General features: G+C 36.3%; 35 protein-coding genes, 4 long non-coding RNA genes and 2 other non-coding genes across 101 annotated transcripts; 21 read left to right on the forward strand and 20 right to left on the reverse strand.

Annotated features, from left to right (window-relative positions):
- Positions 1 to 20,864: 20,864 nt before the first annotated feature.
- LOC118276813 (phospholipid transfer protein C2CD2L) lies at positions 20,865 to 95,121 on the reverse strand. Of its 21 annotated transcripts, none has more exons than XM_050699711.1 (21): positions 94,847 to 95,120; positions 70,031 to 70,825; positions 43,083 to 43,175; positions 40,968 to 41,071; positions 40,236 to 40,385; positions 39,478 to 39,607; positions 38,834 to 38,948; positions 38,013 to 38,130; positions 37,044 to 37,133; positions 36,520 to 36,643; positions 35,462 to 35,591; positions 34,776 to 34,879; positions 33,718 to 33,738; positions 32,446 to 32,646; positions 31,754 to 31,848; positions 31,017 to 31,120; positions 30,444 to 30,531; positions 28,809 to 29,021; positions 27,707 to 27,859; positions 22,792 to 22,840; positions 22,331 to 22,481 (listed from the first exon to the last, which is right to left on the reverse strand). In XM_050699711.1, the coding sequence occupies exons 2-20, from the start codon at positions 70,655 to 70,657 to the stop codon at positions 22,837 to 22,839; spliced, it is 2,664 nt and encodes an 887-aa protein (XP_050555668.1). In that variant the 5' UTR covers positions 70,658 to 70,825; positions 94,847 to 95,120; the 3' UTR covers positions 22,331 to 22,481; positions 22,792 to 22,836. The 21 variants fall into 21 exon arrangements, with proteins under 21 accessions (XP_050555665.1, XP_050555666.1, XP_050555663.1 ...); XM_050699712.1 differs by having other exon boundaries at positions 22,343 to 22,481; positions 22,788 to 22,840; XM_050699708.1 differs by lacking the exon at positions 22,792 to 22,840 and having other exon boundaries at positions 20,865 to 22,481; positions 31,754 to 31,845.
- Positions 42,319 to 42,390, forward strand: Trnac-gca (transfer RNA cysteine (anticodon GCA)). The gene has a single exon. It is a non-coding gene; the product is annotated as a tRNA-Cys (tRNA).
- A 2,893-nt stretch (positions 95,122 to 98,014) lies between the features above and the next one.
- On the forward strand, positions 98,015 to 98,532 carry LOC118276818 (DNA polymerase epsilon subunit 3). The gene has a single exon (XM_035595385.2). It carries the CDS (start codon positions 98,104 to 98,106, stop codon positions 98,461 to 98,463), a length of 360 nt encoding a protein of 119 aa, XP_035451278.1. The 5' UTR covers positions 98,015 to 98,103; the 3' UTR covers positions 98,464 to 98,532.
- A 7,485-nt stretch (positions 98,533 to 106,017) lies between these two features.
- On the reverse strand, positions 106,018 to 158,995 carry LOC118276807 (mitogen-activated protein kinase kinase kinase kinase 5). Of its 3 annotated transcripts, XM_050699684.1 has the most exons (22): positions 158,745 to 158,995; positions 129,814 to 130,017; positions 129,131 to 129,237; positions 127,552 to 127,690; positions 126,929 to 127,001; positions 126,453 to 126,643; positions 125,623 to 125,727; positions 124,826 to 125,159; positions 123,847 to 123,958; positions 123,253 to 123,303; positions 121,779 to 121,817; positions 119,326 to 120,188; positions 118,857 to 118,990; positions 116,463 to 116,544; positions 115,719 to 115,841; positions 114,880 to 115,014; positions 114,035 to 114,159; positions 113,195 to 113,327; positions 111,523 to 111,641; positions 110,697 to 110,838; positions 108,179 to 108,305; positions 106,018 to 107,765 (listed from the first exon to the last, which is right to left on the reverse strand). In XM_050699684.1, the coding sequence occupies exons 1-22, from the start codon at positions 158,853 to 158,855 to the stop codon at positions 107,666 to 107,668; spliced, it is 3,549 nt and encodes a 1,182-aa protein (XP_050555641.1). In that variant the 5' UTR covers positions 158,856 to 158,995; the 3' UTR covers positions 106,018 to 107,665. The 3 variants fall into 3 exon arrangements, with proteins under 3 accessions (XP_050555641.1, XP_050555642.1, XP_050555643.1); XM_050699685.1 differs by lacking the exon at positions 123,253 to 123,303; XM_050699686.1 differs by lacking the exons at positions 121,779 to 121,817; positions 123,253 to 123,303.
- A 1,111-nt stretch (positions 158,996 to 160,106) lies between these two features.
- Positions 160,107 to 255,607, reverse strand: LOC118276808 (ribosomal protein S6 kinase alpha-5-like). 2 transcript variants are annotated; one of them, XM_050699681.1, is made up of 17 exons: positions 254,189 to 255,607; positions 237,780 to 237,848; positions 218,918 to 219,051; positions 218,471 to 218,555; positions 205,998 to 206,113; positions 204,760 to 204,948; positions 172,952 to 173,124; positions 172,446 to 172,527; positions 171,768 to 171,930; positions 170,539 to 170,651; positions 170,109 to 170,228; positions 169,610 to 169,714; positions 168,846 to 169,013; positions 168,120 to 168,341; positions 167,626 to 167,728; positions 163,795 to 163,940; positions 160,107 to 163,520 (listed from the first exon to the last, which is right to left on the reverse strand). In XM_050699681.1, exons 1-17 carry the CDS (start codon positions 255,021 to 255,023, stop codon positions 162,525 to 162,527), a joined length of 3,819 nt encoding a protein of 1,272 aa, XP_050555638.1. In that variant the 5' UTR covers positions 255,024 to 255,607; the 3' UTR covers positions 160,107 to 162,524. The 2 variants fall into 2 exon arrangements, with proteins under 2 accessions (XP_050555638.1, XP_050555639.1); XM_050699682.1 differs by lacking the exon at positions 254,189 to 255,607 and adding an exon at positions 243,562 to 244,789.
- Positions 164,709 to 406,991, forward strand: LOC118268738 (uncharacterized). 6 transcript variants are annotated; one of them, XR_007706144.1, is made up of 4 exons: positions 164,709 to 165,108; positions 165,376 to 165,563; positions 165,819 to 166,040; positions 166,185 to 166,697. It is a non-coding gene; the product is annotated as an uncharacterized LOC118268738 (long non-coding RNA). The 6 variants fall into 6 exon arrangements; XR_007706139.1 differs by lacking the exon at positions 164,709 to 165,108 and adding an exon at positions 406,376 to 406,991 and having other exon boundaries at positions 165,115 to 165,563; positions 166,185 to 166,726; XR_007706143.1 differs by lacking the exon at positions 164,709 to 165,108 and adding an exon at positions 165,123 to 165,291.
- LOC118276809 (CCAAT/enhancer-binding protein zeta) lies at positions 256,784 to 273,524 on the reverse strand. Its single transcript, XM_035595356.2, has 20 exons — positions 273,257 to 273,524; positions 272,683 to 272,791; positions 272,056 to 272,156; positions 271,599 to 271,686; positions 270,215 to 270,388; positions 269,445 to 269,554; positions 268,702 to 268,847; positions 268,018 to 268,153; positions 267,157 to 267,362; positions 266,237 to 266,507; positions 265,518 to 265,680; positions 264,457 to 264,659; positions 261,711 to 261,846; positions 260,741 to 260,917; positions 259,838 to 259,922; positions 259,233 to 259,354; positions 258,391 to 258,561; positions 257,970 to 258,035; positions 257,432 to 257,524; positions 256,784 to 257,175 (listed from the first exon to the last, which is right to left on the reverse strand). The coding sequence occupies exons 1-20, from the start codon at positions 273,413 to 273,415 to the stop codon at positions 256,817 to 256,819; spliced, it is 3,075 nt and encodes a 1,024-aa protein (XP_035451249.2). The 5' UTR covers positions 273,416 to 273,524; the 3' UTR covers positions 256,784 to 256,816.
- LOC126911629 (uncharacterized) lies at positions 262,315 to 263,157 on the forward strand. The gene is made up of 2 exons (XR_007706147.1): positions 262,315 to 262,863; positions 262,934 to 263,157. It is a non-coding gene; the product is annotated as an uncharacterized LOC126911629 (long non-coding RNA).
- LOC118277044 (U5 spliceosomal RNA) lies at positions 270,932 to 271,050 on the forward strand. The gene has a single exon (XR_004783734.2). It is a non-coding gene; the product is annotated as a U5 spliceosomal RNA (small nuclear RNA).
- LOC118276877 (actin-related protein 2) lies at positions 274,550 to 287,124 on the forward strand. Of its 3 annotated transcripts, none has more exons than XM_035595476.2 (12): positions 274,550 to 274,718; positions 274,808 to 274,918; positions 275,543 to 275,557; positions 277,643 to 277,714; positions 278,284 to 278,427; positions 279,004 to 279,106; positions 280,073 to 280,179; positions 280,688 to 280,837; positions 281,974 to 282,099; positions 282,593 to 282,745; positions 283,915 to 284,043; positions 285,123 to 287,124. In XM_035595476.2, exons 1-12 carry the CDS (start codon positions 274,671 to 274,673, stop codon positions 285,162 to 285,164), a joined length of 1,200 nt encoding a protein of 399 aa, XP_035451369.1. In that variant the 5' UTR covers positions 274,550 to 274,670; the 3' UTR covers positions 285,165 to 287,124. The 3 variants fall into 3 exon arrangements, with proteins under 3 accessions (XP_035451369.1, XP_035451368.1, XP_035451370.1); XM_035595475.2 differs by lacking the exon at positions 275,543 to 275,557 and adding an exon at positions 276,163 to 276,192; XM_035595477.2 differs by lacking the exon at positions 275,543 to 275,557.
- Positions 296,943 to 342,159, reverse strand: LOC118276926 (tyrosine-protein kinase-like otk). Of its 2 annotated transcripts, none has more exons than XM_050699738.1 (18): positions 341,892 to 342,159; positions 335,266 to 335,292; positions 314,768 to 314,836; positions 313,537 to 313,652; positions 308,013 to 308,163; positions 307,425 to 307,568; positions 306,632 to 306,677; positions 306,122 to 306,252; positions 305,417 to 305,560; positions 304,593 to 304,721; positions 303,999 to 304,106; positions 302,913 to 303,055; positions 301,937 to 302,065; positions 301,180 to 301,376; positions 299,604 to 299,715; positions 298,802 to 298,897; positions 297,990 to 298,115; positions 296,943 to 297,275 (listed from the first exon to the last, which is right to left on the reverse strand). In XM_050699738.1, exons 1-18 carry the CDS (start codon positions 341,935 to 341,937, stop codon positions 297,144 to 297,146), a joined length of 2,046 nt encoding a protein of 681 aa, XP_050555695.1. In that variant the 5' UTR covers positions 341,938 to 342,159; the 3' UTR covers positions 296,943 to 297,143. The 2 variants fall into 2 exon arrangements, with proteins under 2 accessions (XP_050555695.1, XP_050555693.1); XM_050699736.1 differs by having other exon boundaries at positions 306,632 to 306,680; positions 341,892 to 342,157.
- Positions 342,995 to 344,260, reverse strand: LOC118276892 (probable deoxyhypusine synthase). The gene has a single exon (XM_035595497.2). It carries the CDS (start codon positions 344,114 to 344,116, stop codon positions 343,001 to 343,003), a length of 1,116 nt encoding a protein of 371 aa, XP_035451390.1. The 5' UTR covers positions 344,117 to 344,260; the 3' UTR covers positions 342,995 to 343,000.
- Positions 355,514 to 381,257, forward strand: LOC118276971 (uncharacterized). Its single transcript, XM_050699687.1, has 6 exons — positions 355,514 to 355,699; positions 365,616 to 365,675; positions 366,911 to 366,976; positions 373,946 to 374,044; positions 374,837 to 374,950; positions 377,146 to 381,257. Exons 2-6 carry the CDS (start codon positions 365,673 to 365,675, stop codon positions 380,146 to 380,148), a joined length of 3,285 nt encoding a protein of 1,094 aa, XP_050555644.1. The 5' UTR covers positions 355,514 to 355,699; positions 365,616 to 365,672; the 3' UTR covers positions 380,149 to 381,257.
- On the reverse strand, positions 386,378 to 386,938 carry LOC118276665 (uncharacterized). Its single transcript, XM_050699745.1, is given in 2 exon segments — positions 386,378 to 386,760; positions 386,763 to 386,938. Coding segments are annotated over 2 exon segments (369 nt in total). The 5' UTR covers positions 386,901 to 386,938; the 3' UTR covers positions 386,378 to 386,529.
- On the reverse strand, positions 386,982 to 590,055 carry LOC118276662 (serine/threonine-protein kinase MARK2). 18 transcript variants are annotated; one of them, XM_050699700.1, is made up of 23 exons: positions 550,981 to 551,207; positions 500,707 to 501,356; positions 423,420 to 423,519; positions 422,409 to 422,557; positions 421,592 to 421,699; positions 421,010 to 421,132; positions 417,117 to 417,252; positions 416,441 to 416,576; positions 415,831 to 416,015; positions 411,765 to 411,889; positions 410,993 to 411,092; positions 409,133 to 409,252; positions 407,303 to 407,376; positions 403,385 to 403,450; positions 402,601 to 402,746; positions 401,643 to 401,837; positions 400,385 to 400,494; positions 399,783 to 399,891; positions 390,526 to 390,597; positions 388,852 to 388,911; positions 387,674 to 387,785; positions 387,222 to 387,381; positions 386,982 to 387,133 (listed from the first exon to the last, which is right to left on the reverse strand). In XM_050699700.1, exons 2-23 carry the CDS (start codon positions 501,181 to 501,183, stop codon positions 387,075 to 387,077), a joined length of 2,922 nt encoding a protein of 973 aa, XP_050555657.1. In that variant the 5' UTR covers positions 501,184 to 501,356; positions 550,981 to 551,207; the 3' UTR covers positions 386,982 to 387,074. The 18 variants fall into 18 exon arrangements, with proteins under 18 accessions (XP_050555657.1, XP_050555656.1, XP_050555648.1 ...); XM_050699699.1 differs by having other exon boundaries at positions 550,968 to 551,207; XM_050699691.1 differs by lacking the exons at positions 500,707 to 501,356; positions 550,981 to 551,207 and adding exons at positions 459,035 to 459,964; positions 485,438 to 485,602 and having other exon boundaries at positions 403,394 to 403,450; positions 411,777 to 411,889.
- LOC118281088 (uncharacterized) lies at positions 404,112 to 406,345 on the forward strand. 2 transcript variants are annotated; one of them, XR_007706146.1, is made up of 4 exons: positions 404,112 to 404,945; positions 404,993 to 405,213; positions 405,469 to 405,691; positions 405,831 to 406,345. It is a non-coding gene; the product is annotated as an uncharacterized LOC118281088 (long non-coding RNA). The 2 variants fall into 2 exon arrangements; XR_007706145.1 differs by having other exon boundaries at positions 404,113 to 404,945; positions 405,026 to 405,213.
- Positions 590,056 to 590,358: 303 nt separating the features above from the next.
- Positions 590,359 to 606,160, forward strand: LOC118276645 (poly(A) polymerase type 3). 6 transcript variants are annotated; one of them, XM_035595038.2, is made up of 17 exons: positions 590,359 to 590,525; positions 593,805 to 594,071; positions 594,495 to 594,724; positions 594,941 to 595,048; positions 595,433 to 595,544; positions 596,964 to 597,122; positions 597,925 to 598,136; positions 598,497 to 598,617; positions 599,213 to 599,389; positions 600,521 to 600,628; positions 600,742 to 600,791; positions 601,202 to 601,363; positions 602,049 to 602,204; positions 602,650 to 603,061; positions 603,379 to 603,537; positions 603,810 to 603,840; positions 603,972 to 606,160. In XM_035595038.2, the coding sequence occupies exons 2-14, from the start codon at positions 593,936 to 593,938 to the stop codon at positions 602,830 to 602,832; spliced, it is 1,914 nt and encodes a 637-aa protein (XP_035450931.1). In that variant the 5' UTR covers positions 590,359 to 590,525; positions 593,805 to 593,935; the 3' UTR covers positions 602,833 to 603,061; positions 603,379 to 603,537; positions 603,810 to 603,840; positions 603,972 to 606,160. The 6 variants fall into 6 exon arrangements, with proteins under 6 accessions (XP_035450931.1, XP_035450933.1, XP_035450929.1 ...); XM_035595040.2 differs by having other exon boundaries at positions 604,154 to 606,160; XM_035595036.2 differs by having other exon boundaries at positions 603,810 to 606,160.
- Positions 606,161 to 610,698: 4,538 nt separating this feature from the next.
- LOC118276551 (poly(A) polymerase type 3-like) lies at positions 610,699 to 616,624 on the reverse strand. The gene is made up of 9 exons (XM_050699661.1): positions 616,612 to 616,624; positions 615,873 to 616,108; positions 615,015 to 615,128; positions 614,306 to 614,576; positions 613,455 to 613,666; positions 613,055 to 613,154; positions 612,480 to 612,656; positions 611,673 to 611,893; positions 610,699 to 611,172 (listed from the first exon to the last, which is right to left on the reverse strand). The coding sequence occupies exons 1-9, from the start codon at positions 616,622 to 616,624 to the stop codon at positions 610,921 to 610,923; spliced, it is 1,596 nt and encodes a 531-aa protein (XP_050555618.1). The 3' UTR covers positions 610,699 to 610,920.
- Positions 616,625 to 624,046: 7,422 nt separating this feature from the next.
- LOC118276789 (poly(A) polymerase gamma) lies at positions 624,047 to 626,932 on the forward strand. 2 transcript variants are annotated; one of them, XM_050699748.1, is made up of 5 exons: positions 624,047 to 624,352; positions 624,466 to 624,669; positions 625,029 to 625,270; positions 625,796 to 626,037; positions 626,661 to 626,932. In XM_050699748.1, the coding sequence occupies exons 3-5, from the start codon at positions 625,136 to 625,138 to the stop codon at positions 626,677 to 626,679; spliced, it is 396 nt and encodes a 131-aa protein (XP_050555705.1). In that variant the 5' UTR covers positions 624,047 to 624,352; positions 624,466 to 624,669; positions 625,029 to 625,135; the 3' UTR covers positions 626,680 to 626,932. The 2 variants fall into 2 exon arrangements, with proteins under 2 accessions (XP_050555705.1, XP_050555706.1); XM_050699749.1 differs by lacking the exons at positions 624,047 to 624,352; positions 624,466 to 624,669; positions 625,029 to 625,270 and adding an exon at positions 625,545 to 625,649.
- A 2,552-nt stretch (positions 626,933 to 629,484) lies between these two features.
- On the forward strand, positions 629,485 to 631,572 carry LOC126911632 (poly(A) polymerase gamma-like). Its single transcript, XM_050699747.1, has 6 exons — positions 629,485 to 629,746; positions 629,907 to 630,118; positions 630,215 to 630,332; positions 630,426 to 630,602; positions 630,726 to 630,976; positions 631,190 to 631,572. The coding sequence occupies exons 1-6, from the start codon at positions 629,524 to 629,526 to the stop codon at positions 631,421 to 631,423; spliced, it is 1,215 nt and encodes a 404-aa protein (XP_050555704.1). The 5' UTR covers positions 629,485 to 629,523; the 3' UTR covers positions 631,424 to 631,572.
- A 5,762-nt stretch (positions 631,573 to 637,334) lies between these two features.
- On the forward strand, positions 637,335 to 642,541 carry LOC118276552 (poly(A) polymerase type 3-like). The gene is made up of 11 exons (XM_050699750.1): positions 637,335 to 637,565; positions 637,843 to 637,950; positions 638,247 to 638,358; positions 638,703 to 638,861; positions 639,182 to 639,390; positions 639,659 to 639,779; positions 640,395 to 640,571; positions 640,808 to 640,915; positions 641,293 to 641,336; positions 641,673 to 641,831; positions 642,080 to 642,541. Exons 1-11 carry the CDS (start codon positions 637,347 to 637,349, stop codon positions 642,296 to 642,298), a joined length of 1,635 nt encoding a protein of 544 aa, XP_050555707.1. The 5' UTR covers positions 637,335 to 637,346; the 3' UTR covers positions 642,299 to 642,541.
- Positions 642,542 to 647,886: 5,345 nt separating this feature from the next.
- Positions 647,887 to 650,873, reverse strand: LOC118276553 (poly(A) polymerase type 3-like). The gene is made up of 10 exons (XM_050699662.1): positions 650,816 to 650,873; positions 650,364 to 650,593; positions 650,153 to 650,254; positions 649,801 to 650,071; positions 649,441 to 649,652; positions 649,218 to 649,338; positions 648,948 to 649,124; positions 648,574 to 648,824; positions 648,285 to 648,423; positions 647,887 to 648,092 (listed from the first exon to the last, which is right to left on the reverse strand). Exons 1-10 carry the CDS (start codon positions 650,871 to 650,873, stop codon positions 647,887 to 647,889), a joined length of 1,767 nt encoding a protein of 588 aa, XP_050555619.1.
- Positions 650,874 to 654,431: 3,558 nt separating this feature from the next.
- LOC118276554 (poly(A) polymerase type 3-like) lies at positions 654,432 to 658,043 on the reverse strand. Its single transcript, XM_035594889.2, has 10 exons — positions 657,923 to 658,043; positions 657,433 to 657,647; positions 657,121 to 657,228; positions 656,880 to 656,991; positions 656,360 to 656,518; positions 655,868 to 656,079; positions 655,630 to 655,750; positions 655,340 to 655,516; positions 655,002 to 655,240; positions 654,432 to 654,854 (listed from the first exon to the last, which is right to left on the reverse strand). Exons 1-10 carry the CDS (start codon positions 658,041 to 658,043, stop codon positions 654,564 to 654,566), a joined length of 1,755 nt encoding a protein of 584 aa, XP_035450782.2. The 3' UTR covers positions 654,432 to 654,563.
- A 3,814-nt stretch (positions 658,044 to 661,857) lies between these two features.
- Positions 661,858 to 676,192, reverse strand: LOC118276893 (zinc finger protein 275). The gene is made up of 9 exons (XM_050699751.1): positions 676,064 to 676,192; positions 675,775 to 675,987; positions 674,708 to 675,307; positions 672,768 to 672,926; positions 671,895 to 672,097; positions 670,633 to 670,789; positions 665,534 to 665,671; positions 663,159 to 663,311; positions 661,858 to 662,087 (listed from the first exon to the last, which is right to left on the reverse strand). The coding sequence occupies exons 2-9, from the start codon at positions 675,958 to 675,960 to the stop codon at positions 662,043 to 662,045; spliced, it is 1,641 nt and encodes a 546-aa protein (XP_050555708.1). The 5' UTR covers positions 675,961 to 675,987; positions 676,064 to 676,192; the 3' UTR covers positions 661,858 to 662,042.
- A 326-nt stretch (positions 676,193 to 676,518) lies between these two features.
- LOC118276829 (zinc finger protein 271) lies at positions 676,519 to 681,757 on the forward strand. 2 transcript variants are annotated; one of them, XM_035595400.2, is made up of 4 exons: positions 676,519 to 676,576; positions 676,799 to 676,962; positions 677,844 to 678,401; positions 679,485 to 681,757. In XM_035595400.2, the coding sequence occupies exons 3-4, from the start codon at positions 677,853 to 677,855 to the stop codon at positions 681,306 to 681,308; spliced, it is 2,373 nt and encodes a 790-aa protein (XP_035451293.2). In that variant the 5' UTR covers positions 676,519 to 676,576; positions 676,799 to 676,962; positions 677,844 to 677,852; the 3' UTR covers positions 681,309 to 681,757. The 2 variants fall into 2 exon arrangements, with proteins under 2 accessions (XP_035451293.2, XP_035451291.2); XM_035595398.2 differs by lacking the exon at positions 676,519 to 676,576 and having other exon boundaries at positions 676,583 to 676,962.
- Positions 681,758 to 685,891: 4,134 nt separating this feature from the next.
- LOC118276954 (macro domain-containing protein RSc0334) lies at positions 685,892 to 689,015 on the reverse strand. Its single transcript, XM_035595593.2, has 4 exons — positions 688,619 to 689,015; positions 688,128 to 688,220; positions 686,763 to 686,838; positions 685,892 to 686,472 (listed from the first exon to the last, which is right to left on the reverse strand). The coding sequence occupies exons 1-4, from the start codon at positions 688,982 to 688,984 to the stop codon at positions 686,144 to 686,146; spliced, it is 864 nt and encodes a 287-aa protein (XP_035451486.2). The 5' UTR covers positions 688,985 to 689,015; the 3' UTR covers positions 685,892 to 686,143.
- A 760-nt stretch (positions 689,016 to 689,775) lies between these two features.
- On the forward strand, positions 689,776 to 719,613 carry LOC118276613 (neutral alpha-glucosidase AB). Of its 4 annotated transcripts, none has more exons than XR_007706151.1 (21): positions 689,776 to 689,962; positions 690,074 to 690,308; positions 690,862 to 690,989; positions 691,588 to 691,801; positions 700,660 to 700,771; positions 701,778 to 701,922; positions 702,423 to 702,560; positions 703,189 to 703,297; positions 704,291 to 704,430; positions 705,460 to 705,647; positions 706,966 to 707,108; positions 707,633 to 707,730; positions 709,307 to 709,429; positions 709,903 to 710,068; positions 710,925 to 711,061; positions 713,228 to 713,340; positions 714,042 to 714,199; positions 714,848 to 714,961; positions 715,914 to 716,023; positions 716,692 to 717,006; positions 717,103 to 719,613. XR_007706151.1 is itself a non-coding variant. In XM_035594960.2 (20 exons), exons 2-20 carry the CDS (start codon positions 690,075 to 690,077, stop codon positions 716,903 to 716,905), a joined length of 2,784 nt encoding a protein of 927 aa, XP_035450853.2. In that variant the 5' UTR covers positions 689,776 to 689,962; position 690,074; the 3' UTR covers positions 716,906 to 717,046. The 4 variants fall into 4 exon arrangements, 2 of the variants coding, with proteins under 2 accessions (XP_035450853.2, XP_050555738.1); XR_007706152.1 differs by having other exon boundaries at positions 717,296 to 719,613; XM_035594960.2 differs by lacking the exon at positions 717,103 to 719,613 and having other exon boundaries at positions 716,692 to 717,046.
- A 479-nt stretch (positions 719,614 to 720,092) lies between these two features.
- LOC118276614 (uncharacterized) lies at positions 720,093 to 725,702 on the forward strand. Its single transcript, XM_035594963.2, has 3 exons — positions 720,093 to 720,641; positions 721,028 to 721,295; positions 721,612 to 725,702. The coding sequence occupies exons 1-3, from the start codon at positions 720,318 to 720,320 to the stop codon at positions 721,716 to 721,718; spliced, it is 699 nt and encodes a 232-aa protein (XP_035450856.1). The 5' UTR covers positions 720,093 to 720,317; the 3' UTR covers positions 721,719 to 725,702.
- LOC118277022 (valine--tRNA ligase) lies at positions 724,724 to 735,119 on the reverse strand. The gene is made up of 4 exons (XM_035595679.2): positions 734,759 to 735,119; positions 730,947 to 731,056; positions 730,271 to 730,761; positions 724,724 to 728,689 (listed from the first exon to the last, which is right to left on the reverse strand). The coding sequence occupies exons 1-4, from the start codon at positions 735,006 to 735,008 to the stop codon at positions 726,568 to 726,570; spliced, it is 2,973 nt and encodes a 990-aa protein (XP_035451572.2). The 5' UTR covers positions 735,009 to 735,119; the 3' UTR covers positions 724,724 to 726,567.
- Positions 735,120 to 735,735: 616 nt separating this feature from the next.
- LOC118277023 (seipin) lies at positions 735,736 to 746,455 on the forward strand. Its single transcript, XM_035595680.2, has 8 exons — positions 735,736 to 736,304; positions 737,827 to 737,972; positions 739,296 to 739,380; positions 739,710 to 739,827; positions 740,779 to 740,917; positions 741,409 to 741,494; positions 741,933 to 742,008; positions 743,069 to 746,455. Exons 1-8 carry the CDS (start codon positions 736,027 to 736,029, stop codon positions 743,149 to 743,151), a joined length of 1,011 nt encoding a protein of 336 aa, XP_035451573.1. The 5' UTR covers positions 735,736 to 736,026; the 3' UTR covers positions 743,152 to 746,455.
- A 673-nt stretch (positions 746,456 to 747,128) lies between these two features.
- LOC118277024 (uncharacterized) lies at positions 747,129 to 760,159 on the reverse strand. Of its 2 annotated transcripts, none has more exons than XM_050699796.1 (6): positions 759,571 to 760,159; positions 758,191 to 758,353; positions 754,531 to 754,626; positions 753,744 to 753,924; positions 753,048 to 753,163; positions 747,129 to 752,586 (listed from the first exon to the last, which is right to left on the reverse strand). In XM_050699796.1, exons 1-6 carry the CDS (start codon positions 760,059 to 760,061, stop codon positions 752,533 to 752,535), a joined length of 1,101 nt encoding a protein of 366 aa, XP_050555753.1. In that variant the 5' UTR covers positions 760,062 to 760,159; the 3' UTR covers positions 747,129 to 752,532. The 2 variants fall into 2 exon arrangements, with proteins under 2 accessions (XP_050555753.1, XP_050555752.1); XM_050699795.1 differs by having other exon boundaries at positions 747,129 to 752,604.
- A 353-nt stretch (positions 760,160 to 760,512) lies between these two features.
- On the forward strand, positions 760,513 to 770,675 carry LOC118277025 (uncharacterized). Its single transcript, XM_035595684.2, has 9 exons — positions 760,513 to 760,794; positions 765,324 to 765,587; positions 765,854 to 766,014; positions 766,318 to 766,488; positions 766,831 to 767,013; positions 767,128 to 767,538; positions 767,629 to 767,871; positions 767,946 to 768,055; positions 768,226 to 770,675. Exons 1-9 carry the CDS (start codon positions 760,722 to 760,724, stop codon positions 768,317 to 768,319), a joined length of 1,710 nt encoding a protein of 569 aa, XP_035451577.1. The 5' UTR covers positions 760,513 to 760,721; the 3' UTR covers positions 768,320 to 770,675.
- On the reverse strand, positions 760,926 to 765,004 carry LOC126911634 (uncharacterized). Its single transcript, XM_050699783.1, has one exon. It carries the CDS (start codon positions 764,385 to 764,387, stop codon positions 761,730 to 761,732), a length of 2,658 nt encoding a protein of 885 aa, XP_050555740.1. The 5' UTR covers positions 764,388 to 765,004; the 3' UTR covers positions 760,926 to 761,729.
- Positions 770,676 to 773,782: 3,107 nt separating the features above from the next.
- Positions 773,783 to 788,283, reverse strand: LOC118277041 (cofilin/actin-depolymerizing factor homolog). Its single transcript, XM_035595706.2, has 4 exons — positions 787,788 to 788,283; positions 776,768 to 776,958; positions 776,207 to 776,338; positions 773,783 to 774,565 (listed from the first exon to the last, which is right to left on the reverse strand). The coding sequence occupies exons 1-4, from the start codon at positions 787,788 to 787,790 to the stop codon at positions 774,445 to 774,447; spliced, it is 447 nt and encodes a 148-aa protein (XP_035451599.1). The 5' UTR covers positions 787,791 to 788,283; the 3' UTR covers positions 773,783 to 774,444.
- Positions 788,284 to 789,032: 749 nt separating this feature from the next.
- Positions 789,033 to 799,935, reverse strand: LOC118277042 (uncharacterized). Its single transcript, XM_035595707.2, has 11 exons — positions 799,793 to 799,935; positions 799,134 to 799,369; positions 797,341 to 798,655; positions 796,700 to 796,881; positions 796,122 to 796,337; positions 793,863 to 795,065; positions 793,140 to 793,448; positions 792,356 to 792,673; positions 791,489 to 791,673; positions 790,897 to 791,022; positions 789,033 to 789,930 (listed from the first exon to the last, which is right to left on the reverse strand). Exons 1-11 carry the CDS (start codon positions 799,812 to 799,814, stop codon positions 789,657 to 789,659), a joined length of 4,386 nt encoding a protein of 1,461 aa, XP_035451600.2. The 5' UTR covers positions 799,815 to 799,935; the 3' UTR covers positions 789,033 to 789,656.
- A 5,050-nt stretch (positions 799,936 to 804,985) lies between these two features.
- Positions 804,986 to 842,642, forward strand: LOC118277043 (uncharacterized). Its single transcript, XM_035595708.2, has 7 exons — positions 804,986 to 805,295; positions 834,942 to 835,051; positions 835,658 to 835,789; positions 837,314 to 837,430; positions 837,881 to 838,083; positions 838,384 to 838,603; positions 838,987 to 842,642. Exons 1-7 carry the CDS (start codon positions 805,214 to 805,216, stop codon positions 839,008 to 839,010), a joined length of 888 nt encoding a protein of 295 aa, XP_035451601.1. The 5' UTR covers positions 804,986 to 805,213; the 3' UTR covers positions 839,011 to 842,642.
- Positions 842,643 to 857,947: 15,305 nt separating this feature from the next.
- On the forward strand, positions 857,948 to 871,224 carry LOC118276995 (uncharacterized). The gene is made up of 6 exons (XM_035595636.2): positions 857,948 to 858,097; positions 862,611 to 863,285; positions 865,306 to 865,463; positions 866,231 to 866,360; positions 866,704 to 866,826; positions 869,361 to 871,224. Exons 2-6 carry the CDS (start codon positions 862,645 to 862,647, stop codon positions 869,482 to 869,484), a joined length of 1,176 nt encoding a protein of 391 aa, XP_035451529.1. The 5' UTR covers positions 857,948 to 858,097; positions 862,611 to 862,644; the 3' UTR covers positions 869,485 to 871,224.
- A 1,842-nt stretch (positions 871,225 to 873,066) lies between these two features.
- Positions 873,067 to 874,621, reverse strand: LOC126911639 (uncharacterized). The gene is made up of 2 exons (XR_007706158.1): positions 874,360 to 874,621; positions 873,067 to 873,558 (listed from the first exon to the last, which is right to left on the reverse strand). It is a non-coding gene; the product is annotated as an uncharacterized LOC126911639 (long non-coding RNA).
- A 434-nt stretch (positions 874,622 to 875,055) lies between these two features.
- Positions 875,056 to 876,976, forward strand: LOC118276884 (beclin-1-like protein). Its single transcript, XM_035595487.2, has one exon. The coding sequence runs from the start codon at positions 875,264 to 875,266 to the stop codon at positions 876,545 to 876,547; it is 1,284 nt and encodes a 427-aa protein (XP_035451380.1). The 5' UTR covers positions 875,056 to 875,263; the 3' UTR covers positions 876,548 to 876,976.
- Positions 876,977 to 898,832: 21,856 nt separating this feature from the next.
- On the forward strand, positions 898,833 to 916,099 carry LOC118276970 (collagen alpha-5(IV) chain-like). Its single transcript, XM_050699784.1, has 19 exons — positions 898,833 to 900,433; positions 900,932 to 900,976; positions 901,700 to 901,735; positions 903,503 to 903,520; positions 903,879 to 903,920; positions 904,512 to 904,553; positions 904,853 to 904,885; positions 905,078 to 905,116; positions 905,937 to 905,990; positions 908,961 to 909,122; positions 909,835 to 909,861; positions 910,280 to 910,306; positions 910,486 to 910,512; positions 910,807 to 910,833; positions 911,451 to 911,477; positions 911,747 to 911,773; positions 912,652 to 912,678; positions 913,523 to 913,549; positions 915,862 to 916,099. The coding sequence occupies exons 1-19, from the start codon at positions 898,934 to 898,936 to the stop codon at positions 916,036 to 916,038; spliced, it is 2,364 nt and encodes a 787-aa protein (XP_050555741.1). The 5' UTR covers positions 898,833 to 898,933; the 3' UTR covers positions 916,039 to 916,099.
- A 1,029-nt stretch (positions 916,100 to 917,128) lies between these two features.
- Positions 917,129 to 935,906, reverse strand: LOC118276981 (uncharacterized). The gene is made up of 19 exons (XM_050699785.1): positions 934,567 to 935,906; positions 934,033 to 934,086; positions 933,480 to 933,593; positions 932,765 to 932,791; positions 932,172 to 932,198; positions 931,443 to 931,469; positions 930,032 to 930,058; positions 929,625 to 929,651; positions 928,194 to 928,220; positions 927,838 to 927,864; positions 927,702 to 927,728; positions 927,378 to 927,404; positions 925,507 to 925,533; positions 923,140 to 923,166; positions 921,715 to 921,741; positions 919,148 to 919,174; positions 918,652 to 918,678; positions 918,339 to 918,365; positions 917,129 to 918,203 (listed from the first exon to the last, which is right to left on the reverse strand). The coding sequence occupies exons 1-19, from the start codon at positions 935,857 to 935,859 to the stop codon at positions 917,811 to 917,813; spliced, it is 2,259 nt and encodes a 752-aa protein (XP_050555742.1). The 5' UTR covers positions 935,860 to 935,906; the 3' UTR covers positions 917,129 to 917,810.
- Positions 935,907 to 955,462: the final 19,556 nt, after the last annotated feature.

The raw sequence follows: 955,462 nt of genomic DNA on the forward strand, positions 1-955,462 counted from the left end.
ATATACCATTATAAGTTCTAATAATAGTGTTTAAAAAAACTTTTGTTTATACATTAGTTGCCCAATTCGGGTTTAGGAAGCCGTAATTTCGGCATACTTTAAAAATACGACTCAAAAATGTAGTAATTAATATATAATATGATACATTATATGCATAATTATTGTATTAAATCAGTTCCTTGGTTATAATTCTATTGAACGATAATATAGTGCTGTCCTTTTCATTCAGTTGGAGTTAGAAAGGGATGAAAGATTGTCAAAATATTTGATGTGACATCTTGAGTTTAGAAATTTCCGATTTATGAGTAAAATTTTATCATGAAATAGCCCGGACTATGTTTATACTTATCTACAATTTTGTTGACATTTGTAGGAAAAACTACATAAAATAATGTTTAATATCTTTTGTCCCTTTCTGTCCTCTATCTAAAGAAAGAGATAGCGATATGGTCTCTGTAAAAGTTCTTCAGAATTATAACCACCGTTTTTTTTTTGTATACGGGCACATTTTTGTGCCACGAACAAGTTAATTTTCAAAATTGGCCTATCATACTATCTACTTATGTATTAGAGGCCTGATTTTGATTGCAAAGCTTTTGTATTATTGATGAATACTATAACATTATAATCACCTCATTTCATAATCGAAAATTTATGAAAAACATAAATAAAATATATGTTCATAATTGTAGGCGCGGATTTTTGTGATCAAAACGACGTATTACATAATTTAGGGACACCCCTAAGGGTCTGTGTGGTCAAACAACGATTTAAACTGGCAACACCATATTCAATGTTGCCAGCAATCGGTCTAGAAACGTCACTATTAAAAAAAAGTGATTTGATATCGATTAAAATGTTGTAAAGATAACAATCGAGTTGGTATCGATTCGTAATGAACGCACGAAAATCGAAAGCATAAAAGCAGTTGTGTTTTTTAATTTTATACTTAAATAAAATATTTATTCGAATACGTATTATGTACGTAGGAGTAAGGCATGTAATAAAGTAACCGTTTTGATTTTTACTTTTTAGCCAAAAATATATAAAAAAACAATCTAAATCTATCTGTGCAATAACAAAAAAATAATACAAAGTACATACTCACAAAAGTTTCAAAAAATAACGTCGTATTGTGAATTTAAAATTGTTCTTCTTAAAAAGTAAAAATCAAAACATGTGATTTTTAAAATAAAAGTATAAAAAAATATATAATTGTAATATCCAAGTAATTAGCGTCGAGTTATATTAGTATTATTCTATTATATTTATTATTGTCTTATATAAGCGTATGACTACGCCACGTTAGCTTAGGAGTAATATATAATATATACTACGCTATGGGTAAACTATATAATATATACATATAACTAAAACTGATCTAGGTAATGAGCAGTCAAAGGAAAATCGACTAATCGTTAAAACTATAATCGACTAATTTATTTTTATCGATACCTAAGTACATCACTAGTGTAGTGAAAAAAAAATCGTGGATTTTTTTATTTATTTTGAATATGTAGTTCATGGATTTATAAATAACTGTTGTTTAAAGGAATTTAATCTTAGTAGTTATTAACATTTGTATTGAAAACTTGAAATTCGCGGCTGTAATGAAATCCTACCAATTTTGAACATTAATAATAACTAAATAAAGTCCATAATTTATTGCAACTCGGGTTTAACAGTTTCACTATACACATCTTTTATAAATTCTACATAATAACTGTCGCAACTCTAGATAAAAACCTTGTGGCGACACATGACAAGTGACAGATGACAGAAATCGCACATAGACTATCGACTAGCAAATCAACGGATGACGTCATAACTCCTACTTGCATTAAAAGTCTTTCTCAGTACCCCCAACAACATGTAATACAAAATATCAAAAAGATTTGCTTAGCAGGTACATCATAAAGACCTAACAAACATATATTCACAATTATAAGATTATATGTATAGTGAATCTGTCTTTTAAAAATCTATATAACATTACTGTTCATTACCTAACCTCCAAAGTGATAAAACATAAAACACTAGTTAACAGGACACCCTTATAATCCCATCTTAAAGTCTTCCATACGACATAGGAAATGTTTAATCCCATTTATTAATCCTATCCATATTTTTGTAGTGACTTTTTCTATCGTTCTTAATGCTTCTCTGCTTAGGCTCTTGTTTTTAAACGGTTTGAAAACTTCATTTTAAAGTTCTGTCCTTTATGAAAGTCGATTTTTAATAATTTTTGAAAGTTTTAACAGTCTTTTGATATTTACAATTTATTCGTTGGCAATTAACTACTTAAACTGATTCGAGATTCAAGCCAAAATACCAGTGGTTTTAAAGAATTTGATAAAAAAAAAGTAAAAATAATACTTATATCATATATTACGCTCACCCCCTCTTATATGGGACTTAAAACAAGTGGTAAAAAGTGGGTGTATATTGTATAGTGGCATTACGTGCCGTAATGTGCACCTGTGTGACGTTGTGTCAATACTTAACTCGTGAATCGTATCTAAAACCTTAAGCAAAGCAACTGTGACCATACAACCAACGAGGTAAATATCAAAATGTGTTGTTAAAATTTTCCAAAGTACATTTAATCGACTTTCAAACACTATACTACTTTTCTTTTCTTTTTTTAAATCTCTTTGAAACTCTCCTACTCTTTCTCTATTTAACTTCTATTCTTGACCAACTTCTGCTAAAGACATTCCTAAACGTAATACTATCGTGATTATTTTGGACTTGATGTATTTTGGAGTTATTTTTGTGGGAAATAGAAAAAAGTAGATACTGTTTTCAGTATTCTTGAATGTTGTTTCACTTAAAACCAATACGTTTACTCCGTGATTAACTCTTTAACATCATTTGAAATCGGTATTTAAAAAGCCCAATTTAAGGAAAGTCCGATGAAATCCTTAAAAAACCATATTTTTTGCAACCAAACATGCATAAGTGTTTTATGCATGTTTGGTTGCAAAAAATATGCAACCAAACATGCATAAAACACTTGAAATAGAAGTAACTACTTTCTACATTTCCACAAAAATAAACTCCAAAATAATCTCACTATTTTGTATTATAAGATTTCGACTGAATATCTCCATTCCATTATGAAAAGACAATACCGTATGCACGCCATCTTTATTTCGAAACACTTCAAAACTATCCGCGAAGGAAATCAAATCCAGGTACACAGAGACAAAACTAAAAGTACAGGGAATTATAAATTTAGATCGAAATGAGCTGAAACGCTTAATACAACATCATCATTCATCATGATCATTTCACGTCCACTGCTGAACATAGGCCTCCTCCAATGTGAACGCCCACCCACTCGCAGGAAGCGCTTCGCTTTAAGCTTCCTGTTTAACTGTCGAAATTAATGACAGATCTAAATCGGATATCTTTGGATTCATTCTAAGTTTTTAACAAAGAGAATCACCGTCTTAATCTGGAGATTTGGCAGTAAAATCCGTCAATTTCGACTGTTAAACACTGACTGCCACATTTACAGACATTTAATGGTTACTTAAACTATTCTTTAGTAAAATTGATAAGGAGTGGGTTAAGTAACCATTAAATGACTCTGAGTATGGAGGTAAGTCTTATTCTCATGCGCTTGGGCGGCTGAACGCATCTATCTTCAAGTAGTAGTAGAATCCATGTGAAAGGATTCACCCGGGGAAGTACTACCACCATGCCCATTTCTACTGTTTTCACAGTCAGAAGGGTATGGGTGCCGGCTCAAATTACGGTCACACGGGACCTAACACCTTTTGTCTCAGGTTGGCATCGAACCCACGGCGTCGCGTTCCAAGCGACCCTCACTGCAAGGGTACTGCCAACCTCACTATTAACTCAGTCTATGTAATACTGTGATAATAGTATATTAACATCATTCTAGGTTCTACCCGCCGCCTATAGCTATAAACAGGATAATTAAATCACATCTGTATATTAAAAACATTGATTATTACCTCAAATGTAAAATATAACATCATCCATGTAAGGTATAGGTTCATAACATCTAGATTCCATCAAAACCTAGAATAGCTTAGGTCCGTGTGTAGTTCATTTAGTTCCCATAAATAATTACCCGATGCGATGAGCTTATCTGGTACTTAAATTAGGTTTAACGACTAGAGTAAAATTCCTTTCGTTACTCGCTTCTCATTGTTAAATAGGAGTAGTATTTTAAAACGTTATTTTACTTCATAAACCATCAAATGGACGACGCTTAACTTAGGAATAAGTTGTCATTTTTTATTGCTAATTTTAAAGAATAATTGTAATATAATGCTAGCGCCACACATGTGCGATGACGCACGAAATAAGATCAAATGTTCGTGCCACACTATCTGTGAAGACTAGTGCGCACATGTGTGGCGCATACACAAAATACTTTGGTCACAGTAAAGAGACCAACTATTTGTGTTTGAGCTAATTGATACAATCGACTCTAGATTACAGAAAGTCGATCTCAGATTAGCCTGCACTGTTTAATTAGGTAACAGAAGTCAATGATTTATAATAATATAACTTATGTCAATGATTTGTCATATAAAAGGCAGTTAAAACAGGAACTATTTAATGTAGACCGGTAGGTATATACAGAGTTAAATTAGACCAAAGTCGAGATAATTCATAGCTTAGACCAATAACTAGGACATAGACATTGTACAGCTACAAATATACATTATTTAGTTAATAAAATAGTTCAAATGTGTCAGTTTTAGGGTTTAAGATAAATTACAATCAATGTTTAGTTTTTGGCTAGACTATTCTAGGTTTATAAGTGAAAAATTGGCCAAAAGATCTGGTTTGTACCAAGTGCTAGTCCAAAAATAACAAATGTTGTCGCAAAGGTTGATACGATTGACTTGGATCTTTCGTCAATCTCAGACCAGCGAATGTTTGTTTATTTGAACCAGTACTTAAAGCTTGACACTAGAAATGGACATCTAAAATCTATAATTGTAACACAGCTATACCAGTGCCGTAACACCCATCAGACCAAAATGCACACTAGCGCCAACGGAATCTTCCTAAAGAATCAGGTCTTTTGTTCCCATTGCATTTTGTCTTCACTAGTTATTAAGGCTTTTGAACATGGCACTTTTTGAGATTTGCGCCCCGTTTTGCTACTCAAAATTGACTATTCCGCCTAACCCCCCCCCCCCCCCCGTCACCAGCTGTCATCAATAACCAACCCCAAATTTGGGGATGATGAATTTTGATGAATGTCTCAATTCCCGAATTATCCTGATAATCACATCCAGTTCATCATCGTTCCGTCAAAACCAATCCAGTCCAGTCCAAATTTGACGAATGCTCCGGTTGCTAGCAGGTTCCGTATAGGGCAGTTTGGACGTATGTGTGACCATAAGAATATTTTCACCCAATTGGAGCATTCGTTAGACCTGGCTGCACACACACCAAAGCTCAAAAAGGCCATGTGGGGTGACGATACGTCACCCACCCATCCGTGGGGGGACGGAATAGAATACAGTCTCCCCCCCGCCCCCGGGAAAGCGAATCGTAAGAGGCGATGAACCCGGCCGAGGTGGTAGGGGCTTACACGAGCTTCTTTACCTCCAAAGGACCGCGTGTAACCCCCGACTGGATCGGCACCACCCTCTCGCTTAAGTCTGAGGAGCTTTTCTCCCGTAAAGCGAGAGAACTGTCTGTCCTCAATACGTGTATGTCAAATGAGATCTATCTTGAAGTAAGCTGCGAAAATCAGCAGCTATTAGTAGTGCGGCATCTTACGTTTTACATACACGCATCGAGGTACGTGACAGTTGCCAGGACCTTTTTATACCGTCATCTGTATCTAGGCTAGGCTTCTTTACGTTTGGATTACTTCGCTGGTTAGCAGTTCTCTATCTCCTTCGTGAAGTCTATGCCGTTAGGGCGCGTAGTGTCATTACTTTGGCTAAAAGACTATATGATATCCGTCGTTGGTCTTTCGGCGACGTCCCGCCTAGCATCCGGCTATTATAGCCATTAACATCTTAACGTTTGTCGGGGCTTCGGTCTTTGATGAATGTTGCTGTATAAGCCAGATGCTTGCGCATTCTCCTGGGGTCCCGCCACTAGGCGGTGAGCCGACCTCACCCTCGACTCAGCACGGGCCTCACTAGATGTGGGATACTATTTACGTTTGTACACCATTAGACATAAGTCATCGCATTGTGAATACCATAGTCTCTGTGGCCGAACATCTGCCACGACTTTAAAGGTAGGTCGCAGACGTCATCTTTTAGCAACGGTTTTCTGGACTGCGAATGAAAACGTTGCTAAGTTTAGTGGATAGGGATGTATATATTCCTCTGTATATAATCTTTTAGTTATGCCGATAGCGAGGTTGTCAAGTTTCCACTTTTCTTGGCAACCTCGCCTCGACATGTAGTTGCCCCGTACGCGAGACTTGCATCTAGAGTTGTATCGTTCAAAGTGTCTAACAATTCTCCTCAGCGTTGCGTAGGGTATCGAGAAATGTAAGGCACTTTGAACCTTATCGACTCGGAAGTCTTTGCCGTGTCTCTGTGGCTCGAATCATTTCGACTGGATTTGTTTTCCTTCGCCTTCTATTTCGACTTATGCTCTTAATTACTTTCTCTTCATTCGGTTGCCTTCCACAAGTCTTCATACTGACAACATTGAACAATTTCGTTCTGTGAGCCTAGTACTATCAGTTACCACGTTCAGCCCTCTGATTGGTTGGTTCATTAGAAAAGACCAATCAGAGTACCGAACGCCATAATCGTGTCGATCACGTAAAACGTAATAAAACGTACTGAGCGCTCTGATGTTTTTAGTCTGAAGACTTGACAGATTTGTAAAGAGTTTGGCTCCGATTTCTCCACACAAACATCGGGATCAGACATTTTACATTTCAATCTATCTTTCATTACTTTATACTTCGAAACTATATATTGTTTGCGTCAGGGTGTCCTTTCCTATAATTAATTTGCCAAATTAGATTACGTGCTTTAGAGAGATTACAAAGAACTCGGCATGTTCGCAATATATTGCGAGTTCTCGGCGGTTCTGTGATTTTAATTTCCGTACGTGTTTAGTGTTGGCAACATTCTATTCGATTCTAACAACTACATATCGATTTTTATACCGATTATCGAGTAATCGATTCAACAGTGTGTCGATGATTCTTCTTGTATCTGCCCTCAGCTGTTTTCAGCTAATAAATAACATCTTTATATAGCTCTGAAGAAATTATTGGCATACCGAGTTGTTTACTCTTTATAAGTATAAAATGACTTTTATAATATTATTTGGTGATTATACTTCGCTGTAACTTAACGACAACATATAATGATAAGAACCATCAGTCGTGGATGTGATGTATTCTTACCGAGTAATCTTATAGCAAGTCTGTGTCATTTTGCGAATTTTTCTACAATTTTATACTGTACCATTTGAATGTGGCCCTTTGTCATATTCGGCCTATGATAACGTCCGTGTCAATCACACTTGGATCAATTTCCTTAGATCTATGTTTATGACAAAGCTAGATTTTATCGCGTCAAACGAATACATAACCTAAGTGGAATTATCTAAGCTAATAAAGTGGGGCATTGATTGGCAGATGCTATCATATCCTGCAGTACGACATACTAAATTAATTGAAGTATTAGTTTACTCACGTAAATTACTGAGAAAAGCACTAGGTTTAAGTAACAACGGGATTTTTTTGTATGAGCAACGTGCGCGGACGCGACTACGACGGTGACGTCACGCATACTTCTAGCTAGTGCTTGCGCGCTCATAGCGCCCTCTATCAACAGCACGCGCACTTTTCTAACTCTGGCGGCTATGGAGTAGTGGCGTTTGCAACGCGTTTACACACGATGCTCATTAAGAAAAGTCCCGTTCTAACTAGAAAATTGAAGAGCTTTTCTCAATCATTTACGAGAGTAAACCGATATTTCAACTAATGACGTAAGCTCTTCAAAATGACACCGTACGAAATTCAAAGGTTCGCAAAATGGCAAAGTGTTGCCAACATACCCCATCCTCCATATTTAAATTTCGTCCCAAATTTTTATTTCGACGTAAATTTTCCTCTTCTCCTATACATTTGTTTCGATGACTTTGTTTTGTGTGTAAAATAAATATAAAAATTTAAAATTTTTATCGTTTACCACATCACGAAGTTGGTCCAACCAAATGTATTGGGTCAGCCAAGCTGATACTGTGTTTTGGGAATTAATAAATAAAACTACATTAAGTAGAGTGCTTGCTGAGTTATATTTACTCTTTTAGCGACAACTCCCAAAAGACAGTAGCCCCATTGGCTGAATGAATTGACGTTAAAAATAGCGGGAAAATTACGCCATTTTGTTTGATATTGTCACGCACCCAAGACCGACTACAATCGGCCTATTTATGTAAACTAATCACATTAAACTACACTACATAGTATAAAATATACGGACAGACAGTTTTTGAATGTTTTACGTAGGTGTAAAATCCTCTTTTGGGATTTCTTAAGCATTAGGACAGTTCGCTTTTGCGTACGCCGCAGTCGCCTACACTGGAACCTGACATGTATAAAAACACATTTTATGTAATAAATAAACTATCCTGTTTAATACATTATGTAAAAATCATCGTCTTATGATGACAAGAACAATCTTCACTTCTCCCTTTACATTGACTTTGAGTTTTTAAACTGGTGCTCAAAATCATGTATTTATTCCATTTTTAGTTCACGACTGAGTACGCATTTACTAATAGGATGTTTTAAAAGAAATATTTTTATTTATTTACATTTTTTTTGTCGCCCAAAATATAATGATAATACCCTTAAAAACGTACATTAAAAGTTAGTAGTGATATATAATATTATTGTGTAAGTAATGATAAGTATTAAAATGTAAAGAAATAAAACTAACCAAATTTTAGTTGGGTTACTAATTTTATTGTATTATTGGTCTCAGTTATGTCAAAGATGAAAATGATTGTATGCCATGCACGGAGGGATGCTGGAGTGTGAAATAGCGCATGACTCCACTATAATCTAGTTATTGTCTAGGAGTGCCTGTGGTTATTTTGATTATTTAAATAGTTCTCTGAGAACTGCCGATGTGTTAGTCGATTTTCTGAGTCACGCACTAGTTTTGAAGTTATTTTTGACTCAGTAGAAAATAAACTAACGATAATATAATATCTAGACAATGAATGAACGAGCAAGTCCTTAATGACTTCAATAGAATAATTAAATAAATACACCCACTAGTGTTGTACACTATCTGTTAGAAAATCGACTAATTAGATTAATTATCCAGTATTTTTGTTTATGACGACTTAAATTCATATTTTTGTTAGGAATTTTTTGTGGTGCATTAATATTGTAAGACGAATAGGTGTAAGGTGTGAAAAATATATGAATCATTAGAGAATGCAACATATCAGTTATGAAATTGTAATTAGTATTGCCATATAATAAAAATAAGTCGATGAATTTACGGGTTTGACTTGTGCCCAAGATATCCTTTTCTCTTCAATGGTTTTAGTAAGAAATGAAGATTGGAAGCCAATATTTAGTCAATAATTGAAATAATAATAATCACTTGATTGACTGAATAGTAAATACTTTCTCTAATATAATGCGAAAGAGATAAAGACATGATTAGGAAGGCCTAGGCATCGTAGATTGTTAAAGAGTAAAAAAAACTAAATATTTAGGAAGGAGGAAGGGTTTGCCGCGTCTCTTGCTTTCTCTAACATGTATCTTTCACACCTGACGCTGTGTATATTGGAAAGGAGTTTTGTATAATTTATTGTGAGACAATCTCTGTATCTTGTCGTATATATTGTCTATAGGCTAGGTTACCATAACGTTGTAATGTATCTATGTGTATTATTTCAAGTCACATTGTGTAAATAGAATTTTTTTGGTAACGAATTATATTTTTTTTGTGATCGTACCCCTTCTTTTTTATTTCTTTCCTTTTTTTTTATTCTTAGTCGATTCTTTATCGAGTATATTAATCGATTTAATGTTAAATTTAAAACAGGATTATAATAGGCCTGAGGATATTTTTAAGTATTTTTTAATAGCACATGCTCATCATACGGTGCTGTGTTAAGAAAGTAGTTCTGTGTTTTAAATCTTCGGTAACTGTCTTTTTGTTCTGTCACTGCCAGAAGTCTACCAATATATTCTATGTTCTATCGAAATTTTGCATTTTATTACGAATTTTTATAAGAAATCGACTCTTTTTATACTCTGTTTTTATTTGAGCTTCGTCTTAGCCTAGTTTTGCACTTTTTGATAAAGTTTTTTTTAATACATTTATAAAACTTAGTGAATTTAATCGTAAGTAAGTACCTATATGTCGATTGTTTGTTCGTGGCATACAGAAGGTATTTAAGTGATAGTTTAAGGAACGACAGTATAGCGAGGAGGTAGCTTGTTGTAACTGTACATATACGCTGGCGTTAATAAAAGGATAAACAAATTTATTTAGCGTTTTTATTGTTTTATCTATATTTAATTTTTTTCCTTAATAAAATGGAAACTCATGGGTGTATGCATTCTGCCCGTCCTCACCTATGGCGCTCAAACTTGGTCTTTAACACAACATCAAAATTTAACACACTCATGGTCTATCAGTGAGCCATGGAGCGCAGTATCTTAGGCGGACAGAATAAGAAACTCCACATTACGCTCCAAAACTCAAATTCCTGACGTTGGTCAGAAAGCCGTAAGTATAAACTGAAACTGGGCTGGTCACGTGTGCCGCATGTCGAACGAATGGTAGGTTAAACTCTCAACTGAGTGTAGCCCATTCAACGTCAACAGACGTCGTGACTGCACGGTTGGCGTGGGGGCAGGGCAACCGGCTGCCGCGCAACGTGTAGCGGGTTCGATCTCGCATGGAGCAACTCGTTGTGTGATCCATGAATTGTTGTTTCGGCCTAGGTGTGATGTGAACTTGTATGATTGTAAACGCACCCACGACACAGAATAGAGATAACGAGAAAAACCTAGTGTGAGGCAACGTTTTTTAAAAAAGAAAAGAATAAAGAAAGAAAGAAGGAGATGGCGGGGCGAACTCGTCACCTACGATAAGGATTGGCCGCAGAAAGCTCTGTACAGAGAGGAGTGAAAGGAGGGTAGGGATGCCTTTGCCCTGCAGTGGGACGACTACGGCTAAAAATTGCGCCACCACTGGTTACTATCAACTGTTAAGTGTCATTCATACGTTCCTTCTACTTTCGTTTTTATTAGGTATAGCTACTTCCGCGCAGTTTCACCCGCTCTGCTTGGCTCCTATTGGTCATAGCGTGATGTTTTATAGCCTATAGCCTACCTCGATAAATGCACTATCCTACACAAAAATAATTTTTCAAATCGGACCAGTAGTTCCGGAGATTGGCGCGTTCAAACAAACAAACTCTTCAGCGTTATAATATTAGTATAGATCATATCCATTTTTAAAAAACTTCTTACTAAGTTATGAAGTTTATAAGTACTCCGGGCGAAATATGACGTATTTTTGTAATATTCTAAAGGTGGGTCTACGCTTGACGGACCGGCTGCGTCGTCCGCGGCGTCAAGTGTGGACGTACAACGAACCAACGCACTGCGAGCGCGAAGCAAATCCCTTTGTGTTCGTCAAAAACCGACAACAGGCGGAACGCAGCCGAGCACGAACGAAATGCTCGCAGCGCGCTCGTTCGAGGCTTGTAAGTTGGTCCACACTAGACGAATTGTGTTCGGCTCGTGCTCCGCTCGTGCTCGGCTCTCCTAGCGTAGACGCAGCTTAATATTTCTCATCATTGACTCAGACTCAGTTTACTATTACTTCAACAGCCTTTTAGTGGCCACTGCTGACCAAAGCCTCTTCTCGCATGGGAAAGGTTTTGAGGATTAATCACCACTCTTTATGATATAAGCCGGTAAACAAGCAGACGGATCACCCGATGGTAAGCAATCGCTGCCGCCCCTGGGCATCCGAAACACCAGAAGCGTTTCAAGCATTTGGCCGTTAGGAATTTAAGGATTGTTGGAGAATCGGGATTGAGAATATTGCTAATTGGGCCTCCGGCAACCTCACTCACACAACACTGAAGACAACTTACACACAAATGTCAAACACTTCTGGACATACGTATCAAATAAAAAAGACAAACCCTACATTCCAGCAAAAGTATATTACAAAGACACCAAAGCCACTGAACCTGAAGTTATCTGCGATGTCTTTTCGAATTTCTTCCACTCTGTTTACGAACCCGCGTCACCACTCTTGTCACATTGGCAACCACCCGCAGAAACTTCCTCAGCCTGCGATATAATTTCTTCCCTGCACTTTAATGAAGAAAAGATTCTAAGAGAATTAAGATCACTGGACCCTGCTAAAGACCCAGGACCGGATGGCATACCTGCATATTTTCTGCGACGCACTGCTGCTGAAATCTGTAAACCGTTAACTATAATTTATAACAAGTGCATAACAGAAGGAGTATTTCCAAAAGAATGGAAACGTGCAAATATCACACCTGTGCACAAGGGTGGCTCGAAGGGTAATGTGGAGAATTACCGTCCAATCTCACTTTTGTCCGCTTTGTCAAAGGTCTTTGAAAAACTTGTCCACAATGAATTGTATCCGGTTCTACATAATATCATTATACCACAGCAACACGGCTTCGTTAAACTGCGATCCACCACTACGAACCTTCTGTCTTTCTCTAGTTTCTTATTTGATAGCTTTGACAACGGACTGCAAGTAGACGCCGTATATACAGACTTATGCAAGGCATTTGACAAGGTGGATCATGAGTTGCTGCTTAATAAAATAGCTTACAATGGGATTCGAGGCAATTTATTACGGTGGTTTGCCTCCTATATTTTGAATCGCTGTCAAAGAGTAGTAATCAATGGATACAGTTCGAGGGTCATCGAGGTTACATCAGGCGTCCCACAAGGCTCTATCCTTGGGCCATTATTATTTAACATTTTTGTGAACTATATTGGTTATTGTTTTCATTATACACAGTTTCTAATGTACGCAGACGATCTGAAGGTCTACAAATCCATAAAAACTGTGGAAAATTCTATTTTATTCCAACAAGACCTGGACAGACTTACGGATTACTGCCATAGAAACAAACTTAAGCTTAGTTTACCCAAATGCAACTTCCTCACATTTACTAAAAATAAACACATAATTAAGTACACTTACATCCTTTATCTCAACTGAAATCAGTTCGCTACCTCGGTGTTATATTCGACACCAAACTATGCCTAGACTCAGTGGCGTAGCGTAGTGGGGGCGGCAGGGGCGGCCCGCCCCGGGCGGCACTTTTTAGGGGGCGGCAAATTTTAAACAATAAATAATAAAAATATTTTGTAAATATTTCAACCATTTTGTATTTTTTTCGCAACTAGAGATCGGAGAAAGTAGTGATAGTGGGGATGGAACCTTTAACGGGTGGTCCTGCCCTGAGAGGGGCACCTGAGGCAAGAATCCGACGATTCGTCGGAACCAGTAATTGGTAGGTTAAAAAAGGTGAAGGCGAAATCAAGTTCCCACGATGTGGGACTTGATGAAGCTCAACAAAATGGGCGTCTCTGGCGCAAGCCAAGCGGGTGGAGGCGCAAAAGGACCTGGAGGAGAAGGTCGCCGCCAAGGAGCGCGCAAACGGTGCCGCAAGGTCCAGGGCCGGCTACAGGGCTTCCAACGTCCTCTACGCAGACCACTCAGTGGCTGAGCTAGCGCAAATGGCGCTGAAGGACAAGGAGGAAATTTTGGAGGTGGCCTCCAGTCCTCCAACCTGAAGGGATCGGCTGTTGCCGACAAACGAAATAGGAGGCGGAGGAGGTCGTACGCAAGATGGTCGACAGCGCGGAGTCGTGAGACGCGGTAGTGTCCTTCTGCGAGGACGTGATATTGTCACAGAAGGAAACTGCGGAGCGGGAGAGGGAGACCTCGACTCCCTTCCCCGCCCGCAGTAGGAGCACCGGGCGCAGGAGAAGGGCGGACAACGCCCAATTCCAGCCCCCATAAATGGGTCCAGGGGCGCGGGACTTGGGGAAGTCCACGTGTGCGGGTGTCGGCCCGCGCCTCCGCGACGATGCACAGGGTAGCCCAAACTTACCTACCCCGTGCAAGAGATGAGGTCAGGACTGACCTGGCCGTGATGTGGGGCTGCGGAAGAATCTGGACTCTCGCGGCCCCCACGATCACGTGCTGAGTAGACACCGGGGGGTTTTAGCCGGTAAGAGTCCGGCATACCCCTCCGCCTTTCCCCGGCCAGAGAAAGTCCATGAGGATTTCACCCCGACAAAAAAAAAAACAAAAAGAAAAGGTTTGGGTTTAGGTTAGGTTAGGTTTGGTTTGGTTTAGGTTAGGTTTGGGTTAGGTTAGGTTTGGGTTGGGTTAGGTTAGGTTTGGGTTAGGTTTGGGTTAGGTTTGGGTTAGGTTTGGGTTAGGTTTGGGTTAGGTTTGGGTTAGGTTTGGGTTTTTTTTTTATACAGCAGGAGGGAAAATCCTCATGGAGACTCACACCTCCCCACTAGTAGAGAGGTGTGAGTACTGCCGGACTCTTACCGGCTAAAAACCCTCCTGCTGTTTCCGAAACCCCTGACATGGTCAAGGCCTGTGTTTACATAAATAACATTTTTAACATTTCTGGCTTTACAAAGTGCAGAGTAAGTAACAAAGTAGTTCTTTCTTAACAATTGATATTAAATTACTAGTGTTATTTGATTATATTATAATTATTTGTTATCACAATCAGAATAATTATGTCTTAAGTACATTTTTTGCTATGTTTTGTTTTTTGCAATTACTTGACTGATGACATGTTTACAGAAGTCAAGTACTACATTTCTCGTCTTGGCCTTCTTCATATGCTCGTGAATATCTTGTGGACTAAACTTCTCTCCTTCCAGGCGCTGTTCGACCTCATGTCTGGCACGCGCGTACACCGGACACGCGAATATCACGTGCGGGACAGTCTCCTCCACGGCGGAGTCGCAGACACACGATGGATTCCCCCGAAGCTTGAAACGATACAAGTATTCGGAGAATCCACCGTGCCCGGTGAACAGCTGGGTGGTGATGCTGCTGGTTTCAATCTTCCTTACAGTGCTATACGCCGCGGCTGCACTGGGGAAGAATATCTTGGTGATTGAGGCGGTGTCACCGGATTTATACCTCGCGTCCCACTCGCTGATCGTGTCCATACGGATTCTCCCTTTGACGAATGAGACGGGGCATCGGTCATAATCCGGCCTCCTCTTCGATCGCAGCGCTGCTTCCTTCGCCAGGTAGTCGGCCCTTTCATTTCCCTCCAAACCTGCGTGGGCTTTTATCCAGAACAAGGAGACTCTTTTATTCTGGGAGGCGCAGTGGCGGAGGGCATTTCTTGTTTCCACTGCCAGAGGATGGGGGGAGGTAGGGTTGGCGACAGTTTGCAGCGCCGCCATCGAGTCACTGAATATGCCGAACGTGGTTTTTTCGCTGTTGAGCGCCTCCCCGGCTGCTCTCTATAGTGCCAACAGTTCTGCCTGGTAGACGGTGCAGTAGGACGGCAGTACAAGTTTTTTCGACTTAATTTCGGTGGCACTATCCCACAAAGATAGCGCCGCGCCGACTTTGCCCTCGATCTTGCTGCCGTCCGTGAAGATTCTCACGTCGTAATTAAAGGCGTGGTTATTATATTGTTCCTCGTCTACCAGGCTACTGAACTCTACAGTTGTCTGTTCGGCTGGGTGGGGAAGTCCATCGCACTTGTCATTGTTTCTATGTCCCGATCCCCTAATGCTGAATGGGGCAACCCCTCTTTGCTTCGTACAGTGAAGCAGCTTCACGCACTCGAAGATCGAGGGGGAGTATCCCCGCCAGCAAGAGGGCCGAGTGCAGGGAGACCGTGCGATGGGCTCTGCAGAGCTTCTGAGCGAAGCCTCTTTGTACCACGTTCAGCTGTTTTCTTATCCCCAGTTTGTTCACGGCTGGCGCCCATACACTCGCGGCGTACAGCACTATAGGTTCGACGGCGGCGGTGTAGATCGAACGCACGACCTCTGGGTGCAGTCCCCAACTCACACGTGCAGATCTGGCAAGGTGCTTGTAAATAGCGATTGCTTTTGTACATGCGCCGGCAACGTGAGAGTTGAAGGTGAGGCCTGCGTCTATCGTCAGTCCCAGTATCTTCACTTCCTTCGACATGCCAATGTCGATCCCGCCCATTGTCAGGCGAGGAGTGTCATACTTTAGCTTGCGTGTAATGACCATGGCACTGGTTTTGTGTGGCGCAAATTTGAGCTTATTTTTGACACCCCACGCACGCACATGCTCGAGAGCGGCATTGGCCTGTTGCTCTATCTCCAAGGCTGTGCCACCGTCGAATAGCATCACCACATCGTCCGCGAAGGCTTGGCAGTAATCGCCTCTAGCCTCCAGCTGCTTCAAGAGCGGGTCTAGAAGAAGGTTCCACAGGATGGGACCACCAATTGAGCCTTGGACACACCCTTTCGAGGTTTTGCGTCTATTCTCCGCTCCCGCATACCTGACTATTACCTCCCTGTCACTCAGGTAACTATCTATTACTCGCCTCAAGTTGATCGGACACTTTTCCTCTGCCAAACGGACTTTGATCGCCGGCCACCATGCGCTGTCGAAGGCTCCCTCTATATCCAACGACACAAGAACGATAATTTTCTTACTCTGCAGCTTGGCGCGGATATTCTTCACTAAGGTGAAGAGGGAGTCCTCAGTGCTTCTTTGGGGCATGAATCCGTATTGGCGAGTACTAATCCTCGGCAATAGGTGGAATTTGAGACGAGCAACTAGCATCTTTTCAAATACTTTTCCCAAAACAGGCAGGAGCCCAATCGGCCTGTAAGACTTGGGTACGGTATATTTGTCTTTGCCTGGCTTTCTCAGCACAACCACCGTTGCCTCCTTCCAGGTTTTCGGGAAGTGGTGGTAGGCCAAGCATCGATTTATGAGTGACAAGAAGTAGCCAGGGTTGCAATTTATAGCCCGAGAGCAAATGTCTGCGGTGAAGCCCCGTGCAAGGTTTGGGTTAGGTTTGGGTTAGGTTTAGGTTAGGTTAGGTTAGGTTTGGGTTAGGTTTGGGTTAGGTTTGGGTTAGGTTTGGGTTAGGTTTGGGTTAGGTTTGGGTTAGGTTTGGGTTAGGTTTGGGTTAGGTTTGGGTTAGGTTTGGGTTAGGTTTGGGTTAGGTTTGGGTTAGGTTTGGGTTAGGTTTGGGTTAGGTTTGGGTTAGGTTTGGGTTAGGTTTGGGTTAGGTTTGGGTTAGGTTTGGGTTAGGTTTGGGTTAGGTTTGGGTTAGGTTTGGGTTAGGTTTGGGTTAGGTTTGGGTTAGGTTTGGGTTAGGTTTGGGTTAGGTTTGGGTTAGGTTTGGGTTAGGTTTGGGTTAGGTTTGGGTTAGGTTTGGGTTAGGTTTGGGTTAGGTTTGGGTTAGGTTTGGGTTAGGTTTGGGTTAGGTTTGGGTTAGGTTTGGGTTAGGTTTGGGTTAGGTTTGGGTTAGGTTTGGGTTAGGTTTGGGTTAGGTTTGGGTTAGGTTTGGGTTAGGTTTGGGTTAGGTTTGGGTTAGGTTTGGGTTAGGTTAGGTTAGGTTAGGTTAGGTTAGGTTAGGTTAGGTTAGGTTAGGTTAGGTTAGGTTTGTCGCATATTAGTGACACAGTTGGCTATAGGGTTAATGTTATGTGAAAGAGACTTCAAAAAAACTCTGTTTAATTCAGTCTCTAAAATGAGAAAATTATAGTATCCACTCGCACAGCTCGTTCCAAATTGTAGATTCCTATGGAGAAGAAATTGAAGTATAGCAGTGCAATCTACGAAAATAAACAATCATTTCTTAACGAAGATTTTATTGTTATATTGCTGCCAACACATAGCTTTACCTATGTGTTACGAAGAGGGCTCTCGCCTAATGTATCACCCACACCTTCCTCCGACATACTTATAAAAACTGAATGAAATTCGTAAACTGTTTGATTCCCTTTCTTTCTCAAGCCTACTCGTTGGTCGAGTGATCGCTAATGCGTCTGCCGGACAAGGGGTCTTGGGTTCGATTCTCGGGTCGGACAAAGTATTGCTGGGCTTTTTTCGGTTTTTCGAAAATTTCTCAGTAGTAGCACGGAGACTTATACATCAACAAAATTGTTAGCAAAGCTTTTCAACTTTTCGGATTTGTCATGCGGTCCACTGAAAAACTTCAAAAAAACCACATCGTATTTATGTTTGTACAAAGCTCTTGTTCGTTCACAACTGGAGTATGCAGTTTCGGTATGGAATCCATTCTACAAAAAATACGCTGAGATGGTAGAGAATGTCCAGTACAATTTTTTGCGTGCTATGCATTATAGATGCCATAAAGCATACCTACCGTATTACTAAGTACCGTATTTACTACCGTATTTACTAAGTAAATACAAGCTCCTTTCCCTTAGCTCCCGAAGAAAGTACCTTGAAGCGACTGTCTTGTATAATATAGTCAGAAATAGATTTAATTGTACAAACCTGACTAACATGATCTGTTACGCTGTACCTAGAACCATTCACAGGCGACAGGTACGCGCAGGCACTCTCTTTGCACTGAACACCTGTCGTACTAATTCAGGCCTGCGTTCACCTGTCCGCCGTATGGTTGACACTTATAACGTCACCTTTGTAGACATAGATATTTTTAATTGTAGCATAAATAAGTTCAAAAGTCTCCTTCACAGTTCCCTACTTAATACCCAAACCACTTTATAACAGCAATTTTAATTTTGTCATTTTGTCTTTATCTTAAACTCCTCTTTCTTTATAAATATACTAGCAAACCCGGCGAACTCCGTTTCGCCACCAATAATTTTCCCAGTGTTCCCGCTTTTCTCTTGGAATTTTTCCAGAATTTTCTTTGCTATAAACCTTACGGAGCCCGAGACCTTTCCAATGAATGCAAAACCATGGAAATCGGTTCTTGCGTTCTGGAGTTATAGCGTCAGGAAGGAAAACCCGACTTATTTTTATATAATAGATTATGTTCATAGTCATTTTTACACAACAATACTCTCATTATTTGTTACACGTACTGCTATTAATGTTCCTAGCGATTAGAATTCTTCATTTCTAAATATTTATGTTTACCTGTGGATAGCGTTGTGGGTTACATTATGACCACAACAAGTCATTGTTATATTAGTTGTAAGATTTTATAATGTAACTGTTTGCTGTTCCTTAAAATGAAAAATAAAAATAAACACAAGCGTTGTTTTTCGTGAGACCGTGGTATCATTCCGGTCGAGCCGGCCCATTCGCTGTTGCGCTTAATGAGGATTTCGAACTTATAATTTGAAACACAGGTTTCCACATGATGTTTTCCTTAACATTAAGTCAGTGGTCTAAATTATAATCTTAGAAAGTACATATAACTCGGAAAACGTCATGATGGTACTTGCAATTGGTAGATTTTGACCCCGCGGTCTCATGCATGAGGAGCGAGCGACTTAAACCTCCGGGCCACCATGGCATCTCACTACTTCATCAGTTTATTATAATGAAACCATATTACGCCACATTGGGTACCACATTGGGTTCTATATATCCTTCTAAGGATTGTATCTGAGGTAGTTAATAACGATATTTATAATGTTTAAAAGAGAGAAACTGAAACATTGGCAAACGCTGCTACCAACATTATCAATGATGCATTACCACTAGTACTTCGTCGGGATTGTCTTAACTAAAAGTTAAACTTAATTATTATATAACTAACTAAGAAATCAGTATATATTATAGTCCTCTGACTTCGGTAACGGCGACCGTACATAAGCTATTACCTTTCCTTTGCCCTTTTTTTTTTTTTTTTTTTTTTTGAGGGGGGAAAATCATCCAATGACTTTTCTCGCCTTGGGCGAGGCGAGAGGGAGTGTCAGACTCTTACTGACTAAAAACCACCCCGTTCCTTCTCCTGCTTTTCGAGCCGGAGGCCCGGTAAACCCGCTAGGTAGTCCGCAGCTCCGGATCAGGCATCAGCCCTGCTGGGCCCCATCTGTGGTGGTCTCATGGCTCTTTGAGGCGCGCGCGGAACGCGACGCGCCGCACGCACGGGTCTGGATCTGGTCGGGCGGCGAGCTACCCTTGCTCGCCGTCCGCAGACCCGCACTTACGGTGGCCGGAGATCATCCCGACGCCCGGAGGGTCTCTCGCGGCGGCTGGTGCGTGAGGAGGTTCGTTCCCTCACGCGTCCCGCCTCCTCCTTAGCTAGCATAACTATTTCGCAGAAGCAGGGGAGCCGGCATCCAAGTCCCCCTCGCTCCGCCCAATGGCCTGAACCAATGCCGGGGGCGAGAGGTCGCCGTCGCCGACCACATCCCTGAGGACTTGGCGGTGCTCTGCCCACGCAGGGCACACCGCCACCGTATGTTCTACCGTGTCCTCCGGGCGGTCCTCACAGTGATGACACCCGGGCGTTTCCTCCCGCCCAATAAGGAACAGGAACCTACCGAAACTCCCATGTCCGGTAAGCACCTGCGTCAGGCGGTAGGTAAAGACGCCGCCGTGGCGCCTCTCTAGCCACTCCTCAAAGAGGGGACTTACCGCTGCAATGACAGCGAGCCCATTTCCTTTGCCCTGATGGGACTAGCCAGAAGTAAGAAGAATAAGGAACGATAGAAGTATCTAATTATTTAACCAAATAAAGATCGCTCGAGTGAGTGCTAGCGTGGCTGACAACCGAATTTTAAGTTTGATTCCAAGTTCATACATTGTGAAGTGTTATTTATTGAATTCATAACATAATGTCATTTACAGGGTTTTGTAGTTTTGAGAAATTCTATTCAGTCAATAAAAAAATAAAACAACACATTGAAAAAAAGGCATTTTATTAAAAAAGAGGAAAATAAAATGACAGAACACATAGCGCAACATTTATAAATAATAATAATATATTATGTATATTATGGTATATTTTTATACGGATCCACATAAAACTATGTGTTAACACTTAGTATACAAGATACACTTATAGTTTGTCATGTTTAATTATTAAGAACCTTTCTTTGTAACTTAAAAAACAAATTGTGCTACAAATATTATGTACTGGACAGACAACACTATTCGACTAGGTTCAAATAAAAAACAAAATATTCGATTACAATATTAGTCGATTTCTCAAAAAATTAGGCACATCCTGGCAATATAATCGACTAAAAATCTCTAGCGATTGAGATTAACGCAGTCTGTATTTAGTACCATATTATCTAGGCCTTATGACTTAGTTTATGCCTTACACGGATAGGAGGGAAACTAAGGCACAAAATATTTGTAGCAAGAAACTTTGACAGTCAGTCACTCTAATGAACGAAAAATCAACAATACGCATACTTACATACGAGTAAAATCCTATATTACACTGAGGATTGTCTATATTGCTCAATTGGATAAAATTAAGGTGACAGTATAAAATTGCAGTACCGATTAATCGATTCTGACATTTCAGTTTAGTCGATTTTTTGACATTTTTGTCCTTTTGTTGTATAAAACGTTGGTCTTTGTTATAATTCAATCCTCAGTTACATTTTCAAAAGTCTACACAAGGTGGTCACTGTCAAGTTATGGCCAAATATTAATTTCTAAGATAGTAAGGTATAAATTTGAAAGCTCAAAGCGCGTGTACATTATTAAATATTAGACTTATTGCACATTCGACGATTACAGATCACATTTTTGTGCGAAAAAGCACATTCAAGTATTAAAACTTAAAAAATAAATATTTCGAGTACAATATACAATTTAATTTTTTTTATACAATAAAACATTTAGTGTTGTCAACAACAAAAAATAATAATAATAAAGAAATAAATGGTAACTATAAAATTGATTTAATATTGTCGTAACATTGAAGAAATGAGGTAGAAAATTTTGTGTAAAAATTCTTAAAATTTTTGGCTGACATTTTAACTTTAGTCGTTTATAAAAGTATTATGTGTTAATGAAATCTAATATTTTTCGAAATTGGCTTTGATGGTGGGCTCTAGCGATACCTAAACTAATACTAACAATTAGCGCCGAGGGAATTTGATTTAGTCAGACGGTAGCGGCGTAACAGACGAGCGTTTGTCACAGCTATCAATATATCTTATGTCGTAGCTCATACAACAGCATAATATCATCTGAATAAACTCCATCCAACAGTGACAAGCGGGTACATTTTTCAAGATTTTTAAAAAAGTCAGCGACGCTCAAAAGTCCTACTTTCCACTTAAACACTAATTTTAAACTTCATTTTTTCATATAAATATATGTAAAAAAGCCTATACCGTATATGTCAGCTGGGTATATACGTGTTGTACTTATGTTTTAATAATTTAAGTAGATTTGTTTGAAAATCGTAGCTTTGTGCACTTCGCAAGCTATGTAACTCTCATGGGAAATCACAACATCCTTATATTTTTATCTGCATACGGAGATGCGATGTAAGTCCTGTAAAAAACAGAAAAAAATATAAAAAAATTATACCTATTATTATTTTTTCTTATGAAATGTTAATTTGGCTGATGTAGTGTGCGGATTGATTTTTGTGATTTGTTTCGTTTTTTAGTATCAGTATCCTTAGTGCAAGTTTGTTATACGTTGAACGAGATCGAAACGAGAGCGCATTCGGCGCTCTGATTGGTTGGTTCATTGGAGCCGGCCAATCACAGCGCTGAACGCATATTCGTTTCGATCTCGTTAACCTAAAGCAAACTCATACTAAGTCCTCTGAATGGAATACAAAACGCATTATACCTACTGTTTTGTAAATTTTTATCCTGCGCACTTCAGCCAAAGTAACACCTCATCTGTAAACAAATGTACAGCTGTAACAACATATACATATACTACATAGACTAAATAGACATATACAGGCATGCAGACAACATCTATAAAACATGATAGGAAAATAAAGTAAAAAACTATAGTTATATAAGTATTCTTTTCAATATTTTTGAAGAAAATCCTTTCTTGAAAATGAAAAACGAACGAAAATATTTATTTTTTCTATATTTTCCCATCACATTGAACTAAAACAACATAAATAGCAGAACACATTTACGAAAAAAATATATATCTAATCGATTTTCTGACGAAATGTCCGAAAAACATTTTCCTTCAGCGAAAATTAAATAAAAAACTATCGCAGTTCGTTTATAAATAAAAAATTAAGTAATATAATTAATAAAAAAACATGCATATAAGCCGCTAACATTCTCAAAACGAAAAAAAATGCGCTTAATTTGTTTCCAAAAAGTCAAACAGGAAAAAAATCATTTAGAAAAAAACGCCATGCATAAAAAAATCACACTAAAACGCAAAATATATATTGACGACTACAAACTTTAATATTTTTAAAGAACCTGAGTGAGAATTGCTTGTAATCATTATTTTTTTTGTATTTTTTTAATATTTTTTTTCTTGCAGTCTTCTTGCTTTACTTGACTATTCACTTAACACTGGGAGCATGGATCTAGAAAAACATTATTTTTGTGTTAATACATAATTAGATAATACATACATAATAACAGTAAATAGATATTTTAATGTTTACTTTTAATCTACATTTTTTATCTTAAACATTATTCATTTCTATTTGCACAATTTTTTTTTCATTCTTAAGTCAAAACTAGTTCTGTCCCTATCGTTAATTGAGTACTCACAAGAAATAAAAATTTAAATAAGTAATAAATAAATATGTGCAATTACATTTTTTATTAAATTTAATTTTGTCCTTAAAATGTAATAATCTCTTTTTAAACTCACTTATTTAAGAGTAAGAATGAGAATTTAATTCGTGTTCAAGTACTAAAAAAGTTAATTATAATCAGTGTGTGCATTTCCTCAGGTTTTTTTTTTTTAATGAATGTAGAGAATGAATTTTAGGTCATTCTCTACTTGTTTCAGAGCAAAATGAGGCCAACTTTATTTTTTCTCATTGGTCCTAAAAAGTACTTGAAAATATACCAACATTGCGTTGATTGTACATAGAAAAAAATGTAGATTTAAAAAGTAAACAGAAAATTTTAAATACATAATATAATATTCATTCTTTTTGAATTGAAACGAGTGAATAGTTTAAAAATACTATATGGAAGATATATTATATCTATCATGATTTTCATAATTATGATAGTGAATACATACATTTTATAAGCGAAGCAGAACTATTGTGATCTCTTCATGGAAATGTATGAGATTTTGTTTAATAGTGCATTTGAATAAGTCGTTGATATAAATTTAATGTAGATTTTTCTTTAAATAACTAATTTGTTTGGAGATCTCATGATTCTTTGTGAATTGATAAATAAACGACGCGTGTTGTTGCCAGCCTCAAAATAACAAAACGTAGGTTTCGGGTTTTTGAAACATAGAATTTAAAAAGTATAAAAATATTTTTTTTTCAATTTATTCTTACGTTCTTTACATTATTTATAGAATTAAATTAACTTTTTATCTATTCACAACATAATTATATAGAGACATTTCAAAAACCCGACATCTTCATCAGCTAGTGAGGGCTATGAGATTTGAGTATATATTTAGAAAAATGATAGAAAACTAAACGAGTACCTTCCATTTCCAAAGCTATGGGAATGGGACCTGGGGCAGCGTTAAAAATAAAAATACATATAAGCAATACAGCATAGATGGTGTATGAAAGCCATACATTATGGGATTTGTATGAATTCGATATCTTATATGTAAAAGTATCATACAAAAACAAGCGCATGGCTTTCATTAGTTAAATGAACCAACCAGTATTTATTTTTACTCCGACTTGTATTAGAACTAGAATATGGAAGCCGAAAATTTAAGTTTACGGAAAAACAACTGCCTGAATTTAAAAATAAATAATTGTTGGTCAGCTTTAGAATGTAAAATATCTCTAAATAGATAATAATTGCGTGTGTATTGTTGTATTTATATTTTTACATCTATCAGACATTTAATTTTCTGATAGAGTTCTTTGATAAATGTAAAAATATACTTAAGTTACATTTGAAAAAAGTTAACATATTTTAACAACCCAATTGACAGCTATACCGAAGGTTTTATTATAACTTTCGTGAGACATACTAAATTAATTATTATGTTATCCGTTTACTCACGTAATTGTTTGACGAAAGTAGCAGCGCGACAATCGCTGCGTCATGTGAATATGAGCCTCTAGAACGGCTTGAAACTAGTCGAGTTCCTCGTCAAACAGTTACGTGAGTGAGCCGATAACATAATTATTAATTTATGCCGATGGTAAAACCATAATTGGCATAATTTAGTTTAAAAAATACACTTCTTAGGTTCAGCAAAATATAAGTATTGGGTATATCAAAATATGTTACAGAATTGCCGAAATGGAAATTTGAATGCCATTACTTTAGAAAAGGCAATAGTTATAATAGTATAAGCTTATGTTTAGAATAAAATATACCTGATAAATAATAAATATAATGTTAAAATTACATGTATCTAGTGTAACTACAGATGTCATGAGAATAGCGACCTATGTGTTATTAAAAATATTTGACAAATCCGTTATCATTAGCTTGTGATTGTGTTTACCTAAAATGAAAATTTGGTTATCAACTAGCCACATTATTTTTTAATCGGCTAAAGTGATATTGTGTTTTTATATTTCTGGTTTCTTCTTGCAAAAAGTGACTATTGTTTTCTAAAGTGTACAATGTACATTTTGTAGTAGATATCTAAAATTGTGTTCTGAATTGATTTTTAATTCAATGAAAAGTATAATGACACTTGCGCGCGTGATCCCATCCAAGCAACGTAGATACTGTATGGGGAAACCTCTTATGACTTAATTCAAACCACATATTTGTTATCATCTTGGCTGACAATATACGAAAAATAAGCGAAATAGGCCCAGTAGTTAAGCCAAAAAGTGCATTATTCTCTTTGAGCTAATTTGAACATTCTTTATAAATATGGCATTGCAACAGCCGCGCCGCATGCCCATAACATTCCTAGACAACCTACAACATTGCAGCTCTTCTGTGATCAAGAAACATGAAGCTGATCACACAGAATTTAAAACTTGATTAATTTAATTATTTATCTTGTTTAAAAACTTCCATATTTAATTTTCGTTGAAATATTTAGTTGTATTACGCTTCTGTGGACTTGAACTACTTTTAGTTTCATTTAAGTCATATGAGTGATCTCCATACTGTATAATGTTAGGTATTTTTTTCTCTAGCCAGGATGAATGCGCTGTGTATAAGTTATCAAGCGAATCGACTCGTTTACTTGTTTACACACCTTTAACCTCTACTGGTCCTCAAACAGAACAGGAGGACTATACAAAACATTAAAGTGTGTTAAAATATTTTAAATAAATAATAAATACTGAATATGAACTGACGTTTAAACGTAGGTGTTGCCAGTCTGAGAATTTTAGTAGAATTTTTGTACGATTTTTTTAAGGCTGTTTGACTACTTTTAAAAATGATACTTAATAATTATTTAGATCCTTCACTTAAGTTTCCTCAACATAAGAGACTTTACCATGATTTCGGTCTCTTTTTAGGTAACTTTTTTATTGGTTAGTTAATGTATTATAACGAAAATGAAAATAATTTATCTAACTTAAAAAGGAATTCTGTTTTCGCAAAGATTAGGTTTAACCTAATCTTCTACTCAATTTCTCAGATTAGCATAACCTACACTGTATTAGAAGTTCGATAAAAGTGTAAGTAGATATTAAAATAACTAAAATATCCTAAATATAATGTGTAAATGTTCTACCTTTAATAATATAATAATAAATAATGTAAGTATTATGTAATAAATTCTCAATTACAAGCTAAACACTTACCGTGGTAGGTACAAAAATACAAAGACAAATATCGCTTTTTTATTATTTCAATGTTGCCAACTAATGAAATTTCTTCTAAAATGGTAGTTTTTAATAATTTTTCAGAGATGAATTTTGAATTGAAATTACTGCGCCAGCTATGATATTAATTTTGTATACAGCGCGAGAGAATGTGATATGTAGTGATTTTATTTTATTTAAAGTGGGTGAGTAGTCGAGAGTTTACCTAAATGGATTGTGAAAGGTCCGTCAACGTAATATTCTAAATTGTAATATGTATTTATGAATTGTAGTTTCTTTTTGATATGGCATAACATTAACTAAAAAATCACGGTTTACTCACGTATATTAATGGAGAAAAGCTCTACTAGTTTCGAGTCACAGAGGGACTCTTCATCATGACGTCGCTTTTCTAGACTTTTTCTCCATTAATGTACGTGAGTAAACCGTGATTTATTTTTAGTTAATTTAGCGTGTCTCACGATAGTTATTATAAAAATATGACATGATATTATATCAGGCCTGAGGGGATCAGCAGTAGTGCACATTATCCAATGTGATCTGATTGCAAATTGAATGAATCTTCCATAATATCACGCCTGAGGCGAATACCAGATGTGTACATTATGCCTTCTTCCACCCACTTTTCAGTTATGTTATAGTAAGTCTCTTGCGAAAGGGGTTGGAACTTATTGTCATTTTTACTTGTAACTTTCATGAAATAAATATTGATGAACCTTTCAAAAACTGTTCATGTCAAGTTGTGATGATAAATCAATTACGCTTTTTACCCTATTTTGTGTTGCTCTTAATCATTGAATATGTGAAAATATAAACTCACAGCTCCATATTGTGCACGGTGGACCGAGGGCAGTTGGTGGCGACCTTGACGTGGCAATGTTTGTGGCACTTGAGCATACAGTCGCGGCACTCGTAGCCCTGCTTGCCGAGCCGCCGCGCTATAGTCTTCGTGCAAACCTCGCACACTGTGCCACTGGAAGCGTTGAAGGTAGATGTTACTCATGAAGTCAATAAATATCGACGGTTAAAAGGAAATAGGGTATGTGCAGGAGAGCCGTTTAAACTCGTCTGTCGTCGAAAGAATACTAGGAAAAGGTTTTTTTTTGCTAGGATATAAACGCCAAATAACCCTCCTTCTGGCGCAGTCGGGTAAAAATGTCATCGTAGAGCCATGAGAGTAAGCGCATTTGAAAGAGCGGAAAAATTTACGTAGGATAGCATAATAAACTCATTTTTGACCAAAATGTCGCTTATATCCTATTTCCTTTTAACCGTCGATATAGTTTCGATGTTGATATTAAGTAATTATACTAGTTTTATTCTTTGAAGATGTACAATAAGGTAGAGGAAGGATATAATGCAGAGGATTTTTATGTAATTGTGTTGAATTTTATTGTCCATTTATATTTTTTTTGTGGGACAAACCCGTCACAACCTTCCATATTGCTTCAACTCCTGTAAGCCAGGATCTACAGTAGATACAACCATGAAAACACCGGAACACTGAAGTCCTGGCTTGTTGTTTTACGAATTTCTAATATTTGAATCGCCAGTTACCTACTCTGGCAAACACAACCTTTAAACCATTTGCTGAACAATCACGTTTGTTAATTCAAACAAAAAGTTATGTTGTACTTTAAGTACTGTGTTGCTCATGTTATCAATATTCTGTAAGTAGATAATTAAGAACTTTTGTGGTGCCCAACGGGGCCCACTTTTGGGGCATATTACTGTATTAAAATTGTAGACCACAGAGTACAGTACATTAAAGTGATTTAATCTCAATTTGACGTTTCAAAAGTGCCTTATTTAGGATTAATTGAAATAAATGCTTTGACTTTGACATAAAACTGTAGCTATAAATGTTACAATATCTACAAAAATACCGACTTTTAGTTAAATAAACAGTATACGGAACTTACCCACTGAGATGCTTGGCAATAAAAGTATGTTCATTGTAGATGTGAAGCTTGATGCCCTTCCGCCTCCATCGGGACCTCTGGGCAATGGTCAGAGGCACCAGGTAGTGCTTCTTGATACCAGCTTCTATGGTCTCCAGGACCAGGGTCGAAGCCTCATGGATGAAGGTCCTGGCTGATGCTGTACTGAATCCGGAGACCTCACTGAGAGACGACCTTTTGGGTTTAATTCATTTTCCGAGGGAGAAGATCCATGCATGGTTACGAATGGAATTTTGTATAAAGGAAATGGTGGAATAGGATTTTGAAATGCATGCCAAAACGGGTATTTTTATATCAAAAATAAAATAAAATTCAAGTTAGATGATAAGTAAAAAAAAGTGCAAGAAGCAAGAAAAAAAATCAATATAATAAAAAATAAAACAAGCATTTCCATTCGCGCATATAAAGTCACATAATATGGAAAAATGTCATAGTTTAGTATGAAAAACCAGTGTTACCAGATTGCAGAGTGCCATTACCCCCAGCGCATGTGAGTGTTGACAGATGAAAAAAAGAGAAAAATCATTTATTAGTGTCGATGTTACCATACTCCTAATTTGGAAAAATACTGTTTTTGATGGCAAGACAGCATTATTTTAGTCAAGCGGTGAAGTTAGTAATAATTTAAAGAAAAATATATAATTTTGTGGTAAAAATAATTGTTATGAATTAGAAATAATGTAGTCTTGCCAAGCATCTACGATTTATTACGAATTAGATTAACCCAAGCGGTTTTTAATGTTTTTTCACTCGGGTTTGTGCCAATCTGTTATTTTTAAGCTAAATCTATTTAAAATCTACACACAAAAGATTTAATTTTATGACTCAGTGTCATTTTATGATATAATTCGGTGAAGGAAAATATTTATAATATAATTTTAGCTAATAAACCGACACCACCTGTCGATATAACCTTGTCAAAATGAATTATTGATGAATTATTGTAATTTTGAATGAATATTTTCGAAAGCCTTCCCCAACACCGCTATTGTTACCAATCACCGTGATGATAAAAACGATTCAAGCTATATTATATTTGTAAACTTATGATTTACTGATTTAAAAATTTTACTAATTACTATTTTACTAAAATAATTATTATGTTATCAGCTTTCTCACCACATCAGTCTAGTTTCAAGCCTCGCTAGAAATATTAGCAGCAGTGCGACAGTCGCCACGTCGTGTGTCGCGGAATGCTGCTCATGAATATGAGCCTCTAGCATGGCTTGAAACTAGTCGAGTTCCTCGTCAAACAATTACGATAACATAATAATTCAAAGATTTGATAAAGTTCAACCTCCTAACAATCATTAGTAGGTATTTTATACTTTGCATTTCTATACCTATCCTATTTTAATAATTTAATATAAAATATGACTTAAAACTCAGAACTAAGTGCATCATCAAAATGACTGAATCTACCTAATCTTTCATTGTTTAAAAATAAACAAGCTACATAAAAGTCAAAATATACTTTGTCTAACGCAATTCGACATATAGATATCAGATCTTCTATAGAAAATATCTTAAATCAATCCTAAGACTCTACACCGTGTACCTAGTTTGTGATGTGATAGAATGGTGCAATGATCATACCTCCTTGATGTCCGGGACTCATCCCCGGACTGTGCAGGCGACGCGCCCGCCGAGTACACGTTCCTATTCGGGATGGATAGCGCTTTCTCTGTGAACATTCATATTTATTAATTAAACATGACATTTAATAACATAAAGTATGTTTGTGGTTAACAATGAGATTGAAAGTAATGTGGAAAAGAAAAAGAGTATCGGTCAATATTTTGCCAGTCCTATATTTGTCACAAAGAATAGCTCTTTATATAATGATAATATAACAAAACTCCCGGCACAAATCGACGGTTGAGAGGCTAAACTGATCTAAGATTTTTTTTGCATTATTGAGTTACTTATATCAAATTCGGTGATTCCGAATATGTATATAAATTAATATCGCGAAATAATGTCGATAAGATCCATTATATTATTATTAATTAGCCTTTCACCCATCGAAAGGCACAATGTAGGTAAGTGAAACTATGTATTTTGTTGTTGGGCTAGTTTTTTTAAATATTTCATTGTGTATGCTGCGCGACATTCTCGGTGATTCTAAACTAGAACAGCTTTTAGGTTTTCAATTAAAATAGAACTCACCATGTGCATTTCTCTCTGCGCTGATGCTGCGGATGCGGCTCTGGTTCTCCACCTCGGAGTCTGTGAGATCTAGAGACGCACCGCGAGTGCGGGACCGGCCCAGTCTGGTGACAAGCAATGTGATTTATAAATATTTAGGTTCATCATCAACAGCACGGAGAAGGTTTGAGCATTAATCACCACGTTTTTCTCAATGCGGGTTGGCGATTTCAAACTTATACTGCTGCTGTTTGACGTATCGAGGCTTCAATTCCCGCACAGAAATTTTTATTTTGGGTTTGTAATTGCTAGCGATAGCCCACAAAAAAATCCCTTGATTGAATTTTTTGTGTATAAATCTGACGCATATAATATTTTTTGTGTCAATGTCAATTTTAGTCACTCCACTCACACCGTCAAACCACAGTAGCAGCGCGACAGCCACCTCGTTGCGGTGTGTCGTGGAGCATCTAACATGGCTTGAAGTTCCTCATCAAATAATAGACTGCACGGTTGGTGCGGTGGCTAGGCAACCGGGTAGCGGGTTCGATTCCCGCACGGAGCAACTATTTGTGTGATCCACAAATTGTTGTTTCGGGTCTGGGTGTCATGTATATGTGAACTTGTATGTTTGTAAACGCATCCCCGACACAGGAGAAAATCCTAGTGTGGGGCAAGGTTTTTTTAAAAAAAAAAATTACGCGAATAAGCCGAAATATATAAGAATTAGTATATAAATACGATATTAGTATGTATACCTTCTCTTAATAGTTCCGAAGAAGTCCCGCCTCCTCTTGCGAGGCGCGGGCTCCGGGGGGACGTTCTCATTCTGTTGCTGCACGTAGTCGCCCTGCTGAAAGGAACAATACATTTCATTTTGATATTTCATTGCTATTTCTACTAACTGAATTGTGTGTTAACTGAATTTGAATTGACGGTGTAACGTAATAAGTTTTAAAGTTGAATTAACCGCATCAAAGCTTACAATAAGATAACCTATAGATATAAAAAAATCTTGCGTTTTGTCAAAGATGTAAATATCATTTTAATTGTTTTTATAAATATTAAAAGATTTTTATTTATATCAATACTACATTATTATTTGTAAATATTAAAAAATAAAAATACGTCTGGTACAGTTATTGCAGAAAATTTACGTCTTTGAATATATTTATTAAAACCTAATTAATTAGTATATTTGTACTTTTAATTGTGGTTTTAATTAATATAAATCTTATAAATAAATAGATAGGTAGCCTAAACATTACAATAATTTGCAAAACTTTGCTATAGTTCGACGTAGTTGTCTATAAACAATATCTATTTACCTAAAACACACAAAAAAACACAGCAACACAACTAAAAACTGTGCTAAAAACTCAAAAAAAAGGGAAAAGTTAATATTTTAGTAAATAATTAATAAAAAGGGGGGTAACAATCATCACAATACCTCTGTATCGCCATTGGCTTTAGCACCGTTCTCCTTGATCCGTACGGTCTTCCCGGGCGACGCATTCGGACTGGCTGACACAGGTATATCTGTCTCTTTCATCTCATTCTCATCAAATTTATCATCACTCTCTGGACGTACTTCGGCATCCGTCTCCCCCCTCTCCACTTCGATGAATTTCCCCGAGTCCGTCATTTCCACCTTTTTTTGGTAGATTTTTTGCGGGGTTAGTATGGCAACACAGCACACGGTTTTTGGAAGGTATTTTGTGACACGGTAAACATATATACAATGAGCAGATAATTTATTAGTAACTTATTATATTCTTGTAATTGTCATTAGCTTTATTTGTAAGCAACTCATTTTAGTAGATTGTTCTATATAACTTGTAAAATGATACAGCGTGTTTTTTAACACTGTTAGGGACATTCAACCATTTAATTTTTTAAATAAAAAACTTTTTGCAATAAAATACTGCTTTACTGATGAAAGACGATTAAAACAAACAGTGAAAGGTTCAAAATGATTTTAATTTCGAAAGACACGCCGACTTTCAAAATAAAATTTATTTTGACCATTTTAGTGTTCGTTTTAACCGATTTTCTTCAGTAAAATCGGTTACTTTTTTGTAATATATTTGGCAAATGATAAAAAATAGACAATATATTTTGTAAATAAATTTTACACAATGCCTGGTAATTGTTTAAAACGTTGGTCACAAAATACCTTCCAAAAATGAGAAAACACATGCTTAGGATAAATCATTATATATACAACAATGCTTTAAAATGATTTTGGAAACGCTAACGTTACTCTAAGCGTTAAATTCTAACGCAGAGTTAGACATCTTAGTACAGATCTAGAAGCACTAACATTCATAACTATTTTTACAAATGAATTGTTGCAATTTCTTTAAAGAGGATAAAGAAACCAACACCTAGCTACACTGTCAGATAAACTGACGGACAATATTAACTTTGACGTTTCAAAAGTGCCTAATTAAGGATTCATTGAAATAACCGCTTTGACTTTGAATTAATTTGAAAGTTTAAATTGCTTTTTCGAAAGTTTCGTCTGTAGAAAATTTATTTTTATTTAAGTTTATTTTGATAACTACTAAGTATTTGAAAATGAAAGCTAGTTATTTAAGATTGTTTTTTTAAATGTATCTTTACCTAAAACATTCTACCTAAGATTTTGCATTTAGTAAGTTTATATTTTTATCCTAGTATTTATACTGAAATTTATGAAATAAACGTGAAAAAAACTCACCTTGATAGATTTCTTCGGCTCCTGACAATATTAACACAGCAAACGCACGCAATGTAAAGGAAAAACAACATAGTGTTAATCTCAATGTTGCCACGTGCAAAAATTTTAGACATGCACTTAGTAACATTCATTATATAGAGTCTAAAACAGTATTCAATTTGATTTTATTTTTAGAAATGTATGTCATTACAATTTCATTATTTTGGTAACATAATAAAGTTGATAATCGAATGTCACTAAGTTACTAATATTTTTGCACGTAGTTCTGTTTGTGTGTGGGTCACAGGGGCACACTATATACACAAATTATAACATTATTGATTAAGGGAACTCCATTTATAATAAAGGAAAAAATCTACCAAAATTGGTAGAAAATATTTAAAAAAAGGGCAACACTAGACCCTCATTTATTAAATGTATGAGTTCCCTAAATCAACTTCGTTTGTATATAAAAAATGGGAAATATTTCATTATTCCTTATCATCTGTTGATTATAGGAACAACTAAAAACACACAGCTGCAAATACCTTAATGAAACTATGTGTATGTAACAATGTACGGACAACTAGTGACATCTACGAAGAAAATTTGACATTACACCTTTTATTTTATTATTAACTAAAATGTTTCCAAAATATTAATGAATATTGAAAATCCTAATATTGCCTTTTTACGATCCAAGAATAATATAAGTTTTTAAATTGACATGGTCACTAACACTGGAATTAGAACTTAAAACTAAGGGATATTTACCATGTTTTTCTAGTGTTATGAGTTTCCGATATTTCGGCACTGTTGCAAGCGCCGTTTCATCCGGATCACGTTTCATCCGTGATCATGGCGCTTGCTCTTGACTCATACAACAAGAAAAACATGGTAAATATCCCGTTTTAAGACCCAATTCTAGCGCAGCCATAATGATTACAACTATTAAAATATTCAAAAGTATATTTGACACTTGTCTTAAACGATTATAGCTATCATAGATGTCGCTACTTGTCCACGTATACAACCTTCTTGCTGTTTTCACTAGAGGTGGGCAAAAGTAATAGACTCACCCTTTGCACGGAGTGTATGATGAGCGTGGACTTGTTGGCCGCGTTGGTCGGGCTCAGCTCTAGTTCGCGGAGAGCCGATTCTGTTAGTTGAGAGTTGTCGTGGCCTGAAAATTTCATATTTCGAAATGTATTTTGAAATGCTTTAAATCTTTAAAGACTCAGACGTTACAAAGCGCTTACAGAAAGGGAAATGATGGGAAACGCTCTCAAGTAGAAGAGGCTCAGTTTCCTACAATGGACTGTCACGGACTGGTGTGATGACTCTGCTCTGGGAGTTGAAACCATAACCATAACAACCATAACGGATGGCACCCAAAACAACAGAGGGGGTACAAGTGCGTTGCCAACCTTTTGAGGGTTAGGAATTTAAGGGTTATTGGGTAATCAGAGATCGGGAAGATTGGGAACCCCTTGCCAATCTTCCCGTTAATAGTAGTAATCGGGCCTCCGATCCCGCAGGCGTTGTTCCACTTCGGTGGGATCTTTCTCTTTAAAATATAATTTTGTTCCCTTTAGTAGATCTCTTCAAGTTTTTTTTTTATGGAATAGTTGGAAAACGATCGACAAAGTTACCTGATGGTAAGCGATCAGCGCCGCTGTGACTATGAGATTACACTAATGGTCATCCTGAAAGGATTTCTCCACTGCTGCGGCAAACGTGCTAATATTATGATGGTACGACTCACCATTCTGTTTGAATATGGTCTTGGTGGTGGTGGTGAGGTGTCCGTGCGGAGACAGGGTGCGGAGGCTCTCCTTGATCTTCACCGGCCGGGAGCCCAGGTCCGGGATGTCTGCGCCTTCGATGAACAGGAACTGCGGGGGGAGGGGGAAGATGTTATTACTTAAATTATTTTTACAAAACTTCGAAAGTCATAGTATTTATTGAATTAATCCATAAGGCAATTTTGAAACGTCAGTATGTCTGTCAGTGAAGCTAGGTTCTCGTTCCGTGGTCAACCGATGGTTTGATTCCCGTGTACGGGCAAAGTATTACTGGGCTTTTTCGGTTTCTCGAAAATTTCTCAATAGCGGCACGGAGTCTGGAATTGTGCCCAGTATATGGCAATAGGCTCACCTCCTATTACATGTGACTTATAACACAAATGGTGAAAAGTGGGTGTACATTGTACAGTGGCATTACGTGCCTTAATGTGCACCTCTGCCTACCCATTCGAGGATAAAAGACGTGACGTAAAGATTACATTTTCCAGAGAGCTGGGGCCTTAATCTGCTATTACAATTGTAAATTATTACAAGCAGTGCAAGAGAGACGGAGCTATGTAGGTTGTATAGCTCCATCCCTCTCGCACTGCTCAATGATCGACCATTCTGACACAATTGGGTACCATCCTCGGTAAAATAAATTATTACAACTTTTCAATACAATAAAATATTAAAAAATAATCACACTCTCATTCATAAATTTGATGAACTATTTAATTTTAGATTTTTCTAGCTAAATTTCTAGAAATAAGTCTGCTATTTGACGTCAAAAACTTATGACGTCATAATGCACTATTTCATACAAAGTTCATAGAAAATATTGTTTTTGACGTTTCGAAAAAAGTATTGAATTTGACTAGTAGGAAACTAGCCTATTGTGTCAGAATGGTCGATCATTGAGCAGTGGAAGAGGGACGGAGCTATGTAGGTTGTATAGCTCCGTCCCTCTCGCACTGCCCCTGTAACTATGTATGGTTAAGTTACTACAAGTTAAGCCCCCAATAAGTGTAGTACGTACCTCGACAGTGAGGGTGCCGCTGACGTCGTGGTCCTCCATGGGCCGCGTCTGCAGCGCGATCTGCTGGCGCTGCGACGGCGCCGCCAGCAGCTCGTCGATACCCACCAGCCCGAGACCTAGGAACCTGGAACGGAGACAGATGTTATCATTCTTAAATGGCTCAACTTTAATTCCTAAAAGGTCAACAACGCACTTGTAAATCTTCAGTACCCTTAATCTCGTTTCGATTACTTTCAACGTAAAGCAATCTCGTACTGGTCGGGTACTAGGGTTGCGGGTACAAGACACAACACAAAATAAAATGTGAGTAACCTAACCATTAAGTTAAAATAAAATATTTCAATTTAAATTAAATTTTACGGTTTACTCTCGTAATTGTTTCATGAGTTAACTTGATCAACTAGTTCAACTCCACCAGGGAGAAGCCCAGTCGCCAAGCACCATGCTAAATTCTATGAAAGTTCTAGATATGATTACAAACAACTTAATATAGAGATATGATTGTATGTATGTAGTTGTGTTACCTGTGCTGCGAGGGTCCCCCGCCGGGCGAGGGCGGGCCGGTGCGGTCGTACACCTCGAACAGGAGCTCCGCCGTCTGGGGGGACAGGTCGCTGCAGACATACATAGGGGGGGGGGTTATTGGGTGCTAGAACCAAACTAAATAATATAAGTTTTTAAACTGACTTGGCCACTAACACTTTTATTAGAATTTGGACGGGATATTTACCATATTTATAGCGGCACTGTCGCTAGCGCCATGATCACGGATGCCGAAATATCGGAAACTCATCGAAATTAATAAACATGGTAAATATCCCGTCTCAAATTCTAATAATAAACTAGATAGTATTTTGGTATGAAAGGAATAAAGTCTACTTTGATTATTCTTCTTGTCTCGTAGGCTGTGCGTTTACAAATACAAATTCCAGACTCGGAACAAAGCATGTGTTTTTACAGTACCTACAAAAAGTGAAATATCATAAATCTTGACCTCAGTAACTACATTCAGAATCACCCACTGAGTGAATACTATTACTGAGTTGAAAAAAATCTACATCCCGGCTAGTGTAGCAAATATCATTGATTGCCACCTACTCCTATTACATGGGACTTAGGGTGCTTTTTCCACCAGAGATGTGTTATGTAGCTATGCTACTAAGTGAAACTATATTAAAACGATATTAAATCTATAAGCTATGTGCGAGGAAGATGCGCTGCTCGAGTATGCGATGTGTCGATAGTAGGGAATATCACGCATCTATAGCACGCAACCATAACCCACATTCCTAGCACGCATCCTTAGCAAATGAATATGATTGGTGGAAGCCAATCGCATCCACAATGACGTAATATAGCAAATCTTTGGTAGAAAAGCAACCTTATATGTAAAATTGGCGAACCGGAAAGTACTTCTTTGGTATAGTGAACATTATGAAAACACATGACATCGCCTTACTCAGGCGGAATAAAATACATGAAATTATACTCACAACAGGAAGTGTTCCTCCCACTGGGGGTTGTTGGTGTCCTTCTTGAAGGCGGTCTGGTTCTTCTGCGGGGGCTCGTCCATCTCCACCACGCAGTATGGGGCTACGCAACCCGTTTTACCTGGAACACCAAGTTCGACATTAGGAGCTGGGATTTTTAGATAGATACAAGACAAAGCACGATTGGAGAATCATTTATTTTTCGTTTCTTTTTCTCTTTTTTAAAAAACGTTGCCCCATACTAAGATTTTCTCCTGTGTCGTGGGTGCGTTAACAAACATACAAGTTCACATACACATCACACCCAGACCCGAAACAACAATTTGTGGATCACACAAAGTGTTGCTCCGTGCGGGAATCGAACCAGCTACACTTTACGCGGCAGCTGGTTGCCCAGCCACCGTGCCAACCATTCAGTCATTGATATATGATATATGTGTGAATATATCTAATGGTCTACATAACTTAAATTAACACACACCTATATACCATATACCATATACTGCTACACAGCTACTGCTTTGAATATAATTATGAGTTTTCAGAACAATTTTTCTGGTTCGCCAAATCTATAAAATTCTGCATTGTTACTTCTTTAAATAAGCTATCTTTTCTCGAACATTTTTTAAGCGTGCTGCTCTTTTTACTGAAATTTTCTCCTGTATCGTGGATGCGTTTACAAACGTAGAAATTCGGATCCTGGACAATATCATACAAAGAGTTGTTCCATTCCGACACAACCTGCGACTTCACGTTGCACAGCCGCCAGTCACTACGCTTGTAATAAAAAAAAAAATACAGTCACACGTCACAATACTGCTTACCTCCTAAGTCCTTAGCGCAGACGAGTTTGACGAGCAGCCTCTTGTCTCCCAGCAGAGTGACGCTGCCGGCAGTGGAGTTGGGAGTCGACGTGTACATCTGGCGGTCTTGTTGGAGCTGGAAGAAGAATACCAATAATATCATTAATTTATTGAAAGGTTTGTGGAGGAAATATAGTCCTCAATGGTAGACCATTGGTTTTTTATAACATGGGGGGCTATTACTGAGAAGTAAGATCAATTATCAATGGTTATTCACTGCTGCAGATTATTTTTATGCTATAAGCCGGTAAACGAGCAAACGGGTCACCTGATGGTAAGCAATCGCCGCCGCCCATGAACACCCGAAACACTAGAGGCGTTACAAGTGCGTTGCCGGCCTTTTGGGGGTCAGAAATTTAAGGGTTGTTGGGGAATCGGGGATTGGGAAGATTGGAAAGGGGGGTAATTGGGCCTCTGGTAACCTCACTTGCCCAGGAGCCGAAACACAACGCAAGCGTTATTTCAACGCGGTTTTAATCTAAATGTAATGGGAGCATTAGCCGGCGATTATCCCTGTATGCACTATGGAAGTACACCAATTAGGACAATTCCCGGCTGATTATAATTATTATTATTGAAAAGTGAAGTAATAGCAATAAACTGACCATAGAATCATAATGTAGCGGCAGCCGGGGCCCCGGCGTCTCCACGTACCGCCGCAGCCGCGGGCACGTGGGGTAGTGCGCCAGGTTGAACTGCAGGTTCGTGCTGCGCAGCGCTGATACTACTATGTCACTGGAAGTATAGGGTAGCGCGTTAATACATTGTGGGTAGGTAAAACAGGGGTAGATAGGATATGAGGGTAGAATGTTACTATTTTTTGTTCTAGATGTCCATCTTGTAGATTATTTTAAAATATTGGATACGTATTTTTCTATCTTTCCTATCGGAAACAAATAGTTTGGAAGAGATATCAGTATTGAAATAGGTATCGTGCTCGATGTCACGTTGTAGTTACTTTAATGGGAGTACCAATGACGTATTTGCTCCCACCTCTACTTTGATATCATTTTACTATATTTTTATTTTTTTGTTGGTTCTAGGACGAGTGTGACTATTTTCATAAATGTTTTAAGATATTTGTAAGTTTTTTTTTTTCAATATCTGTGTGATTTGATTTGAAAGCCACGAAGTTACTACAAAATTACATCGAGCTTGCTATGCTGTACTTGCATTTTTACTTTTTCTATGTCTAGGATATGTTTTTAAGTATTTTTGCAAACCTTCATTCCTAAGTATATAAAAAATAGAGAAAACCAAAGACTATACATATAGTTCGTAGTTTTTTAATCTGAGTATCACTATTTTAAACGAAGTTTAATACTGAAATTCTACCGTTCAAAAATTAATTTCTAGTACCTACCTGATAGTCTGCTGTAGATCATTCTCGGTGGCATTAGGCCTGAGGGCGCCCACTGGCGCCAGTGCCACCTTCACCTCGGGCCAGCCGTCACATTTCAACTCGCCCGTCAACTTGTCCGTCACACAAACCACGTTCAAACGAGCGCGGAACCTGGAATACACGAAAAAGGAATAATCAATAGATAGATAAATATCTGTAAACAGACAAATAAATAAAAAATAAACTAACTATTCTAGTTTTTAAGTCTAAATTATCATCTTTTAGTACAAGTTTTTATTGTTTTTTTCATAATTGCCGCGGAAATCAATTTGACAATGACGCATGTATGACATCTGTCAAAATAAACAAGGAGGTTGTAGTCGGATCTTAAAAGAAGGCCGTAGTCATATCATAGTATTAAAATAATATCGTCATCCTCATTAACAGCTGAGAAGACGTCCACTGTTTTTTTTTAAGCGAGTAAACGAGCAGACGTATCACCTGATGGTAAGCAATCGCCGCCGCCCATAGAGAGATATGAGATACTTGAAACACCAAAGGCGTTACAAGTGTGCCGGCCTTTTGGGGGTTAGGAATTTAAGGGTTGTTGGGAAATCAGGGATGGGAAGATTGGGATTTGGGGGTAATTGGGCCACCGGTAACGTTATGGAAAAAGAAACGATATTATAATTCTCGAAGCTGTTCTTATTGTTTTAATATTGGTATACTGTATGGTTTATTATCAAAACTTACCGGTTAACATTAACCCTGTAATGTGACACTTCCACCTTCTCCCCTCGCTGGCTGAAGGCCTTCAGCTGGAAAGCGGGCGTGGCTTCACAGTCACATGTGATGGTCTGGAAATATAACAAATGTCTTGTTAGACACACGTATTGGCAATAAATAGGTTCTGTTAGGTTCGTAAGTTCTGTACCCTTAGTACGAGTTTGGTTTACGTTTAAAGTAATCGAAAAGAGAGCGCGTTCGGTGCTCTGATTGGCCGGCTCGAATAAACCAACCAATCAGGGCGCCGAATTGAATATACTAAAAAGTTTTTGTGGCTAATTAAGTAATTATTTGTAATCATCTGTTTAAATCCTTCACTAATTAGCAGTCACCTTATAGAATTGTATTAGTACTTTAAGTACAGCTTGGTATACAATGTGATAGGAGTGAGACTTCTAACCCGTTAAGGCTGAGTAATACGTCTAATTTTATCGACAAAAGTCGGGGGTCGAAGGGGTCGAATCCTCCCCTAAAAATTATGGCTATTTTAATATTATTTTTATTACTTTTTTGATATCAAAGGTTGTATGCGTCGTAGAAACAAAAAAACGACAAACGGTAGCTAATAACCTTGGCTAACTAATTCATTACTTTTTTCATATGTTTGATAATGTTTTGGTGAGAAAAAAAAATCATTTGTGAATTATTTTTACCGAAAAAATCACTATTTTTCAATATTTTCAATTAGGGGTTCAACCCCCATATTATTTTTTTTGTCGATAAAATTTGATGTAGTACTCAGCCTTAACGGGTTAGAAGTCCCACCCCTATCACATTGTATAATGTACTATCCTGTATCCTTAGTATGAGTTTGCTTTACTTTTAAAGTAATCAAAACGAGAGCGCATTCGGCGCTCTGATTGACCAGGTCGAATAATCAATAAGAGCACCGAACGTGCTCTCATTTTGATTTCTTTAAGCATAAAGCAAACTCGTACTAAGGGTACTGTTTGCAATAAAAATATATCGCGTTAAAACATAGATTATATCGTACGAAAAAGACAAAAAAGTCCAAAAGAAAAATCTAACAAACAAATCTTCCAAATATCTAACAAACAACAAGAAAAATAAAATCCTTATTTTTCCGTATGACAACATTATTCCTAAAGAAAACAACAAAAGTAATTTATGTCTATGACAACTCTAGATAAAGAGGTTCATTCACCCTTAGCGATATAGCACAAACATCTATTATATCATGACCTCTTGTCTAGAATATTGTGTGAAGAGTTTAGAACAAAGCGATAGGTCTAGGTATTTTGGTCTTTACTCTTCCTACGTCCCGAATATCTACCCGTATTTGGCAATCTCTGTCATCGGGGATATAGCTCAGTGGCAGAGCAATCGACTGCAGATCGATAGGTCCCCGGTTCAAATCCGGGTGTCCCCTAAGAGTTTCTTTTGTTTTTTTTCGTAAAATTACGATTAATTATAAGAATGTTTTTATTGTTTTTGTGAAATTTTTCAGTGCTACGAAGTTACTACGAAAGTGCTACGGGATTGCTACGCGGTTTGTATTTTTCCTTTTTCTATGTTTATTGTTTTCTTTTTTATTTATTTTAAATTGGTAATTAGATTTCCTTTATTTTTATATAAGTACTAAGATATCGAAGAATCTTTATGGTTTTGAAGTTGATATCGATAGAGAGAATTTATTATCAAGTTCGTTCAATGAATTACATGAGGCTCTACCCTCAAGTGGATAAGGGTGCTTTTCCACCAGAGATGTGCTATGTAGTTGTGCTAAGATGACGTAATAGGTAAGCTGTGAAACTATGTGACCGTTTCCACTGATACTAAACTATGTAGCTGTGCGAGGAAGATGCGATGTACCTATTGATAGTAGGGAAGGCATCCATAGCACATAGCATTGCATCAATAGCATGCAACTTTCGATATAAAAATATAGCTTTGCTGAGCCTATCATTTCCACCAGTGCTAAGCTATGTATACCAATGAATATGATTAGTGGAAGCCAAACGCATCATGGAAAAGCAGCCTAAGAATCTACCCTTATCCACATCTTTGACCAGCCTTAATCAATACGTATGTTTTAAGGTTTCTGTCAATAGAGGTACTTACGACGTCATCCTTGGAGTCACACTCGCAGAAGACGTTGGAGATGCTGGGCGGGTGGCTGTCCAGCGCGCGCACCAGCTCCACCCCGATACCTTGCTGGAACAAGCAGAACGAGACGTTAAAACAAGAACTATATTAATAATCTTTATCTTTCTCCTGCATTAAATTCACGAAGAGAAACGAAACTATCGCATATTTTTTCTTCTCCTCTAATAATATCTTCTGGTTTGTTTCGTTGCGGGATCCAAGTAGACAGCATTCATGTCCTTGAGACGTTGGCCTTCAATGTTCCGGTGTTTTCATGGTTGTAGCTACTGTAGATCCTGGCTTACAGAAGTTGCAGTGGTAAATAGTGGCGGGCTTGTTTAAACAAAGGCAGTATGCAAAATTTTCATTTTTATGGGACCTAAGACAACTAATCTTATAAAATTAGAATACGTAAACTGATTCATAAACATCGGGGCAATCAATGTAAAATATACCACCCGAATTAAGAACCTATACGTTTTTGGAAAGTCGGTTGGAAAAAAGAAACCTCTTTGAACCACCAATATTACTATCACTTTTTTCTCATTCACTTATAAAAATAGTGACTTATTGGATTATTGTAATCAGTTTTCCTCTCAGTCTCCTTTGATGTAAGTTTAATTTGGGCTGTAACCGCAGTATTTATTGGACAGAAGTGTAGTCTTGTGTTTTTTTTTCGCGGACCATTTTCTATCTTCTACGAACCAGTAGTGGTCCACGGACCACCGGAGCCACTACTTTAAACAATACATACCCGAATGACGATAATTTAAATTCATGCTACATATATATTGTAAAAGATACAAAAGTAAGTTTGTTTGTTTGTAACCAGTCATATTTGGGAAGAATATTAGTTAATTCACACCGACGAAGCCGGGCGTAAAAGCTAGTAGTACATAGACCACACATACCGAAACATATCAATGACAATTATACAACAACCATTACATAACCCCATAAACTAAGCACATAAAAGGTTATGTATGCCATTAAATATACCATTATGCTGAAAAAGGACAACGCTACGTGATACTATCACTTTCTCTTTCTATTTATGTATGAAGACCATGGAGTTGCTATGTACGATTTTTGCATAATATTTTAGGTATTCCAATTAAACCATATACTTAGGTACTTTTGAAACGTCAACAAATAAAGAAATAAACAATAGTCTGTCAGTCTGTCCGTCAGTGAAGCTAGGTGTTCGTTCCAAATTGTAGCTTCGAATGGAGAAGAACGAGCAAGAAACTCCATTCGTTCATCACGCTATGATTGAGGAGCCGAGCAGTGGGTGAAAAATAATGTAAATATGAAAACTCTGTCTCTTCTTTACGCCTAAACCATTGTACGTATTTGAATAATTCTTTTTGTGTTGGATAGTCCATTTATTGAGAAAGGTTATAGACTACATAACATTACGTTACGATCAATAGGAGCCGAGCAGAACGGGTAAAACCGCGTATAGGTAGCAATCTTTTTCGTAGGAGGTAAATCATCCAATGTCTTCTCTCGTTTTGGGCGAGGCGAGAGAGAGTGTCAGACTCTTACTAACTATAAACCACCCCGTTCCTACTCTTGCTTTTCGAGCCGGAGCCCCTGTAACCCCCTAAGAGCACTATTCTTGAAGGCTGTATTGGTTCGGAAACAAGCAGTCGAGTATACTTGAGCTCTTTTCTTGAAAGCTGTATCGGTTCGGAAACACTGTATGCGACAGTAAATTTATACAGTGTGGGAGAGCCATGCTTCGGCACGAATGGGACGGCTCGACTGGAGTGATACCACGGCCTCACAGAAAACCGACGTGAAACAACGCTTGCGTTGTGTTTCGTTGTGTGACCGTGCGATCGTTGGGTTAATGGCCCAATTTTTCCCTTCCCAATCCCCGATTCCCCAACAACCCCTCAATTCCTAACCCTCAAAAGGCCGGCAACGCACTTGTAACGCCTCTGGTATTTCAAGTGTCCATGCATGGGCGGCGGCGATTGCTTACCATCAGGTGATACGTCTGCTCGTTTACGGCGTGTTCCATAAAAAAAATACCCTAAATAGTTTCACATCTATAAACGTAAATATCTACAAATAACACATACGTGTCATTTCCCAGTCTGCTAATTATCTCCCTCCCACTCAGTCGGCACGCACCTTACGTAACCCACTATGACAATCGATTCCAACCCGAGGTCAAGCTCAAGGTCAGTTAAGGAGTCAAGGTCGCTTTGTATATGATGCTAAAATTGTTATTTTCATATTTCGTTTTTTTTATGGTATATTTAAGCCGGTAACCGAGCAGACGCGGTAAGAATTAAGAGCTGTCGGGGATTGGAAAGATGGGTAATTGGGCAAGTAAATACGACGCAAGCGTTGTTTCACGTCAGTTTTCTGTGAGGCCGTTGTATCACAACACAACAAAACAATGTAACCAATATTAGAACTCGAAACGGGATATTTACCATGTTTTTCTATTTCTATGAGTTTCCGATATTTCGGCATTGTTGCAAGCGCCATGATCACGGATGAACTGATACTGATACTGAGTTCATCCGTGTCAGTTTAAAAACTTATATCAATGTAACCAAGAATTGTATTGTGAACCTGATTGAAAAAGAGTAACCTATGGAGTTTCTTGCTCGTTCTTCTCCATAGGAATCTACACTTTGGAACGAGCGAATAGCTTCACTAGAGGACTGACCGACAGACAGACATTTTGTTTTTTTTAACATTGTAAGTGAAATTGCGTTGACGTTTAAAAGTGCCATTCGTACCGAAGTATCTATTTGAAATGGAATAATTTTGGCTTTGACTTTGGTGCAGACCGGCTCATTCGTGACTGTAAGTAATCGCCCACACTTAAATTGTCAGTAAAAGAACATCAAAAAGCCTTCGACATGACTAAACGGAAAGAGTCTAGAATCTACTGCATTGTTCATATTATAATGACACGTTACCAGCCTATCATCTATGCCTCGCTGCAATTTCCATAGTTTATTAAATTGTAGGTAATGGTCCTTCCTAAGTAGTTATTACTAAGTCTTCACCTTTACGCTTGTCATGATACAAAGTATCATGGAAAAATAGGTAATTTAAAAAAGCCTATTTAAGTAGCATTTCATCAACACAATAGGTTAAATGACTAATGTTTATTTTAATGTCCGTCTTGTAGATTATTTTAAAACATTAGACATGTGTATTTTTTATTTTCTTACGGAAACAAATACTTTCGAAGATATATCGATTTGAAATATCGCGTGATGTCACTTTTAGGTATGTTTTATACGTAGAAATGACGTATTTGCTCCCATTCCTAAACTTTGATTCATTTTATTTAAGTATTATGTTATTATTGTTATCTTAACAAAAAAAATACGAGTCTAATATTTTTTCATTACCTTACTGACAGACTAAATAAATTTTCATACCCCGTCATCATCCCTATTATAAAAGTTCTTAAGTAACAAATATATTTCTTGTTTATTTACAAAATATTACATCATAATATATAATCCTTAAGAGGTAAACATGTAAATTATGTATGTTATGAGTCTGACAATACACGTGTAATAATCGACCTTGTCACAAAAGTTTAAGGTTGATAATCATTGTGAAACCCATCTACATACATTTTCTGGCTCACCGGAGTGATACCACGGCCTCACAGAAAACCGACGTGAAACAACGCTTTCGTTGTGTGAGTGAGGTTACCGGAGGCCCAATTACCCTCTTTCCCAATCTTCCCAATCCCCGATGCCCCAACAACCCTTAAATTCCTAACCCCCAAAAGGCCGGCAACGCACTTGTAACGCCTCAGGTGTTTCAGGTGTCTATGGGCGGCGGCGATTGCTTATCATCAGGTGATTCGTCTGCTCGTTTACCGGCTTATAACATAAAAAAGCATCTAGAAATTATGTATGTTATGACACCCGTGTAATGATCGACCTTGTCACAAAAGTTTAAGGTTGATAATAATGTGAAAGACACAATCACAGACGTAGGCTATTCAACACAGCTATTGTATATTCAAGAAGGTTGTGGAAAAGATGTTTTAAATACATATAAGTACTAGTTGGTAGTTAGTAGTAGTAGTAGTAACTACTTTAACCATGGAATACTCTCTGTATTCCGTGACTTTGACTATCTAATAAACTCTAACGTAACTCCTAAGAGTAACACTTTTCTGAAAACGGAATCTGAAATCTGAAACGAATCAAAATCGATTCAGCCAATCGCGAGATAAACACGGTCAAACATGCGTACAGATTAAATTTTCCAATGACTTCTCCCGGCTTGGGCTAAGTATGGAGAGCGAGAGTTTTTCTGGAAGACTCTTACTGACTAAAAACTATCCCGTCTCCCATGTAGGCTGACACTATGTAACGCTATTACTACATTTTTTACATGATCGTAGGCAAACATACGTAGGTACATAGGTCAAACAGAATCCTTTTTTTCAATTGGGTAAAAATGTATTGCGATTAGGTGTAGTTTGACAAGCTACCGTACATACATAGACAAATACACAGACATAGTAAAATATATAGTAATAATTTGTCAGTCGTAACATGAACGGTTTGGCAGGTCTCGCTGTACCACTGGCGTGTTGCCAAGCTGATATTGTGCTCGCAAGTTAATTATTTTGTCCATGTCAAACTTCGGGTAAATAAAACCGCTGTTTCTATAGAGATAGCATTTATTTGGGGTTAGTCATCTTGAACTTCTTTAAAGTAAGCATCCACAGGCACGCATCGTACGCAACGCATTTTAGTTTGTCTTGTGTAGAAACTCATACAACTGCGTCCACTGATCCGCATCATACGGACCGCATCATCGGCAATGCCTACATGCGATGTGTACTGATGACGTCATACGGAATGCGTGCGATGCGTACGATGCGGGTCTGTGGACGCTTACCTTTAACTACAATCTCCAACGTGGCTGCCAAGCGAGGAGATTATGGGGAATATCTGATTGATTGATGTGAAATATCTGTTATGAAATTATGAAAAATAAGTAGTATTGTAGTGAGAGGGAGTTAGACTACTTCGTTGGTCTATTGGTTGCAAGTGCAAATGCTGTGCCGGAGTCTTGGGTTTGTTTCCTGGGTCGAGGTAAGTAAATGGTGGAGGTAAAGGGCTTTATTAATTTTTTCGAAAAATTTACAATAGAAAAATTGGGCCAGGTCTATAGCATTAGGCTCACCCTCTATTACTACTATACCTACTTACATTAGTAATACATTGAATTTAAAAATATATTTTATTAGAGGTCGTTGCACTTTTGTTTAGACTGTAGAGATCTGTAAAACTATCTAGACGCTATAGGTAGTCCAATCGTTCGTTTTTTAATTTAAGTAGTTTTAATAGAAAAAGAAGTCAAAAATAGCTGATGTTCAGACTATTCGAAACAATATATATTAATTATTATGTTATCGGCTTACTCACGTAATTGTTTGATAATAATTAGTTTAGTATGTCTCACGAAAGTTACAATAAAACAATAAATATTGCCAGTAGATGCTGTAGTAATTATACATCTGTCCAATCGATCCAAAAACTATAGGACTACTTTTATTGGCATTAATTACCGATTGACAGATTTATTAAGAGAAGCATTTTGAACAACACTCAATAACAATAAAATTCATCCAATGTCTTATTCGCCCTTAACATTTTTTTAAATGACATCATCGCACCACAGACACAAAACACAACACAATCGAGATTCTATATTTAAAATCGAGTGAAAGTAATCGAGAACGGATCATGCTGGCCGGAGATCCGTGTTCTAATTTTAAATTCTCGCGCCAATCGACCTACATTCCCTCGCGGTTTCCTGAGGGACGATAGCATAGACAATTTGACAGGTCTTTGCAATATTCAGTCTACATTTACCTCTACCATAATAAGTTTGAAGCAATACACACACACATATAACATCACTTAATGCCGCTATACAATGTATATCCACTTTTCACCATTTGTGTTTTAAGTCTGATGTAATAATATCCTGGACACAATTCCAGACTCCGTGCTACTACCGAGAAATTTTCGAAAAACCGATAATAGCCCAGCAATAACTGTGGCAATACTTCGACATGCAACTCCATTCAAATTTCGAACCGTCTTCTTGATATTGTCTATTCTATATTATTTTTAAATGTAGAACGTTTTGCGTATTGTTATAATCTGTAATGACATGTGTGGGCGTAGACTATAGATCATAACAAATAGCTTCTTTTAACGTTTTTTCGATTTCTTAACGAAAATATGTAGTTTTTTAAACAAATAAATAAAGAAAACTTGCTGTGTACTTTATTAAATGCATGTTTACTTGTATTTTGATCGATTTGAGCGGCTTGAAACAACGCTTGCGTAGTGTTTCGTTGTGCGAGAGAGGTTACCGGAGGCCCAAATATCCCCCTCCCTTCCAAATCTTGCCAATCCCGATTCCCTAACTATCCTTAAATTCCTAACCCTCAAAAAGCTAGCAATGCACTTGTAACGCCTCTGGTGTTTCGAGTATCCATGGACGGCAGTTATCGCTTACCATTAGGTGATCCGTCTGCTTGTTTACCGGTTTATACCACATAAAACTCTAACACACTTTAAGTATTGCAAATGCACATTTAATAGGTAGCCATGTCACATGTTTTTAATGTCCACAAGAAACAAGACCATCGGCTGTCAACGACTTTGTCATTACAATAATCTGAATAGAAATGACCAGTAAGTATTATAGAGGAAAACTAGCATCTGCCCGCGACTTCGTCCGGCGTAAAAAATTTAGGGCATTACCCCTAACATTTAGGGGGATGAAAAATAGATGTAGGCCGATTCTCATAGATACCGGAAACCAAAAAAAATTTGATCAAAATCGGTCAAGCCGTTTCGGAGGAGTATGGCAACGAAAACTGTGACATGAGAATTTTATATATTAGATAAATGACTCAAGGTGGCGCTACTGTTTAATAATCTTATAACGTTATTCTGCACAGTATACATATTTTTTAGGGATAAGCCGGTAAGCGAACAGACGAATCACCTGATGGTAAGCAATCGCCGCCGCCCATGGACACCCGAAACACTAGAGGCGTTACAAGTACGTTGTCGGCCTTTTGGGGGTTAGGAATTTACGGGTTGTTGGGGAATCGGGGATTGGGAAGATTGGGAAGAGGCCTCCGGTAACTTGCTTGCTATAGTTTAATAGTCACATTAGGCACACATAGTAACTAATTATACTTTTACCACCATTAACCAAACAAGACCAGTTTCAAACTATCTACAACCATTTAAGGTTAAAGAATTCTGTCATAAAACTCATTACGATAACCACAAACAACCGCTAACTCTATAATGATTGATGATACATAATAACGTCACGCTTTTTAATGCTCGAAGGGGTAGGTAGATCTGGAGCTGCGGACTACCTAGCGGGTTTACCGGGGTTCCGGTTCGAAAAGCAGTAGTAGGAACGGGGCGGTTTTTAGTCAGTATGAGTCTAATTGACACTCCCTCTCGCCAAAGGCTCAGAGAAGTCTTTGGATGATTGATTGAGGTGTATGATTTATACAGGGCACGTCCAAATGATTGAAAATATTTATAGCAACAAGAGTCAAAAGACTGGCACAGGGTGTACTTTGTCGTGGATAAAACATAAGTCACTGTAAATTAAAATCTGTAGCACTTATATTTTTTTATATTTTGTGATAACAGTTGGAACCTTACCGATCATCTGGTGCCATTTGGACGCTGTCTGGTCAGCAGTTTCCAACTGAATGGTTTTAATCCCCGACGAGGTAGGTTGTGGGTAGGTGTTGGTTTTTAGTTAGTAAGAGCACTTCCTGTCGCCTTGCCCAAAGCGGGAGAAGTAATTGGACGATTTTCCGCCCCTCAAAAAAACCCTACCAATAAAATTCATGAATGGAACCCATGACCACTTATTCAGCAGTCGCACTTACAATCACTCGACAAACGAGGCATATTGATCTATTTATCACAAGATATCGACAAGTCGTAAGATTTATCGATCGTAAGGAATGCTGCGCGTGAGTGCGTTCGTGTGAAATGTGATAGATCGTGCGTATTATGTGATTGTTCACGCAAATGCGAATAATATTAGATTCTGGGTTATGTCTTGTGTTCGAGGTTGGTACTGGTCGCGGTTTCATTTGGGATGGGTTACCGCAAATGACAGGTAATTGAGAATGGTAGTAAAGACTTGTCAAGTAGGTAAAATAGGTTTTTTGCCTGCATTCGTGCAAAGTTCGAGTTTACAGACCGACAACGTTTCAATAAATTGAACAAAAGTCTTTGAAATGTTCGTTATAAATGTGAGTACGGTAAAACGGGGTGAATAGAATTCAAAAGTGAATAGATACAGTTATGGATTGAATAGAATTCAAAGGGTGAGTAGATAATATAGTAATGGGGTGAATAGATGTTAAAACAGAAGAGACATTTTTCCAATATTTATTCACCTCTCTCCTGTATCACCCCGTTTTACCGTTATTCAAGAAAAATTTGAGGAAATCGAAGAATAATAGCACTAGGGAAAAGTCAGGCGTACGGTTTAAATAAATAACCTTTATTTTGGTACGACGTGAACAAAATCGCTTGTAAAGTCGAGTTAATAAAACTAGACAAACATAATATATGAATGCGGAACAAAAGTCCGTACATTTCTGGAGCTTCCTCATGTGTTTACTGCTTGATTTATGATAGCCAAGTAACTTCACTATGTATTGTGTAACTATGTACTATGTGTTTATTACTTGTTTACATAATGTAGGTATACTTATAGTAGCAGCTTCTGTAGTTCCAGTCTTCGTTTTAAAGGCAGAATAAATAGCATAAACGGCAAACGAATCGAGTGAAAAATGTAGGTACGCGATTGACATTAATTAATATGTGACAAATCATGTGAAAGCTAAATACATAAATTAGTTTTTTTTTCTTTAAGTTGATCAATGTTGGTATAATTATAAGTAGTACAATTAAGTAAACACTGCTAATAACAAACAAAAACGTTATGTTAACGTTTCGATTTAATAAAGTCAAACTTAGTCAAGTGTTATTTAGTTTTGCTCCCTCCACTATAATTTACACCTTGATTTTCAAAGAACAAAAAGGTATTATGTTTTATTAAATGCCATATAACACTCACATACATTCAAGAAAGTACCGAAAGAATGCAGACGGATTATCTCAGCAGATTATTTAGGAGATAACTGTGTAGGTACTAGAGGTGCAAACATGTTGCTAAGACGAGAGATTAGATAAATAAGTAGATGGTGATGCTGAGTACTGATTCTTGCAATATGGCCATGTCCTTAAAACCGAAAGCAGACAGAAATGCAATAGATGTCAAATATGATTGAGAATATTGAGGTCAGTTATTTAATATCAAGAACAAAAAGATCAAGAAAAATATTCTAGATGTATAATGGGTCCTTTTGAAACATTGATGAAACGACTGACCAATTGGAAAAATCACAAGAAAAATCAATGCATGCGGTTGACATTGGCATACGATAGCTTAAGTTACAGTTTTGCTCAAGTCTTGATGATTATTGAAATAATTATCGAATTTTAATATTTTTTCTGCTAAACCATACCATTCCGTATGTTACCTACGTCCATTCTAATTCAGTAGAATTACATCACATAAAAATTTAAGCAGTCGATGGTTCATAGACTTTTTAGTAATCTATGGCGCATAGAGTTTAAAAAAATATAACTATTGTTGTCTATGATTGGATTTTTGGCGCGAAGCAAAAAATTATTGTCCTATGTATTATAACTAGATAAAAATTTATATTCCGCCGAATTCCTGTTATTTTCACATTGTTTTACCAGAGGCGTCATACGTATTACGAAAACACACAGGTACGAGTCTTCATGTCTAGTCAAGATATAAATAAAGTCACAAATAGACAGCTAAGTGCCCACCAATATCATTGGAAGCCAACTCACTCCATTCCAATACCCTCGTATCACTCAATACATCGGCGGATTCCATTTAAATCGTGCACCAGTACTTAAATAAACAACAACGCAACTTCGCATGACGCCATTTTGCTTCGTGACGTCACCCGTGATGTCATTAGCTGTCAAAAATGTTGCACAGACTATTTAAAAATAGAAGTGATTGGTTTAAAGGAGGTTGGTTATGTATATGAGCACCTCTAGCTTCACAGGACAGACGGACAGACTGACAGACTATTATTTACTTATATCTTTGTTGGCGTTTCAAAAGTACCTAAGTATAATATTATGGTTTAATTGGAATAAATGATTTGACTTTGACTTTAACTTAACTTTGTATGAAGTTTATTATAAAAGCAAATCAACCTATACCAGTCTTTGAAATATCTTTAATGGATTTTCTACTTAATTCTTATTAGTCCTAGAGTCGAATCTCCATTGAAGAATTTAAGAAGGTGGCGTGGGTAGAATTGCTAATGATTTTTACTTTTATCCAATGATTCTGTTTTGTTTTTCTGGTCATGAGTGTAAATGCGTAAGTTCTAGGTTTTATATTCGTGTTGGGTAAAGAGTAATAAGGTTTTCACATTGTAGCGGGTTCGATTCCCGCACGGAGCAACTCTGTGTGATCCTCAAATTCTGGTCTGGATATCTATCTGTATGTAAACTTGTATGTTTGTAAACGCACCCACGACATAGGAGAAAATCATAGTGTGGAGCAATACTTTAAAAAAAAATATCAAAATTACTAATTCTTAATTTTATCCGTTACTTGTGAATGCTATAATACTGAGTGAGTGTTGTGAACGCTCTACTACAAAACGAACAAAATGGTTAACTTACAATTGGGGCAACTTAAGGGAAAAATGGGTGTGATCTTTGCTGTCTGTCAGTATGTAGATATTATAAAAGTTCCTACCTACTTATTTAAAAGTCTTTAGTTTTAAATATCCTTGCAAATCGTTAAAAAGTTCCACCACTAACAGTTTTAAAATCTAAATTAGTTTCTACGCCATTAAAACAAAAACTTTTCTTAGCAATAAAGACCATTTTCGCCCACCACCAACGACAATAACAAAATACTAAAAACTCAGCTTAAAGCCTTAAAAAACTTAGGTAATCTGAATCTAAATCTAGACCTTAACCACACCCTTTTAGCCTTTATTTTTCTATATATAAAAGCCTAAACTTTAGGTCGTTTTCCTAACTATTAGGCAATTTGGCAGTACCTTGAATCGGTCACGGCATGTAATAGACGGAGTTATGTCACAGGGCGTGCCACTATTGTCACGAGCATTGAGCTGATGTATTTCTTTGTATATTTCATCAGTTTAAATAGGCTAGGTTTGGCTTTTTAGACTAGGTTAGATAGACTTAACCATTACGAGTTTATCAGAAAGGGGACAATATAAACCGAATAATCACACAAAAGCGATTAATTAATGTATAATAATATATATTAAGGCTCTTTTATATAGAGAGAGGAAGAGATAAAAGAGTAAATATAAAAAATCAGACTGTCCGTCAGTCGTCTAGCCATTTGCTCATTCCATTATCATAAATTTCTCAATTAAATCAGTAAAAGAATTATTATTTATACTCATATTTATATTTTAAAGTTACAATTTTAAACATTAATTAACTTTCCAACATTAACCGCCGTACTCAGAGTCATTTAATGGTTACTTAACCCTTATCAATAATAGTTTTCAGAACAAAATCGCTACTAAGGAATAGTTTAAGTAATCATTAAATGTCTCTGAGTGCGGCAGTAAAAAGGAGGTCATAGCACACAATAAGGCCGTGTCGTTTGACCTGAGACATTAAGACTCGGCCAGGTAACCTAGATATATCTAGGTGGCGTGTTCCTAGAACTAATTTAGGTAATAACTTCTGAAAGCTTTTGGAAGTCGTAAATTAACCGTAGCTGTTAAGTTTTGTAGTTAGTTACTAGGAAATGCAAATATACCTGGACTGATTAAGCTTTTTAAATAAAAAACAACAATGGACTGAGTACCTACTTTTCAAGTCTGTTTAGCAAAATATTTTTTTAGTAAAAATCTTAATTTTTACAAAAGTATGTAATGTCATGAAAGAAATAGTAAATAAATCATTAGAAAAACTTAAAAAAAGGGAACCGCCTTAAATTTTCTTCAAGTCAGGTATATCCCCAAAACCTTTTCTTAAGTCTGAAAAATACAATGCTGAAAACCTCATCAAAATTGTTTTAGCCAAACGCGAGATAATCGTGCACAAACATACAGGTCAAACACAAAACCTCCTTCTTTTTGAAGTCGGTTAAAAATCTGAAAACAGCTTTCAGCGTAGTTTCATATATTACGTTGGTCAGTAGGTACTGTATTATATTTCTTATGGAACGCGGTATGCAGTCGTTTTGCAGATGTCGTTAAATTAATGTTTAAAGTACATTTGCATGTTGCGCTTACAACACCATAAGTTTTATTGTTTGCATGGCTAAACAGAAGCTAAATAGAGTAATATTTAATGTAATTATGTAATCTAATGGAGGATGATAATCAACGGTTAAAAGGCTAATTGATCTAAGCGACATATTATTCAGAAACAATAAAAAAAAATAACGACATCCATCTATACGGGCTGGTCAATTGGTCATGTCTGCCACATGTCGGATGAGCAGTGGTTAAAACTCACAACTGAGTGGAGCCCACTCAACGTCAACAGACGTCGTGGCAGGCCCAAGAGATGGCAGGACGAACTTAACATCTAAGGATTAGCAGAAAGCTCTGCACAGAGAGGAGTGGAATGAGGGTAAGGAGGCCTTTGCCGTGCAGTGGGACGATCACGACTAAAAATAACAATAATAAATAATGTCAGTCTATCCGTCAGTGAAGCTAGCTGCTCGTTCCAAAGTTTAATCATAAATCGCAAGAGCTGTTAATAGGTATATGTCTATTACAACTTTTAGACTCAATAAAATAAGTAGTAGGTACATATTTTTAAAGGGACAAGCCTGCCACAACCTCCCAAACCGCTGTAACTCCTGTAAGCCAGGATCTACAGTAGATACAACCATGAAAACACCGGAACACTGAAGTCCGGCGCGTCCTAAGACATGAATGACTGTCTTGGATTCCGCAACGAAATAAATCAGAAGATATTGGAGGAGAAGAAAAGAAAATAAATAGTACAGTTGAAGACTTTACCAAAAAATAATAACAAGTACGGAATCACAAACAAATCTGACTCATACCACATTTGTCTTTGACTTTGACTTTCAGCTTCACAAGACATATTACAACAATAGACAACACGTATAGACTATAGGCTATAAATAGCCGCGTACAACGTACGTACGGACGGACGGACAAATAATTTGAATGTTAATTACTGTGACGACCTCAGACACTGTGACGTCACAGCACAGGTATTTGACGTTATGTCAGTCAGTGCACGATAATATTGTGTGTGGAGTGTGTTTTCTTTTTAATAGAAGAAGAGTTTGTTTGGCCGCGATCTCCGGAATTACTGGTCCGAATTGAGTAAGTCTCTTATTCAATAAAATACAAGTTTTTTTAGATATATAAGTTATTAGATAATAATTAATTTTAATAGCTTCTTATTTCAAGGTTAAGTAAGTATCTGTTTTTGTTGCAATGAAAACGAAAATAAAACATTTTTTATTACTTTGTGGTACCTTAGTACCTTTTTTATATATTTTATAGTTTTGATTTTTTTTTTAGTTGGTTTTTAAGAAAATAATTCTTACAACTCTAATTAAAGTTTAGGAGTGGGAGCTAAAACGTCATTTCTACGTAAAACGTAGCTCTACGTACGTACGTCAGACGATATTTCAAATCAATATATCGTTAAAGTTTTCGTTTCCGTAAGAAAAAAAAAATACGTGTGTTTAAAATAATCTACGGACATTAAAATAAAAATTTGTCATCTACCCTATTGTGTGTTTAACACAAAATGGACATCAATAAACACATCTTTAAAAAACATAAATAAGAATCATTCCCTCAATACAGCTGAGATGGGCTCGATACAACGCAATGCTTCAATTCCGCCAGTGGTTATTTATACACACCCTGTATGTAGCATGCGACAGTCACGGCCGGTACGATGCGTGTGCGAACCGTACCACCGGTGTACATGCCAACAGATATTAAACGCTTTTAGGGCTGTTCAAAGCTGTTCTTCTTCGGAGCTACGGACAACGTAACAGGTTACCGGGGCTCCGGCTAAAAACAGGAGAAGGAACGGGGTGGTTTTTAGTCACGGATTAACTGAATTATCTATTCAAACTAACTCTATCTAATGTTAAAAATCTAATGTTAAAATTATAATCTAAAAAAAAATAAGACTGCACGGTTGGCGCGGTGGCTGGGCAACTGGCTGCCGTGCCGTTGCACGGCACGGCAGCCAGTTGCACGCTACCCGTTGGTAGCGGTTCCATTCCCGCACGGAGCAACTCTTTCTGTGGTTCACAAATTTTTGTTTCGGGTCAGGGTATCATGTACATGTAAAATTGTATGTTTGTAAACACACCCACGACACAGAAGACAATACTATTGAGGGGCGACGTTTAAAAAAATGTTGAAACGCGGGCTCAACAGCTACGCCCCCTTCAGCGATATAACCGAACTATTGAACTCAAGTATACATGACATAATAATATCATTGTTATCGTTACTTACGACTATAGTCAATCCAATAGAGAGGGGCAAAGTATCGTACTCAGGAACAATAGCCCTCTTCGCACATATACGTATAAGACCAAAAGCTACACCAGCGCTACCTAGGTAATAAGTATTAAATCGTCATATGTCATTTACGTACAAGTTCCTTTTATACCCGCAGGGGTAGAAGGAGCATCAATACGCACGAAAAGCCACTAGATACAACGTACACCTACTTTTCACTATTTGTGTTATAAGTCCCATGTAATAGAGGGTGAGTCTATTGCCATAATATACAAGGCATAATTTTAGACTCCGTGCAACTATAGAGAAATTTTCTAAAAATCGTCTAATATCATACAAGAGTGACAGCCCTACACGTCATTTAAAAAGTTACGTAAACAGCCCTAGTGCCAAGACGCATGCACTGTGTTACTAGGCCTCCTAACATAATATAGGAACATGTTTTTGTTTATCATTATTCATTAAAAGGTTAAATATATACAGACATGCAAAGTCAAAGCATTTGTTTTAATGATGGCTTTTATTTGAGGGGAGGGGCATCATTCAATGGCTTCTCTTGTCTTCGCTAAATCGAGGAGTGTCAGACTCTTACTGACTAAAAACCAACCCGTTCGTTCTCCTACCATTCGAGGCGGAGACAGGTCTTCCATGGTTCCGTTAGGTCGTCAGCCCTACTCGACCCTATCAGAGGTGGTCTGCACCCTTAGTACGAATTTGCTTTACGTTTAAAATAATCGAAACGAGAGCGCGTTCGGCGCTCTGATTGGTTGGTTTATTCGAGCCGGCCAATAAGAACCGGGTCTTCGTTGGCTTTTTGGGCTGCGCGGTGATTATTACTTAAAATCTTCTGCATGCGACACCACTAATGGCAACTGCTGGCCAAAGCCTCTTACTACTTCCTACTTAGGTAGGAAGTAATAAACTACGACTTCTAACACAATTATTGGTCACTGCGACGCAACATAACTATTGAAAAGTAAATATACATTAATTACACATCTACCTACACCTTATACACGGGTGTGTATAAGGTGCCTTACCTGGGTAGGTAAGCTAAAAAGCGCATTACCTCTTTGAGCTAATTTGAACACTCTTTACAAATACGGCATTACAACAGCCGCGTCGCATGTCCGTAACATTCCTAGACAACCTACAACATTACAGCTCTTCTGTGGTCAAGGAACATGCATGAAGCTGTTCATACAGAATTTAATACTTGATTAATTTAATTATTTATTTTGTTTGAAAATTTCAATTTTTTAATTTTCAGTTTTCGTTGAAATATTTAGTTGTATTATGCTTATATGGACTAATACTTGTAGTTTCATTTAAGTCGTATGAGTGATCTCCATACTGTATAAAAAGCGTGATGTTACACTGTCCTTGTTCCCTCACTTGTACATTCCACTCACTAGACACTCATGTAAATAGTTTTAGAGATACAAACACACAAACGTACATACATGATGCAATTATAAGCTTTAGTAAATAGTAGTGATTTGTTTACATAGTCATTATGTTTCGAAATGCATGGTTGGTGCGGTGGCTGGACAACCGGCTGCTGTGCAACGTGTAGCGGGTTCGATTCCCGCAAGGAGCAACTGTTTGTGTGATCCACTATTAGTTGTTTCGGGTCTAGATGTGATGAGTATGTGAACTGGTATGCTTGTAAACTCACCCACGACACAGAAGAAAATTGGTAATTATTCTTGGAATTATTCTACTATTCAACATAAAAAGATTTATTCAATTCGAAGTTAGTTAGTTCCAGAGATTAGCGTGTTCAAACAATCTTAAGCGTGCTTTTCCACCAGAGATGTGCTATGCTACGTTGCTGTGAATGCGTTTGACTTCCACCAATCATATTCATTGGTACACAATATAGCATAGAACTGTTGGAAACGGACTCAGCTAAGCTATGTTTTTAAATGGAAAGATGCGTGCTATGAATAGCTTCCCTACTATCGACAAATTGCATACTCGAGCGAGAATGACACCTCTGTCCCTCATCAGTACCTACTACTTACATATAATAAATCCTACATAATAACAAACCAATTAATAATAAAAATACGGACATTAATTACAAATGGCCTCGATTGTCCTACATAATTTATCTATAACTTGTTCACGCTCTGATGGGTCGTGATCTTTGACCCGGGGACTGCTAGTTGCTACTATAACTACACGTGGGTTGGGACAATGTGGCTCTTTGAAACTAATCAAATATGAGGCCCTTTTTAATGGGGGAAAATCATCCAATGTCTTCTGGCTTGGGCGAGGCGAGAGAGAGTGGCAGACTCTTATTGACTAAAAACCAGCCCGTTCCTACTCCTGCTTTTTGAGCCGGAGCCCCGGTAAACCCGTTAGGCAGTTACTAGATCTGAATTTTAGGGATAATAGGAGTGTCCCTAAAGGATCAAAGGAGATTATAGACAACCAAAGTTATCAATATATTTAACAGGAACTGTGTGGCAAAGAAGTGAAACGCTTTGCCAGAGTTTATGTTTCGTGAAGCATACGACTTGAGTGTCTTCAAATCTCGAGTGTAGGTTGCTTACGAGCAGACGTAACACCTGCTGGTAAGCAATCGCCGCCGCCTATGGACACCAGAAAGACCAGAGGCGTTGGCAGCCTTTTGGGGGTTAAAAATATAAGAGTTGTTGTGGAATCGGGGAATGGGAAGAAAGCTAATTTTCCGGTAACCTCACTCACACAACTTTTCGTGAGGCCGTTATGATTGTTGAGCGAAACGGTCCTACTTAGCAACATAGACATATTATAACATACAATAAATAGTGATATATTTAATTATATAAAACAATGAGATTATTTAAAAACCAAGGCCTTTGGGTCGTAGTTCAGTCGCCGCTGTGATAGGAGCTGAGCATGAATCATAAATTAATATAATGATGAATGAGTGATATAGTGTGAATCACTTATACTAATATACTAGTAGGTGACTAGACTGACATATTGGCAGAAAATACAAATTAATATTTGTCTAGTAATTCATATAATTACATATAAATGATAAATGATATTTATTTTGCAAATAGGTTATAAAATAACACTTTTACACGTCAATCTCTTAAATAACTAGATGAGGCCGGCATTTCCTATCCGACTTCTCTGAGAAGAAATGCCGAAACAAACTCAGAGGTCATAGTCTCTTTTAAAGTCCAGACAAAATCAATTAAAGATGTCGGATAGTCGAAGGATTGCTACTACCTTGGTCAAAGGTTAAGCATTGCCATTCAACGTGGCAATGCTGCTAGTCTTCTCGACCTCACGACTCCGATCAGGACATCTCTTCACCGCTTTAAATTATTTTTTATTTATGTTTTCTTGTTTATGGTATAAGCCGGTAAACGAGCAGACGGATCATCTGATGGTAAGTAACTGCCGCCTTCCATGGACACCCATTACAAGTGCATTGCCGGCCTTTTGGGGGCTAGGAATTTAAAGGTTATTGGGGAATCGGGGAATGGGAAGATTGGGAAGGAAGGTAACTGAGCCTCCGATAACTTCACTCACTCAATGCAAGCGTGGTGTCACGTCAGTTTTCTTTGAGGCCGTGGTATCACTCCGGTCGAGCTGAGGCCGTGGTATCACTCCGGTCGAGCCGGCCCATTCGTGCCGAAGCATGGCTCTCCCACACTTATATTGTTTGTTTGTATATACTAGATACATATCATCTCCTTCGGAATCATTGGAATGTTGAACAGTTAAGTTTTTAAATCCAAGTTAGACATTCTAAAAACTAGAACTATAAAACTACTCCTACTGAGAACTTGAAACGGGATATTTACCACATATTTTTAAGATGACGAATGTCAATCATTTGCCGCACACTTAGTAAACACAAATGTGGAAACATTGGTGGCATTGGATAAAATATGAGATAGAGATAATTCGAAAATTTTCGCCAATTCTAGCCGAATATAACAGCACATCAAGTTATCCAAAACTGTGCAATCTTTTAATAGATTTTAAACTTTATCTAAACACTTTAAGGTTTAAAATAAGAGCTTTATTTCACCTTGACACCATAGCGGTGCAACCAGTAGCGCCACCATGGTGTCCGTAAGCTAGCAAACTAGACACCATACATATACTAGTCTTCAATTTCAGCCATGATCGTCCCACTACAGGGCAAAAGCCTCCCCATATACTAGTCTTGTTAAACCGAAATATTGCGTTAATTCTACTTAAATCGGAAATTTTATCTTACATGTTTAAGGTTTTTTATGGAGATAAGCCGGTAAAACACGGACGGCAATCCACGGCGTTCATGGACACAAGTGCGTTGCCGGCCTTTTGGGGGTTAGGAATTTATTTATAGGTAAACACAAGCCTTACTTTATGGTGCTTTTCTGTAAGGCCGCGGTATCACTCCGATCATGTATGAGGCATGGCTCTCCCACACTTAAGCTTACGCTTCAGAATTCATTCCCAATTAAACATGCATCCTAACGACGACTACTCTGTTTGAAACAGGGATCGAACGAGAAACCATATGTTAATTACCAGCAGCACATTTATACACAACAAAGATTTCTTTGATACATTATATCTTTTTAAAACCTTGACCAAACAGCAATAGAAGCTGGTGAACTTAAAAATAAACGGGCACGACCTTATGGTGATAGACACAGGGTTTATTTTTGTGCTGAAGTTATTTCAGGAGCCGCAAAATGTATTATTGTCACAGGATGTGATGTCAACATTGTGAAGAGGTTGAGTCAGGGCAGGATTGGTTCTTTTTTAGATACAACTGTGAATAATATTCAATGAAATAGATTTAGTTTTTATACACACCTAAATATCATCGTCATGTCCCCGAAGGGGTAGTCAGAAGTGCACATTACGGCACATAATGCCACTATACAATGTACACTCACTTTTCACCATTTGTGTTATAAATGGAATGGAATGTAAAAGGGGGTGAGCCTACTGCCATATACTGGGCGCATTTCCTGACTCCGTGCTACCTGAGAAAATGAAAAACCGAAAAAGTCCAGTAATTCTTTGCCCGACCCGGGAATTGCATTTGCGACCAGTCAACCATGAGACAGAACATGTAAGTATTCATACACTATTACTGGAAAAACAAAAATATATTTTAAGTATTGCTCTACGTAGATAGAATATAAAGATCTATAAAATACCCACGGGCAGACCAGGGGTGGTGACAAACATTATAGTACTCTGTCCTCAACACACCTGAGTAATAAACAAAGTCTGAGTAGTGAGTAATTACAACAATAGCTCTTAAAAAAATAATATGGAGGCGTTGATAAATTATAATTAGCCATAGAACTACATAGTTCAACTTTTTTCTTGAACTCATTACCAGAAGAATGTACAAACAAATCCATTTTGTAAAGAAACAACACATTTCTTGTTTTTTTGTAGGAATTTAAATAGGCGGTCTGGATATCTAGATTATTTTAAATAGACACTAGCCTGCACAGACAAACTAAATAACAAGCTGTTTGTAATTGAAGAAATTGTAGGTTAATACCTACTATAAATTCACTTTTTGTTTTGTTTGATTAGGTAATATCGTTTTTAATACCCGAACAATACCCGAAGAGGTAAGTAACGTTAAAATCTTATCCTATCTTAAAATCTTAAGGTAAGCGTCCACAGGCCCGCATTGTACGCATCGCACGCAACGGATTTTAGTTTATTTAGTATAGAAACTCATACAACTGCGTCCACTGATCCGCATCGTACGGACCGCATTATCAGCAATGCCTACATGCGTACGTTGCGTACAATGCGTACGATTCGGGCCTGTGGTCGCATACCTTTCTATAAATCTGAATTGTTTGTTGTTTGAACGCGCTAATATCTGGAACTACTGGTCCATTTTGAATTATGTGGCTAATCAACTTATCGAGAAAATTGAAAAAATCACATCCTCATCATAGTTTACCGTCTTATAACATGAAAAAGTATCGTCAATCTCATAAATGCTAAAATTCTTATCTCGAAAATAGGTCCTGTATTAAAAACTTTAAGTAACATTGTTCATAATCTTATAATATTTGTTTTAAAACCAGCTTCTAATAGAAGCTTAATATTTGGTTAGTCAATATAAAACGTGATCTAGCACAACACATGTTTCGGCTGCGCCGGCGCACGGCCTTCAGTCAAGGTCCTAGCATACAGTTTTATTATTGTTTATATACGAACTTTTGGTAGAACATCGGGTTTTTATGTTTGAAAAACATTTATAAAGACTGTGTTTTGAACTGAAGTAGATATAAGGTAGATAAGTAAAGTTAGTAAATATATAGAAGATTTATTAAAATCCAATTCTGTTTCTTAAGTCTTTGACTGCCAATAGAAAACTGTTGAAAGCAAATCCTCCGCTAACGTCGGTCACCGGTGACCACCACGGCGTTCAATGTGTTAATTATTATTTTTATAATCCGGTAAATGAGCAGACGGACCACCGCCCATAGACACCCGAAACACCAAAGGCGTTACAAGTGCGTTGCCAGCCTTTTGGGGGTTAGGACTTTAATATAAAAATTTTCAGAAATGCCTACAAGATCGAAGAACGTATTTTACGAGGTAGAGGGCAAATGAACAGGGTCACCTGATGGTAAGCAATTAGCTCCACTCTTGAACAATTTATGAGCGAACAAAAGCCTAGATTCTGAGAATAAAATTCGTTTAAAAATACATATGTAATTTCTTAGTTATTTTCCTATACGTTTGGCAATGATGCGCTTGATTGACGGCTCAGATTGAAGACCTTCAATGTTTAATTTTGATAGATGTTGAATAATGCAGCTTGAAGTCGGGTTATTTTCTCAGAAAAGTGCATAAAGGCGTAGATAACATAAGAGTTATTCAAATCTACGTATTTATTTCATTTACAGTCTAGTTTTTACCAGTTCGTAATTTGGTGTTGGCATTTGTTTATTGGCTCGGCATTGGGTAATGCATAGATTCTACTTTTTTTTGCATTTTTATTAGTGGGCAAAAATCTAAACTTCCCAATTAGACTTCGGGACTGAACTTGAGACAGTCCACTTCATTGTCGGACTACTCATTTTACTAACACCGAAGCAATCATCTTACAACAAGATTTTGTTTAATTTTTTTTAAATTCAGACAAGATTTTTATCTGAATATGTCCCAAGACATTAATTTTGTCCTCAAAGGAATGGAAACTGGTATAGTTCCAAGTCTAACCACAGAACATTGAGAAAGTCATAAAAAACGTTCAGTAGGCAACAAATCTTTAATACCTATTATAATAATAATAATAATAGCCTTTATTTAACAATCTTTCTTACAATTGTAGTAAAAATAATCTTATTTAATTATTTGACACCGGTACATGAAGATTGTCTTGCTGTCCAGCATAGGCCTCCCCTAGAGCTCGCCATCGGATGCGATTCTGCGCTTGTCTCGTCCAAGTATGTCCCGCTATTGTTTTGAAATCGTCTTCCCATCTACGACGCTGTCTCCCTTTCCTTCGTTTGTATTGTCTCGGGCACCACTCTGTTACGTCCTTACACCATTTATCCTTATTACTCCTAATCATATGGCCTGCCCACCTCCATTTTAGTTTTTTAACACAGTAAGTAACATCCGTGATTTTAGTTTTCTTTCTTATAGTATTAAGTTTTATTTTATCTTTTAATTTAATGCTAAGCATGCTCCGTTCCATACTGTGTTGACAAGTTTCTAACTTATGTATGTTATGGTTAGTTAAGCTCCAGGTTTGGCAACCATATGTCATAACCGGCAGAATACACGTATTAAATATCTTGCTCTTTGCTTTCAGTGGCACGAGTGGGTTTTTCATGATCTCCTTGAGGGACCAGTATCTTTTCCATGCCAAAGTGATTCTGTTATTAATTTCCTTTGTTGCCAAATCTATTGGAGATATGATCTGTCCAAGGTACGTGTATTCCATCACGTATTCTATGGTTTTTCCATTGACAATTATAGGGGCGTTTTCCGAGTTTGACATTATTTTGGTTTTCGCCGTATTCATTGACAGTCCCACATTATCGCTTTCATACACCAGTTGTTCTAACATCTTTTGTAAACCTTTTGAATCTTCGGAAATTATTATAAGATCGTCTGCAAATCTAAGGTGGTTTAATCGCACTCCGTTTATAATTAATCCGTAGTTATCCCATTCGAGACGTCTAAACACGTGTTCGAGAACAGCTGAGAAAAGTTTGGGTGACAAAGGGTCACCTTGTCTTACTCCTCTTTTTATTGGAATAAAATCTCCATCTCTTTCAGTTCTTATTTTTGCTTTCATGTTCTTATAAATGTTGGTAATCAGTCGAATATACTTTTTCTCCACTCCTTGTGTTTCTAAGGCTTCCCAAATCTTTGTGTGTTTTAAAGAGTCGAACGCTTTATTATAGTCCACGAATGCCAGGTAAAAGGTAATATTGTATTCTTTACATTTCTGGATTACTTGTTTTATAGAGTGAATGTGATCAATTGTTGAGAACTCACTGCGAAAACCTGCTTGTTCTTTGGGTTGGTTTTCATCCAAAGTCTTTGTTAGACGATCTAGCAGTACTTTTGAAAATATTTTGTACACGTTGGACATCAAGCTGATGGGTCTATAGTTGGCTATATCATCTTTGTTCCCTTTTTTGTGTAGTAATATAATAGTTGATATAGTCCACTGTTGAGGTATATATTCTGTGCGCAAAATTTCATTAAATATCTCTGTGATAGTGTTTAACGTTACTTTGGATGATCCTATTAACACTTCATTAGATATGCAGTCTCCTCCAGGCGTTTTCCCTTTTTTCTGTGATTTGATAGCCTTATTGATTTCATCTCGCAGTATACAGGGGGTCTCTTCGTCGTCAGTTTTTACACAGTTTACTGGCTGGTTGGATTCCTCTATTGTTACGTCGTTGTTGTATAATTCGCGGTAGTATTCTGTTGCTACTTCTAATATTTCGATTCTATTTGTTTTACTTTTCTTGTTTCTATGATTTTTCATGCTGTCGATCCAGGTTAGATTATCTCTTAATTCGACCCATGCTTTCTTGACGCCGCCTGATTTCTCTATATGGTAATTTAGTGTTTCAGTTCTTAATTTCTCTCTGTGTTTTCTTATTTGCAGGTTTATTTCTTTGCTCAGGTTTGTTATTTCTTTTTTGTTGTTTCTCCTGTCTCTAATCAAAGTTTTTCTTTGCATGATCAATTTTCTTGCTTTTGGACCTAGTTTGTCTTTTTCCTCTCTTGTTGTTCTCATTTTACTCTCAGTTTCTTTTAATTCCTTTTCTAGAGCGTCATACTTTACTTGTACTTCTTTAAGATTCTCAATTTTTTCCAAGTTACTGTGTAAGGCTTCTAGAATATTTTCCGGGATTGGTAAAGCTACTGGTTTCGTATTGTAGATACTTTTCCTAGGTGTTTTTGGTTCCAGTGTATACAGTTGTCCTCTAAACAGTCTGTGGTCTGTGTTGTAGTTAAGTTGGTTGATAATATTTATGTTTAAAAACAATCTTGGTCTGTTTGTGGTAATATAGTCTATTTCGTTTCTTATCTTACCATTCGGTGATACCCATGTATATTTCCTATTAGGATTCCTTTTGTAGTAGCTGTTCATGATCTTTAAGTTGTTTTCAAACGCGAAGTTTATCAGTCTTTGTCCATTATCATTCCTTTTTCCTGTTGTGTGTGGTCCAAGTACTTTGTCCTCGTTGGTTCTTCTCTTTCCTATTTGGCCATTGAAATCTCCTAATACTATTATGGTTTTATACAAAGTTGGCATTATTTCGTTAAGTTTGTTGTAGAAATCGTTTTTTACTTCTTGTCTGGTAACATCAGTCGGGGCATATATTTAAACGATTGAATATGGTTGTTTATGGCCAGGTAATTTAATATTCAAAACAGCTATCCGATCCGATATGCCTCGAAATTCTATTATTTCGTTTTTAAGATATTTTTTGACCATAAATCCTACTCCATAAAGGCCAGCCACTACGTTTTTGTAGTAAAGTATATATTTATCATGTTCTTCAGTTCTCTCCTCTGCTCTCCTCACTTCGCTTAACCCTAAAATATCCCAATGTATGGTTTCTAATGCATTTTCTAATTCGAGTAGGGATTCTTGGGATTTTAACGATCTTGCGTTTAGTGTGGCTATATTAAATCTTGTTTTTTGTTTATATTTATTTTTCCCGGAGTAGTATTTGTTAAGATTCTCAGATGCATTCTCGGATGTATTTACTGTATGCTCTTGGGGGGTGCGGTCTATCTCCCCGCGGTGACCAACCGTATTGGGGATCTGTTTGTTTTTTGCTAGAATTGTATTTTTTTCATTAAGTTTCTTCATGTTTCCGGTGTCAGATAATTCCTATGCCTTATTATGAGGTTGTGTTTGTTTCTCTGACTGTGAGAAAGATCTGGCTCTCATGTATGCAAATGCATCGGTTTTGTGCATTTTAGACGGAGCAATAATATTTTTCCCTTCTGTGGAGTGAGGTTGCTTTTGTATGTTCTTGGGTGACATAGAAATTTCTCTTTTTCTCTTTTCAGCTTCTGGTTTTCCTCTTACAATAAGTTTATTGTTTTTGATGAATGCTTCGTTTCCTTTTTCTCTTTCTTCTTTTAGTTGTTGCTGTAGGTTTTTACGTAGTTCTAGCGTTTCTTTTGAGAAATCTTCAGTAAGAAAAGTCTTATGTGGCATTTTTGCTTTATTTTTCATTATTTCTGCCTTCCTTTGATATGACGTAAACGAAACGAGTGTGGGTCTGATTTTGCTTCCATCTTGTTTTCTTCCCAATCTAAAGAATTTATTTATTTCGAATTTTTCTATTTTAACATTCAAGTTTTGTAAAATATCCTTTATTATGTTGAATAACTCTGTATAATTATTCTCAGTTTTCTTGACGCCGTGTAATATTATATTGTTCTTCCTGTTCATCTCTTCCAAATGGTTTATTTTTCTATTCAATGTTTGCACTTCAGATTTTAAGTGTTTATTTTCTTCCAATAATGGTTGTATTTTATCGTCTATAGTGCGCATTAAGGTATCAGTAATGTTCTGTGTAATTGTTGTTGTTTGTTTTTCTAATTCCATTTTCATCAATTGAAATAGTTGTAGCATTTCCTCTGACATACCCTTACTATCCATAATGCAGTAACCAAACGTATCAGTCTATGTGTATCCGAACGTTAATGTTACGTCTGTGGCGTTGGTATTACTGCGATTGTTTACGTCAGTGAGATGTGTCAGGCGTCAGGTTGACAGTTGATATGTCCACAATAGAAATGTCGAAGGAATGTAATAAAGGAATTCTAACCTCCAAACTGTGGTAACTATCGATGTTGGTGATATTTTCCAATGTAATCCGATTTTAAGTGATTTGTTTTTGCCAATTCAAATTGTTTTGACTTTGGTGCAGTGATTTTTTCCCACTTTGGATAGATATTTGCTGGTTTTCACTGGTTAATAAATAAGAAACTCGGGAGCACTTATATTGCACTGCTACTCTTATGACAGCCGGAAACGAAATAATAATAATAATATATAATATAACAAGTGGAGTTGCCTTCAGCTCCACTTGGGGGAAGGACGTATCCCAGTAAGATGCTGGTAGGAGTCTTGACCGTACTTCCGGGATTGCTCTGATAGCCGTGGGATGCCCTCCCTTCCTCAAGCAGCTCAACGGATGTTGCTTCCCTTGTCGCTACATGCTAGCGGCCGTTTCAGGGGCCCACTATTGAGTTTGCGAGTCACCCCCTGCCTGTTTATCCGTATTTTTCAATATTGGTCAGGGGCAGGGGCCATAGTCCCCATAGTTAACCGGTTAACTATTCCACAGCCACCCACACCCATATCCCTATCATTTCCTTTTACCATATCTCACAATAGTCCTGCATCAACCGGGGATTGTCCTTTGGTGTACTTCCATAGTGCATACAGGGATAATCGCCGGCTGATGTCCCATTACATTTAGATTAAAATTGTTCAACGGGCCTCTGCGAGTTGGCTTCGGCCCCTCGTACGCCTTCCAAAGGTCCGGGACCCTGTGGTCCCGTGATTATGTAAGGAACAAACATAATAATCTTTATATTAATACCTATTACTAAAACCTAAATACTGTCACAACTGTGACGCATACAAACGAACAAAATAGAACTACCAGAGACACGCGACGCGACAACACAAATTGTCTATGACAAACCTATGGCACAGATAAAAAAAAATATAAGCAAATAGACAGTCGCTATACAAACTCACCTCTTCGACGGACTTCTTGGAGAACTCGTTCATGGACACAATCCATTGCTGCACCAGTTCATTCACAATAACTAGATCATTATATAACCACGTCAATAGGTCGTTCACCCATTGCACGCTCGGCGGGTCGGGGCCCGTGCACGTCGGTACTATGATGCTCTGGTGTTTCTTCAGCGTCAGCTGTTCGGGCCCGGGGGACATGCGCCCCAACCTTCTCTTGTTCGGAGGAGTGGCTGGCACGAACCCAGTGGGCTTAGCAGGTTTAAACGAAGCACTCTTAACCTTAGCACTGGTAACTAGCACACTATCAGCACTATTAATAATTTCGTTGGACGTTTTCTTCACTTCTTCGACAGTCGCTTTTTGTTTTGTATCGACCTCGGCTACTTTGTTCGCGAAGCGGGAATACGCCCATTTCGCGATGCCTAACAGGACGATGGAGAATAGGATCCATATGAAGATTAGCATGACTAGGTTGTCCATGGCAGTGTCCATATAATCGAAACTACATATGAGATCGTCAACTGCTTCGGCTAAGTCGGCCATAGTTTTCCATGGTGCTTCCCACCAGCGCGCGGCGCCCGTCCCCGCCGCTGTGTCTTCGATCACTGACTGAGATTGAGCCATTTTTTTTTCTATTTTCGAACGCACTATTTTCGGATTGAGCTCTGTCTCTTTCTCTCGCTGTGTCTCTCTCTGTTTTGAATGCGTTCAGTTACAGTTTATTAACATTTCGTTCGTTCGTGTTTTTCGTAGTTTCAGCTACCCTCGGGTTTCCTGCATTGTTTTTAGACTCTGTAACAAACAAACAAAACAATTTAGTAAGTATTTACAATTTTACTATGTTTTCATACCTTAACGTCATGACACTTATTTAAAGCTGTAAATCATTCTTTTCCGCAAAATCGAAAAATATAAATTTACCTAATTGCCAGCAAAATTAAAATAACGACCTAATTTGACTCGCATTGTAAGCAAATTCGTGTCATAAGTGCTAATCACTCAATTTGTAGCACAAAAACACCTGGACAGATTTCGATTGCATTTAATTTTGTTGAATTTTTCTCAAGACATGTAATTAACTAATAATAGGGATGATGACGGGGTATGAAAATAAAAAAAAATAATTAGTCATCTGGGTAATCATAAAATATTAGACATAACAAAATCAAAGTATATATATAGAGTAGGAACAAATACGTAATTTCTACGTATAAAATGTCTCTAAAAGTGAAGTCACGCGGGATTTCAAATTGACATATCTTCGAAAGTATTATTTTCCGTAAGAAAATAAAAAATACGTGTCTAATATTTTTTCATTTCCTAACTATATAACAGAAATAACATTAATCATCTACCCTATTACATCTATTTTCTTTAAGACACTAAAAAGAAATTCTACCATCTCAAAAATTGAGTTCACGACACACCACATAAGGTAACAATGTCATGGAAAACAATAGGCAATCGTCTATTGTCATACATAAGGCACTATATGTTTGTATGTTGTATGTTGTAGGTACCCATGATATAACGTGGCGGTCAAGCGTAACTGATGATGTAATTACTAAGTTACAGTGTACAGTAGCACATATAAATGACGATCAAACTGACGAAGGGATCGGTGGAAAAGAAAGGTGTTTTAAATGCGTGTAAGGGCTAGGAAAAGATGCCATATAATTTAGTTATATGTATACGATTTTAGCCAGCTCGACCGGAGTGATATCACGGCCTCACAGAATACCGACGTGTAAGAGGTTACCGCAGGCTCAATTACCCCGATTCCCCAACAACACTTAAATTCCTAACCCCCAAAAAATCGGCAACGCACTTGTAACGCCTCTGGTGTTTCGGGTGTCCATGGGCGGCGACGATTGCTTACGATCAGGTGATTCGTCAGTTCGTTTACCATAAAAAAACGACAAAACGAGTGCTGTATTTAAATGTGAATGGATCGGAAGAGGATGACCAAATATTTTAGAAGATTATGTGAAGAATGGTATGACGTCTCTGGTAGAGCATTATGATTATATTTGCGTCGACGACAAGTAACTTAGGATATGTAGAAAGAGCATCACATTTCCAAAAAAAAACGCAACCGCATAAAACCGAATGGATGAGAATCACCTTCTTTTTGGGAAGTCGGTTAAAAAGAGAGATTCACGAAAATACATCATCGATCGTATAGAGATAAAAAAATAAATCTAGTCTACAACCTCCAAAGCCGATAAAACAAAATTGTTGTGTCTACTGTAGATCCTGGCTTACAGGAGTTGCAACAGTATGGCAAGTTGTGGCGGGCTTGTCCCAATAAAAAAAGCCTATAAAAGCTAGTAAATCATAATAAGAGATGTCAAAACGTATAGACATCATTAATCCATTTAGGAGTTACAGGATAAGTAGTATTACAAAAATAACGTGGGTAGTGTTTATTTTATTTGTAGACAATTAGTTAATCTGAGTGTGTAACCGTCTAATCCAATTTTCATTAAACCAATTAACAGAGATATATTAACTGGACAAGGTTAAACGTGTTAGTGCTGTTTCAAGATCAAAATTATGTGGTGTTATGGGAGAAGTGAATCATCGTCGTCATTAAACGTAAGTACTTATAATTTTTCTATTAATGTGACGTGGAAGCGTTTATCATTCTCATATTATAAATTTGAAATTTTGTTTGGATGTTTGCCTCTTGTCTACGCCTTCGGGGATTAAACAAAAATCAGCGTCGAACCTCAAACCCACATTGAAATATGTACCATCTAAGGTTATTTTTCTACCAGAGATATGCTATGCTACGTTGCTGTGGATGCGTTTGGTTTCCATCATATTCATTGGTATACATAGATTAGCACTAGTGGAAACGGATTCAGCGAAGCTATGCTTTTTATATGGAAAAGTTGCATGCTATGGATGGTTTCGCTACTATTGATACATCGCATACTCGAACTGCGCATCTTCCTCACACATAGCTTATTATCAGAGGAAACGGTCACATAGTTTTGCTTAGTTATCACATCTTCTTCTACATCCGGAGCTGCGGACTACCTACCGGGACCTCGGGAGAAAAGCAGGAGTAGGAACGGGGTGGTTTTTAGTCAGTAAGTCTGACACTCCCTCTCGCCTCGCCCAAGGCGGGAGAAGACATTGTATGATTTTCCCCCCTCAAAAAAAAAAGCTTATAGTAATAGGCTCACCTCCTATTACATGGGTCTTATAACATAAATGGTGAAACGTGGGTGTACATTGTATAACAGCATAACGTCAGAAAGTTTCACAGCTTACTTAGGCTACATAGCACATCTCTGGTGAAAAAGCTACATAAGGCTGACTCAACCTGAGTCATAAGCCTAAAGTCTAGTACTCACAATCATGACAGACGGTAGACGGGATGACCTAATTCTGGCTATCGGCCGCCATACTTGATTTATGACCTCAAATACAAGTGTTAATTAGACCAATATTCCGGTGAAGTTTTTAATTTGATTAGATAATATAACATTGTTATTTATAGTGTCAATGTCAGAGGGGTCATACATACATAAATGTTGTACGTGAATTGATATGTTGGCGAATTACTCTAAAACTGCTGTATGGAGCTGGATGGAATTTGAAATTATTATCAATAGGCTGCGTAATTTCATCGCTGAACTATAGGACTTTTGTACATAAGAGGGTTTGCCATAATATCTATGCTTGGTGAGAGTAGAAATCACAGATTAAAAGGTTCACGTTTGTCAGAGAGTAAAAAAATATTGTCTCCTGATATTATCTTCTAATATACTTAAAATTTTCATGTCACAATGTTAGTTACCGTACTCCTCCGAAACGGCTTTACCGATTTTTACCAAATTTTATATGCGTATTCAGTAGGTCTGAGAATCGGCTACTATCTATTTTCCATACCCCTAAGTGATAAGGGTTGTTCACCCTTAATTTTTTTTTGACGAAATAATTTATAAGGCAAAACAACGTGAGCTGGGTCAGCTAGTAACTCAAAAAAAAAAAATCCGTTACCTATTATGTACATATCAAATGACAAGTAAAATTGCTATCAGATTCCATAAAAGATATTATTTCGCGCTCAAGTCATTCTGTCAATAAAATTAAGCATGTTTCAACGCAACCAGTGAGTCACTTCACTACTGATAACCAATCCCGCCAAACGAGTGCCTATTACGTGTAGCAGGTAAATTAATTTCAGATTCTGTGTTATGAATTATTAATAGCATAACGATATAAAGTCCTTGACAGTCAATAAATAATGATGTTAGGGGAAAATTATGGTTTTTGTAGTGAGTACTGAATAATAAATAGGTACAATGAAGAGTTCATGGTTAGGTATTTATTTATTTAAAAATAATAATATCTTTACTTTTTTGTGAGTAGGTACTTGAATTTTCTGTTCATTAATATGTATTTCAGCTATCTACCATACATCTATATTTATTTTTTTTGTATACAAAAGAATGAAAATATCTTTTTTCTTTTATACATATATCGTTGTGGTAATTTGTAATTTTTCTTCAATATTGTTATAATGGCTTTTACAAAATAATCGGTCACATTTTATATATTTTTCAGGTTTTAAAAAAGAGGCCTACGATTGAAATTCATATAAAAATTAAGACTTTAAAAATAATGATAACTATGTACTTACATGTACATAAGAACACTCACATTAATCATCAAAATAAATGTGACATTCGAGATATTCCATCAGTTAAACATATAAATTTTCATGTCACGGCCGACCTTTTCATTAAATTAAACAATGAACAATTAAACAAAGCCTTATAGAAACAAACACGATGTAATTAAACATTCAAAGCATTAACACCATATACATTATATTATATGTCTGACCTTGGCTTTTTCATTTACACATATATTTAAAAATACCTAATAAACAAAAATGGTTCACATACTCATGACACCCAGACGACAAATTGTGGATCACACAAAGCGTTGCTCCGTGCGGCAATCGAACCCGCTACACGTTGCACGGCAGCCAATTGCCCAGCCACCGTGCCAACCGTGCAGTCGACTTGATGCCTTTTGGAACGATTATCCTTTAAAGCGGAATTTCATTTGGAATGAAATGAAATTCCGCTTTAAAGTAGTTCTTTATCTAAGTCTGGGTTCGAGTACCTAGGTGTTATTTAAGACTTTGCCAACAAAAATCTGTTGAAGGCAAATCTTCCGCTAGCGCCAGTCTCTTTCCCCCATGGCATTTAAAGTGTTAATATTAAGCTAGAAATAATTTATTATTAATTAATCAAGGTGATGAGACTTGAGATGTCTAATAATAACATTTAAATTCATTAAATTTTAATTTTAGCCTTTACCTCATTGACTTGGTCGAACCAAAATCACCTCTTTAGTGCGTTGCGTGCATACGAACGTAGAAACATGTCATCTTACAAATCAAACGTTTATTTAAATGAAGATTACCAACTTACTAATATTAGGGTTCAATTCCCGAGTGGGGCAAAGTATAACTGGGATTTTTTCGGTTTTTCTAAAATTTCTCAGTGGTTGCACAGAGTCTGGAATTGTACCCAGTATATAACAATCACCCCTCTTTTACATGGGACTTAATATAACACAAGTGGTGAAAAGTGGGTGTACATTGTAAAGCGGCATTACGTGTCGTAATGTGCACCTCTGCCTACCCCTTCGGGGATAAAAGGCGTGACGTTGCGTAATTACCAACAAAATTAACAAAAATAATTCGACATTTAACCGAACGTTCTAATTAAAGTCTAATAGCAATTGCTTACGTCACCACTTGCTATGGATATAACGACACGTAATGCAACAGTATCGGCCGACCTGACCTTGAATGACATCATCGCGAGGTCATAGATTAACAGCTGAATTTTTAATCTATGTGCACTGAATTTAAATTATTATTCGTCTGTGGTATATAAAATGGCGGGCGGTTTGATGTTTTACTTTGTTTCTAGCTTTTATTTATGCAATATTAAGTTGATAAATTTCAATTTGGATTCATATCATCATTGTCATAATATTTCAACCACAAGTCGTCCACTGCTGACAATAGGGCTCAATCCTGGAGCTGCGGACTGCCTAGCGTTTTACCAGAGCTCGAAAAGCAGAAGTAGGAACGGGGTGGTTTTTAGTCAGTAAGAGTCTGACACTCCCTCTCACCTCGCCTAATGCGAAAGAAGTCATTGGATGATTTTTCCCCCTCAAAAAGGGCTCTCCCAATTGGGCCAGCGGCAAATGATTATATCGTGAATTTCTTGTGATTTTTTTAAATATAATCCTTGGCTTGACATTTTAAAGCAAAATTAATTGTTATTTATTAAATGTGTAGTTCGAATCAGGATATATACTATCAATTAACTTTAATTTATATATTGACTTTGATTAATATTTTTAATGTCAACTAAAAATAACGGTTTGCTCATGTAAATATACTGACAAAAATTATTAACTCGTTTCGAGTTACAGAGGGAGTTTTCCTCATGAGCAGCGTGCGCGGACGCAGAGACGTCGTGCAGCCTAACTTTTTAATGTTATTTTACCGGTTTTAATAATTGGCGATCTGTCACGACCCTGGATTAGGTTCTTACATTTCAAAGAGCCATCAGACCACCACAGATGTGGTCCAGTAGGGCTGATTCCTGGTCCGGAGTTGCGGACTACCTAGCGGTTTTACCGGGGCTCCGGTTCGAAGGGTATGAGTAGGAACGGAGTGGTTTTAAGTGAGTCTCTGACACTCTCTCTTACTTCGCCCAAGGCGGGAAAAGTCATATGACGATTTTCCCCCCTCAAAAAAAAGCACAGTACACGCTACATTTCCGCCATTTTGCTCAAGCTAGTACCCGCAATTAACTCGTATTAAATAATCAAATTACGTTATTTATTTTGTGGTACCTACAAAAATATTTATGACCTCATTTCATTTTGCAACCAAATTCGTAACGTAGTCTTTATTATTCATACCTAACAATGAGTCTTATTGTTGTGATGTGACTCGCGGATGATACCTAGGTACTTGGTGTTTATGTAGGTTATTAAGTTAGTATACCTATAGGTATTATGTTTTCCGCTTGTAGTTTTAAACGTATGAAGTTAGGTTCCTTTCGACCGATTTTGTATAAAGAACGTTTTTATTCAAGAGTGATTTCGGATTATATTCAGTACAATCATGTTATTGCTGAGGATTTGTAAAATGGTTGCCAGTCCACAACTATGTGCAAAACTTCCTGTCTCATCCAGCAAGCCTGTGGAGTGAATATCACCATTCAATCACGAACTTATTTAAGAAAACCTACTTATCCCTACTTGAGACGCAACGAATTGATTACATGACCGGTGTCTGATCTTTTACCAACAGGTGATCTGTTCGCTCATTTTCCGCCTATTCCATGACATAAAATAACCTAACAACAATTCAACAAACAACTTTGAGTAACGAAGAACAGAGGCAGTTTACAAATCTCAACACCATACTAAAGAATTCACAAAATAATTGACTCTAATTAGGAATTCAACTGTGTGTAAAAAACCGAAGGTTTACGCCATGTTAACTGGTATTAATTTACGGTTAAACTTAACCTTGGAAGTTATTACTCGACCATGATTAGAACCCTTATTACAGGAGTTACAATTAACCATATTAGTTGATAGAGTACGCACTTCTGGTTAATTAGCTCACCAATGATGATTTTACGGATTAGGTAGTGAGTCAATAATGATTCTTAATTGTTACTAAGGCCTAATAAACTGTATGCTCCTCATGTAACTGCTTCAAGTTTGAATTGGACTTTAGATTTAGATTTAGATTTCAGCCATAATCGTCCCACTGTAAGGCAAAGGCCTCCTTCCACTCCTCTCTGTTTAAAGCTTTTTGCGGCCAATCCTTGTCATAGCTGTTGAGTTCGTCCCGCCATCTCCTTTTCAATTGGACCTTAAAGTCATGAAAAATATGGTTCATTAAAGAATATGAAGGAATGGTAGCGAGCAGGCGATTCTGGCCTCGTCAGTTTTATGCTGATCAAAAGTATGGGCTCTTGGTGTGGTAGCGAGCAGATGATTACCTGATAGCAAGCAATCGTCGCCGGCCATAGACACCCGAAATGATAGAGGCGTTACAAGTGCGTTGCCGGCCTTTTGGGGGTTTAAGGGTTGTTGAATATCTGGGATTGGGGAGCGGGGTAATTGCGCCTCCGATAACCTCACTTACACAACGAAATACAAGGCAAGCGTTGTTTCACGCCGCTTTTCTGTAAGGCCGTGGTATCACCGGTTAAGACGACCTATTCATGTCGAAGCATGGCTCTCCAACACTTGAGAAACTAATTGAGTCTAATTGAGTAATTGATTTACTTAAAGGAATTCACTAGATGCAGGTCGCTAAGTATTTCCAATTAGCCGATCTGGAAGTCATTGGAGAGATTTATATTCAGCAGTACACCTTTTGGCTGATCCAATTATGGTTTTAAGGAGTTGCCAGGCAGAATTCTAAACAAAGTTAAATAAAAAATAGCCATACCATATTTCAATGTCACCAATGCAATCAAAATGGCATTCAATGTAAAATATAATGCTGTACCGTTCAGTAGTGATAAGAAATAATAGGGTACACTGATAACACAGCTCTATGTGATTTGTTGCTACTTATATCCTTCAGTGAAGTGGTCATGTTTTGGATGCAGTTTTAATTCCACAGTACTGAAAGAACGAACTAAAAAGAGGGTAGACCGATTTGTCTGCTCTTAAACATCCACCCGCATATACTCCAGTTCATCCGTGATCATGGCACTTGCAACAGTGCCGAAATATAGGAAACTCAGACATAAATAAACATGGTAAATATCTCGTCTTAACTTCTAATGTTGGATGCGTAGAGCTGAAGATCTAGCTCAGTGGCGTGCCATTGGAGAGGCCTATGTCCAGCAGTGGACGAGAACAGGCTGATGATGATAATGATGATGAAGTTCTAAAGTTAGACGAGAAGGCGTTACATTAATGGTAGCTGTCCAAGCCGCGTTTTTGACGAATGCATGCATCCTTCACAAACAATTGGTGGCCTGTAAATGACGAATGCTTGCTTTTTGCTTAGAAGCAATAAAAACAGTTCACGAAGCTGCAACGACAAATCTGGACTTTTGGCACGGACTATTGACGATGAAATGTCGTGGTGGTCCAGAGGTTTAAGACGCCCGCTTCTCATGCATGAGAGTGCGGGTTTGAAACCTACCAACGGCAAAGTACCAATGTGACTTTTTCCGATTTATATGTACTTTTTAAGATTATTTAGACACCACTGACTAACGGTAAAGAAAAACATCGCGAGGAAAGTCAACCCGCACTGAGCTAGGGTGGTGATAAATGCTCTAACAACTTCTCCGTGTGAGAAGAGGCTTTGGTCTGCAGCCAGTGGCGTAACTACATATACTGTTTCCGCGGCAAATTCGTTGGATGATCCTCTCTTTCCAATATAAAAAAATATAGTTCATGATGATAATTTTTCAACTTGCCGCCGGCTTGCTAACCCTATAGTTACGCCACTGTCTGCAGCTGTTGATGATGTTGATTAATGAGGATAGTTTCCTGAAGATTTAAGATTTCTAACATAATACAGAATGTATTATTACACAAACACATTACATGAGAAAAACGCAGTGTTACACCAATAACCTTTTAAAATAAATATGTATAACCTTGCTAACTTATGATTACATAACAAACAGTACATTAGTTGTACATTTATCCTTATCAATGCAATTCATTATTTACCTTTAAAAGTATATTTGTGTAGGTAGAGGTACCATATCAGTGTTGCATATCAGAACATTTTGAACATGGCCAAATACATATTATTAACTAGCTACTTCCGCGCAGTTTCACCCGCTGTGCTCGGTTCCTATTGATCGTGGCGTGATGATTTATAGCCTATAACCTTCCTCGATAAATGCGCTATCCAACACAAAAAGAATTATTCAAATCGGACCAGTAGTTCCTGAGATTAGCGCGTTCAAACAAACAAACGAACTCCTTAGCTATATTACTAGCTACTTCCGCGCGGTTTCACCCGTTCTACTTGGCTCCTACTGGTCATAGCGTGATGTTTTAGCGCGGTCAAACAAACAAACTCTTCAGCTTTATAATATTAGTATAGTATAGAAGTATAGATATGACCTAATAAATATAAATGATAAACATCTGCATGTATTTAAGTAACATGACATTTTCAGCGATTCATATTTTATCGATAGCAAGGTTAGTGCGGTGTCTGAGCAGCCGACTGCTACGCAAGGTGTTGTGAATACAATTCCCGCATTGAATAACTCTTTGTGTGATCATTCCCTACGTATACAGGGTGCCATAGTGCGGCCTCCGGAGCAGGTCTACTAAAAAGATTCGGTACCCCTTATAGGTATTGAGGGTGACCACCGAGGTGGTCTTAGTGAGGTAGAAATACCACACTCTCTTGTCTTTTATCCCCGAAAAGCTAGGCGCCTTTTGAAGGTTCCATCAAAAAAGGAAGAAAGCCATCAAAAAATTTAAACATCAAAGAGAATTGTCCGTCAGTCTGTCTGTCAGTGAAGCTATGTGCTCGTTCCAATAGCTTCGAATGGAGTAAGAAACTCTAGATACAAAATCCCATTTTTGAAAAGCTCGGTTGCGATATGACACGGTTTCCCTGTTTACAATATCTATCCACAACGACTTCGCCAAAAAACTTAAGTTCAGTAGTTTCGGAGCTTATTCGATGCACATAAACAAACAAACAATTCCTCTTTATAACGAAAGTCAAGAGTCATTCTTTTTCGAATAGACCAGAAAGGCACTATTGAACGTCCAAGTAAATATTATACTATTAAAAATGTCTGTCTGTCAGTCACTCCTCTAGTTGCTCTATTTGCTCGTTCCGAAATGTAGATTCCTATGCAGAAGAACGAGCAAGAAACTGCATAAGTTTCTCTTTTTCAATAAGATTCACAATACAATTCTTGTTTTCCGATCAAGCCAATAAACGAGCAGACGAATCACTTGATGGTAATAGTAATCGCCGCCGTCACCCGAAACACCAGAGTCGTTACAAGTGCGTTGCCGTGCTTTTGGGTTGCATTATAGATTAGCATTAGTATAGATTATTAAGAATAACTTGAAACTTTAATAATACAAAATTAAAACCTCACCTATTCACAAACACGGTCATCGACCATAATAGTTTATTATTATTTAAATAATTACGTAAATAAAGTCACTATCGCACACACAGACATGACCACTCAGGGCCAACCGCGGAGGTAAACTGACTCATTTCCAGCATCTTAATGCCTAATATGTAAGTAGGTATATGACCTAACCTTATGTTTTTAAAAATGTGTCATTCTTATAGATCACAATATGGAGCATGATTTTACTTAATTATCACAATAATTATAAAGCTGACGGATTTGTTTATTTAAACGCACACACTCACAGAAAACCGTTTCTCCAACAACCCTTTTTTAAGGAGGAAAATCATCCAATTACTTCTCTCGCCTTGGGCGAGGCGTGACAACAACAACCTTTAAATTCCTAACCCCAAAAGGCCGGCAATGTACTTGTAACGCCTCTGGTGCTTCGGGTGTCCATAGGCGGCGGCGATTGCTTACCATCAGATTACACGTCTGTTCGTTTACCGGCTTATACCATAAAATGCGTCAATCTACTGAACTACTGGTCCGAATTTGAATTCAACAGACGAGAATTATCTAAAACTGAAAGAATTCAGTAAAACTGTTCTCGACCCGATAATCAAACCCCAACTTCCTCGTCAGTTGTGTCACTTGATGACTTGATCGAAACAGTTGTAAAAATGACTAAGTATTATGAAAATAATGTATTTCTATCTCTACATACATAGTTGCATACCTGAAATATTCCCGTTAGTCGCTGAAAAAACCATTTCAGGCCATCATGTGTTCAAGAAAGCGAGGCAAGCGGTATGAGAACACGGTGTTTTATAGCTACGAGCTAAAACGAACTATAAATCTTCGAGATTAAGGTATAATATGGATTACTCTGATATTTTCGTTTTTAATTTTTTCAGCACCAGTCTTAATTTGTTTTTAATTGTAGTTTTGCTTTGTATTACAATGTAATCAGTATCAATGTAGTAACAATTTGTGGATCACACAAAGAGTTGTTCCGTGCGGTAATCGAACACGCTACACTTTGCACGGTAGCCAGTAGCACAGCCACAGTCAGAATTAGTAAATCATACTTATTAATAGTTAAAAAAGGGTTTATTAAGTCCAGCACCTACTGCCATACTCAGAGACATTTAATGATTACTTAAACTATTCCTTAGTAGTAATGTTCTATCACTTTGTTGCACCGACCACATTCTCACTGCATCACCTAAAGGTTGGCTAGCAAGGATGCCTATGGCATTAATCACCATTGTACGATAAGTTGCAAAAAGTTAAATAAATAAAATAAATAAATAAATGATTTTGTATCGAAAACAATTGCTAAGGACTGGGTTAAGTAACCATTAGATGACTCTGAGTACAGCAGTTAGCACTTATTAATTAAAACAAGCAATACTAAATGATATCATCTGTATACTTAGCGACTGGTAATGAAATCCCTACCCAACAAAAACCAACCTTAAACTTTAAGGAATAGAGTACAAATTAATTCGACCCAGACGCCTTGACCGAGTGTTTAAAAAAAATGAATTTGTAAACCAAAATTCAGTGTATGTATAGGTGTTAATTTCTTTGCCCTTGCTCTCGATAACCTGAATCTGTTACTTTTAGTTCAATTAACAAGTTATTATTGAGTTGATTCCTCTTAAAGACAAGCGTCCATAGGCCCGCATCGTACGCACCGCACGCAACGGATTTTAGTTTGCCTTGTATAGAAACTCACACAACTGCGTCCACTGATCTGCATCATACGGACCACTGATCGGCAATGCCTACATGCGATGCGTACCGATGACGTCATACGGAATGCCGATGGAAAAAATCCGAGTGAAAGTGGGATCAGTAATCCGATTGTTCCAATACTCGCTTCGGCAATCCGAAGGCTGTCGATATAGTGGACGCAGTCTGAAAAATTAATCCGTTTAATGCAATCCGTCCGATGCGTGCGATGCGTACGATGCGGTTTGTGGACGCTTACCTTTACCCATAACAGCTCACTACTGGAGTAAGGACCTTCTCTACTCTACATTAAATGGTTTGCCATAACACAAGTGTGGGAAAGCCATGCTTCGGCCTAACAGAAATCCGACGCTTGCGTTGTGTAAGTGAAGTTACCAGAGGCCCAATTATTCCCCTTCCCAATCTTCCCAAACCCTGATTCCTCAACAACCCTTAAATTCCTAACGCCTCTAGTGTTTCGGGTGTCCCTGGGCGGCAGCGATTGCTTACTGCGAGATGTTACGTCTGATCATTTGCCGATCTATGTTATAAAGAAGTAAGGCTGCTGTGAGAAACGTATTCTCGATTACCATTCAGTATTTTGACGAAGAGTCCAAGAGACCAACACCAACATTCTTACACCAGTATTCTCGGTTCAAGTTGGTCGATAACCGAGTCGCCACCATATCCTTTTCCACAAAAAGAAAAGGCAGAAAGCTCCAATTTCCAAATTATGTAGATGTTACCAATCGGATTTTAGTGTTTCTGGCTGTATGCCAACTTTTGTTTTATGCTTAAGTAAGCAATTTACTTGTGTACGCTGCTTTTGACAGTTTCCTGGCTTTTGTTAGTGAACATTTGTCGGTATTATCTATATCTACGCTAATATATAAAGCTGAAGAGTTTGTTTGTTTGTTTGAACGCGCTAATCTCTGGAACTACTGGTCCGATTTGAATAGTTCTTTTTGGGTTGGATTGTATAGACCATTTTTCGTGGAAAGTTATAAGTAATATCTTAACATCTACACTTCTACACTAATATATAAAGCTGAAGAGTTTGTTTGTTTGTTTGAACGCACTAATCTCTGGAACTACTGGTCCGATTTGAACAATTCTTTTTGTGTTGGATAGTCCATTTATCAAGGAAGATTATAGGGTATAAAACATCACGTTACGATCAATAGGAACCTAGCTGTAGCTAGTTATTAATAAAACAACTAAAAATATATTCCTTACTCCTTTGGGGAACAAAAACCTTGTTTTTTCGTAAATTTATTATACTTAATACCCAAATCCTTTTAGTACATTAAAAGCAGTGAGCTACAAAACGTGCCTCGATATAATTTATAAAATTAATTAGACTGGCTGGCTCGCCAAGGTCGGCAGGTCACCGGAGTGTCATACAGAGGCTCGGCTTCACGTGTAATACATTTATTATTCATTCATTTTTGTCTGTTATTACATATTACATAGCTGTTTACATATTACTAGTTGTTACTCGCGGTTTCGACCTAACAAAGGAAAAATGTTGGTTTTAGCGATTCTCCAGCTTCTTGACTACGTCTAGATCCTAATATCATACTTACTACTAGACTTGCGACGTGAAATATAACCAAAAAGACATTTTTATATAATATAAGCCGGTAAACGGGTCAAAGCATCGCCTGATGGTAAGCTATTGCCGCCGCCCATGGACTCCCGAAACACCAGAGGCGATACAAGTACGTTGCCCTTCTTGCCATTCTCATTCCATTGGGTTAGGAATTTAAGGAGAAATCGAGGATTGAGAAGGGGTGTAATTGAGCCTCCGGTAACCTTACTCACACAACGCAAGCGTTGTTTCACATCTGTTTTCTGTGAGGCAATGGTCACTCCGGTCGAGCCGGCCCATTCGTGCCGAAGCATGGCTCTCCCACACTTAATCTTAAAAGCTAACTGAAAGGTTAAAAAACACCAACAACATTATAAGAGCATACTAACTATAAAGCCATATCGACCAACCTATTAGGCATAATAATACTAATACCTTGAACAAAAAAAAAAAGAAAAAAGCGCGCGCAATCCAAAGGTTAGGTAAGAATGACATCATGGCGGCGATGACGTCATAAAATGGCGGGTTTTTGCCCCAAGAGATAGAAAGGCGAACTAAATTGATTTTTGTTGTCTAGAAATAAATATTTACTACCTTTCTGGTTGAGTGGTCGTGAGTACGGTTGCCGGGTAAGAAGAGCAAGATTCATGGGTCATTTATTTAATTTAGTTTTTTTTTTAATTGTGTAGACTGGAAATATAACATAACTAATATGGTAACAAATGATAATTATTATAGTAGGCAATTATGTGCTGCAATTTAATGACAATTAATTAATTGATTAAATTAATAATTATTTTCTTCATTAAATAGATAACTTCAACATTTTCCGCATTATATTTTTTAAATCTCTCTCCACGCATCCCTAAAATGAAGTCCAAAGACAAAAGATAAAAAATGGCGGACACTCCCAAGTCGAGGCTCCTTCACAACGAGGGTCTACTCTATGGGACGTCAAACAGTTTCAAGTGATCCTGAAATTCAATGGCGGGATCTTAGATGCTGTAAGGGCGTGAAGGATTTCACGAAATCTCAAAATATAGGTATTTTATGTACCTAAGTATCTATCTACTTGTATAGGGTATAAGATAGGATCGTCTCGTTGGCCGAGTGGTCACAAGTGCGACTACCAAAAAAGGGTCATCACACACAAAACGGCTGCGGCACGGCGTTATTTGCTTTAGAATTAATACGAAAATGTCGAAAGCGCGCTGTCAACGCGCGGACCGCGCGCTTACAGCCTTTTTGTATTGACGCTCTTAATCCTAACCTTCACACATTAAAAAAAATAATAATAACGTTATAAATAAAATAAAAATCGTTTATTCTCAGACAAAACAGTTCATATTAAAATGAATAAGATGTGAACAATATTAATTTTAATAATATTAGTTATAACAATGTCATTTTTTTAATCCCGAAAGGGACATAAGTACCATAGATATGAGAAAATTATCGAAAATTGATTGTGCTATTAAACCCACCTCTGCTCACCCCCACGGGAAATAACAAAAACAGCTTGAAGCATCCAAAAATCGTTTCACTTTATATTAACATAGCTACTTATTTATATAAATACATAATTTATTTAGGTATTACTTAAACTAATGACATAGTTAACTTAAGTGTTTTGTTTGTGTTTCCGTAACCAAGGGGGAGGTGTAACCAGGAGGGTTGTGGCGAAAATAACCATTCAATAACATTAAAACCTTACTTTTATAGTTAAATACATACTAACGTATTATACGGATACTGAAATGCTACTCAATTTTAAGTTGCACTTGAATATCTACTATCTCTGTCATTTACAAAGAATTTGTAGGGACAGAACTATTTTTGAGCGCCTTTCAAAATTGAATGACGTTTGAGTATTTGACCATCAGAGACATTCAATGATTACTTAAACTATTCCTTAGTAACGATTTTGTTCCTAAAACAATTGCTAAGGACTAGGTTAAGGAATGGGCCGGCTTGATTGGAGTGATACCACGGCCTCACAGAAAACCGACTTGAAACAACACTTGCCCATCAACCCTTAAATTCCTAACCCCCAAAAGGCCGGCAACGCACTTGTAACGCCTCTGGTGTTTCGGGTATCCACGGTGGCGATTGCTTACCATAAAGTGATCCGTCTGCTCGTTTACCGGCTTATACCATAAAAAAACATTATTCATTACAGTGCAACGGTTTTCGACTTACAAGTACCTAAACAGTGTGTCAAACACGACTCTGTATTAAAATATAAAGAAATAGAATACAATACCTATTCAAACACAAATATCTCGACAGAGTTTCCTTAAACACATAATCAGTATAAATAACTAAGTTATTTAACTATTTTCCTCAAACAAAGGGAAAAACAACTGTTAAAGTGTTAAAGTTAACCAAAGATTAACTTTCAAGGTTAACTGCCGTACTCAGAGACATTTAATGGTGATTTAAACTATTCCTTAGTAGCTCACTTCTGCCTCGTTGGTCGAGTAGTCGGACAAGGTGGCTCGGGTTCTATTCCCGGACAGGGCAAAGGACTACTGGGCTTTTTTTTTCGAATTTTAGAAAATTTCTTAGTAGTAGCCCCGAGTCTGGAATCGTGTCCAGTAAGTATATGGCAATAGGCTCACCCCTATTACATGGGACTTATAACACAAATAGTGAAAAGTGGTGAATATTGTATAGCAGCATTACTCTGCATTGCGTGCCGTAATGTACAACTCTGCCTAACCCTTCGGGGATAAAAGGCGTGACGTTGCATTCCTTATTAACGATTTTGTTCGGAAAACCATTGCTAAGGACTGAGTTAAGTAACTATTTAAAAATACCGTGAAGAAAAAAAGGAATAAAAACTAACTTAACTACATTCTGTATTTAAAGAAATTGCATATAAGCTATTCGACTCTACGCGTGACCAGAAGGCTGGCTATTTCTTCGGTCAGAAGATAAGCATTGCCATTCAACGTGGTAATGCGGCCAGTCTTCTGGGAACGTTCCCCAGTGACAGCGATGCGGACGAGTACTTCGACGCCTAACGAGAATTTTTATTTTATTTTTTCTTTATTTTAGTAACCATTAAATGACTAAGTACGGCAGTAACTCCTTCAAACAAAGTACATAATTATGTAATGTAACACTATGTACTTACGGTGTTTAACTATTTACATAGGGTCACGGTCATGTGTTGTGTACAAACTTCCTTATTATATAAGTTCTCTTTGATTTACAATGAACTATTCATTTCAAGTGTGGTTTCTATGCTTCGGCACGAATGGGCCGGCTCAACCGGAGTTATACCACGGCCTCACAGAAAACCGACGTGAAACAAAGCTTGGTTTGTGTTCCGTTGTGTGAAGTGAGGTTACCGGAGGCTAACTACCCACAACTCAATCCCGAATTCCTCAACAAACCTTAAGTTCTTAACCCCCATAAGGCCGGCAACACACTTGTAACGCCTCTGGTGTTTCAAGTGTCCATGGGCGGCGGCGATTGCTTACCATCAGTGATCTGTCAGAAACAAACTATTTGAGTCTCCATTCGAGCCATTTTTATGAATTAGTTACAGCCCCACGAATAATTTTCATTACATGATCGATCCCCCGATCTCAAGCTCGACTACTACCCCATACGACCAGAGAGCACCACGGCACAATAAAATCGAAACGTAAAATGGCGCGCAATGTAAAGTGACGTCACATCGTGTCCCCTTGTCCATTTGAGAAGGGTCGGCTCATTGTCACAGCGTATTATAGCCTTTATAATACCGTATTCGAAAATCTATTAAGTAGGTGAAAATGACAGAGTTTAATCGTGTGTGATTGTGACTTTTTAGGCGTTAAACTGGGAAAATACGTTTTGAATTTGTATTTTTTCTTATCAATTTAAAAAAAAACGGAGGTTTCTCTATTTGACCTGTAGGTATGTATTTGATTTTCCTCATAGTATTTTTAAGACTCAGGAGAGTATTTTAGGTAGTTATATTACTTTAAAAAAATTGAGGTGCGCGCTTTATCTTTTGAGGGCCCGGCCGTCCGGTTTATTTAGCAACAGCCCTTGTCCTTACTTATTTATTAATTTTAACTGCATAGCTACAAATCTAATCTATGTCTATAAAAAAATACTTACTTTAAAACTCAGTGACAGACAGACGGACAGAAAACGGTCAATTTACGGGTCGGGTCCCTAAAAAAAAAACTAGTATTTCTGGTTGTTTTAACCTTTCATTCTTGTGACTACAGCGACCTCTGGTTTTTGGTACAAGGACACGGAGTGACCGTTGTAATGTAGGTAACCGTTCATTTAATTTTAAATAATTATCATTTAGCATGAATTTCATGAGAGATCTTTAATTATAATATGTAAATTATTTTAATCATTCTGTTTAACGGCTTAGTTACGTGCATAACTAAATGTTAGACGAGGAACTCGACTATTTTCATCTTTTCAAGACATGCAGCCTACTCTTTCGCTGCGTCGATAAGTAGATACTCAAAATGTATTTTTTTTTATGGAATAGGAGATAATCGAGCTGACGGGTCACCGGATGACAAGCAATCAGCCCCGCCCATGGAGTATTGTATACTTAGCTACTGTTTTGGATAACAACTCGAGTAAAAATGGGTAAATATCCAGTATTTATCCATTATGAGTATATTATGAGTAGTGATTAGAGAAGTCACCTATTTCTAATCGCGTAATGTTGCTCGTGAATGTGAGACCCTAGCATAGCTTGAAACTAGTCGAGTTCCTCGTGACACAGTTATGTGATTTAGTAGGATGCCTCACGAGTGTTTATAATACAAAAATGTTAATTATTTCATTTACTGTTAGTCTGTTAGTCAAGATGTTAGCATTTAGAATATTTCGGTTTATGTTAACATTGAGAATATTTTGTTAGAAATTGATAAAAGGTAGAAAAGAATTTGGTGTGAATCACATTCTTTAATATATTTTTTTAAATCTTTATCTAGTAAGTAGAGCTTCATTCTTTCAAAAATTGTCTGTTGTATTTATCTAACTACATATCTCGTTGTTCGAGTGATTGGGAGTTCGACTGCCTAGCAAACGGCCTAGGGTTCGATTTTTGGATTAGGCTAAAGGTAGGGGAGACTGGGGACACTTGATCCCCATTTTAGTTTTTTGCTCATATCTTAGTCTGTGATAATGGTTTTCAGAAAAGTTTTGGTGACTACCTAGAATAACTATTCACCTAACTTTGTGCATTATCAGATTATGGAATTAATTAATAATTAGTATTTTTTTTTAGTTTTTCTACGACACTACAAAAGGATCAAATGTCCCCTATGCTGGGAGACTTGATCCTTGTGTAGGGTAGACTTGATTACAGTGGAACAAGTGTACCTACGTCATTATAAAATAATAATATAAATGCATTTTACAATATAAAAATTGTTTATTTAACCATATAAACATACAAAAATCAACACTTACAATGTTTGTATTATTTTAGGCCTATATTTGGTAACTTAGTGTCATCAAAGGCACATCATAAAGTTTTGCAGTTCCTTTGATAGTGTTTCCTTTCAAAATCTCTTTAACCGCTAATTCAAGTTTTGTTTTGTCTATGGGTATGCGTTTCTTAGCGCCCTCTTTAGGTTTGTACGTTCTCGGCATTTTCCTTCCATCTAAAACAAGTAAAAATACTGAGCAATCTATAACCAATAATAAAATAGGGGACACTTGATCCCGGGATCAAATCTACCCGCGCTCGCAGTGATCAAGTGTACCCGGCGCTGATGTTTTTCAAAAACCAAATTTTTGTTAAAGAAATAAAGACGTAAATAGAAGGAAAACTCATCAATACAAACTTCAACTAACAACTTTTCTAGTGTTTAGAATGTGGTTACTAATTTATAATTAATAATAACTAAAGATAATGATTTAAATACTCACAGAAAAATATTTTCACCTGGTGAAAACAAAATGGCACCACTGTTCTGAAGTTGTCGTTTGTGAACCGTCAAATTTACGTTCAGCCATACACAATGAGTGAAGGCAACAGTATTTTCAGTATTTAAAATAAAAATACCGTGTGCTTATCGATTTATTGACAAGGGATCAAGTCTCCCTGGGGATCAAGTGTCCCCAGTCTCCCTATACCTATCTGAAGAAGAATCAAAGCAGAAAATTAGCTCTATTCTTGCTCGTCCCTAAGGATAAAGACTTGAATTTGTATACTTGTGTTTAAATTGTATTAATATTATATATATTATTATTGCCAGGCTATGTAGCTATCATATTTTGACAACATTCCTTATTCGTGGCAAAGTACCAGTGCAAACATTTTTTCCTAAACCACGAATCTCTTTTTACGACTCTTACAAAAAAATGTATTAGAAGTAACTAAAGTTTTTGCGAAAATTGTGGAATGAATACGCAAAAACTTACTCGCGCGCGTCTCGGCAAACGCCATTTTATTTCCATAGATTATAGATATGAAGACAGGTTTTATATCAGACATAACGTTGACACAGGAAACCAGTTTATACAGCCTTGAAAATGTTACCAGTGCTTATTATTATTATAAATGGAATTTCTTCGTTCGATAGCACTTTTATAGCTCTATTGTCTAGTGTTGTAGTTATTGCTGAGCGGGATTAGAAATATTAAAAAGACTTAAACATTTTTTCTGCCTCATTGGTTGAGTTTTCGCAAGTGCGACTGCCGGACAAAGGGTTTTGGGTTCGATTCCCGGGTCGGGCAAAGTATTAGTGGGGTAATTTCTTAGTAGCACGGAGTTTGGAATTGTGTCCAGTGTACTAGTCTCCGTTTTTTCACAGAAAATTTCGAAAAACCGAAAAATATTCAGTAATACTTTGCCCAACCGAATCTAACCCGAGACTCCTTATCGCACTTGCAACCACATGACCAACGAAGCAGTAAAAATCGAAAATCCTACAATTCTAGATACCGTACTTACCTACCTGCTAATTGAACCCGAAATCCCTTACAAAGCATAAGCACTTATAACCACTGGACCAGCGAAACAGTTTTTGTCTCGCTCTAGTAAATAAGTAAGTAAGAATAGTAAGTAACTCCATTATGTCAATGAACCCTTCGTTTTTATGTAAGGCATTAGTGTCGGAGGCAGCCGGTTCGATTCCAGTTACATCATCGACAGCACGTTTGATAACATCATCAATCACATCATACATCTATTTATAACGAATGATTATGTCTGTCTGTCTGTCTGTTGCAGTTTATCTCTTAAAGTGATGGACTGATTGCGATGAGATAAATGGTGTAAATTAGGATTTTTGTTTAAAAAACTTCAGAGGAAAGTCTAATAATAGATACTTTTCCTTCTTTTTCCATACAATAGGGATGATGATGGGGTATGAACATTAAAAATCTGTTCAGTCTGTCAGTTAAATAGGTAATAAAAAAAATATTAGATACGTATTTTTTAATTTTGTCATATATGTTAACAACACTTAGATAAAACAAATCAAAGTTTAGGAGTGGGAGCAAAATAGCAAATACGTCATTTCTATGTATAAAGGTTTCTAGAATTGACGTCACGCGATATTTCAAATCAATATAATATCTTCGAAAGTATTTGTTTTCGAAAGAAAATATAAAATATGTGTCTATTGTTTTAAAATAATAATTAGTCTTCTACCTATTCAGCTCATTGCCATTTAACATAGGCCCAAAGTGGGCACAAAGATATAGTAAATATGTTAACTTAAAAAACTTAAAACTTTTTTCGGAACGTCAAAAAACACAAGAAAGATAGAATACAAAAGTGAGAAATGCAAAAAGGCATTAACTCTGAGACTGCGGCTAAAACCGCGTCAAATTCGTAGTGTTTCTTTTACGTTCGTGTTTTATGATTGTAGTCAAATTCCAAGCACGCGATAGTAGGTACTTTATACCTAGAAATACCAACTAACGCAAAGTAATTTTATAATAGCTTTAAATCACTACTCATTTGTAGTTCGTAGTATTTTTTGTCACTGGCAACATCAATTTACAATTCGCGGCTACGTGACCCGCCATTTTGAAGTTCTTGTCAAAAAAAACATCCGTTTAAAAAAAGAATAGTTTTTTTTTTAAGATTTGATTTGTGATTTTTATGTAACTTTTTTGTAGCATTATAAAGAAGGTATTTTTATTCAGTTTAATTTTTGTTTTCTGATAGAATTATATAGATTTTGGCTTCTCTTAAATATAGGAATATAGAAACGTTTAAAAGATATAATTATAAATTGTTAAATATCAGACCATTTTGCAACATAAAAAATACTTTTCCCATTCATACACCGAACTTGAAACCTTGTACTCGATGTCTGACATTTTGCACTATGAAAGGCCAAAAAAGATTGTACAATCTGTATTTTTTACTCTCATGGCTTTGAACATCGGCACAAGAGGCTTTTTAAGGGAAGAAAATTATCCAATGACTTCTCCCACCCTGGGTGAGGCAACAGAGACCATCAGACTGACTAAAAACTATCCCGTTTCTACTCCTTTTTTCGAGCTGGAGTCCCGATAACCTGTTGGGCAGTCCGCAGGTCCAGTCAGCACAAAAGAAGGTTGCCATAATAATCTTCACGCTTAGCAGACTGGTTGAAGATCGCAGCATAAAAGGTGTAGATTTATCAGAAAATGTTACTGTATTTTTACCTATGTGTTTAATTCAATTAGTTCTCTTGTAAATAATGCTAATTATAGTTTTTATACCGCGTTGTTAAAATCGGCCTTGGTTATAAAATGGTGGTTACGTGGTTAGCTACGTCTGGTCAAGTGGTAGCCACTTCAGAGACTGAATATCAGTAAATAAACATAGAATACTACTCTACTTACTTATCTAGAAAACTATAGATTCATATTATTATGGACATTATACATGTAATTTTTATGGAATTTTTTTCGCGACCTCCTACGTCCTAAACTTTTCGACCAAACGGGCCGTGCTCGACCACGTGATCGAGTGATACCACGGCCTCACAGAAAACCGACGTGAAACAACGCTTGCGTTGTGTTTCGTTGTGTGAGTGAGGTTTCCGGAGGCCCAATTCCACAACAACCCTTAAATTCCAAACCTCCAAAACGCCGGCAACGCACACTGTAACGCCTGATAACATGAAACTCGGGTGTCCATAGGCGGCGGTGATTGATTACCATCAGGTGATTCGTCTGCTCGTTTACCGGCATTATATCCATCCAGCTATAAAAATCTAAACTATGAAAGATGATCGTTATAACATGAAATCGAAAGATTTTAATGCGTTTCTTTGTAATGGATACGCGAAATCAATCTTCTAAGATAATAGATAGTTGCATTATCAGTCCATCCCGCTATAGAACAATAGGTTGTTAGTTTTCAAATATTAATGGCTCACGCAGACAAAAGCAAAGGAAAATCTATACTTACTTAATTAATTATCTATTATATTCCTACATAGTAATAAAAGCTGACTAATGTATGTTAGAGTAAATAATTAATTTAACTAAATCCGATTTTAGACAGATATTATATCAATAAAACTAATTTCAAAATTCGATTTCAATCCAAACATTTTGAAGTAAAAATATCAAGTAGAGAGGAACACATAAAATCTATTTAATAATCACATCCTCGAATTCCATCCATTTTCTACGAATAATTTCGAATCCTAAAAATTAATTTGCCCGACACGAGAATCTAAGTTGCGTTAATATATATCACCCTACGATGCGACGACATGACGCTTCGCGGGTAAAACCACGAGGGAGTATCAATCTATGTATATCACTTATTTAATAATAAAATATATCTATCGTATTCACAATTAAAACCTTTTATTTAATAAAACGCGTGCAAAATGTTTTTGACCCGATGTGTTTGTTTTTTGCAAAAAATCTGGCTACTGGGTCATTGGGAAATTGACAAAATGTGATATAGGTGTTCACCGAGTCGGTACTTGTATAAAAAAATATTAAAGCAAGATAAAAAATATTACTTACTTATTTTAAGACACATCTACCTAGTACTTAGTATTAAAATAAAAATGTTAATTAAACTCTTTATACTTCGTCAATAATTTAATTATCTAGGTATAGGTTACGTACTTAGGTGCTTCTATATACATAGTTTTAAAAAAAAACTAATATTTTCTACCACTACTTGAACGAAATGGAAAAACAAAATAAAAAATTCATAAATAAAAACTTCTCTCACAAATAGTGTCTACTTAAAAAAACAGAACACCAAACATTTTAGGGATGGGAACATTACCAAATGACCCATAGTTTATCGATACAAGCTAAGGAATGTCAACTATCGATTAAATTAAAGAAAAGCAATGAATAAAACATTAATCTCACCTCATTTTAATTCCAATAACAATTCCATTATCATCGCACATAACAGCAATGTTTTCAGTCAAGCACAAAATTTGAATTTACAATTTTAAAATAAAAACGAAACCACGAAAACACGTAAACTTTGAACTGTTTAGTGACGTGACATTGTATTATTTGTCACGTTTTCGGTGAAAAAACATCAAAATAACACTGTGTCATACACTTGCGAGGAAATCGATAAGAAAGCGCGCGTGAACGTCCCCATCCAAGCAATGCCGGTGCCGCACTGACAGACTCTACTAACACACAAACTTACAAAATGGCGTACTCATTCGAGTTTGCGCAATGTGTGCTTGCCTCAACTTACCTATTGCGTAGCGAAGACATCTTAATTTGATTAAAAAATCCTATAATCGTATTAAGTACAGTATTGTTAATATGTTAAATGGCTACTAAGTACCCTTTAGTCCTGTCAAATGGTTGTAGGGGTGCGTGAAAATCAATATTTACATAATTCTCGTCTTTGTTGTGTTGCGGTATTTTCGGGTCAATGACCTATTAGTGGAAAAGATTGCGGCTAATTTCTCATTCTTGTAATGGTTATCAAATGACATTAGATAATTATTGTTTCTTTAAATATTCCACAGTTAATTGAGTTGTAAATGTTGGTAGGTACCTAACTAACTATAGTTTACGTAATCGATTTAAATAATGCGGTTATTTATCTGTCGTCTCTTGTCACATTTTTTTTTTATTTGAAGCGTGATCAGTCTTAGCTTCTTGAAAAAAGCGGCATTAAAGTTACGCAAGTTAATTCACACCTGATAGTAATTATTAAATAGATATCCTTATCTATTGCAAAGATGAATAACTAATAAATTGTGCCAAAATGTAAAATTCCGTAAAGAAACTGACGATTTATGAGGCACTGGCTTCTGCCAGCGCCTTTGCCAAAGTTACCGGAATAAAAAGTAGCGCTATATTTTTTTACTTTTTTTAAACGTTGCCCCACACTAGGATTTTCTCCTGTGTCGTGTGTGCTTTTACAAACATACAATTTCACATACCTAGCCACCGCGCCAACCATTCAGTCTATCTATGTCTGTGCCAAAATAATTTGTTGAGATCCACCCAACAGTTTACGCGATACCATTAAAAACATCCTCACTCATAGGTAATTAATAAGAAAGGATAATAAACTTTATTCCAATTTAAATAGAACTTAAATCACAGCTGCATTACGTATCGCATATAATATACGGGCCCAACAGCACTGTACATAAAACTTATACCATACACCAGGGGTTTGAAACCTTTTTTGGTCAAGGACTACTTTTAAAACATTAATAAAATTAAAGGTTGGGGACCACTATCAATAAGTAATGCCCCGATGTCCCAACAACCCGCAAAAAGCTAACACCCAAAAGGCCGGCAACGTACTTGGAACGCCATCAGGTGATACATCTGCTCGTTTACCGGCTTACTCCATAAAAAAATCCAATTAAACTATAAATATACATAATAGGTACTTTTGAAATGCCAATAAATTAAGAAATAAATAAGAGTCTGTTACTCTCCAAAGTGTTCCAAAGTGTAGCTTTGAATGGAAAAGAACGTGCATTAAACTAGAGTTTTTATCTTGTTTTTTTCGGACCGGTCTGAGCGGTCCATAAATATTTCGTCTATTACAAAATTGACAAACCAAACAGGGGTCCTGGGGTTGGCAACCACTGCCATAGATACTTACGACGACAAGCTTCTTTCAGAGTGACCCCATTCAGTCATTCAGAGCTTCTTATTGCATACAACAAGAGCTTTGTAAAGCATTTCAATTCATTGCTCGCTTCTTTATTTTCGACCCTCGTGTTACATACTTCTTTTATACTTTACACTCGTGTATGATAATTTTATACTTACACAACGTCACGTCTTTTGTATCCGAAGTGGTATGCAGAGGTGTATCCATACAATAAAACACGTAATGCCACTGTATAGTACGCCTACTTTTCACCATTTGTGTTATAAGTCCCATGTAATAGGGGACGACTCTATTGCCATATACAGTAGAACTCCAATTATCCGAATTAATGGGGACTGGGACCCATTCGGATAATCAAATATTCGGATAATCGGATTTTTTAAAAAAACTTGCCATTGAAGAGAATAAAAGCTACGTTTTGATATTGCACTATTTTTTTATTGAATTAAATTGAGGGGGGAAGTCAGTGTAGGCACAACGGCAAGTTAAGACAAGTCAACTCAAGACTTGACGCGCAAACACTGGCTTCGCGGGGAGAGAATAATAGCGCACTTAGACCTTTTTTTGGACAATTTTTGTGATTCGGATAATCGGCGATTCGGATAGTCGGAGTTCGGATAATTGGAGTTCTACTGTACCAGGCATAATTCCAGACTCCGTGCTACTAATGAGAAATATTATAAAAAAACAAACCGAAAAAAGCCCAATAATACTTTTACCCGACCCCGGAATCGAACCCGAGACACAGAATAATAAGTACCCGAGACCCCTTGTCCTTGTCCACTGGACCAACGATGTTAACACCAAGCATGTGATACTTATGGTAGGTAGTAATTTTATATTTTTTGTTACATGAATGAAGGCAACATCTCCAATATTTTTTTAAACGTATTAATGGCTTCTTCTCCGTAATAAATAGGTAGTTAATTTATTCCTAAAGGGCCTTGGTTAGTATTTAGTGCCTACTTATATCATTTACATTGTAAACAAGTAAGCACCTTACCTATCCATATCTTAACTGGCTTATTTTCAACATTTCACGACACGCAAAGCCACTTTTATGCGACAAAAATCTTATTGCTTATTATCTTTAACAGTCTAGATTATTATCTAATCACTTTTCTCTTAGATTAACTTAAACTTTTCGCTAAACTGATAAGACGCAAACAAGTGAATGGCGCCTTGAAAAAACATGTAGGCAATTTTGAATTTAACAATTTGCCTCTGTTGTGATATTTAGGCACATAGGCATAGTTGAGTTGTGGTGTTTTGTATTAAATTATTAATAGATGCATGTATTATTTAAATGTAAATAAACATAAATTCGTTACAGAAATACAAAATTGTTAATTTTGACTTTTTGACGCCAATTTCTATTAATTTCTTTTATTCCTGGTAACACAGGCATTAATTGTCAATGTCATGTTAAGATCCGATAGAGTCAAATTGACATTTGCGCGTGAATTTTGGCGGTTATATTTCATGTTTCGAGCAAATAAACAAATAAAATTAAGAAATCATGGCTGAGAAACTCGAGGACTTGAATCTCCCTATGACTGTTGTGACGAGGATAGTGAAGGAGGCGCTACCAGAAGGCGTTTCAATATCAAAAGAGGCGCGAACCGGCCTCGCTAAAGCGGCATCAGTTTTCGTGCTTTACGTGACTTCTGCGGCTACAAATATAGTGAAGAATAAGAAAAGGAAGGCTCTGACTGGCCAGGATGTGTTAGACGCTATGAGGGATATAGAATTCGACAGATTTGTTGAGCCACTTGGTGAAGCTTTAGAACAATACAAACAGATGGTGTCCGCGCGGAAATCTGGTGGTGGCAAGAAAAAGGAGGAAGGAGAGGAGGTGGAAATGATAGAGGACGACTGATGTGATATTTTGACTCAATAGTGTTAAGTGTATTTAAGTATTTTGTTAATAAATCGTGTTCTAAACGAATGTTTGTTTCTGTACTTAACCTAAAAGTGTTTTGTTAGAGGTACTAGCGAGTATATTTATGCATCTTGGTGCTTCTGAACAGTGCAAGTGGAATTTTACATCTTGTTGTCCATGTAGAGTCAATAGCTTCCTCCATAGAATAACCATCTCTCAAGTAATTTTAAATAGTTTGACTTTAATTTCTAAAGCATAATGAAGTGATGAATATTATGTTAGATACGCAAGATTTACTTGTTCATTAGCCAATCAATAAACAGATTCAAAATGAATCAAGTTCCATCCCTAAAATTCAGCAAGTTGTGTAATAATTGTTGCGGGACTGAACTTAATTTTTTATCCTTGAATGCAACCGAGTTTCTAATACAATGTTGGTAACTGTACTGCCAGTGTCGAGTTGTAAGCTTAAACATTATTTTGTAACATGACTAAATGTAAAACTGTATGTTTCAAGAGCTAGAAATGGGTTGGGAGAAATAAATACAACAATGTTTGTTCATCACTTTATTCAGGAATAAAATTTGTTCAGAAACAATCTTGAAATAACATTGAACCGACATTTTATTACACCTCAGGACACTACCGCTACCTATGGCTTATATACAATCTTCTTCGCAGCCCGTCCTACCTACAATCTGTTATAACGAAAATAAATATCCATATATATCTAATTTATCATTTCGAATGCTATTATAATCTAATTTATAATTTTTATCTCTGGTTATAATTCTTTTTTTTTTAAACTTTACTTTTATTAATACTATGAATTTTATTTGGAGAAAAAATGGAAAGATCTTACATCCTAAATAAATTGTCATTAGTTTTGTACGAGCTATTATATAGATACTACAAGGAAGCAAAGCTAAATAACTAAATTATTTAATTTCGAAAATACTGCCATCTGTCAAAATGAGGTAATTTGATTTTGACAGATCAGCTTTTTTTTAAGGAATGATCCCACTGCAGGTTTTTTTAATAGTAAATTAATAAATAATTATTGCTTGGTTTTTCAATCTCTCTGCTAGAAGTTAATCATTTTAACATCCCTGCACTGAGATCAAAAGACAGAGAAAATACACAAATAAATACTAACCACGTCTAGAATTTTAGCACAAACTAATATTTGAAAATATGCAGCTCTAAATTCCATACACAGATTAAAAACGTAATATCCAAGAGCATTTAATGCTAATTTAAACGTCTACAATTTTATAATTATTGTTTTAATAGACTTTTAATGCCAGACTTTGTTTAATAATAATAATATATTTATTTTGTTAAATTCTAAAGAGCAGGTAATTATTATCATCAATATAATTAGGTTTTATTTGTTGGTTACATGCACACGACACTGAAATAAAGATTGTTGCATCTTCTATGCAGATTTAGATATTACCAAATATGTTTAAGACCTAAATGAAAACTTACGAAGGTTTATTCAACAGGCTAACGTTGAAGCTACATTTTGGTACCTGCCTAAAATCTGGTTATTTTATTTTCAATCTATTTTAGAATGTCAAGATTTTGTATCAAATGCAACCAACAAATAAAAAAGCGTATTAACTTCAGTACTGGTGTTCTAGTTTTCCTTTTAACTCTAACGTATCGAAATATACCTACAATTACGTCTAAATACTAAACGGGACTATAAAATATGATCGATACTTCAATATGCTACCATTTTTCATATTACAGCCGTTCTCAGTCCAACTGCCAAATGTTTTGGCATTCTCCGTATCATTAAACAATCATATTAATTATTTTATTATTTCATTTCGTTACCTGTTAATATGAATCCCACCCAAAACATAAATGTGAAAGGATGCCAAGTTCGATAATATTGGAATGCTTCGCCTATAAAAGAAGTGAGATCTAAATAAGTACCAAGTTCCATACACAGACCTCAGTTAAAAATGATATAACAAGTTGGCAAGTTTTCATACACTTTGTTATAAACCTACTAAATGCAATAAGTCAAGTATATAATTTTCTATTAAAACTTGCCAAGTTATATCATTTTTAACTGAGGTCTGTGTATGGAACTTGGTACTTATTTAGATCTCACTTCTTTTATAGGCGAAGCATTCCAATATTATCGAACTTGGCATCCTTTCACATTTATGTTTTGGGTGGGATTTCATTTATTTTTGTAAGGTTTATTTTCTTTTTTTCTTATTTTACTTTACTTTGACTAAATACAAACCTTCGTAACGAATTTTAGGTCGGTACGACCATTGGAAGATATAGATAATTTTTTTGTTTTAGTTCCTTAGGGGTATGAATTTACACCTTCATTATTTTTAAAACCGACTCACACTTGGCCATTTTCAGATTTTTTCCTTTACCTTGACCTAAAGACCTACCTCCATGCCAAATTTCAAGTCAATACGACTATTGGAAGTGGTTTAGGTTTTTGATGAGTGAGTGAGTCAGTGAGTGTATAGTAAAAATTAATTTTCTGACGTCAATATCTCAAGATCTACAATAGGTACATTAATGAAATTTTGTATTTTAGATAAGTAAGTAGATCTCGATAGATACTAGAAATTTCATATGCGTAGATAAAATAGATTTTGAGTTATAGGTGGGTCGAACTTGGCCCGAAATGGTTCGTGTAATATAACCCACGGCCGGTGTGTCGGTTTTTTTGCTCGAACTTGGCGGACACACTGCCGTGTGTCTAGATTAGAAAATTAATAACTAATTAATAAATAAAAAACATGATTATTACAAAATTAATAACTTTTTTATATTGAATGGCGCCAAAAACATTTTCTTTTCTTGATTCGATTTTCAAAAAGATAATGTTTACGCGCGCTTTGTTTCTTTTATTGTGCTTATAGGCTTTTTAGTCAATGTCAATGCAATTTTTAGTAATTTTTTCTCTTGAATATATTACTAAAACTGTCTTCAAAAGTAGATATTACTATAATAAACTAGTTAATATGATTGCATGAGAATAGATTGACAGGGATAGACGAAGCTAGAACTTTAATTCGTCACCGCACAATGCACATGCTTTGACTAACAAAACTAGGCATACATACATATTACGCGATCAACCAGGGAAGCTGTTAGCAATTTCTATGGGCGTAGCCAAGTTTACAATTCCATTTCATTCACAAATCTTGTGTAAATTGTGTGACAATTTCAACTTATTTGATTGAAAGAAAGAAATACTCAATGAACGAGGGCTTTTACGCCATAAAAGGCGTTACTGTGGCTTGAGGTACTAGGACTAATAGAATATTTGAGTCATTAGACTGCTTGTAACAACTTATTGTGCCTTACGCCTCACTAACGCTATTTTTAGGTGAGCGTCCACAGGCCCGCATCGTACGCATCGCACGCATTCCGTATGACGTCATCTGTACGCATCGCATCTAGGTATCGCCATATACAACAAAACACATTACACACTAAAATCCGTTGCGTACGATGCATGCGATGCGTACAATGCGGGCCTATGGACGCTTACTTGCCACTTTTTGTTTTTATTATTTTCCTTTTCTGACTACGCCCAATATCCTACAAATATAAAGTTAAAGTGGGGCATAGAAGCGTTATCTTATATGTAACCTAATTAATACATTACATCTAAAACTATTGCATCAACCCGTCAACAATTAATGCGAACAATTAGTAAATACATCAGAAACCATGATCCTCCGTAATAACTAGTATTTTAAATTCACAATTCACTGAAATTGCTAAAAACATACATTTTATATTTAAACAACAAAATTATAAAACCTGTATAATCTGTACGACTAAAGGTAAGCGTCCACGGACCCGCATCGTACGCATCGCACACATTCCGTATGACGTCATCAGTACGCATCGCATGTAGGCATTGCCGATGATGCGGTCCGTACGATGCGGATCAGTGGACGCAGTTGTATGAGTTTCTATACAAGACAAACTAAAATCCGTTGCGTACGATGCGGGTCTGTGGACGCTTAACTTTAATAACTGCAAAAAATAATTAAAGTCTGGGTTGCCAAATAAAAAAATCAGGGAAAAAATGGGGAGAAAAAAAATAAAAAGAAAGAAAATTGTACGAAATAATTTTTATTGGAAGGTATATAAATAAAAAGGATTTAAAAAAAAAGCTACACATACTGCATTTTGTTTCAACGACCGGACAGTGAGATTTTTACAAAATAAGAAAATAATCTTTGATCTATACAACTTGGGTTATTTCATAAAAATAAGCATTTTGTTACTGACATTTTTAATTTAAGCTAAATAAGGTATTTGTCATAAAATCATACAACAAAACGTAAATAAAATTGACTATATCTGGCTTTCAGTTCAGTATTTTACAAGCGTTTAATTCATAACCTCACTTTTATAATAAAAAAAAAAAAAATAGATGTGTAATTTACTGACAACGAAAAAACACTAGTCTGCCGCACTCAAAGACATTTAATGATTACTTAAACTATTTCTTAGTAACTATTTTGTATCTAGGGACTGGGTTAAGTAACCATTAAATGACTCTGAGTACGGGCAGTGTATCAAATTGCGAAAATATTGTGAATTTTTAATTAAATAAAAAGATCTTTATAATGTTTTGCTCGATTTTTGAGATCGTTCGATCGACCAATCGACCAACAAAGGCATTACAATCTTTAAAATTCGCTTGCATTTATTAAAAAAACAAAAAAAACTATTGATGTGAAGACCAATCCCTAATATATCAGTCAGAAATTATTGAAAAATGAAAAAGAAAACACAACCATTTAAAAAATCTGACTTCAAAATCAAAATAGAGACAAAATTCATTGAGATTTACAAAAAAAAAACTTGTTACTGGGCGCCAAATGTGCAAAAATTACACTAGGTATATCGCTGTCCTTTTGTAGCGTTATTTGTTAGAAAGAAATAGCTATAATACATTGGTTTAAATAAGCTCTTGTCCATTCTGTACTGTATAGAAAATTATTCACAAATCTCGAACATTTTAATTTCAATGGGAAAAATATTAATTTCAGCATATTCTACGCCATTAAAGACGTAGTTTTACATAAATGTTAAATTCTTTAACGACGTATTCAGAGTCATTTAATGGTTACTTAACCCAGTCCTTACCAATTATTTTCGGAACAAAATCGTTACTAAGGAATAGTTTAAGTAATCATTAAATGTTTCTGAGTAAGGCATTTTAATGATTCACTGGCGTCATTATTTTATCTGAAAAGATTCTTGCACAACTAGAAAGAGCGAAATACAAATTTCATAGATTTTTAACAGTTGAATAAAAATCTTTGAGGCCACTGTAAATGTGAAATAAATAAAATAAACTGAAGTTTCATGTAACCTCGCTACAACACGGCTTGATAGGTACGAGCAAAAATATATTTTATAGTACAAATGGAATAAGTTTTCAATGAATATACGTATTTGTTAAAGGGATAGGAGGCAAACGAGCATACTTTTAACCTTAGTACGAGTTTGCTTTACGTTTAAAGTAATCGAATCTGGTTGGCCGGCTCGAATAAACCAACCAATTAGAGCACTGAACGCGCTCTCGTTTCGATTACTTTAAACATAAAACAAACTCGTACTAAGGTTTCTTGAAATGTTTACGATGTAAGAATTATACTTTTTGTACTGAAAAATCTATTTTTGGTCGTATCTATTATGTCATGGTAAAATATAGCGAGATCTTTATACACAGCAAGCTAAGACGTCCGTCCTTTACCAAATACAAACCACTATTAAATAAATCCATGTAATTTCTTAGTTAACAGTGTTACCAGCGAAAAAAAAATAACTGTCAAAATTGCCATTACAAAAAAAATAATTACAATAATAATAATTATGACTAACGATATTATACAGATTCACTAAAAACTAATTGGAATAATATTATTTTTATATTTACAAAAAAAAAAAATAATGAAAAAACAAATATTACAGAAGCGTTTCCTTTCGTTCTAGAAAATTTTATTAAAATGAAAAATTGTCTTTTATAATATTTTCTTCGTAATGTTATCATATCACTCGTGTGATATCAATATTAAAATTAAAAAATATTGAATAAATAAATTTCTATTTATTTATATTTAAAATATAATGAGTAAAAGATCTGTTAATATGTATTTTCGTTATGTATACGGGAGCTAGAGATGTCCCCATCACAAGAATTTAAAGATTAACCGTAATTAGTGATGTGCTGAGTAAGATTTTGAATTATCGATATTTAATCGATTCAAAATCTTATTCAGACCATTGAATACTCACATTTTATACATGTTCGAGTTAAAATACCTAAATAATGCAATCACAGCGTTGAACTGTTAGATATTAGAGGTTATTTCGCGTATTATCCTTTATATTTTTGTTACTTGCAACACTTTATAAGTTGCCCTATTAAATATATTCTTCACACAATGCTGTGGAAGCTTTAATAATCGACATTTTTAATGATTTTAAGTGAAATATATTGCTGTCCCTTTTACACACTTCCGTTCATAGAGTATAAATCTATGGTTTATCGACATTGTAAAGAAGAGGGTATGTGGGAAAGAGATGGATAAATCACAAACATTTTCTTGGGCAAATAGAATAGAAGGTTAAAATATATTTTACTAAAGCAATTGTATATTGAACCTTATTGCTATGGCTTTTAGAATTAAAATTCATTGAATCAATTATCACCAATGTGTTCTGTGGGCTTTCATTTTTTAGTAAAGCTGAAGAGCTCAATAATACTGCTTGACACAAGAAACTCAAGACTTTGCACGTAGATCATTAAAGGTAAGCGTCTACAGGCTCGCATCGTACGCATCGCACGCATTCCGTGTGACGTCATCAGTACGCATCGCATGTAGGTATTGCTGTTGATGCGGTCAGTACGATGCGGGCTTGTAGACACTTACCTTAAACGTACACAAATCGGACCTTAAAAACATACAAATAAGGTTTAAAATACAATAACGATAGTAATTTTCCCTTTAATATTCTTAACCCAAGTTAACATTAAATTACATTTCGTTTGCTAATCAAACTAATTGCTTTTGTTTGAGGAATGATTTAATTCTAAATACTTCGTCTGTAGGTATTTGTAACTCCATTGAAATATATATTTTTTTTATGTACATTTGATGGCGGTCGACGTTTGGCCGCTATCTCGCCTGATGGTAAGTGATGATGCAGCCTAGTAGGCTGAGCCTACGATGAATCACGTCTGCCTATAAGCAACCTATTCGCGCGGGCTCTGTCTGTATACCAAATTTTATCAAAATTCGTTTAGTTTCAACGTGATTTACGGACGAACATTCAAACAAACAAACTTTCACATTTTGTCTAATATAAAAACCAATTGCTGTTCGTTAGTCTCTCTAAAAGTCGAGAACTACTGGACCGATTTGTTTTATTTTGGTCTTGAATCATTTGTGGAAGTCCAGGGAAGGTTCAAAAAGTGTGAAAATAATGTTTGAGGCGGTACGGAGTTTATCGGGTCACCTATTAGGCTAGTATATATTTTAATTTCAAAGAGTTACAGCACCTACGTAGAAGTATTAAAATGGCAGTGATGTGGGGGAATATTTATCGATAATCGAAACTATCGATAAATATAATAAATAAATAATTAAACAAACACTAACGGGAAGATGACTTGAATCCTTGTTTCTATTCGCCTGGACAGGTTAATGGAAATATTAGACACTATTAATTTTTTTCTTTATTATATCTTTGTAATAGGGACTTTTTCTATGAGTTTTGTTTCTTTACTTCTGTGAATCCCACTGATTTTTTAGTAGGTGGATTAGATTCTATGTATATAGTACAGGTTCAATTTAATCAGTACCCTTAGTACGAGTTTATTTTACGTTTAAAGTAATCGAAACTAGAATCCATTTGGCGATGTGATTGATTGGTTCATTCGAGCCCACCAATCAGAGTGCCGAACGCGCTCTCGTTAACCGTAAAACAAACTCATACTAAGGGTACCCACTGATCAATTATAATAATATTTTGATCTTGAAATCTTTGTTCCAAATCTTGATACGACATCGTTTACGATAAAACGAAAAAAATCCCAATGATAGCAAAAATATACTTCTTCTTTTTACAACAAAAATGCGCGTCTAATGTTATGTTTTCATTTTCATTATCTAACTGCCGCATTCAGAGACATTAAATTATCCTTTAAATGACTCTAAGTATGGCGGTAACAGACGAAACTAAATAGATATTCCTCTCAAATAGTCATCTTCCCATTACTACGAAAAAAATACATTAAATATGAATTTAATAAAAATCGTTGCCTATCCGAAATGTTTGAATTTAGAATGTACGCCATCTTTAAACGGCTAGTGGTGTTCTTTATTTAGTCAACTAATCGACTATAGTTTATTTAGATTATCGATATATTTTAAAACATGAATTTGAATACTAGGTATCTTAACTTATTATTTGTCGATTTTGAACTGAATTTTTTATAGTATTAGACATAATATGTTTGTTTTGATCATGAGATTAGCATATCATGGACTTATAATGATTCCGCCGTATGATTATCGAAAAGAAATATCTTAATTATCTTTTGTCCAAGCCCGGATTCAAACCCAACAACCAACAGGGTTTACTCTTTAAACTCTGCTAAACACTACAATATAATATTCTGTCTAATTCTATAATAAATAAAGTATACTTTAAATACTGTAACTAGGGATGTGCGTTACCTTCTTTTATCGATGTTTTACAAAAAGTATCGATATTTATTTTGCCGATTAATCGCCTGTTTTAGCGTTGTAAGGTAACTCACTCGTGTATAAGTAAACCTATTGCTTTAAAATGGAAGATACATACATTTGTAACTGGTTAATACTTTATTAAAATACAAAACAAACTGTTTTAATGGTTCAAAACGAAATGCTAAACACTAGGACAATAAAGCGTCCTATACAATGTCACATCACTATATCGACTATCGATATTATTCTATCGACATGTAGAGAACTTCACTAAAAACAATATTTTACAATGAAACGAAAGATTGCGTTTGACGATTGACATTTCTTGTGGGAAATTAAAACAGCCTTATTTATCGACTATGTAGTCGGCTAGTGTTGGGATAGTGGCACTGGGTAGTGCTGTACCGCGGCACTACTAGTGCTGTACCTTAGTAGGAGGCTTCGTGGCCAGCCAGTATGTAGAGATCGTTTCCATCTTCGCCGGAGAGCGTGTTGTTTTGAAGAACATGCGATTCTAGGACTACCACCCTGGAAAATGGACAATTTTATTTTACAAACATGTACTAATATCATCCGATAAAACAATTAAGTGTCATGTATAAATATTTCACTTAGAGATGAAATAATAGGACTTATTTTGTCGATTTTAAATTGGACAATTTCTATTAGGTTAGTATTATGTTTTTTAGTTTACTTAATTAATTTCTGGACGAGGAACTCTACTAGTTTCAAGCCATGCTAGACAATCATATTGATTAGCAGAATGTCAGGTATCGCTTTTGAATTTTTTTCTTAATTTTGACAATGATGTTACATATTTTATACTTAATGGGATTAAAAATCAACCATTTTATAGAGTATTAGGCCAATTAAAACGTTAATCAGCCTTTTGCTAAGTAATAGCCCAATTAAAGCCTATAATAAAGCCCAAATATACATACTTATCATGCGGCAGCAGGCGGTATGCGCGGCTGTGGTCGGTGATCTCCTGCGTGACGTCGGCGTTCCGCAGCGAGCGGCCCTGCACGCCGTGACGGTGGAACGCCAGCACCGAGTCCGCCAGGCATACTGCGGGGAAATATACGTACAAATGTTATTCAACTTGAACGATTTGGTAGTTTCCTAACTGAAAAACAAACTTACGACATTTCAATGCAATAAAATATCAAAAAATAATCGTCGTTTTCATGTATTGACCGCCCAACAAGCAAAGTAATCCTATAAGGAAATATTATAAGTCTGTCACTACTAATAACGCTCTTGTAAAGGCATTGCGGTAGACTTTTTAACTTATAATAGCATTTGCCAAGCCTTAACATACTCAAGTGCATTTGTTTTTATATCTCGGTCTTGTAGTTCGCTACAAGACTGATCTCTAAAACATTTATAGGACATTTTTACTAGTAATAGCATTTCACAAGCATACATATACTCAAGAGTAATAGCCTTTATAACTCAGTCTTTTAGTTAACTATAAGATTTTCTTTTAGGACACTTTAAGGAATAAGTCTCCTATAATTGTTTGAAGTAAGACTAAATAATCCTGAATAATATTTTGATCCTATAGTAGCATTTTGTGAGAGAAAATGATATTATAACATACTTAGCTGAAACGATTACAAGTTTGTGCCATCATAGTCTTGCTCGAGACTCTTTTAAATCTAATAGTACTTAAAAAGAGAGCTATAAGATCAAAAAGGTTTATAAGATAGTAGATCAATCACTTTACTAGTAAACAACAGGATCGGGATATAAATCAAGCGCGTCAAGTGCAAACACAGGTGAAGTAATTGAGGGTTCCGCGATCAATAATATTTTTTCACCCTTTTCCCACTACTCAGAAAGTAAAGAAGTTGAAAATTGGGAAGAAGAATACGATTTAAATAACGCAGAGACCACTGACTATAAAAAAATAACAAATGTCAAAAAAAAAATTATCCGATAAAATTATTTTAACATTAAAAAATTAAGTACTTATGGGTGTGTTTAAAAAATATGTGGATACAAAATCAGTAACAAATTGTGCATTCATCCTCGATGTAATGGTCATATATACTGTACTGGGAGCAAATCGGGAACCAAAAAAGATTTGATGCAATAAAACTATTATGTTTTCTTGACTACAAACGAAATGAGTAGGTCTATACATATTGTTTAAATAAACTGGAAATCCACACCCATTGCAGCTTTCGGATAACACAAAATGTGTATTTGTCCAAGGCCATCTTATATTTGTAAGTAAAATCAAAGAAGATTTTGTCAAAAAACAGTCGACATCAGAGATGGTCGTATCAGAAATACGACCATCTTGTTAATTAAATCCTAAAAAAAGGAAAATCGATCATTAACAGGCAGACTTCAAGGGAACTCTAATTTGTTTTAAAATGGAGGAGAGTTATCTGGACAGAAACTGTTACAAATACTAATTTACCTATAATGATTCTATAAAGTACTTAACGAAGAGCAATTTTAAAACATGGCGGATACTCATGACATTGTTGAAATAATTAATTTACAATAATATACTAAAGTGCTATTTTTCGGAGGGCATTGTGAAATTAACTAAATTTTGGTACACATTTACAGTAAATATGACTTTCCCACGGGTTCACACCCTATATTTTAAATGTATTATTAGTTATATTTTACAATAACACAAAATAATAGTTACGTTTTTATTAAAAATAAATGACTACAGAACAACCGGCACCACGACACATTACTAGTGCCATATAAACAAGATTGCTTTAGTAAGATACTTATGTCAGATACTAACAAGAGCGTTTGTACTTGTAATTGTGTAGTCTCATAACATTATAGAAGCTATTGCGCTTAGTCAAGTATATTATAGGGCTTAGTAACATTTTATAAGTTGATTATAAGATAGATATAGAAATAACTGATCTTATAACTGCGCCCAAATCCAGCTTTGTAGAATGCTACAAGTTTCTTATAAGTGAAAATAAAAGTAGTCTTGAGATCGTTTTAAGTACTGATTTTGCTAGTTGGGCGTGTAATTAATTTATGAATCATCATAATTAAAATTATATCAGCGACAAAACACTGCTGAACATAGGTCTCCCCCCATGACTTCCATATAGGCCGGTTGGTTAGTTGGTTAATTTGTGAATGCTGCTAGCTAATTTTTAAAAAATATATAAATATGCTAATTGGCGCAAACATTTAATGACGTGATTTGATGATTGTTTTATAGAAAAGTATGTTTTTTGACATTTCGATAAAAATATTATTATTGAACTTTACTCGTTATCAACTTACTTAATTCATTGTTTATGAGTCTCTGGCTAATCGTCTTTCATATATACGATAGTTGCTTCTAGAGAGAAATATTATTATATTATGCAAACGACTATAATACAATTTTCACCAGAATCATGCCTCAACTTCTTCCTGTAGGCCTATTTCTCACGCCGGGTACCACACACCCACAACACTCACATATGCTATCGATATTGAAGTCGAACTGTATCCGCGCGAGCAGTTTGTTCCTCCGCTTGTCCTCCTCGGGCCGCCAGCGGCTCTCTATGCTGGGGGGCAGCACTGGGATTATGTCCACTACGTTCTCGTGGCATACTAGTACCTGGAAATGTTATATGGAAGGTTATTTTCATGTCAAATTTCTGCAGCATCAGCAAAATATGAATACCGTAAAACGGGGTGAATAGAAACAAATCAGGGGTGAATAGGAACAACATTTTGTTGTGTTTTCACGTAATTTAGAACTGTTTACACCATTTTAATATTTTTTATTAATTCATTATTAAAACCAAAAATGCTCTATTAAAACCAAAAACATGAAAACAAACTAATAATTCTATTCACCCCATTTTACCGTAATGGGAAAGTGTGTTTGTTTGTCCTTTCTTCACGTCGCAACGGAGCGAGTTTATTACATGACTTTTGTGTGAAGTTAGTTGGGGGGCTGGAAAGTAATATAGGTTACTTTTCGTCTCTTGTTTGGTAACTTCAGACTTTCCTGAAATTAGAGGGGGAGGGGGAGGGCTGGAAGGTTGTATGGAACATTTCGCAATTTTCAACATAGAAAGCTAAAAATAAGTATATGGACTATTTGTGACTAACAAAATAATCAGGCATCATTTTTTTGTAAATCTGCCTCTATCCCCGAAGCGGTAGGCAGAAGTGCACATTATGGCACGTAATGCCGATATGTAATGTACGCACTTTTCACCATTATCTCGTTGAAAAAGCGCGTGGAAAGCTGCGGGCGTATAGCTAGTGGTTACATAGATATAGGTATACTGACGGAGTCCTTGTTGAGCTGGTGCACGGCGCGCAGCGTGTGTAGTCGCTCGGGGCGCGGGATGACCGTGTTGGAGCCCCCCACGCACGACTCCAGCTCGTCCGACTGGAACCACGTCGCGCCTGGGGGGAGGGGGGCATTATAATCTTTAACATCACTTTAATACGGTACTTGGTTTATCGAAATACGCCATTATTTTGCTAACGTTAGATTCTACAATTCTAATAAAAATCATAGATATAGGTTTAATAATATATCCACATCATCAGCATAGACCATCCAAGGTTCTGTCAGCCATCTTTCAATTCCATCATCAAACTCTTTTAATAATTACAACATAATATTGTAATGTCATCTATTCTACATATTATAATTTATAAGTTTCAGAACGACACAACAATTGGAAGTTATTCAAATTCTAATATTTTATTACTTTGTAAAACAAGGTAAATCAAATATAAACAGTTTCAGGGTCTGTTTTACAATGTCTGGATAACCGCTATTTCCCAGATAAATTTGAATTAAAAATACATTTTGTACGAACTATCTGTCACATAAGTTTATCGGGTACTTATAAATATGAAGATGGTAAAACAGGCGTTTAGACTATTTTATGAAAAAACACTTTTGTATATTTGATATCGAATAACTCAAAAATTTACTTGGCTGGTTTGATTTAGATGACAAACAGTGTTTTGATAGAACCTTTACAAAAAACATTTTAACTTAATTTAAGTATGCAAACATTTTTCGCAATACGTTAAACAAATGCAGTTTTCTTTAGTAACTAGCTACTTCCGCGCGGTTTCACCCGCTCTGCTCGGCTCCTATTGGTCATAGCGTGATGTTTTATAGCCTATAGCCTTCCTCGATAAATGCACTATCCAACACAAAAAGAATTATTCAATTTGGGCCAGTAGTTCTGGAGATTAGCGCGTTCAAACAAACAAACAAACTCTTCAGCTTTATAATCTTTATATATATGTAAATAAGCTCTCTGGTTCGTTATTTAAAATTACCGCGCTTTCTTTGAATATTGTCTGTGGTTAAAGAAAACTGAGAAGATGTCTGAACTGTAATATAAAGAGAAAAGACTATTGATTTATTTAGTGGATTTATTTAAGAAAGTGTGAATAGTTTATAAAAACTGATTGTTAGGAGCAATAGCATTTAATGTTGTTTCTCTTTTACCACAGACAATATTCAAAGCAAGCGCGGTAATTTTAAATAACGAACCAGAGAGCTTATTTACAATTACCATAATAATAATCCTTTTATAATTCTTCTGTAAGTGTGTATGTCACTGAACTTCTCTTAAACGACTGGACCGATTTTGATGATTCTTTTTGTGTGTGTTCAAGGGTATCTGAGAATGGTTTAGATTCACAATTTTGTCCGCTGAACAATGTTTTTTTAATTAATTTTTAATTTATTAGTAGTTGTTGATTTTGGAATGTTTTACATTAGATCCGACAGACGGCGCTACCATCGCAGTGTCAAATATTAATGACGTTAGATATTGTCATAACATTTCAATGATAATTTTCATGAAAATGGTTCAGAATGTTTTAGCTTATTAAAAAAGTTTAAAATTTTCAAATTAAAGACGTGTAGACAGGACAACGTCTGTCGGGTCCGCTAGTACGTTATACAAATGTATATAATTGTTAAATACCGGAGTTGATATTGATGAGGTTGAGCCGCATGGGCTTCCTGGTGGCCCCGACGCAGAGGAGCGGGTACTCCAGGTCCGGCGTGATGATCAGCTCGAACACTAGCAGCGGGGACGGCAGCACGCACTCTATGTTCTGGGGGGACAAGTACACCATGGTAACATTACTCGAATTAATTGGGTTTTATCTTCTAAAGGAACAGACAATTATGAGCTTATTAATTTATGAAAGGCTTGTATTCCATCTTCGTTAAACTGTAAGGTTTATGCTATACAAACCGCTAGAGACTACAAATTAAGTTTACATAGAAACGTTTTTCTCGAAAAAAAACTTATTCTATATACCTAATAACTGCAAAAAAATTGGTCTAAAACGGTGTGAATAGGTCCAGAGGGCTGAATCAATATCAGAAACTTGTTTTATTATCTAGTCACTGTTCGAATAAATGCAGTATGCATCCAGTTCCACCATACAAAACCAATTTTGATCCAGCCATTTTTGAAATATACTCATGTTAATTTATCTATTACTTTATTAATCGATTGCTGTTCGTTAATCTCCCTAAAACACGACAACAGCTGGACGATTTGGCAAATTTTGGTCTACAATTATTTGTGGAACTCCAGTCCGTTTCAAAGGTGAGAAAAAAAATGTTTGAGACGGTACGAAGTTTGCAGGGTCAACTAGTTAGGTATATTTTAGAATTGAAAATTAAAACGGGATATTTACCATGTTTTTCAATATTTATGAGTTTCCGATATTTATTTTCAATATTTAAGTTTCAATTCTAGTGTTAGGGACCATGGCGGGTCAGTTTAAAAACGTATATAGGTATATATTACCTTGAGCAACATGAACTTCCGCAGCGGGTCGTACCACTGCATGAGGAAGAGCCCGGCCGGCGTGGCCCCGCACAGGTACTTGTACCCGTTGTACGGGTTGCGGGCCACCGCGCAGCGCATGCAACCTGGAATTATACATATATTATATGAAATTACTAATTTATAATTTTATTGTAACTATCGTGAGACATACTAAATTAATTATTATGTTAACAGCTTACTCACGTAATTGTTTGACGAGGAACTCGACTAGTTTCAAGCCATGCTAGAGGCTCATATTCATGAGCAGCATTCCGCGACACACGACGCGTCGTGTGTCGTGAGTAAGCCAATCATATAATAATTAACTTATTTATACTTGTCATAGTGTATGTGAAGGTGAATGTGCCATCATCATGATGACTGTCGGCACAAATGGGCCGGCTCGGCCGGAGTCCTCACAGAAAACTGACGTGAAACAACGCTTGCGTTGTGTTTCGTTGTGTGAGTGAGGTTACCGGACGCCCAATTACCCCCTTTCCCAACCCCCGATTCCCCAACAACCTTTAAATTCCTAACCCCCAAAAGGCCGGCACCGTACTTGTAACGACTCTAGTGTTTTGGGTGTCCATGGGCGGCGGCGATTGCTTACCATCAGGTGATCCGTCTGCTCGTTTACCAGCTTATAACAAAAAAATTCGCAGTACTGAACAAACACGCTTGCTCAAAGTGGATTGGTGGATTACAAACTTATAATTTGACATTATGAGTTCAGATTTTGTTATCAGGTACCAACTTCCATTTATCATATTATTATTACATAAAAGATGTAGAAAGTGTAATATTAGTATAGCACGTATACGTACCCCGGGTGTCAGGTACCCTTGTGGTGAGCGCGAACCGTCGCGGCAGTAGACGCGGCGGCAGTACCCGCAGGCTGCGGCCGCGGGCTCCCGACAGCAGCGCCAGTAGCTCGTGCCGGTATAGGCATGGCGTCTTGCCTGGAAACGATGGAAACACATGTTTTTATAACATTATTCCCAATAGATAATATTTTCAACCTATGTAGAGATAGAATTAGAGACACGGCTGCTAGTAATTACTTTAATTAGTGGTGGTGTGATATTGGTGAGGATAAAAGTTCATATAATAAATATTAACCCAAAATTTAAAGCCTCTTATGAAGAAGATAATTTGACAGTTTCACGTGAACGCAAACATGCGATGAATTAGTTTTGAACAAATACCACAAAAAGGGATTTTTTTGTTACTTTTTAACATTTTAACTACTGACCTATTTTGATAGAATTCGAAGTTTCTCTTCAAGAGCATTATGATGAATTTACTATCAAAATCTATACTAAATATGCAATGCTTTTATCCCCGAAGAGGTAGGCAGAGGTGAACATCACGGCACGTAATACCACTATACAATGTACACCAACTTTTCACCAATTGTTTTAAGTGCCATATAATAGGAATTGAGTCTATTGCCATAATATAATGGGCAGAATTCCAGACCCTGTGCTATTAAAGAAATGTCCGTTGCCGAGAAGAAATTTTCGAAATACCGAAAAACGTCCAGTTATTCTTTGCGCGACCCGGGAATCGAACCCCTTGTCCGGCAGTTGCACTTGCGACCACTTGACTGACAAGCCTATACTAAAGTTGATTAACAATACATTAAAGTTGGTTCCATATTTACCTGAGAGCGACATGAGCACATCTTTGATGACGTGCATCCATATCGTCCGGCGCGGACACAGCTGGTCCATGGCGGTCTCGTGCAGCTCGTTCAGGTTCAACGTGTAGATGCCTTCTTCCGCGCCTAGACACAAACTTATGTATTAGTACATCCTTGTCATCAGGAGAAATGGACCAAACTATGGAGCCCAAACTAGATACGTTAAGTGGTTGGCAGTCCAAAGTAATCGAAACGAGAGCGCGTTCTGATTGGTAGGTTAATTCGCGGTGGCCAATCAGAGCGCCGAACGTGCTCTCGTTTCGATTACTTTAAACGTAAAACAAACTCATACTAAGAGTACAGATCAGACAAATAAATCTCCCCAACAATTTCGATCACTGTGGCCAGTCTGTCTAACTAGACTAGCCCACTACGCAGGAGATATTATAGTGCACTAGTGTGTGCGCAAACACAGGTGCACTCTCTGTTCCCTCACTCTCTGAAAGATGGGACGGCAGACCGACACTACCGGAGAAAGGTCGGAGTTCCGAGGCACGAGGGTGAAACACCACCGAACTTCCTGACTCCGGGCTAATAATGGTCATTTTACTCAGAAAATTCCAAATATCATAACAGCGTGTATCAAATATCAGATCGATCTGACGTCGGGAAGGGGGATAAATGCAAATTACTAATTTTACCCCAAAAAAACAGGTCAAGCTAAATAAAACCGCTTAGTAATGAGAAGTTCTGTAGTGTACTCACCAATAAGTATGTGTTGATCTCTCGTGTCGGGATGTATCCAGGAGGCTGTGCAGTTGATCCTCAGCGGGCATCCGTTGAACACCTGGAACGCACACATTCACAATGATATACATATATGTTTATTTATAATAAAGCACTATAGAATTATAGACCGTAACTCTAAAGACACAAGTTCTTTTATAAACTGGCATATGAATGCCTGTTCAGCAATGGAATTCTTGTACTTAATATGATATATAAATCAACTTAATGAAACGTTCCAAGGATTTTAAGTTTAGAGTTCAATATGATATACACGTGTGCTCGATAGATGGCGTTGTACAATTCTGTGTATTTTCTGAATCGCGGTGTTAAGATTTGCCGTGAAGTAATGACCCGTACTCAAACTGTTCGTATTATACGTAGTCGATTTTAAAATGTTATGATTGGTTATTATTTTGGTAGCAAAATGAAACAACATTTAATCAGCAAATTCAGTCGAAAATCTCTTTATTAATTGAAAGAAAATTTAAACGTAAGTAATAATACAAAAATCTTAATCCTAAATCAGTAATTCTTAGGCAGCAAGAGCAATGGCATAAATTACTAATAATTCCACTCAATAACTAATGGAATTATTATAGTAACTGGGGACTATTTAATCATAAAAAAATAATGAAAACTTTTAAAGAAAATTAAAAGTAAACACTAACTTAATTCAACAGCAAATAGTCACTTAATTCTAACAAATCAAATAACTGAGAGTTGCATACACAATAAAAATGAGAGCTGAAGAAAACCCTTCAAGATTAGGCGTTTTATTAAGGAACAAAAGTACGCGGACCAAAGCAAATTTTAGCTCAATCTACAACAACAACACTTTAATTCTTATAAAGCAAGATAGATGGCATTATTAATAACTAAATCACATATAGAATAATTGTAACTGAGAACAGCATCCTCATCGGAGATCAGAGTTGAAGAAAACCCTCCATGAATAGGAGTTCCTCAGGGCGCAGTTCTCGGACCAACGCAAATTTTAGTTCAGTCTTCAACAACACACTTTAATTCTTATAAAGCAAGATAGATGGCATTATTAATAACTAAATCACATTTATGAGAATATATTTTTGGAACAGCGTGCTCATCAGAGATCAGAGTTCAAGAAAACCTTCCATGAAAAGGAGTTCATCAGGGCGCGATTCTCGGACCAACGCTAATTTTCGTCTTCAATACAGTTTAATTCTTACGTAAAGCAAGCAATAGATGGATTAAAAATAACTAAATCACATATAGAATAATTCATAACTGAGAACAGCATCCAACATCGGAGATTCAAAGTTTAGAAAACTCTACATGAATAGGACTCCTTCAGGGGCAGTTTCGGACCAAAGTTAATTTTATTGCAATCTTCAATAACACACTTTAATTCTTATAAAGCAAGATAGATGGCATTATTAACAACTAAATCACATATAGAATAATTGTAACTGAGAACAGCATCCTCATCGGAGATCAGAGTTGAAGAAAACCCTCAATGAATAGGAGTTCCTCAGGGCGCAGTTCTCGGACCAATGCTATTTTTAATTCAGTCTTCAACAGCAGCAATGTTCCACATCTTCTGCCTTCGTCCGTGCTTTGGATTCATTTATGAGAGTTTTATATTTTTGGTTCACCGTGCTATAGTCTTCGAACAAGACGGCTTCTACATCAGGATCCTTAAGCTTTCGTCGACGATAGCGAGTTAGCTTGCGACGGGCCGCAATGCGGACCACGCGTAACTCTTGGATTTCATCAGTCCACCAGCAAGGGTATTCCTTTACATACTCCCTAACTCTTCGGGGTTTCGGTCTTTTGAAGGTGCATGCAGTCCCCGCCACCCAGGACTCCATAATTGCAAAGATTTGGAGGTCTTCCTCGGTGAACAGTTCGTTCTTCCACACCCAGCGTCCTTTGCCTATATTCTGGGGGCGGAGAAGTTATAAGTCAATCGAACTGGACTTACTTATAGTTCGACACTATCTCCAGAGAGCTTAATATGAGTTTTTTTCGTTAACGCGGCCGACATTTTCATGGCATTCAGTGCTCTGATTAGCTAGTTCAATATCGGTGACGTTGTGGACCCGATTCGCGAAGATGTAACCATTTATGACGTCAATAAACCCTGGTAACACTTTAATCACTGAAACATTGATTGAAATACTGACTTCACTGTGAAAATCCCGAATGTATGAAAAGAGTATCGTATCAACTATCGACCAAGGAAGACACCTAAGCATGTGAATAGTAATAATTAATTAATAAAACTAATACACTGTAACTAGGCTGATACGCTATAAAGTATTTATTAACACCTAGATAATGTACAATTTACACCTAAAAAGTAGTTATTATTAGAAGCTACAATTGACTTACCTTAGAGAAGCAAGCTCCCATATGCACTTTGGGTGTAGGCGGCAGACCGTTGGGGGCGGCGCGGGGCGGAGTATGTGTCCGTCGCGACCTCGCCCGTCGCGGGGGCACTGGGGGAGTTCCACTCTCACCTGCCACTGGGGGGGAGGATGATGATAATTTAGTAAGAATTTAATATTACTAGATAGGGAAGGTGAAGAGAGTCGTTCTAAAAAGTCAAAATAGTCATAGTCATGTTATGATAATGGATCGCAATGGTTATACAAAATGTTCCGCCCGTTTTAATAAGAAATCCACCAGTTAAGTATTTTACGTCACATATTTTACAAATTTAATGCTGAAACATCTAGCTTGTTCTTACAAATTTGACACTACGCTTCAGACACATCACGTTTGAGCATTCCTATCAACTAACGTTAACATTAGTTTGAAACTTTGAACGTTTATTATTTATAAACCATGCTAAACTCACCCTTATTATCAACCTTGGCTTTATCCCGCTGGCTGTCGGACAAACTCCTCTGTCTCTGCGTAGTCTTACTCTCTTCATCAATGGCTTCCGTTTTCACGTCCCGTCCATTTTCATCCACCATTTTGAATATCTCATCAACGGATGACGTTTTCCTTTTAACCTCTAACTCACATTGACAGAATTGATTAAGATCTATGCCAGCCGTGACAGAATCCGAATGATGTCTGTTATGCTTTTTCCTATGTTCAAATACTTTGTCCTCCATATTAAGACTCATATCGATTTTCCTACATAAATCGTCGTCCGTGGAACCATTCTGTAATTTATCATCCTCTGCTATCCTTAACCTATTCGCGATTTGTAAAGCTCTGAAGTTGGACACGGATATCTTTTGTTTTTTACAGTTTTCGCAGTATACGATGCCGGAGTCTGTGTTTTGGTTGGAGCAGTTTCTGTAGTAGCTTAGTATGTCGCCGTTGGAGTTGCACACGTCGCAGGAACATTTCGCCACGGATCTCTGAAGGTCGCTGAGAGTGTTGTTGTCCCTAGGTTCCGGTTTAGGACATAGCCCACATTCACAGTTCGCGTTCCTTTGCAAGTCCAAGTGGTCGTTCTCCTGCTGATCCACGTACATTATGTCCTCGCCTATCTTCCTGCAGAGAGGATCGTCGATCGACACCCTAGAAGCACCTATAGGAGTCTGGTAAGAAGACGTGAGATTTTGATAAATATTCGCGGTAGAATTGTTCAAAAAGTTTTGTTTTAACTGTATACATTGCGACAAGTGTTGGTCGTGCATCGATAGCGCGGTGTTGCCACCCTGCGCCATGTTCGCGGTTTCCGCTGTTAACGGTAGTGTTGCCCTGGAAATAAGATTGGGAAAATTACTATTTTGGTAGATTTTTTTTGGGAGTTTTTAGTAGCTTTTTTGGGGGATGTCGCAGTGCGGTTAGGTTTGTTTCGAAGCTATTTCGAGTGCGGTTAGACACAAATGTGGGAGGGGACTTAGTAGTGTCACGTTGATAAGCTATTTAATTTTATTTGTGTTAAAATAACAAGTGGTGCTGGTGGGATATAAACCGTACTTTTTAATTAAAAATGTTGTGAGGACCAAAAATTTGTTTATGAGGTATTTAAGTTATTGTTTTTCTGTTTTATTTCGTATTATATTTAAGCTGCAAAAGCTTTTAATTCATGGAACATGCTTCATGCTACGACTACGCTAAATGACTATGCGAGACGCTCTTTGCAATATTTATTCTTTTGGTTATTTTTTTTATTACAGACTTTTTATGTAGGTAAACTCACTTGTTTGCCTTCTTTATTCTGTGAAAGATTTTCCTTACATTTGTAACTGATGATCATATCCCATTTTTTTCTGCTTTACTTATTGATTGGTTCATATAGAGAGCAAAACACGACCAAAAGAATACAGAATTCATTATTAAAGTGGTTTGCACTGCAAGATAATATTATCCTATACCTTTAACAAACAATACGCAACGCAACGTCACGCCTTTTAATCTCGAAGGGGTAGGTAGAGGCGCACATTACGGCACGTAATGCCGCTATACAATGTACACCCACTTTTCAACATTTGTGTTATAAGTCCCATGTAATAAGGGGTGAACCTATTGCCATACTGGACTTAATTCCAGACTCTGTGCTACTACTGAGAATTCTTCGAAAAACCCAAAAAAAAGAATAAGCTTCAAATACAACCATAAAAAGTCTGTAAAACTTCTTCAATGAATTGTTCAGTATTTTTATTTAGATATTCTGTGACTAATTTACACATTGATCCAAACTAAACTATTTCTACAGGCGAGGCTGTTCGGAATGTTGTTCATAAAGTATTTATAAGATTTTTACTTTATTTACTATTTACATCATCAAATTACAAGGTATAATGTTAGATTCCCGTGTCAGGTGAAATGTTAGCACAGGGTGTTTCTCTACTAAATCCACTAGGTACTTATAATGGACTCGTGATATAACTGAATACTGGACCGGAGTGATACCACGGTCTCAAGGACAATCGACATGAAACAATGCTTGCGTTGTGTTTTGTCGTTACCGGACAATCCTTAAATTCCCAACCCTCAAAACGCCGGTAACGTTTTTGTAACTTCCTTGGTTCTTTAAGTGTCCATGGGCGGCGGCGATTGCTTAACATTAAGTTTTTCACATTGCAAACCACTATTCTGACTATTAAGTATATTTGAGGGACCAAACCCTCAAAATCTATATATCTAGTATGGTACGCTATACAATGTCAATAATAAATAAAGTAAAAATACGGACACTAATCGACAATTTAAAATACTTTTTTAAATAACTTTTCAATGAAAATTCCGAACAGCAACCAAAAGCTCTCTAACGACACAAAAACACACACATAATTACATATATCTGTATGTATTTACATGCAAACTTAAAACCTGTCCGTTTACCTTAGCATTAACTCTTCATCGATATATTGCAAGAGGCTCCTAAAACAAGAGAGACAACTTACAGATGATACTCACTTCAAAACGCGGTTTGTGACGTCATTATGAGTTATGACGTCATGAAGAGTTTTGGCATCATGACGATATAACGACAATGCTGTTACGTCTTGAATAAGGTTACCATCATTGACTAATTGTTTGGCGAGAGACTCTGTTAGAGTCTAATGTTACACCAATAAAAGTAAGAGCTTGAAAAATAATAACTGCAATAAGAAGCTATATAGGGTGACTGGTAATTAGTGAAGGATATTTAAACATGTGATTGTACTCATGATTACAAACAACTTTTCCAAAGAAACCTTTATTGTATACTCTTTAGTTTTATTTTTATCATAAAAAAAAACACAATATTTTATTAGCGTGCGCATTTAATGTTCTAAAATACCTACTAGTGTTCCGACAACACGGGCGCGGGCCTGATCATGCGAAAGGGCGCGCGTGCGAAATTTTGTTGTTTCAATCATAATACAATCATAATTAACAGGCGCCCTATATAAGTCGGTAAATTTTAAATTTAGTTCTAGCATTTAACTTGGTCGAATTTAATTAATTGTCAGTTAACCAAGATAAACTTTCGATATAAAATGGAAACCTTAATCATGACACGTACCTAAGGCCTCATTCCACGCCATCTATTGGCGTCATGGCGCATTATTCAAATATTATGTATTGTCAATAAAAGTTTGTCTCACTCTAAGAGTTATTTCTGAATGACACTTTTATTTAAATCAATTTTAATAAGAAACTTATTTTGAAATATTCATCCTGTATCCAAAATTGCGATCGTTTACTGTTGGCTGTTGTAAATAAGGACTAGTGTTTTAGTCCATAAGGTCTAAAGTTGCTAAGCAGTTCATTTATGAAATGTCCTGAATGAGAACACATTTTTTGTTGAAATCAAATTATTCTGTTCTGTTTAGCCAAATACGATGAAAATATATGCAGTTGTTTCAAATACATGAATGTCTTAAATAAGACTATTCTGCTCCATATGTATAAAAATATTAGCTTAAGCATCTTTAGACCTTAAAATAATATTTCAGAACACACTGAAGGCAACAACAGAGCTCCGAAAACAGCGAAAAATTCTTACCTCAATATATAATAGACATAGACAATAATAGCTCCCCATAGATAAAACCAAAAGCCAAACAGAAAAACCATCGCCAAATCATGCTCATAGACAAAGGTGTAACTATTCTATCGTTTTGTGCACTCACACGACACTCAAAAAAAACAATATCTTTATGAAAAAAAATAACTCAAAAATTAAAAAAAAATAAACCCTTCACCAAAAATTTCAAAAATTAATTAGCACACGGAAAACCCTAACAGTTAGGGAAGAAAGAGAAAAAAGTTTCGTCAAAAATTATTTTTTTCGATTTTTTTTTAAATTTGCCAAATCAATTGAAAGTACCTTAAACTCATTCTCATAATATCATCCCCTGTGATCGCCCGACACCACTTGCTATAAAATAATATATAAAAGTTAGTGTGCTATCGAAACTTTCGTTTTAGGCCGAAACCGGAATTGAATGTTCGGCCTTAATTTCGGCCGAGACCGAAATCTATTAAAATTAAAGTATTTTGTTACACATAAAATTAACTTCTGCAGTTAACACATTTACAAATTACTTTCGGTCAAAACCACTCTTGTTAAACAAATGATATAAATGCTAGTTTTATAGAAAAGATAATTATGTATGAGAGATTGACATAACCTTACGACGAAACGAATTCACCATAAGTTAATGTCAAACCAGTATTCTTGCTTTCATTTAGTAATGAAGCTCATAAAATACTAATTTTCTTCTATTCGCCTAGCGTTTAACACATCTATTTATCATGGCAAAGCCGAACATTCAATTTCGGTTTCGGCTAAAAATCCAAATTTCGATAGGACACTACAATACAATAAAATAAAATAAAATATATAAAAACAAAAAATATAAGCGAGGAAAGTAACCAAAAAAGGTGTGCTATGTGTAATAAAAATTGTAGTTGCACTTACTTTTCGCTAGATGGCATCGTGTCCGTGGCTAGGTCTTGTGTTAGCGGGTTGTGTTTCGGACAAGTCATCAGTGAAGCTACGCTCCAATCTTCACTAGACTGTCTGTGGTATGCTGTGAATTAAATAAGGGAAAAGAATAAGTGCCATGTATTTTAACGAAGTCAAAGCATTTATTTCAACTAGTGGTCGCCTAGTGGCCGAAATTCGACCATATATGATTTAATTTACACTTAACGTACGTTGAAGGATAATTTTTATTTAATTCAAACTCTTTTATAAAACTCTTTTCATATGAGACGTGAGAATATCATAGCAATGTCTATCGATTTTGACGTTTTGTCAAATACGATCAGATACTATGCATGTGTGTGTAATGTTTTATTTATTGATTTAATGTACTTTATAAGCATTATTTTTGAAAAATATTAGCGCTATGCACTTCTCCTACACATAAACTATAAGTATACCAAATTTTATGCTCCTACGTCCGCGCAATTTTCGTAAAATGTGGTCCAAAGTTTTTGCGTCACGTATTAATATATAGATTAATCCTAAATTAGGCACTTTTGAAACGTCAAATTGAATTGTCCGTCAGTTCGTCCGTCAGTGAAACTAGGCGCTTGTTCCAAAGTGTTGTTTCGAATGGAGATAAACGAGCAAGAAACTCCATCGTTACTCTTTTAAAAAAATAAAAAAATTTACAATATCTCTGTAACGGAGTTTTAAAATTGGAGGTGGGTCCTATTTCATAGTTACAGAATGTATAGAGTGACTGGTAATTAGTGAATGATATTTAAACATGTGATTGTACTCATGATTATAAACAACTTTCCTTAAGAAACTTTATTTGTAAACTCGTTACTTTAATTTAAAGCTTTTGTTAAAAGCTTGACGTAGAAACAAATATATTTTTTGCCCTCACATTATAAAAAGGCTATTTTGGAAACAGAAATGCCAAAAAAAGTATATATTCACTCACCATTCCTCTTAACAGTATCCCCATCACAGCTCCTATTGACTTCCGCGCTGAAGTTTATAACCTTCGGCATGGAATTGACACTCAAATCATCATCAGCATCGAGATCCACAATTGGAGAATCATCGTAGAGTCCAGATCGTCGGTGGGCGGGGTCGTGGTCGTGCAGAGAGGGGAGGTCGTGCAGGGGGGGCAGGTCGTGCAGAGGGGGGACGTCTCGTGCGTCGGTGAGCAGCGAGCGGGGCCGCGCGTGCTTGGCCGGCTCCCCGCCCAGCACGCGGCGCGCGCCGCGCCCCGTGTGGCGGGACGCGATGCGCGCCGGCATGTTGGACATCGCCTGCGGAAGAAAGTATGATTTATATTGAAAACTAGCCGATCCTGCGACCTTTGATTCGCCTTGGACGTTTTCAAGAACCTTCTCCTAACAATAAGAAACCCAACAAAAAAGGATTACAGAAATCGGTTCAGCTTTACTTGTGATTGAGATTTGCAAAACATTAAGTGATTAATTTTTATATTACAGATGGGTCGTCCTTGATGGCCACTATCTCGCCTGGTGTTAAGCGATGACGTAGCCTACAATCGAACACTTTGGCTTTTGACTTTTATTATATTGTGAATACAAAATCGATTTCTGTAGTTTGCAAAGTATTTGATATTAAATTTTTCGCTTTTAAACTTGCCACTTGACCTTTTCACCAATGTGTAAATAAAGACCATCAATTTCACTCTTTCCGAGTCACCAGACCATCGTCATTGAAGTATTGTTTTTATGAGAGAATAAATAGTGTAATACGTACAGTATCCTCGTCGGGCTCGTTGTTGCAGTGGCTGGGCGGGTTGGAGTACTTGTGCAGGAGTTCTATCGCAAGCCGCTTGCTCATGTCTTGCTGGAAGAATGCGTGCTGGAACAAAAAAATAGTTGTTAAATATATTAAATAAACTGTTGTTAAGTGTGGGAGAGCCATGCTTCGACACGAATGGGCCGACTCAATCGGAGTGATACCACGGCCTAACAGAAAACTAACGTGAAACATTGTGTTGTGTTCCGTTGTGTGAGTGAGGTTTCTGGAGGCCCAATTATCCCCTTCCCAATCTTCAATTTCTCAACGGCCTTTAAATTCCTAACCACCAAAAGGCCGGCATCGCACTTGTAACGCCTCTCATGTTTTGGGTGTCTATAGGCAGCGGCGATTGCCTACCATCAGGTGATCCGTCAGCTTGTTTACCGACTTATACCATAAAAAAGCTGATAATATATGCGATTGGCATAAATATGGGACAATTATGTGTTAAACATTTTCTTACATTTTACTTTAATTCTGCGCAGAATTTACATCACAAACTACGTTAAACGATTACAGAATCATTTAAGTTTGACGTCTGTCAAAATTGACACCTGTCATTGTGACAGATGACATTAAATACTATCTGTAATTTTTTATATATGTATGTATATTTGATGGGTCGACGTTTGGCCGCTATCTCGCCTGGTGGTAAGTAATGATGCGGTCTACGATGGAGCACGTCTGCCCATGAGCAATCTATTTACTCGGATCTTGAAGACACCCAGGTTATACCCATCAGGAAACACAGACATTATTTTGAACTAAGTTTTTTATTCAGTTACCTGTAATAATTTATCAGCCGTGGGTCGTTTCTTCGGATTCTTGGTGAGTGCTAGTTTGAGGAAGGAGTGGAAGACGGCTGACCAGCGCTCTCGCTCCTTGAGGGAGGGGGGTTTGAATCCCGACTTGGACATGAGGAAGAGCACTCGCATGGGGTGCAGCTCGAACATCGGTGGTTGAAGCTCTGCTAGCTCTGTAAGGAATTAAAGGATTTTTAATTATATGCACATAATGTACAAACACCAGTTTTTAAATTCATAGTTACATTAAACACTGTATACTAAGACATAGTGACTCATTTGCGATCATTTTGACCGTCTATTGAAAAAGATATAAAGAGTAACAGAATAAATCCAATTCGATAGTGTAGCAGTCCTACAAAATATTTTGTACTTATCACCTAGTTTAATAAATTAATGGGTACAATGTAGAAATATGCCCAATAATAATATAACTATTAATAATATCTTGAACTTACCAATAGCAGTGATACCACAAGCCCAAATATCACAGAGCTGGTTGTAACCACCCTTGCGTTCCACTGCTGCCACCTGGAAACGAAGAATAAAAATATTTTTTACAATGTATTAGCACAACTCGACTGTACGAATGTGTTGCGGGATTGATTCCCCTGGGGAACAGTGAGTTTGATCCACAAATTGTTGTCCTGTGTTATATGCATGTGAAATTGTTTTTATAAACGCAACAATACAGGAGAAAAGTCTGTGGAGGGCCACGTTAAAACATTGAGAAAAGTAAGAAAGTAAGAGAGAAATTCTTGATGTTTTTACGAAAAAGTAGGGATGATGCCGGAGTATGAAAATTAAAACACTATTTAGTCCGTCAGTTAGCTAATAAAAAATATTAGACACGTATTTTTTTAATTTGTCAAACATAAAACGAATCAACGTTTAAAAGTGGGAGCACGTCATTTTTACGTATAAAATGCACTACCTAGAAGTGACGTCAAAAATATCGCGATATTTTAAATCAATATGTCGTTGTCCAATGTTGTAAAATAATCTACCAGACGGACATTAGAATAAAGATTAGTCATCTACCCTATTGTTGATATTTGTTAGTATTATTTGACTTTTATACCTCCGGAGCCATCCAATACGGGGTGCCGATGAAGGACTTCCTCTTGTTGATGGTGGCGGTGATCTGCGCCGACACGCCGAAGTCCGCCAGCTTCACGTCCCCGCACTCCGTCAGCAGGATGTTCGCGCCTTTTATGTCGCTGGAACACAATATGGTTTAAAATAATAATAAATATTTTATACTAGCTACTTCCGCGCGGTTTCACCCGCTCTGCTCGGCTCCTATTGGTCACAGCGTGATGTTTTATAGCCTATAGCCTTCCTCGATAAATGGACTATCCAACACAAAAAGAATTATTCAAATCGGACCAGTAGTTCCGGAGATTAGCGCGTTCAAACAAACAAACAAACAAACAAACAAACAAACTCTTCAGCTTTATAATATTAGTATAGTATAGAAGTATAGATTACAGTTTATATGGGCCATTAGATGGACCGACGACATTGTCAAAGTTGCAGGGAGCCAGTGGATGCAGGTGGCGGCTTGTCGTTCCACGTGGAGGACTAAGGGGGAGGCCTTTGTTCAACAGTGGACGTCTCTCGGCTGATGATGATGATGATATTTTATATTAGACTGCCTCGTTGACCGAGTGGTCGCAAGTGCGACTGCCGGACAAGGGGTCTCGGTTTCGATTCCCGGGTCGGGCAAAGTATTACTGGGTTTTTTTCGGTTTTTCGAAAATTTCTCAGTAGTAGCACGGAGTAGAAGGATTTTGCGTAGTATATAGCAATAGGCTCATCACCTATAACATGGGACTTAAAACACTAATGATGAAAACTGGGTGTACATTGTATAGCGGCAGAAATGCACATTGCGGCACGTAATGCCGTTATACAATGTACAGAGACTTTTCCCTACTTGTGTTATAAGTCCCATGAAATAAGGGATGCTATATATTATATAAGATAATTGCAACACATACACTTTAATCTTAATAGTACTCACAACTATTGTTAATACAATAATTACACTGTAGAGTACAGTGAGTACTACGTGTTTATTACGACTGTGACTAATACTAGTACTACATACAATTACAATAGCTAATAACATCTTACATAATGATTGAAACAAACTGCTTACTATACGATTGTATTTGAATATTTTACATATGACAAACTAGTCCCGCATTACAACCCACCCTTTCAAAAAGAGTTATGGCATGAATCCCGTGAAATAGGAGGTGAGCCAATTGCCTATCACAGTAGTAGTACAACTCCAAATTGGTACTAGGTACATAAACTTTTGTAAAAGCCCAATAAAACTTCATCCGTCCCGAGTATCGAACTCAAGATCAAGACTCAGAGATCAAACAAGGTAACATCAACAATAACTTCAACTCATTTGAAATACTTGAATACACTCCTAAAGATATAGTGAACTAGCTTCTGCCAAACGACTTTGTCCGCGTTCCCGAGGGGATAAAAAGTATCCTATCACCCAAGTCAGGTTCCCTGTCTGCAAACCAATCTGACTGTAGCTGTAGCTAACTACTGTTTCAGCGTGTTTGACGGACAAACCACCCAAACATCCAAACAAACAAACTTGCTCATCTATAATATTAGTGTGATACACTCACCGATGCATTTTCCCCATGCTGTGTAGATAGGAGAGGCCGGTGAGCGTCTCCCGACACATGTAGGCGATCTGCAGCTCCGTCAGAGGACCCGTCACGTGGTATATGTCCTGGAAACGAGATATAAGCAGCTTAGGTATCTGATCGAATGTAAGACAGGTCGAGCATAGAAGAACTTCTAAATTATCAGCCAGCAACAAATTGCTAAGTGTCAGGTAGCTTATTCTATCCGTTTCGTGAATTCAAGATAGGAATTAAGTTCAAACTAGACTTATTTGACAATATCAAATTAAAACTAACACTAATATAACTGCCGTAGAATGTAGATTCCAGATTTTTTGGACGGGAAGGATCAATTTTTGATAATCATTTCTCCCGCCTTGAGTGAGGCGAGAGAGAGTGTCAGATTCTTACTGACTTAAAACCTCTACTAAACTAAAAATCCCTGAAATGACTGGTCCGATTTTGACGGACTTTTATTGACTGATATACTAAAGAGTAACACAGGCTAATTTTATTTCCGCAGCTGCGGACTATTTAGCGGGTTTACCGGGGCTCCGGGTCGAAAAGCAGGAGTAGGAACGGGGTGGTTTTTAGTCAGTAAGAGTCTGACACTCACTCTCGTCTCGCCCAAGGCGGGAGAAGTCATTGGATGATTTTTCCCTAAAAAACTTCTATCACGTTACCTGCAAACTTCCACCACCACAGTACTCCATAGAGATCCATAGCTTGTCCCTTCGGAGGTAGGAGCCGTAATACGCGACGATGTTCGGATGGCGGCAGTCCTTCATCATCAGGATCTCCTGCTGGATGATGGCGAAGTCATCGCCTGGCTCCAACTTTATCACCTTGATGGCAGCAAGCTCGGCATTGCCGTTGAGTCTTTTCGCCTGGAAAGATAAGAGTTTTGTTATTATAGGGTTGTTTAGATGTCAAAATGTCGGTATTCTAGACGTTGGCGATATTAAAATCATTTTATTTCGTATATAGAATAGAAATTCGAGCTGCGGGAGTCGCCGAGTCAGCACCTCCTGTGGTATATTGAATGTTATGCGTGTGTTTTTATGTTGCACCTCTGCTGCATGAGCATTTAATTGCGGATGGGAGGGCGCGGTGCTGCACACTGTATGTTAAAAAAATACATCTACATACAAGCGGAATTAAAAACTAAAAGCTATTGTAACTATTGTTATTTTATTTCGTATTTAAATCTCAACAAGTATCTGAATGTTATGAGTTCAGAAGTCAAGGCCAAGGTTTTAAAGTGCATAATAATATTCATTAACATAAATCGTCTTTCAGAAAATCTTATTATTACTAATTAAATTATATGAATACAATTCAATGTCTCGTAAACGAAACCCTTGATTTTGGGAAGGAGATCTTTTGTGTGCTACCACGGATTCTGGAAACTCATTCACACATATCTATTTAACTGCAAACTCCTATCTCTAGACGTAAAAATCTATAGTATTATTAAAGCTGAAGCTTTGTTTGTTTTTTTAAATGCGCTAATAACCGGAACTACTGGTCCGATTTGAATAACTATTTTTGTGTTTATTTGATAGTGCATTTATCGAGAAGGGCTATAGAACATCACGTCATGACCAATAGGAGCCGAATAGAGCGCATGAAACTGCACGAAAGTCGAAGCATAAAAACGGTTTGTAGTGATGACTTAAAACACATTTTCACACTTATAATATCAGAAGACATGAATGATACAGACAGACATTCATACCTAGCTAATTCAATAATTTTCACTTTATAGACAACCATTTCTAAAGTAATATATCCATTCTAATATGAACCATAACACGTACTACATAGAAAGTTCTCCCCTTTTCACATAATAATAAAAAGTTCAACGTTTTATTGATTTAAATGGGCAGACTGGTGAACGAGCAGGCTGGCGGAAGCGACAACTTCGCTCACTTAGGGCTGGCGAAGTTTCGCGGTGTTAGAGAATAATTTGCAGGTTTTTGTAATTGGATTTTATCTGCGTACTTTATACATGTGTCATTGAGAGTTAGGAAAATGCAAATTTAATGTTAAATGCTTGATTTGTAATCTATGTATTTCACACGCCGAAATATAATCATAATTGGTGATAAGCCTAAAGACTGTTTTCGAAGGAGTAATTAAGTGCAACACGGCTAGTTTGACCAGATGCATGAACGTCAAGAAAGCTACAGAAATATGTAACGACCATGGTAATTGATCTTCTGTGTCTATTTGCTACTATAGCAAAATATCGTGATATTTTCACACATCATATCAGTAGATACAAGCTGATGTAATGCGCACGTACATAAATGGAGAAATGCTCTATTAGTTTCGAGTCACAGAGGGACTCTTCATTATGAGCCTATGGCCGTCCATCAGTCCACTACAGTACTATATGGACTTCTAGATACAAAGGCCTGGCAGGCAGTTTAAAAGGATCAGGTTTTTTTTTGCAAATACACAGAACCGCCAAATTACTAACTGCGTACAACCCTGCCCACGAGACGGTTGACTCAAACGTCTGCTATTGTTCTCAGCAAGCTACTCGTACTAATATGTACACACAATAACATGTGTATGTCTGTCTCTCGCTAAAAAGATACTGTTTGTCAACATTAATGACAATTGACAGGGCTTTTGGATTTCCTGTTTTTGTTGCACCAGAATCGAGATACTGAATGGTGGTTGATTACAATGTGTTACTAAGCTGAAGTTGGCTGGGTGAGTATTCTTAACAGTTTTATAATTCTCCATACTTAGAAGGGCACGTAGGACTGTTGGTATTCGTTTTCGGCACAAAAACTTGAGTGTTTATGGGCCAAAATCTCAAGAGATATAACTCTTAAGGTAAGCTTCCACAGGCCCATATAGGCATTGCTGATGATGCGTACGATGCGGATCAGTGGACGCAGTCGTATGAGTTTCTATACAAGACAAACTAAAATCCGTTGTGTGCAGTGCGGGACTGTGGACGCGTACATTTAGAGGGTAAAAGAAAACAAGTACATAGTAATCAAACGAATTACACTAGAAACAAAGATAAAAATTGATTTAGAAATCAATACCCAGGTCAATATTTCGATTAGAAAAGATATCTTTGAAATCTGGCGATAGAAAAATGAGATCAATTAAAAAGTAGACTCATTAACCTTAATTGATTTCACTAATGATAACTTAGTGTATAGTGTACATGTAAACACAAGAATATTAAGTACTGCGTCTGAAGAAATTAAGGCTTCTTGGTCCATAGTATCATCAAGAGCTTGTGACAGTTCACTATTGGACATACATAAGAGAGATACGCTAAATGTTTAGTTAACTAAACATTTTTCTTTTTTTTTTAAGGGGAGAAAATCCAATCATCCCGGCCTGGCTGAGGCGAGAGGGAGAGCCAGACTCTTACTGACTAAAAACCACCCCGTTCCTACTCCTGCTTTAAGCTGGAGCCGCGATAAACCCGCTAGGTAGTCCGCAGCTCCAAAAACTTAACAGTTTACTATACAATTGAAAAGGTTCTGACAATACTTGCGGAAAGAAGGAGAAAATGCCTCATCCATCACCACAATTATGACTTAGTCAAATAATAATTTCATCTCTTGGACCATGCAAAAGTGATTGCATTGTCGTTAACTCCTGAAAGATTTATTGCGATGGTCATTCAAGAGTTTTGCCAGCCGCTGAGTCAGGCGCCTGTAAGTCTAGACGTAATCTAATGAAGAATGGTGCATGCACTTCATTTTCATGTTAGACGGCCTGAACGTATATCTTTCGATATTGCATACTTTGGCGTTTGAAGAATGAGTTGTTTAACTTAATATGGAGTTTTTCAGTCCCCGAACTTTAATACATCTGGCAATGTGTGACTCGTACCGTCATTAAAAAATATTACATTTATTTGTTGCAAAAACCTGCTTTGTAGTTCTATCAAACGAAGGCCTATGCAGGTCCCTTATAAATTCCTGATAATTTTATATGACAGACCAAACTAATTTACTTTGATTTTTATTGATTATTCCCTAGCTTCTGCCAATGACTTCGCCCGCTTCCCCGGAAATAAAAAATAATTCTATCACCCAAATTGGCTCATACTCTGTCTGTATACTAAGTTTCATCAAAATTCATTCCGTAATTTAATCGAGATCGGCGGACAAACATCCAAACAGGCTTTTACGTTAATAATATTAATGTGACGTGATATTATTTAACAACCGATAAAACTAAATTTAATCGTTAATATAACACACTAACGAAACATAAATCAATTTTACCTATAGCTCATTTTGACATAGAAGATCATCCCTAATGGGGACCAAGGGATGGGTGAATGTTCACAGTATCAGCTTCAGCTTCTCAGTACCATCAGTCCTTCGTCAAAGTAATGTAGTGAAATGAGTTTTAAGTGGAGCTTCTTGAGAAAGAGAAGTGTTTAAGAATTGACGCTCATAATTCGTATGACTTTTGGTCAAGTGTTTACTGCTAAGCAAAGGCAAAGGATGTTAAGTTCGATGCTAGAGTTAGACTTATTAGGAACTTAGGTTGAGGAACTGAGCAGTATGAAATTGATTGTTTGTGTAGAGGATTTTTTCAGGGCTGTTGTTTTTAGTTTGCATGCGATCCCAAAATGATCCAGTGTTTTTGTAACCAAACCAAATGTCTAGAAAAACCATCACAAGCTCAAAAATTAGCACCAATTCCCGACTAGAAAAAAGCATAAATCATTAAAAACTAATTAACTAGATACAAAAATTAATAAATAACTACTACTGACATGACAGCTATGAGCAAATTGATCAACTATACAAAAAAAAACATTACGGTACACTTGGCATTCTTGTCATAAGGTCAGTGACCTGGCGGCCGCAAGTTTTACTAATTAGGTACTGTGCTCGAACATCGCTGCGTTTGGGCAAGCCTAACTGTTGTTAAAGGATTTTGGATCTTATCGGAAGTGGTTGGAATACAAATTGCGAGTTTCGGAACTATAGAGTCCTGTCATGACATGATAACAGTTGGTTTAATAAGAACAAGCCCGAGAGAGCTGAATTTTGGTACCTTGAGTACACCAGTAAAAATAACCAGCCGAAACCCCCATGTGTGCTAAAAAGTTATTCAAGGTCAAAGATATAATAAGTAGTGTATGTAAAGTTACCAAGAAGAATCCTTTAGAAAGTATGAAAAAGAGGTGTTTAAAACCACAATTACTATAAATTTTATTTCAATCAAACCAACCCCCCTTTCCAATCTTCCCAATCCCCTATTCTCCAACAACCCTTAAATTCCTAATGCAGACAACGCACTTGCAAAGTCTCTGGTGTTTCGGGTGTCTATGTGTGGCGGCGATTACTTACCATCAGGTGATAAGTCTGTTCGTTTACCGTGTTCAATTAAAAAAAAGTCATTAACCACTTTTATGTCGGTATATAAGACACAATAGAAAACACATTGTGTCTCGCGTAGATCTGCGTTCCGACAGACAACGGGTTAAGAGTCTTACACTTCCTCTCGCCTCACCCAAGGCGGGAGAAGTAAGTGAACGAGAAAATCAGAGTGTGGGATTCCATGATAAAACTAATAGTAATAGTGGTCACCAACCCCTCAAGAATCCGAAGCTGCGGACTGCCTAGCGGGTTACCGCGTCATCGTATATTTATAGATATTAAGTTGTTTAATATAACATTTAGGAAATTATGTAAGCTGATATTTAAATCCGAACCTAGACCTCTAAACTTAACAAACCGGTTTAATTTGTATCGACCATAATCGCCAAAGACAAATACAGACATAGGATTGTTATTCAACCCAAATATAGGTAGTATGTACGCCTTGGTGTGTAGACCATTTCATATTAAATTAAGATGATTTCGTCAGTCAGATACACTTAGTTAATACTGCCATTTAAATGAATTGATTTGGGAAAACACAAGGAGTTTAGGAGAAATAATCATGTAAACTAACTACTAGGGTAAAGTAGGCCTGAGCGGTTACGGGTTACCGAGGCTCCGGCTCAAAACAGGAGAAGGAACGGGGTGGTTTTTAGTCAGTGACACTCCTCTTGCATCACCCAAAGCGGGAGATGGAATTGGATGATTATCCACCCTCAAAATTGGGTAAGGTATCCAAAGTGCAACATTTGACGAATCGCATCCTTCACAAACAATAGGCGACCTACAAATAACAAAATGCTTGCATTTTCATAAGAAACAATGAAAACTATCCACGAAGCGGCAATGACAATTCCGCCTTTCATTTTTGACGAATGCCTTCGTCAAATGACGCAGAGTGGACAGTAGGTCTTAAATTATTAATCAGTCGCTGGCAAAATACGACGAATCCATATTATTCTCCTTTTGGTCAGGAGGTTCTCATAGTTAATATAGTATGTAAAAAGGATAATTATAGATATCACGCTACAACACTTATAAAGAAGGGATTAAGCAGGTGGATCATGCTACCGCATATCTATTTTTGAAACGGAAACCATTTATGGCTATTTTTGGTTAGAAGGAAATAAAAATGGGTCATCATGTTAATTGGATTAATAATTTTGAATAGTTACTTTTCGATTCACATTAAATCTTTTGTATACAAGTAACACATAAAAAATACTTTTATGTTAATGTATATGGTCATCAAGATTAAGACTGTGTACCAAATATCAGATCGATCTGTCGCCAGGAAGGGTATAAAATTACAATTATTAGATTTGACCCAAACAAAGAAACGAAGCAAACTAAATAAAACCGTTTACAAATCACTTTGTCTATTCGCGAAAATCCGTTCAGACAGACAATGACTTTACTTTTAAAAACATCCAATAACAAAATTGTGTAACAAAACGATTTCTTTCAAACAGACGTCAAAATAATTGAACGTATAGATCAATTTCCAATTCTTCATACTTACATAAGTTGCATTCCTTAGAAAACGAGTGTGGTGCGCACGCGCCGCGCTATGTGCGATCTCGTAGATCATTTGCTTGAATCTAATGTTACCCATTTACATAATAAAATTCCTTGTACACGCGATTCGAAACATTGAACAGTCTCTGACGTGGAGCAAGTTTCTTTAATTAAAACACGCGCTATATTTTTAAGGTGGGAAAATAAATCATCCAATGACTTCCCCCGCCTTGGGTGAGGCGAGAGGAAATGTTGGACTCTAATTGACTAAAAACCACCCCGTTCCTTCTCCTGCTTTTCGAGCCGGTGTCCCGGTAACCTGGGTTCCGGGTTCAAACAAGCGATATAGTTAGGTGCCTAATTTATAGTGCAGGATAAGAGATGATAAAGTTACTATATTGCAGGTTAAACCGAATGAAAACTGCATTCGGCGCTCTGATTGGTTGGTTCATTGGAGCCGACCAATCAGAGCACCGACCGCGGTCTCGTTTCGATCTCGTTGAACGTAAAACAAACTCGTACTAAGCCCTCAGGTTTATGAGGCAAGTAGTAGGCTGTCAAGTCACGCGACGTCCGATAAAGTTTCAGCAGTTTCAGTGTCACAACAAGCCGTATATTATCGGCATTATCTATGCTAACTCGTACAACATAGATTGGGATCCTGATAACGCTGTGTGCAATTGATTTTTGCATTATGTTTAGCAACGAGGTGTAATACTGAAGGTAGGTCGTGTTACCTATGTTATTTGTTTTTTTACATTTGATGGGTCGACGTTTGGCCGCTATCTCGCCTGATGGTAAGTGATGATGCGGCCTACGATGGAGCACATCAGCCCAAAAGCAACCTATATATAGCTATAAAGTGTTATAGCTATTTACTTGGTTAGAAATAGTGTGCATCTAAATATATAAAACTCTAAAGGTGACTGACTGACTGGCATAGTGATCTATCACATCAAACGCACAGCCGAAACTACTGGACGCATCGGGCCGAAATTTGGCATGCAGGTAGATGTTATGACGTATCAGTGCTGAAGGTGGTCATCGGTTTTAGCGAGGTTAAAATCCTACACTCCGTAGTCTTTCTCCCCAAAAAGCTAGGCGCCTTTTGAAGTTTCCCTCGTCATCAAAGCAAAAAAAGTAGATGTTATGATGAAAAAAGGGGATTAAAGTTAGTATGAAACTTTGACAATTTTAAACCGATCAGACTGAGACTTTGCATGCATAAAGCTAAGTAGACATCTCCTGAAGATTTCAATAAATTCCATTACTAGTATTACTTCTTAACGCGAACGACGCCACGGGCAAAAGCTAGTATATTATATTTGAGCAGGTTTAAAAAGATCCAACCGAGAATAGGCAAACTCTCTTACGTAGAGGAGGCCTATAGTCGTGCAGGTCGATGATGATATTTGTTAATCAGGTTCAGAATTAGATGGATGTCCACAGTCCAACTAGGTTAACGCATGACGAAGTTTGTTTACGGATGAGTAACCCTGACCAGTCTTAACATTTTGTGACTTAAGCGTGCATAAAGAGAGAGCGTGATAATGATAAACCCAATCATGTTTTATCATCAATGTGACAGGTTTTGTTAAGAGGCCATGATATGAACGTCTAGCCTTCAAAATGTAACCCAAGAACTCGACACATCTTAAGGATCTCTTTGAGCATAAAGACAGACAACAGCACATATGTTTGCTACAATAAACATCACCCTAGTGCGAACGAAACGGTTCGAATCCATGTTCCTAATCCGTGCAGCCAGGGAATGGAACAATCTGCCGGCTTCTATTTTTCCTGAGAAATACAACCCGGGTATTTTCAAGGTCCGAGTGAATAGGTACTTTCTAAGTCTGTGTGCTCCATCTTCAGCATCTTCGCTTCGCCGTCCTGGCAGTAGGCGAGTTGGTGGCCAAACGCAGACTTATCAACATTAAAAAAAACCCTCAAAAAAATTTCCAACCACTTCTACCCACCCCATTTCAACCATAGCATCATACACAATTACAGTAACAAAGCACAAACCGTATCGTTTGAAATATGCACTGCATAACTTTCACTTATTTTGTCATACGACCTTGCCTGGGCATCGAACCGCTGCCATTGACAGTGTCACTTGACTGCGAGCTTAGGTTAAGAGTATTATGAAACGTGTATTTATTTATTTAAGATATTGCCTTGTTAGGTAAGTGAGCGCACGTGTGATTGGGAAGTATGAGGTCCGAAGTCCTATATGAAGTTGTAGGAGTTTTAAATCTATACTAATATTATAAAGCTGAAGAGTTTGTTTGTTTGTTTGTTTGAACGCGCTAATCTCAGGAACTGCAGGTCCGATTTAAATAATTATTTTTGTGTTGGATAGCGCATTTATCGAGGAAGGTTATAGGCTATAAAACATCACGCTACGATGAATAGGAACCGAGCAGAGCGGGTGAAACCGCGCGGAAGTAGGTAGTTGTGTATAGTTTTTAGCAAAGGACTTTAGTAACCTCTATTTTCAAGTCCAGTTGGAGTTTTCAAAAAGGTATGAGGATCTTTTTTTACCCGTAGAAAGGTCTCAAGATATTTCGAAATGCATAGAAGTGACGTTATGTCTTAACTTTAACATAGTATATCCTCCTTTATTTGCTTTCATTTAGTCCTATCTTGGGCTATTGGCTTCCAATTTTGTCCCGCCACCTTTTTCACATCTGTCCGTCTCATCTGCGGTCTACCAAGATGTTTATGTTTAGTCTCAGTCTCCACTTTAACAGATCATTGCACCACGAGTTGTGTTTACGGGCTATACGTCCCGCCCATTGCCGCTTCAGCTTGACTGTTCGTTTGACTATGTCTGATACTTTGCTTGGTTTTCTCAACCATTTATTGGTCTTGTGATCTATGAAAGATTCTCCTACCAGACTACGTTCCATTGCTTTTCGAGTGACAGTAGATAACATAACTATTTTAATTATTATGTTATCGGCTTACACACGTAACTGCTTGACGAGGATCTCGTCCAGTTGCAAGCTATACTAGAGGCTCATATTCAGCAGCATTCCGCGAGCCACAACGCGGCGCGACCAGTAGCGGCACGACAATCGCCGCGTTGTGTGTCGCGTAATTTAGTATCGCTCACGAAAGTTATAATAAAATTATAACATAACTGGCCAAAAATACAGATACAAACACTATACAATTACTATATCTTTATCTACAAGTATAATAAAAACGGACGTTTATAACACTGGGATTTTATCATAAAACAAAAAGATCACGGAGGGCAAGTGCTTGTAGCAGTCGCAAACAAAACCGTATAACATGTGTTGTGCACATTGTTCTCACTCGTATACCAGTATTATTGTTATTCCTACATTCGTGTAGATTGTAGTTATTTTATTCTATTTCTGTATGCGATACGAGACGTGTCTGGAACTGTGGGGTGATTTTGATAAGCGTAATGATTTTTATTAAGGTTTTTAAAGAAGAAATGTCTTAAGATGCACTTTGATTTGCACACAACGTCACGCCTTTTATTCCCGAAGGGGTAGGCAGAGGTGCACATTACGGCACGTAATGCCGCTATACAATGTATACCCACTTTTCTTTTCACTCGTAATAGGCGGTGAGCCCATTGCCATATCCTGGACACAATTCCAGACTCCGTGCTACTGCCGAGAAATTTTCTAAAATTCGAAAAAGCCCAGTAATATTTTGCCGGACCCAGGGAATCGAACTCGAGACTTTTGCAATGGGTAAATTTTTGAGTTTGATCATGTCATTTTTAATAGTGATGATTTGAGACGGTAGGGAAAAATTGTTGTCCTTTCTGAGAATATTTTTGGTCATAGCAATGACCGACACTAGTACTGAGTCTATTTAGTTAACAAAATAAATATATTAAACAAAAAATATGGGTTGCTTTCGGTCTTAGTGTGGTTTATAAATACAACACAGGTCACACTTTTTGTCAATCACTACTGAGGTATATAATTTATGGGGCAAATACAAATAAAATTAACAATTTGATGAAATTCCACCAACATAAAATCACCTATTAGAAGCCTATAGTCATAAAGTTAGCACGTTTTAGGAGATATCTACCTACAACCAACTAAACATAGACTGGTAGTCATAAATTTATAAAAAAAACAACATAACAAATCGAAATATCAATGTCTGTCTTGTTATTTATAGATTTATTTATTATTTTGATAGATTTTTGCCAACTGCGATGGGTGAGGAATGAAAAGTAACTGCAACCGTTAATTACTTTTTTTATGGAACACGAGCAGGCGTATCACCTGATGGTAAGCAATCGCCGCCGCCCATGGACACTTGAAACACCAGAAGCGTTACCAGTGCGTTGCCGGCCTTATGGGTTAGGAATTTAAGGGTTGTTGGGGAATCAGGGATTGGGAAGATTGGGAAGGGGGAATTAGGCCTCTGGTAACCTCACTCACACAACGAAACACAACGCAAGTGTTGTTTCACGTCGGTTTTCGGCGAGGCCGTGGTATTACTCCGGTCGAGCCGGCCCATTCGTGCCGAAGCATGGCTCTCCAACACTCAAAAAATACTATTTTTATATGACTCAAGAACTGATATACTTCTTGAGGGTTTACAGCTGGGTATTTAGGGGACCGATGTCCTTTTCTAGGTAATGATGGTGATCACCGACGTTCTTTTAATGAGACAAGAGTCCCACACTCCCTAGTTTCCCTGCTCAAAAAGCTAGACGCCTTGCAAAGGTTTCTCCCACCATAAAGTAAGACTTCAATCAGGCCAATGGCTAAATGGAACTAATAAAATCAAGTACGTTATCGGCTTACTCACGTATTTATTTGACGAGGAACTCGACTAGTTTCAAGCCATGCTAGAGGCATATATTCATGAGCAGCATTTCGCGATACACAACGCGGCGATTGTCGCGCTGCTCAGTAAGCCGATAACATAATAATTAATTTAGTATGTCTCACGAAAGTTACAATAAAATCAAGTACAATAATTTGAAATGTCATTATGCCATTGAAACACGGAGTAACGATACAAATAACGATTTTATAGACGGTTAACGCTATTGGAACAGCTGCGAATATAATAAATATGAAATAACAACCAGCGGGCTTGGTTTACGTGGAAACAATCGTGGTGTTTTTATTATTTAGTAAGTGCTCAATCTGTTTAATAACATCGCACACCCTATTTTTATCATTGAAATCTATGTTTATTTAGGTAGTATTGTTTACGGTGAATTATCTGTTGCCTTCCGATTGATATAGATCTGGGATCCTACATGACACGACTTTTTTACGGCATGTGGCGACAAGCGAGCTGACGGATCAGCAGTAAGTAGTGGGCACCGCCCTTGGACAGGCCAGACCTACAGCAAAAAGGATAAAGAATAGGGTGAAATGTCATTTGTCTTCAGATTGGTATAGATCTGAGATCCAACACGGCAAGGCATTTTTTATGGCATGGGTAGACAAACAAACTGACGGATCAACGGTAAGCAATAGACCCCGCCCATGGACAGGCCAGATAGACAGCAAAAAGGCTAAAGAATTAGGAATCTGCTGTAAAATGTGATACTTTTCCAAACGAATCTTGGTGTCATTAACCCTTGGTTAGCTGAAACGCTATAATCTAGAAACAGTGGTACAGAAATAGCTTACCCTGTGAAAATCCACAGTTATTAACCGATATTATCATCAAAGAATCCGTGGGTAAAACCCGGTAGACCTATCTAGACTAATATTATAAAGCTGAAGAGTTTGTTTGTTTGAACGCGCTAATCTCCGGAACTACTGGTCCGATTTGAATTATTCTTTTTGTGTTGGGTAGTGCATTTATCGAGGAAGGCTATAGGCTATAAAACATCACGCTATGACCAATAGGAGCCAAGCAGAGCGGGTGAAACCGCGCGGAAGTAGCTAGTAAAATATAAATTGAATAATATCCCAGATTAACTGGGCTGGGCGAGTAGTGGGCACGTAGTGGTCGGTGCAACATTAATCAACAACTTATTATGCAACACAATGCACAATGCAACGATGCAGATTATCCGCGTTATACCATTGAAATAGGGGCATCCATGTCACGATACGATGGAACGCGTGGAATTAAACATTGGAATAAATATTATGTCGGAATTTTATTATCGTTGACGATATGGGTGAATATGGCTTAGCTGTCTCGTTGGCTGAATGGTCCATAAATACTATTGAGTGAGGATCTTGAATTCAGAGTACTTTTTAGGTTAACATTCTATTAAGCCGCTTGGTAAAGGGTAGATACATCTAGTTTAGATTTGGAGTAATAAATAATGTTTGTTTGTAATATTGAAATAACAGCTTTTTACAACTTGCATATTATTATACATACGATACCAAAATAAAGTTTGTCTGTGTTTGTTCTGGCTAAACTCTGAAATGTGTGGACTGATATTGACAGGACTTTAATTGGCAGGTAACTGATGTACTAAGGAGTAATTTAAGCTCAAAGTTTAGTCACAAAGCCCTTAAACCACTCTTCGTGTGGGTGTCATTAGAGCCGATTTGACAGTAAACTTTTATCTGAGGTTTTAAACCTGAGCGCTGCGTCGAGATTATGACAAACCGTATTGAAGGTGCATAGTCCAGTAATGGATTATAATGGGCTGTTGATGATAAATAAATAATATCACTCGTTAGATCAGTAAAACAAGAAACAAGAGCGTTGTTTAGGTGTGGGAGAGCTATGCTTTGGCACGAAGGCGCCGACTCGGCAGGGCACGGAGTGATACCACGGCCGTAAGGCCGTGGTATCACTCCGTCGGTTATCACAGAAAACCGCCGTAAAACAACGCTTGCGTTGTGTTTCGTAGCGTTAGTGAGGTTACAGATTCCCTAACGACCCTTAAATCCCAAACCCCCAAAAGGCCAAGTGCAAGTGAAAAGTCATGCTTTGTCATGAATGTGGTAGTCAGTCTGTCTGCTCGTTTGGCACAATTCTATAGAAAATGTCATTGATACTCCGATATCCGGCTTATAAAAAAAAAAAAACAAGTTATGTACCCAACTATATGATTACGAATATCATTCAGATAATTCTATTTCTATATTTTGACAGCATAATAATGCAACGAAGCCGGATCCACGTATAATTTATTTGTTCACTCGATCATCCAAATTACTTGTTTTATAAAGAACTTTCTCTACGTTGTAAAAAATCTGTGTCGAATTGAATTGATTAGAATGAGAGTATACACGGCTACATAGCTATCAAGCTTCTTTGTATGGAACAGGAGGCAAAACGCGAGTACACGGATCACCTGATGGCATGGATCAGCACCGCCCATGGACAACCGCAACACCAGAGAAGCGGATATCCAAAGCTACACAAACCCAGTATAAACTAACAATAGGGTAGATGACTAATTTTTATTTTAACGTCCGTCTTGTAGATTATTTTAAAATATTAGACACGTATTTTTTATTTTCTTACGGAAACAAATACTTTCGATGATGTAATATTGATTTGAAATATCGCGTGACGTCACTTCTAGGTACGTTTTATACGTAGAAATGACGTACTTGCTCCCACGCCCCTAAACTGATTCGTTTTATCTAAGTATTGTTTATCTTATATGGCAAAACCAAAAAAATTGTGTCTAATATTTTTTCATTACCTAACCGACGAACTAAATAGATATTTAATTTTCATATCCCGTCATCATGGTATACCATTTTATACCATGGTATACCATTGTATACCATGGTATACCATTTTTACTACCTAAGCTATTAGACAACATAAACATAAAATTCCTAACAAAACTGACAAGGAAATAAACCATAGAAGTATCCTGTTCACGCCTGCAGTGGGCAAATAAATGACTAATACGGATTTTCTTTTACCTTATCCCAATTACAAAATTCCCAGTTACATATTAGAGGCAACAATGTGCATAACTAACGAATCATTTACCTACACAGGCTAAACATGATGCTACGCAAAACCAATCTAAACTGACCGTTTAAAGTGTGGAAAGATTACACAAAGCGAGACCATGATAAACTTTTTTTTAAACGAGCAGACGTATCACCTGATGGTAAGCAATCGCCGCCGCCCATGGACACTTGAAACACCAGAGGCGTTACAAGTGCGTTGCCGGCATTTTGGGGGTTAGGAATTTAAAGGTTATTGGTGAATCGGGGATTGGGAAGATTGGGAAGGAGGGTAATTGGGCCTCCGGTAACCTCACTCACACAACACAAGCGTTGTTTCACGTCGGTTTTCGGTGAGGCCGTGGTATCACTCCGGTCGAGCCGGCCCATTAGTACCGAAGCATGGCTCTCCCACACTTAAACAGGTTTTTGTATGCCTTGATGTGTGTAGTGTCCACTACGTATGTTGGACAAATGGAAACAAACTATTGTTTTATACAGGGTTAAAGGGTAAGTCGACCTAAATCCTTTAAAACGTGATAGTTTACATCATTCCTGACTGATTTGACCATGGGACCCCATATCCCAAACTTAACCGTTTTCAAATTATCGGCATTTTAACTTTTTTGATAAAATTTCCCATTTTTTTGGCTATTTCTCCCTTGTTTTGTCTTTGGTGGCTAAATTTTGTTTTGTTTTTGCTTTTTTGTGTAGTAGATTAGTTGCTTTATTATTTAGAAAACTGGCGCACACATAAAAATCCATAGGGGTCAGGTCTGAACTTCTAGCTGGCCACGGTACAGGTCCGCCTCTCCCGATCCACTTATTGGGATAATTAGTGTCCAGTGCGGGCCTGCGGACGGCGAGCAAGGGTAGCTCACCGCCCGAACAGAACCAGACCCGTGCCGCCGCGCGCGCCTCAAAGAGCCATCAGACCACCACAGATGGAGCCCAGTAGGGCTGATGCCTGATCCGGAGCTGCGGACTACCTAGCGGGTTTACCGGGGCTCCGGTTCGAAAAGCAGGAGAAGGAACAGGGTGGTTTTTAGTCAGTAAGAGTCTGACACTCCCTCTCGCCTCGCCCAAGGTGGGAGAAGTCATTGGATGATTTTCTCCACTCAAAAAAAAAGCCACTCCCTGACACTCCTTCTGAAGTGAAGTGAACCAGTTTGTTTTATTTTGTTATCTGACTCAAGTTAAATTTGAAGCTTAAATATCGATATTCTTATTACTACCTTGTAGTACTTCATCGATGTTTTGGCAAAGAATTCAAATTATTCCCTATCATGTTATACCTTATCAGAAAGCTGAAGAATTGTAGATATTTTAACGCACATTTGCAGAACAGTAGTCATAGACTTTTTTTTAAATATCTTACAAAGAAAAACAACTTATCACAAATTTATTTACTTTTTTTAACATTCGATCATCTGCTACGACTCAGTTGGTACAGTTATTTACAGTTTTAGTTTTCTAAATAATAAAGCAACTAATCTACTACACAAAAAAGTAAAAACAAAACAAAATTTAGCCACCAAAGACAAAACAAGGGAGAAATAGCCAAAAAAATGGGAAATTTTATCAAAAAAGTTAAAATGCCGATAATTTGAAAACGGTTAAGTTTGGGATATGGGGTCCCATGGTCAAATCAGTCAGGAATGATGTAAACTATCACGTCTTAAAGGATTTAGGTCGACTTACCCTTTAACCCTGTATAGGAAGTGGAATAATATTGTATAATACAAATGTCACAAGCATCACGTGCTTGTCGTGATCCGAGATCTGTGTTGAGCAGAGATCTTCTGAATCATGATTGTGGACATTGATGATGTAGGTACTAAGTGTTGAGGTAATTTTATAGTTAGTCAATAGCGTAACTAATGTGTAATCATTGGTGCAAAGTTTTAAGTGTGCTTTTCCACCAGAAATGTGCTATGTAGTTATGCTACGAAAATGTAATAAAGTCGACTGCACGATTGGCGCGGTGGCTGGGCAACTGGCTGCCATGCAACGTGTAGCGGGTTCGATTCCCGCACGGAGCAATTCTTTGTGTGATCCACAAATTGTTGTTTCGGGTCTGGGTGTCATGTGTATGTGAACTTGTATGTTTGTAAACGCACCCACGACACAGGAAAAAATCCTAGTGTGGGGCAACGTTTTAAAAAAAATATAAGCTAAGCTGTGAAACTATGTGACCGTTTTCATTGATACTAAGCTATGTAGCCGTGCGAGGAAGATGAGCAGGTCGAGTATGCGATGTATCGATAGTAGGGAAGCCATCCACGATAACACACATTTTTCAATATAAAAACATAGGTTTGCTGAGTCCGTTTCCACCAATGCTGAGCTATGTGTACCAATGAATATAATTGGTGAAAGCCAAACGCATCCACAGCAACGTAGCATAGCACATCTCTGGTAGAAAAGCACCATTATTCTTCTAGTCTAGTACCATCATTTACCCAATTCAAAATAGGTCTTTTCAAAAATCCGCAACACGCCTTGTTATATGGTGTAGAATTTACATAAATACAAAATGCCGCATTACCTATACATATTATATCCATTTTATGTAAGGCCTCAAACTGCTGTCTGACTACATATCGACCTATACAAAACCAGTGTGTCATGGTCTCGCTTTATATGATCTTTCCCCACATTCGACGGTCAGTTTAGGACTGGTTTAACATAACCGTGTGTTCATGTATGGTAATAAAAATGCTAAAACACCACAGTGCCGTATTATGGTGCATGTTCTACCGACATCATGCAATATTACAATGTTTCACCTAGATACGGTGAACGATCGTATGTGGTCTGCAGCACATCTCTGGTGGAAAAGCACCGGCCTCATCTAGTTATTTAAGAGATTGACATGTAAAAGAGTTACATTGTAACCTATTTGCAAAATAAATATCATTTATCCAAATTCTGTTTACGGGAACAGGCGCAATAAACTTGTAAGGATTATTGGAAGTAAATTGAGTTGTGACTTGTAAGTTCCAAAATTCCAATAAGTGATCTATTCGAGTCCTTTTGCACCATTGAAGGCAATGTTTCTGCTTCCAACTGGAGAGATTCCAAAACTCTTTCGGTTCTACTCTTCCTGTGACTTCGTTCTGATTATTTTTTGAGATACAAATCAATATATGTGTCATGTCATGTCCATGTCCTATGGGGGTAGGCACAGAACGCTATGGAACGCCAATTACTACGAGTTTTAGGGTGGATAAAAAAGTTAATCCGACTTATTACTATCGATTTTTCTAAGTAAATAGTTAGTAAATACAGTTATTTAACCATTTAAAACCATAATTACGGTAAAATTTACTACGTAAACACACGTCAAACATAAAAAGACTGTTAATAACGCAACGACCATAGCATGTTTTAAAGCCATGAAATACAAAATAATAATTTTAATAAATCTTTCAAAAGCTGCTATTATGTTATTTGAGCCATGCGAACACCTCGCTATGTTTAAAAACAAAAGAAATAGATTACTTTTGACCTTAGGTTTTGTTGAAACTATTATAGCTTACGGCGCATTCCAATAAACTACCGATCGGTAAATTTGCTTACGAGCCGTAGAATTTTGACATAAGCTCCATACAAAATGTGTCAAAATTCTACGGCTCGTAAGCAAATTTACCGATCGGTAGTTTATTGGAACGCGCCGTTAGTCAGATTTTCTAGATGTGTCTAGAAAATAGAGAAGATCGAGCTGCGGACTACCTAGTGGGTTTACTGGGGCTCCGGCTAGAAAAGCAAGAGTTGGAGAGCAATTGGCTGGCTCGAAAACCGACCAATCTACTGATTGGTGACGAGAGCCCGTTCGTTGCTGTGATTAGCAGGCTTGAATGAACTAACCAATCAGAGCGCCGAACGCACTCTCGTTTCGATCTCGTTAAACGTAAAGCAAACTCATACTAAGGGTACTGAGGCTTTTGAAAAAGAAAATCGCACTTTTCTTTAGACTAAGGGATCGAACGTGGCATCTCATCCAGTTAGAAGTATAATTCTCACGTGAAACAGTAAATAACAACCATACATCTGTGAGAATCATGTTACTAACATGTAACAAGCAGGAAAATAATTTAGGCAATCGTTACAAACTCATCATTCGTTTAATTTGTAACAAAATAAATTATAATAGTTGCATTGTTATGAAGATAACTATAGTAATTAATGTATGTAGTTATAGTATGTACTTCATTATAATTAAATGCGGTGGAGTAAGAGTTAAATTAATTGATGTACTTATCCTACATACAATTGCATCGTTGATAGTGACAAGATTGTACGGTAAAATTGCTGCAAAGGTCTCAGGTTCAATAAGGTAGATGACTAATTTTTATTTTAACGTCTGTCTTGTAGATTATTTTAAAATATTAAACAAGTATTTTTTATTTTCTTACGGAGACAAATACTTTCGAAGATATATCAATTAAAAATATCGCATGACGTTACTTCGCTAGAAATGACGTATTTGATCCCACTCTTAAACTTTGGTACGTTTTATCTATGTATTGTTACCTTATATGACGAAAAAAATAAATACGGGTCTAATATTTTTTCATTACTGACGAACTAAATTGATTTTTAATTTTATACCCCATCATCATCCCTATTGCCAATGCCAACTCGGATAAACTATCACTGATTGCTCTAAGTCCTAGATTTTTAATCCTAACTATAATAAATCCCTTCTAATATTAACAGGAGTGATGTGATTTTATTTTTAAGTACTTAATGTAAAATGCCTAGGCACCCAGACTAGACGGCTAACAAGCAAGAGGACAAGTGCAAAGGTCGTATCGGATCGATAGATCACGCATTTTTTCTAACAACGTCTGACATCACGCCCAATTTTCTGGGTTTAGAGGTAAGCAGTGGTATCTTCATGTATAGTCTGTCAAGTTATTTAGTAGTTAGTACCGTATCAAGTAAGAACATAAAGATTGATTGAGAAAATTATAATATAAAGTCGGTTTTCACATACATTCACATAGTAGGTTTGTTTCTATACAAACTTAAGACGCTACACAAATTTTGATGGAATGGACAGATACCTTAATAAAGGTTACAGAGAGCAGCTGGATGCGGATCAGTTCCAACTAACCGATCTAGATGTTATTGAGAAGACCTATGTTAAGTAGTAGGCGTCTTAATTAGGTACAATGATAAAGAGAATAAACTATAAAAGAAAAGACAAGCAAGCACCAAAAATCGAAATAATAAATGAGAAAACAATTTCACAATCGCAAGCTTTTTTTGGAGGAACGAAAATCATCCAATGTCTTCTCTCGCCTTGGGTGAGGCGAGAGGGAGTGTCAAACTCTTACTGACTAAAATCCACCCCGTTTCTACTCCTGCTTTTCGAGTCGGAACCCCGGTAACCCGCTAGGCAGTACAAAGCTCCGAGAGTCGCAAGCTACCATTGAATTTTCAAATTTTAGTATAAATTGCCAAGAGTGAGGCCATATGAAGCCAGTTCGTATATCTTTATACCTATACACCTATAGAGCTGTAAACGCGCCCGCTTTGTAACCAAATCGGGCGTAAGGTACTAAATACTCGTGCTAAGTAAACAACACAACACAGGTTAAAAATAGTCTGGCCTATCCCTAACGTATGTACTACCATGTTAATAATTCCTCGTATGAGTAAACAGTAATTGGGACAAGCCCTACTCAACCTCTGCAACACCTGTAAGCCAGGGTCTACAGTAGATGAGCACACCGATACCATGAAGTACTTTTTTTATGGAATAGGAAGCAAACGAACAAACGAGTCACCTGATGGTAAGCGATCAGCGCCACCCATGTACACAACACCACATTATTTTTGAACGTTGCCCCACATTTGGATTTTCTCCTGTGTCGTGGGTGCGTTTACAAACATACAAGTTCATACACACATGACACCTAGACGCAAAACAACAAATTGTGGATCACACAAAGAGGTGCTTAATGCGGAAATCTACCCCGCTACATGTTACTTGGCAGCCGATTGCCCAGCTTTTCTTCTCATAGTCACTTAGGAAATGCCGACCTCAACTAGATTTTTTTTATAATTTGATGAGTACAATTGCTCTTTTGTAGCCTATCTGCAAAATAATTTCATTTCGACAGAGTTCTATAAAGAGACCTATAGACTATGCTCCTACATATACGTCGGTAGCGAAATTGATAGACCCATTCAACTGTTACTTTCCATCCGATCTACATGACAGGCTGTGGATGAATCTATGTAGCTTTTTTATTTAATCACGGAAGGGGTAGGCAGAAGTGCAAATGACGGCACATAATGCAGCTATACAATATACACCCACTTTTCACCATTTGTGTTATAAGTCTCATGTAATAGAGGGTGAACTTATTGCCATATTCTAGACACAATTCCAGACTTCGACTACTACCGAGAAATTTTCGAAAATCCAAAAAAAAGCCCAGTAATACTTTGATCGACCCGGGAATCGAACCCGAGACCCCTTGTTCGACAGTCGCACTTGCGACCACACGACCAGCGAGGCAGTCTTTTTATTAATCACTACCTAATGATTGATTCGCCACTCAAATAACGACCCAAGTGCAACTGCTATCTGAGAGTATTTGGTTCGTTCCTGACACCGGCAGAGTTTATTTGAGGTAATTATTCAGAATTCTGAATAATAGGCCCGTGTTATTACTCAAAATATCGCAAATCCTAATCACTTTCGTTTTTGTTTTTAAATACAATCCTGTTAGAATCGACTTTTTGCACCTTTTTTCTCCCGCCTTGGACGAGGTGAGAGGGATTGTCAAACTCTTACTGACTAAAAACCACCCCTGCACCACTGCTTTTCGAGCCGGAGCCCCAGTAAAAGGACATTTAGCCCTAGGAAAAGAACAATGTCCCCACAAAACAATAAATTAAACAGGTAAACTTCCTTCTTTTTTTTTGTAAAACCGAAAAACTCGACGCTACTTATTTGGAAATGAATCAGAAACTAGTTACTCCTTATTAGAGCGTTTAGTGATCGGAATCAGTTCAAGGTCTTGTGATGCATGATAGTGCAAACTAATTACCAATCAGTAACGAGAGTTACATCGTGGACTTTTTGGGTGAAGTTTTTAAAGAAAACGTAACATTACAAGTAGGTATCTTTTCTTAAAGACCGACGTGAAACAACGCTTGCCTTGTGTAAGGTTACCGGAGGTCCAATTACCCTACCAATTTTCCCAATCCCTGATTCCCCAACAACCCTTAAATTACTAACCCCCAAAAGGCCGGCAACGCACTTGTAACGTTTCTAGTATTTCGGGTGTCCATGGGTGGCGGCGATTGCTTACCATCAGGTGATCCGTCTGCTCGTTTACCGGCTAATAATCATAAAAAATAACAGACTCTATTAACAGTGCTAAATCCAATATCTAATTTTGAGAAAAATATATTTTATCAGTCATTACACTGTGACTTCGTCCATTTACTACGTGGACTAATCTTCCCATTTTATCTCTTTATAACTATAACAAACATATGCAAAAGGACCTTTCCTATCAATCTTTGCATCAAATTAAAAAACAGGAATTCAGACATCAAAACACACACTACTACTACTACCTCTTTTAAAAAAACACTATAAACTTATCCGACACCAACTCAAAACAAACATCAAGCCTGACCCATTCATGGAGATAAAACTCAGGCACAATGCCGTAATAAACATGAATCATGATGTCATTCGGTCCATCACTGAATCACTTATCCATTCACACATTCATTCAACGTTAAATTCCAAGAAGACAGATTTCTACTACTTAGCGATTTTAACCGTACCACGCCGACTTTAAGTGTGGGAGAGCCATGCTTCGGCACGAATGGGCCGGTTCGACCGGAGTGATACCACGGCCTCATAGAAAACCGACGTGAAACAACGCTTGCGTTGTGTTTCGTTGTGTGAGTGAGGTTACCGGAGGCCCAATTCCCCCCTTCCCAATCTTCCCAATCCCCAATTCCGAACAGCAACCCTTAAATTCCTAACCCCCAAAAAGCCGGCAACGCACTTGTTACGCCTCTGGTGTTTCAAGTGTCAATGCTCGGCAACGATTGCTTACCATCAGGTGATACGTATGCTCGTTTACATCGGCGTGTTTCATAAAAAAAAAACTGAAGATTTTTTGGAGCTCATTTTTATAAACCACTAGCGACCCGCCCCAGCTTCGGATGGGTGATATATTATGCATGTATTATACATATAAACCTTCCTCTTGAATCACTCTATCTATTAAAAAACCAAATCAAAATCCGTTGCGTAGTTTTAAAGATTTAAGCATACAAAGGGACAGAGAAAGCGACTTTGTTTTATACTATGTAGTGATTTTTGCATGAGTCTCATACTGTGGGTGGATGAACAAGAATCTTTTCTTCTCTTAGAGACCACATCGCCTAATGTGGATAAAACTTCATCCATGATTTGTCCCTCGGTGGATAATCGCACCAGAAAATACCTGGTTAGAAAGCCCATATAGATACATATTTTACTTTTTGACGAGTAAATATATACGCTACCCAATAACGATATAATATATCTATGACATAAGCATTATAACTTGCACGTAACGGTGTACAATAAATATTTATTTACTTCATTTCAATGTATTGAAAAAGGGTGCCATAAAGTTTGAAGCGAAGTGGATTGGGCACGACCTGCGGTTCCCTTGGGGGCCTGGGGCCTGGGGGTTGGGTTATCCGGATAAGACCGGGTACATAAAGGCCTGATTCTCGAAATGAAAGGACGAATGTTTAGTCTTGATTGTGATGGAAATTGTCACGTGTGTTGGGGAACTATGATTAGGTTGGTAACTTACACTTATTGACATTTTTCGTTAAATTAATTCAAAGAGGACAGGACATGAAATATGTCATTTTTTAAAACCAACTAAGATTAGAACTGCAGCTTGTTTTAACAGCTAGACAGTCAGTCAAACATCAACGTCGCCCTTTTATCCCTGAAAGGGTAGGCAGAGGTGCACATTACGACAGAGCATAGTCAGTCAGTTAAAACTATAAGTCCGGAAGTCATCTGACGCATTTATTTAACCAAACTGCATAAAATCGATTTTAAAACTTTCACATAACATTTCTACTTCACCAAACTAGAACCACAAATAAAAATCGTTCAATACCATTAGCAAAAAAAAAAGAAACAAAACCATTTACTACAAAACAGTTAGTTACTCACAAAACAAAAAGATAAATATTGAATTTTCCTCTAAAGAATATTCATGAGCAGTTGTGTAATTTAGCTCCTTAAACGGCCACGTACAATTGGCCATAAATTGAGCTTAGGAGCGTCGGAAACTCAGATCAAATAGGTCAATTGTGGAGCTAAATGTTCTATTGCTATAAATCTGGTTTCCGTTAGTATTTAGGTAACTAGTTATGTATGATCTGCATATGATTCTGGAAATATCTAGTAATTTTTGAGTGAAGTTGTTGAGCGAAAGTATTGGGCTGGATTAGTTACTGGGTCACGCAAATTATTTATTTATTGGGATTTTTTTCGATAATTTTCAGTAATAAGGTTTGTTTGAGGAGGAATAATCGTCTTATAATCTCTCTCTTCCGCCTTGGGTGAGGCGAGAGGTTGTTTCACACTCTAGACAAAAAACTACCACGTTCCTACAGGTATATCGCAAAGTTCGGAATTGTGTCCGGTTTTTTAACCGGATTGTCCGGAATACATACATACATACATAGAGCAACACACAATATACTAACTGGTGAAAAGTTGATGTAACATTGTAAAGTGTGCACAGCTTTCAACTTCGGGGATTAAAATCATGTTTTGACTTAAAAAGTAGCTCATGTCCTCAAAAAACGGAGGAATGGTGTCAAAATGACTTCGGTCAATATTTTCTGTGCAAAATGTTAATCTACTTGCACTTTGTTATCACTATCACATGAAATAAAGGTTAATAATCTTTGCAAAGGATTTAGACGATCAGGTTAATTTAATCCCTATCGTATTTAGATCTCAAAATGGCATAAAAAGTAAGTTTTCTACTAGATATGTGCTACGCTACGTTGCTGTGGATGCGTTTGGCTCGCCGACCGCAGACAGGGCCTAGTCTAACTAACTTCAATAATTTTACTAGAAACCTAATACAAAAATGACTGTAATTTCCTGAGAATAACACGAACACTATTAGCACACATCAGCAATTGTAATACAAACAATCAAACGAATGAATTCTTTACATATTTGTAAAAAATACAAAGAGTTTCTTTGCACGGGCAAATCTCTGTAACGGCTGGCATTATTTGAATCATTCTCTTAGCATTTTACAGGCTTATTTTCGAAATAGGATAAACTAACAACTCTGTGGCCTAATAAGAAGAATATGCGGATAAAACCTTGGTAAAACAAACTTGTATTACTCATTGAATATATTAAGCATTAAAACTTTTTTTCGCGAGAGACACCTAGATTTTGAGTTGCTACTGAAAATGTTCAACAACACGGAAATTGAGACAGAATTCCCACCTTTTTTTAAGGGGGCGAAATCATCCAATGACTTGTCCCGTATCGGGTGAGGCGAGAAGCAGTGTCATACTCTTACTGACTAAAAACTGTGTCAGATAGAATCACAAAAATAATAACAAAAGAGACACGCGACATTGACCAAAAATCGACATAACGAGCACAACAATAAAATATCCGAATCATTGACAAGGACAGTGTATAGTGCGCGAGGTGCCGACAAGAGAATCGAACCGAAACACCTGTCTGACTCATTAACACTGACTCATGTGTTTTGTTGTTTCGTAATGTCGGATTCGAGTTTAGTATTATCCGAGTTTATTGTTTTATTTGCCAATACTGCGATAGTACCTTATGAGAGAATTTTATTAGTGGAGTGAATTTACATAAATAAACCTATATAACCCATCAGAATCAGTAAACTTCCCAACTGGTATATCCATATGAAAATTCAAGCGTTTGGGTGTAAAGAGATAAGATCACAATGATTTTATAAACCATGCATTGTTTTTTAATAGCAAGTAGTTTCTGCCAGTGGCGTTGCCCAACTGTGGTTAATAACTAAGACAAATGAGGAACTACTTCTAACCCTTTGCTGTGATATTATAGTATGATAGGTAAAACATTTAAACCTGACCATGATAGCAAAGCACTAAATTAGTCCAACTAGATTAGACTAATTTAGTGCTATCTTAATAAAAAATATTGGAGTGTCTATTTGTAATATTGAAATAACCGCTTTTTACTACATGCATACAATGCATAACTATATCAAAATATTTTGTATATTTTTGTGTCTATCTGTCTGTTTGTTCTAGCTACAATTTCCTGAAATGGCCAGATCAATTTTGACGAGACTTTTTTTGGCAGGTAGCTGATGCACTAAGCAGTAATTTGGGCTACTTTTATCTTAGATAAAAATAAATAATCCAAATTCTATTAGAAGTCATTATTCATTGCGGACAAAGTCGCGGGCAACAGCTAGTTAAGACATATAAAACAGTCAGTGCCAACTAAATATAATTGGCAAAAGTATTGAGTGTAGGCCTTGTGTTGTGACATGTTAGACATTTTGTTACAATATCATTAGACATACAAGCTAATAAACGCATTACTTTGGTGGATATTTCTTTAACTTGGTACAACACAGCTGTTTGTCATAGTTATCATTTTATTTTGAGAGGAAAATTATCTAGTGCCTTCTCGCGCCTTGGGCGAGGCGAGAGGGAGTGTAAGATAGTCTACAGCTCCGGGTCAAAGTTATCATAGACCAATAAGTATGTTTGTTTGACAAGATCCATTTAGGAAGAAGGTAAAAGAGGCCTATTTATTGTGCTGACCCCAAATAGTATAAAACCATAACTATTCTTCTTTTATTCATCCATAAGTGGGCGCTGAGCACAGGCCTCTTCTCGTATGGAGAAGAAATCACCATGCTTGCTCAAGACGGAGTTAGCAAAACCATATACCATATATTGGAGAAGGATGAGTAAGTACTACCTCTTACTTCTCCTTGTTTAAGACAATGTCTTCTTGTTCAAGTAGTTAACTAGACATTTACATAAAATAAAAAAATAATTATGTTTTCAAAGGAAGTTGTTACAAAACAAACTCTTTAAAAAGGAAAGCCTTGTCAAAATACTAACGCATTGTTTTAATGTGCCAGATAGAGTCACAGATAATAACATTGTTCACAACTAAATAGTTATATTTGGGTAAATATTGTTATGAGATAAAATAAAATAATGGGTGGGTCTACACTTCTCTGAATTCACACTAATTTGATGATGACTGACTGATGTTTTTCTGTGTCATATTGTGAACTTGACTGACATTTGTGTCAAGATTATTTATATAAATTTATTACGTTCCTGTTATCAAAACTTGTATTTTTATTAGTGTCTTGACTAGATTAAAGTTGTCGTGGTTTATGGAATAAGCCGGTAAACGAGCAGACGAATCACCTGATGGTAGGCAATCGTAATGGACACCCGAAACACGAGCAGTGTAACAAGTGTATTGCTGGCCTTTTGGGGTTAGGTATTTAAGGATTATTATTGGGTTAAATGGGTCTCCAGTAACCTCACTCACACAATAAAACACAATGTAAGTGTTGTTTCTTTGGTATCACTCTGGTTGAGCCGACCCATTCATGCTGAAGCATGGCTCTCCCACACTTAAGAAACTTGTAGATAGTTATGTAGAAAAATATTATAACTATCTACCTACTTATTTACAATGCATTAACTGTTGTATGCATTTACCAATGTGAATGATTGATCCATTGTACTTAGTATATCAGTGTTATTCACAGAATGTTACTTATAGTTACAAGGTATTTAGAATAATAATATCTAGGTAATAACACTTATAAAGTCTACAATGCAAATGTGACCTGATTCCCATAAATATATATCTGCTAGGTATTTATTGTAAGTTTTAAGATTGAAACATTCATAATATTAAACCAATAACGAAATATAAAGGCGTAAGTAATCCATACTAATATTATAAATGGGAATGATTTTGTTTATCCTTTCTTCACATCACATCAGAGCAAGTGTATGACATATAAGAGACAAATGCTCCTAAATATGTATCATCTTAATGTACACATGAATGCAATAAATGATTTGAGTTTGAGTTTATACATTGGAACATACCTCAATTATCAAGATAGAACGCTAAAAATTGGTATATAGATTATTAGTGACTAACTACAACATCATGTATATATTTTTTAATCTTCCCCTCAACCCCTTAAAAAAGGGCAAGCAAAGCCGCGGGTGGCAAGCTAGTCTTGTATAAATTGACTTGATATAATGAATGAAAGCACACAAGTGCTTCCTGGCCCAAAATAGATTATTATTATTACAGCTGCAACAGAATGGTAGTACAAACATTTAATGAGAAGTTATCTCACAGTCACAACAACCTATCATTAGATTTAACTAATTAATAAAGACAGAACTTTTTTTTAACACCATTTGTTTGTTATGTTTCTATAAATAAAAATCTAGAATTGTCTCTCAATGACCAGTGTAAATAATCTATCAGTAGGTTTTATTACGAGATATGGATACTAGGAAAATATTATCATTTGTTCATTATGTGTCCTAAAATTAAAGTCAAGAATTTGTCTCATTATTTAGTCCAGTGTAATTAATGCATCTAGTTATAAGTATGTTTGACTTATTATGACTGGCTATAAATAACCACTCTTTTGACCTAATTTTTCATGTAACTAATTTTAATATTTTCCTGATTGATAAGACAATTGTGTTCATTAGTTTTATAATTGGTAGTACATTTTAATAGATTTTTTTTCTTTGGTATTGGTATAGTTACATGTAGTGTGTAAGAGTAAGATAGTTACATCTAACTTTGTCTCTTTTTATTGTTATTAAAGATAGGGATATTTTGAGTTTTATCTATCATAGCTACTGTGTCATATAGATAATTATATAAACTATGTAGGTATGTAATGATAACTTTAAAAAGTTTTGAGAAATTACTCATAATTTCCAGGTATAACTTATAATGATGACACATTATTTGAGTATCTTCACAATTGCTGTTCATTTAGAATTACTAATTATAGACTCTTTAAAATTATGATGCAATTGGATTAATCAAACAATTATTTAAGAGTACTGATTAATGTACTTAATGAATTTATTTTAAATAGATGGTTTGGTAACTAAATCATATTTTATTTTTAAATTATGGTCAAATATTAAGTTTAGACTGATGTTATAAGAGTCATTGATTGGTTCAATTTATAAATAATAATAAATAATTAGTTTAGAAAATAAAATTAGCAGGAAAAAATTATGAGCACAGAATATAAATATTTAGTTTCAAGTGTATAATAACAGCAGTAGCTTATAATAACTGGCCACAATCATGATGATTATTTAAATAAAGAACAGTAGTAGAACAAAGAGATGTGATGTGTTTTGAATATCACAACACCTCTGGGTGTGTTCAACACTAATTAATAAACCAGACTCGTCCTGCACTCAAGGTCATTACTAGCACGTGTTTTTTATCGTTAACATCGACCAATAAACAATATGCAGCAATAAACCACCTTTCCAGAACCAATTTCACACGATTTCCAAAAAAAAATCGAGAAAAATATGTTCCATCACAAATGAGATTTTTATTGATATTTTTTATCAAGAAACGCCCGAGAAAGTGTCGATCTCACGTCGATATCGTCGTAAATACGCGTAAATTGGAGATTAAAGTATTTTAGAAAGGCCCCCTACCTTGTATACATCGCCGTAGGTTCCCGAACCGATTCTCTGAATGAGTTCATACTCATCTTGTGGGTTCCTCCGAGATATATCCGAACTCAAAACACCACCACTATGCGCCATAATCACTATTGAACACTAAAATAACATTTATCTACACTTTCATCTCATCATTCACATAATTATTAACACAAAACGTCGAGAAATTAATTATTTTTCTATCACTCGACATCGTCTGACGTTTGCCACAGTGCCATTCTTTGTGTTGCCAGACGAATGTTTAAATTTCTTCCATTAGGATTTGGCAAGCTACCAATTGGTAATTTTTATTTAGAAATTAATCCGTAATTGTAATGCGTATTAAAGAATTTCTTATAAGACAATCCTTAACAGATGGTTTCATTTCAATTGAAGGTTTTCAAAATGTTTGTAAATATATACACAAATGTAGGTCAATATTTTCTACCCTAGTTTATAATTATCTTCTTGGTCATACTGCCGTTTGCTGTCATTACTTGCATTGTTTGTGGTAAGCCATAGTGTTATGTTAATTTTTTAAACACATTTTGACTTTAAAATATTTTTAGACTGAACTCATTTTGATTGACTGCCTTTTTGAATTGGGGATCAGTGATCAGTCCAGTGACGAGCACGGGTTCGATTCCCAACTCGGTTAATTTTCAATCTACTGCATTACACTATAACCACGAAGGAGACTCACTTATACCCTATTATTATAGCAATAGACTTCACTTGCTCATGTAGTCAATAAATGCCCACTGGGCCCAGAAACTCATTGCTACTTGAAACACTCATCACTTGTGTGTGGTGGTGCAAACATTAGTAGCTCTCGTCTTAGCAAACTAGAGCGTGCGGGAATCCACCCCTGAGGATTCATGAGTCGTTGCTGTTCAATATTTGGACCCATCTTTGTAGACAAAAGTGAACTGATGTTCCCAGATTAGTCAAAAACTCATAACTGGTGAAAAGTGGATGTTACGTTTACAGAGTGCCCCTCTACCCACCATTGCGGATTTAAAGGCATAACGTTAGTATTATTTTTAAATGATTTTCTGTTACATCTTAACATAACAAGTCATTCAGAGGGAAACTGTTATTTATAATCATCACACACATGGGGGAATCGAACCTTCAGGGGATAGCAAGTTATGTACCACTGCACAATGTGGTTTGTACGAGTTGGTTACGACAAAGGCAATTATTTCTGTAAACCTTTTAAATTGGGATCGGACTGTGACAAGCTGTTGATGTGAATTGATGGCTGTTAGGTTTGTCGTGAGGAAATGTTATCAACCTCGCCATCAACACTATTGTGTATGTAAAGTAATATAATAAACAATAAAACAAAGCAAATAATGTTAAAATGGTATATTTCTTACAATCCATTCCTTTAGCCGGCTACCATGTAACATCTTACAAAATTTGTTTTACGCCGACATCATTTAACACCTAACACTTTATTATAAAATTATATATCTTTTGGTACATCCTTTTATATTTTTAAGTGCACTTTTCTTTTACAATCCTTACGTCGTATGTAACGTAAAGGCTACTCGAGTTAGCATTCGGGGAAATTTTTAATTTCCTAAAACAAAAGTAATCATCGCAATACGCGTCGGCACTACGGTTCTGTCTTTGTTCAAATTAACTTTTATAATGTAACGACTGCATCAAAAGAGGGTCTGTATTGTTGTGGTCCTACCTTCGCGTACTCTAATACATTGGATTGCTCACAATTGATTGTAAATAGCAACAATATATGTGTTGAGTAAAACACTTTCATGCACGTTGTACGGTACAAATAATACTAATACTAAAAGGTATTGGACTGAACATAACTTACGATGGACGTAGCAACCCATTAAACAATATTCATGTACAACTATGAAAGTCCTTTACTCACAAAAAACATTTGTATAAGCTATAAAATCTAGTTGGGTATTCGTAATATATATTTGAGCTAATATATATAACAAAATCTCCTGATATATACTACTTTAAAATATCTATTTCGTCAATTTTACATGCAAATAATTTTCAAACTTAACGGCAATTTTCGCTAGAGCTTCGGGTATCTCCGTCACAAGCGAGTTTAACCGAAGTTATTGGGTGAAAGAGAGAGCTGTGTGCTCGATCTCGTTTCGTTGGGAGTCCATAGAATTTTGACGAACAGCCGAGAACGTATTACATAAATATAACATTACATATTCATTCTACAATCAGTCAAGAAACTGAATTTGGCGCACTTAATTTTCAACAACTTTCACTAAAGTGTAACAGCATGCAACAATTCATTTACAATTTGTTTAACTAAAATTTTGAAAGTTAAAACATACAGTCAAGCTTAATGAGCTAATATTTATATTAATAAACTTCAGTGCCTTTTCGTATCACGAGACAAGAGAGTAACGTGTAAATTTGACAATGAGACTTTTCCCTTCCTTCAAATTTAATTATAAATAATTATTTTTTTAAACTCTTCCACCGAATTTGTACTAAATGCTATCGTAGTATTTACAGGGAAGGGGACAAAAACAATATACATACGTTTTTATTTGGTAAAAGCGCTTAAAACGAGAAAAGAATTACATTACGAATTGTTTACGGGTTGTTTAATTTTAGAGATGTCTTTTTGTTTAGGTAATAAATAAATACATTTGCGAGATTTAAGATTCGAGTCCCAACATTGATATAGTCAAAACCGAAACCATAAATAATTTCGTTCGAAAAAGAGTTAAAAAAAGATATAAATATCACACACTGAAGGACAAGATACAATGTTTTTTAAAGTTTTTTTATAAGTTTTTAAATTAAGTTTTTTTATAAACAACCCCTATACAATTTAGGAAGTATTAAATTGTGATTTTATAAACAATTACAAATAATTTCGAACGCGTAATATATAAGCGGAATCATCAAGCATGCTTTGGCACTTTCACCATAAATAAATATATATTCGTTTTTTTTTACATTTTTGCAAAGTGGAAGAAAGAAGTACATATTGAAATACAAACGCCTATTATATCGAAGGGAACATTTACAAATTTAACCTATTATCCTATTCAAACAAATATACACACACAAACAAAGTCATTTATATACGTTTACTGAAAGAGATCTGTGAACGATTTAGAAATGTTTATATTCAAACTTGTGGGAATTTAGTGACTCTATACGATGTGGCCACGCGAGCGACTCGCGCGTCGCCCGCCCGGACAAATCACAATAAAGAAGCAAGGTATTGTAGCACTATAAATAATAAATTATAATAACTCACAAAATAATTTTATTCAACTACAGAACAGTGCTCAAACACACCAATTTACCTATGTTTTTTTAATTAATTATTTTTTCATTATTCTAATCAAAAATACATAATAACCAACTTCAAGAATTAATTCTAATGGTAATAATAAGGGAAAAAAAGTATCTTAAAAATTAATAGTAACATTTTTAAATAAAAAGGATAATAAAAAATAAAAACAGGTCTAACATTATTATTGAAAGAACTAGTTTACAGAGGTTTTCTACATTTTTAAAGAAATATAACTTACTCTTTTCATTCTCGTCGAATAAATAATTCTTTCCTCTGTCGTCTACGTCTACGCGTGAGCAAAGCGTCCATAATTTTATTGCATCACTATTCTGTCTCATTTGGAATTTGAGGTTAGCTGACGCCGCATGGGGGGGTTTATATAACTAGGTTTAGTTGCCTCGAGGCGCAACAGTCTATGAATTGTCTATACGATATACGGGAGGGGAGGAACGGCTTCACCTGCGGCCGGGGCGGCCTCGGCCGCGCTTGGGTTTGCTGGGTTTGGGCTTAGCTTTAGCTTTGGCGGGGGGAGCGCGCTTGGCTTTGGTGTGGGACTTGGAGCTCTCCACCGACGTGACGCGCGCCGAGTCGAAGGACGCCGCCAGCGCCGGCACCTCGGACGGCGACAGCGACACCTCCAGGCGCCGCCGCCGCGACCGCGTCATGCGCGCGCCGCCCAGCTCGGGCTCCGCCGCGGGCGCCGCCTTGGCCTTCCGCGCGCGGAGCACCTTCCTGTCCTCCACGACGGGCTCGGTGCTCAGCTTGCTGGAAGCTCGCCCGTTCTGTCCCTTCTCCCTCAGCACCGGCTTGGTCAGCTCCTCGTACTTCCTCTTCCTCGTGACTCTAGTCACTACAGTTTTCTCATTCTCTATAGACTCTTTAGTGGCTCTATTTTTCTCTGTGCCGCTCTTACTCCTGAGCACACGTTTCTCTACCTCCTTGGTGGCTCGCCCCCGTGTGCCGTTCTCTACTTTGCTACGTAATTCCCTCTCGCCGTTGACTTCTTTCTTGGGTTTGGGTTCAACTTTTCTGCGTTTCCTCGGTACTGGGGATTTGGATTTCTTAACGCGACTAGTTTTGGGGAATGCGACTTCAGTGCCGTCTAGACCTTGACTGCTCTCGATGTAGATGTAGTCGTCTAGCTTGGAACGGGACTTGGAGTAGGTTTTCTCGACCGGTTTGACTGGGGGGACGTCGTCGTCGATGTCGTATGACGGTTCGGGGGACTCTGCGACGGGGGTCTCTATTGTGTTAGCTTTGATGAGCTCTACATCTTTTTCTAAGGAGTTGTGGTTCATCCTGTTTTTCAAGTTGTTGATGGTGTCAATGAGGGAGGTCTCCTTCTCCTCTGGCTCGGTAGTGTCGGACTGAGAGGTCCCGGCCTCGGAGGCGCTGGACTCCCGATGTTTGTTCTTGTACCTTCGCTTGTACAGGTCTGCTTTCGTCATGTCCTGTGGAGATGAATAAAATAATATCATTAGTATAAAATAGTATAAATTTTAATAGACTACAGATATATTTTTTTAAAGAAACTACTAACTAAACTAATTAATGATATTTAGAACACAAGTGACTCAGAACTTTTCGTAGTGTATGCCAAAAGTGCCTCTCTCAGGATATACTATAAAATAATCCTCATTCATTCAATTTTATAAAATACAAGACATGTAAAACTAGTCTATTAACTAAATAGAATATAATTAAACATATATACTAGATACTAACCGCGAGTTTGAAGCTGGTGGGCTCGGGTATGGCGACGCCGAGCGCGGCGAGTAGCTCGTCGGTGCCGAAGCGCCGCAGCGGGTCCACGGCCAGCAGACCCATCACAATGCGCTTGCTCTCCGTCGATATGCTCTCCCAGATTTGGCCTGTAACGAGTTAATTACATGATTATTTTAAGATTATGGGCTGTTGAAGCTATGAAAGACTTAAGGTGAATGTTCCGATCGCCTTTTCATACATTTTTCGTTCACGGTATACTCTCCGTACATATACACTTTTTGCACAAAACTAATCACTTTATCACATTTGTACGGTCAAGAATCTGCATATAACTTTTTGGTAAATAATTCGCATTATATATGGAGAAAAACAGTCTTGAAAACCGTGAAAAATTTGGCATTTCTTTTACTAGTGTTAGTGCAATTTGACAATCAAACATATCGGAATGTCTGGATAGGTTATAATATTAAACGCTAGATGGCGTGCACCCGATAATGTAAATTTGAAGAATCATTACTAATTTTATAACAATAGTTTTCATTAAAAAACATTACAATAATTTAAAACTAACTATCGTAAACGAAAATATAAAACATTGTGGTCGTGTGTGAAAAAAATGTTAGCGTTAGTTATTATTATTGTCACTGGCAACAATAAAAATTTTTAAATTCGTTCGTAGACAAAATACGATGTTGCCGTTCCGTCGAACATGACCTTTGACACGTTGCCAAACTTATTTAGTACCATCAGATGGTTGACTTGAAATAAAATACATTTCGAAGAGTTTGCGTAGCATTACGCTAGGCTTTACGCGCGGAATTTCTTGTATGTTTTTGATCAATGAAAATTCATTGATTCGAAGTAATATTTCTTGTATGTATTTCTTTCCAATTTAATATGATTATTGCAAAGTATTGTAGTATATGTTGTTTATAAGTAAGTAATTTTATTTCAAAATAAAAATACCTACCAACTAATAAATATTAGCAAGTCAGCCCGTGAGTTTAGCTGGCTATTACAAACTAAAATCCTCATATTAGAAATCACCGATCGATATTATATTGTTTTCTCAGATTAGTAATACAAATAACTTTGGACGGACAAACATTAGTATTATTTGTCACATTATATTGCGTCTGCTACATGAATCCCGCGCGTTCCGAAACACTCAAAATCAGTTGAACGGACGGTAAAACAAGTATCTTTAAATTTCTAATGTTATAGTAAATAGAGTATAATTATGTAATATCATTTTATGATTTTATTATGGTTGTTCTGCAGCGATTTTTCAATTGATGTTATATCATAATTTGGGTAAGTAAAATTTTATTGCTATAATTTTTCTGAATTTCGGAACGTATTTAATAAATTCTGTTTTATCTATGGTATGGATATTTACTTTGCAATAATTTTCATGACATGAGACTACATTTTGCTGCAATTACAAGCGATTTGATCTGGTTTTGTTATAATATCGTTTCAATTTTATGCGAATAGGTACTGAGTTTATAAAAGTAACATAATATTGTCTTGTACTTATATAATTAGTTTTTGTGTATTTCGGATTCCGTTTACATCTAGGTACCTACTATGTCGGGGTCCTACGAGAAAGCTGGCGTATCAACGCCACGAATATTCAGGCGCCCGTAAATCGTCAAAACGAGTGAAAAGCGCATTCAGTTGGATACATGTGGACGACAAGATAGTAAACCTGTAAATTATAACTCAAGTTGTGGCCAGCTTCATTGTAAACAAACTTTAGTTTTCAAGTACGTATAGAGTCATCAGTTGTTGAGCCATCTACATGTAAACTTAGAACTCTTTTAGTAATAAGCGTTTCATCCCTCTTCTTCACATGACCATACCAAGAAAAACGATTTCCTTTCAATTTTGCTCTATCATTGGATAATAATGTTCTAGTTATGAATAAAAAGCATGAATATTACTATCAAGTAAATTCTATTGCATGTCCACTTTATAATTTATTTTAGCATCTTCTTACTATAATATTAAATCTATTTCAGGTTCAAGGACAAATGCGTGTCAGTAACATGGATAAATGCTACTTCATATGTTTTATTTCAGTCAATGAACCTTTGACTGTTATAGAAGTTTGTCGAGATAATATAATGACTTTATCAGCAATATGATGCCAAAGTTAATACACTTTTTTAAAGAATGTATTCTGCCAGAAATAGTTTTGAGACATGTTCAAAAAATGCGAAATGTATACCTAGGTATGAAAGGTACACAATTTTTTTTTATTTTATTTTATGATTTCCATTGATTTCAATCTATATTATATTTTTTTCTTGTGGGATATTGTTTTCATCCACATCAAAAGTTAAACACAAAATTAATATACTAATTATAGTAATTTTCTTTCGCAGCAGCTGTGTAGCGGTAGTTTCCAGGCAATAATGAGGAAGGATGAGCGAAAACAACACGACAAATGTTTTTTTATTGTACTATTATAGTAGTGTGTTTAGAATCTACATTATCAATGTTTACAGTCATGTTTTTTTTGATGTCAGAAAACTGAAATGGTGTACTCGTCGTAATGAACATAATGTTCATAATGTGATATGAATACATTGACCTATTTTAAGGTTTCTGAAAAACAAAAAGGAAAGTTGTTGCTTTTTTATTTCCTTATGTAGTATAGTGATTATGGATGCTTAGATATTCTCAAACATTTTTCCGCTTTGATTGCAATCTATTATTCTGGTTGCCTTGTTTATGAATTATAGTTTTGAATTATTATTTTGAATGAGATTATTTTTTAATAATCAGTCACGTATCAAGCATTCATGTCACATAAATACTTGTAATAATTGCAGGTTAGTATATACATTCTATTAAATAATGTATAAGATAATAAAATAAAACTGTCTTACATTGCATTCTTGACATTCATTTTATTCCCAAACTAGTGACCCGCCCCGTTTTCGCACGGGTGCAAAATTATCAGTTTCCCTACTATAATATACATGTATTATACATATAAACCTTCCTCTTGAATCACTCTATCGATTAAAAGAAACAGCATCAAAATCCTTAGTGTAGAAAGCATACGTATGAATATAGGGACAGAGAAAACGACTTTGTTTTATGCTATTTAGTACCTAAATATAACACTACTTATACCTTTTATTTTTAGAACATAATAGCATCAGATGGTGTTCTTTAGTTCCTAATCCCCAAGACATAATTTCTACAGGTACCAGCCTATTAACTTTTAAATGCACGCCATCTAGTGGTTAATTTTGAAGAAAGGTTGATTTTAAAGTAGGCGCTATGTCTATGTGTGTATAAATGAGTGTAAACAGAGTTGGATATTAATATTTCGCTTTTATGGCAAATCGGATGGGTTTTGAGGCGATAATTTGACTAATTCCGATAAAGTGGGATGCCTGATTTTCGCATTATTATTTCTGTTACTTAATATTGTTCCAATGACACTCAAAACAACATAAAACTGAAAATGTTCAATTCAGCGCCATCTATCGGGAATCGAGCCATGAAGAGCTCGGAACATTCACCTTAAAGGTAATAATATGATGTGAATCTTTCCCAATTTTAAACCAATTTGAGATGTTTTAGCAGTCAGAATAGTAAAGTGTGACAAACATTTAAGATTGAACGAAATCCATTTTACTGATTGTAGGTATATACAGAATCATTTTCAGTGTTTTTTTAGTTTTTCATTACTTAGCTTCTAACATCTTTTTTTAAATATTAATCGATCAATCGCAGGTTTATAAGTTGATAAGTTGGTCTAACATCATAAGAACAGTAAATAAAGAAACACTTAAAATAAAAGATACTCACCGTCCATAGTAAAGTTGCCGGTTCGAATCCGGTCCATGAAGGCGGTGATGGGCTCCTTCTTAGAGACAGGCTGGAACGGCGCTTTACCACATAACATGTAGTACTGTAGGACAAACAATATTATTACTTAAGAATCATCAAAAAAATATGTTGAAATGTGTGGTGTGTAATGGCATTTCTTCATTTAATGGTGTATTTACTTATTAGGCTATCCAACACTTATTAACATTCATACATTTGTTATATCATTTTGAACAATACTTTCGTGAGTGTAACAACTCTTTACTGGCAAACACAGCATGGACATAAAACGGTTAGAATAATTATTATACTTAAAAGAATATTACATTTGAGAATATCAAATAAATACAAAATTAATTTCGTTTATACTCCAAAGGCAGTTGTTTATACTTGTAAAATTTGTGTATAAATGTAGTTAAGAGTGCAATGACAGTGCGTATGTAGTAATGGTAGAGTGTAGAGAATATACGTACGTAGACGACGCCGAGGCTCCAGAGGTCGCACTGCGGGCCGTATCCGGGCGCGGCCTGGGAGCGCGCGCGGGCCACGACCTCGGGCGCGGCGTACGGCAGGCTGAAGCACGGCGTCATCATGCGGGGCCGCTCCTCGGGACACTCGGGGGACCGCCGCGCGAAACCGAAGTCCACCACCTTCACACGCGCTTCTTCTAGGCATCGCGTCGATAGGAGGATGTTCTAGGGAAGACAAATATTATTAATATTAAAAAGTTATAATCAATACTGGGGAGGCATAGATTGATTGTTACGTATTTCGAAATATGTGTTTCTCGTAATTTTAAATTAAGAGATTTTACGATAAGTAGTCGAATTTGCAACCATATAAGGTTGAAAGCGCATTAAAATTATTATTAATTTAAGATGGTATCTTTTTAGTATTAGAATTTTTATCACTATTTTATTTTAATTTGTTGTGTTTTGTCCCAAGCACAAACCTACAACACACTTCTGTGCTTAAGTGTTATAGGAATCCACCCATAACGCACTTGTATCCTTGGATGTTATGGGGAGTACATGGGTGTCACTGATTGCTTACCATCAGATGATTAGTCAGCGCGTTACCCATAAAACAGTACATAAATATGATTGACTGATAGAAGATGCTATAAAACATTAAATCCGCCATTCACTATGTGAGAAGAAAAGCTAAATACAATAAAAGCTACAGTAACAGCTGCATACCTCTGGCTTAAGGTCCCTGTGCACGACCTTCCGCGCGTGCATGTGCCGCAGTGCGAGCGCGAGCTGCGCCAGCAGTCTGCGCGCCGTCCGCTCGGCCAGCGCGCCGCCCGACAGCTGCGACGCCAGCTCGCCGCCGCTAGCTAACTCCGTCACTATGTACGTAAACGCCTGAGGGGAAACACACATTGTTAGTATAAGACATAAAAACATATACAGATAGTCTTTAATCTATACTAATATTATAAAGCTGAAGAGTTTGTTTGTTTGAACGCGCTAATCTCCAGAACTACTGGTTTGATTTGAATAATTCTTTTTGTGTTGGGTAGTGCATTTATCGAGAAAGGCTATAGGCTATAAAACATCACGCTATGACCAATAGGAGCCGAGCAGAGCGGGTGAAACCGCGCGGAACTAGCTACTTCAATTATAAGGCAATTTACCATGTTATTAAGATCTAAAGAAATCAAGATTTAACGGAAGAAATGTTTAATTCTAATTAAATAACGAACATTTGTATCAGAAAACAAGTAAAACTCGATTTTTTGGAATAAAATACTTTAAAAAGCAAAGCAACGTCACGCCCTTTATCCCCGAAGGGGTAGGCAGAGGTGCTCATTACGGCACGTAATGCCTCTATACAATGTACACCCACTTTTCACCATTTGTGTTATAAGTCCCATGTAATAGGGGGTGAGCCTATACAAATACAAATAGAATAGTTTACATTAATAATTTAGTTTATTTCAATGAATAATGTTACTTACCGAGTCATGGAAGACCTCGTGCAGCGTGATGATGTAGGGACACCCTTGGCACGCCTTCAGCAGCTCGATCTCCTGTTTGATGTCTTTTTTCTGTGTCGATATAATCTGTATGGGACAAAACAAAGATATATTTAGTTTCTTATGGTATAGTATAGAAGCTCAATGAGTAAACAGATCATCTAATGGTAAGCAATCGCCTATGGACATACATAACATAAGAAGTATAACAAAAATTTATTTTAATAAACGAGTACTCTCCTTTCTTATATCGTTTAGTATTGACATTACAAATTGGACAGAAAATCCTAATATTATGACTTAGGAATCGAATACAAGTACATAGATTTGTACTATAAATAAATAGTAAATATTAATGTGATAAACGCTAAAGAATATACAAAGATCATAGATCCTCTGTCTAAGTTCCTATAATAGTGTGAATTTGTCTTTGAATGGGTTAATGGAATGTGTCTCTGAATAAATGGAATGGTAAGCTTACCTTGACAGCATATTCCTTGCCAGTCTGCCGGTGGATACACTTCCTGCAGACGGAGTATGAGCCGTCACCGAGCAGAGGAGTGCTCAGCTCCACAGAGTACTTTTGGAAAAATGGTGAGTCCTGGAATATTAAGAAAGGAAATATATTAGTCATCTTATGTCAACTGTAATATTATTTTTCGAAGAGGAATTACTGTTTTATTGTATTTTTAGTGCTTGTTCTTACGTCTAAATTGTTAAACCGATTTTGATGTAATTTGATAAAGAGAGAGAGATGAAACCCAGAACGAAATGGTAAGTCAAGTAAATAAAAGTTTTTTGGAACTGGAAACTATAATGAAAGCAGGGATACAAAAGCGTTCTTATCACATTTATAAACAGGAATATTCAAGTAATTATTATTTCTTTTAAATCATAATAAGTATATTTACCTTGGCAACCCATCCTTTGAGTTTATCGTGCTTCTGTCCGGTGGCCTGCATCCATATCTGGTCTGATATGACATTCTCCGAGAACAATATGCTAGGAGCCACGTACGAGTAGCCTGGAAACAAGAAAAAAATAGGTTAATTATGTCCTAAGCATTGTAAGGTCGCTTTTTCTAAAGTAAAAAGAAGTTTGTCCAAAGTTAAACTTATTAAATGAAAGACGAAAAGGTGATTCTTTAGCCATATTAATATCCGGCTCAACTCTAGATTGAATTACTATTAGCGATTTTCAAAAAGCCTTAAAAAACGTAGCACCTATGTTTACAGTGAGGAGGCAGATCAAGTTCTATTGAAAAATATAGTCTACAAAGATGTTGCCACTATTTCTGACATTACTGAAGTTTCAAGTTCAGTTTTTCAGCTTTACATTAATAAAGCTTGACCCGGCTTTTATTGAGGGGGAGCTAACCCCTTGCTTTACTCGTCTAGCACTAGGTTCACCCAAGTAAAGGGTGTCCCAACAACAACGCAAGATTTAAATTTTAAATAAAATGCAGATATTTTTAAAAAAATCGTGAAAGCTTTATAATATCGTAAAGTAGAGAGTATGAGGTTATCTATGGAACAATACATCGGGCAGATGGCTGCCGCTGGTTTGCTGAAACATACGCGATCTTTCAATGAAATTTTCAATGACCGTTTTGCATTAATGCTGCGGTATTTCATTAATACAGCGTCCAATTTCCTTTTAAAGGCTTGAGTCGTCGTCGGCTTATTCGCATAAACCATCGACTTTAAGAAACCCCAAAGAAAAAAGTCTAATGTTGATAAATCACATGATCTAGGCGGCCAATTCTGGTCTCCAAAACGTGAAATAACACGACCGGGACATGACTGATGCAGCAATTCAATTGTTTCTCTGGTTGTATGACATGTGGCGCCATCTTGTGGAAACCACATGCCTTCCAAATCCATTTCTTCAATTCGAGGTACGAAAAGACTGGTTATCATTTTACGATACCGAACACCATGATTGACTATTTGCGCTTGACCTGCCTCATTTTTAATCGTGTAGCGCTCCATTTTTACTAACCTCGTACCTTATACTAACAAAAAATAACACGTGTTCAAATGTCAAACAATGATACTTCGAATGCCGCCAAATTTAAATCTTGCGTTCTTATTGGGACACCCGTTATAATATAAACTGTAAAATAATAATAAAACCTTACCAAGGAACAATTTATCGTGATGTTTAGGCGCCTGGGCCGGCGAGTCGGTGGGCGGCATCCTGGTGAACTCGTCAGCGAAGTTGCAGGTGTCCGCCGCGTGTGTCAGGACCGGGACGAACGGGGCCGGGATCTCACGGCGAGCTACTGCCTCCCAGTCTAGGTTCTGGTGAGGGAAATCATATTTTCATTTATTTATTTGATGGTGAATCAAAAATCTACAAGACAACAAGTGAGTTGAGTAGTTATTTAACACGTTGAACGCCGTGGTGGTCACCGGTGACCGACGTTAGCGGAGGATTTGCCTTCAACAGTTTCCTATTGGCAGTCAAAGACTTAATGATGAATCAACAGCTACAAGATACAAGTTTAAATAGATAGTTATTGGTTGAGTGATTCTTTTGGAGAAATAAAATGTCAGCGTTAAATGGAATTACATCATTTCTTTCATGGAATTGACTGTACTTTGGTTATATCAGTAATTGGATAAATATGTCCATTCCTACTAGGAACTTTTTAATCTGAGTATGATAAAGAGAATATAAGTTAAACGTTTTTAATACAATTTGAATAACTTGAAATTTTTAATGTTTTATTCATGTATGTAAGTACCAAGACACTTAACATTGTGTCTTCACTTTATCCTACTCTGGTGTCCAAGGAATACATAGGATATCTAACCTGGAAGAAGGGATGCCTCTTCAGCTCCTCAGCGTCGTGTTCACCACCACCGAGCCTGCGTCGCGGGTCTTTCACCAACAATCTGTGGAAAATATACATTGTTTGCGTTAGAAAACTGTGTTACATTTATTACAATAATGTCTGTCTTTAATAAATAAATTGCTGCTATTCGTTAAGAAGAGAACAGTCTAAGTCTTTACATACTTCTACAACATATTAGAAGTTTCAATATTTGGAATTATCTAAAGTTTGTAATTAAATTCTGTGTATGAGTAGACTCATCTTTCGATAATTCTCAATATAATATTGTATGTATGTTTCTTTGTGATAGCAACTCAAAAACTACTAAACCGATTAAGATACAATTTTGCACACAAAAAGACCATGATTGATAAAAAATACTTCTCTCTTGGTAAAATACTTTCTTCTTCTTCTTTCTTGAAATTCTTACTAAATCTTTAGAGTAGTATAAATAAAAGTTGACATGTACGAAACAAAATACTTACTTCCTAATAAAATCCTGGACTTCGGGACTGACGTCGGGCGGGACGGGGTAACTGCACCGGACGATGCGCTTGGTGATCTCCTGTTGGGTATTCTTCTCACCTTCCACCGTGAAGGGAGACGCTCCCGTCAGGAGTTCGTAGGTCAGGACTCCCACTGACCACCAGTCTACTGCCTGTGGACAAGGGGAGATAGAGATTTAGTATACAGAAGAATACAAAAACAATTGTGTTAAGAAAAGAGAAATATGACATTATCAAGTTCACATATTTTGTCAAAGATTGTTTCCTTAGTTGAATGATAGTCACGTAGTGGTCAAAGAAGTTGACTTTTTTGGGCTTTCTAATACTTTCAATGGAGACATGGACTTTGAAATTATAACCGATTTACGGTGATAGGTTAGTCTCCTATGTTACAACTTAATATGAATATAGAAAACCAATTTGTTATATCACAATGATGGGTGAGTATAAAACCATATAATTTAACTTAGCTAGAATACAATTAAATTAAGTACCAAAGGAGTAAGTTATGAACCAATTTTCCTTTAAATAAAAGTAAACAGTAGGTTCAAGTTATTTTTAACGCGGGTCATTAGCCGTACGGATCGACGTTTGAAATATTGATGAACTTAAGGTTAGACTACAACAATACAAGTCGTTGCTCTTTCAAAAAGATAATAAGAAAACATAATTGTTTTGAAATGTTAACTTCAAATGTTATACTGGTTATTTTTGGAGGCAGCGATAAGTGATTTTTGTACATCTATTTATCTTTACCAATATTTTTAAATACAACAACCAACATCAATCAGAAATGTGGACCTAAAATCATATTATTAAATGTTAAAATCCACTGTTATCTGAGTTTTGACATCCTTTTTTTAGAGGGGAAAAACATCCAATGACTTCTCCCGCATTGGGCGAAACGAGAAGGAGCTCTCCCACACTTAAAATAACCTATTTATCTTTATCAATATTTTAAAATGTCAGACTCTTACTGACCCCATTTCTACTCCTGCTTTTCGAGCCGTAGACCCGGTTACTCGGTAGGCAGTCCGCTTTATCCGTATTCTAACATACTCCGATTATAAGACCAAAAAATAAAGATCCCATTTAAAATTTGACCATCTATAGACCAAAATAAAGACTATTACTAGACTATGTATTACTAAGATAATACTACATACAGCAACGAAGCAAATAGGTTTTTCCCTCTACAAATACATAATAATATAAGTAAATACAACATATTTTACAACGAGGAAACCCCTATATGTATGATTGTGCGTCTCGATTCCAAGAGCGTTTAGAATCGTTTTATCGATACAGATAGTGTTTCGGCCTTGGCTGAAGAACGACTACATACATTATCGGAAATGAATTAATAAGTGTACATAACATACATAGCATATACACTCATGTTGTTAATTATGTTGTTTTTTGATTTAAAAAACAAATTAAATGAAAGAGAAATGGCCTTAATGATTTTTAAGTTAGTTTCTTCATTTATTAAATAAACTTTTGGTAGGTAAACTTTAGTTTCAAAAACTCTTTTCTACATTTAAATAAAGATGAAATCGTGAATAATTTGCATGGAATTTTATTTTCCAAAGTCATATGTATTTCCTAATCAACTAATCTTCTATTTCACTGAAGACAAAAGCAGAGTGTAATATGTATAATTGTATATAGACAGACACCTCTATCTACCCCTTAAGATTACACCACGCATATAAAAACCAAATCTCCAAATCAAAACATGACTACATAACACAGATACATAAACATGTACATATTCAATGCATCGGAATTCACGTGCGATATTATACTTAAATAATCATGTACATAGATAAGTATATAAGAGACACGTGCTACATAGTATACTGAATATTTACACGTACTTTTTTATAGCGATATCAAGATGTTTGTCTTATTAGCTCGCTCTCTCTCTCACACACATTTATTTAAGAGAATAAATGAGATTGGGCAGCAAAGGTCCCTGTTCTTTTTATGTGTGATATCCAGCCTGGCTGCCTGGCTGTAGAGGTTATGGGAATCTTCTCTTTTGTGGAGGAAGGCCACAGTCCAACAGTGAACTACCACGGGCTTTTGATGGTAAGCTGAGACAGTGATAGTGCTCTCTTTTACTCATTGGAATTAAAAAAAAGTGTTTAAATCACACTTATATCATAAATGTGAAAGTTTGTTACTTTGGATGTTTGTCTTGTCCGTCAATCACGCTTGATTTTTGATGAAATTAGGTTTGAGCTGAGTTGGGCATTGGTATAATTTTTATACGGGTGAAGCCGCTGTTTTCAGGATGTTAATTGGTAAGGTAAGGAAACTAAGAAACCGATAATATGATTGTAGGTCCAAATAAAATGATGATATCAGATTGACTAACTGATACATAACCAATTATTAAGGATTTTCTCTTACAAACCGGATACCTACTTGCAATAGGATAACCTGGTTTAAAAAATGGAGGAAGATATTTTCGAAGAAGTCCAATTAAACATGACAATAAATAATTGGTGTTTTTGGAAATCCCTTTATAAATTTTGTACCAGGTAAACCGAATGCCTTTGTACTCTTTTTGTAACATGATTATAACATAACTCATAGAAAACAAAGCCATTCATGTAAACAGTAAAAAATAGTCAAATAATAATTTGTACGTAAATTATTCAACAAAAACGTGTTTTACATCTGTGTGATTATATTAATGTAAATATTGACAACATATACACTAGCAAACCACCAACCAATCATCACTATGTATTTACAAACTAAAAATAGAACATAAAAATATCATACTAAGAAAATGTTTTCCCAAGACAAAATGTCAATTTCCACGACCGACGAAGATAGCCGAACGCTTCCGAAGTTTACCGAGCACACACCGAGCGCATGAGTCGATTTCCGGAGGAACCTTGGCGACTTATATTAACACTAGACGAAGAGGTTCATGTATTGTAAACAATTACTTTTTCAAACACACAGTAAAATTACTATGACAAATTAATTCAGTGTCTAATTTTGGACATGAAAGTCAAAAATATACACAGCGTGATTGGTGTTTCGAGTAAATAGAGGGGTGTGCAAACAAGTGTTTGTTAAATTAAGAGCCTATTTCAGTAAGTTAACCCCTTATCATGGTAACGACCTCTTTTCACAATTTGTCCTTTAGATAACCGCGGCTATATATAGACGTGTGAATATATGATATATGTTTTATATTTAGATCGTTTGCTCACGGCATGGTTGTAACGTGTTGTTTGCTTTGCAATTTCTAGCCATCATCCTGTTTGTTTTCCGTAAAGATTGAAGGCTTAGATAGACGCTTTCAATAAGTGGATAGTAGATCTCAATGAGTAAATTAGTTTCATCAAAGGTTTGATAGAAGCTCCTACTACGTAATATACCTATCACGTATCCTTACCTTATTATGATAATGACATTTAAATGTGCCTTTATTGATCTAATTATTCTTGACTTTGAATATTTCTATATAGGAAAAAGATAGAGGGTGAATGCCCAAAAGCGACACTAGCGCCAAATACATTTACGAGCAAAATCAGGCATTAACAACAGTTTTAATGAAAAGCCTTTACTCTACGATTATAATTACTTTGTTTAGGAGTTTTCTAAAACAATACTTTGTAATCGATAATTAAGCAAGTTGCGAAGGATTTCGATAAGAAATCTTATTATAGAAGCACTCATTTGCCGTCGCTATGCGGTTATAAGTATTTCAATGATTTTAATTAACACCCAAATAATGTACGGTAAGTACGGTCGTCGGCAGCTCAACCTATACTTTTCTGTCAATTTTTTTATTACATTTTGAACTTTATCGTATTGTTTTGCATGAAACGTCATCAGATTTTTATATTAAATAGCAGACTTGTCACATTATATTCAAAGATTGGGATTTTATGACATTTTATTACTACGCTATTTACGTTACAATATTTTTCTTGTTTATAGCACGAGACTCGTTAGTTATTACGTTTGTTTTTCCCGGAAGATATCTCGTAAACTGCCGCCTCCATTTTAATATAATTGTAAAAGCGCTCAGTGAGTTCTTGGTACTGGAATTGATTCACAGATTGGAGTATGTACGATATTATTAGATATTGGCTATGGCATATTGTCACCACCGCTACTCTTGCAGTGGGTATCGTGGGACGTGAGAGAGATTGTGTGTGAGCAAGTGCTCTCTGTTACATTTAAATCTTTTAAAACTGATCTCTAACTAGTTTCTTCAAGTGTGGGTATGGTTAACCTTCTTATGTGTCCAGCAGTGGACTGTCACTGTTGGTGATGTTACTTCAAAGGTAGAACGCGTTGCCAACTCTCATGTCCGTAACGGAAATGTGAAAGAACAAACTAAGAACAGTTAATTTTAAAACACATTAGGAGACAAGAATCTAACGATAATACTAGATAGACATTATTATCAAATCCGAAAACAATTACAAAATAAGTTTTCTCCAACTACAAAACAAAACAAAAGAAAATTAAACTTTACCGCATAAAACTTACAGCATAAATTACATTAAATGCAACGTCTAGGAACTGAACCTTGAACGTGGAAGGAGCGAGGCCATAGCAGCAGTCTTGCGGAAGGTTACTCTACGCTAACAATCATCATTCAAAAACAAACTTTATGCAAAGCGTCATAAAGTCGACATTCACTTGGTATACGGAGAAGAAGTTTAACTCTGTATTAAAATGAGCTTTATTTAGTAAGATATAGGGTTGTAAATGGTTTGTTTAGTTTGTGTAAAATGTAGGGCGTTGAGTAGTTTTTGGCAAGTGGTCGGTTGGTAACAGAAGTAATTTTACCGTATGCACGAAGAATGTGTGTGTTTGTTGAAGATATTATTAGTGGATAGTTTCTTTTATACTTTAGTTCCTAGTTTGTATGCACTGGTGTCGCCTTGAAGGGATTATTGTGAAGATAATATATGTGTATGATAATAATAATATATGAAGCCTGTACTGCTTTCTCTTCAGGAATAGTGTACTTCCGCATTTTTTTTTTCAAATAACAATTAATTATGTTTTTAACTGCACTATACACACAGTACATTTTAATACTAAGAATTTTTAAATTTAAAACCTAATGTATTTATGCAACCTATCCCCTCGCCCTACCTTATCCCTACCCCTGTTTTAATCAAATTCCATCTCGATCCCTTCAGCTGTTATGACGTGAAAGAGAAACAAACATACAAACCTTTCACATTAATAATATTAAGTAGGATAATACAAATTTCCTGCATAAGTTACTGTTACCTAATTTAAAATTAATATAAAATTTTGTAATAACAACTGAACATCCAAATATAGGTATATAATAAACTTCCTGTATTGACAATTGGTTGCACTAAAGAGCCTCTAATACAGTTTACTATTCCAAGAATTTAATACAAAAGTATAGTATATACAAAATATAAATACATAACAATAACTCATTGAAAGTATCACCAATACATTTTATTCCAATTACCATAAAATGCAGTATAATATCCAAGTTCTCGTGAAAATTGGATACTTGACAATGCCGTGCTTGGCACTGAGTTTAGCCTACTTAAAGCTATATTAGGTATTATTATTAGGACGACCTATATACCTAAATATTTGTCTAATATAGGTGAAGGTCATACTATATACCTACATTGAAAGTTAACATTTGAAGCAATCATATTTCTTTTAAATTGATTTTGAACTTTATGGCAATAACTAGCGATCCGCGCCAACTTCTTATGGGTGTAATGGTGATATACTATGCATGTATTATACATATAAACCTTCCTATTGAATCACTATCTATAAACAAAACGAATCAAAATTATTTGCGTAGTTTTAAAGATTTAAGCATACAAAAGGACATAGGGACAGAGAGCGCGACTTTGTTTTATACTATGTAATTTTTATTAAGGTTGAAAATATTTAAAAATTACTGATAGTTTCGGGGTAGCATGAGGTGCTGAAATACTTTCAAGCTATCTTCAGTCAACTCATAACTCGGAAAAAGGAGAAGAATACAATTATCTTTTTTAAAAACTTTTATCAATAAATAATGTACTACGCCTCTGTCAACCCCTTAAAACCACGATAACAAAGTAAACACCGATACTACAAGTTTACAAGTACATACAAATAGTAAATACGGCAATTATTCACAAGAACCGGGTTAACGAACACACAAACACATACCTACCTATATACCTACTATGTACATAAATTATTATTACCTACTTAATACTCAACGGTATTAATGTTCCAATGTTTGTTTTTGACTTTTAAAATGTGTATATTATTATAAAGCAACTACGAAAGTTGTTGTAGGTATTTTATTTACTTCATTGAGAACTAGATTCTGCCAGCAGCTTCCCTCACGTTTACAAGAGGTAAAAAGTATTCTATCACCCAAGCTAGTTCATACTTTGTCTGTATACCAAATTTCATTGAAATTCGTTCAGTAGTTTCAGCGTGACTGACGATATCAGCCACAAAACTGCTATTGCTGAACATAAGCTATGACTACCAGATTAAAGTTGGAAGCATCAAGCAACCTACATCCAGTGGCAGCCTTCGACCTTTCTTGGTCATCTATCCACATTGTAGGATGAAACTTGTGGATCTGAAGAACGACTGGACAGATTTTGAAGGATCAGACTAATGTTAAATAGTATTATCAAGAAAATATGCGTTTAAGTCAAGTCAAACTTGCATTTATCCTTCACCTCCATACATAAAGTAGATTTACGATATAATAAAATAAAAAATAAAACTAGGTAACTACTCTAACTGCAATACTGTCTCGTGACTTACAATTATATATTTTTTTAAACTATTTCTATTATAACAACTGTCTATCTTTATCCTCTACAAAAGAGACGATTATATTTTGAAAATTGTCCCACCAAGAAAAAAGTTAAGGGTAATTTTTAAAGGCTGCTTTAAAGTCGAATATATACGTAATATATGTGAGAATTTTGGCAACATACTGAAGTTTCAATGCCAGGCTATATGTAATAAGAATATAATGAGAGCTTAGGGTAGGTACTTGTAAGGATTCCGACAACTGCGCCATCTATACGGCGAAGTATTGCATAACTGTCAAGATGTTCTTTGTTGAACGTATTATTAATTGATCGCATTTGTTTTATGTAAATAGTGTTGTAAGTGTTGTATATCTTTAATGTTTATGTTCAAAGGGTAATTGTATAGTAATTAATTTCAAAAATGAAGTAACAACTAGGTGCATACTTTTGTTATACTTAAAAGAACTTAATAGATTGCTTTGGGATTAAAACAAAGCTGTTGATATTAAAGTTCATTTTACTAATGAACATTGCGAAAACAGATACCCAAATAAAGACACACTTTCAAATTAAAAGACAGAACTTAAAACAACATTACATAAAGCAGTAGTCACGATCACTACACACTAGAGACACATTCAAAACACTACTTTAAATTGACACTACAATAAAACAAATAGTGACATCAACAGTAATAGCAAACGCATCTTCAATCCATGCACAGATCGAGCAAGAAGTGGGCGTGATTGCAACAATTTGCATGACATTGAGCAGGCCTTGCTTGTTTCACTAAATTATCGTCTAGCAAGGTCAGATGTAGTCAGCACGGCAAACTATACCGTTGATACGCTATCAAACGTTTGTTTTGATTGATTTTTAATAACGTAACGATGATGAATTTAAATAAGATAGCTTGGTAACTAAACCAGTATGAACTACTGTTGAATAAAAAGATTTAGGTCAAAACAACGCAACTGAAACAGTCAGAGATACTGATTTACAAATGTAAAAGGAAAAAGAATCGGCTTAAAACAACGACTCGAGCCCAATTTGCGAGGCATTAACAACAGACGAACATAAATGTCGTATAGAACGCGTTCTACAGAAGAGATTAGTTAATTAGAATAGTTAGTAGTTACACCATAGGTTACTAGTTACAGTCATGATGACAAATATAAAACATGAGTTAAAATTAACAATATCACGACCCGTGTGGTCGTGACTATCAACTGACCTACAAAGATGCTTGATAGTTGTGACCGAAATCAAGTTGACGATATTTTTGTAGTTAAATTAGCAAATAGTAAAAACTTTAATGATAACTATTGAACATGTTGCTAGAGAAGCAAATGTAATTCAATCTAAAGAGTATAGTAATGGCAAAGGAAGTGAAAATCATGATACCAAATGCTTTAGATTGAGCAGAAGCTATAAAAGATGCTAACGATAACGATAAATAAAAAGCAAGACAATTAACAGCATTAACAAATGAAGTTTGTCAAACGAACTGAATGCACTAAACGCATTGTCACAAAGCAGTTAGAATCAGGTCATATATTTGGAACAGTCACACGATCACACGTACCCACGTACGGAATTGTAATTACAATTTAATTTACACCAGATTCCAAGTAGGTCGACCAAGTACATTTGGAATTTACCAGAATTTTATACCTATTAGGACGTGGCTTGGCAATTTTTGTTTTTGTTATGAATTGATGAATAGCATCTATAGGATTGTTTACATTACATTCGCTTGCTTCATTCTCAATACTTTCCTTTTCATCGCAAAAGTAAGAAGCCTGGTAAAATACTTGAATTTGAAGGAAATTTTTCTACAGTACTTTCAACAATGAGGTTTCTACTGCACGTGCCGTTCCGAGTATAAGGACTGGAAGTAAACACTTTGTTTAATAGAAAACAAAAAACCTTTGCACGTGTAGAAAACTTGAGAGCCGTGTAAGCTAGAATTTACTTTGTTGTTGTTTGGTCATTTAATAAAGCCGAGAAATTCTCTGGAACTGAGAATTGGATTAGAAGGCAAGTCACATTCTTTGGAATTCTATTAACTGCCATACTCAGAGACATTTAATGATTACTTAAACTATTCCTTAGTAATGACTTTGTGTCGCAAACAATTGTTATAGACTCGGTTAAGTAACCATTACATTAAATGACTCTGAGTGCGAAGGGAAGTTATTTCTAAATTTAGACAAAAATTTGTATCTCAAATGGTATTAAAATCAAATGAAAATAGTTCAGGAATGAGGTCGATAGTTTTGTTAATAGTTTTATCGTATACGGAACAATTTCTATTGGGAATCGCTGTCCGATTGCGTTACAAATTGGGTTACATAGATAATTCCCAACTGAAGCGTTTGGGAGAATGTTCATTGGTTTAATTCGCGTTCATTCATTTGAACATATTATGTGTTTTCTGGAGAATTTAAAACGGTACGATAGTGTAATTTTTTTGAAGCATGTTTTTGAAACCGTTAGATATGGAAGAAACATTGATGACATCTCTAGACACATTTTAACACATCGACAATTCTCATCTCATCCATCAAACTAATTTTGTCACAAAACCTAAAGCTTTTTTAAACAAAGCAAAGATGAAACCAGGATAAACGAAGCCATTCAAATTTCAGAGAACGACCTTCGTCTGACCTAAAGTTTTAAGGAAGGTGAACAAAATTCCTAGGCTAACAAAATTCCGGTGCAATCAATGTTTACAGACAAAGTTGGTTCACGTGACACTGGCGGCGACGGGCGCCGAGCACGTGACTTAGGCACGTTGTCACGCACACACCCTTACAGCTCTGTATTTGTTTAGGAGCCTACGATTGGTCCACGGCTGGTGGAACAACGCACAAACCTGATTAACGTGATCATCAATGAACGTACATGTTTTAGATAAATGGCATTTGAATTTTAGAAGTGCAACGATAAGTATGTAAATTTACTCTCGCCTAAATAACCTCGTGTCTCGCCATCATATTTTTTGTGTGAAATAAAGAGTTGCTACTCATAATTAATGTAAACGAAATCTTATTTATATTAACCAAATGAATACAAAAACTACAAAAGTGCAAAACTCAGAATGGCAGCTACCAAGATTTAAAAACAATGACACAGCTGAAAGAACAAATTAAAATACTAAGAATATCAGGATCCAAGAAAAACAGAAGATTGCTTTTCAATGTAAACTGTAATACTGTTGAAAAATCATCATATCACAGAGTCAATTATACTTCGAAAGACAGTATTAAAGCAATCAGATTGTCTCATAAAAATACGTGATGTATAAACAATAATAAATTAGCAAATAATCACGTTCATGTCCTTGGCCAGTCTTATCTTTGGCATTAAAAATAAAAGTAAATGCTGTTTTCTTCGTTTGTGTTCGACGATTCATTTTAATATGAAGATTATGTGTGAGAGAGTAAGAATGGATGACCTTTAAAAGCCTCACGTTTTTGGTTTCGATGAAAATCACGCTTTACCATCCCAAAATAGCCAATCAATCATTGATCGAATTGGCAATATCACGAGATTCTGATTGCTTTATCTTATCTCGGTATTAATACAACAATATGAGTGCAAATTATAAATAATGATTATTGGTAAACAAAGGGACTTTCCCTGAAGTTACATTTGCATGATATTGCACGGTAGAAAATAATTCAACGTTTGCATTTTGCAATTATGATTATTAATTTCATTGATACACGTTTTGCTATTCCCATGAACCAAGTAATTTAGTTCTTGAAACGAGTCAAGCTGTATCTAGGGAACTGTTTAATATTCATTGGATCCAGAATTATTTCAAGGACAACGTCTCAAGGCCTGTCTAGCTTTTTGGTCTGTAATATTATTTCGTATATGGCCCGCGGTAACGCTCCGTCTCACTTATTTTTTCTATGTATTATTACACTGGAGACCCATTTGTATGTTTGTAATACTAACAGATTCTTTTTTTTAAATAATTTCTGTCTGTAACTAACTAATATTATCTATGACCCCATCAAAAGCACGACTTACTGCTTTTTTGAGGGAGGAAATCATCCAATCAATTCTCCCGCCTAGGGCGAGGCGAAAAGGAGTGTCAGACTTTACTGATTAAAAACCACTCTGTTCCTACTCCTGCTCTTCGAGCCGGAGACCCGGTAAACCAGCTAGGTAGTCCGCAGCTCTGGATCAGGCATCAGCCCTACTGTGGCCCATCTCTGGTGCTCTGATAACGCGACGCGCCACACCGCGACCCAGTAATGATGAGAACTAGAACCGTACGGTTCTAGTTCTCATCATTACTGGGTCTAAAGTACACTCAACGCAAAAATATCAAATCACATCCACAAAATGACAGTTCAGCGACTGTCTTTCTCATTTCAGTCACCCATAATTAAAGCTGATGATATGATCTTATCTATCTAAGGTTCAGAGGTTCAAACATGCAATACTAGTACTGCTACCAGTCCCTTGTCTTAATAAGTAGCTATTATAGTGTCTTGCATCCGATCGTGACTCGTTACTCTCAACAATAGACCAAGAAAGTGATACTAAAAGTTTTTTTATCTCCTTTGAGCACCAAACTATCGGAACTTTCGAGTATTTTCTCTATAATGTTTCTAATATTTTAATGTTAGTTTCTGTCTAGCTAGACAGATGTGATGAATATTTAATGTCGAATTATATCCATACGAGGGACTCGGCTTGCTAATTTAAATATTAATTTAATAAACCTTTATTAGATAGTTAAGTTTTAAAAATAAACACTTGATAGTTAGACGTGCTATATTTGACAGAAAGTAATCATCTAATCGTTTGTCGATTGATGTGAATGTTAGATGAAGAAAATTATTTTAGCCTCAGTTGATTATCAAAATAATTTATAAATGGATTTGTTCACTATTACCAACAGGATCTCAGAACATATAAAGAGTAGTACATACCCCCCTCTTCACACACTAAAACTCGTCCAATAATTAAAAACTTTGAGTACCCTTGTCTCGATAATCGATAGGTCACTAGTTACACCACTCGATTCCACTCGCAATCGATTCTCGGCAATGTCATGACAATAGTGAAAGTTATTAAGCATTTCGTAACACGTTTTCAAGTGCTACAAATGTTTGATGTCAGTTATTGACAGCTAAAGTAATATAAAACTAATCAGTTTATGAATAATTAATTGTTGTTTGTTACTGATAGGTAGCGTGTTGCTTGCAATTGTTTTATTGATAATGGGATGCGATTTGAAAGTTTGATTAATTGTTTTCGATTTAAAACACTTTGCCGGACAGCTGTTTGCAATATAGTATTCAGTTAACGGTATGATCAGGCTCGGTTGTCATTCAAGTAAAAAAACCGGTATAATCAGTTGCTAAGTGTTATTCAGTGTGAACGGATTTATTGAATGAATGATAAATTTTACAATATGTTTAATATATTTTTTTTAATAAATAATCTTCTATTTAATTATGAAGTACCAAGTACAGTCCACCACAAAAAAAAATAAGTGACAGAATATTTTGCAAAAAAAAAAAATTCCCTAAAAATATGACAGCGTAAAAAATAATGTCCGCTGCATTACGTCATATACATATATGACATAACATAGCAAATCCCAGACCAAGTTCAGGGCTGACCGACCGGTTGAATCCGCGAAGCGCACTTACGGATGCCCCAGTGACCCGCTTAAGCGACCTCGCGCCGGGGGGTACCAGACAAACAATTACCTACTTTATGCATTACGATTTAAAGCCGCATTTACAATGTACAAACGACGAGGATAATACGATGTTACAATTTAGTAGCGTACTTGATTTTAATCAACCTTAATGATTTATTTTCTAACAAAATTTTGTGAGTTTATCATTTTGATCATTATTAAATAAATGTGTGAAGGATAGCACAATTTATCCATTATTTAGATATTTTGTGTACATATACATAAGCAGTAATAATTACTTTATAAAATAATTATGACATTACTCATTATGCAAAGCCTGTTAAATATTCAAGGTGTTCGAAGAAGTTGTAGTTAACGGAATATTCATTAGTTATATACCATATAAAACATTGTTCACATAACAGTGAAATACCTTGGTCTGTCGTGTTACTACGATATTTTAATTTGTTTGTTAGTCAGTCACCAGACGAAAATGTGTCAGCATCTTAAATAAAAACTAACTTCATCCAAATTATATTTAACAACTTTAGCTTTAGAATATAAATAGCTCTTTGATATTGTATAGAATTTCAGACATCAAATATTAACACATTTTGTACTTCAAACTCCACAGGACGACAATCTATTGTCCTTGACTGTACCAAAAAATATTCTATAATAAATAAAAGGACCTCCAGTACCTAATAATGACACCAATAAATTAGGACACAGGGTACACCAGTACCAATTTAGGCTATTCAATATAGACCTACGTGCTAGTATCAGAAGATATGCAAACAAGACTATAGGAACAAAAGGCTATCGTCTATCCTATACTATAGACAAGTGACGTCAAACTGACGGCATTGTGCTAGGGTTGTCACAAACACGGCTATCTAAAAATATAACCGACAACGCCCACTGAAGCGGCTGAGTGAAAATTAACGTTATTTATTTTTAAACATTTCCTTTGTGAAAATATTGAGTTTCATTTCTTTATTTATAATGTTCTTTTAAGCTATTATTAAGTAGAAAATGTGTAATCTTTATTGAGACACGAATACATAATAAGTTTTCGCCGAATACCGGTAGGGTTCCCAACTATACTGTTAAAAACAGTATTATACTGTTTTTCACTAAATTATACTTTTTACTGTTGAACAATAATAAAGTATACAAAATACTGTTTTCAAAATGCTTAACACTACACAGTGTTAAAAATGATTCTAAATTGATAAGTTGTGCGAGAAGCACTAAAAAATATGTCTTTAAAACATAAATAAACAAAATACTGTTTATTTTTGTAAAATTTCTTTCCTTTTCTGACATAAATATTCTTTAATTCTTGTAAAAAGTTGGCAACCCTAAATACTGGTGATCACGTGTCGAGTATGTAAATCTCAAGGGCTGTGTAATTAACTGTAATTTAGTGATTTCGAAATGAACATTTCAAAACATCAAACACACGAACAAAATCTACTAAAAATCTGACTACGGATCTAAACAACAATGTAGCATTAATAGTATTTTTTTAAGGGGGTAAATTATCCATTGACTTCTCCTGCCTTGGCCGAAGCGAGAGTGTCAAACTCATACTGACTAAAAACCACCCTGTTCCTACTCCTGCCTAGAGGCCTGTGAAGGGTAGGTGGCATTTACTAAAATACTGGCATATAGACCATATGGTTAAAAAACTCAATACTGACTCAAACTTACGAAGAAAACATCAAGCCATTAATGTAGAAATCATCAGGGAAAACCGTATAACAAATTGAAGTGGAAATATTAAATTGACTCGCAATCTCCTCTCAACATACTCGTACATAGGAAAGTACATAAGAACCTTAACTTCCGTATAACAGACAAACATTTCCTTGAAATTATATAAACGAAACCAAGGACGAAAGGAAATGTTTGTACACCCAGCAATTAACGGGTTAATTGGAATTTTTATTTAAAGACCAATTTTACGAACAGGAGGGAAATATTCCACTTTGATGTCTGTTAAAATTAGATTATTATTTGTCATGTTTGTGTTAAAATAATAAGTATATTGTTTACTTCCAGAATCTTCCAGAAATATAACAATTAAGGTTGTCTACCGGTTACATTCCCAACACAACAGAGTACAACTTTGGAGACCGCCAAAATGTCTGTGTTAATCCAAAATTAAATTTAAAAGACCCCGTTATTAATTAATTTCCTATATCTAGAAAGCATCAGAGAACACCTGGGTGTGAGGCAGTTCCATCCAGTGTTTGTAACAATCAAGATTAAGCTAACCTACCGCTGAGGCCCCTGTCGACGAGGTTGTGGCCAACTGACCTAGATACGCATGCGTGCTTCACTGTCGCCGCGCTCTCATTCGACTTATAGATGATTCATATTGTTATATCCTTTAATTTTCATTTAAATACAAGCTGTATTAGAGAAAGGAAAAGAAAAAGGGTGAGGAAATATTATTGGGAAAGTCTGGATTCGAGTGATTTGGGGCAAAGCTCAGGAAATAAACAAAAATAAAAAAGAAAGTATTTTCCAAACTTCTAAACTTCACCAAAATTCTAAGAAACTTAAGACATTATGAGAATTCCCAAAAGTAAAATTGTTATTTTATAGAAACCAAACTCTAGTTTATATTTAAACAATCATAAGAACAACAAACTAATGCATTAAATAAAGATTATGAAAGATAAATAAAAATAGAATAGCATGAAACGCATTTGTAGGAAGAACGCTAAAACCAATCATATTGAAGAGAAAGTAAATGGTAATGAACGAGCCATAGATAAAATGAATAGACAAAGACGTAATAGATAAAAAAAATAGCGATACTAATATCTTGCAGCAAACCTCTGTTATTACAAAACATTGTGCAATTTTATACAAACAAGTATAAATAGAAGATGTTTATAAATCCTTTGTTAACGATAAAAAAAATCAAGACAATTATGGAAACAAAAAAAATAACAGCTACATTTTCTGATAACTTAATTGCCAACGCCATCATGACAGTTCGGGGGCAAAGAATCAAATGGCCAGAGGTATAAAAATAAGAACCATTGATTAGATAAAGAAAAAGGATACTGCTAGAAAAATATTACTTTACTCCTGTAAGTAAACCAAGGTTGTAAAAGAATTCCTAATAATAAAAACGTTTACATCCCACGAGGACGATAAATACTTGGAAAACGGAGAGAGTATTAAGAAAACTAGGGTAAGCTTGAATAACATTAATAGAGACTGAAGCGAAGGCAGTGATCCTTTCAGGGATAATTCAGGGAATTGATGAACGACCTAATTTGATTTAGATCGAATTTGGAATCGAGGAAAAGCAGGGCTAGTTTTTGATATGATCTTAATTGTATCGTCTCGTGTTTTAGTAACATGAAGTAGTTGTTGTGAGTCAATGTAATGGGGATGATTGGGGCTTTTGGTTTTATTCAGAAGATTAAATAATGCTCTAATCATAGGTAGTTAGATGAGTAGAGATAAATGATGTACTCCCACATAACAACTTACAATTTAGGAACCGTAACTTAATAACCAAGATATGATCAAAGAAAAATTGATGGATAAGCCAATCTGAGATGACAGACAGAATCTTAATCAGAATAACGGAGCTGATAAAGTTATTAACATTAACCAAGTATAGAAAGAAAAATGAATGACAGGTTAGAAAGAAACTCACGCAGGTACATCCGTGCTACTTGCTCAGTTCACAATCGATAGGTGAAATTAGGTTAGTAGACAACGTCGTAACTTAGCTGTAATGATGAATTTATTACTTTTTGTTACATTATTGGATTAAGTACTGGTTGAGGCAGTGAAACATGGGAATTATCTAAGAGAAGAGAGTTGTTAATGAGGTGATGTATGGTTTCAACTGGGTTACTAGGATTACTGTTTTTAACCTTCTGCGTATTCCTGACATTCTGGTCGGATATCCTGAATCAGGTGACCAAAAACGGCATAAAAGTAAGCAATACAGCGACGTTAAGGTATTTAAAAAGAACAAAACGCTAACTATAAAAGAACCTAGACCAGCTAGAGAAAAATCTGACAGTCCAAAAAAAAGTTTGGCATAAAAAGTTGAAGAATCCAACCAGCTGTAACCTCTCACATTTCCTCGATCGCGATTCTTTACGCCAATCTCGAGCAAGTTGCGCCACTCCAAACCATTCGTTTCACTTTTGCCCAAGCACTTTCACTGCTAACGGTATGAGCGTACCTCGCATGAATTACAAGCGAATTGCGACTCTACTCTAGACACCCTCGCTAACAGTATCCATTGTCAACATTTCCGCATTTAATACTTTTCGATTTATGAATATGATAGTAAAGGAAAATGTATCGTCTCAAAAATAGAATAAAGATCAAAATAATAATGTGAATAAATAGTAAGGTTCCGATGTTGGCCGAAGACGGGCCGATCGTGTACCGAGCGCTGGAGCAATGGCTTTCGTGCGCGTGAGTTTGAAAGTCGAATGCGCCCCACCGCGCGGGCTCGGGTACCGTAACCGCTTGTGTCATCCGTTACAGAGCGGTGAAACTCTTGTTACGTTGGTGGACCGCTATGTTACGCCTTCGAGCGGATGACGGACTATCCAGATCATCGTTTATCCACGTTGCTCTGAATTCTGACAACGTTGTAAATAAATCAGAAATGGGTCATCAAAACACGCGAAATGCGAATGAAAATTTAGTATAATAATTCCAAGGTATGATGAATGTTGTAATAGAAGCGTAAGCTACAGGTCAAGATTATGACGAAGAACAATAAACAAATGGAGGACGCATTGAATTCAAATCAGTCGAAGACGGAAACGATGGCAATCTGTATGACACGAATAGTTTCGACCTTACTGTTCTGCGATTGTTACCAAGCAATAACACGGATGAATAAGTATTTTAACATCAAATGAACAGAAACTGTGATGAATTCCAACTTGCGATTAGCGATTGGCCTCGTTATCGTGAAATGGTTAATTAGAGGCTGAGAATTAATTTAACCAAATAATGCTAACAAGAATCCCATGGAGGCTTAGCGAGGTGAAGATATTATGTCGAAGAAATAACTAAATAAACCAATCTCAACGTTTCTATAGTAAAGTAAATAATATTTTAATGTCAATAAAGTAAACGATAAGACGATAATTAAATAATAAATTGTAATAATCTATTGGAGGTCAACACTGCAGTGAATATTTTAGATTATGCATTAATGAAATGATCAGTGGTTAGCTGAAATCGAATTAAGTATTATGGAAAGATTAAATAGATAAGTTTTCAGATAATCCCTAAAAGTAATAAAAAAACATCAATCATATTCAACGAATTCTCTGGGCGAACGCGATCCCGTGCTACGGCAGAATTATTAAAAAAGCATCAAAATGAATTAGGAGAAAAATATAACGGTAATGGCAGGTTGGAGAACCTATTACATGTAGTAGACATGAAAATATTCGTTTATCCTATGTTCCCAGGGTCAATAACATGCGTGCAATGTCACACTAAAACATACTTGATTAAAATTCCAATAAACTCATGCTATAAACTTAAACGACACATTATCTGTTCAAAGAAAGGGCGGTATCGTAAATTGGCAATGTCAAGACGGGGTTCCATAAACACCCTTTGAACAACTATCACAAGATTCTCAACTTTAAATCCAAAGAAATTAAGATCGAGTATCATAAAGCAATCAATTCGCATGTCGCCGAAGGAAAGTGGCCTCGTGATACGGGGAAACCCGAGCCGTGGCACGCGAATCCACCGAGACAGGTTCGTTTATATTTCCGTCTCGTTCTTTGCGTTGAGATTTTTGTGGGAGTGCGAGAGGGATGGAGGTCGCACGAGTAACGGAACTTATCAGTCTCTATTTATAATTGGACCGATGCGATACCGGAGTAATAACAGGACCGCGAATGTGTCATTTGGGTTACTGCTGGTGACCAGATAAGCGGGTTCTTGTAATGTGGGAGATGCAGGACGATACTTAGAACATACATGGGGTAGAAAATTGATTAGCTATGCAAAACACATGCACATAAATGTCTTAGTTAATGCTAAGACTTCCTAAACGCATCTTAATATTTTACGAGTCATAAGCGACGGTTTGTAGACTAGTAGTTAAAGTAGAGTGTTATGCAACTTAACTCGCTGGAGATTGATACCAACAGTCCAATAATGCAGATAAGCGAAACAAGAATAAATCAAGTTTAAAAAAGAACTCGTTTAGATAGCAACGTTCGGAACAAGCAAAGTCGAAATTGAAGTCTAGCCGGAACTAGAACCGGAAGTTTTAGACCTTACTCTGAACGTTCCTAACAGCTCAGAAAAAAGCAAAAAATGGCAGTGAAAGTTCTAGGTATTAAAACCTCGTACTGACAATCAAAATTTAAAATTGGAACGCGGCGACCTCATTCCGCACGCGTCTTTGGGAGAGAGCAGTTGACCGGGTGGTAGTGCAAAAATAAATCATTATAAAATTAGCTTTATGCAATAATAATATTCATTGACTACATCTTAGAGAGGGGAGGCTGCGAGTGTCAATGAAGTACATGACGAAAAACGTTCCGGTCTGATAAGCGTATTATTTGGACGGCTTTCACTTCTCTTGGAAAGGAATTCGCGAACCGTTGAGTTGAGACCCAATAGACTTGTTTGGTAACAGTATATAAAATATACATCATCAGTACGTGCGTTGGCCAACGTTGAATACAATAATGATGCGGTAAATAATATAATCGAAGTACCGACTGACTTGTTTACGTGCGTCCATTTTATTTATATGTAATGCGACCTGGGATTGGAGAAAATTGAATTGGGACATTCTTGGTCCATGATTGGTTTCCATTGTTTGCCAAATATACGAGTGGCGAACTATAAAACATGCTGTTAAACATGCCTATTAACAGAATTGTGCTGGTGAAATGGAGTTGTGAATTTTCCTCCGCAATTTCGCATGCATGGCTTACGGAACTGAAAAAAGTGAATTGGAACTCAGTCTCGTTAATGTAATGGTATATTCCGAGAAAGTTTGTATTTACAATGGTAATTAATGTGAATAAAATATCAGCTCAAGGCTTGTTGGTGAGATAGAATGTGTGGGTAAAAGCGAAATAAACTTATTTGGACAAGATAAGGCTGGGGGTGAAACATTTGATAGGGAACTTATAGTACTCATAATATTAAATGAACGAGTCAAGTTATAAGATGAACATGAAACAGTGGAACTTAAGCAACTACTGCAAGCATGCAACTTTCCCTCTCGAATACATTGAAGCTGTTAAAATTCAAGCCAACATTAAGCTTAGACTTTATGATGATTAAATAAGTTTGCGAGACTGTTTTCAAGACACATAAAACATTCATTGATTTGGTTTATATAACGTCTTGTTTTCCTCAAACCATGTCAGATTTTGTAATTACTTCAAAGTTTCAAACCATCTTGAAACATACGATCTTTAAAATCTAATACTGATTGTGGCAATCTTCGAAGTAATGGTGGGCACAGCAAAATTTGAAGTAGCAAATCTTGCAAGTCACGCTGACTGAACGTTCAAATGGTCGAGAAGCACAGTAAAGGACTAAAGTCCATGCAATCCTGACCTTCAATGACAATGAACTTTAAAGAAACTTATTACAATATCGCATGACATGGACGTGGATTTTTGTAGCCATTAGTAGCTTCTCTGGTTTTGTCAACAAATTGAAGTTAGATTTGGTCAAGCGCTGCCAATTGATTTCATTTTAATGGATCATTACCAATTAGAAAGTTCTACAAAGGTACTTTACTACTAATACCCTTTAAGTCTTCATCACTATCATTGATTTACCGGCATATTATTGCCATAGTTTTAGTTCATAGTTTAGTGGGTAGTAAACTGTAGTATGATAGTTTCGAATATTCTTGGCACTAGTAATCTAGGCGTTAGAAGTAGATCACACCCAAAGGAACAGGTGGAACAGCTGACAGACGAAACGGATGGAAATTCGAAGTTCAAGACTAAATAATTTTGAAGGTTAGTATATTAGAGCAAATAATACCAGAACTGGAATATAATAATCCTGTTTGAGCACTAAATATGTTCATGTTTTAAGTTAAATAAGGTCGTCATTTCCTAATCTGAGAAGAAACAGAGGTCTGCGAAGAGTCATTAATTTGCTCATAGCTAGAATCTCATTTCAAATTTTATAACCTCATTCAAATTCGTCTGTCGCACCGTTTGGTCTCGACGTTTCTCCGGTTTTACAAAGTTATTGTCCTTCGGCTCATAAACAACTGTTTCTTAAAACTATTTGTCTAGATTCATGTCAAATGTTCCGTTATGTTTTTGTATATTTATAAAGTCAAGGCCGAGTTTTTATACAAGGATATGATACGACATTGAAACCATAATTACGATAAACGGTGACTGGCTAACTTGTAAAGTTTTTTTTTAACTAAACATGTCTGAGGCCTCATTTATTTGTTTGTTAATTTTAAGGAATATTCAATTCGGAAACACCGTTATTCGCGTTCAAGGGCGCGAAGATTTTCATCACAGTTAAACTAAATATCATTCAAACATAAAACACTCAACATAGAACTAAGTAAAACATTGCATAGTAAAGTCAAATTGGTTTCGGGTTTAAAAAATTCGTAAGAGCAGCCACCGAGGCACCGATTGCCGTGACCCACATACAGCGGCAGCCATTTTGAATATTGCGCTCGCGCCGGTTTTGGTGGCACATTTCACATGATACCCGGCTTATCTGCGTCATGTTTTCTTTTTCTGTTTATTTAATGAGTTTCATTATTCCTTTCGAATGTACTTTAAAACGGTGTGAGTTTTTAAGGTAATTCGCCGCAATGCCTTTTGGCACTGAAATATGATCTGATTCATACTGATCGTGATTCTGAATGCATTAAAGTAAATTAAGTCTACTTTGCGATTGTTAAATTCGGATTACTACATAATTTGGGTCGAGTAACGAATAACTGTAGATTGAATAGAGCGATAGTATGAATTATAACCATTAGTAATGTGCCATAACAAATATTATAATTTGGTATGACTAACAGCTTGCCCTGCATCAAATATTTAGGTTGCGTTCCGAAAACCAGCACGGTAAACAGTACTGATTCGATTTCATAAAAATGTGCCGTGATATATTGGCCTATATGAGAAGCTATAATTTATTTGCCCTATACTTTGATTCGGGAGATGTCACCCTTACATTATTAGAGGGCAATTTTACGTAATCAACTTCACCTACATTGAAGTCACTTTCTGGGAAATCTTGGAATATCCATCCACTTAGTTCGTTGCTTTAGGGAATGATTCCACAAAATGGTGAAGATTCACCATTTTATTACTAAACAAGATCTATCAATTCTACATCAACATATACTTCATAAACACGTACTGCATTAAAATTGTGTACTGCCATTGTCTCGTTAAGTTTACATACAAATTACGTGATGATTACGTTAATTGGAAATTGTGAATCATTTTGTGCGAAATGTTGTGCAAATGCACCACAATGTGGGCCAGACTACAGTACGGTAATAAATGGGCTGTGTATTGAAATAATTGGCGCTTTATTTTGTTAACAATACAGGCATATTAATAAAGTTAAACGAATGGGATTAAGCTAACTATTTGTTCTGTTTTGGTCCCTTTAAACGAGCCAAACTGTTGTTGGTATTGGACAAATACTTAAAGTTGTATATTGTTATGCAATATCATTGAAATTAACAAATTGTGTATCTATGAAATCTCTAGCCCTGAAGATAATATTAACTATATTCTAGAGACCATACATTTAAGCTAAGAGAAACCTCAATTGAGTATGATGATATGCGAAAAAATACTGTTACGAACAACTTGCCTATACATAAAACGAATAATGATGCTAACAAGAAGCCTTATCAATCTAGCTAAGCTTGCCATCCAGTCTTAACGGGACCAATGATTACCATGTAATCAAGGCCTTTTCAAATCGTATGGGCATAACTTAAGTGAATTTAGTCCACGCAAATAAGATGTGAGCTGTGTAAAAATAACCTTATGGACGAAACAAGGACGAATGAATATGATTGATTTATTGGGGCTCGTGAATTTTCCTTTTTTTTTATAACTTGGAATAAGATTTGAATAAGTATACAGTGGGTATGTAGGTCAGTGATAATATGAGTAGCTGGTTTAGTTGTAACAGTAGTAGTATTTTGCAAATCATCGTCATCATCTTGGATATTATCATTAATATTTTTGACTAGTTTACTTGGGAGACTATCGACTACAAGATCTTAGTTCTATTTCCACGCTTGACCAAAATATTTCAGAGTCCCAAATTCCTATATTGGAGTCACAGTAGCAATAGGCTCTTCCTCAGTAACAATTAAACTAACAACGTGGTACGAGATGAATGCTATGTTTTCGATAATATGTGTATGTATTTAACCATACCATGTTTACATTCTAAGCACTATTATTCTGCGATCATCTGCCAAACGATTTTAAAACCATAATTACCATACTTTCTCTTCAATTTTGCTACATATTTCGTGTACTTTCTGAAAGTGTATTAACCAGAGGCTAGGTAGTAAAACAATTAATTTGCTGTAAGGAAACTATTATGCTGGGTAACATTATGCAACGGTTTTGAGAAAGCCTTCGGCTAAATCCGGAATTGGCGGAGATAGCCGAACTAGTATGGCTACTTTACTTGTTTCTCTTGTAGTCAGTATTGTTGCTTTTATTTTTGATTACAGGAACTATCTATTATCTTCAACATTTATGTTTGTAGGTCAACAAACACCATATTTTTCATTGACATCATCAATTTTATGCTTCTCATGGAGCTAAAATCATGATTCTTCAATGTCTTACAAAAATACAAGAAGAAATCCAATAGAAATAGGCCATGCGTATGCGCCGACCGTAATCCAGTACATCGAGACATCAATAACAAAGATAAATAGAAAACAATCAGCTACATGCCATTCCGCCAGACACCGATAACACATACTCCTGTCTCACTCACACAGTTATGCGCTAATAATAGCGTCCCGCTCTATTTTAACGTGCGCAAGAGTCCCGAAGGTGACACATTAATAAACTTGAAAATTTACGTGGGTACAGGCGTAAGGTGTAGCGGCTGGAAGCTCATTCACTAGGGTTTTATAGTTATCTGTGTTCGTTATTATATATTTGTGCTCAATTGTGGTTTCGTGCTTATAGATTTTGTTGCTGTTGCCATGGAAATTCTCTATTGGTATATAAACCTGTTGGAATGCATCTGTATTAAGATAATATGATTCTATGCAGACCCTTGTGTTTATATTCACGTGTTATTTTGAATAGCATTTGATACCAGTAAGGTTTACTTATTTGACAATGTAAATACAATTAAACAAGATTTAATGTATTAAGTGGCCAATCCCCTACAACAAAATACTAATCCGTTGAAGTAGAAAAACAATCTGTTCAACGACATCTATTAATTTACCTTACAAAGGTAGTGGTCGATTTCCAGTTACGGATAAGCTTTCTTTTGCTTCAACCGTATAATTAGAAGTCACATTTAAAGGCGTGGCCATTGCCAAATTCCTATTGGTTTTACAGTTAGCTTGGTGTATACAACTTATAATTTAGCTCTTTTCTCTTTAACATGAGTTTTTAATGCATTGGATGGGTCTCTATAGATTTCTTTCGGTAGTATTGTAATTACAATATACATTTTTTTCTTTATCTGTCTCCTTATGTTTAAATTTAAAATAGTCGCTGTACTCGACTGTATGTCGAAAGCATTAAATTACTTGCAGAATTTGGTTCCATTAAACAACCCAATTGTTATGTTTATAAATACACTAATTTACACGAACAAAGGACTCATTAGTATCGATAATTCCATTTTTTATTAACTACCAATTAAGCTAGTGGTAAAATAAAACTTCACTTAAAACAATTAAGGTTCAATTTCATTTGTCAGTTTCATTTCGGCATTGTTACCATATATGATCGTCGGAGTTTTTAAGTGTTCCTTAATGAAAGATCGATGGATATTGAACTCTATGTGTTCGACAGTAGGTCGTGTTGTGTTTTTTCTAGTTATTTTAGCACGGATACCGTAGGATCGGTCAATGACGTTTCCTTACGGTTGAATCGCATGCCTTCTGTATTTGTCATCCATTGCCTACTTAGGAGTGTGGCAGAAAAAAATACTTCAAGTGTAATAACAAAGCATTGTGCTTGACCATTTTAGTTCATGTTTCGAGATATTGTCTACGAGATTATCTTGTACGTTTTGAAGTGAGATAGATATGAGATTGCATAGCAACGGATTGTAGTTTTGTTATCAAGCCAATGAGATTTGTCTTTATCTGGTTATCTAAATTAAACATCATTGGTGGTAGTTTGATTTGCTTGTAGTGAGAGATGATTACGTCATGAGTGATATTTTGATCACTTATCAACTTCCTATTTTCGGATCTCTGTTCATACTAATACGTGATTGGTTTTATGTAACCAAAACACTTCTAGGAACACACGTTTGTGTCCATATATGTTTATTATGATATTACTTTTAATTAAGTTGACGAGGTTAAATTAGTTTCAGTACACAGATCTAAAAATAACACCAACACGAATATGTTACCTGTTATGAATTATTTATCAAAAAGTGTCATTGTCCTGTCTGTGAATCAGGCGAGGCTACATTTTGTTGCCATAAATCTTATTTTTTTTACTTGTTGGATAACAGGGATTTAAACTAGCTAGCCTACCTTCTATCAATGGCCTGTAATTTCCACTGGTGGAATATGTGCCTCCTCCGCATAGCATTTTGCCATATTATCAGCGCTTGACAGATTGGTGATCGCGGTCCCAATAGGTTCAGTGGGCATTCAATTCCGATCGATCGACATTGATATTATAAAATGTCGTACTCTTGAGTTACAACACTAGCGCCGGTTGCATCCGTATTGCGTGGATATTGGATGAACTAAGAGTTTGGCTTTATATTCCGTACTTTGAATGCTATTTTAACAGTTATGGTTGGGTATAATTCTTGAAATTGCATTGAGATTGGTTTGAAGAGTAAGAGCCTAGATCCAACGTTGGTGCCAGGTTAAATAAGTAACCCCTTAATCAGTTCTTACGACCGACACCCACAAAAAGAATAAGGCTTTAAAGTAATATATTCTGTCCTGCCATCTTATACCTGTAGGAAAATACAGAGAAATAAACATACGTTTGAAAGAATTTTATAAAGCCTTACCGATCCCTGAAGTACTTAGAAATTCCACGAAGAGCTTCAATATTATACCTTATACGTACGTAACTCAAGAGTTATATTAAGATTGAAAATATTATATTGGAATATGTCTGAAAATAGATCTAGACTCCCTATTCTATAGAACTTACTTTTATAACTTGAATCTACTTTCTGTTTGGCTTTTAATATATGTATGTGTTTCTATTTATAAGTGAAAAGAAAGCTTTGTGTTTATTTTTAAAGACCTGCGTCTTCGTGTAGGTATACTATGTGCGTCATTTGGCGTAATAGAAAATTGGTAAAGACCGACAAAAAAGCAAGAAAATTGATTTTTCGATAATACCGACATTTCAGATATTAGTCTTAACCTTGATACCACCACCAGAAAATAAAAAATTATAATAAAATATAAACATAAATAAAACAGCAACACGTAAAGAACCCACATTGTGAACAGTGCAGTTTCCCATAGCCTGCGCGTACGCAGCCTTGGTGACTAACAATGTTATTGTGTAACGATATACTTAGAGATTGTAATTAGTTCATATATCGCTTTACGATTGAATGTTTATAGTCATTACTATGTTTCTAGGAAGTAACATAGCATCGCATGTTATATATCCCGAAACGGCATAGGCACTAGGCAGAGAGAAGCGCATTTTCATTATAAAACTGTCTTTTAACTAGTTAAGTTATGAGTCCCATTTATGTGAGACCAATTGCACAATAAACATGGCACAATATCAGACAAAAAATCCTAATAATATTTTGCTGAATCTGGGAATCAAACCCAAGACCAGTTCTACCGTCGCAGCTTGTGACCACTTAGTTCCAAGCCAGGCAGTTCAACACAGATCTAGCACAACATAACATTTAATCTCTTTTTTTTAATCGGGGTGAATGCTCCCTGGCTTATGACAAAATGTTTATTATAAAAACATTGAACATAAAAAAATTGAACATGAGCTTATCAGACGCGATAGCTAAACAGGTCGGCAACGATTACTTCGCAAATAGGTCAGTTACATCTATACTAATATTATAAAGCTAAAGAGTCTGTTTGATTGTTTGTTTGTTTGTCTGAACGCACTAACCTCCGGAACTACTAGTCCGATTTGAATAATTCTTTTTGTGTTGAATAGTGCATTTATTGAGGAAGGCTATAGGCTATAAAACATCACGCTATGATCAATAGGAACCAAGCAGAACGGGTGAAACCGCGAGGAAGTAGCTATCTTTCATACGATTTTTGTTCAACTCGTTAAGTAGTGGTTAAGATAATTTTTGATAACGGATAACGCGTGTTTAATAGGTGATAATTATGGATTACATTATAATGGTGTTTGGTTTGGATAGTCGTGTATTGGAAGGTGATGAAAGACTGGATTGATATTGTGAGTACTAAAGATAGATAATAACATTTCATCTGGGAAGGTAGAATAGAATACATTCATTTGTAATCACTTCCAATCTTTGTATGAGACTTTACATTTGATTAGTTCATAGACCAGCCGCGAAAGGACTGGGGATGTGGATAAGGTCACCTCATACCGCAACCATAACCCGGAGGAGTTAGAAGAAGTTTCAGTAAGAGTCTGACACTCAAATATCACCGGGATGAGTGAAATCATTTGATCATTTTCCAGTCTTACAAAAAACACTAAATTTATTAAAACTTTCGTGAGACATACTAAATAAATTATTATGTTATCGGCTTACACACGTAACTGTTTGACGAGGAACTCGAGGAATTTCAAGCCATGCTAGAGGCTCATATTCACACGACGCGATCACATCAATCTCCACATAAACAATACTAGTCAATACCATTATAAGCCACCCTCTATATACCTACGGTTGTATTTACTATGTACCATTAACCTAACGCCACTGGCATTGGAAGCAAGGACATGTAACCTAGGCATACTCTTCCTCATTTACAATTCATTTAGTTTTTACTACAAATTGTAATTAGTTTTCTGTTACTTTGTACCTAATTGTTCTTTCTTTTCTTTTCGTATTTAGAAATAGTTTTTTGAATACTAAATGCGGTTTTCACCGATCCCCACAACATCATTTACGTGATCTTAAATACTGATGCCTAAGAAATAAAGAAGTTACTTCTTATGGAACATTTAATCAAATCTCACACTAAAACGAAATAAAAGAACCGAAACAGCAGCCTTTCCTCTTCTTTCGAGACTACTTCCAAAAAATAACAAATATACCTCCATTTCAAAACCAGGGCATCTACCAAAATCCGGTCACATGTGTCACCAAACCACAACATGTATCCTTCAAATAGGTAGTGTATACTGTAGGAAGGAAGCCTATCATCAGCCATCAGTTGGGCACTCTTCCAAATACCAGATCTAAGCAATTTGGGATACGAATTCAATTTTACTTTTGGCTTGTGTTGAATACTTTAAGTTTAAAAGAAGTTAGTGTGTTTTAAGTAATATTTAAAGATTTGTTTCATGATTTAAAGAAACAATCAAGTAAGTTCGTGAAAAAGTAATAATTCGGTGAATATATATGTATTTTTGTATCAATTTTATTCGCAATATTATAAAATTACTACTATAATTATTTAAACACACAAAACTGCATACAAACAGAAACAGAATTTATTTAAATAAATAATTCAGTCATAGAAATTTTCGTTTGCCAAAATAATTTACTGTTGTAAACAAAATGGTTGCTTTCTAAAAATATTAAACTCGTGACTAGACCAACATAATATGTACTAGATGTATTATTAGATATTTTAAAATATATTGTAGAGTAACGAGACTGCCTGGTTGGCGTAATGATCATAAGAGCTACTGCCGAACACATCACAGAAGATTCTTAAAATAACAAACTAAGTATTAATTTGGTTATTAGATTCAAGGAATCTGGTATTTTTTAACATGTCAAAGTCAAACCATTTATTCCAATTAAACCATAAATAGGTACTTTTGAAATGTCAACAAATAATGAAAAATATAATAGTCTGTCAGTTTGTCTGTCAGTCAAGCTAGGCGCTCTTTCCAAAGATTCTAATCTCCATTCGCAGAATGAACAAGAAACTCCACTCGTTACTCTTTTAAAAAAAAAAATATGTTTACAATTTCTCTGATACATTTTTCCAATCATGGAACACAGTTAAAATTACCAGTTTCCTACACTAAGCAATTACTTTTAAGAATGAATGGCAATATATTTCAATATAATATACAACCGATGGTGACGCAAAGTCTGTCTTGTCACGGCAAACCAATACAGAGAAGCCATAACACCATAAAAAACCGAAGGTACTCAACTTAACAAAAAGACATGGAAGCATTACATTTAAAAAACAGTGAAAGTTACTCATAGAAATCTTTTGACAATAAGCTACATAGCTTTTGTGTTATTATGGTGAGAACTACCTGAATGGGTATACCGAATAACGATGGAAGTTTTGCAATAGAAAAGTTTATGGAAAGAAAATTTTGACTTAGAGTAACGAGTACTTACAAGTTAATAATATTTTTGTAAAACAAAGTACTTATATTAGTCACTTTTACTCAATACTAACTAACATAGGCTTAGTTTATATACTAAAATCAACTGTATATATTAATATTTATGCTAGTCTCTGTGGACGGCATTTGCTTGATAATAAAGGTATAAAATACATAAACAAAATAAATGAACTGTAATGTATTTAGTTTTCCTGTTAAGTCAAAGCTTTAATGACCATTTAATAGCACTTTTTAGAATTTCACAATCTTACATCTATTCCAAAATCCTTATGACATGACTCTTGAATAAATAATGTTTCTACTTTCTTAACTGCATTATTTTCCTTCTTTGATTATTTCTTATGGGATTGGGAGCCTGATTATAAGCGCAGACGCAACACCAGATCAAATGGAGTTACAAATGCGTTACCCACCTTTTTAAAAGGGAGTATGTAATGTAATGTTATATTATGTTATGTTACATTAGCACTATGTTCTTAGACACAGTACCCGAATTAGCACAACATCGCAATCACCATGTAGGTCACGGTCTTAGGAAAGAGATAGACATAGCGAATGTGTTACAATTTAGACAAAGACAGGTATATTCGTGTTTTGTTTGTAACTTTGTAGTCGTAGTTGTATTTAAATTAATTAAAATTAAAACTAATTGTTTTTAGAGATACGTCATAATTATGGAGAACCTTCCTTTTTGTGTAGACGATTTAAAATGAAAATTTAGAATGTTTAATTTGTCGGAATATTAAATTACAAATTTATTTTTTAATTTGTTTATCTCTGTTGCTAAGTGCTAGATAAAAAATTTCATTAAAATTATAAAAATATCTTGACAATACATAATATAAAACCATGTATATAACGACAAACACAGAACAACCGACCGTAAAACAAAAGTAGCATATAATTGCGAGCAATCAACCAATTCACACGTACTATCATTTGATTCAACACCACATAAGGCAAAACCATCTCTATTAACTTTGAAATAAAGTCCACAATACCATGTGCACACACACAGGTGGTATAAAGAATGCGTTGTATACTTTCTACAGAGTCTATTCGTTTTCGTTGAAGAACAGCTGACTCGAATTTATTGTTGACATCGCTTGTTACAATGCGAAAATTGTTATTTAATCATTGCTTTAAGTATTTAATTATTGTCTCTTATTTTCACTTATATTTGTTAGTACCGCTAATCTTCCTGTGGGTATGTATTATAAAAGCCAATTAAGAGACTACAGTCTACACATTTGATAAAAGACCAGGCAATACCGTGAATAAGATTATCTTAAAAGCTAAACAAAAGAGAGTACAATCTACATAAATATGTATAAGTAAGTACTACTATACTGATCCCTTAAGGGAATATCAGTCTAATCAAGCATTATAAAGCCTTAAGCAGATAAATGGATGAATCACGAATCGTATCTGCGACCGTTTGTCAATATATTGCGATATGGTTGGGTAATACTATGCCTTTATGTTGACTTAGTCTTTGTTATAGAGTTTAAAGTCAATAATAAGTTATTAAAGTGGGTTAGGTTAATGGGGATTTTGGGTTAATACGTATATAATATATAACATAATATTCGAATGGTTTATTCCTCGAAGGATTAGATTTGGAAAGAGACAAAGATAGATACGCTTATTTTTATGAATTTTATTTTTCTTTAGTAGTGTATCATGTCGCTATAACTCCATTACAATGTAACATTGGGCAAAATCCATAAAGGCTTAAAAATCAATGGTTATTCTTAATGACTGATGAAATAGTTTATTGTATGTGAATAAACACGACATAGGAGAAAATCCTAGTATGCGGCAACGATTGGTTTTAAATAAGTTATAGAAAATATAATAATAAAAATTGAAAAAAAGCTCCGTAAAATAAGGTCAACGTTTTCACATTCGTGACTGCGACAAGGTTTCCCACTCAACACCATGATATGATAGAAATCACACCATGCTTCTTTGCCGCACGCAAAACTATACAAAAACACTTATATAAAGCACTTGTTAATATTACTATGTGAAGAGAAATTATATTATTAAATGTTCATTACAAGGTGTTTATAAATCTGATTAATTACTTATTAATGAAGGAGTAATGTCTGATTGTATTGCAGACAAAACTGCTGTGAGAACGACGCACTTTACCGCAAAACATTTCGCTTTTAAAAGAGTGTATGCTATTACATATTACAACTATTTATGGTTGGGACAAGCCAGCCACAACCCATAATACCGCTGCAACTCCTGTAAGCCAGGATCTACAGTAAATACAACCATGAAAACACCGGAACATTGAAGTCCAGCGCGTCCCAGGGACATGAATAACTGTCTTGGATCCCGCAACGAAATAAATCAGAAGATATTATTAGAAGAGAAGACAAATTGTAACTGTCTTATTAAAATCTATCTGCAACAATATGCCGTATTCACTCATAATCCGAATATTTAAACTTCGACCACTAAATTCTTCAAGCAAAAACAGAGAATAGTTATAAGAAACGTGGTACTTACAATATCGTGACCCTGACTGCCGCTCCTGACCACCTCGGGCGCCATATACTCGATGGTGCCGCAGAAGGAGTACGCTCTGCTTTCACCACCACAGAACTCCTTGGACAGGCCAAAGTCCGTCAGCACTATGTGACCTTCCGCGTCCAGGAGTATGTTCTCCAACTTGATGTCGCGGTAAATAATACCGAGCTGGGAGAAAAAAAAAAAAATTTAGCATACAGTTAACAAAAGTCATAGTGAGGTATTGGTCTTTTTATTGAGGGGGGAAAGTCATCCAATGACTTCTCCCGCCTTGGGCGAGGCGAGAGGGAGTGTCAGACTCTTACTGATTAAAAACCACCCCGTTCCTTCTCCTGCTTCTGAGGTATCGGCCTTGGAAAAGAAGTATAGTACGATGGATTCCGAGTCCATAAGTAAAATAAAACCTAAGCTGATGAGCAAAATCGTATCAGAACCTGTTTAGTAGTTTAGTTTTAGCATGATCGAGTAGTAATCACCAAAACAAACATCCACACAAATAAAACTAAAGACTTGATCCCAACGACATGGAATTTCACAAAGATCTAAGCCAACATAGGCTTTTCTTTGTCACATAAAATTGTATAATCAGAAAACTAGATCTGTTATTACAACTGCATTCCAAACAGATAAACTTTTATGTAAATTATGAAGCAAGGCATTTGACCTATACAACCTGAACTGTTATGATTCAATACGATCCTTTTTAGACCTTTATCCAGGTGTTTCGAGTGCATATTTCTTTGTGAAGTCAACAAAAAGTTGCCACCAATGATTAATGTTATACGAATGTGAAGTTGCATTGATAAAAAAACGTGACGATTGTGGGAAACTGTATGGTGTGCTAATTAAGCTGCAGTTTTATACGTGATGTTAGATTTTTAGACGGTATTATCCTGTTTGTTAAAGGAAACCAGATAAATAAGCAAAAATAGAAGTCACTCATATCATCAACACAGTCCGGGAATGTCCATTAGGTATTAGCTTGTAAACCAGCTGACAGATCATCTAATCGTAAGCAATCACGGCCGCCCACAGATACCCGAAACACCAGAGCCTTTACAAGTGCGATGTCAGCCTTTTGTGGGTTAAGAATTTAAGGGTTGTTGGGGAATCGGGGATTGGGAAAATGGGGTAATTTAAGTCCAGTTGACACTATTCAAAACTTAGATTTTCAAAGATGAGAACATGGAATAAAGTAAGAAATATTAGTACTATACCTTGTGTAGCTGCTCGAGAGCCAATATAATTTCGGCTATGTATATCCGTACTTCATTTTCACTGAAGTGTTCCCTTTGATATAGATGAGTGAAGAGTTCACCTCCCGCTACATAATCTGGAAAAGAAGATAAAAATTAGTACTTGTAATCTTATTGATAGATATGGAACTTAATTATAACGCAATAAAGTTGAACATTTGAGGTAGCCCTCCAGATTCTAACATTTTTTTATCAAGGTGGGTAGACTTGAGACTTCATATTGAGCCTCATCAAGCTTAGTACTTTACTGATAGTGGGTTCACATAAAAAACTGATCATTCGACTGATTTGTCTATAGTTTAAGACCGAATTTATAGAATCAAAAACATAATAATATTAAACAAAGATTACTAGCAATCTGTTTATATTCAGATCAAGAAAACAAAGAGTTACAGATCAAAAACATCCAAAATTAATACCGACACTACAATACAAAAGTAATTGTTGATAATTTTATACAATAAACGAAAACCAAACACGTGTAATTCCCCATCTAGTAAGTATGCCAACAATATTTCTTCAGGGCGTGGGCGATATTTGCAAACGTCTACCGTCTAGTCTAAGAAGCTGAGCTTCAAAGAATTGGTAGATCATGACTAATACGAGTTAATTGGGAGACAGAAATATGTTTTTGTATTAAAATTGATAATGATAGTGGAAATTTTAATGCGAGATTATCAAGAATTTTTACTCAGTTTACTTTACAATAAGTATGAGGTCATTATATGGTCCGAAACTATATTTTATGACTGTAATGTCATCTGGTATCATACTAATTTGGTACCAAACGAAAAAGCACACGACAAAATATAAGAAACATTTCTTCATAGAAAACCTTCCGCAAAAACGATCTCTTTGGCTTCCCTTCAACAAACACACTCCAAAATTCTTCAAAGCTAGGGACATTAATTTAAAATACTGTCTAGTATTCATCTCGAGTACTCTTATTATCGTAGGCAGAAGATGTAGGTCACAGGCTTGGTATTTAGACTCAGATAAACTGGATCATGAGGCACGCCCCTTTGCGTTATTCATGGCTCAAGTTCAATATTATTTTAACTATTTATATTAGACGTTGCATTAGTATTAGTAGATAATAATAACGTAACAGTATTATACTTCTTCCATAAAAGAGACCCATTTTTCGTCACTTTTCGTAAAGTAAAGATCTAGCGGGTCTTTCAATCAACTCAATATCATGTCAAAGACAGAAACTTAGGGAAGGCTATGCTAAATACCTTGGATAAAGAACTTTCCTAAATAGACACTACTTTGAGCAAGGAAGAAACGGTGAAGAAGAAAGTAATGAATTTAAATGCGGAAAAGAAGAAGACAAGAGATGGATTGTGTGAATAGTTATTTGAAGAAGAGTGTGTAAGTGTAGTTAATTAAATGATAACCACAGTGCCAAGTAAATCTTCTACTCTATAGATCTGCATGAACATTTTCACACAGTAAAACTACTTTATCATGGAGTAATCACATTAACATACTACAAATAACTATGCTGACCACGGCCACGTGACCAACTACAGCATTTGGAGCAAATAGCTTCTATTGACCATTTACGGAACATAATTTTACTATAAGAACATTTTGTGAATGTTTTATTACGAAAAGAGAAAGTGTTGCAATGGTTGGTGAATTCAGAGTACATTTTATTGTGGAACAATTTATTTTACATTTTGTTTGCTTGATATTGCTATCAAGAGATGATTTTGAGATTTATATGAAATCACGTTTTTGAAACGTTTTTCAATTTAACTCTTAATAGCCATAAGAAATGAGCTTAATATCCAAATACTGGACATAATTTCAAACTCCGTACTACTAATATCGATACGATACGGTACGTCAATAGCAAATTATTAGCCAGACGCTTCCCAGTCCCATTTAAACTTATACATATTTATCTACGTCATCGTTCATTCAGCTGGTGTCGGGATGACGTCACGACGACTCCGTCATCAAGTGACGTCACGAGTTATCGTAAAAGCCTTGTTACGATACTTAGAAATAGCAAAAGGTCAACAAATTGATTACAACGAAATTTTCTTAAAATGCTAACGTTCATTACGAAGGTTTTTAGTAAAGTAATTAATTAGGTTAGTTTTTGGGGCATACCTTAATTGGCCTGATTGCAATAAGTATATAAAACATGTCGACTGTTAATTTACTAAAGAGATAAAAATACGTATAAGCGTATTTTCTAAAATTTTAGACTAAATATTAGTACCTCCACAAAAAAAGATAATTAGCTTATGATTAGTACCGCACTTCGTGAAGCAAAAGTAAGGAAAGAACCACGTAGACAGAGAATAGATAGAAATTAGGTAGAAAAAACCAGAACAAGCAATGAAACATCAACAATAAATGACAAAGATATCATCAAATCAGAACGAAATGAAGCTACTGATACAGAAAAATAGAAACATTATACAATAAAAAGTCCTAGTTTACTATCAAAGGTATAAATTCGTATAGACACGTACTCTAATGTATTACCTTTCATAAGGTTATTAGAGGTTAAAGTCTGTAAGCATTTGGGGCATTGGGTTAACCCAAATACGAATAATGTACTGTATCATTTTCCTCCTTTTTACACTTAGGTTTTTACGGTACTTGACAATTTTTCTAGGACAACGTCTAAAGAGACTTCAAACAAGTTATTTTGGGAACAGATCGGTTAACTTTTACAGACGTTACAGTGTTTGAATAGAAAATGAGGATAATGTAGTTGTTAAATAAAATCTAAATTAATTTAATAAAGCTGAAGTATGTTTCAGCGTAGACTTTAAGAAGTCTATTGTCGACGAATATTATCTAAAAGTTACTATGAAGAGTAAAACTGATAAGCATGAAAATATCAACACCTACAAGGCTAATTCTAAAAGACTCTAATAACCAACAATTAAAAATGAAGTTTAAAATAAAAGAAGAAAGACATAAAATCGTACAGCACACTAAGAAAGTCGATAACAACATGAGAATTGAACACAATCTTCGGAACAACCTGACCGTATCGGGTATCAAGTCCATTACGATATTGTATTATGTCAAGCGTTTCCCAATCTCTGCAGTTTGCGCATACGGTGCAAGTTATAGGAAACCACAATCAAACAGGACTAAAACCAATACAAAAAACCTGACGGTCAATCTTCAGGAATAGGTAGTACAATAAGATAAAAAGAAGACTAAAATACACCAGGTAAAGACAAAATTAAAAGTGATGAATCAGAAATGTATCGCTAAATACTAAACTCACTGAAATAATACTCAAAATTTCGAGGAAAACCACACAGGCCAAGAGTGTTAAAATTAATTGAACTTAATTTAGCTAAATTATGAGTCACTTTCACAAACAGTAACTTTGCGGAAAATGCTAGAATATATTCATTGACAACAAATATGACCTATTTGGGAATCGGCCAGGAGAAAGAGGATGAATCAATAGTGAAAACTACGGTCTCTGTACTAGAAGCAGTGCTGTATAAAGATAGAATTGAAGTCTAAAGAAAGAACTAAAGAAATGCAAGTAAATTACAAGCTAAAGAAAACTGCATTGGATGTAGTAGACTTGAGACTGGGAAGGTCAGTCTGAAGGTAATCTGTGTGAAATTGTCTTATCATTAAATAATAAACATAGTTTCAGTTATCGGGTCGAGATACCGAAGGCTAAGTCGACCTTGTGTGAAAGAAGTTCACACTTTATTACTAATAGAGATAGAAATAACGACTTTGAATACACATGTCTTTAAAAGACGAAGAATGAAGCCTATATTAAGATTGAATAAGACACTAAATCCAAGCAGAATCACTTTGCTAAACTAACAATCTCTAATCAAATGCTGACCTTTCATTCATGCAAAGAAAATTATAGAGATTAAACACGTAACAAAGATCGCTGAATTCTATACAATTATAACACCATAGAACAGTAGTTTGCACGTGCAACACTTAACAATGGATTACAAACACTTCAGTAAGGGAAAAAGCGCAAACGTCCGTCGGCGTCAGGTCAAGGCGAGAATCGCTACTTATGAAACTGTAGCCGTTTTAAAACTGCATTTACTAAACGAAGAACAATAGTCTAGTAAACTGGATTACATTAAATATTTTACCAATTATAAAAGAAAGAGTAATTATCGAAGTAAATAAGATTTCTATAAACAAGTTGGGTTGGTTAAACAAGAAGTAAGAATACCAAGTCATTAAAAACGAGAACAAAAAGACAAACCAAACATGTAATAAAGAAACACGTATTAGAGCAAAACGCATAGTTTTCCAATCAATCTAACAAAGGACGGAACAAAAGAGCTGCAAATCGTTTCTCTTCAAACACCAAGCAAACAACACGTGACGAAGAAATTACACATAATTGATCATCAATAACTGCAACCCTGAACTTTCGCACAATGACAAAATCCCATCACTGACAAACAATGCACGACACCCAATTTAAAACTTTGATCGAATCAATAAGTGTCATATTGTTGTAAATTGTAAAGAGTTAATTTATACCAAGTTTCAACTTTCGACAAAACAATTCCGTTCTGAATCAGGAAAGTTGCCAAATATCAATTAACGTTAAAGTCAACGGAGTAATTAATACAGCTGCCCTTTTTACCAATGAAAGTGATGCAGATGATAAAGAAATTAATAACAAACGTTCTATTGCGCAATTTGTAGGTAAAGGAAAGTTATTGATAAACAGAAAAGAAGCAGTGAAATGAATCGATGGAAGTGTTAAAGCTAACATTTACTATAATGGCTGCAATTATTTTAATGGATCTCGGGTCGTCTTGGCTATTCGTTATTCCCTTTAAAGATCGATAGTACTTGGACGAAGGTCTTGTATAAGAAAAGAAAAATGTATAGACATTATAGTAGCGCTTGAGAATTGGCAGACGGCAACGCGTTTCATAACATAGCAACATTATATTGACCGGTTTCTACAAGACGATTTACAACATGCACGGCTCGGTAAGCTACTATTTAATCGACAATTGAGATTAGAGTGAAAACATCAGCCGATAAAACGTGATAAAACAATGGAAGACGTTAGCCGATATGTCAAGGTGAGAAATGCAATGAATGATAAAGAACTTTTATAGTTCAAACGATTTATTAATTATTTAAGTTTGAGCGGGCGTGATGTATTAGAACTTATAGGGGCAGTGGGTCAAGGTGTTGCAAAAGTGGGTCTCCATACTATTTGGCAATCACGTTCTCAGGTAAATGCCGTACTTTTTAAACTTTGAATGTGCAGAAATATTCTCTACACGTAATTATAGCATTGTCCACGGTGATTGAGGTTTTGACACGACTCCGTAAGAACGGATTTGAATGTGTCAGTTGTTGCGTGTCGCCATTTCTATTTTGCAATCTCAACTCTGAACTTTGTAAAATATGAGCATGTATGGCATTCTCGCTTTCTATTGTGAACTGAATTGAACACAAACGATATAATAGTGATGCATACTTAAATCGAAATTCTTGAGATTAAGAAATCCAACTATCCATACTTTATTTAAAATTATCTACAAAATTATTTTTCATTTCAACTCAACGCAGAAAAGAATCTATTCTCGCTGTTCGAATAAGTGAACCGTTTTCGCTTGGAATCTATAATTTTTCACAGGATAACCTTTAAGAGGTCCGAAAATAAAAGAAGGGGACTTGAGAATTACGTCATGCGAAAACTTTTTCAGAAAGATGAAGGAAAAATAAGGTTAAACTCGTGAAAAGAATACATGGAAAACACGACAATGAAACTTATATGAATGGTAAACAGAATAAAATGGCTCGCGAGAATACATTGACTTCTACAAGTAGCGATACATATTGACGGGTAAGGTCAGACTAGGGTAGCTGTTGACATTGTATAAGTTTGAGGTCTTGTTTGAAATTGCTTTAGCCTTCTTTTCAATCAAACTGTTTTCCTGGATGATACGTTAGAAGCTTGGTAATATATGAATCTTCATTATGATGAAGATGAAGAATGATATTATGGTATAGAGTAATTTAAGGATAATCTCAATATTACTGGGTTTATTCAGACACAAATACACATTTAGTAATACAAACAAAACATAAAAATAGTCATCACACACCGCATTCATACCTAAAAAGGCCAACCACCAGGTGTCACACAATTTACCTTCTAACTTTTTCACCAAAACTTTTTACATTTGATCCTTCATTATAGGCATAAAAAAGAGAGAGTGCTTATAAATGTGCATCACCACCACTAAGCCGACTAGCAACAGTATTATAAGTATTCTTCTTTTGTTATTTTTTTATTATTTCCAGCTCTGAAATACCTAGTTGCTCTTTAACCTTGGCGATGCCACTGCGGATTTTGCAACAACATTTTCGCTTGGCAGGGTCGCAGTTAAAATATAATGTTAAATAATAGCTAACATACATTTTGCTAGAAATTTCATTTTTAAGAATTTTGCAATGTCTCTAAAATGCGTTAGTGATGAACTAATGAATATGAATATGATACAACATAAAGTACTGTTCCAATTTGGACTAGAACCAGATGTACCAGAATTGGTAAACCGGACAATGTAATTAGAAATGCAGCATCATAAACTCTTCAAAATGCCATGACATTGCAGTAAATGCCAAGGCCAAGTAATGTCGTTCCTATTACAAGAATTGAGGATAAAGTTAAGCAAATTATATATCCGTTTTTTAACTCAAATCTTGATTTTGGGTTTCAAAACGTACTGAGAGAATGATGTAATTTTGTTTAGGGGCTGTTATAATGTTGTTTTTCACTTAATTGCGTTTGATTACGCGATCAAAAGTCTCGCTAAGAATAACAAGAAGCATAGGAACTGTTTATAATTCTAGACCGGTATCGACCTCTGTGAAGTCTTATACTACAAGGGCATACTATTTGCGTGTATACTCATTCAGTTTTATTTGTTTATTTCTCTTATCTTTATCATTTTCCTTGTAGACAGTTCTAAAAATGTTTTTGAAGGTATCTTCGTTATAATTGAAGACAGTTGACCTAGTCATTGGCTTGACCGCTACGTTTTCTTTACAGGTGTGATTGCTTGAAACCATTTCTTTGAAATGAGCAGTAGTAACGTCCATTAGCATCCGGAAAATAGCAATAAGCTGTTCACAGAAGACGTGGGAGAAAATAATATCATATATAATACTATACACCCTTCTGAGAAACATGGTAGCGTTATCTACTAAAAGTTTTGTCTTCAAACAAATATTTGCGCAAGCTCGCTCACTAACTGTCCGGGTTTAAATTAGATTTTCACACGTGCCGTTTCATTCATTGACTCTGTTCGCGTAAATAATTTGCTCGGAGGTGCTGCTGTTTATTTACTAGCTTCGAAATTGTTCTTCGGTATGCCAATAGACGGTGTTGATGTAAAGTGTTGTTTAATCTTATGAATATTAAGGTGTATAATAGCAGTGATGCTTATTTATTAAGGAACGTGGAATGATATAAGACACAGGACAAGGAAAGTACTACTAGAGAAGATGCTAAAGCACCAACTACAGAGAAAGATGTTGGATAAACCTTTGGTCTGCTATATGACACACTAGAGAAAACACGTGTTTCCCGCAGATCTGCACTCCAGCATACTACGGAAAGGGCATTTGGCAACTTTTACAGATATGAATGCAAGATCTACTGATACTACCACCCATCTCCTAGGCAACATTTTACTAAAGGTCAAGTATATTCCAGCCCCCGTATCTAAGCATTACAAGAGCAGAGGAGATATGAGCGTGGGAGTCCACGTTTTGTTACTGTGAAGTTTTGCACGAGTTGGAGTATACGGACTTAATTTAACATTGTTGTTTAATGGTGTTAAGAAGACATTAATGGGGGTTGTTTCTTGGAATAAAGAGATTTTGAAAAGCGGAAAGGTCATCATGATATTCCCAGAAGGAGCCAACAGAAATACCTATAGAAGAGCTACAGGTAAAATCTCGAATAAAATAGATCAAGAATCTTGACCCGGATTAACACACATCTTTTAATCTCATCTAGACATAACAACTACATGCAATGAAACAAACTTTCTAACCGAACTACTGAATAGAATGACTATGAAATTCTTAATTGGCAAATATTTTTTTCAAACAGTCTCGTAATGATACTTTGTTATCGTATAATTGAATCTGTTCAATGTCATTAACTGACAGATTTGATGTATCATTGGTGATTGGACATTGCTGGCATTTCGTATGGGAAATTCTAGAATGATATTCCGTGGGGAAATCTTATCTCCATCGCCATAATGAGTGACCTTAATTCCATTATGTTGAACTGGGAAACTTTTTGTTGGTTGTTTATGCAGAAATGGATGTATGGCTGTGTGGATTTTGATAAAATTAGAACTGAAGTTCAAGAAAAGCAATAAACTAAAACAAACATCGTTACGTATGCTTTTCCAAAAGCCAATAACTTTCCTTTTCAAAGTCCAATCAAACATTTTAAAACAAATTGAATAATGTACACAACAAAACGTCTCAATCTTACCTAACGAAGAATTTTCATTCGATTAATAAACAAACAAATCGATACATAACCTCTCGATTTCGCGAGCCGTTTCAAATTAACGTGCAAACGATAGAAGACCCAATTCCTTTTATAACAAGGTTTAAAATAAACAAATGTAGTACGTTGCGTAAGGTACGCCGGGATCCCCTTGACACGCTTATGTCCAAGTCAGATTCGTACATAGATTCGAGTCAATTAGTCATAGTATTGATGTATGATAGTTTGGTGATAAATCTCTCATTGAGGCCGTTGGGCCTGTGGAGAAAGTTTTTATAGACAATGGCGAGAATAAAAAAAGATATACTAGTGATAATCATCACGGTTGTCTTGCAAAGCTTTGGTAATAATATTGAAAGTTTACAAATTGAAAAAAAAAATAAACCTAAGTTTGATCATAGGATCAAGCTGTGACCTTAAGCTGGACAGTCAAGCGACCTAATACTACAAATTAAACTGTGATAATCATCAGTAAAAAGGTCAACAAAAGCACTAGATATGGAAACCAGATTTAAAGCTAAAACCGATGCACAAGAAACAAGCGTTCTAACTTTAGAAGATTACCTAGACGTCCCACTAGAACAAGAACAGACAAACTTACAAACACATGCAACACAATCATACTTCAGTCGCAACTTTCGTCACAAAATATTCCATTCCGTGTTCCCAACAACGCTTCCACTATTCTAACTTAGTTTTCTGAACACTAAGTTTAATCCACATTAGATTTGTTCCTTTTAAAATGGTGTTGAGAACAATTCCGACGTTTTCTACAAGATTAGAGTTAATCTTTATTTATTCTCAGGGATTCTTGCAAGAAAGATGGATGGGATAGATGTTGTATCCTTGATGAATGCTCCAGTTAAATATCAAATAGGAGTTTGTAAGGATAATGTGACTTGGTAAAACGGGTTAACCAGTGATAATGACGATAGACGGTGAAGCGACGAACAGAAACCTAATGAAAAATAGAAAAATGAATACCCAAATCTGAGAGTAATTTACTGGCATAGCAACAGAAGAAATCAACAGACATGTCCCAGAAAACAATCTTCAAAGTACTTCAAACAGGAGTTGAACCAACAGGATTAAATCCAGAAAAAGCCAAAGAAACAGTGACTCTAGATGAAACCACTAAACCAGTTGTAGCCAGACGAATTAATCCATCTAATAGAATTTCAAATCGTCCGTGTTATTTGTAACGGCATCTGAACATCGAGTGCCATGTTAGGCTGCATTTAAAATTAAAAATACATGTATTGCATCTTACGGTTGACCATCTGTATTCAAGTGATCAATCTATTGATCATCTAGCTTTGACTTATGTAATTCATCTGGCTTCTCTATCAAAATCATTTAGAAAACAGATTTCACAAGAAGTTACCGAGTAGCTTGCTTTTTGTTAAGGGATTTTAAAACATTTTCGGAAAAATGCATGGAAAAAGTGGTAAGCCTATCGCCCCACAATAAACTATTTACAAAAGACTGTGTCAAAACTAGTTTAAATCAGTTTCTGTATAACATTTATCTTACATATCCATCTATCCATCAATAAAATGTGTACATAACTAAGTCTTCATCAACCATCTCAAGAAACATAACCCCGAGACCTTGAACTCACTCAGCCCTCACCACATACAATTAAACGTGAGACGTCTAAAAGAGAATCCGTTTCGACACACTTCACATAATCACAACACCTTCATCCCCTACCACGACACCTCACATAGCAACAACCCCCCTTATATAAAGATTCGAGTAACAATCGAGGTTGGCATGTCAACTCGGTCCGTTAACCTTACATGCGTACCAACCTTCGAGTTACACAACAGGATCAGGTTAAAGACCTGAAGGTCTATGCCTCGACTTTGCGAAAGGACTCCACGCCCCGGTCACATTGGACTATTGATTCAGACTGAAAACGGCTATATCATTTGTTCCTTTTTTTGGAGGTAGCATTTTCCTTTGGATTAAGCTGACTTACGGTTGAGTTAGATAGTAAGGGTAGACGGGCTATAAAATATAAAATTATTCTTACGAACTGATAATTTCGCCCTTGACTTTTTTATTTTTTGTAGGTGTGTTAAAAAATTGCAACATAATTAGGCATATTTCCGTATACAGACAATTGAATTTTAATAACCTCTCCAGGTAGATAAGAAATCAATCTTTATTTTAATACAATTACATATGATTAATATCTAAACAAGTCTGAACGTGTTTGCAAAACGAAAGAACCTCGAGAGTGCAACAAAGAAACTTAGCATTGATTAAAAGATAATTTCTATGAAGAAGAATATCATTTGAATATTAAAGTCTAGTATATGTATAGGTCATTAATAAATCCAGAACATATTTGGGCCCTGGTTTCAAAAACAGTTATCCTTGCTGCTTAAAACGAACAAATCTATTGAGAAATGGGTCAAACCACATTATGAACTTAATAGAATCTAACCTCCGTAGTAAATTCGAGTATACCACATAAAATAAATGAGGAAAGAATAATGATATTACTTCAAAAGGTACACAGAAGGTTTTCATAGAAGCGCTAACGTTGCGACCATTAGCCTAATTATTTTCATGTTTGCGAGTGAAAATATTAATAGAAATTAAAAGGAGACGAGTTTAAAATAATACTTTAGTATAACCTTCATTAAAATATCTGAATAACATGATATAATACTGCTATACTAAGGAGTTTAGCAGAATCGTTGCTCACGTTTTCACTAAACTACGATTTAGCAAAAGGAGTTATGAATTTGGCTCATAAATTCATAGGTTGAAATAACTTTACCTGCTTTTTTACCTAAACTATACAAGAAGAAAAAAGGGCTACCTAGATATAACTAATACAGACATTTTGATGAATGATGTCTAATCGCAGATTTATCAGTCATCAGATTTGATATAAATAAAAGCCTCTATTGATAAACTGAAATTGAATGCACTTATGTACAAATAGGACCAAGAATCATTGAAACGCCAACCAGTAATAAAACTATAGCCATTAAAGACGTTTAGTAGTTTGTTAGTATATTTGCTTACACGTGGAAGAGTTCATTTAAATAATGCATCGGCTATAATTAGTTCGTTGCCATCTGAACGTGCGATGGCTACAAAACCTTTTCCTTAGTTAATTATTATTATTATAACTGTTATTAATGGCCTTTAGGTAACAGAAATTAAAAACATGTCGGACAATTTGTCGAGTTTGTAAGCGTAACTTCTGATGTTTGGCCAATTCCAATTCGGTTCATCATCTGACCACTTTTTGATAGTGTCTCATCTCTCAAATAGGACTCCGTGATAATTATTGAACGGTTTAGACGAAACCATTAGAAGTTACCATCTTTACAACCAAATAACATGCTATTGAAGCAAGCATTTCTCCGCAATACGCCATTATAATTCAATTACTTTACTCTGTAAACGTTTCCGAGACCTCAACTGAACCGAAAGTTAGTGCCGACATTATTAAATCATACTGTCATGGAGTATATATTACAGTAATTAAGATATTCAGCGATCTACTCAAATTAATAGGTTTGTATACAAGGTTAATTAAAGAGCTTATGAAGGGCAATCGTTGAAAAAAATGTAATAACTACTCTTGTAGAATAAGTTATGAAGTCAGAATTCAGGAAGTACTAAATTGTATAGAAGTAAGCAACGTTTGTCCGTCCGTTTTGTATGAAACTAATAAAGATAATAACTACTGTTTACTAAATAAAGTATAATATACTTTAGTGCATCTACCAGCATTTATTTAGAACGTTCTAAAAATCTTAACTAATAAATTGAATTGAACAATTTGCACCGGTAACATCGTATTTGTTTTCTACATATCCTTCCTGACTGAACTTAATAAATAAAATAAAACTGTACTCACCGAGGATTAGGTGTAATTTTGCGTCCGTTTGGAAAGCGTAGTGAAGTGTCACCAGGAAAGGGCAAGCCCTCACAGCTTCTAAGACCTGTGGAATTAATTCAATTTTACTTACCGCATTCCAATTTTCAAATATAAAGGACCCAGTATAGACCCCTGGGGTAATACAGAACAAGAATATATTTTTTAAAAAGGCAACTATTTTATGTCCTAGATTTCTCAGTAACGCCACGATCAACGTTTATAAAAACGCTTCGAGCATTTAGCTTCAGGACTTATATATAATTTGCTAGAATATTACTTTAATTTACGTCGATCTCTTGCTCTGAAGCTTTACAGAAATTCCGAAATTGCTTCTTCGAAAGCTTTTTCTTTTATTATACCTTTTGTACAGTTTCCTGTCTGACTTTAGTTTTTAAATAAAAAGTGATTATGAAAATTATTATTTACCTGTCTTTCAGTCCTTGTGTGCTCAGCAGTCTTTAATTTTTGCACTATGGATGCCTTTTTTAAAACTTTCATAGCGTATAATTTTCCTTCGTCTATTCCACATCTTTTCCTAACTAGAAACACCTTCCCATATGCTGGAACAAAAGAAAAACATTCATTAGACATGTAAGAATACCAAGTATATAGAAATAAATTGACTGCTTATAATCAATGTTCAATAGGGAAATTTTCCTTGATTTTCATGTGACATTTTAAAGTGAATTACTTGATCTACATTCAAAGTATACCATGTAATTTATACATTTAATCCAGATTGAGATTAATTTCATTGGATCGTCGAGAGCCACGTGGATCCGTTCAACATAATTGAGTTACCGTCGCAGTTACAACGAGTAATTGTTAGAGATAACACAGTTAAGTTTTGAACTGAAACTAGAAATCCTTGTTTGAACAGAAAAACTCATCCAGATTTTAAATTAAACTTGTTTGAACTTTATATTGTGTAGTCTGGGAAATAATGTAATCAAAGCTTAGGGAATTGAGTCCCATGCATTTTTATATCAGTAATGATTTGTTTTTGTTATTCGTTTCTTTGTTGTTTGTGATTACGCATGGCGGATTATTTTCTTTTTTTCTTTCCTCATACTAGAGTATGCTCCTACGTTCGGTCACGTCACCAACAGAGCTCCGTTAAGTGTTACGAGAAAAGGTTATTATTATAATTGCGAACAATAGCGTTTTATAGGTCACTCTCATGTTACAAGTGGGTTTACTTATGAACATAAACGAGATTAAGATAGCCGTATTGTAGACTTTTGCAGTTAGCGTAATCTTTTATCGAAGACAGTTTGTTTTGATTAATAATAATGTGTTGTTCATGTCTTATCTGTTTATTTATTTTATGTATCGCTTGGGCAGGTAGTTTACTATACCTTTGATTATGAAATTTTATAGATACTATTCCGTGATAAACTCTAGTACTACACAAAACAAACAAAATGGACACAAAATACAGACAAAACCAGCAATAAAACTCAAGCAATAACAAAAATCCAGTACCAAGAACACAGAATAACAAGGAATTAAGAAACAACGATAACCTTGACTGAAGTAAAATCAACAGATGAGCAGACGTCTCCAATACTGAGATGTTAGCTCCTACTCGTACCGAGAACCAAACGACCATTGTTCGCAATTTTATTGGCAGAAAAAAAAAGAAATGCGTAAACACATCGAAGCTGTTTCCTTTCCGTTTTTAACAATGTTGTTATGGGAAGTGGCCACTTCGGCAGCTAAGGATAACAATGGGGGCAATGCAAAACAATGATTAGATAGAGCAGAGTCGTAAGATATAGAACGGAAGGACGATATTGCGATATCAAGGACTGTGGGAACAACTTCTGGCTACAATGACATAATTGAACATAATGTTATAGGAGACAAATGGAAAATGCCAGGTTTTTCCTGGTTATTAGAAAACAGTAACAATGGTTAGTAATAGCTAGCACGATCTGTATCTTAAAGCCTAGCCCAATGAGAACACTTACAATTTACATGAGAATTTATCTACCAAATCCCAAACTGATTTAAATTAGCTTTAGCTGTTAAAGTCAAGTGCGTCCACTACTTACAAACAATCGTCCCTTCCCTTTGTTCCCACATCATAACTACTAAACACAAAATTAGATAGTCCCCTTTTAATCTGCAAACCAATTAGAAACAAGTCCATATATACGATCGCAGTGTTAGTTACCACACATAATTACTACTTGTTAATCTAATCACAATTAAATTGTTACGTAAAGTTTAAGTTGAAATTAAAAACCGGACTGTGTGATGCAATATTGTGGTGGAACTATTAGATTAATTGTTTGATGGCAGTTGTGTGAAAGAAAATAAAGTAGTATGGAATGGTTTTGTGCATTGCAAGAACGGTTAGTATTTTGTAAAGGTTTGATAGAAGACTACTGTGAATTATATGGAGATAATCATTATTCCTAATGGGAGAAATGATTTAACATGGGATCTGAATGAAGAAAAATTGAGTTATTAAAATTACTAATGACCAGCTTGCACCAGAATCTTGTCCAACCTGTTATAATAAGCCGAACGCATACATAAAGCCAATGGCGCCAGCATAATGCATGGAACGCACTAATGTGTTAACCTGTTCTAATGGATTAATTCAAATTGCCACATTATGTCAGAAAATGAGAAAATACTGATGCTAATAAAGTAGAAATATGTCAAAGAATAAATTGATGATCTAGTAGTCGAAAGTGAGATTTCTGATAGAAAAGTTACTAAAGTAATGAATCGGGATGGACTTGACTAAAATAACAAAGTAAGTTGTACCACAAAAAATAACGTATTTATAGTCTGTTTACCAAAATTCATGTTACAGGAATTTCGATAATTCATTACAAGGAGAGATCATAACAATCCGATCAAAATAAAGGTAAATAAACATTTTCCTCGTTCATTATTTATGTAAACAATAGTCTATTTTTGTTTCTCGCGTTTTTATTTCATTTATTTCATCATAAACATTGCCATGATCTTTGAAAAGCTTATTCAGTTTGGGAATCCCGTTATCTGTTTTAAGAAATCTTCCTTACCCATCAAAAATTTTGGGAAGTATGCCAAATTCGTCCAGTCATTCTTAAAGGTTGTTATGAGCATTGGACGCTCTTGTGTCACATCTTTCTGTTTCCTCTTATCCATCATAATCATCATCATCAACTTTAGTAATGACACCATCAAAATGGTAACCAATATCAATATCAACAAACTCCTCATTACCACCAATACAGCGGAAATGTTACGGTGAGTAAATACTTGGGCCTCATATTCCCACCATCACCCTAAGCTGTATGGATCAGGTGTTTCCTATTAAACAGAACGTACTTCGGACCCTTTGTTAGACCTTAGTGGCTTGGCCACTTGTCCCACCGGACGTATTCAGTTACCGGCAGCTGGGACTTAGGTTCATGATTTTCTAATTGAAAGAGACAGTACAGCTTTTTTAAAGGTGATATAAGGTTGGACATTTTAAAATTCGTTAAGGATCTTAATATGCTGAAAATTATGTAACACATGATGATGGTACAAGTATTGATTTATTAAAGGGTTAAAATCATCACTACAAGAGAAGGCATTTTAATCTAGTCTTTAAAGATGTAAACTATCGATTTCAATAACAATTTCCTTTCACCTGCACTCAAACTAGTCTCCATTCATTTCTAAATTGCGTTTATTTTAGCATAATTTACATGAAAATGTTGTATGTACACAGCAGACTGTATGCAATTTTAGCTGCAACGCAAATAGCAATACAAGCTATAATCCTTAGACGATTACTTCGCAGCACAATTAAACGTGTTCAAACAATCCTGTTGTCATCTGCTCTCTGCTATTTTTAACCCGACGAGCTTGTCAGTCTAGTCGTCTCATTTCAAAGGTTTGTTGGTCAACCAGTCGCAGTGTCCTACTCTCGTTTCATTACTCAACTCGGGTTTAGCAATGATAGAACGATATTTGCACGCTTCAACTCTGATCGCTCGTTAATGAATGATGGGGTCCTCGTTATACACTGAGTAACTTCGTAGTAAATGCATAATGGAGAAATAGTAGGCCAGTAGCTTCAAAAGTCACCAATTGCATCCTTTTGTACAAACACACCTGTGAGACATTACCCATCTAAAAAAATATTTTAGATTACTGCAACTAAATCTACTTACATCATAAAAGCTAGCCTCTTTATTTTAGTTTAGTTTTTTCCCGATCGCTAATTTATCCCCATTACAACTGTAGTAAAAAGAAATTTTACTGTATCCAGAACAGAATGCACGGACGACCTAGGCCGGTCGATGCTCCCGTTACAAGCTCAAGTAAATAACATCGGTACTCCAAAAATACAACGCCCGTGTACACGCTTTTAGTCTTTGTTATGAGTATGAGTAATAGATATATCATAGATGGCATAACTTTAATTTTAATGGCCTTCATTAATGCTTTTGGAAGCTACTGAGCTTTGATCTCCCTCACTTCAAACCCAAAGGTCGATTCACGATTGTGTTCATTGAACTAGAATCACCTATTTTCGCATTAATCTGTGAGATGTTACACCTACGGCGTATTGTACCGAAAATAGTAACAAAACAAATGGCGACGAAGATGACCTAGTTTGGCTTAGACGTTTAGACAGTGACTTTTTCAAATTGTTAAATGAAGCGAGTAAGACATAATGGATAGTGGGTGACTACTTTTTGCGACGTACAGTAAAATAAAAAAAGAAAATCAAAAGAAGCTCCTTAAAAATAACACAATGACAAAAAGGCGTATAAAACATTAAATTCACCATTACAAAGTTAATGCACAATCTTTAAATGAGGGCACGAAATAAATAAATCCTTTGCAGGAAAATATGTTTTGTATGTCAAGGATAAAAAATCTTTAAAATATGACGCGAACACCTAACCAGAATCATCCAATACGTATAATAGTAGGTCGATACGAACTTCAGTTCCAGGAAACTTCACAAGACTTATTTTGGGAATTGGCAAAAACAATACAAATAAACGAGCCAAATATTTGACTAAAACCAATGCTACTGTGAGCAGGTTTGAAAACGTTGAGAAAATCTACACTGTACATGTAATCTTAAACGTCCTTTAGTGCATTGAACTTGTAAACTTCGAGGCGTGTCAATGTATGCGAACTTCTGATGGTATGATTTGTTTTCAAAATACATTTATTATTAGACGCTAACGCGAAATTCTCAGGTCAAGTTCATTTGTTGGCGGACAAAGACTTCATTGCGATCAACATTAAGATTGAAGAAGACCAAATTGAATACATCATCATTTTAGAGAGAGACAATAAAAACGTGGTTTGGAAAACAAACGGCATGACACAAATGGATATTTGGGTCACAATATCAATTTTCCAATTGATTTAATAGTTCCAACAATTTTATTGATATAGCAAATAAAATTGAAATTACTATTATAGAACCACAGAAGGATATAAACAATGGCCTAGATTTGATTCGTATTCGCAACGTCTATGGATCGATAGATGGTGTTGCCAAGCATTTAACACGAGGTAAAATCATGAGTTTAGAAGAAGAAAAAATCCGTTTCAGAGAAATCAGATTAACCAATACGAAGGAGTCGAACTGTCACAACATTTTAGGAAAAGCAATCACGACGCGTATTGGCTTGTAAACAAAATATTGTAACGGAACATAATGTTGTGAAAGGTTTCCAATTTAAAAGAAATACGTTTCATAGAATTTTTTGATTAATTTATTTGATCCCTTCTGCTTAGAAGTTTTCTTCTAAAGATGGAATTAGAAGGGCTCAGAGTAAGCAAATGTTAATGAAAATAAATAAAGATGCTTGAGTTGATGATAGATATAATGATAAACAAATGGAATTGATTGTCTTTAACATCTAGATACCAATATAAGTCCTCCTACGCATATATCTGTATAAATATATCATTAAATTGACTCACACGAGTTCATTGAAAGTGTCAAAACGTGGCGCAATGGACGAAAATATTTGACATTGACTACATAATGAAGCAATGTCTTTATTCTTTACTACAGAGAAAAAGAAAATATTAAATTGAAGAGAGTTTTATTGTATGAAAAATTTTGTGACGTACGAAAATGTTAAGTCTGCTGATCTGCTAAGACTTCGTCTAATACGGTTGCACAAGCACCCAACAGACTAACATTTAGATTAACACAATGATTTCCCAGCAAAAACATGCTAATTCAAAACAGCTAAAATCGGTTAAAGTTGTGTGTCGCTCGATCATAACGCTACTCGAGTTCAGAGACCCATGTCAATCGGTTAGCGAATAAAAACGGTTCATTGATTCCGTTTTACGTGCAAATAACTTTAAGCAGGCCAATATTTTTTGTTAAACTGGTCTGGGTTGTATGGATCTCGATAATTTTGTACTTTGCATTGGTCATTGTGGACTATATCCATATAGTCTACGAATTAACGAGGACTGTCTGTAATTTTGTAATTAAATTGACGTTTCTGCCAGGTCATCGCACTTATTGTGGTCTAGTCTATTATTCTATACAATTTGAGGCAGACTTTGTTTGGTAGTGAGTCAAATCTAAATTGAATAAACGTTTATTTTTGATCTCTTTTACCTTTTTACTTAATTTCTTCTATCATTCTTTCCAGAACATCGTCCAGCTGTCACATATTTATTAGTAAATATTTTGCATTACAAGACTTGTTTTAAGAATCAGCTGCTTAATCTTCAGCCTGTCTGACGAGTTCACTAACATCTTCGGAGGCTACAAAACTAGTTTCCATCTCACATCTAAATATATACTTTGAATTTATTTAATTAGGATCTAAAACTAATCAACTTGATTAGATTTTAGACAATAAACTTGCTACTTTAGACTTAACAAGACTTTAAGATTGTATTGATTCTCAGCTATGTAGAAATTGTTTTATTATTTTAGGCCTATCGTTTATTGGATTTTTCTTGTCGATGTCAACGATCCAGTGACATCTGACGTTTTGACCTTGACCTATGACATCTAGTAGGTTTTTATCTCAGAGCATTGCTGAATGACATTGAAATTAAGTAAGCCTGTCAATATCTTCCTACAACATTATTACAATGTCGAAATGTGGGTGTTTTGTACGCCTCTGCATTTTCTCTTCAAAGGACATTTTGACATAAAGAACAAATACTAGTTAAATAACCTGGCATAGGGAATAGGCTGTCTCCCTATTAAATATACCTTTAGGGGAAAAACAGGCATTATGTTACGTTATCTTAAAACAATTTGCTGAACATTTAAAAGCTTGAGTAACAATACAGTCGGGTCGTTGATAAAATGCAAATTCGGCGTGTATTAGCAAGGTTATCGACCTCTGACGTAGATAGAACAATGAAATGAAAACTGCGCTTGGTGACAAGCAACTTCAGACCATATGTCATTGATATTATGATAAACAATCGTATTATTAATCGATTTCCTTTTGATTGTTGATTTTATACTGATTATTTTCCCGGATTTTAGTGAGGCCTTTGAATCGTCGTGAAAAATTGTGTAGGTAGCGGAGGTAATGAATTACTCACGTCAAACCGAAGGGATATAGGTACAGACACATACGATAATTAATTTTCAAACTTATTATTTTAGCCATAGAACATAAAATTCATTTTGATGTTTGAGATGATTGACCTGGACGTGCTTGATGTTCGAATCTACCTACATTAAGATCAAAATACCAACTTTAGCATTTTCCTTTAAAGATAACTGTTAACAATTTAAAATTCATGGCAGTTTATTTGCATAAGATGTTTTGGTAATTTAATTATAATAATATAATAGCAAACTCCACTATACCGTTAGACTTACAGCTTTGAGTTCCTTAGAAAAACAATTCAATTTAATAATACTTCAGAATAAAGTCTTTTGTACACTCACAAGACGTCGCCAAAAGGTTCGTTGATAAAAAAATTGCAGAATCTACAGCCTCATTTGTTAACTGATATATTTAGCATGGATACAAATCACTTACCAATTCAAATCTAATAATAATAGAAACACAAGGTTCTCCAAAATATTAATGACTAGAATACTTCCGGACTATACGAATGTAAATTTACACGAATATTAATCGACATTAAAGTTATTGACGTAAACATTTTATATGCCGAAACGAATTTGATTGACTATTGAAAAATATTTAAAAATTAACCAGCCATATTTAAAAATCAAATGCTTCTATCAATAGCGAAGATGAAACTTAAAATTAAATTGGTAAAGTTGTCGAATTATAAGTCATAGACTCGTACGTAGACGAACGACCTAGGGTAGACAAAGGGCCTATGACCCTGTGCCTACAAACGCAAATATTTAATTAAAACTCCTTACGAACGATACAAGTCTATGAGCGTGAGGTAAATGGCCCCACAGAGGTGAAACATCTGCCCGTTGTAGGATAAAAAATATGGCACCTGGTTGCGGGCGGTCGACCAATGGAAACCGCTCTCATTGACGAGCCGTGCGCGATGATTTTGAGAAATTTTTACAAACACGTTTTATTTTCAAATATTAGTTTAAACTGTGGATATGATTATAAAGGTAAAGCAAATAGTATAATACTACGAAATAATGAAGTTAAAGTGTTAGATGATACATTTACTAGCAACGATGTTTTCATTTAAACCACGTGTTCGCATGGATATAATATATCAACGGTTGAGATTTCTGGTATCTGATCTGTAAATTATTGTGATCAAGGTCACCTTCAAATTGATTACTGAATTCATTAATTGGTAAAAAAACTAAAGATTTGTGAGTTTTATCAATCAAGTTGATAGAGAGACAGTCCCAATTAAAAATAAAAAAGTCGAGACATTCGTTAGGAAACTGACCAAAGAATAACAAAATTAAAAACCGAAAACCAATTTTGCACAATTTTCAAAATTATATCAAAATCTTTAAGAAAGTTTGAACATAAGTAACTTTTACAAAAAGAAGCTCTTTCCTGTGTGACAATATGGAGTACAACGGTGTGGTAGGTCAAGTTACATTGGCTGCGCCGGCGCACAGGTGGTGCCGGCGCGGCCCGTTGCGTGCATTCCCGTCAGAGACACGCAACCGAACGGATGTGTGAATATGATAGCGAATGACTGATTACCGATTTTTGCACGAACAGATGGTGGTATTATAAATTAGCCTAAAGTGACTAAGTTCCTCATCACGTTAGTCATACTAATTTAATTTTATAATGGTCAACTTTTTAAACTGTAACGGATATGTTATAATTGGCGTCGGACAGTTTATTTTGATTGTAATTATTATATAATTGACAAGTCTCAAAATGTTAACATGCAATTTAAGAATGTGGCGTGGGAGTCTCGCGAAAAAGTTTATTTAATACGTCTGCAGTACACGTGACCAATTCGCAAATCCGCCTTTCACTATACATTTGTGACAAATTCTTGAATTTATATTCTCAACAAAATGATAGGTATTTAATTTTACCATAATCCTTCGAGATATTAGTTGTTCCAATCAAAATGTTAATCAGAGTTTACAGTTTTGGAGTTTAAAACTTTCTAGAAAATCATTCAAAGTGATACATTTATACCGCCTACACATTAATCTAGATTGCACAGGAAACAACTAATCTTTCAAAACATGTCCTAGAAAATTAACGGTATATGAAACTTTAAACTCTATAGATTATACTTGATATTATTTAAACAACTTGGTTAATAAATCGCCAAAAATTCCTCAAGATTAAAGCGTACCCCAAGGCGACACATTAGGTCGTTCAAATTGGGACCCAATATCGGACCTTGCGTGTATCCTGTCATTTCAACTGCTTTAGCTTAAATAGCTCATTCAAATTCACCGGTTAGAATGACTGAGATTATTTTTAAATGTTAAATACGTTTTTGCATGGCCCATATTGAAGATCCATGAATGGATGAATAGTGGAATAAGACGTAACCAGTTCAAAGTCTACTGTATTGTTTAATTAGGTACTTTAGTATTAGACTATTGTAACTTGAAAGCCAGAAGAAAGACCATGGAAGAACCTACTTTAGTTTCAACTACGAAACCCCACGAGGTCAAAGACGTCTTTATGACTAATCTTTAGAAATACATTTTTAAACCACATGGTGCAAAAAACATCCAACTGTAAAAACCCATCATAGCTTTTACGGAGCTAATTTTAACCGCACACCTCGTTACAGATACGAAACACCATCTATATTTATGAAGCTTACAAGATAACGAATCATACAGAAGGGGGCAGAGACAAAACAAATATATTGAAAGCTTCGCTTGGGGTGAGCCTTATCTCACATGTGGGATACCGGTGTCAATGATCCGCTTCTCGACACGGATATGGTAAGAGCTGTTAAGACTTATTGATTTTCGTATTATGGAACAATATTCCTAGATCATGACAGTGATCCAGAAACATTTAACGGATTCTAGAGTGGCCTTCAATAGATTCACCTCTTATTCAAAACTGGTATATTCCCCTATGGAGAATGACCCCTATAGCAGACTATTACGTTATAATGAGTCTCAGATTGTCCCTAATATAGGGGGATCTCCAAAAAGATTCAAGATCAAGATCATCATTGTTGCGGTAGGTTCAGACCTTGAATCAGGGTGGTATTGTGGCAACATGTGCGTTTCCATTAGTTGACACATTTATGTTAACCGTGTTTTATAAAACAAGTAATGATGTCTTTATTGCATTACCAGTGAATGATGAGTAAGAATCTATTAAATGTCTTAGCGTTTTATGTACAGATAGAAGATACATTGACAGCACAGATATCCGATAACCAAATCGAATTAGTCGATACAATTTCGGGAATCAATCTTTCTTTTGGGGTCAAGTAGCGTTAACGCCCTTCTTATATGGAACACGATGTCCCAGAAAAATATTCATATTTAGCGTGGAAAACGTTGTTTCTAGACTAAATTAAAAATACAAAATGGCGGACAGATGTAAATGCAAATATATTCCGTTTTACGTAGCTGCTAGCTTCTTTATTACTTTTTGTTTTTCGTTTCCCAGAGCTTCGGTGTAGCCACGTGAAAAGAAATGCAACTGGATTTTTTTTACCTAGGTAGCCGTTTCTGACATTGTCGGTAATGAATTCTTTTATTGTACTACAACAATGGTAAGAATGCTCAATTTCCTGTATCAAAAGCTAAAACACTCAATTATTTATTTATTAACAGATTGACAGATAAGCGTAATAAGCAAGTCACTTACAATGATAGTGATGAATTGAATTACACAATGAACCGACAATATGAGTAATGAGTATATTAATTTAATGTATTCTTAAACCCCTATTAATTTTCTATGACAAATAGACTTGGCATAAAGATTACGTCACAATTGTTGATTTTTACGGTGTACTAATTTCATTTATATGATTTATAGTTTCTTCAAATAGGTTAAGGGGTTAACAACCGCCAATTCCGCCATATCAGATGTGAACAACATCAAAACTTGGCGTGAAGGTCACATGCTTATCGCACGTATGCGAGAAAAATCATGGAACATTTTAGTTTTGAATTTTTCACGAACAAGTTTATATTTATAACTTACAAAGTATATCGGAGATTAAAAATAGTAAAGAATCTGATAGAAATTGCAAAGAAACCGCGTTGGAGGTACCAGGTTAACATAAGGTCGCGGACTGTGTAAGGACGGGCGCCGGGCGGGTAACGACCGGGCACCGCTACGCGCCAGTTTCGGGGGTCGACGACCCGCCGCGACGTACGACGTCCTGGGACGGCCTTTACTTCTAACATGAGGCCTTGGTACCTAGCCGGAGAAATTTTCTTTTACTGATTGTTTTATTGATGACTAATTAGGTGTATTTAGACTATTTTGTCTGAATTGGGCCATCAGTTTGTGGAAGAGAAGTCGTCTTCACATGTTTTCAATCACAAACATTACTATTTCCAGCAATATCTCGATTTATACAAAGAAAACGCCATCAAAACTAATTCCATCCATGTCAGTATCAACCAACACAAATGAAACCGGCGATTCATAACCTTTACTGAATGAACAGACCCGACAACCCACGCCGCATTTCGAATGTAACCCCGCCCCTTTGGTACAGTTAGAAATCTTCACCCCACGATGCAACAAGACACCCTTTTCAAAGGGTAAGGTCAAAACACCGGTACCTTGGAACTAAAATAAATATGAATTTAAACTTATTTAGAAAAAGATTGACTTGAAGCAGCGTTTTGATGGATTCATTTTCGAGTGTCAATGTAAAATATTGAATCGGGATTCCCAGTTCATTTTTCAAACATTAATTACTAGAATTTCTAGATTCTAATCACTTATTAACTTAGCAAACATCTAGTAGATCTTACCTACCATTTTTCTAAATTTAAAGAGGTTTTGATTTCGATCTACCTCAATTATTTTCACGACGAGACATATTTGCAAATCGTCAATCAGCAAGGATGGTTGAAAAATGCACTGCAGTAAAGATTTTTATACAAAACACAAGAAGTACCAAATAGCTAGATTTTTTAGTATTAAAAACTTAAATAAAGACAGTAGACCATAAATCTACAAGACAGTTCAATACAGGCTAAAATGGAAGCTAGATAGAACTAGTCATAAAACGGCAAAGTCTAGACTAAGTCGCGCGCAATAAAATTATGTGCCAAAAACGCATACGAAAACTGCGCATATTTCAAGAACAAGGGGTAATTGTTTCACGAAAAATTTTAATAAGAAACACGTGTCAACAGCTTTGGTGAAAAGTTTTCATTGGTCAATAAAAACAGTGTGATTAACACCACACGTAGAGTCTGCTTTTAGACTAATTAAAGTACAGTAATTACCGCCGTACTTAAAATAACTTTTTTCGTACTGAACAAAGCTGTAAAGAGATGAAAGGGGAGAAATAATCGCGTCAGAACTCTTAATTTTGGTCATTTGTTCGAATATCCTTTAATTTTTGTAAGTAAGAAGGACAACATAACTGCAAGCGCGTCTCTTGAAGATAGGGGTAAGATAGACTTATTGAATAAAGAGATAATTTTGTCCATAACTCTATCGCAACTCTGAAATCAAGTATTGTATCCAAATTGAATGTAAACCATTAATAACAAAGTCAGAAGTCATCCACAAATATACAACTTTATATAAAACGTAACGGTAAACGGTATTGGTGTAAATCACATTACCAAATTCGAAACTACGCCGACATTATGCCGACACGAGCCGAGAGTGTCGGCGTAGGAGGTTACATCACCGACATGACTGCGACAACTAGGTGGAACACTGAAGGCATATAGGAGATAGTATCTAGGTAACTAGGAGAAATGTTAATCTTAGTTTGAACTTAGATTGCCTCGTTGATCTAGTGTTTGCAAACTGTAACTTATCGAGAGATAGAATAAACATTTTCAATCCGAAGTGCAATACAGATAAACAACTCTATTAACGTCAAAACAGAAAAAAAAAACGTCACCAATTAAAAAAAACGGCACATTAAAATTCAACTGACGTATTACGAACAGTTACCGTTAATTGTGAGGTGACAAATCGTGATAGTCACGAGAAGACTTTGAACAAAATAAGTTGTTTATCTCAACTTTACACTTTATGCAGAATATAATCGATAGCGCGGACGTCATTCGGTCATTATGAACAATAATATCGAGAGCAGAGACTATCGAGAGGCGTCATGTCGTGGCGCTAGCGTCGACAACGGCACGCGGCAAAATGCAATAACACAATAATGACGTAGATGCGCTCGCGCCTCGGTCTTTTGAACTTATTTACCACTTAAAATTGATGTGACGGTGTTAACGTCACCTGTTTAATATATTATTATGTATTACATAAACCTGCGTAGGATATTTTTTACTGTCACAGCGATGACGTAGAGAGCTTGGTTCTGTAATGAAATGACTGATTGTAGATAATAGACTTTTGTTATTACGTCTGTAGTCACCTTTTGAGATTAGGTAAGATTACGGGGATGTTTACTTTACTACTATTGGTTTAACGTTTGTTTTTACACACATGGCAATAGACATGGTATTTATCTAAAAGAACTTGTTATAGAAATGTGTATCTGGTTAGGATTGAAGAAGAAATACGTCCTGAGAGCTTCTATCTTCTATTTAGCTTCTGGAATGTGCTAAATAAATCTACATATTTCCTGTTTCTTCCACCATTTTGATAGGATAATCATCCTTAATACAAGTCAACAGAACACTCACGAGACATACGTTGAAAACCGATATCATTGCGTATCATGAACACTATGACTCATTACAAAATGATTCACGATACAATTCTGAATACACGAAGCTTACAACTAGGTATCTTGTATCTTCGGTACAAGAACTGCAAAACAAATAGAACAACAAAGATTATCAATACGAATTTGAACTTAAACTAAACGGAATAAAGTTAAAAATCTAATGAGCTTGCGTCTTTACGTGTATTCTAACATGCAAATAGGTTGTGTGTGACGTCACAGGAGTAATGACGTAGTAAGAACGTCAGTTGGGTATTCAACCTCGGTATTAACTTAGCCTGGATTATCTACACACTACACTAGACTGCAAGACCTGTTTCCATGCCAATCTTAGGAGATGAGATGGATTTTATCAATGTTTAAATCTCCATTAAGAAGATGCAAGCCACAAGACATCTAATGCTGAACGTAGACCTCTACCAGTAACTTTCAAATCGGCCATTTTAAAAAATGTTACCTAAGAACATGAAACAAGTACTAAGAGATGGCATAATGTGATTGTGCACTGTGACAAAACAAATGGGCCCTGGTCAATGTTATTATAAGTAAAAAGCTGTAGATATGTTATAAACGCTCAGACAGAAGCACATTAAAATGTGGACAATAGGCAACATGTTTGTAGTAGGAGACTGCATGTTGGAAAATAGAGAGGGCGTGGTTTGTCCTGCTCTCCCCTTTAAGTGCTACGCATTATGATAAAGGGAAATTCAGTAATGACATCTCCTCTTCATACTTGCTTCATGCTCAAAAACAACGCACGACTAGGAAAAAATGTCACAAATATTACATGTAGTATGTAGTACAGTATACATGCACATTATGCACCTACATTTGTTATGCAACTCCTTATCTACATATGAGTATAAAATTAACAATGAAAATAGCCATTATTTTTTTAAATGCCACTTGCCACTAGTACTTTTAAACGTGTAGAAAAAATGTTTCATGTTCACGTTAATAGTAAATTATAGGTTTTTTGTTAGTAAACAAATACGTAAAATAAAAACAGAGTTTGCTTACAAAGCAAACTCATTAAATTAAAAGGTCTGGGCCCTTAAATACATCTGTTAAATATTATTATAGTTACAAACACACAATATTTGTTTATAGATAAACTAATCATTGCAATAACAACTAAACATGGCGCCCGACACCATTTTGAAACTTATCGGCCACTAGGGATGTGGTTACAAGCGGTATTTTGTAAAAAAATATCGATTTAACGATACGAAACCACATAATTATCTGTGTTGACACAGCCCTAGTGCGAGCTGACATTTAAAATTCATAGAATAAGTTTGTTTTTATTGAAATATTTAATATACTTTATCTATAGGGTAAAACACGTGCTTGTTAGTTTCTGAGAATCGAAATAACAAAAAATCTCATGTTGATTGATACAGGAAAAAAGACTCTTTTTTTGGGTTGTCGTGCATTCATTATAAATTTATTTAGCCTCGAATTTAAAGCTTGCAGCCCAATTGCTACTTCATTGCCAAGTCTAGGAAGATACTATTGCAAAAATTGCTAGTCATTACAGGTACAAAAGAATACACTACGTAGAAATTGGATCAATTTCAATATCCCCTAACTCCACATACCATTCCCATAGCCATATTGAAGAATGCAATAATAAAAAATGAATCTCAAAGTGTACCCGAGTGTCCGACTTTCAATGGTGTCGAAAGAGGCACTGGAGGTATGCACGTGCACTTGAAAAACATGGCTTGGGTCACGTTGACCGCTACCATTTGTCTTGGGAAAATATAAAAGTGCATAATTTGCTAGTTTTCTCAATTAAAAGGTCATAGAGTTAATGCAAACGCAGTAATATCAATTAGAATAGGAATCTTGAAATATAATGTAAAAGACATAGTATTCGCTCTATGTAACATTCCAAACTTACTATTTGGCAAAATCCAACAAAAAAATGTAATCTAAACTATGCCAGATAAAGCCTATAAAAGCACCTTCTCTTACATACATACTTAAACCTAAACCTTAATTTAAAAATAGACCAAAAAGCACCTAACGTTACCTTCTAACTTTCAACACTCTCTCAAAATCTCTTACATACATATAAAACCTACACTGTAGCCTCAAAAACTAGACCAAAAAGGCATTATGGGTTATAATCACAGCTTATATCCAAGCCAGAACATGTCGAAAGCAGTTAAAACGGACACGTGTGTCTCTGAAACATGTTCGCAGTCACGTTTACTGGGTCCTTGTAAGCGCATTTGTGTCGGGGACATCTCCCGTCTATCGGATAAAACTAACTATACCATTTGTTAAAGAATTGTACTAAATATAACCTAAAAAAATGGGGATGTAGGTCATTTTATATGGCAAAATTGTGTTTTGAGAGTTGCTGAATGATATCTTTCCTACTTTCTGTTTTAGACCCTATAACAACGTAAGAAGGTTTTATATTACAAAACTAGATAGTTCCTACATTTATAAACTTAACACAACGCTATCTAGCAAAAACAATTTCAAGCGAATATGAACGACAATAGTTTGGCAACAAAATTCAAATTCAATTAACAGCCGTTAGAGTTCCTGGTATAATAACTTGCATTGACCGATCTCATTGTGAGGAAGAAACCAATCAGTGGTCGGAAACTCTATATAATCAGACTACTAGGAATAAATCATCGTACATACTGGAAATATACGACACGTGTAGGTTTTGAAACCTTAAAATAGAGAAGTTTCATTTTGTGAACTGAGCTAGAGACACATTTTTGTCAGGAAAATACACAAAGTTTTAAATGTAAACCAACCTAATACCGACCATCGATTACGAAATAGATCTAACTAACGTGTAATGATTAAAAAAAATATTAACCATGCTGCAATGAACAGTTACTTAAAAAACTTACAAGCGGCAGTGTAACAGGAAACGTAACACTCTAGGGTGTCCATTGCACTGTAAAACCTAATAGTAAACAACGCACAATTATACAGAATAGTGATGTTACCTAACGGTTGCATAGCGAGTGCATGGAAACGCATCGATACTTGCGGAAATCTAAGTCGTACTACTACTTCTTTTTTCGAATTTTACAACCATAGAGGCAAGTTTTTGTGCAAAAAGGTTGCATGCAGGTGTTTATCAGTTTGTATGGAGGTTAAAACAAGAAGTTTTGATGACTCATGACGTTTCGTGCGCTTATGTTCGTTCGGAATGTTTATATGTAGTTTATACCGCTCATGAATTATTATCAAGTCTCAATTGCGTATGAAACAATTGCTTTGGACCAGCAAAAAGTAAATTTTAGACCTTGAAATGACCTATGTTGGAGAGCGATTTGGTAACTCGAATCTAGGTATTGTTATCACCCACAAAATATGGTTTAACAAGGAAAAAAGGGGATAAAATGTCAGCTACTTATCAGGTAAGTCGTAAAGTGAGAAAGGGTTCATATTATCGAAATATTATGGCTATTATACGGCAGTTGGTTCGCGTAGACCCCATGTTTTACGATTACGACACAATTTACCGGGACAGAATAACCGAAGCCAGGATACGTTATTATATCGTTTTACTTCTTCTTATGTAACGAAAAACGACCTCGGAATATTGCGAATGGTATCAAATCTTACTTTGGGTTAGAATTCAAAATGAAAAAGCCTCAACATTTGAATATTTTTTCTCCAATAAATATATAATAAAAAGGGGAACCGATAACCACCTACAAAGACAAATTCAGACCTTTGGAATTGAGTATTAAATCGAAGCCCTAGATGTCTTATTCGACAAAATCTGAACCCATTTATAAAACCAGATAAGTCCTGATACCTTTTACGATAAAGACAGCCTTAGCAACAAAATGATCTTAATACAAGTCAGCCAAAAACTCCGTAAAAGGAGTTGAAAAGAGGTCGGATATTGTCATTGCAACACCGGTACCGGCAACTTTATGTAATTTATCATTGCACGAAGTCATTGCCCTTTATTTTTACTTCAAAAAAAGTGAATTGATATAAACAGGAAACGCTTTAACAACAGGTTTTAGTTCAGGAAACGCTATGAGAATTGTAAAGGACAACACTTTTTACGAGCCAAGTAGACTTTTAAAGGTTAATTTTGAGGGCGTTTTGTGTAATAGGGCATTAACATTTTGCTTTTAGAAGAAGAAAAACTGATTTTAACCGACTTCCCAAAAAAGGAGGAGGTTCTCAATTCGGCCGGTATGTTTTTTTTCTATGTATGTTAATAGCTTTTTTTTTGAAAAATACCGCGACATTGTCAAGTGCCAAAGATAATACAATAATATTCTATATCCGAGTGCCATAGAAAAAAAATGCACGTTTTATTTTTAGCACTTGAGTCCAAGATAACTTTGCACGCTGCAGCTTATAAATAAAAACTATTTTTATTACGGTCTCTGCTAAAATTCGTTCGTTTACCGCTACATCTACATTCTTGAGCTCCTGGTAACACGGCATGAGTGCACCATGCTCGGGGTGAATGACCGGCTATTCACGGGGTGATGATTGGTTAATTGTTTTAATATTGCATCTGCTATTGTGCCGTTGTAAGCTGTACATACATGCTTTACTAGGTATGCGATAATTTATTCTTACTTTATACGGGTATTTATTCTTTAATACAAAATGTATAAAGTAGTATATTTTGTTAAAATAATAATACTGGATTTAGAAATTAATCTACGCGTTAATTGGAATAACGAATGTTATCCGTTTCAAACGAATGAAATACGGATACGAGCATTACGTACTATTTACACATTGGTTGAAGCTATTGCTTCAAAGTGTGTTGAAGTAGTTAGTCCATAAGACCATAACATAAGAATTAGGATTAAACCATATTCTACTTCTAAATAAAATAATATGTTTTAACATATAACCTAAGCAGTCAATTTATCTATCACTATTGTTGATTAAACAACCAATAACACAACATTTCCACGTTAAATTACATCGTGCTGCAAGCACAAGTAATATTAACCTTTAATTAACTTAAAATAAGGAATATAACGCAACTTACCGCCAGTGCCAAGTACTTTGAGCAAATCAAAGTGAGAAATGTCCACTTTGGCAGCGCCATTGAGATTAACTGAAACAAAAATAACATTTAAATTAATATTTCATGTCTTTACACATCTTATTACGTCATAAAATCGACAGTTTATTCGGAAATGTAACGTAAAACCTTGTTAGCAATGTTCAGAGACCCAAATCTTTTGAACTGAACCACAATTATTGACCCAAAATATATGATTGAGGTAAAAGCCCATCAAATTCAATATCAAAAACTCATCACTTTCCACAACAAACAACCATCTCCAATTAACGATCATCTTTGACCATCTTTCAAAATCTTTAAAAAAAATAAACAAAATTCTCACTATAACCAGTCATAACTGTTCAGTACACGTGTTCCGTTATAAAGGTACATTAAGCGACATGCCTTCGCATCGTCACAACTTTTCACTTTTACCTCAGCAGATCTGCTTTGAATCCATCATTTTGTGGCTTACGAATCCGTTCTTACTTGTGTTGCAAGAAAATTCTCAGATGTGTGTGTTATTGTTAAGGTTTTGGAATGAGAAGTAAGTTTAATTTTCGAAATAGTTATAGCTGTCGTGTTAAAATGGACGGTAGGAAAAGCGTCGGTGGTAATTGAAATGGCGCACATCAATGAAGGTATTCAATTTATTGATGCCCTTTTTGACTTAGTCATCTAGGTCACCTAGCTTTTGTGGTGGAGGGCAGACCTGTTACCCCAAATTAATTACTGATATTCAGCCGAAACTCAGTGTTAACCTCAATTCATTTGAAAAAAGGCCTACATACAAGGAATTAACGCATTTTCTTTTCTTGTATAAACGGTAAAAAGGGCGATTAGGGGATTATGTCAAGGCTAGGCCTTCATTACTATGAGTTTTATGAGCCAGAACCGAAGTAACGATTTGGCAATGCTACTAATGGGTTTTTCTGAAGAGTATCGAGCACTTGCGTACTTTCTCGGTCGGTTGGTTAAATTCTCCATCAAGATTTTGTCTAGTATACTTAAACACTAATCCATATAAAGTTTATTGGTCAACAAAACTCCGAATGACGCAGTTAAAATAGAATTTTCCGAGTACATTTCCACCGAAAGAACGAAATTAAAACAACAGCGTTTCTTATCACTTCTGTTTGAAGTATTATGATAATGATTTACATAAGAATTGGCGATAAACAACTGTATAGACACAATGTTTTCGCTCAACAAAGTCAAAGGTTCATTGACATCCAGCTGTAATTATTTAATCTGTGACATTGGTAGTGCAAACTGCACAGTAGTAATCTATTTACAATATGGAGTATAATTTTATGCATTCTCTCTTAAACTGAGTGTAAGTATCGGAAATTATCACGTCAATCTTAACATATTTTTGGTTTTTATAAAACTACTTGTAATTGGTATAATGCAAGAAATCTGCAAGTTGTGATATTTTTGCAAAATTAACATATTTTCGTGCATAAATTGGCTTTGAAATAAGTCAAATAAAGTCAACAACCCCAAAAATCGATACGTCATCATCCGATACTTATCCAATCACTCGAGATCAAATGAATAGTCTTTACTCCGCGACGCGACGCACAAGTGGTTGCCGGCCACCTGTTTCGAGACTATAGTCCACCTATAGGTACTTGTGCAGTTACGTACGTAAACTAAACATCCTTTAGACTGCACAGAGTACGACAAAGTCAATGGTGCGTCGACCTAATATTTACTAAATTCATATTTCTCAAAGGTCGCTAGTTACCTAACCACTGACATTTCTCGTTGGCGGCTGAAGGTGATTCGTGCGCATATTAAAAAACATAATTACTCAACTTATATTTTTACAAATATGTACAGAAATATGTTGATTGAAAGTAGAACAAGTCGGTTTGTTTTAATGTGCTGTTACTACACGGCAATATGAGGCACGGGCCCAAGGTTTGTTGATAACGTGAGCCTAAATTAACATCTAGATAACCCATGAAATTGAAAACAATGGGGTTCTTAAACTGTTATAATTTCAAACTGTTTGTTCTAAAGATACCATGTTTATCTACTAAGTAACACTAATATTTAGGGAAGTACAATGTAAGAGATAAACAATTATATCGGTCACCATAATATAAAAAATATCATTACTTCCTAGAATGACAATAACAAAGAAAACATTGTATAAATTTTTAACCTGGGAAGTCCCTAACAGCATAAATAACCAGTTATAATATTGTAGTAGAAAATTACCGCATTTATGCAATAATGACACAAATTCATGGGAAAAAAATTATAGGAACCAGATGCGACTATTAACTTGTTATACCTAATAAAAATAGAGTTATAGCTGTCAAGGTCTAATATATAGGGTTATGCAATACACAGACAGTTTTTATAGTCAGTTGACCATTTAAAAATGTGCACTTCACACATGGGACTGACTGGCAGTGTGCAGACATATTTAAATTAGTAACTAGCTATTATTGTATATGAAATTAATTTTGTTTGTTTTTGCTGTTAATATTATTACAATTAGGACCGATATTTCAATGAACGAATAACATTTATTCATAGAATAAAGTTAACGTCTGAATTTTTGTATGGAAAAAATGTCAAAAATTCAAAATTATTCCACTGATAAAGTCATGTTGCATTGAAAAAATCAGCCCTTAGAGTAGTAGAAATTCTTGTTTATGCCTCAGAAAATTCAGTTTTACTACGAAACTTATAAAAATTCTTTGCAAGAACCGTGTCACATCAAAACTTATAACATATTTTAATATGAAACATTAAAAAATTCTTAAGAACACTGTCATATCTGTCACATACTGTGTCTACTGAACAGTATCATGTAATATGATGCTTCAAGATAATAAGTCCTTGAAAACATAGGAACATGCCATTTGTAATGATTAATCAAGTAATCAACCAACAAAGGACAATTTTTTTAAGAAGAAATAATAACTGTGAAGATATAATAACCATTTGCATTTAGATTTACAGTTATAGAACAATATTCACTGAAACCGGGACAGGTGAAACTAAATAAACGCTTGTAAAAAGTATTGTGACTATTTGTTTCTCCATTTGGAGAAACAACATAGAAGAAAGATAACAATAGTCAAACATTATACAAACTCCTTATTTAATTTATTTAATATAAATTAAATAAGGATTTCTATTAGATTATCATATTTCTATTAGAATGTCTAACCAAGCTAAAATTAAATGGCCGATCGGACTTGGGACACCAATTATGATAAGAAACTATTATTATTGTGGTTTGTGTCGAGCCTTGTAACAATTATAGACCTGTCAAACTATTGTCATAATCATGTAGTTTTTTTAATAAAAAACTATATTACTTATTTAATGATGTACATGGATTTTAAGAGTATCATCATCATATCAATCAGAGACATCCTTTACAGAACTTAAGCCTCCCCCAATGACTTCCATATTGGTAGATAGGAAGCGACCTTGCTAAACGCATTTTATGACAAAATTTTAAAATTTGATAAAAGATTATTTAATTATTAACTGGTTATTTCTAGATTTGATAATTCTGAAATGGATAGCGAATTTTTTTTTATCAACATATGTTTTTGATAGTCAAGTATTTCATATCATGACAACAACCTCACACAGAATAGAATATTTGTATAGTAATTATTTTTAAATTTAAAAAAAACCCAAAATAAATTTTTAAAATGTTACCAAAGAATCTCAACAAGTGAATTCATACAACTTTCACCAAGTTTAAGATACTTTCACTTTGAACTACAGATTAGAATCTAGACCAGATATTATTTTTAGATCCGTTCTATCAAAATAGAATGCTGCAAATAGATGTTTGAAATGTGGGATGGATTCTTGTTGTTAGAACAAACTAAACTTAATGCAGTTGTGTTAAGAGTGGATTAAGGTTTAGCAATGATTATTCTAGCGGATTAATATGAGATTATGAGATACGCAGATTAATAAAATTATGAAGAGATGGTAAAGAAATACTAATTTTCCTAAATATCAGGCTGATTCTTTGGTTTGTTTTGTTTAGACTGAATTGAATATTCAAAATATTAAACACAAATGTTTTGGTGAAAAATACATGAAAATAATAAACACCTTTTGAAAACTGAAAACATTAGTTCATTTTCCTTCCTTTCTGTTAACTAGTTTCATTACATAACTTGCTTATGTTTCAAGTAGGCATAGACAGAGACATAATTGTTTTTTAATTTTTTTTTTTTTGTGTAATAGGTGGCAAAGAAGCAGACGGATCACCTGATGGTAAGCAATCAAATGAATACACTCTTTTCTTGAAGGTGTGAAGGTCAGTATAATAAAATATTTAGGTAATTAAGGTATTGGGATCAAGTAATGACATTATTATGTATTAACCTACTTTTAAATGTAGATTACTTGTTGAATATCTATATTTTTAATGGGTTTTAGGTTTTTACCAATTTTATCAGTTTGAACATAGATTATTTTACTATAGAAGGGTAGATAGGAAAAATCTGTCAATATTACAATAACCTAAATGAAAATAATTGGGAGAGGCCTATTTTCAGCAGTGGAAGTCTGCTGTGGCTGATGATAATGGTGATTAGGAAACAAGCCCAAAGAAATAACATTCTCACTGCATCACCTAAAGGTTCTTTAGTAAGAAGCCTATGGCATTATTCACTAAAGTAGCAAAATGTTAAATACCTAAGTAAAAATAATAACAACATTATGAAAAAAACTTTTAATCAGTTAATGTAAAACCAGTAAGTGTTATAGCTAATGCAATATTAATAACTATGTTTTAAGAATATCTATGTGATAATTTTCATTATTACCAGCAAGAAATTAGGCTGCTTTTCTATTATTTTAATATTTTAATTTTAAAGTCATGGCTAGTTACTGATAAGTGGTAAGTGGACATATGACATTGAAATCAATTACAATACTACTACTTCAACCTTTGTAGCATGTAAAACCTTATGAATATTACATAACAGCTAATATACTGTTTCACAATTAACAGTTATGTTATATAAAGAGGAAATATTGTTTAATAGCATTTTTTATTGAAATTCTTCCTGTATATTGTTCTATATTAGATTATTTTATCATCTTCTAACACCATATTTAAAAAAAATAGGGAAAATGTATTATGAAATAAGTTTATATTATGTTTACTACCTTCCCATGTTTTAGATTTTGTAATAATGACATTTATTACATTGTTGTTATATTTGAATAATATCAACATCTAAAATAAGTTTATTTTTGTTATCAAATAGACATTTTGATAAAATTATTAAATAGATTGTGCTAAAGATGAATCATTTTGATTAAATTGTTTAAAAACATGTAGGTATCTATTTTATTGTGTTTATTGAGTATAAATATTATTTTTATTAAATTTAATTTTATTGTGATTTCCTAATGTAATGAAAATTATTGCACAGGACTTATAATGAATTATGGTGAAATATGGAATTCTAGCATACAACAACTAGATATCTTAGAAAGCACATATTTCATAACACCTAGGAATAACTTACTACTAAATGTATATTGAGATTTTTTTAGATAATTTTATTCAAGTCAGTAAACTTGATGTACCTAAGTTATTAAGTTTAAAATCAATTTTATGGAGAAAACAATTTGTAACAGTTGCTAAAAGTGGTGACAAAGAAACTGCTGCTGTCCTGGGTATGACCTAATTTCAGGTTCAGCCTATTTGGACACCCAGAGACAGTAAATACTATCCAAAATACATTGTAAGGCTTACCTTTGCATCTTTTTCTAATTTTACTAGCATCAACCAAATTCCAATCAACTGAGTCCCGAGCAGGAGCAGGCACTGTGCCTCCAATGAGCTCCACGGAGCTGCTCCTCTTGGAGCTGGGCCCGGGCACCGGCATGAGCTCCTCGGGCTTCTTATAGTCCTTCACTGACGACACACTAGTACTCGAACACTCCACTATTTCCACACTCTTGTCAATATGTCCATTGATATTTAAACTGCAGCCATTCACAGGGGGCTCGGTCCTGGCCTTCTTTGGAGGCACCTTCTTGTGCTTCTGCGCGCTGTGGCGCCGCTTCAGCTTGGTCGAGTGCGAAGAGTTCCGTGAACTGACCGGCGACGGGCACCCGCACTCCATACTGCCCTCCTGATCGCTGCCCTCGTAGTAACCCGACTCGTGCTCAGGCTTCTTGTCAGGCAAGCTCATCTCGGCGGTGGCGGTGGCCATGGCTCAGCCGTTGACCAAAACCATGTAGACTCCACCACTTCAGATCCTCATAAGTTTTTCCACGAACTAACGCGTTGAGACGCGCAAAATGATCCAGTCCCGAGGGCGCCGCCGACCGCAATCGGTTATGAAAACGATTATAAATTATATTGCAACTATTCCTTCAACTTTCAGCGAAAGTACAAACGACACGTAAAGCATTTCGCGAGTAGTTCCACCCGCGGCAACTTCACGCGGTGCTCTGTCGCAGATGGCGCTGCAATATGCTATAACCCGACCGAATCCGAAACCACCCCACAATATGCTTGCTTCGCACACCGATATGTCAACGTGATTGGTCGATATGAATTTCACTTGTGACTGATTTCACACTATTGAAACGTCAAATAATTTCGTTTTGTATATTCCCTTTTTTTCGTTAATTTTATCTCATTGTATCAAAATCACAGCCTCTTTGTCGTCCAAATTACACGGGGTTATCAATCCAAAACAATCCAGGTACTACTGTTACTCGTATAAAATTTTCACTACACTGTCAGCACAGTTCATTGCACACTACAACAGTTCGATAATTTGTTATAATTCACTAGCACTACGAAAAAACCGTCCCTTTTTACAAAATTTCTATGTACACTATATAAATAAATTATAAAATGCACGCGCGAATGAGATACGGACTCACTCAGCGCGCTAAAGTAACTGAATTCGAGAATAGAAACGCAAAATAGAAACCGTGCGACGGTGTGCGAGCGGTGCGCTCCCCCCACCATTTACGATACGAGGCCACATAGTGCATGCAAAACGTGCAGACAACTCGTATAATCGATATTTTATAATGGTCTTCCTGAGACTTTTTCAGCTATATTAGGTACTATGAAACGATTTAGCAATTTATATTTTAATTTAAAATTATTATAATCTGCAAGTAAATTACATTTCAAAAACTTAGATGATCTTTAAATCAAACATGTACTACACGAGTCGGCGTTTCATGGACGTAAACAAAGAGGGACACCGCTATTGCTGTAGAGTGAGATGACAAATGTTGGAGTAGTATAGAAGATATTCGCTTCTCTTTCTTTGGTTCGGTGCAGAGTGGCCGTGAAGTGGTTGAAAACATGGATTGAGAAATTATTTCTCTTTAACAATACATAATTTGTATAATTTATTTATTCCTGACTAAGTACCTATAATATTGAAAAGTAAATAAATATTAATTTAATAGGGTCAAATTGGTAGCGACCTTTATGTTTTTATTATTAAAAATGGCATCTTCTGCTTCTGTTTTCTTTATTTTGGTCACTACCGGCCTAATTACGATTGTATCAGTGCGCTAATTGATAAATAATTACAGTCACAAAAGAATCAGACAGTACAAATTACTTTTCACGTTTTATATTCTGTTATTGGCAATTTAAAAAAATATCAACAAGCCCTTTAAAAGAAATAGACAAAAGTTTGTTACTATTTTGCGAAATCATTAGGATTAAATGCCACACAGGTAGATCGGCGCGTGTTGTTTAAAAAAAAACACGAAATCATTTTGCGAATGAAGTTCCAAATACTCTGAAAGGTCTCCTAAACAATATAGGATTTACCTTGGTAGGTACTTGTTTAAGACAAAGGTTTAAACTGTTATTGTTATAAAGATCCCACCCAAAACATAAATGTGAAAGGATGCCAAGTTCGATAATATTGGAATGCTTCGCCTATAAAAGAAGTGAGATCTAAATAAGTACCAAGTTCCATACACAGACCTCAGTTAAAAATGATATAACAAGTTGGCAAGTTTTCACACACTTTGGTAACTACTAAACGCAATGAGTCAAGTATATAATTTTCTATTAAAACTTGCCAAGTTATATCATTTTTAACTGAGGTCTGTGTATGGAACTTGGTACTTATTTAGATCTCACTTCTTTTATAGGCGAAGCATTCCAATATTATCGAACTTGGCATCCTTTCACATTTATGTTTTGGGTGGGATTTCATTTATTTTTGTAAGGTTTATTTTTTTCTTATTTTACTTTACTTTGACTAAATACAAACCTTCGTAACGAATTTTAGGTCGAATACGACCATTGGAAGATATAGATAATTTTTTTGTTTTAGTTCCTTAGGGGTATGAATTTACACCTTCATTATTTTTAAAACCGACTCACACTTGGCCATTTTCAGATTTTTTCCTTTACCTTGACCTAAAGACCTACCTCCATGCCAAATTTCAAGTCAATACGACTATTGGAAGTGGTCTAGGTTTTTGATGAGTGAGTGAGTCAGTCAGTGAGTGTATAGTAAAAATAGCGATTTTCTGACGTCAATATCTCAAGATCTACAATAGGTACATTAATGAAATTTTGTATTTTAGATAAGTAAGTAGATCTCGATAGATACTAGAAATTTCATATGCGTAGATAAAATAGATTTTGAGTTATAGGTGGGTCAAACTTGGCCCGAAATGGTTCGTGTAATATAACCCACGGCCGGTGTGTCGGTTTTTTTGCTCGAACTTGGCGGACACACTGCCGTGTGTCTAGATTTATGTTCGATAGGCAGTTTAAGAGATAAGGTAAGTAAATATTGTTGTTACTAGGTTTGAAACTATATGCAATTAATAGATAAATAGGTAACATAGAAAAATAGATAATTTCTCCTAAACATGTATCGCCGGAGTACCGGACATAGGAAGAACTTGTTGGCATTTTTTTCCAAAGTTTTTTGACGGTGGTAAGAAAGCACACGGCCCACCTGATAAGTGGTTACCGTGGCATATGAACGCTTACAATGCATTTATTCCTTAAGTAAAAGTATTACAACACATTGTTTACACACACTGATCTTGATTTTGATTTACACAAGGCTAAAACCTTGGTATCAATTTCCAAGATTCGGTCATACAATAGGTATACATTGAATGAATCATTAAGTTTTTTGCTAAACTCAAATCTCGAAAACCGCTGAATCAATTCGGTTATTTCGTATAGCAAAATATTTGTTGAACTCCGAAGAAGATCACGGTAAATATTGGCCACCTAAGTAGTTTGAAAGGTTCAACAATTTCTATTGTATTTCAAAATTGATAAACCATTTCAAGATGTGGGTTATTGTTTTTTATTTTGGGAAAGACAAAAGGAATGTGCGATCTTCGTAAGCAATGGTAATTTAGCAACCTTTTTAAAAGTCATTATGTAGAAGGTAGGTACTTAGTATTTCTATGGAAAATGTTCAAATCAGCAATTGCACACGGGCTGACGGGTGATCTGCACTTCACACCTGGCATTTTACGGGTAACCGCATTTTTCAAAATCCTTTTTGAGCACGTGGAACAACTAGACAAAATGTCTACAAAACAAAGCACTTTTTTTAGAATTTGGGGGAATTTTGGAGTGATTGTCGATCTATAGGTAAGTATAGTTATAGTTGCAGAGTGAAAATAATACTTATTAGGATTTTCTGCAAGTCGTCCTAAATGGGCATGTCGCATGTGGGACAAGTTGATGAATTACCGTGTAAGTTTAGCACTCATACTAATTCTAAGATATTATTTTCATATGATGACGGGGACCTTCAAAAGGCGCCTAGCTTTTTGGGGAGAAAGGCTATTGAGTGTTGGATTTTTACCTCACTAAAACCACTGCGGTGGCCATCTTTAGCACAATTCTAAGGTATCTTGTTGTTGTATTCTTTCTTCAACTCGTTTTATGCAATTAACAATTGATAGAGGAACCGGTAACTTAATGACTTGTTATTGGAAATGCACATACTATCTCGTTTTATGTTCAAAACAAATTAAAATGTAATCTGCTCACCTATATACCTATAAAACTATGTTAGTTAATTCTTTACTTACACAAAAAGGAGTGGACAGATTTTTATGTCTTAGGAATTTGCTAAACTGTCGGTTAGGAGTGGTCTTCCGAACTCTTCGACTTGTCCAAAGAAGCAAGGTTGTTCTTTACTTGAGTTATAAAAAAATCTATCTGATAACCCATATTTTTTAAGTCAGGTAATATCCCTAAAACCTCCTAAGTCTGAAAAATACAATGCTGAAAACCGCATCAAAATCGGTTCAGCCAAACGCGAGATAATCGCGCACAAACATACCTACATACATACAGGTCAAACTGAGAACCTCCAATGTTTGAAGTCGATTAAAAAACTAATAAAATCAAAATAGCTAATACAAAATCAAAAGCCACAGAAGATGTGTATAATGTACCTACTCGTACATTAGACGCGGAAGCGATTCAACCTTGTTGGCAACACAACATCGGCCATATAATAAAAAGTCACGTAAATACAACATGTATCTGTGTGTTTCGTTAATGTTTACTGAGATACCGTTATCTCCGCGAAGATAATAATTATTCTGTTAATCGTACGGAACAGATCTAGGGTTCTTGACTTTGGTAGGATTTGTTGTTTTGCAATTCTGACTTTGTTTTTTTATGAAATCGAGGCCAATCAGGTAGTGACCTTAGTACGAGTTTGATTAACGTTGACTGATTGACCAGCGCGAAAGAATCAACCAATCAGATTGCCGAATGCACTCTCGTTTCGTTTTCATTGAACGCGAAGCAATCTCGTACTAAGGATACAGAAGAATCTGATGGTAACCGATTCAGTGTCGCCTATGGACATCTCTGATACGAGAAGAGTTCCAAATGACTTTCCGACAGTTCCAAATGAATTTCCTTTAACCAAGTAACAAGTGGTCGATGGATTATTTTCTGTACTTCTGTCTGTTTTGATACAGGTTAGCTGGTCTCGGCTAGTTTTTAACCGACTTCCCAAAAGGGAGGAGGTTCTCAATTCGGCCGGTAGGTATGTTTTTTTTACGTAACTTTGTCGTACAAGAAGTAGATGGTGTGACTGTTCTGTATTTCTGGGTTCGGCACCGGTTTGGTCTCTGTTAGTAAGAAGTTGGAAGCGACTTAGATCTAGGGACTCCTTGTCACATTTATCAGATCATAGTGAACTAATCACCACTAAACTAATTGACCAATTTGTAGGGAAAAGAAGTAATGATTTAAACAGGTTAACCAATTCTTAAAACTGTGCAGTTTGGGTGCAATAACTGTCTACCTGCCTACAAAACACCATGCTTCATGCTAATTGTGGACAATAGACAAAAGTTGTACCTACTCATTAAGCACATCCTGTGCGGCTCTTAAAAATTATCTCACTCACTTTACAGGATTATGTATGACTCATGTATTCTTTAAATGTTTTCTATGAATTCTGATAACAGCTAAATGGTATTTTTTGATCCGTGGAACACCATAGTTACTAGTTCACTCAGGGGTTCCAAGGTTATTTTCTGTAGTTATTTTAATCCCTGGTTCATCTAGGTCTTCTATAGTTATTTTCTGGGTACTTGTTTCAGCTAGGACACTCAAGTGTTAAGATTTATAGGTACCTATGTCAAAATAAGGTTTTCGAAATGTGGACTTTATAGCCACGGAATTTGGAATGGTGCTTAGTGTATAGTAATAAGCTTTATTACATTCTTAAAATACCACAAAGGACAATAGGCTAGTTTCCTACTAGTCAAATTCAATACTTTTTGCGAAACGTCAAAAAAGATATTTTCTATGAACTTTGTATGAAATAATGCGTTAGTTATGACGTCATAAGTTTTTGACGTCAAATAGCAGACTTATTTCTAGAAATTTAGCTAGAAAAAATCAAAAATTAAATAGTTCATCAAATTTATGAATGAGAGTGTGATTATTTTTTAATATTTTATTGTATTGAAAAGTTGTAATAATTTATTTTTGACTGAGGATACTACCCAATTCAAAATAGCCAGTTAGTCTAACACTGGTCAAATTCTTTATTATTTTTTTTTATAGCAGTAATCGTATCTAGGCTGACCGCTCAATGTGATTCTATTGTTATGTTAGAACTCCAAAGTTCGTCTTTTGTTTTGTCCCAAATCTATATTGTTGCAGCCGTTTCAACTTGAAACTATCATTTGTTAACAATGTCTATTTTGACTGCTACTTAAATGGCAAAGAAGTTAAAAATCACCACGAGTGTCTGCGGTTTGTCAATGGCGAAATTAAATTAGTCATTTTTTGTATTCAAATCCTTTGAATAGGTCCTTGTTTTCGCTTTAATTATGGTCATTTAACATTACAATTGAAATCGGTGAAGAGTTTTTTCTTGAACATGGTTTCTAGGGTTCTAGTCCATATTTTTAGGTCTTCCAGATCAATTATAGGTCTGTAGATAGTTATTAACATTACAGCTGATCCGGAGCTGCGGACTGCCTAGCGGGTAATCTTACCGGTTCGAAAAGCAGGAGCCACGGGGTGATACTCCCTCTCGCCTCGCCTAAGGCGGAAGAAGACATAGGATGATTTTCCCCAAACAAAAAAAATCTGCTGAAAAGTTTGCTTTTCTCAGTTACTTTGCTTCGAATTGAATAATATTTTTTGTGTTGTATAGTTCATTTATTACGAATTTGCGATCAATAGAAGACAAGCAAAGAGTGAAACTGCGCCGTAGTAATTATATAGTTAGTAGGAAATATAACAAACTATTTATCTTAGAACTTGAGATAGATATAAACCTGACTATGTCCATATACAGCAATTAATTGCCGTAGAGGAAGATTTACAAACAAATCAAGTAAATCAATTACTATATTGCTAAACAACACGATAAGAACGGATATCAGTATAAATAGAATATTTATATAGACTCGCTTCCTTGATCAATTTTATTATAAGTTTTATTCTTTTTTAATCATTATTTTTGCAAAATAATAAAGACTAGGTTTTATTATTTAATCATAGTTTTACACGTGTTTCCTTTTGTTTGTATAAAATAATAATAATTGATATTGTAATCGTTAATTGTCGGTCGTTATGCGCTATGCTCGAGACGGTATTAAAAGTTGATATTCTAACTAAATCATGGCTTAATTGCAAAAAAAATGTATAAAAAATATAATTCTTGAAGGTTTGTGAGTAGGTACTACTAGGTACTACCCACAAAAGGTTACATGGCAGCATTCATTACAGTTTTTTTGTAAAAGTAGCTTCAACTTGTTCGCCGGTCTCATTTATTAAACAAAATAATCGCTTAATTTTATTGTATTCAACTTTTTATTGTATGAATGTCGATAAATGCTCACACTTCACAGTCCCTTATTATTTTAATAAATAACTAATCATAGCTTCCTCTAGCAAAGGTTTGTTTACAAAAGATATCAAACACGGTCGTATTGGTAAGTACCGTACCTATTTAGTTTTTGCGATAGTCGAGCGAGGTGTCTACACAGGCGTCTAATTATTCAACACTGCTCGCTGTAAACAAGCCGGTTATCACGCCCCCATGGTGTGAGATGACAAAGGTTATGATAATAACGGTAAATGACTTACAAACGCCATGATAGTCAATTAATATGTCTATGTGTATTGGTTTTATGATGTTGTAGTCAGTGGCTTAGGTGAGTAGGTGATTTGGCAAGCAATTTTCTAAACTCTAAACGATATATCAAATTTAAACCAAGTTTGTGTCTTTGAATCTATCATATTAAATCACATCAACAGCCTATAGGTGGTCACTGCTGACCAAAGGCCTTTTCTCACATGGAAAAGGTTTGAGCATTAATCACCACGCTCAATGCGGGTTGGCGATTTCAAACTTATAAGTAATTAGATAATCAAAAAGAGATTATAAGCCCAGGTTTCCTCACGATTTTCCTTTACCGCAACCCGAAATGCTTCAATCAAAATGTAAGAGTCAAAGAACAGAAAGATAATTAATAGGCCTCTTCTCTTCATAAAAAGGTTATTGCAATACTTTTACCACTCGTGTCTGTCTGTACGTATGTCCTAAGTAGTTCAAGAATGAGATGCGCAAACTCCAATATTTGTAGCTCGAGATTTTTGTCCCACTGCGACCATCGATCCTGCGACCTGAATGTGGAAAGTGGACTTCGGAGCGCTGCGTCACTTGTCTTGTGCCGTTTTGTAAAGATTTTCATTAAGAATGCGTTTTCGTGTACGGTGAGGCTTTTGCCAAGACACTTAAGCCACGTTTTAGGGTTCTCTTTTTACTTAGGTATTACTTTAGAAATATAGGATTTAGAGTAGACAGTTTGTAGAAATTATTCATCAAAATGATGTGCTCAAAGTAGTTAAAGTAGCAAAAAAAGTTAATTTTATGAAAAAGACGGACTATTTACGTATTCTAAGTAGCTAGACTTACTTCCTTATCGTTTTTAAGTAGAACTGTACTGTATTTTTTTTAAACCGGTTTTTAGTAATTGAAAAAAGACAAACTATAAATATTTCGTTTAAGTAAAATCTTTATTGGACACAAAGAACACCACATGCCAAAGATGCCTTTTGCCGCACTTAGGTATTAGTTTACTGGGAATTGGACACTGAAATAGAGAAAAAAGAAAAATGGATTTATAGCTTAATCTAATTAAAGTATTCACTTTAATTAAACGAATATTCATAGTTATTTTAGGAATATTATACTAGCTAAATATAAAAAAAACAAGTTGTAAACATCAAGTCAACAACAATACTTTAAACCCATTCATACCAATCATCTTCTGACTCTTTTCTCCAAACTTCAACTCTTTCTCACACACTCTTTCTCTTACAAATAATTTTAAAATCTTACCTTCATCAGCCTTCTCGATCTCCATGATTGATTCAGCTAACTTTGTAATCCACTTCAGTCAATAAATAGTATTAATCGTATAAGACCAAAAATCAAAAATTGCAATTTATCACTCACGCGCCGGAGCCAATGGTTACCGGCCCAGACAACGGTCGACAAACTTATGAACAATATTTATTTACTATTCCCTAAGTTAAATTCGTTAATGACCTATCTATCAATCACTAATTATGTTAATAATCACTATTTAACTAATTGGCCCGTCAAATTATAGGTACCGGTTGATAGTTATTTGCAAATGACCCTAAATGGGTGATTCGGTAAGCACTAATTTAAAAATAACACTTTTTTTAACTTCTGGACAGTGCACAGAGCAAATTACTAGCGCGTACGATCCTTATGGAGTGTAAAAGTATACTGAGTGATAATTCCCAAAACTCCTTTTTACCTGGACGCGGAAACAATGAAACAAGGGTGGTGTTTTATGAGCGTGCGAACTCGTGCGCAAAAGAGAGTTTCTTATCTCTTTCACTTTAGCCTTGATATTTGTATCCTAATTTTGAAATAGAATTATATTTATTTATTTATAAATAAGAAAGTAACTAAGATATTATATTTAGGCTTTATAGACTCGACTGGTCTCCTTGAAATTTTGCATACATACCGGGTTGCGATTTTGGGATTAAAGAGACTATGTGGTTGGCGAATGTAACATAGGATAGATAAGCTAAAAACTAGTAAAAACTAGTAAGCTAAAAACCCTGTTTTAGAATATTTGTTTGTTTGAGCGCGCATCTATCCGAAACTACTGAATCCAATTCATAGGATTGGTTGATAACTTGTCGTACTTATGTCTGTAAATTAACGTTATCAAAGGCTTTGTTTACAATACTTAATTGCTAAATCGATAAAAGTTACATTTGTACCTTTAGAGACGGATAGTACCTAGTTAATTAAGTTCGTGAAGCGATTGAAATACCGGTCCGCTAGATGGATGTGTAGGTAACTTTTCGTTGTGTGAGTGAGGTTACCGGAGGCCCAATTCCCCCTTCCCAATCTTCCCCATCCCCATTCCCGAACAACAACCCTTAAATTCCTAACTCCCAAAAAGCCGGTAACGCACTTGTAAAGCCTCTGGTGTTTCAAGTGTCCATGGGCGGCGGCGATTGCTTACCATCAGGTAATACGTCTGCTCGATTACCGGCATGTCCCATAAAAAAAAAAAAAAAAAAAAAAAACTATTTGGGTATTGTTTCGAATGACGGAAATGTGTCATTCAATCCTCACTCTTAATTTTTAACGAAACGGTAACTAACTTAACAATAAATTAACGCGATTATTACTGAACACACTATAAATACATTCTCCATCCTTTGACTGACAATAGAAATCTCTAAAGATGGATCAATGATGACTGCGCTGTGATCTGGCTCTCGCTGCTTTACAACCTAAAGTAAACCTTGAAATAAAGAACACAACGTTTAAAAATTAATACCACGAGGCCATTGTACTTACCATAACCGATCTCATGTCGGACGGTATCCGTCTTCACGATAACCGGCGTCTCTTTAAAAGTAGTGCTGCCATCTCCCGGATCCTCAACCTCATTATCATATTTGGCCTCCACTTCCGCAAAATACTCCTCAAAGTTGTTTTTGCTAAAGAAATCAAAGTCCACGGCTGCTCGTTTCATGGTTGGAGTGGCGCTAGAGGCCTCGACTTCAAACTGCAGCATTTTCGCTGGTGACATAAGATCTATGACAGGAGACGGTTTGACGAAGATTTCGTTGTCACTTTTCTTCGTCAGTGATAGCTGCAGCAGCGTTTGTGGTCTGCGAGGTTCAGCTTTAGCGTCGCTTATTTTAGGAGTTTCTATTATAGGAGGTGACTCCTCTGGAGCCGGGCTCTCTATACCGGGTGACTCAATGCCAGGAGTATCAACGGTATCAGGTGTCGCGATGTCCGGCGTTTGGACGGCATCAGGTGACTCGATCTCGGGAGTTTGTATAATATCAGATGACTCTATGTCAGGAGTTTGTTCGACATCAGGTGACTTAGGATTTTGGACAATGTCTGGTGATGCGATGTCAGGAGTTTGCGCATCAGGGGTCTGTAGCGGAGTCGGCAGTTCCATCGTGGGTGTCTCAGCATTAGTACCCACACTGCCGTCCACCGACATCTCTCTACCTATAGTCACATTTTCTCCAATCATGGAAAAATTATCTAAACTCATACGGAATGTATCATCAGGAAGCTCCAAGTTGTCTGGGATTAATTGATTTGAACTTGAACTTACGGATCTGTTCACCGTGACCTCGACATTTTTACTATCTAACAATGGCGACTCCATATTGTTTGAAAGTCCAGCTTTCGTTATATTGATATGAAGTTAAAATAATAAATCATACATTAGTCTTCACCGGTGGCCTTGAAATAATCTTGCCAATCGATAAGCGCATACATAAGAATTTCACATCACTTACACGCACACATGCGCATTACGTTCCCTTTCAATGTGTACATTCATGAGCTGTCAAACTAGTTTCGCGGCTACGTTTTCCTCAACAGTATCGAAGATATTATGTCCAGTAAGAAATGAAACACGTACAATTAGGAAGTAAACTATTATTGGAATGTTAACATGACACTGATACACATTTGTAGCATGTAATACAGTTTTATCGCGCCATAGGTCTGTCTATAAATAGATCGCTAATCGCCACTCGCACACTGATTTCGCCCGCCTTTTTGTTTCTTTCAATCACAGCGAATGCCGTAAATAATGTTCAGGAATGTCCATTAGTCCACAATATATCGTTCACAGTTTATGTCATCTATTAGTTCAGGAAAGATTTTGTTTACTTCGCGCTATAAATGCAAGATACGGCACGATGGCGCGTTCCACAACACAACTACATGATGTAGTAATGTCAACAAACAAGAGTTCCGTGTGCGAACTCGCCTGTACATTGCGCGGACATCAATGTTTAGCATAAATTGTATGAAACTTTATCGTTTTACCTTCAATTGGTTTTTTATTTTATTTAATTGGAATAATTCTTATTATTTTTCGGTTATTCTAATAAGAAATTGAAAATTAATAGTATACCAACAGGTTTATATTATCTGTTGCATGCGCGGTGCGCATTGTAAACATTCTAGCTGTCAAACTTGGAAACAAGTGTTTTTTTGTCGAGACGAAAAAACTGTTTTGTTCTGCCTATTAGAAAATAAGTTGTAATAAAATATAAAAGAGACCTTTTTATTTGCCTTTTAATTTTTTGCGCTTTATTAAATCCCTCAGACCTTTAAACAGTAGTTTTATTGTACTATTTTGATATCTGTCAGTTGTCTGATGAGTTGACCCAGTGACCTCTATTTATGTAAATTCAAAGCACCGGCAAGCATTAGGTACCGATACATCTATTATGTATTATGAAAATGGCTTTTTTAGTTTTTGTTTTGTCTAGTTCGGAATGTTTTCCTTATTTTAAGACCTATAAGAAAAGGGGTTATTTTCAATTTATATTTTTGGAATAAATAGAAAAAATGCCACGGGAAATTTTTAAGAGCTATGAATTAATGTAAATTACTAACAATATAAAACTCAAGTATTTTTTCTTTATACACTTTTTTTGGTTTTTATAAATTATTATTAAGGATATCGATTTTTTTAAATAACCATGGTTCACATCACTAAAACAAATTATTGACTTATGTAGACACTTGCCATCATAAAAATAATTGATTAAAACTGCGTCTTTGTTTTTCTTTTTATTACTTTATTCTGTAACTATTTATTCAAAACGATTGGTTTATAGAATATTAGCTATTTTAAAATCGTTTTCTGAAATATTTCATTAATAAAAGTAATGAGTAATGACCTGATATAATGATATTTTATACCTTGATGGTAATTTTATCAAAAAGAAAGTAATTTAGAGAGACTAGGATTTGTTTGAATAGTTAATTAAGTATTATTAATGTTGTTCCTGTTACTTTGGATTATCCTTAATAAACTTTTTGGGTTCTCTCTTACTTTTACTACACTAAATAGCATAGCATTAGTGAAAAATAATAAAGAAAATACTCAAAAATAAAACAAAAAAATAGCAACAACAGTTTATTTCACAAGCAAATCAATCATTTCATTTTCTTCTTTTTACCGCCGGGACCATTGACTTTCGCGCCTTTTCGCTTCCCGCCTTTATCCGCCATTTTGTTAAAACCTTTTTTATTGGGTTTGCTCTTATTATCAGATTTATTGAAGTTACCCTTTTTATTTTTGAACTTTTTATTATTTGATTTGTTTCCTAGTATTTTTCTATTGTAGCCTTTGATCCATTGGGCTCTGTTGTCTTCCCAGGCTAATTGTTTCGTGCTTGCATTGTCTGTGTTGGCTACTGCTTGGCTTGACCCTTGCTTTTTGTTAGTCGCTGTCTCTTCTAGTAATGTTGAGAATTCTTCTGCTGAGGCGAATAGCGAGCCAAGGTCGTCGCCACCTGTTGGATTGAGTTGTTTACATTAGTATTTTTATACGTTATTGCACACATACATAAAAAAATACATTATAATAGTGATTTGAGTACAATGGGTGGTCTTTCACACATCCATTTCTTCCAGATATCCTAGTATTATAGGATTTAACTTTATATACGAGTCCGATATAAATTATCGAACGCCTTGGCGTGATTTCTGATTATAAAACATGCTTTCAAATACGATTGGCGTAAGCGTCTCGAGATAACTAATACACACCTTTTAGTTTTAATTTCCCTTTTCCTTTCTTTGATTTGGTGCCGGGAACATCTATTTTGTCGTCGTCATCATCGCTGTCTTCGAGTAACAGTTCTGTAGATAAGAAATATAATTATTGGTTTTGTGTTTCTAGTAAAGTTAGTACTTAGAATAGTAGGCACCACTTTCTGCATTAGATCTAAGTTCTGCCTTAAATCTGAACTGACGTAAACTACCATTGGGTATTAAACTTCTGTAACAGTTAAGGTCTTATTAGACACTAGGCTTATGACGGTCTCGGTGACCCTTATAGGTGCTGAGGGTGGCCACTGAGGTGGTTTTAGTGAGGTTAAAGTCCCATACTGCCTAGTCATTAACCCCAGAAGGCCAGGCGCCTTTTGAAGGTTTCCCCCCGTTATAAAAAAAGGCATGTGAATGTCAATGCTGTCAATCATAGCACCACCGCTACACTTCATCGAAATTTTCAGTACATAACATGGTTCTTATTATTGTACTACAGTTAGAGTAATGTATAGCATTCTATTGTATGTTTTCTTACCATCTTCCTCCCCAGAAAGAGCTGGTTCGTCTTCATCTCCCGAGATATTCAATTCTCCGTCGCTATCTGTAAAAATAGACAGTTGAAATTGTGAACCTCCTTTTAATAGAATACCTAACAAAAATTCTCATGTGTTATCAATTTCTGGCTATGGCCTCGGAGATAAGTGGATGTTGCAATCCCCATCCCCCTAAAGTCCAGTAATTATGTAAATTTATAACTTAACAAACTAATAACTCCTGTAGTTACGAGTATCAGTTGTAGGATCCAGGATGGTTTTACTCAGTAATTGTCTGACACTCCATCTCATAACACTATCATCTCACCCAGGGCGATAGGAGCTATTTGATGATATTTGCCCTTCGTTTCTCATTTACCCTCTCATCCTATAAAAGAGACTTGAATAATAAATTCAACATACCTCCATCCTCCTCATCATCATCACCGCCAGCAGCTCCTTCCTCACCGTCTTCATCATCATCATCGTCACTGCCGAGCTGGTGGTCTTCATCATCGTCCTGCTTCTTGTTGCCGCGCTTCTGTTTCGTGGCCGCCATGTCTGCTAGGTAATCTAGTTCGTCGTCTGATTCCGCTGGGGAATTAAGTTATTAAATTATTAACTATAAGTATTATTCATATAACAGGTAGCATAAAGTATACTTATAGTTACACTACACGTTGCGCGGTAGTTCCCTAGCCACTGCGTCAACCGCGCAGTCTATTAAATTATAGGGTCAACTTTTCCAGGTTCCAGGTTCTCTAATTCCAGATATTTTCGAAACTGAATGTTTCGACTGGTATGTTTGATTTCTGTCTAATCCAAGGGAAGCTAAAATATGTTCCCAATCCATCAGAGAAACATTATCATTAGCTGAAAGACTTCCATTGCTCGATAAAAGCATCGCCCTTATTCCTCCATGTTAAAACGTCACGAAGAAACAACATGATTTCTTTAATAATATAAAATAAGGTAGCCCACCAGTAACGGAAGAAATCCAAGCCACCGGCGGTCAGGGCTCAAGAGAGAAGAATTTCCGGACAATATGCGCCGTGTCCAGAAGTACTGCTTTCTGCATCAGGCCCTTGACCCAACCATCTAATGTTAGCTTACTCAGGTGTTGCGTATATTACTTCCACACAGGTAAGATATAAGGCTCTTATAAACTAAGCCCCACAAATCCAGTTGGCAGCCTGTTGATCGAGGCTTTTGGCTATGAGGCTATTGGCAGATGATAATGATTATTATTACAAATGAAATAGTACCTAGTGCCTTGGCCCCAGTGACGCTGTCGAGATACTGCTCGAAGTCCTCGCTGTTGACGGAGTCAGCATCGCTGTCGTCATCGTCCGAGTCTTCTGCTGCATTGCGACGCTTTTGTAGGAAACTGGAGGAATACAATCATAAATGTTACGGTTACGGTTGTTCCGGCTGTTTTATGAAATAGCTGTATTGATTTTGACAGGAAATTTTATTAGCAGATAGCAGATACTTTTATTTTGGAAAAATATTAATTTAGGAAGAAATCAAAATTCCAAATTCTGTCAAAAGTTATTATTCTACGCGGACGAAGTCGCGTCTGAATACTTTGTTTGACTTTAAAAATGAATGTGCAAGAATCAAACTCGTGCCAATTAGTAACCTATAGGTCAGTATCCTTAGTACGAGTTTGCTTTACGTTAAACGAAAACGAAACGAGAGCGCGTTCGGCGCTCTGATTGGTCAGCGCGAATGAACCAACCAATCAGAGCGCCGAACGCACTCTCGTTTCGTTTTCATTCAACGTAAAGCAAACTCGTACTAAGGGTACAGTTATGATACTACTATCCTAAGAATCCTTATCATATACTTATAAGGCGGATAAACTTACTCGTATAAGAATCTCTCATCCACAGGCACTTTGCTGGCATCCTCATTGAGATACGAAGCCGAGTTCACTGGTATACTCTTCAAACCTGAAACCAATTCACCAATTGTTTTAGAATCGCATGGCATTTTTACCCGATTGTAAAGTAAGAGTTTATTTTATGGTATAAGCCGGTAAACGAGCAGACGGATCACCTGATTGTAAGCAATCGCCGCCGTCCATGGACACCCGAAATACCAGAGGTGTTACAAGTGCGTTGCCCGCTTTTTAGGGGTTAGGAATTTAAGGGTTGTTGGGGAATCGGAGATTGGGAAGGGGGTAATTGGGCCTCCGGTAACCTCTCTGATACAACGTAAGCATTTTTTCACGTCGGTTTTCTGTGAGGCCATGGTATTACTCCGGTCGAACCTGCCCAGCAGTGCCGAAGCATGGCTCTCCCACACTTAACTTAGTGAACCATAAAATATGAAGCATATTCTTGTATACTTCTAATTTGAAACCAACTTTTGCCAAGATTTTGTTCGTCGTTTATCTCTCGGAATAAATCACCTCTCGGAATAAATCACCATGAGCGGTTACGTGGTGATATTACCTGTTTTTTTAACTCTATAATTTCTCAGTAAAATCACTAGGTCTGGAATTGTGCCCGGTGTATGGCAATAGGCTTACCGTTTATATATATATTTTTAATGGGGCAAGCCGGCGGCAAGCGATGTGGCGACATCGCTTCAACTCCGATAAGCCAGGATCTACAGTAGATACAACCATGAAAACACCGGAACATTGAAGTCCGGCGTGTCCCAGGAACATGAATAACTGTCTTGGATCCCACAACAAAATAAATCAGAAGATGTACCTTTTATATGTAAATACCAACTATAGTAAAATGTCAAGTCAAGACCTCACCTTTAGCAGTATAATTCTTCCTGATAGCGAACTTGGGGTGCGACCCCTTAACCTTCTTGACCCCATCGTCCAGTTGCGTGTCGGCTCGCTTCTTGGGGTTTTTGAACACGAAGCGGTCCAAAAACCTGATGCCGGCGAAATCCTTGAGCGGGTCGCCACTGTATTGGATTATTTGTTCTGGAAAATTAGATAGAAAATTAATACTGCTAATAATTAATAGTCGAGTTGTCGCATGTGCGATTGCATTTTTTGGTTGCATGTTTTTGGTTTTCGAAAATTTCTCAGTAGTAGCAAGGAGTCTGGAATAGTGTTCAGTATATGGCAATAGGCTCACCTCCTATTTACATGGGACTTATAACACAAATGGTGAAAACTGGGTATTACTTATTGAAGACTAAAAAAATAGGTCTCTTGTATAGTATACTAGTTACTATCGCGCGGTTTCACCCGCTCTGCTCGGTTCCTTTCGATCTTAGCGTGATAGTTTATAGCCTATAACCATGCTCGATAATTGGACTATCCAACACAAAAACAATTATTCAAATTGGACCAGTACTTCCAGAGATTAGAGTGTTCAAACAAACAAACTCTTTAGATTTATATCACTACATACATAGTATAAAACAAAGTCGCTATTTTTGTCTGTTTGCTTAAATCTTTAAAATTACGCAACTGATTTTGATGCGGTTTTTTGTATTAGATAGAGTGATTCAAGAGGAAGGTTTATATGTATAATACACGCATAATATATCACCATTGCACCCATGCGAAGCTGGAGCGGGTCGCTGGTAATAGTAAGTACCGTAAAATGGGGTGAATAGGGATTTAGAGGTAAATAGGGACAGAAGAGGGGTGAGTAGGTATAGGGGAATTCTTCATAGTACCTATTCACCCCTCTTCTGTCCCTATTCACCTCTCGATCCCTATTCACCCCGTTTTACTGTAAGTATAAAATTAGCAATTAGTTTACCTCGCAGCAGTTTCTCAGCGAACAGTTTGACAGTGGGGTGGAAGTGCCGGGCCAGAGTCACCAACTCCACGTAGGCGGAGCGGTGCGCGCCCGCGAACGATGGGTTACGGGCCAACGGGTTGTAGTCCGTTATTTCCTGGAAAAGATGATTACATATAAAATGGCGTTGCTGGTCGAGTAGCTGACAGTGCGGTTCTTATAGTCTATATAGATTTAATTCCATAGTATGACATCTAAAAAGCCCAACCCCTGCCCACAGCTGAAGCCTGACTCGGAGCTGCGAACTGCCTAACGGATTACCAGGGCTCCGGCTCGAAAACCAGGTGTAGGAACTGTGTGGTTTTTAGTCAGTAAAAGTCTGACACTCCCTCTCACTTCACCCAAGGCGTGACTTCTCCCGCCTTGGCTTCCAAGGAAGATCCCCTCCCCCACCTAATGACATTAGATCATTAGGTTTTTTTAATGGTTAGGCTAGTTATTTTAGCATAGAAAAAAATAATTGCGCGCGCATAATATCCAATATTTTTATAAAAATAACACGCCGATCTAAAAGTATTTAAATTATTATCGTTTCATTACATCAGGTTTATAATATTCACTTTAATAGGGAAGATGCAAAAATAATATTTATGAAAATTTTGTTATTAAAATGCTAAAAAAGAATAAAAGAAGGGCCATAGCAAGGTTTTCATTTTATTTAATGTTGATTTTTATCATAAATTATGAATAAAAAGTTACATGTAAAGAAACGTATTTCAAAACACCAATCAGTGTTTAGTGACGTTACTCCTGCTATGTCAACTATTGACAACTTTGAGTTGTGAACATTTTAAGCGAAAATTATTTTGCATTTATCAGCTAAAAATGGAAGCTGGGTTTATCAAAGCAGATTCTAGGAATCTACCAAAAGTTAGCGTAGACATGGTTGTAACTTTTTTATGGAAAGTGCGGAGTTTTCGAGTGTAGAAATAATATGGCGATAACCCAATCGGCTATGTTCAAATCAAAAGAGTTGGAGAATTATGTATAGTAAAAAGTCGAGTTACGCCGGAGCATGAAATACGTAAAGAAGGTTATCGTGTTACAGCCATTATAAATGAAACGCAAAGCTTGGTTCAGTCCTGCCAATGCGAAGATTGTGCGGCTTCTGAAGGTAAACATTTCAGGTTATTTTAAATAGTTAATCTGTAGCATGGATAATTTAGACTAAAATCTATTTCCAGGTGGGTGTAAGCATGCTGCTGCACTATTGCTATGGTTACACAGAAGATCTGAGGAGCCTCCGATAACGTCCATAACATGTTATTGGAAAAAGACAAAATTATCTATATGTACTTCTAGAAAATCATTTATAAAAGCGATACAATGCTTTTATAAATGAAGTTATGAATGCTGCAAAGAAATTCTGGATAGATGCTGTGTTTCCAAAATTAAAAGATATTAATTACATGTTTTTTTTTGTAACCATTTTGTAGATATATAAAACTTTGTTTTTTAAATACTTTTTTTTATTCAATTTTAATTAAAGGTGATTGCAAATTGACAAGCGCACAACAAATGATTATACTATAGTCTAAATGGGGAATTAGGAAATGATAAACACAGGAATGTGGCTTCAAAAAGCAAACTCACGCAGTCTTCTGATCACTCTTTCAATATGAATTCGCAGGCTTGCAATTTTCTTTGACCTTAGTACATCATCTCTTGAACTTTTCTTAGTGTTGCTAACACTAGGTGGTCTTATTAACTGAAATTGCTTGTGCAAATGTGCTTGAAGCCTCTGTCTGCCATGATACAAGCTCCAGGTGGTAAAATGTCTATACATTTTTAGCTTGGAACCACTTTTTTCTCAGTTTGGGATCAGAAGGCCTAGTTAAAAACAATTTATTAGGAAATTTGGTTGAAGTTGATGGACACAATGGCACGAAACATGAGTCAATACGGCTTTTTTGGTGCTGTTGTTGTAATAACCAGATGTTGATGGGATGTCCATTTTTAGTTTTATCAAAATATATCTTGAAAATAGAGGAAATTTTGAAAAAAGCCAGCGACGGTAACAAACAGTGAACAGTGACAGACATCGACAAACAGGTATGACGTCATCGGAACTATAGGTCCGTTTCCGCGCGAAAATTTAAACTGTCAGTTTCAAAACGCATTTTTTGCAATAAATTAGGGTTTTTTTAATTTTTAATATACTTGTGGTCTATTCTACATGGAATGCTTTACAATGAAAACATAAATAAAAATATTGCATCTTCCCTATTGTCCTACAAATTACAAATAAACGACCGTTTCTTTAGTTAATCGCTTTTAGTTTTGTAATGGTCGTTAGTTTCGTTTGTATGTTGCCGTACCCTAACCGGGTTTCATGTTGAGACAAATGCTCCTGATTATGTATTATCTAAATGTACACATGAATGCAATAAATAATTAGTTTCGTTTTTCGGATTCGGATGAAATTTGGAATGAGTGTAGATTAAGGTCTGGAATAAAATATAGGACACTTTTTTTCAAACGGGAAAGCTGGCGAAACCGCTTAGAAGAAGCTAGTTTTGATATAATTTGTAGTTGTTCTCACGTCGAAATTATAACCAAACGTGTCCAACATACACTTGCAACAAACATTTCAAAAGTTAATAGACTACCTAATTCGTGCAGAAATCGCTTGCATGACTACTGCGTAAGCGATCCCAGATTCGATTCCCGAATAAGACAATTTTATCAACCATATTAAAAACCTCACCTTATCCATATTAACAGTCTTCTTCAGCTGTATCTTAGCGACATCCTTCTCCAGTTCCTCATCTTTCTTCACCTCCGCGACCTCTGATTTCACCTTGGCGTGATACCAGCCGGGTATCACAGACCCGTGCTTGCGTTTCTTAGGCCTTATGTTGCCCTGGTCATCTATTTTTAGATCTACGTATGACTCTTCTTCGTCGTCGTCTGGAAGGAGATAGAAAGAATCTATATATTAATACGTGATGCAAAAACTTTGGACAGCTATTTACGAAAATTGCGCGGACGTAGGAGCATAAAATTTGGTACACTTATAGTTTATGTGTAGGAGAAGTGAAGAACGCTAATATTTTTCAAAAATAATGCTTATAAAGTACATTAAATCAATAAATAAAACATTACACACACATGCATAGTATCTGATCGTATTTGACAAAACGTCAAAATCGATAGACATTGCGATGATATTGACGTCTCATATGAATAGAGTTTTATAAAAGAGTTTTTTTGAGTTTGAGTTAAATAAAAATTATCCTTGAACGTATGTTAATTGGTATTGTAAATTAAATCGTATATGGTTGAATTTCAACCACTAGGCGACCACTAGTATTATTGAAACTGCCAAGAGTGAAATTGTAATGTTTTTTCTCCTGAGTTTTTTCTAACTCTGACCAAACAGTTGGCATAATGGCTGGGCGACTTGTTGATGTGTAATAAGTTTCAAAGGGCATAGTATAAAAATGTTTTACGCTTAACGGTCTGCTCCAATCAACCAACCAATCAGAGCACCGGTGGTAACGTACGTAAAACAATCTCGTTCTAAGCCCTTAAACTCGATTTCCGCACGGAACAACTCTTGAAGTGACCCACAAATTGTTGTTTGGTCTGGGTGTCATATTAACATGGTATATTTGTAAACGCACCCACAATACAGATGAAATTCTAGTGTGGGGTAACGTTTATAATTATAATTCAGTTAAAAGAGAGCAGAGAATTTAAATTTATTGGTATATTTGTGGGAATATATTATTTTTTAGAAAAAATAACGTTAATATAATTTCTTACCTAGCAAGTCTTTCTTGTCTCCTCTCAGCAGGTCAACTTTCTTCTGTTCCACCTTGACCTCATCATCCGCCGTGTCATTGAGCGTGGTGTTCACTTCTGTCACCGTGTCTTCCGCGCTCTCATTCAAACTGTCTTCTATTTCTGGTACTTCTTCTTTTATTTCCTGTAATCATTTTAAATAGTATATCAAAATTATTAACTACGTTTCAAAAACCAACTTAATCCATCTTTCTTCTATTTGTTGAAGTCGGTTTTTTAGGGACAAGCCCACAACAAACCTCCCAAACCGCTGTAACTCCTGTAAGCCAGGATCTACAGTAGATACAACCATGAAAACACCGGAACACTGAAGTCCAGCGCGTCCCAGGGACATGAATGACTATCTTAGATCCCGCAACGAAATAAATCAAAAGATATTATTAGAGGAGAAGAAAAAGAAAACTTTCCACTTACTTCGGTGAATTTAATGCAGGAAACAGAATGACTTTAGCTTAAAGGCATAGAAGAGACTGCACAACTGGGAGAAGCCCAGTCACCAAGCACCACGGAAATTTGATACTTGCTTCCAATAATAGATATGGCAAAACGCCTAAACGCACAGAAATTTCTTTTAGATTCCACAACGTCCATATAATAAACTACACCTGGCCAGCACCTTGCTTACCATCAGGTGATTGACTCGTTTACCATAAGAAAACAAAACAAGTACGACAACATACCTCCTTAATCTCCCTCTTAGCCCAAACAAGTTTAACAGCCTCCTTCTTCTCCCCATCCTTCAAGACTTGAGAAATGAGGAACAGCATCCCACACCCCTGCGCAGGAGTCATGTAACAACACAGCTGTAACAATCGCTTGATGAACGCCGTCACTCGAGGTATATTCTTGTCCTGCTTCAACGACTTGTATATGAGAGAGAAGAGAAGCGCCGAGTGTGTCGTGTTGAATATTTCTGCGTTTGTCAACTTGCGGTAGAGGGCGGTGTAGTAGCTGGAAGAGAGGAGAGTTTTATAGATACACGATTATTTGAAAGAAAAATATGTTTGTTTCGTTTTTTAAGAGATACAGATAGACAGCAGTTTGACTAGACCTGATTACATCAGTAGTTCAGTTTAGTTAGTTTTATATTTTCTTTCTAAGATTATTTAGATACTACTGACAAATGGTGAAGGAAAACATCGTGTGGAAACCTGTGCTTATAATTTCTAATTATAAGTTTGAAATCGCCAACCCACATTGAGCAAGTGTGGTGATTAATGCTCAAAGGCTTTCTCCGCGTGAGAAGAGGCTTGTGGTTAGTATTAGCTACTTATAGGGTGTTAATGTAATGGTGTGAAGGAAATGTAAAAATAGAAATAATTTCGAAATAACATGATCCATCTGGTCATTTGCCACCATATTTTGTAAATAAAGTCCAAATAAAATACATTTTCTTTGCAATTGTATGATTGATTATCTCTTTTTAATTAGCAATTTAAAATTAATTGTAATTGGATAACTAACAATATTACTATAGGAATAACAGAAATTATTTACCAGCCCAATTATAAACATTGAATGTACAAAACCTTCTATAATAAAAAGATATAACGCAAATACTCCCCATTTGGAGAACAAAAACATATTTTTAAACACTCACCGATCAGCAGTGCCCTGTGACGCATCAGATATATGGAAGAGCAGCGCGAGCGCATGTATAGCGACGTTGATCCCCGCGAGGTGCACCAGTCGATGTATGTGGTCGACGTGGGACGCGCTCTCCGACATGCGCTCCTTGTCCGCGAACGGATATGCGCGCTTCACGCCCGTTAGAATCGCTGACATCAGACGGGAGTCTATTTCACCCTGGAAATGAAAATAATAGTAGTATACACAAGGTAGTGTAGTGCATACAGGGTTTAAGCGCTGGCTGATGTCCCATTATATTTGGATTAAAATTGTTCAACAGGCTTCTGCGAGTTTTCGGCTCCTCGTACACCTTACATACCTTACATACTTAACTTACATACGGAAAGAACATACACAACAATATTAGTACTGACAAAGGGTCTGGGATCTTAGTAAAAGTTTGCTTTAGGTTTGACGAGAACGCGTTCGACGCTGTGATTGGTTGGTTTATTGGTAACGGCCAATTACAATGCCGAACGCACTCTCTTGTCGGTCTCGTTAACCGGAAAACAAACTCGTACTAAATCCCCTGATCAAGAATTTGGTCAATCCAGTGCCGGATAAAGCCGACGCGGGGCCCGTAGCAAATGTGAACATGGGGCCCTTATGTTACATTGCCTATTGAAATTTAGAATGTAAATCATCTAGAAAGTTAATAGCTATTTTTAGATTTTTGTTGATTTAGGCACAAGCGCGGGGCCTCTACACGGGTGGGGCCCGTAGCATTTTACATGACTAATCCGGCACTGGGTCAATCTTAAAGGATCATGGACTTGAGTACAAAACCTGTTAGTAAGACTAAAGTACACAATACACATGTATTCCAGCCTACCTTCTTAATAGAAGCCTTGAAGAAGGAGAAGTAGATCCTGATGAGGTTCTCGGCGATCTTGGAGTCGTCCTTGCCGAGGTAGAACTGGTTCAGGAAGCACACGCCGTAGTACTGCGCGCGGGGGGAGATGTTCGTCCTGGACACCAAAGTATAATCATTATTTAAGAGTTTGTGAAAGGAAGTTATTGTTTATTTGTGTAAGTGGGGTTTACTGGCTTTGTTTTGGGCCCACACGAGAGCCTCATGTAGTTATTTTTGTGTTTGACATATAAAATTGTTATCTTTTAACCGTTAACCTATTTCAAAAAAAAAATATATCATTTATCATGACTGAAGGAAATCCTTTTAGGTAAAATTTATAATTTTTAAACGAAAAGAAAAGGAAAAAAGTAGGAATGAATAAGTAACTAAGACTGCACCTTAACTCTTACCAAGACTAAAATAAATAAACGAATCATATTCAATTTTCTTTACAGCTTCCATTTTTAAGGCAGGTAACATCCCTAAAACCTTCTCTTAAGTTTCAAAAATACTGTCCTGATGACCGCGTGAAAATCGGCAGCCAAACGCGAGACAATCGCGCACAAACATACCTATATACAAGCATATATACAGGTCAAACTGAACTGAACCTCGTTTTATTGAAGTCGACTGACTTTCTATATGTATTTTCCTTGTACAAACCTGAACAACATCTTCTCAATGTCGGCCAGCACCACAGCCTTCATGTTGGGGTGGTTGAACAACAGCTGGCAGAGGTGGTAGATCACCTTGGACGCTACTGACTGGGACGGGTCTCCCAGTTTGTTGATTATGTTTGTTAACAGCATCTGGAAATTAACAAAATTAACATGAGAAGAGAGGGGGGGGATTGATACAACGACTTCTCCTGTCTTGGGCGGATTTATTTTGTAACCTTGGATGACCGCAACACCAGAGGCGTCACAAATGCTTTACCGGTGATTAAAAAGGAGTACGGTCTTTTCCTGAAATTGCACCGACAGAGAATTAACAAGCAAAGCTCTCTCCATTCTAAGTATTTCATTTCAGAAATTACAAAAGTCCAAATAATTTTTTTTAACTTTAACTTTAGGAACAGCGACTTTAGGAAAATTAACGTCGTTGTAATGGCCCCCAAACATGAGCTCACTGTTATAGCATCGGTAAATTGCCTCCTTTAAGCTTGAGAGACAGGGCGGAAAAAGTCCTTGTATGATTTTTCACACTCAAAATAAAAAGAAAACGGAGGCCCTAAACAAAATTTAAACGTTGCTTAGCTTGTCGTTCTACTTGGAGGACTAAGGGGGAGGCCTTTGTTCAGCAGTGGACGTCTCTCGGCCGATGATGATGATGAAACAAAATTTATAAGGGATCCCGCCACGGCGCGCTACGCCACTGGACAAAGCATACTGTTTATGTTGACATACCTTCTCCCTCTCGGGATGATGCATCAGCAGGTAGGACATGGCGCTGACTGCCTTCTCCTTGTTCGCCTCCACCGAGTCGTGGGCGAACTTGTTCAGGGCTTCTACATAGCCTGGAAATAATATACAATATTTATTACATAATTGGATGGACATATTACAATACACTAATTACTCGTATTACATGGAATTTTTGACATATACTGCACCCTTAGTACGTGACGTACCCTTAGACGTACGACATGTCGCCCAGTACGTTTAACTACTGTACTGGGCGGCATGTCATGGGCTTAAGTTCGATTCCCGCCCGAAATAAACAACTTTTGATGTCTTTGTAAAATTATTTGTTTTAAACGCACTCACGACACAGGAGGAAAGAAATACAATTTCAATACTAGAATTGAATTTTAAGAACTTTATATAAACAAAACCGACTGCAGCGTTGGTCGAATGGTCGCAAGTGCGACTGCCGAAAAAGGAGTCTCAGATTCGATTCCCGGGTCGGGCAAAGTATTACTGGGCTCTTTTCGGATTTTCTAAAAATTTCTCGTTGGTAGCACGGAGTCTGGAATTGAGTCCAGGATATGGCAATAGGCTCACCACCCCCTATTACACGGGACTTATAAACACAAAATGGTGAAAAGTGGATGTACATTGTATAGCGCATAGCATTACGTGCCGTAATGTGCATGTGCACCTCTCCCTCCCCCTTCGGGTATAATAGGCGTGACATTGTGTGTGTGTGTGTAAAAACAAAACAACAAATAACCCACTTCCATACAACTCCTTGAGCTGATCTTCAAAGTACCACAGCTTCAGTACATTCCGCCGCGCCTGCTTGTTGCCCGACGTCATCTCGTCGACGTGGCCCAGGGGATGCTGGTCGAAGGTACGCAGCTTCATGTCGGGGATCAGTAGCTCGGATATTAGGAGCTCTGATAGCGCATCTGGAATATGGAAGATGAGGTTATAAGTAATGGTCGGTTGAAAGTACGTATGGGTAATTCAGTACACCTTTAAATCCCTATGTAATGTTTTCCAATATTTTTTGCAACACGGATTTGCGATTGCAAACTTATAAAAAATTATAAGTTTGCAAAAAAATAAAAGTGTAAGTCCCCGATAATTAGAAATTAGAAAAACAATAAATTATTGGACGTTTTCCTTCAGCGTATGTCACATGTGCCAAAAAAAATATCGTAGAAAGTACTTATAACCCTTATTACGGCAGCTCCCTTGCCTTCTATTCCATAAAAAAAATACCGCAAAAAGTCGCATTAGTACTTGCCAGGTTTCGAACCCGCACCCTCATGCATGAGAAGCAACCATCAAGCCACCGAGTCACCCCAACCATTTGTTTATTTACATGACACTTCGGTTTAGTTCCAATCCGTACCAACAGATGTCGCTGTGCAATGACGTCATTTTCTGAATCGCGGTGTTAAGATTCTCCGTCGTTTGGTTGGGTCGGCTCGAATACACAACTTTATCAACTCTGGTTTCCCTTCAAAACGCATAAATCTTTCGCCTTTTACTAAAGATTTCCGTGGAGGGGAACACTCAAATGAGTCTATAATATTTTTTGAAAGACTTCGCTTCGGCGGAGTTTATAATCCTTAGAAAAATTAAATAATTAATTTAGAACAAGGGACAGGCGGTGGAATTACATCAATCAGATAAATAACAAACGTTGTTTGAACTATCCGTCACATAAGTTTATCGGTACTTATACTGAGATGTTAAAACAGGGTTATGAATAATATAAACTAACAAAATCTTATTGACTCGAAATTCCTACAACTAATCGATCCTACACCCTAACCCTAAAACTACTACTGATTGATGAGAATTATTTAAAATTATTATTTTAACATTACAAAAGTACTTGCATGTGATATAATTGCAATAAATGCTTTTGATTTTGTAAGAGCCAAATTCTTTCTACCTCGCCTCACCAGCCAAACTGTGGAATGAGCTGTCGTCGGCGGTATTTTGAAACCGATACGACCTTGAAGAAAAGAGCTTATTTCTTTTTAAAAGGCTGGCAACGCACCTTTGACTCCTCTGGTGTTGCGAGTGTCCATGGACGGCGCTGATCGCTTACCATGTACGCTCGTTTGTCCCCTATTACATAAAAAAAATCTACTTATGGCTTACCTATGATTATGATTCCATCCTTCTTTTTAGCTGGCTTCACATTGTTGATCATGTTCCGTAGCGCCGTCAGGTTGTAAATAGGGTTGTCCTGAAATTATTATAAAACAAATAATGTAGACTCTAAACTAATAAATAAAATTGGTGTGTCTGTTTGTAATATTGAAATAACTGCTTTTTACTACATGCACATGATTGTCTGTCTATTTGTTCTGACTAATCTCTGCAATGGTTATGCAACAATTTTGCCGGGACTTTTATTAGCATGTAGCTGATGTACTAAGGAGGAACAAGAAGTCACAATGTCCACGTAATCCACACAAGTGAAGCCACGGCCATTAGCTAGTAATATTTAACTGTATTAAGGAGTCCAATATGTGTCACACACAATGGTACATTATTTCATCTCTTCGAACCCAAAACCAGTAACCGACAATAGAAAACAAAGATGAAAGCTGACCTGTATCAATATAGTGGCCGCTGCAACTCTGTCTCCGATAGCGCCTTTGTTGAGTAGTGTTTTAGCCCACTGATGGTCTGAGGAACCACTTCTGTTTGCCTCTGCAAAGTAGAGATGTTGTTAAGGTTAAATAATTTTACATACATACATACATAACCTCACGCCTGTCCCCCCTAGGGGTAGGCAGAGATAATGAGGCGCCAATTGCTATAAATGTTACATACTTCTTTTGCTTTCATCAACAGTCATTGGTCTTTTCATGCATGCTTGTCGGTTAAAGAAAATAATTTTATAAGTTTTTTTACTATATCAACAGCACTTAAAAAGTTATTATTATTAACTAAATTCCCACACTATTTCATTAGCTACTCTGCCCTTATTGGGCCTTTGTCCAACCAAGCTGGAAATCTAACTTATTGTGTATAAGAAACTATTTTCTCATACACAATAAGTGATATTTCCAGCGAAAACAGAGTTCATAAACAACCATACAAAACTACAAACAAACTCATCAGCTTCATACAATATGTATTCAAATACAATTTGTAAACAATGTTCTGTTAAGACCAGATTTTATTTTTTAACACTATCTCGCCTGGTAGTATGAAATGATTAGTATTAACTTACTTGTCTCATAAGCCATGGTGTCTCCATGCAGGGCACTGCTCGCCTCCTTCCTCATCTCCTCAATTTGGTCCTGTGTTAATGTCTTCGATACTGGTGGCTCTTCTGGCATCTGGAAGGGTAGAAAATAAGGGTTTGAATAATCGTAAACATGGACATGTTTGTGTGAATGGATTAATCAATTATGGATAATGTAGGACTATGATGAATTCCTCATTGGTTTAGAGTCACTAGTGCAACTAGAGAAAAAGGTATCCCAGATTCAAATATGATAATGTACAAATATGCAATTATGATAAATATTTGTTATGTCTCAATTAGTATATTACAAAATAGCTTGATAATGCTAAATATATAAACAATAGTTCGCTATGTATATAAATAGTAGCAGCAAAACCACGTTTTTTATAAAATTTTAGAGGATTTCTCGCAATATTTTTGTAATATTTTATGGTTATGTGAGTAAATACAATAAAGTCTGTTGCACTTGCAAAAAATTGTGCAATACATACAAATTTCGGATACTTCACAAACTTAATAAAGTATAAGATAATTGTAAAGAAAATCATTACTTTACCTGATGGTACCACTTCTTTTTATCCTCATATTCCAGAGTTTCAGCAAAATGCTTCGCAATACCCTGTCCCTTCTTTGTATCGGCATTTTTGTCAGCGTGGCCGTAATTTGTGTAAGCTTCGTCAACTAAGATGTTCTCTTCGAACCTTTTGTGCTTCATTTTTACTTATTTATCATTAAACGTTACAATATAAATTAACAAAAACACGTGAAAGATCAACACTTCCCATGCTCCTTTGTTGACGTTAGTTTGACGTTTAGACAATCGATTTTGACAGTAGCGTAGATTAAAAAATATTATGTTCCTTTCCACACGGAATCGTTAGGTTAATTATTTGTGTTGACTCAGGAATCAAAGCCAGGACTTCTTGCTCAGCAGTCACGCTAGCGATCACTAGACCAACGAGGCAGTGTAAATATGGCGTATTAATTATTATAAATAATAAAAATATCAAGACTTACTTGATTTTTTTAATATGCTGGCTTTTTTTTTGGCCTGCTTTCGTTGACCAGACTATAGATAGGTTTTTCTTCTTTTACATTTTTTTATTACTATTCTCTCATCAAGTTATCCAGGATTCCGAGCATATTCAGTTGCAATAAACAAAACTTTTTTTCTGAAAAATAATACCATATTATTTGTTTTATCCACTAATATCAAATTAATTATGATAACTTTGGTGTCCAATCGAAGGGTCTACGAACCCAAACCCGAAAAAAGGTTATGATCAATCTTTTTCGATATGGAGGCGGGTTTTAGAGATATATATTATAAAATCAAGACAACATTATTATATGATTGAACTTATTAGAACACCATTAAGCAAAGTGATAAGCCCTTCACCCTAGTTTTAAGTCTTGCAAAAGCCTAGAAGTTTAAGTACATTGAGGATTTTTTGTTAATAATTCATTTTGGATAGTGAATTGCTTGTGAAGAAACCTCCCCGGTCTCTCCTTCTCTGGCTTGACTCGGTATGATTTATCTACAAGATGCAGACAGAGAGGACACGGACACAGGGGTCAATATGGAATAGAAATATATTTTCTCTATTCCATGAGGGTCTACATTATACAAGACGTTAGTTTGTGGATTTATCACCATCAAACAAAGTAAATGAACTTTAAAAGATTATTTTTATCTTGTATTAAATTGTAGACTTAAAAGACTAGTATTCCAATCATAAATTTTATAGGCGTGTCAAAATTACAAAATCACTTTGCTACAGCAATTTCAGCTGTATTACAATGCAGTATGATTTACATCACATTACACAAAAATCGTCGATTTGTCATTCATTAAAAAAAAAAGCTTTGATAGTTACGGGCAGTGCGGGGGGTTGTACTTCGTCTGTTATTTTCATTAAATATTTCAATATAAATAATATTTTAAGTAGAAATAATATAAACTAAGTAAAATGGATGAGAAAGGAAGAAAAGTCATTGTTTGCGACAACGGCACAGGCGTAAGTTCATATAAAATGGAGATGTAAAAATGGTGGTGATGATAAGAGCTTGAATCATCGTTTTCCTCATGTTATGATGTCGGTTTTAGTTCGTGAAGTGTGGATATGCGGGGAGCAACTTCCCAGCCTTCATTTTCCCGTCGATGGTCGGTCGGCCGATCATCAGGGCGGAGAATAAGATCGGAGACATTGACGTAAAGGTGAGTTTCGAAACTGTGCTAACTCAGGTGTGTAGCGGAATTCATCCGTATCCTGTCTATGATACTATTATCATATTGTCAAATTTATGGCATACACATTAATATATCAGAATATACTCATAAATTCCTATCATAGTTATATTCATGATGTCCAAGCTATAGTAAAACTATTGTGCCTATAGGACTTACAGACCTACCTAAAAACCAAAATAATCTTGCCCTATTTCCCTATACTTTAATAAACATCTATGATCATGATGCCTTTATTTCCTATTTGATTAGCATTTTTGTAAAATAAATCTGTGTTAAATACTGAAATTCTCATTAAAAGGCTCGATAGATAGTTATTAACCATTATGTTCGATGGAAGGAAGGAAGTTTTGTAAACACACAATAATTGGCAAAGTATTGATTCAGTTAGCCTTTAGACTAATAAAGAATGCTTTGGAAAGTCAAGAAGAAGTCTTTTAGCAACGATATTGGCACATGAATGATAAAAAAACTCAAATCTCATAAGAATCCCCATTAAAGTCTTATTTTTAAAGTGTATCATGTTTTATTTTGCTATATTTTTAGTATTTTCTTTGCTATTTACCATGATTAAGACATTTTGAAATGTTACAGGACATATGTATCGGAGTAAGTCCATATTTCAGCATGTATTCATGTTACTCGTTTTGAAAAACTATGTCCCATGTTGAAATCTAACATTGTTTTAACTAATATGTTTTAAACAAATGTGTAAAATGCATGTAGTGTGTGTGAAAATAAATTAACTTGTAAATGTTTGTGATTGTATACAAATATAATGAGATTAGGTGCCATATGATTTGAATAGTTAAAAACAAATTATAATTATATGCAATCACAATACAGATCTACATATAAAAAAAAAACATTTCTAAAATTTTTGTTTGTTAGTCTTGTTAAACTTTAAAAATAGCTGGACTGATTTGGCTAATTTTGGTCTTGAATTATGGAAGTCCAGTTTAAGGCAGTACGAAGTTTGCTGGGTCAGCTAGTATGGAATAAAAAAAATACTTACTAATTCAAAGTGCAATCAATTTAAATGTCAAAATAACAGAATTAGGTATCTGATAATATTATTATTCACAGCAAAAGTAAATACCAGTTAGGAAGAATGTTAGGATTCAGAATCAACCATATTGAAATCATAGACAAATCAATTAAAAACTATACTATTCTACTTTTTCTTATAAAATATAACATTTCATGCAATACAGGCTTTCAATCAGGAGGATGTGGAAGTTATGGTATGTCATAGGTATTCTATAACGCAGTGCTTCGCAATATAAACTGCACACAAGCTTATTGAAAGTTACAAATATTATAGATACAACACTTTCTAAGGAATGAAATGATTTTATAGTTTCTAAACTATTGCAGAATAGAACAGTACCCTTAGTACGAGTTTGTTTTACGTTTAACGAAATTGAAACGAGACTGCAATTGGCACTCTGATTGGTCGGCTCGAATAAAGCAAGAATCACAGCGCCGAACGCGTTCTCGTTTCGATCTCGTTATACGAAAAAAAACTCGTACTAAGGATACAGCTTTTGTTTTAGAATAGTCCTGGAATTATTTTACACTTCTCTTTAGTACTTTTATAAGACTTATGACAAAAATCTTACTCTATGATACCTATACAATGCTTTTTATTTTAAAATCAGGCAATTAGCTTAATTTTTTTGTTGCTTAGTAATTATAGGTTATTAAATTAGGCTTATAATATATCAATACTTATTTTGCACTAGATAATAACTTTGTTTTAGTAAATTAAAAACTTAATTGAATTTGTTTTGTGCAAGTATTTTAGCATTTATTTTTGTTTTAAAACTAATAATAGTTATAGGTAGTGTAATTATAGTCTAACTTAGTGTTTGTCCTATAATAGTGACATCTTATTTGTCTTTTAATTCAAAATAAGATTTCATTTGCATTTAAAATAATTCCTTCTCTGGATTAAAGATCATTATTTTCACTCACTCTTCACTCATAGGTAACATAAAATTAATAAAATGATACGACTTTTCAAGATCAAATGAGTTAATTAAAGACAAATAAGAAATAACTAATCATAGGTACAGAACTATTTGTAAGGTTATTTAGTGTATGTTATATTAGTTCTAATGAGATCTTTGTTAGAAGATAGTCATCGTAATGTCTGAAACACACTATTGAAACATGATTTCATAAATCTAATGCTAAGTGCACAGTGGCTGAGCAACTGTATCTTTAGTACAAGTTTACTTTACGTTTAAAGTAATCAAAACGAGAGCGCGTTCGGCGCTCTGATTGGCCGGCTCGAATAAACCAACCAATCAGAGCATCGAACGCGCTCTCGTTTCGATTATATTTATACTAGCTACTTCCGCGCGATTTCACCCGCTCTGCTTGGCTCCTATTGGTCATAGCGTGATGTTTTATAGCCTTCCTCGATAAATGCACTATCCCACACAAAAAGAATTATTCAAATCGGACCAGTAGTTCCGAAAATTTGCGCGTTCAAACAAACAAACTCTTCAGCTTTATAGATTAGTATAGATATAGATTACAATAGTGTGTTTCCGACATCAGCTGTTCTTTGTATTGTTTTTGTGCTGTTTTTCAGCCCATTGTTTCTACTAAAACTGTGTTTATATAACCACTCACTATTTTATTATTTTAGAGCAGGAATTAATGGTATGATTGCAATGATTCCAGGACTTAATGGTTGGAGATGAAGCATCCAAACTCAGGTCTATGCTGGAAGTCAGTTATCCTATGGAGAATGGAGTGAGTATAATTTATAATATGTATTATTTATTTATTTAGAGCACTATATACTATACTAAAGCATATAAAATGCTAGTATAAAGTATAAAGAGGAACTTAATGCTCTATGACATAGCTACCCTAACCGAACTCCTTAAAAGGATGACCGCTTTTCATATTTTTCGGCATAAGCCGGTAAACGAGCTGACATATAACCTGACGTTAAACAATCGACATACAACATTACAAGTGCGTTGCCGGTCTTTTTAGTGGATAGCAATTTAAGGCCTGTTGGGGAATCAGGGATTAGGCAATTAATATTATAATTGGACCTCTGGTAACCTCACTCATACAACGAAACACAGCGCAAGCTTCGTTTCTCGTCGGTTTTCTGTGAGGCCGTGGTATCACTCCGGTCAAGCCGGCCCATTTGTGCCGATGCATGGCACTGTCACACTTATTAAATTCAAATTCAAAGGTTACTTAACAAAAATATTTTACTGAATTTTATTTCATTTTTGCTATTTCATAGTATAAAATGATTTCCCCATTATATACCATCATATTTTATTAACATAATCTGTCCACAGGTGGTCCGCAACTGGGAGGACATGTGTCACGTGTGGGACTACACGTTCGGGCCCAGCAAGATGAACGTGGACCCCAAGGAGACCAAGATATTGCTCACTGAGCCACCGATGAACCCCACCAAGAATAGAGAGAAGATGATTGAGGTTAGAATTTAACTGGCATTATTTTTTCTCGATCACAATATGGAGCTCATAACAGGCGAAATACGGTAATTAGCCCCTCGTATATGTATATAAGACACAATAGAAAACACATTGTGTCTTGTGTGGATCTGCGTTCTGGCATACCAAGGGTTAAACGCTCCAATAAGAAACAGCGGGAATTTTAAACGTGTATGTTTTGGCTCACATGGTGATCCAAAACCACTTGTGGCATAGAAATGTTTTGGATCACACGCTGATCCAAAAACTCATAAAGGGTTAACAATGAATTAACTCACGGTTAGTGAGGTGGCTGGGCAACCGACGGCCGCGCAACGTGTAGTGAGTTGATTTCCGCATGGAGCAACTCTTTGTGTGATCCATAAATCGTTGTTTGTCATGTGTATGTTTGTAAACGCGCACCCATGACACAGGAGAAAATCCTAGTGTGGAGCAAAGCTTTCTAAAAGTACCCAAAAAAAGCTAGTGAAGAGTAGGTGTTACATTGTATATGTACCCTCCCCTCTCCCCTTCACAGTTTAACAAGTCATTTTGTATTAAATAATTGTTATATTCCAGGTAATGTTCGAGAAGTACGAGTTCGACAGCGCGTACATCGCCATCCAGGCGGTGCTCACGTTGTACGCGCAGGGACTCATATCCGGAGTGGTCGTCGACTCGGGTGAGTATTATACTATGTACTTAATTTTACACCTTAATGTTTAGGGTATTGAATTCATTTTCAAATAACGCACCTACATATTATTGTTCAGGCGATTTACCTGTCAGTATTTTTTTTTTTTGAGCGGAATTCATCCAGTTACTTCTCCCGCCTTGGGCGAGGAGAGAGGGAGTGTCAGACTCAACATTTACTTCGAGAGTTGTCCGCATGCTCGATAGATGGCGTTAGGATCGAGATAGATCGCGCTATCGTTTTGTTACACGCGTTTGGTTGGGTAGCGTCCGAACATTGAACAAAGTATTGCTTACCATCAGGAATCGAAGATCCTGGTGTTTCTATTTTTTGCATGATCTGAAGTACGTGAGTGCTTTTAAGATCTTATAAAAATTAAAAACTAGGAAATTGAAATATCTCATAGTCATAATCATGAATGTTAATACATTTTTTTTTATACTTAAATGGTGTTTTTTGAACTTCAGAAAAAAAAACACATTTGTATTGCTCTACTTCTTCTGCTTTTTTATTTAAATTTAAATTAAACACAAAAATAGCCTTTTTAAGGTCCACTCCCAGTATAGGAATGGATTAAACTCTCGCCATAGTATTTTTAACTAATATTCTTTGTACAGGGATGTACTCGGATTTCTTATAGTTTCTTGACTTTTTAAAAATGTTTTAATGCACGTAAAATAAGTATTAATCAGACCCAAAGATCAACATAAATGAAACAAAAATAGAGATTTTTCCATTATAATATTTATTTTAAAACTTTGATGTACAGACAACATATAAGTCAAAGTCAAATCATTTATTCCAATAAAACCATAAATAAGTACTTTTGAAACGTCAACAAATAAATAAAGAAATAAATAATAGTCTGTCAGTCTGTCCGTCAGTGAGGCTAGGTGCTCGTTCCAAAGTGTGGCTTCGAATGGAGAAGAACATTCGTTATTCTTCTTTTTTCAGGTGACGGCGTAACTCACATCTGCCCGGTGTACGAGGAGTTTGCGCTGCCACATCTGACGCGGCGGCTCGACATCGCCGGCAGGGATATCACCCGGTATCTCATCAAGGTACGTCATTTATTTATTTACATACAGTATAGAGATCACTCTCATGACTCAAATGAAACTACAATTTGTACTCGTCCACAGAAACATAAATACAACTAAATATTTCAATGAAAATTTAAAAATTGTAATTTTCAAACAAAATAAATGATTAAATTAATCAAAAATTCTGTGTGAACAGCTTCATGGTCCTCGATCACAGAAGAGCTGTAATGTTGTAGGTTGTCTAAGAATGTTACGGACATTTGGCGCGGCTGTTATAATGCTGAAGTATTTGAAGTAAATAATCACATACATATTTGATAATTTTATAACTACATACCTAACCTCACAACATGTAGCTTATTTGCATCATTTTACGAGGATCCCCGACTAGTTTCGTGTCTAACCGGAGCCCTTAAACCCTATTAATTCGAAACTAATCGAGCATCATCATCATCATCATAATTTCATCTACATCTATATACAAGAACGGTCTTTAAACCTCTTCCCTCTTCCCTCTGACCCTCAGCTGCTCCTCCTCCGAGGGTACGCGTTCAACCACTCGGCGGACTTCGAGACGGTGCGCATGATGAAGGAGAAGCTCTGCTACATCGGGTACAACATCGAGCAGGAGCAGCGACTGGCGTGGGAGACCACCGTGCTCGTGGAGCCCTATGTTGTACGTATATGTTAATTAGTTTACTCTGCTACATCGGGTACAACATCGAGCAGGAGCAGCGACTGGCGTGGGAGACCACCGTGCTCGTGGAGCCCTATGTTGTACGTATATGTTAATTAGTTTACTCTGCTACATCGGGTACAACATCGAGCAGGAGCAGCGACTGGCGTGGGAGACCACCGTGCTCGTGGAGCCCTATGTTGTACGTATATGTTAATTAGTTTACTCTGCTACATCGGGTACAACATCGAGCAGGAGCAGCGACTGGCGTGGGAGACCACCGTGCTCGTGGAGCCCTATGTTGTACGTATATGTTAATTAGTTTACTCTGCTACATCGGGTACAACATCGAGCAGGAGCAGCGACTGGCGTGGGAGACCACCGTGCTCGTGGAGCCCTATGTTGTACGTATTGTTAATTAGTTTACTCTGCTACATCGGGTACAACATCGAGCAGGAGCAGCGACTGGCGTGGGAGACCACCGTGCTCGTGGAGCCCTATGTTGTATGTATATGTTCATTAGTTTACTCTGCTACATCGGGTACAACATCGAGCAGGAGCAGCGACTGGCGTGGGAGACCACCGTGCTCGTGGAGCCCTATGTTGTACGTATTGTTTATTACTTTAACTTTTATGCTTTACTAGCTTTAGCGGCTTCGTCCACAGCCGGAGCTGCGGACAACGTAACAGGTTACCGAGGCTCCAGCTCAAAGCAGGAGAAGGAACGGATTGGTTTTTAGTCAGCCTCACCCAAGGCGGGAGAAGTTATTGTATCATACAATGACTTCCTCATTCCTCATTTTCCCTCAAAAAAATAAATAAAAATAAAAACAAAATGTTTTCGTCCACGTTCCGGTGGGATAAAAAGTGGCCTATGTGTTATTCTAGACTATGGTCTCTAGATCTACCCTTGTTCCAAATTTCATATAGATCCCCTCAACTGTTTTGACGTGATTGAGTAACAAACATGTACACAAACTTTCGTTATTAAAAGCGCCCCGCTTAACTATTCAGGCTTATTTTTCTCTCTCATTATCTGACCATTTATCACGACTTTAGAGAATTCAGAAACTTTCACAAAGAATTTTTATCTTTCATCCATAATATTTATGTACAAATATCCAATTTCTCCACAGTTACCAGACGGCCGTGTGATCAAAGTGGGAGGAGAGAGGTTCGAGGCCCCGGAGGCACTGTTCCAGCCACATCTCATCAACGTGGAGGGGCAGGGCATCGCTGAGCTCGTCTTCAATACTATACAGGTAAGGAGTGACTGGTATTTTAGGTTTTAAGAGTTTTTGTTGGTGTCATGAAAATATGTTGTAGGTAATAAATACTGCCTCGTTAGTCGAGTGATCGCAAGTGCGACTGTGCCGGACAAGGGGTCTCGGGTTCGATTATAGGGTCGGGCAGAGTATTACTGGGCTTTTGTCGGTTTTTCGCTAATTTCTAAGTAGTAGCATGGAGTTTGGAATTGTGCCTAGTATATAGCAATAGGCTCACTTCCTATTACATGGGACTTATAAAGCAAATGGTGAACAGTGGGTGTACATTGGCATTATGTGCCATATAGTGCACCTCTGCCTACCCCTTCGGGGATTAATAAAGACGTGACGTTATTTAAGCAGCTTTTTGTTACTGGTAAGAAAATACATGTTTGTATTAGTAATGAATTTCTTCCAAAAACCTAGATCAACTCGGAAATTTTGAATTTCTATGTCATAGTAATAAATATTTTACCATTTAAATCCCCAGGCGGCGGACATAGACATGCGCAACGAGTTGTACAAGCACATCGTCCTGTCGGGGGGCTCCACCATGTACCCGGGGCTGCCGTCGCGGCTCGAGCGGGAGATCAAGCAGCTCTACCTCGAGAGGGTGCTCAAGAACGACTGCGATAAGTTGGCTGTGAGTATACCAAACTCAAACTCAAAATATTTATTTGCACGTTAAGGTAGGTATTACAGGTCTTAATTTAAATGTTAAGTACATCTTAACTGCCTTTTTCAGGCGTTGCAAATTTGAGGGCTAACTTATCCTAGATTACATTTACTTAACCTAGGACTTAAATATAAACTTAAAAGTAGTGTTAATTTCTTATACAGAAAGAAATACTATACTTCTTCTTTCTTACCCCTACTAAACATCTGAGTTTGCTTCGACATTTCTTCTTAGAGTAGTCGGATTGGAAATGCCGGCCTCATCTAGCTACCTATTTGAAATATTGACGTGTAAAAGTGGTATTTTATAACCTACTTACTCTTTTGTGCCTTAAGGCTTAAGTCATTCTGTCTCCTGCATTAAATTCACCGAAAGAAGTGGAAACTATCGTTTTCTTTTTCTTCTCCTCTAATAATATGTTCTGATTTATATCGTTGCGGGATCCAAGACAGTCATTCATGTCCCTGGGACGCGCCGGACTTCAATGTTCCGGTATTTTCATGGTTGTATCTACTGTAGATCCTGGCTTACAGGAGTTACAGCGGTATGGGAGGTTGTGGCGGGCTTAATGATGTGAATTTGTGTGAGAAACTATCCGTCGTTAACGCGACAATTTTTTATGAGTCCCGGTATGCTTTGAAAGTAGTCGGTCGACCTTCTTTCGAAAACAAAAAAATCTGTGAGTATACCCCAACTAAAATGTGATTTTGTGGATGAAACTAACCGTCGTTAACGCGACAAATTTTAGTAAACGCGACAAAGTACTTAAATCTAGTTGTCTATAGTGATATATTATGTTTGTTTATTGCTGTTTATCGACCTAATGGTTTCCTACATTCTAGAACGGTTACAAACGTATCCCTTATTGGACTTGCCCGCAATATTGTTATAAATCAAATCACTTTAATAAAAAGTAGTCTGTGTAATCCAGACTGTAATCTATCTCAATGCCAGTTTCAAGTACATCTGTTCAGCAGTTATGGCATGTAAGAGTAACAAATAAACATACATCCGTACTCCATACATTATTACAAACTTTCACATTTATAATATAAGTAGGATAGAAGAATTTGCAGGATAGTAACTTATTTCCTTTTCCTAAAAGTAATCTGTACAATATGTACTGTTATTTCCAGAAATTCAAGATCCGCGTCGAAGACCCGCCGCGACGCAAGGACATGGTGTTCATAGGCGGCGCCGTGCTCGCCGAGGTCTGCAAGAACAGGGACAACTTCTGGCTCTCTAGGAACGAGTACTTAGAGCAGGTATATACCTTCTTCTTATTATAAGTTTTTAAACTGACATGGTCACTAACACTATTATTAGAACTTATAACGGCATATTTACCATGTTTATTCATTTTATCGAGTTTCCGATATTTCGGCACTGTTGCAAGCGCCATGATCACGGATTAACTGTAGTAAATGCGGGTGGGTGTTTACGAGCAGACAAATCGGTCTACCCGCTTTCTCGTTCGTTTTTTGCTGACACCGGTAATACCACTACCATTGTCACTTGTAACTAGGCTTAACTCTCGACACACAAAACTTACTGTGTCCGCTCGCGAACTTTCTTCTTTCTTGGCGGTTTTGCGGGTTTTACATAGTTGGACCACTGGATTTGTCTGCTCGTAAACATCCACCCGCATTTACCCCAGTTCATCCGTGATCATGGCGCTTGCGACAGTGTCGAAATATCGGAAACTCATAGACGTAGATAAACATGGTAAATATCCCGTCTTAAGTTCTAATATCAGGTATATACCATTGTCATAAGAATATTTAGGAAACGCTGGCCATTGATGGCCATTCAGTTTCATTCATTTATCATTCCGACAAATCTATGTGTCCCACACAATAAATCAGTGAGTGCAATTCCCAGCTACATGGTGACTAACATTAGAGAAAGGAATCGTCCACAGTTTTATTGTAAACACAATAAATGCTCTAAAGCTAACTAGTGTGGAAAGCCATGCTTCGGCACGAATAGGCCGACCCGACGGTCTCACAGAAAACCGACGTGAAATAACGCTTGTTGTATTTCGATGTGTGAGTAAGGTTACCGGAGGCCCAATTTTCCCTCTTCTCAATTTTGCCGATATCCGAACAACCCTTAAATTCGTAACCCCAAAAAGGCTGGCAATGCACTTGGGCGGCGGCGATTGCTTACCATCAGGTGATACGTCTGCTCGTTTACCGACGAGTTTCATAAAAAGAAAAAAAAAACATAGGGACAGAGAAAGCGACTTTGTTTTATACTATGTAGTGATAGGAAACCGTTATCATCCAAAATATAACTAACACATTGCATTTAACCCATCTAATTGTTTCCATGTTCTTTCCAGGGTATCTCCTGCCTAAGGAAGCTGGGTCCTCGCGCCAGTTAATGACTGAATCACATACTTAACTACTTCTTATGTATATAGGCGGCGAGACGGTACCGACATAATATATTCAATCTTATTACTATGATATAAGACTTAAAATAATTTGAAAGACACCATTTTTAAATAGAAACTAATTTAACTTTCCTCATGAATCACTCTCTAATTAACTGCTATACTCAGAGACATTTAATGATTACTTAAACTATTCCTTAGTAATGATTTTGTTTCGAAAACAATTGCTATAGACTGTTAAGTAACCATTAAATAACTCTGAGTGCGGTAGTAAGACAGTTTAGTAGCTAATTATGTTTTACAGCTTGACTCGACTAGTTTCGAGCCACACTCGGGGCTCATAGTTATGAGCAGAATAGCGCAACTCTTACTTTTTCCAGTTATCTAGTTAAAAAGTTACATGGGTAGACTGTAAAACACAATTATTGTTTTTTTTTAGTTATTCACGATCAGATATCGTTAAATTGTCGTGTATCAGCCGCCATAACGATTCAAAGTATTCCGTTATTTTATTTCGATTGTAAGTCTAGCTTGTATAGAATCAATGATTTTATTATTTCTATTATTATAAATAAATAAATAAATAATTTTTGTATATCAACTTTTAATATTAATGTCCTTTTTGTTTAAAATTTCCATTGTTTTAAAAAGTTTGGGCATAGTATGTTGGTAAATATGATAAAAAAACAATGTTTTGTAATCACGATCTCGAAAACAGCTGTAACGAATGAGATGAAACTTTGCAATATTAGGTAGATGGATGTCAAGATATGCTAAATTAAATTTATACATGTAAACAGTTTTTTCACTCACTAATTCAGTTTATTGTTTTGTACTAAACTTGAAAAATGTATCGAAAGAATTGTATCTGTACTGTGGATTTCTTTATAGGAAGGTATCGTAATATATCTGGGTTTAAAATTAGTTTTGTATTTTAATTTAGCCGAGTTGAACTTAGCAATTTAGCCCAAGTTTGTCTTATAAAGTTAAAAAAAAATGTTTCATTTTTTTAACACAAACCAATATACTATGCACAAACTTTAATTTATAATGCATTTAAATGTAACATATAACCGCCGTACTCAGAGTCATTTAATGGTTACTTAACCCAGTCCTTAGTTTCCAGTTTTCGGAACAAAATCGTTATTAAGGAACAGTTTAAGTAATCATTAAATGTATCTGAGTGCGACAGTAAGACCCTTACCAATAACTTATTAAAAATGTAATCAAGAGATTAAAAAAACTGTAGTTAGACATTGATTTCAATCTTAGATAATAGAAAATCGACAATTTGTACTCTATTTTAAGTTTTTCACCATCACTGGTGATTTCTTAGCAATAATCCCCACGCTTGGCAGTCAGATTGGGGATCACTGATCACCGAAAATTTAAAGGATGGTGCTGCCCGTACCGAAGATGTGTGACTTTTATTTATAATTAAAATGTGAGAAAATTAGGTGAAGGATTGCTGTTTTAGTGAAAATTAATAAAATTTTAATAAAATAAAAAATATACTCGGTTTTCGGTTATTGTGAGACTGCTTATAAACAAATTGCAATAAATATAATTTGATTAGAAACTCCTATATTTTGGAATCTGTTAAAAATCAATCCATAACTAACTTATATGGGTGAATTACGATCATTTTGTTAATTCAATATTTAAATAATTTTCAAATAATAGTTAAGGAAGGTAGCAACTTGACTAGTTTCAGTAGCAGCGCGTCAATCGCACAATTAAATAATACATTATTTTCAATAACTTTTTCAAAATCTTAAACTATTTCTTCCCTACTAAAGTATGATATGAAAACTTCAGTCAAAATAATGTCACAATGCTCAGGTAACTGCCAAACAGACGAATGAATAATGTAAATGTAATAATAATAATAAATGATTGTATGATTTTGTAATTACACAACGTAAAATAAAATAATTATATACCTAAATATTTTTTGTTTCATTTCTTCTGAGATTGTCCCAAAAAACAACACCCTATGGCAGTGTTTCCTAAGTTATCTGGACTACGAACTATTTAAATCAAGTTTCTTAACTCAGGATCCACTTTTGCCCTATGGTGATATTACTGCTGCTTGAAGAAAAAGTGAGGAAAACCATGGCTACATATAATTTCAAATTGAAGAAATTTGCCCACAGACAAATCTTCCTATCTCAAAACTAGCCTTAGCTAAAAAAAATAGCATTATTTTCGAATTATGTGTACACACCGCTTGTAGAGATATACTCCCTAAATGATGGACAAGGTAGACGACTGCGGCGAGGATTCCTCAGACACACTTTAAAAAATCACAAACACAACTTGACTTGAACACAATTCGTCTTGAGCTATCTAGACGAATTGTGTAAATCTTACAACAATTATATTTCCGAAACACACTACAATATTTATTATCATGTTCGAAGGTTTCATAAGCTTGCGTGAAGAGCTCACCCAAGATGAGCCGTATTATTACAAAGGTAACTAGGTATGTGTCTAGGGCGCTAGTTTACAAGCTATTCTATGGGGCGCGGCGACACCGCGAGACAGGCACGCCCGAAAAGTAAAGTTGTTTGTATTATTGTTGTACCAAAAAAAGTGAAGGGGCGGTCTATGAGGTGCTTGTGGCACTCTCTAGGTGGTATGGTAATCTTTCTTTACGTCTAAGAGGTATGGCGTTATTTTTTAGCTAAAACTTCTAGTTTTTGAGACATTAATGATTTCATTTTTGAAATCTAAAAATATTTCTCCTTGCATAGAGGTAAGCGCAAATGTATGCTCACGCTTAAAATCAATATATAAAAAATACTAAAACATCATTTATTTATCAAATTACACTAAAATAAACTTGTAATATAAAAAAAACAACTAAAATAAAAAAAAGTAAGTACTGAGTCCAGTTGTCCGCATGCTCGATAGATGGCGTTGGGATCGAGATAGATCGCGCTATGGTTTCGTTACACGTGTTTGGTTGGGTACCCTTGGCCTTCCTACATGGTGCTGATTGCTTACCATCAGGAATTGAAGATCCTGGTGTTGCTATTTTTTGAATGGTCTGAAGTACGCGAGTACTGAAGATCTAATAAAACTGTGAAATCTTATCATTACTAATCTAATGCTTGAAACGAGGTTTCTTATCGGCGATAGATAAATATGATAAGGAAAAATAATAGTTTTGACCTTGATGGCTTTGAAATTTCGTTCCTAACAAAATGAAACACTGTGTTCTATATAAAAAAATATTTTATTGAACAGTTTGTATTACAATGTTAATTATAATTATTCAGTTTTAGTTTACTAATATTATTTATTTGTATAGTTCTATACAATGTGATAGGTAGACCTAAATAAATACGAAATGTACAAATAAACAATAAAATAGTTATCCCTCGTTGGTACAGTGGATCTGAATGCTGACTACCAAGAGAAAGGCCTCGGGTTAAATTATTAATTCGTAAATTGCTCAGTTATATGGAGTCGCATGTCATGGCCGGGTATGGCAAATGTTTACCTCCTATCTAGAATATTTAGGAGTTGCGTCTACTACTATTAACCGCTTGTATATAAGACACAATAGAAAAAACATTGTGTCTCGTGTAGATCTGCATTCCATCAGACCAAGGGTTACTTTACAATACTAAGGTTTTAATATAATATTAGCTGTTCTTCTAGTATAAGACAGTTCCATTAACTTTAAAAACCTTACATAAGGTAAAACTTTGTCGAAAACGTAAGTATAGAAGAAAACAGTACAAAATAACAAATTTTATAGTTACTACAATATCTTATTGAACTTAAAATATCATAGGATTAAAAAAAAAACTTTTTAGCAAGAATAAAATATATCGAAGCCTGTTTAGTTCTTGATTTGGTTGGTAGATGGCGTCTGAAAAAATGCAATAATATAAAAATGCACATTTTTTACAACATTTGAAATCTCCAACGCACAATAATAGTACACAGAATTGTTTTGTTCGAATTCCAAGGCTATTTCTGTGTTTAACTTAAATAAAACAAAAAAAATACAGATGTAGAACATGTACGTGTTTTTTTCTCTAGTAGTATTAAAACCAGCATATAAAAAAAATATAAAACATTCTACTAATCAAATTATACTAAAATAAACCATTAATCTAAAAAAAAACACAAATATAAAATAAATAAAAAATTACAGACCCTGTTTTTCGAACTGTACAGAGTTGTCCGCATGCTCGATAGATGGCGTTGGGATCGAGATAGATCGCGCTATGGTTTCGTTACACGCGTTTGGTTGGGTCGCGTCCGAACTCTCACTTAGACATTGCTTACCATCAGGAATTGAAGATCCTGGTGTTGCTATTTTTTGATTGGTCTGAAGTACGCGAGTGCTTGAGATCTTATAATAAATTAAAATTAAAATTAAAAAATTAAAAATTTAAATCGAATAACTGTAAGTATACTGTAATATGAGAGATTTCAGATCTTGAAGCTATAGGCTTATTAAGCAATTCATTAACGCCCGAATATTGAAATGCTACTCAATTTTAACTTGTACTTAAATATCGTGCTATCTCTGTCATTTTATAAAGAATTGATAGGGACAGAACTAGTTTTGAGAGCGTCTTAAAATTGAGTAGTGTTTGAGTATTCGGACTTAAAACGGCCTTGGTAACTTCTTAGGTGTCGTAAGTCGCGAGTGTCCATTGGTGGCGCCGATTGTTTGCATCAGATGATCGGTCTATTCGTTTGCCGTCCTATGCCATAAAAATCTATAGTACAGAGCTTCACAGAAAATGCAAATACATACATGACTACAACTTCGATCAACTTTCTCAAAATAACATAAAAATAAGGCATAAGTATTAACTTTCAGCTAAACAATAGAATAAGATTTAGTACAAATTATAGATGAAAAACACATAAATTCAACAAATAAAAATTACTACAGCAATATACTAATCAATTTACACTAAAATTAATATTTACTTCGACATAAATTAACATAAAATTTCAAAGACTGTACAGAGTTGTCCGCATGCTCGATAGATGGCGTTGGGATCGAGATAGATCGCGCTATCGTTTTGTTACACGCGTTTGGTTGGGTAGCGTCCGAACACCAAGAACAAAGTATTGCTTACCATCAGGAATCGAAGATCCTGGTGTTTCTATTTTTTGCATGATCTAAAGTACGTGAGTACTAAAGATCTTATTATACTTGAAAATAATTTATAATAGTGATTATGATTATTAACTAGCAAACTAGTACTAGTAGATAGCTTCTGAAGCAAAAGAAAAATATAGTAGAATAAAACCTATTGGAAATGGAAGAGAATAAGCTATAAATGGAAGAAAACAAAAATTTCCACTCCATCCGGGCTCGGAAAGTGGGGAGGAGAAAAAATCGGTTTATCGCAATTTTCGGTGAAACAACAAGTCTTATTACCGGCGAACTCCGTTTGGCTATCAATGATAATCCGTTTTCTTGCATATACCTGAATTTTCTGTGCTAAAATCCTCACGAAGTCCGAGACCTTTCCAACGAATGCAAAACCGTGGAAATTGGGTCGGGCGTTCTGTGGAGTTATAGCGTTAGGAAGGAAAACCCGACTTATTTTTATATAATAGAATAATGATGAATATTATCCCTTTAACCGTCGAGTTAAATATCAATTTTATCAATCAATTGTTTCAAATCGAATAATTTATATCTACACTAAATAAGGAGGAGCAAACTTGTGAATAGAACGAAACAATCATGAGTGTTCTCTGTCCCCGCAATACGACATGAGCGACAGGGACACGGAAAGGTCATTAAAGGGTTAGCTCCTTAGGTGTTGCGGGTTCTTCTCACATAGTTAAAGCAATCGAAACAATGTAACCAAGAATTGTATTGTGAATCTGATTGAGAAAGAGTAACCTATGGAGTTTCTTGCTCGTTCTTCTCCATAGGAATCTAAACTTTGGAACGAGCAAATAGCTTCACTAGAGGACTGACCGACAGGCAGACGTTATTAATATTATTATATTTGCTTTGACGTTCAAAAGTGCCTTCCTGGTCTATTTGAAATAAATAATTTTGACTTTGACTTTGACCATTGGTAGCGCCACTTGTTTGTCATCAGGTGGTGATTGGTCTATTCGTATGCCGTCCTATGTCATAAAAAAGAATAGTATAGAAGTGCTATAAAATGCTAAATGGCAATATTATAGATCTACAACTTGGCGTTTTTAATATAATTATGTATTTTATTTTTGTGTTTCGAAAAATTCTTGTTATTTTACATTACAGAATTACATAGACCTTTTTGTATCCCAAATGCCGCTTTAATAGTAACATGTTTTTTTAGCTAACTGCTACTATATGTACTTTAATACTGAAAAATTCCGCAATTCCAAATTAACATTTACTTCGACATAATATAAAATAAAATATCTAAGACTGTATAGAGTTGTTTGCAAGCTCGATAGATGGCGATAGGATCGAGATAGATCGCGCTATCGTCTTGTTACATGCGTTTGGTTGGGTGCCCGTCAGACGTTTTATAAGACATCGCTTACCACCAGGTACAACCTGGTGTTGCTCTTTTTGGGTGATCTTAAGTACGTGAGTGCTGAAGATCTTAAAATCACACTAATGTTATAAATGTGAAAGTTTGTTTGGATTGAACGGATGTTGATGAAATTTGGTATACAGACTGGGTATTAGCTGATTTGGGTAATAGGATTCAGAGACTTCTTACTCTACGGGAACGCGGGTGAAACCGCTGGCAGAATTTAGAACTAAATAATAAAATAGGAGTAATCTTATATCATGGTAGTGGGTAAAGCCGATTTAGAGGTGTATAATACTTACGATACAAAAATAATACTGCCAAAAATGACCTGTAAAGTCAGCCATTCAGCTCGACTTCTCCGGGGTTCGATTGAACAAAAACAACGACAAATTATCATAATTACGTTTATTAAAAATCGCAAAATGCAAAATTTTCTTTCATTTACAAATTACATTAGACAAGAGTTTTATCGATATCGATAAATATAATCGATACAACGATCGATAATCGATATGTTTATCGATTCCACAAGACGTTTCCTTTAAATAATATCTTAGTAAAAATACACAGTAATAAAGCTAGATTTGTATAAAAAAAGAATAAAAAATGTCGACCAATATCACAAAGTACTAGAAATATTTTAACTACATGAATAATTATGACTATCGCACATCGCACACTAAATTAAGAAGATAAGAGGTAAACGCACTCATAGCCAACTAGTAACGCACTTATAACTCACGTTCCTGTGCTATAAAATGTAGCCGTCAACGTCACGCCTTTTATCCCCGAAGGGGTAGGCAGAGGTGCACATTACGGCACGTAATGCCCCTGTACAAATGTACACCCACTTTTCACCATTTGTGTTATAAGTCCCATGTAATAGGGGATGAGCCTATTGCCATATACTGGACACATTTCCAGACTCCGTGCTACTACTGAGATAGTATAAACATTTTTGTATTTGCTTTTATCCTAACCGGGAATTAAACCCAGTCTAGCTACATTTATATAAGAGAGTGCGTTTACCTCTAACCTCCATAACACTAACTAATGCTTCACATAAACTTCACTGATAACACGGTGAAAATTAAAATGTCATACAAAATGGAACTTTGATTCGTAAGAGACAAAGTTGCAAATCAGTTTTCGCACTGAAAATACGGCGTAAGAATGTTTATTACTATCGTTAGGTAAATATAAATAAAAATAGTAAAGTTTAAATTTTTTTCTCCATTTTTTTTGCTTGCATGCTTTACGTTTAAAGTAATCGAAACGAGACCGCGTTTAGCGCTCTGATTGGTCAACTCGTATCAAACAACCTCATTTCTTCTCGTTTTGATTACTTTACACACACATCCATACATATTGCTATAAAAAACATAATTTTACAACTTATCGCTTATTTTTTGTAATATTCAAAATATTGTATGCAAAATATTTTCAGAGGAAGTCCTAAGATGGAAGTATTATGTAATTTTGCTAGTACATATTTACTTTAAATATAATAAATACATTTTTGCAATACACAAATTGACGAAATACAAAACACATAGCGAATAGGCCTTTCTTATTTATACAGACATTAAATTTTGAAAAATAAATAGTACCTAATTTAAAATAGGCAAAAATTTTCTTCCGAATTTACTTTTTACAGTGTCAAATTAACAACAAGAAAGTTGATTTCGGGACAAACGTGTTAAAACTTCCTGCCGTACTCAGAAACATTTAATGATTACTTAAACTATTCCTTAGTAACGATTTTGTTCCGAAAACAATTGCTAATGACTGGGTTAAGTAACCATTACTTAAATGTTCTATAGAGATCTATTTTTTTTTACTTTTTGATGTTCTATAGAGTTTCTGTCAAAAATGAAGATCGATCCAAAGATTTTGAATTAAGATCGGTTATTGAAATTGGCAGCAAATGACTCTGAGTACGGCGGTAAGACAGTTAAATAAGTTTTCAAAAATGGGGTACAGAATAATAAAATAAGTATCACTTAAATCTAACACTAAGTTTAAAAAGAAAAATATTACATTAAAGAGATCTAAAAAAAATCGATACAGGTATAAAAATTACAATAACCTACATCTGGCACTAAGCTTACAAATTACTACAGTTTTCAACTGTTACATTAACAACTAAAGATTATATAAAAAGCTACACCGACTAAACTTATCAATTAGTTACTTTACACACGCTCCCGTCTGGGTGTCACATACCCAGCTGCAAATGTATCTTAGAACGTAACATTACGTGTGAAAGTTAACGTATATTATGATAACATACTCGTATCTTCGGGTATCTGACACCCAGCAACAAGAACGTAAGTAAAAGACCTTACTTCTAAACATAGATCAAAATGACAAAATTAGTAATTCCTACGCCTTACCTTTTAATTTGTAAGATAATATTTTTTTTTATTTTCTTACAAATTTTTACACTTGGCAATTTTTTTGAATTAATCGACAGAGACGAAATTGGCTCTAAAAATTATTTAAACACAAATTGGCAAGTAATTTATACATAAATACTAGAGAACTTTGAAATTTAAAATACTCAATAATTTCGTTATTTTACTGCACTTTTTAAACAATTTTATTTATGAACTCTGGTCTAAAATAATAATAAAAAGACGCGATAAGCATTCTCAAAAAAGTTGCCAAAAAACACAATGACTATTACTTCTTAAAAATACTTAGAAAAAAAGACTTAAAATATAAAAAGAACAGTCTTATATTGACGTATTGAAATAAAAAACATGAGATTGTTTACTTTACCTGAGATTTAACTTAACTTAAAATATAACTTAAACCTATAAATGCAATTTCTGGTCACCTTTTTTTTAGAATGTACAAATACAAGATTAATTATTATAGAGGACAAGAGAATGAGTTGTATATAAATTAAATATAGTATATATTATACATAGAAACAAATACATAGTTAAAACGTTTTTTTTTTCGAAATCCCATACAATACTTTTACAAAAATCAGTAATTATTTTTGGTTGACGCGGTGGCTGGGCAATCAATTACCTTGCAACGTGTAGGATTCGATTGCAGCACGGAGTAAATCTTTATGCAATCTACAAATTGTTGTTTCAGGTCTGGGTGTCACGTGTATGTGAATGTATATGTTTGTAAAGGCACCCACGACACAAGAGAAAATCCTAGTGTGGGGCAACGTATAAAAATAAAATAAAATAATAAACTGAAAGTATTTGCTTGTTACAAAAGTTATGCAGAGCTCGCTACACAAGAGGAATTACAAGTGCATTGAGTTTAAACTGTCAAGAAACCACAAAATTTCATAAATTACGATATTATTTCATAATAATAGTATTAAAAATGGTTTAAAATACCTTACGATCTAGAAATTTCGATTCAACCCGGACGAATTATATTAGTATAGGACGATTAGTACATAATATGCTATTTTATGAGTAAAAATATTTTAATAATATGTATGTAAGAAAAGTTGTGTATAAAATTACCACTCGTGGTGTTACTAACAAAACAAAAATAAATTAATTATTATGTTATCGGCTTAATCACGTAACTGTTTGACGAGGAACTCGACTAGTTTCAAGCCATGCTAGAGGCTCATATTCATGAGCAGCATTCCGCGACATACGATGCGGCGATTGTCGCTGCTACTGTACTACTACCAGTAGTAACCAGTCGAGTTCCTCGTCAAATAATCACGTGAGTGAGCTGAAAAACATAACAATTAATTTAGTATGTCTAACAAAAGTTATAAAATATACACACAAAAAAAATCATGCATACTTTCTTTTAGTAATCTGTCCCCAACCCATTAATACAGCGCGTACACAGGTGTTAAGATAGGTAATAATATAACTATAAGACTTTAATCTTTAGCTAACAAAATAGCACATTATATATACACAAGTTATAGATACATATTATATACTATATAATAAGACTTATATATCTAGAATGGCTACACTATCTATACATTTCAGTCTTAATTCCTACTTCTATGTACAAATGGCAGTATCGTTTAGCTTCCGTTTTTCATATAGACATACCTTATATACTATATTTTTATATATGTATAATGTGATGTTTTAGATTTTTTTTTTGCAACGACACGTCTGTTATTCCCAGAGGTGAATGCCGCTATATAATGTACACTCACTTTTCACCATTTGTGTTATAAGTCCCATGTAATAGGGAGTGAGCATATTGTCATATACTGGGCACAATTCCAGACTCCGTGCTACTACTGAGAAATTTTTGAAAAACCGAAAATAGCTTTACTTGATATTTGATCGTTTGAAAATATTTGAAGAGATACCGAGACCAGCTCGCTCTTATATTAATTTTTCAAAATGTTTTAAATACCAAAAGAAAAACAAATAGTAATATCACATTATACATATAAAAATAAAACTAAAATCTACTTAAAACCTAAAACTAAATCTAACTTAAAGGCGAAATATTAATAAATGCATCGAAATGGCTACATACTTACACTAGACAATTAAATTAATACCTTAACTTATGTGGCATAAGATTGATAATCCTATAAAACTTATTTTACACTGCTTAAGAAGAAAAGCATTCTAAAATAACCTTTATCATTATCAAAATAAGACTTATATTTAAATGTGTTTTACTTTTTTCATTGCAATGTCCCAAATATTAGACCTTATCTTTAAATAGTCGAAATTGAAGTCTATGGCATTGTTTTTAAAGTACTATTTAGTTGAAAATAAGGTATGCAAGTTAAAATGTACCTTAATACATTACAGTCTTGGTTCATTTTTCTATAACACTTAAGAAAAGCTTTGTCATGTCAAGAGATATATGTGAGAATATTTTTAAATCGTCATTGGTTTAGTTTGTGATGTCTAGTTAGTCCTGCTAACTTAATTTTCTAATTAAAATACTTAATGCTTTAACGACAATGGAAATTAAACCTTAGGATTGCAGAAAGAGGCCATCAATAAATTACATCACACGAATTTCATGCTTTTTGACCCCCTTCCCCGTCTTTGTCACAATTGGTCACATTCGTGGGACCTCCCCCTAAATGTGACGTCACATTTTATTATTTAACATCTAGTGTTTTTTTTGAGTTTTATGATAATAGTTTCAAGTTCGTGTTTTAACAGTTAGATTATAATAATTGAAATGTGACGTCACGAAATTTAAGACCCCTCCCCCCTTGTCACATAAAATCACACTTCGTCGATCACCCTTCCCCCCTTTAACGTGTGACGTAATTAATGGATGGCCCTAAATAAAGTCACAAATGGTATAAACTATTACCATTAGTCTTAAATGCTTGTATCTCCCTCTCAACTTTATTCCAAGACTTTTGTGATGTGAGCTAAAGAAAACTAAACCTTAATCACATGAAACTGTCAAAGTAAATTAAACCTTATTCAAATAGAGCTAAAGTCTATTCTTCAGCCTTGTCCTGTGACTTCTGCGATGTGTTTTCCGATGTGATGTCTTGCAGTATGGCTGTGATCTGTTCGTATATCTCTGTGAACTGCGGCCGGTCTGATGGGGATTTACTCCAACAACGTTTCTGGGGATTAAGGGAAGCAGATATTTAAGTCCCACATTAGAATTCCCTGTAGCGTCTTGGGTAAGTATACAAATATTTGGGAATCTAACCCGCAACCGGCTGCCGTCAAACGTACGGTATCCGCATAAACACATTTGGTAGTTTCCTGAGTCAAATAGTATCTATTTCGACTTTTCAATATAATAAAATATTCAAAAATAATCACATTTTCATTCATTATTTCATTTATATTAATTTTATAATCTACTTAATTTTCGCAATGGCAGCTTTTAAAAAACGTTGCCCCACACTAGGATTTTCTCCTGTGTCGTGGGTGCGTTTACAAACATACAAGTTCACATGCACATGACACCCAGACCCGAAACAACAATTTGTGGATCACACAAAGAGTTGCTCCGTGCGGGAATCGAACCCGCTACCCGTTGCGCGGCAGCCAGTTGCCCAGCCACCGCACCAACCGTGCAGTCTATTTTCTATTTTCTTTTCAAATTTTCTAGTTAAGTCTGGCATTTGACGTAAAAATCTGCATTATAACACACTATTTCATACAGAATTCATAACGTTTTAGACATTTCCAAAAAAGTATTTAGTTTGACTAGTAAGAAACTAGCCTATTCTTAAGTACTCATCGTCTGCAAGAGCCAACAAGAACATATAATAAAATACGCGTAAACTAAACATTAAAAAGTTATAAAATATTTCGACTTCACTTACAAGTAGCGCCGCCATTGGCTCGGGCATTGAGTCCGGGATCATCCAGTCGAGAGTGCCCGCCTTCACTCGCTCCAACACAGAGTTGTCGTTCAATTTCGCGAATGGCAACTCTCCTTTGGTATAGATCTGTAATAGAACATATATTATATATTATATATATAAAAATCAATTCCTGTTCGTTAGTCTCGCTAAAATTCGAGAACGGCTGGTCCGATTTAGCAAATTTTGGCCTTTAATTATTTGTGGGACACTATAGAATGTTTAAATGGTCAGAAAAAAATATTTTTAAAAGATTAATTTTCATTTTATTTAAAATTTAAAATCACGAAGTTTGCCCAATCAGCTAGCGGCACGTAAAATAGTGTGTTTAATTCTCACATATTGTAAGCAAAATATATCAAGTCCCGTGTAATAAGTGTGGAAGAGCCTATTGCTTCGGCACGACTGCGCCAACCAGAGTTATACCACGACTCTGTGCTACTATTGAGAAATTTTCGATTTTTATAAGCAATAAAAAAGCCCACGAATACTTTGTGCGACCCGGGATCGAACCTGAAACCCCTTGTCCGGCAGTCGCCCTTGTGAGTTGTGACCACTCGACCAACGAGGCAGTCAGCACTAATTAGGTACTAATTAGGTAATAATTCATTACATATTTAAGCAAAATATATATCAAGTTTCTTAATTTTAACGAAATTGCAAGAAATTGGTGTATCGGGAACACATAATGTACCCAAGAATTGTCCAATATCGAAAATCTTTATAATATTTTACTGGTACACGAAATAAACACGAGCTACGTAATTCGTTACCTCCCAGACGGTGACGGCGAACATGTAGACGTCGGACTTGGTGGAGTAGTCCCCCTCCAACACCGCCTCGGGGGGCAGCCAGCGGAGGGGGATCACCTGGAATACGGAACATTTATTATAATATTAGTAGAACTAGCCATTATCCTATTACAGTAAAGGTCTTCGTACCCTCCTTCTACTGGTCTCTTCGTAGAGCTTTCTGTGGCCAATCCTTTTCCAAGAGTGAATTTCATCCTTGAGAGGGTTGTGGTGAGAAGGTAGTAGAAGTTCGACAAAGCTTACACTGGTTAAAATTCATAGCCGACTTTAAGTGAGGAAAATGCCATTAGAAAAAAATAATTTCAATTGTAAAGCGATGAAAGTTCCCTTTAAAGGTGTTGCTACAGGAATCGAACGATCGTCGATAGATGTCATCGATCGCTGTTAGAATGGATTGGTCGACGTCGATCGATAATTTGTATTAGACCAATGCTATCGACCGGCAATCGATCGATCGGTTAGTCGACCGGTATCCGATCAATTAAAGCTGCCACAACAATAAACAAACGACAACCAATGTCGATAGATGGCATCGATCGGATACCGATCGATTGGTGTGGTAACACCCTTTTTTTGAGTGGGGGAAAATAATCCAATGACTTCTCCCGCCTTGGGCAAGGCAAGAGGGAGTGTCAGAGTCTTACTGACTAAAAACCACCCCGTTCCTTCTCCTGCTTGTCGAGCCGGAGCCCCGGTAAACCCGCTAGGTAGTCTGCAGCTCCGGATCAGACTCTTTGTTCCCTAAAATGTAACGTATAGTTACCTGTTCGTGCAGCTTGAAGTACTCGTGCGAGTCGGGGCCGCGGGTGAGCGCCGGGTACGACAGCTTCAGCTGCAGCTTCGACGTTATCACGCAGTTCCGGGCCGCTATGTCGCTGTGGAAATAAATAATAGTGATCAGTTAACTTCGAGGAGAAGTAAAAGTTTATGTTTTAAACGTACTTAAAGAAGTATGAGGATTCGAATAAATTCTTAAATAACAGGTTTTGAAATCAACAAAATCAATTTGCAAGAAATATAGCAGAATTCGGTTTCGGTTTAAAGAAATTTATTTCTCATAAGAACATACAGTCCGCTTATAATGAGATACAAAGTAACAAAACATAAATACAGTAACAATACAAATTTCCTCCAGAGTATCAGCAGTTATAATGTACTTAAATGTTTCTTTAGCCTATTTTTAAACATAATTACGTTATCACACTCTTTAATGTCGTCCGGTAATGCGTTGAACAGATAAACATTAACAGAATTAACATTAACAACTCGATAGAGATCTTTTTTTTAAAGATGCGCACTAGGATTTTCTCCTGTATCGTGGGTGCGTTTATAAACATACAAGTTCACATACACATGACATCCAAACCAGAAACTAATAATTTGTGAATCGAACCAGCTACACATTGCGCGGCAGCCGGTCACCTAGTTACCCCGCCAACCGTGCAGTCATAATGTGCAGTTTATTGCTACATTTAAATATAAAGAGGCTTTCCTACAATATTCACGATCGGCAGGTAGGTTCAAGATTGGAGTACAAAATTCGCTGTTGCTTTTCTTTGTCAAATATGTACTCCCAATTACAACTTTAACACCACTTACAACAAGACACAGGCGCGTTATTATCGGTCGATAATATCGCATGCGTTACTGCGATATCTGTTTTCAGTACATTTTGTATTAGGACGGTCATGTAGTTACACACTGCTGCGATAATAACGCCGCAAGAAGTAGGACGTTGCGGTTCTCCGTCCTGCGATATTCCGTTGAGTTTTAAAATGTTTTGTATCAGGACGCAAACGCACACACCCACGATCGCTCGTTCTCTCGCAAGAAATATCGACCAGGGGCCTTAGTCTGCTATTACAATTGGGTACTATCCCCGGTCAAAAATAAATTATTACAAGTTTTCAATACAATAAAATATTAAAAAATAATCACACTCTCATTCATAAATTTGATGAACTATTAAATTTTCGATTTTTTCTAGCTAAATTTCTAGAAATAAGTCTGCTATTTGACGTCAAAAACTTATGACGTCATAACGCACTATTTCATACAAAGTTCATAGAAAATATCGTTTTTGACGTTTCGAAAAAAGTATTGAATTTGACTAGTAGGAAACTAGCCTATTGTAATAGCAGACTAACGGCGTAAACTACGGATCGTTAAATTTGCTTACGAGCCGTAGAATTTTGACACATTTTGTATGGAGCTTATGTCAAAATTCTACGGCTCGTAAGCAAATTTAACGATCCGTAGTTTATTGAATGCGCCAAAGCCCCTGTAGTAACGCGCCTGTGTGGGGGAGCCTTGAAGGGGTGAAGGGGGTAGCTACATACCGGTGCGTGAACCTGTGCGCGGCGCACTTGGCGAGTGCGGCGGCGAGTTGTCCGGCCAGCAGCGCGCGGTGCTCGGCCCCCAGCGGGGCGCAGGCCCGGGCCGGCACCAGAGGGGCGTGCGCCGCGCCCACGCGGGACACGTACTCCGCGTTCTCCTCCGGGGAACGAGTCGCTATTAGGAACTTCTTTAGTTCTCCCTGTAAGGAAAGAAAACTTGTCATTGACAAGGAGAATAAGGAACAATAGGAGCGATTTTTTTAATAATTATAACAAAATAAAGCTTAAATTTAAAAACCTCTTTGTGAAAACTTATATCGTTGTGATTTCTGTTTTCTACACTCTAAATTCTACAGAACTCTTGAATAATTCAAACAAGATAATAATTTAAAAACATATACACGGCGGCCGCAAAAAAGGACAGTACTCAGTTAAAATGCCATAGCCGTAGCAGAATGGCTCAAGTCACGGCGATGGTTTTCAGCGCTAGCCAGTTAATCTACTATGCTATGAGTGGAAAACTAGCGTATCTAATCTATAATAGAAAAATAAGTCGGGTTTTCTTTCCTGACGCTGTAACTCCAGTACACACGAACCGATTTCCATGGTTTTGCATTCCTTGGAAAGGTCTCAGTCTGAGGTGTATAGCAAAAAAAAAAAATCAAGAGAAACGCAGGAAAACAGGGAAAATCATTAGTAGCGAAACGAGTTCGCCGGGTTAGCTAGTAATACATAAATGTTACATAGTACAAGCACTCACCCAGTCGGTATGTTCCAGTAACATGTAGTGCGGGTCGGCGTCGTTGCAGAGCCCCAGCAGCCGCACCATGTTGTCGTGCCGCACGCGGGAGAACAACTCCAACTGGCGACGGAACTCCGCCAACTGAACCTAAAGGGACAGAAGATTACAGGTTTCAGTCATGATCGTTCCACTGCAGGGCAAAGGCCTCCTTCCACTCCTCTCTGTTTAAAGCTTTTTAAAGTTAAAAGTGTTTTAAAGGGGACAGATATACAATAATTAATAATTTACATTATGGAATGCAAATGAATATATGAATATGAATAATTATTATTCTTAAATTGCAAAGATTTTTATCTTAATATATCTGTATTTTAATATTTTGATAAAACCACTTCTCGTTAAAGAAGCCATTTCGATCATCACGAGTTTCATCCATTTTTAGCGAGCTTAATTAATTCAAAAATATTAGAAGAGAAGAAAAGAAAGATAAGTTTTATCTTTCAATTGTTATTTGATCGTTACGTACGTCAAAGTAGAAGAAGTAAACTACCGTACGTAAAATTCATTAAAAAAACTAACTTCTATCTCCAATTTCGTCCACGTAACTTTACTTTTGTGGTTCTTTCCTCAAAAGACCACTACAGAATAAACTTGCACGGTTCTCCGACATCTTTAATTGATTTTGTCTGGACTTTAAAAGAGACTATGACCTCTGAGTTTGTTTCGGCATTTCTTCTCAGAGTAGTCGGATAGGAAATGCCGGCCTCATCTAGCTATTTGAAATATTGACGTGTAAAAGTGTTATTTTATAATCTATTTACAGAAATAAATATCATTTATCATTTATTTAAGTAAATTCCTTTCTTCCAATTTTCGAAAATTTAATGTGAAAATAAATGTTTATTTTCTATTCAAAATCGATGATCAGAATCGATCTATTATTTAAAATCGATGATAAAGTCCACTCCACCATTTAACTACGACCTCTGCCTACCTCGTCTTTAGCAGTGAGTGCCTTGACGAGTACAGGCCGCAGCTTGGGCTCGCCGTCCGCGTCCAGGCCCTCCTTGTTCCGCAACTTGTTCAGCTGGCACATGTCTATCTTGGCTAGCATTACCTCGCCGAACTCACCACGACCTGCAAGTTTTAATTTATTTATTGGTAGGAAACTCACCTTATTTTTCTAAGTACATAATTTAGTATAGAGTATCAGGTTCTGAAGTCAATAATAAAGTGTGGGAGAGCCATGCTTCGGCACGAACGGGCCGGCTCGACCGGAGTGATACCACGGCCTCACAGAAAACCGACGTGAAACAACGCTTGCGTTGTGTTTCGTTGTGTGAGTGAGGTTACCGGGGGCAAAATTATCCCCCTTCCCAATCCCCGATTCCCGAACAACAACCCTTAAATTCCTAACTCCCAAAAAGCCGGTAACGCACTTGTAAAGCCTCTGGTGTTTCAAGTGTCCATGGGCGGCGGCGATTGCTTACCATCAGGTAATACGTCTGCTCGATTACCGGCATGTCTCAAAAAAAAAAAGTTTCACAACATGCATTACATACAACTAGAAAGTGGCGAAAATATGTAAATATACTACAGGTAAATAAACTTTAATATTTATAAGTTATGTGCATTGGTTTAAAAACAAATCCTTGTGAATTTCTAAATATTTAAATGAATAATACGCAACGCAACGTCACGTCCTTTATTCCCAAAAGGATAGGCAGAGGTATACTTTGCACCGGTGTCGGGTTCGATTTCCGGGTCGGGTAAAGTATTACTGAGCTTTTTTCCGTTTTTCGAAAATTTCTCAGTAGTAACACGGAGTCTGGAATTGTGCTCAGTATATAGCAATAGGCTCACCCTCTATTACATGGGACTTATAACACAAATGGTGAAAAGTGGATAACAGTTTTTACCCCCTGTTACATGGGACTTATACACTATCATTAAAAGGTGAAGAGTGGGTGTACATTGTACAGTGGCATTACGTGCCGTAATGTGCATCTCCCCCTACCCCTTCGCAGATAAAAGGCGTGACGATACGAAAAATAAGTATTATATTGGTTTATAAACTTACCCAGTGTAATCTGTTCAGTGAGCAGACTCCGTGGTACAGACAGATGTTCGAACTGACCAGATTTTTTGGACGCACGGGACACACCAGACACCTCCGAGTTATCTGCACCTGAAATGTTATGTAGATAGGAGAATACATTGGATAGTAGAAGTGTTACCTCTAAACTGATACCCCTTCGGTCACTAACATTAGCGTAACGTTGAGATTTTGATAATTTACCATATCTATATGTGATCCTTACGCCTGTTTTTCATGTGGGTTAGGCAGAGACAATGGAACGCCAATTCCTTTTTTATTTTATTTTTGAGGGGGAAAGTCGTCTAATTACTTCTCCTGCCGAGACGGGAGGGAGGGTCAGACTCTTACTGACTAAAAACCACCCCGTTTCTTCTCCTGCTTTTCAAGCCCGGAAACCCATTCTCTTACACACCTCTTTCGCTTCATCAACAGTCAACAATATTTTGTAAAAAACTTAAATCGGTTTTTAATTCAAATCGTTTAAGTATTTAAGATTACCAGATAACAGATTAGAGATAAGATTAACAGATTAGTTTAAGTAAGAAACAGCTAGTTTAGAGAGAGACAGTAACATACCGCTATCCTTATCATGCGCTAACAGTCTGCCGTTCTGCAAGGCTGCTCCGTTCACCTTCTGTTTCTCTTCTTCCCCATCTTCTACCAACTTCTCCCGCCCTTCTGTCATCTCTAACTCCATTTTCTCGCCTTAAAATAGAAATATACATTGTATAATATAATATACATACGTTAACTGCCACGTAGGACACCGGTGACGTACTTTAGTGGAGGATTTGCCTTCAACAGTTTTCTGATGGCAGTTAAAGGCTTAAGTAGAGAAAAGTGAAAGAAAAAAAGAAATGTTTTTTTGAATAAAAGTAGTATTATAGAAATATAATAAACGTTGTCCCACACTAGGATTTTCTCCTGCGTCGTGGGTGCGTTTACAAACATACAAGTTCACGTACACGTCACTTCTAGACCCGAAACAACAATTCGTGGATTATACGTAGAAATGTTCTGTGCAGTAATTGAAACCGCTATCACGTTGCCTAACAGCTTCGATTGTCCAGCCACCACGCTAATTATTGTTATCTTATTATGAACATTACGTGTTAAATCCCCTGTTTATTTCTGGTTTGTAAACACACTTATCTCTGGAACTGACTGGTCCGATTAAATAGATTTTTAATTTTCATATCCTTAAAATAAAAGTAAGCTACGATAAATAAGAAAAAGTTTCTTTGGGAAAGTTGTATGTAATCATGAATACAATCACGTGTTTAAATATGCCCGACCCGTTCACTGGGTCCATCCATTTTCATACCATCTGTGTACATTATATGGAATGCAATAGAGGGTTATACTCACCAAAATACAAAGTACTATGTAGTGCCTCTCACCTCTCTGCCGCCTGCGGAGCCTCCGCCTCCTGCAGTAGACCATGAGCGCCAGTACCAGCACCATGTATGCGCCGGCCACCGAGATGGACACCACCACCGCCTTGCCTGCCACCCCACTCGACTCCTGAGGGGGGAGCTCTCCTTCTGTGGGGGGAATTCATGAGTAGTGACCATGAGTTGAAAATAATTTTCAAAATGCTACAAAAAAGAACAAAACTCCTTGCTGCACAAAAATATTTATAGACTAAATTAATTAAAAATCTAAATTAATGGAGAACAGCTCTACTAGTTTCGGGTCATAGAGGGACTCTTCAACATGAGCAGTGTGCGCAGACGCATCGATGTCGCGCAGCCTACTGCTACTACAGTAGATTGAATTTTAATTTAATCCGTTGTCTCACAATAGTTATTATAAAAAATTATAGACTAGGTACTTCGATTTCATTATAAAAGAAAATTCACGTTAAGTGAATACCTAAAAATATAAACCAAAGATATATTCAACTTAAAAGATAAATAAGATTGTAACAAACGCATGAATATACCTATATAATTTCATATAAAGATGATAATTGGAGTCAGATTTTTAAACGTAGTATTCATTATCTAGGATTATTACTACAGAAAGTCGATAAAAATATTAGCAAAAGTACATGAAGAATATTTCCATTTCTTTCACATAGTAATACTCCATAAATGTTATACCTTGATGCACAACGAGCTGCAGTTCGTTCCGCGCCAGTCCGGCGGCGCTGCCGGCCGTGCAGCCGTACCGGTCCGCGTCCGGGGCCGACACGTTGCGGATCACCAGCGAACCGTTGTTCATTAACACCAGTCTGGAAACAAACAATAAATAAATTAACTAAAAATCACGGTTTATTCACCTAAACTAATGGAGAAAAGCTCTACTAGTTTCGGGTCACAGATGGACTCTTCATCATGAGCAGCGTGCGCAGACGCGGCGACGTCGCGCAGCCTACTGATTTCTCCATTTTTAATTCCAGACTCCGTGTTACTGCTGAAAATGTTTTCGAAACTGCGAAAAAAAGGTCAGCAATACTTTGCCCGACCTAGGAATCAAGCCCGAGACCCCTTACCCATCGTAGTCCACTCGACCAACGAGACAATCCTCAAGTTCTTAAATTAAGATTAAACTTTTGTATATATATTATAAAATAAATAGTACCTATAAGAATGAATGTAAGTGTATGTTACCTTGCTATGGAAGCGTTGACTCCATCTTCTACCTCCACTCCGCCATCTTCTAGAAAATATGTTTAAGTCAATAGACCTTAAGTGTATTTCATTTCAAATAGACCGGGAAGGCACTTTTGAACGTTAAAGCAAATATTACAATATAAAGAAAACAAAATGTCTGTCGGTCAGTCCTCTAGTGAAGCAATATTTGCACGTATCCAAAGTGTAGATTCCTATGGAGAAGAACGAACAAGAAACTTCATAGGTTACTCTTTTTCAATCAGGTTTACAACTACTTGGTTAAAATGTTAGGTCCTGAGATTTCGTTTTAAAAAATGTGTTTATTATCACAATTCCATATAAATAAGTTGCCAGGGCTTCTCAGATTAATTGATTACACTTGAAATTCATAACTGGCCTGTCTATATTTTTAACCAATTCAATAAGTGATTAAAGGGAGAGAATTAGATAGTGAGTGAGTAAAAGTGAGAGGGAAAGTGAAAGCGAGTATTAATATAGTAGACGTCCTTTAATTCTTTCTTTTTTATCTACACTTATTTATAAAACTAAAGAGTTAGTATTTTTGGACGCGGTAATCTCCGAAACTACTGGTCCGATTTGAATAATATTTTTGTGTTGGATAGTGCGTTTATCAACGAAGGCTATAGACTATAAAACATCACTTTAAGGCCTATAAGGGGTGAGCAGAGCGGATGAAAAGCGCGAGGTTAGCTAAATACAATACCTAAAAATTGGAGTAGCTGGTACTATATATTATTATCTTTTCACAAGGAATCTGAATGTAACTCACGTTGTTTCCCCAATATAGCGAGGTTCCTGTCCCAGTGCGTGGTGGGGGGCGGGTCCCCGGTGGCCACGCAGTTCAGCACGGCCGTCTGCCCCACCGTCACGTGCAGCTGTTGCCCCGGGGACGGCTCCACTACTCGAGGAGTCACTGGAATTGGGAGATACATGGTATTTAGTTATTTGTTAAGTTATTTCTAGTTATTTCGGGGACGCTCGATTATTTTCGAGCCATATTGGGATCTTTAAATTGTAGTTTTAAGTCATTTTGTTGGTCTCGTTAATTGTTTTTTCCACACTTTTACTGAAAATATATAAAAACGGGAAAATCACCCCGATTACACTTTGCCCGACCCGGAAAACAAATAAAAATGTGAGAACTAAGATTATTTAGATACTACTGACAAACGGTGAAGTTGTTGAAGAAATTTTAGCTTATAATTTCTCATAGTAAGTTGTAAATCACGAACCCGCATTAAGCAAGCATGGTGATTAATGCTCAAAATCTTCTCCGTGTAAGAAGAGGCTTTTAGTCAGCAGTGGCCACTAATAAGCTGTTGATGTATGTATACTTTTAAGTAGTGTTCTCACTTACCAACAACATCAAGACTGATTTTAGCAGTAATGGATTGCTCTCCATCCACCGCCTTGCAGGTGTACTGGCCAGAGTGACGCCGCTCCGCGTCAGCTACCATCAGCGTGCCATTTGCAGAGGTCACGCCCTCTGGTAGGGGTTCCTCGTCGTTCTGGAAACAATGGAAAGAATGGAATAGAAAAATATGTAGTTAAGTAAGTTTTTAAAATAACTGTTAGACTGAATGTTTATAGCGTTTTGAGAAAGAAAACCTTATTTTGAATTGAAATTCTGAAAAATAATGTATCAGAGATATTGTAAAAAAACATTTTTTAAAAAGAGTAACGATTCTTGCTCGTTCTTCTCTATTCGAAGCAACACTTTGGAACGAGCTCCTAGCTTCACTGACAGACAGACTGACGGACAATTCAATTTGACGTTTCAAAAGTGCCTAATTTAGGATTAATTGAAATAAATGCTTTGACTTTGACTTTTGACTTTGAATGGATAAATACCTCAAATGTATGAAGAGTAAAAAGACACAATTTAATTATTATGTTATCGGCTTGAGCCGCTAGAGCATGGCTTGAAACTAGTCGAGTTCCTCGTCAAACAGTTACGTGAGTAAGCCGATAACATAATAATTAATTTAGTTTTTGTCTATTATTTTTTTGTCTATAGATACCTAGTTGGATGGGATGGGATGCTGGCATGGCCGTGGCCAGTAAAGAGTAAATGGCATTAACCATTTACTCTTTACACACCAGAGTGTGTGGTGGTAAAAACAATAAAAATGAAAATAAATACACCAGCTACATAACTTAACAAGTATTCGTCGGACGCGGACAGTGCGGACGTGTTTTTTGTTTTATTTAATTTTACCCCAAAAGTGGTAAATTAATGGACGCAATTTTGACTATGAAGTGTATTGACAATAAGTGCAACAAGTACTATAGTGGCGTGAACTAATTTAGTGATTGAAATTAGCAAGCGTAACTTCGCGCCGTTCGCATAAGCCGAGGTACCCTCCCCCTCACCTCGGGAGAAAGAGACGGGTTGCGAGAAGCGATTAACTCATCCCTGTCGCACTCCTGCGTGCGCTCTGTTCGGCGAGGTGCGAGGTAGTTCCTGGAATTTTGTTTGGTTTTCTTGGAAACAAATATTCCAATAATAATGCCAAACAATTGCGGGGCTTGCGGTGCAGCATTAACTGACACAAATAATATGGAATGTTCAAATGAAAAATGTAAAAAGAGGTATGACTTGGAGTGTTTGGAAATAAGTACAGGCACGTTTGGGTCGTATACTCAGTCTTTTAAGAAGAACTGGATCTGTCCGGAATGCGTTTGCTCAAAACCTAAAGTTGGCAATATTGAAACCCCAATCAGATTGAATACGTTGAAGCCTGACATTAATACCTACACCACACCCATGAGCTTTGTCAGTGCTCAGCGGGGAAGCAAGGCAAATTTTACACCTACAGTTTCTAATAATGATTCCGATTTGCTTAAGGAACTGAGAGAATTCAGATCTGACATGGTAGCTCGCATGGACAGTCAGGCGCAAGCGATTAATTTTCTGTTAAACCAATTTTATCAAACTAAAACAGAATTGGACAATGTAGTACAGATTATGAAGGTACTCGAAGAAAAAATTGATGCCAAGCAGACTATCGCCATATCGCATGAATTGCCTCACAACATTACTCCGTCTACTTCCACATTTGCAGAAGTCACTAATCTACCTAAAACCTCGTCTAAGAATATTCGCGTTGAAAAGGTAAACAAAGGTGGGGCCACGAAGTCGACAGTATTACGGGAAAATGCTTCGTGCATTACCAACTTAACAATGGTTGATGCACCAACTGTCATTGAGGATGGAGACAAGGAATCGGGCTGGACCACAGTACAAAATAAAAAAAAAATCTACAAGTCACCTAAAAATGTTAAAGTTGGCACAAATACAGCTTTGAAGGCAATTCAAGCTACTGAACGAAAAAAACACCTACATGTTTGGAGATTGCACCCTGACACTACCGTTGAAGCCATAACGGAACACGTAAAATCTATATGTGGCCCGGACTCCACGTTCAAAATTGATAAAATAAAACATAAAACGGAGAGAGATTACTCGTCGTTTGTTATTGGAGTATCTGAAAGTTATTTTGATATCTTAAATCAAGCGGATGTTTGGCCTAAGAATGCAGAATTTGACGAATGGATTTGGTTTCGTAAGCCAACCAAAAGAACGAATAATGAGTAGTAATAATATTAATATATTTTATCAAAACGTACGTGGTCTTCGCACAAAGTTGGACGAGTTCAGGAATAACATTGAGACGTTAAATTATGATTTATACGCAATAACGGAAACAGGCTGCAATGCCTCTATTGAAGATCACGAAATAATACCTACCGGGTACCAGATACTTCGATGTGACCGAGCGGATGGACGAAAACAGGGCGGAGCGTTTTTAGTGGCCACACACCGGTTCGAGTTGCGGCAAGTACATGTACCCGATATTATTATTGACAATTGTGTGTTCGAAATAGTTTGTGTTACCGTTTACTTAAATGGCAGATTTTTATTCTTATGCTTAGTGATATACATTCCACCTGCTAGTTCGGAAAATGACTATATGATTTTGTTTAACCTTATAGAAAAATTATGCTCTAAGTATAAGGAAGTCATTGTAATAGGCGATTTTAATTTACATTCATGTCCATTATGTATAAGTAATTACTATGAATATTTCGTGTCTTTTTGTGAATTCACTCAAAGTAATAATATACCCAATTGTTTAAATAGGCAACTGGATTTGGTATTAAGTTCAGGTTTTAGCGAGAACGTTTGTGTCGAGGAGGCGGACGCGCCGCTCGTGCCGGTAGACGCGCACCACCCGCCGCTTGCGATAAGTGTGCGGCTCGCGAGCGGGGCGCCCGCTCCGGCCCCCGCTGCCGATTTGAACGCACCCGATGTGCGGGCGAGCGATAATAGACCACAATGGAACTTTTATAAAGCGGATTATCAATTACTGTATCATAGGTTACTTTCTATTGATTGGAAAAACATGTATGAGATGAATAATCTAAATGAAATATTAGGGCTATTTTATGACAATATTAATAAAATTTTTGATGAATGTGTTCCTAGGAAAAAACTAATACCAAAGTCACGTTATAGTTATCCAGTATGGTACACGAATGATATAATTAGAGACTTAAAAACCAAATCAAGACTTCACAAAATATATAAGAGAACTAAAAGTGATAGGGATTACAAAAAATATTCTGAATATAGGTCACTTATTAAAAAATCTATTGAAACAGCTTACAAGCAGCATCAGAATAAGATTCAGTCTCAGTTTGCTAAAGATCCTAAGTCCTTCTGGCAGTACATCCGATCACAGAAAAGTTCCGCTAAAAAAGATTCTATTATATTTAATGGTAAACATTTATCAGACTATGAGTGTGTAGAACAGTTTGCGAGGTTTTTGAATCGGTGTATAGCAAGCAGCCACCACGATTAGATGCTCGCGCGGCAGCGGGAGCGGGAGCGGGAAGCGGGGCGAGAGTGCACGTTGATGTACTTAGTCGGGATGACGTCATTACGGCACTGGAACATTTAAAGCCGAAACGGTCCTCAGGACCGGACGGAATACCGGCTTTTTTGTTCAAGGATTGCGCTAGGTCCTGGCGGAACCCTTGCTTTATATTTTTAATGTTATTCTCAGCTCGGCGACGTTCCCAGCACAATGGAAAATAACACGAGTCATCCCTGTACCTAAGGGGAAGGCGGGATCAGAAATTAGTGGTTATAGACCTGTGGCAGTACTGTCGACGCCGGCCAAAGTGTTTGAATCCGCTCTTCAGCGCTGCATACAGAGGCAGGTAAGTGGGCAGCTTTCCGACGCACAGCACGGATTCCGCCCGGCGCGCAGTACGGCCACTAATCTATTAAACTTTATGGCGCGGGTGGTCCCGGCGGTAGATGCTGGTGTGCAGGTTGACGTTGCCTATTTTGATTTTAAGAAAGCTTTTGATACCGTAGACAATGACATCTTGCTGGAGAAGCTTGCAAGGGTTGGCTGCACACCACATCTATTGCAATTCTTCTCGAGCTATTTGCGAGATAGACAGCAGTACGTGGACTATAAGGGGTGTACATCCGATCCATATTACACCAGATCAGGAGTGAGTCAAGGCAGTAATTTGGGTCCCCTTGAATTTATAATAATGGTAAATGACTTGCCCGACGTCATTAGACATGGCTGCTGTTTACTGTTCGCGGATGACTTGAAGTTGCTGATGGAAGTACAAGGTAAATCCGACTGTGAGCGATTGCAGGAGGACATAGACCGAGTACTGGAATGGAGTAAGGAGAACAGGCTGTACTTCAACGTAGCAAAGTGCTCGGTAATGAGTATTACCCGTGCTCGAGTGCCCCTCATGCATGAATACGTGCTGGACGCGGTGCCTATGCAACGTGTCACGGAGGTGAGGGATTTGGGGGTTATTGTGTCTCGGGAGATGTCGTTTCGCGACCATATTACGAAGATCTGCAAAAGGGCATTTAGGAACCTAGGTTTTGTTTTGAGGCAGACGAGGAACTTCACCAACATTGCAACAGTTAGGGTCCTGTATGACGCATTAGTCAGGAGTCATCTGGAACATAGTGCTGTCATATGGGATCCGCACGAGACAAAGTACACGTTAATGTTGGAACGCGTACAGAATAAGTTCACCAGACATTTGTACTGGAAGCTGTATGGGGTATATCCGTATTACCCGCTGATGTATCCCACTTTGTTTGTGCTCGGCATGGTGGGGTACAATCAGCTCGGTGTACGGCGGAAATTTGCCTTAGTTGCCTACTTGGTGAGGTTGCTCCGAGGTCTGGAACATAACCCGGGAGTTCTGCGTCACCTGAGTCTTTCTGTACCAGACCGCTACGTGTGGAGACGGCGGCGCCCGCCAATATTGGCAGTGCCAACGGCGAGGACCAATCTTCTCGCTAAAGCACCACTGACTCGCGCAATCCGTACCATCAATAAGCTCCACAATCAGATTGACATATTTACAGCTCCTTCGAGTGAATTCACAAAAGTATTATTGTATATTTTAAGTTACGATGGTGAATAGTTCCTTATGTACTTATTTTATATTTATTTTTTGTTATTTTAGGTTAGTTGTTTTGTTACTGTTATTGTATAATTATGTTATTATGTAAGGTTATTTAGTAGTTTTGTAATACATAGGTTAGGTAAGGGTTTCTTCATTATGATTGAGTTTTGTTTCTTTTTTTTTTTTCTCCTTATTTTTTGTATAATTTATTTTAGTTTCTTAAGTTTATTATGTACACTAGGTTAAGCCTCACTATCGAATTGGGAAATCCTGTAATGAGAGTGTAGGAAGATTTTTATAATAAATAAATAAATAAATAAGTAAGTAAGTTTGTCTCACGAAAGTTAGTTAGAAAGTTTAATATATTACAATTTTAATTGAAAACAGTAAAAAATGCATAACAAATAAAATTTTAAACTTACCAAATACCATTGTACTGTTGGAGCGACACCACCAGCGACTTTACAATGTATTTTCCCAGAAGAATTCAGTTCCAGTTTCTTACTATAGGGCTCCGGTTCAAAATGCAGCTCGCCATCTGTTGGGGAGTAGACGAACTAAATTAGTTCAAATAATATAAAGAACAGCGCCACCTGTTGGTGAGAAACCTAAACCTGTTTTCTTAAGCTTGCTAATAGATGGCAGCAGTGTCTACAAAGTTATCTTTGCAGTGTTTATTTATTGTTATCATTGCAAGTATAATCTTGTAAACAGTAGAAAACAATGTTTAATACTCGCTAGTGCAGTAAATAATTCTAACACGAACATTATCTTTTGTTCTTTTACGTAATTATCCTGTTTGAAACTAGTCGGGACCTTTTTGAAGGGCATCCTTCGGCTTGAGTTAAGGTCAATATTTGCCCTTCCCCGATGTAGGCCGTCCTTGTACGACCCAACTTGTCCTTCGCTAGTAATAAATTGTAATTAACGAAGTGTTTACGTATTTATTACAGTTTTTCTAACGTCTGTAGTGTGGATAACGAAAACAAAGTTGTTTGGTTAATTCGAGCGTAAATTGAAAATAGTTTGCGCGACGGTGAGACAGAAATGTGTTTGCATTCATAATTTTAAAGGCTTTTTATTTAAATAAAACTATTACTACTAACAGGTGGTTATTTTGAAGAATGAACAAGAAGTTACATGTGCACTGTGCAGTAATATGCATAGAATAAATAAATAAAGGACTAAGGGGAGGCTGATGCATTTGTTCAGTAGTGGGCATCTCTCGGCTGATGATGATAATGAAGAAATAAATAAATAAATTAATTAATCGTGACAAACTAATGGACAATTCTATTTTGACTATTAAAAAGTGTCTTAAAGGTATATACGAGATAGCAGCCAAACGTCGACCCATGTAATATAAAAAAATATACCCAGTGATGGCGTGATGGGGCGATGGCCCAAGGCGACAAATTCTGGGGGGCGCCAAGGTCTGAAGTTGGAGTCTCTTGCCTCTCCAAGCCCTCAGAACTGTGCTCTACGCTCTGGGCATATGCATATTTTTTCAGCAAAAAACTAACACTTGATATTGCTTCCCTCAAGTGGGCGCCACAATATTTTCGGTCGGGGTATCAGTGGCCCTTACGCCGGCACTGAATATACCTAGTTTATTTTTTTACTCTTGGCTATACATTAGTAACTATTATTTACCATTCACAGCCCGGTGTCGTCTGCCAACTCTGTGGTTGCGTATTCTATGAGCGGAGTGGTGCACTACATCTGGAACAAACAAATGGACAAATATTAATTCATAATCTCTCTCTATATATGTAAGTATATAAAAATCAATTGCTGTTCATTAGTCTCGTTAAGACGAGAGCGGGTGGACCGATTTGGCAAATTTCGGTCATGAATTAATTATTTGTGTAAGTGTCCAGGGAAGGTTTAAAAGGTGAGAAAATAATATTTGAGGCGGTACGAAGTTTGCCTGGTCAGCTAGTAATGAATAATTTTACTGATGAAAAAGGTACCTATGTTAGAATCGTAATTAGTAATCGGCGTTCTGTAGTCTCTGCCTATCCCCATGGGAGACAGGCCTGAGAGTAACTGTTTGTATTTATTTATGCATGTATGTAATTTCATTGACATGATCATTGGTGACTCAGAAGTTATAGTAGCACCTTCTCAAGCGTAAAAGTCGCAGTTTAAAACCTGACAGGCTGACACGTAAAAATCTGTCTTATTTCAAGCTTATGTGAGAAGCTTTTAAGTTTATTTAGACACTGACTGAAGACAAACGAAAACATCGCAACTTTTCCCGACACAGGAACCGAATGCGAGGCCCCTTGCCCGGCAGTCGCAATTGCGACCACTCGACCAACGAGGCAGTAGTTAAATTACCGGTTGAAAATATAACAATAACATGGTTTTAACATCAAAGGCGTACGATGGCCATACTTAGAATCGGAACAAATGGTTCACGCTTTCAGTTAGTGTAAACATCGGCTCTATAGGTTATAGTTAATTTTAACTCGGCGGTTTATTACAAAGGAAGTATTTTTTATGATGTTAATTGTGTTCATTTAATATTGTTGGGATTGATAATTGTAAATAGGGTGGAAAATCATACAATGACTTCTCCCGCGTGGGCAAGGCGAGAGAGAGTGTCTGACTGTTACTGACTAAAACCACCCCGTTTTTACTCCTGCCCTTCGAGCCAGAGCCACGATAAACCCGCTAAGTATTCCGCAGCTCCGGTTCAGGCATCAAAGTTTTTCTTTTTTTTACTTATTTTTCTTCTCATCTTATAATTTCTTCTGGTTCATTTCGTTACGGGATCCAATACAGTCATTCGTGTCCCTGGGACGCGCCGGACTTTAATGTTCCGGTGATTTCATGGTTGTATCTACTGTAGATCCTGGCTTACAGGTTTTGCAGCGGGTTAGGGAGGTTGTGGCCGTCTTGTCCCATAAGCAGGTCGCCTACGGGCTACAGTGTCTTCCGATACTGGCTGCATGCAGGTTGCACCAAATGGCTACCCGCCACCGCCCCCCACAGTACATTAATACAGGGTGTCCCAACAACCATTTATTAACACCTACTAAGTATTTCTTCCGCTGGTACTAACACGGCAATTGTACAATAATGGGCAAGTGATAACTGATCGGATGAACCCGCGCCACCGGGTTCAATGCCGAGTGATGCATAGCAGTCGCTTCCACTTGTATATTTAGATTCAGTAGGTGATGTATGCGTTGGAACGTTTTGTGGATAGTCCTGTTTTGGTATGGTGTTGTGTATTAGTAGATTTGGTTTTGTCTCAGTATAAAACTACGTTGATTAGTATGTGAATAAATTGACAGAAAGTTTTGTTTACTTTATTATTATTTTTACTCGTTGCCCCACACTAGATATTTTTCTGCTGTTGTGGGTGTGTTTATAAACATACAAGTTCACATACATATGACATTCAGACCCGAAACAGCAATATTTTGAATCACACAAAGAGTTGATCCATGCGTATTACTGCACATAATTTAAGATCAGTCAGTGTACAATATAATACTGAGACGATTAAAATTAGGCAAAATTATCATTTAAATTATCTAAATCAAATGATCTATTACTCTATCCAATTAGAGTAGGTAATCAATCAAAATAATCCTAAAAATCTAAACGAAATTATTTTCAAAATTAATCTTTCTTAAAGAAAATTCCCCACTTCCTCCACAAGATGGCCGCCCTACACATGTAAATGCGTACACGCAGCCGTTTGATGTGCCGCTGCGTTTGTTTGTTTACACGGCGCGGGCGCACCAGTGTGAAGCCGTTTGTTCTAACTACGGACCACAATTCGATGCTGTCAGTTACTTCCAGCTAAAAAATAAATATATCTTTAGGAAGCTATGTTTGAATGGTCAAAATGTGTAGGTTTAAAAAAATAAAAGACTGGACGATTGGTTAAGGTTATGCTTAGATAACTAGCAGGCAATGTGTTACGGTTTAAATTTTTGCACGGAACAATTCTTTGTGTGATCAGATTAAAAGTTTGTATTTCATATTAAAGAACAAAGACAAAAAAATAAGTAAATTATTGATGTTAGTTTAGATTAGATTTTTTTTTTTTTGAGGGTGAAAATCATTCAATGACTTCTCTCGCCTAAGGCGAGGCGAGAGGGAGTGTCAGACTCTTACTGACTAAAAACCACCCCGTTCCTACTCCTGCTTTTCGAATCGGAGCCCCGGTAACCCGCTAGGTAGTCCGCAGCAGGTTAGATTAGATTCCGTTAGATATATTCTTGTTTCTTCAACCCACAGTAAAAAAACCTAATTGTAATTAAAAATAAGCTTACGAAAAATCATAAATTATACAAGGTTATCATTATTAAGTCAGTAAACTGACGAGACAGGCCTATAAAACAGTAATCATTTAGGTATTTCGCCCAATATCCGGCAGCGTGCGAATGGACTATGGACAGGTTGAAACAAGTTTAGGCTAGGCAGTGTTCAATTTGAATGTAACGTCTTACTATTGTTATTTATTCGCATAAAAACTTATTATGCCTAAGCTCTATGTAAGAAAAACGAAAGAGAAGTCGGTTAAAAACAAAAAACGTGGCCAAAAATGGACAAATGACCTGATAATGGCTTCATGGAGTTGCTAGTAATTGGTGGTTTTATTATAATAGGTGTTGTCAAAACTTTTGACCTTCCATTACGCTTCCAATCATCAAATTAGGAAACTCATACAAATATTCACCAATAAGAAAATAGGGGAGGCCTTTGTTCAGCAGTGGACGTCTCTCGGCTGATGGTGAAGAAATTAGGTATTGTATTTCTTGAATTCATGTTGAAGTAATAAAAATCTTAGCCGAAATTCTAGCCATTATACTTTCTTATTCTTACGATCACAAAATCAAACAAAAACTGTAACTAAACTTCGAACAAAAATAAAACTAGTTCTCAACAATGAATTCTCGTAAAAGTTTCGCAGAATACATTCCCGCCGAAACACCCCTTTCATGCCAGAGACTAAAAACAAATTTAGTGAAGCGCTCCACAGATACTAATAACTGAAAGACATTTAGGAAATCCAAGATGGCGGGTGGCGGCCGTTACTTTTTATTTTAGAGGTCCTACCATGGAGTATGGATGTAAGGAGTGTGTGGAAGGTGTCTGTTACACTAATGGGGGGCTACCATTCTCCTGTTCAACAGAGAGTGTGAGATCAATTATGTCCAATTTTTACCTAGCAAACAAAAATTAATCGTCCAATAACAGCACATTAGCAAATGGTTTATTGGACAAGTGACATTTCGTTCGTTTCGTTCGTCGTTTTTTGAAGAGGAAAGTCATCCAATTACTTCTCCTGCTCTCTCTACTTGGGTGAGGCAAGAGATCAGACTCTTACTGACTAAAAACCACCCCGTTCCCTCTCCTGCTTTAAGCCGAAGCCCCGGTAACCTGTTACGTTGTCTGCAGCTCCGGATCAGTTCTACTGGACTCCATTAGTGATATGAGCGATCCTGGCAGCTAACTCACTTGTGGTAACGACAAAAAATCTCGCTAAGTTGGGGTTAACAGGATTCGAAAGATACTTGATTTATTTTTATTATCTTTGAAGATGGCACTCCTTATTTCAATACTCCATGGTAGCAAACTATCGCTTGTAAGAAGAATTTAGTTTTATACAACGTGTGTGTGTGTTACTAATGGAAACGAGTTTTTATAAGTATTTCCGAGTCTGGTTGCATTGCCAAGTTTAGGCAGTAAATATATTACTTAGGAGTTCTTATTGTTAATGCAATTGCCTAAGAATGTTCCTTGGAAATTTAAGTATTTTTTTTTCTATATATACTGTTCCAAATCTCATTTTTATAACATCCCGTGACAATCTTCTGTTGTGCTATGAATTTATGAATTTCTTCTGTTTCCTTTTGTCTTTCTTAGGAAAAAAAATTCGAATAAAAAAAATTAAGATCTAGACACACGGCAGTGTGTCCGCCAAGTTCGAGCAAAAAACCGACACACCGGCCGTGGGTTATATTACACGAACCATTTCGGGCCAAGTTCGACCCACCTATAACTCAAAATCTATTTTATCTACGCATATGAAATTTCTAGTATCTGTCGAGATCTACTTACTTATCTAAAATACAAAATTTCATAAATGTGCCTATTGTAGGTCTTGAGATATCGACGTCAGAAAATCGCTATTTTTACTATACACTCACTGACTGACTCACTCACTCACTCACTCACTCACTCACTCACTCACTCACTCATCAAAAACCTAGACCACTTCCAATGGTCGTATTGACTTGAAATTTGGCATGGAGGTAGGTCTTTAGGTCAAGGTAAAGGAAAAAATCTGAAAATGGCCAAGTGTGAGTCGGTTTTAAAAATAATGAAGGTGTAAATTCATACTAAAACAAAAAAATTATCTATATCTTCCAATGGTCGTACCGACCTAAAATTCGTTACGAAGGTTTGTATTTGGTCAAAGTAAAGTAAAATAAGAAAAAAAGAAAATAAACCTTACAAAAATAAATGAAATCCCACCCAAAACATAAATGTGAAAGGCTGCCAAGTTCGATAATATTGGAATGCTTCGCCTATAAAAGAAGTGAGATCTAAATAAGTACCAAGTTCCATACACAGACTTCAGTTAAAAATGATATAACTTGGCAAGTTTTAATAGAAAATTATATACTTGACTCATTGCGTTTAGTAGGTTTATAACAAAGTGTGTGAAAACTTGCCAACTTGTTATATCATTTTTAACTGAAGTCTGTGTATGGAACTTGGTACTTATTTAGATCTCACTTCTTTTATAGGCGAAGCATTCCAATATTATCGAACTTGGCAGCCTTTCACATTTATGTTTTGGGTGGGATTAAAAAATAAATGATGATTAATTTCTTGCTATTAAGTTGAGGGATTTATTTTTTTAGTTCGTTTTTAAACTAAAAGTAAAAGTTTTGTTCTTTAAACTACGGCTCGCAACTTATTCTAAACTTTACAGATAAAATATCGATTAGATTATTACCTTTTCCTATCTTAAATACACTGTAACTGTAAGGAGGTGTTAAACTTTATCTATGGTCGCCAGTCTGTTTGTTATTCAAATTCATAGCTTCGAAATGGATAGTGTATCTGTATGTATTGATATTTCGTGTTTGATGGTGTCTAGCAACCATGTTGTTTTAGTTGAGGTAGTATCAACTTGGTCTTGTATGATAATATTATAGTATCTTAACTTGGTAAGTTACATTTTTTAATACATAATATTCAGCATGACAGAAAGTTTCCAGTGTTTTTTTGTTTTTTTTTTAATGTTTTAAGTAGTGTAGTAGTGAAATCGTAGAATAACACGAACAGTTGCATTAAAATAGACTAACTTCTTATAACTGTTGGCTTACTAATTTATTTTTACAAGACCATTAGTCATTTAGTTTATCCAAGAAAATGCTCTGTTAGACTCCAATATAAAACTCATTATCCAAGAAAAGTCCTTTCATAACAATTTAATAAAAAAATAACAAAACCGAACACCTTTTATAAAACCATTGTTAAACCCCCATTACAGATGTCTCAATTAAAAAATCCACAGATAATAATCAAACAAGAAAAAAAAACAACGAAAAATCGAACGCAGCGCCCCTCGCGGCGGGCCCGCGCAACTGCATAATGGCGGCGTTGCCATGGATACGGCTCGTAAAATTTTATTGCTCGCGCCCCCGACGCACCGCGCTTTTGAAATCGGTTACTTTGCAAAGCCATCCTAGATTAGAGATCATTTCATTTCAACGTGCTAGGCACTTACTCCCCAGTGGTTCCGTTTATCGTCTAGATTTTACGGGATTTTTCTCTGAGGGATCCCTACGCATTTGATTTTAAAGTGCTCGGAGTTTTTCTGCATTCGATTTGATGTAACGGGGTGGGAATCGAGTTCGTTTTGTTGTTGCGAGAATCGATTTGGATTTGGAATATTAATTTGTGTAGTGGTTTTTTTAATTATGAAGGTAATTATAATAGTATTTGAATTTGCAGCCGCATTTAAGAGTCATTTAATGGTTACTTATCCCAGTCCTTAGCATTTGTTTTGGAACAAAATCGTTACTAAGGAATAGTTTAAGTAATCATTAAATGTGTCTGAGTACGGCAGTTAGAGTCATAATTTCAGTATTAGAAATAATTTAGTATTTCCGTTTCGTGATATTTTTAAAATACAAATGTAATTTTTATAGTCGGAATTCGTAATAATCAAATTTTTAATTACTTTAGTCTAAGTACTTCCTGTTTTTTATTAAGAAATATTTTTTAATTCGTTCTAATGTAAGAAAATATTGCCATCATAAAAAATATCTCCCATAAACTCGGAACACGCAAGAAAAAGATTTGAACTTTTAACGACTGAGAGTTTTTATTTCTTTTATTTAACACACGAAAGATAAGTGTAATCTTTTGTACGAAATAAAAGTCAAACAAAACAAAAGCTAAGTAAATAACTCACGCAACTAAAAAGTGCACCCTATTCACTCGATACGTCAAATTTTCATCATGGCGTCGACAGTAAAAACTTCAATTACACAAAAGCACAAACTTAATTAGACAGTGGCACTTTGTTAAATAATTAAAGTCGCCCCTCCACCCCCTTTTCCCATAAACAACCCCTAGAAGTCGTAAAATAACACAAGTTTATGGATTTTGGACCCCCAGTAAGCTACATTTTACGTAGACCCCACTAGGGATGGGAAACGTGTTGTCGATAATCGCGAACCGTAAAACTATATTGATGATAATCGAATTCCAATTTCCAGTAGTCATCTCTGTTATCTTAAGATTTCATGTCGATTTTATGGAATGTTTGCGAGATAAACTTTAAAAGTTAAGTAACGGTTTATCGATACTAATCGGTTTTGCATTTAGACTTATCTAATTAAACAAACGTGTATCGATTTTAAATGTCGTATTACTAAATGAGGTAACGTACAAGCACGAATTGTGTCCAATTTGGCTTAATGTTAATTGAAACATTGTTTTTGTTTGCGATACAATGTTCATTTATATGAAAGTACTTGTAGATTTCGAAAAATGCTGAAACCTGTTCAGCTCTTTTCAAGACAAGTTAAGTATTTTCCAGAGAACAAGCCTATACCCGAAGCTGTGGACTGCCTAGCGGTTTATCGGAGCTCCGGCACGAAAAGCAGAAGTAGGAACGGGGTGATTTTTAGTCAGTAAGACCCTGACACTTCCTCTCGCTTCGCCCAAGGCAGGAGCAGTCATTGGATGATTTTCCCCACTCAAAGGAAAAAGTAAAAAGAGAACTTATGTTTCCATAGCAACCAAAACACATTTAAAAACTGAACCACAACACACAATCCATCATACATGTCCATCACACGTTAATCAAACTCCTTTTTATAAACCTCCTCATAAAAAAAAAACCGAATAATCACCGATAATTTTACCGTAAAACGTACCGCCCTACGTGCTTGCGTCACAGTCATTAATTTCAGTCGTAAAAATATACATTTAATAGCGAAAACCAAACGAAACTTCGTACCACTCACGTAAAGTAAAGCACATTTAAAAAATACCCGTTTTTTTACCACCTGGAAATAGTATTTGGTGGTAAAAAAACCTTTTAGAGTAATATATTTTTTTTTCAAAATGGTCGTCTATCGCGTAAATGTTTGCTATTCATTAATACGCGCCATTTTAATTTAATTAAAATTGGAGACATTAATTAAATCTTTCGAAATGTGCCCGGTATATGGCAATAGGCTCACCACCTATAACATGGGACTTACAACATAAATTGTGAAAAGTGGGTATACATTGTACAGTGGCATTGTGTGCCATAATGTACACCTCTGCCTACCACTTCGAGGATTAACGTGACGATATCAAAAAACATTAATCAAACTAATTATTGGTATTCCCATGTACAAATAAATAATTGTATTTTGTAATATTTGTTTTGCTCGAGCTCAACCTAATAAGTAAAGTTAGGCCCTCTGTTTAGGTCAATTAAAATATCGCTGCGTATATTCTGAAGAGGGTCCCATAGTCCCAATGGACTTTAACCCTATCTGTCACACATTGTAAAAGTTACTTAAATGTAAAACGTACCGTAAGATCAGGGTTTTTGACCCAAACTATTAGACCAATGAAAATTAATACAAGCTTTATTCTGGATTCCTATTAGTTATAGAATTTGGGTCAAAGAAACCCGATCTTACCGATACTAAATAAATCATTTTATTTGTTTATTTACAAATTCCTCATTATACCTACCATTTTTCTCGCAATTCGCAACACAATTGAAACAAACAAAAAAAAAGACATTCCACGAAATCGACGCCATTTTTCCTTATTTCCCGCCAAATTCGATTGTCTGTGGCACGTATATTTTTCTTGTAAGCGGCACGAGGCAGATGTATACAAGCATACATCCTACATTCCTTTATTCTTCGTGGAAGCATAACGAGTCGGGATGGTATTCTCGTCACGTAGATAATAACGTCTCTTCTGTCAGTCGTTGGCGCTGTCGTACTAGACCCGCTAATTAATTTTAGATACTGTAGTCGTGTTTAGTTCCCAATATTGTTGTTACTGTTTTGGTATAAATGTATTGAAATATCTTTTCTTGATTGTCGAAATTGTTTACGGTTGTGGCGTTAAGATAAAAAACTAGACGAACAACTATTACTTTCCATTGACGTCGATGCGGACAAATTTTTTTATGCTTTGTAAATACCTAGTACTTAAATAAATTTTCTTTAGTTTTTTGTTTACTAGTTTAGTTGTAAATATGATGTATAGTGTAAATATTGAATGTTCAATAAAAAAAACTTGACACACTTAGTTATGAATGAATCGAAAAATACATCCATACTACCTTATTTGTTAATTTTAATCCAAATTATGGGTAAGCAACCCATAATTTCGACCAGAAGCAATGAAGAAAACCACAAATGCATGTAAAAGTTAGGAAAATTTATTCCTATTTACGCAAAAGTACTTGAACTAAGAAGTTTCATGTTCAGTAACATTTTTATAACATTTTTTATTTATTTTTATCAAGCGAGCAAGGAAACATCTTAAAAGTTTTCAAAAGGCGTACTCGGCATAAGTTTTATGAGAACGGCACGCTATTTCGTATGGCTAATTAATTTTCATAGAAAGGAACCTGAAGTCTCTTACTTTTTTATTAAGTAATATGGCAACTTTAATTATAATTGAAAAAGTATTAAGTATAGTACTGGAAAGAAAATTTTTATTCAATATGTTGTGTGGAAAAAACTGAGTTGTATTTTTTGCTCTGAGGAAATTAGTTGTTGCAAAAGTCTATAAACACATTTTTTATGGTATAAGTCGGGAAACGAGCGTACGGATCATCTGATAGTAAGCAATGCACACCCGAAACACAAGATGCATTGCAAGTACGTTGCCGGTTAGGAATTTAAGGGTTGTTGGGGAATCGGGGATTGGGAAGATTAGGAAGGGGGGTAATTGGGCCTCCGGTAACCTCACTCACACAACGCACGCGTTGTTTCACGTCCGTTACGCGTTGTTTCACGTACGTCCGTACGTTTGAGGCCCCAATGCCTCACAGAAAACCTGAAACCTACCACTATCATTCCGGTTTTTTTATTTCTAGCTAAAAAATATCACATGACCCACAATTGGAGTATGTGTCTTCTTCTCAAGCCTACATAAAGATGGTTAAGAAGATTTGCCGTTATCTACACGTTTGGTAGGCAGATTGGTGATAAATATACCCTACTCTCCTTTCATCACATAGCTTAGAAGTTTAAGAACAACGCAAATTAGGAAATACATGTCGACTGTCCAAAGTTTCGGTGTAGGAACAAGTATTTTACATCAGCCAACTTGTCTAAGTTTTCTGTCATTGACCCCAAAAACTTTATCCACAGACAATAACAAATTGGCAGCCCGCCAAATACACACAAAGACTAAAAATGTCAACAAAATAAATTATTTACGAAAGAAAATTAAAATAAATTGCACCGACTGCAGTCAAAAGGAGTTTAAATAGTAATAAATGTTTGAGAATTCAATTAGTTGGCCGGCCGGGGTAAACACGATTCGCGGACTGGCAACACTGGCAATCATACGAATTACCGCCAATCAAAGCGCGCCATTTTACTCATTCGTCGAATTGTTTGCACCGATTTTCCATTTATGTAAATTGCGGTTGAGGTATTAATAGGTTTGACATCTGGTGGCTTTTAATGTTTGCGTGAAAATTTATTAAACGATGCGTACAAGAGCTTTTTGTTTGGAGCATGAATTTTTTTTTTGCGAACTTATGCGTCATAACCTAATAATGCATTTCGCCATTGTGCATTGTGGTATAGGACGAGAAAATTTGCAGAAACCAGGAACAGACTCCTGAATCTGTATAGATTCAATATTGTATTGAATCTTATACAGACGTATAGATCAAAAATAGGTAACCATTTTTACAATGACATTAATATTATAAATGTGAAAGTTCGTTAATTTGATGCTTATCCGTCAATCATGCTGAAACTACTGAATGGATTTTGATGAAATTTGGCTTGCAGATAGGGTATGAACTGACTTAGTTGATAGGATACTTTTTATCCTAAGGAAACCCGAGCGAAGTCGTTGGCAGAAGCTAGTGAGCTAACAAAATCTAGAAAAATAACATTAACCTAAGATTTCATTCTCAGCAGGTACTTAATTATTTTCACGTTTACTATTTTAATTAAGTCTTTAAGTTAGAGCTAGAAGAAAACATAATTGAAAAATAATGAAACTTTCCAACGCTTTCACACAAGTCACAACTAGTCACAAGACAATCTAACTTAGTCAGTAACCTTAGTACAAGTTTACTTTACGTTTAAAGTAATCGAAACGTTAGCGCATCCGGCACTCTGATTGGTCGGCTCGAAAAAATCAACCAATCAGGGGCCTTAGTTTGCTATTACAATTGTGTCAGAATGGTCGATCATTGAGCAGTGCAAGAGGGACGGAGCTATGTAGGTTGTATAGCTTCTTAAGTAAGAAGACTAAAGACTAAGGCCCCTGATTGGTTGATTTTTTCGTTGGCAGAACGCCGAACGCGCTCTCGTTTCGATTACTTTAAACGTAAAACAAACTCATATTAAGGGTACTGATTGGTCGGCGCGAATGAAGCAACCAATCAGATCACCGAACGCGCTATCGTTTCGTTTTCGTTCAACATACTAAGGGTACTGATTGGTCGGCGCGAATGAAGCAACCAATCAGATCACCGAACGCGCTATCGTTTCGTCGCTCAACGTAAAGCGAACTCATACTAAGGGTTTTCGAAGTCTTCAGAAATAAATAGGCGTGATTAGATGCGCTTACACACAGATGCATCGAATTGTGCAGTCTGTAGGTCACGAACGAGCCATGAATCACTTTATATATTCTCATCCATCGGTGTAAAATGTATAGAGAAACCGGTTTCAAATTGTGCTTGATGTCGGGAGATATATCGGCTGCATATGGGATGGATATCAGTTGAAATCTTCGGGGAATAGAGCTTTTAGGCTCTTGCCTAGTTAGTATTCACTATAATAGGTGCCTAAGCTTTATTTTAATGTCCGTCTTGTATATTATTTTACAACATATTTTTTTTAAAGAGGAAATCATCTAATGACTTCTCCCGCCTTGGGCGAGGTGATAGGGAGTGTCAGACTCTTACAAACTAAAAACCACCCCGTTCCTATTCCTAACGTTTAAGCCGGAGCCCCGGTAACCCGCTAGGCAATCCGTAGCTCCGGGTCTATACATGTCTAGTAAAATTGAATAATTGTGACTCTAGTTTTATTTCATTTAATAATATTTTCGCATCTAACAGTCTAACTTCACAACTACATAGCAAAACATAAACAGCAAACAAATACACAATAATACCAGAACCGAAACAACCAACAATACACGCGACACCATCTTCTGTAAATTCGATATTTTCTTAAGGGATGTTCATTGTATTCGCATCACGTAGCCGACCTAAATACGGGGCGCAGACGCTTTGCCACCTCGTCGTGATCATTGCGTTCAGAACAACGTCTGTTTTATATGAGAGGATCCAATTTAATTGACAGCCCATCAACGGGCTTTAAGAACCGTTTATTTCAATGTGGGTACTGCGAAAAAATTTTGGTGGATTCGGGGAAAATGTTGGACTAAGGCACTTTGCACATGGAGCAACTTAAGTTGAGGAAACTATCAACATTTTAAAAGTTTCTTGTAAAAAGTTGATAGTTGCTATAACGTTTACGTTTGCCGCAATTTTATGGCAATCTGTTAGCAATTTTCATAACCGAGTTGCTAAATCTACGCAGCGATCAGCGTTCAGTGTGACAATGGATATCGAAGAAGCAGCACTTGCTCTCATTTTATTACGTCGTCGCCGTCGACGGCGCCAACAAAGACAAATTAGGAACTATCTTAGTCATCGATTACAGCAACTGAAAACTGTTGACGATTACCGGAACTCGAAACTCGAGTTGCTATGTGTGCGCGGTTCAATTGAAATATATGTAAACAGCTAGTTGCCAGTTGCCAGTTGCTCCAATAGTTGCTCCATGTGCAAAGCGCCTAAAAGTTCTTTCGGTTTTGAACCTATTTAAATGTTTGTGGGTTATTAGTCTTGAAGGTTCCAAGGTTTTATATTCAACAATAGGGTAGATGACTAATTTTTATTTTAATGTCCGTCTTGTAGATTATTTTAAAACATTAGACACGTATTTTTTCTTTTTTTACGGGAACAACTAATTTCGAAAATATTTTGAGTTGAAATATCGCGTGACGTCACTTCTAGTTACGTTTTATACGTAGAAATGACGTATTTGCTCTCACTCCTAAACTTTGATTCGTTTTATCTAAGTATGTATGTAGTATCTTATATAACAAAACACGTGTCTAATATTTTTTCACTACCTAACTGACTAATTAGATTTTGAATTTTCGTACCCTGTCATCATCCTTATTGGCTACTCTAACAACAATGCTCTTAAAGGGATGATGACGAAATAACGTTTTGAGTTTAAAAACGGTATAAATAAACAGCATCACGCTTCGTTGGACGGAGTGGTCCCTGGTGAGAAAGCCGATGTCGGGTACAGGATTTCAGGCTCGATACACAGTAAATAACAATTTTGTAATTCGCAGCTATAGAAGTAATCTGTGATTCTTTCTACTCAGTGTTCAGCAGTAGACTGCTATTCTATTGTATCATTAGACTATTAACACATTGAACGCCGTGGTGGTTACCGGTGACCGACGTTAGCGGAGGATTTGCCTTCAACAGTTTTCTATTGGCAGTCAAAGACTTAGATAAAAAAATAAAATTTGGCGAGAATAATATGTGTACCACATAAAAATCAACTACATTTTCTCAACCTTTCCGAGATCAAACAGGAATATTCAGTCATGTATACCTTAACCCCAAAATACCTCCATACTTAATATACAAAACTCCAATCCATACGACATAACCAATAAATATTACAAATAAACCAAAAACTCCATTTCCTTTGCCATAAAACAGGGCAAAAAACGAAAAAGAAAAGCTGGACTGTCTCTACATTATATTTCTGGGCACACATTATGTAAATACCTCTTGGGAGACGCATAATAGAGTTTTGATCACCATGCCGGTGTCGCGGGTAGCAACCTAATCATACTCTGTTTGTTTCTATTAACTTTGTTATGTTGGTATTACTTGCGAAATTATGTCAATGGTAACATTGTTAGTTACGTCAAAATTGGCGCGAGGCGGCCATGTTTGTTTTTGTAACCTTAATAAATGAAATGTTAATAACAATTAATGTATTTATCTAAAATGTTGCAATGTCTGTAAAAGGCCGCTAAGTCTTTAAGCACTATAATATTTTTGTGACCGTCATATGAACATTTAATTGCAATAATCGCTTTAACTTTGACGTAGAAAATTTTTTAGTTTATAGATTAGAAAATGTCACCACGCTAGTTATTCTCCAATGTAGACAGTGATAGCTTTACAGCACGTTATCAATATAAAACTAGGTAAATAAGTTACAGAAGGATATTTTTTACTAGGAAATACCAACGCCTAGACCAAACAAAAGCCTGAATTGAATCATAAAGCAAGTACAAGCCAAAAATAACTCGGAACGCGAATAAAAGTTCCGACAAAAACTATGAAAAACGCTAGCCCGGAAAACAAATAGCCCTGCGAATTTCAAGCCGAACAATTCAGACGAGTTAGTCAAACAAAAAAAAAATCTAATCCCTAACGATTCAACATCGAAAACTAAAAAAAGATCGCATAGCGGACTTATCAATTATTCGACGCCGGGAATTTTTACGAATGGCAACACAATGGTCCATCAATCCTTTGGGACAAAAACTAGCAACACTAACATTCCGGTCGGACAAAGGGCGCGGAAAAAGCGCGCCAATACGTAAACGTTGACGAATAGGATTTTTGGCGAAAACGAAACGATTAAAAAATATTTCTAGCAAAATGGTGGACTTTGAGCCACTCAATATGGCCACGCTTTATTATTATAACCATCTATTTCAGATTGAATAATTGCTATAACTAGCAGATTTTTATTGTACTATGTCTTTTTTGAGGAGGGATAATCATTCAATGACTTCTCCTGCCTTGGGTGAGGCGAGAGGAAATGTCAGACTCTTACTGACTAAAAACCACCCCGTTCCTACTCCTGCTTTTCGAGCTGGAACCCCGGTAAACCCGCTAGGTAGTCCGCAGCTTCGGTAAAAGCATTATGTTGGATTTCAAATTTAGATGGTCATAAAGTACATTCATTCTTTCGGGAAATAAAATCTAAAATAATAAATAAAGAAGTATTGGTTATTAGTCTTATTAGGATACGCCGTATATTAAGTGGTGCTTATTGGGTACAAAACAAGAAAATAATAACAAAATACATTTTAATTTCCCAACACAAAAAGGACTAAAGCGTCCATTAATTCTAACACATTTGTATCAACGCCACGCGACGAGCTTCATGAAATATTCACTAGATGTCGTTACTATCTATGCGAAAAGTCGGTAATGGTGTAAAAAATAGCATTGCACGGGCGGGCAAAGGAAACTAGGAGTGAGGGCAAACGTAGATAATGCGTGTATGTGAAACTATGAATAAATTATGGCAGTATTTGTATGAATACAGACTGCAATACTTAGATTTAGATACACTTAAGATCCTATCAAAATATCGTTGTAGTTACAAAGAGGCGGGGGAGCAGCATCTTCTAAATAATTAATAATTAAGCGCGATCTCGATCCCCATCCCCATCCTCTTTGACAAGGGTGGTGATTATTATAAACTCCTGTCTTAATACGAAGCAGGTCTTGTTCAACATTGGACGTGTTTCTGCTGCTGATGATGATCATGATTGGAAATAGATTTAAGACTTCCAAAATCTAAGTAATAAAAACTGTCAGATACCTACTGACTGACGAAGTACATACTAATTTAGATCCATTAGTTTAATCCGGAGTATAGTCGTTATCTAAATACTGCGAATCCAGGCATTAATACTTACCACAATATTTATTCATAATGGCAACAATTTTTCTTAAGGAAATCTATGGGAGACTGTAATTCTATTAAATGTAACATTATCTATATTTACCTTAAGTATCTTATTTAATAGTTACACCAGACGCTCTGATTGGTTAGTTTATTCGAGCCGGCCAATCAGAGCGTCCAACGCGCTCTCGTTTCGATTACTTTAAACGTAAAGCATAGTTGACGAGACCGAACGAGATAAAATAACGTAACAGTTTTCTCAGGTGAGTGAAAAATCTACATTTATCTTTACCCAACCTTTCAAGAACCGTGTAAACCAGAAGCACGTCCCCACCAATCAAAACATCTCAATCATTAAGATACTAGACCATCTGCATCTATTGTGCAAACGGAGGGTAGAACTAGACACAAAAGAATGCTACGACATTCATGGGTAGGCGACGAACCGTGCACTACACTAGTCGATGACGATGACTCAGTGATGTGGGATGTATCGATGATATTTTTTATCGATACTTTTTTTTTTCAAAATCATTTTTTGTCTGTAAAAATTGAGTATTTAAAAGTAGAGAAGAAAGGTGATGTAAAAAGTACGAAATGTGCCGATTTTTTTAGCTTTGATAAGTCTGCGTTTGGCCACCAACCCGGTTTCTGCCAGAACGGCGAAATTTTCTCCACATCACTGTCAGAATAAAACGTGCCGAAGTGGTTGTCAGTGAGGGCTACGCCGTGTCAATTTAGTGCCTTTGGTAAAAAAATAGCACATTCACACGCGAAAATTCGGCTGTCTGACTTTTATTGACGAAAAGCAAAGTTGCAGGTAATCCATAAAGGATTTTTCAGTAACACGGCAAAGGATCAAAGGAAACTTGCTAGAAAGTTATTTACGTCGTCAATTATATGGTGGAAGAGAATTGTCAAATCCAGCAGTTGAAAAAATAATAACTTTAAAAAAGTAGTCAAAGCATTTATTTCAATTAATCCTTAATTAGGCATCCTTTTGACACCTCAATATTGAATTGTCCGTAAGCACCCAGTCTCATATGTCAGGCTACTGAGTATTACAAGACGTCATTCAATGCTTATTAGTCGTGTTTTGTGCATTCAGCCAACTCTACAATGAAAACAATTGGTTAACAATCTATTTGATTTACGTGTATGATGATGTTTTATAAAACTAAAAAAGTGAATCTACGAGTATTTAAGGTACGTCAATGGAGATGTTTTAATAAACTAAAAAAGTAACTAACTAAAAACGTATAAGTAACTAAGGATGGCTGATGGCTCTGGGTATGGTTTAAAATAGTTTACTACGTTGACACAAATTGCAAACTTTATTCAATTACAAGAAATTACAAAACTGACACTATTTTTCGTCAATTTTGAAACAAAACCGCCGTACTGAGAGTCCTTTAAAGGTCACTTAATCCTGTCTTCAGCCATTGTTTTTGGAACAAAATCGTTACTAAAGAACAGTTTAAGTAACCATTAAACATCTCAGAGTGTGACAGTAAGTAACCACTTCAATAATGTGGCAACTGGCATAATTTCTTTTTCGAGGAAAACTATCGATAAAGTAACTATCCCATCCCTAGTTTCGAAATAGACATGCCACTTGATGACTCCTCCACTACCCAGCATTGAAACTGGAAATACTATGGAAGCGCGATCTACATTCCACATAGAAACAGTTTCGCGTGAAAAAATATGAAAAAAGAAAACAAATGCTTGAGAAATTCCTGGAGATTTCGCGTTAATTTACCTAGCTTACTTATCTACACTTATTTATAATGCATTACATTTGCTTTGACATAGTTAAAAGGATAAGTAGAATCAGATGCTTTCATGGAAAACATAATTTGGTTTTCTCTTTTGTAACCGATTTCCCAAAAAAGGTGGTTCGGTAGGGTGATGTTTGTTTTTTTTTTCGAATGAGGTGTTTCGTTGTACAACCACAAGAATAAGTGATCATAAGGACGATTATGGCGTACGAATAATTTTCATTGCGTCATCGATTCGTCTATCACTATAAAAATTAAAAAAAAATCGTCACCTGAAAGAAGAGGTTTTGTTCTCTATTTTGCGTTAACTAGCTCGAGTGCCAATATTCAGTTTGAAGCACCTATCAATAGATTATTGGGAATAGCTATCGTAGCCATATTTAAATTAGCTATTAAGAAGTTAATTACGAGGAACTATGTATTTCTATACACTAGAATTCTAGATTATGATTTATAGTAATCTTGATTAATAAGCTACATACACAAGTAAGACAGAATATATCTGAAGCTTTACGCTGCTATACTATTTTAAAATTCTATGTTCACTTAACAGCTTCGATAATTAATGACTACTGCAGAATAATAATTATGTAGAATTATGCATCTCAATATCAATAAACCAACCAGACATAACAAAACTACTAAATCAATAAAATTAAAAAACAAAACGTCAGACCAAAAGATAGAGCTGACCATAAACATTTTAGAATATTTATAACGCGTCCCATTCATTGGCTGAATGAAAAAGGCTACAAAGGCTAGATTTCGCGGCACACGCCAAACAATGATTTCCGTTTCCGCTCACAATATGGCGAATCTTTTCACTGCGATCCGTTGTTTCCGATTGTTGAAAAGTTTTTCATTGCACCTGCAGTTTATATTAAAATGCTATAGAATGTAAAATGTTTTTTATTGTAAATCGTTCGCCGTGTAATGATAGCGCAATGAATGTATTGTTCAGTAACCGGTGTTATTTTTTTTATGTGATATACTGTTAAAGTTTAAACGAGTACACGGATCACCTGATGGCAAGTAATCGCCGCCGTCCATGGACACTTGAAACACTAGAGGCATTACAAGTGTTTTGCCGGCCTTTTGGGAGTTAGGAATTCAAGGGTTGTGTGGGGAATCGGGGATTGGGATGACTCTGGTAACCTCACTCACAGAATAGCTTAGCAGTTATTAATTTCGGTCTTACATAACTATTTAATCTTTAAGGTAAGCGTCTACAGGCCCTCATCGTACGCATCGCACGCAGCAGACTTTAGTTTTTTTTTGTATCGTCACGATTTTTATCCTCGTACAATGCACACCCACTTTTCACAATTTATGTTTTAAGTCTCATGTCATGCTATATACCGGGCACATTTCCAGACTCCGTGCTACTACAGAGAAATAAAGATTTTAGTTTGTCTTGTACAGAAACACATACAACTGCGTCCGCATCGTACGGACCGCATCATCGGCAATGCCTACATGCGATGCGTACTGATGACGTCGTACGATGCGTACGATGCGGGCCTGTGGACGCTTACCTTTAATCTAGCTTTATTAGAACTCATGTAGTACAAGGCGAAGGGCGGGCAATATTCGTAAAGGTCGCCGCCGGTCGCCTCGGTCCTGGGACGCTACGTACTTCGCTAGAGGTTACTAATCTTATGACGTCATAGGCTATGAGTATGTAATTCAACCTTTTTTGGGTTATAAAACCTTTTTGAACCTAAATTTTCACATTCATTGAAATTACATACATACAAACTGATGCCTGTATGCCGGGCAGAAAGGCAGGTTGCTACGTTCCTTACATAAAGAATGCATTTTTTTTTAAATTAATGACTAATCGAGAAAAGCTCTACTAGTTTCAGGTCAGAACGGGACTCATATTTGTCAGCAACACTATCCAAAAACATACATAACCTCACGCCTGTCTGCCATGGGGGTAGGCAGAGACAATGAAACGCTAATTGCTACGAATCTTACATACCTCTTTCGCTTGTTCAACGGTCATCAGTCTTTTCATGCATGCTCGTCGGCTAAGGGTACTTTTAATTTGATATATCGTCAATCTGATCGCTATATATGTCCTCTAAATGTCGGTTAAAAATATATCCAACCACACAAATTTTTCGTATATTATCAGCCAAGATGATAACACATACATATGTGGTTTAAATTAAATCATAATGTTTCCCCATACGGTTTATAAGTCAAAGTACCTAAAAGCATTCATATCCACAAAACCAAAACTGCAATTTTACAAATATATGGTATTTATAAAATAGCAGTTTTGGTTTAAAAGGGAAAAAGAAATAGCACAGTAAGCAAATTCGGGAGCAAAAGCAACTCAAAATATCGCCTAAGTGATATTTTATAGGCCTATTTTATATGCCCATGTAGTAAATAGCTCGTAATATACCATAAGTAGTTGCTAATGGACGTTTTACTCCCTGCTAAGATGTTTTCGAGACTAGTTATGACATGTGGTTTCACTCGTCATCGTTTCTTCCGTAAAGTGTGAATTTTGATTTTGTTTTTTTGTTTACATATTAGTTATTTTGTTGCCATGTATGCGTAGTCTATTGTTTCTCTGTTTATTTTTATGGTATTAGCCTGTAAACGACCAGATGGATCACCTGACGGTAATCAATCGCTCGCCGCTCATGGACACCCGAAACACCAGAGGCGTTACAATTGCGTTGCCGGCCTTTTAGGTGTTAGGAATTTAAGTGTTGTTGGGGAATCGGGGATTAGGAAGATTGGGAAGGGTATTTATTCGGAGATTTAAAAAAATCTCAATAGAAGTCCAAATGTTTTTGGACTACGGAACAATTGTGATGAACTTATTTCTTACCTTCGGATCCGAATGAGTGCTCGAAACCTGTAACAAAATCGAATTTCGGTTAATTTTATTTAAAACAATGGATTCAAGATTTATTTGCGCTACCACTGACTACCACGGATCACGTCTCGTTGGTCGAGTGGTTTCAAAACTGTTCAACACTTATTTTAAATATTTAAAACTCCACATATGCAATGCCTAGTCCAATAGTTTAAACTAACGAACTGTAAAGTGTAAGGGCTCAAAAAACTAGTGCTCACACATATTTTTTTTAATATTTCGACAACTGTATTTAGCATTCCGCACTACCTGGCCTCAAATAAAATTTAAAAATATTCATTTCGAACACAGAAAAAAAAAATTCAACCGCGGCGCACCATTACGCGTTTTGAAAACTTGCCGATGTATCAAGCTCTGCGTTATTCGAAATCTAACTTTAATTTATGAACTATAAGGTCGAATTCAGATCAGCACTATCGCGATTTTCCTATGGTTTTATTTGCGGTGCAAATAATAAGCGAGTGAGGTATTCGATTTTCAATTTTCTTGTGCATTTAAAATGGGACGCCATTTTTGTAATAAAAGGCGGGAATTTTATTATCATTCAAGCTCAAGACTGCACGTTCTAAGTTATTCCGATATAAATTGTCCAGGCTCATTTCATTATGAAGCTTTTCCAAGTTATTCCTCCATTGCAGAACCCAGTGCAATTGAATTATTCAAAAGCATTTTATTTTTGTTATTTAATAGGTACTTCTTTAATGTCTATTTTCGTATTTCAAAGCAGTATTTTAGAATTACAACACTAAGAACATTTGTGAAAACAGGGAGTGTTCTTAAGGCTAGATTGATTGGGTATTAGCCAAAGAAAAGGATAAGTGACACCGCAATATGATGCATTTTGGGCAGTTAGCCTAACATCCATTTCATATTTCATTTAATGTTGTTCTACATATTCTACTAATACTATTTCTTTAACTATTTCTTTTTCTTTTTTTTGTTGACTTTTACACGTTTTGTTGACTTTGGAGGCGGTCTCAGAATTCGGTGTAGATTAAAGATGATAAAATACACCTAAATCATGCATATTCAAGTTTAAATATAATTTCTATGTTAGGTTTTAACCAGATTCAACAAAAAATTTGGATTTTACAAAACTCAGCTGGTGTATAGTGCTATCTGCGTTTCTAGCTAGCGGTAGGACAGATATTCTTGTTAAAGCCTTTGGCAGACTTTCCAACTGACCACCTATAACGAGTATCATAGAAGTTTATGGGACAACTGGGACTGGCTTAAGGGTTGTCTCAGCTCTCGGGCACGGAGGAGTCTTGAGACGACAGAAATGTCCACCTATATCATAAATATAGGTGGCCAATTTAACGCTTTCTTGGATCCTGATTGTTACTAGTTAGTGGAGTACTAGAAGACGGGTAACTGCAGGTTTTAAACTTTAGATGACCTAACTGTGATATCTCGGTCTAGGGCCCCGCCAAGAGTGAATTACCTATAAAATTATGTCCTCCTTATAAAAAAAGGAAGGCATCAATTCTTTTTGATCATTAACGTTTTACTTTCTATAATTAAAACACCCAAGTAAAACCGTAAAAAAATTAATGTGCCTAAATACGAAGACTGCTCAAAGAATACCTCTATAAAACTTGCTACAGACTAAAGAGTATATATACAAAATATACCAAAGTGTATATGTACCTATATAGGGGAACAACGGACCACCATGAAAATGAAAGATAAGTTTGCTATCTTTTCAGTGCTTTTAACTTGAAGTGTCAATAAAAAACTGAAAGAGAAAATACACAAAGGAGGTTGTCAGCTGTTCTAACCAACGTAATGAGAAGAATTTTACAACTTCCCAGAAAGTGAATGGAAACAAACATGATTGTTTTGTGTTCTGTTAGAATTCTGTTTCGTTTGTGTTGACAAATCGTAAATTGTTACAAATTAGAATGCTATATAACTAGTATTTATTTGTTTATTAAAGGTTTACTAATAGCTTCTGTATAAAGAAAGTATTATAGTACTTTTGTGTTATGTTCTGGAGATCTAGAATTTGTGTAGTTAATGGAAAACTGTTGTATGATAGAACGCGTTTCTTACACATTATAAAAAATGGAAAGAATTTTTGTTGTTTTTACGGATGTTTTTTACGGAGAGTTTTATGTACTTATCATTTAGAAACACCTCTTATAAGAATTAAATAAACAACGTCAGACCCTACTACGATCCAATGTCATTTATTCTGTAGACAGAAACAGTTAAAACATTTTTAAACTGACATTCTTAAAAATAACTACTTAAAACTTACGTTAAATTAATTATTATGTTATCGGCTTACTCACGTAACTGTCACGAAAGTTATAATGCAACTTACGTTAAATATGATATTCCCGCAACCTCTTTCAACTTAAACCACACCCCAACTAGAGTGGGGGGAGACAAAACTCGTAAATATGTCGGGTTTTATAGTAGCTCGCCCCTACAGAACCCCTCAGTAGTAGGGGTGGTGGCAGCCCTGAGTTTTTACTTGTTTTCTACAATCGCTGTTTGTTAGCCACGATTTCTTGATTGCATATCCGTAATTCCGTATTAGGGATGTGAATTTGCGTGTAATCGGTTTAATTTGCCGCAGACGGAGAGATGAGCCGGTTTTTTACGATAGTGTGTGGGATGTCAGTACAATGGTTTGGGTGTACATTGTATCTACTGATGAATATCTAACTAATACGTTCGATATCCTTACTTCTTTTAAAACTATAATACACGGAGCAATATTATCTGGTAATACCAAACACAACTATCGCTATACAATATAAATGTGTGCGTAATTTCATAGTAATGTGTATTTGTATATAAAAACGTTTGTTCATTACGCACAAATTGGTATAAGTAGGTATACTATATTTTCTTGTCAGTATACGTATTTTTATAATTTAATACATTGTTTGTAAGGTTAAAATATTTACGTTCTTATTCTTTTTAAGATAGTTTAGAGATTGGAGAGTCATGTAGGTTTAATATTTTCCTCTGAAAGCTAGTAGTTATTAAGAATAAAATACAGCTTCGTAGTTATACTCATTAATGATTATCATTATCAAGTCCTATCTTCAAAGATATTAAAACCACACATACTCATTATAAACTAGTATGCTTCCAATGAGAAAAAAAAAACACAAAACAAAATTCCTAAAGATAAAAATACCAGGTGTTAAGCCTAATTGAAGCAAGAACAACGGGTTTACTTTGCTTATCCATTTAGCTGAGCGGATAAAAATGCAAGATTCCAAGTTGAAAAAACGTCTACGGCAACTATAAACTTGTAGTTAATTATTACATTACAAATTACAACTCAATTTCATTGGTATATTTGGATTTAAGGTTGAAAATTGTATGGCAATATTTAGTATAGGATTTGTAAAGTGACTAGTCTGTTTGATCGCTCGTGTAGTTGGCTCATTGAGTTGACTGCTGGCTTATGAGCCTCTTCTATATACATAAATGTTCTGATAGTAACTAGTTAGTTTAAAAGGTTCTTTTCTTATGGTATAAGCTGGTAAACGAGCATACGGATCACCTGATGGTAAGCAATCACTCTGCTGCCCATGGACACCCGTAACACTAGAGGTAATACAAGTGCGTTGACGGCATTTTGGCGGGGTTAGGAATTTCTGGGTTGTTAAGAAATCGGGGATTGAGAAGATTGGGAAGGGTTGTGAGAACACAAGCGTTGCTTCACGTGGGTTTTCTGTTACGCCGTGGTATCACACGGTCGAGCCAGCGGATTCGTGCCGAAGCATGGCTCTCCTATACTTATTTATTTCGATCTATCATAATACTTATTCCAATATTCGTAAACGAATCGGTATCTTACTAACTACCTAGAAATCCCTGCCGCCAATGCCACGAGTGAAGAGCTAGTTGTCCCATTATCTATCTTAGAATCGCTGTCATCTGGGACACCTATTTATTTGCGAGCCCACAAGGAACTTATTTAACTTAATAATATAGTACAAAGGCTGTGTGCCATAAATCATAGGCCTATAGTGATAGTTGTAATTAGTTTCGTCTCCCGTGGCGATGATTGAACCATTGGCGGCCGTGAGACAGGGAGGTCGCAGAAGGACTATTAATATGGGGGTTTATGTGATATGGAAATATTAAAGTAACTAACGTAGAACGTTTTTCATACATAAACTAAAAGTTAGTAAAAACTAAAATACATAACTTCACGCCTGTCTCCCATGGGGGTAGGCAGAGACAATGGAACGCCAATTACTACGATTTTTACACACCTCTTTCGCTTCATCGACATTCATCAGTCTTTTCACCGAAATCTTTAATTTAGTAAGACTGTGTAGTTGAAATTAAAATGTTTGGATTAGGATTATTTGGGATCTGTTTTTGACGTTAGTTATGTCAGCTTACCTAGATTCGTCCGATAGACGGCCGTCAAGTAATGAATATAATCGTGCCTAGAACTATAAAAAAAAAAAAAACAGGAAGGTAACTTGACTTAGTATGTTAGGACCACGCAATTTTAATCAGTATTGGTTTGACAATTTTTAAAGATTGGATCTTTTTCTTAGTCAGTTTCAAGAATTTCGCGCGATAAATAAACAATTCAACGTAAAAATACGAAAATGGTCGGATAGAGGAGACTGGTCGATAACTGGTGCCTTTGCGTAACTGGACCTTCTGTCTTATACCTGTTATGCGGCACAGGCGCCGTAGGCGTAACCAAGGACAGGCTACCTGACCCAATGAGGTCAAAAAACAAAAAAATATAATAATTAACAAATATTTGCTAAACGATTCTGCCATCTGACTGGATGTTTTTTTAAACATTCACCATTTTTTAATGATTCATCATAAAGGTTAAGATCCTTTGTCTTCTAATTATTAGGAAGAAAGATAAAAACTTGTTGCTTTGTTCCTCATTTAAAAAGAAATAGGAGATAGTACTAATGAGAGTTTTGTTTAAAAATGCCATCTTTTGGTGATTATCATTAACTACTTGGGATTTAGTAAAAAAAATGTAACGGACCAAATCATGAGTTGGACTTGATTTGAAAATGAGCAAAGATAGTATTACTATTATCTAATTAAAATTTTGTTAAATAACAAACTATTTTAATGTTTATCCATTACTTATCCATCATATACATGTATAAATATTATTTTTTATCTGGACATTACAACGGAAGGCATATTTTCAGAAACTAACATTAAAATAACATTGATAACAATTTTAATACTCTTTAATAGTGTATACTTACTGGGCAGTTCTTTGTGTTACTATAATAGTTAAGACCTATTGTATCACCAAAATTTTATTCACTTTGAGAAATACTTTGACTTTGATAAGTTTTCTTTTATAACTAAGTTTTCTTAAGTTTAATTTAGTTTATTCTAGCATTCTAAAGTTATCTTTTAATTTATTTTCTACAGAATAATTGTACACCAACAGAAGTTACAATGAATAACAATTAGTTATTAATTATTATGACCATAAGTAAATTAGTAAAAGTCCTACAAGATATTGTTATTTGATTCATTGAATGGATTCCATTTTATATTTCTAATTGTCCATTATAAATACACACCAGCTCATGATACTAGTTAATTGACTATTAAAAATAACAATTATTTGTCTCTGGCCTTTTATAGAACTTTTGTATTTTAACTTTTTATTTTTCCTATTTATTATCTGTATAAAATATAAATTAAGATTTCTGTTTCATTTCTGGCATTTAATGCAAGTTTTTTAGCCTGGCTCTTTAATTTTTCTATTTATTTTCTGTGTGAAATATAATATGATTTCTATTCCATTGATGTTTTTCAAGTATATGTACAAAAATACATGTTAATACCAAGTGTTATATTAACTAAGTGTTTAGCTTCTATGTAACTTTACTATCATGTATAAATTAAGCAAATGTTAACCTGTTAAGTAAGTATAGAATTTGGTATTTTTATTTTGAATGAATCTGCTTTTAATTTGATTATTGGTCCCTAAGGCTATCCAATGACCGATTATTTGTTTAACCAAAATTATACCGAAGTAGATAGCTACTTTTGTTTTTATGACTATAAAACTGCACTATCATATTTGGATAATACAATCATTGTTATCATGAATATCTAAGATGCGCAGTAAAGATTAAATACTGTGGCTACCTACATTCATTTTGATAAAATTGTTATTTTGGTTCCAATAATAATAATGCCAATCTTTCACAGATTAGTAAATTAAATGAGTTAATATGTTTATTTTTCACGTTTTTCTAATAAGAAATCGACAAAACATTGTCTTGAAATAAAGCAAAAGTTAAGTTATAACCAGAAATTAATAAAATTAAAAAACAAAGGAGGTTAAAACTAAACAATCGGCATTCTAAATTCAAAACGAACCATAAAACACGCGTCTCCGTTCATAATAACATCAAACGAACGAGGCAAAGGCATTCTCGGAACGTCCGCACACTGTCAACATCAAAGCGTGTCGGCTTCCACAGAAACGTGCAACAAATTATATATTCTAACAAATTCCCATTAATATCTGCACGGAATGACCGTAAGGACCTATAAATAGCTCACCAAAGGGCTCAAAGGATGCGACTTACCGGATAGGAAGAGCATAACCACCAAGATCGGACGCATCACGCACATTTTAACGCACTTTATCACATAAATTTGCAACACTTGCTAATAAAATTCGTTTTTTAACTTGCACACGTACATTTTTTGTTTAAATTATGTTAGGCAGGCATGTTTGGTTGTAGGAATATGGATGTAAACAATATACAGAGAGGACAACCGGCCGGGCGGCGCCGTCGAATACGATGAACAAAGTTGGGCAAACGAACTCGGCGGCCGGAGCTTCAAAGCCGCTTTCACAGACAGCACACATCATTACAATAGCGGTTCACGGACGCACACTAATGCAATTTAGGGATTCCAGACAGCGGCTAACTTCATTGCATATTTGACAGTTCATTCACACCGTCTTGATCGGAAATCTCTTTTTAATTACTTTCATTTTAAATTATTATCTTAGATTAAAATTACTTCTGTATTACATAATTTTATACGATATCTGTAAGATTTTTTAAATATTGTTAATCTAAAAGCTAATTGCAATATTTCTGAAAAACATTGTAGTAGTTTCACTATTACTCAACAGATGGTGTAAATAGTTTCAATCTAAGCTATTCGATAAGAGATGGCGATAAAAAGTGTCACATTTAGTTACTAGATGGCCTTACTAGTATTTTATTCATTTTCAAACCTAAATTATAGTTTTCTTATTTAGCAATAGTTGAGTAAGGGTTTTTAGGTTCGATTTCGTTCAGGTAAAATACTATTATTTGTGTTTAGTGCTAAATTTCATGTCTTTCTATGCATTGAATATGAAATAAATAGCGTGATGTTTTGTTACGTTTCTAATAAAAAATAACTGAAATGTTTGCGCACTAATCTCATCCATATTTAATTAGAAGAGTTTAATGTTCTCATAAACTAGTAAATGCTACATAAAATTTTATTAAACATAAATCTCATTTTAGATAGTGTTATTTTCTGTTTGATTTGAATTTGATAGATTATAGATTGAATGTTATACAAGATTATTATTTGTTACGAATACTTACTTATTTACCTAAACATAACGTCACACCTTTTTATCAGTAAAGGAATAAGCAGCCTATAGAAATAAAACCATAAAGAATAATATTTACACATTCTTTTTATTGCTAAAATGATGCTTCGCAAATGTTTGTCCGACAATCAGAGGAAACACTAAAGTAGCATCAGCATACAGCTTCACCGGAGTAGCATTCGGTCTGATCTTGCCCCAGGACACTGCTTCATCAGGTCTTGCTCCTGCATCACTCCCATCAAACTCGCTAGCAGTATTAATGTACACTGCGAAGTCCGCTCCGTTCCTCATGAGATTAGCGTTACAAATGTGGTGTTTGATCACACCACCTCCTAAAATTATCATACCCGTATTGTTGGCTTTTACAGCCATAGTATTCAGCCTCCTTAAGTCACTTAAAATATCTATGATAAGTCCTGGCCGCTTATAAGAATGGAAGTACATCATGTCACCTAAAGAACCATCTGTCAACGCAGGACTGAAAATTGGAATATTGTTTTTCCAAGCCCAGTAGCATACTGAGCTCTCGTCATTAATTTTCTCGCCTAACCTCGCTATGATTCTTGATGGTGTCCATACCGTTCCATTTTGCATCTGTTCGTCAAGCATTTCATCGAGTATTGGGGTTACCCACTCTTCAAATCGGCAATAGTTATCATTTGGGACTAATAAGTTGCCGATCCTGTTAATGCCGCGGGTCCTTAGCATTTTCCCGCTTAAATTGAAATCTCCAACGTACGTGGGAGCGAGACATTTGATGAAATCTTCTTCCACACCCCCAGCAGTTGTCACAATGCAGTCTACAAGTTTGTTTTTCACCAGAAACCGCAGTGTGTCGCGTAGTCCTGATGAAATCATGTTCGAAGTGTATCCCAGGAATATAGTGCAGTTAGTTTTCTTCTTGATAAACACGTCTTCTTCATACGGGTCGCTTGTTTCTTCAGTCAAGGCAACGGACCGACATTTTAACATTTTATTGATTTCTTGCACTGCATTGCCGAAGTTGGTGGCTTGGAACCCTGAGCGGGTGTAGCTGTCGAGTATTTTGTTGAAGTCAATGCCACTTTCCCAGTCGTAGCCAGCCACGATGGGAGTTTCAGCTGGTAGCTCTTGGCTTGGAAGTAAAACCGCGTTTACGGCGACATTGGGAGCGAGGTTGGTCGGCTTACAGGCAGCTGAAGTTATATCCATGCTTATTAATTGTATATTTTAACTAAAATGTCATAATACAGTCCCCTGATAAACAGAATGCGGATATTTTCTGCAGTGTTTTTACTTTTTACGACTAATTGGATTGTCAAATCCAATCTCGTTGTTTTCAATGTCAATGTCAGATGTTAGCGTGGTACGATGACAGCTGTCAACGGATTACGTTTTGTTTTATGCAGACTACTTTTTTCAAAGGAGTTTTCATTTAAAATTAATTCCCAAATCTTTTTATTAGAGAAATGGGATTGAACCACATAAAAACCATATAGAAAAAATAAAGCTTTTTAGATTTTACCATAAACTTGTGACAGAAAGAAGAGTGGTAGAAAAAATATACATATTTAAAAAAGCAGTAATCATTATCAGCCGCGAGATATCCACTGTTAATCAAATCTTTATCCTAATGACTTTCAGATCGCATAACTTTTTCAGTTAGTTAAGTATTTTCAATCCCTTTTCAAATTAAAATGTTATTCAGACGTTACGTTTCCTCGAACCATGATATAACTCCGACTTACGATTACAACACCAAAATCTAATAAAATTTCTGCATTATTCATCCGCCCACCTTCCTAGTCTATTTCATTGTTTTTACTAACGCCTGTCGGGTGGTGATTGATTACCTTTCGACAAGCATTATGGAGGTACCTATTAATCAATATTACGGAACACATAGGAAGACATTACGTAGAAATTAGAATCACTCGTCGATATAGGATATAAAATCTCGTAAGTACTCTTGTAACTTTAATTCAATAAATAGCTTTAAAGTGACTTCACATTTCCTCATTACTATTATGCTCATAAGCCCTGTGAACGAATCTGCTTTCTCCTGGTTTTCCTAGTTAGTTTTGGTCCTTAGTATAAAATTTATCAGATTTTACTGAATGATGAGTTTTTTTTATGGTATAAGCCGGTAAACGAGCAGACGGATCGCTTGATGGTAAGCAATCGCCGCCGCCCATAGACACCCGAAACACCAGAGGCTTTACAAATGCGTTGCCGGCCTTTTGGGGATTTTGAACTTAAGGGTTGTCTTATATATTTTATCTCCCACACTTATAAGAGTAACTGTAGTCTGTCCACTACAACCCACTAAGAGTGATGCCGCATTCTTGGTTAGACCCATTGTCAGATCTTTTAAAGCTTCTTTGTAACTAGCTCTAAAGCTGCGATAGATGTTTGCATAACAACTGAAACGATGAATCAGCATGCTTTCCGAGCTACGGCAGATTTAATAAGTGCAACGTGCAATTTCGGGTTTTGGTCTATTACCATCTACTAACAGGTAATATGTCTGATTGCTACGCAAAACCCAAAAAAAACTGAACTCAACTATCATTCATAAAAATAATAACAAACAAGATGCAAAACATAAAAACAAAACGTAACTGTCACAAAATAAAAAAAAAACTTGTGCAATCATTTATTATCTTTCACAAATACAAATTCCGTTCACGCTTCAACATACATAGACGCTACACAGGTGTAAAACAAGATAACACTTAATACTATAATAATAAATAGCCTTCTAATACAAACCCAGTCACATAACATGACATAATACTCGGAGTTAGAATAACAAAATTAACGTATAGACAGAATATGTAACAAGTCGTTTACTTGATTGTCGCCACTCAGAAATGGCAGTAGGAAATAAGTTAGGAATTTTTGTGTAAGTAAACAGTCGGTAGGAATCTTAACGACGTACGTAGAATCGACGCACGCGCACCACTTTTGTAGTTACAGGGCTGTCGCACTTGTGATATTGGTGACATTAATTTTTCAAATGTTTTATAACAGCAGTGAATTGGAATAATAGACTGCCTTGTTGGTTGAGTGGTCGCAAGTGCGACTGCCGGACAAGGGGTCTTGGGTTCGATTCCCAGGTCGGGTATCGCTGGGTTTTTTTGGCTTTTCAAAAATTTCTCGATAGTAGCACGAAGTCTGGAATTGTGCCCAGTATAAGGCAATAGGTTCACCCCCTATTACATGGGACTGAAAACATAAATGGTGAAAAGTGGGTGTACCTCGGGGATAAAAGGCGTGATATTGCGTGAATTGGTATAAGTTAAATGAGATGCAGATGCTTACAGATGATCATATCAGATGCTCAATTTCCCTATCGCAGCACTGTTTTGAAGAGTCAATGTGATCGTAAATAAATCGGATTCCGTGAAACGTCGTGCAATCAGCCACAGTCAACATCCGGCCAATAATGTCAGCTGCATCTTGTATAAAATCGTCATAAACAAAGTCTCGAATAGTAAACAACTTAGCTCGTCGATAACAACTGAAAACACTTTGTACAACAATTTGTTCGTGTGGGAGAGCCATGCTTCGGCACGAATGGGCCGGATCGACCGGAGTGATACCACGGCTTCACAGAAAACCAACGTGAAACAACGTTGTGTTTCGTTATGTGAGTGAGGTTACCGGAGGCCCAATTATCCTCTTTCCTAATCTTACCAATCCCTGATTCCCCAACAATCCTTAAATTCCTAACCCCCAAAACGACAACAAGGCACTTGTAACGCCTTTAGTGTTTCGGGTATCCATGGGTATCCATATTGCTTACCATCAGGTGATCCGTCTGCTAGTTTACTGGCTTATACCATAAAAAAACAACCCGAGAACCAAACTCTTGAGTCCTTTACACAACAGTCACATCCCAACGTACTCCTCAAACGAAACAATCACATTAAAAAACTTCAAATTAAAACTGCACTATTACATTGGCAGCCCTAAACTTACTTTCTACATGACCGGCGCGCGCGCATGACGTAACGGCTAGATAATCGCGGATCGAAGCTGCCCGCCTAATTACTGCACTACAGCTGTATGTAGGCGAGACTTCATTAGACATGGCTTCACATATTATGATGTAATTTCATCTTTAAGATCAACTGTGTTTGTGTATTTTATGTTGAAGAATTTAAAGTGTTAGGTTTAATAAAAATAAATTTAAATGTCTTTGGTTAAGAGGTTGTTAACGTGACGGATAAGCATGAGGGGTTTTGGTTTGATTCATGGTGTGTGTAAAACGTAAATTGCTTTATCGGAGCTGATTATAGAAATTCTAAGAGGCACCAAGTCTTTGGGTGAGGTGAAAGGGATTGTCAGACTTTTATTGATTAAAAACCACCCCCTACCCACTCCTGTTTTGAGCCGGAACCCCGGTAACCCGTAAGACTTCGTACCAAGCTACGGACTAATTAGTATATTGTGAGACAAGGTGGTTGAACTCTCTGTCAGATCCTCATCTGTTAAATAATATTTTTAGTTTACACTGAAAAATCTGGATGTCGAGTCATACAATCACAATACACTTCATAATCTACAGTTCATTGCCACAATAAACCATTAGAGCAAAAAAGAAACCCAACGTTTAGTTACACCATTAGCAGCAAAAAATAAAACCGCAAACGTCAAAAGAAAATAAAAAGAAACTGTCCACTCTACAACATTAAAAGCCCTGCACTTAATCGGGACATTCCGTATAATAGTTAAAGTTAACTTAAAACTAAATAGCTCCACTTACTTTCGCTCATGGCGTCACTTACGTCATACGTACAAAACTATTACCACTCGTATGAACGATTTTGTTTGTGAATGTGAGCGTTCATAACGCGGAAACTGCTGGCCGAATTTTGATGCATCTCGACAAAGTGATAGTTTAAATATCGAGGTTGAATTTTTTGATTGAATGCTTATTTCTTAATTTTTGGTTTTGGGAATGTCCAATTTTGGTGATGTTCTGTCATCTTTCGTTAGTCAATTCTAAAATTGCATGGAGCAAGCTACAATCGTTTTTTGCTTACTGGGTCATTAAATGGTCAGGGCCATGAAAAAGCAATCATACCTACATAAGAAATACTTCATACTTATGAAATCATAACATCACGCTTTTAATCAACGTAAGTTTGCACATGAAAATATAACGTAACATCCACTTTGCAACTCCGAACTCAACAAAAAAAGTTTGTCACTCAAGACCAAATTTTTTTTTAAGGGAGGAAATCTCCAATGACTTCTTCCGTCTTGGGCGAGGGGAGAAGGTATGTCTGACTCTTACTGACTAATAACCACCCCGTTCCTACTCCTGCTTTTTGAGCCGGAATCCCGGTTAATCCGCTGGGTAGGCCGCCGCTCCGGATATATTGGACAACCTAGCGAGTACCGAGGCTCGAAGCAAGAGTAGGAACAGGGTGGCTTTTAGTCATTAAGACTCCCTCTCACCTCATCCAAGGCGGTAAAATTCATTGGATGATTCTTCCCACTCACAAAAAAAGACTGTGCTATTATTTTAATTTCGAAAATTCTTTGCACTTGCAAATAAAGCAGAAATATGTCAATAAAAAACAAAGATATGTAAACAAACATTGCAAAAGCCTATCACAGCCGACTACAGTTTTTACACACAATACGATTACAAAATTGACCCATCGCATCGCATCGGCCGGCACTTTCTTGCAACGCATTGCAGAATCAGGTAATTTCATGTGACATCTTACCACAGACTGCATATTACAAATGCAGAGTTGTCATAAATTGCAATGTAAACACCTACTTTACCTAATTCATTACGGTTTCCTTACATTGCATTGCGTGTGCCTAAAATGTCAGATTGGAATCTTAGCGAAATATTTGTGATAGACATGCTAATTAATTTAGAGTTAGTATTAGACTTTTAGGCATTTTGAATAGTGAAATGTTTTAAGTTAATATGCAATGCAATATAGTTTATTAAACTTTTGATATTCAAATGCAGTTTCAGTATATCGCGTAGTACCAGTCTGGATCTAAATGTACAGGCGCAAAGTATTGTAAACGCACCTCATTCTAAGCGAAGATTGAAATTTTAATGGAAATACGCACGCGTTTTCTTCAAAATATACCTTTCTTGAATTTGTCGTTCTAATTTGTGCGTTCCACATTTTGTTGTTCAAAGTGTTGTGTGATTTATTTATTACAAAAACATGCATAATTTTACAGCCTTAGCCAATACATTATACAGTTAAAGAAAAACAAAAAAAAAAAAAAGTATAATAATTTTAATGACTTAAAACTAATTGATCAGCCATCCATCTTCTCAGAAAATCTTAAATATTCAAATAATAAAGAATAATAATAAAGAGCAACGTTTATTTTAAAGGTGCATTTACAGTTGTATAGCCTGCAGAGCTCTAGAATCTATACTCATTTTACAATGTGATAGGGGTGGGACTTCTAACCCGTTAAGGCTGAGTACTACATCTAATTTTATCGACAAAAAGAATAATATGTGGGGTTGAACCCCTAATTGAAAATATTGAAAAAATAGTGAGTTTTTCGGTAAAAATAATTCACAAATGATTTTTTTTCTCACCAAAACATTATCAAACATATGAAAAAAGTAATGAATTAGTTAGCCAAGGTTATTAGCTACCGTTTGTCGTTTTTTTTTTGTTTCTACGACGCATACAACCTTTGATATCAAAAAAAGTAAAAAAAATATTAAAATAGCCATAACTTTTAGGGGATTCGACCCCTTCGACCCCCGACTTTTATCGATAAAATTAGATGTAGTACTCAGCCTTAACGGGTTAGAAGTCTGAACCCTATCACATTGTATAATTGGTACTAATCGTTGGGTCATAAAATGAAATAATTATGTACGTTATTGTGAAAGTATATTATGTTTTTATTTACCAGAAGTCCTTTTCATTTCCCAGAGAAATAAAACTAAATTACACTTTTAAAACCTTATTACAGCGATTATACAGTGCGTGTGTAATTAAATAAATGAGTAGCTAAATAACATTTTATTATCTGTATACGAGTAAAACTTGTTAAATCATCTGCGAATAATTACAACAGCTTAACTATATCAATTCAATCCATTTCCTGACATAATATCGTATCATCGTGATACTTTCAAAATTTATTCATTCAAACTGGTTGCCATTACACTTGTTTCACTCACGAACAACTACATCGAAATGACCAAATAATCTTGAACCGCGGCAAAATAACGAACTATTTTAAACACGTACAATTTGACAGCTAAATGACGTTTCTTTAAACAACTAGCGCCATCTAGACAGGTCACGTAAAATGGCGGACGTAATTAAAAAGTTACATCATAAAATTCACACGCTTGTTTGTAAATAAATGTTTTAAACGAATATTATAGGAGTTATGTCATTATTTAATTGTTGTTTTTACGATTATAGCCGCCATGTTGATAAGATCTGCGTTTGAAAGTGTAACAATGGTGTTAGTTTGTCATTTTGGCGCGAAAATGGAAATTTCTTTTTGGTAGCACATTCTTTTTCTCACGTTGGAATATTATCTAACCTTTTCTATTAAAAAAGTTAATGTGTAGTTGTGGGATAATTGACAGAGAGAATAGAATTAATTTTGCAAATGAGTAAATAATTTTTATAAAACTGCCTCGTTGGTCGAGTGGTCGCAAGTGTGACTGCCGGACAAGGGGTTTCGGGTTCGATTCCCGGGTCAGGCAAAATCGAGTCTATTACATGGGACTTATAACACAAACTGTGAAAAGTGAGTGTTCATTGTATAGCGGCATTACGCACCGTAATGTGTACATCTGCCTACCCCTTCGGGGATAAAAGGCGTGACGTTGTAATATTATGATGTTACGTATTAAGTAAGAGGTCAAACGGCTGTACCATATATCATGGATGAGGGCACACCGCTTAGTCTGCTTGAAACAATACGACCTGGCAGGCAGACCGTAAAATTACGCTGCAATCACCAAAAGGAAGACTTGCAGACTCTTTTGTTTCAAATATTTCTACAGTGAAGAAGACTCGGACTTATATTATGTTTTTTTATGGAACAAGCCGGTAAACGAGCAGACGGATCACCTAATGGTAAGCAATCGCCACTGCCCATGGACACTTGAAACACCAGAGACGTTACAAGTGCGTTGCCGGCCTTTTGGGGTTAGGAATTTAAGGGTTGTTTTGGATTCGGGGATTGGGAAGATTGGGAAAGGGTCTCCGGTTTCTCAATCACACAACGAAACATAACACAAGCGTTGTTTCATGTCGGTTTTCTGTGAGGCCGTGGTATCATTGCGATCGAACCGACCCATTCGTGTCGTTTCTCAGTGGTAGCACAGAGTCTGGAATTGTGCCTAGTATATGGCAATAGGCTCACCCCCTATTACATAGGACTTATAACACAAATGTTGAAAAATGGGTGTACATTGTACAGTGGCATTATGTGTCGTAATGTGCACTTCTGCCTACCCTTTCGGGGATAAAAGGCGTGACGTTGCGTGTGTGTCAAATAGATTAAAGTTCTAGTTTGTGTGTGAAAGTGTGCAAGTAATGTGATCTGGTGGTTTTCCTTGTAATGGTTGTAATTTGACCGACGGCACTGCTAGCTAGGTTCTAGGGCATTTCATTAACACCATGGTGTGTTACAAGAGTGGAAGAACTCTTGATTAAATATTTGATTCAAGTATGTTACTCCACAATTGTAGACGTTTTCGCCAGACAGTATTTTTTCATACACATACTCCAGTGTGGGAGAGCTATGCTTCGGCACGAATGGGCCGGACCAACCGGACTGTGTAACTGAGGCTATCGGTGGCCGAATTATTCGCTTTCCCAATCTTTCCGATTCCCGATTCCCCCATAACCCTTAAATTCCTAACCTCCAAAAGGCCGGCAATGCACTTGTAACGTCTCTGGTGTTTCGGGTGTGTATGTACGGCGATTGCTTTTTACTTTTTAGTTTTCCTGAACTCATAATCGAGTCCGCGACCTTGTATCAGTAGGTACTCGACCAACGATTATGATGTTACCTAGATTACATGTTATTTATAAATTCGTACCAAAAGACAAGTAGACTGCATCATTATTATAAATTCTATCAAAATGTAATTTCCGCATATTTTATATGTGTAATCAAGTTACTAAACGTAGAATTAACACATTTCTTTAAATCATTACAACAGAGAATGGTTTTATTTAGCTGTTGTTATGTAGCAATTTTTTTGTGTATAATAACATATGATTTGTCAAAAATCTCCGCACTAGGCAATTGTATTGGAGATCAGACATAGGCTATCAGTCTCTGACAAATATGTAGTCCCTTAGCAGGATATTATTCTACCCGCTCGAAGAATAGGGGTGGGGAAAGATGTACATATCATACTCTCTCGTCATCGCGTGCGTTTACTTAGTGTTCAAAATCTAGGTTCCCCAACAAAAACATTATAATCTAGATTACAAATATTCCACTGTATTTGTACCGAGTTACATGTGAGAAGCGGGTCGCACTATCAAACTAGGGCTTTCCCTTTTAAAATATCACGCATGATATGTTAGCGTGAGAGTGACTGGGTAGGTCTAGTTGTTTTAATTAAACTAGTGCTCAAATTGAGGATCTAGGATTGGTTTTCGAGGTGCGAACTGCCTAGCGGGTTACCGGGGCTCCGATACAGGAGAAAATCATAGAGTGGAGCAACGTTTTTTTGAAGAAAAAAATAATAAATCGTAATTAGAGTTGCACAATAATACAATAAAACATTCCCTTTTCACCAATTATGTTATCATCTTCTATAATATAAATATAAGTCGGTATTTCCACGGTTTTGTATTCGTTGGAAAGGTCTCGGGCCCCGTGAGGTTTATAGCAAAGAAAATTTAGGAAAAATTCAAGAGAAAAGCAGGAAAACAGGGATCATATATTAGTGGCGAAACGGAGTTCGCCGGGTTTGCTAGTATTGTATAAAAGTAAAATAGTTTTCTGTACCTCTCTCTACCCCGTCCGACAACCACGACCGTAAAACATCGTCAACTAACGGACACAATGTCGCGTGTCGGAAAATGTAACAGCTAACAATATTATCGCCGGCCGCAGTATTACAGTAGTTAGTCAACTTATACGAGTCATACATAATTACTTCCTAAACGCAGTCACGGCACTCATCAAACTGTTTATTACAATATTATTTATGGCTCATTTATTGAATACTGGGTTCTACCAGCGGTTTCGCTCGCTTTTCTGTGGGATAAAAAGTATTCTATTACCGAGGTCAGCTCATACTCTGTCTGTATAACAAACATCAAAATTCGTTTAGCAGTTTCAAAGTGGTTGACGGACAAACACCCAAATAAACAAACTTACACATTTAAAATATTATAGATCCGCGACTTCGTATGCACAAATAAGTGATTCTCGTTAATCCCGTTCCCATGGGATTTTCGGGAAAATTTCTCTTACTGCTCGCCTATTCTGTTTACGGAACATACATTATAAGTTGTGGCTTCCTAGATGTGGTAGTATCGTCTTAAAACATAAATGCGATGACAATCAAAATAATTATCCATTTTGGTTCAGTAATAAGTAGTATGTCAGTACAAATCAATAATTTCTTTTTATTAACACAAATCATAAAATAAATGAAGTATAATAATGTAACAAAAATGTGCAAGTAGGTAACTAAACGCGATTTGTAAACTATGAAAGCATTATAAAATTATAAGTGCATTATTAAATGTTAGTAGTTTACTAATGATTAGATATATTCGGATATACAACAGTTTATGACTTTACAATTGACTTAACAAACATATTAACTTTAACTTGTCGGTAATGGTGATATTGCAAGTTTGATTCGTTTATCGAGTGCTTGCAAGTTCAACTGCCAATCGACCGGGTCGCGAGTACGGTCCCCAAGAGAATTCTTGACGACGAGTTTGAATTTAGAATCATGGCCAGTGTAAGGCGATAGACTCGCTTTCTATAATTACAGGATTTACAACATACTTTTTTTTTTTTTTTTTTTTTTGAGGGGGGAAAATCATCCAATGACTTCTCCCGCCTTGGGCGAGGCGAGAGGGAGTGTCAGACTCTTACTGACTAAAAACCACCCCGTTCCTTCTCCTGCTTTTCGAGCCGGAGCCCCGGTAAACCCGCTAGGTAGTCCGCAGCTCCGGATCAGGCATTTACAACATACTAGCTTCTGTGATAACTGGATGTACTATTCCAGACCATAATCTACCCCTATATCACTGTCATCCCGAGCTTTTCAGCCGTTTTCACATGATTCTACCAGCGGTTTCGCTCGCGTTTCCGTGGGGTAAAACGTATCCTAACCAAGTCAGGTAGAACCCTGTCTGTATACCAAATGTCATCAAAATGCGTTCAGTAGTTTCCGTGTGTTTCACGGACAAACATCCAAACAGACAAACTTTTACATACATACATACATAATTTCACCGTCTGTCTCCCATGGGGGTAGGTAGAGACATATAATGAACATTTATAATACTAGTGTGGTAGTGTGATTAGCAAGATTGTGCTAATATGTGCACCTCTGCTAACTCGTTCAGGATATAAAAAGGCGAGACGTAAAGCAAGTTTACTAAATAATCTGTTTGTTGACACGTAAAAAGAATCTCTCGGTTGTGTACCAAGTTTTTGTCGGTTTCCGATTGGACTATAAATATTTTGGTAATTCAGCAAGCACACAGTTGACAGAATTGTCAGTTATGTAGCCAATTTGTCTGTATGTATGTTTTGTGAAGGTATTGCTACCTAAAGAGTAAAAAGATTGAATGACTATATTTTTTAAGGCATTCCTTTATACATAGATATGTATAACATTAGTAAGAGTAAATAGTAAATATGAGTAAGAGGTTTCGGGTTAAATTTCCAGGTTCTCAATTTAATTAGGTAAGTTTTTGGATTTAGGGAATTTGAAGTATGTTAACTTAAACTCGACATCTATGACAAGGATTGGCCGCAATAAGCTTTAAACAGAGAGGATTGGGTAGGGAGGCCTTTGCCATGCAGTGAGACGATCATGGCTGAAATCTAGAAATCAAACTTGAACAGAATAAAAGCTGAATTGTTTGTATTTTTATTTTATCTATAATATAAAAATAAGTCGGGATTCCTTCCCGACGCTATAACTCCAGAACGCACGAACCGATTTTCACGGTTTTGCATTCGTTGGAAAGGTCTCGGGCTCCGTAAGGTTTATAGCTCCTGAGGCGAAACGCAGTTCGTAGGGTTTGCTAGTACTTTGCAATAATGCAGAATTCTTAATTAGATTCCTAAATAAGACACTGCAATACTATTTAGTACAAAGAAAATGAATTCAATCATATAAATAATTATAAACAATTAATACAAACAATTTCAAAAACTATCACAATCAACAACAACATATAAAATAAATCGAAACGGATGCACAAAACAACAATTTTCTCTATCAAATGTCAAATAAAATCGATACCTCGCATTTGAAATCGAGATTAGGCATTAAATTACAGCCTAGGTGTTATTTTTTATTAAAAAGTTGCCTCCACTTCGCGGGGAAGTCACCTACAAGGCGAAGGCACGCTTGCATTCAGCCAGAGTCAGCCAGTCACAATAGTGCGTGCGGGCGAACTAAACGCGCGCTGTTGGCGCGAAAACTTTGACGTTTCTGGCTGTATACGTTCGTGATCTGTGCCTCTTTTCGTATGTGACTTTTTTATTGGGTTATTTATTTTTTTAATTGTGGTGTCATAGTGTCGTTTTGGATAATATTAGGTAAGGGTTATTTCTTTATGTTAAATTATTTTAGAAATATTTATTTATTTAGGTTAATCGTTTAAGAGACAAATATTAATTAAGATATTATTAAATCTAATAATTTTATTGTAAGTTTTCTATAACATATTTTCTTAAATCAAAATTATAGTTACGCGAAATATTAACGTAATTCATAAACTACTACATGTAAATATTAATTGTTGCTAATATTTTACTAACGTTCATATTTAATTTAGAATTTCAAATTAGACAAATAAATAAAATGTTAAATTAGATATATTACGGCACTTACCCGAGTGCCAATTCGATACTCGACTCAGATAATTATTTAACACACCATCATTGGAATAAATAACACAATTAAATCGGACCTGCGACCGAGACGTGCATACTATATTATTATTCGAAATTAATATATATGGAGAGAGTAATAATTAAATAATGATAAAGATTGTCCAATTAGAGATGGTATACGCCGATAGTATAATGGTATAATTATAGGTTTGTGTTATTGTTATTGTAATTTCATTGGCTTACTGATTGAATAAGTCCAATAGTTACAAATGCAACTGCCGAGAAAGTCTCGACTTCTGTTCTAGGGTGGAGTACTATTTGGTGTGTTAATTATAATAATATTTATTAATTAATAGCAATCACTTGATATTTAAAGACATTTCAAAACATTTCATTTCTTCCTCCTTTTTTAAAAAAATACTTTGCCTCACTCTAGGATTTTTTCCTGTGTCGTGGGTGTGTTTAAAAATATACAAGTTCACATTAAAATGACATGTAGACCTGAAACAACAATTTGTGGATCACACAAAGAGTGGCTTCATACGGGAATCGAACCCGCTACCCGTTGTACGGCAGCCAGTTGCCCAGGCGCCCACTAACGGTGCAGTCAATTTGAAATTATTCTTAGACTTTTCGAAACTTTTGAAAATGTTTTGAAATCATGACTTCGACTATCATTATTTACAAAATGTTTTGGAATATTGCATTTTAGAAATATCAAAAGTAGTCGGTACACAGATACAGAACCTGCACTGTAACATCACACAACCACCTAATAATAATTAAACTAGTTAATAAGTAAACAAAACCTACATTTTAGGTAATCGTTATCGTGAAACCACGGCTAGTAGAAAAGACATCAACGCGTTTGTTTCAAAATAATTATATCATTTATTACGTTTCAATAAACTAACGCTGTATTTCTATCGAATAGATAAGAAATAGCATAGATAGACTACTACTATTTTTATGGAATAAGCCGGTAAACGTGTAAACGGATCACCTGATGGTAAGCAAACGTCGTAAACATAAAAACGAGCATGCATGAAAAGACCGATGACTGTTGATGAAGCGAAAGAGGTGCGTAAGAATCGTAGCAATTGGCGTTCCATTGTCTCTATCTACCCCCATGGGAGACAGGCGTGAGGTAATGTATGTATGTATGTATGTATGTATGTATGTACGAAAACATGGTACATTAACCACTAAGATAATCTACCGCACTTTACCTACCCTTTCTGTGCAACATAGGCATCATATATATTATATGACAAACATAACTACAGTCTACATAACACTACATAATATAAGTGCAACTACAGTACGCACTATCAACGGCTCTAACTGCGCGTGTCTAGTTATATTGTCTATCTAGGTAGAGTAGACATGGTGACGTAACATTTAGGCTATTGTGAACTGCTGAGTACTTTGTCGATTTAGTTCGTATTATGGACTCACGCTTTTGTATGTTAAATATATGTTCTTAAATATATGAGTGTCATCTACTAGTCAGTACTTACATACTACCTTAGCTTCCGTCACATTCAAATGTATCTGATCATGCAAAAACCTTTTTCGTTAGTCAAGAGCAATATGACTTTTGCTTGCTATTTGCTATTTGACTGCATGCTTGTCGCGATGGCTAGGCAACCGACTGCCGCGCAACGTGTAGCGGGTTTGATTCTCGCAATGACAACTCTTTGTGTCATCCACAAATTATTGTTTTGGGTCTGGGTGTCATATGTATGTGAAATTGTATGTTTGTAAATGCACCCACGAAACAGGAGAAAATCCTTGTTTGTTTGCTACTCTCAATCACGTCAGAATAGCTGAAGGTATGAGGATGAAATTTAGTACAGGGGTAGATTATGATCAAGAATAACACATCGGCTACTTTTTATTCATTTAGTGATGTACCCGTTCGTATCTCTGTAAATCACACACATTCTATTTTTCTGCCATACGTAAGTCATTCAAGTGGCTAGTTTCACGAAATTGTGACAAGTACGACCAATCAAATAGTTTAAACATTCAAAAATAGGGTCAAACAATTTAGTATTAATTTGCAATTGAATCCATCAACTAAAGTCATCATCGATCACAGTGATCGTCATTTTACCATAACCTCAATAACTGATTGTGATTACATTACACAGCTGTAGTACCATTACATAACAAGCTACATGTTGACCTGTCTGTCAGTCCGTTCACCTTTAGGATTACGCGTGAAGATACCTCCGTAATGGCGGCTTGAAGTATTTTATCTCACGTTGGCCATCACTTTTACTCCTCGCTGTCTTTCTCTGAATATTATCTGTCGCGAGATAATTTTAGATAATTAGGTATTATTATCACTTAGCACACGCTAAGGTTGTTGTGACATAACTTGGTATTACGCTTTCTTTTGACTGAAGGGGTAGGCAGAAGTATATATAACACCTAGTTTTCATCAGTTATGTTTTGAGTCCAATTTCTCGTGCAACAGGCATTTTTCTAAACTTGTTATTCTTGAGATTTTTCCGAGATTTACTTCAGTAAACTTACAAACTTTCGCATTTATAATATTAGGAAGATGTAAAATATAAAACAAAATGTACACCTCTGCCTACCACTTCGGGGAAGGTGACGATATAAAAAAAGAATGTGTAAAAAATTTACAGTATGTACGTATGTATAATGTTTGATACTTATTACTAATGTATTACTGAATGTCTCACTCGATTCACTCTCGATTTCATTCGAGTATGATCGAATGTCGCTGCATTAATTTTATTGCCGCATTATTAATTACCTGCCTAATGTGTGCGATGAGATCTGAATTAATAGCTTCATTTTATAGATGAATAGCTTTTGCCCAAGAGTTCTTATAATACGCTCACAAGACAATTTTCAATATTTTTTATTATTAGTAGGTAATAAGCAAAGTTCCACTCCGACTGAAATTATCTGTTTGGTATAAGAACATCATGACTAAAGAGATTCTTAGCGTAAAGTGGCGAAAACAAGTGGTGATAGGTCAATTATCCATTTTTTAAATCTTGATTTTATACGTTTTTAAGGCATTTTTCTTACAGAAAAAAACATCAGCCCCATGATAGTTAGGATACAAAATTAGTAAATGAAGTAGCTACAATGCTTTATTTATTCATTTAGGGATTAAAATGCGTATGAAGTTTCTTATCCAGGAGTGCTTTAATGCTTTTATGACTAGATCAAATATATTCAATTTTTTTGCGAATAAAAACGATCGACGTCGCAGACCAAAGCTAGTCGATCATAAACAAACTGAAATATCATACAAACGTATAACGAATGAGTGTATCGCCCATACTCGAGTATAACTGTCTTGTTCTAGTAATATTTATGTACAACTTGCACGCTACGTCCACATAAATGGGTACATAGAAAAAATATAACAGATTACAATCTCCAACATAAATTGACCTCCAATCGTAATGACTTACTTCGTAATTTGAGGTCAAGTTACACTGGATGGTAATCAAAGTTAATAATGTTTTGTTATAGCAATTTCAACCTTAATGCATCACAATAAAAAGGATTAGTATGCGTTAATGCGGAAAATTAATTTCAAGTCAGGATCCAGCATAATTTGACCTCAAAACGCGTTGATTTACTTCATAATTTGAGGTCAGCTTACACTGGCCAATTATATCGATGCTGGAAGTTTGTCATAGGAATATCAACCTTAATTGATTATAATAATAAGGTCCAGTATGTATTAATACGGAAACTTTGGATGATACTGAATATTGATAACATTGATTTATTAGTATTAATCGGCTTTCCGGTAATTAAGTCATAAATCTTCGTTAAAATTGTTCAAATTCACTTGTTCAATTGTCACGCTCGTCTACAAGTGGGGTAGGCAGAGACATTGAAAATTCTTTGACATCAACATTGTGTTTTTCGTCGCATTTTGGCTTCGATTACCGACCGAGCTATGTTATTTTACTACTCCCAGAGCATATTACCTGGTCAAGTATTTTCGTTGACTTTTAAGACAGGTAACAATTTCACTGTTATTTTATATACAGGATAATATAAAATAACTGTTGACCTCTTTAAGTGTGGGAGAGCCATGCTTCGGCATGAATGGTCCGGCTCGACCGGAGTGATACCACGGCCTCATAGAAAACCGACGTAAAACAATGCTTGCGTTGTGTGAGTGAGGTTACCGGAGGCCCAATTACCCCCTTCCCTGCCCTTCCCAATCCCCGATTCCTCAACAACCGTTAAATTCCTAACCATTAAAGACCGACAACGCACTTGTAACGCCTCTGGTCTTTCGAGTGTCCATGGGTTGCGGCAATCGCGTACAATCACGGCTGCACCAACCGTGCCGTCATTTTGACTGCACGGTTGGTGCGGTGGCTGGGCAACTGGCTGCCGCGCAACGGGTAGCGGGTTCGATTCCCGCACGGAGCAACTCTTTGTGTGATCCACAAATTGTTGTTTCGGGTCTGGGTGTCATGTGTATGTGAACTTGTATGTTTGTAAACGCACCCACGACACAGGAGAAAATCCTAGTGTGGGGCAACGTTTTTTAAAAAAAAAAGAAAGAAAGAAAGAAAAAGAAAGAATCATAGACTAAAAAAATGTGTCGGTGGCTATTAAACTTGTGAAAAGTGGCCTGTATGTATTATAACTCTGCCACCTCTCTGTCCGTGGATACAAAGCGTAATGTTATGTTACGCAGTCCCATCCCATACATAATGAATTAACTATTAAGCTATAAACAGAATATTTCCTACATCAACACTTTATTAGCCAAAGCAATTAACTTCAAGTGACTTCAGAATAATGTCGCTTAGAATAACTACAGCTTAGATTACACAGTTAACTTTAACTTTCTTAGTTATATAAGTTATATGTATTATGTTATATTGTTTTTTTATATGTATATGGAAGTGTTGGCTTTGATTTCCTGAAACGTATATTAATATTATTAATTTAATACCATTTTATTGGTAGATGTGTTTTAGTCACGTAATATAATAGGGATGATGTCGGGGTATGATAATTAAAAATCTATCTAGTTAGGTAATGAAAAAATATTAGACGCGTATTTTTTTATTTTGTCGTACATATAATATAACAATATTTGTGATCTGCGTGCTCGTTTGCCGACTTATATCATTATAAAAAAATGGTTGCAGAAGATATGTTGGCCTCATCTAGTTATTTTAAAACATTTACGTGTAAAAGCTTGTAACCTATTTGCAAAAATAAATATCGTTCAAGGCTCCTCTGGTGTTGCGGATTTCTATGTGTGGCGCTGATCGATTACCATCAGGTGACTCGGCTGCTCGTTTGCTGTCTATTCCATAAAAAAATATATCTAAACGGCTTGGTTTAAAACTATAAAATTTAGTATAATAAATAGGTATTGTCGATGTATGGTACTATGTCATTCTTTATATTTTCTTACCTGCATAGTAAATAGCTGTTTCTGTAGATTGTGAATGAAAATGTTAAAAATAAATACAATATCTACAATATCTCCAATCATAACATTTCTGTTCTCATAATTAACAGTTCATATCTAATATCTTACATTTGACACAAACCGATAACGTCGACGTTTAAGTTATTTATTTATCTTTCATTTTGATTGTGAGGAAAAGATAAAGTATTTAGGAAAGGAAATTATTGTTATCTAACTGTACTGATTATGTACTAAACAATATATAGCATTACGTCATCAGAGTACAATTTTTTTTACGTTTGATGAGTCGTCGTTTGGCCGATATCGGGAAATTATTATTGAAGTTTAGTGGCGTTGTATTCAGTATACGGCAATACGATCACCCTCTATCCTCTTTTAGATTACGGGTATACCTCAACCATTTTTTTTGTGGGATGAAAATCATCTAATGACTACTTCCGCCTTAGGTGAGGCCAGAGGAAATGTCAGACTCTTACTGACTAAATCACCCTGTTCCTTATCCTGCTTTTCGAGCCGGAGCTCGGGTAAACCCGTTAGATAGTCCGCAGCTCCGGATCAGGCATTCGCCCTACTCTGCGGTAAGCCTTATTAGTGGTGGATGTACCTCAGCTTATTTCTCCGTATATTAAAAATGCGGGACAATTTGAAAAATCACATAAGCTCCTATTAAAAATAAATAAATGGTAAAAAAAGAAAATTCATCACATCACATCACATGTACCCATCTTTCAAAGATAACAAACATTAATATTATTTATGTTCTTCTAAAAACTACATAACTCCTCGAACATTGGCCATTTCGTGTTGAACAGGCGTTAAGGCCATAATACGACCATAATAACTGTCTTGTTCACATTTCATTGAGACAATTATATCAACATTAACAACGTGTTACTATTTATTGAGCAGTTATACTGATTTCATTAAGACATTTACACTTTATTAACTAAAAAATCATGGTTTACTCGACGTAAATTAATGGAGAAAAACTCTACTAGTTTCGAGTTACAGAGGGATTCTTCTTCCTTAAGTTTTTATGGTTAACTACATTTTGCAACTAGCACCTAGCTTCACTGACAGACAGACTATTATTTGTTGACATTTCAAAAGTAGCTATTTGTGGTTCAATTGTTTTTTTTTAAACGTTTCCCCACATTAGGATTTTCTCCTGTGTCGTGGATGCGTTTACAAACATACAATTTCACATGCACATGACACCCAGACCCGAAACAACAATTTGTGGATCACACAAAGAGTTGCTCTGTGCGGGAATCGAACCCGCTACACGTTGCACAGCAGCCAGTTGCCCAGCCACCGCGCCAACCGTCAGAAATAAATGATTTAAGTTTGACTTTGACATCAAATATATTAAGTATAGCAAGAATCTAAGCTATAACCTTACCTATAGGGCCCTATAGGGCTATATGTACCGCATATATGTATAGTATGTCGGTAGTAGTGAATGTGGGCTGGCAAGTGTCGCACCTGCGCCTAGGGACTATCTAGTATCTAGTAAAAGCATGTTACTACACTACAAGTCATGAGAATATAGCGGACTAATGATATAAGTCCTATGTCATAATATCTTCTATCTAAGTGCCTGGTAAAAAGATCAGCATTAAAATGCCAGTTTGTCTATTATTTTATATTATAGAATACTAATAAAACAATAAATTTCTATTAGCGGAATGAAACCTAAAATGTATTGTTTAGTTAGTGTACCTTTTTATATCAAACTTGTTATTGCAGTGTGGTTTCACCCGCTACTCGGCTCATATTGAGGATAGCGTTCCTTGATAAATGGACTATCCAACACAAAAAAGAATTATTAAATTCGAACCAACAGTTTCGGAGATTACCACTTTAAAATCAACAAACAAATAATTACCATTTACGATATAACAATACTTACACTATCAGGGAATCAACCTCGAGATTCAATGCTCGACAGTCATATTTACCAACAAAATACTTAAAAGAAAAATTGCCACTACAAAATATTTAAAAAATCTGGGGGCACGGTAGTGCCCCCGCCAAGACGAGCCAAGCGAAGCGCAAGCGCAAGGGCACTACCTACCTTTTCTCGAAGCGCTTCGTCGTATCTTTGAACCTTCATAACTTGAGTTTGGGTTATACCAGATAAACAAAATTTTCAGGATATAATGTCAGTGGTAGACTTAATAAACCTCTAAAGTTTCAATTGCATAGCTCTTATACTTTAGATTTTATTGATATCTAAAATACCCCGATTTCGTCACTCACTCACTCACTCACTGATGATCAACAAAATTCTTAAGGTACTTCCTGAAGTCCTAGAAAACTGAAATTTGGTATGTAAGCTAGTATTAGTACCCAAACAACAAAAAAATCCTAAAACTTGAAACTTTTACCCCCAACCCCTTAAACTAGGGGGTGAAAGTTTGTTCGAGACTTCCGCAACTTTTGACGCTAGAGGTCTGAATGCGGCCGCGGAGGGGTAAAAATCTGAAATAGGGAAACTTAATTAAAACCTACAAAAAGAAATGAAATCCCACAAAAACATTTCATGTTAAATGTTGCCAAGACGAGACCATATTGCCTGCACTGTCAAAAAGTAATCAGATCTAGTGTGGAGCCAAGTTTGTAGGCGTGCAAACCTTGGACGTAACTGGCGAGTTGGCCGCACGGAAAGAGTTTAGAAGATTGAATAGATTTTTAAGCTCAAGCCCATATGACGAATAGCAAAAAGTCCGTGCGGCCGACTCGCCAGTTTAGTCCAAGGTTTGCACGCCTACAAACTTGGCTCCACACTAGATCTGATTACTTTTTGACAGTGCAGGCAATATGGTCTCGTCTTGGCAACATTTAACATGAAATGTTTTTGTGGGATAATCTTTCTTCGTACGAGTATTCTAGATACCTGTACCTCTGCTTATCCCTTAAACCATCTCTAGATTGGAAAGTAGTGAGAGCAAGGCTTTAGTAAATTGTATCACATTGTCTCTGTAGTACACAGTAGACACTGTAGCTGCGCTGTATACGTGAAATTCATGTTTACTAATTCAACTTCGCACATGTTGCTTCACACAATAGCGTGTAGCTCAGATATAATCTTTCAGTGCAGTAGTACCACATTTATGTTTTGCGAATTTTTTTATGATACACTGGACAAAATCACACTAACAATATAAATATAGACTAGTTACCTCCCCGCGGTTTCACTCGCTTTGCTCGGCTCTGATTGATCGTAGCCTGGTGTTATATAGGCTCTACACCTACTGCACCAACCGTGCAGTAAAAGATCTATAAGTAGCTCTAACGATCACTCGAATAACGAGGTCCAATTACCCTGCTTTTCAATCCCTGATTCCCCAAAAACCCTTAAATTTAAGTAAAAAAATAAAATTAAATAAACCTAACCCCCAAAAGGCCGGCAACGCACTTGTAACGCCTCTGGTGTTTCAAGTGTACATGGGCGGCGGCGATTGGTCACCATCAGGTGATCCGTCTGCTCGTTTACCGGCTTATACCATAAAATACTTCACTTAAATGTACATTTGATGGTTAAACCATAACAAATGCTTCTGATTAGCTGTGTCGCATGGTTACGGTAAATGCGATTTTACATTCTATTTCTATTTATTATGATGTAAGTGACATTTTATGACATAATAGTTGTATGTAGTACTCGTATATGTAATGATGCTGTTTTTAAATATAAATAAAGCGTAAAATAAATGGTGAAAATGATGTACATTGTATAGCGGCATTAAATGCCGTAATGTGCACGCCTTTTATCCCCGAAGTGGTAGGCAGAGGTGCACAGTCACACGGCACGTAATGCTACACCCACTTTTCACCAATTGTTTTATCCCGTGTAATAAGGGGTGATCTTATTGCCATATATTGGAATTCCTGACTCCGTGCTACTACTGAGAAATTTCTGGAAAAACCGAAAAATGCCTAGTAATAAAGTATAAATGAATGTCTATATACTTACTTACTAGCCTTTTCCCGTGGTTTCGTTCGCGTAGAATCTGACACAATACAATACAATAAATTAGTTTTTATTCCGCTTGTACTACATTGTATTGTTAGCGTAATCTGGTAAAGTTTCGATGGGATCCAATATTTTTCGGTGATATTAATGTAATATTTTTTCTATCTTTTCAGTTTCCAAGAGAGGACGAGTAGGACTCCAAATATTTGATACGGACAACATCGAGCAATATGGTAAGATATTATTGTAGTACTAATATACATACAAGGTTATTTTTGTGAAACAATTTTTGTTAAAAATCGGATGAATTTGATGTTTGTAAATACAATCCTGCAAAGTTATTATCGTTTTAATAATAGTTGACACGTGAAAGAACAAAGTTTCTCATGTAATGCTTTTTATGTGATCATAAACTTTTCAAATGGATAACTATCGTATTCAGAAATATACATATATGAGTAGAAATATACAGGGTGTCGTTTTGAAGCCGAGAAACATTCAATGAGATAACTCGGCAATCGATTCTCAGTCCAAATCAATAAAAAAATTGAGGGCATTTTTTTTTAAACTTAAAACGCGGCTTTGCACACACAAACTCAAACACGTACCTATTTGATATTATTACCAATTCCCTAAAAAATATTTTTTGACAGATTATTATGCCAAACTTAAATAATTTGTTATAGCCGTGTTTCTATCTATTGACCAGAAACCTTATTTTAAATCGAACATGTATGACTACTGTGACATGCCCGCTAGTTTTGTTGTGGTTTTAAAACTACACCCTGCATAATATATATTATGAATTCTAAGTTTTAAATAACAGGTTCGAGTCCTGACATTTTTAAAATGAGTTGACTATCTATGTTGTATCTAAGTATCTAACTTATATGAAGACAAGTGTAATGATGTCGTCTACTCAACGAGATAAGAACTACGGAAATGATACGGAAGCTGATTTCTTACTGTTGTGGTGAAGACAGACATAAGTGCGTATGTAATCATGTGTGTAGGGGAAATGGTATAAACAATAGAATAGGTTGTTTGATATGAAAAAGTCGTCAGTCTATTTAAAGTTCATATTATTCTGGTGTAGGGTTAAATGATTACATACAGGGTTAACATACATACTCTCCAGTACTAACTAAAAATCACGGTTTACTCACGTAAATTAATGGAGAAAAGCTCTATTAGTTTCGAGTCACAGAAGGACTCTTCATCATGAGTAGCGTGCTTAGAATCCTCTGCTAACGTCGGTCACCGGTGACCGCCACGACGTTCAATGTGTTAATGTACATGAGTAAACCGTGATTTATAGTTAATTTAGTGTCTTGCGATAGTAATTATAAAAACACTCGATTACTGTAAATTGAAGCCTGTAAAATTCTAATATACATAATATTAGTTAAAGAGTCAAGAGTGGTTGAGAGAAATTTCACTATAGTAATGTATTTTTATCATATTTCAGTGGGTCCGGTTGTGGTTGGCCTTCGGTATCTGTGCTGTATCAGTACGGTCACAACCCGCGAATACGGTGAGTACACTATATTTCTCCTACATTTTTTTCGGGGTAAACCCTCATGTGACCTCACTAAAGTTGAAAATAAGTTTGTGAAAGATATTATTGATATTCAATTCTCCTTACTGTGAATCCTTTGATCGATCCGGTAATCAAATACTTGAAAAGGTAGGTGACATTCGCAATTGTCAGCATTCGATCTACGAGGTAACTATTGTAAGAATTGTCTTTGTTTTTTTATACGTTGTCCCATACTAGGGGTTTCTCCTGTGTCGTAGGTGCGTTTGCAAACATACAATTTCACATACACATGACACCCAGACCCGGAACAACAATTTGTGGATCACACAAAGAGGTGCCCCTTGCGAGAATCGAACTCGCTACACGTTGGGCAGAAGCCGTTAACCCAGACTCCGCCCCAACCGTGCAGTCAATGAATAGTTTATTATAAATTAAATATAATATATGTCTTTGGAGTAGTGTCAAAACCTTTGCGAAACTAATACAGGAACATAAAATTGAAACTTAGACATCTGCCTAGCCCCTTATATAATCAATAACATTACACAATGTTCAGCAATGAAAGAATGAATGAGAACAGGTTCCATTCATTCATTCATTCATTGTATGAAAATAAACTACAGTCGCTTTCATTTATTGAGGAATGTCTGAATGTCTTCCTGGGAGAAAGTCTAGCCTAGGTCCAAACTATAGGAGTAGGAATGTAAAGTTATGTCTAGGTATTGTATTGTGATACCTAGGTTGACTCAGTGCTTCCGATTTATATATACAGGGTGTAAGCGGAACGCTCCCAAACGTCGCAAACAGGTGATGGTAAAAAACGTGTATTATTTAAAAAAAATAAAGAATTCAATGTTTATTTTAAGTAATAATAGTTGTAATCTAATGCTGAATTTTAATATAGCATGAATAATACAAACACAAAAACGATTAAAATTATAAAAACATAAACAATTTGTGGCGTTTTTCGGGAGCGTTCCGCTTACACCCTGTATAAACAAGTGTACCTCCGGGAGTTTAAAGCAAACAAGATATGTAAAATGATGTGATTATTTAGATTTGTTTTGTGTATTGAGATTTCAGAATTTATTAATAAAACAATTTATACAGCTAAAACACTAATTTTTACGAATTGGTATATTTTAAATCCTAGGTTCAAAAAAAGTATTCCGGAGTTGCGGACAACTTAAAAGGTTACCGGGGCTCCAGCTCAAAACAGGGGAAGGAACGGGGCGGTTTTTAATCAGTAAGAGTCTGACACTCCTTCTCGTCTCACCTAAGGCGGGGGAAGTCAATGAATGATTTTCCCCTCTCATAATAAAAAAAGGTACAAATAAAGTATGCCCCTAATGCAACTGCTTGACAAGGTCACTCGACTATTTTCTAGCCACGCCGGGAGCATTAGGCATGTGCAGTTATCACACATATGTACATACCACTCTTCATAATAAAATTGGCTCCCATAATTTCAAAGTGATAAACAAAAACAAATAATGTTTATTAGAAAAATGTCCACTTTAGTTTTGATCTCCCATTTTATTAAGGTCCCAACAGGAAACAGTCGATGTTGTATCGGAGCCTTTCACTGCCGGAAGTAGGTAGTTGTTTAGCTCGCCCACACGTTATGTAATATGTTACTATAGGTATATATGAATGATGAATATATATCTATATGATATTAAAGTAACAGGTTAAAATAAGTGCATTTATGTTAAAGTAGTAATGTAATAGCAATATTTACTTATCGATATTAACATTTTTATGTAATAAATTCTCTGACGCTGACTACCTTGTTGGTCGAGTGGTCGCAAGTGCATCTGCCGGACAAGAGGTCTCGGGTTCCATTCTCAGGTGGGGCAAAGTATTACTGGATTTTGTATGGCAATAGGCTCACCTTCTACTACATGGAACTTATGATAAGAATGGTAAAAAAGTGGGTATACATTATATACATTACGTGCCGTAATGTGCACCTCTGCCTACCCCATCCGGGATAAAAGGAGCGCGTGTTCGAAACATACCAATGGCAAGTACCAATGTGACAATATCCTAGTTAAACGTACTTTCCAAGATTATTTAGAACTTGGGCTTATAATTTCTAATTATAAGTTTGAAATCGCCATCCCGTATTGAGCAAGCGTGGCGATTAATGTTCAAACCTTCTCCGTGTGAGAAGAGGCCTTTGGTCAGCAGTGGCCACTTATAGGCTGTTGATATGATGATGTGATAGCTTAAAACAATATCACGCAATTTTTAGTATGTTGTTAAAAATATACATATAATACATAGTCTTTAAAAAACCTCACTACAGAAGCGGACCTGACAATAAAACCTAGGAAGCGGTAACAAGCTCAATAAATTATTGTTTGAATCAATGAGCCGATGCGCCATTGAGCCATCGTAGCGGCGTCACTTCCAGCCGTCCATCAGAATAATTTACTACTTACTTAGAGTGCGGGGAAGTCATTACTAAATGTGTGTATGTATGTTGTATAGATGCCTATGTATTGAAGTATCGACTATGTATTGCTTGATTATGTAATGATACATAGGCTATCAATCTTACCGCCCCGGAGCTGCGGTAGCGGGTTTACCGGGGCTCCGGTTCGAAAAGCAGGAGTAGGAACGGAGTGGTTTTTAGTCAGTAAGAGTCTGACACTCCCTCTCGCCTCGCTCAACGCGAGAGAAGTCATTGGATGATTTTCCGCCCAAAAAAAAATTACTCAGAGTTATTTAATGTTTACTTAACCCAGTCCTCGGCAATTGATTTCGATACAAAATCGTTAATAAGGAATAGTTTGAGTAAACATTTGATGTCTCTGAGTGCGGCCACTAGTTAGTCTGTCGCGCAACGCGTAGCTGGTTCGATTCCCGCACGGAGCATCTCTTTGTGTGATCCACAAATTGTTGTTTCGGGTCTCGGTGTGGTGTGTATGTGAACCCGTATGTTTGTAAACGTACCCACGACACAGAAGAAAATTCAAATGTGGGGCAACATTTTTTAAATAAAAAAGTTAAATATGTGAAAGACTTTACTCAAGCGTAGTTTTGCCATTTGAAAAGAAAGAAAGAAAAATAAACCTTTATTAGCCTGTAGCTATTTTATTGATCAGACTGTTGTGGTTGTGAATTTTAAGTGTAGAAGAGCCATGCTTAGGCACGAATGGGCCGGCTCGACCGGAGTGATACCACGGCCTCACAGAAAACCGTCGTGAAACAACGCTTGCGTTGTGTTTTGTTGTGTGAGTGAGGTTACTGGAGGCCCAATTAAATTCTAATCTTCCCAATCCCCGATTCCCCAACAAACCTTAAATTCCTAACCCCCAAAAGGCCGTCAACGCACTTGTAACGCCTCTGGTGTTTCGAGTGTCCATGGGCGGCGGCGATTGCTTACCATCATACGTCTGCTCGTTTACATTCTCCATAAATACCGTGTTGACATACAGTTTCGTAAAGTTTTCCCCACATTTGGTTACTGCAATAGTTTCATAGAAGCTAGCCCATCCCAGTGAGCTTTTACATAAGCGTTGGCTGCGTTGAGTAAATACTAAATTATACTTAAACTGACATTTATATAGTGGGCAAAGAGTAATTTATTGGTTGGTGCGGTGGTTGGGCTAATGGCTGTCGCGCAACGTGTAGCGGGTTCGAGCCCGCACGGAGCAACTTTTTGTGTGATCCGCAAATTGTTGTTTCGGGTCTGGGTGTCATGTGCATGTTAACTTGTATGTTTGTAAAAGCACCCACGCACGAACGCACGACACAGGAGAAAATCCTAATGTGGGGTAAAGTTAAAATAAATCATGGAACCATGTGTATGTGAAATTGTATGTTGTAAAATTAGGCTTATGAGGTTCTTGCCTAGGTCACTCTTTAGGTTTAATCCCTCTCTGCTAATTAAATCTTTTAATGTTCAAGGAAATGAATTGAAATTTCCTATATTTCCTATAGGAAATATAATATATTTTCCTACAATTAAAATACGCATAAACGCATATAAATGCCATTAAATACAACATATACATATATTGCAATTACTGTACTTATGCTAGGAATGCGTTATGCAACTTGATAGTATGAAGTACCTATTTGATATTAAACCATCAAGTATTTGATACTGTATGACCTGTTACGACAATATACATATATGTATGTATATGGTAGTTATTAATTGTTACATAATAGTTGTAAGATGAAATGCGGTCAAAGTAAGATGAGATAGTATTGCGATACTGTGATAGTAACCGCAGTCATTTGATAGGATTTCGGTTGCAATGTAGGGTAAATATTGTGATGTAATTGTTGTTGCTTGTTTTTACTTGATTGGCTAATTAGATAGCACGCAATGTTTTCCTCGTAGATTAAGCCAAACGCCGCAAAAAGGTGACGGTAAAAAAGACATTTACTTTAAAGAATATAAGGAATTTAATGTTTATATTAAGTCATAGTTTGTTGTTGGAATGTGCCAAATTTCAGTCGGAACGAATAGGATTACTTAAACATGTATGATGTAGGTAGATATTCCACCATATTCTATCTACACCTAATTCGGAGGCTGCCTCCAAAGTATTTATGTTCGCTAGGTTACGTTTTAGTTAGATTATGTATTAGTATAAGGTATGATGGGACTGGCATACACGTGCGTGTAAAAGTCCCTAAAAATAAATAAAGAGAAAATTAAATAGTAAAAAACTGCTTAAGTCTGATGTTGAATGAATAACATTAAAACTAAAACTATTAAAACTATAAAACAAAAAAGATTTAGCGTTTTTCGGGTGTGTATCGTTTACTCTCTGTACCTATAGATACGATTACAAATCCCCAATCAACTCACTGCTTCCTTCCTTATAGCGCTACCGACATACCATTCTATATGACATGAGCGCGGACCACGGAAGAGCATTCCCCAGCCATGCCCATGTGTAGCCACCTTGGGCCGGGAAAGTGGACGGACTGGAAAAAACCGCACCAAACGAAAGTGGCTTCGCCTTTAGTTTTTATTAGAAACATATCAATTCTATAAGAGTGAAGTTTTACTGGATTATGGGATCGGCGCTGTATTATTATTTTAGAGAATATATTATTTAGAGATTATGTTTTTTTAATCTGGTTCTTGTTTTATGGTATAAGCCGGAAAATGAGCTGATGGATCACCTGATTGTAAGCAATCGTCGCCGCCCATGGACACCCAAAACACCAGAGGAGTTACAAGTGCGTTGCCAGCCTTTTGAGGGTTTGGAATTTATTTGAAGCATGGCTCTGCCACACTTAAATGTTAGTGACAATAGTATGATTGAGCACGGTTTTAATTGTTTTCGATCCACTTGTGAAGTATAAGTTGATATGCTCATTATCTGCTTATTCTTTAAACCGATTACATTCCATCTAACCGTGATAATTTTATACTAGTCGAGTAAACTATAATTGAGCTTCTGAACTTGCTAAAGTTTTCAGATATTTATAATAATTACGCCCCATGAATCTATATTATGTACATATAATAAATCTGTAGAAGGGTCAATTCTGTACATTGAAAATATTAAAAAAATAAATAGCAGAGGCCCTTCGATTAAACAAAAAGCTTAATCTAATGTTATGACATGCAATAAAGGGAACGCAACGATTTAACGATAACAGCTTTTAAAACGATAACAGTTAAAAACTAGTTATAAGTTATTACACAAGATATGTACCTACATATAACTGATTTGTACTTGGTTTAAACGGTCCATTGCCCGCGGTTAACACCTAATACTAAACGGAGTTAACGATTAATTATACCTATTATAACGAACTTTCTTCCGTTATGTCAGGCTCTATTACGCAATTACGTCATATCCGGTTTCTCAGTTCACTGGTTCATATGAACGGAAGTGGATCATGTAGGTTGTTGTCTATTATTTTTTTTATTAATTGTTTTGTTCTTAAATTGTACTGTGTTGTATTGTTTGTGGTGGAATTGATTTCGTACCGTATTCAATTGTTGTACTTAGTCATTGTTTTTAAGTGTGCTATGTAAGTGTGTGTCTTATGTAAGTTTAAGTTTTTGGGAGGTCTGGATTAGATTTCTCTGATAGGTAATTAACTATCTCTACTTTTCTTAAATGTCCATTGCCCGCGGTTAACAGGTTACTAAGAGTTAACGATTAATTATACCTATTATAACGAACTTTCTTCCGGGATGTCAGGCTCTATTACGCAATAACGTCATATCCGGTTTCTCAGTTCACTGGTTCATATGAACAGAAGTTCATGTAGGTTGTTGTCTAAGATTTTTTATTAATTGTTGTTCTTAAATTGTACTGTGTTGTATTGTTTGAGGTGGATTGATTTCGTATTCAATTGTTGTAGATAGTCATTGTTTTTAAGTGTAGTCTTGTCTTATGTAAGTTTTAGTTTTTGGGAGGTCTGGATTAGATTTCTCTGATAGGTAATTAACTATCTCTACTCTTCTCGTATGTAAGTTGTAAGAGATTACCAAGGGAAGTTAAAGTCAAAGCATTTATTACAATGAATCCTAAATTAGACCTAGAATTACTTTTGAAACGTCAAATTGAATTGTCCGTCAGTCTGTCTGTTAGTGCGACTAGGTGCTAGTTCCAAAGTGTAGCTTCGAATGGAGAAGACTGAGCAAGAAACTCCATGTGATCTCCAACCCGAGCCCGTATTCCAAGCAAGGAGATTATGGCATGCAAACTTCATTTCTCGTGCTCTCAGGGGCTGTTGATGATGATGACTTCTTCTTTTTGAGGGCATAAAATATCCAATGACTTGACACCGCCTTGGGTGAGGCCAGAAGGAGTGTCAGACTCTTACTGACTAAAAACCATATCCTGCTTTTCGAGCCAGAGTTTCGGTAATCCGCTAGGTTGTCCGTAGATACGGATGTTGATTGACTACTTGCTATTGTAATTCTCAAGTTCTAGCATTTTTGTTTACTCATGTGTTGTTGTTTGTTTTCAGCAAGTGACACAAGATGGCGCCGCATTCGGCTGGGGTTGGCAGTTGTCGCCGCTGGGGCAGGCTTCCACCATTGGACATTATTACGTTAAACTACCACAGGTAAATATTTTAACGTTATAAACATTGGTCTCTGAAGAGGTGGGCAGAGGTGCACACGTGAAACCATAGCCACTATTTCCGTGGATGCAGTGCCGGCGTAAGGGCCACTGATACCCCGTGTGAAAATATTGTGGCGCCCACTTGAGGGGAGCAATATCAAGTGTTAAGTAGTTTTTAATTTTTTGGCGACCCCCAGAATTTGTCGCCTGGGCCATCGCCCCATCACGCCCCCCTAACGCCGGCACTGCGTGGATGTGTAATGGTCAACTAAGGGATTTCATACCTATGTAGGTATGTATTTAACAAAACCGGGCAGCACGACTCTTTGATAAATGAAAACATTTTAAACTGCGACTTCCAACTCACTTATATTAAAACTAACTACTTACCTAAAGACCTAAAGACAGCAACACATCACCCTACACCAAGTGTTAAATATCTGCAATCCATTTTCAACCTTACCACACAATCCTGTATCTTATGTAGAAGAGGCGTATAACCCAGCTGTGGAATGTCACAAGATTTTGATGTGATGTGATGTTAACGCCATCCTTTATTTATTGCTTGTGTACCTTATAATAAACTAATACTTACTGCCTCAGAGACATTTAATGATCCCTTAGTAACGATTTTGTTCCGACAACAATTGCTAAGGACTGGGTTAAGTAATCATATCATATAGGTACATCAAATGACTCTGAGTATGAGGGTTACTTACATAAAAATAAATCAATACCTAAGTCTAATAACAATATTTAATCCTTCTATCATGTAATATTCTTCTGTTTCCAGTCTGAGCAGCAAGTGAGGTACGGGCCCAGTGGTGGCTACCAAGCTGGACCCGCTGGGAACAATCACGCTCACTCCGCTAGTGTAGTGCAGCAAGCAGGAGATTTAAGCCAGCAGGTATATTTTGTATTTATCTTATAATTAGTTTACATCTAGATCTACTTGAAATAGTAATAGACGGATTGTAGAGTAGATTGCTTTCGTCACCACCCCTATTTTTACCGTGGGTATATTAAAGGTAGACTATGATTCTATACATTTGACATAAACCGCGTAGTAGCATTTGCCAGAAACTTGCACCTTACATATTCATAAAAAATGATCCAACAGTGCTTGATTTTAAAATTGTTCAAAAATTTTTGAAAATTCTAGTATCGTGTGTTTTTGAACATCTTTAAATGATGGTGGACGACCGGGGCTGGTGGACACGAAAAAACACTTCTCGTTTAAACTGTATCTGTTGATTATTAAACTGCCAATTCCGGGACCATTGTTTAAACGACACGAACTTAAACCTGGAATTAAGAACTCTAACCCATTTACCAATGGAGATTACGAAAAACCCTCCTTATGTAATGAATATATTTGTCTTATGTAATGTCCTGACGTTCCTAAAGTTCTCAGCACAAGTAAAATTTTTAAAAGCGGTTTAAAACTTTTATTCCTTCCTTTTACAAAAGTTAACAAAAAAATTCACACGCAACGTACTTATTACGTGACAAAGCAAAGAGCTAGATGCACTAGACAGACAGACGAACGGAACTAGCTTTCAATAGGCTGAGCTAATGTTTGTTCTGTGCAAAAAGAAACGAAAGTGCTTTAGGGAACAGAGAGTAAAGTTCCCTAAGAAAAGGAGGATCCTCCGACCAGGCGAGGTGATCATGCCTGGCGGGCGTTCTGCCCAACTGTTGTTCGTTGGGATTTTCTATCCGTGTTAATTCGCATGTAAACTTCATATGTGCGATGCAGGATATTTGTGACGTCATCCATTGATTTGCTCGTCGATAGTCTATGTGCGACTTCTGTCATCTGTCATCTGTCACTTGTCAGTGTCGCCACATCACTCCCCCCAAGGCCGGAGGTCGATCCTGTTGAGACGGCTGTCGATGCTTGAGATGAGCGGTGCCAGAGCCAGTGTAGAATGTCCCCTTAGTTCCAGTGAGTCGGAACTGTGCCGCTGAATGCCCAGTGAGTCGGGTGAGCGGTGCAGGGTGATACTCCAGTGAGTCGGAGTAGTGAAGCTCGCAGTGTCCCACGGTGAGTCGGGGAATAGCTGCTGCGAGGGTAGGTGCGTAGTGGCTGGCGTCTGCGTTGACGGGAGGAAGACGTCCTCAGACCGTGTGCAGAGTGCTGTGCCTAGACGCTGATGAGGCCGTAGGGAAGAACCAGGCTGCATATCTTCGATGTAGCGTGTGGTGGTCCCTGATGAGGCCGAGGATACTGGTTGGCTGCGACTTGATTACCGCTCAGCGGAGAAGTGATGGGTGAGGGAAATGGCGATAAGGATGACGGTGCTGATCTGCTCCGTGAAGGTTGGTTTCAATCACGTCGGGGGTCACCACTTTAGGGAACAGAGAGTAAAGTTCCCTAAGAAAAGGAGGATCCTCCGACCAGGCGAGGTGATCATGCCTGGCGGGCGTTCTGCCCAACTGTTGTTCGTTGGGATTTTCTATCCGTGTTAATTCGCATGTAAACTTCATATGTGCGATGCAGGATATTTGTGACGTCATCCATTGATTTGCTCGTCGATAGTCTATGTGCGACTTCTGTCATCTGTCATCTGTCACTTGTCAGTGTCGCCACAGTGCGATATGTAATATACACCCACACCTCTGTAACTAGTTGTCGTGGAGGTATTTTTTGCAAGTACTTTCGATTTCCTTAAGACTAGACAAACACTAGTACTTATAGATTTAACTGAGTGATTTACTTAAATTTATGTGATTTTATTATAACTTTCGTCTGAAATGTATACCAACTAAATTATTTTTTTTAAACTTTGCCTCACACTTGAATTTCTCCTGTGTCGTAGGTGCATTCACAGTCATAGAAACATAGATTTCACATGCACATGACACCTGCATCTAATTTGTGGATCACACAAAGTTCTTAGTTTTTCTCCCTAATTTATAGCATGATGTCTATGTAATCTTTATGTATCAGGTCCTATCTTTGTAATAAGCTCTGTGCTTAATGCTTAAACAATATACGATAGTTGCGATTCGACTTCATGACTATCTATTTGACAGAAAACGCTGAAAAAAATAATATTTGTCTACCATCATTTATTCACCACATACCTCTCATTACAGGCACAAAATCTCTACTTGCAAAGACCGAACGTGACCCAGGTACCAGCGCCGCCAGCATCCAACCAGCAGCCAGTGGACATCTATCTCCTGCAGCAACAGTACAACCCGGTGCTCCCCACCCCCACCTACGACCACAACCAGCTACGGTACAACGACCCCCAGAGGGACCACTCGAACCCTCTTCCGCAAGAGGACTCCAACGAGTATCACCCCCAAGTCCTACAAGTCTTCAAAAACCACAATTGTTCTAACCAAGACTCATCCGATGAATTACAAAATGATCTGGATAAATCTAAACAGTTATTCGATGAAGTCCCTTCCTATGACATTCATGATATTAATAATTTTGGAGCCACAAATGCTCCTAGTACATTTTACAGAGGTACTGTGAAGTTCAGGGTTGAAACTCCACGTGATAACGCTCGCAGTGAACGATTTTACTACACAACCGCTGAGACTCCTTCTACAGCGCCAACAGAAAACGCAACTCAAGTCGGTATTGATAAACTAGTCGCCTCTACCCAAGACCTCATTTCTAATGAAGATCTAATATTCATCAATCACGCTGCAGAAAAACATGTGAATGATCAATCGGATGAAATAATCAAACCACGCGCACGATTTTATGTGAGAAATAATGGGAATACTAATTCTAAACATATTACTATAAAAGCTAAAATCGAGAACATACTTAAAAGCGAAGTCGAACATTTAGAAGACGATCAAAAGAAAGAAAATGTCTTACGTTCCAATTCTAACAAGTATGACTTTGCAACTCCTATTGTTGTACAAGACAATTCTTATAGCAACTTCAAAGACCAGATAGTTGACAATCTCGTATCTACAATGGTTCCTTACATGGAAGATGGTTACCAAATAGTAGGAGTGAGCGATACTTCCAGGGAAGCTTACACAGATGATAGCAAAGCTGAGGACGATGCGTTAGTTACAGTTACTCCAAGACCTGTGAACCAGAACTATCTCGCACCAATCACTGTAGCACTGAGACTATTGAACGCTAACGACACGGAATCCTTTAACACCTTAGAAGACCATGAAGCATCAGACAGTGAATTAGTATCAGATACAGTACAGAGCCCACCTAAAGAAAAAACTATAGTTGAAATACAAGAATCCATTCCAGTAGAAATAACTCATATAAACGATGTAGAAGTACATGAGTATGTAGATTTCGATGAAGGCCGAAGCAATAACAAGGGATCTTATGATGTGGCGAAGAATATATATAACACGTACGTTGATGCTCTAAAATCATCTAAAAAGATTCAGGATCAGATGAGTAAGTTGCTTTATAAATATGGTGCGACGAAAGATAATAGTCAGGAGAATAATGACAAAGATGAAGGACAGAAAGAGCCGTTGGAATCGAGTGAAAATATGCAATCCCAAGTCGAAGTCAGACCTAATGATGAAAACGTTCAAAGAAGTGAACAGTATCAGTATTACGAGTATGGCAACGGCAATTCCAAGATAATCCAACCTATTATTATAGAAAAAGAGGTGCCTATAACTAAATTCGTTGATAGATTCATTGAGAAAAAGGTACCGTATCCACAGCGTGTGGAAGTCAAAGTACCAGTCGATAGGCCTGTACCTGTGGAGGTACCCGTGGAGAAAATTGTTGAAAAACCCGTCGAAGTAACTAAGTATGTTGATAAGCCCTACCCGGTTGAGGTCCCTAGACCTTATCCCGTTGAAGTTAAGGTTCCTTATCCTGTAGAACAAAAGGTGTATGTTGATCGCCCCGTACATATTCCTTACCCAGTGGAAAAGGTGGTTGAGAAGCAAATATTACACCCGGTTCCCATACCCACTCCAGTTGGCATACCCTATGAAATCCAAGTACCTGTTGAACATAAAATATTATTCCCAATCCCATTTGATAGGCCCGTACCAGTCCCGGTAGAAATCGAGAAACCGGTTGAAAGAATAGTCAATAAAGAAGTTCCTGTACCTTACACGGTTGAAAAACGTGTACCATACCCAGTTCACTATGAAACCAGAGTTCCTGTCCCATACCCGGTTGAGAAAAGAATCCCAGTGCCGGTTGAAAAGATTGTTGAAAAACCGGTTACAATAACCAAGTATGTAGACAAGCCCATTCATATCCAAGTGCCTGTACCTCAGCCGGTTCCCGTGCCAGTACATGTTCCCCAACCTTATCCGGTCGAAAGAATAGTCGAGAAAAAGGTTCCTTACCCGGTCCACGTAGACAGAATAGTGGAAAAGAAAGTACCAGTCGAAGTTCCCTACCCAGTCGAAAAAGTTGTGGAGAAAATTGTGGAAAAACCGGTTGTGGTAACCAAATATGTTGACAAACCTTACCCAGTAGAGAAGAAAGTGCCGTATCCAGTCGAAAAAATCGTCGAGAAGAAAGTTCCCTACCCGGTCCAAGTCCCGTATGAAGTTAAAGTACCTTACCCGGTTGAGAAGATCGTTGAAAAACCGGTTCACGTACCAATACCTGTATACCGTTATGGGTATAATAACCAGGGAAGTGAATCTCGGAACAACGCTCAAACCGCTCAAGCTCAAACTCAGTACAATACAAACGAAAGAAATAAGAAAGCTCCAATATTTATTACTCAGTTTTACCACCAGCTTCTAAAAGAGAAACAGAGACAGACTATTCCCTTACATTCAGTCCATTGGGGCAACCAATACGCGTCTTCCTACCAGTACATAAACAACACTTCAGGAAATAAATTGGAAGAAAAGAAACCTAACCCATTATCGAGTTACTTATCTTATTTAACAAATGGACAAAGTAAATCGAATCAGTACTATGGTCCTGTGCCAATGAAAAACCAAGATGATTGGTGGCAGAACAATAAAGATTATGTTGTTGAAGTCAAAATGAGGAGGGCGGATCGTGAACCAAGGCTTAGTAAGTTAAGGATTGAGTACGGAGGGTTCAGACCTCCCCTAATACCTAGCACTGAGGTCGACTTAGACGGTATGCCCATTCATAAGGAATCGTAAACGTGATATAGATTGTAGATTGTGAGATTGTCATGAAGAAATGTCAGGCTCAAAATGTTCCAAAAGTTGCAATCGGAAATTATTTTGCCGTGAGAGTAAAAAATAAGTTGGTTAGCCCGCCATTTTTTGTTGTGTACCATTATTTAATTATCTGTGGTCTGTGCTGTTACGAACAAAATTTTGTTTCTACTAAAATACTAAGTTCTTTATCATTAAATCGATGCATTTTGGCCAAAAGAGCGACATTTTTGCGGCATAGTATTAAACAAAGTCGATTTCTCTGTCCCTATGTCCCTTTGTATGCTTCAAGCTTTAAAACTAGACAACGGGTTTTGATGCGATAGAGTGATTCAAAAGGAAGGTTTTTATGAACAATAGGTACTTGCGTAATATATCACCATTGCACCCATGCGAAGCTGGGGCGGGTCGCTAGTAGAGTTATAAACATTATTCAATGAAGAAAAATAAGCTAATTCAAAATATGTATAGGTACAACTGTAAATCGCAAAAACCTGTTGCTGATTGCCTCTTTTGGTCGGAAAGCATCGAAATTGTAATTTATTGTTCTAAATACAGCCAAGATTGAATGATTCTGATTCAATTCCCTATTAAAAATGGTGAGTACGAAATAGAACTTGTCGAAAACACGAAATGATTGCATAATACAATGCAATGGTTAGCTTTAAGTAATTCTAGACTAGACCTAATTGAACCTTTATGTAAAAATTACTTAATTTATTTGTTAGGAATGTTTTAATTTTCAGTATTTCGTTAGTTTTTAAATGTGTGTCATAATTTTAGTACTTAACTTACTTTACTTATATTGTAAAGTTACTTATTATTTCTATGAATACATACTCAGTAATTAATTTCCTTTTTTGTATCTAATTTAAGTTGATTTAAATGCCCAATGAGATTACCTATTTGAAATGTCAACTTTACGCATTTTTTATAAGTTTTATTTTATCTTATGATAACTATAAATCGAAATAGTACCTTATCCTTTACTGAAATTATTTATTGTATTTTAGTTTGTAAGTAAGCTCAATGTAAATATTATGGATTAGGATTGTTGATTATTTGAAAAATTAAACGATAAAGTAATTGAAGTTGTATTTTCATTTTATGTCAGTGTACCTACCCACTTAGGTATACATAATGTGTTACCATGCCATAATACTGCCTCGTTGACGAGTGGTCACAAGAGCGACTGCCGGGCAAGGGCTCTCGGATTCGATTCCCAAGTATTACTAGGTATATTTAGGATTTTCGAAAAATTCTCAGTGATAGCACGGAGTCTGGAATTGTGCCCAGTATATGGCAATAGGCTCACCCCTTATTACATGGAACTTATAACACAAATGGTGAAATGTACCCACTTTTAGGTATGGCATTACATGCCGTAATATGCACCTTTGCCTTCCGCTTCAAGGATAAAAGCGATGTCATAATATTTTGCATCAAATCAATATGTACCATACTTATTTATATTTCTTACGCTAGAGAAAAAGGGACTTGAAAACAAACAAGCATTTGGAATTAAAAATAAAATTTATTTTTCATTTTGAATATCTCACAAATCCTTCGACACGTCCACCTCGCAGGCAAAATGTACTACACTAAATGATTACAAAACAAAGCTCATATATATATATATAGATATATATATAAATATATATAACTACATTTAAAATAGTATTATGTATTTCGGGACAACTGGTCGCATCGTCCTCTCATAAACACTATTGCATTATTTCGTAAAAATAAAAATATTTATGTATTTCATGATTTCTTACCCCCGATATTAATATACCGAGTTCATATTAACAATTACGTTTAAAAACATTAATTTAAAGTAACCTGCGGTTTAGTTTTGTATTTTATTTAATTCTACTGTTCACTACTACAATAAATAAAAGCGTTACATACAAAATCACTTGATTGCATTTGAAACTCTATTTGTTACATGCCTTTGTAAATAGGGCCGTATGATTTGTAATATGACCACCCTAGATAAAAGGACATAATTTGTATTTGAGCAAAATAAATTTCTACTGTATTTGAAGTAATTAATTAACAATAATGTAGCGAAGTATCATCATGGCGCCAACGTTGAACAATTTGGCTTAGACAACACGACAGTCGCCGCCGACACGTCAGAATTTGTGATTCCATGTAAAAGTTTATAACACTACACTTAATTATATATTAGAAAAGTGAGCCGCGGCCGCCCGGCGCACACAGACAGACATACCTACTTCATATAACATTATCACTAACGTATGCAGTCCACACACCGACAAATGATCAAACGAAAGCTCCACACGATTCGAAAACGAAGGTTTAGTGAATCACAATATAAAGGCTGTTACACGGAGAGACAGCGGACAGTGAGACGAGCGGGACGAGCGTCCTCACATTATTGCTACAACTACAGGTCCGTAATACTCGATCACAATACAACGTACAACGTACACGGCTAACGATTTAAGTGAACTTACTACGCGCTCCCACACTTTGACACTTTCTAATTCAGCCTTATAATTAGAAAGATAGGCCGCGGCGGCCGCGCCGTCGTGTGGCCGTCGTGCCGTCACCGCGCCGTCACCGCGGCGTCACCGCGCCGTCACCGTGCCGTCGCCGCACCGTGACCGCACCACGGCCGCACGACCCTTACAATGACATATAAACATTTTATCGCTATTCAGAGACAGCCATATTTTGTATTTATATTTTGTTATATTGGAAAATGAAAAAAAAATATAATTAACACTAAGCTAGATTGTATCTGTTGAGCTCAAACTCACTTTGTACATTATTACAACGATTAAAATACATAATGTAATAGTATATAAGCGATAGCACAATAACGCGGCCTGGCCGGGTGTGCCGCGCGCAGTATTAAATAATGTCTTTTAAAAAAACACGATTTCATAAAACAAAGTTCCAAATATAAATTAAATAAAAAGCGCACAGCACACACGGACAGGCGGCCGACTTATCTACAGAAAAAACAATCATGTAATAATAAAATTCATGACACGAGTAAAATTATTTATACAAAGATGCGCTAACTGAGAGCAGTGTATACTAAGTATGTAGATCATTCCTCGGCGACGCACTATGCTGACCACTTGGCACATATTGTCCCGCTCCGCGTCACGCCCGCCACGTCACGCCACGTCACGTCACTGTCATACTCAGACACTTCCGATATAAATCGAATAATAATACAAATTCGAGTCAGGCGGCGCCACGCGCTCGCGACACGAGCTGTATGTCCCCACGTGGGGGAATATTACGTTACTTCTGTATCTTCTCGAGAACAGTGCAGCTTCTGTTCTGCAATGTCACGGACACGCACCAGCTCAACCTCCGATGTACACAGTTACGAGTAGTGTTGGGTAAATAGCCGGCTACTTTGAGTTATTAGCGATTAAAATCCATTAATAGCCATTAATAGCCTAGCAATGGATGATAACCCTGCTATTAATGTATATGTAGAAAAATAAATGCTTTATTGTAAAATCTGTGAGTGTAAACATAAATTGGGTGCGTGTCCGCAGTGTGATTCAACATATTGTTAATGTTTTTATTTATTTTCACTATTTGTATATGAAAAAGTGTTAATAATAAAATAAATAGGTACACATTTTTCGGGAAATTCAGTTTTGTTAATTTAGAGATCCAATACTATAAAAAAGATAATTACTATTGACACATCGCTTTGTGATTTAACCATCTACCTAATTAGTTACTTGACTTAATAAAGCGAGCTAAATAGGTAGGTGTATTTTTACCTATAAAATAATTTTAACCGATACGTAAAAATGTAAGGTATATTAAGTAAGTTAGTTATTAGCTATTTTGAGTCGATAGTAGGTAACATGCATGCGCACTTCCGACGTTTGGCTCCTAAGTTGGAACGGACGGGGGCTGCACTTAAGCGGCTCCTGCCCAACCTCGGGGGGCCAAATGCCTCCTGCCGCCTTGTACGCGGGGATCATGCGGTCCATGGCCCTCTACGGCGCCCCTGTGTGGGCGCCGAACCTGATGCGGCGGCCAGCTCGGGCGCTGCTCACGTCCCAGAGGGTCATGGCCATCCGGGTGATTCGCGGATATCGCACGATCTCCGGAGAGGCGGCTAACCTCCTTGCCGGACTATTGCCGTGGGATTTGGAGGCGAAGGTGCTTGCGCGCGTTTTCTGTTTGCGCGCCGACGCGCGTCGCCGGGGCGAAACTCCGCGCCAAATTAGTGCGTGGCGGGATTAGCTCCGGCGCGATCTCATGGCGGAATGGCAGCAACGACTGTCGCAACCGAGGGCTGGGCTCGCTGTCATTGCAGCCATAAATGTCCTCTCTTTGAGGAGTAGCTTGAGAAGCCCCACGGGGTCCTCACTTACCGCCTGACGCAGGTGTTTACCGGACATGGGAGTTTCGGTAGGTTCCTGTTTCTGATTGGGCGGGAGGAAACGCCCGGGTGTCATCACTGCGAGGACCGCCCGGAGGACACGGTGGAGCATACGGTAGCGGTTTGCCCTGCGTGGGCTGAGCACCGCCGTGTCCTCAGGGATCGGTGACGGTGACCTCAAGCGTCCGGCATTGGTTCAGACCATGGTGCGGAGCGAGGGGGACTGGGATGCCGTCTCCTCCTTCGTCGGCGAGCAAGGGTAGCTCGCCGCCCGACCAGAACCAGACCCGTGCGTGCGGCGCATCGCGTTCCGCGCGCGCCTCAAAAGCCATCAGACCACCACATATGGGGCCCAGTAGGGGTGATGCCTGATCCGGAGTTGCGGACTACCTAGCGGGTTTACCGGAGCTCCGGTTCGAAATGCAGGAGTAGGAACGGGGTGGTTTTTTGTCAGTAAGAGTCTTAAACTCCCTCTCGCCTCACCTAAGGCGAGAGAAGTCATTGGATGATTTCCCCCGGCCAAGTGCGAGTCGGACTCGCCCATGAAGGGTTCCGTAGCAGCAATTAGATGACATAATATCAAAGTTATAAAATAACTTGGTTTTGCATAGTGTTTGTATGAACGACAAAGTTATATTTGCGGTTTTTGAAAATGTTTTATTTCTTAAAAACTAATAATGATATCTCGTTCAAACCAATTTTCGTTGGTAGTTTCCATTGAAATCTACAGCATATATTTTTTTAGATTCCTCACTCTCTTATTTTAAAAGTTAGAGGGGGGGGGGGGACACTCATTTTTCCACTTTGGAGGCGTCTAACTTTCAAACGATTGATTTTGACTAAAAACGGTTTTAGAAACCTTAATGTCTTTTTTAAAGCCCTATCCATAGACACCCCTCATGGATATGTTAGCTGAAAAAAAATTTTTTTAATCCATTCATGGAGTTTAATTTTTAAATTTAATAATTTTTATTCAAAATTCGAATAGCGGTTATCCAAATACATCAACCTACAAAGTTTCAACTATGTAGGCCCAACAGTTTCGGAAATAAATGGCTGTGACATACGGACGGACGGACGGACAGACGGACAGACAGACAGACAGACATGACGAATCTATAAGGGTTCCATTTTTTGCCATTTGGCTACGGAACCCTAAAAAGGAGGTAACATGCATCCCCGCACCCACGCACCGCAGGAAAAATAACGTAGGTATATATCACACAACTGGAATTTGGAAAACAGACCGTTAAGTATAGATACGGAAAGTGATTTCCACATGGATTCGGAACCTTTCTATCCAACATCAGAAATCGATGAAATATCCTATGACTGTAATGAACCTACTCCGGTTCTCGAATCCGAAGTTTCGTTTAATCTTCGGCAGTAGTTTTTATTGGTTTACTGATAGAATTACTTGAAATGACGTTTTATTTTTAATTTAATATCAAAACCTATTATTTATTTTCATTTTATTCGTTCATTTTGGTTCCCGAAGGTTAAATATAAATAGAATTGTAGGACGAAATCTGCGAAGTTGCGGACGAAACTTCGCTTTTCGTTGAATTAGAGTAGGCCTGCAATAACAGGCCTACTTTTAAATTGCACATTTATTTACTATAAAGAAATATGATTAAAATGAGGTCTAACCTGACAGTCCTAAGCCTGAAAACCATGAAGGGAAATTTTCAATCACTAAAATAACATTAATAGCAGGGTTATCAGCCAAAATTGGCTATTAATGGCTATTAACTGCTTTTAATCGATTATTAGCCAAATGATATTAACCGGATTATTATCATTGCCCATCACTAGTTACGAATGAGGATTCGACGAGGAATAACAATATAAGTAGATGATTGTCAAACGCATCATTCGTAACGTCGCGAGGGGGAGCGGCCCGCGGCTCGTGCCGCCAGCGACGGTGGCGCCAGTTAATTTTTACAAAATTCGAAGGAAAGCGAGTCGATCTAGAAGTCGAAGAGCTCCGGCGGCGGGATGGGGTCCACGGGCAGGCAGTCGCAGCTCAACTCGAAGTTGGGCGGCGAGGGCGGGGAGCGCGCGCGGCCCTGGCGGCGCAGCGTGTGCACGCTGTGCGTGTAGCCGTACCCCGCGTACCCCGCGTAGTGCGCGGGCGGCCGCAGCAGGCGCGCCGGCTCCTCGCTGGCGGCGCGCAGCGACAGCGCCGAGCGCGGGCCCCGGGCGGCGGGCGCGCGGGCGACGGCGGCGCGCGCAGGTAGTCGGAGCGCGCCAGCGCCAGCTCGGCGGGCGTGTAGGCGGCCAGGAAGTGCGCCAGCGCGCCCGACGCGGTGCGCGCGCCGCCGTTGGCCACCTGCACCATGTCCTCGGCCGACAGCCGCAGCGAGTCCGAGCGGGGCGGCGGCGGCGGCGGCGGCGGGGGCGTGTCGCGGGACGACGACGAGCGCGGGGGCGAGGCGGGCGACTGCGGGGAGGGGGGCGAGGGGGGCGTGGCGGCCCGCCGCCGCCGCCGCCGCCGGGGGGGGTGAGCGGGCAGTCACAGCTTGAGTTCGTTTGCGATCTTAGACGCAATATTCTTGAAGCCAATGCTGGTGCCTGCAATTTAAACAAACACAAAGTTATAATGAGAATACAAAAAATCTTCCATCATACAATTTCTATCCATAGGTCTCCAACTACTCACCAGATATCCGCTTGAAGCGCACTCCATTGAGCGAGAGTCGCGGCAGCTTGCAGACCTCGATCTCCCACTGCACGAGGGAGTCTGCGTTGGGGTCTCCGTGCACGCACAGGAGCAGGAACCTCTCGCGCTGCTCGTAGTCGCAGTTGTTCGCATCAAGTACCTGGTGTAAAGGGAAATTGGGAGAATAATGTGACGTTGATGTGAAAATAAACATGTCAAGGATACTGAAAGAAATAACAGTACTGGAAAGTTATATTTTATTGAAGGAACTCTTGAATTCATATTAAAACAGATGACTTTAATCGCTAGAGGCGCCATCTGGCAAATGCAAAAACTATAATTCTTATGAACATTTTTTAAGGAAACTAGTAATTGACTTCTCTAGCTTAAGATACCTCTGTATAGAGTAAAATTACCCCTATCTTTTGACATTCCATGGTTTCTATACATACCTTGCGGATCTCCGCCATGATTTCGTTGGGGTCGCGTGAGGACGTGGTCTTCATACTCCACGTGAATCGCAGTACGCGCGGTTTCACCTGCTCCTCATTACCGGTTCCTTGCCTGTGTGTAATGTAGTATATTCTCCATTAGACGTGGTCAAATTATACACAAGAGTTGGGAAGAAAAATAAAACGGATTTATTAGCTGATTTACCTCTGTATAGCCTACGTTACCATCAGGGTAAATTTACAAGATAAAAATAATCGCTTGTAAGACTAAATAATTAGTGTCAACACTTTATGTGTAAATCTTTTACTTGATAATTTTAAATTAATTGGCTTCTAGATAATTATTCTACTGTAAAGTAGTGTTAGAAGTTGATTTTTTTCCATTTCGATAGAAACCCTGTAAAATAGTAACTGTAGTACTTATTTTGTAAATGTAAAAAATTGTGAAAAAATAAATAAAATTATTCACGAGACAACATTGAAATAAAATGTATAGTAATTTTGGAATTTAAAAATATATTTAAGTAATGAAAGAAATAAAATGAAAAATTAATCGTAAAATCTAAACTACTGGATGGATCGAGTATCTCCTATTTAATTGATGTGTATCATAGAGTAGCTAAATTCTACATTTGGCCATGCCAAAGCAGGGCTTACTACGAAATAGATACAATAAAAAATATTTATATATTGCTGTTATAGTAATGTTCTTAAGTAAATTTTCAAATAAAATCCATGTATATGGTATATAACTTGTGTAGTTTTTGATAAAAATCTCGCTGAGTAACTAAGATTTGAGACAGCAACTGCTAATAATGTTAAATGTTGTAATTAAAATGAAAAATGAAGCGCTGTTAGTACGAAAGCGCGTTGATTGCTCGGTTGTTGAAATAAAAACAAGAAAAATATCACAAAAATTAACATTAAAAAATATATTCTGAATAAAATATTTTTTCATAAAGGTTTTTTCTAAAATCTTATTTAAACAACCGAGCAAACAAATCAGCAACACAACTTGTAACAATTAGAAAAAAAAAACATTCAACAAAAAATCTAAGACGACCAAAAACGTCAAAAAAATGTCTTCATACTGCATCTAAAGTTAGGAAGGCGGTACACAGAGCGCTTCAGAGCCGGACAGTCAACAAACAAAGGATAAAATGAACTAGGATAATTACCCAAGCATGGTTTGTGGACTAGCTCCTACCGCATGCTTCGGGGTCGTACCGTCCAAAGGCCTAAAAACAGAAAAACATAAAACTAATGCTAAACACTAGGGGCACAGGGTGTGGCGACGAGTACATACATACATTGCACATTTGTTATACGCTGGTAAGAATATTTTATTAAAAAACTATATTAAAAAAACTCACTTTGTTACAAACGGATCTTAAAAAAGTTAAAAATAAAATATTAGGAGAATAAATAACCAAGCAATCTTGCAAAAATCCAGACCAGAAAAATAAGCCTTTAAAAGTGGCGCTATTGTCGCTTTTGGCTCACCAAAAAATTTAAGGTTTTTTTTCTATATTTCTGGTTGGATTTCGAATACCAGTGTATTACAAATATTAACAATGTGAACAGAAGTGCATTTTGAATGAAAAGGGAATCTCAAAAACACAAGCACACTAGGCAAGCGACATTGAGCACAGATCAAGCATTCCCGCGATATTACAAAAATGATTTCCTAATTTATTTTTATACTTACCTTGATGACACTAAAAATAAATAAAAAAAAAATGGCAAAACCATGCCTTATTGTATATTTTTGAATGCAACCTAAATTTATAGATGTAATTGATAAATAATATAATTAAGATGTCATGCAATGATTGTATTATATTTTTTAAATGGTGACCTGATAAAAAATATTGTTATTTTATAGAAGAATAGAAAAATGCAGCATGATTGATTAACAGCAAAAAGATTTCGAGTCAAAACGTCAGTAGTCAAAGAAGGAAAAATCAAAAATAGTAAATTTTGTTATTCACGAAAAAAAAACTGAAAAAGTAATCCATCCAATTTAGTACTGTAGGTTTATTTTTTTAAGGATAAATACATATATAAGAATTAAAAAAAGAAAAATGAAAATTTTCGCTACCTAATGAGAGATTGGAAAAAATATGCTTATTTTTAAATCTGACATGCAGTATTGAAAGTTTTTAATAAAAAGTTGAATATTTTATGTATTTAGAGGTAAATTCATGCTTTTTGTGGTTTAAATAAAGTAAGTACAAATCGGCTGGACTACGGTATTAAAACACACACAAACTCTTTTGAAACCCTTCGCTGAGCGATGTCGAAATATTGATGTGGATACGAAATGGCAAAATGTATGTGAAAATGAATGATCATACTGTTTTTTTTTTTGGGTTTCTATGAACATTCTTTAATAATGTGATTAGAATAAATATAATTTAACACTTTGACCGCTACGTCGGTCACTGATTTGCCTTCAACAATTTTTTTCGGCAGTGAGCTTTAGTAATTTACTTACTTACATCCCATTTCTAAAAATAGATTTTTTATATGTTACTTTTTGGTATTTGTTTTTACATTCAAGCTATTTATTGAGCTCAATTACTTTCAATGTCATATGGTAAGGTAAATCAACTGAATATATTGTATATTATGAAACACCTGTAAACAAACATTACTGTCTGTTCAAGTAAAAATAATATCTTTTTACAATAAACCATTTCACAGTTCAAACCAAAATTTATTTACTCAAACAATTTCGCCATCCACATCAACATCACCGAAACATAGCTCCCGAAATCACCAAAAATTTGAGTAAAAAACAAAAAAAAACTTGTAAAAACATAAGTTTTGGTGTCTGCCTCGCGGCCTACCTCCGTTGGATGTCCAGAGAGGAAAAAATACGCGGTTTAGCGCGCCCCGTGGACTCGCCCAATACCGACAGTCTGCGATAATACTTACCGTTTATTACATGTCATTTTTATTTTTCATTTCACCATTTTACATAAAAAGAAATCCCTAATAAATCTATTAAGTCATATTAAAATAGATTTCTTTTCTATGAAAATCTTTAAATATGTCTAAAAAATTTACTATCATTTATAAATTCTACTAAATCAAATTAAAAAAATATATAATTGAGCGACAAGACGGAATGTTATACGATTACTTTTTTATAATTTCTAATACACAGGGAGTTTGAAAAAAAGTTGGAGAGGTATAAAATAAAACAAATATTTGTTATTAAAAACTTGATTATTTGGAGAAGCATAACACATCCATTTATTGCGTATTGTCAAAACAAAAAATAGGAATCCACTTCAATACATGTGTACAATTACATAGGTCAACTTAATTCACATAATAAAAGTCTTTAGCGTTTGTATAATTCAAAAACATTCGTCATTTATATAAACTTTTAACTAAATTTCTTTACTATGCTATAGTAGGAAATATTTTTGAATTTTACTAAACTCCAAATACTAAAAGATCACATTGTTTAAATGCATCTTAAATCAATGCCCATGATTTGGAACACAATGTATTACGATACCAATTAAATATAATTTTCTATTGATTTAAATGTACTGGGAAAATGCAGCGAAAACATAAAAGCATGGACGGCTGATAAAATATTAATATATATGTGTTATATACTTAAACAAACGCCCCCTATAGGGGATGAGCAAGGCTCTAAGATAAAAAATAATAGTTTATAAAGTACCTACTAGGTACAGTCATAAAAATAAATAAACTATAGTTATTTTCTAATCGTTATTTTATCATAATTTGTTATGCTTTTCCCAGTGCATTCAAACTTGAGACACTTTCGTCGTTGAAACGCAAAAATAGGATGAAAAATAGACAAAAAAAAATCTCGGCTGTAATGTATTAAAATTAAATATCTAACTACGCTTAGCGAACTAAGTTAGAATGTATTGCATTGTTCCTACATCGTGTAACAGTTACAGAATAATCATATTGCTTAAAGATAAAATAAAAAAAAAACATGTTCGCAGAAATAAAAACTGCACTATTCGTGTGCGTAAAAATTATAGATTGATATATAATGTACATATATTATTCAGATATATCCAATAATATATTTATTCATCTATATATTAAATTAAATGTCAAAATATACTCGATGTCGTACTCAAAAATATTATTTTAAGGTAAGCGTCCACAGGCCCGTATCGTACGCATCGCACGTATCGTACGCATTCCGTATGACGTCATCGGTACGCATCGCATGTAGGCATTGCCGATGATGCGGTCCGTACGATGCTGATACACGTGGTCAGTGGACGCCATGACAAACTAAAATCCGTTGCGTGCGATGCGTACGATGCGAGCCTGTGGACGCTTACCATTAAAGTGCTATAGTTTGGATTGTAATGTTATATTAAGAATATGCGTCAGAAAATATTGTGGGATAATACATTTGAGTATTACATTTCGATTGAGAACTTCGATATTCCTATTATCCTTCGTTTTATTAATAATAAAGAGTAATAAAATACAATTATCTTTTCACACGGGTTTATTTCTTACAAGAGCACCTAAGTTTTGACATAATTTGTTCAGTATTCTATCTAACGTCCAACAAATACTGGGCCGACGGGTATACCAAACTACTACAATTGTACATTTCTTCAAGTTCCTATAAGTAAGAGAATATTTAAGTTTCCTCTCAATTTAGAAAGACAGCGACACTTTTACTGTTAAAAACGTGTAGTATTATAAAATTTTATCATATAATAGAAAAGATGTAAGGGCGTCTCGGTAAATAGCCAATATTTTAATGATATTTTTGTACTAATCGGCCCTTATATGTAGATAGATATGAGAAGTATGTGTGTGTATGTTACAACGGCCAATGAAACGCCGAATAACGCTTCACAAGTATATAGAACGCTTATATACAGTGTAAAGCATCGTAATCAAGAACCCCATTTTATAATGAAAAAAATAAAATAATAGAAAAGTTAATATATAATTAGAATACGCTTACAATTACCACATATAATGGACTTCTCATGAAATATAGAAAAGTTTTATTTTTTTTTAGAAAATGCTCAAACGTCGACACTCGCACGCTTTTATGTTTATTTTATATAATATTTACAAAAATTATTTAAACACCTTACTAGTATGAACGAACTAATGAGTCAAAAGTATGGAAATATTTAATGAGAAATGTATAAAAATCCGTTTAAATTTTAGTAAAAAATATTTTAGAATTGGACATTAGGTGCAGTAAGAAAAGTAATGTCATTTTTTGTACAAGGTATAACAGTGATATTACAAGTGAAACGTTTATTCCTTAGAACTTTATATTTAGTAGTATAAATCCACATTTACTGGAATGACACACAATATAAAAAATTAAAAGAAAACTCAATGTCTACTGTGATCATCAAACATTTTAGGAACAAGAATAGAACCGTTTTATTTAAATGCAATCTTAATTTTACAACTCGTACAAAAAACAATGTTAATTTTTCAACTGAGACGGATTCCCTACTTCTAAATGAGGGGGAGTAAAGGACAGGAAAGAAAGTCCTTTACATTGCAGTTTTAAAACAAAATGTATTTTTTTTAATTAAAAAAATATAGCTGCCTAAACATGTTGTGGTAACATCTACTGAATGTTTGTACCGAAGCCTATATTCCTGTACCTTATTCGCTAAAAAATACTATTTGTATGAATTAATATATATTATACACAAAGTATTATATAATAATATATCGATCATTATCTCACTCACGCCTTAAATATAATCATAATTGCGTTGTGGACCATTTAATTTTAGTTTTGAAAATATAGTATAGGTACAGAGTATTAGGTACTTTTGTAGATTTTTGATATTTTTTTTGATATGGCAATACCGTGTACAGTGTTGCCTTTATAAAATTTTAATAATTTGTTATATTCTTTTCTAGACTCATATTTTTGCAATTGAGGAACTTTTTAAATAGTGATATTGTAGAAGGAAAGGCATGTAAGGGGTTTATTTGACCTATTTCTTTGCATGAATCAGTTAATTTACTGATACAGATGATCATTACAAATTATGTCATTTTCCCTCCACATAATTCACTCTTCCAAAAGTCCCTCTGCTTGTAAGATATATTTTCCAATAAAGGATATATTTTATGGTCCACATAGAAACCCAACAATGAGATTTTCACTACAGAAATATTTTATCTATACATTTAACATAATAATATATGAAATACAAATATACAAAAAAATATTGTATCAGTCAATGAAATATTTAACGATCTACAGAATTCAGAATTTAGAGTTTAAAAATAATAATAATAATTAAAAAAAAAGAACGAAACAAGATTTGTGCTTTTTTGTGAACTTAAATATAATACAAAAAAAGAAAGAGAAAAAAAAACGAAATATATATAATATGGAACCCTGGAATGTTGAAAATTCGCTCGAAGATAGAAATCTATAATTCTTATGAGCTAGTGATGAAATGCATACCGCGACGGGACTAGTGGTCCGCTACACATTATTTTAAGAAAATATATATTGTATCATAATATAGTATATAGACATTGGCAGTACATAATATATACAGAGTTAAAGATACGACTATACACATACCGCCGTACTCATTATCATTTAATTGCTACTTTAACCCAGTCCTTAGCAATTGTTTTCGATACAAAATCGTTACTAAGGAATAGTTTAAGTAATCATTAAATGTGTCTGAGTGCGGCAGGTAAGTGTCCTACCAATCACTCAATCTTGTTAATATTAAGTTTCGAGACAAAAACTAGGCCAACGCCTATAGGCAGAAAGGGGTGCAGAAGTCTTATTTTGTTATTTTATTGGAAAATCGCATCCCTCATGAGTTAATTGAAAGAAATAGAGATTACTTACGTAGTCGACTCTAACTATGTCTTTCTTCAACTCTATTTACATTATTAACTACCAAAATCTGATTGTTTAGCATATAATCCCCAAAAATAAAATTAAAACAGTATTTATTACCAATTTTTCTAGATATCAAAAAATCAATAGAATTTCAATAAAATAACGTGTAGACAGAAGTCGTCGCGATTATAATCGTTTCCATAATGACGAAATAATAAATGATTACAAATCTTTTAATATTTTTAATTTTATATGTAAACTATTAACTTTGAAACATCACGGTTACGCCAATTATAAAAAAAAATGATTAACACTTACAAACAACATCTTGTTTTAATTATATGTATATACAGTGTATCAATAATATTTTATATTGAGTATCTATTCAAACAGTCTTCAGTAGTTAGAATTTATTGGAAAACAAAATGGTTGAGAATATTACGGTTGGTAGATATAGTTTTCCAAATTAGTAATTTTCCAGTTTATGAAAATCAATATCTAAACTCTCTTTCACTCTTTTTTATAACAAAAATGAGAGAGGTGACCAGTAAGTACCTTTGAACGAGTTTGCTTTATGTTTTAAGTAATCGAAATGCGTTCTGATTGGTTGTTTTATTCGAGCCAGCCAATCAGAGCGTTCGCGTCAAAAGCGTTCTCGTTTCGATTACTTTAAACGTAAAGTAAACTTATACTAAGGGTACAGATATTTCTTTCTTACGTCTGGAACGACATGTAATACACGTATACAGAGAAACAGCCATTTTATCCTCCAATAATTTCAAAACAGTTTTAATAACAAGAATCTATTTCAATATGTCTGACTGAGTTGCTGTATATGTCAACTAACAACAACAACAACTAACAAAAATGTTATTCAAACATTGTGATATAGACCCTTAGATATAATGAAAATATTTTCTACAACATAGAGGAGAAAAGAAGAAAAAATCTGAGTCATATTCAATACTTAAAGTACCAAGATCAAGTATTTAAAGATACATTTTGTTAGTAAATATTATCAATACACTGAATATTTTATATAAGCTCTACGGGCCAACGACTGGCTGATAGAGCGATCGGTACTGTATACAATTCCCTATAATTTATTTATAATAATTAATTATTTTAAATCTTCCCAGCACGTCCGCTCCCTGCGACGTTTCAAGGATTCTGATTCAACCTGCGTACAACGGAACGGGTAAGCGAATCGACCAATAGCGTGTCGAATCACCCCCCTCTTCCTGATCCGGCTCACTTTTATTGGCACATTTTTTTTAACTGCCACTCTTTAGGATTGCCATGCCAGTTAAAACACTGTTGCAATGTTGACATATCAAAGATTTTTTTTTCGCAAAATGCATTTTTTTTAGTTTAGAAAATACACAATAAATGTTTTTTAAACACAAAATTAATGGCAATCCTATAAACAAATAAATTCTCGCGCCGCAACACAAGATGCACAATACTGAACGTAACTCCCTCCGTTAAAAAAAAAGATTATCAGAAAAAAAAAAAACAAAAAAAAAATCGTATAAAATTCCGTCACGTCGCAATCAAAAGGGTTGTGGAATAGACTAGAAAAGCGAAAAAACCGTAAAAACCGGTAGAGGTCGCGACCGTCGACGTTCGTTAGTAGAAGCGTACGGTTAGGTAAAAAAAAATATAAACGTCAAACGGGGGATGCACGAGAGATGTAATCTACATTATTTTTAAATCTTTTTTTTTAATATTTTTTCCGTACACCTCTCTCAATGTCGACGAGGCACAAACCGTATACTTACTTAAAATATTTTTTTTAAGTTTATCTATCGACAAAGCACTACTGACAACACTCAAAGCATGTAGGCATGTCTGTAGCCTTAGCACACACTTTTGTTTAGCAAAAAATAAAAAAAAAACTAAAGAAAACAAAAAGGGGAGTACATCATGCTTTGGTCTAAGAACTACTTGGTAAAATGGGGGAGGGGGGGACTTGAGCGCGTTGACCGGTACTGAGTGCGAATCGAGACGAACGGGAGGTAGGTAGCATCGTGCATCCCCTGCGTTGACGCGAGTATATCAAAAATAAAAAATAAAAAAGAGCTCGGAATCTTTAGAGGGAGACAATTTCATCTTAAGAAATAATAATAATAATAAAATAAAAAATGATAAATAAACACATATAATGATTCACACAGACGAGACATTACGAATGGGTTAATAGTGACAAGTTAGAGACAGTGTGCCTACGGTGTATTATAGAATTATTTACAACAACATAACTGATTAAATAATAAAAGAGAACGTAGAACGTGAACGGATACCTTGGAGCTTGTCTGATTGTGTTTCTTTTTTAATTTAATTGTTGTTAATGCAAGCGAAAGAAAATTAATATAAAGAGTACACAAGTGTTTGTAAAATATTAAGAAATAGAACAATAAAAAAACATTTAACATCATCACGAACAAATTTAAAAAGATACATAATGAAAAAATAATATGAAATCAAAATCCACAACAAACACAATCAAACGTAGCTCCAAAATCACTATTCAATAATAAATAATTCTTTGAAGAGAAAAACAATTTGTTAAACACGAGTCTTTACTCCACAACCCTTTTTATACAAAAAAATCTAAAAAACAAAATGTCCCTTGTTGGGCGCCAACATCTAAGATCACTATTTTAATATACTATACTAGTCAAAACAAAATAAGGGCCACCATGTTTTTTTAGTATTCTTATTAAGTTATTAAGTTTGGGGGTGGGAAAATTATTGAATTTAATTAATTGATTAATTTTTAATGTAATTAACTTAAAATTAATGTTTGGAATAAAAAACAAACGTCAATGTTAATTTTTTAATAAAATAATATTTTTTTCTTAAAATTATGCATGACAAAAAAGGGTTTTCTTAAAAAAGTAAGTTTATTTTTTAGTTTTTTTTTTACTTTTATCAATACCGTGTATGGCCTCCCCTCTTCTGAACACATTCTTGAAGTCTGGATGGCATACTCTCAACCAGGTGTCGCACCGTTTCTTCTGGAATTTGTTCCCAGCTGGTTTTGAGCACATTAATGAGTTGTGCTTCGTTGTGCACAGGCTGATTTGTGTTCCGAACGCTTCTTTTCAACAAGTCCCACATGTGCTCAATTGGGTTAAGGTCCGGACTGTTGGCGGGCCACGGTAACACCTGTATACCAGCTTCGTCTAGAGCTTCCCTGGTGGCTCTAGCTGTATGAGCGCGGGCATTATCGTGCATTAATTTGAATTCCGCACCAATTCTTTGTGCGAATGGCACCACATAGGGTCTTATGACCTGCTCAATGTATCGCTGAGCCGTTACTGTGCCTTCATTGAGAATTACAAGCTCTGTTCTACCAGAAAGTGAAATTCCCCCCCACACCATTACATTAGGACCCCCAAATCTGTCACTTTCATGGATGCAAGCATCTGAAAATCGCTCACCTTCTCGTCTCCAAACCCTAATACGACGATCATCACTGAAAAATTTCACTTTGGACTCGTCTGTGAATAATACCGTGCTCCAATCACTCATGTCCCATTGCTGGTACTGCCTTGCGAATGATAATCGGTTTGCACGATGCGCACTTGTCAATGGAATGCGTACTACGCGCCTCCTAGAGAATTGTTGATCTTCATGCAACCGATTTCTGATGGTTTGGTCACAAACGCGGGTACCCGTCGCCTGCCGCAAGCGGTTTTGTAAGGAGCGAGCGGTAACGAATCGCTCTCTGCGGGCAGTCAGGCGTATATAACGATCTTCCTGTGATGTGGTTGCTCGAATCCTGCCTGATCCTCGTCTCCTGGTGACACTCCCAGTCTCTTGAAATCGATTCCAAGCATTCTGGATCGCACGTCGTGAAAAACCTAGCTGCAGAGCTACAGAACGCTGAGAATGGCCCTCCTGAATCAATGTGATGGCTCTAGTTGTGGTCTGCAGGTCCATATGTCTTCGAATCCTCGGCATTGTTCTCTCAAAATGTTAATTCACGCTTAAACTTAGCAAAGTTTGTCTAATCACGAAGCAATCCAAAGTTGAACTGACTCAAAAGTTAAAAAATAAAGTCTTAAAATAGGGTAAATTCAAGTGGTTAAACAAAACTAACACATTCTACCCACTTAAAAAAAAGATGCAAGTGGTATTGTCGCATTAGTGTTTGTTAACACTTTAGTGAACACCACAAAAAAGAATTAGCCACTTAGGATCGCTTTAAAATTATAAAATTGAGTGAGACTTCAAAATAATCAAGTGGCCCTTATTTTGTTTTGACTAGTATATATGGTATAGAACTATAATTATATGAGATAATGAAATGTGGGGGGTGAATAAACAGGTGTGCGTGGAAAGCTATCGCTAACATCGATGCTTAGCGGGTGACATGAGGCAGCGAGCTTTTTAAAGATCATTTTTGTGTCATTTTTCGAAAAAAAAAAAATTATTTATTCAAATTTTCCTACTTTTAACCCCGTTAACGACCCAAATCTATGAAAAAATTCCATATGACAGTGATATATACTAAAAAAAGACCTACTTTTTTTAAAAATACCAAAAAACTCATTTCTCTTTTTCCAAAGTCGGTAAAAATGACACAAAAATGTCTTTACAAGACTCCCAAGTCTACTAGCGGGCTAGCATCAAGCTGTAGCTCATGGGGACCGCAAATATAACGAGAACGGAAAGTAATATAACATGTTACACCACCGATACAGTATGTTATGTTATGTAATGTTAGTTACAAGATGGAGTAGTGTGTGTGTGATGTGATTGGTTGTTAACATGGGCCCGTGTTTTTATATGGGTGTTGGCTATTAAGTGGCTGTTGTAACGAGGTATTGTAATTAAATTATATTCTTTTATGGCAATACAGCTATTGGTGTTTACACAAAATGTTTTTATTTTTTGTTGAAATGGCACTGCAATTTTATTTAGGTATCTAATAAATTCAACAATTAATTGTGAAAGTATATTTGTTTGTTTAACTTTTACATCATAATGGAATGTTTTTTTTTATGACTTTTCACACATTTCCATTCCCTTGTGAGTGCCACTGGATCCCTTCCTTACAATTTTTTGTAAGTACTATCTACAAATCAAAGACAAACATTATTTTTTTCTCTTTAAAAACCTACAGCAAATTTGAACCAACCGTTACAATAGCCACGTATAGCGCTCCCGTCTCCCCTGCGTGGTGTGAGAGTGAGCGTGTGAGAGTAAGAGTGTGAGACTGACCGTTTGGAGAACCGTGAGGACAGCTTGGAGAAGAAAGATGGCCGCGCCTGGTGCGGGGACCCGCCGTCGCCGTACGCGCCGCCGCTTGAACCGCGCGTGCGGTTCTGACCTGGGAATAGGAAGGAAGAAATTAGAATACAGTATTTGTATTAGAAAATTGAAAACAGTAGGTACTGTGCCTTACATACACAGGATATTTATAGTATTCTCAGTTCACTGGCAACACCAGATTTATATAAACAAAATGCATAAACTGCCATATGGCACAATATCGACTGTTTGTCATGCGTACATTGAATAAATTCACGCCTGATTCATTTACGGCGCATTCCAATAACCTACCTATCGGTAGATTTGCCTACCGGAGGTAGAATTTTGACATAAATGTCAAAATTTTGACATAAATGTCAAAATTCTGAATGCGCAAAATTCGGAATGCGCCGTTAGTTAGTAACACATTCATAAATAAGCTGTAGCTGTCCTTTTGGAGAATTTTAATTTTTAAAAGACCATTTTCTCTGTAATTAATGCATATACAATAATAGCAAAAAACAGAGACCCTAACAGTATGAACATAACAAAGAAAGTTTCCGTCAATTTACCTGAGTGGAAGGTGGACCGTGAGGGTACATTCCTGGGGAACACGAGAGGGTTGGGGAACTCCCTCCGCGCGCCCGTCGCGCCACCGCCAGTCGACACTTGCGAGTTCAGACTGAAATGGAAACACACAAACACATTACAAACAAAATCAAATAAAATATCGTTAAACTCATGGACTACCTCTACTTTTGTGTTCGAAAAAATAAAAACCACAAAAAATACAGTGCAATTTTATGTAAAAAATAGGGATATATATATAAGAAGTAATTATATTATTATAAAAAACATAATATATAATATAGGGAAATCAAAGAAAAAATATGTACATGTAAATACTTATTATAAATTATGTATTAATAATATAATCAACTACCACTACCGCTAACATAGACAACATACTACATATTAAATAAAGTAATAATCAACACAAAAATATGAATATAAAAAAGTAAACCCATATAAATATATAGAAAAAAAAAATGTTAATAGTGCATAAAAACAAAAAAAAAGGTGAACCAAAATCTTTTCAACCAGCAAAATAGCATTTAGATTAGTGCTGCGTATAAGCCGATTGAAGCAAAAAAACAAAAACGAAAAAAATGTCGAAATTAAAAAATAAAAGCGTCATGTACAACCAAAACTCTCCATTTTGTAAACTGCAAAGCGAAATCTGCTATCATGTGAAAAAACACGGATACTGCGATTTCTTCTTTCAAAGAAATAAAAAAAAAGATCTAACGAGAAAAACACCAAAATAAAAAAAGAAAATTCGTTGGAAATGTAACAAAAACTACTAGATTTACTAGCTGCAAGCCGAACCAAACAAAACCCAACTGGAGAACCGAAGCTTGATACCCGTCATGTTACTTTAGAATTGTGTGCCCGGAATTACATCATTTTAGGGAAACTAACACTGATTTTTCTTAAAGAAATTCTTAATTCAGTATCTCTAATCAAAACTACCGATTGAAGAAGATTGACATACATTCACGATCCTCAGCATTGAGGGAACGACCAGAAAGAAAAGAAGAATCAAAACTAGATGGCAACTATTTAGTGTGAGCGCAAAAAAAAAACTACTTTTCTCAATTATTGCGCTATTTTATTTTGAATCGAGACAGCAGGGCTCATCTTTGTCTAACATTCAATGTTACAAATTCTCTAGTTTTACAAAGCTGTAGATATAATTCCAGGCACACACAATGGCAACACATGACAGGGCAGTGAGCCAGCGACAAGCTATGCGGCGGCGGGCTGTACCTCGGGCGCGGCTGCGCGAGGTCCCTTGCGGACGCGTTGTGGGGCTGAGCGTCGGCCCCGAGGGGCGGAGCACCACTGGCGGACGATATCGACGCACTTTTCACATGGGTCTTCGCCCCGGCCGTAGTGCCCGTGGTAGAAGTCGCCCCGTTGGTAGCACTCCCCGTGCCGTTTTTAGTCTCGGCCGCCGGGGCACTGTTTTACGTGTCGGTTAAGCATGCTGTTAGTCCCTTCTCATGCGCATATACATATATATCGGATATATACAAGGATACATACATAATTATATATAAAATGTTACATAACATATGATTTTACTTTACTTTTGTTGCTTTAAAGGGGAAATTCACAGAAAACACAGATATAATTTTATATGAGACATGTTTTAAGACAGTTAACCACAGTAAGAGACAGGACAAACATATTGACAAGTACTTTATTATCACAATACAGAAATGAATAATTTGTTTTAATGTATAAAATGTATAAATTGGGACTGTCACACCAAGGGTTAAGGTACAAATGGTGTTACAGGAATATGGAATAATAATTCTGGAATTCGTGTGAGGAAGGGATTAATCAAGGCGGTGAAGGAGAGCTAGGAACGATAGGAAGGTGTGCAGTAACCCCTTTAAGCTCCTGACCAACGACGCAACAAGTTTTTTCTACCTAGATGTCGCCACTTTCGAATAAAGGCTCGACGAGCCTTAGGGTTTATTTAAAAGTGAAACGAGTATGTAGTCAACTATGCTTCTAAAATGTCTTTTAAACTAATTGCTTTTCAGTAACATCTTTGTGTAAAGCCCTAGGCATGTGTAATGTGTGGTTAAAAATTTGGCACACTTCAATAACCTGATGAATATCAACAGGAGTTTGAATGTATATTATCTTCCTATCACACTTAATGCCTGTTTTGTTCTGTATGGTGTAGTAAAGCAGTATACAAAATAGAATTTACCTGGGCGCGTCATGTGGCGGCGACAGTTTGGGCGGCTGTGGCGGGGGCGCGTCGTAGGCCTGCGCCCTGCGCGCTCCGCCCGTCAGTGTGCGCGACCGGGGCTCCAGCTTGGGGGCTGCGCTGCTTGGCCGCGTTGTGCTTGCCACCTGCACGAGATTATAGCGAGGTTAGTTGATGTTCCAGTTATCATTAATGTGTGTGCTATGTAGAACTTCTATTCTAATAATAATACCAAGTTTTAACATCTACGCCCGTATCTACGTATAAAAAGTAGTTACTATACTAAACGTGTATGTGTATTAAGTTAGAATTTTGGAATGTTGTAGTTAACAGACAAATATAAAAAGTTATTCAAATCGTTAGCAGAAACGTACACGTAAGCGAAATAAATATTTTATTTTATAATATTTTGTTAAGTCAATAATAATAAGTATACAGAAGGCAGTACTCCTCGAAAAGGCACGTATTGTGAGGAGGTTTCTGTCTCTGGAGCCCTAACTACCGGTAGCTTGGACCATGTTCCCGCTACTGGTCGGATTCTATTTTTATATTTTTAAATATTATTTTATTTTGTATTTTGTAAGTAGTATTAAAAATTTTATTTTAGAGGATTTTAAATAAATATAGGTACCTAACAATCTCTACAATTTATTCAGAGATAAAACGAAATTCAATCTAAAAACTAAACTACATAAGGTCGACTTTACAATACGATATAATACTTGTAGCTACACCTAATATGTACTAGGTTGTAAGGTAATATGTAGATCATGTGTTGCTATACCTTTCGTACCTGCATTTGAGCGATCCGCGCCGTGTTCTCCTTGATCGATGCAGAGTCAATTGTATTCTGAAATATTAAAATAATTCCGTTAAATATTAATTACTTAATAATTCCTTGAAAAAGTTACCAAGTTGTTGATCAAACGCATATGCGTACTAAATAAGTACTGGGCATAAGAAACAGATATAGCAATATGTACCTAATGATAATACAATCAGGTTGGATAATATTGGATATTTCAAATTATTATTATCTAAAAAAGTCTTATAATTTAATGCAATCAGATGAATAAGGCACTTGATATTAAGGTGAATGTTCCGATCGCCTTTTCATACATTTTTCGTTCGCGGTTTACTCTCCGTACGTAAACACTTTTTGCACAAAACTAATCACTTTATCACTTTTGTACGGTCAAGAATCTGCATATAACTTTTTGGTAAATAATTCGCATTATATATGGAGAAAAACAGTCTTGAAAACCGTGAAAAATTTGGCATTTCTTTTACTAGTGTTAGTGCAATTTGACAATTTGACACGCTAGATGGCGTGCACCCGATAATGTAAATTTGAAAAATCATTACTAATTTTATAACAATGGTTTTCATTAAAAAACATTACAATAATTTAAAACTAACTATCGTAAACGAATATATAAAACATTGTGGTCGTGTGTGAAAAAAATGTTAGCGTTAGTTATTATTATTGTCACTGGCAACAATAAAAATTTTTAAATTCGTTCGTAGTCAAAATACGATGTTGCCGTTCCGTCGAACATGACCTTTGACACGTTGCCAAACTTATTTAGTACCATCAGATGGTTGACTTGAAATAAAATACATTTCGAAGAGTTTGCGTAGCATTACGCTAGGCTTTACGCGCGGAATTTCTTGTATGTTTTTGATCAATGAAAATTCATTGATTCGAAGTAATATTTCTTGTATGTATTTCTTTCCAATTTAATATGATTATTGCAAAGTATTGTAGTATATGTTGTTTATAAGTAAGTAATTTTATTTCAAAATAAAAATACCTACCAACTAATAAATATTAGCAAGTTAGCCCGTGAGTTTAGCTGGCTATTACAAACTAAAATCCTCATATTAGAAATCACCGATCGATATTATATTGTTTTCTCAGATTAGTAATACAAATAACTTTGGACGGACAAACATTAGTATTATTTGTCACATTATATTGCGTCTGCTACATGAATCCCGCGCGTTCCGATACACTCAAAATCAGTTGAACGGACGGTAAAACAAGTATCTTTAAATTTCTAATGTTATAGTAAATCGAGTATAATTATGTAATATGATTTTATGATTTTATTATGGTTGTTCTGCAGCGATTTTTCAATTGATGTTATATCATAATTTGGGTAAGTAAAATTTTATTGCTATAATTTTTCTGAATTTCGGAACGTATTTAATAAATTCTGTTTTATCTATGGTATGGATATTTACTTTGCAATAATTTTCATGACATGAGACTACATTTTGCTGCAATTACAAGCGATTTGATCTGGTTTTGTTATAATTTCGTTTCAATTTTATGCGAATAGGTACTGAGTTTATAAAAGTAACACAATATTGTCTTGTATATAATTAGTTTTTGTGTATTTCGGATTCCGTTTACATCTAGGTACCTACTATGTCGGGGTCCTACGAGAAAGCTGGCGTATCAACCCCACGAATATTCAGGCGCCCGTAAATCGTCAAAACGAGTGAAAAGCGCATTCAGTTGGATACATGTGGACGACAAGATAGTAAACCTGTAAATTATAACTCAAGTTGTGGCCAACTTCATTGTAAACAAACTTTAGTTTTCAAGTACGTATAGAGTCATCAGTTGTTGAGCCATCTACATGTAAACTTAGAACTCTTTTAGTAATATGCGTTTCATCCCTCTTCTTCACATGACCATACCAAGAAAAACGATTTCCTTTCAATTTTGCTCTATCATTGGATAATAATGTTCTAGTTATGAACAAAAAGCATGAATATTACTATCAAGTAAATTCTATTGCATGTCCACTTTATAATTTATTTTAGCATCTTCTTACTATAATATTAAATCTATTTCAGGTTCAAGGACAAATGCGTGTCAGTAACATGGATAAATGCTACTTCATATGTTTTATTTCAGTCAATGAACCTTTGACTGTTATAGAAGTTTGTCGAGATAATATAATGACTTTATCAGCAATATGATGCCAAAGTTAATACACTTTTTTAAAGAATGTATTCTGCCAGAAATAGTTTTGAGACATGTTCAAAAAAATGCGAAATGTATACCTAGGTATGAAAGGTACACAATTTTTTTTATTTTATTTTATGATTTCCATTGATTTCAATCTATATTATATTTTTTTCTTGTGGGATATTGTTTTCATCCACATCAAAAGTTAAACACAAAATATACTAATTATAGTAATTTTCTTTCGCAGCAGCTGTGTAGCGGTAGTTTCCAGGCAATAATGAAGAAGGAAGAGTGAAAACAACACGACAAATGTTTTTTTTATTGTACTATTATAGTAGTGTGTTTAGAATCTACATTATCAATGTTTACAGTCATATTTTTTTTGATGTCAGAAAACTGAAATGGTGTACTCGTCGTAATGAACATAATGTTCATAATGTGATATGAATACATTGGACCTATTTTAAGGTTTCTGAAAAACAAAAAGGAAAGTTGTTGCTTTTTTATTTCCTTATGTAGTATAGTGATTATGGATGCTTAGATATTCTCAAACATTTTTCCGCTTTGATTGCAATCTATTATTCTGGTTGCCTTGTTTATGAATTATAGTTTTGAATTATTATTTTGAATGAGATTATTTTTTAATAATCAGTCACGTATCAAGCATTCATGTCACATAAATACTTGTAATAATTGCAGGTTAGTATATACATTCTATTAAATAATGTATAAGATAATAAAATAAAACTGTCTTACATTGCATTCTTGACATTCATTTTATTCCCAAACTAGTGACCCGCCCCGTTTTCGCACGGGTGCAAAATTATCAGTTTCCCTACTATAATATACACGTATTATACATATAAACCTTCCTCTTGAATCACTCTATCGATTAAAAGAAACAGCATCAAAATCCTTAGTGTAGAAAGCATACATATGGATATAGGGACAGAGAAAACGACTTTGTTTTATGCTATTTAGTACCTAAATATAACACTACTTATACCTTTTATTTTTAGAACATAATAGCATCAGATGGTGTTCTTTAGTTCCTAATCCCCAAGACATAATTTCTACAGGTACCAGCCTATTAACTTTTAAATGCACGCCATCTAGTGGATAATTTTGAAGAAAGGTTGATTTTAAAGTAGGCGCTATGTCTATGTGTGTATAAATGACTGTAAACAGAGTTGGATATTAATATTTCGCTTTTATGGCAAATCGGATGGGTTTTGAGGCGATAATTTGACTAATTCCGATATAGTGGGATGCCTGATTTTCGCATTTCTATTTCTGTTACTTAATATTGTTCCAATGACACTCAAAACAACATAAAACTGAAAATGTTCAATTCAGCGCCATCTATCGGGAAACGAGCCATGAAGAGCTCGGAACATTCACCTTAAGGCAATTATACAAAAATAGGTCTGTATTCCTTTGGTAAAACGTTTTGTAATTACATAGTGTAGATTCCTATAAAATAAGGAGCCTTAAAGTACGCGTCCACAGGCCCGCATCTTACGCATTCCACGCATTCCGTATAACGTCAACGGTAAGCATCGCATGTATTCATTGCCGACGATGCGGTCCGTACGATGTGGATCGGTGGACGCAGTTGTATGACCTTCTATACAAGACAAACTGAAATCCGTTGCGTGCGATGCGTCCGATGCGGGCCTATGGTCACTATATTACATTTTAAAAACACAAAGTTCTTACCTGTCTTTTAAAATTGGACGTTGTCGTGGTAGCCGTTGATGTGGTGTTATTCGCTGCCGTCGTCGTCGTACCCACTGGAATACAAGCGTTATAATATTTTAAACGAATACAAAACAACATTATGTAAACATAGTATGATATGATACAATGAAACCTTGTAACAACGACATCTATCGAGCGTAATGGTGAAAGTGCAATTAATTTTAATTTGTGATTTACCAATCGTGTGTTTTTGAAAATATCACCCGTTTGACATGCAATTTGAGTTCGGTTGCTTACTCTTGATATATTAAAAGGATTGAATTGGTTCATAATTTCAATAAAAATACAGTATTAAACACACTGTACGTTTTTGTTATGAAAGAGCGGAGTCTCCTAATACAGGCATATTTTGCTTAAAAGGAGGCTCCAATCGCATTTTGTTACCACCATAACTTGTTTGGCAAATAAACGATTTTTTTTTTTATTATTATTATTACTTTACTATTTAAAACAAAGATAGGTTTTATTATAACTTTCGTGAGATCTTATGAGAGATATTATGTTATCAGCTTATTCACGTAACTGTTTGACGAGGAACTCGACTGTGATGAATATGAGCCTCTAGCATGGCTTGAAACTAGTGGACTTCCTCGTCAAACAGTTACGTGAGTACGCTAATAACATAATAATTAAAGAAAGTTTTATTACGTTCTTAAAAAACAAGCATATTTTATACATTTACATATTCAATGAGACAAATATTATTCAAAATTATACCAAGAGTAAAACATAACAATTTCCATACATGACGTGTTTTATTCAAACACACATGTCTGAATTTCAACTAAACAACAAGTGGTATGTGAACCAAATCATGATTATTGTTAGCTTTTGAATTTTGAAAGCGGAATAATGTTAATTACTTAGCAATAAAAATGCCCAATCACCGATATTTATTGGCATTAAATACTATCATGAAAAACATTGCCAAGACAAAAAAAGTATCTTGAATAATTAGCAATGGCAATGATTTTCATGTATATTTTTTGTTGGTGAGTGATTAAAAAATGTGTGAAAATTAGTTACGACAATTTCACGCTAAACATAAGCGACATCGATTAAACTAGGTTTACAGTGCGTTTTCAACGTTACATTATTATTTGAAAGTCGTATAAAATCTAAGGTAGAGAAGGTACTATCGGCAAAAATGTCCTTGCCCCCTCATTGCACACTATAAAATAACATTTTTTTTTTTTAAGTTTATGTAAATAACACTTACTGTGTTATTAATAATCAGTTAAGTAGGTATTTTCGGTGATAGAATAATGTAAAACAAATAAAAATCTCGTGATAATGTCAAAGAGTATATCTTTAATTTGACAAATGTATACTATACAACACTACTTTGACATTAAGCTATCTCTTTCATATGAAACATTATACCTTGTTGCCTGAATAATATCTTTACCTACAGTAACGTTGAAAAAGCGACTGTAAAACGAAACTACTTACTGATCTTTGTAATTATTGTTTGTTTTTGTATTAGAGTAACTACTGACGACTAATGTGTGGAAAAAATGTATGCTGTCTAAATCTACACTATTGTGCTGTGCAGTAATTGTACACGTATAGTAAATACTTATGTTTGGCTGTCGCACAGTGTTTTAGAAACCCTTGGGGGAGAAAATTTTTAGCTAATAGCGTAGTTAATAGGACTAACTACATCGATATACGCTATTAGCTAAAAATGTCCTCCCCCAAGGGTTTCTAAAACACTGTGTATCGGAGAAATTGTTCAGGGACAATATCGTTGTGTAGTAGAGTGTGTGTATGTGTATGGGTATGTACCTTGCGTGCGCAGCCCCTCAGCGCCGGAGGAGGCGCGGCGCGAGGCGGCGGGGCGCGCGGACGCGGAGATGCTGCGCTGCACGCCGCGGTGGCCCGGGGAGCCGCCCGCCGCGCCCGCGCCTACACCACCCCGCCCGTTACACCACCGCGCACAGCCCGGACCGATCACAACCGAACACTCTAACCCCACTCTATCCCTATTCCTTTTTAATACTTTGACTGCCAACAAAAATCAGTTGAAGGCAAATCCTCCGCTAGCGCCGGTCACTTTTGCCCCCCATGGCGTTTAATGTGTTAAACTGACATGGTCTCTTACACTATACGATTGTAGACCTAAATAAACATGGTAAATATCCCGTCTTAAGTTTTAATGATAGTATCCCTATTCCATTTAGTCTAAATTCAACACATTGATATTGTGTCCAACTTTATACAGCCCATTTACAACAATTTTAGAATTCACAAGAACCATGTGACATTTAGTCGTTTGTCAGTTCTTTTCTCTGATCTGAAATATCAGTAAGTATCAAGCGCAGAATCTTAACCTAATTTAGCTGAATTTCAACAATAGAGTAGTCTCATCCACCCTGGAACTCAAATCGTGATACCAAAATTGTTGCTTTCTAACTATAACGACTGTTACATATGTTCATATTTATGACTAGCCAATTTAGTTTATGCCATGATATTTATGTACCCAATCGATAATTGTTCCATTGACAATGTCACTTACAAAATGGATCCCAAGTTAGATTTAATGAATAATCCCATTATGAATGATCCCTAGACATATAATAAAACCACTCGGTTGTGATCGGTTCCCAGTACGTAAAGCACACGATACACAATAATAATAAGAAGCAATAGGTATTACAGAATGACCCTAATTATTATTATAGGAGCAGATATATTAAGACACTGATCGTGGGGTGATTCTTCAAAAAACTTTAACTTTAATTTAACAAATCATTATTATCCCGCGTTATTAAGTATTGTGGTAGCTTATTATCATCCTTATTTTCATTGGATTGGTTGAGAGTAGTGTCACTTGCTCAGCGTAATTTATTGAAAGCAACATTTTGTGTTTCAATCCGCAGAATTGTTAACTTTTGGTTGAGGATAATGATGCTATTAACTATTTGTGTTTTTTTTTTTGAAGAATCACTTCATGATGAAGAAACATCTATAGTACTTTTTGCATAACTAACTGTATTGTAATAATATAATTTTCGTGTCAAAATATCTATGCTCGGACAATACAAATGATAAATAAAGACGCGCTCTATAAAACAGTAGAATGATGACAATGATATAAACCCAGTTAGAATTAAGCTAAGCTGAATCAGTATGGTGTAAGCGCTTTAAAGCGTCTTCAGCTTACTTTCCAGTCTACTGAACTAACCAGATACAGCTGAATGAAGCGCTTTATTTATACTTTGATATTAATATTTTATTTTTTTCCATGGTAGGTGATCCTTGGATTTTGTTGATAGTACTTTTTGTGTTACCATTAATAAATTAATCCCATAGTAATAAAATATTATAAATGCGTATTTTAAGAGCGCCTAATAATGTTATAGGAAAGCAAGTATTTCTTTTTTTAATGTCGCCCCATATTGCTTATGTACACAGCTTTTCCCCTTCGATTTTCAGATCGAAACTTCTTTTTTCACATTAAATTTCCTCGACAAAATCCTACATTCAGATCGGCGATTTTTAAAGTTTTAGACATACTTAAAATATTCATTGCCATTGAAAAATAGGCTTTAAAATTAAGTCACCTAGGATTCATACTAGCATAATTATACTACTATTAAAATATTATATGAGATGGTATGATAGCATATAAATATAGTATACCTGCATGTGCGGCGGAATTGTTGTTGGCCGGAGGCTGGGCTCCGGCGGCGGCAGTGCGGAGTGACAGTGATGAACCGGACCGGCTGCCGTCCGATTCAGGCTGAAGACATACATCAAAACTTTGTTACAAGACGTACTGGTAAATAAGGAGTGTGTGGACGTCACAAGTGAACACGTAAATAGACAAACAAATACATTTATTTATAAAATGTGAGGTATAGAAAATTCTAAGCATTTCATTAACGGCGTTGAAATATCAGAAATTTTTTTATCACTTAGTTAAAAAAATGATTTAGAATAGGGATGATGACTATTACTTATCGAATGCAGATTTTTCACTTTTTCTTCGACATTTGGCGCTCTGATTGGCCAACAGGAATGAATCAACAAATTAGAGCACCGAACGGGCTCTTGTTTCGTTTAACGTAAAGCAAACTCGTACTAAGAGTACTGCACACAACTACAATGTAGAGTGAAACAAGAGCTTGATATTACACTCCAGTAAAATGTCATCATCCCTACACAACCTTAAAACTCCTATACAAAAAAAAAGACAAACACAAAAACTTCAAAAAACCACAATACGGTGTTACCACACTTTACAAAAAAAGAACTCCAAGTATTGCCAACATGTACACGGTTCGATAACACGTAACACGTAAAAATAACAACACAGTGTTACCACATGAAAAAAGAAACATATTTTAAAGGGGTTGCCAACATATAGAAATGAATACACACCGTTCGATGATGTAAGAGGTACAATAATAACCTTGGTACTCACGTCCGTGCTCTTTCTGCCGAGTAGTAAATAAGTAGCGAACACATCGTCGTACTTCGCTTCGGCGAGTGAATACTCGATCTCCTGTCGGTTGTAGCCCACGCACACCAGCGCCTCTGTTCGAAGGGAACGGTACTAATTAGAATTTACACCTTTATTATACAGTCTTTACCTATAAATTACTATCTCATAGGTTAGGAATTAATATTTTAAGTTGTCATGCAGTTAGGTATTTAAAAGATTATTATTGAATTAAAATTATTCATAAATATGACATCACGCCTGTTTTCTTTTAAGTTATAGGCAGATGTGTTAAAGGTTAAACTAATGAAGTTAAGGATCAATTGACATTATCATTTTTAAAGAAATTAATAACTTTTGGAGCTAAAGAGAGAGTCTAAAAGATATAATAGTAATAAATAACCAGAAATATAAAATGTAGATAGATAAATAAGAAATGGAGAGATAAAAAAACATATAAGAATAAGAAAATACTTAGTTTTTCTTTAAATGATAGAAATAGGAATTAGTAATATAACAGGGAAGGAATAATTTGTATGTTTAACATGCGACACGTAACATTAAGAATAACTATTTCAAAATATTTTTACATAATCATCTAAAACACAAACATGCAATTTGGAAATAATCACAAAACGTGACTACACTTTACTTTTAATCCTGTAATTTTGAATTTTATTAATTTTATTAATATTTTTTTGTTATAATAATAATAATTTGTTTCTTTCTATTTGCTTTTTGGTTTAAAAGTTTTAAATACAAACTAACACAATACTAACATTTATTATTATTTAATCAATGCATCACTTGACGATATAAAGCCAAAAATAAATGTAAAAAAATTAAGACGTATCTAGCATAGACGATAATCACGAGACACATATAGCTTGCGTGCATGTACATACAAACATATAAATAATACTTTTGTCTTGTTGTACGACTTGACCACAACTTGGATTAAAACTGACGGTCACACATCAACATTATAAGATGCAGTGACAGTATATCCCTTCCCTTCTCTTCTCTTCAATCTCAAGAAAATACTGTAATCTCTATTATACAATGTGATAGGGGTGGGACTTCTAACCCGTTAAGGCTGAGTACTACATCTAATTTTATCGACAAAAAAAATAATATGGGGGTTGAACCCCTAATTGAAAATATTGAAAAATAGTGATTTTTTCGGTAAAAATAATTCACAAATGATTTTTTTTCTCACCAAAACATTATCAAACATATGAAAAAGGTAATGAATTAGTTAGCCAAGGTTATTAGCTACCGTTTGTCGTTTTTTTTTGTTTCTACGACGCATACAACCTTTGATATCAAAAAAAGTAAAAAAAATATTAAAATAGCCATAATTTTTAGAGGACTGGATTCGACCCCTTCGACCCCCGACTTTTGTCGATAAAATTAGATGTAGAACTCAGCCTTAACGGGTTAGAAGTCTCGCCCCCTATCACATTGTATAAAGATCAATTGCCGTACGACTAGACCGATTTGGCAAATGTTGGTATTAGTTAGTTGGTAAAGTTCAGGGAACGATTAAAATGTGAGAAAAATATGTTTGAGGCAGAACGAAGTTTGCTGGGTCAGCTAGTAGCCTCATAAAAAGGTCAAATATAGTTTATCTTTAGTTGTACAACAAGACAAAAATATCCAGCAGACACCGAAATACGCATAATAAGGAAAAAAATACAACATAAACATAGAACACAGAACACATTCCCGATGCATCACGTACCAATTTGCGCTGTGCCGTTAGAACGCATGGAATAATAAAACATATAATATCTCCTTTTTATTATAAATCTCGTGTGAAATATTATATTAATTATGTCTTACGATTAACTCACATAACTGTTTCAAAACTCGTCAATTGTTCATGAGACCCCAGCGTGACTTGAAACTAGTCGAGATTTCTTTTCAAGTACAGTTGAAAAAGGGTATGCAAGTACATTTAACACATACATGCATCCCTTTCCAAATTTACTAGAGCAGAAATCTTGAGTTTCGTTCTGTAGGAACTATGAGTCCTCAGTATACCTTGAAACTAGTCGAGCTACCTCGTCAAACGGTTATGTGAGTTTGTAATACATAATTAATGTAATATCTTCACATTAAGGCTTTTACACCACATCTAGATAAGTATCAGTTAGTCTTAACTGACAGATAATGTGATGAATACATATTATTTCCTGCAACTATCTGTCAGTTAAGCTAAAATAAACTTTTTAGTTAAAGTGGTGAATTAGATCTACCATTTTTTACTTATCAGAGGACGCTAAAGTATAAGATTATATTTGTAATATAGATAATTAGCTAACAATCAAATAATTGAAATTTATTTGGACGAATGGATCTGACGCTATTTTTGCGCCATCTGGTAAGCATAAAGAATGGTAGCTCTGATTAAGCCCAAATTATAGTTTAGTAAAATATTAGTAGCTCATTTTAGCTCTTGTATAGCCGACCTGTGAAAGTGCTTTAAGGTCGAGAATCGTATGAGATGTTGCTTGTAATTCAGTTCAGTAATGAAATGAATGTTTGCATTGGTTTTGATAAGCAAAAATCAGCTTTATTGTTTGATGTGTAAGCGATGTTTGCCTTTGTAAAGCAGTTTTTTGGTCGACTATACAGTGTGTGAATTAAAGAACGTCACTAATTACGAAGCATTTTGTTTTATAATGGTCTAGAATTGAAACAAAATCTAACTTTTACTATAAATGTAAAAACTACAAAAAGACTAATGGTACAAGTTACACTAAACTTTTGAATTTCACAAAGCCCAGCACTGGTGTAGCATAAGGTCTTTTACCAGTCGCCTATACAAATTTACCAAATAACTAATCAGTATAGCGCTCTGATTGGTTGGTTTATTCCAGCCGGCCAATCAGAGCGCCGAACGCACTCTCGTTTCGATTACTTTAAACGTAAAGCAAACTCGTACTAAGTGTACTGACCACATGATTACACTACAATGTCCAAAAACGCAACTGATAATAATATAATGAGAATTCAATAATTTAAAATCCGTCTATTAAACTTAAACTGTCATAATACACTACTGCTTATCATTTTAGGAAAAACAGGCGTGATTATGCATAGTTATAAGTAAATTTTAATATTAATAAAATGCTTGTAGTAAGTTTGTATCAATATTTCACACACTGTATATAATATTATGTGCTGTAGCATGCTGTGAGCTTTTTGTGTTTAGCTTACATGAAGTATAAGTCAATTTCAAGCGTTAATCTTATAATTGTTATAACACTTTTAGTATTCATTGTTAATCAAGTGTGATAGTGTTATAGTGGGCTTATTCTAGAATAACTAAGCCTTGAAAAGGATATAACACTCTTAACAAGCACAGCTCCAACCCAGCAATTAATTTGTCATTAAAAAATTGAACTTTAAATCGTAAATCATATGATATATTTCATAACGTCAATACAAAAAGGTGGTGAGCGCGCCGCCAGCACGCTTGCAGCCTTTTTGTATTGTTTCAAAACGCCGTGCCGGAGTCGAGTTGGAATCGTGCTTGTTAAGTGTGTTATGTCTTTAATATTGCAGTTTTCATGTTAAAAGATTTATTTAAACCTTTTACTCATATTAGTATCCGTAGCAACAAAGCTTACAGCCCTCCATATTAGCCACAGAATAGATCTATTTCATTTCTTTTTAATAATAATAAGAAGAAGAATCTAGACATTTAAAGGGTTGTACTAAGACCATACTACAATTTACAACTAATCAAGTAATTCATAGCATAAATCTTACTGGTCTTTCTTAAAACTATCAAAAACACTATTTAATCATAGTTTTGACTCGAATTACTTTCATTTTAGTTTCTAAACTGGTATATTTGAACAAAACAGATCACTTTATTGGATTTCCTAAAAGGATTTTAGTACTAGTAGTACTTTCTAAACTTGAACAAAACAGATAACTTTATTGGCTTTTCCTATAAGGAGTTTAGCACTAATATATTCCTATGCTTCTAAAACGTCAATAAAACATAAAAATATCTTCTCACCTATCCGATTATGATCCTTGAAGTCCTGCTGTGGCTCCACGTAGGGCCGGAGCTCGTCATCATCGTAGCCGGTGTTCATCCATTTATCCCTCATGATGCTCTCCAGTGAGGCTCGTTTGGCTGGGTTCAGGACTAAGAACTTCTTTAGAAGATTCTCGCAGTCCGTTGACATGTAGAAGGGTATTCTGTAAAGGGTTTGAAGAAGTATTAAAATATCAGTAGTAAAAATACAGCAGAATCTGTTTCGAAAGCTGACGAAAAAGATTCAGCCTGAAAACTTAAAATTTCGGTATTTCTTCTCCAAGTAGTCAAAGTAGTAATTTTCTAGTCTCCTGCATTAAATTCACCGAAGGAAGTTGGAAACAAGTTTTCCTTTTTTTCTCATCTAATAATTTCTTCTGATTTATTTCGTTGAGGAATCCAAGACAGTCATTCATGTCCTTAAAACGCGTTAGACTTCAGTGTTCAAGTGTTTTCATGATTGTATCTACTGTAGACCCTGGCTTACAGGAGTTACAGCTTTGGTTTTGGAAGGTTATGGCGGACTGGACCCATTAAAAATAGTATATTATCTAAACAAATATAATTAGCTACAAGGTGAAACATTTACCTGTACTTCCCGCGCAGCACCCGCTCCCGCAGCTCGCGCAGCGTGGACCCGTCGAAGGGCAGGCTGCCCGACACCAGCGTGTACAGGATCACGCCCAGCGACCACACGTCCACTTCTGGACCGTCGTATTTCTTGCCTGGAACACCACACCATAGTATATTACATTTGTTTTTAGCTGGATAAGATTACTTCTCCACGGAGAGACATGTGTGTTGACTAAGAATTTTATTAACCTGTTACCAAATCAAAATTGAAACTTAGAAATGGCTAATCTGACTTAAAAAAAATATGATTAGAGGATTTCGATCACTGTCCGTGTATTTTACAAATTGAAATAACTATAATGCGATTCTGCAAGGCAAATGAGTAGGGTGCTTGATGGTACATTATAAATGCCGTCCATCGAGATGCATGTCATACATAACTAGCTAACCCGGCGAACTCCATTTCGCCACCAATGATTATCCCCATTTTCTTGCTTTCCTTGCTCTTGAATTTTTCCTGATTTTTCTTTGCTATAAACCTCACGGAGCCTGAGACCTTTCCAATGAATGCAAAACCGTGGAAATCAGTTTGTGCGTTCTGGAGTTATAGCGTCAGGAAGGAAAACCCGACTTATTTTTATATTATAGATTCGGTACAACAAATACAAGACTAGTAATCAAGTGAAGGTTACCTTGGAAGAGTTCAGGCGCGGCGTACGGCGGGCTGCCGCAGAAGGTGTCGAGTTTGGCGCCCGGCGTGAACTCGTTGGAGAAACCAAAGTCCGCTATCTTTATGTTCATCTCGCCGTCCAACAGGAGATTCTCCGCCTGGAACGTTCCAAGGGACATATTGTAATATACTTACAGGATCATTTTGATTTTCGCTGGGGATCGTAGCAAGAAACCTGTGAAATAGAGTGATTATAAAATGGATACTATAATACTGGAAGATCCTGTGAGTATTTCCAGCTCAATTCATGATTAAAGACACAATCTTAATTATTCTCTAATGAAAACAATAGTTGAGACAAACATTCCTTGAATCCTGACGTCAAAAAAAACAAATAATGAAATAGGTACATGAAAACGGCACTGTTTAATCTGTATCACAGTACCAAATACAAAAGTAGTATATTTTATACCAACTTAATAGTCCAGTCAAATAAGGTTAAATTAGGTAAGAATCTCGGAATGCGAGATACCCAGCTGTAATTTTGTATATACTTGTATATTGACCCCCTAAAACTTGTCTCAAAACCTACATATGGTAGGGTGTAAGCAACCCTTAAAATTCAGGGTCAAAGGGCCCAAAAATCGTATTTTTGCGGTTTTTTCGAAATAACTCATTTCCTATGGGTTTTTGGCAATTGTATTCAATAGCAATATTGTAGCATACAAAATTCTCTACAACTTTTGTATAAACTTTTTTTTTATACGGTGAACCGTTTTCGAGATAGAGGAGGCGGAGAGCGCGCGGTCACTGCAAAAAATTTTTTTTCGTCTCACCTATCCGTGATGGTTGTCTATTGATAGGACATTAAAAAATACGTCATGGTTCCTAAAACCATTTTTCGTCAAAATCAATCGTTTGAAAGATAGACGCTTCCAAAGTGGAAAAATGAGGTCTATAGAATGTGTCCTGCCCTCTAACTTTTAAAATAAGTGAGTAAGAAAACTAAAAAAAATATATGCTGTAGATTTTAATGGAAACTTTCAATGAAAATTGGTTTGAACGAGATATCATAATTAGTTTTTAAGAATTGATTAAAAGAATTGAGAAAGTGGAAATTTAAGTGTGTTTTTATTAAAAATGTATCAATCATATCTAGTGTTGGGTAAATAGCCGGCTACTTTGAGTTATTATCGATTATAATCCATTAATAGCCATTAATAGCCTACCAATGGATGATAACCCTGCTATTAATGTATAGTTAGAAAAATAAATGCTTTTTTTGTTTTATTGTAAAATCTGTGGGTGTAAACATAAATTGTGTGCCTGTACGCAGTGTGATTCAACATATTGTTATTCTTTTTATTTATTTTCACTATTTGTATACCAAAAAGTGTTAATAATAAAATAAATAGGTACACATTTTTCACATTCACGGGAAATTCAGTTTTGTTAATTTAGAGATCCAATACTATAAAAAATATAATTACTATTGACACATCGCTTTGTGATTTAACCATATATGTACCTAATTAATTAATTTTACCTATAAAATAATTTTAACCGATACGTAAAAATGTAAGGTACATTAAGTAAGTTAGTTATTAGCTATTTTGAGTCGATAGTAGGTAACATGCATGCGCACTTCCGACGTTTGGCTCCTAAGTTGGAACGGACGGGGGCTGCACTTAAGCGGCTCCTGCCCAACCTCGGGGGGCCAAACGCCTCCTGCCCGAGGTTGTACGCGGGGATCGTGCGGTCCATGGCCCTCTACGGCGCCCCTGTGTGGGCGCCGAACCTGATGCGGCGGCCAACTCGGGCGCTGCTCACGTCCCAGAGGGTCATGGCCATCCTTGATTCGCGGATATCGCACGATCTCCGGAGAGGAGGCTAACCTCCTTGCCGGACTACTGCCGTGGGATTTGGAGGCGAAGGTGCTCGCGCGCGTGTTCAGTTTGCGCGCCGACGCGTGTCGCCGGGGCGAAACTCCACTGCCGCGCCAGATTAGTGCGTGGCGGGATGAGCTCCGGCGCGATCTCATGGCGGAATGGCAACAACGACTGTCGCAACCGAGGGCTGGGCTCGCTGTCATTGCAGCGATAAGTCCCCTCTTTGAGGAGTGGCTTGAGAGGCACCACGGCGTCCTCACCTACCGCCTGACGCAGGTGCTTACCGGACATGGGAGTTTCGGTAGGTTCCTGTTTCTGATTTGCTGTGAGGACCGCCCGGAGGACACAGTGGAGCATACGTGGCGGTTTGCCCTAGGTGGGCTGAGCACCGCCGTGTCCTCAGGGATGTGGTCGGTGAACCTCAAGCGTCCGGTGGTTCAGACCATGGTGCGGAGCGAGGGGGACTGGGATGCCGTGTCCTCCTTCGTCGGGTAGCAAGGGTAGCTCGCCGCCCGACCAGAACCAGACCCGTGCGTGCGGCGCATCACGTTCCGCGCGCGCCTCAAAGAGCCATCAGACCACCACAGATGGGGCCCAGTAGGGGTGATGCCTGATCCGGAGTTGCGGACTACCTAGCGGGTTTACCGGAGCTCCGGTTCGAAATGCAGATGTAGGAACGGGGTGGTTTTTTGTCAGTAAGAGTTTTACACTCCCTCTCGCCTCACCTAAGGCGAGAGAAGTCATTGGATGATTTCCCCTTCAAAAAAAAAGGAGGTAACATTCATCCCCGCACCCCCGCACCGCAGGAAAAATAACGTAGGTATATATCACACAACTGGAATTTGGAAAACAGACCGTCAAGTATAGATACGAAAATGATTTCCACATGGATTCGGAACCTTTCTATCCAACATCAGAAATCGATGAAATATCCTGTGACTGTAATGAACCTGGGGGCCTACTCCGGTTCTCGAATCCGAAGTTTCGTTTAATCTTCGGCCGTAGTTTTTATTGGTTTACTGATAGAATTACTTGAAATAACGTTTTATTTTTAATTTCATATCAAAACCTATTATTTATTTTCATTTCATCGTTCATTTTAGTTCCCGAAAGTTCGCAATAAATAGAATTGTAGTACGAAATCTGCGAAGTTGCGGACGAAACTTCGCTTTTCGTTGAATAAGAGTAGGCCTGCAACTGCAAGCCTACTTTTAAATTGCACATTTATTTACTATAAAGAAATATGATGAAAATGAAGTCTAATCTGACAGTCCTAAGCCTGAAAACCATGAAGGGAAATTTTCAATCACTAAAATAACATTAATAGCAGGGTTATCAGCCAAAATTGGCTATTAATGGCTATTAACTGCTTTTAATCGATTATTAGCCAAATGATATTAACCGGATTATTATCATTGCCCATCACTAATCATTCATTCGATAGACCTCATTTGTCCACTTTGGAAGCGTCTATCTTTAAAACGATTGATTTTGACGAAAAATGGTTTTAGGAACCATGACGTATTTTTTTAGTATCCATGTACGGATAGGTTAGACGAAAAAAAAATTTTGTTGAAGAATGCAGTGGCGCGCGCTCTCCGCCCTCTATCTCGAAAACGATTCATGCGTATAAAAAATCTTTATACAAAAGTTGTAGAGAATTTTGTATGCCACAATATTGCTATTGAATACAACTGCCAAAAACCCATAGGAAATGAGATATTTCGAAAAAACCGCAAAAATACGATTTTTGGGCCCTTTGATGAATAGGGTTGCTTACATACCATATGTAGGTTTTGAGACAAGTTTTAGGGGGTCAAAATACAAGTAATGCAAAATTACAGCTGGGTATCTCGAACGAGGTGAATTCCTAAATTGACATTGTATCAGCGAAATTCTTCATCTATGAATATGGAAGTATAGCATATTTTATACTAAGATATATTGTATTGGAGAGTGAAATTCTTCATCTATGTGTATGAAAGTATGGGAGTATGTATAATTGTATATATATCGAAGGTGTCACCTTGAGATCCCTGTGTATGATCCTCTTCTGATGGCAGTACTGTACGGCGGAGACGATCTGTCGGAACTTGGCGCGCGCCTCCTTCTCCTTCATGCGCCCGTGGAGCACGAGGTAGTCGAACACCTGGAACAGATCACCATAATATTATAATACATTGTTTTTTATTATAAAAAGACATATAAAGAAATAGCCGTCTAGTGACGCTAGAGTAGAATACATTTATCACCACCTCTTCCCGTGGCTGTTGTAACTACATATTTGACAGAGACCGGACTGCAGTGTCCTCTGATAAACCTGAGCCTTTTAAACTGCGATCTCCAACCCGCTAGCAATTAAATTCATCACCGGGAGAACCAATTACCCCCTCTCTAAGCTCTCTCAAATTTCTAACCACCCAAAAGGTCGGCAACACACTTGTAACACCTCTGGTGCTTCGGGCGTTCCACGTGCGGCGGCGATTGCTTACCATCAGTTGATCCGTCTGCTCGTTTACTGGCTTATCTCAAAAAATAGGCCTATAGTCCAGCAGCGGACCGTCACAGGCTGTTGATGATGATGACGATAAAATAAAGGTATACACACCTCGCCTCCTGACGCGTACTCCATGACGAGGTACAGCGTCTTCTCAGTCTCTATCACCTGGAACAGCTTCACTATGTTCGGATGGTCCAGCATCTTCATTATCCGTACCTGGAAACACAAACATTCAGTTATTTAAACATAAGGATCATTAGCACAAGTTTTTTTAAGGGGGAATATCATCCAATGACTTCTCCAGCCTTGGGCGAGGCGAGAGGGAGTTTTAAAATCTTATTCACTCTAAACCACCTGGATGTGTAGACTGCAGTATAACATGACTGATTCTCGTATAGAACTTTAACGCGTGATTTTATTGAATAAATTCTTTTCTCCGAAAATATTTTGCAGCCACAAGACGATCAACTTTTAAAAAGTATTAATTCATACTTTAGAGTCGATTAAACTCGTTTATGACTAAGTGATAATCCTTTAATAAATTAGTAGATAATTGGCCAATTTATATCACCCATTGAGGGCCAACGGTAGCTGTCAAATATTGACTGTTTGACGGCTTGATTGATGATTGACTGTTTCCTAGTATACAGCTGAACGATTCTAGGGAATTCGCTATAGAAAATACAGTACTTTAATCTACATTTTTTTTTTTGGGTTTTCACAAATTTTATTGGTAACTAGTCTGTATGTAATGGAAAGTAGCTGGCGGGACGAACTCGACATCTATGTGGCCGCAAAAAGCTTTAAACAGCGAGTAGTGGAAGGAGGGTAAGGAGGCCTTTGCCCTGCAGTGGGACGATCATGGCTGAAATAAATCTGGTCTGTAATAGTAACTTAACAATTAAAAATATATTGAAGATGGTACCTCTCTGAACAGCTTCTGCAGTGATCCAGGGTTGAGTTGTGTCTTATCAATGATCTTGATGGCGACCTCCTTGCCGGTCGGCACATGTTTCGCTAGCTTCACCTTAGCGAAGTTGCCTTTACCGATTGTCTTTAATAGCTTGTACTTTCCTGGAAACAAAGAGAATTATGTTCAAGATTTGTTACAAAATATTAGCTTTCAAACTCATACTAATCTCTCATTTTGCTGGAACTCTATAGAAACAATGCTCATATACCTAGTCATCACATGTTCTATTTAAGATTATTTTACAAATAGCGTCAAGTAACACATCTGCGTATTGATTTATCCAGTAACTTTTGTTAAAGAATTTCTTAGTTTCTTCTTTGAAATATATTGACCACCAATAAGACAACGTCAGACCAACTAACTAAACATACACCACTAGTTCAATAAATAAAAGTATAAAATTTAAACTCCATTTTGATTAAACAGCAACTTCGTAACAAGTTTAAGGCTAGCAAAAGGTCGAGGCTTATAGATATTATTTTCCTTCCAGTTTCATTAAGTAGCCTGTACTCCTGAACACTCACGACGGAAAGTTACCATTTTCCAGTAAGTTTCTAGAACTTTCTAAGTTAGCTGGTTTCATTTTCTTCTAGGTTTTATGTTTGCAAGTTGGTAAGTTTCACGAAGGCTTTAGAAGAAGCTTTTTAACTTAAAAAAGTTGTTAAACAAGTGTTGCGTTGGGACAATTTAATATGGACTTTATAAAGAAAGTAGGACGGTTAGTTTTAGATATACAGACATTTTGTATCCTTTCTTAATAATAATAAATATTTTTAAAAAGATTTTCAATCGTATAACACACTCACTCAGCTATGCGACGTTCAGCGCGGATATGAGCCCCTAGTGTGGCTTGAAACTAGTCGAGTTAACTCGTAAAGTCGTTGAACGTTAAGCTTGTGGCTTTCATTGGCTGTCGTCTAATAGTTCTAATCATGATGACTGAGTAGATTGATGGGTACTGACCAATGTGTGGTTCCTCTGAGGCCCGCGAGCGCGACGAGACCCGGGCGCTGCCGCCCGATGTGCCCCCGCCGCCCGCTCCCGCCGACGACTCCGACGCACTCTGCAAAAATAAACAATCACATATTAATATTGAGACAAAATACATGGGTGAAGCCAAGAAACTAATTGTCATAGTTATAGGGGGAAAATATGGGTGTTTTGAAATCTCCATAATCGACCTTAGCATCTAATCTCCTCAAAATATTTATGAAAGCAGCTACTAGCAACGTCTATGTCATTGAGCGTATGAGAAATGGATTTGAAATGCTGTTTGTTTATATCCACTGGTTTATTGATTAGCTTATGAACAGTTTACTTCAGATCCTAGATAAACACTCATCATATTTGTATTTTTTTTTAAATATTTAGCAACACAACCACTACTTACAAATTCATACCAGTTAACTAAGTAGTCTTCATTCTACAAATCTCTCAATTTATCAACGAACAATCTATCTGATTCCTATACCAACTATATCACCTGCGTATTCCCCTACGTTGAAAAGATAATAAGGCATCAAAGATAAAGAAATTCCCAGCTACCGTGGGTAAACTGGGTACCATGGACGGGTAGCCACGGTGCCGGTGCGAGGGGTCATCGACCGCGGCGACTAGGGCTCCCCGCGAATGACGGAGTAACGTAGGCACTGGGAAATAGGAGCCGCTCGCATTATGAGGAATGTGCAATTGTTTTCACTTCGCTTTTTTTGTGTTTGTGTTACTAGAGTCACAATGAAATAGGGTTTTGTTATTAATTTTTAGAGGTTAGATGGAGGAATTATTTTGACACTCCCGGTTTTCAACGAATTCTGTAAAATTTTTGTGATCCTTAAATTGTTATCAGAGGTCTGAGTATGATATGTGCGTATAAAATTTTAATTTCTAGCCGAAATAATTAAAACGATCCTAATAAATAATCTCTGGATTGATAAATGTTTTGACAGAAAATCATTATCTAATATATCACAAATCTCATCATTCTCGGCTCTATTGGTTAACAAACCAAAATATCAATATTTCATTCACAGACGTAACTATTATCATAACAAAATCGTAATTTCATTGGCTAAACTCACATTACACATGAATAGGCTGAAAATAAATAACCTTTATAACTAATATACTCAGCCATTACAATCCGTAATAAGGACATAACCATACGTATTGTTTTGAGCCAATTTATCTCCAATGAGTACACATAAAATGGGTTGTATTGGAAATGAAAGCAAACCCTATTGTTTAGACAATAAAGTCAATATTTAATTATGTATCAAGGTCAGTTCATTAACATAGTCGACTTGGGAACAGCATAATTATGTTTTGTTTATCTCATTCCGAAGAATTGATGTGGTCCAGTCAGTTCTGTAGATATTAGCAGGTTCAATCACTAATTTATTTATTTGAATTGCTCGAGAATCGCCACAAATCTGATTACCGACTTGGTCAAAGTGTATTTTGAGTTACTTCATTTCAATAATAAGTTACCTAGTAGCAAAATCTGAATTATGTGCCCGATGTATATTAAGAATGATAATAAGTTTGTTGCATTAGCCTTTGTTGCACCAATGACGAACAACGTCATAAACAGGCGAAAAAAGGAAGATAGAATTTATATCATTGACTTTCCTATCAGTACCTATTAATTTATCGAATTAATTTCATTCGTTAGAGTAATGGAAACGAAGATTATCTGTGGTTTTTCGAAAAGGCCAATCAAAGCGCCGAATGCGCTCTCGTTTCGAAACTTTCATTCGTAGAACCAATATCATACTAAGGGTACAGATCATATTCACATCATACCACTTACATCCGAAAAAGTATTACATAGTACTTAATAAGTAATAAGTAGTATTTAATACGTATCGCTATTAGGAATAATTTAAAGTGTAATTTCACTTCAACGACAACACTACAAAGCTTATGGTGAGTCTAATAATAACACTCTCTTTAAATTTCAAAAGTCTAATCTACTACATAATGTAAATTATAACGCTCTTTAGTACTTAGCTGTTTACTTAAAGGTAACTTTAGAAGGTAAAAGCATGTTACTCGTATCCCAAGGGAGTAACTTGTTTTAAGTTAGTCTTTATTATGTTACAAGTCTAACTTAGAATTTTTAGGTTAAGATAATAATGAATCTAGCACTAATTAATGATTACCAAGGTAGGTTAATTGTGAAATCACATCTATTCATAATAGAAAAATGTTTAAGTTCAGAAATATTATATACGAGAGCCAATGTGGTGTGAATAATTCAATATGGTTAAACATTATTAGCTAATCTTTCCTATTTGGACAAGCAAAAGGAAAGATCAATCAAAGTCAAACTTATTTATTTAATAGCCCAGAAAGGCATTTTTGAAAGCCAAAGCAAATATAATAATATCAAATATGTCTGTCTGCCGGTCAGTCCTCTACTGAAGCTATTTGCTGGTTCCAAAGTGTAGATTCCTACAGAGAAGAACTCCATAGGTAAGACTTACAGACGTTCCTTCGACAAATAAAGCAAAAAGCCATGTCTACCTTCTTTGGAATATCTATCTTCTTGAAATACCTATCACATAAGGATAATAAAACGCCAAACCACGTCAATATGACAGAATTAAATATGTATAACGCAAAACTCATTACTTAATCAATGAAGTCACTGAACCGTACATCTTATATCCTTTGACTTAAGAACTATTCCCTCTATTAAAGGTACCCTTAAATCATTTGCCCAAATACCTGCAATCAGTAACTACGATCCATTTATCATTCCCTATATTAAATTATCCGCTGCTAAAATATAGCTCTGCCCCGAATAAGGACGAACGTGAGTCGAATACCTAAAGACCTATCTTCGGAATAGTTAAATTAGATCTATTTAGGTTGTAAACGTGACCTCTTTTATAAAATACTTAATTAACAGATTTTTTTGGATGTAGACGAGTGCTTCAGTGTCCATAATTTTCAGAAGTTTGGTGCATTAAAATATTTTGGTTTATTTGCTAAAAACATTACATGTGTTATCAAAGTTTAACACACTACTTAAGGGATACGCACAGGTGTACATTTTAATTATATCACCCATTCTTCACAATTAACGACGCCTACATAAAATATACTGCTCTATGCTCGTGTCGTGGGTGCGTTTACTAACATACAATTTCACATACACGTCCAGAACAACAATTTTTGAATCACACAAAGAAATTGACCATCCATGACCCAATCGTGCAGTCATCAGTTATTAACAAAGAACTTCTTAAAAGTCAAAAACATGTCATTCAAGTTGATACTTCAATGACTGCAATTACTGATGACACAGAGAATTCAATTAGACTATATATGTACTTAACTTATCATACAGGAGGAACAGTTAAGACGAACATAACAGTTAAACTATGTCAGTTATCTACGGTAACATAACTCGGTTAACTATGTACATAAATCTCTCAAGCTAGCCGAATTTAACTTGGAAATTCGACATGGTATGATGGCAGTATAGTACAGTATTTGGGTCAGCGGTTTATAAGATTAAGCTGAACTTGGAACAAGAACGGACCGCTTTGGACTCTAGGGATGTTGTATCTTGGGGAGATAGTATTGGACGTATAGGACACGTGATAGATATATGAGTTAGATAGGAGCACTATACAGTAGATCAATATACTACGGAAGCTAACTTAGATTATGCGATGCGGTCATAACTAGGACAGATGTACACCAGATTGAAAAACAAAGGCGTTTTACTTTACCACGTCTCTCCAGTATCTGAACACCAGCAAAACCTACTCATTATTCTTTGAGGCCATTAAGATCAGCTTGATACATGCTCACTGTGAGGTGTTTTAAATACAGATGCTTGATACAACTTAGACCTATCACTGACCAAAATTCATTAAAAAAGTAACAATCTCCAAAAAGAAAATACGCAAAACCTCATACAATTTTGTAATGCAAATTAAAAATACCTTTGAAAAAGCCAGGTACACAACGTGTGCTTTGCTCAAACAGGAGGTCACGAATATGTCTTTTATTTTCTTCACGCAAGCATCACTTTGTTAGAGCCCGCTGTTTGCCCGAGGCATCTCGTTACGGGAAACTCGGCCAGGTTAAAAAATACCAAGTACTTTCAGTCTTTTGTTCCATCCACCTTCATTTGCATAGTGATTTAGAAAAGATTTTAACTGCTTTTAATATTCTGTCGAGTTTTAAATAATGAGAGGGTGAATTGGATTTAGAATGGAGAATATAAAGATGTCCTAAACTATTATAAAAATGTTCTAAGGTTTTAAATTACAAATACAACATGAAGTACCCTAAAGTATCATAGGGCTTTGCTTTTATCCCAGAATGAGTAATGTAGGATCTACAATACATGCCTAACCTCCCATTTTATCCATCAACCAGGATCATAGTCCCGGCAACTGTATCCATTACACCAACAAAGTCCTACCATAAACGATATGAAACAACGACTACTATTTTACAACGAAATAAAACTTAAGCTAAAAGAAAGGCATATTTCAAGACATACCACAGTATCGAGGTTCACAATTAGTCGTGGCGAAAGCGATGTAAATCCACTATAAACGCCTGTTACAATTACTAGTCTATCTTTTATAGCCACTTTCCAAAATGACGAACAGGTCACACTCAAATACCAATTAAAAATAAAAGCGAATATTTCTAGTTAAAGATGATGCCTAATGAAATTAGAGATTCGATCCGCTTCTTCAGTAGCTATTAGGTATTTAGACACTGTTAAGCAGTCTGGGATTTTATTTGAGTAATTGAATAGTGTCGATTATAGTAAATAGATAGATTGTTTATTGATGATAATTTGCTATTACATTAAAATAACGACCAGTTATGTTTTTGGATTTGTCAAAGGCGTTTGGATTCTTCACCAATCTTGTTAAGTTTACTAAAAGATTATGCATATTAGCTTGTACCTTGCTATAGTTCAAGAATAGTCTAATACACAGATTTTAAATCACTCTATCGGGAACAGACTTTTAAACAAAATTAATCAAATTATCTGCTTTTCAAAGACCATTAAGTAAAACTTTCTAGAACAAATCGTTAACGATAAAATTTCCAATCGGTCTTTGGACTTGAAATATCTAAATCAGGTTAGAAATTCAGATTAACTTCAAGAGAATAAAATGAGTATTGAAGTTTAGTTTTATAAACATTTAAAGATTGGTAGAAAATACTGACATTGAAATATTGTCCCTAATTTGGTAGAGATCTTTGAAGTCAAATGTCCGGTTTTAACTTCATAGTTGACTGTTAATAAAGGCTCGGCATTGTTTAAGAGAAGTAATTTGTCTTACTGAAGAATACTTTCAGTTGGATGGAGTGGGAATACTAATAAACGGGGTATAAATTGCTGTCGTTCCATCTCAGAATCCAACCCTTGTTTGGGTTGGGACTTCGTAGTGTGTCCTTATTAGGAAGTTCAGTATTAACTATGAACATGAAATATTTATTTATAGGATGCCCAAAAATTGCAATGATAATGTAACGATGGTAATTTCAAATGTTTACCCACACAAAACAATAATTTTCTATTAGCTAATGGTCGATTATGGTACGATCACGCCTTTTGCTTCCCGAGGGACTGGTGTTTTCCACTGTTTTTATTTACATTATTACTCCATTATGATAGGGACGAACCTAAACATAAACATAACCTCACATAAATCCAAACTCCAGCTTATAAACAAAAATACAGCATTCTTACTCAACAAAAAGCATTATACATCTTAAGACATAAACTGTAAGGTCCAATATAGATTACATCGGATGGGGGTTCCTCAGGGTATCATTATTTACCCCATGCAGTTTTTCGATGGCCTTGGCACGCCTCCTTCTCCTCCAAAGCTTGGATAGGAAAACTGGTGCCAATAATGGCAGTACACGGTGACGCATCGTTTGAGGATTTATTTTGACTGATTTCCTTAGCACTGGTTGGTGAAATGCGGTCTAGCTTGGCTAGACCTTAGATAAATGATTTTAAAGTCCTTTTTTGTTTAACACTGGTTTTTGTATTACACTGATAGTCTTAAACACACACGAAGAATTATTTATTTATGGAGAAAATCACCAAGGTACAAGGATTTCCGTTCTTATATCTTTAATGTGTTTAGCATACGATTTCTAATTACATCCTACAACTGTTATTAAAACAAGTCTTTTGACGGAAAGATATTCATGAGAATAAAGTAAAATAAAAATGTATTTTTCGTATACAGTAAAATGAAATGTGGATTTGAATTCTATTTGTTTCCATATTGACAAATAATACGTCGAATATCAATCAAAACAAAGATAAATTTGCATCAATATAAATGATGAATTGATGTCAAAACACCAGGCTGTTGTTCTGTAGGCGAAAATTGCGAATTCACTACATACGATAACCTCGCACTGAACTTAATGAGATTGGTGATTAATTACGCTGAACTATTAAACTTTAAGATAAGGGGGAGTCACTTCATAACATTACGTGTTACCAAACTGTTGATAAACTGAATTATTTAATCAAAATTGTTAACTTATTTATTGTTAACAAACAATCACGTTTTTTACAATGTGGTAAAGAATTGTATCAATAACAAGCGAAATTTACGCGTTTCAGACAACAATCGAACAGACAAATCTACCATAACATCATTGACGTTAACAACATCCCTATTGACGTAAATGTTATGAACAGAGGCGATAACATTACATTCCTTGACGATAAGCTAATTTTACTTAACGGAGACATCTATTTGGTTTGTTAAGTTTCTAACAAAGATACGTATAATGGAAAAAATAATTAGGGTTATGGTACAGTTGAAACAAGTATCACTTCAAATCTTAGTTATGACGATTCAAGTTCAAAAACAATTTAAAGGTGATAGTGTTCTTAATACAAACGTAGCTTTAATACAAATTGCAGACCTAAATTCTGTTTGGATAATGAAGCGTTTGGTGTAATTTGTCATTTTTGGTATGAGGGAAGACCTTTCTTATACAGTGTACGTCTTCAGAGCGATGAAGATGATGGTAATGGACTATTAGCATGACAAACAGGTGAAACTGTTACACTATCTATTAAAGATAAAATCTTAACTACCGATAAATCTACAAGCAAACCAGAATACGAATAACTTGTTCTTTCTCTACTTTCTGATCGAAATCCGTTCACAAATTCAAATGATTTACGGCCGAATTCTAATATCCTAATTGCTTCAATTTTGATTTATTGAAACGGTATAAAAAGAGTGATTTCTATTACGACTATAAATTAAAAAGTGATCGTTTATTTTTAATAGAATTGATCCTGTTAGTTTGTGAGATTATTTTCTATTGGATTGTAATTAAATTTTGTAGGTGTGGGCAGAGGTGCAAATATTAATAGCACTCATTTTTCAACAGTTATGTTAAGACTCCCATATGAATCCTTAGATGGGAGTTTATAGACACATTACGCTATATTGTAACACCAGCAGTCGCTATTGCTATTTACTGACGAACTGACTAACAGATATACTATTTTGATGTCTCATAAGTTCCTGCGTGGATTAATTTAAATAAACGCTTTAGCTTTGAATTCCGAAAACCGTTACTCAGCAACTTTACAACCAACAAGACAGTCAAACAAACGTTTGTCACAATCACTATCAATCAAGTTTCCCCCTAAAATAGTTTCCTATTTTCTCTTGAAATGACAAAATACACCCTAGTCAAGCAACAGTAACATTTTGTAGCATATCACTTCAGCGTTGAATGACGGTAGAGTCGTTGACCCGAATGAAGCACCATTGTTCCAACGTCATTGTTTCACCGCACTGCACCAGCAGACCATTCGATTCAGAGAAATGGAATCGATTATGAGAATCGATGAATTAGGTAATGGTTTTGAATGCGGTGATGGACAATGGGCACAATCGAGTGTAGACACCGAAATTAAGAAGCAATCTTAATCCGAAATCGCTGGATGGATGGTTTTTGACCTAAACACCATATCACAAAGAATATCACTCAAAAATAGATCTTAATCCAAAGATTCAGGATTGAAATCGGCTATTAATTTTGGCGGTATTTTGACTAATATTAGTGGATACGAGTACGACAAATAGTGAATTAGGTTTAACTCCCTTTCTATACAATTGAACTTGACCACGAAGGCAGTGGAGCATTTAAAGGCGATTACTACAAACTAGATTACTAGCGGCGATTATTTACAGGAATAGAAAACTATAGAAACGACAGCGATACAATGATTCAAGGGCATGGCGTGCTAGTGAAATATTTAGACGCACGCTAACGCAATCGATACACAGATATATATTAGTATTTAGTTCGAATGTACGTGCTTGTGACGTCATTAGCTGATGCAGTGGTGGTCGCGTATCGGGGGTTCGATCAGGTGTATTTACGGCTGTTATTTTTATATGGGCTACGTTGGAACATTTCCTAGTTGTACAAGGTTTTATTTTAATAACTCTACTATTGCCATACTGCCATATCGAGGCCACATTGGCGATATATTTGACAAGGGTCAAATTAAAAGACTGTTGATGAAGCGAAACAGGTACGTAAGATATTGTCAGGCCATTGTACCTATACGCTACCCTCATGGGAGACAGGCGTAAAGTTATGTATGTATTGCCATTAGGTACTGATGTTTATAAATCGTGTGTAAGAACAACCTAGTGCGGCAACAAGACTTAGATCTCTTGAGAATCAAAATTGAATACAGTAATAAAGAATGAGTCTATCCCCATTTTAAACTGGACAATTTCAGCCCCACACACAGTTTATTTAATATGTAGATTTCCAACACTTTAGGCGAGAAATCCAAACCCACCATTATTCAAAACGAAAACATTAATAAAACGGGATTTGCCTGTCTAATTCTTCTCATAGATCGTACAAGGAAACATTGATGTATAATTTCCTATTCGAGAGTTTTTCTCAATTTTCTTGTTAATCGATTAATCAGGATTAAGATCGTAATTAATGGACTAACTCGGAATATCGTAGGTATGTGTGGATCGGAATTTGTTCTGACACGATAGCTTAATGATGACAGATTGGGAACAGATCTTTTTCTTTATTAGGAACAACTTTATGGTATTGACCCGGTTTTTTCGTTGGAGATTAGTTGATTAAGAAAGCATTGTGTATCTCTAATGTTCTCTACTATATGGTCATAACGGATTGGGCATGGGCTGATTATGGGGCTCCTCTACATTAGGGGGTCTGCTATAGAGTTTATAATATCGCAGGCGGATTAGAGACCACTATTTAATAAAGTTTAGGTTTGTCAGAGAGCTTTGATGTCCAGCCTCTATCACATGTGCCACTTTTAAAGATATCCGCAAATTGAATGAATCATATGTACGAGACTTTTCTCCACCTACATTAGGTTTTCATAGTGGGTGTCTTTGGTTACAATCAGCTCTTTAAATTGAAATTTAGAGAACAGCATTCTTACTTTCCCAATTTGTGATAGGGCAAAAATATTGTACAAATTGATAAGACCATACTGTTTAGACCATTAGTAGCTATTTAGTTTTTTTGTTTTTTATAAGTTATTGTGATTTTTACGGCACCAGGCCCAAGGCGATGTTGTCGAAGAGACAAAGTCCTTGAATAAAAAAATATATTACGTCCTTTATTCCCGTATTTTCCGCTTGTTACAAAGCTCATATAATATTAACAAGGTTATGATATTAAATATCTAACATAATCAAGCCAGCCTACCTTACCTACATAGTTAACTAAAACAACTTTTTTTAAACTGATTACGCGGTCTCAGGGGTGCGGCGCGAAAGTAAATTAAATGTAAATTTCGCCAGTTATTAAAAAATAACCTCCAAGGACGCTCGTAATTTCCTAAAAACAACAGCCTGGGGTATAAATACATAGCTATATTCAACATACATTGAAACGCGTATATTTATATGTTGATACGATAAAGTGAAATTGTGCTGTCCTACTTTTAACGAATGTTCGAGAATTAGTTCGCAACACAGATGATTATTTGGATAGAAGACAGAACAATGAATTCTCTTTTAATTTTTACAGACTTTCTAGTACTTTCTTAATTGATGTCTACCTGCGATATCAAATTTTTTGCGTCTTCTTTTTAATTACGTACTCACTTAGAAAAACGTCTCCATTAATATTTAATTGATATAGCTACTTCAAACGTTTCTAGTTAATTACAATTTTCATAATATAGGTACCAAATTTTGTTAATTAAAATGTTAACACACGCAATAATTAACTTCAGATGAGAGCTACAATATTAACTTTTAAACGTTTTATGAAACAAATTGAAATATTGAAAATATTTTCTATTTAATTAAATCCACATTTAGTACGCTTCACTAGAACCGCAGACAAAATAATGGGAATAAAATTGTGTATCTGTGGTAGACATGACCAGCCACCGCACTCGTGTGTGTATCCGAATTAGTGTTTTCGCGCCAACGGTTTCGCAATATGGCGTCCGATTATCGAGTTATTCGGATTGTAATATCGATATGTATCGATGTGTTGGCTACCGACGGTGTACTGGCATGGCTGAGGGTCGACAGGGCGATGCTATTAAAAGCATGGGACTAGTGAGGCTTAAAACCTCCGTCACGATGCAGCCAGCCCGTGAAAAAAGGTCTGATGGGCGTAATAACCCAGATACCTATTATGTATTGGCGATGATATAAATATAATGCGCGTCTCTGGCTGTTTGTTTACGCGGTAACATTATTTTATGTTAAATCTTTGCCAGACTAATGGGCTCGAGTTGAGCTAAGTGATGCGTTGGAAGAATTTTAAGTAGGTTGGTGTTTGCTGTTGTTAAGTCTTATTATTTGGATACTTAAGACGATATAAATAGACGTTACTTAACAAGTGCTCTGAATAGCTATGTATCCTTATGCCAAGAAGAATATAGGAGTAAGGATCCAAACTTTGCACATCTATCCTCTCCAGAAATGTACTAAAGTCAATTGCAAGAACAAATTACTTTAACTATCTACGTTATTATACTTATCCATACTGCCAACATATTATACCAGTCACTGCGTCATTAGTTCTGATGCTTACCTGCAAATAAAGAAAAAACATTATAAGTAAAACGTATGACGTACATAGAAGTGAAGAACATCTTCATAATGAGTTTATGTATAAATACAAAACTACATAACATAACTAATTGCATTGCATTTACTTAATACATTATTTATTTACTTGTATCCAGACATGCAGGCAAAACCGCTGTTTAGAGCTAGTCTATTAATAAGCGCTCACTTTAGCCTTCATTTAAATTTGGTTAATCGATACCTACATGAGTTAATTCACCTGTTATACTAAACAAAGCCCGTGGGTTCACTTGGTTATTTTTTTGCGAAATATAATGGTAACTTTAGATAAGGGTTTGAAATGTTTAATTGAAATAGAAGACTTATAAACAACTTAAGACTATTTCTAACCACCTAAGGCCTTTTCTAAAATACTTTTTTTATATATTTCTATATACCACATTAATTACGACCGTCTCTGTTGACACAAAACTCGAATTTCAGATATTTGACGACAAATATTTAAAAAAGTGAAAACCCAACAGTCATTTACTGTTTAATGAAAACATTTAACCCTTCCAACGGGTATCCCTTTTAATTTCGTCACAAGTACACCATTTTACCCGGGTGTACGCCCGATCATAAAGGCGACATCACACTGTGACACCCGGATTTATCCCCCGGTTATCCGGCGTCACGTCCGTCGGGAAATAACCTGGGAAGTAGGACGCAATATGCGTGGTTTTTTCAACACAACTTTAACGTAAAAATATGTATATTTCCTATTCAAATCGGTAGGTTTTTGTGTAGGATTTCTATAGCCGTTTCGTTTATAAAAATCAACTTCATTTTTTAACAAAGAAAGCCATAATACTACGTTTCTAAAGCAAGAAAAAACACTGCTATGTTTAATACATACTTAGTCCTACAACTCAAGAGTAAATAGAAGAAAATTGCAGCATTATACAGAAAAATAGAGTAATAAAACACAAAACGCAATGCATTCGCAATCTTGAACGATTCCTAATTGGCCGGTTGAACGTTTTCAATACGAATAACATCATGAAGTTTGAAATCTTTTCAAGTGAGCTAAGCGCCGCTTTCACCAAAGACTAATTGCCTTCAAAGTGGATTGCTGCGAGCAATCTGCAACGGATAACGAAGCTAGGAGACTGGTGTTTGAGAAAATTATTTGTGTAAATAAATATTTTCATTTCATAATAAAGTGAGTTGTATAATAAATCTTAATAATAAATTTGACATTTGAAATATCCGGTTTAATCATTAATTGGCAATGGAATTAGTGAATCAATACCCTTCAAATCGGTATTAAGGAACTTTACATTTTATAAGGCAGATGCATAACTACTAATGCAATATTGGATGCAATATTATGATTCTGATAGAGTTAAATAAAAACATATTTAATGTAACACCTATTTTCGAATCCCACGTAATACGAATACTTATATGCCCTAGAGAATATTCAAATAATATCTACTTCACGCAACCCAGAAATCAATCCCCTACTTACAAGCACTCGATCATAATGGGAGTCTCCCAAAATCGCTTCTAAACGTAATTCTCGATTGAATTCCCATCAAATCGAAAGTGTGACGGGTGTTCGTTCTACTCGAGACAATCGATACGTGTCGATTCGATTATTCGTTTTCATTGTTCCGTTTTAATTGCGATTCGAGTCCCAGTGAAATGAGGTTCGATACAATTGTTTGTTTACTGTAACCGATTTGTGTTGTAAAATCGTTCTGATACCGATTGCATTGTAAGTTTTATCGATAGTAAAATTTTACGGTTTCGGTCGCATGAATTGAAATAAATAAAATTTTATTTTGTCTTTTATATATTAAGGATTAGTTGGATAAATGTTTTATTATAAAGTTAAACTGCATTTTCAGAATACACTCAAATTAGAAGTCCTTTTTATTCTCGTACAAATGAAATATTTTGATTAATTTCTTGAAAGCTTTTTAAACTTCATTGGATTTGATGTTTTCTTATAATTTAAACCCATTTCTCTCTTTTTTAACACGAACAAACACAGATTTTATCCCAACCTAAACCTTTTACTATCAATTGTCATCAGTCCTTTGTCACAATAGCAAAAGGAAACCGTTTAGTTCATGAGCCGAGATATCTCAATAACATGGAACGTCCATTAGTAAATTGTTAATGATTCTTCCCTGGGAATGGTTTTGGTGTGAGTCCATTGATATCTCATATAAATAGACATGTGATATAAGTGATAAATAGTAAATATTATTGTCTACAACGTCCGTGGACCATAACATAAACTTTTTTAATACGTATGTTAAAGAATTTGTAGATTTTTTTAACGAACTGTGGACAAATAACTACTGAAACTAGTAATAACTTCATTGAAACAAACCTTAGCATCCAATCGTATTTTTTGGATAAAAAGAAATTAATAAAATTGTAGGTAATCATACAAATTCCAAATAATGGACATTTTTAAAAAAAGGTCCCACATAACACCTTATTTAGGTCTCCTGAGGCTCAAAACGGGTCCTAACCTAGATTTCTATAAAAGAATCTGGGATAGGCTTTCATAGGGTAGCGGTTGAAGCCTTAGGCTCTGACCCGTTCCACTTGGAATATGGCTCAAGTGGGATGTGGCTGAGATGCATACAAATAACTTGGTTTGAGAATGAAAAAGTGTTAAAAACACTAGGATTTTGTCCTGTGTATTTATAAACAGATATCATAAATAATATTGTTTCGTACGATAAAATCGAGCTCGCGACACGTTGCGTCGTTTCTAATTACCTATCCACAAGGTAAACCGTGAAGTTCTACAAGTCCGTAATTCGAAAATTAATGAGAAAATCTCATAATTTCTTGTAATAAAACTAAATAAAAATGAACCAATTTGCGAAGATGTTTCCGATAAAGAAACAACAGATAAAAATAAATATAGCAAGAAAAGCTGATTAAAGCTACTAATACGAAATCAATACACAATTTTTATAGCAACGGAAAATAAAATAGTCTTATGGAAAATTTTGAACAAAATCGTTCAGAATGCTCAACCTTCGTATGTACTTACGTAGAGAGAAAACATCATAAACAAAGCTTTGAAAATGATAAATAGCTTTCAGAGAGTTTGGAAAGTTTACAAGATTTCCCGCTATCAAACAGCGGTAAAGTGTTGGGTTTAGGAGTCGATATAAAACAGGGCGGAGAGGGGGTCGAGATGTCGGGATTCAGGATATCGAGTTCCCCGGTGGCTGAGCTATTGCGATGAATAATGTACCTTGGAGGGTAGGCACACATTATTAGCCTCGAATGCAACATGAATTTAGATGAAAGTGTAAACAATTTAGTGAAGCGAGGGAAGTTTATTATCTACTTTTGTATTATAGGATGGGTGTTTTAAATATTGGATAGAGTTTTGTATGCTACTGCAAATATAGCTCAATAATGTAGGTGAAAAAAATAAGTACAATTACGTAAAACATCCGAAACATTCAAATGTTCGCTATTCGCGCGCACATTTAACAATAGTATTATATAAAGAACTAACATATGTAGTATTTACTTAATTAATACAACAATGCAGAATGCAGTACATCACATATGCCAACCTGCATAGAGCAAGCGTGGTGATTTGTGCTCAAACCTCCGTGCGAGAAGAGGCCTTTGGTACAGTAGTTGCCACTTATAGGCTGTTGATGTGTGATGCATGCAAACATGAATACCACATCCTTCTTAAAAAGTCTGGGTAAAAAAACTACATCATTATACGTTGTTAGAAAATCAATGTAGAGGTCTTTAGTCGTTGTAAACCCGCGGCCAGCCTCAGTTCCGGCATTCAGCCGCGCCCCTGTAAGGACATCTTACATAATCGCCGAGGTAAAGAACAGGATATTGAAGGGGATAAGTCGACGTTATTGGAAGGATTAAAAACGTTTGTTGGGTAGTAAGCAGTTATGTAGTCTAACTAATTAAAAATTGTGTTTACTACGCAGGACAGTGACGATAAATTAATTATTTTTGTCACTACTTTTTCTGCAAGTGACGTGACGTGACGTGACACTCTCTATTGATTAAGATCTGCGGTCAATCTTGTCTGCCAAGAATGTCATATGTAGAAGAAGCTCAAAGTCCAGCAATAGAATGCCACGGCTTGTTGATGTTGCCATACTAAAGTATACAATACACCAATCTTAATTTATGACAAATAACCGTTTTTAAAATGTAAAAGTCACTATATTCTCTTATCCCAAATTGTTGTTGACATATTCACAACACGGAAAATCATCGTATCCCTTAAATTACTGGGCCGTAAGACCCGACTCTCATTATCAGAGTGAACAGCCGCTACCGGGTCATTAACCTGCCCATATCTTCGGAACACGGAGTAAGGAATCACCCAATCACCTGCCTCGCTGAGAATGCCTTTGTTCCTTCCTTTTGAAGTACATTATCCTCTTATAAGGAAATATAAAGAAATTCGTTGAAGTTTTTACAAGTTTGTGTCGGCTCATTTGGTTTTTAGTTTGGGTTTTATCGCAAATATCTTTTCGGAGGATAAATGGTTAAAAAAGTTAAACGGTTTCTCTTTTTACAAACCGCTACGTTATTCATTGTTATCAATATTAGTGTACCTACAGTAATACCACCTATTCAAACGAAAGGCCAAAATACAAAGACCAAACTTTGTCAAAAAGCATAAATATGATCAAAACCAAAACATGGGAATGAATCACAACATCACAAGTGACATTCCGCTAAGCTAACAAAACAGATAAAACACAAGTACCTTGTTCAAATAGATAACCCTTTACATATACGTAAAGAGTATTGAAAAAAGGTTTACCTATATATAAAATTCCTTTCCCATCTTCCCAGGTACAGAATGTAAAAAGGAATTCCTTATAAAACTGTCGAGTTGCGGAATCTAAATTCTATGTTAAGCACATCCCTAGGTAACCCAATAGAAATTTAAGATAATGTAAACTTTAGTACATAGAACATATGGTACAAAATTGTTCATCTCTGGTGTAGGTTGTGTATTTTTAGGACAAACGTAAGGAAAATACCTAAATTGAATTAGGCCCTAATAAGAACTAGTGGTCGCTCAGTAGCCGAAATTCGACCGCAATTTATTTAATTAACTAGGCCTTTTCTGCGGTTTCTCTCGTATGCTGTATTCTTTAGTAATTTATCCAGGATAAATATCTATTGCAAGAAGTGTTCTCAAACTCGAGTGCGAATTTCTTTATAAGATGTCCTAAAAGAACCGTTTGATATTTTATCGACTAAGAAATATATTTATAATAATAATATGAACATATTTATACTCGCAACGCGCAACATATTACACCACTAATATGAATATCCAATTATAACAGAATCAATACAAACACACAAACCACTTCAAAAGTACCTACTCATTCTCTCACAACACAAGTGCACTACAGGATAAAGTGCACTAAAGTATCTGAAGAACACTACCTAGGTACTAGGTACTAGGTACATCTAGTCTAGAATCTGGAACAGACAAGTTGGAAGTAGCACCTGCAAACACTTTCCGAGACCGTCGCGTCGCCGGTAAACTAAAATGTAACATATGTTCAGATTGTACCGGCTTTCGAGTGAGGAGATTGAATGTGTGGTGCTAGTTGCAGCGGGGGCGGTAAGCTGATTTTACAGCGTTTATTATTTCATGTGTATGTGACAAATGGAAATACGAGAAAAGAGCTTTGATTTAACAGAACATCTATTGATTTTTAACAGCCAACGATAAGAACCGCGCTAAAAATAGTAACAAAACTTTAAACAGTAAAACTTTTGACTGTTGTTAACGCGAATTTAGCTTTCAAACTCAATTGCACATAATTTCGCTCCTATTGAATAACTACTACATGTAACTAAACAGCTGTTTGCAGAAGAAATACACCTTACAGGACAAAGCCCACCCACTAATTCTGCTAGTCCTTTATTTTACGTAAGATGAAATAAAAATAAACTGTGTAAAAGTTCCCCGCTGCAACTCGGACCACACTGCATTAACTCGCAAGATGTGTTGGGTCCTCTTTAATAAAGTTTGCGTCGAACACACGACCGTCTCCGGTCCGGTGGGCAAACTGTCCGGCTGCATCTATTTACACGACCGGACCGGCTCGTGTGGAATATTGAGGTTTTCATATGGGAAGTAAAATGCTTGAGGATTATTTGTGATAGTGGAATATTTTTATTGGAGTTTGTAACACCTATAGGTCCTTTATTATGTACTATATCTTACGTCATTATTAAACTCACTTACAAAAGAAACAACTGCTCATCTACGTTTAAAATCACAAATTCTACAATTAATACACAAGTAACTACAAGCTACAGCATAAAATTCACTACAAATTCTATAAACTACTGCATAATTCCAACTAGTTCACTACAACAATCAAACCAATTATAATAACCATACCTCTTCTTACTCCAAACTCTACTACACTACACTACAAACAACATTCTCATCTACTCAAACTACAAAACAAATCAAATCTACCACCACTACATAATAATACAAAGTATTCACCAGGAACTGTCTGCCTTTGACACCCATCCTCGTTAACTCTTCACGTGATTAGACACCATAAATTAAAGTCCATAGTTCCAGATTAACACTCATTATTTCACTTCATATTGTCATTTTGTTTAAACTCATTCACTACGTTGGACCAGGTGACTTAAAAAAACTAAACGTATGGTTTATAGGGTAAACAAGCAGATAGATCACCTGTACTCTTAGTACGAGTTTAGCAGCATCATCATCAGTTGAGCAGCATCAAGTAAACTCATACTAAGGGTACTGATGATAAGTGATCAGCGCCGCCCATGGACAATCGCAACACCAGAGGAGTTACAAGTGCGGTGTCAGCGATTTAAAGTTGTTTAGTGTTAAAAATAGCCTAACAATGACCCATGCTAAAGGTCAAAAGTCGCGTCTACAATTGAATGCCGTATTTTCTCTGCTGAGGTCTATTTGAACAAGTAGAGAAAACCCTTGAACTAAATTCTATTTAAGGATTAGAATTTTGTATGGTATAGAGGTAAGAATTTGTTCTATCTATGTACTTAAGTAAATAGGACTCGAAATCTTTGAATCTTGAGAGAACATAGAAAATAAAAACTTCCAAATACTTTTAACGTAAAATAAAATCACTTTTCGCTATGCCTAAACTGACATGCGTATCCATATCATCAAAATAAGCTATAGCCGAATAAATAATGTGTTTGTTTATGTTTACATTCCTAGAACAATTACTAAAACCACCCAACTAGAAGGCACTTAATTTATCAATAAATGAAGTACTTTCACATGTCTAAACTTCCATACATAAGTAAGTAAATACATATGTCGTCTTGCAGCATAATCGGAGGATTACAAAACTGCCTACCCAGTTCCCACTCATGATAAATAGGTCTTCATTCATAATTGATACGATCTCCGAGGATTACAGCACTTGTGATGGATGGGAGGCAGTATCCTATCAAGTGATATCATCAGGTTTTCTTGGTCTGTCATGTGGAAAGATGAGAAATCTTCCTTAGCAAATGAAGTGTATCTAAAGTTTTCTTTACAAAGGCTGTGACGATCAGTAGTGTAAAGAGAAATGATCATCATAAAAGAAGTGTTATTAGGTACAAAAAATAATTGATTAGTATTTATTTTTAGTCAAACCACTACTTAATACATCTAGTTCAACTTCACTAGATTTTCTAGACAGAAAGGAGCCTTGCAATGACAAATCCCAATCTTAATAGAAGTTTGATAACTTTAAAACTCTTTAATAAATAAAGATATTAGTTAGTAGCGATAACCAATTATAAAATGAACCTATTAGCTTGCGAATAACAGAAATATCAAATTCCCACGGTATATAGAATATCGTGTACATTATTCAGTTAGCGTTTAGGCAATCAACATAACTCCTAGTTTATGCAAGTTAGGCAAGTCCTGACCCGCACGATACTAGCGATTAGTGAACTATTTTGAAATATTACTTTAGTCATTTAAGCCATTAAACTATTGGGTTTGAAGAACTAGATTTATTGGTTAAAGATAAACCTATTTCAATAGATAAGTACTAATTTTATTCAGTTAATTTAAATGGTTTCATATTAACGCTTACTTTATGCAAGTAGCATTTATTTTTTTATTATGAGTGTTTAATGTCCTTGCTATATCAGGTATTTTTTGGGAATCATCCAATGACTTCTCCCGCCTAGGGCGAGGCGAGAGGGAGTGTCAGACTTGCTGACCAAAAACCACCCCGTTCCTACTCCTGCTTTTCGAGCCGGAGCCCCGGTAAACCCGCTAGGTAGTCCGCAGCTCCGGAGGTATATAAACGCCTTAGTAAACTCCAGTTAGAAAAATGTCCGCCTTGATAAATATTTTAAAGCATTAGGCACGCATTTTTATCTTCTTACGGTAGCTAACAAATACTTTTGAAGATATATCAGGTTCACAAAGTGCAATATTTTACACAAAGTTACAACACCTATTTACCCTCAAACCACGTATTTTGTTGCAGCAATACATTTTATAAAATCGTCTTCACGTTCTTTATAAATCAGTGTTAAAAACATCTAGCGTACCTAGGAAGACTGGGTACAAAGGATTTTTATTAAAATGAATTTGTTACACGCAACTATGAACACTATGTACGGTATATAAAGTCGATTATATAAGCTTCTTTTGTTGTTATTATTGTGAGCGCACTCGTGCATTCATAAGAATTGTTATTGTGATATTTTTTATACTGTTTCCGGGTTAGGACAAAAGTACTTGTAGTGTTGACTGAAATCTAGAAATTCAGAAGTCAAACAAGACCTTCTGTGTTGTTAATATAAAACATGTCATCAATAAGATACTAACCTCTAAGGAATTATTTGACCTTTTACAACTACATTGTGAAAGACAGATAAGAACTAGTCTACGAAAATTCTACCATCCAATCAAATAAGGGTTAGGTCTTTTAACTTCGAAAAAGGTAAAGAGAAACGAAACTTTAGCTAGGTACATAAAGGTAGGCTTTTTTACGATCAAACGACAAAGTTCACAATTATTTTTAGAATAGTGGACAAACGAAACCTGCAACACTAGAGGAGTAATAGATGAGTTACCAGTTTTTAGTTATTTCCACCCCAAAATCTATTTAAAAACCAACCTAAAAATACCAACTAATAATTTATTCACCCCCAAACAAAAAGTTGATTGATTCAATCAAAAACTCAACCGCGATACATTTGCTATTCAAAACAAAAGGGTATGAAATGAATGGATTGACTATTAAAAATAATTTCTCCACAATATAGACGGTATATCGTTTATTTGGCAATAACAATAAAATGCAGGAAGCTAACGATTGGAAAACACGGTACAAAGTTTATTAGGAATCCTCACGATAATATTTGAGGGTACTCTTTTTTATTTTTGCTTCGATCAATGTCGAGTTGATAAAGTAACTATGGATTCAATAATTGATATTATTATGCAAGCAAATGTTGCTTCCTCAACGTTATTTCTAACAATTTTCGTAAATCGAAAAGCTGAATAGCAATCTACCCCAGCTCAAGTTCAACAATAACACACTTCAACAGTTAAGGTCTGACGAAACAGTCGTAGCCCATAAAGTATCCGCGAAGATGAATATATAACAGGTAACATTACAACTAAGACTTGATAAGAGATATTGATTATCATCAAGGAAATATACCTTAGTTGGAAAAACTGAAAGTTGTAGAAACCCTGACTAACAAGGATGAACAAATTGAAACTGAAACGGACGAGATAAAAGCCGATAATAGGTCTGTTGAAGATAATTTGAGTGGACTTTAAAGGGGAATAGAGAAAATACTCCGGGACGGACACAAGAGGATTATGTCAACTGAATGCGGGGGAGGAGTGACGTTCGACAGAAGGGAATTAGAGGCTTTGAAAACGGCCTTGACCAGACTATTGTATTTGGTTCTATAGACGGTCTAATAAAAGTAGCTGTGGTTGTAACTAATTGCTTTTCAAGTTCCTAAAATGGGAGATTTTATGGAATCAAATAACGATTTGTTAAAAGTACAAATGGTAAAATGCCTCTCCAAGACCGCCGACCATCTCAAGATCTCGAGTTCAATTTCCGAGAAGCTAAGAATATTGGGCTTCTTCTAATGTTTGAAATTCTGAGAAACGACATAAAGTTTGAGATTATTCTCAACGCAATTCTCGATAGAATCTAACACCAGAAAAATCTTTAATTAGGTAATTCTTTTATTTCTATACCAACATCCAAATTACATCGACCTCTGTCTCCTGAACTAGGCAATGCCTGTATTTCAGTGTACCAAAGAAATAACTAATATAAAAACTAATGTTATGAAAGACAGTTCCATAACAAAGATTCCACATTAGAATACCATAATGGTAAAAACTTTTTAGATTACAAACATCTTATAACTTGATTATCATACGCATTATATTCAGGACCGCTCCAGATTTGCGTGCAAAACTTTCGGGACTTTAGTTTCTGAAGTTTGTGTTTCAATATCTATTTGTTCATACATATTAATTTGTTGAAGGACTTTAGTGTGGTTTGTAGACGATCTAATACGTTATACAGATAAAATTCTTCATTAAACGTTTTGTAATAGAGTCCAAAATGACATGACATTAATGATCCTGAAATGAAGAATATGAAGACAGATGACACTGTGTAACATTTACTTTTTAACCGACTCCCCAAAAAAGGAGTTTCTCAATTATTTGTTTTTGTTTTCACCAATAATGTTATGAGTCCCATGTAAAACGGGCTGAGCCTATTGTGACACGTCAATATATGTAATTGACAAAGAGACAAAATTCAACAAAATAAAATCCAAAAAACTATCCTTAATCACCCCAGTCACACATGTACTCGACAATGCAATTTGAACTAAAACTACAACTAAATACAGTCACTAATAGCATGTAGTATGTAGTGACGTATTAAGTTCGGCTGTAGCGGAGTCAGCTCGATCAATAGTCTGCATAAAGCGGACGTTTCCGAGCGCAAAACTCGTCGATATGTGTGTTTGTTTATATGTAGGATTTTTAGACTGTATTGCAATGGGATAAGGTTGAAAATGTATTGAGTAAATGTAATATTAACGGGTAGCTTGATTTGCTGTTTATTTTGTTATCTGTGACTTCTCCCGCCTTGGGCGAGGCGAGAGGGAGTTAATTTAGTGAAGAGATTTCTATTATCTAGACAAGCTAAAAGGACATTTAACACAATAAATTACCCCCAAAAAATATAAACACCACAATAATTCATACACATAGTTTTTAAATGCAATGTTTCGAAAAGCCTCGACCTGACCATGGATTCTGAAGGACAGGCCTCTTAATTATGCACACTAATGGTTACTCCATGGTCAAAATTCAGAATAATTTATTGTTCAACTCTTTCTATTCATTCTAAGCAAAGTAACGATTTGTATTTATTTCATTTTAAACACACGTTTTACTCAAATTCTCCGTGCATTTAAAAGTACATTTATATTTTTTATCACGAATAAAATCCACTAAAAAGATATCCCAGGCTATTATGTAACCTAAACTTGATATTTTTAGCAATCTACATAGCACATTTTTATTTTAATAACCCTAATTCACTCACATTCGCTACACACAAACCCCGGGTTTAATCCAAACCTCGCCTTATCGCGGATTACATCCACATATCGAGATTGCATATACAATTTTTCTGTATACCCGAATCCGACCAGTGGGTGTCGGAACGGAGTAATGAAAGAATGGAAAAATCATAGTAATCCCCGGCGAAGAGGATTGGAAACGATTCAAATGGAACTTTGTTCGAAATCTCGGAGAATGAAAGCTTAAATACATGTAAATAAAGGCTCGATCAGTGCAACACTTCTGGGTATTCCATTATTTACATAATCTCGGGTATAAAGATATTGTGCGTAAACGTTGTGGAATATAAATTCTACTTCCTGAAACCAACATCTTTATCGTATATCTCATTCTTCTTCACATCACAATTATTTTCGCTATAAAATATAGGTTAACTCATAGCCACATTATGAAAGCAAAATCAAAAATCTCTTGGATAAACTACACTCGTACAACTTCTAAGCAAACCAAGACGACATCTCACTCAATGTTTTTGTTTTGTCACAAGACCCCAAACAACCCAAAATGACCCCAGTACAGCATTAACAGTATAATTTATACAGCGAACGCATTTTATGTAATTGACGGCTACCAGGGGCACATAAACATAGGGGTAGTTAATGTGGACATTGGACAAATTCATTAATAGTAGTCTGTCATTCCCATGCACGTACAGTTGTATGTGTTTGTAGACTGTTTACTAAACACGCTGGGAGCTAGGGGCAATGTGAAATTAAACGAATTTGCGGTTCAATTCGATAGAATCGAATAAACTACATTATTCGGATGTGAATCAATTACCTAGTGGTTTAAATGTAAATCATATAACACCCATTTCCTTATTAGAAACCACCATCCATACATAATCTCACTTACTCTCACGTCTTTGTCCTATTGCTACAGAAACTAGAGAGAACTTTCCACATTATATTAAGTTAAAGGAAAATTTATCGTTAAAAAACATTCTTACTGAAGCAAAATTATTAAGAATGACTTTAAGATTTCGACACACGTTAGGGACCAGGGTTGTCTATTAGGGAACGGCAACTAGATCTAGATACCCTACCCAGATGCAATAGCTAGCTAGCATATTTCCATTTAAAAAACATAGCTTAACTGAGTTCGTTTTCCACCAGTGCTAAACAGTGTGTGCCAAACGCATCAGCGTATGTCCATTAGGGAACATCAATGGTGGAAAAGTACCCAAAACCTTCCATAAACTAAACAACATTCACATAACCAAGAAACTATTACTCCTGACAAGAATGCAAACACAGGTAGGTACCCTATTTTTAAAAACAACTCTAGAAACTCGATTAACATCAAACAAGAGCTATCGAGAATCGATACGGACCGGCATTGAGCAGTGGACACACCTGGAAAGGTTTGTTTATTTCACTGTCAATGTCAGACGTCTAACATTTAAGTAAACCAATGAATGACCTTGATTCTCTACCATTAAGTATTAATATTGGATGGGTAGATTAAGGACGTTTAGGGCTAAAATTGTAGTTGTTACACGAGTATTTTCTTTATTACTGAAGCAGTCAACTAACTTGATACTTTAAGTCTTAAGAGTTTAGTTTTTCGATATTTATTTCAAGTAATGGCGACAAATTCTAGTTAGTTCGCAAACGGATCGAATAGATCAGTTTAGTATAGTTTCTTGGATTTTCTGTCCGCTAAGATTAAGGGTTACCGAAGTTACACGACACAGAAGTTAGAACGGGGTGGTTTTTAGTCACTATGAGTCTGACACTCCTTTTTTGCCTCACCCAAAGCGGGAGGAGTCATGTGACGATGTTCTCCGGTCAACAAAGGTCTGAAAGGCAAATTGTTTACCCAAAAAGCCTTGTGAACATAGTGATACTATTTCTAGTAATCAAGGACGAGCACTAACATAAGTGGCTTATTCCAGGCACTCTTCACTTCTCGGTAAAATACTGACATCCAGCTGAATCTGATTAATTCCCAGAACTGACCTTAACCCCATTCGGATAAAGTCAAGGGTAAAATACATTTATACACTGCATATTGAGATCTACAAGACCAGTTTATCATGGTCTCGCCTTGTATGCTCTTTCCGCACATTCGACGGTCAGTTTATACTGGATTTGAGTAACTTGATGTGTAGTCTAGTTTATGTATTTCACATTTCAACATTTCTCTGTTCATTTCCCAGTAAAATCTTTGTTTCTGTATTCAATCGTAGTTTCACGGAATTAATTTCAATAAAATCGAATACAAAATTGTATGTGAATGTTTGCAAACAAATATTTGTGTTGTGAACACTGTAAAGGTCAGTGAAAACTGTAGCAAATGTGAAAATTGCAACCACAGGAGTTTTGGTCCAATGTTTGTTTATATTTGTAGCATGTATTGGAAAACCGTTATTTCTTTGTTTTTTTACTGAGATTTGTTACTTGAAGGGTGGTTGATTGGCCTATTGTTAACACGCAACGACTATAAAAAAGTATTACGTATAGATTTATATAAGACGTCATAGAATGAAATGTTTTTGTATAATTATTACCCGTAAAAACGAATAAGTTGTATTCAAATAAATTGAAGAAACCAGTAATTGAATTATGTGTAGAAACGTAAACGTATTTTTGTAATGAAATAATTTAAAAGACATTTTCTGTGATGCCTCGTTTACATCCATATTTAAATATCTACTAGTAATCATAAAATAACACTCAAGTTCTTAAAATATATTAAATAATAGTGTTTCACGCTCAGAATACATTATTAACAAACCTTTTCAAGTACCAGAAGAAATTTTTATTTAACACTCAATCTAAACTAAATAAATTATCAAGAAATCCGTCGTTACGTGACATGAAAACATCAATAAGGGAATCGCTTTAATCAATTGAAGAATATTTTAAAAGAATTTCTATCAATCTCTTTCGACATTTTCCCATAAAAAGGACTTCGATTCAACTTGAAATTCCACCCTAAAAATAAACTATTATTATTTAAGAAAGGGGGGACAAACAAAGACCGTTTAGCGAAGGGTAGGTTCAAGTCGAGTTACTTGAGCGAGTAGCATGCAAGTTGTAACAAAACAATCGAATTATTTTCTCACTGAATATTAAATAGGATCTTATAACGCATGATATCGTTTTATTAAAACCACGGTTAAGTATTAAAACCTTGAGAAACATATACATCTTTTGCTTAACGTATGTTGTAAATAAGCCTTTATGACGTAGATAATACGGCTTTGTTAATGTTAATGTGTTGTTTATGAGCTGTTATTTGAGTTAAAACGTTGTAGCTAATTATAATGGCGCACTTTGATGCAATATTGATAAAGCTAATGTGTTGTGGAGGGCATTAAATGAAGATTATCTTCTAATTATTACCAGTAGCATTATTGCACTAGCATATAATCCTTTGTCTTGCATAATAGAACCGAAATGCAAGGACTTAAATCAAACTCATTTTAGATAAAACGTCTCTCAAACGTAGAAACTAACTTAACAGACCGAGTAAGCAAATTAAGTTAAATCTAGAACGTTTGTAACCATTTTCAAACGAAAACTTCGAGTCCGCAGTTTACTTAGTTTGATTACGCGAAGATTTGCAACCTAATGAACCTTAGTCGTCTTGAAACTTGCTGGATTTATTGCCAAGTGCTAGGTTTCAGACTCATCATGGTTACTGATAAAGTACCTATTAAACTCCAATCTACGTGTTTATGTATAATCATATCTATAGTAGTATCTGATAAAATATTGAGCTTTTATAGTAATTCTCAGTATTTGTACGGAGTTTGGAACTGTGCCCGAATAATAGCGTACCCTTATTGCACTGAGATCAATAAGCTATTTCACGTTATCTGTGAGAATTTTGGGTCCAAATTGCAACTGTACTATGCTTACAGTTGCAAGTTAGAAAGAGACAACAATAAATTACAACTTTTTTACATTTGGATTAGTTTAATACGTTAACCGCCACGTCGGTCACTGGTATCCGACGTTTAGCGGAGGATTTGCCTTCAACAGTTTTCTTTCGGCAGTTAATACTTTAACATTATTGTACTACCCATCAAGAATAACTACAAATCATAATTCCATTCCACGACTAGAGGCAAGTAGTGTGAACAAGATGCGATCTAAACGCAGCATAAAAATAAAGTATTGTTGTATCTGCCAATCGATTCCAGAGTGTTTAACGTTTCATCCATCTCATGTAAATGGGATTTAGAACCAACGTTTACATTGCGAATCGCAAATACACGCGATGTTATTTGAATCACACAATCACATGCTGCTAAAATTGCTATGGAATGTCTTTGAATATTTCGGGTGTGTAAAATTATCACTGTTCTATACTAGGCAGCGGATATATTAATACACCAATCTCCGCAATTATAGAAGAACAACATTGAATTATAATCTAATTACAATAAAGATTATAATCACAAAGACTTGAGAGTTGTATGTAAATACGCCTTGAATTTAAAAACGAGAATAGAGACTCTGAAGAACAATTTACCACAGCGGCATTCTTACAAGTACATAGTTGACCTGACCCGAGACGATGCATACGGCTTTGTATTCAAAATTTCAATATGAATAACTTCATAAAACCACAAGAATGAAAAACGATATAAACGTTAATCCATATCACAGAGACACACATTACAAAAAGGTCGGGCTAAACGCAATGACTTAATACTGCGATTCAAAAAAAAATACGGGTCGACATTCACACGAATTTACTAGGAATTGTATTTAATATCTCTAGCGAATACTGACTAGCCCATTTTAATTATGTTATACTAAACCACTCCTTACCCGTTTCCTAGCCATATCACTATCACAGAAACTATGACAACACCATAATCCGTGACGTCACACGCGTGCGTCTACCACGGCATTCGGAACACCACTGACGGAGCGGAAGTACAGATGGGGTGGAGTACCCACCGCCCTATATTTGCTACCAAAAATTGAAACGTCTTATACAACTGTGAATGTTAGGGGAAAGTGTGCTTTATTTTTAGACATCAAAGGTTTAGGATTGTATGTGTACGTTTGATTTTTATTTGCTATGCCATTTGGTGGTAGTTATTGCATTTACCTTTGATATTACGTCACTTGGTGCTTGCGTTTGGAAATTTATTTGTTTTTTTTTTTTCTAGAAGGGGTACAGGCGAAGGTATTATTAATTTGACCGTGACAGCATCTTGATGTTCAACGCGAAATTAAATGTGGTCGGGTCTTGTTTTTCGCGTCCCAACCTCTCTCGGTAATTAAACCATTGTTTGCAATTACAAGAGATGTTTCTGAACACTTCATTTCTGTGGTCTATTCATATTTCTACAAATGCTAGAAGGTTCTAAACTATAAATGGAATTTAATTCTGCCTCCGTATTATATTTGGAAAATTCCAAAGTTTCAAAACTTGTAACTATCTAAATAGGTTGGTTCTAGTTTTGGGAGTTGGACGTTTCTTTGAAAATACATAAATTACCAGTTAGCGTTATTTAGTTAAATTTGAACCTAATTAATATGAAAATTGAGTAAACTTTCCATCAATAAATATTATCATAGTTCCGGAATTGATTAAATTGTTTGGGATTGTATATAAATCATTGATAATATTCATGATTCATGCATCTGTTATTAAGGATATTTATGCATTGATCTTTCCATGCTTACAGGTCATACATAAAATCAATTACGTGCAGGATTCTGAGTAAAATGCAATATTAATAAAAATGTGTTCAAGTGTAAAGATTTTAATATTCCGATAGCATAAATGTTGAACGTGTAAGATATTGCGTCGCGAGGTTCCCTTCATTTCTTGTAGTTATTTTAAGAACTACTTTAATGAATAGTTGGAAATATTGATCCGACTAGTTGGTATATTAGCGATGCATTAGTTAGTTTATTTTGCTGAGTCATTAGTAAAGAGGACTGCTATTTGACTACGCCTTTAGTTTGATATTGGATACGACAAATCTTTATTCAATAACCAGCCAAAATTTATAATCAATCTGAATCTAAAATCTTCATATTATGAATCATTTTAAAAGAGTTTCTGTCAAAAATGAAGATCAGTTCTCAGATTTTTTATAAAACCCAAACTTAGCAGTAGTCTTAATTAGCACATACATACTATACATAGCTGTTTTGGAAATATGACCGTCAAATATTATTAAATTACTCAAATACAAATGTTTAGTAATCCCCCATTTATGTAACAAAAACTACAATGTTAAAGACAATTTATAGATTATTTTCAACCCCAAGGTTTCTTATTCTCAGTCTTGTAGCTGTATCACACAAGAGACAGGTAAATATAATAACATCACAGTGATGCAGTGCTCGGGCTTCGGTCCCGTAGGGCTTCGCTAACGTCATGCGCTGCGATTTACATGTGTTTAGCTAGTTAGTGCAATGTTTATGTAGTTTACCTATTTTATGCTATGTTATAACATAAAGAAAGGTTTATTTACTATGTTTGGAAATGGATTGTATAGAGATGTGTCCTAAAACTCAATACTCAGTAAAGGGATTAGGTCAGTTAACTAACATGATAATATTCAATCCGATAGCTATACGAAATTTATTACGATAAATCGCCTGGAAAATATTTGCCGTGATTTTATTTGACATATCATAAGAAACTTTTAAGAGAACAATCCAACAAGATTGCAATACATTTGTCAACAGTCAGACCGTAATTAACCATTTAAAAAAGTATTTCCTACCTACTACCTCATTTTTTTTAAAAGCTATGATAATATTTCATATTAAGTTCCCTTTGTTCTCAAATGTCGTTTGGGGTCCCTTTATTTGAATAATGAGCTGTTATGTCTAATGATATTCACAAAAAATGGTATCTCTTCAACGTGACCGAAACCTAGTCACGCTGGTCAAAAATCGAACTCCCAAAAGTAAAAAACAAATAGTAGGTACTTCTATTTCTAAGTTAGTAAAGGCTGCAAATACTACTACTACAAATTGTGTAGAAAAGATCTTAAACTTTACGAGCTGGATGGCTGGAAGCCAAACGGTCTTTCGAAGCAGAATGGTAGGACACGTCCCGATTTTATAGACCACATGTAAGTCTAGCTAGGAAGATGGAAATTTAATCATCGAAGATCACCAATAGGTATATTAAACTGCATAAATATTGTCTTATTGTTTTGTAATACGCGTTAGACATGGACAGACATTGGACCCATATTTAGGTGATCTAACTATGTCCAGACTGTCTGCCAAGCTTAGGCTTTTTAGGAAACCTTTAAGTGACAGACTTTAGTTCAGAAGTGAGCTTGATCCAGCAGATAATGATTATACTCGTAAACCTAGATATACTCACGAAATTTGACAGATAAAGCCAACTTGTACCTGTCTATTGTGAGACACGGTTTCAAAGCGTTGAATTATAAACGACCCACGGATAGATAAAATCAGTTATATCTATAGAAATATCATGTCTATTTCTGATACAATTTTAATGGACTAAAATTGGCTTTAAGCTCAGGGTTATATTGAACTAATTGACGTTTAATGACTGTAATTTGTGAAAATAGGTAAGCTGTTTTGTTTGATGGTAGTAAACGGAAATATTCTGACAAAATTTAAATACTAACTACATTTATCTAGACCAGGGGTTCCCAACCTTTTCTCGGTCAAGGACCACTTTCGCATAATTTTTGTTAGGTTAGGGACTAGTATTACTTTTTTCATGTAGTCCAAAATTGCCAAGTAATGGAGTTAGTTTTCATTAAAATAGTAACTTGAAATTATAGAAATTCGCTCTCCTCCGTTGCTTCCTTTGACAATTTCATTCGAGCTTTAACCGCGGTAACTATTGGACAGAGGAGTTATCTTGTGTCATTTTGCGGACCATATTTTGACTTCTGCGGACCACCGGTTAGGAACCACTGATCTAGAGTCTAGACTAATATAGAGTACTGCATTTACTATAAAAAACTTCAACAGTTTAAATCCGGGCAACGAACCAAATACTCGAAATTTACGACTATTATAACTTGTTCCAACAACGCGACGTAATCAATGACATGTGAGGTCATAATGTAGATGTGAGGTCATAATGTAGATGTGACGTCATAATGTAACCGTGACGTAACGTTATCTCGAATGCAGTTGGAACATAATGTGGACACGCCCACGCGTGGACCGTGGGTGTGTAAGTTAGGTAAGGTAATGCAGACTCGTAAGTTACGTCACAACTTAATTAATGTAAGGATTTTATTTATTGCTTTATTATGCTAGAGAATAATAAATTAACTGTTGATAATATGGTAACGTGTATTGTGCAATTAAACTGATTAGTATGTGCAGTTGAATACGATTTAAGATTTAAAAGAAAGTACTTAGTAGTTCAGCTGCATTTGTGATTTGTTAAAAAAAATAATCTCGCAATAAAAAAGATTGTGTCCACCAAATAAACGAGTTACAAAAGATTACATTGGTCCTGAAAATTCACACAAAACAAATTGAAGATGAAGTTACTTTAGCATGTCTTATTTAGTTCATATTGGTCTTAAATTATCCAATCTTTACATTTCGACCAATTCTTTACAAGACGACCATTTAAACATTAGGAACGAATTTGAACATCATGTAACTATCACACTAAACAGGAACACTACATAGGCACTAGGCACATAACATCCTTCCCGGAGCAACCACGGCGAGGTGCAAACTATTTCCTAAGACCATTATGGGACCGTAAATAACATACTATCTTACTATCGTGAATTCTTCTCTTGGGCAAACTATTATATAAAAGGAGTTATACATACTGATTGGTCGATTAAAATTGTGAAGATAATCGATTCAAAATTGTTTAAAGTGACTTTACTTGAATTTTATTAAAATGAGATATCTTTCCTTACCTACTACTACTATACATGCTGTGTTCGTTCACATCAAGTAAGATAGAATCTTGACTATCATAATTGTCAAATAAAACCCAGATTTACGACCAAAAAAGGTATATCAAGCTCTTCCCTTTTAAAGTCAATACAAAATCCTCCCATTTATCTCTTTCAAAGTCTTAATAAATACAATCAATTGCTTTCAAAAGTTCCCCAGTCATTATCGGGTCCATAGAAAATTTATTGGTCTCCAAAAAGTTGGTATGGCTTTAAAATTCTTTCCTTTATATCCCAAATGCCCACCAAAGTTCTGTACGGAACTTTCGTTCATTGAGCGTTGAAAATTAATAAACATTTTCGTGGAAATCGAGGCGGATATTCTGGGGAAAATTCTGCTATGTTACCGCTTTTTCGTAACAAGTTTCGGTAAACATAATAAGCTATTTTATGTTTTTAGAAACATCGTGGACTTTGGGAATGTTTTCTTTCATGGCTGTGGAGAAAACTTGCTTATTGATGTTTTTCATTTACCTGGCAAGTTTTAGTTTTTACTGAGATTCAATTTGAACGTTGTAAACGTCGAAAACTTTTTGACTCTAACTGGCGTTCTATAAAGTCTGGCCTATGGGAAACCGGCGTGAGGTTATGTATGTGTCGGGATCGAGGGTAGAATTGAAACACAGGCGTCCACCCTCGGCGCTCGACGGAGTCAAGGATTCATCGGCTGAGCGGCGTGTTGATCACCTCGTGCAGCAGCCGACCAGTACGGTCGAATATTGAACCGTCGTGTGTTTCAACCTAGTCTGTAACCTGTTAGTTTGATATTGTAACAGTTAATTATCTTTCATGTACTTTGTAACCATGTTTGCACTTTGAGAGTGACTGAGACCTCTGAGTTTGTTTCGGCATTTCTTCTCAGAGTAGTCGGTAGGAAATGCCGGCCCCATCAGTAGCTTAAGTAAAGTAACAGTGCAATGTACAGAATTAAACAATAGTTCCATATCGAAGACTTTATTATTTTACTGCTACCTTCGTCATAACGCCCACAAGTATTCCTGACATGAGTAGTGAGATTCTCCTTTCACCGACATATCGAAAGTGAGAGATCTCCTATCTCCGACATATGTATATGACTGTAACTGCTCAATCGCTAACCACATTTTGGGTAGACATTCTAGCAAAGGTTCTCTCTCTATCGCTACAAGGTTCGGCGAATCACAAATCAAAGCAAAAGGCCAAAACAACTGTAGTTATAAGTAGGTACTGAAAGCAATTAGAAACAGAACCGGTATACTTAATCAATGCATACTAACTGGCAAGATGTCAAGGCTCTAGGATTGATCGGTGGTGTATCGAGCGACCTAGTTCCATGTTTTTCACTATTATCATAACGAGTACACTTTCTTTGTCTTTCTTCAGTCTTCATTAGTTTATTGAGTGCCTGCAGGTTGCTATGGCAACGGTAAATAACAATATAAAACTCTAGTTAAAAGGGTAAGGACTAAAATATTGTATAAAAACAAAGTTCCAAAACACTAGCCAAGTCTAAACACGAAAAAGATTCATAAAAAGAAAAATGTTGTGTATATGAACAGTCCTCAAAAGAATTTAGTTTGATTTGCTTTGAAGGCGAAGGCAGTGAGATAAATAATGTTAGTATATTATGCGAAACGATTTATCAAACGGAACACGCGACGGGAGCGAGCGTAATTTTTGCATGCTCCGACAAGCACCCATCCGTATAGGAAGCCAGCAGACGCTATTTCCTTACTTTGACAAAGAAGCTAAATAAAGATTTAGTAGATAAAACTCTTCGAAAGAAACCTGCACAAAGAGATGGGAAATATTTTCGAATCAATTTTCATACACGTGCATTTCACTATTTCACTTTTATTTATAAGACACGAGGGACTCAAAGCTATGGCCATTATTGAAGTTACAAACATTGAGGTTCAAATTCTTGGTTTTGAGCCCAATTGTTTCATTTTATTACATAGAACTTTGATAATTTCTGCCACAAAATAAGCAAACATGTAACATAACCACAAAAATAACATTGCCTGTTAAAATAAGAATAATTCTCAATGTAAATAACTAATATACATATACTTCCTCAAGGCAATAAAAATGATAATTACGTAAACTACACTTCGTTAATACAAGCGACGTGTCGGCTGCGCATACAGAGTAATGCCGCTTGCGTTTTGCATTCCTCACTCATCACCCAATCGCTTTGAGCTTACAAATACTTTTAACCGACCTTGGAATAGCTAAATTTCGTTTTTTTATTAGAAGTTTGGACAGATTTGTGTGTTGGCTCGTAAAACTGAATGGTTTCTCATAAAACATTATAACGTGCGATGTCCTTAAACGGGCGTCTTTGGGTTCAGAATCGATGCTGACTGAGGACGTTAAGTTTATTAGTATGATAATATTCGGTATCTAAGAGGTGTAATGTTGTTAAATATTGGAATTTTACGACTGTAAGCTGTTATCTTGTAGACTTTATTGGTTGTGTTTAGTAGTTTACATAGGAAAGATGATACAATCTGTTATGAAATTGTTTAAAATATGGAAGACACCTATTACATGACTATTCTAATAAAAGTACTATGTTTTATATTTCTATCCTAAAACATTCTGAAAACTTTTCCTTCTCCATTTTAACTCTAAATAAAATTTTCTTCATTGTAAAAAGATTTTAATTCAAGCATTCAGCGCTAATGCAGGCAATTTATCGGGAAAAACAAAGTGCATACTTTACCTGACAATGCAATTAGTTACGTACGTAGACTTGGCCATTTTACTGGAATCGTGTTTTTGTGCTTACCTGTGAAGAAAATAAAAAAGAAACAATTAGTATAAATTGTCAAAGGTTTAAATGTGTTTGAAACAAAAAATCTTATTCTAAATTGGTTTTACCAGTTGTTGAAAAATGTCTTATTTTGAACGATTGTAACAATATTTTCTTTTACAACATATTATACATACAGCTGCCAGCAGGTAAACCTACTCCAATATGACAAAATTTATCAACAGATTTTCGTCCTAATTAACAGAACAATAATGTTGAAAATCATTTACAAAGATTGGTTTAGGTTGACCAGCGTTCGTATCACACAATACGAATTAATCATATCTACCATTAAACATTTTCGTGTACATATATGGAGCTAGCAGGCGGTCGTGATATGAGTGTGACGTCATTGAGCCTGCGTCAGAGCCAAGCACCAAGTGTTACAAATTGACTTTTTCACAGCAGGTAGTAGAAATAAGGCTGTTCGTTGACTACAACGTGATCCTTACTTATTTTAGGAGAGATCTAAAAGAAATCTATCACACATGACGTAGGTATAAAGCTTTTTTTTTTACTATGTACACTTAGAATACATAAATGAAAATTCAAATAAAATAGCCATCAATAAAGATTTAACTCTTTAAAATAACACATTATGACTTGTTTATGGAAAAAAATCTTAATACAAATACAAATAGAAAATAAAGTAGGATTACTGTCTACCTCTCTTTTGTGCTCATTACGCAAGCGAGTGTGAATGAATTTAGGTAACAAGGTAAGCAAATATTACACCACACTTAATACAATTTGAGACGTCGCGTGTGGGTAGCCGAACACATTTAACGTCAAATAAAAACGCGTCAAAATCGGTGATATGAATTATGTCCGTTGTAAAATTATTATAAATGCTAAGTTACGATCAATATTTATCGGTTTTGGAGAGAAACGATGTTTTTTATTACATATTTTTATCTAGCAATTAATTGGCTAAACATGTATTGCCTACAAAATGCTACTTTTAGATACAGTGAAAATGTTCTTTTCTATTTTGCTTGGATGATAATCAACATCAATTTTACGCTTAATAGTATGGACATCCACAATATCGTAAAGAATCATCGTTACCTGTGACCTTGGAGAGATAGGGGACGTAGGTGTCCTTGGAGAAGGTGGATCCACCCTATGTTCAGCCAGAACCCTGTGCTCATGTTTCCCAGTCACAGAGTTCTTGACGCGCTCCATCCTCGCTTGTATCGCTTTTCGAGATATAACCTTGGACTTTTCATCCTTATTGCCATCAGCCAGTTTCTTCATCATCCTAGCAGTGGCTGCCACTGACTGTTGAGTGTCAGAGTTTGTTCTGGCCAGACGAGTGGCTGGTCTCGGTACTGGTGTAGCACCACCGGTACTGCTGCGAGTGCTTTCGTTTCTATTGAAAGGCACCACGTCGTGTTCTGTATCGGAATCGGCTGGAAGATAGCCTCCGCCACCGACTGAAGATACGCCAGTACGTAAGAGGTTCTCATGTTCAGCGTATCTCACTCTTTCATCGACCCCAACAGAACCATTCTGTGCCCTTTTCTCCAATCCCCTCTCCATTTCACCAATTTGCCGTTCAAGTTTTCGTAGAACATCGTCTGAAGGCGGCATTGGTGCAGTGTCGTCTGGAGGTTCGGGAGATTGGAATGACTTGAGGTGGATGGGATGAGCTCTATTGATTTCAAGTCGTTTAGGAGCTATCCCCGAGGATGTTATCTCGTACTGGGTTCGTTGTGGTGGTTGCGAGTTCCTCTCCAACATGGCTAAAGATACCGGCGATGGTGGTGGCGCTCCGTTAACAGTAGGCTCCTGGCCCTCTGGGGCGGGCGACACCTTCGGTGCTCGAAAACTTTTCCTCATGAAATCTTCACGTGTCAGTTTCCTCTCCATTTTAGTAAGAAGACATTTCACTGATATTATCACTAAGTTTTAGATTTTAGAGCATACTAATTTAAACTTCTATCACAGTTATATCACTTTAAGTACTATTTTTAATTTTGTAAGCATGTAAAATACCTGAAAAAAGAATAATAATGTGATTCACCTAAGTATAGACGCCCTTACCATATCAGATAAGATAGCGGCTATACGGAATTTAGTCATGACATCGAGACATGACATATGGATTCGGCCTAAATACCAATATCGAACGGACGATTAGAATGAAGTATGGAGACAGACAAAGGTTACGGATTAGTGGAAGACGATCAATAACCTGCTGCTGACGTCAAATCAACAATCGCATATAAAATTTACTTACTGACGCATATCAACTGACCAATTACTGTCTAGTGCGTACCCAGAAGAAGTAAAATCAATACTTAATTGGATAGGAACCGATTGAAGATATGAAATCAATCATGTGGAAAAACCGACTCCTTCTAGGACCTTTAATGATAAGATTTTTTGTTAAAAATGAACTTGTCCAATAAAACCTAGAAAGTCTACACAAAGGGCTAATCAACAAAAAACCGAATCCAAGAGAACACTTAAAGAAACAAAGAGAATTCCAAACGGAATTGTTACGTGATCGAATAATAGGATAATCAGATGAACCAAGACGAAAAGTGAAATCCCTGAACGATCGTACCGACTCGTAACTCGATAAGAATGGCTACCAAAACAAATAATAGCTGCAATTTACCAACCACATACGAATTTAGACTCTATTACTAAAAGAATAAAGAGAAGAGACATAAATTAGGCTATCAACGCCCTAATCAGTTACCTACATGCAATAAATTAATTAACTAACCGTGAAATAAAGCTAATGTTAATGGAAAATATCTGCCGAAAAACCTTGTGTGTGTTATTGGCATCTTTGATAAAGTTATCACTGATTAAAGATACATATCCTACCTACTGACACATTTAGTTGTTGATTGTGAATATTACACTTAAAAACTACAGTTAAAGCTAGTTATTACAATTTGAAGATACGTGTAAACGGAGTTAGTGACTAGTAATCGATTATCGACCAAAATAACCAATCCAAGGTCGGTCAAAGAACATTAAATATTCTAACAGCTGCTTAATTATTAAAGGAATCCAGCTACGAAAGACTTTAAACACGATACTCATACAGTACAAGTTCTATAGCTCAAAAATGATCTCTAACATAAATAACGCTACCAATCTCAATCCCATTTAAAATGTAGAAACAGTTTCCGAGAACCAAGAGGAATGCAAAACACTTCTATGCTAGAAACATTCCGTTGTACGGCAGGCTGAGCGAGACAGGAACAAAGTCCATCTGGAAAGAGAGAGATGAAACATTGTTAGTTATAGGAACACGGAGCACCGTTCACCATAACCCTGTAGCGACATAAAGCGGCAGCAGCGACATCTGTAAGAGAGAACCATCACCTGGACACTTGAATCAACATGTAACATGAAGCAAAGACGACACAATACGAATAATATCGATACCAATAAAAGGCCATTCAACCTCCACGATAAATTCTTTCGAGTTGTAATTGGATTTTGTTACGAGCGCAAGTTATGGGAGTTTCAAGTAGTGGAATAATAAAATGTTGTGGTTTTTTATAAACATATAAATAAAGTTTAAGGTTCTGAGTTATACAGTGCAAGAGTAACGTATAATATAGGTACTGAATTATTTTAGCATGTCTAAAGATGAATAATTACATATCAAATCACTAATAGAAAGTAAATTGTAGGTTTACAAGACAACGTGATATTAAGAATACAATTCAATAGAGCCGCAGCCCGAGGCCTTGGTTCGAATCACGACAATGCAACATATGGCACCCAATGGCACCCAAAGACCTATGACTCAATGTTTTCATAAAGTTAAGTAATACAGACACAGTACAAACTGTATCAAATATCGCATGTAAAGATACGAGAGACTGTGATAAAATTAACATTCCAACAGGAAAACTAAACGGTGAGAAATAAACAAGGAAAATAGATACAATGCATGATTATGATAATGATATACGATAAGTTAGTAATGTTATAATATAATGTATTCTAGTTCACGTATAGACCGGAATATTAGAATAATACTTGGTTTAAACAGTTTCTAAAAGTAAGAAATTAGGATTATTGAATGCAAGTACAAAATAGAAAATGTTTTTCTCACTTCCACGTTACAAGTGCTAATAGTCAGGAACGTAGCAGATATTGTTCTTAATCGCACTTTAATGCCGCAATTATAACGTTCTGTAATGATGATTACGAAACGCAACAAAACAACACGAGATTTCCAACGCATTGTTAACAATAAAACAGTTTGTGTTTTACGTACAAACTAGCCAAGTTTCACGTTTATGCAACAGTATAGTTTGTGAATCATATCTTTTTATACACTCCACATGCATTGCCTAGATGCGAATATAATTGTAGTGTTTATGTCTATTTTGTGAGCTTCTGACTCAGCTTACGTACTCGAATAAACAAATAAAATTATTCTAAACCATCACTATGTTATGATTGAATTACTAAATGCAATGGATGCCACGTAAATGCAGTAACCAGCTGTAAAATAGTGGTGCTAAACAGTCTGCTGTCGATTTTGAAGAAAAATGTATGAGTAACGATATTTACCGACATTCCTGAAGACGTACTAGCCGCAAATGTATATTATTCAACATCTTTTACGACATTGGTAACATTAAATCATCCATTGTTACACATTGTAATCCCCTGGGATGCCCCAAGGAAGTATATTGGGGCCACACGCACTTTGAATTAAGTTTAATAGTAATCGTGGCACAAATTCTTGATAATCATGCTGGCAAAATTATTACACAAACTATAGAAGCAACCGAAACTTGCGCAGAATTCATTGCGCTGTGTGCAAAAGTATTTGTAAAAGCAAACATTTCATTATGATGTTGTTCTATTTACAGTGGCAAACGAAAATAGTCCTAACGTTGCTAAAAATAGTTTCAATATTAATCTTAATCTATTTTAAGTTTCGTGTTGGTTTGGCCACGCAACCGCTGTATTATATGGAAGTTTTGGGGAAACCTTGAGAACTATTAACATCGTTTGTGATAATGATTAGGCTAGTGACGATATCATCAACGGTAATTTGAAGTTTACTTTTATATTTAGCGCTGCTTTAACGTGAGATTTCTAAAGTAGTATAGAATATATTTCTGTATTATTATCCTCATTACTCAGTACTATTATCATTCAAATGTTATACTCGATTCTTCACTTTAAACTTTGAAACATTAAGTTACATGAGATGTTTCAGAACGTCTTTTCAGTATTTCTCGAGGTCACAACTTTAGCTTTCTAAAGTTAATTACTTAAAGTTTCCGAGAATATGAAATAAGTTGTCTCACCTCAATTTCTTATACATATTAATAAAACTGTAGTCAATACATAGCACCTTAGTACAAGCCCGACCATCTCAGGTTCCCCAGCTTGAAATAACTGTACGTAATTTAACTCTTTGTCAGAAAATGCAAATTTATCTTTTGCTGTATGTTTAGCTTCTATTTCTTGGCTATTAAGAGCCATTTTAGTTGATGTTGCTGTGGCTTTAGATTTGTTTGCATGGACCGCAAGCTTCCGCCATTGTGCTCGTATCTGCTTGCATGGAACTATAGGATTCTATTCTTATTATGTGTAAAGTTGAACAATTGCTGCTGTTTTGATTTTCGCATCAGATCAACCAGGTGCTTTTTCTAGAGAAATTAATTCCATTATGGAAGGAGATGTAATCGGAAATACATTTCATAGAAAATAAACTTTGAATGAAATTTTAAATAGATTCATTAATTACATTCTGTGGAACCGACTCTTAAGACGAGAATCAATATTTGTTACATCCTTGAGTCAGACAAAATTTACTTTTCCACTCTGTACCGGCAAAGTAAACATTTTAAGCCTACATTTCCCACACAAATTATGATGAGTTAAAAACCTCACACCTTAAAATTTACTAGAGGTTCTAACAAGATCCTTAAGGTTCAAGGTCCTTTATAACACGGAAACCTTTGTAAGGCCTAGGGAAACTGAGGACTGGGGACTGGTCGCAAATGGCATATGCTAATGAATGCATTGTGAGGCGAGGGAAAACATCAGGACAAAGTTGTGGCAGTTGGTAGACAGTTGAGAGCCGGCAAAGTTGGTTTTTATTCTGTTTGGAGCAGGAATGAGGTTATTTTTCGCATTTTGCGCTTTTAAATGCCGCCGCTACATCTGTTTGTGAATAATTTCAGCGGGCAAATGAATATTCTGGTTGAATTTTTGAGTTCATTCAATGCTCGGCAAACTGGGTCAAAGTTTTTGTAAAATGAGCGAAACGGGATTATTTGGCCTAAAGAATCGTGTAATAAATTACATTAGGTCGTAATTCTTTAGACATAATCCAGATTAAGTAATAAGAACGGTACTAAACAGAAACCATTAGCCAACAGCACACATTAAGCGAACCAAACCAAGTTTCTAAACAGCGATTAGTGTTGTAAATCCATCCTACGTAAATAAGAAGCCCGTTAAGGGCAATGCTTTTTACATAGAAATTATAAAATAAAATCTGACGTTTAACAAGCGTTTTTGATAGTAGGAACATCTATATGAACATCCCATAGAATACAGATCTGATGCCTCATCATACACGATAAACTTATAGTAAAATATTCAGATAAACTAGAGGCAAAATGTACCTCTCACTTATTCACACGACCGATAAATTCCGAGCTACTTCCTCGAACATGTATAATTTATTACATGCAGTTTTTCCAGAGTATTTTTATTTTGTTTTCAATAATTTATAACCATTGAGTACTTGTAGTATAACTACTGAAGCCTGTAGCAATAAGACTGTATTTGTATTTGTTTTCTGAAGTAATAAAAGAAGTTGCATGACAGCCAACCCAATCAACGATGACTCATGCCAAGATTGTTTTATCAGAGCTCCCACGAACGTAATTGAACATAACGATGCAAAAAAATGTATTGCGTGTGCATGAAAACAAAGTTTACAACGATTGAATTACATTAACGATAACCATAATGATACTGTGACAAAGAAATATCGTGACGAAGTTTAAATTTAAACTTCCATTTACAATGGAAGCTGTAACAATAAACTTGATGTTCTAAACTTAGTAGATAAATAAAATTAAGGAGTTTTTGTATCTGACAAAAACAAACAAAATTATGGTCGCTGCAAAAAGTACTGCACAAGCACATGCACTTCATCCATTTGTGGAAGATAACGTTGACGGCTTAAAAGAACGATTAAATCTTGACAATATAAAACATTGTCAACAGGATCTTAATACGGTAAGTATACTGAAGAAAAAAACGATTGAAGAAAAAAAAGCCATCACGACTGTAACAAAAAACAGAGTACAAACCGGTTCGGAGCGTTTAACCCTAGATCACTAAACATTAGTCTCACAGGCGACACGACCTCTGAACATTTTCTGTTTAGATATGTTCCTGGCATTCCCCAGCCCCACCGCGCTCAGTACCCTCCTTATTCATTGTTTTAGTGACCCATGTGCATGCGTTTTGTTTGCACTTAGTTTACTTCCGGAGTTTTGACGAATTGTTAGTCTCACGGACTAATATTTAGTGATTACGCGTGAAAAGTGAGTTAAGGTAAGCTTGGAATAATTTTGTTTATTTATTGACTTTTTGTACAAATGAAGTTTTTTTTTATTTCTTAGAATTTTATTATTTATATTATATAATATAAAATAAATTTCATGTATTTTATTAGTATGAAGAGGAAAAAATATATATTTTGAACATTATATACAGCCGTTTATTCTGTTTTAGATGGATTCAATAAGGGATCAAGACAAAATTCTGCAGTTTTTGAATGAATCTGATACTGAAAATGATGACCTAGAACTCGCATGTCAACCTGGTGAACTATCAGGATCTGAAGAAGAAGAAAATAACTTAGAGGTAGAACATTGTGTAAACACCGACGCAAGTGATGAAGAAACCGAAATGCAATAAAGTGATTTTTGGTCAGCCAGACATTAACTCCAGCACGAAAAAGCCTGAAATAATACATTACTACTATTGTAGAAATGTATTATATCAGGTTTTGGTACTATTGTACCAAAGGAGTCGTTGATACTATTGACCAGATTTGTTCTGCCATTAGCTGCAACCGCACAACAAATAGGTGGCCTCAATGCATATTTTATAATATGCTGAACTTATGCATGGTCAATGCGTATGTTGTTTATGTGTCTAACATGGTGCGGCAACGACAAAAACCTTTTAAACGCAAAGCATTCGTGCAAAAATTGGCAGACACTCTCATTAAGCCATGGTGTTGCGTGAACGATACACGGCTGTAACTTTGAGGAAGAATATCAGGGCCAGTATCAAAGATATCCTGCAAATTGAAAATATTGAGGCTAGTACTAGTCATGCACAGCCAAATAAACGAAGAATTTGCGCAATTTGCCCGTACCAGAAGCATAGGATGACAAAAGTATCATGCCACTCCTGCAAGAAGGCTATTTGTGGCGAACATACGATTCCTGTCTGCTCAGACTGCCAGGATTAACATTTTTTATATGTTTGTTGAATAGTTTCTAAGAAACCTTAATAATAACTAATATTTCACCTACTTTTTTCATAAATAAATATAATTTTCAAAAAAAATTGACGATTTAATTTGTTAGTCAAAATGACTAATGTTTAGTGATTGTGTAACTCGAAAATATGTTTAGTGAGCTAGGGTTAAACTAAATAGTGGAGCGTCGGTGAGTCACCGCGTAACAAATTTGCGAGACGATCTGCCTGCGGAACACGTTTCATACATATTTGGACAGAGTTTTGAAACTAACTAAATGGACAATTTGTACGAACATGGGACTCGGTCCCATACGGATATCAATTTAATTTGTCACACATTAAAGGCTGCGTAGATTGATTTTACAATTAAATTCTTGTTCAATGTTTCTAATAGTCACAGAGCTAGTTTTTATCAGTCTCATTTACAGACAGATGTAGCAGATGTTTGAAGCAAGTTAATCCATATGTGTCTAACAGCTGTAACTAGACAAAAAAACTACGAATAAACTGTACAACAAATTCAATATAACAAGATTAATTACCAGATGTAGACTTGGCGTAAGAAGGCAATATTTTGACTGATACTGAAGTAAACTGTATACTGAAGTAAGTTCTGAGTTTGGCAAATGTTGGCGAATGAGATTCGACAGATGTTGTCCCACCTGGCGTTTGTTGGCAAAGTTGACCAATGACGATGTTGAAGGCAATACATCAAGTTGCTTGACGACCCCGTCATAAGCGGTTGATGCTTTCGTCAGCAGCGGACCAAGGTATGAGATGAGCAAAACTACATCCATACTGGGACTTCTACGTCTCATTCTAGTACGATACTTTATTCACAATTCATTTACATGTACACGTAGAAAATAATGATTCAAGTCCGTTAAAAAAAAAGTAATTGTTAATTGATTTCACAAGAAACCGGGTACTTTATCGCGGTTGTTTTGTTTCCAAGGATTGATAAAACTTTGATTAACGTATACAACGAAGATAATAATATTCAAATAGAGCGACTGGACAAGTTGTTTTGAAACAAATTGGTAGCTGCGAATTATGAAACAAGTAATGAGTACTGAGTGTTGTATGAGCTGACTAATATGCAATTTAGGCTACACAAAAAGATAAATATACAGCAATTAAAAGATATAAATGAAACCGCTAACTTCTGTGATTATAGACCACTACGACAGTATGCGCCGGAGCATGACTCATGAACGTCGAACCGAGAGTCGTGTTCCCTCTCTTTCTAAACCTGTATTTCGACATCGTCATCTCTTTCTACCGGCACAAAGGCCTCGTCAAGTAATACATGAATTTAGTCGATTAGATAAAACATGTTCACAGGTTTATCGATAGCAATTGCACCTTCTACGAATATGAAATTGAATAGGTTATAGTAATGTTGAAGGTAATTTGAAGGAAATTACAAATTTTATGGATGGAGCTAAGATTATTTAATGCAATTTCTACTAATAATAGAGGATTATGAAGGTCCAATATAATCATTATGTTTTCCAATTTGTGCGATATTCCTTACACACAACGTGTAAAAAAACATTTTTCATGTCTTTTGATTGTCACAACCTGGTTAAACATAGTCACACGAGTCATACCTAATATTCCACCTCAATTATGAGAAACACAAAGTAGAAAACTACATGAAATAATGACGGGAAATTATGTACGGCGTACATCCCCTAATTAAGAGTATTTAGCCTACATAGCTGACAATACGTTTGACCCCACACACCGGACTGTGGACTAATTGGACGGTGCCGGGGACAAAATTATTCCTAGCGAACATCAATTTTACTTTCGCACATTTCTAATTTTGGAACGAACAATTATTTCTGTAAATTATAGCGGTATGTTTGTCCACCTTTGTGTTTATGTAGCTAAGTGAAAGCTAGTTACAATAAATAATAAAGATTACAAGAACCGATGCTCACATAATACTTACGGACCAAAACAGAATGACTTGCAAACGTTTAATGTTTGTTAAAATGAAATCTCCTAAATGTTGCAAAGACGACACACATTTCCGCGTTATTTACGCAACGGAAAACGCAACTCATTCTATAAAAGAAATGTAATGGAAAGGCCCAAAAAGTACCCTTCATGGCTGTTCCGTGCAGATAGTCGTGTTATGCTGTTATGCACTCAATTTCGTGAATGACTAAGCTTTATTTCCCCTAACGCGGGTTGGGATGGTTAGATACGATTTTTGAGAATCCGCCAACAGTTTAATCGGACCTGCCACGATGCGTATTGTTGCAATGCTCACCACGTCCCGCATTGTGATTCTCTGTACAATTTAACATCATTGATCATTGATATGAACAGATGCATCAATTTTATGATGTTTGTGTTATTTTTCTCACGTAATACTTAGCGTTTCGGTGTAACATTTTGAATGTCATTTATGTATATAACGAATTTAGGATCAATGAACGTGTGACCTACAATTTGAATATGTAAAGCGAAAATGACGAATAGGTAGAGTGCATTGAAAACTTCGTACATACAAAATATCCGACAGACAGAATAAATAAAGGTGGTTCCTTATCGTAACATTAAATCATTCTAAAGGTAACATAAAACAAAACATGTGTAAATCTACTGACCTAATGTCACCTACAATCGTTACAACCAAACTAGACAAATTCTTTAGTTGTATAAAAACAAGCATTAAAAAACAACTTGTGAGGTCCCCGTGTAATATTTTATTGTGAAGTTAAAAGTACTTTATAAGAGTGTAAATGGACGTTTTGTTGGTCGTAAAAACGAGGAATAATGATTCGTGAGACCGCCTGTCTCCATGAAAGAAAGCTGACAAAACTGCGGAGAAAACGGCCGTAGGTAAGCGAAAAAAAAAGATAATTTCTGAATGGAAGTATGACGTAACTTACGTGGGACGTGCAGCGAAAGTTTAACGACATTGTTTTTTGGGTAAGCATCAAACAATTTGGACTATAAAAGGTAATTAAGAGAACGTCATAATGCGTGATATTGTCGCATCATTCTTACGTGAAACATGAGATATTTTATTGTCTCTTAATTGGCTAGTTTTGTTGAAATGAGCATAAATCATAATGTACAATTTTGTCCAACTTTTACTCTGAGTGAAACAAAGTGCAGTTGGAGTTTTGTCATTCGTTGAAAAGATTTCCTCTCATTTACTGGCTGACGTTATTACTTTAATTGGCGCGATTAAAGTGAGGTTCTTGTGAAATGTACGCAACAGCTACAGAAAATAAATCGATAGACCTTGGTGCGGTGATGTTATTAAATTGCAATGGGGAAAACTACCACTCACAAGGCTATTTTAACTAGCCAATAAATAACCGAGTACCGCTTTCTTCTTTACCTTGTGTTTGTGCAACTAAGATAATAACAGATTTTTAACTACAACCTTAACAGGAGAAATATCTGCCTATTCAATATTGTGAGGATAATGTTGGTCTGACTATGTAGCTTTATTTTCTACACCTTAAAAGTTAAAGAATTCTAATCCTGACTTACAAATTACAAAGCGCAGATCATGAAAATGATAAGCCAAGAACATAATTGGATCAACTTTTTTGCGACCTTGGAAAAAAAACTGTCAACTTTTAAAAGTACTTGAAAAACTTCAACCTATTGAAGTCTAACGAGGTATCGTAGGTGTATCCGATGTGTGGGCACAGGTAAGATATCAGAATAATGAATCTTATTCAGTAGAAAATAAGGTTGAATATAAGTTAAGGAGTTGTATCATTATATTTTTCTTCGGCATGCCTAGTGAGCATTTTTTTTCTGAGAAACAGCGCCATTGATATTTCTCTTAATGTCAACGAATGTGTATTAAGATATACGATAACCGTAGAAGGAACAAAACATTTTGTCGTGTCATTTATTTGGATGGAAACTATTGGCTGTGGGTGCGATATAGATACAGGTGTTGGATTTCCTTATGGCCGAGAAACTAACAAAATACCTCACGAAGTTAAATATTGAGGAAAGAGAGAAAATGCGTTTAATAATAATCTTTGGCAATACCAAACTTAAAGATATATTTAGAAATCGTTATCAATAACAAAATCAAAACAACTGATCAACACAAATCCGTTTACTAAGAATATGACAAATCTGATTCAAAGGAAAGCCACAATTTTACCTTGAAGTAGTGGTCCTAGTGCTTGGGTGTCAAACAGGTTTCCCAGTAAACGTAGAATACCTACATTACAACCTATATCTAAAGCTGACCGACCCGGTGAACTAGTAAAAGTCGGTCTGGCTGAGGCTAACCAGAAAACCAGAGGGAAAATAAATAGAAAAAACGAAGCCAGAGAGATCACTGATACGTTAGATTGGCTGGCCACAATGGTTGGCTTTTAGTGTTTTATTCGAAAGGATCTTTGTACGACGAAAACAGAAAATGCAGTGAAAATTGTGGTAGTATTTTTCTTGGAATACAGAATAGAGGAAGCTAAAGAAATAAAGATATGGTAGAATTGAAGCAAGTGATAATTGGGAAAGCCATATTGAAGAGCAAAATAATGAAGCTACTAGACGCAAAAAACCAAAGACGTCATAAACTAATGTTTTAGTATAGAACAAACCATTTGTTAGCCATTATGCTATATCAGTAAGACGATGATAATGATAGATATTTTCGTTGATTATCCAATACGTGAGTAATATCGTGACATTGAATAGCAATATCATACTTATAATAAGCTATTTAAAGTCGCATTTGGTGAGATTCCACCGCCAAATTTGGCTATACGAAGTCAAAAGATGTAATGAATCATTGAGCCTTACAAGGCATTGAGAATTTCATACTATAAAAAATCTTACGACTTTTATATTGTAAAGATTTTGTGTTAATTGGGGTATTAATGACGTATATGGGTATTGGTATCTGCTGTTAAATCATTACATTTAACGTTATATTGATTAAAATGAGGTAGTAGACCTTGCTATAAGTTTAGATCACTTTTACTGTTCAGTTCTGAAGAGATAAAATCATATGTGACCATCTGTTTTTACCTTAGAAAACAAATATGGCTCCTTCCACTTAATTGACTAGTTACCAGCTAACGATGTAGTAACGACTAGTAGTGAAACTTGGTTAAATGAAAGAGAAAACGATTTCGAAGTGATGAGATGCTAATTTGTCTCATATCTTCTTCATTTATAGGCTTAACAAGGTGTTCATCCCCAACTAATGAAAACTAGAAAGTAAAACTGATAGAGTATAAACCATTATAGGTTTCTGACATGTTAATTACGAGACTCATTCTTCTCCAAGGTCATTGCCAAGGTCACGTTTACCCAATCCAAAAACTTCTGGACATTTCTTAACCTTTGAGATCCCTGGAGTCTAACCACACGACCTCGAAAACAAAATGGAAACATCGAAAAACAATTACCGCAACCTTAATTGAAACACAAATACGGCACAGCATCAATGCTATGCTAGAGCACCGGATTAAAAAGCCGCTTCGATCCCAACTAGGCAATTATAAAAAGCAATTTCCTGGAAACCGAGAGGCAAATGGGATTGAACATGTCGTCGTTTAGAAAGCTAGATCTAATGCTACTCGTGTACTGGTTCTGTTTAACACAAGTTGAAGGTGATTTTAACTGTCGTTGTCATTATAGGTGTTTAGTGGCACTGGTGGTCTTTTCAATCTGGTTAGGACGTTTCGTGTTTCTGGCCATCTGTGCTCAGTGTGGCCGTAGACTGTAGACGAGTGGGCTCGTCAAATTATCACAATAATTATATTATACATAGTCAAGTAAAAAAGAGATGTATCTCTCTAGACGTTCTTTTTTGCAAAAAAGAAAGATCACTTATCACGAATGTCAATCTTATTTCTTTGACAAAATACTCGATCGATTCGACAATCTAGGGACAATTGCGATTACGAAAATCGCTAGACCGTATATGACAATGCTTGAGTGATGGACACAATACAAAATAAATCTACAAGCAGAATAAGAAATCACATTTTTCGCAAATCAGAATCGATAATCATATTCATCCTTTCATCAAAACTTTCAATTAACACCTACATTATTAAATGTAATGTCTCCATTAATCTTGGAACCCTATCCAAGCCAGACGGTTACCGAACGCACCCTCCTACTGACTTACTGGTAGGTTAAGCAACGTTCAATTCACTTGGTCAACACCTACAGTGGTGCTCATTAATGCTTTTAGATCACTTGTGGGCGAGACACAGTTACAACTCGTTTTATTAAGGTTCCTTGGTATAAATCATAAAGCTTTGATATGTTTTTGATTTATTTGTTTGATGTAAGTAATAAAGGGATTTAGAGTACTTTAATTAACCGATTTTATATGGGCAGAACACTGCCACAGCTAATTTTAAATCCTAATCAAAACCCTGTGTAGTGTGTGTGATTTTTACTTGAGAAACATTACAACAGCATTTGATTATAGTAAGCAGCAGTAACAGAAATGACTAAATGCAAAACAGACCATATCTAAGTTTAAAAACGTCTAGAATATCAAAATCATATTAACAGACCATTCAATGAAAACTTAATAGAGATCAATATTCTAATAGATCTCAATTTCCTCGTAAAATCTGAGAGGAAAGTACTTGAGAACAACTATCGAAGAGATCGACTGAGACGTTCTCGTTTAATGATTCCGTGCCACAATTAATGTCCAATTACCATCGCTCGTTAAACTTTACAACTGAATAAGTTGGCTTTGATTATTTTAGTGTTATATTACGTTAATTTAAGTAACGTTAACTATTATATTGCACACAATTTCATCTCGCAATCAAAGATGCATTCAAAGTTAGTTGAAATATTTCACAATAGATTCAAACCACAATTGTAAAGCTTAAAATCATCTTTTCCATAATTCCAAACGATTAATAAGTAATCAGTCAAAACTAAACTTAATATACAAACGATAAAGTTCACTTCTTAAAACCAGATGAATTAATCCAAGTACATTACAGCTCTGACCTATCTTAATGCACTGTTGTCAACGTATACAGTATTCTACGTAGATCCATTATGCAAGGTAATTAATATAAATTAATTGCCTTATCCATCAACAAGAGGACATGTGGCAATTATTAAGTGTCTGCCTGTCATTGCCACACGTGTTATAATATTGAAATAATCATAGATACACGACATTGGTAATGATCGTTAGTTTAGTACTACATGGATCATGTTTATTGATTCAGACCTTAAAGAAGATACAACTGATTCTTAGGCTATTACTAAAAGTGCTAAACTTTACAATAAAAATGGATGAAAATAATTTGATAGAAGTGAATCAAATCCAGTAAAAACAATTCGTATTAAAATAGGTGCACAAAGATAAACATAACATCAAAACTACAACAAAACTTCAAAATCAGTTACATCTGTGTGATAAACCTTGTGGAGTAAGAAATCCTCCATTAACCACAGAGTATTATCACACACAAATTAATACAACATCATCACAATTCAGAATCACGTGCTTCTTAATCGTGATGGATGATCATCTGGCGTCAAATGAAGTCATAGCATCGTTTGTGTTTCGGCCACAATTAATCCGGGCCTCCAGGCCGGCGGCGGCCGGAGCATACCGTTACGGTAACCGTTAACAGACGGACTGGATGCTGCGGTTGACGTGCCATCAGGGTTTAAGGTATTCAGATGGTATGAGCTTGGTATCTCCTAAATGGCAGTGTTGAGGTAAATTAAGATAATGTATGTCCGAAAAACTTTAATGGTGCCGAAAGCACGGAACATTTTGATCAAAGTTAAGATAAATTTTAAGCTCGACGAAGATGCAAATGAATTACTGTTCATAATGTTACGTTTAAGATTATTTATTGATTGAAGAATACATCTATAAATCAGCAAAAGTATGTCATATCAGTAAATCCAGTTATGTACTAGATAATCGGACACAATAAGCTACAGCAGACGCTTTCCTGTATCAAACAGCGCAACAATAGAGAAAGAGCAATATCTAGGCAGAGGCACGGACCACTTTTGTCCGTGAGTCATTGTTGCATGACACTGCTCACAGACAGTGGGTCAGTAGTAGGGTCACTCCAACTTTGATATTTACGATGAAAGTTTTGAAGAAACACGCAAAACATTAGCAACTAGGAGTTCTGGCAGTATGAAACTTATAGTAGGAAATGTAACCGTCATTTAGTAACTGTATAAAATTCAACATAGAAACACGCAATAAGAAACTCTATGAGAACCCAGCGTCAGTCTTCAATTTATCGTCAAGCTAAAAACAACTAAACAGACAAGGCAAGTTTTACCTAAACCACCAACATTATACAGTCCTTACGGTTGGTGACCTGCAAACAATGGCAACACTTTCGCATAAAGCCATATCTAAACGGAAGATCAAATAGCAACACAGAAGGACAATGGATGCTCTTTGCTCTCAGTCAAAGTCACGGCCTTATGGTGAAGAATGTACAGACAGACGAGCTTGCCAACCATCCGGGTGCTAGACGAATTGAAAATAACGATTGACATTTCGTGGGATGGGATTGGCCTTCGGTGGCTTGTAAACAATACCGAGTATAGGTGGATAAATAAAGATGAACATCACTTACGTCTAGCAGGTATAGGTAGAGATGCATAATGTGCATTGTACGTATTAGGAAAAGTTTTTGCGTCGCATTCAACTGTATACATTTCTTGGATCTGTCTAAGGCGTTCGACTGCACTAAATTAAAGAGGATGAAATAGCAAAACTGAACCCACACCCACGAATTTCTCCACATTCGTTATCAATGTAAACGTAACCACGTAACTACGTGCGTTCTATCAACATTTAACGTATGTAACTAAGATAACAGTTGCAGAATTTCCTTGTAGATAATTTGCGACACTATTTCTTATGTCAACAGCGATAGTGAAACTTGAGTCAGGCTAAACTTGGAAACGAAGGTAAGGTGTGTTCGTTCACAAACGTGTGTTTAAAATAACGATCTGTTTTCTCTGTAGCCTGTAATGGGTAAGAAGATAATGATGGTTTATGTGCTTGAAGAGATATTATAGAGCTTAAAGCAGAAATCACAACTTATTTCAAACTAGCTGTCTCGAGAAGCTTTGCTTTGCATGGTCGAAATAATTATTTTGTCACTAAGTACAAGTACATATTCCACGAAACCAAATTAAACTGGAGACTAATCCAATAAAGCGAACACATAAATAGCACCACCTACTAGTCACAACCCTTGCATACTTCTTTAGCTTCCATCATCATGTACATTTTATGTGTCAATTAAGTATAGAAGATTTAACTTACCCAAAAACAATTATGCGTGTATAATAATTATAAAGAAATCAATTACCAAGCTACGCCGCTATCGGACGACTGTTATCACGCGAGATAACGGACCAATAAGGACTGTATATTTTTATCGTAGCTATCTTATACTTATCAAGTGTTGTATTCATAGATGTATTATTACTTTGTTTCAGAAACCGTTATTATTCATTCAAAGTTAGACCTTAAATGTGAGAGTTAAGATCTATGTTTCTTTACTATTTTGCGTACTAAACCACCATTTTGGAGTAACGCAAAAGCTAGCAGAAGCTAGTTAATTACAGTTGCCAACAAATTGAATGATTTTCATCAATAACCATAACCACGTTATAATAAATTAGATCAACTCCAATTTCCTACTGACCGTGAAGGCAAATATTTTAATAACATAATTAAATTAATGCGTAGCTTTATTTGAAAATTTTTGGGGACACGCTTGTTAAATACTTATAATCAATGGGTCCCAATATGGGTTGTAAATGGTCCCCGTGGGCGAAACCTAATTAAAATGGCCCCACAATCTGTTTTATTTGACAGTTCTATAATAAATATATATAAATTTTAGTATGTACGTTAATTTATCACTTGCTATTGATTATATTACAAGTCCTAGAGACATATTAATGATGTGATCCTATTATTTAGATATTAAAACGCCTAAAACAATAAATATAAAGACAAAAATGTATTCAAATATTAAGATTACATTGTTCGACATTTGACCTTTTGATTGCATTAATCAATCATATCCTTACACAGATATACCCATTGTTTTGAGACTACAGACCATATAAGTTTAACGTTAACGAGCATATACGACAATAGGTATAACAAAAATATTAAAGGATTTATTAAATGTTTTCGAAAATTCATAGAAGCAACACCGAATATGGAACAGTAAGTTCACGTATTGTTTGGTAATATTACATGTGATGTATGATTTATAAGGAAAATGGCGAAAAGCCCAATGTCCTTTTATGCCAAACTCATCGATAAGACGAAAACATCACTCCCTTTAATCCAAAAACAGCTTTAAACAGAGAGGAGTGGAAGGAGGGTAGAGAGGCCTTTGCCCTGCAGTGGGATGATCATGGCTGAAATCTAAATCTAATCCAAAGAGGTAATAGGCAGAATACACATAACATTATAAATACTATTTTACACTATTCAAAGTGCTCAAGACAAATAGAATTTTCTTCCAATAGTAGATACTCCTATTAATTCTTACTAATCGATATGTCGAACAAACAATAAAGCATTACACTTGTATTGATACTCACCATTGTGTGGTGTACGATCAATTGCAAGTATTGTAAAGCAAATCAAGGTTACGTATATAGACCGCCTATCTGTCTGCGGAGACCTAGACCGCATGCATTGTTACATTTGATACTTGTAGTGTTTATGATATTGTATCCAGATGTAAGAAAATGTGTTATACGTTTGTAATGTAATAACATGTAGTAAATATATCTAATTTGATAAAGTGTTGTATGTTGGGAAATACATCATGTATCTAGGTCTATTTTAATATTTACGTGTGGTTTTGTAGTCTACCTATATGCAAAATGTTATACTCATAACTTTTGTAATACCATTTAAGACTATTACTGTATTAAAATTGTAGTGTACACTATGGAAGCATTAAAGTGATTTGATTTGGTTTGAACATCAACATTATCTATCTTTTCACCTATTACCTCTACGTAAACCGATCAACCACTTTTCGTACAAATATACAGTAATGTTGAGTTTAATAAACACAAATCTAGCTTTATTACGGTATAACAAACTGCCCTACAACTCATCATAGTTACGGTACATACAACAACAATACCGTTGTACACCTACATTAAGACACAGATACATTAAAATAAAAAACTTCTTCACCTAAATTCAAACATAAAACAGCGCTAATTTAGTAAGCAATTAACAAAAAATTAAAAACAAAAGAAGTGGTTTGTAAAATCAGTAAGTTTTACACAATAGTCTGTGGAGCGCCGTCACGGTACAGAAACACAGTCGCCTTGGCCGACACAACGATAGACGAAACGGCATGATTTTATGCATTACCTAAGATACGTCACAAACACCCAAATATTACAATAACATTAATATATAATAGTATCTCAATTATAAGTTGTAACATAAATATGTATTGAGCTATCTCTACCTATATTATCTGTTATTTTATGTAAACTCACCCCACTCTCAAGCCTAGTCTCCCTCGAAGAATGGACTACTTATCTTACGTAAAGATTTTTCCAATTTCGAATCAGTAGTTTCAGATATTAGCGCGTTCAAACAAACAACAATCTCATCAGCTTTATAATATTGAAATACCTCTAAGTCTGTGGAGCCAGAAATATTTTAGAGAGCATCTTAAAATTAGGTAGCAATCGAGTATTTCAACATTATTCATTTCGCAAATAAGTATTCAGTTGCACTGTCTGTTAGCAGACTTAGGTGCAAAGTAATGAGTCATATTTTTGAGGAAATAACAATGCATTAAGTGTATATTTTTCTAGCTTATTATGAATCATATTTGGTTAGTCCTTTCTATTTGAGTTCTAGCTGCTATTTTGAGTAACTATGTACATAATACATGTAAGGTAAATCTATTTAAAATATATCCTCACACCTTCATTTAGGCAGAGCCGCGTCAAGTATTTTATATGATACATTATCTTTGATTGTGTTTCTTTGAAGAATAAAATATAATCAGTAGACATGTGTGTCAGTCGTTGAAAGTAAACATAGCGTTATATGTTCCGGCATATAAATTATGGAATAATCTTAATTAACAAGGTCGTTACAGAAAACTAAACACACGAGACGTCTATAAATAAAATACTGTTATATCCTTTTAACATATAAACTTTTATCCGATAAATAAAAGTTTAAGCGAATAGATTTAAAATAAAAGCTTCAATAATAAACTAAAATAGCAACCACTTTTTCTAGATCGAAAAACTAGATCATCCATTGTCCATTTACCAATCACACTTTCTAGATTCCGTATTTTATCGGTAAAATCAATTAAAACTTTTGCTGAAAACAAAGACTTTATTTAAGACCTCCTGTAAAGCGGAATATTAGTACTCGACAGCGGAACATTAGTACTCGACAAATCAACAGAAATATCGGAAAAACGTCCATCCAATTTGTAAATGCGAAAGTTAGTATTTTTGTTTGTTTGTTACTCCTTCACGTCAAAACGGCTGCAGTTAACGGCATGAACCGCAAGCAGGTGGCAGAGGCTAATATATTAACAAACAATACAAAGGTAATAACAGATTTAAGTAGGTATGTGTACAGACAATAGACTTGTCTACACATGTTCGACAGCTAGACACATGCATTCGACTAGTTTTAAACTAGCCACTTTTGTATGTAGCAGACTAATGATTAATATAGCATATTACGTCACTAATATATGCATATCAGTGTGCGCCAAGGATACTTATTATCATACTGATAATATAAATAAAGTTTCCAATAATAATATAACTTCGTATGAACAATATTTATTGGTATCAAAACGTCTACGTAAATAATACCTAACTATGAATAATCTAAATCTTTTCCTGAAATTATTTAGCCAGTATCCTTAGTATGACGTTTAAAGTAATCGAAACGAGAGCGCGTTCGGCACTCAGATTGGTTAGTTTAGGTTAGGTTAGGTTAATTTTTAGGTTAGGTTAATTAGAGCGCCGAAAGTATTCATTACTTTAAACGTAAAACAAAAATACTAAGTATACAGAAATGTATGAATAATACATTTTTTCATTATCTTTTAACCTAAATATGACACCTAACAGTTTAACCATGAGGTTAGTTTAGGTGATATGACACGTTAAAATTAAGACATGGTCTACGGATAGTTGGTAAAAATAGCTGTAACACATTTAAAACTAGTGTTTATAATCTATTCTGAGAAAGAACTTATTGCAATACAAACAAATAGAAACCCAAAACATTCACTACTAAGTTTCAAAATCAACATACGTAATTTATTGTTTGAGCACTTCTTCATCACAACTACTGTGGTTAACATACATGATAATACAAATATTATAATACATATACATATACACGTAACACAAACTGGCACAAGAACAACCGGTATGTATGTCTCTATGTCTGTCTGTTTAATTAATATTGTACGCTATGGCATACTAATGTCGAGTTATACTGCTCAGTTTTTGCAATATTAATTAAGGAATATATATGTCGGTTTCCGCGTTTTCGGCGTTCGCAATTAATATACTGGTATTGTGTTTTGTAATGAGGTTCGTGCTATTTTTGATATGTTAATGTAATTGAGAAATGAGATGTGTTCTGTTATGCAGATTGATATGTCTGTACAAACATATTTCAATTATGAATACAAAGCTTTACGAGCTGAATTCACATGTACGATAGCGCTAGCATCAAAGCTTTGCAAAATCGTATCAGCAGACATGAGTATCACACACAAATCATAAATGTACTTAAAAAGATAAAAACACGTCATCGGTTCATCCGCTATCAGTTGTTGGGTTTTCAACTCAAAATAAACAATTATCAATATAAAACACACCTTGTACAATCATTATCCTTACTCAAGAAGTCCGTTAGCTCATCATAATCATCATTAGCCAAAAGATATCTAACACTGAACAAAGTCCTTTAGTCCTCAGCACCACATGACATCGCGCTCTTACATCCCACGGCTATCCACGAATTTTTCAGTATCATAGGTTAAGTTTCACCTAGCGGGAGGCCTGCTATCTGTCCTCACACAAACAATGACGTCACACCATCTATAGAAACAGCTGATACTCCAAATCCTCACGTTTAGACCACACACTGAGATAATTCTCTAACATTTGAACTATAACCGACACGTGTCCGATATAAAATAGGATGAAAGGTCAATCCCTAAGCATTCCCATAAGTTTAGCAGTTAAGCTTTGCCCTCAATGACACGATATAAGAGGATTTAGCTATTTTTGATGGAATTTATACTCTATTTATGGAACAGAAATGTGTTTTTGGCTTAAAAGGAGAAAATGTAGGAAACTTAAGAGTTTTAACAACGATAAAGTAAAGTTACGCCTACTACGATTACTATTGTTCCTATTGCTACTGCTGTATAAAATTGTAAAGTAATTCTAGATAACGACAAAAAGCTAAATTCTGTAAAAACTATCAAAATTCGTATCAAAAACTTAAGGAAGTGGGAACCTAATGACTAGTTTTTGCATACGAAACTGGTTAAATGAGAGTTTGATAATGCTAAGCCCGTATCATAGGCGTTTATATGTATATTAAAGTAAGACTATAAATAGCTATTGAGACCTCGGTTACCTAATTACCTTCAGTACAAAATTTCCCGTTTGGAAATTTTGTTTTTTGGGTTTTAGAGGATATGACATGATGCGGTTCAAAAAAACCTAAATAATCTGACGAATCTTCCTTAAACCTTTATTTTAAAGTTTCTGAGTCAGATTAAGTAAAAAACCCAAGTAATTATGAAGTGTAAAACAAAGATTAAAATATAAATACAAATACGAAGATATTTACTGGTCTATTGGACAAATAATATAGATATCGGTGTTAAGGTCGCTGCGACCCGGCCTAGAGGTCGCGGGGTTGTCAATACATATTCTTTTATTTATATAACAGGCCTTTTAATCTGAGAAAAGTAGACAGAGGTGCTTAGATTAAATGTCACACCTAATGTTGAGCAGTTATATGATTTGAAAGCTCTTGAAAACCTTGAAAATAAAAATCGTATTGTTTTTTATCGAGTCCAATTTTTTTGTTTCAACCATTTCAAAGATTCAGTAAGAGTTTATTTGATCCCGTAATTAAATCTATCTACACTTGCTTAATGTGACAATCCATAAAACAATCAACTTTAATTAATACATGAAGTAATAGGTACTAAGGTTAATTTATCAATATTCACGAGCATAAGCGTGATAGATGAATGAACTTACAAAGATAAGTCGCCTGTTGTTTTCAGATTTGGCGAGTTTAACGCAAATATTGCGTTATCTGGTCATACGAGTATCAATGAAAATAAAGCTAGATTAAAGAAGGTAGTTACATATGGCGGAGTTTTTAATTATTCGCGAAATAATCTTTCAATCAATGGAGACTAAGAATAAATAAATGATATCTGTCCACGAATTATGGACGTGGAAAGAGGTATAAATGATAAAGGTGTAATCAAACTTTGGTATAGTCAAATTTTTAAAGACGTATTTCTTTGAAGATTGATGAAATTGAAGCTTTAGAAATACTTTTAGGTGATGCAAAAGGAAATGTTGATTCAGATACAATTGAAAATATCAAAGGTGCAACAACTAAACATTATTGATTATAACAGATTACTGCCTGAAGGTAAAGCTGTCGTTCAATTGACGGCCATCGAGCAAAAAACTGTCAATAACACGACTGCATTGCACCATTTTAAATTACTGCTCGATCTATAAGTAGATTGGCTTATTGGTCATGCTATGGTTATAAAGGACAAAAAGAACTTTGGAGCATAAATAAAACTGAATTAGAATCCTTTTAGAATATAACACAAGATTTAGAGGCATCAATGGAAACATGTTTTAAGCATGTATCACATCAATTTTGACACAAAATCTCAGAAAAAACATAATCATGGCTGCTCATCAATGATTAAGTTAATTCTACCATTTCATCGAACACCAATCATTTTAAGCCTAGCTAACAAGCCTACAAAATAATCTGTAGAGCATAGTACATTATATTATCAATCTAATATACATACATATAGATAGTAAATAGATATGTCGACAGTCACGTTTGCACTATCTCGGAACGAAACAATGGAGGTAATCGATGCCGGTTAGATTTGTGCAGGACACGTGATAATCGATGGAGACTGGAACTCGATGATTATATGGACATACTGAATAATTTGTAACTGTATCCATTTTGAAATGGTACTCTGTGTTTGATAAACGTATTAAAGAAGACTCATCAAATAAGACTGATTTCTTTGTGAACCTAGCAGAAAACTAAGACGTTAAAGAAACTATGAATCAGATTACAGATGAACGTACAAATTATTTTAAGTTCCACATAGATATATCATCAAGAACACAAGCCATGAAAACCAAAAAGAAAGCAGCTTTAATTTCAAAGTAATTCAACATAAACACGCGATCTAAAGAACATGGAGAAACTTCCAATACAAAAATTGATCAAAGCGAAAGAATGACATCACTGGTACACATTTCCAGTCGTTATCTTAGCATATCAGCACTAATCTGATAACAAGTTCCTTAACTGTTTGATAACAGTGTTTTCACACCTAACGATGGTCGGTGCGAAATCGACTCATAAATAGACTATAAGTGAACTAAATATAGGAGATAATTTTTAAACTGAATCAAGTAAATTAGAAGGCAAAGAGGAAAAGCGGTTGCTTCGGGCAAAGAATGTGGATATCTTGTGGTTAATGCGATGACGATGATGAAGAAAATGGAGTTAGTGATGGTATATACAGGAAAATGGAAGAAGACATACCACCAATATGAAGTCACTTTGGGATAAGGGTATGAAGATAAAGATTATTCCTTAGTAACAAATATATAGTTTGAAGACTAAGAGCTTAGATACAATACTAAAATAAACCTGTTAATTGATAGCATTAATTAAAATGTAAACTAGCTGCGCCTTATTGATATGTTTATTAATAAAGTGCAAGACATAAATAAGATTACCACAAATGATTTACAACAACAAACAATATGTAAAACATTGTTAATTAACATTTACATAAAAGATATGGCACATAATATTATTATTAAAAAATGGTATTTACGTGAGAGAAATAATAAATAAGAATAGATTGTAAAGGAAAATGTAGCAAAACAAGTGAATGCTAAATTAAAAACAATGTATCCAAATAAACTTGAAATAATATAAGATGAAGACAGAGAAAATATTGTACAAAATGCTACAAGAGCTCATGATATTGAAACTAATGGATATTTAAACACAGTAAAGATATTATATCAGACAAAAAAACATACTTATGCAGAAGGAGCCTTGAAAGATACAAGCAATAAACTAATAACTTAAAGACTTTTTCATAGAAATACAAATCTTCGGAAGGAAGGAGTTAAGTAGACTTCATTGAAAATATTGAAAGCATGATTGTGTATAGTAACTTAAATATTTTGTAAACAACTGTTGAATAGCGGTCTTATACCATAGAGCCCCTTCCATTGTGGCACATAGTTGCAAACAAATCTATTCACCGAACTCCCATTTACCCCATAACTCAGCAAACCATGACGATTAGCCTTGAAAACACAAAAGCCGGACATCGAACCCAGTCATTAGAACTTCAAAAATCATTCACTTTTCGCGTCATTAGTGAGTGGTTAGCCAAAAATGTAGGTCGCTGTAATTTCACAAATGTAGCAAGCGTGACTGTTTAGTTTGTTTGAAGTCTAAGATGTTTCAAAATGCTAGATTTTGAACAAACATTGCTCTAGTTAGAATAAATCTTTCTTAGCTGGTACGTAATTAGTTTGCATGAGAACAAATTAGAATGTCACGATGGCATTTCAATTACGTATGCCTTCCTCTTGGATACAGAGTTTATGTAGACAATACTTGACAATACAATACATGCATGTCCAACAATGGTTAGCAAAATACGTCAGAGAGAAGTATTAAAACGGACTTCAATTTAAGTCCAGAATAGATTGCAACTTTCAAAATGTGTCCATGAATTAAAATTTCGATGTCACAGTAAATCTAGGTCGTCGTTAAGAAGGTTGCAATTGGTGTCCGTGTAACCAAAATGAAAGTTCGAAAGACAATGTAATTTTGAAGGTTTTATGTTTATAAGATTCATATTTGCGTTTGGTGGAAGTAATTTTGTATAAAACTACTGAGTACCCAACTTGCGCCGTACAAACCAATTGTGTTCTGTTGCAACTCCGGATATCAAGGTCCAATTGCCGCCGTTTCACTCAGTCGAAACAAAAACCAGCTCCGAACAACCGGCCGTCTATCAAGCGTGAAAATAATGAGAGAAAAAAAACCTATCGTCTTTATCACACAAATGAAAGTTTATTAATTTTATGATCCAAGTAACTGGGACAGTGTCTCACATCTTCCATCCTTTCACATCTAAAGCTTTAGTAGAAACAAAAGACGCTAATCTGTGTCAATCGTGCTCAGAGTGTATTTACAACTTAATAAATAATAGCCGTAGTATTCGAAATTCTTGTAGAACCTTACAATCACTAGTGAGTCAGTACGACAGACCAAGCCAAAACTAGTTTTAAAGATAAAAGAAAAAGGAAACATGATAAAGTAACGACCAAAAAAGAGCCTAGACAGATGACAACCTGTTTGGCAACGGAATCTGAACGAGAAAGATCAATATTAAGATTAACACGACGTCTAGACCTAGAATGTGAGAACTTTTTCAATGTCCGATCAAGGTAAGTGACCTTTTCACGGCATTAAATCTTAGCAAAGCCACTATAACACAGGCACTGTAGATCCACGAGTTATTAACCGAATCACCGAAGCGCGACGCAACGGTATCGGGTCGATCCGTGCACAGATAAAAACTCCACCTTATATCACATTAGCCAAACTGAAACTGTTATCAGTTTGAAATAATAAATCACTATCACAAACACATTCCACGTTCATATGTCACATCACTGAGATTTTTATTTTATAAAATAAAACGTGCGATACGTTCGCTCCGCGCGGGTGCCGAGGGGAGACTGAGGTGGCAGTGTGCGCAGGCGCCGCGCCGCTTGGTTATCAGCCTTCGGTGGGGCAAAGGGGGTGCAAGAAAGAAAAGTCAGCACGTGATACAAAAGATAAGACGCTTGAAATTGTGCATTCGACGAAGTTTGTTTAGTGTCAGATAGTATACCTATTCACACACTCACTTGAGTAACAAGCTGGATAACTTGAGGTGATCTTGTATTTAAAAAATGTAAAAACTGCGATAATGGTAAATTTTATTTAATACTATTTCCTTATATTTCGGTAATATGACCTTATATAGAAATCTAGAGAGGCATTCGCAAAATTCGTTGTTTCGTCTTTTAATTTTTATTGTATCGGCAGATGGCGTCTGGCCAGGCTTCGAAACCGGCTTTTTGGGAATAGTTTCCGTTGTTTTTTTAGGCTGCTTTTAAGACTTGCTTCAAGTTTTTTATTTGAGTAGGAAAAAGTAAGCGTTTTGCTGTCCTGGCCTCGTTTTTAAAGCTATAGTTTTAATAAGATTACTTTTACTGACACATTTTTTGTTTTCTTAATATAAATCAACTTATACAAACATTATAATAAAAGAGATACAAAGCACTAAGAAAGTTCAGTTTAAACACAAAACACTTGGCAAAACCAAATGATGAACAGCTCATAAACTAAGATGAAATCATTGAAGAACATACTAAACAAGAGATTGAAGTAATGAATGAATATGTATTGGAAGACACAAATCTTATAGACATCTCGCCTCGTGTCAAACGCAAACACATTTATGAGTCATTTGACATTAAAACGGCTCACGTTGCCCCGAGACGTGTGTTCCTCGCTGTTTATGTATTTACGATACTAACATATATTTCACGGGTTAGTATCGCTCGCGTTTATTAAATAACCGGTTGTGACGATGACGATCGTAAGGGAAGGTGAAATGTTACTGGTTGATGGTGTTCAAAATATTTGGACGAAATTGTTGTTGGAATAAGAATGACTTTTGTTCATTTAAAGTTCATGTTACATAGTTAAATAACTTACTAAGAGTAAAAAGTTTAATTAAAAAATCCTTTAGAGTAACTCAATTTCAGTACTGTTTGAGGAATCCCTTCAACAAACAATATAGAAAGAAACAAACGCCAAGTTTTTATCAAAAGAATTTAATTGAAGTAAAAAGGAAACGAACAACGAGCTAACAGTAGAGATTCCTTTACCAACAGATTAATTACAAAACTGCAGTTTCAACAAACGCTCATGAATAGTTTGAAACGATTTATAGTTGTTTCAACAGTTACCTGTTGAAAACTGCTTAACCTGCAGGATAAATGAAAATACTTTCTGAACTTTTAGCAATACATACATAGTTGCTGAGTAGCTTCAGCTTTAGTTTTAGTTTCAACGCTCGATCGGTGCTTGAATTTTGAATTGTACTAACATCAGAAAATTCAACTTGAACAACTTCAGTAGCAAGTGAATCATTTGTGAAATTATGCTTTCCATTTGTTTTAGCTTTGAAACTAGATTCTTTGTGAGTTATTTCTTCATTATCATCATCTTTATAACTTAATATGCTTTTGCAAAAATGGAAGGACTAAAATTAGATTAATTAAATGCTAAAATCTATATCAGGCAAATTAATTCCAAAAAACCTACCTACTTTTGAGTAAACTTAAAACTAGTTTGGGCATGAGTGCAAACGATGACTCAGCCGTTGCGCCAGGCATATGTTCAATTTGCATATAAAGCGCCACCTATACCTATAAAGTGAAACTAAAATGGTTTTAGTGCCATAATCGATTTGATTGCCTATACAAAGACTTTTAAGGAGATGGTATAAGAAACAAAATCTTAATTAGTAGACAGATGCTGTTAATTTTATAATGGGATAATAAATATAGATTTTTATTGGTGTCATAAATAGAACAAGTGTTTATCGTAAGCGACGACTTGATGAGCTATCGGTATGACAATTACATTCAAATACGGCTAGTAATTTTGGCTGATTGACAAACAAACACACACAAACAAATGATTAAATGATGAAACTAGAATTATGGTCTTTTCTGTAACTGTAACGTAACATACACAATAAAGATTAATTATTAATATCTTACTGTCATTATATCAGATTATGTTGATGAAGCGAAAGAGGTAAGATTCGTAGCAATTTGCGTTTCATTGTCTCTCCATTATGTATGTATTTTTTCTACCCATTAAAATTCCTTCTCTCACAGAAACATCAGCTAATAAAACTTCCCCATCAAACTGACTACCTACCTAGTTAAAAATATTCATAACCCCAAAGGTACGTACAAGTTAACTGTCAGTTAACAAGTTTGCAGCTACCATTGAGCTGGTCGCAATTTGTTGAGGTGGTGACTCACCTCCGTTAGAGCGTATAATTGTCGGTGGTATGCTCCAGTGGTGAAGGAGAAATCAGTAGTTACTGTGCAACTGGTCAAGACTTCCCATTGGATTGGACATGACCGCTGTGGAGGTATGGTAAATGATTAACAAGTTGTTGACTCCAATCGTTAGTGAGACTGTATGTTTAGAGTGACAAGCTAGCTTTATTTTAAAAATCCAGTTTTTATTATTGCCTGTTAGTGAGGCTTAGGGTTTAGCAGTACCAGTATAATTTGAGTCGGCTCGAATAAGCCGACCAATCAGATCGCCGAACGCGATTACTTTAAACGTGCAAACTCATACTAAGGGAACTGTTAACCGCAAAACATATGATGTATTGCATTTCAGTTTTAATACTTTTAATCATGAAAACTGCAGCACAAAGAAACAAGCTACTACTAGAATTAATCAAACTAATGGTCAAAATTGCGTTATACCATCAAACTGACCCTCATACTCCCTATTTAAAAAAACGCAGTTGTTGGACAAAACGGTAACAATAAAGTGTGGTAGCGTATGGTCAGACACAAGTACCAGTGACTCATAGCTACTAGAGCGTGCAGCCATTACCCTGCTCGGGGAACCTCGCACTCTGTCGGTATTGCGAGAAAAGATTCGGTTTTGTACACAAATTGGTAACACTGATGTATCTTTATAATAGCTATTTTGAAATGTGTTTGAGTATATGTTTTATGATAATTGAGAAATAAACATTGATAACAATCATAATGAAATAAGTGATTTACGTGAGATGAGTTTACATTAATGTAAACGTAGAATAGGCCTTTGTTCAAAAGTGGACGTTTTATGGCTGATGACGATAATTATGATGATGAAGCGTTGAATATTAGGCATAAATATTTATACACGTTTGACGAAAGAATCAACCACATTAATCAATTCTGAACCAGCGTTATATGAAAAATTCGATAATACGTAGATCATAATCAACTCAACAGACATTTTGACTCTAGGTACCTTTGGTATACTTAGTACGTAGACTTTTTTGGGATAGTGGAAGTGGTATGATCCACCCATAATATTTCAAATACTTGGTGGTTTACAATGCACACGATAAACTGTGCACAGGACACACGCAATAGAACGATGAACGTCAAAGAACGGTTAGTAAGTACTTAGTAATTGAAAACCGTCTCGTTTCCGCAACGCAACACAATCGCATGTTGTTGCATTGCATGTACTGCTACAGTTATCATTAGCTATCGTATCACGATACTAGTTTCACTTTTTACTAAAAGAAAGATGTTTGAAACTATTATAAACCTATAGATGATTTCTGATGATCTAAACAGATTTCAAAAGAAGAAATCAATGCAAAAGTGATCATATAGATTACTAGCCACCCTCCCTAGCTTCGCATGGGTGCAATGGTGATAAATTATGCATGCATTATACATATAAACGTTTCTCTTGAATCACTCTATCTATTAAAAAAACCGTATCAAAATCCGTTGCGTAGTTTTAAAGATTTAAGCATACAAAGGGACATATGGACAGAGAAAGCGACTTTGTTTTATACTATGTAGTGATTATACAAGTGCGACTGCCGCCGAGGGGTCTCGGGTTCGATTCCCGGGTCGGGCGAAGTGTTACTGGGCTTGTTTCGGCTTTTCGAAAATTTCTCAGTGATAGCACGGAGTCTGGAAATGTGCCCAGTATATGGCAATAGGCTCACCACCTATTACATGGGACTTACAACATAAATTGTGAAAAGTGGGTGTATACAGTGGCATTACGTGCCATAATGTGCACCTCTGCCTACCCCTTCGGGGATTAAAGGCGTGACGATATGTATGTATGTATGTATGATTATACTTGGGATATTTAGTCAGATTTTTAGTTTAATAAAATCTACAATAATTTAACAAACAAGATACCAATAAAAGTAAACATAATAATTTTAATCGTTGCACAGCCTTCCAGTGACCATATCGAGCCAGTTACAGTTAAGCCAGTATATTTAAATGGAACAAGAGCGAAAGGTCACAAATACCTACCTCGGCTGAACATAAAGCACTTAAAGTAAAACCTTAAAGGTCGCATACCGTTGGATTTATTCTGATTCAATAACAATAATAATGGAAACACTATAAAGGTTTAAAATCATCAAAATGAGCATTATCTTATTTACTTTCGGCGGTTAAGAGTATTCAACTAAAGCAATATTTTTTAAGAAGGGACGATTGGGAGTGTCAGACTCTTACTGACTAAAACCCACCCCGTTCCTACTCCTGCCCTTCGAGCCGGAACCACGGTAAACTCACTAGGTAGTCCGCAGCTCCGGAAGCTAGATCAGACATATATGCAGATACTTATTTTACTCAAGCAAAAATCAACTCTATCGACATAATAAAATAGCAAAATTTCCAAATTTAATCTCTACAACAATAAAGGTCAATAACCTCCAAAGTACGTGGGCTGTTCAAATAGGACCAGTACAAAAACTAGATATACCGGCTCGCCTACAAACGTACTTATTATCCATATTTGTCTAGACCAGTAATTTAGGCTACAATTACCATGGGATATCAAATTTAATTCGGAACAGGTTTAATTATACTTATTGTATCCATAATTAACATTAAATATCACCATCTGAATTCATGCCAAAAACCTAGGTACTATATGGGAACATCATCTTCAATAGCCCGTCACCAAACCACTGGTTCACTATTATGTTTCTACATTTGTTTTATGGTATAGAAGGCAAACGAGCGCTCGTATCACCTGATGGTAAGCGACCAGCGCCGCCTATGGACACCCGCAACACCAGAGGAGCCACAGTTATGTTGTCAGCCTTTAAAATAAGAGAAGTATTCCATACTCTCCACGGAAAGAAGGCTATATTGAAGAATGTCCTTAAAAAAATACGCGCTTTCGGCACAAAATAGTCCCATCACATCATCATGGACGATTAAACATCCATAAAGGACAAAATCCAGCTTGACCCAATTTAAAATTACTTCCGCCATGTCGCACAGAAAAAAAGAAAAGACAAATTTCTTAAATTAATGACCCCAAGAAATAAGAAGACAATGCAATCTCACAAAAATAAGATGGTGACCTTCCATTTATTTTTATTATTCTTTCGTAAAATGAAAACTTTACTTAAACATGGTAATTTATAAAGTTAAAATACTTTATTCATATTTGCAGAGGTGCACATTAAGGCACGTAATGCTGCAATACAATGTACACCTAATTTTCATCATTTGTGTTATACTAGTGAGTGAGTCAATATCCTGACTCCGTGCTACTACTGAGTAATTTTCGAAAATCCGCTAAAAGCCCATTAATACTTTGCCAAACCCGGGAATTGAATAAACCCCTTGTCCGGCAGTCGCACTTGCGACCACTCGAACAACGAGGAAGTCACAAAATTAAAAAAAACCTTAATCACACACGGAACTAAAGCCTAAAGGACATACCTACATTAAAAATATTGCCAGTGCAGATATTTTTACACGGTCAATGTTGCCAGTCGTCAAAAAAAAAAATGTTGACACTGACATATTTAGTTGCTGAACTTGTACTTATTGATAAGTACGAGTTTTTTTAATGAACCCGGTTGGTTGTATGTGTGGTGAGTGAGTGTACCGAGGTCGATGGCCATACGAATTTGTATTATATGGTATTACGTCATACTGTAATAATGGTGTATGTACTTATAGGCTTCGGAGAGGATATTGTGTGATCTACGGGATTAATGCTTTTGTTTTTAATTAAGGAGTTTGTTTTGAAGCAATAAAAGTTAGGATCAAATAGTTTTAAGTATACTTAGTGAGAATTGCAAGTTTTCTAGACATTATAATTACTATATCATGTCGTAAATATTAAAGAATAACTTTATGAATGTTACGTTTTATAAAGAATATAAATATAAAAGTTATGTTTTATAAAGAAGCTTTCAAGTAAAACCACGTTCATAGAAAATTTACGTCTCAATAAAAAACAATCGCGTGCTGAAATTAACATGAAATTAGGTCAACGTAAAAACTTTCAAACAAACAGACTAACTAGTAAACTATTTCACATTCACAAAACGAAACGATGTATAAAGTATAGTAATCTGACTTTAATATCTTTATTTTCTGAACTGTTGTGTTAATAACAGCTGCATTGAACGAGCGACAAGTATCTAGCTTCAACAATACAAACCACCGTGGCATTATAAATCAATAAACGCTGAGAGCAGGCGCTAGGAACGCCAGTCGAGTTAAAACGAGTTACGATACTCCCAGCGCCATCTAGCGTGCAATAGCGACAACGTAAAGCGGCACTACAAGTGAAATGTTTAAGTTGAAATAATATCTCGCACAAATAAACTTGAATGAAATAGATGTGCCAACAATATTTAATATTTTTCCAATGAACAATAAGTTTTTAACATAAAACAAAATCATATATTTTACTATAACCAGAATGTTTAGTTCCGCTACTCGCCACTAGGTGTCGTTAGCTGTTCGTTGAGAAACTCACTTTGTTTATGTCTCACTTATTGTACGATATTTCAAATAAATTTCAAGATAATTTCCCACGTGATAGAGAAACAAATAAAAAATAGCATTAAAGAATATCTTCACAGTCATTAACAGAAACCTACAAAAATCGGACGCGGTATTTTTTTCAGCGTCACAGAGTCAGAACAGATCGTTAGCCGGTCCGTCGCGTCTCTTGTACCACAAAACGTTCACTGAATGTTTTTTCGTCATCCATCACTTTCTAATCAATTGTGATCTGTGTGCAACAAGAACAAAAATTATCTGGCTATTGCGAACTAGGTGAAAATATGATCAGTCAAGCGTTTTGTGTAATTTTCGTCGTTCAGTTTGACGAAACGCCATTACTTACAGTGTCAAAGTAAGATATATAAAGCTGACGTTTGATATCCAATCATTATATTGTTATCTGGAATTGAAGATCAGACAAATTAACAAACAACGAAGCGTCTCAATTTATTTATCGATAGATTTGTCTACCGAGATAAAATGTTGATGCAATTTGGTGAACTTAAGTCAACTTATATCTCCAGTTGGCTGAATCTGCTAAAAGTTAGGTAAGCAATTACTACCAGAAGTAAATAAGTGTTATCATGTCAATAGTTTACTGTAATTACTTCGTGAGATGTTTATACGTAATGTGAATCACACTTAACTTTATTTCACGCGAGAATTGAACCGAACCCAACTGCAGTAAGCGTGCAGAAAGATGTGGTAAGTACATAATCAGGCAATAACTCAGGAGAGACTGACCCACAAATGCAGGTTATCTAACAAATCACGCTGTGGTTACACTAAAGGTAGACAGGAGTGTGAACCAGGGAAATGTATACAGCGGCCATAAATTTAGTTTAAGCCATGCACGTGCCGTTGGCTACTGTAAACCGTTTCGCATACGATGTGGTGTCGTAGTAACAATACACATCTGATGCGAATAAGCAAAGTAAATTGACACTAGCGGATGTCACAAATCCGCATTCATTATGTAATTTTTAAATACGATATTCGATTGAGAACACCAACAAATAAACTTGAAAACAACTAGGATGCAATCCTCATTACATTACAATTATTAAACCTACTGCAAGATGCTATAACCATCCTTATATCAAACCCATTAAGTCCTATATTCGCAACTCTAAAAAATTACATTACTAAAATCCACCGCAAGCTAACCCTAAACAATCCTTATACCAAAGTCATTAAGGACTATTTTCCTATGACGTGTATTTGGCCATATTCGGAACGAGTCTGGTTTGCGTGCAACGTGCAAGTTACTAAGTGGTCTGAAGCAATGACAGCCTGTCTGTCGTGTGTCAGCATTGTTGATAAAACTGTCTAGCGTGGGATGAGCTTGTGACGAACTAAAGAGGTTCTGTACTCGTCATAAGTCAGGTTTTATTGATTGGATATGGGTATTTATATATATAGATACTGTATTCTTATCAATTAATTAAACATACCATACTTGGATATTTATAATAACAGGTCTACCTTTATACAGACAAAAGTATGATAGCACTTTTATTACTGGCTCATGCTAGCAGCATTTATCGTTAAAATTAGTCAGACAGAAGCCCAAAAAATTAAACAGCGAATGTTACCAAGAATATGGCATAACCCTCAATGAGTTGTGGTAATCTTTTAATTTCACGTAACATAATATTAGCATTCAACCGAATTCGTGTTAACGTTGTTGATTTCAACCAAGCTGAGACCAAGCCATGGACTAAAGAAGACTTGCTTGAAAATGCATTTTTATGTAATTTGGAAACTTAAATCAAAATCTACATCTAATTTACAGCGGCATTACTAACACACTACACTACTGATCCAGTTCACATCGTGCTAATTCTAAACACAGGTGGGTGGAATCGCGTGCAGTACATCCATAAGTGAATAGGTCGCATGAAACTATCACTGCTCGCGAATTATCTAGGTTGGCAATTAGGTTATTAGTCAAATAGGTAGTATATTATGAAGTAGAACATCAGATTTTATATTATAAATAGGCCTTTAATATCCTGAAGAGATAGGAAAATTAAATGAAACACCGAGTTATCACCAGTTATGTTATTGGTACATTGAGTCAACCCGCCAACCCGCAATATTGAGCAAGCGTGGTGATTAATGCTTTCAAACCTTCTCCGTATTAGGCCTTTGGTCAGCAGTGTCCATTTATAAGCTGTTGATATGATGTTATTGTTATGAGTATTGATGTAAGTAATAAGGAGACGAGCTTCTTGATGGAAATTTCATTACTAACGAAACCAGTAGTACTTTGCCTAAACTGGGAATGATACTAGAAAACCATCGTTATATCTACAATACCGCTTGCAGATACCTGAACATGATTAGAGGCAGTCAAGAATTCGGTGGAAAGTTTAAATACATCGATATCCGATAGACTGACAAAACGTAACTTAGAAAATACTTTAAACACCCCTCTTTTTGCGTCGGGGGTTAAAAACAGAACTTCGTTTTATGCAAATGTGAAGTTTTGGTAAGGTAAATAAAGTAAACGATGTCTGTGCATGCAACATGCTTATGCAAAACTGTCAAGCGATGTTTCGAGTTTACATCATAAACTAACGATTTATCCTGACGACTTTTTGATATCAAATTTTACGATGTTGTTGTATGCAAAATGTACAAACTCATTTTCAAAGCGTTGTAAGTTAGAAAATACTTAGTATTTTATCTATACCAACAGCAAAAGTTTACATTAACCTATACATAAGAACGACAATTTGTAAGAAAAGAACAACACGCCATAAAAATTTGAAGACCGTAACCAACTAAAATGAGTGCCAAATTCTATGTGAGCATTAGGTACTCTAAATTTCTACATAGGCAATACAAAAATAAGTAGTTTAGTACAAGTTTGCGCATGAACATTGGATGGACTTAGGATGCAAACCTTAACAATGTATCAGAAACTCAAAGAAGAGATATAAGCAAAAAGCTAGAGAGTGGAGTATCCAGCGTGTTTGTATGACCAGGCATAAATGTGGTGGAAGCTAAGGAAGTATGTAAGGATCGAAGTAGGTGACGCTCTACCTGTTCCCATAGGCCCAAAGTCGAGAGTTTATACAGGTATGTTATGTGTACCTATTTCTATTAGGTAAAACGAACATGTGAATTAAGATAATTTATTGCTCCGACCTTTTCAAACTTTCGCCAAGTACAGAATCGAAGTTAGATTAAGATTGGGAGATTACAAAGTTACTGATACTGAGTTTTACTAATGAAGGTAAATTGTATTGGGAAGTTGGGATTTAGATGTTGCTAACGTTGAAAGATAGTTTTTACCTTAGACTTTTATAGGAAATCTCTATTAAATAAGGACATAAAATATTCCCTTTAAAATAAAAACCGATACGAAATCAGTGTTAAAATAAGAACGGGAGCCAAAGACAAAGGCTTTGGTTATAGATTTCTATTCTTTGAAATCCGACTCCTTTTGTTCCTAGCATTCTGTGGAGGTGTCGAGACGAGAATCGAGATTCGAAGTGTTTGGTCTGATCCAACACGAGAGGAAATATCGGTAGGTGTTTAAATGTATAAGATATTTATTGAAACCGAGATGTCGTTGAACTGTGTAGTGGTCACAATTGTTTAAAGTCGACAAGTTCGTTCCAAATTAATCGACTGCTTAGCAAGCACTAAGAAGCTACCGTGATTAGACTGCCTACACAAACAAAGATTTCTCAATAAAAACACAATTAATCACACGACGATTGTGATAATAACTAACCCAAATGAACGAAACGCAATAAACTTAACATAACACTAAAATAAATATAAAACAATTGATAAACCTTACATCATTTGATTGGCAATTAGAAGAAAAAAAACATCACAAAACAAAATGTCATCATCATTCATACGAATACATAGAAAAAAAATAACATCGCAAATATCAAATATCAAACATTTGGGGGTCATAAATATCATTTGTGTATCATCAGAGCGTAGACAAAAAAACGCCGATTCTGCTCCCGTCAGAGATAACGTTATCAGGGCACCTGATAAGTAAAATCGTACGTATATGTATATAGATTGCGTCTATTTTTGTATAACAAATAAGTATTTTGTATTTACTTATTTAGTTTTAGACGCTTGCGGTGTTTGTTTAACAGTTCTGTATGGAAACAAGATTCTTGTAAGAGTTACTGGTATTGTTCGGATTTTTTTTTTCAGATAGGAGGCAAACGAGCATTCATATCACCTGATGGTAAACCAGTGCATTGCAACGTAAAATTTGAGGAAGCTACAAGTACGTTGCTGGTATTTTAAAAGGAGAAGAAATGCTCAAGCCATGAATACTTGAAATCTGCATTAATTTGATTCTAATTCAACAATATTTACGCTAATTTATTACCAATAAATTGTAAGTCAAATGTTATCAAACACCAAGATATGATGACATAAATCATAACTCAATGACGTCACGTGTTTCTTAGAAGGGGCAGACAGAGGTGCACGTACACATAAAATGTTCACCAGAGTCAAAATACCAAGAAAACAATCAAATTACTAAGAATTTTCTTATGACCTTTATAAAAACCAACTTCTAAACATTAGTGACATCATCGTATTCCGCCATTTAATTTATATTTCGACGTATAATTCAACAATTAACGTTATACCGTATAATTTTAACATTGGCCGTGGGAACCAGACAACATTTGCAGTTATTAAGCATGTTTTGTTTAAGCAAACACTACTATAAGCTAAATAAGTAGTAACTTGTTGCGAAGATTGACAAAAAACTAATATTACGCTTGTTTTATGCTAAAGTATAAAGCCAAAATGGTACCTAATTCTATGATTATGTCTTAAGACTATTAATAATTACTGGGCTAGACCACAGGCTAGACTCCATTTATCCAAAAGGTATACTCAAACAAAATAGATGACTGTTGATGAAAGAGATGTGTAAGAATCGTAGCAATTGGCGTTTCATTGTCTCTCCCTACCTCATAGGACACAGGTGAGAGGTTATGTACGTAAATAATATAGGTTACCTTACGTTTTACGTTTACCTAGCATAATCATCAAAATTTTCTTTTCATTTGAAAACAAAATCAAATCTCCACGTAAATAAATCAGCTATTAAACTTCAAATCACAGTCTTTGTAGATAACTCCCACAGACAAACTAACGTTTCAAAGTTCACAAGAACACTAAGGTCGACGTAAGTAGGCCTATTCCGCAACAATTCTAGTGCCAAATTAGCAACCAAGTACCAAACTCGTTATTACTTGGTACCATTATGTCAAAAGATATCCTCTGTCAACTTGTGTTTATGAATAGCGAGTGACAATCAACAACTTCCCACAATTATTCGAGTAGTTACACAAGATGGGGAGTTACTGTGTCGACTTTGTATAAGTAGGTATTTGTTGAGTTAAGTATTATTGTGTATTTCCATTTTAATTTGTCAGTGACTATGACAACTGTCTTACTTTTGAACTCAGGCAAAACTTGGTTGGCTTTGTCAAATATGGAAGCGTAGAACTTAATCACTTATTTGGACTGAAAACAATCGTCCTGTTTTATTATTCATAACAAAAAATGAGAATACTAGGTAATTCTTTTTAAAGCAAAAGCAAAACCAGTTGTATGAATGATTTACTCTTCCCATTCACTTATTGTTTATTCACCCCAAAAAGCACTTTTCAAAAAATATAAAACAAAATCGTACAAGTCAATTCCATTATCTGACCGCCACCCTAACCTCAAATTTACCCAATTTTGATCCCCTTTTTACCCCTTGAAAGGTTATTTCCTATGCTGTGGCTTGACCCTAAAACGCTCGCATTTTAAATCAGTAGGCACTCAAAAGTCCACATATCCTGTACCCATTTACATTAACTTTTTGTTGATATAAGAAACTCTGTTTTAAGTCAATTCAAAATTAAATTTATTAAACGTACAGACTGAAAAAATAAACATTGCGGCTGGAATCGAGGATTTAAAAAAACCAGGTACTTCGAAATAGTATCTACCGATTTTGTTAAAGTCAAATCAACTTGGCTTAAAAACTGTAAAACTCTGTACCGCAAACAAGAATTAACTAACATTTATCAAATTAGGTGTGCCTGTAATGAATGATAGATGTAATAGTTTATAAAGAAATACATTATAATTTGAAGAAGACGTAAATAAGACGTTATAATAATTTTGCGGAAGTTTCAATGCTATAATAAATTAAAATAAATAAACAAAGCACACGCTATGCAACTGTCACGTTCTTTTTCGAATCATATACATAACTCGATCCATTCGTTATAAATCTGTGAATCGTCCACGCGGCTAAAAATAATGGGCAGAACACACGTGCGGGTAAATATAGCCGATAGCCGTTCGGTCGCGTTCAAGGAACCCGCAATATTTGTTTACTAACCGGCCGATTGTGTAACTGAATCATAATGGCTGATCCGATCGAGGAACTTGCAAGTTGACATAATGTATACCGTGACGGATACGTTCATAGAAATATTTATAAGATTGTCCGAAGTTCCATAATGCATACATTGAATTTCCATAAGACATTAGCATATAAAGTTACAATTGAAATTTCTACTGTATTGTGAAATTATAAGGCTGCCAATCCCTAAACCTTTCTTCTCAGAGTAGTCCGTTAGGAAATGCCGACCTCATCTAGATTATTTTTATAATTTTTGACATGTAAAAGTGCTCTTTTGTGGTCTATTTACAGAAAATAAATTCATTTCGTTTTATTAAAAGAAAGACAACCATATTTATATCCCATAAATTATCACAACAAATGAAACCGAATCTTATTTTCATAATTAGCATACCTATTAAACTATATCGGAAATCGAGCAGTCGGCATTAAAACTTAATTACTTTCGCTCATCCGTTATAAGCCGCACGAAACGAAGATCGTTAATAACCGCATATTAAACACCAACATTTGCATATGCGATTCATAAATGTAAATGACTAAATGAAGTGAATTACTCACTTTTTCTTTCACACGTTCTTAGTGGCTACGATACTAGGGTAATTGTATTAAAATCCATTCCGATATCGAACTGATTAGTCATAGACTATCACTTTTAAACGCGTTGGTTACATTTCGTAATGCATCTAGCATGCAGCCAGAATGTAGGTATGTGTGTCGAAGTAAAAACTCCCGGTCGCCATTTTAGAAGTGTGCTAACGATCGACGCACACGACTGTACTGTGGACAGTCAGACGGAAAATATTTTTGATTTTAACACTTAAATGTAGGTGTAATTCATACGTAATTCAGGCATGCGAAAGTTATGTTATATTAGTTACGATTTGCGAATACATTTAAGGATATTATGCTTTAGTTGCATTGTTCTATTTCGTGTTCCATCAAATTATTAACGATACCTATTCAAGAACTAATTGATAATAAAACATCCATATCGAATTCTAAAACGAATTCAACAGGAAAACGTATAGCACTAAAAATAAAGTCCATTTTTTGTTATAGCCAAACGATGCGTGTCTAAACGGCTATACGATAGTGTACTACTAGTCTTACAATTAGGCCACCGACATACTATACTACCGGTATAGTTTTTTAATATTCTAGACTCGAATAAAAAACTTACCATAACGTATTTGAATTGTGCCACACGTGGCTCAGTTAATCCATGTAACAATAATTATTATTACCAAGTTCATGGATAATAATATAATGCACAATGCGTAATAGCGTATAAAGTAATATTTTCCATTTTCCCTATATCAACAGGTTTATGAACATAATGTACCATAGTAAGTACATAATAATAATGTGTTTATCATCCAGCCGTTGTTCCCAGAAGTAAAATATGTCGAGTTGCAATAGACGTTTTGTTTTTCTGTAACCAGAGATCTGTTCTCTGTACTCTAAGCGTAAAGTTAATTAAGATAACGCACGCGTGACGTAAGACACACGTTGAACAAATATGCAAATGTCTTCCAGTTCAATTGTTTCATTATCTTCGCAGTTAACGCATATTTAGGCGTTTATTCAGTTATAAAATCAAAGATAAACTGTTGAAAACGCGTGCGTTTTATACGAACGGTTTTAAATATGTCACAATTTCCTGTGTTTTGCGTACACCGCGGCTTAGTTTATTGTTCAACGAACGAAACTCGAAGAAATAAACTGCATCGATGTGCGTACACGACTATCAGTATTTACTCACCTTGTGTGTATGCCGATGGTGCGGAGTCACTGGCGGTGGATGCTGAGGCGGTTGTGGTACTTGGTTCTGTCCGGTTACGACAACCGGGAGACCGTCCACTATGGTCACCATCACTCTCTTGTCTCCACTGCGCCGCCTCTCAGCTGAATTCCTCCTGCGACGCTGCTCATCGACCACAGGCCTAGCGAAAACCGTTCGGCGATCGAAATTTCGTGGATCGCTTTGGTTTTCTGCAGCCCTGGTAGCTGGCGTGTGGCTTTTGGATCGCTTCAGGAGTCTCATGACGTGGGACTTCAAAGCATCTGGCTTGCTGACAGGAGGCGGCAGCTCCTGCTTGTGTTTGTAGGACTGGGAGTGCGCGTGGTGGCGCTGCACGGACACCGTGTGCCCCATGCCTGGTGGTATCACGTTCGAGAGGCTCTTGACTGCGTAAGCAGCGTCTACTTTGTTGCCGGCGACGCACGACACCTCGTACATTCCGACACTACCGTTCCCGGCGGCTCCCCCTGACACTTCCACTTACACAACCATGTTTTTCAACTTATCCTATAACACTGCAATCCTTTTGTACTATACTCGTTTACGCTTTCCGACAAAGCATCGTATAACACGCACTTTACACAGAATTGGTTGCTTCGCACAGTTCGTTGCTTACATTTGAAAGAGTATTCGTTATGAATGTCGCACGTGATCGAAGGAAAATAACTTTAACAGGTCGGACCGGTTGTGAAGAATTTTCGCGTGGTGGACGATTGAGTCAATTTATTAATTAGGCGGAACGACGCAGATACGTCTTAACCGCGCGCGAGTCGCCGTCCAACTGAGCACGCACGGGGCGCGCGGTACTGCCGTATGATAGTGATAACGAATGATGCGTTCAGCTCGCCGAGGTCCATATAATCCGCGAAAAGGTCAATGTTTCGATGAAGTCAGCAGCAATTGGTGTAATTGGTGGATAATGTAACGTGAATTGGATAATGTGCGTGGTTGACGAAATACAACGGGCTACAACGCCCTCTTGAGTGCGAGGTGTTATTGTGTTTCGGTGCATAAATCAAAATTATTCAAGACTGTTTGCCAAACAAAGTTGAACAGCCTCTTTTGGCTGGAGAATGCTTGGGAGTATTTCTGCAATTACTTTTTACTACAGAACTAGCTAAATAAAAGTAGATAACAGTGTTATTACAAAACAAAGCGGGTGGTATTCAAAGTTGCAGCTTAATCCACTCAAATATTTAGGCCAACAAACTTGTAAAACTGCATCGGTGGCTCGCTAGTTTTATTGAATTCACAGTTTCGCTCATTCCCCCACAACTTGGACGGGGGATATCTGCAACACGTATACGAGACCGGAAACGGTGACGTGGGCGGAATTGACATTGGCTTTTGTTTGAAAATGGAACGATCGTCTCTAACTGGCATCCATGACAGTTATTTTTTTTAAATGGATCCATTTTTAAAATAGAATTTGAATTACGAACGATCAAACATACAAAGGCTTGATTACGAAACTTAAAAGAGAATTTTGATTTTCAAAACGGTAGTAAAATTCAAGACATTTTGGAGCCTCAGCGCTAAAATAGCAAACGAAATATAATGAGTAATTCAAAGAGGATTTTGGAACATCACAAACATTTTGCTAAGGGGCAATTTATAAATTTTAAACAACATAATTGGTTGTAGTAGGACAGGCGAAGGTATTGGGGTCCCTTTGCCTGTCCTTTGGCGGCTAAACGAATACCTCGTTACAGTTACTTAAGCTATGGAATTTCCTTTGTGAGATAAGACACTGGCTTAATGTATTTCTTAACTGTAGACCAGCTTTACAATTACTTTGTAGTTAGTGTATTGGAGTTTTAGTTTGACGATAGTAGATTTAATCACTCTTTAAATCCATATTGTCCCTGAAAACCTCTTACTCTAACATTTGCGAAGGTCTAGTCATACTATCCGAAACCGCTCCAAACAGACTAGACTTTTTTATAGGTCCAAAAAGAACAAAAACACCAGATGCCACTCATTTTTTAGTACCAAAAAATGTTAAATTCAGCACCAGACCAAAAGAAACCGTTCGTGGAATGGAAACAATACGATCGTTAAGGCAGTATTTCACAATTTTATGAAGTGGATATTAAAAAGTCTAGCCCTGAATCCGATCTTAGTCGATATCTTGTGAAATAAAATTCAATAGTTAAAGCTATTGAGTAATCTGAGCGACCTTAGTATTGAATTGTTATTTGTGAACTCAATACGAATGTTATTGTAAAGGTCTTGATATTGAAGTGTGGTTATGGTCCACTGGTTGCATGGACGATGGACGGATTAGGTTATTGGCATAGATAATTTCGATAGAGATATTGCAACCAAGCGATCTAAGTATACATGAAACAGACACGGTCGATACGAAGTACTAGTACGAAATGTCTTGAGATATAAACTTCACATGACCGTGATGATTATTTAAAGACCAACTGTATTAAACCGCAGCAGAAGACCAAACTTAGTTTCCAATTCAAAAAAGTTTCCAAAACGAACTAAACTGAACATCATCGCAAAATTTTCCCCACACAACACTATACAAATAAAAACATAGATATAATTAACCTATTGAATATAATAAGCTAGAAGCCGGTTCCGTGTTTATAGTCGGTAGAACGTAAAACGTAAACCATGAGTCTTAATACTCTTAAACAGGCTATGAGTCATTAAAAGTTAAACAGTGTCGATACGATATTGAGAGAGGCAGTGAAAGTCCATGACGCACCTTTGTTGATGGACTAACCCTACCCAGTACTTGAGTCTTGAACTAAGGCTAGGTTAGACTATATAAAATTCTAGACGGTTAGGAATATTTTTAGATGGAATTCTTGCAAAAGAGATGTAATGATTATGTTGGCTAAGTTTGTTTGGTTGGCTTAGTAGAAACACTTCCTACACGAAATCATTGCAAGACAAATATAAATATTGTGGAAAATTTGTAGAAACCAGATCTGAAATATTAAAATATAGCAAAAGAAAACGTAAATCACGTTAGTATACATCAAATTACTGTGGTGACTGTAAAAACAGAATATGTAAAGCTAGCCTTAATAATAACACCCAACAATCTATGACAATAAACATGATACCAGAAGTATTGAAACCAATAGGGAAATCAAAGCAACAAATCGTTATGGAACCAATAAAGAAAGTAATAAGAATACTGGAAGTGTAATATACAATACAGATCCAATCAAATACAGCACTAGTACTCATAAGACTATAGTAAAAAAACAACAATAAGAATAAAATAAACTAAACTATAATTATTAATATAGAACAGAATAAAGATGGTGATGGATCAGATTTAAACACAGCGTTTTCATAGTCAACAAACGTGACTATCGACTAAGGAAATGTTTTTTCTATGATAGGAAAAAAAAACAACTCAATTCCAAGTACATCTCACAATTCTATCACCATCATCACTCAACTCAAAGTTACAACTCAACCTTTCAAAGAAAAAGAGGCACCGAAAGATATAAACAAAAAAAAATCCCATTCACCTAATATTATATGAACCTCATTTTCCACCGCGTTTACGATTGCGTCAGCGGCTGAGTAATGTTAATGTTGTAGCCGTACTCGCAACGCACGTGGTAAGCTGTTACGATTATATTTTGTAACTACCACTAAAGGTACTTTAAGTACACGAGGGGATATGAGAAAGGTGCGTTGCTACATATCTGTTTGAAGTAAGAGGGGTCTTAGAATTGCTAAAAGTTGAGACGAGATGACTGCACGGTTAGCGCGGTGGCTGGGCTGGCTCTTATTGGTTGGTTCATTCGCGCCGGCCAATCAGAGCGCCGAACATGCTCTCGTTTCGGTTTCATTCAACATAAAGCAAACTCATACTAAGGGTACTGTTTGAAGTATGAGGGGTCTTAGAATTGCTAAACGTTGAGACGAATGCAAGAAGTTTGTATTTTAGTTGATCTATGCGGATTCTTCAAAATGGAAAAGTATTATGGTCTTGTCTCTTGGTGAAAAACAAGCGTGAACGTGTTAGTACTTAGTGTAAGAATTAGAACTAAGGCTTCAGATAAAAAGAAATGATAAATAAACAACGCTAGTGTTACTATTTACTAAAGTTTACGTCGATAAGATACATAGATAGATACCAGAACACGCCGAAAACATGTTAAAACAGTAGCAAATTTTGGAAAATTATACAAGATTGTTTTAAATCCTGGAAATAGTGAGAAATTCAATAATTTTGCTTGACAAAACCACGTTTGTTTGGACTTTCTTTAAGCAAACGTACCGGTTTTTCCGACTTAAACAATTCATCAATGCCATTTTCTACGTGCAACGATTTGTTATCATGTTTAACCAGAATCTCATTTTAATGTTAACCAGCTATACTGGTTAGATGTTAGATAATCGCTTTCTTGTAGACTTGAATAGGGAAATGGTGAAATTAACTGATAATAAAATTGAAAGGTGTGACAATACGTTGAACAACACACCTTTTTTAGCAATTATAAAATATTTGCGTTAACCTCACCATCATTTTATATTCCCTAAGAAGTAATTTATGACCAACAGAAATAATTTCGAAAATTCGAGCCACATTTTTACCATTTCATATCTTGTATCCTTTCTATCTAAACGTTTATTATTTTAACTAATGCACCGTGCTCATTAACCGATTTGATTACGGGTGCAATGTGTAAACAAACTCCAGTTTCGTTCGCCATGTTATTTCTTTCCAACCCGACGAATGTGTTTGGCCTAAAATGGTTGCGTAAACATGTTTTTTGGTTTGGACTATTTTTGTTTTCGTGTGCTTCTGTTTTCATAGTAGGATGTACTTATTCAATCGTTTTTCTAATGTAAATAAAACATTTGTAATCTTTCTCTTATGTGTAATTGCTATTACAAACATTTTTCTGTTTTGCATTATGATATTTCATCAATGAGATTTATTTCAGTTCAAATGTATAATCAACTACATGTTTTGATTCAGGGAAAATCCAATACATCTGTTAGTATCACGTTTTATCACTAACGAACATCCAATTTAGTCATCCGAATTCTCCATTACAACTCCAAAAATAGCAGCAGCCATGCTGTTTTTTGCAACGTTTCAAAAATTTAATTACAGGGCCTAACATAAAAATTCAGTACAAGCAACGGTTATTAACTTTTATTTTCATTGACCGTTATTTCAAATTGTTTTTATTAAAACCATCCGATATGAGGAAAATTCTTGGTACCGAGTAATATCAAAATATTCGTTAGAGTTAATAAAAGTGTAGCATAGTATTTTATCAGTTGGTTGTACTGATAAACAACTCATGTGTGGAGGAAATGGATTTGCCATGATCAAGGTGGCTGATAGGCAGTGGTTAATAAAGGCTTATCTATTTAGAGCTGTAATTGGATTTACATGAGACTTCATGATCAGAGAGTGGAGTGGACAGATTAGGAAAGGTGTTGATAAAAGAGTCTAGTATGATAGGAGCTGTAGAACATATACACCTTAATGATTATATACTAAAAAAAAGTAGGTGGGGATTTGTCTTAATCAGTGAATTGGTATGACCAAATTCATGGGCATAAAGGAAGCTAAAGAACTATATTAACATGGTAGGTGGTGCACTATGTACAGTTTTCTCATAGCATAAACTTTACCCAAGTTCATCATCATGGATTCACTTTCACGACAGAATTATAAGACGAACCTCTTGTCTTGTCCTTAACATCTATTACTTCACCAATCCCAAAACAAGCTACCACATATTATAATACACCTCCTCCTATTAATTTCTCGACGAGAAAATCAATGCCAATTATACTTCCCTCACGTGTCTCTCCCTTGTCAAAGCGCTGACAAAACATCGACAGGCGAAGGAGAATCCCTTTACGTGTCCCACTCGACAATGAATGGTACTTGTTTGGTATATTGATGTAGGTATATCATGCTTCTTGGTGGAGATGCTCTGTTTAGATCACTATGCTAGTGGAGAGAGAAAAAATAAAGTATAAAATAATATGTTTGCTAAAGTTTGTATTTTATTTGTTCGAAACCGTCTACGGTTTTTCTTAAAACATAAGACTTTAAACATAATTCTTATTATCCCCATTTCACTTTATCACAATAAAAACATTTTACTTCATACGCAGTGATATTTATCGGTGTTATTTCGTATAATAATTGTGTAACTAATATCCGGTAGTTATGAAAGTGTGATATAATCCGTATAATAACCCGTATAAATTGTCTACTATTAAGATGTGATCGAAGCGAACCGATTTCCTTATAACAATAAAAACATACATTTACTATTATAACTCGTTTGTTTTTAGTAGAAACACGTGTAATGTCCATAACAACCATTATTTTAATGTTGAAAATAGTCTAGCTAAGATTACGTTGTCTATAATTTCTCAAAAGTCCATCTGTTTTGAATCACTCGCCGCCAGTACTTGCACCATTAATGTAAACTTTCCCCAGGAAGCTTCGCAGCTAAAAGAGTTAGTAGGTGTAGTGTAAACATATCAAAGGATTTTACTATTTCTTCTGATGTCTGATTTCTTTATTTCAGTTAAAAGAAGACTGGGATTTTTCAAAGAAAATTAAATTAAGAAAAATCGTTTTTCCACCTAAAATTACATACAAAAGCATGAACTAAGCAATTTCCACACTGATACTAGTATCAAAAAACCTATAATCACATCGTAAATCAACGTCAACTATCAAAATTGTATCACCTACGGGTCGTAAGTTTCAACTAGACCGAAGCTACCTAAATACACAAGGCGCCTATTCAAGAGAATTTATCAAAGCAAACGAGGCACGGACGCGGCGCGGCGCGGCGTTACATTTCATTCCATTGTGCGACGCTCGACACATTCCAAGGTCCCCAAAGACAGATACAAGCGGTAAACTGATAATGTCGGACTCTGGTCTGTGATGGCACTTTCCGGACCCAAGGGGTCTCAAATGTCTTTCAAGAAAGGTGGTTGCTGAAATATGTCGCCATTGAATCGTACAAGGCTAAATTGGACACAATGGGAGATGGTATTATAATACGTGTTTAAAATTTGTCCTTCAAGCAATCCTGAGCGATGTGTAGTCAATTAGAATAACAAAAGACGAATTCTCATTGAGAACAATTTGAATCAAAAGATAAAGCATTGTATGTCTACGCCTAAAACCATTTTCGCTGAAAAAGGATGGGCATAAAATTTTAAACCGACTAATTAACAAGGCGGAGTGCTTAATGCAAACTTGGTAAAAGACCAAAGTCGTACAGAAAGACCAACTTGGCGTCTGATATACCCGTCTAATTGAGGTAGAATAGCACACTATTTAGATAACAAAACACAAACAAACGGGCAGGGAAAGTACTTCAGAAACAGCCCTTATACCCCTCCGCGAGCCCGCTGTAATTCAAAATGAATGCGAGGAGATTAAAAAAAGATATCATGGACTGGGTTCACGTGTAGATGCGACTTAAAAATAAATAGAGGGGGATTTTGTAAAGGATAATGAAAGGATGGGAAATGCTAGTTGCGGCTATGAGGTTCACAATACACGCAGACACCAGCTAGGATAATGGAAGTTTTATTTTCGTTTTTCATGAGGACAATAGTCCTGTAATTGTTGTTTACATGCCTTGGGCGTGCTCAATTCAAGAGAAAACAATCGCAAAGGAATACAAATTAGTAAAGAACAAAATAAAAGTTTGCGAGATATTGTATGAATGGTTGAATTGTTGAGCAAGAGGAAATTTGAATCTGTCCCAGTGGAAGGCTAAAAATAAGGAAGTATTAAAGGAAAAGATAAGAATAGAAAACGCTGCGAGCTATTTCACTCGAACTAACTCTTTATCTAAGACGAAACTGCAGTTTATTGAAACTTTTCTCAACAATCTTCGGGAGCAGTACATCATAAAATTTTACGAGACAAACATTAATATTCGAAGCGAAATTATTCTGATAAATCTTTGGAAAAACGATGACAGTTTAATCTGGACGTAAAAAATCACTTTTTTATCCCAAAAAGACCTAAGGCATTTATCTGAATCCTTACAAGACTATATGAAATCTCTCAAAATGTAAATTTATTATCCTTACCTAGAAAAAGTAATTAATTGCTCGGGGCTAAAAAGGCTTGTTTTACTAGATGGAAAAATTCTAAGAATTGGGTAAAGCGTAGCTACTTAATTTAACATCACGTATCATAATATCTGACTACCCACACGAAATAACGAACGAAATTATGTTGATCGCTTTAGAGTTATGAAATACTACACAGAGTACGTTTTCATCACGAACTAAACACATAATCAAAAGAAAACAAAGAACTCGTTACTATTATATTAAACAATACAACCCATATTAGACAGTACAAATAAATCATGTTTCCTTCCTGTTCTAACTTTAGTGTGTTAGAACGAGATAGATACAGCATTCGATTATAAGCTTGTCATTCACGAGGATCGCATGCGCACCTGCGATACACACGTTTAAGGTATTTGCATCTGATTACTGTTGCAAAGCATTCATTGCGTATAGGTGTATAAATGTATGGAGGCGGTTTATTAAATGTTTTACACAATTTGGAGATGATTGAAGCCAAATAGGCTAAATTCAATTGAATGGACATAGGTGTAAAAAGCTAAATAAGGCCAAATAAACCCTACACAAGTTCATTAGACACAAGAACCTTATTGTTATTCAGCTCGTAACCCCTTAGTACGAGTACAATTTAACAACAGCACAATTGTTCTACACTCACAACCGAGTTACAGAGTTTACGCCCTGTAATTTCGTTTACCACTTATTAAGGAATAATGGAGCTTTGTTGGTCAAATTGAGGGTCTGTCTGTAGTCTCTAAGTCTTGAAGTATTTAATGAAATAAACTTAGTATCCTATTGAGAGAATTGTAATCTACTTGTGGCGAATTGCTAACACCAAACCTTGTCTGAAGTTTGTGTTTAAGTTTGACTAAGATGAGTAGATGGCAGCACAATCGTTTTAAAGGTCTATTCTGTTCTGTTAGTTTTATTTAATTTTCAAACCTTTCTGGAAAATTTCAGTCTAGTTTGCTAAAATGTAAGTTTCCATATAAAATACTAGAGTCAATTGTGCATTCCGTTACCGCATCCACGTTTCCTTGGTCTTAGATTTACTGCATACACGGCAAAGTCGTCGGTAGGTGAACAAGAATCCACGACTCATTCAGTATTCACGCGCGTGTTAGAATATCTGTCGGTGACCGAGCGTCTCTTAGATATTCTAGTTTATTCATTGCTTATTTTTGAGATGAAACAACTGAATAATTTTAGAAAACACTATATAAAGTTTGTATAAGATAACTTTTGTAGGAGAACATTTTATTTTTCGGTAAGGTCAAGCACATTTGCAATCAAGTCAAGTATAGTTTCAAACTCATTGAATAAAATGTGACAGCGACAAATAGCAATCATTGTGTGATTAGTGGTGCATAATCAAAAATAATTACATAGTATTATAGAACAATTAAGGAAAATACAGTGGACACAGATAAAAACGTCAATGATTTTCTCGTCACCAAAGATCTACGGATAAGATTAGCGGAAAATGGCAGGAATCTTTTGTATTGTCATTAGCTGCAGACACCCGTGCTGCTAATACTTCAACGTCAAGTCTTAGTACGTAGGCGGCATATAATTAAGGTCATTATGAGTCTTCCTTGAGATATCCTTTAAGATAACAAAGGAATGTTAATAGTAACTTAGAATTTACACTTGAGTACTTGGGTTTTACGACTCAAGTAAAATTTTAGGTTTTAATTTTATCCTTCGAGAATGAAATTTGTTTAAATTTACCGTTCAACGTTTCGTTTGTGCGTCGATAAACAAGTTATTATTAAGACAACAATTTTCATTGAAGAGAAAATTGAGCAAACGCTTAACCAAATTCCTTTTAGCTTCGTTTGCCTTTCTGAATCAGTTCACGAATACCTTTTGAAGGAAATTTTAACAAACCAATTTTACTATCAAGTTTGGACCTGTTAGATAAATTAAACCAAAGTCTCATATACAAGAGCCCGGAGCGATGCCAAAATGGTAGTTAAGAGCGTATAAATTTCCCTCTGTTCTAGATTTTAGTTTAAAGTTCGAAATTTTTGGTGCTTCGAGATTAAAACCGACTGGAGTTATTACTTTGCTGTGTGTGATGCTAGAAAATACACAATATGAATTTACAAATGAATATACAGTAACTAGTGCGGTTTTAATTACAGAGGGACAAAAGTACAGACTAGTTTTAGACTAGTATGTCAAATTTATGCCTTAATTTGGATATTATTTAACATTTATCAACAATCTATTGCATATACTATAATCCTATACCCTTTAGCTTTTAAGGTGTAGACTTAGACGTCCATGTTAACAGTCTATTGACCTAGGTCATCTATTTACGCCTTTCAGGTTCACGAAACCGTAAAATTCAGTGCACAGCATGTTTACTATAACGTTCAGTTTTTACATGGCTGGGTGAACAGGACAAAGAGTTATTTTCTTAGTTGGGACAGGAGCCAAACAAGATATTAGGACACTTTTAAATAACCTAGAAACTTTTTGAGAGTTGCTGTGTAAAGATTATAAGTCCCTAGTGTGGCTTGAAACAAGTCCGTTACGTGTGTAAACCGTACAACGTAACTCACAAAGAATCTCATGGCATCTCTTGTTATATCATTATTCATATTCATTGGCCCATAAATTTTACTTTGAAATTTTTGTTCTTTTATCAATTAAGTGTTTTATTTAAAGAGACCTTGCAATCCTCATTGGATAGGAATCCATTCACATTTCGTCGATGCGAAACCACGTTTCTATTATCCTTGAGAACAGCAGCGATTTTCCTCGCTCCGTGAATTGTAAATACATCTAAAAGGTCTTTTTCGAAATAGGTTTTCGTGTGACCTTTGATAGTATTAGGAGAATTGTGGAATAGGACTTACTTTTGTACAATTTGACTATACATTGAATAAAGTACTATTTTTCCATAATATTTTGAAAGTCTTAGGTCCCAATATCGGATTGTCTATAAATACCTGTTTAGACTTTTCCGAATTAAGTTATTTAAGTATCACGGTGAATGCTGGGCCATATTTAGACAAAGTTTTTGTTTTAGTTGAAGGTCGGATTTTTTCCGCGACATTACTTCGTCATGGATTCGATTTAAAACAAATGTTCCGTAGCAGGATTTCCTTAATAACATCAAGTAGTTGCTAAGTGGGTAAGAATAAAAGATAATATTCTTTTGTGGAATGTTATGGTGGTTCCCGACGGTAGGGTTTAAGGTTTGCACCATGACGGCTTATTAAGGGTCTTGGTGCCACTTATAGAGACGGTGGGTAGCCACCGGGATGGGTTTAGTAAGGGTATTCCACTCTCCCTAGTCTTTTTCCTCAAAAAGCTAGGCGTTTTCCGTCATAAAAAAGTTTAAAGTTTGTCTTGGTGTATGACAATAAGCCCGATCCTATGAAATAAAGAAAAAAACTACTTAAAATTGCATTACATTATATGGAAAGCAATTCCTAACATTGTAAGCAAGAAATGACGTTATTCTAAGAATCGTCAAAAATCAAAGAATCGTCTGTTTTGGAAAATAACTTGATTCACACAGCGCTGGAATAAATAACGGATGCATCATGACTGTTTATTCTCTTTGCAGGATCTATGAATCAGTATATAATTATGTTCCTAGTACATACTCATGTGGTAACTATGACTAATTTTAACCTAGATCGGAAGAAAATTCCCTTGCATATACTTTTCATAGAGGTTCGTAGTGATGAGTAGTGGTATAGATAGATATAGTATAGGTACCTTTGTTGTCGACCAGTAACAAAGACTGAGACACCAAATAATATTGGAAATTAATCTTTAGTTGCCAACTTAACAACTTTTCACTACACTCAATAGGAAAACTCCATACAAAAGCAAAACAAAACAAATGCTTTGAACCCAATAAAACCCTATAACATACAATATAGACCGCCATTGACACACAATAATTGATTAACGACCAATTAAATTTTTCCATAAACAACAACTGGCCATATAAACAGTAACCACGTGCGTTCAAATACCAAGGCAACATAATCGTATGGAGGTTGGCATGTAGCCAGTATTGCAAACATAGTTACATTACTACTAACTGAGCCATAATATTACACACTGGCTTCCTATCACCTTGTCTTTACACTACGCTATTTTCATCCTTGACACGATGATGGTAAAGTTTATTTTGTCTTGTAGCGTTTTTAGCTTTTAAAAGAGTATAGTCATGCATGATGTTATTGAAGTGGTTAAATCGAGAGATTATTGCCGGACAATGGTCGTCGCCAATGAACTCTTGCCTTTTAGTGTTTCACGTTGTAGATACGACACGCACAATTAAATGAATTAATTACATTGAACAATAAAAATAAAGAAACTGATATCAAGTTTACAATACTAGGCAACTGAGTAAGTTGGTAGCGTTGAACGAAATGAGACTAATACATGAAATAGCTGATAACAAAATTAATCTGACCATATCTAAATACATTGATAATTTTAATACCAAACGTGGTAGGGGCAACTACCCAATTGCTAGCACTGCACCAAATTATCAGCACTCTGAATAAATCGACCAATTCTAAGGTTTTCACTTACTAATTTGGGTTTCCACACTTATAAATAAATAAATACATGTTTTTGGAATCCTGCTATTGGGAAAATCATACTATGAGACCTCAAATTGGTGGAAATTATGTAAACAAACATTTGTGTCTCGCAGTTTATTCTGTTTTTGCCTGTTTCTTGTGATCGCGCGTAAGTTCACGTGTTTACATTTTATGATATATCGTATATTTTATAAATTTAATATTGAAACTAATGATTTCTCTGACATTTGAGATAATTTTTGATGATAATCTGAAGAGTAGAATTTGAGGTTCTGGTGATTAATTGGTAAAATACGTAGTGCTGATAAATGGATCGAATATTTTGTAAATTCTAAATTATCAGCACTGGTGATGATAAATGGAAAAAAGTACATAAATACTAATTTCTTACTTTTTAATGTAAATTATGTTTATTTTATGCAAAGAATTCATTTTGTTTTGTAAAAGTAGTTTATACCATCAAAATCCAAATGTTAGCATGGTGCTGATAATTGGATCAGAAGCATGCTGATAAATTGGTTTCCCTAGAATTTCATCTTCAATTTCATCATCTCTTCTTATTTCTCTTTATTTATTTTTTCTCTTCTTATTTTTTGTTTTATTACTAGTATTATTAGTAGAAGATTTTGTAGATGGTATGCAAGCTACGACAACTACTATAACAAATAAACAATGTTATAATAATACTGGAGATTGTCTTAGTAGTGCACAATTGATATGTCTTGATAGTCAATAATATTTACTAACACAAATTACAGGACATTTTGATTACTGAAAAAACATCTGAACGAAAAGGTGTTAAAAAAAAGAGATTGACTTGGCCATCGTACGTAATCGTGCAATAGACCATCGTAATTCGTTGTCATGAAATAGACTAAACAATTTAATACGAGAAATGTCATCAAAAGTATAGGTATACTTGTGTTTTCATGCGATGCATCGCGATGGCCAAATCAATCTATTTCATTTAAAACGTAAAATTAATGTAATATTGATATGATAAAAATTAACATTATATCTTAAGACAGAAGGTCTCTTAAGTAGGGACTAAATAAAATAACCGACTTGGTATTACCCATGTAATACCTCACATTTTTTTACGGTACATACACTGATGAGGTGGGAGACTTGGAATTTTTTACAGAATGTTTTTGATGGTATCTCACTTCTTTTTGTAGATTAAATTATTCCATTAAACAATAAAATGTAACTGCATCAATAATATTGTAATCTCATACATTTATACGGGTTTACAAGTTATTGGTGTGATGAAATTGTAACTGTATCAATAACTTTGTAATCCCATACATTTAGGATTACAAAGTTATTGATGCAGTTGATGTATCTAAAAAACTGGACTTAATTTACAAAATATTAGATTTTTCCCTTAATGTAGATACTAAATACTAATTTTATGCAAAAAAATTAAGCTTCTATGTCTGTTAGAAGTGCCTTATACTTTTGATGATCTGTCAGTCAGTGACAAAATTTCGAAACTTTGATGTGTTATAATTCTTAAATTAATGTTTAAAATTTAATGAAAATTCAAATATATCATGTTTGTACAATGCCTGCTTAGTAACTAAAAATTCAAGCTTCTTGTTTTATCCACAACGAAGTTATAGGCGGTCGAAATTGGCCTGAATGGTTTCGAGAAAAGGATGGTACGGCCGTGACACATTTTTTTGCTCGACTTATACAGTTAAAAGTATTATTAGATTATAAGTAATTGTTTTGTTACCTACTTACTAACTATATAAAAAATAATTAAAAACAGATTTTATTAATGTAACTAATTTTTTTAATGCAATTCCTAACAGTGATAGTTAGGTGCTGATAATTGGGTTGCTCTATGCTAGTAATTGGTGGAGATGGTGCCAGTAAATGGTGACAGACCCATTTTTTATTCTTACTTGTCTAAATAATCTTGGATAGAGGTCAATCATGTTTTTCTTTTATTATCGTCTTCCTTATTAAATATTATAACTATAAAATTTGCCTTAACGGACAAAAGCCTTTTTTTCACAATAATACATTGGCTTAAATTAGGACTAACTCTTAAAGTGCTGATAATTGGGTACTTTACCCTATATTAGAAATAAACATTAAAAACATAAAGTCCTTGTTAGAAAGTAGTACGGCAATAAAATATAAAGTACCAGGGAAGCATAAAGCGGCAGACGTGTGCTGGCAGAACGCCAGCGGGCGCGGTACCGAAGCCGATGTACTACGTGTCTACGTCGGTGTAGTTACGAGCCGTCCATTCATTGTTATCGAATACCACGTTACGAGTAACAAACTTGAGATGAAACTTGGTACATGGTATCTATATCCGACATATTGTCATTCCAACTTTACAATGCAGATTAGGTTTGTTTTGTGTAAACATTCTCTCTTTATTGGAACATTTGTTTGCACGAAACATTTCTTTGTTTCAATACTTTTGACTTGGTTAGCTATATCAATTTGTTTATAAAGTATAAACACATTGACGGTGTAATAAACTATACTGAGCCATTTATCCACTACAATAGCGATCAGTCAGTTGCGATTTTCGACAATTTGCGAGTCTAATTGAATAATGCGCGTGGTCATGTGCCCGTAACACTTTTGACCGACAAATGTTAGCTGTAAATGGTACTTATAAAACTTGTAACTCCTTTTCTAGAAGGAGAAACAATGAAGAGATCAGAAGAAGAGGATAGCAAGTTAACTGGCTACGTATTTAATGGTAGTAATACACTAAAAACAACAGGGTCATTTACGTTTGAATTAAGCAAATAGCTGAGAATTCCTACCACGACATTAAGTGGTTGATAACTAGACACACGAGTACTTCCATGACCGAGACATTACACTTCAAGCACTTAACATTGTAATTCAGAACCTAGTATATTATACAATTTATGAAAGCAATTCGTACAACTAGAGAACCGAGTTTATCACACTATAAAAGGCTTTAGAAGTTAGAACATAAAATGACGGACAGCATGAACAAAAGCTAGTCAGAATTTAGTTTGAATTGCAAAATATCTCTCTCGAAAAACCCTTTAAACTGTATTCATGACAGTAGAACTACGTCCAAATAAAGTTATCTGGGGGCACGGTAGTGCCCCCGCCAAGACGAGCCAAGCGAAGCGCAAGGGCACTACCTACCTTTTCTCGAAGCGCTTCGTCGTATTTTTGAACCTTCATAACTTGAGTTTGGGTTATACCAGATAAACAAAATTTTCAGGATATAATGTCAGTGGTAGACTTAATAAACCTCTAAAGTTTCAATTGCATAGCTCTTATACTTTAGATTTTATTGATATCTAAAATACCCCGATTTCGTCACTCACTCACTCACTCACTCACTCACTGATGATCAACAAAATTCTTAAGGTACTTCCTGAAGTCCTAGAAAACTGAAATTTGGTATGTAAGCTAGTATTAGTACCCAAACAACAAAAAAATCCTAAAACTTGGAACTTTTACCCCCAACCCCTTAAACTAGGGGGTGAAAGTTTGTTCGAGACTTCCGCAACTTTTGACGCTAGAGGTCTGAATGCGGCCGCGGAGGGGTAAAAATCTGAAATAGGGAAACTTAATTCCCTATTTCCTGCTTGAGATCTGAAAATTATACACAAGTACATACATAGAACACAAACTTTTCATCAAATCAAAACATTATCCTACCCATAAGTACTTAGATATGAATAATATTACTACAATTTTTTATTTGTTTTGTTTATTAATCAACCTATACTTTTGAACATAAGCATCGTAAGTATAGTATGCGCCAACGCCCGCCGCCTGCCCCCTCGTCCCCGCGCAGTAGCTAAAAATAATCGGCCCGTCAGCGAGCGCGGCACCCGAACGCGGGCAGACGCGCGAGGGCAGACGTCGTGGACGGTTGTCTCGTTGAATGAAAAGTTTTCGGAATATTTCGGTGATTTAAAAGTTTGCTATCGCGGAGAAAAAAACCATTTGCCTAATATTTAATTGTTAGTAGTTTAGTAGGTAAAGGTTTAGATACTAGTGTTTTAATTTTCATTGATAAAAAGTATTAGGATTACGTTTCCAATTTTCTTATAAATTTAGTAGTTTAGTAGGTGAATTTGTCGCTCATTTTATCTTTCTATCATAAGCAACCTACAAAAAGAAATTAAATCCCACAAAAACATTTCATGTTAAATGTTGCCAAGACGAGACCATATAGCTCGCACTGTCAAAAAGTAATCAGATCCCGTGTAGAGCCAAGTTTCTAACCCTATACTTTTGAACTGGCGAGTTGGCCGCACGGAAAGAGTTTAGAAGATTGAATAGATTTTTAAGCTCAAGCCCATATGACGAATAGCAAAAAGTCCGTGCGGCCGACTCGCCAGTTCAAAAGTATAGGGTTAGAAACTTGGCTCTACACGGGATCTGATTACTTTTTGACAGTGCGACTATATGGTCTCGTCCAAATAAAGTTATTGTTAGTTCAAAAAGCATCGCTGACCATTAATTTGAATTCAACACGGCTCCCGAAATCAACGTAACAAATAAAGGTTTAAATAAATCCAATTCCATTAGTGCTCACAACACTGAATGTCACTGGCTGTCAATAAAATACACGCGATTTTGCGCAGTGGCATGTGGCATTGTATCGTTTCGAATGACTGCATTTGTACGTGGGTTACAAAGCTCGCTTGTTCATTTGAATGTAACCTTTTATTTGACGTACTAAGTAAAAAAAATATTGATATAAATACTTTCATTGATAAACTTAACAACGATAATGATGATGTTACATCTATGAACCTAGACACAAAAGTATACAGAGGTTTTCACGATTGCAGTCATACCATTTAAATATACATTAAATCTGTTTCTGAGAACAGAACCGTATCGAGCCAGAAATGGCAACAATGGCTGTCCGACGGACATGTAAGACCAGTCTCATTTGCAACACTTGATTAAGTAGCCTGATATACCCGTTTTTCTCATTACTAGGTCAGACTTCACAAAAAACCCTTGTAAAAACGAAATTCCAGTTACTGTATTAAATTATGCGGTGGCCGCAAAAAATAAGGTAATCAGAAAACCGTTTTCATCCCGGTAAAGATTTTTTAATTGAAAAAGAAGTGCGAATACTATGAAAAGCTGTCCAAATTTTAAGACAATATTTTCGTTAAGTTTCGCAGTTTCCTAATTGTTTGAGATTGGTACTTAGCGTTTACTTTATCCGAATTATCTGTTCTTTCTTTGTCATCATTCCTTTTAAAGACTATTGAAGTCAAAATAAAATTAAACGTAACAGTTGTTTTATCTTTTAAAAGCTAAAAGGATCTAATAATATCTTCACCAATCCTACTAGTAGATCAGGTATCTCTGGGAATCGTTGTTTCAATTTTGGCTTTCGTATGTAGCTTTTGAAGTTTCTTTCATACATATCGGTGAAGGAAAACACTATAATGAAACGAATACTTCTGAAAACGCCCTTAGTATAAGAAAAGAGGCCCTTGAAGAAAATATAGTTTCTATTCTACACTAACAAGTTTTCGTCTTGTTTACATCCAACATCCAATCAGCTATTTTCGAACTCAATATTCATGTATGCAGCAGCGGGTTTAACCATAAACCCTACGATCTGGATTCAAACAACGTGTAATACATAGTTTTTGCCAAACAAATGTATGGAGCAGCACTCGTATAATTCTGATATCCACGTTCGGCGCGACATGGATGCCAAACAGAGCGTTAACGGCCGCACGTCCGATCACACCGTATTGTCATCAGATACTTTTAGTACTTGCGGGTTCTGCAAGTTAACGTAACAACCAGCTCATTGCTTGTAATAATAATTCTATTCTGAAAGATCTCGTTCAAAGTCAAAGCCAAGAGAACCCAGATTGAATCAAAGAACAGATTGATCTAATGATAGCCGCCACAAACAGCGATAAGCCAATCTCAAACCAAGACCACAATCGGAAAACGCTAATTTTATTCAAGACCAAGCTTCGTATCTCAAGCACTATTAAGTCAAAAGGGAGGCACCCAATTTGAAATTCAAATCTTTGTCAGAACACGTTCTAAACAATGATAAATTAGTTCAATTTCTCTGGAAAGGAAAGCCTAGATTATTTTCGGTATGCTTTGTAAATTATTCGAAGGGTCTTACGTAATGGCAATTCTGCCAATAATTTGAAAATCTCTTATAAATTGTTTTGGACATCAAACTCTCATATTTCTTAAGTAATTCAATATTGAGACGTTTAAGACACATTTCGTACGGTTCGCCATTTCCATTTCACACTCGAAATCTCATGAAATATTTGATCGAGTGGAGGTTTTTTATAAGGAGAACCCAAAACTTAATATGAATCGAGCTGGTCCTTTTATCCGCAGATATTTTCGCATGAATAAATAGATATGAGTTTTCGAGACGAAATTACGCTATGCACATCACATGATACGAATAAACGGTTTCGTTGCTCAAATCTAGCATACAATTCAGAGAATTTTGATTATTCGTACGAGACTTCTTCACTCATGACGAAAATGGAAAAATACCTATTTTATATAATTCAACAAACAATTTTCGTGCCAGCCCTACTCTTCACTTTGTAGACGTTTTATTACGTTGAGATTATAACATATTTAGATGTTCCTGTATCAAATAGCTTTCATCAAAATGATGTTGGGAAACGTTCTTAATTTAATATGCCAACGTGAGCGTTTATATTCACCTCGTTCGGTTTAGAACCGGCAGTTCTGTACAACAAAATGGAGCAACTTTTTCACTGGCCTTTAGCACTAACAATCGTTCGTGTCTGTGTAAAAATACGAGCAAGCTGCAAAACCAATTACTCCATTCCGTGTTTTCCAAGTTTATTTGGTGCAGCGTCTGTGGTGTGGTCGCGTTCGCAGACAAACTACTGGACATTTGTTCCGCCACTAGTTCAGTCGTTATAAAACAAACAGTGGTATTTAATTGACGTTTACGTGAGAATTTTCCACTTTATCCATTATTTAAAACGGTTAGTTTGAATGTTTTAGTCTAGACACATTAAGTTAGTCAACAAACAGCAGACTCATTTAAAACATAGAGCTAGACTTTAATTCTTTAAAAACTTTCATGAATGTTTGTCGCTACTAGCAGAAACTTGATTGAACCGAGAATTAGACAAGACCTTTTGTCCCCTGAATAATTTTCTTCTAGCTTGTCCTGAACACTTCTGGAACATTCCTATCCATTAATTTGTCGAGTCATTGTGTGAAAAGATCACAAATTAAGTCTGCCTTTCGAATGTAAGACAGACGGTATCAGGACCCGAATCACTCGGCATCGACAGCTGTCCGTAACCTCATTATGTTCACTGGAGTCGACAAAATTCCTAATAATAATGTAGGTACTTATTCTTATAAATCCGGAACTATTCACTTCCTTAGTAATTATACAAATTCTCCGACTTCCTATTTTTTGTCAGATAATAACGTTCCTTGAGAGGTTGACAACAGCTACTGTAAAGATAAGATAATATGTTTGAATGATGTCAATTACGGCACAGTAGTAAAAAATGATAAAACCTCTGGTTATAAATACATTAACCTCCATACACGTTCAGACAAAAACCTGTAAGAAACTGAAAGTATACTAGCAACCCATATAAAGTGTATAGTTTGTGGTGTCATTTTTTCAGCTAGCACGCTTGACTTGCGTCCTCTGCGACGAGGCCAATCTGTGGCCATTTCCTTGATGACGTGACCGCTTGTCACGTTGCTCACTTCCTTCGAACTATTTAGGAGTGGCTTGTTGGGTCATCGAGTCGACAATGATCTATGTCAATAGAAGTTTTACTACAATCTAAGAAACTTCAATAACCTCCTTCAATAATTCTTTGTTACAAATTGTATGAGCGTCTTAGTCATAGCGGTGAACGGTCTCTATATCGCTTTGTGCCAACTCAAGCCCACCATTGCTACTACCGGTCTCAGGACATACGTTCTTAGGGCAAACTAATAAAATCTATATTTAAACCGCTCATTTATTTCTGCTGCCAGTGTGGGATTGTGGGTGTGATACGTCTATGTTTTTGCAACAGAATTATGACCAAGGTCATTGAGTAATCTCACGACAAATTCCTCTATTTTTAATTTCACGTTCGTCACCTTCAAATGTGCTATATGAGTAATATATTTGTTATGATTTGTTATACACTTTCTTACTATCTAAAATCTCTTTCAGTGCAGCTGAAAATTGAATATTTAATACCATCAGTTCACCATTATACTACTTCAATCTAAGATCTCGAAAGATTGAAAGTTTCAAACCAAATTATAAAATAAACCAAAAAGTTCAATATCTTAAAATGTTTTTAGATTGCGCTACTTAAATTTGAAAGTCCAAATAGAAAATTATATGCAAGAATACTCTCAACAGTGTCTAGTAAAGATAGAACAAACTTATTTAGAATTCAATACAAGTCTGTCAAAATCGCTCGCTAACTAAATTAGACGTCAATGTAGACGAGTTGAAGATATTGTTAGATTAACAAATTAACAATAACAGAGAGCTTGACGTTAAGTTTTGAATCAACACTGATTCCACAACGAAACGTCGAGAGCAGTACTGTTTATTGTTGCAGAACATCGTTTGATTTAGATTTCATTACACAGACAAAAATAAAGGAACATTGAGAAGAAATAAGTTCTTATGTAAAGACGAACAATTGTATTGTTGTTGTTGATAAAATAAAGGAGGATATTTGTGAAGGTAACAGATATTTCAATTACTCCACTTTTTACGATAAACCACGCAAACAGCCCGCACAAGGGCAGAGACCTCCAAACACGTTTAATACAATCCAGGAGCCATTCACAAAAGTAATAAAACAAACCCCATATGTTGGGGTAAACAATTTATATAAATGTGAGATTTTCTCTCATGTTACTTTCGTAGCTAGGGTTACCGAACTCAATGAGATATGAGATTAGAAGAGAAAAATCTCGAAACAATTTAGAAAACTAATGAATGTTCTTCAAGGGAAATATATTTCATCGGGTAATGGCGACATTACAGGAAATAGAAAACATTGAGAAAACATAGCGTCTACGTGGGTAGAAAATGTAATAGTTCACCTCAAGAGTTAATCGATCGATGGCACTGAGTGGTACACCAATGGCACTGGTAAATAAACTGAACGATATAATCATCCCAAAAGTTAGATGACAAAATCAGGTCATTATCTCAGTTTCACACTTTTTAAACAAGCAGAAATATTATGTGGCCTAAGAACCCTACTGGGAAAGAAACACTTGTGCAAGATGTGGGTGGAAAATGTCAATATTCTAAACACTTGCGCTCCAACTCCGGTCGAATTGAGCAAGTTAGCGGTTGAATTGAATAACGTTTTTGCTCACAGCTGTTAGTGCAGAAGCTGAACTAAGTGTGAGAACGTGGTTTTAAGCAATTGCAGTTTCTAATGCTAATTGAGATAAAGCTTACATTATTGACCATGTTAATTTGTTTACGTCATATATTTGAAGAAGAAGGTTAAACAATCATGCGCGTGGTAAACGATTTAGTGTTTATATTAAACTTATCTTTACATTATCAAAATTTAGAACCATATTATTGGATAAACGACTTAGACCTGAAGGTAATTAGCATAATTATTAAGTTTATAATTCAGTTTTGATAGTAAAACTGTAGGTACTAAAATACGTAATGTTATTGGTTTAATAAACACTAAGTTTATTGGTACGAATGTTTTATAAGAAGTTAATGTAGTCTTAGTGAATAGAAATAAAATTTAAGTTAAAGGAGACGAGGGAACTTAGTAATGACAGAGGTGCCTTTAGTATGCTAGACGCTAGTATCATAAAGTGAGCTGTTCAGACGGCACAGTGCATACAGGGAGCAAGTCTTTGTCTTCGAGTTTGAGTGGCATGGAAATTATTATTTTAAGAGCAAGTATTCCCCACTGTAAAGATATTTGAAACATGTTAATGATATAAAGTAGTATGGTGTACAACAAAATTAGAGCATCGAAATAAATTACATTAACATTGTTACGGACGATAACAGCAGACAAAGACAAAATTAACAACAACTAACTTTGAACTAAGATAGGCAGGACAATGGGTCAATCGAAGTTTGAAATCAACCAAAATTCAAAGGGTTCATCAGTAAAAAGACAATGAATTAGCAAGTATAGGCTTAAATGCCATAAAATACCTTATTTTTACCGCACTAGTAATATCCTCTGCCAATGTCACCTATCCTAAGGTCTTTCTGCGAGGCTGCGACATAATTATCATAAAGATCGTTAGCGAAGGCTTATGATAACAGAGTAAGGTATTCAATTACTATACCCGCTCATGCGAGGTAATTATCCCGATATTAGAGTATACCTGCTCGTGAATTTAAAACCACAGCTGTTACAGTTTTAATTAGAAACTTGATAGTGGTTTCAAATTGATGAATGTGATTCGTTCGTGATTGTGTGGCTTTTATTCTAACCGTATTTGCATGTGAGACTATTGTTTGTTCATCATTTACACGTTGATGAGCAATAAACTTAATACTATTAACAAAGATTTAGGGGTAACCAATATTGCTTCGGTTTGCATGAGAAACCCATACATTTTCCCTTAAGTGGTAAAGTACACACACATTTCCCTCAACCCTCTCGTTATTTAAGCGTCTTGCTGTAGGAAATTGCCGACGCCGGTAACTAGCAAATTTCATTGAATTAACTTGAACGAACGATCCTAAACACGATTAGGGGGGTCTCACTCACCATTCCCCGTTGGAAATTCATTTAGTCGATCAGACGTATTTACTAATTGTGTTTGTACGTGCAAATTAAATAGATACTTAAATGGCTGTTACCAATAAACGTCGTTTGAAGGTTTTCCTTATACATTTTCATATGTTCGTCAATATTATAACAGGAATCAGTAAGAATGTTCAAACACAATATTGAATTTACCGTTCATTTCATTTATAATAGAACTCGATTCGATTCCATCTTCATTCGCATTATTGCTCAATCGAATTTCGCAATCATCGAGATCTTCAATAACTTCACAAATACCTTTTAAGTGAGTTTACAATAGATTACTATCAGACAAAGTAACCATCGTGTCCAACAAGCCATTATGAACATTGTCGGTTTATCTAATATCTGTAACGTGAGCTATTGTTAGCTCCATTGCCGGCGCTGCGGTAGTACCATTGTCATGGCGTAGATATTCCGAGCAATAGAATGCATATTACGACGTCCTTGCGATATTATCGAACAGTGTTAAGCAGTCTTTTGACTTGACATGGAAGGTTGACTTTAGACGTTAATTAAGTTATTGACTAGATATAGAGAATTAAAATTCAAGAGAGAATATGAAAGCAGTGGAAGATTAGTCCCCGGTGAGTTTTAGATAATTACATAAATGCCAGTAAAACGTTAACAAAGGTGACAAATCATTTTAAGCTAGTCATAAAGTTAAGCGTATTACCGTCGAGAGAGAAACAAAAGAATTTTAATTGGACTCTCAAATTGTTCTCGCAATTTGGAAAATTACGAAATCGTGACATCGATGATTTGAACACTTATTTCTCAGAGACAGTAAAATGTGGAAGTAAATGAAGCTGAACATTGTCTGGCAATAAAGCACAAATATTTAAATGGATATAAAAAGACAAGGAAATTGAAGTGTACGGAATGAAATCTAAAAACATGGCGTAGGCGTATTTGGATCTACAAAATACGAGAGTGGGATTGGAATTTTGGATCCGAAATATTCTAATGTAAATGCAGATCACTGAGTGTACGCAAATAAAACGCCAGTTGGAGAAAATAAAAATAAAAGGGGAGGTTGCGTTAAAGAAGCCTATTGTCCTGATTTTTCTTCATCTTGAAATCCTAAATATTTAGATAAAAGAACTTGATTTCCACGAATCCAATATTTTAGTTATTTCCTAAGACGGAATGTACTAAGTGAATCCCACTCTTTATAACAATACAGCCAGTCCATATCCCTTTAATACAGGTGCATCACTTCTTTCCATTATTGAGGTCTCGTGACACCAAGACACGGTATAAAAGAACAATTTTCGGCAGTAGCATTACGCGAATTACCCCAGTGGGGGACCACAAACAGGATACGATGGTCAACTTGCTAAATTCATATTTATGCGTCCGGTCGGTACGCTTCTCATGATCGCACGTACCCGTTTCATTGTTCATTACATTTTGATTATCTATAATAGAAGCGTTTTGATGTCTTTTTGAATGGTTGATGCAGGAAACTTTTCGTGCAATTTGTTGCAATTTTTATAGCGTTATTTTGGTGAATCATCTTTGACTAGTATCAATACACGCACCTGCTATTTGGTTGCTATTACGCTTATTACCATTCCAGAACTTGATCTTAAGATAGACCAATCCCATTTTTGATATGAACAAAGTATTTCAAATTGAAACTTAACAAAGCAGTTGTTTGTAAGACACATTTCACTTGTTCTATGCCAAGTGGCTTACTTAACATACTTTATAACGTGCCAAGAACCTACCTTTTCGAGCCAAAACTTTATTCCAACATGTAAAGTCGTACTGAGAATATTCTTATAAATTACCTTTGCGTTCTGTCAAGGAGAGGACATAGTAGTTAGCTTGACGTGCGTAATTATACCTACTTCGTTAATACTTTGTTCTGCCGGCAGCCTTCTTATAAGCATGACTGTCGCACGAAAACTTTGGATTTAATCCTAGACTAGACAATTTTCCTTCAAAACTTTTAAGTGTATCGTGCCCAAATATTACATAAGGACTATTTTATAATGACTGTAGGCTTGTTACTAAGTTCTCCTAGGAAACAGAAGCGTAGTTACATTACGTATGTAATAGTAGTACTACTGCATCTGATAAACAAATCAAATGACATCACCTTCCTACGTTGGAAGTTGCGTAGTGATATGCATTAGCGATAAATATTAATGAACCAATCCGTGCTTGCATTAAAATGGATATTAGGTTCACCCACAGCCACAACGTATTGGATTTTAGTAACTTCTATATCTAAACAGAATTCTTTTTATTTATTCTACAATATTTTACTTACTAACTATCACGATAAGCACAACATCTTCAACATAAAGTTCAAAATCGTCTACCTCTTCAAAGAAATAAAGCAGTACTTTATTTTCTTCCTGTATATCCAACTATCTACAGACAAACAGACACTACTAAATGGATTAAAGTCATAGCAAGGAGTATCTTATCTAGACTGGTGTCAAGCCGCCATGTTTTTAATATAACTAAGAGACTATCTTGTCTCATTCCATTAATATTCCGAGATTGGAAACTGTTGGGAACGTAGTGTCATGAAACGGTGACGATGTCAAGTAACGGTGTATAGTTTCATCTTTTTATTGCGATTTTTAGTAGTGAATATTCGTTTTATGTGAGTAATCGTCCGTTTGTTAGATTTGCTGTTACAGAATTGTCTGCGTATTTTAGTTGTGATGGAAAAAGTGCACTATGATTGAGGTCTTTTTTCTTCTTTTTATGTGTCGTGACACAAATTTCAAATATGACACGATTTGTACTCAGATCTTAAAAGCAAATCATAATCTTCGAAGACAACGTGCTAGTAAAGTTCTTTGTCTTGAAAATTTAATATTTCCATGTTAACTTCAGAAACTGACAAAGAATAAAAAACTTGAACACAAGCAATTTTAAAAGAACAGACAATCTGAAAACTGACCAAAGTTTTAAGTAAAAATTTAATTTAAAATCTACGGTCTTTGTCAAGACATTATTCTTGTTATGGCTAACAGACACAACACTGGTAAAATGAGGGAAAATTCTAAAGATGTAGGAGACAAAGCGGTCAGATATTTTATAATGAGACTTGGAGGGGTAGAATTGTGTTTGTGTTTAAGATGGGACAACGCCATTTGTTTGGAATAAAATGTCTGAACGTAGTAAAGAAAAACACTTTTAAAGTCAACACTTCTATTTGTAAAGATGCTGTAAAAAGCTGGACTGCAATGCAATCTCTGCTAAGGACGATAATGATACCTACAATACGTTTGGTGCACGCTCTGAGCAAGCAATAAGAATTCTACAACTTATCCATGATATTCTTCTAGCAGTGACACAATAATACCAAATCTAAAACACTAAACTAATCATAATTGAAACACTAGCAACCATAAACCGACCTATTAATCCCGATTAACCGACCGAATCCAACAAATATTGGACTAAGTGAACTAATCTCTTAGTAATTGGGTTGCGTAACTCAGCTACCGATAAATCCTTTGCGTTTTCGTTTAAATTGATTCTTACATTCACTTTGAAGACTATGAATGAAGAATTGAATAGTTCGTATTGTCTACCATCATTAGTTAGGTCTACATTAGGGTTTTATAGTAAAGAAACTATGCTTAGGCACTTAGTTCTTCGACTACAAGCGTGCGTCTCTCAGATAACGTTGGATTTTCATCTGTCTCGCTCATTACAGTGGCGTTGGCAAGAGACGGCGGATGATAGACTATGCAAATAGTCTGGGTACTTGAGGCGCGCTTTAGTTTCGCTAACGATGTAGGGTGACGGTGTAAATTCGTGGGGCATGAATATACATAACTAAAGGCAAGTTTTTCAAAGGGTTGTAAAGGGTGTGAAGATTAGCATAGCGCTGTAGTAGCGTCGGGGGTGTTTTTCAAGAGCCTATCACTATCTCCTGCTTCTATATCTTACTGTCTGTATAAGGAGTCCAAATTCTCAAATTTTGTAGACTCTCTTGCAGAAAAATACGAAGGACAAAATGATTTTGAAATAGCTTATTATATGTTATAACTAGAATACAACCCTGATCCCCCCTTCTAGTTGAAACCAGTGGTCTGAAGTTCACAAATGAGTTGTCAATCGATTGGACAAGTGAAGCGTCATATTGTGTTGGCATCAGATCGTTGTAATACAGAAAGACTTTGTATAATATGCAATATTTGTATACCCCTATTTCTATAACAAGGATTTGTATCTTTAATATGACAATTTACAGTTAATTTATAGAATCATCCCTTTAATTTGATCATTCGCTTCCATCCAGCAAATCTGGAAGTCATTGGATGAAACCTACGTTCAGTAATGGACGTCTTGTGGCCGATATGATGATGTCTAATTTGATCTTAAGAGTCGATACTGCCTAAATGGCTATTTCATTACTATCATCTTTCGTTACGATATTTAATTATTTACCTGCGTACGTTTGAAGATAGATATTATAAGAAATAATAAGGGTCATGTCTATTATAACAATGTCTATTGATTTTATCTTGTAGACAACTAATCACAAACTAATGAGGTCTCTAGCCGATCTCAAAAGATGTTTGTAATAGAAAATTTTACTGAATACATTTAATTAGAGCTAGCCCGCAGGGCAGCCATTGAAAATTAAACCACATTCTCTAGATGAATAAAGTCTAGATTTGTTTTCGATGTCAATAGCATAAGTAATTCTAGACCAATTGCAATAGTAATTGGGAGCGCATGTGTGATGTTATTTGTATGATCTTTGCAGAGTAATATTAACAAAAGATTCAATAGTACCAAACTATATCTCATAAATCGAAAATAAGATCTTTTCAAAGGCATTCACTATAAAACATGTACAAAATCACAAGTTTTCACATCACAGCACATTAAGCTACCCTCCTCTGTAACATTCCTTCAATACATTTCCGACTTTATCACAAAACACTAGAGATAAAAATCCATTTACACCAACATGCACCTACAGATGCATACAAACACATACTTTACGAAACCGTCCATTCATTAAACGGTGAAGGTATTTAGGCGAGCGATGCCAGTACTCGCAGCTAGTAATTACTCTAATTGATACCCCAACGTATTACTGAGAAACATACGTTTAATATAGGTCGTCTGTTTTATAAATTATAATATAAGTACGTACGTATTTTCCTTAACTGAATGTAATATACAAAAAATATTGAAGACAGGTTTAATGTAACTGCCACTTGCATGAAATAAAAGATATTATGTTAACATAAATAACAATACGTTAATATAAGATTAAGACATGTAAAACGTACTTGTTATAATTTCTTAGCTACACGTTTTAAACATGATGTTATATTCAAGTATCTAACGGAGAACCCTGCAGCTAATTTTTAATGAAACCTGCTTTTATAGTTTCTTTTATGTTGGAGATAAAAACAATAATATCTTTTTTTAGCTATACAAGCCAATAAACGAGCAGACAAATCACTGATGGTAAGCAATCACTGCCCTTACGGACAACCGAAACACCAGAGGCGTTACAAATGCGTTGCTTTTTGGAAGTTAGGAATTTAAGAGTTGTTGGGTAATCAAGGATTGGAAAGATTAGGAAGGGGACGAAGATTATATCTTTTAAAAAGATTTAAGTCTCTAAAAATGCTAGTAATTATCATATTACCAGTGTAGACTACACCAGAACCAGACAACCCGTCACTTCAATATTTACACCAAACGTTTAAACTATCAAGTTTTACGCCGTAAACACGCTCTCCCATCGCATTAGGGTTACCCACCATGACATGGTATAACCATGTACTGTGAAACTTTTTGAATAATACAGGGTAGAGAGAGAAGGCCCTGCTAATTGCCATGATAATTACATTGCACATTAGTCCTTTTTTGTTATGTTATACGAGCCGTGTTTCGCCTGCGGTTTGTTTAGACAACGTTAGAATTTGTAATAGGATACGAGGAACTCTAGTCAGCATTTATTAACTCACGGGATTTCTGACAGCGGTTTCGTCTGCGTTCTTGATATAAAAGACTAGACTATGTGTCTTTTACTGACTATAATCTATCTAAATGTCAAATTACATACAGATCTATTCAGTAGTTTACGCTTAAAAGGGTAATGGTACGAGAGCTAGCAACGTCGAAAAAACAAGCATTTTAAGAAGGCCAGTTTTTAGATATATTATGTCTCTCAGTCTCCCAGACATCATACGGGCTATCTGGCACCTGGTAGTGGTTGCGTTCATCAGTGCGCATCGCATTTGTACAGGTAAAATTTCAATTTTTCAAACCATTTTAAGAAGTTATTTTTTATTATTATTATTTTTATTGAACTTATAGTAACATGAATCTCTTATTGCCAGGCATTTTTCATGTTGTTTAAGGTCTGCCAGGCGCCAATTTTGAATTAAAAATAAAAAATTTTTCAAATCATTTTAGTATGGCTAAAATTTTAGTATGATGTTATTTAAGTAAGAAAAGACCCAAAATTAATTTGCCAAGCAGTTATTCGGTTGTTAACCTTCAGCCAGACCGATCTAAAACTGAAAAATGATGTAGTATCATTTCGCTTGGTCTAGAAATATTTGTCGAACGAATTACAGAGAAAGGGATTAAACAACCGGCCAAGTGCGAGTCGGACTCGCCCATGAAGGGTTCCGTAGCAGCAAGTAGACGACTAAATAAAAAAGTTATAAAATAACTTGGTTTTACATAGTGTTTTTATGAACGACAAAGTTATATTTGTGGTTTTGGAAAATGTTTTATTTCTTAAAAACTAATAATGGTATCTCGTTCAAACCAATTTTAGTTGAAACATTTTATTGAAATGTATAGCATATTTTTTTTTATTTCCTTACTCTCTTATTTTAAAAGTTAGAGGGGGAGTACACTCATTTTTCCACTTTGGAAGCGTCTAACTTTCAAACGATTGATTTTGACGAAAAATGGCTTTTGGAACCTTAATGTCTTTTTTAAAGACCTATCCATAGACACCCATCACGGATATGTTAGCTGAAAAAATTTTTTTTAAAAATCAGTTCCATGTATGGAGTGGCCCCCTTAAATTTTTAAATTTATTAATTTTTATTCAAAATTCGAATAGCGGTTACCGAAACACATCAACCTACAAAGTTTCAACTTTGTAGGCCCAACAGTTTGGGAAATAAATGGCTGTGACATACGGACGGACGGACAGACAGACGGACAGACAGACAGACAGAAATGACGAATCTGTAAGGGTTCCGTTTTTTGCCATTTGGCTACGGAACCCTAAAAACTATCAAATTAATTCGACTAAAGCTTCTAGCATGGTTAGAAACTAGTCGAGTTCCTCGTTTTCATGTAACCATTCAATTTTATGTTTATTTTTATACTTAAGATATCTTAATTTTGTACAAAAATAAATCAGTATTTTGATACCGTATTAATTTACGAATTAATTTGATAGTTTTTAGGGTTCCGTAGCCAAAAACGGAACCCTTATAGATTCGTCATGTCTGTCTGTCTGTCTGTCTGTCTGTCCGTCTGACTGTCCGTCCGTCCGTATGTCACAGCCATTTATTTCCCAAACTGTTGGGCCTACAAAGTTGAAACTTTGTAGGTTGATGTGTTTCGGTAACCGCTATTCGAATTTTGAATAAAAATTAATAAATTTAAAAATTTAAGGGGGCCACTCCATACATGGAACTGATTTTAAAAAAAAAAATTTCAGCTAACATATCCGTGATGGGTGTCTATGGATAGGTCTTTAAAAAAGACATTAAGGTTTCTAAAGCCATTTTTCGTCAAAATCAATCGTTTGAAAGTTAGACGCTTCCAAAGTGGAAAAATGAGTGTAACCCCCCCCTCTAACTTTTAAAATAAGAGAGTGAGGAAATTAAAAAAAAATATGCTATACATTTCAATAAAATGTTTCAACTAAAATTGGTTTGAACGAGATACCATTATTAGTTTTTAAGAAATAAAACATTTTCCAAAACCACAAATATAACTTTGTCGTTCATAAAAACACTATGTAAAACCAAGTTATTTTATAACTTTTTTATTTAGTCGTCTACTTGCTGCTACGGAACCCTTCATGGGCGAGTCCGACTCGCACTTGGCCGGTTGTTTAATCCCTTTCTCTGTAATTCGTTCGACAAATATTTCTAGACCAAGCGAAATGATACTACATCATTTTTCAGTTTTAGATCGGTCTGGCTGAAGGTTAACAACCGAATAACTGCTTGGCAAATTAATTTTGGGTCTTTTCTTACTTAAATAACATCATACTAAAATTTCAGCCATACTAAAATGATTTGAAAAATTTTTTATTTTTAATTCAAAATTGGCGCCTGGCAGACCTTAAACAACATGAAAAATGCCTGGCAATAAGAGATTCATGTTACTATAAGTCCAATAAAAATAATAATAATAAAAAATAACTTCTTAAAATGGTTTGAAAAATTGAAATTTTACCTGTACAAATGCGATGCGCACTGGTGAACGCAACCACTACCAGGTGCCAGATAGCCCGTATGATATCTGGGAGACTGAGAGACATACTATATCTAAAAACTGGCCTTCTTGAAATGCTCTCTCAAAAACGTTGCCAGCGCTTATACTATAAGTACCAAACATACCATATATCCTCACAAACTTCTATATTTGCAATTTAATAAAATCAAACCTTAATTTCTTCAACAACATATATTATTATAGCCAATTTCTTAAACGTCGGTAAACAAATCCCTTTCATTACATTTCCTTTCCACCTGAGGCTATTAAATTCCCTCTCAAACGCATACGCAATAAGCAGTGGAGTAATAAGTTGTTGCGACCATATTATTTACGCGCACCTCACTCATATTGCCTCAACACAACATACACTTACGATGGCTTATCCAGCTAAATTATCTTCATAATGCATTCATTTCTTTAAACAACTAGTTTTAAGAACTTATGAATGGTTTTTGCAACGGTCTCGTACATTTGAAGGTTCATTATGGGAGTACCTACTTCTACTTACATCAAGGACCTAGTACGCGTGCTTTGATTGGCTGGCTAAAATAAACCAACCAATCAGAGGGCTAAACGTCTTTGATGTGTGTATTAGTAGTATCTCATCCTCTAATACACATTTAATTCATAGTTATTTAGGTTAGAACTGGACTTCGTAAACAGTATAAATCACTCGACGACAACGAAACGAATGTTAGGAGGAAAAATGTGAATGAAAAAGAAACACACAGCAAAATTAGTTGCTCGTATTTTGCTACATCACGGATATATTATGTGGTGTATTCAGCATTAATATTAGTACTTTCTTTCGTGATTTATTTCGATATGGAAACACGTAAATCCTTGACATAATATCTAGTAAGCAGTTAAAGAGTTCATCATACGTTCTCGTTTGAGTAAACTTCATCAATGAAAGCAAAAGTGAATTTATTAATCACAGTAATAACAGACTGTATACTGAATTCAAATATTTATGTATTGCTACCCCAGTTATGCCAGTAAGACTTTACCATTAACAAAATCAAGCAACAACCCGTTACATCACATCATCAATCAATCTTCGCAGATTGAACGGGAAATTAGCACAAGTGTTATAACTTATAACAGTAACAAAATAACAAGAATATCGGGGCATTATATTAACTACAACTGTTTACACAATAAAGCCAAAAATAGTGTTAAAACCGACATATATTTAACAGAACAAGGCAATAATATGGACTGAGAACAGGTTTCCACAAGGGCGGCGCACGGTCGGCCTTGCTTCCACGTGAAACAAGAGAATCGTCTGATATAACGAGTTCAAATTCATCTGAGCAACCCTAATTTATAAGGATGACAGGGTTATAAGAAATGTAGATAAAGTATGAGTAAAGACAAAGATAGGTGGACGTGTCACAGGAGTAGGGACTTTTGTAATACATGGGTCAGATGAGATTATTAAGGAGAAACGAGCAGGTGAATGAGCTGATGGACTTGAAGATACATCATCAAGAGAAGTTCAAGGTTTTAGTTCAACCGAAGTCAATGAACCGGCAGATTTGTGATAATTCCTACTACAACCAATTATCCACACGTCAATTAAGTTCAGAATGGAAATTAATAGTACTGTTGTCACTACCATTCCCCGTTTGAGCCTGTTAATTATTGCAGATTCACTGGTTCATTGTCTAAATAAGCTGTGTCACTTCCATATGAAATGATATTGGCGTTGATTTAATCATAATCCCGTACCCTCAAATATCCACCCTAAATTATACGCGACAGATGTGAAATTACTTTATCATCTGCAGTATGACGTAGAGATTCGAAAAATTCGGCGTGTACAAAAGGACTGTTACGTCCAAAACCCGAAACATCTAAAGTATTCAGTTTCGCTCTCGAGATATGACGACCTTTGTTCGTTTTAGCATCAACAGAGTCGAGCAAGCCACCAAACCGGTATTTATACTCCTGACATTTAACTGAGCTACATATGAAAATAATTTTGATTCGCAATTGTTTCAAGCGTGTTTGGAATGTTCTATTTTTAAGTTATCTTAGTTTTAGCCAGCCCAGTTTTCTATTTGGACCTTAGTTTGGACTTGATTGTTACTCTTTATACCCTTTTTAAAGTCAGCATGAAGGCTCACATTTAACATTGTGTTTCTAAAGGCTTTTATGTTATTTTAATATAACTGTCTGTCAACGTTCTTGGGTTGAAGTAACATAAATACATTTTCGCTTGGACTGAAATTAAAAGTATACAAATTGAATTTCACAAAAAATAATATTTTCATCACATCACAGCGATATTAGCATTCGTCTGCTAACTATGATTTGATTTTATCAACGAATGCGATATAAAAATATTATTGTCATCGCGTGCCGCCATGTTTCAATAAAACTGATTGCTTTTACGAATTAGATTGTGAAAATCGTTGCCATTCAGTTGTTAAGATTTATTCAAATATTTATAACAAACTTTCTACTAATAGATCTTAGTTATAGTAAATTTAGATATCGAGACACTGACAATATTTGCACAATAAATATTTTTAAACGAAATCGTATTGCATATCTCCTTTTTACAAAACTGACTATTGTAGGTAACAACTATGAAATTATTTTATACTAGGTACTCTCGCGCGGTTTCACCTACTCTGCTCGGCTCCTATTGCTCGTAGCGGGATGTGTTGTAACCTATTTCGACAAATGGAGTATCCAGAACAAAAATATTTTCTCATATCGAACCAGTAATTTCGTCGATCGTTCAACAAACTCTTCAGCTTTACCTATATACTAAAAAGTGTAGATAATGTTCCGCTCATAATGTGTAGGTAAATCAGCCTAATTAAACACGCAACTTAGGTATATCAAGTAATTATGTAACGTGTAGGTGTACATTAGCCTCAAGAGGCAACCGCGGTTAGTCCAAAAATAAATTTTAAAGGTAGGTAAGTATCTAAAATTCAAAGTAACAACCTGTCGAGAGGGGGTTGCCCGCAAAAATACCTCTTTCGAGCAACGTCAAAAGGCTTTTACAGCATCTGACAACTAAAATGTGGTGACAGATGATGGCAGAAATTTAAAACCATATTAAAAATTTGGAACTAAAGTAATAAAGTTGAAATTGGAATGAAAATTTTGGTCATTGACTGAGAATTTAAAAGGAATGATCAAAAATGCTCGAAATACACACTTTAATAGATTTTTTAACGCTTTGAAAACATTTTAGAATATAAATAGACAAGTAAATTATTTTGCGTAAATTTCAACTAAACTGTCAAAACCCGTATCAAGTTTTGACAGCAGTGAACTAAAGTCTAAGCAAAGTCTATTAAAAGCTCAAAATCTATAATGTCTAAAGCTGAAACGTTCAACACTTACACAGTACACTTTACTTCATATTAAAATTATTGAATCACAACGAATGAACGCCAATCAATGTTCAAACCGGTTACCGCGAATTATTTTCAACATAATTTTGTCAGACAGACAGAAAGACATTTAGTAATATCAAAACGGAGTCAGTGTAGCATTATGAAACATTTACGGACAAAACATTAATCACGATTTCAAGCGTTTCAGGCTTAAAGTCCTCTGAAAATTAATATCTCGCTAAAATTTCCCGGTTCAACACCAGAGGGAGTTTTGTTCGCAACTAATTTTGGAAGTTCGAAACGAATTGTTTCCCAATGTCGGTTCGTTATTGTTACGAGGCTTTTTTTTCACAAACTTGTGTAATATTGAGTACTGTCTTTGTAGTGGGAAAGTTTCAAAAAGTCCCGCAGATGGTCAATGGTCGATTAATTCTTCGTAACTTCTAAAGGTGGTCCTTAGATTCGTGAAATATCGGCGACGTTTGATAAAAAACAGACGTACTTGAACACTGGGGCTCTCCGGCAATTCTTTAGAGGATAATAACAACTCCAAATAAACGATGTATCGATCGTGTCTTGCAAAAAAATATACGAACATTAACCAAAGCTAAGATTACGAAGAAGTTGCGCCAAATGTTATGAATAAAAAATAATCTATTATTAGAAACAAAACATAAGAAATATTACACACCAGAGTTATAATCAGGTGATAAGTACGCTTCTAAAATTTCATTCACGCGTCAATCTTTGTCATAAATCTATCTCTTTCTTTGTTGTCAATTTTGAACACTAAAGCGTGGGTGGCAAGTCATGAATCACGTTAACAGCATGCGTCACTTATTAAGAGAGCTACTGTTATTACCTCATAGGAGTTTACATTGTTAAAATCTTAAAATACGAACAGTAGCCGTTCTTTCGCTAAACCCAGTGAGTTAGCTCAAAGATTAAAGGATATTTGTAGCCAAGAACAGGAGTCTAAGTCCAACGATTTATATTAATTTAAGTTTATCGCTAGAGTTTTATGAAAATGGAAATAAATGGTTTAAGGTTACCTAGTTCTTTACCGGCGTAGTTTATATGATATTTTCTCGTTCTCTGGAATTGGAACAAGAGAATAAATTCGAGTCTAGCTTAACCAAGAAGAGTTTGGTAATAACTTTATCTACAAAACTTTAGATTTTCAAATGTTTATTGAGATGTAGTAACGAAAACAGCATCTTGCAAGTCCTCTCCTTTAAAAAACACTCTTATTACTTTGTAATAAAACCGGCTTTAGTCTAAAATCTTCATATTTTTGTGGGACTAGGACAATTTCTGCCGTATTTAGTAAAAATAAGTACAACTATTCACTTTTATCATCACGCCTATCTCAAATACGGGTCAGAAACATGACCCACATTGTGCTAGAATAGTCTAGTATGCACAGAAAACTCGGTAAATGGATCAAGCGGTTACAGCTCGACACTAGCTTGGCTTTGAACGAGGCTTTTAGGATTAAAACGAAAGCTCTCAGCACTAAATATGCTGGTACCAATTAGTTCTGAACGGTGTTGGTTGAGACAGCAGCTTGCTTTTATCGTGTTGATAGTTTTTTTGTTGTTTCACGTAGCATGTAAAATAGATAGTAAATAGGTTTTAAGCGCTCAGAAAGTGGCACATGAAAATATGGACAATTAGTAAGTAGTATGGACAATAAAATTGGTAGTATGGAACCGCTACATGAAAAATAGAAAAGGGGGGTGGTTTGTATCGTCTCACGTTCCCCGTAAAGAGTCAGGCATTATGTTAAACATGGCTTATGGTTTCCACTTTGACTCCTCTTTGTATTTGCTTTATGGCACCTACTTTTATATTGGTGGAAGCCTAAGAACTTGGTTTAAGTAAACTTGTATAGGCTTCTAAAGTATCTCTTTTCAATTTCCATAATCTAAGCGATATTATTTTAAACACACGTCATAATATAGTGTTAGAGTGAGTGTAGGTGTACTACAAATATTTTACAGCCATATTTTAATAAAAATGAACCAAATAGAACTAGAACACCGCCGCATTACATTAACATTAAAACACCAACACATACATAATCATCCTTTGATCCTTAAAAACTTCAATTTCGGTCTCATAACATATTTATTAATAGAGCAAGTAAAGTAAATTCTCAATTCGCTTTAAGACGGTAACTTAATAAAGAATTCTAATTTTACGAACGCCTACTAAAAATCTAGTTATGAAGCGTTTTAGTTTTACGTCACCAAATCACGTGTGAATCCACGACAGAACAAAAAGTTGTATAAAAAGCTGTATGTTTGATTCAGACAGCTTGTTCGGGTGATGACGTCACACGATGAGAAGACAGGTTTCACGAATAGGGCTGGTGTGTCAGAAATGTTAGGAGTTCTGACATCCTATTATTGGAGATGTACCGATATAGAAATCACGTGGAGTAACTGGTGTAATGTAGGAGAAAATAGGAATGTCTGTTCTTAACAGTGATTACTTATGTATTTCAGTCCCTTCTCGTGTATTTATTATCCGATTTTGGTACTAATATCTATCTCACATTCTAACTGTTCAACTTAAAACAGTATTTATGTCTCTGGAACACACCTTAATTCGCCTAGACAATAACCATAGCGCTATTGGCCGTCAAGGCGATAGAAATATGATATGGTATGTATATCATACTAAGATCAACAAAACATTTGCCTTAGGCAACGAAACAGCTAAAAATCCGATCAATTTTGTAATAAGTATGACAGACAGGCTTTTAAAAGAGCTACTAATGGCAAAGTCAGTGTCTAACATCGTTAATCATAGTTGCTTAACACTTTCAATGCCAATAATGATTTTAAACAAGTCTAAAACGATTGCTTAGACTGTAAATACTAGTATCTAAAAGAAACTTTGATACAGTGCCTTGACTATCAAATTAGGTAATTTGAATTAATCAGAACTGTACCCTTAGCACGAGTTTGCTTTACCTTGAACGAAACGTCAGCGCGTCTGGCGCTCTGATTGGTCGGTGGGAATGTACCAAACAATCAATCAGAGCGCTTAGTACGAGTTTGTTTTACGTTTAACAAGATCGAAACGAGTGCGTGTTTGGTGCTCTGATCGTACTAAGGCCTCTTTGATAAAGACAGCAGAAAATATGTAATGAAACACAATTGTCACCAACCCTACTCTTCTCCTGGATATAAAAGGCGATTACACATTTGACAGAAATCAGGTAGCAATATTCTCTAATAAACTCGAATCTTTTGAATTGCTATTTCCAGATTCCATACAACAAATATTGCCTGCCTCACTGAATATACAAAACTCGTCTCCAAACTCACTCGTGCGCTCACTCGATCAACAAAACACCATATAAAATAAAACATAATAGGTAATAGGATAAAGACAAAATTCCCGTAACACAATAAATAAAGGCAATATACTTGGGAACACTTTAACCAATTTCAGTGTATCACGAACGTAAATTTAATTTCCAAGAATCCCGTAGCTGTTCTAAAGCATTCATTATTTTGATAAAAGAGTTTTTCATTCAATTATGTTAAGAGTTCAAAGACTGTTGATATAAGAATATGTGTTACACAGGATGGTTCAAACAAGACATTTACGTAATTATTAAATTAGATTCCTTAGTAGAAAACTGGTACAATATTTTCATTGCTGATGTAGAGTGATCAAAAGTGTAGCTACTGAACATTAAATTCTAAGTATTCATAATATAACAATCCTCTGAATCGAACTCAAGATTCTTTACATTCGCGCTTCTAATGAAAGCAGCCATGTTGTCAGCATCCGAATTGGCATATGTTATTGTTATATTAGAAATAAGTCCTTCCCAAAACCAGCCAATCGAGCTCAACAAGGGACCAATCAAACGCAGCTGTGACCAACCACGTAACAGCAATATACAAATAAATTGGAATACAGGATACACCCTTAAAATAACAATTACAACTTTTACAAAGCCATAAAGACATTAACCATGTAAATTTTCCTAAGTCCCTAGCATAAAATTATAAAAGGCACGGTGCCTTTTGACCCTCAGCTAAAGTTTTATACAATCCCATTACAAGGATTCATGAAAAGAGCGATTCTGCCTTATTTATCCTCGGGCCACGGAAACTTCTAGTAGATCCTAACTCCCGACAAAGGGAAGTTTGACGTCGCTCGTGTATAAATTATGCTTGCTATTCTTTGCGTGTCTGTGGGTAGCGCAGGGAACCTTTTTATCATAACTGTACAGGTACACGTATGATTAAGTCTTTTATCCTGGAAGCGATAAGCAGAAGAATTTTAGCACTCATTTCTGCCAAGTTGTGTTCTTGGTATCAAGTAAAATTACACCTATAAGATCATCATTTGCAACCCACACCAACCCACCTAGAAGTCAGTCATTTAGGTGAGACCTACGTTCAAGAGTGGACGCGTTATAGTTGGTTATTAAAATTCTAAAAAAGGTTGTTTCATAAAATGCAATCCATGAAAACTTATATGTATAGTGTGTAAAACGAAATACCAACCAACACTGACTTCCCTATAGATATAAAACAACGCACATTGCAAAACAGAACGTTAAGAAAATGTCGAAAAAACATCCAGTTCTCCCAAAATAGCCACCAGGCACCAGAAAAAGGGCCATAAACATATACATCTCAATGATATTCCTTCCTGCAAACCGTTTGGAGATAGATAGTGTCGGAATACGACGTGTTGTATCCGTTGATATCATACGACATACGACGTACGACACACGACACATTTGCCCGTATCGAACACCGATACGGTATAAAAACTAACTGACGTTTTCTCGGGAGAATCGCTTCCGTGAGGAAAAATAATGTAGAATTGGTGTACAGAAAATAGAACACTACGTTTTTAGAAATAAGTACGAGTTTTAATCAGCACTGTTAATTTGTAGTATACCCCTTTGGGGTTCGTATTCATTTCAGCTACGAGAAATATTTCAAGTCTTTTAAATTATAAATAAAGAACTTGACGATCTGTATACTGTGGCTAGCAGCAGCAGGTAAACCTAATCCTTTTTGTCACATTCATTAGATTTTCAACTTAATTATCTTTATATATATAATTCTTCTGTAAGTGTGTATGTCACTGAACTTCTCTTTAACGACTGGACCGATTTTGATGAAATTTTTTATGTGTGTTCAAGAGGATCTGAGAATGGTTTAGATTCACAATTTTGTCCGCCGGACAATGTTTTTTTAATTAACTTTTAATTTATTAGTAGTTGTTGATTTTGGAATGTTTTACATTGAATTCAACAGACGGCGGTACCATCCCAGTGTCAAATATTATGACGTTAGATAGTGTCATAACATTTGAATAATAATTTTCATCAAAAAGGTCCAGAATGTGAATGTAGCTTATCAAAAAAAATTTTCAAATTAAAGACGTGTAGACAGGACAACGTCTGTCGGGTCCGCTAGTTTTGAAATATAGTAAAAAATCCAATGACAAAAAATTCCGTTTGAAGTAGATTGTCCAGCTGACCGTGTAGGTACATCATTATGTTTATACATAGCACACACATACACCACATACCGACTACAAAATGGAAACTTCCCTGTAAACGTTAATGTTTACAAATAAGTACATTGAAACGTTGAACACTCGCTTAGGTACCTACAAACAAACCCGCACATAGACATACCTAATCAGAATCTATCGAACTACAAAAGATTATCAACTTTACAAGAATATAAATAAAGTTCAAATTCTTTTAAATGAATTAATGGCAAGTGGTAATAATATGCTATGTCTAAATATAATAGTATCCATCAAAGTACTACAGATAATCAACTTTATACTAATAAATATAAAGTTCAAATTCTAAACAAATTGATAGCATGTTGATGTGCTGTGTATATGTAACAAAGTATTTATTAATTGAATGGCTTCATGTCACGTGTTTCTACCACGGATTACCACAGAAGAGACACGACGATCAAATGATTAGATTGTATTATGCCTAAGGCTATTAAGAACGAATTAATAACCTAATACGCACTCTACTATTAATAGATTTAAGATGCAAAATGTATTATTAACGCGGTATATGAAGGTAAATTGATAGGAACGTTACACGTTTGGTAATTAATATTCTCAAATAATAAATGTCATTGATTACTCTATGTGATACTGAGACTTAATTACCCGACTGCGCCAGAAGGAGGGTTATTATATTCATCAAGTTCCACGACTGAATATAAGTACTTTAACACATAAAAAGCCATGGGGGACAGCATGAATAGTAGCCACGGTAGCGATGAATTTAATTTCTACTTTGTGACGGTAGTCAAAAGGCTTAAATAGTTGACTAGGTCGGTCTGAACACGATTAACTCAAAAACTACTAAACAGAATTTCATATAGTTATCTCTCAGTTCTTTGTAAAACGACAGATTTGTCCTGTGGGTATACTAGGCACATTTAGGCCTAGATACTTAAAGCACATAAAATGTCATTACTAATGTCAAAAGTCAACATTTTAACACCCTCTTAAAACGCCCGCAGGCTATTATAATCAAAATTATAAGTTGAAATGGTAGCATTAGTCAACTAAAGTCATTTAAAAACTAACTTATAGTTATGAGTTAAGAAAACGTAACCTTTTTAAACCGCTGGCATTGTTAAGATAACGCTATTAAAGATCTTAATGTGTTTACACTTTTACTCAATTGTTAGAAAAAGGTTTTGTTACTGAAGAAGATTGCGTAAGGTACCTAAATATTATTTTTTTAAGCTTAATGTGAAGCATAATGATTGATTGTGGTTACATCAACTCTATTTTTCTCGGTTGCCAAGCAAGAAGAAACGAAAAAAACAATTATTTTTTGCTAATGATCCCGTTACGTCTACATATATTTTTCTAAAGATCACGACACTCAAAACTGTCCAAAACGTTAAGTAAATGTTAAAAATCTATAAGACAATATGGCACGGTCCTAGCATAGCTTAGAAATAGCGTAGCCATTTTTTATTAATTTTTAAGGGTGGGAAATCATCCAATAACTTCTCCCGCCTTGGACGAGGCAAGCGGGAATGTGAGAGTCTTACTGACTGAGTCTAACTTTAAACCTACATTGACATTAGATTCAATATAGACCTTCAATCAAAGTACATAAAACTCGTAATCAAATACACGCTAAATCTAAAAATAAACCTTTTATAGTGAAAAGTTAGGTTTAAAACCACCGAACCAATCACCAAAGCCTTGAAACTTGAAATATACATATAAACTAAAACTGCTAATCCAAATCGCATTGGGACCTCTGAATATTCTATTTTCAATCCGACCTTTATCTGTAAAACGGAGTTAGTAAATACAACCAATTAGGTAATTGGACCCACAGAGAATAGGTACCGAACTAATCCCGGTACCAATTTAGTTATGTAGCGAGTTACGATTATATTAAACATTATACCTGGAACTATAATGTAATAGTAAATAGTTCAGCCTTCAGTTCTGAAGTAATCATTATTGTTAATTAAACATTGATTGAACATTAAACCACACAACAACACATTATACAGTCACTTCAACTAAAGTCTTTGATAAGTCATCATCAATATCAACTAAAAGACTACATAACACGCATGGTGTTTATGACTATGGGCTCCTGGTGGGCCACGAAACTTATCGAGTAAACTTTTTAAGCAGTTTCAGGAGTAAATCATACCTAATTTAACAATAAACTTACTTGCAAATAGGCAAGATGATGGCTATATAAAGATAGTAAAATTATAAAAACAACGAAGTTTATATCCCAGAATAAGATACCTATCTCGTTAGATGCTCTTCACCAAAATCTAATAAGCTGATCATAAAGATCGCAGTAACCTGTAAAACAGTCTTATAATTTATAACGTCATAAATATCAGCACTAGAGTCTTTACACACGGTTTCACCTTCGTTCTTACTAGCTTTCTATAGCTGATCATAAAATGTTTATAAAAATCGGAAAGACTTTAAAAGGTAGAATAAAATGCCTTGTAAATACCCGGGAAACGGGTTTCGGGGTCGGGTAAAGTAATACTGGGCCTTTTTCAGTTTTTCGAAAATTTCTCAGCAGTAGCACGGAATCTGGAAATGTACCCGGTATATGGCAATAAGTGTTGTAAATCCCATTTCATAAGGGGTGCCCTACACAAATGATGAAAAGTGGATATACATTGCACAGGGGCATTACGTGTCATAATGTGCATCTCAGCCTACCCACTTCGGGAATAAAAGGCGTGACGTTGACGTTGAACTAGAATAAAAATAAAGAATCTTCGGTACAAATTTAGAGCTAGAAACACAAAGGTTTCTCCCACATTTCACAGTTAAAATGGTTCCCAAATAGGATTACTTCGGACGTTGATGTATGCTCTTGGAAGTAGGACGCTGAAATGCAAAGTAGGGAAAGAAAATATCAAACGCAAGACCTCACAGGGGTTAGGAGCGTATGAATTATGAAAAAGATTTCATACTTCCGTAGTGTTATTAACATTTATAAATAAATTACTGCAAGGAAAATAGCGGAAATGTTGCTCTTGTAGCTAATATTAATAATGCAAGGAAGTAGAAAACTATTTGAGGAAAATAACTTTAGAAAACTTTACACTTCAGCTATCATCATCAAAGTTAAAGCATTTTGTTATTTATTTTGCCCTCTATAGGATTTTCTTCTGTGTCGTGGGTGCATTTACAAACATTCACGGGACACCCAGACTCGAAACAACAATTTGTGGATCACACAAAGAGTTGCTCCGTGCGGGAATCGGTTGACCAGCCACCGCGCCAACCGTGTAGTCAAATTTACTACAACTAAACCATCAACAGATGTACTTTTAAAACGTCAACAAATACAGAATAGTACGTCAGTGAAGCTAGGTACTTGTATCATAAATGACTCCTGCATTCGTGTTCCTAAATAACAACACATACCTAACATACTAAAACCAAGCTCAAATATCAGGGCATACCAAAACCAGTCGCCCATATCAAACGCTGCATACTTCTCCTATATTTGTGCAACGAACGTCACAACATTACAATCTTTAATCAGAAATCTATTACAATAATAAGGCACTCATGTGGGACGAGTGTAATAATAATTAAATAATTGATGTGATGTGATGTGATATCTTATAATACATACCTATCCAACACGTTGTCTTAATTAGTATTCATTGTTTTTGTGTTAAAACAGGTTTCATAAATGTATTGATATGTACATTTTTTATCTTAAGTGAATATAAGTTAAGATATTGTCGTTTTTGATAACAATTTCAATGTTTATATAACTTATATGCCTATATGAACTCACGACTTTGGCCCATATGGGACTCAACATTTATGACATACATAATCTTACGCCTGGCTTCCATGGGTGTAGGCAGAGACAATGGAACGCCAATTGCTACGATTCTTACATATCGTTCCATCAACAGTCATCAGTCTTTTCATGCTTGCTCATCGGTTAAAGGTACTTTTAATTTCGCCCTTCTTCAATATAACGCTAATCTGTTATGAGTCCCATATAAAAAGATATTCAAACTGTCTTTGAATGTAATATATAACAACAGTATTCCGTAATAATTTCCAAACTCCAAACAGGTACATAATTAATCCATTTTCCGATTCCATTGTGGTTGTACTGTTACGTAACTCTCCTATCGGTGACTTGCAGGAAGCCACAGCTTTTGAATTCAGCTCGACACCGGCACCGGCATACTAATCCTTGGCGACTTTTGAATCTGTCACATAAAATATACATCGAGCAGCCAGACTATGTAGGGTTTTCTCTAGTTTTCGGTACTCACAATATTATTACGCAAGATATCAACTATAATAACGTATATTTAAAGTTTATTTTAGACTAACTTCTAGTTCTATAAAACAAAATAACATCCCTCACCGGGTCTATTTGTTCGCAATAAACCTAAGAACTACTGAGCTAATATTGATACGGTTCGCATCAACAGTGAACAGCTGGCAAAACTACACACTAAAATCAATTTAACTATAACATTAATAAAGATCATTTTGCAAGATCACGATTCAATAACTCAAACATCTTAAGAAGTAGATCACATCACAGTAGAGTAGATCAATAGCCATTTATCCAGGCTCTTCTGAAACGTGATCTGACATAATTATCATGTCTTAGAGGTCCATTCAAAGGTACGTACTAATTCGGGGTCAAACCAAGCTTACTCTTACAAAGTTGAGAAACTACATATCAAGTTAAACAAATCCAGTATAAACTGACTGTGGAAAGTGTGGAAAGATCATACAAAAGCGAGACCATGATAAAATGGTTTTGTATAGCTTTATGTACACTGTACATATACTTTTAAAGTCACTGCGAGTCTTGAAAACTCATTCAGCTTAAAACTAGCGAGTATTTCGTTTGCTGTATACGAAGTTTTTACTCTTTAGAGCAGTTTTAGTCCAGAATGTGAAACTTGAGTGTATTTTGGAATCCATTTCATTATACAGTGTATAAAGTAAATCTACCTGAAAGCAGATCGTATTGGGAGATTGTATTTTAAATGGTTTTCGGTTAAATAGGAAAAGATTAGCCGTCAGCTTCAGTAGCCATATTTAAACAATTCCATTCTGCATACAATAGGGATGATTACGGGGTATAAAAATTAAAAATCTATTTAGTCCGTCAGTTAGGTAATGAAGAAATATTAGAAACGTATTTTTTCATTTTCTCATCTAAGATAACAATACTTAGATAAAACGAATCAAAGTTTTGGAAGTGGAAGCAAATACATCATTTCTACATCTAAAATGTACCTAGAAGTAACCTCACGCGATATTTCACTTATAGGCATCCTAAGAGAGCTACAGACGCCAAAAAAACTAAAGAATCATCACAAACAGGATGTAAGACCTTTTCACAAACAATTTATTGGATATCAACAATGGTATTACACACACAGCTTCACATCGACCTATACAAGACCAGTATAACATGGTCTCGCTTTATATGACCCTTCTGCAAATTCAAGGGTCAGTTTACACTGGATTGCATAGCATGATGTGTATAAAATCGAATGGAGTAACAACAAAAAGGCAATTGACGGGGTCAGTGACCTGACATGACACAATATAAGCAACAATTATAACGTTGTTTTCTTATAAAGTACTTACTTCCAACAATTATTACGTTTGTATTGAGATGATAGCAATTTGAACGAATTAAAGTTTTTAGTAATTAAAATTCTTTGTCATTATGTCATCAAAAGACTAATTGTTGGTGAAATGGTGTCAATAACATAAAAAACCATCGGTTTCACATATGGTAGTTGTAGATGTACCTAATAAATTTTGAGTACCAAGAAGTTACCTTAACAATGATAAACTATTCAAAGACCAATCTTAGCATATCATAGTTGTTTCTAAAATTGTTCTACAGCTTATTAAAGTATATTTCGCTACCCACAAGCAACTCCACTACCCAGATCACAGAGAAATAACAACAAAACTATTGGATTTTTCTAGAACCCGTATCAAAGAGTGTCAAGTGGAACTTTAACTAAGCCTACTACACTATACACGGCCGTCTGTCTGTCACGAACACAGAGGCTTGTCAAAACTCAAAGCCTACTTCTATGATATGTGGGTACAAAAGGTACAAAACTGGCTGAAAAAAACATTTGTTTCATGCCACTACTGGCAAAACGCTTAATTCTATGTTATGCCAACTCTGGAAGAATGCTATGTATTATGTTTTGACGCACTTATTTTTTTTTACTACTAAAACATTTACCGTCGCACTCATTAATTTAAAGCATTATTAACTGCCGAAAGAAAACTGTTGAAGGCAAATCCTCCGCTAAGCGTCGGACACGAAGTGGCAGTTAATGGTGTTAATGGTTACTTAATCCAGTCCTTAGTAAATGTTTTCGAAACAAAATCGTTACTAAGTAATCATTAAACGTGTCTGAGTGCGGCTGTTAAGATTAATATAAAGAATATAGCTTCAAAGCAGTCACTGGAAGAAACCTTTTAAACTAAAAGTACAAGACCTTAATATGTAACATCTTTTCACAACCTATATACCTTAGGATAAGTTATTACATACATCAAACTGTATTCCTTCTCCGAAACAAATTCTAAACTTCACCCTTAAACAAAAATCCACATCCAAACGCTAATTCACGTGAAGAAACTTGCATAAATCCTTTAGATACATATTCACAAACTTGGCTTGTATATCAAAGATCAGTACCTCACCCACCCTCATGTAAATCCAATATTTATTCAAACGACCCTTGAAACATGAAAATTCAAAAAGTTTGATGCGAACACCAATCCGCTTGGGATTAATTACAAGTTTCCTTTCGCTTATTTGCTTTACAAGAGTGTTTTTATAAAATCGTGTTTAAATCTGAAAAATTGGTGTTAATTTATTCTCTTTTATTACTGTCATCATTACCATATTTTTATTAGAATCTTTAAATACTAGAACTAATTACTATGTATTACTTTACTAAAAAATTCTAGAAACACACCATTTTTTAAATTATTTTTAAAAGGGGACAATCATCCAAAAACTACTCGCTTTAGGCGAAGCGAGAGGGAGTGTCAGACTCTTACTGACTAAACACCACCCCGTTCCTACTTCTACTTTTCGAGCTGGAGCCCTGGTAAAATCGCTTATTTACTACTATCTTAAACCCAGAATGCGAAAATTCCTTACTTATCTGCATTTAGTTAATTTTAAATAACAAAATTTATTCACACAAAAGTCGTCTCTAAGCATTGAAAACAAGCTTTAGTATAAACTACCAAATCCTACACAACAAAATATCTTGCCTGCACTAGTGTTGCATATTTAGTAACGATAATAATCACAGTTCCTACTCGCGTATAGTTTTAATCTTTCCGTCTTTCCTTTAAGCCCAACACTAACATATTCAAGAGCTACGAGTGCATGGAACTTGATATAAATTCCGACAGCGTACAGCCGACGTCGGGTGGATTCCTTGTGAGTCGGTGCCATATTGGATGCGTTAGGAAACGAATTTTAGATGTCTTAAGGTTCAGTTGTAGAGTGATTAGTGACTGTCAAAGAATTTCAAAAGTTAAGACTTCATAGCCACTTAAAGTTAAATCTAATAAAGTACATTTATCTTAAAGGTAATTTTACAATGAAACTACATTTTATAACATATGAATGCCTGATACGTTTCATTTATAAGCAACTATGCGTAAAGTGTAAACAATCCATTAAAACATTTACGCGTTCATTGATAAATTCTAAAAAAGACAACATTATAGTATGGATGAAGGTCACACAAATTCTTATACAATTCAAAATCATTTGAAATCAATGAATACGTATACTTAAACTTGTATAGAGTATAGTCTATGGCTACTTAGTCACGTCAATGTCATAGACACCATAATGGGAGGAGTATTCGGTCATCCATGCATATTTATATTCTGCGCCCGCGCAACTCAAGTTTATAATCAGTTATAGCCGTTACTGTGAACAATGGCGGTCTAAAACGCTTTGGTGTTAACTGCTAATTAAATTAGAAAGTTCTAGTTCAAGTACTCAAGTACGATTTAATATAAATTTAGGTTTGATTAAGTTAACAACTTTCTTGTCTGTCAACGATTAATGAAATGGTCTAGTTTTAATTCAATTTGGAAATTAAACTTAAAATGCACCAAAAATAAGGTTCAAAACAGAACCACCCTTAAAATGAAGATACTCTTCATAAAAACTTAGTTTACAGTCCAACCACGCATCACTTAAAACCTCTCAAACATAACCGTACGTGTGCAAATCGTCAGAAATATAAATATTACATTTTGAAAGACTATATTCGGCCTACATCTGAGGCTTTACAAGGCTTTCGTGACGTGACCGGGGTCCCGAATCCGCAACCCTTTCCTACAAGTACATGAAAATACTCATACATGTCTAGTACCACATCTGCCCTTGAGGTACAGCTTCGTACTGGATTACATTTGTTTCCAAAAAGCTAAAGAAAAAGAGTATTTCTGCCTTACAGAAAAAGGTACGTATTTAGCCTAAAGCCCATCTTAATAACACGATATAGGGGTTATTTAACAACGTTAATTATAACCAGAGGATATGTTAGACATATTGGGAAAACTCGTTATTTACTTCAAAGATATATTAGAGATAATTCTGATCATACATCATTTCGATGTCAATTCATACTTATTTTTATCTTTGATCCGATATCTTGGGTTGTAAATGTGAATAAAAATGTCAGTATACAAACGGTTTATGAACAACCTGAATCGTTGGGAAGAATACAAATATTATGTATTATGGATTGAGACTACCTACTGTACACCAGTTTGAAAAGTGGAAATGGAATGAAAAATGTTCAAGTTCTGGAACTTGTACATTGTATAGATTCGGGGCACGTTCCAACTTCGGAGCCCGGGGGTGAAATCTTGACGACTTAACTCTCCAGCGATAAATAAAATTTGTGAATTACCATTTTACAATTAGAACTTTACTTTAACTGTGTTAATTTCGCGAAACTGCCGTGAAATCGTTCCGACTACGACCTTTTGTGTAAAATAGGACTTATATTACAAATGAAATGGTTTTTGTCATTAATATTAGTGGGTATGAATGAATCATTTCCAATGATTTACGCGGCAGTCACAGAATTACTTACCTGCCTTACCAACAATCAAAACTTAATGAATATTTCATTTGCCAATGCAAATGCGAATGACACCGTTTCATTGAACCAAAACCCGAATACACGATACCTACTTAATTATAAAATGTAAATAAAAATATGTTACCGGCCGACCTTGTTGCAGACAAGACGGTAGAATACTAAAGACAAAATAATAAATAAACATACAAATAAATAGTACCGGTGATCCGTGCGACACTCAACACAAACTACCCTCAAGATCAATCTCCTTCAAAGATTGACTGAGATATTATCACTGCACACAAAAATTCACAGTACACTAAAGATGTTTTCAGTCGATTTGTCTTATTTGGCACAATAATTCACGAGCACGTGAATTTTTGAATTCGTTACGTAGGTGGTGCTAGTGACGTTCGACGCGACGGGAGACCGAACCGAGACTGGCGACGAGGCGGCCGGCTTACGGCTAATTCACGCGGTGTATCTGAAGCCACGCCCTAATGTTTTGATGCTGCATTGCCTGATATCAACGTAAAGCAGTAAAGCATTTGTAAACAAACATGTATGCAGTAAGCACGCTTGTCGCTGCCAGGAGATTTATATCACCTACACGGCGCGGAATAAATTTTATCCGCGCAAAATGGCTGATTTATTATTCTTTGCTTTAAAATATTGCACGTATGTACAAAGTAATTAATTTAAAGCGAGAAATGGATGGATAAAACATTGGCTGTATCTTCTTTTTCTTTTTAATTTATAAATAACACATCCGATACAAATATTTACATTCCCATCTGACCAGGTTTAAGTAAACATGTTATCAGATAATACGAGCAATAAGGGACAGGTTTGAGTCCTGAGATAAGGCCATAATGTAATGCAGTAAAACATATGTAAACAAGTAACTTGTGAGCTAATCATCGGCGTATCGTTCATCGACCATTATGAGGACATAGGGCTGCGCTAGGCGAAACAGAAGCCCAGTATAATTTGAACCTGCATTTCATTAGGTTATGTGCGTATAGGAAGTTCAATTGATACTGGATATGTTTGTTCAATTTGCTATAGCCAGTACTTGTAAAGTGAGCAGGTGTGATAATGACACTGAATAATGAATGGGAATTTGAATTAATGCTGTTTGCAACGGTTATTGTCGATATTGTTTAGTACGGTTGCGTGTGGGCTGACGGTATGTGCAAACAAGGAATATTTGTGGGCGACCGTAAACACATTCCATGAGCAGGATCGTGGATTTTCCGTCATATTAATAACTGCCACCTAACCATAAGCCACCAGTTTTACTACGTTATGAGTAAAATATAATAAAGCCACAATTTCACATAGAAAACACCCGCGTCACGTACAAAGCTTACTCAGTCTCGTAATCTAATGAAAACGTACCTCCGGAACACAACCAGGTAACTTAATCTCATTTTGTAAGTAACGCCTAATTATTCCGCACTTCAGACTAATGGCACACACGCCGCAATCAAAGGGAGTTCCTACACAAGAGGTTTGTTCAAAACCACTGTTATTTACCTACTTACATAATAAATCTAGAACCTTGATCAAAACCCGTCATAAATAAAGGATAGCTAGAAAGTTCTAGAAATGGAATTAAAAGGTAAACTTTGGATAAGTCTTTAAATAAAACGATAACTTTTCAAGTTAATAAAGATATTCTATTAGTTGAAAAAGCAAAAAGTGGGCGTAGTTATGATAAAATGGTACTTAAACATACCATTTCGGAGATTAACCTATATACTAAAGTTAATTATACAGATTTTCTACTACCTAATGATAAAATCGGACAATTCTATTTAACAGCACCCATAGAAAGTCGGGGCAAGAAGCTATTTATGAATATTGCTAAGAACTTAAAAATCTGTTCCACAACAGCAATGAACTAGAAACGTCAGTAGCGAATACCAACGTCCAACTTCGACTATAAGAAACAAAACAGTTGTAGCAAACTTATTGTGCTCTGACAAAAACTTCCAAACATCGTGCAAGTTTCGTTTCAGTAAATATTTTATATCCCTCGGGTATCAGGGTTCTAATAAACCCAGTGTTCCTATATGGGTAGCTTTGAGAATACATTTATGACCAATGAAATGCTGGAATTACGATACCATGAAATGAAAAGGCTTTGGATATCCCATGGGTAATACGCTTGAAGGATATAGTAGCGGTCGTTGCTCTGATGAATGGTAAGAAAATCTTGTACCACTGACAGAGATCTTAACTCGTAATCACCAGGGTGAAGAATAGATGTCATCAGACTGATAAGTCTTTTTTAGCCTTAAGTAGAACCCTACAAAATTCAAACAAACTTCCTCTCATTGATACTGAATCACCAAAAGCCAATTGACCCAAATAAGGACAAAACTCTCACAGAATTCTAACTGCAAAATACAGATACGTATTCAGAGTTTCCAAACGCAGTTGCCAGTTCACAAGCACAAACTAATGACGTTAAATGACGTCCATTTGTAACGAGACCACAGTTAAGTCCAGTGTGATGCACAGAAACCAATATACATTAGCACCTGAGCTCGCCGCGACCTAATTCCGTTGTGTGCATTGTATAATAATGTGGCATATTTAGTACGGACATGCGAAGTTCTGGTTCAAACACGTCACTTTGAACTGGTTTTCTTTGTATAAATGACTGTTTGTCTTAATATATTTGCACTGATAAATAAGTTATGCCATATGGAATTTCACTGTGACGTTCGCTGTCGAAAAAGGCCTGAGGCAAATCCGGAGCGAGCATTGCTTTTTATCAATGGATTTTATTAATATTTCGTTGAAAATACAACAGATCCTGTTAAAACAGTCTGTCACTATAGCATCAACAAAATGTTATTCATCTGCATTGCGTGGGCAGGCCATTTTTTCCACAAAAGATTACGTTCCGATAATAATCGGTCGATGGAGCACCAAAACGATACATATTAAAATATTGACTGGCTTTTTCCGCACACGAATACACAAACAACGGAAGAATTTATAGAACATTCAGGCAGACCCGAAGCGAGTCAAATCGATTCTTCGTGTATTCGTGGTACGCTTCCGAAATGTTTTTCTATCGAGTGCTAACTCGCACTAAAATTAGCACGGCAACTATATTGTGTAAGTGAGAATCAAATTGTTAATCGACATAACAGAACAGTGTTATGCCAACATTCAATAAATTCAATGTTATGATTAACTTGAATGAGGTTGAGATCAAAGGCAACACTAAATACAATAATGTACCTTAAATCTATACAACGGAAATCGATTATCGAAAAGCTATTTATGAAGAAAACTAATCGGATAAAGTTTGTAATAACGTTTTCCCGAGCACCTTTTCTTAATTGAACTACTATTTCCAGGTCCTTAATCTAACTTTCCCCACGTTTACCTTAGCAAGCAATCTTGCTGTGCCAGCTAGCGGAGATTTACGCCCCCTTTTCCCAAAGGCATTGACCAATAAAAATGGCGGGATTCAATTTGAACAGGGCATCGAACCGGCACTGGTGGCCAGGAACGAGGGTTTACTAATCGGGCACGTTTGTTCACACAGGAGGTGATTTGATTAGAAAATGTCGGTAGTGTATGTGATTTGGTTAGCAAAGTTAAAGGATATCATTACATTTGAGAAAGTAACTAAAGGATCTATAGAAACTATGTTTTGTTCTCATTTATAACAACAACAATCATTACATAAAGATAACAATAACCGATAAATCCTTTAGTAAAACGCCTACTCATTCAATTTTCGATATCGTGGAAATCCCTATTATAACTTGACCACACGGAGCGCAAACAAAAAACTGTGAGATAAAAGAAAATATGGCACAAAAAGATTTAAACGTAATACTTATGTGATCATAGTCCGCCAAGTACGCACATGTTTAAAGACTACTAGAAAGACGAGTTTCCTAATAAAACAAAGAATAATAATATAAATGCATACACAATTTTGGAGAACAAAGATATAATCTGATATTGTATAGATACAGAATCTAATCTTTATGATATTGTATCATCATCATGTAGTGAATATTCATCATTGCAAGCAGATATTTTAGTATTAACGCCAGCACGTCGAGTTAACCTAAACTGTGAATCGGTTAATAGATTTTTAATTTTAGAGCTTGAAATTAAAGTCGAAAATCAATTGACGGATTGGAGTGCATCAGTCTGTCTGTACAATGATACAAAATATACGATGAAAGTGCTGAATAAGATACTTAATACAGACTCGTTTTTGACAAACTTATCAGTTCGTGAATAACAAATATGAGATGAAATACAATATGACAATACGAACTCAACAAACAATTTACGAAAACGTGATGTTTTCAAGATACCATATTTCATTACGTTACCAAAATACCTGTATTTGGCGCTTCTCATTTGGAATTCTATTAAGGGAACTTGATATTTGTCGCTATTGAGGTTATGGTTGACGCGAAAACAATATCGTACGAATACAGCCATGTTTTTGAATTAAAACCACTAATTACTTTTGTGGCTTTATCAACAATATACGACGCTTTTAGTTTATTAGCAGAAACTAATTTGCCGGTGGCTTCAGCTGGATCACCAGGACCAATGTAGTTTTAGCAGTGATAAATTTCATTCAGATCAATTCAGTAATTCTTTGCATAAAAGAGTAACAAATATCTCAACTCATAACACCAATTCATGCTTGCTCGCAAATTTTTTAAATTTTTTGATACGTATCTGTGAGTACGTTAAGTATATTAAAAACTAGAAACATACTTAGTTCTTGTATCGCAATATCGCTTTTTTTATATCACATGGCAAACATCAAACAAAACACTAATAGCCACTCTTGATTCTCCTCTGCACTCAAGAGTAATTCTAGTATGTCCATCGAACAGATGCGTATATCCTGACCGTAGATCACGAGGCTGCCTCATGAGTCCTCTCTTCAGTGAATAATTGAGCCTGTCCGGTGCGACTGGCCTTGACAGTAGCTAGTTTAACGTCCACAATCCAAGATGGGAGACGTTGATGACGTAAGGAAAAAAATTCGCGGTCCGTGCATTATTCCAAGCGTGTATTTGGAGATGTAAGTCATGGCAAACTGCTGGTAACTTAATAAAACTTGGTATTGATTTTAAGAGGTAAAACATTTGCTTTATTTGCATTCAATAAGCATATTTAGGCAGTAAAATCCATATTAAACTTACAATATTGGGCATTCAAAGTTAAATTGCTGATCCTGAGATTGCAACGTCCAATTACAAGGTACACTTAGATTATTATCAAAATCGAGCCAATAATACTAATTTAGATTGTATCTTAACAAATTAATTTCATATATGTGTGCAGTTCGCACTTTACCTATACACGTAGGAGCTTCTATTCTTAGAACGGGACCCTCCTAACCTTGCTATGTTAGTTGAGAGTGACATTAGGGCGTTATAGATACGTAACTCGACAGGGAACATGGATCAAGTGCGCCAGAACCTTATATAACGGAGTCATACTACATACAGAACCAAGTACGAAATTGAGGCGACTTGATTTCACAAAGACAAAGGCATCTATCATCAAGCACCCTCATTTGAATTTGAAAGATGAAATCGATAGGGGTATTGAATTCGAATCGAATGCTGCCGTTACAAACCAAACAATGCAGAAAAAAAACGCCTCTAGATCAGTGATCTGTGCAAACCCTAAATTCAATTGAACATAAAAATTCTCGACTATTTCAAGCGAAGAATCAAAGGAACGTTTATTCAAAGATTTGCAGCGCGTCTGAAAGGTCTGACAGCATTTCAATAATGTAACATCTTAATTTTTTAAGCTCCGTCTGAGGAAAATTCGCTGGTAATTCCTTTTGCAAACTTTTACTGACTTGGCGTTTTCATATTCCCTTTTCACGTTACTCGTTATTTTCTTAGGAAACGTCTTTTTCTTGTGTTTCATTTTTAAAATCTAGCTCAGTGGTATCTTAACCATGTTTTACGTTCGTTGGTATGATCACTTCACGATTTCCGACGTCACCCCACGTTATCCTATCTCGGCCACTATCTGTGTCTATCTGTAGTTGACAGTCGTCGACTTATACGTTCTATATTTACAATAGATAACCGTATTTACTAATTCATTTGTATGGAAATTTCCCTGTATAAGTGGGCTTGTACTGGATCCCTGCAGGTATTTACTACAGGCATGTTTGGTTTTTCCAATTTAGAAACAAACAAATATTTGTTGAAAACATCAGCAGTTTTCGTTTTAATCGTGTTGCTGTTCAACATTGGAAAATTAACAAAACGTGGCTTACAATTACAATAGTGCTATTTTTGGTTACAAAAACCAATTAGAAAACTGAATACCTATCGGAAAAGACATAATTGTAATCGAGATCCCATTAATCATCGTTCAAGCGATTAGCTTTACAAATTCCAAACTGAAGTTTGTCGTAATCTTGAAGACCTTTTCGGGAAAACGTTCTGTAGTTACTTGTACGTCTCGCTTCACCCGTATCAGACAAACTGTCACTTAAAAAGAAATCTGTAGACTCCATTAATTCGTTTGTGATGGGGTATCAACACGACCCGTATTGGGGACGGAGTGATGAATGTATAAGTCAATTAGTCCTACATCGCTGATTCGCGAAAGGGTTCCGTTGAATTATTGTTCAAAAACCGGTTATTCATAATAATATTTTCTTTTCTAATGCTGTCTATTCTTCTACTCGTGATCACGATCATCTGTGGCCTACATTTTCATTGATACAAGCCCAAATATACGAAATAATTTTGATTGTATTCTGTCGAAGTCAATGTATATCTATCAATTATTTTGTCACAATGAATACAGCTATATACTACTCCTACGTGCTCCAAGAAAAAAACCCAAAATTTAATCTAAAACCTGTCATTTTAATACAAATTTTTAATTATAGTATTTCATTCACAACTAAATCGAGTGTTTTGTATTATAAATTACATTTTTAATATTAATATTTAAAGATGTGGTGTTTGGCATTATAATTATAACATGACTTAGGCTGGTGATGACATTAAAATACATGATATCGACTAGTTTTTTACGTAGGCTACTATAATGCTCAAAGATAGAAATAAAAAAAGCAGATGGTAGGTGTGTAGTAACAAAGCCCTCTTGTTAAACTGATTGACACAGAAACCGATTGTGTTGCAACTAATCGATACCAGAAAATGTAGTTACATGGCCGAATTAAGAGAACTGACGTTGATGGATCTAGAATAGATAGTGTTGAAGTAGAATACGATTGTCTGGTCTGATGTATGTACTTTGTAAAAAAATGACAAAGAGTTTATAGTTTTCTCTACTTAGCAGTATCTCATCAGTATTCATTATTTCCTAACTTGTATCTTTCAAATGATTTCGTCATTGCTATAGTACAAAAACTTTGGATCATAAAATTGTTCAGCATTGTCACTTGCATTGTTTTCAATCCCAACGTCTTCTATTGAACTGTACCGTTTTAGAGGGTCATAAAATATTGCAGCTGAATCGCAATATCTCTGAGTAAACAACAGTCAAATTATTGATAGATCCTATAAATTGAAACTTTATATTGGAGTGTATCTTTCATGTTTATTGTTTCCATTGCATATTCTTTATTTTATTGTTTGTTCTCTAGGTCCCTCATGCTAAAGTCAAGTTATAAAGACAACCAGGGAGGAAGGAGGCTGCTCATATAGTGATTAATCTTCTAGTTTATAGTTCCTTACGTAGATCTTCAAGAGTGACAAAAAACGATCAGAGAAAAAGAACTCAAATAACATTCGTGACGACACCACCTCCTTTACCATTCCTTAATACATCAAATGGTTCTTATAAACAATTAACGATAGAATTACAGCAATTCTTAACATCGATATCTCGTCAATAACGATCAACAAGTACAATGACGTCAATGAACACTATAGCTGATCCATCACAAACTAATCCAATAAGGAACTCGACTTTCCGATGACACAGCGTTCAATTAAATTAACCAACCGACTATAATCGGTCCGAGAATCGATGTCTGCCAGTTAAAACACGAAAATCGATAAACGAAGAACGAAACGAACATCGGAACGCATCACTCGATTTCCGCGTCCCGGATTCAACTTTTAAATTGGAAACGAGATTTTACGATATCAGTAGGGGTTGGTCTTTTGATAACGATATTTCGAGTTAGGGAAGCGAAATTGTTATTTTTTATCGCCGTGTCATCGGGGGCCTTTCATAACGTGTTTTAATTAAAAACTTCAGTTCACCTGAAGTATTAGCATACATAATTCAGTGTCAAATGAATATATTTTCCATTATTTTCATGTTATAAATAAACCCTTTGCGAAAGCAACTTTGCGTGTCGACTAATACAATTAAGTACGCTAATATTGTTTTACAACACGAAAACAAGCGAAGCGGATGATTCGACATGCTATGTTTTATTTTATTTAATGAGAATTACAAGAAGACTAATCCCATTTTATTATAATAAGTATAATAACACACAACTAACAAACATGTAAATAACTATATCATAAATGTTAATCTGTTTTTACCGTTCATATTAGTGCTGTTCATAAAACTGCACAACTGATTTCAATAACGTCATACATAATAATAGCTAATTTTAGGAGCTTGAAACCTTTGGGGTACTTGTGGATACAAACCAAGGTCCCAAAATTATCTAATTAGACAATAATAAGCCTTAAAAGGGTGTTATAAAAGCAAAATAAGCTTAAAATCGTATCAAACATTAGGACTACTTAGTTGTAAGTTTGTTTAAGCAAGAGAAATATGTATTTAGGTCCCAACACTTCGTAGGGTTTCGTATACAATTAAACATTTCAGTTTACTTTCGGTACTTACATGTAGTTTAGGAGTGGGTAAGTAATAATTGTTGTTTAATGTTTGAACTAACTTAGGGACCTACAATCAGAACCTAAATGAGTACCTACATTAGTAATAATATTCGATCATTATTTTTCTTGAACATCGCGAGTGGTACCATCAGGTACAGTCATTTATGTAAGAAATACTAGTAATTTATTTCAGTGTGAGTTAGAATCAATGTAATATTACGAGATTACAAAACATGCTATGAATCTAACAACATTGTAAGGAGACTCATTTTCACTCATTATGTATTTCAATTAGTCCTACACTACAACAGGAGAGCTGAATCTTAGACATTAAGTATGACCAGCAGTTTTATTTAAGTCTATTAGTTTTAAAAGATATACAGTATCTTCTGTATGTATCACCCGAAAAATGTAACATATTCGTAAAATATGACACAATTCGAGAAGAATTCGCAAAAACAGAGAAGTCCCATTGTAGCGTGTCTAAAATATGTTTTGTACGTGTTAAATTTTACAATTCAACAATTCTTTACACGTTTTCAGACAATGTGTTTATTATGATATAGAAACGTCTGTGTTTTCAGCATAAAGAACTATGACCAAAAGATGTAAGTAAGATATTTTGACATTGAATGACAGAAATAAGGACTTGGCTGTAAAGATTTATAGGTAGGTACATATTAAGTTATACTAATTAAAGTATAAGACACAACAATATTTGTAACAATTCGACCGAGCTGTGATTGTAAATGACCTTAATCCTTTCACCTAATCATTGGAAAACAATAGGCATATACTTATTTATCTCAAACCAATTTTAATCGGTCAATTAACAAAATTAGGGCCCAGAAAATCGTCTAAAATATTCATAAACGGCACAACAATTAGTTAATCTTAAAACCGATCAAACAAAACTAGCATAATGACGTAATTCCAATAGTTTATTACAAAACAATAAACGCCGATATTGTCACCTTGACACAACATGGCGGCAATCCCGCGCAATCATTCAATTGGCGGGAAACCGGACAAGATGGCGGCCTGAGACGTCAACCGTCAACGAGCGACGAGTGTCGTTGCGTTTTGTTAGTTAGCTGCAAGTACGATGCAAGGCTTCTGGAAGTTTTCTAAAGAGTGTCAATGATACGAGTTATTGCTATAACAACCGGTGATTTGTTTGCCAGAGGGGAAGAGCTAACAGGACCTATGCAATTGATGTTTGTTTTTTTTTTTGCGAGTGCGTTCTACATTTCAATAATGTTCAATGGTTTAATGTGAACCAATGCGAATGTCGGTTCAGCGTTTACACTTCAGATTAGCTTGTCTTCCTATCAATTAGGTAGGTGCAGTCGAATAGAAACTAACACATTCGAAGATAGTATGCATTATGCAGTTGCAAGATTAGGTGCACTAAGATGGAAGATTAGATTAGTAAGATGTCTTTAGTGAGAGCTACTTGTACCTACATTATCCTCTTTAGTTAGAAGAAAAAAATATCTATAGAAATGTATAACTATCCATTTCTTTTCACTCCAATCTACTATCTCAATTTCTTCGCAAGTAATTTAAAGGAAATCGTCCAATTTGTAGGCAACGACTCACGAAGAGTTACGCCTATTATTGTTATTGTAAGCATTATTAAGTCGTCTCACTACACTACGTAGTACGCTAAAAGATACTTTTCTTACGCCAGCCGTACTATAAAAACGATCATAACAGAAATAAAAACAAAACCTGTTACAATTCTAAATAACAAAACGAAAACACTACACAGAATATATCTGATAAGCTTAAACTTACAAGATAAAGGTTTTCAGTAAACACTAGTATCTCAAAACAATCAATATTTTATTTGAACGCGACCAGATACGGGTGAATCAATAACTAGGACCGTGCAAGCCACGAACGTGACTCCTAACGCCATCTATTATGTAGTAGCGGAACCGCGTTGCTTTAGTGTTAGCGAACGCTGCCGTCAGAGGTCGTTGTATAGCTTAGTTTAAAAAATTCAAAACTTCTCAGTGCGGTATAGTTGCATTAGTAAATTGAAACTGGTTCCATCCTACGCGAAATGAATGGGTTTATTGGCAATATTGTAGACCGGTTTAAGACCTAGGATACAGGAACGTCGCCGTGTTTAAAGTTTCAAGCGATATTAAACGTTGTGTGGCTATGTTCAGCAACTTTATTAATAAATGTTGCAAAGTGCAAAGCAAACTACTAAAACCTCTTTGCGCTTGAAGAACAGAATAAATTAAATATTTATTAGTTAGTTTACCATTTTCTGAAAGGTATTATCACTAAAACAAAACAACTTAGGTATAATAACCATAACAATTAAATTAAAACCTTTTAAAATTGACTAACAAATTAACCACACTACAAAAAACAACTCACTAAAATCTAAAAATAAAAGTTCCGCTATTACCCACTAGATGGCGTCACTGCGGTCGCTAAATAAACTATGAGACATGGCGCTCTTATCCTTCTTCAGTTGATAACAAGGAAAAGCTTTTAAACCGGCCACTTAATTATATGGTAATAGTTATTCTAGCACTATGTTAATATCAGTAAGGAATAGTGCAGGAATACCTATGAAGATTGTTAAAATTAATGTTTTTATTTCGTGTTAGAAGATAAGTGAGCGAGCCATCTTCTTTAAATGGACAAATCTGTTTTATAAGAATAGGATATTGATGAAAAGAATTCAGCCTTAAGGCCGACACAAACAAGAGATCTTTGTCCGCGAACGCAAAGGGCCAAATTCCATGAACTTTTTCAATTTCTCGTCTCGTTCGAATGCTTTACGTTTAAAGACTTTGTACAAACGTTATTCGCTGCATTTCTAAGCTGCTTTAAAGGGGAAAATACGCAAAACTATTTATCGAAACCTTTTATTTTTAAATATGGGCTTTTCCGATACGTATTTTTATACAAATAAACGATTAAAACGTATTATCCTCAATTGAGGATTAGATCCTTAGACACCTAACATTTTAACTGAGATAAAACCATTCTTACTGCTACTAATCTTGGTGTAGCAAGCAAGTTTACTTGTATGCAATTACCGTGTGTGTTACCGTACTATCTCCTGCGTGTAGCTCATGTAAGTGATACATGGTTTAGTTGCAGCTAGGTAACCGCAACACGAGTCGCCGTGGATCGCCTGCTTGCTTACATCAGCGGGTATAACATGTTGCTATAGTATTTAAGGCGCAAGAAATACATCTTACTTTTGGTTTTTAAATAGAGATAAAATATCTGATGACATTATGATACGTTATGTTCTAGTGAACAATGATCCCATAAAACTTATTTTCCACAGCTAAGATTTTCCATAACGTCACATCTACACATCATCATCACGCCACACCCTCAAGTATTGGCAGACACACCTACAAACATTCCTTACTCATTTATAATAACAAAATTAAATCATTGCCAATTGTCAAACCATCAAAATATTTGATTAAACTGTCTCAGAGCTAAACCAAAATACAGCTTATCTCAAAGAAAATAGAACACCTAATCCGAATGCTAAACTAATGACAGGCCACTCAAAACAAACCACGCAAGCGAATGGGACAAGACACAAGACGCAAGCTTAGCAATATGGCGGATCAAATTTCACGAGCGCGTGCAAAGAGTAAACTTACGTCCGCCGATCGTAAGAGTGATAAAACCTATATTGTTAATGATAGCATGCTTGTAATTCACAATGGAGTCGGTAGGATCATTCACCTATCGTTTACGCTATTGTTAGTCATAGTAGATACAACTAGTATGATACACGATGATGTGACTACTGAAGATGTTTAATAGAATATTACAGAATAAGATATTTTGTTGTTCTCTCGAATTCAATAACTTTATGTTTCTATACTTCTCTTATTATTTATTTATTTAATATTAAGAGGATGGCTTTGGGCTATCAGCTCGCTTGGTAGTAAGCGATGATGTGGCTGATGATAGAGCATGCCTACCTATGAGCAATCTGTTCCCTCGGGAATTAAAGACATTTTCATCATCAATATCTTCACAGTAAAGGAGTTCCTCAAGGCACTAATAAAAAGCAATGGTGTATTTACAAAATTTTCTTCAAAAAACAAGGTCACCCTTTTATCGATAGGTTGTTAATACATCTATCTGTAATATACCAGACCTCCCAAAGGCACTGTAGCGTTACATTTCGAAGCCATATTTAGACGAAACGAGTCTCCCTTCCTACGCTTAAAATAAACCGTATAGGTTACCTGTGCAGCTTTGTCTATTCTGTTAGAACTTTCATTTACATTCCTGTTCATTTTGAATACTAGTTTTTAGGATATTTTGGCAGTTTTTTGATTTATAAATATTACAATATCATCTGCAGTTCCTAATTTTATAATTGCATGTGCCTTAATCATGCTTATTTTCACCACGTAGTTCACAAATCTATACAATCTCATATTTCTTTTCAAACTTGTCTATTCTAACACCTTCAAAACTATAGAAACAGCATAAAACTAAACCCGTATCTATCACCATAGTCATCATTCCTTACACTAAAATCACTGCAGTGCAAAACCAACCTTAGCAGATAGAGGATAAAGACGATACTGTTATAATATTGCAATTGTGAAACTAAGCAGGAGACGATACGTGTCGTATTACACAAAGCTATAGTAAGCAGTTATTGTTACTTGAATAAACTACGAGGGTTTGAAGGGCTAATCTCATTAGTGCAGAAGGTTTTTGGCAGGCTGACATTAATAGAGGTAGCTATGGAGAATGGTAGGCTGAAGTAACTAGTAACTAGACAGGTAACAGATGTATAGGAGTACTATATCAAATTTACGAAAGGGAAAATAATATTACATATGATACGTCGAAGAATTCAGTTATGTAAATAGAGTAGATACCTATACTAATATGATGAAGATCGATGATCATAATACTGTATTGAAGGCTTGGTCGTTGAACTTGAATCCTGGAGTGTTAAAATTGACATAAGGAGTAGTTACTATTGGAACTAACACTAATTTTAATGTAAGGGAAATCAACAAGTCTTGAAATAATGACGTTACATCAGTTTCAAACAATATTACAAGTCGAACTATAAACTAAACATATTCAATTCGATCATAAAACAACGTAATTTATTTAATCAAAACAAACAAACATACCAGTTTTCTCTTATAATTGAAGATATCCGATTTAGGTACACGAGTTTGTATAAAATATGATTAAATAATAATAACTATCGGACAAGCCATTTCCGTTATAAGTAGGCAAAACAACGGTAAACTCAATCGATTTACTTCATACATTTTATTCATAGTAAAACTGTTATTAATGACAGTGAAATAATTAAAATACAAGTTGCAATATTCGCAACGGTTCGTTGGCTATTTAGAACTTTGTTTTAAATTACAATTTAAACTAATGCGTAACCTTTATGATATAGTTTTTAAATCTCGTAACAAAATCACGGTAAGGTCTTGTGGTAAGGTATTAATCAATTTCGCGTAAAAAATTTATCTTCAGATGCAAAAATAAACTATAACAGAGATAAAATAAAACATCAAAAGAAATAACATCGAATGATTGACAATAAAACACGGTTGACAGAGCATTCAAAAGATGCGCACACGACGCCGACGACGTTCCCGCTCGACAACGGTGACGTCACCGCGGAAGCTAAGGACGTGCGCGCGCAGGTGACTAACCTTACTATTGTCATGTGGGCAGGAATCGCAACACGTTTACATACGCGTTGCGGCTGCTATATTTGAACGTTTACCGGTATTGGCTATGTCATATTATTGCTAATAGACTAGAATAAAGTAGAAACATTATTTTAAAAGACAGCCCTTACAGAAAACAACAGTTTAAAGATCTTGTTAGAGTAATTATTTAGTACCGACCTCAACCTGGTTGGGAAAAGGCCAGTAAAAAGATGAATACTTACAGTAAAATAGAGTTTCATGCAAACATCTATAAATAAAGATCCGCGTAGCTAAGGTAGTGGAGATTAGTCACAAGTTCACAATGCATTGACATAATAATTACGTATCAGTTATAAATAGATAGCCAATGTCAAGCATTCCACGCGTAATGGCCATCTTACAGATAACAATGGGTTAAAGAAAGTGATCACAAGGAGGAAAAAGAGATAATCTTATCTTACAAAACAGAAATATTGTGGAAACAGGATACGCTGACATAATTAGAAGCGACTGCTTTGGTCATTAAGGCTAATAAAAGAATGGACGTAAAAAGGGACTTCCTTAAGCCACACAGTAAGTTATAGACAATAAGGTCGCTATTTGTCATACTAAATCATATATTTTTTACTACATCTTAAACGAGGAAGTTCAATAGTTCCACAAAACAATTCCAAGCAACATTTGTGTCAAACGAAGCTTGCAAACTAGCCGCGAGAACTGTTCACCAACTAGAAGAAACCACAGAAGTTCTGAACCGTGCTAAACTACTTGTAACTCGCAAAACGGAACACGGGTTTCAGTCCAACGTTAGTTTAGGACTTAATATTAAATTAAATAACATTCAATTACGCACGTGAGCTGAAGGTGGTGAAGCTATTTGAATAACAATGACGATTGTTAGAAGAATACTGCAAAATAGCATTTCATAGCAATGACCCGGGTGTCATCGAGTCTAGTGAACGTTTCAGTTGCCATGCAGAAACAGATCACTCAATAACAGTAAAAATATCAATTGAAAAAGCACTTGACAGGCAATTAAAAGGCCCAAAACCACACGGCTAGTTGGCTAACGGAGCTATAAATATGTATAATGGCCGTCAGGAATCGATCAATTCTGGCAACAGGCTTACCGTTGTCCGGAAGATCATGACATTGGCTCCGTTGGTATTCGCAAGACACCAGCAGTACCTGGCAACTTGCCACACACGCCCAGCACAATCGTAAAGAGATTTTTATCGTCTCCGCGGTGCGAATGCGACAAACTATGATTTGATATGGACGTAAATATCGTTTTCAAGTATGGACGGACTGTGTAGTGCTTTGGTTTTTACTATAAAAAGTGAATAACTATTGTTAAGGTCATTCAGATTGAAATGTGGGAAATCATTCAGTTTTATTTCTATTATTTCTGTAACAGCATTGTTACAGCAAATTACTACCATAATACATTTTCTATCACCATTCCAAACAATAACAGTAGCCAACTAGCAAAACGATTTCTCAATTGACACTCGTAAACTAAACGATATATTAATTAGCACCCAATCATTACCGGTTTCTCGAGGTTTGTGTTCAAACTGGGTACAACGAGACATGAGATTTATAAAATGACACCAACGATATGAATATTGGCACATTGCAAGTTGAAACCGGTTTAAACAAATGCTGATTATAGCGATACTAGTGATCATATCGTGTGAACTTACAACCTATATTAAAGCAATATTCACACATTATCATTAAGATAGATGCGATCGGTGAACATTGTGAATGTCTAGAGCGTCATTATCAAAGGTCATTCAATTGAGAATTGTAGAAACTGCGAATTTTGTCCGAGATGTTAATTAAATATCTCTCGGAGCAAACTATTTAGTTCCTTCCGAGTATCAAGAATAAAAGGAACGAATGAAAGGAATACTTCACATTTTTAACATTTTATTCTAATTAAATAGAGAGAACATTTGCTTTAAACATCTCGTAATCAAGAGATAAGGCGTGGGCAACTAGATTCCAGTAGATATTATTTCCACTTGAATTAACTCCATGAAATACAGGAGCTGATAACTAAAGCTTGTTAAACAAAGTTGTATTAGTTCCTGTCCCGTCTAGTTCCTAGTCATCTTGAAGTAGCAACTATGGCTATGAATCAGATGATGTCCTTTGAGAAGTTAGTCAATTATACAGACCAAGGCTGTGCTGCCTGAGTGGAACTTTCTTTCAATCGCATTTGCAAGTTAACTAGCAATAGACAGCGGTCTATGAAAGTTTTATAGCGTCATCCATTTTAGTTATAAATTACGTTTCTTTATTAACGTTTCATGATAACTGGGAAGGACATTTGAATGACATAAAAATACTTTTATTGTACCCTAGTTTTGTTGTAAAGGCCAGTCTCATCAACTTATCTAACAGAAGATTTGCTGGGGCACTTTCTTTTAAGATTGATTTTTAACACATTTATTATGGAGCTAAGATTCTTCTATAGATCATTATTCTACACATAGTTTCTTGATTGAAATGGACTATGCTAATACCATGACGTTCTGTAAAACATACAAAATTATCATATTTACACCTACTTTCAAGAAACACTACAATTTAACTTACGTACAGCACAAAGACGATCCATTGTGATAATTTAGCAGTTAGTATTTCGCCGTAATCTATATCTAACTAGTGCACGGCGGTAATTATAACAGTGTTACCATTACGAATGCGTCGCACCGCCACTGATGTTTTATGTAATGCGGCGCTGTTGCGTTTTGCGGTCATTCCGTGTGTAACATACTAATAGATTTTTGATTTTTGTTAGTTTTCCACGGGTTAGTGACCTGTTATTTGGTTATTGTTACAGTTTTGGATATAGGACTTTAATATGTAACTGTCCCACGGCTGAGAAAGGCTCTTCTCCCACGTAAAATGTGCTAAGAATAGTCTGTATTAGACCCTTTTTAGATGCGTAAGATAAGGCCTTTATTCATCGTTCTAACTGAATATCCTTATGATTGTGTGCCCTCACTTTTTTAATAAAAGAAACGTTGCCCCACACTTAGCTTTTCTCCTGTGTCGTGGATGTGTTTATAAACATAAAAGTTCACATACACATGACACCCAGACCCGAAACAACAATTTGTGGATCACAAAGGTAGAATGGTAGAGCTCCCTGTCATGCTACAAGGTAGACAAGATGCAGTTAGTTCATACTACAAGATATTCAACATTATCTCAATACATCATATTGAAATCTATTGCATAATTATCAGCTCTCCAGACAAGCAATATTTTGGCCTAATTCCAGCATTTTTTATGCCTAGTTTGTCCTTCCTGTCTTTCAATTCGACCTACATTTACTATACTTTTTCCTATACATCATAAATATCTAAGCAATGGCCTTGTCAAGATGAAACAATAACTTAGCCTATTGAATATATCTTTACATACTTATACATACGTAGGTTTAGCCTATAGGTATGTATAGTTGTATTTATATCACATTCCGTTGTTTCCTGTTAGCCTGATGTAAAGACGTGGCAATGTAAGGTTACGTGTTATTTATTATTGTAAAATAACATCACATTTTACCTTTTATGTATACTATCCATTATTTATGTTATGAAACTCATATAATAGGGGACGTATCGACGCGACGTTCAAACGCTAGACACTAGATCCTAGACAACGTGCCATAGTTAGTTATACTGAGATTTTTTGAAACAACACTCTATAATATTTCGCCTGCCCCAAGGATTGTAACCTGGCACCCCATGTATGGCAGTCGCTCTTACAGTAGACAGCAATATTAGTAATTATATTCCTTGTTTCTGCCTGTCAGTCACTTTCTAAGGGGAGAACTTGAAGAGTGTCTATCATTTTGAGTGTAGGGGACGAACCCCAATAGGTTTTCGATACGCGTGGAACGAGAAATAGCTGATGTTTTATTTCTCACGTATTTGTAAATCACTTAGCATCTTTAGTCTGTTGAACGTGTGAATGCTGAAGTAAGTGGTGTTGAGTTCGATGCGAGTAAAATTGGGCTTTTTAGATTGTCAATACTTCTCTGTGGGCTTTTAAGGAGGTCCTAGAAGAAGATAGGTTGCATAAATCGGTTTGATATCACTAATTCCTGTCTATTAATCAATGGCATTAACATTTTCTCCCCATACATAGATTTTTCTATTAATTTCGATTACACTACTATTTGAAGCCATTGATTCACATGCTGAAGTAGTATTCAAGCACCAAAAATATTCATCCTACTACCTACCTACTAAAGAATTAATAAAAATATAATTCAATTGATTATTCCCGATAAAGAAATCTAATCTTCATAGCTATTCACAAGAGACGGGCCTCAATAAGAACATCCAGAGATTAAATAACGTCCCTACATTTTCTTTTCAAAGCCATTTTCTATCAAGAACTTCGTTTCCTTGGGAGGGTTTAGGTAGATGCCTCTTCTAGAATTTATTTAGTTACGTACCTAAATAGATGCCCTAGATTTTAGTACTTGAATCATCCTTAACATTATTTTGTAGACGGTATAAGAAAACAATCTGCTGTTAAGAAAATGTCTGCCGTGGGCCGTGAACACCTTAAGAGATATTTGTCTCATAAAATACTATATTTTATCCTTAAAAGAGGTAAGCAGAGTAGAGACTGATAAAACAACTAAAATTTGATCTTAGCATGACATCACCTGGGGATCACTCGAGACTTTATGCTCAGCATGTCCCTCTTGCAATCACTTGTCCAGTAGATTTGAACACGTTGACCGGCACGTCCCTCACTGGTGAACGATAAATTTGCCTTCAACAGATTTCTTTGGGCAGTCAATGCTTTAAGATTTAATTGTATCGCTTCAGATTTCACTTAACAACATCTCAATCGAGGCAGAGAAGTTTAACAACATTAACAAAGAACCAATCTTAGACCAGAACTCATAGTCTTCCAAAACAGATACATATCTACTTGTGTCACAATCGGCTCATCGTTTAATAACTACACAACTAATAGTAATTCGTCTCTCTCTGTTGATTTTTACGAGTTCTGCAGAACAATAACATTTATGACTACCAGAAGTATGATATTCAATGGTTACTTTACGATTACGTCATATTTCTATTAGCAAATGTGTATCGGAAATCATAACACTCATCAATCAAGTTCTGTGTTTTGGTTAAAGAATTTGAAGAGATATTCAGTTTCCAATGTCCGTTGCAAACCTGAATGGATATTAAAGTTAATTAATTTCCCGAAAATTGTAGGTTATAATACCCGATACAGACTCCTAAGTATGTTTTTCATAGAACATATGGGATAACCTTAATTACTCTATTAAAAATGTATTCTATAAAATGACCTATTTAGTCCAGGGCCTCTAAGGGATGTCAAAGTAACTTTCTCCATACCAAAGTCTGGGTATCTCCTAAGAATCTAGTGCAACGCCAACGCTGACCTTTACAGATGAAAGTACCTTATAAACTCAAGAGATTTCCAATAACTTTGTAGCAGCTGAAATGCGGAAATAAATATTACCATCACATCTCGTTTCTCGAAAGATTTATGTTTTTATTTGCAGCACTCATTCACCCAAACGAGGCAATCTATAAATTAATATTAAAATATTGCAGTTGGAACAAAATATGGACACAATACCTACTCACTTTAACACGCAATACATTTTCATTAAAAATATAAAATCAGGAATAAAACACACACGGTTGAACTTTTACTCATATATTGTAAAATGTCGTCCGAAAATGTAACTTTTTTATAACTTTTAACAGGCTCGCAAAAAGGGGTGTAAAAATGTTCACATTTTTAGATAAAACTCGATATTTTCCGAGTCGGTGAAGTAGGACGCCTAACGTTAAAGGGTTGTCAATCTCAATACCTATCAACGCTTATTGATTGAACTTCAATTTATTCGCAAAAATACATAACAAAACAACTAAGCACATGCCCGATTTCTCAAAAATCGATCGTGCTTCTATGCGAAGAAAATTAAAAAAGATATCAACATCCTTCCAAGTTCATAGTTGCATAATCGACAAACATTAAAATAGCTGGTCATTGAAGCCTGGAAGACGCCCAAACAGCTCCACAATAGCTACTCCAACTCTTATGGTGTATTGATCCTCATTGCTTTGCCAAAAACTTGTCCAACTTTTGACGTATTGAATGCAAACATCGTTAATTTGTGTTCAGCTTTAAACTTTATTACATGACATTACATCGCAAATTGTTTTGGCAACATTTTTGCTTTTTATGCACAATACAGGATAGTTGGGTACACATGGCGTATTATTAAGTGCTTTCATAAATATAGGAACACCAAAATTGCTTTGCGAACACAATTAAAAGCAGCGGTAGGACCTATTCTCCAGTCAGACAGGTAATACAATTAACTAAAAGTGGGTAACGAGTCTAAAATTGCTACTGAAATTAATTGTCAAAACACGGTTCGCAGTACAAACAAGCCGTGAATGAAGCTTATTACATTACCTTTTAGCGTAATACTTTTATTTAGCGTGTAAATACTACGTCACGTTAAAAGGCCTACGCCCACGAGCAACGCATCACATCTCTGAGTCGCGAACTTGACCGTGCCGAGTGAGTCATCGGGCCTGTTTTGCTAAATCGATTCAATATTCTTAATGATACGTATACGATTTGATAGGGGGACACTCGCGTTTCCAGTCTTGGTACGTATAATATAACCACACCTATCTCAAGAATCTTAGATATTCACTCCGAAGAATTTATTGGATGGATTGAATCGATAATTTTCTGCATAGCAAAAGCTTCGCATCTACGAAGGTATTTTTAGACGATAATGAAACGAGTTCTAAGAAAACACGAGCCGTAATTTTAAATTCTTAAAATTAAACGCACCCTTTTAAATCTATTAAGAGTAAAACTCATTTTAAAATCGTTTACTACGAAGCTGTATGAAAGGCCAAGCCTCTTAGTAACTTAAAAGAGTCACTGAGAGACTGGGCTACTTAATTCTTCAAAGAATCTTGAATCACAAGTATCAAAAGGTTGGCAACGTAAAAGTATGAATGAGAGAAGCTATAAAGTGGTTATAAGGTATAAATAAAACCGTCAAGTGAAATTTGAACAAATGGACGTGATATTTTGTGGGGAGGAACCAAGGCACCCATTTGAGAAAGGTACCTTTAAAAAGTAGTGACGAAAAATGTTTCTACTTAACTATATTACTCGGTAAAAGAGGCACTTACTAAATGTCAAAACGACAACGTTGCCGTTTTGTTGCTCGCTACGATAAATGCTTGAGAGAAAATATTCAGAAATCAGAACTTTTTGCAGAAAATGGCAAAGATGACGTTCTATACTCTCAGTAGAGACAAAAACACAAATGTAAATTGCTACATAAAGTGCAGCTTTTTATAGTAACCGCCTGAAGAATATAATTGCATTAGCTCCTCCAAAACCAGGACTTATCACATGGTAAATTTTAACCTTGCCAATCTCACATCCAAATTAATAAACACCAAGTCATCCTAACGTTATGTTTTTGTAAAAATGCTACATAATATCTGAACACCACACTGTCAGCAGCCTATAGAAGGTAAAATAATGCTATTAAATCAACAACCAAATTTAATTTCACGGTCTTGTGCCTTCGTTTACCCTTAGTTTTATTAAACTTAGTACTAAAGGTATATATTTAGTAAAATATACAGTACGCAATAGCGGTTTGCGTAGGCTTACAACTTGTAAGAAGAAATCGGCTGGCTTTTCTTATTACACGGTTGAGAGAGAAATATCCCTTATATTTCATTATCTGACATAAAATATCCCATAACATATAAACAATTATATTTATGAACATTTTCAGTTTGTCTATTCGCTGAAATAAGGTCTGTTTCTTACATTAGTAAGTCTATCGTTTCCAAAATGATCCCACAATCAAAATTTGCGGCCTACTAAACAGTCAACCGCTTTAAAATACACGAATAAACAAACTAATAATGAATTTAAACTTTAAAATCCCATTACTGGTTAAAAACTAATTAATATTCAATCGAGTAAAGCAAATGATCCGACCCTCAGTCCAGAAGACCTATTCAAATGAGTCCACAGTTAATTTTAGATAATGTGATTGGGTTCTGTTATTTTGTCCATCCAGCGTTTCTATTAAAGCAAAGATCAGTATAATAAATGTACAAATGACATTTGAATTTATAATTTTTCAATAAACTTTTGTAATTATCACCCTTTCTTCCGTTTCACCTGGCACGCGAACGTAAACAGCTGTTCGTGACTGTTCCTATGTTTTTCTAATAGTCCACAGACTAGCAAGATAAATAGAACATAAATACAAATAATCTATATTTATCTTTGTCTCGTGCAAACTTTAAAACCGGGTGTTGCGCTCTAGACGCGTGCCAAGTTTTCACTACAATTGCTAGATTAATTATGTATCCACTGATTTAACGTAGCAACATTTTCTAGCTCTCATCTCTCACCATGTCTCTTTGTATTAGGACTAGTGTGTTGGAGAATAGACATGTCAAAAGCAAATTAAAGAATTGACTAATACAGTCACTAATGCAAAAGGAGACAAGACTACTATCCGGTCATAACTTATTTTCTCCTTTAGTTAATTGGCTTTGCAAACTTGCGAAGGTAATAAAGGAAAAACTGTTAATAGGTGGGATCACTTATTTTTATTTCCTCACCTCTTTTCTTTAAGTTGCAAATTCTTAGTCTGTGCGTCCACATATCATAGCACAATATAATACGAACCAACCTGTTCAACTAATTGTACCCCAACATACCTCTTTAGGCATGACAACCTTATTACGTGTGGAATTCATCCAATTGAATGGTATACCAACTAATAGAGCGGTTTCGGGAGTCGTGCCGTATCACAATGCCAATTGACCAATCGATTTATATATGCTCACAAATAGAATAGGTATAATACAATCGTCTAGAGTGTATTTGTTGTTTGTGAATACGGCGCCTATTTTTGTGTTGCTTAGTCTATAAATACGATAGCAAACAATATTATCTTCCCTGTAAGGGAATTTGAATTAAGTAAGATGCCCCATATTTTCCTGCACCATATATATTTCTGTTTAGATCCACGTGTATATTTTAACAGTAGTATGTGCGTCATTATCTAGCCCTTCGCACGCAAAAATCAACTTACACACAGAAAAGATACGGTATAAAATTGAAAATTCAACATTTAACACTAGCAATTTTCACATAGCCACGTTGTTCTATTAATTGACATATTTACAGAGGCATGTATAATTGGAGTTATTCGTACGAGCATGATTAATGAGTGACGTCATATTAGTGGATCGCGATTATTTGTGTGCGTTAGTACCTATAATGTTTGATTTCATGATTACACTGAGTTCTGAAGGTCTGTGTTAAATATGCTAATTATATTAATGTGTAATTCGTTTAAATGTCAGGAGATAGATAGATGAGTAATAGATAGAAATTAGAATTCTTATTTTATTTTAATTGAAGATTGTATGTCCGTTTGAGAAGAGGACTTTACCCAACTATGAGACATTATAGTTTATTTATTTATCACGATTTAATAAAAGGAAGACTAATAATGGGTAATCCCTTGGATATATAATAATAATAACTTATGTCTATTATCACACAGCATTTATTTCCCTTTTAGGTCCTAAGTGCGCCTATTACTATGCAAAAATATATTTTAATTTTAAGCAGTTATATCATAGCCACATGTCCTTGTATCTTTATACAAGGTACAGGATCCTTTTTTTTTCAATAAACACATTCTTACATTGATACGACAGGTCTAATTCTGGTAACAATGATTGTATGCCGGCTAATTAAAATGCTGGAAACGTATATACTACAGAGCGTAGTATATGAGCGACACTTGTATTCTTTCCTTCCTCACACAGTAAATAAAATAAATGTTTATTGTAGGTAAAATCTATTATTGTGAAGTTACGGAAGTAGGTGATGAAATGTGAAATATTTTATATTTTTATGGTTGGACTGGACTGATACTACGATCTCCAAGAAAAACTTGGTTTGCAACGTCACGCCTTTTATCCCCGAATGGGTAGGCAGATATGCATTACGGCACGTAATGCCGTTATACAATGTACACCCACTTTTCAACATTTGTGTTAAAATCCCATGTAATAGGGGTGAGTAAAAACCTGGCTTATAATGATAATACATACATACATAATTTCACGCCTGTCTCCCATGGGGATAGGCTGAGATAATGGAACGCCAATTGCTACGAATTTTATAATGATAATGTAAAAACTGAGTCAAAAACCGAATAAGAAAAAATAGGGAAGGTCGGTAACCCTACTGATCTGTATAATAGATTAATTTACAGTTAACCAGAGCTTAGTGTAGGTACACAAATTCTCCTAATCCCAGACTTAGGTAAGGGCTTACAATTGGTACTAAATCTTAGACCGTAATCAATTAATTTCAACCATTTAGTCTAAGGTTTAGGTTAGTCCAGGATATTTTAAGTCAAATGGACAACTTATCATTCCGAAAGTACCTCTATCTCCTGGGTATAACTTGGGAACTTTTTGTTATTTATTTAAAACGTCGTTAGGTATTCTTTTTGATTGTTAAGGGACCATCATCATAAAAATATCAGATCGAAAACCATTTCTTGTTTCGTAGTTAGATCAAAGTCAATTTTATGTATCTGTGAGAGTTACACTATGACTCTCGCTACATATAGGTATTTATATTAGGTGATGGATGCATCTATCACTCAACCTATCACCTAGTCCAATCCCAATCTTTATCAGTTGTAGCTCATCCCCTATTACTTACATGGGACTTATAACATAATCGATGAAAACTGGGTGTACATTGTACAGTAGCATTACGTGCCGTAACGTGCACCTCTGCCTACTCCATCGGGGATAAAAGGCGTGACGGTACGTGACGATACAAGTATGTACTACCTATCTGACCACATCTTAGGGACGCAGGTGTAATGATGACGTAAGCAACTTTAATATTCACAGCGCTCACAAGACGGCAAACTTACGGCTCAGTATGAAGCTACAGGTCGTTTAAGCACCAAGTTTTATCCCACCCAACTTTCCAAGATAGCTTTTCCACTTATAAAACTTAATATTTTTCCTGTTTTATTTAATGAATTTTCTAGACTTGAGAGAGATATAATATCTCAAGGTTTTTAATCTCTTAAGGAGTATCTAACACGTAAAAGTGATTGTGAACTTATTGCCGTATGATAAAGAGAACAGTGACTCTGTTGCTCGTGCTGCCAACTAACTTGTTACTGAGAGTTTTCGAAAATCAAAAAACCTAAGAATACTCGACATTAAGTCGAAGCCTCCCTCATTTTTTATGGAAGAGGGCGCGACGACGATTTACCTGATGGTGTTAAGCGCCGCCCATGTACACCAGAGGAGTCACAGTCATTGTTCTTGGGACTCCAGTAAATAATCAGTCTAATTTATCAAAATTATTGGTTAAGTAATTACTTAATAAAGGTTATGTTATGTCTTCGATCCTTTACGAAATATCATTTAGTATGACGCGATGACACCATGCTAGCCGCTAAAAGTTATTAACCCCGTGTAGCGAAGGCATATCAATAACTTTAATAGGTTTAACGTAAACATTTTTATTCAACGTAATAAATTAAAAGCTAAAGGAACTATTACTTTAATATTTACTGTCAACTAACACGCTAAGTACACGTCCTTTTTATTAAAGTTTTAATTTTATCGATAAAAGTTTAAAACATGCCTACTAAGGGAGCCTAGTACGAGTTTGTTATACATGTAACGTAACGTTACCACGTTCGGAGCTCTGATTGGCCTGTTCCAATGAACCAACCAATCAGAGTAATATTTCGATCTCATTAAAGGTGAAACAAATTCGTATGAGACTCGCAGGTATTTATTTAACTTTGTCATTGGAAACAGATCATAGTTCAAACTAAACCTTTGAACTAAATTTTTATTTACCCGACTTATAAAAAGCATGTAGATAGGGACTTTTATTTGTATGTACTGTCTACAAACTCTTTTTGATCAAGAGTATTATGCTCAGTTCAGTTCTATAACGAGTTAACAGCAAAGCCAATTTACGAAATATTAACGCCCAATCAATGACCTCATCATTGATTACTACTACTATGCCATAATTAACTACATATTACAGTGTCCTAAGGAATGCCGACTGTCGGTGACCGCCGTGAACAAGTTTACAAGTGTTAATTATAGCTATTGAAACAATACAATGTCCTTACAAGTTGAACAGACACCAGCAGATCAACTTACACCTTTTTTCAATATATTTCATTTGAATTTCAACTCTATAATTTTGAGATAAAGTTGAAAATCCCATGAAAAATATCACATTAAGGAGTAGCTTAGTCTCATACTGTACGTTACTATTTACTAACTGTAGTTTCGTGACGATAGTTAAGCTTAATAAGAAGTTATTAAAGGCAGTAGGGCGGACCAATTACATAGAAAAATGGGAGGAATTTGTGTTCATTAGATTTTGTATGGACTAGAATGGGACATTGGGATCGAAATACATCTGAATGTAGTAATCTATACTAATATTATAAAGCTGAAGAGTTTGTTTGTTTGTTTGAAGGCGCTAATCTCCGGAACTACTGGTCCAAATTTAATAATTCTTTTTGTGCTGGATAGTGCATTTATCGAGGAAGGCTATAGGCTATAAAACATCACGCTATGACCAATAGGAGCCGAGCAGAGCGCGTGAAACCGCGCGGAAGTAGCTAGTACAGTAATAAATCCTAAATTAATATCCATACCTAAGTAGTTCCTTATTTAACAAGCAAAGAGTATAATCTTAAACATGCACTCGCCAATATCAATGCATATCACAAGAAAACCGCGTAAAAAGACAAAATTGCTTCATTTTCCTACATCGTAACTATATACATCAGATTTGTTTTAATAAAACACCTTTAGTAAGGGCAGATGGCACAATGAAAAATAAGCCCCCGAGGGTGACACTAACAGCAGGCACAGGGCTTAATAATTTCCATATTTGCACGTTTGCAAATAAATCTTTACCTTTGGCTAAACTAGGATTAGAAGATACACCCAAATTTTCCATATACGATCGAAAAATAGGCGTTGTATTTGTGACTACTATGCTATGTTATAGACAGTTGAATCTCCTATTGATACATTTCAGTCGAGAAAATGTTAGGATATCCTATACAAATGTGTATCTCGGTCCATCTGGCAGTCTGCGGTTAGTTTAAGAGCAAACAGACCACTGCAAGAAGGAATACGAATAGCAAATGTTTAAACATCCAGTGAATTGCAAATTTGGGTCGCTTTATCGAATCAAGGTAGACTAGACTATTTGTTACTTTATACTGCTGCAGTTCAGAATTTCCTGAAGGCAAGCAAATTACAGCTAATCTCACTCTAAAATCCCGAACAGTAATCATTTATTCACTTCGTTAAACCCCAACTGTTACCATCCCTTGCTAAATCAATTAGATTACAAAATACTTAATTCATGTAAATCTAACAGAATATTTAAAACAATTATCCGAATGTCTGCGTATCCGAACGATGCCGGACTTATAAGCTGTCACCTCAGTAAACCTTTGTCAATTTGTCTTCGTAGGGTAGAATTAAAATTTGCATAATGTTATTAGGTTGGCTATAGGTAAAAGGTCTCAGTCGGTCGCAGGTGCTGGCCGATAAAGGACGTGTCAGTTTGATCTACGACACTGTAATACCGGCAATATAGATGCTGAAAATGCTTCTTTCAATTACGTTGCACAAGTCCAAATTACCATTTTTATTACTTTCTATCGACATTTAAAAATTTCTTACTATTTATTATTCTGAAACAGGCGTCGGTTCTCTAAAACACCAAATTCAATCTTAGTTCGTTGACTAAATTAGTGTTTAAAATTCATGACGTGCTTAGCCGTAAACTAGTCGCGTTTTTATCGTAACATTTTTTGCGAAAAAAAAGTTCAGTTTTAGTGTGTCAAAATTACAATATTTTCGCGATATACCGTGTGTAGTCTAGTTGCAGGTTGGTGCTATAATTTTAATGCTTTAGAAAGTTTTACGTGCGTTTTAATGTGTAAAAACTCGTAAGTTGAGTGGTGGCTAATAAGGGAGATACTTCACAACTCTCTCGGCACGCCCTTAAAAGGCGACTGTATAAGTAGTGGACACATCGCCAGTATTTTTTGCTTTGAAGTGCCACGACGGGGCATATCCCAACTAAAGAGTCACGTTTCGCTGATTCTGAACTAACATTTTATTTGGTGCTCGTCGTATATTTGTCGTATGGATGGATGGGTGGCACAGTTAGAGCTTTCAGCAACTGTTTTTGAATTTGTCTGCAAAAGGTATGAGGTAAAATTTTGCATTTGCTGCGTAAAACTCTTATCTATTTGGCATTTCAGTATTTATTTATTACAGTGACAAGTGACATGTTTTTCACATGCATAAGATATATTATTGCGATTCACTGTGCGTATTACTACTGAAAATTACTAAATCAGAAAATTCCTTTTCCCTAGTCACCATATAACAGTCGTCAATCCCATCATTCTGGCCATGTTATGTCTACGAAATATTTCCCAGCAAACCAGAGTCGACATCAAAACTTCACGCCAACGATTTTAATGGACTAAACTGGCTTATTTTCGTTAAATGAAAACAAGCTATCATCTAAGGGGACAGCCGTAAGAGGATACGCAACGGAAAACGAAAAAATAAAACGGTTGTACTAAAAATAACCGTTTCTAAATTGAGATTATTTCCGTCAGGTTGAACAGCCGAGCATGTACAAAGTTATGTCAACGGAGAATCGATAAAATTCCTTTGAAATAGATGCCCTTACTGTGAATACGGTGTTGTGTCTCATACTCTGATTACGCAGCGCTTTACGTAGTTACACCGCAAACATACTGTTTTAGGTGACCTTTCATAATTTCTGCTAACCTGGTACGAATTGGACGTCGTATTCAAATATGTTTAGGGTGAAACTACCTCGTGATACGGTAAGCTTATTTGTTCCATATATGAAAATCAATAACGCTGTGCTATATTTTATTCTTCGTATGGATAACAGATGCACAAAGCCAAGTAGTATGGCAGAAATTATAAATGATAATTTGTATTCTGACCTAACTTTTGCAAGAAACCTTCCTATTTTTATTTAAAGTGACATGAGGAAGTAACAAGATTAACTTCTACAGAAGATATCATTACAATTAACAAAGTCTCCTACAACTTTTGTATTGGATTGAATTAAAAGCGTCACATAAGGAGTTTCGATGCCGAAGCCTAAATCAAATTGTGTTGTTATAATTAATTTATTAAGGAAGTTTGTCAGGAGTCGTGAACTCGTGAGTCTGTACGTGTATAATAATATCTGAAGACAGGCGCTATTTTAGGCATCTTTAAGGAAGTGAGAGATTTGGCGATGCTAACTTTGACACGGTGAATTTTCATGAGAAATACGAATGTTTTCAGAACCTAATTTTTTTCGTACACTAGCACATCGATTTTCCAGAGCTGCGGACTACCTAGCGAGTAAACCGGGGCTGCCGCTAGAAAAGCAGGAGTAGGAACGGGGTAGTTTTTAGTCAATAAGAGTCTGACACTCCCTCTCGCCTCGCTCAAGGCGGGAGAAGTCATAGGATGATTTCGCCTCTTAAAAAACACATTGATTTTGACCCTCACAATTTCGCAAGTCAAAATTCTATTTAAAAGTTTGGTATCCTATATTCGTTATATTTTACAAAATACGGGACCTAAGAAAATAATTGCAAATAGTGCATATCGTAAAATTACAGTGTGTGTATCGTCGAGGAAGGATCTGAGGGACGGTTGCCAATATGAGCATCAACTGCCGAGTTCCTCGCGAACTCTCTGGCTACCAGCCAACTAAACGACATGATCAAGAAGAGAATTTTATGAGTAATTGCCTTATCAATTAGGTTAACTTTATTTATCTTTTATACTGTTACTAGTCAGATTATAACAATATAATTGTTACATAAAGATTATAACTATGTAAACCTGACTTTGCAAGGTCGCAGGGAGTTGCGGAATGCAGGTCACTTCCGACTGACCGATCTTGAAAGTAATTGGGGTATGCCTATGTTCAGCAGTGAACAGCTACAAGATATGATGAAACCTAGTACACTATCAACTTTAGAATTCGTTGTGAAAAGGCCAGGACAGGTTAGCTTTATCACTACATAGTATAAAACAAAGTCACTTTTTCTGTCCCTATTTCCCTTTGTATGCTTAAATCTTTAAAACTACGCAACGGATTTTGATGCGATTCAAGGGGAAGATTTATATGTATAATACATGCATAATATATCACCATTGCACCCATGCGAAGCTGGGGCGGGTCCCTAGTTTATCGATAAAAATCATATAGATAATTTAATAGAAGACCCTGTACATCCCTTCGGCTGTACGTACAAGTTATTAAAAAAGAGATTCCAATCAAAAAGGTCGACACTTCCTATGGAGATCCCGTCGAATCCGACAAACCATTTCCATTTGGTGGCTACTTGGATATGTTCGCAACATCCTCTTTTTGCGTAATGCCGTTTGTATTATTATACTTATTACGCCGGAAGAGATAGGCAGAGGTGTTCATTGCTGTGTACTCAGTAGTATCTTACTTATATTATAAATGCGAAAGTTTGTGTGTATGTATTTACTAAATCACGCCAAAACGGCTAAAGGGATCGGGATGAAATTTGGAAGAGGTGTAGATTATGGTCTGGAATAACACAGGCTACTTTTTATCCCACGGGAACGCAGGCGAAGCCGCTAGCAGAAGCTAGTGCTATAATATAAGCCGCTGACTGTCAACCATGCGTACCAAACTTCGCAGTAATTTTACTCAATGAAATTGTACTCGCAAAACGCTACCGCGTAATATATTACTCGAGCATTTTTTTAACGTAATTCGATCCTAAGACTTAGTTCCACCTTATTTAATATCAGTGTTGCGTGACCTTAGTTTTTTAATCGTGGCTAGCGCCGTGCATGGCTCGTTCGCCTTGCTGCAGTGCTCCCCTACTTACTAGGCATATTATTTATTTAGCCTTACTATATAATAGGCAATAACGCACCTCTTTAGCTGTTTACAAAGAAAATTGTTATGAGAAACATGTACGAGTACGTATGTCCTTTTCAAAGGATTATTATGTTTTGAAACGGTACTTAAGTGCCAGATGGATGGTAATATAGGAATATAGTCCAATATATTGTGCATATTTTCCCTTATACTTACTTAGAAGAAACATTTCTCGTCAATTATTAGTTACTTATTGTAAGAGAGATTTACAGGTACAAATCAGACTCCAGACAGCATTGAAATCTATCTTTTGATTCAGTTCATTTGGTGAGATCCTGAGGATCTTACCCTCCAAAGTGCTATTCACTATAAAAGCATTCAATGCTTGTTAACTTATTAATGAAGGTTTCTTAACAGATAGTATTTAAATATCCAAAAACCGAAGTCCTTGATGAAAGCCTAGAGCCAAATCAATACGCCCCACCTTCCCAAATCGCAGAATAGCATGTAAACAATCCATAACCCTTTAGTCTAGGAACAAGGAAAGTCTAGTTCTTGTTTTAGAAATGTAAAATCTATTTGGATGTCTAGACAAAGTCACGGATTGGACGGCCGAGGTAGCATGTAAATTAGACGCGTGTAAGGAATCCACAGGGCGAATTATTGTTTAGACTAATTTAAGATTTACGTGGTGTGAATTCGTCACTTTGATGGCAGAGTAGAAGCACATTTGTCACCTCCCCTACTCTTCCCGCTGTGTCATAAGGGCTGACTAAAGGACTATACATTAGACAAAGATCGGGCAGCAGCAGATAGGCGATTTCCAACCTGCCTGTGGTAAGCGTATGTTGAGAAGGCTTTGTCTATAGTCTAGCAATGGATCTGACACTGTTGATGTCGAATTAGTCTAGTTTCTGTATTGAAGCTGATCAAAAATATCGTATTCCTATTAAAAATAACGAGCACATTTCAAGTGAAACTCAATAGTATTAGAAATATATTAGTTCTAACTACTTGTAAGATATCAATAGGCAAGTTTGAGTTGAAATATCAATACAGCTTGGCTGTTTTCGCATAGATTAAAATTGAAGTATTTGTTATCTATAGAGCGTCTACTGAATGTCTTTAAAATCTGAAGTTCAAAACTAAGCAGAAGTATATTTGATTCTCAATAACCCTTAAGATTAATGAAATCGAGGGTTTTCATATACATAGGTATATCATTTCAGGATAAAAAGATTCCTATAAAAATGATTATTGTGTACTTACTAGCTTACTACAAATCCTATTTAACATTTCTATATTGATGTACTATAAATAAATCAGACATTAAACATTTTTAGAGGCAAACAGGCATTTTTACCTTACGGCACTTGTCAAATCAATCAATCAGATTCTAATTTGATTGGACGCATGGCAAAACCATTACCTATATAAAATGCGTGTTGACATACAAAAAAGCCTTAAACCACTCGGTCAATGGTATGGTAAAACCAAGGTTATCGGTTTGCGTATCCTGTTTCTTACTCCTAAACTACTTAAACGGTTTTGATGTAGTGTAATCCTAAGATTATCAATAGACGTGTTGTATAATACAGGCTTTTTTTAACGGGGGAAAAATCATCCAATATTCTCTCAACTCTGTTGAAGCGAGAGGGAATGTTAGACTCTTACTGACTAAAAGCCACCCCGTTCCTACTTTGCTAGGCAGTCCGCAGCTCCGGGATATAAAACAGGATAGTTATAGAAATCATTATATCGGTAATCAAAGTATAATTTCTAAGCAGGATGGTGTAAAGCCTACTTTACAGGTAGCCAATTACCTGTAACAGCGTAAAATAATTCTGTAATTTTATGACGCGTAAAGATTAACACGAACCTTCCTTCTCAAGGGAATCTTTGTAGATCAAACGAAACATAAACCACCTCTTTATCCTTTCATCGTTTTACAAAACATTATATTTACTCGCGAGAAAATACATGTAAAACATTTAAAATTAGCGTACCTGCTTAATTGACTAAAGCGTTTAGATAAATCACAAACAAATAGACCAGAAAATTAATATTAATTTCTATTACATTAAACCACATTTGTCACATCGTTCGCGATCGTGTCGCGACACCCGCAGCACTAGAAGAATCACAGGTTGCCGGCCTTTTATAAATATTTTCGTCCAAAACATAAGTAATTAAAAGAATTTTGACATATTTTCCACTAACTTAATCTCCTATAAGAAATGTTAAGAATAGCAGTCATCCTCATTACGAAAAAAGGCTTAAAGGATAAAGGAATAAGTCCGGAGAGTTGTTAGTGAAAAATTCAATAAGTAGTTAGAAGAAAATTCAGTCTCCATTTACAGTTTGTTAGAATGAAATTACAAAAGCAATTGTGTATAGTACTTTTCAGAAACTTTTCTCGTCGCATCCTAACTGCATTAGAGGGGGAAATTTAAGACTGCAAATGCGAACCCTGTGAAGAACTTAGATTTCCTTGCAGCATCCATTTTACTTGTATATGAGACGCAGCTGAATCTTTGTGAATATTTTTAATGAGAACCGGAATCTTATTTAGTTTTCCTGTTAGATTTTTCTTAAGAAACTTTGTGTAGCTTGACTTGAATTATCCGTTCATTTAAGGGGACGTATTATTACTGTGAATTCCAATATCGTAATGGTCCAGAGTTTACATGTTTTATTTATCGTTTTACACCTAAAAAATTGGCAAAACATAACATATATCATGACAGTGGTATGTTTAACCTTTCGTAGCTACATTGCTATGTATTTTTAATTAATCTAATATTAAAAATGAGGTCAAAACACATACAATTGCCACGCAAAATGTCTTCGATAAACGTAAATATAGACCAACAGCTGTACAAATCCCATAAGCATAAATCTCTGTCTATTTTTATCTGTACCTAGAATTACGGAAAAAGAAGTAAAACGCCGAATGATTACACAGATTATAAATATTTTCGTTGTCACTGCGCCTACGCCGACCGTCGAATATTTATATTTAGATCTTGCATCTTGTATGACATAATTTTGTAAGATTTTGGAATTGCAGAAACAAATACAATTGTAACCAAAACTGCCTTGTGAATTGCAGAGCGTTGCCCTATTCTAGCAAGATGCAACGTCAGCCATGATGCAACAAGTTACGCATTACGTTGCAACAGTGTTACATAAATTCATGAAAGGATACGAATGTTTCTTTGGTACGTCGTCTTTATATTTTTTACAAACGAGTGATTCAGAGGTGACTAACAAAATCTTGTTTTGATACTTCAGAGTTTCACATACTTAATTGTAGGTAATTATTATTATGTAGGTAGTTAATGCTTATTGCTGCTTATCTTTCATTCGACACTTAATAAAGATGAGTTGTTATATTGTAGGTTTTATTAAATACGTTAAAAAGTCAAAATGGAGTAAAATCTTGATTAACAACATTAATTAAAATTAACTACTTGTCTGCGTACGCTGCTCATGATGAAGAGTCCCTCTGTGACTCGAAACTAGTAGATCTTCTTCTCCATTAAAATACGTGAATAAACCTAGATTTTTTACTTAATTTAGTATGTCTCACGATAATTTTCATTAAAATTCATGAAACTTATGATAACTTAACAAACGAGCGTCACTTTTTTTTTAAATTGCTGCGCTCCGTAGGTAGTCCTGAATATCTTAACGTTAATCAGTGCGTGTAAGCAGCCAAAATACTCTTTTAGGTAGGTTAATCTTCTGTCTTAAACACACCCTTTGATACCAACATTATGTAGATTACCAAAATCGAATCAGACAAGAGAACAGCCGAAAATTTTATCCAAATTTCACTAACAAATTAAATCACGCACGCTTTTAAAGCTAAAATCTGCGAACGGTAAACAAACGGTTTAGTGAACTGTGAAATTATTCAATGATGCGAAATTTTACGTAGCTACATGAACATCTATGTGCTTGGTGGGTTAGGTATATAGGGTCAAAACTGGGGCAGTTGGATGGCCAACCCTACACCCTATGGCTGATGCTTTATGCATGAGACGACCGGCTGTGTCGCGTAAACAGTTTCAGCACACCCCTGCCTAATAAAAAGATGTATTGGAACTTTTTCGAGTTGACAGTATACAGACCTAAATATGAAACGTGTTGGTAAATAATTTATCAACATTCATCAAGTGGTTCTATTAAGTTTACACGTGAATCTACGTACATTACAGTTTGTGAAGTATTGTACTTTATATGCTTGCCTTAAAGTCTATATTGTAATGGTTTTTTCCGTAGAATATGAATAAATTACTGTCGTAATATCTGTCAAGCTTATGTTTACACATGTATACAATTTTAACCATCGTTTAATAGTTAAATTAAAGTTGTAACAACACAATAAATAATAATAACACGGACAGAACAAACACGTCAAAATTAAGCACCACAATGGCGGAATTATCCTGTTATGAAGTAACAGGTCGTTGATTATACGAGAGACATTTATAACTATTAAGCTTAAAAAGACATTTTTCAACAACATGGCATAACTTCACAATACAAAATCACATTGTTTGACGAAGAAAGGCTGAAAAGCGTGTACATAGAGCGTAATATATGGTTCCCCAATCATTATTAGTTTATTAACTACTGCTGTAATATAATTAGGTATTAGTATTTGGTTTCGCTTACATTATGACGTCATAAACCGTGTGGGCGTAGTGAGAATATGACTGGTATTATTTTATGTCAATATTTTGCTACACTATGTTTAAGGGCCTTAATGTAATCCTGAGGAGATTTGTTTTGTTTGTTTTCTGATTAGGTATTTTTATTGTTTACAAAGTATAACTAAGAATAAACTGTGTATGTGTGTCTGTAATCTAATTGGACTATCTTTCAACATGCTTTTGCCTTCAAACACATTCTTAATATGCAAATTGAGTCAATTTTTTAAATCATTATGAATGAAAAATTAGAATAAATAAACAATGATGCAGTGAATGCAAGGTCTATGAAAAACCATGGCTACTGCATTCTAGTGAATGCAAAATTATATCTTATTATGTAGTCATAATAAGATACATAATATGTTAACACAAAAATAAAGCAATCCTACTTTATTATTGTGAATTTAAAATCAAACAGGTGTCTTGGAACAGCTGTTATTTAATTTTGTTATTACTTATTTAATACAAAATGTCCTACTAAACTGTTTTATTTTGTTTTTACAGAACATAACATAATGTTATACTTTTATACAAAATAAATTTACTTTTCACTGTATGTAGGTAATATTGTCATTTAACATATATTTTATTCATATTTTGTTATTAGTTACTTCTCTAAACACCTAATTGTTACTTCATCCAAAATACAAATCGAGTTACCTAAGAACTGTATTTACTATTAAAATTTTTATTGTGTATACTCAAAGGAATGGCTCTTAATCATGTCTGTCCTGCTGTATCTGTAACTCTTCTCGCACAGAGAAGGTTTGAGCACTTAATACTGAACAAATATTTTTCAAGCAGTGTTAGTAGTAAATAGAGAGAATTATAAAGAGTATGTTTTAGCCGTGTATTGAAAATTAACAGCAATGTTTGCTTATTAAATATGAGTCATCGCTAACACGGCACAATGGTCTAGTTTAAATATATTTTTATTATGATGATTACGACTTTTTCCAACACTTGTGTGTGGTTTTGCAAACTTTTAACCTACCTACGAATATATTTACTATGTTATTGATGAGTTTGTGCTTTAATATCAATTTATATAAGGTTGTTTTTCAAAGCATAATCTATTGAAATCAACCAAATTATAATAGATCAACAAGATTTTAACATAAAATGTCTACCTGGCCATGCAATACCTAACTTAATCATGTTCAATAAATAATTTACAAGTGCTACAGTGACTCAATGTATTGTCTAAAGCATTTAAAATCAAACAAAAGCCCTGGTTTTTATAACATCACAATGCAGAGATAAGTTGTATGAATGAGTAATCCTTCACAATATTGTAGCTGCTTTTGAACAAGCAGTAGGCATACTTTTTTTTTCATTTAAAGGTATCAACTGGTTATTGCTGGCCAGTTTTATTATGCAAGGAGGTTTGACTGGCTGCAAATTTGTTTATGGTGTAAACCTGTGTAATTCTAGGATTGTTTCAAACCAGATATGTATTTGATTTCTAAATAACATGTGTTTGGATAGATATTATTAATATTTCCAGTTTCCTAGTAGGTTTCATAATGTATAAATAATATTGTAGGTAAATATGAAACCTGATGTTGTCATCCACTTAAATTATGCAATGGTCATAACATTCTCCTTTCTATAACAATTTATTGAAATGATAAATTAAAACTAGTCTTGTTAAATGATTTGTCAATATTTTTATGCTTACTGCACTTTGAGAAAAAGGCTAATAAGATTTTCATGTAGGTAATATTTTATAGTTATGATGCCATGCTACGCTGACCACACTTTCTAGGCTAACTAGGTAACCATTGCCAGTTTACACAATTACTAATTCATGTGTATTATACTCAAACACAATCCATAGATTACCTGTATACCAACCATAAATTAATCCAATGTTATCTCTGTTTCAAATATTGAACCTCTGATAAGAATGTTGCAATGCTTGTGTGTATAATTAAAAAAAACAAAAGGTCCAGTTATTAGTTTGCTATCCAAACAATCTGTACAAACAAGTTTTCAGTATGATAAAACTAGTTATGTAAGGCATTTGATGATTGTTATCAGATTTGTTTATCAGCAGTAGTGAAGCACAATGATTGGGGAACCAAAACATAATTGAACACTTACCTTGAACATAGGCCTGGGGTGCCTTGGCTGCGAGGGAGCAGCAGTGGTCGTGGTGGCCGCGGGGGCCGGCGCTGGCGCCGTCACGTGGTCCGCCGGCAACGACTCCGGGACAGTTTGGAGAGTAGGCCTCATAGTCGTCGACATTTTCACAATAACACTAGTTCAAACACTTAACACCTTGCTAGCCCACCCTCGCCGTTCGCATCCTCTGCGGCGGCCGCGCGCTCAGCCCGCCAGACCGGCCCAGGCCTTCACCAGGACGCCGACACAGGCCCCGACTTAGCTCCACCGATTGCCGACCAACAACGCCCATCTAACCGCATTTTCGACCAGAAAAAAACATCGCGAAGCCCTATAACGAAAACTGTGGAACGATACGCGATACCTATTTCACTTTCACGTATATGTTAACGATCGTCGAGATGGAAAACGGAAATAGACACGCAAAAAACTATTAGAAAGCTTACGGTGTCTTCTCCTGTCACATAAACACTATCAAGGAATTCGGCGTTTAAGCTTTATAACGACGCGCAAACTGTTTCCGTTAACGCCACCGGCTCGAATACAGGTTACGAAATCGCGTGGTGGACAAATATAAATCCATTTAATAATAAAATTACTAAAGAAATTCACTTAACTCCGCTAAAAGTCCTCACATTCTTGAATTCACTCTCAAGATGGCGGATTTTACCTACTCCTCGTAAATGGGCACAAGGCTGACACGAAAACATCAACCGGCTCTCTATCAATCCCTTTCTTTTGGCAGCACATGAAAAGAGATAGTGATATGTGAACGAGTTCAACGGAGTTTTGTGATACGTCACTGAAAAAACTGCCAATGGAGCATGCGCAAAAGTAGCGAGTATTTGAAACTTTGAACGCACCCATAGACGTTTTGTTAATGCGCTACATCTTATTTTTATTTACATTTTTCTAATTTCATAAATGAAAAATATGTTTAGTTTTAATATATCCACTATATTCCTCAATAGATTTTCTATAAAATCGAAAAAATTATCCTTTCTTGAAAGATTATGTAAAAAATATTTTTAGATGTGCTAACTCTGCAGGCATTTATTTTATGCTGGCAAGTAACTTTGCCGCCATGTTCATAAATATGGCTGCCTTGTTGTTGGCGACTGTTGGGTGCTTGTTTAGAAATTAATGTTTGTTTCTTTCGTTTATTATGATTTCAATTAACTGCATTTGTAAAATATTGCAGCTTAGGGCGGATAACATAATATATTGGTGAGTGTGTACCATTCAATTAATGTTGAGACCATATAAAGTGTTCGTTAACGTAATAACAATCTGCTCGGAACAACGTGAGCTTTTCTAATGCGTATTCGTTTTCTTTATGTTATTCATGATAAGTGTTGAGATAATGTATCATAACGGTTTGTTTGCGAATATGTATTATAATTCAAGGTTCGGATACAAGTGAGGGTCATATTTACATAAGTTGTGACCTTAGTACATGCAGACAACAAAAGAATACTTCCATGGATCTGTTGTCAGCAAGTAATGTTCTTGATGTTTTTTCTTATTTATTAGCGATTGTTCATCCGTTGCAAGTATAAAATGTTTTGGAGTAAGTGGTATGTTCGCTATGTCGGTAAACTGAGAAGACAATAAAAAGTAGGTGAACGAACCCCGTTTTGTATCCACAAATAGTATAGTGCTTTCTAAAAGTTCGATTTTTGCTTACGCATCATAGCGGCTTCTTCGAAACCGATTCTCAACGTCGCACACAGATTCGTAGTAAGATTTTGAGCGAAATGCGTCATTATTTATTTATTGACAAAATATTTACTTTTGCAAAGTGAATGAAACATCGGTTTTGGGAGATCAGTACTCTCTATTACTGATGTTGGTAAAATAAACGAATCCACAATATTTACAGTTAGTTTCCGATGGCGTTAGTGATAACAGTACAAATCTTGATGTTAGCAATTTGCTCTTATCAGAAGAATGTCAATAAACTTGATAAGTGTTTGCTTTCTAGTCAATTTTACAAGCAAAAACTATAATGAAGACTTAAGTCATGATTCCTTCAGTACACTGAAACAAACATGATTTTGACCTTTTATGAGCTCGGTATATTAATTTAAGATTGCTATTATACTAATCTGAAACTAATTTCCTACTGTACTATTATAAGAAGGAAAAACTTCTACCCTTTTTCCTGACAAGTATGGCTGATGCAAGAATATAAAAATATACATGTATGTCTAAGTTTATATTGACAAGGTGCAAGGAGATTAATTTAATATCTGTATTTATAGTGTATTTTATGCAAGAAAATAAGTTATTTCAATAAATAAAACATATTACACACACTGTTTTTCGCTTTTCATTCACTCACTCACACACTCATACAAATGTCAAATATCATACTATCGAAAAATGTGTATACCGACCTAATACTGACTTCATAATGAAAAATTTTACCTAGGCACCTTTTACCTAACTTGTTCTAATAATTTTGCTTAAAGTTTCCCATTTAAGTGGGTCAATATTAAGGCACATTCTTATGGCATTTTCCTATAGAAATTGGTTGAAATGGGTTTAGTAATATAAAACATACTTATAATCAAATAAATAAATCAAAGCAAGTTATTATACAAATTAGTTTTTTATTAATAAATTTATAAACTGTACTTATTCAATATTAAAATTGATTTAATTAAAATAGTTACAATTACGGAAAATATTTATAATTGTAATACAATGACCCATATCAGTACTTATATGAGATGTGCAAAACAGCTTCTTCTTGTGTTCACTGTAAGGTTGATATTCTAACTGTAATGACAGGATGCCACAGCTGAAACGCTCCTTCACTGCATGCATACCATTAAAAAAAAGGCTAGAGTGTGGTATTTTCACCTTACTAAAATCTCCTTGGTGACCACTATCTGCACCCAAAGAAGGCACCAGGTCATTCTTAGTAGGCCAACTCCACTTATTATAGTACCCCTTAATGGAGATGTGTTTTTCTAAAGCCTCTGAGCAGTGCACACCGCACATATACCTTAGATGCGGTACAACCGGTGGATGAAATTATTGTGTTTTTTATTAACTCAGTGAGACACAATGTATTTTCTTTAGTTGTCTTATATAGAGGCATACAAAAGGTTAATCCAACTTTTTGTATGTACTCTTATTTTTTCATCCACCCTCTTTTAAATTGAATACTTTACATCAGACATTTTTCCGTTTTTTGGCTCAGCCATTGTGGTTACGGTTGAGCCACCACATTTTAATTCTTTAGTTTTTTCTCCAAATAGCTTTATCAGGTCAAGAGACAACAGTGGCGTAGCGTGCCTTGGCGGGGCCCCGTATAAAAAATGTTTGGGGCCCATTTTTCTTTGGGGGGGGGGGGGCAATAATCGAATCAGCGAATCCATGTTTGGAGGCCCTTATTATTTTATAGACGTTAACTTTCCTAAAGTTGCTGCCAACTTAAGAACGCATGCTTTACGTGATATGAATGTGATATGAAATAAAAAATTGGGAAGGTTTTATTTTTTCTCACGTACTTTGGGGGCCCCCGTAACCTGGGGGCCCCGTATAATTGATACGGCAGATACGGCGCTAGCTACGCCCCTGAGAGACAAGTCAATTTATTGTGAAATAAATGGGTAAAAAATTATGAGTATGCAAAATTCAATAGTAGGATTGTTAAATATGTAGTATACATAATATACTGGACAAAGGAGCAATATTTGCCTCTTATTATCCTTTCATAGTGTGAAGGTTGGCTTTGTATAAAATTCATGAGAATTAGAACAAGGTTTGCACACAATTTTGCTGTTACGATGAAGAATTTTCAGGACAAAAAATGCTTGATATTGAGGATTGTGTAAAAATAAAAAAAAAAATTCTTTTAATGAAAACATCGTCATCATTTGACCACATCCATCTACTGCCTACTACTTCCACGACAACAATGACCAATATTATTAGTTTTCGAAGCTATATTTTTTGTGTTAACAAAATTGAGCTAGCAACTGGTATTTCGGGAAATTCTCTGTTAGTCACAGAGGCATATTCCACTAAGGACTTTAAGCCCATGTTTCCTTTTTCTTGTAATTACAAATAATTAAACAAAAACCATTTATACCTCATGCCTTATTGTGTTGTCCTTTTGTGTACATAAATGATAAATAATAATTTGATTCTGCATTTTGTAACTTGGTCAATAGTAATAACCATTCACTAAGTATTACTCGTATTAATATAGTTTTAATCAGTAAATTATCATCCTCATCACACCTAATGATTTATTTTATTAGTTACTAAACCAAGCAAATTACTAAAATAATAATATTGTTAGTAATTACATATGAAATATACTACATAACTGTGACAAATACTTGTCAGTTTTAGTAGACATTCTAGCAAGGAAAAGAGCTATTTGTTCTTTTAAGAAATTTTTAATTATTAATATGATTTGTACCAGAACAGAAAAATATTAATTTACAAATGAATACACCACCAAATATATATTTCTCTTTGTTCCAGATTTTATTTAACCGAGAGACCCACAGTTGTCAGAGAGGAGAGCTTTTTTTTTTATAAATGAGCCCCACCTAGTAATTTAAGCTTGTAGCTATCGTAAGCAGTTCTATTTGTAGAGGTAGAGTTGGATAATTATGTCCAAGATGTGGCCGGCGTCGCAGTATTCTCACAGCAACGCGCCCGCACCCAACAATTCAGGAAAACCAAATGAACACCAAAACCAACAAAATTTGAAGACCTTGGGCATGACCTCAGCCATTTCCATGGCAGGTAAGTTATCTACATTTATCCTGTTCTTAAATAAAACATGATAAAGTATATTTATAAAACTTTACCAAGGTCAGGGTCGATTTAATTTTTACTAAATACTAAATAGCTTTATCTCAATATGACCTTGTAATAAAAAAAACTGTCTGTTGTCCGATATTACATCTTAATTCTGTCTTGTTTGTTATTAGTCTAGCTTACTGTGTCAGCTAATCTCGAATGTTTTGCGTAGATTGTGAAAACCTAGATCGGTAATACTTGTAACCCTGACGTCTGTTGCAGTTAATATTTATAAACAATATCATTTCCAGTGATTAAGGAAATTTCCTCATATAAATAATTAATATTAATCATATCACGCTCAGTGCAATGTAAGATTCTGAAGTGTAACTATCATATATTTATACTGCTACATTATGACTGCAGGTCCGAAGCCCATTGACATAGAAAAAACCACAGAACTGAAAGAATCTCTGATTCCCTATGGAGTGTTTGAATCGGAGCAAGAGATGCATCATCGGATGGAAGTACTGGGTGCCCTGCATAGACTTGTAAGACAATGGATCAGAGAGGAATCTATGCGGAAGAATATGCCTCCCAGCGTTGCTGATACTGTCGGGGGAAATATTTACACATTTGGATCTTATAGGCTTGGAGTAAGTTGGTTTAAAGATTTATTCTTAAATGAATGTATGCTAATGCACTTGCAAACTCACAATATAGAATTTGTGACATTATTTTACAAGTTATTGTAGTCAGTATTAATGCCGCTACATGCCAATTAAACCTCTATGTGTATGACAAAAGTGTTTCCTTTTCAGTAACACTACTTCTTCACATTATATTAACTTGTGGATATGTTTGTTCAACAGGTGCACCATAGAGGTGCCGATATTGACGCCCTGTGCGTTGCCCCTCGCCACATAGACAGGATTGACTATTTTGCGTCGTTCTACGAGTTATTGAAGGCGCAACCTCAGGTTAGTACAGCACTACTTTCATATGAATTTTGTTTTAAAAGATTTTTATCAATTGGATAAAGTATAAAAGGGGTTCTAATATAATTTAGTTTTAGTCCCTCAACATTGTCCGCGAGGTAACACGATAACCGCCACGACGATTTGCCTTCAACAGTTATCTTTCGGCGGTTAATGCTTTAAGGCAGAATTTAAGAAAGACTTCTCTTAATGATTCCCTAAGGTGTATTTCTCTACTTATTTCTTCAAAATAAGTTTAACGGTTGCAAAGGATAGCAGGTATATCCTAAGTTCTGGGTATGTTCCAACGTGAAATGAAATGTGTTCAAAACGAGTTTGCTTATTGGGGCAGGTCTACTACAAAACTATATGCATTTTTTTGTGCAGGTAAAGGATTTGCGAGCCGTAGAGGACGCATTCGTGCCCGTTATCAAGATGAACTTCGATGGGATTGAGATTGATTTGCTTTTTGCCAGATTGGCACTCAAGGAAATACCCGGTAAGATTCCCCTTCTCAGAAGGGCCTCCTGTATGGATCATTATAAAGATTTGCAGATATATAATAAAGCTAGTTTTCAATTAATTAAGCTAGAATTTCGTCTTAAATATTTTATGAAGTTTATATTATGTTGTCTATTTCCTTTCTATTCTTACTCCAAGTTACCTATTGGCGCAATTTATTCAGTTCCACTATACCTTCAGACGTAATCTCATCATTAAATCCTATTTAATCTATATCCTTGCTCACACAATCCATTGTTCGTGTCCTGATAGGCTATTCTGTAATTGTCAATTCTCGCCCGTCATTGGTCGAGATTATTTCTCACAACCAATGACATGGCGGACTGTGATTGAGCTCACTTCGAATGTTTCGAATTATTATTGAGAATTATAGAACCTAGCTGTTTAATATTTGACTTGTTCGTCAACTGGCGAGTGTCAAACTAGTCAAATATTTTATTACTTTATCAGACTTGTTTCTTGCTTCTTTTAATGTCCAATCAGTCTTTTTCACTACTTTTTATTATGTTGTCTTTCATGATGAGTAAACATTTTCCAGAAACAAAACGCGTGATGTTTTATTATCTCTATTAATTGCACAATAATTTTCTTCTAATCGATAGAATATGCGTATATGTACAATATAAATAATGATTCACGCCTTATCTTAATGTCAATTAAAAATAAACATAGTCCAGTATAAATATAGGGGAAATCCGGATCTTAAACTTTGTACACTTCTGATACTAAATTGTTTATTTATTTGTTAAAAGGTACATGTTAAAAACTTAAAAACTAGTGTATAGTACGACTAAACTATTTATCCTATTTATACTGTTTATCCTATTGCTTAGCATAGTATTATACGTTATTATTTTAAATAATAGATTAGGCTCATAGACTTGACTCCTATGATATAATCCTACTAATATTATAAATGCGAAAGTTTGTATGTTTGTTTGTTACTCCTTCACGTCGAAACGGCTGAAGGGATTGAGATGAAATTTGGAACAGGAGTAGATTATAGTCTCACATGGCCATTTTTATCCCACGGGAACAATATAACTTGCGAAAAATGTCAACACAAGGATTTTAGTCTTACTTAACTTTACTTGGCGTTTTGATGTAGTATTTAAGAATATAAGATCGGATATTTAAAGTTAAATCAGTAATTAAATATACCGGGTAAAATGGGGTGAATAGAAACAATTTTTTTATTAGGATAATTAGTTTGTTTTCATATTTTTGGTTTTAATAATGAATTAATAAAAAATATTTGAATGGTGTAAACAGTTTTAAATTACGTGAAAACACAACAAAATGTTGGTCCTATTCTTTTCTTCTGTTCTTTAGTACCTATCTTAAGTACTTAATCTATAATCATGTTTTTATTAATTTTGGTATGCTTTTCCAACAGATTCCTTCGACCTTCGCGATGACATGCTCTTGAAGAACCTAGACCAGAAGTGTGTGCGTTCACTGAACGGATGCAGAGTGACCGATGAGATTCTCCGCCTCGTGCCTAACATAAACAACTTCCGACTCACACTGCGCGCCATCAAATTATGGGCTAAACGTACGTATCTATACTTCTATACTAATATACTAATACTAATACATATTATAAAGCTGAAGAGTTTGTTTATTTGAACGCGCTAATCTCCGGAACTACTGGTCCGAATTGAATAATTATTTTTGTGTTGGATAGTGTATTTATTGAGGAAGGCTGTAGGCTATAAAACATCACGCTATGACCAACCAGAGCGGGTGAAACCGCATGGAAGTAGCTAGTCTAAAATACAATTACAATATTACAATATTATTATTATATGTTTTACTCAAAATTAAGTAGTAAATACAACTAATGAGTATGAGATGTGATTCTGTCTTAGAGCAGAAACTAACGCAACGTCCTGTATGAGCGATCTAGACGCGAAGGCGATGCGGTGCGGCGCGCTACGGCGCGTACGCGATCAATTTGCTTGATATTTTCGCGCGAACTAGACGCGGTGCCGTCACGTGTTTGTTTCTAATGTCGCAAACAGAAACAAAACGAAACGATTCACATGCACGTAGGACATAGCCGCCGTGTCACACCGCATCGCGTTGAATTCGCGTGGCACCGCACCGCTTCACATTCGCTTTTAGATCGCTCTCGAGACTCTTACTGACTAAACTCCCCTATCCAACTTTTGCTCCATACCAAGGCATCGGTACCTAAATGGCGACCTATCTACGACTCTAGCAGATTATAACAAGACCTATAGAATTAATTATTATGTTATCGGCTTACTCACGTAAAGTTACAATAAAATCAAGACCTACAGAATAAACTTTCGTATAATAATATAATATTTTGTAATCTTATTGTTATACAGGGCACGGCATATACTCAAACACACTCGGCTACCTGGGCGGTGTGTCCTGGGCCATGTTGGTAGCGCGGACCTGCCAGCTGTACCCCAACGCGCTGCCTGCCACGTTGGTGCACAAGTTCTTCCTCGTCTTCAGCCAGTGGAAGTGGCCACAACCAGTTCTCCTGAAACAACCTGATTCTGTCAACCTTGGCTTCCCCGTTTGGGATCCTAGAGTGAGTATTCGATTTTTATTGAGGTTTAATGTGACTGTTGATGAAGCGAAAGAGGTATGTAAGAATCGTAGCAATTGGCGTTCCATCGTCTCTGCCTACCCCCAAGGGAGTCAGGCGTGAGGTTCTGTATTATCTATGTTAAATCTGTCTCATTGAACACACTGTTGACCTGTTTCTGGTACTAAAATAATGTTTCATTGTTCATAGCAAAACCAGATAACTAGCTAGGTCAAATTAATTCATTTATGGTAGAAAGTAGTGTCAGTGTGTACTTAATTACTATTTTCGCGGAAATACCTATTTAACCGTAAACTAAATAATGTTTAGCAACTGTAATTTTAACGTGTATGTATGTTCTAGGTGAACATTTCCGACCGATTCCACCTAATGCCAATCATCACGCCAGCGTACCCGCAACAGAACTCGACGTTCAATGTATGTGCTTCCACCAGAACTGTCATTATGGAGGAGTTCAGAATTGGTAAGTCTCTCTCTCAATTCAAGGATGTCGTTTCTTAGTGTTTTTAAGGCATATGGCGGCAGACTTCAGCTGCTAGATGGTAATCAATCGGCACACCGACAATATAAGAAGAGTTGGCGTTGACAATTGTGTTAGCGGCCTTTTAGGGATTTAATTATTGGGCGATTGGGCATAGAAGGAGGATGGGACCTCCGGTTACCGCACGTGTCTGCATAGTTATTTATATAATTATAACTTACTAGCTACTTCCGCGCGGTTTCACCCGCTCTGCTTAGCTCCTATTGGTCATAGCGTGATGTTTTATAGCCTATAGCCTTCCTCGATAAATGCACTATTCAACACAAAAAGAATTATTCAAATCGGACCAGTAGTTCCGGAGATTAGCGCGTTCAAACAAACAAACAAACTCTTCAGCTTTATAATATTAGTATAGATATATTTATTTATAAGTTAGTTATTTATTTATTTGCTTCAGGCATCTAAGGTTATATCACGCTGGTTTTTCCGGTTCATTCGTGGCGAAGCTTGCTTCTCTTACAAGGAACTGTCATAATGTTTCTGTATGTTTTAAATAATAATTAAATATTGTCCACAGGTTTGGCCATAACTGATGAAATAATGCTCGGCAAATGTGGATGGGAGCGCCTGTTCGAGGCCCCCAACTTTTTCTCGCGGTACAAGCATTTCATAGTACTGCTGGCGTCCTCCGCCAGTCCAGACGACCAACTCCAGTGGTGCGGGCTCATTGAAAGCAAGATCCGACATCTCATCAGTATGTATATTCATATCTTTTACATAATATTTTTTTTTATTTTAGTTTAATTTTTAAACGTTGCTCCACATTAGGATTTTCTCCTGTGTCGTGGGTGCGTTTACAAACATACAATTTCACATGCACATGACACCCAGACCCGAAACAACAATTTGTGGATCACACAAAGAGTTGTTCCGTGCGGGAATCCAACCCGCGACACGTTGCACAGCAGCCAGTTGCCCAGCCACCGCGCCAACCGTGCAGTCATATTTTTCTCTATCATCATAATTATCAGTCACACGACGCTCCCTGCTGAACATGTGTTCCTATAAACCTTTTAAAGGAATAATGTAAAATCTATTTTAATACTAGACGCGACAGTTTCCTAGCACATCATAGATTATGTATGGAAATATAGTTTTGTTTATAATAAAATTTTATACTTTACGTTACGTACAGCGTGAAATAGGTCAATGACTCGTAATTAGAATTGTGGCCCCATAGTAGTAAACTAAATTGGTCTCGTCTCGTCTCTCGTCACTTGACGCGGGTGTAGTGTAGTAACAGCGGAACAGTCGACTAAGGAACTAAATGTTTAACAAAAACCTCTTTGATAGACCTCGTCCTTTTGGAATACTATCTATAACCTGCCTGCAAACTGGAAATTATAGATAGCTCTGTTAATTATTATGTTATCGGCTTACTCACGCAACTGTTTGACGAGGAACTCGACTAGTTTCAAGCCATGCTAGAGGCTCATATTCATGAGCAGCATTCCACTAACACGACGCGGCGACTGTCGCTGCTACTGGCGACTGCAGTGTGTCGCCCACCGCACCCTATGCTTAGAATCCCGCGCACTTTACGGCGCGCGCGACGATGTTGGCACGTTAAGACTCGTTCGCCGGCTACGTAGGTGTTGGGTTCAATTCCCGGGTCGACGCAAAAACGGTGTTACATACCGCGCTCACTGTGTCACACGATTGTAGATTTGGCTTCCAGGCAGGTTGTAATGCCCCGCCACCGTCTCTCGTCTATAGCTCTTTTTTTGTAGAGGAGGCTCATAGTCTAACACTGATTTCGCATAAGCTGTCGATGATGGTAATGTATTATGCACATAAAGTTTATAATGATGTTTACTTGTTACAGCAACACTGGAGCGCAACACCCACATTACGATCGCACACGTCAACCCTGAGTGCTACAACTCAGTTCCATTAAACACTAATAACGGACAGCCTCTAGCCTTGCCACCAGGTATGTAAAGAAATTGTAAATCCCACTAGTATTATGAATACGAAATTTTGTATATTTGTTTGTTGGTTTATTACTCCTTAATATTATTTATAAATGTTATTTATCTATTTCAGGCGCACCAATGCCAGCTGATCCATCGCCAGAAGTAAAAAAGAACGAAAATGTAAGTACGTCAGAAAAATAAGCGTTGAGTTTACTTGTTTCTGAATAATAGGGCAAACAAGCAGACAGTATCCTTAGTACGAGTTTACTTTAAACTTTTAACGTTGTGATTGGCTACAATCACAACGTCGAACCGCTTTCGTTTCGATTGCCTACGTTAAACGTAAAGCAAACTCGTACTAAGGGTACTGATCATCTGGATGGTAAGCAATCTGCGCCGCCCATGGACACCCAACACCAGAGGAGACAACACACATAGATAAAAGTGTGTTACCTGTATCTTATAAAAGTAACGTCGACCCATTAAATGTAAAAAAAAATACTTATATTGAACCCCACTCTAATATTTCTGCCAAAGCAATTTCAACTTTATTGCTAAACCATTAATATTGAATTCTCTTTCCATTCCAGGGTGAAGTAATAGCGAACTACTGTTCCATGTGGTTTATAGGGCTAGTTTTTGAGAAGACCAACTTGAACGTGGACCTCACGTGTGACATACAGACATTTACTGAAGCCGTCAACTATCAGGCAGAGAACACTAACATGTTGCGAGAAGGCATGACCATCGAGGTAAGTTCATTGTCCTCTTGTGCGAAATGTCATATCTCATAGGGAGAGGGTGATTATATCCTGTACCACGCAAAAAGTTTATTGGGATATGTATATATGACTTCGTCTTTGTAACCAACTGTAGACAGTTGACATTACCAAAGAATGGCCCATCAAGAACAGTTTTGATTGCACGGTTGGCGCGGTGGTTGGGTAACCGGCTGCCGTGCAACGTGTAGCTGGTTCGATTTCCGCACGGAGCAACTCTTTGTGTGATCCACAAATTGTTGTTTCGGGTCTGGGTGTCATGTGCATGTGAACTTGTATGTTTGTAAACGCACCCACAACATAGGAGAAAATCCTAGTGTGGGGAAACGTTTTTTTAAAAAAAAAGTCTCCAGAAATGGGATAGAGTTCACCAAACATCATAACATTAACCACAAAACGATCACCTATAAGATATGCCTCCCCCAGCGAAAGATTATGAACTAGAACATACTTATGACCTAATAATTGGCATAAATTGTGTACTTTACTATTCTATGTTATTCCGAATCATAATCTACCGCTGTTCCAAATTTCATACCATTCTCTTCAACCATTATGGCGCGATTCAGTAACAAACATACACACAAACTCACGAACTATCGCATAAAAAATAAGAAAATATGAACTATTTTAAAAATTAATTGCAACGTTATTACAGGCGCGCCATGTCCGACGTAAGCAGCTGCACCAGTACCTCTCCGCGTCCCTGCTGCGTCGCGAGCGGACCTCCTCCGGTACCAAGCGCAAGATACACGACCGGCCGCCTCCACCGCCCGGCCCACAGAAGAAGACCAAACGACTCTCCGAGAGCAGTGTAACTACCTTATTATTTAATACTAGCTACTTCCGCGCGGTTTCACCCGCTCTGCTCGGCTTTCAGTGGTCATAGCGTGATGTTTTATATATAAACCTATAGCCTTCCTCGATAAATGCACTATCTAACACAAAAAGAATTATTCAATTCGGACTAATAGTTCCAAAGATTAGCGCGTTCAAACAAACAAACAAACTCTTCAGCATTCTTCTTCGTATAGATTTTAAAGCATTTGCTGCTATTTTCATCATAAACAGCAGTCTGTTGAGCTGAACTCAATATTCAGCCCTTCGTATGCAATCTCTGCCAGACACTTTGTGTCTACATTTTACTCCCTATAATTTCGAGATGATTGGCTACTCAACCCTTCCGATAAAGCGTAAAGGCAACAAGAAATCAAATACATAACCGATTTATTACTAAGCTAATCATAATTAATTCACAGACGGAGGAAGTCGGCGTATTATCGTTCAATGAGGACTCAAACTCGTCTAACGTATACGAAGTGAACTTACACAACGGGGCGGCGCAGCACGCGAGCGCGGAGGCCGAGATGGCGCGACCGAAGCCCGCCGCAGACAAGGCTGAGCATCCACCCTCCACGTCAAACTCCATCGCCTGTACGTAGCAGTACGAGGAATGGCGTACCAGGTTCATTTATGGAACCGCCAACGTCAAGCTCACCAGAAAACGAGTGTAAATGTTTGACAGTGAACTAAGTGATCAACAGACTAATGTGATTATAGTGAGTAAGAACTTGTGATAGTTAAGATTCGAACAATTATTGCAATTTTAATGGTGCAAATATGTGACGTTTTGGTGTTGCCCTGCTGATTAGTACTGACGGTTTCATAATGGTGAGTATTTGATTGATTTGTATGATCAATGATTAACTTATAGGTACATTCATAGATTACGGAGTAACTAGCAAATGGAGTGCCAATATAGATTTTGATAAACATACGATCTTTAGGGATTTTGGCTCTTTAGAATATTCCTTTTTTCTACATAGGACTAGTCAGATTTGATCAAATATTTGTAATATATTATTCGCATAAGCCCCCCAACATAGAAGCACTTCATTTGTTACTAACTCTTAACATAAATAAAAACTAAGTAGAAGAGTTGAAACAATCGGACAGAACCTAATTCGATACTTTACATATCTGTTTAGGTGTACGTCTTGGAATAACTCAACAACTGTGGGAATTTTAAGTGAAACAATTTTAGATTTAGTATAATTGATATGACATAGCCAAGTAATGGGCTCTGCACACTGATCCCAGCGGTATCCAGCCGCGATCGGTCGGGCTAGCGTGAAACTTAGTTCGACGTAAGTTTTACAGGCTTTAAACCTTTACAATTACCTATTTAATCATGTAGAGTAGACAGTTTGTTTAATCGCCTAGTTGTCGTAGTCTCATTGTGTTCTTTGAAGCATTTAGCATGCATACTTTTGCACTTTGATATTATTAGTGCTAGAGTGTGAACTCATGAGCTGTGGGTTCGATACCTACTCATGGATGTATGTTTGTAGGATATAATTGTGTCTATAAATATTTATCAAGTCTTGCTTATTCTCAAATAATTTTGTATGCTCCATAGATGTGATACGGGGACAACGCATCGTGGCTGCGTAAGTTATCAAAATATCATTAGACATTATAAAGGAAAAAGTAAAAAAAAAAAAAATGTTTTAGAGGTATAAAGTGAGATGATGAAGGTCCGTATTATTGTACGAGATATTCGGGTGTTGTTTATTTGCAGATGGCGCGAGGGCGGGACGGCGTCATGTAAGTCTGGCACTGTCACACGTAGGGCTAGGGTGTCAGGCCGTTTGCAAGGAACTACACAAACGTATTGACGTCGCGGTTGCGACAACATGACTGCCGACGCTTACCATACGGAGTAGTGACGAACGGAGTGCTGATTGGTATATTTTTTTGTAGATTCGCACTCGCGTCGTACGAAGGAGACGGCACGGATTATCGTTCGCCAGGACGGAGCGGTGATGCGTATCCATTGACGGATGGTCCACTGTAAGGCCACGTAGACCTTAGCGCTCCATTTATTTACTAATCCCTAGTGTTAAGTCTCTTATAGCATATTATTTTCATACATTATTTATGATCTAGCCCGCCAGTCATGTTGGTCGCATAACGTAAGATTTTCTGTGCCTAATATTTTTAAGAACAAATATCTGTGAGTTAGTTCTATGATAATACTAAATAGGTTTCTGGTGCAAATGCCGCCATTTTATTTGTAGGCTTTTACCGTAGTTTTATTAAGAATAGTAGATTTATGACATAGATGATTAACGATTAACACATTTTTAACTGACAGTCAAACCAGAATGAAATGCGGCGTGCATTTTGCGTTACATTTTACGGTTTTGCATGATACAACATTTTGATATTGATATAACTTTGATTTGGAAGAACTCTTTAAATATTTTGTTTTGCCAAATTATCTAAACATTTTTAAAGTAATTTGCTCACAGAAAGTATTCCATTTTGTGTATGTAATTTTAGACTTTGCGTGTTTGACAAATAATGGAATACACGGGTATTATCGTGGATTTTCGTTACAGTGAATGCGGTCACAAGCTGACTTGACTTGACTATTTTTAGTTCCTAAAAGCCCACCCTATCTAAATAACAACCACTAAAACCTAGTTTGACGAATTTTAACATATTTTGAAGGGTTTGGTGTTAGAAAAAGATTGACTTAACGTCTCTGGGTTGGCCAACGTATTGTATTACAAAGATTTATGGACAAATCGCCTCCAAATGTGAGCCTCATGCTGCCCAAAAGAGTGTAAGACCTTTGTAGGCAAGTTACTTAAAGATTTGACCTTTCAAAATATCAATTTCTTGCAAACGGTCAGTGATAGTACAAAGTGGAAGAAATGATCAGTTTTATTATTGAAGCTTTTTTTAAAAAAGAACTTTATAACTCGACAATTATGATGTGAATAACTTTAGATTGGTTTGAAACGAAAACATCTAAAAGATTGACGGATATTGCTTTGTAATTTGTAAGAAGTTACTTCAAAATAGTACCTACATAAAAGAGTCTTCTCTACTGCAATAACAGCTAATTTTATGTAACAGACAACCTATCATCACATTATGAAATGAGCTTTAAATCCATTCTTAGTAAATATTTGGTTTAAAAAAATGCTGAAACACTTTCTTCAAATTAATTGCGACATTAGTTACTGACAAAACGTTAAGTTGAAACATTAACATTAATAACTGACATAGTTTATAACATAACAAATCAGATATATAATTTTTATAATAACTATCATGAGACATACTATATTAAACTAAAAAGAAATATTTTTAATTTATTTTTTTACATTTTTATTTCAATTGTAAAATCACGGTTTACTCACGTATATTAATGGAGAAAAGCTCTACTAGTTTCAAGTTACAGAGGGACTCTTCATCATGAGCAGCGTGCGCAGACGCGGCGACGTCGCGCAACCTACTGATGCCGCCGCGTCTGTGTACGCTGCTATTAATTCAGATACATATATAATATTATTGAAATGTTAATCCAAAAGACAGACCACACTAGTATTGTCGAGTTATAAATGTTATTAAACACTTGATTAAATAATACACCATCTTACTATCAAACACTTTCTTCTACTTGACATTCAGGGTAAAATATCAATTTTGCAGTTTTAAGTTTGAATATAATTTGCCCTTTATCAGACTCGTATTGTTCGTTTTGTGTGTGAAAATTGCATTTTTCACGTTCAACTAGATATAACGAAATGATTCCACCTAGTTAATAAGACTCAATGTAGTTGTTCATAAGGACCTTCAGGTATTTAAGTTGTATATATTCTATAGACAATTGATAATTATATATGAAAGTATATATCTGGTAAACAATAACTTAAAATTGAAAAAAAAAAACAATAAATGTATATACAAAAGGGATTATTGTTGTTTTATTTTTTATCTTATTGAAATTATACCCCAATAGTTTATTCTTAAGATTAAATGAATACTCGCCTATAACACAGGGTTTTCCTAGTACAGGCATATAACTTTATAAGGTCTATATCACTTATTAACACGTTCAATGCCGCCGACACGCCAAGCGTGTTCGTGCGAATTTCTATAACTACGCCTCGAACACGCCAGGCGTGTCCACGTGGCGTAGTATTATAGTACCCCCGGCATCGCTATGAACTTCAAAAAAAAAAAATGGTGACAGTGAACGTGTTAAGAAATATTTGGTATTTGGCTCTTTTATGTCATTATGAAACAAAGATTATTTATACAAAAGCCAAAAAATGTTTGTACCTAATGTTACCAAGTAATTAGTAAGTTGGATATGCCCCAACTGTACATGATGACAGCACTGTCATTCTTGGTGTGTGTGGAGTGTGGTGGTCTCGCCATATTTGTTAAGTTTGTAAATCAGTAAAATAAATATCAGTGTCAATAATAATAATTATAAAAGTTGTTTATATAATGATAACAACATAACACATAAGTCACCGCCTTTATCCCTTGGGGTATAGAAACTACAAAACCCAGCTACAGCTAATATCTTAACGATTTTTTTAGCTTCCATTACAATCAAACTAAAGTCCCCGTCACGAGAAGCTATAAATTTTGTAAACAAGTGTTCAGGAGTTCACAACAAAATTAACAATAACAACCAGATCCGCGATATATGCAAAGCAATGAAACAAACTCGTAACTTGTGGATGAAAATGCCCCAATCGATCTCATTCATGATAACTATCAGACGAACAATTTTGTCATAGTAAATGGATCAAACGAGCAGACGAATTACCTGATGGTAAGCAGTCAGTACCCACGAATATGAAGATCCAAAAAACAAACAGGAGGAGGTACGCAGTCACAAGCAAAGAGTAGAATAAATACAGCGTTTGACGACCGAGAGCGAGAGTCGACACACTATTGACCTCAAACAATTACAGCCCATCATGTGAAATTATAAAAACTATTGGTCGCCTAGTGGTCGAAATTCGACCATATACGATTTAATTTACAATACCACTTAACATACGTTCAAGGATAATTTTTATTTAACGAATTGCTATTAGTTTTGTAAAATTCAAATTAATATATTCTGGCGCATCATGAACAGGAAAACTCTATTCATATGAGACGTAGGAATATCATCGCAATGTCTGTCGATTTTGACGATACAGCAGTACCTAATTAATAAATGTACACACCTGGCTGCAAGGCTTGTGGCTGACCGTAGTTACTGCTTAATGGCACTGAATTGTAACACACTGGGCTCAGATGTACAAACTTTCACACGTTTTTGACCCTTTTGTTTTAGAAAAGTTCCTTATCTGAATTTCTACCTTATCAGTGCAGGCGACACCCATTGTGCGATTCAGGGAAATAACAAATTCGTGTAACCACAACAAGACCATTGACCATTCTTTTGTCTTTATAATCTGTTTTGCCAACTTAAAACCTATTTAAAAAATACCAGGAATCCTGTATCGTGGGATTTTTTAATAATTGGTAAATATTACCTGTACCTTAATATTAAAAGATCGACGGCCCTATGTGTTTGAATCAGGTATCACGTTAAAATGTTTGTAGAGATTTATATGAAAAGCTTAATTATAGATTGTAGTCCACTGAAGTACCATTGTGCTACATCATAAAACATTGTGCGTAATAAATTATTTATCCACATTAACATTTCGTCTGCGGGTATACGCGACGCAATACAAAACAAATTGCGCCTCGCGCATTTCATGGTACCTACTGGTACCTATACGACAGGTTAATTTACTTAGGATAATACATGGTCTCTTCTAGTAAGAAAACCTAATATCTACCATAGTCCAGTGGTTAGTAATCTAATTCTCCAAAAAGAAACCTTGTAGCTCCTGTGGTGTGTGTCTTGGAGGAAACCGGAGATCAAGCCCTGTCGCCGCCGTCGCACCTGAAACATCGTCGTGAGTAGGTACTTGCAACAGGTCACGTAGGCCACACACGTATGATTACATGGCTCACGTAACGCTGCGCTTCAACCATACCAAGAACGCGCGTGTAGCCTCCTTGGTTGGAATTCCAACAGCTCCCATCATCACCATCAACAGCCTATAAGTGGCCACTGCCGAGCAAAGGCCTCTTCATAAAAGCAGGTTTGAGCATTATTCACCACACTAGCTCAATGCGGGTTGGCAATTTCAAACTTATAATTAGAAATTACAAGTTCAGGTTTCGTCACGATGTTTTCCTACACCATATGTCAGTGGTGTCTAAATAGTCTTAGAAAGTACCTACATATAACTTGGAAAATGCCACATTGCTACTAGCCAAGTTTCAAACAGGCATCCCTATTCATAAGAAGCAAACGAAACAGGTCCCATGTACATGTGGTATATTTATATGTCACCACAGCTGTGTCTGGGCCACTATAATCTGAACCTTTTTTTTTGCGGGAGGAAAATCATCCAATGACTTCTCCCGCCTTGGGCTAGGCGGAAGGGAGTGTCGGACTCTTATTGACTAAAAACCACCCCGTTCCTTCTTCTGCCCTTCGAACCAGATCCCCGGTAAACCCGCTAGGTAGTCCGCAGCTCCGGATCAGGTATCAGCCCTGCTGGGCCCCGTCTGTGGTGGTCTGATGGCTCTTTGGTCTGGTTCTGGTCGGGCGGCGAGCTACCCTCGCCTACCATTCGCAGGCCCGCACTTACGGTGGCCGTTATAATCTGTAGGTACATTGGCATTGGTCGGATCATGTTTTGACAACTTCTTTATCTAAAACACTTGACACTTGCTTTCAATAATAATAATTATTTGGACTATTGTAATTGTCTTAAGTATTTAAAGTTATTTGTTCATAGTAATGGTGTTTTGTTACAATAGGTGTAAGCCCAGTAGTCGGAGTCTTCAACCAATTGTTGGCGATCTGTTTACAATGCGATTAGTAAAACAATGAGCCCTGGGGGTCTACTCTAATTCAACGAAAAAAGAAGTTTCGTCCGAAACTTCGCACATTGCAAACTACAATTCCATTTATTGTTAACTTTCGCGAACAAGAATGAACAAATTAAATGAAGTTAAATAAACAGATTTTGATATGAATTAAAAAGAACACGTTATTTTAAGTAATCCTATTAGTAAATCAATAAAACCTACGGCCGAAGATTAAACGAAACTTCGCAACGTCCCTTCTATTGTAAGCTACTGGCTGGTTTCTGTCTTCTTAGTTTTTATTTAAAGTTTGTTTTGACACTCTCTTTAGTTCAGCTTCATTGAGTTTGTTTTGGCTATTATGAGATTATCTTTCTAATCTTGTAATGGCATAAAGAATTACAAATCTGCGGTATCAGTCCTCTATCTGTTGCCAGATTTTAGCTAATAAAGACAGAAGCGGTTGTTGGCTGAGTATGAAAATTTAAAATCTATGTAGTCTGACAGATAATGAAAAAATATATAGATTTATATATTTTTTTATAACTATAAGGTCACAAATATGATCACGCCTTTCATCCCCGAATGCGTAGGCAGAGATGCACATTATAGTTACAATAATTAGTTAAACCAGTATTTTAGGTTTAGGAGTGGGTGGTTGCTACGATATTTCAAATCAATATATCGTTGAAAGTATTTAATTCTGTAAGAAAAGAAAAAATACGAGTCTAATGTTTTAAATTAATCTACCAGACGGACAGTAAACAACCCCATTACGACATAAACTGTTATGCATAGCAATGGCCGCCTCGTTGGTCCTGCCCCATTGGCCCCGCCTCTGCGCACTCGGACCAATGAGGTGTCAACACAACGCAAGCCGCCATTCTCATTTCAACTTAACTCAATATTTGTTCGCGGCTACAATATGAATGCTACGATTTGTCGTAGCACCGTAGCCTCGGCGTAGCGATTGCTACGAGAATTATATTAACGTTTTATTTTCGTTTTAAGTATTAAAATCAAGTGTTCCATATTGGGAGACATTTATTTGAAACGTTTAGCAACAAATAAAATATACCACACGTTAGTGTACGAGCTGTGAACACCAATACTTGTTTCTTTTGTTTCCTTATCAGTTGGTGTCGCTGTGACCAGTGCCCCATTGTTCTATTACAGTGTTGACAAGCAGACGCATGTTATTTTTTAAATGGTCGAAACCCCTTTAATGGAATATAAATATGTCTCAAAACAATATTTTAATCGCTAAAGTTTCTAAAGGCCTTTGCCCTGCAGTGGGACGATCATGGCTGTAATTGAAAATAAAGTTTCTTGCGTTCATGTCAAGCAATAAAATACCAGTTTTACAGATTAAGTTCCGATTTATTAATTACAATTAAAGTCTGCACAACCATGTCTTATGTCTTAAAACTATATACATATATACCGAACTGAAGTACTGTGGCTTGTATAAAAGTTATATCACAGTTGTATAGTCACTTATACACTTAATATTAACATAACATAATACTTGAGAGACAGATTTATCTATAATATAAAATAAGTCGGGCGCTCCTTCCTGACGCTATAACTCAAGAACGCACGAACCGATTTCCACGGTTTTGCATTCATTGGAAAGCTGTCAGGTTCCGTGAGGTTTATAGCAAAAAATAAAAAAGTGGACTAAATCTATAGAAAAGCAAGAAAACAGGGAAAAGCATTGGTGGCGAAACGGAGTTCGCCGGGTTTGCTAGTAATAATATATAACACACAACATTTCACGACCGGTCTGTTGAAGGTAAAGGCAGTATAGAAATATTGATCTGTAATTTTATAGTAGCAGGGGCAGATGTTTTTTGTTTTTTACAAGAATTTCCATTAGTGAGACTCGTCTGTGAGCGTCGTTTGGTCCTCTTGCGGCGTTTACGTGTCGCAGGCGGGTTTGAGGAGTTATCGTTCAGCACGCTGGAGTATCGCCAGAAGTCAGTCGGCGTGTACTGGTGCAGCTCGTGGCGTTGTAGAAGCCGAACCTGTATGATTTATTGATTTATTATTTAAAGTAAAATAGTACAACATTACACTCTTTACAGCAAAGCGTTATACATTTCATATTATTATACTAAATTAAATACGAAAAAAAAGATAAAACCACAAAAGACAAATAAAACGAATACAAAAAGTACTGTAATACCATATTATGCTATAATATTGTACACTATACAGACTAAATTATAATAAAAACTATGACTAAAATATTTACAACTTTAAAGTTAAAGTTATGTATGTAATTATATTGCAGTCTATTTAGTTAGAACAAACGTAGTACAAAGTATGACTGCTGGGTAAGGGATCTCGGCTTTGATTCCCGCGCCAGGCAAAGTACATATTACAGAGGATTTGGAAGTCTGGAATTGTGTCCAGTATATGGTATACTCTGTCTCAAAGACATGATGATACTTTACTTTGTATAATAGAGAACTATTTCATTATTACAACAATTCCATGCAGATTAATATAATACGATAGTTACCTCAGTACGCATTCCTTTCTGTAACAAGTTGAGTTGAAACGCCTCATAGTTGAGGGTCGTTGAGAATCTCCTGATTTCAGGACTTAGGTTGAAGTCCGGCCTTGCCTCGTCAAACGCCAGTCCAATGAACCATGTAGCGTTGTTTGTGTTTTGGAGTACTGAGTCGTAACATGTCGGGTTCGCGTGCACAGCAGTGAGGTACGGAATGCTATCGAGAGTCTCTGTAACAAATATACACCGTATTTATAACCTTATATTTATTCAAAATTCTCTAAAATTACATTTTTAAATACTATTTATAAAAGACATATAAAAATAGGAGCCGACCAGTAGCGGGAGCATGGTCCAATCTACCACGGGTTAGGGCTCCAGAGTCCAGAGACAGAAACCTCCTCACAATACATGCCGTTTCGAGGAGTACTGCCTTCTGCATTAGGCCCTTGATCCATCCGCCCAACCCCAGCCTCCTAATACACCGCATTTATTTATTATAATCATACTGCGTAATTAAATGAACCAATCTTTCTAACTTCTTCAAAAGACGTAACTGCATACTAGTATTTTCTCCCAAGTCCTGTGTCGTGGGTGCGTTTCAAATATACCAATTCATATACACGACATCATACTCAGACGCGGAACAACTATTCTATAAATCACACATCGATGGTATTCCGTACAGGAATCGAACCCGCGACACGTTGTCCAGACACTGCGCTAAATGAATCTAATAAGAGAAATCACAGTGTACAAGGCGATACAAAAAACTCTTTAATATTAGCACTATTAGAATAGCAGATGTATACTAACCTATAAAAGACCGTATTTTGGTCTCAACAAATTCGCTGCACAGAAACTGGTCGTCGGGGCTAGCAGAGGAGACATCCACTACCACATATTGTTTGTAGCAGGAGAAGAACTTGGGAGCTTTAAACAAAGCATCCCATTCACATTTATCCTGCCAGACGTCGTTTGTTATCGCCAAACCTGTAAATAATGTACAACGTTAATTTATAACCTTATCAACTTTTATCCTATACCTTATCTTTCAAATCTATTCAGTAGAATGTTACGGAAAAACAAACATCTAGTTAGCTGTGCCTGTACCTTTCTTTCAAAAGTACTCAGTGGTATTTTTACGTGTGAAAGAACAACAAACATCTAGTCACTTACATACTCACAAACTTTTACATTTATAATATTAGTAGAATTCATGGGACAATTAATGCACCAAAGGGAGCAACTTTATTGCTAAACATTAAGCAAAATGCTCTGTTATTATACCGTTCTTGTCTAGAAGACACGGTGGCCGCCATTACACCCACAAAGACAATAATTGATATAAATGACATAATAAGTATGAAATAAATAAGTATTATGCTCACCAAGTTTTAATTCCTTCATTACAACAGCCCTCGTAGAGCCACACGTGTTGAATTCTGGGTAAACTGGCATTATGCTGGGGTCCAATTTGAAAGAGTCCGTCTAGAATAAAAAAAGTTAAGTTAAAATTATATAATTCCTCGTTTCAATACGATTATCTCATATAATACAAAGCTTGACTTTCAGTTAGAGAGATGGCAGTTTCTCTGCAGTATTATTTAATGTAAGAAGAAATATTTTATTTATTTTTAACCGCGATCGATCTACTGCAGGGATCAGGCCTCCCTACCCGCCTTCCACTCCTCTCTGTGCAGAGCTTTCTACGGCCAATCCTTATGTATAATGTAAGAATATAATCAAAATAGCATCAAAGTGACAAAAAACACATAAAAGAATACTCACTGTAGGATCTTGAATGAAGGGACTGAGTGAATCAGTTGTCGGAGGACTTATCACAACTGGCTGTGGCCACTTCCATTCGCTGAATGTGCGGAAGAATGTATGCACCAACGTGGCTGGGAGGGCGTCAGGATACTGTAGGCACGTGTACGCCACCAGCATAGCCAACGTCTCGAAGCCTATGAAACCCATCACTTTGGAGTACACTCTACGTCCTGTCGAAACAAGAAATATAATATCATTAACTAGCCACTTCCGCGCGGTTTCACCCGCTCTGCTCTGTTCCTATTGATCGTAGCGTGATGTTTTATAGCCTATAACCTTCCTCGATAAATGCGCTATCCAACACAAAAAGAATTATTCAAATCGGACCAGTAGTTCCGGAGATTAGCGCGTTCAAACAAACAAACAAACAAACAATCAAACAAACAAACTCTTCAGCTTTATAATATTAAAATATATTAGTATAGATATCTTTGTAATTATTAAAAGTCAATTTACAAGGTCGTAGCTGCAATTAAGACTATTGCTATATTAACTCATTGTTATATACAAAGTAACTATATTGTATGATCTACTGTAAGGTTTTCAAGTGTCCATGGGCGTCGGCGATTGCTTACCATCAGGTGATACGTCTGTTCGTTTACCGGCGCGTGTTGTTCCATAAAAAGGTGTACAATTTAAGTCTAATCTATGCAAATCTTAAAAGTGTACCACAATAAAACTTGGCAACAGAACGATTAAAATGGACCCAATGGCAAAGGTATAGAACTCCATTTAAAACGTACTTAAAGTACGTCAAGCGAAACTACATAAGCTGTAATAAAAAAAAGTATTTATATACGTATACGTACGCTTCGCCCATAGCTTAATGGCGCGCAGTGTCAGTCTAAAATTCCTAAAATTTGGTACAAGACGCAAGATCTCGTCCGTCACTCTGCATCCGTGTAGGGAACGCTCGCACATCGGGTCCAAATTCTTCATCGTCGCTGTATCACGGAGGTCAACCGATTCTGGTACTGCTGAGAGATCAAGCCTTGCGAACGGCAAGTTCAACCTAACTCCATCGAACTTCAACCTGATGAGTGGGACGCCGTCGTTTTCTGTAGTTCGCAAATGTGTTACCTGCGTAAAGACATATTAAGTTATTGTTAGTTAGAATTAAGAATATAATAAGAATTAATAAAAGTTAGAAACATCACCCTATTCTTTAGCGACTAAAAAAAAAGAAAGACCTGTATATGTATGTATGTCCGCGAATATCTCGCGGTTGTCTGAACCGATTTTGAGACGATTTTCAAAAATGTACTTGGTACACTTAGCAGCAGGTTAAAGAATTAAGAGAAATAGGTAATTAGGTTATTTAAGAAAGGAGTTTACACTCGGTTTTTGTTATCATACTTTAAGTCTTTGACTGCCAATAGAAAACTGTTGAAGGCAAATCCTCCGCTAACGTCGGTCACCGGTGACCACCACGGCGTTCAATGTGTTAATGACAATTATACAAATTATCTTCACTCTACTGATAAAACAGTTTAACAAGATCAAACAAGTTGTACTAACCTTCGGGTGTCCCTGCAGCATATCATAGAATGAGCCGAAGAAATCTGATCTCTCAATATGGCGTGGCGCTACACACACTGCGTCGATATCAGCATTGTGTCCGCCAAAGTGGACCTTAAACAATATACATAATTAGGTTAATATCGTGATGGAAATCCACTTCTATAATATTTAAAATCTATGTTGTAAGAACACATCCTTGTAATATCTTTGCCAGAGTCTGTTTCTTGTGAAGGATGTTTTCAAGCCTCGAGTGAAACATTTCATCGTGATTATCGGACAAACTTCCATACTTTCACATTTATAATATTAGGGACTTAGTTCCCACAGATGGCGCCCAGTAGGGCTTTTGCCTGATCCGGAGCTGCGAACTACCTAGCGGGTTACCGGCCTTCCGGATCGAAAGGCGCGTAGGAACGGGGTGGTTTTTAGTCAGTAAGAGTCTGACTGCCTCTCGCCTCGCCCAAGGCGAGGTGAAGTCATTGGATGATTTTCCCCCCTCAAAAAAAGAGGATATTTTAATATCTTTGCCAGAGCCTGTCTCTTGTGAATGACGTCTTCAAGCCTCGAGTAAAACATTTCAGCGGGGTTAACGGACAAACATCCACATTTTCAAATTTATAATATTAAGGACTGGTTTCACAATATCTGTATGCCGCTATGTATCAGATAATTTTGAATTAAAAACGTAATTTTAGTTAGATTATGTATTAATATAAGGTATGGTGGGACTGGCATACACGTCCGTGTATAAAAAGTACTTAAAAATAAATAAAGAGTTATCAGGTACTTATATACAGGTGGTGAAACAGGCACTAAGAGTGATAAATGAAATACTCCTTAAAAATTAACACTTACCCCTAATCTATAAGATCCAAAGGGAAATACATTCCCTCCGACAGATTCAGCCTCAAGGACAGACAGTCCCTTCCTCAGAGATTCCTCCCTGACCCACTGTCTCCAAACTTGATGTAGGGTACCGAGCACCATCAAGCGGCGCTCCGTGTCACGTCTCGTTTCCAAGACTCCGTAGGGAATCAGGCATTTCTCCAGACTATTGCTTTTTTTTAATTCTAGATTTTTTGCACTTGCACCTGTAATCACAATGTGAATTAATACAAAGCACTATAAGATTACACATTTTCCATTAAGCATAATATTATTAACTAGCTACTTCCGCGCGGTTTCACCCGCTCTGCTCGGTTCCCATTGGTCATAGCGTGATGTTTTATAGCCTATAGCCTTCCTCGATAAATGCGCTATCCGACACAAAAATAATTATTCAATTTGGACCAGTAGTTCCAAAGATTAACGCGTTCAAACAAACAAACTCTCTAGCTTAATAATCTATTATATAAAAATAAGTCAGGTTTTCCTTCCTGACGCTATAACTCCGTTTGAACGCACGAACCGATTTACACGGTTTTGCATTCGTTGGAAAGGTCTCGGGCTCCGTGAGGTTTATAGCAAAGAAAAATCAGGAAAAAAAATTGTGGCGAAACGGAGTTCGCCGAGTTTGCTAGTATTAGTATAGAAGTATAGATGTGAAACTGAATGTACTTACATAATATACGTGCAAGATTTTCGCTTTGCATACCTTGGTTCGACATGGCAGATAAAAACTTCTTCGACTTATAACGATAGTGATTAAAACCTAAAAGAAATAAGAACACATTAATTAATCGATTAATAATTAAACTTTATACGTGTTTGCTTGCTTTTTTATTTCATATTGTGATTACATTTTTTAATATTCTCTAAAAATTACCTGTCTGCTCTCTTTTCGGATAGAAAGCCAAATATGTATAAACTTGCCTTATAAATGTGCAATCTAACTAATTAATTAATTTAATGTAATTAGCGACTACATCATTACTTTAGTACTTAATGACATTAATGCTTCCAGTTATTATGACGATATATTAAATAATTACGATACTTGATTTACTAGTAATAAACATTTTAATCATTGCCCAAAAATATTAAGATTTAAATTACGGCTCATTACGTTTCAATTACAATAAAATTATAAAAATATATAATAAATAGGTACAGGACCTATTATGCCTCTCGCGGTCCGCCCAATACAGTTGTTGTAAATCATGAGTCGATTTTTCTTATATGCTGATGATTCAAAGGTACCAATTGATAAATGTGTTTGCACCAACCATTCACTTTTCTATAGTGTATAACTACTACTTATTGGATTATAAGTGTGAATAAAATAAGGCAAACATATACAACGTCACGCCTTTTATCCCACAAGTTGTAGGCAGAGGTGCACATAGCAATTAAATTAGGCTAACTTACATAATATATTTAATATGATATGTAATAGGATCAATCACTTACCAAGCTTATATCAGGGATTCAGTGGTGGCACGACACAGACAGCAAGCAACAAGCACTAACACCAGTTGTAGGACTTCAACCGAACAACAAATGGTTTGACTCTCAGCGAGTGGTAAATAACTCAGAGTTAAGACGTTAGTCTTCTGGTCACCAGACAATCCGTACGCTATGACGACCCGAGGTACACTGACTGACCAAGGTCCGTTCCTTACCCTTTAAATAACATTCCTTCCTTATCCTTAGCCAAAATATTAATAGTTCATATTCACAAATTTTCACACGATCCCTTTGTTTCATTGTTTTGTTGACAAAACAATAAACAGGTACCAAAGGCGGCTAGCTTTTTGAGGAAGCTAGGGTGTGTGGGATTTTTACCTCATTAAAAAGCCTCCTCGGTGGCCACCATCTGCACCTAAAGGAGGCACCGGGTCCTCTTATTAGATCAACCCCGGAGCCTCCATGGTACAACGCCTGTTGTGGAACACACAGTGCCTACAAAACGATGACTCTTTAACCATTTTGTTTTAATTTCTCTTTGATTAATGCACCCGAATCTCATTGGTTTGTGATTGTGAGCTAATTAAAAGACACTTTAGTACATCAATAGACCTTGGTTCTAATCAAAATTTAACTTAAATACTAGGTTCCTAGAATGTGGTTCACATACGACTACGGCTGTACCATTAAATGTATCTTTTTTATATATTTTGTTTCATGACGGCGGGAAACCTTCACACGTCGCCTAGCTTCTTGATGAGAAAGACTAAGGAGTGTGGGATTTTTACCTCACTAAAACCACCCCGGTGGCCACTTGCAGCACTGATAAGGGGCACCGAGTTCTCTGATTAGACTTGCTCCAGAGCCCCTCGACTATTTAGTGTATCTGGATATGTATTTTTTTTTCAGCCGTGGTCGTCCCACTGCAGGGCAAAGGCCTCCCTACCCTCCTTCCTCTCGTCTCTATACAGAGCTTTCTGTGATCAATCCTTTTCGTAGGCGTCGAGTTATCGGATCTGGATATGTATAGTTTAAAAATTACATTATTATTAGAACTTATAACGGGATATTTACCATGTTTATTCATTTTATCGAGTTTCGGATATATCGGAAACTCGATAAAAACATGGAAACTCGATAAAATGAATAAACATGGTAAATATCCCGTTATAAGTTCTAATAATAGTGTTAGTGACCATGTCAGTTTAAAAACTAAAAATTACATGTTCTTACAAAGACATATATAGATAGGCTGGTTATTGAGACTGATCATAACTTATGGTTTAATTGGAATAAATGCTTTGACTTTGACCCAAAGTGTCTTTAACTACTTTAGTTATTTATTTACTTCCAACATTGCGTTGGATCACACATGTCGATTTATTACAATTTGGGTAACCAACACCTAGCTTATATGAATATAATCAACCAATATGCTATACAAAGCCAATTACAGGCTTCCACGGTTAGCTACAGTGCACCTTTATACAGGTTTTACGATTGCAATCCATGTAAACAAACCAGGTTAAGGAAATCCATTAAAAATTATTACATATTTAGATTGCCAATACGAAACTGTTGAAGGCAAATCCTCCGCTAACGTCGGTCACCGGCGACCACCACGGCGTTCAATGTGTTAAAAAAATGTAGGGTTTAGTCGCATACGCACCATAGAGCTGCTGGTATTTAATGAGTCCTAAATTAACACAGTATATTACAATCCCTAACTCGCATGGTATAGGAGGATGTATTATGTAACCACTAGTATCAGGGCTGTTTATTTCGATCGACACAAGATTATTAATCTTTAAAGAAACCTAACAGTCGTTTAATATCAGACTTATTGGCTAGCTTATATAGTAGGCTTTATTTATTTACTTCTTATATAGGTATATAAGGTTTTAAAATCATCATTCAGGTAATCCAGGAGTTATTTATAAATAGATACATTCTTGAATTAACAAGCGATCTAATTTCACGGACAACTTAGTTGAGCACAACTAGTTTGTACTTAATAACTGGATATTGTTCTATTGTATGGGAGAGATAAGGAATGTGGTATTTTAAGGTAAATCCCATTAGTACTCGGCCGCAGTCTATCTGATTCCTGGAACTTAATGAATAGTAGCGGCACGTAGTAACGTAGTATAGCTTACAATGCAAGTGAATATGTATATGAGGGAGGGAGATAGCGCACTTTCTTATCTTATCACTTTCTTAATAATTTACAAAAGTAATGTGAGTGATGCCTTTCTAGGAATATTTATGCGGATTTCGAAGAGATATATTGGTAAATAAGGTTTGTTTATTAGAAATAATACCAATACCAATTCTGTATACTATGAGTTAATTAAATGTATTTAAGAATGTAAATATAGTTTTATACGCCCACGTATGTATATTAAATATACTTACTACTACTACGTAGTGCTACGCCACTGAACGAGTAGTGCTACGACGTGCTACACCGTAGTTCATTGCTACGCGCTGCTACAATACAATTTTTTAAGGGGGGAAAATCATCCAGTGACTCCTCTCGCCTTGGGCGAGGCGAAAGGGCGGGTCAGACTCTCACTGACTAAAACCTACCCTGTTCCTACTCCTGCTTTTTGAGCCGGAGCCTGGGTAAATCCGCTAGGTAGTTCGCAAGCTCCGCCGGTTCAGGCATCAGACCCACGGGGCCTTATGTTCCGCGCGCGCCTCAAAGAGTCGATATGCTGCCCTCAGTTGTCTAAAATAATACAACTAGGGATATTTCAAGAGTCATATTTCCTCAAGCGAGAAGCTCATAGTCATGAGCAGCATTCCGCGACACAATGCGGTTTTACACGCAGCTATTCTCGTCAAACAGTTACTAACTAACGTGAATAACCGAAAAACATAATAATTAATTAAGAGTTATAATACAAATAAAATCGTCGGCTTATTGCAAGAAGTCATTATGTGATATATCCACTATTCTAAGTTAAACTGTATTTTAGTTTATATTATGTATTGGTTGGTTGTTGATTTGCCCAAATTATCCTAAATTTATTTTTGCATTTTGTAGAATGTGTGGAAACAAGTCCACTATAGATAAAACGTATTCAATGATTTTTTGCAGTTAATGCTTTCTTGTTTCTTCTTAATAAGTCGACGAAATATTGTTTGAAATAATAGGTTGCAAGTGTATGAGGCTTGATTGAAATAATGATAGCACTCTTGATAATTACAATTACTTTATTGATTTTGTAAATGCCGGAGTTGCGGATCGCCTTACGGATTACCGAGGCTCTGGTTCAAAAGCAGGAGAAGAACAGAGTGGTTTTAAGGCGGGAGAAGTCAATGGATGATTTTGTGTGATTTGCGAAGAATACTTCCGCGGAAATGAATCTTAAATATGTATGGGTCAAGAATTCAAAGATATACCAATCTTCCCAATCTTCCAAATCCCCGATTCCCCAACAACCCTATTAACCTCCAAAAGGCCGGCAATGCACTTGTTTTGCCTCTGGTGTTTCAAGTGTCCATGGGCGGCAGCGATTGCTTACATATTACATAAAAAAAATACGTCAGAAAAAACTATCGTGTATGTCGCCTACACTGATAATAATCAAATAAGAGAAAAATCTACAAAAACCAGTTTGAACTATTCAGGTTAATCGCGTATTCTAATAGTCACCTGTGTACCTAATTGTTGTTTCTAGCCCTGCATTGCTTATGTATGCGAAAAGGAGATATTTAATTAAAATAAAAAGACTTCCATAACCTGAAAACCAAAATGAGTGTGGCACTGACTTCTAATGCACTTCGTTCCTTTTAGTTCTCCTTTTTGAAAAATCTATGTATTATTCATGCTATTTTTTTTGTGGGGGAAAATCATCCAATGACTTCTCCCACCTTGGGCGAGGCGAGAGGGAGTGTCAGACTTTTACTGACTAAAAACCACCCCGTTCCTTCTCCTGCTTTTCGAGCCGGAGCCCCGGTAAACACGCTAGGTAGTCCGCAGCTCCGGATATGTATTATTCATGCTAGTTGCGATTATCTATTAGATTTGTGTCGTTACGTGGTGTTTTAAGTGGGTGCCTTCAATATCACTTTTTCAACATCTCTTTCTATTATGCTAATATCTACCATACGAATGATGTAATAAGGTACAAATTACTTTAAAAATGATCGTCCGCGGGTTTATTTTTTTGCGCCAAGCAGCAATTTTAATAAAATCGGTTTCTATAACGTTAACTGTCGTGATGGCTCGGAAGTTTAAGACGCCTGCTTCTCATGCATGAGGGCGCGGGTTCCAAGGCCACGAATGGTAAATACCAATGTGACTTTTTCCGAGTTAAACATACATACTTTATAAAATTATTTAGGCATCCGTGACAAACGGTGAAGGAAAACAACCTGCATTGAACAAGCGTGGTGATTAATGCTCAAACCGTGGGACGCTTTCGATCTACAGTGGCTACTTATTAATAATATTACTTATTATTATATAAGCTGTTAATTATATCATTGTTAATAGGGTACATGACTAAATGTCTTATAGATTATTTTAAAATATTAGACATGTATTTTTATTTTCTTACAGAAACAAATACTTTCGAAGATATATCTTGAAATATCTCGTGACGTTACTTCTAGGTACGTTTTATACGTAGAAATGACGTATTTGCCCCCAGACCCAAACTTTAATTTTATTTATCTAAGTATTGTTACCTAATACGACTAAATATAAAAAATCGTGTTCTTAATAATGTTATAATTAATACATGGATATGTATTGTTTAACAGGTCATTGACGCTTTGTGCGTTGCGCCGCGGCATATTCGACGGAGGAGTTTCTTCGTCGAATTATGCAAACTACTGAAGTCACATCCCCTGTTGGGTAATTTTGGGCAATGAATGCGTATTCTATTACTGTGTTACATTTCATAGTACAACTAACATAATAGCTACTGTGTCTATACATGTTATATGTAATTTGTTTCAGGTAAATGTGTCGGATCGCGACCATGCGATGCCCATCATAACTCCCGTCTACCCTCAACAAAATTCCACATTCAACGTAAGCACTTCCACCAGGTCCGTGATGGTGGAGTCACATCACCTGTCACCTCCCCAGTCAATGTTCCTTAACAAGTACTTAATCTTGTTTTAGGAAGCAGAGGATCTGAGAAGGAGGATCCTCCGACCTAACAGGCGACCGTGACTGGCGGGCTACAGCCCAACAGTTGTACGTAGGAATTTTCTACCCGTGTTAATCTGCACGCAAACTTCACATGCGCGATGTAGGAATCTATGACGTCATCTGTCGATTTGTCGGTGTATCTTCAATGTGTGTAGCTATCGGCGTCACATGTATTTATTTTGCTACTAGCTTCTACCTGCGGCTTCACCCGCATTCCGGTTGGATAAATAAGTTGTAGCCTATTTGTTACAAATAACTCCATCGATCAATAATCTATTTCTGTTCCAAATTTCATTCCGATTCCTTCAAACGTTTTGACATGATCAAGTAAAGCAATATATCTACGGACAAACACAAAATCACAAACTTTTACATTTATAATTGTATTAGAAATATTAAACATTTTCTTACAATTATATTTACAAGGCCTACACTACATAACACTAAAAATTAATATATGTTTACATATCTATATTGACATAGTACTACATACTGAACTGGTCATGAATGGGAACAAACTTAGAACCTAGTGCTTAGGTATAACCTAACCTGTATAATCTATATGTACGTATTACTTGATTTCTATCGTATGAAATTAATGTTTTTCCCTACTAAATAACTTAAATTAATCTATAAAAAACACAAATTAAATATAAAAAAGAACTTCTTTCACCGAATAAATGTCATCATGCGTGATGAAATCAGGGTGTAACTAACCAGAATAAATTGACCGTTGATTGCACGGAATGAGCATACAAAGCGAGGTCATTGATAAACTGTTTTTATAAAATAAAAAATATGCCAATGTGCAGGTCTGTATAACATTGAATTGACCTTGTTCTAACACGTCGGTGTGGACGCATCCGCGCGCTCCTCACTGTTATAACATTTTATTTTATACCAGTACCGACCTATCTATAACACCGGCCGCTCGTCCGTGCTACCTAGTTACCTTGTGCAGTTACCCTCACACAAACTAATAGTTAAATAACTTCATCTAATTTTATCTTCTGCTTATAATACTCGCTTGTGCCTATATTTTAATTATTTTTAAAAGCATTCGCCTTACGCCTTCTAGATCTTATTCTTTATATTTCATGGAGACTATTACATATAGTGTTGGACAAAATATATACCGTGATATTATAGTGAACTACCTTCTATTATAATCTAGCGTAAATCTCTCAACCAACATAACTTTGTCAGGAGGTGGATCAGGGAGTAGTCTCTTAGACAGAACATGCCTGCTGCAGTAGCCAATACTTTGGGAGGTAAGTGTTGTGTTTCGGCTCGTACAGGCTGGGGGTAAGTGTGTGTAAAACTATAGATTTTCTTAATGATTTTATATTAATACATGTATATGTATTGTTTAACAGGTCCATAATAAAGGCGCCGATATTGACGCATTGTGCGTTGCGCCTCAGCACATTAAACGGAGAAGTTTCTGCGTCGAATTGTTCAAACTACTGAAGTCACATCCCCTGGTAGGTACAACTTGCCTGAGCCCGTTTTATTCGTTGGGTAATTTCGGGCAATGAATGCTTATTCTAATACTATGTTACATTTCATAGTACAACTAACATGATAGCTACTGTGTGTTTGTGCAGGTCAAAGATACGATACGAGCTATGAAAGTTAATTTCCCTCTTTTCTGTAATTGTGAATGTGTCTATACATGTTATATGTAATTTGTTTCAGGTAAATGTGTCGGATCGCGACCATGCGATGCCTATTATCACTCCTGCGTACCCGCAACAAAATTCCACATTCAACGTAAGCACTTCCACCAGGTCCGTGATGGTGGAAGAGTTTAAGATTGGTAAGTACATCATCCCTGTAACATTTGTAACTCATTACGGCACTTGTATCTCGGTTGCCTTCGCTGTGTGACTGTAGGAAAGTATTGCTAATGAATGTTGTAATTGTGCACAGGTCTGGCCGCGACTGAAGAGATAATGCAGGGCGAGTGTGGGTGGCAGCACTTGTTGGAGAAGCCTTCTTTCATAAATATAAAGACTCCCTGGTACAATGAAGGGCGAGTGTTCTTTAACAAGTACAAGTACAACTTGGCCCGGATGACCAGCTGCAGTGGAGTGATATCGTTGAGGCCAGGATACGACATCTAAGCATCAGTCGGTCAGTATCCTACTAATATTATATGAGAAAGTTTGTGTGGTTGTTTGGTACTCCTTCACGTCAAAACAGCTGAAGGGATTGGGATTAAATTTGAATCAGAGATAGATTTTATGATTTGCAATATCACATGCCTAATTTTTATCCCTCAGCTACGCGGGTGAAGCCGCTAGCTGAAGCTTATATTACAAAAGTGATTTTTTTATGTTTGTGAGTTTGTTTGTTACTCCTTAACGTCAAAACGGCTGAAGGGATCGAGATGAAATTTGGAACGCGGTAGATTGTGGTCCGGAATTACTCATAGGCAACTTTTTATCACATGGAAATGCGGGCGAAGGATAAATGGTGTATTTTTGTTACAGTATCGCTGGAGAACAATGAGTCAATAGTATTAGCTCGAGTGAACCCAGAATGCTATAAAACTGCACCAGCTAATGCTACCAGCCAGCCCCCAGCCAACTGCTGCTCGATGTGGTTCATCGGGCTGCAGTTGCAGCAGACCTCACGCAGCTTGGACCTGTCGCACGATATCCAGACGTTCACAGAGAACATCAACAACGTGGGGGGGAGGACTAACATGCTGCGGGAAGGCATGGCAATACAGGTAACTTGTTACTTCTAACCTTTTTACAAATTGGTCCCCAAATTAAGAAAGTCATTTATTATAATTACTCTTTTGTGAGTCTCCCAAATAAGTTTCTCCTGATGTAATTTTGTCAGCAGTAATTGTAACATTTGATGTTGTCTCAGGTCTATCGAAGGGAGCTGAAGGAGTACCTGCCGGACTCCTTGCTGTGCCGAGAGCACACCTCCCCCGACACCAAGCACGAGCCACACCGTAGCGCTGCGTCTGCCTCATCAGGTTGGAATTGGAGCAGACCTCACGCAGCTTGGACCTGTCGCACGATATCCAGACGTTCACAGAGAACATCAACAACGTGGGGGGGAGAACTAACATGCTGCGGGAAGGCATGGCAATACAGGTAACTTGCTACTTCTAACCTTTTTACAAATTGGTCCCCAAATTAAGAAAGTCATTTATTATAATTACTCTTTTGTGAGTCTCCCAAATAAGTTTCTCCTGATGTAAGTTTGTCAGCAGTAATTGTAACATTTGATGTTTTCTCAGGTCCGGCATGTCCATCGAAGGGAGCTGAAGGAGTACCTGCCGGACTCCTTGCTGTGCCGAGAGCACACCTCCCCCGACACCAAGCACGAGCCACACCGTAGCGCTGCGTCTGCCTCATCAGGTTGGAATTGGAGCAGACCTCACGCAGCTTGGACCTGTCGCACGATATCCAGACGTTCACAGAGAACATCAACAACGTGGGGGGGAGAACTAACATGCTCCGGGAAGGCATGGCAATACAGGTAACTTGTTACTTGTAACCTTTTTACAAATTGGTCTCCCAAACTGTTTCAGTAGAATAAGTGGTTTTAGTACTTTAACGCCTGAATTATTGCGAGGGTAACTTATGAATGCTGTTAAGTACTTATGTGTAATCTCAGTTACTTTGATTGGTTGTTTACCGTTGGAAATGTAGAATTGAAAAAATAAATAGTATTACTGGAAAATGTTTTAGTATATACGCCTTTAAGGTTCTCCCATATAAGTTTCACCTGATATTATATATGTTACTATCTGACCCGGCAAACTTCGTACCGCCTTAAACATTTTGTTCCTATCTTTTAAACCTGCCCTGGACTTCTCAACTGGACAAATAATTCAATACCAAAATTAGCCATATCGGTCTAGCTGATCTCGAGTTTTAGCGAAACTAACGTACAGCAATTGATTTTTATATATAGATTAAGAGAATATAAGTGTATATAAGTAGTAATGTATATAAGTTTGTCAGCAGTAAATAGGTACTTTCTAAGTCTCTGTGCTCCATCTTCGGCCACTTCTTCGCTTCCCTGTGCAGTAAGCGGGTTGGTGGCCAAATGCAGACTTATCAACGTTAAAAACTAGTTAAAATTAGGTATTTTGTCAGGTGGAAAGGAGCTAAATGAGTAACTGCCGGACTTTCTGCTGCATCGTGAGCATACCTCCCCCGACACCAAGGGCAAGCCCCACATCAGCTGTCCGCCCCCTACTGCGACCACCAAGCGACCAGGGGCCTTAGTCTGCTATTACAATTGTGTCAGAATGGTCGATCACTGAGCAGTGCAAGAGGGACGGAGCTATGTAGGTTGTATAACTCCATCCCTCTTGCACTGCTCAATGATCGACCATTGTGACACAATTGTAATAGCAGACTAAGGCCCCTGCCCCCCAACCGCGACCACCAAGCGACCAGCCGACCATGAGTGAGCACACCAAGAGAGGTGCTGCCAGTCAGCTCCATTGTTCATCTTCCACATCACGACTACGTACTTAAATAAATTAAGAAAGTTATAAAATAAAATTGTACATACTTGTATTTTATTTGCACTGTAAATAGTAATTTTTAAGTTTTGTTTTTCATTTATCTTTCTTTCTTTGTAATTTGTATATTTAGTTAGTCAGTTTTTATAAGTTATATACTTTTAGATGTAAATATTAATCAATAAAACAATTTTAGTAAATGATAGTTTTAATAATAAAAAATATGTGAAAGAATTGATTTTTTATTTCTTTCTACTGAATTGGTGTTAGTAGTCAAAAAGATTCCGTTGTTTTTTAAATTTATTTAATAATATTGTACATAGAGATAATATTTAGTATTTGATTTCACAATTCAGGTTAACATAATACATAGAAACAAATTTCATTCTTAAGTGGCCTGTAGCTAAAGTAACTACATTCATTTCTTGGAAATAAAAGAAACACAGACATACACAAGTTCAACACATATATAAACAAAATAAAATTGGGAACTTAATGTGTATGTGTGAGTACCGTCATCTAATGTCGGCTACTAACACAAACACAAATAAACAAGATGTGAGACATCTTACTACATACTGGAAATTAAAAAGCCATAGTCAAGACTAGCTACTTCCTCGCGGTTTCACCCGCTCTGCTCGGCTCCTATTAATTGCAGCGTGATGTTTTATAGCCTATAACCTTTCGCGATAAATGCCCTATCCAACACAAAAAGAATTATTTAAATCGGACCAGTAGTTCCTGAGATTAACGCGTTCAAACAAACAAACAAACTCTTCAGCTTTATAATATTAGTATAGATAAAACATAGAACTAAATGAGAAGTAACTTAATTTTATAGTCAACGCAGTCGAGCACAACTAACGTTCTTTGGATAACTCGTGTACACCCGAGATAACACATTCTATTGTTCTATTGTATGGGAAAGATAATATAAAGGGACATTTTCAAGTAAATTATATTACTCTAGTAATGTGATTCCCGGAATCTTTGGCCTACGTGCCTAGACTTAAGCATTCGATTGCGTTCTTCATAATACATATAACAATCTCTTTTATTATGGAATACGTGATTCCTCTTTGAACCTTCTTATCTCATTCTTGAGTAGCATAATACTTTAGAAGATTGAAGCTAATGAAAGAATATCACCTAAACTTATAGCTAACATGGGTGTGCCACAAGGATTGATACTTGGACCGTTCTTGTTTCTTATTTGTATTAATGCCCTGCCTAACTTGAAAACGTGGTATTTTCTAAGGATATTTTACTTTCATTTAAAGTCAAACTGCAGGTAAGTTAACTTAAAATTTCATAACTTACACAGTATAAGAATGGTAGATGGGCGCCTTATCGCTAAACAGGTCACACAAACCGTTGCTACCTTATCAGTTCCCTGAAACCCATTGTATTGAGTAAATAGTAACTTACAAAAGACAAAGGGGCTTTAGACAAAAGGGTCAAAAGCTGTATTGTGTGAAAATTATTAAATTGCTCTATTTAAAGGGCGAGGGAGGAGCTTTGGTCAGTCAGTATCCCTCGGGTTGACATAGCGTACGGTCGTGTGGTGCCCAGTGGTCTTAACTCTTCAGTTAACAATTTATTACTCGCTGAGAGTTCTACGAGTGGTATTGGTGCTTGTTGCTTGCTGTGTACCGTCACGTCTGTGTTCTTGGAATTATTGACAGTATAATAAAAAATAGAACATGTCTAACTTATGGAAAAAAGATGAAGTCAGGGTGACCCCTGCACTTATTCTATCAGGTCAGTTATTTACTTTTATATCTATACTTTTACTTATATTTAAATGTGTAAAGTTTGTTTGTTTATTTTGTTCCTACGCGTTAAACTCCGGTTCTGTAGGCTATACAACTTCACGCTACGATCCATTATTAATTTGTATTTATATTTCAGGTGCGACTCCTATTGCAAAAGAGAAAACTAATGAACTGAAGAAGTATCTGACCTTGAACGATGCACCGGAATCAAGAGAACAAGTAGAGCATCGGTGGACAGTGTTCAATGACCTGCAGCAGCTCGTGAGGACCTGGATCCGGGAGGAGTCGATGAACCAAGGCATGCCTGAGATAGAGGCAAACTCTGTGGGAGGCAATGTCTTCCAATTCGGAAGCTATAATTTGGGGGTAAGTGACATATTAAGATATTTTATTAGTACACATTCTATTAAGGAATCTTGTTTTCCACCGGTGGTTATACTTACATTGATATTAATACTCATCGTTTGTTCCACAGGTCAACATGGACGACATCGACGCGCTGTGCTTTGCACCGCGAAATATACAGAGAGCTGACTTCTTTACGTCATTCTACAACATTTTAAATGACCATCCTAAGGTTTGTACAAATTGTTTTGGCTTGTTTGAATATTTTTCTGATTTAATACGTTGACAAGCAATGATCTAAACTATCTTATCTTTTTACAGGTAACAGATTTGCGTGTCGATGGAAGCAGCTTCGTCACTCAGATTAAAATGAAGTTCTGCGACATTGTGATAAATATATCGTTCGCAAATCTGAAAATCGCGAAGGTCCCAGCCTGGTTAGACCTCGACGATGATATCGTAGTGAAGGACCTCGACTTGGACTGCGTGCGCTCGCTGAACATGTATCGCCTGACGGACGAGCTCCTGCAGCTCGTGCCCGACGTCAACAACTTTAGACTCACGTTACGCGTCATCATATTATGGGCAAAACGTAAGTGTGCAAACCAAATACAATGCTTCTTAAATTATAGCTTTCTTCCCTTAAACTTGCGCCTAAATATTCTTCCTTTCACTTTATATCTTAAAATACTTTGTCAGTCCTTTGAACAATCTCGCAGATATTAATGATATTGTATTTGTTGCACGGACAGGTCGCAGAATTTACTCCAAGGCGCTCGGATACTTGCACGACGTGTCGCTGGCCATTCTAGTGGCCCACACGTGCCAGCAGTATCCCAACGCGCTGCCAGCCATACTGGTTCATAAATTTTTCCTCACCTTGAACCAGTGGATGTGGCCGCTGCCAATTCAGCTAAAGAACCAGCAAACTCTCGAGTCTGATTTTTCCATTTGGTTACCTGTGGTGAGTACTGGTCTGTCATACAAATGGCATTTTATTACTAAGACTGATATATCCATTAGAATATGTCATTTTAATATTTTTATTTTTTTATTTCAGAATGCAGCTGACTTGTATCATCCCATGCCCATCATCACACCAGTATACCCGGAGGACAATGCAAACTCTAATATGTGCATGGCCAACACATCGGTCGTCATGGAGGAAATACGAATTGGTAAGTACTATACATCCATGTATAACATTTATATACATACATTGATACATAATATAACTGATATTTTAAACTAATGTTTCGTATTGTTCACAGGTCTGGCCACAACAGATGACATAATGAGCTACCAATGTGGATGGGACAAGTTATTTGAAGACACAAAATTCTTCTCTCGCTACGAGCACTATGTAGTAGTGCTGGCCTCCTCCACGACTCCCGACGACGAGCTGGAGTGGAGTGAGCTGGTGGAGTCTAAGATATCAGTCCTCGTAGGTCAGTATAATACTATATATCTGCTGAACCACTGGTACCACGACCTCCAAGGTTCATGTATTGTATACCGTATTCTAATTACTTGTGTTCAGTTATATCTAACAATGTATATTTGTCTCACAGATTCTCTGGACCGGCATCACCAGATAGTCATACCGCATCTAAACCCGGAGTGCTACAGCTCTGTCTGCTCGGTACCATTAAACAACAACGAACAGAGTCCAACGAACAAATACTCTATGTGGTTCGTTGGTCTAGTGTTTGAGAAGACAGCGCAACACGTAGATGTAAAGTATGAAACTGAGAAGTTCACGAGCGCCGTCCTCTCCCAGGCAGCGAACTCAAACATACGCGGAGAAGGAAAGACGATTGTGGTAACTATCTGTTTCTACTTCTTATTTGTAGTAATGAACATAAGTAAATATTTTGGTCACATTTATACATTTTGTATCAAAGTCCGCCTTCTTTAGCATCAAATATATTTTCTTGTGGCGTGATCTTCAATGAAATTTTTTGTAGCTCAGTCAACATAAATGTATTTCTCCAATATTGTAAGCAACAATATGTAACATATTGTGTTATTACAGGTTCGATTCACGCCCCGCGAAGAGCTGCACCACTACTTACCTGGCTCCCTGTTGCCACGCCGGCACGCCTCCTGCAAGCCGAGCGCTCGCTCCGCGGCCAGAGCGACCTTAAGGAGAGCCAAGCGACCTTCAGAGACCAGTGTCACTGCTCTGGTTCCTAGCAAAAGACAGAAATACTATACGCCATATGTATTAGAAATATCTAGAACTAAATCACACGAATTTACGTGGTAGCGGTAGTCTAAACATTTTCTCTTTTGTATTGTAACCAGTTAAAAGACCCAGTGAATGTAAGAAATGTTAATATTAAGTGTAAATATGTATATATTGTATGATTACTAAACTTGTTATGTTAAAGAGACATAATGTGACATGTAATTGAACTCCAGTTGTAAATAGTTGTAAGGCATGTTCGTGTAGACATTAAATGTACTTATTATTAATAAAAGTATGTTTCCTGAAAATATACAATTTTTATCATTCAACTGAATACCAAGTCCCACTAATTTAAGACAAAACCTTTAATGTCAGGAACTGAACATCGAGTTAAGAGGATTCCTATAAGATATTATTTATTTATTTACTTATATATCTACAGAGTAGGTACATAGAAAATTCATAAAGGTATAAATTTTGTAAACAATCAGTTTTGGGTAAAATCGAGAAGACATAGCTACGTTCTACAATTAACAAGTCGTAGTAAAAATAAATCGTATAAACATGAGAAGTAGTTAACTTAATGTTATTGTCAACTTAGTTGATCAGTTTGTACTTAATAACTGTACTGGATAACCGTGTGAACCCGAGATGTCACATTCTATTGTTCTATTGTATGGGAGAGATAAGGAATGTGGTATTTTAAGGTAAATCCCATTAGTACTCGGCCGCAGTCTATCTGATTCCTGGAACTTAATGAATGGTAGCGGCACGTAGTAAGGTGTAGTTTACAATGGGAGTGAGCGAGATGTGTGTATGAGAGAGGGAGATAACGCACTTTCTTATCAGCTACTTGATAGAGGAATTTACAAAAGATATGTTAGTGGTAGCTTTGATGTCACCCTGATACTAGAAAATCATATACAAAGTACATAGGACAGATCTAGTATCTAGAATTAGTGTTTTTTATGATATAAGCCGGTAAACAAGCAGACGGATCTCCTGATGCTAAGCAATCGCTGCTACCAATGGACACCCGATACACCCAAAACTACATAGGACTTGTTGGGGAGATATTAGTAATCTAAATTCGTATTGGTTTGTAACCTGTGGTTCTTGCCTATCCCCATGAGACAAATGCAAAATTGTATGTACATACGTATGTGTTTAAGTAAATAAATTTTATTTTATTCATAGCCCTATGAATGTGCTCACGATATAATGATATACAGTTTGTTACAAACCGTATTACTACGCTGCTACGTAATGCTACGATATGCTACGCCGTAGCACAGTGCTACGGATTAATGCCAAGCAAATGCTGTACTGCAGTGCATACGCTAATAAAGATACAATATAAAATAATATGATATAATATACCGTAATCCTAATGAATTGAATTGCATCGAATACATTGTGTTGCACTGAGTACGAACAATGTGATAAATATTGAATTAAACTTAACTTGTCTAACGTGAACAAAGAGCGACTGAGTGAATTTGGGAAAAGGATTATTTAGTTTGGGATATACTGTTTACGAGAATATACTAATCACTTGTGTATATATACCCTCAGAGAACAGTCTCACTAATGCAATCTAGCAAAAAATATCTGCTCCATGTAACTTAAATTAAGAATGGTCGAAATATTGTAGTATATTATAACTCCGTCTCTTAAGTATTATTAAGTTGATATTAAGTGTTTATATTGTATAAAACTGTGATATATAATTCTTTTACAAGATACTCTTACTTTACTCTCTTATTTTACAAGATAAACTTAAAACTCTCTATATATCTCTGGTGGTATGGTGCAGACTCTAATTGTAATTAATAAATAATACTAAATCTATAAATCTGGTATTTTTTACGCTTTCCCTAAATACAAGAAATAGCTTTAAAAATGTTGTTCTTAGACATGGCTAGTTACATTCCATTAGACTAAAGATTTCTATTAAACCCTTATCAAATTTGGTGATTTAGTGTGCAGTTGCACTCGTTCACTATTTTGAAACAAAACCGTACGCATACAGTATCACGCGTTTCTTATAAGATAGAACTATACAAACGAACATACGTACCACTTGCTGGTGAGCAATCAGCTTCCCCATGGATAAATGGTATATCTATTTGTTAGTACGGTATATGTAGATACTTAACAGTACAGCTACATATATTTTGCGGTACTGGCATTTCGATATGAAGATTTGAGGATTGGGGATGGGAGAGAGGATTAGGCCACCAGTAACCTCATACACACACACGAGGAAATATAACGAAACCATTGTTTGACTAGTTTCTAGGAGTCTGCCAGCTAGAGAGTAAGGAAATCATATTTACTTATACTTTACTTGCAATATTCGATCATTTAAAAAATAACACGCATCTATTTGTCTATACAATATAAGAATCAACAATCGTGCTATTTTCATATTGGAGGTTCTCAAAACTCTTTTAACACAAATAAGAGTCCCTTTACATTGTTATTGTGACAAGATGAATAGATAATTAACAGTAAACTGTTCGAAGAACTAGATTTAGCTTCAAGCCACAATAGAACAATGGGACACTGGTCACAGCGACACCAACTGATAAGGAAACAAAAGAAACAAGTATTGGTGTTCACAGCTCGTACACTAACGTGTGGTATATTTTATTTGTTGCTAAACATTTCAAATAAATGTCTCCCAACACGGAACACTTGATTTTAATACCGACGAAAATAAAGTATGAATATAATTTTCGTAGCAATTGCTACGCCGTGGCTACGATGCTACGACAAATCGTAGCAGTCATATTACAAATACTGAGTTGTGTTGTTACCTCACTGGCCCGCATGCGCAGAGGCGGGGCCATTGGGGCGGGGCCAACGACGCGGCCATTGTTGTGTCACAGCTTATGTTTAAATGAAACCTCATTTACTAGATTTTATTTTAATGTCCGTCTGATAAATACAAATATTTTGTTTCATTAACTTTATATTTTGCTTTAAATAATAACTAAAATGGGGCAACAGATAGAGGCTCGAGACCGCAGATTAGTAATTCTTTATTACAAGATTAGAAAGATAATCTCATAATACCCAAAACAAACTCAATGATAAAAAGGGTGTCAAAACAAACTTTAAATAAAAACTAAGAAGACAGCAACCAGCCAGTAGCTTACAATAGAAGGGACTTCACCCAGGGCTCATTGTTTTACTAATCGCATTGTAAACAGATCGCGGACAATTGGTTGAAGACACCGACTACTGGGCTTACACCTATTGTAACAAAACACCATTACTATGAACAAAGAACTTTAAATACTTAAGACAATTACAATAGTCCAAATAGTAATTATTGTTGAAAGAAAGTTAAGTGTTTTAGATAAAGAAGTTGTGAAAACATGACCATGACCAAACACAGCTGCGGGTGCCGTGTAAATATACCACGTACGTGGGAGCTGTTTCGTTCGCTTCTCACGCATGAGGATGCATGAGGATGGATCAACTGATGGTTTTTTACCAGCCTTTTGGGGGTTAGGAATTTACGGGTTTTTAGGGAATCGAGGATTGGGAAGAGAGGTATGTAGGTACTATCTAATATTATTTAGACACTATTGACAAACGTGAGGAAACCTGAACTTGTAATTTTTAATTTTAAGTTTGAAATTGCCAACCCGCATTGAGCAAGTTTGTTGATTAATGCTCAAACCTTCTCCTTGTGAGAAGAGGCCTTTGCTCAGCAGTGGCCACTTATAGGCTGTTGATAGTGATGATGGGATCTAATGAAATTCCAAACAAGGATGCTACACGCGCGTTCCTGGCAGGGTTGGCGTTACGTGAGCTACGTCATCGTATGTGTGTGGCCTACGTGACCTGTCGCAAGTACGTCCCATGAAGATGTTTCAGGTGCGACGGTGACGACAAGTCAAATTATTATACCAATGTTGTTAATTTACAAATAAATACTTGATTTCTTTCATTCTTTCATTTATAACAACTAGACTATCGAGGGTATTACATTAACATGAGCTATTAACCTGTAAAAAATCCTTGCTCATGTTTTTGCGACAGTAGTCACGTAGAGTAACCCGGAACTTTTATTTATAGCGGATTACGTAGTGGGTTGCTGGGGCTCCGGGTGGAAGATCAGGAGTAGGAACGGGGTGGTTTTTAGTCAATAAGAGTCTGACACTTAGGCGGGAGAAGACATTGGATGATTTTCCGCCATCAAAAAAAAAGAGTCACGTAGAGTTATTGAAAGAGGTAATTCTGTTCTGGTTTTAACAGAATGTAACATCTATAATATGAGCTACAAGGTTTCTTTTTGGAGAATTAGATTATTAACCACTGGAGTTTGGTAGATATTAGGTTTTCTTATTAGAAGAGACCATGGAGTATCGCTGTGAAGAATTATATGTGTGAGCAAGTAAATTAACCCGTCGTATACTGGAGTCCAGATCGAGTGTTTTCGAGACATAAGCAGACGAAAGGTTAATGCGGATCTATAAATGATAACGCTCGATGTTTTATAACGTAGCACGGTGGTAGTTTAGTCAAAGTATTTATTTCTGAAACATAGGGTACATTAGAGGTTGTAGGGTATGTTGCTATACATGAAGAGATCCTGCTATGTTTTGCTTTGGAAAGCGAACAAAATATTAGTGGACTACAATCTATGTTTAAGCTTTTCATAAATCTCTATAATAATTTTAACGTGATGCCTGATTCAAACACGTAGGTCCGCCCCTATCTTTTAATATTTACCGACAGATATTTGCAAATTGCTTAAAAAATCCCACGATACAGGATTCCTGGTATTTTTTAAATATGTGTTAAGTTGGCAAAACAGATTATAAGACAAAAGAATAATATAAAATAAGACAATAGTCTTGTTGTGGTTACACGAATTTGTAATTTCGCCGAATCGCACAATGGGTGTCGCCTGCACTGATAAGGTACAAACGTAGATAAGGAACTTCTTAGACAAAAGGGTCAAAAATGTGTGAAAGGTAGTAAATATATATTATTAAATAGCCCTATTTAAAGGGCGAGGGAGGAGCTTGGGGCATTCAGTATCCCTTGGATTGTCATAGCGTGCGGTTGTGTGCCCAGGAGACCCTGATATCTTGACGCTGAGTTATTTGTTGTTCGGTTGGAGTCCTACAAGTGGTGCTAGACCTTAGTGCTTGCTGTGTGTTGTGTCACGTTGAGTGTGTGTCGCCTGAACTGCTGAGAGAAGCTCGGTAAGTCATTGATATTTTAATATTATTATGTGTACATTTTGTTTTACTATTTTGTTTTTGCCAAAAACGTAGTGAGAGATGTACATCTAAAATCTAACACAGAGTTTTCGCCAGTTAAATATTTCATCTCTAATTTGATTTTTTAACCAGAAAGAGAACACCTAGGTAAATCTTTGAAGAACTCTGAAATTGATTGTGTTACAAAAATGTTAACAAAAAGTATAACATTTCGCATGAATGTGTATTGGTAACTAATAATATAATATAATGTATAATTAATGAATATATGTTTCTGTTTGTTTTAGGTTTAAGCTATCGAAAACAACAGTAGCATAGAAGCTACCGTAAGAAGTCGTATTAGAAGAAAGTTGAAAAAAGTTATAATCATGTCAATGTCCTGGCTCGAACAATTGGAGAGGGCGAGTCACCACCCTGAATTCATGACTGGTAAGTTATTGAGTTTTACTTACATTTTTTTTCGAGTGTTGAAAATCGTCCAATTACTTCTCGTCAGACCCTTACTGACTAAAAACCACCCCGTTCCTACTCCTGCTTTTTGAGCGAGAGAAGCATTAACAAAGAGCTAAGTGTCATTTGACATTCTGTTGTTTCTGTCTACTCCAATGAGAGACATAACTACCTTGGCATTTCTTACCCAATTCCCGTCGCTACATGTTTCGATTCGCGTTTTCCCTGATCACTATATATTTCTGTCTATCTTTCTACCATATATATTTATATTAATTTACATTGTAATTACAGGTGCTACGCTGATGTCGGAGGTGCGAACAAATGAGCTAAAGGACGCGATGTGTCCGTACGGAGCCTATGAGTCGAAGTCAGAAGCGAGACATCGGGAGGATGTGGTTGCAACGCTAAGTCTGTTGGTGCGCCAGTGGACGAGGGAGGAAACCTTGAAGAAGGGCCACCCTGCTTACGTCGCCCACTTTGTTGGGGGACACGTTTGTCCATTTGGCTCTTACATGTTGCGAGTAAGTTATATATTATTCTTATTGTTATTGTAACTTTTCAATGTTATTTTCTAATAGCCGAAATGGATAATTCTGATCTTGATTTTTTTCAAAAACTCCATACAATCAAAAGTCGATCTTGATCCAAAGAATTTTGGATTGCGATCGGTTATTATTTCAATTAAATTCTCATTTCTTTATTACAACTACTAGACAAAGTTCAAATGCACTTCAATGCAGTTTTTATACCGATTTACTTGTTTTCAAATTAACACAGATATGTTCTTTTGTCCAACAGGTCCACCATCGATTCGCAAAGATTGATGCGTTGTGCGTCGCCCCGCAATATCTCGAGAGGAAAGATTTCTTCACGTCGTTCTACGCGCTCCTGAAATCACAGAAGAAAGTAAGTACTATTTACTTGAACTTGTTTCACTGTTTTGTCAGTTATTCTACATATGTATGAAGCTGTAGAGTTTGTTTGAACGCCCTAATGTCTGGAACTACTGGTTCGATTTGAAAAAATATTTTTGTATTGGATAGTCCATTTATCGAGGAGGGCTTTAGACTATAAATCATCACGCTATGATGGATAGGAGCCGAGGAGTTTGTGATACCGCGCGGGATTAGCTAATTGAAGATAAGACTAGAGTGTCGTCACAAATATTGATCGTATAACTAACATAATGTGTGTTTCTGCAGGTGCGGGATCTAAGAGCTGCGGAGGATGCCTTCGTGCCCAGTATGAAGTTTACCTTCAAAGGAATAAGGTTCAATCTCCTGTACGCGAAACTCAATCTCCCTCGAGTGAAAGGTAAGGCGCATCTTTGATTATTTACCTCGTCCGTTAATCAATTCACTTATTTATGTACCAAAAACAATAGATTAGGTTTTCATTTTAATCTCAATACTACAATTCTTTTAATCATATAGCCTATATCCGTACAGAATTCTCTGGGGAAGGGGCAGAGAAATCTGTACGAAAAAAGAATTCTAAGTTATGTTGTATGTACTATAGGGTTACTACTAAGTTACGTTTACCATTATCCCTGAGTTTGATAGGCGAAATGTGGATTTGCTGCCTCTGTATAATATCTTTCGATCGATGATTGGCCAAAATTGGACAATGTGTAATAATAGATATGTGTTTGTCGACAGTGTCACTCAACCTGCGGGACAATGCTCTGCTCAAAGACATGGACCCCAGGTGTCTGCGCTCGCTGAGCTGCTATAGAGCCACGGAGGAGATCCTGCGCCTCGTCCCCAATCCTAACAACTTCAAGCGCACGCTGCGCGCCATCAAACTGTGGGCCAAACGTACGTATCTTTTAATATATAATGTATCTTTTAGTTTTATGTTGCTTAGATTACAGATTGCTTCTCATAAACTTCCCAAACTGTACACTTGTTCTAATTGTAGTCTTATCCAGTTAGTTTCATTTTAATCTTCTTGTCAGCAAGTCGGTCAAAACATTAATTTATTCTTTTTGATTTTGAGTTTATAAGTCAGTACTAGAGCTTGCGTTAGTAGTGAAAACTGTATTTGTTCAATATTGCTAATATTAATTAATTTATGCTAGTTAATTGGCCTTAATATTGCATTTTTCATGATATTAATGTATTTATTTTTCTGCCAGGGCGAGGCGTCTACTCCAACAGTCTTGGCTTCCTGGACGGCGTGTCCCTGGCCATGCTGGTGGCCTACACGTGCATCCTGTATCCTGAAGCCCACGCAGCCACACTGGTCCACAGATTCTTCTGTGTCGTAGCGCAATGGAAGTGGCCAGAGATTGCTCGGCAGCGGCGCATTGCACCTGATACCGAATTTCCCTTCTGGGACTCTTCTGTGAGTATATTCTTCTCTTTTCCTGAGTTTAATGCTGTTTACATTTTGCCAAGATTGCGTTCTTTAGTTGGTTAGATTCTTCTTGTTAACACATAAAATGTTAACAAGTTTTTTAACATATTTTTTAAACCAGCAACTAGAATTCTAACTAACTTACATTTTATTCATACGTATTAAGAAGACTTGTCGTTTGTTTAGTAAGAACATCTTATTAGAAAGTTAATCATTCAAAATCAATACGTTATTGTAACATGTCACTTTATTTCAGGTGAATGTACCCGAATTCTTTGGGAAGATGCGAATTGTTACGCCGATATTCCCCGAGTACGACAACTCGTTCAACATGACTGAATCTACCAGAAACATTGTCATGGAAGAAATTGCAACTGGTGAGCATAATAAGTTTTTAAACTCTCATGGTCACTAACGCTAACATTAGAACTTAAGACGGGATATTTTCAGTTCATCCGTGATCATCCGCTTGCAACAGAGCCGAAATATCGGAAAGTCATAGACATAAATAAACATGGTAAATGTCCCGTCTTGAGTTCTAATGTTAGTGGTTAGCATAACATAATACATATCTTTAGCACTTATTTGCAGCTTGTGTCTTGTTAATACAGGATAGGTCTACAAAACGTTCAATCTATATCCATGCTGATATATAAAACTGAAAAGTTTATTTGTTTGAACGCGCTAATTTCTTGAACTACAGGTTCGAATTGAATCATTGTTTTTGTGATGGATAGTCCTTTATTCGAGGAAGGCAAAACATTACGTTACGATCAATAGGAACCGAGTAGAACTGCTGAAATGTAGCTAGTAACAACGTAAAATTCAATATTGTCTTCGAAGCCTGGCAGTTATAATAAAGAATATAACTGGTCACTTCTAAGTTACATAAGATCTGTCCTTATACACATTGAAGAAGTTAAAGTATCCTAGATATAAGTACCTCTACTTTGTGTGATGTTGTATTAACTAACAATGTTTCATGTGCACAGGTCTGATGGCATCAGTGGATATTTTTTTGTACAAGAATCGATGGAGTCACCTGTTTGAGTGCAGCAACTTCTTCGACAAGTACAAGCATTATTTGGTACTGCTCGCCTTCTCCGCCACTCCGGATGATCAGCCAGCGTGGAGGGAACTGGTGGAAGCTAAAATACCTAACTTCATTCGTAAGTATACACTAAAAATCTTCAAATATCATTTATTTTATTATAACTTTCGTGAGACATACTAAATTAATTATTATGTTATCGGCTTACTCACGAAACTGTTTGACGAGGAACTCGACTAGTTTCAAGCCATGCTAGAGGCGATTGTCGAGCTACTACTGACAATTGTTGTTTTTTAAATCGTTTTTTTTTTAATAGCAGTATCTAATATTTATAATGGTGTATGTTTGTTACAGAATGTCTGGACCGCAACCACAGAATTCATTTGGCACATCTGAACCCCGTGTGCTACAACTCTGTGCCTCTAAACACTAACTACGGCCAGCCACAAGCCTTGCAGCCAGGTGTGTACATTTATAAATTACTGCTGTATATATTGTCTCATTTGGTAACTTTCCTGTCATTGCTAAACTTTGATATCCTAGAAATAATGTATTCATGTACATAAGTAAAAGTGTACCTATGTATGTACTTATAGTACATACAGTTTCTGCCATTTATGTTATTGAGCATATTGTAAGCAATAGCAGACAGTCTATTTCTTTTTTTTTATGGGATTGGTCGATCAAATAGGCAGACGCATCACGTGATGGTAAGCAATCATCGCTGCACATAGACACTCGCAACATCAGAGGAAATATAAGAAAAACATAATTCTTAACTCCAAATTATCTCGATCGACTTCGACATTATAATAATTATAAATATTTATATGTTTCAGGTACACCAATGCCGAAAAACACGGGAATACAGAGAGATGAAGACGTAAGTAATTTTATTATATTAGCTAGATACTTAACTTTCGGCTAGTTTCAATATGTTATCTATCTGTACATTTGTTTAATCAGTGCTCCATTCACCCAAAGGTTGTCTGGTAAAAGTCGCTGGTACCGATTCTTATTCTTTATGAATTGTGTAAATGTAAAACTACTAACTTAAGTACTTTTTGTACAATGAAGTAATATCTATCTTAAGTACTCGATTTTGATACATATTCTATGGAGCTAAGCAAATCTACAGATACCTAGAAAGGTTATTTAAACTTGTAGGTACGATTGCTGTTTTTAAGAAGTTTATACTAATAATATGTTTCTATTCCAGGGCGCAGTTGTGGCAAATTGCTGTTCCATGTGGTTTGTTGGGCTTACTTTCAAGAAAAATCAAGCAGTCGATCTCTCCTTTGAATCAGACAAATTCAGCAAGGTTATCGACCGCGAGGCAATAAAATCCAAATTACAGCAGGAGGGAATTTTGGTTGAGGTAATTATCTTATTTCTTCTTTCGTTTTGTTAGAAAATGTTGTTTTAATTAATAGGTAACTAGGCCACGCCTGTTGTCTTTCTTTCACTTTGATAACAGAGACAATCAACGAAATGAAAAATTATGAACATTATATTTCGATGTCAATAGTTTTACCCTACTCCCCAAATACAAAGATGCTCTCAATATGACTGATATGTTTTATTCTTAAAAAACAATGTAGTAACGAAGTGTATCTAATATTGCAGATTGACCAAGTGGAACGCGACCAGCTGTACCAGTACCTGTCAACTTCCCTGATGCTGGACGAACCAATTCCCAGCTCCGAGGGCCTTTCCGAAGACCTATTCACATCCCCGCAGACCACGAAACGGGCAGCAGAGAGCGACGATTCCCCCGCACCCAAGAGACAGAGAAACATTAGCACTTCTGATATTGAGAATGAACTAAGTAATGATGATTGCTGACGTAGATATTACCTTTATTCCCTGTAGGGTAATGTCTTTTTGTCAATTATGGGTCTTATGTTAAAGGGGATAAAGGATAAACCAGTGTATTTTTTTAGCATAAGTGTATGTATATGTATTATTGTATGTGGTGTAGTATGTATATGTATTATTTTAGTATTGTAACATAATAAGAGATAGGAATTTTAACTTTTTTTGTATAACTATATTACAAGTCTGACTATGATATTAAAAATTGTTTGCAAAGTTCCTATAATTGTAATTAGTCTTAAGTAATGATCGTGTAAACTTCAAAATGTATTATTTTTTAATAATAAATACTATGTACTTAATCTATAAATCTACTTTTTCTTCTTATCCCTGATTACATGAAGCTTTAGAGCTTAAGATTTAATTCTAAGATATCGAATATTAGATGGAAGGCTTCCCAATTTAGTTCAGCAATATAAAATCTTATTTACTATATGAAATATAGGTACATTTAAATATCTTACAATTCACTCAAATTAAATTCATACAGACCTACACAAATAAACGAAGCATTAAACTTAAACAGCGTGTAAGAATATACCGTACGGGGAAACCTCTTATGACTTAATTTAAACCACATGTTTGATTCATCATCTTGGTCGACAATATACAAGCAATAAGCGAAATAGACCCAGTAGATAAGCCAAAAAGTGCATTTTCTTTTTTTTCTTTTTCTGTTTTTGTAGAAATATTTAATTGTATTGTACTTCTGTGGACGACTACCACTTGTAGTTTCATTGAAGTCATAAGAGTGATCTCCATATTGATGACTGACAGCAGTGTAGTGTGTCGTAGCACCTCGTAGCAGCGTAGTAGCACGTAGCATAGCTTTTCGTAGCAATGGAACACGATGTAGCTAAGCATTTCGTAGCAGCGGAATACGACGAGAGAAGTCATTGGATGATTTGCCCCCTTTAAAACAGGCAAGGAAAAGGTACGGTACGTAAGAAGATTATAGACAGTTCGTATAGTAGAAAATTGAGAGATTAATTAATAATTAACCCGTGGTATGGAAACGCAGATCTACGCGAGACATATGTGATTTCTATTGTGTCTCATATACCGATATATACAGACAAGAGGTTAAAGTAAATGTGGAAAGTTACCAGCAGCTGGTGAGCTCCCTATAATTGAAGAACTTATCCACATAATCTTGTAACATATTATACACTGAATATGACTTAAAATGACTTAATAAATAAAAATGTATTTATCAACATTGTATATTTTTTTTTATTTCCCTGACGTATGATCGGTCTGGCACCAATTATGATTGCTGTGCTCAGAAAATTTTGAGCTTTAATATTTCTATAACAGTGTCTATTAAAGGCCAATAGTAAAAATATTCTATTTGAATATCATTATTTTCAATAACATATTCAAATTCTTTATTTATTGACTATGGGTGACCTAACAAGATGTTCTAAAAATAAAATTATTACCATACACAATTACCTTTAAATATCTATATCTGAAAAGCACCTGAGCAATCACACGTATACGCCGCCTGTTTTGGACATTGACCCTAAAATTCCTTTTGTTTTCTCTATCAAAAAACTGATAAGGAAGTGCGCTATCTCCCTCTCTCACATACACGTCTCGCTCACTCCCATTGTAAACTACACCTTACTACGTGCCGCTACCATTCATTAGGTTCCAGGAATCAGATAGACTGCGGCCGAGTACTAATGGGATTTACCTTAAAATACCACATTCCTTATCTCTCCCATACAATAGAACAATAGAATGTGACATCTCGGGTTCACACGGTTAACTATACAAACTAGTTATGCCCAACTTCATTGACAATAATATTAAATTAAAAAACTACTTCTTATTTTTATACGATTTATTTTTACTACCGCTTGTTTAAATGTAGAATGTAGGTAGCTAGTTTTCTCGATATAACATTGTACATACTTGTGGAAACATGGTCTGCCATGTATTGTTTTGCTTGCAGCAACATACAACAACTCGCAACAACAAAACAGTTTCTGTTTTGTGTACCTATGAAATAAATATTTCTAATACATACGGAGTGTAGTATTTGTGTCTTTTACTGCTTCCTGTTTTTTTTTAATTCTCAGTAAGTCGAGTCTTTAATGGTTTGTATCATTTAACTTGTAAAAGGTGTGATGATAATTAATATTACTATTCACTGAAGCACAGCATTTGCTTGGCGTAGCAATCCGTAGCACTGTGCTACGGCGTAGCATATCGTAGCACTACGTAGCAGCGTAGACTTTCGGTTTGTAACAAAATTATATCGTGAGCACATTCAATATGGCTATGAATAAAATAAAATATTATTTACACACACACTTACATACAATTTTACATTTTGTCTTATGGGGATAAGTAAAAACCATAGGGTACAAATAAATACGAATTTTAGATATCACTGTCTGTCCTATGTAGTTTGTATGTTTTTTTTAAGTAAAAGGGTGATATCAAAGCCACCATAACTTTCCTTTTGTTAATCCCTCTCAAAAATTAAATTATTTTCAATAACATACATAATTACCATTAAATATCTATATCTGAAAATCACCTGAGCAACCACACGTATACGCCGCCGGTTTTGGACATTGACCCTAACATTCCTTTTGTTTTCTCTATCAACAAACTGATAAGAGAGTGCGCTATCTCCCTCTCTTATGTATACACGTCTCGCTCACTCCCATTGTAAACTACACCTTACTACGTGCCGCTACCATTCATTAGGTTCCAGGAATCAGATAGACTGCGGCCGAGTACTAATGGGATTTACCTTAAAATACCACATTCCTTATCTCTCCCATACAATAGAACAATAGAATGTGACATCTCGGGTTCACACGGTTATCCAGTACAACAAGACTTCATTGACAAAAATATTAAGTGAACTACTTCCTATTTTAAACGATTTATTTTCAATACGACTTGTTAATTGTAGAATGTAGCTACATATGTCATCTTGATTTTACCAAAACTTGTTTTCAAAATTTAAACCTTTATAGATTTTAGATTCGTTCTAATTTGTTCTAATTTGAATTGTTCTAATTTAGTTCTAATTTATGTTTAAATTTATTATTTTATATTTTTATTTTTAAACTCGAATATTTTAGACACTTCAGTAGCCTAACTTTAGTTAATAAAATTACTTGTAGATAGAAACTATGGTCTGAACCAAATTTATGTATTGTTAAAATTATTAACCCATTTCACTGATCTCATTAAAGTACCTGATATAGTAATTATGCAACAGTCCAACAACATAGTGTTATGTTTAACAATTCTATCTTAGTATACGATCTTAGAATTTATCATATAAACTTTATAAGCAATGCGTTTGCGTCGATGGGTTGGCCTGGTGATCTGTAAGACAGGTTCTACCTACAACAGATACCAGTCTCTAGTCATTATATCCAAATTGTTTGTACCTGTAATATGATAATTAAATGAAATAAATGAGTGTAAATGACCTATTATGTATTTGTAAATAAATAAAGAATATCTTATAGGAAGCCTTTTACGATGACAGTTTCTGACATTTAAGTTTTATCTTAGATTATAGGGACTTAGTATTCAGTGATGATAAAAATAGATTTTAATACTTTTATAATTTAAACTTGTAAAAGGTGTGATGATAATTAATATTACTATGTACTGAAGCACAGCATTTGCTTGGCGTAGCAATCCATAGCACTGTGCTACGGCGTAGCATATCGTAGCAGAGCGACTTTCGGTTTGTAACAAAATTATATCGTGAGCACAGTCAATATGGTTATGAATTACTGCTACCTTCGTCATAAATAGTAACATGATAGTGAGATTCTCCTTTCACCGACATATCGAAAGTGAGAGATCTCCTATCTCCGACATCAGAAGTGAGATGGACGATTGAAGATGTTGAAACTCGGAGCTACGAGAACTACTTGCAGTTATGCGATGCAAGGCAATTGTCTTACACGAGCAATGACGGAGCGGACCAGGAGAAGTAGCGGACCAGGGAACCGGCTACGGCAGGACCTACGCGGCACAGCGGCAATACGAACTTTAGCGGGAGGTGACGTACTAATATGGTGAGAAGCGTATTGTCCTATGGTAGTTTCGGGAATATCATGATTCCTTTTAGTATGATTCTGATATCAAAGCTACCATTCCTTCATTCCTTTCGTAAATCTCTCAATCAGAAGTAAATTTTACTATGTCGGGTAGATAATAAAAACTCAGTCGTGATGTTTTAGATCCGAGATTATGAAAACATTAGAATGACATCTGATATGTTGTTTCGGGTTGTGTATTGTAGGATACGTGATATCTCAAAATTAAATAATCTGATTTTGTTTATGGAAAACGTGAGGAGTGATCACATGAAGGTTAGTAACAAACGCCTTAGCGTTTTGAAGAGAATTCGATATCTAACGTCCTAGAATATTCCTTTTAGTAAACTGAACAGATATTCAAGCAAAACTGATAAGAATGTAAAAGAGCCTCTCTCACCGTGAGGGTTTACACGTCTACTGCGGCACTCCCATTGAAACTACACCGTACTACGTGCCGCTGACCATTCATTAGGTTTAAGGAATCAGACATAGAAACTGCGGCCGAGTACTAATGGTCGATTTACCGCTTAAAATACCACATTGCCTTATCTCTCGATGATATTACAATGAGAACAATGGAATGTGACATCTCTGATTCACACGGTTATCTAAAGTACAACAAAGTAGTAATTGATCGTTCATTTGACAATAATATGCCTTAAGTGTGGACCGCACTTCTTATTTTAAACCGCGATTGAGGCGATTTGCACGCACTCGCACTACGAAAATTGTAGAACCCGTAGCTATGTTGGGTCTTCACTCACAAGCACATACTCACACTTACATCATGTACCACACTCACAATATGTACGTAGGTTTACAAAATTTATCAACCATTTAAGATAAAGTTTTCTAGCAGATACCTTAGACTCTGATTATTAGTAGTTATATAAGTTTAAATAAATAAGATGTTTGTTAATATCTTAGTCTAGCAGAACTCCTATTAACTCGAAAATGTTCAGTTCCTGATCATTGAAAGTTTTGTCTTAAATAAGTGGGACTTGGTCATTCAGTTTTGAATGATAAAAATTAAGTATGAGGATTTTCAAGGAAACATCAGCCTTTTATTAATAATCACTCTAGAAGTACATTTCGAATGTCTACGTACGAGTTATCCAACCCATGCATTACAACTATTTACAACTAGAGCTCAATTACATGTCACATTATGCAAACGGAATCTTTAACATAACAAGTTTAGTATGTGTTCGTTTTGTGTTACACGGGAGATCTGAGGGATCTGATTATATACAATGTATTGCTGGTTTACACTGCAATAGTTAACATTTCTTACCATTCACATGTGATGGATGTCAGGTGCTGGTTCAACTGGTTACAATCGTGGAAGTAAGACAATGTTTCAGACTACCGCTAGTACCGGGGCGCACTAGAAATTCTAGTTTGATTTAAGTTCTAAGAATGATTTCTTTTTTTAATACAGGAATGGCGTATATGTATTTCTGTCTTTTGCTAGGAACCAGAGCAGTGAAACACTGGTCTCTGAAGGTCGCTTGGCTCGATCCTTAAGGTCGCTCTGGCCGCGGAGCGAGTAACGCTCGGCTTGCAGGAGGACGTGCCGGCGTGGTAGCAGGGAGCCAGGTAAGTAGCAATGGTGCAGCTCTTCGGCCCACAAGTATTCCTGACGTAGTGAGATTCTCCTTTCACCGACATCGAATCTGATATATACATATTTACACTTAATATTAACATTTCTTACATTCACTGGGTCTTTCAACTGGTTACAATACAAAAGAGAAAATGTTTAGACTACCGCTACGATCAAAATTCGTTTGATTTAGTTCTAGATATTTCTAATACATATGGAGTATAGTATTTCTGTCTTTTGCTAGGAACCAGAGCAGTGACACTGGTCTCTGAAGGTCGCTTGGCTCTCCTTAGGGTCGCTCGGGCCGCGGAGCGAGCGCTCGGCTTGCAGGAGGCGTGCCGGCGTGGCAGCAGGGAGCCAGGTAAGTAGTGGTGCAGCTCTTCGCGGGGCGTGTGTCGAACCTGCAATAACATAATACATAATTATGTTAGATATTGTTGAAACTATAAAAGTTTGGTGCTAAAGAATGCTTTGATACAAAATGTATAAATGTGACCAAAATATTTACTAATGTTCATTACTACAAATAAGAAGTAGAAACAGATAGTTACCGCAATCGTCTTTCCTTCTCCGCGTATGTTTGAGTTCGCCGCCTGGGAGAGGACGGCGCTCGTGAACTTGTCAGTTTCATACTTTACATCTACGTGTTGCGCTGTCTTCTCAAACACTAGACCAACGAACCACATAGAGTATTTGCTCGCTGGACTCTGTTCGTTGTTGTTTAATGGTACCGAGCAGACAGAGCTGTAGCACTCCGGGTTTAGATGCGGTATGACTATCTGGTGATGCCGGTCCAGAGAATCTGTAAGACAAATATACATTGTTAGATATAACTGAACAAAAGTAATTAGAATACGGTATACAATACATGAACCTTGGAGGTCGTGGTACCAGTGGTTCAGCAGATATATAGTATTATACTGACCTACGAGGACTGATATCTTAGACTCCACCAGCTCACTCCACTCCAGCTCGTCGTCGGGAGTCGTGGAGGAGGCCAGCACTACTACATAGTGCTCGTAGCGAGAGAAGAATTTTGTGTCTTCAAATAACTTGTCCCATCCACATTGGTAGCTCATTATGTCATCTGTTGTGGCCAGACCTGTGAACAATACGAAACATTAGTTTAAAATATCAGTTATATTATGTATCAATGTATGTATATAAATGTTATACATGGATGTATAGTACTTACCAATTCTGATCTCCTCCATGACGACGGATCTGTTGGCCTCGCACATGTTGGAGTTTGCATTGTACTCCGGGTATACTGGTGTGATGATGGGCATTTGATGGAAAAGGTCCTTTATATTCGTCTGAAAGAAATAACAAAATATTTATAAAATGACATACAGATCTACACATGGATATCTCAGGTTTAGTAAAAAATGCCAGTAGTGTGACACAACAGTACTCACCGTAGGGTCCCAAACAGGAAAACCAAAGTCGAGAGATTCCTGGTCCTTTAGCAGAATTGGCTGCGGCCACTTCCACTGGTTCAAGGTGAGGAAAAATTTATGAACCAGTATGGCTGGCAGCGCGTTGGGATACTGCTGGCACGTGTGGGCCACTAGAATGGCCAGCGACACGTCGTGCAAGTATCCGAGCGCCTTGGAGTAAATTCTGCGACCTGTCCGTGCAACAAATACAATATCATTAATATCTGCGAGATTGTTCAAAGGACTGACAAAGTATTTTAAGATATAAAGCTGCTAGGCGCAAGTTTAAGGGAAGAAAGCTATAATTTAAGAAGCATTGTATTTGGTTTGCACACTTACGTTTTGCCCATAATATGATGACGCGTAACGTGAGTCTAAAGTTGTTGACATCGGGCACGAGCTGCAGGAGCTCGTCCGTCAGGCGATACATGTTCAGCGAGCGCACGCAGTCCAAGTCGAGGTCCTTCACTACCATGTCGTCGTGGAGGTCCAACCACGTTGGAACCTCCGACACTCCCAGGTTCGCGAACGGTATGTTTATGTTAATCTCGCAGAACTTCATTTTAATCTGAGGGATGAAGCTGCTTCCATCGACACGCAAATCTGTTACCTGTACAAAGATAAGTTAGTTTAGAACAATGCTTGTCAACGTTTTAAAACAGTCAAACAAGCCAAAACAATTTGTACAAACCTTAGGATGGTCATTCAAAATGTTGTAGAATGACGTAAAGAAGTCAGCTCTCTGTATATTTCGCGGTGCAAAGCACAGCGCGTCAATGTCGTCCATGTTGACCTGTGGAACAAACGATGAGTATTAATATCAATGTAAGTATAACCACCGATGGAAAACAAGTTTACTATAATGAATGTGTACTAATAAAACATCTCAATGTATCACTTACCCCCATCTTATAGCATCCGTATGGGAACACGTTGCCTCCGATAGAGTCTGCCGCTACATCGGACATGCCCTGCTTCATCGACTCCTCCCGGATCCAGGTCCTCACGAGCTGCTGCAGGTCATTGAACACTATCCACCGATGCTCTACTTGTTCTCTTGATTCGGGCGCTTTGTACGAGTTCAGATATTTCTTCAATTCATTTGTTTTTTCCTTTGCGATAGGAGTCGCACCTGAAATATAAAAAAAGAATAAAGAATTTAGTACAAAATAATCTACTATTACACTATGAGACTAATTAGCTACTCCTGCGCTGTTGGACTTCTCTTGATCGTAGCGTGAAGTTGTATAGCCTACAGAACCAGTAATTCCAGAGTTTAACGCGTAGAAACAAAACAAACAAACAAACTTTTCACATTTAAATATAAGTAAAAGTATAAAAGTGTATAACTGACCTGATAGTATAAGTGCAGGGGTCTCCGCGTCCGTATCTTCGTCCCACGTGTAATACATGATCTTCTCTTTAATTATACTCTCAGCGAAACAGAGTCCACAGACGTGACGGTACACAGCAAGCAGCAAGCACCAATACCACTCGTAGAACTCTCAGCGAGTAATAAATTGTTAACTCAAGAGTTAAGACCACTGGGCACCACACGACCGTACGCTATGTCAACCCGAGGGATACTGGCTGACCAAAGCTCCTCCCTCGCGCTTTAAATAGGCCAATATTTGATAATAATATTTACATATTTACAAACTTTCACACAATACAGCTTTTGACCCTTTTGTCTAAAGCCCCTTTGTCTTTTGTAAGTTACTGTTTACTCAATACAATGGGTTTCAGGAGAACTGATAAGGTAGCAACGGTTTGTGTGACATGTATATAACTACTGGCCATTCTTTTGTCTTATAATTTGTTTTGACATATTGAAATATATTTAAAAATACCAGGAATCCTATCAGGTATCAGGTAGATATCCTATGTCGTGTGATTCTTAAGAGACTCGTTCCTTTTAATCTGTCAATGTCTCTACCAAACTTCATCAAAATTGATTCAGTAGTTCATGTTTGATTTTAGTTAAGTATATCAGTTATAAAAGCTTTTGGTATATTTACAACTAGCTTTTGCCCGCGACTTCGTCCGCGTGTGATGGTAACTTTCGGGCAGAAACATATATGTAACACTAGCTACTTCCGCGCGGTTTCACTCGCTCTGCTTGGTTCCTAATTGTCAATAGCGTGATGTCTTATAGCCTATAGCCTTCCTTGATAAATGCACATACTCAACTCAAAAATAAATTGTTCAAATCGGACCAGTAGTTCTAAAGATTAGCGCATTCAAACTTAACAAATAAAGTCTTAGCGTATATATTAGTATATATAGAGTATAGATAACTGTGCGAGTAACTTCGTCAGCGAGTAACTCCTTGTGTGTTATTAAGTTAATATATTTTTAATATAGAAATCGATACGTTCACATCAGGCTTAAATACGTAATAACGAAAATATTTTAGCACAAAGCTTTCGCCCTTTCTATACCTCCGGAATTAAGCGCATCGACCGTTACCACAAAAATAATCACGCGTGATGGCTTATTAGCGTATTTCATTCATGTATAACTTTGGTGTTTCTTTCCGATTTATAACATTCTTCTTTTATTAAATATGTAATATTGTTAACTTTATTTAATTAGTGATGACTGTGAGAGTGTTGAAAACGTAAAAGTAGACAAGTATTTTAATTAGATAGCACCGAGCTGCTAAGCTTTTGGGAGTTACACGTGTTATTGTGAGTCAACCATAAAAAATAGATATATGCTATCATGGAACATTTTTATATAGATTTAAATAGAACATTTCTGTCATACATGATTTCTATGTAGCTTTAAGCTAGCTAGCTAGCTACTAGAGCTGCTCACGCGACGGAAGCTTAAAAAATGAAGTAACTTCTCCTGTTTTCCCAACATTTCCCTTGTGATTTCCCTTCACTGCTCTGCTCCTATTGATGGTAGCGTGATCAAAAGTATATTATAACCTGTTAGGAATATAAATAAACAATTTTACCCAGTTTCGTTAAAATCTGTCGAGCAGTTTTTCTTTCTATAAAGAATATACAGACAGACAGACAAAAATTTTACTAACTGCATTTTTGGCGTCAGCATTGTTCACTAATGACCCCCTGATGGTTTAATATATTTCATGTACCAAGTCAAAGTTAAAATTATTTATTTCAAATAGACCAAAAAGGCACTTTAAAACGTCAAAGCAAATATAATAATATTAATAACATCTGTCTGTCGAACAGAATTGACCTCTCTACCCATTTATTATAAAAAGTATATTGATGTATGCCGCTGGCATGTTTATTTATATCGCCACAGCATTGTCTGGGCCACTTTTTGCGAATTGTTTTCGTTATCTCTCTTATCTATACTTAACTCTCTTTCAACAATTACAATTGTATGGTTATTATCATTGTCTTATTTAAAGTTCTTTGTTAATAGTAATGTTTTGTGATAAGCTCCATACATACGAAGATTATTCTACCTGGCTCGATGGCCACGCCTTGCGAGGCCTGCCTTTGCGCACCCGCAAGACGATATCGGTCTCTTCCATGCTCCATCTCGGAGGCGGGCGTGGCCGCAATGTGCACCGCCTTATTACAACATGTCTGCTACGATACGGCATGGCACCGCGCGCCACTAGCCAAGCGTAACAATTTAAATTGAAAAGAGAATAGAATAGAGATCATTTATTTCCATTGAATGTATTACAAAGCTTTTTAGTTCCAAATACATTCTACCATTTGGCATGCAAAAATTGAGAATAAAAAATACAATTCATGTTTATAAGTAAAGTAAGTTGAAGGAGAAAATAGAAGTAATGGGCTACTTACTCAATACCTACTCTTAATCAGCACTCCATGTCACCCAAAGTGGTAGATATCGCTCTCAGCGATAAGGTGGTTCTTCTACCTTTGTTATAGTTTATTTAAATTACTTTATTGATGTACAATATCTATCTATCGGTAGGTGACGTTTGACTTTACATGGAAGTTAAGTATCCTTAGAAAATACCACTTTCTCAAGTTAGGCAAGACATTAATACAAATAAGAAACAAGAACGGTCCGAGTATCAATCCTTGTGGTACACCCATGTTAGCTACAGGTCTAGGTGAGAATTTTTCATTAGCTTCAATCTTCTAAAGTCTTAAACTACTCAAGAATGAGGTAAGAAGGTTCATAGAGGGATCACGTATTCCATAATAAAAGAGATTGTTATATGTATTTTGAAGAAAGCAATCGAATGCTTAAGTCTAGGCACGTAGGCCAAAGATTCCGGGAATCACATTGCTAGTGTAATGTAAGTTGTTTCAAAATGTCCCTTTATATTATCTTTCCCATACTATAGAACAATAGTATGTGTTATCTCGGGTGTACACGAGTTATCCAAAGAACGTTAGTTGTGTTCGACTGCGTTTACTATAAAATTAAGTTACTTCTCGTTTAGTTGTATTATCTTTACTATGGCTTTTTAATGTCCAGAATGTAGTAAGATGCCTTACATCTTCTTTAGTGGTGTTTGTGTGAGTAGCTGACATTAGATGTTGGTACTCACATACACGTTAAGATTTTCGATTTTATTTTGTTTATTTATGTATTGAACATGTGTACGTGTGTGTGTTTTATTTCAGAGAAATGAATGTAGGTGCTTTAGCTAAAGGCCATTTAAGGACGAAATATGTTTTCTATGTTAATCTGAATTGTGAAATCAAATACCTAATATACTTAATCTCTATGTGCAATATTATTTAGTAAATTAAAAAATACAAGGAAGTCTTTTTGATAAATCTCAAATCTCATGAGATTAAGACTACTAAGACCAATTCAGAAGAAAGAAATGAAAATATAAAATTCTTTAACATTTTTTTTATTTCAAACAAAATACAAAGTGATCAGTTTAACAATTTTCAATTCTATTTTACAATTGAAGCCGTGACGTATGTACCAAATAACAAAAGGAGCCGATCGACAATTTCATGTACAGTTGCCCCTTCATACAACCACTGGCAGCCTCCAGCCAATTGCTGCTCGATGTGGTCCATCGGGCTGGACTTGGAGAAGACCTCACGCAGCTTGGACCTGACGCACGATATCCAGACGTTCACACCACATTGTACACTCTTGTATACAAGTGTGTTTTATATTTTCCTCAATTTGTTTTGGTACATACTCGCGACGTAAAATATGAAAAATGGCGCCGACCACAGTGGTGCGTCGGTGTAGTCGCCACCCTCGGCGGGCCGCTTGGTGGCGGTGGGGGGCGCGGGCCGGGGCGCGGCCGCGGCTGGGGGGCTGGGCAGGCGCGTGGGGGCGGCTGGGGGCGCAGGGCTACGGTGTGGCTCGTGCTTGGTGTCGGGGGAGGTGTGCTCTCGGCACAGCAAGGAGTCCGGCAGGTACTCCTTCAGCTCCCTTCGATGGACATGCCGGACCTGAGAAACCATCAAATGTTACAATTACTGCTGACAAACTTACATCAGGAGAAACTTATATGGGAGACTCACAAAAGAGTAATTATAATAAATGACTTTTTTTAATTTGGGGACCAATTTGTATAAAGACTAGAAGTAAGAAATTACCTGTATTGCCATGCCTTCCCGGAGCATGTTAGTTCTCCCCCCCACACTGTTGATGTTCTCTGTGAACGTCTGGATATCGTGCGACAGGTCCAAGCTGCGTGAGGTCTCCAACTGCAGCCCGATGAACCACATCGCGCAGCAGTTGGCCGGGGGCTGGCTGGTAGCATTAGCTGGTGCAGTTTTATAGCATTCTGGGTTCACCCGAGCTAAAGCTACTGCATCATTGTTCTCCAGTGATGCTGTAACAAAAATACATCGGTATAAATATATGTCGCCGAGTGAGAGGCTGTCATCTTAGTAAGTAAAAATATATTCGTATACTAATAGTGAATACATACCGACTAGATGACGAATCCTGCTCTCGACGAGTCCGCTCCATTTCAGCTGGTCTTCCTGCGTGGCGGAGGACGCCAGCAATACCACGAAGTTCTGATATTTATTGAAGAAGACCTGCTTCTCAAATAAGCGCTGCCACCCACACTCGCCCTTCAGTATCCTTTCAGTCGCGGCCAGACCTGTGCACAATTACAACATTCATTAGCAATACTTTCCTACAGTCACACAGCGAAGGCAACCGAGATACAAGTGCCGTAATGAGTTACAAATGTTACAGGGATGATGTACTTACCAATCTTAAACTCTTCCACCATCACGGACCTGGTGGAAGCGCTCACATTGAATGTGGAATTTTGGTGAGGGTACGCAGGAGTGATAACAGGCATCGCGTGCTCGCGATCCGACACATTTACCTGAAACAAATTACATATAATATGTATAGACACATTCACAATTACAGACAAGAGGGAAAATTACTTTTTTATTTAATTACAATATAATATTAATAGGGAATAATGCCCAATACTCACTCTAGGATCCCAAACGGGGAAGCCAAGGTTGACAGAATCAGGTCGTTTCAGGAGAACTGGCTGTGGCCACTTCCACTGGCTGAAGACGAGGAAGAACTTGTGCACCAACGTGGCAGGCAGCGCGTTGGGGTACAGCTGGCAGGTCCGCGCTACCAACATGGCCCAGGACACTCCGCCCAGGTAGCCGAGAGCGTTCGAATAAATGCCACGACCTGTTGAAGATATATTTATAATTAAGTACCTCTTAGAGGAAGCTGCAATTTAAGAAGCTTTGTATTTTAATTCTCAGTAGTAGCACGGAGTCTCGGAAATGTGATCGGTATATGGTAATAGGCTTACCACCTATTACATAGGACTTATAACATTAATTATTGAAATCGGGGTGTACACAGTGGCATTACGTTCCATAACAAACACAATCAAACAAACAAACTCTTCGGGGATTAAAGGCGTAATATTATGTATTTTATTTAAATTAATTGAAGCACTTACGTTTGGCCCACAGTTTGACGGCGCGCAGTGCGAGCCTGAAGTTGTCCACATTGGGCACGAGCCGCAGGATCGCGTCCGTCACTCTGCAGCCGTTCAGCGAGCGCACGCACTTCGGGTCCATGTCTTGCAACATCACATTGCTGTCGAGATCCAACGAATCTGTGCACAAACATTATTCATTATTTATCTGAAGAGAAGAAGAAGAGATAAATGGAATTTAGCAGACTTTTCCAATATTTTTATTTATTTTAGTCATCGTTTTTTTTTATGTAGTCTATGTATTTAAGTTCATGTTATGTCTATTATAGTGTGTACATTAAGTAAATGGGTTTTTTTTTAAAAGATTTTTTTTTCTTTTCTTATTAGAATCTGTTACAAGGTTCTTTATAGATGTCATTCTATAGCAGATAACAATATAATTGTGTTTCTACAATTGTTTGTTGCTGTGTGATTTTGAACTTTAGGGAAAATACAATTAGAAATAATATTTTTATCACATTGAGAAGATTAAATAACTTACCAGGTATTTTCGCAAGCGGTAGCCTGGAGAACAGCAAATCTATCTCAATCCCATCGACATCCAGTTTGATAAGCGGCACATACGCAGCCTCTATTGCTCGTACATCTTTGACCTGCACAAACACAGAAGCTATTATGTTAGTTGTACTATGAAATGTAACATAGCATTAGAATAAGCATTCATTGCCCGAAATTACTCAACGAATAAAACAATCGAGCAAGCTCAGGCAAGTTGTACCTACCAGGGGATGTGACTCCAACAGTTTTCTTAATTCGACGAAGAAACTTCTCCGTCGAATGTGCTGCGGCGCAACGCACAACGCGTCAATATCGGCACCTTTATTATGGACCTGTTAAACAATACATTATCCATGTGTTAATATTAAATCATTAAGAAAATTTTAAGAAAAAAAAAACAAAAAATAGTACAAGTAAATACCCCCCTAAGTCTTTTATAAGTGTCTGTTTTTTTATTCTGTCTTCAATAATCGGGGTGTCGTTTTCTTTTAAGAAAAAACCCTGTAAATAAATAAAGATTAAAAAAAAACACATACCCCCAGCCTGTACGAGCCGAAACACAACACTTTGCCTCCCACAGTTTTCGCCACTGCAGGAGCCATGTTCTGTTTAAGCGACTCCTCTCTGATCCACGTCTTGACGAGCTTGTTGAGGACGCCGAGCACCGAGCGCCGGTGCTGGGTCTCCTGCTCGGTCTCAAACACCCCGAACGAGGCGAGGTATTCTTCCAGTGGCTGGTTGAGTGTTGGATCTGTAAGCACAATGTAAGTTAACACATTATACAAAATTCTTAAAGGTTCACTTGTGAATAGAACAACTGAATATATAGAATAGAATCAGGCGTTACTTTGCGGAAATCCATGCTACACTAAAAATACAGTAAGATTAACACATTGAACGCCGTGGTGGTCACCAGTGACCGACGTTAGCGGAGGATTTGCCTTCAACAGTTTTCTATTGGCAGTCAAAGACTTAAATGCTCATGCAGCAGGGGTGCAACGTAAAGAACAACTGAAGATAACTCACCATCGTATGATACAGCGGAGGTCCCAACTGTCTTCATTCTCTGCTGGTTTGTCCCTCCAAAAGGGAAGGGTTTGCGAGTATTCCTGCGCGAATACTTCGAGGTAGACCACTTCTTAGACATGTTTTTCAGATTTTCTATTACACGGAAAGCACTAGTACCACTCTCAGCGAGTAATAAATAGCTCAGCGTTAAGTCTTCAAGTCTTCTAGTCAACACAACTGTGCGCTATGAAGACCCGAGGTACACTGACTGACGGAGGCTCATCCCTCGTCCTTTAAATAACGCAATATTTAATAGTAATTACAAACTTTCACAATACAACGTTGGGCTCGTTTGTCTAGCGTCCCTTTGTCTTAATTGCTACCTGATTAGTGAAGCCTGAAGCTATTGTGTTCTATGTATCGTTAGCGTGGGACTTTTTATGTAGACAAACTAGTACATATTTATTAATTTGTTGTTTAATGAAGTCCTGTAATATGTAATATGCATTTATTTTATTTAGATTGCTTTATGTACCGTACATCTTCAACAGTATTATTTATTATTATTGGAAGCAAACACAACAACTCACAAATAGGACCCATTTACTTTTAATTCCAATTTCTGTGGTGCTTGACGACTGGACTTCTCCCAGTTGTTACAATCAGTTACAATCTGTCTTTGTGAGTTTAGACTTCAGTCATTCTGTGTTCTGCGTTAAATTTTACCGAAGGAAGTGGAAACTAAAACTAAACTCGTTTTCTTCTCATCTAATAATTTCTTCGGATTTATTTTGTTGCGGGATCCAAGACGCCTATTTAATAATTCATGTCCCTGGGACTTCAGTGTTCCGAAGTTTTCATGGTTGTATCTACTGTAGATCCTGGCTTACAGGAGTTGCAGCAGTCTGGGAGGACGTGGCTAGCTGGCCCCATTAAAAAATAAATAATAATAATAATACCGCGGTAACCTTCACAAGAAATCACTGTTTTCTAAAAAACTAATTAAAATCCTATCTACGTCAAGAATATCTATAGAATTCAAGTTATTTAGATATTTTACAAATAATAAGTCTACGAGTGTGTTTGAACCTCTAACTCACAGAATTTCACAGAATTCAAATCTAGTGATTGATAAGAAAGTGCGCTATCTCGCTCTCTCCCATTGTAAACTACACCTTACTACGTGCCGCTACCATTCATTAGGTTCCAGGAATCAGATAGACTGCGGCCGAGTACTAATGAGTTGTAAATCATATTTTGCCTTATTATTATTATTTGCACACATTTTAAAGTTATATTGTGAAAATTAAAACACCATCATATTATACCAGTATTGTAACCAAAGCAATAATTTGAATTTAATTGTAGTATGGCGTAGTCAAACGTAGCACTGTATAGCAAACTACTACGGCGTAGTATACTTAACGATCTAGTATACTCACAGTATACTACGGCGTAGCTTACCTGTAGCGGTCCGCAATTATTGTAAAGAATACGTTACAACGTAAAAGGGCAATGTATAAAGTTCTAATATTTGGATATTATGACCTGTAGGACTTATAGTCACAAGGGTCTCGTCATGGACCTCCAAGTTAACCGAAATCCTATCATCGAAATGGGTAACAAAATATTTACGTATACTTACTAAACTTGGTCACTGTAACTGTCGTCGGTAGTATTTCCGAACCGATACGACCTTCAAACCTTCAAGAAAAGAACGTATTCTTTTTTAAAAGGCCGACAACGCACCTGTGACTCCTCTGGTGTTACGGGTATCCATTGGCTGATCGCTTACCATCAGGTGACCAGTCTCCTCGTTTGCCCCCTATTTCATTAAAATAATATCGATATAAAGAAGTGCATGAGCATGAAGTCCTCTGAGCCTGGCTTCAGTGGGCCTATTATGAGTTATATTTGAGCATTTACAACGTATAACGCTATTTTGCGAGGCCCTATGGACCACGAGGCACACAACTCGAGTCCATTCCACCATCGTACCACCAAACATAAGCCCGCTTCATGATGCACCCACTTGCACAAAGCGCATCACATCAAGTTTCCTTGTGCGAACCGCTAAGGAGTGGAATTATTTACCATAGTATGTGTTTTCCGAAGAGTGTCTTTAAGGCTCAAATAAATAGGTTGCTAATAGACAGGCGTTCTCCATCGTAGGCTGCATCACTACCAGGCGAGATAGTGAGCGACCTATTTGGTAACGAAAAAAAACGTTTGTTTCGCCATTGGAGTGAGGCTATCGAAGACCCTATTCTCCACGCTCCAATCTCCCCAAATCCCCAATTCTCGAATCCCTAGCCTCCAAAAGGCCGGCAAGATACTGCTATGTGATTCTATAACACACCAGTTCGATATCCAAGGTAAGAACTACATACGAATATTTCGAAAGTATTTTGTAAACAATCAGTAAGAAGTGTCGAATTTCACTTCGCTTCGATAGTTCATAATTTTATACTAGTTATTTCTACCAACTCATATTCTCGAAAAAATTACCCCAATGGTGTTATTGATTATAATATACCTGTGTACCTTTTATCTTTATATATAAAAATCGATTGGTGTTCGTTAGTCTCGCTAGAACTCGAGAACGGCTGGTCCGCTTTGGCCTATTTTGGTCTTAAATTATTTCTAGAAGTCCAGAGAAGGTGTAAAAATTGGGAATTAAGGCAAAAAATGTTTGAGGCGGTCTTATTTTAAACGGTCAAACTTTATTGTCATAATTATATACATTTTGTATGTAAATATTCACACAATAATTCCATTAAAATAATCTACATAATTAAAAGCTCTTCAACATACATATACAGTTTAAAATCATTTATTTTTGTACATTTGTTACACAACTAATATAGATGTTAAAATCCATTGCCATTTGGGGTCTTGCATTTTGCTCTAAGCTAAACAATCTTGCAAAATTAATAGCCGATCTCAATATATCGATCTCGACACCAATACTGAGACCATCACATATAGAATGTAATAATATATCGCTCACCTAGTAATATATTGGCACATCTGCAAAAAAATGCGAAATTGACTTTATATGGTTTACGTGTTTAAAAGTGCATATTAATCTATTTATTTCCATATTCATCGAGAGAGGTCGTACGTGTCATTATACCATTATTGTAGTTTCCCCCCTCACGCACGTAAAACAACGGTTCATTGGTCAGTAAACTAAAAACTAAACAAGTCGGGTAAACTGAAAACCGTAAATGTGCCAAGATATTACTAGGTGTGCGATATTATGTAACATATGAACCACAGCATCAAGTTGTCATTGAGAAATTAATATAGTCCAAACTTTATATACAATCATGTACATTTATTTATACATATTTGGGATACTTTTCACCTACCTGAGCTTGGTATTCAGACCCTCAACACGTAGTAAAGTAGATATTAAAACAATGGTAAAAAGTAATTGATAAGAAAGTGCGCTATCTCCCTCTCTCATACACATGTCTCGCTCACTCCCATTGTAAACTACACCTTACTACGTGCCGCTACCATTCATTAAGTTCCAGGAATCAGATAGACTGCGGCCGAGTACTAATGGGATTTACCTTAAAATACCACATTCCTTATCTCTCCCATACAATAGAACAATAGAATGTGACATCTCGGGTTCACACGGTTATCTAAAGTACAAACTGTAAAACAGAAAATATTTTACTAATAAACAAACAAACTCTTCAGATTTATTATCTCTAAATAAAAATATATCGCCAAAATGAGCAGGTACGCGTATAACTTCTGAATGACTGCACCAATTTGGATGACTTTTTTAAGGAATTCTTTAAAGTCAGGAGAAGAAATGTATAAAAAAAATAGAAAGACTCAATTGCTATTGGTTTGTCTCACTAAAGCTGGACCTATAATTTGGCAGATTTTGGGCTTGAACTGTTTGTGCAGGTCCAGGAAAGGTTTAGAAAGGTGAGAAAAAATTGTTGGAGGTAGTACGAAATTTACCGGGACAGCTAAAAGTAAATAGATTTGAAGTTTATTATTAATTCCATTAAGTATCTTATTAGTTCTATTGTACATTGGTCTACATCCAAGCTTGTCGGCGTAGCTTCCTGTCGGCGGCGCGCAGTTGTTCGAACTTGTAACACCGCTTTGGTCACATACTCTCCAACTCCAGTGATTGCGAGCTATCTTCGTACGTCTGAAATAGGATACAAGTGTTAAATATTTTAATTACTATGTAGTTAGGTAGATAAACTAGGTCTTTTTTTAAAGGGGGAAAATCATCCAATGGTTTGAGAGTCTTAGGCGAGGTGAGAAGGAGTGTCAGACTCTTACTGACCAAAAACCACCCGTTCCTTCTTCTGCTTTTTGAGCAGGCGCCCTTTTTTGATGACTTTCAAAAGGCGCCTAGCTTTTTGATTGGGGATAAAAGAACCGGAGCCCTGGTAAACGCATTAGGGAGACCCCAGATCCAGATCAGACATCAGCCCTACTGGGCACCACCTGTGGTGATCTAAACTCTAAGAGTAAAAGATGGCTTAAACTCCACCCTCGAAACTAAGTTATAAGATACTAACTACATCCGCGCAGTTTCACCCGCTCTGCTCGATTCCCATTATCCTACAGTATCCTATCGTAGCGTGATGTTTTATAGCCTTTTTTTTGAGGGGGGAAAATCATCCAATGACTTCTCCCGCCTTGGACGAGGCGAGAGGGAGTGTCAGACTCTTACTGACTAAAAACCACCCCGTTCCTACTCCTGCTTTTCCTGCTCCTCCGGTATACCCGCTAGGTAGTCCGCAGCTCCGGATCAGGCATCAGCCCTACTGGGCACCATCTGTGGTAGTCTGATAGTTTTTTTTTTTCTTTTTAAAAAACGTTGCCCCACATTAGGATTTTCTCCTGTGTCGTGGGTGCGGTTACAAACATACAATTCCACATGCATATGACACCCAGACCCGAAACAACAATTTGAGGATCACACAAAGAGTTGCGCCGTGCGGGAATCGAACCCGCTACACGTTGCACGGCAGCCAGTTGCCCAGCCACCGGACCAACCGTGCAGTTAAATCCTACAGTATCCTATCGTAGCGTGATGTTTTATAGTATATAACATTCCTCGATAAATGGCCTATGCAACACAAAAAGAATTATTCAAATCGGACCAATAGTTCCGGAGATTAGCGCGTTCAAACAAACAAACAAACTCTTCAACTTTATAATATTAATAATATATAATATATGTAGTATAGATTATCCAATATCGTACCCAATCGTGCGTGTTGGCGTGCGCGGCCTGCAGTTCCAGTATGTCGTTCTGTATGTCGACGCTGAGCTCCTGTATGGGCACGGGCGCCGTCCGCCACGGCACGTTGCGGTGCTTGTTCACGCGGTTACGCCGCTTGTGCTCGCGCAGGTGTACCTGTGTTCAAAACCTATATATACAATAGAATCAGACGTTACTTTATTCATTTTTTTATTTATTACTAGCTACTTCTGCGCGGATTCACCCGCTCTGCTCGACTCCTATTGGTCATAGTGTGATGTTTTATAGCCTATAGCCTTCCTCGATAAATGCACTATTTAACACAAAAATAATTATTCAAATCGGACCAGTAGTTCCGGAGATTAGCGCGTTTAAACAAACAAACAAACTCTTCAGCTTTATAATATTAGTATTAGTATAGATGTTGTACTTTTAGTACGAGTTTGTTTTACGTTTAACAAGATCGATACAAGAAAGCGTTCGACTCTCTGAATGGTTGGTTCATTCACGCCGGCCAATCACAGCGCCGAAATGTTTTGTTTTCGTTCAACATAAAACAAATTCGTACTGTTATTGAGAGAGAGACTTCATGCTGTTTTGTAATTCTATTAACTGCAGCAGAAAGGATACACTTTTGCTTTTGAGATTTCTGGGTTCTGTCTTCTCTCACACACATCGACTCTAAAATTAGCAAATTACACAGGTAGCGTGTTTCAAAACCGAGCACGTTGTAATGTTAATATCTAAAATATGAGACTAGTGCTGCCATCTATGTAAAACGATGTGCAACTTTAATTTTGAATAAAATTGTCGTTCAACTGCCTTCGAAAGAAACGTTGTTTTATTATGGGATGGGCCTTACGCTCATAATTTCGCGTTAAAATCATAGTTTTTCAGCACTATTAATATATAAACCAATAAATATTTGATTCTTATGGAATCAGTACGAAATTATCCTCGGCCTGCGCATACGTGAGTCCAAGAGGCTTACTCTTGAATCCAATCCAATCTGTACTTTTGTCGCTTGTAGCAGTGGAATAAGGAAAATGAAGTAATATAGAGATACGTACCTTCTTGACATGCGAGTTGACCATGGACCGCAGATGGAACAGCGCGGGACAGAGCGGGCAGCGCCGCGTGGGCGCGGTGTATATATATGATATAGAGAATGCTACGTACCTTCTTGACATGCGAGTTGACCATGGACCGCAGATGGAACAGCGCGGGACAGAGCGGGCAGCGCCGCGTGGGCGCGGTGTATATATATGATATAGAGAATGCTACGTACCTTCTTGACATGCGAGTTGACCATGGACCGCAGATGGAACAGCGCGGGACAGAGCGGGCAGCGCCGCGTGGGCGCGGTGTATATATATGATATAGAGAATGCTACGTACCTTCTTGACATGCGAGTTGACCATGGACCGCAGATGGAACAGCGCGGGACAGAGCGGGCAGCGCCGCGTGGGCGCGGTGTATATATATGATATAGAGAATGCTACGTACCTTCTTGACATGCGAGTTGACCATGGACCGCAGATGGAACAGCGCGGGACAGAGCGGGCAGCGCCGCGTGGGCGCGGTGTATATATATGATATAGAGAATGCTACGTACCTTCTTGACATGCGAGTTGACCATGGACCGCAGATGGAACAGCGCGGGACAGAGCGGGCAGCGCCGCGTGGGCGCGGTGTATATATATGATATAGAGAATGCTACGTACCTTCTTGACATGCGAGTTGACCATGGACCGCAGATGGAACAGCGCGGGACAGAGCGGGCAGCGCCGCGTGGGCGCGGTGTATATATATGATATAGAGAATGCTACGTACCTTCTTGACATGCGAGTTGACCATGGACCGCAGATGGAACAGCGCGGGACAGAGCGGGCAGCGCCGCGTGGGCGCGGTGTATATATATGATATAGAGAATGCTACGTACCTTCTTGACATGCGAGTTGACCATGGACCGCAGATGGAACAGCGCGGGACAGAGCGGGCAGCGCCGCGTGGGCGCGGTGTATATATATGATATAGAGAATGCTACGTACCTTCTTGACATGCGAGTTGACCATGGACCGCAGATGGAACAGCGCGGGACAGAGCGGGCAGCGCCGCGTGGGCGCGGTGTATATATATGATATAGAGAATGCTACGTACCTTCTTGACATGCGAGTTGACCATGGACCGCAGATGGAACAGCGCGGGACAGAGCGGGCAGCGCCGCGTGGGCGCGGTGTATATATATGATATAGAGAATGCTACGTACCTTCTTGACATGCGAGTTGACCATGGACCGCAGATGGAACAGCGCGGGACAGAGCGGGCAGCGCCGCGTGGGCGCGGTGTATATATATGATATAGAGAATGCTACGTACCTTCTTGACATGCGAGTTGACCATGGACCGCAGATGGAACAGCGCGGGACAGAGCGGACAGCGCCGCGTGGGCGCGGTGTGTGCACACAGTGCGTGCTGGTTGCGACGGTTCAGGGACACGAAGCTGCGCCCGCACTCCTGGGGGTTACAGACTTATCAACTACATAATACACATACAAGAGAAATCATATTCTGCCTCATTTACCCATAATCGGAACAACTATCGGTATGTTAAGTAAGATTTAACAAATCTGGCTACACAATGCCAACCCCAACAATCTACTAAGAAAGGCTAGAAGAAATAATTATTGTTTTTAGAACATAAAACAGTTCGGCTGTGGTGTGGGAGAGCCCTGCTTCGACACGAATGGCCCGGCTCAGCCGCAGTGATACCACGGCCTCATAGAAAACCGACGTGAAACAACGCTTGCGTTGTGTTTTATTGTATAAGTGAGCTTACCGGAGGCCCCCCTTACCAGTCTCCCCAATCCCCGATTTCCTAACAACCCTCAAATTCCTAACCCTGAAAAGGCCAGCAATACTCTTGTAACGCCTATAGTATTTCATGTGTTGGTGGCGGTGATTGCTTATACGTCTGCACGTTTTCCATAAAAATAAATTTAGGAATTTTGATTCCTTATGAGTCCAGTTGGGATCAAATTAAATAAAAGTCAATAAATGAATTTCAACAGTCTAATTTCAGGGCCACAATAATTACTTATCCTTACAAGTTTATATTTATTTTACGTGCAATCTCTAGATCTTACAAAACCGGACTGGTGTTAAACTAATACAATTTTATAGGACAGGGAATCGTGAAGATGACACCTTACACTCACACAACTATGCACGTGCACTTACATAGTATGTATGTGTGTGTGTCCCTACATCATTCCCCCCTTCACAAAAATCACAAAAATACGACGTCGAACACATAGTTAAACAATTTTGAATCAAAACAATTTCTTACAACACAAACACAAATAAAATGCTATGCAGTTACGTTACAAAGACTTATCTCATTAAGGCGCTGTGCATAGTCAAAATAGGATTGATTCAACAGTATTTTTGCCCAATGTTTACATGTTAGAGCAACAAAAAAAATATATGTTAATCTTGATCATTTTTATGAATGGACCACCGTCTTCAAAACACTTTTTCTATAAATTTTCTCGATAGAAAAAAATCATAAACTAACCATTTAAATTGAAATTCTAGCAATTGTAACTATATTATTTATGAACATATCTTAATAGAATTAATAACAGTGACGTAATTTAAAATAATAAAGGGATCTGCCGCTTTTAATTATCGATTGAAATGAGATATTTGTAAGGATTGATATAATTCATGATAAATAACTCAGAACGAATCGAACAAAACGTCGTCCGATCACGACATCTATTCGTTTCTCTTTCATTCCTACGCGGACCGGCAGTGACCGCTGAGGCGCGCTGCTTGGTGGACCTATGTCAGTTTGTGTCAATCGCCGCTCAGAAAATAATCATTCACTAACATATCTTTTTGCTGTTTGTAATATTTTATTTTGTAATTAGCTTTTTCTAAGTTGGGTTGTCAGTTTTTTTTTTGTACGAAATCGATTTGAATTATAAGTTGTGTAAATAGAATAAATTTTTTCTTATAGTATTACCGCGTAGCATGGTGCAGATCACACATTCAGTAACGTTCCGTATCATTCTTGAAATTTGCTGCGATTTAAAAATTATGCCTTAGCATTTTAGTTGTACCACATTCATATTATGTTAAATCATTCGTAAATATAGTAAATTAAATTAAAACCAACCAGAATGTTCTAGTCTTCAAATAAAATCTAATGGAATAAAAAATAAAGTAAAGTGTTATGCGTATAATGAAACACCATAGACGTGTTTAGTGATGAGATGTACTGCTATGATGAATATTTTTTTTTTTATGGAATAGGAGGCAAACGAGCAAACGAGACACCTGATGGTAAGCGATCAGCGCCGCCCATGGACACCCGCAACACCAGAGGAGTAACAGGTGCGTTGCCGCCCTTTTTTTAAAAAGGAATATGCTCTTTTCTTGAAGGTTTGAAGGTCGTATCGGTTCGGAAATACCGCCGACGACAGCTCATTCCACAGTTTTGCTGTGCGAGGCAGAAAGTTGCGCGAGAAGCGCACAGTTGTGGCCTGCCAACCATCTATATGGTGGGGATGGAAATGCTGTCGTGTGGGTCGATGGCGAAAAGAAGCGGCAGGTATAAGACCAAACAATTCCTCAGAGCACTCCCCGTGGTATAAGCGATAGAAAATGCACAATGAAGCTACATCTCTACGCATTGCCAAAGTGTCAAGTCGGTTTGAAACTTCCTGACACTCAACAATCCGAACCGCACGCCGCTGAACGCGGTCCAGAGGATGAAGCTGGTACTGGGGTGCCCCCGCCCAAAGATGAGAGCAGTATCCCATATGGGGCCGAACTTGCGACTTATATAGAAGCAGGCGATGGGCTGCAGTGAAATACTACCTCGATCTGTTGAGCACACCAAGCTTTTTCGAGGATAATTTAGCCTTATCCTCCAGATGACCACGGAACTGGACGTCGCTCGAAATGTTGATGCCAAGTATTCCAATACCGGCTGAGGCAGTCAGAGGGGTACTTTGAAACTGAGGTGAGACGACCAACGGTAGTTTCTTAGCGGTAAACACGCAGACCTGTGTCTTAGTAGGGTTAACCGGGACCAGATTAAGTTCACCCCAATCTGAGATTCTCTGCAAAGAAGTCTCGATTTCTGACACAAGTCTGTTTCGGCTTTCGATGACGTTTTTCCCGAGAAATGTTAGCGCGGCCGGTATAATAGGCACCACCTGTACTGTCATCCGCATAACAATGAATGCCGCTGATTTGCAACATATCATTGATATGGATGAGGAACAGGGTAGGTGATAGCACGCAGCCTTGAAGGACACCTGCGTTTACAGACAGAGAGTCGGAGCATTCGCCGTCGACAACGTCCTTAATCGCTTCTGTCTGTAAGGAAGCAGGAGACCCATTCGCACAATTTCTCGGGAAGCCCATAGGAAGGAAGCTTCGTAAGAAGCGCTTTATGCCAAACCCGGTCGAAGGCTTTCGCCACGTCCAAGCTCACTGCCAACGCTTCCCCCTTAGACTCGATCGCCTGTGCCCAACGGTGTGTCAGGTAAATCAGAAGATCCCCAGCCGACCGACCTTTACGAAAACCGTATTGTCGGTCATTGAGTAGTTGGATAGGAAGTCGATGATTTTTTCGAATAGAAAACAAATATTGTGCGTAGTTTAATTTTTATTACGTAGTGTACTGAGCGACGTCAACGTCATACAGGCAACTGTCACTAGCGCAAAAACTATAGTAGTACCGGTAAACTATGGCAACTTTACCAGACCCTTGGCAACTTTACCAAGATTTAACGATAAGATTAAACATTATTTTGTAGCCTTTTTTTACGATTTTAAACATAAATACTTAAAATTTTAGAACTTAATTTAGTTTAAAAGGGAACAATATTTTTGTCAGATATTTATGTTTTTTTTTTACTTTAGGTTTAAAGTTTATAACTTTTTTTTATAACTTAAATGTACATGTCATAATAAAATTTCTCATTTTTTGACAACCCCGAGCGTAACAAATTATTTGTATGTAAATTACGATGAAACCCGTGGCAACTTTCCCGACTGTCTGTGTAGCCGTTATCTTTATAGATTTCCTCATATTGTTTGCATTATAATACGAAGAGGTCCTAGATGAAGCCCTCTGTACCTCAACAACTCTTTAATATGCAATACACGATGAATACGGCGCGTAGGTAAAGTTGCCAAAAATTTGGTATCTTTACCCATGTTGTTTTTTCTTTACTACGGCTAAAGTAAGCGTTTGTATATAATGACGCTTACAGTAAAGTGAGCCAGATAGACTACAATTCTAAATATATAGTTTTGGTTTCTATGCGTCTTATGGTTAAAAATATATTTCGATTTTTGTTCCAAAATATGGTAAAGTTGCCATGTTTTACGGTAGCAAGTTTGTGTAAATTATTGTTCGATTTCGGTTTTAGTCATAAAAAAAACAAAATAAAAAAATAAATAAAAATAAAATAAAAATGTATACAACATAATATTGAAAAAATAAGAAAATAAAAACTAATACGAGTAATGAGATTCGATCTTAAAGATCACGGAACGCGAATCTAGACAGCAACGCACTGGGCCAATCGTCCATGAAACTATGGAAGCGAAATTACGCTCCTAAATAAAATAAAATACGCGTATCAATGACATTTGCGCGGTGCACCCATCAGTACACGAGACCCACTTCACCTGCTTCACCCCCTCAAATACATAAAAGTCGTCTATTCACCGCGCCTTAAACATACATTTCTTTAAACCAAACAATCTATTTTTAGACATCGGTAAGTTAAGTACATTACTATAATGAATAATAACAGTCTAATTTCAGGGCCACAATATTTGTTTATCGTTACAAATTTATATTTATTTTACGTGCTATTCCTAGATCTTACAAAACCGGACTGGTGTAAAACTAATACAATTTTTATAGTACAGGGAATCGTGAAGATGACACCTTACACTCACACAACTATGCACGTGCAGACGTGCACTTACATAGTATGTATGTGTGTGTGTCCCTACAATAAATAACCCCGACAACCCTTAAATTCGTAACCTAAAAGGCCGACAACACACTTGTAACGCCTCTGATGTTTCAAGTGTCCATGGGCGGCGGCGATAGCTTACCATCAGGTGACCCATTAGCTCATTTATCTTACACTACAAATAAAAAGTCAAAAGCAATACTACGATGTACACACGAACGCACTAAACTACGCTAACTATGAGTTAGCGTAGTGGTGCACGGACTTTGACCAAAGTGATCCCCACGCACACTCCGCTAATAATAGTTGCGTAATAACCCCGACAACCCTTCAATTCTTAACCACCAGAAAGCAACGCAACTTGTAACGCCTCTAATGTTTCGAGAGTCTATGGCGGCGGCGATAGCTTACCATCAGGTGATCCGTCTGCTCGTTTACCGGCTAACATCATAAAGTCTACTATCTCACCTTACAAGGGTAGGGCCTCTCATTATTGTGCAGCCTCTGGTGCCAGAGCAGCGCCCGCTCGTCCACGAAGTGTCGCCCGCACGTCGAACACATGCAGCGGGTCTTGCCCGCCTTCTCCGCTGGGGGGACTTTGTCTTTCTTTGTCTGCGTGTGGTCCCTGTAAGAATATAAAGATGTTATTTTTGGTAAGAAGTTTCTTATGAAGATAATCATAATAACATTAGACAGTCTACTGCTGGACATAAACAAACTCCAATAGTGTACAACACTGAGATAGATCTTCAGGTCTGCGGACGACGAGCTACCCTTGCTCGCCGTCCGCAGACCTGAACCAGAGCGGTAGAACGTCTCGCGCGCTCCTCAAAAAGCCTTTAGATCACCACAGCTGGGGCCCAGTAGGGCTGATGCCCGATCCGGAGTTGCGGACAACGTAACAGGTTACGAGTTCCGGCTCAAAGTAGGAGAAAGAACACGGTGATTTTTAGTGAGTAAGAGTCTGACACTCCTTCTCGCCTCACCCAAGACGGGACAAGTCATTGGATGATTTTACCTTCGCATCAAATCATTACTATATTGCCGATAGCGAATTTTTTATCTTAAAATATTATAGGTTTCACAAAGATATTATATCCTGCGTCGTAAATAAGTCTAAAAACATATAAATTAACATACACATCATCAGACATGGAACAACAATTTGCGTTGTGAATTACAGAAGAAATTGTTTAGTGTGGGAATAGAACCCGCAACACGTCGTACAGCACACAGTCGTCCAGCCATTGCATCAGTCATGCGTTCAAAGGAAGAGAAGACCCTGCAAACACACATACATAACCTCACGCCTGTCTCCCATAGGGGTAGGCAGAGACAATGGAACGCCAATTGTCACGATTCTTACACACCTCTTTCGCTTCATCAACAGTCATCAGTCTTTTCATACATGCTCGTCGTTTAAAGGTACTTTTAATTTGGCCCTTTTAATTTAAGTGAAGAACATTACCTAAAATAGTACGGGAGAACCAGTCTAGTCTAAGTGTAAGCCATGCTGCGGCACGAATGGGCCGGCTCGACCGGAGTGATACCACGGCCTCACAGAAAACCGACGTGAAACAAAATTCCTAACCCCCAAAAAGCCGGCAACGCACTTGTAAAGCCTCTGGTGTTTCAAGTGACCATGGGCGGCGGCGATTGCTTACCATCAGGTGATACGTCTTCTCGTTTACGGCGTGTTTCATAAAAAAAATAGTGAAATAAACACAGACCTAAAACCGCCAACCTCCATATTCTGTTCATGCTTGTTGATGTGCCTGTTGAAGCTCATCTCCCCCTTGTACATGCGGCCGCAGTAGTAGCACGTGAACTTCTTGTAGTGCACGCTGTCGTAGTGCAGGCGCAGACTCTCCTCGTCGCACATGATCTTGCCACACTTCTCACATATGTGCGCGTTCTCCGTCTGCAACGCGTTCTGGAAACATTCAATTTGTATTTATATTATAAGTTACCTGAGACATACTAAATTAATTATTATGTTTTTTTATAGGAAACAAGCCCGTAATCGAGCAGACGTATTACCTGATGGTAAGCAATCGCCGCCGCCCATGGACACTTGAAACACCAGAGGCGTTACAAGTGGGTTGCCGGCTTTTTGGGAGTTAGGAATTTAAGGGTTGTTGTTCGGGAATCGGGGATGGGGAAGATTGGGTAGGGGGGAATTGGGCCTCCGGTAACCTCACTCACACAACGAAACACAACGCAAGCGTTGTTTCACGTCGGTTTTCTGTGAGGCCGTGGTATCACTCCGGTCGAGCCGGCCCATTCGTGCCGAAGCATGGCTCTCCCACACAATGTTATCGGCTTACTCTCGTAACTATTTGACGAGGAACTCGACTAGACTAGACGGTAGCAGTGCGATAATCGTCGTGTGTCGCGGATTGCTGCTCATGAATATGAGCCTCTAGCATGGCTTGAAACTAGTCGAGATCCTCGTCAAACAGTTACGTAAGTTGCTCCTTGCGGGAATCGAGCCCGCTACACGTTACGCAGCCGGTTACCCAGCGACTGCGCCAATCGTGCAGTCAATTTAGAAAAAAAATAAAAAAAATATTGTATTTCCAAACTAATTTTAATTCACTAACCTCAGTAATATTCTTCATGCGTTCATGCCACTTGAGGTGGTTGATGATAGTGGACCGCTTCTTGAACACCGTGTTGCAGACCGCACACTGGTGCACGTTGGTGTGGGTCTTCATGTGATTGTGGTACTCCTGCTCGTTCTCCGTGATCGCTTGACATACCTAGGAACATAGAGATGTTAAGTAAAAATCACGATTTACTCACATTAAATATTATGTTATCGGCTTACTCACGTAATGTTTTGACGAGGAACTCGACTAGTTTCAAGCCATGCTAGAAAGAGAAGAAGCTGCTACTGTAGCAGCGCGACAATCGCCGCGTCGTGTGTCGCGGAATGCTGTTCATGAATATGATCCTCTACCATGGCTTGAAACTAGTCGAGTTCCTCGTCAAAACAGTACGTGAGTAAGCCGATAACATAATATTTAATTTAGTATGTCTCACGAAAGTTACAATTTACTCACAGTTACTAGTACAAGTAGGCTACACGACGTCGCCGCGTCTGCGGACGCTGCTCATGATAAAGAGTCCCTTTGTAACTCGAAACTAGTCGTTTTTCTCCATTAATTTATGTGAGTAAACCATATTTTTTTAGTTAATTTAGTATGTCTCACGGTCGTTATTATAAAAATATATCAGAAGTGAGATAGTATAGTTTTTAATTAACACAAGTTAGGGCGCGTTCACATATAACGTCCGTTTTACAGGTCCGTTTAAACGTGTGTGTTATTAGCGTATGTAGTTGTATGAGCCAGTACACACATAATACAGTATTCCGTATCCAGTAAAAAATACCGATTCGACAAAATAACAGCAATCCGTTTTACGGGTCCGTTAAAACGTATGTGTTATTAGCGTATATAGTTGTATGAGCCAGTACACACATAATACAGTATTCCGTATCCAGTAAAAAATACCGATTCGACAAAATAACAGCAATCCGTTTTACGGGTCCGTTAAAACGTATGTGTTATTAGCGTATATAGTTGTATGAGCCAGTACACACATAATACAGTATAGCGGATCCAGTATACTGGTCGGTTTATCGGATCGAACTGCGCCAGGCTTGGCACGGGGTGTAATGGATCCTGTAAAAATAGACGTTCTATGTGAACTCGCCCTGAATCACCTCCAGTAGCAACGGATCCGTTAAAAAGGTAATTTAAAAACTAAAAAACCCGACTGCGTTTCTTTATAATATTAAAATGAAAAAACCCTAAAACAAGAAAGTCATCGTAAAATTTAAGCAGTCGGGACCCATTCTAGATACAATGACATTGCGAGGGCACATACGGCTGGCTTTCTAGAATGGGTCCCGACTGCTTAAATTTTACGATGACTTTCTTGTTTTAGGGTTTTTTCATTTTAATATTATAAAGAAACGCAGTCGGGTTTTTTAGTTTTTTAAATTACCTTTTTTTATTTAATTTTTTTTTTAGTTTTATTATTTTATTATTTTGATATACCCAGTGTCATTCTCACAGTAAATACGAATCTAACGACACCTCTCAAGTCAAAATCCATCAAGCCGTTTGGGCTGCAGAGCGTGCCAAACAATTATACATACATACATACATACATACATACATACATACACTCGAAAAACATAACCCTCCTTCTGGCGCAGTCGGGTAAAAAGGATCCTATAAATGCTGTGTAAATACTATCTCCAGTAGCGACGAATTCGTTAAAACGGATCCTGTTAAAACGGACGTTATATGTGAACGCGCCCTTACTGTCTGCTCTGCTTGTAACTGTTGCAAGAGCAAATTTACTATTATCAGATTTTTTTACTTCTCCACTACACCAAAGACATTATAAATGTGTCGCATTCTATGAGATAATTATGCATACTATGAAATAATAATTTAAATACACAGTTACCATTGATGAGTACAGCTCTACAACCAAAATTATGATAAACTTATAGTATGGTATTTACCTTACAAACATACAGGGTGACATTATGGTCCATGAGCATGTGCTGCTTCAGTTTAGTTATGAAACGGTACTTCACCGGGCACCGAGTACACAGCTTATAGGACATCGGACCTCTTTTCCTTCCTTTTTTTATCCGATCCTCCTTTTTATCGGCAGCTACGGAAGCATTAAACTTTTTCCTGTATTTCTCCACTTCGGAACCCTCAAGCTCTTGAAGAGTACCATCGGGCAGTGTGCGGTAAAACGCAGGTTCACCGTTATCCTGAATAATCACCACCACATCATCGTTATCATCTTTTTCAACTGTTTCTATCATTTCTTTTTTAACGATATTATTCTCCACTATTTCCATTTCCTTGCCAATCGAGTGTAGATTAAAATCGTACACCGGTGTTGCGGTCAATATCTCAGGAAGCGATATACAAAGTGTGTTGTTGACAATTTCATCCGGTAATTGAATTTGTTCTACGTTTTCAAGTAGTTCATTTGTATAGAAATGTAGTATTTCCTGGCTTCGTTTAGATAGGAGGTAGAATTTGTATGCCATGGACGCCATCATGAAGCAGTTGATGCAAATGTTGTAGGTTTCTATGTCAGACAGCTGAAAAACAATATACAGAATATACATAACGTCATGCCTATTTCCCATGGTGGTAGGCAGAGAGTATGGTACACCGATTGCTATGATTTTTACTACATTTTTCGCTTTATTAACTTGTATTTTCATGCATACTTGTTGTTAAGGGATACTATTAAATTAGCCCTTCTCTAGTTAATATTAATTTGGCCAATCTAGTCACCAATATCTATATTTTGATACAATATTTTAGTAGAGTACACTAGGAGTAGTACCATGTACAATAGGAGACTATTTGTAGTATGTGTAAAAAGGTCAATATTCATATTTTCTAATATGTATAAATTAACATTGCTATCTGAGGGGTGTAAAGATATTGTATAAAGATCATATTATTATGAAATAGGTACAACAAATTTATTTCAAAACTATTACTTATTGTTTCAGTCTACATTTTACACAGTACATAGTACACAACTAAATTGACTTACTGTAATATCGCACATAGTCTGCAGAACATCAGCAATGCAATATTCCTTGTCGAATTTACATACTTTTGTAAAAATATTCTCATATTGGTCATGAAGCGGCTTCAGACAAATAATACATAAATTCTCGCTCAGCGTTCCATTCGAGAGGTGTTTCAAGACCAATTTCAAATCCAAGGTATTTGCCATGTTTTCTTTCTACCATCACACCAAGTCCTGACAAGGAAATACGTTAAAAAACCCATTTTCTAAACAAATATCAACAAAAAGACTCAACAAATTCAGAATTTACCACCAAATGAATTATAGATGCGTTCCGTGAAAATAAACAAGAGCTGATTCAGTAAGCGGTCCGTTCAATTTTGGTTGACGTTTGACGCCATTTTTCTTGAATCCGAAATCCAGGCTAAAATTCTTTTAGTCGATTTTTGCAAATCAAACAACAAAAAATTAGAAATATTTCATGACAATTAAGTTGTTAAGTATTAACACCATTTTTTATTGATATTTAATTAACATTTTACATTAAATTATTTGATACAACTAAAAATTTAAAGAATCTTTTGTTTACTAAACCCAAACAGTAGTCAGAAAAAAGAATATGTTTATATTGGCTTACGAAGCAACAAAAGCTACAAGAATATAATAAATTATGAATGCTAAAACTTGCTCACATATAATTAGAATTAAATTACCTTCTAAAGATTCTACTAATTAGAAGTTCTTAGTCGATTATTAAAATCGCACAAAAAACTACAGATAAAAAATCGAAAACATAAATCTGTCAAAATTAAAGTGCAAAGTGGTATGTTTAGATTCATTAATAAATTGCACATAATTTAAAATTATATCTAATTATATTAATTAACAGTGTTTTGCACGATGTTAATAAAACCCAGACGTTATTATATATCTTAAAATCCATACGAGCAACTTGTGTGACCTGCGTATAAACATAATTTTCCGAATAATCTGCGGTTAATTAGTGTTTCTTATGGTATAATTTAGTTGAATAATCGGTCTTTAGATAATGGAGCAATGTTCCGGTCGTGGCTGGGGCCAAGGAAATGTTAAAAGGACGCTTTGAAAAAGATAAATATTCCAACAACACAATTTATTTGATCGAAATTACAATGGATACGAAAATCTTAAGGCAAAACTGATTGATTCGATGCTATCTAATTCTAATAGGTAAGAACGACCTTGACGGTCATATTATATGATATTATTAATAGTTCCAGTCCACTGCACATGAGTAAGAAATAACCAAGAATATGTAACTTTGAAATGCAATATGCACATGAATAGTATGACACCTTGTTTACTAAACACCATATAGATGGCTATCATTTTTAACATTCTGTTTATTCTCAGCTGTTGCATTTTTAGTAGCTTTTAGAAGTAAATAACGGAGATTTGTTGCATCAAATTACATTCTGACTCATACACCATGCAGAAATATTAATTATTGCTTAACAAGTCATTTCAAATACATTTTTTAATAACAAACTGAACATATAAATTATTATATATGATATAAATACAGACTTCTAGATGCCCCTCTATAAACTGTTTGAAAAATGCATAGGTTTCAAAAAAGGGTGAAATGAATAGAATCTCATTTCATAGTTTAATTTAATGTTAAATCCGCCCCTAAAGCTACCCACTGACCAATTAAACATCTCTAAAAGATAAAATATATAAAATGATCAACAAACAGTATTAATTCTCATATCAAGTCTGTAACAATGATTAGAATATTGTCATCAACCTTGTTTTAAGTTATGGAACAGATTTAAAATAATATTAATCTTAAACATAACATCAGCTTTCATAGTTAAATGAATCAAAATAATGTAACCAAGAAATGTATTATGAACCTGATTGAAAAAGAATACCCTATGGAGTTTTTTGCTCATTCTTCTCAATAGGAATCTACACTTTGAAACTTCACTAGAGAACTGACCGACAGACAGACATTGTTAATATTATTATATTTACTTTTACATTCAAAAGTGCCTTCCTGGTCTATTTGAAATAAATAATTTTGACTTTGACCATTTCCATTTCAGCAACCAAAAATGGAGACCACCGAATTCCAAATCACATCCGAGATGATGACAGAACTCCAAACTGACACCATAATAAAGGAAGAGGAAGATGTAGACCAAATAATACCGGATGAATTACCGATGGACATCAAATCTGAAATGCAAGTTGACGAAGACATACAAAACCAATTAGACAATCCATTTAACAATATACAGTTAGAAGTGAAACAAGAAATACCCATATCCATAGAGAAAGATGGTTCCGATGTAAACGAAGAAGAAATAATACCAACAATCAACGAATTTGACGATAAAGACCCAGAACATTACGTTACCATACCAAAAACTGAATTTTATGAAGAAAAAACGGAATTTTACGATGAAAAATCTGACTTGTATGATGATAAAACTGAAATTAAGGAAGAAAGTGTGTTGGGTGACGAGTCCATAGTTACGTATGACTATCCAAATTTTGATGATGTGACGAGTATGGATAGCAATGATGCAGCCGCTTTGAATCAGGTGGAGGCCTGTTTGGAAGACGGTATGAACATCAAGTGTGAAGAAGATGAGGATGACGTGAGTAGATTATTTATTTTAATATTTCAAATTAAACATCACCCTAGTTGTGGTCCAATGTTAATATCATCGGAAAATAACAAGACCAGTAAAGTTTAAAAAAAAAATCCCTGGTTTAGGATCTTATGGCAGCTTCTAAATTTATTTTAATTTAAGGATCTTCTTTTCATAAGCTTTGGCGATTGATTTTGTGTCAGATTTAAGTTTGTTTGCAACCGAAATCCATCCATATCTCAAAAATATGATATTCTAAGTTATTTTTGTACACAGTAAACAGGATAACATATTTTATAAGATTGAGGTAAATGAATTATTATGTTTTTCGTCTTACTCACGTAACAATTTGACGATGAACTCGACTAGACTAGACTATAATGCTGCTCATGAATGTGAGCCTCTAGCATAACTTGAAACTAGTCGGACTTCCTCGTCAAATAGTTATGTGAGTAGGCCGAAAAACATAATAATTAATTTACCTTTCTCACGAAAGTTATAATGTAATGTGATGTAAACACAAGATTGGGACACCTTATTTTTTGTTGTTTAACATACATAAACACAAGGGCGGCTTCAAATTAGCCTCAAATTGGTGTAATACAAGTCTTTCGGTGCTTCAATAACCTGTAATTATCCTGTTGTGTATGAAGCAGCTAATAATAATTTAGTCTACGTTTCTATTTGTATGTTTCCTGTCTAGTACCTGTAATTAAATTACGATATACCATTACGAATTTAATTCGTCAAGAACAGAAGTTTTAAACATGCACAATGTGTGATTATGATTATACAATCAGGGAAACAAACCTAAATAGGATCTTCTGCAGTTGTGCTTGTAACACTTATAACTTACACAACGTCACGCCTTTTTATCCCCGAAGGGGTAGGGCACAATTCCAGAGTCCGGGCTACCACTGAGAACTTTTCGAAAATCCGAAAAAACCCCAGCAATAATTTGCCCGACTCGGGAACCGAACCCGAGACCCCTTATTTAGCAGTTGCACTTGCGACCACTCGACCAACAAGGCAGTCAGACTTGTAACTTAATCTTTTAATAAACATAATACTATTTATTTAATTTTCCAGAGTCAAAAAGAAGATTACGAGAAACTAGACATTAAAGAAGAGTCAGATCTCACAGTAACGGAAACACATTTAATATCAAACAAAGTAATAAACACCACATCAACGGTCACAAATCCACACGATGGCCTCATCGAGTCCAAAACTACAAAGACTTTAGTCATGGAGATACTACCAATGTCACAAACCAGTATGCGGTTCTCCAAAATCAGCAATCCAGAAGAAATCCTCCCAACGACGTATGAACACAGTGAGAGCTACATGGACTACCAAGACTCCTTCCAACTAAACTCCATTACTGGTAACGTTCTCTCCTTAGAACAAGAAGCGTACGGACTCCTCAAAGCTAAGGGAAAGAAAGATGTCGACGATTTAGTCTACGAATGCCCAAAATGCCCTAAAACTTACCGACAGAAGAACTATTTGAAAAGACATTTAGCAGTCCACGATAGTATTGAGAAACGCGCCCAAGGACACATTAGAGCACAGGTCACGAAGAAAAATAAAAAGCTAAAAGCAGAATTTGACAGTGCCATTGTGAAAAAAGAAGAAAGAGTTAAGAAGGAAGGATATGAGTGTACTTGTGGCCAAGTGTTCCAAAGAAGGAGTCGGATGGAGACCTGTTTGAGGTCGCACAATCTCTTCGCTGATACTAACACGTATCCGTGCGTATCTTGCAACAAACAGTTCAAAGATAAAGAAGAACTGTCTCTCCACCGCAAAAGGCTGCACAGAAAGAGATTCCCCTGTAAATTCTGTCCAACAGACTACAACACGAGAAAGGAACTCTTCAAACATCTCCAAGACCACCAAAAAGTCCAGTTAATGGAGTACAAAGTCATTTCTGAAGTCGTTAAGGGAAAGCAGAAGCTCAAATGCTTCATGTGCCCAAAAAGTTACGTGGAACTGTCAGATCTGAAGTCACATGTCATGGATGATCACAAAGAACCGTACAGTTGTCCGAGATGCAAGCGGACGTTCTCGAAAATCATTGATTTCGGCAATCATACCAAAACTTTCCATCCAGAAGTAGAAGGCCAGTCCGTCTTGGATGTTCTAGAAGCCTTCTCGAAGTTAGTGAAGGCCTGGAAATGCGAGGAATGTGGCCTGCAGTTCCATGAGGCCGATAAGTTGGCTGTGCATCAAATAGAAAAGCATAGTCCGGATACGAAGGTGGAGGCTCAGTTCCAATGCGCGGATTGTCGAAGAGTGTTCGTCAGTCAGAAAGGGTTAACGTCACACAGACGGATACATCACAGTACAGAGAGTGTTGAGGAAACAGAACCAGTGGAAACAGGTGTAATGTGCTTAGAATGTCGAAAGATTTGTAAGGACATGAATGCTTTAGTCTCCCATATGCGGTTCCACTCCCCAGAAAGGAAGTATCCTTGCAAATTCTGCGATTTTCGCTTCGCTACCCCAGAAAAGCGAAAAGCGCACGCCGAAATCCATACAGGGGATATGAAATACGTCTGTTTCATTTGCGAATACCAGTGCAGTTCGGAAAATCGACTAAAACATCACAAATTATCGACTAAACATATTAACATGAAGGAGTTTTTGTTGACTGGAAAGCCGTTACCACAAGAACCGGAGTCTTCTAAACAGGAGAAGGTGAAAGAGACTTTGAGGAAGAGAGAGTGGGGGATTAAGGAGAAGAAGAAAAAAGAGAGAGTGAAAAGTGAGTCGCCGGAGAGTAGTGAAGTGGCTTGTGATATTTGTGGGGACATGTTCGCGAGTGAGAGTGTAATGTTAGAACACAAACAGACACACCCTTTCATCGAGTTCCCTAACGAAGACAAACCAAGTAGGATATTCTTTAAGTAATATAATTCTTGCCTAAATATTTCTGTTATAGTGATATTGCTATTGTCTTGTAAATATTCGTGAGAAAAAAAGTTAACTCCTCATTTTTTTAAGCTAGTTCAAAATCTTACAGTGCGGTACAAATTAGGAATATATGCTTGTTTTTGCACGTCTTCCAATGTTGGACTTTTGTTGCTTAGGTGGCGCTAGTGATGCGTTAAGTCTTTTAGGCCTATCAACTTTGCTGGACAAAGTTGACTACTTGATAGACCTTACGTCTCATTAATGCCGCCTTTAGTGACCAAAAGTCACATTAAAGAAATATTATTTATTACTTTTAAAAGCAGGATTTGTAGTAAAATTCGAGATTGAGAAAAATAAATAAGTATCTTTAGTAAAGAAACAGATATATGTACATATATTTGTCTCTTTCTTTATCGTATAAGAAGTTAATATTGCGAGAGAGACAGGTATAAAGAAAGTGCAATACACAATGTATAATAGCCACCGGCTCATCTGTCGCATTTCTTCAAACGATTTTCAACATTTTAGTTTTGTTATAAAGTCGAAAGTCTATTGAAGAAGTGAAATGTTGATGTGCTGTGTCTACCTAATCTCAGACCAAAATATTTTAGCGATATCACTATAACAAGAAAGAAATCACTGGTTTTTGAAGAGTTGATCGAGAAATGTTAGATTCTGTTTTGTTGTTTAAAATACTGGACCGACTAAAGTACCTTATTAGGGCTGCCTGCCCTGCACAATCGAAGATGTTAACTCTGACGTTTGTCAACCTATGTACCGCTACGAATGTGCTGTACACTTATTAAGTTTGATGTTCTTCAATCGATATTGTTCGGCGCACTAAATTAGTTTTGTTGACGCCAATCAGAACGCCGAACGTCGTTTCGTACTAAGGGTATTGAAATGTCAACGTAAAAAATTATAATATATCTAATTTATTACTTTGTTACTCATACACTTTCATAAAGGATATCAATTATACACATCAAATGTATCTTTATATTATAGAAATGCTTTTAAATACGTGAGTAAACCGTAAAACATTATTTATTCAACCAACCAACAGCTGTACAATTTGAATAAATAATGTGGTATAATATGACAAAAAGCCAATTATAGGTCTTCACGAATCGCAGTAGAAAATACAAATATACAATATTAAAGTTACTTATTATAACATGTAAAATACGCAGAACAATGACATGATGACATAGAGACATTCTTGATTGAATCTTTCAAAAACCAGTGAAATATTAATTAAGTGTACATTATTATTATTATTGGCTTCGATAGTAATTTTTGTTAAGCATTTACGTTGGCGGGGTATTTATACGGTGCCCGGGTCGCCCGTGTTAAAAGCTAGTCTATTTATATATATAGGGTTTTTTCTATAAATTCATGTTTTAGGACATGTTTTGAGTGAGTGGAGATAGTCGTATTAAACTAAAAATAGTGCCTAATAGGTGCTAAAATAGTGCTCACCGTTTTTTGGTTACCAGATTGTGGTATTCTTAGCAAAAGTTCTACTTTACATTTGTCCAATCACTGTAGTTGTCAAATATTGAACCTTCAATGGTGAGTCACTAGCTAGTTTCCTATTGGACGAAGAATGAGAAGTTCTTACTAGTGCCACCTGGTGGGCAATAAGTTCAGTAGTCCCCATTGATTTTGTATTTTATAGTTTGATTGGATATTCTTTGCAACTCCAGTAAGTCAACGTTACCAGAAAAGCACTACAACTATGAGGATTTTTGAGTTGACTATTGGTATGACGGTAATGTTCTATTAGTTCAATCAATTTAGCTAGAAAAATATATTAAGTCTCGTTTTCTAGAGAATATTACTAAACTGTTCAAAGTTAGAGTCAAAATTATTTATTTCAAATAGACCAGGAAGGCACTTGAACATCAAGCAAATCTTACAATTTAAAAAATGTCTGTCAGTCAGTCCTCTAGTGAAGCTATTTGCTTGTTCCAAATTGGTTACGAGCAAGAAATTTTTCTTGTTTTTAAACTCCTTAAATATATCATACTTAGGCAGATACTTATTATAACCCTAACAGCACTCAATGGAACCTAGATAAAATCCAAATTTTGCCTTTTCTTTTAATATCAGATTTGACCATCTTCACTCACTCAAAATTCATCCTTATTACAAGCGATTACGGTTGTTTTCTATTGTAGAGCAAGTTTAATTGTTGGTGATAGCTATTATTTAAATACTTTGCACTGATTATTATATTATAATGAGCATTTCTCTGCCTCACGTCTCACGGCGAAATCTATAGGTCACAACGTAACAAACAATAATGCACCTTAATACATAAAAATTAAAGTTGAAATTACGATAGCAGTGGCTTTAGACGAAATATTGTTTGTAATTGTGTAACTAATGAAAATTCGTATTTATGACTAATGGTATAAGATACATTATTGTTTGTTACTAAAACTTCTTTGTTATGCCAAGCCAGTGAAACTCATATAAATGTTAGCTAAGGCAGATTCTTATTAATAAGTTAAGCTGATTATCTTATTATTATCGAATTATTAATAGTTGTATTGTTGAGAGTAGTTACAGGATTCTTATACAATGTTACAACTTCAAATAGTTCATTTTAACTCTTTATTTTTATTTTACCGATCATTGATTTTGAAATGTTATTTTAAATGAGGATTTTTGCGATAGCTAGGTGGCGCTGTTGTAGCTTTAAGTCCTCCTAACAAATTGACACAGAAAATTGTATTTAGTTTTTTTTTACCTAATGCTATACAGACGTCCTCTAACGGCGACAAATATTAATTGATTTTGTTTGTTTGTATTTTTTGATTGGTTTTCTTTAAAAACATTATTTTCATGTGGTTATTGTACTTACTTGTTGGAAAAGAATTTTGTTCTTTCCTTTTTTTTTAATATTTCTAGTTGAACGACTTGTTTTCCTATTTGAAGTTTTTAATGAGTATTATTAAATTTGTTTGAAACCTGTACTGTCAATCGTATATAACTGATTCATGGCTATAAAGAGAATTTGGAACACTGCAGAGAAACTTAATCAGAATGATTAGAAGAAAGTAATAAGTAGTTGAAAATAATTTGTACGTTTTGTTTTTATACTTCATTTTTTATGGTATAACGAGCATACGGATCATCTGATCAATCGCCGCCACTCATGGAGACCCAAAACGCCAGAAGCGTTACAAGCTCGTTACCGGCCTTTTGGGGGTTAGTAATTTGAGGATTGTTGTGAATTCGGAAATTGGAGAGGGGGTAATTGGGCTTTGGCTTCATCATAATTGTAGAATAAAAACCCCGTTTATTTATAATATTACGAGTTACGTTACAATTTCTAAAATAGTTTTTGTATGTATAAACATACATATCTGGTGTTTCGAATATCCATAGGCGGCGGCAATTGCTTACCATCAGGTGATCCGTCTGCTCGTTTACCGGCTTATACCATAAAAAATACATGCAAATATGATTTTAACCAAGGGATTCTCATCTATGTGTAATTCGAATAAAAATAACCCCTTTAGTCAGCTGCTATTGTCTATATGTATCTGTCTACTTACTTTCTCTGTAGTGTATATAAAATTAATATAAGTTGTTATATAATTTGGTGCCTGATATTTAGTTCTCTACTTAGTGTAGTAATGATAAGAGAAAAATATATCGTTTGTTGAACAGCAGCATTTTGTCGTTTCATTATGAACCTTTAGTAGAGGTGTTACAAACTATTTTTCAATGCCATTCCATGTAATAGTGAGCAAGATATTTCGAGTCGCTTTGTAACCCAGAAAATTGTGAAATTACTTAAAAGATTCCTATCATCACACCTTTTATGCCCGAAGGGGTAGACAGAGGTGCTCATTACAGCACGTAATACCACTGTACAATGTGTACACCCACTTTTTACTATTTATGCTATAGGTCTCACGTATTAGGGGGTGAGCCTATTACCAAATCCCGGACATAATTACAGACTCTGTGCTACTACTGACAAATTTTCTAAAAACAGAAAAAGCACAGTGGCGTTACATGCCATAATGTGCACCTCTGCCTACCCCTTCGGGGATTAAAGGCGTGACGATATGTATGTATGTATGTAGAAAAAGCCCAGTGATACTTGCCGACCCGGGATTCAAACCCTAAACCCTTTGCCCGGCAGTCGCACTTACGATCAACGAGGCAGTCACATAAAAACTTTGTGTGTGTGATTTAACGTCTACAAATTTTATTCATAGCTCAAAAACCCCTTTGCTCAGTAGTCAATTTAGCTTCATAGCTGTCAGTGAAACAATTCTCAATTCCAATAAACTTTTGATTATTTTTTGAGGGGAAAATCATCCAATGATTTCTCCCGCCTAGGGTGAGGTCAAACTCTTACTGACTAAAATCTACCCCGTTCCTACTGCTTTTCGAGCCAAGTCCTACTGGGCCTCATCTATGGTGGTCTCATGGCTCCTTGACTAACCCTAGAGTTTAATAAGACACTATTTTATATCTATGGAATTCGGCAGCAAATGAGAATTGAGCACATGGATCACAAATACAACTGTTGTTAGAAAAATAAAACTGCGATATTCATAAAACACTTTTATACGAGCAAAGGAAACAAGGAAACCAAAACCATTTTTTAACAAACATCCCTCGATTAGGTATTAAATACCACTTTCATTTTACAGTCGAATTTATTGCAACATTTAGTTACTTTCATAACATGGACAGTCTTCAAAATATAATAACAATGAGCTACACATTTCATCCAACAAGAAAAAGTTACAAATCTTATTAGGTTCACCACAAAAAAGGTTTACAATACAAATATTCAAGCATTAGACTTCAGTTCTAGCATCATCAGCATAATTCCAATCATGAACAGGAAAATACATTTGCATCAAAGTTTCATATATTTCAACATCAATAGGCATGAAGGTGCAAAAAATTACGCGTTCCATTTGATCATTTTTTTCTAGAAATTCACGCGTAGTCCGGAGCGCGATGTGGGCGGCTAGACGATTGGGAAACCCATAGATACCGGTAGAAATACACGGAAAAGCGATAGTAGTAATTTTGTGTGACTTGTGGTACGCCAAGGAGTTTTCGTAACATTTCTTTAGCATCGCCGGCGATGCATCTTGCGGTCCTACCGTGTGGATTACATCTGGAAATAAAATATTTATGATTAAAAATAAAAATATTAAAGGGGTTGGGTCTACTCAACATAAGTATCAATGAATGGTCTGGTTAAACAAACTGCTTACATATCTTTACACCAAAAATGGTTCTCAATATATTTTTTTATGACATGTAGCACGCACGTCTCTTTGTAGGAAGCTTGTTTTAAGATTTCATTAATGTATTTTCAACTTTATTCTTTTGTATTTGAGTTGAAATTTGATTGATTGCCAGTAGGTCATTGTCAGTATGTAAAATAGGTAAAGTACTACTTACATTGAGCGGGTAGATTATATCCCCCTGTGATCTTAGCTTCTCCCGTTGGACAACCGCCGAGGGTGTTACATTCCTCCTAAAAAAGGAAAAACAGATAATATATGTACATAAGTATTTTAGGGTTTTAGTTATAACAAAACAGTATTTAAGGACAACTAACATGTTACATTATGGAAAAACCAGTAACCCACATGTTAAACAATTTGTTGGACACAATAACATCTCTATTTTCTAAGCAAGAAGGTTCATTTTTGTATGTCTGATATGTGGTAGATTTGTATACCTAAATAGTAAATGCTTCAGGAAAATACTGTTTTAACTGCCAATGCCGAGAAAAGGTTTAACTTAATGATATTTTAAGTTTGTTATCTGAGTTACTATCACCAAGTTTGTTTTTTATACAATTCCAAAATGAGTACAAAGTTGTTGTTGTAATAATGACTGGTTAATAAATAAGTCTTGGGTAGATTAGAGAAAAGTACCTACTGAGTTTTTTAACTCATTTAATTGTATAGTATTAATATAAAATTATTATTCTCATTAATGAAAATAAAAAGATATTGCAATATGTTTTCATTTTATTTAAATATTTAATCTGTGCTGAGGTCTGCGTTCTTACACATGAGCACATTTCAACTTTGAAGATCTTATTGACGCATCAACAGATGCCGTCGACACGCGTCAATAGCTGCAGTTACCTATGCATACCACTCATATGTAAAATCTCTAATGGAAACTAAATGGGGACTTCATATTATTACAACCCTGGCATACTGATAGCTTGCTGCCTGCTCATCCTGTCTATGAACCTGGACATGTTTGGATTCTCCGTGGTGCTACCAGCCATGGCTTGTGACATGTCCCTCGATACCTCACAACAGGGTCTAATATAGCTTTATTTAGCTTTAGGTTAGGTTAGCTTAATGTGCTGGTATCTATAATAATAATTGTTCGGAAACTTCTCCGAAACGAACATAAAAACTTCTCGAACATAAATACTATTTCTTTGCTGGCTGGCGACGGCATCAGAGTTTGAAAAAGTGACGGCATCAGAGGGAGGATCGCGACCCGCACTTTCGCCCGAGCAGCTGTAAGCATCACATGTACGCGTCGCGCGCATCAAAATTATTCTCATATTTTTTCTCATACCGTTTTGTAATCCGTTGTACATAAATAAACCAGTACCTATTATATTTTTATATTATTATACAGCCCAAGTATTCCCTAATAATAATGGTTATAGATACCAGTACATTAAGCTAACCTTATTTAAAAAACCAATGGTTTGGTAAAAGCATAATATTTTTTGTAGGCATAGACTTTCAGTCTCTCTTGTGGCCCTAGGACTGCAAAAGATAACATTACCTGTAGATGAGGACCAGCTGCTCTATGAATGGCTCCATCCACACCACCGCCAGCCTTCAGCCTGGAGTTGGCTGCATTCACTATAGCACCTACCTGGAAAAAACAATACCATTTTAAATAGTGCATTAATTTTTACCAGAGCTTTTAGTCACTGAATCTTTAAGAGGCAAATAATGACTATAAGCTACATCCCTAAATAAAAAGAAACTTAGTTTACAACTTTGTCATACAAATAATAGTTAATTTATAAACAACTAGCTTCTGCCAGAGGTTTCACCTATATTATCATGGGATAAAAAGTGACCCAAGTGTTATTCCAGACCAAAATCTACCCCAGTTCCAAACTTCATCTCGATCCCTTCAGCCGTTTTGACCTGATTGGGTAACAAACATACAAACTTTTGCAATTTATACTATATAAAAAGTACTGAAAAACAACTGTATCTTATACTACAACATTTAAGAAATAAAATAAATAAGCTTTTACATACCTCCAAACTTGTAATGTCGCCTTTATACAATGAAACCTTTTCGGCCAAACTCTTGTTCTGATGGTTATCGATTTTAAACTTATTAAACTCAGTAACATCGTCCAGGGTATGCTTCCTTTTCTCTACGTTAGTATTTCTTATCACGTAGTTGTTCCAAGGGTCAACCATATCTACAGTTATGACCGACATCTTATTGTACTTAATTTTTTTTTCTTCGGGCGATAAGTTAAGGATCTTTAGTTTCTCAACCTTCCACCTCGGCTCACTAAGTTTCACTTGCGAGCAGAAATGCGTGTTATACACTCCAGTGTTTTGACAAATGAATAGAATTTTATCAATAGCCTTTCGCAATACCGGTGCTCGCATTTTTTTGCGATCTTTCAAGTTCAACTTTGAGTTTGACATTCTGTGATCTGTCAGTGTCAAATTTCAATGTAATAATGACAATTTTAGTCGATTAGTTCTATTAATCGACTATAAAAGTATTGCCAGTAAGAAGACTTGTCAATCAAATTATTACGTCATCTTTGACTACGCAATTTGGTCCAACGATTCAAAAAGATGTCACGCTGTCACGCTCGGCTGAGCTACCAATTTGGTATTGAATGACCTAAACTTAATCAAGGGACTTAAACTCAGTTAAGAGTTTCTATCAAAACAGATTATTGCATTTTCACTGAAGGTTCCGATACCTAGATGCCGGCGTTGTGGTGTGCAGTTTTGTTCTTACAGAACACACTAAACGTAGTCTATTTTCACCACTTATGTGATTTGAGTGACTCCAATAATATATTATTTTACTGACAATTTCATTAAACCTCTCGATTTCTGCAATTAATATTTTGCGACTCATAAGCCGCAGTCTACATTGTAGTACTAATTCTATTCATCAAAGAAGTTCCCAAGTGGTTATTCAGCTAATTTCTTTTACTAATCAGACCTACTTATCATTTCAAAAATATTTGAAACTAACATGAACACTAAAACTCTATTAAGCAGATATAAAAGAATTATACAGTTTACAATTTAAGAGTCAATATTTACACAATCACAATAATATACGGAACCCCCGACCATACGTATCTTATTCGAACTTGGCTGGTATTTTTATGTTTGACTTTTCTAAGTACCCTCAAATTATGCTGGCTTGCTGGCAACACTGCGTGAATCTGTCAAAGTAAGAACGGAACAACGGGATATCTCCACGTAACGCGTGTGTGCGTTTCTACAGTTTTCTCGTTTTATTTAATTAAATAATATTATTCCGGCGGCGATGATTGCGTAGAAAAATCGCCACATAATAGGAGTATACATTTTAGGCATTAAATATAAAAAATCGGCCAGGTAAGTTATATATTATTGATGTGCAAACCGAGTTACTTTTCGTTTGCTCTGACACCGGTCTTTGTTGGTGATATCGCGTTTTTTGTATTTAAATTAGTATTTGTATTACAGTATGAAGAGTTGGGGTCTTCTTCTGGTCGCTGCTTTAGCGTTAAGTGGCAGTTATGCGGTGGATAGGAATAATTTTAAGACTTGCGACCAGTCTGGTTTCTGCAAGCGGTTGCGGGGTTTTAAGCCAGAGAAGTCGGAGTATAGTCTTAATTTAGACACTGTATTAGTACACGGAAATGTATTATCGGCTGAAGTTGACACTGTGGACACTACGGCCCAGGAAAGGAAAGTTTTGGTGAGTGATGTGAAAATAATTTCATTTTTAATGTATGATATATTTGCATTGGTAATTGGGCGGCTGCCAGGTTATTTTTGTAATAAACTGTATGTAGGAAAATGCAGTTAAGTACCTGGTAATGAATTAATTTGTTTACTAATTCTAATCTCACAGATGTAGGTACCTTCTAATTTATCTTATTAGACCTCTGTAAATAAGAACAGGTGAACAACCTTAAAGTAAACATTAATGTTCTTACCAAGTAACTGGCCTGTAAAATGCCATAAAAATAAAGCAATTAGCAACTACAGAAATAAAATAAACAAAGCATGAAAAAAACCTGTTGCAAGACCAGTTTATAGTTTGTTTTTTTTTTATTGGTAGAAACATTGTATTTTAAATTATAAAGCAGTAATTAAACAATTGTTTAAATACTGAGTACATATTAAAATGTATGGTGATAAAGTTAAAATCTTTATTTTCCTTAATAATCTATAGTGTAAATTGGCATAATAATCATGTTGCCTTTGCCTAAAAGTCTTAATTTAAAACTATAATTTGTTGTGAACAGTGGCACTATGCTATGAGATTGTCAGCCCTGGTGGATGGCACCTTCAGGGTGGAAATAGATGAGGTGGATCCTCTGTATCCGAGGTACAGGACTCAACTTGCACTCGATGGAGAACCTAAGGCTGATGGGTAAGTCTTTTAAGAGATATATTTGTCAATCATCAAACTACTTTCACAAAATCATCTATTAAAAAAAAAATAGTTTTGATGTTGTGTATTGTGTTTGGCAAAAGTGAAAAATATGATTAATAAATGGTTTCTTATAAGATAGTAAAATCCAATATGATACAATTTGTCAGTCGGATTATTGTTCAGGAAATTGAAAATTATGATAGATAGTTGATATTTGTTATATACGAGAAAAAGTATAAGGAAGGAATAAGGAACCTTATTAGCCTCACCAATCAATTTATCAAATTGGAGACTACACAAGTTCTTCTATGTTCAAATCAATACCATGTTCCTATAAGAAAAATATAGGAAGTAATCTCATGCATAATAAACATTTTTTTGAAAATAGTATTGATGAAGTTTCTTAGTCTTTCTCTATTCGAAGCTACACTTTAGATTGAGCAACTAGCACACTGACAAATTAATAGACTGACGGAGAATTCAATTAGAGAGTTCAAGGAGATGTTTTAAATGTGCCTATTTAGGAGTAATAGAAATGAATGCTTTGACTGTGATATTAGTCTATTCACACTCTTATATTAAACCTTTCTTTCAGTCTAAAACTCCTTTCAAATGAAAATGGAAAGCTGACCCTTATGAACAGCCAAGGACATAAAGTGGTGATAAGAGCAACACCACTGAAGATAGAGTTCCTGAACAAGGCCGGAGACGTGGCAGTGGTGCTGAACGACAACGCTCAGCTGGTGGTGGAGCCGCTCCGAGTTAAAAAGGAAAGGATTGATGATGAGGATGGGAACGCTGTCGAAGTTGTGAGTCTGCTTCTGTGTTTGTATTGCTTTTGTGACTGGATACTCAAATGTAGGCAAGTTTTTGTCTTTAGGTAGTCGATAGAACTAAAGATACTGAAAATAGTCACTTGAAAAGTTTACCGTCACGTTGGTCACTGGTGACCGACATTTAACAGAACATTTGCTTTCAAAAATTTTCTGTTGGAAATCTACATAGTATCTAATAAAAATGGCTGGTAATCTTATTGTTGTTGCAAATAAGAAAATTTGTTACTCTTCCATGTTACTCTGAAAATACTTACAGTCTTCAAAATCAAATTACCGCTTGGTGTTGCCCTAACTACATAGTAGGAAAAGGCCATTTGAGTATCTCGTCATTGTGATGTTATAATTATTTGGTTTAAACATATTTCCTAAACAGTAATGCTTGTATGTGTTAAATGTATAGATGATACACTCGATAAAGAGTATAATTTTTGCGCTAGCCAGATGGCGCCACTTACGATTTGGGTCTCTACAACCTTTTATCAGAATTCTCGGTATACGATAGTTTTGAGTCAATATTAGTATAGGAATTTTTCGCTATTTTATTAATCAGGTACTAAAGTTACGTAGCGGTATGTTAATGCACGAAAAAAATATTGTTTGGTGGTTAGTTTTTGTTCAATGTTGTCTTGTGTCTGCTCAGGGTTTGTAGCCACGATCAATGTTGCATTCGTCCATAAAATATTCTTATAGGTGTGTGATTACTGATCAGATATTGATTACTGTCTTAATTGAAAAAAGTTTTTAATTGTGAACGTTACAGAATCAGTGTCTTACATGTTTTCAATGATCAGTTATTTGTTTTTTTTTTTCAAGCGTTTGATAGTAACTCAAAACAAGTTTTTAGGCAAATAGAAAAGAGTAGCTTCATTGTCTAATTTCTATTGAGTAACGTAAATAATTATGACTTAATTTGTGGCCACTAGTGACCAAAGGTATCTTACCGGGCGAAGAAGTTTTGAACATTAATCACCACGCTTACTAACTCAGTGCGGATTTGCGATTTCAAACTTATATTTAGAACTAGCTTCCGCCCGCGACTCCGTCCGCGCGGATGTCAGTCTTCGCGTGGATGTTTTATTTCTCCATTTTGGGTAACTCTGACGATGACATCTTATAAATATCTATTGGACCCAAATACGGCGAGGCCCATAATAATTAAGGAGATCCCTCTATTGAGCTACTGCTGTTGAGCTCGCGTTCTGTAGAATAAAACTGAAAAATAATCATTTTTTTCTACGTATTTTTCCAGGATAAAAAGTATCCTATTTTATGCCAAAGATAATAAGGTAGGTATAATTATACCAAGTTTCATCGAAATCGAACCGTTAGTTTTCACGTGATGCCTGAACATACAGACAGACAGACAAACAAACCATTTTTTAATCACGGCGGAAGCTTAAAAATGGAGTAAGTTCTCCTGTTTTCCCAACATTTCCCTTCACTGCTCAGCTCCTATTGATCATAGCGTGATGAAAAGTATACTATAACCTGCCCAGGAGTATGAAGAACAATTGTACCAAATTTCGTTGAAATCTGTCGAGTGGTTTTTATTTCTATAAAGAACATACAGACAGACAGACAGACAGACAAAAAAATATCTGATTGCATTTTTGGCCTCAGTATCGATCACTAATCACCCGCTGATAGTTATTTTGGAAATATACTTATTTCATGTACAGAATTGACCTCTCTACAGTTTTATTATAAGTATAGATATAGATAAGCCTCGGTTTCCTCCCGATGTTTTCCTTCACCGTTTGTCAGTGGTGTCTAAATAATCTTAGAAAGTACATATAACTCGGAAATAGTCACATTGGTACTTGTCGTTGGTAGGTTTCGAACGTCCACCTCCATGCTAAGCAGCTAGCATCTTATGGTCGGTTCAACGTACCGAAGTATCATCGGTTGAGTGTGAACGGTCAATTGTTTTTCTATACATTTGTCTGTTCTGGCGTTACGCGACACATGTTCCATCAGATATAAACCGAATCTTACCTAAATCTCCGGGCCACCGGGACATTCCTTAATGTGTTATGTCATGATATAATTATGTCAGTACTGTTTTATTGTTATTGTAAATTCACTTTCTTTCATACATCGCTTGTCCTTACAATAACAATCGCGTTATCTGTTATATTATCTGATTCGGTCGAGTGGTTGCAAGTGCAAGACGTGGATTTAACCTAGAGAGCGCTCTAGGCAAGCACCTCATCCCCAGGGATGTGCCGTAAAAGGCGTTGCACCGTAGGGCTCCGGAGCAGGTCTATTTAGAGGACTCGGTGCCCCTTATAGGTGCAGAGGGTAGCCACCGGGGTGGTTTGAGGTAAAAGATCCTCATATATTGACTGCACAGTTGGCGCGGTGGCTGGGCAACTGGCTGCCGTGCAATGTGTCGCGGGTTCGATTCCCGCACGGAACAACTCTTTGTGTTATCCATAGATTGTTGTTCCGGGTCTGGGTGTGTGTGAAATTGTATGTTTGTAAACGCACCCACAACACAGGAGAAATTCCTAATGTGGGGCAAAGTTTAAAAAAAAAAATGTCTTCGAAAGTATTTGTTTCCGTAAGAAATTTAAAATACGTATCTAATGTTTTAAAATAATCTACAAGACGGACATTGAAATAAAAATTAGTCATCCCTGTCACTGACTGCCACGGTCAACTAAACAGACTAATAAAATTTATAGCAACAATTTTAAAATTATTTGAAGAAAAATAATACGTTGTTAACAATTTTCCGCCGCAAATCGTCTCGAACTTAAACATAAACACTGCGCTCGCGTTGCTTGTATCGTTAACATAATATTTACACTTTATCGCGACCTATATACGTGTAATTCGAGCCTTTATTTCTGCTCCAATAGTCTTATGTCCTGTATAATGAACAGCGTTCTTTTAAAGACGCATGACAAAGAAATAAAGAGAAATGTAAACAGATCGATGATAGCGAAAATATCTCACTACTCGTTTTTGCCAGCGGCTTTACCAGCGTTACCGTGAAATAAAAAGCATTCTATCACCTAAGTCAGCTCGTACCCTGTTTGTATAGCAAATTTCATAAAAACGGAGAAACATCTAAACAAACAAACTTTCATATTTATAATATTAGTGTGATAGTATGATACGAATGGACCGGACTGATGTCACGATCTCACATTAAACCGGCGTTAAACAACGTTTGCATTGTTAGAGTGATTTTCCACCAGAGATGTGCTATGTAGCTATACTACGATCGTCTAATTGCTAAGCTAGCTGTGAAACTATGTGACCGTTTCCACTGATACTAAGGTTTGTAGCTGTGCGAGGAAGATGCGCAGCTCGACCTGTTTCCACGAGTGCTATATGGTACCAATGAATATGATTGGTGGAACCCAAACGCATTCACAACAACGTAGCATAGCACATTTCTGGTGGAAAAGCACCCGTAGTAAGATTAACGGAGCAATATTTATATTTTCTCATTCATTTGAAATTATTTCCTGTATAATTTCTATACAATATTTCGGGTGCGACGCGAACGTGTTATTCACTGGATTTTGGAATCAATCAAAACAATGTGACACCTTTCTTTGTTACGGAAATTTCCAAATCTACGCGGTAAAGAAGTTAGAACAAAGGCACAAAAACAATGCGTACATTATTATGAATAATGAATATAGATACAGAATTGCAATATACGACAATACGTTGATTTGTTTATCAGTCACGTATTGAGATAAATATGAGATCAATGGCATTGTCAACAAACGCGTGTAGGAAGATCGCAGATAGTATGTACATACGAATCTTATATGCCGATATACTATTTATACGATTGTAGGTATTTTGCAGTTTTAAGTACCCGTGTCACTATGACACTGGTACTTACATTTCGGTACTTGAATCTGACATGTACACGTACAGTATAACGTGGCTCACTTTTGACAGATCTCACATTTATGATTCTGATTATAAGACTAAACTTACCTATACAATGTGATAGGGGTGAGACTTCTAACCCGTTAAGGCTGAGTACTACATCTAATTTTATCGACAAAAGTCGGGGGTCGAAGGGGTCGAATCCCCTCCCCCTAAAAATTATGGCAATTTTATTATTTTTTTTTACTTTTTTTGATATCAAAGGTTGTATGCGTCGTAGAAACAAAAAAAAACGACAAACGGTAGCTAATAACCTTGGCTAACTAATTAATTACTTTTTTCATATGTTTGATAATGTTTTGGTGAAAAAAAAAAAATCATTTGTGAATTATTTTTACCGAAAAAATCACTATTTTTCAATATTTTCAATTAGGGGTTCAACACGCCATATTATTTTTTTTGTCGATAAAATTAGATGTAGAACTCAGCCTTAACGGGTTACAGTATAACGCGGCTTACTTTTGATAGATCTCACATTTATGATTCTGATTATAGGACTAAACTTACCTATATATCTCTTAAGGCAAACTTAAGAGCTTACTTACACGTTTGACAGAGACCGGCCAGTAATGCTCTGCTCTGATAAACCTAAGCCCTTAAACTGAGATTTCCAACCGGTTTACCAAGTATGGCCGTTATGGCAAATCCTTTTATATGTATTAAGGCACGGGGCTTGTTTGGCCTTCGTATAAAAGGATTTGTCTGTTACGGGCTGTTAATGATAATTCGTAATAAATTGTAAACCATATAACATTGGAAATTGCATTCTCCGGCTCGACCGGATTGATACCACGGCCTCACAAAAAAACGATGTGAAACAACGCTTGCGTTGTGTGACAATTTTAACCGGAGGCCCAATTACCCGCTGTCCTGATCTTCGCAATCCCCGATTTCCCAACAACCCTTAAATTCCTAACCCATAAAAACCCCTTGTAACGCCTTTGGTGTTTCATGAGGCGAAAGGTCTCCTCGTTTACCGGCTTATACAATAAAAAAAATATTATTAACATCCTAATTTGGAGATCAAACATAAGACCTCAAAGCACTAAAGGATTTAAACATCTACAGACATATTATTTCATTTGTAACATAATTGCCTTTTTTGTCTAAATACCTTAACCCAACCTTATACTCGACTAGTTAACGAATAAGGCAATCAAATATTGATTAAGTTAATAACGTGAACTGACCGAGTTACACACACTATTTGTTTATGTGATTGATCACATTTATCAATATACGTGAGAGATATCTATACCACGTATACTGTATTATCGTTGTATGCACCTATCATCTGTATGCCATCTTCTAATACTGGATTAAGGTACAAGGCCCTTCGCACGCACCGCACGCAACGGATTTTAATTTGTCTTGTATAGAAACTCATACAACTGCGTCCACTGATCCGCATCGTACGGACCGCATCATCAGCAATGCCTACATCCGATGCGTACCGATGACGTCATACGGAATGCGTGCGGCGCATATGATGCGGCCCTGTGGACGCTTACCTTTAAGGTTTAATGTCAACATAAAAATTTAATAATATGCTCGATATAGTTAATGAGACATACACATGTAAAGGATTGCCATTTGTCCTGAGTACGATACCCTGCCATCTATTAGATGGCAATAAATGATTTGATTTTGGATTGGTTGTAGTCGTAAGTAATGATGACAATGACAAAATATCCTTGAGTCAATAGTTCGGTTAGGTCGCTGAAGGGGAGAGGCTATGCTGGCAGATACAGAAAATTGGAGGGAGGTGGCCCCCTTTTGTGAGACTGTAATGTCCCAAAAGGAGGCTGCTGAGCGGGATCGTGAGAAAGGCCGATCCTGCTCATAGAAGGCGTCGAGGTGGCAACAGCCTTGACGCCTAATCCCGCCTGCGTCAACTCAGGCGGACCTTTGGGGTCGCGGGTACCTAAAGTGGGGACTCTAGGTACCCATCAAGCGACCTCAGGGAAGACGGTGGAACAGTGGTCACGTGCTGCCGTGTAACTTGCACAGCGAGGCTAATGGGAGGTACACGTCTCCCTAGGGATGTGCCGTAACAGGCGTTGCACCTAGGGGCTCCGGAGCAGGTCTAGTTAGAGGTCTCGGTGCCCCTTATCGGTGCTGAAGGTGGCCACCGGGGTGGTTTTAGTGAGGTAAAAATCCCACACTCCTTAGTCTTTACCATCAGGCGAGATAGCGGCCAAACGTCGGGCCATTTTACAAAAAAAGGGGGCGTAGTTGAGCCCGCTGTGTTGACACGGTTGCTGAGATGATGTGACGGTCGACGGCATGAAATCGTGCATTATTCTAATTCATAATCAAAACTGAATTCTGCCCCGCAACATACAGACATATTATTATTATTAGGCTTTAGTATTTTCCTGTAGATACTAATATTATAAAGAGGAAATATTTTATTGGTTGCTTCAAAACTAATAGATCAATTAGAGAATTTATTTCACCATTCACCAACTACTACTACTACTATTACTATCAGTCTAAAATTCCTGAAAAATTTACAATCTAAAAACTTATAGGCACAACAGAAAAAAACACACGATAAAGTTAGTCATTAAAGTATATTATTATAATACCTTCCTTTATACCGACTAGACTTGTAAACATATAAAACGGATAACAAACAGGTCACTGGCTCGAAGTAAATGACAAAAGCCATTGTTAACAGCAGTCTAACGAGATATTTATGACGTAAAGAAGATATACTTTATACTAATAAAGAAATATACAAGAAAATATTATAATGTAACGTTGTTTACTTCCAGTTTTATTTATATAAACAATATATTACGAAAATGCTGTACGTAGATATGTATAAAAAATAGTATGTAGCCTATTATCACTCTTCAGTCCTCCTTGCTATTTATTTATTAAAAGTTTACCAACAGCTTCTGTATAAAGTATATTAAGTACAGTAAAATATACGTATTAGTTTTGGGCTTATACAGTCGCCAATTAGGTTAACCAACAATTTAATACTAAGTGATAGCATAACACTTAAAAATATGCATGAATTTAGAAGTAAACTACATTAAATGACAATAAAAAAAATTAAAACAGTAATTCAAAGAACGTGAAAGCAAATTGAAATATAACAAAAATGAGATCAGAGATACCTAACATTAATACTAACATAGTTTAATTTACTATAGTAAGTACCACACATAAAAATTATACCACAGACTCCCTTTCGACGCGAAAGCAAGACAAACAAACATTTTCGCATTTATAAATTTCTCAGTACCGTAAAACGGGATGAATAGAAACAAATCAGGGGTGAATAGGAACAACGGGTAGTTGGGTTCGATTCACGTAATTTAGCAACTCTTTGTGTGATCCATTTTAATATGTTGTTTCGGGTCTGGGTGTCATGTGTATGTAAAAGCTTGTATGCTTTATTAAACGCACCCAAGACACAGGAGAAACATCCTAATAATCCTAATAAAACATTTTTTTCTATTCACCCCCTGAGTTTCTATTGACCCCATTTTACCGTTAAGCAATATACGACAAAGTCATATGAAAAAACTACTTATCAATCCTTTGCCCGACCTTGGCATGTACTTTAAGATCGGTCATTCACAGGTATACTCGTATCAATTATTATTATGTAGTTCATTACCCACAAAGGTGCAATGAATTGATTGCATTAGTCATTATGAACGGGACGACTGTTGACATGACATTTGTAGATAACTATTATAATTTATTAGGCTACGTGAGGTCAGACTTCAAGCGAGAGCGATAAAGTTACGTGTAATTAGGTATTAGTGTATAAGGTCGCATATGTTTATTTTATCTGTCGTTTAAATAGCAGTATATATGTGCAAAGGTAGATTTTGTATGTACGTATATAGTTGCTATAGGTTTTGAGAGTTATTTTGTTTGTTTGTTAATCACTATTATTTGTAAAGATTACACTGCTATGATTATGTTATTATGATTTTGTTAATGGTTTTTGTTAATACTCATATTAGACGTTCACACTGCATGCTTATTTATTTTTGATTCACTCTGGTTATTGAGATAAACGGAACTAAGAAATAATTGAAAATTTCAAACATTATGGTTCATTGATTTGTTTTCACTTACGTTTGTTATCTTTTCACGGGTTTATTTGCAACAACTTAACTTTATAGCTATCAGACCCTGAAGTTATCAGTTATAAATCGGTTGTTTTGTGTTAAAGTGAATTTTTCGTTTCAAAAACATGAGTTTTCCACGTAAACCTTGTTTAAACGATTCTAACAGTTTTTGCTTTATTTGTGGCAAGTTTAGTTTACAAAAGCAAAAAAAAAAATTTATTTTTTTTTTTATTTAAAAAAAAGTTTTTCATGATCTTCATTTATTTATTCTAATTAAAGGTACCCCAAACTATTATTTTTTGTGTATTTTTGTAAAGATAAACAATGAAAATAGATTTTAAATACATCTTTTGGCCCATTTATTGAAGCATTTTATGGAAAATATTAGAACCGTTTATCACAAAAACTGGAGTCAATTTGACCATTCTAGTATTTTTCCCGTTATCAGCACACTCGTCTTATACAAAATCGACTTCAAGTATGCCTTCCGCAAAATGACTGTATAGCAGTGTTATCAATCTTCGTAATCCCCGATTTTACATCAACCCTTAAATTCCTAAGGCCCAAAAGGACGGTAACGCACTTGTTACGCCTCTGGTGATTCGGGAATCCATGAGCGGCGGCGATTGCTTACCATCAGGCGAACCGTCAGCTCGTTTACAGGCTTATAGCATAAAAAAAAAATGATGAAGAAGATAATATTCTTCACGAAATCCACGAAAAAAAATCTCTGTTCAAATCATTTTACCTTAGATTTAGTAATTTTCATATTATGTAGTATTATTAATTAGTATTTTGTATTATGTACCACAGGAGGAAGAAGGTACTTGGGGCGAGAGTTTCAAGTCCCACCACGACAGCAAGCCTCGCGGTAACGAAGCCGTGTCCCTCGACTTCAGCTTCCCAGACGCTGATAATGTTTATGGTGAGTTTTAAATATTGGCTTCTGGTTTTGATTAACACTGGCTTCCTGTTTAGATTATCTTATTCAAATGATAAAACATCTCATAAAGCGAGGATGTTTTGTAGTTTATTTTCAATGCTTTCACAGTAACTTTCTTCTTGATGTCCTTCTAATCTCTTATGATAGTCTGTATATACAACCTACATAGCTCCGTCCCTCTCGCACTGCTCAGTGATCGACCATTCTGACACAATTGTAATAGCAGACTAAGGCCCCAGGGTTCCAGCTCAAAAAGCAGGAGTAGGATCGGGGTGGTTTTTAGTCAGTAAGAGTCTGACACTCCCTCTCACCCAAAGCGGGAGAACTCTTTGAACGACTTAAGTACGTTTTAGACTTGGAGTTGCAGTGTCCATGGTCGGCACTGATTGCTTACCATCAGTACCCTTAGTACGAGTTTGCTTTCCGTTTAAAGTAATCGAAACGGGAGCGCGTTTGGCACTCTGATTGGTTTATTCGAGTCTGCAGGGTACAGGTGATCAATATGCTTGTTCGGCGCCCAATCCTATAAAATGTTCTAGGTAATCTCCACAATCCCTGCATACTCACTTATATAATGTGATAGGGGTGGGACTTCTAACCCGTTAAGGCTGAGTACTACATCTAATTTTATCGACAAAAAAATAATATGGGGTTGAAACCCCAATTGAAAATATTGAAAAATTGCATTTTTTTTTAAAATAATTCAGAAATTATTTTTTTTCGCACCGAAATATTATCAAACATATGAAAAGAGTAATGAATTAGTTAGCCAAGGTTATTAGCTACCGTTTTTTTTTTGTTTCTATATACCTTTTATATCACATAAAGTAAAAAAAATATTAAAATAGCCATAATTTTTAGGGGGAGGGGGTTCAACCCCCCATATTATTTTTTTGTCGATACAATTACATGTAGTACTCAGCCTTAACGGGTTAGAAGTCTCACCCCTATCACATTGTATACATTAAAACTTTATTTCCGTCACCAGGTATTCCGGAGCACACGGATAAGTTCGCCCTGAAGACGACCACCTCAGGCGAGCCCTACCGTCTGTTCAACCTGGACGTGTTCGAGTACGAGCTGGACAGCCGCATGGCTCTCTATGGAGCCGTCCCCGTAATGTATTCTCATGGGTACGTTGAATATTAAATATAATAAACTTTATATATACTCATTCCTCAGTAGCCTTTGCCCAACATTGAGACAGTTATAGGCTGAAAATAAATTATATTAGTTTCTGCACATAGGCTACAAAATAGCACATTTACTCACAGATAACCAACGTGAAACAACGCTTGGGTTGTGCTTCGTTGTGTGTGTGAGGTTACCGGAGTCCCCCCCCCCTCCCAATCTTCCTAATCCCCGATTCTCCAACAGCCCTTAAATTCATAAGTCCCAAAAGGCCGAGTGTCCATGGGCAGCGGCGATTGCCGCTACTACTGGTCCGATTTGAATAATTCTTTATGTGTTGGGTAGTGCATTTATCGAGGAAGGCTATAGGCTATAAAACATCACGTTATGACCAATAGGAGCCAAGCAGAGCGGGTGAAACCGCGCGGAAGCAGCTAGTTCCATATATAAAAAATATAATAAAAATATTTGCGCAACCATTAACAGTTTCTCCCCTTTCCAGGCCGAAGCACAGCGCCGGTGTGTTCTGGCACAACTCGGCCGAGACGTGGGTGGACGTGGTGAACTACGCCGACAGTACCGTGGTCTCCTCGCTCGTCAACCTGGTCACCGGGGGACAGAAGCGCCGTGTCGATGCCAGGTACGTGAAATTTGATGAACAAAAATTAAAAGAAGGAATTGCCAAACTATATATGTATTAGACTGCCTTGTTGGCCTACTGGTTGCAAGTGCGACTGCCGGGCAAGGGGTCTCGGGTTCGATTCCCGGGTCGAGCGAAGTATTACTGGGCTTTTTTCGGTTTTTAGAAAAATTTCTCAGTGGTATTTCTCACGGAGTCTGGAAATGTGCCTGGTATATGGCAATAGGCTCACCATCTATTACATAAGACTTGCAACATAAACTGTGAAATGTAGGTGTACATTGGCATTATGTGCCATAACGTGCACCTCTGCCTATCCCTTCGGGGATTAAAGGCGTGAAGTTATGTATGTATGCATATGTATTATTTTGTTTGGGGTCCTTTTACCGCGTGCAATGAAGTCATATTAACATTCTTGAAATCATCTATCATAGCATAATAGATTAATTTGTCTGTAATTGCATTATGTCTATCAAATTAATATGAAATGAAATTTATTTATTTTTATAAATAGGCGAGAAAACATTACTTTTACAAATGTATGGTTTATGGAATGCTTAAATTTTTTTTTTTTTGAATTTTTTATACTTTACCTTTTTTTTATTGAACATTAACCGTTTTGTCCCAGGTTCATAAGTGAGTCGGGCATAGTGGATGTGTTCGTGTTCCTGGGCGAGAAGCCGGCGGACGTGTTCCGTCAGTACGCCATGTTGACTGGACCTGCGCCGCTACCTCCTGTACGTATTTTTTATTATTATTTTGTTATGAATTATTGTCCCATAGAGATATTATGACTATATCTTGGAATCTTTTCGGATATGCTTTCAGTTTTTTTCAAATTTGGCCCGTTATCCCAGCGTCACCCAAGCGAACCATTGTTTGGAGATGAGCCAATACTTGTTTTATGTTTAAAAAGAACATTGCCCGACACTAGAATTTACTCCTGTGTCGTCGTGGGTTCATTTACAAATAAAAAAGTTTACATACACATAACACCCAGATGCGAAACAACTATTTGTGGATCACAGAAAAAGTTGGTCCGTGCGGGAATCGAACCTGCTACACGTTGCGCGGCAGCCGGTTGCCCAGCCGCCGCGCCAATCGGTACAACACTGTCCAACTAGTAAGGGTGATGATTTATAGTTGCGGGACAAGTGCATTGATTTACCGCAGCCCGGCTCTAGGCAGGAGAAGAAAGAGGGTGATTTTAAGTCAGTAAGATTTTGACACTCTCTATCACCTTACCTTTTTTTGAGGGGGGATACTCATCCAATTCTTCTCACAGACTCTTACTGACTAAAAACCACCCCGTTCCTACTCCTGCTTTATGAGCCGGAGCCCCCCGCTAAACACAATAGGTAGTCCACAGCTCCGGATTAACACGAATGAAAAATGCATTGCATTTATTGCAAATATGCATTTATTTATTTATTAGGACAACCATTAGTTGTTACATTAGGACTTATATCTAAACACTTACATAATAATCAATTTAAATGCACAACATTTTAAGGTGTCACAACATGCACTGTAGGACAACATAATGGTGACACTGTTCTCAGTTAATAAGAAAAAAATTAATAAAATAAAATGTGAAAATAAAAAATAAAAGATTCGGCATTAAAATAAAACATAAGGCATTCGAAGATTCCCTCTCCCCTCCCCCTAAAAAAGGGTGTGACTAATGACAAATATTATTTTATTTGTATAAACCGATTGTTTTGTTGTAGAAATTCTCGCTGGCGTACCACCAGTGCCGCTGGAACTATGTGGACGAGGCGGACGTGCGCTCCGTGGACAACGGGTTCGACGAACACGACATACCCGCCGACGTCATCTGGCTAGACATCGAGTACACTGACAGGAAGAAGTTAGTATACCTCGTTACAGTACTCTCAACGGATCTTGGCAGGTCTGAACTACGTGCAGAAGGCTGTGCAATAAGTGTAAAGGGTCAATTGTATTTAGAAATGGTCAATCTCTAGCCTAGATCGCCGCCCTCCGCACCTCGCCTCATGCCACCATTTGGTTCTAAAAAATACTTATTGCGCAGCCTTCTGCACGTAGTTCAGACCTGCCAAGATCCGTTGAGAGTACTGTACCTCGTTACCGTTAATAATATGGCAATGTTTATACACATATTTAGGTTGTCTGCACTGCAAATTTATTATGTTCTAATGTTGGTTACACTGATGTGTTCTGTTTTTAATTTATTCGTTTGTTATTTGTTTTACATCGATATGTTCTGTTCTAGAAAAATGTCAAATGTGTTCTGTGTAACTCAGATGAGAAAGATATTAATAAAGTTCCTCTAGATCTGCCTATCTTTGTCTCTAAAACAACAGTTACTATCGTTAGATTTCTTATGTAACACGTTTGACTGCCTCGTTGGCCGAGTGGTTGCAAGTGCGACTGCTGAGCAAGGGGTCTCGGGTTCGATTCCCAGGTCGGGCGAAGTATTACTGGGCTTTTTTCGGTTTTTCGAAAATTTCTCAGTAGTAGCACGGAGCCTGGAAATGTGCCCGATATATGGCAATAGGCTCACCCCCTATTACATGGGACTTATAACACAAATAATGAAAAGTGGGTGTACATTGTACAGCGGCATTACATGCCAGAATGTATACCTCTGCCTACCCCATCGGGGATAAAAGGCGTCACGTTGTGTGTGTGATGTAACACATAATTACTTTTTCTTTAATTTTTAGCATTTCATGATTTTTAGCCACTTCTCATCCCTTTTTTCACACCTTCTTAACATTTAGGTATTTAGATTGTCCCATTGGCTTTTCAGTAATTTAAATTTTATCCCTTTTCTGTCGACAGACCGATCTGATATTTAGTACACACTCTTCTTAATCTTGTCAACCATTTAACAAATACTTTATCCCGACCCCAGGTACTTCACATGGGACGCCCTTAAGTTCCCGAATCCCGCGGAGATGGTCGCCAACCTGACATCTAAAGGTCGGAAACTGGTCACTATCATAGATCCCCACGTGAAGAGAGAGGCTGGTTACTTCCTGCATGAAGACGCTACTGACTTAGGATACTATGTTAAGGACAAAGAGGGAAAAGATTATGAAGGTATGTCGCTATATAAGTATTCTTGTTTGAACGCGGTAATGTCTGGAAATACTTGTCCGAATTGAACAATTACTTTTAACCCGCTACTGGTGACGTGTATTTGTCTTACATAGTCAGTGACCCTGGTCTCCTGCACCGTGATTTTGTGGTTTATGTATTATTTTTTATTATTATTAGATTTTTTTAGATAGATATTTTGAATTAGAAACGATATAAAATAGGACATTGACATTGGAAGGACACAAAATGACATAAATATACAAATAGAAAATAAAAGAGATAAAATGGCATAGAAAGGACATAAAAATAAAACGCCCGCATTGCTGTTATGGGGTGGACTAATGGTAGAGGGCGAGTAGTAAGGCAGCTACTCGAAATCGCAACCTAATCTGATAAACAGTTTAAAAATTATTCTTAGTTTTTAAATTACCCGGTCTCATAGACAGGTCACCAATGGCGGGTTAATATAGTTTTTTATACCACGACGGTGGCAAGAAAGTACACGGCACACCTGATGGTAAGTGGTTACCGTGGCCTATGACACTTGCAACACTAGGGGCATTATATGCGCTTTGCCGACCCATAAGAAACCTATTTACGCCCTTCTTGAAGTATTCCTTATTGTAGCCTACTAGGAAAACTTCGGCAGAGAGGTCATTTCACAATCGGAGCATCCGTTGGAGGAAATGTCTTTTTGTGTTAGATAGTCCATTTACCGAGGAAGGTTATAGGCTACTAGCTACTTCCGCGCGGTTTCACCCGCTCTGCTTGGCTTCTATTGGTCATAGCGTGATGTTTTACAGCCTATAGCCTTCCTCGATAAATGCACTACCCAACACAAAAAGATTTATTCAAATCGGACCAGTAGTTCCGGAGATAAACGCGTTCAAACAAACAAACAATCAAACAAACTCTTCAGCTTTATAATATTAGTATAGATAAAACATCACGCTATGACCAATAGGAGTCGAGCAACCGGTGAAACTGAACACAGGCAATAATCGAACACACCAATTCCCCAATCACTGTAAATAAGTATTATAATTGGGTAGTTTCCTAGGTCAAAAATAAATTATTTTGATATTTCAATATAATAAAATATCCCAAAATAATCGTATTTTCGTTCATTCATTTGACGATATACTTATTTATTTAATTTTTCTTGCTATTTTTTGCGTAATAAGTATGCTATTTGACGCAAAAAAAATATGACGTCATAATTTGCAATGTCATACAAAATTCATAGAAAAATAACGTTTTTGACATTTCGATAAAAGTATTGAATTTGACTAGTAGGATAATACCCTATTGTATGCAGGTTGGTGCTGGCCGGGTTCCTCGTCGTACCTGGACTTCTTCAACCCGGTCGTAAGCAAGTACTACGCGGAGAGGTATTCCTTCGACAACTTCCCCGGAACGAGCAAGGATGTACACATTTGGAACGACATGAATGAGCCTAGTGTAAGTCACAGTTATATATTTTTTAGTCTATTATTATTAGTAGTCGGGAATCGAACTTGATAAACTCATTTTCCAGCTAGGTTCCAAAACGTGGAGTCTTCTATCTAAAAACTGACTTAGAAAATGAATGCTTCTCTCGTAACGCCTTTTATCCCCTAAGGGGTAGGCAGAAGTGCACTTAGCGGCACATAATGCCGCTATACAATGTACACACACATTTCACCATTTGTGTTATAACTCCCATATAATAGGGGGTGAGCCTATTGCCATATACTGGGCACAATTCCAGACTCCGTGCTACCACTGAGAAAATTTCGAAATACCGAAAAAAGCCCAGTAGTACTTTGCCCGACCCGGGAATCGAACCCGAGACCCCTTGTTCGGCAGTCGCACTTGCGACCACTCGACCAACGAGGCAGTCTAAAATGAATGCTTTATGTTTAATAATACAGTCTATAACCTAGTCACCATAATTTTCTACAAACGAAAAAATATTAACAAAATGTCCGTCGGAACTGGTGCAGGTATTCAACGGGCCGGAGATCACGATGCCGAAGGACTGTCGCCACTACAAGCCCCCCCAGGACGGGAACGATGGACTCGCTGCCTTCTGGGAACACAGGTAAGGCAGGACCGTTTCATTTCAATGGGGACTACCGTTTTTTAGGATTCCGTAGCCAAATGGCAAAAAACGGAACCCTTATAGATTCGTCATGTCAAAAAAATGAGTGTCCCCCCCCTCTAACTTTTAAAATAAGAGAGTGAGAAAACTGAATAAAGTGTGGGAGAGCCATGCTTCGGCACGAATGGGCCGGCTCGACCGGAGTGATACCACGGCCTCACAGAAAACCGACGTGAAACAACGCTTGCGTTGTGTTTCGTTGTGTGAGTGAGGTTACCGGAGGCCCAATTCCCCCTTCCCAATCTTCCCCATCCCCGATTCCCGAACATAAATTCCTAACTCCCAAAAAGCCGGCAACGCACTTGTAACGCCTTAGGTGTTTCAAGTGTCCATGGGCGGCGGCGATTGCTTACCATCAGGTAATACGTCTGCTCGATTGCCGGCTTGTTCCATAAAAAAAAAAAAAAAAAAAAAAAAAAAAAAAAAAAAAACGAAAATTAGTTTGAACAAGATATAATTATTCGTTTTTAAGAAATAAAACATTTTCAAAAACCGCAAATATAACTTTGTCGTTCATACAAACACTATGTAAAACCAAGTTGTTTTACAACTTTATATTATGTCATCTACTTGCTGTTACGGAACCCTTCATAGGCGAGTCCGACTCGCACTTGGCCGGTTTTTTTTTTGGTCACCAGTTGGCACAAATGTCGCGAGGGATGGCTTTTGTCCAATCACCGCGGCTGTCAAATATTTAACTTCCATTGGTGTGGCAACACATGCCTATAAAATAATAGTCGTTACTCTTGTTGCTAATATTTTGATATGTGCTTAATATAGAAAGCTGAAGAATTTATCTGTATCTTTATACGTGATAATCTCTAGAACTGCTGGTCCGATTTGAAAACATATTTTTGTGTTGGATACTCCATTTAACGAGAAAGGTTGTGGGCTATAAAATATCACGTTACGATCCTAAGGAGCCGAGCAGAGCGTGTGAAATCGCGTAGAAGTAGCGAGTATAATATACCTATGAGTCTACAAGAGATCTACCACTGTTTTTCATTGGCTGATTAGAAACTTTTGCTCCAATAAAACGTTTAGTTGGTGATACAGTAGAAACTCGATTAACCGGACTAATTATTGTCATTAGGCATTCGGATAATCGAAAATCCGGATAATCGAATTTACGAAGGAAAGCGAATTTTGTGCATACATATTATGTTGTACATACGATGTTATGTATTTATTAAAAACAACAAATACATATGAATGAAAATCAATGTTTATTAATGATTATTATGAGATACATCTTCTTAGATTACATACATATATGTACGTACATACTAAAGTACTCTTTTATTTAACTGTAATCCTTTTTCACAGAGTAGAGGACCGGATATCGGTTGCCCAGTTGATCGTTTTTGTAAAAATACTTGCATAAATTCGACTTGTCGGTAATTTTAATATAATGAGTCGGTAGTCCGGATAATGGCGAATCCGTATAACCGGGAGCCGGATAATCGAGTTCCTACTGTACCAGTATGAGTGCATACATGTCTCTCTTTGTTCCCAGACACGTCCACAACGAGTATGGCCTATGGAACATCCGCGCCACCCACGACGGTATGCTGCAACGCGCCGACAACAAGTACCGACCCTTCATACTCACGCGCTCCGCATTCGCCGGTACTCAGAGGTAATATTTTATTGTCTTCAAATGTGCTTAAATTAGTCAAAATAACCCAGCGTCGATTAAAAACATTTATGAACAGTATTTATGGAATAAAAAGTAAAGTTCAATAAGAAAAGGTAGTTCCTGCGAACAGGCGAGGTGATCATACCTGGCGGGCATTTTAGATCCATGTTTATTCGCATGTAGGTAGATTTATGAGGTCATCCGTTGATTTGTTCGTCGATCGTACATGTGTAGTCACACTGCCGCTTGTCATGTGTCGTCAAAAATATAATAGACCATAAGTAAAAGGTCGCAAATATGATACTAGTTTTGCGTAAACTATAACGGAAAGCAAGCTAGCAGCCTGCAGTATATCACAATTTTGCATAGCAGGGCGTGTGACCAACTGACTGATAATTTTTTCACTGACTCAATAACCACATTTTAAAATCAGTACACAAATTCTGATAGTGACTTATGCCCAACCCCCCTAGATACGCGGCAGTATGGACGGGCGACAACATGGCGGAGTGGGGCTTCCTGGCGGTGAGCGTGCCCATGTGCCTGTCGCTGGCCTCCGCCGGGATCAGCTTCTGCGGCTCCGACGTCGGAGGGTTCTTCAAATACCCTGAGGCAGAGCTCATGACGAGGTGGTACCAGGTAAGATTCGAATATGCTGACTGTAATCATTGTAATTAATTTGTTTGTGTGACAAGAGTATGTTTGGGGATATTATATCTTTATAATTTTATTAGGCTCACCCCCTGTTACATGGGACTTATAACACAAATGGTGAAAAGTGGGTGTACATTGTATAGCGGCATTACGTGCCGCAATGTGCATCTCTGCCTACCCCTTCGGGGATAAAAGGCGTGGAGTTGTGTGTATAATTTTATTATAACTTTCGTGAGGCATACTAAATTAATTATTATGTTATTGGTTTACTCACGTAACTGTTTGATGAGGAACTCGACTAGTTTCAAGCCATGCTAGAGGCTCATATTCATGGGCAGCATTCCGCGACATATTCGCTGCTACCGATGACTCCCCAGTGTGTCGCCCCCGCGCCCTCTGCCTGCGCATTAGGGCGCGCGCGACTATGTTGGCACGTTAGACTCGTTCGCTGACGGCTGCGTAATGGAACATTACCTTTGTTCCATCGAAGTTTTGCTACTGAAAAGTTACCTAATGGTAAGCAATCGCCGCCGCCCATGGACACTTGAAACACCACAGGCTTTACAAGTGCGTTACCGGCTTTTTGGGAGTTAGGAATTTAAGGATTGTTGTTCGGGAATGGGGATGGGGAAGGTTGGGAAGGGGGAATTGGGCCTCCGGTAACCTCACTCACACAACGAAACACAACGCAAGCGTTGTTTCACGTCGGTTTTCTGTGAGGCCGTGGTATCACTCCGGTCGAGCCGGCCCATTCGTGCCGAAGCATGGCTCTCCCACACTTTATAAATGTATGCTTTGTAATTATGTATGTAAGTAGCTCATAGAATGATATTTTCCTTAGGCGGGAGCGTTCCAACCGTTCTTCCGCGCGCACTCTCACATCGAGACGAAGCGCCGCGAGCCGTGGCTGTACGAGCCGGCTACAACAGCGCTGCTGCGAGACGCTACGCGCAGGAGATACGCGCTCATCGACTTCTGGTACGTATACACCCGTTATATTCACGTGGGGTTCCCTCTATCTGGCAGAATTTTAATGCTCCGAAATTTGTTTGGCATAACACACTTGGCAGAATCTTCTTTAAACGAATATATATATGGCATAAAAATCATTTAATATAATTATTGTTTTGTCGAATGTTTATATGTCCGAATTTTCAAAGGTATACTTGTAAGATGGTAGAATTTTATTTGGCATAATTACGTTTGGCAAAGCTTAATTTTGCATAATTTTGTTTCACATAGCGTTTATTTAGAGCTACGATTGTTTGGCATAATTTAGCTTGGCATATTAAGAAGATGGTAGAATAAAAGTTAGTGAAGTGACAGAACCGAATCGCTGCAAAACGGACTGCACGTAGTCTTGTCTGCCCTACCCCTAGAGTGCAATTTAAAATCGCGTAGGCGCGGAGGGGCGAGGCGGCCCGCGGGCTGAGGAGCAGGCGGCTATAAGCGAGCCGCCGCAGCTGAAGCTGGCGGGGAAGCCGGCTAACAAGCCGAAGTTGCGGTGGTGAGCGAAAGCCGTCTGCGACGATTAGCGCGCGTGGGGCCGCCGGAGCCCCGCAGCGCCGGAGCCGTGACAGAAACCATGCTTGCTTGCATGCTGCTTGCTAACTTGCTTGCATGCTGCTTGCTTGCTTGCTTGCATGCATGCTGCTTGCTTGCTTGTTTGCATGTTTGCTTGCATGCTGCATGCTTGCATGTTGCTTGCTTGCTTGCTAGCATGCTTGTTTGCTTGCTTGCTTGCTAGCATGCTTGCTTGTTTGCTTGCTAGCATGCTTGTTTGCTTGCTTGCATGCTGCATGCTTGCTTGCATGCTGCATGCTTGCTTGCATGCTGCATGCTTGCTTGCATGCTGCATGCTTGCGTGATAGATGAGTCTTTCAATTATTATGGATATTAAACGTATGCCAAAAGATAATTCTAACTGTGAACATTCTGAGATATGATGGTTCTACTTTTTAATTATTATGGTTATGAAATTTATGCCAAAAGACGATTCTGACAGTGAACATTCTGCAATATGATGGTTCTACCTTTCAATTATTATGCGTATCAATTTATGCCTAAAGATGATTCTGACTTACAAAATTATGCGTTTTTAATGTATTACAAATGATGGTATACCAAATGATTTTCTGCGAAATGAAGTTTCTGTCATGCGTTGTTATGCAAAATAAAATTATGACCAAAAAAATTCTACTAATAAAGGTAGACCCATTCACGTGCCATTGCTGCATCACTGCACGGTTGATGCGGTGGCTGGCCGACCATGGGCCTTAGTCTGCTATTACAATTGTGTCAGAATGGTCGATCACTGAGCAGTGCAAGAGGGACGGAGCTATGTAGGTTGTATAGCTCCATCCCTCTCGCACTGCTCAATGATCGACCATTCTTACACAATTGTAATAGCAGACTAAGGCCCCAGGTATGTTACAGGTGCACTTGTTACATATATACACATAGCTTTTCATTCAAGTCCCATTGAACCGTGTCACCGACATTATACACGCATTGTATTCACTACAGATTCACCTACATAACTTATCATAAGTTCCATACAAAATGTGTCAAAATTGTATTTCTAATAAGCAAATCTACAATTAGATAGGTTATCAGAAAACTATATGACTGCACGGTAAGCGCGGTGACTGGGCAACTAGTTACCGCGTAACGTATAGCGAGTTCGATTCCCATACGGAGGAATTGTTTGTGTTTCAACAGTAAGACAAACAAATCCTAGTGTGACGCAACGTTTTTTTAAAAAAGCTGAAGAGTTTGTTAGTTAGAAGTTTGAATGCTTCAATCTTCAGAATTACTGGTCCGATTTGAAATAAATAAGGTACGGACCCCTAATAAGGCCCACCTTATTTCAAACCCTCGTAAAATTTTGCAGATAAAAACAGTAGAGAAATAACATATTGGAAGTTATAATACATTCATTTAAAAGATGAATATCCAAAAATCCAGAAATATGACAAAACAAAAAACGTGCAGTTTTTGACATTTTAATACAAATGTAATCTTAGGAACCGGGCCATTATTGGTGACTGTACCTTATGATAAAACATCACGCTACGATGAATAGAAACGAGCGTGAAGATAATGAAAACTATATAAGTTAATACAACCGTGTAATTGGTCCAGGTACACGCTGTTCTACGAGCACTCAGTGGACGGTCTACCGGTGATGCGCGCGCTGTTCCAAGAGTATCCCAACGAGGAAGATACATACACCATCGATGATCAGTACCTGCTCGGTGAGAATACAATTTACATACACTCCAATCATTTCTTTTTTTATGAAACAAGCCGGTAATCGAGCAGACGTATTACCTGATGGTAAGCAATCGCCGCCGCCCATGGACACTTGAAACACCAAAAGCGTTACAAGTGCGTTGCCGGCTTTTTGGGAGTTGGGAATTTAAGGGTTATTTTCGGTTAGGAATTTAAGGTTCGGGAATCGGGGATGGGGAAGATTGGGAAGGGGGGAATTGGGCCTCCGGTAACCTCACTCACACAACGAAACACAACGCAAGCGTTGTTTCACGTCGGTTTTCTGTGAGGCCGTGGTATCACTCCGGTCGAGCCGGCCCATTCGTGCCGAAGCATGGCTCTCCCACACTTATGATTGTCATTTTGGCGGTAGTAGACTTTATGACCGTCGCATATCGTGTATATATAAATATTAGGTCATGGTTAAGAGCCCCGATGTAACCCGAAACCAGTCGGGCAGGCCCCAAACAGTAAACACGAATAAGCTGCAGTAGTATTATCTAAACTAGATACAATAAACAATTTGAAAAAAATTAAAATTATTATATCGGCTTACTCACGTAACTGTTTGACGAAGAACTCGACTAGTTTCAAGCCATGTTTAGAGGCTCATTTTTATGAGCGGCATTCCGCGATACACTTAAAATGTTAAGAAAAACTTACTCACAAAACTTTCTCTACCCAGGAAACAAACTCCTGGTCCGTCCAGTAGTGGAGCCGGGAGTGAGCAATGTGAAGGTGTACCTGCCCGGGGCGGCAACCCGCACCCTCTGGTACGACGTCGACACGTACCACGCGTACCCAGCCAACGGATACCTCACATTCGATGTTACGCTCTCTAAAGTAAGGCAACCTTATGCTATTGTGCTTGTGGTATTTTACGGAAGTAATATAATCATATGATTTTGACATTTTTCTCGGCTCTTTTATATATTTGCAATTTTAAGTTTAAATATAAAGTAGTCAATTAAATATTCCATGACATAGGAAGTAATTAGATCTGAATGATGCAGATATTAAAATTACACAATGTGTTCATGACAAAGATCGATGTAAACAAACTATAGCACAAAACATTTATAAAAATTAAAATGTTGCCGACCTCATTTGATGCTTTGAATTATATAATACTAGCAAACCCGGCGCACTCCGTTTCGCCACTAAAGTTTTTCCGTTTTCCTGTTTTTCTCTTGAGTTTTTCCTGAATTTTCTTTGCTATAAACCTCACGGGGCCAGAGACCTTTCCAACGAATGCAAAACCGTGGAAATCGGTTCGTGCGTTCTGGAGTTATAGCGTCAGGAAGGAAAACACGACTTATTTTTATATTATATAATAATATTATTGGGTCTTTCGATTTATCCTAAATTACAATAAAAGTAAACATAACAGTGATAATAGCTTGCTTCCTAGAAAACAATTGGATTTATTTATTCATATGGAAAATGTAAAATGTTACAAAATAAATACTTACATGATCGTGTCTCCCATAGATCCCAGTGTTCCAGCGCGGCGGCAGTATAGTACTGCGCAAGGAGCGCGTGCGGCGCTCGTCCGCGCTCATGGCCGACGACCCGTACACCATCGTCGTCGCACTCGACGCCAACGTAAGTTGCACCTTATTTTTTTTTATTTTTTTTTACATTTAATGGGTCGACGTTTGACCGCTATCTCACCTGATGGTAAGTGATGATGCGGCCTACGGTGGAGCACGTCTGCCCATAAGCAACCTATTCACTCGGGCCTTGAAGACACCCAGGTTATACCCATCAGGAAACACAGACTCCGGCAAGGAGTTCCACTCCCTAGCAGTTCGCACAAGGAAGCTTGAAGCGAAGCGCTTCGTGCGAGTTGGTGGGATATCTACCATGAAGCGGTGACGCCTCGCCGATTGTCTTGTGGTTCGATGATGAAAAGGACTAGGGGGAATCAAGTTGTGCAATTCCCCCGCACACTCTCCGAAATGTATCCGGTAAAAAACGGAAAGAAAACTGTTCTAATTAATTGTTCACTAGCTACTTCCGTGCTTAGCTCCTATTGGTCATAGCGTGATGTTTTATAGCCTATAGCCTTCCTCGATAAATGCACTATTCAACATAAAAAGAATTATTCAAATCGGACCAGTAGTTTCGGAGGTTAGCGCGTTCAAACAAACGAACAATCAAACAATCAAACTCTTCAGCTTTATAATATTAGTATAGATGTAATGTCTGGTCCGTGCAGTCTTGTCCTCATGTACATGTACTCAGTAACAGTGGCGTAGCGTGCCTTGCCGGGGTATAAAAATATTTGGGGGCCCATTTTCTTTGGGGGGGGGGGGGGAATAATCGAATCAGCGAATCCATGTTTGGAAGTCCTTATTATTTTATAGGGGTTATAAAGTTGCTGCCAACTTTTGAACGCATGCTTTACACGGACTTTTTTGATATTAAATAAAAAATTGGGAAGGTTTTATTTTTTGCAAGCACTTTGGGGGCCCCGTATAATTGATACGGCAGATACGGAACTAGCTACGCCCCTGCTCAGTAAATAATGATTAACGAATATGTTTGTATACAGGGCACATCAGAAGGCTCGCTGTACATAGACGACGGCGAGACGTACGACTACAGGAACAACAAGTACATCTACGCCAAGCTGGCGTACGAAACCGGCTCTATGACTTACTCGTGAGTATTGTGTTCGTTAACCGACTGATTCAGAGGAGGGGGTTGTGTCTTTTTACTTCTTAAGATATGGAGCGTTCATACTGTAAATTTCATCCAAATATTTACAGCCATTTTTGAGAACATGGTTTTATATTTACAATATACAAATACTGCTTCTATTATTGGATAGTTCTAATCTGTTTTGTAGAAGAATTAGCTAATAACAAATTGCGAAAAGCAGCCAGTGTAAATTTAAACTTACACGATTTATTCGAAATTTTGCTACATTATAAGATTTTCTGTAAATTAGTTTATAGTTTCAATAAAATCTTAACCACTTGTATGTCGGTATATAAGACACAATAGAAAACACATTGTGTCTCGCGTAGATCTGCGTTCCGACAGACAACGAGTTAAATGTTTTTAGGGAACAGAGAGTAAAGTTCCCTAAGAAAAGGAGGATCCTCCGACCAGACGAGGTGATCGTGTCTGGCGGGCTTTCTGCCCAACTGTTGTTCGTTGGGATTTTCTATCCATGTAAACTTCACATGTGCGATGCAGGATATTTATGACGTCATCCGTTGATTCGCTCGTCGATAGTCTATGTGCGACTTCTGTCATCTGTCACTTGTTACTTGTCAATGTGTCGCCACAAAAGTTTTTAATAAAATCTTAAATGTACCCAACAGCTTCGTGAACGAGAAAGCGAGCTACCCAACTCGGTCGTGGGTGGAGCGTATAGTCATTGCGGGCATCAAGAACCCCCCCAAGACGGCCAAGTTGGTGCAGGGGGACAAACAGACATCGTTACAGATGACGCTACACAAGGGCAACGATGTACTCGTCGTCCGCAAGCCGGCCGCCAGCATGGCCCAGCCTTGGAAAATCATCTTTAGCTATTAAGATTTTAGGTAGAAAATGAGTTGTTGCTACTAACCGGCGAGGTAAGACACTTACTTTCTAGACCGTATACGTACGTTGGAAAATCATCTTTAACTATTAAGGTTTTAGGTTGAAAATGAGTTTTTCTTTCTAACCGGCGTAGTAAGACACTTTCAAGACCGTACATGTACGTTGGAAAATCATCTTTAAGTATTAAGATTTTATGTTGAAAATGAGTTGTTGCGCTTACTTTTATTTAATGTCGAATATCTGTCGTGGTATGATGTACTAAAGTTCTAAATTCTTCCACTAAAGTAGGAGTAATCATCACAAGAGTTCTACAGATAATAAGACACGTACTTTCGAATAATACCGAACACGTACTTTGGAAAATCATCTTTAAGTATTAAGATTTTATGTTGAAAATGAGTTGTTGCGCTTACTTTTATTTAATGTCGAATATCTGTCGTGGTATGATGTACTAAAGTTTTAAATTCTTCCACTAAAGTAGGAGTAATCATCACAAGAGTTCTACAGATAAAGTTCTAGATATAGAACCTATAGGCTTGCTTACTTTGTACTACTGCCATGACTGTTTATACAAGGCTATTATCAAAATCTGATCATCCGTTTAGGAGATGAATACCACAGACAGACGTAAGTACAAAGTAATCGAAACGAGACCGCGTTCGCTCTGATTGGTTCGTTTATTGGAGTCGGCCAATCAGAGCGCCGAACGCGCTCTCGTTTCAATTACTAAACGTAAAGCAAACTCGTACTAAGGGTACTGATACCTAAGCATGTTTAAATTATAACTCTTTTTACCTTTTTAAATTTTATAAAATACTAGCGGACCCGACAGACGTTGTCCTGTCTACACGTCTTTAATTTGAAAATTTCCAAAATCAACAACTACTAATAAATTAAAAAAACATTGTCCAGCGGACAAAATTGTGAATCTAAACCATTCTCAGATCCCCTTGAACACACACAAAAAATTTCATCAAAATCGGTCCAGTCGTTTAAGAGAAGTTCAGTGACATACACACTTACAGAAGAATTATATATATAAAGATAGTCATGATAATGTCTAAACCAAAGCCGGTAAGTAGCAACTAAAATAAAAAAAAAACTCAAACAAATAGGTTTATTTATTTTTCGAGTAAATGGTTCGTTTCTGATGTACTACAACTATGCTACGTATTAGTCATACTAGTGTGTGGACTTTAAATGTCATGGAATTACCCGACTGTACCGAAAGGAGGGTTATGTGTTTCAAGTGAGATGTACGTAACGTTTACTCGTTGGTTTATTAGTAGAAATGTTCTATTTTCATTGTATTTTTAAATTTTGGATTGCTATTCTTTATGACGTAACTGTGTCAACTGATTAATATGTGCTCGTTTTCAACAATCACCCCCTAAACCATCTCTTATCTAAGAGTTACTTAGCATCTAAACTAACCCTTATTTGTACTGTTCGGTGTCACTTAAAGATTGGTGAAAACCAGTGTCGGTAAAAGTCACCTATCTTGACTTAGGGGTCTCCTTAAATTTAGGGGAGGCTGGTGGAAATGCGCATTGGAAACATGATATTATTTAAAAGCTTAACCTAATATTTTTAAATACAGTCAAAATATAATTTTAAACACATTGTTTCATTCAGACACTGTTTTAAGCAATGAAATAAACTGTGATTGTTATTTATATACTTAATATTAAAAGTATATAAAGAAAATTTGGTAAATAAATGTATAAAGGAACAGTGTCGAAGTGAATACAACTCTATATCAAGGCAGTAAGGACTAGATTTCAGTGTAGGAACTCAGTGATCAATCATTTCTAGTTACACAAACTTATACCTACTGGTATTTGTGTACTATAGAAGTTAAATTGAACTTTAACTTTTGCGAAATATGGTATAATTTCATATGTATGCATACTGTTAGGAAAACACCGTACATATTTCTTTAGAGGTTCTTCAAAAAAGTATTGCTCGTTTTGAAAGACTCTGTGAAGTCTTGTAGTGTATTAATGTGCTATAAAGAGATATACTCTTTCACCAAGTAAGACTATGAACATTGACAAAACATACATATGTTAAAATCACACTTTTATTGTATATGAGCATAGATAGCAATTACAAAGATTTTCTTACATATTTCTTGTGTTCCTTTGTTACTAATTAATAAAACTTAAAAAAAAGGGATAGCGTCCGTCAAAAGCATAAATACATTTATAGTCAAACTGAGAACCTTTTTTTGAAGTTGGTTAAAAAGTAGGTAGTATATATTATTAAGATCTTTTTTTCAATACGTACGGTGTTTTAAAGTATGCCTATGTATGTACTATCTACCTATATCATATATCTGAAGGTACGTTTGTGTAACAGAACTCCCAAATAGTTGTAATCATTAGTACATCTAGAGTATGATAATCGCTCCGTAAGATTATAAGTACCTAATACATTTTTTAAAATAAAATAATTAAAATTATACAATTGCAATTGTATTTTACTCATCCCTAAAAATACTGTAAAGTATTTCTCTCTGTATTTTATGAATTATAGTTATATAATGTGTGACCAGTATGTATTATTCCATGTTGTAGATATAAAATCGTATTGAACTATGTATTGTCCGTTGGTTAGATAAACTTCGCAATTCAGTAACGGGTAAGGTATTGAAGAATTCTATTGTATGTATGTGATAATAAAATACATTTTAATTACGTTACGTGGTTTTATTTCATTTACTTTCATTCTCGGGATTTTTGGAAGCGTATTAAGGGTCAGTCAGTGTAACTCCTGTAAGCCATGATCTACAATAGATACAACCATGAAAACACCGGAACACTGAAGTCCAGCGCGTCTCAAGGTAATGAATAAGAAATATATTATTAGATTAGCAGAAAAAGAAAACTATAGTTTCCACTTCCTTCAGTGAATTTAATGCAGGAGACAGAATGACTTAGGAATAAAGGCTCAAAAGAGACTGCACAACTGGGAGAGGCCCAGTCAATACTTATTGGTAAGTATAATTGAAATTAGGCTTAGACAAAACAGGAGGCCAGGAGGATGGTTATGGTTGTTCAATCATGAACCGCAATAAAATGATTAAAATGCAATTTTGGCGGGCAAAAATTATTCATAGACAACTATTACATAATCTGTTTCCCACTGACATAAGATAATAATGACAGAGAGACTGAGAGACAGCAAACGCCAAAAACAAACATCACAGTAGCTGTCACTTGTTCTATTCCTTGATTTGTTTTGGAAATTACGAAAATAAATAAACTGCAAACAGGAAGTCTACCAAAATACTCTAATAAAACAATTATATCTAGCCCACAAACCAAATATTAGATTCCTGTATATTATTATAGAACAAACAATGTGAAAACTTGAATGTTTTGAGAAGCAAATCGGAAAAATGTCTTCAGCTCTTGAAAATGAAGATTTGGAGAATGTGGCGCTCGTTAGGATGGAGGACGTTCAGCCTTCGAGGGATAGGATAGACAGGACAATAGAGATACACATCCCTCCTGCGTCTGAGGAGGATATTTTCGAGGTCGGTCAGGATGATATACTGGATTACAACGATTATATTGATGAAGATAGTGACTCAAATATCGGGAGTATGGTCTCCGTGCACTCTGAGGAGTTGTGTGATGAAGAGGATGAGGATGGGTGCAGTGATACCGAAGAGGTGATTGTTCCTGAACTGCTGGACCATCCAAGAATGAAGGACCCTTTGGTATGTTTATTTTGTGACCTGGCCTTGAACTAGTTTTGAGATAAATGTCGACATATTAATGTAGGTATGTAAGATTGGTATGTGCATTTCCGCGGCGCACAATGTAAGCCTTGACCAATGAAAGAGATAGTTTTTAAGATTCAAGAATTATTTTTACTGTATTTGATTGGTATTTTCTTAAATCAATCTATGACAGTTGTGATAAACTTTAAATTTTCTAATATAACAATTCACATATTCTTAATTAAATGGACCCATATTCTTTGTCTTTCCATTGTTTTTTTTTTCTTTATTATTAAAATTAGATTTTGGACTTGGCCTGTTAAAAAAAAATTAATGCTTTATATTTAACTGTATTAAACAACAATTTACTTTATAATCCACAGAGAATAAGAACACTATCCAAATCAGACCAGACAGACAGTTGGCCGACATTGGAAATATTGCCCGGAGGTGTAATAAAGAGTTCCATAGACTGCGAAGTATTTCCGACCAAAACGGAAACTAAACCGTCGAGGGAGGGCCAGGGAGAGATGATGTATGCATGTGCCAAATGCTCGCAAATGTTCAAGTACCTGTTCTGCCTTGTCAAACATGTTAAATGGCATGAAGATCAGAGCAAAGTGATGAGTACTCCGCATTTACGGAGAATAAGTGAGTATTTAACATTTATTTAGTTAGATTTTTTTTTATTTGTTTCAGTTTCGTTAAACAGGATTTTTTTATTTCTTTGAAAATGGGTTATTTTATTGTTCTTTCCTTTGGAAATAAATACGAAAGTTATTTTAGAAAATTATAAAAATCTGTTATTTTTTGTAGGTGATATCAAATCAATTGATCATTTAAAGCCTTAAACTGATCTGACTATCAATTGATAATTTTAAGCCTTACACTGATGACCTTGACTTTGAACTAGAAGGCATAAATAAAAAATATTTTGTTTTATATAAAAGTATTTCTTATTTTACAGATGGATACAAGCCCCAAGAATACATCTGCCTACACACAGGTAATAAAAAAATAATGTTACCAGACACAAATTGTAAAGGGAAATTACCAAAGAGGTTAAAATCGTAGTATTTTTTTTATTTATTAAGATAACTAGGTTTACAATTGTTTTCATGTTGTGTTTAGATTTTTATTTTTCATTTAAAAGTTTTATTAAATTGTTATTAGGCCTAGGTACTGTAAAGCAGAAAGAGAAAACTTTTGTATGATATTATTTATTATTTTTCAATTAAATGTTTGTGCAAATTTAATGGGAGGTTCTGTAAAACTGTACCCTTAGTACGAGTTCAGATTGGCCTGTGCAAATAAACCAATCAATCAGAGCGCCAAACACGCTCTCGTTTCAATTTCGTGAAACGTAAAACTAACTCGTTCTAATGGTACTGGTTCTAAGCCTATTTAAATAATCTCCCTCCTATAATTCAGAGGTGCAATAAAAAATAGGGCTTGACTCCTATTTTGTTGTGATCATAAAATTACCCATTCAATGGTTTGTTTTTTTGCTAAAACCTATCACAGACAAGTGTGCTATAAAGACCAAAAATGTTCAAGTTGCTAAAATGGTGTAACCAACAAGACATAAAATAGTGCCAATCCTTTTTCAGAGTCAAATGGGTAGCCTTTTAGGACTGGCAAAAAATTATTACTTTTTAACATTATGGACTACTTTAATTACATTTAGTTGTTATGCATGAACCCAAATAGATTACTATTAAAGGTACGCGTCCAAGGGCCCGCAACGTACGCATCGCACGCAACGCAACTTGTATAGAAACGCATACAACTGCGTCCACGGATCCGCATCGTACGGACCACATCATTGGCAATGTCTACTCGAACATGCGATGCGTACCGATGACGTTATATGGAATGCGTAAGATACGTACGATGCGGGTCTGTTGACGCTTACCACCGCTTACCTTAAAAGTCAGACTATAAACTTAGTGAGGCTAAGATGCTATTTAATCTTAATAGTCTGTCTTGTATGAAATGTTTAAAATATTAAATAAGGATAATTATTTCGTCACTATTATGTGTCGAAAAAGTAAAATATCGAATATTTTAAAAAAAGTGAGTGACTATGTATGTGTTTTATTGGATCAATAATATGTGTCAAACATTTTGTATAAACTAAGTGTATATTTTGTGTCTATGTATGTGAGTTCTCTATGTCGATATAATAGTAACGTAATATAATATTTTCATATGTCTAAGATATAAGTGTATGTTAATAAATATGGTCTAATCTTACTAACAAGTGATTAAGGCTAAGTTACATTCAATTTGTTTAAAAAACTTTAAAAAAGAAAGGGCGTGAATTTTCATTACTCCATTGTATTTAAGTCAGGTAATATCCCCAAAGCCTTTTCCTAAGTCTAAAAAATACTATGCTAAAACCACATCAAAGTCGGTTCAGCCTAAAGTGAGATAATCGCGCACAAACATTCATACATATAAGTCAAACTAAGAACCGCTTTTATTCTAAAGTGGATTAAAAATATTTTCTGTTATACTACTACGTTTAATGCAGGATTTATGTTATTTATTTGTTAAGAAAAGTGTTTTTAAAATATGATCGTTGTAATAATTAATGTAAACAAAATAGGTAATTCCTTCATTCATATCGAAACACTGAGTCTTGTTAGTAAGTTAAGTTTCAAGTCAATTTCTCAGTGAATTTTACTACCCTTAGTATCGTAAGTGACCCGGTTGTGGCCACTTTAAGAATTTTGTCGACTTTAAGGCTTTCTTAACTTAGGAGATTTTGTCATCACGAATATATTTCTTGTAAAAAGTCATTTAACATGTATTAACCTTGCCTAAGAAAACCCTTTTTTTAAAGAACGTCAAATAGAAAAATAACTGTATAAAAAAGAAAAAAAAGGGAGCTTGTGCCATTTTTGGCCAGATTCGTGCCATTTCTGGCCACGGTCGTGTGCCAGTTCTGGCCATCAAAAAATACAATAAAAGTAATCAAAAATTAATTAAATTTGATATTTTAGAAACAATGGTTTTCATTTTGTCTGGAAAATATGAAATATTATTACTTCACTTGAATTTAACTTACAAATAAAGAGATCAACATTTACACGACGTTGGTAAAAGCTGCAAAGTAAACTGACCTCCCTTTGTGTGAAGGCAATTTATTGCATCTCTGAAAATGAAAAATATGTATTTGTTGATATGTAAAGCCAAGGAAAAATAATAAATAAATTACGATAAATGACTAGAATTAGGGCGTTGATGTACAAAAGTTTTGGCCAGCCGTGTGGCCAAAGATGGAGAAATTCATAATTTTGTCTCCATTAGTGGCCACCTTCTAATAATCCCACTTCAGAAACATATGGCGACAAAATTACATTAGTTCCACTTAGACAATATATTCTTTATGTAGTATTAACATAAACATCCAAACAATAAGCAAAGATTAAAAAAATAAAAACCAAATCCTCACCCGCTCGCCTTAGCCTTTTTGTTAAGATCTTAACAATTTCACCCTCAACTAAAAAGAATGACTTGTTGCATCGAAGTGAAGTTTGACACATCAAAGCTGCCAACGGTATCAGTGTCTCCAATATTCAATATTTTAAATACTGTACATCACAGAGTAATTTATTTGTCCATGCCTTAGTTATAAATATTTGAAGGCCCAAGTGGCCACAAAGGGGTCGATGGCCACAACCGGGTCACTTGCCCTACGAGTTTGTTTTACGTTGACCGAAAACAAAACGAGAGCGTTTTGTCGCTGATTGGTGGGTTTATTTGCGCCGGCCAATCAGGTTTCGTCCTATGTATTTTCTTAAAACAACTCGGTAGTTTTAAGGAAAATCAGGAGGTGAAAACGAATTAATATATAAGAAATATGTATACTTATTGTTCTTAAAGGCATACATATCTAGGTATATGTTTAGTATAAGAAGTAGGTATTGTTTTAAATAAGGGACAATTCTTAAATCACACGAAGAGTTATTCCGTGAACCGAACTCCGACTATGAAATTAATCTTTATTCAAAATTCAATAATCATCATAAATAAATTAAATGTAATTACGCACAGTTAAGTAGCTCCTATAAAGTTATTTGCCTGTACTAGGACTTCAAAGGAGAGATGAGTTAGATGAGTTCTTAAAGCAATCATTATCTACGCGTAGTTACGTCCCTTATTTAATGTTTAAATGGTCTCGAATTGTATATAAAATAATTAACCTCTGTTTAATCACCCCCTGTCCATGTATTTCATAAGATACCATTATATCCACTTTGTTAACCAATATTATCGTTGTTGTGTAAAACGCTCAAAACAAAACTCTTGACCTCTCTGAAGTTGGCACGTATGCAGGAGTGAGCGAGATGTAATTACACATGAACGGTTGCGAAAGAAAGAGACAACGATAAGATTGTAGTTTGTAGTAAACTTCAGACAGGTCAAGTTATGTTGGTAGTTTTTTAAGTGTATTTTTAAGATGTCGTCTTTATTTTGTTTATTATAGTTTTGTTAAAAATTTAAAGTTAGCATTGACTGTAGTATACAGAGATTTATATGGTACATAGCACATATGAAGTTTGCATACAAAGAAACACGGATAGAAAATCTCAACGAATAACCGTTGGGCTGAAAGCCTGCCAAGCACAATCACTTTGCCTGGTCGGAGGATTCTCCTTTTCTTACGGCCAATTTTAATAACCTATCTATCTGTACATTTGCCTACTAGAAATCGAATTTTGAGACATTTTGTATGGAGCTTATGTTAAAATATTATCTCTAGTAGGCAAATCTTCAGATAGATAGGTTATTGAAATTGGCAGTTAGGGAACTATACTCTGTTCCCTAAACAAAATCAAATTTTAGTTTTCTGATTTTAATTATTGTATAGTCAATGCTCAATGCTAACTTTGATTTTTTTAACGTTATCGTAGTGATAAAAATGTATTATTTTGGTTCCAAGGGGCCACATATTGTTAGTCAATTAATATATTATATATCAACTGTTGTAAGTTTTTTTTAAACAAAATATTGAATTTTTTTAACAAATAAACATTTTAAACTTTAAAACTTTGTCGTTTATTTAAAAAAATGTTGACATAAATTTCATATTAATTTAATAAATATACAACAAACAAAAGCATTAAATAACATTATTTTTAATAACTTAACAATTTTACTGTTTTTTTTACTATGGAAATTATGTTGCGTACTTATTTCTAATTTAGATTTAAATATTTCATGGCATTGATGTCGTCATAAGATATTTAAAAAACAAATCCTGATTGACATAACACATGATATTTTAAATTTTGTTACTTTATAGGAAACAATTGATATAATGCATTTATGTAAATACCACATTGAAGGTAAATCATTTAAGATATTGCCTTTAGTAATAGAAGAATGTTATCATTTACCAATGGTAACAACTAATTTTATTAAACTGCAATAATCGTCCTTAATGGGAAGGTAATAGGGTAGATGACAAATTTTTATTTTAAAGTCCGTCTTGTAGACTATTTTAAAATATTAGACACGTATTTTTGTATTTTCTTATGTTAACAAATACTTTGGAAGATATCTCGATTTGAAATAATTATTGCGTGACGTCACTTCTAGATACTTTTTATACGTATAATAATGACGTATTTGCTCCTATTTCTAAACTTTCATTCATCTAAGTATTGCTATTTTATATGACAAAATAAACAAATTACGTGTCTAATATTTTTCCATTACCTAACTGACGGACTAAATAGATTTTTAATTTCCATACCCCGTTATCATCCCTAGGTGAGGTCCTAACTTAAGTAACATAGCAAAATCACTTGTTTCCAATCGAATTTCCCTCAACAAAATCTTTAAAATTATTGCACAATCCAACAGCAAGTTAAGCATCGCCTACAAACTAATTTTAGTTTTAATTTTTAATCTACATCAGTCTTTGCAATTGTTCTAATTCTTTCTTCTTCGAATGTAGTTTCTCTTTGTCTATGGCCTGCGCCCACGGCGGGGCATTCGCCAAATAATGCCCACTCGCGAACTTTGCTTCTAATCTCGATAAACTCTCATTCAACTGTTGAATTTTCTTTTCCAGTTTCGTCTTAGCCGCAAATATCGCCAACTCCACATCTTCACCCAACAATTCAACGTTCACTTCTGTATTTTTATCCAATACCGCGGTCACATAATTCTTTTCCGGATCCGATTTGAACGCCACATCACTACACCGCGATAGATTTAGAAATACCTCCTGATTACTCTGTATATCAGTTCTCAAAGTTTCGTCTAAATTGTTAATGTAAATTGAAGGTCGCATTTTATTCGAAATGTTATAAAGAGCCTTTAGCTCCCTAACCAAATATATCGTGTTCATAAATCGATCCACTTGCTTCTCGATAGCGCTGTCTTTCCACTCCATAAAGTGTTCCCTAAAAGGGAAATCATAATATTTGTTTGGTCCGTCTTTAAAGTTGAATATGATGTTATTTGAGAAGGTGGGCACTTTTGGAATTAGTTCTTCTGTCAGATACACCATGAAAGGCGCGAGGCACCTCAGTGATGTATTTAATACGGCGGATAACGTGTGAGCGTGAGCATACGCCTTTACTGGATCTTTACCGGCAAACCCTGGTTTGGTAGCCTCCAAGTAAATATCACAACACTCATTGTACATAAAAGTCCTTATTGCTTTTGTAGCTAAATGGAATTCGTAGTTATCCATAGACTTGTTGACTGTCTCTACCATATCTGACATTCTGCTTAGGATCCATTTGTCGAAATACGTAAGGTTGGCCTTAGTTATCTCTGTGCTTAAAGCGGGCAGCTTGGAGTACGAGAGCTGGGTATACCGAACGCTCTGCCAAATTTTATTGCCGAAGAGTTTGTTAGAGTGACACATCGCAATGTCAAAGTTAACAAAATGAGATTTAATATCGTGTGACAGCAAAGTGAACCTTAAAGCATCTACTCCACACTCCGGTATCCCTTTAGTTTGCATGAAGTTCGCCTGATGATACGCCAAAGCTTTGTCCATTTCAGTCAAACTCAAAATTCCATTTCTGTGCAATTCTTTCGTTTTGTCTTTAAGATTCTCCATATTAATTCCTTCTACAACGTCTATAGGGTCTATGACATTCCCTCTACTTTTGGACATCTTGGCGCCTTTACTGTCGCAAATCACGCCGTGCAGTAAAACCTTTTTGAATGGCAACTGGTCTGTTAACTCTAATCCGAGGATGACCATCCTATGGACCCAGAATCCTAAGATATCGTGTCCCGTCGCTAACAGATCTAAGGGATAGAATTTCTTAAAATCTTTCTCCTTGGCAGAATCCGGCCACCCCAGCGCTGCGAACGGATAGATCCCTGATGAGAACCAGGTATCAAGTACGTCCGGATCTCTTTCAACTTTGATCAGGTCGGGTAAGGTTCTTAAAACTTTTGAAGCCTCTACTTTAGCCGCTTCTTCGTTTTGAGCGGCGATCCAAACTACATTTCGATCGACTTTGCATTTGTAGGCTGGGATCTGGTGTCCCCACCAAAGTTGTCTGGAGATGCACCAGTCACGGTCGTTGCCGGTCCAGTTCTGCCAGTATTTGACGTACTTCGCGGGTTCAATGACCAGGTGGCCTTTGTCGACTAGTGCGGCGGCCTTCTCGTTTAGTTTACTGCAGGATAAGAACCATTGTTCTTTGGGTAGATGGTCTATGATGCCGCCGCTTCGACTGCATATTGGTAAGGTCATTGGGTGTGGTTTGGCATCCCTTAAAAGGCCTAAATTATCTAGTGTCTCTAAGATCAGCTGCCGGCATTCATATCTCTTCAATCCGTTGAATTGGTCTGAAGTAGTCATTCGTCCGTTTTCATCAATAACTTGAATTAATCGTATACTGTTGTTCTTTTTTGCTACTTCATAGTCCACTTTGCTATGCGCTGGTGTTATTTTCACCGCGCCGGTTCCAACTTTTTTGTCAACGAATTCGTCTTTTATGATTGGTAATGTTTCGTTTCTAAATGGATGCCAAACTCGCTTACCTGCCAAATGTCTGTACCTGTAAATGAGTAATTTGTATATTCGACATCAGAGTCTGTAGCAACAAAAACAACCAGGGGCCTTAGTCTGCTATTACAATTGTGCTCAGTGATCGACCATTCTGACACAATTGTAATAGAAGACTAAGGCCCCAGGGGTGGCGACTTGCAAAAGTAGCAATCGTATATTAAAACTACGTTTAAAAAACCGACTTCCAAAAAGTAAAATCCCTACGCTAAAAACCAAAAAAAATCTATGCAATGATAGTTTTTTTTTGGTTTTTGAAAAAAAGGCAGTACAATTACTGCCTTTTTTTATGGAATAGGAGGCAAACGAGCAAACGAGTCACCTGATGGTAAGCGATCAGCGCCGCCCATGGACACCCGCAACACCAGAGGAGTCACAGGTGCGTTGCCGCCCTTTTTTTAAAAAGGAATATGCTCTTTTCTTGAAGGTTTGAAGGTCGTATCGGTTCGGAAATACCGCCGACGACAGCTCATTCCACAGTTTTGCTGTGCGAGGCAGAAAGTTGCGCGAGAAGCGCACAGTTGTGGCCTGCCAACCATCTATATGGTGGGGATGGAAATGCTGTCGTGTGGGTCGATGGCGAAAAGAAGCGGCAGGTATAAGACCAAACAATTCCTCAGAGCACTCCCCGTGGTATAAGCAATAGAAGATGCACAACGAAGCTACATCTCTACGCATTGCCAAAGTGTCAAGTCGGTTTGAAACTTCCTGACACTCAACAATCCGAACCGCACGCCGCTGAACGCGGTCCAGGGGATGAAGCTGGTACTGGGGTGCCCCCGCCCAAAGATGAGAGCAGTATTCCATATGGGGCCGAACTTGCGCCTTATATAGAAGCAAGCGATGGGCTGCAGTGAAATACTGCCTCGATCTGTTGAGCACACCAAGCTTTTTCGAGGCTAATTTAGCCTTATCCTCCAGATGACCACGGAACTGGACGTCGCTCGAAATGTTGATGCCAAGTATTCCAATACCGGCTGAGGCAGTCAGAGGGGTACTTTGAAACTGAGGTGAGACGACCAACGGTAGTTTCTTAGCGGTAAACACGCAGACCTGTGTCTTAGTAGGGTTAAACTGGACCAGATTAAGTTCACCCCAATCTGAGATTCTCTGCAAAGAAGTCTCGATTTCTGACACAAGTCTGTTTCGGCTTTCGATGACGTTTTCCCGAGAAATGTTAGCGCGGCCGGTATAATAGGCATCACCTGTACTGTCATCCGCATAACAATGAATGCCGCTGATTTGCAACATATCATTGATATGGATGAGGAACAAGGTAGGTGATAGCACGCAGCCTTGAGGAACACCTGCGTTCACAGACAGAGAGTCGGAGCATTCCCCGTCGACAACGACCTTAATGCTTCTGTCTGTAAGGAAGCGCCTGTGCCTACACACTGCTAGTTTAGAAGTCGGTGCCACAAATTCAGTTGGCCGAATTGAGAACTTCCTTCTTTTTGGGAAGTCGGATAAAAACAGAATTCTATTTACCTTGATCAAGAACTTAAAATTTTTTGTTTGCAAAATCAACGTTACTCACTAAGAAAAAGAGACAAAAATTTATAATCAAAATTACCTTTTATCCTGAGGATGTACAGCAATCGCGATATCACCCAACATAGTCTCCGGCATCGTAGTAGCAACCACAATATCCTCATCCGAATCAACCAACTTATATGCAAAGTGGTATATCACACCAAACTTAATGGGTCTATCATACCCGGGTACAATCATGTCTTTTGGGCCATTTACAGGGACATTGTCTACTTCAATATCGGAGACAGTAGACTTTAAAGTACTGCACCAGTTAACTAAGGCCTTTTTGCGGTATATGAGACCTTTTTTAAATAGTTTTATGAAGGCTGTGTTTACAGCGTTTGTATGCTTTGGGTCCATGGTAAAAGTCTGTCGACCCCAGTCGAGGGAACAACCAAGTGTTTTCAATTGGTTCACTATAGTATGTCCATGTTTTTCCTTCCATTTCCAGACTTCTTGTAGGAACTTCTCCCGTCCTATGTCGTGGCGTGATACATCCTGTTTTGTTTTTAGATATTTTTCTACTACACCCTGTAAAAAAAGAACAGGTAAGGTATCAAGTTTAATTTCTTGTCTTTCGGTACATGCGACATAATAGAAAACACGTTATGTCTCGCGTAGATCGTAGATCTGCGTTCTGACATACCATGGGTTACCCGTCGTGTGCCGGAACGCAGATCTATGTAAGATGTGAAGAATATATTTAAGTGTTGTACCTGTGTAGCGATCCCAGCATGGTCTATGCCGGGCAACCAGAGCACATTGTGGCCCCTAGACCTCTTGTGTCTTACAATCACATCCTGGACTGTACATGCTAATGCATGACCTGAAATATTAATATTTTATATAAATTTTATTATAACTTTTGCGAGACATACTAAATTAATTATTATGTGATTGGTTTATTCATGTAACTGTTTGACAAGGCTACTGAGTAACATCAGCTTGAGTAGCAGCTTGTGTAGCAAAATGCTGCTCATAAATATGAGCCTCTAGCATTGCTTGAAACTAGTCAAGTTCCTCGTCAAATAGTTACATAAGTAAGCTGATATAATAATTAATTAAATAACCAATTTATATATATTATAAATTAATTAATTAATTAATTTATTTATATTTATTACTTAAAACATATTTTGAAAGTAGCGAAAACCTCTATGATACACACTCGATCCTGTACTGTGGGGCGGTAGCAGCTTGTCGAGTGGCTAACGTCAGATTCTCGAATCTTGACGCAGCAGTCCGACCAAAACCAACAGTACCAGCCTGGCAATGCAGGATTGAACGTCGTATCAGTGAGGCCAGGGTGCTTATCGGCAAACTATCCTGTTTCAGGGAGGGCAATACTCGTCCTAGAGTGATGCGCTTTGTAAGACGTGCATTTGTGGGGACTGAAACCAGTCCTCATGAATACATGTCGCGTGTTACAGAGCGCATCGACTTCCTGAAGCAGAAAGTCTACGCATGGGCAAATCGTATCAGGCGGTACAAAAAACGAGTTGAGCGATATACTCAGAATCGCATGTTCCAAAGAGATCAGAGATGGGTATATAGAAATTGGGAACGATCCAACCAAGATGTGACTGATGGGCGGCGACCGGATGATGAAGCAACTAACACATTTTGGCGCAACATCTGGTCGGTGCCTGTCAGCCACACAGAGGATGACTGGATTTGTGATGTTGAGCGAAGGTGTGAAACTGTGCCAGAGATGGAGGAGGTGATAATCACCTCCTCTGATGTGAGCAGTGCAGCCTGTTCGGTCCCAAATTGGAAATCACCGGGGCCAGACGGGCTGCACAACTTCTGGCTCAAATGGTTCACCAGTTCACACGCTCGCTTAGCATCACAGTTCCAGGCAGCTTTAGAAGCTGGATCGTTGCCACAATTTCTAACAACAGGCGTTACCCATCTGCTCCATAAATCAGGTAGTTCCACTGAACCCAAAAATTATAGACCAATTACATGTTTACCAACGGTCTATAAACTTCTTACATCTATTTTGAGAACAAAAATAACAAAACATATTGAAAAACATTCCATTATGTCTGTATCTCAAAATGGATGTAAGAAGGGGTCTCGTGGAACTAAGGAGCTACTCCTTATTGATATGGTTGTAAGCCAACAGGTTCGTCGGTCCCGAAAGAATTTGTCTACATGCTGGATAGATTATAAAAAGGCATATGACTCTGTGCCACATACATGGCTCATGAGGGTGCTGGAGTTGTATAAGATAGATGCAACTCTACGCGCCTTCTTGCAGTCATGTATGAGGCAATGGAGTACTGTGCTTTGCTATCCGGGATGTAGACAAATCCAAGGGAGTGAAGAACCTGTAAGGATAGTGCGAGGAATATTCCAGGGTGACAGTCTGAGCCCACTATGGTTCTGCTTGGCCTTGAATCCTCTCAGTACTTTATTGGAGGCTTCAGGGCTAGGCTATCCTTTGCGGAGAAGGGGTCTAGTCATATCCCACTTGCTTTACATGGATGACCTCAAGTTGTTTGCTCCAAATAACAAACAACTGATGGAACTACTGAAAATAACTGAAAAATTTAGTAGTTCCATCAGAATGGAATTTGGAGTAGATAAATGTGCTGTCATGCATGTGAAGCGAGGAGGGATTGTGGAATCTGAGGGTCTAGAACTCTCAGATTTCACAAAACTAAGAACGCTCTCCGCAAATGATACTTACAAGTACCTGGGTATGTCAGAGGGATTAGGCATTAATGGACCGGACATGAAACAATCGTTACGGGAACGCTTCTTTGGCCGCCTGAATAAAGTGCTGAAAAGTTCATTATCAGGCGGAAACAAGGTGCGAGCCTATAACGGTTGGGTCATGCCGGTCCTGATGTATTCTTTTGGTATACTCAAGTGGACTCAGACTGAACTTGACGCCCTGGATAGGCGAGTCCGAACACTACTGACTGCAAATCGTATGCATCACCCTCGTTCATCGATCATGAGGTTGTACATCCCGCGGAAGTGTGGGGGTCGAGGCTTATTAAATGCTAAGACCCTTTATAACCGTGAGGTGTGCAACCTCAGGGAATATTTCCTGAAAGTAAACGAGGGTATGCATCGAGAAGTAACAGCAATGGACAATGGATTCACTCCACTATCTTTAGCAAAAGAGAATTGGCGCAAACCTGTGGTATTAAGCGTCAATGACCGCAAGGAGGTATGGCATAGCAAGGAGCTCCACGGACGCTTCTTCCGGGCCCTTCATGGACCCAGTGTAGATTTTCTGGCGTCCGTATCTTGGCTACGATTCAGTAATCTCTTTGGTGAAACTGAAGGATTTGTCTGTGCAATTATGGACGAAGTTATCCTTACGAATAACTACCGGAAATATATTATTAAGGATGGGACCGTTGACATATGTCGGGCATGTCATAGTCCTGGTGAATCCATAAGACATATAATTTCTGGTCATTGTGGTCGTTTGGCTAATGGTGAATATTTGCATAGACATAATCAGGTGGCCAAGATTATCCACCAGCAACTTGCTTTGCACTATCAACTTGTTGAGTTTGAGGTTCCATACTACAAGTATGTGCCCGATCCAGTTCTCGAAAACGGCCATATCACGTTGTACTGGGATCGATCTATCATCACTGACAGGACTATTGTAGCCAATAAACCTGATATAGTGGTGATAGATCGGCAAGCGCGCCGCGCGATGATAGTCGATATCACCATTCCTCATGACGAGAACCTCGTGAAAGCTGAAAAAGATAAACAAATAAAATATCTTGACTTGGCTCACGAGGTTGTCGACATGTGGAGTGTGGATTCGGCTATCATTGTGCCGATAGTCGTGTCAGCCAACGGATTAATACCCAACAGCCTCGACAATCACCTTAGGAGGCTGGGGTTGGGCGGATGGATCAAGGGCCTGATGCAGAAGGCAGTACTCCTCGAAACGGCACGTATGTGAGGAGGTTTCTGTCTCTGGAGCCCTAACCACCGGTAGCTTGGACCATGTTCCCGCTACTGGTCGGCTCCTATTTATATATTTTTAAATATTATTTTATATTGTGTGTTTTAAATATTATTTAAAAATGTAAATTTAGAGAATTTTAAATAAATATAGAAGAATTAAATAAATAATATAGACGATCCCTTGAGAAGAGGGGTAGCTAACAGATTTCTTCTTTTGATTTTTATGACAATATTTGTCTAAAAAAATGTGTAGATAAACAATTTAAGATGTTAGAATAACAACAAAATGTTTAAATCAGCTTTGTTTTTCCAAGTAGTAAGAAAGATTACTTTTGATTTAATTGTGATTATCTTTTATTAGACCGTTTAAATGTCTGTAACGATTTTCAAAGCCTTTTTCCAGATTTCTATACCTAAATTTTAATTTTGTTATTATGTATTTTTAACCTGATATTTGCAATTCACTTAATTCTTCAGCACTAATGGTAAAGAGTGTTACTACTTAGATCTATAGTCTAAATAGAAGCTTTCATTTAACAAATTAGTAAATATTGTATAATATAAAGATAAAAATTCTAACCTAAATGAAGAGACCCGGTGACGTTCGGAGGAGGTAGCACCATGCTAAACTTAGGTTTTGTGCTAGTATTTTCAGCGGTGAACAGATTATACTTTTCCCAATTTTCATATTTCTTCTTTTCTACATTTCGGGGCTGATAAGCATTTGCAGAAACATTTGGTTTCAAAACTATGTTTGTTGTACTCGTTATAAGCCTCTGGTGTAGTTGTATATGCTGGTAGGTTACTTTATAATTTTGTAAACGTAACATTTTGCTCAATTATTTATAAAATATGCATTAAATCTAAGCCGCGATCAGATTTTTCCGAAAATTGTTTTGTTTTTGACAATATCAAATCTTTCGCGTTCCATATCTATTAAATTTAAAAAACTATCTCTATCTCTTTCTGATGCCAGATTTAAATATAGTTCTATTTCGTTTTCATGCTATATAATCTATTTTTTCTAATAACATATTGAACATTGAACTGAGATTGTGAGATTTAAAAATAAATTTACAAATGTCAAATTCAGACAGCAGCCCCGCTCCGTTCCTTTTAAATAGACACATTTACAAAACTAAAACATAAATAAGAAATGAATAAAAATCTGAAACCAATATTAACTCCCACTGCATATTATATGCTACGTCTACAAATATAATATGGAACAAAATTAATAATAGAAGCTTTGCCAGTGTCAACGAACAGTTCTGTCTGATGCGTGTAAAGAAACAGAGTGAAATCTGGGTTGCCCACTAGATAAGTTACCCTACAATCTTGGAATCATGAAGTGTTTTATTATATGTTTGTATGTAATTTTATTCATTCTAAATATTGTATGTGTGATATATGAACTTGTTTGATATTACTCAATATATTTTTAATTCAACAAATCTTTGGGAACACAGTTTGAGTACTTTTAAACCTCTTTATTGATGCATAACGTAGGGAATCCAGATTTTTACCTACGGTAGCCAATTGAAAGTCCCAGAAGAAAGTGTCAAAAATTCAAATAGGAAATTTTGAATCTGTCAATTGAACTCAATGTTATCTGCGCATTATCAACAATAACAAAAATAATTATCAATATTTTATAAACGGACTGACCTCCGTCGCTATCAAATTAATCTCCAAGCATCCGTGGTGCACTGCGTCATCTATCACGCTTCTATCAACGAAGCGGACTTAACCCTTGTACTAGAGATATGCATTATCATTACTACACATTTATCTACCCACGATTAAACACAGATCAGTTTCCTTGACTTAAATAAATTAAAAAAAAAAATGTTCGAAAAAAGTGTGTTGCGTTTTTTAAATCCTTTTACGGTGGCGCGGGAATATTTTCGAAAGCCCGTCGAAGCGTTTTTAGTGAACCAATATTTGGGATATAAGAAAAAGACTGATGAAAGTATAACAAGTGTTAAAGAGTTGATGTACAGGGTCGCTATAGTGACGTTATTTATAACTGTTATACTGTGGTTATCAATTTTTATGTATGTCGGCTTCTACAATATTTATATGCCCAATGTTACTCATGTGCGGCCTGTGCATTTTCAGTTCAAGTAAGTATTCTTAAAATTTCTTTGTTATGTGTGAAGGTTTTATATTACTCTAACTAACTATTATGAATAATATAATAGATGATTCATTACCATAGTAAGAATTTTTAATATCCATTGTTCAAAAAATATAAAATAGAAATTCTAATATTTATTCTTATTTACAAACAATAAGATTTGCAGTGATAATATTTATCTTAAATAACAATAACATGCAATTTGCAAAATCATTACTTTGTTATGTATTATCTTATTTTGCGCTAGCTTCTACTAGCGGTTTTGCCTGTTTCCCTGTGGGTTAAAAAGTAGCCTATCTGTTATTCCAGACCATAATCTACTCCTGTTTCAAAGTTCATTTAGATCCTTTTAGCCGTTTCGATGTGAAGGAGTAACAAATAAACAAACAAACATACAAACTTTCACATGTATAATATTAGTAGAATAATTGTTTTAGTCAATACCTACAGCTATGGTTAGAAATAACATAAGATTATATTTTTTAGGACTTGTTTTACATTGTTTAGATAGCCTCCATGTATCAGGTAACTTTGAATTCAGAACATAATTTGTATGCACCATCGGGCACTTATATAAAGGTGGTGAAATAGACGCTTAGTCTCTGAAAAGAGTTTGCTGGGAGGTAGTCCTACCTCTTAGGGAAAAAGCTGTTTAGTTATTAATTGTAACATATAACACAAACAAGTAAAAGGAAAATAGAATGTTAGAAACATGTGAGTGGAGGTTTGAACCTACCAACGGCAAATTGAAATGTGACTTCTTGATGTATTTTTCCAAGTTATATGTACTTTCTAAACTTATATAGACACCACTAACAAACAGTTAAAAAAAACATTGTTAGGAAACCTGGGCTTATAATTTCTAATTACATATATAAGTTTGAAATTGCCAACCTGCATTGAGCAAGCACTGCAAGCATGGTGATTAACACATTAAACTTTAATAGGGGTTACCGGATACCTATTTTAGGGTAGGAATAAATTGCCCTCAACAGATTTCTATTCATAGTCAAAGACTTAATGCCTCAAACCTTCTCCATGTGAGAAGAGGCCTTTGTTCAGTAGTGGCCACTTATATGCTGTTGATGTTTTGACTGCACGGTTGGCACGGTGGCTGGGCAACTGGCTGCCGTGCAACGTGTCGCGGGTTCGATTCCCGCACGGAACAACTCTTTGTGTGATCCACAGATTGTTGTTCCGGGTCTGGGCGTGATGTGTATGTGAACTTGTATGTTTGTAAACGCACCCACGACACAGGAGAAAATCCTAATGAGGGGCAATGTTTTAAAAAAAAAAAAAAAGATGTGATGTGATGCTTTTATGGTGATTAATGCTCAAACTTCCGTGTGAGAAGAGGCCTTTGGTCAGCAGTGGCCACTTATATGCTGTTGATGTGGTGTGATGCATTTATGGTGATTAATGCTCAAACCTCCATGTGAGAAGAGGCTTTTCATCAGCAGTATTCACTTATAGACTGTTGATGTGATGTGATTCTTTTTATTTTCCAGACCATGTGAAGATAAAGCGGGAATATGTTCGTATCCGTATGCCTACGTACAGCTGACGAAGGCCAGCAACATCCTGATGCAGAAGCAGCCGTACAGGATCAAACTCGTGCTAGAGATGCCAGAGTCTGAAGTCAACAAGGACTTAGGTATTAGTTTTTCTAGAACTAGGTATTTTTGAAAGGAAATCCTACATTACTGCCGCACTCAGAGACATTTAATGATTACTTAAACTATTCCTTAGTAACGACTTTGTATCGAAAACCATTTGTGAGACTGGGTTAAGTAACCATTAAATGACTCTGAGTACTGGATCTTTCTTGATTCCGGGGAGTGTTTACAAATATGTACTTACTTACATCTCATTCCTAGATGCTGAGAGCATAGTTAGTATGAGTTTCTTTTACTTCAACGAAATCGAACCGAGTGCGCGTTAAAAATTAAAGAATTCGCGTCTAATATATTTTCTATATCTATTTAGTCCGTTAGGTAATCCTAACTAAGTAAATAGATTTTTAATTTTCATACTCCATGATCATCCCTATTACTCTAGTCCATGTGCGCCGCGGGTTTACTGCTTTATCCTATAAAAAACACATTTTGTACGATGTCTTGATATTTGTGTTGTAATTATTCAGTTTAACCAACACTTAATCCAAAACAGTAAATGTGTAGAGAACATAAAAAACATTTCCGTGGAATTTTTCATTCTATTCACGCAGCTTATCTTCAAGAGAGAGTATTCAACCTATCAAAGGTCAGGGAGTCAGCAGAATTCAATCATGCATAGATAAAAGGTCCATTCTCTTATCATTCACTTACCTAATAGTTTTCTATTAGTTATGGCCAAAGGGTAGTATTAGAGACAATTTAATTATGTATTCATAGAGAGAAAGATTGGCGATATATTAAAGTAGGGCCAAATTAAAAGTACCCTTAACCGACGAGCATGCATGAAAGGACTGATGACTGTTGATTAAGCGAAAGAGGTATGTAAGATTCGTAGCAATAGGTGGTTCATTGTCTCTGCCTACTCCCATGGGAGACAGGCGTTAAGTTATGTATGTATTCATAACAGCTCACCATCTTTTTAATGAAAGTGGAAGCAGATATGACAGTCCACAGATTTTTCCACATAAGAGGTTTTCCTGTGATACCATAGTCCCATCGCTTGAAATGTATAATTTTAATAAACCGTCTTTTTGGAGTGGGGAATATCATCGAATAACTTCTCCTGTGTCGGGTCAGGCGAGAGGGAACGAGACTCTGACTGACCAACAACCACCCCTTTCCTACTCCTGCTTTTAGCCGGGGCCCCAGCAACTCCTTAGATTGTCCGCAGCTTCAGATCGGGCATTTTACTAAACCATTAGGTAGTCCGCAGCTCCGAATTGGGGATTTCACTGATCCTATAGACCGAATATGAGAATAAAAAATGGGTAATAATGAATTGTAAATATGTTTACTTCCAGGTATGTTCATGGTTTGCGTTCAAATGCGCGCCAAGGGTGGATACTTGGTCTCCTCATCATGCCGGTCAGCAATGATCAGATATAGGTATGTACCTCATTAATCCATTATCTAAGTTTTTTATGGTACCTATAAGCCGATAAACGAGCATACGTATTTACCTGACGGTAAGCAATCGCCGCCGCCCATGGACACCCAAAACACAAGAGGCGTCACAATGGCGTATAGGCCTTTTAGGCGTTATGAATTTAAGGGTTGGTGGGTAATCGGAGATCGTGAAAAGGGGTAATGGACCACCGGTAACCTCACACAACGAAATACAACGCAAGCGCCGTTTTACAGCACCAACCCACACGTAGTTGCAGCAAAAAAATTAGAACTAGGTATACTAAAAAATTTCCCCTATTGACCTCCAGATCACTCCTGCATCGCATAATGAGGACGTTTGTGTTCTCGCCGCTGTACCTCGGCGGCGTGGACGAGGAGAAACAACAGCTCAAGGTGGAACTCTTCAGCGACTTCGAAGATGATCCGGTAAGATAAAATATGTCATTTTATAGTTAACTAGCAAACCTGGCGAACTCCGTTTCGCCACTAGATGGCTTCGCTTACTTCTATAACAGAAATGGACAGCGCCATTGAAATGTGAAAAATGACTTTCCATTTTCCTGTATTTCCTCTTGAATATTTTTTTTCTGAATTTTCTTTGCTATAAACCTCACGGAGCCCGAGACCTTTCCAACGAATGCAAAACTGTGGAAATCGGTTTGTGCGTTCTGTCAGGAAGGTAAACCCGACTTATTTTTATATAATAGATTATTTTTTATGGCTTATTCGCGTTCTAACTTTTCTACTGTTCGACTAGTTAGCCCTATCCGGGGCTCATAGCCACGAGCAGCATGCGCCACGACTTACTGCATTTTATTACAAAAGCGAGGCTATTTAATAAAAATAAAACTTACCACAAGTATGTGACATTATTATTAATTATATCTTCTGATTAATTTCGTTGCGGGATCCAAGACAGTCATTGATGTCCCTGAGACGCGCCGGACTTCAGTGTTCCAGTGTTTTCATGGTTGTATCTACTGTAGATCCTGGCTTACAGGAGTTGCAGCGGTGTGGGAGGTTGTGGCGGGCTTGTCCCATAGTTAAGTATGTGATATTGTGATGAAAATATACTTAAAACAACATTTTTGCTGATTACAATTAAGTCAGTTGTAGATGGCGCTGTCATCGATTTAAGTCGACTAGGTCAAAGTCAAAGCATTTATTTCAATTAATCCTAAATAAGGCACTTTTGGAACGTCAAATTGAATTATCCGTCAGTCTGTCAGTCAGTGAAGCTAGGCGCTCATTCCAAAGTGTAGCTTCGAATGGAGAAGAATGAGCAAGAAACTCCATCGTTACTCTTTTAAAAAAAAGTTTTACAAAATATCTCTGATACATTATTAGGTGTTTAATATTACTTTGCAAACGTGACAGGAGAAGCCGGCGACGGACGCGTACGTGGAGCTGCAGTCTCGGTTCGCGCAGGTGTACTCGAGCGAGCTGCACGTGCAGGCGCACTTCACGGGCCTGCGGTACCTCATGTTCAACTGGCCCAAGATATCTGCTGTGTTCGGTCAGTGTTACTGTGTTAATACTATGTTTATACCTTAACTGGTATATTTTAACCTGGAGCTGCGGACCACCTAATGGGTTTACCGGGGCTGCGGCTTGAAAAGCAGGAGTAGGGTCGGGGTGGTTTTTAGTCAGTTAGAGCCTGACTCTCCCTCTCGCCTCGCCCAAGGAGGAAGAGGCGAAGTCGGGAAGAAGTCGTTGAAAATTGAATTTTAATATCTACTAAAATCTCAATTTTTTAAGTTATAAATATAAATCTAGAATCTGTCATCCACTCCTATTATAATAATTTTATATATAAGAACTGTTTAATTGCTTTATTAGATTTTCGACTATATTACACTTCAATAAAGTAGAATTTTGGAACTGCCATGAACTGTACCTATAGTTTGCTTTATGTTTAAAGTAATTGAAAAGAGAGTGCGTTCGGCGCTTTGATTGGTCGGTTCGACTCGGCAGACAAATAATACTAATAATATGAATTTGTTCCAGGTATCTGCACCAATCTGTTCTTCGTGTCGCTTATATTTATACTGAGCTGGTACCATCTGCAAGACGGATTGCCCGATTTTATCAAAGTAAGTGCTTTTACATCACTATATTTATTTTTACTAACAATCACTTTTTTGTCTATGTTTAATTACTATTTAGGTGTATTGTTTTTTTGTTTTTTTTGTTGTATCTTAACTTTAACTATTCTATTGGCTGTATAACGTATTGGCGTAAGCTGTAATGTTATATATGTAAATTTGTAAATAAATAAATCACAGTTTACTCTCGTACATTAATGGAGAAAAGCTATTGGCTAGCAAGCTAGTACTTGTGTAGGCTGCGCGACGTCGATGCGTCTGCGCACGCTGCTCATGTAGAAGAGTTCGAAACTACTTAGAGTTTTTCTCCATTAATGTAGGTACGTGAGTAAACCGTGATTTTTAGTTAATTTAGTATGTCACACGATATTTTAAAAAAAATCTACATTTATATAGAAAATAAAATATATATTGTACCGTTTTCAGAGTAAATTCCGTTCGGAGATAAAGACTGAGCAAGAGGACAAGGAATTATTCGGGAAAGTGAAGCTGGAGCGGGAAGGTGAGAATATGATTACATCTAATAGCAATTAAATTAAAATTAAAAATTAAAAATCCCAAATAAAGCCTTGTATTCATGGTAAACATTTTGTTTAGCAACTTGGTTGCATAAACACGTTGCGGGCAACACTTGTGTTGCGGAGTTGATCGCGCCATGCTGCAGAGTTGACACCCGGCGAACGAAAACATAGTATATTAGTTTAAACAAAGTTTCCAGCAGCATTCTCGCTATTCATCAACGACGTTGATCAACTGTTGCTAAGCAAAATGTTTACCATGAATACGAGGCTTAAATAATATATATTTAGAACTAGCGTCTGCCAGCCACTTCGGCCGCGATCCTGTGGGATAAAATGTAGCGTATGGGTAATTCTAGATCCTTTCAGCCGTTTTGATGTGAAGGAGTGACAAACTAACATACATACAAGCTTTCGGATTTATAATCAGAATATGATAGTAGGATTTTGTTTTGTTGTCAAAAACATTACGTAAATGTGGTTGAAAATAAGCAATTCTCACGTGGTCATCGGTCAAATGGGGCTATCGGATTTTTAATCCAAATAGCGCTAATGTAGCGAAAAGTCTTTGTCCAATCACTGTAGTTGTCAAATATTGAATGTCCTATGGTGTGACACTAGCTAATTCTCTAATGGACGAAAAACTAAAGGTTTACACTGACACCATCTGGTGGTATAGTTAAAAGTAGCCCCCTTGATTGTGAATAATAATATTAGAATCATTAGATCTTAAAACGGGATATTTACCATGTTTATTTATTTCTGTGAGTTTCCGATATTTCGGCACTGTTGCGAGCGCCATGATCACAGATGAACTAATCGGAAACTCACAGAAATTAATAAGAATAGTAAATATCTCGTTATACGTTCTAAAGATATTGTCGGTGACCATGTCAGTTTAAAAATAGGTTTCCTATTTATAAATTCACAGTTATAAAATGTAGTTTTGTGCATAAAAAGTCTGCAAGCTTACTATACAACCGCCTTTGCAATTAATTCCTAAATAAATTAAAGTGACATTGAAATATAACATTTGTTTTCCAGATTCATCGTCGTTATTCGACGAGGACGCACTTCTAAAGGAATTCCAACAAATAGAATCGAAGGAGGAAACCAAAAAGACTTAAATGTGATGTAATATATGTATAATGTTTGTTGTTGTTTTCATTATTATTTACTTTTTAGCTAATTATGATGTGTGTGGGATCAAAAACTGACGTCAGAATCTTGCAAATAAATGATCCTTAGGATCAGAATTGTGAAATACTAGTTTTAGACTTAGAGCGTTGTATAGTATGAGAATTGAATGGACTCATTTTTTGGAGTGCCAGCTTTTTTGGACTTAGGAATTTAAGGGTTGTTCTTCGGGAATGGGGATGGGGAAGATTGGGAAGGGGGGAATTGGGCCTCCGGTAACCTCACTCACACAACGGAACCGTTGTTTCACGTCGGTTTTCTGTGAGGCCGTGGTATCAATTCCTTAAGGCTGGTGTTCCATTGCTAACACGAAAACTAAAACAATTAAAATTATAAAAACAAAAAATAAATTGTAGCGTTTTCCGATACCGTTTCGTTTACACACTGTATATGTCTCTTAAAACGTATAAATTCTAAGAAACTATGCTTAATCAAATACTGTGATTTGAAAAGTGCCATTTTTATGTTTTTAAAAGACACAAAAATTATTTTAACATAACTACTTAAATCTATAATTTTACTTGCTTAACAATGTACAAAAGAGCATTTCTTTATATCTATAACTGTACAAAATTATTTTAAACACATTCAAGAAGTTTTGGCTGTTCACAGCTAAAAGTGCTATAAGCATTTAAGGTCGCATTTTATTTGTATTTATTTAAATATTACAAATGATAACTTAAATAAAACCAGTGAATTATCGTCAGTTTTTGATCCCATACACGTAGGTTTCAATGATTGTAGTGTTTATGTGGAACATAAAATATTTTGTCATCGAGCATTTATATAATAAAAGTAAAACGGTAACTCTAGATACATATTTTTGCTCATACATTGTGTAATGCTCAAAGGAAGATAACAACTTACAACTCTTTTTGTAAATTGAACATTTCTGTGTTGCAAATTGAAATTAATTAATTTTATCGTAAGATTGTGTTTTTTTGACCGTAAGAGGTAATTTTGACCCAAATTATACCAATAGGAATCCACAACAAAGCGTATATATTAGTTTTTCATTGGTCTAAAAGTTTGGGTCAAAGTTACCCCCTAGGGTCAGAGAAACCCATTCTTACAGTACTTATAATATGAAATTATTTACTTACGTACCTAAGTACATGATTATTTTCGTTATTTAGTGTTTATGTAAAGAATATAAATAACTAATATAATGTAAAAACTATTCTGAAATACGTTTACCAAAATAAAATAGCTATATAATCTCTATTTTTCACAAATTTTAACACTAAAAACTAAATCTATTCTAAAAACTCAAAGAAAGTAATAGCACAATGCCTGTACGTTTACCTGGTATAAAGCACGCTTATTACATTAAAATAGGATTCAATATACACACTGCAATTATTCCTCTGCCCTCCTTTTAGAAATAAAAGCGTGATGTTCTTATTACCTATGTTATATTTACCAATGTACCCCGGATAAGCCAGGTAGATATCCAGTAAAATGGCTAATGTTATTTTATGTGTTAAATAGTAATAAAACATAGTTTAAGGCTCACCTGGGGTACATTTGCACCTCCTTATAAAAAAAGCTTGATACTAAAGGACCTATTTTGCTATTATTGATTAAGTTTCAGTAAACATCAACGGCCCGTAATAGTCCACCCCCTTTTTTGATTGAGGGGATGAAATCATCCAATGGAGAGGTAAGAGGGAGTGTCAGACTAATACTGACTAAAAACCACATACATTACCGAGTTTTAGCAAAATTAACGAACAGTAGTTGTTATTTATAACATAAGTATATGTAGTCCATCAAATAATCGGGTCTTACACACCCATGGGAAGAATGGGGATGGTCACAAATCTACTTACTGGAACTTTAATCAAAAGTAGTGAAGTAGGGGCCTAAATATTTTACTATGTGACTGAAAACCTAATACTATGTATAAATTATATGTTAGTGCCTTCCACGTATCTATGTAAAAACTAAAAAGCATGACTTTTCAAGCTTTCGGTGTTAAATAAATAGTAAAATAATATATACATACTTATATAAAAAACAGAATTATATTATGTGATAGATGATGTCATCAAATGTGTAATCTACTTAATTAAAAAATATATATATATAATTCATTATATCACTTCCTATTACATAGGATTCATAACATAATTGGTGAAAAGTGGGTGTCATAAGTATACATATGTAAGCTCTGCCTATCCCTTTGTGGGTTAGGCTTTTCCACCAGAGATGTGCTATGTAACTATGCTACGAAGATGATAGCTAAGCTGTGAAAGCTATGTGACCGTTTCCATTGATACTTAGCTATGTAACTGTGTGAGGAAAATGTGCAGCTCGAGTATGCAATGTATCGATAGTAGGGAAGCCATCCATAGCATGCATCTTTCCATATAAAAAACATAACTTAGCCGAGTCTGTTTCCACCAGTGCTAAGTTATGTGTACCAATGAATATGATTGGTGGAAGCCAAACGCATCCACAGCAACGTAGCATAGCACATATCTGAAAAAGCTCCTTTTGTCTTTCGGTATATGAGACACAATAGAAAACACATTGTGTCTCGCGTAGATCTGCGTTCCACTATTATTAGAACTTATGACGGGATATTTATTATGTTTATTCACTCAGTTAATCCGTGTTCATGGCGCTTGCAACAGTGCCGAAATATCGGAAACTCACCAAAGTGAATAAACATGGTAAATATCCCGTCATAAGTTCTAATAATAGTGTTAGTGACCATGTCAGTTTAAAAACTTAGATCTGCGTTCCGGCAAAAAATTAAAGGGTTAAAAGGCCTGACGCTATTGTTATATCATTCATTCATTCACTCTTTGATGATGTAATTATCGTTCAATGAATGACTTTGCACTATATTTTGTTAATAATATTTTGCAGGAGTTGATTTGTACAACCTTCTGTCTAATACTCGCAATAGCGACTACTAGCCATGAGGTCACAGGTTCATTTCTTGGTAAAAGTAACTTTCGCATTTATATCAATCAGTTGAAATTATCATAAATGGCGAAATGTTGACACTATCATAATATAGTGTAAAGAAAAAGAATAATGCTGAGTTGTAAATATTTAAATTAGTTTTTTATATGAAAATATATGTGCGTTTATTTTGTTTCAAAATAAAATTATATCGAATGGTATTATGTATGATTATAAAATGCATGATATTTATGAAGATAATGTGATATAATATTTTTTACTTTGGAATTAGAGAAATAAATATTGATGTTGTCTATATGTATTGCAGTTTTATTTTACCTAAATTCAAACTGGTTGTTGGTCGCGCATGAGCGGTAGGCTTTCAAGCAAGGGGTCTCTGGTTCGATTTCTGGGCTATGCATATTGTTGATAAATTATAATGTAGCCTGATTTAGTAGACTAAAAGGCACTTATGCCTTATTTTACGGTATAAGTCGGTAAACGAGCAGTCGGATCACCTGATGGTAAGCAAGCGATAATCTTACAGATTGAGAAGGCAAATGTTATTATGTATAAGCCTAAGCCTAATTTACATGCTACTATTAATTTATTCTGAAAATGCAAATGCAATGCATCTAGTACCTCTTGTATCTTGTCTGCTGTGTTGCCAAATAGCTAAAACTCTTAGGGTTTTTTAAAAAAATAATTAAACATCATTATTTGATGAAAATGATAGGATTATTTTTAGTATTCGATCCTTAGTACTTATACCCTCAGTACGAGTTTGCTTTACGTTGAACGAAAACGAAACGAGAGCGCGTTCGGCACGCTAATTGGCCGGTTTAAATAAACCAACTAATTAGAGCGCCGAACGTACTCTCGTTTAGATTACTTGAAACGTAACTCATATTAAATTTGTTGATTGGCGGTTTATTCGAGTCGGATCATACTAAGGATATTAGACGAGAGATGTAAGAAATAAAACAAGATAATATTTAAAAGGTTTTTATTTACCGTATAGATGTATTACATTTGTAATAATGAGCGTATAATATGTACAACCAAGTATTTACTGTACAGAGCAGAGCTATATTATATAAGTTCCCTATCTTATAAACTAGAGGTCGTTAAAACCAAATAAATGGCCTGAAACCGAATTAAGAAAGTATTTTAAATTAGGACAGCCATAAAGCAATCAAATTAACGTTTTATTCCACCGTGTTTTAAAATGTTTTAATTTGTCCCTAAAATATTTTAAATTTATATGCAAGAATGACCTCTAGTTATAAGATGAGTAATGATACTAAATATAAAATTATATTAAAGTATAGTGTGGCTACAACATTGGCTTGTCTTTTAGAGTAGACCTACTAACAATTGAACCAGTGGCAGGCAAAATGTGTTCATGAGGCCAAATAACTATTTTATAGGAACATCAAAAATCGTAATGAAATTCTTGACTTGAATTGATTACTACCCAATTCTTTTATTAATATAAAGACCTATTTGTCTACTTTCTTACTGCTAGATCAAGGTAGTGTCCTTGTTTGCTAAGCTTGGTTCATATTGGATGATTACGGCAATGCATCGAGTTGTACAAATCTATACTTATACTAACTAATTATAAAGCTGAAGAGTTTGTTTGTTTGTTTGAATGCGCTAATCTCCGAAAACTAATAGTCCGATTTGAATCATTATTTTTGCGTTGCATAGTGCATTTATCGAGAAAGGCTGTAGGCTATAAAACATCACGCCACGATCAATAGGAACCGACCAGTGCGGGTGAAACCACGCGGAAGTAGCTAGTCCAATATATTATGGTCTCGCTTTGTCTGATTTTTCCGCATATTCGACGGTCAATTCAACTTGATGAATAATCATATTATCTATTATAGACCGAAAGTGGGCTATGGTTTGGTTTGCTTACCAACTGGCACAAATGTAGGAAGAGGCTTTTTGGTCCAATCACTGTAGCTATCAAAAATTTTATGACCAATGGTGTGACACTAACTAGTTCTCCATTGGACGAAAAGACGAGAGGTTCACGTTAGCTCCATCTGGTGAGCAAAAACGGCAGTTCCAATTAAATAATTTAGAGAGCCTAATTATTGCCCACCACTGGTCTAAATTAGGGTTTCGGTGCATATGCACATAGGTCATATAAAATTGCTATTTGCTATTCAATTTTAAAAATGCAAACGATTTTCTCCGGTTTGTTATGTTGGAAATATGTAGGTCATTGTTTTATACATATTTATTTATTATAGTGAATTTTATACATAAATAATGTTGGTAATCAAATTATGGAAACATAAATAAATGTATCTATATATATAGTTAAAATAAATTAATACATAATTTCAAAGTTCATTTCTAGAAAACTATTAACGAATGAGTTTTGATAAAGTAAATATGAAAATGGGCATAGAATGTAACCTATTTTTAATAGCTTGTGCTAAATGTAACAACCATTTAAAAAATCCTACATTTGTATCGATATTCTTGGGGGATCCTTTAAGGTAAGCGTCCACAGGCCCGCATCGTACGTATTCCGTATGACGTCATCAGCACGCATCGCATGTAAGCATTGCCGATGATGCGGTCCGTACGATGCGGATCAGTGGACGCAGTTGTATGAGTTTCTATACAAGACAAACTAAAACCCGATGCGTGCGATGCGTATGACGCGTACCTTTATAATGTCCTGATTTGATGTCATCGAGATCTCTTTACAATAAAAAATATCATTAATCATAAACATTGATAGCAAATTCGCGTAAGAAACATAATTATAAAAAATATGCTAGAAACATAGAATTGATAACCTCCTTTTTATAAGTCGATTAAAAATAATATCTTTTTAAAGGTTAATGGTAAAGAAAATAAGACAAGCTGATTTGAATTTTATCTATTTTTTAAGAAATTTTAACACAAATAGAGAAAATAAATAACATATAAGAAAAGAACTGTATTAAATGACCAATGAAGATGTAATAGAATTGACTCAGACCATATATACAAAAGTTACTCATAATATATAATACCTGTAATAATATACATATAGTAGTATATTTGAATATATAGCACCATTAGATATATGGCAGTAGGTAGGTATGATATGTACATAACTACATAGATACAGTAATTATATAAATGTTATACAATGATAAATATAAAATATTATAATTTTTAAGGCGAAATCTATTATGAGCCCTGGTATGGCTTGAAATTAATCGAGTGTCCTCGTATAGTTTACATAAATAAACTTGAATTATATGATATACTTGCTTCAAGAAATGAGTACATGTATATTGGATAGACGTTTTTTTTTAATTCAATTATGATAGATTCATTATAATCTATCTTTATAGATTTTTAGGTTCACTCAAATTATTCTTTATTTGATTATCTGGACTTTCAGAGACTATTACTTGTGAGTTTGTTTCGGCAATTTTTCTCAGAGTAGTCCGATAGGAAATGCCGGCCTCATCTAGTTATTTAAGAGATTGACGTGTAAAAGTGTTATCTTATAACCAATTTGTGAATATAAATATAATTTATAGATATGGGTTTATAAAGTGTTTTTTAAAACACAAAAATTTACATATTAAAGGACTTCTTGACAAATGATACATTTTTATGGTATTACTAGCAAAACCCGACGAACTCCGTTTCGCCACCAGACGGGCTATTTTATCGATTTTATTCAGTTTTTTTTTGCTATAAACCTCACGGCGCGCAAGACCTTTCCAACGAATGCAAAACCGTGGAAATCGGTTCGTGCGTTCTGAAGTTATAGCGTCAGGAAGGAAAACCCGACTTATTTTTATATAATAGATAATTTATTCAATTTATTTTTAATGGGTTACGTACGAATAGATGTTAAAACTAAAAATTTTGAATATAATTCTTTTATTTACACTTTTTTTTATAATTCTTATACGCCTAACATATTATTATATATAGCTTTTTATTTATTACTAACACCAAACCTTTGACACATGTAAGTAATATCATTCGATTTTTTTCTTAATTATTTTTTTTATACCTAAATATTAGGAACCAAAAAATTTCAACAAAAAATGTTTAAAAGACACCAATTTGACACATTAAGTACATATCATACATCAAATTTAACATATACTTTTTTACCTAATTCTTAATTATAACATGAATAACATATGTTTTAATAGAGATATTACCCCTTGCCTCTTATTGATTTCTTAATCCACACATTGTTTAAAAACAACATAAAAAATAGTAGAAAAACTACGTTTTTGAATGTTTATAACTATCATTTTACTTCTATAAAATTCTCCTTGAAAAAGTTAAAAATAAAATATAATTAACTTATTCGACAGCTGTTGACAGGTTCTATTTATGTTAACTAGAGTTAACATTAACTAAAAAACACGGTTTAATCACGCGGCAATCAAGTAGGCACGCTGCTCATGATAAAGAGTCCCTCTGTGACTCAAAACTAGTAGAGCTTTTCTCCATTAAATATACGTGAGTAAACCGTGATTCTTAGTTAATTTAGTATGTCTCACGATAGCAATTATAAAAATAGAGTTAACATGTTTTTTTTTATATTTTTTGGTCTTGAACTTTTGTCCCTTTCTAACTAAGTAACTATCCCGATCCAGAGAAAAAGATAGCAATAATCTAGTTGGTTTAAAAGGAGTAATTTCATGCCTTTCCCAACAAAAAGCATTATTTGAGAGCCTTAGTAATATTCCAAAAATAATAACGAAACAAAAAGGCATTTTTTTTTAATTTTTAGGCGGCTCATTTTTAATAATACTAAATCAACAAAAAATACTCATCCAATTTCAATTCCAAACATAAAACAACAATTGACCGTTTTTATCACAAAAATCTTTCTTTATAAAAGAACACATTATATGAAAAAAAAATACATAAACATTAATTATTTTTCTATTTGTGCTTCGTATTCAACTTTAGTAATTTTATTACAAACACATTAAAGCCCCAATCGCACAAGAGGTTTTTAACGCGCGTCAAAAAAAAAACGCTCAAATAGAACAAATACTAGTAATGTTCAAACATCAGCGTTTATGAAACGCGATGTTTTTATCAAGCAGTTTAGTATCATTACGCTAAGCATTGGGTTTTTAAGTCTCAGAGACAATGAATAATTACATAAACTAATCCTTAGTAACGATTTTGTATCGAAAAAAATTGCTAAGGACTAGGTTAAGTAACCATTAAATGCCTCTGAGTATGGCGGTAAACTTACATTTTGCAACGTTGCATACTTGCGAACGCTGAGTTTTAACGCGCGTTAAAAACCTCTTGGGCTCTTGAGCCCTAACTAACGGTCTGTGTTAATCGTAAAGAAAGATAGACAATATTATAAACATCGACGGTTAAGAGGCGAATTGATCTAAGTGTATTTTTTTTTCGATATTAAGTGTTACGAGGAGAAACATCTGATTTCAAGGAGAAAAATTATTATCGCAAAAAAAAAATCGCATAGATCAATTAGCCTTTCTACTATTCACATTTTCTCGACAGTTATGCCCGTTTTTACTAACATCTCCTTAAATAGCCCCCCCACATTAAACGCCATGGGGGGGCAAAGTGACCGGCGCTAGCAGAGGATTTGCCTTCAACAGATTTTTCTTGGCATTCATAGTCTTAAGCTAAGATAGGTGACTATTAACAACATTTTGGTTACTAACCTAACCTAACAGCACAAATAAGGGGCTAGTTTAGTTTTTAGGTGTATTTTAGTTAAGAGATGGTTGGTGAATACGGCCATTAATGTCGAGAGTTATGATACCTTGTAATAACAGAAATCACAAACATAATTATATTATTATACTTAGTATTCTGTTTAGCCAACATTATTAAAGAGAATATAACAAACACCTTTTTCAATCCCTTATTTATTTGTTTTATAATCGATATAAAGTTTTTTATTGCATGCTGGTGATTGGGTTGACGAAACATTTTTAACCGACTTAAAAAATGATTATTGTGTTGTAGAAAATTGTGCTTGGATTATGTCAAAATGTATATAAAAACATAGCCATAGGAAAATTATTTTCCTTTATAATGTATTTATTTAATTAAATTCTATATTGCCAATGATAGTATGCTATTTCTATAGTAAAGATTATTTAAAAAAATTGTGACCATAAAGACTTCCTGAGATTTTCTTAAAATATATTTTTCTGATTTCAAAACATGGCAGTGTCTATTTGAATTTCGAAAACATATCCTTTTTTTGTTTTTAATTTAGAAAACAATCAGCCAGTACATATTTTAAATTCAGAATGCTTATTAAAACTTACACAATATCCCCAAGATGGCGGTTTGGGCGCTATTTTGTTATTTTTTTGATATTATTCTTATTTTTCGGAAATAATTCAGCTTGCGGTTGATGCGTAGCGGGATAACTCAGGTAAGACCATGCCCACAGCCTGAAAGAATTGAGCAATCTAACATGAGCTTGTTAACAACACCGTCCGGTAGTCGGAAGCATGGAAAGGTCTGGAAAAGGATGGGTGGGCAAAGATTGATCATTGACCAAAGATCAACTCGTTGTATAAGTCTTAATTGTCTGGAATAATTAATAATGGTGGGGAATGGTATTTTATTGCAAAACACGAAGACAAATAATAGAAATAATGGTACTTGACTATAATTGAATGGTAAAAAGGATGATTTTAGTAATACATTTTTTTTATTTTAATTCATTTCTTAGGTAAACGGTAAAATTCAATTTGGATAGAAAGAAATTATCAAAAGCAAAATTAATAAAATAAATATCTTAAAAATCTAAATCTACCTACCTGTCCTGTCAGAACTTCAGAAGCAATGACAGTTGAGGTGAACTGTCAGATGTCAAAAATAAATAAAATAAAAAAAACCAATTCCATACCTCATTTTCAGCTCTTTCCTCGTCGCTCTGGTACTGGACATCCAGTTCTGAACTGTTCACGCTGTTCTCCCAATCTTCTGACGATTCTACCGATGACGCGTCCAAGTCCATTTCAGCTAAAGATAAAACATATAGCTATCAGTATCAACTCATATCTGTATAATGCTCTTTAAAATCGCTATGCGTAATAGTAACCATGTCCGTAAGGACTGGAGAAGCCACATCTGATTTTTAAAATCCTAGTTACACTTTTGGGACATTCTGTATACAATTAATAAAAAAATAATAGTCCGGCAGTGTGCGACATTAAACGTCATTGAATACATCTAGCCATAATGTAATAAAGTGGTCATCATCAGCTGCTTTGACAATTTATAGTTTTATTTTTTTGATCCTATTTATTTGTTCTATGTGATTTATTTAATTGCGGGATCCAAGACAATTATTCATGTCCCTGGGACGCACCGGACTTCACTATTCCGGTGTTTTTTTGGTTGTATCTACTATAAACCCTGGCTTACAGAAGTTGCAGCAAAAAGGGAGGTGATGGCGGGCTTGTCCCATAAAGAAGTTACAGTTTAAACTATTTAAAAAATCTTGAATTGGTGTTACATAGAATCTTTACCCCTTTGCCTACCCTTACAAGAACAACTAGACCTAAGTGTGCAAGAATAAACTATTTATAGTAAGCCTTACCAATAACCATAGGCTCAGCATGCCTATTGGGCGGTACAGCCGGCAGCCGCAGCGCGGTGGCGTTGATGGCCAGCGCCTGGGCCGCTCCGTGCCGACTGCTGCTCGAGGGTTGAGGGGACAGGTCGCCCAGTGTACCGTCCGGCGATGGTAGCTCTTCTGCGTACCTTACTAGGGGATGTTCCTGAGAATAAATATTTAGATATAAATTCGACCAGGGGCCTTAGTCTGCTATTACAAATGTGTCACAATGGTCGATCACTGATCAGTGCAAGAGAGAATAAATATTTAGATATAAATTCGACCAGGGGCCTTAGTCTGCTATTACAAATGTGTCACAATGGTCGATCACTGATCAGTGCAAGAGGGACGGAGCTATGTGGGTTGTATAGCTCCGTCCCTCTTGCACTGCTCAGTGATCGACCATTCTAACACAATTGTAATAGCAGACTAAGGCCCCAGATACATAATTGGATTTATCAAATTCCAAACCAAAATACGAATATCAGGCTTGATAATGTTATACTCCTAATTGTGCAGTCTTTTTCGTGCCTTTAGGCTTAATTTATTCTGTCTCCTGCATAAAATTCACCGAAGGAAGTGGAAACTATCGTTTTCTTTTCTTCTCTTCTAATTCATTTCATTGCGGGATCCGAGACAGTTATTCACGTCTCTGAGACGCGCTGGACTTTAATGTTCCGGTGTTTTCATAGTTGTATCTACTGTAGAGCCTGGCTTACAGGTGTTGCAGCTGTTTTGGGAGGTGGTTGTTGAAACAAATGGTACTTACGGGATGAGATAGTTCACATATCGGGTTGTGGCGAAGGTCGATCATCTCCAGAACGGAAAGGTAGCAAGTGTCGAAGTCCGCAGGGAGATAGGATATCTGCCAAATAAAAATAAACATAATGAATTATCAGTATACATAATTAACAATACTCTTCTTACAGTCGGGTAAATATTCAATTGATTTGAAGGGTTCAGATGCTTCAGTCTTGAGGGAAATAGTGACAATAGATTTTACAGATTGTCAAAGGGTTTACAATCTGAAAAGGCAAAGTGTGTGTAAGGATAAAGTGACGTTGTTCATCAGGCTTTATCCTTGCCGTAACCGTATCGGAACCAGCCGTGAATGGAGAATCCAGGAGTCGTGGTCATCTTCAGCAGCAAAATACCATACCGGGCAGGGCCAGTTTAGAGGACACTGCTGTTCGTAGTTTTAAAACATAGCAAAAGTTGTCTAGCTTTATGGAGATAAAAGCCTACGGAGTGTTAGATTTTTACCTCACTAAAACCACCCTGGTGGCCACCCTCTGCACCTGTAAGGGGTATCGAGTCTTTTAAATAGACCTGGTATTGAGCCCCATGGTGCAACGCCTGTTACGGCACATCTCTAGGGTTTAATACATAGCCTAGGACCAATTTAGGGCCTTCAAACAAAGGTTTTCGTTGCTCAACGATTTTACTGAGGAAGTCAACAAAACGAGTTGTTTGTAGTCATCAAATTAAACAGGGCGATAGCGCGCAATAATAAAAATATATCATTGTACTTCTGTATGTATTGTTTATGTATTTAACACCGATATTATGTATTACGGTCATGTTTACATAACATCAAGTAAGTATATGAAATGTGACCCACTTGTACACAAGGTATGTTATAAATCTCATTCAATATTTATTTTGTCATTCTTATAAGGTTACCGGAATTATGCTTCTTTCGCATTACGCTAGCAATTAGTCCAGTAGCGAATACATAGTAGCTCTCTCTCGCTTCTGTCCCAAAATCGAAGCGAGAGAGAGCTACTAAATATTCGGTACTCGACTAAAATGCTAGCGTAATGCGAACAAGGCATTTAGTAAAACAGAGTTAAGTTTCGGAGTGTAATATAGTACGTATATCGTGACGTCATACGATATTTGAAATCAAAATATCGTCGAAAGGTCATTTGAAAAGGATATTTGAAATCAAAATATCTAGTCTAAAAATCAGCTTCATGTTAATTAGTTAACTTTTGGAAATTGAGTCACACTTTGCCAGAGTGGTGAAACAAATTCGGAAGAGCATATTTGGCTTTTATTTCGCACCAGCCCTCTGCTGATCTGTGAGCCTCCTCGACATATGAATCTTTGCCATTTAAGTAGGTACTCTTCACGCTTAGTAGGCAAGTTAGAAGAGGCTAAAGGGTTTGTTATGTTCGGGCCACATTAATGGGAAATGCCATTAATTATCGTGATAACTAATGTGGTCCCACAGTTAGAGTGTATTGCTGTCCAGTTTTTTTTTTACATTTAATGGGTCGACGTTTGGCCGCTATCTCACCTGATGGTAAGTGATGATGCGGCCTACGATGGAGCACGTCTGCCCGTATGCAACCTATTCACTCAGGATTTAAAGACACCCAGGCATAGACGTAGGGGGGTGTTGGGGGTTTAACCCCCCCCCCCGAAAAATGCGTACCTAGACATTACAGAGCGTTATTTTTCTAGTTAGTACATCCCCTGTTTGGCAAAGGTCTCTATAACTGTTTTTTTTTTGGTCACACATTTAATGAACTTGAAACCCTCCCGATACTAAAACCTGGCTACGCCTATGCACCCAAGTCATACCCATCAGGAAACACAGACTCAGTTTCTGTCAAAAGATCACCAAGTACAAGTAATATGGTTGTAACATAGTAATGTTTACATAATATTGTTAAACGAGTGTTGTATTACGAAAAATATTGAATTCTCACCAGCGTGCCGCGCCATTGTTTTGTAATAAAGGTCATTGTTTTCAATTACAAGACATTCTTTAATAATATTGCAATTTGCAATTCTCACGACGATGATTTTCAATTTTCATTATTTTTATAAAACTTGTCATATTATAGATTTTTTATAATGGTTTTTTACGTTGCGTTATACATCTTCTACCCTACCCGAGTGAGTGTCGAAAGTGCCCTCTTAGGCACTAGATAGCGGGTTTACTCCGGCTCGAAAGGCAGGAGTAGGAACGGGGTGGTTATCAAAAAAAGGATTAGATCATATGTATAGATTTGATAGAGACTCAGGAGCAGTGTTCTCTGACAAAACGGACTGTCACGAACTATTGATTAGGTACATGGTCACACATAGGAGTCTTTACGCAACCAGCGAAAAGACCCACATTGCTACACAACTAGCCATTGCGATTGTAACAATTGAGACGGACATTAACATTAAGCTACTTATCACCCACACAAATCTATACGCGGAAGATATAAGTGCAAGCTATAAACGTATTTAAATACATAGTTAAGTAGGTAGCTAGGACAACTTATTGTGATTGTCACTTGAAGGTCACGTGAACTCTTGCAATAACTAACTAGTTATTATTATATAAAAAGATTTTCTTTAACCGACATAGATAACCCGGAGTTGCGGACTATCTAGCTACCAGAGGTTTACCGGGGCTTCGGCTCGACAGGCAGAAGAACGGGGTGGTTTTTAGTCAGTAAGAGTCTGATATTCCCTCTCACCTCGCCCTGGCGAGAGAAGTAATTGGATGATTTTCCCCCCACAAAACAAAAGATAACCGATTTAACTAAAAATCACGGTTTACTACACGTATGTTAATGGAGAAAAGCTCTATTACTTTCGAGTTACAGAGGGACTTTTAGCGCAGCCTACTTACCACTATTACAGTAGGTACAGTAGGCTGCGAGACGTCGCTGTGTCTGCTCATGATGAAGAGTCCCTCAATGACTCGAAATTAAAAAAAAAATATTATGGTATTTTTAGTTTATTTAGTATGTCTCACGATAGTTATTACAAAAATATAAATAACCGATCTTTATCCAAAATCAACCAAACTGCCTTTGCTCTACCAAAAAGGCAAGTGAATAAAATTTATTAAAAGAAATATTTCAATAGAAATCGCGCAGCCGAAACTATTCATAGAAAGCTGAAACTTGACATGTAACCTTCATTCTTTCATTTCAGCTCTATTCAGCATTCTATGACCTTGAAGGGTAGACGTGAGCACCAAGAAACCTGACATTCTTACTGACAGGGAAAAAAATTAAGAATAATATGAATTCGCAGATCGGGTGCTTTTCCAGCAGAGATGTGCTATGCTATGTTGCTGAGGATGCGTTTGGCTTCCATCAATGAATCATATTCATTGGTACACATAACTTAACACTGGTGGAAACGGACTCAACTAAGATATGTTTTTTATAAGGAAAAATGCAAGCTATATATTATCGATAAATCGAATAGTTACTCAAGCAGTGCCTCTTCTATGTTCATAGCATATTTTTCTTGCACTGCTACATAGGGGAAGCATATTAGTAGAAAAAACTCACATAGTTTCGTGGCTTAGCTAATACTTCTTAGCTAATCCTCGTAGCAGTAGCTACTGGTGGGAAAGCACCGAAGGTAGTGAAACTTACAACATTTATGGTAAATTTTAACAAATAAATACCTGATTATTATTTAGCTGCAGGAACATGAGGTCGGGACACTTGAGTATGGAGACGGGAAACTCCTTCACCTTGTTGTTCTTCAAATTGCAGTGCACTAATGACTCCATACAGTCCATTGTGTCCGGTAATGTTTCTATGAAATTGTTCTCTAGTGTTAGCCATCTGAAATAAAATTTTATATGATCTCTCACATCTTTATTTGATTTGTTTGGACTTTAAATGAGTTTGTTTCGGCATTTCTTCTCAGAGCAGTCCGATAGGAAATGCCGGCCTCATCTAGTTATTTAAGAGATTGACGTGTAAAAGAGTTACACTGTAACCTATTTGCAAAAATAAATATCATTTATAACATAATGGCTTGCGTTTTCTTTACTTAACCCACTTTATTTTTAAGTAGGTATAAATATCAGTAGGTATACTGCGGACTTCTCCATATTTTCCTTAATGCTTATCCATCCAAAGATTGTTTGTAAGAGATTACTTTTTAGTGATGAGACCGCCCATTGTACTATCAATTTCTAAATGTTTGCACTTTGTGTTTTTATGGAGTGCAATAAAGAGTTTTTTTAATCTAATCTAATCTAATCTTTATGATAAGTTCCTCCTTAAATGGTGCAACAAGGAGAGCTAAAGAGATAGGCAGTAATATCCTAACTTTTAATGGTTTAACCAAGATCCACAAGGTGCATGGGAATTATTAAATTGGAGATTAAAAGGATGGCCTTTTTCCAGCACTCCAGCAGTGGACAATTGGACATATTCTAGTTGATGTAGTTATGTGTGTGTAGTAATAAGCTTAATGCATATTAGATATTTTCATCAAAACTTCATATGAATTGTGTAATATTATGTGTATCTCTGCTTACCCCATTGGGGCAAAAGATATAATCAAATGTTAATGTTATGTATAATTGGCAAGTTTATAACCATAGCTTAGCAATAAAGAAAACACATAAAATAAAACTGTGCTCAATATTGAAGTCAAGGTTGAATCTGGATTATTTAGTCAACATACAACTTGTTTGACTTTGAGCCCAATCATTGTAAGTCAGAACAGATATTAACAAATCATAGATAAAAACTTTTAAGGCCAAATTCAAGGTTCCATCTTTTTTCTGTACCAAAACCTTGAACTAAGTATAGGCAAGGAGGTTGTTAATTATTAAATGAGACTGTATGAGGTCATTGCTTGTGCCTAAATAATAATGTGGAATTAAAAAAAAAAGATTTGTGATCTATGAATTATTACCTAGTTACTTTTTCATACTGTTTTTTTTTATGTTGATGATAAAATAATGCTGAATAATATTATATCAAGCATAATTAAAGAGAACTAAATAAAAAATAAAATGTAACATTCAACGTTACCACTTACTTACCTTAGTTTAGTTAAGTTGGTGATTTCTTCAGGAAGAGCAACCAGCTCATTTCCCCGAGCGCCGAACGTGTCTAGTTTCTCCAACTTCCCTATTTCCTTGGGTATCTCCCGCAGCTGTATTTTGTTGCACCAGAACGCCTCCAAGTTTTCAAGTTCACCAATTTCCGGGATCAAAACCTTCAGAGGATTGTAGCTAATGTTTAAATTCACCAAATTTTTTAAGTTACCAATCTCCGGCGGGAGATGCGTTATATTATTATAATCTAGCGTCAATGTTGTTAAGTTCACTAGCTGAGTTATTTCCTGCGGGACCACTGTTATTTTGTTTCTATGCAAATACAAATGTTCGACATCGGAACAGGTGTAAAGCAAATCCGGGATCTCAATGATTTCGTACGCGTTCAAACTCAGCCGGGATTTCTTTTTGACTATAGCCTGTTCGATAAGGGCCAGTATATGGTTTTCACGAATAAATTTTAATATTGCACTCATTTTTGTATCTATTTTTGGTTACATTTCTATTGCGTTTTTGAATTTGTTGTGAATGTGACAGGTGTGCCTAGGTCGCAAGTTTATGGTAAATAAACATAAAAATCTGATTGAAAAACACCAGAGCAGGAAAGGGAGATCAAGTTACTCTTGGCAAAAAGAGATAGAAATAAAACATCGTTGACAATCAGGAAAAGAGCTGGAACGCAATCTTGACATTATATAACTGTGTGTTGCAAGCTTTATAAAATTATTTGCTACCTTTTATAACTAACTAAGTGGAACCAACCTAAAATAGAAACTTGTATACGCAGTCAAGTACAAAGTTATTAAATAATATAAGGCTACTGTAAAAGGCCCATGAACAAATGCCTATTAAATATTGCAGCCAGATTATGAGAACATTTTCAACCGCCCAGATGTTCATTTTCATCCTGCAATAAAGTTTCAGTGTAAAGGATCGTTGCCACTGTATCGATTTTCCGCGGTAATTGTGAAAATGGCTGGCTTTTATCGCAGCTTAAATAATTAAACAGATACAACTTAAATATCAACATTAGAAGTGAATTAAAATATGGAAATCAATAATTTCCCTTAGTAATATCATAAAAGGTGGTTTAGATCGATAAGTTTTTCAGTGTGATCGGAAGCAAAGAGATCAACATGCAGTCATGTGTTTTTAAATTAATATTTTCTTTGATATTAAGTTTACAGTTTTACGATGCAGATGCTAATGGTAAGAAATTGTTGGAAATGTAGTTTGAAACGCATCACTAACCATATTTTCATTTGTTTATATACGTATTTCATAAATAAACATAAGGAGTAGGTATTTTAATTGACCTTGGTTTAACTCCTGTTAATCCAATAGACGTGTTGTAGTGTGCAATTAAAAAGCACTAATTGGCTTGTTAGAAAGTTATGTGATAACATTAACACAGTGTAATAAGCACTAAAGTTGGGAGCCAGTTTAAACGGCAACTTCCAGACTCAGTGGTGGTTTAAATGAAGCGGCACTTTAAAGTCAATCACTTTTATTACTGATTTATCACAATTCTTAGCATAATTCTTTAAAACACGAAACTAAAAAAACTTAACAAAGAAAACTCAAAATGGCGGATAATAGAAAGAAGTTCCAGAAATACAAGATGGCGTGATATAGAGCCGCGGAGGATTTTACAGCACGTCCGTACGCTTCGGTGGTCGGGGCGCTCTCTCTCTCACCGCTCGCAATGGCTGCGCTGGCGCGCGAGGTTGCGGCGGTCGGGAGGAGTGGTCGTTCACGCGCTCTCATTGGGCGACATCGTGACGTTGCAACCACAGAGTAGTCATACCATAGACTAGTTACGTTACTTTTTAATACCCCCGCGCTACATCCTCCCCCTCTAGCCTAACAAAGTGCCCTCACTGTTGGGCTAGTCTAGATTAATAGCGCGATCTGCCACAATCGCGTTTGTCGCGAACGGGAATCTCTACTTGGCCTGCGGAAGGCGTGAGGTGCGAAACGTGATATTGCCCTACGTTCGCCCGAGTCCGTACGCTCTCCAGACCGTGAGTTGTTGAGCTGATAACTTTACCTATCTTATCTTAACTTATATAACTAAACTTATAACTTGCCTAGTGTAATCAGAGAAGGTGTACTCGTATCAGCGGTCAGACCGTGGTCTCCCCCTAGAGGGTTCGTCGGACTCCATGTCCTCGATACTCATACGTACCTCTGGGGTCCATCGGCTGACTGCTGCGAACACTGCTGCTTCTCTCTGGCCTATCGATACTGATCATGCATAAGTCACACTCGTCCTGGTCGCCTGCACTAACGGGTCGCGAAATGGTACCTGCAACTACCTGTGAGCGACGGGGTGTGTACTCAATGCTGAGATCGAACTCTCGCAAAATCGGGGCCCATCTGGCCAGTCTACCGCTAGGTGACCTCTGACCCGTCAGCCACCCTAAGGGCTGGTAGTCAGTCCTAATAATGACCTTCGCGGTTTTCAAATACCCGCGGAACTTACCGAGTGCCCACACGACGGCAAGAGCCTCTCGCTCAGTCGTTGAGTAGTTCCTCTCGGCACTAGTGAGTAGTCGACTCGCGTACTCGATTGGCTGTTCGTCGTGGCCCTCCCCCTGCATGAGAACAGCCCCTAGACAATAGGCGCTGCTATCAGTGCAAAGGATAAACGGCTTTGACGCGTCCGCCTGGCGGGGATTAGGAGCGGAAACGAGCAGAGACTTGATGCGCTCATACGCCTCCTGTTGTTCGGTGCCCCATTGCCAGGCACTCGACTTCTTCAAGAGGTTCGTGAGGGGTCTCGCGATTCCTGCATAATTACTGATAAAGCGTCGATACTTACACGTCATGCGCAAGAAACACTCTAGTTGCTTCACGTTCTGCGGAGCAGCCAGGTTGGCGACAACTGCAGCCTTGTCTGCATCGACCTTGATCCCGCCTCTTCGACGTGAACTTACCTTATTACGACGACGCGCAGCGCCCTTCGACGCGGGTACATCGCGCGCGGCTCGCGGCGCGCGGTCTTCAATGAACGCATTGGGCGTACGCCGCCGCACGGGGGTAAACTTACCTTCACGCGGTCGCGGTGCTGGGTCATCGGCAGAAGCGGTGTGCAATAGGCCGGCGTTGACACTATTGTTCGAACCTAAGGTGTAAGTACACACTAAATTATAACGTCGTTTCGGACTGTCCGAGAACGACCATGTACGTCGGGCGACGTCTATTACCATGCCGGCCCGGGCTAAGAAATCTAAACCTAAAAGGGTCCTAGTATTCCTACCAGGCAACACTAGGAGCTGGCATCTTACTCGACGGCCTACAACTACAACATCTGTCTCGGCTGACAGCAAGTTCCTCCATCCTTGTGTGCCGTCGGCTAGGCGCACGAAACGTTTCGTTTCGGTAAAGCGAACTCCCGAGTTAACTAAGATTCGGTGTAAGAGCGGGCTCGCTATGCTATGCGTGGCGCCGGTATCTACAACGGCCACGCCCCTACGGCCCTCGACACTAATATTCACCATCGGGTGATCGTCGCGCGTACTTAAACATGCACTCGTAATGCTAACACACGACTCGGTATTAACCCTACTAGTGTAAGTACAAGAATTATTCCTAACATCGACGTTATTCCTACAAAAATCTACATCAAGTTTGTTGAAAGATATTTTGTCGTCGGACTTCGACGATGTGTTCACGCAAACATCACATTTCGACCTCACGACTCCCTGCTTGCCACATCCATAACAACGTACCTCCCTAGGTGTTGTATTACTATTTTTGCTAGCCTTCTCGCGATTACGACACTCGTCGCTAACATGCCCAAAAAGCCTACAGAAACTACAACGCGGTCTACTTCTGTTGTTGCAACGTGACGAAGTCGCGCCCGTGGTCGCGGAACTCGATTGCGTGAGAACACGGTCGGTAGTAGGTTCCACCGATGTATCGGTCGAATTATTATTATTGCTAACTTTAACAGATTTAGCCTTAGACGATTTGTAGGTATCCTCCGCGATCCTAGCCTTATGTAAAAGGTCGTCTAACCCACGAACACTATCTCGCGGCACACGTTTCACTACGCGTCTATGTAATAAGCCGTAACAAATGTCCGTTTGTAACGTCTGATCTAGAGTGTAAGGCAACCTAGCGATTAACGCGCGCACTCTACATATAAATGACTCCGCACGTTCTTCCTGTTGTTCCTTCGCGAAGATCTCGCGCAGGATGAGGTGCGCGGACTGCGCGACGCCATAGGTCGCACGGAGGCGCGCGGTCGCGTCCGCCCATGTAGTTACCGACGCTTTTACGCCGCGCCACCACACGGCGGCTTCGCCCTCAAGGAGCATGGGTAGTCCACGCAGGGCGTGTTCGTCGCTCACTGCTGCGCACTCCTTGTAGATCTCGACGGCGTCCAGGAATGCTTCCAGGACCTCAGCGTCCGGGGAGGTCCCGTCGAATCTCGCCGTGCACTTCACGAAGTTTGCCTCGCTGCACGGCGGCGCTGCGACGGCGGTACCACCGCCGGTCGCGTTGGAAAATGGAGGAGGCCCGACTGGGGTGGAAGCTCTGAAGTCGCCGCCGGATCCCATCAGCGTGTTAACGAGACTTCTGTTAGCCTCCACCTGCGCACGCGTAATCGTTTCGATCAGCGTGGATAGAAACTCTTGGGTGAAGTGGGGAGCAGGTTCTGTCGGCCTCGAGCCGGCGCTCGCGGCTACGTCCGCGTGGCCGCGCTCGGCGACGATCTCCTCTTCAGTGAGAGTGATGTTCCCTTCATCTCCCTGTTGTTGACGGAGGGTTTCCCCTCTCCTAGTTGTCGGCATCTTCACGCTTATGTAACGGTCGTAACGGTTCGGCCTACTAGTTGGGCGCCAGTGTGATAGTCACTAAGCTGGGAGCCAGTTTATAAGGCAACTTCCAAACTCAGTGGTGGTTTTATAACGAAACACTTTACAGTCAAATCACTTTTAATGTCTATTTACATAATTCTTAACATAATTTTCCGAACCTGAGACTTACAAACTTTATAAAGAAAACTTGATTCACAAAATGGCGTCGAATCGAAAGTTCTAGATTACAAGATGGCGTGATATAGAGCCGCGGAGGATTTCTCAACACGTCCGTACGCGTCGGTGGTCGGGGCGCTCTCTCTCTCACCGCTCGCAATGGCTGCGCTGGCGCGCGAGGTTGCGGCGGTCGGGAGGAGTGGTCGTTCACGCGCTCTCATTGGGCGACTTCGTGACGTCGCAACCACAGAGTAAACACACCATAGACTAGTTACGTTGTTTTTTTAATGCCCGCGCTACAACAGTTAATTAACATTATTACTTGACGTGACCTCTCTGACCCAACATGAAAATACAAAGAAAATAATAGAGCTAGAGGTTTCTATTTCTTTATTTTATGAATTAACTTTAGGTATATTTTCTGGCATGTTTTAACAGATATTATTACTAAACAATAATGCTAATAAAACTTTCTTTATAAAAATAAAACAACAACATCATACTAAACTTAATTCCGCAAAGGGGTAAACAGAGCCGTACATTAAATAAACAAGCATTTTTATAAAGTTAACTACGTACTTTCAGTTTTTGAACATACAGCGAGCTCAATATTATTACTTAATACAATCGAAACCTCTTATAATACTTTGTATTATGATATAGGAATCAAGCACGAAACACACAATAAACACAGAACCAACGAGAAAGATTACAAAGAACGTGAACGTATCTTGATGGTGAAAATATTTTCAGGTTCTCAAAACAAGAGCTCTCATCATCTCCGGAGACTGGGTGATGATGGATACTTCAAGTCGAAGCCATCATACCGATCTTTCCAACCGGTATCCATTCGGTATCACAAATCAACCTACCCGAGACCGGATGATCGATCAGACTATGATATAACTTCGTATGATACGGAGTATGGAGGAGTGGTCTCCAATTTTACGTCTTCCATTTATGATGATAATCCTCAGTTGTATCCTAATCCGGAGTTTGTGGCGCGGAGTAATCAGGGTGAGTTACTTTTATAAAGTTTAAAAGAACATAGTGTACACCGTGTTCTTATTTTATTTACCATGTTTATGTGGACAAAAAAAGAGGCTCTTCATTTGATTTAACGATAGATTGTCAGGTATAGTTTGCACAACTATGTATGTACTCTGTACTTATTCCAATTTAAACACAAACTGAGATATTTTAGCAAACTTAAACCCAGATTTCACACTCAGCAACACTCTTCAAATAAACAGACACAGCTACAATAAATGTTTTATTTTCAGTTATAAGTAAGAATTCAGACAACAAGGTAGATATTGAGCCAGATCTTCCTGACGATTCTTTAGCTGATGCAGATCTGAAAGAACATAATATTATAGATAGTGTGACGTATTTGTATGGATTCAACAACTGCCATGGAGTTAGGAACGAGTGGATGATCTTGGTGAGTTAATTTCTTCCTATCCTAGAAATATCCTTGTATTTTTTATGGAATAGGTGAGAAACGAGCAAACTAGTCACCTGCTGGAAAGCGATTAGAGCCGCCCATGGACACCCGCAACAACAGAGTTTATTATTTAGTGGTGATGGATGCTGAGAAAAAATGCAGTTACCCTTTGCATTATTAGTCTTTCTTTCTTAAAGATCGATGTTTTATCTATTTAATTTACGAAGGCACAATGAGGTAGAAGATTCTTGAGGCAGTGTAAAAAAAATCTGACGTCAATTATATCTCTTTCCATAACAGATCTTCATCACAAGTGGCATAGCTGTCGTATTACTGATCAGTGCAGTAATGTGGCTCATGTGGAGCGAGTACGCAGCCGAGTTCCGTCGCAACAGCAAGTTGTATCCCATTAACATTAACCTGTGCTGCTGTTTGGCTGCCTGTACCATTATTTACATACAGGCTGTGATGGTGAGTTGCTAAAATTATAATATTCACGTATCTAATATTACTTTTCATTGAAAGTGTAGGTCTAGACTACGACTCCATAGCCGTAGTTGACCGAAAAGAGCTGCGAACTACCTAGTGGGTTTACCGGGGCTCCTGTTCGAAGGGCAGGAGTAGGAACGTGGTGATTTTTAGTCAGTAAGAGTCTGCCACTCCGTCTCGCCTCGCCCGTGGCGGGAGAAGACATTGGATGATTTTCCCCCTTTAAAAAAAGTTGACCTCGTTTGCTTTCTCGTCTTTTCTAACTTAAATATCTAAACAATAATAACACAATTGTAAACTTATAACACTTCTATTCCTCCACAGGGTGTATCATCTCCCTCCCAATGTGAGAGGATAGCCCTCCTCCTGCATTACACGCATGTCTCTTGTGCTATGTGGATAGTAGCACTTGCGGCTGCAGTAGCAGAGTACTGTGCTTGTGACACTCTGTTGCCACTAAAGTACAATTACCTGCTGGCCTATGGAGTTCCTGCTGTGGTTGTCATGGTGAGAATAAACACATAATCTTACAAATAAATAAATAAAGTATTTACATAATTATTGCTCTTAGTTGTCTCGTTAAAGTCTTTGTCTATTATTGATGGTTCTTATCCTTTCCAGTTCAACTACGCTCTCTCAATGGAACACTATGAAATTAAGCACTACTGCTGGATGTCCATCGAAAAAGGCATGGTTATGGGATTCATGGTACCAGCTATGATTCTCATCCTAATAAACACAGCCATCATCATTTTAGGCCTACAAAGTGTTAATAAAAAGCAGGCGGAAACGTTAACTGCAAAGATACAAGAGTTAGTTGACCATCACATAGCTAATTGGCCAAAAACTGATGGCCAAATGGACGACAAAAATGGTAGTATTGACACGTTAGACAATATCTACACTCCAGGCAGCAGTAGGAAGAACACGGATAGTTCTGAAACCCTCGATAAAGATTATAATGGAAGCGAAGACGATTGCCATTACGTGAACATCGCTATACCTGGGGAAAATGGTGAAACTGGCAGTGAGGTAAGTTGTTACTACAGACAAATATAAATGTATCAATGACAGTAGTTTTTGTGCAGTGTTAAAAATACTTTCTTTCTTTTTTTACTTTAGCCAAACTTGGCTCAAGCGGCGAAGGCGATGCACGACAAGAGCCTTCTAAACATGCTATACATGGACAATATATCCTGGAAATGGACCTGGAACACGGAAGGCAATGAGTTGAAGACCTATCTGAACCTGTGCCTCGTGTTAGAACCGTTCTTCGCCATCAATTGGGTTATGGGAGTGGTAGCTATTGAGAATGCGGCGCATTGGTCGACTCCAACGATTTATTTGATACTTGTCGTCGTTATGGTAAGTGAAGAAGACTTTTTTTATCTGTGATGATTACAAAGAAAAGGTCCTGTAATTGTTTGTTTTATTTGCAGTACATATACCTAACTACGACAATATGTACGACATTGCCGATTGTGCGTCCAAAAACTACAGCCCCGTGTTGTGAGGCCGTCATCAGTGAACCAACGCTTACTAGGAACAGGTGAGATTGAAGAAATCTACTACTATTGCCTTATCAAGCTTTAGAAGAAAGAAGTTTTATAAAGAATCATATTTAATTTGCTCTTAACCGTCAATTATTTTAACTAAATTAAAACTTTTCATGAAATATTTCGAAACAGAGTAAAGAAAGAATAATAAAATCTTTCACAGGACTACTGACAGTATCCCACTACTGGACCCAACAATCCAGCAGCCAATTGTGACACCAGCGCCAGCGGACACCATAAGTACTATAAGTATTTAATCATTTACCACAAGCTGGTTGACTTAGTTCAGTCACAAAAGTGACTTTGCGCGTTAAAAATAAGGAAATACGTGCGAAATTCGATTGGCAGATCTTCTGCTTTCAAAGGTAATTTCAGCTTCACTGGTTTTCAGTGCAGAGCTTAATAACAGGAATATGACCGTCTGGACATACAGGGGCCTAAATGACACAGTAGGTACTTTTGAAAATGAGGTTCATTAAAGACAAACAAAGATTTCATTTAACGTATAATTTGCGAAAATATTGCAGTATAAAAACAGAACAAAGCCTCTGTATGTAATATGCCGTTCGTTATGCTAAGGATAGGGTTTTGGAAGACCAGGTTTTTATTATTAAGGTAGCTGTGACTTTGTGAGCGTCTTTCTTTTGATATTTATTTTTCGTGTAATATGTTAGTATGCTGTTCAAACATTCAAGAGAATGCTTTCATCGTGAATGTATCGCTGTAAGAAAACCCCTGCCTTTCGCTGTGTAACAGAATTAAATTAAGCTTGGTGTTCTAGTATAATTACTTCACAATTTATTTTAAATTTCTACCATTTAGTAGATATTAATTTGCTCTGGTATCATTCATATTAGTTGCAAAAAATGTTGCCGTGTTAGAATTTATTATTTCCGCATTTTTTTTACCAACAAGAATAAAATAATTTTATTAGGAATGATGTCTACAGTTCTTCCCATTTTTAATATTCAATGAGAGATGATTTGAGTAACGATCTTCAAAGCGATTACTCTTGTTAAAAAGTATTTACTCGTTTAATTTTATAACGAGTAACGGTTAATTTCCATTTAATTTCTTAAAAATAACTTAATTAAGAAAGTTTTAATGGAAAAGGAAAGTTCTTAGGGCCAACTGTAATGAGGAATTGTGTCTTCTTAATATTATAAATAAAAATAATTCTTATTATTCATATCTTAATAGCATAATGTGTAGATACTGTAACCCTGAATAATTCAGAACAGTATAATTATCTCCGAAGAAAATGCATTTACAATTTAATCCTTAATATAATTCAAATTAAATGTGATTCATAAAAAAAGGAATTTTTATAATATTAAGTGGTTTAGTGTTGAAATAAGAAATTAAATGTACGTTTAAAAAGTTAAATCTAATCAATTTTAAAACATTGTTAGATAAATGCCGTAGTTTTTGAAATTTCAAGCTTGTGATTTATTTTTTTGAAATTTTACGCCTGTATTTTAATGAGAAGTCAGCAAAAGCAGGGACTTATTTTATTATGCGCACAATGTCAACTGTTTGTCTTGGTTTCATAGATTAACAGAAATATCAATTATTGTCAGCCACACGAAATTTGAATAAAATATCGAATTATACCAAAAAAATTAAGCAGAAATACCTGTTATAAGTCTCTGCTTTTGTTGAACTAAAATAAAAAAATATATGTTAAGTTATTCATTCTAGATTTTTTAAATCTATCAATTAAGAACTTTTCTACCGCAAAGTTTACTTAGGTCTAAGTTATAGTTCTAGAAATTGGAATTTTATTAAACATTACATAATATTTATTATAACCATAACATTACCTACAATAAATATCTGTATAACTGGTTTTAACTCATTATAAACGTCGTCAGTGTTGACAATAACTAAATATTGTCTTAATATTTATGTTTAATGCATAAAAAGATTAAATAGAGATTTTATTATATCATATGGGGCGTAGCGAGGTTGATAACATATTTTAAATGATACAAATAAGTTTAATAAGTATAATAATTATGAAAGAGACCTACAATTGACAATAAAATGTAAAAAAACACTGCCCAAATATTACATACTATCCGAGCTACGCCCATTTTTAAATATAAAATATATGAAACTTTTATTCTTGAACGTTGTTTCTGACAGATAATGAGAGTATATTATTATGAAGTTTAAATAAGTTAAGTGTTCATTAAATAATGTGTTTGTTTAAATTCAGGGCTAAAATTCTTTGTACCTATCAAATAAATAAAAATTAAAATCGTGAAAAATCCGTAAGATATCTTGAAGTTGCCATGCTACAAAATTGAGTACCGAATTGGGGTAAAAATGTTTGCTAATTCAACATTGTAATTTGTAATTTTAATAATTACTTCATAAACTTGCTGAAATTATTTACATTTGATAATGGTTAAGTAAATGTTAATTATAAAAAATACCTCTGAAATGTTACAGCAATAAACGGATATCAAAATTTCGTGGTCAAAGTATAAAATGTTTGAAAACTTACTACTTTGATTGTAGTTAAGATTTCATTTGTGATAGAAGATAGTGTGATAGCAATATTGTTGCCACGATAAGTTTTAATAAATGTTTTAAAATATCATGGAATTACGTGTTTCATTCATTTTCCTTTTCGTCTAAGTTTAACGGTTTTTTTTTGGAAAATCGTTCGCATTTACCTACTTCTTGAATGAGGCGAGAGGGAATGTCAGACTCTTACTGACTAAAAACCACCCTTTTCCTACTCCTGCTTTTCAAGCTGGAGCCCCAGTGTATAGTCATAGGTAAGTAAAAAATAGTAGGTACCTAATAGTGAAGCTATTCTACATTTGTATCAACCGACCACCATTCTTTACTCCTTGTTCCACTACGAACATTTTCAAAGTTGACAAAGTCCACTAATACTTACTCAACCAAAGAATGTTGTCGAATGTTCGGCAGTTGCCCCTTACAATGACTCTGCTATTGATGCAGTTTGTAGGGCTTGACTGACGAACCAGGCTTGACATAAAATATTGGAAGATGCCGATTAAAGGTATAATTATTATTGTACTAGCAAACTCCGTTTCGCCGCCAATAACTCCCTGTTTTCCTGCTCTTCACTTGAATTTTTTCAACCAACAAATCAAACGTGCGTACAGGGCCTCAAGTCTGCTATTTTCATAAATTGTGTCATTCCGACACGATCCCATTGTCATTTTGCTAAAAGTTCGTAATCTGTTAATTCATAATGGTCGATCATTGATCAGTCAATGGTCTCGTAATGGAATTGTAGTAGAATGACATTGTTGTATTGCCATTATATAAAACCAGTGTGGTACAAATTATTTTCGAAAAACTACCACTATATTTGAAATTTTATTCATGCCAGATTTTACATATATTTCATTTTACATGTTATATATTAGTGTTATGAGTAATCTGAAGTAGTAAAAAGTTCGTATATACCAATATTATGTATATCAATTATATATTCCGATTTAAAATAAGTATCAACCTTTTTGGTTCGCGGGAAGAAGATCCTAGATCGCCAGCTCTAGTTGTCAATATTGTCATCATGAGCATTTCTGTCATCTCAGTATTTAGGAAAAATACTTAATTTTTTGCGATAATAATATTATCAATTGCTTTAATGTGGTGTTGAATTATCTTTCATTGGTATCGTAACAGTGTTTGTAAGAGATTTAACGTAGCTTTCAGGTGTTTGTTATTGTTGTGATTAATTGAGAATCGGACTCCTAGATTGTTGTTTACCTTTTGTTGAAATAATTTTCAGCATCATTCATTAACATGGTATCTGGTGCACACGAGCTGATTCAAGCCGTATACAACGTCCTTGTATTAACTTAAATAACCAAAGAATGGGATAATATTGCGCCCACGGAGGAAGTACGAATTGCCCCCATGTAATGACGGTGGCTTGGTATTTTAGTAAAATAAATATAATTATAATAAAATAAATTAATTTAAAACAAGATCAGTCTTTTTCTTTAATCTTAAAAATAACTAACACCTATTTAGTATTTACCTAGTCTATATAAAGAACAAGCTATGTACGGCTATTAGGTAATACACCTATTTCCCGAGCATGGTATGAAAATACTTAAGGGAGGCCTATGTTCAGCAGTGAACGTCTTATGCGGCTGATATGATTCACGATGAGTATGACGATGATGGTATGGAGCCATTTATTTATTGTGTAAAACAATCTTAGGGAAAGAGGGTCGAAGCAGTTAACTAATTGCGTGGGTAACAGAAAGTAGCTAATGAAATTAAAGAGTTCAGTATCAAGGATTGAACGATAGTAGTATCGTAAATACAAATATAACCAAAGGCGACACAACCTCAAAATACTTACTTAAAATTCAGATTTCCCGTATAACTAGGGATGCATTATAAAATGATGGTGGAATGGTGTACATTGTATAGCGGCATTAGGTGCCGTAATGTGCACCTCTGCCTACCCCTTCGGGGATAAAAGGCGTGAAGTTGTGTGTGTGTGTTATAAAATGATAATTGTATCATTATTATAATTTTTGATTTTTTTTTAGTTCTACAATGTATATAAAAGTAAAATTAAAAAGTAAAGTTAAAGTTAAACGATTTAAAGCAAAGTTTTTGATACCGAGATACCTAATTAACCAATGTCTGCACAATGGCGTTCCAATGGTAGGTCACTGATAAAAAGATCTGTCAAAATTTTAGCAGATTACCGCATAAGTCAGCCTATCATCTGTCATTGTGTACGAGATTACCATTCTGTGCCACTTCTTTCAATGGAGTGTCAGTGGTCGACCATTGGAAAGTCATAATGACGCCATTATATTAGTAGACTACCAAACTTGTCAAAATCGACAATTTTGAAACCAATGATCGATCATTCTGACACGATTGTAATAGCAGACTAAGGCCCCTGGAGTTATAGCGTCAGGAAGGAAAACCCGACTTATTTTTATACAATAGAAGATAATGTAATGATTTTCTACTAATTATTGTTGCTGAGCAAGTAAATTGTTAATTATTTCAAAATAATGGATTCTTATTTTATTTCAAAGACGAAACGCATGCATAAGATTCCTCTTGAGTTTGATTAAATGAGGTGATAATTCGATTCGATTGATTCAACAGACGATTGTAAATTGATTTAGAATATCTTTCAATTGATCTAGAATTCTGCTGTTGCCAAGGTTAATGTACGATTGAACGAACATTAGGTAAGGATAAGCCAATGTGCTTGAGTAGGAATACCTTTCCCTCAATATTAGTTTAGTCAATTTCACTCCAGCAACGTCACGCCTTTTATCCCCGAAGGAGTAGGCAAAGGTGCACATTACGTACGTTATGCCGCTATACAATGTACACCCACTTTTCACCATTTGTGTTATAAGTCCCATGTAATAGGGGGTGAGCCTATTGCCATATACTGGACACTATTCCAGGTTCCATGCTACTACTGCGAAATTTTCTAAAATCCGAAAGAACCTAGCAATGCTTTGCTCATCAATAATTTGCAAAAGACCCGGGACTCGAACCCCTTGACCGGCAGTCGCACTTGCGACCACTCGACCAACAAGGCACTCCAGCTTGAGGTAAAATATTCCTAAAATTGAAATTATGTTACAAATGATTCACATTATAATGATATACGATGCGTCACTCCACATACCGGAAACGTCGACATTGTCAAGGGTGAATAACAAATAAAACAACTAATGTTCTCTTATATCGAGTGTATTTCTGGATAAATCGGTTACAAAATACTTATCCAACGCCCGCCATGTATCGAGCCGCAGCTCAAAGCTTACATCCTTAGCAAGATGAATCTCAAACGAAACTAGGTGACCGTATAAAATCGTACATTATTTATATTAACTAAATAGTATAAAAGCCGACCGGCGTTCGCTAACCAGTTTTATTATTACATTTAAAAAAAGATCGACGCGTACGCTGTATTTAAATTTAGTTTGAGCTAACTTACTCTTTAGTTAATTATAGGAAAAAATATATATAATAATTAGTATAATTTAAATTATTACATAAAGATTCCTTAATTGCTTATAGAGGCTGTCGCGGAGTCGGCCATGGGTTACAGTTAACTGTACAGAGTTCCGACTACCCGACCGGCGAGGCCGCTCCGGAGTAGAATCGACTGCAAAAGCTTAAGGATTGAAACGATATATAAAAAAAACCCATGCGAAACTGTGGGTCGCACCGCGAGCTGTGCCTGACAATACTGACTAAGGCCACAGGTGGGGCCTCGTGCAGTGGCACACTGCGTGCACGGTGTGTTACTGCAGGAGGCTGTGCTGTGGCGGTTAAGGTTGTTTCCGTAGGAGTCGCGGTGTACCGCACGTCGGTCGTGGCGATAAATGCTGACTTATTGGCGGTCGGTGGCGCGCAGCTTCTCTTCAACAGCCTCCTGCGAGGCCTCCGAGAGGTCGGTCGCCTGGATGTACTTCTGAACGCCGACCAGCGACTTCTTCAGTGCGTCGAAAGAGCTGGGGACAAAGGAAGGAACGTATTATAGCATAACATTCAAACTCAAATGTATTCGATTGAAAATCGAAGTATTTCGTAGTTGATTTTGATTAATTTGCGCCTTTCAAACATTAAATACAATAATAAACGTTATCGATCACTTTTATCTAAAGAAGTCAAGTACAGAGAAAGGTGAAAAACAATAGAAGTAATTTCCAGTACAGCATGACATTCGTAATACGAAACTACGTCACCATTTACAAATAGCAATTCCAGATATAAGTTATCTGTCGATTAGGATATCTTGTTCGCGGTAAACGTGATGTGGTGGGATGCGTCACCCAAATATTTCAAGCGTAGGGCGCGGTCGAAAAACATTGTAATTGTAACTATGGAACATTAATTGAATTGCTAAGTAAGGAAAATTAATGAAAAATTGATAAATCTTAACAACTTTTGTTGATTATTTTAACACGCTCAACCAATCTAGTCAAACGGCATGAAGACCAGTCAAAGACGTAAGTTTAATTTTTCTCGTGTTGCCATTTTGTCGATCAGTCTTATTGGTTTCGTTTATATTTGATAGATAGTGTTAAACCTATTCTGGCCTATCAAACAAAATAACAAGACCCTTAAAAATAAGTACATCGTACGACGTATGATGTTCGTACACGCTTACATTGCAGTTTTATATCAAAAATATTTTCATCGATAGGAAAACAATGAGAATTTTATCAAAAACCAGTTTGATTGTGGATTACACTACATACATGATTTATTTAGTTTTTTAATTTGATTGAGTTACACATCATACTACTTATTATAATTTAGAATAAAGACTATTTTTTCGGAATAACTACCACCGATCCCGTGTTTTTAACAAACTGTAGGACTGCAGTGGTAAGTATGCTTCCACTGGGACAAAATGGTGTGATTTTAACATATTATCAACGTAATTGATTATGAAAATATTGACAACAGACTTTAGACATACTATAACAGCTACTAAACAATATTCCCGTTCAGTTTCGTGAAGTTTAACGTCTTTCTAAATATAATATCTAGTTTTTTGGCAGCTGTGTGCAAGGACTGTCTGTTTTATCGCCCGATTATGCTGGAACGTCGGAAACTGTAGAATTGGAGATGATTACATTATGTTCGGCGCTTCTGTCACGATGCGATCAAAACCTACGTTTAATAAACAATTAGTTGGAATAAAAGCTTTAGAGCGCTCATTTTCACTATAATGATGATCACTTTATTACTTTTATGATCATATCATGAGACTGTCATGCTTTTTTTTAAGGGGACAAAATCATCTAATGTCTTCTCCAGCCTTGGGCGAGGCGAGAGGGAGTGTCAAACTCTTACTGACTAAAAACCACCCCGTTCCTACTCCTGCTTTTTGAGCCGGAGCCCCGGTAAATCCGCCAGGTAGTCCGCAGCTTCGGAACACTGTCATGTTTAAAGAACATTCACCGAATTGAACGTATACAGTAAAACGGGGTGAATAGGGACAGAAGAGGGGTGAATAGATAGTTTGAAGAATTTCCCTATACCTATTCACCTCTCTTCTGTCCCTATTTACCTCTCGATCCCTATTCACCCCGTTTTACGGTATTCGTAGACTTTCACGGTTTCTAGATATAAATGATATTTACCTGGAGTACAACATCTTCTTCTTAACCTTAGCGGTGTCAGGGCACCATGACATGAGGAAGAGCTTCTGTTTCTTACTGGCCTCCGACGTGCCTTGGCACTGGTGCGTGTACTCGAAGTCGAAGAGGCCATATCTGGAAGATAAGTGGGAATGGGGTTAGCATTTACTTTACTTCTTTATGTTAAATGCGTATTTAACATCACATCTTTTCTTTTAGAAAGTAGTCACTGTGGCTTATAGAAAAGTCACTTCTGAAAAAAAAAAGCGAGTAATTTTGTTATCATACGTTACAACAACTTATAAGGGGGGCGCTGATAACTTTATCATCAGATGATTCGTTTGCTAGTTTGACCACACCATTACAAAACCACTCCTTTTTTAAGATAATCCTCCGCTAGTGTCGGTCACTTTTGCCCCCATGGTGTTCAATGTGTTAATGTTGTTGGACATGGTCCCCAATCCCCACATCATCCACAATCAGAGAAGAACAATAGACCTAACATCCAAAACAGCAACAAACTAAATACAACCATATAATACAAGAAATAAAAGCGTAAATTACCTGCACTCTCCGGTGCCACCCTTCTGCAGATCCTCAAGGAACTGATCGTATTCCGCGTTACGTTCGCCGACGGTCTCTACGTCAATTTGTTTCTCATCCCTGATGTAGAACACCACGTAGCGGTGCTTCTTGTCTTTCTTAATCTCCTCGTACGTCGTTTTGCACGCGTCCGAAACTGTCACACCAGACGCCTGTGAACCAAATGAGAAGATTAATGATACAAGTTCACTTGTTTAACAATGAAATAAGTCTGGTATTCCTCGAAGGAGTATGCTGTGCGAGTGAAACGCAACCATTTTGTAGTGAGTTAAGAATTAACGTGCCGTAATGTGCACCTCTGCCTTCGGGGATAAAAAGGCGTGTCATTGCAAAAAGAGTTAAGAAATTCCTTCGAAGAATATTCCTAGGTTTTCAGAACTAACTAAATAGATATTTGATCAATTTACATTGTGAAGGTGATTAGGATATTATATCCTATGCTGTGGGTCCAATAGATAACTGTTAGCCATCATTATGTTACATGTTGATAATATATTATGATTTTCATTTCATATTATAATTGAATGGTGAATTACGAGTCGCAACAAATTGGTTTTATTTTCCTATTTACCCGTTTTAACATTTATCATTTATTTCTAAACCCCAAGTCGGGAACATCGAGCAAAGGAACAATATTCTGAAAATATTGGAGTCGGTAAAGAATTTGAGATCGCAGGCGAGATGAGCGTTTCAGATTGAAGAATCCTTTAATATCAGAGTCGCTGAATACTTTTGTAACTTAATAACATTTTCATCACGAAAATATTTCTTAATATTTAGACGTTTATAAACTAATTTCATATTTCTTTGGTTCTATGTTACTATGCAGATTGGAGGGTAGTGGTTTGTTCTACACAGCCAAGCAATGCATGAATGTGCTAGTTGCAGATGAATGCACGATCGATTAGAAGCGGGGCGTTCCCTGGACTCTTGCCAGCGTCACGGTGAGATCAAGAAGATGTTCCGAAGATTAGAGCATCGTAGTGAATAATAGACCGATCGTTTACACGTCTTAGGGATCGTTGATTTAAAACAAATTAAGTTAGCCGGTTTCTATCCTGTTTTTTAATCCGAAGTATCGAATAATGACATCAACAGTAACACTAATTAAGGATCCACAAATGGCAGTTTTGAATTCGTAATTTTGGACGGTTTACCAATAAATAGTTTAACTTTTGACGAATGTTAACGAGTTTAGCGTACAGCCGGTATTTTCTTTTTAAACCGCGCTTAAATAATTTCTACTAATCATATTACGGAAGTATCATCATTAAACCGGCACTCAAGAACAGATATAAATATGAAGAAATTCTACTTCCGAAATATAATTTAACAAAATGGCCGTTTAAATTCAAAACATCCAGCGACATTTCCTGTACGCTCGTATTGTATCCCACGGACGGAACTTGTCAATAGGTTTGGAATGGGTCCCCATTGTCTCAGGCGGTCAGCCAACAATTTTAAATAGATATGTTTCAAAATGTTCAGAGTTCTGACGCGAACAACATCATTTAGAAGTTAAGACATTTACGAGGATTCTTGAGCGTTGTAGAGATAGCCAAGATTTGTTACATTTTCGTGTTCGTTTTAGTATTCTGAACGCAATATTGTGTAATGCTTCTTAAGCGCTGATGGAAGGCCACACCCACTTTTCGTTGCGTTATTATTCTCACAAAACAGAGCAAGTTTCTTTTTTGAGGGGTGAAATTCATCAGATTGGCGAGAGGAGTGTCAGACTCTTACTAACTAAAACCCAGCTCGTTTTTATTCCTGCTTTTCGAGACAGAGCCCCGGTAACCCGCTAGGCAATCCACAGCAACCGAGCAGTTTACTAGCGAATTTTTTGGAGACACAAGGACAAATATTGCTCCATACATTGAACTTTCTAAAAGCCAATAAAAATGGATCGCATTGCCTTTTACTCAACCGTAGTCCGTACCATTAAATTGATTTAAATCTTAGGAAAAATAACCAAACAAATACGTCTACCACTCTAAAAGAAAACTGTATCATAGTCCTATTCGAAAAAGCTACTACAATAATTTACCGTTCTGCTATAACGGTTTACTTAAGCAACGGCACTAACTAACATTTGCACATTAACTATAATCTAATTTGATAAACACTACACTAAATACGTTGGTCTAAATTCTTTACAGCTATTAACTAGATTAAAGGACATTTTCCACTACATTCATCAACTACGCAAACACTATTCTTTGTAACATCAATAAATTGTTTAGCACAGCGTCTCACTAATGTTTTCAGAGACGCGGGTATTTGCTAAATAAATTACGCAATAATGAGGGTAGTCAGAAATAATCCCCGTTATATACGGAGGCAGCTGTTGTCGCATTTCATTCAGATCTATTTCAATTAACCCACAAGGCTGGTGCAGTTTGATCTACATTTTATTTAACTATGAGTGCATTGTAGCAGCTTTGAAACGAATATCTATTCGAATATACTGATAAAAATGTGAAATGGGATACTATGTTACTTATTTTCACTTGTAAATTAAATACTAGCTTTGCTTTATTTTTACTTCAAATTACTAAAGATGTGAAAATAAATATTGAAAGAGGATTACGTTGCAAAACTTTTTCATTAGTTATAATAATTTCGTGCAGTTCGTAAACGTCTTGCAAGATAGCGTCTTCATTCACATTTCTATGAGTCAGCAAAAACCTGTACAAAGATTGTTTATGTGAGAGACATATCGATAGCACAAAAGGAAGGAAATATCAAACCTCCTTCAAAACTGTATCGTAGAATGGCAGACACCTTTCACACAATTTCCAACTACCCACATACAAAATGAAATCATATTCCGACAATCATAAAGACGCATTTTATTTCTCGAGGGTAAATGTCATGTCATGACTCACTGGGAATGTTATCATCGTTTATCTGAGGTCGGGGGCTTCGCGGTGCAAACGTAATGTTTCTATACATTTAAATTACAAAGGTAGGTATAATTATTGTTGTACACATTTTGTTTTGTGTGTTATTCTGTTTGTACAGGTGGTTCTCGGTTCAATGAGTAACGTTTTATTGCAGGATCAAATGGGCTCGGTCTAGAGTTGTTTAGTCAACAATAATGTGTAATGTAAGACGGCTGTTTCGCCTTGACCTAGTCGCAGACCTTGTGGTAGTCGGTTGGAAATCGCACGTAATAAATACGGGATGTAGAACTCGAATTACGATTAAAATAGATCAATCGCAGCGGTTAATGGTTAAGCAATTCACATATCTATTGACTAATTTTACGAGTAAAGCCCAAAGAACTTTTAAAATCTACAAAATCTGTGAAACGTAGATAAAAGCGTATCCATCGTAAAAATATATATCTAAATCCACCTTTAACGAAGCTGTAACATCGCTAGAGGCATCTAAAAGCGACCGTCCCCCGCATGGTACAGTAAAAATAGCCGTATTCCACACTCGAAGACATTGGCCGTAGCACGATCTAATAATACGACGGTGCATGAACCAAGCCACGTGCGTTCAAATCCTTTGCTGTGCACATGTTCAAATATCTTTCTCTATAAAGCTTCAATTTTCTAAAGATTGCATCCTTTGGGAATACTATTCTTTAACGAAAAATGCTAAAAGGATTTGATAGTAGTTTCACGAGTAGAGACATCTCTGGAGAGATTTTTCCAAAGGAACTTCGGAATTTGCTGGAGCTTTGGCGTCTAAATATTATTTCTCTCTCATCTTTTTACATGAACTTTACAGCGTGAAACGAATCCTACAGAAATGGCATTTCGAATTCAGATTAAAGTAATAAATATCCGTGAAACGGTATCTGAACGAACGTATAATATCAGACCGCATTCATTCTTCACCGACTACAATGAACTATTTATATACCAGCATAAAAGCGAATCTATTTCTATTTCTGTATCCAATATCTGAATGATGTCATTGGTATTGCAAACCTTAATTTGTATCGTGTAAACATTTACAAATACCTTTTCATCGTGTTCCGAATTTTAGGGCTATGCTACAAAAAACATTTTGCCGCAGTACAATTTGCTCATGATTTCTTTTACAGACTTGTCATTACATTGCTTAGCTTATTTCAAGTTTATTTAATTTAGTCATGAATAAGTATTAGTCATCGTCCATAATTATACGGACATTTGGAAATATTGTTCGTCATCTAATGTTTTGGCGTTGGCACTTCCATGGAAACATTAATTTCTAACATTCTTGAAACGTTCTCGAGTGCCTAATTGATATTTTCTTCGGTCAAATCAAGGACGGTTGAAATAAAAGCGTTTCTTATTTAGCATCGCCTCATTGTCAAAAGGTCTCTTTCGTGAACTTAAAAGTTGACCTTTTCATTTGGGCTATTTCTATTTTCGTAATGCTGTGTTGCACGGTCAATTTGAAGGTTGAAGACTCAGCTAAAACAGTTAGTACTACTTTCTTTGATCTTTCATTTATGCTTTTTAGCACTATATTTTTTTATACCGAGTCTACAATTTTCAACTCATTAGCCACGTCTTTTTACTAGAGTAAACTGCACGTGGTTCTTATTCCGATCACGTTTAACTTAATTACCATATAATACTAGCAATATTTCTGCCTGAACGAACAAATATTCCAGACTGCACCATTTTGCCGCATTAGACGAAATTACCATCATGCAATGCTACGGCAGTCGATCGATTGCCCGTAATTCAGTACTGCAATTTTGAATTTCCAGCTGTGTGTTGAATTATTTATCAGCTTTTCTTCATTTCATTTGGCCTTTGAAGAGCCTTCAAAAGCGGAGGCCAGTTCCATCAAGAACTTAATGGAAACGGGACGTGATAGTATTGAAAATATGGTTTTAAAACACCATTTCAAATATACTTGGCATTATGTAATGAAATTGGTAAAAGTAATCAACATCAAATGTGTGTAGTAGATACAATGTAATTTTCATTAGAAATAGCCAGTTTGTCCCAGTTACAAGAGAATTGTTAGGCATTCCACTCTCGCGCAGAATTAAAGTAACGTAGCGAATGCTGGCATACCTGCTCAGTGCTCATGTCATGTTTCACACATGAATTATCTTTATTGAGTAAATGGACAGGAATTGTAGTTTTTTTTTTTACAATGAAAGATGTAGATAGCATTAATGTGTTTTTAATTACTGTGTACTTGTAAATATGGGATTCGTGGCTAATGTAAACCATTACAAACAAAGTAATGACTTATTCGTTTTAAAAGTTGGTAATCTAGAACGCAATATAATCGGGAATTGCAAACTCATCATTAAACGTGAGTCAAATGGTCTTTGGTTCGTTATAAATCGTTCATACTGTTGGGCTTTTATACAAGTCTCATTGCATCCTTGAACACGTTTTGGTAGCCACAAATTGTTCTTCTGGATATCAGTCCTGTGCCAAAAGCAGATAGGGAATGAACAATGCGGTACGAAACGATGACGCCAATTGGATTAGAAAAAACCACATCACCCACATTAATCTAATGTCGTCCAACCAACTCCGCTATTCCGGAAGATTTGATTTATTTTATTTAGATCTATCGCTTGCTAGCCACCAAGGTTTTTGGATCAACACATGAAATTCTCAAACGTATAATTCAGAATGTTGTAGAATATCTTTCGCTCTGTTACATCAGAATTGTGGGTTTTGACGTTTTAGCGTTTGGCGTAAATATTAATCTTGGAAAGATTTTATTAAATTCGTCTCGTCATATTCACTTAGCAACGCTTCATTTTCTGCTTTAATTTGTGTAGATGTCAGTTAGTACGCAATTTTAGCGAAACTGCAAGTCATTTCAATTTCACACTCGAGATAGAGACAACATGAAAGTGTGCACTTGAGATAGGGGGCATTTATCTAGCTATGTCCTTTCTGTACTGATAAAAGTACACAATACAGTATTTCTATAAATAAATGAGAATAACGCTAATATTGTTAAAGTTGATGAAGCTTCTTCGATTTCTTTTCATACTGACTGAGAATTCACTACTTAAGCTTGTATACATTTTCGAGGATAATTTGGCTGAAGCCATTCCGTAATTTATGCTAATGGCGTCCTTTAGTGAAGCACGTTCATTCACAAATGCGCAATAATAAGGTCAAAATCAGCAAGATTTCCGCTAAGTTTCACTCAAAGTGATTTAAGTTACATTTAGTTTAAATTGTTGTTTAAGCCTATATTGCTACATATTGTTTAGAGCTTACAGGAAACAATAACTAAATAGCTACTAACGATTTCCTACATACAATAATTTATATTACTAAAATTAGGAAAACCACCAGGAAAATAATATTTATCCGCACATAATACTGTTCAGCTAAATAAGACAAACGGGAATGGTCATTATTAGTTTTCCAATAATTGCCACATAGGTAAAGGAAAGTAATCTTTCCAGTACTAATTTTAAATTTACAAAGGAATATTTGTAACGGGAAAATGGCGGCTTTGCTTAGAAGCGTACATGGTTTTGGAGTAAAGACAAAAATGACCAATGGTCAGAGGAGATCAATACTTTATTTACGTAAAGTAGACAATAGAGTTTTAAGATTTTTTAGTTGACTTTCTGTAGAGTACCAAAACGCATCTCTTTATTTAGATTTGGTGACTCCAACAAGACTCCTTTCAGTCTGTCTCATTACGCACGCATAAGTAACAACGCGGGCGACATTGTCCTATAAAAAAACTGCCGTGAAGGTCAACGACCTTAATGTCAGTCGGTTAAGTATGCGTCATTGCCTGACTCAGGTGAGTTGCGAATGTACTGATGAGTAACTTTACAGTTGACTGGACTAGGTACGTAATTCATTAGCAAGACGGATTTTATAATAAAAGGACTAAGGTATAAGATAGAGAATGAATCGATAGCTAAGGATATCGATTACGACACTTCATACCTATTCGTATCGTACAAATATGAGTAGCACGAATCGCTTGCTATAAAGAGAATAAAATAGCTCTATCAATATTTAAAATTTGATTTTTACAAGCAGCAGGGCTCCAATATTCGCCCGTCCTAAAGGACAGCATCACCCTCGTTGATTAGGGGACGAAAAGGGGAGTTTTGGCAGGGGACGAAATAGGTATTTGCGATTCATTGTACACATAACCATTGTTCGTTGTGGGTTGCTTGACATCTGTATACTATAACTAGATGTTGTTATGCAAAGTACTTCTAATATGAAATTTAATCTTTGCAACGAACTATAAATTAGGCGTTAAAATACTCCTGTTAGCCTTACAACGTAGTTCTACCGATTATTGTGAGACTTTGAGCCTATAAACCGGTTAAAAAATCTACCAGATATAGAAGCTTATGTGTTTTTTCTCATTCGAGAGAATTAAAAGTCTTACAATATACTTTTACGCGTATAATATCCACTTAGCGAGGCTTTAAACTTCAGCACATATGAAGTTAAATATTTTAATAGGAATATTTCACATTTAATTAAAATTTTAATTGATCATTAGGCCATAATATAATGAGTTAAAAACGAGTATAGGCTGACTTGTTTTTATGGTTTTTCGGTCGATACTCCTTGAATAGTTATGACGATTATACATAGCGGTGGTCACATCAAAAAACTAGAAGAGACCCAATCAGACGTAACAAGAGAAAACAATACTTTCAATGTAACAGTCGGTTTCGTATTTAATGTTTTGGGGCACACCTAAACAGTAATTGTTCGCGTTTATTTGACTGAAAACTACGATATTAGCGGATATCTAGTTATCACGGATACAAATGCCGAATTATCGTGAATTACATTACCAATTTCAAGAGAACGATACAATCGATAAGACTTACATAATGTTTTAAGCTTAATACTTCGTTGAAATTGACAAAGAAACCTTTTAAACCGATTCAAATTTTCGGCAACAAATAGAAAACGCTTTTCAGATTAGAATCGAGTGAGATTCGGAGATAGACCATTAACAGGATTACATTCAGCTAATAGATTAAAACCTCCTTGTAGACATAGATCTGACTAATTGAATACGAACAAAGGAAATGTTTTGTATCATTTGTATGTTCTCGGAACGATAAGATCCAAATTCATGGAAACGAGTAAGTCTCGGAAACAGTCTAGTCATTACAAAGGCGATACAACGACTGCGGTACTGCGAAACTTCTTGTTTTAATAAAGTAAGGAGAGAAGACTACAAAGGCATCTTAGGTTTTAATAAAAATCGTGAACGATACAAAATTACGAGTTGAGTAAGATCATGCTTTGCTTGAGATGACAAAACATGCGAAAGATCGTCTTCAGATTCAGATTTATAATTTTTTCGTTTTCGCGTTTTCAAAATGGCGCTATTTACGTATTTCGTCACAGAAGGGTATTTTCTAAAGATTATTCCGAAACATTTCCGATCTCGGAGACGGCCATTTGTGACCAACATCTGTTCTATAACAAATCCAGTATAAATACATTGCATATAGAGAAAGTCTAGACATAGATGGTCTAACATTACGGCATGACTCACAAGATGAAATGTGACTCACGTTTCGAGTTTTTACAGATAAGTGACTGTATATGGTCAGAGAAACTTCATTAATATCAATGGAGTTAAAAGGTTTATTTACAAGCTTTTCCATGTATGGCTAAAACAGATTAAGCTTGATGTTCTTGTTTTATTACGCATTTTGTTTTAAGGAAAATATGAATTACTACTACAATGAGTTGTAGACATTAGTCAGATAATGATATTAGAATAACTAAGCATGGTACATATTTGGGTTCAAAATTCCATGTGTTACACATCTCATTACTTTCTGGAAAACAATTCATGTCATATCCTTAAAAACTGATAACAAAGCTTTTGTAAGAAGTTACACAGATTTGTAACATCCTGTTAAATAAACAAATATGTACTATTTTGGACCACCAAATGTTGGTTCCAGCTTAAAAATCTCTTAGCTATCATGGGATGTAGTTCACGATGAAATAGAATAAATCAACTTAAGAATCTTCACAGAATCATTCCACCATGAGGTGATCTGTATGCCTACATTTTCATTTCAAAACTTATTAAAAAGGGAAACAGTTTCTGCATAAACCATAACTGTAAATGAATACATTAACTAACAAGAGAGATTTAAACTAAAAGCAGCATAAACATTTTCAATCTCAACTAAAAACTTGCAAGTCACTCAGTTTACCCCACCCCATAGTTGTAGAAAAAAGGACAGCTGTGTTGATTATAAACTAAAAATCAATGGCTGGGTCTGTGACTTCTGTAAACAGGGGCGTTGACATGTACTTGAGTGTTAGATGAGTGAGATACAGTTGCTTTGCTTTGCTAGTTATATGTTATGAAAGGGAAAAATGGTGGAAAAGGAATTTTGACTGCTTATTGACTGGCTTAGGTTTTTTTGTAGTCTTGTCCATTATGAAATAGCCCTATTTACCTATTTGATGTGTAACTAAAGATGCTTTTTTGTAGACTGTTTACAGAAAAATATAATATAATTATAGCTCATAGTGCAAAGAAGTACTTCAGTTATTTAGTTAAATCTAAAAGTAATTGGTTTTTTTTTGATACCATCAGTATTTTAATATGTCTAAAATGGAACAATCTAATGAGAATTTAGATGAGCTTATAAGAATAAGTTGGTGAATCTTTTAAAGAAATGGTACTTTACATTGCGCACATAATTTTACCATATTTTAAAGAGCAATAACAGTTGTTTTTATAAAAATATAATCTTGTTTTGTCCAGTTACTTGGGGTCAACATATTGTATGAACAAAGTCACTAATGAGAATTAATTATCTGCGAAGATAAATTGATATTAACTGTTATTTTGTTTTATTGCATTTGCTAATAACTGTGTGGGTGTGATCTTTGACATAAATTAATGTATCTACCGTTTTGTATGTGGGTAATTGTTAATTTTAAAGTTTTGTGTGTTAGTCACAAGTTCAAGTTTGTCCCATTTATGTCATGCCAATAGAGTTAGTCATATTTGATGACTTGATACTTTGAATTATTCATACATATTGATTGTGACTTGAGGAAGGAACTTACTCATAGAGTATAATAAACTAAATCTTTAAGTTTTGAACTAATAATAATTAGCTGCTTCATGGAATATTTTCCTTGTCATGTGTGGATTTGAATTCAGTTTTATCAGTAGTTTCAACCAATGAGCCGTATTACTAGCAGGAAAACTTGTGATAAGAACATTAATCCATTAATTCAGCGTGATTCTCGTCGCCGGGATTGGCTTAATGCCATCTCTGTGGACCGTATTGACCAGCAATAAAGACTAGTTTTGCTTGTCGCAGCTACCTGATAAAATATCTGATACAGCTAGATTTTCGTCAATAGAATTGAATAACGACCTTGACATTGCTCGGCCAATACCCTCGGCTCACTTTTATAATGACGTATCACCGGCTGCGGTATTCAGACGCGCCTATTCGCCCCAAAATAGACACGAAATGTATGTGACAAGCTCAGCCGCGATCACTACGCCTTATATGGTCAAACGCAAGTGCGATTGCGCGACGATGCATTCCCTGTAAAGTTCGTTGCCCCCGGCGCGCTACACTCTACTGATAACTCATCTGGACACCACTTTTGCCTCTCCAGCCCTTCAAAATCATTCATCGCCCCATACGGCACTCCGGGCTCGTCAAAAAAGGCGTTGCAGGAATAACCTTTCAAACGTACGTGAAATCCAATACCGGCCCATTGAGTAGTAATGTCCACTCGTCATCTCGGCACTGGTAGACATCTCCACGGTCATATACTCGAAAACACAACACGTGGCATCAAATCACTGGACGGTGACAACGATTTTTACGAAAAGGCGTGCAAACTCGACTGTGGGTTGTGCGAAATATGGCGGCACCGGTCACTGAAGAGCTATTTTCCGTGAAATTGCGATATTCCGATTCGTAATTCACCACTCTTATAACGTAAGAACACATCGCGGCTGTTATGCACTGTAATTTATTTTCTTCACTTACCATTTTTTGATGTTATACACGTAAAAATTCCACCACTAACTTCACCGACACCACGACAACGGCGACCGGAACGACACTGTTCGGAATGTTGGCCAACCCTTTTTTACGGCACCCAATGAGCGCATGCGTCAAACTGATTGACAAAATCAATACAGTGTCCTTTTATAACTACGACAAATTCACACAAACTGACACTAACAGAGTAATTGTAAATTGCACTTTTATATTTTTGGTAAATTTATCGGTAATAAAAACGATCTAATAAGACTTTTATATTTAAAAGTTGCAAAAGCAAGATGGCAACTTTCAGAAAACTACACTAGCAACTCTGTTGAACTACGCGATAATACGTATTGAGTCTTCAAATAAAAATGTTATTGATAAATAAAAGTCACTCCAATGTAACTAAGATTAGATATCAGAATACATGTCACTTTGTAAAGGCACGGATAGAAATACTTTTATACTATCAACTTTAAAAAGTGAGTCACTGATGACGACAGCGTTTCAGCCAATCAGAATTTAGTATTCAACAAATGCCCATATACGGACTGACGGAAACAGTCGCAAAATCGCAAATGACATTTGAAATTGCGCGCGATTTTCGTAAATAATATCTTTACAGTACGTTACTTGTGATAATAATAGATAACAACTTTGTACTTTTTGTTATTATCTTAGTCAGTGAATGACATTTGTTATTTGAGTTTTGTTTGCTTTACCATATAAGGTAGTGATGTTTTATGACTGTGCAGAATAATCATCATTGAGAATTTGATAAGGTGCATGATTTTCTGATACTTAAGAGATTAGAGACAATGGGAATATTTTGTCACGCATACGTACTTACTTATTGCTCAGTATTGTCTAAATTGAAAATATGTTTTTCTGCAAATCTCTTGTCGTTTGATTGAATAGGAATATAAACATTAATATTTGGGAGGTAGGTAGCAGTGTTTTCCAAAATTCATTATATAAAATTAAACGTGTTTTAGCTAACTTGCCACTTAGCTTGCTGTTTGTTAGTCTCGCTAAAACTCGAGAACGGCTGGACCGATTTGGCGAATTTTGGTCTTAAATTATTTGTGGAAGTTCAGGGTAGGTTTAAAAGGTGAGAAAATAATTTTTTTGAGGCGAAGTTTCCCGGGTCTGCTAATCAATAATAAAGATGCATAATTTTATTATATCATAGGTATGGGATATAGGGTAAATTAAAGAACAAAGAAGTTTTATAAAAAAGTATTTGAATTATTTTTTATATTTTAGGTATGTTACATAGACATTTAGATTTATTATACTCTGGAATAAAAAAAAACCATTTTAACCTGTAGCTTTAATGTGTGGAGTTGTATACAATGTATTAAACATTCGGGGTTCATAATCGACGATAATAATATAACAAAATAGACACACATTGTAATATGAATAAAAATGTTTAAGGGTAACCTACTAGGAAAACTTTAATAAAGTATTTTACAACATGACATATTTTTATTTTGTTTGTTAACAATTTAACAATAGTGTAGTATACAACTATACATACTACTACGTAATCTGATTATTTTAAAACATTGGACACTTATTTTAACTTTTCATATAAAATTAAAAGAAAATCTCTGCTAGTTTCGAGTCACAGACGATCTCTTCATCTAGCAGTTTTCACAGTCCCTCTGTGACTCGAAACTAGAAGAGCTTTTCTTCAAACCTCACGGTTTAACTAAAAATCACTTTTTAGTTAATTTGGTATTTCTCGCGACAGTTATTATAAAAAAATACGGTATTTACGTCAGTTAACAAGCCAGAGCACCAAATTCTCATTCATTCTCAGACACTTCACGAAGACTATTTATTTTCACAATAATGTAATACTTATGAATTACCCATATACTTATGGTACCTCTTATACATAGTGTACAAATTGGTCATAGTCATTTGTCCTACATAGCCCACTAGTCCTCGTTTCAAGAAGGACATAGCATATGTGCTATCACACGCCTGTATGAGTAGGGCTACGGAATTTTCTAGGTGTTGGCGAACCATTTTCGTTGGTGCGTTCCTTTCTAGAGAGGTACAGAGATCCGCTACCGTGTATGCTGCTATTCTTGAAACATGCTTCTTACGCTTGCTTATTGATTGAGTCAATCTGAAAATGTATAAAAATATATTATAGTGTTTGTTTTGGTTAAACAAGTCTAGTTCTTGTTTTGAATGTGGGAGAGCCATGCTTCAGCACGAATGGGCCGGCTCGACCGGAGTGATGGCACGGCCTCACAGAAAACCAACGTGAAACAACGCTTGCGTTGTGTTTCGTTGTGCGATTAAGGTACTCACCCTTCCTAATCTTCCCAATTCCCGATTCCCCAAGAACCCTTAAATTCCTAACCCCAAAAAGGCCGGCAACGCACTTGTAACGTCTCTGGTGTTTCAAGTGTCCATAGACGGCGGTGATTGCTTACCATCAGGTGATCTGTCTGCTCGTTTACCGGCTTAATCCATAAAAAAACCAACAGAGTTAAGCGTGCCAGACATGTCGAGTTGTAAAAATCTGCTATAGTTTTTTTACAAATATATAATAATAACATTTCTCGGTAGTAGCACGGAGTCTGGAGTTGTGTCCAGTATATGGCAATAGGCTCACCCTATTACATGGGGCTTATAAAACAAATGGTGAAAAGTGGGTGCACATTGTATAGCGGCATTACATGCCGTAATGTGCACCTCTGCCTACCCCTTCGGGGATAAAAAGGCGTGACGTTGTGTTGTAATCATAATTTGAACTGCCCTTATTACCTCGGAGTCAGGAAGTTCGGCGATGTCTCACCTCCGTGGCTCAGAAAGCACATAAAACCGTTGGTACTGCACCTAACGTCTCTCCAATCTTGTCGGTCTGCCGTCTCATCGGGTTTAAAGAGTGAGGGAACAGAGAATGCAAATGTGTTTGAGCACACACTTGTACACTATAATATCTGCTACCTAGTAGGCTAGTTTATTTAGGCTGACTAGCACTAACACATAGGTGCACATCTGTCTACCCTTTCGGGGATAAAAGTTGTGTTGTGTGTTGTTGTTTTTTAATAATAATAAGTTATGAACATAGTTAAATACATACTTCTCAATAGAGTGCGCCATTTCAGCGAGTTTTTCTTCGATCCTCCTCTCTAGCTGGGCGTGTGATGTCGCTCGTTCACAGAGCGATGTAATGAGCGCTCTGTAGCACTGCATGTAGCATGGCCATCTGAAATATTGATATTTTCAGTATACTTTTTATTATTTTTTATTTTTCCCAGAGAGCAGTCGCGAGAGGCCCTATTTTCATCTTTGGTAGTTGAAAGGCCTATGCACTTTGAGTTTTAAAACATCAAATCAACTTATATGGTAGTAAATACTAATTTTTTAATAAATTCATGTTTGTAAGTCTAACTATACATTACATTTATAGTTTTTATTGCGCTTATAGGTGTATTTTTAAGTGTAGCATGGATCTTTGAACATAATATCGGCATTTAATAATAACCAAAGAATAAAATATTGCACTACGTCCTGATTTCGACGTTAATGATTCACGGTGGTTTTCCACCAAAGATGTGATATGTAGTTATGCTACGAAGACGTAATAGCTAAGCTAGCGTGACTGTTAAAAGTTAATAGAAAGATAAAGGTTTTAAATAAAAAAATAAGATAAATAAACTCATAATACAAACCTGTCTTCTAAAACCTCTTCTCTAGCCAGCAGCATATTATTGAGTACTGCAACACATCCCTCAAACAATATGAAGAATGCCTCCCACGATATATCGAACTTCAGATTATATTTGTTACTCAGCACATAATGTATTAAGTGCTGTACTTCGAATGTGACGTCGACGAAACTGTAGTCTAGGGATATCTGAAAAGTTAAATAAGAAATACATTCATAGTTAAAGCTAATATCACGCTTTATATTGTTTTATGGAGTATATTAACACATTAAACGCCGTGGTGGTCACCGGTGACCGACGTTAGCGGAGGATTTGCCTTCAACAGTTTTCTATTGGCAGTTAAACACTTAAAGAAGCGAAGCGCCCATAAAATAAGCACCATTGCATTTTTGAAGTTCAAAGACAAAAGTAATAAGTTATACTAAACTCTTATGACTTAATTTAAACCACATATTTGTTATCATTTTGGCTGACAATATACGAAAAATGAGCGAAATAGGCTCAGTAGGTAAGCCAAAAAGTGCATTTTTCTTTCTCTTTGAGCTAATTTGAATACTCTTTACAAATACGGTATTATAACTACGGCATTAACAGAATTTAATACTTGATCGATTTCATTATTTTGTTTAGTTGAAAATATTTTTTTTAAAATCCCCTTTTCGTTGGAAGATTTAGTTGTATTATGCTTCTGTGGACGACTACTACTTGTAGTTTCATTCAAATCATATGACGATGAGTGATTTCCATACTTTATACATGTAAACTAGGAAACGAAACGAACCCGAGATGACAAGTGCACAACAGCACTTGATCAACCTAAATAATATAGGTTTACCAAATTAAATTTAATATTAGTGAAATAAAGCGTACCTTTTTAGCTGCCAAAAGCAGTTCCGACAATGCATCTAAATCCAATCTCACAATTTCACAAATCTCATCATCCACTTTAATAACTTTCACAACTAAATCTTCGGTAGAAATATCTTCATTTACTCTGGCAACACTGTCTTCATAGTCATAGTGTTGCCGCATCCAATTCCTCAAATTCTTACAAGCGCGGTGCATTAATTTTGACATGGCAACACATTTGGGGCCCACGATATTTGCTTTGAGACATTGCGACCATAGGAATTTGAAAACTTTGCGAGATTTGATCTCCGCACTGTTGTCTTTTTGTTGAGATGGTTTCTGAAAACATTGAAAATTGATTTTTATATTAGAATACAACATTATTTCTAGTTTTCCTAATTGAGAAAACAGGGGCCTTACGAGTTTGTTTTAAGTTTAACGCTGTGATTGGCCGGCTCCAATGAACCAACCAATCACACCGCCGAACGCGCTCTAGTTTTGATCTCGTGAAATTAAAGGGCGGGTCTGGGAACGGTGAGCAAGGATAGCTCGTCGCCCGACCAGAACCAGGCCCGTACGGGTGTGCGGCGCCGAGCGATCCACACGCGCCTTAACGATCCATCAGAACGACATATGGTACCTAGTAGGGGTGATGCTTGATCCGAAGCTGCGGACTACCTAGCGGGTTTACCGGGGCTGCGTCAGTAAGAGTCAGACAGACATTCTCTCTCACCTCGCCCAAGGCAAGAGAACTGATTGGATGATTTTCCTCTCTAAGATAGCTTAATAAAAAAACCATAATTACCTTCAAAACGACCAAATTATTGAGATCACCAACGAAATTCGTGACATAACATTCAACTGAAGACAGTTCACACAGTAACTTCAACGTAGTACCAATTTCTTCATAACTATTACCACTTAGTACTTTCTTTTCTTGTTCCAACATTAGCCGAGTTTTTATACTACGCCATATTTGAAGGAACAATTTGTCTTTTTCTTGGAAAACTGAGTGTGTTTCTAGTTTCTTCATGCGTCGTAATACTACGTTTAGTAGTTGAATTGATGAATCTATGTGTTGGGGTTTGGAATCCGGATTTTCTGTTGTTTTTATCTGTAAATTGAATTAAAAAATGGTAATTAACAAGAAAACGTTTAGGTAACTATGGTAATCTTGTATATGTATAAAAATGAATTGCTGTTCGTTGGTCCAACTAAAATTCGATAACGGCTGGGCCGATTTGTCTAATCTAGTCTTGAAATATTTGTGGAAGTCCAGGGAAGGTTCAAAAGGTTAGAAAAAGTAATATAGAGGCGGTACGAAATTTGCCGGGTTAGCTAGTCTTTCATATTTTGGGAAAAGAAGTTGAGAAAAGGTGCTCAAGATTCAATAGGTATTTGACTACACCCGGAAATTGAATCGAGACCCTTATATTTAGCAGTTATTTTTTTAATGCATCATGTACCATGTTTTTGTAATTGAAATTATGTACTTTTAGTTTGTAGTAAATAAGCATTTAATACTCACAGCATTTTGTACGAAGAACTCCAAGGCAGTTAATAAGCAGTCCAAATGTTTCACATCCTCCCCTTCCGGATTTTCGGAATACCTCGAAAGTGTCAACGAATACGCCACCATAGCGTTCAAAGTTGCCACACTACTTTCCGATTGCACAACACTATCTTCAGTGTTACCAGTATCGTTTAATGAAAAGCTACTATTACCAAAATCGATGTTTTTAAACGATTCTAGTAAAGATTTGTGCAGTTTTTCTTGTAGGTCCGCTAGTATTGATCGGAAAGCACTTGCAGTTATAGCTTTCTTTTGCTTCACTATTGACGGAAGTATCAAACAAGTTATTTGGAACACAGGGTCGTTGAAAGCTTCTATGTCAGAAATAGATTTCTTATTCTTTTTTAAGAGCCTTTCTACTATATTTTTCACTTGGTCACTGTCAATCCGAACCTTTTTCACAGCTAATTCCAACAGGCTTTTGATTATAAGCAAAGTGTTTGGCGTTTTAATTTTTAATGTCAGTAATTCTAATAAAGAATTATCTTTGAAATTAAATATATTATCAGCTGGGAATAATTGATACAAGTCTGGTCTCTGGGAGCTCAATTCGTAAATGCTTTGTAGAACATAATCTATGCTGCGTTTCAGTTTTTTGACAGTTGAACATTTCTTGATTGCCAGCATAACAAAAATTGCTACCAATTGGTAGTTTTCTTCTAAGTAGTAAACTGGTAATTGTTTGTAAATGTTTATCGAGTTTTTCAGTATATCTTGTGATTCAGTATTTATAGTTATTTCATTGAAGTATTCTACTAAAGATACTTCTTTTGCATAAGAGGTGATATTGAAGTCAGCTTTGCCCAATACTTTGCTGAAAGATTCACCGTTTTCAAAGGTTTTAGCTATATTTTTAGCTGTTTCTAATACCAACATGTTTAGCAATTCTCTATTGTTTACCACTGCGTCAATTCTTAGTACATCCAACTCTGAGTTGTCCAAGCAAAGTTTGATCAAACATTTGGCCAATGTTTTTATGTGTGATTTTTCTAAGCCAGTGAATAATGCTTTGCAGAAATAAGTGTCTTGAAACAGTGATGGGTTGGTAGCAATTTGTTTGATCAAATGTGTCTTTGTCGAGGTTATTGTTGCGTATTCCTGGTGGTTGCTTATTGACAACATTTGAAGGGCCAATGTTTTGGCTAATAGTAGGTTGTCCTGTAAGTAAGATTGGAAATTGTTAAATGTTGTGTTACATGACTTATTTCTCGAATATTTATAAGGATCGAAATGCTAGAATGCTTAATGCGACGTCCTGCGTCAGCGACATAGACGCGAAGGCGATGCGGTGCGGCGCGGCGCGAAAACAACAAAATGTCAAATTCTATTGATGTGGCCTATGGGAACAATCGTACGGTGAGGCGCGGTGCGCGTGTCGCGGACGCGATCTCCGTTACATTTTTTTATTACAATGGCGGAACAGAAATGAATCGATTCACTTGCACGTAGGACATAGTCGCCGTGTCACACGCGTCTCTTCTAAGGCGGGTCCAGACATGTATCATTTGCCCGATCCGATCACCGTATCCGTATCGTCGACGCGTATCATGATCGCATATGTGGACGGGGAATGATACGCGTATCATGATACGCGATCTCGATACGCTGTTATGATACGGCCCGTCCCATGTCATGTCGGTTTTTGTCCGATCATCAATTGGCTGATACAGATACGGACGTGGGTCAGTCTTGACGCGTCACTCGGACCCTCGGTCGGTTGCACGTGCGCGTCATTTTCAGTCCTTGCCGTGAAGTAAAAACAATGAATTGGAACAATGAAAATGTTATTAAATTTATCGAGGCCTATAAAGAAAAGCAGGTATTATGGGACCCCAGCCACAAAAGCTATTACAACAGGAATCTGAAGCAGGAGGCCTGGTATGAACTCTCCGTTGAACTGGAGTGTCCAGTTGGCGAATTGAAGAAATTTGATACGCGATCATGACTATTGTGAAGATACGGATACGGAGCAAATCGGAGGCGTCCAAAACTTGATACGGGGCTTGATACAAACGCAGATACGGATACGGTGATCGGATACGGTGATCGGATCGGGCAAATGATACATGTCTGGACCCGCCTCTAGATTGCTCACGTAGGACGTCGCGTAAGAGTTTCATCGCCCCAAGATTTCTAGGAGCTGAACCAATGGTCCATAGCTCGGTAGGAAATACTTTTTCTTTAAGTCTGTAGTTACTAAAAAAAAAAACTTACCAAAAACGTAACAGCTTCATCATCCTGAATCTTCTCAGCGAGCGCCGTCCATTGCTGGCTATTCAAGCATGGTAATAACATACTAAGATCGAAAACCTCCGATGTATCACTGCCAGGCGATATGTCTAGTTTCACGTTACTATACTTTATGTTCAACAACTTCAGTTGAGCGAAACTTTGGCATAGTTTCAGGAATGATATAACAAGCGGAGGATTCTGGAATTTAGAAATGGTTTTATAAGTATTAGGAAAATCATAATAAGTCATCATAAGTGCAATGCTTCGGCAATAATGGGCCGGCTTGACCGGGGGATACCACGGCCTCAAAAACCGACAAGAAACGACGCGTCGTATGAGTTAAGTTACCGTATGCCCAATTATTTCTCTTACCAATCCTCGATTCCCTAACAACCCTTGAATTCCAAACACTCCAAAGGCCGCCAAAGTTCTTGTAACGCAATGGGTGTCCATGGGCGGCGGTGATTGCTTACCATCAGGTGATCAGTTTGCTCGTATACCGGCCATACCATAAAAAAGTCTCATGTCTAAATGTAGTAAAAATAGAATTATTTACTCACATAACTAAGTTTCAATACACACACTCCGAATTTAGCCAGGCACTCGGTTTCGAACTTAGAGTACAAGTTCCAGAAACCTTCAGCTATGTTCAGAGGTACAGTGTGGTCCGCCATCTTGTTCTGTTGTAGGAACGACGACAAAATGGCTGATAGTACTTCCGTTAGCGTTATTATCGATGGACCTGGAAGATAATTGGGAAATTTTCGTTAAATTATGATACCTAAGTTTTGTACAACTTCGAGCTGTATTTAAAGTATATTCTTCACGGTAAACTAAGCTTATTGTTAAACAGAAAACACAATTTAAGACTATTTATTCTATTACCCAAGCCTTCCAAATCGAAAGGCTCACTACAATATTAGTGGATTGAAATCAGTACCCTTAGTATGAGTTTGATTTACGTAAGAGTTATCGAAACAAGAGCGCGTTCGGTGCTCCGATTGGTTGTTGTATTCGAGCCGTGTATTGTTGTGTGTGCCTTTCGATTTGGGACCCTTCTAGTACAGATTCATATTCTTCAAGTGATAGTTGGACATACAAATAGGCCATTAAAGTCTAAGGAAAAGACAGACTATGACCTAAGTTACATAGGAGAAAAAGCAGGTAAAATAAGAAGGCCTAAAAATAATAAAATACTCACTAACAAATCCTTCTTCAAGCATCATTAAGCAATGTACTTCAAAGTCTTTCTGGAGTGACTCCAAAAGTTCTTTATTCTGTCTAAACATCAATTCTGAAGTCAACTTCCCATACAAAGTCACACATTCTTGTGGAAACAGATCAGACCCCGTAATTATTTTTCCCTCCATTTTCTCACATTCGACGCCATCTTGTTTTGCTTCTAGAACCTTCTGTTTCAATTCAAACTGCTCAGTGTTGCCAGCTTCCAAAATATTTTTTACCGATGGTAGAATTTGATTTAAAAATGTTGTTCCTCTACTTAATTTGAAGAGGATTTCTAGTAAACAGTTTATTGTTTCTGTGTAAGATTCTAATAAACTTGAGCTGTTTTTCTTTGCCGTCATTATTGGTGGTAGAATTGTGTTAATTTTCTGTTCAATTAACACAGGGTCCAGTTTTAAAGCTGTTTTGATTATTTGTAATGTAGTCTTGTCCAGTTTGCCTTCCAATTTGAGCTGCCCCATCATTACAGCTTGGAGGAAAGAAGTAAAATTCTTTTTGATCTCAACCTTAGATATTTTCTCACCAAAAGTATCAGTCAAGCGGACATTTATATCAATTTCATTGCGTAACAAAACCTCTAGCATATTTAGAAAGAGAATCCTTTTAGTTTTAGCATCATCTTCTAAAATTGGTGGCAAATTCATGGCTGGCACGATGAAGCTCTGTTCCATATTTAAAACGTTAGCAACCATAATGTAAAAAGCAAAGATAATCTGATTTTCTTTTTGGAACGAACTGACAAAGACGTCTATGAAATTATGCAAGAACTTTGTGTCATTATCGAAGCGATTTTTTGGAAATTCAAAGAATGTGTTCATTATTTTGATGACGGACTGTATATTGTCACCTTTTTCAGCAATCAATGCTTCTAAGTTATCTTTCCTGATTAAAGTTTGTAAGAAACTGATGAAAAAGGTCCTCTTATTGATGGGAAACAAAATATTTTGACAAACATCTATCGCAGTCTTGCGGCAATCTGTGTCAAGAAAACTGAAGATTGTCTCCAAGTTTTCACCGTTTAGCAGTTTAATGATGAATTCTAATTTCTTTTTTGATTCTCGATAGTATTTAATGAAATTGTTTAGTATTTTCTGACTCATTTGTGTGTTGTTGTCATTTTTTAGGTGTTGTAGTAATGTGATTGATATTGTGAGGTATTCGTCCGTTTGTAGACTCAACTGTGATACTATTTTAGGGTTTTCTAGGAATGTTGATATGTATTGTATTTCTTCTGCTTGTAACGGGTTCCTTTGTGTAAATTCTGCTACAATCTGGAATTGTAGGTTTATTATAATTTAATTTAATTTCAATCTTCAAATTAATTCTGTCATTATTAAGATTACAATGCAACATCATGCTTTTATCCTCAAAGGGGTAGGTAAAAGTGCGCATTACACAATTTTCTGCATTTATGTTATAATTCCCACGTAATAGGGGATGAGCCTATTGTAATATACTGGGCACAACTGAGAGAGTCCGTGCTACTAATGAGAAATTAACTTTTGACAAAGGCTCAGTACTACTTTGCTCGACCCGGGAATCAAACCCGAGACCCCTTGTCTAGCAGGTGCACTTACAATTACTCTACCAATAAGATAGTCATTTACGATAAGGCAACTTTAAGATTCTTTACATTTAATAGCTGTGTCATTATTAAATACATTACAATGTAATAAGTCATAATGTGATAGTATAAAATTCACCTCACAGCTTTAATTTTTAATCAAATAATAAAATTTGTAAACATACCTGTACAAGTTTACTTTTTAATTCACTAGTCAAATCATCAACCACAAATAACCAATCAAGGACGCTCTTCAGCTCTTCACTATTCAGCCTATTTCTAGAGGTCAAGGCACAAAGCCATTCAGCCACGATTCTTTCTTTAGGTGCTGTGGGGAAGTGATGGGATTGCACCACATTCTTTGCCAGGCATAGTCTTTTTGGCAAAGGAGTTTTGTCATCGTCCAGTCGACGTTTTAGCTCTGGAAAAATAATATTACTTTACTAAAGAAAACTGTTTATTTTTTTGTGTAGAAAATATTATATGATAGAACTAAAATAAGTGGGTTTTAAAGTTTTCTTATGGTTATATGAATTAGTAAGTTTGAGAGTTAATAATTTGGTTTTTTATAATTATTTTTAACAAGTTTCGAAGACAAAATGTGTCAGAAATTCAAACTCATGGTCAAGGAGAACACTTGTATTTCAACATTATTTTCTGAGAGAAAGAACATTTTATTATTCGTAAGCATAATTAAAAGTACTGTGAAAAACACTTTTATTACCTAAATATCACTAAAAATTGAAGTTACATACATATACATGCAAAATTATTCAATTTCTTGTAAACTTTGAGGTTATGTTTCACAAATGATGTTTATAGAGTACATATACAATTTACTTACCGTTTAACGGGTTTAAAGCCATCTTAAAAATGAAAACTGATAACTGTATTAAGTTTCACTGAATAAAACGATTCAAAAACAATGAAAAGTGAATATAACTGTTCACATGCTTTATTGTTATTATTGAACGTTTTGATATTGCTTTAACAACTCAGTGACATGTGTCAAAATGTTGAAGCGTTCAAAAAAAAGTAGGTACAACTTAAAGAAATTTATGCACGTGCAGATGGATATTACCTATCTGTATTGTAGTTTGATTTATTTATTAAAAATCATTTTTTGAACCACCTTTTTCGTTCGTTAATAAGTTTCATAAGTTGGAAAATAATATAACTTTGACATTGTACCTATTGATGTAAAGCAAAGCAACTAAACGAATTAAAAAAAGTTAAGCAGGTCGATTCTCCGAATTTAAGGACTTGATGTGAACAAAATGAGAATAAAAGCATTGACGTTTTTTTTTAATATTAATATTTTATTATCTTTTAATATTAATATTTTAGCATCGTTGAACAGTATTTTTAGTCCATTTATTTATTTATAACGTTATAGTTTTTATTGACATATTTTTTTCTATGTTATATATACACACTCGTTTTCGGTGTTTAGCAATGATCTGACGCGCAGGAAATCAGAACTGAAAACATAACAGACGAAATAATCGCTTTACTACATGTACGCTCTACAATTTAAGATAACATCATGCTGTTTTTCGCTTCGAAGAAGTGGTAGACAGAGCTGTATTTCACGTAAATTATAGGTACCTACTATCTACAGTGTAATATTTATCTACGTAATAATTACGATTTTCTGCTAAGAATTTTCAGTATTTGGGTAGTTGGTAGTTATACTACCCAAATACTGAAAATTCTTCGAAAAACCAAAAATCTCTCTATAATCCAACCCAACTTTCTTTGCTCAGTAGTCACAATTATTATGACCGCTCGGTCAATGCCGTGGTTAAAGATAAAATCAAATGATCGTGTAAACAAAATTATGACTAAGTAGGTATTTCCTGTTTCACCAACAAACACTGAAATTTGACCCGACGTTGGCTCAGTTTCAGTTAACCTCCTTTGTGGAAAGCTGTCAAACACACAAAACGCTACAATGATTGATTGAGAAGTCGACACGTGGTGGTTACTAGTTTGCTCAGTCATATTTGTTTAGAACTAAATGTTTACTGGAAAATAGGGAAATTGAGCATTTTGTTTATACAGGGTGTCCCTGAAGTCGACGTCCAATAGGCACCAGATGATCGGCAAGGTTCCAAATGTTATCAAAAAAATATAAAAAAAATTCTAAGTCCTACAGTTTTTAAATTACAGTGACTTATGTGTTATCCACGAAAAAGTACACCCTGTGCCAGTCTTTTGACTCTTGTTGCTACAAATCTTTATTTTTTCGTCTGCAGTCTTCCTTACATTATGCTGAATAGTGATCCAGTAATATGGAATCATAAATTCTTAGCCAACTGCTTTAGATTGGAAAACATTGTTAGTTTTAGAGGAACCAAATACTCTGAATAAAATGTTCACCTTACTTAAGTGACTGTACTGAATAAATTATGTATGGCGCTAGTAGTGGCAAATTTCACCAAAGTTGGCGCATTTAATAAGGATTATAAAATGGTATAGCACTTTGCACATTATTTCTTAAATTCGACACAAAAAAAGATTTTTCAACGAAACTCCGTTTCGATGAATTTATTTGAACTTACTAATATTTCTTCTAGTGTACTCAAATCATACGTTATAACCTCGTATGCACTAGACAGCACTTTGCACGCGATTTGTTATCATCATGTTGAAAATCAGCGAGGATCTCTTGTCAAACAACATTGTCTGTTTACCCGTGATTTCGCTTGCAGCATTCGTCGGCAATATTATCGCTAGACGAACTGGTGTTGTGCATCTCGAGCCTTTGTACCCGGGCTTCAGCATTTTAGCTGAGCACTGGTTTTTTTGCGCCGTGTTGATTATTTATTTTTAAATTATTTTTTACTTTACCTGCAATTCCTTGTAAGGGTGCAAATAACTCTTTCTCGACAAACTAAAGAATATTCGATGCTTCATCCCGCATTTGATCACAATACGTAACTTTCGGAGGATTCACCCATTTCTTTTTCTTTTTTTTTTGATGGGGAAATGACGAGTTGTACTTGTACACCATAGCACTACCGCGTCGATATGCTGTGTACCTGAATCTGCCGCGTCCGTTCATTTTGATTTTACTACACATTTAATAATGTGTTTGATGCACTATGAACATCATATTGCAATCATTCAATATTATTTAGTGAAACATGATACACAACATCAGTTTCTCTAGTAAGTCTAGTAATATTGCCGACGAAAGCTGCAAGCGAAATCATGAGTAGACAGACAATGTTGTTTGACAAGAAATCCTCGCTGATTTTCAACATGATGATAACAAATCGCGTGCAAAGTGTTGTCTAGTGCATACGAGGTTGTAACGTATGATTTGAGTACACTAGAAGAAATATTAGTAAGTTAAAAAAAATTCATCGAAACGGAGTTTCGTTGAAAAATCTTTTTTTTTGTGTCGAATTTAAGAAATAATGTGCAAAGTGCTATACCATTTTATAATCCTTATTAAATGCGCCAACTTTGGTGAAATTTGCCACTACTAGCGCCATACATAATTTATTCAGTACAGTCACTTAAGGTAAGGTGAAAATTTTATTCAGAGTATTTGGTTCCTCTAAAACTAACAATGTTTTCCAATCTAAAGCAGTTGCCTAAGAATTTATGATTCCATATTACTGGAGCACTATTCAGCATAATGTAAGGAAGACTGCAGACGAAAAAATAAAGATTTGTAGCAACAAGAGTCAAAAGACTGGCACAGGGTGTACTTTTTCGTGGATAACACATAAGTCACTGTAATTTAAAAACTGTAGGACTTAGATTTTTTTTTATATTTTTCTGATAACAGTTGGAACCTTGCTGATCATCTAGTGCCCGTTGGACGTCGATTTCAGGGACACCCTGTATACCAGCTGTACTAACTAGCTGTTTCCTACGGCTTGAAAAGGTCGAATGAAAATAAGTAGGTGGGTGATTCTTCAAAAAACTTTAACTTTTATAACAAATCATTATTCTCCCGCGTTATTAAGCATCATGGTAGCTTATTGTCATCCTTATTTATATTTGATTGGTTTAGAGCAGTGTCACGGCTTAATTTATTGAAACCAAATTTTGTGTTTCAATCGCCAGAATTGTTAACTTTTGGGTGAGGATAATGACGCCGTTAACTTTTTGTGACTTTTTTTGAAGAATCACCCAGATAGCTTATGACTACTTTTAACTCTTTCCGGCTCCCAAACTAATTTAAATATTGCCACGCACTAGGGTTTTCTCTTGCGTCGTGGGTGCCTAATTCGAATCGAACCTGCCACCCATTGCACGGCAGCCAGTCCCAGTCACCGCGTCCACTGTGCAGTAACTATATTTAATGCAAAAAACGTACATTACAATAAGATCGCTTTTTACGAGCGAGCAACAGAATCAGGCACAGAAAATATCGTGCATGTAGATTCTCGTTGTGGTTGGGCAACTGGCGACTGCAAAGTGTATCGCGGGTTCGATTCCCGCACAGAAACAGATTTAGTGTAATCCACTAATTAGAACGCGCATCGGGGTAAGGCCATGTATAAGTACTCGTATTTATATGTGTTTGGAAATGCACCCACGCATTAGAATAACCTACAATTTAAACTCCTACCTAATAACATGCATACATTTTGTTACTCAAAATAGAATATCCTAGAAATAGCTTTTAGCTTGCTTAACTGCAAATTATTATTATCTTAGTAGCACACATGTTACGCTGAGCTTCTATTCCTAGTAATGAAGGTTGAAACCTAGAAATATACAATAAGGAGTAGGTATTGCTTCAAGACCCAGCGATATTATGTAAGCCTTGAAACTAAATTGCAGTTTACCGACACATTACATACCAGATAGCAACGGTAGTGGAGTATCAGATTGAAATAGGAGGGTGAAAATAAGCTTCTGTTTTCATTTTCCTGATATTTGATTCACTGGATTAAAGGCTATATGCAATATTCGGTTTTATTGCAACATTAATTTACGACACTGTTGACGTAGTTGCGTATTTGTGCAACGTATTGCAACGGTTGTGTATTGTGTGAAGAAAAAATTATCTTAAAATTATTATCTCACGTCAGAGTTTACCACCACAGATATGGCCTCGTAGGGCTGATGCCCGACTCGGAGCTGCGGACTACGGAGCGGACTGCGGAGTAGGAATGGGGTGATTTTGTCAGTAAGAGTCTGACACTTTCGCTTCACCTTAGGCACGAGAAGTCATTCTACGACCGCATCATGTATGTGAAAAGAAAATATGAATAAGTATTCAGAAAATCTGTATAAAGAAAACGGTTGAAAAGAGGGTAAAATAAAACACTTGATAAAAACTGTTGGAAAAAAAGAAAACGTATACAAACACTCTTTTCTTTATTCACAAATGTTTATCTGGGTAGGTATCCTATATTACACCCGCCATCAGTGTTTTGACTTTCTGTTCATTAATAATTTCAACGCAAAACACGCGGCTTTACGTGGTCTGTGACGCGGTGTACTTACGGACGCGACGTATGATATCAAATAATACCTAGTTGTCGATACACCATCATTACAAGCGAAACAAGCGTGGCGTAGAACGCGGTTAGTCCGCGTCCGCGTAGCTGTATCTGAAAAAATCTATTACCGCTTCAAAAATTCTGAAATTCATAAATTAATAACTTTTTAAGGAGTAAGAAAATAGTTATTGGCAGTTATTACGTATTTTGCTTTAAAATTTTCCTAATGAAATCCTTCTAGATAAAACATTACATAAGGACAGTCAACTGATAGACGTCCGCGCGTTAATCGTCATCCGACAAGAGAGAACATTCTTTCAGAATGTTCTCTCTTATATTAAACTTTTTCAAAAGCGAAAGCTTAAAACATCTCCATTTAATCACAATAAGTAAACATCTAAACATGAAATGAATGAGTTAAAGCGATTCATTCATAAAAATGTCAGCCATTTTGTGAAAGGTTACATTTATTAAATGTATTCTGTCATGGTCGGGATGCGTCGCTAAATAGGCCAAGGAGAAACTTTGCGCAGGCGCTAAAGAATTGATTTTCCCCCGCCATGACGTCACAAATACAACATGTCTGCCATTTGATCAAGTTGAGCTCAGTATAAAAATTATTAAATAAGAAACAGGAGCCACAGTTACCAAAAGAACATCAGATGTATCGAGTTCATGCCAAATTCTTCCGCGACTAATGTTAACGCGGAATTCGTTTACACAAAGTTCGTGAATAGATGATATAAAGCGCGTGTGTTTAGTTAGTCAGTGATACCGTAGCTAAGGAGATCGGAATGGTTTATCGCATAGTACAGAAAAATTTCCTGTCGGTGTTCGACGTTACTACTACGATGCTGGTCAAGTTAATATGTTTATGTGAGTACAATTTTCATTAAAATTCCTTCTATTTAAATATAAGCGGCGATTTATTAAATTCTCATTGTTATTTTTGCAAAAGAAAATTATTTTACAAAAAAGATGGGAATAAACCATCGGAAGAATGTGTTCCAAAATTGAAATATTTCTCTGAATATTTTTTTTTAGCACCAATATTATTCTATACAGCCAGAATTATGATGTTTTTAATTCAAGTCGCGTTTGTTTTAGGCGTCGCGTACTTAATACGTTAAATTAACGTTCAACGTATTTTATACGCTTTCCTTTGTTACACAATTTACGTGTTTTCATAGGTAAATTTAATTAAAATCAAATTAAGAGCTATGCTATCGCGTGCTACGATCTTTAATTAACGTGTCGAACGAGTGTTTGAACAATTAGCTTTTTATATTTCAAGTACGGTTTTCTTGGTAACAAGTAGTTAAGATAACAATGGTTACGGGCTTGAGTTAAGGTTTATGAAATAATCGTTCCATTAAATATTGTTTCATGAACGGTTTGATTAATGGGACTTGAAAATGAATAAGCTTTTACTGGTTCGGAAAATGTTTTTTTTAAAATGCGTGTAGAAGTTTTTTTATCTGTGCTGCTTCTCTCATAGATTTGTCTGTTACGGAACATTTATGGAGACGGTATTTTATCTCCACCATGTTATTTTAAATCTTTTACATTATAAAAATGAATTGATGGCCGTTACTCTTGCTAAAACTTGAAAACGGCTGGACCGATTTGGCTAATTTTGGTCTCCAATTATTTGTAGAAGTCTAGGGAAGGGTTTAAAAGGTGAGAAAAAGATGTTGGAGGCGGCACGAAGTTTACCGGATTTTAAAGATGCTGAGAAATAATTTAAATAATAATTATACAAATAACAGTAACTGGAGCTATATCGATACTACACATTGTATTGGATGGATTGAAATTACATACATACATACATATCGTCACGCCTTTAATCCCCGAAGGGGTAGGCAGAGGTGCACATTATGGCACGTAATGCCAATGTACACCCACTTTTCACAATTTATGTTGTAAGTCCCATGTAACAGGTGGTGAGCCTATTGCCATATACCGAGCACATTTCCAGACTCCGTGCTACTACTGAGAAATTTTCGAAAAACCGAAAAAAGCCCAGCAATACTTCGCCCGACCCGGGAATCGAACCCGAGACCCCTTGCCCGGCAGTCACACTTGCAACCACTAGGCCACCGAGGCAGTCATAATCAGTAATCCTTGAGTAAAAATACAAAAGTGTTTTTCCTCAAGGATTTATCTATATATGGTAACATTGTCTCTGACGAGAAGTAGAAATTGAATCTCGGATGCTTTGCTTCTGCCGTCACTTAAATATTAATTTAAATTACGTATTAATGAAAATAAATTAATATTTTTCCTGTCGTTGTGGCTGATGTCGATAGAATAGGATACATTACGGAGCTGCGGACTGCCTAGCGGGTTACCGGGGCTCGAAAAGCAGGAGTAGGAACGGGGTGGTTTTTAGTCAGTAAGAGTTTGATACTCCCTCTCGCCTCGCTAAAGGTGGGAGAAGTCATTGAATGATTTACACCCTTAAAAAAAGGATACACTACGGTAATTTCCAACTAGTCAAATTCGATACTTTTATCTTTAACATTGATTTTATGAATTTAGCAGGAGAATGCAACTTATGGCGTCATCAAATTTTTACGTTAAATATCTCACTTATATCTCACAAAGCTAGGAAAATTAAAAAATTACGTAAACAAAGTAATGATTGAAAGTACGATTGTTTTGGGATATTCTATTGTATTGAAAAGTCAAAATAATTTATTTTTGACATAGGAAACTATTAACCTTTAAGTTCCTAACCCCAAAAGGCCGGCTACGCACTTGTAACGCCTCTGGTGTTTCAAGTGTCCATGGACGGCAGTGATTGCTTACCATTAGGTAATTCGTCTGCTCGTTTACCGGCTTATTCTATACAAAAAATATTTTCCATAGTTCCTTCAAACTAAAATACAAAATTGTCGTCGAAATAAAGGAAACCCTAGAATACCGACATCATGTAGGATCGAATATACCCTTTTCGAGTGTCAACCTGTGTTCCCTCCGGACGCTCAAGTATCAAACTAAAAGATTATGTAAGGATGAAGGTTGGGTCTTGGGATATTTTAATATAATAATATATCTGACATAATATCACTTCTTGCTTTTGTTTTTTTTGTGTTATATAAAACGTGTCAGGTGTAGAAGTAACTTATGTGCTAATTGAAATTCAGGCTTAAGACCAGGGGTTTCCTACCCTTTTCTGGTCAAGGACCAACCATTTTTATAATTCTTGTTAAGTTAAGTAATTATTACCTAAGATCCATTTTTGACATTACTTCAATCTAGTTTTAGTCAAAAAAGAAGATCGATCCAAAGATTTTAAATTAGAGCTCTCAATTTTTTAGCTCACGTGTCAAAAGAAAGATTATGACAAGCCCTCTTACGTAGACGAGGCCAATAATTTCAATTAAATATTATGTAATGTAAACCTAACAGTAGATAAAGTTCAGATAATAATTTACACAAGATAGTATATTCTAAAACTACTTATAACGAGTAGTGTACTATAATTCGAGTTAATTCATTTACCTCCCACAACTACTACCTAATTTATCATGACTCACAAACGTAGGTGTATCACACCTCGGCCTACCATTCAGGGAAAAACGTACCATGGGCATAATGACTTTAAAAGCTATTATGCTATAAATGCTTTCAGTTTATCTCGTCTCAACGTATTTTCTCAGACTGAATCTCGTAGGCGTTCGTAGCCACGTAGCACGCGTCTACGGAGATTTTCTCGTAGGCGTGCTACGAAATCTCGTAGACTGTTTTTTTTTCTTGTGTCTGTTTACTCACGGAGTTATGATATTAAAGTAAAATGAGTATAAATAATGTATTCAAGATTAAAAAAAAAACACTTAAATGATACTATTTCTTAAGTCCAAGTACTTTTTTAAACTAAGTAATAAATTACGCAATCTAATTTGTTGTAAAAAAGAAACATTATTCAACCTTTATCGTTTCACATTATATTAATAAGTACTCCATATTTTTTATTTGAAAATTTCACGTAAAATTACTACGTTATGAATTAATGTTCGCATAAAAACTAGTAATTATATTTACACAAATTATTTAAAAATGTTACTCGTGAAAAAAAAAACAATTAAAGCCGTATATTCGCTAGGCAACTTCGCATGAGCAACATAATCGCGCGACGTTGTTGCCTATGCTTAGATGTGAGTCTTATTTGTTTCGATGCAACTTACTGTTGAGCATCAAGTGTTTTCAAGTGGAGATAGAACAGTTTCTCTGAAGACATATTGTCGACAAATGTTGCTAACGTAATATGATATGATGGTAAACAATTGCCGCCGCTCATGGACATCAGAAACACCAGAGACGTTACAAGTGCGTTGCTGGCGTTTTGGGGGTTAGGAACTTAAGGGTTGTTGGGGAATCGGGGTTTAGAAGATTGGGAAGGCGAGTAACTGGGCCTCCGGTAACCTCACTCACACAACGCAAGCGTTGTTTCACGTCGGTTTTCTGCTCGGCCGTGGTATCACTCCGGTCGAGCCGGCCCATTCGTGCCGTCGCATGGCTCTCCCATACTTTCTTTCGACACTTTAGGCAACATATCGCGTGTGAACTATTGCTCAGTGAATGCGAGCCTTTATTTTACTTGATTACATCATTTCTCTGAGAGGGTCACCTTTTAAATCCATTAGGCGGCCATGTTTGTTTTTGGACAATGATTCATTCGGTTCATTCATTATTTCTTTCAATGGTCATTCAACTTTCTTTTTTTTGTGAGTTTAGTTACAGTATTCAGATATGACATTTATGCTTTGCCTTTTATTTAGGTATTGTAGACTAAAGAGTATTTGCTTAATGCGACATTTATCTAATAGATAGTGTTATGTAAAATCGTTGTCTTTTCTCATGTGGTCGTATAGAACTGTTGTGGGTCCGATTCCCGATTCAGGGAAAGTGTTCCTGATATCTAGATTTTTAGAAATTCTTAGTATCTCATCACTTCTTATTACACGGACAAATTCAAATTCAAAATATCGCTGATAAAAAAGCACATGTGCACCTTTGTCTGATCGAATAATAGGCCATGACTTTAAGCAACGTTTTACTATAGAACAGACACTACTATAGAAAAGACAAAATATTGAGAGCAATGCCCCATTTGTGCGTTGTGCTGCGTTGCATACTTTTTATGATAAACCCTACACCATTGCGACGACGCAACGCAACTTAGCGCAACGGACAAATGGCGGCTCCCGCTTACACTTTACTCAACACTAACAATTTTTTTTTTCTGTTTGATGACAACCGAGTCTCCAATACAAAGTTGTCGACTATTCTGCCAGTGTCGAGTGGAACACTAACAATTATTAGCAGCCATTACACAACCAAAACGACCACACTATCACAAAACTTTTTAACAGGTCCACAGATTATGTCGATGCTAGTCTACGTAGGTACGTCTGAAAGCGTTGGAACTTTTTAATTAAAAAAGCAACAGCGGGATGAAGGAAAGTTGAGTGGAACGCGGCCGGTATTGTTGCTACTTTGGAATTAAATCACGCCCCAGATGTTGTTGCGTTGCAAGTTGCTTTGTTCGTCGTCTTTGTGCCGTTGGGAACTCTATTGTTGGTTTGTAGTTGTGTTGTGTAGAGGTGATTGATGTGAAGCGTATTATGGTTATAACTGGCTGTTTGATGGGTGGTGTTGCGATAAAAATTGGATATGTTTTTGACAATAGGGTAGATGACTAATTTTTTTTTGTAAGGTTCGTCTTGTATGTTATGTTAAAATATTTGATTTTTATTTTGTTACGTATATAAAAACTTTCGAAGATATGTACGTTTTATAAGTAGAAATGACGTATTTGCTCCCACTTCTAAACTTTGATTCGTTTTATATTAGTTAAGACAAAATAAAAAAACGCGTCTAATTTTTTTTTGACTGACATAATAGATTTTTAATTTTCAATACCGCGTCATCATCCCTTTTGATGACTAGAATCTTACTTTTTGTGCGGACATTAAAAACTGTCTGATTGCAGATATGATTGTTGAGCAGTAGGGGTTTCAAAGTTTTAATTTCCGATATACTTTTACACTGAGCACTAAATACAAACATGAGCTTGTATTCAGTGTACGACTTTAGGTCGGAACACACACTTATCATATTCAAATTATCTGATAAAAAGTGTGTACTACCTTTACAAATACCTATAGGAAACTACGGAAATATTAGGTAAAATACACTTAATACGCGCTTTATTTTCAATTTGCAATGTTATTTTATGAAACAATAAAACCTTCACTATAATCGAAATCAAGCGCTCGCTATAAAAAGCTAAAGATCGCTCTCAAACACGCTTCGAGTCTAATTTAAATCGAATCACGCTCCAAATAAACACGCTGTATACAATGTACGTTCCAATTCATTCTGTAAATTTTCCTTTAATAGAATTTCAACTTTAACGTTTTGTAATAAAGTCGGAATTGAAGAAAGATAGGTTGGGGTATCTTGATGTGCTGTTGGGTACGTTGACAACTTTTATCTTCCTTGTCTGTTGTTGTACGTAAGATGACAAGTTGCGGAAGATGTATTATGTAGATTGTGAGCGTGACATTTGGTGACAAGATAGAGAAATAAGTCTTGAAGATATAAAATTGTCGGAGTCCATTCGAATTTTAAGTAAGCATATACTTTATATAGTGTTAGGGTGATTTTCCACCAGAGATGTGCTATGTAGCTATGCTACGAAGATGTAATAGCTAAGCTGGGAAACTATGTGACCGTTTCCACTGATACTAAGCTATTTAGCTGTGCGAGTAAGATGCGCCGCCCCAAAGTATCTGTGCGAGGATGATGCGCAGTTCGAGTATGCGATGTATTGACAGTAGGGAAGCCACTCATAGAATGCATCCATAGCATGCATCTTTCCACTACTTCATCACTAAGGCAAAGGTCTCGTGCTGTTTGTATTAAGTCTTTGACTGCCAATAGAAAACTGTTGAAGGCAAATCCTTTGCTAACGTCGGTCACCGGTGACCACCACGGCGTTCAATGTGTGAAATAAATATATAAACTAACAAAGAAACATAGTTTGTTTACATTAATGCTTCAAATTAACACGTTATCTTTACATTGTACCTACTTTCAGAAGTTTTATCTTCCTACATCTATTGTAATTTGTAATACACGAACACGACAACTTGTGAAAGATCTATGTAGATTGTGAGCGTGACATTTGGTGACAAGATAAAGAAATAAGTCTCGAAGGATTCTGACTCACAAACTTGCCTGAATACATTTGAATATCAGGTTTTCGGGGTATTTAAGTTTTGTATGTGAATTTATAATTTCTACGAATACGATTAAATTTGAGAATTTTAGTGGACAGATGACCTAATTGAGGTGGCAGGGAGCCGCTGGATGCAGGTCGCTTCCAACCGGCCTATCTGGAAGTCATTGGGATAGGCCTATGTTCAGCAGTGGACGTGTTATGGTTGATATGATGACGATGATGATGAAATAATAGATTTCATTAATCATGCCAAACATTCTAATCACATGTAAACTTCACTGGCGTGATACAGAATCTGTTGGTTTATTGTTCGACGTTTAGCCGCTATCTGGCCTGATGTTTAGTGATGATGCGGCCTACGATGAAGCACGTCTGCCCATAATCAACCTATTCATTCGGGCTTTGAACATCCAGGTTATCAACACCCATCAGGAAACACAGACTCCGGCAAAGAATTCCACTCCTTAGCAGTTCGCACAAGGAAGCTTGAAGCGGAGCGCTTCGTACGAGTGGGTGGGAATTACGAACAATTTATGCCGTAATATTCTAAACAAAATTATGACGTATACTCGGCCTCTTTTACTGGTACACTTTAGACTCCAAACACGTACAACTATTATGACGTGGTGCATATTAAATGAACCGCGTACTCTGTACTTACGTCTCAGGAATTATTAAATGACTCACTAATTATTATGTTCCTTGTACAGAGACCATGTGGGTTTTGTTGCTAGGACATAAGTGTTGTATTATGTTGGTCGGTAGATTTTATAAGATTTTTACTTGTCTTTGAAACTCCTCTGATAATGTAGATGTCCAAGGTATGCACTGATTGTGTACCATATCAGATGATGAGACTGTCGGTTTGCCTCTAAACCCAAAACTTAAATCTTTTTAAGTTTTCACTTGTAATGCTTCTGTTGTTTCGAGTGTCCATGGGCGGTAATGATTACTTACCATCAGGCGATCCGTCTGCTCGTTTACCGGCTTATACTATAAAACATATTGTATAATTTTCAACAAATGAATGAGTTTTAAAAATACTTCCTCAAGAAGATATTTGGTCTGATTTCAAAAATATCATCCCTTACCTAATAGCCTTGGATCTTCCCACCTAAGATAATATTTATAGATATTTAGACATCGATACCTATTCTGTAAAGGTCACAGAATCAAGCCGAGACTAATTCATGTAGAATGGTTACATAACAGTATTTCACCTTCTTATCTCTGAAGAGGTAGGCATAGGTGCACATTATTAATATGACAATGACTTTTTACCATTTCTAGAATGACTTTTATTTGAGTGAAGGTGGGATAATTGCTATATTATATCAGGCACAATTCCAGGCTCCGTGTTATTATATAACGTCCATAACACTTCGCCCGAACTAGGAATTGAACTTAAGATTTTTTTATAATAACTATCGTGAGACATACTAAATTACTTAAAAATCACGGTACCACGGGCTGACCGTAGTAGGTTACGCAACATCACTGCGTCTACGCACGCTGCTCATGACGAAGAGCCCCTCTGTGACTCGAAACTAGAAGAGCTTTTCTCCATTAATTTACTAACAATGATTTTTAGTTATTGAACTTAAGACCCTTTGCTAGGCAGCCAGGCTTGTGACCACTCCATAAATGAGGCGGTCAAAATACTCGTACATAGTTAAACATCGGATTTTGTTACAAGTACTTAACATATAGGTACTTCAAACAAAATCTGAGTAGACCCACTTGATTAACTTATGTATGTGATAGAAAACTATGCGTATGATACTGGTCCTTGTTGATACGTTGCCATGGTAACTGAAAACTGGATCGTACTCCGAAGTATACCTTGAATTCTGTTTGCTTGTATAAAATTAATTAACCAACTATTAGCTTTATTGCTTAGGACTTCCCATTAAGTTTGGGTTACTGGGTTTAGGAAACAGAGAGTAAAGTTTCTTAAGAAAAGAAGGATCTTGCGACTAGGCGAGGTGATCGTAGTTTGTGCTACCCACAGAGTATTACTGGATTTATCTAAATAAAAATTTATTTGTATAATGCACATGAAACTTAAAATTATTGGGGAACAATAATAAATAAGTATTGCATTTAATCTTATCATTAAAACTTATTATGGATTTGCATCTCAGTCTACTTCTTCGAAACATGAGTGGCGTAATATTATAATATTAAATAACGAAATAGGAAGAACTCGAGAAGTTACCTAGTTTGCATTTTCCATCGTAGTAGTTCCGTAGGCACGTCGTAGCATAGCTACGAGCTACATATTTTAAAGCGCTACGAATTTGCTACGCGGTACTATGAATTTGTTATTTTGAATTTTTCGAAAGTTTTTTTCCATGGAAAGAAGGTTGTTAACCTCTCCATATAATGTAGAAAACTTGAATAATACATAGCTCAAAGATACAATAGGTTAGATCATTAGATTTTTTTTTTATTTTAATCGTCTGGTAGTTTATTTTAAGACAATGGACACGTATTTGTTACTTTCTTACGGAATCAAATAGTTTCAACGACACATTAATTTGAAATATCGTGTGACGTCACTTCTAGCTACAATTTACACATAGAAATTGCGTAATTAGCTCCCACTTCTAAACTTAGATTCGTCTTATCTGAGTAGTCTTTTCTAATACGACAAAATAAAAAAATACTTGTCTAATATTTTTTCATGACGGACTGAATACATTTTTAATTTTCATACTCCGTCATCATCTCTATTAGTACCTTTAATTTAAGACTAGGTACCGTTACGCACAGTAATTAAAATCAACTGTCATTGTAGCGTGGGTTGTCAGTTCGATCACCCTCACTGTCACGTGGGTGTTACTAACCCATTTACTTATATTACTGTACTCTCTTGAACTTTGTATCGCAGTAGGAGTGATTTTCTCAGAATGAGATTCTGGGTCAAGTAAAATACTGATGTTTATTTAAATTATAGCATTTATTTGTGAATCAGACACAGGCGTGCTCTAAAACTGAGGATGTTTTAATACAAGTTAGTTCACAAAAATAGTTATAGTACCGGGTGGCACTCCACACAAATAGTATATCGATAATTTTACATGTTATGCTTTATGGTGCTATAGTCATATACGAAACATTAAGAACATTTTATATCACACACACACACATCAATAACAACCTTTCCCAATTTACATGAGGTACAGGCAGGTAGTTAACATGTATAAGGCCTAGGATTGCTCGACCAAACCAGACCCGTCGCGTTCTGCGGGCGCCTCAGAGAGCCATCAGACTACCATGAATGAGGCCCAATAGAGCTGATGCCGACCCGGAGTTGCGGACTGTCTAGCGAGGCTCCGGTTCGAACAGCAGGAGTAGGAACAGGGTGGTTTTTAGTCAGTCAAGAGTCTGACATTCCCACTCGCCTTGCCCAAGGCGGGAAAAAGCTATTTGATGTTTTTCCCCCTTAACAAAAGGGCCTAGGATTGCTCCCTGTGGAACCCTTATCAGCAAACAAACTGCCTATCCGATCTAAAGTAAATCTTTAGTAAATCTATATCTAGGTTTGGGTAATTGAGACTTAATACTAAAGCACTTCTAATTATTCGACGCACACCCACAAATGCAAGCCTTTAACAGAAATCGTTTAAAATCTAAAAATAAAGACACATTACACCTTCTACCCTTTAATGACGTTGCAAAGATCAGTATATTATTATACATGTGGGTTGATACTCCTGATTCCAACCCACGGGGTTGTATTTATAACAACATTTTACTCGAACGATTACTACTTGCGTAGGATTCGCGATTGATTGTAGATTTGCGTAAATTTCTACGTTTAAGGGTTGCATGAATGTAAACAAGTGTTGACGTAGGACGTAGGTTGGTACAGTTGTGGGTTTTGTTTACGTTAGCGTTTTTTGTTTGGAAGGTTGTTTATTAAGGTACCTCGTAGGTGTCTTGTTTGTGCAAGTGGCTGGTAGAAATATTTTTAATTAGAGTTGTAAAAATAAATGGCTAGTTATTTGCAAATTCAGTTAGGTAATTTCTTCAGTCAAAAATACATTACTTCGACTTTTCAATGCAATAAAATATTAAAAAATAATCGTAAGTTTTCATTCATAGATTTGATGATCTACTTTATTTTTGATTTTTTTCTAGCTATAAATAAGTCTGCTGTTTGACGTCAAAATCTGATGACGCAAGACGTCATAACGCACCATTCCATACAAAAATTCATAGAAAATATCAACTAATAAAATATCATTCATAGAACTTAATCTTTTATCATTTGTGAATTAATGCAGGCTATAGAACTCAATAATTACTTTTAAACACATTGATAAATAAAATCTAACATCATAAAAACTCACGTTCCATCTATATCAGCTTCATACCGTAAAACAGGACCAAAAATTAAATCATTTTATTAAATTAAAATATTTGAGAAACAACTTTTAAATTGAATCACGCTCGGGATATATTGTCACGCTGTTGGCATGTTTATTGGGCGCCAGCGTGACACGAAACTTGTATCGTGTTAATAAATGTTTCATGAACGACTGACATTTTACGTTTTACGGCTGAAGGTAACAGAGAAAAATATTACCTCTAGGTATTATTCTGTGCTCTAGGGAAAGTGGCGTTGTTATTTTTAAGTGTGGTAAATATGAAATTTTCAGTTGGATTATTGTTAAAATTTGTTCGACGTATAAATATGTAAACATATTACGTTTAGTTAAAACTAGACGTACGAAGTACTACTAGAGTTTCTGGCGAAAGAGAAATACTCAAGGAGTCACTGCCGCACTCAGAGACATTTGATTACTGAATCTATTCCTTAGTAACGATTTTGTATGGAAAACAATTGCTAAGGACAGGGTGAAGTAATCATTTAGTGACTCTGAGTACGGCGATTAGAAGAACTTAGGTACCGACTTCTCATTCATAGAACCATGATATTTTGTATATTATGTGGTGTAGGGATTATGTTAAGCTGCTGCTTAGTTTTATTTGATTTGTCTGGATTTTAAAAGAGACCATAGTCTCTTGACCATAGAGGTCATAACCTCTGAGTTTGATTCGGCATTCATTCTCAGAGTACCTAGTCTGTCGGCGATAGGAAATGCCGGCTTCATCTAGTTATTTTAGAGATTGATGTGTAAAAGTGTTATCTTGTAACCAATTAATCATCATCATCATCAGCCTATAGCAGTCCACTGCTGGACATAGGCCTCCCCAATTGTTCGCCAATTAAAATATCATTTATTTTTACAACAACTAACACTTTGTACGAGTAGTACTTAGGGAATGCTTTTTATCTCTTTGTAGTGCATTAAGACGTAACTAATGTACTTTAAAAGAAAGAAAGAAAGAAAATTAAAATACATTTCCTCGTCTACACTTTAACATTTTATTTCAAAATGCATTTACGTCTGAGATAAAAAAATAACTAAGGAAGAGAATCCCGTTTCGTAAAGTTGTCACGCTACATAAAGACTTACTGTTGTAGACACAAAGTTGTCAATAGTTTAATATTTCATTTCTTGTTTATTTTTATATTGCAGTTTTTGCCGGCCTACTTATTTAAAACATTGACGTGTAAAAGAGTTACATTGTAACCTATTTGCAAAAATTAATAGGTATCATTTATCATTTATGTTTGTCTTAGATGGTATTTTGTTTATAAATGCTATACGAATCAATGTTTTTTCGAAAGAACTCATTCTTTCCCGGAATATCAACATAAAATCCTCGGAATATCAACATAAAACATAGAAGCCTCAGACTAAATGCGCTTTTATATTTTGAGGACCTTTTCTCCTCCAAAACGATGGTAAATAATTTCCTAGATGGTCTAAAACGTGTGGTGATGGTGTTTGCTCACGATCAGTTAGCCGTAAGCTTCATTGCTGCCAATAGCAATATAAAAAAACTACAATACCCTATTGTAGTTTTTATTTTAATATCCGTCTTGTAGATTATTTGAAAATATTAGACACGTATTTTTTGTTTTTTTACGGAAACAAATACTTTTGAAATATCGCGTGACGTCACTTTTGAGCACGTTTTATATTCATAAGTGGCGTAGCTAGTTCCCACTCTTAAACTTTGATTAAATATGTAAGTATTGTTATATTATATGACAAAATAAAAAAAATACCTGTCTAACATTTTTTCATTACCTAACTGACGGACTAAATAGATTTTTAATTTTCATACCCCGTCATCATCCCTATTGTTTGACAGCCAACCTTAATCCATTGCAGTCAACGTTTCACATTGTTAATCTTTACAAAAGGCTTCAAGACGCAGACGTCTGAACGTAACCTATCAACTTAAGTGATATCTCTCAACTTTTTATAAAGGATCCCATCACTCAATATTTTTACGGTCGAATACTCTTTCATATTTTTCCAGTACATATGAAAAAGGTCTGATGTCTATATATGGACGAAAATTTAATAAAAAAATATGGTTCTAGCTTATTCTATCTTCGTTGTACTTTTGGATGGTTTTATATTTAAGTTGAGACGTTTCAATATTTTCGGCGGTGATAAATATTGAGGTATTTGATTTTTTAATTTGATAATGCTGGATACACACCTTACAATGTAACTGTGCAGTTTCATAAGTTTTAAACTGAAATGATAACTAACAATATCATTAGAACTTGCAACGGGATATTTACCATATTTATTAATTTCTTTGAGTTTCCGATATTTCGACACTGTTGCAAGCGCCATGATTACGGATGAACTAAAAGAAAAGATGCATAAAATAAACTATTCAGAAAATCGCTGAAATTACTGTGCATGAAAGAATGAAGTGTTTTAATCAATAAAATGTAAGTACAAACTTTGGTTATTGGCTTACAATTCAATTTATAAAAAATGGCTTCGATTGTAACTGGCAATTGATTTACGTATAATTAAAAACTAATATTTTTTTTAGAAACAGCGGACGCTTTGTATGCATTTGGAATTTACTTCATTGTGGTGCCAAGAAACGAAATTGGCGTATCTCTGCACTGGACAGTACAAGGGTTTAAAACTCCATACATGTATAGAGACTGCATGGAGTTTCAAACTCTTGGATTGCTCTGTGCCATGATGCATTGCAGAAGAGAAGTCACAGCTTTGAAGAAGTAACTGAAACTACAGAACAAATTATATTATTCTTGTTATAATACTTGTAAGAATAATCTTATGTTTTTATAGGAAAAATATTTATTGTTTAGGAGATTTCTAATGAAATATGCAAAAGAAGATGGGGTGTTTCTGCATGGGGCAGTGCAAGGGTTTAAAACTCCATACATGTATAGAGTCTGCATGGAGTTTCAAACTCTTGGATTGCTCTGTGCCACGTTACACCACAGAAGAGGAGTCATACATTTGAAGAAGAAACTGAAACTACAGAATGAATTATATTATTCCTGTTATATTTATTTGTATAGGAAAATAATTTATTGTTTCGTAGATGTCTAATGAAAAATGTAAAAGAATACGGAGTCTCTATGCATAGGGCAGTGCAAGGGTTTAAAACTCCATACATGTATGGAATCTGCATGGAGTTTCAAACTCTTGGATTGCTCTGTGCCATGATGCATTGCAGAAGAAGAGTCACAGATTTGAAGAAGTAACTGAAACTATAGGACGAATTATATTATTCTTGTTATATTTATTCTTATGTTTGGATAGGAAAATAATTTATTGTTAATTTATTAATTTATTGTATAGAAGAAGACGGAGTGTCCATGCATAGGGCAGTGCAAGGGTTTAAAACTCCATACATGTATAGAGTCTGCATGGAGTTTCAAACTCTTGGATTGCTCTATGGCATGATGGATTGCAGAAGAGGAGTCACACATTTGAAGAAGTAACTGAAACTACAGGACGAATTAAATTATTCTTGTTATGTTCATTCTTATGTTTGTAAAGAAGACGGAGTGTCCATCCATAGGGCAGTGCAAGGGTTTAAAACTCCATACATGTATGGAATCTGCATGGAGTTTCAAACTCTTGGATTGCTCTATGCAATGTCATCGGAGAAGAGGAGTTGCAGATCTGAATTGTAATTGAACTGTGTATTATGTCATAATGTTTATTTATGCATGTATTACATAAGATTTTTATACTTAAAAATGATGTGTTGACGTAAGAATTTCTTTTTTATACTTGTAATAATTTTTATTGGAGAAAGCGGTGTACCTATGCATGGGGCAGTACAAGGGTTTGAAACTACATACATGTGTATGGAATCTGCATGGAGTTTCAAACTCTTGTACTGGTCTGTGTAATATCATGGTACACCGCAAAAGAAGACTTGAAGATATGGAAAAGACCTACAGGACTCTCAAAAAGATTGATTAAATTACATTAAAAATAGGAGACAACGTATCTATGCGTGTGGCTGTGCAAGAGTTTAAAACTCTATACATAGTACATAAGATCTGCATGGAGTTTCAAACTCTTGGATTGACTCATGCAATAATATGATACACTGTGGAAGAGGACTTGCAAATGTCAAGAAGTACCGAGACAAAAAGGAAGACTAATAAAATTGATTTTACTACCTCAAAAATTATGCCTTCGAATGATTGTTGTGCTTATTATTTTTCTTATATTTTGCAAATTTTTGTACTTGTATCTAGAAATTATTAACTGTAATCTTGCAGGCTATCCAGCTAAAGTTGGTGTAACGTCTATGCATGGGTCAGCACAAGGGTTTAAAACTCCATACATGTGTATTTGTGCATGGAGTTTCAAACTCTTGGATTGCTCTATGCAATGCTCCTACACATCGAAGAAGAGGATTCAGAGAATAAGAATTTTACTGTACTTTGTATTTTCTATGTTTTACTTATGTTTATTAGAAAAATCACTAATATTCCACAGGATTCTAAGAATGAAATTCGGGTGAAGATGATGTATTTCTGCATGGGGCAGTACAAGGGTTTGAAACTCCATACATGTGTATGAGAATCTGCATGGAGTTTCAAACTCTTGAATTGCTATATGCAATGCCAATACATCGCGGAGGAGTCACAGATGTGAATAAGTAAGATAAGATCTGTAATAATATACAATTTGGAAGACTGATAAACTATGCCAAATTGTATATATATTTTTTTAAATAATAAAATTATGTACTCTGTTTATCATAAGTTTCTTATTAAAACAAGATTGTCAAGACGACGTTGAAGTATCTATGCATGGGACAGTACAAGGGTTTAAAACTCCATACATGTGTATTTGTGCATGGAGTTTCAAACTCTTGGATTGCTCTGTGCCATGATGCATCGCAGAAGAGGAGTCACAGATTTGAAGAAGTAAAAGAAACTACAAGACGAGTTATATTATTTGTTATGCATATGTATAGGAAAGTTATTTATTGTTTCGTATGCAAAAGAAGACGAAGTGTCCATGCATAGGGCAGTGCAAGGGTTTAAAACTCCATACATGTATGAAATCTGCATGGAGTTTCAAACTCTTGGATTGCTCTGTGCAATATACAGAAGAGGAGTCGAAGATTATGTTGCGATGTCGTTGCATATATTTGAGTATTTTTTTATGAATTTGCAATTTAAATGTCGTATATGATGTTTTCGAAACATTAAGGTATTCTACTTTCTTTGTCTTCTAGAGTTAATTTATATGTGTCTTAAAATTTTAAAAATGTGTTTGTTAATTAATATAATCTGTATTTCCATTTAGTTTGTAGTCTTTTGTATTGTATTTTGTATTCTTTATTGAGTATTCCGTGTTCATCTCATGTTTAAGTATTTTGATTGTAAACAACTATTGGTGGTCTTTAAATAAACAACATACTGTCATCTAATATTTTTATTAAAACATTCCTTTTCTTAGTCTGTAGACCTATCTTTACTTAGGTAATTGAGGGATCAATAAAATACGGTTCTTTCTTTGTTTTTGGAATCGATTCGGTTCAGCATTCGTTCGGGATGAATTGAAATATTATGTAAATGGGTGATCCAGTTATTATTTTGGTGGAGCCTCAAAAGAAATTTATTGAGTCTGTGTTTTTTCGAAGGATAATAATATTCGCAAAGGTGTTTGCTTTTCGTCTAGTAGAGCTTGATAGAGATGGATTTTGTCTTAGAATATGGTTAAAGGTTTTATTATCTTTTATCTGGATTAGTCAAGAAAGTATTATTGCGTTAAATGACAAGATCCTTGAGTATAATAATTTTTTAACTAAAAATCACCGTTTACTTACATTAATATAGAAAAGCTCTACTAGTTTCGAGTCACAAAGGTTCATCATAAGTAGCGTATGCAGACGCGACGACAAACATATCTCTTCTCTTTCCACGAGCGATGCTTATCACCCATTATGAATTGATCCATCTGTTCATTTATCCTGTATTCCTATATAAAACATTATAAAATCTTATTAATATATCGTAAGTGACCCGGTTGTGGCCACTTTAAGAATTTTGTCGACTTTGAGGCTTTCTTAACTTATAGTTTTTGTTATCACGAACATATTTCTTGTAAAAAGTCATTTAACATGTATTAATCTTGCCTAAGAAAACCCTTTTTTTAAAGAACGTCCAATAGAAAAATAACTGTATAAAAAAGAAAAAAAAAGGGTGTTTGTGCCATTTTTGGCCAGATTCGTGCCATTTCTGGCCACGGTCGTGTGCCAGTTCTGGCCATCAATAAATACAATAAAAGTAATCAAAATTTATTAATTAAATTTGAAATTTTAGAAACAATGGTTTTCATTTAGTCTGGAAAATATGAAATATTATTACTTCACTTGAATTTAACTTACAAATAAAGAGATCAACATTTATATGACGTTGGTAAAAGCTGCAAAGTAAACTGACCTCCCTTTGTGTGAAGGCAATTTATTGCATCTCTAAAAATGAAAAATATGTATTTGTTGATATGTAAAGCCAAGGAAAAATAATAATAAATTACGATAAATGACTAGAAGTGGGACGTTTATGTACAAAAGTTTTGGCCAGCCGTGTGGCCAAAGATGGAGAAATTCATAATTTTGTCTCCATTAGTGGCCACCTTCTAATAATACCACTTCAGAAACATATGGCGACAAAATAACTTTAGTTCCACTTAGACAATATATTCTTCATGTAGTATTAACATAAACATCCAAACATTAAGCAAAGATTAAAAAAATAAAAACCAAATCCTCACCCGCTCGCCTTAGCCTTTTTGTTAAGATCTTAACAATTTCACCCTCAACTAAAAATAATGACTTATTGCATCGAAGTGAAGTTTGACACATCAAAGCTGCCAACGGTATCAGTGTCTCCAATATTCAATATTTTAAATACTGTACATCACAGAGTAATTTATTTGTCCATGCCTTAGTTATAAATATTTGAAGGCCCAAGTGGCCACAAAGGGGTCGATGGCCACAACCGGGTCACTTGCCCTAATAAATGCGAAAGTTTGTGAGTTTGTGTGAACGTTTGATAATTAATCACGTCAAAACAGCTGAAGGCATCAGAATGAAATTAACAATAAGGGTAGATTTCTATAATACGCGCGTAGCCTCTGGCAGAAACTAGTATAATATACAGAAAACTATGTCACTATAACTAATACGTAGGTTATCTAACAATATAGATTAGTAGGATTATGTTAAAACGACAATCCCGTTGATGGATATCACATGTATGGCGCAAATGATATTTTGATGGACCTTTCCTATTAAATTAAGGGTAATTTGTTTTGAAGGGCATCGTAATAACCATTTACGTACACTCCACAATGAAGGTTACAATATTGTCTGTATACAAATTCTATGGCTAGCCGTTCCGATTACATTGATTTTTTTAGCTAATTATGAGTATGATGGGTGGTAATGGGCTTGAGGTAGTCAAAATTCATTAATTTGTAACTTAATTCATCATCATCATCAACATCATCATTATCTGGTGATGATATGATGATTCATATTAACCACATGACGTCCATTACTGAACATAGGCCTCCCCCAATGACTTCACCGGATTCAGTGTTTCCTAACAAATACAACTTGAGCGCCTTCAAGTCTCGAGTGAATAGGTTACTCATAAGTAGGCGTACTTCATCGTCGGCCACATTATCGCTTACCACCAGGCGAGATGGACAAACGCCATCCTAAAAAGTATAAAAAAATAGACTTAATACAGATTATTACTGATTTCAGTCATGACCTTTATAAATAATAAATATCTAAAAATAGATTTATGGCTACCTTTAAGTACGTTCATAAATTATTTATCAGCTGTTTGGCTCAATAAAACTTTTATTTCTGTGGCTGCTATTGTTTATTGTACATTATAAAGAAGTTTAGTGCCATTTTGTGTACAGCTAGCAGTAAACTTTTGTTTTGGACAACGTACAATGTATATTTATGGCTACTGAAGAGGATACTGCTAGTATATTTTAATTTTGGTATTGTAACATTACATAGTTATTCATTTTTATCTTTTAAGTGTAGCCATTAACCACAAACTTAAATAAAAATGGGGTCCTTAGGGAAACTGAACAAAAAGGGGAAACTGGCACAATATAAGATATTCTAAAATTATCAACGACGGATTTAATGGGAGGTAGTGGTGGTAGTGTTTGAAGATTACAATAATTAATTAAAGTTAATTAAAGTAAACATTGACTCTACTCTGCGTATGCACGGGGTTCACAAATACGCATGATGTGTCGCTTCGTCAATGAAAACAATTGCTATCGATTGACAGAAACATTGAAAGAGTATCTTATTAAAAAAAAACTCATAATCAGTCCTTTAGGTAGGTATATTTTACTATTGCAATCTTCAAACACACAACACTACCTCTCATTAAAGTCGTGGCAGATACTTATGTAAACTCCCTAAAGATATACATTTTATTTATATAAACGCCTAAAAATTAACGTTTCAATGACGTCCTTTTAATAAAAACCTTAATAAAAAATCTTTAAACATGGTGTACTTTGATCTACAGAAAAGTAATCCAACCATCGATCGGTGTTCATAAAGGAATACAGATTAAAAAATCACCTTTGACAATGACGCTCGGTGATTGAACCGACGACAAAGGCAAAGACAACAGCCATTCAGCCTTATTTGACGTCATACAGCCAATACGTCATTTGTGCTGACGTCACAAACCGTTTAAATTCCACCACGTTCTGTGACGAAAATTCCCAATTTAGCGGCAACAGCGGCCATTTTAAATATAGGTATCAATTAAAATGAAAAGTGCTATTTGCGATCGGCCTGAATTATTTATTTGTGGTCGCTTTATTTTTGACTTTAGTGGTCTAATTGTGGACTAATGGGTCATTAAAATAAGAATTTGTAATTAGATACTTGGGTTACCTAATGATTTGCTTTTGTTTAATGGTAGAAATCTTTATTGTTTGAATACCTACTGAGAATTAGATTTTGGGGACGGAAAAATATATTCAATATTTAATTGTGTTGGAAAAGAACTCACGTCTTCCTGAAACAATAATTAATGTAATTAACCAATGGTCATCAATTTCTTCATTTATGTTTTATCTAAAGTAAAGTAATATTAAGAACGATTAATTCCTATAAATATAATGACTACATTTGCTAAACTATACTCATAAAACATAAAAAAACAGGTTGAATAACTTAAAATTTCCACCAGCCGGTTCTTACGAAATTTCGTTACGGCTCGTGAATTCTTCGCGGGCTCGACAGACAGTGATCATAACGTGAATAATAAAAAATAATGTCTAAAACCTCTCCGGCACTCCCACTCCTCCATTTTGGGTTGAGCCGTGCAAATGTGAACATTTCCATTTCGAGTCTTTTAACTCTTTTGTTTGTGATATTACGTTACATTATGTCTGTGTTATTATGAAGTATCTAAGTAGAAATGTGTAGTGCTAGTTTTAGTTCATTAGATGTTTTTGCGTTGGATAGATGGCGTTACTGTTGAGTTTAATCTGCTGCGTAATATTTAAGTAAGTCCCGATTAAAATAGGTAAAATGTTTAACTGATCGAGTCTTAGTTTTATCGGTAAGAATTCTTTATGAGGTTAAGTGTATCTAATTGTAGTATGCGAGTTTGGGGACAGCGAGCACGAGTAGGTCGTCGACCAACCATCACAGATAAGTCCCAGGAAGACAAATGCCCGACTCGGAGCTGCGGTCTACCTAGTGGGTTACCGAGGCTCCGACTCGAAGAGCAGGAATAGGAGCGGGCTTGTTTTTAGTCAGTAAGAGTTTGACACTCAATTTCGCCTCACCCAAAGAGGCAGAAGACTGGGAATTGGTAATTTCAAGACCGTAATAGTAAGTAAGACTAAGAATATAGCTTACAAAACGATAATTGAGATTCGCAATCAAGTACGCAACTAGTATACAAATGAGGCAACTACTATCAGTTATAATAAACCCGCCATTTATTCACCCAAACATTATCAAGCCGCACAATTAATTGAAAATTCAAAACAGCACATTTTATAAGCACTCCAAACTCCAATATACATGTACCAAACACCAGTTCCATTAACTATTTCAAAATGTTCGGTTAATTGAAGTGAATGGTTACGGCAACCGCAGCGTGGGGTTGCCAACCGCTCGCTCGGTTATTCATGTTTATTACCCAACGCCAACCGTTTCATTACGCTGGCAACCCATTTTGTCCCGCGTAAATGTTTGACACTTCGGTTTGGGCGGTAAATTGCCTTATAATCTAAGGGTTAATTTGCTCGATTTGAGTTGGGTGAGCAAGAATAAAATAGTGCGGGGTCTGTATGCAACGTCACACCTTTTTACCCGACTGCGCCAGAAGGAGGGTTATGTTTTTATACTTGTAGGGGTAGATGGGGCCCAGTAGGGCTTATGTCTGATCCGGAGCTGCGGACTACCTAGCATGCTTACCGAGGCTCCAGTTCGAAAGGCAGGAGTAGGAACGGGGTGGTTTTTAGTCAGTAAGAGTCTGACACTCCCTCTCGCCTTGCCCTGGCGAGAGAAGTCATTGGATGATTTTCCTAAGGCGTAGACAGAGGTGCCGATTACGGCTCGTATTTTTTTTCTGTTCTTTTTATCTGCAATCAGTCACCAGACTTTAATCAGATTTCTTCAGAGATTCTTGGAGTGTTTATGGATCAGGAAGCCATTGCCTCACTGTCCATTTAGAACACATGGTTTCTATTCAGTCTCTACGGCACGTAATGCCACTATACAATGTACACCCACTTTTCATTATTTCATTACGGGGTCTGTTTTTAGACAATAAAACCTCGTATTCATGGTAAACATTTTGCTTAGCAACAGTTGATCAACGTTGTTGATGAATAGCGAGAATGCTGCTGGAAACTTTGTTTAAACTAATATAAACTGATGTTTTCGCTCGCCGGGCGTCAACTCTGCAGCATGGCGCGATCAACTCCGCAACATAAGTGTTGCCCGCAACATGTTTATGCAACCATGTTGCTAAACAAAATGTTTACTATGAATACAAGGCTTAACCTATTCCGTCATTTGAATCCAGACAAATGACTCAGCAGTTTGGCAAGGAAAAACTTGCAGTGTCATTGTTTTATAGGTACCTACTTTAATTAGTACCGATAATAGGGATGATGACGGGGCATGAAAATTTAAAATCTATTTAGTCCGTCAGTTAGGTAATGAAAAAATATTAGACACGTATTTTTTCTATATTGTCATATAATATTAGATAAAAATACTCAGATAAAACGAATCAAATTATAGGAGTCAAATACGTCATTTCTATGCATAAATCGTACCTAGAGGTGTCTTCACGCGATATTTCAAATCGATATATCTTCGAAAGTATTTGTTTACGTGAGAAAATAAAAAATACGTGTCTTATGTTTTAAAATATTCTATAAGACGGATATTAATATAAAAATTAGTCATCTACACTATTATACCTATATAATTAGCTGTATTCAATGACAAGATAAATCTTAAAAATAGGAAACTAAACCTAACCTAATCTACAGCAAAACAGAAGTAAAAACCGACTTACAGAAACTTAGATTCATCCGGATTCTACTCGTCGTTAATGTAACTTTGTAAAGCAAAAGGTATCGGACGTGACCGAAGCAAATCGGGTTAGCACGAAACTTAGTTGAGGTTTCCTTGCTCTGGTTTTGTACTTCTAGTACTTTACGTCCAGGTAAAAGACATGTATGTACAGTCAACCATTTTACTAGAGTTTCGCTCTGTCTCAGTATAAACGTATTTTATAAGTTTTTCAAACAAAAACTCAAACTCAAATCATTTATTGCATTCATGTGTACATCATGGCGACTGTTCAGACGCGGCGACTGTTCAGACGCGGCGACTGTTCAGACGCGGCGACTGTTTAGACGTAGCTACGGTTGAGACGCGGCGACTGTTCAGACGCGGCGACTGTTCAGACGCGGCGACTGTTTAGACGTAGCTACGGTTGAGACGCGGCGACTGTTCAGACGCGGCGACTGTTCAGACGCGGCGACTGTTTAGACGCAGCGACGGTTCAGACGCGGCGACTGTTCAGACGCTGCGACTGTTCAGACGCGGCGACTGTTCAGACGCGGCGACTGTTCAGACGCGGCGACTGTTCAGACGCTGCGACTGTTCAGACGCGGCGACTGTTCAGACGCTGCGACTGTTCAGACGCGGCGACTGTTCAGACGCGGCGACTGTTTAGACGCGGCGACTGTTCAGCCGCGGCGATTGTTCAGACGCGGCGGCTGTTCAGACGCGGCGACTGTTTAGACGTAGCCACGGTTGAGACGCGGCGACTGTTCAGACGCGGCGACTGTTCAGATGCGGCGACTGTTTAGACGCAGCTACGGTTGAGACGCAGCGACTGTTCAGACGCTGGGACTGTTTAGACGCAGCTACGGTTGAGACGCGGCGACTGTACAGACGCGGCGACTGTTCAGACGAGGCGACTGTTTAGACGCAGCTACGGTTGAGACGCGGCGACTGTTCAGACGCTGGGACTGTTTAGACGCAGCTACGGTTGAGACGCGGCGACTGTTCAGACGCTGGGACTGTTTAGACGCAGCTACGGTTGAGACGCGGCGACTGTTCAGACGCTGGGACTGTTTAGACGCAGCTACGGTTGAGACGCGGCGACTGTTCAGACGCTGCGACTGTTCAGACGAGGCGACTGTTTAGACGCAGCTACGGTTGAGACGCGGCGACTGTTCAGACGCTGGGACTGTTTAGACGCAGCTACGGTTGAGACGCGGCGACTGTTCAGACGCTGGGACTGTTTAGACGCAGCTACGGTTGAGACGCGGCGACTGTTCAGACGCTGGGACTGTTTAGACGCAGCTACGGTTGAGACGTGGCGACTGTTCAGACGCGGCCGCTGTTCAGACGCCGGGACTGTTTAGACGCAGCTACGGTTCAGACGCGGCGACTGTTCAGACGCGGCGACTGTTTAGACGTAGCTACGGTTGAGACGCGGCGACTGTTCAGACGCGGCGACTGTTCAGACGCAGTCACTGTTCAGACGCGGCGACTGTTTAGACGTAGCTACGGTTGAGACGCGGCGACTGTTCAGACGCGGCGACTGTTCAGACGCGGCGACTGTTTAGACGCAGCTACGGTTGAGACGCGGCGACTGTTCAGACGCGGCGACTGTTCAGACGCGGCGACTGTTTAGACGTAGCTACGGTTGAGACGCGGCGACTGTTCAGACGCGGCGACTGTTCAGACGCGGCGACTGTTCAGACGCGGCGACTGTTCAGACGCGGCGACTGTTTAGACGTAGCTACGGTTGAGACGCGGCGACTGTTCAGACGCGGCGACTGTTCAGATGCGGCGACTGTTCAGACGCGGCTACGGTTGAAACGCGGCGACTATTCAGACGCGGCAACTGTTCAGACGCGGCGACTGTTCAGACGCAGCGACTAATCAGGCGCGGCGATTGTTAAGTCGCTGTGTACCATAAAAACGCTTCATTGCGAAGTAAATGACAAACAATATCATAATATTAGTAAGGATTTCCCCCTCTTTAAACCAGATTTACATTTACATTGAAGTGATATGAGACCCGTAGAAGATATCAGGTGGTGAACTACTATGGACGTTTTTTTATGCTAACGAAACTGACTTACCTACAGAGGTAACGATGCAATCAATCGTTGCCCACATCCACTCGCCGAACCAATTAAAAACAAACAAGTCTATCCAATCAAATTAACGGACAGACAACTTTTCGTTTTTTATACTGCAAAGGTCAGAAAGCCAATTGTTTTTGTGTAATAGGTGCTATGTTATCTGTAGTTACTACGCAAATTGTATATGAGTCTAGGATCAGTTATTGCTACGGATTAGTTTTTATCATAAAGTATAAGGTTATTTACTAAATTAGCTACTACCTTGATAATTTAGTTAAGCATTGCCAATTTAACTTTTGGCAATGCTGCAAGTCAATTTTGGGAACTCCTACCTCTCGAGGCCCGAGGAAACGAATTGTTCGACAGCTTATCAGTATAAATGTGTTAAAATCCCGTATAGGTACCATCGTAAAATGGCTAAATTGTGGATAAACATTTGTAGACTATATTTAAATCGATCAGCAGTGGACGTATTTCTAGTATGATGATGATATTTAAAGGATATTACGAGTAGAAAGCTTAAACAAATTATACATATCCTCAATCAGATTATTCAAAGTTCAATCATTTTAGTTTTACATCTTAGGATTACGTTGTATTGAAATTGCGGGATTGACATATTGGATCTTATGAGACCCAAGGTAGTAAAGAGACATGAGTGGTGACAATACCGTAGCGTACTATTGTACTTCAATAATAGCCAATTGCATTTTTATGACTAACGAAACTGACTTACCTACAGCTGTAACGATGCAGGGGGTGATCTGTAATTGTTGCCCACATCGTACTACGAAGCGTATTAACTCAATTAAAACAAAACATAGTACTAGTTTCATAAATCAAATTAACGGACAGACAATTAATCCATGCTAAAAAATTTATATGCAAAGGTCCAACATTTAGCCATCGTTTTTGATGTAATGGTACCTATATAGCATTTCATTACTCATTTATACTGATAAACTGAGATACGTATAGTTTGCGCCGGGCCTGGGTTTTTTTTGAGCATTCTCCTTTGTAATAATTTTTATCAACGACTAACTTTTATCTAGAAATTAGAAATAATTTCTAGATAAATTCTAGTGTAGACAAAAAGTAACAATTACAATTTCACCAAAAAAATATATAAAAAAAATTGCTTGAACAACCCTAATCACTTAGGCATATGGATAATAAATAGTTGCCAATTCTCAGACCTACTGAATGCGCATACAATTTGGTAACATTCGGTAAAGCCGTTTCGGAGGAGAATGGTAACTTACATTTTGACACCATGGACACTCGAAACCCCAGAATTACCTAGTTGCGTTACCTAGTGAGTTTAAAATAGTATATCAGTACACAGTAAATAGTTAATTAGTAATACAGTCGGCGTCACAAAAATCGCACCTCTTTAAAAGTTTTCATTAGTAACCCTATTAATCAATGACATATGACTGTAAGGTATCTTGGCAATTCATTTAGGTTGAAGAATTCAATGGATTTGGTTTTTTGGATACCAGGGAATAAAAAACCAAATGCATTTGATTAAAAAGTTACATTTTATTTTATCAGCAAATAAGTCCTTAAAACAACTTAAAACCTAGTGTTACCCTCCCTAGCCCTGATCTGCTTCCATGCTTTCCTCATGGACGGCTATGTGACAACAGTCTCTTGAGGAATGTTATCCCATTCTGAATATTTTGACAACATTTTTTTAACGTTACGTGCTGATGAGATCTGTTGTGTTTAGGAATTCTAACTGTTGTTATTTAAAGGTCGTTACGTACTTTCAATTGATACCAATATTAATAATCGTTGCCTCACACTAGTAATCTCCTGTGTGGTGAGTGTTTACAAACATACAATTTCATATATACACATAATACCCAGACCCAAAACAATAATTTGTGGATTACACAAAGAGTTGTTCCGTGCGGGTGTCAACCCGCGACACGTTGCGCGGCAGCCACTGCACCAACTGTGCAGTCAACACAGCATACACATCTTGACATTAGGGATATTTACAGTATATGCTGAAATATACAGAATCTTGTTACATTTTATGCAATATCATGAATATCTCATTACTTATTTTGATGAAAATGCATCATTCTTGCAGCGTTCAGATAAATTAAATTATCATTGGATATGTTTCATACATTTTATATAAGGTTTTATAGATGTGCAGTTAGCTCGAAAACTTGATATATATCTTATTTTTAAACGTTGCCCTTCACTTAGTTTTTCTCCAGTGTCGTGGGTGCGTTTACAAACATACAAATTCACATACATATGACACTCAGACCCGAAACAACAATTTGTGGATCACCCAAAGTGTTGCTCCGTGCAGGAATCCAACCCGATACACGTTACAAGGCGGCCAGTTGCCCAGCCACCGCGCCAACTGTGCAGTCTATATATTTACACGTAACAAAACACAGATTCATATAATACAGACTACAGTTATAGTAACTATTGTTTGGCTACTGAGCCGACCAATGGCTAGCTAGTCACCTATTTAACACAATTTACCTGTTATACGAAGATCTGTGAAAAATACCCACTTTGTCACCAGGGTGCTGAACTCAAGACCTCATAATCGGTTTTAGCACTTATGACAACTAGACAGAAGATAAAAAATCGTAAAATGAATTGCTAAATGGCCCACATCGGTGGTGTTAGCCATCAATCGTGATTCTCGCTCGCTCACATAAAGTTTCCACAATGAACTAACTAGCGTAGTGATGTGCAGGAGTTGGGGAAAATATCGATAGAATATATTTTTTATCGATAACTTTGTTTTTTGTTTTGTATATTTGGTTTAGTGTAGTTTTTCTTTAAATTGTATTTTATATGAAAAACAAAATATTACAAATGTTTTACATTGGCGTAATTAAATCATATTTTATGCACAATTTACTTTCTTTGTTAAGAAAATTAACAATATTTAAGTGTGTATTTTCAGCACCTTATTTTAACGCGTCGAAAAATTAAATTTAAAACTTCACTTTCAAGTATCACTCCACTTAATTACGTTCAAAAAATAATCGTCTACCAACCAAAAATAGGCTCAAACCATGTATTATTAAAACGATGACTTGTACTTTTGGGTATTTTAATTAATTTTCACGTACACATAGAGATGTTTTGTACTAAAACGAGGCTGCTATCATTAATCATTTACTTGGAATCCGTCTGAGAGCTTTCAGGAATAATATTAATCACACGGGAAGGTTTTTTGTTCTAGATATAAATCTAGGCCAGACATATGTCTAAGACAGATTATTCTGAAAAGAGGCCATGATATAATACTGTATTGTCTTAAGGCTTAATGTGACTTGCTAGCATAAAGGATCGTAGAAAAATAGCTGTCTGGTTTGTGAAGACGTCGTAGGCGTATTGTTGTTAGTAGGGTATTTTGTATCAGTACTTGAGGAATAATATAATACATTGTTTGTTATCCTCTAAAGGGGTAGTTGTTATTTATAGTACGCCTACTTTGTTTTCTTGGCGTGTTTACTGTATGTTTATGTTAGTGAGTTGTGTTTTCCTTATTGTTTAGGGCTAATTTTGTATACAGGAAACAATAATTATCTTCATCATCAGCCTATAAGTAGCCACTGCTGACCAAAGCCTCTTCTCACACAGAGAAGGTTTGAGCATTAATCACTACGCTTGCTCAATGCGGGTTGGCGATTTTAAACTTATAATTAGAAATTATAAGCCCAAGTTTCCTCACAATGTTTTCCTTCACCATTTGTCAGTGGTGTCTAAATAATCTTAGAAAGTACATATAACTTGGAAAAAGTCACATTGGTACTTGCCGTTGGTAGATTTCGAACCCTCACTCTCTTGCATAAGAGGCAGGCGTCTTAAACCTCCGGGTCACCACGACAGGAAACAATAAGTACCAATAACATTAGATCATCTCAAAGTTAGATTAGAACCAAGTAGGTGCTTACCGGACGATCCCACTTACTTGTAACTCCTCAGTATTTTTTTACGTAACAAATTCAGCCTTAGAAGTCGTATTTACTTTAGGCAATTTATTAAAAGGGCGTAGGAGAGGACGTTTGCTAATAAATGGCCCTACTTATGACTTGTGCAAATGTCAGCCATTTTCGAGTAGATACAAAGTCAACACTAGGTTAATGCGAAAATGTCAACTATGTTTTGTTTAATTAAAAATTTAATTGATTATAATATTGAATATTATTCTGTATTTTCTTTATAATTTGTGACGTAATTAAAATATGAACTGTATTGTTTAGCTACTATATAACTCGTTCACGTTGTTTTGTTTTCCATTTAAGAGAACTTAGGGTAGAAATGAACAACAAAATAAATGAAAAATGTAACTTAAAAAACTTGTTCGTCAACTGGCGAGTGTCAAACTCGCGAGTGGTTATTATGGTCTAATATAACTGTAAAATTAAAAGAAACCTGCGCTATTGATGAACACGCGAGTTTGACACTAGCCAGTTGACGAACAAGTCCTTAAAAAAAACCTGACAAAAATCGTAAGACGTTAAGAATAAAAATATCGATATTTTGTCAGCCCATCACTAGACAAATCAACGCCATTATATGCACTCGACGATCTTTCCTCGTATTCAAACTAAGAACGCGATCTAGAGATATGTATTTTTAAACAGATTTTATATTATTTTAAATGTATTTTAGTGGAAATCAGTGAATAAAATAAAAATGTACAACACTTTATTATCATGTGATTAAAAAACACGTTTTATTTTTAAACAATCAATAATTCTGGCTGTTTTGTAATATCAGTGTTCGTTTGTAAATAATAAATTAATCTTTTGGAAAAATAAACAATGAGAAATAAATACAATTATGAAGGGTTTAAGTAATGGTTGAGAGTTTATTGGGAATAATCATTTAAATCATTAAAGTGCTTGGAGACATTTTGGCAAAACATAAACCAAGGGACATCCCAAAGGACATTTAATAAAACCAATGTTTTAAGGGGATTTCTCTAATGAATAATAAACCAAACATGTATTTAAACAAAGTTTAAACTTTAGGACAATTAATTAAAAATTAATACCAACGGGACAGTTGATTAAATTTTTAGGGACAATAAATTAAATATTAATACCAAAAGGACAGTTGATTAAATTTTTAGGGACAATTAATTAAATTGTGTGTTTACATCTATGCGGTATGTGTTGGCAGTGGTGCTGGTGTGGTCAGTGCAGGGCTTACAGCTGGACAACCAGGCGTCCACGAGGAGGCCGAGGGTCACCAAGTACAGCAAGACTACCATCGCGCCTGGAGGATCAACGGTGAGGGCTGTTTTACTTATACCTACTTTTAAGAGCTATAATAAAGGATAAAAGGACAGTTTATTATGTATTAAAGTTAAGGACATTACGTAGTTGTTCTGGCTAACTAAAATAAAATAAATTAATTTTAGATATTCAACGGTAACCTGTTCCGTTTTGAAATTATTTTGAATATCTATAGTGAACGGTTACTCATTTCGTTCTGAAGTTATTTTTATAAACAAAACAATACACTCAAACTCTGCGATACCACAAAGATGACTTGACATAAAAAATCTTACATAATTTTGTTTAAAAAAAGGTGTTTAGTTAAGTGTTTTGTTATGGAATAAGCCGATAAATAGGCACATAGCTCTGATGGTAAACAAGAAATCGGCGCCTTTCATAACCGCCTAAAATACGAGAGGAGTTACAAACACGTTGCTGGCCTTTTGAGGGTTAGAGAATTTGCGAATAGTAATTTTTGAGGATTGGTGAGATTGGGGAGAGGGTAATTGGGCCTCACATACTCACTACTCACTAGGCAAGCGTTGTTTCACTCCGGTTTTCTGTATTTAGTTTCCCATCTGCGTGTATCCTAATATCGTCAATTATTGTATACTCCAGGAAGCAGTAACAGAGAGGAGCCTGAACACGGCGACGTACCGCCTGCTGGGCAGGGACGGGGAGACGTGCATCCTACTGATGGTGGACGCGCTCCTCGACATATCATACGTCACCAAACTTAACGAGAGAACTGTAAGTAGAACTTTACAAATATTATTTGGTGGTGGTGGAGGAAATCTTTTAGGCTAAGCTGGTTTAAGGAGTTAGGGATTTAAGGATTAGGGATGAAGGGAGAGGAGAAAGGGGCCTGCGGTAACCTTACCCAGTGTCCACGTGGCGAAACAACACGACGATTCTGCCAGTCATCATTATCATCATATCAGCCATAAAATGTCAACTGCTGAACATAGGCCTCCCCCAATGACTTCCAGATAGGCCGGTTAGAAGCACCCTGCCTAAGGTCTGTCAGTCACTCCAAGTTAAATGCTGACTTTCAGCCAAATGTCGACAAAATCTATAGACGCCAATAGTTAGAATTCACAGTTACTAACTAACCATATTCATTACATTATTTCAAAACCTATTTATTTAAACACAAGGTATTAACTAACGTATTATTTAAAGTAATAAAAACTAACTTAAAACTAAAATAAAGGCATTAGACTGGTTAGGCGCCGAAGTACTCGTCCGCATCGCTGTCACTGTCATTCATTACATTATGAATATCACTGCGCCAATCCTAATCGTTTCAATTCTCCAGAGAAAGCCACGAACCACAAATTTCTAAGCACATAACTGTCATAATCCCAAAGTTCCTGTACAACAAACGTTTTCAAACATTACGTTTTATGTGTAAACTGGAAGTAAAGTTAGGCAGTTAGTAAATCAAGCAGCAAAGTGTTATGTAGACGGCTCACAGTAATTAACCTTCTCAATAAAGTTCAGTGTTGTGTAGTAGTAATTAATTTAACACGGTTTTCTTGCTAAACTTTGTGTTGTGAGGCGATAAATTTTACTGAGTCATAGGTTAGATTAGGTTTATTTGTAAGCTCTGTTTTTTAATTTTGTAAAATACTTTATTAGGTATAATGTAAGGGTGTTTTCGTTAATTCTGGGAATGGGTAGAAAAATAAGTAGGTAAAGAAAAATATCTAGCGTTTTTCTTCGCCTTTAGTTGTCATTTCGCTTGAAGTAAATAAAACTACTTGCGGAATGAAAATTAAAAAAAATATTATTGTATTGTTAGCGTAGGTAGAGCAAAAAAGCCTAGTCTAGAGTAAACGATGACATATTATTGTCCTTTTTGTAGGCGTTTTAAATATTTATTTCAAAGAGGCGCTTATGGCGGCAAAAAGAAAAATATTTTAAAGTATTTTGATCATCATCATCAACAACCCACTTGATAGAAGTTGAGCACTCTACATCAGAGAATTTGTGTTTAAGATTTAGCGTATTCATAAAGATTCACGAGGAACACCACGTCATCACATGGCTTTACTCGTATACTTATCCATACCGGAGCTACGGACTACCCAGCGGGTATACCTGGGCTCCGGCTTGAAAAGCAAGAGTAGGAACGGGATGATTTTTACTCAGCACGAATCTGACACTGACACTCCCTCTCGCCTCGCCCAAGGCGGGAGAAGTAATTGGATGATTTTCCCCTCTTAAAAAAATAATTATCCATACATTAATGTTTATCTATTTCTATTTCAGGATGCGAACACGTTCGTCCCGAACAACGCCAACGTGGCCGGAGCGTGTAAGGAGAGCGATGCAGAGACACTCCTGCTCACCTTCAAGGACTTCGCTCTAGAATTCTCATTTTCTAAAGTAAGTTTTCTGATGGTAATTCCCAGTAAACATATAACGTTTTCCAGACACGTGCAAAGATTTCTCTTATGTCATGGGTGCGTTTGCAAACAGTTCAATTCACATTATACATCACACCCAGATCCATCCGATTACATAAAGAACTAGCAAGCCCGGCGAACTCCGTTTCGCCACCAATGATTTTCCCTGCTTTTTCTTTAAAATTTTCCTGAATTTTACTCTGCTATAAACCTCACGGACCCCGAGACCTTTCCAACGAATGTGATACCGTGGAATTCGGTTCGTACGTTCGAGGAGAAAACCCGACTTATTTTTATATTATAGATTATTTCATACTTCACAATGCGCATTCGCCATTTACTCAGCCACTGCACCACTGTGCAGATTTTTTTAACAAACGTTCCACCACCTAATAACCAAAGCCCCACTAATTTCCACCTCCTCTTCCAGACACCAGGAGGAGAGCGTTGGTACGCGGACAGTCTTCGCCTAACTTACAACTCGAGCGCTCGGATCCTCGAACATGCAGCCAACCAGGGCCGGAAGGTCACGCTCAGCACAGACTCCAGGGAGCTCCTGTTCCCCACTCCAGTTGGCAAGTCCTACACATGTCCTGAAGAAACCATCATTGAGTTGGCGGAGCAAGATGCCAAGTAAGTTATAACTAAAAATTGTTATGGTTTTTGTTGTCCGTCTCGTTGGTAGAGTGGCAACTGCAACTGTCATCATCATCACAATGACGCCTTTTATTCCTGAGAGAGAAATGCAATGCAGAGAGAATGCAAAGGTGCACAGCATGGCACGTAATGCCACTTTTTACAATTTATGTTGTAAGTCCTGTGTAATAGGCTTGCAATAGACATGCGACTGTCAATAAAGGGGATCTCTTGTTTTGTAGCATTTTCAGTAAAAGAAGGAGTCATGATTATGACATTTTACTTCTCATTTTTCAGTCCCGCTACAGCACACCGCGCCAAACTGTACCTTCGTGAGATGCGGCTGCAGGCTTTCATGTACAAGCGGGGCGGGGAGTTCGGTCCGTCGTGGGCATGCGCCCGGGCAGCGCGCGCCCGCGCCGAGTCCGCGCCCGTGGCCGTCGGCGCCGCACTAGCGCTCGCCACCGCCGCCACACTCTGCGCATACGCCGCCTGGCGCTACCTCAAGGTCAAGAAGGTACAGTATGACACTATGGAGTAAACCGACCTCTTTCGTTCTCAAATGTAATTTACACAAAAAAAAAAACCAAACCAACAACAATTTAGTTTTGACAGATTGTTTTTTTAATTAGTTCCTTTTTTGTATTGCGATTGTAGTATGTTTGAAGTTAGCTGTCAGTTTGGATCGTTAAATATTGGTAAAGTAACAGTTTTACTTAAACTAAAATATCTATAATATGACATTAATTGAAATAATGTACGTGATTTGAAGATAATAAATAAAAGATTACTTAAAAATTTTCATCATAATTAGATAAATTGAGTCTAGATAGCATTTAAATTCACGAGGAAACAAAAAGTTACGAAAAATCTAATCGAAATATGTTTTTTCTTTTTAAGGTAAACTTCTTTACACTTAAATGAAAGTGTATTTCTATAAAATTCTATCTTCTATCTCTAATTCTCTATTTCTTTTTTATTTTCGAATCTAATGATTATTCTTCTATGTTCTTTTATTCTTTTTACGAGAAGAAAATGAGTTTTTCTTTCCTAAAGAAATGATATTTGTAAGAAAGGAGTTTTTTATCGTAGGTCGTTGATATAGTGAGATCTATTAAGATTGTTCTGAATGCCAAGTGGTTTGTCTTAGTACGGTAGACCAAAATGTTGTTATGTGTAAGAACTAAGAATCAAGTGAGATTTATAAATGATATTATGCTATGTTCACACTTGTGGGTATATTTAGGGCATCTTTGTATTAAGCTCACCTGTAAAATGTCCTTTAAAATCTTAATAAGGGCAGAAAGACACTGATAATTATCTACATCTATTTTTAATGGGAAAATTAATACATGAGGTAAACAATTTTTTGGTACACCTTGAGTCTATTACAGGAACGGGACTTAACATATCATTTGAAGGATATTTTCCTTTATATTACCTTTTATAACAATTAAAATATTACAAATGATATCTAAAATACATATCTATCAATGTCCTAAATATATCCACAAGTGTATGCTACGAAACTATTATAAAATACGTTTTTATAATAATATTCTAGAATCGTAGAGGGAAAGCGGCATCTGCTTGTCAATTTGACATTTTTGGAATTAGCTAGCGATTGAAAAAATGTTGTTGGAGATTTTTAAAAGTCAGCGAAAATATGTCTATTATTACTATAATTATAAAAATATTGAAACAGAAATGAAATACATTATAATACATATCTTTTTTGAGGTTCAGAATTTATTATGGAAACGTAAAGAAGAGCGTGAAAAAAATAACTTTGAATGAAAGTTAGTGATGTGCATCACATGTCGATAAAATGCTCGATATGTCAACTTTAGAATAGTTACAGTATAAATAAAAATATTAATCAAATTACTGTTTTATATTTATATGTATGTTCAAGGATTCTCAAATAATCAGAATATAATACTGAAGTTGGAATCTATAAAGCGTTTTTGGTGTATTAGTGATATGTCACTGTCACTGTCAGTTTGCTGTCAAAATACGAATGTACAACAAAAACGGTTCAGTTGCCATTACAAAAAAAGAGGATATTATATATTCGCTTTATAGATCTCACGTTCAGTGATTGTTTAAAGTTTAATGATGTTGTTGATGGTTGATATAATGTAAAAATGTATTTAATCCCCATGTAACCCCAAATAACCTAAATAAGATAGTTTTATGAGATGTATAACTTGGTTTTAAAGAGAAAATTGGCTTACATATAATTTGAAATATTGTTAGAAAATAGTATAGTGTAATAATTTTATTATGGGTGTAGCCAATGTTACTGCAATTTAAATAAGAAGTAAGAATCATTGTCAAACCAAAACATTTTAAGGCCAGACTCTTTAAAAATCTAGCCAAGTAACAAAAATATGGATTCTTGCGTATTATTTTTCCGGTGTTCGAATTTTAATTTTAGATAGGTTCAATGTATTTAAAAATCAGTCATAAATTTATTGTTCACAATTAATTTCCAAAAGAAATAAAGATATTTTATGCTTATTTTATTTGGGAAACAAACAGATATTATCTAACAACTAATTAATTATAAAAACATAGCCAAAGCTTAATTCAAAACAGTTTCACACTTAAATTCGCGTAAAAATTAAAATACGTAATCTTGGCTACACTCATAGATCACGCATTAAGTTAAAGAGAACTCGAATTATTTAATCATATAATCATAGTTAATCGATCATTACTCATAAATACATATCAAAGGATAATAAAATATAATTTTTAATTAAAATTATCATTGTAATTATAAAGGATATATTAATTTGTGATTGTTTGCGGTGTAGTGTTTACTACATTCGTTATTACGTGTACAAGCAATAAAACGTTTTTATTGAATGCCGTCGGTACGACAATGTGGCTGATTAGGTGTTGTATTTGTGTGCAAAACTTGGTATCGCCTAGTGTTCTTATAGTTTTAAGTAATTAACATTTAAGTGGACATTGTATAGATACAATTTATATTAATTTCTAGTTCGTAAAGTATCTTTTGTGTATATTTTACTGCTGTACGCGATTTTTAATATATTTACATTTGTTTAGAGTATAAAATAGCGTTTTTTATAAAAACTGTGTTTTCGTATGTTTTCGATATTATATTATTGTTAAATCCATTGTCAAATCTACCTCTACAATCTTCCAAACTACATATTTTGTATTATTTTTCTAAACTTTAATTTTACTACAGCTTGCATAGAATAGGCGTAACCTATATTTTAAAGATATACCTTTTAGCATTTAAGTTTGTATAGGGAATACATATTTTAGAGTAATGAATGATATTTTTATTAAAGGTATTATAATCTCTGACACTAGTACCAAGTTTTGCTAGTTTAGATTTGCTGTGTGTTACGCTTCATGTGAAAGTCAAATGACTTTATATTATTTACACTAAATACTCATCAATTAATTACACATATCTTTTATTGATAAACTAAGTTAAATGTGGACATACGTTTGTGATCATTGTTGTATCATAAGTTATAATTTGTATGGAGTTAGGGCTAGATCTAAGTTAGGTTTATAGTCCCTTGATCGCTTAGCTGTACATAGCCTTCGTTTGACATCGGCTCCTTGCTTTGTTTTCGTATATTTAAATTTTTCGATATATTTATTACATTACAATAGCTTTTCTCATTCTATTGTATGTACATATTTCTTGACTAAGTAAGCCACTTTTCGAATTTTACCATTTGGACTAGCACTGTTTCTCTTCAACGTTTTTACTCTTAATAGAGCTCGACTTGAGATCGATTTGGGCTTGAAGAGGCACTGACATAAGTAAAAGTGGGTTCCTAATTGTTTTTATATGCACAGCAAACTGCTAATCCCTTTAAACTGACATGAGAGATTATTTTTCGCACAAAACGATAATTTAACGCAAGATTTCGGGATTAAAGACGGGTTTTACCATAGTTTAGTCGGGCTCTAACTATCTTATAAAGAATTATAAATTTAAAAATTCATTTTAAGAATTCTGATGTTTCTGAAAACTTTTTCTACTAGATGAGAAATGAGAAAAAATAATAATTAAATAAAATATATAATTCTATTTTCCTAATATTTTGTATTGTACTCCCGTAGAATTTTTTTCCTCAATAGTTTGGTAGCATTACGTACATATCGGTGCGTTTGTATTAATGATATTGTACTAAAATATTAAAAGCCATACGATTTGTCTTCCAGTAACTGATCTATTATATCAATAGCGAGTATTGTAGCTTATTATATACATAATTATGAATATAACGCAAAGGTGGTGATGTTACGGGTTTAAAATTATATATTGTCCTCCCCTCCACATATTTTTGAAGGTTTAAAACCTATAAGAATGATGTTACAAATCTATTTACCCTGTAAACTTAATTGTGCTAATAACGTATTCAGATAAAATTATGGAAATGTCAAGTAAAACCGTAATAGACACCACTGATTAGTATTTAAGTGACATATCTCAAAATTATTGTAACTTAGTGCGTTCATTTATTGAATTGTCTTTATGAATAAATGACGACAAAATATATTTTGTGTTTTAATTCTCAATACTCCAAAATCTACTGCGCTATTTATGAACCTACACGTCTACTGGTGAATAAAAATCTTTTCATATAGCTAGAGCGATTTAAGCAATAACTTGCGACTCAAGCATAATTGGAATTTTTCATTTTAAAACACTGTATTTTCAAGTGTTCCTTTAAATGTAAAATGCTTATTGTTCAATATTTAATGGATTTAGACATCATAATTGAGAAAAAATATTACAATCATACAAGTAGAAATAAACTGACTACCCTAACAAATCGATAATTATTCATCGACGATTGCCCACCACTACAATATGACTATTTTCGTTAAACGCCACCTAGTGGACAGAAGATATACTTCGTTGTTGTAAAAATTCAGCGATGCGTTCATAGATGGCGCACTGTTGTGTAATTGTGATAAGAATTACTTTTTTAATTATTTTCTTGCAGAACTGTATTTAGTAAATCTAAATTATTAATAATATTATAAGCTTTATCAATCCAATTATGTGGTTCTTTCAGGACGATATGGTTAGAAGTTTTTCGAAAACTATAGTTAAACCCAATGAAGAATGTCGTTACGTGCTCACCAGATGTCACTAACGTAGCGCGAGGACCTCTATGCCCAAATTACTATAACTGTCACAAATTGAATGTTCAATGATTAAACGCTAGGGGCTCTAGTAGTAAATTCTAGATTGGGTAACATACCTTTCTCGCCGCGAATTCAAGCGCGGTAGTTCTCATTATTACTCTCAGTTAGACTTTTTCAAATTATTCTCTTAGATATGTAGAATACTTTTCTACTTACAGAACTTAATAAAAATCTCCAATTTTATCTATTACTTCACAACCCTTTGTACCTACGTATCTTTTTACAACAATTTACAATGACCAATTTGTCACATCACCTGCCCCTGTGCTTTCTCTGTGTTTAGTAGTCTCGACAATGTTAACGACAACTATCGTTCGCTAAGTAGTAATGATGATGTCGAAGTTCAATATGTACATGGATGTAGAATTTTAACCTTATTATTTTGTAATAAATCTGTCTCAAATGTCAAAAAAGGGTTTGATTTTCGGGTTGGGTTATAACAAACCCGAAAATCAAAACTTTAATTCCTATCTAGGTATTAAAGTTTTAGTTGGCTTTGAGAAAATTTGGAATTGTGCTCGGTGTATAGCAATAACCTCACCTAATGTTGCATTGAATTCAAACATGACTGGTGAAAAGTGAATCTTGCATGATATACCTATGCGCACTACCCATTTAGGTATTAAAATACAAGACGTTATGTTACATTATTTTGTTTGTAATAAACTGTTATATATGTAAATTAAATAAATAGTCAGAAGCACACTGAATATATTTCATAAAACAAAAGAAGATCATAAATAGTTTCCACTCCTATAAGTATAAAATATATAACATAAACTAATATATTTATAAATCTAATAACATCGATATAACTTAACGACTGTATTTTATCGTTAACATTGTATCGTCGAGACTATCGTGTTATAGTGAGGGAGAGTTCAATCTCAGGGGATGATCCCATGATGATTACCAATAATTACACGCGCAGTTGGACATATGCTCTAATAACGTTAGCATAAGGGTGGAAATCGTAAATTAAGCGTGTAATCTCGCTTTTTATGCTTAATTTGAATGTTTATTTTGTGTTTTTTTTTTGTGGGACTGTTTTGGCTATTACAACGTGAGGACGAGGTTTTAAGTTCGAGCTTATGCGTTGTACAAAATGTTATAGTTATTTTTTTTTTTAAGTCAAGGACAAAATTATTTATTACCAATAGACCAGGAAGGCACTTTTGAAAATCAAAGCAAATATTATTACAATATAAAAAAAGGAATATGTCTATCTGTCGGTCAGTCCTCTAATGAAGCTGTTTGCTTCTAGGCGTTACAAGTGCGTTGTTGGCTTTTTGGGCGTTAGGAATTTAAGAGTTGTTGGGGAATTGGGGAGATTGGGAAGGGCGTAATTGGGCCTTTGGTAACGTCACTCATACAATGGTATACAACGTAAGCGTTACTTCATGTCGGTTTTTTGTGAGGCCGTGGTATCATTACGGTCGAACCGGCTTATTCGTGCCGAAGCATGGCTCTCCCACACTTTGTTTCTATTCGCTTGTACAAATTAAGCCAAAGCCGTGAAATAACATTTCATCTACCAATCACAAGACAACCTCCAATAAATCATTACAACATAACAAAGAAGACAGACTAATAATAATTTATGGCAACACCGTCTCCAGAGAGTCAATTAAATTCATTAGCGAGCACAGATTATATTGCAGGGGTCCGGTAACAATGTTGCCATACCGAATAATTGTCTGCAAGTGACTGTGGACAAATTGGCGTGCTATTATGCCTGTCTACCCCTTTTGTGGGATAAATCAATGTGTTGTTGTTTAGTTTGTAAGATTTGTCTGTGTTTTATCGTGAGGCTATGTAAGATGTAGCCTGTTGATCATACTCCATTAGTCAATAATAATTGTGCTATTTAGATTAAATAAAATATTTTTTATATTACCACTGGCTGACCTGGCAAACTCCGTGCTACCTCAAACATATTAATGTTTGAGGTAGACGGAGTTTTTCAAGACTAAAATTTACCAAATCGGTCCAGTCAGTCTCGAGTTTTAGCAAGATTAACGATCAGCTATTGATTTATATAATATACCCTATCATCATCCCTATTCATGTTATAAGTCTATCGAAAATATCTTTGGTTTAAGACGTATCGAATTTTGTATATGATCATTACAAACTACTTAAACTCTAGTTGTGAATTCAATTTATTAATTTTAATTGATTAAAATAAAACACTATCGTAGGTACTCGTACTAGGTGTTTAAACAACCATTTTCCTACTCGACTTTTTTAAACATTTTTATAGTCTCCAATATTTGGTGGGGGTGCCAGATACCCGGCGGCAATGGTGTGAAAACCACTGAGCATTATTTAATTATAATAATAACTATTAATATAACAGCGACATCCTAAACGCCAGCCGGATTTAACAAAAAAAGTAACATATTTTGTCAAAATTGTTCAAAAATTCGAAAGTGTCACATTTGACACAAATATGACAAATTGGTGGCAAAAACTGATCAAAACATATTCCCGCGAATACCAGACATGTTTTTACGAAGAACTTTATAAAAATACAACTATTTCGAGTATTTATTTTGGACTTTTTTTGTTACACGACACCTCATTATAGCTAATCAGTTTGTTTTTTAAATCAATAGCGAAGGGTGCATCTTTGGAAGAAGGTGGATACGACAGGACAACTTTCTTATTGAACTTGTTTTGTTTAGGACTATTCATATTACTGTAAACATGTAAACAATGGGTCATTGCTATTCTGAATCTAAATAATTATAAACTTATCCGATATTGCAAATACAAATTTGAAAAAAGAACTTGTTGACTAAATAGACTAATGCACCGATTTTTTTTTTCACTTCTCCTGCCTTGGGTGAAGCAAGAGAGAGTATCAGACTCTTACTGACTAAAGACCACGCCGTTCCTACTCCTGTTCTTCGAGCTAGAACCCTGGTAACCCGCTAAGCAGTCCGCTGAATACGCTACCACTACACTAAACTTCGTAAGCTAAAACAAAAGCATACGTTATTCACATCCACAAAATTCTTTCCTCAAAAAAGAAAGTAGTAGCATCGTTTTTTTTGTAGCAATAAATCTGTCAGGGGGCGCGAACCCGCGGGGCGTCACTAGTCGACCGTCGACACAGCACATTACAACGTTTGGGTTAATTTACTTCATTAAAGGTTAAACTTTTACTAAAATAACATTAGTGTTTTAGTTTTGTACCGTTTCTTAAGTTATTGTGTGTGATATGTTGTTTTATTTGTTTATTTTTACAAATGATAAATGATGTTTTTTTGCAAATAGAACAATGTAACTTTTACACGTCAATCTCTTAAATAACTAGATGAGGCCGGCATTTCCTATCTGAGACTGCTCTGAGAAGAAATGCCGAAACAAACCCGGAGGTCATAGTCTCTCTATACGTCTATTAAATTAAAAATTACGTTTAAATCTTCAATGGTTTTCTACATAAATTGTTGCCACACCTTTTAATTCCCGAAGTAAGAAGAGATGCAGAAATACAACGTAACAACACCTACTTTTCTTTAGTATTGTTGGGAATCCTATCATACCATGTTATATTTATGGGGGAACTTTGCTGTGTGGCTAGAAAAATCTAAACTTCATGCTTCAAGAAATCGAAGAAACTTTATGGGGTTTTGTTCGTAGGGTTGATCCAAATATAGACCCCTGACCTCTTGTTGGACGGACATTAAAATAAAAATTAGTCCTCTACCCTATTATAGTAAACTCTTACCTAAAAAGAGACCGATAGTCCAGCTAAACTGTAACGGACTGTTGGTATAATAAGCAGTTGTTTTTGGAAAATTAGTAAAGCGAAAATCATCTTATTTCATTAAATTGTATTTAAATACATAGGTAGATAGGATTATAGTATAAGTCGGTAAACGAGCTGATGGATTACTAGATGGTAAGCAATTGGCGTCAGATGTGGATACCTGAAACACCAGAGGTGTTACCAGTGCGTTGCTGGCCTTTAGGGGATTAGGAATTTATGATTTGTTGGGGATTCAGGAATTGGGAAAGGGTGAGGTGCATACAAAGCGTTGTTTCACGTCAGTTTTCTGCGAATCCGTGGCTCTCTCACTACACGAGTAGGTATAGCATTTATTAATACGAAATGAAACAATAGAAGAGGTATCACGCTCGACTTGCAGGCGACGTCGCGTGAAATGCAACTGTCATGTTATTTACTACTGAATGTCATGTGTACTATAAATAGTAGTCCTGAAGATATTATTTCAAGATATTATTGCTGAAATATGACGCTTCGTTAAAATTATATTAAAGACTAGCGAACCCGACTAACTTCGTACCGCCTCAAACATATTTTTCCATTTTTCTCACCTTTTAAACTCTTCCTGGATTTCCACCAATAACTTAAGACCAATATTTGCCAAATCAGTCCAGCTATTCTCGAGTTTTAGCGAGACTAAAGAACAGCAATTGATTTTTATATAAAGAGATAATGATTTTAGACGTTTAGATCAATAACTTTGAGAGGAAAGAAGTTTCCTTCCGTAGCACTTTTAAGCATCGCCTGTGGATTATTTTAGATTCATTGATTGAGACTGCACGGAACAACTCTTTGTGTGATCTATAAATTGTTGTTTCGGGTCTGAATGTCATGTGTATGTGAACTTGTATGTTTGTAAACGCACCCACGACACAGGAGGAAATCGTAGTGTGAGGTGTCGATTAAAAAATTCGTTATGAAATTAGAGCAAATTTAAAACATGCATTTTTTATGTTATTAGCTGGTAAACGAGCAGACGTATCACCTGATGGTACGCAATAGCCGCCGTCCATGGACATCCGAAATATCAGAGGCGTTACAAGTGCTTCGCCGATCTATTGAGGGTAAGGAATTTAAAGATAGTTGTGAATCGGGGATTGGAAAGGGAATGTAATCTCCATGTTACATTCAATGATAAAACCTACAAGAATTAGACCCCAAGTAAACCCATAAGCAAAGACTAGTATCATAAAAAAAGCAATGAAAAGGCAGCCATTTTTACATTTTTATATCCAGACGGGTGCCATATTGGATTCGTGTTACACTTCACATGAACGGCGGAATTATGTGACGTCACTTGATACCTGTTTATCGCTCGTGTAAGATTACACGTGTATGTTGTTATAGGGTGAGCAGGCTTGGTGGGAGGATGCTTTAGATTGAAGGTAGAGGTAGACTGGTTAAGTCTTAAGACCGGCAACGCACCTATGACGGTAGAGGTTAGGTCTTAAGGCCGGCAACGCACCTGTGACTCTGGTGTTGCCGGTGTCCATAGACGGCGCTGATCGTTTACCATCAGATGACTCGTCAGCTCGTTTGTAAACTACGTTTAAAAAAACCGACATCAATATACTAAAACCTAGTCCTACGCGTAACAAACGCTTTTCTGAAAACTGCATCAAAATCCTTTTTAAATAGCGTTGATATGTCTGCGTTTGCCCTCTAACCCGCTTACTGGCGTGTTGGCGAAGCGAAGATGTGGCTGAAAATGAACACATACACAGACTTAGAAAGTAGGTACCTATTCACTCTGATCTTGAAAAAACCCGGGTCGTATTTGTTAGGAAAAAAAAAATAGGATGGTTTCGGGTAATCGTGAGACAAATGCGCACAAACAAACACATATAGACACCTCCATCTTTTTTGAAGTCGGTTAAAAACATTTAGATTATAAATATGAATATGATTAGGTGGAAACCAAACGCATCCACAGCAACGTAGCATAGTATTTCTCTAATTAAATAGTGAAGAACCCTAACTATAAAATTCCATTTGGACGCAATATCAAAAATTCTTAGAACGTTCCAAATACGAATTCAAATTTTTTCGCGCGATGTTTATCTCGTTCCATTCATTCAATAGTGATATATAAATGTGAGATAATCCCGGGATTGTTGAGAAGGCTTGATGCGCAAGTCGATTTTTGTCGAGGCTTTATTAGGGATGCTACTTATGTTTTTTTGCAATTTGTTATTGGTGTCAATAAAAAACACGTTTTTGGCTGGTATTCTAGCAAGATTGGTTAGTATGCTCTTAAGGAGAAAGTGAGACTATGTAAACCCTAAGTTTGAAGAATATTTTCATTGTTTTATATGTAACCATTACTTAAACTTATTTAAGTTAGTAACTGTTTTAGCTTTAAAGAGAGTACAGGTAGAAAATCAACTTTAAAATCACGGTTTACTCACGTAAATTAAAAACTCTACTAATTTCGAGTTACAGAAAGATTCTACATCATGAGCAGCGTGCGCAGACGTGGCGACCTCGCGCAGCCTACTTCGCGCTAGTTAATTGAGTATATCTCACCATAGTTATTATAAAAAGTTAGAAAATCGCCCATATAATATATATACTTTAAATACATATATTCTCTCTGAAATATCACCAAGAAGTTGATATCTTCTACATAATTCTAAATAAAATCTCGGTTGCCAGGCTGTTCCAATTAAAAAGATTTCACGCCCTTCAACATTCGAACTTGGAATACAATAAACGTCCGAAAACGTCATGCTAAACTTTTTTTTTCTGCGCCATTCAGTTGGGCAAAGGCGTGACGTCGTTAATCCTCAGTTAGGCCTGTTACACAATGACGCGGTTGACAAATGAACACCCCTATTGTTAGCGCAATAGATTTTTATAACAGATTATTTAGACATTCTCTGGTAAACAGATGTTTGCAAATGGAGTGGATGATTTTATTTTAGAAGTTTGTTTGAAAGTGAATTTATCACTATGAAATGCAGGCTGCCTAGTTATTATATAGGTTGAGTGACTGTTTGACTCCAGGGTAGGTAAGTATAATACTCTAATGTCTAATGTTTACACTTTAAACCAAACAATATAATCTATGTATGCCTTTTTTAAGGGGGGAAAATCGTGCAAAGTCTTCTCTTGCCTTGGACAAGGCGAGAGGGAGTGTCATGCTCTACCTCACAAAAAACCACTCCGTTTCTACTCCTGCTTTTCGAGCCGGAGCCCCGGTAAATCCGCTTGGTAGTCCGCAGCTCTGGATCAGGCATCAGCACTAACCTATGTATGCCTATAAAATCTCTTAGTGACCTTACGACCAACGAATTAAAGTCCTATTTACAAGCTTATTCCGTTAGCACTTCAGTAGAAGTTATTCAAAATCAAGTACGCAAGTCAATTGCTATCTACACTCGATGAAACATTAACAAAAATCTGAAGTAGCTAATTCTTTATTCAAACTCCTGTCACCGAGTTTTTTTTTAATATCTTGATCCTGTTGGGCAAAGGCATGCGTTAATCCCGTGTTACGTGTTATAGATGCAACACAAAGCGTCTGAGGCCGCGGGTGCAAATGAACAGCACTATTGTGAACACTTGCGTTGCATTGGTTAGAGATCAGGGTTGGCGATTTGAATTTGGAATTTTAGGTTAGAATTAGTTTTTGTAGGGAGGTTTTATTTAGGTGGTACGAGTATTCTTGAGTATTTGTGGTAAATTACCTCTTAATATCAGAGACCCTAAAAAAAATGTGAAAAAAAAACTAATAGTAAAAGCATTTTTTTTTGTTATCAAATTATGTTGTAAGTAGTCGAATAATATGGTATGTAATTTGAAAAATTAAAAGAGACAATGTTAAAGTTTAGTTTTTGTAGAGCTAGGGTTGTATAACATTCACAAAAGTACTTTAAATCAATCCCCAAATAATATTGATTGGAAATCCACTTACTTAATAAGGAACACAAATAAATCTCTCAATAATCATGCCACGGACAGCCCTACACACAAAATCATCAACAATACACGTTAACATCGCTAAATCTAACGTTGACAATAAACTATTGCGCATTTGTACCCGGGACCCGGGACCCCGGACTCCGGGGACGAGACAACGGGAACATTGGGTACAACACTAGTATCAATTGACACGCCCTTACGTACTTGACATAATGAAGTGGCGGGAAAAAATGGATTACTCGTACTATGAAGTGATTGTCTGTGCAAACTTTAGTGTAATATTGCATTTAATTTTACGTGTTCTATTTTTGTAGGTAGTTATACTAGCTATGCAATGGTGATCTATTATGTCTGTATTATACATATAAATCTTCCTCTTGAATCATTCTATATATATATATAAAAAAAAAACATCAAATCGCATCATAATCTGTTGCGTACTTTTAAAGATTTAAGGATACAAATAATCCGTTGCAGAGAAAGCTACTTTGTTTTATACTATGTAGTGAAGTAGAGCGCATTATTGCAGGTATAACTATTACCGTTTAATCTAGGCTCTGGAGAATTTAGACAAATATAATGTTCAATGAGTCGCCAGTCATTAACGACAAAGTAATACTTACATTTGCGGCCTCTATTTTTCTTGTGGGTGTTATAGAAGCTGACTAGTTGACTAAAAGACATTTTTTATCTTATTTAGCCTCTAACAATTGTATACATGAGTACATTTAATAACGGACATTTTCATTATAGATATATGTAAGTAAAATGTTACAATCGATTACAGGCGAGCACAGCATTCGTAAATAATATTCTCTACTCAGTATTATGTATTATTAACACTTTTTTTAAGGAGGGAAAATCATCGAATGACTTCTCCCGCCCTGGGCGAGGCGAGAGGGAGTGTCAGACTCTTAATGACTAAAAACCACCCCGTTCCTACTCCTGGTTGTCGAACCGGAGCCTCGGTAAACCCACTAGGTATTCCGCAGCTCTGCAATTAATAACATAAGCAATTAAATGAAGACATCTGCCTACCCCCATGAGAGACAGCCGTTATGTATGTATGTATGTATTTGTAAAACATTATCAAAATCAACACCTGCTCAATTAAATGCAGAAAAAGTCCCAATTTCCTAATTCCCTCATATCACATTGTCCATCACGTGGGAATCACCGAGGTATGAGTGAGGACAATCCTTTATCAGATCACAAATCACCAAGGTTGGGGATTAGGACGGCGATGGGATTTAGATTGCCATAGTACGATGTTTCTCTTGAATTTTGTTTAATCTTTTGAAAATAATGCCTTGTTTGGATGATAACATAATGGATATTTGTGAAACTGTAAGTAGGTAAGTAGTTTTTTTTGTGAGAATATTAGTACGTTTCTTAATTGATATGTTTTGAAACATAATAGTGTTTGTTTGTTTGTTTAGGAGATCTTATTAAAACTGAACGATGGACTGCTGTGCTGACGTTTGAGTAGTCGCTGATTGGCTAAAAACTAGTTAGATACAAGATTTTTAAACTGACATGGTCACTTAGGCCTCTTGTCCACGACACGGTTTTTCAACCGTACGGTGTGTTAGCCGTTCAGTCTTACAGCCGTACCGCCGCAAGTTTACACGCTTCCGTAGTGATCCATACAACACTGACGACCGTGCCTACACACGGCGAATTAACCGTAGATTTGTACGGCGAAAAACCGTGTGTATACAAGAGGCCTAACACTATCCTTAGAACCTGAGACGGGATATCCTAAAAAAGAGTGCCAGCTCTGATATCGAACCAGAGGTCTTTCATAAACTCTTCACTCGCCACCAACGAAAGAAGCCTCTATTATAAAACGTAAGTAGATAATAATACTCTACAACGTATTCAAACAAAAAAAAACAACATTTCACACAATTTAAATCCCAAAATCACTTTTTTAAGCATCCGTTTAAGTAACTCAACACCTAAACGCACCTGATAAATGGTGTGATCTGATTGGTTGATACACAACGGGGGGTGAGAAACTTGTTCGCTGATTGGTGGAACAGAAACGGGGGTGTAAACCGTCGTTTGGTGTCGGATAACAACCCTTATTAAGAGAGATTCGAGTGATTTAGGGATTTTGATGTAGAAGGGTGCTTGTTTAGCATGTTTGAGATAATTAAATTTAATTATAGATAGGTGCCTGAGTTAATTTCAGTTCGTCATTATTAAAGCTTTGAAAACGTTCGAGCTGTATGTTTTTCAATCAATACGTTTTTTACAAAAGAAAAATAGAACAGTAATTCTGTCTTATGTCTGTCTAGATATGAGTAAAAGCATGTTTAAATTAAAAATGGATACTTGACAGAATCCATTCATCCGATCCTAATTCACGTTTAAAATACTGTAATAAATTACAATTTATTTCCACAAACAATCAATCGACACAACAATTGCTATTAATGGCGCCAAACATAACCTCTATTTGCAATCTATGGACCGCCCAGAGTGACAGCTAATTTGGCGGCAAAAGGCACCGCCATAATATCGACGCCATGTTTTTATAAACAAGCATTTGATACTGTAAACATATTACTGGCTGTATCTACTGTAATATTAGATTACCAAGTAGGTTATATGCGGTCATTTGACCTTTTTTGTTTGACGCTATTTAAGTTATGAAAGTGGATACTATGCAATAACAAATTTTTTTACTAAGTGCTGATCTGGCAGATAAAGATATCCTTAAATTAAAAAAGACATGATTTTGGAAGACACTATGGAGTGATACCACGGCCTCACCGAAAATCGACGTGAAACAACGCTTGGGTTGTGTTTCGTTGTGTGAGTGAGGTTAACTGAGGCCCAAATACCCCTTTAAAATTTTCCCAATACCCGATTTTCCAACAACCCTTAAATTCCTAAACCTTAAAACGCCGGCAACGCACTTGTAACGCCTCAAATGTTTTAAGTGTCCATGGGCGGCGGCGATTACTTACCATCAGGAGATTGGTTTGCTCGTTTACCGGCTTATTCCATAAAAAAGACAATTGTGTCACATTCTAACGTCACAAATAACTAAATCTGGTTATCTAACAAATATTTTAAATAGTCATTCATAATATAATTACCTATTAGACGCAAAAATAGTGTCAGAGACGCCTCAAAGTCTAACAACATGTTTACATGTCTAGTTGAATATGTCGTAACAAACAGAAATAACTGTTAGTAAGCTAAATAAGTTGATAACTTGCTATAGTTTCATGGTTGATTGTTATTACAATCAAATTCAATTAGATAATAATTATACGCAAAGAATAACTAGCAATAACTAGTTACGATCCCATTGTGCCGTCTTGTGCCCAGTATATGGCAATAGGCTTACCCCGTATTACACTCCGGAGCTGCGGACTACCTAGCGGGTTTACCGGGGCTCCGGCTCGAAAAGCATGAGAAGGAACGGGGTAGTTTTTAGTCAGTAAAAGTCTGACACTCCCTCTCGCCTCGCCCAAGGCGGGAAAAGTCATTGGATGATTTTCCCCCCTCAAAAAAACCCCTTATTACATGGGACTTATAATACAAATTGTGAAGAATATCTATATATAAATTTTACAGTAGCATTATGTGCTGTAATGTGTAAAGTGTTGATGATCCCAAAATTAGAAAAAGAAGGCCAATAATTTAATTTGGCCAATATCTTAAGTTCCTAGCCTTGTTAGGTTCAGTAATATTTTAAAAACTTGTTAGGAAATAATTTGCACTGGTATTTCAAAAATAATAAAAATGGACTCCATACCTACATTTATCTTCTTAGACTGTACCTACTAACTTTTAACAGCAGCTTCACTCGTAATGTTGTGGGATAAAAAGTAGCCTATATTTATTCTAGACCATAATCTACCCCTGTTCCAAATTTCATCTGGATCCCTTCAGCTGTTCATCCTTTTAGCCGTTTCGACGTGACGGAGTAACAAACAAACATACAAACTTTCGTATTTATAATATTAGTAGGATTTATAAACCTCTTCCTGAACAACACAGAAATTCATACCAACGAATTAGAGGGCAAAACACATGAATTTTACTGGAAAAATACAACGCATGTTAGGTATTCTTACATAAGGAATTCTTAGTAAGTAAACGTAATGAGTATAAGTATTATAGGTACCTATAGGTATAGTATTAGGATTACAAGTAGGTAGCTACGTATTAAAATAAAAATGTCTGTTCGACAGTTATACTTACCTGAATTTTTGGTTTACTGTTTCATAATAAACAATATTTTTACCTATTGTGGATTTTAAGTGTGGGCGAGCCATGCTTCGGCATGAATAGGCCAGCCTAACCGGAGTGATACCACGGCCTCACAGAAAACCGACGTGAAACAACGCTTGCGTTGTGTGAGTGAGGTTACCGGAGGTCCAATTACCTCCGCAATGTTCCCAATCCCCGATTCTCCAACAATATTTCAATTCCTAACCCCCAAAAGGCCGACAACGCACTTGTAACGCCTCCAGTGTTTATAATGTCTATGAGCGACGGCGATTGTTTACCATCAGGTGATCCGTATGCTCGTATACCGGCTTATTCCATAAAAAATGTATGATAAAGACTTCTGTGTTTCTACTATCAAGCCATTCCATAACAGTTGCAAGCAAAATTAGTATTCTATGGCAAAAACTAGCCGCGCTAGGCACTATATGAGTGCCTAGCGCCCCTATATACCTACTTATAGATAACATTACATAACCAAGTATTAAAATAACACAGGAACAATGATAAAACAATATTATTTACAAATCTTTCTGTCACTGGACATAATATCGTGGGAAATGATCTGACTAAGCGAAATAATTTCACAACGTCAAGTTTAAATGCAAGTTAGCGCAAATTGTTTACTCGCTAAACTAATTAGTTTGCATAAATACAGGAAATTCAATGTGAATGAACCAGGAGAAAGAAACCATGTTATGTGTGTATGTATATAGTATTTATAATAAATAAAAATGGCTTTCAAAGCTACTTTGGTGAGGTTTTGTTTGAATCCGTTGGCCTGGTTAAAGGTTAGATAGAGCTGTTTAGGTACCTATAAATCTTTACCTACATGACATAACTTAGGTATTACTTAGTTGTTATTAATGGAAGTTTCCTATATACATACGAGTGTTGTGAATGTCCATGGACGGCACTGATCGCTTACCATCAGGTGATCTGTATGCTCGTTTGCCCATGCCATAAAATAGGTACAGCATCATCGACTTTATTAGAAACGCCAAATTATTATTCTAAAATATGTGTTATTTTAGAGACGAAAATAAAATAGTGAAAACTGGAAAATCAACCTAACTACAACCTAACCATCTATGTCCTATCGTGATCTTGCGTATAAAAAAATAATTAGCATTACAGCTTTGTATTTTTTTGAAGAGGGGATAATCATCCAATGCCTTCTCCCGTCTTGGGCGAGGCAAGAGGGAGTGTCAGACTCTTACTGAATAAAAACCACCCCGTTCTTACTCTTGCTTATCAAGCCTGAGCCCCGGTAACCGGGTTTCGGTTGCAATGAGGTACCTGGAAATAACGACACCCGGAGACACACGAAGATTCTGATTGAAATGATAGTTACATAGATACCGCCGTACTCAGATTGATTTAACAGTCCGCAGCAACTGTTTTCAGTACAAAATGTTTAGTAAAGAATAGTTTAAGTAACCATTAAATGTCTCTGAGGGCGGCAGATAGAGTCTGATATCCGAAACTAACTATCGATTTTGACATGATTTGTATGGAGTTTCTGTTAAAATTACAGATCGGTACAGAAATTCTGGTTTAGTTATATCAGACGTATTTCTCTTTCCATCTAGACTGGAACAACCACAACCAAAGCTGTTGCTACGCCTCATACTCGTATTCTTAAGTCATGAACATAATAACTCTCGCGGTGTTACGTTCCCACGAGCGGATTCCTGGTACTGCGACACGACACGCGACACTCAGGGAAAGACAATCACGCTGTCACAATCTTTACATAGTCACTAATAATTTTACAATTGTCACATGCTGTGAATATGAGCTGGTTCAACCGCCATTTTTAATAAACTGCTATTCGAATTATACCGTACTAGCGATCCACCCCATGTATTATACATATAAACCTTCCACATGAATCCGTATCCATAAATCCGTTGTACAGTTTTAAAGATTTAAGCATACAAAGGGAAATAGGGACAGAAAAAGCCTAGTACCTAAGTCATAGGTACCTAAGGATAACGTTTTAATTTAAAGTTAAAGTATGTAGTTTTTCTTATCAATTAGTCTGTTGCCGAACCGAAGAGAAACCGAGAGGTATAAGTGCAAAAGCGGTCTCTGGTTTGATTCCTGGGTTACAAAAAGTATATTATATTTATTTGCGAAAATTATCCGTAGCACGGTTGCTACGGCGTATTTAATTCCCGACCGGGAGGCCCCAGTTTGAAATGGTGTCCGCGAGGACTTTGGAATAGTGGAAATAAGATTGTCTTTTATAACATGGGAAACTGAAAAGATAAACTGAAAAGTGGATGTATGTTAAGTATTGTTTCACTTCGGTTAAGCAACAGACTAATCGATAAGAAAATCTACTAACTTGAAATTAAAACGTTATCTTTACCTATGACTTGAAAATAAGCAGCCGTGATGTTACATCATGATATTCACGAAAACAAATAAATAAAAAAACAAACAAATATAAAAAAAGAACAAAACCAAAATCCGCCATTTTGCAAATCAGACGGACTCAGTAATAAACTCCCGCCTTTTTAGAGGTCAAATCTTAAAAAATGAAAAGAAAAATTCAAACATCGAACACCCGGCGATGCTCCGCCCCATCATCTATCTCTTTCGCACATTTGCTGTCCTTGTCTGGGGCTTTGAAATGCGAGATAGCTTTTGTTATTTGAGTAGACGACTTCGTATAGTGAGGGTGTCACAGTAAATTGAAAAAAAAAACATATTTTTAATTATTATTATTTTTAAACAAGTATTTTAAAATTTAGATTTTTGTGTGGTTAAGTGTTACTCAAGTGATTTTTTTGCGGTGTGTCTCGGAGTGTATGGAAGGTAAGGCTTCTTTTTATTATTATATTTTTTTAAATGCTGTTTATTATGATAATAAGGTCCTGAAAAAATTCAATTCAATTTCATTACCTAAAAGAAGAAAACATTTTGGAACGTTAATTGAAAATCTTTAGTCGAATTTAGAAATTTTCTTTTGTAATTTAAACAGTACTTACCTAAAATGTTTCCTATTGGATTATTTTATTTTGTCGTCATTACCTAACCAGTAACATAATATAATTAAGTGAGATCCCTAATACATAATGAGGAAAATACCGGCGGGTAGCATCGCAATTTCTGTTTTAATTTGGTAGATTAATTTTAAATATTAGACACGTATATTTTCTTTTCTTACAGAATTAAATAAATACTATCAACGATACCTTATATATCGTGTGACGTCACGATTTACTATATTTTACAGGGTAACGTGACGTAACTAGCTCCCACTTCTAAACTAAAATTCGTTTTATCAACTAATATTTTTAGTTAATTATCTAACTGACGGATTAATCGATTTTTAATTGACGTTTTTGTTTTCTAAATAGACTGTAATAAAAAATCTGTAATTCATTAACAAACATAATATTTATTCAACTACATTTTTTTAGACTTCATGAATTGAAGCAGGTGATATAATTATTTAGAGCTACTAGAAACATTAGAAGCTTATTATTCAGTAGATACAAGGTACACATTACTTTCAGTCTTTTCTAAAAAGAGACAGGTACTGAAATTCAGTCGTAAGTTGAGGCCCAGTAGGGCTTACCCCTTATCCGGAACTGCGGACTACCTATGTAGTGGGTTTACCGGGGCTACGGCTCGAAAAGTAGAAGTAGGAACGGGGTGGTTTTTTATCAGTAAGAGTCTGACACTCCCTCTCACCTCGCCCAAGGCGGCAGAAGGATACATAGATACATATAGGATTTAAGAGTTAGAAGGTTAGTAGAAACTCTTAAAAACTGTAGCAAATTGAACCTTTTTTTTCATGACGGGGAAAATAGCGGACAAGTGGCAACGTTTTTGTAGTATCGGTCCGCTAGATGGAAAATATAGAGAGGTGTGGTTTGTAACGTTCTGCGCTCCCTGTTAAGTGAAACGCATTATGTTAAAAGGAAAACCAGTTATACAATTTCTTCTTTGTATTTGCTTCATGATTAAAATAGTAGGATTATGGCTAAATGCTGTACATCAACAATAGGAGAATGCATTCTACTAGGGTAAAACCGGGATAGATGCCCTACTTTTCGAAAATGTTTCATTATTTGAATACCAAACATATTTGCATAGATTGTCCCTGTAATATAGTTAGTTTAATCATTTATAGAGCTTTAGAACCTGTATTTATTTACCTAACCATTACTGGTTTTGCAAAAATTAAATTTTTGCGAAACACATTTTTTGGGGATAGGTGCCTACCTATATGGATAGATGCCTCACTATGAAATCGCTTAAGAGGATAGATGCCTGTGATGCGGGATAGATGCCTTTTTAAATAATCAACAAGAATACGTAATCACAATGTAATATTTATTTATTATCTTTCATATAAAATGCTTAACCATTATTATATTTATGCATGTCTTTAACAAAAAATACAAAAAAAACTGTTTAAGCGATAACATATTAAAATTATCATCTCAAACGAAACATTCCCGTTTCAACGTAGCAATAATTATTTAACATTAAAAAAAAAGTAAAAAAAAAGTATTCATCTCTTACAAAATAAAATTGATCATTTCGTTTAATCTTATTATTTAATATTTTTTCATTGTTCGTCTTTTTTTGGTAGCTTCAGTCTTGTTTATCTTAGATTCTATTTGTTTCTTTTTCCTTTCAACTATATCCCTTTTTTCTTTTATTTTTTCTCTAGAATTGAGAATATCTGCCGATTGTTTAGCTCTTCTTGCTAAAGTCAGAGGAATATTTGGTATTGGTGATGCTTCGGCTAAAAATTTAGAAGGTGTTTCTTTTTCTTTGTAATCTAGAATCCTTATTAGTGAATCATCACCTATATCAACAATATCAATAAGAATATCTTCTAAAATCTTAGGATCGATCAAAAGGCTTGGTGAGTTTCGGTTAAATGAAGTTGATGGCATATTGGGTGGTGTTACGTTCAGGTCTGCAACATACAAATATTCGTTTTTAAATGTAGTTGAACAATCAATTGAAGAAACCGGAAGTGTAGTTGTTTTTTCAACTTCAACTTGCAGTGTAGAGCAACACTTGCAGTATAGAGGGATAGAAGCCCCTAAAGTCAACTATCCCTTGTAAACTCGGGGCAACTATCCTTTTCACTAGGGATAGATGCCTCTCAATATTTTATAAATAAAATAAATGCAAACATCAGTGATTGACTCTTAAATGTGTTCACAAAGAACCAATGTATTAAAACAATTCAAATAAAATGTAATCATTTAACTGTTTATAAAGATATGGAATAGTGAATTCTTACGTTTGAAAATTTGAAGCCTTCGTCGCGTCCGCCGAGAATATACTGCGACACACAAGCGAGAAATGTCCGTCTAGCACAACAACTTGCACGTCACGGAGGTGGGGGGTGCATGTAGCACGTATTTAAACAACGAATTTGCTGTTTCGTTCTCCCGTAGTTGAGTTTTTAGAAACGAGGCATCTATCCTAGCGCGGCATCTATCCCGGTTTTACCCTATAGTTTTCAGTGCACCTATCTAGTTTGAAATCCGGTCGGGGTGTATCCTTGTTAAGAAATGAAGAGGGAAAGCCGTCGAACCGAATTGCGATTATGTACTAAGTACCCCTTTGCCTATATTTTCGCATTTCGTTTAACAAACATTTGTTCAGACCAAAGCTTTAAAAGTGAGATTAGTGAAAAGTGAGTGGAAATAACCTACCGACTACGTCTTCTTAAATATAAACTTTTTTAAGTGATTCATGTAAAAGAATTAGCATTGAGATAGATTGAAGTCCGGAACAACTAATTTCCAAACAACCCATAAATTCTTAACCTCCGAAAGGCCGGCTTCTAACGCCCCTGGTGTTTCTGGTGTCCATGGGCGGCGTAACACCAGAGGAGTTACAAGTATTGCTGGACTTTCAGGAATTAGGATTAATTGGGGAGATGGGAACACTTAGGTCTCCGGTAAGGTTACTGGAGACCTAAGTGTCACGCCGGCTTACTTTGAGGCCGTATCATGTATTCTAACTGTGTTAATATTGTGAATGTGGTGCATGTCTATTATAAAATTGGCATAAACACATGACCTTGTGTCTTCATCTTGTTTTTTATTAATGTTGAAACTTATAGTAATAAATAAATAAATCACTGCGGTCGAGCGGCCCATCTATGCCGAAGCATGGCTCTTCTACACTTAAGCATAGGCTACATTATCCCAATGAGCTGCGAGACTACCTAGCGGGTTTACCGGGGTTCCGGCTAGAAAAGCAGGAGTAGGAACGGCGTGGTTTTTAGTCAGTAAGAGTCTGAAACTCCCTCTCGCCTTGCCCAAGGCGGTAGAAGTCATTGGATGTTTCCCCTCAAAAATCATTACCCCAATAACGCGAGCAAGTCACAAGCAGGAGCTTGTATCGTGTAAATATCGTGAATGCCATTTGCCGACACACAAACATTTTTCTTGACATTTCTAGGAAGCACGTGGTTGCAGTTCAAGTGAAACGATTTTGTTATCAGTACATGTCCGTTAGTTCGTCCGATGTGAAATATTGTTATGAAAACAAGTCGGTCGATATTTTCACCTGACACCAACGAAAATTTTCTTTTAAATAATTGGCGAAATGTATTATTGTGACTCCGATTATATACAGTATGATGTGATACCAATATCCGTTGCATAGTTTTATTTTTAAATTTGATTGTTGACTTTCCGATGACGCGACGCGACGGGAAGGTACTGGAAATAAGTGCGTTTTTAATTTAATTGTTGGTTGGTTTTATTTATTTTGTGTTTTGATTCCAGTAATTTGTATTGATAGGACGGAGTTTAGAATTGGTAGTTGTTTTGGCAATCAGTTATTATCTTGTTGCGATCGGAGGAGAAAGTGAGTGACTAATTAGTTCATTTCAACTCTTTTCTATACTATCTAATATTATAAAGAGGAAAGGTTTGATATTCTTTTGTTTGTTTTTTTGAAATAGCTACGAAACTACTGGTCCGATTTAAAAAAATCTTTCACCGTTGCCGTTGGCAAGCTACATTATTCCCGAGTGAAATAGGCTGTTTTATTTTCAAAAAAATTAGGGATGCTTACTAAAACTTGAATAATAGTAAATAAGTTTGATTGATGTGAAAGTTTTTTTAGGTTCTTATTGTTTATTGTTTGGTTTACACCTGCCTAACACTGAAGTCTCTCATTTAATTAATAACTGTTATAAACGACGAATAGTAAACGATATTAGGTACCTTCTTGCTTAGTAACGTGCATTAGAATTAGGGTGGATTAGGAATAATAGGACTAAGTACTTAATTAGGTTTAGGATTAAACATTAAATATTTTAACAATATTATTCTTACAGGTTTTAGAAGAAGTCAAGTTTTCAAGATTCTGTGATGAAATCCACAAACATGGAGACTTGTTCCGACCGCCTGAGTCCATCAAGCGACCTGACAAGCGAGTCGGAAACATCGCTACCACCTTTTCCCTACGACAACCAAAATGGGAACTTCTATCAAGCAGAGCTAAACGAAAAACAATACTTTTCTTGCAAACAGAAAACACGAAATGAAGAAAAGAGCCCAAAAGACATTTATTTACAAGAAAGCAACAAAATGACGTTCGAGAATTACCTTTCCCCGCCAAGAAACAAGAAGTATTTGAATTTCGAACTCAAATTGCCGCCGACGAACGACAATATTTTTTCGCAAATGGAAGCCGACAACAGAATGCGTTCAGGTTACTTCAACGAGGTTCAAGACCTAAAGAGTTGCGTTCAGAACGAGAATAATCCTAATTTGTCAGAAATGAAATTGAATCAGCAGATTTTTGACTATGTAAATGTGAACGAGAGAGTGCCGCAGACGTATTTTGCTGAGAATGAGAACAGTAATCTGAGGTACTTGAACTTTAATTCTGAACAAGTGCAGTGTGTATGTGAGGCGTTGCAGCAAAAAGGTGATATTGAGAAGTTGGCTGTGTTCCTAAGGAGTTTGCCGGACAGTGAACGGCTTCGGGCACATGAGACGATACTGAGGTAAGTGTCATCATATTGTGTTTAGGGCCTATTGTTATTGTAAACTAGTACCTTTCTGTAGCTCCTGTTGGTATAATGTTACCACATGGTTTCCTGTGACGTTTTTATAACGTGAATGATCTATGTTGCACCATTAGCTAGATTTTCCGTGAAATTGTGTGTGAGTATAATCATAATTATTTCTAAACTAGCTTTTGCCCGCGACTTCGTTCGCGTGGAATAGTGACTTCCGGCAAATTTTTGGTTTTAACCACATAGTTCCCGATCTCGCGGGATCTCTTCAAAAATGAGATGTGGAAGATATTCCAGGGAACTCTTCAAAAATCATCATAATGAGCTCTGCGTTTGAATTTAATAGATGTATACTCACTTAGGGCATTGAAAATTGAGTTTAAAAACGGACTTAAACTAACTTAAAACTAAAGAAAGCTACGAATTACGAATTTATAACAATTAAAAAAGAAACTATATTACAACCTATCCTCTATGCTATAATAACCAAGCTTAAACTAAATAATTTAAAAGAAACGACTTAAATCTAATCTAATTAAAAAAAATTAGACTTATAATTTTATTAAAAAAACTAACTACAGTAACTACTAATAATCGATATGAAACTAAACCTACGTTAAATAGTTTAACCAAAAAACCAGGAAAACCCAACAAATAAACTTATTAATTGACAAATACAACGAAACCAATTAAGAATATACGAAACAGCAGGACCACTACAGACAAATAATCATACGACTGATAATACACTTTTTCTACGATAGTACCGAAGCGCTCGGCCGATACCCAACCAAATGAATGTAACGAAACCATAGCGCGATCTATTTCGATCCCAACGCCATCTATCGAGGATAAAGACAACTTGGATTATTTATTTATACTCCGTTCGGGCATTTTCTTTGTACTAAAAGTTTAATTATATTGATATTATTTTTTTCATACCTTTTTACTATTTATTTACTTTTTTCGATGAATTAAAACAATAACATGAACCGAAGTCGTGTAACGATCGACATAGAATTATCTATACTCCGTTAGAGCATTTTCTTTGTACTAAATGTTTTATTATATTGATATTATTTTTTTCATACCTTTTTACTGTTTATTTACTTTTTTCGATGAATTAAAACAATAACATGAACCGAAGTCGTGTAACGATCGACATAGAATTATTTATAAATAATTTATTTCTTATTTTTATTTTTTGATTTTTGAAATAAAAATATATCTATGTCCTTTCTAAGGTTCTAAACTATATCTGTATCAAATTTCAACCAAATCCGTCAAATAGTTGCGGAGATTAATGGTATAAGCATAGAATGTTCGACGTGATTCTTTAATTTGACATAACTTTTTTATTTATGAACCGATTGACATGAAACAAACACTAAATGTAAATTTAAGCATCCCACAATATATTCGTGAAAACCGCATCCAACTCGGATCAGCCGTTTCTGAGATTAGCGCGCACAGACGAACAGACAAACAGACAAACAGACAAACAGACAAACAGACAAACAGACAAACAGACAAACAGACAAACAGACAAAAAAAAAGTTAATTACATTTTTGGGTTCGACATCGACATAACAATAACCCCTGCTATTTTTTTTATTTTTATTTTCAATGTACAGACAGCACTTTTCTACGATTTTATTATATGTATAGATATTTGTCTAAAATATGCAAAAACTGTTTAGAGCCTACCATTCCTATTCGGAAAATATTACCACAGCCGCAAGTGCGACTAGGGGGCCTCTGGTTCGATTCCCCGATCGGGCAAAGTAGAACTGGGCATTTTTCGGTTTTTAAAAAAATTCCCAGTGGTAGCACGGAGTCTGGAAATGTGCCCGACATAGGCTCACCCCCTATTACATGGTACATTGTACAATGACACTACGTGCCGTAATGTGCACCTCTGCCTAACCCTTCAGGGATAAAAGGTGTGACGATATAAAGTCTTATTTTTACCCGAGTATTTTCTAACAATTATCCTTTTATGTCCTAGGGCCCGAGCACTCGTAGCCTACCATAAAGGTGTATTCAAGGAGTTGTACGCGATCCTGCAGGCACACTCGTTCCCGCCACGGCATCATACCGCTTTACAGACTCTTTGGTTTAAAGCGCACTATTTGGAGGCCCAGCAAGTCAGAGGCAGGCCTTTGGGTAAGTTGTATTTTGTACTTATAATATTAGTATTTTAGGGAAAAGAGAGTAAAACTACCTTTTTTTTGAGGGGGAAAATTATCCAATGACTTCTCCCGCCTTGGGTGAGGCGGTAGGGAGTGTCAGACTCTTACTGACTAAAAACCACCTCGTTCTTTCTTCTGCTTTGAACCGGAGCCCCGGTAACCTTTTACGTTTTCCGCATTTCTGAGTAAAACTACCTAAGATCAGAAAAGGAGAATCCTCAGACCAGGCGAGGTGATCGTGTCTGGCGGGCTTTCTTTCCAATAAAATTGTTCGTTGGGATTTTCTATGCAGGATTGAACAGGGAAGTCCTTTAAGTATGACATGTGTTAAAGGGGGTAAAAAAGTAGATAGGTTAGGTACCTGATGGTAAGCTTTGCCTATGGGTATTTGCAATACCAGAGGAGTTGCACTTGTGTGTAGTAAGGCTTTAGGGTGCTTTTCCACTAGAGATGTTACTATGCTACGTTTCTATGGATGCGATTGGCTTCCATCAATTATATTCATTGGTAGACATAGCTTAACTAGCACTGGTGGAAAGGAACTCAGCTAAGCTATGTTTTTTTATATGGAAAGATGCGTGCTATGGATGTGTGTTATGGCTGGCTTGCCTGCTATCGATACATCGCATACATCGATCTACGTAATTCACGACTCAAGTAACAAAAATCTGTTTTAACCAGCTTTCGACATCAATTGTCTTTATAGCTCTTCAAAGACTAAACATATTCACACGATTTTAGGTGCCGTAGATAAATACAGACTTAGAAAAAAGTATCCACTACCGAAGACTATATGGGACGGCGAGGAGACCGTCTACTGCTTCAAGGAGAAAAGCAGAAACGCTTTGAAAGACTGCTACTATAGAAATAGGTAAGATGAATTATTTGCATGCACTACATGTTACTCAAGTTTTAAGTGTGAAAACTGTTTTGGATTAAGAGTTGGCTGTGTGATTGTAATTACTTGTTATATAATATCTGTTTCTCAAAATACAATATATTCACCCCACAAGGTCAAAAGAAAAAATATTTTACCAATATTCGAAAAAAAAGTCAAGTAGTTGCACTTGTCGTACTAGCAAAGCTCCAGTTGGTACCTTATGAACCCTTTACTACCATAAGCTACCTTTTACCAATCAAACAAGAAAAGCAAATTTCACTTCGGAAAGAATTTCTAAAAATTTCTTACTCATACGTGTAATCTTTCTACAAAGGTACCCCACACCCGACGAGAAGAGGGCATTAGCTCAGAAGACGGGTCTGACCCTCACACAGGTCTCCAACTGGTTCAAGAACAGGAGGCAACGGGATCGGACACCGCAACAACCGAATAGACCGTGAGTACCAGACTTGTACTAGATTTTTACGTGTAAAACTTGATTTCCTAATGAATTTTAATCCAACCAAAAGTGCTGAACGCGCTCACGTTTCGATTACTTAAAACTAGGGTAGCTCGCCGCTCGCAGACCCTCACCTCTTGGGTTAAAAAATGCAGTTTTATAAGTACTTAGGTTTAGATTTGTAACAGTGCGTTTTTGCCCAGCTTTCTTTAAATATAATTATTGACTCTTTGAAATCACTTGCTGTCGGTACATGGCAAGCCAGTTAATAATTTGCGCTTTTCGCATGGTATAAACACCATATTTTATTATATAGGCAGTGCCTACTGCCTAATTAGACATAAGTCACATAGAAACACATTGGTACCAAAAGCAAATGGTTTCTCGTAAAAATGACCCACATTATCACCAAATCGCTTCGGACACAACATTAAACATCGACATACACATGTGGCGACGATTTTCGAAAATTTTGACCTTTGTTCTAATTGATTAATGACTCATAATGAGGGTTTATGGCCAGGGATAGGTCAAAATGGTCCCTGAGTAAAGAAAAAAGTGTTTGCAAAAAATATTCATTTGTTTTGTTTTATGTTAAGCCGCGCGCCGGTCAATAGGAACATGTGTCAACGATTTCGAGTTGTTGGAATGACTCGGCAAGAAAGAAGTGTAGGGCAATAGGAAAGCTTATAGTTTAGAAAGTGAGTTTAATGTTGAGGGTTACTGAAATCTTACTAACAGGTTAAACGCCACGTCGGATACTGGTGTCTGACGCTTAGCGGAGGATTTGCCTTCAAATTCAACTTCTTTCGGCAGTTAATGTTTTGTGTAGCAAAGATTAGAAAGACGCGTCGATTTCTTTTGACTAAAGATATGTTTATGAGTACGAGTAAAAACATAATGTTTATTAAATCTCAAATAATCTAATAATAACAACTAAAATGTTGAACACACAACTTTTGGCATTTTTAAGTTTCAGTCATAGGGCAAAAAATCTCAAGTAGGCTTTGTACGACTCCAACCTAAAAAATGAACCTAATTTTTAGTTCTCGGCCATCACACATTTCGCCACGGGACCAAAGAAATGATTCAGAAATTCAGATTTTATTATATGTGCTTCACATACAATAAAAAAACTATTAACAATCTACACACACATACACTTACACACGTGTTCAAGAAACACACACAGAATCATGATTGCGCTTACGTTAAGTAAATAAAGTTTTACAATTTATTGTTTCGACTCAAAGCCCCATTGTGTTATGTGATGTCGACGTTTTTTCGTCTGAAGGTTACCATATCGTCCTGAGTGCAGGGCCGTACTAGGTAGGAAATAAATGCCCCTGAAATGCGGGCGCAAATTACCGATCTCGAACGAACATTTTTGGATTGATGCAAATTGTTGAGTTTATTTATTTAAATATCTATACATCTGACAGTGAATGGCGGACTTAATGCCTTAAGGCATTCTCTGACTTTAGTTGTATTGAAGGTTGGGATAAACATTTAATAGGACTACTTAATTCAAAGATTTTAGATTGAGATTGGTTACTGATACCCAAAAAGGCATGGCAACGCTTTTATAACTTCTATGGTGTTGCGGGATGTCCATTGCTTACCATCAGGTGATCTGTCTGCTCATTTGTCACACCAACTCTTAAAAAACGGAGCTTAATCCATTTGCAGTATTGGCCTGTGGTGCATATTATGCGACATATATTTCCGTGTCCCTACACCGCTCATGTCGTATTGCTGCGACACAGAACATGCATAATTTTACGTTCTATTCACACGATTACTCTTTTTTTATTTAGTTTAGATACTTTTTTGGTTCTAGCCGCGCACTAAGGGCACGGTAATTGATATTTAATTGGGCGCTTAGTTAATGAAAGAGAGATTTCAGGGGCCCAATTCAAGAGTGTGAAATACACAAATCCGGTCCTGTATAATCGGTGTATAGCTATTAGTTATTGTTTAGTATAACGATTGGTTCAAAGTCAGCGGTGTATTTGATTTTCAAGTTGTTTCCACTTGACTTAGTTTTTAAAACAATGGCCGTCTAAGGTGATGTCGAACTTCGATTCTAAGAACTGTTACAAAATTTATATTAATATGGTCTTTAACATAAGAGAGTATGCCATAATCTCCATGCCTGAAAGTTTGAAATTTTCAGCAGTCTTTGGTTAAAATTTAGGCTCATCGCATATAATATAACCAGCGTGGACATGCTATGGATTTTTTGTTTTTGAGAGAAAATGCTGTGCTGTTTTTTTTTGTATTAACGTTATGAAATGTATCAAACGACACAAGATTTAATGTTCAAAAAATTACAAGTTTATTGGTGGGGTAATGTTATAGTGTCCTTTAGTTGTCTCTTACGAACGACACACACGAGACGGGAAGGGGTGGTGTCAAAGTTTTCTGCTCCTATATCAAAAAATAGAATTAGTGTTCCCCAAAAATCACACATTTATCCATTTTGTGATTAAACCAAAATTCTATTATTGACTGTTTATTTTTTGTTCCAGAGAAATGCTAGTACCAGCTCAATATGCAGGACCTCAGGGTGGTTTGGCGCAGGCACTACTTCCTAATGCGTACTACCATCAACTACAAGACCCAACGCACTATTTACATGGTGGCGCACCGTAATTGGCAATAGTAAAATAGTTTAATATTACAGTACAAGGAGATAAATATTGCACATCGACTTTGGGAAAGAGACAATTTTGTGTGATATTCAGATCTTTTATTTGTACAAAACTTTATTTCTTTAATCTTTTTATAATTCCAGGAGAGTTCTTGACTTGTTTTAGCAGTCAATCAATCAATTAATCATTTATTATCTATTATATAAAAATAAGTCAGGTTTTCCTTCCTGACGCTATAACTCCAGAACGCACGAACCTATTTCCACGGTTTTGCATTCGTTGGAAAGGTCTCGGGCTGCGTGAGGTTTATAGCAAAGAAAATTCAGGAAAAATTCAAGACAAAAGCAGGAAAACAGAGGAAATAATCATTGGTGGCGAAACGGAGTTCGCCGGGTTTGCTAGTTATTTGTAAAACATAGATAACAAAAAATACTGATCTTAAAGATAAACAGAATACGTTATGTTTTGTCTATGCTAAGACATACAAATATGTTTTAGAGTTTAAGTTTACAGTTTTAGGAATAAAAGAAAAAAAATGTCGCAATTAAACAAAATGTTAGCAGCTCATAAGCGTGCGTAGTAGAGGCTTCTCTGATTGTCTCTTTACAAAAGCCGATGTGCCATATTTATGACCATGCACTGTACATACAGTTTAAAAAAATATGAAGTGTCAAATTCCTAGAATGACAGATGAAATGATTAGTTCTTACTCTCGCTCAACAGGTGGCATTACTGTCCAAAGTGTAAGATAGTTCTGTACATTTTGTCAGACTGTGAAAAGTGGTGTTATTGCCATAATTATGTATAAATATTATTTTACATTATTGTAAATAGTTTATCTTAGTTTTATGTATACTTATAAAAGTTTTATTATTATTATATTCATTGCCGAAATACTTAGTAGCGAATGTTTTGGTATTAATAGATACCTAATAGTTCAATCAAACTGATTAAGATTTGAAAACTTGACCTCATAAATAGGCATTTCGAGGTTTAAAAATAACTATACCATTGGGTATAAATTTTTTGCTATATTCTTATGAGGGGATCTTATAGATAATCTTTATTTTATTTGTTTTTTTAAACTATAGTTCCTAAATGCCATGTAGATTATAATTCTAGTTTATTTTAAGTTTATTAATAAGATAATGCAAATCAGTGTATTCTATAATTACCTATAGGTACTCAGTAGGTACCTGGGCCCAGATCGATACAAAATGTCTGTAAACAAACCACAAAGGTAAGATTATTCTTCTGTCCTTTTTCTATCTTCTATCCGTTTGTCATTGCTCAGAACTGTTAGTAAATAGAATGAGAAATAGGGCGGGAGAGTGACCGCACGCGGCGGAATTGTCTATAGAGCCATAGGCTTGTCATACATGGATCGCTCTTGCAGACGGAGTCATATAGCTTGAAGCTGCCATTGATAACTGCTAGAGCAGTTAGCGAGAGTAGAAACGGGGTGGTTTTAGTCAGTAAGAATCTGTCTGAAACACTCCCGTCTCGCCTTGAAGCAGTCGATCCTGACTGCTTGAAGCAGTCCGTGTATGGCACGCTATAGTTCTACTCTTATGATTTGTTTATAAACATATTTCATGGATATTTAGCCTATAAGTAAAAATAGTCTCTATTATTTTGTGATTAATGCTCAAAATACTATAGTTTGGTGTTTGATGGTGCAGTTTATGTTTCAAACCATTGTATTCTAGTCTGGAAGTGAATTAAAGTTCTATGAGAATTACATACTTTTTTATATTTTTCTAGTCCGACTACCTCTAGCTCTCGTTGATTGAGTGGTGGCAACTTAGCAAGTGCAATTCCTGACCGGGTTTCAACTCCAATAGAGTAACGTATTGAAAATTGTTAGTCCTTTCAGGCCAATTGTCCGATATATCGTAAGTGACCCGGTTGTGGCCACTTTAAGAATTTTGTCGACTTTGAGGCTTTCTTAACTTATAGTTTTTGTTATCACGAACATATTTCTTGTAAAAAGTCATTTAACATGTATTAACCTTGCCTAAGAAAACCCCTTTTTTAAAGAACGTCCAATAGAAAAATAACTGTATAAAAAAGAAAAAAAAAAGGGAGTTTGTGCCATTTTTGGCCAGATTCGTGCCATTTCTGGCCACGGTCGTGTGCCAGTTCTGGCCATCAAAAATACTATAAAAGTAATCAAAATTTATTAATTAAATTGGACATTTTACAAACAATGATTTTTATTTAGTTTGGAAAATATGAAATATTATTACTTCACTTTAATTTAACTTACAAATAAAGAGATCAACATTTATATGACGTTGGTAAAAGCTGCAAAGTAAACTGACCTTCCCTTTGTGTGAAGGCAATTTATTGCATCTCTAAAAATGAAAAATATGTATTTGTTGATATGTAAAGCCAAGGAAAAAAAGCCACGATAAAATAAAGGGGAAGAAGTGGGGTGTCTATGTACTCCAGTTTTGGCCAGCCATGTGGCCAAAGATGGAGAAATTCATAATTTTGTCCCCCATTAGTGGCCACCTTCTAAAAACCTCACTTCAGAAACATATGGCGACAAAATAACTTTAGTTTCACTTAGACAATATATTCTTCATGTAGTATTAACGTAAACATCCAAACAATAAGCAAAGATTTAAAAAATAAAATCGAAATCCTCACCCACTCGCCTTAGCCTTTTTGTTAAGATCTTAACAATTTCACCCTCAACTAAAAAGAATGACTTGTTGCATCGAAGTGAAGTTTGACACATTAAAGCTGCCAACGGTATCAGTGTCTCTAATATTCAATATTTTAAAAACTTTACATCACAGAGTAATTTATTTGTCAATGCCTTAGTTATAAATATTTGAAGGCCCAAATGGCCACAAAGGGGTCGATGGCCACAACCGGGTCACTTGCCCTATCATTAATTCCATGGCTTCATAACATAACTTGCAAAAGGAAGTGCTAAGTACATTCTGCCACCTCGAGGATTCCAAAATCGTGACAAAATATAGATATACAAATTCTAACCTTAACTTTTCAACATAATTACCTTAAACTTTCGTATTTAATTTTAAAATAAAGTTTAATAAAAATATTGTGTATAAATAGGTATAGGTTGGGGTTGCTTTCAGTCGAAAAAAATACGATATGCTCCCACAATGCAACAGAACACAGAACATCTACAGAACTGGTGTCTACCGCCATCTATTGGACATAACTGAGAACTTTAACTTATGGTAATGATAGTGGCAATTGGGGCTTCCCAAGTGAACTTAGATTTTATAACCGTTAGGTAGCCATGTAGTAAATTATTATAAGTACAAATAAATATCCCCAATAGTAGGTACCTATATTGTAGTAGATCTATTCTATAGTTTTATTACTAAATACACAATACGTAGTAGGCGGTTCATTATTTTTTGGGGCGTCAGTCTCGACATTGATAACGACAAAATTTGTTCGCAAATTAATTACTGTCGTTAACTTAATCGATACGTCCAGTTCTGCTCAAATCTGCTCAAAGAGTAATTTTGTATAATATGTTCGAAGATTTATACCCTCACCTGACAAAGACCTTTTTGAAATAAATAACATAGACACCTTTACATATATTACGTGATTTTCTTTGGTATATTTATTTATATTTAATAAATTTAATACAAAAAACACAATCAGGTAATGTAACAAAATAAATGATCTATAAATGCAATTATTGCAGCAATGCCGGGTTACTTCAATATTGTTTGTATAAAACTAGCTTTTTTGAGCTCAGGCTCAAAGAAAATTTGGAAAGAAGATGAAATACCTAAAATTTTGTAAATATTATTACAATCTTGAGTATTTCAAACTCTTGAAAGGATTTTCATTTCATTCTGTGTTTCAAACTTGAAATTAGTTCAATGTAGAAACGATTTAAGCACCGATTTCATTTTCTTCTTCCACAATGTTTTGTTTTTAATGTTTGAGAACTTGAAAATGGCAATAAATTGTTGATGCAGACTGTCTCAGTTATTTCCATCTTGGCCTCACCACGATGGGATGAAATCTTTGACACTGGTCCAGCCTAGTGGAATCACTTCCCACATTACAAGGGCTGCAAGAAAACAATTTCTCAATGTATTACTTGTTTTAAAGTCAAAGTCAAAGTCAAAGCATTTATTTCAATTAATCCTAAATTAGGCACTTTTGAAACGTCAAATTGAATTGTCCGTCAGTCTGTCTGTCAGTGAAGCTAGGCGCTCGTTCCAAAGTGTTGCTTCGAATGGAGAAGAACGAGCAAGAAACTCCATCGTTACTCTTTTCAAAAAATGTTTTTTACAATATCTCTGATACATTATTTGATCATTTACCTATTGTATATATATGTAGGAACAATGTAACGACAATACGACGTCAAAACTATGGGACAATAAAACCAATTTGTAAAGAATATAAATTAAAAAAGCGGGTTGTTTCAAACATAGTGCCCACATATGTACACTTACAATTTTGAAATAATGCTTCTATACAAATAAAAAATAATCTTTAATTTAATTTTTCAAATAAAAAATAAATAAATAACTGCTTGATGCCACAGGATCCCTAGACTACATTGGAATAAATTAGTACTTTAATTTAACGTGTAACTAGTGATCGTATTAGAGCATTGTCTAGTGTGAGCGAGTGTCCAGTGGAGCCGGACCAACATGCTGCCACACATTTTTATCTTCAATATAATCTGACAGTTTATAATATGCCTGTTTACACAGTTCACGCTTTATACAAGATTTAAATTTTTTCTCGTTCAGATTCAGTATGGTGGTTGGTAGTTTATTGTAACACTTAACACAAAATCCCATGAAGGATTTCTGCACTTTGGACAATCGGAATTGCGGTATAGCTAACTTATTTTTACCTCTCGTATTAAAATTGTGTCTGTCGCTTCTTTTTTCAAACAATTGTTGATTTTTTCTCACGTACATAATATTTTCGTAAATGAATTGAGAAGGCACTGTAAGAATATTTATAGTTTTAAATAGTTCTCTCAAAGATTCGCGACGGGGCAAGTTATATATTGCTCGAATAGCTCGCTTTTGCAAAATAAAAATTGACTTTACTTCTGAAACTGATATTTTGTCGCTTTGGTGACATTGCATGGCATTGCCTTGCCTTCTACCAGTTGTCAACTTGTCAGACTTACTAGGTTGTCATTAGATTTGTCTTATGGTGGTTTCCTCTATGTTATTCCTTGTCGAATGGATCACAAAAATGCTTTAATTATAGTGAGCCCTTACTGAAATAAATAGATATTTCTTAACTGTAGAATAAAATTTAAATATATATGCCATTTGATATAAATGGATATGCCATTTGATAGTTTGTATGAAAAATTAACAAATATTCAAAACTAACTCCTCCGATAAAATGTATCCGGCGTTAAAAAATAGCCTTAAATGAAATTGAAAATGTAATTAAATTAAAATAATTTAATTATGATAACACCTCATTTTTTAAATTAGTTACTTGTATAGTTATTCGTCGCTAATGCTAAATTAGTCGATTTTACAAACGCTACTCGATTCTGTTGTTAAACGTCATTGTGTTGCATCTCTACAAACGTCAAACTCATTATTACAAAATAAATCGTGGGAGGATCGAAGTTCTTTGTTTTCATTTTGATTTGTTTAAAATTAACTAAAATAAACAATAAAAATATTTCAAAGTCACGATAAACTATTGCTATAAAGTGTTAGTGACAACGTTATAGTATTTTATGTTTGGATTTTGTACATGACGTAACAGAGAAAGGTTCGTGTACGATGAGTGATTCAAAGTCTTTCGTAAACTTTTCGTGTCAGCGATGTTTGCAGCCACTGAAGTTGGACGAGTCCCTGAACAACTTGGGAGAGCACACGATAGCTGACCTGGCGCTCCAAATCCGTCGCAATAATGAGGTCGACTTAGATATACAATCAACAAGCTTAGAACATTACGTACCTCCGTTTCGCATGTCAGAATCAGGTAACGGCGCAAATGGGTTTATGGTGATCTCAGACGGCTGGGAGACAACCTCCTTGGGCCACCAGCTCCACGTCAAAGCTACTCTATTCGACCTATTATCAAATAATTCAGATGTAGACCATCCCCTGTGTGATGAGTGCACCGATACGTTATTAGAGTTAATGGATAACCAGTTACGTCAAACTGAGGCTGAATGGAAAGACTACAATGACTATTTAAAAAAGTTAGAGGATGACAAGGAAGATTTGAATTTGGAAGGGTTGGAGAAAGAGTTGGGAGATTGGAAGCAGGAACAAAGTCGGTTGTTACAAGAATTATCTGCTTTACAAAAAGAGGAGAAAGCCATGAAAGAGGAGATTGATATCCAAGAAAGAGAGAAAGAGAGATTAGAAAAGGAACAAGATGTTTATTGGAGAGAGTACACAAGATATCGGAAAGATTTGATGACAATTGAAGATCAGATGAAGTTTTACGAGTGCCAGCTGACATACACACAGTCTCAGCTTGAAAAGTTAAAGAAAACAAATGTATTTAAGGCTACGTTCCACATTTCGGATTCTGGTCAATTCGGTATTATAAACAACTTCAGACTTGGACGTTTACCATCCGCACCGGTCGACTGGTCCGAAATTAACGCTGCTTGGGGCCAAACCGTTCTCCTACTTGCTTCTTTGGCACGGAAAATAAGCTTTAACTTCCAACGTTACAAGCTTGTACCGTACGGAAACCACTCGTACATAGAAGTGTTGGAGGATCAGAAAGTCCTGCCTTTATACGGTTCAGGAGGCTTCCGTTTCCTATGGGACACAAAGTTTGATGCGGCCATGGTAGCGTTCTTAGACTGTCTTCAGCAATTTAAGGAGCAAGTTGAGAAAGGCAATACAGGTTTCTGTCTGCCATATCGAATTGATAAAGGCAAGATTGAGGATACAGCGTCACCACCACATGCTTATTCAATTAAAATTCAGTTTAACTCCGAAGAACATTGGACGAAAGCGCTCAAATACATGTTGACGAATTTGAAATGGGCACTGACTTGGATCTCATCGCAGTTTAGCGAAGACAAGCATGAAAATCAATGAAAATATCTATCTTTTAGTATGTTTTGTCTAGTTTTTTACATCTCTGATAACTTCCTGATAGATTTAACTTACAGGTAGAATCGTACTGATTTAGTTGTTACTATTAAAAAATGTATTTATTAGGCTGTTGTCTAGAACATGTAAAACTGAGCATAACTCGTAACGCTATGTAACATAAACTTTACTCGTCACTTTAAAAACTGTTATTCCTCACATTTTTATTCTGATCATCAGTTTGTTGTTATTTAAATAATGTTTTATAATACAGGAACAGTATACTAGGTCAATTTTGTTTTTTAAACTTATTAATTACCTTGATGTTCATTATGACACTGTGATTTTATCTTTATTCCCGATTTGTATATAAATAACTAGGTTTAGCTAAAACAATGTGTAAATATAAATGATATAATAAATGTTTTGTCGTAACTTTTTAGTATATGATTCATTTTTCCTGAGAAAAGAGTAATGAATTACAGGAACAGAATCAATATTATTTTTGTGATAAGATTACTAATTTGGTTACAGTGCCATCTATCTTAATTTTATAATACTACGATAGGAGTTATTTTGTTTTATTGCGTTATGCATTTGCTTGTCTATTTTTCTGTGTAAGTGATTCCCCATTCACTGTGTAGATGGCGCTTTACACAATTTATGGTTGAATAACAAAATTCTTACTTTCGTTGCGTGTCGGACGTGACTGCTGAACACGCGGTGTAGGGTTCGATTTCTGTAAAGAGTTACTTAGGTACTAAAATAATCATGACATGAATTACAATCGTGACCCCTTACGATTGTTACGGATTTATAACGGGGTAGCGGGTGTCAAATACAATTCCACAGCAACTTTTGAAGAAGGAATCGAAACTTTGACCAGTTCGATCTGATAATCGACTCCAACACCATATACTTACGACTTGGAAGTCGTTACGTAACAGTCAAATTAAATAAATAGGAATACAAAAATTGCACAATAAACTTAATTCTCTGTGTCGTTTTGTCGCAGAAGCAGAAGTCATTACGAGAATTCCCAAAACATTTTCGTTAAATGAAATTCAAGATACATTTTACGAAAATAAAATACATTCAAAGGTAGTTGTGAGCTTGCGTGGTTTCAAATAAAGGACATTTTCTGTAATTACACTCAGTACCTTGTAGTATGTGTGTGACGTCACAAAGCGAAGCGCGGGAAACGCTCGGAGACGCAATTTTGAAAACGTTTAGTTCGTTCATAATTTCGTCGGAGCCAGAATTTTATTCTGTAGAGACGTTGCTAAATGTACTATTTGGCTTTTTTTCTTCCTAAAGGCCGGCAACGCACTTGTAACGCTTCTGGTGTTTCAAGTGATCATGGTGATTGCTTGCCATCAGGTGATAAGTCTGCTCGTTTCCATATAAAAAAAAAACAATAATGACTTCCGACACAATTTCAGTTTATATTTTTCAAAAAATATTTTCTTTCTAAAATTAAAATCATTTAACTTACTTCTGAGTACATCCATTGTCAGCCAGTAAAAGTCCCATCAAAATCGGTCCAACCATTTCAGAGATAAGCCAGAACAAGCAGACAGACAGACAAAAAATGTGTATCGTAGTTATATTCATGTGCATGAAGTAAAAAGCACTTATTTCAATATTACAAACAGACACTCCAATTTTATTTATTAGTCTAGGTAATAGGAAGCGAGTCTAACTTCAGACAACGGGCTCAATCTCAGACTTCATTCTATTACTGAGAATTACTAGTCCTATAGCTCAATGATACTAAACAGGAATAATTTCCGCTAATAATACTACATCACGAGTCAACAGCAGAATAGTCTTCGAAATGACAAATTACACAAAGTACTAGACACTCCATTCTGCAATATGAGACCTAAGTACTTTAGTAATAAGTTTTAATATTGAAAGAGTGTCTCGTTGTGTAGTTTTCAATGCATTTAAATAGACTTATTTATTCAAGGAGCCATGTTTATTTCAAACTTTCCTACTTATTTCTCTTATTAGAGACGGTCCACAGATAAAAAATGTGTTGTTTCTTTCTTTTATTTTTTTAATATAAATCTTTTCTGTTTGGATATTGGCGAAATAAGTTTTATGAGTCCGACGTAGTTTGAAGTATTTTCTATTTTGTTTTTATTTTATTGCGAATTGTTTTAGATTGTGTTTTATTTTTCTAGACTGTGCTAGATTTCGGTTTTGATATGTGAAAGTAACAGTTATGCGAGAGATTAGAACTTGAAACGGGACATTTACCACGTTTATTTGTGTCTATGATGATACTAATACTAGTGTTAGTGACTATGTCAGTTTAAAAACTTATATAGGTAGTGATGTGAGTGATGAAAGTTTAGTAAGCCATTTTTTACTGCATGCTCAATTGCTTACTCAAGAACACTTTTATTAAGACGCAAAATGTAGCATAAAATAATGCATGAATTAGTTTTTTTGTGGTATAATACGGTAAACGAGCAGACGGATCACTTGATGGTAAGCAATCACCACCGCTCACCTGTAACACCAGAAGCGTTACAAGTGCATTGCTTTTGGGGGTTACGAATAAGGGCTGTTGGCGAATTGGGGATTAGAAAGATTGGGAAGGCAAGTAATTGAAACGCCGCCAGTAATCTCACTCATGCAACAAATTTTAAATTCTTGTTCTAGCTATATTGCTTTGCATGAATGCATATTTTGTTACATTGGCTAAAGGGCTAAACGTACCAACATGTCCTCCACATCAGATCTATCTAGAGTCAGTATGAAACGCTTAACACAGTTCTGAAGACAAGGATCTAGTAAGCTGGTGCTTGCTGATAATCCGACATCCGTGCAAACTTGTTCTACACGTCTTGTTGAAATATACGGGGGAAACTTCCTCGGTAGGTTTTTTTTACCCGGACACAAGGAGGATTACAAATATAGAGAGAAGAGGATCCACGGATTACTACAGCTAGTCTATTTAAGCAAGTGAAGTTGGCGTCTTATGAATTTGCTTGCAACGTCACCGTTCGTTTCGCTTCGTTTATCCCCGGAAGGGTAGGCAGAGGGGCATAATGCGGCATGTAATGCCGCTATACAATGTACACCCACTTCACAATTCCGGACTCCGTACTACTATTAAAAAGTTTTCGAAAATCCGAAAAAAGCCCAGGAATAATTTGCCCGACCCGGGAATTGGACTCGAGACCTCTTGTGCAGTCTTATAAATTTCACAGTGACAGTTCACATTTTCCGCCCGTATATTCCAAACGATTTGCTCCCGTATCGTATAAAAGTAGAGTTTTACATATAAAAGACTAAGACTTTAGAGTTTAACTCGGAAATCTGTTTCAAACTACAATATTCGAGGCTAGTGGGGACGCTTAATATCACGAATAATATTTTGAAGAGGTTAGGAAAGTAGTAAGTAGGTAATGTTGTTTGAAAATATTATTATTTTGAGAATACGTGGTTTGAGTCTTTGACTGCCAATAGAAAACTGTTGAAGGCAAATCCTCCACTAACGTCGGTCATCGGTGACTACCATGGCGTTCAAAGTGTTAACTAAAAAATCATGGTTTAGGTAGTCACGTAAATTAATAGAGGAAAGCTCTGCTAGTTTCGAGTCACAGAGGGACTCTAGGGCTCTACTAGTTTTGTTGTCATGGTAGGCCGCGCGCCGTCGCGTTTGCGCACACTACTTATGATGACGAGTCCCTCTGTGATTCGTCATCATTCAGACATACTTGTCGTAGAATGTTACAGGCTTTTAATTCTCGTAGTTTCTTCAAATTCCAAGGTTTTGTAATTCCATACTTCAATCCATAGGGTAACGAAACGAGAGCGCGTTCGGCGCTGTGATTGGTTTGTTTATTCGCACCGGCCAATCAGAGCGCAGAACGCCCTCTCGTTTCGAGTTTCGATAAAACAAACTCGTACTAAGAATACACAATCGATTTCAAACTACCAAACAATAATTTGCTTTGAAAAAACTACATCTATATATTAATACGTGATGCAAAAACTTTATATTCATTTTTACGAAAATTGGGCGGACGTAGGAGCATAAAATTTGGTACACTTATAGTTTATGTGTAGGAGAAGTGCAGAACGCTAATATTTTTCAATAATAATGCTTATAAAGTACATTAAATCAATAAATAAAACATTACACACACATGCATAGTATCTGATCGTATTTGACAAAACGTCAAAATCGATAGACATTGCGATGATATTCTCACGTCTCATATGAAAAGAGTTTTATAAAAGAGTTTGATTTAAATAAAAATTATCCTTCAACGTACGTTAAGTGGTATTGTAAATTAAATCATCTATGGTCGAATTTCGGCCACTAGGCGACCACTAGTTATAATAATAAAAAAAAAACTATGACAAATATCGCTTCTCCCCTATAAAATATAGGCACGTTTACTATATAATTCTGTCTATCAGTCAAATTGACATGCGTCGTAACGATATCGTCGCCGTGACAAATTGAAGTGAGGGTATCACACGAATTGATTGTTCGAAGCAGAAACTACAAGTCATTGTGTTGTAGACTATACTAGTTGTGGCTGTGACTTCACCTGTGTAGATACCGTACTTAGTTAAATTGTAGGTTAAATAATGATAACGTTAAACTTTTTTGAAGAGATGGGTCATATAGGTGCACAATATAACGTAATATTTTATGTCGTGGTGGTCCGAAAGTTTAAGACGCCTATCCTTATTACTTTTCAAACATGAGAGGGGTTCGAAATCTACCAACGGCAAGTACCAATGTGACTTTTCCCCAGTTATTATGTACTTTTACAAACTGAGAAGGAAGACATTGTGAGCTATTAATGCTCAAATCTTCTTCCTGTGAGAAGAGGCCTTTTGGTCAGCAGTGGCCACTTATAGGTTGTTGATGTGTTGATGATGTGAATATGAACACATCACGATTGAATATTAATTTATGAACACTTTATTGTCAATGGTTATAAGTCCCATGAAATAATCTATAAGTATTAATTTTAGGTTCGCTAGAAACAAGAATCGAACTCACCGCCAAACATTAGCTTTGAAGCAAAATTTTACGGTACTTACGCCCCGACCTACCTTCTTGGGGAAAAACTATGACGGTAATACCACCACGGTATTATGAAACTGGTATTTTCCAATAGGGTAGTAAAGCATTACGAGGCGGTACTTCGATAAGCTAATTGCAGACTTATACACCTTGCAAGGTGGGGAAAGTTCACCACGATTGATTTCCAAGTAATATTCACATGGGGATTCCTGTTTTAATTTATAGTTTGGAATTCCCGCAGTTAGTAATAGCCGGAATGGTTGTTTCGTCGTTGACTGTATTGCCTTTGCCGTTGCCTACCCCTACGGAGATAAAAGGCGTGACGCTGCGTTGCGTATATTTTTTTAAAACGTTAACGTATGTAACACGCTAGGTTTTTCTCCTGTGTCGTGGGTGCGTTTACATATACATACAAGTTAACATACACATTACATCCAGACCCGAAACAACAATTTGTGGATCGCACAAAGAATTGCTTGGTGTGGGAAAAGAATTCGCTACACTTTGCACTACAGCCGGTCAGTCCGGAGAACTAAGGGCGAGGGCTTTGTCCAACAGTGGACGTCTTTCGACTGCTGACTATGATGATAATACTGAAACCTTTTCCCTGAAGAAAAGACCTCTGCCTACTCATGCACATCAATGTTTTATACCCGACATTTCTTCAGTATTGTGGCTACCCAATTATCATTAAGGATTTCGAAAACCAAAAAAACCTATCGTATCTTGAAAGTTGAAACTTAACCCGAATTTTCCAACTTGGCAGAAATAGTATACAACCACATGACAAGCGAGTCAGTCAATTAGCTAACAAGCTGACAACGACGATTTGTCTAACAGTCAGTCAGTCAGTCAGAAATTGAAGCGTTAAATTGACCGGTACAAGAGAAATTGACAGAAATCTATCTTTTTCTTTTGCCAAAAGAAATATATACAACAGACGGCTCTTGAACTTTGACCTTTTACCTTTTTTGTCAGCTCACGTCTCAGGACATTGTGGTGTTATCTTTTTCTTTTTAAAAAAATATGGAAACATAGAAATAAATATTTTGAAACGGACACAAAGGAGAGTAACACAATATTTATTTGTTTTAGAAACTTACAACTTTATGTTTTCGTTGCAAATCTCTGTTCTTGGAATAGGGAAATATTAGTTTATGTTTGTTAGAGAATGTATTGGATATTGTTTCATAGTTAGCTCTTGTCTGTGATTTCATGCGTGGAATTTAGAATTATATTTAACTTTCTTTTCACGTTGCACTCTAAGCCCACACTAAGATTATCTCCTGTGTCGTGGGTGCTTTTACAAACATACACATCACACCCAGTCGCGAAACAACAATTGGAAGCCACACACATCCATAGCAACGCAGCATAGATTTTGACTGCACGGTTGGCGCGGTGGCAGGGCAAGCGGCTACCGCGCAATGTGTAATCTGTGTCTCGGGTTCGATTCCCGGGTCGGGCAAAGTACTGCTGGGCTTTTTTCGGATTTTCGAAAATTTCTCAGTAGTAGCGCGGAGTCTGGAAATGTGCCCAGTATATGGCAATAGGTTCACCACCTATTACATGGGACTTACAACAAAAAATGTGAAAAGTGGGTGTACATTGTTCAGTGGCATTACGTGCCATAATGTGCACCTCTGCCTACCCCTTCGGGGATTAAAGGTATGACGATATGTATGTATGTAATAACGACATAAGACTATTCATAGAGGAACTCCATAAAAAACTTTCTCGAACATACGCCACATTATCGCATCGAAATAAAGCCTCTATTACACGAACGAAATTGAATCTCTTCAGTAAATGGTTTCGTGTAACAGGGATCAAAATGGCGCTGGGGTCTTTACGGCCAAGATAAATATCGTTTAATGTGTGCGTAGCGTCGATAAGGAAACGTTTAAAAAATGCTTTATAATAATAATATGTTTTTCGAAAATTCTGTCGGTTTTACAAGCTTTGGTTTATGTTTCTGATAATATATTTTTTCTGAGAAATGTAATGTTGGTGTGATTTGGAGAAACAATGATGGCATTTTGCGTTGTAGAGAAAAAAAATAAGTAAGTAGGTACTAAGATACGATAAAACCGTACGTTTTTTTAAACAGGGAACCGCATTCGGTTTTCTTTAACGCATCCATTTTCTTAAGTTAGGTAATATCCCCAAAACCTTCAAAGTTTGAAAAATACTATGCTGAAAACCCCACCAAGATAGGTTCAACCAAACGTGAGATAATCGCGTACAAATATACGTGTGCACATACATACAAGTCAAACAGAGAACCTCTTTTTAAGTCGGTTAAAATAGGATGCGTATACTTATATGAAAAGGCATCCTTGATTTTTAGGTTTCTTTAGATTTGCAAGTACCAAAATGCCTGGTTGCATATAATATCTATTTGCATAATTATAAATAACGTGAGTAACTTAGGTAACGTGAGTAACTTATTTGTTTTTAAAAATAGAGTATTACCGCCAATTCTTGACAGCGCCATTTTATTTATCATCTGTTTAATTTTTTTTTAAGAAAAATATAAGTAATTGTGAATTTTTAAGAAGAATTCTTTTGTCGATTAAAAGTTATTTTTTTTATAATAGAAAAGTTTACATCCACAACAGCTAGTTATAAACTCGCCACGAGTCCCGCAGTAAGCTTGTAAATTGTCAGCTAATTTGTAGCCAACCCGCTGTTGTTTTAGAGGTAAAGTAAAGTATATAAAGTTTTGTAACGCAGTTGTTGTATAACACAGAAGGTTAATGGTTAATGCTTTTCCACCAGAGATGTGCTATGCGTTATACGTTGCTGTGGATGCGTTTGACCACCACCAATTATAATTATTCATTGGCACACATAGCTTAGCACTGGTGTAAACGGACTCAGTTAAGTTATAAAAGAAAAAAATGCGTGCTATTGATGTCTGCTATAGATGCGTGCTATTGATGTCTGCTATAGATGCGTGCTATGGATGGCTTTCCTATTATCGATCGAGCTGCACACAGCTACATAGTTTAATATGGTTTGTGGAAGTGGAAACGGTCACATAGTTTCACAGCTTAGCTATTACATCTTCGTAGCATAGCTACATAGCACAACTCTGGAAGAAAAGCACCCTAAAACTTTTAAATTATAAAAAAGCATGCAGAATGATTTTGTGACTTTAATTCACTCACGTTGACATTGCAACATTAGAAGATTATTTAGTTAATTCACAAATATCAATTAATTTACTCAACACACATTACAACATTTTTCTGAAATTCTGACACTATACGTTACTATTCTACTAACTATATATACCGTACGTTAGTAGTATAGTTCATGTTTTTATCATCATGTTTTTGTCATACAGGGTGTAAACGGAACGCTCCCAAAAAACGCATTGTTTTTTATAATTTTAATTGTTTAAGTTATCAGCCCCAAACAGTTGATTACAACTACATAACTATATCCGGTCTCATGTTCTAATATTATGAACCTTCTGCTCCAAACTGCTGGCTGCACTAATTGAAGAGCATTTCCCCCTTATTTCCTCCATTGCCTTCCTCGACCGGCCATTGGCATTTTGTATTGTTTTTTCAACTCGTTTACACTGCGATCGAGTAGAATGGACTACATTCAGGAATTTACCCTAATATCCTGGCTGATCGACTGTTTTACTGAGGAAAATGGCTTCAAAGAGTGCTTCATTTTTCATTCCATCGCGTTTGCGAGCCTAGCTTGAATCCCATCGTTTATTTTATCGGTTTTTGCTTAGCTGTCGAAGTGGGACGAGATTTATAGGCGATTGTAACTAGTTTTAGTTGATTCTTCGTTCGAGTTTAGTGATGTTTAGTTGTTTTTTCTAAAACGTTGCCCAACATTGGGATATTTTCCTGTGTCGTGGGTGCGTTTACAAACATATGTATCAGTTCATATAAACGTGACACCTAGACCACAATTTGTGGACCATACAAAGAGTTGCTCCGTACAGAAATTGAACCCGCTACGTGTTACGCGGCAGCCAGTTGCCCGCCCACCGGGTTTTTTTTTGAGGGGGGAAATTCATCCGTTGGCCGCCTTGGGCGAAGTGAGCGGGAATGTCAGACTCTTACTGACTAAAAACCACCCGTTCCTACTCCTGCTTTTCGAAGGTAGTCCGCAGTGGATTATCCTAAACCCTGGATCGCTTATTCGGTAGTCGTACTTACACTCACTCGACCAATGAAGCTCAAAAACAATTATCTCTCAATCATAAATCCTCTCTATAATAGGAAATTGGTTCCAATCAATATTTATTAGTTTTTAATTCATTTCTACTCGAGACATGGCAAGGACAATATGTGTTTTATTAATCAATGTAACATTTGTGAGTCTCATCGGCCATATAATTTCAACGAAATATCCTGATTTTTTCAACGCAGATGATTTAAGGGTATTCTAGTTTTCATATTATGTGTGTCTTGAAAAAATAACTATACAGGAGCATCGTACTTATATATTTTAAGTGTGGGAGAGCCATGCTTCGGCACGTATAGGCCGTCTTGACCGGAGTGATACCACGGCCTGACAGAAAACCGACGTGAAACAACGCTTGCGTTGTGTTTCGTTGTGGTAGTGAGGTTACCGGAGGCCCAATTACTTCCTTCCCAATCTTCCCAATCGCCGATTCCCCAACAACCCTTTAATTTCTAAACCCGAAAAGGCCGGTAACGCACTTGTAACGCCTCTGGTGTTGCAAGTGTCCATGGGCGGCGGCGATTGCTTACCTTCAGGTGATACGTCTGCTAGATTACCGGCAAGTTCCAAAAAAATAATAATGAGGGATTTTCTCCTGAGTCGTGGGTCACAAAGAGTTGCTCTATGCGGGAATTAGACCCGCTACACGTTGCAGCAGCAGTCGGTGGCCCAACCACTGCGCAAATCGTGCATTGAATTAAATTGTCATTATTACTACCATTTATTGCTTTTATCTTAAGATCTAAATGAATTGATTTATAAAAAAAATACGTTTTTTTTTCTATTTTCAGGATATGGGTGTAAAAAATCCAGAAAAAATGGCGTCGCCTCATCCATCTAAATATCCACATGAGGTAAGAATAATCAATCTAGGCTCGCTAACATAAGTCAAAGTCAAACTCGAAATTATTTATTTCAAATAGACCGGAAAGGCACTTTGAACGTCAAAGCAAATATTTCAATATTTAAAAAAAACTAAATGTCTGTCTGTCGGTCAGTCTTGTAAAGCTATTTGCTTGTTTCAAAGTGTAGATTCTTATGGAGAAGAACGAGAAAGCGTGCACCTCTGCTTACCCCTTGGGGGATAAAAGGCGTGCCTTTTTTTTTTTTATGAAACAAGCCGGTAATCGAGCAGACGTATTACCTGATGGTAAGCAATCGCCGCCGCCCATGGACACTTGAAACACCAGACAGAGGAATTTAAGGGTTGTTGTTCGGGAATCGGGGATGGGGAAGATTGGGAAGGGGGAATTGGGCCTCCGGTAACTTCACTCACACAACGAAACACAATGCAAGCGTTGTTTCACGTCGGTTTTCTGTGAGGCCGTGGTATCACTCCGGTCGAGCCAGCCCATTCGTGCCGAAGCATGACTCTCCCACACTTAACGTTGCTTTTCCATTGCTTTTTTCTTATTCTAAACCTGTATTTCAGCCGGACGAGCCACCACCAGGCTATGAACCGGTTGAATCAAATGAAATGAACAAACAAGCTATACCTCCAAATGGATTACCAATTGTGAGTAAAATTCGGATAAAAGAAATTTGTACACGCAGACGGATCACCTGATGGTAAGCAATCGCCACCGCCTCCGAAACACCATAGGCGTTACAAGTCTTTTGAGGGTTAGGAATATAAGGGTAGTTGGGGAATCGGGGATTGGAAAGGGGCGTAATTGGGTCTCCGGTAACCTCACTCACACAACGAAACACAACTCAAGCGTTCACGTCGGTTTTCTGTGAAGCCGTGGTACCACTTCGTGCTGAAGCATGGCTCTCCCTAACTTACAGTTTCATGATTTTAGAACAATTAGAATTGTGTGTTATTGAGATTCTTAGATTTTGTTACATGGTTTGTTACATGTCGACCTATTGAAAGAGTGCTAAAAATAAAATTGCAAACATTAAGTACGTCATAATATGTATGAATGAATGTATGCGCAGTGAAGATCTTGCAACGGGATTTTGAAGCAGATATCTTCAACCGATTGAGTTGAAATTTTGTACACACGTTTAGTTTGCATGACTATAAATGATTAGCATGTTATTAAGAAGTTTTAAAGTAACATTTTTATTATTCCAGCCTGTTACGCCATCGCCTCTGTTAGTAAGTATTTACTGAATTTGTGTACAGAAAAATGGTTTCTAATTTGTCATTATCAACCATCCGGTTATGGTCCATTACTGGGCTATAGGCCTCCTTTTCAACAAAGTTGTTTCCCATAATCTCCACGTTTGACAGAGAGATTGGAGATTACAGTTTAAAAAGATTAAGTTTCTCAGAAACTGACCCATCAGGGTGCTTACTCTTGAAACCAATCTCAATGTCAATCCAACAAAATCTCAATAATTATTCAATGTCAAAACTATACAGCCTCAATCGTAGCTGTTAAAATAGTATTCAGAGTACGGAATATAAAGCCAAACTCAATACCATTTAGTTCATTCAATATCCATGCAATATAAATGCAATAGGCGCTAGTGTTGCAACTCAAGAGTACGAAATGTTACAATATCAATGTTGATCGATCGGAATTGGATTCAAGAGTAAGCCCCTGGTCGCTGTTTAATATGTAGCCCCTAAAGGTAAGCGTCCACAGACCCGCATCGCACGGATCGCATCAAACGTATTAATTTTTGAGACTGCGTCCACTGTATCGACAGTGATCGGATTGCTGCTACCACTTCCATTCGGATTTTTGACATCGGCATTCCGTATGACGTCATCGTGCGTATGTAGGCATTGCCGATGAGCGGTCCATACGATGCGGATCAGTGGACGCAGTTGTATGAGTTTCTAAACAAGACAAACTAAAATCCGTTGCGTGCGATGTGTCCGATGCGTACGATGCGGGCCTTACCTTAAGTCGGACTGACTACTGTGTTGTTTCAGTTGAATAACATTTAATGTTTTTTTACGTATTATAGCAGCAAGATAGACAATTTAAACCTTTGGTAAGTACATAAAGATGATTAGTATTTGGAACTTACAAATTATACTCTTATTTCTCCGTGATTACTTACTATTTGATAAGCAGCTATTTAACGTATTGCGGGTTTAATTCTTACGAAATAATTGATAATTGAACTAACGAGGAGAATTTGGTGAAAAAATCTATAGTAAGCAAAATCTTTTCATAATAATTATGTGTAATATGATTGATGTTTTGATGATGATATATTATTTATACCGCTCTGTAAATTATCTTATTATATCCTCTAACAGGGTCGAGGGGATGCTAAAGACCAGAATATTGTACAACAAATGGTAAGTAGTGTAAATGATTTAAGTGTGGGAGAGTTATGCTTCGGAGTGATACCACGCCCTCATAGAAAACCGTCGTAAAACAACGCTTGCGTTGTGTTGCGTTATGTGAGTAAGGTAACTGGAGGCCCAATCACCCAATGATCCCAATCTTCCCATTCCCCGATTCCTCTACAACCCTTAAAGGCCGGTAACGCACTTGTGACGCCTCTGGTGTTTCTTGTGTCCTTGGGTGGCGGCGATTGCTTACCATCATGTTATCCGTTTGCTCATTTACCGACTTACAACATGAAAAAACGTGACTACGAAACAAGTACTCTTGGATTGATTAAGGGTCGCAAAAAGTATAGGCCATTATCTTTAGGGTCTCTTTTGTAGATGTATATAGAGGGATTCGCTATAATCTCCACGCCTGACAAGCAGGTTGAAGATCGCAGTTCAATTAAAGTTTTTAATTTTGGTTCTATAAGGTATAAGGTGTCGAATCCAAAACTTAGAGAGAAACCACTACACTAAGCATTTAATTTTATTGTTACTTTCATGAGACATACTATATTAATTATTATGTTATCGGCTTACTCACGTAACTGTTTGACGAGGAACTCGACTAGTTCAAACTTATCCTAGAGGCTCATATTCATGAGCCGCATTCCGCCACACACGACGCGGCGATTGTCGCGCTGCTACTGTTGCTATTGTACTGAGGAGTTCCTCGTCAAACAGTTACGTGAGTAAGCCGATAAAATAATAATTAACTAAGCATTTAATTGTTTTTTAGGATGATGAAGATGCCGCCGCCATTTTCCCTCGTCCCGATGGAAAAGAGTTAGGTGGCACTGACTTCTTGGACCTGGCCGACTTAGTAAGGCCTTTTATAATATTTGCTAGTAGAAACTGTAGCCTTAGAACGAGATTGCGTTACGTTTAAAGTAATCGAAACGAGAGCGCGTTCGGCGCTCTGATTGATTGGTTTATTCGAGGCGGCTTATGACTTAAAAATCGACAATCCACTTTGGTCAAGTGTGATTAATGCTCAAACCTTCTTCGTATGAGAAGAGGCGATTAATGGTGATGGTAGTGATATCTTCTGGCTAGCTACTAGCGCGCGGTTTCACTCGCTGCTCGGTTTCTTTTAATAACACAGTGTGATTAAAACTTATTGAGGAACGTCAATGAGTTGAGTTTCATAATATTAGTATACATAAAAGTCCCATTAAAATCGGTTCAGCTATTTCAGAGATTAGCCGGAACAAACAGATAGACAGACAAATAAAAATTGGAAAAATGAGTTAGATTTTAAATTTTCAAAATTTTGATTTATCTCTTTTTACAGGAAAAGAGATTAACGGAAACACATAAGGTATTTTTTTTTATTATCTATCTTATTATAATAATGTTGTACATATATGTAAAAAACAGTAAGATCTTATGTTTTTATTACAGTGGGACGAGTTTAAGGCTTTGTTGGATAGACAACACGTAAGTAGACCATCGCATGTACATACAAAATATGGCTTTTTTTTCCCGGCAACGCTTTTCTATGCACACCATCGGCGATTGCTTACCATCAGGTGATACGTCTGCTCGTTTACGTGTCGTGTACCACAAAAAAACAACCTTTTTTAATGTGCCCACTGTCCAATCAGAAATTGATAGGCATAAAGAGAAGTACACTGATTAACTCTCGACCCACCTGAATACCCCTAGGTAAAGGATAAAGTCTAGGTAAAGGCTAAAATCTAGGTAAAGGCTAAAGTCTAGGTAAAGGCTAAAGTCTAGGTAAAGGCTAAAGTCTAGGTAAAGGCTAAAGTCTAGGTAAAGGCTAAAGTCTAGGTAAAGGCTAAAGTCTAGGTAAAGGCTAAAGTCTAGGTAAAGGCTAAAGTCTAGGTAAAGGCTAAAGTCTAGGTAAAAGCTAAACGGCTAAAAAGGAAGGATGTGTTCTAGAAGGCAGGAGAGACACTGGTCTCCTCGCCTAAGCGCCATTAGACACAGATCTCAAGTAGAATATTAGACACAGAGTTTGGCGACTGATTGCAGATAAAAAAAAACAAGTCCAAAAAAATATTTTTTAATATTATCAGTTCCTTAAAACAGAACACAGAAATATATTATGGAAAACGTATTCCGATACTACTTCAAGCAGTATGCGATTTGTATGGCAAAATCATTTAGTTCCTTTTACGCACGGTAGGCTGTTCAACGGCGCTGTTCAAATCTCATAGAAAATGCTGTTATTCGATACGAATACTTTGTTGATAGTTTTTGTGCTTAGCACTCTGATTGGCCGGCGTGAATAAACGTTTTCTCTGATAGTAGCACCGAAAACGCTCTCGTTTGTTAGGTTTGGGTTAGGTTAGGTTTGGGGTAGGTTAGGGGTAGGTTAGGTTTGGGTTAGGTTTAGGTTTGGGTTAGGTTTAGGTAAGGTTTAGGTTTGGGTTAGGTTTATGTTTGGGTTAGGTTAGGTTTGGGTTAGGTTTGGGTTAGGTTTGGGTTAGGTTTGGGTTAGGTTTGGGTTAGGTTTGGGTTAGGTTTGGGTTAGGTTTGGGTTAGGTTTGGGTTAGGTTTGGGTTAGGTTTGGGTTAGGTTTGGGTTAGGTTTGGGTTAGGTTTGGGTTAGGTTTGGGTTAGGTTTGGGTTAGGTTTGGGTTAGGTTTGGGTTAGGTTTGGGTTAGGTTTGGGTTAGGTTTGGGTTAGGTTTGGGTTAGGTTTGGGTTAGGTTTGGGTTAGGTTTGGGTTAGGTTTGGGTTAGGTTTGGGTTAGGTTTGGGTTAGGTTTGGGTTAGGTTTGGGTTAGGTTTGGGTTAGGTTTGGGTTAGGTTTGGGTTAGGTTTGGGTTAGGTTTGGGTTAGGTTTGGGTTAGGTTTGGGTTAGGTTTGGGTTAGGTTTGGGTTAGGTTTGGGTTAGGTTTGGGTTAGGTTTGGGTTAGGTTTGGGTTAGGTTTGGGTTAGGTTTGGGTTAGGTTTGGGTTAGGTTTGGGTTAGGTTTGGGTTAGGTTTGGGTTAGGTTTGGGTTAGGTTTGGGTTAGGTTTGGGTTAGGTTTGGGTTAGGTTTGGGTTAGGTTTGGGTTAGGTTTGGGTTAGGTTTGGGTTAGGTTTGGGTTAGGTTTGGGTTAGGTTTGGGTTAGGTTTAGGTTAGGTTTGGGTTAGGTTTGGGTTAGGTTTGGGTTAGGTTTGGGTTAGGTTTGGGTTAGGTTTGGGTTAGGTTTGGGTTAGGTTTGGGTTAGGTTTGGGTTAGGTTTGGGTTAGGTTTGGGTTAGGTTTGGGTTAGGTTTGGGTTAGGTTTGGGTTAGGTTTGGGTTAGGTTTAACGTATTGGTTTATGTATCTAACCTAACCCAAACATATACCTTACCTAATCCAAACCTAACCTAACCTAACCCAAACCTAACCTACCCCAAACCTAACCTAACCCAAACCTAACCTAACCCAAACCTAACCTAACCTAACCGAAACCTAACCTAACCCAAACCTAACCTAACCTACCCCAAACCTAACCTAACCCAAACCTAACCTAACCCAAACCTAACCTAACCCAAACCTAACCTAACTCAAACCTAACCTAACCCAAACCTAACCTAACCCAAACCTAACCTAACCGAAACCTAACCTAACCCAAACCTAACCTAACCTAACCCAAACCTAACCTAAACCAAACCTAACCTAACCCAAACCTAACCTAACCCAAACCTAACCTAACCCAAACCTAACCTAACCCAAACCTTTTTTTTTTTTTTTTTTTTTTTTTTTTTTTTTTTTTTGACCCTGGGAAAAATACTTTATGTATCGTCCGCCCGTCGGGGGACGGGAGGGATATGTGGGACTCTCCGGTCGAAGCCGGCATACCCACTAAAAAACCCAGGAGCACACCCGCATCGCCAATTAAGGGGGTCTGGGAGACCGGCTGAACCTTTACTACCAGAACCCCCTCGGCGGAGCCCACCTGTGGTGGCAGGCCATTACAAGCCCCTCCCTAGCATGGGAAAGGGGCATCGGGAACGGTCGTGTGCTAACCGCTCCCGTCCCGCGAGAGGTGAGTAGTGCAATGCAGGTGTAGGCGCCCCCGCGCCTAGCACCCGCTACTCACCCCCGGGAGGAAGAAGACGGTGGTGTTATCGTCTTCTCCTACCAGTTCGTCTTCGACGAAGCGCTGGAGCGAGGGCGTCCTCCTCTCGCTCACGTTCCGCCGCCTCCTTCTGCGATATTACGCACTCGCAGAAAGAGGCGACCGCCGCCCATGCCTCCTCACTCCCCAGCATAATGCGAACAATGGAAGGGAGCGAGAGGTCTGCTCCGACCGCCGCAACCAGATCTTGGCGCGGCTCGGACCACGATGGACACTCTTCCACAGTGTGCCGCACCGTGTCCGCTATCGCACCGCAGTGGTGGCACGACGGGCTCTCCTCCCGCCCGATGCGGTGCAGGTATGAGCCAAAACAGCCATGGCCTGTCATCACCTGCACCAGGCGGAAGGAGAGGAAACCAAACGGCCGCTCGAGCCAAGCTTGGAGGACTGGCCCGATGGCGTCAAGCGTCCGTCTGCCAAAAGCAGCAGCGGCAAGGTCGTCCGCCCAATGGCCGACGATGGCCTCCTTGGCCTCCTGCCGCACGGCAACCTAACCCAAACCTAACCTAACCCAAACCTAACCTAACCCAAACCTAACCTAACCCAAACCTAACCTAACCCAAACCTAACCTAATCCAAACCTAACCTAACCCAAACCTAACCTACCCCAAACCTAACCTAACCCAAACCTAACCTACCCCAAACCTAACCTAATGAACGAGAGCGGTTTTGGCGCTCTGATGGGTTGGTTTATTTCATTATAACCATTTTCAATTATGAATGCCTTTAATTGACTCTCCCTTATACGACTAACTTACTCTACTTATAGGCGCGAGGTGTCACACACACTACAGTACCTATTACCTAATGTATATTGCAACATTTATGTTTCAGGAAAAACAGAAAGGGCAAGATATGGAAAACGTAAGGAGTTGTTATTAATATAAAAACTAGGTTTTGCCATTATCTTTGCTCACGTCTCGGATACAAACCCTTAGTTTTATTCCAGACCATAATCTATCGTTGTTCCAAATTTCATCCAGCCGTTTTGACGTGAAAGAGTAATAAACATACAAACTTTCGCACTCTTAATATTAGTAGGATGTGAAAGTTTGTGAGTTTGTATTTATATTTGTTATTCAATCACGTCAAAACGGCTCAAAGGATCGAGATGAAATTAGGAACAGAGGTAGATTGTTGTCTGGAATAACAATATATAGGCTACTAAAAAAATAAGAATATTACATAGGTTACTTATCTATTCGTTGTAAAAAATATAACTTTTTATTTTTTTTTGTTTTCCAGTGGGAGGATGACGCTCACATGTGGGCGGTAAGTACTGGTCATATTTCAGATGGAAAATTAGTTAAAAATGAAGCTGATTTAATATTGCTTCATACTACGTTCAGTACTGTTAGTTAGACTGCACGATTGGGGCGGTGGCTGGGCAACTGGCTGCCGTGCTACGTGTAGCGGGTTCAATTCCCGCACGGAGCAATCTTTGTGTGATCCACAAATTGTTGTTTCGGGTCTGGGTGTCATATGCATGTAAAATTGTATGTTTGTAAACGCACCCACGACACAGGAGAAAATCCCAATGTGGGACAACGTTATATTTTAAAAAAAGTATTATAATATTCATAGTTTTACGTGTAGTTTTATTATTAATATGTCTTGCAAAGTATTCTGTTTGTTTTTTAATTATGTCTACAGGATCGTTAAAAATATGAAAATGTATGACTATATAGATACCATTGGTAATCAGATGCTTGAATCCATGCATCCACGCTCTGGTCAAAACACTAAACCTACTACCATTTAGTAGGTTTTAGAAAGCAGAGGCAGAAGGCACAGGCTACTTGTAAAACATCTACCGAAATTCATAAGAATCGGTTAAGACCTTAAGTGCTTGTTTCACCACCTTCACATAAGTACCTGATAAACTTATATGGCAGATAGTCCATACAAATTGCGTTCTATATTCTTTGTCTTGTCATAGCGGCTATATGTGTGACTCAATATCGACACCTCAAGAAACCAACTCGAGGAAAGAATATCAATATGTTTTTATGTTTTCAGTCGTATTCCCGACAATTATTGGAAAGACAAAAGATCGCGGTAAATATAATATTTTAAAGATTATAAATAAACATTATACAATTGCCGTTATTTTCTTTACAATTGAGCTTTTCACGGTATGAATCGTGCTATGTCATTGGATAAATTGTGGGCTCGAGAGCCATCTAGTTATCTAAAATCCACACCAATTTTTTGTTACATATTCAGAATAGGTAAAACAAACATCAATTCTTGCTTCTATTCAAATTAGCATCTATGTTTTTTCAGAAAAGACGAGCTGAAGAAGTAAGTACAGTGTGAAATAGAATCGATCATTTTAACGCCAGAAGATGATTAACGGAGAAGAAAGATATTTTTTTAATAGTATAAGCTGAGCAGACGGATCACCTTACGGTAAACAATCGCCGCCGCCCATGGACACCCGAAACACCAGATGTCATTACAAGTGCGTTGCGGGAAGGGTAGTAATTGGGCCTCCGGTAACCTCACTCACACTACGCAATCGTTGTTTCCATCGGTCTTCGGTGAGGCCGTGGTATCACTCCAGTGGAGCCGGCCAACTCGTGCCGAAGCATGGCTCTCCCACACTTACATCGTAATTGTAACTGTGACAATAAAATCATACCTAATAAAAAGAAGTGCTTCGGTTGACTATACATTATCGCACAAAAAAGATGTGAAATTGTCTTGACGTTAAAGATGGATAAAACAAGCATTCTTATTTATACAATGTGATAGGGTTCGGACTTCTAACCCGTTAAGGCTGATTAAGGCATCTAATTTTATGGACAAAAGTCGGGAGTCAAAGGGGTCGAATCCCCTCCCCCTTAAAATTATGGCTATTTTAATATTTTTCTTACTTTATGTGATATCAAAGGCTGTATGCGTCGTAGAAACAAAAAAAAAACGACAAACGGTAGCTAATAACCTTGGCTAACTAATTCATTACTTTTTTCATATGTTTGATAATGTTTTGGTGAGAAAAAAAATAATTTCTGAATAATCTTTACCGAAAAAATCGCTATTTTTCAATATTTTCAATTGGGGTTTCAATTTCAAACCCCCATATTACTTTTTTGTCGATAAAATTAGATGTAGTATTCAGCCTTAACGGGTTAGAAGTCCCACACCTATCACATTGTATAATATTAGTATTAATTTCCAGGACGAACGTAAGGAAGCGGTAAGGAGTTTCAAAAAATGGTGGTAGTTAATTTACTGTAGATACAAGTCTGATATTCAGGTCTTCCTCGAGGTTCTCGCTTGGGCCCATTTTTTTCGTTTATAAAGATTTGATTACAGTGACAATTTAATCGTCTTATAAAATTTTGTAAGGCTATAAAGCATTCGCTTATCTAAAATTTGTTTATGGAACAGGAACAGGAACAAGAACGTCAAGCTGCAGTAAGTTCGAAATAGATATAATAGTTAATCTGACGAGAAAAGTACCGTATGTAACTTTGTTTATAGTTGTTTTTTTTTGGAATAAGCCAGTAAACGAGCAGACGGATCACCAGATGGTAAGCAATCGCCGCCGCCCATGGACACTTGAAACACCCGAGGCGTTACAAGTGCGTTGCCGGCTTTTGGGGGTTAGGAATTTAAAGGTTGTTAGGGAATCAGAGATTGGGAATCGGGTATATGGTGTCGTTGTTAGATTTTGAAATATGTACATTATTTTAAGTATTGTAACTTATGGTATATTATTTACAGAGACAAAATAAACCGCATTTTACGGATCCTAGCGTTGGCGTAAGTATTTTATTTGCATTTTTTAGATGGTCTCCGGTAATTGCGACTGCTGACGTGCTAAGCATTCTGATTTCTTTCATTTCTGACTCGATTCAATGTCAGAAAGTTGATTAGATAAATAGTATTGATATTTAAGATTAAAATCTCACCCATCAAAACAACATGAAGATCCTGTATTTTCAAAATGATCCATATCATTTAGGAATTAGAAATTAAAATCCTTTGTTTACCATTTCCAGCTGGAACCTTACTGGTCGGGTCATGACAAGGTATGTCCCATAAAATACGAATCATACACATGATTAAGTTCAGGTATAGAATGAAATGGTTAGTAAACAATAACTAGTCTATTAAAGAATCTTATCAGTAATAATAAAAAATCAATATATTTATCAAAATGATATATAAATCAAACACGATTCTTTTCTACGGATTTTATATGAGATTCAGAATTGAGACGTGGCGACGCACATAGAAGATTAAACGGCATATCAACAGATGATGTCACAAAATCCTATATTGCGTTAGTGCAGTTTGCCTGTGATCAAATATAGAAAATCCTAACGTACAAATGTTAGGCAGTAGCCCGCCAGATATGATAGCTTCGTCTGGTCGGAGGATCCTTCGTACATTTAGAAGCTTAACGCCCGAATACTCAAATGCTACTCAATTTTAAGTTGTACATAAATATCGTGTCTATGTCATTTTATAAAAAAATGGTAGCAACAGAACTAGTCCTTGAGAGTGTCTTAAAATTGAGTAGCCTTTGGGTATTTGGACATAAGGTTGAGGAGCCATTCTTTAGACCAGTTCGCTATATTATTTAACTCTCTTGAAGATGGTTGAAGTCAATTGTCGTATCCCCAAATATTTTAGTATCACAGGCAAAAATTTTGACTTTACATCTCAGGCAGGTCAAATATGTATGTGTATATTATAAACAAAACTGGGCCTAATATAGACCCTTGGGGTACTCCACTATGCACTTCTCGATATCTTGATAACGTCTCACCGACTCTTACTTGTAAAGTTATTTATTTGCCACAAAAACGATTTAATTTCAGCAGCTTAACAGTTTTCCGCGTATTCCCACGAATTCCAATTTCTGTAGGAGCCTTCTTGTGGGAACCTTATCAAAGGCTTCTTCATAGGCTAGGTAGATTACGTCTATAGGTTGGTTTTCATTGGACTTCTTTATCCATGAGGACAGGCATGTCAGCAAGTTTGATAGTGTAGAACGATGCGGGCAAAAACCATGCTGTTTGGAATGACTTGATGATTGCTGAAAAATAGTCTGATGTGCTTAACACATTGAACGCCGTGGTGGTCACCGGTGACCAACGTTAGCAGAGGATTTGCCTTCAACAGTTTTCTATTGGTAGTCAAAGACTTAACCTTACTTTAACTTATTATTTATTTTTTCACTTCACAGAAACCAGTTGAATCACAACCACGCGAAATGGATCCAGTATCCAAAGATATGATGGAAACATTAGCTCAATTGCCATCTGGCCCTGAAAATGAGGAACCTCAAGCATTCCCCGGGGGCGCAGAAGGATATGCTGGTCATCCTGGTAATGGTTGGGGCCCAGAAGCGTACCCTGGGGGTCCGGGAGCAAATCTCAGGGGACAAGGAGCATACCCTGGAGGCCCAGGAGGATTTCCTAGGGGCCCGGGAGGATTTCCTGGGGGGCCGGGGGGATTTCCTGGGGGACCAGGAGGATTTCCTGAGGGCGCGGGAGAATTTTCTAGGGGCCCCGGAAATAATCCTGAGGGCCCGGGAGGATATCCTGGGGGGTTAGGGGAATTTCCTGGGGGCCCGGGAGGATATCCTGGGGGGCCGGGGGAATTTCCTGGGGGCCCGGGAGGATATCCTGGGGAGCCGGGGGAATTTCCTGGAAGCCCGGGAGGATATCCTGGGAGGCCGGGGAAATTTCCTGGGGGCCCGGGAGGATTTCCTATGAGCCCGGGAAATGTTCCCGAGGGCCGAGGAGGATATCCTGGGGGACCGGGAGGGGTTTCTGGGGGCCCGGACGGATTTGCTAAGGGCCCAGGAAGAGTTCCTGGGGGACCGGGGGAATTCCCTGCGGGAACGGGAGGATATCCTGAGGGCCTGAGACAAGGAGCATACTCTGGAGGCCCAGGAGGATTTCCTAAAGGCCCGGGAGGATTTCCTGGGGGGCCGGGAGGACATCCTGGTGGGCCGGAGGGATTTCCTGGGAGCCCGGGAGGATTTCCTACAAGCCCGGGAAAAAATCCTGAGGGCCTGGAAGGATATCCTGGGGGCCCTAGAGCATATCCTAAGGGCCCAGGATCATATCTCAGAAGCCCAGGAGCGGTACCTGGAGGTGAACGTGGGGACTATGAAGCAAATCCTAAGAGCCCAGGACCAATTCCCAAGCATAGAAACTTACCGCCTTTAGACATTTGGTACGATATAAAAAAGGGCATTCATTTACCCTTGCCTCCACCAACGCGACTGTTGTGGAGTCGGCGACAATACAACGCAATGCCTCCAATGTACTTCAAAGATCGAGAACAAAGACCAAATGAATATCGAGAAGACATACCGACGGGTCGAGACGACCGTTATCTAACACCTGAACAGAGGTCGCAAGAATCTCCTGATTACAATAATAATATGGATCCCGAATTTTTGCAATCGCTTCAGAGTAATTCTTTTGACAAACCAAGAATCGCATTTGACGAGAACGTTAACGAAGCTAATATTCCAATTGGTAATGCCAGAATACCGGGCCCAGGTTCTGAAGCTGACTTTCCGAATGGCTATCGACCAAACTACCGTGACAATTCGCGAGGTTCTCCTGGGTTTTACAGTATGCCCCAGTCTTATAGCGGCGGTTATCCAGAGGCTAAAAAAAATCAATTTACAAAGAGTCCACCCAAGAGAACAAGCTACAAAAAGCCGCCTCAGCTCCCGCCTAAGAAACAAGCAGCTGAGGGCTACCCAGATGATTTTAAGAACGCTCTCCGAATGGGTGGGCCACGTTTCCAATCTGGGCCAGGTTCTGAAACAGATTTCCCTCAAGGATTTCATCCGAAACTAGGTGGTGGAAACATGGAAATGGGGGTTCCAGTAAGTAATGGGCTTCGTAGACCGCCAAGAATAATGAGTGAATTCCAAGGTATGGGACAGGAAGGACCACCTCCTGGATGGCATAGTGAGGGCCGAGCAGGCTGGAAACCTGATAAAACTTGGGGATCATCACGTTTTATTCCACCAGGAGAGCCAGCCTATCAGCCACCAGAGGAAGTGATACAAGCAGAGCAGTCACGTTTTACTAAACCCTTCTCCATGCCAGGCATTCGACAGGAGAAGAATAAGCCAGCACTTCGCGGTGGTACAGGTGACAAAGCTATAACTTTTCAAGGCCAGAACCCATCGGCTGCTGATGTAGACCAAGGCCAGGCCGGATTTAAACCCCGTCTAAGAAATCTAGTAAGTAATTCGTGTATTATGGATGTATATGTGTAACTTTTTTTTTGGAACCCGCTGGTGTACGAGCACTCGTATCACCTGATGGTAAGCAATGGACACTTGAAATGCCAGAGGCGATACAAGTGCGTTGTCAGTATATTGGGGGTTAGGAATTTTGGTGTTGTTGGGGAATTGGGGATTGGGAAGGGGAGAATTGGGCCTCCGGTAACCTCACTTACACAACGAAACACAATGCAAGCGTTGTTTCACGTCGGTTTTCGGTGAGGCTGTGGTATCACTCCGGTCGACCCAGCTCATTCGTGCCGAAGCATGGCTCTCCCATACTTAAACTAAATGAAATGAATTGAATAATTTATTTATATTGTCCTAAATTGACTCCATATTTGATATCTGCCTAATAATTTCTTGGTCATTTGAAGTCAGACTACTAGAGAATGCCTAAAGTCCATGTAAACGACTTAAAATGAAGTTAAAAATAAAAAAATAAATAATTTTCAGCCAAACGGGTATAGTTTGTTGCAACTTGCGATAAATAAAACAATGGTAAGTGGATACTATTATATACAGCAGATTATATGAATCTTAGGTACGAGCGTACAATTTTTGGTACCATACCACAAACTGTTTGGAAAATAATTGGAATCATAATTTTGCATCGCACATGTGATCTTTGACTTTACCTTAAACCGCTCTGCTGGCCTTTTGGGGGACTATTGAAATTACACTCGTGAAGATTAAAATTATTATTTTAACCTCCTCCTTTTTTTGAGAGGGAAAATCATTTCGAATCGAGGACTTCACCCGCTTTGGGTAAGGCGAGAGGGAGTATTAGACTGTTACTTACTGTCTAAAAACACACTATATATTCCTATTTGTGCTTCGAGTCGGAGTACTGGCAAATAGTTCTTTTGCAGCTCCGGAGGAGTTTGTTTGTCATAATCTCTGATGCTGCCAAACCTAACCTAACCTAACTAACCATTTACCTTAGATCAGTGATCTAAGAGTAATTTCCATGACGTCTACGAAGCATGGGTATTAACAAATTCTTAAATTTAGACTAGATAAACAAACATTATTTAAATTTAAAGAATACTAAGCGAAATATTGTTGATATTACCTATATGCGCCATGATCAGTTAATCCGTGATCATGGCGCTTGCAACAGTGCCGAAATATCGGAAACTCACCAACGTGAATAAACATGGTAAATATCCCGTCATAAGTTCTAATAATATTGTTGACATTTTTTGTTTATTAAATCTTCAGAGTGAAGACCAAATGCTTAGGACCGCTCCGGTGATAGTAAGTATATTGTTTCTTTAAGAACTTATACAAATCTTTTTATATATCTGTAGGTAATTGATTGAAACTACACTTTGACTGTAATAAAACTTTTATTTTTAATTTCGTTTTAAAAAAGTTGTAGCCATCTCTAACGCGACATCTAGCTTCACTGACAGACAGACTGACGGACAATTCAATTTGACGTTTCAAAAGTGCCTTATTTAGGATTAATTGAAATAAATGCTTTGACTTTGACTTTGACTTTGACGTCCTATGTGAGCGATCTAGACGCGAAGGTGATGCAGTGGGGCGCAGCGCGAAAAGAACAAACTGTAAAAATCTTGGCCTACGTGACCAAACGCACGTGTGATGCGTCGAGTGGCGGTGCGGCGCGGTACGAACGCGATCGATTGGCTTGATATTTTCGGGCGAACTGGACGCGGTGTGCAATCACGTTTTTGTTTAATGTCGGAAACAGAAACAAAACGAAACGATTCACATGCACGTAGGACATAGCCGCCGCGTCATACCGCATCGCGTTGAATTCGCGTGTCACCGTACCGCTTCGCGTTCGCTTCTAGATGCAGAACGTCACGTATCGAATTTACTCTAAACACATATACACACATACAAAGCAAGTTAAAAGCTTAGTACATATGTTTCACATTCGAGATCGCATTGACTCGACAAATCTTATTAAGCGTGCTTTTCCACCAGAGATGTGCTATACTACGTTGCTGTGGATGCGTTTGGTTTCCACCAATTCCACCATTCATTGGTATACATAGCTTAGCAGTGGTAGAAACGGACTCAGCTAAGCTATGTTTTTTTATATGGAAAGATGCGCGCTTTGGATGGCTTCCCTACTAGCGATACATTGCATACTCGAGCTGCGCATTTTCCTCGCTATATAGCTTAGTATCGGTGGAAACGGTCACATAGTTTCACAGCTTAGCTATTACATGGTCGTGCTATATAGCTATCTATATAGCACATCTCTGGTGGAAAAGCATCCCAAGTTTCCAGAAAGTTCGGTGTAACAGAAATAACACCATATTATTATTTCAAGTTAAAACTGATTTTGTATTACAATAATTAATTTCATTCGTTAATTAAGAATTACATTAAGCTACCCTCTACAGTCAAATTACTTTAATGGATTTTTAACTTTATAACAAGAGGTTACAGTTGAAGGTCCTTTAAATAAATTTGATAGACTAGAGTATGTTAACATGCTGGTGTCTACAATTTGATTTGTTCGTGTTATATTTAGTTAACGTTATATTCATGTTTTAATTGTTTGTTTATTTTATTTTATTGATTTATTTTTGTTTGAGTTTTTAACCCATGGAGTTTTATAAAGTGCTTCATTGGTATAGTGGTCGTAAGTGCCACTACCGAACAAGGGGTCTCGGGTTCGTTGTATAGATCGGACTTAGTATAATATTTTAAGGTTTTCAGTGTTGAGTAAAACATAGTAGGTTGAAGGATCTTGCTCGTTCTTCTCCATAGGAATCTACACTTTGGAACGAGCAAATAGCTTCACTAGAGGACTGACCGACAGACTGACGTTATTAATATTATTATATTTGCTTTGACGTTCAAAAGTGCCTTCCTGGTCTAATTGAAATAAATAATTTTGACTTTGACTTTGACTTTGGATCAGAGGTTAGAATTTCATCAATTTAAATAATTTTTATATGGTTTCTGTAATTTGATTGTTGAAAAAAAAAACATACCTCTCTGCTTGTACTATATTTTACATATATTATATTTATCTTCCAGGTAACAACGACAATGTATGTAAGTAACTATTAGGTATAATATTACATTGTTTTTAAATAAGAATTTGTCTTCGTAAGTTAAATCTAATAAGTTAAAGTTAAGTTTTTTCAGTCGTTTAGTGTTCCTAAAGCCTTCTCTTAAGTCTGAAAAATACTATGCTGAAAACCGCATCAAAATCACACTATTGGTGGGCTCATATTAATACCTGACCTTATATTTGTGAAAAAAAGTAATTAGTATATAATTCAATTGTATGTAATATCTATATATAGTATTTTTCTATGGGCCTTAGATGTCTGAAACAAATAAATAAATAAAAAAAAGCGTGACTTTGCAAAATAATAGTTTTACAAATGTTTATTTATTATGTCTACAGCCACTAACCAAAGAGGAGAGAATAAAACTGTTACCAAATCATGTGAGTAAGAGAAAGAGTTTCATTGCGTTTGTATCTCTTTTCTTTTTAAAAAACCTAACCCCACTTTAGGATTTTCTCCTGCGTCGTGGGTGCATTTACAAATATAAAGTTCACGGACGCATTGCTCAGACCCGAAACACAAAGTATGTGGATATCACCAAGAGAGCAACTCTTGCCTGCTTGCAACAGCCGGTTGCCCAGCCACCGCGTCAACCGCCAACGAAATATTTATGAAATACTAAAAAAAAACGAATAAAAAATATTCCCTACGTAACAACTCTTTAGGTGAACCGTAATTTTGGTTGGGTAATCGGTGGCTGTGCAATGTGTCATGAGTTCGATTCCCTCACGGAACAATTATTATTAGTGCTCCACAAAATTGATGTTGGCGAGTCTGGGTGTATTTGTGCTTGCAAAATTAATATATTTGTAAACGCACTACGACACAAGACAAAATCCATACGTGGAGTAACGTTTTATTTAAAGAAGTCGGTTAAAAAAAGAAGAATTAATTGTTTGTGTTTATTTACGTCTTGTGGTTGATATGCTGATTCTGATTCTGAATCATGATGATGAAATAAATATTTGCAGGATGATTTCGGAGCACCAATACGTTGGGTGCCATTAACTTCGGTAAGTTAGTAACTTATAATAAAGTGAGTGCAGTGTATCCATCATATATAGTACTAGAAACTTCCGCGCGGTTTCACCCGCTCTACTCGGTTCCTATTAATCGTAGCGTGATGTTTTTAAGCCTATAGCCTTCCTCGATAAATGCACTATCCAACATAAAAAGAATTATTCAAATCGGACCAGTAGTTTCGGAGATTAGCGCATTCAAACAAACAAACAAACAAACTCTTCAGCTTTATAATATTATTATAGTATAGATTCTGATTAACTTGATATTAAATAGCAATTTGTCTTTTCAGCCAGCTACAAGCGAAGGTCTGGCGAAAGTCACGGTAAATAACATGGTTTGGATGCTTTTCCCACCAGAGATGTGCTATGTAACTTTACTACGTAGAAGTAGTAGCTAAGCTGTGAAACTATGTGACCGTTTCCACTGATACTAAGCTATGTAGCTGTACGAGTAAGATGTACTATATAAGTCTCCGGAGTTTAATTTAATTTTAAACTTTTCTTACTTCTTTCAGGATAAAGATACTCACAATAATCAACAGTATATTATTGAGGTACTGTTATACTTATTATAATTATAACTACATAGCTTTTGCCAGCGGCTTTGTCCATATTTCCGTGGTATATAAAGTAACGTATCACCCTAGTCAGCTCATACCCTGTCTGTATACCAAATTTCATTAAGTATCTTCAGTATGATTAACGGATAAACATACAAACAAACAAACTTTCACATTTATTTTAGTGTGGTATTCACCGACTATACTTCCCATGGGTGTCGTTACATCCAACTGCAGCGCTCTCTGATAAACCTCATTCTTTTAAAACTGGAATCTCCAATCCCCAAGCGTGGAGATTATGATAAACTCTTTTTTTGTAGAGGAACAGTCCAGCAGTGGATTTCTACTGCTGATGTTGATAATTTCTGTTTTATTTTCAAAGTCAAAGTCGAATCATTTTATTCCAATTAAATCGTATTTTTTGAAATGTCAACAAATAAAGAAATAAATAATAAGTCTGTTATTCTGTCCGTCAATGAAGCTAGATGCTCGTTCGAAAGAGTAGTTTGTTCAAGAATTTTTTTTATTTATTTTTTTAAAAACGTTGCCCCACGCTTGTATTTTCTCCTGTGTCGTGTGTGCGTTTACAAACATACAAGTTCACATACACATTACACCCAGACCCGAAACAACAAATTGCGGATCACACAAAGAATTGCTCCGTGCGGGAATCGAACCCGCTACACGTTGCACGGCAGCCAGTTGCCCAGCCACCGCACCAACCGTGCAATCATCAGTTTGTTAAAGAAATACGTATATTAAGTATATGGAAACATATAAACATGTAATCTTTTATTCGTTTGTATATTTTCAGGGTGTACTTTACGTTCCTGTCGTCGACGAGACTGACGCTCGATTAGGAGTGACCGTAAGTACCAAGTTATATCACAGCTAATATTATTATGTCAGTACTTTTCGAGACAAAAATTCGCTTGCAACCGTTGCAAAATCATTTTACCAGTATGGCAGTTACATAACAAAAAACCCATTCAATAGGGATGATGACGGGGTATGAAAATATAAAATGTAATTAGTCGAAAACGAATCAAAGTTTAAGTGTGGGAGCAAATACGTTCTACGTATAAAATGTACCTAGAATTGACTTCACGCTATATTTTAAATTGATATTATATCTTCGAAAGTATTTGTTTCCGTAAGAAAATAAAACCGGCCAAGTGCGAGTCGGACTCGCTCATGAAGGGTTCCGTTACAGCAAGTAGATGACATAATATAAAAGTTGTAAAATAACTTGGTTTTACATAGTGTTTGTATGAACGACAAAGTTATATTTGCGGTTTTTGAAAATGTTTTATTTCTTAAAAACTAATAGTGATATCTCGTTCAAACCAATTTTCGTTGTTAGTTTCCATTGAAATCTACAGCATATATTTTTTTCAGTTTTCTCACTCTCTTATTTTAAAAGTTAGAGAGGGGGGGGGCACAGTGTTTTAGAAACCCCGATTTTGTCTCATGCCCTTTTTATTGTTAAAATCGTTAGTATATATCATTCTAAGCATCACAGCGAAAATCCGGCATCGATACGACTTTTAGTTTTGCTAAAAAAAAATTCGAAAGTCTACCTATATCAGGGTCCGAAAAATCACAAAAATGTAAATATAAAATAAAATATACAATTATTTAAAAAAATAAAAATAAAGTTAAGTTGGCACTCAAAACAAGAAACATTCTGTCCACTTTTGGAATATGTAATGTTAATAGATTATGAAATAATCATTGTTTTTTAGTATTTCTTTTGTATTTTTTATTTCAAGTTTAACGCCATATTAGATTGAGATATTTATACAATGTGATAGGGGTGAGACTTCTAACCCGTTAAGGCTGAGTACTACGTCTAATTTTATCGATAAAAGTCGGGGGTCGAAGGGGTCGAATCCCCTCCCCCTACAAATTATGGCTATTTTAATATTTTTTTTTACTTTTTTTGATATCAAAGGTTGTATGCGTCGTAGAAACAAAAAAAAAACGACAAACGGTAGCTAATAACCTTGGCTAACTAATTCATTACTTTTTTCATATGTTTGATAATGTTTTGGTGAGAAAAAAAATCATTTGTGAATTATTTTTACCGAAAAAATCACTATTTTCCAATATTTTCAATTAGGGGTTCAACCCCCATTTTTTTTTGTCGATAAAATTAGATGTAGTACTCAGCCTTAACGGGTTAGAAGTCCCACGCCTATCACATTGTATAGTATACTCTTCATACGTTAATCTATCAACATAAAAAAATCACAATCTGATTCCGCGTTATTCAAAAGTTATTAAGAGTTTTTGTTATATCCTGATAATGTCCGGATTTTTTAGACTTAGGGTTGTCACAAAACTGAATCACAAATAAAATAATTAATTAAAGTTCCGCATAACATTTGCCTTCTATTAATTGATTTGCTTTTAATTTATTGACGCCATGTCAACATAGTAACCCAATAAAAAAAAACAATATGTTATGTGCCAGTATTTTTAAGTTTAAAAAACGAACAAATACAGGTCTATAAAACCTAAAAAAGCATGACAACAATAAACATGTATTTTAATAAACATTATAGTATTAAACGTATTTTTGGGTTTTTTGTCAGAGGATGGCTGTGTTTTTTAACCGACTTCAAAAAAGGAGGAGGTTCTCAATTCATCGCGATTTTTTTTTATGTATGTTTATGTACGTTTTTCTCGGAGACGACTGGTTATATCTTGGACTGCCTTCAAAATGTTGTAATAATGTAATAGTAATGTTGTAACCTTAGAATGTCAGTGTAGACAATACTCCATACTATGAAGATGACGAAAATTTTGTTGTTCCGAATGTAAGCGAAGAACCATAATACTTTTACTGACATGCGTATTAACCGCCGATAAAAAGAAATATAAATCCGGATATTCGGAGGTGACAACCCTAACCAAAATAAAAAAAATCCAATAACTTTTGAATAACGCGGAATTAGATTGTGATTTTTTTTATGTTGATAGATTAACGTATGAAGAGTATACTATATAAATATCTCAATCTAATATGGCGTTAAACTTGAAATAAAAAATACAAAAGAAATACTAAAAAACAATGATTATTTCATAATCTATTAACATTACATATTCCAAAAGTGGACAGAATGTTTCTTGTTTTGAGTGCCAACTTAACTTTATTTTTATTTTTTTAAATAATTGTATATTTTATTTTATATTTTCATTTTTGTGATTTTTCGGACCCGGATATAGGGAGACTTTCGAAATTTTTTTTAGCAAAACTAAAAGTCGTATCGATGCCGGATTTTCGCTGTGATGCTTAGAATGATATATACTAACGATTTTAACAATAAAAAGGGCATGAGACAAAATCGGGGTTTCTAAAACACTGTGGGGGGGGGACACACATTTTTCCACTTTGGAAGCGTCTAATTTTCAAACGATTGATTTTGACGAAAAGTGGTTTTAGGAACCTTAATGTCTTTTTTAAAGACCTATCCACAGACACCCATCACGGATATGTAAGCTGAAAAAAATTTTTTTTTCAATCAGTTCCATGTATGGAGTGCCCCCCTTTAATGTTTAAATTTATTAATTTTTATCAAAATTCGAATAGCGGTTACCGAAATACACCATCTTACAAAGTTTCAACTATGTAGGCCCAACAGTTTCGGAAACAAATGGCTGTGACATACGGACGGACGGACAGACGGACAGACAGACAGACATGACGAATCTATAAGGGTTCCGTTTTTTGCCAATTTGCTACGGAACCCTAAAAAACGGGCATTAATCTACTCTATCACCAATCACAAAATGAACTTTAAATATATAACAAATAAATCACATTTTCCAACAGACAGAGAACTATGAACTGACAACGGAGCCTCCTCTCGTTAATCCTAAGAATGATTCGTCTATCAAGATTGTGTTAAGGTCAATGAACCTGAACAAGAGCTCTGAAGTAGAATGGTTGGCCTATGAAACTGTTCTTGGAGCGAAAAGAATCTATCCACCACAGGTAAGATTACAAATTGGTATTAATTACGGCTGTTTTACAAACATTCGTGGGATCTCATTATCAAGAAAAGAGCGTACGCATTTTTAAAAGGCCGACAACGCAACTGTGCCTCCTCTGGTGCTGCGGGTGTCCACGGGCAACACTGGTCGCTTACCATCAGGTAACCCATGTGCCCGTTTGCCCCCTATTCCATAAAAAAAATCAACAGCCTATAAGTGCCTACTGCTGACTAAAGGCCTCTTCTCACACGGAGAATATTTGAGCATTAATTGCCATGCTTCCTCAAAGCAGGTTGGCGATTTCAAACTTATAATTAGTTGGTTTATAACTATTGTGAGACATACTAAATTATTTATTTTGTTTTTTGGCTCACTCACGTAACTATTTAAGTAGCATTCCGCGACCCACGGCGACGATGAATATGATCCTCTAGCATGGCTTGAAATTAGTCGCGTTCCTCGTCACAGTTACGTGTGTAAGTCAAAAAACGTAGTTAATATTTTAATATTAATAATTAGTTAACTTCTTTAACATCATAAAATAGAGTGTGTTCGTTTTAATTTCTTTCATGTTATGTTATGCTATAATTTTTATGTTTGGAGTTAGATAATATGTAGATTAGAGAGTGAGATTCATGCGCCACCGCCGGGTAAAGCCGTGTGCAAGCAAATCCAATATTGCATTAAAATAAACTCCATTCGCCATTTTACAGTGTAACACTGACTCCTGCCAAGCCAGGGTAAGCTTTTAAAAAGTTACTAATTCTTTCTCTCTCTCTTAATACGCTTTAGCGTGAAATACTCCGAAAAAGGAATGTGGCTTTCCCCATATTCCTTAAATTCCTTCCTCGAATATGGCAAAATCCATATTTTTTTTTCTAAGTAGTAGATAGGATAGAATTTAAAATTTACCCATCTTTTCGTACCTGGAACTAAAAAAATTATATATTAGAAAGTTTTAAAACGGCTTCGCTCACGTTGCCGTAGGACAAAAAGTAGCCTATGTGTTATTCCAGACCATAATCTAATCCTGTTCTAAATTTCACCCCGATCCTTTCAGCCATTTTGACATGATTGAGTAACGAACATAAACACAAACTTTCGCATTTATAATATTAGTGAAATTGTATCTTATTTTTCTGCATTAATCAATTTCAGTGCAATACGCCCAAATGTGATTGTAAGGTAAGTTTCATTTCACAATAAATATGTTTCAAAAATACTGTTTAATTTTTATTAAAATTTAATGATCTTATTTATTTACACATGGAAAATCAATAGCTCTACAAATTGATTATCATTTAATTTTAATTTAATATAATAATAACGGCAGTATGAAAATGTTTTATTTTTGTTTAATACAGTGCAAAGGAGATATGTGCGCATCTGGGGTAAAGTTTATTATTTTATGCAGTACCTTAAAGTTTTTTTTTAAGTTCATAATTATTTAATACTTTATTAGGTTTATATCGATTTGATATCTTTATGTATTCAATTCAATATATAAATTCAATTCGGTAACTTAAAATGATTAATGTATGTGAATTTTATACATCGATTTTCGATTTTAAAAACTATCTTTGCCTGTCTTATAGAAAAAAATCCTTTGTCTTTGACCTTTAGTTTACATTATCTCAGATTGCAAAATGTATTAAATTCTAATATCCTTTTGTATTTATTCCCAGTGTGTGGGAGTCGGTTGCAATGCTGTAGTGAGTTACAATTTATATTAAAAACTTGTATTGACATTCGATATTTGTTTCTCTATTTTATAAGAATGCTTTAGTCTTTGTATAAAAGTGGGTTCAATTCGATTATTGGACTAAGTAAAAGTTTATGTTTTAGAAATTATATGGAGTTTTCAACATGTCTTAACATAGCTTGAAACTAGTCGAGTTACTTATCAACAGTAACAGTTATATCTGAGTACCTAAGCCGAATTATCTAAAAAAGTCACGGTTTATTTTTGTACGTGAAGGGTGAGAGCTCGACTAGTTTCGAGTCACAGAGGGACTCTTCGTCATGAGCAGCGAGTGCAGACGCAGCGCCTTCGCGCAGTCTGTATGCTGGTTATTTAGATAACTTATCAGCTTAGATTAAATATTAATAACCTTCTAAATTGTCACTTCCTATCAGGAGAGGTCGCGGTCAAATGCCTGTCTAGTTTTAGATAAAAAAATGTGATATATTTGTGTATTATGGTACGAGTGTTGTGAAAATTCTTTAACAATCTTAATTATTGTTTTCTTCTATTAATATAACTAGTCCCCATTATTCATCCATTTTAGTTATTGGATAATTTATTGTACAATGTTTTTTTTTTCTTTAGTGTACTGAAGCTGGATGTTTTGCTATGGTATGTTAAAACTAAATATACGTTACAATATTTTTTCCAAGAAAATGTAAAAAAAAAAAATTAAAATTAAGTTCAGTTGCTACGCCGTAGCACTCGTAGCTGCTACGTACTTGCTACGAAAGGCGTAGCAACTAAATTGATTTCTAAAAATTGACATCGAAAATTAATTTGTTCGTACAGAACAAACAATTAAGTGGAGAACTATCTAACATCGTTTATGAAATTTGAACCCTAGTGATATCATATTAAAGTTTGCTTTCGATTCCCAGTGCATCGGCGAGAAATGTACTGCAAAGGTAAATATTTCATTTTCAATTTGTTTCTTTGAATGTTCGTTTATTTACTGAGTATTTGTGATTGATACAAAATGCATTTTTAAATGCTGCAATTTGTTTGATGGATTTCAAAGAACGATGTAATTGGTGTCCTGTATTTTATGAATACAGACAAGTATGTTGATTATCGTGAATTATTTTTAAGTATTCTGTTGAGAATGTGTTTCATTTTATTTGTTATTTTAGGATTGGATCATTAGTTCCAGAGATTACCCCCTACATACAAACTTTACCTCTTTATAATATTAGTATAGATTAAGAAATCCTTTAGTATAAACTAGAATTACTATGTAGACTAGTACTTACAGAAAAACCTCCATATATCGTCGAAGACGCGTTCGGCGCTCTAATTGGCTGGCGTGAATTAACCAACCAATTAGAGCGCCGACCGCGTACTCTATTCAATCTCGTACTGAGCCCACTGATGGGCTTGATCCAATGAACGAATCAATCAGAATGCTAAACGTGGCAAAGTTTCGATCTTTTTAAAAGTATCACTAACTTGTATAGTCTTCGGCACGTAACTTGGCAATTATTTTTTTTTAATAATAAGAAAGTTCCGCCAATCGCACTGGAATTGATCCTCACAATCATCGTGCGCAGACGCGGCGACGTTGGGCTGACTATTGAACGTCCGTGTCCGCGTATTTTTAGTTAATAAAGTAATTTCTTGAAAAAACGATAACAAAATCTTGCCAAGTTATCTGCCAACCTTTATACTACTCGACTGCAACGCACTAGAAATACGAACCACAATCCTTGCATATCGACTACTATACACTCTATGCTGGGTGTATTGCATTATAAAATCACATGTGGCCTCTTTTATTGAATTGCAGTGTGAAGGCATGAACTGTGAGTCCCGGGTATGTTTGGAATTTAATTATTTTGTTTTAGGGCCTAAGCACACCACGTTTATTAAACGCGGTCTCGTTTTTCTCCTGCGACCCCGGTTTGTTGCAGTTTGTTGTCCTTTGTATCGATACAAACGTGCGGCACCGGCGCGTGTGCATCGATACACACGCGCGTTTGCATCGTGTCTGCATCGCTACAGACGCGCGTTTGCATCGTGTCTGCATCGCTACAGACGCGCGTTTGCATCGCGTCTGCATTGCGCGTTTAAAAAATGTGGTGTGCATAGGCCCTTATTTGTTTTTGTTTTAATTTAAAAGAGAACATTTTTGATTAATTTTGGCCTTGGTTCCATAGTAGTGTATCGATTTTAGTGTCACTAAAAGTATTGTATTAGTATTATATCTAGTTATGTATATCCCTGTATAGCCTTTTTGGGATTAAACACGATTTGGTATTTTAGTAGCTCATTGTGTTATTTTATTGAAAATCGTACAGCAATTTGGCTTATTTGCAAGTCATGGGGGGACACCTATGTTCAGCAGTGGACGTCTTATAGCTGATATGATGATGATGATGATATTATGAAGTCTTATTATTGTCTCGTAGGTCGTAAGCGCGACTACTGAGCAAGGCGGTTTGGATACGATTCTCGTGTCTGGCAAAGTTTTATAAGGGAATTTTCTTTTGTTATAGTTCCAGATTCTGTTCTACTATTGAGAAATTTGACACCTTTGAAATGGCGCTTAAGCCATAATTAATCAGAAGTGGTTTACACTGTGGATAGACATCTCTACTTACCTCTTTGCGTATTAAAATGTAATATAAACGTCTTATAAATAATCTATTTGTCAACAGTGTTGGGGTAAAGGATGTGATGCCACAGTAAGTTTGTACAGTACCTACTCATAATATAGTATACGTGTGGGAGAGCCATGCTTCGAATGGGTCGGCTCGACCGGAGTGATACCACGCGGCCTCACAAAAAAACCGACGTGAAACAACGCTTGCGTTGTGTTTCTGCCCTTCTGCCCAGTCTCTCTTATACCCAACAATCCTCAAATTCTTAACCATCAAAAGGCCGACAACGCACTTGCAACGCCTCTGCAGTTTCGGGTGTCCATGGGCGGCGGCGATTGCTTACTATGAGGTGATCCGTTTGCTAGTTTACCAGCTTATCCCATAAAAAATAAAAATAAAGGAACAGACATAACCTGTCCACAAACACAACAATTTTCATCACGAAACATTGCACAAAATTTTCCAATTTTTCATCTCACCTGTTCACAATAGCAATTTCAAAAATCAAATACGAACATTGGTACACATGGGTGCAGATCAGGCTACATATAACCAGTATAAGCTGACCGTCAAACGTGCGGAAAGATCATAAAAACAGGGATCATGATAAACTGGTTTTGTACGGCTTCATGGGTCGTTGTCGGTACAAAGGAACGTTTCGCTAGTATGTAATAGAATGGTAAAGGAGCAACGTTAATATTGAACCAAGGATATTGAATCAAACAATATGCTGCCCATCTAATGTTTGGTCAGATCTTGGAAGAATATCTATTTGTTTCATCTATTGGTATTTCTACAATATGTATACAATGATCAAATAATGTATCAGAGATATTGTAAAAAACGTTTTTTTAAAGGAGTAACGATAGAGTTTCTTTTTCGTTCTTCTCCAATTGAAGCTACACTTTGGAACGAGCGCCTAGCTTCACTGACAGACAGACTGACGGACAATTCAATTTGACGTTTCAAAGTGCCTAATTTAGAATTAATTGAAATAAATGCTTTTTGACTTTGAAGAATGATGATTGGATATGAAAATTAAAAATCGATTTAGTCCGTCAGTTAGTTACAAGAAGAACGTACTTTTATTTTGTTATATAATATAACAATACTTATTTAAAACGTTTCGAAGTTTATAATTGGAAGCAAATACGTCCTTTCTACAGTCTTCATTGCTTCTACGCAAGATGCAAGCATTCTTCTTCCAATCGTCAATTGACGAAGGCGTGCGAACGACGTGCGGCTTTTGTAGTTATGTATTAAAAACTAGCTTCTGTCAGCGGCTTCACCTGCATCATCGTGGCATAAAAAGTGCCTACGTGTTATTCCAGACCATAATCAACTCCTGTTTCAAAATTTGTTCCGATCCCTTCGGCCATTTTGACATAATTGAGTAACAAACATATACAGTAGAGCCTCGATAATCCGTACTCAAGCTAATCCGAACGCCGCTGTAATCCGAACTGCCGCTGTCTCTCTCTTGCCGTGATCGCTGATCTTATGTTTCGTTTTTAATTGCGAATGAGCCACTCGAGTGTTTACTTTACTCTGCTACATTCACGCGCCACGTGTTACTAGTCTAGACCACAGTTACTAGTCGTGGGCAAAGCCAAAAAGCCAAGATCTTTTGGATCCGTAAAATTACCGGTGCATTATCAAGGACAAAGGCGTGCTTGGGTAACTAGAGATATTTTTCTGGAGTGGTTCAGAGGACATTTCGTTCCGGAAGTTAAACGTAATTTAAAGAAATCAGGTCTACCACAAAGAGCATTGTTACTCTTAGATAATGCGCCCGGACATCCAGACGCTGAAGATTTGACTACAGAGGATGGCAATTTTTCCGTACTGTACATGCCGCCGAATTGCACACCATTGATTCAGCCGATGGATCAAAACGTAATTCAAAATGTCAAGATTAATTACAAGAAGAAACTTCTGATTCAAGTTTTCGCACAGCAAGAAGATGATGAAAGCTTAACACTACATGATGTTATTAAAAAAATCACACACCTCCTGTGTCCTCGTCTCTCATCAAAAAATCTTGGAAGCCTCTGTGGCCTGAACAATTCAATGACACAGCAGATGGATCAGAAGAAAATAATGGTTTCGACGTGGAAGACGATCTCCTACTGAGTCTTCTACGCAACCGAGGATACACAGAAGAAACGATTTCTACTTTCTTGACAATCAGCGAAGAAGAGAATTGCACAGAACCCATAACTGATGACGAGATCATAGTACATATTATAATCCGAACGCTCCGTGAGTCCGAACAGGGGTAATTTTTTGGTAGTTCGGATTATCGAGGCTCTACTGTACTTACACAGACACCCTTCAAATTGTATTTATAATATCAGTAAGATTTTTAACCGATTTTAATTATTATTATTTTTCAGTGTAAACTCCTATCCTGTTCCTACACTGTCAATGGAGAGACTCACACAACAAATGTGACGTTTGACCAATTATATCCAAACTATGACAACAAGCCTCAGAACGATCTTCGTCAAGGCGGATATATGGGGCAACCAGATTACGGCAATGTGAATCCGAAAGGCGATGACTATTATTAACTTAACTAAAAAACTAAGGAACGAAATGCGATGTCTCCCAATTTTTCATTAAACGTTTTTTTTAGCTTGCCTGGCGTTTTGTTTATTTGTGTCTTTAGTAATTGGAATTTCGCCCCCTTCCTGAAGACAGATCATTCTGGTTTTGGCACACCACATCAACAATCTTGATGACCATACAATACAAGTTTCAGTGTGGGAGAGCCATGCTGCGGCACGAATGGGCCAGCTCGACCGAAGTTACTCGGCCTCACAGAAAACCGACGTGGAACCACGTTTGCGTTGTGTTTCGTTGTGTGAGTGAGGTTATCGGAGGCCCAATTATGCCCCTCCCCAATCCCTGATTCCCAAAAATTCATTAAATTCCTAACTCCCAACATGCCGGCAATAAACTTGTGACGCCTCTGGTGTTTCGGGTGTTCATGGGCGGCGGCGATTGCTTACCATTAGGTGATACGTCTGCTCGTTTACCAGCTTATACCATAAATACCACTTATACCGTTTACCGGCTGGTAGCCTCCAATAGAGAACCTTTTTATCTCATTGAAGACTTTCTGAATGGATTTCGAGCAGCAAATCTTGTGGGAATAGGCAGAAACTACAGAGTATCAACTATTAAGTAAATATTTTTTTAAGCTTCGTTCGTAGTCATGACTCACACACATAACTTCACGCCTTTTATCCCCGAAGGGGTAGGCAGAGGTGCACATTACGGCTCGTAATGCCGCTATACAATGTACACCCACTTTTCACCATTTTGTGTTAAAGTCCCATGTAATAGGGGGTGAGCCTATTGCCATATCCTGGACACAATTCCAGACTCCGTGCTACTACCGTGAAATTTTCGAAAAACCGAAAAATGCCCAGTAATACTTTGCCCGACCCGGGAATCGAACCCGAGACCCCTTGTTCGGCAGTCGCACTTGCGACCACTCGACCAACGAGGCCATAGTCATGACTCTGATTATACAAGCACGCTGCGTGCTTCACATCAACTTTTATAATATCTCTCCAAATACAGAAGACAGAATAATGTTATTCTTCTGTGTACCTCTACATTAGCGTTACTTTACGGAATGATAAATATAAAAAAGACGTTGAAAAACATTATTTATTACTAAACATACAAATTCTATATTAAATTACAATTGAGCCGTCAATGATAATTAGGCATCGATGTGATGCATTTAGTAGAATTCTTCGTCTTTAAGACATTTTTTGATTGTTTTGAGCGAGGGTTAAGATAGCTTATCAACAATAGGGTAGATGATTAATTTTTATTTAAATGTCCATTTTGTATATTATTTTAAAATATTCGACATGGATTTTTTATTTTCTTACAGAACCAAATACTTTCCAATATTGATTTGAAATATCGCGTGATGTCACTTTCAGGTACGTTTTACAAGTAGAAATGACGTATTTGCTCGCACTTCTAAACTTTATTATTTCGTTTTATACAAGTATTGTTATTTTTCAGTACCTAACTAACGGACTAAATAGATTTTTAATTTTCATACCCCGTCATCATCCCTATTGTTTTTCTATGGAAATAGTGAGTTTTTTTTATAAATTGGTACCAGAGGGCAGACGGTACTCTCCTCTTTTTCCATAACCCTCTCTCCCTTAAATAGGCATTTAGGAAACCTTTGATAGTTTTGAAGTTAGGTTTCAAAAAAATGATTTTTCTTAAAATAGCAGATTATTTTGACTTAAAAGTGGTTCCGAGTAGACCTCTCAGTCACCAAATAATGTAACACCATTCAAATTTTTATTCAAAATCTATTCGCTAGTACTCTTAACCAATTTGTATTTTGAAGTTCAGTAAGTGTTTGCTTTAATGCGTCAACGTATTCATCGAATACTATGACCATGCCGATGTCTATTACTTTTAACGTGTGATTACCATTGTCAGGAAACAAGACTGATATCAATGACGTTGAATTGGTATCTTTCTTGTTTCCTGATAATGCTAATGGTTCTCCCTTATGTCCTTTTTTGTCATCAATATCATCTTTTAGAAATGAGACGTCTTCATCACTTGTGATATCGCCTTCAACGTAGTCTGGTTTTTTTATTGGTATTTTAATGTAGTCAGGTTTTTTTATTGGTATTTCAATATAGTCAGGTACCGAAACAATTGATTTGTGACAACCTTGGCCGGAACACTGCGAAAAATAAAGTAAATAATTTAACATTGCTTTGCCCCACAATAGGATTTTCTTCTGTGTCGTGGGTGCGTTTACCGTGAGCCAAAATAATTAACTTAAATTCATACGGTCTAAAAAATAAAGAAGTCCAACCTGAGCCCGACATTTGTCTCCGCTGCACTGTAATGTACAAAATAATGCAGTTGTTAGTTGTTAATATATTTTTAGTAAGCGCGACTGCCAGGCAAGGGATCTCGGGATCAATTCCCGGGTCGGGCAAAAAATTGCTGGGCTTTTTTCGATTATTTGGAGTCTGGAATTCTGCCTGGTGTGGGTATGGCAATAGGCTTATCCCCTATTAAATGGAACACAAATGGTGAAAGAGCTGAGCAGCAGGTAAAACAGCGTGGGAGCTGGTTACTTGTAATTTCAGTATACAGTAGGTATAGGTGTCAATAATAATTACCCCGGCAATGCAGTTTGTGCCTTTACACTGAAAAATAAATAAGACTATAATATTATCATTTTCAATAACAAATATTGGAATCCGGTGTACGGCAATAGGCTTAACGCCATTAAATGACACTAATAATAGAAATACTTATGAAAATGTTTTTTTAAAAGGGAACCGCCTTCTATCTTATAACACAAATAGTGAAAAGTGGGTGTATATTGTACAGTGGCTTTAAGTGCCGTAGTGTGCATCTCAGCCTACCCCTTCGGGGAATAAAAAGTCCTGACGTTACGGGCTGACCTAAATTTTTTTTAAGTCGGATAATATGCCTCAACCTTCCTAGGGTGAAAAAATACTATGCTGTCAACTGCATCAAAAACAAACATACATACAGATCAAATTGGGAACTTCCTTCTTTTTTTGAAATCGGTTAAAAAGTATGCTGCTAATAATTCTTCTTGAGTTTCGGATACATATTGTAACAAAATATTTACAACAAGACACTTACCTTGGCCGTACATCTTAGTCCTACGCACTAAAAAAAGAAAGATAATCTAAGAATCTACCCAAATGCCACTTAGCGCTTAACTAATAAAAAGAGAATCAATTTTAAAGGTTGCCACATTTCGCCCCTTTAGATTTCCTACACTTGAGCTTTATAAGGTATGTAACGTGCTAACAGTTCGGCAATTATTTATTCTTAATATAATTCTCCACCAACACACTGCACTTCCTTTTGTTCCAGTACCCTCTGACAAGAGAAGGAAGGACTTAGTTTGCACAAAGCTTCAAACTAAACATGCGTTTGCTAGGCGCTTTTATGTTTTTTTAGGCCCTTTCCTATATAATAAACTTAACAAATTGTTAGACTTCTATAGTGTTAGTTGCAAAAAATGTAGTTATTTAATATCAGAATATTTAGCAACACTCAATTACACAGACACAGAGAAACTTCTAGAAATTTTAGTGCAAGTACTTGTAATATTAACATAGGCTCCTCTTACGTATAATTATGCTTATTCTCGTAGTTATTAATATATTACTTTTATATCCGGTTAACATAAACAAATATTGTCCTAGTTAAAAAGCGTCGTAAAGTGATGGTCTGAAACACAGGTTAATATAAACCTAGTTCGGGCAGGTCGCTACTTTACATTCTTATTCCAAATTACCACCATTTGTATTTGTAACTAGCTTCTGCCCGCGACTCCGTCCGCGCGGATGTCGGTCTTCGCGTGGAAGTTTTATTTCTCCATTTTGAGTTACTCTTACAATGACATCTTATAAATATCTATTGGACCCAAATACGGCGAGGCCCATAATAATTAAGGAGATCCCTCTATTGAGCTACTGCTGTTGAGCAGAATAAAACTGAAAAATAAAGATTTTTTTCTACGTATTTTTCCAGGATAAAAAGTAACCTATTTTATGTCCAGGATAATAAGACATAATTATACCAAGTTTCGAAATCAAACCGTTAGTTTTCACGTGATGCCTGAACATATATAGACAGACAGACAAAAAAATTATAATCACATATTTGGGTTTGGTATCGATCCAGTAACACCCTGCTATTTATTTTTTCTATATTTTTAATGAGCAGAATTGACCCTTCTACAGATTTATTATAGCCCGCGACTTCGTTCGCGTGGAATAGTGACTTCCGGCAAATTTTTGGTTTTAACCACATAGTTCCCGATTTCGCGGGATCTCTTCAAAAATTAGATGTGGAAGATATTCTAGGGAACTCCTCAAAAATCAACATAATGAGCTCTGCGTTTGAATTTAATAGATGTATACTCACTTAGGGCATAGAAAAAATAGTTTAAAAACGGACTTAAACTAAAGAAATATTATAATCTTTCCGAACTTAAGATGAAAACTAACTTAAAACTAAAGAATTAAAGAAAGCTACGAATTACGAATTTATAACAATTAAAAAAGAAATTATATTACAACCTATCCTCAATGCTATAATAACCAAGCTTAAACTAAATAATTTAAAAGAGACGACTTAAATCTAATTAATTTATAAATTATAGACTTACAATTTTATTAAACAAACTAACTACAGTAACTACTAATAATCGATATCAAACTAAACCTACGTTAAATAATTTAACCAGAAAACCAGGAAAACTCAACAAATAAACTTTTTAATAGACAAATACAACGAAACCAATTATTTAGAATACACGAAACAGCAGGACCACTGCAGACAAATAATCATACGACTTATAGTACACTATTTCCACAACAGTACTGAAGCGCTCGGCCGATACCCAACCAAATGAATGTAACGAAATTTAACGTTTATTATTATTTTTTGAAATAAAAACTATCCTATGTCCTTTCTAAGGTTCTAAACTATATCTGTACCAAATTTCAACCAAATCCGTCAAATAGTTGCGGAGATTAATGGTATAAGCATAGAATAGTGTTCGACGTGATTCTTTAATTTGATATAACTTTTTTATTTATGAACCGATTGACATGAAACATACACTAAATGTAAATTGAAGCATACCACAATATATTCGTGAAAACCGCATCCAACTCGGATCAGCCGTTTCTGAGATTAGCGCGCATAGACACACAGACAAACAGACAAACAGACAAAAAAAAGTTAATTACATTTTTGGGTTTGACATCGACATAACAATAACCCCTGCTATTTTTTTTATTTTTATTTTCAATGTACAGACAGCACTTTTCTACGATTTTATTATATGTATAGATTTAATATAAGTGTAGTAATAGATTATCTTAAGGCTATGATTATACTATTATAAGGTAAATGTTACTTGAACGTGAAATGTATGTAACTCTTTTTGTGTACAAATTTTCGAATAAATTTCAATTTCAATTTCAATTTCAGAATAGAAAACTATTTTTTTATGGAATAAGCCGGTAAACGAGCTGACGGATCACCTGATGGTAAGCAATCGCCGCTGTCCATGGACACTTGAAACACCAGAGGCGAGGCAACAAGTGCGTTGCCGGCCTTTTGGGGGTTAGGAATCAAAGGGTTGTTGTTACTCGATATCGTATAATTTATACTCATTTAATACTCACCTGGGCTTGACAGTTCGTTCCTCTGCACTGAAATAAAGTACTGAACAATTTAATAATAGTAACAACAACGAAGTGAAATCGTTCTCATTCTCCTTTATAGAACGTCACCCTATCATAACCTTTTTAGGGTTCCGTAGCCAAATGGCAAAAAACGGAACCCTTATAGATTCGTCATGTCTGTCTGTCTGTCTGTCCGTCCGTCCGTCCGTCCGTAGGTCACAGCCATTTATTTCCGAAACTGTTGGACCTACATAGTTGAAACTTTGTAAGTTGATGTATTTCGGTAACCGCTATTCGAATTTTGAATAAAAATTAATAAATTTAAAAATTAAAGGGGGGCACTCCATACATGGAATTGATAAAAAAAAAATTTTTTTCAGCTAGCATATTTTTTTTTAGCTTTATCACTCCCTTATTTTAAAAGTTTCCACTCAGGACGCGTCTAACTTTCAAACGATTGATTTTGACGAAAAATGTTTTTTGAAACCTTAATGTCTTTTTTTAAGACCTATCCATAAACACCCATCGTGATGGGTGTTTATTTATAGGTCTTTTTTCGTCACATCAATCGTTTGAAAGTTAGAACTTTTAAAATAAGGGAGTGAGAAAGCTAAAAAAAATATATATGCTGTAGATTTCAATAGAAACTTACAACGAAAATTGGTTAGAACCAAATATTAGTTTTTAAGAAATAATATATTTATAAAAAACGCAAATATAAGTTTGTCGTTTATACAAACACTATGTAAAACCAAGTTATTTTATAACTTATATATTATGTCATCTGCTTGCTGCTACGGAAACCCTTCATGGGCGAGTTCGACTCGCACTTGGCCAGTTTTTTTTATGTTAAATGGGTCGACGTTTACTCTCTCTCGAGCATAAGTAGCTCGCCGCCCGACCAGAACTAAACCCGAGCGCGTTGCGTCTCGATCCTTGAAAAGACCACAGATGGGGCCCAGTACGGCTGATACCTGATCCGGAGTTGCGGACAACCGAGGGTATTTAACGGGGTTCCAGTTTAAAGCAGGAGTAGGAACGTGGTGGTTTTTAGTCAGTAGGAGTCTGACACTCTCGCCTCATCCGGGGGAGAAGGCATTAGATGATGTCGGCGCATCACATACGCCTGTAGACGACACGGGCGGACGACACCGGGGAAGCGCGGGGTCGCGGTACTGAACGCGGCAGCGCTCGCGCCACGGCGCGGCCACTAAGCTCTCAGACGCGTTAGACTTCGGGCATTTCATTGTTCCAATACTAAATATTTGTAATTACGGTATTAAACCTATTTATACAGTCCACTCTCTTTATTAAGTCCCAACCGAGTCATCAGACGATTTTCCCCAAATAATCATAATCGCTATTTTTTTTGTAGAATAAATCTTTTAATTTAGTCTAGGTATGAAAAAAATAATATCATCTCACCTCTGCATCAACTTCAATGCCGGTTGCCTGAAAAAAGTTTTTTTTTAAATTATATATTGTGGTCCCAGACCCTGTGGAACCTTACGACGGGGAAGCCTCACGACGGGGAATGCAGTGTCCAGGGGTAGGGTCGTTGTGGCGGTGTCTCTGGACATCGCCAACGCTTTCAATTCCCTGCCCTGGAGCTGCATACTGGAGGCACTCCGGTACCACCGGGTGCCTACCTATCTCCGTCGTGTTATCGAGGCCTACCTGACGGATAGGTTCGTCACCTACCCCGGTCACCAAGGTGTGTGGAACCGGCGAGAGATGTCGCGCGGTGTTCCACAGGGTTCGGTTTTGGGGCCGCTCCTGTGGAACATCGGTTACGACTGGGTGCTGCGCACCGACCTCCCGAACGGTGTCAGCGTAGTCTGCTACGCCGACGACACGCTGGTGCTAGCGCACGGGAGGTCGCACCAGGCGGCGGCCAATTTAATGGCGAGAGCGGTTGCGACGGTCGTTGCAAGGATCCGGCAATTGGGACTCGAGGTGGCGCTCCACAAGTCCGAGGCCATGTGTTTTCATGGCCGCGGAAACGCGCCACCTCCGGATGGGTCCCAAATAACGGCAGGAGGGGTTACCATCGGCGTCGAGACGACGATGAAGTACCTAGGACTCGTCCTCGACAGTCGATGGAACTTCGTGGAGCATTTCCGACGTTTGGCTCCTAAGTTGGAACGGACGGGGGCTGCGCTTAAGCGGCTCCTGCCCAACCTCGGGGGCCAAATGCCTCCTGCCGGAGGTTGTACGCGGGGATCGTGCGGTCCATGGCCCTCTACGGAGCCCCTGTTTGGGCGCCGAACCTGATGCGGCGGCCAGCTCTGTCGCTGCTCACTTCCCAGAGGGTCATGGCCATTCGAGTGATCCGCGGATATCGCACGATCTCCGGAGAGGCGGCCAACCTCCTTGCCGGACTCCCGCCGTGGGATCTGGAGGCGAAGGTGCTCGCGCGCGTCTTTAGTTTGCGCGCCGACGCGCGTCGCCGGGGCGAAACTCCACTGCCGCGCCAGATTAATGCGTGGCGGGATGAGCTCCGGCGCGATCTCATGGCGGAATGGCAGCAGCGACTGTCGCAACCAAGGGCTGGGCTCGCTGTCATTGCAGCGGTAAGTCCCCTCTTTGAGGAGTGGCTAGAGAGGCGCCACGGCGTCCTCACCTACCGCCTGACGCAGGTGCTTACCGGACGTGGAAGCTTCGGTAGGTTCCTGTTTCTGTTCAGACCTGTGCGTGCGACGCGTCGCGTTCTGCGCGCGCCTCAAAGAGCCATCAGACCACCACAGATGGGGCCCAGTAGGGCTGATGCCTAATCCGGAGCTGCGGACTACCTAGCGGGTTTACCGGGGCTCCGGCTCGACGGGCAGGAGTAGGAACGGGGTGGTTCTTAGTCAGTAAGAGTCTGACACTCCCTCTCGCCTCGCCCAAGGCGGGAGAAGTCATTGGATGATTTTCCACCCTCAAAAAAAAAAAAAAAGACCCTGTGGAACACCGCTCGATAGATATCACCGGTTCCACTCGGCTTTGAAGATACAGTTCAATTTCACATTAAGTACTGCAGCACCATCGAAGGTCAAGGATAAGATGGAAAAGTCAACAGCATAGTCATTCAGTCCGGAGCTGCGGACTACCTAGCGGGTTTACCGGGGCTCCGGCTCAACAGGCAAGAGTAGGAACGGGGTGGTTTTTAGTCAGCAAGAGTCTGACACTTCCTCTCGCTTCGCCCAAGGCGGGAGAAGACATAAGATGATTTTCCCCCACAAAAAAAAAATAGTCATTCAGTAGAGCACACTCAACGTCAACAGACTTCGCGGCAGGCCCAGGAGAAGATGGCGGGACGAACTTGGCACCTATGATAAGGATTGGCCGCAGAAAGCTCTGCACAGAGAGGAGTGGAAGGAGGGTAAGGAAGCCTTTGTCCTGCAGTGGGACGACCACTGCAGGCAAATAAATAGTCCAGGAGATAATAATTCTGATAAAAGTGAGGATCTCGCTGCTTGTTTCTGGGTGGTTTAAGTAAGTCGCAGGATCAAGAGTACAGAACACGTATGATATTTGTGGCGACACATTGACAAGTAACAAGTGACAGATGACAGCAGTCGCACATAGACTATCGACGAGCAAATCAACGGATTATGTCATAAATATCCTGCATCGCACATATGAAGTTTACATGTGAATTAACACGGATAGAAAATCCCAACGAACAACAGTTGGGTAGAAAGCCCGCCAGACACGATTACTTCGCCTGTTTGGAGGATCCTACTTTTCTTGGGGAACTTTACTCTCTGTTCCCTAAATATTTATTGTTTTAATTGTTTTTGTACTTACATAAGCCATGCAATCATCTTTCTGACACTGAAACAGATAAACGAATGAAGTATTACATTCAAAGGACTAAACGTTGAAAGATGACGTTATATGGCAGAGCAGCTTCAAGGCGCGGTCCCACCGCGGTGCACGAAGAGGCTACGCACGTGTATTAAAGTTCGCTTTGTAAGAAAATGTAAGTGGTTGTGTCCACTACCACGAATCGGCCAGCTCGACCGGAGTGATACCACGACCTCACAGAAAACCGACGTGAAACAACGCTTGCGTTGTGTTTCGTTGTGTGAGTGAGGTTACCGGAGGCCCAATTCCCCCTTTCCCAATCTTCGCCATCCCCATTCCCGAACAACAACCCTTAAATTCCTATTTGGTGTTTCAAGTGTCCATGGGCGGCGGCGATTGCTTACCATCAGGTAATACGTTTGCTCGATTATCGGCGTGTTTCATAAAAAAAAAACTACAATCCACGGAGAGACTACGCATAAATTGACGTCATTGATACACGCGTGGCTTGCTCGAATAGGCGGTTACATAGCACAACGCTGTCAACGTTTTCAGTCACACACCTTGTAGCCTCTCCATGCGCTGTGCCACGCTATACATAGTCGTGTGTCACATTCGTGTAGTCCAGTGGAAACGTACACCCACATTGTAAATTAATACACGCAGCTAAAATGCGCCAAAGATGGGGCCCAGTAGGGCTGATGCCTGATCCGGAGCTGCGGACTACCTAGCGGGTTTACCGGGGCTCGAAAAGCAGGAGAAGGAACGGGGTGGTTTTTAGTCAGTAACAGTCTGACACGCCCAAGGCGGGTGAAGTCATTGAATGAGTTTCCCCCCTCAAAAAAAAGCTAAAATGCGCCGCGTACTCGTACACAGCAGCCTTTATAGGAGGTAACCATATAGGGTGGATACCGCTATGTTACACAGAACTCATAATATTTCTGCTGAAAAGTAGCTATTCTAATACAATGTAATGAGGAAATAATCCAATTTTCGAAGGCTGCAACTTCGAGAATTGTATTATTTTCTCATAAATTATTCCAATTTTTCAATACATACATACAATAAGATATTAAAAATTTCACACTTTCATGCATAGATTTGACGAACTACGTAGTTCTGACTTTTTTATCTTATTTTCAAGAAATAAGTTTGCTATTTGGTATAAAAATTTAAAGTGAAGCCAAGATCTTCATGATACTGAAGTCCAGTGCTTCCCAGGGACATGAGTGTGTACGTTTCGATAAATGTATTTAATTTGACTAGTATGAAAGTAGCCGATTAAAACAGACAAGTTATGATAGTTTCCGGAGCTGCGGACAACGTAAAATGTTACCGGGGCTCTGGCTCAAAGTAGGAGAAGATTTTTAGTCACTCTCTTGTACTCACGGTTTTTCACCTTAAAAATCTCCGGTTAATTCGCCGTGTGTAGGCACGGTCGTCAGTGTTGTATGGATCACTATGGAAGCGTGGAAACGTGCGGCGGTACGGCTGTAAGACTGCACGGCTAACACACCGTATGGTTGAAAAACTGTGTCGTGGACAAGAGACCTAAGAATCTGACACTCCCTCCCGCCTCACCCAAGGCAGGAGAAGTCCGGAGCTGCGGACTACCTAGCGGGTTTATTGGGGCTCCGGCTCGAAAAGCAGGAGTAGGAACGGGGTGGTTTTTAGTCAGTAAGAGTCTGACACTCCCTCTCGCTTTGCCCAAGGTGGGAGAAGGCATTGGATGATTTTTCCCCTTTAAAAAAAGTTATGTTAGTTATATGTGTTTTTTAACCTGATAAACTTACTTTAATACAGGCTACCTCTTTACTTTGACTACACGAGTAAAACCGCAGTTAATGTTCATTAGATTAGTTCCTACTTACCTCTGTGTGTGCTGCCTCACCATTAGCCTATACCATAAAAAAAAATTAAAACATTATTCTCAGTGTCGTGTATATTTTAATTAAATAGCTACTTCCGCGCGGTTTCATCCGCTCTGCTCGGTTCTCCTTCCTAATAACCAACCTTCCTAACCTTCCTCGATAAATGCGCTATCCAACACAAAAAGAATTATTCAAATCGGACCAGTAGTTACGGAGATTAGCGCGTTCAAACAAACAAACAAACTCTTCAGCTTTATAATATTAATAATACAGATAAACATTATACGAAAGTAAATTATGTAAAATCTTTTGTTATTTTCTTACCACTGAGTGACATGTTTTGCCTTTACACTGTGAGATAAAACAAATATTTAGTATACATAATAATGTATGGCTACCAAAACTATCTTGAAATCCATGTTTGTTTAACCGATGAATTATCTATCTTTTTTGTACTTACTTTGGCATAGCATTCTTTACCTTCACACTGTGGAAATACAAAAATGTAATAGTTACTCTACAGTAGTACTTCCATTAGTTTTAAAATGTTTTTTTTTTAATACATATAGAATTTTATAATGAACTAGCTACTTCCGCGCGGTTTCACCCGCTCTGCTTGGCTCCTATTAGTCATAGCGTGATGTTTTATAGCCTAAAGCCTTCCTCGATAAATGCGCTACACAACACAAAAATAATGATTTGAATCGGACCGATAGTTCAGGAGATTAGCGCGTTCAAACAAACAAACTTTTCAGCTTTATAATATAAAAATATAAGTATAGTATAGATGTAAGTAATTAAAATAAGTCATATTACCGCCGCTATACACAGTTCATCGGAGCACTGAAAATTAAAATACATATCGATAATATTAAGTTAACAAAATACTTAATTGGAATTGGGCCTCCGGTAACCTTACTCACTCAACGACACAACGCAAGCGTTGTTTCACGTCTGTTTTCTGTGAGGCCGAGGTATCACTCCGGTCGAGCCGGCCCATTCGTGTCGAAGCAAGGTTCTCCCGTACTTAAAACTTGTTTTCTGTCTCCCCTTTTACAGTACCTTAGTACGAGGTTGCTTTACCTTTAACGAAATCGAAACGAGAGCGCGTTCGGCGCTCTGATTGGGCGACTCGAATGCACCAACCAATCACAGCGCCGAACGCGCTCTCGTTTCAATTTCGTACTATGACATCTGAACAAGAATGTACTACGATCAGAAACCACCCTTTAGAACCATAGCACCAATAACCTAATACCAAAACATCCAATTTACAATTCTATTGCCAAGTAAATAAGTGTCATTTTCCCCAAGCTCAAAACATGGGCTGATTCTATTTCAGTACAGTATTATTTTATTATAGCGCTAGTTAGTAACAGCGGGTGAGCAGCACAATAGTCACAACGATAGACTATTGAATTAGTTCTAGTGATGTGTTATAACTGCATCTAACTGGATACGACCGGTGTAAACCGGTTATGAGTAGGTTGTGTATGTGGGATGTATTTTGTAGGATATTTTTTTTGTTTGTGCTGACGTTTAAAAAACGCATTACGATTTTTCTCCTGTGTAGTGTGGGTGTGTTTACACACGTACAAATCACCATACACGCGTCACACCTAGATTCGTGAAAACATTTTACTAGAGGACTGACCGATAGAATAGCATTTTTAATATTTTGTTTGACCAGGTCCACTTTACCAACTTTCAGTCTTATAAATGCAATAGATCGTTATATATATTTGTTTCAGCTGTCATATTAATAACATTTCAGAATTCTTGAAAAAAAAAAAAATTAGTAAAAAGCATCCCAATTTCCCCCCCTAAAACGATGGTCACCCCAACAAAGTTCCCTGTATATGCGGTGAAAATCAATTAGCAGAACACGTGTGTCAATCTGTCCGTTGCACTGTACATAAAATTAATCATTAATCACATAAATAGCCCGTATCCGACCTCTCCTGGACTGTGAGCCTTCACTACATAAGAGTACTGTTTGGGGGGGGGGGGGGGATCATCCAATGATTTCTCCCACCTTGGGCGAGGCGGGAGGGAGTGTCAGACTCTTACTGACTAAAAACCACCCCGTTCCTACTCCTGCTTTTCGAGCCGGAGCCCCGGTAAACCCGCTAGGTAGTCCGCAGCTCCGGAGCATAAGAGTAGCTTGCCATAGTACCCACGCTTGGCACTTCAGCAACTTCATGCTTTTGGAAATGATATACTTTTAAAGATTTTTTTTAAACTCACATCTGCATGACATTTTTCTCCCGTACACTGGAATGTTAAGATTTATTAAATTATATGCTATATTTTTGGGGAATCGTATATACCTAGTGTACTTAAATAAATACTATTATTAGAACTTGAGTCGGGATATTTACCATGTTTATTTATGTTGATGAGTTTCTTAAATAAATATGTAGCTTAACTTAGGTAAAAACTTTTTTTATAAAAGGAACCCATCGCTATTTTCTTTACCGCTTCAATTTTTTTATAGACATGTAATATTCATATCAAACCATATCCTAAGTCAGAAAAATACAATGCTGAAACCAGCTAAACGTGAGATAATCGCGCACAAACATACATACATAGAGGTAAAACTGAGAACCTCCAGTTTTTTGAAGTCGGTTAAAAAATATTTGAAAACTTACTAGGGACGCAGAATCTGGACCTTTGGTCTGCAACGTGACATAATAAAATATGTTAAACAATGACATCATGGTTTATTTTAGGGCCTATGCACGCCACGTTTTTTAAACGCGCCGACGACGCGCGTTTGTAGCGATACAGACGCAATACGCACGCAAGTTAGACGCAGCCTGTAGACCTTTGCACACATGACACGCTTGTATAGCGAAGCAGACGCGATGCAAACGCGTGTGCGTAGCGATACAGACGCGCGTTTGTATCGATACAAACGACAACAAACTGCTCTGCAGGAGAAAAACGCGCCGGTGACGCTCGGTTCCAAAACGCGCGTCGACGGCGCGCTTAAAAAACGAGGTGTGCATAAGCCCTTAAGGAAACAAATTATGGAAAAGGGCCCTTTTTTTTGCACAGTTGTTTAACAGATTACCAGACGATATAAAAAAATGCGATAACATAAACGCATTCAAAACTAAACATAAAGAACATGTACAAACATTGTTAAATTCATTAAAATAAAATGAATGTATAATATATATTTTCATATATTTTTTTTCTCAACAGCTATGACAAGGATTGGCCGCAAAAAGCTTTAAACAGAGAGGAGTGGAAGGAAGGTAGGGAGGCCTTTGCCCTGCAGTGGGACGATCATGGCAGAAATCTAAATCTAAATCTATTTTTTATAATAACTATCATGAGACATACTAAATTAAATGAAAATCACGGTTGATACTCTATTTCTAGTTAAAATGAATGTAACTTCTTACCACACTAGAGGATATTGTCATAGAAGATACGAAGCACCGTGTATCTCATTTTAAGTGAGCAATGTATCTGTTTACTCACGTAATATTACGCGTATCAAAAATTACTCACGTAAATTAATAGAGGAAAGCTCTACTAGTTTCGAGCCACAGAGGGAGTGAATGATCTGTTGGTACTTAACAAAAAAAAAGCATTATCTGTCGCACTCAGAGTCATTTAATGGTTACTTAACCCCGTCCTTAGTAACTGTCTTCAGAACAAAATCGTTACTAAGGAATAAGTATTTTTTTTTTTATGAAACACGCCGTTAATCGAGCAGACGTATTACCTGATGGTAAGCAATCGCCGCCGCCCATGGACACTTGAAACACCAGAGGCGTTACAAGTGCGTTGCCGGCTTTTTGGGAGTTAGGAATTTAAGGGTTGTTGTTCGGGAATCGGGGATGGGAAAGATTGGGAAGGGGGGAATTGGGCCTCCGGTAACCTCACTCACACTACGAAACACAACGCAAGCGTTGTTTCTCGTCGGTTTTCTGTGAGGCCGTGGTGTCACTCCGGTCGAGCCGGCCCATTCGTGCCTAGTTTAAGTAATATTAAATGTCTCTGAGTGCGGCAGTATAACAATTGTACCTTGATGTTGAAGTAACATACCTTAGCCTTGCAACCTTTAGCACTGCACTGAAAATTATATAGTAATAAAATATAGTAAAATATAGCTAACTTGACTATTTACATATATTAAAGAAAATTGTTGCGCATGAGGGTGCCGGTTCGAAACCCTTTGTTTTTATAACGTCACGCTTTTAATCCCCAAAGGGGTAGGCAGAGGTGCACATTACGACACGTAATGCCACTATACAATGTACACCCACTTTTCACCATTTGTGTTATAAGTCCCTTATAATAGGGGGTGAGCCTATTGCCATATACTGGACACAATTCCAGAGTCCGTGACACCACCGAGAAATTTTCGAAAATCCGAAAAAAGCCCAGTAGTGCTTGGCCCGACCCGGGAATCGAACCCGAGACTTCTTATTCGGCAGTCGCACATGCGACCACTCGACCAACGAGGCATGTAAAAACATATTATGTACCGTATAATATATTAATAAAAATATTGTGGTGACACTCTGACAAGTGACAAGTGACAGATGACAGAAGTCGCGCATAGACTATCGACATCAAATCACATCATCAAATCACAAATCAACGGATGACGTCATAAACATCCTGCATCGCACATATGAAGTTTATATGCGAATTAACACGGATAGAAAACCCGCCAGGCTGATCACCTCGCCTGGTCGGAGGATCCTCCTTTTCTTAGGGGACTTTATTCTCTGTTCCCTATAGTACACAATATGTTATTGATTTACTTACGGCTGCCGATCCGCGACGACCTATGCACTGATATATAAAAATACAAACATGGATCATAATTATATAACAAACTGAAGAAAAAATTGATATCTTTTTATAGTAGTTATTAATAACTAGCTACTTTCACGCGGTTTCACCTGCTTTGCTCTGCTTCTTTAGATCGTAGCGTGATGTTCTATAACCTTACTTGCTTCTGCCTGCGACTTCGTCCGCGGAAAACTAAAATAAATAGGGTTGTACTACCCCTAACATTTAGGGGGAAAATAGATGATGATGTAGAAATAGACGGATAAGCACAAACAATTTCATCAAAATCGGTCAAGCCGTTTCGGAGGAGTATGGCAACGAAAACTGTGACACGAGAATTTTATATATTAGATAGACCTTTCTTTATAAATGGACTATCCAACACAAAAAGAAGAGTGTCATGACTAAGATCAGAATAAACAATGATTCTATTATATTCGTATTGGATACTCTAATTGGACCAGTAGTTCCGGAGATTAGTTCATTTAAACAAACAAATAAACTTTGAATAGTAACTATAATAATATAATATAAGATTGTATGTATATCAGTTATCAAAGACTTACATTAACTTCACATTTTGGGTCGAAACACTGTCGAAAAACACAAAAAAAATATGAACCTGACTGAATGGTATATTTGAAATTTTGCTCGAGAATTACTCGAAAACAATCAAGGATTCCTCGAAAACAATCAAGCAGTACTCGAAAATAATCGAGCGTAACTCGAAAACGATTGATCGTCATCTAAAAAATTCGAGTATCTTTGGTGACTTTCATATAACATAAAGTCAATTGCAAAACATAAAGTCAATTCTAAAAGAAACTATAATAAAATATAAAATTGTATGTATATCAGTTACCTAAAACTTACATTAACTTCATTCTAACATTTTAGTTAGTAGCATAGCTACATAGCACGTCTCTGGAAAAGTACCCTTTTTTTGACGGTGGAAAATTATCCAATAACTTCTCCCCCCTAGAGTGAGGCGGGAGGGAGTGTCAGACTCTTACTGACGGAAAACCACCCCGTTCCTTCTCCTGCTTTGAGCCGGAGCCCGGTAACCTGGGGCCTTAGTCTGCTATTACAATTGTGTCAGAATGGTCGATCATTGCGCAGTGCAAGAGGGACGCAACTATGTAGGTTGTATAGCTCCTTCCCTCTTACACTGCTCAATGATCGACCATTCTGACACAATTGTAACAGCAGACTAAGGCCCCTGTTATGTTGTCCGCAGCTCCGGATCTGGAAAAGCGTCTTTGGTATAGAAAACTAAATTACCTTGTGTATGCATTTTTTCGGAGACTTGGTGTTGGAACGTTTAAGATTCAACACATTATTACGTAGAGCTGTTTTCTTAGAATCCACCTTAACGAGCGAAGTATTACTCGTACCCTGTGTACAATAAATAAATACTTACATAATGAATATACAAACATACATAAAAGAAAACACATTATCTGCCACACTCAGAGTCATTTAATGGTTACTTAACCCAGTCCTTAGCAATTGTTTTCGATACAAAATCGTTATTAAGGAATAGTTTAAGTAATCATTAAATGTCTCTGAGTGTGGCAGTATGTCATATTTTTTTATGGAATAAGCCGATAACGAGCTGACGGATCACCTGATGGTAAGCAATGGCCACCGCCCATGGACATTTGAAACACCTTGCACCTGCAACGCACTTGTAACGCCTTTGGTGTTTCTAGTGTCTATGGGCGGTGGCAATTGCTTACCATCTATCAGGCGATTCGTTTGCTCGTTTACTGACTTATACCATTTAAAAGAAAATAAAGATTCTATTATTATTATTTAAATAATTTACAGTTACCATTACAGATTTCAACTGCTGCTTCAACAATTCTTTTATCTTGAGTTTTGTCGACTGTAATCAAATAATAATTAATATTACACACATCGCTTTTGGAACGACGTCATTGTAACAACACGCTATAACTTTTTATATAGTATTTTATTTTAAATAGGATCCAATAATGCTTATTCGCAAATCAAACTCAAGGGGACATTTAGTTACAATTATAATGACTAGTTACTTCCGCGCGGTTTTATCCGCTGCTTCGCAATAAATGCACTATCTAACTCAAAAATATTTTTTCAATTCGAACTAGTAGCTCCGGAGATAAGCGCGTTCAAACAAACTCTTCAGCCTTATATAATAACTAGCTGACCCAGCAAACTTCGTTCCGTCTCAACCATTTTTTTTTCACCTATAAACCTTCCCTGAACTTCCACGAATAATTCAAGACCAAAATTTGTCTAATCAGTCAAGCCGTTCTCGAGTTTTAGCGAGAATACCAAACAGCAATTGATTTTTATATATAGAGTTATACACAAAAGAACTTACGTTGGCAATATTAGCCATGGCTTTAACAAATTCAACTTTTTCAGATTTCACTGGGTTTTCATCTTTATTTGACATAATTTCTGCTAATTTCTGTCGGACTTTGTTTTCTACACTCAATGTTTTTGAACTTTTTTGTCCTTCCTTGTTGGTTTTGAGTAAAATTTCCTTCCATTGTAGTGCCTGCTTTTCTGCACTACTTAGAGTCTTTTGTGATTCTTCTTTATTGTCATCTACTTTTTCTGGTTCGTCATATTCCTCTTCTTCAGAGGCACTTAACTCTTCTGCCTCATCAACAGAAATATTTGCTTCGGGTACTTTCTCAATGGCTGGATTGGCAACAACTTCTTCTTTAGGAACATATTTACTTTTCATTGGGATTTCTTTCTGAGTTTCCTTTGCTTTTTGCAAACCAAAATTTTCTATTGACGTCAAATGCGCTTGTATCTGTTGTTCTAACCATGCGTTGCGCTCATCTTCTACTGATGGTGCATCATCTACATATTTCTTTAATTCCTTGATCTCTTTATTCTGATTTGGTTCTGACCATAGATGTATTTCTTTTTCTACATCTTGTTCAGTAAACTGGGATTTCTGATTTGCTTGTTGGTTTTCGGTTTGATCAGTTATTTTATCTTGGTTTTCCTGTTTGTTTGTGAATTTTGTGATGCTTCCACCCCATGGTAGACCTTGCTGCGAGTAATTTTCCTTCCAATCCTGTGTCGGTTTATCATTATGACTTTCTTTCCACATTCTTATTTCTCTCTCTAGATCTTTTTCGTTTATTTCTTCAAGCTGCAATTTATCCGCTTTCAAACTCTGTGTTTTATCTAAATTAGCCTTCCATTGCGCTATCTGTTCTGTATATTTAGCAATTAACGGTTCATCGAGTTCTGGTTTCTCTTGAAGGGTTGTTTGACCGTCTGTGGTTTTGTAGTGTTTCAATTCTATACGGGGCAATGTATCTTTTCTAACATCATTTTCTTGATGTGATTTATAAATTATTTTTGTTTCTGTTGGTGTCTTCTTGAGTTGATTTCCTCCTTCTTGAGTTGAGGTCTTTTTGAGTTGAGTTCCTCCTACATGAATCGCAGGTGCCTCTTTATTGATATTAAGTTTCTTTTCGATTTGATCCTCCGTCGTCCTCAATATATCTTTCTGTGGGTATATGTTTCCGTGTTTATATGATTTTTGTGGAAAAACCTGGAGCGTTTTATGAACTGTGCAAAATATGAAACTGCATTGGAATGTAATATATATTGATATAGCTGTGATTATTAAACTTTTATTTATCATGTTTTACGTTTTTTGTGCTGTGATATGCAAAGGATACTAAATTTAATATCCTATCTGTTCGTTTCATGGTTGGATAATCGATTGTCTTGGTTCAACAATTTGAGATTGCATATTATGCAGTTGTCTAATGCAGGGATTGATAAGCAATGCACCATAACGCCTGGCTTCGGGTCAAAATTGCATTTATATAAGAAGATAACCAACTAAACGTAGCCATATTATAATGTTTTTTTAAACAGTGCTTTGTTTGTTGCTTGCCCATTCTTTCTTTAATAAATCGTTGCCCTACACTAGGATTTTTTGCTGTGTCGTGGCTGCGTTTACAGACATACAATTTTACATGTACATGACACCCAGACCCGGAACAGCAATTTGTGGATCATACAAAGAGTTGCCCCGTGTGGGAATCGAACCCGCTACACGTTGCGCGGCAGCCAGTTGCCCAGCTACCACGTCAACCGTGCAGTCAAGACAATAGGCATGTTTCCTACTAGTCAAATTGAAACGAAACGTCAAAAACGTTATTTTCTATAAACTTTGCATGAAATAGTCTATTATAACGTCATAAGTTTTTGACGTCAAATAGACGACTTATTTCTAGAAATTTAGCTAGAAAAGATCGAATATTAAGTAGTTCATCAGGAATGAGGTTGTCAGATTATTTTTGAATATTTTATGGTATTGAAAAGTTGTAATCATTTATTTTTGACCCAGTCATCACCCCGATTCGAGCGAATCCGTCCAGCTCATGAAATTTAAAAAAAAGAAGGAATAATAGTGCCTTATTAACATAAAACCAAGTTAACCCCAGTCGCCGTAAATGCAGGTACACATAGCATTCACAATTAGCAGTTACGTAGTTGTTCCCGCGAGATGTCGCTACTGACGCGCCCCGATTGACAACTACCTTGTGTGAAGGAAATTAAACTGTTAAACGTGACTGCTTTTACACGATACGATTAATTTTCGGGATCGCTACGATGATGGGACGACTTTAGTAATAAACAAATTTTTTTACAACGTCACGCCTCTTATCCCCGAAGTGGTATGCAGAGGTGCACATTACGGCACGTAATGTCGCTATAAAAACCTACTTTTCACCATTTGTGTAATCAGTCGCATGTAATAGGGGGTGAGCCTATTGCCATATACTGGGCACAATAATTGTGCCCAGTAGCAAGGAGTTTGTAATTATTACAGACTCCTTGCTACTACTGAATATTTTTGAAAAGCTAAAAAAGGCAAGCTATACATTGCCCGACTCGGAAATCAAACCTGAGACCCCTTGCCCTGCAGCCTAATAATAAACAAGTAGTACCTACGTAAAAGCTTTTTCTTCCATGAAAATCGTTTTAGTGAGCTCTATTGTACCAATTAACCCCTTTCGTTTGATATCCAGAATGGAAGCAGTTGTGGAAAAAAATATTATATTCTATGGTCATCAAGATTAAGAGTGTGTACCAAATATCAGATCAGTTTGACGTCAGAAAAGGGTTGGCTAATATGTGCTGACTGTCACAAACTACTCCAACTGACTGACTGTCACTAACAGGTGATCATGTAAATGAGTTTCTTACTAAACGCCGTTTGTAAAGTAAATGATCTTAACAACTTATTTTCAGTGAAATATTAAAATATTAAGTTCTGCAGAGTTAAATACTGTTTAAGGCGCTGTTAACATTGATTATAAGATTTACAGTTGTTTCCTGAAACATAAGATTGTTTGAAAAGGCTCAAGGAATTATTTCACGCGAAATTTAATGTTTCATAATGTTTAATGTTTAAGCAAACAGATAGATGTGAAACTTTTGTGTTAAAGGGGAGATGTTGAATGGATGTTTTCAACAATGACTTCCAAAAATAGATAAAGTCAAAGTCGAAGCATTTATTTTAATTAATCCTTAATTAGGTACGTTTGAAATTGAATGGTCCGTTAGTCTGACTCAGAACAGATCTATAGGTATTCTAATTTGTATATTATATTAAAATCTATTGCAGAGATTAATATACGCAGGTTTAGCTATATTATATGTTATATTCGTCCACGAAAATATCACACAACAGATAAATGATAAATGATATTTATTTTGCAAATAGGTTATAATGTAACTCTTTTACACGTCAATAACAGAGCATCATAATCTTAGTTTGAAATTTGCCTAGAAGGCTGGTGCCATAACCTCATAATATAAAAAAAATAACTATAAAGGTTTTAATGAATAATTTTTAGAAGTTGTTAAGAACTTGTGGCACCGACTTCTAACCTATCAGTGGGTGGGTAACTAATAATAGTTATTTTCTTTTTCCCCCTTTTGTTTTGGTTTTAGTTTTTGATTTTTTGAAGTCTGTGTTTTAAACGCAGTTATTTAGTTTTGAGACTTTCTTGATTAACCACTTTTAACCAGTATCAAAACAGTCAGGTTAATATAAACCGATCTCCATCAGATACTTAACATAACACCCAGTTTTCACCATTTACATTAAAAAACGCTTCATGTACATGTAACACCCACTTCATCAGTTATGTTAAGAGTCCCCTAATACCCTGAAGCCATTCACTGAGCACGTGTATTACTGAAAGTATTATATAAGTATGGAAGTAAGCTGAAAGAAGTGTACAATAGCGATCATTCATATCCACGACGCTGAAACTTTACAAAGACGGAACTGATGTATACAAATATGTGTTGGTAAAGGCAAGGATATAATGTCACGGAATATTGAACCTTATGTCGCTTCAAACTGGCTTTTCCAAACCGCTTTTTGTTTGTTGACGGTAGGAAATCATCCAATGACTTCTCTCGCCTTGAACAAAGCGAGAGGGAGTGTTAGACTTTTACTGACTAAAAATCACCCCGTTCCTACTTCGAATTTTTGAGCCGGAGCCCCCGTAAACCGATAGGCGGTCCAAAGCAAAGAAGTGGAATTCTTTGTCTGAGTCTGTTTTCTCCGAAGAGTCCTCAATGTCTTCAAGGCTCGAATTAATAAAACTGAAAAGGTTAAAATTTATCTTTCCTACGTAACTCCAAGAAGGTTTTAAAATAATTTGAAGCACCAAAGTTTTTAATTATTACTGAGAATTTAAATCAGCTTGTGAATTGTATATAATGAGGAATAATATAAAATATTAAGTATAGTACACACAACAACTCACGAATCAACCAAATAAACTCCTGAATAAAACAATACAATTAGGTAATAAACTTTACTACATGAAAAATCACTTGGAAAAAAGCTCTCTAATGTAACCACAAAGAGTCTAGCCTCAGCCTAATTTAACAAAGTTCAACCCATGTAGTGTGAACTCGTCCTAACTAACGTAGGTACTCGAGAAATAAACTTTTCTTTTACGCATGAGTTTCTATCAAAGAGGTTTTATTCTGTTTCTAGGCGATATGTTTTACTATTGTTAAAAGTAAAAATGGTATGGAGTTGACGTGCACATAAATCAATTTGGCGTACCGTGATTGAGTCCTTTGAGAGAACCGCTATTTTTTTTTTGTTTGACAAACGCTGTCAACGCGACATGTATAGGTTTGCTGGTTTCTAAATATAGATGGCGTATTGTTGTGTATGTAAGATGAATTGTCATTTAATTTTGTTCAAATTCAGTACTATATAAAATTTTTGGTGGATAAGAGCGGTGTGTGCATCGCAGGATGTCTATCTACTCGGTGGACTGATGACCTAATAAAAGACGTAGAAAGCCGTTTTTTAAGGGGGAAATACCATCCAATGACTTCTCCCGCCCTGGGCGAGGCGAGAGCCTATTCCTGCTTTGGAGCCGGAGCTCCAGTATGCTCGCTAAGTAGTCCGCAGCTACGAATCAGGAATCAGCCCCACTGGGCTCCATCTGTGGTGGTTCGAAGATCATCAGGTGATCTCCGACGCCCGGAGTGTCTCTCGCCACGGCTGGGGCGTGAAGTTTGTTACGCGCCCCGCCTCCTCCTTAGGAAGGAAGCCACTAGATGCAGGTCGCTTCGATCTAAATCGGCTAATCTGGAATCTGGCTCACTGGCCTATGTATAACAGTGGATGATGCCTTGTGACTGATATAATGATGATAATAATGCGTAGAGGAGTTGGGACACTTTACTCGATATGCGGATTAAACTTGAAGCTCCTTATTCCGACAGCAGAACCTAGCCGGAGTTGCGGACTACCTAGTGGGTTTACCGGGATTCCGGTTCGTAAAGCAGGAGTAGGAACAGGGTGGTTTTTAGTCAGTAAGAGTCTGACACTTCCTCTCGCCTCGCCCAAGGCGAGAGAAGTCATTGAATGATTTTTCCTCCTCAAAAAAAAAGAGATAATCTCTATTGCCGATCAAGAAAGATCAGCTCTCTAAATCGTTTAGTGTAAAGGAGCCTGCTACATGCCGCTGGAGCGAGCGACAATCAGCGTTAATCGTGGAACGAGTCAAAATGTTCCACGCGTTCAGCGAGTCTCCGCGCCACGTCACATTTAGCAGGCAGGCTTGTAAGTTATAGTGACATTCTTGGAAAATTGAGATAATATTTTAAGTTGAGATTCAAAAATCTTTTTTCTTTTGTTTTGTTTCAATTTTTGACCCATGATCCCATGGAAACCCTCACTGCGGTCTATCCTAGCAGGTTTACTGGGGCTCCGGTTTGAAAGCAGGAGTAGGAACGGGGTGGTTTTTAGTCAGTAAGAGTCTGACACTCCCTCTCGCCTCGCCCAAAGCGAGAGAAGTCATTGGATGATTTTCCCCCTCAAAAAAGGGGTGGGCAAAATTTCTTTCAAATAAAAATAAATTATTAGTTTATTATCTAAAAATCACTGTATACTTACGTACTTAAATTAATGGAGAATCGCTTTCCTAGATTCGAATCTGCTATCAGTAGGCTGCGCGACGTCGCCACCTCTCTGCACGCTGTTCATGATAAAGAGACTTCGAACTCAGAACCGTGATTAGATAATTTAATATGTCTCACGATAGTTATTAAAAAAACAATTAGTTTATTGAATAAAATGAACCAATATTATATGAATATAAATAATTCTATATAAAAATACTAGTACAAAGGTGATAGTGAAATTAACTTCAACCGACCAGTTAAACGTTATTGTTTTTTAAGTAACTAAGTGTTGGGGCGAGGCATAATCCCCCCACAGTTAATTGATTAAACAACTTACTGTCCTGTTGTTTTAATTAAGATAAGTTAAGCTTACGTAATTGATTAAAATATTTGTCGCTCAAGTTCAGACGGTTCGTTCAATTTGAATGTTAATGTGAACAGTAATCTATCGTTTGAGATACATATTGTGAATGGGCCAATAGGGATGAAGACGGGGTATGAAAATTAAAAATCTATTCAGTCCGTCAGTTAGGAAATGAAAAAATAGTAGACACGTATTTTTTACTTTGTCATATAAGATACTTAAAGATTTAAGTTAGTCATGTACCCAATTAACGTGAAATAACGCTTTGATTTAATGCGAAACCGCTGGTAGTAAGTAGCTAGTAAATAAATAAATAGTTTATTTCCAAAAACTTAGTCACAATGTACTTAAATATAGCATCTTCCTTAAAATAAACACACATATTACAGGGTTAATTTGCCTGAACTAGGTAGTCCTGTGTTTCAAATAATAAAATTAATAATATAAACATAAATATAGGCATTGGCAACATAGGCATTGACGATGATTATCATTAACTAAAAATCACGGTTTACTCACGTACATTAGCGAAGAAAAGCTCTACTAGTTCCGAGTCACAGAGGGACAGAGGGACTCTTAATCATGAGCGGCGTGCGAAAACGCGGCGACCACGCAACCTACTGGATGATTATATTATCATCATAAGAAATCAGGCATATTTATTTCTGAATTCTCATTATTTCTCTATCTCTATTTATAGTAAAGGTGCATTATCTTGGGAAATACGTATGTCGGTGGAAAGCGAGGTACTGCTCCAAAATTCCATGCATATTTTCTTGCCATTCATAATCTGTGTGACTCAAGATTTGCCGAGCATTATATATGTTAAGGTTGTGTGTCTCAAACTTTTCGTGGGTTGGTTACCCTACACTAAGAAAAGTTTAATAATTTTTATGAGAATGGTATAGAATAGGTGACAGTCATTATGATCCCAATACTGAGTTATCGTAATATTATAAGATTTTCAATACCGTATTCGAATGGTCATTAGTTGTAAAAAGAATAAAGACTACGGTGCTACCATTAATATAAAAAAACCAACAAAATGTATGCAGTTCTATAGAGTGTTATTGTTATACAGCACAGAATGCTGCTGGTTGTGCACCCAGCTTGTGTGTCACTCACTCAGCCGCCAGTCCCGCCAGTACAGCCACCGAGAACTTGGAGAGAGAAAACCTTCAAATTCTCTCTTTTTTTTAATTGCAACTAAGTCATAAAGTAGTAGTGCTATCTCTTCGAGGTCAATTTTGATATTGTCCCAGTGTGGTATCACAACTCTGGTGACTTTATCTATACATATAATAAAATCGTAGAAAAGTGCTGTCTGTACATTGAAAATAAAAATAAAAAAAATAGCAGGGGTTATTGTTATGTCGATGTCGAACCCAAAAATGTAATTAACTTTTTTTTTGTCTGTTTGTCTGTTTGTCTGTTTGTCTGTTTGTCTGTTTGTCTGTTTGTCTGTTCGTCTGTGCGCGCTAATCTCAGAAACGGCTGATCCGAGTTGGATGCGGTTTTCACGAATATATTGTGGGATGCTTAAATTTACATTTAGTGTTTGTTTCATTTCAATCGGTTCATAAATAAAAAAGTTATGTCAAATTAAAGAATCACGTCGAACATTCTATGCTTATACCATTAATCTCCGCAACTATTTGACGGATTTGGTTGAAATTTGGTACAGATATAGTTTAGAACCTTAGAAAGGACATAGATATATTTTTATTTCAAAAATCAAAAAATAAAATAAAAATAAAATAAAAATAAAATAAAAATAAAATAAAAATAAAATAAAAATAAAATAAAAATAAAATAAAAATAAAATAAAAATAAAATAAAAATAAAATAAAAATAAAATAAAAATAAAATAAAAATAAAATAAAAATAAAATAAAAATAAAATAAAAATAAAAAAAAAATAAAATAAAAATAAAATAAAAATAAAATAAAAATAAAATAAAAATAAAATAAAAATAAAATAAAAATAAAATAAAAATAAAATAAAAATAAAATAAAAATAAAAAATAAAAATAAAAAAAATAAAATAAAACATAAATTTATTCCGGACATACAGCGCCATCTATTGTTCAATTTCGTACTTATAGTACGGAATTGAACAATGTCGGGCTGTTCCTATACTCCGTAGATAGATGGCGTTGATCGCGCAATGGTGTAATTACAATTGTTCAGTTCATGTTATTGTTTTAATTTATTGGAAATTTGTTTTTACAAAATAGTAAAAAGCAATGAAAAATATAACATAATACAACTTTTAGTACAAAGAAAACGCTCTAACGGAGTATAGATAATTCTATGTCGATCGTTACACGACTTCGGTTCATGTTATTGTTTTAATTCATCGAAAAAAGTTAACAAATAGTAAAAAGGTATGAAAAAAATTATATCAATATAATTAAACTTTTAGTACAAAGAAAATGCCCGAACGGAGTATAAATAAATAATCCAAGTTGTCTTTATCCTCGATAGATGGCGTTGGGATCGAAATAGATTGCGCTATGGTTTTGTTACAATTATTTGGTTGGGTATCGGCCGAGCGCTTCGGTACTATTGTAGAAAATGTGTATTATCAGTCGTATGATTATTTGTCTGTAGTGGTCCTGCTGTTTCGTATATTCTAAATTGGTTTCGTTGTATTTGTCAATTAATAAGTTTATTTGTTGGGTTTTCCTGGTTTTCTGGTTTAACTTTTTAACGTAGGTTTAGTTTGATATCGATTATTAGTAGTTACTGTAGTTAGTTTTTTTAATAAAATTGTAAGTCTAATTTATAAATTAATTAGATTAGATTTAAGTCGTTTCTTTTAAATTATTTAGTTTAAGCTTGGTTATTATAGCATAAAGGATAGGTTCTAATATAATTTCTTTTTTAATTGTTATAAATTCGTAATTCGTAGCTTTCTTTAGTTTTAAGTTAGTTTAAGTCCGTTTTTAAACTATTTTTTCAATGCCCTAAGTGAGTATACATCTATTAAAATCAAACGCAGAGCTCATTATGTTGATTTTTGAAGAGTTCCCTGGAATATCTTCCACATCTCATTTTTGAAGAGATCCCGCGAGATCGGGAACTCATCATCATCATCATCAGCCTATAGCTATGGGAACTATGTGGTTAAAACCAAAAATTTGCCGGAAGTCACTATTCCACGCGAACGAAGTCGCGGGCAAAAGCTAGTGGTGTCTAATATGGTAGCTAAAAGACACCACGGTGGCGCTACCAGTGTCCCGGTGTATCTTCTTTTTGAGGGATTAAAATCATCCAATGACTTCTCCCGCCGTAGTTGAGGCGAGAGGGAGTGTCAAATACTTACTGACTAAAAATGACCCAGTTCCTACTCCTGCTTGTCCTGGTGTCCGTTAAGCTTAGACTAATGTAACTACATAAGTTTCAATTTGTATAAAACTGAAACCCCTAACTTTGTAGGCCCATGTAGAGAACTTTGAGAACCTCAGTCGCAGGTAGTGTTTGACATTTGCGTGTGAATAACCCTTGTTCTCAATTTAAATTGGTTTCTAGCAGGCTGGTAGTTTACGTTGAACTAGCATTCTGCCTGCGGTTTTGCTTGTGTGGATTAAAATCCACGAAACAATTTTTTTTTCCTTTAAATTTCTAATAGATCATGATCCTCTAGGAATATTGGGATCAAAAGTAATATTAATACTATCTGTTGTTTCCTAAAATCTTTAATTTTAATTCTGTAAATAATTTTAATTCTTTCGAATTAAAGTTACAATTTTAAAATATAATATAAAAACATCTTGTTTTTCTGTGAAGCAGTAGTATCACTCCGGTTGAGCCGGCCTATTGATACCGAAGCATGGCTCTTCCACGTTTTGGAGCATAAGAGCTTATTCAATGCTAAACAAACTGACAATCAAATCTTTTACTTTTATAATATTAGTAGAAGTTTACTGAATTACACATCATGTATGTAGATTGTAGATGTAGAGATAGTGAGATAGTGCGAAGATTTACTCTTGTAATAGATGTTAGAACTATAAGTTTAACAGAGATTACTATCAGTGTTGTTGTGGGGCTTAGTTGTTATTGGTAGAGTGTATCGTGTGAATTATGTCGATACCTAGGGGCACAAAGGGCGTAGACGTTAAAACGTGATTTTACAGGATATCTAAATAAGAATTGGACGTATCTTTTTCTATTTTTCTTGACCTTTTTTACGCGAAAAGTTTTCGTTTCAACTGACTTCCAGAAAAGGAGGGTCTTAGTTTTACCTGTGTGTATGTATGTATGTTTGTGTGTGATTGCCTCGCGTTTGGCTGAACCGATTTTTATGTGGTTTTCAGCAAAATATTTTTCAGACTTTTATTTAGAGGTATTACCTGTCTTAAAAAAATGGAGGAGGTAAAGCCTTGTCTAGACCCGAGCTTGTTACCTCACAGTTCTAAAATTTAAAGAAAGTTTATCTTAGACCTTTGGAAAAAACTTCAAAGTCTATTGACCCAACAGTCACACTCTGAGCCACTCAACCAATTCAACTCAATATTTAATTACATTTTAATACAATGTACGGTTTCTGCCAAAAACATGAATGTAATGGACATATCACTTTCACAGTACCTCTGTAATTATATTCATTACTGAATACATATATTAATTCAGTTCCATTTTGTAAATCGCCCGTTTAATTTAATGATGAATATTCAGACAGGCAGACATCATTTTCGATATTAAATGAGTCTCTTGTTTGTTCGAAATGTTATTTATTTTCGATAATAAACGCTCGAGTGATATTTAACACTTTATTATTTTGTGTGTTAAATATGTTTATTCTTGGAAGATATATAGGTGTACTTGTAATGTAGCAGTATTTTTAAGTTATATAAGATATTAGATTTTGCCCGCGACTACTTAGGTGCAATCTTGTTTTTCCCGTTTCTGTAAGATTTTCGGGATTGGATAAAAAATACGAATCCGATGTCCATCTTCTGTTTTTAGCCTCCTCACCAATTTTCAGCGAAAGCGATTCAGCTGTAACATTTACATAATTATGTAGATTTATTAGACCGATAATAAGAACCGTGTCAGTCCATTGTTAGACTATAAGCCTTCTTTTTTATGGTAAACGAGCAGACGGATCACCTGATGGTAAGCAATCGCCGCCGCCCATGAATAACTTATACGTCAGAGGCGTTACAGGTGCGTTGCCGGCCTTATAGGTTTTTTTTAAGTTTATTTACATTTGTTCTCCACGGACTATCCGTGCCCTGGTCACACAATTTGTTTTTTGCCTTATAAGGGTTAGGAATTTAAGGGTTGTTGGGGAATTGGGGATTAGGAACATTAGGAAGGGCACCAAATTACCCAATTGGGTAACCACCAAAGTACCCAATTGGTTTCAAACATTCTCATACATGAGAAGCAGTCGTCTTAAATCTCTGGGCCACCACGACAGACAAATATTTATACATCTAGTTGATTTTTGAAGGAATTCAAGGCTTTGTATGTATGAATGAACTATAGAGTAAGACATTTGCCACGAAGATGAAGTGTAGTGCTTAGAGTATAATAGATGCGAGGCTCAAACTCCAGAGACGTCTCATTTCGCACGCCTCATTCACGTCTCGCCACACAATAACATGACTTCCACATAATTTTGCAGGACAACTAGGGGTGTCACGTACCTACTTTGATGGATTTTATACCTGAAGAGGGAACGGGGTGGTTTTTAGTCAGTAAGAGTCTGACACTCTCTCTCGGGTAAGGTGGAGAAGTCATTGAGAGATTTTCCCCCCTTAAAAAGCAGATGTAATTGATACTAACTTATGAATATACTTATGTCAAACTCATAAATACATTTACTATTTCTCATCAGTTTGTCCAATTGTCGATCAATACAGTTAGTTCCCAAAAAAAACTAACAAAAAATGAGGAAATCCCAAGGCGACACCTTCGTCCATCAATAAACGTCTTGGATATGGAATGGTGAAGGAGGAATGTGTTGCTTAACAATAAGCATAATGTAAAATTCTGAAATTCTAAAATCGTTAACACTGCGTGTCCTGCAATGAAGTTAAAAAAGAACCTTGACCATTTAAACAGAAACAAACAAACATACGTCCAAAAACAAAAGATCTAAATTCCAAGAAAGGACATCTGGGCTATTTATATTTGTCGCACCGCCGCCCAACCCTGGAATGTCGCCGGCCAAACTAAAACTCCACTAAATCATTGTCCAGGAGTATGGCACGAAATGTTAACGCGTATTTCGTATGAATTTATTTCGCCACTTTGTTGCCCTATCTAGAAAAACTTGGCTATAAATCATTGGCATTTGTTCTACTAATAAAATACGTATCGATCATTCCGGAATGGGATAGATATTGGGAAATATGTATTTGTTTTGTTATGGATACTGTGTTGTCGGATATAAATTATTGTATCGTTGGTTTATGGTTGAAAGCAGAGGCGGATTTAACCTCTAGAGCGCTCTATGCAAGCACCTCATAGGCGCCCCTAATTGTTTTTGGCACCGCCGTCACTATATGGACACACGCATCTCGCAGCGCCTTTTTATGGTACAAGTCGGTAAACGACGGCAGACGGATCACCTGATGGTAAGCATCATCGCCGCCGCCCATGGACACCCGAAATATCAGAGGCGTTACAAGTGTGTAGCCGGCCTTTTTGGGGGTCAGGAATGTAAGGGTTGTTGGGAATCGGGAATTGGGATGGGGGTTTTGGGCTTCCGGTAACCTCATTCACACAGCGAAACACGACGCAAGTGTCGGTTTTCTGTGAGGCCAGTCGAGCATCACTCCAGTCGAGCCGGTATATTCATGGTGAAGCATGGCCACACTTGTTACCTGTATCTTGGCGCCCCATGCACTTGCCTAGTTTGTCTTTATGATAATACGACTCTGTGTTGAAAGTGTAGGTTGTTGCTAAACATGAGAAGTTTGGATTCGATGTTCAAATCCCACAGGTATTTGATAGTATGCTACGTCTTGTAAAAGTGTTTCTACTAATTTGTACTCGTGATTCTGATAACATTACTCACACAACGAAACAAAGTAAGCGTTGTTTCACGTCAGTTTTCTGTGAGACCGTGGTATCACTCCGGTCGAGTCGATTCTTTTTTTTAATCCTTGCCCCACATTCGGATTTTCTCCTGTGTCGTGGGTGCGTTTACAAACATACAATTTCACATGCACATGACACCCAGTCCCGAAACAACAATTTGTGGATCATACAAAGAGTTGCTCCGTGCAGGAATCGAACCCTCTACCTGTTACACGGCAGCCAGTTGCCCAGCTTCCGCGCCAACCGTGCAGTCAAAATTCTGCAGTGCCTAAGCATGGCTCTCCCACATTTATACAAAAACCATCATCACTTACCATCAGGCGAGATAGCGGCCAAATTTCGGTCCATTTAACATAAAAAAAATAACAAAATGGTAGAATACCAACTAACATTGCTCAGAATCATTCTTCAGAAAACTAAAATAAAAAAAAACATGTACTTACTGCATGTTTAGAAATTAAATGTATTTATTTTCCTTACCATCCGCAGTACATATATTAGTTTAATAATTAACATAAATATGCTGTACTTCACTTTAAATAATGATAATATTGTAGCAAGTAAACCTTGAACTCTAGATTACAATATTGCTATGTAGCTATTATGCAGTAGACGGTCAGGTCCGCAATATATTCTGATAAAACTATATAAGGTATGAGATAACAAACACGAGTCATGAATCACGAGACGCCTTACTTAAAAGGAACTTGATAATTACATTTGTTTTGTTTATAAAGTCGTTTTATAATTGAAGTTAGTTGTTTATGTAGGTTAATGCTTAGGATAAACTATTCTAGTATTTTCCATTCACATGTTGGGAATTCCTCTTAATGTAACTCTTTCTTATTATATTTTTTTATGGAACACGCCGGTAATCGAGCAGACGTATCATCTGATGGAAAGCTATCTCCGCCGCCCATAGACACTTGAAACATTAGAGGCGTTACAAGTGCGCCATTTGGGGTTTAGGAATTTAAGGGTTGTTGGGGAATCGGGGATTGGGAAGATTGGGAAGGAGGGAATCGGGCCTCCGGTAACCTCACTTACACAACGCAAGCGTTGTTTCATGTCGGTTTTCGGTATAGCCGTGGTATCAGTCCGGTCGAGCCGGCCCATTCGTGCCGAAGCATGGGTCTCCCACACTTGATAATTACATTTGTTATGTTTATAAAGTCGTATTATAATTGAAGTTAGTTGTTTATGTAAGTTAATGCTTAGGATAAACTATATATTTTCCATTCACATGTTGGGAATCCCTCTTAATGCACTCCTTCTTATTATCTAAAAGAACTATTACGCCTTTTAATCATACTATAATTTATTTTATAAATGTAAAAGTTAGTTTGTGTTGAAGTTATCTGTCAATAACGCTGAAACTATTGAACGGATTTTGATGAAATATCGTATACAAACAGGGTATGAGCTGACTTGGGTGATAAGGTACTTTTTATTCTACGGGATTGCGAGCAAAGCTGCTGGCAGAAACTAGTTTATTATAATTACATCAATAACTTTATCATTGCCATTTTTGTACAGGAATTTACACTAGATGACTGACTGACAGACTTTTTATGTATTTCGTTTTACGTGAAAAACGCCTGGCTGACTCCTCTGCACGCATCGGCCTACGGATGAACTTGGACAGAACCAAGGTCATCTTCAATGAACATATTCTACCGGAACCGATTGCGATTCACGGAGCCGTCCTCGAAGTTGTTCAGAAATATGTCTACCTCGGGCAAACGTTGCAGTTGGGTACAAACAACTTTGAGGATGAGGTGAATAGGAGAATTCAGTTGGGTTGGCCAGCTTTCGGAAAACTCCGTTGAGTCTTCTCATCGTCAATCCCACAGTGCCTAAAGACGAAAGTCTTTAATCAGTGCGTCCTACCCGTAATGACATACGGTGCCGAAACGTGGACACTTACGGCTAGACTGGTCCACAAACTCAAAGTCGCTAAGCGGGCTATGGAAAGGGCTATGCTCGGTGTCTCTCTCCGGAATCGCATTCGAAACGAAGTGATTCGGCAGAGAACCAAGGTGATCGACATAGCCCACCGGATCAGCAAGCTGAAGTGGCAGTGGGCCGGCCATATTAGCCACAGGACCGACAACCGTTGGGGTAAGCGAGTCCTGGAGTGGAGACCGCGTCTCGGTAAACGTAGTGTAGGACGCCCCCATGCGAGGTGGAGTGACGATCTGCGCAGGATGGCTGGCAGGAGCTGGATGCGAGTCGCTAGTGATAGAGCAAAGTGGCGAACAATTGGGGAGGCCTATGTCCAGCAGTGGACTGCTATAGGCTGATGATGATGATGATGATGAAAAACGCCTTATAATCCTCTACAAAATAAATAAAATAACGGTACCTATTATTTTAGTGTTCAAAGGTGATGTAGGTTTACAAACTGAAATATCCAGATTTTTCATTCGACTCTCTTTCTTAGCTTTCATGCCAAGTTTCAGTTTTCTGCGACCAGTAATTTCAGCAGTACGGCAATGGAGAATGTTCACTCCTTTAATTTAAACGGTTGACCGATATTTAGCTTAAACTCTTTGTTTGTTTAGGTTAAATTTAGTAATTGGCATTCAACCCACTTCCTGACGTCCAATCGATCTGATATTTGGTACACACTCTTAATCTTGATGACCATACAATATAAGCTTATATATACTATAGTTTATAATATGTATATAAGCCCAAACCGGGCCATCGGATCCAAGACCTCTTGACCGGCAGACACACTTGCGACCTCTCGACCAAAGAGTAGGTACTTAATAATTCAGCAATGTTAAAAGTAACTCTCCGTAGTCCGTAGTCACTCCAAACATCATTAGGCTTTCAACAAATTTGCTCATAGTCTGACGACTGATTGTAAATGAATAGACTAGATTAAGTGTGGGAGAGCCATGCTTCGGCACGAATGGGCCGGCTCGACCGGAATGATACCACGGCCTCACCGAAAATCGACGTGAAACAACGCTTGCGTTGTGTTTCGTCGTTACCATCTGGTGATACGTCTGTTCGTTTACCATAAAAAAAATAGAGAAGAAAAAAAATGTTAAATATTTTTTTTTTTACTTTTCAACTTTAATGATTACGCCCGCTGTTTGAAAGTGAGACAGACAGAGGCGTAGGTCTATAGCCTACACAGTTGTATTTTCTACACCCCCCTTACTTAAAAGGTCAAAAGTATATAATTTCAAATTACACCATTGTTTAACAGACTTTTTAAAAGTAAATAACCTCTTATTCCACGAAGGTGTAGGCAGAGTTATAGAGGTCGGTATGTGGGTGTTGTACACCCACTTTTGACTAGTTATTTAATCCCCTTGGAAAAGGGGGTGAGTTTAATATTGGATTAAATTAGTTACTTAGTATTTCTTATTTTTCTTTTTTTTTAATATCGTCACGCCTTTTTATCCTCAAAGGGGTAACAATGCTTGCGTTGTGTTTCGTAGAGTGAGTGAAGTTACTGGAGGCCCAATTACCCTTCCCAATTTTTCCAATTCCTAATTCCCAACAACCCTTAAATTCCTAACTTGTGTTTCTTTCCTTTGGTGTTTCGGGTGTCTATGGGCGGCGGCGATTGCTTACCATTAGGTGATCTGTCTGCTAGTTTAGAAATTAAAATTCACTATCCATATTAATTCTATTAGTCTGCACATCTACATTTAAGTACTCTAAACATCAAATCCACCATCTATGGCTTAGCAGCCTGATTACCACTACTAGAACACCAGTTTGATCCGGAGCTGCGGATTATCTTGCGGGTTTACTGGGGCTCTTCAAAAAACAGGAGTAGGAATAAGGTGGTTTGTAGTCAGTAAGAGTCTGACACTCCCTTTTGCCTTGTCCGAGGCGGGAGAAGTCAATGGATCATTTTCCCCACTCAAAAAAAAAAAAACGCCCACCAGTTTCGGCTACACGGTTAACGTGGTGGTTGGGCAATCGACTACCGCGCAACGGGTAGCGGGTTCGATTCCCGCACGGAGAAACTCTATGTGTCATCCATAAATTGCTATCGGGTCTGATTATCATGAGTTCGTGAATTTGTATATATTTGTAAACGCACCCACGACACAGGAGAAAATCTTAATGTGGGGTAAAAATTGTTAGTCAATAAAAATCATGTCTAGAATTTCTAATACCGAAACTAGTACTGGGAACTGTAAATATGTTTGTAGTTACACAAAAACTTCAATATTATTTACTCTAGAATATTTTGGTAATAACATTACGTAGGTAGGTTCCGAGAATCCATAAAATCTGACACTAACAAGCTTTTAATCGATTAAGACTAATAAATAAATTTTAGTTGCTAACTCACTTTACTTTATCACACTATAATATTATAAATGTGAAAGTTTGTGTGTTTGGATGTTTGTCCGTTAATCAAGGTGAAACTAGTGATAGAATAAGTACCTACTTTTCAGGCTTGAAGCCGCTGCCAGAACCTAGTTGATTTTATATTAGAATGTTATAGAGATATTTTTGTCTGCTGGTACGTTTGTATCCGGAGTTGCGGACTACCTAGTGGGCCCCGGCTCGAAGAGCATGGGTAGACACGGGGTGGCGTTTAGTCTGTAAGAGTAATACGGAATAGAAAAAAAATAAACAAAAAAATAAAAATAAGTTAAGCTTTGGATTTTATGTGATTAGCTACATACCTATACCTTTGCATGCACGTTCCTACTACTGCTTCGAGTCTAGAGAATCAAAACGGAAAGCCCTTGCATATTAGTAACGTTTTCGGTCGGTTAAAAATTGTTAATTTTTAACGTCACAAGTTCCTTTATACATATTACGAAGATACTAAGGAGACAGGAAATTGAAATACTCATAGGTTTCTAAATTCCTTTGACCACATTAGCGAAGCCAGGAGCTAAAGTACAATAAGAGACCCTTTAGAAAAAATAACAACCATGGTTTATATAGAGTCTACCATGAAGGGACCCCTTTCAGGAATGGTACGTATGGGTTATATGGATCAGTCAAAGGTACATCATGTCCTCAAAATCTATACTAATAGTATAAATTGGAAAGTGTGTGAGTCTGTTTATTTGTTCATCTTTCACGGTAGAACGAAGCGATGAATTGATGCGGTTTTTAAGAGGAAGGAATGGAGAGTAAGAAAGAGAGTAGAAGGTATGTAAGAATCACAGCCATTGGCGTTGGCTCCGGCTAAAAAGCGGGAGTAGGAACGGAGTGGTTTTTAGTCAGTAAGAGTCTGACACTCCCTCTAGCCTCGGCAAAGGCGGGAGAATTGGAGGATTTTCCGCCGTAAAAAAGATATTGGCGTTCCACAGTCTTTGCCTATACCCATGAGAAACAAGCGTAAGGTTGTATATGTGTATGAATGAAGAGTGACATAGTATTAGGCTACTTTTTGTTTCTGTCAAACAATCTGATTCCCAAAATGGGAGGTGGAGTATGGTAAAAAATTGGTAGGCGAACTATTTATTTATTTATATATGCTTCATTGTACACATTTATATGAGTACCCTTGGTTACAAAAAGAAGTAGTGTGCAGTCTTATTAAACAATATAGATTTCTTCCAGACCACCTATGCATGGATGTGTGATTAACAAAAAAATCTTACGTATTTTTATTTCATTAAAACATAACACTATGACGCGTAAAACCGCAGGAATAGCTAGTACTACACAACCCTAAAGAGGTAAAGGCGTCATGTTAGGTCCCGATTACAAAAGAGATCCCAAATAAATACAGCCTTATTTACTTAGGTAAGTGTAAATAACTTAGTAATTCAAGAATTTGTCCGCTACGCCAATATAAATTATACTGGTAGTGTAGTTAGTTGGTTATGTACCTATGTATATGTATAATCTATGTACGTACTGTACAGGTTTAATAAGTGTTTGCTTTCGTAATTCACTTAAAATATTCGTAATCTATCTATTAAAGTAAGAAAGAAAACTTATTTATTTAACAGTAGACATGCACACAGGTACAAGGATTATAACAAGAAAAATACACACACAAATCTAAATTCATAAAGATAATAAGAAAAACAAATGTTTCCGTTACTGACTGACTGACTGACAGAACGCATAGCTGAAACTATTGGACCTAGAAAACCGAAACTTGCCGTGTGGAGTCTAGCATTAGGAGACGCTTTCTCAAAATTTCTAAGGAACCAGAAACGCGGAAATTACCTTTTTGTGCGTACGAAGTCGCGGGCAAAAGCTAGAGTAATTATGTAATAATACGTAGGTACCTGATATATTAATCGAGTGTATACGTTTCATTACGGAATAATCTGTCTAACTTTGTTTAATACCAGAAATAAGGGTATAGAGATAAACACTAAGTACCATGTAATAGGAAGTCTATGACTTGAGAGTCTAATGCCCGAATACTCAAGCGCTACTCAATTTTAAGACGCTCTCAAATGTAGTGGGTACTGTCACTATCAATTCTTTATAAAATTATATAAAAATAAGTCGGGTTTTCCTTCCTGACGCTATAACTCCAGAACGCACGAACCGATTTCCATGGTTTTGCATTTGTTAGAAAGATCTCGGGCTCTGTGAGGTTTATAGCAAAGAAATTTCAGGAAAAAGACATGGTGACGAAACGGAGTTCGTCAGGTTTGCTAGTTCTTTATAAAATGACAGAGATAGCACGATATTTAAGTACAACTTAATATTGAGTAGCGTTTGAGTATTCGGGTGTAAGATTGTTGCAATTAAACATATTTTAAGTAAGTTTCAATAATATTCACGCCCCATATTCGGCAGTTGTATCTAGCGAACACTCGATAACGAGTTAGTCAAACATTAAAGAAAATAAACATAATTGTAATGTGCTGCTGCTAATCCCTTCGGAGCGTAATTGACACACCTTTTATGATACAACAGTTAAATAATATGTTGTAATAATAAGAAGGCGTGGCACCCGAGTACCCATGAAACATTTTAAAACTCCGGCTCGACCGGAGTGATACCACGGCCTCACAGAAAACCGACGTGAAACAACGCTTGCGTTTCGTTATATGAGTTAGGTCACTGGAGGCCCAATTACCCCCTTTTCCAATCTTCCCAATCCCCAAGTCCCCAACAACCCTTAAATTCCTAACCCCCAAAAGGCCAATAACGCACTTGTAACGCTTCTGGTGTTTCGGGTATCCATGGGCGGCAGTGATTGCTTACCATCAGGTGATCCATCTGCTCGTTTACCGGCTTATATCATAAAAAAAAATGAACGTTCAAACCGAAAGAACTATCGAAGAATATTGGATAGTACTTAATTAGAGTGCTTTTCCACCAGAGATGTGCTATGCTACGTTGCTGTGGATGCGTTTGGCTTCCACCAATCATATTCATTGGTACACATAGCTTAG

This window comes from Spodoptera frugiperda, chromosome 17 (genome assembly GCF_023101765.2).
Source record: "Spodoptera frugiperda isolate SF20-4 chromosome 17, AGI-APGP_CSIRO_Sfru_2.0, whole genome shotgun sequence".
Taxonomy (NCBI): Eukaryota; Metazoa; Arthropoda; class Insecta; order Lepidoptera; family Noctuidae; genus Spodoptera; species Spodoptera frugiperda.

Coding starts and splice junctions, on each gene's coding strand:
- LOC118276554 (XM_035594889.2), bottom strand. CDS start 658,043: ATGTCTAAGAAGTGGTCTACCTCGAAGTATTCGCGCAGGAATACTCGC. Junction 657,648..657,922: donor CTCCGCTGTATCATACGATG/GTGAGTTATCTT, acceptor TTGTGCTTACAG/ATCCAACACTCAACCAGCCA. Junction 655,241..655,339: donor CAGGATTCGTCATCTAGTCG/GTATGTATTCAC, acceptor TTTTTGTTACAG/CATCACTGGAGAACAATGAT.
- LOC126911634 (XM_050699783.1), bottom strand. CDS start 764,387: ATGCCGACAACTAGGAGAGGGGAAACCCTCCGTCAACAACAGGGAGAT.
- LOC118276813 (XM_050699706.1), bottom strand. CDS start 70,657: ATGGCTCAATCTCAGTCAGTGATCGAAGACACAGCGGCGGGGACGGGC. Junction 39,608..40,235: donor GATCTACAGCAGACTATCAG/GTAGGTACTAGA, acceptor CTATACTTCCAG/TGACATAGTAGTATCAGCGC. Junction 32,647..33,717: donor AGCCGAAGAAATCTATCAAG/GTGAGTTTTTTT, acceptor TACCAAAAAAAG/GTGGAAATGACGGACTCGGG.
- LOC118276884 (XM_035595487.2), top strand. CDS start 875,264: ATGAGTGATTCAAAGTCTTTCGTAAACTTTTCGTGTCAGCGATGTTTG.
- LOC118276971 (XM_050699687.1), top strand. Junction 366,977..373,945: donor GGTCACAACCCGCGAATACG/GTGAGTACACTA, acceptor GTTTGTTTTCAG/CAAGTGACACAAGATGGCGC. Junction 374,045..374,836: donor ATTACGTTAAACTACCACAG/GTAAATATTTTA, acceptor TTCTGTTTCCAG/TCTGAGCAGCAAGTGAGGTA.
- LOC118276809 (XM_035595356.2), bottom strand. CDS start 273,415: ATGAAGCACAAAAGGTTCGAAGAGAACATCTTAGTTGACGAAGCTTAC. Junction 261,847..264,456: donor AGACTGTTAATATGGATAAG/GTGAGGTTTTTA, acceptor CATCTTTTCCAG/GAAATAACGGACTACAACCC. Junction 258,036..258,390: donor TGATGATGAGGAGGATGGAG/GTATGTTGAATT, acceptor CTATTTTTACAG/ATAGCGACGGAGAATTGAAT.
- LOC126911632 (XM_050699747.1), top strand. CDS start 629,524: ATGAAGTTCTGCGACATTGTGATAAATATATCGTTCGCAAATCTGAAA. Junction 629,747..629,906: donor CATCATATTATGGGCAAAAC/GTAAGTGTGCAA, acceptor TTGCACGGACAG/GTCGCAGAATTTACTCCAAG. Junction 630,333..630,425: donor CATGGAGGAAATACGAATTG/GTAAGTACTATA, acceptor TATTGTTCACAG/GTCTGGCCACAACAGATGAC.
- LOC118276613 (XM_035594960.2), top strand. CDS start 690,075: ATGAAGAGTTGGGGTCTTCTTCTGGTCGCTGCTTTAGCGTTAAGTGGC. Junction 704,431..705,459: donor GAGTACACTGACAGGAAGAA/GTTAGTATACCT, acceptor TCCCGACCCCAG/GTACTTCACATGGGACGCCC. Junction 713,341..714,041: donor CGATGATCAGTACCTGCTCG/GTGAGAATACAA, acceptor TTCTCTACCCAG/GAAACAAACTCCTGGTCCGT.
- LOC118276553 (XM_050699662.1), bottom strand. CDS start 650,873: ATGTATTACACGTGGGACGAAGATACGGACGCGGAGACCCCTGCACTT. Junction 649,653..649,800: donor CATCATATTATGGGCAAAAC/GTAAGTGTGCAA, acceptor TTGCACGGACAG/GTCGCAGAATTTACTCCAAG. Junction 648,424..648,573: donor GAGAAGGAAAGACGATTGCG/GTAACTATCTGT, acceptor ATGTTATTGCAG/GTTCGACACACGCCCCGCGA.
- LOC118276662 (XM_035595074.2), bottom strand. CDS start 459,838: ATGGAGAGGAAACTGACACGTGAAGATTTCATGAGGAAAAGTTTTCGA. Junction 407,377..409,132: donor TGAGGGGCTGCGCACGCAAG/GTACATACCCAT, acceptor CTTGTATTCCAG/TGGGTACGACGACGACGGCA. Junction 403,451..407,302: donor CGTCCAATTTTAAAAGACAG/GTAAGAACTTTG, acceptor TTAATATTTCAG/AATACAATTGACTCTGCATC.
- LOC118276995 (XM_035595636.2), top strand. CDS start 862,645: ATGAAATCCACAAACATGGAGACTTGTTCCGACCGCCTGAGTCCATCA. Junction 865,464..866,230: donor AGTCAGAGGCAGGCCTTTGG/GTAAGTTGTATT, acceptor ACACGATTTTAG/GTGCCGTAGATAAATACAGA. Junction 866,827..869,360: donor CCGCAACAACCGAATAGACC/GTGAGTACCAGA, acceptor TTTTTGTTCCAG/AGAAATGCTAGTACCAGCTC.
- LOC118277022 (XM_035595679.2), bottom strand. CDS start 735,008: ATGTTACGTTTACAAAATTATAAAGTAACCTACCAGCATATACAACTA. Junction 730,762..730,946: donor ATGCTGGGATCGCTACACAG/GTACAACACTTA, acceptor CTTTTTTTACAG/GGTGTAGTAGAAAAATATCT. Junction 728,690..730,270: donor GTACATCCTCAGGATAAAAG/GTAATTTTGATT, acceptor ACTCATTTACAG/GTACAGACATTTGGCAGGTA.
- LOC118276981 (XM_050699785.1), bottom strand. CDS start 935,859: ATGATAAATAAAAGTTTAATAATCACAGCTATATCAATATATATTACA. Junction 929,652..930,031: donor GTCCAGATTCTGCGTCCCTA/GTAAGTTTTCAA, acceptor TTAACATTCCAG/TGTACGGGAGAAAAATGTCA. Junction 927,729..927,837: donor GTAAAGAATGCTATGCCAAA/GTAAGTACAAAA, acceptor TTTATCTCACAG/TGTAAAGGCAAAACATGTCA.
- LOC118277023 (XM_035595680.2), top strand. CDS start 736,027: ATGTTCGAAAAAAGTGTGTTGCGTTTTTTAAATCCTTTTACGGTGGCG. Junction 739,828..740,778: donor GCGACTTCGAAGATGATCCG/GTAAGATAAAAT, acceptor CAAACGTGACAG/GAGAAGCCGGCGACGGACGC. Junction 742,009..743,068: donor AGTGAAGCTGGAGCGGGAAG/GTGAGAATATGA, acceptor TTTGTTTTCCAG/ATTCATCGTCGTTATTCGAC.
- LOC118276552 (XM_050699750.1), top strand. CDS start 637,347: ATGTCGGAGGTGCGAACAAATGAGCTAAAGGACGCGATGTGTCCGTAC. Junction 637,951..638,246: donor TCCTGAAATCACAGAAGAAA/GTAAGTACTATT, acceptor GTGTTTCTGCAG/GTGCGGGATCTAAGAGCTGC. Junction 638,359..638,702: donor CAATCTCCCTCGAGTGAAAG/GTAAGGCGCATC, acceptor GTTTGTCGACAG/TGTCACTCAACCTGCGGGAC.
- LOC118276954 (XM_035595593.2), bottom strand. CDS start 688,984: ATGCGAGCACCGGTATTGCGAAAGGCTATTGATAAAATTCTATTCATT. Junction 686,839..688,127: donor CAGCTGGTCCTCATCTACAG/GTAATGTTATCT, acceptor TTCCTTTTTTAG/GAGGAATGTAACACCCTCGG. Junction 686,473..686,762: donor ATATAATCTACCCGCTCAAT/GTAAGTAGTACT, acceptor TTTTATTTCCAG/ATGTAATCCACACGGTAGGA.
- LOC118276877 (XM_035595475.2), top strand. CDS start 274,671: ATGGATGAGAAAGGAAGAAAAGTCATTGTTTGCGACAACGGCACAGGC. Junction 274,719..274,807: donor TTTGCGACAACGGCACAGGC/GTAAGTTCATAT, acceptor TGTCGGTTTTAG/TTCGTGAAGTGTGGATATGC. Junction 280,180..280,687: donor TCACCCGGTATCTCATCAAG/GTACGTCATTTA, acceptor TCTGACCCTCAG/CTGCTCCTCCTCCGAGGGTA.
- LOC118276829 (XM_035595400.2), top strand. CDS start 677,853: ATGGAGACCACCGAATTCCAAATCACATCCGAGATGATGACAGAACTC. Junction 678,402..679,484: donor GTGAAGAAGATGAGGATGAC/GTGAGTAGATTA, acceptor TTAATTTTCCAG/AGTCAAAAAGAAGATTACGA.
- LOC118276893 (XM_050699751.1), bottom strand. CDS start 675,960: ATGGCAAATACCTTGGATTTGAAATTGGTCTTGAAACACCTCTCGAAT. Junction 675,308..675,774: donor AGACTATGTGCGATATTACA/GTAAGTCAATTT, acceptor ATTGTTTTTCAG/CTGTCTGACATAGAAACCTA. Junction 670,790..671,894: donor ATGGAGGTTGGCGGTTTTAG/GTCTGTGTTTAT, acceptor ATATTCTTACAG/GGACCACACGCAGACAAAGA.
- LOC118277025 (XM_035595684.2), top strand. CDS start 760,722: ATGCAGTCATGTGTTTTTAAATTAATATTTTCTTTGATATTAAGTTTA. Junction 760,795..765,323: donor TTACGATGCAGATGCTAATG/GTAAGAAATTGT, acceptor AAATATTTTCAG/GTTCTCAAAACAAGAGCTCT. Junction 765,588..765,853: donor TGTGGCGCGGAGTAATCAGG/GTGAGTTACTTT, acceptor TTTTATTTTCAG/TTATAAGTAAGAATTCAGAC.
- LOC118276926 (XM_050699736.1), bottom strand. CDS start 341,937: ATGTGCGTGATGCGTCCGATCTTGGTGGTTATGCTCTTCCTATCCG. Junction 304,107..304,592: donor AGCGCATGATAAGGATAGCG/GTATGTTACTGT, acceptor ATAACATTTCAG/GTGCAGATAACTCGGAGGTG. Junction 297,276..297,989: donor AGCCAATGGCGGCGCTACTT/GTAAGTGAAGTC, acceptor CTTAATCCCCAG/AAACGTTGTTGGAGTAAATC.
- LOC118277024 (XM_050699795.1), bottom strand. CDS start 760,061: ATGAGTGCAATATTAAAATTTATTCGTGAAAACCATATACTGGCCCTT. Junction 753,925..754,530: donor TATGTGAACTATCTCATCCC/GTAAGTACCATT, acceptor ATTTATTCTCAG/GAACATCCCCTAGTAAGGTA. Junction 753,164..753,743: donor TGCTGAGCCTATGGTTATTG/GTAAGGCTTACT, acceptor TTTTATCTTTAG/CTGAAATGGACTTGGACGCG.
- LOC118276970 (XM_050699784.1), top strand. CDS start 898,934: ATGAGCCCGGGAAATGTTCCCGAGGGCCGAGGAGGATATCCTGGGGGA. Junction 910,513..910,806: donor GAGATATGTGCGCATCTGGG/GTAAAGTTTATT, acceptor ATTTATTCCCAG/TGTGTGGGAGTCGGTTGCAA. Junction 911,478..911,746: donor AAGCTGGATGTTTTGCTATG/GTATGTTAAAAC, acceptor TTCGATTCCCAG/TGCATCGGCGAGAAATGTAC.
- LOC118276614 (XM_035594963.2), top strand. CDS start 720,318: ATGTCTTCAGCTCTTGAAAATGAAGATTTGGAGAATGTGGCGCTCGTT. Junction 720,642..721,027: donor CAAGAATGAAGGACCCTTTG/GTATGTTTATTT, acceptor TATAATCCACAG/AGAATAAGAACACTATCCAA. Junction 721,296..721,611: donor TCCGCATTTACGGAGAATAA/GTGAGTATTTAA, acceptor CTTATTTTACAG/ATGGATACAAGCCCCAAGAA.
- LOC118276645 (XM_035595036.2), top strand. CDS start 593,936: ATGTCCAAGATGTGGCCGGCGTCGCAGTATTCTCACAGCAACGCGCCC. Junction 594,072..594,494: donor CTCAGCCATTTCCATGGCAG/GTAAGTTATCTA, acceptor TTATGACTGCAG/GTCCGAAGCCCATTGACATA. Junction 595,545..596,963: donor GGCACTCAAGGAAATACCCG/GTAAGATTCCCC, acceptor CTTTTCCAACAG/ATTCCTTCGACCTTCGCGAT.
- LOC118277042 (XM_035595707.2), bottom strand. CDS start 799,814: ATGGCTTTAAACCCGTTAAACG. Junction 793,449..793,862: donor AGTTCTTCGTACAAAATGCT/GTGAGTATTAAA, acceptor TTCAATTTACAG/ATAAAAACAACAGAAAATCC. Junction 792,674..793,139: donor ATAATTTGGTCGTTTTGAAG/GTAATTATGGTT, acceptor CAATGTTTTCAG/AAACCATCTCAACAAAAAGA.
- LOC118276818 (XM_035595385.2), top strand. CDS start 98,104: ATGGCTGAGAAACTCGAGGACTTGAATCTCCCTATGACTGTTGTGACG.
- LOC118277041 (XM_035595706.2), bottom strand. Junction 776,339..776,767: donor GGTGGCACCGGAGAGTGCAG/GTAATTTACGCT, acceptor CTTATCTTCCAG/ATATGGCCTCTTCGACTTCG. Junction 774,566..776,206: donor AAGAAGATGTTGTACTCCAG/GTAAATATCATT, acceptor CTTTGTCCCCAG/CTCTTTCGACGCACTGAAGA.
- LOC118277043 (XM_035595708.2), top strand. CDS start 805,214: ATGGTTTATCGCATAGTACAGAAAAATTTCCTGTCGGTGTTCGACGTT. Junction 805,296..834,941: donor GGTCAAGTTAATATGTTTAT/GTGAGTACAATT, acceptor ATGTGTTGGCAG/TGGTGCTGGTGTGGTCAGTG. Junction 835,052..835,657: donor TCGCGCCTGGAGGATCAACG/GTGAGGGCTGTT, acceptor TGTATACTCCAG/GAAGCAGTAACAGAGAGGAG.
- LOC118276807 (XM_050699684.1), bottom strand. CDS start 158,855: ATGGCGCATAGTGGTGGTGTTTTGAGTTCGGATATATCTCGGAGGAAC. Junction 111,642..113,194: donor CCTCATCAATATCAACTCCG/GTATTTAACAAT, acceptor CCCTCCCCCCAG/GCGCGACGTGGTTCCAGTCG. Junction 108,306..110,696: donor CTTCAATATCGATAGCATAT/GTGAGTGTTGTG, acceptor ATTTCCCCGCAG/TATGCCTGGCGGACTCGGTG.
- LOC118276789 (XM_050699748.1), top strand. CDS start 625,136: ATGTGGTTCATCGGGCTGCAGTTGCAGCAGACCTCACGCAGCTTGGAC. Junction 625,271..625,795: donor GGGAAGGCATGGCAATACAG/GTAACTTGTTAC, acceptor ATGTTTTCTCAG/GTCCGGCATGTCCATCGAAG.
- LOC118276551 (XM_050699661.1), bottom strand. Junction 612,657..613,054: donor AATGAAGGAATTAAAACTTG/GTGAGCATAATA, acceptor CATTATTTACAG/GTTTGGCGATAACAAACGAC. Junction 611,894..612,479: donor CAAAATACGGTCTTTTATAG/GTTAGTATACAT, acceptor TATTTGTTACAG/AGACTCTCGATAGCATTCCG.
- LOC118276892 (XM_035595497.2), bottom strand. CDS start 344,116: ATGGATATAACTTCAGCTGCCTGTAAGCCGACCAACCTCGCTCCCAAT.
- LOC118276808 (XM_050699681.1), bottom strand. CDS start 255,023: ATGGAGTCGCCATTGTTAGATAGTAAAAATGTCGAGGTCACGGTGAAC. Junction 173,125..204,759: donor GCAGTCAGGGTCACGATATT/GTAAGTACCACG, acceptor CCTTGTCCACAG/GCAGTAGACTGGTGGTCAGT. Junction 169,014..169,609: donor ACGAGGTCTTCCATGACTCG/GTAAGTAACATT, acceptor GTTTCCCCTCAG/GCGTTTACGTACATAGTGAC.